The 1,153,433-nt window shown below is 36.7% G+C and overlaps 4 protein-coding genes and 1 non-coding gene across 17 annotated transcripts; 2 read left to right on the forward strand and 3 right to left on the reverse strand.

Moving 5' to 3' along the window:
* Positions 1-192,550: 192,550 nt before the first annotated feature.
* Positions 192,551-721,748, reverse strand: CAMKMT (calmodulin-lysine N-methyltransferase). 3 transcript variants are annotated; one of them, XM_007476878.3, is made up of 11 exons: positions 721,344-721,748; positions 700,434-700,606; positions 685,833-685,897; positions 265,476-265,536; positions 263,564-263,618; positions 262,449-262,512; positions 249,295-249,361; positions 227,551-227,625; positions 215,322-215,385; positions 200,808-200,939; positions 192,551-194,874 (listed from the first exon to the last, which is right to left on the reverse strand). In XM_007476878.3, the coding sequence occupies exons 1-11, from the start codon at positions 721,746-721,748 to the stop codon at positions 194,797-194,799; spliced, it is 1,239 nt and encodes a 412-aa protein (XP_007476940.1). In that variant the 3' UTR covers positions 192,551-194,796. The 3 variants fall into 3 exon arrangements, with proteins under 3 accessions (XP_007476940.1, XP_056678263.1, XP_056678306.1); XM_056822285.1 differs by lacking the exon at positions 200,808-200,939; XM_056822328.1 differs by lacking the exons at positions 192,551-194,874; positions 215,322-215,385 and having other exon boundaries at positions 200,814-200,939.
* Positions 721,749-721,919: 171 nt separating this feature from the next.
* PREPL (prolyl endopeptidase like) lies at positions 721,920-767,023 on the forward strand. Of its 5 annotated transcripts, none has more exons than XM_007476876.3 (15): positions 721,920-722,055; positions 725,084-725,637; positions 731,557-731,685; positions 733,158-733,224; positions 733,700-733,903; positions 742,520-742,643; positions 750,088-750,304; positions 751,420-751,605; positions 755,436-755,642; positions 757,691-757,866; positions 758,401-758,617; positions 760,783-760,932; positions 761,549-761,666; positions 765,881-765,963; positions 766,352-767,023. In XM_007476876.3, the coding sequence occupies exons 2-15, from the start codon at positions 725,425-725,427 to the stop codon at positions 766,415-766,417; spliced, it is 2,157 nt and encodes a 718-aa protein (XP_007476938.1). In that variant the 5' UTR covers positions 721,920-722,055; positions 725,084-725,424; the 3' UTR covers positions 766,418-767,023. The 5 variants fall into 5 exon arrangements, 4 of the variants coding, with proteins under 4 accessions (XP_007476938.1, XP_007476939.1, XP_001382187.3 ...); XM_007476877.3 differs by lacking the exon at positions 721,920-722,055 and adding an exon at positions 722,238-722,375; XM_001382150.5 differs by lacking the exon at positions 721,920-722,055 and adding an exon at positions 722,346-722,456.
* LOC130456635 (U6 spliceosomal RNA) lies at positions 732,106-732,216 on the forward strand. Its single transcript, XR_008915704.1, has one exon. It is a non-coding gene; the product is annotated as a U6 spliceosomal RNA (small nuclear RNA).
* A 645-nt stretch (positions 767,024-767,668) lies between the features above and the next one.
* On the reverse strand, positions 767,669-858,251 carry SLC3A1 (solute carrier family 3 member 1). The gene is made up of 11 exons (XM_001375658.4): positions 858,137-858,251; positions 800,088-800,541; positions 790,920-791,099; positions 790,636-790,790; positions 789,508-789,633; positions 777,509-777,628; positions 775,470-775,594; positions 774,117-774,315; positions 771,513-771,677; positions 770,117-770,230; positions 767,669-768,290 (listed from the first exon to the last, which is right to left on the reverse strand). The coding sequence occupies exons 2-11, from the start codon at positions 800,509-800,511 to the stop codon at positions 767,850-767,852; spliced, it is 2,049 nt and encodes a 682-aa protein (XP_001375695.1). The 5' UTR covers positions 800,512-800,541; positions 858,137-858,251; the 3' UTR covers positions 767,669-767,849.
* Positions 858,252-858,456: 205 nt separating this feature from the next.
* Positions 858,457-928,455, reverse strand: PPM1B (protein phosphatase, Mg2+/Mn2+ dependent 1B). Of its 7 annotated transcripts, none has more exons than XM_007476879.2 (7): positions 927,948-928,449; positions 907,657-907,744; positions 885,926-886,785; positions 873,696-873,813; positions 872,320-872,431; positions 871,524-871,581; positions 860,940-862,041 (listed from the first exon to the last, which is right to left on the reverse strand). In XM_007476879.2, the coding sequence occupies exons 3-7, from the start codon at positions 886,769-886,771 to the stop codon at positions 861,733-861,735; spliced, it is 1,443 nt and encodes a 480-aa protein (XP_007476941.1). In that variant the 5' UTR covers positions 886,772-886,785; positions 907,657-907,744; positions 927,948-928,449; the 3' UTR covers positions 860,940-861,732. The 7 variants fall into 7 exon arrangements, with proteins under 7 accessions (XP_016278879.2, XP_007476941.1, XP_056677998.1 ...); XM_056822020.1 differs by lacking the exon at positions 927,948-928,449 and adding an exon at positions 927,744-927,908; XM_016423393.2 differs by lacking the exons at positions 860,940-862,041; positions 907,657-907,744; positions 927,948-928,449 and adding exons at positions 858,457-860,215; positions 927,744-927,908.
* Positions 928,456-1,153,433: the final 224,978 nt, after the last annotated feature.

The following is a 1,153,433-nucleotide window of genomic DNA, read 5'->3' on the forward strand; positions in this document are numbered from 1 at the left end:
AGTGCATTCTGACCAAATGCAAATGTAAGCTGTTATTCTGCCAAGACATCTTCACTCAAATTGCTGTCTATATTTTGAAGCAACGATCCTCAATTTTCTTGGTCTTTATACTCCAAAATTAGAATCCCCACAGATATTTTGCTTACATGGGTGATATCTTTTAATATTTGTCATATTAGAAACTTTAAAAATCTCAGTTACACAGGTATATCTCAGAGAGAGTATAGGTTTCATTCCAGACCAGCACAATAAAGCAAATATTGCAATAAAGTGAGTCACATGAATTTTTTACTATTCCAGTACACATAAAAGTTATGTTTACACTATGCTGTAATCTATTAAGTATGCAATAGTATTGTCCAAAAATGTATATGTCTTAATTTTAAAATACTTTATTACAAAAAATACTAACCATTATCTGAGGTTCAATGAGTCATAATCTTTTCGCTGGTGGAGGGTCTTGCCTTGATGTCGATGGCTGCTGATTGACCAGGGTGGTAGTTGCTAAAGTTTGGGGTGGATGTGGCAATTTCTCAAAATGAAACAATAGAATTTGCCACATAGATTGAGCCTTCCTTTCACTTAAACACATAGAAGCCATTGTAGGGTTATTAACTGACCTAATTTCAACATTGTTGTTCCTCAGGGAATAGGGAGAGCTAGGGGAGGGGAGGAGATGGAGGGAGAGAGAGAGAGAGAGAGAGAGAGAGAGAGAGAGAGAGAGAGAGAGAGAGAGAGAGACAGAGAGAGACAGAGAGAGACAGAGACAGAGAGAGACAGAGACAGAGACAGAGACAGAGAGAGACAGAGAGAGACAGAGACAGAGAGACAGAGACAGAGAGACAGAGACAGAGACAGAGAGACAGAGAGAGAGACAGAGAGACAAAGAGACAGAGAGACAGAAACAGAGACAGAGAGACAGAGACAGAGAGAGACAGAGACAGAGACAGACAGAGACAAAGACAGACAGAGACAGAGACAGACAGAGAGACAGACAGAGACAGATAGAGAGACAGACAGAGACAGACAGAGACAGAGACAGAGAGGGACAGAGAGGGAGAGAGAGCCAGAGACACAGAGAGAGACAGAGACAGAGAGGGACAGAGAGGGAGAGAGAGTCAGAGACACACAGAGAGACAGAGACAGAGAGGGACAGAGAAGGAGAGAGAACACTACTGGTTGGTGGAGCAGTCAGGACAGAACATTGATCAATTTATTTTACCACTTTAGATGGGTGCATTTTGTGGTGCCCCCAAACAACTACAATAGTAATATCAAAGATCTGATTATGGTCTGATTATAGACCATGATAACAGATATAATAATCATAAAAAAGTTTGAAATATTTTGAGAATTACCAAAATGTGACAGAGAGACACAGCATGAGCACATTCCATTGGGAAAATGGTGTGGATAGACTTGTTCAACTCAGGATTGTCACCAATCTTTCATTTGTAAAAAAAAATGCAGTATCTTTGAAGTGCAATAAAAACAAGTTCTGCCTGTATTATGAAAATAGTTCTGGTCTCACAAACCTCTCTAAATGGTCTCAGGAATCCCCAAGGATCCCCAAACCATACTTTGAAAGACCACAGATCACAGGATTCCAGATTCTATGTATCTAACCTCTCCATTTTATAGATGAGGAAAGTGATCCCTCAGAGGAGAAATAACTCACGCAACATCACACAGGGAGGAAATGAAAGGGCCAGGATGCAAACCAAGGTTTTCTGACACTAAATCAAGTACTCTATCTACTGAATCATACTACCTCTCCAATATATTATCTGATATCTGTTAATTGGATCAGAAAGTATCTGAATGACACCATTAAGCCAGTTATGATCTCTCTGATTCAACTGTCCATCTCTGACTGGGGCACTGAAGGATGACTGGGAAGGTAAGAAGGAGCCATAATAGTTATTTTTCATGACAAGCACCTGTAAATAATGGCATGGATAGTTACCAATAACACTGATTAGAAATCCCAACTGTTCTGTGCCCTGTGTTAGGTATGTGCAAAGTCATAGAGGCTTCAAGCTGGAGGGAATCTTAGAGATCATCTAATCCAATTTTCATTTGGTAGATGAGAAAATAGACCTAGATTAAATGTAAAGCAATTTCTCTAAGTTTACACACTACAGAGGTGCCTAGATAGACATTGTTATTGTTCTTCAGTTGTTTCATTCATGTATGGGTCTTCCTGATCCCATTTGAAATGTCCTTGGCAAAAATACTGGTGTGGTTTGCCATTTCCTTCACCTACTCATTTTATAGATGAGGAAACTGAGGCAAACAGGGTTAATTGACTTGTCCAGGGTCACAAAGCTAATAAGGGTCTAAGGCTGGATTTGAATTCAGGTTTTCCTGATTCTAGGCCTGGAATTCTATCTACTACTCCACCTAGCTGCTCCTGATAGATATAATGATCTACTTTAAAATATCAGAGCAAATGTTACTTCTAGAGAGGACTATTACAGTATGTCTGCTAAGGAAGTGAGGCCCTACATGCTGCCTAAAAAGAAGAGCCTAGATTTTTTTCATATTTAATAACATTATATTTACTTTCCTGTCAAGAAATCCCTCTCTTTCACTTGTATGCATATCATAAGGAGTAAAGGAATTGTTCTCTTAAAGAGAGAAATAGGTCCAGAGAAGGGGTATAATTTGTTGGCTACAAAGTCACACAGCCAAGAAGAGATAGATCCAAGACTGAGTGTCTTCATGCTCAACCTACCCATAGGGCTCTGACCTCATGCTAATTATGTAAGTATTAATATTTGCTAGTAGATTCAATCTAATACAGACAAGTTTGAAAGACAGAGTGAGGTATGAGCTATTCCAAGTAGAGTAGTCCAAGCGCGAAAATGCAGAACATCTCCCATTTCCTTTTACAAATGGCCTCAGAATCATTAATAAGGTTTTGCCTTGGGAAACTAAATTGAGAAGGTCTTCACAGAATTTGAAGCTGATCAGTAACTAGAAATACTGAAGCTTAGCACACAGTGATTAAGAATATTTCCCTCAAATAGGAAGCTGATGGCATCCATAAGCAGAAGCTTCCCTATGCTAGGTGATGCCAACTTACACAGACTCATGTAGACAAGCACAAGCACAGACCAACTGTGTTACCCAGAAGGAGGAGAAGGGGAGAACTTTCCTCACACACCTAGCTCTCCCATACTACTCCCTTTGCCCTCCCTCCCCTCACTGTGGTCCTCCCACTAAGCCTTACAATGGTGTCCCAGAGTCTCTATCTTTTCTTCCCACCTCAAATGAAGGCATCTTTCATGCCATTAATCCCAGAGAGTTAAATATTGAGCTATAGCCCTGTTTTTGTTTTGTTTTTTGGCCTAGAAAGAGATCCAGTGTCTTTTTTTGTTATGTGAAAAAGTCTCATGGGACAGCTAGGTATCTCAGTGGATAGAGTGCCAGATCTGGAGTCAAAAAGACCTGGATTCAAATCTGACCTCAGAAACTTCCTAGCTCTGTGACTTAACCCTACTTGCTTAGTCTTTACTGCTCTTCTGCCTTGAAACCCTACGTAGGTATTAATTCTAAGACAGAAGATTAAGGTGTTAAAAAAAAAGGTCTCAGACTCTTAGTTTCCATTCTTTTGGGCTTCTTAGATAGGTGGTCCTATTTATAGGAGATTAGTCATTGTGCTTAGCCTCATGGCATTGAGATTTCAGTTACTCCCTTCTTCTTAGGGAAAAAAGGATAAATGGGACTGGATTTTCTCTTGGATACCTCCTTGTTAGGGGCGATTGAGACTCTCTACTTTCACAGTCCAATTGCCCTGCCTGCCTTATTGTGGTAATGGGCAACTTCTACCATTGGCTGAGACAGCTATGAGTACAATACCTATTATAGACTACGTCCCCATCAGCAGAGGAACAGCTGGCTTCAGAAAAACAATATAAGGAAGCTGGTAACCAGGTGATAAATTTTGTAGGTCATTGAAACTGATATACTAAGGTGTGGAGATAGTGTGGTCTTCATCAGGAGAGATAATACTCATATGATGAAATCATATTTCAAAGTAATAAGAAAGAATGAATGAATTGAAAACCCAAGTGGACATTTTAAAATATTTTTATCATTGCTAAAACAACTGTTTGGAGCTATTGGTGGTGTTTCATAGTGCCATGGAGCACTGGGCCACTGATGATGGCTTTACCGTGATATGGCTGCTGCAATGCTATAGCTTCTTGGAACCAGAGGTGCAAGTTGGATGAAAGATGAATGAGCAGCCCTGAAAAGGACTCACCAAGTCTTCATACCAGAGGTGCTATTTTTCCCTGAACATCCCATTGGCACATAGTAGGCATTTAATAAATTCTTATTCCCTTCCTCTTCTTATTTTTTCAACTTCTAAAACATTTCTGAGGCTATTCTATCAACAAATCTGTAGAATGAACCAAATCATCTCTCTTTACTTATAGAAATGTTCAGAGTCAGTAACTGGGTAGAATAAACTATGGATTTAGAATCAGGGAACTTGGCTGGCTCCAAATGCCTGCTCTGGAACTTACTTGGGAACATACTTAAATTGTATGATCTTGGGCAAGTCATTTTATTCCTATGGGACTCAATTTCTCTTCTTTAAAATCAAAGGGACCAGAGCTAATGAGTTCTAAGTTTTCTCTAGCTCCAAATCCATGAACTTTGTCATGCAGGAAAACTTTCCAGGTAAGTCAAGGAGAAATTTCTGCAACAATCACATATATTTCAATCTGAAATTGCAAGCAGGTTTTGACAAAGGGGGAAAAGGTTCAGAAAGAGGAAGTACAGGTTGGGGCAGAAAATAATAATTTTTTCCAAGGACATAGTGTATCAAATTCTATTGTATACAATGAAAAATAGCAGACTGAAAAATAGATTATTGGCTGCATGGTGGATAAGACTGAATATGGAGCAATCCCTTATTAGCATGGCCCAAAAGAATATAAGTGAGTCCCCTGTCCAATCCAAATCAGAAACTAAGGGCAGAGCTTCTGCAATAGTCCCTACCAAACATGGTCTTTATGCTTAACTGCTGTGACCTGAATTGCAGAAGGTCCTAAACGTACTTTGGTATTATGATTTTAAAGGGAAGGAAAATGCCTATTAAAGATGCTCATTCAATGTAGATAACCATTTCCAATGGGCTCTCCATGCCATGGCCATCAATCCTAGATCCAAAGACTTTACCCAAATCTCAATGGTCAGTAATTAAATTTCTGCCACTGCTTTGTTTTATCACCTCAGTTAGCTTGTTGACATAAAATAGGTGCTGCTGAATAGTACATTGAGTTAATGACTTTCTTTTACATATTGATATTAGTACCTGGAGTGGGAACATTGCTTTTTCTGAACATGATTACTATTTTGAAATCTTATGCACAGGGGGAAAAATTCTGTTTCTATAAATTGAACAAGAAGTTCTGAGAACTTATATCCCCAGTTCACATCCAGATACTAATGTATCTCATTTCCTTGGTTGTGATTCCCCTGAGTTATCTGTGTCATGCAGCCCAGTCTTGCATGTCATGTTAACTATCTATTGAAGAAAAAAAAAAGCTAGAAGTGTGCTTGTAACAGTGCCCTGAGCTAGGATACAAGGTAGGGAGCAGAACATGAAAAATTCATCACTGTTACATTTCAAGTTGCTTGGATATTTTAATTCCAATAGGAAAGAACCCATGTCAGCTAAAGATGGAGCTATAATTAAACTGATATGGCATTCACAATTGCCTCCAAACCCGCTCCAATTGTCATATGTTTCTTTTCCTCATCTTTAAACTATATGGAAATCAATTATCTCAGCAAACCAGCGGTAAGGATTGTATGCCAACCACTTACTCCTGAAGTGAATAAATTATTTGAAATTCATTATTGATGTGAACAACTCTCCAGATTGAAAGCCCCAGTTTATCCCCTGTGCATAGGTTCATGGGGGATGTGAACACGTCCAGCCCCAGCCTCCATCAGAGATGCAAAGGGAGCACTTGGAAGTAAAGGACCAGGATTCTGAGGGATAGGGAGAAGGAACACAGTCCCAATTAGACACTAACTACAGAGTGGTGGCCACCTCACTGGTTTTTACATTAAGTGACAAATGTGCTCCCGATGTACTCCAGAGTGACAGCCACAGGGTAAAAAGGGGACATCTCAGTCTAAGAATACCTCTTGTATGTCGAGGATGTTAGCAACCTGGAGTGGTGATAGGCACTGGTGTGTACAGGATCTGAAATTGAGTTGATGTGATGTCATTTTGGCTCGACTCTAACCTGGTTATCTCTTGCCAAGACTTCATGTCTGATTAGTCAGCTTGGAGGGGACAGCAGGCTTTATCAGCCTCACTCCTCGACATTCCCGTCAACTTCAGAAATGTGGTTAGGGAATTTAAGATGAGGTGTCACATCTTCATATCAAATCCCTTTGTGTACCACCTCTGAGTCTGGAGACTCCTTCGGGAAACATTAATGAAAGGGAAAATGAAGTTTCAGCTGACTCTGACCTGGCAGTGGGTTTCATAAGGACCATCTTCCTGAGTTAGTGTCTCTGAACAGGACAGCCTTCTCCAGAATTCTCCTGCAGCTACCAGGGTGAAGTTAGGTGAGAATTGCCATTTGAGGTTACATCAAATAACCATCCATCAATACAAAGAACTCAAGAACTCCACTCCAGCTGAGTGGGAGCTGTCTGATTGGAAGATTTCATATATCTATATATATCTATATATATCTATATATATATGTATGTATGTATGTATATGTATATATATATATGGAAATGTTTAAACAGACTTTGGACAAAGTAGACAACTTCTTTAACTAGTACAAGCCACACTAACTTTATCATGCTAACTCCTGTGTTAGGAAAACATACTCACAGAGCTTTCCAGGGCTGTGGATATGCTAGACTTACCTCAAATCTTCCTAGTGGTATATACAGTTGAAATAGTTACCTCTTTTGAACACCTGAGAAAATAATTCCATGCTAGAGAGAAGTATGACAGAAATGGTTGTCACTCAGCACTATCCTGGGTCCTTGTTTATCCATGGATGAGGCCTTTGTTCTGGTATTAACAATGCCTCTCTATAAGGTGGAGAAATATTCATTGCCTGCTGCTGATGAGGATTTTGTTCTGTCATTCATGACTTTAACTTAACAAGGAATGAAATTACCTTGGCAACGTTGAATTCCTTGCCTTAATAAAGTATGAGTTTTTCACCTTATCCTGGGTACTTTTTTCCCAGGGGTCCTTACCTTTGCATGTGTGTAGGTGTAGATGCGTGTGTGTGTGTGTGTGTGTGTGTGTGTGTGTGTGTGTGTGTGTGTGTGTGTGTATTATGGACCCCTTTGGCAGTAAGCTGAAGTCTATGGACCTCTTCTCACAAGAATAATCTATGTTGCCTACATTCACTGAATGTAGTGAACTGAAAGAAATGCTAAATTTCACTTTGAGGTTAGGAAAAATAAAAACACAATTTTCCCCCTTCAAGTTCAGGTACCACTGAAATCTATCCAGGAACCTCTTAGGAGTCAGTGAACCTCAGGATAAAACCCCCTGATTTAGCCCCATCGATACCACATCAATTGAGATCGATAAGTCATTGCCAATTCAGACATCTGAGCTATACTCTTAAAGTTATCCTTTAAAATGAGGCTACAAGAAGAAACAATTTGGAATAGTAGACAGTCAATGGGAATCAGATAAGATCTACATTCAAAATCTACTTCTGCCACATGGTATATGACTCTTCCTAAGTCATTGAGTCTCTTAGTGTTTTAGCCGACTCTCTAAAACTGTGAGTAGCAGAACAACTACCACTGTACACTGGTGAAAGCTCTATTTTTTCATCACCATTCCACTCCTCACTTGCAATCAAGCTTCTATCATCACTATGCAACTGAGACAATTCTCTCCCAATTCATTTATGACCTTTTTATTATAAAATCCAATGCCTTAATTTCTGTTCCTATCATTCTTGAACTATCTGTAGCATTTGCTATCACAGGCAGGCTCCTCTATCTAGATCTCTTCACTATGTTAGCTTATTTGACACTGTATGCTCTGGTTCTTCTAATCTCTGACCATTCCTTGGAAACTCTCATCCTCTTCCTATCACCTATGTGTGTGTTTGCATCCCCTAAGGCTATGTGCTGGGACCTCTTCACTCAAATTCTTTCCCTTATGGATTTTCATCAGCTTCTAAAGTTTTTTTGATGCTTTCAAAAATACATACTGTTACTTTCCAAAGACCCTGCCATGTGCCCCATGCTTGCCAATAGAACCTTACTTTGTAATTAAGCAACAAGATTAAGGGGGTAAATCAATAACATGTCATTCATATTCCTCATTATATATCCATAGGCCACCATATCTCTGATGAAAAGCAGTCCCCTGAATTCATAATTTCATCTACATCTATAGTTTTAATAGTAGCTATTTATGGTTCTCAACTCTATATATTTCCATACCAGAAATTCTCATTGATCCTGCTTCCAATTGTTTATTAGTTATCATCACATGAATACTTCAACTGATCTCATCTTGCCACCCAAAATCTGTTCCTTATCCTAACTTCTCCATTTCTTTAATGGTACCAACCATTTCCCCAGTTAGCTAAACTTATAACCTCAAAGCTGTCTTTAACTCTTTCTTCTCTCTTACTCCATTGCCCATTCAGTTGAAAATATCTCATCATTTTGCTTTCATATCTGTCCCTTTTCTTTCTATTCTTACTACTACTAATGGAGCGGAGGATCTAATTTTTTTTTAATTGCCCAGACTATACTAATGTCCTCCTGATCAAATTTTTCTGCCACTGGCTTATTTCTTCTCCAATCTATCTCTCACACTGCTTATTGTTCTAATTTCCTAATTCCCATATCACTCCTCTGCTTTATTCAAAACCATTATAAAATCACAAATTTAGAAAGGTCCTTAGAGGTCATACAGTGAAACCTTCATTCTACAGATGGCAAAATTGAGGTCAATGGAAGTGAAATACCTTACCTAAGATCAGATAGTTAGTGGAAGACTTAAGCTTTGAACCCAGATCTTCCAATCACAAATCCAACACTTTTCACTATACCATGCAGCTTCATATCTTTATTGGTTCCTGAGAGGCACAATATCTACTCAAAAGAATCTTGAACTTGGTATTAATGTGGCAAAAAGTTCTTTTATTTCACATTCCTGAGAATTGGTTCTCATAAGCCAGCAAGCAAGTACAAGGAATGGGAGCACACAAGCTCCTTTTTATCCTAGCCCCTAAAGTGAATCAGTCCCTCCCCTCACTCAACATTGACAGGTAACTAAACTTACAATCTAGTCATGTGAGCCATCTGATCAGAAGGTACAATTTATAATGCCTAATTACCTCAATCATGCACATGAGTTTTAACCAATCAAAATGAAAATAACTTCACCAGTTAGCCTTTTAAAGAACTAACCCTGTTATGGCAAATCTATGGCACACATGCCAAAAAGGGCATGTAGATCCCTCTCTGTGGACACATGAGCCATTGCCTGCTAGAATTCATGACTAGAAAGGCAAAAAGGTCTCAGGGAAGCTGCTCCCTTCCACCTCTCCACTTTGCTGGGGACAATTTTTTAGCTTCACCCACCCCTCTGCCCAGCAGTCCAATAGGAGTGCTTCCTCCCCTGTCTGGGGTAAAGCAGGGGGCAGGGCCATCATGGGACTAACCTATCACGTGTTCCTCATCATGTCTGGTTGATGTGAATTTGGGGAATGGGACTTAAACTGGGAACATGAAACAACTCAATTTTTATAAGAGGAGTCCATAGTCTTGTCAGGACCTGTTCCTCACAGCTCCCAAACTGTCTATAAGATAAAATATAAATTCCTGGTCCTGGCATTCTAAGCCCTCTACAGTTCCTCTTGAATTACCATTCCAAGTGTTGTGATTGTTCAGTCATTCAGTCATTTGTCCAACTCTTCATTACTCGATTTGGGGCTTTTTGGATAAAGATACTTGAGAATGATTTGCTATTTATTTTCTCAATCCATTTTACAGATGAGGAAACTGAGGCAAACAGGGTTAAGTGACTTGACCAGAGTTATATAGCTAGTAAGTGTCTGAAGCTGTATCTGAACTCAGGTCTTCCTAACTCCAAACCTAGAATTCTATTCATTGTACCTCCTACCTTTTAGCATCTATCCATTTTGCTGCCACCTGGTTCCAGCTGTATCTCTAATATGATGATGATGATGATGATGATGATGGAAGTACCCATATGCTTACATGTGTGTATATATATCAATGCCTACATGTATAAGCTCTAAAACCAGCAGGGAGTATATTTTGTAACATTTCCTTTTACACAGAGGAGTAGGGGGTGATTTGGAGAGGAGGGTTAGTCATTGTGTTTATGTTTCTTTATTTTCCATTATTTCTTTTGTGAATTCTGCCTGGTTTTCTTTGACCTATAAATAAAACTTTCCTTCTTTTGAATTTTTTGAACTATGTGCTTGCAAGAGAAGTTGATGCCAATATTTGGGAAGCAAGTTTCTCCAAAATTTTAGATTGGAGCTTCAAGACATAAAAGTGAGAAATTCCCCAAAGAGTGATTGAACCCTTGGGGTTGGTCAGAGGAGAGCCTCCAACAGAAGGGTTGTACTGTTTAATTACCCAAATACCTCAAATAAATATATGGTATCAACAGTAGGCATAATTCCTGCCCCCCAAAAGAGGACTATCCTCTCATAGCACCCCTTCCAATCAGTTGATTCATTTCTTCTTTATGCACTTCCTTTACCAAAGATATCTGTAAAGTCTGTGTCCAATGCAAAAGTGGGAAGTTTTTGTGTTACTTCTACTTTGACTACTCAGACCAGGCCTTGCTTCATAGTCTCTTGTTGATTCATGCCACAAAACAATACATCTATCACTGCTGGGGTCTCATCACCATACTGTCCTCCTAGGCTTCCTCTCTCCTTCCACCTCAACTTCAATTGGACCCAAGGTTTGACCAGCTCCACTCCTGATGTGATTGGACCTATAGTTGAAGTGTCCTTTGTTCACGGTCTTCACTGTTCCCCAATTTCCAGCATGGTTCCTACTTCCTTTTTTGTTCTTTTTTTAAAAATATATAATTTTCTTTTATATTTTTTCAGTTACATGTAGAAACAATTTTTACAATTGTTTTCTGACATTTTACAAGTTAGATTTTCTCCTCCTCCCGCCCTCTCCCTCTCCTTGAGGTGGTAAATGGTTTGTTATAGTTTATATAATAGTACTTTCATGCAAAACATGTTTCTATATTCCCCAGGCCATGAAAGAAGACCCATATCACATATTCAATTTTTTAAAACTCACGAAGGAAATAAAATGAAAGATGGCATGTTTTGGTCTGCAATCAGATTCCAACTGTTCCATCTTTGGCTTTGAATAGCAGTTTTTATCATGACTCCTTTGGGATTATCTGGGGTCTTGTTTTGCTAATAATAATTTAGTTCTTCATTGTTGATCATTGTAAAAAAAACTGTTACTGTATGTACTGTCCTCCTGTATACTTCCTCTTGCAAAGCCTTCTCCCTCTTCACAATCTCCCTCTCTAGATTATCTATTCTTCAGGTGACTATATGAAGATTCATTTCCTCAGGACTTTGCTCCTGACTAATTAAAAATATCTGATAAAGTGATCCCTACTAGCTCCCCAAAAGGCTTAACACCTTATTCCTCCCCAATCCAGTCTCCATGTACCCCATATAAACAAGGGCCTTCTAAAGACCAGTGGATCCTTGATACACAAAGGAATAAATTCTGAATAACAAAATTTGAGATAACATTGCACCTGTTTGAAGGAAGAATTTGGGAGCATGGAGCCTTCCCAGCATCCCCAGAATATAACATAGAGATGGTGACTACCTGCAAAGTCACTGCATTTTTTCATCTAGAATTTAATTCTTTGAATTGAAGAGGAAGTACATTTTAGTTATCAGAGGCATAAGCTACATGTTAAATACAGAGTGGTTTGCCATTTCTTATTTCTTTGGAGATTTAAAAAATTAAATAATTCAAAGTAATAAATGTCTATTTTTCCTCCCCATACTTACCACTGTGGAAAAGAAAAAGAACAAGGAAGCCCTTGTGTCAAATATGTAGTCAATCAAAATGAATTCCAACATTTCTGGTCATACACAACTAAAAAGTGAATGCCTCATTCAATAGCTTGAGTCCATCACCTCCCTGTCAGGAGATGGGTAGCATGCTTCATCACTGTTCATCTGGAGCCATGGCTGGTTGAAGGGTTTTATTTCATTAAACTACTTGACATCAGCCAAATTCCCTACACATACACCCAATTTTACAGGTAAAAAGGGTGAGGGTTCAAGAACGAAAGTGAACCAGAAACAGCTTGAAGCTAAGCTGAGATAGACTCTTGGATCTCAATGGATTTCCTTCTTGTTCTAGGGCCAGGTTCCTTCTTCCCCCATTCAGTGTGTCTCCACTCAATTCCTTATCTTTTTCTAAGTGAAGAAATGATCTTTCTAAACAGACACGTTAACAACATTTGACATTTATAATAAAACACATCATTCAAACACCTTTCCCCCCTTCATTAAAACATTATTCTGGGAACATCACTTTGCTATTATTAGCATCGATTTCTTTTTGAATCATTCCATGCACTTTACTTGTGATGCCTTCAAACAATACTTTTGGTCAGACTTTTCTGTAGACACCTACCAGTTTCTTCCTGCCAACTACTGAACAGAAATATGAGAAAGGGGATGAAAAACAGCTATTCTCCTTTTCCTATTTATCTCTTTTTTAATCTCAGAAATAATGATGATGCCTACTTCAGTACCTTATAGTTTTATGGTCTTTCATGTGATTTTAAGCTTATTCATGTAAGTTATCTCATTAGAGTTTTATTCCATCATAGAAGGCAGGCAGGGTGAGGATTCACAGAATCACAGACTCTTATGTTTGAAGGGATCTTAGAGGCCATGTAGTCTAAACTCTACCTGAACAAGAATCCCTTCTCAAATAAATGCAGCTATTGGATAGCCAGTCTCTAAAAAGAAGGAGCTCATTGCTTCTGAAGCAATGAAGACGACACAAACTGGCAAAAGATTTTTCCTTCTTGGATTATATTACTAGTGGTAGACTGTCCCAACTGGGAGATACCTAAGAGATTATCTAGCCCAACACACTTTTTAGCTTAGGAAATGAGCCAATTCTTGGGTATTATACTATGAGGGCAGCAAAGAGTGGTGGGAAGATATAAGTGAAGAGAGAAATTGTGACTACAAGTTAACACAGGTCAGGAGAGAACGTAGTGAGAAAGGATTCTGGATTCCTTATACCTGTGGATAGTCAGTTGGTCGATAAACATTTATTAAGTACCTCTTATGTGCCAGGCACAGTGCTAAATGCTTTCCAACTACTGACTTATCTGGCTTCCTTTAAGTCCCAACTGAAACTCCATCTTCTATGAGAAACCTTCCCTAATCTCTCTTAATTCCAATTTTAATTGTTAAAAAAAATTTTAATTGTTTCCTCTTTATCCTGTATAGAGCTTTCTTTGTATATATTTATTTGCATATAATCTCCTCCATTAGATTGAATCTCCAGCACTAGTAGAAGCACCTACTAAGTACTTAATAAATATTTCTTGATTGACTACCAGGATTAAGTGTCTTTCGTCCTACTTTTGAGTTTAGAGATACTTGCAGTGATATATGTTCTACAACCATCTCATCCTAGTAAAGGGGCATATGACTGGATATTATCTATTCTCTCCCTTTTTCCCCTTCATTATGTGTCAGTTCAGTTTCCCAAGGGTGTTCTTCTCCTAAGCCTGTATAGACATACTCCTACATTTGACTCTATGTCTGAAGACGGAGACTAAAGGAAGGTCTAATTTTCAATCTCTGTCTTTTTGAAATTTTGCCTAGGTGCTAAGTCTGTTACCCACTTTTCAGTTTCCATTTTGGATTTCTTGTTGTCTATAGAAGAGAACTAGGTGCTGTCATAATTTCCTTCTCCTAAATCTTCATTTTTGAGATTTGTGGTCAATTTTGATTAGTCGTGATCTGGTTTGGGGGATGGTCCTTTGACATATAGTATAGGCTTATATGGAGTTGGCAAAATTTCTTCTTTTATGGAGAATGGAACCCTTTCAGGAAATTTTAACTTCATTGGTACTAGAACTAGTGGTGTCCAAGTTTTCTCCACTGATGTTGATCAGCAACTTGTCTGCAAATTTGTAGTATTCCATCAGGGATGGAGAAAGGAGGTCCTAAATTCTGGTGTATAGGTCTTTGAATTTGGATTTTTAAAAATTACATTTTTACATATACTAACCTTTAATTGCCTTTATAATCTTATATATTTTGTTTTCATTTTAAAATTTTACTTTACATTTTATTTTCACTTAAAAACATTACTGTGAAAAGGGGTCCAGAGACTTCATCAGACTGCTAATAAAGTCCATCACACACACACACACACACACACACACACACACAAAAGATTCAGAACCTGTCTTTTAGAAAGTTTCCTATGGCAGAGAGAGGCCAAGGAACTTACCCTCGCTCATGAGACTGGTTTGCATAAAGTACAGTACTTGAACTTAGCTCTTCCTGACTGCAAGATAGATCCTCTATTCATTATGATATGATGCTCTGTTGCCTATCCCCTTCAATGCTAAAAGAGAAATAATTCTTCACATGAACTCATTACCATCTGCTTAGGTCAGAGAATCTTAGAAGCCTACCTAAGATCATGAAGAAAAGATTCTTTTTCCTAGTGAATTGTCCCCAAATCATCCATGAGACATTTATAATTCTATCCCACTTCCCCTTTCTTTCTCAACTAGGTGGCAAAGTATACAGAGTGAAGAACCTGGAGTTCTTCTCCAATTAATGTGAAAATAATTTCAAATTTGTTTTTTAAATTTTGAGAAAACTGAAATTTTAATTTAAAAAAATCCAATTTTTTAACATTTCAAATTTTAGTCCAAATTCTCTTCCTCTTAGCCTCTCTCCTTCCCTCCCCCATCTTCCTCCTTCCCTGAGATAAGCAATTTGATATAGATTTTGCAGCTTCAATGATGCAAAACATTTTTCCATATTAATCATTTTGAGGAAGAAGAAAAAGAAACAAAGAGAGAGGAAGGGAGGGAGGAAGAAAGGAGGAGGAAGAATGTTTTGTATATAGTATGTTTTGGTCTGCAATCAGACTCATTTCTGTTCATTCTCTGGAGACAGATAGCATTTTTTCATCATGAGCTTCTGGGGTTGTCTTGGATCTCTGTATTGCTAAGAATAACTAGGCCATTCACAGTTGTTCATCAAAATATAACACTGCTGATGTGTATGATATTCTGGTTCTACTCACTTCACTTTGCATCAATTCATATAAATCTTTCCAGGTTTTTCCAAAATCACTCTACTTGTCATTTTGTTATAGCATGAGTATTCTGTTACAATCATGTACCACAGCTTGTTCAGCCATTCCCCAATTGATGGACACCTCCACCCACTCAATTTCCAATTCTTTGCTACTGCAAAAAGAGCTGCAATTAATATTTTTGTACAAATATTTTGTACAAAATTTTCTTTTTTTAAAAATCTACCTAAAAGTGGTATTGCCAGATTAAAGGTAAGCACAATTTTAGAGCCCTTTGGGCATAGTTCCATAGTTCCAAGTTATTCTCCAGTATGGTTGGATCAGATCACACCACCTCCACTAACCATACATTAATGTATTGTTTTTTCCGCACCCCCTCCAACATTATCACTTTCCTTTTCTGTCATATTGGCCAATCTGATAAGTGTGAAATAGTACCTCAGTGTTGTCTTAATTTGCATTTCTATGTAGGTCATATGAAATCCTTGGAAGCCTATCTACCAAGACAAACCCAGGAACTATATAAACACATTTCCAAAATACTTTTCACACAAATAGAATCAGATCTAATCAAATGGAAAAATGTTAATTGCTCAATGGGTAGGCCAAGCCAATATAACAAAAATAACAATCCTAACTAAATTAATATATTTAGTCAGTGACATACAATCAAACTGCCCTAAAATTATTTTATAGAACTAGAAAAATAAAATAAAATTCATCTGAAAAAAAGGTCGAGAATATAAAGAAAAGCAATGAAAAAATGTGAACGTAGCCTAGCAGTTCCTTCTTCTTTCTTTTTTTTCTTCCTTCTTTCCTTGCTTCCTTCCTTTCTTCCTTCCTTCCTTGCTTCTTTCCTTCCTTCCTTGCTTCCTTCCTTCTTTCCTCCCTCCCTCCCTCCCTTCAACCATTCACAACGTCCAGTAATTCCAAAGTATCAACACAGGAGTATAAAGAACAGATGACATTTTATTTCCCCATCAATCAGCATCATTCCTGAAAAGTGAGGAAGCATTACTTGACTCCATTTTATAGAGGTTAGTCTGCACCATGGCTCATCTTATGAGTTTGTTACATCAGAAAGTTATTTCCATGCTTCTGAATGGGCCTGAGCTCTTCACCTAATTCTACATTTATTTATTTTATTATCATTATTTTCTTTTCCTCATCAAAGGATGTGGGGATAATATAAAGACTGAATTTGGTTCAGGGGATGCCTACAAGTCATCACTGGTAATATTTTGAAGCCCATTTACAACCATCATGCATCTTTCTATTGCTTTGGGAAAACCTGCAATTTTGATTTTTCTAAGATCATGGTGTTACATGATTTGCAGCCATATAGCATCAATACTTCAAATATCTGTCATTGGTATGAATACTCCATTGACACAAATGACAACCCCTCTACACCTTAGTAAATGGTCTTTAAGAGTTGCTATAGCTGAAAATTCACCACCTTACAGTCAACCTAGTGAGGAGTCTCTCTTTGAACCTAGCTGGGCTATTCCTAAGATAACAGACATGCAATCTGCCATCAAACCCATACAGAATCTTTTACTGCTAGGCAGGACGTGTCAGAGCTTATATTCTGCCAGAATAGCCTTTGAGAACCCAGAGGCATGTTCATGCCCTGATAAGGCACTGGCATAGGACTTTAGTGGACAGAAAGGAAGGACATTAACTTCATTTATTTTTTTAAACCCTTAGTTTTCATCTTAGAATCACTAATGTGTATTGGTTCCAAGGCAAAAGAGTGGTAAGGACTTGGCATTGGGGTTGAGTGACTTGCCCAGGGTCATACAGGTGGGAAGTGTCTGAGGTCATATTTGAAGCCAAGACCTCTCTAGGCCTGGTTCTCAATTCATTGAGCCACCTAGATGCCCCAAGAACATTAATTTTTAAAAAATAGACTTTGAGGCTTGGTGTCATGGTTACTTTTGACAGTTTCTCAAATATAATACAACCTGATCCCCTTCTAAAGCCTAGTAGGGAGATAATGTTGTAGAATGGGGACAACACTAGATATGGCACTTCTAAGACCTGTCTTTGAACCTGGCTTTTTAAAAAATTTACTAATTGTGTGATTATGGGCAAGTGATTTCACTTTTCAGGCTTCAGGTTTCTCACAAAAAATGAGGGGGGTGAGCTAAATTTCCTTTAGCTCTAAGTCTGTGATATTATCCTATAACTTACAGAGCCTTTGGCAGTTTTTTGAAAGAAAAGTCTTTGAAATGTTTTTGTAGTACAGGTTGACAGTTGGGAAGTTACAGAAGTCAAAAGAGACTTTCTAAGCTTAAGTCATATAAAAACTTGGGATAGAGACCTTTTCCTTGATGAACAGGAAGTAGAATTTCATAGAAAGATTAAATGTCTAAGAACTTCCCTTTGGTGTCTGGCAATTCTGTATTATAAAAGGATATGACTCCTAGAATTAAAGTTCTTAAGCCAAGAAAATCTACCTATAAATAAGACTCTGAGAAACTGATCATTCTCCCTGGTATTATAGAAAGGAAATAATAACATTTCTCAGGTCTGGGCCTAGGTGTATGAAGAGCCTATTTCCATCATTAAAAGAGTTGAAACTTAAGATTCTGAGATTGAAGAAAAATGGTAGAGTCCAGATTTCCTTCTATGGGGACATGGAAGCACCTCAGCTAAGGACTATAAGTAAAGTCAGAAGCTGATGCAGAAGGAAGTTCTACAACTACATAACTTATAGAGCAGGGCCAGCAAACAAGCAGCAAATCAGTAGAGTCCTACCTAGCATAGACTACACATTACATGAGAACAGCAATGTCATGATATCTTCAGAAATACAACAGGAGTTCAATAGTGTCAGAGGTATAATTGCCTTTGATGCATATGACTTGACCACAAGTACTTATGTACCCTTTCATGAATGTTCCTTTGGTATGGCAACTCATTCCAGTTGTGAAGATTGGATTTAGCTCTTCCCTGATTGTAACAATGAAGATACTTAGCCCTTCCTTTATTGTGAAGATTAAATTATAATCCCCTGATTGTAACAATGAAGATATTTAGCTCTTCCTTTATTGGGAAGATTGAATTGTAGTCTAGTATATTTTTATATTTTAATCCCCAAAAGGTGGTGAAGTAGATCTACCCATTTTAACTACAAAGAGGTGTTAACTAACTACAAAAGGTGTTAAGTAACCAAAAAAAAATCTAACCAAAGAAAGTGTGAACTAAAGAGTGGACAGTCCTGGTGCAGAGCATCTGCTGTGATTGGTAGACATGAAATTGAGGAGAGGTGACACAAGAGAAAAAGATCTTTAAAAAGAGAACCAGAGGCCAGAAGAATTTATTCAATTTGAGTTATATCAAAGAACTCTCACTCAGAGGAGAGACTGGAAGATGGACACTCATACTTGGCTGTGGAACTGGACCCCTGGGGGAGCTTGTGCAGGAGTCTTCAGACTGCTTTCCCTTTAGATGGTTACCATTGGTGAGTGAAAGGCTGACTTAGTGACCTTGCCTTTCTGGAGGTATAAACCTCTGAGAAAGGTCCATCATCTTGAGGCTTTTTTCCCTGATTACAGCTTTAGAATTTCTACCTGGCTCAGAGGAAGCCAGAGTTCTCTCTCTCTCTTTCTCATTCCTCAATATCCTTTCTTTCTATTATAAATAAACTACCATGAATTTTCATTCTACTTTAGTAATTGATATTGGGATTTAGAAATTAAATCCCTGGTGAACACCTATTAAAAATTCAGAGTCCAACCAATAAAAATTTAACAATTATTTGGCTGACTACATCAGTTGTGAGAAAATACTCTCAATCTTCTTAACTTTCCTAAACTTTTCCTTTACTGTGACTATCCCTAAGTCAGCTTTTAATAGCTTGTTTTGAGCAACTGTAGAGGTAAGTTCAAATTTGTTTTTTTTCCTCTCTCCTTAAATTAGATAAAACACGGCTGTTTTAATCTTAGCAACAGGGCCCTAAGGCCCTAGCTGGGGGAGCTGTTGCTAAATCTCTCTGGCCTTGGGGAACAAACAACCCAATTAACTGATCCTTACTGACAATACTAACTGATTGGAGTGTTAACTAGCTGTGAGAAGTAACCCTTCTAGAGAGAGTGATTGTATTAAAGTCTTAGCCTTGTCCTGCTCTGACCTTTCACCCAGAAGTTAATTGGATTAAAACTCTAAAAAGGACCACACCCAAACACCTAAAAATGTGGTTACAGCCAGCACACAACTTAATTAACAACTGACTTTTCAGTAAAATGACCAAAATTCGACAAACATTGTTCTTTGTCTATTTCATAATCCCAGAGAATGTATGGAAATGGCTAGACTCCACATTGCTCCTGGTTGAAATTTTAATTGTTGGAGCTGAAATTTTGTATCTATTTTTCTCTAAGAGAAAACTGGAAAATACCATACATAAGCTAGAGAATCAGATAGGAGAATTATGTCAGTCTCCCCTTGAAAAACCCAATTCCCAGTCAAACTGACCAATTGCTCTTTCTACTACTCAAGAAAATTCAGAACTAAATACTCGGATTGAATTTATAGAGGAAAGTTAAGAGGAGTTCATAGTTTTTATGAAAAGCATTAAAAGAGACTCAATAACATCCCAGAATAGCAGTGACTTATCTCTCCATACTTCCTAATTATCAGAATCTCTGTCCCATCCTGCTCTAGACAATATGGCTCCTAGTTCACAAACCATCCCCTCCCATACCCGACTTACTCCTTCCCCTACTACCCAACTCACTTCTCCCCCCACCCACACCCTCTACCCTAACCTCACACCCTTCCCATTCCTCCTGTTCCAACCCCTCTGCATCCTCCCCCCCCAGCTACTTCCCCTTCTTCCTTTGCCACTCCTTCCCACTCCACTCAATTCATTTCCCATACTGCTCCTACTTCTCATCCCTCTGGAACTATGGAACAAAACCCCCTCCCCCTCAGCTTGCCCACCCCTTCCCCTTCTATTACCTACCATTGAAAATGGAGCAAGAAGCCTAGAGACAAAAATAGGAGAAAATTCAGATAGAAGTTTATTCCCTTTAAAAGAAATGCCAACTTTCAATAAAAATGGGAACTTGGTAAGATAACATACACCTCTCAGTCCTGAGGATTTAAATAAATTCCTTAGGTCTTCCTTAGACCTTCCCTCATTTGAGGAAGAACCAATATTAATTATAAAACGATTGGAGAACATATTCAAAATTTTTGACCCCACTTGGATAGATGTCGAAAATTTATTAGAAAATTTTCTGACAAACAGAGAGAAAAATAAAGTCATCTCTTTGACTAATCAGAAGCGAGGTAGGGGAGCAAATTATTGGCCAACTGTAAATCCATATTGGAACTCCAATGTGGAACCAGATTATACAAAACTAAGCCAGGTACTAGAAACACAAGCAGTAGCAATTAGAGAAGAAAAAGAAATGGAAGGTATTAAAATTGTCAATGAAGAGACAAGGCTATCACTCCTTGCAGATGATATGATGGTCTACTTAAAGAATCCTAGAGAATCAACTAAAAAACTAGTAGAAATAATCAACAACTTTAGCAAAGTTGCAGGATACAAAATAAACCCACATAAGTCATCAGCATTTCTATATATCTCCAACACATCTCAGCAGCAGGAATTAGAAAGAGAAATTCCATTTAAAATCACCTTAGACAATGTAAAATACTTAGGAATATATTTGCTGAGACAAACACAGGAACTATATGAACACAACAACAAAACACATTCCACACAACTAAAACTAGATCTGAGCAATCTAGATCTGGAAAAACATTAACTGCTCATGGGTAGGATGAGCTAACATAATGAAAATGATCATCCTTCCCAAACTTATCTATTTAGTGCCATACAAATCGAACTTCCAAAAAACTTTTTTACTGAATTAGAAAAAAAAACCATAACAAAATTCATTTGGAAGTACAAAAGATAAAGGATATCCAGGGAAATAATGAAAAAAAAATACAAAGGAAGGTGGCCTTGCAGTACCAGATCTCAAACTATATTATAAAGCAGTGGTCATCAAAACAATTAGGTACTGGCTAAGAGACAGAAAGGAGGATCAGTGGAATAGACTTGGGGTAAGTAATCTCAGGAAGACAGTCTATGACAAGCCCAAAGATCCTAGCTTTTGGGACCCAAACCCACTATTTGATAAAAACTTCTGGGAAAATTGGAAGACAGTGTGGGAAAGATTAGACTTGGATCAACACCTCACACTCTACACCAAGATAAACTCAGAATGGGTGAATGACTTGAACCTAAAGAAGGAAACAGTAAGTAACTTATGTGAACACAGAATAGTATACATATCAGACCTTTGGTAAGGGAAAGATTTCAAAACCAAGAAAGACTTAGAAAGAGTCATAAAATGTAAAATAAATAATTTTGACTACATGAAATTAAAAAGTTTTTGTACAAACAAAACCAATGTAACCAAAATCAGAAGGGAAATAACAAATTGGGAAACAGTCTTCATAACAAAAACCTCTGACAAAAGTCTAATTACTCAAATTTACAAAGAGCTAAATCAATTGTACAAAAAATTAAGCCAATCCCCAATTGATAAAGGGGAAGGGACATGAATAGGCAATTTTCAGTTAAAGAAATCAAAACCATTAATAAGCATTTGAAAAAGTGTTCTAAATCCCTTATAATCAGAGAGATGTAAATCAGAACAACTCTGAGTTATCACCTCACACCAAGCAAATTGGCTAACATCACAGCAAAGGAAAGTAATGAATGCTGGAGGGGATGTAGCAAAATTGGGGCATTAATGCATTGCTGGTGGAGTTGTGAATTGATCCAATCATTCTGGAGGGCAATTTGGAACTATGCACAAAGGGCGCTAAAAGACTGTCTGTCTTTTGACCCAGCCATAGCACTGCTGGGCTTATACCCCAAAGAGATAATAAGGAAAAATACATGTACAGCAATATTCATTGCTGCACTCTTTGTGATGGCAAAAAAATGGAAAATGAGGGGATGCCCTTCAATTGGGTAATGGCTGGACAAATTGTGGTATATGTTGGTGATGTATTGTGTTCAAAGGAATAATAAAGTGGGGGAATTCCACGGGAACTGGAACAACCTCCAGGAAGTGATGCAGAGTGAAAGGAGGAGAAACAGGAGAACAATGTACACAGAGACTGATCCACTGTGGTACAATCGAATGTAATGGACATCTCCATTAGTGGCAATGCAGTTATCCTGAAAACCCGGAGGGATCTACAAGAAAGAACACTATCCACATTCAGAGGAAAAACTGTGGGAGTAAAAACACCAAAGAAAAACAATTGCCTGATTACATGGGTCAAGGGGGATATGAATGGGGATGCAGACTCTAAATGAACATCCTAGTGCAAATACCAACAATATGGAAGTGGGTTCTGATCAGTGGAATTGCACGTCGGCTATGGGAGGGGTTGGGGGAGGGGAGGGACAAATAGAAAATTATTTTTGTATCCAAGGAATAATGTTTGAAATTGACCAAATAAAAAAATAATGTTAAAAAAAAAACTAAACCAGGCCAGGGAAGCATTATTGACAACTATGAGAGCTTGCTCTGATAGACCAGATTCATGGTCTAAATTAGAAAGCACCAAACAAGAAATAGATGAGAGATGAGAGTTTATGGACAGACTTATTGATGTGGGGAACATATATATAGACTCTGATCTATCCAGAGAAAGAGACATTAGATAAATACATAGACAATTTGTTAAGAATTGTTGTTCAGTGGTAAAAGAATACTTTAAATCTAGGTGCCCAAACTGGGACTCTATGGACCTCAAGGAATTGAGGAGAGCAACAGTCTATGTTTATAAGGACTCTACAAAAAGACATGAGGAAAACAGTAAATCAGTGGAAGTCTTACAGAAAGAAATTGAAATATTGAAAAGAAAACTGAAAAATCAGGGAGAGAATATAACCCCTTTGCAGGAATCCACAGATAAATCAATAACATGCCTTTACTGTGGAAAAAGAGGCCATGTAATGATGGTCCGTAAGAACTGGCTACAGGAAAAAAGAAATAATAAGAACTTCAGAAACAATAACTATAGAAATGACTACAATAATGATCATAGAAATAATAATTTTAGGAGTGATAGAAATAACTATAATGACTATAGCAATCAAAGTTTTAGAAACAGAAATTGGGAAATTCACAATGCTCAAAGTGAGACAAAAGAACATACACAACAAAATACCAAATGATATATAAAAAAATGGAGCTCATCCACGTTATACCCAGGGTGAAAATACCCATCAGCATGGAGAATCCCAGAAAACTGCCCAAGTATCTTTCTGATGGTCTGATGGGGGGTGGGCGTGGGGGAATGACCTTTGAATCAAAGAATGAAACCTTTGATTTTCCAGACCCTGATATTTTAATGCCAATTATCCCTGTACATCCCCCCGCCCCATAGTAAGGAACCTTATGTCACCTTAAAGGTGGGGAATTCATACTATAATTGTCTCATGGAAACTGGAGCCTGTAGATCAGTCTTGGTAACCAAACCATTTGTAAAATGTGATTCTATTGGCTCTATAAATGCAGTAGGTGTATCAGGAACACCTCAAAAGGTCCCCAAACTTTCTCCTCATATGGTATGCGTGGGACCCTTAACCTTGAACACTCTTTTGTTTTAATGCCTGGATGCCCCACAAACTTGCTGGGGAGGGATTTACTTTGCAAACTACAGGTCACAAAATTTGTGCTCTGGATGGCTCTTTATTATTGGAAGTACCTGAGGAATCTTTACATTTACTCCCTCCACTTCTCTCAGAGAGCCAGGAGGTAAAAGAGCCTCTGAACTTTGCAATACCTGCAGATATACCAAAGTTTCTTTGGGCCACATCTACTTCTGATGTAGGCTTACTTAAATCAGCGATCCCTGTCCAAATTAAAACTAAATCTAGCCTACCTCCTTCCATTCCTCAGTACTCCCTCTCAAAAGAGGCAATTAAGGGTATTACCCAGTAATAAACTCATTAATTGATCAGGGAATCATAATTCCCTGTAAATCTAAATACAATACACCCATCCTGCCTGTTAAAAAAACAAAGTTGGGCCAAATGGCAAGCATCTCTATAGATTTGTACAATACCTGAGAGCAGTGAACAATCATGTTATAAAGAGATACTTTGTAGTTTCTAACATAAATACTATTGTTTCTTCCATTCCTAGCATAGCTACATACTTTACAGTAGTAGACTTGTGTTCTGCCTTCTTTTCCATACCTGTACATGAAAATTCCAGGTATATTTTTGCCTTCATATGGAAAAGCTCTTAGGGACATGGACTTATCTGCCTCAAGGTTACATGAAAAGTCCAGGACTTTTTGCACAAATTTTAAGTCAAAACACTGACAAAATAAAATTTAAAAACACCAAATTAATAAAATATGTAGATGATCTACTCTTGACTTAAAGAAATGCTGAAGCATGCCAAGAGGATAGTAAGTACTTCCTCCTAGAACTAAATAAAAGAGGACACAAGATTTTGAAGGAAAAGATTCAGTGGTGTCTCCCAAAGGTAGAATACTTGGGATTTATTCTAACTGCTGGTGCTCATGCAATTTCTCCTAAGCGCATGGAAAACATCCAAAAATTAAGTGCTCCTACCACCAAAAAGCAATCAAGGGTGATTCTTGGAGCAACAGGATTTTGTTGGCAGTGGATCCCTTTTCATAGGGAAATCACTAAGCTCCTTGTATCACTTAAAAAATCTTGGTCCCTGAACCACTCAAATTAGAAAAGGAACACCTAAAAGCTCTTTCAAATTTAAAATAGGCTATCCCATCTGCCCCTGCTCTAGGCATCCCAAATTATGATAAACTATTCACCCTTTATATACATGAACAAAAAGGGGTAGCTTCAGGTGTTCTAACAACTTTTGGAACCTGCTCAACACCCAGTAGCCTATTATTCAGCCAAGCTAGATCCAGTAGCATCCAGAGCACCACCATGCCTTAGAGGCTGCAGCTTTAATAGTAACTAAATCATCTGATCTTTTATTGGGATGCCCTCTGACCATAATGTGCCCACATGAGGTTGAGGCATTGTTATTAAGACATAAAACACAGGCGTTTACTGACCAAAGAATTACTAGGTATGAAATAACACTACTAAACAATGAACATATCACACTGAAAAGCTTTGGAATGCTTCATCCTGCAACCTTAATTCCCTATTTGCCAAATTCTGGATAACCTTTACACGATTGTACATCTTTAGTGTCCATTGTTGATAAACCTTGTAATGATTTACTGGATACCCCATTGGATAATTCAGATTTAGTATTATTTACAGATGGTTCTTCATTTATGAGAGATGGCGTGCGCTATACAGGAGCTGCAGTAGTTAATGAATTTGAACTTCTCTGCTCAGCTTCCTTACCCTCAAATGTAAGCGTACAAGGTGCAGAACTCACACCATTGAAACATGCCTATATTATTGCAAAGGATAAAAGAGTCACAATTTACACAGACTCCCGCTATACTTTTGATATATATCATGCTGTTTGCATGCTATGGCTCCAAAGAGTATTTTTAGCCTCAGCTGGAAAATCTATAGCTAATGCAGAAATTATTAATGAAGTTCTTTTTGCTCTCCAGCTCCCTGAAGCCATAGTTATAGTTCATTGCTCTGCACATACATGTGGCAATGACCCTGTCTCTAGGGGAAATGACCAGGCAGATTCTGCTGCAAAGCTAGTGGCCATAGAAGGGCCTGAATTAATTTTAACATTAACAACCACTGATGACTTAAATTTATCACTTTCCTATAATGAAAAGGTAGTGGAAAAATGGAAACAAAAATTTAAAGCAAAACAAATTAATGGAGTATGGGTGTCATCTGAAGGAAAACCCCTGCTCCATAGAAGTTTCTATAACCAAATTTGCCAATCTATTCATAAAAATGGTCATTTTGGCACCCAGGGCATCATGGATTCTGTTAAAAGAATATGGATAGCCCTGGTATAACTACTATAGCCTCTAAAGTATGTATAGCCTGCCCTACCTGCCAGGCTTTTAACATACCTTTTTGTAGAAAATTCATTGGTGGACATCCTCTTGCCTACATACCATTTGAACATTTACAAATTGATTTTATCTCTATGCCAAAAGCTGGACAGTATAAATTGTCTGGTCATAGTTAATCAGCTGTCCAGATGGACTGAAGCATTCCCTACTGCTCAGGCCACATCTGATTTTATTGCCAAAATCCTTTTAAAAGAAATTAGTTCCCACTTTGGCCTACCAGCACATATTGACTCGGATAGAGGAACTCATTTTACTGATTCAGTCTTATCACAAATTTATTCATGTTTGGAGATAACTCCTAAATTTCATACACCATGTCATCCCCAGAGCTCTGGTCAAGTTGAACAAATGAATAAATAACTTAAAACTATGATTGGAAAATTGTGCATGGAGACATTTGAAATGGCCTGAAATTTTAACTCTGGCCCTATTTAACACAATAATGGTGAGTGTGTTTATTGCAGAGTATGATCTAGAATTATTGGGGTGGGGGAAACTTTCTATTGTTACTGTCCTTACTATGATATTTCCTGAAATATCTTTGCTTTTAATTAATTGTATCCTTTGGCTGACTAATAAAAATTAACATCTTATAGTTTTTGTGTGGATGAAGTGGATAAGTACACATTAGAGTACTTTTGAAATGTAAATATTCTGGGAGCTCCATGGGCAAAAGAGAGATGTCCTGGATTCTCTAAGCTCAACTCTGACTCCAGTCCATTGGCTATTTTTGGTATGTCCATCATATATTGATGGAATAACAATAGCTAACATTTATATGGCACTTAAGTTTGCAAAGTACTCTATAAATATTTTATTTGAATCTTACAATCCTGGGAAGTAAGTGTTAACAACTTTGTTTATAATAATTTTTATTATTTTGTTTCTATGCATCTAGAAAGTGATACTGTAAATATTTTTTGGCAGATGGATCCTTTCTTCTATTTCTAACCTCTTTGGGGTACAAACCAAGCAGTGGGATCCCTGAGTCAAAAGGCCTGGATATTCAATTCATAATTCCAAAATGCTTTCTGGAACATTGACCAATCTCTTTCATATAACTATGGAATTCATTGAGGATGCTTTGTAGTGTTTTATTTTTTCTTTATTTTTGTAAATTTTACAAACATCAACATTTCCTTATTCAAAAAAGATATATGAAACTGTGAATCTCTATCACATTCAAACCCCTTTCCTAAAGGAAGCATAAAATTTATTATAGTAGTCATAACATTGTTCTCATTTTTCTTATTGCATTTCTGAACTTGAGTCAGCTAGATGACACAGTGAATAGAGCAAGACCCTTGGCAAGTCATTTAACCCTTATTTATCTCAGTTTTCTCATCTGTTAAATGTGTAAAATGAAAGGATCAAATGAAATAATTATAAAGTGCTTAGCACAGTACCTGACACATAGTATATGCTGTGAAGATTGGATTTAGCTATCCCTTGATTTGTAACAATGAAGATACTTAGTCTAACAAAATCAGGGCTATCTTAGAAACTTTGCATTATTCCATCCTACTTTTTCTAACAAAATTGGGAATATCTCTAACCATGCTTGAAGATTGAGTGTTTAGGAGGATGGCCTTTGATAAAGAAATTGACAAATCAGAAACAGCTGACAGACACCTGGACTGTCCCAAGTCAAGCTTAGGCTACAATTAGTGCAGAGGAGATGCAGGAAAGTGAGGTAGAATTGTCTAGGTTTTTTTTCGTGGGGCTTCCTGTCGGCAATCTCTTTCCCTGGAGATGTGGCTCTAGCTGGCAGTGTGCTAAGTGTTCTGACATCTTGGCATGGTGGTAGCTAATTGTATGCGTTTTGTCAGTGAGTTTGCCCTTGAGCTAATTCAGGTTCAGGAATCTTGGCTGAGCCCTCTTGGAGTTCAGGCTGATTCCTTCCTCCTTTACTCTCAAAAACCTTATCTTCCTAGAGCCTCTAATCTCCCCCACTCCCCCCGGCACAAGCCAGGCGGGAGAAATCCTACAACCTTTCCTTCTCCCTTCTTCTTAATTTCTTTTCACTATATTAATTAAATTGCCATAAATTTCCAGCTGTCTTGGGTATTTTATTTGGGATATCCCATGGTGACAATTAACTAATATAGTTTAGGTCACAACACTAAAATTATCCTTTACAATGCTATATAAATATTAGATATTGTTATTATTAATTATTCCATCTGTCCTTGTCTATATGCTTTTAAAATAATTTCCTTGGTATCATTTTTGGTATCATTGTCACCTTATATGTCTTACCCACCCCCTGAATAAATAAAATAAACCCTCCTTGTACCAAATAACTAACATCAATCTAAATGAGCCCATACATTGTCCATTTCAGGATCTATAAAATGGAAGTGAACATAGCACCTACCTCATGAGAGCCTTTAAAAACAAAATGAGATTACATATATATGAACATATAATATATGATGTTGTATATATGTATGTGTGGGGCTGCAAACATTAAAGTGCGATATGAAAATTAGCTATTATTTTTATTGTTGTTGATGTTCTTGTTACTCAAATACTCAAATTCAATCTGTGATCTTATAGCTATGAATATTTCTTCTGATAATGGAGATAACAATCCGACTGTGCTGACTCAACTATGCAACTAAATTCTACCTCCTCCCATAAGTTCACCACAGAGAATCCACCTGATCACCTGATGTATTAGGGTTCATTCTAAATTACTTGATAGATTGTGTGAAAATAGATAGCATTTGATATTTATCTTTCACTCTATGGATGATCAATGCATCTTTTTTTTTATCATATATTTCCTTGAACATCCAACCTATACCCAAAAAGTAAACTACTCTATAATATTCCCAAGTAAGTGAAGTGAGAATTTGCTTAAATAAAATAATCACATAAAAGAAAATAATTTTGAATGATTTGTGAACTCTGATCAATGTAATTAACTGGTTATGACTTCAGAAGACAAATAGCAAATAATGGAATACAAGTAAAGAATGTGATATATATTTTCAAAACATTCAAATAATGTATTGACTTATTTTATTTGTATGTATAGTTGTCCCTTACTATATCGCGATTCACTTATCACAGCTTCATTGCATCTTGGATTTAAAATATATATATAATTCTGTATGTATTTCACTACATTGTGGGATTTTGAGGATAAATACTGTACAGTACACAATGGAAATGCAATATGCCACTACCACTTGCCCAAGTTTGCCAAATGTGAGACAGTACACACACATAATAAAATACAGCCAACCATAGCTCTGTGTTCTGTATCCTGGGCACTGATTGATTCAGTAATTGGAGCATCAGTGTTTGCTCTCCCACACTGTGCCCATATGGTCAGCATTTCTCCTTGTCCACACCCCATTGATGTCTAATCACTGAGCATAGTGTTGCTCTGTGGTGTTGTGTTTTTGTGAAAGGTTGAATTTATTTCAAGCCCTATGCCACCCAAAATGTTCTGCATCTTCTGAGGCTTCTGGCAGTGAACCCAAGCACCAGGAGAAGATGCTTACCATCAAAGAATAATAAAATAAATATAATGTAGCTGATTTTCACCCATTGCAGGGGCCTCTGGAATGTAACTCCTGTGATAGGCAAGGGATCACTGTACTTATTTGTTACAATAGAGCACTTGTATTGTCAGAAAGAGTTGTGGGGAACGGTATTTGATGGGCAGTGACAATGATGCAAAAAAAAGAAGAAAAGAATGAGCTACAATTAAATATTAAAACATAAACAGAAGAGAGAGAAAAGGGAGAGTCAGAAGAGGACATCTATAAGCAGAATAGTTCTCTTATTGCCAAGGTAGAGCCAAACTAATGTTTTTTGAGTTCAAATCTGAACTCAGACACTTGTCACTTAACTCTGTTTGCCTCAATTTTCTCATCTGTTAAATGAACTGGAGAAGGAAATGGAGAACCACTCCAGTATCTCTGCCAAGAAAACTCAAATGGGGTCACAAAGAGTTGGCTGTGTCTGTAAATGATTGGGTGACAATAAAAAATCCAAAAAACATAAATGAGAGAGTATTTAGGAAAAGAAGCTGGTCAACAAATTACTCTTTCAGTCTAGGTATTTAATCTAGTCATTTAATAAATTTTGAATCCACCTTAACTATAGCATTACTTATAATTTTCCATATTATCCACAAAGTCATGAAAGACTATAAATATCTCATTTAAATCTAAGTAGACAACATCTACAACCTCATAATCCACCAGTTTAGTAGCTCTGTTAGAAAAGGAGAAAAAGTTAGTCTATCAAGACCTGTTTATGATGAAGTTTATGCTGACCTTTTGTTGTCACTGCTTCCTTTTCTAAATGTTCATTAACCTTCCCTTTAGTAAGATGTTCTAGAATTTTGCAAGGAGTCAACAGAAAAGCTAACTAGCTTTTATCTTCAGTCTAATAGCATTTTTCTCAATATCCTTTATACTTTGAAGATCAATGACAGTGGTCATCGCCAGGTTTTTCAGTGTACTGAACTCATCAAGGGTAGGTAAGTATTATCTTTCTATTTCCTCATTTTCCCTTGTATTTTAAGACCCTGTTAAACCATTTTAATTCATTGCTTTTCAGTACAAAGTTCCCCCCACCATTGGCAAAGTTATAAAATAAGGAATTGAATACTTATACATTCTACCCATCATCATCAGCTATCATCATATTATCAGTCCTATCCTTTCATGAATCTCTTCTTTTTGTCTTATATAGCTTTAAAACCCCTTTTATTTTATCCTTAGATTTCCTACCCACCCTATTTTCACCCATGTCTTCAAAAAGCTGTAGCATATACCATGGCCACACTCCAGTAAAAACCATCTAGGTAGCAGGACTAACCCAGGTTGAGAGGAACTGACAGACCTCATACTTGGTGAAATGGGCATATGAGGACACTTTGTTCCAATTGCCATAAAGGCAGCTGAAACAGGGTCTGTGGAGTGCTTAGAATTTGGTCAGGCATTAAAGACACCAAAGTCATCTACTGCCTCCTGGACCATTGTCAGTTGTTGTGACTTTTGTCTTGCGATGGAACTCTGGAAGAGAGAGAGGCTGATGACTGTGCAACTCTGCCTCACTTAAATCTAGTTCAAGAGTAAGTCATCACCCCATAGTGTCAGTGGTCTTCTTCAAAACAAAGGACAAACAGCAAGATGTCCTAACCAGCCTCATCTTATTCTAAGTTCTAGCACCATTCTTTCAGGACCATATCACACATCTGTATTAATTGTACATTACCTGCCCTTGTTTTTATCTCCTTTTAAAAATTCAAGTTCTTCCACAAATTACCTATTTATGTACATTGACCTCTTCATACTACTCCCTCTGATTTAGTGCCATTACCTGAAGCCTTCTTGGTAGTAGAGGAATACAGGCAGGGTCAAAGGTCTAAACTCAGGAATTCAAAGTCCCAGGCTTTGACTATAGTTGGAATCATCCTGCCCTCTTAACTCAAGGCTCTTAAAATAAAAGTCACCCTTTCAAAATTTTCAGGGCTTCCTTGTTTGGGCTTGAGGAAATTAGAAACATCATTTGTGTGGTATTTCAGGATCCCCATTTCCTGTCTTGTCTCCATAGGAGGAAGTTCAGAGAGGGCCAAAGGTTCAAAGCAGAATCTCACTGTTTACAAACTAACCTGCCACCCCCTACCATCCTACCTCACGCATAGCGTGTCTCTGAAGCTGACATGGTTAAGGCCCTGCCTTGACCCCAGGTCTTTTCTTATTGTTTTCCCAATAGGGAACCTTCCCTCTGTCCTAAAAAAAGCCCATCAAGGAAGATTTCACATCCTGATCTGAGATGTCATCATGTCTTGGAGTTGTTAAATAATAATATTTTGCTTTTACATAGCACCCAATGTTTTCCCAAATCCTCTCTCATTCATCACCTCATTATATTATAATGTAAGTGTTGGAAGAGACCTTGGATATCATATGTGTAGTCTAAACCCTTGGTTTTATTGATGAACAAATTGAGGCCCAGAGAAATTAAATGACTTTTTCTATGTAATATGGGTAGTAAATAGCAAAACCATCACATCCATTATCTCATTTGGTTCTCTTAACAATCTAGTGACACCATTAGGGTAAGTGTCATTATATAAAGAGAAATATATGCAGAGAAAGTAAATGATTTGCCCAGGGTTACATCATAGTGAGTTAGTAGTGGTTTAAATCTCCCACGTCAGGGACCTTGTTCAAAATTATGCTGTCACAATGTGTATGCTTCTGTGAGTCACAGTCAGCCCAAAGTTTCTGACATCCCACTGCCCCCTATTCTAACTACAGACTGTTTAGCAAGAGGGGTTTGTTCTGAAAAAAAAAATGGAGCCCAAAGCCATCTGAGAGGAGAGGTTTCAGATATTGAGGGGTCCATTTGTTTACTTGCATGCTAATGCTCAGCACTGTCTGTTTTCCCTGAGAGAACACCATAAACCTTGTTTGTAGAACTGATAAATCCCTAGGCTTGACAACATTTTTACTCCCTCCTAAGGCTCCACCTAATCAACCAATCAATGAGCATTTATCAAGGATATACAATGTGATAAATCTGTGCTTAGCTTGCAGAAATAAAAATGAAATAATTGTTGTTAAGATACATCTGACTCTTTGTCAACCCATCTAGGGAGTTTTCTTGGCAAAGATACTGGAGCAATTTGCCATTTCCTTCTCCAATTTATTTGACAGATGAAGAAACTGAGGTAAACAGGATTAAATGATTTGCCCAGTTGTACAGCTATGAAATATTTGATACTGGATTGATCTCAGATTTTCCAGACTCCAGGCCAGGTACCCCACCCACTGCACCCCCCTTAACTGCCCACAAGCTGCCTTTAATAAACATATTCTAACAGGGAAAATAACAAGTGCACATATAACTATATCTAAATTAAAGACAAGGAAATTAAAAAAAAAAAACCCTTACCTTCTCTCTTAGAATCAATTCTAAGAATAAAATAGGCTAAGCAATTGGAGTTAAGTGACTTGCCCTGGGTCACATAGCTAGGATGTGTCTGAGGCCCCATTTGAATCTAGGACCCCCTCTCTCTAGGACTGACTCTATCCACTACACTACATAGCTGCCACTACAAGGTAATTTTGTAGAGGCACTAGAAACGGGGGGGAATCTGGAAAGGATATGTGTGTGTGTGTGTGTGTGATTGTGAGATTGTGTATATATATACAGATAGATAGATAGGTAAGCACAGTATAGTATATGTAGTGTATATAATATATTATAAATATAACTATTTATGTCCCCTTAAATCTCTCTCATCTCTCTCTCTCAGCATCTCAGATCAGCTTGGAAAGGAACTACAGATTTTTGAGGAGCAGAAATAAAAAAGTAATGTATTCCAGGCCAGGAGGTGGAGGTTTACCTGTGCAAAGATATAGACATAGTTGACAGAAAGTCCAATGGGAAGAATAGCAAGAAGGTTGTTTTCACTCTTGACCAAGAGGAGAGTGGCATATAGTAAACTGGAAAGAGAATCTGGAGCAAGGATTTGAAAGGCTAAATGCTAACCAGAGCAGTTTGTATTTGATTCTACAGGGAGGATAGAGCCAACAATGGGCAAGCCTGTGCTTTAGGAATATCCCATTCCAGTCCCACCTTTGCCTCATTCTCTCCTCTATCATTTCCCACTTCTCTCCATCCTTCTCTCCCCCCCCCCAATCTCTAATATGTGCCTGAAAAAAGAAAAATGAACAGCTAGCAGAGCTTATAAGCTCTCAACAGTCATCAGTCCCTGCTTCCTGAACAAGCCAAATTTTTTCTTATTAAACAATTTAAAAACAATTATTCACTTCAAAACATCAACAAACATGAACATTTCAATTCAGAAAGAAAAACAAACAAAAAGGGTTTGTATAATAAATTGTGAACTTCTAATATACCCAGTTTTGGCTTTTTCCACTGTTCACCTTTTGTTTTTTTGTATCTTTCAGATTTAACATGGTAGTTCCAACACTGCTCTGCTATTCTGTGTTCCCTTCTGGACTCCTTCTATTCTGTTTGATTTCTTTTTAAATTTCTTTTAAGTTTTTTCTTTCTTTCTCTCTTCTCTCTCTCTCTCTCTCTCTCTCTTCTCTCTCTCTCTCTCTCTCTCTTCCCTTCCTTCCTTCCTTCCCTTCCTTCCTTCCTTCCTTCCTTCCTTCCTTCCTTCCTTCTTTCTTTCTTTCTTTCTTCTTTCTTTCTTCTTCTTTCTTTCTTTCTTTCTTTCTTTCTTTCTTTCTTTCTTTCTTTCTTCTTTCTTTTCTTTTTTCTTCTTCTTTCTTTCTTTCTTTCTTTCTTTCTTTCTTTCTTCTTTCTTTCTTTCTTTCTTCCTTCCTTTCTTTCTTTCTTTCTTTCTTCTTCCTTCCTTCCTTCCTTCCTTTCTTCCTTCTTCTTCCTTCCTTCCTTCCTTTCTTCTTCTTCTTTCTTTCTTTCTTTCTTTCTTTCTTTCTTTCTTCTTCTTTCTTTCTTTCTTTCTTTCTTTCTTTCTTTCTTTCTTTCTTTCTTTCTTTCTTTCTTTCTTTCTTTCTTTCTTTCTTTCTTTCTTTCTTTCCTTCTTTCTTTCTTTCTTTCTTCTTTCTTCCTTCCTTTCTTTCTTTCTTTCTTCCTTTCTTTCTTTCTTTCTTTCTTTCTTTCTTTCTTTCTTTCTTTCTTTCTTTCTTTCTTTCTTTCTTTCTTTCTTTCTTTCTTTCTTTCTTTCTTTCTTTCTTTCTTTCTTTCTTTCTTTCTTTCTTTCTTCCTTTCTTTCCTTCCTTCCTTCCTTCCTTCCTTCCTTCCTTCCTTCCTTCCTTCCTTCCTTCCTTCCTTCCTTCCTTCCTTCCTTCCTTCCTTCCTTCCTTCCTTCCTTTCTTTCTTTCTTTCTTTCTTTCTTTCTTTCTTTCTTTCTTTCTTTCTTTCTTTCTTTCTTTCTTTCTTCTTCCTTTCTTTCTTTCTTTCTTTCTTCTTTCTTTCTTTCTTTCTTTCTTTCTTTCTTTCTTCTTTCTTTCACTACTCACATGCCTCTCAGTTCCTCTTCCAAAGGAAAATAAAAGTCTTTCTTTGGAATAAAAGAGTAAAACAACTTTACACACTGTGTGTCTCATTCTGCACTTCTAGTCATTACCTCCCTGCCAAGAGATAGGAACCATATTTTATCATAATTCTTCTGTGATTGAAATTGGTTATTGGTCTGGTCTTAGTTCTAGTCTTTCTCAACTGTTTTTTCTTCACTATACTGTAGTAATTGTATAGGTTGATTTACTTACTTGTGCCCAAGGGCAAAGGTCCTAGAGCCCCTACTTTCTTTCTTCCAGGCTAGCTCATCTAGGCTCCCTGACCCCCATTCCTGGAGAGAAAAGCCAAACACTCTCTCACTTGTAGCATTTACCCACTCCACCCCCAACTCTGAGAAGAGAAAGCCCTGGACAGTGAAGTCTAGGGATTGCTGCTGATCTATGGCCAATAAAGCCCTCTTTGCTCATGGCTTAATGGAGATCCCATTGAGTGAAAGGAAACTAAATATTTACTTAGCCACCCAGCCAGCCCAGGGGAGAGGCTAGAGGATTAATTCTTGAAGAGACAGAGGGTGGGGAATGGGTGGGGGGGAAGGTTGTCATTGCCCAGGGAAAGATTAGGTCCTTATGTCAGCACCTGCTTTGCTTAGAAGAAACTTAGGAAATCAGAGCATTTTTCCCCCTCTTATAAATTCTCAAAAACAATTTAAGAAATTATATTCTAGAGGTCTTGAAAGTAGAAGGAAACTCCACTTTAACATTTAGGGCAAAGGGGCATTGTTAGAACACAAGGTTGAGCAATAACTTGGGAAAATCACAACCTCAATGGGACTTGGTTTCCTACATTGTAAATTGAGAAGGTTGGGCTACATGATTCCTTCCAGCTCTAAATTTTTTGGTCTTAAGAAAGATAAAACTTCTGCCCGAGGGGCTGAACTCTCTTTTAGTGCATCTTGAGGCTTCTTACCTGGGCTATGCTTATAGCATCATCTCCAGGAGATAAAGGAAACTCAAAAAAATCTGTCTATCAACTCAACTTAATGGGTGGCTGTCCTCTTCCTCTGTTAGACCGTTTGCAGGAAAGTAGGGTACAGTGTTTAGGGAGATTGTCCCATTTGACCTGGAGTTGTCAGATTTAGTTTGGGATTTGTTTCTTTAGTTTCTATTCAAACTTTGAGGTTCAGTTCAAATTTTTACCACCTCTGTGAAGGTTTCCTGGACCATCCTAGCCCATAGTAAACTCCTCTTCCTTTGAACTCACAACATAACATAACTCATAACCTGCCACCACATGTTTGGCCTATATCATATGCACTCTTTTAGTGTTAACTATTCATGTGAGTATTTTGTAGTCAGGCTTATCTTCTACTAGATTGTAAACTTACTTTGCTAGCTTGTCATTCATATCATGCAGCTTGGTAGTACAGTATGGATTGAGAGCCAGGCTAGAGTCAGGATTACCTGGGTTCAAATGCAAACTCAGGCACTTACTTAACTATGTGACCCTGAGTAAATTGCTTGACCCAGTTTGCTTTGGTTTCTTCATCTGTAAAATGAGAAGGAAATGAAAAATATTTCATTTTCCTTGCTGAGAAAACTCCAACTGGGATCATGAAGAATTGGACCTGACTGAGCAGCCCCAAAAAGCTTTGGGGATTCCCCAATGTTTTGTTCTAGGTTTTCTTCTCACTTTATACTCAAAAACTCTTTATAGATGACTCACAGATCTATATATACAGCTTCCATCACCTAATGGACATTTCATACTGGATTTCTGGAGACATTTTTAACATTTCTGGAGACAATTTTAACATGACTCAAAATAGAAATCATTATTTTTCTCCCCAAATTCTCCCTTCTTCTAGAATTCCCTATTTTTATCCAAAGCACCATCATCTTTCTAGTCTTTGCAGCTTATAATATTGGCATTATTCTAATCTTTTTACTCTTCCTCACCCCACATATCCAATTAGTTGCCAGTTCTTGTTTTTACCTCTCCAATGCTGATCACATTTAATTCTTTCCACTCACACAACTACCATCTTAGTAGGAACTCTTATCACCTCTTGCATAAAGCATTGCAACAACTTTCTAATTGGTCTCCTGCCTCAAATTTCACACCTCTCTAGTCCATCCAATCAAAATTCTTTTCTTAAAGCACAAATCTGCTCATGTTACTCTTCAATTCAGTCAACTGTAGTGGCTTCTAGAAGAAACACAAACTCTTCTGTTTAGCTATTAAAGTCTTAAATGAATTGATTCCAACTTACCTTTCCCACCTATTGGACATTATCCTCTTTCTTAGACATTATATAACTAAGCTGGTCTTCTCTCAATTCCTCACGAACAGCCCAGTTTCTGTCTCTGTACCTTTGCCCTTGAGTGTGTACCACAGGCTGGAATGCTTCCTTAGCTCCACTCAGAAGCTCTCTTTCTTTAAGACCCAGCTAAAGCACCATTTTGTACTTGAAGCCTTTCCTGAATCTTTCCATCTATTGGTGACTGCTCTCCCCAAATACTTTGATTTTGCCACTTTACATTTTTCACTTTATATTTTTCTCTCTATATTTAACTAACTTGTCTTCCCATTCGCATGTAAGCTCTTTGTAAGTAGGCACTTAAATCTTTCTACTTATAATTTCAATTTTTAGCACATTTTGAGTACTTAGTACATAATTGGTGTTTAATAAGTGGTTTATTGATTGATTGTATCTCAAACAATATTTAACATTATGTCCTTCATCAAGGGATACTGTGTCTTGGACTTCTCTCACTCATAGAACATTTCTTGGGTACCAACTACTTCCAAAGTCAGCTCAAGGGACCTTTGGCCCCAGGTCTTTTTCACTTTATAGTCTCTGCCATACTTTTCTGATCCTTAAATCCCCACTTGAGGACCTAAGCCTCCTGGACCTTTCTGACTTTGGAGCAGTCATGGCTGCATGAATTCAGAGATCTGCCACTTCTGACTCATTATTACCCATGCTGCTTCATAAACTACTCACTGCCTCCAGATGCCCTTTCCTTCCCTCTGAGAATTCCAGACCACAAAAACATTTTCTGAGGATTTATTTACAAAGAAATTGAAAAGACCATCTCATATCTTTTTCTTTTAATTTAGTAATGATTTTAATTTTTGCTTCCACTAATCAAGGGTACTAAGTTAATTCCCAAATGACTTCCACATCAATAAACAGTAGTTTCCTAGTCAGTCAAAATAACCATTAGGAAAAAAGTAATTTGTTGGAAAATACATTTAGACAAGCATCTCATACCCTATGTCACTATAAACTTCAAATGTATAAATGATCTAAATACCAAAAGTTATATCACATAAAATCAGATTAGAAAATATCTTCTAAATATTATGTTTATAAATAGAAAGATAAAATAGAAAGATAATATCCATATATCTAAATGGACAGAGGAAATCAGACTTGAGGGGAAAAGATGATAAAAGACAAAACAGACAATAACAAGCATATAAAATTTAAACAGTTATGAAAGTATCAAATAATAGAGTCAGCATTAAAAGATATGAATCAAGAAAAATATTTTTTGCTTCAAGAATCTGATAAAAGTCTGACATCCAAAAATCTACAGAAAATATATGCAAAATTTTGGAAACATTTGTAAAACTTAAAGTTCAACATAATTTTAGGTATTAAAATAAACACAAATCTATAAGAGCCATTCCTCAGTAGACACATAGGTTAAAGATATGAACAAATAATTTTCAAAGAGATGCAAACTATCTATGAATTTGTTTAAAATTACTAATAATTATAGAAATGCAAATCAAAACAACTCTGAGGTATTACTCACAGATCAAATTGGCAAATATGTGTGGAGGAGTCAATGTTGGAGAGAACTGTGGCACTAATTCACCACCTGTGGTGCTATGAATTGATCCAACAGTTCTGGGAAAAATTGGAATTATGCAAGGATGGGAATTAAATTGTTCAACTTTTGATCCAGTAATTGCACTGCTTGCTTGCTTTCTAACCTAAGAAGGGCAATGACAGAAAGAAAGGTTTCATGGACAAGCATATTTATGGAAGCACTATTTGTAATAGCAAAAAGCTGGAAATAAATTATATGCCCACTGATCATGGAATAGCTAAAATTTTTCGGCAAATGAATATAATGAAATATTGTTTGGTAAGTTGTGATGAATATGAATAATTCAAAAAACAAAGGAATATTCTTAAATTAACATCAGAAATAAAGAAATATATGCTCATCAATGAATTTGGTCCACATCATTGTGAATCTCCTGAACAAAGTCCAAACCAAAGAGGGACATTTTAAAATAAATGAGTTTCTAAAAATGTACTGTTTGCACATATTGGATTGATTCTATGAAGCCTTGTAGGCCCCCTCAACAAAATCAAGGACTATTCAATCTCTATAGGGAAAGCGAAATGATGAAGAATGCCTACTGTCAAGACTATGATATTTGTTTGGATAGGTGGTTCATTGAATTTGACATGTTGTAAGGAAAGTTTCTTTGGGGTATGAGTTGAACTAGTAGATTACTGAGTTCCCTTTACACTAAAACCTGAGAATTAGATCATCAGTGCTTCCATAATAGAAAGATGTTGCAAATCAAACAAGCATCCCTTCTATCATCTCCTTGACCAAAGGTTTATCTGGATCCCATTTGAAAATATGCTATAGCACATAGGACAGTGGACTTGGAATTAGGAAAGCCAAGGATTCAAATCCTGCCTACAACCTCTAACTTGACAAGTTATAATCTTCATATGCTCCAGCATCTCATCTGAAAAATATGAAGGTTGGACTTGATCATCTGTAGAGTCCTTTCCAGCTTTAAATTTAGGATGCTATGATCTCCTGTGAAAAAGAATCCATTAACTCCTACAAATGACCATTTTATTCTGGGTTAGTTCTAGGAAAGTTTCCTTTATATCAAGCTGAAGACTACCTTTCTCTAACTTTCAGCCATTACTATTAGTTTTGCCCTGCGAGGTCAAGATGAACAAGTTAAATCCCTCTCTCATATGGCAGCCCTTCAAATACTCAAAGAAATCTATCATGTCTTCTCTGGATCTTCTGAACTCCAAGCTAAATATCCCCAGTACTTAATATCACTATCAACAACAACAATGACAATATAATAATAATGTTAATAATAGTAGCAGCAGCTGTAGGAACCTGAGAAGCAAGGACAACAGTAATAGTAAATACATTTTTATAGCACTTTAAGGTCTCCAATTTTAGAGTTATTCCAGCTTTGAAGTCAGTCAGCAAACATTTATTAAGCATGTCAAGCACTAAAAGATAAAACTATGCCCAAAAGGAGATAGTTTAATGGAAAGGACCTAGAGGGATTGGAAATGAAAAAAAAAAACCCAACTAGGAACCTCCTAGGGCCAGTGAAGCACAACCCTTTATTGAGGGTAGGGAAATGATAAATCAGGTCCTAAATCTACACAACCCTAACTCCTTCCACCAATTTACACTTCCCCTCATGGGGGTTTGCTCTTCTGGTCTTCTCAAACCCTTCTTATTCACTCCCTGATCTTATCTAGACCCAAAAAGCTCTCTGACTACCTATAAACTACAGATTATCTTTAAAAGACTGAGGATGCAGGATTCACAGATGTACTAAATCCTTACCCAAAGCCTAGGGTTGGCTTCCTAGGTAAACTCAAAGTCCCAGATGACAAAACCTTTAGGTTTACCTTAACCAAGTTTGTTTCTAATAGGTTGATCTCTGACTGGTTGATCTCTGTACTTCAGGGAAAGGCAGGCCTCGTCTCCAACCCAGGAATTTCCTAATATTTCCTCAAGATTAGTCTTTTCCCCAGGAGATACGAAAGCAAAGATCCTCCTTACCAGCTCAGAGGAAAGCCAGATCAGAAGTGACTGTTAAACCCAGTAAACTCCCAAGATCCTCCTTTTCTTCCAGAATCTTCTCCCAGGATTTGTGTCTAAATTCTCCTCCTTTCCTCTTAAAGAAAATCCATGCATTTTTTTCTATCCCTTGTCACTTATCCTTACATTCTGCTCTTTGAGCATCTGATCAAATCTATAGATTTGTCATATGCTCATCACTATATAAATCCCCGCTTATTCTAAACCCATTCAATCTTATGTACCTAAAAATAAAACAAACAATTCTTACCTAAAACTTAACTATCTATTCCTATCTATCATCTACTTTACACTAAGGAATTAGGGAAAAAGGAAATTACAATAAGCAATTACATAAAGGAAAACAAATACAAAAGTTGCAATAATAATAGTAAAACTCAACATACAGAATGTGACAAAATATAACAAGAACATCAAAATTGCAATATGCAAAATGCAAATAGTTCCAAAAATAGTTACAAAACAACAACTTTTCACTATAACACTAATCTATCTAAAAATCTTATAGCAATCTGTCAAACATTGTACCTATCTTATCCTACCAAAATCCTATCTGTGGAACCTTTAACTATTCACACATTTTACAGATATGTAGAACATTTTCTGTACAAACTTACAAATATATACAGATAATAAAAATATAAATTTTGCACTCTTGAAACCATTCACACTCAAATATCCATATCCATAATATACAATATACAAAACTATACAAAATTTACACTATCTACATATTTTACACTTATTTACACACTTGCTCACTTTATGTTACACTATGCTACAGATACTATATACACAATATATTACAAATATATACAAAGCGTGTTACAGATATGTACTTTTGTGTAAGAAAATCTCTGCCCTATGATAATACTAAAAATCACAAAACAAAATCTACATTAATCCTTTAGGTGTCCTGATATTACCTGAGTGAAATGTCCCAAATACATTTCATACAGGTAAGACCTTATAATCTAATGTGAATATCTCTTGATTAATGTGTCCATACTCACTAAATCTTCAGATACTCCTCTTCTATTGTTGCCTGTTGTCTCCTCTTCTCTTCTTACTCTGTTTTATAATATGTACTGATGCAACTATCTATATGCCGTGCGCAACATGCTACAAAATCTTACAAACCAAATACATCTCAATCTATCATCCCTTTCTGTAGTAAATCCTTGAGTAAAAGTCTATCATTCTGTCAATGTCCAGTCTGCTGTACTTTCTCTGCGATTCTGCCATGATGTCTTCTTTCTTCAGTCCTCTCCCTCTGATCTATTGTCTTCTTCCTCCATTTTTCTGCCTGCAGACATGTTGCCTGATGATAATCTCTCTGCTATCTCTCCTTCATCTTCTTCTTCTTGATCTCTTTCTTCTTCTCCTTCTACTACTGTAGGAACCTTTTTTAACATGTGAGCAATGAAACCATGACTTTCTGCTAAGTTCCCTTCTTCCTGAGATATTTTCTTAATGCATGCAGTTATTTCTTTCTTTAATACTTTAATTATTTTTCCAATTACATGGAAAAACAATTGTTAGCCATTTTTTAAATTTAGAGTTCAAAATTCTCTCCTCTCCTCCTCTCTCCCCTTATTGAGAAGTCAAGCAATTTGATATAGGTTTTACATGTGCTGTCATGTAAAACGTTTCCATATTAGTCATGCTGTGAAAGAAAACAAAAAAAAAAGCTTTGAAAAATTAAGAAGAAAGCAAAAAAGTAGTATGCTTAAATCTGCATTTAAGCCCCATCAGTTCTTCCTCTGGAGGTGGATAGCAGTCCTTCAAAAAATCTTAGATCACTGTATTGCTGAGAATAGCTAATTCATTCACAGTTGATCATCATATAATACTGCTATTATTGTGTACAATATTCTCCTGTTTTGTTCTCACTTCAGTTTGTATCAGTAAGTCTTTACAGATTTTCCTATTCATTTTTATTAATATATTTCCCCCAATTACATGTAATAATTTTTAACATGTTTTCTAAAATTTTGAAATTGTAATGCTCTCCTTTCCTTCCTTCCTCCCCCTTCTCTGAGATGGTAAGCAATTTGATCTAGGTTATCCGTGTGTGATCACACAAAACATATTTCAGTTTTGGTCATATTGTAACACAGAAAACACACACACAAAAGTAAAAAATAGTATGTTTCCAGCTGCATTCAGGCCCCAGAAGTTATTTCTCTGGAGGTTTCATTGTAAGGCTTCAGAATTGTCTTGAATAATTGCATTGATAAGAATATCCAAGTCTTTCACAGTGATTCATCTTACAATATTGCTGTTATTTTATACAATGTTTTCCTGGTTCTGCTCACTTCAATATGCATCCCTTCATGTAAGTCTTTCTAGATTTTTCTGAAAGCATTCTGCTTATCATTTCTTACTGCACAAAAGTATTCCAATCACAATCATATGCCAATTTGTTCAACCATTCCTCAAGTTTTGAGCTTCCCTTAGTTTCCAATTCTTTGCCATCACAAAAAGAGCCACAATAAATATTTTTGTATATATCTATGCTTTTCCTTTTTTTGTTAATCTCTTTGGGATACAGACCTAATAGTGATATTGTTGTGTCAAAGGGTTTATGCTATTTTAGAAGTCTATTTAGGTATAGTTCCAAATTGCTCTCCAGAGTGGTTGATTCAGTTCATAACTTCACCAATACTATATTAGTGGCTCAGTTTTCCCACATCCCTCTCCAACATTTGTCATTTTCCTTTTCAGTAACATTAGACAGTTTGATAGGTGTGAGGTGGTACCTCGGAGTTGTTTTAATGTGCATTTTTCTAAGAGTGATTTGTAGCACTTTTTTCATATGACTATAGATAATTTTGATAACTTCATCTGAAAACTGCCTGTTCAAATCCTTTGACTATTTATCAATTGGGGATTGATGCTTATTTTTATAAATTTGACCCAGTTATCTATATATTTGAAAAATGAGACCTGTCAGAAAAAATTGCTGTAAATTTCTCCAAGTTTTTCGTTTTCTTTAAAATTTGGTTGCATTTGTTTTGTTTGTACAAAAATTTTTTATTTTAATATAATCAATATGATCTATTTTTCAGCCTGTAATACTCTAGTTTGTTGTTTGATCATAAATTCTTCCTTTTCTATAGATTTGACAGGTAAACTACTCCATGCTCCTCTAATTTGTTTATGGATACCATATGGATACTGCTTTATGTCTAAATCCTGTACCCATTTTGATCTAATCTTGGTAGTTGGTATGTGATGTTGGTATGTACCTAGTTTCTGCCAAACTGCTTTCTAGTTTTCCCAGCAGTTTTGCTCAAATAGTGAATTCTTGTCCCAAAAGTTGGAATCTTTACATTTATCAAATACTAGATTAATATGATCATTACCATTTGTATAGTTATTTCTTGACTGTGGGTATGCATAGGGGGAAGCAATGGCACATATGACACAAACAAGAAAATAATGTAAAACTATGAATGTCCCCTAGAATTCTGATATATGCCCTTTCTACTCTGCCCTTGTGGTCTTTCACATGGTGATTTACTAGTTCCCATTGTTTCAATGATCATCACCACCTATGCAGATGAATCTCAGATTTATTTATCCAATCCTAATCTTTCAACCTCCAGGCTTATATCTCCAATGAACTATGAGACATTTTGAACTAGACATCTTAGAGATATCTTAAACTCAACTCATCTAAAACTTATTATTTCTCACTCTTCCCCCATAAACTCTCTCCTTTTCTAATTTTCCTATTACTACCATCTTCCCAGTTCCCATGCTTATAATCTAGGTGTTGTTCTTGGTTCTTCATTTCTCTCACCTTCATAATGCAATCAGTTGTCAAGTCCTGTCATTTATAACTTCATAACTTCTCTTTGTAACATCTCCTTTTCTCCTCAGATATTGCTACCACCCTAGTGTAGCTCCTCATTTCCTTAACTCACTCCTTGACTATTGAAATAACCTGTTACTCCCTGCTTCAAGTCTCTCCTTATTGCAATTGATCAACTGTCAAATTAATCTTCCTTAAATGCAAATCTGACCATATCTCACACTTTAATGAACTTTAATCATTCCCCATTATCTCTAGAATCAGATATAAAATATTCTGTACCTTCTTAACCTGGTATAAAGCTATTTTTCCAGTCTTTTTACATTTTAGCCCCTCCCATATATTCTGAAATCTAGTGATCCAGCTTCCTGACTAACCTTGGACATGACATTGCATTTCTTTATAGCATTTTCCCTGACTCTTTCTGATGACTGGAATTTTTTCTAACCTCATCACTATCTCCTAGTATCTTTCAAGTCTCAGCTAAAGACTTACTTCTATAAGAAGACATTCCCAATCCTTTTTAAGATCTTATTGCCTTCTCTCTGAGACTTCTCCCAATTTATCCTATTGCTTGTATATAATTGCATGTTGTCTCCTCTATTAGACAATGAGCTCCTTGAAAGTAGAGGTTGGGCTTTTTTTTGGGGAGGGGGGCTTTCCTTAGATCCCAGAGCTTAGTACAGTATCTGGCACAAATTGATATTTAATAAATGCTAGCTGATGAATTGACTAAATAATTTTCTATGTGGCCTTGACATTCAATATTTTTATTTATTTAGTGGTCTATAAACATTTTTTTGAGCATTTCTTGTATGCAGTAGACTAGATTTACCAGTGATGTGATCAAAGCCCATAGAACTAAAACAGACCTTGGAGATCACCTAGTCCAGTCTCATTTTTATGTATGAAGAATTTGAGGCCCAGAGGCCTCTTGGGCTTATGCGTTCAAGTTCACACAGTAAATAAGTAGTAGAGATGGGATTTGAACCCATATCCTCTGATTCCAGATCTAATATCTTCTTTCCTCTACAACATATGTGTTTTGTTCATAAAATGAAATTAATCCATTGTATTAGTAGGGGACTTTGAAGGAGGAACCAAAGTTGCTATACACTAGCAGAGTGTCTGGCATATATAGTAAGTTCTATGGATAGAAGCTATTATTATTATTAATAGCTGACTCAAAGATAGGTATGGAGTGATAACCTCTGAGGTCCTTGGACAGTAGAGAGAAGCTAACTTGAGAAGGAAGATCTATTATATCATAATAATATTATACATTTGCATAAAATTTTATAGTTTACAAAGTACTTTACCATCAAATGACTCACTCCAAAGAGAAAGAATTATAGAAGAATTGTTACTTCTTAAATTCTCTCTGTAGGATTGAAAAACCAGTAGGATACTGGGTCACATTTTATTTTTTTCTCACAATAGCCCAGTGAGGTAAGCAGCGGTGTTAATATTATCTCTGTTTTACCAATGAATAAACTGAAGTCACAAAGGAGGAAATCCAAGGCTATATGATTAATAAATAGCAAAACAAGTATAAGAAATCAAATCATCTGACTCCTAACCCAGTACTATTTCCAATACATACTACCCTACCACAGACCATCTACAAAGTAGGAAATTAAAAGAATAATACAGTTTGAAAATAGACTTGAGAAATAACAACCAATTCACTGATCATTTGCCAGAAATGAAAACATAGGAAAGTTCATAATATATTACAGAGTTTGCCTCTCCCAGTTGATACACCTGTCCAACAGAAATAGTAGAAGGAAGTCTTTGGCAACAGAACGTACCCCGGTCACCCAGAATCTGGCTCTGGAGTCCTGGACTGAGGCTTTGCAGTTTGGAAATTCATAACATCTGTACGTGCACTGACTTCCATGCCCCAGCTGCCTCCTCATCCATGTATGCCTTTGCCAGCTGTTTGCCAGGAGAGCTCTACCTCCCATGAAAATCTAGAACAGAGAGCAATGTGATTATAATAGATGGGGGACCCAAGAATATCTATGTAGCCCCCTAGAATCATTTACACTTAAAATTAGTTCCCCCATTTTATTCAAATCCTACCGTTGTTTCAAGTACTCATATTATGTATTGTCTTTTTTATATTTAATGTGGTTACAGTTGTATGAATAGATCAGTATGATATAAGTGATATTTAGTAACCGATAATTACTACATGTTAGCCATCTGCTATTCCCGAGGGTTTCACCAAACCCTTTCATAAAAGCAAAATGATACTTTGCAGCCAAATTATATAACATTAACGGAATATTTTATATGCGAAATGCTGTATTTCTTTACTTTTCATTCAACTGAAAATGTACACAGTCAGTAACAAGCCATTTCAGCTGCATATTTATCCAAAACATTTCAGAGGCAAAAAATGTCAAGAGAGAAAAATAACAGTTCAGCCACATGAGGGCTAGAAATACATATTAGAAAAGGGGTCCTCATTACAATAATAAATGAGGGCCCAATTAAGCTTGCCACACACATGGTGGGTCCCCACCTGGCAGGGGAATTTAGGGGTTGGAATGTCTTGCCCTTCACTTCTGCACACCTGTACCACTTAAATTAACATCCCTGAACCATGAGTAACAACTGCCCAGAGCCAATATAGATCAAGTTATTTCCTAAGCTTGGCTTTTTGGAAAGGTTTTCATTATTCCAGCCTGCTCACTGAGTCCCCTTCGGGGATCAGCTTGTTGAACCTGGCCATTTCCCTTTGCTGTCCTCACAAACCTGGCACTCCTGCCAACAAAAGTAGAATGGATTTGGCAGACAATTAGAATCAGATTATCAAAGGTTCAGCATCCAACAGTATATGTGCCCTGAATCTAGATCTAGGGTGGGGGCAGCAAGGTGGTGCAATGGATAGAACATTGGGCCTTAAGTCAGGAAGATTCATCTTCCTCAGTTCTAATCTGGTCTCAGACATTTTATCTCTATGACCCTGGGCAAGTCACTTAACCTTGTTTGCCTCAGTTTCCTCCTCTGTCAAATGGGCTGGAGAAGGAAATGGCAAGCCACTCCAGTGTTTTTGCTAAGAAAACCCCAAATGAAGTCATAAAGTGTCAGATAAAACTGAAAACGAACAGTTCGACAACAATCCAAACAGTGGGGGGAAAGAAAGGAGCTTAGTAGTTACTTAATGGACATTTACCAAGTATTTACCACGTACACAATCTTTTGTGGGAAGAACCAAGTTTCTAACCTCAAAGAATTATTATTCTAAAATCATAGAAACTCAGATGAAAGGCAACTAGGCAATTGAATGGCTTGGAGTCCTAGACTTGGAATCAAGATGATCTGAGTTCAAATCCTTCCTTGAATATTTATTATCTATGTAACACTGGCAAATCACTTAATCACTCTCAACCTTGGTTTCCTCATTTGTAAAATGTGGATAATAAGACCACCTACTTCATGGGGCTCTTGTAAGGACCAGGTGTAATAACAACAGTAAGGGATTTTGAAACTTCAAAGTTCTATATAAATGATGCTATTATCACTATTCAATTATATGAGGCATTAATCCCTGATTCAACATCTCTGGAAAATAGTCATCTACCTTGAATTTGTCCAGTGATGGTGTCTTTCCATTTCCCAAGGCAACCCATTAGATTTAAAAATAATTCAACTTATATTAAAGTTCTTCCATATGTTACTTCAGTAGATCTGTGGTTTCATCAGCATGCATATTCATTTCATTGATGACATTAATGACCCTTTCATGCCATATCTTATTATTTGACTTTTCCATTTTCCATTAATCTTCCATTGAGGATCTATCCAATGGAATACATATTTTCCCCTTATTCTTTTCAAATCACAAAAATACCATGCATTTGGGCCAAGCATCTGCCATACTGCCTTGCCAATAAATTTCATCACTCAGGACATAAAGGAAAGGGACTTAATTATGACCAAAAAGGTGGTTGGTGAACTGGATATAATGGAAACATTGAGGGAAAGTGATTAAGTTCCCTTTGGGCTCATGGAATGGAATGGAAGAGTGAATGCCTTCAGATACCTATATATGCTCTATATTTTAAGGAAGCACATTTTTAAATTTCTGAAAAACACAGTTCTACTTTCTGAGACTCTATTAGTAATACTTAAGGTAACAATAGATATTTAATAATAGATAAGTAATATTAAAGATATTTAATTCTATTAAGATATTATGACATTAGTAGGATATTAATACTGAAGATAATAAAGAATAAGAATAAAAACACCTACCTCCCAAGTGTTGTTGTGAGGCTCAAATGAGATGACATTTGTAAAGTGCTTAGCAAAGTTCTTGCTACATAAAAGACTCTAAGTAAATGTTTATTCCTTTCTCTCCCCACTCCAAACAAAAGTGATTTGTAAAAGACTTCTAATTTTTCCTTTTCTGGTTTTCTATAATAAATAACTTATACTGTTCATTATGTTCTTGCTTCAAGAATTAATGTCAGATATTTATCTTATCTTTGATGCTAGAATGTCAGATCTTTCCATCTCCTTTTTCTTTTTCCTTCTCTTTCTATCTCTTTATGTTTCACTTGCTTTCCTATTTCTGCCACTGTATTTGGCTTGTATGACCCTCTCTATCTAAATCTCACCCATCCTTGAAAGCCCAGTTTGTCTTATCCTCTAGAAAGTTTTCCTCAACTACTTCATCCCACAATGATCTTTCTTTTCATTGGATTGTCATAGCACTAGTATAGTTTAACTGATGCTGATTATAGGAATACAGAGTTTTAGACGTAAAAGAGACCCTAGAAATGTGACAATGTACTCATTTCACAGGTGAAAAAATGGTGCCCAGAAAGGTGATGCGATTTGTGTAAAGCCATGTAGGAATTTAGTGGCAAAGCTAGGCCTGGAATGCATAGACTCCTAGCTCCCTCACTGAGCTCTTTCTACACCTTATAACTCAATGTTGTTTTGTATCATTCTTTGGTTTAGAGGATCATAGAATTTAGAAATGGTATCAACCCCAGGGACCATCCAATACAAGTCCCATATTTTATAGTTAAGGAACCTGAATCTCAAATGGGAGAAGATACTGACTTCTCAAGGTCCCATAACTAATGACTTGCAGAAAAAAGATTTCAACTCAAGCATTTTCACTGCAGATACAGTATATTTTTTTTCCACTACATTACACTGACTTGAATGTTTTATCTGAGTTGGCCTCCCGGAGTAGACTGTAAGTGACTTGAGGACAGGTACAAAGTTTTTCTCCTTGTTTCCCCCATAACACCCAGAAGACGACTAACCAGATGTGAACTCCTGGAGGGCAGGGGCTGTCTTTTGCCTCTTTTTGTATCCCCAGTTCTTGGCACAGGACCTGACACATAGTAGGTGCTTAAAAAATGTTTAGTGATTGACTTACTACCCTGTTCTTTGCTTGATACCTTATAATTTTTGCTTCAGGCAGGTCATGTAAGATAACACAGTCATCTGCTGGGGATACCGGGACTCTGAACACAAAAAAGAATTATTTATGTTTTTGGTATCAACAAATTTCTAAGCACTAATAGATAGTGATGTCTTATTCTGTACTAAATAGCTACTTGTTGGGGAAAAAAATTGGGAAGGCAATAGAAAGAAATCATTAGTCCCTGAGTTATAACTTGATTGGATTGACTGTGGCTTTGCCCAAAGGCAATGGAATTTAGAGAATATTAACATTACTTACAGACCCCCAGAAGCTTAGAAATAACTGAGGTTGGTATCCAGTTACCAAGAATAAATAATTAGGTTAAATAAGGAACTTCCAAATGATCTACTTCCTGCTTTCATTGGCTGTGCTCCAGGTGAACCCCACCTTCTTTCATCTTATCCTACCAGCCCTTCTTCCCTAAAGTTTGCTGACTCAAGAAGTCTACCCCTTCCGTCAACTTAATTTATCTTTTAAAAACTCATCTGAAGACATGTTTTGAATCTACTTACACAAGACACAATTGATAATTATTGCTCTATTGATCTTAAATCCTCTGTTGTTTTCTCAACCAAGATTGGTCTATGGGTGAAGATAGGGGTAAAAATCTGGGCTAGAGGCTGTCAGGATTAAGCTGAAGTTTTAATTTCCTCCTTGGTACTTCATGCTTTGGGTTCAGAGGTGGATGGGAACCAGGACACGAACAGTAATAAAGAAAAGCATATGAGTCTTGAATTAAGACAACCCCTCCACCCCTACTCAGCGACCAAGATGGCTTCAGGACCTTGTGGTAATAAACCTGGTGGCTGGCCACTTGGAAAGGATCCAAATTTTTCAGAAAAATTGAAGAAAAGAGCAAATTATTTCCATCCAAGCATAAAATGGCGCCAGAGTGAAGAAGCCTGGTATCTATTCAACGAGACAGCTGTAGGCAAAAGGATTTATTTATAATATTATTATTTGGTAGAAAGGAACTTACCATGGCTGAATGTAAAAAGTATTTTTTTTTTGATAAGTTAAAGAGATTAAGAAAAATCAGGCAGATTTTGACAGAGAATGGTGTGTAAACGAGAAGTGTTATCAGTGAGAATCTGGCAGCAGCTCCATTTTGTTATGGTGAAAAATATCAGTATTATTTACTAAGAAGATTAGGGTTGAATTGGAAGAGAGGCTGGTTGTTGTGTGCAGATTGAGATAAGATAAGGATTTTACCTTCTATATGCGAGCCAAATGCAATACACAGAGGGCTGTTATCTCCAGCACTGGCAAGCAGAGGGATATTAAGATGTACATTGTAATTACTAGTGGCAAGAGCAAATTTCATAGCGACTATTTTAAACCCTAATAAAATGCCGGCCTTTAATTATACAGCTTTGAAATATTTTTCTTAGTTAATTGCAACAGAGAAAATAAAATCAACCCTACATTTGAAACTGACTCTTGAAAGAGAGAAAGCATACCAGCCCAGTGAACCAGCTCGATTTTCCTGGAGCAGAGATACATTATTAGCCATTGCAGTCACTTCCTTCACACTTTCCTCGTTCTCTTCATTCACTGGGGAGAAAGAACAAGAGGGGCTAAGTCTTTCTGGAGAAAATGAGATCCCCAAGTACCCCACACACTCTTCTTTTAAAAGGGAAGGTTTGATTGGGGGTATACGGATGCTTTTTTTTTTTTTTTTAAGAGATGAGAGTAAAGTAGTGGAACAAGAAGTGCTGGAACAACCATAGGCATCCCCAGTATTGACAGAACCCCCCAGAATGAAGATCCTCCCATGCCCATGGCTCTCACCACTATGCCAGGAAACTGAGAGTATTCCACCTACCAGGAAAAGGAAGAAGGTAAGAAGTAGGTGATGCTAGAGATAGCATTCTCTTATTCTAGATCTGTGGAAATAGCTCCTCTGAAGTCATCTTCCTGCTCTCTAGTTCTAGCAATCACAGGAGCATAGATTTAGAGGCCTTAAAGGTTATCTAGTCCAACCCCTCCCCCCCTTTACAGATAAGGAAACTGAGGACTAGGGACATTAACATGCCTGAGGTCACATAGACTGTCAGCTTCAGAAACAGGATTTGAACCCAGGTCTTCTGACTCCAGGGCTGGTGCTACTTCAACTATATTATTTTGCCTCCCAATAAGCATTTCTCAAGCCCATCACTATATACAAGACTCTGTACTAAGCATTGCCCTTGCCCTCAAAAAAATTACAATCTAGCATGGGAAATAACATGTAAATGCATAAGTCTCCATAGAATACATTCATAAAATGAATATGAGGTGGTTTTGGAAGAGACAGGAACTAGGGTGGGGGCAAAAGGAAATGCTTTGTGGTAAAAGTGACATTTGAGTTGAGTTTTTGGAGGAAACCAAAGATTCCAAGGGAGTGGAAGTGAGGAGGGAGTGAATTCCAGGCTAAGTGGACAGATAGTACAAAGGAACAGGGATGTGTATAAGGAACAAGTTCTTCCTCATCTCTGCCTCTTGGCTTCCTTCAAGTGACAACTAAAATCCCACCTTCTACAGGAAATCTTTCTCAACCCCTCTTAATTCTAGTACCTTCCCTTTGTTTATTATTTCCTTTCTATCTTGGACATGAACTTTTTGTACAAAGTTTGTTGCTTGTTGTCTCCCCCATTAGACTGTGAACCTGTCCAGGGCAAGAACTGTCTTTTACCTCTTTGGACTTCCCAGTCATTAATAGAGCGTTTGGTACATTTGTGATTCAGTCGTTTTTCAGTCACATCAAACTCTTTGTGGGCTTCTTGGCCAAGATATCAGTGTTTCATCTTTTTCTTCACCAGTTTGACACATGGTAGGAGCTTAATAAATGTTTATTGATTGACTGCCTAGCAAGTAGTCCAGTATGACTGACTAAAAGTGTAGAGATTGGTAATATGTAAGAAGACTAGAAAAGAAGAAAAAAGGGATCAGATTGCAAAGGGTTCTAAATGCCAGAGCATCTATATTTTGATCCCCATTTTAGTTACAGGCATTAACATTCTCTTAATTGCCCAGTTTAGAAAATTTGGAAGTCATTTTGAATACTTCCAGAATAGTCTAACTTCCTTCTAATCTTCTGCTCTAATAACTCCTATATCCAGTTCTTTCCCTTTCTTAATCTGGGCCCTCACCTTTTGATATCTTGATATCTGATGTCTGAATCTCTTAGCTGACTACAGTGTTTCTCCTCCCATTTATCAAACATACCCCAGGCATATTACTCTTCCAAAATATGACTCAGAGGAAACCATGTCTTTGCTCAAAAACTTCCTTTGTCACACAATTTTAACACAAACTACCCCAAACTCTATTCTCCTACCAGTGCTTAGTACATAGTAAGAGCTCAAAAATGCTTCTTATCTTGACTACATCAACCCTCTTCACTTCAAACAGATTTCCCCATTTCTCTGAAATCAAAGCAGGTATTTCTGCTTCTCTGCCTAAGACATACAAGTTTACCTCAGGTAATTTCTCTCTTTTTTTCTCCTGGGCACATATTTTCCTCTAATACTCCCTTCCCTTGCTTTGCCTTTTCTAAATTCCCTCTCTACTCTCTCTTTATTGAAATAGGCTTCAGAAAGCCTTTTGGGGGCATTCTATTCCACAGCAACTTCTCTCTTGGGATTTCTATAACAAAGAAGTACAGTATTCGCCATTAACCCAGCACTTATCCCATATTATATTTTATTGTTCATTATCATTTTTGGTGTATGTTCTGCCTTCCCAACTAGATGGTGGACTCCTTAATGTTAGGGATCAAGGTTTTTTAATCCCAGTTTGTAAGGCAATGCTTGGCACATAGTAATAATGATTTTTGACCAATTGATGATACCTTTGGTCCCATTCATGACCAGCCTGGGGACCCTGGTATGGTTGATTGTTATTACTTCACATAGGATTCTAACCCTGGAAGCAGCATGGTATTGTGAAAAGATCACTGGAAAATCAATACATTTTAATCCTAGTTCTGGCTCTGCTACTAATCAGTCATCCATCTTGGGATAGTAACATAACCTTAGTCTCCTCATCTATGAAATGGAAATAATAGTATGTCTTACCTTCAAGACTCGTGCAAAACAATGGTTTTCAAATGCTTCATAAGGTATGATTAGCAATCTGTCTCAACAATGCAGTCTCTTCGTGAGGTCTACCTAGTTGATTTTCACCAATGAAAACCAATACCTCCTCTGAGGCTTTGGTCTTCATACCCTGAGAAAGAAAATAGGTCATGTATCTGGAAAGCATTTGCTCTTTTAACATTACCTTTCAGTACTCATCAGGATATGGTAGTGAGGAAGAAATTAATAATAGGCTGACCTACAACCACCTGTTATATGTTGAGGTCAATAGCCTTGCTCAGCTATCATTTATAATGAACATTTCTGGGATTAGCAGTGTTGTGTCTTTTAGTTTTCTAGCCTTGTGCCCAAGTGTATCCAATGACGATGGACTGTACTCTTTTCATCCTTCACATATTAGCTAGTGAAGAAGGATATGCTTAGTGATAATGTGTGGGTCACAGCTAAGGAGCCAACTTCCAGGGATGGCTCTCCAGTAATTACTGAGCTTGCTCATGCCTTGAGTTTAATCACCCAACGAAAGAGTATGAAACAGAAGTTTTTACATTTAATTGCATTTATAGAACTTCAGTCTCCTTAATCCCAGCTTACTTCTCTCTTACAAGGTTTGGTTGTCCAAGTACTGACTTTCCTGGATCCTGTTTGTACTCAAAATACTATCTCTGCAGTATTCTGACATACCTCAGGGGGTATACCCACAGAGCAGCGCTATGGGAAATTTGGCTAGTACTAGTGAACCTATCTCCTGGATTCTAGAACTCCATTTCTGTCTATATAGATAGACAGAAAAGCCCTGGGTCCTAGAAAATGAACTGATTTTTAAAAAATCTCTGCCTATTCCTGAGACACATATTCTGCTCCCTTTGCTGCCTGTGCCTTAAGACATTTGTTTTTCTTTTTCTTGCCTTCCATACTGGGTATTGGTTCTAATGCAGAAGAGTGGTAAGGGCTAGGCAATGGGGGTTAAATGACTTGCCCAGGGTGACACAGCTAGGAAGAGTCTGAGGTTAGATTTGAACCCAGGACCTCTCATCTCTAGGCCTGGCTCTCAATCCACTAAGCCACCTAGCTGCCCCCAACATATGCTTGTATGTTTCTCATAACTGGTGGATATCTTCATGAAGTCAGTAAAACCTAAACATTCCTCTGATGTTTCTCAAGTTTTGTCTTGAAAATTCATTTTCTAATATGCAGACCTTTATGATGAACAGTTTCTAATAAGTTGACTAAAATAAGGCTTCTAGAAGCAAGGTATTCCTGGAGATCAGTGTCAACAAGAGAAGTCAACAAATGAAGTTAAGACAACAATTTATCATGTACTTTTTATGTGTTAAACTGTGTGCTGTGTGTTAGTGATACAAAGAAAGATTTTTTTTAATGCAATATCTTCCCTTAAAGATCGTATTCATAGGGTCTTCCTATTTTTCTTCTATTTCCCTTTGTGGGCTAGGCAGCAAATCTGAAAGGACTGGGTATGGGAAGTTTTTTATCTCTAAAATTTTTTATTAGTAAAAGAAAGAGAACAGATCTAATTTGGGCATAAAACAAAAAAGTTGAAAACCAACAAATTAACATTCTACTTAAACACTAAAAAAGAAGAAAAAACCCAAGAGGCTGATCTTCTGAAACTCTGTTCCATGGTCTGACCCACTGTGGATGGGCCTTACTAACTTTATTCAGACATAATTCATTTTCTTTTTAATTTTCAAAACAAAGTTTTTATTTATGTATCTTGCTTTTTATATCACTGTACTTTCCCCTATATTCCTCCCCATCTCTCCCAGAGAGCTAGTCCATATAATAAGTATTTTAAAGACAAAAACAATAAAAAACAAAGAGAAAAAATCAATATAATTGGTGAATACATTGGAAAAATCTGAAAATATGTGAAATGTCCAACACTTGTGGTTATCTCACCTCTGCAAAGTAGATTAGAGTGTCTTCTCATATACCTTCTTTTTTTTAAAGTGTAGAAGAGTTTTAAGCTATATCAGTAGAATATCCATATTGATGAAGTCATAGATACTGAAAAGCATTAAATACTAGGACACTAGTGGGATTTTCTTTATTGAGAGGCAAGTTATATTATGGAAAATTAAGGGCACTTTATACACTCATTCAATAAATATTTATTATGCATCTATGTCTAAGGTACTGCACTAGCTTCTGAGGGGAAAACAAAGATAAATGAAACTTAGATCATGTCCTAAAGCTTATAGTAGTCTATAATAGCAGAAGGCTTAGGGAACTGAGCTCTGTTCTTTTAACCACTGTTATTTTTTTTAGTTACAATGTATTTTAATTTTTAAATATGTAACATCCTATGTGATTTGAAAAAAAATAAAAAAGCCAAAGTAAAAATAGATCTAGTCAAAAGAGCATAGGGAAAGTAATTACATCCTGATAAAAGGCAGTATAGACACTGAGGAAATATTAGTACTTAACATGTATGCACCAAATGGCATAGCATGCACATTTCTAAAGGAGAAACTAGTGGAGCTCAAGGATGAAATAGGTAGAAAAACTATACTAGTGGAAGACTGAACCTTCCTCTATCAAAACTAGATAAATCAAATCAAAAAATAAATAAGAAAGAGGTAATAGAAGTGAATAAAATTTAGAAAAATTAGAGTTAGTAGATATGGGGAGAAAAATAAATAGGGACAAAAAAGGAATACACCTTCTTTTCAGCAGCACATGGTACATTCACAGAGATTGACCATGTACTAGGGCATAAAAACATTGCAAACAATTGCAAAAGAGCAGAAATAATAAATGCAACCTTTTCAGCTCATAATGCAATGAAAATAATAATTGCTGGGTACATGGAGAGGCAAATAAAAAATAATTAGAAATTAAATAATATAATTCTCCAAAATCAGTTAAAGAACAAAACATAGAAATAATTAATAATTTCATTGAAGAAAATGACAATGATGAGACATCCTTTCAAAATCCATGGGATGCAGCCAAAGCAGTACTCAGGGGGAAACTTATATCCTTGAGTTCATATAGTAACAAATTAGGGAGGGCAGAGGTCAATGAATTGGGCATGCAAATTAAAAAACTAGAAAGTGAACAAATTAAAAATCCTTAGATGAAAACTAAATTAGAGATCTTAAAAATTAAAGGAGAAATTAATAAAATTGAAAGTCAAAGAACTATTGATTTAATAAATAAGACTAGAAGCTGATACTTTGAAAAAACAAATAAAATAGACAAAGTACTGGTCAATCTAATTTTAAAAAGGAAAAAAGAAAACCAAATTAATAGTATCAAAGATGAAAAGGAAGACCTCACCTCTAATGAAGAGGAAATTAAGGCAATCGTTAAAAGTTATCATGCCCAATTATATGGCAATTTAGATGATATGGATGAATATTTATAAAAATATAAATTGCTAAGATTAACAGAAGAAGAAATAGAATACCTCAATAATCCCATATCAGGAAAAGAAATTGAACAAGCCATAAAAATTTCCCTAAGAAAAAATCCCCAGGACCAGATGTATTCACAAATGAATTCTATCAAACATTCAAAGAACAGCTAATCCCAATACTATACAAACTATTTGACAGAATAAGTAAAGGAGTTCTACCAAATTCCTTTTATGACACAAATATAGTACTGATTCGAAAGCTAGGCAGGTCAATAACAGAGAAAGAAAACTGCAGACCAATCTCATTAATGAACATAGATGCAAAAATCTTAAATGGAATACTAGCAAAAAGACTCCAGCAAGTGAGTGATCACGAGTGTAATTCATTATGATCAGGTAGAATTTATACCAGGAATGCAAGGATGGTTTAATATTAGGAAAACCATCCACATAATTGACCATATTAACAAGCAAACCAACAAAAACCACATGATTATCTCAATAGATACAGAAAAAGTCTTTGACAAAATACAAAACCCATTCCTATTAAAAACACTACAAAGCACAGGAATAGAAGGGCCTTTCCTAAAATATATCTAAAACCATCAGCAAACATCATCTGCAATGGGGATAAATTAGAAGCCTTCCCAATAAGATCAGGAGTGAAACAAGGATGCCCATTATCACCTCTATTATTTAACATTGTACTAGAAACACTAGCAGTGGCAATTAAAGAAAAAGAAATTGAAGGCATTAAAATAGACAATGAGGAGACCAAGTTATCACTCTTTGCAGATGACATGATGGTCTACTTAAAGAATCCTAGAGAATCAACCAAAAAGCTAATTGAAATAATCAACAACTTTAGCAAAGTTGCAGGATACAATATAAACCCACATAAGTCATCAGCATTTCTATATATTTCCAACACATCTCAGCAGCAAGAATTAGAAAGAGAAATTCCTTTTAAAATCACCCTAGACAATATAAAATACTTAGGAATCTACCTGCCAAGACAAACACAGGAACTATATGAACACAACTATAAAACACTTTACACAATTAAAACCAAATCTAAACAATTGGAAAAACATTGATTGCTCATGGGTAAAATGAGCTAACATAATAAAAATGGCAATCCTACCCAAACTAATTTACTTATTTAGTGCCATTCCCATAAAACTACAAAAAAACTTTTTTACTGAATAAGAAAAAAAACATAACAAAGTTCATTTGGAAGAACAAAAGATCAAGGATATCCAGGGAAATGTTGAAAAAAAATGAAGGAAGGTGGCCTTCCAGTGCCAGATCTCAAACTATGGTATAAAGGATTGGTCATCAAAACAATATGGTACTGGCTAAGAGACAGAAAGAAGGATCGGTGGAATACACTTACAGTAAGTGTATTCAGCAAGTAAGTGTATTACAGCAAGACAGTCTATGATAAGCCCAAAGATCCCAGCTTTGGGAATACAAATCCACTATTTTATAAAAACTGCTGGGAAAATTGGAAGACAGAATGGAAGAGATTGGATTTGGATCGATATCTCACATCCTACACCAAGATAAACTCAGAATGGGTGAATGACTTAAATATAAAGAAGGAAACTATAAATAAATTAGGTCAACACAGAATAGTATATATGTCAGGTCTTTGGGAAAGTAAAGATTTTAAAGGCCAAGCAAGAGTTAGAAAAAATCACAAAATGTAAAATAAATAATTTTGATTACATTAAATTAAAAAGGCTTTGTACAAACAAAACCAATGCAACCAGAATTAGAAAGGAAGCAACAAATTGGGGGGAAATCTTCATAACAAAAACCTCTGAGAAAGGTCTAATTACTCAAATTTATAAAGAGCTAAATCAATTGTACTAAAAATCAAGCCTTTCCCCAATTGATAAATGGGCAAGGGACATGAATAGGCAATTTTCAGATAAAGAAATCAAAGCAATCAATAAGCACATGAAAAAGTGTTCTAAATCTCTTATAATTAGAGAAATGCAAATCAAAACAACTCTGAGGTACCACTTCACACCTACCAGATTAGCTAACATGGGGATGTGGCAAAATTGGGACATTAATGCATTGCTGGTGGAGTTGTGAACTGATCCAACCATTCTGGAGGGCAATTTGGAACTATGCCCAAAGGGTGCTAAAAGACTGCCTATCCTTTGATCCAGCTATAATACTGCTGGGTTTGTACCCCAAAGAAATAATAAGGAAAAAGACTTCTACAAGAACTTCATATCTGCACTCTTTGTGGTGGCAAAAAAATTGGAAAATGAGGGGATGCCCTCCAATTGGGGAATGGCTGAACAAATTGTGGTATCTGTTGGTAATGGAATACTATTGCGTTCAAAGGAATAATAAAGTGGAGGAATTCCATGTGAACTGGAACAACCTCCAGGATTTGATGCAGAGTGAGAGGAGCAGAACCAGAAGAACATTATACAAAGAGACTAATACACTGTGGTACAATCGAATGTCATGTACTTCCCCATTAGTGGCAATGCAATGATCCTGAACAACTCAGAGGTATTTATGAGAAAGAACACCATCAACATTCAGAGGAAGAACTGGGGGAGCAGAAACACAGAAGGAAAACAACTGCTTGATTACATGGGTTGAGGGGGATATGATGGAGGATATAGACTCCAAATGATTATCCTAGTGCAAACATCAACAACATGAAAACAGGCTTTGATCAAGGACAAATAAAACCCAGTAGAATTGCGCATTGGTTACAGGAAAGGGTGGGGGAGGGGAGGAAAAGAATATGATTCTTGTAACCAAGAAATAATGTTCTAAATTGACTAATTGAATAAAATTTTCCAAAAATAAAATAAAATAAAATTTTGTTCCAGTTTGTTGTTTCTCTTCTAATCTTGGTTACATTGGTTTCGTTTGTACAACCCTTTTTTTTTAATTTAATGTAGTCAAAATTATTAATTTCACATCTTGAAATGTTTTTCATCTCTTGTTTGGTCATAAATAAGTTCTTCCCTTCTCCATAGATCTGAAAGGCAAACTATTCTGTGTTTCCCCAGTTTATTTATGGCATCACCCTTTATGTCTAAATAATATGCCCATTTTGATCTTATCTTGGTATAAAATGTGAGATATTAATCTATACCTAATTTTTGCCATGCTGTTTTCCAGTTTCCCCAGCATTTTTTGTCACATAGTGAGTTTTTATCCCAAAAGCTGTGATCTTTGGATTTATCAAATACTAGATTGCTTAGGTTATTTACCTCAATCTATTCCATTGATCCACCCTTCTATTTCTTAGCCAGTATCAGATTATTTTGATAGTTAATGCTTTATAGCATAGTTTGAGATCTGGTACTGCTACGTCATCATCCTTCACAATTTTTTAATTAATTTCCTTGAAATTCTTGATCTTTTGTTCTACCAAATGGATTTTGTTATTATTTTTCTAATTCTATAAAAGTTTTTTAGTAGATTTATTGTTATGGCACTATGTAAGTAAATTCAGATAGAATTGTTATTTTTATTATATTAACTTGGCCTATCCATGAACAGCTAATGTTTTTCTAATTCTTTGCATCTAACTTTATGTAAAAAGTGTTTTATAATTGCTAAACAGCAAGGATCACTAGTAATTATTTTGACTACTCTCTTTTCTTTACTTTGATACTTCAATACTTCTTCAGTTGATTGATAATAGTATAGATTTGAGTACTTCCCTTCAGATCATAACCTTTCCATGCTTTCCTAGTCTAATATAATGCCTGTCTGTGTTTCTTCTTTGAAATAATTTTAATAGTTAATTGCAATGGAGAAAATAAAATCAAACCTACATTTGAAATGGACTCTTTTTTGTTTGTTTTTGTTTTTAAACATTATTTTATTTGGTCATTTTCATATGGACTCTTTTTTAAAACCCTTAAACCAAATCTTTGTATTGATTCCAAGGCAGAAGAGTGGAAAAGGCTAGGCAATGGGCATTAAATGACTTGCCCAGAGTAACACAGCTAAGAAGGGACTGAGAACAGAGTTGATTCCAGGACCTCCTGTCTCTAGGTCTGGCTCTATCCACTGAGCCACTTAGTTGTCCCTGGAAACTGACTCTTAAAAGAGGGAAAATGGATCATCCAGTCCAATGCACCAGCTCTGTTCTAAATTTTAGGCACTGTCTAACACTTTCCTCATTCTCTTCATTCATTGGAGAGAAACTACAAGAGAAACTAAATCTTTCTGGAGAAAATTACACCTCTAAATAAGCCCCAAACTCCTTCCTTCTATAAGTGAAGACTTGGTTAGGAGTATGAGAATCATGAAGAAAGAAGTTGAACAGGTAGAACTAAATATCCCCAGTTTAATTTCCTTAAGGTGCTCTAATTATATAACAGTGTCTAATTAACAGGGTCAGATTCCTGCTAATCACCCATCAATATAGCAGAAACTACCAACTACAAAGGAAATACAATATATGATTCCTGCCTTCAAAGAGCCTTTAGCCAATACATGAAGTAAAGCCAATGCAGATGAAACAATGAGAGTTCTAAATGACAGCATAGAATTTAGTGTACAATGACATGGTTCAAAGCATGTACTCTAGGAATTTGGCAAAAAGAGAGAACAAATCTTTATTTTTTGGAAGTTCTTTCAAGTCCCTCCTGATGCTGTTTAAGCTTGTGGTGGCTTGCTCCCAACCCTCTCAACAGTTGATCGGCCACAAAGAAGTTTACCATTCCAAGGTAAGTTGTAGCACAGCTGCATGTAGACTGATAGAGCTGAGGGTGGCTGAGCCAGGAAAGAAGGGAAGCCAAATAGGTAAGACCCACAAGGACCTTTTATTTGCAAAACCGCCATGAGAATTCTGAAGGTGAAAAAAAAAAAAGCTATCCAGCTCCAGAGAGAGAAGGATGGAGTCTAACTGTAGATTGAAGCACAATTTTTTCACTTTCTTTTTGCCACATGGTTAATATAGAAATGTTTTTTCATGATTTCACATACATAATTGGTATCAGATTGATTCTCTTCTCAATAGGCAATGGATGGTAGGAGGAAGGGAGAGAATTCAGAATTGATTTTTAAAAAAATGAATGTTAAAGATAAATAAATAATAAATTTATTTAAAAAATAAAACAAAATAAAAAGCCTCCATGGAGAGAATGTTTTCTCTGGCTTCCAGTCATGTCCTATATTGTCCCTACTTTTCTCCTTTTTCTTCTGCCCTCTCAATCCAATCCAACTTTTATTTTGTCTATTTATTTTGTCTTGAATGTTCAAGACATTACCAAGACGTTTACACAAAGAATACTAGTCATACTAGACTTTTCCATGAAACCATTGTTGCCACTCTGTCAGGCTGGTGATGGGAAGTTTAAAGATTCATTGCTAGAGGATCACCTCCTTTTCTCCTTCAGTCTTATGGCCCCAAGAAACAGATTTGGGATTTTAGTCTTATTGATATTTATATAGTTCTATACATTTATATTCTGTTCTGGTGTTCTGGTGTGATGAGATCAAAGATCTACTTAAGTATCCAGGTGATTGTGGAGAAGTTACTTTTACCTCACCTCTATTTTTTTAATGAATTTTTAAAAATGTAACATACTTTTCCTTTAAAATTTTAAGTATCAAATTCTCTCCCTCTCTTCCATTTCTCTCATCCCAACAATAAGGCAAGCAAATGTTATCAATTGTTCCTGAGAAAACACACAAAACATTTTCCCCAAAAGCAAAAAAAAAGTGGGAAATATTATACTTCAATTTACACTCAAAGTCCATTTGTTTTCTCTTTGGAGGTGGATAGCATCTTTTCATAATTGAGTCCTTTGAAATTGTCTCATATCATGGTATTGATCAGGGTAGTCAAGTCTTTCACAGTTGATCATAATTACAATTACTGTGCACAATGATCTATGATCTCCCAGTTCATCTCACTTCACTTTGCATCTATTCATAAAGGTTTTGCCATGTCTTTTCTGAAACAAATCCCCTCATCATCTCTATACTATCATTATAGAGCAATAGTACTCCATCAGAATCATATGCCACAATTTGTTCAACCATTCCCCAAATAAGAAGCATCCACTCAAATTCCAATTTTTTGCCACCACAAAAAGTGCTGCTATAAATATTTTGTAAATATAGGTCCTTTTCCTTTTTCTTAGATCTCCTTGGGATATTGCTCTAGTAGTAGTGTTGCTAATCAAAGGGCATGCACAGTTTATAGACCCTTAAACACAGTTCCAAATTGTTCTCCAGAATGGTTGGATCATTTCATAATTCCCACCAACAGTTCAATCGTTTGTCTATTTTTCTCTCATCCTCTCTAGCATTTGTCATTTCTGATAGGTATGAAGTGGTGCCTCAGAATTATTTTAATTTGCATTTCTCTAATCAATAGAAATTTAGTACATTTTTTTATATGACCATAGTTAACTTTGATTTCTTCTTCTGAAAAATACCTGTTCATATCTTTTGACTCTATCAATTGGAGAATGACTCATATGGTTCCCTATGTATTTGATAAATGAGGCTTTGATTTTCAGAGAAACTTGCTGTAAAAAAAGTTTAAATATTGCTTTATTATCTTTGTTGTTCAGTCATGTTGGACTCTTTATGATCCCATTTGAAGTATTCTTGGCAGAGATAGTTGAGTGATTTGCAATTTCTTTCTCCAATTCATTTTGTAATTGAGGAAACTGAGGCAAACAGGATTGAGTGAGTTATTCAGGGTCACATAACTAGTAAGTATTTGGTTCAGAGTTGAAGTTGGGTCTTCCTCACTCCAGACTCAGAGTTCAATTGACTACTTCCCTTTTAGCAAAATGTAGTTTCCCTCATTATCTTTTAGGTCTCTTTTTGTTTTATCTGAGATCTGATTGCTGTCCCTGTCTTTTAAGCATAATAGTTTTTGTTCCAACACTTTATTTTAATGTTGTTTGTGTGTTTTTATTTCAAGTGTGTCTCTAATAAATAACTGTTTTATTTTGGTTCTTTATTCATTTTGCTATCCCTTTCTGTCTCATGGTTGAGCTCATTTCATTTTCCTCGTCCTATTCTCTCTCTCTCTCTCTCTCTCTCTCTCTCTCTCTCTCTCTCTCTCTCTCTCTCTCTCTCTCTCTCTCTCTCTCTTTCTCTCTCTCTCTCTCTCTCTCTCTCTCTCTCTCTCTCTCTCTCTCTCTCTCTCTCTCTCTCTCTCTCTCTCTTTCTGTGTCTTTCTATACCCAACTGAGTGTTTATGTGTGTTCTTCCTTCTTGAACTAATTCCCATGAAAGTGAGGTCAAAGGGTTGCCCAAAAGGTTGCCCATTTCCCCCTCCATTATAAAAGTTCTTCCTTGAACATCTCTTTTTTTGTGAGACATTTCCCCCATTCTACCTCTCCCTTTTCCCTTCTCCCAGTGCATGTCTTTCTCACTTCCTTTTTTTAGATTATTTCAACATTATTGACTCATATTTATGCCCTCTATCTCCATAGAGTCCTTCTAACTTTCCTAATAAAGTTCTTAGGAGTAAAATATAACATATTCCCATAAAATAATATAAAGAGTTTAACTTTAATGAGTCCCTTATTTCTCTTTCACATTTACTTTTTTATGCTTCTCTTGAGTCTCGTGTTTTGTTGTCAGATTTTCTATTCAGCTCTGGCATTTTCATCAGAAATGCTTGAAAATGTTCTGTTTCATTAAATATTCATTTTCCCCCTGAAGGCTTATAATAAGTTTATTTTTTAATTTTTTTAATCAGTTTTGCTAGAGAGATTACTCTTGGTTGTAGTTCTAATTCCTTTTGCCTTCTGAAATATCATATTCCAAGTTCTCTGCTCCTTCAAAATGAAATTTTCTAAATCTTATGTGATCCTGACCATATGACACCAAGATACTTGTCTTTCTGGATGCTTAAAATATTTTCTCTTTGATATGGGAGCTCTGGGTTTTGGCTACAATAGTCCTAGAGTTGATTCCTTTCAGAAAGTTAGTAATGAGTTATTTCAATTTCTATTTTTCCCTCTTTATCTAAGATATCAGGGCATAATTTTTTGAAAAGATGTTATAATGTCTTGGCTCTTTTTTTAAAATCAGGAAGTTAAATAATCCCTAAATTATCTTTTCTTGATCTTTTTTTTCTAGGTCAGTTGTTTTCTGATAAGATATTTTACTTTTTTATTATTTCAACTCATTTTTATTGTTTTTTGATGTCTCATGGAGTCTTTAGCTTCCATTTGCCCAAATCTAATTTTTGAGAACTTATTTTTTTTATTGAGTCTTTTTTAAACCTCCTTTTCCATTTGGCTTATTTTGTTTTCTGAGGAGTTCTTTTCTTCAGCGAATTTTTGTATCTCTTTTACCATTGGATCAATTCTTTTTTTTTTTTAAGATGCTATTTTCTACAGCGTTTTTGTGCCTATTTTACCACTCTATTAATTCACTCTATAATTTTCTTGTACCACCTTCATCTCTTTTTCCAATTTTTTCTACTATTCCTTTCTCTCTGTTTAACATTTCCAGGAATTCTCTTTGGACTTGGGTCCAGTTAGTGTTTTTCTTGGAGTTGTTTGTAGCTGTTTTCACATTTTTATCTTCTTTTGAATTTATATATTAGTCTTCCCTACCACTGTCGTACTTTTTGCAGTCAAGTTCTTTTTTGTTGTTGTTTTCTCACTTTTCTAGCCTATTTCTTAACTTTGAATTTTATGTTAAAGTTGGACTCCACTCACTTAGGGTGAGAAGACACTGTCCCAAGTTTCAGGAATTTTTCATGCTGCTGTTTTCAGAGATAGTTCAAGGGATCTGCAAATTTTGAGTACTTTTAAGGTGGTATAATATGGGGAGAAGTATGGTAACTTCATTTCTTAGTCTATGCTCTGGTCTTTACCTAGGAATGGCCCTGATCCCCTGCAGCCACAAGTGCTAGCATTCCTCTTGACCCTAGAACTGTGACCAGATCTTCCCCTGTTCCCTTGTGGTCAATTAGAAGCATTTCTTTCTACCTTGGGAACTATCCTAGAATTACTTATAAGCAATAGAGTTGACCATCAGAGCCAGCTCTGTGCTAGCGAAGGTCCTCTGTAAACTTTTTCTGACCATCTGTCTGACACAACCCCCTCCCTCACCCTTATTGTCTCTGGGCTAAAAGCTCCTGAAGCCGCTGTTGCTGTTGCTGCTGCTGCTGCTTTAGCCATCTTCCAAGGCCCATCACTGATGTTGTGCAGCATGTGCTCTGAGCCAGAGCTCACCCTAGTGTCACAGACCCTTCCTGATGGCCTCCTAAGCTGTCTTAGGTTGAAAAAAAGTCTTATTTTGATCTCTTATTGGCTTTATCACTCCAAATTCTGATTTGAGAAGTTGTCTAAAGATGTATAGAAGGCAGTGTTGGAAGAATTCAGTTCTTGGCTCTATAGTCTCAATCCAATTTTTAAAATAGAGTTAATTATGTGTGTGCTACCTACTACATAGGGTCTGCTGGAAGGAAAGAGTTTAATAAACTTTAACTAGTTATAGAAATGCATTATAATTATTGAATATATGTATATGTATTTCCATTGAAACTGTAATTTTAACAGTGGAGGGGCTTTGAAGAATTTCCCCTACCACTACAGATCAGTGTCTTCTTATAAAACTGATACTCTTAGAGGGTTTTCTAGGGATATTGAACATTTAAATTGCTTTCCCAAGGTACGCAGTTAATATCTGTAAGAAACAACTTGAATCCAGGCCTTTCTGATTTCAAAGCCAACTCTGTCTAATAAGCTACACTGTTTCTATAATCATTTTTATTTGTGTTTATGTATTTGTTTGGGTGTTTGGACCACCTCACTCACATACATTTGCAACAAGTTCATCACTTCCATCATTCTTGTTCCTAGTCTTTCATGTGGTTGGTAATAGGAGAATCTTTGCAAACCATGTTTGGAGAAGACCACTCGGGCCCTATTCCTAATGCTCCTCTGTATGTAGGGATGCCCAGTCCAAATTCTAACTGTCACTTGCCGGAGCTTAGCCCTTTAGTTCATTAGCAGGAGTAGGAAGGAACGTGCTCCCAATCACAGAGCTCAGAGATTGAATCCTGTGTGCTTTTTCTCTCCTGTTGCCTGCAGTTGGCCCTGGAGTTTGAACCTTTGTGGGTGTTGGCTGGTGTTTGGGGGAGGGCAGGCAGGAAGAGTGCGGCTTCACTGTTCCAGACATGATTAACGCTCTGATACTATCTTGATGGCTTTAGGAGACACCCCTGCGTGGACCGGGATGCTACTGGTTGACATAAAATGATATATTTTTTCAATCTATTTCATGGTGGCAGTAATTCAGACAAGGAAATGTCTTTGCCTTCTACTGGAGCTTTCTGCCGTTAAGAAGGGGAAAAAAAATCACAGAATACTATGGGGAGAATTTTCTACAGAACTTAATATATTAGTAACTAGGAGCTCAGAAAATGAAACACTCTATAAATTTCTGATATTGAACATATGGCCTTTTCTCCCTCCAGAGCAGTAACGATTATCTCCCCTCCAGAAGCCACAGAGCCAATGTGTACTATGTTGAGGTAGAAAACAGCTGGATGAAACATTCTTAAAATGAATATTATTTTAAACGTTACACTGTTCTGATTTTTTCTCCAAAGAACAGACCTATTACTTGGTTGTCTTGATTTATTGTCCATTTTTCCAGCCTACCTGAATCTTCAGAAAGGATAGAATCAAGCCAAAGGTTCAGATAATACTCAGAGGTTGTACAGTACCTTCTTTACCCAGGCCTAATTGTTAGCTGTTCCCAAATTTCCTATGTAACGACCAGCACAATGTGGCTCAATATCTTCTGTTCTAATACCTGCCCTGCTTTTTTCCCTGCTAAAGCAAATACAAAAATGAAATTTTAATTTATCTGGTCATTTCAATCACCTAGTCAACAAGAATTTATAAAGTGCTGCTTACTATGTGTCAGGCACTGAGCAAATACAAAAAGTGAATTAGTCCCTACCCTCAAGAAGCTTACCTTCTCTCAACCACCAAATGCTGGGGGGTCGGTCTGTCCTGAGGTCTGATATGAATAAGTAGACTTGAGGAAAACTGGGATTTAAAAGAAACTGTCATCACATCTGACATTTGTGTCTTATATCTATTCTGGTTGATTGTCATATGCCTGATATAGTGGAACTCCAAATAGATATTGACCAACAATAACTAATCAATAAACATTTATAAAGCACCTACTATGTGCCAAACACTGTGCTAATTGCTGCCTCAAGGACCTTACAATATAATGGAGGAGTTTGCAATCTAATAAAGAGAAAAGTTCTGGAGATGAGAAAGTACTCTTCAAAAATTAGAGCAAACTCTTGGGGAAGTCAATTCAGACACTTAATACATGTACTTAGGCATGATCTCTGGCAATGCAACACATTTTAAACAGTTAGAGAACCATCAATTAAGTTATGACTCTGCTCTAACACCCGAATTTCTAAAACTGGGGACTTTCACAGCCCCTTAGATGTTACAAAGAAGTTGAAGGGAAAAGGATACTGGAGATACAGATCATTTAACAACTGTCTAATGATAGGGATTGAGAGATGGTTAGTACAATGGCATCCTTTTACTACTGTTATACTATGACTATCAAGTTAATGATTGCATTATATTTAATATATGATAGTCACTGTACTAAGTGCTAACTAAGGATGTTTAGAAACATCCATTGACTTCCCCTTGCCTAGAAGGTCAAATCTAAACCAAGTCTGTCATTCAAGGTCATCCATCAATGGCCAAACTCTACCTATCTAACCTTAAGTGTCATGCCTGTCCAAAATGAGCCTTTCACTACAACCAGGTTATTTTTTTTCATCATAACCAATGTATGCCATACTCATTCCAACCTTCATATATTGTCTCAAGTTGTCTCCCTAACTGAATTGCCACCCTTCCTAATTAGACACATCCTTCCCATTCTAAATGACCCAATTCAAAGATGACTTCTTCCATGAGACACTCTCCAAAATATTCCTAGGTACAATGATCTCCCTTATCCTAATCTTCTACCAGGTCTATTTTCCATACTACTTATTTTAACACACTCATATACTGACTTCCACCATTACACAAGTATTTAATGTATAACTTATTTGCCCAACCAAACTGTAAATCCTATGAAAGCAAGAACCATGACTTACAATCTAATGTATCCTTAGCCTCTAACTTAGGGCTGGGGACATAGTAAATACTATAATAATAATAATAATAATAGAAGATAGAATTTATGTAGTAGTTTAAGGTTTGCAAAGTACTTTACAAAAAGGATCTCATTTGATTCCCACAATAAACCTGGGAAGTAAGTGTTATTATTATCACCATTTAATAGTTGAAGAAACGGAGGCAAATATTTTACCAAGAATGAGACAGCTATTAAGTATATGAGGCCATATTTGAATTCAAGTATTCCTGACTCTAAGTTCAGTGCTCCATTTGGGTGTCAGTTAATGAGGATTTGCTGAACAGAACTGAATGACTTCAACAAATTTTTTATATTTATTGTATAGTTACCAAGTATAAGACAACATGCTAGGTACCATGGAGAATTCAGATATAAAATACTATCTTTGAACTCTGTGGATCATAAAAGGAGAAATGTGTTTTTCTTCACATATTGAAGGTAAGTAAAGTCTTCGATGGCATGGGTAAGCACCATGCATGAAACTATATCCAGAGTGGTCCTCAGTTTACTATTACAAGAAATCTTACAGCCTCCCTAAAGAAAAGCTCTAGAAGAAATAACCTGCCAAGGAGTCCAGGGTCCAAGCCCCCAATCTAAGTGGTTAAGAACCAAGGGCAACTTTAAGCTTATTGGCTTTGCATCCTCCACACAATTGGTTTATATTGTCCAGTTTCTACCCTCTATGGCCAGAGATTTTGCTCCAGAGAAATGGGGCCATTTGGATTTTCAGGGGGTAGGGAAATAATTGGCAGCACTAAGCCAATTCTTTTAGAAGTCATGTCTCAGCTCTAAGGTTTCCTTGCTCCATTGGGTCTCTGCTCATTCCCCATCCAACCACCCAAGTGTTCAAGGAGCATCACAGGGGAACAGAGCAATTTGTTGATCATTTCATTCTGACTGCAGTGAAGGCTCTGCATTGTTCTCCTGAGAGCTCATGCTTATCAGCTATTGTTTTGCTTCTGAAAAAGAAAAAGGCAAGGAAGACTGTGATGGGAGTGATTGACTGAGCCAGTACAGATTCTTTCCGAGCCAGGAAAGTTAATCTAACAGCTTATTCACAGGAGTTCTTCTGGATAATGAAGTAAACACACACTCCACCAAAGCTTCAGTATCTCATGGGAGAAGTGGGGAAGAGGAGAATAAAAGCCAACTGTGGTTGTTAATGCCCATGATTAGATTGCTGTGGGTTTGGCCAATCGGTTTTAGGTCCTAAGAAAAACCATGAGAAAACAAGAAGTGAGGAAGGAAAAAAGGGGTTGGGGGTCAAAACCAGGGGCATTAGAAAGTCTTTTTCTTTTTAAAAATTGTATTGATGTTGTTATTTTAATATCACAGTCACTTCCTAATGATTCCCTCACCACACCCCTACACACAATAGAATTCTTTATTATAATAAATAAGGAGAGTCAAGCAAAAAAAAAAAAAGCCTCAATCCTAATTCCTCAATTTCTGAATGGGTGAAAGGTATTCCTGCTTGGAGGAAGAGGGATGAACTTGATGGTCACCACAAGTAATGATCTCAAACATACAGATTTTGTAATGGAACTGGACAAAAAAGAGCTATGTATTTTATGAAGAGATTTTCCACTAGACAAGATTTCTATAGTTGTATTTCTACATACTTTTTAGCATTCCATGAAGATTTTATATACTCAGAAATACTTATCAAGCACTTTATATGTGCCTAGCCCAATGCTAGGCAAGGTGGGGAATACAAGAAAAGAAGACATAGTCCCTGGTCTCTTTGAGCTTATAATTTTATTTTATTTTTAAAACCCTTACCTTCCATCTTGGAGTCAATACTGTATATTGGCTCCAAGGCAGAAGAGTGGTAAGGGCTAGGCAATGGGGGTCAAGTGACTTGCCCAGGGTCACACAGATGGGAAGTGTCTGAGGCCAAATTTGAACCCAGGACCTCCCATCTCTATGCCTGGCTCTCCATTCACTGAGCTACCCAGCTGCCCCAGAGCTTATAATTTTATTGAGGAACAGACAGACTAGTACATATGAAATAGTTAGAGAACAAAACAAGGAAGTATATGATTAAGGCCAGAGCAAAATGTGCCATACAACAAAGACAATAGGGCTGTATAAACTGACTTGAAAATGATTTAATACTAAATTGGGCTTCTCTTGGGAAAAGACTGGAAACTTACAATATAGATAGAACTGAGATCATTTGACCTGGAGAACAGATAGCAAAGGAGGAGGGAAACTTCAGAAAAATTTTCTGCCATTTGTATGTATTTTATTCTTCACTGAAAATTAGAAAGAGAAAAGAGACTACAAACATTCCGGGAAAATTTACCTCTATTCCAGTCCGGATGATACCAAAGGTGAGGCTTTAGCCTTCATTAAGAAAAGACAGTATGAATAATGATAGACTCAACTGACTTGGATCAATAGTCCATAAACTACCTATTTGAAAGTCACTGATAATAGCAGGAGCCCCTTTCCCCACACCTTTCCTGAACTTCCCAAGAAACCCTGTGGCCTGCTATCAAATTGCAATTTCTCAAATGCTGCTATCCTCTAGGAAATGCATCTAAATTATAACCCTCGTGCCCCTTCCAGTCTTTAGATTCTATATTTAGAATACTCTGGTCTCCTGACATAGAATTATGTCAGAAGTCTGTTTCTGGTAAATTTCCTCAAATCTTTTAAAAATATATAGCTCCCCTTTGCAATTATTACCACAAAGGACTTCCCTCTTGGTGACTGACAGAATTTACAGATATTGATCTTCAATCCAAGCTGTTGTTAGAAACCTACTATGTGTGTGCCTATCCCTGAAATGGAGACTATAGGGGGGCAGAGGTTTGGGGTATCAGAGGACCTGGGTTTGAATATGAACTTCGCTACCTGGTACCTGTGTGACAAGGAACAAAACACTTCCTTTTTTTGGGTCTCAGATTCATTCCAGTTATAGTACACTAATAGGCAATCTTTATCCTCATGGAGATTTATAATCTAGTTTAAAAGGCAGAGTTTGAATGCATGAAGCCATTAGAAAGCAAAGTACAAAACAATTCAACTAAGGTCTAGATCCTGAGTCATAATCACATTCATTCCAAGAAGGGAACTGTCCAGCGTGGAGTGGAGTATTAGGGAAGATTTCCTGGAGGAGTTAGGACTTAAATTAGGATTTGTCGTGGCCTAACCAGGCCCTAGGGTATTTTCTCTATACTTTGATATGTGAGTTGAGATTTCAAAGTTTCTCTACTACTCTATGCGCAGCACTTCCTTCTCCCAGAAATCCTGGGACACCTGCTTATAATCATTTGTGTTTCTTTATAATATTGAGGTCAGAGGTATAGCTTCTTTGATAGATAATGGCAGTCAGTTAAGACTAGCAAAAAGCTATTTTGCTTGATGTATTAGCGCCCTATTTTAGAATAATCCTACTACCTTGATTCTTTAGTATTTACAATTTCTGTAAGTACCGATTACATTTTCCAAGTCAAAGTGGGGTAAAATTAGTGCATTGTATCCTGTTGTTGATGCTTTCTGAAAAACTCAGTCTTACATGTTTGAACAATGGCATCCACATGTAATTTTAAAAGGTAAGAGCTTGATTCTTTGAAAAACACTTAGACGGACAGAGTATTTTACATATATCTCACAAAGGGAAAATGTGTTACAAGGGTATTGGGGCTCATCCAATTGAGGAACAAAATCTACTGAATAGCAGATTATGGGTCTAATTCAGCTAGCCTGATGCTGTCAGAGAGAAGGAGGACAGTGTCCTTTGCTCTCGGGCAAGGTGGAAGTTGTTGGCAGAGAATGGAAAGGGAATGGGGAAGAGGTTCTGAGTGGACTTAGGGAAGTTCTTAAGTCAGTCCATAGCTGTAAAAACCCCACCTGTATCCAGTTTTCCCTTCTGTTGTTTTGTTGTTTAGTCATTTCAGTCATATCCAATATTATGTTAGTCATATCCATATTATGACTCCTTTGAGGTTTTCCTGGCAAAGATATTGGAGTGGTTTGCCATTTCCTTCTCTAGCTCATTTAACAGATGAGGCAACTGAGGCAAATAGGGTTAAGTGACTTGTTAGTCACTTAGCTAGTAAATGTCTGAGGCCAGATTTGAACTCAGGAAGATGAGTCTTCCTGACTCCAGGCCCAGCACTTTATCCATTGTACCATCTAGCTCCTCTGCCCTAGTTTTGTCTTCTAGTCACTGCCAGTTGAAGACTCTGATAATTTTTAGATAACATGGCTGTGGAGACTGTCTGTCTCCAGTCTCTCCACTCTCTGCATCATCCATCACACAACTGGCATAATAATCTTCCTAATGCACCTGTATGAACATATCACTCTCTTGTTAAAAAAAATATTGGTTGCTCTCAATTGCCTATAAAATATAAGCTACTTAGCCTAGAAATCAAGACTGGCCACAATCTGACTGTAACCTACCTCTCAAGCCTATTTCAATCAACTCTCCTTTAGGCAAGCAACAATTGAGCCAAAGCTGTTACCTAACTTTATCCTTCTTCCAAGTCCAGGACAAACTCACTTCCCTTCTCTTCCTATGGCTACCTTTAACTCCCAACTCAGGTGCTACCTTCTCTCCTTAGCCCTCCCTGATGCTTCTCCTTCCTCCCAGAGAGTGGAGGATTTGACCTAAATCTCTCTTTTACATTCACATTACATCACATTCTGTATTGTGTAATAGTTATTTGCAAACTATCAAATGGGAAACTTCTTGAAGGTTCAGTGTTTGTTTTTCCATTCTTACATCCCCAGAGATCCTGAGTGCTTGTTGAATTGAATTGGAATTGATTACTGCAATGAAATACGCACACACACATATAATGCAAAGAGCACATGACCCATTCATATATTACCTATGAATCTGTGGACATACATGTTGCAGCTAATGCAGTACAAGAGGTTAATATGTACAGTGACTAATATTGTAGGCATTTACCACATACTGAATGAATAAGAGCACAGATTTAGAGCTCTAAGTGATATTCGAGATGATCTACGGTCAATCCTTCACTTTAAAGATGAGGACACTAGTGGCCTTACTACGTAAGCAGCAGCACTAGGATTTAAACCCAGGTCTCATGAATCCAAACCAAGTGTTCTTTCCATTGTACCCCACTCTCTCCCTTCCTGTAATGTGAGAAATTTAAGTCTCTAAGGCAGACAATAAAGACAACTTCATGCAATCAGGTGTGTCTTCATCCTCCTCCAAAGGAGGTATTTCTTTTTTCAATGAACATTAGATAACCAAATAATCTGATAATGGACACAAAGGTTGTTATTGAACATTAGCTATAAGTATGTATATGTGTGTGTGTGTGTGTGTGTGTGTGTGTGTGTGTGTGTGTGTGTGAGAGAGAGAGAGAGAGAGAGAGAGAGAGAGAGAGAGAGAGAGAGAGCAGTTATATATCAGACTGGAAAATTCTAGATTATCTTATCTACTCGAAAGGAACTGGATTTTCATTCTCAGCATCATGTTGTAATCTTAGACTGATTTTTCCTATCTACAGAGTCAGCCTCCTCTCCTCTGCCAGCAGGCTGACGCCCCATCCTACTGAGAGAGAATCCTGCTGTTAGTGCCTGTAGAACTAATGCCACAGAGGCAAAAGCCATGGGTGCCAGGCTAGCTCAACAGTTTACAACTATTCTATTGATGACTGTGAAGGAAAGATCCAAAGAAGCTTTGTCTGTTAGAAAAAGAAGCAAGTAGAGTAAATTACAGGCGGGTCAGCACCACAAATCAGCAGAGTCTAGGGGAGCAGGTGCTTGCCCAATACCTTCTCAAGAGAAACACAAGAACCAGAAGACAATGAGACACACATTTTAGACTTGGCCAATACAGAAATTTGTTTTGCTTGACCATGTATGCTTATTACAAAGGTGAGAGAAAATAAAACACTTGGCAATGGAAAAAATTGGAATTAAAAAAAAAAAAGAACCAGCAGATAGTCTCTGACAACTATTTTCTTTTCAAATTGTCCATTACATATGAATCCATGGTGTAAAAAAATAAATATCAAAATTGCAATTCCTTAGGTCTCTCAAGAATTTAGGACCAGGAACTCCTAAAAATAAATACAATCACTTATTATGACAGCTGGATCTCTAAAGTTAGCACTGTAGGCTCACTTTCAAAAATACTGTAATATCAATGAAGTTCATTTTCAGCATCACCTTATGTCTAATTTCATCATTTAACCAAATTTGCTATCTCTGAAGTTACTAATGATTTCTTAATTGCTAAATTAAAGTATTTCTCTCAATCTTCATCCCTCTTGACTTCTCTGGAGCCTTTGACTCTGTTGGTTACCTTTTTTCCTTGCAACTAGGTTTTTGTGACACTACTCCTGGTTCTCTTCCTACCTATTAGACCATTCCTTCTCAGTCTCTTTTGGTGGATCTTTATTCAGGGTACACCCTCTTAATAGTGAATGTCTCACAAGATTCTATCCTGGGTCCTCTTCTTTTATACTTCTATATTATTTCATTGGATGTCCTCATCAACTCCCATTAATTCAATTATCATCTGTATGCTGATAATTCTTCAATCTATTTATCCAGCCTTAACCTCTGTCCTGATTCCACATCTCTAATTGCCTACTGGGCAACCCAAACTGAATATCCTGCAGACATCAAAGCCATTTAAAGTTATATGAAAAAATGCTCTAAATCAATACTGATTAGAAAAATGCAAATCGACTTCCGGTCAAGATGGCGGTGTAGAAGCAGTGAAAGTTCAGACCTCAGAAACCCTTCCTTACCGATCGCAAACAGAGTGCTCCTAGGCCACCGAAATTCAAGCTGAACAACAGGATAGACCTGGGGAAACCTCCTCCTGGACCTGGATCAAAAGGTACCACACCCCAAAAGCCAGAACCCTAGATCACTCGGATCTAAGGGGTAGACAGAAAGAAGGTCCCAGGACCCATCCCCCCCAACCCAGAGTGCTGAGCCCATGGCAGCAGCGGGAAACTCAGGGCTCTGAGGACTCACCTTGAAAGCAACCTGAGCCAGTCTCCGGGGCACCCAACACAGACGGCAGGGAAACATAGAGAGAAGGGGGAAGCCTGTAGCCCCCTGGCTGGGTCCTTCCATCTGAGTCTTAAGGGAGGTCCCAGCTTTAGGGCACCAGCTGAGCCCAATCCCATCAGGAACCCTCAGAGCTACTGAAAGGACAGAAAACTCAGGGCTGGCAAAGGGGTTGCTCCAAAGAGCTTACCTTGAAAGTAACCCGGGCCAGTTTCTGGGCATTCAACACAGACTGTGGAAGAGGAGGTTGCTGCTTTTTTTTTCTTCCTTTTTTTGGCTCCAGGATCATTCCGCCCACACCACCTGAACCCAATCCCATCAGGAGCCCTCAGAGTCCAGGCAAGCCACAACTCTTCCCCCCTTAGAGAGCTGGGTCTTCTGAAAAAACAGAAACCTAGAGGCAAAGTCAAGATGGCAGCCTAGAAGGAGCATAGACTTGGCAGCCTGGCCAGAGCTTTAGAGATCCTCCATATCTGCTCCAGCCGTCCAGGAAGTTTAAAACTCAGAGTAAACCCAGCCCAACTAAGCTGAACTCAATCCCATCAAAAGTCTCCAGAACACAGGGAAGCCCAGGCTCCCCATCCATCTTCATTGACTGCTGGACTTTAAGCCAATCAAAAGCCTCCAGAGGACAGGAAAGCTCAAACCCCCAACAACCCTCCCTCAGAGATTACACCAAGAGATCCTCTGTTAAAGCTCCAAGAGGGGAGACTGATAGAAGTCCCCAAAAAACAAAAAAATGAGAGGAGCAAGAGCACAGACAAATACGGGGAGGAAAGAAGGGGTGAATTTGAACAAACAACAGAAACAGAAGAAAGAAACTACAATAGACAGCTACTACTCACCAAATGGAACAGAGGGGGAGAGATCAGCAAACGATAAACCAGAAATCCCAGCGAATTGGATACAGGCTGTGGAAGAACTCAAAACACAACTAAGAGAGGCTGAAGACAATTGGGAAAAGAACTTAAAAATTAAGATAAGTCATCTGGAAACAGAGGCACTTGAACTAAAACAAGAAAATAGTGTCCTGAAAGCCAAAATCATCCAGGTGGAAAATGAGGCAAAGGAGATGAAAGACGAGATAAAGAGGATGAAAGATGATCTTCAAAGAAACTCAGACCAGAAGGGAAAAGACGACCAAAAAGCCAAAGATGAAATCCAATCTTTAAGAACCAGAGTAAAACAACTAGAATCAAGTGACCTCACAAGGCAGCAGGACACTATAAAACAAAACAAAAAGAATGAAAAAATTAAGGAAAATGTGAAGCATCTCATTCACAAAACAAACAATTTAGAAAATCGTTCAAGAAGAGACAATTTAAGAATAATTGGACTACCAGAAGACCACGACAAAAGAAAAAGCCTGGACATAATACTAGAGGAAATTATCCAGGAAAACTGTCCTGAAATCCTAGAACAAGAGGGGAAAGTGGAGATTGAAAGAATCCACAGATCACCCCCTGTATTTAATCCCCAACTGACAACACCAAGAAATGTTATAGCCAAATTCAAAAACAATCAGATGAAAGAACAGGTATTACAAGCTGCCAAGAAGAAACCATTCAGATACCATGGAAACATGGTGAGGATAACACAGGATCTGTCTGCATTCACACTGAAGGACCAAAAGGCATGGAATATGATATTCCAGAAAGCAAGGGAACTAGGCCTACAGCCAAGAATAAAATACCCATCAAAACTGACTATATTCTTACAGGGGAAAGTATGGTCATTTAACACAACAAAGAGTTCCAAGCATTCATAAATAAAAGACCAGACCTGAACAGAAAATTTGAAGTCCAACCACAGAACTCAAGAGAATCATCAAAAGGTAATTAAAAAAGAGGGGAAAAACAACAACAACAAAAAAGGTTTTTTTAAGAGACTCAATAAGTTAAAATGATATGTATCCCTATAAGAAAAGAGGTCATTGGCAACTCTTAAAAACTGTTGCTATCTCACCTAAGCAGCTAGAAGAACTACACTCAGAGGGAACAGTGACAAACTGTATAGGATGAAAGGACAAGACATAAATAGGTATATAGATATATGCATGCATAAATACACATACATGTGTATGTATATATAAAGAAGCTGGTACTTTGAAAAAACAAACAAAATAGACAAAGTACTGGTCAATCTAATTAAAAAAAGGAAGGAAGTAAAGCAAATTAACAGCATCAAAGATGAAAAGGGGGACATCACCTCTGATGAAGAGGAAATTAAGGCAATCATTAAAAATTACTTTGCCCAATTATATGGCAATAAATATACCAATTTAAGAGATATGGATGAATATATACAAAAATACAAACTGCCTAGACTAACAGAAGAAGAAATAGAATTCTTAAATAATCCCATATCAGAAAATGAAATCCAACAGGCCATCAAAGAACTCCCTAAGAAAAAATCCCCAGGGCCTGATAGATTCACAAGTGAATTCTATCAAACATTCAAAGAACAGCTAATCCCAATACTATACAAACTCTTTGACATAATAAGCAAAGAGGGAGTTCTACCAAATTCTTTTTATGACACAAACATGGTACTGATTCCAAAGCTAGGCCGGTCAAAAATGGAGAAAGAGAACTATAGACCAATCTCCCTAATGAATATAGATGCAAAAATCTTAAATAGGATACTAGCAAAAAGACTCCAGCAAGTGATCAGAAGGGTCATCCACCATGATCAAGTAGGATTTATACCTGGGATGCAGGGCTGGTTCAATATTAGGAAAACCATCCACATAATTGACCACATCAACAAGCAAACCAACAAGAACCACATGATTATCTCAATAGATGCAGAAAAAGCCTTTGATAAAATACAACACCCATTCCCATTAAAAACACTAGAAAGCATAGGAATAGAAGGGTCATTCCTAAAAATAATAAACAGTATATATCTAAAACCATCAGCTAATATCATTTGCAATGGAGATAAACTAGATGCATTCCCAATAAGATCAGGAGTGAAACAAGGATGCCCATTATCACCTCTACTATTTGACATTGTACTAGAAACACTAGCAGTAGTAATTAGAGAAGAAAAAGAAATTGAAGGCATCAAAATAGACAAGGAGGAAACCAAGTTATCACTCTTTGTAGATGACATGATGGTCTCCTTAAAGAATCCTAGAGATTCAACCAAAAAGCTAATTGAAATAATCAACAACTTTAGCAAAGTTGCAGGATACAAAATAAACCCACATAAGTCATCAGCTTTTCTATATATCTCCAACACAGCTCAGCAGCAAAAACTAGAAAGAGAAATCCCATTCAAAATCACCTTAGACAAAATAAAATACCTAGGAATCTACCTCCCGAGACAAACACAGGAACTATATGAACATAACTACAAAACACTCGCTACACAACTAAAACTAGATCTAAACAATTGGAATAACATTAACTGCTCATGGGTAGGACGAACCAATATAATAAAAATGACCATCCTACCCAAACTTATTTATCTATTTAGTGCCATACCCATGGAACTCCCAAAAAATTTCTTTACTGATTTGGAAAAAACCATAACAAAGTTCATTTGGAATAACAAAAGATCAAGGATATCCAGGGAAATAATAAAAAAAAAACACACATGAGGGGGGCCTTGCAGTCCCAGACCTCAAACTATATTACAAAGCAGCAGTCATCAAAACAATTTGGTACTGGCTAAGAGACAGAAAGGAGGATCAGTGGAATAGACTGGGGGCAAGTGACCTCAGCCAGACAGTATACGATAAACCCAAAGATCCCAGGTTTTGGGACAAAAATCCACTATTCGATAAAAACTGCTGGGAAAATTGGAAGACAGTGTGGGAGAGATTAGGAATTGATCAACACCTCACACCCTACACCAAGATAATTCAAAATGGGTAAAAGACTTAAACATAAAGAAGGAAACCATAAGTAAATTGGGTAAACACAGAATAGTATACATGTCAGACCTTTGGGAGGGGAAAGACTTTAAAACCTAGCAAGACATAGAAAGAATCACAAAATGTAAAATAAATAATTTTGACTATATCAAATTAAAAGGCTTTTGTACAAACAAAACCAATGTAACTAAAATCAGAAGGAAAACAACAAATTGGGAAAAAATCTTCATAAAAACCTCTGACAAAGGTTTAATTACTCAAATTTATAAAGAGCTAAATCAATTGTACAAAAAATCAAGCCATTCCCCAATTGATAAATGGGCAAGAGACATGGATAGGCAGTTTTCAGATAAAGAAATCAAAACTATTAATAAGCACATGAAGAAGTGTTCTAAATCTCTTATAATCAGAGAGATGCAAATCAAAACAACTCTGAGGTATCACCTCACACCTAGCAGATTGGCTAACATGACAGCTATGGAAAGTAATGAATGCTGGAGGGGATGTGGCAAAGTAGGGACATTAATTCATTGCTGGTGGAGTTGTGAATTGATCCAACCATCCTGGAGGGCAATTTGGAACTATGCCGAAAGGGCAATAAAAGAATGTCTACCCTTTGATCCAGCCATAGCACTGCTGGGTCTGTACCCCAAAGAGATAATGGACAAAAAGACTTGTACAAAAATATTCATAGCTGCACTCTATGTGGTGGCCAAAAATTGGAAAATGAGGGGATGCCCATCAATTGGGGAATGGCTGAACAAATTGTGGTATATGTTGGTGATGGAATATTATTGTGCAAAAAGGAATAATAAAGTGGAGAAATTCCATGGAGACTGGAACAACCTCCAGGAAGTGATGCAGAGCAAGAGGAGCAGAACCAGGAGAACATTGTACACAGAGACTAATACACTGTGGTATAATCGAACGTGATGGACTTCTCCATTAGTAGTGGTGTAATGTCCCTGAACAATCTGTAGGGATCTAGGAGAAAAAACACTATCCATAAGCAGAGGACAAACTGAGGGATTAGAAACACCGAGGAAAAGCAACTGCCTGACTACAGTGGCTGAGGGGACATGACAGAGGAGAGACTCTAAACGAACACTCTAATGCAAATATTAACAACATGGCAATAGGTTCAAATCAAGAACACATGTGATACCCAGTGGAATTACGCGTCGGCTATGGGGGGTGGGAGGGAGGAAAAGAAAATGATCTTTGTCTTTAATGAATAATGCATGGAAATGATCAAATAAAATACTATAAAATTAAAAAAATGCAAATCAAAATAATTCTGAGATATCATGTCACTCCTATTATATTGCTTAAAATGACAAAAGAGCAAAATGACAAATGTTGTAGGGATGTGGGGAAATGGGGACACTAATACTCTGTTAGTAGACCTATGAACTGATCTGGTCATTTTGGAAAGCAATTTTTAATTATGCCCAGAAAGTTGCAAAACTATGTATAGCAATATCACTGTTGGCTCTATTTCCTAAGGTGATCAGGGAAAAAGAAAAAGAACCCATATAGTCTAAAGTAGGTATAGCAACTCCCTTTCTGGTGGCAAATACTTGAAACTGAGGGTATGTCCATCAATTGAGGAATGGTTGAACAAATCATGGCATATGCTTGTAATGGATTACTACTTCACCATAAGAAATCATGAATAGACTAATTAAAAGATGAAAAGATCTACATGGAATTATGAAAAGCAAAATGAGTAGAACCAAGAGAACATTATATACAACTACAGAATCGATGTTTCAGGGATAACTTGTGAATGCCCAGCTACAGAGAAAGAAAGAATTGATAAACAAAAACACAAAAGATGTAGTTTATACATACTTTTTTGTCAGATGATACCTTCTTTAGTGCAGGGAGGGAGAGAGAGATCTAGGAGTTTTAATGTAGCTAACAAACAAATTAATTTAATGAAACTAATGAAAAAGAAGTCAGATGACAATGCATAATTGAAATGAATGGTAGAATTTCAAACAATGTGAAAGGCCAGAGGAGAATATTGGGGGGGGGGGACTGGAAGGATTTCATAATGCCTCTCAAATCACATCAAATAGATAATCTTTTATTCTACCTACACGTAACAATGACAAAGAATTATTATGTACTTATAATGTGTCTCTGTGCTGGATGAATAAGACCTGGTTTAAAGAACTACAACCTATGCTGTCTGGGCAGGTGCATATAATAGGAAAGTTTCTCACTCTATGAATAGATATATCTTCAAAGTAATTTTTCTACCTAGGACCAATGAAAACTGTGTTTAAATTAATTAACAGAGTAGATGTAGGGATAGCATCCAAATTCTAAAGCCCATAGAAAAATTGATCAGAAGAGGTTTCCTTACACTTCTTTTATAGCAAACAGGAAATTCCCCCTGAAAATCAGAGGTTACTTGGTAAGATTTGGGCCCATAGTTATACATTTTTTTCTCCCCATAAGTGCTATGAGTGTGGTCTTCTAAAATAGAAAAAGAATCTAAACGATCATTAAATTCCTTTCACCCCTGATCTATGAATACATTTTTGGCTCTTTAAGTGCCTCAAAATTCAATGGATTAGTACTTATCATTACAGATAAACTTCATTTCGTGCCATAAATGTGTTCATGAAAAATTGTATAAATAAAGTACTATTTTTTAAATGCACATGGGACTTTGTGGATAGTAGTATACTAGTAAATGTTAAATTGCAAACTCTCAAAAAATTATAGACATAACACACTTTTATTTTTTTAAGCACACTTTTAAATTTAATTCCCATTATTAACTTTTTCTTTATTACTTTAAGTCCAGATAATCATCAAAACAATAAAATCAAGCCCTGATTTGCAGTATTTGTCAATTTTTAAAGTCACACTTAAAATTTAACAATTGGCTCTTGGATGAACAACTGGTTCTAGCACATGCCTGATTGAGGGGATATCATCCACATTAATCATAACCTTAATTTTTCTTTCTCTCTCTCTGATGTGCCAATGGCAAAGGGGCTGGCTAATTACCCAGCTAACTTCCAAGCCAAACTGTATAGGCTAAGACCAAAGCTCAGTCAAGCTTGGCACAGATTGTAAAACTTGCCAGTAGCATGAAATCAGGCAGACAGAAATAAGGTAGAACCAATTTAAGATAGAAAAAATCTTGGGAACAAGAAAGCATTCTAGTTGATAAAGTAGAGGCCAAGAAGAGCTCAGGTCCAAGATACTCTGCATGGCCTGAACTCACTTGAGAAGTCATAAAAACGATTTAGTCCATTATTGTACCAATTAATAAATCAAGGTGACAGATTAACAATGCAAAAAGAGACATTTATATTTTTATATGAAGCTAGTAGAAGTTTGTTTTGCTTATCTATGCATATTTGTTACCAGAAATTTATTTGTCCTTTCTCTTTTTTCCACAATGGGATAAGAGGTGAGAGGGATAGAAAATGGGCATTTCTTCTTTTTTTTAAAAAAATCATTTTAAAATAGAGAGGTTGGGGATGCTACAGATGTGAAATGTTCCATGTGTTTTCAGATGAGGTCATGATTATAATATTTTGCAACAAGACCTATTTTGGAGTAGAAGTAATTTGTAAATATTTGCAATGTAAAAGCAAACATCAACAATTTGTTTGATTTTATTTTCCCTTAATTGCATATAAAATTTTTAAACATTTTTTTAAATTTTAAGTCCCAAATTTTCTCCCTCCCTCTTTGTCAGTGTCACTGAGATGGCAAGCAATCTGATAAAGATTTTACATGTGCAAGCATGTAAAACATTTTTCCACATTAGTCCCTTTGTGGAAGAAAACTCAAACTAAAAAATGAAGAAAGTAAAATACAGTATGCTTTGTTCTGGATTCAGATTTCATCAGTTCTTTTTTTGGAGGAAGTTAGCATTTTTGATAACAAATCCTTTGGGATTGTCTTGGTTCGTCAATAAAATTTGTTAAATTTCAATATAATTATACACATTTTACATTAATTGTAGTCACATGTCAGTATTTTATGCAATAATAATAGCTAATATATATATAATATATATATTATATATATATAGCACCTAAAGGTTTTCAAAGTAATTTATATAGATTATCTTGTTTGGTCCTTACTACAGTCTAGTGAGATGGGTTATTTTCTGCATTGTAAATGAGAAATTGAAGTTCAAATAAGTTGCTTTTAAAACTAGTAAGTATCAGAGTCAGAATTTGAATTCAAGTTCTCTTGCCTCCAAGCCCAACGCTATTTCCGCCACCCTATACTGTCTCTCTTCGAAATTTAGTTTCCTGCTTGTTAATAAAACTCGGGAATAAGAATATTTGGTTTGATGAGAGTCTGGGGCAGAAGGTAGGAGGCAAAGACAGGAGTATAAGTTTGAAATTATAAATCTTTTCTATTGACAGTAATCTGAACATTCAGGATTCTGAGATGTGAGTAACAGAATATTGAGCTTCAGTCTAGACAAAATCTGGAATCAAATACGAAGGCAGTCAAAGATATTAGCAAGAAGCCCAGTGCTTGGCAGGCTTCCCTTTGGTGAGGATCCAGAATTAAGCTATTTTCCTAGGAAATAGAAGGGTTGGGACTGGATAGGTTTCCCTGGCTTCATTAATTAAAGAGCCATTTGGGAGCAACCCTTTCTTTAATAGAAATAATCAATACCATTCCCCTGCCACCACACCGTTTCTCTAATTGATCTGTTTTGTGATTTTGGATTTTCTTTAAAAGCCTAGTACATGATAGGTGCCCAAAATAGTTTCTGAATTTAAATGAAATGAATTAATGCAGGAACCACCCATTTAAAAAAAGGTTCAATTGTTATCTTTATGCAAATGACTCCAAGATGTCTATATCAAGCCCTATTCTTTCCCCAATCCTGCATCACCAACTGCCCATTAGATATTTTGTTTCAGGGTCTTATTCCTGGACCTCATAATTCATCTCCTTCCTTCAAGTTTCTCTCCAAGCCAATCCATTCTTTACCAAGATGCCAAACTAACTTTCCTAAAGCATAGATCTGACCATTCTATCCTCTCCCCATCCCACCTCTTCATCCCTGCCAAACTTCAATGGTTCTCAATTATCTAAAAGAACACAAATAACCTCCGTTAGTACTTAAAACTGTTCCCAACCTGAACCCCTTTTCCCCTTTCCAGCCTCTGATATATCTTTCTCCACCATATATCCATTCTGTGGTCAGACCATCCTGCTATTATTCCTCTCAAGTAATTCTCCATCTTCCTTCTCTTTGCCCTTACTCTGATTGTTCCCTAAACCCTCCCTTTTCACATTTGCCTCTTAAAGTTGTTGGCTTCCTTCAAGTCTCAGCTCCTTGTTAAAATGCATTCTACATGAGGGCAAAGGATAATTTTTGCTTTTTCTTCATAACTCCACCTTTTGTCAAAGTGCCAGGCACAGAGTGAGTTCTCAACAAATTCTTATTGAGTGATTGGAGAATATGGATGATACATTTCATGAAAGACAAAAGCCATCCTCATTGTTCCTCATCCTCTAAGCCACATGTAGGGAGGGATTATACTTGGGGTATCAGTGCTTATAGCTATAGATGAGTGATATTTAATTCAAATATAAAAAGGGTCATTAATCCATGTTTAAGAATCCCTGTGAGCTGCGTATTGACTTAGTTTTAAAATATATTATCTATGTTTTTATTGCATTTTTATTTATTTTGTTAAATATCTCCCAATTACAGTTTAATTCCTCAGGAGTGTGGTTGACTTGCTTTGGCCCATGAGTCACATAGCTTGTGTCTCTTCTGTATACCATGAGGCCTTCTGCATTTACAAATTTTTCTCCAAATTATCATCCATTTCCCATATCAGTTATTCCCAGATTCCTTGACCAATTGCAGAGGCAACAAGAAGAGGCCCCTCCCTATTCCTTAAAATACCTCATCCACTTGCTTTATTGAGTCCTGAAATTCTTTTAGCAAGGGATAAAGTCCGTCATTCAACAATGAGAAGTCAAGCTTACAATACAAACAAGCCCCTGGGAGAGGGAACACAGTAGTTTACCTTTTAACCTAAGGTGTACCTGACTGACCTTTAAGCCTTTCCTTACATTAGGCTATGATTAGGAGAAGGCTAGAGACAAAAAGGGAGGAGAACCCTTTGGCTTATTTTCACTTTCCAAACCTGAAATACTAAGTAGTTTGAGGTTTGACCAAAACAAAATCTTATCATTCAGGCTGGGAAAATGGCAGAATTCTTTGTCTTGGTGGGTAAGAATACTGATTTTCAGAAGTGCATAGACTTCTAAGTCTTGATCAGTCCTAGCTATACGCACCCCCCAACAAACTCCAGTCCTCTTCTCAGAGATTCAGTCAAGACAGCTTACTAAATAGAATGAGACAATTTATTCTGGTCACACCTAATTGTTATATCAAAGGATAGAGTATTTATTAAATCTTTACTATGTCCCAGGCACTATACTAAATGGATACAAATACAGGAAAAGATGGTACTTATGCTCAAGGTGTTTACATTCTAATAGGGAAAGAGAAAATATAAAGGAAAATGGGAGGGAGAAGCAATAAGATTGCAGATGGAGAGGAGGAGGAGTCTAGAGAGTGAGCTGAGCTGGGAGTGAAGTGAGCATGATGAGTATATTTCATGAAATAGTGATCTCTGGCAAGGATTCACTAATGAGGATAGTGGGCTCCAGTGTGGAAGCATCGCATTGATTTGTGATGCCTTCAAAGTAATGCCAACTTTACTTACAATTATTTGAAGAGTATTATATTTAGGCAGAGAGTGTTTAGATAGTTTCTGATCATCACCAGAGAAGAAAGAAAAAAGTGGCTCTTTAAATACGACAGATTAATAAGAGGTAGGTATAAATACTCTGGTTACTCAAACAAAGTCATCTTTGAATGAGTCTTGAAATCTACAAGCTGATGTAACCCCTATCTCAAACTCCATTGGATTGGAATTCTCTCCTTAGTGGCAAAGGTGAATGCCCTGCACTGTATGAGAGGTAGGATAGAGTTGGTAAGAGATGAGAGCTTCAGTTCTCAGTCAGTCTAAGTACCCTCTTGGAAGACTCTTTAATTTAAAGTCTCCTTTATGGACTCTCCAAACAAGAGTCTTGTTCATGTAGCATTGATTTGACTTTCAGCTTCAAAAGAAATGATGGAAGAAAACAATTCCACTTCAGATTGCCAAAGGAAAAGATTCTGGGAAGATTTGAGAGGAGTGGTCAATCTCTGCCATATCTTTATTCTCAGCTTGATACTCTAGAGATTTAGGAAGTTTCACCTTTGATGAGATCCAGGACACTCTTTCTTGGCTGATCTGAGTTATGTCTGAGTTATCTATCTTGGTTGATCTGAGAAAACTTTTTCACTGTAGTATATATTTTCCTCTGTATACCTTCTCTGGTTTCTGTTTTGCTATGATTTATATAAATAGGCTTCTTTGTTGTTCTCTCTGTGTTCATTGATGGGAAATAGGTCAAGCCTTCAATATAGGACATATGGTACCCCTTCCTACCAGAAATGACAAAGCAATCAAAAGTTAGATGGAACCTAATTATTTCCCCCAACTTAACAACATTTAAAGGAAGCAGACAGATAAAATTCTAGCCCAGTATCCCATTCTCTCAAAAGGAATGTAGAGCTGTGGTCTCTACTCGAACCTTCTACTTCTCTCCCGGCAGGAATGAAAGTGTCCCTTGGAGAACAGTGCCCTTTGAGACATACATGTACTGGTCACAATACGATGAAGTGGGTCGACTCCATCACTTTCTCCTTAATAACAGATCTTGAGGTTGGAGTGTCATCTGAAATGACCGAAACCTCAATAATTCCCTCTACACTATTCTTGATAGTCATCTAGCCTTTGTTTCAAGACCACCAGAAAAGAGGAAACCATTGCCTTAAGGGATTCTATTCTATTTTGTGACAACTTTAATTATTAAGAAATATTTCATTATATTAACCCAAAATGTATTTCTGCAACTTTTCTGGTTCTAACCTCTGAATCCAAGTAGAAATCTAATCACTCTTCCACATAATAACCCTTCAAATACTTGAAGGCAGACATCATATGCTCCCTAAATCTTATCTTCTCCAGACTAGCTTTCATTCAGCTAATCATCATATGGTATGATAGTGAGGCCCTTCACTCTCCTGGTTGCTCCCTTACAGACAATCTCCAGTTATCAATGCCCTTGATAAAATATGGCACCCAGACTGAATGTAATACTCAATATATCGCTTTATGAGGACAGCATACAATGGGGCTATCATCTCCTTAGTCCTGGACATTATGCTTCTCCATGCAGCCTAAAATAGAATTGGGTTCTATCTTTTCTTTTTTATTAAATGGTGATTTTAAAAAATTGTTTCTGTTTTAATCCAACTTTATTTTTTCAATATTTTATTTTTTCCCAATTATATGTAAAAACAAATTTTAACATTTGTTTTAAAATTTTTTACTTCAAATTCTCTCCCTCCCTTCCCCCTCCCTGAGATGGAAAGCAATTTGATATAGGTTTTACATTTGCTATCATATAAAACATATTTTCATATTCACCATGTTATGGAAGAAGACACATTAAAAATCTACGAGGAAAATAAAATGAAGAATGGCCTGCTTTAATCTATATTCATACCTCATCAGTTCTTTCTCTAGAGGTAGATAGCATTTTTCATCACAAGCCCTTTAGGGTTGTCTTGGATCATTGTATTGCTAAGAGTAGCTAAGTACTTCACAGTTGTTCATCCATAGTACATTACTGCTTTTTCTGTGAATAATGTTTTCCTGATTCTGCTATGAAGCTGATATTTGAATCCCTATGTAAGACCCATGTTCTTCCCTATAATTTTGATTTTCCTAGAATCTGCACACGTTTTTTGCCTGCCATGATCTTTTTAATACTCTGCCTGTCATTGAATGTTAGCCATCCTTCCTAGCTTTGGAAGTTTGAGAAGCAAACATTATGCCTTTCATTGAATTTATCATAAAATTTTAAAGACTTCAAGGTTTTGAAGAGATTCTTAGGATACTCCATTTGAGATCTCCTTCCACATTGAGATCAGTCCAAATCCACAACTTGTAACACTGTCTAACTCATATTGGTCCACTTTGTCCATCAGTGACTCTGTCAAATATATGGTTAAAATCCACATAAACATGTCAGCAATATTCCCCTGACCTACGAGACCAGTACCCTTGTAGGAAAAGGAAATGAAGTTAGCTTAAAATATCCTGTTCAAAATGCAGCCATGCTGTTTCTTTGACCACTGCTTCCTTTTCTAAATGCTCACTGACCATCCCTTTAAATACCAAGCTTCACTCACTGACCTATAGTATGAAGACTCAATTCTCTTCCTTTTTAGGAAAGCAGCAATATTGACCTTCTGTGACCTTAAAAACACCTCTCTTGTTTTTAAAGATCAGTGACAGTGGCTCAGCAATTACAACTGCCAGTTCTTTTCAGAATCCTTGGATGTAATTCATCAGGTTTTGGCAAAGTGAATTTATCATGGGAAGATAGGTGCTCTTTTGTTATTTCTCTATTTATCTTGGGATTATCTCTATTAGACATTTTTGTTCTGTACTTTCCAGTCCAAAAATAATTTTCCATGGCAGAGAAAATAGAAAGTAAGGTAATCATTGAACACCTCATATTTGTCTTTATTGTTGGTCATCATTGTCATCCTTACCTTAAGTAGTAATTTAATTCCTTCTTTGATCCTCTTTTTTTCTACTAGATAGCTATACCCCATATCTTTTTTGTTGTTTTGACTTTCCTCACCAGTGTCAGTACATTCTGAGCTTTAACACTCTTCACACTATTATACAAGACCATTCCATGCTTTTATATTCATCTAAGTCCAAGTTGGCTGATTATTAGTATTACTATCTCTTTAGATAACTCCCTCTTTTCTTCTACCATGGAATTTTTCGGTTGTTCTCAAAATTTCATTCTTGAAAGCTTGTCTGCTATTGTAGAATTTTAATTCTTATCTATCCTTTCTCAGAGTCCTTTGAAATCCACTCTGTCAAAATCTAAAATGTGCATCAGATTCTGCCCAGTTTCCTTCTCTTTTACCACAAATTATAAGACAATGTGGTCATTTTTCACCCTTATCCCCCAAGACAGAAATCGGTTCCTCCTTGCCTGTTAGAATCAGATCTAAAATTAAGGTTCTTCTTACCTTTTGAAGGAAGAAATTATTAAGAAAGCTGAGAAGTGATTAGCTGCACTGGTTGAAGGAAAAAGACAGCATTCTACTAGATCTCTGGATAATTGAAGTATTCCATCATTATTTCCTTGGCATCTGTTTCCCAAATCATCATTTATTTCATTTCTATGCAGGTGGACAGTTGTATTTGCTAGTGGAATTATCAGCACATCCACTGTTGCCTGTTTTAATTTTTAACCAATTGCTCTCTACTGTGCTGCCTACTTCTCATTCCTGGACTTTCTCAAATAAATAAATTTTTTTTAAATGTATGGCTACTTTGCCAAATTTTTTAAAAGTCTATTTTTTGACATAATTTTTTTATTTGGTCAATTTCAAACATTATTCCTTGGTTACAAAAATCATTTTCTATTCCTCCCTCCCCTCCTCCCACCCCTCCCATAACCAATGTGCAATTCCATTGGATATTACATGTGTCCTTGATCAGAACCCATTTCCATGTTGTTGGTGTTTGCACTAGGATGTTCATTTAGAGTCTACATCCCCAATCTTATCCCCCTCAACCCATGTAATCAAGAAGTTGTTTTTCTTTGGTGTTTTTACTCCCACAGTTTTCCCTCTGAATTTGGATAGTGTTCTTTCTCATAGATTCCTCCAAGTTGTTCATGACCACTGTTTTATAGTATAGTTTGAGATCTAGTACTACAAAGCCACCTTCCTTTGTATTTTTTTTTTCATTATTTCCCTGCATATCCTTGATCCTTTGTTCTTCCAAATGAGCTTTGTTATGGTTTTTTCTAATTCAGTAAAAAAAAAATTTGGAAGTTCAATGGGTATAGCACAAAATAGATAAATAAGTTTGGTTAGGATGGTCATTTTTATTATATTGGCTAATCCTACCCATGAGCAGTTAATGTTTTTCCAATTGCTCAAGTCTAGTTTTAGTTGTGTAGAGAGAGTTTTGTAGTTGTGTTCATATAGTTCCTGTGTTTGTCTCAGCAGATAGATTCTTAAGTATTTTATTTTGTCTAAGGTGATTTTGAATGGGATTTCTCTTTCTAATTCTTGCTGCTGAGCTGTGTTGGAAATATATAGATATGCTGATGACTTATGCGGGTTTATTTTTAATCCTGCAACTTTGCTAAAGTTGTTGATCATTTTGACTAGCTTTTTAGTTGATTCTCTAGGATTCTTTAAGTAGATTTGATCATTTTGACTAACTTTTTAGTTGATTCTCTAGGATTCTTTAAGTTGACCATCATATCATCTGCAAAGAGTGATAGCTTGGTCTCTTCTTTGTCAGTTTAATACCTTTGATTTCTTTTTCTTCTCTAATTGTTACTGCTAGTGTTTCTAGTACAATGTTAAATAGTAGAGGTGATAATGGGCATCCTTGTTTCACCCCTGATCTTATTGGGAATGCATCTAGTTTATCCCCATTGCAGATTATGTTGGCTGATGGTTTTAGATAGATACTATTTATTATTTTTTAGGAAAGACCCTTCTATTCCTATACTTTCTAGTGTTTTTCAATAGGAATGGGTGTTATATTTTGTCAAAGGCTTTTTCTGCATCTATTGAAATAATCATGATTTTTGTTGGTTTGCTTGTTGATATTGAACCAGCCCTGCATTCCTGGTATAAATCCTACTTGATCATAGTGAATGACCCTTCTGATCACTTGCTGGAGTCTTTTTGCTAGTATCCTATTTAAGATTTTTGCTTCTATATTCATTAGGGAGATTGGTCTATAGTTCTCTTTCTCCATTTTTGACCTGCCTGGCTTTGGAATCAGTACCATGTTTGTGTCATAAAAAGAATTTGGTAGAACTCCTCTTTGCTTATTATGTCAAATAGTTTGTATAGTATTGGGATTAGCTATTCTTTGAATGTTTGATAGAATTCACTTGTGAATCTATCAGGCCCTGGGGATTTTTTCTTAGGGAGTTCTTTGATGGCCTGTTGGATTTCTTTTTGTGATATGGGATTATTTAAAAATTCTATTTCTTCTTCTGTTAGTCTAGGTAATTTATATTTTTGTAAATGTTCATCCATATCACCTAGATTGGTATATTTATTGCCATATAATTGGGCAAAAGTAGTTTTTAATGATTGCCTTTATTTCCTCTTCTTTGGAGGTGAGGTCCCCCTTTTCATCTTTGATGCTGTTAATTTGTTTATCTTATTTCCTTTTTTAATTAGATTGACCAGTACTTTGTCTATTTTGTTTGTTTTTTCAAAGTACCAGCTTCTAGTCTTAGTTATTACTTCAATAGTTCTATCACTTTCAGTTTTATTAATTTCTCCCTTAGTTTTTAGGATCTCTAGTTTGGTTTTCTTTTGGGGGTTTTTAATTTGTTCACTTTCGAGTTTTTTTATTTGCATTTCCAATTCATTGATCCCTGCCCTCCCTAATTTGTTAATATATGCACTCAGGGATATGAATTTTCCTCTGATTAATCTTTGGTTGCATCCAATAGGGTTTGAAAGGATGTCTCACCATTGTAATTTTCCTCAATGAAATTATTAATTGTTTCTATGATTTGTTCTCTAAATAACTGATTTTGGAGTATCATATTATTTCAGTTTCCAATTAATTTTTGATTTGGCTCTCCATGTACCCTTATTGATCATTATTTTTATTGCCTTATGATCTGAAAAGGTTGCATTTATTATTTCAGCTTTTCTGCATTTGTATGCCATGTTTCTGTGACCTAGTGTATGATCAGTCTTTGTGAATGTGCCATGTGGTGCTGAGAAGAAGGTGTATTCCTTTTTGTCCCAATTTATTTTTCTCCATATATCTATTAACTCTAATTTTTCTAAGATTTCATTCACACCTTTTACCTCTTTCTTATTTATTTTTTATTTGATTTATCTAAATTTGATAGTGGTTGGTTTAGGTCTCCCACTACTATTGTTTTACTGTCTATTTCCTCCTTCAATTCTCCTAGTTTCTTCATTAGAAATTTGGGTGCTATACCATTTGGTGCATACATGTTGATTAGTGATATTTCCTCATTATCTATACTTCCTTTTAATAGAACATATTTACCTTCCCTATCCCTTTTAACCAGGTCTATTTTTGCTTTGTCTTTGTCAAATATCATGTTTGCAACTCCTGCCTTCTTTCTATCAGTTGAGGCCCAAAAGGTCTTACTCCATCCTTTAATTCTGACCTTGTCAGTATCTATCCACCTCATGTGTGTTTCTTGAAGACAACATATGGTAGGGTTTTGGATTCTATTTCTTTCTGCTATTCATCTACATTTTATGGGTGAGTTCATCCCATTCACATTCAAAGTTATGATTGTCACTTGTGGATTCCCTGGCATTTTGATATCCTCCCTTAATTCTGACCTTTCTTCTTTAGCTATAACCTTTTAAACCAGTGATTTACTTTAGATAAGTACCCCTATTCCCCTCCCTTGATATACTTCCCTTTCTAGCCCCTCCCATTTTGTTCCCTTCCCCTCTCCCCTCCTTCTCTCCCTTTTTAATTTCCCTCTCCTCCTTAATTTCCCCTTCTCTCTTACCCTGTTGGATTAAAGATACCAATGGATCTAGATGTTCTTTCCTCTCAGATTTCACGGAGAGTAAGGTTTATGTAATACCAATTTGCACTCTCTTCCTCTCCTTCTTATAGAATTCTTCCCCTCCCCTTCCCCTGTGTATCTTTGTGTGACAAAAATTATTCTATTTAGTTTTTTTCTATTTTTTGAAGTATATCTTAGTACCATCACCAATACCCTCCTCGTTTCTCTCTTCCCCCCTTTCTCCATATTGTCTTGATGCCCCAATCTTTCCCTATGCATGATTCTTCTAACTATTCTAATGATGCATATAATTTTTGAGAGTTGCACATTACATTTTCCCCACATATTAATATATGTAATTTGATATAAATGTAGTCCTTAGAGAAGGGAGTTTGGATAAAAGAAAATGATAACATTTTTTTCTTTTTCCCTTTCCTTCATATTTAACTTTTTCATGTTTCTCTTTCTCTTTGTGTTTGGATGTCAAAATCCCCACAGAGCTCTGGCCTTTTCTTCATAAATACTTGGAAATCTTCTATTTTGTTGAATGCCCATACTTTTCCCTGGAAGTATATAGTCAGTCTTGATGGATAGCTGGTTCTTGGTTGAAGACCCAGGTCTCTTGCCTTTCTAAATATCATGTTCCAGGCCTTACGGTTGTTCAGTGTGGAAATAGCAAGGTCTTATGTGACCCTGATTGGCATTCCTTTATATCTAAATTGTCTTTTTCTGGCTTCTTGTAAGATTTTTTCTTTTGCTTGAAAGCTTTGGAATTTGGCTATTACATTCCTGGGAGTTGTCTTTTGGGGATTTAGTGTAGACGGTGTTCTGTGAACTCTTTAAATGCCTATATTGCCCCTTTGTTCTAGAACCTCTGGGCAGTTTTCTTGGATGATATCTTGTATTATGATATCAAGATTACTGTTTATTTCTGGCTTTTCTGATGGACCAGTGATTCTCAGATTGTCTCTCCTTCCTCTGTTTTCCAGGTCTGTCACCTTGTCATTGAGATATTTTATGTTTTCTTCTAATTCATTAATTTTTTGACTTTGCTTTATTGATTCTTGCTGTTTTGCAAGATCATTGGTTTCCAGTTGCTCAATTCTGGTCTATAAGACTCTGCTTTGATCTTTTGGCATTCAGCTGTAATTTCTTGGTTCTCTGAATTTGTTGGTTTTCTTTTTGAACCTTTTCCCACTTCTCTTTCCAGAGGGTTTCCATCTTTCTGATGATAAGCTCCATTTGAGACTCTTCCAGGGCTTGTGGACAATTTTCATTTTTTTTGGTTTTGCCTTTGTTTGATTTTCGTCCATTATTTCCTCTGTAGCTTGGGTTTTTCCTCCATGAAAAGTTTCAAGGGTGATAGTCTTCTTTTTTGATTTCTTGCTGGGATTTTGAGGCTCCTGTGCACAGTTAGCCATTTTTTTCTGGATGTTTTCAGTTCCCTCTAGTCAGAAATCAGAGTCTGATGAGCAGGGGGGTTTTTTGTGTGTGTATGGAGTTAATGAGCAGGCTCTCGGTTTTCCTCAGTCCTTTGTGGCTTTTCTCAGTGCCTTCCTCCAGGGGGCACTCAGTGTCTGCTCTCTCTTGCCCTCCCGGTTTTCCAGTTTAGTTACTTTTGGGTGGTAGGTCCCCAGCCGACCTGGTTAATTCCCAAGGACTGCGCCCCCCCCCCCCCCCCCAAATGCTCCCTGTTCATTCCAAAGGGACTGCTGTCTTACTCCCTGGCTCCAGCGGGCACTGGCTCTGGGCCAGTCTGATCTCTCTCACATCTTGAGTTTTTCTGCCTAGCTGCCTTCAGTGGGGGGGGGGGGAGTCCCCCTGCTGTTCTAGTCAACTCACAAGGGTGCAGAAGTTCCCTCTCCTTACTTCAGAGGCTCCCCTTGCTCGTTCGTCTCGGCATGCACTGGCCCCGGCTCTGGCCCTATAGGTGGGGGTGGGGCAGCCTGGATCTGCTCACATTTGCATTTGGGTGGAAGCCCTTTCCCCCTCTTATAGGCTGGTAAAGCCTTGATCCCACGCACCTTCACTGCTGGTCCCCGCTCTATAGCTCCTCCACTCCTCTGATATAGATTCTTAAGGTCTTTTGGGGTGATCCTTATTGGTGTATGTTGGTGTGTGTTGGGGAGAGTGAGTAAGCCACGTTTAGCTGGCCGCCATGCTTACCTGGAAGTCATTCACATTTTTACCTCTTTCTTATTTCTTTTTTTAATTGATTTATCTAAATTTGATAGTGGTTGGTTCAGGTCTCCCACTAGTATAGTTTTACTATCTATTTCCTCCTTCATTTGGTGCATACATGTGGATTAGTAATATTTCCTCATTGTCTATACTCCCTCTTATGGATGTATTTATCTTCCCTATCCCTTTTAATCAGGTCTATTTTTTACTTTGGCTTTGTCAGACATCATGATTGCAACTTCTGCCTTCTTTCTATCAGTTGAGGCCCAATAGGTCTTGTTCCAACCTTTAATTATGACCTTTTGAGTATCTTCCCACCTCAGGTGTGTTTCTTGTAGACAACATATGGTAGGATTTTAGATTCTAATCCATTCTCCTATTCGTCTATGTTTTATGGGTGAGTTTATCTCATTCACGTTCAAAGTTATGATTGTCACTTTTGAATTTCCTAGCATTTTGATATCCTCTCCTAGTTCTGTCCTTTCTTCTTTTGCTATATCCTTTTAAACCAGTGGTTTACTTTTAATCAATCCCCTTAATCCCCTCCCTTGATATGCTTCCCTTTCTAGTCCCTCCCTTTTTGTTCCCTTCTTGTATTATTTTTTATTTAGGGTCTGTTAAGTTTCCTCCCCCCTCTCCTTCCCTCCCTTTTAGCACTCCCCCCCTGCCCCCCTTAGTTTCCCCCTCTCACTTACCCTGTAGGATAAGATAGAATTCAATTTCCCAATGGATCTAGATGCTCTTCCCTCTCAGAATTGATTTCACTGAAAGGTTTAAGTATTACCTATTAGCACTCACTTCCTCTCCTTATAAGAGTATTCTTATCCTCCCCTTCCCATGTGTATCTTTGTGTGAAACAGATTATCCTATTTGTTTTATTTCTTCAAGTATCTCTCGGTACCCTCTTCCCCTCCACCACCACCCTTTTAATTTGTTTTTTGCACATCATCTTATAGCCCTTAATGCTCCAATCTTTTCCATTGAGTGATTCTTCTAATTACTATAATAATGAATACAATTTTTGAGAGTTACAAATAACATTTTCCCCATATATTAATATATAATTTGATCTAATTGTAGCCCTTAAGAGATTTTGAATAAAAAACATTTTCCCCTTTTCCCTCTCTATCTTATTTACTTTTTCATGTTTCTCTTGATCTTTGTGTTTGGATATCAAACTTTCCACTTAGTTCTGGTCTTTTCTTTACAAATACTTGGAAATCTTCTATTGTGCTGAATGCCCATACTTTCCCCCTGGAAGTATATAGTCAGTTTTGATGGATAGGTGATTCTTGGTTGAAGACCCCTTGCTCTTGCCTTTCTGAATATCATGCTCCAGGCCTTGTGGTCCTTTAGTGTGGAGGCTGCCAGGTCTTGTGTGATCCTGATTGGTGCTCCTTGGTATCTGAATTGTCTCTTTTTGGCTTCTTGTAGGATTTTCTCCTTAGCTTGAAAGCTCTGGAATTTGGCAATTACATTCCTGGGAGGTGTCTTTTGGGGGTTTAGTGTAGAGAGTGTTCTATGAACTCTTTCAATGTCTATTTTGCCCCCTTGTTCAAGGACATCAGGGCGGTTTTCTTGGATGATTTCTTATAGTATGATGTTAATATTTCTGTTTATTTCTGGCTTTTCAGTTGAACCAATGATCCTCAAATTGTCCCGTCATAACCTGTTTTCCTGATCTGTCACCTTGTCAGTGAGATAGTTTATATTTTCTGCTATTTTGTCAGTCTTTTGACTTTGCTTTATTAATTCTTGCTGTTTTGCAAGATCATTGGTTTTCAGTTGCTCAATTCTGGTCCTTAAGGTCTGGTTTTCTGTTATAATCTTTTGGTTTTTTGCTTTAATTTTTTTGTTTTCTGTTATAATTTTTTTTATTTTCTCCTTGAGCCATTTCCCACTTCTCTTGCCAGAAGGCTTCCATCTTTCTGATAAGATCCAATTTAAATTCTTCCAGAGCTTGTGGACAACTTCCATTTTGGGGGGAAGGTTTTGGGTTTATTTGAATTTCCTCCTGTATTTCCTCTGTAGCCTGGGTTTTTCCTCCATAAAAATTTTCAAGGGTCACTGCCTTTTTTGTGTGTTTCTTGGAGGATGTTTGGCCCTGGGCAGAATTTTCCATCACTGTGGGGGTTTTACCTTCCCTTTTTAGTTAGAAATCTGAGTGAGCTGGGCAGATTCTCTGTGTATGGAGTTAAGGAGCAAGGATTTTGCCTGAGACAAGCTCTCAAATCTCCGCAGCCTCTACTGTTGGGAGCGCCCACAGTCTGAGCTCCCCCACCTGCCAGTCTTTCAGGTGTAGCTGCTTTCAGGGGTATGTCTTTGGTGGTCTTAGTTAGCTCTCAAGGACCTAGAGGTGCCCTTCACTCACTTGCTGATTCTGGCTTGCTCTGAGAACCCAAGGTCTGCACTCCCCCATCCACTGGGGTTTTGGATGTAGCTGCTATCAGAGGTAGGTCTTTTTGGTCTTAGTTAGCTCCCAAGGTCCTAGAGGTGCCCCTTGCTCGCTCTAGAGGTTCCCTTCACTCACTCACTGATTCTGGTATGCTGGCTCTGACTCTGGCTCTGTAGGTGGGGTGGGGGAGGGTAGATCAGCTCATGTTTGGGTGGGAGCTTTTTCATACCCTTATAGTGTGGAAATGCCCAAATCCCACATACCTTCAATGCTACAACCTACTAAAGAGTCCCTCCATTCTTATGAGAATGTTTTTTCTTGGTCTTTTGAGGTAATCTACATTAGTGGGTGCTGGGGAGAGGAAGCATCCCATGTCTAGACTGCCCATGCTTACCCAGAAGTCCCAAAAGGTTATTTTGTTCCTTTTAAATATATATCCTTCCTTCCAGGACCATATTTCAGTCATAGGTAGTTTCTCATCAAATCCTGGTGATAGCCATGAAGTCAACTCTATCTCCTCACATTAGGAACTCTAATTAGGAACTCTAATTCTCTTTATTCATCACCCATACTTTGCACATTTGTGCATAGCTGTCTGAGATCCTAAATCTGAGATCCTAAATCCTTAATGCTAGCTTCTTTCTGAGATTTTATTCTCTTCTTATTTCTAAATAACTCAACTGGAACTTTCTACCTAACAAGTTTTAGTCAGCTCAAAAGCATTTAGAAAGGGCTTAAAAGGTGCCAGAGATGATGAACACAGTAATGAAAACAGTGCTTGCTTTTAATGAACTTATATCCTACGAAGAGAAAAATAGTATGTCCATAGCTATGTAAATATGAAACATGAAATATAAAGTACTCTTGAGAGTGTGAACAAATAGGGAGATGAAGGAAAACCTCTTTAAGAGGTACTTGGTATGGTACCAACCTGGTGGATATATTTAGTAGCTCGGTTTTTTCTTTTCCTCCCTCTTTTTCATATTACTGAGAAATGAGAAATCACATTGCCACTCCAAAAAAAAACTGGAAAGAGAATATCTAATGTGTAGAAAAACATTTTGTTTTTAAAAACTTTTATTTTGCTTTGGAATTGACACTAAGTATAGGTTCTAAGGCAAAAGAGTGGTAAGGGCTAGGCAACTGAGGTTATGTGACTTGCCCAGGGTCACACGGCTAGGAAGTATCTGAGGTCAAATTTGAACTTCGGTTTCCAGACCTGATATTCTATGCACTGAGTCACCAAACTGTCCCTTAGATAAATAAGTGTTGCATAGTGTTGCTTTGTATTTACTGATGCTGTTTTTTTTATATTCTTATCTTGGCATACATTGCTCCCTCCTCCTTGAGGACAAGGATTATTTCACTTCTAGCTTCTTTAATGACTAGTACATTGACTGGTTCATAGTAGGTATTTAATAAATACTTGTTGAATGGATGTTGAATGGGAGAAAACATCTGCTGCAATTAGTGTATAAAGTGTTGGACATAGAGTCAGGAAGACTTGTGTTCAAATCTTGTTTCAGATACATTTGTTCCAGTGTGACCTTGGGTCAGTTATTTCCTATCTTCTGGCCTCAGTTTCTGATCTATAAATTGGAGATAACAATAATACCTCCCTTGCAGGGTTGTAAGAATCAAATGAGATCAAATATGTAAAGTTTTGCAAACCTTAAAATGCTATATAAATGTCAAGTATTATTATTGTCAGTATCATCTTCTTCAGTATTGGTTTTTCCCACTTGGTTGCTTGTTTTGTCCAGTTTTCCAATGCAATTTGTTAGTGGTTAAGTCCCAGGCTCCACTTTCTTTGGATTTAGATATTCCCCCAAATACAAAGGTTACTGCTAACTTCTCCCTGACCTTTTTATCAGGTCCTAAAGGAACACCTTCCTTCTGCCCAACTTTATTTCTTTTTAAATCCATATCTTCCATCTTAGAATAAATACTATGTATTGGTTCCAAGGGAAAAGACTGGTAAAGGCTAAGCAATAGGGGTTAAGTGACCTTCCCAGAGTCACCTAGCTGGGAAGTGTCTGAGGTCAGATTTGAATCCAAGATCTCCTGTCTCTGGATCTGGCTCTCAATCCCCTGAGCCATCCAGCTGCTCCTCTGCCCAACTTTATACAGTCATTGAGTCAGATACTCAATCTCTAACATATCATCTTTCATTGCTGTCTCTATGAGAGGAAAGGAGACTATCAGCCTGTCAAGAACTAACATTCTCACTAACATTACATTTATAATTTTTTCACATGTTAATTCGATTTTTAATAATTGTTTTCTGACATTTTGTGAACCATGTTCTCTCCCTCCCTACTCCCCAAGGCAGCAGGCAGTATAATGTAGGTTGTACGTGTGTTGTCACACAACACATACTTCCATGTTTTTCATGTTCTGAACGAAGACACAGATTTAAAATTAATAACATGAGTCACTTCAAAGACTCTCACCCCCCAGGTTCAGGCTCCAACCAAGGGTAAGATTCTCCACAAACTCTGGACACAACCACAGTCTTAAATTTTCCAGGAGAATTTAAATTCCTTAAAGATGGGTAGTGTCTCCATTGTTTTGTTTTTGTATCCACATTATCTAGGAAAGGATCCTGCCCCTCAAGGGCACTTAACAATTATTTATTAGCTTCAGTAGCTTAGAATCCTTATAATTGTTGCGATATTTTAAAATGATGCAAACATTCTGTATCAAGGCTACCAGATGCAACAAATATATCAGCCTCAGAGAGTGGGAAGGGGTCTGGAAGATGGACTCTGGCATCTGCGTAGGTTGCATAGTGGGTAGAGTGTTGGATCTGGAGTCTGGAATACTGATTTCAAATTTAGTCCCAGACATTTACTAGTCATCTCTGTCACTTAAGCTCTGTTCGCCTCAGTTTACTCAAGTATAATAATGGAGGTTATAATAGTACCTACTTCCTGGGGTTGTTGTAAGGATTAAATGAGAGAATATTTATAAGACACTTAACACAATGCTTGGCATACAGTGAGTCCTATATAAATATTGCTGTTATTATCATTATTACTAGCAATTGCTATTATTACATTGTTGTTCTTTTGTCCTTTCCATTCAAATTTAAATTCAAGTGTCTATTACATATAAGATACTATATAAGCCACAGCATATGAGGATGAAGTAAGACAATATCAAGTCTAAAAGAGTTTATTGAGTCACACACACAGGTAAACATCCTACATGGCAGAAAGCAACAAGAACCAGAGAGGTCCAAAAAGAGGGCTAGGAAATGCCAAGCTAAACAACCTGTTGTAAAACCACCATCAATCCATCATGAGCATTGACCTATCAACAGGAAGACCTGAAATCTAGTTCCACTTCCACGATAGATTTGTGTGATCTTGGGGCCACGGAAAGTGATATACTGGATCCACAACTATAAAATGGGAATAATAATAGCATCTATTTCACAAAGCTGTTGTAAGAATCAAAAGGCATATTTGTAAAGCACTTAGCTAACCTTAATAGTTAACATTTATGTAGTGCTTACTATGTGTCAGGCACTGTGCTAAGCATTTTTTACAATTACCGTCTTATTTTATCCTCTCAACAATCCTGGGAGGTAGGTGTAATTATTATCTGAATTTTACAGATGGAGAAATGAGGCAAATTGAGATTTGTGATTTGCCCAGGGTCACACACCTAGTAAGTGTCTAAGGCTGGATTTGACCTCAGGTCCTCACACTTTATCCATTGTGACACCTAGCTTAGCAAAGTGTCTAGCACATAATGGGTGTCCTCTACATTTTCTCTTCCCTCCCTTCTTTCCCTTTCTGGAACTGCCATCTATCCAATGTTAGAACAGGAAGAAGAAAAATCCCTATTTTGCCTGTCTGCTTCCCAATTTTGATATTTAGGATCTAATGAGATAATGAATATGAAAGTTCTTTGAAAAATATCAGGGGATGTGCAATACAAAGGCATTATTATTATATTTGCAAAATCCAGAAGTGGGCTGTTGTATAGACAAAAGCTTTGATCAAATGAGGTAATTTATGGCTTTTGTTGTGGTGTAGACACAGCCCTAGAAGGGGCTTAGTTGTGAGTCAGTAGAAGCAATAGAGCATTTTCAGGCAGGTAGGTATCCGGTAGCTCATCTTTTTCTGTATACAAATGGTAGTGTCTGATGAATACGGCCCCATGCATTGGGGTGGACTCTAAACCACAGCAAATACAGAATGGAGAACACATTCTGATTTTATCTCAGGGGTGGGGGAGCAGCCTGTATAATTCCCATATAATTTGGGGGGAGGGGAGATAGCAGATTAAAAAATGTAATGGAAGATTTTGCTTACATTTCCTGGAATGATAATTAAATTTATTTATAGTTATGGTAAGTTTGGGGAAGGGAGAAAAAGCAATTTAAACCCAGAGTTTTCACAGAGCCACTGCAAATGGCTTGCTTTAGCTTTGCCTTGGAAGGTTAACAGAATGTCAGGGAGGTTGGACTGAAGTGCATATGATAAGTGACAAGTGTTAACATGGCAAATCATGTATTTAAAATTACTCCAGCTTTTATCAAATGTTTCTTCTTGAAAATAAACTATCCTGGAAGGAAAGGTTAACCAGCAAAACACCATTACACTATAGCTTCTGTGGTGGCTAAGGAAGGAGAATTTGTAATAAATAAAATTGATTATCATAATAATACCAATAATTATTATTACTAATGCTGCTTGCTACTGTTTTAATGGTGGGGAAGAAGAACATTCCAAACTTAAATTTCATCAGGAGGAAAACAACCCTGTCCCTCCTTCTCCCTGTGCTATCATTTCAGCTCAATGCTACCTCTCTGCCCAGTATTTATTAGAGAGATCCCACTCTCAGTCTCCCTGTGGCAAAAAGAGAAGCTTTGTATTAGTCATATCACAAAAAAAGTCTTAAGGGCTAATTAAAAAGCAGTAGAGCCCTAATTATTTATAAAGGATTATGTCAATTATTAGAAATTCATGAGATTCCTTAAACTCCCTTTCTATCATGTAGATTCATAGCCATAGGATATTAGAGCTTTAAAGGGCCTTTAGAGATTTTTCTAGTCCAATCAATTCATCCATTAACAATCATTTGTTAAGAACCTACTATGCCCCAGTGCTCTACTCTCTTCATTTTATATATGAGGAAATTTTCTTCCTGGAGATAAGGTAAGTACAACAGTTCTAGGGTTTCTCTATTTTGTCTCCATCTTTGCCAAGACCATATCATACCAAGGAAGTAACAGTACTGGATCAAAGGAAAATATGCTATAGATTAGCCACACTTTTTACCTTGAAAGGAGTTTTAAAAATTATCTAGTTCAACCAATCCACATTACAGATTATACACAATGAGGCTAAAAGGGAGGAAGTGACTTTCAAGCTGCCAGGGCTAGAACTTTTCTTTACTTGTGTTTGGATCCCTTCATATGCGTATTCACCAACCTGTGGTTCTATTCTCTTATCTCTATAAATATGCAGTGGAAGAGTTCTTTGCAGGTGGGTTATGGATTTTGTTACCTTCTCCCCTTGCTCTCATCTCCTACATGTTTGCTGGCAAGAGGTTCCTGAAGTAACTGACTAAAAGGTTCCACGTTGGGCACTAATTTCAGATCCCAAAATGGGACACCGATCTTCACTAGTCCAAGATATGGAACCCTTCTGAGAATAAAGCAGGGAAAGTTTAATGGAAAGACCATAGTTTGTATAGGAATTTGGATTCTACCTTTAATTTGCTATGGTGTTTAGTAAGTAATTTAATCATTTTGTTCCCTCCCTCCCTCCCTCATTCCTTTCTTCATTCCTTCCTTTTTTCCTTCCTTCCTTCCTTCCTTCCTTCCTTCCTTCCTTCCTTTTTTCCTTCCTTCCTTCCTTCCTTTTTCCCTCCTTCCTTTTTTCCTTCCTTCCTTCCTTCCTTCCTTTTTCCTTCCTTCCTTCCTTCCTTGCTTCCTTCCTTCCTTTCTTTTTTCCTTCCTTTTTCCTTCCTTCCTTCCTTCCTTCTTTTTTCCTTCCTTCCTTTGCTTCAACTACCCCATCTATTCAAAGGACTCTCAAATCTTATCTTTATACTGACCTCCAGATTCATATTTTTACAGCAATGGTCTCATGTCACCTCTAAGTCAGAATCTTTAAATCCCAGATCACTATCTTTCCTCCTTAGCTTGCTCCTTCTTCTATAGGCACTGTATAATTCAGTTTGGGGACAGCTTGGGGATCCTGGAGACAGTCCCCCATCCATACTCTCCTTCCTGAAGTCCAAGTCTCAAGGCTCCAGGGGCCTATAGAAAAAGCACAGGTCAATAGCAAGTATTATGTCAGTTAGAAAAGTGGTCGATGTTAGGGAAGGTAAGCAGCGATAATATGATCATTTCCATTCTACGGGTAAAAATTATATGTTACTTCCCCCACTCCCCTTCACTCTAATACTCAATCAGACTACTATGAAGCTCAAAATGACCTGAAAACATTGATAAATGCCAAGGATAACAAAAATGGAAATTTTCAAAGTCATACTGGGGAAAAGATCAATTAAAGGATAGAATTACTTCTCAGTTGAATAGAGTCATGATCATGGAGAAAGGACAAAAAAAAATAGAACTAAAAACTTTTAGTTTCTTCTTTTTTCTCTGCCATAAGGGATAATCCTTGGGGCTAAAAATGTAGAGCAAAAATGGCTGATGGGAATGGATACATAAAATAAATAAGAAGATATTAAGACTATGTACATACATGTCCTAGATTCATTTCAACCATCAAAGTCAAATAAACTTCATCTTAAGTTACTTGAAAGAACTAACAGAATATTGACTATAATAGTCAGTGATCTTTAAAAAATTGTGAATAACAGAAGAATATCACAGGGTAGAAAAGAGAATGTCCTCTAAAAACTATAAACTAGTGAGCTTCCCTCCTATTGTGGAACTAATTTAAAACACATTATTAAAGGAATAGTTAGCCAACCTCTAGAAAGGAAAACACTGACCACAAAGATTCATCAAGGAGAGGTCATAAGAGAGAGAGGTTCTTTTGTTGTGGTGGTGATGGTTGTTTATAGAAGAAATTTGGTTGCCATATGTGAAAAAGACTAGTTGAACATGGCTTAAACAATTCTAATTCTGGCAATATCCAAAGCATCATTGTTGGGTGGAAGTAAAAAATTAGCCTTCTATTCTTTCAGGTTTGATCAGTATGGTGACCCCAGACATACCTATGGGATAGATTCTTTGTAGCACACTTGACCTGATTCTTATTGACCTTGAAATCGATCATAAATATCCTCCTTTTTTAAACTCTCCTTCATAGTGTACTCAATGACCAAGAAAATGTTGACGACAGTGGAGGAATCATTTTTTTTTCCCCTGTGGGGGCACTTTCCCAAATGTTAACTAAGCCGTCTATGATGGCAAAATGCCTTTGGTTGCTGGAAAATGGAGGGCATTTGGTTTTTTGTTTTGTTTTGTTTTTTAGCTGTGGACACCCTTGGCTTTCATATCCTTTGATTTTTCTATTGGGGGGTGGGGTGGGGTGGACAACGTTCTTTTTCCTCATCTCAGTTTAGAGAAAAGGTCACATTTTCTTTTGTTGACAAAGTTATATTGAGAGATCATAGGGATGATATCAGCATATTTAGATTTTACAAAGCATTTTGTAAATATGGTTTGAAAATATCCCCTCTATTCCTAAGGGAAAGACAAAGAAATCTGGCCTAGAAAATAGTTGTTAAGTAGATTCAGAACTGTTCAAATGACTAGATCCAAAGAGTAGTCAGTTTATTAGTAGAGTGCATCAGGAGTCTGTTCTTGACTTTTGCGCTGCTTAGCAGTCTTGTCAATGATTTGGATAAAGGTATTTAAATGACATGATTATTAAATTGGTAGATGAAAGTGTCTACAAGAGATAGCTAATAAGTCAGTGGACAGAGTAAGGATCCAGGAAGATTTTGTCAGAATAGAGTGTTGGACCAAATTGCCCAAGATGATATTTGGTAAGGATAAATGTAAAACCTTGGACTTTAAAAAATCAAGTTCCCAAGAACAAAACTGGAGAGACGAGACAGCAGCTCATCTGAAAGAGATAAGGTGAGAGTTAGTGGTCTGCAAGCTATGAGTCAACAGTGTGCTATGGCAATCAAGAATTAAAAGAGACCTGGGGTCCAGAACTAGGCAGATATTAGTTATATTGTATTCTGTTCTGGTTAGACTACAACTAGAGTATAGTTTTGGGTTCTGCATAAAAAATTTTAGGAAAGATGCTGTCAAGCTTCTTCAAAAGATCTGAGTCCAACATAGGGACCAGTCTCAAAATCCTGGCATATGAGGATTATCAATTCAAACAATGTGGATGTTAAGCCTAGAAAAGAAAAGAGAAGGGGAATGGGAAGGGAATGATGGCTGACTTCAAGTATTTCCCTTTAGTGTCAAAGGGCTTCAAAAGTAGGGAGGGAGAGAAGCTAGGTAGTTCAATGGATTGAGAGCCAAGAGTAGAGATGGGAAGTCCCGGATTCAAATGTGGTCTTAGACATTTCCTAGATATGAGACCCTGGGCAAATCATTCAACCTCCATTGTTTAGCCCTTACCAAACTTCTGTCTTGGAACCAATACATAGTATTGATTCTAAGATGAAAGGTAAGAGTTTTTTGTTTGTTTGTTTTTTTAACTACAGAAGGGCCATTTCCTATAGTTGCTAACAGCAGAGGAGTATATTGGCCCTAGTCATAGCCTCATATCCTGGATCCTTCTTTTAGTTCACTCTGACTGAGCACAAGTACTACTGCCTGGCTATTTTCCTTTTCTCCCTCATTACCCTGACTCCTTCTACTTCTGTTCCCAAGGGATCCAGACACCAAGAATTCAGAGTTTATTCTCATCATGTCTTCCATTAATTCTTGCCATCTTGATGTCTCAGCACTCACCCCACCACACAATTAACCAATCAATAAGCACTTATTAAATATTTACTATTATTATTAAACACTTAATATTGTGGTTAAACACTGTTAATACAAAGAAAAACAAAACCTATCCCTGCCCCCAAGGAGTTTACACTCTAACTGGAGAAAATTAACCCTCATCCTTACATATATAATAGGTGCATACACCAATAGATGGAAGGTAATCCTAGAGGAGGAAGCACCAGGAGTTTGGAGAGGGAAGCATAAGTGAGAGGAAAAAGCTGAGAAAAGTCTCCCATAGGAGGTGTGGCATTTTAGCTGGTCTAAAAGGAAACCAAAGATTCCAAGAGAAAAAGGCAAGGAGAGAGAGCATTCCAGTACCTGGCTCATAGTAGATACTACATAAATTTTAGCTATTATTATCAGCACCATAATTTTTTCCACCTCTATAGGCTTCAATTTCCTTATAAAATACAGGGACCGAAACCAGGTGATCTTTAACGTTCCTTTCGGCTCTATATTTCTGTAAGCCTACCTATCTATTCTGGACTTTCACGTCTTCTGCCAGAAAGTGTCCATTGAAGGACCTAGGCATAGGTAGTCTGGAGAAGAGGAAACAAAGGAGCTGTCTTCCCTATTGGAAGGGTTGGCTTCAGGGAGGAGAGATTAGACTCATTTGGTTTGGCACTAAGGGCAGAAACTAGAGCATTGTGTTGAAGTCAAGAAGCAAATGTAGGCTTGATGTCAGGAAAAACTCCCTAACAATGATAATGGTATGAAAGTGGCATAGGCTCCTCCAGAGGTCGTGTTTTCCTCCTCCTTGTTGTTGTTTTGGTAGAACCCAGATGATCCCTTGTCTGGCATGTTATAACAAGGATTCCTTTTCCTTGTTGTGAGTTGGATGAGATGGACCCTGAGATCTCTTTCAACTCTCAAAATCGGTGACTTGTGTGATTTTGAGATACTGCCTTCATCTCTTTAGTCAGATGATACTGGGACTAGCCTCTTCTAGATAAAAAGAAGAAACATGCAGCATGCAGCATGCTATACTCAAGTACCTTTCTGGTATGTTTTTGAGAGAGTTAGCATAAAGAGCCCTTTCATTTTGTCCCACATTCTAACCCTGGGCCATGAGAACAGGACAAGGGCACAGGAAACCCTGGCTGTTGGGGAGCTGGATTCAAGACTTTTGTCTTATAATGAATGCCTGTTTTGTGGATTAAATTCCATACAATGTTAGGAAAATTGTCATGATGCCATTCGTGGATACAGGAGAACTAACAAAGAGAAGAGGAAAACGAAAAATTTGGTTTCGCTGTGTAAAAGTAAAACTAATTATAGTCATTTGGGAGAGCTGATTACCATTTATGGCTAATTACCATACAGTACAATAATGATTATGCATATCATTAATAAGTATTAGATTAATTTTGTTTTAAGTTGTATTTAATTACAACACAAAAACTCTCTACATTGAGTTTCAGTCTTCTATTGATCCTGCAGCTGTTCATGATTTTTAAAAACTGGATGACTGTTCAGAGAATTGTTGTTTTAAGTGTAGATAGATAGTTAAACTATGTTTTCTGTTTCAGATAGATTTGGAGGTGGAGGAAGGGAGAGGATTTCTGATAGTATAGTATTGAGAGAAACATTGTTTAGATTCCACCTACCCCCCCCACTTCCTATTCCTCCACAAAAACATATTAGCAGATCTTTGGGAGAAAGTCCCCCTTCCTTTCAAGCCATAGTTGTTCCCTCTCCCAAACCTGTATAGGTATAGGGTCCTTGGATAGGACCATAGAATTATAGGAGTTATTTGAATTCAAACCTCTGAGGAAATCCTCAATTTCTCCAGCTCTCAAGTTAAAACATTCAGAATCCTACAAGCTGACTGAGGGCTGCAGTACTAAGGACACAGCTATTCCCGGATTCAGAGCCATAACTAGGGTGAGACGCTGGCAATGGCTGCCCCAGAGCACCATCTTTTAGAAGACATAAAATAAACAAATGTAAACTAATGACTTCTAAAGATTGTGCAGATTTTAAAATTTGTTACATATACATTTTGCTTACACTTTACTTAAGCAACTTAAACACTATGTAGCCTAGTGTGTTAGTTGGCAAGAATGGTTAATGAAGCCATTGTATTATGAATATCCCTGCCCTTTCACAAGCTCCAAGGCTCACCAGGTAAGCTCCTTCCTTGTCTAGATCCTTCTTAATTGCCCCATGCAATCAGTTTGTAGTGGATCTGAAGCCTAGTTGCAGCCTCATAGTATCCTAGTCTCTTCCTCATTGGGGCTAATGTCTCAGAGTCTCTTTTGATCCACTGAATTTCTTATTCTTCTTCCATTATTTCCACAATGAATTACAAAGGATTTTTAAAAATGCTCTTTGTCCCAGGTGCCAAAATAAAAGTCATATCCCTGCTCCACTTGCTCACTCTTCTCTTGTTCCAGGAATCACAAGAGGAAAATCACAGGACTTTCCCACAGTGAAGACACAGAAATGCAGGTAGATCGTAGAGGACCTTGCTGACAAAAAACAGGCACCAAAGTTTTGAAATATGGGGAGATGTGAATCAATTCATGTAGCAAAAAGCTCTCATGCATGAGTTTGTTTCTCTCTTGGGTCTACAATGCTGCCCCCCCCCTTCATCTTCCAGTCCTGGACTTGTGATCATTTCATTTCACCTTCCCATCCAGATGATAGAGCTGAGCTGAGTGTTGTAACTATGATCATATTTTAGAGGTGTTCTAATCCATGGCACAGGATGGAAGTAGGGGTGGGCTCACTGGCTTAGCCTGACCTAAAATTTCCCCAGGTATCATAGGAGAAATGGAAAATTCAAGCTATTGCAATACACTAAATTTGATGGCTTAACTAGGAACATATTTATGAAAACTCTGCCCTTCTAGATTGCAGAAAACCAGCTGCCCAGTCAGAAAAGAATCTGGCATTCTGCAGGGGGCCATTTCTGGCAGAAAACTTGCCTTCAGCTACAGAGAGTTGTTTGCTTTTTTAAACAACAGCACCAGCAGCAATAACATAAAAAAATTTGCACAAATACAAAAGCCTTTAAAACATTACCTCCTAGAAAAAATATACACACACAGCTAGGGAGCCTATATGGTAAGTCAAATTCCTTTCAGGTACCTATTGTCTCTAGTACCTAAGTAAAGAAATTGTTCTTGGAAGAAAATCCTTTTTACCCAAATGAATTTTCATCATGACAAAGTGGAAACTGTGCTGGGGGAAATCAAAGAGTGATGGGCCTGGATTTAGTAGACTGGGGTTCTAACCCCACCTCATCTTTTTACTCACTGTGGGACCTCAGGCAAATACTTAACCTCTCTACCAGTCAATTCAATAAATATTTATTAAGCACTTAATGTTCCGGTTCCATACTAAGCACTGAAAATGAGAAGAAAAAAATATTTAAGCCAAAAGACATCCCTGCCCTCAAGAAGCTTCCTCCTGATGGAGGAAAACATTTTATTAAAAAAAAATGGCAGGGGTTTTCCAGGGTGAGAAGGCTTCTATTAAAGAAGGTGAGGAATAATAAAAAAGTTGGTAAAGGAGTGAATGAATGAGCTTGGTTACCTCTCCAAAATGGAAGTTCTGAGAAAAACCCACCATTGCGGAGTGGGGGGGGCGTGTTTCAGTTTTCTCAGCTGTAATATGGTGATAGTAAAATGGTGACAGTAACACCAATTTTTATATGCAATCTCATTATAAAGTATATATGTGAATTATTATTATTATTATTATAGTGGAAAGGACTTAGGACTTGGAATCAAGAGACCTGGGTTTGAATCCCTCCTCAAATACTCACTTGTTGTCAGGAACTGACACCTCCACAAGTCAATCTCTCCATGTCTCAGTTGCCTTATCCATAACATGGGGATAACAATATTTGTATCATCTTCTCATGGGGTTATTGTGAGAAATGCCTTATATGTATGTGAATTATTGTTAACGAACCGGTCTTTATTAAATAAATGTCTTTTATATAACGAACTAGTTCCTTTTTGGGAAAAACTTTGTAGTAGAAAGAGCCCTGGGCTTTGAATTAGGACCCTGGAGATCTTGTCTTAGTTTTCCCAATGACTGATTATGTGCCTTTAGGGAAATCACTTCACAAGTGTCAGTTTTCTCATTTGTAGAAATGAGGGAGGTAGAATAGATGATCTCTAAAGTTTGTCTCCAGCTCTAGGATTCCCAAATTTTCTCCAGCCCATTGGGCTCAAATGTTAAGATACAGAACAAGTCAGAGAGTGGGATAACCCACTTGGGCCACCAACTGTCACAGTTATTGTCACCTAGACAACCAGACCAGGTCCCCAGGCTCTGCTCCAGCTCTGGGCTCCATTGTGCTCCCTCACCATTAACACCTAAGACAGGAGGAGGACTTATTCAAACATACACACAAACACCCAAATTACTTTTCCTTTTCTCTTTTCTTTGACAAACAGAAAGTAGCATTCCAGGGCCATTGTGTTCTCGAGATATCTCCCAAGTCAATTTGTCAGTCTCATTTTCAGATGATGCAACTACTTATCTCACATGACTAGTCCTATAGAAAGGTCTCCAAAGAGGAGAGGCAGCAGTGCTGATGGTGGTGAGCAAAGGTCAGCCTGTTGGAAGACTTCCTGAAAAACAGTCTTCGTGTCTGGAACTTTTCAGAACGGGGTGGACAAGCCTCGCCTGAAAATGTCTGGTTTACCTAGAATGCCAGCTCCTCCTCCCTCAGACCCCCCTCCATTTTTATATTGCTCTGAGGTTAATAGCCATGTCGTGTGGGGTCATAGAAGACATCTGTGTCTCAGATAATATGCTTACGGTGATTACCACACATAATTGACTGACCTTCCCTCATTCTTTTCCTGCTGCAGGCCGGGGCTGATAGGGTGAGACTCTCTCCAAGAGTTTATTTTCCATCACACTCCATTGTGCTGCTGAGCAAATATTTTAGCAAGCTTTGAATGAATCACCTTTCAAGCTCTAGGTTTTCAGAGTTAAAATACGAAGCTGTGACCAGTCTAATAATATTAGATTTTAAATCAGCTTTGGGCAATCCTACTTACGGCTCATCTGTGGGGACCCAGGAAAAGCAGGGTTGGGGGTTAAACATTGCAGTATCTTTTTGCCCCCCAAGAACTCCCAAACTTTCCTCTTTTTGCTCTTCTCCTTCTTTACCTCCTTCTTGGAGCGTCTTTATTATGTCTCCCTGTAGCCTTTGCATGTCTAGAATAAGGGGAAAATGGACACCTGATTGCAAAAAAAAAAAAAAGACATAAAGGACTCCAGGGCTGTTGTCATTGGAAGGTGGGTCACATCCCATTGCTTTCACATATCCATACAGGACTGTGGTCCCCACTTCCAACTCCTAATCCCCATCCTGGGGCTTTTGACTCTCTGGATTTCTTATTATACTCATAGGCTCATTCGACCATTATGAGCTTGTCACTGCAAAGACAACTGAGTTCTTTCTCTTATGCTGCCTATGGGGTCCTGCACATAGTATGAGATTGGAAGATGGTTCATTTAGAGCTAGAAAAAGACCTCAGGGGTCATTCAATCCAATCCCTTATTTTACAGAAAAGATGTTCCCAGAGAAACTGTCTGACTTGCCCAAGGGCACACAGGTAGTAAGTCCAAGAGCTAGAATATGAACCTGAGACTCCTATCTCCAAACTCAGACCTCTTTTTGCATTATGCCATGCTGTCTTTCTATATATTCTATCAATGTTTGTTGAATGAATGCATGCATGAATGAATGCCTGGCCTCAGAGCGAAAGTGTAAAACTAGAAAAAAATTTTTTTAAGGAAATCCCTAAAGGAAAAATGTAACATTAAGATTTTTTAACTTTTTAATAATGTTTTACCCTAACTCCATTCAATCTATCTAGCAATTAATCTATCAATCTTCACATAATACACTCCCACAGGAAATTCGGCTACATTTCTCTGTGCTGGGTTCCGCTGTGAATTACTAACATGTTAATACCTGGAATTTCCATGCTCTTTGGATCATAGGTTTAGAGCAGCAAGGGACCCCAGAGGTCATTCTGATCTAACCCTTTCATTTTATAGGTGAGAAAACTGGGGCCTGATGAGATTAAGTGGCTTACCCAAGGGTTCAGATAGGAGGCATCAGTTTTCCCAGCTAGAGATACTCCTAGAGAAGTTTTTATGTTCTCTCTCAGGAAACTCTATGCGCTCTACTCTATGCTCCATGCAGGATTTTGGGATCAAGGACTACCTACAAATATCAAATTCTTATCCAGTTTCCCAGGTTCACCTTGCCCCACTCTGAGGTTTCCATCTGACTTGGACTTTCCTGATTTCAATGGCAGTCAGGGAAATCAACCAGCTCTCAGAATGGTATCACCAAGAAAGTTTTCAGGGATGGTTTATCCTATGAATGTGGCTTCAAAGACATGCATGACTTTAATTTGTGGAATAGCCTAATCTGCCCTCATCTGAATTCTAGCTGCCACTTAGAGAAATCCACCTGGAATTGTCACCATCATCAACATTGAACATAACTCATCTAGCAATGATGGGGGAGGGAAGGGAATACGGGGGCAATGTTGCAACTGCTTAACAGAAAAATTATACATATTCTAAACATATGGGTGATCTTTAGAAAATCTCAGCATCACTTCATAATTATATACTACAAGTTTTAATTAACTAAAGCTCTGAAAATCATAATGCCTTATTAAAATGCAATTAATCCTTTGATTAAAAAACAAAAAGCACAAGTATTTACAACAAAAACACAAGTAGAATAATTACAAATATCATGTACCCATTTCTTTTATTTGGGTGTCACTTATGATGTCGCCGGCTCCCTTCATTAATTCAAATACACACATTATCTCACATCCACAGCAGCTTGAGTGACAGTGGCCACCAAACACACAGCACTATATCCTATTGATTTCGGCAAATCCTGAACAATGCCATTTGCATGCTTGTTTCTGTAATAATAAAGATATGCCATTCAGAATTAAAGCCTGGCCAGACTAGTGGCAACTAATTGTGTTGTGTGTAATGAGTGCAATTTCAATTTGATATAACCCTCAGCTTTTCTTGCAGCACTCGCTAAGTACTTTCAAGTCTTTGTGGGGAAATAATTGATTTTTTTGTGCTGTGGGCACAAGAAAATTATTATGATCTTTTGAATAATGCCAAAGAAAAGACCATGAATGATTTAAATTGGTATATGAAGAAGGCTTCGCTGTGGATTGCAGTTTGACTGACATCCTACTAATGTAGTATCTAGATTAGCAGTTTTTAAGGAGGAAGCTAATATAAAACTGGTAAAAACAGACAACATTGCTACCAGGTGTTGTTGGGTTTTTTTTTTTTAATTTATTTGTTTTCCATTGAGGACCAACAATCTGGGGTCTAAGGCAGGTCAGACAAACACTACACCATTACATGATTGCCCCAGAGTCTTTTCTTTCACAGACCATATATTGGAGGGTATGCTGCAACTGATAAATTGCACATTTGAAATGGGCAGATACAAAAGTGCTGAGCTGAGGTTATCGGAGCTGCTACAATCCATTGGACAGACCTACCCCTGCCGGGGGCACATCCCAGAATCCATCTCCAAAAGGAAAAGCTAGCCCTGGCTTCTGATAGTCCACCCTAGGGAAATGAGCAAAAATGGCGAGCGAGAAAGGTGGGCAGGAGGGTGCTTTATCTAGAGGGATCTTAAATCACCTGCTAAGTGCTTGCCCATTCTTCTAGTCCGTCTAAAGGCTGCATTTCCCTATTATGTGTTCGGATACCACCAAGGCAGCTCTCCGCCTTTCCTCCTCATCCCTTGGCAAACACAACCTGTACCGTGATCCCCAGTGAAAGTCACCCCGACCCCTCGCAGGAGCTGCTTCTGGTCTCCTTCATGCTTTCGCTCCTGTGGCAGCGCCTGGGTCTTTAATGAAGGGAAATAAGCACCTTAGGAGGATGGATCACCAATTCAAAACACAATTCCACCTTAAAATGCATCCACCTTCCAAATCTCATTCTTCAGAGGAGGGAGTGTTGTTAATTTAGTTGGTCATAACTAAATAGTTTCTAATCTGGAGCAGGAGTCTGCCGAGAATATTGGACAGTTTAAAGGTTAATCACCATCGCCTGGTTACACAAGTGAGGCAGAACTAATTCCTCCAAAGGCAAATGGCTTGCAGTTTTATCAGCAGTGCAGATTAGAAGTGTTAATATACAGAACAGAATGGACGCTTAAGGGCCGGTTTTCCCTTATCGGCAAACTTTGCAACAGAACTCAGCTCCCGCACAACCTCTGCACTTCCTATAATAAGGCCCCTTATTTTGCCTCTCGAGCAGAACTATCAAACAATCCTGCCCAAACCACTGCCACCAAAATCAGGGTATTACAGACCACGGCTAATTGGAAGATCACTATAATGAAGTAAAAGATAAAATACTTTGGCTGTTGGCCTAAAATGTGGATCAACACAACATAGGAAGCTATCTTGCTATGTCACATTCTGAGAGATTTACATAAACAATAAACTCAATCCAACTGCCCCCAAAATGCGCCTTTGTTTACAGTAAATGCAACCTAAAGTCCTCCGGTGGAGATGGAGAGAGCCACTTTACATAGGCAATATGATTAGGCCAGCAGATTTTGCAGCCTTGAAGGAGAGCAGAGGCAACATTTATTCCACTCTCCCACCCGCCCTCCCACCCCTTGCAATCAGTCCTGAGAAAAATGGCTTTTAATGGTCTCCAGGCTTCCTATATCATAGATATTTAAATATTTGGTCCACTCAATATGCTAACATGCTTGCACCAGCCACACACAGCTCTAGTGACTTATGCACATCTGCTCAGGGTTGCAGGTGTTTTCCAAAGGAAAAAGAAATGGAGAGGGAAGAGAGAATTGGGGAGGGGGGAGCGCAGTGGCATAAGGAACCCAGAGATGGAGTGAGCTATTTCCCAAGGATTTAGACTGGCTGAGCATCTTTTTCTAAATGAAAGTAGGGGTGAGAGGCAGGGGGTGACAGAGGTAAGGGTAAGGAAGGAAAATCCTTTAAAGATCTAAAAACCAAAATTCTTGGGAAGGTCTGGTTGAACCAGGCTATATTCTAGAATGATTCCTTAGTGGGAATTTTCCTATATGATACAGGATGCCAAAGTACCCAGCCATACACATAAGAGAAACCAATGTCAGTTTTGTTTAGGAATGAGATTCTGGGGCCAAATTTCATAGGATTGTAGATCTAGAGCTTGTTGGGAACCTACAGATCATTAAGTCCAGCCTTTTTGTTTCATATGTGAGTTAACTGAGATTTGGAGAGATTAAATGACTTACCCAAGATGATACATGTCCTGAGGAGAGGAGCCAGGATTCAAATCCAAGTCCTCTGACTCAAAATCCAATGCTCTTTTCCCTATGTCATGCTTCTTCTTATCCTCTAGACACAGAGGGCAAAAGATAATGCTAATCTCTCTTTGTTAATCACACCTATGGATAATAGGAATTAAAGCTGGAAGGGGGCCTTAGGGATCATCTATTCCAACTCTCGCATTTTACACATCAGCTCTTTTTCAGACCTGCCAAAGCAGTCTGAAAGACCAAGCACTCAGCAGAATCTAGCTTCCATATTTGCTGCTTATTCTCCTTATCATTCTGTCCTTCTTTTCCCATGGAGTATAGAGAAGATGGTTTGGTTTTTTCCCCCAGAGACTCACCGAGGTCAGAGAGGAGGGTTATAACTTCCTTTGTCCTTCATTCACTCATTTATTCAGTTTCCTTGAGAATGTGAACTGAATCATTCACTTTTGGTGTATCCCTGTGCACAGACCCTGACATGGGGTTGGCACATGGAATCACATAATTTTAGCCTTCAAGGAAACCTCAATGACTACCTAATCTGTCACATGTCTGAATAAGAGTTTGTTTTTTTCTCCAAAACATCTCTGATAGGTGGCCATCCAGCATCTGCTGGTAAATTTCATGAAGGAGAACCCTCAGTGGAATAGAGGCTCCTTAAATATTTCCTGACTGATTTGGCACATTAACTTAATATTTATTGTATCTGTCATACTCAATCTTATGCTTGAAAAACACAAGCCATGTCTTCAGAGTGCTTACAGTCCATTTCAGAATCACAAAATTTATTAATAACCTAATAAAAAATCTTTCAATATCTCCAGTAAATAGTTACTCAGAAGACCTTTGAGGAGGAGGCACTTACCACCTCTTGGGACAGCCCAATACATTTTTGGGCAACTCTAATTTTAAAGAAGTTTGTTGTTGTTGTTGTTATTGTGGAGATCAAGCCTTTATTTCCCTCTTCATAATTTCCTCCCATTGCATTTGGTTCTGTCTTCTGGGGACAAACAGAACAAATCTAATTCCTCTGCAATCAATCAATATTAATTAATCACCTACTATGTACCAGACATTGTAAGACCTTCAGATACTTGAATACTGCTATCACATTCCCCTTCTCCCTGCTCTCTTCTCCTCTTAAATATTCACATGAACTCATGAGCATTCTCCGTCCTAACTGTCCTCCTCTAGACACTATCTAGCTTCTCAATGCCCTTTTAAAACTCTGGCACACAGAATGGAGTCCAAAATTCCATTTGAGATCTAGCAAAAGCAGATCGTGGAGGAATGATTCCATTTATACATTTGACAAATATGCCTTTTATTATTTCTTTTTGGCTGTCATATCAAACTCCTGACTTATAGTGAGTTTGTAGTATACTAAAACCCCAAAAACTTTTTCAGATGCTTAATAATATCTTTTCTATCTTATATTCATGAAGCTGATTTTTTAAAAATTCAAATGTAAGAATTTACATTTTCCCCAACTGAATTGCACTAGAATATAAACTTCTTGAAGGCAAGAATTATTTTAGTTCTGTCTTTGTGTTCTTTAGTCACAACCCCTGGTTAGTACTTAACAAATGCTTACTGAAAAAAGGAAAAGAACTATAAGCACCAAAATATTTGTAGCAGATCTTTTTGCGGTGACAAAAAATTGGAAAGTGAAGGGAAGCCATCAATTGGGGAATGGCAGAACAAATTGTGGTAAATGATTGTAATGGAATACTTTGTGCTATAAGAAATGATGAACAGGATGATTTGAGAAAACCTAGAAAGACTTACATGAATTTACATGAACTGATGCAAAGTGAAGTGAGCAGAACCAAGAGAATATTATAAACAATAACAGCAGTATTGTATGATGAAAAAGTGAAGGACTTAGTCATTCTCAGAAATGCAATGATCCCCAAGAAATTCCTAAAAGACTCATGATGAAAAATTCCATCTGCCTCTACAGAAATAACTTATGGCATCTGAATCCAAATCAAAGCATACCATGTTTCACTTTCTTTCTCCATTTCTTTGTTTTCTGTTTGTTCAAACCTTCTTCCACAAAACGACTAAGATGGAAAAATGTTTTATGTGATTGCACATATAAAATCTATATTATATTGTTTACCATCTCAGGGAAGGGGGAGAGAATGGAGGAATGGAGGTAGAGAATTCAGCACTCAAAATTTTAAAAAATAAATGTTAAAACTTGCTTTCATATGAAATCAGGGTGAAATAATAAAATAAAATATTATTAAAAACAATGCTTGTTAATTTAGTTTTTGAAATTCATCTTATTAGATCCAACTAAAATAGTCTAACCTATTAAGATCTCTGAGTCTTTCATCTGTCATCTATGTTAGCCATTCTTCCCAACTTGATATCATCTGCAAATTTGATAAGCATGCTTTCCATTTATCAAGACCAATGATAAAAATGTTAAACAGCACAAGGCCAAGTAAAGATCTTTGGAGATACTTCACTGGAGATCTGCTAAACTGACACAACCATTTACTCTTTGAATCCAAACATCTAATCAGTTTTAAGTCTATCCAATGATTTTTAACTTTTTGTCTTTCTCTCCCCATAAAAATGGCTTGAGATATTTTCTCAAATACTGTGCTGAACACTAAAAAATTATATTACAGCATTCTTCTGATTTAACAGCTTAGTATTTTTGTTAAAAAAGATAAAGTCAGTCTGACATTACAGGTTCTTAATAAAGCTTTGCAGATCTTTATAATCATGCTCCCTTTCCTATATGTTCAACAGCCATTTCTTTTAATGACATTCTAGAATTTTCTTTTTTTAAAAACCCCTACCTTCAGTCTTAGAATTCATACTTTTGTATTGGTTCTAAGGCAGAAGAACTGTAAGGGCTAGGCAATAGGGGTTAAGTGGCTCATCCAGGGCACACAGCTAGGATCTTAGTCTGAATTTGAACCCAGGACCTCCCATCTCTAGTCCTGGCTCTCAATTGATTCAACCACCTAGATGTCCCCAGATACTTCAGAATTTTCCTAGAAATCAAAGTCAAATTCCTTGGCTTATGGCTTATAGACTCTGCTTTCTTTTCTTTTTTGACAAAATTTGCCTCTCCCCAGTCTTTTGGTACCTCTCCATTTTTCAAGTCTTTTATTTACTGAGAGCAGCTGGAAAACCAGATATTCTCTTAGTTCTGAGGATTTAATTCATCTGATTCAGGTGACATCAAGGACAATTAGGGTTCTCTTACTATCTCCTTACTTAATCATCATGATCAACTTCCCATTAGGCTTTTTTTGTTCTGTTACTTCCAGTGCAAATGTCATTCTGTTTGGCAGAGAAAACAGAAGTAAAATAATAATTTAACAGCTCTGTCTTCTCTCTGTTGTCAGTTATCATCCCATCCACCACAAGCAAAGGTCCTATCCATTCTGTGATCCTTCTTTTTCTCCTAAGCAGTTAAAATAGTTCTTTTTTTTCCAAATGTATTAAAAAAAACTATATATAAGAAGTTATAGGAATACAAGAGATGAATGAGTGCCAAATGAGTGTGAAAGAGCTGAGATATCCTCTCGGGTTCCAGCAATCATGGAAGGCTATTGGGAGAGATTTAGTCAAGATGAAGCTTATCCAATAGCATTTGAATCGATAGAATGACAGAATAGGAGAATAGCATGAGCAGAGGAAACAACTAGGAAATATATGTGACATGCTCAAGATGCAGTGAATTAGCAATCTGGCTAGAGCAAAGAGAATACAGGGAATAGAGGACCCCCAAATATAAGGTTCCATTACTGTCAAATCTCCCAGCCACCCAGCCACTGTCATCCTCAGAGACTAGTCAGTGAGATGTTATTCACAGGATACTTGGAACTTCATAGAGTGTTAAATGAGTAGAATGTAAAATTGAGATTTGAACTCTGGACTTCAATCCCCACAAGCCCTTGCTCCACTTCCCCAAAATGCTTTGTAATCTCACGGAATTCTGAGGTGGGCAAGATCGAGAAGGTATTTAAGCTGATTGCAAAGGCTTTTGAGTCTCTTTTGGACTTCCGTTTTGGGGCAGACGTGGCTCTTTCCATAATGTAGGTGAGGTCTTGTCTAGGCCTCTGGTCTAGGCATGTGTTTTTTCTTACTTGTATATTCTTAAATTCTCAACCTTTAATAAACTTCATAAAATATAATATTCCTTGCAGAGAGAAACTAATTTCTACCTGCCTCAGTCTCTCCTAAATTTTAATCTTTACAGTTGGCAACCACTAGATTGGATGAGAACTTCTCAAATTTTTTAGCCTAGATAATGATTTTTTTAAAGCCACGTTTCTCCAAGATGCTTTTTAGAAAACCATCTTGATCAGTTCCTGCCTGCAGCCCTCTCCAGCTCCTGCTTCTGCTCCTGGCCTCTCACCTGGTGCCCGAGCTCCCGGCCCTGTTTGTCTGAGCTCGGTTCCCAGCCCTGCTCACATCGCGGTCTTTCTCTCGCTCACCTGACCCACCTGATTCAACCAAGATTGCAATCACCTGGTGACCTGCCTGCCCAACAAACCCAGTTCCTTGGAGCAGATCACTCAGGACTCATTTCGACCAGTTGGTAACAGTATTGGCCACGTGGGCGGAGGGGGAGAGAAGAGAGGGAAAGGAGAATGAGTAATTTTCCCTTAGGCTAAGCCTCCACATGGATGGGGGTATTGACCACGGGGGGTTCATAGCAGGGGAGAGAGAAGAAACAGACTTTTCAAGCAGGAACTTAAAAAGCAATGGGCTGTTTAAAAGGATACCTTTTGACTGTTCTGGTAATTTCATTGATTTCACCTGTGTGCCAGAAGAAAGATTCAGCCCAAAGATTCAACTTTAACTTTGGGGAGGCAAATGGGTGGCTCAGCAAACTGGGAGCCAGACCTAAAGACATGCCATCCTGGGTTAAAATCTGGCCTCAGATACTTCATGGCCATATGGCCCTGGATGAGTCCCTTCAACTCCATTGCCTAGCCCTTACCACTCTGCCTTCGGACAATAGACATTTAAATGGATAAACACACCTAAGGAACTTTAAAGACTAGAGGCTATATTCTAAGACATTTCTGACTCAAATGCTTTATAAAAACTCTGTATTTCTATTTTATTTTTTGTTATTGTTTAACTTTGTGATTCGATATTCTGTAATACTGTTCATTTTAATGCACTGAGTTAACTACTGTTAAATTCTGTTGTTTTTCCCCTACAACTGTGCTGAACAAATATTATTGAATAAGCCCATATATGAAAAAAAAAAACAAAACTGCTTTTTTCTATTTTTGCCTTTGTCACACAGAAGACAGATGGACTTCAGAACTGGTTACAATTGTATAAAACCTTTGGAAAATTTAATGTGCTAAATACCTCAAATGATTTTAAGGGTTTTTTAATATGATTTTTGGAAATTTTTTAAACAATCTCTGGTTATTTTTGCCTGCCCCTACCACGAGGTAAGGCCAATAGCAGCTGAAGTGAAATACATTTTATAACCCCCAACCTTCCCACATTTCTAAATATGTGAATGGAAGTTGGGCAGCTAATCTCAGGGCATTTGTATCCCTATAAGCCTCCAAAAAAGGAGCATCCCTTTATTTATACTCTTCAGCTCACTATTTTACTTCTACCAGAATGATATATAGATTTCTTGATTATGTTCTTAACCCAAGATGAGTTTTGCTTTGTTTAAAAATATGTTTAAATACCAAGATTGAAAGATTTGCTATGATTGTAAAAACTTGTAACAAATGTCCATCAATTCATAGGTTTTTTAAAAATGCCATACAGCAACTTATGTGAAATATGATAGTGTGATTGTTTGCTATTGTAATTAATTGGACTATTGAGAATTTTGGGGATTTTGATATCTACATATTTATACTACTGTATTTTTAAAAATGAAAAAAAATTGTTAACCGTGTTCAATTCATTTGCCTTCTACTCACAATGATCATGGCCAGATATTAAGAGGAAATGGATCTCATTTTTGGTGAGAAAGCCTTGTATTCTATATTTTCTTAGCTGACACAGAGTGTCAATGATTATAAGCTACATTTTTTAATTTTTAAAATACTTTTATTATATTTTTCTTGCATGTGCAATATATTATTTGTTTTTTTCTCTCCTTTTTATATTTGAAGCACATGTCACCAGCATTAAGATTTTCTTTAACCTTTTGATTTTTCAGTAAGATACATTTGCTAATGCATACCCCAAAAGCTAGAAGATTATAAAAGCGATGCCGCTAATTATTTAAAAAATTATGGAACTTTGTTTAATGATTCTGTCTGATTCCAGGACAAGATATGCATAACAGAGCCATTGCACAGAGCCAAAGAAAAGCCAATCCAGGATGGATTGATGCACTTCTAGGCCAATACAAAGATTTTGAACCTAGTGTGAGACTTGGGGTTGCGACACTTGACTTATGTTAAGATGTAGGCCTTCCTTGTGTCCACACTCACTCTGAAGATACTCACAGACGAATATCCCCAAACTTGGCTCCTACTTGGTTTATATAATCTGGTCCCTTTCTTTTCTGCCTCTCATAGTGTGGCAACTTTCTGTAGTCCTGGCTACTGACTGGGTAAATGCATCATTTCTTAGATCATTTTGATTGGGCCCTGATAGAAGGACCTGTTATAGATTTATTTTTCTTTTTACTTGGAATTTTACACATAAGACTTTGATAGTCTATATTTTCATCCAGAAATTTTTCTTTTCTTTTTGATTTTTCTGATATCTTTTTAATATCTCTTGCCAATTGATTCATATACCTCATACCTCAGCCACGCATCCATAAGTGATCCTTTTTTTTTTCTCAATCACCCTCTTAATGGGGGGGAATATAAAAATATCATTATTTAAATTGCAAAGTTTAAATTCCTTTTGGGAAGAATTTTAGGTAAAGAAGATGCTACCTCTCTGAATCCAGAACTGAACTGTTGGAGAAGATGCCATGAAGAAGCCTCCAGACCACAAGTGCACAAAAATGAACTTTGGGTGTGGTTGATTGAACATTTATTTGTATCTATACTTTCATGCCAAAGGGGACTGCCCCCTAACTGGCTTTTGTCAATGTGTTCAGCAATTATTGGTTTTGTTCTTTTTTTTCTTATCCTCAAATTATTGTAATCTTTAAATTGATTATGTTTTTATGATCCTTTGGGGAAGGACTTCTTCCCAGAGGATCAAATGGGGGGAATGTAAAATTGAGATTTGAACTCTGGACTTCAATCCCCACAAGCCCTTGCTCCACTTCCCCAAAATGCTTTGTAATCTCACGGAATTCTGAGGTGGGCAAGATTGAGAAGGTATTTAAGCTGATTGCAAAGGCTTTTGAGTCTCTTTTGGACTTCCATTTTGGGGCAGACGTGGCTCTTTCCATATTGTAGGTGAGGTCTTGTCTAGGCCTCTGGCCTAGGCACGTGTTTTTTCTTACTTGTATATTCTTAAATTCTCAACCTTTAATAAACCTCATAAAATATAATATTCCTTGCAGAGAGAAACTAATTTCTATCTGCCTCAGTCTCCCCTAAATTTTAATCTTTACAAGAGTAAAATTTAGTTCAGGGTCCATCTCTTTTCTTGAAGTCATTCTCACTTTCCCCTTAGTTGGTACTCTTTCTTTTAATTTATTTTGTATAAACTTATTTTTGTATATGTTTTTTCATTATCCCTACCCTCAATGGAATGTAACCTTATTGAAGGCAGGGGCTCTTTTGGGGGTTCTGTATTCCCACAACTTAGTAGAGTACTTTATACATTGTAGGTCATAATAAATGGTTATTGAATTGAACATACACTAGTATGAAACAGAGAAGAAACATTCCCTACACCATAAAGAACTTAAAATCAAATTTATAAATTGTGGATGCCAAGAACTAGAAGGGATCTTCCAGGTAATTAAGTTTAGCTCCTTCATTTTAATGATAAACCACATGACATCTCTGTAGTTCAGCTATATTGGGGTCACAGCCGAGACTAGACTCAGAGAGGAGGCATGATATAAGAGAAAAATCATTGTATTAGGAATAAGAGGACTTGAGTTTGAAACCTGTCTCTCACACACACTACCTGTCCATTTCTCTGGGTCTTTTTCCTTCTCTGAAATATTAAGGGATTGGAGTAGACAGCCCCTGAGTTCTCTTTTAGCTTTAAATGTATGATCCTATGGACCTGAAGCTCAATCTAGTAATATCCCATTGCTTTCTACCACTAACTCACCTGTAGCCTGTGACTTCAGTATGAGGAAGTCAGGGATTAGATCTCCTACCCTGGCAATGTTTTCATTTTCCAAAGAAAAATTCTTCTTTGTATGAGTCTACACTAGGGAAGGGTGGTCTCTCTCAGAGTTTGTTGGACAGCAGAGAGGAGGGAGGGTGTCAATGAGATAAAGGGCCGTAAGTACAGAAAAATCCATTTAGGGGATAATTGAGGGTTAGCCTGAGAGACTAGCCTAATAGGGCCAATATCCAAGACAGGGCTGCAGAGCAATAATATCTCAAGAACTTTTGCATGTTGATAAGAACAGAGGTCTGTCTGAGAATTAAATCTAGCATCACCCACAGAAGCATCTGAACATATAATTATGCAATTTCTTTCTTGTAACCCAGTGTGGTTAGGAAGAGATGTCAGCATGTTCTATCTCTGCTGTCCTCTGTCTCCTATGGATTCACTCAGAATTTTGCTATTGCTCACTTTAGATCCTTTTAATGTTTAAAGTTCAAGCCATACGATAGAAAAGGAAAAGAAAAATGTTGGAGGGGATGGGGAAAATTGGAACACTAATGCACTCTTGGTGGATTTCAGAACTGGTCCAACCATTCCAGATACAATTCAGAACCATAGTCAAATAGCTATAAAACTGCTTGCTCTTTGACACAGATATACCATTACTATGTCTACATCTCAAAAGATCAAAGAAAAGAGAAAAAGAACTATTTGTACAAAAATATTTATAGCAGTTCTTTTTGTGGTAGCAAAGAAATGAAAACTAAGGGGATGTCCATCAATTGGGGGATGGTTGAATAAGTTGTGGCATATGATGTTGATGGAATACCACTGTGCTATAAGAAGAGTTCTTTGAACACATGTAAAGTGAAGTGATAAGTATGAGGAAAATATTATACACAGTAACAACATTATTGTAAGGATAATCCCAGCTATTCTGATTAAGAAATGATCCACAACTACTCCAAAGGACTCATGATTAAAACTGCTACCCATCTCCAGAGAAATAAGTGATGAACTTTGAACGCTTATCAATACATACCTTGTTCTTATTTTTTGTTATACTTAGCTAATATTGAAATATGTTTTGCATAACTTCACATATATAATAGATGTCTAATTGTTTGCCTTCTCTGAAAGTGGGGAGATAATTGGGAACTTAAAAAAAATTAGTGATTGTTTTTTTTACATATAATAGGGAAGTCTTTAACAAAACAAATAAAATGCAGTTTTAAAAGATTGCAAAAAATAAATGCTAATTCCATGCAAAAAAAAATAAGTTCAAGTCCCAAGATTTCTTCTTCTATTTTGGAATGGTATGGGTAAAAAGAGGGGAGAATAAGATAGGAGACCCTGAGGGACACCATTGAGATGTTGGACATGAAATCACTGGTTACTATACTTTGAATGAATCTATAAATCTGCTAGGTGAGAAGAAAAAGGTCATTGTTTACTCCCATGTTACTCAGTAGGAAGAGGGCAAAAAAGGTAGATCATCACTGCTCCTGGAAGAGAAGAGAAAAGCATGTTTAAATAACCAATTGGATTGTGATTTCATCTATTCAAGAGATGTAGATTCTAATCTGTCCCTGACTGTCTAATGTGACTCTAATCTATGCTTTCCAAAAAATGTGCCATCCACCCAATGCATTAGAGGTCTTCCTCAATTTCTCCTGTCATGAGAAAACCATTAGAGAACTTGATCATACTATGTTGTTACAACATGACCAGCCTATGTTATTTTTTCATACATTTCCTTGATGACACCCTCTACTATTGCTCTTCAAAATTAATAACAATAAAAAGTTAATAATTTTAAAAGTTAGTATCAGTATAATTCTTTAAGGTTCAAGCAATGCTTTACCAATATTATCTCTTGATCTTCATAACAACCCCAGAGATAAGTTCTATTAATATTCCCATTTTATGGGTGAGGAAACCAAAACAGACTGAAGTTAGATGACTTGCCCAGGGTCACAAAGCTCTAAATGTCTCAGGGCACTTTGGAACTCAGGTCTTCCTGATTCTGGGTCCAGTGCTTTGTGCACTATAATGTCACCTAGCTGCCTCTAGTTCTTCATTGAATATGTGCTACAGCAGTTCACACCTACAATGTGCCTTTAAATAATCATCTGTGTGACATTCATTGTTAGTTCTTCAGAGGCAATGGGGTTCTAGGCATCACTGTCATACATCAATACCAGTAAAAAAAATTTATTGAAAATATAAGTCTTTCTATTATGGGAATATTGAGATTGCCAACATTTTTTGCAATTTCCCCAAGCCAAACAACACATTCTCTTTCTCATTTTCAATTATCAATCCAGTTTATTGTCCATCTATACTGTCTGTCCCAGTTATTTTGTAGTTGTTTTCTAATTGTGATTGACTTTTTGTGACAACATTTAGAATTTTCTAGGCAAAGATATAATTTCTTTCTCCATTTCATTTTACAGATGAGGAAACTGAGGTAGAGTGAAATGGCTTGCCCAGAGTCTCACAACTAGTATATGTGTTTTGGATATACATACTACCATTTAAGTTCCATTGGTCATCCATTCATATGAATGCTGAAATCTGAGTGGTTAACATTCTTCATAAAAGTTTTTATTTTTCCTGTATAGACAGATAGAATAAACTCCTCTTTATGATTGCAGATTTCTTCCATGAGGATTTCCAATGTCTTGGGGATTGATGCAATCAACATAAATCTCATCCCCAAATAGGAATATCTAGAAGATCTCACTACCCACAGGGAATCTGTCCTCGGCCTGGCATCTATTCTGATTCTTCTCTGTCTCACTGATAAATATTTCTAGTGAATGTGTAGCTCTCCATTTTATGTATTGTTCCTTCTTTAAGGTGAAAATGGTTTCTACTGGTTGTGAGATATATGATCAGAAAGATAGGCAATATTTCTGTATGCATACACACATTATTCTGGTTAATTCAAACACCTGTGTTTTGTTCTACAGGAAGTTAAATGGATGGTTTTGCTTTGTAATTGGTCATTGTACTGTCACGCTAATATATATCTATATGCACATACATACAAATATACATATACATATACATACACATACATCTCTATATATACATACACACATGAATAAGTATATGTATGTTGGGAATACAAATGTACAGAAGTTAAGGAAAAGCAGGAAGATGAGAAACAAAAAGTAATATTTTTTTAATTTTAATTTGATTTTTAAAAATATTTTTCCATGTTTCCATGATTCATTTTCTTTCCCTCCCCACTCCCAGAGTCAATAAGCAATTACACTGGGTTGTACAAATATTATCACTTGATACTTATTTCCACATTATTCATGTTCACCATAGAGTCTAAAACACAAATCATATATCCATATAAACAAGTGATGTCATAAGTTTTGGTTTTTTTTTCCATTTCTACTCCCATAGTTCTTTCTCTCAATGTGGATAGCATTCTTTCTCATAAGTCCTTCAAGAATGTCCTGGATTATTGTATTGCTACTAGTAGTAAAGTTCATTACATTGTTTCACAAAGTTCCACAATGTTCCACTTTCAGCGTACACTGTTCTCTTGGTTCTGCTCATTTCACTCTGCATCAGTTCTTGGAGGTCTTTTCAGTTCATATAGAAATCCTCCAGTTCATCACTCCTTATAGCACAATAGTATTCCATCACCATCAGATATCACAATTTGTTCAGCCATTCCCCAATTGAGGGACACATCCTCATTTTCCAACTTTCTACCATCACAAAGAGCATGGCTATGAATATTTTTGTACATTTTTCATTATCTCTTTGGGGTACAAACCCAGTAGTGGTATTGCTGGATCAAAGAGCATGCATTCTTTTAAAGCCCTTTATGCATAATCCAAAATTGCCTTCCAAAATGGTTAGAATTTACAACTCTACCAGCAAGGCATTAGTGTCCCAATTTTGCCACAATGCCTCTAATATTTATTATTTTCCTTTTCTGTCATATTGACCAGTTTGCTAGGTGTGAGGTGGAACCTCAGCATTGCTTTGATTTGCATTTTTCTTTTGAAATTAAGAGGGATTTAGAACATTTTTTCTTGTGCTTATTGATAGTCTTGATTTCTTTATCTGAAAACTGCCTATTCATGGCCCTTGAACATCTGTCAATTGGGGAATGGCCTAATTTTTTTTTTTTGTACAATTGACTTGGCTCTTTATAAATTTGAGAAATTGGACTTTTGTCAGAGGTTTTTGTTATAAAATATTTTCCCAATTTGTAAGCAAAAATTTTTTAAACACACAATCTCTAATAAGCAGCATATCGATCTTAAGAAAAGGTGCATAGAGACAATTTAAAGAATATATGTCTCACTGAGAAAAACAAGTCAAACAACTAGAATGGTTTTTGAGAACCCTTGCCATTCAGATTGTATGATTCATACTATGAGTCAAATGGAAGGGAAATTATGGGCTTAGCATTCTAGAAGTCAACAAATATTTCTAACAAAGTCCATAGAGTGTACATAACAATTTTCACATGGCCATTGAATTATCCATGATGAAACACAAAATGTGTACCTTCTAAACTCTGAGTTCAAGACTGAGCCAGGTCAAGATCAAATATAGAAGCAGAGAAAGGCAAATGAATGAAAAATTACTAGTTGGTGATATTTATGAATGTGCATAAGTATATTCACTCATATGTATGAATATGTATATGTATTTGTGTATATATGTATATATATACAAACTTATTTGTCTATGCTGGCATAGATATCTATATTAATATACACACATGTAGACATGCTGTCACATAAACATGCATGCATAGGAATATTTCAATTTATACATTCTGTGACACAGTTACATAGCTGTATGCAAATATAACACATATACACATATACTTCTGTGTGCCATTTCTATCTATCTATCTATCTATCTGTCCATCTATCCATCCATCTGTCTATCTATCTATCTATCTATCTATCTATCTATCTATCTATCTATCTATCTGTCTGTCTGTCTCTCTCTCTCTCTCAGTATGTGCCATGTCTTAACTACTGGCATGCTCTTGACACATGCAAAGTCCATGGGGAGAGTTAGCTGAAATTTAGAGACTGCGTGTGCCAAAAGATTAACTCACAACTCCTGTTACTAGAATTCTTTTTATTCCTTTGTGAAGTCCTCATGAAGTTTCCCAGAGGTTAAGGTGGGCACCCTTCAGCTCCAGAAACATTTTTCTTTGGTTGAGTTGACTTAGTTCATCCTTACCTCCTGTTGGAGATCTTGTTGTCATGTGGCTACTGTACCATGTGAACTGTTAGGGATGAGATTTGACTCGACTAGGGCAATCTCTTCATTGCTGGATTGACCACTGCTCCATTGACTGCTGTTAGAATGAGAAATTCTGAATTCATAGACCCAAAGGTGTGCCAAATGCTTTCAGCCAAGCACAAGATATTTCTTGTGTGGCTGCCATCTGCTTTTATCCAATGATACAAAGCCCTGATGATCTTTTCAAATTTTTAAAGGACTTAATTTACACAATTTGTTTTTGATTGATTGATATAAATAGATTTCCAGATTTTTATTATGATATTAAGTGGAGGTAGGGGTGGAGGAGAGGGTATAATTTTCTATTTTTATGTCTATAAAATGAAGGGTTTGCAACAGTTAATCTCTAAGGTTCTTTCTAGTTCTAAATCTTATATAAGTCTATGTTTTCCTCAAAGTCTATTTCCTAGGAGATTAGGTCATAGGCTAGAATGGCTAGGGAAGGGCTTTTTAACTGAGGGTCTTTCTTAAGGAGAGATTTCACAAGATCCATGAGCTTGGATGGGAAACAAAATTACATCTTTATTTTTACTAACATCTAACTGAAATTTAACATTTCCTTTTAATTATGAATCGAGACAACAACATTATTCTTAGAAGGAGTCCATAGGTTTAACCAGACTGCCATCAAAGGGGTCTATGACACAAAAAAGGTGAAGTGCCCACAGTCTAGGGGCTTAAGCCTCTGTTGCTCCCTTTGTGCAAAAGAAAAAAGCAAGTTCCCCATATCCATCCCCATTACTTCCCACCAGCTCCCTGACTGAGTGTCCCATTGCCCTCTGTAGGTGTCCAAATGAAAAGGGTTCTGAACTTCTAAAAGAAGGAACTCACACTTGGGATTCAAGGGTATTCTTGTGAACTGTCAAATGGGAGGCAAAGCTGGGCAGCTTCCCTGGAGGGACTGAGCCTAGGAAGACGTCTTCACAGCAACCTGCTCCATCCTCAGCTGGCTTCCAGTGAAAGGACTATTGGAAGTTTGGAGTTTCATTATCAGCAAGTTCAAAAAAAGGAAATATGTTAAATCACCCAGCAGGCCGCGGAGCTAATCACAGACCACAGGAGCTGCAAAAAAAAAAAAAGCACCGCGGCTCAGAAAAGCAAATGGCCCCCACTGTTCAGTTGATCTATTTTTCCCTTTATTCCCTGCTTGCTTATCTAGTTTCTCCAAAGACAGCGTCTCTCTCTGGCCTATGAATGGAATAGCTTCCCAGAATACTGTGTCCTGATGCATATGCAGCATATTGGTGAGAACTGTAGTCCTCAAGGCCCTTCACAGAAGAGGTAGAGATGATTTATGGGAGTATGGATTTCCAATCTAGCCTCCTCCCTGCTCTCTTTGACTCTCCATACATTCCTCTTCTGCATTTAATTCATTAATCTCTCCCCTTGCACTTGCCGATCTGATTACTTTTAGATATAATATGCTTTTTGCTCTTTTATGCACCACTGACTACCTATTTGATATTATGATACTCAGGTTACTTTTGCATTTGTAAGAAGAAATGTGAAGGAGACCATTCAGGAAGTCTGCATGAATCTTTTCCACCTGCCAGGTTTGTGTTTCTCTCTCTCTCTCTCTCCTCTCTCCTCTCTCTCTCTCTCTCTCTCTCTCTCTCTCTCTCTCTCTCTCTCTCTCTCTCTCTCTCTCTCTCTCTCTCTCTCCCTCTCTCTCTCTCTGTGCCCCTGTCTCTGTCTGTCTGTCTGTCTGTCTGTCTGTCTGTCTCCTCTCTCTCCCTGCTTATGTCTATTTCTTTGTCTCTCTCCTCATGTCCCTGTCTCTGCCTCTCTCGGTCTCTCTTTCTTCAGTCTCTCTCCTCTTTCTTCTTCTTCTTCTTCCTCCTCCTCCTCCTTCTTCCTTCTTCCTTCTCTCTCTCATTGTCTCTGTCTATCTTAGTCTTTCTCTCATACACAGAGTTATAGTAAGAAAAAGACAACTGACAAACATGAAAGTTTGACAACTTTATGCCTCCTGTTTGCTGATTATATACTCATAAGGCAGAACTTTACAATGAATAGCAAACCTGAGTTTAAGTCTTGTGTCTAGCACTTTACAGGATGTGTGACCATGAGCAAACAATTTAACCTCTTAACATGCTCTGGTCATTCTCTAAGACTATAAGTCACAGATCAGGTCCATCTTCATCAAAAGAAGTTTCCTCACTTGGAATTCCTTTGACAGATTAAATATTTCTTAACAGATGGGGAAGGAGGGGTAAAAATCTTTATTACAGAGAAATACAGAAAGAATATAAAGTATCTCAGGTCACCTCTTTTTTTAGTTGCCTCCCCATCCCCCAACTTTCTACCTTCAGTAACTGGGTTGCCTACTTTCATGTTTCCTCTACAACAATGTCATAAAGGAGAGAAGCAAAAGTGTTTTACAGGATCATTTTGATTAGGAGCTATAAAGCAAATGCTTGTCTTTCTATAGCAGTTTTATTGACAAAATGCTTTCCCACCTAGCATTTGTCCTCCTAATCTTCTGTGAGGTACAAAGGTACAGGCCTACTAACAACTTTATTTTTTTTATAGTGGGAAAACTGAGGCATTTGGTCTTATGGATGGTAAGTGTTGGCCAACTAACTGACTTTGAGTATTCACAGTTCATCACTACCCTCAGTTCCTCTAATTTGAGGAAGGAGTCATGAACTCCAAAACCTGGAGGCTCAAGACAGACTCCTCTCTTCTATTCCCACCTACTTGCACTACTTTAGGAATTCTCTACCTTCTCCATTATATTCCTGCACCATGTATTATTTTCCCCTATCCTATCCCATTTTCCAATCTTCTCTTCTGTGCTGAATTCCCCTATCATACTATAAGCTCCTTATAGGGCAGGGATGGTCTTTTTGCATTTGTATCCCCAGCACTTAGCACAGTGCTTTGGCACACAGAAGTCACTTAAAGAATGTTTATTGACTGAGGCTATGGGACGTCAGGCAATCACATCATATCTCTGGATCTCAGTAACTGCATCTCTAAAGATGCCTTCTTCTTCTTTCACTAAAGTAACATGAGAACCCAAGAAATATATATGTATATATATGTGGAATATATGCATAAATTACATATGAGAATATACTTAAGCTGTATGAGTGCTTGGAGATCTTCATTAGGAAGGTACATTATTCTTACATAGATGCCAACCTCTGAGCAAAGATTAGCTGTTTCCTGGCTTCCAACTTAAGAGTCACCCCCATGAACTGTATATACTTTGCCCTTTGAGAACTCCAAAAAAGAATTCTTTCCTTCTTCCCCATACAGAGTGCACACCTACCTATTCACACTTCCCCTTGAAGACCAGTTCTCTTACCTGCAGGCTTGCTAGGTTTTTCTTTCCTCCTTTCCTCATCTCCCCCTCACATCTTAAGCAGTCTCAATTGTTGGCTGTTCCAAGAACAGGATGACTGCAATGACCTGTTTTAGGGATTGGCCCCAGAATTGGGGTTCCAATAAACCCTGGCAATCTTTTCTGAACACTTTCTTCAGAAACACCTAAACCACATTAGACTGAGGAGAATGAAATATGTATGATGTACATCATCCACACTGTACAGTGGACAGTGCTGCTCAAGATATGGGAGTCAGCATACCCTATATCAATATAAGGTCAAAATGAGTATATGATTCAGATGTAAAGGGTAATTTTTTAAGTAAACTAGGGGAGCACAGAATAATTTACCTGTCAGATCTATGGAGAAGGGAAGAATTTATGACCAAACAAGAGGTGGAGAACATTACAAGATATAAAATGAATAATTTTTATCATATAAAAGGTAACAGATTTTATACAAACAAAACCAATAAAACCAAGATTAGAAGGGAAACAACAAACTGGGGAAAATTTTGTAATAAATTTCTCTGATAAAGGTCTCACTTCTCAAATATATAAAGAACAAAGTCAAATTTATAAGAATACAATTCATTCCCCAATTGACAAATGGGAAAAGGATATGAATAGGCAGTTTTCAGATGAAAAAAATAAAACCTATCAATAATCATATGAAAGAATGTTCTAAATCCCTTTTGATTAGAGAAATGCAAATTAAAACAACTCTGAGATATCCACCTCACACCTATCAGAATGGCCAAAGCGTCAATAAAGGAAAATAATAAATTTTGGAGGGAATGGGGCCAAATTGGGACATTAACGCATTGTTGGTGGAGTTGTGAACTGATCCAACCATTCTGGAGGGCAATTTGGAACTATGTCCAAGGGGCTATAAAACAATGCATATCCTTTGATCCAGTAATACCACTACTAGATCTTTATCTCAAAGAGATTTAAAAAAGGTGAAAGGACCTGCTTGTACAAAAATATTTATAGTTATTATTTTTGTGGTGGCAAAAAATTAGAAAAAAGGGAGTGTCCCTTGATTGGGGAATAGCTGAACAAACTGGTATATGATGGTGATGGAATACTATTTTACTGTAAAAAATGATGAACAGGATGATTTCACAAAGAACTGAGAAAACCTTCAAGGACTGATGGAGAGTAAAATAAGCAGAACCAGGAGAACACTGTACACAGTAACAACAATATTGTGGAATGATCAGCTGTGATAGACTTAGTAATTGGTAATACAAGGAGCCAGAACAATTCTGAGGGACTTATGACAAAGAATGCTGTCCACAGCCAGAGAAAGAACTGTTGGAGTCAGAATACAGATGAAAGCATATGATTTTTCAATTGTTTATATTTTGTGGGATTTGTTTTATAATATTAATCACTTACAAAAATGAAAAATATGGAAATATATTTTGCATAATAATACATGTATTGCCCAGATCAAATTGCTTGTCAGCAATAGGAAGGGAGGGAGAAAGGAAGATCAAGTCCAATCATAACTTGTATAGAAATTTGTTATTGTGTGTAAATTGGTTTTAAAAAATTAATTAATTAATTAGAATTTTAAAAAGACATGGGTGTCAGGAAGACTTAATTTGTATCTTTTATCTGATTTTAGCAATAGGACTATAGACAAGACACTTTATCTCTTGGTTTTAGGTTTTTCCTCTGTGAAACAGGGATAGCAATCTGTGCTTGGCCTAATGCTGTTTATCATGTTTATCAATGATTAGGATAAAGGCATAAGTAGCATACTTATCTAAGAAGATACTTTCCTGACATATACAATGAATAGGCTCCTGGGTAGCATAATTAATATGTATAATATATTAACATATAATAATATAGAAGTATAACATTATAGATATATTATACAATATAATAATCCTCAACCTGGATTCAGGAAGACTTAAGGTCAAATCTAGCCTTGCAAGTCACTTCTTTTTGCATCAGTTTCCCTCATCTATAAAATGAGAACAATAATAGCACCTACCTCCCAAGGTTGTTATGAAGACCAAATAAGATAACATTCATAAAATGCTTTGCAAACTATAAAATATTACATAAATTTGATGATGATAATGATGACAAGACTCAAATAGATCTTAATAGCTAGAACATCTGGTATAGTTTAAGAAAAAGAATTGTAATAGAGATAAATGTAAAGTCTCACAGTTGAGTTCAAAAAACCAATTGCACAAATACTAAAAGGGGGAGGCATGGACAGAAGTTGGCCTTAAGATATGAGGAAGTTTTAGGAGATTGAAATTTCAATATAAGTCAACAGTATATATGGCACCCAAGAAAGCCAATGTGATCTTGGGCCACATTAAGGAAGATATACTGTCTAAGACAAAGGGAAAACCTTTCTAGCCTCTTCCCTAGTCAAGCCATAGTCTGAAATGTTCAATTTTCATTTTCAATTCTGGGTGCCACAGTTTTGGAAGGACTTTGACAAAGCTGATGAGGATCCAGAGGAAGGCAATCAGACAGGAGAAAAACCTCGAATTAATTCCATATTAATTATCAAAGGAACTAGGGATGCTTAAAAGAAATGAAGAGGGAATATAATAATTGTCTTCAAATACCAGGACTGTCCCAGGGAAGAAGAAATTGACTTGTTCTCCTTGGCCTCAGAGGGTAGAACTAAGAGCAATGAGAGAAGATTACAAGAGGCAAATTTAGGATTGATATCAGGAAAACATTTCTGTCAGGCAGAGCCATGCCAAAGCAGAATGGGATACCTTAGGTCATAATAAAAAATTATTCCTTGCTATAAATTTTTTCATCCAAGATTGGGGGCTCACAAATCAGGTAGGTAGCAGGCAGAATTCTTCAGATACAGTGTATACTCCATCATCTCTGAAGTCCCTTCCAAATGTGTGATATTGTAAGTCTAGACTTTACAGGATTATTATTAGATTCAAATAAGTTAAAGCATCTAATGCAAGTATTAGATAAATATTGACTATTATAATTATTAACATTTCTGGGATTATAATATAAACCCAAGGGGAAGTAGGATCTGATATTTAAAAAATCAATTTACACAAAACATTGTAATCATTCATTCATCAAGAAAATTGAGTTTCAGAATGACCTGATCTAATGGCTACCTGACATTTTCTTCCCTACCACACAGGTAAATTACAGCAACTTAGGCTAGATGGAATCTTGTGGGTAATGCGAAATGTATAATTGAAAATCTTTTACCCTAAAAAAAGAACTACATTTCCTGGGACCCCACTGACTTCTGGTCATTACATACTTCCTGTAGACAGAGAATATAATGTGAGGATGGGGAGAGTCCCACCTCTCTCTTTGACATGATGAAGCAAGTATGATGGTAAACTAATCGTGGGGATTTTAAATGGGCTAATCAGTCATGGGCATATGACTTTTATTTCATATCCACTTTATTCCTTGATTTCTAATGATCTTTAATAAATCCCTTAAAATATAATATTTTTACTAATTGAAATTAATTTTAATTTTTACAGTAAGGTGGGATAGAGAAGGGACCACTGCTAAAGGGATGGACAGTTTTCTAGCCCACAAGAAGAGCAGTGAGACAATCTTAAACAGTAAATGATACAAAATCATCTCTAGATGAAACATGTGCTACTTTTCTTCAATCTCTTTCTTAGGAAAGACATCTTAAATTTGTGGCTAAATCTTTTCCTTTCTAGCATTACAACAGCTCTCATGTGTGAACTCATTTTTCCTCTCCTAGAGTCACCAATCCTAATTTCAAGTCCCTATTACCTGGACTACTGCAATAGTATTCTAATTGTTCTTCCTGCTCCAAGTATATCCTCTATCCTCCACTCCAATCCACCCTCTAGATGCCAAAGATGTTTTCCTAAAGCATAGGTCCGATCTCTCTCTCTCTCTCTCTCTCTCTCTCTCTCTCTCTCTCTCTCTCTCTCTCTCTCTCTCTCTCTCTCTGTCTCCCTCTCTTTCTCCCTCTTTCTTTCTCTCTCTTTCTCCCTCTCTCCCTCTCTCCCTCTTTCTTTCTCTCTCTTTCTCCCTCTCCCCCCCTCTCTCTCTCTTTCTCCCTCTTTCCCTCTCTCCCTCTTTCTCTCTCTCTTTCTCCCTCTCTCTCTCTTTCTCTCTCCCTCTCTCTCTCTCATTCTATCTGTCTCTGTCTATTTCTCTCTCTCTTTCTCCCTCTCTCCCTCTCTCTCTCCCTCTTTCTTTCTCTCTTTCTCCTCTCTCCCTCTCTCTCTTTCTCCCTCTCTCCCTCTTTCTTTCTCTCTCTTTCTCCCTCTCTCCCTCTCTCTCTCCCTTTCTCTTTCTCCCTCTCTCTCTCTCTTTCTCTCTCTCTCTCTCTTTCTCTCTCCCTCTCTCTCTTTCTCCCCCCCCTCTCTCATTCTATCTGTCTCTGTCTATTTCTCTGTCTCTCTCTCACACACACACATGCACATATCACTCAATAAACTCCAGTGGCTTCCCTTTACCTGATAGGTAAAAAAAAATTAAAAGCTCTTTTGCTGGTTACTTAGAGTTCTTCGTAGTCCAATTCCCTTTTACTTTTCCAGTCGTCTTATACATCATTTCCCTCAATGCACTCTGTGGTTGCCTGTTTCTATCTTCACCTTCCCCTAGGAAAGGGCCTTCTGAACAAGATCCCATTATTCCAGATTACTCTCCAGGCACATAATAGAGTATCCTCCAGGGACTCGGACCCTGGGAGACAGAATTCTGTCTCACAGAACATGTGAGGACAAGATTGCCCCTAATAGTCAGTGTTTAACCACAACTAAAACAGCTAAACAGCTAGAAAGAAAAATCCTAAAGGATATGGGGCTGTGTAACTTAGAAAGGAGAAACTAGGGAAGGAAATGAATAATAATAATACTTTTGTATAAGAAAGGTTACCATGAGGGGAATCTTGGCGAACTGTTTTCCATCTACGGAGGCTCCAAACAAGAGGAAACAAGTTTAAGTGACAAGAAAGACCAGAGTTCATTAGGAAGAACAGCTTGAGGCTGAGGACAGGATAATGGAACAGGCCTCTCATGGATTATTCTTTCTGCCCTAGAGCATTTAAGGATTAGGGCACTCCTTCCCACTAACCCCATCCTCCTCCCCCAATATGTGTATGTTGATATAGCAGATGCTTTGGGCAGAGTCACATCATGGAGGGGTTAATCAGTGAGAGGCAGCAGGTAGATAAGGTCAAGTGTTGGCCTTGGCAACAGGAAGACTTGGGTCCATACCCTCTTTCCGACCCTAGCTGAGCAATAATGGACCATAAGGTCAATGGAGATATTGAGATTGTTGGAAGACCCAAATGACGATGAAGATGAAGGATTTTGCAAACATTATATAAAATCCACTATTATTACTAGTCCTTTAAAGGTTTTCAATCAAGCACCAAATATTTGTTGAGCACCTACTACATCTGATATAATGCTAGCCTTGAAAAATGCCAAGAAATAGGTCTTCAATACTTGCTTTTGGGAACTTTAGAATTTAATTCTAGAAATCTGTAAAGTGAAATGAAAGCACAAGGCAGCAAGTAAGTGTCAAATAAGGGGCCTGGACCTTAAAAAATTAGGAATTCAGAGGTAGAAAAGATACTTACCTGTTAGTAAGGCCATATATGACAGGAAAGGATAAATATTAGGATAAATGTTTTATCAGAGAAGTAGAATTCGAAATGGTTTTTGAATCTCAGAATCTCAGGGCTAGAAAGGATGTCTGGAACCACCCAGCCCAAACCATATCCTCAGTAAGAACTTCCTCTACCACCTCAGATCCATACATCCAGCATCCCCTTCAATACCTCAAGAGACAGCGAACCCACTATGAAGATGTCCCATTTCATTTTGGGGCTTCTCTAAGTGAAATAAGGAAGAACTTCATAAGGATCATAAATCAGCCTCTGGGACATTCAAGGTTCTAAATCATGGTCTCTGGAGGTGACCAAAATGGGCTTGATTCCTCTGGACCACAACAATCTTAGACATATGACAATAATCATGTGTGTTCCAAGTCTCTTCTTTTCTAAAACCTGGACAGAGGAAAGGGAAAGTTCAGGCCCTGCTCAGGCCCAAAGAGAGAAAGGGCAGGTCCAAATACTTGACAATTCTTCCTCCTCCTGGCTTTTCAATTTCCTGCAGTTTCTTGACTTTAGCTTCATATCTCCACTTCTGAAACAATAAATAGGATTTAGATAGGAAGAGGAAATAAAAAAGACATTTGAGACAAGGAGAATAGCAGGAGCAAAGTGCCAAAAGTGGGAATGTGAGGGTGTATGGGGGGCAATGAGTAGTAGAACAATTTGGCTGGAGCAGAGTCCCTCTAGAGTCATAAAGAGATAGAAGGTTGAAGCCAAATTTGGAGAGCTTTGAATGCCAAGCTGAGGATTTTGGACTCCATTCTCTAGATAATAAATTTCAAAATCCATCTGAGCAGCTGCATTCAGTTCAAGTGTTCTGTGGCATCGACCTTCAGCATGAAAAATTGCCTTTTAGGAGAATACTGCAGAATAAATCTAGATGGCATTTCCATCTATAGGACACCCCTCCCTTTAGCTGACAAAAGGGAGGGATGCCCCAGCCCTCTTTAGTTTCCTGACCTAAGAAATGAATATGATTTTTTTTTCACTCCTAAGCAAACCAATGCCTCTGGGTAGTGGTGAGTTTGTTTGTTCTTTAGCCACTGAGTTTTATAATTTTGCAACCCACTGTGATTTCTGGCCTATTGATTAATGGGTCTCTCTCCACCCTGAGCAACCTTAATCTTTTCTTAATTGCTTTAATGGCTTGTACAGCTTCTCTTTTGTGCCTTCCCCCACAAAAGCTATTGCTGCAAAGCTTTTGTATCTTAACTCCATTCCAAACTGAAGACTCTGCAGCTGAGTGAAAAGGGAATTCTCTTTCTGTCTGTTCTTTGTTTTTCTTTTTATTTAGTTTCTTTTGCATCAACCAAGTGGGCACGCATTTATTAAGCACTAACAATGTTCCAGACACCGTGCTAACCTCTGGAGAGACCAAGAAAGACAAAAACAGTTACTGCCCTCAAAGAACTTATACTCTATTGATGGAGACAACATGTCATTAGCTATTCAAAATCTATGCAAAAATGGAAAATTGGCTGTATTGAAGAATGGGTAAATGGAAGAAACAAGTCTCATCAGATGGAAGATATTCTTAAAGGGGAAGGTTGTAGCAACTATGGAGACCAGAAAAGGCATGTGAGCTGTCTTGAAGAAAGGTAGGAATGCTAAGAGATGGTGTTGAGAAAGGAACCAATTCTAGGCATGGGAGATAGCTAGTATTTCTCAGGATGATGACTTCTGAGTCTAGGCTGAAAGCAGAATTTGCAGTCTTGGAGATGCTGCCATTCATGGTTCTTGGGTTTATCTTGCCACCACTGGAAGCTGATCAGCAGCTAGGGTTAGTGGTGGGGAGGAAGGTAGGCTCCTTCTCCCCAGTGGTTGTGTTCTTCAGTGATGGTCATGGAGCTCTGTTTGAAAGCAGGGCTGGTGGTCTAGGGAGCATTGTTCATCCCCAAACTCTTGGGTTCAGGGTCATGTCCTATATCTGCTGGATTCTGAGGGGAGGTAATTTCATTTGCCTGGTTTACAATACTTACTAATATGAGAGGCATCACTACAGTATAGTGATTAAAATTCTGGATCTGGAGTCTGAAAGCCTAGCTGCAAATTCTATCTCAGATATTTAATATCTCTGGCCATGAGAAAGCAGCTTAATGACTGAGCTGTCTTATCTGTAAAATGGGATATTCACATCCATTAAACATTGATGTCCCCCAAAGCTCTTCCCTGGGTCCCCTTATCTTTTTTCTCTAAACTTTCTCACTTGATAATCTCTTCAACTTCCATGGATTCACTATCAACACTATGATAATTGAGGCAGCGAGGTGATACAATGGATAGACTTCTGGGCTTGAAGTCAAGAAGACCTGAGTTCAAATTTGGCCTCGTGTATTTTCTAGCTGTGTAACCCTGAGCAAGTTGCTTAAATTTTGCCTGTCTCAGTTTCCTCATCTATGAATTTGGAAAAAGAATACCTTTTACCTCCCAGAGTTTTTGTGAGTATTATTATATTTATTACATTATTATAGCATACCGCTTCTGAGATAATATTTTCAAAGCACTTAACACAATGCCTGGCACATAGTAGGTGTTTAATAAATGTTTGTTTTCTTCTCTTCTTTCTATGCAAATAATTCTCAGGTCTTTATTTGTAGCCATATTCTTCCTTCCAGTCTCAAGTCTTGGTTGGCATTACCAGCTGCCATTTTGAATTAAATGTTACATAAGTATCTCAAACTCAACATGTCCCAAATAGAATTCTTATCTTTTCCTTCAACCCCTCCTCTCTTCCCAACTTCCATGTTACCATAAAGGGTACTATCATCTTCCCAATCATTCAGGTCCACAACCGTGGTATCTTCTTCTCTCAAATAGATAATATCTTCCCCAACCAACTCTTTTAGCTGATGCTTTCACCTTTTACTTTGAGAGAAAATGGAGGCCATTCATTATGAGCTCCCTCATCTCCTCTACTCTTCAAGAGAATTATATATTTTGTAGGCTGGATACCATAGTGAGAAATTATGTAACCATGAAAAGGAAGGGGCAGCTTGAGATGTAATCTAACTAAGTTCCCAGGAAAATAGTGAGGGTCGATGAGTTCTTTAATCTCCCCACAAGAATGGGACATATGACAAAATTAGAATAAGCAGGTGGGGAGAAAGGATTATAGAGAAGAATATAAGATAGGTGCCACTAAAGAACATTCCCAAGGAAGGAAGAGAAGAGAGAGTTTGAGCATTAAGAGACCATCTCTGAGAAAGGATTGAACTTGAAAGGACTTTATGCCATCTCTAGAGAAAGGATTATGACTCTCTAAGAGCAGTCAGGATGGCATGGTAGAGTAAGATGGCGCGTCTTACCCATTCTAGTGCATTCTCCACCCAGCTGTCAAATTGATCTTTCTTAAGCACAGGTCTGACCATAATACCCTTCAATAAACTCCAGTGGCTCCCTGTTATCTCTAGGATCAATATAACATCCTCCATTTGGTTTTAACAGCCTTTCATAAACTACTTCCTTCCTACCTTTCCAGGTTTCAACTGTAAAATGAAGACAATAATTTCATCTTATTTCATCATCCAATATTCCATCTTAGAGTAGTTATGACTATCAACTCAAATATTTGTTAAGGATTTAGTACAATGTCTGGCACAAAGTAGACAATAAGTGCAATTCCCTTCCTTTTTGTTCTTATACCTTATGCACTACCTCCTGGCCCTCAAGTATTCTGTGATCCAATGACACTGACCTCCTTGGTTCAACAATGGCTGAACAATTACCTACATGCATTGGGAGAAGGAACTCCTTCATCAGAGTTCCTTACACCAATGATGTCATTGGTCAGGACCAAAATGGAGAAAATAGTATTGTGATACATAAGGTGGTTGTAATTAAACACTTTGTAACCACAAAGTGCACTATAAACGTCACCCATGATTATTTTAAGGGAATGTTTGTATTTTTTGGTCTTTATTTGGAGATGAAGTAGAAGTTACATAGCTAGTTGGTAGGAATGTTTAAAAACATATCTTCTCCCCTTTTTTTCCTTAGTCCTCTCCATTCTATATAATCTTAATGCTTCCTAATCTTCTTTAAGTGAGCCCACTTTATAGGATGAGCACCTGAGCTTGTCTCCTGAATCCAAATGGTTGAATCACAAATTAACAATGGAAATAGGGTCAAGGTATAACTTGTTTTTCAGATAAGAAAAGTAAAGATCAGAATGGCCTCATAATTGGGCTCAAAGACCCACCCAACATCACATACAGGGAATAAATAAATCAGTCGAGTACCCAGGACATCTGATTTTTATCTAAAAATGGTGTTCTTCCCACTATACTATGAGAAGAACATTCAATTCTAGAAGCCAAGAAAGGCTACGTCCTTCAGGACTAGGGGAAAGCTAGACCTTGCATACTTTGGTTAAATTCAATCTGGGATTGGGTAGTTTTATTCCAGAGTAATTGCTTTACTCTGGTATATTATTTCTGAATTTGTATAGTCTATTTTTCTGGGCAGCTAGGTAGCACAGAGGATAGAATGCCAGACTTGGAGTCAGGAAGGCCTGAGTTCAAACCCAGACTCGGATAGTCACTAGCTGATGTGGAAAAGAGAGAAATTATAAGGCATGCAAAAGGACAGAAGCAATGGCTGAGTGGTAATCTGTCAATCAAATGAAGATTCTGATTTGGAATGTTACTGGGGAAGATAGTTTGGAGCCAAACCAACTTGTGACTGAATTCTGGGCTTGGCTGATGGTGTGGTTACCTTTGAATCAGGATCCTGACTGATTTCTGGTTGCCTTTGAATCAGGGAAGGAAGAAGCTGTGTTTATCTCTGGGACTTGGGATAATCAAGCTAGAGGTGGCTCCGTGACTTTGAAGGCAGAAGAAGAAGAAGGACAATAGTCCATATATCTCTCTGACTTGCTCTGTTGGTGATAGTGACTGAGATACTAAACCTATCAACCATTTCTCTCAATATCCTCCAATCTAAGGCTAATTATAGAATTAGGGAAAACCCCAACCCTCTGACCTCCATCCTCCATCTTTTCCTGTCTTCTACAAATAAACCCTTACTTAAATTAAAAGAAGATAGAAAGTATTTTCGTTTGAGAAAGCACAAAATCATCCTGAGTGATTTAGTAAGCAGCAGAAGAAGACAAAGGGGAGGGAAGTTGAACAGGCTGAAGAGGGATGCTGGGAGAGAGGGAGGAAATGAGGAAGGCAGGTATAGAGGGAGGAGGGGTAGACAAAAGAAACAAGATAACTACCTGATTGATTAGTTATCATTTGCCCATCAAATATACCCCCACAAGATGGGTGACCCTAGTCAAGTGACTTAATCTTGTTTTTCTCAGTTTCCTCACCTGTAAAATGAGCCAAAGAAGGAAGCTTATGAATAACTTTGCCAAGAAAATCCCAAATGGAGTCACAATGAATTGGACATAGCTGAAACTATTAAACAACAACAAAATATTCTTTTTTTCTATTATAAATAACCCTACTTGTGGTCTGTAATAAAAAGAAGAGAAAGGAGTAGATGATGCCAACTCAACCCTTGCTCTGGTGGCAGTGTGGAAAGGGAGGAAAAGTCATTAAGAACTAGTATAGACCACTGAAGTTAGCTGTGTGTCAAGGAGTTTGAGACTGGGAAAGTTAGACTTCATAAGCTGTGAGAATTTAAGAAAGCTGAAAACCTTGAGGGTCTAATTTCCTGTGGACCTATTCCAGGGAGATAGTACCTGCATGAAAAGCTAACCAACTCTATCAAGTCTGTTGACATCTTCTGTTCTGGGTAAATTCTGCATAAGGCTTGCTTTTGAGGGTATAGAGTATGGAAGGCTAGTTGGTCAATGCACAAGGCCCCAGTATTACACAAGAAGAAAGTACAAACACAAATGACCCCAGAAGTCAAAAGTCTGTGAGTCTTGTCTTGTTCTCTTGCTGTGCAAGACTGCTCGGTCTGTCTCTAAGATTTTAAAAGCAGATCTTCTCCCAGTAACTTCTCCAACCACATTTATTCTCTGCTTTTTCCTCCTATCCCAGCATTCAGAGAGATTTTCTCCCTCCTTCTTTTTGCAGAAAGCCCTGAGTGGCAGGGGGTTTTATAGAGGCCAGTTCAGTGGAGAGACATTTTGCACTTCCAATTGCTCCAAGCTAGATCAATATATCTTTCATATGCTCTTGGATCATGGTGAAAAACCATCATTCTCACTACCATCTCCCCTCTCCACCCCAAACCCTCCCACCTTCAAACATACTCCTTGTGTTGTTTCTATGGCAACAGAAGGCATTGCTATAATTTTACACCTAAAAAATTGCATACCACCCTAAGGAGCACAACACCTAGAATTTATAACAAATTTTGCCTCTGGCCATACAGAGAGTGTATATATGGCATGTGAGATGGACCTATTGCACTGACTTAGAGCTGAATTAGGTCTTTTACTCAAGGGACATCAATGTTGTTTAATACATAACACATTTGTCATTGTTCTTAGTGGCTTCATCTTTGATGTAGTCAGTTATGAAGTCATGAAGTCAGTTAGACCTGGGGTCAAGTTTTGCCTCTAATATTTCTAGCTTACTGACCAGTAAGTCACTTCACTCTCTGAATGGTAATTGTCCTTCGGACTTGAAGAGGACCAAAATAACATGACAATGTCAGGGTCAAAGTATAGTACGTCTTACTATGGTGAATCAGACCACTATGAGCTGGGAAGGCTGTATGGCAGGTCAGGTACAAATAGCCCATATAAATTCTCTGAATGCCTACTAAAGTATAAATAAGTTGTAATCTTTTATTTTAATTGGTGGAGGGAGTTCTGAAATTATAGATCCATAACATATTGCTGTAGTACTTTTCAGTAGATTAAATTATATGTGTATATATATATATATATGATCAATTAAAAATCTTTCAAAAATGGGTGTTTTTTTTAATACAGTGGCTTAACTTTGAGAATACCTTCAGATACCCACAAGTAGAACTCAAGCCCAAGGTCTGATCTTGGAGAAATGATCATTCCTTAAGTAGGGTTAGTGGGGAAGAAGGTCTTTAAATATTTCATACATGAATTATAACCAATTATCAGATTATACAAGGGAGCCAGCAGGAATGGTTCCCCTCTGGCCATCATCACTTGAGACAACAGGTAGAAAATAAGAATTGAGAAGAGAGGCCCAGGCAAAGGGGAGATTGGAAAAGGGAGCTCAAGCTAGAGAACTATACCTATATTCCACAACCAACTCTCACCCTGTCTTCCCATTTCACCCACAACAGGGTTCAATGGTTATCCTTTTTTTTTTTTACCACTGGGGATACTTGAAAAAGTATCTTTGTAGAAATTCTCCACATCATGGGCCTGTTAAACTGGACAGACCTCTCTCAATAATACCATCATCTCTTCCTGCACCTATTATCAGGCAAAGAATGGAACTAACATCCTCTATTAGAATCCCCAAAGATGCCCCTCTCTACCTTATTTTGGTGGATCCCTGAGCTTATCAGGGTGGGTATTCCACTCAAAATCTTTCACACTGTTTGACACTTGGTTATGTCTTCCTATGAGTCCTCCAAAAGAACCTACCAAATATACTAGAAGCCTTACTCTGGGTTTTCTAATGTTTGAAGGGTATCACTGAAGTATTTGGGGTACCCATCTTTTATTTCTCATGCTTTACATGAATGGTTCACCTCTTTTCCTGACCATACTTTTTGTTATCATAACATTTTCTTCATTTTATGAAAACAAGTCATCACTGGTAACGTCCTGCACTGTCTTTGGGTAAGTAGGAGAGGCAATGGAGGGTATCCTTTGGTAGCATGGTAGATCTCAATGGCAATTATAGCATTTGATTAGAATTTTGCTTTATCTTCATTTCAATTTTATTATCATTATTGTCATCATTATCTCTATTATTCTTTTGGCTCTTCTTTTTGCTTTTTGTATCACTTGTCAAAAGTTTTCCTATGTCTCTGAATTGTTTGTGTTTCTCATTCCTTGTAATGTAGCAATAGTCCATTACATTTTTTAAACCCCTACATTCTGTCTTATAATCAATACTGTATATTGGTTCCAAGGCAGAAGGGTGGCAAGAGTTAGACAATGGGAGTTAAGTGACTTACCCAGGATTACACAATTAGGAACCTGTGTCTGAGAAGAGATTTGATCCTAGGACCTCCAATCTCTAGACCAGCTCTCGATCCATTGAGGCTGTACCCTACCCCATGCCACTTATGTTTACATCCAAAAACCCATAAATCTTCCAGCTATTTCCCAAAATTTGATCACGCATTTTGTTTCCAGCTTTTTCCTTTCACAAATAATGTTCTGGACGGCTTAAGCTCCAATTAATTCTCCACTTCTTGGCTTTAAAAGGATGGGAGCACTTCTATGTAGACTTCTCTCTGCTTTGTCCCCCAGTACACTGGTTTGAGGCCAATAGGGTCCTTGCCTCTTGGCCCAACCCCCTATTCCCCATTCCCAACACCTTCTTGCTGTTCCCTGGATAGCTGGAGGGGAATTTGACATGTCAGTTTTTTTTATATAATCTGATAATTGATCATAACCTCAAGATGAAATATCCTGAGCTCCTCCTTTATTTATCTCCTGCTAGTGAGATGATTAGTTTTTTCAATCACAGACGAGGGCTTGAGAACAATTCCATTAGTGGGAAATCTAAGTCTGTGACTTGTCTATATCACAGAGACCAAAGTTTTCTGTAGTCTGTTTCACTCAAAGCCTTCGAGTTTTTAAAGTTACTAAACTTTGAAATAAAACCAAATGATTTCCTAAGACATTGTCCAAACAAATTGCCTCTAAGTCAGGTAAATGTATTATTCCTACTTTAGAATCTCCCTCAAGGGTGGATCATGCCTGGTAACAGGTATAAATTAGGATCTCCAAGACTTCTTTTTTTAATGTAAGTTTTTTCAGTTAACAAAAGTCCATTTTTTCTTCTCCTCTTCCCATCTATCCTACTGATAAAGGGGAAAAAACAACTAAGCAAAGCTCTTATTTAAAAAATATGCACAGTCAAGCAAAAGAAATTCCCTCATTGGTCACACTCCAAAAACACATCTCATTCTGTACCCCAAGTCCTAATAAAACATTTTTCTTTTTTCAGGCAGTAGATAGTAGGCTTAATCATCAGTGATCTCACAGAATTGTAAGGGAAATTCTATTTTATATTCCAGATGGGAGACAAAGCTTCCAAAAAGCAGCCCAAACTAGAGTGGTATAAACATAAATGCTGGTTCCCAAGCAAACATTTCCGAACGACCCACTTAGCCGTTAACTGCCAATTAAAATGAACAATTCTTTAATAGAGAAGGCCTCCCCTTCCCCCAACCTTTTCTTGGATGTGTACTTGAATTCACCTATTTTCCCAATAATCACAGAGATTTCCCCATCCTTGGTCTCATTCATTCTCTTGACAACCCCAGAAGGTAGGGGTTGGGTAAGATTATTCTCCCCATCTCCCAAAAAAGAAAATCAGATCCCATAAAAAGGCAAGGAGTTTGTTGGGACACCCATGCTGAGAAGTCTTTCTTGGTTTAAGATACCACCTTCAAAATTACACTTGAATTTTAAATGAATCAGAACCCTGAATCACGTGATATCCCTATTCCTCCTACCTCCCATGATTGTTTAAAGGGTCTCAAAAATGCCTTTGAGCTACTTTTTTTCTTCCCCTTAGACCATGTCTTCATTTACTTTTCTCAATGGTTCCAGTTCACAATTATTCTCTTCACACCACACTTGGAGAGCAGTCCCTGCCATCTTTTCCCTCAACTTGGTGGCTTTTCATCAGCACAGCTGCTTATAAGTCTGAAAAGCTAGTGTTTTAAAAATCCCAAAATCAGCAGACGCATAAGTAATTGCATCCTGGCAAGATTAAATTAGGTGAGTTAGAAAAACAGCAGGGGGTGTTATAATTCAGTACTTAGGAGGATAACCAAGTGAGTAAACATCAAACGGAAGAAAGATTCTCATTTCCTCTCTTGGCTCCTTTGGGCAAACCCAATTGGAGCCCCCAGCATTTGATAAGCACAGTAGAATATGTCTAAAATGAAAATGTTAATTTGGGGAGTAAGCATCTTTACAGCCAGGGGCATCTGGAAAGGAGTCATCTAGAAAGTGGTATTTGAGCTGAGTTTTAAAGGAAATCAGAGATTCCAAGAGGTAGAAGTTTAGGAGGAAGTACATTTTAGATGTGGAAGACATTTATTATAAAGATATATACTTGGGAGATGGAATATCATGTGTGATGAAAAGTCAATGGAACAGTATGGTTTTATCATAGAATGTGCATGGGGCAGAAAATGGAAGCATACTGGAAAAACAGGATGGGGCCAGGTTGTCAAAACTTTTAAATGACAGTTTATATTTGAGGCTAAAGCTAATAGGGAGTCATTATTGAGTGTGTGTGTGTGTGTGTGTGTGTGAGACAGTCATATTTGCATGTTAGGAAATCATTTTGGTAGCAATGTGAAGATTAAACTAGAGAAGGGAGACTGATGATGATGATGATGATGATGATGGTGATGATGATGATGGTGATGATGATGATGATGGTGATGGTGATGTTGGTGGTGGTAACTAACATTTACAGCGTGTTTTAAGGTTAGCAAGCAGGGCAGCTTGGTGGTGCAGTAGTTAGAAAGCTGGGCTGGGAGTCAAGAAGACCTAAATTCAAATCCAGCCTCAGATATTTACTAAGCTGAGTAACTCTGGGCAAGTCACTTAACCCTGGTTGCCTTCACCTGTCAAATGAGCTGGAGAAGGGAATGGTACACTACTCCAAACTCCAAAGTGAGTCACAAAGAGTCAGATATGACTAAAAAGATTGAAAAAAATTTTGCAAAAGGTTGGCAAAGAAATGTGACAGAAAAGGAGAATTATGTAGTTCAAGGAGAGGTGGGGAAATTGGAAAAGAACTAATACACTCTTGGTGGAGTTGTGGAACTGATCCAACCATTCTAGAGACTGATTTGGAATTATGCTCAAAGTGCTTTAAAACTGTCATACTTTTTGATCCAGTAATAACACTACCAGGTCTATATCCCAAAGAGGTTTTTCTTAAGGGAAAATAATCTATTTGTACAAAAATATCTATTGTAGCTCTTTTTGTGGTAGCAAAGAACTGAAAATTGAGGGGCTGTTCATCAATTGGGGAATGGTTGAGCAAGTTGTGGTATATGATTGTGATGGAATACTGTTTTGCTGCAAGAAATGATGAGCAGGATGATTTGGGGAAAATTTGGGAAGATTTATATTAACTGATACAAAGTGAAGTGAACAGAACCAGAAGAACATTATACACAGTGACAGCAAATTTTTTTTGATTAATCATTGTGAATGACCATTAGGTCATTCTCAGCACTGCAGTGATCCAAGACAATCCCAGAGTCTCATGATAAAACTGCCATCTGCCCTTCAAGAAAGAATTGATGGAGTCTGAATGGAAACTAAAACATACTATATTTCACTTTCTTTCTTCTTTTTTCATTTTAAATCCCTTCCACAAAATGATTAATATAGAAAAATATTTTATATGATAGTCTATATAAAATCTATACCAGATTGCTTGCTATCTCAGGGAGGAGAGTGATGACAGGAAGTGAGGGAGAGATACTGAAAAGGAGAGAGAGAGTTTAGAGCTCAAATTTTTATTTTTTTATTTTTGTGCAAAGCACAGTTCCATATTGGGCATTGTAAGAACACACTCATACATAATCAAAACCCCAAAATAAAACTGTAAATATACTGATGTGAAATATGACTCCAACAGTTCTTTCTCTGGAGGTGGATAGCATTCCTCATCATAAGTCTTTTAGGATTTTCTCAGATCATTGCATTGCTGGAACTCAAAATTTTTAAAAATTAATGTTAAAAATTGTTTTTACATGTAATTGGATAAAAAAGAAAATATTATTTCTAAAAGGTTGGCAAAGCATTTTCCATATAGTGTCACATTTGAGCTTCACAATAATCATTTGTGACCTGTATTCTTATTGTGCCCATTTCACAAGTAAGAAAACTGAACAAGACAGAGTTTAAGTGATGTTGAGGTCACACTTAGCTATGAAGTCCCTGAACCAGAATTCAAACTGAGGCCATTGGGACTCTAACACTAGTGCTTTATCTGCTATGTCACCTCTTTCTCATATTACTCGAGATTATTCTACTCTAATTAAGGATTTCAAATAATTCTAGTATTAATTTCTTCTTTTGGAAACTATCCATTTTGGGGGGTTATAAATCAATTGGGGAATGACTTTTGTTATCCATTTCACTCAGAGGCATTTACAATTTACTTATTTTTATTTCTAATTTGAATATTCTGTTCCAAATTTTCTCTTACCAACTTCTTTCTGAGTCATTGAGAAGGCAAGAAATATGATACCCATTTACATATGAAATCATGTAAAACATTTCTCTGTTAGCCATATTATAAAAAAAGAATCAAGGAAAATGAAGACAAGAAAAAAATTTGCTTCAATCTGCACTCAAGAGTTTATCAGTTAATTCTCTGGAAATGGATAGCATTTTTTATTATAAATCCACTAGAACTATTATAAATAATTGTTTTGATCAGAGGTTTTTTCACAGTTGATCAATGTTACAATATTATTGTTATTGTGTACAATGTTCTACTGATTATGCCCAATTAACTTTGCATCCGTTCATATAATTCTTCTCAGGTTTTTCTGAAAACATCCTGCTCATCATTTCTCACAGCATAATAATATTTCATCACAATCATACCCTAACCTGTTCAGCCATTCTCCAATTGAAGGGTATCCTTTTAGTTTTTAATTCTTTGTCACCACAAAAAGAGCTGCTATCAATATTTTTATACATGTGAGTCTTTTCCTTTGCTTTCTTTGAGGTTTAAACTTAATAGCAGTATTGCTAGGTCATAGGGAATGTACAGTTTTATAGTCCTTTAGTTCCAAATTGTTTCCTAGAATGGCTGGATTCATTCACAACTTCACCAATAGTGTAATTGTTTACCTTATTTTGCCATATCTTCTCCATAATTTGTTATTTTGCTTTTCTGTTATCTTAGTCAATCCAGTGGATATGAGATGATACCTCAGAGTTGTTTTAATTTGTATTTCTCTAACTATTAATGATTTAGAGCACTTTTTCATATGATTTGATAGCTTTGATAGATGTTTTTCTTCTAAAAATTGCTTGTTTGTGTCCTTTGACCATATATCAATTGGGGAAATTACTCTTACTTTTTTCTTTATAGTTTTGTCTCAGTTTCCTAAGTATTTGAGAAATGAGACCTTTATCAGAGAAACATGCTATAAAATCCCCCCCCCACTTCCTATTTTTCTTCTAATTTTGGCTGTATAGCTGTGTTTGAACAAATTCTTTTTAATTTCATGCAATAAAATTTTTCTATTTTATACCTCTATATCTTGTAATAATTCATAAGCCATGAATTATTACCTTATTCAGAGATCTAAGGTGCATTTCCCCCTAATCCCCCAATTTGCTTATGTCTAATGCTTATGACCCTTTATGTCTAAATCAGATGCCTATTTGGTGTTTATCTTGGTATATATACTGTGTGAAATGTTGGTCTGTGTCTATTTTCTGCCAGACTTCTTTCTGTTTGTTTCAACAATTTTTGCCAAATAGTGACTTTTTGCCCCTATAGATGGGATCTTTGGATTTATCAAACACTAACTTACCGTGGTCATTAACTTTTGTGTATTACCTAATCTATTACATTGATCAAACACTCTATTTCCTATCTAATACCAAATGGTTTTGATAATTACCACTTTGTAATATAGTTTGAATCTCATACTTGCTGGGCTGCCTTCTTTCATTAAAAAAAAATATTTCCTTGATATTCTTAACCGTTTGTTCTGCCTGATTAAATATGGCATTTTTCTCTAGTTCTATTAAATAATTCTTTGGTATCTTTTGCTGTCCACAGTTATTTAAATTGAAATTTCTCTTTATAACTCTTCCTTATTGGTTTTGTGGGTAATATGTAAAAGTACTAAATATTTATTTGGACTTATTTTATATCCTGCAATTTTGCTAAAATTAACTGCTTGATTAGTTTTTTAATTAATTCTCTAGGGTTCTTTAAGTATTTTGTTGTTGTTTAGACTCTCAGTCACATCTGACTCTTCATAATACCTTGTGCTATACTGTCCATGGGGTTTTTTCTTGGCAAAGATACTGGGAGTGATTCGCCATTTATTTCTCTAAGTAAACCATCATATTATCTGCAAAATATAATAACCTTATTACCTTTGCTTAATCTTTCCATGACTTTTTCCTTATTATTGCTATTGCTAGCATTTCTAATATCATATTTAACAATAATGATAGTAATAGACATACTTGCTTCACTTCTGATCTTATAAGAAAGTGTTCTAATTTATTCCCATTGCATAATGCTCTTGGTTTTAAATGGATGCCATCTATTATTTTAAGAAAAACTAAATTCATTCCTTTACTTTCTAATATTTTAATAGAAATGAATTATATTTTGTTAAAAACTTTTCCTTCATCTAGTGATACAATAATATGATTTTTGTTGTTTTATTATTGATATTGTCAATTATGCTTTAGTTTTCCTAATACTGAAAATGGCCCTTCACTCCTGATATCAATCCAACCTGGTCCTAAACCATGATCTTTGTGACATATTTTTGAAATATTCTTTATATTTTTATTTTAAAATCTTTGCATCAATAGTCATTAGAGAAATTAATCTATAGTTTTTTTTTTCACTCTGTTCTTGTTCTCCCCCATGGCATTTGCATTTTAAAAGTGGGTCCAATATCAGGTTAAATTTGCTGGGTGTAAAGAAACTACCAAAGAGGAGGGAAAGACATGATGTAGGTAATCATAAGTCAATTCTATCAAATATTTGAAGAGCAATTAGTACTTATGCAATTTACTATCAAAAACTGAGAAAATGCTTTATCAAATTCCTTTTAAAGGAAATAAAAGACAAATATCATCCTATAACTAAAGCACAGAAAGATAAATCAGAGAAGGTAAAGATCAGCATCACTAATGAATTTTAAATAAAAATATTAAGCAAAATCCTAGCTGAAAGACTATAGCAATATATTGAGATAATTATCCACTGTAATCAAGGTAGATTTATACCAGGGATGCAATGATGATTCAATATTAGGGAAACAATAGCATAATTAATCATATTAATAACAAATACTCCTCCTAAGCCACATGAAGATTAAGTCAATAATGACAGAAAAAAAAGCCTTTGACAAAACACATTTACTTATACTTAAAAAACTACAACATATAGACAAGAGTCCTTATTTAAAAGAACAAAAAATATTTCTCTAAAACCAGAACCTATACTTATTTACAAAAGGGAAACAAAAGAAACTTTCCCAATAAATATGAGTAAAGAAGGTATACCACCTTTCCCCACTATTATTTGACAACCTTCTAAAAATATTAGAGCAATAGACGGAGAGGGAAAAAATGAAAGGTATAAACACAGACAAAAAGGAAACAAAACTATTTCTGCTTGCTGATATTGTGATGATTAGAAAACTCCACAGAATTAGCAAATAAGCTAATTGAGATAATGAATAGTATAGCAAGATACCTCAAAAAAGCACACAAAAATCAATAGCATTCTTATATAACTAAATCAAGATGGAAAAATATAAAGAAATCCCATTCAAAATAATTATACAATGCAGAAAATACCTGTGAGTCAACCTATCAATGTACATCCAAGATTTATATAGTTACAAAACATTCTTAAAGAACACTTAAATAATAGGAAATATAGTCAATGCTTGTGGTTACTAGAATTAACAAATGATAGTATTACCTACATTAATGGACCTAGAATAGTATTAATATACTTCATAAAAATAGACCAGAGGCCTCATGATAATGTGGATGCATTTTTTTAGTGTTGATTGATACCTTTGACACTTAATGTGTGACCCAAGACAAGTTACTTAACATCTCTGGGATTCATTTTCTTTATCTGTAAAGTGAGAGTTGTACTTAACCTTTAACATTCTTTTTGTCTCGGGATATAATAAAATGATAATAATAAAATATGTTTTAGGAATAAAAATTCTAGAATGTCTAGGGTGGTAATGGAAAAGGAGAAATGAAGAAGGAATAGTAGTCCTAGGCTTTTAATTATATAATAGAATACCAATCATCAAAACTATTTGGGACTGGTTTAAAAATAGAAGAGTAGATTAGGGAAATATTAAATAAGGAAGAATCAGGGAAAATGGAATTCAATAATATTTTCTATGATAAATCAAAGTATATAAATTTCATAGGGAAGAATTCTTCACGTGATAAGAACTATTACTAAAACTGGAAAGCAATCTGGCAAAAATTAGTTTTAGACAAGTATTTCGCACCACATACCATGCCGAGCTCTCAAAAACCTTTTTATCACAAGTATACACAAGATATCCAGTGGTTAAATAGCCAAAGGAAATGAATGAACAGTTCTGAAAATAACTCCATATTATAACCATATGAAATATTATTTCAAATTACCCAGTCAAAATTCTTGTAGTTATCATCTACCTACCTCTAGGATACTCCTCTTCTTTGAGTTCAGTGCCTGGCTCATAGACTTTCTCCATTCCCCAATCTCTGCCTTCATATTAGGGCACTTCATCCTTCAAATGATCTAATTTCATATTCCTCATCTTAGTCTTTGACCTGACCTATTCCATTTTACTTCAGCTATAAAGATACTCCTTATTTTGCCATCACCTAAAAATGTCCTACTTCCATGTCTATAAACTCCAAAATTTCTTTATCTGATCACAATATGATATTATTCCACCTTTCCCTCTGCCTTGAAACATGAAACCCTACTCTTTGTCTATGCCGTGATCTCTAGTCCTTCAGCCTATGAGTTCTTTCCCAGGCCATCACCTATACATTAGTCAGTCTCCTTCCTCGCCCATTTTGACCTCTTGGTGAATCAGTTCATCTTGACACTGTACTCTCAGGTTGCTTTCCCCCTAATCTTCTGCTAAGCCTTAGCCATGGATTACTCCCATCATCCAATGATTGCCTCCTACTCATGCACTATTGAACAAAGCTGGAGAAAACCATGAAACTATGCTCACTGTATCCACTATACATTTATGTTACATCATTTCAAGTGGGCTTTCACTTTGGAAAGGTAATTCATTTATCCACTCCCCCAATTAGCTCACTGTCACACTTAACCACAGTGACACTTCTGAATCTTTTCATCTTTCTTCAGGTCATGAGCCATAGCTCCCCCACCTTTCATTCTCACATATTATGAGAATCTTGTCTCATTTTTCACTAAAAAAAGAAGCCATTTGCTGAGAAATCCCTCTTCTCTTATATATAACCCAGATACTTTCTGCCACTATCTCCTCTTCCACTTCTGTCTTATATGAACAGGAAGCCCTTATCCTTGACAAGGTTAACCCTTATACATGTACAAGTTTTAACATTCTGTCTTCTTCAACAGATTGTCTCCTCTGTCATCACTGCTCTCACTTATATTTCAGTCTCTCCCTGCCTGTCTACTGGTTGTTTCCCTCCTGTCTGCAAACATGTCCATGTCTCTCTCTCCCATCCTCAAAAAATCCTCACTCGATTCACCCATTCCTATTATCATTCCATTTCTCTCCTCCCATTCAGAGGCTAAATGACTTGAGTTATGATAGATGCCTCCATTACCTTTCTTCTAATTTTCTTATCTATCTATAATCTGGCTTCTGATGTTGCCTTTCACCTGCCCTCCCAAAGTCACCAATAAATGCACATCAAAACAACTTTGAGATTTTATTTCATGCCCTGAAAATTAAAAAAAAAGTATGACAAGAAATAGACATAGTCAGTATTGAACTAAGCACACGAATATATTCTTATCATGAATTGGTCTAACCATTCTAGAAGGGAAATTATAATTATACTTTTTTTAAAGTGACTGAATTGCCTATATCCTTTGACCCAGATCCCTCTGCTAAGCTTATCATCAAGGAGGTAAAACAAAAGAGTTCTCATGTCCACCAATATATTTGCAGTCACAAAGAATTGAAAACAAAGTAGATGCTCATTGACTGAGGAATGGCTAAATGAACTATTGTTCCTAAACATAATGAACAGTTATTGTGCTAAACAAAATAATGAATAAGAAGGATTAGAGAACCATGGGAACTCTTATATGAAGTGATGCAGAATGAACAAGCAGAACCTGGAAAACAATATAATGACAATAAATAGAAGGAAAGAAAAACAGAATAAAACTGAACATTATACAATTATTATATTGAAGCTTGGCCACAGAAAGGAGAAAATACCTGGAAGACTAGAGGAAAGTTAGGCATGGAAATAATCACACAATAAGACTTGGATGATATATGTTAATGAGTTTAAGTGAACTGTTTTTTCTCTCTTTTCTCTTTTATTCTTTGTTACAAGGGATGGTTTTCTGGGTAGGGGAGACAAGAGGGATGGATATATTCAGAAATGAAGGTGATATAAGAACAAAAGAGCTTTAGAAAATTTAGATAATTATTTTAAAAGGGTAATTAATTAAAATCCAAAGAAATGAATTAAACAAAATCTAGAAAACAGTTAAGATATCTACTACATGCATAGCACTGTGGGGAAGAGATACAAAAATAAATAACAAAAAGATGGTCCTTGCCCTTATGGAACTTGTGCTCTAATAAGAAAAGTCAACAAATATTTACTTAACATTTACTATATTCCAGGAACTATGTACTAGGAATATAAATATATGGAGAATTAAAAACAATTCTTTTCCTCAAGCTTATATTCTAATGGGCTCTAGAAGGGAAAGATACCATATAAAAGGAAGATGAAAAGGAGAAGGGAAGTGAAGGTATTAAGAGAGACAGGAATGAAGGTTAATGAAGAAATTAATGGTTGAGATTAATCCTTAAAATGAAGACTCTGGAAAGAATCAAACAATACAAGGACAAGACTACAGGAGGGATGGTACTTCAATATGTGAAGTCCAGGGGCAAAGAAAACTTCTACAGTGAAGAAATTTCTATGGTAGCATTGGTGAAGTATTGGCACACATGCCGAGCCAGTGGGGTGGGGTACACTCCATTCCCCCTCTTCCCAGCTCCAGAGGACATTTTTTTGCATGCCTTGTCCCTCTGTCCAGTCACCCAAGGCAAACACTTCCCCCTCTATTCTCTGGGGTAATGCAGGGGGCTCACAGGCAGTTTTAAGTTGCAGTTTGGGCAGACAAATTTGAAAACCTTTGACAAAGCTGTTCTATGGCATGGTAGAGACAGTCTAGAGAAGAAGAGAAGATCCAGGAGGGAAGCATAAAGAGAATTAGAAATTGGTATCTCTCTTTTTTTCCTATTTATGAAGCTGGATCTCTCTCTCCTCTCTCTCTTTCTCCATATATATACACACACATATATATACATAAACAAAATTTCACTCATTGAATATGGTTAATGAATATGTTATTAGACCTGTACTATTTTAAAAAGAAAACATGTTCAATATATATATATATGTATTATATGTACCACAACATTAACATATATTACATGTACTCATACATATATATATTATTGTATATAATAGTTATCATCCTATGTAATATGTATTAAATTATATATTTTATGAATATATTATATCCAACTGTGTATGTGTATACATATATACAGATATATTCATATATAAGTCATTGCTTCTATAAATATCATATATATGTATGTATACATATGTACATAGTATATTGTTTTGACCAGGTTTAATAATGTATAAACAAGTATCAGTTTAATAACTAGGGCTTAGAAGAAACCAAAATGAGTTAAGACTTTAATACTTTAGTGAATTATAATCTCATAGAGTAAAGGTTGAGTAATATAAGCAAGATTATAGCTAACCTGAGATGGTTTTCTACTTAATAACTATTTTAGACATTAAAGGCACATATAGTTTTCTAGAGCTCTGGTACTAATTCCTATCAAGAGGAGGAACAGGAATTGCAGGTGTACATGCCACATCTACACATCCCAAAGCCTATACTCAAAGTAATCCTTTTTACTAGGTAGAAGAAAGCTGGTAGAGCTTGCATTTCCTAACTTCATGTCTGCTGTGTTTATATGGCTGAGAGTTTTATAACCCTACTATCTACAAAGTCTTAAAAATGAAAAATGAAGCAATAGTCACCTGGTAGGGGTGAATAGGCTTTAACACATTAGAAAGAAATAATGAAAAATTGGAATAAAGGTCATTACCAAAGAAATATATGAGTGAAAAGTATGATGGACTGGTCATATGATGAGAGCAGGTTGCATCATAAGATCATTTATTTAGCTGGAACCTACCTTAGAGGACATCTAATTCAAACCTTCATTTTACAAATGAGAAATTAGAAGCCAAAGCCATTCAGTGACTTGCCAGAGTCACATCAGTAGTTAGAGGCAATGCTAAGATTGGAATTTAGGTCCTTCAACTTCAAATCCAGGGCTCTTTTCACTATACTATGCCTTCCCTCAACACTTAATATTTAGCTGATGTGCTCCACTGCAATACTCAGAATGTCAAGAGAAAATAAGGAATGTCCCTAATACTTTGGGGAACCTCCTCCATCCCTAATACAGCAAATTTATAGGAAGATGTGGATAGGAGTTGTCCAGAATAAGTGGGAATGGATAGAATGCAATCTGCATCATCAAAGGGAATATCCAAATGGATGAGCTGACAGAACTGTTTTATTATCTAAGTATGTCTACCATCATTCTAGCTAACATTCTCATTCTTCTAGCTCTCAGTCATCCTAGGATTCCTTCTAGAAGGGCAGAAATAATGAAAAGATACCAAGAAATAGGAGATTTTAGAGTTGCAAGGGACCTTAAAGATAATCTCTCTCCATTTTCTAAGTGAGGAACACTGGGACCCAGAGATGTTGACTAGCTGAAAAATCACATGAAGAAGAAGCAGTAGAGGCAGGTTCTGGACCCAAATTACCTGACTAGAACTTTCCATATATCTTTTCCAAGTAGAGGTTCAAAGTAGTTCAAGTGTACATGATCCTAAAAATATAGTTGGCAAAATTGTGCCTTTGGAAACTTTGTCTTACCTAGTCCTAGTACCTTACACTCTTTTCTTTACCCTTTACCCTCCCTCCATATCCATCTCTGGCTGTCATGTTGTTTCCATGCTTCTTCCCATCAAAGTATCATCTCCAAAATACCACTGAAATCAGTCATTTTTATTTTGATGATTTTTAACTCTTTCCCATTAATTACTCTGTCCCCTATCCCAAGGAAATTTATCTTATAAACTTTGGCTTTCCATGTGAAAGAGAAGACTTTGTTCCCTATTAAAGGAATATCAGGCAGGGAGGGCAACCTGGGAAGGCAAGGCAGAGAACCCTTGAGTGACTATCATCCACTGGCAATCTTTACCCTCTTTTCACCCTTCAATAAGTATCCCAAATAATGGACAGCTCTGGAAATCTTTTTGCATCTTTTTTCTTAATTTAACAGCAATGCAATGAAGGACTATATATAAGAATGGCTATTTAACATGAGAAAACAAAGTAACAACAGCAAAAACATAATTCTCAGCAACACCATCATGTACAATGAGAATGGCTAAAAATTTAATTAACTATGGAGTCCCCAATAATTTTTTTCATTTTAGAGACATCCAATACTGTGACATGTTTCATGTATTAACTGCTGGTTCTAGGCTGATGGCAAATTGCAATCATTTTCCCCCCAGACAATATCTGTGAGCCTGAAATGGCAGCAAAATACAATTTTCAAAACAGTCAAAGCTACAAATAGCCTTCATTGAGTTTCAGGCTATTCAGGGTCTGGGTACCTTCTTTAAGAAATGACTTCCCAACAAGTCACATACACAACAGTCACTTCCTCTGTTGTTACATGAATTGCAAACTTGAAACCAAATATTCCTTTTTCTAGATGAAGTTGTAGGATGAAACTCCCAGTCTTTAGCACAAACAAGTGATTGTTGCTGTCACCTACAAGGAGCCTAGCGTATATAACTGTTGAATATTTATATTTTTTCCTAATTATAGACAAATTTAGGTACCCTCTCAATCCCCCATACAAAGAAGTAAGCCTGCCGTAGCCTTTCATGGCCACCAAAATAAGAATTTATTTTGAGGGAGAATTGTCATTGAAAAACACATGAACATTTTAATGATTATGAATTGTAGGTCCTTATGCATTTGAATCTTTAAAAACTTTTGAAATGCATTTTGGTTGATCCTGGTTTCATAATCTTGCATCTAAACAGTATTAGAATTTACATTTCAATATCATAAAAGTCTACCAGTGAGTCCATTAGGTTATCATGACAGCATTTAAACAATCAAAGAACATGAAAAATTCCAAAGAAAATTCAACAAAGTCATTTGAATGCACTCATATGTGACCAGGTTCCATCAAAGCTGACTCAACTATGTGTGAAGGCAAGTTTTTAAAACTTTAAAACATAACTATGGGAATACAATAAAATCACTACACAAAAAGCAGGGGAAAACTATTCCCCAATATTTTTGTCCAAATACACTGAGTCAATGACATTACTGACAGAGATCCTCAGTAGCACCTGTTAATATTTTAGAAAGCTAAAATTATGTTGGTTGAAACCTGTATTTAATAAAATCCACAATTGTGTCCTAAAGTTTTTGATCAATTTAATATATTTCATGTATGTCTTATCTCTCTGATAGAGTGTCATAGGGTCCTTAAAATTAGGGGCTACATATTATATGGTTTTATATCACCTTCAGTTGCCACTATAGTGCTTTATGCATAATTGGTGCTCAGTAAATATTTATTGAATGAATATCATTGTTAAATAACTTACTCACAAAGACTTGACTTGGGAATTCCCAGCTGGGAGAGATTACAATTAAACAGCAGACTTCAGAGGCCAAGAAAGTAATCTAATGGGTTTTTTTTCCCCTAATGTTTACCATAATGTACTGTCACCTATTTTAAATGACTTAGTTGTAAAGTGAAAAATCATAAAAGATTCTTAAACTATTTCTTAAATGATAGCAGGAAATTCTGTTTTTTGTTTAAAAACAAGCCCAGCAGAATTTCCAGCAATATTTGTGCAGACAAGTGGAAATATTTATAACATAAAAGTGCCCTAGAGAGAAGATGTTTTCACCAAGAGTTACCCAGAATCCTATCTGGCAGATCTTGATTACCATCGTAAATAGTATCAAGGTAAATGACAGGGAAATGTCCTTAGAATGGTTTGGGCTCTGAAGTGAAATAAAGCCCCGACTGACACTTGGAATGTTTTCTCAGCAGATCAATGTTGTAGGAGAGAAGACAGACAGACAGATCTTGCACTGGATACCTTTCACCACTTTTACTCACTACCTTAAATTCAGTGTCATAATGCTGAGAAAATAAAACTTGAGAAAATTTTGCTAAAATGAGAAACTACTTCTTTTGTTAATGAAATGATGAAAGAGAGAAAGGAAGAAAGGAAGGAAGGAAGGGAAAAAGGAAGGGGAAAAGGAAGGTAGGAAGGAAGGAAGGAAGGAAGGAAGGAGGAAGGAAGGAAGGAAGGAAGGAAAAAGGAAGAAAAAGATTTAAAGGATTTTAAATTCAAATTCAATTGGGCTGAAACTATAAAGTATCTATGCTTTGGAAGTAAGTACCAAAAGTAATATTTTCTCTCCTGGTTATTAATATAAAAATATTTTCTACTAATATACTTTTTAATAATAGCTCTATGGAGAGATATTTATATACACATCACAGGAAGCATCAAGTTTTTTATAAATGTTTATTTAGTTAGCTGTATGACCTACAAGTGACCACAGATTTGTGAGCAAATGTTATCCAGTTTAATGTGGGATAAAAAGGAACATGAAATTCTTGTTGGTGTCTCATTGGCCTTTTGTGCTTCTTGAAGCATCACAATGTGACAGCTTAAGAAATTGTCTTTGGTCTGGATTGATTTCATTGTTCTTTAAAAGAAAATGTTAATGCTGATCTCCTCATTAGTCCACTTTTGCTGGACATTTTATTTAATAATTTGGGAGTTCCTCCTTTCTCATCTAACTTCTCAGACTCTTGTCTGGTTGCTTATGCAACTTTTGAAAAAAGCATTTTCACAGATCTCCTATATAGGAGTTCCTAAAACAAAGAATATCTTATTTTATGAATAAAAAAGAAATCCAGACAGTCACAAAAACCCGTTGAAAAGTCTGATAAGTGCCACTGGCTCACTTCAGAATCATTTTAAATGCAGCTAAAGTCCACAAGTGCATTTTAACAGAAAATATCACATAAGCTCTTTTACTGAATTCATCTGTTAAAATAAGTGAAGGATCGAGATAATTCCTTGATCATTTAGATTCATTTTGCCATTACATTGGAGTGGGAAGGAATGATCTGAGGCAAAGAGAGACCAAACGCCTTGTATAAATATTTCATTCTCAAAAAAAGAGGGGGAAAACGCTACACCATCATTATAGTATCTGAAGGAGAAACAAGTTTGCATTTACATTCTGAACATCTTCTTACCAAGTAACCAATTCTTTTACAATATAAAATTAAGGCTGTTTTTCACACACCAACACCAACTCTAAATTCCAAAGTGTCTTCTCAAAATGCCTCAAAGGGATCAGCTGTTTAAAAAATAATTCCATTTACCTAAATCATTACCAAGCTATTTATTTTTCTTGGACGGGTGGCTAGAGGGAGGGAAAGGTAAGGAGAGCAGGTGAATTTCTGCTCAACAAGGAATCCTATCATGCAAATTAGAGGGGGGAGGTGTTCTGATTCTCTGGCTATCTGCTGCCAAGCATATTTCTCACCTTTACTGCAGTCCTCAGCTAACCATCAGAAAGAGAAAAAAAAATAATAAGTGGAAGCAGCTGAGATGATGGATTATTGACTCCATCAAAAGTAAACACAAAAATCTTTCTTCAAAGCCTGCCCAGTGAGAACACGAGGGGTCTGTGAAGGGAATGGATGCTTTTTTTTTTTTTTTGCATACTGAACGAGTAGATGTCGGCATAACCATCTACACCCTAAATTCAGACACCACATCAGGGATGTATTTTCCAACACCACCATCACTACCACACACATCCCCAAGCCCTACTTTCCCTCCCCACTCCCTCAAAAAAAAAAAAAACAATAAAATGGACCAACCCACCAGGATGTAAAATTCTGGGAGACATGAGACTGTGCATCAAGTAAGCAAACACACCTGACCGCCTTGGAAAGTTCACTGGCACTTTTTGGCTCTTGGAGAGAGGCGGAAGTCTTCTTATCCACCACCTATGACAGATGGGAAGACATTTCAATTTACAAACATGTGCGCACACAAACCCGCACAGTCCAGAAGAGAGAGAAGCATGTGTGTGAGGGTGTGTGTGTTGGGGGGGGGCAGGAGACTTTATATTATTATGATCATTATTATTTGAAAGCATTCAAAGCTAGGCAGGCCGGATTTCCAAGGCGGTAGTGGCATTATTCTCTGGAGGAAGGGCAGGGTCACGAGGTACCACCTTGCCTCCGAAATTTCTCATCATCAGGTTATATTTCAAGCCAAGGGACACACTCTCTTTAGAAGGGGCAGCCAACCTGCCCCGGGGCCCCTGGTTGCTGGGCACTCATAGGTTCCCACAGAAGCACACACACACACACACGCACGTTCTTATTGTGGACAGGCCAATGGCACTGGCCAGTTTTCGTCCCGCAGCCCTCCCCAAACAGGAAGAGGTAATGGCTTTGGGGGCGTGGGGGGGGTGTTAAGCATGAAGCCCCTTCCCTCCCTCATTTTCTCTCTTCTTCCCTCCCCCAGGCCACTGAGGGGGAAGGGGGGGGGCGGTCCGTCTTCTCCCTATCTACTTGGGACTAGCCTTCATTCCCACCTGCTCCCCGGCGGGGAGCCCCGGCCCACCCTCGGGGTGGGGCGTCGGTGAGTAACGACGCAGGGAAATCGTCGGTCATCCTTCGAGCAAATAATAAACATCTTTGACTTGTGGTGCGTGTTAAGCTCATTTAATGGGGCGACCCCTCCATGTAAATAGGCTCGCGGGAGCCAGGCCTCCGAACTCCACCTGTATCAACAACAATGCCCCCACACACAATTCTCTTACCTTAATGAACTTAATCTCTAATTTCACAGCTTGGCCCTGGGCACTCAGCCTCCTAACAAAGGAGTCGGAGCCTGCTTGAGTCCCCCAACCCTCACCCCACCCCCCCTCCTCAACCCACCTTCCCCCAACAGCTGTGGAAACTTTAGCCATGACAAGGATTTTTGCCCCTTGTGGAACTGTCAAAAGCAATAAATATTTTTCTTTTTTTTCCATCATTAGCCCCTCCTAAGAATGCCTCCCTATTGTCCACTGTAATTCCCAGAGCTCTCTGGGCAGGGGCGCCATTGTGGAAAATGAATTCTGAAGTGTTAACAATCCCCCCCAAACGCCGAAGCAGCTCCCCTCTTCTTCTCCCGGGGCGGAACCGTCAGGAATGTGCCGGTCTGCCAAGGCCCGCTCGCTCGGCTAAAAGAGCACTTGTGTTTTTTAACACTGGTCTTTGAGAAGGATGCTCAAGTTAGAGCATTGTAGCCACTGTAAATAGATGCACTCACCAGAATAGAGCTTCTTCATTCCTAATTAGGGAAGTAACTCGAGAAAGACAGAATGTCACTTGCTAGGCTGGGCCCATTGTCGGGCCGGTCCCTGCCCCCACAATGTGAGGTAATTGGAGTTGTACCTTTTAGAAAGCTGCTAATTTCACATAGGAAGTGCTAACAAGACCTTTCTGGGCCATGTTTTCCTTCTTCCTTTTTAAGGAAGTTACAGACCTTCAGGAGTGGGAATAGCCGGGCCCTGGCCTAGAGGAGGAAACAGCAGTAATGAACCACTTCAGCTCTCCGTTAGCAAAAGAAGGCCTCATTTTGGAGGCCTGAGAATACTAGTAACAACAAAAGGTTCTGTTTAAGCTTGTTATCCAGGACATTCTTAGAGCCTACACAGCTTTCCTTGCAATGACCCTCTCCAGACAAGTGCATCAAGTTTGAGCAAATAGAAACACGCAACTTTCAAGGCTTGGAGTTAGAGTTTTCTTTACAAAGCAAGTTATATAATGTAAGCTGCAATTAGCATGGGACAGAATGAGGAGATTTGGGCAGGAAAGCTCTGCTAACAAAAGATAGAAATTAGTAGACTAAGTAACAGTTAAATATCGGCTTTAGATAACTAGTTGAAAAGACCTTTTAAGGCATATACCAATATGAAAATAAAATGCTTTTGCTTTAGACCTTATTCTAACTAAAGTGTGGCCTTTTAAATCACTGAACTGATTAATCTTACTAATTTTAAATTATCCAGAGAGAATGGATCAGAGGGGGAAAAACACACACACCCAAATGAAAGGCTCTAACGGCTTTTAAGCCTGACAATTTCATCAAAATGTCTGTAGGAATTACATAAAAAAATTCAAGCAATAATGAAAGAAATTGCTACTTATTGTATGAAAAGTCTGCAAAAGCTTTTTATAGACTTGAAATGCAGAAGTTATATAAACCGCACAGTGAAAAGAATTAGAAATTGACCTTTACAGATCAGGGGCTAAAATTAACAGTCTTTGAGGCACAAAAAAAAAAAATCCTGTTCACAATGGCTTTTAAAGTCATTTTTCTACATTCATTTATCTAATAACCATGCCAAGGTTAGGATAAACAATGAACAGTATGTTTTCACATTTTCCACCTTTTGTGTCCTCCGTATGAATTTCTAAAACACTTAAGAGAATAGATACATAAACCTGCGACCTTCAAATGAGCTTTTTGATACTCTCAACATTTTGAATAAAAAGGTCAGAAAATAGAACCACTTTTATGCAGTAATGAATTCCATTCTGTTGGGTAAACAAAGCTAAATTTTAAAACAGAGACCTGACATTTGTATAGCTCAAGAAGCTATTTGTTGGGGGCTGGGGGGGATGTCGGAGAGGGCTGGGGGGTTGGGGGAGAATGGCATGGAATGTCACTGCTTTACCCCAGTCTCAATAATGACCAGGTCTATAATTCACATAAGCAGAAGCCAAATACACTCAGTCTCATTCAAATGGAGAAAGCCATCATTTCTAAGACAAGGACGACAACAACACACACACACACAAAATGCCTAATTTTTATGACTTTTTTTTCCCCTATGAACAATTGATCTATCTCCTGGTAAAAAGGGGGCCAGTGCCTCCATTATGGAGCTAACTCTTATTGACAGGAGCTACAAGGGCCTCCAAAAGTTACTCCAATTTCCGCCGACCTTTTGTCTATCAGTTGTCCTCTCTGAAAGGCCCAGTTAGGTATTGTTGCAAAAAAAAGTCTTCATCCACATTTATTCCCCTCTAATTCATACTCGGCATTGTGAAGTTTTGCTATTCAGGGGCTGATTGGACAACAGCACTGACAATGGGCAAGTGATTAGTCTCTCAGCATGGGCTTGGATTGTGGGTATAAACCTAGGGATAGGGCTTGAATTCACTGGGGCATTCAGCTTCCTCCCAGTGCCTCTGGTTTCTGATATTTTATGCATCCTTTGCTACAGGTAATGCATTCCTTCATACCAGGAAACCGAATCCTTATAATTAGTCCGCACAGTAGTGTGCATGCTACCCACCCACCCACCCCCCTCCAGAAAGTTGGGTCTGCAGGGGCCCAGGAGCAATGGGCAAGCTTTTTTTTTTTTTAATTTTTAATTTTATTCATTTTAATTTTTTTTCCCCTAGTAACTCAGTTTGAGAAGGCTCAAGCACTAGGTCGCTTCACTCTTACAGGAGCCAGGGCAGAACAAGTTAGTTCCTCCCTCCTTCCTCTTCTCTAACAGAAAACTTTCCTGGACAGCTCTGTCAGCCTGTCTGAAAGTGGAAATGTGTATGCAGAGGTTATCCAGGCGAAGAAGGGGTGGGGAGTGAGGGTGGGGGGAAATGATGGCAGTTTGTTCCATTTAACCCTTGGTAAACCAATCAGCCATCTTCCAGAATGCAGGGGAAACATTTGCTCCCTCCTGGTGCCTTGTTTTCCCTCCCAGACAAATTTGTCATGCCGGAGAACCCCGTTTATTTCCACAACTAACGTTTGCTTGCCTTATGTTCTTCTAAACTATGGCAGCTGAGTTGGTTGTTAAGTGTACAGATGTCAGTCTGGTGTTTTACATGTCAGTAACTTGAATTAATTTACATTTATTTTCCTATTGTTTTATATCACTTTATGACAATGTGCTGCATAATATAATTTAAATCTTTAATGTACAACTAATTCTCTACCATTAATTTGTCAACATGATTACTGGATATGCCACCAGGAAAAGTAGGCTGGCTTGAAATATGTACCAGACATTCCTGTGTTTTTAAGGAGGTTTACACTCAAAATGACAAAAATGTACAGGTTTTTTCTTGGACTGTCTATAATTTTATGAAAACTACAATTTTAATGTGATTTCAGTTAAACTGAAGAATTCCAAATATCAGTTTGGAATAAAACACAACCCCTCTCCAACAATATTAGTCAGCACTGAATTAGAACTCTGGGGACTGGAAATTAGAAAATGGTAAGGACATTTCCGGAGAGGATTCTCTTCCAACAAGGCTCTGGTAGTTCATGGGGAAGTTCATACAGACGATCTAGGAGCCCGGGCAGGACTTAATAGCAGGGAACAGCTCCAAAGATGTGTTCTTTCCGGCAATGAGGGCAAATGTGGGAACTCCATGGAGCTCCGAGTTGCCCTGGCAGCGTTGCTGCTGCAATCTTGCAGAGAGAATTTCTGAGCGATGCAAGATGCACGGGCAGACGGAGGGACAACATCCGAACAGCTGGAACTAACCTATCCCTCCTAGCAACGTCCGGCCCGGGAGCCCTGGCCGACCCGCCCAAGCAGAGCATCTCGGGGGCTGCCCAGCTGCGGCCCTCAGCGCCCAATTTTCGCCTTCATCCTCCAGCCGCGGGGAGGACCCGTTCAGAGCAGCCCCTTCCGCCGCGACAAAAACTCGGGAGTTTGTTCCATTAAACAAGTCCCATGAACCTTATTAAAAATTAAGATATTCCGAGCAAAAGAAGTGTTTAGACAAAAGCTGTCTGCTTCCATTTCCCAGCTAAGCGAGCAGCCTGCCTGCTTTACAGAGTGACGCTAGATTCCATAAATTAACAGAAAATCCCTCTTCTCCAGAGCCCAAGTTATCTCTCTGTTGCCTGCAGCCCTGATTTAGAACGGGAAGCCCATTTGTTTACTGTTTTAATTAATGCTCCTTTTCAACAGGAGAGGAGGGGAAGGAAAATGGAGGGACTCCATGATAAACAGGTGTAGCCGAGATGCCATGGATTGGGGGATCAGCCGGAGCTCGCAGCAGCTCCATCAGGCTTGACTGGGCATGACCCTGCCAGCGAAAAAGGTAGATGGGCCCAGTTGGAAGCTCAGTAGGTGAGCATTATTTTAACTGCTAGCCTGTGATTGGAAAGGCTTAGAGGGACAATCAGCACTTCTGATTTTTTTTTTCCAGAATGCATTCTGATTCTCTTCCATTGCTGAACAGTTAAGAAGTAGACCTTGACGATATAGGTCACAGGCCTTTTTCTTCTTTTTCTACAACCCTCACAGCATAACGCAAAAGAAAGAAAAAACTCAGGACGGAAACCATCGAGGGGGACCGAGGTCCCACTCCCATCCAGGGCATCCTCCTTATTCATTTCGGCTGCCAATGCAAAGGGTGCAAAATCTGGGTTAGCGCAGTTACATGACCCAAGTGCATCTGAGACTTTTCAAAGCCAAAAAAATATTGGATGGAAGGCATATAAAATTCAAGAGGCGGTGAATTTTAAAAACATAACTAAAAACCCTTCTCAGAAGGAAAAAAAAAGGAAGATTTATACAACCATGAGCTAATAATATTTTGCTTTGTTTTTAAATTAAGAACCCAGGTTTTTGCTAAAAGATGACAATAAGGGGGGAATTTTAAAAGCCACAAATATTCTAGAGAAGACTATATATTTTATGCTTCAAAGTAATACATCAGCTTTGTTTGAAGCATTTCACATGAATTAGCATCCCTTTAAAAAGAACCCAAAGGAGAGCAATATCTATTATCAGTGTTTGCCTCTGGCAGGGAAGGGGAAAGACCTGAGAGATGAGAAGGGGGTCTCCAACTTTATGTGACCTTAGATCCTCACTGGCTGTGTGATGCAGGGCAAGTAACTCTGCTGCCTCAGTTTCTTCACCTGTAAAATGGGGATGATAGGGCAGCTAAGTAGCACATTAGAGAGTGGGGCCTGGAAGCAGGAAGACTCATCTTCTTGAATTCAAATATGGTCACACTTACTAGCTGTGTGACCCTTGGGCAAGTCATTTAGCTCTGTTTGCCTAAAAAAAATGGAGATGATAATAGCTTCTACCTGCCAGGGTTGTTTTAAGAATCAAAAGACATAATATTTGCAGAGAATTTAGCATAGTACTTGGCAGCAGTAGGTAATTAATAATGTCTGTTTCCTTCCTTTTGCGGGGTTCAGTTTCCTTATCTGTAAAATGGGGATAATACCTGTTTGTACCTACTTTACAGGGTTGTTGTATGTCTCAAAAGAGATAATGTATGTAAAATACTTTGTAAATGTCAGTTATTATGATTATTACTATCTGCAAAGACAGGTGTTCTTAGCTACCTAGAAAGACATGCTTTGAAAATGCTTATATAATAATGACTCTCAGTTGTAGTAAGGCATACAAAGCATTTTTTTAAAAAATCCTTTGAAATATGTAGTATTATTACACTTATTTTACAGATACTAAAATTGAGGCTTAGAAAGGTAAAGTGCTTTTCCACAAGGTCAAATAGCTAATAATTAAGTGTCAGAGCCCTGAATTAAACCTGGATGTCCTGACACCAAGCCCAGCACTCTTTCTGTCCCACCCTATTTTCTTGTATGAGTGAAGAGTACAGGGTGAAGTCTGGCCTGGATTGTGAAGCTGGAGACTTCTATTTGACTCCTTGCTTTGCTACAAATTTATTTCACTACATTCTTAGCTTCCTCTTCTGTCAAATGGGGATAATGAAGCCTATGTTAATTCCACAGAGGTGCAAAAATGATGGGGAAATGTTTTAAATCATTATTGAGTAAAGAAATGCAAATCAAACAACTTTGAGATACCATCTCATACCTATAAGATTGGCTAAAATGAAAAAAGGGCAAAATGATAAATATAAGAGGGAATGTGGAAAAATGGGGACACAAATACATTGTTGGTGGAACTGAGAACCAATCCAAACATTTTGGAGAACAATCTGGAGTTATGCCCAAAGAATTGTAAAACTTTATCTGCCCTTTGATTCAGTAATACCACTATTGGGTTTCTTTCCTAAGGTGATCAGAGAAAAGGGGAAAGAACCTATATGTTCCAAGTATTTATAGTAGTTCTCTTTGTGGTGTCAAAGAACTAGAAATTGAGACATCCCTTAATTTGGGAAAGTTTGAACAAATTGTGGCATATGGTTATGTTTGGGATACCACTGTGCCAGAAGAAATGATGAGAAAGTCAATTTTGTAAAAAAAAAAAAAAAAGGAAGAATCTACATGAAGTTATGGAAAGCAAAATAAGCAGAACCAAGAGAACATTATATGCAGCAACAGAAATATTGCTTGAAGAATAACTTGTGTATTCCACCAGAAACAAGCAAGACATGGTTCTATATATACATATATCTTTTTGTCAAATGATGCCTTCTCTAGGACAGGGAGTTATCTGGGAACTTTGACATAACAAACAAACAAATAAATATGTGGGTTTTTTTTAAATGATGGGGGGATGAGCTACCATATGGGAGAGTGCTTTGGATTAAGAGTGAACTAAGATTTAAGGGATTATTATTATCACTGAGGACAAGTGTTCATCATGTCCAATTCTTAACCTTGAAAATCCCATCTACTTTAGCAAAGTTCGGAGTGATGCTAATTCTTCTTGGTGGCCCATCTCCCATTCCACTCAGATCCAACCCAAAATGACATTTTTGGGATACTGAGAGATCTTCCACAGCTCTTGACTCTTGACTTGTAATCTTATAACTCTCCTTGGAGATTTGGCACTGACCCTATACAAACTTGTTCTCAGTAGGATGATGGCTTTGTCAAAGTTGTTTCCTTTTTGAAGGTCTCAATGTCCCTTTTCATGAAATGAAAGAGTTGAACTAAATGATTTCTAATTTCTAAATTGATTTCTTCCAGTCCTGACACCCATGGAATTCATGAGTTTAATTCACAATTAATGCCTTTTCCAAGACTGGCTCAAAGTTAAATTATGTTTCACTTTTAATTATAAAAATAATCAGCAGCATATAGATATAGTTTTAAAGTTTGCAAAGCACTTTACATATGTTAACTAATTTGATCCTCAAAACAACCCTCTGAGATACACAAAAACTCTGAGAGGTAGGTGCAATTCTTATCACTCTCATTTTACAATTTTACAGATGAGGAAACTGAGGTAGACTAATTAAGTGACTTGCCAAAGGTCATACAATTAGGAAGCAATGGACTAGATTTGGATTCCGGTCTTCTGGGCTAAAATTCCTGCCTCTTTGTATTAAATCCAAAGTACCTTCAACCTTTAGTTTGTTTTTATCCCTTTGCATTTGGGAGGCAGCTAGGTGGTCTAATGAATAGAGTGCCAGGTCTAAAGTCTGGAAGATTCTTCTTCCTAAGTTCAAATCTGGTCTCAGACACTTACTAGTTGTGTGCCCTTGGGTAAATCACTTAACCTCATTTACCTCAGTTTCCTCATCTGTAAAATGAGCTGGAAGAGGAAATGACAAACCACTCCAGTATCCTTGCCAAGATAATCCCAAATGGGTTCATGAAGAGTCAGAAATAACCAAAAAACAATTATCATTTACAAAACTTCTGTCCTTGTAGGTAGAGTTAGGATAAGAGATACAGAAACAATGTACTGATGAAATGTTAAAAGACCTGGAGCAGGGGGTTTTAATTTTTTTGCATTGTAATCCTTTTTGGCAGTTTGGTGAAACCTAAAAAGCTCTTCTCAATCAGTTTTTAACATCATTTAAGGAAAAGCTAAATTACAGTAAGAGGATAAGTGAAAATAAAGATGTAAAGATTTTTTTCACATCCTGGACTCTCTCACCCCAAAATCTATTCTGGATCCCTCAGGGATTTAGGGATGACAAGTTATAAATACTTAACCTAGTAGAAGGCCTCCAGTACATTGAGTAGATTTTTTGTTGTTTAGTCATTGTCATATCTTTGTGACCCCATTTGGGTTTGTTGTTTGTTTGTTTTTGTTTTTGTTTTTGGCAAAGGTACTGGAATGATTTGCCACTTCCCTTTCCAACTCATTTTACAGATAAGGAAACTGAGGTAAACAGGGCTAAGTGACTTGCCCAGGTCATATAAGTATTTGAATATGGATTTGAACTCAGATCTTCCTGGCTTCAGATCCAACACTCTATTTGGTCCCACTGTGGAAAATCTATGGAAACATCTGGACAAGGTCATACTAGAAGAGGAGATGAATTGGTATACCAGTGGCCATGTTCTGGGCCAAGCTTGTGTCAGGTTAGCCTGGTGTTTTGGGCTTAGGGTCAGAACAAAACAAGACGCTTATTTACCATTTATCAGATTTTTTGCCACCCCCAGAAATTAACTCAAGAATAGCATAAGAAGGATATTCAGGAAAAGATACATTATTAACTCATGTAGATGTAGCTCCCCATATCTCTGTAGACCAGATGATCTTGGCTTTTTTTTGGTGTAATGGATCTCTTTAGCTCACTGGTAAAGCCTATGGGACCCTTTCTCAGAACAGTTTTTAATTAATTGAAGGAAATGTTAACTTTCAGTTAGAAGCTAGTGAAAATAAAGATACAATTTTTTCCCATCCAAGTTCATAGACCCCTTGAAATCAATCCAGGGTTTCCTTGGGGAGGTTGGAGGTCATTGTTTGAATGCTTGCTCTAAGAGATCAATATCTAATTTGATGGTCTCTGTAAGAAGGGCTGTCCGGGTGTCTTCAGTGCCAGTTATGCCTCCTCCCCTGATGGTAGAGATGAACCAGAGCCTGTTGTCATAGGAATTTCATTCTTTGTAGCTGCATGGTCACTAAGGGACAAAATGGATCCCTATCAAGAAGATGACCACAAAAGAAATGCTGCTCCTTCAGTCTCTAATGAAGGCCATCCAACGCAATCCACAAATCCACAGTCCCTCTACAGAAGGGAATCCTAATTGTTTGTGTGTCATGGACTCCTTTAATAATTTGGTGAAGCCTTTAGGTCCCTACCCTGAATATTATTATAAAATAAAATACATGGACCCATAAAGGAAACCAATTCTATTGACCCCTGTCACAGAAAACTAGAGACAGACCTGCTCAGGTGTGTTTACTCCCATGGAAGCCAATCAAATCTGAGGAGTCCTGCATTGGGCTTTTTATGCCTCTGGCAACCAGGAAGCTACATCAATGATTTGCCCCTTAATCCCCTGGACTAATTAAGTCTCTTGGATGGTTTCATTGACTTTTTAGGGAAAAATTAGCCTTGCCTGCCTTAAGTCAATGTTTCCTCTACCACAGGAGGCAATACTCTTATTGATGAAATCCCAGATCCATTGAAGTTTTGAAGAAATATCTTTGAGCAATAGTCAGAGGTTGCATCTAAGCAGGCACCTAACAAGGTGTCCTTATCTGATTGCCATCTACTCTGTTCACTTAGTTCTACTCTATTAGACTACAAGACTCAGTGAACCTTGTACATGTTCCAGGACAATGGCATGATGGGAATGGTGTGAATGTGTTTGATGTCAATCAGTATCAGATAGAATCTTTACTAGATCAATGCTTAGCACAGTGTGTTTGTTGTACATAGTAAGTGCTTAATAAATGTTTTATTCATTATTGAGTCAAGTATTAATGAGGTCATTTATTATGTGATCTCAGCCTATTAATAATGAAAGGCAAGATGGATGACTTGAATGGCATATTTTTTTATTCAATTCAGTAAACATTTATTTATTACTAAGTATTGGAGATCAAAAAAAGATGAAAGACAGTCTCTGCCCTCAAGCAGCTTACACTTTAATACAATTTAATATCTTGGGTGGATTGAAGAATGAGAAGAGGGGTCCTAGTGCTTTTTTTATATCCTCTGTGGCAGATATACAGGAAGACAAGGACAAGAATGGTGTAGGATGAGAAGGAATGGGAATATCACCATCTGTATCCATAGAGGGCATGCCCATTAGAGATCCACCAAAAGACCAAGTTCCTGAGTCCTAACCTTGTTCAAAGCTTTGTGGGAGAGGTGAGGCATGGTTTCTTCCCTTGAGGATGTTATAGATTAATTGGGGAAACAACATATAACACCAATAGAAATTAGTTTGACAGAATGTAGAGGCCACATGATGTAGCTGCTGGACAACTGATCTTGGAATTAGGAAAATCTGGGTTCAAGACCTGCCTTTAACAAAGTGACTGTGTGTCTAAGTGGTTAATCTTTCAGGGCTAGAGGCAACTCTCTAAGATTAGCAGTTTCAAAGAAGGTGCCAACCTATATTGGTAGAGAAACTTCTTTTGGGAGTTTCTCATGTCACTGAAATTACAAATCTAGTTCCTGTCCTTAAAAAAAAAAAACAAAACAGAATATAATCAAGTCCCAAAATGTGTGGTATATATTCTAAGGAGTTCAGAGTAGGGCAAGATCAGTGTTGTCTACTCTGGTCAGAAAAGACTTCATGAAGAGGCTGGCTGAAATAAACCTTGAAGAAAGAACATGATCATGATGTGCAGATAGGAGATGGGCATGTATGATGAATACTGATGAAATAGGAATTTGAATTCCTAGAAACCAGTGACAAAGAGAAAAGGAGTGTTACAATAAGGAGAAAGTAGTCTTTGGCTGTCTTTATTTTTAGTAATCTTAAAGGATGATATAATATAAATTCTTCTTATTATTTTTATTTGGAGGTGAAACACGATGGCTCCAAGGAGCTGGGATGAATCCTGGGAAGTTGAATGAAACCATTTCACTTTTCAGGCTTTGATTGTCACTGAGAATCAGTCAGGCAAAGAGGATGGCCCATTGCATGGAGATCTTCCTTTCACAAGTAATAACCTGTCTTTTGATGGTACCTCCCACTTCCATCTCCTGCCCTATGAACTGGTAACATCATTACCAGTTCTCAAGGGAGTTCACGTAGCCTGGAATTCTGTGGGTTCATATGGAGGTACAAAGCCCCCAACATGAATGATGTTCCAATTATTTTCTGTGTCATAGTTTGCTCTTGCTTTTTTGTTTTTAAATTCATAGTGCTTCACAGGGCAACTCAACTATCATAGACATTTGCTAGATGTTTCTTGAATTTAATGGCACTTGTCCAATATATAAAATATAATAGCAGGGACCCACGTCATGACCTAAACGTCTGAGATTATTTGCAGGGCCCAGTGATAGAGATGTTCTTCTTATCTGCTTGGTAGAGGCAAGCAATTAAGAGGTGGAGAAAGACAGGGATTTAGGAAAGGGAGAAGATAGAAAGGAAATAAAGGGGATATGGCAATGAAAGTGATGGAGACCCATAAACAAGGTGACTCTTCTCTTGACAGCATGACCATGCATCCAAAGGCCACTACATGGGCTGAAGATGAAAGCATAAACTGGAACCCACCGTCACCTTGTCCTTGGAGTTTTGATAGTTGATTAGACAGATGATATGCCTTGATTCACAGCACTGAACAATTGGAGTTCAGGATGCTCATCCATATCCCATGACTTAAATGATAATGGAGGTAGGATGGCATGGGGATAAACATTTATATAGAGCCTACTATGTGCTGGGCACTGTGCTAAGACCTTTACAAATATTAACTCATTTAGAACATAAATGTTTCTGAAACTAAGGAAATAGTCCCTAAGGACTTTTTTTTTTTAAGTATGAATCGAGGTGGTATAGTACAGAAGTCCCCCTCCCCCCATTACCTCTATTTCAGTGTAATTCGTTTCCTTGATAAGGGTTATTCTGAGAAGGGGCTCCAAAGGCTTGTCCAAAAGAGTCCACCATACATACAAAGAAGGTTGGGAATCTCTGCTCTTGCGCCTAGAGAGACCTTTTACTCCTCTAGTCCCAGAACCTTTCTTTTTATGTCTTGAGGCCCCGGGCTCAACCCAAACAGGACGGGGAGGGTGGCAACCCTGCCCTGTGGCCTGGGTCTATAGTGAAATGCCTTAGTGGCATCTCTTTCTCTAGGGGAGCACGGTGGCCCAGAGGAAGGACTGCTCCCTCTTCCTGCCTGGGCAGGACTCACAGGAGAAACAGCCCCAGAGGTCTGTGCAAACCCACCCTCACCCCCAGCTCCTGCTCGCCCCATCCCCTCCCGGGACAAAAACAAAAAGAAGGACCACCTCAGGAATGCCCTTTGCTGACCGCGGTGTCACTGAACTGGGGTCCCGAAGGCCAGAGAGTAAATCAAACAAGGCTTGCTCAAGGGAGAAGGCAGGAATTTCTTTTAGCTGAGCTACCTGCTGACCCGTGACCGCGGGCCGGGCTCAGAAGAGAGATGCCCAGCGCCTTGGCACCTAGAATTCTGCCGGAGCTCACCAGCGGTAAATTTATTAAATTTTGGTCTACCGTTAAGCCTGATTTTTGTTTGCTTGCTCTCCTGGGTAACTTGCTTTTTTAAACACTTAGCTGCAGTTAATCTACTGACCAATGGCTTAACCTGCAGGTGGTCGGGAGGCCCCCACCAAATTCCTCCCAACCCTTTGTTACCTGTCCGCCCCAAGAGAGAGACTCCTTGTTTGGGAAATGTTTCTCCTCCCCCCAAACATCTCCTGCATTAAGAGTCTTTTGTGACCCTAAATCTGAAGAGGGAGATTATGATGGATAGGCTGGCACACAAATTGTTTCCTCTAAATGGATAATACAAGCCCCACTAAAAGTTTACATGCTTGCCTGATGAATCCTTTATTCAGAGGAACACCGCCATTTGCATGAAACTGAAGCTGGGAGCTGAGTAAAGCTTCAAAACAAACTCCATTTGAATATTCCATTTTGGCCAGAAAGAGCTGAATCGAACCACTTCTGCTTCCATCCAGCCTTTCAGAAGATCTCTGGCTGAAAGGCTGAAGGGAAGCCCAATTAGAGCATGTCAAGTCACCAGCTCTAGTTGTCTGTCCTCAGGTTGGGATATTTGGATGGCTGAGCCAAGTCTGGTGATGGGAAGTCCTGGGTTCAAATGTGACCTCAGACACTTCCTAACTGTGTGACTCTGGGCAAGTCAATGGATCATAAGTCCCTTCATTTTACAGATGATTTGGAGGGCTAGAGAATGTTGGGAACAGGTATATTTGCCATATATATGTATGTATATACATATATATATATAATATTATCTCCCATTTATATCTAAAATAATTTTATCATTTAAAAATTATTCCATCACTAACTAACCTTTACTTAGTATAGATTCTAAGACAGAAGGAAAAGGTTTTTTAAAAAATTGTTAGTCAATTGAGAGAAGATAGATACACACACACACACACACATATATAAAATGCATTTTGCAAATGTTAAAAAACTGTAATTGTAATCAATATCTATGTGGTATCATTTAAGCCCCACAACTATCCTGTGTTGTAGGTCTGATGGGTATTATTATCCACAATTTACATTTGAGAAAACCAAAATCCAGAAAAATTAAATATTTAGGTATAGCATAAAGAGCTCTGAACTATGGGTTGTGGGACTTGAAATCAAGTCTTAGCTCTGTCACTACTTACCTGTGGTCTTAGGCAAGTTACTTAATTTCTTTGGGCCTCAATTTTCTCATCTGTAAAATAGAGGCTTGGGTTTGAACCTTGCCTCCATCACTTACTAGCTTTGTGACTTTGGGTAAGTTGATGGATCCTAAGTCCCTTCATTTTACAGATGATTTGGAGGGCTGGGGAATGTTGGGAAAGGGTCTATTTGCCCTGATAATATTATCTCCAATTTATATATAAAATAATCTTATTATTTTAAAAAATTTTGAGTTTCAAATTCTCTCCCTCCCTTATTCCCACCCTCCCTGCCTTTTTCCTCCCTGAGATGGTAAGCAATCTGGTGTAGATTGTACATGTTTCCCCTATATTTTTAACAAGATTTATAATTAGCACAATGCACATAGTAAGTGCTTAATAAAAGTTTGTTGACTGATTGATTGATGGAGTAATAAAGACTTGGGTTTAAACCCTTCCTCCATCACTTACTAGCTTTGTGATCTCTGGCAAGTCGGTGGATCATGATTCCCTTCATTTTACAGATGATTTGGAGGACTAGGGAATGTTGGAAAAGGGTCTATTTGTCCTATATATGTCTATATAGGAATATTATTCCCCAATTATATGTAAAAATAATTTTATCATTTAAAAAATATTTGAGTTTCAAATTCTCTCCCTCCCTTATTCCCTGTCCCTTCTCTGAGATGGTGAGCAATCTGATGTAGATTTTACATGTTTTACCCTATATTTTTGACAAGATTTATAATTAGCATTTAGCGCAAGGCTCATAGTAAGTGTGTAATAAATGTTTATTGACTAATGGATTGATGAAGTAGTAAAGACTTGGGTTTAAACTCTTCCTCTATCATTTATTAGCTTTGTGGCCTTGGGAAAGTCAATGGATCATCAATCTCCTGATTCAAGTCTAAATGGGTCCTTTCTTAGCTTCCTTTTCCAATTCTCTAATTTTTTCCCCCTCTTTCAACAGAAGAAGATAACTATGTGCCTAATTCAAAAACTGCCCTTAGTTAGACTATCATTTGTTGAATGCTTTGCAAGGGAACAGAATTTTCTACGTATTTTCTCCTCTATATGGCAACCAGGCAGGCCACTGGAAGTCATCAGATGGATTTATGTGTGGGCTCCTTGGAGTTAAATTTCCAAGTACCCAAGACTACGAGTAATCACTTCCTTCCTTCTCCAAAAATAACCAGATAGTTACAGGTCATATAATTCCTTCCAACAAAATGCAACTGTAGATCATTCATAGTTCTCTGAGCTTTACAAAGTATTTTTATTAAATGTTTGTCAAGTTGAATTCCTTGTGGACTGCAGTTTTTTCTCTTGTTCTTTAACTAGACATTTGCTTCCTCAGAGTTTGTGTATTTGTGTGTGTGAGTGTGTGTGTGCGCATTGTCCCTCCTAAAGAGACTATTTGCTGCTGGTGTGTTTATGTTCTTGTTGTATTTCCCCATCTATTCTGTTTGCCTTAATTTCTGTAGTCTTTGCAAACAGTAGAAATTATCAGAAGCAGCCTAATTACACTGTATGGGAGTGAATCACATAGACACATTTGATTTTTCTGTCAAACACATCGTTTCAGCCTTGCTGAGCAGGAAGGGAGTAAAAAAATGTGGAATGGAGGCCTCCTTGAATTTCAGGCCTGGCTATATTTAGATGCCTGCTGTCCCCAAGTCTTTGGTACAGTCAACTAGATCATGGTTCCTGTTACATTAGGAGCAGGGTAGGCTACCCTTCTACTGTCAGAGGCAGTATGTAAGCACTAGACCAAATGGTGTCCAAGCATCTCTTCTAGGGGTTGGCCACTTCTGCCCTATCTTCCAAGGGGGACATGGGATATGACTGTTAGGGAGCCGCTGACCAGGGTAGCGTGTGGATGGAAGCCATTCATGCTACTGTTCCATTCCTTATGGCCATAAGCTCCAAAGAGAAAGTGTCTTCAGTGCCGAGGGCCTGAGGGGTGGGAATTTGTTTTTCTTAGGGTCCCCAGACTCTGGCTGTGCTAATGGGGGGAGCTGGGTTGCTAATGTCTCATTGCAGGCCAATGTGGGCATGAAAGAAAATATGGCATGATGCTTTCAGACAGGTTGCCAGTCTTTGATTGATTTTGTAAGTGTAACCCAGATAACCTGTTTGTTCATCTAGCAGATTCATGATTGTTTGTCCCATGGCTTCTGACCAGTTTTTAAGGATGCAGTTAGTCAACAAGCACTTCATTAAGAGATTACTATGTGTTAGTCATGGCATTGTTGCAAGAACGTAAGAATATGTTTCCATAAGTAATGATTTCAGCAGGTCATTTCTTTTAATTTTTCCTTTTTATGTTACTTACTTTTTAAAACCCTTACCATTTGTCCTATTATCAATTCTAAGTATTGGCTCCTAGGCAGAAGAATAGTAAATTTAGGTTAAGTGACTTGTCCAGTGTCATACAGCTAGGAAGTATCTGAGGTCAGATTTGAATTCAGTTCCTCCCATCTCTAGATATGGTTCTCAATTCACTGAGATACCTAGCTGTCTCATACTCACTTATTTTAAATTCAGCTTCATTTTGGTTCCATGAAGATCTTTATTCTTCACTTCTCACTTCAACTTCCTACCAGCATTGAGAAAGTTCCTGAAGTTGACCTATAAATCTTGCTAGGTTGGTTGGCCTCTTTCTTGTTTGAAAGGTTGATTTGAGGCAGCCAGGTGGTACAGTGGATAGAGCACCAGTCCTAGAGTTGGAAGGATCTGAGTTCAAATCTGACCTGATACTTCTGAGCTGTAGGACTTTGGACAAGTCACTTAACCAGAATTGCTTAGCCCAACCTTCCCTCAGAAAAGTTGTTACTAGGACAGAAAATAAGAGTTTAAAAAGAAAAGAAAAGAAAGACTGATTGGAAGAGAGAAAAGAACTCTTAAGGTTGGAAACAATAGACTTAGGTTTATATCTTATTACAGACACTTAGGTCTCTGTGATCACCCATTCACTAAACTCTCAGTACCAAGGTTTCCTCATCTGTAAAATGGGAGTGAAATTACAGATCACCTCATTCAAATAATTGCTATAAGGAAAGCATTTTCAAACCTGAAAGATACAAAATAAATGTGAGTTATTCTTTGATCCCAGGCATCATCATGACCTAATGAGTGCTGAGAGTTTTCAGTGGGTCAAAATTTTTCCAAGGAAACTTACACTATAGTTATTCTGGCCATATACTTTCCCCCAGAAGAATTGATTTAAGGGAAGAGATCAGTCTCTGGGCATTTTGAAATACTTGGTTTTCCTTTTGGAACTTTACTTCCTGGTTATTTGTTCTCAAATTGGGAATTTCCATCCCTCTGCACAAGTTAGAATCACTCTTCTTTATATTAGAAGATAAAGTTCCTTGATTTCTCTGATTTTAGAAGAAGCTGCCTTTGATTGGGTAAACTGCAGAAAAGTATATGTTTACTCCGAAAGAAAAAGACAGCATAAAACACCAACTCTGACATGCAGATCTGGAAAGAGGAAGAAGGGAAGATGATAAAAGGCAATATGAAGAAGTCCTGAGTTAGTATTCCTCACATCTTCTCCTCTTTCATTTGCTGGCACTGTCCTTAAAAGTGAGGGGAAAAGGGGCCAAGTTGGAAGACTTTGTAATTGTCCTTAATTTAGCAAGAACAGTTAGAAAGTCTTGGAACTCCTTTCTCACAGGATTACCTTTCAGAGAGATGGACCTGGTCAGCAGGTTAGTATTTCCATTTTTGACCCTTTATAAGTAACTGCTAAAATTCAAAAATGGCCCTATGTAGAATGATGGAGTTGGACAAAATTTTCTTCAATTTCTCTTCCACATCTTCTATTTCTATAAATTCTCTGTTTTCTCTTTTTACATCTTTGGTTTCTAACCCTAAGGAACATGGCAATCAATGACTTTGTATACTTTCCACCCTTTCCCACCCTCAGACCTATCAAGCTGGAGTCAAGGGGACCTGGGTTCAAATTTCATTTTGGCCATATACCAGCTGTTTGACTAGGGCAGCTCCTTCCCTACTTTGAACTTCCATTTCTTCCTCTGTAAAATGGGGATAATATGGTGAAATATGGATTTAAGGTATGCAGCTGACAAGGGGATTGTGATGAGAGTGCTTTGAAAATCTTAAACTATTATGTAAATATCAGTTATTACATTTAGAGGTATTTATCAACACCAAAGTCCACTAGTAGATGGAGAAAGGATTTATTTTTTTATTTGAATTAATTTATTTAGTCAATTTAGAACATTATTCCTTGGTTACAATAATCACATTATTTCCCTCTCTCCCCTCCCCCCCACTTCCTGCATCTGACATGCAATTCCACTGGGTATTACATGTGTCCTTGATCAGAACCTCTTTCCATGTTGTTGATGTTTGCACTAGGATGTTCATTTAGTGTCTACATCCCCAACCACATCCCTTCGATCTATGTATTAAAGCAGTTGTTTTTCTTCTGTGTTTCTACTCCCACAGTTGATAAAGGATTTATTAAATACTATGGGGCAGGACATTGTCTTATGCATCACAGATAAAAGTATATGCAAGCAGGACAAGACCCTGCCCTCAAGTCTACATTTGAATGACTGAAGACAATGCATAAAGGGGAGATGGAAAAACAGGGAGCACATACTATGGAAATGATTCAAAGTAAGGCAAAAGCATGGGTCTGTTTCAAATGACAGAGCCCAGGGTGATTCTAAGGCTGGAATCCAACACTGGGCATAGCCTCATCCAAGAGGTTACTTGTGGTTTTTATTTAACTCAATTTATCAGTGACACTGCACAGGGAACTTCTAGTAAGGAAACTCCCTCTACCAATGCATGTCAGCAACTGATTCCAAATTCATTTCTCATTTGTAGCCTCAGAGAGCTATTTGGGTAATCAAGTAGGTTAAATGGCCTTCCCAGGGTTGCACAGTGAGTAAAGTGTCAGAAGCAAAAACTTCACCCTGGGTCTTCATGAGGCGAGATGGAGATAGACCCTATTAATCTACTATAAGAAACCATAAAATTTATGTTTTAACACAAGCCAAAGACTCAAGCTGGAAAAGAAGAAGTTCTAATGGTTCCACCAGGGAAGGATCTTTTGAAGGTAAATAAGTATTTCTGGACTTGCAAACCCATATTGGTTAGGGGACTGTTTACTTTGCTTGTATCTAAGGCTGTGCAGAAGGTGCCAAGTGCTCTGATGCATCTTCTTAATATGGTTGTAATCTAGAGGAAATTGGTTTTTGGATTCTCTCTTATCGGCCAAAGGATTCCCATGGAGGATCTGTTTTCAAAGCATTATTATATCCTATGGAACAACATGATAAAAGGGTTAGGGTTAAATCCACCAATACATACCTCTTCTTTCAAGAACACTCCTGCAGGGCCACCAACTACTTTATATCAGAATATGAAAAAGTAGAATATAGCCTTTGATTAAAAAAAAAAAGCAGGATAATATTGCCCTCATGTATCTAGTGTTTTACAGTGTAAAAAGAAATTTCCAAATGTTCTCATTTGATTCACCCCTTATCCCTATGAAATACTGTTACCTCAGTTTTAAAGATAAGGAAACCCAGGTTCAGAGAGATGAGATAATTTCCCCAAGGTCACAGGTCTCCTGCTCAACTCTAGTGTCCTTTCCACCACATCCCATTTGATCTTATGTTCTTTCAATCGTTATTCATCCTGTCTAAATGGCGATTAAAAGGCGATAATCCCACATGCTACCTCACCAATCCTTTTCCTTCACATTCCAGATTGGTGCTCAGAGTAAATAAAGCCTTTGAAATGAAAAGGTATTACAGGCAAAGCCACATAGAGCCTTCCAGAGTCATGGCCAAATAGCCCAAACCAACCGGGATAGATAAGAAGAAAGGGAGGAGTTCAGGGGTAGAATAACAATAAGCCCATAGAGCTGGATTTGGAGTAAAAAGAGGCACTGGGTTCAAATCACAGCTCAACTAATACCTGGTTTCCTTGGCCAACTTCACTTCACTGGGCTTCAGTTTTCTCAACTGAAAAACGAATGAATGTAACAATATTAATTTAATGTCTTCCATGTGCTCACTATGAGAGGCAGCATGGGATAGTGGACAGAGACCTCATCTTGAAGCCAAGAAGACCTGAATTCAAGTCCTGTTTCTGATAAAGACAGGCTCCAGAAAACCAGGATTTCCATGCATCTTGCCACTTCCCACTGATTTTCATCCTCTTTCTCTTGTCTGGCTAGATATTCATGAGATATATAAGTTTCTACTTACCCAACAATCGAGACAGTTCAGAAGAATACCAAAGCTGAGTGTATTCTTTCACTCAGGCTTGGGGTAATTGTCTCTGAGGGTCTCACCAAGAGGGTGAAGGGAAGAGCAATGACAAGGAAGATGATGAGATGCCTGGGTAGCCCTGGTTACCTGGTAGATGACTGGAGTTGAGATCTGATGACCTTAAAGTTCCCTCCTAATGTCCCAAGCTATCATCTGATATTAATTTTAGATTCTTTGAAAGCAGAAATGAATGGAGAACTTGAAAACGATGAGGAAGTCAAGCCAAGCCAAACACAATGACTTCATTTTCTTCTCTCACAGAGTGATTTTTCCTTTGGATCTCATTCATACTTGATGAAGGTGAATAAGGAACAAGTATCACTGAGGGAGGGAAGGTCTCAGAAAGGTGAAGACTTTAAAGGATGCCTTATGCAGATTCTCTCTTCTCTTTCCTCTTTTCTGCCCCACCTCCTCTGGACCTCTGGGTACTCTCACAAAATTAATTTGGTAACTGTTGACCAAGAAGAAATAAGATGAGAGCCTTCCATTTAAATGTAAACAGATCAAGGCTGTGACCTCTGATTCTGAAAGTGAAGGCAGTGAAGAAAAAAAAAAGGAGAAGTATAATGTACTTGAAGGTGGGAAAGGAGGGTCATTTGATTAAAGCTTTTAAATGCAACCATCCTGAGTCAGAAGCAGCATGGTGACCTTCTTCCAAGTTCCAAGGAGATACTAGGACTGGCCTATTTGCAAAACAAGACTGGGATGGCATGAGCTCGCTCACTGACCTTGACGGAAGCATTCTGCAGAACTTTCACATTTCATTGACTGGCAAGTTCCACAGACTAAATAAATACAGTTTAAAAACTAAAGACCTCCTGGTACATAGAGTTGAATAGATTTCCGCCCAGCACAGGAATGCTCTCCAAATACCTAGCCAGTTGTTTGTCAGTCACAGAGCTAGGATAGTGAGATTTGTTTCAGCACCAGCTAGAGAGGCTGAGTCAGGCTGGGACTTCCTTAAATAAAAATAAGACATCATTAAAAGAAAGTAAGGGCCAAGGAGAAGCCAAGAAGAGTGGGAAGTCCTACTACAAGGCTGGATTCCTTGTTAGTATGGGACATATTAAAAACCTCCTTGCCTTTTATTCATTCCCCAGGATTTCCTTGCTGGGGTTGCTGTCTCACATTCTGGTAGGCTGGACCTCCTGAGTTATGCCAGGAGTGTGAGCTATGCAAGAATAGAAAGAGAGGAGATTTAATCCCACTGAGATCAGCAAAAAGTGAATAGAGGTAAAGCGTAATTTAAGAAATTAGAGAAAATACCAATTTAAAAAGGACTGGAAGAAAAATCCATTTTTGCCCCATTTTTGTCCGCTTTCCCTTTCCCCTTGAAAGGGGTCCGGGTAGAGAATGAGGTTGAAGAAAGAGTAAAGGAATTCTTGAATGATAATATCTGGTTTTGAGAATGGTCTGGGCAAAGACACCACCTTGTCAAAGATGACCCTGATAGCGAGTTATCTTTAGGAAGAAAGCCAGCGTTTTGGTTATAAGTATTTGATCTAGCAGTTGGTTTGGAAGGATGCAGCATTATCTCCATGAGTCCTTTTCCTTAATGTCACCAGTTTGAACCAAGGTAATGTGTGTATGAGATTCTTAGACATAACCTTTTGTTAGGAGAGGGGAAGATTCTTCAGACTGACCCTACCCACTGCACTTAGGTAACAATCCTGAAATATTGTTCACTCTTGCTTATTGGCTCAGATATTTGAAAGAAGTATATGTTTGTGGAAGAGAAAAGGCTTGGATCTTCCTTCTTGGATGTGTGCGTGTGGTTGTTGTTGTTTTAAATTCTGCTTAGAGCATTGAAAAATAGTTTCCAGCACCATAACATCACATTTTTAGGAAAAATACTTTCTCTGGGAAAACAGGTTTGTGATAGTGCCCAAAGCAGAAAGATGCTACTCATGGAGAGAGCCCCTGCCACTTGGAAATCCTCTCTCTACCCAAGAATTCCCAGGTGCTCCCTGCTGGGCACTAATCTAATCCCTTCTGAGGTTTGGTAATTTAATTGTGTAATGGTCCACACCTGAGACATTCACCCAGCTCTCTCCTAGGATATTACCTGGCTTAAAAGAAAGACTAATAAGAGTATTAAGGCAGGGCCTTAGACATTTAAAGCTTTTACCAAGGCCCAAACATCTGAGTCAACCCCAGAGAGTTCTGAGTAAAAAAAAAAAACAAACCAAACAACCACCACAAATCAACACCACCACACACCAAGTTTGAAAAAGTGACAAGAAGTAATTAAAGTCTTTTCTAAGTGGCTCTGAAAAATGTATTTTGTCCTTGTAAATTAAATACTCTAGTCTAAGTTGATAGTAGTGATTCCCCAAACATCTATTATTCACACCAGCAGGACAGATGGTAAGTCACTGGAAGATTTATAGAAACTAAAAGACTTCCCGTGTGAAAGGTTAATGAAAGTGTAATTTGAATCATGAAATCTTTATGTGTAGTGTTCAATTTACACGGAAGGCTCATTGTGGATGCATTCAGTTCTCCCGGTGTCTGCTGATGTCACTATTGGTTAGACATTGAAATGGGTGGAGCTAGTCCCTTTTTTTGCATGTATTTCTTTAAAATATAAACTCATTCTCTCTTTCTCTCTCCCTCTTTCTCTTTCCTCTCTCCTCTCCTCTCTTCTCCTCCTTTTCTCTCTCTTCTTCCTTTCTTCTCTTTTCTCTCTCTCCCTCCTTTTTTCTCCTTCTCCTTCCATCCCTTTCTCCCTCCCCCTCTTTTTTCCCTCTCCTCTCCCTTCTCTCTCTCTCTTCCTCCCCGTCCCCTCCCCCCCTTGTAACAACTTCAACAACTGTCTTGGTTCCACCCCGAGGATTTCACTGAGAACATGTTAGAGGGAATCAGAAGCAGAGAAAAGGTCACAAATAAGCACCTAGGAACAATGAAAGCTTTTCTCTATGCAGCACTGGGAGAGTTGCTAGAAAAAATGAAAAGGTATTAATCAGAAGTGGCTATAAATCCTCTGGAGTTTTGCTCTTATAAAACTCCTCAGAGAAAGTCTTGAAGGAAATGCAGGTCAAAGCCCAAAAAAAAAAGCTCTTGATCAGAGATTGCTGGAGGAAAATCTTCCCAGATGCCGTTTAATAGGCAGCAATCACCCCAGGAGTGGGAAAGCCAAGTACGCTTGAAACATGGTTGCAATTCCTAATAGGTCTTGTCACACTTAAGGCGCTGCAAGCTCCATCCAACGAACAGCTGAAGCTGGCTGGCGATTCATAAAGCCAACAGTTTAAAGTTTATTATGATGAAAGCACTTAATGACAGCCATCGCTAGGGGCCCATCATTTATAAAGCTCTGCTGAGTATTAGACATGTAGCATGACCACCAATTTTATGTCACAATTGCTACCATAAAATGACCTTTGGTGATTTTTGCTGCATGTGGTGGACGGCTCTTCCTTCACATTAGTGCTCGGTGGCTTTTCTTTGTAGACTATTATGCTGTCTAAACCTTATTGAGCCTCAACCCTTGTTATTACCCCGAAGGCCTGTCTACAAAAAAAAAAAAAAAAACTCATGCTCCTTTATGGCACGCCGATAATTTACAGTTCTTACCAGCCTTGGTTAGTGTAATATTTTAATGCAAATATTCTTTGCCATTGCATTTGATTTAAAAAAAAAAGTTCTCAGGCTTCTGGCTTGGGCAATATCCATTTGATGAGAGTTCACTGAAAATAGCCCCTTATTCTCTGGTCAGGTTCCAATGAATGGAACTGTTTTCACTGCCCTGTTAAAAACAGCCCCAGAAGAGGGGAAAAAGTGATTAATTAAACCTCCCTTGAGAAAAAGAGAGCGAGATCCTTTAAGATCTCCTGTGTGATAAACCCAGCCAGTACTCGAACAGCTATCTTTATTTTCCCTACATCTAGCGCCAGTACAAATTTACATGTGAGTTATATTATTTAATTAGGCTTCGATTTTCTAACCTGCTTTGTGTAGTTTAGAGTGTTTGAATACAAGGCCACTTTACTGCTCCGATGTAAACTGTAGCTGGGAAAGTGGTCTGTCCAAGCCACACCACCTTTAAATGTGTATATAATTTTATAAATGATATAAAATCTGCTTCTAGTCTCCGAAAAAAAAAAAAACCCACTAGCATGGCACACTGCAATTTTGGAAGGATTTAAAATATGTGATTTCTGCTGGTACCTACTGTATTGGGTTTTCTATAAAGCTTTTTTCAATAAGGTAAATTGTTACATGACAAACTCATCTTCCACCATTATCATCTGCTGTTTGTGTTTAACAACAGGAGATCCGCTCTAACAAAACTGTTGTAATGGCTGCACAAATTACTCAGCTGAAAGCCTTTCACCAAACAAAACAGTATTAATCAGCAGTTCTTATGAAGGTGCTAATTAAAAACAATTTTCTTCCTCAGTTTGCAATACTAAGCCATCTTCAGTTGCACAGTTTCCAATATACAGCTACTGTATATATGCTCATACTTCAGGGTCTCTATTAACTATTGAATCTCCCATTAGCCATTTTATTACATTTCTGTTTACTAGCTTGTTGACATTTAAAAAGTCACAGTATGATCTGTTTAATCTATTAAAAAGTGGATTAATTGAAAAGTCAGGAGGAGGAAAGGACAAAACCAAGCCATTCCAAATGCCCAGGCTTCCCAGGCAAAGACGGCACAGAGACAGAGTATAACCCACGCCAGACCACTTATCAAGGTGAAGAAAAATTTGTCAATCAATCCCAAGGGGCCATTTTGGATTTCAAAAATTTCCTTAACATTTTGAATGTCTAGTTTTATTTTTAAAAATCAATGGCTTGGAAAAAAGCCATTTGCCTGGGGTGGAAATCCATTCCTCGGAGCAGCTCTGGAATAGTTCTGGAGTCCAGATTCATCTTTGTGCCAAGGGGCTAGCTCAGTCCATACAATTCATAAGGCCAGGGCTCAGGAGAGCCCAACCTCTTGGGGCATCCAGGGTCTGCGGACTAGAGACTAATCTCAGTAGTGTCAACATTTCCCCACTACGGAGGGCCATCTTTACTCTTGGATTTCCTCCTGGTCCGTAACCTTTCAAGCCTTTAGTTCCAAAGCTCTTCCCAGGAAAATGGCCAAGATTGACTCAGTACTGTGCCCATAGGGTCGGCTCCCAGTCAAGTGCTGAGTAAGCACAAAGGCCTCCTAGGTGGAGGTGGGCAGTAGGTGGGATGGGGATGGCCAATTCCTTTAAAAAAAATCCAAACTGTTAGGGAAAGGTATGGCTCCATTCAGCTCCTCAGGGTGAGGTGGGGTGGGGGGAAGGAGGGAAACAAACCCTATTGCCTGTAGCAGGAAAACCAGGTTCTTCAACTGTCAAAAGCAGTTAACTAGTTTAGGACAGACACCTGGCTGTTGAAATAGGGCTCTGGAGGGCCACTAATCCTTCTATTCATTCAGTTAACTGCTGGATCCCCAAAATTGATTCAACAGGTATGTAGTGGCAAATTCGGCCCATACTGAAGCCAAAGGGAAAAACAGCAAGGGGTGGGCAGCTCTTCTCTGAAAACACCCGAGGAACCAGCCAGAAAAGCTTTTATGGCCCCGACAAGTTTTCTGCTGAATACCAAGCAACTAAATTACCCTTCCCTAATGGAAGTTACATTTTCATGCTCAGTCAAAAAGCCAACAAAATACACGATTTATACAAAATAGCATCAACCTCTTAGGTAGCCTTTTCTAGCACTTATATCCCAATTCACTTCATATGTCTTGTGCTAAAATAAAATATATTTTTCATAACCAACTCAAATGTGGCTTTTCAGAGCATCACATGACAATCCACCCTGGGTAGTATCAGAAAAATTTCTGCCTTGACAAAATTAACTTAGTCTTACGGAGGTCCCCCGGGGAATCTATGTTTTACCCTAAACATGGTACAGCTTTGTCAGAAGCTAGGAAAAATGTATAGTGGCATAACACCAGATCAGGCAGGAGCCTTCTTTTTGAAATAATCATTTGCATCGTTATCTATGCCATGAAATGGATCATCCACTTCAACAACAGTTAATTATGTAGAGATAATTTTTAATCATAAAGCTCAACAGCTATATCATGATGGGCAAGTCCGTTAAAATTTGATATAACTTCCTAAATTTTGATCACATTTTGAACACCACCATAGTATATGATGCCAGTGTCCTATAAACTTCCAAAGAATATAAGGACTAGGGCTATTTCCTGGTAAAGGTCTTTTGAAAAATAATAGTGAAGAAACCATTAATCTTTTATAGTTGATGATTTATATGTTTTTATTCACATATTAAACCTCACAATAAGCAGGTCCCTGTACTGTGTGTATTTGTAGGCAGGGCCATCATGGGTATCTCCCTGAAAGCTTTCCAGGCACCATCTTTTGCCAGGATCTGGAGACATTATACCTGATGCAGACATAAAAAAAATCAACTCCTAGCAGTTCATTAAAAAAAAAATACATTTTCTTTTCAGAGAAAGAAACACTGAAATTTCTCCACCCCAAATGCAGAAATGAAAATAAAATTCTTGTCGATTTGTATATTTTTACGAGATGATCTAATTATTCTGCTCTCTATGTGTCAATATAGGAGTATATTTGTATATATCAGACATCGATAAAAGAATGGGCAGTCTTGGGTATCAGTGCTGTGATGGGGTTTCTTTGTCTCAGATTTTGTAACTGTCTTGGTGGGGAAAATTCTGTGCTCTTCTTCCCCAGCCCTCAAGAAGAAAGTAGAAGACGGTTATCTTCACTGTTATTTAAAACATCCCAAACGCTTCTGATTTTTTAAACAAGAAAATATTCAGCCAGTATGCAACCCATACTATCCCCAAAGGAGAGCTACCACTAGCTGAACTACTCAGCTAAATGGCTGGTTTGCATTGCCCTGGTCTTTATCTAACACTGAGAATAGACTGCTGTTTTATCCAAAGAGGAATAAATTGCTGTTATTGTGATGTTAGCCCATCACTTGGCATTGCAATTCAAGTTTTTGTGAGAAAGAAATGTATGATCTAACTGCGACTTGACCTATGCCTTGAGAGATCCATCTAGGTGCTCTAATGGAGCAGAAAAAGTGGTGAATATAAGGACATGCAAACTGATGGTGGTGAAAAATTTGTTTGATGATAGATGTGAACAGAGGAAGACTTTTAGGAGGAGGTGTTTTTACGGTAGCCAAGTTTGTTTAACTTGCAAAAAGGTCCACACCAAATCTTTCCTTTCTTTTAATTTTCTAAAAAATGGCCCTTTTATTAAATATCCATTATTTTGCCTCTAGTATTGAATGAGGATGCAAAGATAACCTGCTAATGGCATTACAGCTAAGTGTGCACAGATGATCCTTTACAGATAAACATCTGGATTTCTACAAAAGCATTTAAACCATTTTGATGAAGCACCAGGAAAGAATATGCTCAGATTCCCTGCAGAAAAGTGATTCTCTGTTAATCCTGGGTAGCATTCATTTAATGTTTACTATACCCTGGAATCACTTCAAATAACAATATATGCTTGGTTTAAAGAAGATAATTGTAAGACTGAGTTTTGCTGGGTTTTTTTGTTTGTTTTTTTTTAAATCCCGTGCATGTGATCCAGTTGATCAGCCATTTGTTTAGAATTTTTCTGGGAAGGACCTGTTTTTAAAGAGGCCTGAAGAACAGCAGCAGTTAGATTTTAGACTCGATAAAGGCTCACTTTTCATTCATAGTCAGAGCCTAAATGTGCTCTTCTTGTACCTAAACAGATAATAAGCACTCAGCACACTCCCCCTTCTTGACACAACACACTGAGACTAATCACACATAATTGGAGAGGAGGAGCAGAGGGCTGGGCAAACTATTGTGTCCAAAGGACAAATGGTCAGTTTATGAGGCTTTGGTCTGATGTAGTTATTTCTTATACATCTATAGGGGAAAAAAGCAGTGTGTGTGTATGTGTGAGAGAGAGAGAGACAGAGAGACAGACAGAGGGAGAGACAGAGAGAAAGACAGGGGGGGTAAGAGAGAAAAAGGGGGGGGGAGAAACAGTTAATTTAGGAGAGGTTCAAAGGAAAAAAAATTTTTGGAAGAAGAATCTTGATGTATGTCTCATTTAGAATCCTCCCCTAGACAAGAAAACCTATATAAAACTCTAACTAGAAAAAATTTTGTTCCCATTTAATCAGAAATGCATCAGAGTTTACCACAAGTGTATGTGAGTTGTGACAGGCAAACAAAACAGTTTGGTTCAGGAAGAGCATGAAGTCGGCTGGGAGGACAAGGAAAGCTCAGCTCTGGAGAGCTTGGGAATCATTGCATCTGAAAAATGGTAAAATCCATAACTCAAAACTCTATAATATTCAGGAGGTGACACAAGGCAGAAGTTTTAGGACTTCCCAATATCAATGTGCCCATAAAACCATTCTCTGTTGTCTTATCAATAACACTTATTTTTGTGAAAAATATATATGTGATTATGCATATCGATGTTTGCCTTCTACCAGTTGTTTAGTCTTTTATCCATGTTTGCTTAGAACTAGTAGAAGTGGATAATGAAGATTTTCTTCATATGTATCCCATTCTTCATCTTTCAACTGAAAAATTAAAAAAAATTAAGGGAAGATCAGTTTTTCTCCAAAGATAATAACTGGCTTTGATCTCTTATCTAAATGTATCACTTGTGAAAATTATCTTCCCCCAAGTACCCACAAACCTGACATGCAACTTAAAAGCAAGTACAAATTTTAGATATGAATCACAGGTTATTTTTGTGAGCAGTACTTTTCAGAACACAAACCAAAAAGCATTTTTCAAAATAAATCTGAACAACAAATTACTGATGCAGAAAGTTAATGACATTACCCAAGGATTTCCCCAAAGTGTGAAGTTTTTCACCAGGAGGTTAACTTACCTTCCCTAGACCAAACTAGGTGTAATGATGCTTCGGCTCCATCCTCCTCCCCACCCTATTGTGTTGGAGATCCCCAGAAATTAGCAGATCCCTGTAATACCTCAACACAACAGGAAGGTTTGCCTGGTCTAAGATATCAAAAAGGCTCTGTAGCAGCAACTAAAGAGTTTGCTATTTTTTTAAATTAATGATGTGAAAATAAAAAATTTCTTTCTCAGAGGAAGGGAATATCTTGGAATAGAGTCCCAACTCTATAGTTCAAGCTCTAGAAGGCCCCTGATAATAAACTAAAATTTCAAAAAGAGATTCACAAATCCAGAATTAACATTCCCTTAATTAGCCAGAATGGCTTTGTCATTTAAAGACCTGGTAAAAGATATTTTGCTAATTATAAATACCAAACGGATTTTTTTTGTGTCCAAATCATGCTAAGATCTTTGAGGGGATTTCTTTTTTCTTTATTATTACTTGTTAAATATTTTATTTTTTAATGATTTGGAGATAAGGACATCCTGTATATTCTTTTCATTTAGAGTCTGAAGTATTTTAAGGATTGATATAAATCAGCCAACCATGACCCCCAATCTAAACAAACGAAGCAGCTCAGCTCTGCTTTTTTTCCCCTCCAGAATGGCCAGAAAAAAAAAAATGAGTTATCTAGGACAGGCCACTGGAAATTAAATGTACCTGGAACATAGACTTTCTCTAGAGTAGAGTCTCTAGCTTTGGGACCTTCATTAATAAACACACTTTCCTCTTTCCATAAGGGGAAAAAGCTGATTTAGTCTTTTCATTCAATCTGCTTTTATGGAGCTGTTAGTTGTATAATCACTGAGGTAACTACGATTTATTTCCCAAAAGACTGTTCATTTGGAAAGATCTTTACAGAGTCTTGTCACCCCAACACAGGGAAGTTTTTTGTTTTGTTTTGTTTTTTATCTTAGGCACAATTCACCATTCTTTTCATTTTTGGAAGAATACAGGATCAGCAACCTGAAAGAGTTCCTCTAGTCAAACCACCAGTCAGGACCCAGCAAGTGCAAACATCTCGGATCCTACTTGCCCCCCACTTAGGAGAGTGACAGAGGGAATTCTCCCCCAAATGCTTTACTCTGGGTGGAGAGGGGCAAAGGCAGCTGAATTCTTTCCTCAGGGAGTGGGGATAAAGGAAAGTTGATTACTCAGCTTGAATCAGCTGACCTACTCACTCACAATGTACTAATAGAGAGAGACTCAAATGAGCTCTTTATAAAGTCCCTGAGGTAATATGTGGGATAAATAATTCTTCTGTAAATATGGGCTAGAAATCACTTTTAACTCGGATTCTGTGCTGACCTCTGCAGGCCAAAACAGAGGCTTCATTCCTGGAAGGGGGTAGGTCCAGTTCAATGCCTTCTGTGAGCCCTTCCAGCAACAGAGGAGGAGGAGGAGGAGGAGGAGGAGGAGGAAACCCTCCAAGAAAATATTATAACCTGTCACCAGATCATGAAGGTATCGAGACTATAGCATCAGGGCACTTGAAACACACACAAAACAGTTAGAAAAATACCTGCTTCGGTGGGGAATGTTATGTGGCTTAAGAGTAATTCCATGTATCAAAGCTATATTTCTGTGCCCAATTAATAATTATAATTTTAAGAAATGAAAAGGCACCTTTTAAAAAAAATGAACAAAAAGCAAATTGTGAATAAAACAATTTTTCAATTTTGCAGGTTAAAGCAAGGTCTTTGAGGACTGAACTAAATTACATAGCTGCTATTAGTGGCATAATGCTTTACTTCATAATTGGATGTAACAGGCTCAGCCTTACCCTGTGAATAGCTGCCGCAGGAGTGGAGTTCATACTGTTTACCCTTTACAGTATCCACAATTATCAACAGCACACCACACAGATTCTGAGCACCAGCCACTTAGAATGTGGCATTTTGAATAGATAAGCAGAAATGCAATATGGCCGTTCTTTTGACACAATGTCCTGACTTTACCACGGAGCCAGACTATTTTCATTACCAAGTGCACACACACGCATGTGTGTGTGTGAGAGAGAGAGACAGAGCACATGCTACATACATACACACAGAAAAGAAATCAACACAGGTAGTGCTGAGACAGAACAAAATAATGCTTTGGAGGAAGTGACATTTCAGAGGCTATTTGCACGAAAGGGGGGATTTTTCTATCCAAATTCCCAGCTAATACTATTTCCTGCCATTTCCCCCAAGTCAGACAGATCTCTATGCTCCTCAACATTGGACCAATCTCACATCTGGCCACGCTGGAGCCACCCAGCTGGGCAGTGGCTGCCAGAGCGAGCAGAGGCTCGGAGAGGGAGGCTCGGGGAACTGGGTTTTGTTTTTCCTCCCAGCGCCTGGGACGAATGCAAAGGCAGGATTTTAAGAGCATCCAGCACCTTCTGCACATTGGCTCCCGAGCAAGGTGGCTGCAGAAGGTGGGTGCTGGATAACCGGAGCCCTGGCAGAAAGTATAGAATGGCACAGATTTGATTACAGGCTTGCTTTTTTAACGGAAATAAAATTTCACAGCTAACAATGAAAGGTGAAAAGTTTAAGAGGCAAAGCTGTTCCTCCTGATCACTGACTGTTAATCAGCTTCATGGGTGGCTGCCTAAATCTGTGGATTTTTTTTAACTTGCACTACTGCCAAGATTGTAACTAATTTTTTCCCCCTGTTGTAGGAGGAGGGGTGAAAAACTCTACATAGGAGGCAGCTGTGTATGAGTGACATGAGGCACTAATGCAGAGGGCAAAATTAAAATTCATGAATCTCTTCACAACCATTTGTGTAACAAGATTAAGACGGGACAGCGGCAAAGAGCTGTATTATCAGGCGTCTTACAGTTCTCCAGCTGGTTACGCTCTATTCCAAAACAGTGGGGCTAAGAGGATAACATGCAGCCTGAAGGAAAACTCCTCTTCTTCATTTGGGAGCAGGCTCATCCCAGGGAAGATGGAAGTTTGCATCGAGATGGAGGAGAAGACAATTGGTTTCCCCGGACGGAGAGGGAAACTTTTAAGGCTGGAGCTCACTAGTATAAGGCAAATAAAGGCTGACTCTCCCTACCCGGGGAGGCAAGTACTCCTGGGCTTGGGGCCCTCATCCAGCATCTTGAGACACTTCCCACTCTGTCCTGAGGAGGGATGGGATGGGAGCCGAAGAGAGCCAATGGAGCTCTCTGGGTGGCTTTGACATGGGATGAATTCTCAGGAAGGAACCCTCTGAAGCCAGAAGGATGCTGCATTCACTGCAGACCTGCTCACCAATACCTGCCTCACTCAGAGGGGATCCCTCATTTTGTAAATCACAATTACAAGGGTCTCCCTCATAGCTCTGCAGATAGTATCTGGCCTGAGTAATTAATCTAACGAGATCAGAAGCCCTCGAGCCTGGAGAACCTGATGCTTTATGGCTCAGCCCAGAGGTCAGGCTGGTCGACACCGTATCATAATTATGCAATCATAGGATTTTGAGCTGGAAGAGGACTTACAGATTATCTTCCAGTCTAACATATTCATTTAACAGATGAGGAAAACCGAGGGCTGGAGAGCCAAGATTCGAAAACATAACTCCTGATTCTAAAACTAGCACCTTCCCATTTGGGGCTAAACGCCACCAAAAACCTTTGGGCACATTGTTGCCATTCGTGCTCTACCAATTACCTACGGGTCTTCCTCCACATCTCCTCCTGGCAATATTGTATTACATTTCTGCTGCTTAAAAGATGACAAAAGAGATCCCTGAGGTACCACGTAAAATGAATGTAAGGGGGGGGGGAACTCATATACTTTGATTTTTAGACATTTATGCTGAGATAATGAATTAAGGCCCTCTGTCAATTCTACTTATTCAATAAATGCTACTTTTGTGAAACCAGTCAATCCGTCAATGATTATTTTTGAGGGTGCTTATTTATGGGCGTGCGCCATGCTGAGGGAGGCACCAGGCAGAGTTTAAAGAGAGAGTCACTGTTCACTGAGCACTCAGGCAGGTAAAGGGGGGTAGCCAAGGGCTCTACCATCGACTCGAGAAGAGTCAGCCCAGACGCCTGGATGGACATGTTCCACGGTACACAGCCCAGTAGAATAACCCAATAACTTGGGTTTTCCAAGCTGACAATGAGAAAATACATTTGATGTTCCAGGAGATGATAATGATAACGATAATAATGATCCACATTTATATAAGTGCATGGCAGCGTGTTAAAATTCATCATCGGGCGACCTCTGTACCTCTAATCTCTTCCCTAGCTACTATAGCTGGAGAGACCACTCTGGTAAGAGGGACGGAGAAAAAAAAGGGGGGGGGGGAAGAATAGGAGAGAACATTCCACCTACCTACCACATAATACCCTAAAAGCCATTCCTCCTATTCTGGAGGTGGGGTGAATGATGGAAAATAGGCTTCTAGGCAACAGGATGCAAGCTGAGTTACCTGCCATTTTCTTCCCCTCTTCCCCCCAACCCCCATAATAAATGGTGGACCAGATTCTGTTAGAAGGAATAAATTGCTAGTTATAGAAGTATTTAACTCTTTCGGTCCACAAAGTCTTATGTAGGAAACCTTCTAGGAACTAAAATGGAACCTTGGTGACCCCAGGAAGTCACTGCATTTCCAGGAAGTGCTTAGCTTCTTCATTCTCCTTTCAAAGATGAAACTCATTCTTCATCCCCTTTTCTAAAAACAAGACATTTCCTACCATACCAATGGGTAATAAAGAGTGTGAAGGAGACTATTAATATTTTCCCAGGAGGAAATCAAGGTCAGGCCTTACTTTTTGCAGCTACAACTTGCAAAATCATGACAAGCCAAAGGCTCTTGCTGAGGTCAGATTAGCTCGGCACAAGCGATTTCTTTGAGGCATGGAGCAATGCCCTAAAATCATCAGAGGTAATAAATGTGATACTGATAAGCCTGACATGTATTAACAAACGTGGGATTCCTAAAAAGTTTTCTGCAGAACACCTGCCTCTCAGTGTCCTAGATTACTCTTCCCCTATAAATAATAAAAAGGCTGATAACACTGCTTTATGTAAGCAAGCTTAGAAATCACTCTCAGATAAGTGCTTTTGACCTAAATCTTGTAGCTCCTCGATCTGACATATAACCTCGCAACTGTGAAATTCTGTATGAGATTTAGCGGTCTGAAACTGCCAACTGACCCAGCTATAAAGCCAGGGGAGATAAGGATTTACAGTACGATATGATACAATTAGACATTCACCTTCTATTTATTTTGGGACAGCAAAGCATTTAACCTACTTAAAGGCAGGAGGTTTTTAATTAAAATATAAATGCGTGTTTATTATTCATTTCTATGCCATCTCCCCTGCATTCCACAAATTAGTCTATTATGAATGAAAGATTAGTTTGTTACAGAAAAAAGAGTAAACAGGAGCTGTTTCTATAAAATCCTCCTAGACGTGCAAAGATAAAAGATGACTTTGACACACAAAAATAATCAGATACAAATAGCTGTTCAGAAGCAACATACCTAAGGAGTACTTTAATCAAATATTTAGGTTACCTGCCAAAAAGACCATGATCTCTTCAAAATGCAATGCGGATTAAAGTGTTATCTAACACAAGCAGAAAACTAACCTTGGAGTGGAAGTTTGAAATGTGTTCATCATAATTTTCATGTCTTTGGAGAGAGAAACCAGCTTTTTCAGCTAGATTGCAAAACTGGTTTAAAGTAGTCCCTCGGAGTGGGGCAAATACCATCGCTTTCCCCTAGAACATTAGAAAGGAAATTCACACATTTTCAAACTGGAAAATAACCAGACAGATGTTGGTGAAAGCATTAAGTGTTGCTTTTAGGCAGGGATATACAATTGTTTTTACTGAGGCTTCTACAGAAGAAATAATAAAACTGGCCATTCATAATAAACCTAGATTTTAGTGAAAGAAAAATTACAAAGTATTTTGACAAGTTTTTTTTTTTAACATCACAGACACACAAGCAATACATATAACAAATGGGGAATGCTGAAACTTCATGTTTTGTACACTACACACCATCCTTCTAAGGACTAACATAGACATCTTTTTTTTTTTTAATCCTTACCTTCTGTCTTAGAATCAATACCAAGAATCGGTTCCAAGGCAGAATAGCAGTAAAGACTGGGAAATGGGGGTTAAGTAACTTGTCCAGGATAACACAGCCAGGAAGTATCTGAGTCCACATTTGAACTCAAGACCTCCTATCTCCAAGTCTGGCTCTCCATCCAAAACTGAACCACCATCTCTATTTGCCCCTAACATAGAAACCTCTTGGTTATCATGAGTGCTGGAACTGTGGCATATACCCACTGTTACTGAATATCCAGGGCAGAACATCTCAATAGTATTTGTAGGCATAGGTGTACACAATATCCATTTATTATCCATTAAAATGCTTTTGTGAGGAGATCCTCCTGACTAAAAAGGCTACATAAAAATATCTAACTGCCAAATTTTTAGGAACATGTGGAATATTCAAATTTCTCTGCTACCATCAGCCTTTACCATTAACATGAGGTCAGGCAGACAGCTCCTGTTTCTTGGTTCCCAGCTTCACTGAGATTCATCATAATGGCCCTGATTCCAGCAAAGCAACTCATTCTAGAATTCCAATATTTGAGTTTCCATAAGGCTGATTTACTAGAGCAAATTGTAACATATACATAGGCTTCCCTCACGGCCATGTTGCCTTAAGAGATTGATGTTTCCTTCTTCGGAAAAGTATTTATTTCCTTGATTTCAGAGGGACCTTATATAAAGTCCCCCTGAAAGACAACCACTAGGGTTTCATACAGGCTTTTGGTTCTCCTTTTCAAATCTTCAGATGTCCAAACTGTCCAACTATCTTTGTCTTTCTAAAGACGTGTGTAAGCCCCTAATTATTTTTAAGGCTGTCAACCACTGGCTGCTGGCACCGTCCTACAGTGAAGTGTCACTTTGGGTGAATTTCGCAATCATGAAAACATACCATATTGCTCCTGAAGAACAGATTGTCATTTAGAGCGGGAGAAGAATATAGCCCAGAAGAGGGGAAACATCACGGAAATTAGAGCCATCAGACCCAGTTCTGATGGGAAGTCACTTAACCTCACTTTCTCAGTTTCTTCATCTGTCCAATGGTGTAACAATATCCTCAGTGAGGGGTTGTTTTGAGGATCAAATGAGATCGCATATATAAAGTATTTTGAAAATAAGGGAGGGGGGAGGAACACGATTGTAATATTGAATTTTATTTTTTATAGCATCCAATCTAAGGCAATCAAATATTATCTTTCATAAACATTTGCTGAATTAAATGCATACAGACTTACTTCCCCAGCTACCTGTATGAGGACACACTGTCACACACACACACACACACATACTATATTTTTATAATGTGTTTACATGTATATAAGCACACCAAGGCACATAATTATAGCAGCGCCATTCATGCCACTACACTTATGGGTCTGTCAGCTTTTCCATTATTAATTGCTATTTTCAGGAGGTTTTCAAACTTAGCCACAAAAATTCATTCTGATGTGAAACTGGATATAATACGTGGTCTCAGCAGGGGAGCGAAAGCCTCCATTAAAAAAGAAAAAAGAATAAAGAATACTAGTAGGTCACTTAGTCATTTCTGAAAGCTGGTGGCTTTTTAGATGTTGGAACAATGAAAACTGTTTCATTTAAAGCTGTCTACCAGAATTGTTTTATGGTCACAATGAGAGTCAAATTTTTAAAGCTATTATCTATGTTATACATTAAAATCACTGCCATGAGTTTCTTGGGTTAAGCTGATGTTCTGTTTCACAAAGCCAGTCCACATTTTGCTACTAACTTGCTAGGTGACCTTGGATAAGTCACTTGGCCTTAGGTCCCTTTTTTGTTCTGCAGTTCTGTGATTTTATGGAAACACAAATACTTTAACAATCTGTTACTGGCTGGAAGTGATCTTACCCATTGCTCATAACCCTTTTAACACTGCCTTTGAACTTGACTTGTATTCTGCTTATGTTGTAGTTGTTTGCATATAGGTCTTTCCTTCCTTAAGGGCCTTAGTCTTATGTCATTTTTTGTCTCTCTAAGGCCTAGGGGCTAGGGCCCTGCATGTCCATGGTAGGCACTTAATAAGCAATTATAAAATTTAGTTGAATAGCTCCTAAAATTTTGAAGACCAAATCCATATTCTGAATGATCTAAAAATGAAAGTCCTTGAGAGACTTGGAGGTCTATTTCTCTGCTTTAAAATATCCATATGTGAAGTAAAGTCAACTCCTATTTCTAATCAACTCTATTTTCAGCTTATTAAGAGAAATAATGGCAGAGAGTAATTATTTTAAACCATTATTTATTTACTTTTAAGTTCATCTTCCCTTGTCTCCTCTCCTTCCTTTCCCCCTCATTTTCTATTTATCCTTCCTTCCTTCCTTCCTTCCTTCCTTCCTTCCTTCCTTCCTTCCTTCCTTCCTTCCTTCCTTCCTTCCTACCTTCCTTCCTTCCTTCCTTCCTTCCTTCCTTCCTTCCTTCCTTCCTTCCTTCCTTCTTTCCTTCCTTCCTATTTAAGGCTGGAGACTTCTTTCTTCACCTCAATTAATTAAAGGCATTTTTTTTAAAGAATTAAAGAAGATTTTAAAGATTAAAGAAGGCAGCTCATTTGAATGAATCAGTGTATAAACTGGATGGAGGTATGTGTCATTAATCAATTTGAGAGAAATATAGTGTTTTAACCACTGGATAGACAGCTGCTACCATCCAGGAATAGTCTGTGATTGGCTCAAAGAATAGGACACACTGGTCTATGTATAAAACCAAGCAAACCAGGTCAGAATAGTAATATTCATTGTCAAACAAATATCCTGGTGGAAGATGGCAGGTCAAGGCTACAAGGGAGTCACTGGATGGTGAGGAGGAGTCTGTCCTTGACTTTCTCTGTCTTGGTGTCTCTCCCCATCCAGTTTAGGAGATTCTGATAATATAACAGAGGGGACTCTGGTGACCAGGATTGGTCTTAGAGTCTATCTTGCCACTATTAATGAACAGTACAAAGCTTTCATCCTGGGAAGCAACTCCTATGGAAATGCAGCCCAGTTTCTGCAAGTACTACAGGCATATTTATTGAAGACCCAGGGGTAAATTTTTTTTTCACCAGGGTCCCCGAACCTGGTTCAGTAAATGGTTCGGTGTGAGAAACTTATAAAATATTATGATATGACATTAAGGAAGAGGTTATTATCTACTTTGTCTTTGAGTCCTAAGGACCATAAGACCTTTCCATCTAGCTTACAGTAGAAACTTTCTATATGTGTTTCTCCCCAATTAGAATGTAAGCTCCTTGAAAGCAGGGACTGCCTTACTCTTCTGTTTGTATCTCCAGTGCTTACGTACTGTAATTTGCACATTGTAAATACTTTAAGATGCTTTATTCATTCATTTCATGATGAATTAAACACCTGGAAATGGTTGCAAAAAAATTCCCCTATGAATGGTGGCAGCTTCTGGAACTGTGACTTCTTGTGACAGTGAAATGCATCATCTAAGGGACTCTTCAAAGGCACCAACACTCAGAATCAGACAACTGGATTTAAGAGGAACCTCCTGAAGGCTCTACAAAGGAAGAAAAGGACTTCCAATAACCACAAGCTGTGAGATACTCTTGTCCCTTGTGTTACCCTAGAATTTATACTTGAAGTTTGAGCCCACTTTCCACAGGAAGTGTAGAGAGGAAGAATATGACTTCAGTTGAGGGATAGAGGGAATGTTTTGTCCTAACTATTCTCATTGTATCACCTTTGTAAATGACCTTTTCTAACAGTTAATTGAGGCTACTGTCTGATAATTAATAGGAAGCACACCAGTGTGGGCTCATAAGCAACAGCAGAAGCATATCTCTTTAGGATTATCTCTAAAACTCTGAAGGTAGTCATATGCTGCCTTGTGGGGACCTGGCCCACTGATGCTAATGGGAGTTGGGGAAGTAATCCCTGAATGGCATTATACTATGGACATTCATACCTTTGCAAGCACCAAGATAGATACTTTATAAATATAAGATAAGGAGTAACTTCTGGCAAGCTTTGTAAATTGTTTGTTGCATCTGCATAAGTATTTGTGTGGTGATTATAATTTCTGTCTATAGATTGTAACAGAATAATACATTGACTTTTCTGAAATTTTTTAGTAGAAGGCACTAGGTCAGATTTAAAAAGGACAATATTTGAACCTTCCAGGGACCCCAGAGAATTGTTCTGGTTTGAGGATATGAATAATGCACCTCAGTTGATTAGATGAGGATTGAACATTTTTAATGGGTGGAAGAATTAATAAAAGAACTGACCAGTGAGGGCCTACTTGCTGGAGTAGGTGCATAAGGTCCCTCCTGGTTTCAATCCAAGTCACCATGAGGAAACTTCAGAGCAAGTTTCTGGCCATGATGATTCAAAGACTGGTACTGTCTGTTGGACAGAAAGTCTTCCAATTGGCAACGGAGCTAAAGAACCAATGAAGCACAAAGTGCTAATATGGAACTGAGTGTATAAAAAAGGTGTGATCTGCTCAAATCTCATTCTCTTTCTTTTGATGGCTTTGAAAAATGAAGAGAGGTCACAGGTATCCATAAACACAAAGTACCTCTGATTTTTTTATCCTTTCCTAATCTTAGTTGTATGAGTACACTGAGATGGGACTGCCCAAGTAATTGCATAAGATCAGGAGATCCACAGAAGTACCATCAGAGGTCTCACCAGCAGCTGGAGTCAGTAGTAGTGGCTACCTGGGAAGTACAGGCTCATTAGCCTTTGTATAGATGACTTTATATATATATTACATATATATATATATATATATATACTTTGTCATTACAGTGGAAGCCCTTGCAGACAAATGTGAAAAGACGTAGGAATGAGGATGACTATAGTTTCAAAGAATATGGCACTTGAAAAGAGAAATGCCAGACTTCAGAAAGGCACTGACACTTGGTGCCTAGCAGAGAGACACCCAAGAATATCTAAAGAAAATTTCATGAAGATTCCACAAAGGGCAAAAAAAGGAGTTTCTGAGGCCATGAATTAGGAGACCCCCTTTGCCACATGTGTGACTCACTACCATTCTTCCAAGAGGGGGAGATGCATACCTGCTTTGGGAAGAATATTTTGTACCCACTGTTTATGCCATACCCTATTTAGTTGACTTCTTTTCTAAAAGTTAATGGGAATTTGACTGAATTTAATTATTAATCAGGAGTATATTGGTGAGGGCTCAAGAGTAATAGTGTTAGAAGTCACAATTCTCAGGGATACCACTAGAATCTAAATATTGTATTATCAGGGATATGGATAGGTAATTTGGAAAGGAGGTATGGAAAAAGCCTTAGAGCAGTGCTGGCTAACCTTTTGAGATCATGTGCCCAAATTGCAATTTCAAGCTGCCTGTGAGCCCCCCTGCATTACCCCAGATGAGTGGAAGGAGGAAGGGTTCACATTGGGCGGCTGGACAGAGGGATGGGGAATGTGAAAAATGTCCTCAGAGGAGGAATGGAGTAGCCCCCTCTGTGCTGTCAGGGCACACATGCCATGCCTTTGCCAACATAGTCCTACAGGGAATGTTACACTTTGTTATTTCATTATTTTTAAATACCTTGGAGGAAGGATGAGAATATTATAATTTTCATCATCATTTTAAAGATCTTCAATAACACCAGCAAAGTACAACTAATGATGACCTAGGAGGATCATGGCAGATAAAGTTTGCATTTAAAGAATTCTTTGGATTTCAAATTATTGTGACTTTAAACAGGTGACCCTCAATTCATCAGAGTTTAACTTCCTATACATTTATATTTGTTAAGTATATATTTTTTTAATTTAGAAAGATCTACTAGATCAAATGCAAACCTTTGGCTTACAACAAAAAATTTTGCTTTTTTTGCTCATTTATCCCTAGAGAGGGCAGATGTTCCACATTTTGGTCCTATATACATTTTGAGTGAATTTGTAAACATTTTGCTGTAGTCATATGTATTTGCTTTCTTTTTTTTGTTGTTGTTGTTGGTTTTTTTTTTTGGTCCCAACTTAGGATTTCACTGAAGTAAAGAAGTCCCTGAGAAAGAAATTCTCTTTACCAATGTATCTCAGCAACTATTCTACAACTTAAAAGTCTAAGAGTGTTTTGATCAGTATGTATCAAAGTTGAGACTTAATCATAAAATTCTAGGTTTAGAGCTAGAATGAGTCAGGAATCTAAGGCCCTGGAAAATTAAGTGACTTGCCCAATATCACACAGGCAGTGATGTCAGAGATGGGATTTGAACCAGGTCTCTCTGACTCCAAGGCCAGTGTCCTTTCCATTGTATTATACTGCCTCCAGATCCCCGGTTTTCCTGAGTCTTCAATCAGTTTTCTATCCACTATACCATGATGCTTTGTTCTATGTTTATTTAATTAGTGTAATTTAAACTTTCTTTGTTTTTTGTTTTTGATTTAGATGTTTTTAAAGGAGTATTTTAGGTTCATAAAATATTTTTCTCCCTTTTTATGACAAGTAGTTTAATAATTCCCTAAAAAAGGAGAGTTTACAATTAGCTATGAAAGGTAGGGGAGAAAGAAACAGATTTTTGGACATAGCTAATGTGAGGATTTGTTTGTCTTGGATAAGCATATTTATTATAACTTATTATATAGTCATAACAAATCATATATATTACATTATTGTTATGTTACATGTTAAATTGTTATATATTTTTAAAATATAAAAATAGCTACTCAAAAAGAAGAATAAAGGCTCAGTTCTCAAGGAATTTACTCTGTAGCTGGGAAGATAAGATTTACATGGATGAAAGCAGAGAATAATACAAAGCAATGTCTGATCAAGAGCTAAATTTCATGTTAAGTTATAAAAGAGGTAGGTCTTGAATTTTGCTTTCAAGGAAATTAGGTTTTGGACTGGGGAAGGGGAGAGGCATTCTAGGGAAGGAGAGACAGCATGAACAAAGGAATGGATGTAAAAGACACAGCAAAGGCACTAGCCTAATTGGAGTGGAGAGTCTGTGCTGGGCAGGAATCACAGCTGAGGTTGCTAAATGAGGTGAGGCAGTCTTTCGAGCCAGGGTAAAGGGTTTGGTCTTGGTCATATAGGCCAGACTCCTCATTTCACAAAGAAATAAGCACTCTTTCTCAGGTGTAAGGTCATAAAAACAACAACTAACATTTGTTTAGCAATTTTTATACTGTGCAATGTAATTCATAGAAACAATCTGTTGGGATATGGGTAATACAAGTATTATTTTCATATTTTTACAGAAGAGAGAAAGAGGATAAAGAAGTGGAACCCAGGAAGATTTGGGTTCAGGTCTTGTTTTTGACACCTACTGGCTGTGTAGCTCTGGGTAAGCCACTTAACCTGTCAAATATTCTAGGCAATTCTCTATAACTTTGAATTGCAGAGAAGGTTTGGGCCTGAATTGTTAGAGGGAGTTTCCTAACCCAGGAACTGCTTAGATTAAAGAATTTATAGATCCAATTCCTGAGCCTATTTTGCAGATGAAGAAATGGAAGCAAAGAGAAGTTGAAGGAGGGACAGCTAGGTGGCCTGGCAGACCTGGAGAAGGGAGATCCTGGGTTCAAATGTGGCATCATACTCTTTTTACTCGTGTGACCCTTGGGCAAGTCACTTAGCCCCCATTGCCTAGCCCTCATTGCTCTTCTTCCTTGGAACCAATACAGAGAAGATAAGGGTTAAAAAATTTTTTTTAAGTTAAGGGACTTGCTTGTAGTCATACAGCTAGAAGTGTTGGAGGTGGACTTTAACTCAGGCCTCCTGCCTCCACTTGGCCTAGTAAGTAGTAATAGGAATGGAGGAGAATGGAAGGCGAAAGCTGCATCAATTCAATTATTCTAAGATCTTTGCCTACCGTGTCTCCTGCTTGTTATCACTGTTACCAACAAACCTGTGCTATAGCCCATGAAGATTAATTCATCAGTTCATCAACTTTGGAAAGATTTTCCTCCTTCTACCTTCTCTTTGTAGCCTTTCCTGGTTTTCCTGGAACTCATTAATCAGTTTTGTCATTTGTAAAATGAGTAGCATGAAGATCCACCAACTCTTCCTTCTCCTCCGACTGCACAGCCTCCACCACCCAGTGAAGCACCCATTTATATGCTGTTTTGATTCCCCCACTGTTCCTTCATGTTTCTGTGTCTCAGCTCCCTGACTAAAGGGGAAGCCCCTTATGGGGAGGGCTTACAGCTTAGCTTTTTGTGTCTCTCAGGACTTTTCAGAGTGCTGAGTGCAGGTCCTGAAAAAAGGCCTAGACCGCAGTGACTAGCTCTGTAACAGAAAACATAATCAGGGAAACACATTGTAGCCCAGGGCACAATAATGGATTTGTAGAATTCCCCTTCCATCTTCACAACTATGGAATAGAAAGGCGCTAAGTGCACCACAAATGAAAACCATTTTAGAGCAACTTCTCCATTACTGAGGGGTTTGTGGGGGAGCCTAGGAGACAACTTGGGTATACAAGAGGAAGCCAAATCCAAAGGGTGTCTCCATCAGTAAAAGCAAATGGGATAATGTATATAAGGCATTCTGCTAGATAAATGTGATCTATTATTACCACTTGCAAAATCCACCAAGATAAGGGTAAATGTTGACCCTCAAGTGTGTGCCCAGCCCTGGAGAAAGACCTAAGCCTTCTTAATCTGGGATCCATGAACTTATTTTAAAAATATTTTTAATAACTACTTCGATATAACTAGTTTCTGATGTAATCAGGTTTTATATATTATATAACCTTTATGTAATTCTGAGAAGGGGATGTGGAGATGGGCATTGCCAAAGGATTCCATGACACACCTCTATTTTACAGATCACTGATGGTCTTTAATTTATAGCATTACTTAAAAAAGCCTCTTACTTTTCATCTTAGAATCAATTCTGTGTAGTGGTGCCAGAGCAGAAGAGTGGTAAGAGCTAGGCAATGGAAGTTAAGTGATTTACCCAGGGTCACATAGCTAAGAAGTGTCTGAGGCCACATTTGAACCCAGTATCTCCCATCTCTAAGCCTAACTGTCCAATGTGCCACCTAGCTGCCCCCAAATCTCTAGCATTATTATAGTATTTATAGTTCTTAATAAAGAAAGAATTTATACATATTGTTACTTTTTTTTTTACCTCTATAGCTCCTATTTCTAAGAGTGAGGCTTGATATTTTCTCTTGGACTCTTCGGATTATAAGAGAAACAATTTTTTTTTCTCAAAACAACCTTTTGCAGGTCCTCACCACTTCCTGGTAAGTTATCATTTTTGCCCAGGAAACAACAAAAAAAATTTGATACCGGACAAAGAAAAGTTGACAAGAACCTGGATTTCTTGGAGCTCCATCTTCTCACAGTACTCTACCCATACTCACAAACCAATTTCCATGAGACAAGCAAAAACAGTTTGTACTAAGTGTCAGTTAAATAAAGTAGATTACAGATGTTAGATTAAAAAAAAGAAGAAAAATCTGTCAGTAAAAAGAAATTGCTCTTTTAAAGAGGGAGCCCATCATTTACATTTACAGCATTTCTTAGATACAGTCAGGGCTCTTGGAATTTGGCAGTTAGGCTAAAACTAGTTTCTAGAGAAGGTTAAATGAATTCCACAGTGATATTTTTGAATTCTTGACAATTTAGTAACAGTGATAACGAGCAGAAGACTTGTCAATATTGCTGTCCCCCCCAAATCTCCTCCTGGTCCTAGGTAAACTATTTCCTAGCTTCCTTGAATACCCCAAAGCCATTTCTGAGGAGAATTAGTAGATACAGTTTTGGTCCACAGTTCAACTTGCAGTATGCTGCCTTATTTTAAATTACATTTGGGGCTTCTGATCTCAGACACTGGTATTACTAGGGACTTGCAGTAACATAGACTGCAGTGCGTCTCACCCTATCAATCATCAGTGACAAGAAGCCAGTCACCAAAAAAGGGAAGTGTTGCTGCTTTGAATACAATTTGCTGATTTCAACTTTTTTTTTTACTCTATCATTCACATTACTGTCTTCTTGCAGTTTTGCTGCAGAATCTTCTCATACACAGCATTGTTGAATGCTGGCAGGAGTGACATCCATTGTCTTTGTAGTTTCCCTGAATGAGGGAATTTGGGAAAGTTTTCATTTTTTAGCAGGTGACAAACATTTCCTGCCTAAACTCAAGTCTCTGCTGGTGAATCTTACTGCTCCTTGTCGGGAGGTTGTCTGTAATTGCCCACCCAGGAACAGGTGTCAGATTCACAGCAGGGTTGGGACACAACCCTGAGATTTCTCCATTGCTCCTGGACCAAACTGGAAACCTGCCTTGCTCATTAAGCTCTCTCCAGGGACCCTTCCTCCCCTTAGTCACATCCCTATTTATAATCTTCTGAAGAGCTGAGTAGCAGCCCTCCTCCTCCTCTTTCTCCTCCTCCTCCTCCTCCTCCCAACCCCCTCCACTTGCCATTCTTTGCCTCTGGATACATTGGGAACCAGCAGCTAGTCTTGCTTTAGCTAGAAATCTAGGGGTTGAAATTTCCCTAGGAGTCAAATCATTTTTTGCAGGGAATGCCTTTCACAAGTTATCAATCTCTGAGTGGAGAAAAATTTGCCCCAACGCTCCCCAAGCACAAATTTCAAAAAAGGCCCCATAGCCTTTGTTCACTGCAAAACAAATGGATCTCCAGGCATTCCCCGGGCCAAACATGGGGGCTACTTGGGTGGTATTTGTACTTAAGGAGAGAGATAAAGGAAGACTTCTGCACTTTCACCCTGCACACTAGAGTTCCAAGAGTAATTAGCCCTCACTAAGCTGATTCACAGATCTTCAGCAAGTGGGTTCTTCCCCACAAGTGGGGAGGGTTTAGCTGACACTGGTGTTGTATATAAATAACATGGCGATGGCTCTCCAGAGAGTCCTAAGAACTCTATAAATATCGTATGGTGAATTGTCAGAACCTTGAATTATTAGTGAGGGGCTATGGATGCTTCTGTTTCCAAATGAATGCAGACAATGGGGTAGGAAGGAAAGAGCAGGACCCTGGTGGTCAGAAGCCCTGCATCAGATTAGGTCCCTGATCCTTACTGTCATTTCCCCTCTGAGGATGAGGGACCTATGATCAGAGAACTTGCCCACCCATTTCACAGGGGTGGAGTAAGGAAAGTGCTTCATAAATATTAAAATGCTACAGAACCATATTTTTCTTCCTTTCTGATCTGTTAGAGTCCCCTACAGCATGAGTGCCTTTGAATCTTGGAGGGGCTGGTTAAATTATATATAGGGGAAAGGAAGGGAATAAGCATTTAAAAAGAAAAATCCATACCTTCCATCTTAGAATCAACCCCAAGTATCAGTTCCAAGGTAGAAAAGTGGTAAGAGCAAGGCAAAGGGAGTTAAGCATTTTGCCCAGGGTCACATAGTTAGGAAGTATCTGAGTTCATATTTGAATCCAGGGCCTCCTGTCTCTAGGCCTGGCTCTGTCTTCTCAGCCACCAACCTGCCCATGGGAATAAGCATTTCTAAGGTGTCAGGGTCAGTGGTAAGTACTTTTTACAAATATTATCTCATGTGACCTCACAATAATTTTGGGAGATAGGGGAGGATAACGAGGAAAATGGAGCTTATGTGACTTGCCCAGGTTCACACAGCTAGTAAGTGACCGAGGCTATATTTGAAATCAAGTCTTTCTGATTCATGGCCCAGTGCACTATCCACTATGCCACCAGTCACATCCATTAAGTAAGGCAAGTTTCCATAATTCTGTGTAACAAAGAAAACCTTTTTTTTTTTTAAAAAAAGAAGTGTTGGATTTTATATTATTCTTGGACTAAGGCATGTTCTCTGTCTGTCTGTCTGTCTGTCTGTCTGTCTGTCTGTCTCTCTCTCTCTCTCTCTCTCTCTCTCTCTCTCTCTCTCTCTCTCCTTCAATAATGCTAGAATCTCTAGCTATCAAAAAAGATACCTGAGGCCTGAGCCTTGGTCCCAGAGAATAAGACAACAATAATATCAACAACAATGCCTGAGATTTTAGTTAGTACATGAGTATTTGTAAAGCATCCTTTACACACTGTCTCATTTATGCTTCATCACAGCCCTGGAAGGTAGGGATTCTAGGTATTAATAACTTCAATTTACTCTTATTAGGGCTCAGAGAAGCTATGATGTGCCCATGGGCACACAGCTAGAAAGTGGGACTTAAAGTTAGGCCTTCCTGGCTTGGGGTCAACACTGTCCATTGTGCCATGCACCCACTAAGAGGGGCTATCTTCTCCTATAAAGAAGTCTTAACTCTGGTGTCATTGCATTTGATTTTAGTTCCTGATTCAGAGATTCAGCTCTTTCTAATATTGTGGATAAATATGAGCTACCATCTGGCATTTGCTGCATTCTCCCCATAGCTACATTTCCTTGGTCTTTTGGCTACCTTTCTTCAGAGACAGTTTGCTATATGGCCTAATGATTGCATTTTTAATGGAAGGGGAAGGAGAATTGCTAAAGACCCCAGTCTAATCTGCACTCTGACTCATTTGTTATCCAAGTATTCTTCTACTGTGATTCCAGGTAGATCAGGCAAATCCTCTACAAAGCAGAATTAGTTGTATTTGCTACAAATCTGCTTTGAAGGAATGTTGGTGATTAGGGAAGGACTGTCTGTACCATGCAAGATCCAGGGGAAATTGAAAGCGATGCATTGATCAATGACATTTTTATACAGACCTTCCCATTTCAGAATCTAAATGCCATTCTTTTTTTAAGATTACCCCATTTTAAATGTTTACCTCTGAGCTGTGGCTCCCAGCCCCCAGGACTAGCAGGGAGGACCAGGTTGCCAGACATTCCTTCCTCCACCCCCAAGTTAGAATGGTCAGTCAACCATGGAGGCAGCCTTCAAAAGCTTGGAGTATGGCCCTGCCTTACCTCAGGAGTATTCTACCTACCTCACAGTGGGAGCTACAAAGGCCAATTTAATTTAATTGATTAACACTTGCGAAGCTTTTGGAGTTCTTCAGAGGAAGCTATTTATACATTTGGGAGCTACCCAGAGATAACAAAATTAAAAAATAAAAAACCCAACAACAGTGTAAAGCAGAGGATGGTTATCAAAATGCATTAGAAGCTTCCAGCAAAAGAAAGATATAAAAGCAAGATTAAAAGGTATTATTAGTCTGGCTGAGGTTAGAGACCAAAGTGTAAATTATTTTCTTAAAGACTTTTAAGACAAAAATTTGGAAAGTCTTTTCTTCCCAGATAGTCTATCTCATTTCCTATGGAAATGTAAGTTTCTGCCTTATAGTGAGCAGGTCAGAACTAGGTTAACATCATTAACCTATTTTAAATTCTTAGGGCACAGCAAGTGTCTCACATACTTCTATAATTTTTTTACGCTTGAGCTTTAAACGTGTTTCCCTGCTTTAAATAGACGTTCATTCACTCTCCATCTCGGTTATAGGACCTCCTAGCTTAGCATAACAGCCCGACAAAATAAGGGTAGATATAAACTATGTAATTTACTCACAGGCATAAATGGATGTATAAATGTAAAAAATGTGTACAAAGCTTGATGCCATGCCTGGCTTCATTGTGACCTAATGTCTGTAATATGTAAATATGGGGCTTACTTTGGAAAGAAAAGAAGTTTTAATATACAGATTCATCGAAAGTTCTTTCTCTTTGACATAAACAGAAATGAAGAGAGGAAAAATAATGTTCTTTCACAATAAATAAGTACACAATGACAAAGGTTGCCATTGAAGGGATTAGGCATGACAAGGAGCCAACATGAAAACTTTCAGTCTTGTACTTTTACTTTAATATGAAGACATTGTTATCAAAAGCTCCTACTCCACAAATGCTTTGATAACAAATGATCTCACCCTATCTTTGAAGCGCTTTCATTTATTTTGCTACCCACTGTGTTCCTTATCAGAAGGCCAAGTGTAAGAAGTTTCCTAGTTTATGATTAGGAAAGAATCTGATAGATTAGAAGACTCAATTGAAGTTGGACATAATAAGTATTAAAGTATTACATGACATTAATCCTGCCATTCCATTACTCTCTCAATCATTGTGCACAGACTAATTATTCTGAAGCCAGTGTTCAGGAGAAAATAGAAACATACTTACACTGGGCTGGAGTAATCTCTTTATTGCATCAACAAGGCTAGCTCTGTACTGGTCCAGAAACAGGCTGACATTGAGAAGAGAACAGAATCCAGATTAAAATGGGTTTTCAATTCTAATGATACTAATGCAGATAAGCACAAGGCTAATTACTGGTGTTGACACAATGCGGAAAAAGGAGAAATCGAGGTCTGAATTTCCTTCTATTCATATGCCTTTATAGAAAAAGGAGAGGGAAAGGATACCATAGCCAATGTTAAACTAATCAGGTCAAAACATCACAGGGCAATCAGGCTGGATCCACACCTATCAGGACATGGCTTATTCATGTAGCAGATGGAGCAGGGAAAAGGTGGGCTAGTGGGGTTCTCGATACACTATTCAAGTCATGGAGAGTTTAAGTTCATCACAGCTTAGATTCTTGCAGACTCAGGTCTTCTAACCAAATACCATATCACCCAGTGCCCTAGGTCACCCTATCCTACTCATTCCTTCCCTGGTCATTTTTTTTTTCTGAAACAAAAACCAGGAACAGATAAGAAGTCCAAGATTTGGATATAATGGACTGAAGAGAATCTGCTGTGAACAAACTTTCATCATGGTCCTCTCCAGATTGGCTCAGAGTGTGTGTGTGTGTGTGTGTGTGTGTGTGTGTGTGTGTGTGTACTCCTGCATGTGGCTATGTACCAGCATTAGGTCTCATCCCTCTACCTATATATCACCTTGTGACCATGTCTACAATAGTCCATGGCTGCTCTTGGAGCCACACTCTTTCTTGAGTCCTTTTACTGTCACGCCATGTTCTAAAAACAGTGCTCCTGACCTCTGCACACATTCTCATTCTGTCTTTCTGATTCCAAGTGCTCAACCATTGCAACCACTCTCTCCTGACTCCCCTGAGCCCACTCCAATGTACAAAATCTTGGCCCACATCTCTGTTTCTAACTGCCCTTCCTTAATACTGTGTTTGTGTCACTCTCATCCCAATCTCCTAAATGGCCACCTCGAGGCGACTTCCCACCAGTCCTAAATATTCTCCTCAGAACTGCAGATACGTTACTTCCCTTAGAAGGGTATTCCCATAGAGTAGAAGGCAGGGAGAACAATCTTCCCTTTTCAGATCCACTGTCTCCCAAGCCTTCATGTCTCAGGAGCTTTCTGAGGCTGCCCACCAAAACAATGGGATCCTCCAGCAACCTATCTTATACAAATCAATGAATAGCACTGAAATGGTAATGAATTTCTATGACTATAAATGCCATTGAGGTTGGACTCAAACCAGCGACCTAGAAGTAAAAGGTTCCATAACAAAGGATCCAGTCTAGTCAGGCTGTGACAGAGGTCATAGAAACGCTTGATTTTTTGCCTTGACCTCCATGTTGATATCTAGTTCAATTTGATCTTTCGTTTTTCTCTTCTGACCTCTTAATAGCATCTGTTGTTGGTCTGTCACTCTCCAAATTGCTCCTGTCTGGCCTTGTCTTCATTAGGCTTTGCCTTGGAGACCTGGAGTATAGCATCTTTATCTGGAGTTAGAAAACTCTTCATGGATCCTCAGACTTGGGCCAATTGTAAGCAGATGGGATATTTGTAAGCTTCAGCTGCGACTGGAATTTTTTATCCTAGCAGGGGAAAGGTTTCCTGGCAAAGAAGTGAGGGCTTCCAGTGCCAAAGCTGTACTGTTGTATGGATGGACTACTTGCCAAGAACAATGTCTATGAAGTATCCTGAAGAATGATTCTCCATAGACTCTTCTATAGAAGTGAGTCAGTAAAATGAAGCTGTCAAAATAGGTCAACCACATTTCAAAGAGTATCTTCTGCTCCTATTTTTACTTTTTCAATAAAAGGTACTATGAAGAGTTAAATAGAATTGATTGAATGAAACCTATATCAAGCCCTTGGATACAATTCCAAGAAGTAAGAGTAGAAGAGTAAGACCCAGCCCTGCTCTCCCGGAGCTCACATTCTAATGGGGGAGATACCATATATTGAAGGTTTCAGCAGCAAGTCTGATGGAAAAGTCCCATGTCTTTAGGGTAAAGGGGCAAAGCAGGTGTTAATGCTTCTTTAATGTTATTTCCACTGACAACATCATATCATCTCTGATATCAAACATGCTGATGTGGACATTGGCTAGGAAGGCTTTGGTGGCAAGAAGGCTTGAGCAGCTGTGAGCAATTGCCAGGAGATGCATTTACTTGGGTTTGAACCCAGGTTTCTAGGTTCTAAGTCTAGAGCTCTTTCCAGTAAGTCATGCTGACTTGATAGACATAATAGACACATAGTGTGAGAACTTTGTTGAATGTATTTAGGTGTTCTGTGCATTTGCAGGGACTCACAGGAGAGGTTCTCCATTCAGGATTCTCTTTCTTGAATGTTTTAGTGTTGCAAGTGTTCGTTGGAGAAAAATTACTTTTTTTTGTTTGTTTAGTCTGAGACTACAATTGGACAATCAGCTTTTTGGTGTGTTTCCTTTACAGATGTCAGACTAGTTTCTCTAAAGTAACTTGAAATTTTAAAAAATCATTTTGAGCCTAACAATACCAAATACAATGAGTATTTCAACATAGAGTCAGAGTAGAAGAGAAGAAATATTGTGCATGAGACTGCTTATCTTTATACATAGCTTGTTTTTCCTTTTAAATTTATAATAAGTTTAAAATATGGATTTCAAAGCTTGCCTGCTTGTCTGTGTTTCCTTGTGGCCTTCTGTCTGTTCCCTTCTGTGCATTAAAAAAATGCTTCCATGATCCTTTTTTTACTTTTCTTTTTCTTTTTGGTAGCTTGATCACTAACACCTCTCCTTCTCCTTTTCCCCCATTTAAAAAAAAAAGAAAAACTAAATTCTTATAATAAATATACAAAGTCAAGCAAAATAGGTTCCCACACAGGCTTATTTAAAAATGTCTCAGGCTGCACTTTGAGTTCTTTACCTTTTGAGAAAACATATGCATTGTGTAATGCATATGTACTGATGTCCATCAAATTTGTGAGTCCATTACAAGTATGAAAGCCAATTTGATTATTTCAGATGTTACAGTCTTTGAATATTGGTGCCTAGTAATCCCCCTAGAGCACAATTCTGGAGCTTATTCATGTGAATTAAAAATTCACAGATTTTTTGCCTTATTGGCACATTAGGGTGGACAATTAATCTGAGATCTTTATGGACTATGAGTCCATAGGATAAGGTTTGTGTGATGCCTAAAAATCCCTTTTGGAGAGCTCCACCCACAGCTCTTGAGGACTTAACTGATTTTGATTTCTTTTCTTAACCTAGCCTATTTTAAGTCTGGATCTCCATTCAGATTGTTGTAGATGATGTAAGTGTTCACCATGGACATTTCTGGTACTCTTGTATTGCAGGGACCCATTAGAAATGTTTGTCCAGATCTTTAGTTGGAATGCCCTTGTGCTGTAAAGTGCCCTGGAGAAATTCAGGAAATTCTCTGTGTTTCAGGGATGCAACCTAAAAGGTGGTGAGGGGAGCTGATTTCCAGTCAATCCCAGGTCCCCTGCCCCTATTAGGAGTCCTGTTTGGACTAGCCTTTCTCTCTGCGGTGAGAAGTTTAATTATCTTTTTACTTTCTTAAAATTGTCTTTGGGTTGGAGCAAGCACAAGACAAGCAAACAGTAACCTAGTAGGATTTTGTAAAATGATGTGTATCTGTAGAATTGTATTAACATACATTTGTTGGAGTGAGTGTAATCTCCAGGTCCACTAACTATGGTGGGCTTGAACCCTTATGGAAGAATGTTAATTCCCTGTCTGTTAAAGAACTGTGCCTCATTGAGTTTCTTTAGCACATGGCACTGAGTAAGACTCTCCAAAGAATAATGCTTGAGCCTCCCCAAGTCACTAGAGAACTATTCAAAATTCAAAAGCACTCTGGCTGATTTGCTGAGGAAAACAAATGTTTAACTGGGGAGGAGATTCAAAAGTGGATGAGCAGGCTGGAATTTGGCTCCCCTCCTCCTCCCAGCTGTTTGATGTAATCACAGAAATTAAGGGGCAGAAAACAGAGACATTAACATGCTAACAAAGTAAAACAAAAACAAAACTCTAAGCCATGTCATGTCTTTACAAAGTTTGAAAAAGTTTTCTGATGGAATTGGAAGGAAATCTGGTCATTAGGCATGTTAGAATTGAAGCACTTTAGAGGAAGGGAGGAGCTTTGTGGAACATCACAATCCCTGTGCTTCTACCAAAGGGCATAAGGGAGAGGAAACTTTTTCCTCTTCAACCTTCAATATCAGCTATAGAATTTTATAACACAGCTATTTGCCCAGTAAGAGACAGGCAGAGATAGACACATAGAGATGGAGGCAGGAAGCAGCTCTAAGGAATGTAAATCTTTGGTTACAGGGAAAAGAACCTGCCATGGATTCAAGAGAGAACCTATCCTGGCAGACAACAATTGAGTTGTGTCAAGAAGACCCAAGGAGCCCCTAGGAATGACCTATCCAGCAGAGGAATTAACCACAGAGGCTGTTGTGAGGACAGCATAAGAAGAGGAAGGTCATCTGGGCCCTGAAATATTAGAGACATGAGTATTCTTGGCTCCATGTATTTCTTTCATTTGTGACTCACTACCAGCGCACTCTAAGTATGTGCCCACTCTCCCTACCATTGCTGTGTGTATTTGTGGTAAAGTGTGCCCTAGGTTTATTTTGGGGGGAATGCTTTGTGACTCCTGTTCTTATTATATCATCTTTATAAATATTTTGAGATGGTTTAGTATAATAGTTGACTATTAAAGGTACTTATTGGTGGGGGCTCATCATTTGTATTTTTAGGAATACACATTTACAGAATGTCTTTGAATCTTGTAATAAATGAAAGTAAAATTATTAAATGTAATATTAATTAAAATATTGTGGTTGTCATAAAATTAACTCTCAGGTCAAGGGTATGTTAGTAGCTCTTAACAATTAAGTTTTAAAAAAATTGGAGATAGAGAAAAAAAAGGGAAATGTAGGAAAGGGACAGAACATTTCTAAATACCTAAGCTGAATCAGGAAGCACCACACCTTTTTATTCCTGTCCCCCACCATCATGGAAAGTACGCACATAAAATGGGATGTGAGGTAGGACAAACTTAGGGAATAGTTTATATCTACACAATCTGGAGGTAGTAATGGCCTTCTTGGGGAGCTTAAGCTTCAAATGTGAAGAAGTTGGGGAGGAAGCTTTCAGAGGAGGTACTGTATACACAAATGTCAGCAAAAAAGATATATAAACTATTGCAATTAAATGATTTATAAACAAAGAATCAATGAAGGAGTAAGAATAGGAAATTGAGAAGTGGTGAGGATGAGGCTGACCAAATGACTGGAGCTAGATAGGGTCTCAACACATGAATCTACCTTTGTAGCTCCACACGAAGCTCTGCATGTAGAAGACCCTTGATAAATGCTTGTTGAATTTAACTGAATAAGGTGTTCAATAAAGATTTATTGATTGACAGATTGATTGATTCTTAGGGGAAGTGAGTACTAACTACAATGGGAAGGGGAAGGACAGTACCACAGTGGTTTTCTTTACAAAGTCAAGAAGATAATAGCATGGATTAATAAGCAGATGATAGAAAAGAGCTGAGAAATAACCTTGGCCCTATTTTCAGCTACATCCAATCCTTTGTTAAAAGATTGCATCATGCTGACTTTCTCCAAAGTGGGAAAAATGTGGAGAAATTGAGTATGGCTTCAGAGAACAACAAAAACGAGGAAGAGAAAATAGGTCCTATGGTGAAAGGAAAGGAAAGAAGGCTACAGACACCAATGTAGAACTTTTAAAACATGCAAAGTTATTTTTCAGATGGTAACCAGGTATTTTCCATTTTAACAGATGTCCCAAATTATGGGAATTATGGGAAATTATGGGAATTTTAATTTGGAGATAACTCAATAATTCAATTCTACAAACAATGATAAAACACTTACTATGTGAAAGACACTATGGCAGGCTTTTAACTTAATCTACCAGAGTGTTTAACTGGATTACCAAAAGAAGTTGTTGAGTCTCACTTCCTGCAATAACTTCAGAAACAGAATATATACCAAATAGTTGGTATTCTTCAAGACAGAGAGAAGAGAAAGGAGAAGGTGATTTTCTGGATTTCCTTCTATTTTTATGAGTCTATAGTTTGGGGAAGATGTGTGGGGAATACATTCCATGTGTGAAAGAACGATGCTTGTGATATGACCTGCTAGTGCCTAGGTTTACATAGCTAGAGAAGAGAAAAAGTAAATATGTTTCCTTTGCTAGAAGAATACTTATGTGCAATAGGACATCGGGGGAACAATAAATATAAACAATTAAAAATAAACCCAAGAATTATTCATCAGGGTATCCTGAAATTTACATCATGGGAAAATTTTAATCTCTGTAAAAGCTATATATTCTTTCTTATGTATGGGAATGTTTAACATGAAAATGATAAACTTATTTAATGTTTGGACTCAACGTACTTTATTACTTTATAATGTAGAAGATAATTAAGAGAAAAGTATAGGATCAGATGAAATACAATAGAAAACATTATTACTTTGTTAAGGTACATAATCATTTTGTAATGGGAAATTGACATATAATATATATGTATATATACACATTTGCTCACATCTAATATATGCCCTTTTGTGGTTTTGGACTAATGAGCTTTAGGATTTGTGTTTTCCTTTATGTATTTGGCTGGATAAAACCAGAATAAAAATGGAATAATTTCATACTGAACAGTGATTAATAGCAGGTAAGGGTTAATGGGAAAGAGAAGAAATTGTTCCTTAATATTTACTTCTTCAAAATTTTGATTTACCTCATGCTTTCATTTTTAAATTATTTTTTAAAAATCCTTACTTTCTACCTTAGAATTACTATTATGTATTGGTTCCAAGGCAGAAGAGTGGTAAGGACTAGGCAATGGGGGTTAAGTGACTTGCCCAAGGTTATATGGCTAGGCAATTTCTGAGGCCAGATTTTAACCTAGATCAGCCCCTCCCCCCCCCATCTCTAGGCCTGGCTCTCAGTCCACTGAGCTACCCAGCTGCCCCTAATTATTTTATTTTTTTTTAAAGTTTAATTTACAAAGAGAAAATATGATAATTTTCTGGTTAGTTAACCATGCCTACAAAAGGCTTCATTTAAAATGTGTCACATACAAAGGGTAGTTGACATGTATCTATAAAAAGAAGGCCAATTTTTTTTCAACTTTTGACCATTTGTCCTTTATATTTATCCCTTGAGAACTTGTTGGTCAAAATACCCAAGGAAACTTTTGTGGCTCTCTAGTAGTTCTGTGCTCTAACTAAGCCTGCCATCTTCCTCAGTCCTACACAAGTTCGACAGAACTTTGCAGAAAATGTCAGATGAATTTCAATGTCCAGGGCTAAAAATCACCTTTTTAATAAATCCTAAAGTGTTAGAAAAATAGCTGCTAAGCAGATCCATAAAAAACAAGCAAGCAAACAAAAACAAACAAAAATCAGAAGTCACTGTTGAGAGAGTTTCAAATTTATCTCCAGTTACTAAGTAAGATAAATTAATGGTTAATTATTTAACCACCAGATCAACACTTCCAAGCAATTTATCTATGGAGCTAACCCTATTCTTGATGCCTGAGTCAAAGAGGAAGACCCTATGCTGAAGAAAAAAATCAATACTCTGTATTGATTCCAAGGCAGAAGAGTGGTAAGGGCTAGGCAATGGGGGTTAAGTGGCTTGCCCAAAGTCACACAGCTGGGAAGAGTCTGAGGCCAGATTTGAACCCAGGACCTCCCATGTCTAGGCCTGGCTCTCAATCCACTGAGCTACTCAGCTGCCCCCTTAGTTAGACCCATTTTAAACAAACCTCAAGACCATGTTTTCTGGAACTACACTTTTCTCACCTGTCATAGGGGGACAATAATAACACTTGTCCTGCTGACCTCAAAGTGTTGTGAAGAGTAAATGTACAATGTTTTGTAATCAAGGTATATTGCTAAGTGAATATAATGTCATTATTATTGGCATTCTTGTTATTACTCTTATTACTAACACTCTGCATCTATTAAAAGGAAGGATGCTGGGTGGTCCATCTGCATTCTACTCATTAGAAGATAGTTCTACAGAGAAAATGAGTATATCCACTGCAATATTAGCCAAGAGGAAAATGAGTGGGCTCTTCAGACTGGAGAAATGTTTTTTGGATAATCTGGCAGAAATTAATATTTTCATCAGAATTAGCCCAGGTACTTTCACATTAATTAAACTTTCTTGAGACTCAATATTCAACTAAGACTGAAGAATTATTTTCATTATAAACTTCAAGGCAGAGTAAAGTTTTTGAATAAACTCTGGGTTTGAATACTGGTTACACCATTTGTTCCTCTTTATCTGTCAAATAAGGGGAGAGATTATTTATTATTTATCTATAAGGTCCCTTCTAGATCTAGATACTGTGATGCTGTGACCTAAATTGCTATTTGTAACATCCCATGGACTGTGGTAGATCATAGTTGAGTGAGGAGAGGTTGTAGAATCTATGCTATGTCTACTTTAGGGAAAAATATACCCTTAAAAAAAGCCCAATATTTCTTTAGTATCCAGGGGGGAAAGTAGGGGGAAAAACAAAGTGCAATCAGTATTAAGAAGGTTAGAAGTAAAAGAGGGGGGAAAAAAAAGAAAGTTGCAGTTAACAGCCACTGTTCTTCTTCCACGCTCCCAATTTTATCTTTAAAAGTCTCTGACTGCGAGTGAGTTTATACAGCAATTGTCCTGGCATACCTGGGCACAATAGGCCAGGTTATGGGTGGCATTTCAGACATGCTTTCCAGGCCTTTAGAGGATCCAAATGTACACAGTCATTTCTCTTTTGCAGAGTTCTAATAAACTAGAGAGCCGTCAACCACTGAATGAAAGCGTTCATTGGGTAAAAAACATCTTACTTCCAGACCCTTAGATTTCATTGTGATTGAACAGGAGTCTGGAAAGGCAGGCTTAAAATTAACAATCACTGGCTATTCTAAACTCAGCAAGGACGGGGTTGGCCTGCATTCCAGCAGAAAAGAATCCTTACATTATATTCAACCCGAAACAAGTCATCTGAGGAGCCATAATAAGCAGTGTTTCTGTTCCTGTGGTTAAACATTCCAGTATTTTGATGTTTGTCAACATCTTTTTTGCAGGTGTGGCCTCACCTAGATTTCTTTTTTCTTTCTGTTTATCTCAAAGTTAACACTTTCCAAATTATTTAGGAGCTATTGAACCATGAAACTATTTTTTATTGTCAAAAATGCTGAATGGGGAAATAATGACAAGCTTTCACAGTTTGCCTCTTTATTTTATAATCTAGTGGAGCTACTAAATTTAGTTGTGAACTAAGAGACTGTCTGTTCTGGGAAATAAGTTATTCCCACCACTGCACACGAGGTTTGTGAATGTTTGAATGTAAATATATGAATATATGAATGATTTGGGAACATAAACATATCACCGCTTGTTGTAATCATGTGCATTTTTACTTGAACCTCAATGTGGGTTTAGAATAGGTTTGTGAATAGAGCTTGTTTTCATGTAAATGGGATCAAGCAGTACCACTGGTTAGCTATTCAAGAAACCAGACAATACCACCCTTGCTGGAAAGGCTTCAACAAGAATTTAATCCATGGACCTAATATTTGAACTCAGATTCTTGCTTCATATTCTGGGCCTCTAATCCCAGATCTGATGGACTGACAATAACTAAAGGACCGTGTGAGACTAAACGTGATCTATTTATGTGCAACACCTGTTTTTGACACTGAGCACTTTAGGCTTCATCTTCATCTGAGGCAGTATCTGAAGAGAGCTTTGCCTTCCCTTCTTACTGTGTCACATTCTAAACATGTAATATGGCTTGCCTGCTCCCAGAAGCAACATCCATACAGTGACTCAGACGCTAAACAATGCAAAGAAGAAATAAAGTCCCAAGAATACAGTGTCCATCCTGGCCCCATGTGCAAGGTACAGGACATAAACATGGGCTGTTTAAGTTTTGAAGCGGCTTAATCATTTTCAGTCAATGATGGATAGACAAGATACTAATAATATTTATCTTTGGGGTGGAACAATCAGGACCCCAGTGAAAGCAACCTATATTTTCATGTTTACTAAAGAAAATGATGAGTATGTCTGGTTTTTTGGCACTTAGAACTTGGGGGTAGAAGAAAGGAAGGAGGACAGCCAATCAGGCTGCTAAAAAGAAAATTTTTAAACTAAACTTGGTTTGTTTATTGTCACCTAATGTACAATTGTCAACACACCTCCCCATCATTAGATGTATGATTGTATTAAAGGGTTTAAACTGAATATGCATTATGTATTTATTGGGTATGCACATCTGTGTTGTTTTGTAGTGAAAACGTAATTTTCAAAAACGTTAGACTATTTTTAAACTAACTGAGAACATTAATCAGAAAACAGCTTAAGTCTTGTTCTCTCTGCTAGTCTCTCCAATACAAATAGGATGACATGGTGTGAGTGTCCATAGTACAAGATATGACAAAGCCAGGTTGTTTTGATATTTGTGTGAAGAACAAATTTAACTGTAAATCTCTTGGCCAGACCTTGCCTCACCCACATAATCTGGAGAACATCCACATGCGACCCTTGTCTAAGCCCCCGAGAAGACTGCTGCCCTCCTGCTCTTGTCCACCAGCACTCTGATCTGACTTTCATACTTAATCTGATCTAATCCTGCCGGCATTAACTTCATCTGTGCAATGAAACCTGGAGAATCCATTCTCCTATTTGGTGAGGAAGGCATTTACAAAATTACTTGCTGAAATCATATGGCCATGTTTAGCTTCTTATTTTAATCATATGATGCATCTCTAAGACATTATCAGTGATTAGTCACAAACCTAGGTCTGTCCTTTTTGGGAACAAAGACATTTTCTGAAATGAAATGATAAGAGAATGAAGTGCTGTTGCCACACAGTGTAAGCAAAGGAGTGGGAAGAAGTAAAAGTCAGAAGCTTGAAAAACGTTTTTCATTTAGGTAGGTTTTCCTGAAAAGATAATTCAGTGGATTTAAATAGGAAAATGACCCGCTGAAAATGTTATGAAACTAAAAAGGATTTTTTACTTAAGAGAAATATATTTCCTTTCACTTTAAAAACACGATATTTTTTAGTGAGAGCCAGAAATACACCATTCGTTTAATGCCCTGTCTGTTCCAGTGTTCTGGACCTTCTGATTGTGCTCATCAAAATAATGGCTTGTCCATTACCTCTGAACTTGTATTTTAGAAATCACAAATGTCACCAGAAAGTCTAAGAGTCTGAAATTTAATGGAAAATATATAATAATCATCAAACTTTTCCATAAACTGAAGTATTTATTATTAAACTTATCTAAAGAAATTAGGCAAGAAATTAGGCAAAGATTAGTTGTAGACATTATTAAAGGGCTGATGGTTGTTTACCCTGTAACTCAGAAGCAGACTTTCATGAAGAAAGAAGTCTGACTAAATAAAAACAATAAGCAAAACACCCAATGTATATATTTTTTAAGTGGGTCTTTAAAAAATGCCCATATTTTAAGTGTTAACTTTCTGTTTGGTACTAGAATTTAATTTTGTAATTAGTTTTTGTTTTTAGCATAAATTAAAAATAATGTCTAACAGATAAAAACAGAAACTTCTGTATATCAAATACAAATACTGTAGAAATATTTTTCTCTAGAGTTGCTTTGAATATATACACTATATATAAATGTATACATTCAGGCACGATTGTGAATATATCAAGATTATATATATTCACATATATACACAATATAGATATGTTATATATGCATATATCCTCTTATATCAATAGTCAGATCTTTCCTAAGAAGTAAGCTAATTGAGCTGTTTGTGTTGATAAACTCCCTTTTCTCCAGACTATTCCTCACTGAGCCATAATTATTTGCAATTTGCCTAAGTCGTCCATTTACTGATACGTCAAGCATGAAACAGAGGCAATTCCAGAAAATGGAAATGCTTCTCAAAATCAATCTTTGGGAAATAATGTGGTAGAAGATACTGTGTGATAGAAGACTACCTTAGGACTGTCACATGGAGATGAATATTAATTTGTCGAGGTGAAGGTGGCTTTGTGCTTCATTTGTTGACTTTGCTTAGCCATCAGCAAATCGGCAGAACACAATTACTCCGGCAAAGCTTCTTTTTCCCCCCCTAACATGAGTTTTATGATTTTTATGTACTTACCAGTCAGCACACATAACAATGTCAAAATGTCCTTCCAGTTGAGAGACATCTGTCTCATTATCCCATCGTAAAACGCTAGAGGAAAAAAAAAGATTAAAAAAATTAGACTTAGATTTTTTTCATCTTTTTGATTCTAAGCTATTAACATTATTTTTCATGCCACTAAAATTATTTAAAAGGTATATACATATTACTTCAAGGAGTATATGACAAAAATCTCAGAACATGACTGTGTATTCTGTATTTTGTTCAGGCTGAACCTTGACGAGGAAGAGTTTCAGCTTTATTTAGACATAACAGTTAAGCTGCTGTCAGGCTTCTGTAGGTGAATCAGGGAGAAAGAGGGTATTTGTTACCACAGTCACTGGAATCTCTCTGGATGTTCTGGACCTTTGCACCTGGGTGCTGGAATTGAAGTATTGCCAGTCTGACCAGAATATAAAATCGCAAAAATAAAATGATGTGGGTTTGTAGCATGTTGATTGCATTTTTCATTGATGAAAAAGGTCCCCTTTTTCAAGGTCTAAGGGGAAAGGATAAAAAAAAATTCAACTTTTACTTGGCAGCTTGTGGCTTTAGGAAATTTTTAGAAGTCACTAATTCTGAACACCAAATTGGAAATGAGCGAGAAGGTTTTAAACTATAAATTAATCAGAATAATGAATAATGTGCACTGGAAAACTTGAGTATTCATGAAGTCACCTAGATTGCTGTGAAGAGACTCTTAGTAACTATGATCATCATTGCAATTTATTAAAATATTGCAAAGATACTCCCACCCCCGACCCCCGCCTACCTCCAAGGGAAGAGTGATTTGCAGAGAAACATCCTGTTCCCCATTTCAGTTTGATGGTAACTTAAAACAAACTGACAGCTTTTCTTTGATCTTGTACAGCTACACTTCCTTATCTTTTCTTTGTGTGAGGTTTCTAGTTTTCTAATCTACTTTGGAAGAAAAGAGACCTTTACCTCCAAAAGCTTAAATAGAGAATCAGTCATTTTCTAATAAACCCCCAAATTCCTTCAAAATTCAGTCAGGAAAATGAGAAACATGCAAATTTCCTAAGGTTTGGCAGATAAAAATGCAATCTTGAAAGTGCCTAGGAGAGATATTTAGCCCTCCTACCTAGAAGGCACATAAACAAGCCTTGTAGATAAAAGTTAAAATCCTTATACTCTTCTAAAGTCCTCTGGAGCTAATAGAAGTCTCAGATATCCAGAAAGCAGAGAAAACTAGAACTCTGGATCTCAATTGCTAATTCCAAGGACTCTCTAATCTAATAGAAAAAAATCATGTGAGCCTTTAAAGGTGGTGATTTTTTGGAAATGCACGGCTACTGACTAATTGATCTGAGGACTAGTAATGCTGCAAAGAGAGAACAAACTGATCATATTCAGTGTATGGGTCTCAGTTAAGTCTTAAGCAATTTAATTTAGCTTTCTAATAGTTTCTACTTGCATAAACAGACGTTGGAGTGGATGAGATTTTTTTTAAAGCAAAATAATATTTCTTTTTTTTCTTGAAGTGCTATGAAGAATGTTGTTGTATTAAGTATTTGATTTTCTGAAGACTTGGCCTCCTGGCTCATAAATGGTTATTTCCAGGGCCCTATGGATAAGATTCAGCTCACACTGCCTAATTATCTATGGCTGGGCTTAATACTGCATAGGCTCACTACCTTTCCAAAAGTGAAATTCAATGCTAAGTTGGGTCATTAGACCCACAATGCCTTGGTCATAATGAGTCATTGATGTCAACATTTATAAATGGCATTGTACAGAGTAATCCCACATGATCCCTAACCTAATCATATATAGTAACATACATAACCAAATCCTGCAAAAGGCAGATCATACTGCTGTATCTAGACACACGAAAGATCCCCAGACAATTAGAAACATACATAGCGGACTTTTGGAAAAAGACAAATGATGGTTTGACTTGTTATACATATTGATAAAGACAAATCCTGATGTGGTCAGTTGAAGAAATTCCTGGTGTGGGAAATCTCTACTCATGTAGCTCAGGCAGATTGCAATGGTCAGTCAGTCAAGAAGTATCTACTAAGAACTGCTTTGTGCTGGGCATTGTGATAAGATCAAGGAATACAAAAACAGACAAAGGACAGTTCCTGTCTTCAAGGTGCTCCCCATTTCATGAGAGAGACAAGCAAACAAAGGAGTACAAACAAGTTACATACAGGATACAAATACTTAAGAGAAAGAAGGCACTAGGATTAAGAGGAGTTGGGAAAACCATGTATAGCTAACAAGTGCCTGAGGTACATACAGGTTAGGTTACTTGCCTGGTGTTCACATATCAGAAGGAGAATTTGAATCTAGATTTTCTAGACTCCAAAGCTGAGCACTCTATCTGATACCCCACAACCGCCTCTATTTGATAATATGTATTAACTCTAATATAGACGCAAATAATGTGCATTAATGCTAATGTAAAAAATAGTGATGTCTCCATATATTTCCTGCAAAGGGTGCCCTGATGACCAACAGATATCAGATTCTGAGAGAGATTATTATCAATAAACAGATATTTTGTATTATTCTCTTCTGTGCCTTTCTTCCCCCTTCAAACTGTGTCTCCCTATCTCTCCCCAGCTGGATGTGCCACTCACCGACCCAAAACCACTATGGACTGGCATGGAACTTTTGACCTGCTTTGCTTCCTACCTTGACTGGTTCAACCCTCTTTAAGGGTTGGTGGCCCCTCCTACTCCTGGAGACAAACCACAGTCATGCTAGTGCAGATGCCCATTTAGCTTTAGCCCTACTGTAACTCGAAACTGCCAAACTCAGGTGATCCACCAGTTCCAGCTTCCCACTAGAACTTGGTGACTTCATTTCATCTATGTATGTATTTATTTAGTTATTCATTCATTCATTCATTTATTTATTTATTCATTTATTTATTCATCCATCCATTCATTTACTTATTTATTTACTTATTTATTTATTCATTCATTCATTCATTCATTTATTTATTTATATTGAAAACCTTACCTTCCATCTTGGAGTCAATAATGTGTATTGGCTCCAAGGCAGAAGAGTGGTAAGGGCTAGGCAATGGGGGTCAAGTGACTTGCCCAGGGTCACACAGATGGGAAGTGTCTGAGACCAGATTTGAACCTAGGAACCCCCATCTTTAGGCCTGGCTCTCAATCCACTGAGCCACCCAGCTGCCCCCTTGGTGACTTTAATAGGCTAGAATTCAACACCATGGGAACAGGAAGCTAATTATGTTATAACTCAAGACTTTTCATACTGCATTTGAGTTTTGGGCTTCAAGCTGAAAATGAAAGCCAAATGCATCTCCAAGTTATTTTCTACTTTGTGTCTTAAAAAAAAAAGAAAACACCACCAAAAAACCAGATGTATTAAAATGTGCCCAAGACAAAGGGCTGGGATTTCTAGTTTGTGATAAAAACTGAAACTAGACAGGTTCAACCTGGTTTAGATCTTAATTGTGTAGATCACAAACAACTCAGACTAAAGAGAGTTTCGAAGGATGTCTTTTCTAGTAGTCTCAGTGTTAAAGTCTCTCTCCATGTATTGTACTATTATAATTGTGGGGCTCTAGTTGTAGGGAAGATGAATCTATTTGGTAACTCTACTATATAAAAGGCATTGCTTTTTTATTGGTGAAATGAAAATCTTAACATAATTGCTGATCATATTTGCCAAATGCAAAAAAAAAAACAAACCCACAAACAAACCTTGGAACTATCAAAAAGACAAGTAATTCCATGACTAGCATAGATCATTGCTTTTCTTTCATATTTATAAAAAGCTTTTGTATTTCCAGAGCATTCCATCAGCTACTCCAGTTTTTTTTCATCGAATGCCTCAATGTCTATGTCTGCATTGAAAACAATTTCACAGTACACATTCACGTCATTTATTTCATTAACCAGATTTGGGGATTGCTTCTCTCATTCCTTTCATATCCTTCCTCAATATGTTGCTCTTTTACACTAGTTCATCCTCCAATATCTCTCAATTATCTGTGGGATTTGAAAAGTGCTGTGTTTTAAGGGGTCGCTGTGTGATATCTTGAACTTCTCAGAGAATTCTCCTGATTTAAATTCACAACTAAATTCATAGACTAAATAGTTGCATGGTTATTAGGAACTTCTGATCATTTATCTACTAATTTTTGGAACCTTGACTTAAAAGCATAATTGTAATTTAAAAGGTATATATTAGCCAACAAAGTATTTTATATGCCTATCATATGCTAGGTTTTAAAAGGGAACCATAAGATTTTCTGCCACCTCAAAGGACTTTTAATCTTGTCAAAAAGGTCAGACCTTCCTTTGAAAAAATCAGAGAAAACTATGATATGGCACATAATTATGTTCCTAAAGCAACTTAGGTCTGTGATCTAGGAGTTCAGAATGGGAGGGTCAATGTGGCCTGCATTAACTGGGATAGGGTTCCATGGCAAAGGAACCTGAATGACAGACAGGAATTCGACAGGTAGAATGGAGAATCTTTTGTTGGTGAAGGGAACAGCATGACGAAGGCTCTAGTGTCTGTGATGGAAACATTAAGAAGGTAGTCTGACCTGTGGTAGTAAGGCTTGGGCATGGGAGCAAGGTACAGATAGTCATAATCACATATGACTTAGTTGATAAATCCTAGGGAATTGATTGTGGCTGTGATCTGCCCATGGTCACCCAACTAGTAAGTGTCAGAGGCAGGACTGAACTCAGATTTTCCTTCCTCTAAGCATTTTATATACTACATTACAATACCTTTACTTTACTATACATAATAACACTGAAGAGAAAAAAAAGCCTTTTGTTACCACATATTTCTACCCAGGAACACATTGCTAACTTAGAGAAATTAGATTCGGAGAGACAGAAGTTATCATGACTGACACTTCCTGACCATCCCATGTATTTTACAAAATTTTTATCAATTACAACTGTAGCAAACTAAGGACAGGTAGGTGGTGCAGTGGATAGAGTACAGGGTTTGAAGTCAGGAAGACCTGAATTCAAATCCAAACTTGGATACTTATAAGTTGTGTGATCCTGGGCAACTTCTGTTTGACTCAGTTTCCTGATCTGTAAAATGAGTCGGAGAAAGAAATGGCATGATGCCACTCTAGTATCTTTGCCAAGAAAATTCCAAATGGAATCACAAAGAGTTAGACGTGACTGAACATGATGCAAAAGCAACAAACCAGGTGACTTTAGCAGATGAGAATTTAACGCTGTGAGAAAAGAATACTAATTCTGTTGCTCTAACTTACATAATAAACTTGATTTTATTGTACACTACATTTTAATTTACTCCCTTCTTCCCACATTATCATTGCCCCAACTTCACTTTTTTTTTTTAAAACCCATATCTTCTGGCTTAGAATCAATATTGTGTATTGGTTCCAAGGGAGAAGAGCACTCAGGGCTTGCCAATGGGAGGTAAGTGCCTTGTCCAGAGTCACATAGCTAGGATGTGTCTGCATTCAGATTTGAACCCAGGACCTCCCATATCCAAGTCTGTCACTCTATCCAGTGAGCAATACCAAACTTTTAAATTGAGACAATGGGAGAAAGAGAGTGAGCATGGGATTATATACTACAATTCAAGTCCAATGAACATAAGGCATTTTTTATCTATCTAAGGAAGAATACAAATATATTCTGTATCAGAGAAACAGAGCCAAAGGAAAAAATACCAAGATAAAGGAGGCAAATATGAATCCACATTTACAAATGGTGGCTGTAGGAATGACACAAAGAAATGGGTTAGAGTTGTGTTATTTGTGATATGCTGTACCACATCACTTGCATACCACCATACTAGCAATGATTCTATGGCTAGTCAGTCTGAGTAAGGCAGAAAGGCATTTCCCTAATAAGTAAATAATTTTCCTAGTCAAGTCGATGTGCATTTATTAAGCACTTAATACATGCTGGGTTAAGTTAAGTACATACAAAGTACATACATGTTAAGTACATACAAAGAAATGCAAAAACAATCCCTGAATTCAAGGAGCTCATATTCTAAAAAGGAAGACAACCACAAGCAACTATGTCCACACAAAATATGTTCAGAGTAAACTAGAGGTCATTTAGAGAGGAAATGTTAGAGGAATGTAAGATGGAAAAATGTAAGAGGAACAGGGAAAGGCTTCTTGCAGAAGGTAGTATTTTAGCTGAGACTTGAATGGAACCAAGAGGTAGAGATAAGGAAGGATACGACATGGGAAATAGAGAAAATGTCTGAACCTAAGAGATGGAGAGACTTATTCATGGAATAGATAGGAGGTCAGTATCACTGGATCAGAGTATATGGTGAGAAATCACATGTAAGAAGATTAGAAAGGTAGGATGGGGATAGGTTATGAAAGGCTTTGAATGTCAGACAGAAGTTTTGATTGATCCTCTAGCTGATAGAAAGCCACTGAAATTTATTGAGTAGGTGGTGGCATTGTTGGACCTGTGCTCTAGGGAAATCATTTTGGTGGCTGATTGTAGGATTGATTAGATGAATCAGAGACCTGTGGCAGGCAGACCCACCAGCAGGCATGAGGTGGTGAGGGCATGCACTAGAGTGGTGGCAGGGTCAGAGGAGAGAAGGGGCAGATATTGAGAGATATTGCAAAGGTGAAATCCACAGATGTTGGCAATAGCTTGGATATGGTATGGGGGAGTGAAGAGTTGAAGATGACACTTGAGTTGCAAGTCTGGGGTACTAAGAGGATGATGTTGCTCTCTTATAATAAATAACAGAGAAGGTAGGAGGGACAGAAAGTTTATGGGGAAAGGTAATAAGTTTAGTTTTGGAGTTGAAGATGCCTATTGGATAACAAGTTTGAGATGTCTGAAAGGCAACTGGAGATGCAAGACTTGAGGTCAGCAGATTGGTTAGGGCAGGATACGGAGATCTGAGATCATTAGTACAGAGATTATAATTAAATCCATAGGTGCTGATGAGATCTCCAAGTGAAATAGCATAGAGGAAGATGAGAAGACAGACCAGGACAGAGTCCTGTGGAACAACATGGTTATTGGATATGACCTGGATGAGGATGCAGAAAAGGAGTCTGAGGAATGGTCTGATAAGTAGGAAGAGAATCAGGAGAGAGAAAGTCGTATTCAGAAAACCTATGTGGGGTCAAGGATTATGAGAGTGTAGTAAAATGTGAAAGAAGACTGGAAAGGTGGGAAGGGATTAGGTTGTAAAAATTTTAAAGCCAAAGAGAGAACTTTATATTTATTCTTAGAAGCAATAGGTTGCCACCAGAGTTTATTGAGAGAAAGGTAGTGGGGTGATGTTATCAAAGTGAACTTTAGGGAGATCACTTTGGCAGTTGAATGGAGGATGGACTGGAGTGGAGACAGAATTGAAGCAGGTAGAACAAAGAGCAGGCCATTGTAATAGTGTAGTTGATAAGGGCCTGAACCAAGCCGGCGACAGTGTCAGAGAGAGAAGAGGGTATTTGTGGGAGTGCAAAGATCAAAGTGACAAGACTTGGAAAGAGATTGAATATGGGAAATGGGAGAGAACACCCTGGGTTAGGAATATGGTAGTGCCCTTAATATAATAGGGAAATTAGAAAGAGGGTTTGGAGGGAAACTATTTTGGACATGTTGAGTTAGATTTCTAAAAGACATGCAGTTAATTCAAATAAGTCCAGGAAAGAATTGGAGATTTGATCCTGAAGGTCAGAAGAAAGGATTAAGACTGAATAAATATATATATATATATATATATATATGATGAGTATCTACATAGAGATAATTGAATCCATGGGAGCAGAGAGATCACAGAGTGAAACTATATAAAAGGAAAAGAAAATCCAGTCTAAGTTTGAGTAATGGGGTAGAGGGGTTATCCATCTCTAACAGATATAACTTGGATGAAGATCTCACAAAGAATGAGAAGATAGCTGAATAAGTATAACTTGTAAAAGAGTTATCAAAACAACATAATATTAATATCATGTAAAACCTTGCAAAACCCAACCTTAAATTATTTCTACCATCTTCCTCCTCTATTTTTATGTGTTGTGTTGCTGAACAGGAGAGAGAAATCAAAATTCTAAACTGATGGAAACCATGATACATTTCTGCTATCAGGGGCAATTGGGTGGTTCAGTGGATTGAGAGCCAGGCCTAGAGATGGGAAGTCCTAGGTTCATATGTGGCCTCAGACCCTTCCTACCTGTGTGACCCTCGGCAAGTCACTTAACCCCCATTGCCTAGCCCTTACCATTCTTCTGCCTTGGAGCCAATACACAGTATTGACTCTAAGACGAAAGTAAGGGTTAAAAAAATTTCTGCTATCTAACCCCATCTGGATCTTCAATGAAGCAAGGCAATCCTTCCCTAATTGACTTTCTATCTCCCTATAGAGGCTATTCTAAACCTTCTCTTTTTCTCTCAAGCTTCTCATACCTTTCCCTTCCTCCCAAGTCCTTTCCTTATACTTTACTGTGAAAATAAAGGATATCTACAGTGAACTTCGTTTTCATCCATTCTCTTTAACTCAAAACCCACTCTCCTCTTTTAACTCCATTATCTGACAAAAGAAGTGGGCCTTCTTGCTATGGCCAAACCTTAAACATGTCCATGAGCCCATATACCTCTCTGTTTTCTAATAACTGCCCCTTAAGTCATCCCCTACTCTCTCTAATCTTCCAGCTCTCCATATCTATTATTTCTTTCCCTGATGTGTATAACCACAGCCAAGTCTTCCTCATTAAAAAAGTCTTCACTATACCCTCAAAATACAGTCCTTTATTTCTCCTCCTTTCCTTGAACACCTAGAAAAATCTGTCTACATTCATTACTTCTTCTGTCACTCATATTTCAGCCATTTGCAATCTGGATTATGAGCTCATCATTTAACTGGAACTTCTCTCTCCAAAGTTACCAATGCTTAATCAGTGCCATACCAATCAAAGAAGGAATTTTATTATAGGGGTAGAAAAATAATAAAATTCATCTGGAGGGAGAACAGATTAAGAGTCTAAAGAATTTTTTTTTAAGTGGAAGGGAGTCTACAGAAGCATACCTCAAACTAAACTACAAAGCAATAATCCTATACTACCCCCTCCAAAAAAACCCTATGTGGTACTCATTAAAAAACAGGTTGATTGGAAGAATACATTAGACACACAATACCTGGAAACAAAAAACCCTTAATAGTATAGTGTTCAATAATATCAAAGACCCCAGCTATTGGGGTAAGAACTCAATATTTGACAAACACTGTTGAGAAAACTGGAAAGCAATATGGCAAATATTAGATATAGACCAACTTCTCATACTATATAGCAAGAGAAGTAGTACTTGAGCTGCATCTTCAAGGAAGAGAATGACTCTGTGCGGCAGAGGAAAAAACACAGTGCATTCCATGCATGAAGTATAGCTATTTCAAAGGCACAGAGATGTTCTGTATATGCAGAACAAAGAAGTCAGTTTAGCCAGATCACAGCATGGAGAATGAGGAGCAATATACAATGAAGCTGTAAGAATCCTGCATAGGTGTCCTAATCTCTCTTCTCTTTTATTTTTATATTCTCACTTGGTGATATCACTAGCTATCATCTCTTCTATAGATGATTCCCACATTGGTTTATCTAGTTTTAGTCTCTCTCCTGAGATTGCTCTCATATCACCAGTAGACAGACTAAAACTAGACAACAGACATCTCAAATTCAACATGTCCAAAATGTAATTCATTATCTTTACTCCAAACTTTTTCCTCTTCCCAACCTTGCTATTTTTTTGTCTTTTTTAAAATAATATTTTATTTGATCATTTCCAAGCATTATTCATTAAAGACAAAGATCATTTTCTTTTCCTCCTCCCACCCCCCATAGCCAACGCGTGATTCCACTGGGTATCACATGTGTTCTTGATTTGAACCCATTGCCATGTTGTTAATATTTGCATTAGAATGTTCATTTAGAGTCTCTCCTCTGTCATGTCCCCTCAACTGCTGTAGTCAGGCAGTTGCTTTTCCTCGGTGTTTCTACTCCCACAGTTTGTCCTCTGCTTATAAATAGTGCCCAACCTTGCTATTATGATTGAAGATTCCACCATTCTTCTAGCTTCAACTGCTTACTTGCTCTTATCTCACAAATCCAATCCATTAACAAATCCTATCATTTAGACCATCACAAACTCTTTCATATACAGTACCTTTTCTTTATTCTCACAAATATTTCCCTTTTCAGGCTCTCACCATTATCTCTTGCCTGGACTCTTACCATAGCCTTCTAATTAGTCTCCTGTTTCACATGTCTTTTTACTACAAACTGTCCTTCAGTTAAATACCAAAGAGATTTTCCTGAAGCATTGCCAATTGATTAAAATACAGATCTGGAAATCATCAGTATTGAAATGATAATTAGCGGGGGAAGGCAATAATAAGCATTTATATAGAGCCTACTATGATTCTCACAATGACCCTATGAGATAGGTACTATTTTCTCCATTTTGCAGTTGAGGAAATTGAGGCAATCAAAAGCCAAATGACTTGTCTTGGGTCACAGAGCTGGTAACTGTCTGAGACCAAATCTGAATTCAGGTTCTTCCTGATTCCAAGTTTAGCACTCTGTCCACTGTGCCAGCAGTTGCCTCCAACTATCCACTGCTTCAGTAGCTACCATAATTAAACACATCAGAGTTAAGGAGGTCACTGAAAGAGTGCCTCTATACCTTTTCTCTCCAGAGAATAAGGCCTAAGAAAGAGCCTTAGGGTACACTCACAGTTAGAAGGCATCATATGGATGATGAATCAGTAAAGTAGACTGAGAAGAAACAGATAGACAGGTAGGAAGAAAACCAGTAGAGAGTAGTATCATGAAAGGCCAAAGAGAGTATCCAGGAGGAGAGGATGGTCAACAATATCAAATGTAGCAGAGAAATCAAGAAAGATGAGGACTGAAAAAAGAAAATAAGATTAGGCAATTCAGAGATCATTGATGGTCAAAAGATACAAACAGTTCTCAAAAGAATTGTAAACTATTAATAAACATATGAAAGAATTCAAATCATTAATAATATGAGAAACTCACATCAAAACAACTGAGATTTCATCTCACACCCAGCAAATTCTCAGAGATGACAAAATATGGAAATAGTTAAGGTAGGAGCTAGTGTGGGAAAATGCACCTCACTGCATTACTGATGGAACTATGAATTTGAACAGCCAGCCATTTTAGAATGTGATTTGGAATAATGCAAATGATAAGGATTAACTTTAAACCCCTCTATTTACCCATTTTATCATTATTTTCCTGCCTTTACTCTGTGTTCCAAACTATTAACAAACAATCTGACACTCCACTGTCCATCTCCATTTCTTGGCACAGTCCATTCCTCATCCCTAGAATGTATCCCCTTCTCATCTCTGCCTTGTGAATCCTTTATGTCCTTCAAAACTTAGGTCAAGTTCCAAGTTCTTAATGAAGTGTTTCCTCTCTCCCCAAACCCCCTTGTACTTATTCTGTATGTACTTTATTGATGCATGCTATCTCCCTGATAGAATATTAGTTCCTTGAGATCAGGGACTATTTGTGTTCTTTATATTTCATGAAACATTTCACACATAGTTGGTGCTAAAACTTTATTAGGATGTAATATTTGGGACTACAGGGGTGTGTCACTACTCCCAGAAGGGAAGTGTTTTGAGAATACAATTTTTGAGTTCCTTGAGTACATTTTGATAATGTACTTGTAGCCTGGGGTATTAGGAGATTAATAAAAGGTTAATAAAATATTAAGAATGTTCATTATTAAAGAAGTTTTAACATTCTAATATAACAAGAGATATTGATTTTAATTCACCCTTTAACTATAACTTCACTGGGTTATCATGAGAAAATCTCAACCTTTCCTAGAATATAATGTGATTTATCTGTAAAATGGGAACACAAATATAGAGTGGATCCCAAATTCTTATATTAGCAAAAGTCCACTTTTCAAGTCTTGATTATGTAGACAAATGGAAGGTAACATTGGCAGAGATTATCTAAGACCAGATAAGACAAACATGTATTTGATTTTCTTTGAACAGATTTACCTTTCTCATATTTATTTAAGTTGATATTTAAATACATTTGTAAACTGTAGGCTACCTGGGTGAGGAGGGGAGGATGAAGGAGGGCTAGGCCTGAAGGAAAATTCACTATAAATAATTGCAAATTAGATAAACTGCATACATACAATTAATTGACTGTGTATAATTTGCTTTCCTTTTCTGAAGGTTTATGATGCCTGTAAAATAAACAGAATAAGTAGGCAGAATTGGTTTTAATGGATAGAAGGCTGGGCCTTTTAAATCAATTAAGTGCTAGTGAGTTTAATGAAAAACTCCCAGAGAGTATTCTAGTTTATCAATTGTATGTTACTGGCTTGACCTTGAGACTAACTCTTAACCTTTGACCCTGTGTGACTTTGACAACTGTCATGAAACTGTAAAGAAAAAGTGATTCAGAGTTCAAAAGTGAGATTCAAATGTCACCTGACATTTGGCCCACCTTGTCTTAGTGACCTACATATTCTACCCTGGGTAAGGAGGATTGGTAAAGAATTTTGAGATCCTTGAATGAAAGGTACTAATTATTTTACTAATTATATTTTCCATCTCAGATTTCTCTGATTCTATGATCATGACAGCTGATTAACTTACATGGTACCAAAACAAAGTAATAACAAAAATCATAACTAATGGATTATAAATTACAGCCATGTATCCTTTGGGTCCTAAATCAGGAAATTAACAAACATTTTCATTCTTTACATTTAAGGTATGTTCATGTCCAATCTCTGGCGAACTGGCAATCTTTTATTTCCTACCAAGTCCGAAGCAGCTTTCCCAGATTAAGAAAAGAAAAGCTCTTCTGAGCTTTGGCAGGGATGGAATTTTACGGGGATCCCTCTCCAAGATAGTTTAGTTACATGATATGAATTTCAATTTTAGTTTTCAGTGGGCACATATTGAGAAACTTCTTTGGAAAGTAATTTGTCATCAGATTAAATATAGTTTCTTTATTGTTTAAAAGTCCAAATGTGGGATTTTCCTCCCAGTCAATGACAGTTGTTTGCTGACTTTACCAGGCTTGGGAGTTCTGGCAGTCGGACTGGCTGTCTGTGACTGCTTCTGCCCTATTCTGAGTAAGTGTGAGGCCTGCACCAAGAAGAACATATTAGAACTAAGAATGAGCATGCCAAAAGACTCACTATAACTGAGTTTTTGAGGAAAAGATCCTATTTATTCACTATAGGTAAAGGGAATTACAAAGGAGACAGTGCTCAGGACATGGAGTGAAATAAAATGAAGGCGTAGTATAGAAATAGATCATTCTGGGTGGTTGACATGGGTACTTAGAAGTGTTGATTATGAGCTGTAAGTGAGTGCATACAGACAGGATGTGAGGAATAGGAAGCCAGCCTTGAAGCCAAGGGAAAAAGTGAGTTCAAATGCCTCCTCTGCTGCATATTAGTGGTATGGTCTTGGGTAAATCTCCTAAACTCTAATTGCTCAGGTAACTCTCTAACACTTTAAGTTGAAGAGAGGATGCTGATTTGGGTTGATAAAGGGAGTTTCCTATATCAAGGAATACACAGTTCAGTCATCATCTATATCACTAAGGGATTTTAGAAGCTGTCGAACCCAATTCACAAGATAACAAAAATAATTATAATTTGTTTAATAGCTACTATGTGCCAAGCACTCTGCTAAGCACTTTATAATTCATAATTTTACAAATGTTTAATTTATAAAAATGAGATCATTATTATCTCATTTGAACCTCATGACAAACCTGTAAGGTTGGTGCCATTATCATCTTCTTTCTACAGTTGAGAAGACTGAAGCAAAAAGAGGTTAAGTAACTTACCCAGGGTCCCATAGCTAATATGTGTCTGAGCCTAGAGTTTAACTCAGGTCTACATGGCCCCAATGTGACATCAAGCTGCCCCTTTACAGACCAGGAACCCAAGGCCCACAGAGTTCCAGTGACTTGCCTTGGGACACACTAGAAACCAGCAGCAAAGCCTGAATCTGACCTCAGGTCTTCTGGCTTCAACTCCAGTGCTCTTCTCACTATGCCATATATTGCTTCTTTTAGGAGAAGGCAAGGAGAATAAATTGGTTTTCAATATCTATCAGAAGTTTGACCCTGGATAAGTAACCTCTCTAAGTCTCAGTTTCCTCATCTGTAAAATGGCAATAATAACACCTATTTCATAAGGTTATAATTAAAAGAACTTTGCAAACATTAACACACTATATAAAATAATTATTATCCAGAGTTTGAGATGTATTCAAAACAGATACCCCTCTTTTATAACAGAAAAAGAAAATGCAGACATTTAAAATATATTAAAAAAAACTGGTTAATGTCCTTTTGGGAACTTCTCCTGTAAGAAGACTGAAGAGCAGGCATGATTTCCTGCCCTTTTATCAATAAACTTGGCGATTTGATCATTATTATGTTAATGACAAAAGCACAGAATAATTTTGTATCTCATATCCAAGACAACCACTGAAGAAAGAATTGCTTCATCAAGAATTGCATCCTTGCAATTTGGCTATGATATAATTTCACATATGGATTTTAAAACTAGGAACTGAAATTGGTAAAATTAACATGGGTTCATTATAGTAAAAAAATAAAAAAGTCTCCAAAGAGAGTCCTCAGCTCCTTTATCTTCATTGGCTGCAACTCCTTTCCTCCTCCCAACTACCCAAAGGAAAGATTACTATTGAGTCTCATCACCAGCATGTCCATAGGTCACAGTGCATAAATTTGTGGTTGACGGGAAGCTCATCCTGAAAATAAGTCACTAATCTAATAAAATAAAATTGCTGTTTACCTCTTCAGAAAGCTTGATTTATCTCTTTGCTCTTAAAAAACTGTTTAGGCCCCATGAGATTTATTAGAATTGTGACTCCCAAATAAATACAGGTACAAATCTCTACAACTATAAGCCTTAGGAAAAAAATGTGTCCACTATGGAGGATATAAAGAAGACACAGACATCACCTTTGGCAATTCGTAATCTAGTTGAGAATACAACACAATTCAATAAATGTTTATTAAGTGCCTACAAGAGTAAGGTGCTGGGATTTAGGATACAAGGACAAAACAAAACAAAAGCTTCCTGGCTAGAAGGACCTTATGTTTTAATTTAAAATACATGCACAGATATAAATAATATTAACAGAAAAAGTAAATTTAAAACTTTTAATTTATAATTAAATATTGTGATACCTGTAATACAGGTCCCATATGTTATAGATTTCAGTGAAAGGAGAGAAAAGTGGGGGCTGTGGTAGTAACAGAAGGCTTCACTGGGGACGTAAGACCTGAGTTGTATCATAGAAGATGGATTTGGATAGGGATTGCCTTTTACCTTCCTTCATATCACTAGCACTTGGCAGAATACTTGACACATAGAAGATATTTAATAAATTCTTGTTGACTTGACCATTCTTCTTTGAAGTTCTATATTAATTATGTAATTACAACTTGCTCATACTCACTATTCATTTTCTTATTTCCCCTGGGTGATATTCATTTTCAATTCTTTGAGGGCTGTAGTGCTCCTCTCTTATAGATATACAAATGTTTAGAATGTTGGTGTTAAAATCATAGACTTTTGTTTCCATAGGAAGCTTGGTGTCAAAAGAAACTGCCATTTATTGAAGGCAAAAGATCTGTTCTGTTCCTCTTTAATCCTGAGCCCAACTCATTGTCCATTTTTACTGTTTGCCCAGACATCCATATTGATGGCCAAGCTCTGTAGATTGTTCTTTTGATTGTATGTCATAATTTGATAAAATGCATTCTTCTTCCACTTGGTCTTTCCTGGGTAGATGATCAGGGCAAATTATAAATTGTTATAGATCTCTTCCAAGAGGCTCTGCAATGTTTCTTGGCTTAATACAACCAGAACGATGCCATTAACAAATGAAAACTTTCTATCCCTTTTCAATTTGGATTCTATCATGAATCTCCTCCACCATGGGGATAAAAACCATTGGTGAACATGTTTTCCTATTTTATGTCTTGTCTGTTATTGGGGTTGCTCAACACAGATATTTCATTGTTATGTCTTTCAAAGAATCTTGAATGATTCTGAAATCTGGATGGGAGATACCTTGTTGGAAGCAAGGTTTAAAGTCTGTATTTTGCTCTATTGAACCAAATGCTTTCTAATCAACAAATGCGCACAATATGATCTTGTACTCTCTAGATTTCTGTCAGTTGTAAAATGGTTATAAGGTTCACTCCCAAATATTGTTTGCAAAGACTTTCTTGTACTTAACTAATATCTTCATTGAGAATGCTCTCAATTTACTTGTATATAGATTTTATACACATATTATTTAGATGGGAGAGTAGGTTTATAGGCAGATAGCTTCTGATGTTCTCTCAAGTTCCCTTTTTCAGTAATAATAAAGTTTGAGATTTTCTTCTCCATGACCTTTAGGATCTCCCCCTCTTTCAAACACTTTGGGAAACAATATCTCAATTTTCTTGCAAATGTGCTGCTCTTAGCATAGATCACCTCTGTATCATGATGTAGGGGTGTGGTGGAATCAACTCCAACAGGCTCACAAGAGTCTGCTATTAAATTTTCTACGTGAGCATTTACATTTCAAAATTTTCAAATGCTGCAAATCATACTTGATTAGTTTTATTGATTTTCTAGACTTAAGAAAGTAATGATAATGGGAAAATGTTAAGAATGCAGATTACTACTAATTAGAGAAATGCAAGTGAAAACAAGTCTGAGGTGCCACCTCACATCTATCAAATAGGTCAATATGACAGAAAAGGAAAATGACAAATATTAGAGGGGATGTAGAAAAATTGGAATACTAATACACTGCTGGTGGAGTTGTGAAAAGATCTAAACATTCTGGAGAGCAATTTGGAACTGTGCAGAAAGGACTATAAAATTGTGCATAAACTTTGACCTAGCAATACCACTCTAAGTCTGTATCCAAAAGATTTTTTTTTTTTAAAGAAAAAGGACCTATATGGACACAACTATTTATAGCAGCTCTTTTTGTGGTGGCAAAGAAGTGGAAACTGAGGAGATATCTATCAATTGGTGAATGGCTAAACAAATTGTGGTCTATGAGAGTTATGGAATACTTTTGTGCTATAAGAAACGAGGAGTAAGATTTATTTCAGAAAACTTAAGATTTAGATGAATTGATGCAAAGTAAAGTGAAGAGAACCAGAAGAATATTGTGCACAGTAATAGCAATGTTGTATAAGGATCTACTATGAATCACTTATTTACAGCAATATTAAAATTCAAGAAAATTCCAAAAGATTTATCTTTAAGATGTTACCTTCAGAGGGGAAAAAAACCTGATGAAATCTGAATGCAGATACTTTAAAAAACTTTCTTCATTTTTCTTGGGTTTCACTGTTTTCTTATGCTCATGACTAAAATGGAGATATGTTTTGCATGATGACACATTAATAATCTATATCAAATTGCTTGGTTTCTCAAGGAATGAGGAGATAAGGGAGGGAAAGAATTTGGAGCTCAAATATTTTAAAATGAATATTGAAACTTATTTTTACATGTAATTGGAAAAAATAAAAATTAAAAATTAACAAAAGCATACAGATTAAGCATTCAAGTTTGTTCTGTATATATATTTTTCCCCAGTGAGCTCATTATTAAACATTTACTAGAATACCTCTGGTAGGGAGACTCTTATCTGATGGTAAAGTTTGATTTAAAAAATTCTTGCATATCTTTTCTTTTTTTCTTCTTTTTGTTTTCCTTCATAATAATAAATTCTTGTTGCCTTCTTCCATTTCTCTCTTAAAGGCTCTTAGGTGATTTTAATTAGTTGGCTCTGGTATTTTGATCTATCGCAGTTAAATAATTTTTCATAATAAACAAAGACATGATATAATTATCTATATATCTCAGTCAAATGTATCTCTATGAAGATGTAGTATGTTATAGGAAATTGATTTATAGAATCTCTTAAGGTATTCTTAATATTAAGTTTCTTATAATGTAATTGGTTGTGCTCATTTTTTGACTATCATATCACACTCATGACTTATATTAAGCTTGCAGTCCACTTCATATCTCTAGATCTTTTCAGATGAAGTAGCCTATCTTATACAATTATACTGTTTTTTTAAAACCCAAGAACAAGACTTTGTTTCTTTTTGATTTAATGTTATTAGAGGTAGCCCATTGTTTTATCCAATTGAGATGTTTTTGGACTTTAACTGCCATCCAACCTGTCAGCTGATTTACCTTACTTGATAACCATACTACCCTTTATCTGAAAATGGGCAAACATTTAAAATAGCACAAGGCCAAAGACAGATTCATACAGAGCCTCATCTGAAAACTTCCAGTTTGACATGGAACCACTATTCTTTGGATCAGGCTATTCAACCAATTCACAATCTGCCCAAGTGGTCATCTCATCCGTAACAAATAAGAAAGAGGTTTCTTCAACTTCTCTAAAATCTAGGTAAACTATATAACAATAACACCCACGACTGTTCTCTAGACAATAAGGTTAAATCAATAGGCTAGAGTCTGAGGCTATTGGATCTTGAAAGCCTGCTATTGGGTCTTATAAGCTCTACTTTGTTTGACTACATATTTCCTGATTGTTTCTCAACATGTGTACTGAAACCCTACTGAAAACCAGCTCTTTCTCTATTCTCTAAAAGAGAATAACATAATCTAAACATCATGGCAATAGAGACCAAGGAGCAATCTCAAATTGCCTATTTGGATTTGAAGATTATATTCTGAAGAAGGCTAACAAGTTATAATGAACTTCATATTCATTTGTGAATTTTGAATGGTTTATCTCACCACTATCAATATGACATTTCTGACATTTCACATCTAAGTTTTATAGAAAGATCACCTCATTTCTTAAATAGCACATTAAAAAATTTAAATGGGCACTCATCTTCCTGAGCTCAAATCTAGTCTCACACACTTACTAGCTGCGAGTGACCCTGGGCACACCACTTTATCTTGTTTGCCTTAGTTTCCTCATCTGTTAAATGAGCTAGAGAAAGAAATGGCAAATCATTCCAGGATATTTGCCAAGAAAATCCCAAATGGGGTCATGCAGAGTCAGACATGACTGAAAAATGACTGAACAACAACAAAAATAGGCACTGGGTTAGACTGATTTCGTGAAAGGAGCAAAAGGTAGCAGATAACTAGGGCTAACTAGCAAAAGATATACTCAGAACTGGAAAGACTTGATGATATACAAATGCCAGAAACTTTGGGTTCCTTAAGAACATTCAGACTCTTCAGAGACATTTTAAGGCAGTTAAGCATTTGACTTTCTACTCTGTAAGTGGTTAACTGTCCCTGTATATGTCACTTCTTTTACTGGCTATCTTTAATAACTATCTTATATAGTTTCTTGTTTATCTTGTCCTATGGCAAAATGTTTTGTGCATAGTAGTCATGATATAAATACTGGCTGAATGAACAACAGCCTTCATGTTTAAGGGTGTAGATACATATCCAAAAGATAACATGGGGTTAGAACAGGGTAGGGATATCTAGACAGTTTTTGGTGAAGGGCAAGAAAGTTACTTTAGATAAAAATGGTTATTAGAGAAGGGTTCTGTTATGATATATGGAGGAAGAGTGGGAAATTGTGAGAGATGCTAACAGTTAAGGCAGAGATCCTTCTCTATTTAATGAGTATAATATGAACAAAAATATTCTCCACAGGCAGTTCATTCATTCTACTGTAGAAATAGTATTTCTTATATTTATGTTTCTGGTATCACAATTTTACTTTCCTCTTGTTCTTCTTCCCTATGGGTGGAGTTACAGGAGACATTTTGCCATCACAAACCTCCCATGTCAAGCTTTGAAGTATTTTTTTAATAGCAGAAATATATGGCTCACATATGGGCTTTGTAGCTATGGTAAATACCTCTTAGTTATTTGTAGCTGCTGTTATTTCCTACCTCCAATTTGGAGGAGGAATTCTACAGATGTGTTGAGGCACTAAAAAAGAACACTATACTATATCTTAGCTCTTTTGTAAAATGTTTCTTTTCATTCTTCTCTCATAGAACTAATGCTTTCATCTTATCATCCTGGATATGGGTGTGAAAGCAGTGGTTATGAGGGTAAGGCAGACATTACAGCAACAGTAGGCAGCTTCCTCTTAGCTTCTTGAAGGTTAAGTGGTCAAGTATCTTCTTAATATAAGATCAGGGCACTTGAGGGCCTGATTCATCCATCTATTTTCTGGGCAAGTACCTTAGGAGAGTCTGGACAAAATGCTTTCCGAGGTTAAGAGAGAAGAAACTGACCATGATTATTATGGGAGAAGAGAGTAAAGTCATCATCATGGAGGGCCCTAACTAGTACAATATATGTACATAGGTTTATGTCGCCTTCTATCTCAGAAGTGTGTCTTAGAAATGGAAAGCTAAAGACTAGAAAAGTTCATATTTTGAGCATTTTGGATGTGCTCTGGGCTGAGTCACCACATTTCATTTTGTATGTGATTTAATTATTTTATGCAGAAAATGCTCTTGCACTTACCAAGTTAAACACTTGACATTTTTATCCCTTAAAATGCAACATTTTAGAAGTCTAGATATGTTTATTAATTAGTGATTATTAACACCCAGTAAACAACATTATGCCTTGTAAAAACACAATCTTTCTTCACAGCATGGAGCTGAAATCTATTATTCACTGATTCCATATGCTGAAATTCACTCAAATGGTCACAAATGACCTTAAGCATTAGATAAATGTAAATGAGGACAATGTAGAAAATGTGCTTTTGATTGATAACTAAAAGACCAGGTTTGAAATCATGACAAAAGATGAAGTCCCATACAAAAGTGTATGGTAATCTCCATTCTGTAGTTAGCACTGTCTTATAAATGAAGGGAATATATAGCTAAGGGTTGACCTTCCCTCTTTTCTCTAGTCCATGCTTAAGGCTACAGGGATACATTATTGGTCTTTTTCAATTTTGTATAGAATAATGAGAAATATTGCACATTCCAGTCAACCTACTTAAGTATCATAATAAAGGAGACATTTTTAAAGCCACAGACTATATTTACCCACTTATGAGTAAGAGTCATTGCTACTTCCCATTAGTCTGATATTGTCAATCATTTCAGCTTTTAAGCACTATTAGCTTAAACCAACCCATTTTCTACAGGAGAAAGAAAAGCATTCTGGACATAGAGGAAACTCAAAATGTCAAATGTTGGAAGATTCATGTGTGGCTAAACAAACAAACAAACAAATACTGGAAATAATGCCTATGGTAAAAATGCATCAACAGGCGATTTATATTATACTAGTCTATTTTGGATTCCATAACTGATTGTTTCCATGATCTATTTTTTCTATGAAAAAAATGTGCAAAAATATCTCTCTCCAATATACATGTATACATGTATTTATATATGTGCTTTTTTATATGTATCAATGGACTCTTGCCAAGAATGAATATCTTTACTCATTCAGGTCAAAATTTGAAAGAATTCTATTTTGTCTTCTTAAACATCATCAAGAAGTTCATTCATAAAAACATTACCAATTAAGCTTCCTATCACTTAATTTAGTATAATCTCAGCCCACAGAGTTCCCAATACAGTTCTGTTCACTAATTCACCCACCCACAACACCAAAATGAGCAGAATACATTGGAATGTTTTCACAATTAAAAGTATCTTACCAGCTTGATACTGCTTGAGTCTTAAAAACACCTTCCTTCTGGTTTCTTGCGATGATATCATTCACATCTACGGGATACAGTTAAGAATAATATGTAGAGTAATGGTTACCTGTATTTTTATCTCTTTTTTACTTAAAAGGAGACGATTTCAACAGTGTGGGTCTTGTCTACACCAATATTGACTGCAACCTTGCCACACCTCCAATTAAAAATTTTTAATCGCTTGGCCAACTTCTAGTGTCTCCCTCCTTAGCTAGTCTAGTCTTAGAATGATATTACATCATTAAACCACTATTCAAAGTTTGTCTAAATTGATAGAAATTATCAGTTGTGAACTACTGGTAAAGTATTTTTGAATCTGAGGTTAGTTCCATGCGTGTCAGGAGGAGAATAAAATTCTTTTCACCCTTTAGCAGATTATCTTTATAAGTTTTTTGACTAAAAAATATTAGTTGCTGTATGGCCAAGCCTCTGGGCCATATATCCTTATACATATGCATAGAAAAATATATACACACATGTATGTATAATTGTAAATATAAAAATGTGCATTTTATGGCATCTTCTAAGGGGCAACATGAGATAGTAGAAAGAATAATGGAGTAGAAATCACAAGGCCTGAATTATATTTGACAGATATCTTCTTACTTCCACACAATTTTGGCCAAGTTGCTTCTTGTTTCTGGGCCTCAGCTTCATTGTCTGTAAAATGAGAGAATTATACCATTTGCTCTCTAAAGCCCTTTTTCTAATATTTTGTGATGACCTCATTTCTCTTAATTGACCTTTCTCATATTGTGTGCACAGAATACCAGGGGAGGGGGGCATAGCTTTCCTCCCACAAGTTTTTATTCCTTTGCCCCTTTTCATCTTCTAATCTGGGTTGAAAATTATTCTACTTCCCCCACAGCTCCCAGGGGCTTCCAGGGGATAAACCTGCAAATTTACCACAAGGGCTATAGTTTGGCAAAGGGACTTGGGTCACTGCTGGCATGGAAACATCTTTCCTCTGTTCTCATCCCAGCAGTCAATGCAATTCCTGCTCACTTACAGGGACAATGAACCCAAGTGGAGACTATAGTATAGTCAGGCCTCATATAGACACTAAACAGGCACTCTTACAGGAACTCCTGATGGAGCTGCTGCCTTTCTGAAGAAGTGGGGCGAGGGGACATAGACTTCTCCAAAGCTTGATTCTTGGTTTCCAAGGAGCAGGTCTAACTCCTTTAACTAGATACAAGAATTTCCTAGAGTTCAGTGCAGAATACTAGTTGCTGGAAGAAGTTAGAACTCTAGTGAAGGGTATCACAGGCCCAGTTTTACATAAATAAGAAAACTGAAGCAAACAAGGCCCAAGTGATATTCCCTGAAAGCCCAAAGCGGCAGAACCATGAAGAGAACTCAGATTATCTGAGCCGCTCTAAGTATAAGACTGCCACAATCGCCCAGCAAGAAGAGAGCCACGGGAATCTCAAACCCATGTCTCTGCTTGAACCACCACGCACACTTTCTTGTCTGAATGAATGAGCAGGTACTGTGATAGCTTTTCTCCTCAGGAGTAGGTAGAGAAAAGTAATTAGGTCTCCTAATGAAGGGCTTTGTTGAGGTTTACAAAAGTGCTATAATGCAGATTTTTTTCCAGGTGAACTTTCCTGTATGCAAATTAAATACCGTTAAATTACATTCATTAAAAAAAATAAAAGAGACTAATTTGACTACTTGTTTTGATTAACTGAAATGACACAATCGGCCTACAGTTCTGTCTATTTCAGGAACAAAGTATTTCAGGAAAATCTTCTAAATTAAATGTCTTGCAAAAAGGGACAGCTGACATCTTTATTTTTCAAAAAAGAAAATTACTAAAGAGTCAACTGATGACTGTTCCTGATCAACCTCCCCCACACTCTGACCACACCCTACTAAGTGTTTCCATGGAATTCAACAGCATGTTCCAATGTGCAGCATACACCTGTAGAGCCCTATGAGTGCGTGACTAATCTAGCAAGCAAAACATATTATTTTGTTAGGGAAGGTAATACTTCTTAGAAAATAGTCACAATGAAGTTAAATTATATAACTCAGAAACCTATTAATATTTTTTAGTAAACATCTTAACACTATATATTTTTATACAAAGTATAAATCCATCACTCCAGGAGTTTGAGGTTCAGCAAGTATATGAACGTATATCATAAAAGCAAATTCTTTTTTTTTAATAAAATTTTTCATAGCAATGTTTAGGCTGTGCTATTTTTAGAACTGGAGGGAATGTCTTTTGTGATTTAGGAGTATTTTATTTCAAGTGAATGCTAGTGAAAAATGGCACAACTGTTTTAAAACATTGCCTGAATGGATACATTCTTTTCCCTACTCCTGCCCTACTTAGGTAATTTAGCACAGATTTTGAGGTAGCTCATAGTAAGTCAATACCAACAATGGTTCTTATTCTCCTTACATTATAAAAGAAATGGACTTGGAGGGTCACAAAATCACAGAATCTCAGGGTCAGAAGGGACCACAGGGGCTATTTTGTCCAGTCCAATACATGCTTGAATAAAAACCTCCTTTGTAACAAATCCAGTATCTATAGCCATCCACCTTTTGCTGGAGGGAGTCCACTACCTTCTGCGGTCACACTCTTCAATAGGGGTAGTTGCTAGGAATCCTCCCCTGTCATTTAGACCACAATTGCCTCTGTAACTTGTATCCTTTGCTACTAGCTCTGTTCTCTGGGGCCAAGCCAAGCAAGTCTAATCTCTCTTCCACAGCCTGTAAGGTTTCTCTCTATTCCAAATGAAACTTCTCCAGTTTTTCATTTGATCCATATGATACAAACTTGGGGCCCTTTTACCCCTGTGCCTGTCCTTCTCTGGATATTCTTCAGCATTTCAGTGCAACTAATTATCCTTTCTATAATGCAGCATCCAGAATAGAACACAATATCAACAACGTGACTAATTTAGAATATAGTGAGATAGACTATCATCTTTTTTCCTCTGCTGTAGGACTCTATGCCTTTCATTAAACACACATGAATATTTCTATTTGTTGGGCCCTCCTTGATTTAATAAGATCACAGTTAATATAAAAACCCTAACATCATGCAGCTAATTTCTTTTTGTCTATCATTATAATAACTATTATTGGTATTTTATATTTGCAATAGCTATTTCAGCCTGTAATTACAATAACTTTGTTGGCCGCGATCTCATAGTTAATTCTGAGTAAAATAATAATAATAACAATAATAATAATATTGACAACAACCACCACCACAATGATAATAGCTAACATTTATATAGCATTTACTATATACCAGGAAATGCTGCGTGGCATTTTACAATTATCATGTCACTTGAGCTTTACAACAACCCTGGGAGCTATATGCTATAGTTATTCCCATTTTCCAGAGGAGAAAACTGAGCTGTTTCTCTAGTGATTTATAGTTTAGTTCTGCCGGCCCTGTCTTATGTTTATATGACACTATTTTGAATGCACGGGGAAGATTTCACATTTGTCCTTACTAAATTTCATTTTATTCAATTTGGGCCAACATCTTTCATGGTCAAGATATTTTTGGATCCTGAATCTGCTAAATGTAACAAGAATTTCTATTTATGTGGCATTTAAAGAAATGCAAAATAATATATGTGTGTACATATCTGCACATATATTTTCTCATTTATTGTATGATGTGTTATCACAACATTGCCTCATCTGCAAATTTGATATGCATATTTAATACATTGGGAAGAGTATATAATACCAGGGGCCAAATGTTGCCCTCTAAACTGGAACGTAGACTTTAGAAGGATTCATAGAACTATAAGATTTAGAGTTTTAAAAGACTTTTGAGATAATTTATTTCATTCATTTAATAGATAAGGAAACTAAAGCCCACAGAAATTAAATGACAAGAACACATACTATTAAGTGGCAGAATCGGAATTTGAATGCAAGTCCCCTTGACTCCAAATCCTTGATGCTTTCCACTCTACTGAGAGGTAGGCTAAGGGCTTATAGTGATTTTCAATTAACTAGATATAGTGCAATTATCTTTGATCCCCCTTGTCTAGGTAATATGGAATTCTCGGGTTATATAATATATGCTTAAGGCTAAAAGAAAACAGGCATTCTATCTCCAGACGCTCCTCTTAAAAAGAACACCTGATAGAGACAAGCTTACAATATAGGATTCCAATTTTAATTTTGCCTCTGGCGATTCTTCCTTCAAGCCACATTTTTTCCCAAATAATAATATGTAAACATAAATTTCTATAAGGTCATTTAAAATATCTATTAAAATTAAGTATAATTTAAGAAAGCATTTTAATGTTTGATACATTAATATATAGTATTATATAATTTAACATTCAGTAACTCTGACTCATTTAAAATGTTATTCCATTTTCCTTATTAATAATCACACTGCAATAATTTCACAATGCAACAATTTCTTGAGTTGTTATTTTTAAAAAAGGATAAAATTATATAACGATAAGACTATAACATGCCATTCATTTTGGTCTGAAGATTAAATGATTAGTCTGCTTTGGAACTACTTAATAATTTAACTCTGGGAGACATTTTTATGTGTGCTTATTATTGAATTGAAAAAAGAGAAGGGTCATTGATTCATCAATTTTGTATTCCTGCTTTTATAAAATGAAATAAATTTAACAAGTACATTTTTTCTTATATACTTTACAATTTCATAACCTCCTTGAGGACAGGGGCTGTGTTTTACTTCTTTTTGTATTCTCAATGCTTGCCAGAATATACATTATATACAATTACACCTAGAATGCACTTAATTGTGTTTTAAAAGTTGAATTTCCTAGTTTACTTTGAATAGATTTTTAAGTTTATGCCTAAGGACATTTCCTTCTTTTGGTTTAACATTATGTCTCACCACATTGCAGAGTTGTAGTCTAGTAAAATATGTTGTTGAGAATATTTTTGCTAAATGAAGTGTATCTCCTCATTGTATTTTTTTAGACAAAGTTTTTTCAATGAAATGTGTTGACCCTTTATTTAATTTAATAAAATCACAGTCAATGTGAAAAAATTAATGTGCATCTAAAGAAAGCAGATCACATTCTGATAAAATACAAATAATATTCAAAATATTAAGAAAATTCTTTTTTGTAATTAATAATCACACCATTTTGTCTAGACCTCCTATTTCCATATGTGATTCTCCCTTATTTCATATTGTGTGTGTGTGTGTGTGTGTGTGTGTGTGTGTATTTCCTTTTCAATAAATTAAAAGCTCTTCAATAGCAAGATCTCTGATGCCAAGAAAATCCCATTGGCCACAATAGATCTTTAATGAATGTTGGTGGAATGAACAAATTGTGATTATGCTGAACTGTTGTGCCCTGAACTTAACATTTCACTAATGTAACTAATAACTAGAAGTTAGGGATGTTTAGTACAGATATGAGAAGACTGGGGAGGGGTACCTGATAGTAATCTTCACATAATTGACTGTCTGAAGTAGATTTGTCTTATGAATTAGGGTCAGTTGGAAAGTTACAAGGATGCAGATTTTTTGGCTAATTTTTGGGAGAGTCTTTCTATTAGAAATATCCAACAATAAAATGTATTACTTCATAAAAAGATGAGGGTTTTTTTTTGTGCCCAGAAATGTTTACGCAGAGATAGAATGACCTGTAGTATTTTAGAAAGGACGCCAGTAAAGAGTAGAATGTTGGACTCCATGACTTCCAAGTTCATAAATCCAATATTCTATGATTCTAAAACAAGCTCATGGGGAAGAAATTGTTCAAAACGAGACTACACAATGTCAGAAACTCTGGCAGGACAATGACTGCTCCTCACACACTGTTCTTACCACAGAGATGACAACCTCTAATGCTTTGGCAGTTGTTCATCAACATCAATGCACCTACTCTTCCAAGTACTGTTTGCTATACCGATGAAATCTGCACACCTCTCCTGTTGTTTGGACTTCCTGGATTGTCTGTAGACATTCTTGTCTATTGCATTGCAACTGGCTAGTGTCAAACAATGAACACCTAAAGAATAGAATGTGCTATAAAACTGGTTGCCTAACTGACTCTTTAGGAGTTGCTAACTCTTTAAGGTGATGACCATAAGATTTGGAGTTAGAAGGGGTCCTAAATATCGTCTAGTCCAAAGCCTTATTATATAGATGAAGAAAGGGAGGCATAGAGAGGTTGGAACTTATTTAAGTTCATATTGATAGTAATTTTTTGAGTTGGGATTGAAATCTGAGTCCTCCAAGTCCAAACTCAGTGCTCTGCCTAGTATATCTTGTTACATTTTACTGAGCACTCATCGTTGTCTGATGTAATCTAATGTAATCTAAACATCTAATAATGTCTTACATTATTAGCCAGTAGCTAGAACAGTTCATTCAACTAAAATTTTTTGATTACATACTATGTATAAACAATACCAAGTTCATCAACAATATATTTAATGGGCTATGTTAGCTTGCAATAACATCATAGAAATGGGAATGAGCAGAAAATAATAATCCCAGGTTTAAGTTCTGGTGGGTACCAAGAATCTATAAAAATTCATTAATCTTTTAAATTAGGCTTTGTGTTAGGTTAAATAATGTTAGGTGAATGATACTAGAATTTAAATCTAGACACTATCTCCTAGTGGATGAAATATGCTGGTTGTTTTTTTTAATATTTATTTTTTTGCATTTAAATGCAATAACCATTTTTAACATATATTTTCCAAATTATAAGATCCAGGTTGTCTCCTTCCTTCCCTTTCACCTTTCCCTGAGATGGTTAGCAATTTGATTTGAGTTATTAAACATGCAAAATATGAAATATGCTTATTCTTACAGACTATAAGATTCATTACTTGGAAGTTTTATAAGTTAATAAATACTTGGATCAGAGTCATTCTAGAAGTGTAATGCCAAGGAATATGGTATTTGGATTTGGATAATACATTTGGCTCTGCCAATCCCAGGGTGATCCATGGCATGGGAGCCAGCATTCCAAAGCTGATGCTCAAAGCTGTGGAGGGCTCACTAATTCTAGGTACTGTTGTACTAGGTACTTCTATGTCATTCTTTCTCAGAAACCTTCAGTGGTCCCCCACCCTAATCACAAATGAAAAAAAAAATAGCTATAGTCTCTAATTCATGAAAGCCAGAACAGTAGAGGAATAACACCAGAAATTTCTCAGTCAATGCTTATCCTCTTTTTCTCATTTTATGTGCCACCAAGGATTCTATTCAACAAACATTTATTAGATTCTGACTGCATTCAAAAGAGTTCCTAGGTGCCAAGGATACAAAAAAATAAAAGTTCTTGTCCTCGAGGAGCTTATAAACTTCTGAGGAAAGGGGAAAAGAATAAACACGTATCTAGCACCTACTATGTGCCTGGCAGTGTGCTAAGCACTTAAGAAATATCATCTCATTTGATACTTTCAATAACCCTGTGAGGGGAGTGCTATTCCGATTCCTATTTTACAGTTTAGAAAATAAAGGCAAACAGAAGTGCCAGGGTCATGGAGCTAGCAAGTGTTGGAAGTTGGATTTGAACTCATTTTCCTGACTCCAAGCTCAATGTACTATTTACTGTGCCACCTAGTTGCCAAAACAGAATATACACAAGTTAATCAAGATATATACTTAGTATACACAAAATAATACAGAATAGAAAATAGGGGGGGGGAGAGAGAGAGAGAGACAGAGAGAGAGAAAGAGGCAGAGAGACAGAGAGACAGACACAGAGACAGAGACAGAAAACTAATGTCAAGGGTGGATGAAAGGAAGGTCTTTTTAGTATTTGAGGTACTACAAACATTCATAAGCTAGGAATGAGTACTTGATTTTTTCTTTGTTTTGAGATGCCAAGATTTCACTCATGTGGTTGTTCCTCTGATCCATTGAGATTTTAATCCCATCACGCCTTACTCAATAGCCTAAAAGGCTGCTGTGGCCAAAAAAAAATCATTACTGGTGATCCATCTCTTCTAAAACATTTGGTGGGGCTCATATATAAAAATTTAACTGCTTGACAAGAAGCTACCAGTGTTTTGTGTTCCACTAGCAGTGACTATGAGAATCAAGGAACACCTAAACAAAATATTGAAAGGGGTCTTTACCCATGGTAAGATTGCAAAAACAAAGGTGGGGGAGTGAGTGCTATAGTAGATAGAGAATTATATTGTAAACTGAGAAGATGATATAGATAATCATCATGATCATTGGTCAGAAAGACTAGTTTAAGTCCAGACTGGCTGTATGAAAGTCAACCTCTCAGTGTTCCAGGCAACTCTTGTTACCGAGGTGACAATTTACATGAAAGGAGAGTTTCCTTATACAGAAGTTCCATTTGCCAATGAAATTATAGGTTTGTTGCTGTCCCTAACCCAATCTTATCTGTGTAGATGTGATGTTCTCCCCCTCGGCCCCTTGGGTGTCATCATTGTTTTATTTTATCTTTGTATCCAGAGGACCAAGCACAGTGCCTTCTTCATGGTAGCAACAATAAATGTTTTGCTGAATTAACTGCTGAATTAAAATGAACTTCTAGACTCCAGAGACTTTGTATACAGTTCTAGGATTCTTTTTGGTATGGTTCATTTATTCTCTCTATTCAGATGGATCTCAGATCTATATAATTTAGTCTTAGCTCCAGGCCTACATTACCAACTGCCCATTAGATATTTTAAACTGGATGTCTCATGGGCATATAAAATAACATGTCTAAAACAGAATTCATCCCCAACCCCCATCAACATGGAATCTAGAATCCCAAACTTATAGCCTAGTAAGATCTGATGAACCCCACGTTTTAGGACTAGCTTATAAATGGGAGACCCCAAAAAGCTTGCCCTTGTTCCCGTGAGAAACCAACTTGAAAGGAATCTCAGGCTAGCAGTTTCAGAGGCTTCTCCCATGGTACCACAGTCTCCTTCGAGGATCAAACTCAGGACCTTCAGCTTATGAGACTGATACTCTTCCTATTGGGCTAAGAAGGCCCTCAGCTTTTGCTTAGCCCCACCTAACTGGGATTGTCATTTACCTTAGAGTCCATTATTCAGGCTGAAACTGCTAGCCTGAGATTCCCTTCAGGGTGGGTTCTCATGGGAATAGGGAACCACGACAAGCTTTGGAGTCTCCTACTTACAAGCTGATCCTAAAACTTGGGGTTCATTAGGTCTTACTAGGCTACAAGTTTGGGGTTTCTAGATTCCATGTTGACACCCTCAAAGTCTTCCTCTTTTAAATATCCCTATTACTGTTGAGGACACCAACATTCTTCCAGGCAACTAGATTTGCAACTTTGGTGTCATTCTAAATTCCTCATTTCACCCCACATATCCAATCTATTACTAAATTTTGTTCTTTCTACCTTCACAGTATCTCTCAAAAACATTCCTGGCTTTTAACTTACAGGCACCATTATGGTTCAGACCCTTATCACCTCATAGTCTTCTAATTGGTCTCTGTGCCTCAAATCTCTAGCAATTCCAATGTCATCCTCCACTCAGCCACCAAAGTGATCTTCCTAAATTGTAGATCTGACCATATCATTCCCCTACTCAGAAATCTCCAGGCTCCCTGCTACTGCTAAGATCAAATACAAAGTCCTTTAACTGGCACTTTCATTTCTTCCCAAACTGGTTCCCTCCCTACCTTCCTAGTTTTCTCAGACTACTCCTCTCCATACACTCTGCTATTCAACTACACTGTCCCATGTCTCAAAGGTCCATCACTCCTTTCAGTGCCTTTGAATTGGTTGTCCTCATGCCTTCTTCACCTCTTCCTCTTTACTTCCCCAGCTTTCTTCAAGACACTGCTCATATACCATCTTCTGCAGGAGACCATCTCTCCTGGTCACAGTTGCTAACGTCTTCCCTTTAAGGTTACCTTACTTATACTTTAGTGAATTATATACATATATATCTATTATATATATATATATATATATATATATATATATATATATATATATATATATATATATATACCTATTTAATTACATGTTTTCTCCCCATTAGAAATACAAGGTCCTTGAGAGTAGGAAATGCTTTTGCCTTTCTCTGTATTTCTAACACTTAGCACAGGGCCTGGCACATAATAAATATTTATTGACTGACTGATTCTGACCCAGCTATTTAGATTAAGGACTTGGGGGAAAGTGAGAAAAATTAATCTGCTCACTTTCAGAAAACATTTAGAATTTTAAGCACACCCTAAATCCCAAAGTAAATGCTCTGAGGTATGTATGACTACATATTAAAGAATCTTACAGTTTTGAATGAGAAAGGACATTTTTCCAGATAAATATTTTTAATTTGAGACTCAGTGTATTGATATTTGGAGGAAATCCTAGTAATGTTTTTATTCTGATAAAAAAGGGTCTTATAAACTCTGCAGTACAGAGATTCAAAACTAAATGACCACTCATCATCTTAAATGTAAAAGGCAGATATGAAAAGGAAAAAAGGGAAACAAATGTCATGAATGGTATTCCAAATAAAAATAAAACTTGGACCTCATCAGCTTAAGAGAGAGGGAAATCAGACCCAGTTGCACTCATTAAATAGAGATAACAACAACAACAAAAATAATTTTTATAATGATGATAATAATACACAGGCAGATACTCAGATGCAGTGTACTCTTGCCAGGTTGATTTTCAATTACATTTCACTGATGTATTCATTTGTTTCTTAATGTGCTCATCTTGCCCATTAAGAATAATTAGCAGCTTTGCTTAGAGATTTCCTGGCTCCTGGCAGTGTTTCCACATTTTTTTGTTGACATTCATTTTTACTTTTGTAGAAAGTAATTTTTGGATAGTATACTATAACTGGTACATGATTTAAGCTTTCCAAATTTTATGGGGAAAGTGTAAACAGTAATTTTAAGGAGAGTTTCAGCCACAGAACATGAATAATATGCATAATTCAAGGTATTACTGATTCCTACAAAAGGTGGGCAGAGAACTAGAAAACAGTATTTCATTCATATTAATTTCATTCATTAAAAGAGATTATTATAAATTCCAGCTAACCATAAACTCTGTTAGTAAACTAAAATTAGTATTAAAAGCTGGCAAGAAATCATCACCAGCTTTTATAGTTTTATATCTGCTTTTTTATATTTAAGAAAAAGAAAATTAGGTCTGGGTCTTACAGGAAAGGGTATGTTAATATGGAACAACCACAAGATAAAAATAAGCACATCAGGAGAGACTGGAAGACAGTAAAATAAAACACAATACCCATTTTGGCATATGTTCTTGAAAGGGCTCACTCTATCTACATTATAAAGTTTTTTTTTTTTTTTGCCTCCTGCCCTACGGCCCCCCGCTATATTAAACCCATTGTAAAACCCAGCACAATAAAGTGCTCTGAATGCTGAGCTTCTGAAGACCAAATGTTAAAAATCCATTTTCTTGGGAGGGGGCTGCACCAATCATTTCTTTGAAAGGCCAGCAGAGTGAATGCAGAATCTGAGATGTACTCTATGATTTCAAGACCTAGGATGGTAGCTTCAAAATGGAGCCTATAAAGCATAGGTGTATTAATTAAATGACATTAACATTTTTACCCTTTGGGGAAAGCTTTATGGTTTAGTTCAATGAGAGGGTATTTTCAATACATTTGGATTTATATTCTGTCTAAAGACATTTCCCCAGTTTGGTAAAAGTTCAAATTGGTCTGTGGGACTGTTAAAAGAGGTAGCTGTCACCTTGCAAATTACACTTGTTACTGAGGCTTGAAAGTTTTTGTGGCTAAAATACCTCTCTCTTCTTGACTAATTATACCTTCACCCCACCCCAATTTTCCTCAGCTCATCAAATTGGGCTAAATGAGAATACCTAGTTCCTTCCTGATCCCTGGTTTTCCAGTGACATGCTAAGGAATAAAACTATGTTACTGATATAAATTCAGTTAGATTATAACAGCATCAGCTTGTCCAAAAATCGTTTGGAAAAAATTTCAATTTGTCCCTTCAGATCATGATTTAAGTCCTCATTGTAAAGAAGGGAGACCAAGATTAGATTGGTCCTGTTTTCTTCCCTGCATTTTTTTTAAGTCTGGCAGACAATTAGCTGGGTGGGGCTCTTCCAAGTGTACAAGTGGAGCTGAACAATGTTAGCTGATGTTCTTGTGCCACCCTTCTTCTTTAGTGTGAGTAGCCTGAGAGGGCTGCTGCAAATTCCTTGGAAAGAGAAATAATAATTAGTAGCCAAGTTCCCAAAATGAAAATCCAAAGCACACATGAAGCCATTTCAAATACAATTCAAAAAATCCAAACCCTTCTGACATCTCCGTTGGCCTAAGAATCAAATAAACTGTCTGTCTTTATGGGATGCAAATCTTACACAAACTGAAAAATCCAAAGCAAACATATCTTCCACTTTTCCTCTCGATTTCTAATGGCCATTAACCTTCCCTGAGCAAACCAGCTCTATGGCTGCAGTGGCCACAAATTATGCTTGCTTTCTTAAAGTACAGTTCAATTTCTCCCAACTCTGTGTACATATTAGTAAAGTATAATCTAACATAATAGGGTATGCACTATAATAACCTATTAGAAAAAAGAGAGATAGGTTTTCATAATCCTAAATAAAAGGCAATAATGGAAAACTGATAGCCATTTTAAGTGGAGGATGTAGATAACTTCAAAGCAATTATAGTGCTAACACTATTATAGGAGAGTAACAATATTATAGCGTACACCTCCCATAATAATATAAAGATTAATACTTGAAAGAAAACTGGAAGTAAATTTTTTCCTAGTCTCACCCAGAGCAATAAATACTAAATGAATGAATAATTTCATATAATGGCAGATTTTCTCCAAAGAATTTCACTGAAAAAAATAGAAAGAGAATATCTGAAAAGTAACAACCTGATTTTATATATTCTTCTGCTGCCCATAAATATGCACCTCTTTGATAAGAAGTGATGTGTAGAATATTTCAAAAGGAAAACAATACACTTTTGTTCACTGAATTCCATATATTTCTACTTTTTTAATTACTTATGAGGGGAAACTCTTTTTTTAAAAACATATATACCCCATGCTGTCTTTCTTTCTATCAATTGTTCCTCAGCCAGGAAAAAGGAACGAGCACAACAAACCCCGTTTTCTATCTGAATAAGGATACTTTTGATGGCCTTTTCATTCCCATCAGTTAACAGAACTTCTTTGACATCTGCAGAAATAGCAACCTGAAAAAAAAAGAGGGGCATAGCAAACAATGAGCAAATATGCTTGTCTGTGTGGAAGTGAAGACAGGAGTGACAACCCTTCAGTATCATGCTTCCTCACCTATTTCTCTGTAACAATCTTCAATCTTTTTTCATTTTATGTCTGCATTATTTTAATCATTCAATCAAATCAGTCAATACTTTTATCATTCCATTTGCGGGAGCCTCTATCTTGCTATCATTCTGTTCAGTAATTGCATTGTGACAGCGGATGATGGTATTCTGAGAGGCTTTCATTTGCGGGCTTCTGTTTATCTAGTAGAGCCATCATACGAGGCTGTCACTCTGCCTTTCACTCGGCTTCTGTCTGACTGCCTCATGCCCTTCATATAACTTTGCATTGCAGGCAGATGGCTTTGTAAGGGTAATTTTTTTGTGAGCTTTGACATGCTCGCACATTGGGCTGTAACCTCGACACATTGTATGAGAGCGACAGGTTTGTCAAATGCCAATCAGTGTAACAATATGCTTTTATTTGTAGAGACATAAAAACTTGTCTAATGCACTGTGCTGCTACATAATATCTCCTGAATACATGACTCAGAACCCAGAGAATGGTGAACGACGTTCCTGAATGGCCAATCTAATTCAAAAGAATCTAATTACTGAGAGCTCTGGATCATGTTTGTTGGTGTAATAATGCAGGCAAAACATTAGCAGCTATATCATGGTGCTCCAACTGTGATTCGCCAGGCTATTCCTGTATCTTAGCAAATGGGACTATAATCTGAAAAAAAAAATGCTTTAGCTATGGCAATGAAAGACCGTGCGTGGCCTGGAATGTCACAACAAGAGATATTGACTACACGGAGGTAAAATGTTTCTGCTCATCGAGGCAACCATAAAATCAATATGACCCGAAAGCAAGTCAATCTAGAAGGTCTCTCAAGGCTCGGCAGCTTGACCGCAGCTGATGCTGTTGACGGTTCTCTGACCCAGCAGTTGGAGGCACTGGAACATTTTTTCTTTTGTTCCTCCCTCTGAATGGGATTGGAATTGAGAAAAGACCTACCATGAGCCCAGCCAAGCATGTCATGCCACCCCCTAGCTCACACACAGCAAGGTCCCTGAAAGAGAGAAAAGAAATGGTAGAACCCATACAAATTAGATGAAAATGGCCAGAGAGACATATATGTTACAAGAACAAATTGCCATCTGCAGTAAGAACGACACTACCAGGAAGTTGTAGAGACATGACTAGGCTACCTCATGTCGTTTTGCGTTTTAAAAATAATTATGAAATAGAAAAGTCACAAAGCAGGCAAATCAGTGGGGGTTCCCTCATTAGTGTTCACTGCAACATTACCACCGCTGAGCTGAAAAATCTGAGAAGGTTCCCTTTTTTCCCTTGTCAATGGCGCTGTCTTTTAGAACTAAACTGGCTAGAGTAGCGAAAGATAATTGTCAGGAAAGGATAACACTGTTAATCCACATTCATTCCTTCAAAAACAGTTAGACAAGTAAATGGCGAATATATGTGTGTATACCTATATCTAGCCGCATACACACACAACCCACACAAATAAATGCACTTCGGTATGTTTTTTTGTTGCTTTTTTTTTTTAAATTCTGAAGCAAACATAATCATTTTGGAAAGGCAAACAGCCCCACAAAGAACAATTATACAAAGAGCATTTAGTAAGTAACACTTACATCACAAGTGACCCCAACACAACACAGTGATTAAACAAGGAGGAGCATATTATGGCTAAACCATCCAACCCAAGTAAGTAAGGCTACAGCTTTGACTCAGCCTGACAAAAGTAAGGCAGTTTAGAGTTAAGACTGAAAATCTGGCGTGGCACTCTGCACTTACCTTCCTCTTTGTGCCTAAGTATCTCTCCAATACGGGTGACATTCTCACCCAGGATGGGATGCTCCCTGATTGGAGCGCCACAGAAAAGCTTAAGCTCAGGGAGATGAGCAAATACTAGACTTTCAGGGCAGATTTGCAGCCCCAATTCTCAACTGCCCTGCTTTTTCTTTGGTACACTGAAACCTTCAGAATCATTTCTTCTTCACAGTTTGGGGAATTTCTTGCCTTAGGGTGAAAAGAAAAAGCAGGACTAAAAAGAAAAAGGGAGAGGATAGAGGGAAAGGACTTTCATATTTTTTTAAATGGACTTAATCGCCATCTAGTTGTTCAAAGCAATTATGGACTGGTTGGTAAATATGGACCTGAGGAGTTTAAAAAAATGTATGTTATTGAATCAGTCTGATAAACACATATTTTGAAAAACACGCGCCATGATTCCTAATGGCTCTTTTGGAATCATAGTGGGCTACTGAGTAAGTGCATATTTGATGACTTTGAAAAAATGGGAATTAAAATGAAAAAATCTATATTCTCTAGCTCTACTAGGCATCTTTAGGAAGTCTGAAAGAAGCAGTTATTTTAAAAACCCCACCAACTGGTTCAAACTAATATACACAGTCATAGATGAAAATATTTCTGTAGTAGGAGTTGATAATCATCATTTACGCTTTACAAACACATATTGTTAATTATATAAAATACCTTTAAATCCTGTGGTGGGATGGCATTTTTAAATAAGAGTAGTGCAGTGTTATTTATAAAATATTCTTTAGTGATTTCCTCAGTTGAAGTTGAACAATGTCTATTTTTTCTGACCTTCACAATCAGAACTGATCGATCAGGGCTTCACTTTTGTTTTCCCCAAATCAAAGTGAAATAAAATGCCTTGAGTGGAAATCAAACATCTTTGACATGTAGCAAAAAGCTCACTGTGCAATATTAGTAGCCAAAGGCCGCCTAGATTTCTTTGTCAAGAGCTACATGTTTTCACCTTGAACTTTTTCTTACAATTTACTGAAGACTTTAATCATGGAAATCTTTATACCATGCATGCAGATACAATACACCTAATGGCCTGCAAAGTATCTTTTAAAGTGCAGCTTGGTACCTGAACATCTGATTGTGCTTGAGGCAGTAGTAGGCCAGAACCTCTTCAGAAGGCCAGATACCTATAAAACACAAAGACAGGCACATTTTGAATAGAAAAGTCCTCATTTTTAGACTTTGTCATTATTTTAAAAGCCATTTTTGACTTGAGCCAAACTTAACTGTCTATTTGAAACCACACAGTATGCACATTTTTTTGGGCTAAAAAATGGGAATATGGTTACCATTTCACCCCAGAAAAATAACAATATGTCCTAGGTAAGTTTTTACCCAGTTAATCTTCCAGAAGAGTTCTAAATGACAACAAAGAACTATTATAAAGAGCAATGATTAAATTCTATGTACAGCAGTATTTTGCAATATGGGAATGTTTTTCAGCTAATTATTAGTTTTTATTGATCATTTTCTATGTAGTAAGTTCTGCATAGAATTCAACAATCACAATAAAAAAGCATTTATTAATAAACCACAAATTGCAGTGGGCTACAATGGATATAACAGAAAAGCCAGTCCTTGTCCTCATAGAGGTGTGGGAATATAATATATGCATTAATAAGTAAATATGAAATAAATGCAAAATATTTTGAAATGAGAGATTGCTAAAAATTGTGGGAGGCCTTATGTAGAAGAGGGTGCCTGATGTGAGCTTTAAAGAAAGTTAGCTAAAGCTTCTACAGGGTAGAGGTGAGGAGGGAGGGCAAAAACAAATGAAAAACCGTGTATGGGGCAAATTAATTCATGAGGGTCTTCCATTTAAACTTCTTGTTCAATCCAATATCAAATCCTATAGCACTGACTTCTTTTAATCTCAATGACTATTTCTACTGATTAATTCAACTAAAAGATGTTTATTTTTCAAACTATGGATGTCGAGATCACTTATTTAGTCAGTCAGATAGTCAATGAACATTTAATGAGAATCTAAGTGTCAGATACCATGCAAAAGACACTCCCTGTCCTCAAAGGAGCTCACAATCTAATTGGGGGGAGGGGGGGATAAACAGAGAAATATGTACAAACAAGCTATAAAGGAGAAAAAATAAGAGATAGGGAAACCACTAGAATTAAGGGGATGGGAAAGGTTTCCTGTAGAAGATGGGCTTTTAGCTAGGCCTTGAGCACTTAGCCCTATGGCTGAATTGGATTAATTTGTGCTTAGACAATTAACTGTGTATATGAAAGATAAAGGGGCAATTAGGTGGTTTAGGAGATAGAGTGCTGGGCCTGGAATCAGGAATCAGGAAGATTAATCTTTCTGAGTTCAAATCTTGCCTGAGATATTTCCAAGCTGTTTGATCCTGGACAAGTCACAACCCTACTTGCCTCAGTTTCATGTCAAATGAACTGGAGAAGGAAATAGCAAACCACTCCCAGTAACTTTGCCAAAAAAAACCTCAAATGGTGTCACAAAGAGTCAGACCCAATTGAAATGACTAAATGCTAACATGAAAAATATAACATTCAAAAATTCAACAACATATATATATATATATTACTCTGCACAAGGCACTGTGCTAGGAGCCAGGATATCTGATAATAAATAAGGCCTAGGGCCTGTCTACAAGGAGCTTACAATTCAGGAAGAAGAAATAAAACAAGGAAGCAGCTATTAGGATTAGGATTAGTACTATAAAAGACCTGAAGAAAATTACTTCCATTGGGGTAGGCAAAAGCAGGAAAGGCTTTAATGGAGAAAGATGTCTCTGAGCTAATGCATTCCAAAACATTATAGAATTATTGAATCTTGAAGTTGGATAAGAACTCAAGAGATCTTCTAGCTCCAAATACATAGGATTACAAAGGAAACTAATTATATTGAAATAAAAGTATATATTTTCCTGTCTAAGTTCAGAGATCCCCTGAAATCAAGGAATCCATAAACCTCAAGTTAAAGCTCCAGTACTCCCAAAGGAGCCCCTTGCTACAAAATATGGGGCCATTTGAACTTTACTCGAAGGATTCTAGTGAGGACAAACTCCCACTACCCTCCCTAAGTAGCAACTCTAAATGTGCCTCTTTGTGCAACTTCTTCCCATTGTGCCTAATTCTTCCTTCTGGAAACAAGCAGAATAAATCTAACCATATAATCTATATATGTATATATATATTTACACATTTATTCAGAACAACTCTAACCTAAATATAAACACACAGTGTATATATATAAATATAAATAAATATATGTGTATGTATATATATATATATATATATATATAGAGAGAGAGAGAGAGAGAGAGAGAGAGAGAGACACCTTTAATTGCCCTGAAAGTAGCTATTATTTCTCCCCCCACAAATTTTTGTTCTTTCAACTAAAATCTTAGTCCCTTTAGCTAATACTTATATGGCATTACTTCAAGTTTTCTTAATATCCTGTTTACCCTCTTTTGGATGCTATACAACTTGGCAATGTCCTGCTTGAAATGTGGCACCTAGAATTCAACATAATACTTTAATTGTGGACCAATTCAAAGTAATCCATAAATGTTTATTGAGTGATTATTCTAGACTAGACTCTATGCTCCAACAAGAGCAGAGAACAGTGAGATCATTGCCTTCCTTTTTCCAGACACTATACTTCTTTTAATGTAGTCTAGAATAAAATCAGAAATTACATCTTCATGAGTCATCACACCAAAAGTCAAGGGCAGCCATCTTCAAAGACATGTTCTTCTCATGGCTTGAGTATAAGAATGTTATGCCATGGCAGAGATGAGAACACATGCTGACTTTCTCAAGCATTGAGGGCACACACAAGATTTCCCTTCTTTCTGGATACAATTCCAGCTATCAACTGTGAGAAAACAGGCTGCTTCAAAGAACAATATGACATCAGAATAAAATGAAAGGGGAGGGAGCAAAAGTCCAGGGGATTCAACTGACAAGTATTTTTTCTATGGAACAAATTATTCTTAAAGTAATTTAGATAAGAGGCCTTATGGGGGCCTTCAGAAGAACATGGAAGGCTTAGTAAGTGGTAGTCAGAATCATAGCACTTTAGAGCTGGAAGATATCTTAGATACCCTTTGATCTAACTTTCCTGTTTGATGCACCAATTGAAGGAATAACAATGAAGTAATTTACATGAACAACTAGTTAGCAGCAGAATTGGAACTAGAAACTTGTGCTCAGCCTCTGGTTGAGAGGGGGAGTAGTGGGGCCAATGACACCCAGGCAGCCTGTCAACTACAGTAAACGTTATAGAATTAGAAGAGAGACTATGTGATCTTACAAGAAAGATCTGGGAAGAAATGGGGCGGGGAGAATGACAGTTATGTAAGGGGAAGAGTATTTAGTTACATGAACAAATCATTGAGACTTCGAATCTTAGAATTAGAAGGTCCTCAAAGATCACTAGGTTTAACCCAACCCATATCTAAACAGGATATGCTCTTCAATATAACTGGCAGGAATATCTTCAGGGAAAAGGATTTAACTACCTCATGAGACCACCAATTTATGGAGACAGTTCCAATTGTCAGGAAATTTTTCTTCCTTTTGCATTTCCATAACTTCTAAACCCCACTGCCAATTAAGCCTTCTGGAGCAAGGACAAAATCCTCCCCTTCCAAATGATGGCTCTTCAAATACTTGAAAATAGGTGTTAAGCAATTTCTTTCCCATGCCCTCTTGACTATGCATCTCTAATTCCTATAAACAATCTTTGTATTACTGGGTTTCAAATTCTCTTCCCACCCTAGATATTTTTCTTACAGATATGCTAGCTCATCAGTGGACACAGTACTCTAAATGTGTTCTATCAGGTCAGTAAAACTGGGATATCTCTTCTGTCATACTGAAAATAATGTCTATATTGCTGTATTGCATTAGTTTTTCTAGGTTATGCTACTGTATTGTTGCCTTTCCTTCTCTCTCTTAATTCTAATGCCTTTCCTTTTGTTTCCTATTTATCCTGTATATAGTTTGTTTGTATGTAATTGTTTATACAATTTCTCCTCATAAGATTGTGAGCTCCTTGAAGACAGGGGCCATATTTTTCCTTTCTTTTGTATTTCTAGTGCATAGAGCAGTGCTTGACAAATAATAGGCACTTATTAGATGTTTATTGACTAACCGATTAATTCATATTGAGCTGGCTATTCACTAAAACCCTAGATCTTTTTTCACATAAACTTATCTAGCCATACTGTCCCATCTTGTATTCTGATGTTGATTTATTTTTTACCTAAGTATAGGACTTTGATTTATCACTATTAAATTACATCTTATTAGATTTGGGCAATCAATTTAGCCTTTATGGTATTCCTGTATCCTAACTTGATTGTTCAATAGCTATCTTTCCAAATTTCATTTCACCTGAAAATTTGATAAGCATGCCATCTATGCTTAGATAAAAATGTTGAACAACAGAGAGGCAAGAACAGATCTCTGGGTGCTTTGCTAGAGATCTTCTTCCAGGATGACATTGATCCATCAAGGACTATTTGGGGGTCCAGCCATTTAATCAATTCCAACTCTACCTAACTGTACTATCATTTAGCCTCCATTTATCCATCTGGTCCACTAAGATAACATGAGAGATTCTGTTAAATGCCTGCTGAAATCTAAGTATATAAAGTACCCAAAGAATATGTTCACATTATCAGATTCTAGGGAGAGTGTCAATGTATTTTACTTCCTCTTTTACTGCAAATGTGCATAGGATAGTATAATGCAATAGAGGGAGAAGGTATAATGATTATAGTATCACAGGATTATAGATTTAAAGATGGAAAGGATCTTAGAGGTCATCTAGTTCAACTACTTTATTTCACAGATGAGAAAAGAGATCCAAAGAAGTGAAATATTTGCCCAAGGTCACCTAGGTATCAAGTGCCAGAGTTAAAATCTGAATCTAGATTGTCTGATTCCACATCTAGTATTTTTTCCTGTACACAATTTGTTTATAGTAATGAAAAAAATTGGGGTAGAGGAAATGCTTGCAATTAATTATCCAAAATCCAAGGTTAAACTAATTGATCCAGTGTGACTTCTGAAATGCGGTCCTTAGCAAGGGTTTTAACATGGGATAATTCTAGAATCTGTGACATGACTTATCCATACATATCTACTATGTCACAGAGACCAAGTTATAAGGAGGTACCCCAGGCATTGGTAGACATATACAAGGAGTAAAGCAATCCCCTGGGGCAGGTCAGGGCAGAAGGAAATCAACACAGTTACTGGAACCACAGTAGGAAGGTAGATGTATTGCCCTTAACAAGGGTAGGCAGTAAGCTGCTGCAATTTTCATATCCCATCTGAAATGTAGTTGGGCCTCCACCAATCAATCAAAGCACTCCTGTTATGTTCTCACCACCAGCTAAAGAAAAGAATGGGAGTTGTGGGGAGGGAGTACATAAAGTGGCATTTAGAGTAGCTACATTATTGATCCAACAAAAGCATCACAGAACATTTTAATTAATGGTTTATTCTAGATAGAATTTATTCCTAAAAACACATGGAATGAATTAGGACACTTTAAAAAGTTGTTCTGGGATACATGTTTTCTCTTTCTTTGCTTCTCTCTGTAAACTAAATGAGTTTATTTGATGATGGAGAGAGAGAGAGAGAGAGAGAGAGAGAGAGAGAGAGAGACAGAGAGAGAGAGAGAGAGACAGAGAAAGAGAGAGAGAGACAGAGACAGAGACAGAGACAGAGAGACAGAGAGAGAGAGAGACAGAGAGAGAGAGAGAGATATGAGTGGAACGGAGCGGGGAAGAGAGGAGTGAGGGCTCTTCAACCCCTTGGGTCCCATAAAAGCATAAGTTAAATACAGATCCTATTTAGGAAAAGAACAGAGTATTCCACTAGTGTTTCCATAGACATTTGGTTTCATTTTCTATTTTCTTTCCAATAAAGTGCCAGGTTTGCTATGGATTCCATTGTTGTGGGACCAAATAAGCTTGCTGTACTTTTGATATGTAAAGACAAGTAAGTATAGCCCCCATTTAAGAGAAGGAAGGAAAGGAGGGAGAGTGGGTGGAAGAAAAGGAGGAAAGGAAGGAAGAAAGGAAACATTTATTAAGTGTTTACTATGCCATGGTCACTATATTAATTTGCTAAGGATAAAAATACAAACAAAAAGAAAGATCATTCTTGCCATCAAAGAACTTGTTCTAATGGGGAAGACAATACAGAAAAACTGAAAGCTGATTTTTAGTGGCACATTAATGGTCTGGGTACTGATGCAGAGGAGAAAAGTTGGTGATCTGGCCTGTTTACAGCAACATTGTTGATTGGTTGAAGTAGTTAACTTAAGTTATTTTAAATGTTGGGTTTTGGGGTCTACATGAAAATAATCATGGATATTACCATTTCTGATGCCAAGTAGATCCTAAAGTTAACTGATTTGGAGAGAAGGAATGGGGCAAGGAGGAGAATAAGGAGAGGAGCCTTAGGGAAGCACAGGGGCTTCTAATTTTCTTGTACTTCCCCCTTTCCCACAGCCCTTCATCAGAGAAGAGTCCTAAGCTATATCAGAACTTTCAACAGCCCTCACCTAGTAAAGAGCATTTTAATATACAGCAACATAAATATTAAACAAATTAAGTTATGTTTGTCTACTTCTGGAGAAAGAACTGATAAATAGAAATAAGCAAGACAGTTTTATTTCTATCAGTCCTTTCTCTCTCTCTAATGATCCATTCTCTAATGGGGGGAGGTGAGTGAGGGAGTATTTTAATGAAATACTAGTATTTTATTGTAACAAAAAATACATTTTATATCTATCCATCCATCCATCTGTCCATCTGTCTTTCCATCTATCTATCTATCTATCTATCTATCTATCTATCTATCTATCTATCTATCTATCTATCTATCTATCTATCTATCTCTGTCTGTCTGTCTGTCTACAGATTAGGAAGTTGGCAGCCTGTTCACTTGGCAGTGACACCACTTCTCCCTTAATCAGCTGCTCCTACAGCAGTCAATATCTTTCTCTCTTCTACTTTAGACTAAATGCTCCCCTCTCTAGGGATCACAGGTCACAGCAGCTCACGAGATGTCCAAAGGTCTCCTGAAACTTGCTGTTCAAGAGGGAAAGAATCTACACACTACCACCTAAGCCACCGAGTTGACAGCAGGCAAGGCTTTTATGAATTTAATGAAAGGAAAAGCATCTTTGGCTTGGACAGGTAGGTAAGCCTCTCAGGTTGTTTTTAGAAGGGGACAAGCTCAAGGATCCCTGAGCAATAACATGCACTCTGACTCATATTCCTGCAAGCTGACTGCATTTTGGCACGTCATTGACATAGCTGACCCAGACATTTGTGCTGTTTCCAGAAGGTGAGGGTCTCTCAAAAAATACAAAATGCTCCAAACCACATTACTGAACATTAACAGCGGCATTTCCATGGCAGTGAAAAGAAAATGCTTTTAAAAGCATTTAAAGGCTGACGGAATGAATGGAAGTTACTTGATAATAATGTCAGGAGGCCCTTAAAAAAGCCTGCAGCAGGACTTCTTGAAAAGTTTTCAGAAACATTCCCATGCTAACAGACACATCCAGGATCTTATTTCTATTCAAAATATACATATAAAAAAGCACTTTTGATGTGTTTCCAATGGAGGAAACTTTGCCAATGTTGGTACATTTTAATGATAACATCTGAGCTATTGATATTTCTATGTCTATCCTCACAAAACCCAACCAACTGAAAGGAAGAAACCATCCCATGACTAGAGACTATAAAAAAAAGACACCAGGAAAGAATAAATATCTAAGCAACACATGGTCCTGACAGAGTCATCAGCCTCCTGTGCCCCTTTTCATGCCATATTCTAAAAACCAGACTTGCTTTTAATGCTCTGGCTGCTAACCATCTTGCCTTTGGCATTTGTAGGCCCCAGATCACAGAGTGGAAAGCTCAGTTTGAAGGAAAGGAATCTTCCAAGGTAATTCAGTAAATGAAGTGGCAAGTATTTATTATACTTATTATGTGCCAGGTACTTGCACGAAGTCCTAGGATACAAGAAAGGCAAAAAAAATTCTTTCTCTCATGAATTCTAATGGAGGAAACAATAAATAACCAAAACATAACAAAATTGAGGACTACTTAGTGAAATATAGGAAGCTTCTCCAGTGATTGTCCAAGTACAATTCACCTCTCCTTATTCATAGTCATAATCTGTGTATATGTGTGTGATGGGTATATGGAAGGACTTAGAAGGAAGGATGGAGGAGAAGGAAAGGTAATTAACCATCCTGGGTTCATCCAAAACTTTTTCTAGAATTGCCAATAAATATAAACACATTAATCTACTTGAAGCTTGGTGCTCCTTTTTATTCTATAAATATTTCTGGAAGGTACCAGCTAAAAGAAAAATGGCCCAGTGGGAAGGAGAATGAAAAGTAAAAGGATTAGGTAATCCAGATATTAAATAATGAATTCCTGGATGACAGAAGCCTTGCAGTACAGGAAAAGAGTATCCTGGCATTACAGTCAGAGGCACTGGGTTCAAATACTACCCTCTTGTTTACTACTTATAGAACCTTCTGCAAGTCAAGTAATTTGCTTGGGGGTTGGGGGTGGAAACTTCCCTAGTTCTAGGTTTCCTCACTTGTAAAATGAAGGGATTTGGATTAGAGGGCCTCTGAGGTTCCTTCCAGTTCTAAAATGTAAAGATCTAAAAGTCTCTCTCTCATATCTATCTAATGCATTTATACTCATATAATTGAGTGGAATGGAATGTTGGTGACATTAAAATGATACATATGACAGACATAAAAACTCTGGAAAATATATTATGGAGCAATGCAAAATGAAGAAAGCAATAAACATACCAAGAAGAAAAACAAACCAAGACTTCATTAAATGCTCATTACATGCAGGACACTGGGTTAATTGCTGGTGATACAAAGAAAAAATAAAAAGTCTCTTCCCTCAAGAAACTTACATTCTATCAGAAGAGATTATAAACACATATAAATGTATATGCATAAAATCTATACAAATAGACTGAAGGTAATAAGGAGAGGGAGCAGTTAAGTGGTGTAGACTCATCTTCCTGAGTTCAGATCTGTCCTCAAACACTAGCTGTGTTGGGTGAGTCACTTAACCTTGATTGCCTCAATTTCCTCATCTGTCAAATGAGCTGGAGAAGGAAATGGCAAACCAGTCCAGGATCTTTGCCAAGAAAACTTTAAAATGGGGACCCAAAGAATTAGATACACTAAAAATGACTGAACAACAATGATACTAAGCCCTAGGGAGACTAAGGGACTTGCTCAAAGTCAACCAGGCAGGAAGCATCAGAAATTACCTAAGGTCACATTAGAGGCATTATTTGAATTTGTGTCTTGTTAAGAATAAATCTAGCACTCTATGCTAGCTCAATTCTCTTCACTTTATATCACTTTTTTCATTAATATTTTCCCATTATTATGAATATTTCCTATTCATCATTTCTTTACATGTTCCCTAATTTGTTCAGGTATTCCACAAATGATTGAGGGAGATGGTACAACACATCTAGGAAGCCCTGGATTCAGATTCTGCTTCTTGCCTTGTCTGGCTGGTGTAGCCTAGGCAAGTCAATTAACTTTTCAGTGATCTATGAATAGAAGTTGAAGAGAAGGTGGGGATCAATCAGGATGGAGTAAGTTCCCCTACCAGCGCCTTCCTAGTTTTGATGAAATCCCAGGTATGGTCCTCCTCCCTTTCTCATCTGGGGCTTCTCTTTTTGTCTTTGTTGACATCCTCAGGGTGTATCCCCAAAAGTGGGAATACTGAGCCAAAAGGTATGAAAAGTTTAGTGCCTTGAGCAATTCCAAATTATTTTCCAAAACAATGGCAAGCTTTTATTTCATTTTATTACAAGAAAGGCAATGAGGTATTATAAAAAGCATTTTAAACTTCATGTCAGCAGAGACCTAGGCTTGTATCTCACCTCTGACAAAGGCACCATTTGTGTGACCTTGGGCAAGTCAATTCATCTCTTAAGGCCTCAGGGTTGTTTTTTTTAATCCATCAGTATAAGATGAGCACAACAATACCTATGATATCATGTTTGAAGGACTTCTATATGCCAAGCACTTTTGTAAACCTTAAAAAAAAAGCACTTGGCATAGTGCCTGGCAAATATTCTTTGTAATGGATTCAGGCAACTAAATGGTGACATAGATGAGTGCCATACCTGGAGTCAGAAAAACTCATCTTCCTGAGTTTTATTCTGGCCTCTCACACTTTATAAGTTGTGTGACCCTGGGCAAGTCATTTAACACTGTTTGCTTCAGTTTCCTCCTCTATCAAATGTGAGGATGAAGGAAACAGCAAACTACTCCAGCATCTTTGCCAAGAAAATCTCAAATGGTATCCAAGAGTCAAACATGATTGAAAAATGACTGAAAAACAACAAATGTTTTATTCCCTTCACCCTTTATATAAATTCCAACTACTATTTTATTACTTAAATGAAATTTATCTGATCATGAAACCTCATAGATTCTATAAAAGAATTACTTCTAGAATATATTTTATTCATTATTGTCTCTTAATAAGTTAATTATTAATAATGTACGACCTCCTCACCATCACTCTTTCTCTCTCAAATATCTTATTTTTAAAAAAGAAAGTTTTAAAATAAACAATTCTGCAGCCTTGCTCCTCCCCTCTCCTCCCAAACAATTGGTCCCCAGTTTAATGAAAGTATTCTACTAAAATTTTTTTTCTTTCAATTCTTTAAGAATGTGGATAGATAAGAAAAAATAACTACCACTCACCTATGTGAGCCCAGGTTGAGAAAATCTTCCCAAACATTAGCCAATGGACCTATCAGGCTAGCAGTATGTTCCAGAAAATAGTAATATGTAAAAGCAAAATATAACCTGGATTTTCTCAGGACTAAAGTATATATACTCCAACACAATTAAGCTGGGGGGGAAATAGCTCTATATTGTCCATTTTAATCCTGCTCACACCCTTCCGGAACTCCTTATTTTGCTTGAACCATATTAGGGCTTGAGCAATCAGGCATCTTCTCTTTTTTTTTTTTTTTGAGGTTATCTTGTTTTAAAAGGACTTTTGAGCTCTGCCCTCAAAATCCTGCTGGAGCAGGAATATGCCTATCCCTTTTCCATTTTATAAATCTGTTTATCCTTATGACAACACTAAAGCCAGAAGTCTAATCAGAAGAGCAATGATATGGGAGAAAGAGGCAACTGCTAAAAATATTTTTCCAATTCTGAATAAAAATGCCAGGACAATCTAGAGATGCATGTGTTTCAAAAACAGCACATAAAAATACCACGAGATTACTCACCAGGCTACATTTGTTTATTTAGGATTTTTTTAAATAAAAGACTCTATACCTTAGAGAACAGGCTGATCTCTTGTTTCATAGGCAAAGATGGATGGGTTCATGGATGGCAATCTGTTCTGTTTGAAGGAGTACCCACATCAATGAGATTATAGATCCATTAAGAAAAACCAGCTCGATTCCAACCATTTGGAAGGATATAAGTTATATGTGGAGTGCATGCTCTGCACTTGAATGAATGCTTCCATGGAAAGAAGATGGCATAGGAGAGGGGAGTGTCACTGGTGTAAAACTATAGTCATTTCTTAACCCAGGTACTGTATAACATAATTAATTTGGCACTGACATTTAGAAGGTGTACTTCACACTTCAATGCTGCCTACATCCAGGGCTACTTCCTTTAAGACTTAGGGAGAAGAGTCACTGTTGCCCAAGGGAGGGAAGGAGAAAGTGTCTTATCCTCCTAGTAGGAATTACCATTAACAAGTTCCATAACATCAAATACCACTAAGGGAACACAGGCTATAAATAAGGCAACATCTTCCTGTATTCTTTCGTGCATGCTTTAAACAAACCTCCTGTTTGGCACTCCATCTAAAATGAAATTTCTGATATTTAGATCACTGAACAATATGTGTGGGAGCTAACTGAAAATCTTAGCTGTGCACAATGGACACAGCAGTGCAGTTCTCCCCATCCCCCCCTTATCATTATTCATGGATATGAAGGAAATCTGAAAGTCTGTACTCCTGAAATTTCTTCTGCTGGACAAACTTGGGCATCTCAGTGCCATGAAGATGGAAATGGAATGGCAGAAAAGTCAGAGCTGTAAACACAGAGGTCTGTTCTGCAAGTACCGTTCCCAAATGGCGCCAACCAACTTGTATGATTGTTTTTAACACTGCCTTTCAAGGGAATGAATTTGATTTCATTTTCCTCACCCAGTTTTCAAATAGTCATTAAAAATTAAACAACACCGGGAAAAGCCTTTTGTGATTATAACCTTCATTCTCCTGCAACAAACTGGATCTATAAATTTACGTACCATTGTAGATGGAAATTACAAAATTTTATATTCAACTATATTAAAACATCTATTCCAAAAATGATTACCAGTTGTGAAAAGCAGACAGGCTTATCACTTGCTGTCAGTTGTTCATGTCTAGTTAAGCAATAATGTGCTAAAAACTGCTCTTTTGTTTTGTGTAAGAATTTTGGCAATAGAAGAAATGAACACTCGGTTAATAAAAACTCGGGCTGCTTTTTGCTTTGATGGAGGAAGCAGCTGCCTGTTTTCATTTGCTGCAGAGCAGCAAAACCCATCAATATAATAAGCAGCTTAGATGCATCCATCCACAGCATCTGTAAGGATATAGGGCTATTCGCTCAAAACCAATCCCTGGTTTAATTTTAACAAAGATGTGTCTGACATATTTGAAAATGCATTATAATAGGTTTTGAAACACTAACAATCTCTCTTTCTTTTTTAAATACTTTTCACAGATTTGAAAAGTTAGCACACATAGCTGAAAGATAGAAATGATAAAACCAATACACGCAGTGGGACCATCCTCAAAATGTGAGGACAAACAAATATGAGGAAGTTGTCATTTTGATTCCCTTCAAAATGAGAAAAAGATGTGGTTACTGTTTGATCTTTAAGAAAAACTTACAGGGTTGTGAAATAACTAGAATCTGACATGAAAAATGAAATATCAAATATTATCACTTCTGTGACATAGGCCCACTTTATTAGATATATCCTTTTGTATGTATGTGTAAACACACAAACTACCCCTTTAAGAAAAGATTTTAGTCTAAAATTGAATTATATTTGAATGCATCAAGCTGTTTGATAGTACAGTATAGTGAAAATGATCTCATATTAGGGATAAACTTTTTGGAAAGTCAGCTTTAATTGGTCAATTTATAATTTCATAAGTCAATTAAATATATGTCCATATATCCCATTGAAATCCCAGCAGAAAATAGTTAACTTAAAAGTAACTTAACACTGTGTTTCTGCTCTTAGACATCCAAAGACATTATTATTATTTTAGTATTGGGTAGCATGCAAGGTTTTCCTAAGCTGAGCTTTTTAGATGATTTGCACATTAACTGAGAAGTCAGATAATTCTTAATCCTCCTCTTTTTCTGATCCAATAATGGATAAGGGAGCATCTTAGCATGATCAACTAGCAATCTGCCTAGCCAGTGTGGTAGTATACCTGAATTCAGGATTAGTCATTGGTTTTTCAGAATGTGAAATTTGAATGATTAGTAATTTGCAGAAATATTGAGAAAAATATCCCATATTAGCTCAACTGATAGCTTTTACAAAATCTTCCATGAGCTTGCCAGTATATATACATTCATTGTGGGTTTTTTCTCCCCTTAAAGTGAGGGCATTATTTAAAATGAGATTTGGTAAAGGCAGGAACATAAATTAAACAACTACCTACATAATGATACTTGAGTCTCTGATATTCTGCCCTCCTCTAGCATAATCTTAAATCACTCTAGGGGATATTACACAAAATGCACACATATATGTACACACACATGTACACACACATATCCTTTGTCCCCCCCCCCAAAGTCTCCCAATACTAAAATAAACTAACATATTCTCCAGAATGATGGAGATACACACAACTTTATGTAGTATTCAATTTCTCTGTTGAAATGGGCAGAATTTGCTTGTTATTACTTATCTAGAAATTACTATTTTCCTTGCTTGATATTTTAAAATAATAACATTTTGTTTCATGGACATGGATGGGGCACTCTTCACTGTTGGCAAAAATACTCTCATAAAAGATCCACTGAAGTATAAAACAACGGCATGAGTTGAGGACCAGTTAGGTGACCAGAAACTGTTCAGGTGTCTCCTTATATCTGTTTTTTTGCCCCCTATTCCTTTCTTCTGTCCAGTTCATTACAGTGTATTTTTTAATGAATTTTATAGACTTTCTTAGCACCTAGCCCAGGGAATTTAATATGCCAAAGCAGGAATTTAATAGATGTCGGTTGAATCAAAACTAAATTAATGAATATTTATTAATAATGCTAGTCTCTTCAAGGATATTTTGGCAAAGTTGTCATTTATGTGTTTTCACTATTGTGGCCCAAAAAGGATCCTCTTTTATAGCCTCCATTACTTTATTCTATTTTAGTAATCCTAAAACAGTGGGGACAATGTGGAAGTGAAAATGGTGGCCAAATCTTGTGGGCAAATCAATCTGCCTCTACTACTGAATGCCACTTTCTTTTTATTTTCCTCCAACAGAACTCAAATATCATAAGCTGATTGTCTTACACTGCCCAAAATGTATGTGTGCTCAAATAAGAACTGATAAGGTCAACCAGAATCAGAGAAATGGAAGTGATGGTTATACAAGGCTTGTTAAATTATGGGTTACACACACCTATTTTTTTCCTCTCATATATGCCTCATCTTCTTCCCTGTCCTTCTCCCATTTCTATTCCCATCTCCTCTTTTCGGCAATTTTTCATTTTGATCTTTCCTCATCTTATCTTGCTTTCTGATGGTAAGGTTCTCCATAAGCTCCTATTTATACAAGTGACACTAAATGAGTTTTGTAAAGCCTCAAAAACACTTACAGAGAATTCTAAATTAGATTTAAATATTTGGCCTAATAAGCCACACAGGAAAAAATAAGTAGATGATTTATTTTTGGCCAACTATGATTTATACTTAGATGAATATGTCATTGAGCTGGTACAATGGTATGGATGGGCACTGAGAATAGACAATGGGCTGGACTGAAAACTGAAAAGGAGGAAAACAATAAGATGGATTGGGGAATTATGCTCTACTTTTAATGATCCCAAGCTTCTCTCAGAAACAAAATTTGACTTTTTTTTAACATTATCCTTCCACTAAGGAACTGATTTGACTGCTGCCATCTTAGAATGTATACTTAATGCCAAGACACTTAGTCTTGAATAAATACGGAGCATTTTGCAGAATGTCTGTAAAGGCATGTATAAAATATGACTGATTCTTAAAGTCCTACAGATTGCCAATATGACTCATCTCCAAACACAATATATAATAAAGAATAATGAAAAGAATTGTAGTGAAGCTTATGAAAGTCAAGAAATGTTAACCTAAGAAGTAAACCAACTGGCAATAAAATCATGTGTGGATAAGTTTCTAATGATAGCCAATCCACAAATCAACCCACAGGCTTTCCTATCTATGTCTATAATCTGATGCTAGAAGTGACAATCAGGATCAGAAGAGAAGAGAAAGGAATCCTGGGAATGGGAATGCTCCAGTACCAAAAGGTCCATGGGCTGTAGGTTCACAGACAAGTAACAGAGCATTCTCATTTACTAGGGCTTTAGTCATATTCAAAAGGAAATCCATCCCCAAATCGATCTATTTGCCATGTTCATTTGGGCACCTGTCACAGATGCTGGCAACTATGGCTTATTTGTGAGTATCAAGCAAATAGGCAGATCATCCACTCATAGGAGCCTGGAATGAGTCCCAGAGTAGGCCCTTTGAATGAGTTAAGATAGAGAAAATGAGTCTTCTTGGGATTACTTCTATTTCCCCCCTAATTTTCTTTGATAAAATGTATAACCTTTACATAACTAAAAAATGTTTTCTCCCCAAAATCACAATTTCCTGAGAAGGGCCTGCAAAATACACTATTTAAATCAAATTCCCATTCCAAACGCAACACTATCATTATCTTTCTGTTGGGAAAAATACAAAAACTCTATAGAGTTGTTATATAGTTAGCAGTCCTTTCATACCAGGCCACACAAATATTCTTAAATCAGGATCAAAGTGCACCAATGATGACTTTCAGAATGGAGACATTACAATTTGGATGTATTTCTATAGTCAGAAAACATATCTCTGTTTTCACTCAGCATAATGAACCTCATCCTTTCTTCCTCTCTTGGTCCATCTCAACTAACGTGTGAAACAATGGCTATAAATCTAAAATGTTGAGTTTTTTCCTATATTATTCTGGGTGACACTATAGCACTGTAGCTGATCCAAAGCCATGGAAGATGGAAAGCACCCCGAAGGTACCATGAAATAAAGGTACAAACAAACCTGAGAAAGACGATGATATGCATATCATAGACTCTATCTTTTATGAAGAACTTATCATGGCTCCTTTCGGAGAGTGTTTCCTACAAAGGTTTTGATATCTGATCTGCTTACCTCATAGCACTTTTTATGAACTGTGAGATACAATGGAAACGTGTGCTACTATTCCTTTTTTTTTTTAAAGCAGATCTGGATTTCATAGGTGTGAGGCAGAGGTATCAAACACAAGGTATCAAGGCTAAACTCTAGAGTGGGGCCTGAATCAGATTAAAATATAAATAGGAAATGTTTAACATAATAAATAAAAATATCATTAACATCTATATTTGTTGTTGAGTCATTTCAGCTATATCTGACTCTTTGTGACCCCATTTGAGATTGGATTTTTTTTGGCAAGAATACTGGAATGATTTGTCATTTCCTTCTCCAGCTCATCTGACATATGAGGAAACTGAGGCAAACAGGGTAAGTGAGTTGCCCAGGGACACAAAGCCAATAATTATCTGAGGACAGATTTGAACTCAGGACGATGAGTCATCCTGTCTTCAGGCTCTGCACCTTATCCATCGAGCTACCTAGCTAAGCTGTCTTACAATACAACATAGATTAATGTTAATTTTTGGTTTTCTAAGGCAATATGTGGGCATGGGGATCCCTTTATATTTAAGTTTGACACTACTCATATAAGGAACTCCCAGTGAGGAAACTACCCCCCCCCAATGCAAATTAGCAATAGTTCTACAGACTTGTCTAGGGTCACAACATCATTTAAGGGCCATAGGTGGGCCTTTCTACCTTTCTAGGACTTCCCAACTCCCAGGGCTATTCTCTATCTATTATTCCATATTACCTCACAATATTATTAGTAAAAATAGTGCCAGGAAGGTCCTTGGAGCCAATATAGTTAATTTCTCATTTTTATAGAGAAGGACACTGAGGCTAGTAAGGTCAATAGGTTTGCGCAAAGGAATACTACTGGTACCAGGAGTTTGGAGACTACTCAGTTTTCCATTCATAGCAAAAACTATATCATCATTGCTCTCCCCCTCCTCCTTTTCCTTCTCCCTCTCTTCAGAGTCATTTAACTACCAGAGCACTCTCAGGTTTGTAAAGTCATCTCATTTGATCCTCTACACATAAGTAACAAAGGTCTGATCATGATATAAGTTTGCATTTTTATTTCTGCATTTAAATATTTGATATAGCACACCAAACAAGTTAATTCTTTGAAATTCTAACAATTAATCAAAAAGGTAATGGTCCTTCCCCCCCCTACATACCCCATACACATATCCCTCCCAGAATATTTTGTTCTGCATCTCTTTAGTGCATTTATCATGAGAAGACAGGATGGTGTAGTAGATAGAGCCTTGGGCCTGGAGTAAGAAAAAGGTCTGTTTGACCCTTGTCTTAGACACTAACTAGTTAATGTCAAATAGCTTTGATCTCTCAGGCTGTTTTCTTCATCTATAAAAGGGAAATTGTAGCACCTAACTTGTAGTTATATATATATATATGTAAATATATATATATACACACACACACATATATATAAAAACATTATATATATATAATGTTTTTCAAACTTTAAAGAAATAGAGACATGTCAGTTAGTATTATTATTGTTTGTAATTTTAATGACTTGTATTTATGTTCTAGCTTACTTCTGGGCAACAAGGTCCATGAAAGCAGAGATCTCTTCTCAACTGAAGCTGGGAGACCTTAAAGGGTCACAAACTAATAAAGTATCTGAGGCAAAATCCAAACTGAGGTCTTTTTCTTCCTTCAAGCCTATGGCCATATCTACATCACCCTGCCTTTTTCTATCAAGTGCATTAGAGAGAAGCAGAACGAAGTGCTCTGGGAAGGCTTTCTATGTATATTGAGGTGGGGAGGGATTATCTTTTTTAAATTATTAGTAGTCAGAATTTGAAAGAATTAATTTGTTTGATAGTAGAAACTATCCCCTCCTTCATCTAGCATATGATTCTGTATATAGTAGGCATTTAATAAGTGTTTGTTCAATTAAAAACTCAAGAAGTCTTTGATTTCCACTTCTCAATTACAGGTTTTGGGAAACAATGCACTGCAGTTGTGCCAAGCATATAAAAACTAGAAGATTGGTTTTGTAGTAGATGTGCTTGGTTTCTGGCTATCTAAGATTGTGCCTCTGAGAGGAAGCCAAGAAGCAGGTATACCATTGTTTGAGGGGAAAAAATAGTCCTTTTCCTCAGGATTAAATTTATTTTGCTTTTATGTTTAATGGAGTTGGGCTTTTGTTTGTTTTCAATAAAGAGGTACTTCAAAAGGTCATTATTTTGACACATCCACATATCTATACACAATTTTCATTGTAATTAGCAGTTTATAACAGATTCCAATACCTTATTTGGTTGCCAGAATTCCAATCATAATAAAATAGTCATTTTCCTTCACATTGTTGTGGCTGGAGGAAAAAAATCATATAATATATACAATTTTCACACACACCATGGTGTTGAAAAATGTAATTTTCTGTGTATTCTCTTCTGAGAATATTTTCAATGTTCCTGGATTGTCTTTGCACTCAGGAACAGGATTGAAATCTCCACTTTGGTATTTATCTGAGGCTGTGATAGCTCAGTTGTCTGCCTCCAAATGCCAAGATAGGGGGAATCTCATCATCCAGAGACCAGCTGCATGATGGGCAGTTAATAGATATATCAAACCTTAGGATATATGCTAAGCTGAGGAGATGATTGGTCGGTTGATATACTGATTGATTAGCATAGGGAGAATGGGTTTCTTCTTGACAACCTAAGATTATGCTTCAGCTAAGCTCAAATTGCTTACACCTCTTCTATTGGGTTTAAAATTACAGCCCTGTCATCTAAAATCTCTCTTCAATGAAATTTTTACCATATATAAAAATTAAAGGGAAAAAAGAAAGTAGGTGCAATGGATAAGAGTAAATGGAGTAGATATATTTCATACTACTGTTGTTGGTTCCACTAGAAAAAGTTGATATGTAAATCCCTTTGAAAAAAACGCTCTGCTTTCCAAAGCCCATTACTGATATTATGCAGTAATAGTTCAGCAATGCTGAAGTCAGTTTGCAGTACATATTTAAACACTCCAAGGCTGGCTACATCTATATTTTTTAAATTAACAGAAATTCTTTTAATAATAAAGTTTACATTCCAAGAAAATAGCACGATAGGATTTAGAGCTAGAAGAGAGCAAAGAGATGACCCAGGCCACTCATTTCACTGTAAAGATGAGGAAACAGACCTAGAAAGGCGATGCCCAGTGACTTGCCCAAGGTCACACCGGTAGTAAGTACAACCAAATCCAAAGAATTATTTTAGGGTTTGATTTCTTATTTCAGAAGTTACCAGAATGTATGTAAGAAGGCAAGGAGAAGAAAAAAATACATATAGCCACTGTGGTTTATTTTTGTAATCAGTGTAGCGTAAGAGAGGCCAAAACTTCTGAAATGAACAGGAATAATCCTGAAAACTGTAAGGTATACATTTTAAAATATCTTAATATTTTGTTACATTAACATAGTTTTATCCTTTATGTACTTGGAATCAGGTGTGCTCTTCGTGGCAGAAAACTCACTTTATGAATGAAATACAACCCTATGTTATCACTTCAAAAGATGCAAATTTTTAATAGAAATTGTCAGATTTTCTGCATGAAAAACCTTACATTTATATCCATATAAACATCAGATATTCGTGTTTCACAGTAAAGACATTCCCCATAAGCTTGGTTCATGATCTCTTCCTTAATGATTCTATCTGATTGTACTAAGAATTTTCACTGGAAATTGACTAAAGAACACATCAAAACCTCTATGCCTGTCCCCCCTCCCTCCAAGAATTGGTGAGCTTTAATTCAATACTTTGAAGAATAATGCGGGGACACCACCACCACTCCCCGCCCCCGCCTGAGCAAACAAGGATTTGGTTGCCGTATAACACTAGATAAGTGGTTCATTGAGAATGTTAAAATCTGCATTAATAAATAGGACTGGGCTTCTCAGATTTTTTCTTTTTCCTATCAGCTATGAGCGGTAGGGGATCAGCTGCAGCTAAAATCCCCAGCTGAACAACCCAAATACAACTCAGTGAGCAGACTTAAAACAAGGCCATTTATTGGTGCCTGTTATGCAAACAAAGCATCCAAGTCTTAGAAACAGATGTCAACTGAAGCATATGCTTACTGTAAACTGGAATTTGATTCTCTTTATAAAAACAGACGTAAATGGGCCTTCAGAAAGGAGGCTGCCTCTTGTTGTATACCACTGCCTAACTTGATTCAGCCTAAAGCTTTTAAAGAGATGAATAGACTGATATCTGAGGGCAAAAGAATAAAAGTTTAAAAAAAATTAAATTGGAAATAAATGATAACATGTTGGAGCAGTTCCCAGAAGCAATTTTACAGATTTTCTCTAAAAACACAAGACAGGAAGTTAAAAGCTTAGTGCAGGTCACCCATGGCATGTCAAGTTATCATTTTATACCACTTAGGGTGAAAAAGGGACTTTATGTTCAGGTGGCAACTTTCGCGTAGTGCTTACTTTTTTTTTTTATCATCCTCTCTCTTCTTCCTCTATCTTTTTTTTTTTACCTCTTCTCACATCTTGATGTCTTTTAAATGTCACTTATTTTACATGAGGCAGTTGGTGGAGACATGAGTCAACAGCAATCAGAACCATTATCCCCTGCAGCGAACCCTGGTCTTAATGCATTGTGACACCTTAGCTGGCCAGCCAACGATTTACCTTTCTACTTCTTAGGGAATTAAGTGGCATCATGTGAAAATGGTTGTGATATGAACAGCATGGGCATAACTGGTATTAAATTTACCTCTCAGCCTAAGTGAATTTTCCTCACATGTGACTAATCAAAATGAAAGCTTATGGACCCAGGCAGATCTGGCCAGCATTTCCCCACCCCTGGGACTAGGGCTATTTTGTTTTATCTTTTTGTACAAGCTGGCAGAAGTTTAAAGTGAAGGGGATAATCCAGTGCTGGTGTCTTTATGAAATAACATCCTTACATGAAGAGGCTTTTAACTGTCTGTCGCTGTCCTCTCAAAAAAAGAGTGTGACAATCTCATTTTGCTGAGCACCCTCCCATGAAAAGGGAAAATAAGAGCCATAACAGCTATGGCTAGTACTGACCTTACATGATCCATTATCCCCTAAACACTTTAAAAGTCAGTTTTACATACACTGGGGCGGGGGCGGGGGGGGGGGGGGAACGAGGGAGCTATCATGATCATTTTCACTTTAGCGAATTTGTCTTCTGTTTGAAGTCGGATACTTGATATCCTAATACATACCCAGTCGGTGTCACACCATAAAGCAAAAAGAAAAAAATCTGATTAAAAGATACCAAGTACAGACAAATGGGAACCCTGCTATTTAAGATGTTGACTAGCAACACCGACAGCTAGAAAATGGCTTTGCCTGAACTTTCCTTAAACTTAATAATAAGGAAAAGAACAATCAAAAACTGAGTCCTTCAAAATTTTAGAAGTACTTGACATTCGTACAAAAATGTGTTTTACTAACCACTTAGCAGAGATCAGGAGGTGCCAGAGGAAGTGCAGGCAGAGCAATTATCATCCTGCACAGTCAGCCTGATGCTTATTCACAGACAAGAGAGGCTTGCATTCTGCTATGAACCAACTGTGTATGATGCTGATAATAGAGCAGAGGTATTGCTAAATTCGTCCTGAAATAGCAAACCTCGTTTACTTCCAACAACTTATTTGTGGAAGGCAGTGACGGCGGGAATATTTCCTCTTAGAGCCAAGAAGCCGGAATCCATTGTTAACATTAAAATTAGTTTTCTGACGTGGTGCATGCTCTGCATTTACTTTTCCTTAAAAGTGGTCTTTTGGCGTCTTAACACTAACAGTATTTCTTTTCCCTGTTTGCTAATTCAATGCTTCATTAATAAATCATCTAATAGTCTGACCAAAATGTTCATCATCACATTCTTAGTCACTGTTCCTATTTTTGCACTTCATCTTGGGCAAAGTATTAAGTTTTATGGTTTAGTTCTGCTTACTTTTCCTCTCTGAAGCAATGTGAAGATATTAATAAGAGGAAAAATGAGCAAAGGCTATTTGCTTCCGAATATATACATTTTCTGATTCTGACACACATCTATGTATATATTCTGATTCTTTAGGGGAAATGGAAAATAAATATGGAAAATCACATAATATTCTTGTGGTACAACGGTTTAAAAATTTGGGGTAAGAGAGGGTTCTAAACTTTTCAAAAATATTTCTAAGTATTGAAATATTGAACTATAAGTAATTATCTTGAGCTACATGACTTCAGTCTTGGGTACAGCAGGGAACAGCATAAGTGTGAAAAGGTTGGAAAGGCCATTGAAAAAGGGCTTGGGAAAGATGTCATTTAGAGGGGCAGTTAGGTGGCACAGTTTTAGGGTCTACAGTAATGAAGATGAATTAAAATTTATCTTCAGACATTTATGAGCTGTGTGACCCTGGCCAAGTCATTTAATCCCTGTTTGCCTTGTTTCCTCACCTTGTAAAATAGGGATGATAATAGTACCTATCTCCCAGGTTTGTAGTGAGATTGAAATGAGATAAGAATTAAAAAGGACTTAACATAGTGTCTGGCACATTGTAAATGCTATACAAGTGTTAGCTATTATTATATTAATGTTCAACATAAGGCTTCAAAGGGGTCTCCCTTCACTCACCTCTATTTGTGTTGTGCTATTATATGCATGTGTCTGTATGTGTGAATAATGACCAGTAGTTTGCTTGGAGGTCTATATCACTGAATTGGATGGTAGGGATGCTTTCTATTTTATTATTATTTGTTATTTTATTTTTTTATTATATATGAATATATATTTAAAATTAATATATTAATATTACTTATTCTATTTAATTATATTTTCAATACATATGAAACAAAGTAGATTTTAGAAATACTCACTGATTCATTTTGCTGATGTCACTTTCCAAAACCCATCCCTATAGTAGTTTTCCATAAAAAGTTAAGCAACTAATGTGATTATTATATCTGATAAATCATATAATATTCCATGCTTACATTTTTCTATTTCTTAAGACAAAATAAGGACATGAATTTTACTATCAGCTTTCAGGGCCCACAATCGTTGTTTGTGAATATATTTTATTGATGCCTTTCTCTTCATTATCACAATTATTTCTGGAGAAAACTCCCACCTTTTCCAGTTTGAATGTACCTTTGTAATAAAGAAAAGCAATTAAATAAAAATTACTTATACAGTAACTGTATCTGGCCTATGGACAATAGCCAGTCCTTAGAATCCCCTGCCTCTCTTATATGTTGGAGGGGGAAGGTATCACCTGTTCTCCAGGATCATGACTGTTTTGTCATTTACTCAGCATAGCATCTTTTAAAGGATCTTTCCTTTTATGTCACTGGAGACTTCATTATTCTTTTGGTTCTGCTTGTTGCATTCCACATCAGTTCATATAAATCATTAGGTCATAGATCCAGAACTAAAAGGAACCTCAGAAGCCAACTAATCCAATACTTTCATTTTAAAGATGGGGCAACTGAGGACAAGGGAGACGAAGAGTCTCTCTCTTCTAGGTACTCTAACTCCAAAGCCAGTCTCTTTTAACTGTACCATTTTCCTCCTCATGTTTTCTGAAGTTTTCCCTGTGTTCTTCTGAATTCCTAATACTCATCATTTCTTACTGCACAATAATATCCTGTTATAGACATATACTATAATTTTAGTTTGTTTTTATTTCTTCCTAACACATAGAGTGCTACTATGAATATTTCAATACATATAGGATCTTTTTTGCTCTGTCCTTGACTTCCTGTAGGGATATATCAGATAACAAGATAGCTAGTTTATTTTTTATTTTTATTTTTAAATGCTTACCTTCTATTTTAGAATTAATATTATGTATTGGTTCCAAGGCAGAAGAATGGTAAAGGCTAGGCAATGGGGGTTAAGTGACTTGCCCAGGGTCACACAGCTAGGAAGTGTCTGAGGCCAGATTTGAATGTAGGACCTCCTATCTTTAGGCCTGGCTTTCAATCCACTGAGCCACCCAGCTGCCCCCAAGATTTCTAGTTTAAATAGTATGGGCAGTTTAATAATCTTTCTTACATAATTCCAAATTGACATTCAAAGCTTGACCAAAACACAGTTCCATCAACAGTGTTTGTGATAACTACCTTCCCAAAATTTCTTCAGCATCAATTGTTGTCATTTTAGGGGTCATTTTTGTCAATTTTGGGGTGAGGGGTAAAATAGTGTCATTTTAATTTCTTTCAAATTAGTGATTGGGAATATGCTTATAAATGGACATTCATTTTCTTGAATTTGCTTGCAATTCTCATGAAGACTTCATATTCTTTGACTACACCTACATCAGAGAACAACTCTTAATGTTGCCTTTTGTGTTGAATTCTTCTAGATCTTGGATACTGGACATTTAGTATTAAAATATTGATGCAAATATTTGTACCACTTGATAATTATTCTTATTCTATCATTGAACTGCCTTATAATGGTCTTTTGTATTTTTATTTATGTCTTATTTAGTTAAGAATTCTTTCCAATCAATCATTTAACAAATTACATATCAACTATATGCCAGACACGAAAGACACACAAAGTAAAACTTCCTGCCTCCAAAGTCTTGCAGTCTAACAGAGGAGACAACATGTACATATATAGGTAATATACAAAGCAGATAAGAGATAATCTCTTGTCTCTCTAGAGTGCTTCCATCTTAGAATCAAGAGCGATAAGGGCTGGGCAGCAAGGTTAGGTGGTTTGCCCAGTTAGTTTGCCTTACTTAGTGAGGAAATATCTGAAGCCATATTTGAACCCAGGACCTCCCATCTCTAGGGCTAGCATTGTGTCCACTAAGCCACTTAATTGCCCTTCACTAATTCCCTTTTGACATTTTGAGTTGGATGTCCCACAGGTATATCAAACTCAACATTTGAAAAAACTGACCTCATTATTATCTCTCCTCCCAAACCACTCTCTCTTCCCCATGTTCCTATTACTATCAGGCCTACCACTACCTTCTCAGTCACTCAGGTTTCCAACCTCAGCATCACCTTCAAGTCCTCCCTCTTACTCATTCTGCAATCCAAACCTTGTCATTTCTACCTTCACAACATTCCTTTTGTGTGCCTCCTGTTCTCTTCCCTCACACGGCCAACACCATGGTTCAGTCACTCATAATTTCTTACCTAGAAAATTATAACAGCCTTCTAATTGACTTCAAATGTCTTCCCATTCCAATCAATTTTCAATTAATTTTCCATTTAACTCTGAAGATAGGCTTTAAATTTTTAAATTTATTTTTAACATTCAATTAAAAATTTTTGAGTTCTAAATTCAGCTTCCCATTCTCTCCCCCCTCCACCCACTAAGAAGCCAAGCAACATGATACCCATTATAGGTGTGAAGCCATATCTATATTAGCTATGTTACAAAAAAATCAAGAAAAATAAAGTAAGTGAATAATATGCTTCATCTGCACTTAAGAGTTCATCGGGGGCAGCTGGATATCTCAGTAGATTGAGTGCCAGGCATAGAGATGAGAGGTCCTGGGTTCCAATGTGACCTCAGACACTTCCTAGCTATGTGACCCTGGGCAAGTTATTTAACCCCCCACTGCCTAGCCCTTACAGCTCTTCTGCCTTGGAACCAAAACATAGTATTGATTCTAAGATGGTAGGTAAGGGTTTTTTTAAAAAGAGTTCATCAATTCTCTCTAGAGTTGGATAGCATTTTTCATTGAAATTCCTTTAGAATTGTCCAAAGTTAGTTTCTTAAAATAAATATAGGTCTGGTGATGTCACTCTTCTCAGCATCAAATGTAAAATTGTCTTTTGCCTTTAAAGCACTTCACAACCTGGCTTCTTCCTACCTTTTTCCAGTCTTACATTTTACTTCCCTCTATACACTCTGATTCAGCCATATTGGTCCACTTGCTGTTTCCAACATATTATATGGCATCTCTTGATGCCACAGATTTGTGCTGTCTTCCCATCACACATAGAATGCTCTCTCTCCTCACCACTTTCACCTAACTTCCCTTTCTTCCTTCAAGACCCAGTTAAAATTCTACTTTCTACAAAAGGTGCTTTACTCACCTCCACCCCACTATTACTGGCATCTTTCCTCTGAAGGAGGCAAGCTACTGTTTTCAATTGCTTCTTGCTTACTGAGTCTATTCTATTAATTTAGTCTTCTATTTTTAAACTAGTACCAGATTTAAAAAATTTATTGGGAACTTGATGAATATCATTTTCCAGCACTGACATCTTGGGAATAAGTCTAATACCAGGATAACTAGGCCAAAGGATATTTGATTTTTTTTTATCCATATATAGCTCCAAATTATTTTTGAAGGGTTACACCAATTCATGGTGTTCTCCCCAACACAGTATATTAGTGTGTTTTCCCATAGTCCTTCTAAAACTGAGTGTATTTCCATATTTTACCATCTGTTCTAATGTGACAAGTGTGAGATGACACTTCAGAATTGTTTTAATTTGTTTTTTTCTTTATCATTATTGATTTGGAACATTATGTCATATTGTTTAACATTTATAGTTTATATTTCTTCTCAGAAAATTGTCGTTCAAGTCCTTTGATTGTTTATCTATTGAGGATATCTTACAGTGACAAGGTGGCATTTGTGACATTGAATTATGGGTGCATGAAAACAGCTCATAGGATCCAGGATTTCCACAAAATGCAACCACAGAAATCACAGTCACTATCATTTGATAGAATGATCTCAGAAAAAGAGAGCTGAGATGAAGGAACAGGTGAAGATATCATGAGAGGAAAACAAGTGTGGCATATGTAACATAAACATTCACATATGGTTGTACTGATGACAGACAAAATATAAGAAAACAGCTTGTAGTGACACTTTTAAGTGACCTATTGGGTAACACTGTCTGTTTAAGCTGGTTCAAACAAGCTGAGGGTGAGAAAAATGAGAAAATGCAAGCAGTTCTTGGAATTTGATTACAGTCTTTAGGAAGAAGACAAAGTAATGACCCCAACCATACTGTTTGGATATATGGAATACCCCAGAACTGCTTCCTTAGCTAGGAAACAGTGTATAGCATCAAAAGCAATCATGTTGTTTCTAGAAAGAGCAAACAGTCTCATGAGCAGGCAGATAATATATCATTTTCATAGACTATTCAGTAATGTTTACAGAATTAAAAAGATGGCTATATACTGAAGGCTTATACAAGACATAAACATAAATTTATTTGTTGGTACTGGTTAGTACACTATACCCCATTACAAGAAAATATTATTTCAAATCCAGCCTTAGACATTTAATAGGTGTGTTACTCTGGGAAAATAATTTAATTTTATTTTGCCTCAGTTTTCTTAGCTGTAAAGTAGAGATAATAATAGCAGAGACCTTCCATGTTGTTGTGTGGATAAAATCTATAAAAAGGATAACATTTTTAAAGTATTTTGAAAACTTTAAGATGCTATGTAAATATTTGCTATTATTTCTCCAAGTATTAAAAAGGAAAAAATAGTGTATTTAACTGAAGGCCTGAATCCATTCCCACAAGCAGTTAATGACTAAACAATTTAAAAAAAAAGTAATCTACTATGTTCAGGACACTAACAACTATACAGGGAATATTTTTTAGTTTGGGGTCCACAAAAGAGATTTTTATCTTTAAAGCAGAGGAACTTAAACTAGCTACCCTGGACAGCTCCCTGGTGTGCAGATCACTGATTGAAAAGTCAAGATTTAATTTGCTTGTATGCACTTACTCCGTGAACTAGAGATAATCTTCTACAGGGTGTCAGATCAGCTTAAAATTCAGAATTTCAGACATTTTTTCTTTCCAACTAGCACTCTGGGGGATGAGAGAGGGAGAATGTTCTATCCTTAGCCCACATATTATTCTTGACACAACACACAAAAGATAAAGTTAACATGAAGCTCACTCAAGCTTTTTCATTAATCCCTTAAACTATATTTGAGCAAGAAAATGAAATTTTGTTGACCTTATGTCTCTTCTTTCTTAAACTAGATTTAGGACAATGAAACCTGTATTTTATGAATATTTTCTCAAAGACGGTTTTTAGGAGTTACTTTTTGAAAAAGAACTTCAACAATTTAGGAGGAAACACAAATTTAAATTGAATAAAATCACCAAGAATAAAATAAGAGTAGAAATTAAAAAATCTACTTAGAAGGAAACAACAGCTGTCTTTAGACATTATAAACAGAATGAGAAAATTAAAAAATATTTTCAAAACCAGAGAACTAAAAGCAGTGCCAAAAGGAGACATAGAGGTCATCCTGGCTAATCCCTTCAATTTACAGATTGGTAAATGAGACCCAGAGGAGTAAAGTGACTGGCCCACATCCACACAGGCAGTAAGTAGTAAATCTTAGATTCAGACCCAGGTCCTATGAATGCAAATCTTGACCTTTTTCCATTTTGTCTCATTATTAATCATATCCTTTCTAAAAATAACTAAATCTTGGGGGGAAGGGAAATTTTCACGAACTGTCACCTATCTATTTTTTTATTATCCTATACTTATTCAGCTGGTTTCTTTAAAGGAAGAAATTTGTGTATATATGTATATATATATATATATATATGTCTCTATTAAACTTTATTTGTTCCATCATTCTATCCCACTGAGATCTTTTAAGATTTCATTTTTTAATCCAATTGTTAATTATATAGCTTGCTAATCTGAACCTGGTTAACATATCATCTAGGACAAATCATCAATCACTTTGAACCATTTTAGAGACCTCTTTTCAAGATTGACTTTAATCTTAAAACAAGTTCTAAAACTATTTATGTATACATCTCACTTGCATCTCTCCATTCTTTCCATTAGCTTATCAGAAACTTTGTTATATATCTTGCTGAAATCCAGTCTGGAATTTTTGAGAAAGAAAGGAAGAGAGAGAGGGAGAAAAGAAAGACATAGACTGACAGAGAAAGAGGGAGGGAGATAGAATGGAAGGGAGAGAGAGAAAAAGAAACAAAGTAGAAGGAAGAGAAAGAAAGAAAGAAAGAAAGAAAGAAAAAGACAGAGAGAAAGAAAGAAAGAAAGAAAGAAAGAAAGAAAGAAAGAAAGAAAGAAAGAAAGAAAGAAAGAAAGAAAGAAAGAAAGAAAGAGGGAGGGAGGGAAGGAAGGAAGAGAAGGAAGGAAGGAAGAAAGGAAGAGAAATAATTATGTTTAGCTTAGAGCCTATGCTGTTTGTAACATTCATAATTATACAGATTATAACAAGCATAAGAATTCCCTTGCATTTAAGGCCCTCTACAATGTGGCTCTAGGCTACCTTTCAGTCATATCTCACATTTTTCACCTAAAAATACCCTCTTTTCTAGTCAAGCTAGCCTATTTGTTGAACTTTGACATTTCATTGTTTCTTTCTTCCTTTTTGAAAAGACTGTCCCCTATTTCTAGAATGCTCTCCCTCTTCACCTCTGTTCTTTTAAAATCCCTTACTTTCCTTCAAAGCTCAACTGAGGAACCATCTCCAATACAAAGACTTTTCTCATCACTCCCTCTCCATGTTACTATTCTTTTCTGCCTCAACTGTCTTATATGTACTTGTTTATTCACATGCTATATTTTATAGAATATAAACAAGGTAAAAGACTCTCTTTTTTTGTCTTTGTATCTTCAATATCTAATAATAATAATTTGTTGAACTGAATTAAATATTTTAAAAAAGAAAACAAGAACATGCTCTTCCTTTTTAAATACAAATAATTCTAAGAAATCCCTTATATGTAAAGAGCCCAAAATACCACATTCTCCAAAGAATTGAGGTTTACAAATCAACCAGAAGGTAACAAATAGTAGCTGGTGGTCATAAATGAACTGTAACAAATTAACAACAAAAAACTGTGCATTAGTGGTGTGGAGGACAACAGCAGAAGGTTGTATGACTGGAAAAGGAAGTTGGCTAGCCATGTATCAAGGGCCAAGGAATATCCATTAGTATTTAGTGTCAAGAGAACCAGAGGGATATGGAAGAATTATGGAATGACAGAAAAGGGATGAATAAGACCAGAAGTATATGGGTTACAATGTGTACTGCTTATAGAAGTACCTATATTAATGAAATCACAGATTTATAAAAGCATTAAAAGATGTGTCCGGAAAAGTGCCAGAAATCATGGGGGTGGGGTAGGAAGAAAGAAGAGAAAAATATATAATAACTGACATTCAAAAACTTTCAACTTTGAAAGTGAAATACCACACACAATACTTCTAGAGAATTCTAAAAGCAATTATATGGAAAAGGCATTTATCATACATATGCCTAAATGTGGAAAAAAATTTTTTTGAGTTCAAAAGTTGTGGAAAACCTTTTTTTTTGTTAATTACAGTTTAAAATTTTTTCCATATTTTTTTTAATTTTTTCATGGTTACATGATTCATGTTCTCTCCCTTCCCTATTTTCTGCCCCTCCAGGAGCTGACAAGTAATTCCACTGGTTTATACAGGTGTTACTACTCAAAACCTATTTCCATATTATTCACATTTTTAATAGAGTAGTCTTTTAAAAACCACAACCTCAAATCATATACCCATATAATCAAGTGATGAATCATTATGATTTTCTTCTGTGTTTCTATTCCTAAAGTTCCTTCTCTAGATGTGGATAGCATTCTTTTTCATAAGTTCAACAGGATTGTCCATCATTACATTGCTATTAATAGAAAAGTTGATTATATTGAGATTGTCCCACAATGTTTACTGTATATAATGTTCTCCTGGTTTTGCTCATTTCACTCTGCATCAGTTCATGGAGTTCTTTCCAGTTCACATAAAAATCAAGTAGTTCATCATTCCTAATAGCACAAGAGTATTCCATAACCATCATAGAACACAATTTGTCCAGCCATTCCCCAATTGAGGGACACCCCCTCATTTTCCAATTTTTGCCACCACAAAAAGCTAGGTAACCTTTTTATAAAATACCCCACACTAAAGTTTGAACTGATCAAACCATTCTGGAGAGCAATTTGGAACCATGTCCAAAGGCCACAAAACCATTATATCCTTTGATCCAGCAATACTATTAACATGTCTGTATCCCAAAGAGATAAAAAAGGTGGGTAGGACAGGGCCTATTTGTACAAAATATTTATAACAGTTCTTTTTGTGGTGGTGAAAGAATTAGAAACTCAAAGATGTCTGTCAAGCGGGGATGTCTGTCAAGTGGGGAATTGGTTAAATAAGTTATGACATAGGATTATAATGTGCTTTGTGCTGTAAAAAAATGATAAACAGGACAATTTAAGAAAAAACCTGGTAAGACTTAGATGAACTGATACAAAGTAAAGTGAGCAGTGACCACCTGTATCTGCAGAACCAGGAGAACATTTTACATGGTAATGACAATGTTGTATAATGAACAACTGTGAATGACTTAGTTATTATCAGCAACACAGTGATCCAAGACAACTTCCAAAGAATTCGTGATGAAAAATTCTATTCACCTACATAGAAAGAACTGATAGAATCTGAAGGAAGATCAAATAACCCATTTTCACTTTACTTTCTTCATGATTTTTTTTTAGTGATGTGTCTTTTTCTACAACATGATGAATATGAAAATATGTATTGCATAATAGCACATGAAGAATCTATATCAAATTGATTACCATTTTAGGGACTCTGGTCCTCAAAATTCAAGAAAAAAACTGTTTTAAATTGCTTCTACATGTAATTTAGAAAAAATTAACTATTACTGAAAAAGGGCTGAAAAACAAACCATTTCTCTTGGTGAGGAGGCAATCTTTGAAAAGTAAATACAATAAAAAAAAGCTGAATTAGGAGGAATTTCCATTTTTATGGAAAATGCAATTTGATTATATTGCCAAAAAAAAGAAAAGAAAAGAAAAAAAGAAAATGCCCTAGCATGTAACCAGGATTTTCATTCAAAGGTGCCATTTTTGAAATTAGGAACATGTATGTTCTTGCTCTTGTTTCGCGGCCAGTCAATCATCCCTTCATATTGTATAATTCTTTGATAAAGCATTTTAATCTTGTTTGTTAGTGTTTCATATAAATTATATATTGTAGTCTGTGCACACCTACCATACATTTCTCCTTTGTCATCTGTGGGATATTAATTTTTAATTTTTCAGGGACAGTTGTATTATGCACCTTGTTTCTATGTCACATCACCAATAGAATGTTAATATTAAAAAGCTGAACCTTTGCTTTCATGGAAAGTTTGAGTCAATAAATATGTTTTGCAATTTCTTCAAAACAACCCATTTCACTCTTAACCTGTTTAATTCTAGGCCCATTTGAATTGTCTATCTCACATATGCATACTGATGGCCAAACTCTATGTTGTGTCCATTCAAATGTATGTTGAAATCTGAGAAATATATATATGTATATTCTTTTTCTTGTTTTTTCTTGTATAGATAGACAAATCTACCTTCTTTTGAATGATTACAGATCTTGTCCAAGAGGCTTTAATTCCTTGGGGACTGATACAATCAACAGAATGTAATTCTCTAACAAGAGTATCTCACAGACTTCACCATCCATAAAGAATTTTTCTTCAAACTTATCTCTATCTTGGATGTTCACCAACAAAATGATGAGCCCCTTTGGAAAGCATACATTCCGTTGACTTACTTCTGGCTTGATATATATTATGCTCACCAAACAAGGTTACTTCTGTTATTATATCTTCAAACAATCTTGAATGATGTTCATGTATGGATGGAAGACATCATCTTGTAAAGGGATAGTAAGGAGATGTTTTGTTTTATTGAACCAAATGTTTTTTTCAGAATCAGCAAACAATAACTTAAATGGCATCATATATTCTCTATAACTTTAAATTAATTATTAAATGGATAAAAATGTGGTCCATTAATGAATATCACAATTGAAAGTTGCTTTTTGTTTGCTCATTTGATTTGATCGATGTAGTGTTGATTCATAAAAATTTTGTATAGATGGGAGAATAGGCATATTGGTTGGTAGTAATTGCTCTTTTTCAGTCACTTTTTAAAGTATTAATTGTAGCACTGTAATTACATCAATAAAGTTTGAAAATTTTCCATGTCTTTAGTATTTTCCCCCTTTAATTAACTTGTATACCAATTTCCTTAATATCCTCACAACTAAGTTAAGAAACCTTGGTTGAAACGGGTTGCTTTTCTCCTCTCTGTTCCTTTAAGTGCCAATTCTACTTCTATATTGTGCTACTGGGACCAAGTGTGATGGTTGTATTGTGCTTGATGAAGAAAATAGTTTGTGATGTATTTTTGCAAATATTTTCCATTTTTCCTTAAGTTACATTACATTTCCTTAAGTACATAACTACTCCTTACATTTTTACCTTTGAATGCCCTGGGGATAACTTTGCTCAAAGTCATACTTTCTTTAAATTGGTTTTATCCTACACTAATTCTCTTTGCCTTATTAGATATAGTACTCAAAATCATCCATCATCCTTCATAACATTTTACAGATAAACATAAACATATAAGCATGTTGCTTTTGACAGCCATCTCTTTATTTGACAAAAATGTTGGGTGTTTGATGACTAAGTCATTTTCTGGACTCTTCTAGCTCTGGAAGAAGTTAATAGAGTTGATGGTGAGGTAATTTCTGTTGTCCTCTTAGCATTTTGATTACTTTCTTGAATAATTCAGAGTTCAATCATTTTATTTGCACTCCATGTCTTTTCTTTATTATTATAGCTAATTTGAGAAGTAGATTTAGCTTTTTCTAAGAAATATGTTCACTTGTTAGGCTCTCACAAATAACTTCATATCTTGTGCACTGATAATGAAATTGAAATGTATCAATGGTCTAAAAAAATATGTGCTTCTTAACATTATCCACTTCATTTTCCAGAACTCTGCCACATCACTGAAGGAGCTCAAGGTGGCTGAGGGATATTTTTTCTCCTTTGTTTTATGAGTTGCCATGACCAAAGAAAGAAAGCCATCACCAGATGGCCAGCCTATTCCTGATGTGCTGCTGTTCCATTGTTATTTATATTGTTTCTCAGTAAATAGACTTGAATGATCATCAAGACTAAACAGAAAACCTTTCTAGAATGGTAGAACCTGACTGAGGTTATATACTCCACCAGCTTAGCCTTTGAAAACCCAAGGTCATTTCCATGTCAAGAGATAATAAAGTAGGACTCTGTGGAGGATATTAAGTCAATAAAATTAATTAAATTGAATTGGTGGTAAACTTGCAAGTTGTCTCGATGCTTTCCCACTAAAATCTTGTTAATCGTTCATTTAACAAATATTGAGTGATTGTTATGTATAATTTCTCATATTGGGAGATAGAACTAAAAGGTGTGATCCTTGCCCTCAAACAGCTTGATGTCTAATGAGGGATATTCAGATATATACTCCAAGAACTATTAAATTATAATGATAAAAGATGACATTTTGTGTTGGAGCTTTATAGTTTAAAAAGTGATTGCTTCACAATGACCTATCGAAGAAAATTATGTGTTATTTTCCCTACTTCAAAATAAGGAAACTGAGGATCATAGAGGTAAATTGATTTTCTTAACCATCATAAAGTTAGTGTCAGATCTCTGACTGAAACCTAGATCTTCTTAGTTTCTACCATGCACTGGGAATCAGATCATTAGGAAAACCTCATCATCCCTTTGGCACTAACACCTCATCACTATCCTCTATCTAACTTATTGAAAGATGGAGCTATGGAATCCAAAGCCTCCATTTAAGGAGAAAATTCAATAGAAATATATTATTTCTTACCTAGCTGTACTACTTTGGTTACCTCTTCCCCAGCTTTTCAGCAATTTTCTTGAAGGCAGGGGATGTCTCTTTCCCCCTCCCCTTTTATTTGTATGACTTAGCACAGTGCTTAGAACATAGCATGTTAAGAAATGTTTACTGACTATTCTAAGTCCTGACTTCTTTCTAATATACTACAACAGAGAAAAATAAGTAAGTGCCATAACAACTAAAAGCAATGATGGTGTAACAATATATAATAGACTAAGAATCAGAAAATCTAGGTTGTGGCCCCAGATATGCTACTCTAGTCATATGATCTTTAATCACTCTTTGCCAGTTTTCACTCTAAAATAAAGTGGTTAGACAAGATGATATATAAGGTTCCTTCCAGCTCTAAAATTCTATGAGATATTTGCTAATGATTCTGAAAGTGATTTATGTCTGTGTTATAGAGAGAAGGGATCATTTTTACTTGGGGTAGAAGGAGGAAAGGATTGAAAAAGACTTTATGAAGTAGGTGGCATTCATGGATAAGTAAGATTTTGATAGGCAGAGATGAAGAGATACATGTGAGTAGTAGGAAGAATTCTAGGAAAAGGAAATGGTATGAATAAAGCTATGTTTAGGAAATCATAAACAGAGTTCAGCTTGACTGGAATGTGTGTGTGAATTTGATGAAGTATGATCAGAAAGGTAGGTTGGGAAGTCAGACTATGAATATTTAGAATATTAGACTAAGAGGTTTGGACACTGTTCTATAGATAATAGAAGTCAATAAAGGAGGTAAATGGGCAGAACATGATCAGAGTTGCATGTGCCTTAAGAAGTATAGTATTTATTGGATATGATATATAAGAATTTGATAAGCTATGGTGATAGTCCAAGAGAGGGGTAATGAGTGTTGAAGTGGTGGGTAGCAGTGGAAATGAGAAAAAGTGAATTATGTGTACTATTTCAGAGGTAGCAGAATCCACAAGACTTGGAAATTGATTAGACATGGAAAAGAGGAAAGAGCTAAAATTAAGTCCAAGATTTTTTATCACAAGTGACTGGAAGAATGAAGATACAGTTAACATAGCTACATAGGGAAATGTGAAAGTGTTGGTTTGGAGGAGAAGATGATAAATTTGCTTTGAGACATGTTGAGTTTGAAGTGCTAATGAGATTTACAGATGGAAATATCTAGAAAGCAGTTAGTAATATAGAACTGGGATTTGAAAGAATGGTCAAGTCTGGGGATATAGATTTGGGATTTATCTGCAATAGTTGAAGATAAAATTTAAAAAGGAAGGGAACTGAACTAAAGACTTAAAAATGTCTACATTTGTGGGATAGTGAGGAATCAAGAAGGGAGCTAGAGAAATATTGGTCATAGAGCAAGGACAGTATGGATAGTCCAATGTTACTGAGACCAATGGAAAAAAAAAGGCATAATAAAGTGGTGACATTTTTTTAAATGTCACATGCTAAAGTCAAGTCAAAGAGAATGGAAATAAAAAAAGATACAAATGGATTAGCGATCCAGAAGGTCATTTGTACCTTTGTAGAATATAATTTTAGTAGAGTAGCAGAAGTAAAAGCTAGATTGTGATTTGAGTATGTGGTTGAAAAAAGGAGAACCTGTGAATTAGCATAACTTTAGAGAAGTTTAGTAGTGGAAAATTAGAGAGGATAGTCATTTAAGCAAGTAGCAAGGTCAGAGGAAATTGTTTTCAGAATACTGCTTTCAGCAGAACTGAGTATATTTGTAGGTAAAGGAGAAGAAGCCAATGGCAAGTAAAAGACTGATGACACATGAGAAGGGCGTGATGTCTGAAGCAAGGTCCAAGGAGAAGCAGAAGGGTATTGCATTTTGTTCATAGGTGAAATATTTGGATTTTGAAAGAAGTAGGGAGAGAGAATCTTTCTTCCTTTGAGATCAAGAGAAAAGATGATAAAGATATAGAATTCTCACATAAGATGGCCTCAATTTTATTAGAAAAGGAGGAAGAAAGATGATCTGCTATAAGTGACCAACTAAATAAGGGGCAACTACATGCCTGGATGTCATCTGGATGTGCAGATCTTACTTCCTCACCTCAATTTAAGTATAAAGAAGCATTTCTAAAGATTCTTTATAAATATAATACCTTCCACACAATAGTACTATAGTGAAAAGAACACTGGATTTGACATCAGGAAATCTGAGTTGAGAACTCTGATCTGCTGCTTGCAATCTGTATAACCTTGATTAAACCCTTAACCACTAGGCTTTACTCTTTAGTGTCTCAGAAAATCACAGAATGTTAGGACTAGAAAAAATCCTGAGAATCATTTAGCCCAATTGAATAATTTTATAGTTAAGGAAATTAAGATAAAAAAAACTGATCAAGGCCATATTGTTAATTCAGAGAATCAGAGCTTAGTGACATGGTAAGGATAAGAATTAAGGTTGTATCTTTTTTGGCAGAAATGTGCTCTATCAAAATTAAAATATTGTCAATTAAACTTTATATATTTGAAATACTCATTTAATGTGGAATACTCATTCTTAGATGATAAAGAATAATTCAAGTTATATTTCAGCAGAGTTAAGTTTTGAAGATTGGTACAAATAGGGAGTAGGATTAAACATGAAAAACTACTATACCAACCTATCATCTGCTAATCAGAGAGTGGGGACTTCTTTCCTTCTAGCTAACTAAATAATCAAACAACCACAACATATCAGACATAATTTTGGGACTCTTCAGCTCTTCTTAGCTATTTTTAATTACTGCTCACTGTTCATGAGTAAAAGGTCTTTCTTTTTTGAGAAATTCTTTTTTTGTTTTCTTAAAAAAACATAAACTTCTGGGTTTTGTGTAAGATTTTTTGCAAGGCTGACCACCCTATTGTTGAGTTGTTTTTATGGTCTAACTAATTAAGAGACTTTTCATATGTGTCATATATGAATTATCAGTTTCAATATAAAACTATAATAAATGAAATAAAATTATATTTACACAAAAATTAAATAAAAATAATGTAATTGTGCTGGGATGATTCAGAAGATATCTCAGGATCTTGCTAAACCATGGGAATTTATTATAGATATAAATTCATAAAGGATCTATGACTTTGTCAGGGTGGGGAACTCTTGGTATGAGAACATGGTGCACTAATGCAGATTGCAAACCATCTGGGGTTCAACAGAGAAGTTCTTCAGAGACAACAAAAAGGAAAGTGTCTTTCCAGGTTCATCCAATTAGGTGAGAAGAAGAGAAAGGATCTGATTCTAGGTCATCCTAATTCCACATCCAGCATTCTATTCAGTATATCACTATTTACATTGTTATTGTGGTTCATTATTGGCATGGTTCATAGATATAAACTGGACAGCACCTCAGAGACCATATCATTCAATTCCCTTATTTCACAAATGAAGAAATTTGAGGCATAGGGAGATATAGAAATAATAAACACCAGAGCCAGGATTTGAGCACAAGTTTTTTGTGTACTCTTTTTACTATACCACACCATCTCCTCAACATTAATTATTGTTTTAAAAGAGCCCAGTATGTTGAAATAAGTACGGAGCCTAAGGTTTGAGTTTTAAACTACAATTTTTCTAGCCATACAAATATGGGTAACTCACTTAGTCTCTTCAACCTCAGTTTCTCCTATTTGTACAATGGGAAGGGAAAAACTGCAAAGGAAAAAATAACCTACTTTATACAGTTGTTTGAGGATCAAAGGAGATCATGTATACAAAGTGCTTGTAAACTTTTTCTACAGAGGTAATCCATCCTTAGAATAGATTGTCAAAACCAGTTAAAATAGAAAGTTGGGTTTAATATTTGTTAAACTGAATTGGTTATCCAGAGTTCCAGATAAGCCTCCTTAAAATTTTTCATTCTGTAATTTTGTCAATCCTGGCATATTGACATTCTCCCTCTTTTCCCTAGGCTGGGCTTTCCCATCATAGATATGATGCTACACTCAGATGAATAGGAGACCTGCTCATGTTGAAGGCTCTATGCGCTGGAGGAAGTCAGTTAAAAAGAAGTACTGGTCCCCATGGCACAAATGGTCATTTTGTTCTGCAGAAATGAATGTCAAGCTATGAATGGCTAAACCTTCCCTCCCCCAGCTCCCAAAATTATTTACTATTTTAAGCCAGAGACTAGGAAAGTGGCATTTCAAATAAAAATGGGGGAAAGCTCTGTCCACTTCACTTGTGAAGGCAGCATTCATTTTAGGCAGGTTGTTCTGAGAGTGGAATGCACTCTTTCCATGTAAGTATGTATTGCTGCCATTCACTGGACCTCCTCTGTAGCCTGTAAGCAGTTATCTCTCCATTATACATCCAAAGAGTAATCAGGGTGAAAAGGACAGTCAGTATAAGAGGAAATAATTGCAGCTTAAACTACTCTTACTCATTAAGAGCCAAGACTATTTGGAGAGTGTGGGGGGTGGGGTAGGTCAGGGAGAATGGTATGGAGTTTTCATCATCCTCTCAGGGCAGGTCAAGTCTTAGCTCTAGCAATTTTGGTGTGATTTTCCATAATCACATCATGGTTAAAAAATATATTAATGGAATCAACTGTCACCATCCTAGGGTGAGATTAATATGTCCAGGAGGGGCAGAAAAGGGATCTGAATTCTGCTCTGGGGGTTGTCTGTGTGTTTGGTTGGTAATCATTTTGTCCTAATGAAATATGCCTTAAGATAAGCAGAGGAACATTAGGAAAGAGCAATTTCCCCCTAACTTTAAGGTTTAAAAAAATGATGAGATAGACAGGATATTGGTAATGTCTTGGGAACTTTGTAGACAAAGTCTATTCATGAATGCAATATCCTTAACAAATAGGGGAAAGGTAATGCTTTTTTTTTTTTTTTTAAATTTTAATATTATTTTATTTGGTCGTTTTCATACATTATTCACTGGAAACAAAGATCGTTTTCTTTTCCTCCCCTCCCCCCCCCTCCCCCCCCCCCCCGCCTTTCCCTCTCCCATAGCCGACGCATGATTCCACTGGTTATCACATGTGTTCTTGACTCGAACCCATTTCCCTGTTGTTGGAGTTTGCATTATAGTGTTCATTTAGAGTCTCTCCTCAGTCTTATCTCCTCCAACCCTGTGGGCGAGCAGTTGCTTTTCAGCGGTGTTTTTACTCCCACAGTTTATCCTCTGCTTGTGGGTAGTATTTTTTTTTAGATCCCTGCAGATTGTTCAGGGAAATTGCATTGATACTTATGGAGAAGTCCATCACCTTCGATTGTACCACAATGTATCAGTCTCTGTGTATAATGTTTTCCTGGTTCTGCTCCTTTCGCTCTGCATCACTTCCTGGAGGTTGTTCCAGTTCACATGGAATTCCTCCACTTTATTATTCCTTTTAGCACAATAATATTCCATCACCAACATATACCACAATTTGTTTAGCCATTCCCCAATTGAGGGGCATCCCCTCATTTTCCAATTTTTGGCCACCACAAAGAGCGCAGCTATGAATATTTTTGTACAAGTCTTTTTGTCCATTATCTCTTTGGGGTACAAGCCCAGCAGTGCTATGGCTGGATCAAAGGGCAGACAGTCTTTTATCGCCCTTTGGGCATAGTTCCAAATTGCCCTCCAGAATGGTTGGATCAATTCACAACTCCACCAGCAATGAATTAATGTCCCCACTTTGCCACATCCCCTCCAGCATTCATTACTTTGCATAGCTGTCATGTTAGCCAATCTGCTAGGTGTGAGGTGATACCTCAGAGTTGTTTTGATTTGCATCTCTCTGATTATAAGAGATGTAGAGCACTTTTTCATGTGCTTATTAATAGTTTTGATTTCTTTGGCTGAGAATTGCCTGTTCATGTCCCTTGCCCATTTGTCAATTGGAGAATGGCTTGATTTTTTGTACAATTGATTTAGTTCTTTATAAATTTTAGTAATTAAACCCTTGTCAGAGGTTTTTATGAAGATTGTTTCCCAATTTGTTGCTACCCTTCTGATTTTGGTTACATTGGTTTTGTTTGTACAAAAACTTTTTAATTTGATGTAATCCAGATTATTTATTTTGCATTTTGTAATTCTTTCTAATTCTTGCTTGGTTTTGAAGTATTTCCCTTCCCAAAGGTCTGACATGTATACTATTCTGTGTTCGCCTAATTTTCTTATAGTTTCCTTCTTTATGTTCAAGTCATTCATCCATTTTGAATTTATCTTGGTGTAGGGTGTGAGGTGTTGATCTAAGCCTAATCTTTCCCACACTGTCCTCCAATTTTCCCAACAGTTTTTATGAAATAGTGGATTTTTGTCCCAAAAGCTGGGATCTTTGGGTTTGTCATATACTGTCTTGCTGAGGTTGCTTACCCCCAGTCTATTCCACTGATCCTCCTTTCTGTCTCTTAGCCAGTACCAAATTGTTTTGATGACCGCTGCTTTATAATATAGTCTGAGATCTGGGACTGCAAGACCCCCTTCCTTTGTATTTTTTTTCATTAATTCCCTGGGTATCCTTGATCTTTTGTTTTTCCAAATGAACTTTGTTATGTTTTTTTCTAAATCAGTAAAAAAAATTTTTGGGAGTTCCATGGGTATGGCACTAAATAGATAGATGAGTTTGGGTAGGATGGTCATTTTTATTATATTGGCTCGTCCTACCCATGAGCAGTTAATGTTCTTCCAATTGTTCAAGTCTAGTTTTAGTTGTGTGGAAAGTGTTTTGTAGTTGTGTTCATATAGATCCTGTGTTTGTCTCGGGAGATAGATTCCTAAGTATTTTATTTTGTCTTGGGTAATTTTGAATGGGATTTCTCTTTCTAGTTCTTGCTGCTGAGCTGTGTTGGAATTATATAGAAATGCTGATGACTTATGTGGGTTTATTTTGTATCCTGCAACTTTGCTAAAGTTGTTGATTATTTCAATTAGCTTTTTGGTTGAATCTCTAGGATTCTTTAAGTAGACCATCATGTCATCTGCAAAGAGTGATAATTTGGTCTCCTCCTTGCCTATTTTGATGCCTTCAATTTCTTTTTCTTCTCTAATTGCTACTGCTAGTGTTTCTAATACAATGTCAAATAATAGAGGTGATAATGGGCATCCTTGTTTCACTCCTGATCTTAATGGGATTGGATTTAGTTTATCCCCATTGCAGATGATATTGGCTGATGGTTTTAGATATATACTGTTTATTATTTTTAGGAATGACCCTTCTATTCCTATGCTTTCTAGTGTTTTTAGTAGGAATGGGTGTTGTATTTTATCAAAGGCTTTTTCTGCATCTATTGAGATAATCATGTGATTCTTGTTGGTTTGCTTGTTGATGTGGTCAATTATGTGGATAGTTTTCCTAATGTTGAACCAGCCCTGCATCCCTGGTATGAATCCTACTTGATCATGGTGGATGACCCTTCTAATCACTTGCTGGAGTCTTTTTGCTAGTATCCTATTTAAGATTTTTGCATCTATATTCATTAGGGAGATTGGCCTATAGTTTTCTTTCTCTGTTTTTGGCCTGCCTGGCTTTGGAATTAGTACCATGCTTGTGTCATAAAAGGAGTTTGGTAGGACTCCCTCTTTGCTTATTATGTCGAATAGTTTGTATAATATTGGGGTTAACTGTTCTCTGAATGTTTGATAGAATTCACTGGTGAATCCATCAGGCCCTGGGGATTTTTTCTTAGGCAGTTCTTTGATGGCTTGATGGATTTCAGTTTCTGATATGGGATTATTTAAGAAAACTATTTCTTCTTCTGTTAGTCTAGGCAGTTTATATTTTTGTAAATATTCATCCATATCACCTAGATTGGTAAATTTATTGCCATATAGTTGGGCAAAGTAGTTTTTAATGATTGCCTTAATTTCCTCTTCATTTGAGGTGAGATCCCCCTTTTCATCCTTGATGCTATTAATTTGCCTTTCTTCTTTCCTTTTTTTAATTAAATTAACCAGTACTTTGTCTATTTTGTCTGTTTTTTCAAAGTACCAGCTTCTAGTCTTGTTTATTAGCTCAATAGTTCTGTCACTTTCTATTTTATTAATTTCTCCCTTAATTTTTAGGATCTCTAGTATGGTTTTCTTCTGGGGGTTTTTAATTTGTTCATTCTCAAGTTTTTTGATTTGCATTTCCAATTCCTTGGTCTCTGTCCTCCCTAACTTGTTAATATATGCACTCAGGGATATGAATTTTCCTCTAAGTACTGCCTTGGCTGCATCCCATAAGGTTTGAAAGGATGTTTCACCGTTGTCATTTTCTTCAACGAAATTGTTAATTGTTTCTATGATTTCTTCTCTAACTATCCGATTTTGGAGTATCATGTTATTTAATTTCCAATTAATTTTTGATTTGGGTCTCCATGTACCCTTGCCGATCAATATTTTAATTGCCTTGTGATCTGAAAAGGCTGCAGTTAATATTTCTGCTTTTCTGCATTTAAGTGCCATGTTTCTATGACCTAGTGTATGATCTATTTTTGTGAATGTGCCATGTGGTGCTGAAAAGAAGGTGTATTCTTTTTTGTCCCTATTTATTTTTCTCCATATGTCTATTAATTCTAATTTTTCTAAGATTTCATTCACCTCTTTTACCTCTTTCTTATTTATTTTTTGATTTGATTTATCTAAATTTGATAGTGGTTGGTTCAAGTCTCCCACTAATATGGTTTTACTGTCTAATTCCTCCTTCAATTCTCCTAGTTTCTCTATTAAAAATTTGGATGCTATACCATTTGGTGCATACATGTTGATTAGTGATATTTCCTCATTGTCTATACTTCCTTTTAGCAGAATATATTTACCTTCCCTGTCCCTTTTGATCAGGTCTATTTGTACTTTGGCTTTGTCAGATATCATGATTGCAACTCCTGCCTTCTTTCTATCGGTTGAGGCCCAAAAGGTCTTACTCCAACCTTTAATTCTAACCTTGTGAGTGTCAACCCGTCTCATATGTGTTTCTTGAAGACAACATATGGTAGGGTTTTGTGTTCTAATCCAATCTGCTATTTGTCTGCGTTTTATGGGTGAGTTCATCCCATTCACGTTCAAAGTTATGATTGTTATTTGTGGATTCGCTGGCATTTTGATGTCTTCCCCTAGTTCTGACCTTTCTTCTTTAGCTTTCTCCTTTTGAACCAGTGATTTACTTTAGGTCAGTCCCCCTAGTCCCCTCCCTTGAGATGCTTCCCTTTCTAGCCCCTCCCTTTTTATGCTCCCTTCCCCTCCCCCCTCTCCTTCCCTCCCTTTTTGTGCTCCCTCCCCCCTCCCCCTCCTTAATTTTCCTTTCTTTCTTGCCCTAATGGATAAGATAGAATTCAGGATCCCACTGGATCTAGATGTTCTTCCCTCTCAGATTTGATTTCACTGAGAGTAAGGTTTAAGTACTTCCACTTCACGCTCTCTTCCTCTCCTTCTCATATGAGAGTTCTTCCCCTCCCCTTCCCATGTGTATCTTTATATGGGAAAGTTTATTCTATTGATTCCCCCCCTATTTCTTGAAGTTAATCTTAGTATTATCACGGTTCCCCCCTCCCTTTTCCTTTTTTTGCCCCAACTTTCCCCAAATCTTCTTGATTCCCCAATCTTTCCCTATGCATGTTTCTTCTAACTACTCTTATGATGATACAATTTATGAGAGTTACACAAAACATTTTCCCCACATATTAATATATATAATTAGATGTAAATGTAGTCCTTATAGAAGAGAGTTTGACTTAAAGAGAGAGATAAGATTTATCTCCTTTTCCCTTTCTTTCATATTTACCTTTTCATGTTTCTCTTGCTTTCTGTGCTTGGATATCGAACTTTCCACAGAGCTCTGGTCTTTTCTTAGCAAATGCTTGGAAATCTTCTATTTTGTTGAATGCCCATACTTTCCCCTGGAAGTATATAGTCAGTTTTGCTGGGTAGTTGATTCTTGGTTGGAGACCCAGCTCTCTTGCCTTTCTAAATATCGTGTTCCATGCTTTGCGGTCTCTTAGTGTGTTAGCCGCTAAGTCATGTGTGATCGAGAGGTAATGCTTTTTAAAAAACATTTAATTTATCTTATCCATTGAATTCCAACCATCTATCTGAGCTTCACTCCCAATAATGTGTTTCTGATTGCATTCACTTAAACTGTCCCCAGAAAACTAGCAGCAAAATTGGTGTTATCACTGGAGCCAACTAATTCCTAGAAAGAGAACCCTGGTTTCTTACTGCTGCACTATATGGATTATCTGACAAGAAAGGGATGGAGGTGAATAAAGAGAAAAAAAAAACTTGTAAAAAAGAAAATATTTTAAATCAGTTCTTGTTTAAGAATACTAGTAGAGTTATAAAGAAACAGGAATACTAATAAGCTACTGATAAAATAAAAAATTATTAGAATGTTTGTGAGGAATCTGGGGGCAGATAATAGTTTTAAAATACTCTTTAATGCAATACCATTATAAGGAATTTATATCATCTCTCTCTCTCTCTCTCTCTCTCTCTCTCTCTCTCTCTCTCTCTCTCTCTCTCATTTACTCTTTTTCTCCCTATATAACACAAATTTTAAATGCAAAGATTTTAAGTAAAAAGACATGGAGGTAACCTAAATGTCTAGCAGATGGTAAGACAACAAAGTATACTATATAAATATAATGGGATCTTATAATGCAATTAAAATGATAAATAAGATTAAGAAAAGTTTTTATTAATTACTTTATTTTTAATAGAATTTATACACAAATATCTCAGCCCCTCCCCATATCACTGAAGATATCATGCAGGAAGCAGACATGTTCATACAAATTGACCATTCCTCAATTGATGGGCATCCCCTCAGTTTCCAGTTCTTTGCCACCTCAAAGAGATTTCCTATAAATATTTTGGAATACATAGGCTCTTTTTCTTTTTTTGTTGATCAACTTGGGAAACAGACCCAGAAATACTTTGGTTTGTTTTAAGGGTACAGTTTTATAACTCTCTGGGAATAATTCCAAATTGCTTTCCAAAATGGTTGAATCAGTTCATAGCTCCACCCACAGTGGACACTAATAGTGTCCCTATTTTCTACATCCCCATAACATTTGCCACTTTGTTCTCTCATTTTTAGGCAATCTGATAGATGTGAGATATCTCAGAATTGTTTTGGTTTACATTTCTCTAATCAGTAATGATTTTAAAATTTTTTAATTTTTAATTTTTCAAATTTTTCATATAGCTTTGATTTCAACTGAAATTATCTATTTATATCTCTTGTCCATTTATGAGATGATGGGACAGAGTTCTCTTTATATTTTATATATGAGACCTCTATCTGAGAGGCTGCCTATACATTTCCCCCCTCAATTTTCTTCTTTCCTTTTAATCTTGGCAACATTTGTTTTATTTGTACAAATTTTTTTCAATTCAATATACTCAAAATTATCCATTTTATATTTCACAATGCTCTCTATCTCTTTTTGACTCATAAATTTTTCTCTTATCCATAAATCTGATAGGTAATATGTTTCTCTTCTAATTTATTTATGATATCTTCTATGATGTCTAGATCATGTATCCATTTTAATCTTGTCTTAGTGAATTGTGTAAAATATTGGTCTATAACTAGTTTCTGCCAAACTACTTTTCAGCTGGCCCAACAATTTACCAAATAGTAATCTCTTAGGTAAAAAACCTGGATCTATGCTTTTGTCAAATACAAGTATAATCTTTTACTGTTGTTTGTTGTATATCTGTTTTATTCCACTGATCTACCTTTCTATTTCGTAGCCAGTACAAGATGGTTTTGATAATTATTGCTTTATAATACAATTTAAAATCTGGCACTAAAAGACTACTTTTTAAAAAATTAATTCTTTAGATATTCTTGATCTTTTGTTCTTCTGAATGAGTGATGTCATTTTTCTAGCTGAATAAAATATATATTTTTTATAATTTGTGATGGCATTGAATAAGTAGATTCATTTAGGTAGGATTGCCATTTTATTGGTTCTGCCCATCCATGAACAATGAATATTTCTTCACTTATTTAGATCTGACTTTATTTGTGTAAAAAGTTTTATAATTATATTCATGTAGTTTTGGGGTTTGATTTGGCAGATATTTTCCCAGTTACTTTATTCTACCTGTGGTTATTTTAAATGGAGTCTATCTTTTTATCTTTTCTTATGGGGCTTTGTTAGTAATATACAAAAATGCTAATGATTTATGTGAGCTTATTCTATATCCTACTTCTTTGCTAAAATTATTGATAATCTCAACTAACTTTTTAGCTGAACCTCTAGAATTTTCCACAAAAACCATCATGTTGTCTGCAAACAGATATAGTCTTATTACCTCTTTGCCCATTTTGATTCTTTTGATTATTAAGAAGTTTGAAAGAGAAATTAATTTAAGGCAAAGAAAGTAGAACCAGGAAAAGGTGAAGAAAATATATACAGATAAATAATAATTGATTTTACACCTATAAGAGAGTTTAAATGCTAGCTGATCCAAAAAAGTTCACAGACTTCAAGCTAAAAGGGATAGCCTAGTCCAATTTCCTCATTTTAAAAATGAGAGAAGTCAGACCCATAGCAATGAATCAGAATCCCCCCCATAACATCCCCACTTTGACAACTGGTTATACAAAGAATGGAAGAGCCTGGGTCAGAATGTAAGTTATACTTGGTTCCTGCCCATTTAATGGGTGGTCAAGAATAGCATTTTGATTGGTTTCAAAGCCAGAACTGAGTATGCCTACAAAAGACACTGACCAACTAGTTTGATTTCACTCTTTCCTGGAGGTAATCAAAGAAAAGTTTACTGTAAGCCTCTATAAGGAAAGACAGAGATAGTATTAATGGCCAAAATCTCAACTAGAGCAAACACATAGCCTTTATAAACCCTGAACTTATTCTCTGATCCCATACGTCATCCTCAATATCCACCTCTCCGGCTTTTCAGTGTTGTTCCTAAAGTATAGCTCCAAGAATTTGACTCTGCTTAAAGTTCCTCATTTATAAAACGGGGGTAACAATTGTACATACCTTCCCAGTATTGTTGTGAGGATCAAATGAGATGATATTTGTAAAGTGCTTAGCATAGTGCCTGGCAGATAGTAGGTGCTATATGTTAGTTATTATTATGATTATTTTTACTACAATTATTAGATGTGGTATGATCAGGGCAGAATACAATGGAACTGTGACCTCCATGAACCTAGGCACTCTGCCAATTTGAATGCTACCTAAGATTCTATTAGCTTCCTTGGCTGCCATATAACATTGTTCAGTCATTAAAAGTCAGCCACAGAATTGCAAGAATTTTATTTTTCCCTCAAAAAAGTTGTATTGGCGCCTTTTATTTTGACATTATAGTCATGGATAGTGTGACTTACCCCCTAGACTTGAACTCTCCTTTATAACAAAGAAATATAGTCAATCAAATGCAATTGACTGTATCTGAAAACATATGTAATATTCTACCCCCAAAGTTCCTGTCTATCTACTAGAGAAGAGAGAGGCTTCATTATTCCCCTAGATACTTTCTCAGACAAAATGCTGTCTGGTCATATCTCAACACAAATTTAAGATTTTGTATTCATCTATATTAAATTTCATCTTATTATATTTCAGATCAAATATACTGCAACTCGCCTATCAAGACCTTTTGGAATGTCAACTTTATCAGCCAGTGGGTTATCCAACCCCCTCAGCTCTGCTTCATCTGTAGATTTGATAAAAATACCATCTATACCATTATACAAATCATGGATAAAAGTATTATAGAGCACAAGGCCAATGACAGATCCCTAGGAAACTCCACTGGAAATCTCCATCCAGGTTGACATTAAACCACTAATTACTACACCTTGGTCTGGCCATTCAACCAGTTCCAAATCCACCTAATTGTACTATCATCTGCTCTCCATCTTTTCCACAAGAATAGCATAAGAAGCTTTGTCAAATGCTAAAAGCTAGGTAAACTGTATCACACAGAATTTCTTGATCTATCCCAATCTAGTTATTCTAGCCAAGAAAAAAGGAAATTAGATTATTCTGGCATGATTTGCTAGGTTTAAAAACAAAAGCATTATTATTATTTTAAACCATAACATTTCCTATGTTTTTGACCACCCTCCAAAACCCCCACCCCACCCCAACCATAGAATTCTACTTTGTATCAGGGAGAAAGAATATCAGCAAAAGCAATCAGTGAAGTGACCAAATCCTATATACTCTGCCTGAATATCCCCAAAGCATCCATTTATTGAGGCACTTCTAAATCTGCCTCTTTCAAGTGGAGTTCAGAACATACTATATAGCCCTGGAAGATAGAATATAGCTATCTCTCCTTTTGGTCCTTATGGCCACGTTTCTGGTGGTCTCTCCATAAAGATCAAACAGAGTGGAGCATTTGGCAGGCACCAAGATGTGTCCAGCACATGGAATTAAATTCCTGCTATATGCCAGGCAGTGTACTAAGTGCTTTGCAAATATTCAATTTGATCTTCACAATAATACAGAAAGAAAAGTGGTGACTATGCTAGAGACTAAGATTTCTAGGCTAATTCCCCAATTGATAAATGGACAAGGGGCATAAATAGGCAATTTTCAGATAAGGAAATAAAAACTATCAATAAGCACAAGAAAAATTGTTCTAAATCTCTTGTAATTAGAGAAATGCAAATCAAAACAACTCTGAGATATCATCTCACACCTAGCAGATTGGCTAACATGACAGCAAAGGAAAGTAAATGTTGGAGGGCATGTGGCAAAATTGGGACATAAATGCATTGCTGGCGAAGTTGTGAATTGATCCAACCATTCTGGATGGCAGTTTGGAACTATGCGCAAAGGGCTTTAAAAGACTGCCTGCCCTTTGATCTAGCCATACCCCAAAGAGATCATAGGGAAAAAGACTTGAACAAGGATATTTATAGCTGAGCTCTTTGTGGTGGCAAAAAATTAGAAAATGAAGGGATACCCTTCAATGTGAACTGGAATGACCTCCAGGAATTGATGTAGAGTGAGAGGAGCAGAACCAGGAGAACATTGTACACAGAGACAGATACACTGTGGTACAATCAAATGTAATGGACTTCTCTACTAGCAGCAATTCAATGATCCAGGACAATTTTGAGGGACTTGTGAAAAAGAACGCTATCCACATTCAGAGGAAGAACTGTGGGAGGAGAAACACAGGAGGAAAACAACCGCTTGATCACATGGGTTGATGGGGACATGATTGGGGATGTAGACTCTAAACGATCACCCTAATGCAATTGTCAATAATATGGAAATGGGTCTTGATCAATGACACAAGTAAAACCCAGTGGAATTGAGCTTGGCTATGGGGGGGGGGGGCAGGGAGAGGAGGGAAAGAACATGAATCATGTAAACATAGGAAAATATTCTAAATTAATTAATTAAATAAAAAATTTCAATTAAAAAAAGACTTCCAGGCCAGATCCTGGGATTCTGCCTCTTCTTTAGGCACAGTAACCCCTCTGCCATAAGATCCAGCTCCTGAGGAACACGATTTACCAATTGCTCTATATGTTATGAGAAAGGCACATGCAACTGACCTTTAGCAGCCACTAATCCATTAATAGGACAGCCTAAGGGTCTTATCAGGTTCTTCTAAAGGATTGAACTCTAAGCTATATGGCTGGCATGTAAGAGATCCTTGAGGGATAGACTGAGATCTTTCCTTATCCTAGTTCCTCAGCAGTGGAATCTGGCCATATGGTCTAGGTCCTGGATAGCAAAGGACTAGATAATCAAAAGCTCTATCATTTGGGTTCAAGATCAATAGAGTAATTTTGATGATGCCTCCTACTACAAATAGTTGTTTGTGGGGAATGTTGGCATGCATGAAAAATACATGCTAAAGGGACAGGTAGGTGACTCAGTGGATAATGTACCAGGCTTGGAGACAGTAAGTAAGTCCTGGGTTCAATCTGGTCTCAGACATGTTCAGGATGTGTGATCCTGGACAAATCACTTAACCCCATTTGCCTAGCTCTTATAGCTCTTCTGCCATGGAAATGATACATAATTCAGATTCTAAGACAGAAAGTAAGGGTTAAAAAAAAAAGAAATATATGCCACACCACCAGGTTAAGAGTACCTGAGGTTGGTGAATGATGGTACTGCTTTTTTTGTATTTTGGGATGATGAGGGCATATTGTTCTGGGCCAAGTACTAAATGATCCCCCAACTAAGAGAAGCTAGTTATTTATGATCAGTTGGGCTCCTTGTGACAGTTACAGTACCCACTGAAACCAAGTGGTTCTCAAACTGTCTTCCCTTGGCAAAATGGTTCTCTACCGTCTCAAAGCAAGAAGTTTACCCCTGCTAACCAGCAGCTGCTGACTGCTGTTCAGTTGTTCAATTATGCCAGACTTTTTATGACCTGAAAGACCACAGATGCCAATGCCGTCCATGGGATTTTCTTGGCAAAGATTCTGGAGTGGTTTCCCATTTCACTCTCCAAAATGAAAACAACAAATTGTTTTTCATCTGCATAGGCTAAGTGTACAACCAATCAGAAGCCAAATTAATGCTGCTTTAGGAAGAGGAAGTGCTCCTCTGTCTAGTTGTTTCTGGAACCCATTATTTAGGAACACTTGCCTTATACAAATGGTCTGGTTTTGGACAAAGTTCTGGCTGATGCCCTTTGGCACTTTCCCACTCTAGCACAGAGTTCCCTTGGCCTCCAAATCTTTGCCTCATCCTGGAGGGCTTATGTATATTAGAGAAGTAGTGAAGGTATCCCCTCTAGGTTGGCAAACTTCCTTTTTTGGGGGGATATTTCAAGAAACTCCTCAGAAAAGGTTTGGGGGAACCAAGAAGTGATGTTGTTGGGAGACACCTTGCTTTTTAATAGCATAAAGGAGTAAAATGTGGCTATAAAACAGTGGTGGATATTCATTTTGAAGAAGGAGGATCCTTTAGTTAACTTGAGAGTAATTCTGAGTACCTGGATAGGTAAGAGGAAGGGCCCTTATTTGGCCTCTGTGGAAGAAAAGGACAGTCTTCCACAGAGACCTTTAAGAAGGCAGATATTTTATATCATTCCCCTGATGGGCTATCAGGAAAGGGCATACCGACTACGTGGCAGATTACTAGGAGAACCTTGTTATCATCGTAGAAACTGGCATGAGTTTCATGAAATTGTGACCGCTTAACCACTTTACTAGAAATGACCCTGATCTCTGATAAATTATTGCCTGTACCAGAAGGATTCATATTACAGCCCAGATGTTTTAGGAGCCACTCTTCTGCTAATAATTGGTACTTCCTGTCAAGAGAAGAAATCTGTGACTTTATATGCACTGTTATTATCTATGTTGTAGATCTAATGTTCCTGCTGCTGCTCTGCTTCCTCATCACTATCTTGCATTGAGAATTATAGTGAACTGCAAAGATTTGGCATCACCCACACATGGACCAGACTATTGACACTTGATTCTACCAAAGAGAGAAGGAAAAGCCTAGGATCATTGTCATCATTATTATCATCACCACCATCATCATCCTCTCACTGCCTCTTCTTCCTCATACCAACAGTCTTCTAGTATCATTGGCTATTACAAATGAGACATTATGGGGAAAAAATAAAGAATGAAGTGTCTCAAAGAAAACTATAAGCAAAAGAGACTATGGAGTGATCATATGATAGGATGAAAGGTAAGTAACAAACAGGCTGGGTACTCCATGTGCATCCTTGTGATGTCAAGTGAAAGTGAAGCATGCCCACATGATGTAAATCCCATAGGATGGAATCCTTTTGGAAAATTTATAGGAAGATCTGGGTGAAGGTAATATAGGACAGGAAGACACAGAAAGCTGTTATCTGCATCTTTGCAGATAACTATGCATATCAGTGAGATCACAATTCCAAATGAATATACAGTGATTAGTTAGTTTGGTATGTCTCAGAGGCTCTCCCATCCAACTTGGGTATGTGGCCTAGAAAGATAGAAAACTTCTTTTTTCCCTTACCTTTCATCTTAGAATCAATATTATTTTTGGTTCCTAGGCAGAAGAACAGAAAGGGCTGGGGAATGGAGGTTAAATGACTTACCCAGGGTCATATAACTAGGAAGTGTCTAAGGTCAAATTTGAACCCAGGCTTACCTGTCTCTAGTCCTGGCTCTCAATTCACTGAGCCACCTAGCTGCCCCCATAAACTTCTGTTGTTATCAGAATGAAAAACAGATACCACAGTACCCTCAGCAGGATGTCAACAACTACTCATCTTTTCTTTCTTTGATCATTCCTGAATGTTCCCTCCTTTGACAGTACTCATGGATATATATCATCTTTCTTTAGAGTACATGTAACTGCTTCTTTGGAAAACTCAGCTTCCTACTCTTTCAGGAGAAATTCATAACTATGTTTCAGGTGCTCAACTGCGTTTCTTCTGTTTCTTCTCTCCTCTTATTTTACTTTCCACCCTTCCAGCACAAGTTGTGACTCCATTGTGTCTCTCCAGGGCTTTTTTTCTTTTTCTGCTTTCCTTCCACTTCACTACCACTGAAGGACTGCTCCCACTTTAGAGGAGAATTTCATTGTACCTGGAGAGTTAAGAAGTATTCCTCAAGTCCTTCTATCTTTTTTACAAGGAGGGAGACAAACATATACTTTGAGCAATCACTTGACCATGGAAGAAAGATAAACAAGACACATTCTATAGAGTTTTCTTGATAACCTAACTGCTTTCCATATTTACTTGGAAGTAAGATTTTCAACCTTTGCTATTCTTATAAGAAAGTTCCTTGGAGAACTGTTAGTGTGTGTGTGTGTGTGTGTGTGTGTATGTGTATGTGTGTGTGTGTGTGTGTGTGTGTGTGTGTGTGTGTGTGTGTGATCTCTAATTCCAAAGTTATCATTCTTTCACACTTTGTTAGCACATTGTTAATCAAATCTGGAGATTTTATACACATCTAACATAAAACTTTTTTCTCCTTATAATTCTTATATGAGAGAATTCTCACTCCAGACTGTCTCTCTTACCTTTAAAAAAAATAATTAACTGTCTTTTCCTCCTTCCCTCCTTTGTCTTCTTTGGATCCTAAAATCTTTGAGCTCAAGGCCTGTATCTAATCAAGTCCTTTCCAATTTTTCTTCCCCATTTTCAATCCGTAAACCACTTCAGAGTTTCAAACTCTCAAAAGAGTTCCTTCTTCTGTAGCTTGAGTACTTCAGTTATAGTGGATAGCAAGTATAAGAGGAGTTAATATTGTGATTTGGCAAAAGCAGGAAAGATAATCTGGTCTTGGTTTATACCGAGATGCACAGGATTCAGACAGATAGGGAAAATTTCCTGCCCTGGTCAGACAATATTTGGAGCATTATATTTATTTCTGGGAATGACATTTTCAGTAGAGCACTGGTAAATAAGAGAGTATACAAAGGCTGGAAATGAAGAAGGTGAACAGTCTCAAGAGCATGCAAATGAGTATCAGTCAATAGAAAAAAGGATGGTTAGCTTAAAGGAGAGAAGATTTAGGAAGAATATGATGACTGTCCTCAAGGATTTGAAGGACTAGTACATGGAAGTGAGATTTGTTCTACTCTGTCTTGGAGAGAAGAACTAGGAGCAGTGGGTAAAATGTGTGGAAAAGGCAGATTTAAGCTTAATATAAGTAAAACTTTCCTAACAAATGGATCTATCTAAAAGTCAAATGGACTGCCTACCTTGGATGATAATGGCTTCCCTGCAGAGAAGTATCTTTGTGCAAATACAGGATGAACATGTGTCAGGTGTTTTTGTAGGATGCCTTTTTTTTTTTAGGTACAGTATTGACTAGATCACTCTGAGGTCTCTTCTAACTCTACAACTCTGATTCTACAGCTGTTGGAAAATGGGTTCACAAGGTGATTTCAAAGAATAAGGCAGATAAATGAAAGGATGAAGAAACACTTGCTATTTTCAAAGCACTGTGCCAAGACTTGGAGATACAAATGGAAAAGAGGAAGCAGTAGCTGCTTTCAAGGAGATAATGTTATAATGAGAGAGAAACACCTATACTGGCAAGTTAGAAGGAAAAGGTCTATGGCTTTTGATGTGCAACAGCAAAACAGATGGTGATATATTTTCTTTAATGACATCTTCACTAATAAAATTTATTATCATTAATAATAACTATTATTATTATTAATATTATTTTAAGATAACAGTGTCTTCCTCTCCCAACTTCACTGGGTTATTGTGAAAATCATGGAAACTAACAGTTTGGAAAATACTTTGAAAAGCAGAAATATGAAAGAGGATGATGTGTCACAAAAGCATTTCACAAATTTTGTCTGGGAGGTTCTGCTTATTCCTGTAAATACTTCTGAGTTTACCTATTTTATTTTTATATCCAGTTCTTTGATGGGTAAGATAAATGGAAAGAAACGAAATATTCATGGCCAGGATGCCCCAAAAAATGAATTCCATTTTTCAGGGCAAACTATACTCCAAGAAAGCATAAGAGGAACAGAATTAGGGTTCTAGATGTATAACTCAGTGAAAGGGAAGCAGAAAAAAATGTTTCTTGAATTACCAAAGAACGCTACATTAGTGGGAATTTGTAAGTGCTCCAGAGGAAGGCTGCTGTCCTCAGAATATCTTCATAGCAACATTGAGAATTCCAAGCTACTTAAACTATTATTGTCATTACCTAAATAGCAGTTCTTCTGTGTTAATGAAAAAGAAATCTTTGAAATCAAATATGTTGTTATACTGTACCGACTCATTCTGAACCCAGTGCTACTGTACAAATTAGCTGAGTCACCTACCTTTCATTAGAAGCCACCTCACGGCAGGAATGAGAGAAATCAATTTGCTTTACTCCAGTTATTGAATGCAATAAAGATGATATAACAAGCAACACATACAAATAAAAATAATGGTTTAATAGTAGTAGTTTTGCTATTATAGATCTGAGGGGTAAAAAAGCTGAAAGTCTTCAAATAACCCACAACTAAAAAGTGGCCTTAATTTTGGTAATCAATATTCTCTGTTCAACATACACACACATACGCACACAAAATCTATTGCCAAAATCATTGCATTGATTCCATACATCACCGGAAGCTTTCAAAACACACTATTGAAACATTAAAGGAAATATCTAAATCTTCCATTCAACAATCTTGATTTGCCCTTTATGTTTCTATAAACTATAGGGAAAAATAGAGGAAAATCAAAATGCCTTCCCTGAAATCATTTAGTAGCTTACTAAAGTCCATAAAAAAGTAAACACATATTTGCTGCAATTCCAATTTCTTGCATTGTGATATTTCCTTATAGTATGTTGCTAATATAATAAAATATATTTACTTGCCTTTTTAAAATGAAATCTTAAAATAAATACATATTTAATATGCAATTAACATTACAGACACACTTTTGTGAAAATATGATCTTTATACTTTGGGGATAACTCAAAAGAATGATCTAATCTGATCACTGAGTGTCAGAAGCTACTAACCATCAAGAAAATTGGATCTATAAGCACACTAAAAGTGTTTATGTGCATGAATGTGTATTTCTTGTGAAAGATCTATTGTTTGCTATTTGCCTGGCAAATTTGTTTCAACTTCTAAAAATACATGGTTCAAACTAAAGTGTTAAAAACTAAGTTTCATGTTAAGAATGAAATAGGAATAATAATGGGAATATGAATGACTTTCTAATATAACACAATGTTATTAAAGGTTTTATAACTTCCTAAACCATATTACTTAACACTTTCATTGCTTCTCCCACCCCTAAAACCTCAAATAGAATGTAACGCCCCTTAGGTTTGCCAGAAAGACATACTTGCTTATTAGAACAAAAATTTTCTTTTCTTTCACAAAATACTTTCTTCCTTGACTCTTCAGATAGTATGTCTCACCTTGGGAAGAGAGGAGGTGGGTAGTGGTTGTAGTGGGTGGGAGGGCAGATACAAGGGGTAAAAGTAATTATATGGTGTCTAGCATGCCTCAGGCATTGTGAGTGCTTTACAAATATCTCATTTGAACTTTACAACAACAATGTGAGCTAAGTGCTTCTATTATTCTCATTTTATAACCAAGGAAACTGAGCCCAACAGAGGTTATAGGACTTGCCCAGGGTCATACAGTTACTGTCTGAGGCCAAATTTGAACACAAGACTTTCTGTCCACAGGTTCAGCTCTATCCACTGTACTACCCAGCTGCCTAAAGTGGAAGTGGCACCAAGAGTGAGCTATGTTGTTCAGGAATAAGCAAAGACAAGCACAGAGGGGCTGACAAGATAAACTGAAATCTGAATCAGCGTAAATCAATAAGGAGCGAATGTTGGGACAAGAAGACAAAGTTTATAACAAGATCATGCAGAAGTTAGCAGGAGTCAACTCAGAGTAGCTGGAATCATTCATACTACTGAGAATAGCAAGGGTGATCTCTCTCTGCCCCCCCCTTTCTTCTCCTTTTCTCTTCTCTCTCTCTCCCTTTCATATTTGCTTTTCTCTCTCTAGTTTTCTCTCACATATCCTCCTTCTTCCTCTCTCTCTTTCTGTTTCTATCTCATTTCAAAAACTTCTGTCTTTAAAGTGAATTTGGCTTCTGTTTCACTGCTGTTTTTTTTAATATAAAATATGATTGACCATTAACATACGGATCTATGTATTTCATTATTTGAATTCAACCAGGGACTACAATAGGGGTGGGAACATTGCTCGCTTTCTGACTGCTTCCCCTTTAGTGGTTACTCTGAGGTCCAGATCATAAAGCTATCTCAGTCACTCCTTAAGCTGTGGAATTCGCTTTTCACCTTAGTCTTTGGCTCAAGTGGTTTCTGCTGGGTGACAGTTCCTTTTCCTTCAGGCTTAATGGAGTCCCTCCTTATTAACCCTTCTTAAGCCACACATATTGGTACCTGCCCCAGTTCCTTCTGTTCCTTAGTCCTCTTACTGCAGAGCAGCTCCTATGCTTTTGGTCAATGTAGAGTCCACTCTGCCTCTTTTCAGGTTATAGGGAGCAGAGGAGAAAGATGTGAATTACCCTGCTTACTTCCATAAAATGACAGAGTGAAAGCAGAGGCAGAGGAGTTCTCCTGACAGTGACTATAGCAGCAACAAGGGAATGACTGAGTGGAACCCATTGTACAGCCTAGCCAGAGTATGGAGGCTGATGTGTGTGAGGAATGGGGAATGAAGCTGTTAGTATATTAGGAATTAGCCTTTTCTGTTGTGAATTGCCTGAGTTGTTGCCTTATTTGAGTTTTGGTGTCTTAAGTCCATGGAAAGAGGTGCAATTGTTTCATCTCTTGTCCTTAATACTTACTTTCAGGGATTTGACAAGTCATAAGAATCTAAAAAAACATCTCATCCTCAGGATTGTTCTTCATCCTCTCTCAAACAATCTTGCTAAATTAAAGATCCAAGAAGACCTGGGTTCCACTTATGCTTCTGACACACAATGCCTATATAAACCTGGGCAAGTCATTTAACTTCTCAAAGCACTATGAACCCTAGGAAAAGAAGTAGCAGAAAAGGTTTAAATCTGGATGGGAAGACCAAGTTCCTCCTCAGTTGCTCACTATTCCAGTGAAATCATAGATGTAGTCTCCATCCCATATCTTTATATAATATGGCTGGCTAATTTTAAAAACATTTCTCTTATGGTGAATATATAAGTATGTATGCGTATAAGTGGAGTACAAGCTCCAGTTCTCATTCTCTAAAAAATTAACACTCATTGGGCTCATGAAGTATGACCCTGGGCAAGTCACTTGACTCCAGTTGCCAAGCCCTTACTGCTCTTCTGCCTTGGAACCAACATTTTAGTACTGATTCTAAGACAGAATGTAAGGATTTTAGAAAAAATAAAATAAAGAGAATTGGAGTTGGGTTCATGAAATTTTCTTAGTAGAGCAGTAAATCCTGGAATACAGTAGGATAGTAGGATAAATAAGTCAGAGTAGGAAGAAAATAATTGGTGCACAACCCAAATACAATCCCTTTTAACAATTCTCTAGCTTTCTTTAAAGCAAACTGAAACACTCCAAAAAAAGATAACACATTTCCTTATAGTCAAAATAAAGCAGAAAACTAATTTGAATTAGTTTTTATAATTGTGTGCTTTTCCTTGATGCTTCAAGAAGGAATTATTTCTTAAAGCATAATCTTGAGTTTTATCAAAGTACTCTTTTTTTTTAGTTCTTGTTTTCAGATTATTTTCTTCATAATATCATTCAAAGGAAGTCAATGTTATATGATGAAGGTGGGAGGAGAGATGAAGTTGCCCCCACCCTGAAATCAACAAAACTGGAATGCCAAACCTTTCTGACCTATTTTTAATTTCATGTCTCTTTTAGTTAGCACAATAAAATATTATCAAAAGAGACTGATGTTTGCCAGATGATAAATGAGGCCCTGCTGGCTTCTCTGGCTTCCAATGCCATTAAATTCAATATAAAATGATAAAGGTTACTGCTGACTTTATCATGAAAACCATAATGTCATCAAGTAGGACAAGCCCTGGAAGCTGAGTTTCACTGTTGCTTCCTCCCATGTCTTCCTTTCCCTATTAATAGGATAGTGAATGTCTGTCCATTGCTTTTCATGCAAACCCTGCCTATTTTCTTTTGCTTCCTACTCCACACTGTTTTCCCCCTGGCCTTGCATGATTACTTATACTACTTTTAAAAACAACTATATAGTATTCAAAATTCTTTTGAGAAGGGGAGGAGTTCAGATTTCTAAAATCATCTATGATAGTATTGCACTCACATCTAATTTTGAAAACTTCATCTTATTGATATACTGACTAATAGCCTACAAATGAATGAAAATGAGAACAGGGCAAATTTCAGGGACATTGTTGCCTCTAGCAAGAAGCTTCTTGATATCATCCAGTAAAAAAAAGCTTATAGACTCTGGAAATATGAAGAGAGAGACAAGTACCATTTCAGTTTAAATATATATGTATACATATATGTATATATGCATATATGTGTGTATATAACATATACATACTATATATTTTAAACAAATGGTAAATAATTTACCAAATGCAGTAGCTCTCATTTTATATTAAAAGAAATATACTTATCACTTCAAAAATAACAAAAATAAAATCAAAGTCCAGTCCCTGAAAACATCTTAATCATTAAAAAGTAAGAGTTCAAAGCCCAAATTAAGGCAACCTCCTTTCCTAAACTACAGTTTTAGATGACTCATTAAGAATTAAATTTCCATCCATACAGTTGAAACCAACCCAATTCAACAATTATTGCCACATGACTAACACAAAATATGAAATCTTACTTCCAGATATCCTATATGATATATTCAAATTATTTTTATTACAAGAAGATAATCAGAATTTTGACATTTATCTAAACAATTTACATTTACCACAAGTGAATGTACACAGAATGGCATAAAGAATGGGTCTTGATGCCCTGGAGACCTGAGGAAAGGAGGAAAATAAACATTTAATAGCACCCAATATTGCAAGGAACTGTGCTAAACATTTTATTTTATTATTTTTATTTATTAAATAAATGTATTAAAATATTATTTTATTTGATGTTCACAATTACCTTGAAAGGTGGGTAAGAATATTATCTTCATTTTATAATTATGGAAACTGAGGCAGAGGTTAAGTGATTTGTCCAGGACCACATATCTATTAATTGAGGCTGTATTTGAACTCAGATATTTTTGACTCTAGGAACAGGACTCTATACACCATGCTACCTCGCTGACTTATCTAACACAGATTAACTATGTGATTTAGAGATTGGGGGCCTTGCAGTCCCCATTTCTCAAACTGTGACTTTGTCAGCCAACAATGTAATCCTGTGAAAGTCATTTAACTGCCAATACTCTAGATACCTTTTTTAGATTATAATTTGCAGAGAAGATGCCAACTCTATCAATAAAGAGGAAGTTTCCTTATTTAGGAATTCTCTGAACCAATGAAATCAAAGGATTAGTTCCAATCCACAAAGTAAGCCATTGTTTACCATTGAAAGTTCTTGAGTGATGCTCTTTCCCATGTAAGTGGTGACTTAGAACATTTTTATAATGCATAGGTCAGACTATGTCATCTTCATCACAAACTCTTGTCATCTTCATCACAAACTCCAGTGGTTCTCTTTTACTCCTAGGTCCAAATATAAACCACTCTGACTTTTTATTGCCCTTTACATCCTGGCCCCTTCCTATATTTCCAGTTGTCTTCCATATCATTCCCCTCTACACCCTCTACAGATAGGTCTATTTACTATTTCTCACATATGACTATCTATGTTCTCTCTCCATGTCTTTTCACTAGCTGCCTCCCATACCTGAAAAAATTTCCCAGCATTATTTCCACGTTGCTGTCTTATTTCAAGACTTGGCTCAAACTTTACCTTCTGTAAGAGGGCTTTTCTAGGTCTCAGGCCCCTTTCTGCAAGAGGTCCTTCCAGGTTTCTTGCAACTTCCTCTCTAGTGTGAGATTTTATCTCTTTTTTATACCTATTTGTGTATATGTTGTCTCTCCATTAATATGTAAGCAATTGAGGGTAGAAATTGTTTTCCTTTTGTCTATCTCTATTGTTTACCTCAATACGTGGTAAGTAGTAGGTTCTTAATAAATGCTTGTTGATCAATTGATTTGGATAGACCTGTTATACTGATCTGGAAGAGAGTTTAGAAGCTTTTATTAATTTTGATATTTGCTGTTTCTTCCTTTAATTCTCTAAATGTGGATTATATAAAAGACTGACTGGTAATGTAGTGGATAGAGTGCAGATCCTGGAGTTAGGAAGACATCAGTTCAAATCTAGCCTCAGATATTTGTAAAGTGCTTAACAAAGCACCTAGAACATAGTAGCTGCTTAATAAATGATCCCTTTCTTCCTCTTTTCCTCTGCACTTCCTTCCTCCTTATCTCTTTCCTCCCTTTTCCTGTTCCCTTCCCTCCCTTCATCCTTTCCTCCTTTTCTTTCTCCTTTTTGTCTTTCTTTCCTTCCATCCAAAAAAACCCCAATAAAGTAAATAATAAGGGGAAAAAAGACTAGAATGGAAGCAAGAAAAATGAGTTTTGGTAACAACACAATCACTGACTGATCCAAGACAAAGTTATATAATATTTTTGGACCTCAGTTTCCTTCTGAGTTCCTTCCCCCATTATCTCATTTTCATTTGATGTTGCATTATTTTTTGCAACATTTCTGCTTATTGTTTGATATTGCCCATAGGAAGATCACCATATAGAGTATTACTGGACATCAGGAACAAGAAGAGGAGGTCAAAAAGGGCAGATATATTTCTTCCCTTTAAGGAAGCTGATAGTCTAAGTTAAAGAGACAAAAATGCATAAACTTATTTAAAGAAACTATAAAAGACAATAGACTATAAAAGGGACAATTCATTAATAGGTATGGGAAACTCTAAAAAATCATGAACAATGACTCAAACTCTAAATGTAAATGATATCAGTTAAGAAGAAAAAACAAAGGGGGCATTTAAAAAGACTAATGTAGCTACATAGGGAGTTCTCTGACCAATTAAAATTTTAAAAGGAAATGTACAAAAGATAGCTGTGGCACATATATAATCTAGGAATTCCACAAAGAAGTAGTAGAAGGACTTAAGGATTGTGAAGGTTCCCGAAAGAGCCTTTTTTGTCTTGTTTTGTTTTTGTTTTGTATGTTCTGAGCAAAGACAAAAAGAAAGGTATGGTCTCATTACTAAAGACAGATGCCACACTAATCAATTACAGAGAAAATGCAGAACTAATTAATGTTTATTTTTCTTGATTTCTCTAGGCGCTTTGCACATAGTAAGTGCTTAATAAGTGTAAATAATTCAAATTAATTGAATTTAATTATTAAGAAGAATGATCTTCAAACTGAAAAAGGTAGAACAAAAATGATTAAGCCAAATTCCGTGAATTTCACAGTCTCTTCTAACAAACCTTTTGAACAAGATGATAGTATAATTGGATTAAGTCATAACTACTTAGAAGAGGCAAGGAAGGAGAAATGGGGCTAACAGGGGAATTTTCTAATGGGAATATGGATATACAGGAAGTGAAACCACAGAAAGTTGGAGTCAAGAACTCAGACATGGAAGAATCAGCAAGATGCTGGAAAGGGGGGGGGGACGGGAGGGGGGGAGGGCGACTATTACAGCTAGAACACCAACTTTTTAAGCTAAGGATTTTGTGGCTTGCAGGTTATTTTTATGCTCTTCAACTTTTCATGCTTCTGCCCCAGTGAGCGTGTTGGGGCCTGGACAATCTTAACTAGCCTGTTACTGAGCCTGAGCTCTGTTTTTGGTCCTATGCCTGACAAATATCATATATTTGGTGGCAAAGTGGATAAAGTGCCAAGTCTGAAGTCAGGAAGATCCACTTCTCTGAGTTAAAATCCAGCCTCAGATAAAGCTGGATAATCCTAGGCAAGTCACTCAACCTTACAGGCCTCTGTTTCCTCTTTTGCCAAATGAGCTGGAAAAAGAAATGGCAAACCATACTAGTATCTTTGCTATGAAAACTCAATGGTCTCACAAAGAGTTAAACATGACTGAAACATCCAAGTGTAACAAGTATCTTCATTTATATTTATATCTATGTCCATATCTACCTATCTGTTTTTCTGTTCTTATGTTAGTTTCAACAAGTGAATTTATCAAATGGTTAAGAGCAATTAATTCCTAAACTACACAAATTAGTTTCAAAATTTAAGGAAAAAAGACTGCCAAATTCATTTCATTAGGAAAGTACAGTTTTAAAATCAAGCCAGTAAAGAATAAAACAAAGAAAACCATTGATCAATATTGCTAATAAATTGATATTAAATTTAAATAAAGTCCTTACAAAAAGAGACTATAATGATATAGTAAAAATAGGTGGTGTAGATGATATACATATATAAAATACTTTGAAAGCCTTAAAGTACTACACAAAGGCTAGCATTATTATTGTGGCTCAATATAAGGAGCAATCAACATAATTAACAATATTAAAAATAATATGCCTCAAAATTGCATACTTATATCAATAGTTGGGGAAAGGAGCTTTGAAAAAAACATTCATTTTGCTAAAAGTTCTACAAAATGAAAAAAAAGTTCTATAAAATAAAGGCATAGACAGTTCATTTTAATATTATAAATGTACAATTCTAAAATCATCCCAAAAAATAAAAAAGAGAAAAAGAAAATTCACCCAAACTAACCAGCACATCAGCCATTGTTAATATATGCAATGTTCCACATCCATAGTAATCCCCTTCTACCTCTAAATTTTCATCTGTTTCCATGACTAGGCTTGGTCATTTTAATTTTAAAGTGTTATTTCCCTTTTTTTTATTCTCTCTATTTTCCTAGTTAGAGTTCCTTTCCTGTTTTATTTATTTCACTCTGCATCAGCTGGTATATCAATCTTTACATGCTCCTCTGAATTCTTCATATTCCGTATTTATAAAAATACAAATTACTTAGATTAAAAAAAGAGGAAATAGAATACTTAAATAATCCCATTTTAGGAAAAGAAATTGAGCAAACCATCAATGAACTCTCTAAGAAAAAATCCCCAGGGACAGATGGATTCATAAGTGAATTCTATCAAACATTTAAAGAACAATTAATTCCCAATATAATGTAAACTATTTGGGAAAATAAGCAGAGAAGGTATTATAACAAATTCTTTTTTATGACACAAATATTTACTGTTACCTAACTAAGACAGAGAGAGCAAAAACAGAAAAAAAATTATGGGCCAATTTCCTTAATGAATATAGGTGCAAAATTTTTAAATAAGTTACTAGTAAGGAGACTGCAGCAATATATCAAAAGGATTATTCACTAAGACCAGGTAAGATTTATATCAGGAATGCAGGGCTGGTTTAATATTAGGAAAACTATCAGTACAATTGACGATATCAATAACCAAACTAACAGAAATCATTGATTATCTCAATATATGGAGAAAAAGTCTTCAATAAAATACAATACCCATTTCTATTAAAAACATTAGAAAGCATAGGAATAAATGGGTCATTCCTTAAAATGATTAGTAACTACCTAAAACCATCAGCAAGTATTATCTGCAATGGGCATAAGTTAGAAGTCTTCCATATAGGATCAAGAATGGTGCAAGGATGCCCATTATAACCACTATAATTTAATATTGTGTTAGAAATGTTAGCTTTAGCAATAAGAAAAGAAAAAGAAATTGAAGGAATTAAAGTAGACAATGAGGAAACTAACCCATTATGATATGATATGATATGATGGCATACTTGGAGAATCCTAGAGAATCAACTAAAAAACTAGTTGAAATAATTAATAACTTTAGTAAGTTGCAAGATACAAAATAAATCCACATAAACCATCGCATTTATTAATTTATTCAGTCTCATACCAATTTAACTACCAAACAATTATTTTATAGAATAGGAAAAATAATAACAAAATTCATCTGGAAGAACAAAAGGTTAAGAATATCAAGGGAACTAATGGAAAAAAAATGTGAAGGAAGGTTCTACTATAAAGCAGCAATCACCAAAACAGTCTTGTACTGGCTAAGAAATAGAATGGTAGATTAAATTAAATTAGATATACAACAGGCAGGGATAAATGATCTTAGCAATCTAGTGTTTGGTAAACCCCAATCTAGTGTTTGGTAAACCCAAAGACCCCAGATTTTGGAATAAGGACTCACTATTTAACAAAAAAATGATGAGAAAAATTGGAAAACAGTAAGGTATAAACTAGGCATAAACTAGTATCTCACTGTATACCAAGATAAGGTCAACATGAGTATATGATTTAGACATAAAGTGTGATACCATAACTAAATTAGTAGGACACAGAATAATTCACATGGTAGACCTTTGGAGAAAGTAAGAATTTATGACCAAACAAGGGATAGAGAGCATTAAGATATAAAAAGAATAATTTTGATTATATTAAATTCAAAAGCTTTCCTACAAACAAAACTAAGGTGACCAAGCTTAGAAAGGAAACAACAAACGGGGGGGGGGGGGGGGGGGAGGGAGGGAGAGAATTTTATAACAGCAATTTTCAGATGAAGAGGTCAAAACCATCAATAATCATATGAAAAAATTGTTCTAGATCACTCTTGATTAGAGAAATACAAATTAAAACAACTTTGAGGTACCACCTCATACCTATCAGATTAGCCAATAAGGCAGTAGTGGTAAATGTTGAAGGAGATGTAGCAAAATTGGGATGCTAATGCATTGTTGGTGGAGTTGTGAACTGATCCAACCATTCTGGAGGGCAATTCAAAACTATGGCCAAAGGACTATAAAACAATGCATATCTTTTGATATCATAATACCAATACTAGATCTGTATCTCAATGAGATAATAAAAAAGGGGAAAGAACTTACTTGTACAAAACTATTTATAGCAGCTCTTTTTGTAGTGACAAAGAACTAGAAATTGAGGGGATGTTCATCAACTGGGGAACAGCTGAACAAATTGTGGTACATTTTGGTGATGGAATACTATTGAGCTATAAAAAATGATGAACAGGAGGATTTCAGAAAGAACTGGAAAGACTTCCATGAACTGATTCAGAGTGAAATAAGCAGAACTGGAAGAATATTACACTCAGTAATAGCAATAATGCATTATGATCAACTGAAAAGTTGGCTACACTCAGCAATGGGACAATCCTGAAAGACTTATGACAGGAAATGTTATACATCTCTAGAGAAACAACTAATGGATTCAGATGGATGCAGGTCAAAGCATACAGTCTTTCATAACAGTGTATTTATTTTATTTTGGGATTTGGGTTGTATATGAGTGTGCTCTTACACAATGACGAATATGGAATTATATTTTGCATGATAATAAAAATAAAATTAAAATATCACTGTTGTGGAAAGGAAACAAGACTGACTGCTGGTGGGGGAAGGGGCAACTGGGAGTGGCACTTGGGTCTTGTGACTAGCACTTCCTTCCTGACAGGGATACTTTCTTCCTGGTGTTGGAGGTGGGAGAAGTGTTAGCTTCCCAGTCTGGATTAGAAGTGCCTCTACTCGGTTGAGCCTGAAGACACAGGCCCTAACAGCTCTGAAAGTTAGAACTGTTCTTGTTGGTTTCTGTCTACTGTTAAGATTCTGAAATTTACAAAACTAGCACTGATATAGCGTAGACTGGAGTGGGAGAAACCCTCCATCAGCCTGTGAGGCCTGGCCTCAGCTCTAAAGCTGAGAAAAACTACAACTTTATTTAGGGACCTTGCTCTTCCCTTTTCCCCTGATATCTCTCCAATCCAAACTGGTTAATAAAATTTCTCTTATTAGAATATTACAGTCAGGTAAGTGGACTGACTATCTTTTCTGGACATAGAGGGAGCTGAACATCAGCTCAGTCATCAATGACAAACAGTCCTTATCGGACCTCTGCTGCTGCCTCTTGGCAGGAAGCATCTCTCACCTTTGCCTCACCAGCAGCAATATTCCCTCTCTCCCTTAAACTCCTCCATTCCCTGCTACAAACCTTCCTTATCCCTTGTTTTTCAAATCCCCCCAGTCTTTCCCTATAAATATTACACTGGACAGGGGAAACATATGTATACACATATATGCCATTTGATCCTCATGACAACAGGGTGCTATTATTATCCCCATTTTACAGTTGAATAAACTTTGGCAAGCAGAAGTTAAGTGCCTTTGCAAATGTCATATAGCTACAAAATAAGGTTAGATTGGAACTCAAATCTTCTTGACTCTAGGCTCAGAGCTTTATTCACTGGGACACCTAGAGGTGTCACACTGCACGTCTAATAAACACTTTCTATAAATAATTAAAACTGTCAAAAAAATAGAATGAGTTCCCAATCAATTCTCTTATCATTAGGAAGTGTAAGCTAGATGACCATGTGTTCATGTAGGTTTTATGAATGTAGTGGCAGGTTAGACAAGATGACCTTGTAGGTATCTTCTATTTCTTAGATTCTATGACCTTAGGATTTAATGATACTTACAAATCAATAAGCCAAGAAGCACAATATCATAAGTAATCAGTGCTTGGATAGCCTAGAGACATAACAAGGTATGTATGTCTAAAATTGAACTCCTATTCTTCCTAAATCTGATTCTTCTCTAAACTTCTCTATTTTTGCTCAGAGCACCATCATTCTCTCCCTAATTTCATGCTCAAAGTCCTTCCTTTCCCTCACCTTCTGTTTTCAAGAAGTTGGCAAGATTTATTGTTTCTATCTCCATCAACATCTCTCACATTAGTTAGCTTCACTCCATTTATTATAGTTTATAAAGATCATAGATTTTGAGTTGGAAGAGAAATTTTTTAGTCTCTCTCCTTTTATACATGATGAAACTTGTGGCAGAATATTAATCATTCTAATTCAGATCCTACTCCATCCTAGTTCATGTTCACATTGCCTCTTGCCTTAAGTATTAAAACAGTCTCTTAAATGATTACCTGGATTCCAGGATCTTCCTTTCCAATATATTATTCCTACATGTGCAAAAATAATTTTCCTAAGGCACAAGTCTTATTATGCTATTCTCCTACTGAAAACAAAATAAAATAAAACCAACACCCCATTTAATCCCCATTGCCTTTATTAAAAAATCCAAACTCCTTAGCTTCTAAGACATTTCAAAGTCTAGCCTTCATATACTAGGCCTTTTCATGAAATGTAAATTTCATGTAATGAATGTAAATGTAAATTTAAACATTTTGGTCATACTGGACTGAAACTTATTCCCCAAGTTTGTCATTCCATCTCTCATCTCTATGAACTCTCACAAGACATTCATTATGCCTGGACTATACTCATTCCCTTCCATCTTTCAGAATTTTGTCTTCTTTAAGGCTCAGCACAGGTTTCCTCTTCTTTTCTGAAGTCTTCCCTGATAGCCCTATTTGTTGTCACTTTCTCTTTCCTCAACTTTTCCTCTTACATAAGGTAAATTCCTTGACGGTTGGGGTGGTTTCATTTTTATCTTTTATCTCCAGTACCTAACAGTAGGCATTTAATACACATAATGGGTTGAGAACTGGGGAGGACTAGCCATGAAGACTTACAGTTTGCACAATGTTTTCTGCCTGTTTATTAATACATGTGGAGGCTTGGTGAGATTGCTTCTAGAAATATTTTAAGGAAATGCACTTTTTCTTCCTATTTAAGAGCAGATGTAGGTATTCTCTCTTTTCTGTTAGTGATGTGAAGTCTTTTAACTGGTTCCAAAGCCAGACTTGAGTGCAAATACCAAAAATTTGAGTAGGTGATCTCTTGCTCATTTTAAAGGCAGCTTATGAGTGAGGAAGAAGAAATAAGGATAAGGAACCTCTTTAATTGCTAATTTCCAAAATTTAAAGGGTCCACTATATACTCAGAGGGCCACAACACTTTTTCTATTTATCTGAAAAAGTCAAAAGAGGTAGAGAGAAATTAAAAACTTTTTCCATTATACTTAATCATTGAGGAGAGGAAGGGAATCAGGAGTCAAAATCTACCAGTAATACTTAAATTTCATTTTACCCAAGTCTCAACCTTTTCCCCCCCCAAATTACTTCAAACATTACTTCTAAATCTATCACTCTAACTTAGACTTATCACCATAATTCCAAAAGCCTGTTGAGTATCTCCATGCTGTGGTCCTTTTTGTACCTTAAACTCTACATCTCCAAATTAGAACTCATGATTTCCCATCTAAATCTGTCTCTTCCCAACCTAGTTGGCAAATCTTGTCATTTCTACCTCCACAACATTTTCCTATTTGTCCCCTTTTCTCTATCAATCAACCCACCAATCAATATTTATTAAGGGCCTCCTATATTAAATAAGACAATATTTGTTTAAAAAGGGGGGGATGGGTCAAGGGGGATATGATTAGGGATGTAGACTCTGGGTGAACATCCTAGTGAAAACATCAACAACATGAAAATAGGTTCTGATCAAGGACACATTAATACCCAGTGAAATTGTGCATCGGCTACAGGAAAGGTGGGGGAGGGGAGAGAGGGAAAGAATATTATTCTTATAATGAAGGAATAATGATCTAAATTGACTAAATTTATAAAAAAGGAAAAATTCTTTCATACAAAGTTAATACTTCATTAAAATGTGAAAATTCACATGGTTAAAAAAGGGGAGGGGGAGGTCCAGTATCTTGCCTGACACACAGTAGGTGTTGTGTACAAAAACATACATTTGGAGTAAGGAATAATTGTTTCCCTTCTCCTTACCCAACTTAGTAGAAGCAATCACAAATGTTAAAATTTTAATATATGAACAGAATCTTAATACACATTAACCCATTTATGAAATGATAATACCTTTCTCTGAGGCAATCAAAGGGAACAACCTGTCAGACCAAGAGGAATAACCTTCCTCCCACACTCTATCCTATGTTCTTAAAAGACAGCCATTGCCCAGAAAGAGAGACCTCTTTCAGAATTCAATGTTTTCACAGTTTGAGATGCTGTTGATGGAGAAGGGGCACACACTACAGATTGAAATGGATAAAGACAGTCACTTGACACTAGAATTACTTCAAAGAATATGACCTCTGGCTGCAAAAAAAAAAAAAAGACTTTTTTATGGACTCGAGAACAAGTACTTGTAGCTATTTAGTTATGGAAAGGAAGAGGCCCTGGAAAACAGCTGAGCAACCCATCTATCAGAAATACTATACTCAGGAACACTTTATGATGAGTTCACTAGAGGAGAAACGCCATTTGGGCCCTGCAGTTTGCAAGAGTCATGAGTTGCCTTGGCTACATGGGGTCAAAACATAGGTGCCTTACTACCATTGTACTCCAAGATTGTTTCCACTCTGCCTGCAGACACTCTGATTATGGAAAAGTACATCCCAGTTCTATAGAAGGAGAGGAATATTTTCTAGCCTACTAAGTCATGGGCAGCTAGGTGGTACAGTGGATATGAGTGCCAACTCTGGAGTCAGGAAGATTCCTTTTCCTAAGTTCAAATCTGGCCTCAAATACTTACTAGCTATGTGATGCTGGGCAAATTATTTAACCCTGTTTGCCTAAATTTCCACATCTGTAACATGAACTGGAGAAGAAAATGGCAAACCACTCCAGTATCTTTGCCAAGAAAATTCCAAATGGAATCATGAAGAATTGGACATGACTTAAAATGCCTGAACAAGAATAAAAAGTCATTTTAGTATATGTCTTTGGTAGGAGTTAATTGTACTGTTCATGAAAAACACATGAATCGGGCCTCATAAGCTAAAATATTATGTGTGAGCAGCCATAATATGTTCAGGTAGGAGCAACCCTTCAGGGGTCAAACCCATGAGTGTGTCTCAATTTGGACAACAGCCAGACATGATGCTATATACAGATGAAATATAAGGAGAACAAATACAACAAATACTTTTTGAGTCAATCCCCTTGACAGAAGAGAGATACTCCCTAGACAAAATCTAGCCATTTATTTTGAGGAGGGAATATTTCACAGGCTGTGCTATGGAGTATTATTCATAGGCATTTAATCCTAAATTCAAGAATTTGGAAAGCTAGCCTTGTGTTAAGAAAAGAATAATTTTCTGAGCAAAACTCTCCCTGACAAGGAAAACAAATTGCACATGTAGTTCATTGTACTGGTAGGAGATACACTAAAGACTAAAGCAATGATACAAAGGAGCAAGGGAACTGGCCTTTATCCACTGCTATAAACATTTAAAGGTCTAATGGGAAGGAGAACTGTCTATCTGGCAGTCCTAATTATATTTCCCTCCTGGAAGATCTATTCCTTCAGAGGGTGGAAACAGAACTAACCAGAAGATAGAAGTTTGGTTCTCTAGTATACTTGAGTGTTTCCTTCATTCTGAGGAATCCAAGCCCTGAGAATGTCTCTGTGAGACGAAAGGATTCACTGAAATATCAGGAGTTTGCCTATCTAGCTACTCCAAATGATTTTCCCTTTCAGAAAATTCTACAAAACAGGGTGGCTCAATAATTCTAGAAGACTTTAGAATCATTTGAAGGGTAGAACCTGCTACAGAAGAAGGATTGTATCAGTTGTTTAAGGGCTATTAAGAGTCTTTTTTATCTTTGTTTTCAATTTTTCTAAGGGTTGGAATAAAGGCTACCTTATAACCAATATTATGCATTGTTACCTTGACTATTAGGACAGGACATGTAGGACCTTCTTTCCCTGAATTGTAAAGCCTTAGACAAGCTACATTCAGAGATTTTCCCAGAGTAAACTCTGTGTACAGGAATAATGGGCAAACAGTTGCTGATTTCTTGGGTATATTTCTCAAGAATGGAAGTAGTCCCCCATGAGTACTCACATATTAGGTTAGAGCTTGAAGTATGGGATCATAGGTTATATCTATTATAAAAAATAAATTTTTATTAAAGTAGTAGAATATTTCTTCCATTTTTTCTGGACTTATTCTGCCTATTTTATTTATAAGTGATAGGAAGGATTAAGAAAGTGATTCCACGTTTCTCAAAAATTTCACAGTATTTTGTCTATATAGCTCCTTTGCCTCTATCACATTCTATTTTGTATCATATTTATTCATGACAAATAATTCCTTTTACAACATCATTGCTTTTATAACATAAACTCAATGAGAGCAGACAGTATTTTTCATCTTTGCATCTTCAGAACTTTGCATTACCATACAAGTATATGCTTAATAAAAGTCTCTTAAGTAATAAAATTAATCAGCTGAAGTTTCAATCTTAACTAAAACATTTGTTCCTGCTATAGAATAGGGAAAACAAATTGTTGGTCAAAAAGTGAAAGAAAAGAAGCAGATGATTTGGATAGCAATGATTCTCCATCTCCTGTCTACTTCTTTGATGCATACTAAAAATGCTCACATCTATTTAAAAAACTTTCACTTGAACCTGACATTCCCTATAGCTTCTTATTATATATTTCCTGTCATTCACTGCTAAACTCCTAGAAAAAGAAGTCTACAGTTCAATGAACTGCCTCTACTTCCTCACCATCTGCTCATAAACCATAGATTTAAACTGGGAGGGACATCTGAAGTTATTTTAGTTGGCTCTACTAGTTTTAGCAATGAGAAAAAAGGAAGTCAAATACGGTAGTTATGTAATTTTTCCACAATCACAAAGAGAGTAAGTAGAAATTTGAACCTAGGTCAGCTGATTCCAAATCTAGTGTTCTTTCTACTCCTTAAGAATGTATTATTTAGCTTCTGACTACATCATTCTACTGAAATTGTTCTCTTAAAAGTAAACAATATTCTCTCTTTTAAAAAAAAAAAACCCTTATCTTACATTTTAGAATTAATACAGTGTATTGGTTTTAGGGCAGAAGAGTGATAAGGACTAGTCAATGGAGGTTAAATGAATTGCCCAAAATCACACAGCTGGGAAGTGTCTGAGGTCAAATTTGAACCCAGGACCTAACATTGTTCTCTTAATTTCTAAGTCCATTGGCATTTCTTCAGATCTCTTTTTTTTCTAGCTTACTAGGAAGCTATGTCTTAATTGCTAAATTCAATGAATTTTTACTTTCAATCATCCTGTACCTTTTTTGTCTCTTTCAACATTGATGACCACTTGGAAATGTTCTTCCTTAACTTTAAAATTATTACTTTATCTTGATTATTCTCTTAGTTACTTAACTTTTTCATTTCTTTCTTCTGTGCTGAATCACCATTTATCTCCTGCCCAATAATTATAGGCAAATTTTAGAACTCTCTGTCCTGAGTCCTCTTTTCCTTACACTTTTTTCTAGATGCTCTCAACTAGATTTATGAATAAAATCATCACCTCTATGTAGATGACTAAAGCTATGTATCAAATCTGAAGTAAAGGATTTTAACAGGATAAGCTGACAGCAACAGATCCTGCAAACCAACATTCCACACAAAACACTCAGGAGCTGGGGAACTGAACACACAGGCAGTTTCTGAGAGCAGTTGGTGCACCCCTCTGGAATAGAGAGAGTCTGATGCTATTTTCCTTAGCAGTCAGGAGAGCCAAGAGCATTTCTGTTTGGTATTTCTGGGGTGGACCCAGAAAGATAGTGATTCCCTCTTCTTTGGCTTTCTTGATATTCTGCCTGATCTTGCTGTTGCTGCCAGTGCTGCTCCTGCTGTCAAGTGGATTTTCAACAGAGCTGTTACTGGGACTACTGCCTGACTCAAAGAGGACTCCTGGTTGTTAGACTTTTGGCCCTTGTCCTTCTCCCTACAAAACTCCCTTAGCCTTAATTACTACTGTAAGAATTTAGTTGAGAATAATTATAGAAGGCATAAGGGTTTTAATCACTGTTTTGGGTTAGAAGTTAGGTATCCCCTAATTCCCTTTTCCCCCTTCTCCCTTTTGCTAAATAAACCTGTTTTAGATAGATAGATAGATAGGTAGATAGATAGATAGATATACACACATACATATATATATACATATATATATATATATATATATAGTTAGTTAGTTAGTTAGTTTTGAACCCTTCTTTTAACCCACCTATTACATTTGGTGAATCAGGAGGGCAAACCATTGACTTAGGCCAGAGTAAAACAGAGATTAGTAGGTTGGCAGTTGAACTACCTTGAAACATTCCATTGTCCTTTCCAGCACTTGGTTGCTCTCCAAGGTCCTGGGTCACAAAACTCTGAGTCTTGTTTGACTCAGAAGGGGCTTTAAATTTTAAATAGGCCAAAGGCCAATAGTACATGTGGTAGGAAGACATTTTTGTTGTTGTTGTTTTTTGGTTCTGTTCTTTGTTGTTTGTTATTATTAATCACAGTGGATAATAATAACCTGTATCCTGTGTTTTATAGCAACTTCCTATACACATTTAACATCATGTCACAAGACATGGCAAATGTTGTTTTGTATTTTTTATGGGATTGTTTCCTACATATCCCTTATGGGATTTTCACCTTGTTTCTCCATTGTTGTTATATTGTTTTAGGACATAAATGGATGTAACCAGTGATATCTTTGACTATCAGAACTGTGTTAGCTTATGTACCATTGATGTGCTTATTTTTACTTATCTTGTATAAATACAGAGTTTTGTTTTTTGCTGTTGGTTATAAAATAGGGCAATTGTGTTATGGATGACAAAAGATTCAGAAATGAAGCAGATGATTATGGCAATAAAAGATAAGATAGAAGCAATGAAACAATGTGTGAAGGAGAGAATGATTTTTAATAATGGTGTTTTTAATGATTTCAAGAATAATGCTACAGATAAGGAAAATAATGAAGGAAATATTAAGAAAATGTCTAGATTGGAAAGGGAAAATTCTGAATGTAATAAAACCCAAACATTGTTGTTTCCTCTAAGGGATATACCTGTGGTTACACAAGATGAAGTATATAAGGTTAAAACTCACAAATTGTTTACTCTTGAGGAATTAGAAATGATCAGATGTAGAACTCCATGCTTTTCCGATGAACCTAATAGAATGGTGAAGGAATTTCAGAGGGCTATACAGATCTTTGACACTGACTACACTGATTTTTACTTATTAATGAAGGAATTATTAACCAAGAGAGAAAGGAACCAATTCATAGAGGAAACTAGAAATAATCCTTCTTTGACCCCATGGCCAAAGGGTTTTGAAGGTGTGGATATGAATTCATCCCAATTATATACAGATGAAACAAGCTAGGGAGTCAATCACTGATGTAATGAAAAGACATACCAAATGCCCTAATACTTGGTCCAAATTTGAGAAAATTAAGCAGAAACAAAATGAGTCACCAACTAATTTTTAGAGAGAATAACAGATGCTACTGAAATAATTTTAGGCCTTGATGTGTTAGCCAACAACACAACTGCACACATCAAGAGACTATTTGTAAAAAATGCATGTCCTAAGAAAAAGTTATTTTTTAAAAATAATTGCCCAGGACTTCCGGTCAAGATGGTGGCTTAGAGAAAGCTAAAGTTCAGATCTCCGGAAACCCTTCCCTACTGAACTCAAACTATATGCTCCTAGGGCACTGAAATTCAAAACAATCAACAGCATAGACCCTGGGAATCCTCCTCCTGGACCTGGATCAAAAGGTACGCCCCCCCCAAAGTCTCACTCGGACCTAAGGGGTAGGCAGAAGGAAGGTCCCAGGACCCATCCCCTCCAACCCAGAGTACCGAGTCCAAGGCAGCAGAGGGAACCTCAGAGCCTCAGGGCCGGCTATTCTGAAGACCACTTCCTGAAAACAACCTGACTCAGACGAGGGGGCACCCAACACAGACAGCAGGGAAACAGAGAGAGATGGGGAGAGCTTGTAACCCCCTGGCTGGATCTCAGGGAAGGTCCCTGCCTCAGGGAATACTCAGTTCAACCCAGGGAAAGCTAATCCTATTAGGAGCCCTCAGAGCTCCAGGAAGCCGTGGCCCCTCCCCCCTCAGAGTGCTGGCTCATCTGGCCGGCTCAGGCACAGAAACAAACACCCCACGGAAAGGGCTGAGCCAGGCTCAGAGCCTGGAAGTAAGGCAATGGAGAAGCAGAGAAGCATCGGGAAGGAACTGAGGAGGGCAGTAACACGAAAACACCAGCAATTCCTGGCTTCCCCGGAAGACAGAACAATAACTGCATAGAACGGACAATCTGCCTGGGACTAAAACCTCTGAACACCAGACAGAGATAAGAAAAGCTAGTCCTCCCCACTCAGATAGAGATGGCAAACTCCACAGAAGCACAAAAGCTCCAAAATTCCAAGAAAAACAAGAAGAAGGGGGTGACTTTGGAAATATTTTATGGAGCAAAAAATATAAAATACAGAGGAGATAGAAGAGGAAACACAAGCAAATGCTCCGAAACCTTCCAAAGGAAATGGAAACTCTCCACAAACCGATGAAGAATTTGAATCGGAAAGGATCAAAAAGATGGAAGCCTTCTGGGAGGAAAAGTGGGAAATAATGCAAAAGAAATTCATGCATCTACAAAACCAGTTTGACCAAAGTGAAAAGGAAAACCAGGCTTAAAAGTCAGAATTAGGCAACTCAAAGACAACGAGCAACAACTAATAAAGCAAAGCCAAAAGACCAAGAAATTAGAAGAGAACATAAAATATCTCACTGACAAGGTGACAGACTTGGAAAATAGAGGGAGAAGAGACAATTTAAGAATAATTGGACTACCAGAAAAGCCAGAAATAAACGGCAAACTCGACATCGTAATACAAGATATAATCAAAGAAAATTGCCCAGAGATCCTAGAACAAGAGGGCAATACAGGCATTGAAAGAGTTCACAGAACACCCTCTACACTAAATCCCCAAAAGACAACTCCCAGGAATGTAATTGCCAAATTCCAAAGCTTTCAAGCAAAAGAAAATATCTTACAAGAAGTCAGAAAAAGACAATTTAGATATAAAGGAATGCCAATTAGGGTCACACAAGACCTTGCAAGTTCCACTCTGAATGACCATAAGTCATGGAACATGATTTTCAGAAATGCAAGAGAGCTGGGCCTTCAACCAAGAATCAGCTATCCAGCAAAACTGACTATATACTTCCAAGGGAAAGTATGGGCATTCAACAAAATAGAAGATTTCCAAGTTTTTGCAAAGAAAAGACCAGAGCTCTGTGGAAAGTTCGATACCAAAAAACAAAGAGCATGGAATACCTGAAAAGGTAAATATGAAGGAAAGGGAAAGGGAGAAAAATGTTATCTTTTTCTTTTACTCAAACTCTCTTTTTTAAGGACTACATTTATATCAATCTATGTATACTAACATGTGGGGGAAATGTAATGTGTAAATAGGGGGGAAAGAAAGACCAAATGGAATAATCTTTCTCACACAAAGATTCACATGGGAAGGGGAGGGGAAGAAAACTCCTATAAGAAGGAGAGGAGGAGAGTTTTAACTTAAACCTTACTCTCAGGGAAATCAACTCTGAGAGGGAAGAACATCCAGATCCATTGGGATCTTGAATTCTATCTTACCCAACAAGGGGAGGGAGAAGGGAAAAGCAAGGGGGTTAGGGGGTAGGGAACACAAAAAAGGGAGGGAAGAACTATGCCCAAAGGATGATAAAAGAATGTCTACCCTTTGATCCAGCCATAGCACTGCTGGGTCTGTACCCCAAAGAGATAATGGACAAAAAGACTTGTACAAAAATATTCATAGTTATGCTCTTTGTAGGGTGGCCAAAAATTGGAAAACGAGGGGATGCCCTTCAATTGGGGAATGGCTGAACAAATTGTGGTATATGTTGGTGATGGAATACTATTGTGCAAAAAGGAATAATAAAGTGGAGGAATTCCATGGAGACTGGAAAGACCTCCAGGAAGTGATGCAGAGAGAGAGGAGCAGAACCAGGAGAACATTGTACACAGAGACTAATACACTGTGGTATAATCGAACGTAATGGACTTCTCCATTAGTGGCGGTGTAATGTCCCTGAACAATCTGTAGGGATCTAGGAGAAAAAACACTATTCATAAGCAGAGGAGAAACTGTGGGAGTAGAAACACCAAGGAAAAGCAACTGCCTAACTACAGCAGTTGAGGGGACATGACAGAGAAGAGACTCTAAACGAACACTCTAATGCAAGTATTAACAACATGGCAATGGGTTCAAATCAAGAACACATGTGATACCCAGTGGAATCATGCGTCGGCTATGGGAGGTGGGGGGGAGGAAAAGAAAATGATCTTTGTCTTTAATGAATAATGCTTGTAAATGATCAAATAAAGTATTATAAAATTTAAAAAAATAATTGCCCAGATTGGGAGGAGATGGGTTTGGAAGAATTAAGGAGAAAAGCAACTTATTTATGCATGGATGATGATGATAGGCATGAAGACAGGAATACAGTAATTGAGGATTTGAAAAAGAAATTAAGGGATGCTGAAAATAAAGCAAGGGACAGTGAAATAAAGAAATAAAGGCAGTGTGCAACCAAACAACCAGTGCAAGGCAAGAGAAAGGAGGTCTGCACCTTCCAGATGTTTCTTATATAATCGTGTAGGACATTTTGTTAGGGAATGTAGATTCAGAGGCAATTTTCTAGGCAATTGAATCAGAATAACGGATATAACAGACAGTATAATAATAATTGGAATAACAATAATTATCAGAGAAAAAATACTAATAATTATCCTAATGCTTGCTGTCAGGGAGCTCAAGCACCTGATTTGAACACAATGCAAGAGTGGGTAAAATCAGGAGTGACACCCAAGTATAGCCAAGTAGTTAGTGCAAATAAAGGTGATCAGAACAAAGGGGGCATTTTCATCATGAAAGTGTATCCACAGTTCTCAAGTATTTGAAAAATAAAGGTAAAATGGATTGGAATTAAATGGAATTGAATGCAATGGAGATAAGATTAATGATTTTATAAATAATGTGATGGAAACAAAGGATAATGTAATTAGTGTTAATAATTGTGGGGAAAAAAGAAAATTTTAATGTAAAATTAGTGGAAAATTATAATGATTGTGTAATAATGGAAAATAGTGAAGAATATAGATTGGATGAAGAAAATATAATTGTAAATGAGAACAATGATACCAAGGTAGAGGTTATAAAGACCATGGTGTTAAAGATGTGAAATCTTGGGAATATCATGCAATTCAAGTAGATGTAAATTTGAATGGCCAGGAAATGACTGGGCTTTGTACTGATGTTATTCTGCTAGAACCAGTGTTGGAAACATTTCAACCACCAAATAGTACAGGTACAGAACCATATATGTCTCTAACTACTGAAGACAAGATTTTTGATCTTTTGGTTGATACTGGAACCAATAAATCAGTTTTGCAAAGCTTTCCTTAGAAGTGTAGAGCACAGAGAGTAGCAAAATTACAACCAAAAATGATTACTTTAGATCAATTATCTGTGGAGCATGCATTTCTTTATATGCCATACTGTTCCATGAATCTTTTAGGTAGAGATTTATTATGTAAACTTAGGGTAATGATCCAATGTACTGATACTGGTGATATTGTAAGAATTAAAATTAAATCTCGATAATGAAAATATCATATTTTAGGAGATTTATTAATGATCATTAGAAATCAAGGAATATAGAGAATACAAAAAAAAGACCACATGACCATGGCTGATTAGCCCATTTAAAATCTTTGTGCTTAGCTTACCACCCCCACCATGCTGGCTGCAAGCCCAAGAAAGAGAGCAAAGAGGACCACCCACTTGCTAATATCCTCTATCTACAGGAAGTACATAATGACAGGAAGTCAGTGGGCTCCTAGGAAATGTAGTTCTTTTTTAGGGTAACAAATTTTCAATTATACAATATCTCATTATATCTACCAGAAGAATCTCTGAAAGCTTTTCCATTGCTGTTCTTAGATTCAGTCAATGCAGAGGGTAACTTAGATTCAATCTATGCAGTACCTGAGGATATCCCTGAAGATCTTTGGTCAAAGTCTTCCACAGATGTAGGTCTACTGAAATCAGCTACTCTAGTAAAGGTGAGGACTAAGGAAGGACCAGTTCCTTGTGTACCTCAACATACCTTAACTAAAGAAGCAATTGAGAGTATCAGACCAATCATTAAATCCCTAATCCAACAAGGGATCTGTGAATGAGAAAGTTGGAGAAAACCCTGGAGGGTGGCAGATCTGATCGCTTAATCACCATGAACCTTAAATCAATTACCTAATACAGATCATAATACCTTGCTTCTCAGAATATAATACAAACAGCCAAAGTTAGATCAGAATGGCAAAATTGTATATCGTTTTATACAGGATTTAATAGCAGTCAATAATTATGTAATCAAGATTCATCCTATTATACCAAGTCCAGCTGTTATAATTTCTTCCATTCCAAGTCAGGCAAGATATTTCACCATGGTAGATTTATGCTCAGCTTTTTTCTCAATTCCAATTCATGAGAATTCTCAAAAGATCTTTGCTTTTTGCCTGGGGGAAAAAAATCAGTGAACCTGGACTCATTTGCCCTAAGGCAACCTATTCACCAAGCCAATGTACACAAATACTGAATAGAGATCTAAAAACTATAACATTCAAAGAAAGAAAATTGGTGCATTTTTTGGATGACATTTTCCTTGCATCCCCAAATGCTAAGGTGTATCTGAGAGATAGCAAGATTCTTTTTTATAATTATATAAGCATGGTCATGAATTTGCCAAGGCAAAATTATAATGGGTTTTGCCTCAAGGGCAATTTCTTGGTCTTGTGTTATCAGGGGGTTCAAAAAGTATCACACAGAAAAGAATAGCAGATATCCAGAAACTGAGTGCTCCTAAGACCAAAAAGCAACTCAGAGCTGTTCTTGGAACAACTGGATTCTGTAGACAATAGATACTTGGATATAGTTAACTAACAATATGTCTAACAGATTTAACCAGGAATATAGAACCAGAACCTATGAAACTAAAGCCTGAACATCTACAAGACTTAAGTGAGCTTAAAGAAGCCATTTTGTCTGCTCCAGCTTTGGGTATCCCAGACTATACACAACCATTCCAACTATTTGTCAATGAAACTAAAAGTATTGCTTCTGGGATATTGACACAGACTTTAGGATAAATTTACTGTCCAATTGGATATTATAGTTGTCAGTTTGATCCAATAGCTACAGGTATAGTTTCTTGTCTAATGGGTGTAGCAGCTGCAGCAGTGTTAGTCCCATAGTCCCAAAGATTTAGTTTTGAGATGTCCATTGGCTGTATATTGCTGATATCAAATAGAAGCAATAATGAGGAAATTTCATACTCAATCTTATTCAGATTAATGAATTTCTAAGTCTGAAATTATTCTCCTGGGTAGTGAGAACATCCAGTTGAGAAGGTATACTGTATTAAATCCAGCTACACGTATTCCTGATTTGCTAAAGAACGGTGAATCACTACATGAGTGTGTAGCAGTACCAGATCTAGTGGATATGTCTAGGATGGATTTGAAAGAACTCCTACTGAAAATACAGACTTGGTGTTATTCACAGATTGTTCTTCATATATGTGTGATAGAATTTGATGTAAAGGTGCTGCAATGGTCACAGAATTTGAGACACTATGGTATGGCTCATTTCCTAGTAACCTTAGTGCTCAAAGGGTAGAGCTGGTAGCATTGAAGCAAGCATGTCTTCTAGCTGATGTTAAAAGTGCTAATAATTTTATAGACTCTCGTTATGCATTTTTCAATATGACAAGCAACAGGGAACATCAGGAAACAATGAGGTTTTCTTACTGCATTAGAAAAACCAATTGCACATGGAGAAATAATAACTGAGTTGTTGGATGCTATCCAGAAACCTAAAAAGCTAGCAGTGATTCATTGTATAAGTCATACTTGTGGCAGAGATTCGCATTCTAAAGGAAATCATAGAGATAACTGCTAAGTTTGAAGCCAGGAATGATCCAGTGTGTTTAATGAATTTGTCAACTATTGAGTCTGATGATTTAAAAAGAGCTTATGTAGACTCAGAAATTCAGAAGTGGAAGGAGAAATTTGGAGCAAGGAAAGAATATGGAATATAGGTTGCAGACACTGGAAAACCACTCTTACCAAAAGATTTATATACCTTTTTGTGTAAAGCCATTTACACAAAAGGTCATTTTGGTACTCAAGCTGTAGGAGACTCTGCAAAAAGGCAATGGGTAGCACCAGGAATAAGTACTGTAGCAAATAAGCTCTGTACAAGTTACTCTGTTTGCCAAAAATTCAATCACGGTGTATTCAGAAAGAAAGGTTTGGGTGGTAGACCTTCGGCATATTGTCCATTAGAGAATTTGCAAATAGACTACATCAGCATGCCAAAAGTTGGAAGATACAAGTTTTGTCCTGTAATTGTTGATAGATTAACAAAATGGCCTGAAGCTTTCCCATCTAATACTAATACAGTTTGCCTTGTGGTGAAAGTGTTGCTTAAGGAAATTGTTCCTACGATTGGTGTACCAATGACCATAGATTCTGATAAAGGATCTCATTTCACACAAGATCTCCTGAAAAGAGTCTATAAGAATCTAGGAGTAACACCTAAATATCATGTTCCTTATCATCCAAAAAGTTCAGGTTAAGTGGAGAGTGTGAATAGGGAACTCAAGACTCAAGTATGGAAAATTTGTTCTGAAACTCATCTAAAATGGCCAGACATTCTTCCCATAGCTTTGTTTTACCTATGTATAAGACCAAGAACAAATTTACATATATCATTTTATGAAATGCTCTTTAGGGACATGCTTGATTGCAGGCAAAAACTTGTAAGACTATTTATATCTCTCTTAGGAGGAGATTATTAACTTGTTTCATATTAAAGAGCATTACAACAATAGCTTAGAGAACTGCGTGATATGGGAGTATTGATCCAATCTGGTCCATTGGATTATTCTCTTCATAATTTTCAACCATGTGATATGTTGTATGTGAAAAATTTTGCAAAAACATCAGTAAAACAAGAGAGCTGGGTACGTCCTTATACAATTTTGTTAGTTTCACCATCTTCAGTGAAAGTACCAGAAAGAGATTCATGGTATCATTTCTCACATATTAAATTAGCTCATGAATTGAAAATGAAAATGTACAAATTGTTGGAGAAGAAAATGAAGAAGAATTCATGGAAAACTGAGATTCGTCAGTCAAATACAGTCTGAAGTCAGAAATGAAGGAGAGGACCATTCCAGTGGAAGAGGACATTTGGATGGAAGAGGACAATGCAAATGAAGAGGAGGATTCAAAAAAATTAATGGACATTGTAAAAAATGACTGAAAGATTTATACATATTAAGCAGGTAAAGACTTTGAAGGGAATTTTCAATGAATAGGATCAAATTATTAATGGACTAGTGGTTTTAAGGAATTTGGCTAATGGTATATAACATAAGATAACATATATTCATAAGCATTCACCAATACATTTTACTACCATGGATTTTGGAGAGGAAGAATTCTTCAAACAAGATGAGAAGAAGAATCTGAAGTTGTGGTAAGTATATTGCATATAATACTAACATAATAGTAACACTGACATAAAACTAACAAAACCATGTCACATAGCATGAATAACAACATCACAAAAACATACACACAAATCATGAACATGGTTAGGTTACATTGATTCACTAGTTGAATAAGTGTAACAATGTATAGCTAGATATTAATAATGTTGTATTTAGAAAGAAGTTAGTTACTAACGAAAATATTTAACTACTTAGTTTAGAATGGTAATAGTATAGGTAGATAGGTTTAGTTTTAGGAGATTTAATTAAGACAGTGCTACAGATTGATTAGAGTTTAGGGTTGATAAGATAAGGTAAGATTCTGAATTACACTACAAAATACATTGCAACACACTAACAACGTACATTATATCACATAATAGATCACATATGCAAAATGTAAGTGCATATGTAAATATATGTAAATGGTGTATGTTATAGTTAGGATTGTAAAATTAATTGTATTATAGTGAATGTATGTAACATGTGTAAACATGATGTATATATATGTATATGTATAGCATACATGTATATATTGCATGTATGTATTACATTCATATATGCAAAAAGATCATATTAGTTAAATTCTTAATATAGAATATGGTTATGTTTAAGATTCACGTATTTTTAAATGTATTTTGCATGAGTAAGATTTATGGTTAGGTTTTTTTTTTAAACTTATGCAAAGTTGTATTTATTGTACTTTTCAAAATTATGTCTAAGTTTGCTGTTTATGCATTGCAAAAGTAGTAGAATTTTCTATATTATTTGATAAAAGTAGTATTGATTGATTTTATTGATTTTAATGTTTTGCAAGAATTTGTGTTTATATTCTAATTTTGATATTATTTGCATATTTTGCTTTTGCATATGTTTGATCTGTATTTTGAATTTTGTACTTGTTCATCGTATACTTTCCCTTTTTCCTTTCCTTGATTAAAATTCCTAGAATAGGATAGTATTAGATAGGATAAGATAGTTGAGTGTACGTTGTTTATTATTTTGGGCAGAAATTTTAATTTAAGAAAAATATAAGCATCTTAGTGAACAAATGCCAAAATACCATTTTCAACACGATTTTACCTTCGTGCAAAGGTGGGACTGTAGTCAGGGATTTTCTTTTATAACATTATTTTATTTGGTCATTTGTGAGCATTATTCATTGCAGACAAAGATCATTTTCTTCTCCCCCCCCCCCCCACCTATCCCACGGCCAACGCGCGATTCCACTGAGTATCACAAGTGTTCTTGATTTGAACCCATTCCTATGTTGTTGGTATCTGCATTAGAGTGTTCATTTAGAGTCTCTCCTCAGTCATATCCCCTCCACCCTGTAGTCAAGCAGTTGCTTTTCCTCGGTGTTTTTACTCACCCACTTACCCACAATTTGTCCTCTGCTTGTGGATAGTGTTTTTTCTCCTAGATCCCTGCAGATTGTTCAAGGACATTGCATTCTCCCTAATGGAGAAGTCCATTACGTTCGATTGTACCACAGTATGTCAGTCTCTGGGTACAATGTTTTCCTGGTTCTGCTTCTTGTCCTTCTCCCTACAAGACCCCCTTAGCCTTAATTACTACTGTAAGAATTTAGTTTAGAGGAGACTTCCAGGGAAACATGGCTGTAGTTTAGATGTAGGAATCTACCTCTCCTCAGCTCCTACTGATAAAGACTACTTCTAAAGGCCAAAAAAACGGAATTCATATGAATAAAGAGACTCTATATTAGGGTGCAGCATTGAAGGTACAAGGGATTTGAGAATTTCCACATAATAGGGGAGTGAAATAACTTCCAACAAAACAGAAGCTGATCTACCCTCCTCCATCCCACCTATGGAGCCAGTGCACTAGACTCAGAGCCAGGATGTGCTAGAATCAGTGAGCAAGTGAGGGGTACCTCTAGGTCCTTAGCAGCTAAATAAGAACACAAAAGACATATCCCTGAGAGCAGTTAGATTTGAGACCCCAACAGGCAGAAGATCTTAGACCTTGGATGAGAAAATAGGGCAGAGAAGGGATGCAAAATAGTAGAAGCTCCAGAGACTCAAGAGATGGCCTCAGGCAAAAACTTTGCTCTTTAGCTCCATACACAGAGAACCTGCCCTCCTCACTCAAATTTCTTACTAGAAAGGGAAGAAAAACCACCATAATAATAGCAAAAAATGCCCAGGAAAAACAACTTCCCCAAACCAAGAAAAACAAGAGGAAGGCATTGACCCTGGATAATTTTTGTAGAGGAAAAATCCAAACTACAGAGGAAATAGCAGAAGACGACACACAAAAAGTGCATCCAAACCTTCCAAAAAAGTTGAAAATTGGCCACAAGGTCTTAAAGAATTTTAGTTGGAACTCATCAAAAAGATGGAAGAATATTGGCAAGAAAAGTGGGAAATAGTTCAAAAAGAAAATAACAGTTTAAAAGACAGGAAGTCCCAATTGGAGAAAGAAGCCCAGAAATCAAGTGAAATGACAAATAAATTAGAGACCAAAATTAAACAGCTAGAAGCCATAAAAAGCAAGATAGGCCAAACCAAAAAGGGAAATCAAAAGATTTTAGGAGAAAATCAAAAGATTATAGTGGAAAACCAATCTTTAAAGGCCAGAAATGGGCAATTAGAAGCCAATGATCTCACAAAACAGCAAGAATTAATAAAGCAAAATCAAAAGATTAACAAAATAGAAGGAAACATGAAATATCGCACTGAGAAGATGACAGACCAAGAAAACAGGTCTAGAAGAGTCAATTTGAGAATCATTGGTCTACCTGAAAACACAGAAAGAAACAGAAACCTTGACATCATACTACAAGAAATTATCCAAGAAAACTGCCCTGATGTTCTTGAACAAGAGGGCAAAATAGACATTGAAAGAATTCATGGAACACCCTCTATACAAAATCCTCAAAAGACAACCTCCAGGAATGTAATTGCCAAATTTAAGAGCTTCCAAGCTATGGGAAAAAATTTACAAGAAGCCAAAAAGAGAGAATTCAGATATCAAGGAGCACCAATCAGGATCAGACAAGATCTGGCAGTTTCCACCCTACAGGACCACAAAGCTTGGAATATGATATTCATAAAGGCAAGAGAATTGGGTATTCAGCCAAGGATCATCTACTCATTAAAACTGAGTATATACCTCCAGCAGAAAGTATGGGCATTCAAAAACTGGAAAACGAGGGGATGCCCATCAATTGGGGAATGGCTGAGCAAATTGTGGTATATGTTGGTGATGGAATACTATTGTGCTAAAAGGAATAATAAAGTGGAGGAGTTCCATGGAGACTGGAACAACCTCCAGGAAGTGATGCAGAGCGAGAGGAGCAGAACCAGGAGAACATTGAACACAGAGACTAATACACTGTGGTATAATCTAATGTAATGGACTTCTCCATTAATGGCGGTGTAATGTCCCTGAACAATTTGCAGGGATCTAGGAGAAAAAAACACTATTCATAAGCAAAGGATAAACGATGGGAGTGGAAACACCGAGGAAAAGCAACTGCCTGAATACAGCGGTTGAGGGGACATGACAGAGGAGAGACTCTAAATGAACACTCTAATGCAAATATTATCAACAAAGCAATGGGTTCAAATCAAGAAAACATGTAATGCTCAGTGGATTTACGCGTTGGCTATGGGGGGTGGGGGGAGGAAAAGAAAATGATCTATGTCTTTAATGAATAATGCTTGGAAATGATCAAATAAAATATATTTTTAAAAAAAGAAAGTATGGGCATTGAACAAAATAGAAGATTTCCAAGTATTTCTAAAGAAAAAGACCAAAACTAAGTAGAAAGTTTGATATCTAAACACAAAGATCAAGAGAAACATGAAAACATAAATAAGAAAGAAGGAGGAAATGGAGAAGATGTTTTTTTAATTTAAATTTTCTTCTTTAACGGTTTTAATAAGATCAAATTGTTTATATATTAATATGGAAAATGTGATTTATAAGTCTCAAAAATTACATTCACTATTATAGTAATTAGAAGAATCATTCATAGGTAGAGATTGGGGTAATAAATGGTCTAAGATGATATCCAAAAAAAAAAAGAGAGAGAGAAAAATTGAGGGGGGTAATAGAAGATGGCACCAAGAGAAACTTGAAGGAATGAGATAAATAGGATAACTGATATCACACAAAGAGGCACATGGAAAGGAGAGGGATAGAATACTATTATAAGAAGGAGAGGAAGAGAGTGCTAATAGGAAATACTTCAAGTTTACTCTCAGTAAAATCAATTCTCAGAGGTAAGAGCATCTAGATCTATTGGGGTTTAGAATTTTAGCTTACCCTAGAGGGAAAGTGAGAAGGGAAAAGCTAAGACGGGGATTGGGCAGGGAGTACAAAAAAAGGAGGGAAAGAGGGGAGGAAAGAACTTAATAGACACTAAAAAAATAAGAAGAAGGGAACAAAAAGGGAGGGGGCAGAAAGGGAACTATAATAAGTGTGGGGATCAGGGGATTGACTAAAAGGAAACTACTGGTCTAAAAAGATATAGCAAAAGAATAAAGAGCAAGAACTAGGACAGGATATCAAAATGTTGGAGAATACAGAGGTGCTTATCATAACTCTGAATGTGAATGGAATGAACTCATCCATAAAACAAAAGTAAATAGAAGAGTGGATTAGAAACCAAAATCCTACCATATGTTGTTTACAAGAAACACACATGAGACAGATAGATACTCACAGAATAAGGATCAAAAGTTGGAGCTAGATCCATTGGACATCAAATGAGAAAAAGAAGGCAGGATTTGAAATCATGATATCTGACAAAGCCAAAGTAAAAAGTGCATCTGATCAAAAGAGATAGGGAAGATAAATACATCCTGATAAAAGGCAGTATGGACAATGAGGAAATATCAGTAATTAACATGTATGCATCAAATGGTATAGCATCCAAATTTATAAAGGAGAAACTAGTGGAATTGAAGAAGGAAATAGATAGTAAAACTATACTAGTGAGAGACCGGAACCTTCCTCTATCAGATATAGATAAATCAAACCAAAAAATAAATAAGAAAGAGGTAAGAGATATGAATGAAATCTTGGAAATATTAGAGTTATTAAATATATGGAGAAAAATAAATAGAGACAAAAAGGAATACACCTTCTTCTCAGCAGCACATGATACATTTACAAAGATTTACCCCATACTAGGGCATAAAAACATGGGAAACAAGTGCAAAAAAGCAAAAAATAATAAATGCAATCTTTTCAGATCATAATGCAATAAAATAATAATTAGTAAGGGTACATGGAGAGGCAAATAAAAAATTAATTGGAAATTAAATAATATGATTCTCCAAAATCAGTTAAAGAGCAAACCATAGAAACAATAATTTCATTGAAGAAAATGACAAAGATGAGACATCCTTTCAAAACCTATGTGATGCAGCCAATTCAATACTTAGAGGGAAATTTATATCCTTGAGTTCATATATTAACAAATTAAGGGGGGAAGAGGTCAAAGAATTGGGCATGCAAATCAGAAACTTGAAAGGAAACAAATTAAAAATCCCCAGATGAAAATTAAATTAGAGATCCTAAAAATTAAAAGAGAAATTAATAAAATCAAAAGTGAAAGAACTATTGAATTAATAAATAAAACTAGAAGTTGGCACGTTGAAAAAACAAATAAAATAGGACAAAGTACTGGTCAATCTAATAAAAAAGGAAAGAAGAAAACCAAATTAACAGTATCCTAGATAAAAAGGGAGACCTCACCTCTAATAAAGAGGAAATTAAGGCAATCATTAAAAACTATTTTCCCAATTATATGGTAATAAATATAGCAATCTAGGTGATATGGATGAATATTTACAAATAAAAAAATTGTCTAGATTAACAGTGGAAGAAATAAAATACTTAAATAACCCCATATCAGAAAAAAATTAAACAAGTCATCAAAGAACTTCCTAAGAAAAAATTCCCAGGGTCTCATGGATTCACAAGTGAATTCTATCACACATTCAAAGAACAACTAATCCCAATACTATACAAACTATTTGACATGATGAGCAAAGAAGGGGTTCTACCAAATTCCTTTTATGATACAAATATGGAACAGATTCCAAAGCCAGGCAGGTCAAAAATAGAGAAAGAAAACTATAGACCAATCTCCTTAATGAACATAGATGGAAAAAATTTTAAATAGAATAACAGCAAAAAGAATCCAGCAAGTGATCATGAGAGTCATTCATTATGATCATGTGGGATTTATACCAGGAATGTAAGGATTGTTTAATATTAGGAAAACCATCCACATAATTGGCCATATCAATAAGCAAATCAACAAAAATCACAGGATTATCTTAATAGATGCAGAAAAAGCCTTTGACAAAATACAACACTTATTCCTATTGAAAACAATAGATAGTTTAGGAATAGAAGGGCCTTCCCTAAGAATAATAAAAAGCACATATCCAAAACCATCAGCAAGTATCATCTGCAATGGGGACAAATTAGAAGCATTCCCAATAGGATCAGGAGTGAAAGAAGGGTACCCATTATCACCTCTATTATTTAACATTGTGCTAGAAACACTAGCAGTAGCAATTAGAGAAGAAAAAGAAATTTAAAGTATTAAAATAGGTAATGAAGAGACCCAGGCATCACTCTTTGCAGATGATATGATGGTCTACATAACAAATCCTAGAGAAGCCACCAAAAAGACAGTGGAAATAATCAACAACTTTAGCAAAGTTGCAGGTCACAAAATAAACCCACATAAATCATCAGCATTTCTATATACTTAAAACATATCTCAGTAGCGAGAGTTAGAAAGAGAAATTCCATTTAAAATCATCTTAGACAATATAAAACACTTGGGAATCTATCTGCAAAGACAAACACAGGAAGTATTGGAACACAACTACAAAACACTATCCACACAATTAAAACTAGATCTAAATAATTAGAAAAAACATTAATTTCTCATGGGTAGGATGTGCTAACATAATAAAAATGACAATTCTACCCAAACGAATTTACTTATTAAGTGCCATACCCATTAAACTACCAAGAAACTTTTTTACTGAATTAGAAAAAAATATAACAAAGTTAATTTAGAACAACAAAAATCAAGAATATCAAGGGAAATATAGAAAAAATGTGAAGGAAGGTGGCCTAGCAGTACCATACCTCAAATTATAGTATAAAGCAGTGGTCATCAAAACAGTATAGTACTAGCTAAGAGACAGACAGGAGTATCAGTGGAATAGACTTGGGGTAAGTGACATCAGCAAGATAGTCTATGATAAACCCAAAGATCCCAGCTTTTGGGACAAAAATGCACTGTTTGACAAAAACTGCTGGGAAAATTGGAAAACAGTATGGGAGAAATTAGATTTAGATCAACATCTAATACCCTATACCAAGATAAACTAAGAAGGGGTGAATTACTTACATATAGAGAAGGAAACTATAAGTAAATTAGGTGAACACAGAATAGTATACTTGTCAGATTTTTGGGAAAGGAAAGATTATAAAACCAAGCATGAGTTAGAAAAAATTACAAAATGTAAAATAAATAATTTTGATTACATTAAATTAAAAAGTTTGTGCACAAATAAAACCAATGCAATCAAAATTAGAAGGGAAGCAAAAATTGGGAAAAATATTCATAACAAAAACCTCTGACAAAGTTCTATTTATTCAAATTTATAAAGAGCTAAGTCAATTGCACAAAAAATCATGCCATTCCCCAACTGATAAATGGGCAAAGGACATGAATAGGCAATTTTCAGATAAAGAAATCAAGACTATCAATAAACATATGAATAAGTGTTCTAAATCACTTATAATCAGAGAAATGGAAATCAAAACAACTTTGAGGTACCACCTCACACCGAGCAGGTTGGGTAACAGGACAGCAAAGGAAAATAATGAATGTTGGAGGGGATGTGGCAAAGTTGGGACATTAATGCATTGCTGGTGGTGTTGTGAATTGATCCAACCATTCTAGAGGGTAATTTGGAACTATGCCCAAAGGGTGCTAAAAAGCTGATTACCCTATGATCCAGCTGGGTTTGTGCCCCAAAGAGATAATAAGGAAAAAGACTTATACAAGAATATTCATAACCTGGCTCTTTGTGATGGCAAAGAATTGGAAAAGGAGGTGATGCCCTCCAATTGGGGAATGGTTGAACAAATTGTGGTATCAGTTGGTGAGGGAATACTATTCTGTTCAAGGGAATAATGAACTGGAGGAATTCCATGGGAACTGGAATGACCACCAGGAATTGATGCAGAGTAAAAGGAGCAGAACCAGGAGAAGATTGTACACAGAGACTGATATACTGTGGTACAATCGATCATAATGGGCTTCTCTATGAGTAGCAATGCAATGATCCAGGACAATTCTGAAGGACTTATGAGAAAGAACACTATTCACATTCAGAGGAAGATATGAGGATGTAGAAACACAGAAGAAAAACATCTGCTTGATCACATGGATCAATGGGGATATGATTGGCTTTATAAACCCTAAATGATCACCCTAGTGCAAATATCAATAATATGGAAATAGGTCTTGACCAATGACACATATAAAACCCAGTGGAATTGTGCATCAGCTATTGGGGGGGAGGGTTAATGGGAGGGGAGAAAAAGAACATGATTTTTGTAATCCTGGAAAAGTACTCTAAATTAATCAATTAAATAAAATTAAAAAGAATTTAGTTTAGAATAATTATAAAAGGTATAAGGGTTTTAATCTCTGTTTTGAATTAGAAGTTAGGTATTCCCAATTCCCTTTCACCTCTCCTTCCTTTAGCTAAATAAACCTGTTATCTTATATATATATATATATATATATATATATGTATATGTATACATACATATATATATAGTTAGTTTTGAACTACCTATTTAACCTACCTATTATAAATTTAAATTGCCCTCCTGATTTTTAGTTTTGCACCTTTAACTGCATTCTAGACATGTCCATTTTTATGTCTCAGCAGCATCTCAAATCCAACATTCAAGTTCATTCTGTCTTTTCTCCCCCATACAACCATTCTCCTTCAAATTTCCTGGTTTCTGTTGATTACGCCACCATTCTCCCAGTCATTCACATTCAGAACTCCATAATCATCTAACTCATCCTTCATATCCCAATCAATTATTGATATCCTGTTGATTCAATCTTCCCAATATCTCTCACCTCCATTTCCTTCTATTCATATTGCCGTGAATCAAGTTTAGGCTGTCATTAATAGTCAAACTTAATGTCATCCTAATGGGTCATATTGCTTCTAATCTCTTCCCCTTTCCAAGCCATCCTACATACAAAATAATCTTCCTAAAATACATATCTGATGATGTCACTGCCCTGGTTAAAAAAAATTCAATTTTCCCTATTACATTTCAGATAAAATATAAACTTCTAAGCCTAGAATTTAAGGTTCTCTCCAATTGATCTTTAATCTATTTCATCTTACTTAGAGCCCTATTTTACATTACAATGATCCCTCAACTATTGTGGGAGTTATGTTCCAGAGAAACCCTGTGATAGGTGAAAGTCTTCAAAGTAGCAGGAGAGCAAACAGACTGATGCTATGGTCACTGAGCCAATCAGTGCCCAGGATACAGAACACAAAACTGTGGTTGATTGCCTTTGCACAAGTGGTAGTGGAGTACTGCTTTTCCATTGTGTACAGTATGGTACTTGTTCACAAAAATCCCAAGATATATCAAAAACTCCATGACACAGAATTATATATATATATATATATATTATATATAATATATATATTTAAAACCCACAATACAGTGAAGCCACAATAAATGAACTGTGATATAATAAGGGACAGCTGTATTCTCTTTTATATACTCGATGCCCTTAACAAATTAGACTATGATTAGTCACTTCTTGAACTCAGTATTTCATCTTTTGCCTCTGTGCATTCACATAAGCTATATTTCAAGCCTGGAATGGGCTTCATCTTCATTTCTACCTATTATAATTCTTAACCCTTTGTAGTTTTTCTCTGATCCATTGAGCTGAAAGTATTCTCTCCCTCCTCAATTTTTCCTAGAACATTGTCTTAATCTTTCTTTTGCTGTCATTATTCACTATTGTATTATACTTATTTAAAAACTGTAAACTCATCAAGGGCAGAGAATATTTCATTTTAGTTTGTCCATCAATGTCTAATAGAGGACCTTGCACATCAATATGTAATAAACGATTATTGAATGGAATTGAATATTTGCTATAGAATAATAAATTGTTGACTGTTTCTTTGGGGTGCCAATAAGTTTCTATTGTCTGTTATTGCTTACAGTAATCTTAAGTGTCTTTTCTTAGAAAAGGAATTGGGGGCAGCAAGGTGGCTCAGTGGATTGAGAGCCATTCTTAGAGATGTGAGGTTTAGGGTTCAAATGAAGCCTTAGGCTCTTCCTTGCTGTGTCACTCTGAACAACTTGCTTATTTTTGTCTTGGAACCAATAGACAGTATTGAGTCTAAGGATCAGGTAAGAGAAAGAAAGAAAGGAAAGAAAGGAAAGAAAGGAAAAAAAGAAAGAAAGAAAGAAAGAAAGAAAGAAAGAAAGAAAGAAAGAAAGAAAGAAAGAAAGAAAGAAAGAAAGAAAGAAAGAAAGAAAGAAAGAAAGAAAGAAAGAAAGAAAGAAAGAAAGAAAGAAAGAAAGAAAGAAAGAAAGAAAGAAAGAAAGAGAGAAAGAGTGAGAGAGAGAGAGAGGGAGAGAGGGAGAGAGGGAGAGAGGGAGAGAGGAAGAGAGGGAGAGAGGGAGAGGGAGAGAGGGAGGAGGGAGGGAGGGAGAGAGGGAGGGAGGGAGGGCGGAAGGAAGGAAGGAAGGAAGGAAGGAAGGAAGGAAGGAAGGAAGGAAGATATTAAAAAGGATAAACTCTTTCTACATTGCAAACTATCCTCTAGTCACCAATCCAAAACCATTTTGTCCTTTTAATTTTGTAGAGGATCATTTTATACAGTAACCATCTGAAGATGGGAGGACACTACTGGGAATTACCAATAGATATGTAGCTTCTACCTATTCAAGATACAGCCAGCCACTGAGTCATAGTTGAATCAAGCATTGGCATTGGAAAGTCCAGGGGGGTTGTCATCACGTGTCATTTTGTATAGGCATACAGAGAATCAACCTCTTATTTCCTCAAGAATGTCAAGCATCCCAGTTCAGTGTGAACAGTCTCAGCCCACAATGCAGGAAACAGGTTTTTTTTAGTAGTGAGTATAATAATTCAAATTCCAATTCTTCTCACAGCCCAAACCAAACCAAATATTTTTACCCTTTGAGATGTGAAGTGCAACCACGGTAAGAATTCCAACAAATTACACTGAAATTGGATCATCTTCATAGAGCACTAGGGATTAATTTCCAAACAGATGAAATAGTAAATGTCAAACAACTGTAGACTACCTGACACATGGAAAGTATGCTATGTTTATCTAGCCCAGGGCTAAACTATTTCTATGGAAATATGGCTTTAAAATCTCTAACACAAAACCAAGACAAAAGTTAACAATGAGCCTGGATTAAAATAATTACTTCACCAGTCAAAAATATCACCACTATTCATACAGTGTACATATAATACATTTAAGAGCTTAAAAATGTCACTTTTCCATATCACGATAATCCTACCACTTAGCACAAGACATACTTATGAAAGAAAAACATCTGGCATGAATTACAATATGACATGCACAATTTTTCTAGGAGACTCATTAAATTCTCTTCTTTTCTTCTAATGCTTTCATTAGTACACATACTGGATAGGAGGGTTTTAAATCAAATTATAAGTTGGATTTTAACATTTTAACTTACTGGAAATAGAATTGTAATTTGATAGAGACTAAATTTTAAATAACTCAGTTTAAAAAAAAGGTAATTCTTCCCTATGAGAACTAGATAAAATATTAGAATTGGAAGGTAGTGCAGTAAATACAGGAATAAATCCAGTCAAGAAGATCTTTGTTAAAAGCCTGATCCTGGATGAATCACTTAACCATTGTTTCCATAATTTTCCTTTTTGGTAAAATGAGGTAAATAATAGTACCTACCCCATCAGGGTTATTACTGAGAGGATCAAATGGCATAATATATGTAATGTGCTTTGCAAACTTAAAGTGCATTATTGTTACTTTATATTTAAGGAAACAAATCCCCAAATGCTAACCAGTCAGAAAGAGGGAAGTCCATTACTTACACACAAAGTTGTCAAAAACAAAACAAAACAAACACTACAGAAAACCCAAAACCAAAACAACGTGCCTAAACATTCTTGGAGAAGTAGCCAACTCTATCATCAAATCAATTAGTAGTTTAATGATAAGAAAGAGATTTCACAAAGATCTGGATAAACATCATAGTATTGCTTCTACTCAACAATCTGAAGATCAGAGAAAATTTCATAAGGTATTTCATTGTGGCTACTCTCTCTACCAGTATAGTTCACAAACTTGATATATGTTTTTTTTCTTATGCCATTCTTATCATGACTTTTCATGAGATTTCTAGAGATGGGTTATTCTGGGGAATGTCTAGAGGTCTTGTGGTGGGTATTTTAATGTTTTGTGAATACAAGTGCAAATTTCCCCAGGACCATACAATGAAGGCAGTGAGACTGAAAAGAGGTCTTCTGCTCTGTCCCAGCTCTTTGTCAGTTCTCTTAAAATACCAGAACACCCCATTTGATGCCATTTGGAGCAAGCTGCTGTATACTGAGACCTAAATACAGACTGAGACACTGAGGAAGTGGGGTAGCTTTCTTTAGATAGAACAACAGAGCAGGAGAAAGACTTGGTTTTTGAGTCTTTTGTTTGCCTTTCATTATCTGTGTGACCCAGGGCTTCTGCTTCTTTATAAAATGAAGAAGTTAGACTAGATGGCTAAGGTCCTTTAAGTTCTAAATCTATGATCGTATAAAATATTGACAAACTTTGGGAATGAGACCCCCTAAAGCACTCCATATGCAAAGAAGCACAATTTGCTGCATAGCCTCTCATAATCAGACGGATGATTACAGAATTACTATCTGATAAAAAACAAATGAGAAGAAAGGCTGTGATGATTCCATTGAATTAAAACTGACAAATGCCACTAATTTTCATAGTTCAAAAGCATAAAAAGGTAAACTTTTCAAGGTAGTGGGGGATAATAGATCATGAGAAATTATTTCAAAGTATCATATTCGAAATAAAAATATCCAGGAGTGATGTATTTCCTATCATGTTCTCTTCTTCTGACTCTCATCTCCCAGCTAGCAGTTAGAAGGTACTATTTGAGATCCATTAGCCCTCCCACAGAGAACAACTTCTTTTATGTAAAATATTAATTCTTCAACAAGAATTAGCTCTGCCAGCTAGGGACACCAAGTGTTCCTTATCCTTATTACAAACCATAATTCCATCTTCTATGAAAACCTTCTACATCCCCATACCATTCTTTACTTGTTTCCCCAAATGAAAAACTGGCATTTGACAATGATTTCACTCTTCTACAGTAGTTTACATGCATTCTCTCCAAATTATTCATGTTTCTAAACAGGCAGTGTGGCATAGTAGGAAACCTGGGCTTGGAATTAGTTAAGACAGGGCTTCAAGTTCTGCCTTTGACCCTTACTAGCTCTATCTGATAGCCTCCATGTGTTTCAAGCAGCTGCCTAGTCCTGGGATTTGTGATGCCTTGGTGAGGTGACTTCCTACACTGGGAGTTTACTTTGAAAAAATGGTAGATTCTTCCTATATTTACATAATTTATACCAAATTTGAGGAAATAATTATGTTACCAAAGAAGAAAAAGAAATCTGAACTGTAAAATTTTGTAAAAGGGGAAAAAAATATGTTTTTATCTGGAAGACAACCATGGTGATCTCTTCTTGAGATGGCAACCAGGGAATGGAAGTTTGGAATTTATTCACCATGTCCAAGAAAACTGAAATCACATTGGAGCAACTCATAGATATAGATGCATAATAATATTTTTCTAGGAGAATGGATGAAAGTTTGGAAAGAGTAACATTTCCTTCTAACTCAATAATCAATCACCTAGCATTCATTAGGTACTTACAAAGTGTTTGGCATGGTGTCAAGAACTGGGGACACACACAAAAAAATCTACCAGTTCCTGACTTCACCGTGACTTTTATAACCTTATAACTTTAATTTGTGTCGATTCTCTCACTCTGAACAAACACAAATACACACTATACACAAACATTCAATTCTCAGAATACAGTAACCTAAAGAGATACTTGAGAACAGCATAAAATACTCTTTGGAAAAACTCATCCTATAGTTAACTTTGTAACATAAAAGGCATGAAGAAAACCTGGCCAAGATGTAGGATGTTTTCCTTTTCTACTAAACATGACTGTGATACTGCCTTTGGTATATGCAATCTACATTCTCACATGAACTGGAAATGCTAAACTGTTAATAGCTTCCCCAGCATTTGCTTTTTTGCTCTGATGCCTCCAATGATTTCATCATAATTTAGACTGAGTACAATATCACAATTGATGTTCATCAGCATGAAACCCCTCTAACTGTTCTTCAATCAGTCTCTCACTCAGTCTGGTTTTGATGTTCTTTCATATGCAATGCGAAATATAGCCAGTAAATATAGTCATAAGCATTGCCATGAAGTTTAAAATGGTATAAAAATACCAGATCAGTACATTGAACAAAGATAGATTTTTTTAGTTCCTCAAAAGGACACTGTCCATTCCTCCTACTCGCTGTCCATCTCATTAACTGTCTGTGATACTGTTCAAGTCTACTCCAGTTCTCAAAAATTTCTGCTTTGGTTTCTAATAGATTTCTGTGTTGACTCTTTTCCCACTATGATTTACTGGTTTTGGTTTAAGATTTCCTCCTTCCTACAGAGCCATTCCCCAAATGCAATTTAACATATATTTAAACACTTATTGTGTGCAAAGCACTGTACAAATCCACCTAAGCCATCCAGAGACCATTATGTCCTCCCATTCCCATGCTCTGACACATTCCTTCTTCCTCTTACCTGGTTTTCTCACCCAGCCATATCCCCCTCACATTACCACCTTACTATGAACATGCTACATAGCATTATTAGGTGGAAGCTTTCACCAAGGGCATTGGCAAAGAGGGATCTTACTGGTATCTACTTATTATTCCTATCACTCTTGACTTTTCACATTCTACTCCTTAAAAAAATAAGCCTGATCTAAAAAGAAGACCTAAATTCCTACTAGGCCTCTGTAATTACAGGAACATACAATATAAAGAAATTGTCTGACCATTGTTCCATTAACATCCCCAGATGGGGATGGAAGGATCTCAGAAGAACAGAATAATTCTGTAACACTGAATATAAATTTGTTTAAGAGCACGACAGAACTCTGCCTCTACTACTCAAAGCTGAGCCAATAATTATATATTTCAGAACACCACAATTAAAAAAAATTCATAAAAATGCCAGCATAAAAAGGTGACATGACACGAAGCTCAACATAAAGTTGCTCAATGCACACACAGTAATTGCACCAATTACATTTAAGATATTTATTTGCTTACCAAAGAAAAATAAGATATAAAAGGCCGATTATCCAAAATGACGCCAGTGAACATGTCTACCCAAACTAACCAACAGAAGAAAAAAACAAAACAAAACAAAACAGAATAACAGTAACAATGCAAAGAAATGAAAAGAAACTTCAGTTTACATTTCCAATTAAAATGTCAACTAAATAAAACAGCCAATCTATAGGCCTAGCTATTCACATGCAGCTTTAGCATTTGAACAAAAACACACAAAAAAGGCTTTTCAGCTTTGATAATCACTTCTGACAATTTTGAGCTGATTGAGAAAGGAAACTGGATTGCAACTTCCATGTGTTCTGTTAGCTTAAATATTAACTAGGCAATTTTGAAGCATTTGACAATTTTAAAAAAGAAATATGGAAGCCTAGTTTGTAGTCACCACTTCATTAATGTGCCAGGGAGAAACCCACATGAAGGCCTGAGAGCCCTGGTCTTTTTTAGCTCAGAAAGACCTTTAAAGTGTGATGAGAGGGATAGCTCTTGATAGTACATTTTGCACAATGTTTCTTTCAGTTTTTAAGGCCTAAAATTAAAGTATTACACATCGTGACTCTAAGGGGGCGATTTGCAGGAAATGACTGACATGTTCTCAACTGACAGCGTAAGATTGGATTCAGATGCCTCTGCTTAGTACAATTTGATCTTCACGAACAATTAAATAATGGCGTACAAAGCACCATATTCATATTGGTTAAAAAAAAAATCTCTGGCTACATTTATGCTTTGAGTGAGTAAAGATGAAGCAACACAAAGGAGGAATCTTTAACCACAGAGAAAAATGTTCCAGCCTCCTAAAAATGGTTCAGCAGTCGTGCAGTGGGCAGGAATGATATTTCATCAATGCCACCATATGAACACTTTATCATCATTTACAGTAAGTTTATCTCATCATATTGTATTAATATATATCATATCTACACAATACAGAAATGTTAACCCATTACAGGTAAGATACGAGTATCTTATCATTTTAGGCTTATGTAGAAAAGGTTTTACTACAATGTCACTAAAATGTTTAAATGTACTAACATTTCTAAAATGTATCAGGCTAGTTAAAGGTTGACTTGAAACAGAGGAATAGCAAATCTTTTTTTTTTCCCCTTGAGAAAAACACTCAATATCCCTCCCCACCTCTAGCCTTTCTTTTAAAAGCTTTAAATGCTTTTGAGAATTATTTTGCCCCATCAAATGACAATATAGAAGTATCTATAAAACCAGTAGTTAATGCCTTCATTATAACTCTAACCTTATTTTAGAATTGTTCTCCAACCATACCCATGCTATTCCAGCTTTGTACTTTTATTCATGTTGTCTTCCCCTCACTTGGAGTGCCTTGGCTTCCTTCAAGGTCAAGCTCAAGTCTTATCTCCATGAAACCATGCCTTAGTATTAAGCCCCACCTCTACTACTTCAGCCTTCACTAGTTCCTCATCTTTCTAGCAGTATAGCATTTGTACTCTGAAACATACAATTTAACACTATATATCTTCTTTCTCATACTGTTCTTTAACCATTGTGCATTGGTTTGATTGCAAACCCCTTGAGGGCAGTGACAGCTTTTTTGTTTTTTTTGTTTTACCTTCACAGAGTCCAGAACAGTGCTAAGGAAACTGTGGTCAATCAGTAATTATTCATTAGTTGACATTGCTGACTTCCATTTTGGCTTTTTAGAAAGATATCAAAAGGGCTAAATTCCCAGAACTGTGAACCTTCATCATCATTTTATAAAATAACTTGAAAACCCTAACTAACTATTCCAAATAAATGAAAGGTACAATAATTCAGGACTATAATATGCTTTCAAGATCACATATTCCTGTGAATTGATCTGCCAATATGTCTCCTCTGCCCATTTACATTGTATAGTCCTTGAAAATACACCACTGTCTTCTCCCTTTATAATTTGGTGGATCTATAACAGTATCATCGACATAGCAGATAATTCATAAATGCCTTTTCTCCCCTTTAGGATAATGGTTAGCCATAAACAATAATCTATTTACTCAGGCAAAGAAAACTATTAATTAAGTGTATTAGATGAAGTCTATTATCTGATGATGCCCTGGTGCTTTGGAGATATCATTCCAGAATGAAAGTAATTGAGTCATAGGCCTAAAAAATTTTCCTTTCCAGTGTCATTCACTCCTTCACTTGTACATGGCTATAATTCTTATTAATAGAAATACTTGGTATTTGCAATGCACTGTGGTAGATGTTAAGGTAAAGACAAAGAAGAATAAAATATGATTCCTACCCTCAAAAAGAGTATGATCTAGTAGGAATAATTATATATATATATAGCCACAGATAAATATTAAAGAAACTTAGATGTGAACTGCCTAAATAATAGATAAATGGAAAGAATATTTTCTTGTGTGCATGTGTGGTACCTAAGATTTTGGGTTTTTTTAAGTTGATTTATTTTTTAACAGTCTTAAAATTTTTTTTAATTCCAAATTTTCTCACTAGTCCCTCCCCCACCAATTGAGAAAGCAAGCAATGTAATATCAATATATGTGGAACTATGCAGTATTTCTATATTAGCCATATTGCAAAAAATGCAAGAAAAATCAATTTAAAAAGTATACTTCAATTTGTACTCAGAGTTCATCAGTTCAACATTCTACCTGAAAGATGCAAAGAAGGCTTTATGGTAGTGGTGTTTCATTTGGGCCTTGAAGGACAAGTAGGATGTCACAGGTGGATAAGCAGATAAATGAAGCAAGGGAGACCATTTTAAGTATAAAGAACAAATAGTCTGGGCAGGAGAGTGCAGTATATTATTCATGGAGGCAGCAGTCTGGATTGGCTAGAAGGGAGAGAGAATAATGACAATAGAGATGGTGAAAGCTTACCTTTACAGTAATTTATATAGGGCAGTTCCACTTACCAACACCTGACACCCCAGTGATGGCAAACACTATTCCACAAACAATAACTTTATGAGGAAAGGTCAAAATGACTTTCACAAAGTCATGCACGTAATCACCGAAACAAAATGCAAGGAAGCAGAAGGAATGTTTCTTGACGACCAACTCTTTTTTCAAACACCTAGATCTCACAGTCCTTGGTATTCTAATGAATGCTTAGGAAAAGTCTGTCCACTTTTCAGCTGCAGGGAGAATGGAAGGTCAAGCGGATACACAACTTGGAACTGCCACCTGAGATCATTCAAATGGCACTTTGTTGCCCCCATCAAATGGGCCTATTTCCTCCTACTTGTTTCTTTATCTATTATTCTTGTCCTTTTTCCTTTCTAGCACACAACCTTGAAAAGAGGATCCTGAGAAATAATTTAGTACTGTCCCCTCATTTTTTACTATCCTTATTTGCCCTACTAGCCTATAAATATTCCAACCTGGACTCTGATGAAAACTCAAATGGAACATACCCAAACCTAAATATATTTCTCAGATTTTCTCCCAAAGTCTACTGCACCGTCTGGCTTCTCTATTTCTGCCTGTGGCAAGGGTTCTTAACCTTTTTTGTACCTTGGACCCTTTAGAATTCTAGTGAAAACTCTGAATTTCCCCAAATAATATTTTGAAATAAAAGACATAGGATTACAAAGGAAACCAATTATTTTGAAAACTATCAATGCATTAAAGAAAATTCACACACCCCAGTTTAAGCATCCTTGTATTCTATGCATCACACATTTACCCAGATTGGAAATCCTGGGAGTTATTTTTGACTCTTCCTTCACTTTTATACATCTAATCTATAGGCCATTCAACTATCACAATACCTCTCACACATGCCCCTTCCTTTCTATTACCATCACTGCTAACCTAGACCAGGTCCTCAGAAACTGTTTCCCTAAATTTACCTGTCATAAGTGAAATGACTTGCAACCACTCCTATAATAAAGGGGATTAAGGAGTTCTTCTTATAGGGGAAGGGGATAAGTGGTATGGGGTGACGGGAAGTAACATCTTCATCTGTTTTTCCTATTTAGGCCCTCAGTGTTACTGACAACTTCTGACAACTATAAAGGTAATGTGGCATCAAATGGTAGAGAGTCTTGAATGTCAGATTTAAAAATTTGTACTATGATATTCAATGCACAGTATGGAGCCATTGAAGAGGTTTTAGTAATATCAAATTTGCACATGAGAAAAATTCCTCAAGTAGTGATGTATAGGGTGCATTAGAGGGAGGGAAACTGGAAGCATGGGTTGGGCAACAATTGGATGAGAAGATACAGGCACTAAATGTGTTAAACTAGAACAAAAATCTAAAGAAAAATACACTATCAACTGTTAATACCAGGAAAAACTAAAACTATGATATGACAGAGAAATAATGGAGGTAAAGAGAGAATAGTATAATAGAGAAATAAGTATTATTTTAGTCTTGAATGCATTCTATATCCTCTCTCCAATAAGAAAAAAAAAGAGCTAAGAGCAAGGACATACCCTTGCTTTCAATATCACTGCTTGAAAACAAATGTTAAAAAAGCAAAATGGTCACAGGCTAGAAATAAATGAAGTTTATAAAGTCATGAAGAATATGCATACGGTCAAGATAGACCTGTTTATCTAATTTTAAAACACTAGAAATAGTAGATATCCCCTGAATCTTGGCAGATGTAGAGCTCAGAAAAGTACAAAACAATTTGCTCACTGAGACATGAATAAATAGATCTTGTAACTCTAAGCACTGGAGAACTTTGATCCTTCAGTGAACCTGTGATCTTATCACTGTGTATACTTCTTCCAACAGGGCATGCTGTGACAGGATTAAAATTCAACATAGTTACTAGGTCTGTATCCCAAAGAGATTTTTTTTTAAATGGGGAAGGACCTGTCTACAAAAATATTTATAGCTGAGCTTTTTATGGTGACAAAGAATTGGAAACTAAAGGAACATCCTTCAATTTCGGAATGGCTAAACAAATTGTGGCATATGATGGTGATGGAATACTATCAATGCTATAAGGAATGATGAACAGGATGATGTCAGAAAGAGTTGTAAAACCTATGTGAACTGATGCAGAGTGAAATAAGCAGAACCAGGAGAACATTATACACAGTAACTGCAATAATATGTAATGATCGAATGTGATAGATTTTGCTACTAACAGCAATACAATAATTCAGGACAATTTTGAGGGACTTATGAAAAAAAATACTATTCACCTCCAGAGAAAGAACTGTTGGAGTAGAAATGCAGATGAAAACATGTGATTTTCACTTGTTTTATTTGGGTATGTTATTTGAGATTTTGGTTTAATAAGATTATTCACTTACAAAAATGAATAATATGGAAATATGTTTTATTTGATAATACATGTATAACCCAGAAAAAAATAAATAAAAATTCAAATTTCATGGATGATAAACTGAGTTCCTAAAGGAAGCTAGGTAACATCTTTGAACTTTTCAGTCTGACATGATACACCAAGCTTGTCCACACAATATTTGCTGGGAAAAATACCGAGCTGAATGGACCCATTCTGTGGTCTTTCTGATGTACCTATTTCTTTGTACCCACGAGCTGAATAGGCAAAGGAATTCAGACGTTCAGGTACTCAAAATGGCACCTTTCAAAATAAGAATCAAATAAAAAGAAAAAAAAATCACAGGAGCTGTTTCTTTGTATTACGTTGTTACAAATGGTATTTTTACAATATTAAGAACCAGTTAAGTCTATTTAGGATGATTCTATTTAAAGCACTGTTTACATTCCATTTTACCAAAAGTCATATTATTGATAGTCATATTCCAGTTTGACGACACATCAATAGTAAAATGAGTTTTAAATTGTCTGTTTCTTAAAGTGCATGTTCAGAAACCAAGTATTATATTGTGGGATAGCATGTTACACAAGGAGAGCCTAATTTTTAAACATGAACGGAATGGGTACACATGTAGAATAAAATAATTATTAACGGCAGAGAAAGAAAATCATATTGGAAGCAATATTTGGTCACCTAGACTGTTTAGAGGGACCAGTAGAATGGTCTAAGTAATGTAAAACATTTGATAATGAAAAATTGAATGGAAATGTATTATATGATATTTTTTCCTGCGCATGATTGCCTTTAGTATATACTTTTCTTAAACAATTAATAAATTTTGGATTTCTTGCATTCCCACCATCTGATGGTGTACCAGGGAGCACATAGGTACACGGGGATAAATCAACCTGGCTTTGAGTTGTTACTATGGAGAATCTGCAAAGTGAATAATTCCCATGCAGATGATTGAGAGTTGACAAATGTGAGAGCTGTGTTTACATTTTTCTAACTGATCTGGCACATATACCAAACTAGATAAATACCTTTAAGGGGCCATTAGTGTCTAGCCCAAATAGACCTAATCTCAGTGATGAGAGCATTATGCTAATGAATTTTATGCCACAATCCAATGGAATAGCATCTTACTCAGGTGGGAAGCCTGAAAGACAGATGTGATTTACATGCAACAGGAAAATCATCCCATGGAACAAAGGATCAAATTTGTTTTCTCTCTTGATAACTGGCATCAATTCACAGGTCTGATATATCATATGGTGATTCATTAAATAACCAAAATTAATTCAATTCTCTCTTCTACAGTACAATCACCTCAGTCATTGGTCTATGTTAAAATTCCAAAACACTGGCTACAAAATATGTCCATTTCAGAAGAATTCCAAAATGTTTCCCAACTAAATACTAAAGAATATATCTTCCTGGGTTTTCTTTCATGTCATTTACTATATATCAAAAAGCCTTTAAAAATAAAGTTTGTGTACAATTCAAGGAAAAATATGTACCTATTGTTAAGTGAACCATAAAAGAACTAATTTATATGGTTCAACTTAATCTGGAGATGAGGCAATCTTCCATTTAAAAAGGCTTGGCTTTTGCCACTGGCTACAGATGCATCTCTTCTGCCTGCCTGCCAGGTATTGTAAGTCATTCCTAACCAAGAGGCACAATTGGCTGTTACAGGCTTCAGTTGCTGATCAGAAGTGCTAAATCAGGCAAAGGTCATCGAATGTCATGTGCAATTAATCAGATTTTTATCTTGGAGGGAGCAACGTGCCCACTACTGGTCTATGAGGACTGAACAATGTTCCTTTCAGAGAGGCCCTCTATTGTAAAAGAGCTAACTGTAAAGCGTTATAAGGATACTACAGAATTTCTTCCAAAAGAAAACCTAATAATAATCTTGAATTCTTGATCTGTAAGTCAGGGGCTCTTAACTTGGGGTCCATGGACCTCCATCATGTATGAAGGTATATTTCAAAGGGCTCACGAACTTAGAGGGGAGGAAAAACATTTTTGTTTTCAGTAATCTTTGTTTATTTTGTTATCCAATATAGCAGAGGCTGATAAGCTTTCACAGTCAACACATCTAAAAGTGAAATACCCCTGCTCTAAACTTTTATTTTGGAGGATTTCCTTTTTACTTAAGAGATACTGACTCTCAAAGGTCACTGAGAACATATGAGAAAGAGCATTCGGATTGAGTAAAAAGGAGGCTATTGACCTTTGAATTTTCCATTTTGTTATGTACTTAAAGAAGAATGTAAGGGGTTCAGGAGAGAATGGACAATTAAAAAATAAGGTCAGGAAACAATCATTCCTTCAAGAAATTTGACAAATTTCTGGGTAAACATGGGAGCAGTTTTCTCATTGTCTACCAATAAATACTACCTCAAACAGCCAAAAAAATCCAAATTTATATGTATGAAGAGACTCTACAGTGGGGCACAGCATTGAAGTTTCATGGGATTTGGGCATTTCCACTCTATATGAGGGTGACATAGCTTCCACCAAAGTGTGAGCTAATCAGCCCTCCCCCAACCCCCACACACAGTACCCTAGAGTCAGAGTGGGTGCACTGGAATTAGTAAGTGAGCAAGGGCACCTCTGAAGTGAGTAAGGGGCACCTCTAGGTCCTTGGCAGCTGACTGAGACCACCAAGGACCCACCCCCGAGGGCAGCTAGACTTGAGACGCCAACAGGCAGAAGAGCTCAGACGTTGGGTGAGGAAATGGGGCAGAGAAGGGATGCAAATAGTAGAAGCTCCAGAGACTCAAGAGGTGGCCTCAGGCAAAAACCTTGCTCTTTAGCTCCATACACAGAGAGCCTGCCCTCCTCACTCAGATTTCTTAGTAGAAAGGGAAGGAAAACCACTATAGTGATGGCAAAAAATGACCAGGAAAAACAACTTCCCCAAACCAAGAAAAATTAGAAGGCACTGACCCTGGATAATTTTATGGAGGAAAAATCCGGACTACAGAGGAAATAGCAGAAGAGGACATACAAATAAATGTATCCAAACCTTCCCAAAAATGAAAATTGGCCACAAGCTCTTGAAGAATTTTAGTTGGAACTCATCAAAAGATGAAAGACTATTGGCAAGAAAAGTGGGAAAGAGTTCAAAAAGAAAATAACGGTTTAAAAGACAGGAACTCCCAATTGGAGAAGGAAGCCCAGAAATCAAGTGAAATGACAAATAAATTAGAGACCAAAATTAAACAGCTAGAAGCCATAAAAAGCAGGATATGCCAAACAAAAAAAAAAAGGGAAATCAAAAGACTATAGCAGAAAATAAAAAAAAAATTATAGTGGAAAACCAATCTTTAAAAACCAGATTTGGGCAATTAGAAGCCAATGATCTCACAAAACAGCAAGAATTAATAAAGCAAAATCAAAAGATTAACAAAATAGAAGGAAACATGAAATATCGCACTGAGAAGATGACTGACCAAGAAAACAGGTCTAGAAGAGTCAATTTGAGAATCATTGGTTTACCTGAAAACACAAAAAGAAACAGAAACCTTGGCATCATACTACAAGAAATTATCCAAGAAAACTGCCCTGATGTTCCTGAACAAGAGAGCAAAATAGACATTGAAAGAATTCATGGGAAAAAAATGCTCAAAAAACAACCTCCAGGAATGTAATTGCCAAATTTAGGAGCTACCAAGCAAGGGAAAAAAGTTACAAGAAGCTAAAAAGAGAGAATTCAGATATCAAGGAGAACCAATCAGGATCAGACAAGATCTGGCAGCTTCCACTCCACAGGACCACAAGGCTTGGAATATGATATTCAGAAAGGTCTTCATTAAAACTGACTATTTACCTCCAGAAGAAAGAATGGGCATTCAACAGAATAGAAGATATTTCCAAGTATTTCTAAAGAAAAGACCAGAACTAAGCAGAAAGGTTGATATCCAAACACAAAGATCAAGAGAAACATGAAAAAGTAAATAAGAAAGAGAGAGGAAAGGAGGGGAAATGTTTTTTAATTTAAATTTTCTCCTTTAAAGGCTTAAAAAAGATCAAATAATATGATTCTCCTAAATCAGTTAAAGAACAAATCATAGAAACAATTTCATTGAAGAAAATTACAATGATGGAGACATCCTTTCAAAATCTATGGGACACAGCCAATGCAATACTTAGGGGGAAATTTATATCCTTGAGTTCATATATTGACAAACAGAGGAGGGCAGAGGTTAAAGAATTGGGCATGCAAATCAAAAACTTGAAAGGAAACAAATTAAATATCCCCAGATGAAAAATAAATGACATCCTAAAAATTAAAGGAGAAATTAATAAAAATCAAACGTGAAAGAATTATTGAATTAAAAATAAAACTACAAGTTGGTACTTTGAAAAAAGAAATAAAATAGACAAAGTACTGGCCAATCTAATAAAAAAGGAAAGAAGGAAATCAAATTAATAGTATCCAAGATGAAAAGGGAAACCTCACCTCTAATGAAGAGGGAATTAAGGCAATCATTAAAAACTATTTTGCCCAATTAAATGGCAATCTAGGTGATATGGATGAATATTTATTAAAACATAAATTGCCTAGATTGACAGAAGAGAAATGCAAGAAATTGAACAAGTCATCAAAGAACTGCCTAAAAGCAAATCCCCAGGGCCTCATGGATTCACAAGTGAATTTTATCAAACAATTCATTTGTTTGATATGATATGGTACAGATTCTAAACACAGGCAGGTCAAAAATAGAGAAAGAAAACTATAGATCAATCTGCTTAATGAACATAGATGCAAAAATTTTAAATACGATACTAGCAATAAGACTCCAGCAAGTGATCATGGGAGCCATTCATTATCACCATGTGGGATTTATACTATGAATTTCAAAACTACTCCACCCGATTCAGACCATTCTTTGGAAGATCTGATTTAACAAAAATCCATTATTTGATAAAAAATGCTGGGAAAATTGGAAGACAGTGTGGTAGAGATTAGGTTTGGATCAACACCTCACACTCTACAACAAGATAAATTCAGAATGGGTGAGTGAAACATAAAGAAGGAAACTATAAGTAAATTAGGTGAACACAGAATAGTATACATGTCAGACCTTTGGGAAGGGAAAGATTTTAAAACCAAGCAAGACTTAGAAAGAGTCACAAAATGTAAAATAAATTATTTTGACTACATCAAATTAAAAAGTTTTTGTACAAACAAAACCAATATAACTAAAATCAGAAGGGTAGCAACAAATTGAGAAACAATCTTCATAAAAACCTCTGACAAAGGTTTAATTACTCAAATTTACAAAGAACTAAATCAATTGTACAAAAAATCAAGCCATTCTCCAATTGATAAATGGGCAAGGGACATGAACAGGCAGTTCTCAGCCAAAGAAATCAAAACTATTAATAAGCACATGAAAAAGCGCTCTACATCTCTTATAATCAGAGAGATGCAAACCAAAACAACTCTGAGGTATCACCTCACACCTAGCAGATTGGCTAACATAATAGCTATGGAAAGTAATGAATGCTGGAGGGGATGTGGCAAAGTAGGGACACTAATTCATTGCTGGTTGAGTTGTGAATTAATCCAACCATTTTGGAGGGCAATTTGGAACTATGCCCAAAGGGCGATAAAAGACTGTCTGCCCTTTGATCCAGCCATAGCACTACTGGGCTTATACCCCAAAGAGATAATAAGGAAAAAGACTTGTACAAGAATATTCATAGCTGCACTCTTTGTGGTGGCCAAAAATTGGAAAATGAGCGGATGCCCTTCAATTGGGGAATGGCTGAACAAATTGTGGTATCTGTTGGTGATGGAATACTATTGTGTTCAAAGGAATAATGAACTGGAGGAATTCCATGTGAGCTGGAATGACCTTCAGGAACTGATACAGAGCAAAAGGAGCAGAACCAGGAAAACATTGTACACAGAGACTGATACATTGTGGTACAATCGAAGGTAATGGACTTATCCATTAGTGGCAATGCAGTGTCCCTGAACAATCTGCAGGGATCTAAAAAACACTATCCACAAGCAGAAGATAAACTGTGGGAGTAAAAACACCAATGAAAAGCAACTGCTTGACTACAGGGGTGGAGGGGATATGACTGAGGAGAGACTCTAAATGAACACTCTAATGCAAATACCAACAACATGGAAATGGGTTTGAATCAAGAATACATGTGATACCCAGTGGAATTGCGCGTGGGCTATGGGAGAGGTGGTGGAAGGGAGGGGAGGGAAGAAAAGAAAATGATCTTTGTTTCCAATGAATCATGTTTGGAAATGACCAAATAAAAATTAAAAATAAAATAAAATTTAATTTAATTTAATTTAATTCAATTTAAAAAAAAAGAAGATCGGATTTAGCTTTTTCCTGATCAATAACAATAGAGAGACTTGGAATAACAGAATCAGGTCTTGGAAACTACATTCTCCACTCTACTCAGTGTAAAAAGATTAGGAAGGGCTGCAGCAAACTCAACATTTAATTATTTGAGAATATGGCCTTCAACAGACATGTGCAAAAAAAAGGACAGACCTCTGGGCGGTACTAGGTCAGGCTTGAGTCACCATTGGCACATGTGAGATGCAGGAAGTGAGGTAGAGAACAGCCTCTGGAGTTCTTGGGACTTCCTGTGAGGAGGGCTAGAGTTCAGTTTGAGGCTGGAGCTTGAAGTTGGAGGAGCCCCTCAGACTGTTTTCCTTCAGATTGGTCACATGAGTGATAAGGACTGATCCCTTTCCCTGCCTTGGCTCTCCAAGGCCTTAATGCCCACTTTGGCTCAGCCTGAGCCAGAGTGGTTCTGAGTTAAACTTCTTTCCTTCTCTCCCTCTTTCATTCTCTCTCTCTCTCTCTCTCTCTCTCTCTCTCTCTCTCTCTCTCTCTCTCTCTCTCTCTCTCTCTCTCTCTCTCTCTCTCTCTCTCTCTCTCTCTCTCTCTCTCCCCCTCACTCTCCCTCTAATATTTTCTTCCTCCTGTTGTAATTAAAACATTATAAAAATTTGGCAGCTGACTTGGGTATTTTATTATTTGGGATTTCCCTTGGCAACCATTTAAATTTAGATTTTTTTTTCATTCTCAACCATAATATTCACCCTTTAAAATACCAGGAATGCAAGGATGGTTTAATATTAGGAAAACCATCCACATAATTGACCATATCAACAAGCAAATCAACAAAAATCACATGATTATCTCAATAGATACAGAAAAAGCCTTTGACAAAATATAACACTCATTCCCATTGAAAACACTAGACAGTATAAGAATAAAAGGGCCTTTCCTAAGAATAATAAAAAGCATATTTCTAAAATCATCAGCAAGTATCATCTGCAATGGGGACAAATTAGAAGCATTCCCAATAGGTTCAGGAAACAAGGGTGCCCATTATCACCTCTATAATGTAACATTGTGCTAGAAACACTAGCAGTAGCAATTAGAAAAGAAAAAGAAATTGAAAGTATTAAAATAGGTAATGAAGAGACCAAGCCATCACTCTTTGCAGATGATATGATGGTCTACTTAATGAATCCTAGAGAATAATCAACAACTTTAGCAAAGTTGCAGGTTACAAAATAAACCCACATAAATCATCAGCATTTCTATATATTTCCAATACATCTCAGCAGCGAGAGTTAGAAAGAGAAATTCCATTTAAAATCACCCTAGACAATATAAAATACTTACGAATCTATCTTCCACAACAAACACAGGAACTACTGGAACACAACTACAAAACACTGTCCACACAATTAAAACTAGATCTAAATAATTGGAAAAATATAAATTTCTCATGTGTAGGATGAGCTAACATAATAAGAATGACAATCCTAGCCAAACTAATTTACTTATTTAGTACTAACCCATTAAACTGCCAAGAAACATTTTTACTGAATTAGATAAAACTATAACAAAATTCATTTGGAAGAACTAAAATCAAGAATATCAAGGGAAATATTGAAAAAAAATGTGAAGGAAGGTGGCCTAGCAGTACCAGACCTCAAACTATAGTATAAAGCAGTGTTCATCAAAATAACATGGTACTGGCTAAGAGACAAAAGGGCAGATCAGTGGAATAGACTTGGGGTAAGTGACATCAACAAGATAGTCTACGATAAATCCAAAACCCAAGCTTTTGGGACAAAAATCCACTATTTGACAAAAACTGCTAGGAAAATTGGAAGGCAGTATGGAAGAGATTAGATTTAGATCAACATCTAATACCCTACACCAAGATAAATTCAGAATGGGTGAATGACTTAAATATAAAGAAGGAAACGATAAGTAAATTACGTGAACACAGAATAGTATTCATATCAGAGCTTTGAGAAAGGAAAGATTATAAAACCAAGCAAGAGCTAGAAGAAAATCACAAAATGTAAAATCAATAATTTTGATTGCATCAAATTAAAAAGGTCTTGTACAAACAAAACCAATGTAATCAAAATTAGAAGGGAAGTAACAAATTGGGGGGAAATCTTCATAACAAAAAACCTCTGACAATGGTCTATTTAATCAAATTTATAAATTAAAGCTAAATTAATAGTACAAAAAAATCAAGCCATTCCCCAACTGATAAATGGGCAAAGGACATGAATAGGCAATTTTCAGATAAAGAAATCAAGACTATCAATAAACATAGGAATAAATGTTCTAAATCTCTTATAATCAAAGAAATGGAAATCAAAACAACTCTGAGGTACCACCTCACACCTAGAAGACTGGGTAACAGGACAGCAAGGGAAAGTAATGAATGTTGGAGGAGATGTGGCAAAGTGGGGACATTAATGCATTGCTGGTGGAGTTGTGACTTGATCCAACAATTCTGGAGGGCAATTTGGAACTATGCCCAAACAGTGCTAAAAGACTGTCTACCCTTTGATCCAGCCATAGCACTGCTGGGTTTGTACCCCAAAGAGGTAATAAAGAAAAAGACCTGTACAAGAATATTCATACCTGCGTTCTTTGTGGTGGCAAAAAGATTGGAAATCAGGGGATTCCCTCCAATTGGGGAATGGCTGAACAAATTGTGGTATCTGTTGGTGACGGAATACTATTGTGTTCAAAGGAGAAATGAACTGGAGGAATTCCATGTGAGCTGGATGGAATGACCTTCAGGAACTGATGCAGAGTGAAAGGAGCAGAACCCAGGAGAACATTATAAACAGAAACTGATACACTGTGGTACAATCAAATGTAATGGACTTCTCTATTAGTAGCAATGCAGTGATCCAGAAAAATTCAGAGGGATTTATGAGAAAGAACATTGTCTACATTCAGAGGAACAACTGTGGGAGTAGAAGTAGAGAAGAAAAACAACTGCTTCACCACATGGGTCAATGAGGATATGATTGGGAATACAGACTCTGAATGATCACCGTAGTGCAAATGTCAATAATATGAAAATGGGTTCTGATCAAGGACACATGTAAAACCCAGTGGAATTGCATGCCAGTTATGGGAGGGGGTGGGAGGAGGGGAGGGAAAAAACATAATTCTTGTAATCATAGAAAAATATTCTAAATCGACTAATTAAATAAAAATTTCCAAAAAGCACACACACACACACACAAAAAAACATATTGACTCCCTCTGAAAGATATCACATAGTTTATGGGTAAAAAAATAGAACACAACACTAGGGACAGCAAGTCACCTTTCGCCTCATCTTTTCCTAGAGAGTTTTCAGATAAAATAGATAAGGAGCCTGTGAGATTGCTAAGTAATTCTACATGCTGCAATGAAATAACTTCAGTTTCTTTCATCATGCTTTTAAACTGCCATAATGACTACAATCGTAGCACAGATGGCCTTTTAGATTTCTTTGGGGGCAGAATACTGCCTATATTCTTGTAAAATCCTTGAAGAGACAGATACTCCAGCTCAGAGTCAGGTAATATTTCCCAAGTCTTTAAAATCCCATCCTGAATTCTAGAAAGAGGGGGAAGATGAAAATTTTAAATAAGTCTACAAAATACCTCATCTGGAAGCAGTTGAAAAAATCTAGTTGGAAATAGATACATACATGTATCAACTGATTAACTAGAGTATTTGTAAAGTGTATTGTATTTCCTAAAGCTCTTTCAAGATATGTTCTCTTATTTGATCTCTTTCCCAAACCTAATAAGGTTAGGCAGGCCAGGTATTTGCTGCTGTCGCTGTTTGTCATTTTAAAACAAGGAATATAGGGTTAAAAAAGGTTAGCTGGAGTACATAAAGGCACATTGCTAGGAAGTTACAGTCAGGACAAGAATATAAACCTCCTAATCCTAAAACACATGTTTTGTTTTTTTTTTTTTAAATTCAGTTTCTCTCATATCTGTCCCAAACTCCTTACTCACAAATAGTTTCTTAATTGGTGCCCTCCTCTCTCCAATTCATCCTACACCAATATTATATATGCTGCCAAAGTAATATTTCTAAAAGGCAGAATTGACCTCACCACTCCCTTACTCAACAAATTCCCATTGCTCCCAAATATGTCTTAGGTCAAATATAAAATTGTCTATTTGTCATTTTAAACCTTTTATAACCTGCTTCTAACCTACTTTTATATATGTATATATGTATATGTATATGCATCCTTTTCACACACCCTGAGTTAGCTGAATTGACCTTGTAGTTTCTCATATATGATACTCAATCTCTTATTTCTGTACATGCATGTAAATGTGTGCATATATGCATATAAAAGATATATATATAATACCTGCATACTTATATGTTTTCCCCTTAGAATATAAACATCTTATCGGAAGAAACTGAGATTTCTTTGTATACTCAGTGTCTAATACAGCTATTTTGCACATATTTCAACAAATATTTATTCAATTACTATGCTTTAATAATGCTTCTGCTTACCATGACAAATACCCCACTCCCCCAAGAAAGGCATCAAATAAGCATATGTGGTATTGTTTAGTCATTTTTCATCTTTCTGAACTCATGTAGGTTTTTTTTTCATGTAGATACTAGAGTGGTTTGCCATTTTATTCTGCTCACCTTGGCATTATTCTATATAATTACAATCAGCTGTAGATGTAGCATCAATAATGAATTGCTACCATTGAGAACAAATCACTATCAGAACTTGATCTCTTTATCAAGAAGGCTACTTAAAGAATGGGTTGCCTGGGAGGTGGCAAGTTCCTCCTCTGTGGATCTAAGTTACTTCATCTCTTAAAACAAGAGGGTTGGTTTGGTCCTCTAGCTTTAGAGGTCCAAAGTCCTCTAACTTTAAATCCAAGATTTTAAGATATTATGGACAAATTTAAATTTGGCCTCAGGCACTTCCTAGCTGTATGACCCAGGGAAAGTCACTTAATCCTGTTTACCTAGCCCTTGATTTACTGTCTGAGAGTTATTAGTAAGAAAGAAAGGTGTTTTTTTTTTAAGCTATTATGGGACTTGTTTCCTCACCTCCTTAGCAATTTCTCATTTCCTTAACACTTTGCCCGCATATCTAACTTCTCTTTCCTTCTCTTAATATATTCCTTTCTTCCTGAGCCCTTTCCTTTCTCTTTTGTCTTTTCCTTTTCCTTCCAAGTATATACTCCCAAAATACCCATCTCTGGTCTTCTTGATAATTTCCAAATCCTACAAATCTTCTCTTCTTTTAGCTTGATTCTTTCCTCTATCAGCTAGATTTGTGATGTGTGGGTTACAATCTCCAACCAAATGATCCAGGGCTAGAATGTGCCCTATAAAAACCTGGTATTTGAGTCACAAATAAGTATAAAGAAATTAGTGTAGTTAATCAAAACAAATCATAACATTTATTATGTCAGGAATGCATATTTCATCCAGCCTTTTTAGTCCACCACTTCTCTGCAAAGAAATGAGAGGTATGTTTCAGCAGTCTTTGGAAGGTCATGATTGATCACTACATCAATAAACTGATTGTTTTAAAGGGGTTTTTTTGCCTTTCCATGAGGGGCCCTGGTACAAACATAACCACAACACAAGCTTTAAATGCTTCCTAAGTGTACTGATGATAGCTTGGCTGGGTGTGCCAAGTCTGAAGGAAACCTTTCCAAAAGTCCACAATTGATCACCAACACCCTTTCAGCTCTACCTGCTGTGCTATAAGATAACTCTTCCTAGAATACTAGCAACTACTGTCCTTGGATTCTTTCTATATGTCCCAAGTATTCTTTGCTCCTGTTCCTTAATGTTCTATCTTTAAGATTTGAGGATTTTAGTCAGTAAACTGTTCTGTAGTATGGACCTATTGATTTGTGATTAACCTATCTATCTGATTCTTTTGTGGAACTCCCATTTAAACTAGAACAGAATTAAAGAAGAGACAAAAGGGACTTTAGCCAAAAATCTAACTAGTCTAATGGTGGGCTGAACTGAATAAGATAGAATTTAATAGGGAAAAATATAAAGTCTTAAACTGGTTCAAAATTAACTTCACATATATAAAATGAAAGATATATGGAGAGAGAGATTCATCTGAAAATACTGGGGTGGAGGGGTTGGTGGATTATGAATGAACTTGGTATTAGTCAACAGTATGACATGTAGACCACGAAAGCTACTGTGATTTGGGGGTACAGTTAGGGTGTAAAAGTATCTAAAAACAGGTAATTGTAGTCTTATTATATAATCCTTTAGCCAGACTAGAGTTGGAGTTCCATGTATTGTATTCAGTTCTTGGTGCTACATTTGAGAAAGAACCCTGGTGAATTGGACACCATTCAGTGGAGTCCCACCAAGATGGTAAACAGGTTTGAGATCATGGCTTGTAAAATTGTTTGAAGGTGGGAGGTACTTAGACTATGGAAGAGAAGATTTAGAGGAGGCTTATAGCTATATACATCTTTTAGAGGCTGTTATGTCAAAGAGGAGGCTGATGAAAGAGTAATGAATAAAAGTGGCAAAGTTGGCAAATTGAAGCTTAATGTAAAGAAACACTTGCAACATTTAACATTATACAAATATGGAACAGGTTGCTTCAGAGAGTAGGGAGTTCCTCCTGATTCAGGGGTCTTCAAAGAAATTATAGAAGACTTATTTGTCAGGTATATTGTAGACAGATTATTTTTCAAGTATCAGATGGACAAGATTGCCTTTCCAAGGTACTTTCCAATGGTAAAGTTCTATAAGTCCCATCATTATTCACACAGATTTAATAACTGAACTATGAAATTTGTCAGTTTTATTTTTTGATTCTCCTCCTAACCATTGTTACTGCTGTCATCTTACTTTATCCTTTTGTTATCCCTCAACTGAATTACCACAATAACCCCTTAATAGGCTTTCACACTACCAGCCTCTCTCCTCTTCACCTGATCTTATATGCCTGATTTTCTTCGACAAATTTTATTTTTAATATGAATTTAATGGATGTCAATACTCAGAATCACTCAAACATGTACAATAGAACAGGAAAGGTTTACATTTGAGAATATGAGTTCATATATAGTTTATTTTTAAGCATATATTAGATTTAACATTGTAGTAATAAAACTGCCCTTCTTGTTTCAATCAGCTTCAAAACTTCTTTTCCTGCATTCAAAAAGTTTCATTGATACTATTTTATTCTTTTTTATCTTTTTTATACCTTTATTACTATATACTAATTCCTCCCACTCTCATGGAAGCCTTCCTTAGAGACAAATAAATATATTCAATCAAAACAAATCATGATATTGGCCTAATCTTGCATTTCTATTCCATCACCTGTCTGCAAAGGAGGAGAGGAGTATACTTCATCAGACTTCTGAGGTCATGATTAGTCAACAATATTGATCCTCTCATCTGTTCTAAGTTGTTTTCCATTTCATTATTGTGATCATTCTATAAATGTTTTCTTAGTTCTGCTTGCTTCACTCTGTATCAGTTCATACATATCTTTCCAGATTTCTCTGATTCTTTCAAATTTATCATTTAGTAAAACACAATAACTTAGAAGTTAAATGATTTGTCCTGCATCATGATCTGAACATAGGCTGTTGTAACTCTAAAGCCAGTTCTTTAACATAGCATTAATATCTATTGAATGACAATACTGAATGAATACTGAATCAATATGATGAATGTATAACAAAATACTTTTTATTGAAGATTGTACAAAAGCTAAATGTCTACACTAAACAGCTTCACATGTGCCTCATGATCACTGCCCATCATGGTTTAAGAGAACTCCTACCAGCCTTTAAAGGGCAATCACAGTAGCAATGCATTACATGCTTTGTTAAGTCTATTTTCCTTTTACATTCCACAATGCCTCACAATTTGGAATGATTGCCCTATCTACTGCAAAGAAATCTGACAAGAGAGAATGCTCCTGGTTGTTACCAAAAAAAAAAAAAACCAACTGCATCACACAACAGATATTTAAGGTCTGTCAAGAAAAAAATTTTTTTTAAATCATGGAAAATGAAAGCCATATTACATTGAGAAAGATGAATGTAGTTCTCTCCAATTTGATTCAACAAATATTTAAATTTATAAGATGAGTGCCTACTACATGCAAGACACTATGCTAGGGGGAAAATCCCACAAAAAACAAAACTGTACCTGCCTTCAAGAAGCTTAAATGCTCCTTGAAGGTGAATACAACATGTACTGAAGTAGTTATAATACATGGTAAACTGAACATAAGGAGTACTAACAACTGAAGAGAAGAATAATAGAAGGTTTAAGAGGAGATGGCATCTGAGCTAATTCTCAAAGGAAGCCAAGACCAAGTAAAGATAAGGAGAACTGTATTTGAGGCACAGAACTTGAAGGAATATGAAGAGATGGAACATAGACTATCCCATTTAGGGAGAAGCTAATGATCCAGTTTGGGTGGAAAGTAGAGTACATGAAGGACAAGAGTAGGAAATAATGCTAGGAATGTAGAAACTATATTGTAAAGGTACTTAAATTCAAGGTTGAGAAATAAGTAGTTTAGCCTAAAAGTAATAGGTAACCACTTTCGGGTCAGAGAATAAAATGTCCAGACTCGTTTCTAAAGAAAATAATTTTGGCAATGACTTAGAGTATATATTGCAGAAGGGATGCTTGAAGAAGGACTAAATTAGAGGCAAGAAGTGGTAAGAATGTGATAGTGATGGTCATTCAAATGAATGAAAGGGACAGAGGTAAAAAATGACAATAATAAATGTTCCAAATCAATTCATCATCAGTATCATGAAGGAGGGACAATGGCTAAGTAAGATTATGTTAGGAAAGGTTATATACAAATGCATCTCTGTGTACCCAGAAATGACTGTTACCTGTGAAATCTTGGCAAGGACTTTGACATGTAGGCCAAAATAACCAATTGGATCAACACTCCAGTCAATGTGATATATGGCAAAAATAAATGCAAAAATAATAACCATAGCAGACCAAGCTGTCATGGTTCTGCCTTGCCTTATGCTTTATTATCGCTGCTGAATAGGACTAAATAGGACATTTTCAAGACAAAATGGGAGTTATAACACAACACTGTATTATCAATTAATGCACATGTATGTATTCTTTGAATGGATCCACTGAAAAGAACATTAAATAGCTACTTCATCTCATGGAAACTTTCTCTAATGACACCAAAATGCCATTTGTACCCACTGAGGGTAATATTTTTAATGTGTTATTGAAGAATAGAAAGTCTTGAAGTTGAGTTTAGAGGCCAAAGTGAACCAGAAGATGAAGACAATATATATAAACTCTTGGCTTCCTCCAGGCAAGACACATCAAGTATAAGTCTGTCAAGGATAAAGCCAATTCTGCATATTTTAAGAGACTGATTGGCAACCTAAAATCAACACTTAATGGGAAGAACACATTTAGAGAAATTAACACCTACACAACATATACTTTTGGCATGATAAATTGGATGGCAATGGATCTAGATGTCCAAACAAAAACCTGTAAAATGTTAACAAAACACAGATTATCATCTCAAGGCAAATATAGAAAGACTGACATTTCACCATCAAAAAGTGGGAAGAGGATAGATATCCTCAGAGCACACAATAAATTGGTTTAAAAATGTACACTAAAACTTTTGAAACAAACAGACCTCCCTTAGTAAAGGGTGAGAAGTTTTATATCACTAGTTTTCTTGAATGCAATCAGAATTGATTTAATTCCATACATAGCCTAAGAAATGGCCAAGATCCATATATGCACATGAACTGAACCAAGAATATGATGACAAAGAAGCATTAATAGATGTCATCATACTAATACTCCATCTCAAACAAATGGCTAAGTTGGGCAGATTTGTTTATAGAAATAGGAAGTTTATGATTGAAAATTAGGTTCCTGCCATTAGAAATAATAGATAGGTTACTCTTAAGGAATTCAGATTAATTGATTGCTGTAAATTGTGCAAGAAAGTAGTTGAAATTGCAAGTTGAAAAAAGTTAAAAATCTAACAGATACTATGAAAGACACATTCAGATAGCTAAAATTATGTTAAAAGTTTGTTTTCCTTTATAAACTAACAGATAACTGATCTCTATATCACATACATACACTCTGCCAAACAAAAATATCCTCAACCTTTCAGCAAATAAACTGTAATAGAAAGAGAAAATCATTACAATTAGAATTGTTGCTCTAAACCATTCAGACTTAACATTAATCCATAAAATTTAAGAACAATGTTTTTATTAGATGCCAACATACTAATACTCAATCTCCAAACTACATGGAATGAATGAATGAAAATCTTTCAAAACAGAGACTTAGAAGAATAAATTAAAACCATGTAAGAAGATGACAAGGAATATGTCATCTTCGTCATTCTGTCTGGCACTAGATTTGTCCCAAATGTGCTTTCAGTGAGTCTAAAGAATATGTGGTTATATCCCAACACTTTAATGATAAAAAGAGGCCATTTTACCTGATTTTACAATACATAAATAATAGAAAAAATCAACTCATCTTGAGGCCATCCCTTTGGGAATTTCATCAAAAAGATGAGAAGAATGAGATAATAGTGAGCATTATAATGGCAATTAACAATGACATGATATTTTAAAGTTTGTAAAACTCTTTACACATATTATCTTATCTAATCTTCATTTTTAAAAAAGCTGAGAGAAGTATTAGAGATACTGTCAGCTGCATTTTACAGATGATAAAGCTGCAGATACCAGTCTCAAAAGAGTCCAGTGGCTTTCTTTTGCCTTTAGGAATATATGTGTGTGTGTGTGTGTATACACGCACACACATACACACGCATACATACATACATACATACATACATACATACATACATACATACATACATATTTCTCTGCCTGGCTTTTAAAGCCCTTCACAACTTGATATGGATTTACTTTCCTGTAGCATATGCCTAGAATACCATTCCTTCTCACCTCTTCCTCAACAAATCCTTTACTTCTTTCAAGAGGAACTTAAAGAACATCTTCCATAGGAAGTCTTTCTTGATTCTTCCAACTCTTAGTAGCCTCCCCAATTATCTTATATTAATGATAACTTGTATATTTTGTATTTAATATGCATACATTTGTTTTACATATATGTATTATGATGAGGATATAATCCTCTCACCCTCAGTTGGTATAATCATGGGATTTAGTCAATGTAATAACAAGATATTCATTAACTTTAAATGGAGACCATACCTTTATGAGAATAAGTCACAGAGTTAGTCAGAAGGAAACAGTGACATTGATTGATTAAAAAAATTATACCTGCCAGAGAATATTTCTCTCTCTTCCCCAAGTCAGCCAAAATATCTGGAAGCTACTTGTCGAGAGGGAGTTATCCCATCCAGCAGGTTAAGAGAGGTAAGACTGAAGGAGCAGAGGATATACTGAAGACAATCATTTGAGGTAGGACACAGTTTCAAGGCATGAGACTAAAGGCAGCAGGGAAAAGATCTAACTATGGAAAGGAATAAACTCTAGGAATTAAGGTGAGAAAAGTACTAAGAATAAAAGCTGCAACCAAGGGGAGCTTCAGTAGAATCCATTAAAAAGATAAAAGATTTTCAGATCTTGCATTATAAGAAAATGTGGGTGCTTTTGCTACAAGTGTTATCATGTGCCCTACTACCACTGTCTTCTCTTGGATTCTTTGTATACTGGTGGCAGAGTGTGCACTTGATTGTGGGAGGAATGTTTTTTAGCTATTTTTCTTACAATACCACCATATTAAATGATTCATTAAGAGATAATTGTCCCTATTGATTGCTAATGAGAAACACACCGGTGAGGGCTTATAAGGAACAGAGCACCAGAGACTAATATGCTTATCCTACAAATCTAAAAGTAATAGCTGTCTTCTGTGGATCCAAACTGAAAATACTAGTGTGTAAGTTTGGGAAGTAACCAATTTGTTGTTGTTTTCAGTTATATATGACTCTTTGTGACCCCATTTGGGGTTTTCTTGGCAAAGATACTTAAATGTCTTTCTTTTCCCTTCTTCAGTTCATTTTACAGATAAGGAAACCAAGGCAAACAGGATTAAGTGACTTGCTCAGGGTCATTCAGCTAGAAAGTATCTGAGGCCAGATTTGAACTCAGGAAGATGAGCTTTCCTGACTCCAAGTCCAGTGCTTTATTTATTGTACCAGCTAGCTCTAGTCAGACTTGACTAAAACTATTGAACAAAAAAAGTATGATGCTAGCATAATTTTAATATTTGTTCAGAGACAGTCTAAGTATGTAATTTTTTAGCTACCTCAATGGTTATGTCCCCCCAATTCTTGCAGATCTTGTAGTTCCTAATGGCTGGTCTAGACTTTGGTTCTCTTGCCTCAAGTTTCTCCCTACTATAGTCTATCTTCCATATTGTGGCCAAATTCTCTTCAAGCACATATGCAATCAACTTCAGTGGCTCCCTCTTGCCTTTAGAAAGAAAAATACTACCTCACACTTTCTATTTTCAATAGACGTTACTCCTCATTGCACAATCTATGATCTAGTCAACCTGGCCTTGTCTCTGATCCTCAGACATGTCCCCTTTCCATGACCCTGCAGTGGCTATCCTACATGCCTGGAAAGAACTCATTCCTCACCTCTGCCTCACAGTCTCTCTCTTACTCTAAGAAATAGCCTAAATATCTCACTGTAAACAAAGCCTTTTTTAATCCTCTAACCTGCTAGGTCTATTCTTTCCAAATTACTTTGTATTCAACTACTCCTATTGATACTTTTTTTATATCTATTCATTATACCTATATATATATAAATAAGGATTATTTCATTTTTTTTTTGTTTTTGTATCCTCAGAGACTAAGAACTTGGCTCACAGTAGGCATTATAAAAATGTTTGTTGACTAAGAAACAAAATCTATTGTGGTAGTTTAAAAAGTTATTAGTATTAGTTAACAAAGTAACCTCTTATTGCCCATAAAAAATTAAATTCTCAGTCTTCACAAAGCTTAAGAGGTACAGACTGGATGAAGAAACTTAAGCCAGGCCTTACTATCAGATTTATTCAAGATTTCTCAGCAAATTGACAGTGAATTAAAAAAGAAGCCTCCAGGAATAATTCTAGCACACCCTATTCCCATGTGGTTGGTTCACGGCCAGACCAGGTTACAATAGAAATGAATTACATGTATCTCTTAGAAAACTTGATATGCTCTTGAGGAATCTGTTTACTTTAAATTACAGTGGGTACCTGGATGATTAAGGATTCAAGAACAATGTGCATACATAGAAAATGGTCTCAGGTGTCTAAATGCAACACTAAGTTTATACTCCTAAGATGCTACTCCCTATTTGTAAATCAGGTTCTTAAAGAAACTTAACTCTTGTCGACTTCTAGGGTTATACGTTGGGAAACATCAACTCCAATTTATTAAATAACATTCTATTGGCCTGAAAGGACTGATAAATTCTATCAAATGCTGAACTTACATGCCAGAAACTGCTTATTCATGCAGTAAGTTTTAGCATAATAGGTTACCTATGGCCTTTAGAAGAAGTCACCATATCTTCTTTATTTATTCAGGTAAAGGCTAAGGAACAACTGGGTTTGACACTTACTAGATACGTATTAGCTATGCAATAATGAGTACCTCATACAACTGCTATGGACTTCACTTTCTGCATCAGTAAAATGGAGAAAATGATACCTGCAGTTTTCTACCCATGGGCTGGTTGTAAGGCTAAAACAAGATAATTTTGCAAACCTTAAACAGATGATGTAAATAGCAGCTATTGTTGTTATTAATTATTATTTAGTCTTACTATAATATCATTTTAAGAAAACTTCTTAGCAAAACCATGCTATTCCATAAATACCCCTAACTAGCCATAGTTCATAGTACTGTTTTATCTCAAATATAGTAGTAGTAGTCTCTCGGTAACCGAGGCTGAAGATTGTCTTTGTGTGTTTTTGTGCACAAAGATATTTGTGTGTGAAGATTTAAGTGGAAAAGTCAATGCACAGAGACAGTCCCACTCTCTAGGCGTTGGAAGCCTGGGTCCATTGGCACGAAAGTCGTTACACCTGGAGACTTCTATCTCAAATATAAATACTAAATAATTGACATTTATTTTTCAACCATGGAAAAAAATACTCATTTTAGGACTGTAACTGAATGAGCTACCAAGTCCTAGTCCCAACAACATCATCTCCCAATCACCCTAAAAAACTAAAGTTTAAAATTTTTTTTTAATTGAAGAAAATTGCTGTTAAGTGGCTGGGGTATCCATTGATTTATGCATTTTTGAGTATGTGGGTAAAACTGTCAGGGCAAGAAAAAAATTATCTTTTTTTTCAGTAAAATATGGAAACAATTTCTGACAATTGTTTTCTGACATTTTAGGACACAGATTTTTTTCCTCTCTCCCTTTGTTGCCCTTCCCCGTGGCAGTAAACAGTCTTAATGGGTTTTACTAGTACAATACATATTTTGATATTGCTCATGCAGTAACAGAAATCACTCATCACACCTACAATAAGCAAGAACAAGTCAGAACCAGAAACAGATCCAATACCAAAACCAAATTCAAACCCCAAAACAAAAGGTTTTATTGAGTTTGACAGCAAGGACGATCTACACACATAAGCAGATTCCCTGAAGAACCAAAAGGACAAAGCTTGTATAGGTTTTAATTTAAGTGGGAGATGACCTGGGTATGGGGTACCTAAGGTTTGGACAAGGCCTGGTTCTGGGCTAGTAACAACAAAGGCTTTTCTTCAGGTTGGCTATCTATTTGAACCCACCCTAATAGATAAAATTGTCCTTCTGGTTGCAGGAATAAGGAGGATCAGGGACAGGGTGGAAGATACAATTCAAACAGGGTCAAGGGAAGAGAGAACTACAGACAAAATGGAGTTGCTTTAGCTTTCTCTGCTACTCACAAGTAGTAGGCAATAATCTTGTAAGAGCACCAGGCAACAAATAGGGAAAGTAAAGATACAAAAGTTTTAACATTTGTGTGTGTGTATATAAAATCAGAGCTTTAAAAAAATTATTGTAGAACATAGATATTCCATGGGGATCTATGTACTTAAATCACAAACTACTGCAAATTATATCTACATCCAGTGACATTACTAAACACCCATACTTAACTGCACTTTCATTTATATGCATATGTAAAATTTTTTACATCTGTATTTTCTATGGTTCATTTACTATGAAGACATCAAATTGAACATGAGTCTTTTTAATATCTTTGAATAGGTATTTGTGAAATTGAAAGAGATGCACAAGATTATCTAATCCTTATTTCACACTGAGAAAATTGGGACCAAGAAGTAAAGAACTCACTCATGGTCACATAGGTAGCCAGAAGCAAAGCCAGAATTAAAACCCAAGTCTTCTCTCAAATTCAATGTTCTTCCTACTGTTTCTTAACTTTTTTCAAAGTACAAAAAAATCTGAACAAAATGACTGCCCAAATGGAGGTCAGGACACCAAGCTCCCATATAATTCCCCAAGCAAAATTTTGAAATTTATGCTGGACAAATAATGATCAAGAAATCCGATGATGAAATACAATTAGTAATATCTTAGGCCTCAGAACTGTTCAAGGGCATAAAGAGGATCATTCAAGCAAAGTGAGGGCATCAAGACCAGATGACAATGTAAAGATGAAGCCTGCAAAGCTTCATCACTAAAGGAAAACAAGAACAGAGGGACTGCTATCAACTAGTCTAGTGCTACTATGCCACAGCACTCAGATCAGGACAACATAAGTACAAGCCCTTTGGGATCCACAAAATTCTGGTCTCAAATGCCCCTGAAGATTGAGTGCTCTAAATTTCAAAGTCTAGTAGGTCCTAACCTCAAGTGTTAGAGGTCAGTGCAAGAACCCAAAAAATGAGGTGAAATCAAACAAGGCTGGCTAGCCTACCCAAAAGAAAAAAGCCCTATTTCAGGAACTGACACTGGAGAGAAGTGAATCAAAGATAATCCTGACAAGTTATACTATATGTGTTATGTATAAAGTTATACTATAACAACAGTAATGAGAGACTAAAAGGGAAAAAATTTCTATAAGGACTTCATGACTATGTAGAAGAAAGGAAGCAAAAAATAAAAATGTAATAAAATCTCAAGAAAAAAATAACAGAATAAATAGTTTAGAAGGTAAAGTAGTAAATCTTATCGCCAAAATGGAAGCTTTAAAAACTAGACTAGACCAAACAAAAATTAAAGTCTCCAGAAGATAACAAGAAATAATAGAAAAACATCAAAAGTTGGAATAGAAGAAAATGTAAGATATTTGATGTTTTTAAAACTAACCTAGAAAAGAGTCAAGGAGAAAGAATTAAAAACTTTGAACTACTTAAAAAACAATTAAAAGAAAAAGTCTGAATTTTAAGAAGTGATTAATTTAAGCTATGCAGATTTATTAAGATCAGAGAATAAAGTAAAGACAGAAAGGTTCTACACCAAGCACTTCCTAAAAGGAACCTCAAAAGGAAAATCCAAAGAATAGTCTAGCCTAAATCCAGAGCTCCTATATTTTAAAAGATACTAAAAATATCCAGAAAGAAGGAGTTCTTTGATGGGACCACATTAAAGATAATACAAGATCTGGCAGCAACTACTTAAAATGAGAGAATATTTTGGAATACGATATTCTAAAAGACAAAAGATAAAGGCTTACCAAGTAGAACCTAATCTGAAAAGGTGAGTATAATAATAATATTTAAAAGACCTTTTGTAGGAGACTTTAAAGCAATTCTGATGAAAAGATCTGAACTGAGCAGGAACTCTGGAATATAAAATTGAATCCAGGGAAAATGAAATTATTTAAGCAATTAGAAGAAGCTATATAATGAGATAATGCTAATATTTTAATGTGCAGGAGGAAGGAATATATATACATATATAATTGTGCTATATATTATACATATAAATATAATAACATTTTCACAGTGTATCAATGTAATAGGAAAAAACTAGGGGGGAGACTGGTTCTCTTTTGTGAGTTTAAAGTGGGGAAAGAGGAGGACAGCTGGGTAGCTCAGTGGATTGAGAGCCAGGCCTAGAGACAGGGAGGTCCTAAGTTCAAATCTGGCTTCAGACACTCCCCAGCTATGTGACCCTGGGCAAGTCACTTCACCTCCATTGCCTAGCCCTTACCACTCTTCTGCCTTGGGACCAATATACAGTATTGATTCCAAGATGGAAGGTAAGGGTTTAAGAAAACTAAAAAAATAAAGTGGGGAAAGAGAGGAGATGTTAAAAGGAGGAATACACTAGTGTAGAAAGGAGGGAGAAAGATTGAATTTGTTATTTCTCAAAATACATTAGAAGACTATGTTAACATGGCAGAAGGGGTATAGGAAGTATCAGATGAATCTCACTCAGAACTAAAATATATTGGAATTATGCCCAAAGGGCTTTAAAAGACTGTATGCCCTTTGATCCAGCCATAGCACTGCTGGGTTTGAATCCCAAAGTGATAATAATGAAAAATGTTTGTACATAAATATTCATAGCTGCACTTTTTGTGGTGACAAAAAATTGGAAAACAAGGGGATGCCCTTCAATTGGGGAATGGCTGAACAAATTGTGGTATCTGATGGTGATGGAATACTATTGTGCTCAAAGGAATGATGAACTGGAGGAATTCCATGTGAATGGGAATGACCTCCATGAACTGAGGCAGAGTTAAATGAGCAGAACCAGGAGAACATTGTACACAGAGACTGATACATTCTGAAACAATCGAACGTAATGGACTTGGCTACTAGTGGAGATACAGTGACCCAGGACAATTTTGAGGGACTTATGAGAAAGAATGCTATCCACATCTACGGGGGGGGGGGGGGGGGGGAGGGAAGAAAAGAAAATGATCTTTGTTTCCAATGAATAATGTTTGGAAATGACCAAATAAAATAATGTTAAAAAAATAAATAAAATAAATTTAAAAAATGCTATCCACATCTAGATGAAAAGCTGTGGGAGTAGAAATGCAAAAGAAAAACATATGATTTATCACATTGTTCTAGGGGTATATGATTGGGGGTTTTGGTGTTAAAAGATTGCTCTATTACAAATATGAATAATATGGAAATAGGTTTTGAGCAATAATGTATAACCCAGTGGAATTGTTTGTCAGCTCTGAGAATGGGGAGGGAAAGAATGTGAATCATGTAACCATGGAAAAATATTCTAAATAAACAAATTAATTTAAACAAAAAACTGAAATTCACAAGAGTTGAACACACACACACACACACACACACACACACATACACCACAAAGTTTGGTATATACACCAAACTCAACAGGTTAACCAAGTAGGGATAATAAAGAGCATAAAGACAGAAGATGACAGTGGGGATGGAACAATCACAAGGAAAACAAAACTCCCTGATCCTGAAAGGGAATTTTTAAAAGGGAAGGAAAAGAAAAGTAAGCCCTACAATCTGAGGGAATGCTTTAGTTTGTTTCTTATGCAACTGGAGATAGGCTGAACAAATTGTGGAATGTGAACATAATGAAATATTATTTCATTTTTTTAAAAAGACAGATAATTTCTAACAATCCTGGGTAGATTGGACTGACTCAGCATAGCAAATGGAACCAGGGAACCAATTTATACAATGACAGCAACATTGTAAAGAAAAATATCTTTGAAATTGATGGTAAGAGAAATACATTTTTTGATACAACTCCTGTAAGGATTCATTTAATTTGACCATATTTATTGTAATAATTTCTCATGATTTATGGATGATAGGGAGACAAGAGATGAAGATCATTGTAACACTTTTAAAAATGTATAGAAGAGAATAAAAAAAAAGTTCAGAAATATACAAGGCAAAGGAAGACAATTATGAAAGTAGCACATAGAATTTATAATAAAAAATCAGACTATAAAATGGACATTCATGATTTTCTATAAACTCTTTTTATGTGTTCTATTGTGTGTATGGAAAGACTTTTTTTGGTTTTGAGTTCAGAATAAATAATAAAACATAACAAAGTTAAAAAAGGAAGCTCCTCAATGATGCTATGTCCTAGTCTCAAAAGACAATTTTCATTTCTTCTGGATTTTATCCATACTTCCATTACCTTGTTTATTTCTCTTTTCTTAATAGATAAAGAAACTTTTAGTTATTATGACTAATATGTGACAGGCACTATGCTAAATAAAGTAAAAAACACGGTGCATACTCTCAAGAAGCTTACATTCTAGTGAAGGAGACAGTATGCAAATAATATGTACATACAAGATACAAACAAGGAAAATTGAAAGCAAATTTAGAGGGAATGGTCTTGCTGATAATAAACTTAACATGTTTAGCTTTTAAAAGGAAAGGTCAAATTTATTCAATCAATCTATTACTTATTAAGCACCTGTCCATACTCAATGTACTGTATTGGGTGCTAAGAATACAGAAACAAAATTTAAAAAACAAAAAACAACTGAAATCTCTGAAAACCAGTGTCAAGGTATTTACATTTTAATTGGGAGGAGGAGACTTATTACACAACAAAATTCAGCAATTAAACTTGCCTAATGAAACATTAAATTTAACTCAATAAACATTTAAGCACCTATGTACCAAGCATAGTGCTAGATGTTAGGGCTTCAAAGATTTTTTTTACTAGTCCCTGGCCTCAGAGAACTTACATTTTACTTAGAGATGTGTGTGTGGGTGGGTGTGTTATAGGGGAGGGAGTGTTACACATATTTTATAAAAATACAAGGCGATTTGGGGAAACAAAGAATGTTACTGGTGGGTGGGTGGAAGGAGAAATCAAGCTTCCTAGAAGAGGTGGCCCCTGAATTGAGCCCTGAAGGAAGATAAGGATTCTGAAAGGAAGCAATAAAGAGGGAGTGCATTCCAGGTACAGGGAGAAATTGGTTCCAGAACAATTTAGAGAATTAGATTTGAATATAAGAACATGTGAAGGGAAAGCCCCATGCCAAACAGGCTCTTTAACTTCATCTTAAATGCATGGAGTTATCAATAACTACCAGAAACAATGTCATCAAATATAAATCAAATATAGCACAAGGTAGCTGCACAAAATAACTTAGAGAAGCAAAAACAAAAAACAAAAACAAAAACAAAAAAGGTAGAAGCACTGAGAATGAGCCTTACTGCTGAACTCTTCCAAAGGCGCCTTCAAATAAATATTTCAAACCTTCATATGAATATTTTAAGCATGACAACTACACATAAACACACAGCCAAAGTGCTCAAATCCACTCAAGAAAGACTATTAAGTCATCAACTTGCTCCTGACAGGATCCACTGAATATGGCAACAGTGAGAAGTCAGGAGACAGTTGGAATCATTTCAAGACTGCTAATTTAACTTGTCTTAAAACCAACCAATGCTCAATGTGTCATCATCAATGTCATCTCATCGCAGTCTGAAAAGCCTTCGACCTAAAGCAAAAAGGTCCCCAAGTGCCACCCTTCTTGTCTACTGGTTGAAAATCTAATTGGTTCTGCTGACAGGCTTGGGAATTGGTAGGAAGGCTGTTCAGTTAATCTCCAAGGGCCAGCAAAGAGCTCAGTATCCATCTCTGAGCTTTGCTCCCTGGCTGTCGTCAAATGACTCTGATGGTAGGGCAAGCTCTTATGCTTCAGCTGTCTTCTGACTTCTGTTAAGTCAAATTCAATAAAGTTTGTCACTCAATAATCTGAGAGCTACCCAACAAAACCTCTTTGATCAATAACAGCTTGCCTGCTTGCACTTGGGAAGGTGACCTATTAAAGATTAAAAACACACCTGCTGCTTAAAGCAAGAGAACATCTTTTTTAAAAATGCTTTTAAATAAAATTTTATCCTTTAAAGGCAATTTATTACAAATATGTATAAATACTGCATGCTAGAAACAAGAAACATGATTAAAGGGAACGGTTTGGATAAGATTCTTTGTGTTCAAATAAAGTTTCACCTTTCACATATACTCTTACACAAGTTAATTTTATCTCATTTTATATTTCTGCATCCCAAACTCTCTTATTTGTAGTCTGAACACAAAACAGTGGTATTGCATTATTAAATTCGATATTCAATAAAAAAATACGAAAAATATACAGTGGTCTAGGAAAGGCTAAAAAGTTAATTTAAAAAAATACATGTAGTCTTGTATTTAAGTGGTTTTTGCTACCCCCTTCCTATACTTAATGTGAGCTGGTGACCAAGTGGTACTCCAGAGACCTTAAATCTCAATTAAGCAAAGGAACAGAAAAATTCCTGGGCAGAGCTGAGAGGAAACCTATCTTTGTGTGAAACAAACACTTTAGTTTCCTGTTTTGGAAATGAAAGTCCTCAGAGTTAAAGGAATGTTCATTCAAGAGCAAAAATCTTCAATTCACTGAAAACATAGTTCAGTCAATATATTTTTAGGATGGGATGGGGCAGTAAATTTTTGGCCAAATGATTTGGACCTTCTAGAAAACAAGACAAAATTCTTTGGGGGGCTTCTCCCAAATGAGTACAGATTGAGGATGCTAATTTATTATAAATCTAATAATAATAGCTGAAATGTAGTATCTCATTAAGATGGGTGTTATATCAGTGGAGAAAGATATCAGCATCTAAAAAGCTACAATTACAGGTCAATATTAATGAAAGGTCCTACCAGGAAGTGGCATTAAGGCTCCTGACTGTGAACTGTTTTCCCCATGCAATAGATCGGTTTCACTGTAGAACTGAATGTATCTATCTGAGGATCTACATACTCCTGTCTGTTGTATGTAGCATTTTTCACAATGTTTTAATCATTTTTATTTCCTTAGGTATTAATTATCTTCCCAATTTCATACTATGGATGTTCACTGTACAATCACATAGGACATATGTGACAAGGAGATATGGATTACATCCTCAACAGTCCCTATTAATTTCATCATTGCTTTTTTGAACTGTGCAGTCTTTCCTGATCTGTGCTAATAGCTTCTCTACTTCATTGGCTATTATCTCTTTAGTTTTGAGCTCTTTGCTTTCCTTGTTCCTTTATAAAATGTCTTCATCAAAGCAATTTCACATATAAGTATGAATTCCTCATACCTTTCTTTTTAAGCCATTACAAATTTATTTTCCCCTAATTTAGGTGACATGTATAGTTTACGGTTAAAAGACTAATGTAAAGCGCAGAAATACCAACCTAAACTAATAAGGTTTCCTGAGTAAAAAAGAAAGGAGGAGGGGTATAGTTTTTTAGTTAGCAGAGTTTGGATTTCTGATGGGTATCTTAGTTTGCTTAATTGTATGGGCATAAACATCAAAGGAGAAATACAAATTTAAAAGGTTATGACAAATGCATCAACTTCTTTAGTGAACCAATAAAAATCTAATGAAGGTTTTTCTGAGAATATATATCATTCACTAGTTTGTGTACAAGCCTTTATAGTCCTTAAAGATGATTAAAAAAAAAAAAAGAAACTTGTCATTCCATTGTAATGCTTTGTTTAAAGTGTCAGTGGCATCAATAAACTTACAAAGTTTTCCATTTCTGCAGATAATTCTATCCAGCTAGACAAGACAGAAGCAAGTACAAGATGGTTAGAAAATTGTGTTAGATGCTAAATTATATATTCAACTAAATCAAGGAAGATCTTCATTAAATAAGTCAAGGAGGGCACTTTGAAAAAGTTAATAAAAATAGTTATTCAAACAGTTTGACCTTGAACACTCCAACTTTAGACCTCTAGTCATCTAAGATTCCTTAATATATCCCTCTCCCTTACCACCCAACCTTTAATATTCCTTCTGATTTAACCTACATAATTTCTCTCCCTTTATTCCTTAAATTTCTTTTCTCATTGTTAGCGAACAGTTTGGAATCTCATTGGGAATTGCTATCATTTGCCTAGAGACTACTGAAATGGTCTCTGGGTTTCCAGTCTTTCTCACTGAAAATCTATCTGATACCAGACTATAAGATTAATCTTCCTTAGACACATGTCACTCCCTTCATCCAGAATTTTCAAGGGTTCACCAACATTTAATAGGATAAAGTCCAAATTCCTCTGCCTCTCATTCAAGATTCTCCATAAGCTAGCTATAACCTAAATTTCTAAGATCATCTTCCATTATTTCCCACTAAAACATTTTTCTCCAGCTAAATTTACTTCTTTTTATGAGTGTGTGTGTGCACGTGTGCATACTGCTATTTTCTCTTCCTGGAAAATGCCTTCTTCATGAAAATTTCTATGTGCTTGCTCTCTCTGTCTCTGTCTGTGTCTCTCTCTCTTTCTGTCTGTCTGTCTCCCCTCTCTCTTTCCACCATCCCCCTATTTTAGTTTACTTAATGCCTGAGTTTGTTTGTTTTTTAAATATTTCTGCCTTGTATTATAGTCATTTGTTTTTTAAAACCCTTATCCTCAGATTTAGAATGGATACTGAGTATTGGTTCCAAGGCAGAAAAACAGTATGGACTAGGCAACTGGGAGATAATTGACTTGCCCAGGGACACACAGGTAAGAACTGTTGAAGGCAAGTGAGGTCCTTCCAACTCCAGACCTGACACTCTACACTGAGGCACCTAGTTGTCCCTTATACTCATTTCTTGTACTTGACATTTCACCTACTAGTCCTTAGGAATGCTCCCTGAGAGCAAGGACTATTTTTGTTGTTGTTCTTGTGCTTTTTTTGACTTCTCAGGAATGACATCATATAGCATTGTGTTTGTAGAGATCACTTAGTGAAACTTCAATAACTGTTGACTGACTGAATGAAGAGAAAAGCATGAGTTAGAATTTTATATGTGGGTAACACCAGCTACCAAGACTGTAAATATTGGGTTTCTGTTGCCAAACATTTCATCACCAAAGGGCTAGTCTTCTAGAGGAGAGGGTTGGTTTTTTTTTTTTGTATTTAGCTAGGGTGCTCCTCAGAGAGAAAACACAATCTGTCAATGAATCCATGCTCACAATCTTTTCAGCTTGGTAGAACCTGCCAGAGCTTGTAATAAATAACATTAGGTTAGCAGAACTCACAGTGACCTTCACACTATGAGTTATCAGAGAGTAGGATTTTATCCTCCAAATAAGTACAGACTTCCCCCTTTTCTATCCCCACAAAAAAAAGTCTAACTTTCTTTGGAATTTTTTATCAACATATAAAGAAAAGATGGACGTTTCTTAATATCCTATACCAACTTATCATCCATGCACAGTAAGATGCTAATATGTTAAAGTCAATTTGCAGAAAGCAACCTATTTACCAGTTGGTGGAAGAAGCAGAGAAGACTTAAAAGTCAAGGAAGCACTTTTTAAATAAAATAAAATACCTTGAGTTAAAAAGAAGGAATTCAAAAACAGCTTAAAAATAGTTTCTCTACTTTTGAACCCAATGGAAGACATTTCTAATTAATTTTGTTTCTAAACTCAGAGTCCAAGTCAGTAAAAGTATTTGTTATTTGGCTTCACTGAATTGGGGGGGGGGGGCTGTATTTAGTAGGCTCTATCATTTTTAATGAGGTTCTCAGTATCATGAAAGTGAGTATTTTGCTCTTTTGAAGCTGTGTGAGAATAAATGAAACCAAAATTTGTCTATAAGATTATGAATGTGTAGAACTCTAATAAGAAGAGACTGACTTGAAAAATCTTTCTGAAAATAGTAGTTACCTCTTCTCCAAAACTGAAATCTCTTTGCTTTTTTTTTTCCCCAAACTACTGCTACATTTAGTCAATAAATACATCATTCCTGACAACCAAAGCTATGGTGATGAATGTGATATTATCTATATTGACTGGCAGAAGGGGTATTAGAAATTTTTGGAAACTTTAAACTATTGATAAACATGTTGACAGTTACATTAGCTAAAAGTGGTGATATTTCCAAGTTATTCCATTTTCCGAATTATGTATACCAATGAAATAACTACTTTTTCTGTTATCAGCTTCCAATCATACTCAAGACAATAGCCTCATAAGAGCTTTCAATGCTGAAGATAGATAACATAAAAAAGATTTTAAAATATTTTCCACATTGTTCAGGGTATGTTATCTATTAACATTTCCTAAATGTAAAATATCACTTGAACTTGAGGTATGTTTTCTAAACTCTATTCCTAATCTTTTCTCTATTTCTCATCTTAACAGGTATATTTTTAAAAGCAGTTCTTGAAGAAATATTAAACAACTATGAAACTTCTTTCTCCTCTCTCTTACTATTAGTTTAAACTACCACAAATTTAAGGAATCACAAGATTTTACAGTGAGAAAGGGGGCCTTTGACATCATTTTACAGATAAGGAGACCCAGGGCCAGAGAAATAAAGACAAAATTTGCATAGTAGTAAGTAGTAGAACTAAGACAGATAGGTAGTGCCAGACCTAGAGTCAGGAAGACTGGAGTTCAAATCCAGCCTCAGATACTTACTAGCTTTGTGACCCTGGACTAGTCATTTAACCCTATTTGCCTCAGTTTTCTTATCTATAGAATGAGCTAGAGAAGAAAATATCAAATCACTCCAGCATTTCTTTCAAGAAAACCCCAAATAGAGTCACAAAGAGTCAGATATACGTAACTGAAAAACAACTGAACAAGTATTAAGGCTAGAATTCAAACCCATGGCCTTTGACTCCAAAGATTCTTTCCAATATACCAATTTCTCTATACAAAATTAGTGGGAATATTGGATTCAGTGTCAGAAAGTTTCTAGTCTTTGATGGTTTTATTTTATTTTTTTTTGTCTCCCACTTGAATGGCAGAATATAATTCCTATTCTTTTATGCTATTACAAGAGTTAGAGAGGTTACGGTAAAAGGAATTTTGGAAAATGGTCTTTGTCATCATCAGATCGTTTATAATATAATAGAACATATTTAGCCATCCTGGAAGCAACTGGTCTATATGTACTTCACTAGTTCTGCCAGTGGTACCATATTTCACTCTGTATCCCAAGTTTCAAGTTTGATAATACCTCTGACTCCTCTTCTTCCTTCATCTTATATCTAATCAATTACCGATTAGATTCTCAAATTCCAATTATCTGTAGATTCTACTTACACAACATGGGATAAGGTCACAGACTTAAAGTTGCAATATACCTTTAAGGCATCTAGATGGGTTTCCTCTTTATTTCTACAGCAGCCACTCTAGTATCAGCCCTCATTTTCAACCTCTAGAGCCAAGAAGATGGGTTCTTAATATGGAATTTATGAATTTGCTTTGTTTGAATTTTTAATATTTTGGAATAATTCCTTTTGTAAATATGTATTATTTACTAAACTAAAAAAATATTCTGAGAAGGGTTCTGTAGACTTCTACAGGCTGCAAAATGAATTCATGACCAAAAAAAAGGTTAAATGCCCCTGCCCTAGACTATTGTAATAATCTTCAAAAAGAGTCTTCTGTCTCCATCCTCTCCTCCCTATCTAGTATCCCAATTTATCCTTCATACCACTGCCAGCATAATCTTTCTTAGGAATCTGGTCACATCACTCCTGTGCTCAAAGGGAGTAGAGAAAGTCTCCCTATAAAATATGAGATTTTAGTTGGTACTTGAAGGAAGCGAGGAAAACCAGCAGGTTGTGATAAGGAAGGAGACCATTCCTGGCAAGGGGAACAGCCAGAGAAAACATACAGTGCTGAGAGAGACTGTCTTATTCATGAAATAACAAGAAGGTCAGTGTAATTGAAGAGTATGTGGAAAGGAAACTGTAAGAAGACTGGAAAGAAAGGAGAAGTTGGGAGTTTTGGTCATGAAGAACTTTGAACTCCCAACAGCAGATTTATATTTGGTCCTGGAGATGGTAAGGATGAACTGAAAATTATTGAGAACAGAAGTGACACTATAGGACCTGCATAATAGGAAAACCATTTTGGTGGACAAAAGGAAGATATACTGGAGTAAGGAGAGACTTGAGGGACGTAGATGCACCAACAGGCTATTGCATTAGTCCAATGTGAGGTAATAAGGGCCTGCCTCAGAGTAGTGGCTTTATCAGAGAAAAGAAGGGGGACATATTCAAGAAATCAATGCTAGGTGTGTCAAATGTGGATCTTTACCAGTTTAGGAAGATCTGTTCAAATACAAATTCCTGGCAGGCTGTGTTTGCCACCAGGATGAGGCTTATTTGCAGAAGTATGGAAAAAATGAAGGGTAAGATATTGAAGGGATGGATATTCTGATCTCTTGTGTCTAGTCAGTACAGCTGGATCAGCTCACTTGCTGTGCTAGTATTGATACCCATAGAGTGACCAGACCTCAGAGTAGTGATGATAGAGCCCTGGATGGTATGGGATAATTAAATGGCCCAGTTCCAAGCCCTTATCATTTTTCACAAAGAAAAAGTATGTTTGTCATTCAAAGTTGTATTAGAGCTACTATGAATGGGTCTCTAAATTATACCACACAAATAAAGATAATATGAAATGTTTATTTTGCTAAATAACCCTACATTTCACTCTGAGATCAATGGAGAAATCTTAACCTTTAAACAATCTTTTAGGTAGTATACTTACTCTCTAAGTCTGTGTTATTTCCCTATATGAAAAGAAATATATTCATATTAGATTTTGCCCAAGAAATGGAATATGAATCTTTTTAAGTTTATATAAGTTGAGGTTGTTACCTATTTTGATATATTTAGGTAGTTTTTAATTTGCTTCTGACTTATAGCCCTAGATATGACTTATATAAAGAAAAATATATCTTTGAAGGCATCATAAACTAAGACCTGTTAAAATGAAAATATATTATTTAAATAAAATGATGAAAACATTCCTTAGTAACTTTGTGGAAGGAAATGGAGATTAAGAAAACAAAGTATCTTGAAATCATATAGAATACTCCTCTGAGTTTGCTTCCTGAATATGCATTTGCACTGGCAGGTTGGGTCTCTAGACCCAAGATGTAGATTGCTACATCTGGTTGTATTGGTAATCCTCTGGATATCTATTCATAATACTGTATTTCATAAACCCATACTGGTGTGCTTCCCATTAACAATCAGTCACTAGACTCAATTAGCTCACAGAAAGGTAATTTGTGGAAGGTGGAGCCAAGACAATGGAATAGTAGGAAATAGAAAGCAGGAAGTAAGTAAAAAAGCAGAAACAGATCCAGCTCAGACTTTCCTTCTAGAAAAGTACAGAACCCAGTCTTAATATCAAAATCAAAGTCAGGAAGTCCATTAGATAGATGAGCAAACAAACAAAAAAGAATCCCACCACAAAAACTACTATGATGACAAAGATATTCAAGATATATACCTAAAAGAAAAGAATGACTAAAAAATATAACTTTAGCACAAACTCAACTGGAATTCCTAAAAGATGAAACAAGAGTTTTTATTGAGTTTAAAATATTTTTATAAATGAAATGAGAACACTGAAGGAAAAATGGAAAATAAGAGCTCTAGAAGAATTAGAAATTATCAGCATGAAATAAGAGGCACAAAACCTTTTCAAAGCTACATACCTGCTAAAAATTAGAATGGAATAAATATGAAACAAATAACTCCATGAAACAAGAAAAAAATTTTTTTTAATTTAAAAAATCAGAAAAGATAAGGTAAAAATAACTGACCTGGAAAACAGATTGAAGAGAAAATTTTAAAGAATCATTCAACTACTTGAAAGCAATAACAATAAAAGGCTTAGATACTATATTTTAAGAAATCTTAATACAAAACTGTCCAAATCTCTTAGAACTAGAGAGCAAAGTAAAAATATAAAGAATTCACTGGATGCTAACTGTTATAAAGAAAAGTTAAAGTTAAGGAGGAAAGTGTGTGTTTGCAGAGAGCAGAGGAATGGGACAGCAGCATAATTCTGGAATTCTGCAAGGAGAAGTTAAGCTGTTGCAAAAGAACAGTTGGGGCTGGGCCTGGCTCTATTCTTTCTAGTTTACCTAGAAAAGGGCTGCCTCCCTTTTCTGTCTGGTTTCTATCTGGGCTTCTCCATTTTATCTGCTTCCCTGCTGGCTGGATTGATATCTACAGAGCTTCCTGGTATGATCCTAAACTGTCTGGGCCATCTGTCCATGAGAATTTGTCTGGAATCCTTTTGGATCCAGGACTTTTTTCTGGGTCCTGTCCTGCCTAACTGCCAAACCTCTTACTCTGCTGTCCCATTCCTCTGCCCTCTGCAAACACACACTTTCCTCCTTAACTTTAACTTTTCCTCATTACATTGCTTAAAGAAATCTCAAGCGCAAACTCCCAGGATCATTACAGTCAAAATCTAGAGTTTCCAGGTCAAAGAAAAAATATTAAATAGCTAGTAAAAAAAAGAATTCAAGAACCAAGGATCTACAGTCTACATCACCCACAACCTAGTAGCTTCCACTATAAACTAGGCTATTCAAAATCCTAAAAAATTATTCTATTGAAGTGCTACACTCAACATGCCAACAAATTTGAAAACTTATCAGAGGGTCAAGAAACAACAGTAAGAACTGAACATGGTACAATGGTAGTGGTGTTCACATTCGGGGAGCATCATGTGGACAAAGCAACTTAAAACTCTGGAACTGTAGGACCTCAGTATTCTTTCTCTAGAAGCCTTTGTGAAGTTCATTGCAGGGCATGGTGGTATAGATGATGATAATGATGGACAGTTGCTCCACTGCTAGGTTGGAATGGCTTCCTTCAGAGAATATAGTCTTTGCTGGACTTGTTAAACTGACTTCTTACAGGGTATGGGGTTTGTGCTAGATGGGACAATATGATAAATCTTCTGGGCTTTCACTCTGAAAGGCAAGCTGGCATCTTAACCACCTCAAGCTGCAGAATCAGCTGTGTTACTGTGCTTTTTCAGTTGGGGTGCTATAGTTCTCTTTTTACCTGAAGGGTTATTATGTTCTTTCAGAAAGATTAGAAATTGTTAGCCTAAATTTTGCAAAAGTCTCTCCAGTTCTGCTTCCTCAGGGCTTTGGGTCTAGCAGGCAGTGGGAGAGGCACAACTTTTCTTATCTAATAATTCTTCCTAATTCAGAGCTTGATTCCCTCACCATGGGTCCAGGTTATAAGCTCCAATGACCTTCCAGTTACATTTCCCAGATTTCTTTTGGGTCTTACATAAAGTGAAAGATGCTGTGGCAGTCTGTGTCCTAGGGCAAGTGAATTGATTCTACTGAACTTACACAGAATCATATGCAATTGAGCTATTCAAAGTCAGAGATCCCCTACAAGGTCTAGAATGTTTCATTTACACCTAAATTGGCTTTACCCTTATATCTTACTATATCTACTTCTGTCCCTTCCAGTTTTCTGAACCCTAAAGGACTTTTTAAAAACCCTTAAAAATACTTAAATTTAAAAAAATACAGATTTAATTTAAGTTGCCAATTAATCTAATTCTACTGACTCTCCACATCAGAATTTAAGTGACCTTAGCCAACCATCACTTATTTCAGTGCTCATCAGGCCTTATAAAATAGAAGACTATATTAAAAACATATTACAATAATTCCTAATTCCCTTTTCCTTCAGGAAATTATGAATAGAAACTCTGCCATTTGGAATGACATCATTTTTCCAATGAAAAATTACTGGTTCTTTGATGTGTGTAAATACAACTTATTACCTGTAGCATATACAAATATAATTTGGTTCAGGCAATGAAGTACAGAGAGATACATAAATATCTCTCTCTGAAGGAAAAATATTCTTCAATATTCCAGTCTCAACTTCTCCCCAAATCTAAATTAGCTTCCAACCAGAAGACTAGAATTTTCCCACCATTTCCACTGTGAGTTAAGTTTCTCTTATTGGAGTATATAAATGAAGGAAATACCGTAACAGAATATTGACATCAGTATGACTTTCAGGGCATCCTAAATTACTCAAATGGGCAAAATTTTGAGGGGAAAAAATTTCTTTGACTGGAAAGCCTGTCATATCATGGGAGTTTACAGCATGTCGGAACAAGATGAATTTCCTATTGATGTAAAGTGTTCTTCTTCATAAAGAAATCACTACTAAACAATCATTTTCAGACACCACAAAACTATTAGAGCAACCCTAAGAGGTACTCACTGACAAATCATAATTTTGATTATTAGCTACTGACACTGACAAACAATTCAAGTCATATATTAGCAGTTTGAACTTCAATGAAACCTTCCTGACATTCCTAAAAACATGAAAGTGATCTTAGAAACTGTCACTTTAAAGTGTTTTAGATGAACTGGATCTTCACAATGCCTGGGGTGTTGGAAGAAAATGAAACTTGAAGTTTATTACCTGCTGACAAGTGTTGGCCAATATTTAGAGCCTTCTACACGTAGTTCAGCTTGTATGAAAATTACTCCGTGTATGTCTCATAACTACTAATTTGTACATTTGTGTATCTTAAAAGAAAGGAGGCTTCTTGCATATGAAAGGTGCTTAAGAAATATTTAGTGGACTGAAGACTGATTCAAAATTAAGAAAGCTTGTTCAGGGAATTATTCAAATATACCTCTGTTTTTAAGAGACAGTTCTTTCAACCAAGAGTAAGCAAGCTTATTTATTTTCAGGTTGATTATTTGATTTTATGAAGAAGTGGGGAATCTTGGAATGTAACAGACAGTGGGATAAATATTGCTTTTCTGTGGGACATTTATGAGAACAGAGGACTCAAAAATCACTAACAAGCCTATATGGTAGATTGGAAACAATTCTAGCAATTGGGGAAGGATTAAACAAACTATGGTCTATGAATGTAATGGAAGATTACTGTGGTGTGAAAAATAATAACTATGAAGAATACAAAGAAGCATGAAAAGACTTTTATGAAAGAAATCTTTTCTTTTTTCATCAAGGCAGAATAAGTAGAAGAGGGAGAGGGCCCAATATACACAGTAACTATAGCAATTTAAATGGCAAAATAAATAATTATAACAAATCAAAACCGAATACTACGAAATTATAATGATCAAGTTTGGCCTCAAAGAAAAAATATTAGAATGCACTTCTCTTCTTCCTTTCCTTGCAGAGATGGTGTGGTTCTGAATATGTAACACTGAACATAATGACTGACTTGGTTGATGTGTTAGTTTTGCTGATCTTTTTTCCCTCTTTTGAAATCTTAAGAGATTGTTCTCTGAAAAGGGGAAGGATAAAGAAAATGCTATAAAAGCACACTATAAAAAAGGAAGGGAAAGAAGAAAATGGATGTATATTTGTGAGATACAAAAATATAGGAACGAGATAGTTTGTTTTTTGAACAAAACATCATCACTTTATTCATTCTAATAAATGTTAGTCTTTAAAATAGTTACCTTGGGAGCCTATAGACCTGTTCTAAAGCTTCTGATATTACTTAAAACATACTGGGAAAGAATACCTTGCTTTAAAATGCATTCACAATCAGTTCATGAACCACACAATAATTTTTGTCTTTACTTTATAACATCATATATTATATTTAATATATATTTTAATATTTATATAAATATATCATTTTAATCTATTTCTATTTTATATTCTTACTTATATTTCAATTCATCAGACACTTAATAAGAGCCTATTATATTAGAAAGGACTATAACTAGTAGGAATTCGAAAATAAGAAAGACACAGTTCACGACCCCCAAGGGGCTTATGTTCCATAACATATGCACTGGGGGTGGGTTATGGGGGGGGGGGGTAATGGCAAAAGTATATAAAGGAAAAAGAAATACAAGAAACTTTGAGGAAGGAAAAAATATTAACAACTAGAGGATAATGAATATGTTGGAGTAGATAGCACCTGAACTAAGCCTTGATAATAAGAATTCAGAGAGGCAGAGTTGAAGAGAAAGTATGTTCTTTTATCTAACAGTAGCAATTGCTAACCTTTTTTCTTCAATAACTCAGGAATCAGAGGCAAAGGATAAGTCTACTCATGTTAATTGAGGGAGATTATAAGGGGACACACCGGGAAGGGTGTATGAATGTGTGTGTATATAGGAATGTTCAATGATTTATTCTGAATGTACAACTTGTTGCCACCAAACATGATATTAAGTATTTCATTAAAAATGGTATTACTCAGTTTAATCAGCTATCTTTCTGATCAAACTTTGCTCTGAATAAAATTTGGCTGTTTCTAAAAGTTCAATTTCTCAAAGAATAAAGTTTTGCTCCCACCCCCAAAATGTCACAAGTCCTAAAGGCAATTAAAATTAAGTTCTGAAGCTTTTTGAGAAATAGTACCATCACTGAAGTAATAACATATTATCCCTCAGTTGATTATATAGAATGTCCAGTGTGTTGTTTTTAGATCAGATTTATAGTTTTATAGCAATCTGTTTTTTTTATACACAAGACAATTAAAAAAAACCTTTCTGGCACTAAATCTAGTCAATCTCATCAATATGGGAAAAACTATATCATCACACCATACTTCCCCAGGTTATTTTTCACATTTTTGCTGAGAGATGTATGCCATAACAGACAATAGAATGGCAATGATGAGCAAAGGGATATAGTATTTCTAGCCATGAAATTTTTAACACAATAATTTTTAAGTGAACAATTTAATTATTTCTACCAGTCCCTTTCCTCTATCCCATACAAATCCTTGACATCTTTCAAGAGGCAATAACACAAGTTTTACCTCCCCCACCAGGCAATGTGTTATAGTAGATGGTCAGGAGTTCACAGACCTAGATTTGAATCCCAGCTCTTACACACAATATTTTGAAAAGTTACTTAACCTTGTAAAGATTAAAATTTAGGGGAGACTGAGGCAGGTAGAAATTAGTTTCTCTCTGCAAGGAGTATTATAAATTTTTAGAGGTTTATTGAAGATTAAGGATTAAAGAAAATACAGGATAAGAACACATGTCCAGGCCATAGAGTGGCCTAGACACAACCTCACCTACATTATGAAAAAAGCCAGACCTGCCCCAAAACGGAAATCCAAGAGTCAAGAGAGCTCCTCAAAAGCCTTTGAATCAGCTTAAATACCTTCTCGATCTCGGCCCAGGTGAGATTACAAGGCATTCTGGGGAAGTGGAGCAAAGTCTCATGGGGATTGTAGTCCTGTATTCGAGTCTATTTTTTACAACCTTATGGTCTTATTTTCCTTATCTTTAAAATGATGTAATTTTTGTACAGTTTACCTTACAGCGTCATTGTGACAATGAATTAAAACAATCTAAAAGGAATGCTTTGTTCCTAATATGCCATGTAAAGTTGAATTAGTGCCATTTTAATAATAAAAGACTTCCTCAATCATTATAGCTCATTTTGATTTTTAACTTTTTCTGAACTTTTGTGTTTCTCTGGGTTTAACCATATATTGCCTTCTATTGTTATTTAACATTTAAGATTAACTGCACATGAGTCTTGGTTCCCCACTGGATATGCTTATGGATATGTTTTGTGTGCTAGTGACAGTTTTTTGTCTCAATCTAGTAAGGTGGAGGTAATAATTTTTTTCTGACCCAAAATGTCACTGTAAGATTTTTTTCTAAACAGATTACATGATGGTTTAGTTATGATGCAACCTTAGATTTGACTCCAAGCTGATACTTTAAAAATCTGATTCGCTAATTAAATGACCTGAGAAGATGAAGATGATTTATAAAGGCATGGAAAATAAAATGACTACAGAAATAACAAAATTTTAGTTATCTTTTTAAAAGCATACTGTTAGCTATGTGTCAGGTAAGACACAATCTCCAAAACCTCAGTTATTTCAACTGAAAAATGGGATTGACAGTATTCACACCACCTACTTCAAAGGGTTGTTGTGAGTAAAGCACTATAAAAATTGCCTCTAGATTCACTATTAAAAGTCTTCCTTTATATCAAACCCTGGCAATATAATAATATTAATAATACCTATTATTATTTTTCATATACTAAAAATATAGAAAATAGACCAAAGTTCAGTAAGAGTGATAGACTATTTGCTGTCCATATGGAAAATTATTCTTTAAATATGCCACCAACCCAGTAATGTCAAAAAATTATATAAAACATGTAATTTTTCAGAGAAATAGTTTAAGGTCATTATAGTTCTGCTTAGCCTTAATTCTCTTAAAATAAAGATACCTCAATATAGTTTTCAAATAAAAGAGTGTGAAACCAAAATATCTTCTTAATTGAATGTTCATGAATGGCATCAAATTATATGGCTCCACCAAAAAAAAAAAACCATGTTAAATAACTCCTCCATCTGGTGAAAAAATTTTTCAATGATATATGAGAAGGTCAGAAAATATGAAAACATGCTGATATGAATTTTCATGTTTGTCAATACATATCAATATTTTGTCTAGCACTCCCCAGGCTAGGGGAAAATAGCTTTAGATATAAATTTTAACAGAACACAGATTATAAACCAGTTATAACCAGAAGCATAGATTCAAATATAAAACACTTAAAAAGCAATGTTTAATCAAAAACTCAGTCTCCTGAAGGCACTTTTATGAGAAAAGTTTTAAGTGTTAATTTTAATTTTTTTTTACTTTTTCCAGTGCTTCTGACTAATGTGAATTTGGGAATAAAGAAATCAGCATTTTAAAAGAAATCTCTCAACTAACATGGATTTTACAACATAATAGAGAGGTAAAAATTAGAACACTTGACACTTTCCATGATTCGTGAATCACAAACAGAGCATTTGGCAAGTATTAGCTAATCAAATTCCAGAAGAGTAGCAGATCAATCTGAAGTGAATTTCATAAATTACTTTTATCATAGTATATCTATTTTTTATGCTAGTTACTGAAAGATGATGCTGTTAAAGTGTCAGACCAAATTGCCAACATTCACCAGATTAAGGAGAAAGCAAAAGGGTTCCAGAAAATGCTTACTTCTACTTCATTGACTACCCTAAAGCCTCTGATTATGTGGATCACAACAAAATGCAGCACATTTTCAGAGATGGGACCAGATCATCTAACTTATCTCCTAAGGAGCTTATATTTGAGGCAAAATGCAACAATCAGAACTGAACATGGAAAAACTGAGTAGTTTAAGGTTAGAAAGAAGTATGACAAGGATGTATTTTGTCACTTTATTTATTTAACTTACATAAACAGTGCATCATGTGAAATGCCCACTGGGCTAGTCAAAAGCCAGAATTAAGATTGCTGGAAGAAATATCAACAATCTGAATATGCAGATGATACCACTCTGATGGCAGAATGTGAAAAATAATTAAGAAGCCATGGGATGAGGGTTAAAGAGGAGAATGTAAAAGTTGGCATAAAGCTCAACATCAAAAAAACTAAGATCTTGATATCTGGTTCTATAACTTCCTAGTAAATAGAGCAAGAAGAAATGAAGACAATGTCAGATTTTATAGTCTTGGGCTCAAAGATCTCTTTGCATTGTGATCACATTCATGAAATTAAAAGACTCTTGCTCCTTAGAAGGAACAGTCTGGCAAATCTGGGCAGCATACTAAAAAGCAGAAGACATCACTTTGCTGACAATGGTCCATATGGTAAAAATTATTATTTTTTCAGGAGCAATGTAGAACTGTGAGAGCTAGACAATAAAAGAAAGCTGAGTGCTGCAAAATACGTATTTTTGAGTTGGGGTGTTGGGGAAGACTTTCAAGAGTTTCTTGGACAGTAAGATCAAATCAGTCAATACTTAAAGAAATTAAGTCAGAATATTCACTGGAAGGTCAAATACTGAAGTTGAAGCTTAAATATTTTGGCCATGTAATGAGAAGACAGGACTCATTAGAAAAGACCCTAATGGTTGAGGAAAGATTGAAGGCAAAAGGAGAAGGGGATGGCAGAGGATGAGATGGATAGTGTAATAAAGGAGTTTTTCATGTGGGGAGAGATGCGAGGGACAGAATGGAGTCTTCCCTCCCTCAAGCCTAGAACAAAGGGAGGAGAAGTTGATGTTGGTTTTAGACCAAGGGGTAGAAATAGGGTGAGTCTGTTCTTTCTTGCTTTCTGTTCTCTTTAGTTATGGCCCCTCACTAACCCTGCCTGTTCTCCCCCCACTGCCAGGCTCTTTCTAAATAGCAAGCTTCTTCTTCTAGGGAAAGAGACCACTTTTCTCCCCCCTCAGTTATAACTGCCCTTTACTCAGTCTTGAGTCAGTTAGAGTTGGTAACAAGTTTATTCTTAACAACAGGGATGAAGGATAAGGTTGAAATGGCTGGTAGATTGGGGTCAGGAGGGAAGAGGGAAAAGGGGATCCCTAGATAGTTAAACTCTTCCCCCCCCAAAGTTAGTTAACCCAGGTTTGGTGGCTTGAGCCCCTGAGGGGTTGAGTGATGTACCCTGGAGTTTGGCACAGCACAGCAGGCGTTTCAAGTCATGGTGAATGGGAGATTGTGATAAGACTTCTTGTGGACTCCTTTTCTCTTCAATTCTCTGTCTACTGCTGGTTTGGGAGGACTGTGATCAGGTTCAGGGAAGGAAAGATTTCTTGGATCAGGATCCAGTCAGAGATTGACCCTCTCCTCCAGAAATCTCAAATCAAGAGAGAGCAGACCCACTGACTCCTTCTGGGTTATTCCCTTTCCCAAGGTTCTAAACGTTCTCAGCCCACCCACCACCCACCCCTGTTGATGGAATCTTTGCAGTCTCTCCAGGCTTTTCCATTTCAAAAGTCTCTGGATTTTTTCTCTCTCTCACATAGTGTCACATAAACATGAAAGTTATACTTGGAGAGACTACAGTAGATAGTGGAGTAAGAGAAGGGCTTGGAGAGCTATGATCCATGGGGGTCACAAATAGTTGGCCATGATGGAAGGACTGAACAACAACAAAGTTACTAAAAGTAAACCCATCAGAAAAAGAAGGCTATTTTATTGACTTTGTAGAAGATTTTATTCTATTCTGAATCTATAAATTGGCCATCAACAACCTATATCCTGAACATGTTTGGTCAGCTAATTAGAATGTTAAAAGAAATTTTCAAACCATTATGAGTAACTTCAAATCAGGTTGCAATCAAAGAATAAAGAACCTCCTTTCTGTGATCCCAAAATATATATTTGATCATACTTAGAGAAGGAAAAAATCCCTAGGATTTCCTTTATTTTAAAAAAATTACATAAATTGACAAAAAAATTTTAGAAATGATTGTAACAAATTACTTTCCATTTCTACAAAAGATAATGGGCCTATTAAACAAAATAATAATAGGGCAAGGATTAAATGGTCTCTAACAGAATATGAAATTGATGTATCTACATTTTCCAGCTTATTCATTCAAAGGACTCGCTGTAACTAATGGAATACCTATAAAATGTTGGGGTAGATTGCTTCCTAAGAATAGTCAAATGTTCAGAAGAAAATTCTTGTCTTGGGAACCCAAGGGGAGATACAATCTAGTTTTCACAGCTGAAGGGTGGTATGAAGTGTTAAGTTTCTATTAGTAGACTAACTTATTTCTAGGGTGACTGAGAAATGAAGGACAACCCCAATCACTGACCAACTGCCACTGACAAGCAAGCAAATCCAAGAGCCCTGTAAACCCCCCCATCCCCAACACACACTGATTCTGTTTCCATTTCAGCCTCCATCACCATCATCCCACTTACATGGGACTTGCAGTCAGAAGCATTTGGGCTTCAGACCCTCGCACTAGATGGGTGAACTTGGGCAAACTCTCTGAACCTTTTTTTCCTCATCTGTCAAAAAGGGCTAATAATATCTGAATATCTATCTCATAGGACAGTTGTGAAGAAAGTGCTTTGTAAACTCTAAAATTCTACATAAATGTGCAATTGTTGTCCCTGTTGTTACTAACATCATCATTATCATATCTTAAAAGAATTTGGAAATTACTTAGTTTTAGCCCTTTACAGATAAGGAAACTGAAACCCAGAAAGGTGAGGTGACTAAATTGCAGTCAGGAAGACCCAAGTTCATACCTAGTCTGAGATACTAGTGACCTTGGGCAAGTCACTCTTTTTGCTTCAGGTTCATATGTAAAATGGGGATAATAAAATCTACCTCCCAGGGTTGTTATTAGGATCAAAAGAGATTTGTAAAATGCTAGATTAATACTATCTAGTATTGGGAGCAATTATTAAGTGACTCTCCCAAAGTTACAGAAGTGACATAGTTGGGATGGAATTAAAACTAAGGTTCTCCACCACTGTATCTAGAACTCTTTTCACCATATCATGCTGTCATAAGTCACATTTTTAAAGGATATACACTAACTTGACACTGTAAAGGCAAAATGAAGATTTTTTCCCTTAGGATTATCTATATTTGCAATTACTAAATCTAACCATATAAAGTCAACTTAGAATCTAGAAATCTGGGATTTTGGTATATAAACAGAATACCTGTATCTGGAGTAATTCATCAGCTCCATGGTATATCTTTATAAAGACATATTTTAATTTCTTTCTTTAAAAAATTATTAATGACCAGAGGAGTCCCCTTCTAACAAGTTTCTAAAGCAAGACCGAAAGGATTTATAATTTTATAGGTCCTAAGCTTACTGCCAATTATGCACTTTTGAGCAGAGATTTCAGTTATGGTATATAATTCTCCCCTTATATCATTATACAGCTACTTTGCTACTATTCTAAAGAGGTTTCCTGGATTCAAAGTGCTTTATGATTAATTCTTGCTTGTCAGGGTGTTCATTAGTGGTTCATTGAGAAGGACAATGCTGATTCCAGCTGGAGTATTGGAATACAGAAGAATGCAAATCACAGTGGTGGATAAACCCTGAAGGCCAAGTCCACAAATAAACTTTACCTTCATTTCCCCAGCCTACAACCCCAAAATTCTACTTTTGCCTAATTTATTTTTTGGTGATTCTGTTGCTAAAAGATCATCAAGAACCACAGCAAGCATAATGTGCTTTTAAAGCAATTGAATATATAGCAACTGGAATATATTCCTATTTCCAAAAAAACATTCTTCTATATTACATGCTATTCGAATTTTAACCCCAACCTCTATCCCCAAAATACAATACAAATTACAATGAGAACCTAGCACACTGTCTAACCTTTTGTGGATGATAAATAGAGACTGGCTAATAATATAACTGATTTCAGATTTGTTACAAAAAATTATACGTACTGGATTGGTCAAAAGTAGACACAAATTCAGCCTTCCAAAATACATAAATTTCCATAATTATAGGCAAAGAATCCAAGATTTACAAATCACTACTTATTTGCATAGGTAAGTAATACAACTCTTTCCACTATGAAGATCTCACTGTATAAGCCTTCACAATTCATTTTCAAATGTGTTAGAGATTAATCAGTCAATTGACAAATGTATATGGAATATTTAATAATGGAATATAACTAAAAACCATTCTCAAGAAGAGTAAATCACCAATCGGAGAGTGGATTTCAGAAATATTGAAATAATTTTAGTTATAATAAGTTAAAGAACCTAGTATTAAATCAGGGGAAAAAAGACTTTTTATTTTCCTTATGAAGATATAACATTTTCTTCCCTAAAGCATTACTTTATGGTAGGCTTATTCAAGAGCCTAATATTTTAACTCTTTTCCTGTTCTAGGACTGTTTTATTTCATTGGTGTAGGGAGTTTTAGTGAAGACATTACATTTACTGATGCAGATAGGCAAGAAAGTGGCCAGAGAGCTAAAAGGTGACTTGTCCAGGGTTACATCATCAGTAAATGAGATCTGAGCTCAGGTCTTCTTGACTCCAAGGCTGGCCTTCTGTTCACTATATTATTGTTGCTGCATGTAAAAAACAAAATGGAATTTCTGAGTAATATTTGACTGATTATTGAATCTTGAACTTACAAGATTGTGCTATATCAGTCAATTACATTCTGACAATTCCAGTCTGTTTTTTTGGCAAAGGACATGTGGAGTGTGGACATGTGTGAGATAGGTGGCTTTCTATGTGAGGAAGTTCAGGGAAGGAACTCAGAAGTCATTTATCACTGCTTCCTCTCAAGAAATGTAGAGTATGCTAAATGTTATTAATTAATCTGATACCTATATTCAGTAGTTCAACTTTTTTTCTAATTTCCCAGTCTCATCAGACCCAGAGGATGAGTTGGAATATCCCTTGCTCCTTCCACCCACCAGCTTAGGAATATTCCTCTAGGAACAGCAGTGTTCCCCAGACCACCAGTACAGCTGCCATTCTAGGCCCTACTCCCATTATTTAAAGATACAATTTCTGGTGAGAAGGAGTCTACCTTTCTTGATACCACCAATGCCAATCATTTACCACCTATACTAACAAGCAAGCAAGTCCAAGATTTCTAAGGATAGCAGTGCCCCCCCCCCAGACCACTTGTTCTTTCAAGTTCAGCCTCCATAACCATCATCCCAAGAAACCTCTCATGTGAAGATGAGATTTGGCAACTGATTCTAGAATTCCTAGGTCCTCAGCAACCACAACTGACTGAAGCCCCAGAAAAGAAAGTTCTCACCATGAAACTGACATGATTTCATTAGTAGAATGATATTATTATTATTAATAGATGCATTTCTATAAGCATTTAAAGATTATGAAGTGTTTTATCTATGTTAATTCATTTGATCCTTAAAAAAAAATTCATTATAATCTGCTTTGTTGATGTACCTAAAGACTTTTCCATAGTTCTTTTCCATTTGATTTATAGTTGAAAATTCCTCTTTAACCTTAGTGTTCATCTTGTCCAGTCCCCTCATTTTATAGATGAGTAAGCTGAGACCCAGAGAGATGAAATGCCACTCCCTAAATCCTATAGGCTATAGGTTGTCCTGGTAGATTTTCTCCTCAGTCCTCAAGTCACCTCACTCTTTCCACCATAACCTACTGCTGTTATACACTTTCTACTAGATTAAAGTATTGTTTAATCATATCTTTTAGGTTTGCTAATGTAATTGGACTGAATTAATATTCTTCCTAAAATCCAGGAATATGACTTTAGTGTGAAAAGAGACGTCTAGACTTCTTTGGACAGGAAATGACTTCTTCAGTTTTGGGAACTATCATCGTGGACTTCCAAAGGACCTTTGGTCCAATGACACAGAAGAACAACTCATAAGCAGCTTATATTATTAAGGCATTTCCTGGGACACTGAAAGAGATTAGTGATTTGCCTGGAGGCCCTGAGAGATCAAGTGATTTGCCCAGGATCACTAATAAATAGTATGTATCTGAGGCAGTACTTGAAATAAGGCCTTTGTGACTCTAAGTCCATCCATCCATTATGGCATACTGCCTCCATATACATATTACTTATACTGCTTCCTAAATGTCTAGATCAACTGTCAATCTAAAGACCAATTAACTTGGTCTGGCATAATTTGCTCTTCACAAAGTCATGATGGTAATTATATTCAATGGTTTTATTGTTGCTAATTATTCAAAGATTTCATTTCACATGAAATCTTTAGAGGTCTCAAACTTAAGTTAGACAATTTAACTTTGTTAACTTCAGGAAATTAAAGTACTAAGGTTATCACATTGATTTTTTTTGAATGTCTGAGAGGATAACTTCATTAGTGATGGCTAACACGTTGGATAACAGACTTAGGATTTAAAAAGATATCAGTAAGCTAGAGCTCTGGGACAAATTTAGTAAATGAAATTTGTAAGTGCTTACAATTGAGTTCAAAATATCAATTTCAAGAGCACAACATGTTAGCAATGGTTCAACAACAATTTGTTTGCAAAAAGATCTAGCAGGTTTAATGGATTGCAATACAAGTTCAATGAGTCAAAAGTATCACAACCCCATCCCCAAATTGAATGCAAAATTAGTTTCCATTAGGAGGCAGAGTATTAGGAATAGGGAGGTAATAATAGTGCTGTATACTGGCCAGGGAAAATTGCACTTAGAGGTTTGTGCTCCATCCTGGGCTTATGGATCTCATCAGTTCTCATGGATACAAGTATCATCTCCATGTAAATGAATCTCAGATCTATTTGTCCAGTTCCAACCTCTCTCTTGACCTCTAGCCTAAAATCTCCCAGAGCCTACTGGATATCTAGAACTGGGTGTCTCCCAGACATCTAAAACCATCAAGTACAACATCCTTCTAGTCATCTGAGCTTGAAATCTAGGTGTTATTCTTGATTCTTGACTCTTGCCTCCCTATATCCAACCAGTTGCAAAATCCTATCATTTGACCCTTCAAAACACTTTGTATGTACACGTTCTCTCCTCTGGCACTGCTACCACCCTGGTGCAGGCCTCTATCACCCCATGCTTAAAACAATGCAACAGACTTTTATTTGGTCTCTCTGCCTCTGAAGTCTCCCCCCACTCCATTCTAACCTTCACAGTCATCAAATTGATTTTCCCAATGCAAGGGACTAACCTACACCACCCCTGTACAATAAATTCCAGTGGCCCCCTATTATTTTGAGTACTAAATAAAAAGACCTCTTTTGTTGTTAAATTTCTTTAATATCCAGGTTTTTCCTGCCTTTCCAAATGTCTTAACACATTTCTCTCTTCCATGTACTTTATGATCCAAGAACATTGGTCTCCTTGCAATTTCTCACAAAGATTCCATGTCCTGACTAAGAATTTTTGCTGGCTATCCCTAGTGCTTAGAACTCTGTCCCTTGCTCATCTCTGCTTTCTGGCTTCCTTCAAGTCTCAGCTGCAGTGCCACCTTTTGCAAGAAGCCCTTCCTGATCCTCCTTCATCTTTCTTCTGAGATTATCTCCAATTTATCCTGCATACAACGTGTGTTTATGTTTCCACCTTCCAAGTGATTGTTAGCACCTTCTGAATAGGCTGGTTTTTGTTTTTCTTTTCATCACTAATGCTCAGTTAGCACACTTAAATATCTGTTGACTTAACATTATAATTGTCTTTAAGCATTTGAAGGATTGTCATATAAAAAGGAAATCAGACTTGTTCAGCAGATTCAGAGGGCAAGAACCAAGAGCATGGGTGAACATTGCAAAGAGGTAAATTTGGGTTTGATGTAAGGAGAAACTTCCTAAGAATTAGAGCCATCCAAAAGTGGAATGGACTCTCTTCCATAGAAGTTTCTTTGCCATCATTGAAGGCTTTCAGGCAAAGTCTAAAAACCCACTGGTTGGGCTAATTTTAGAGGGAATGTGTGTTCATGTATGCGCTGGACAAGATTCACTTCAAAGTTCTCTTAGCCTTCTGAGATCTAATGATTATTTGCACTCTTCTGCTGTTTGGCTTTTTAGATGCAGATACCCTAAAAAGCTCCTGACCCAAGCATGGAGAAAAATCTTTCTTCTCTTAAGTCATTCAAAACATAGTTGGGGTTAGTTAGCTCTACTGGGGAAATAACAGAAAAATTAAAATAAAGCAAAGATAAATATACAGAAGCCCACCATGGTAATTTGTAAAGGCACAGAGATATTTTGGGGGGAGCTAGGTGACACAATGGATAGAGTCCTGGGCCTGGAGGCAGGAAGACTAATCATCTTGAGTTCAAATTCAGTCTCAGACATTTATTAACTATGTAACTCTAAACAAGTCACTTAACCCTGATTCCCTCAGTTTCTGCATCTGTAAAATGAACTGAAGGTGGAAATGGCAACCCATTCCAATATCTTTGCAAAGAAAATGCCAAATGGTGTCATAAAGGATTGACCAGGGCTGAAAATGACTCAACAACAAAGATGCTTTTTGGCTAACTCTGTCTGATATGTTCTTGGACACTATTTATGTTTTGCCCATCTTTATGTCCATTAGTAGCTTAGCTCATTGACCAGCCTTACATAGATAATATTGGGTTCTTCCCTTAGAAAAAATTCAACTTCATCACTCAGTCTGACATTTAACCCTAATCTAAGTTGTACCAATAAGGTTCTTAATGGCTGCCTCATTAAACCCCTTCACTTGGTTCTCTCTCTTTGTTTAGGACTACCTGACTTTCTTTTCCAGGCTCTTGCCATTTTTTACCTAGAAGTTTTGGTTTCTAGGCTCAAATTAGCTCTCAATACATTTAAAGGATAATAGCCAACACCCCCTGGGTCCAGTTAATGATCCTACCTTTGGCATTATATTGTATTGTATTGTACCTAAGCCCTGCCCCAAGAGGAGTGGCCCTCCTCCTGGGATCCCATCTTATAGTTTTACAGAATTCCAATACTTTAGTTTAGATATACATGAACAACTAGGTTTCCACCCATAACAAGAGGACTGTGTTATTGCAAGGCTGCCTAGATGATTTCCACAACTATGAAGGAAATGCTTCTTCCTAACATTCAGACCATGCACATACACAGACACTCCCCTGAATTTCAACTGTTCATTTTCCTTTATTAGGGAAATGCATCTCAGTCTTCCTCTTTATTAGAGATATTTGTTAATTTGTAAATATCTATAAATGGCTACATTTTCCCTTTGCAGCCACCTGGAATTTTCCATTTGTCAAGGTATAGATAATGAGTTCTTTTATTCTTTCTGTCCATCATGTTTCTTGGTGATATTCTTCTGGAAAAGTGGTAGGCCAAAATGCATCCTAAATATAGATTCATTCTTCATTTATATATATACATATATATGTATATAATGACACTTAGAACCACCTTAAAAATTAATCTGGATATACAGATGCAAGCACTGAAGGAATTAGGTTGTCCTATTTCTGATATCTTTATTAATATTATTAAATAATATATAAATATTATCTTAAATAATAATATAAAAGTATTAATATAGTTATTCATACATAGCTGGGGGTTAAAGAAATGGTGCATCTGATACCCCATCCACTGCCCAAACTGGAAAATCCACATAAAAATTTTTGGTCCTCTCTTTCTAACAAAGTAGAACTCTGAATATTTTCTTTTTCTTTTATTGTGTGTTTATAGTACCTTATTGCAAATTGTGGGCTAAGTATGCATGAATTTCTAAAGTTTTTCTGTGTCATCGACTGGTATTCGTGTGTAGTTTGTAGCTTCTGCAAACACTTCTCCCCCAAAAATTCACATTTAATTTTGCATACCCATCTATGACATACTGAAACTTCTGTTATGAATAACAATTAATCTTGGAGACTTTATACTAAATTTACAAGTACTTATTAATAATGAGAAAGAAAGATAGAAATGAGATTTCCAGTCTTTCTAACTTAAAGTAAGATTAGGTCCCAGATTCTAGCCCAGCACTGTCCCCACCAAGCCACCATTTGCCAGAGATGGCTACATAGATAAGCACTGCCAGGACAACTGGGAGAGGGCTTCTTACTCAAGCCCAAAGGAATGGCTGAGAGAGAGAGAGAACAAGTTTCATGGCTCTGATTTTTCAAGCTCAGTCTAAGTCCTTCTCCTGGATCCTTCAATTGGCCCATTGCCTCAGCCTCTACCCATCATATCTCCTGGCCTCCATGATTCTGCCGGTCAGGAACCTGGTCCACGATACTGGTAAACCCAGACACGTGACTCTGTAACTCCTATGGCTACTTATTATGGGGAGTTTTCCAGGATTGGATTGCATTGGAGGTCCCCCCAGAGATTTAACTCACATACTGCAATGGGGAAATTCACAATTTGGAAGGGATAACTACAATTTTGAAATGCATTCCTGGTACTCAAAGATGTATTATATAAAAAAAGTACTGCTAGGCTTCTGGAATTCTCAATAAAAATTACAGGAAGTACAAATGCTTCTAATTAGCAACTGTGAATGTAAATATTTTGTTTTCTGCATAATTGATAAAATGCAGCAGGGTTAGTTAGCCCCTCTCCCTCCTCCAGGTGTGTGTCACAAACAGCTGTTAAGTGACTTTTGCCTCTCTTCTACTAGTGTTTTTTTTTTTTTAGTTTTTAAAACATTATTTTATTTGGTCATTTTCATACATTATTCATTAGAAACAAAGATCATTTTCTTTCCCTCCCCGCCCCCCCCCCACCTTTCCCCTAGCCTATGTGCGATTCCACTAGGTATCACATGTGTCCTTGTTCCAAACCCATCTCCTTGTTGTTGGTATTTGAATTAGGGTGCTCATTTAGAATCTCTCCTCGATCATGTCCCCTCAACCTCTGTAGTCAAGCAGTTGCCTTTCCTCCGTGTATTTACACTCAGAGTTTGTCCTCTGCTTGAGGATAGTATATTTTCTCATAAATCCCTGCAGATTGTTCAGGGACATTGAATTGCCTTTAATGGAGAAGTCCATTACATCGATTGTACCACAGTGTATCAGTCTCTGTGTACAATGTTCTCCTGATTCTACTCCTCTCACTCTGCATCACTTCCTGGAGGTTGTTCCAGTCTCCATGGAATTCCTTCACTTTATTATTCCTTTTAGCACAATAGTATTCCATCACCAACTTATACCACAATTTGTTCAGCCATTCCCCAATTGAAGGGCATCCCCTCGTTTTCCAATTTTTGGCCACCACAAAGAGTGCAGTTATGAATATTTTTGTATAAGTCTTTTTGTCCATTATCTCTTTGGGGTACAAACCCAGCAGTGCTATGGCTGGATCAAAGGGTAGACATTCTGTTATCGTCCTTTGGGCATAGTTCCAAATTGCCCTCCAGAATGGTTGGATCAATTCACAATTCCACCAGCAATGAATTAATGTCCTGACTTTGCCACATTCCCTCCAACATTCATTACTTTCCTTTGCTGTCATGTTGGCCAATCTTCTAGGTGTGAGGTGATACCTCAGAGTTGTTTTGATTTGCATCTCTCTGATTATAAGAGATTTAGAACACTTTTTCATGTACTTATTAATAGTTTTGATTTCTTTAACTGAAAATTGCCTATTCATGTCCCTTGCCCATTTTTCAATTGGAGAATCGCTTGATTTTTTGGACAACTGGTTTAGCTCTTTATAAATTTGAGTAATTAGACCTTTGTCAGAGGTTTTTGTTATGAAGATTGTTTCCCAATTTGTTGCCTCCCTTCTAATTTTAGTTACATTGGTTTTGTTTGTACAAAAACTTTTTAATTTGATATAGTCAAAATAATTTATTGTACATTTTGTGACTCTTTCTAAGTCTTGCTTGGTTTTAAAATCTTTCCTTTCCCAAAGGTCAGACATGTATACTATTCTGTGTTCACCTAATTTACTTATAGTTTCCTTCTTTATATTCAAGTCATTCACCCATTCTGAGTTTATCTTGGTGTAGGGTGTGAGGTGTTGATCCAAACCTAATCTCTCCCACACTGTCTTCCAATTTTCACAGCAGTTTTTATCAAATAGTAGATTTTTGTCCCAAAAGCTGGGGTCTTTGGGTTTATAATAGACTGTCTTGATGAGGTCATTTAACCCAAGTCTATTCCACTGATCCTCCTTTCTGTCTCTTAGCCAGTACCAAATTGATTTGATGAGCACTGCTTTGTAATATAGTTTGAGATCAGGGACTGCAAGGCCACCTTCCTTTGTATTTTTTTTTCATTATTTTACCGGATATCCTTGATCCTTTGTTCTTCCAAATGAACTTTGTATTGGTTTTTTTCTAATTCAGTAAAGAAGTTTTTTGGTAGTTCAATGGGTATGGCACTAAATAGATAGATAAGTTTGGGTAGGATGGTAATTTTTATTATGTTAGCTCGTCCCACTCATGAGCAATCAATGTTTTTCCAATTGTTTAGATATAGTTTTAATTGTGTGGAGAGTGTTTTGTAGTTGTGTTCATATATTTCCTGTGTTTGTCTTGGCAGATAGATTCCTAAGTATTTTATATTGTCTCGGGTGACTTTAAATGGAATTTCTCTTTCTAATTCTTGCTGCTGAACTGGGTTGAAGTTATATAGAAATGCTGATGACTAATGTGGGTTTATTTTGTATCCTGCAACTTTGCTAAAGTTTTTGAGTATTTCAACTAGCTTTTTGGTTGATTCCCTAGGATACCTTAAGTAAAATCATCATATCATCCACAAAGAATGACAGCTTGGTCTCCTCATTGCCAATTTTAATACCTTCAATTTCTTTTTCTTCTCTAATTGCTACTGCTAGTGTTTCTAGTACAATATTAAATAATAAAGGTGATAATGGGCATCCTTGTTTGACTCCTGATCTTATTGGGAAGGCTTTGAGTTTATCCCCATTGCAGATGATGTTTGCTGATGGTTTTAGATATATACTGTTTGTTATTTTTAGGAAAGGCCCTTCTATTCCTATACTTTCTAGTGTTTTCAATACAAATGGCTGTTGTATTTTGTCAAAGGCTTTTTCTGCATCGATTGAGATAATCATGTGATTTTTGTTGGTTTGCTTGCTAATATGGTCAATTATGTGGATAGTTTTCCTAATATTGAACCATCCTTGCATTCCTGGTATGAATCCTACCTGATCATAGTGGATAACCTTTGTTATCCACTTGCTGCTTGTTATTAACTTGCTGGAGTCTTTTTGCTACTATCTTATTTAAGATTTTTGAATCTATATTCATTAGGGAGATTGGCCTATAGTTTTCTTTCTCTGTTTTTAACCTGCCTGGCTTTGGGATCAGTACCATTTTTGTGTCATAAAAAGAATTTGGTAGAACCCCTTCTTGGCTCATTATGCCAAATACTTTGTATAATATTGGGATTAGTTGTTCTTTGAATGTTTGATAGAATTCATTTGTGAATCCTTCTGGACCTGGGGATTTTTTCTTAGGGAGTTCTTTGATGGTTTCTTCAATTTCTTTTTCTGATACGGGGTTATTTAAGTAATTTATTTCTTCTTCTTTTAGTCTAGGCAATTTATATTTTTGTAAGTATTCATCCATATCATTTAGATTGCCATATTTGTTGCCATATAATTGGGCATAGTAGTTTTTAATGATTGCCTTGATTTCCTCTTCATTAGAGGTGAGGTCTCCCTTTTCATCTTGGATACTGTCAATTTGGTTTTTTTCTTTCCTTTTTTCAATTAGACTGACTAGTACTTTGTCTATTTTATTTGTTTTTTTCAAAGTACCAGCTTCTAGTCTTATTTATTAAATCAATAGTTCTTTGACTTTCAATTTTACTAATTTCTCCTTTGATTTTTAGGATCTCTAATTTAGTCCTCATCTGAGGATTTTTAATTTGTTCACTTTCTAGTTTTTTAATTTGTATGCTGAATTCATTGACCTCTGCCCTTCTTAATTTGTTTATATATGAATGCAAGGATATATAAATTTCCCCCAGAGGGCTGTTTTGGCTGCATCCCATAGGTTTTGAAAGGATGTCTCAGCATTGTCATTTTCTTCAATGAAGTTATTAATTGTTTCTACAATTTGTTCTTTAACTAGCCAGTTTTGGAGAATCATATTGTTTAATTTCCAATTAATTTTTGATTTATCTCTCCACATACCCCTACTAATTATTATTTTTATTGAACTGTGGTCTGAGAAGGTTGCATTTATTATTTCTGCCCTTTTGCACTTGTTTGCAATGATTTTGTGCCCTAATACATGGTCAGTTTTTGTGAATGTACCATGTGCTGCTGAAAAGAAGATGTATTCCTTTTTTACCCTATTTATTTTTCTCCATATGTCTACTAACTCTAGTTTTCCTAAGATTTCATTTGCTTCTATCACCTCTTTCTTATTTATTTTTTGGTTTGATTTATCTAGTTCGGATAGAGGAAGGTTCAGATATCCCACCACGGAGGCAGCAGCAGTAACCTCAGGGCAAGCAAAAGGGCCTCGGGAGCTGGATATTCTGAAGGCCACATCCTGAAAACAACCTGACCCAGTCACGGGGGCACCCAGACAGCAGGGAAACAGAGAGAGACAGGAGGAGCCTGTAGCCCCCTGACCAGATCCTTCCATCTGAGTCTCACCAAAGGTCCCTGCCTCAGGGCATACTCAGTCTGAGGTTAATCCTATCACCAGCCCTCAGAGCTCTGGGAAGCCACGGCCCCTCCCCCCTCAGAGAACAGGGTCATCTGAAACAACAGTAACCCTCAGGGCTGGCAAAAGGGCCTCAGGAGACAGCTATTCTGAAGGCCACATCCTGAAAACAACCTGACCCAGTCGAGGGGGCACTCAGATCTCCCACTAGTATAGTTTTTCTATCTATTTCATCCTTGAGCTCCTCTAGTTTATCCTTTAGAAATTTGGATGCTATGCCATTTGGTGCATAAATATTGAGTACAGATATTTCCTTGTCATCTATGTTGCCTTTTATTAGGATGTAATTACCATCCCTATCTCTTTTAACTAGATTTATTTTTACTTTGGCTTTGTCCGATATCATGATTGCTACTCCTGCCTTCTTTTTATCAGTTGATGCCCAATAGATTTGGTTCCATCCTCTTACTTTCACCCTATAAGTATCTACCTTCCTCATGTGTGTTTCTTGCAGGTAGGGTTTTGGATTCTAATCCACTCTGCTATTCACTTGCGTTTTATGGGTGAGTTCATTCCATTCACATTCAGAGTTATGATTACTAGCTGTGTATTTCCCAGCATTTTGATTTCTACTCCTGGTCCTGCCTTTTCTTCTTTCAATATTGCCTTCTACACCAATGTTTGTTAATAGTCAGTCTCCCTAGTTCCCCCCTTATTTTACTTCCCTTTATACCCCCCCTTCCTTCTTATTCCCTCCCTTATTTTCCCCTGTAGTCTTTTTGAAATTTCCCCCCCCACCCTCTCCCTCCCTTGTACTGCTTCCCTCCCCACCAGGCCGTTTTTTATCCTTTTACTCCCCTATAGGGTGCAAATCTATTCTCTTCCCCAATGGATTGGATTGTTCTTCCCTCTTTGGGTCAGTTTCAAAGCACGTAAGAGTTGAGTATTTCCTATCTCGAACCTTTTTACCCTTCCAGTGTATCAATGTTCTCCCCCCCTCCCACCATGAGCTTCTTTGTGACATATAAATTTACCCCCATTTGTTTCTTTTCCCATTTCTTTTAGTATTAACCTCTTTTTTTTTTAGGTCTGGTTGTATACACACACACATGTATATGTATTTATGCATGCATATATCTATGTACCTATTTATGTCTTGTCCTTTCATCCTATACAGTTTGTCACTGTACCCTCTAAGTGTAATTCTTCTAGCTGCCCAGGTGATAGCAACAGTTTTTAAGAGTTACCAATGACCTCTTTTCTTATAGGGATACATATCATTTTAACTTATTGAGTCTCTTAAAATTTTTTTGTTGTTGTTTTGTTTTGTTTTTCTTTTCCCCCTCTTTTTTAATTACCTTTTGATGATTCTCTTGAGTTCTGTGCTTGGACATCAAATTTTCTGTACAGGTCTGGTCTTTTCTTTACGAATGCTTGAAATTCTTCTATTGTGTTGAATGACCATACTTTCCCCTGTAACAACATAGTCAGTTTTGATGGGTATTTTATTCTTGGTTGTAGACCTAGTTCCCTTGCTTTCCAGAATATCATATTGCATGCCTTTTGGTCCTTCAGTGTGGATGCAGCCAGATCCTGTGTTATCCTCACTGTTTCCGTGGTATCTGAATGGCTTCTTCTTGGCAGCGTGTAATATCTTTTCTTTGGTCTGATAGTTTTTGAATTTGGCTATAACATTTCTGGGTGTTGTCAGTTGGGGATTAAATACAGGAAGTGATCTGTGGATTCTTTCAATCTCCACTTTCCCCTCTTGTTCTAGGATAACAGGACAGTTTACCTGAATAATTTCCTATAGTATTATGTCCAGGCTTTTTCTTTTGTCATGGTCTTCTGGTAGTCCAATGATTCTTAAATTGTCTCTTCTCGAATGATTGTCTAAATCGTCTGTTTTGTGAATGAGATGCTTCACATTTTCCTCAATTTTTTCATTCTTTTTCTTTTGTTTTATAATGTCCTGCTGCCTTGTGAGGTCACTTAATTCCAGTTGTTGTATTCTGGTTCTTAAAGATTGGAACTCATCTCTGGCTTTTTGGTCATTCTTTTCCTTCTGGTCTGATTTTCTTTGAAGATCATCTTTCATCCTCTTTACCTTGTCTTTCATCTTCTTTGCCTCATCTTTCATCTCCTTTGCCTCATTTTCCAGCTGGTTGATTTTGGCTTTCAAGACACTATTTTCTTGTTTTAGTTCAAGTGCCTCTGTTTCCAGATGACTTATCTTAATTTTTAAGTTCTTTTCCCAATTGTCTTCAGCCTCTCTTATTTGTGTTTTGAGTTCTTCCACAGCCTGTATCCAATTTGCCAGGTTTTCTGATTTATTGTTTGCTGATCTCTCCCCCTCTGTTCTATTTGCTGAGTAGAAGTTGTCTACTGTAGTTTCTTTCTTCTTTTTCTGTTGTTTGCTCAAATTCACCCCTTCTTTACTCCCCGTATTTGTCTGTACTCTTGCTCCTCTCATTTTTGGGGGGGGGGGCGGCTTCATCAGTCTCCCTCCTTGGAGCTTTAACAGAAGATCTCTTGGTGTAGTCTCTGGGGGAGGGTTATTGGGAGTTTGAGCTTCCCTGTCCTCTGGAGGCTTTTGATTGGCTTAAAGTCCAGCAGTCAATGAGGATGGGTATGGAGCCTGGGCTTCCCTGAGTTCAGGAGACTTTTGATGGGATTAAGTTCAGCTTAGTTGGGCTGGGTGTGCTCTGAGTCCTAAACTTCCTGGAAGGCTGGAGCAAATATGGAGGATCTCCAAAGCTCTGGCCAGGCTGCCAGGTCTATGCTCCCTCTCTAGCTCCTTCCCCACCTTCTGTGTTGGACGCTCTGAACTTGGCACAGCCTTGCTCTCAAGCTTTGCCCTTCAGACCAGCACCTTTGCCTGCCCAGAAGTTCCCACTGCTGCTGGAATCTCAGTGCTCTGGATGGGAGCGGGGAGCGGTCCTGGGACCTTCCTTCTGTCTTCCCCTTAAACCCGAGTGTTCTCAGATTCCGGCTTTTTGGGGGGCGTACCTTTTGAATGAAGTCCAGCAGGAGGGTTCCTTGGCTCTGTCTTGTTGTTAGGTTTGGTTTTCAGTCCGCTGGGAGCATTCAGTTTGTGATCGGTAAGGAAGGGTTTTCAGAGGTCTGAACTTCTACTCCTTCTAGGCTGCCATCTTGATTCCGCCTCCCTCTCCAATGCTTTTTTGAGGGTTCTGAAAGCCCTGAAGGAACTATCATGATTGGACTTCTGCTACTACAGAGGAAGACAGTATTCCACATCCCCAAAAAGACTCAATGGGAGGTGCTGAACTGGCAGCAATCACATTCCTGGGGTGTTTGAGAAGGGATACATAAGACCAAAGTGTTCTAACTTAGCCAAGAGTACAAAACAAGGTTTGTAGCTTGAGCAGGGTGATTAGAAGCTTTGTGTGAAAGACCAGGTCCTAGAATGGAGTAAAAGAATCTCTTATGTGACCTAGAAATATTCCATGCCCAAAGCTGTCCTAAAATATAAAAGTTTCAAATCATATAGTAGCATTTTGTTCATGTTTTCTATATGACAGCCCTTGAAATAGCTGAGCATAATGGTCTCATCCCCTGGGGAAGATGCTATCTTCTGTTATCCAGGCTAACCACGCCCAATTCCTTCAATGAAAACTCATATGATGGAGACTCAATGCCTTTCACTCTCTTGTTAGCCCCCTTTTGGACATTCTCCAGATTATCAATATCTTTCTTAAATGGTGGTGGCCATAATTGAATATAATACTCCAGATGCAATGTGACTAGGGTAGAATACAGAATGACTTTCCACCCTTATACCTGATAAATGTGCCCTTCTTAATGTGGTCCAATATCACACATAAGCTTTTCTGGCTACCATGCCACATTACCTCCTATGGAAACTGCTATAACACCCAGATCTTTTTGGAACTTCTGCCTCTTTCATCCTGCACTTATGAAGTTGATTTTCTGAATTCAAGTGAAAGACTTGACTTTTATTTCTACTGAACTTCACCTTATTAGGTTCATTCCAGTGTATTAGCCTGTCAAGGTATTTTTGGAACTTAAGTCTGTCATTCGTGGCATGTTAGCTATCCCTTCTAGCGTTGTAACATCCACAATGTGAGAATCATTCCATTTGCCTGTGTCCAAGTCACTGACAAAAATGTTAAACTGCAAATGGTCAAGCACAGATCGTAGAGCACTGTACTAGAGACCTCCTGCCAGGCTGACATTGAACCCTTAATGCCTCCCCTTTGAGGGTGACTACTCAACCAATTCTACATACCTTTATTCAATTATATCATGGGATTTTTAATATTCATATCCCTAATATATAGCACAATGATAGGCATTTAAATTATTAAGTAAAGCAATAGAGGTCAAAATCTTTGACTCTTAGTTGTTTTATGATTCAGTATTAATATTGGTGAGGGATTTGGCAATTTTGTTTTCTTCCCTATTATAGTCAATAAAAGATAAATTAAGCCATATTTTAAGCTATGTGAAATTTCATGTCTAAGGTTCACTCCCCAAACCTGAATCAGAAAATTCCAAACTCAACATAAGCCTATGTAATGGGTGTTTAAATTCAAGGATACATTCCTACTGAAATACATTATCTACTTGAGAAAAAAAAATGGTAATAATAATATTTCTATAGGGGGCTCCTTTCTCTTATTACTTCTGAGATCAAATATAAACTCTTCTGCTTGCCTTTTAAAGCCCTTTCCAACCTTGCCTCAACCTATTTTTCCAATTTCATTTTATATTATTTCTCTTTCATTATTTTGTAGCTTTGACAAATTGGCTTCCTCTGTGTTTCTCACACATGAAACCACATCTCATCTCCATGACTTTGTACGTGGCTATTCCACATAGCTGGAATGTATTCCCTCTTCACCTCTGCTACCAAAGTCTTCCTTTAAAATGAAGCTCAAGGGTCAATTCCTTTATGACATTTTTCCTGATCCCCATGCAACAACTGCTGATGTCCTTCCTAAGCTATCTTGCGTTTATTTTGTATGTACACATATGTTCACTGCCTCCATGAATGTAAGCTTCTTTAAAGCAAGGACTATTTTATTTATTCTTTGTATGTATGTTTCCAGCACCAACAGTGTTTGAAACATAGTAGGGTTTTACATGATGGCCTTCCATCTTAGAAGTGATACAAGTATTGGTTCTAAAGCAGAAAAGCAGTACAGTCTAGACAATAGGAATTAAATGACTTGCCTAGAGTCACACAGCTAGGAAGTACATATGACTAGATTTGAACCCAGGTCCAACAACTCTAGACCTGATACTCTATCTACCCAGCTACCTAGCTGTGACAACCCTCTCATGCTTAATGGATGTTTTGTTTTTTTTTTCCCTCCTAAGCCAACAACCTAGGTTAACCTTCATTAACATTAGGTAGAGAAGGGGATCCTCAGTGATGAAATGGTGTGAGCAATGGTGGAAAAAATTAGACTGCTCTGGTTGGAATAGAAGGTTCTTGTAGTGGCAGGATACAAAATAAACCCACACAAGTCATCAGCATTTCTATATATTTCCAACACATCTCAGCAGAAAGAATTAGAAAGAGAAATTCCATTTAAAGTCACCCTAAACAATATAAACTACTTAGGAATCTATCTGCCAAGACAAACACAAGAATTATTGGAACATGACTATAAAACACTCTTCACACAATTAAAACTAGATCTAAACAATTGGAAAAACAATGATTGCTCATTGGTAGGATGAGCTAACATAATAAAAATGACAATCCTACCCAAACTAATGTGCTTATTTAGTGCCACACCCATTGAACTACCAAAAAACTTTTTTTACTGAATTAGGAAAAAAATAACAAAGTTCATTTGGAAGAACCAAAGATCAAGGATATCCAGGGAAATAATGAAAAAAAAATGTTAAGGAAGGTGGCCTTGTAGTACCAGATCTCAAACTATACTAAAAGCCGTGGTCATCAAAAAAATATAGTACTGGCTATGAGACAGAAAGAAGGATCAGTGGAATAGACTTGAAGTAAGTGACCTCAGCAAGACAGTCTATGATAAGCCCAAAGATTCCAGCTTTGGGGGCCAAAACCCACTATTTGATAAAAAAAAATGCTGGGAAAATTGGAAGATAGTGCAGGAGAGATTGGGTTTGGATCAACATCTCACACCCTACACCAAGATAAACTCAGAATGGGTGAATGACTTGAATATAAAGAAGGAGACTATAAATAAATTAGGTGAACACAGAATAGTATACATGTCAGATCTTTGGGAAAGGAACAATTTTAAAACCAAGCAAGATTTAGAAAAAAAATCACAAAATGTAAAATAAATAATTTTGATTACATTAAATTAAAACATTTTTGTACAAACAAAACCAATGCAACCAAAATTAGAAGGGAAGCAACAAATTGGGAAACAATCTACATAACAAAAACCTCTGACAAAGGTCTTAATTACTCAAATTTATAAAGAGCTAAATCAATTGTACAAAAAAAAAATCAAGCCATTCCCCAATTGATAAATGAGCAAGGGACATGAAGATGTAATTTTCAGATCAAGAAATCAAAACTATAAGTACATGAAAAAAGTGTTCTAAATCTCTTATAATCAGAGAGATGCAAAAAACAACTCTGAGATACCACCTCACATCTAGCAGATTGGCTAACACGACAGCAAAGGAAAGTAATGAATGTTGGAGGGGATGTGGCAAAGTTGGGACACTAATTCATTGCTGGTGGAGTTGTGAATTAATCCAACCATTCTGAAGGGCAATTTGGAACTATGCCCAAAGGGCGATAAAAGACTGTCTGTCCTTTGATTCAGCCATAGCACTGCTGGGTTTGTACCCCAAAGAGATAATAAGGGAAAAGATTTGTATAAGAATATTCATAGCTAAAAAAAAAATAAAAAAAAAAGAATATTCATAGCTGTACTCTTTGTGGTGGCAAAAAATTAGAAAATGAGGGGATGCCCTCCAATTGGGGAATGGCTGAAGAAATTGTGGTATATGTTGGTGATGGAATATTATTGTGCTCAAAGGAATAATGAACTGGAGGAATTCCATGTGAACTGGAACGACCTCCAGAAAATGATGCAGAGTGAGAGGAGCAGAACCAGGAGAACAGAGACTGATACACTGTGGTACAATCAAATGTAATGGACTTCTCCATTAGTGGCAATGCAGTGATCCTGATCAACCTGGAGGGATCTATGAGAAAGAACACTATCCACATTCAAAGGAAAAACTGCAGGAGCAGAAACACTGAAGAAAAACAACTGTTTGATTACATGGGTTCAGGGGGATATGATTGGGGATGTATACTCTAAATGATCACCCTAATGCAAACATCAACAACATGAAAATAGGCTTTGATTAAGGACACATGTAAAACCTAGTGGAATTCCGTGTCGGCTATGGGAAGGGTTGAGGGGAGGGGAGGGAAAGAATATGATTCGTGTAACCAAGGAATACAGTTCTAAATTGACTAATTAAATAAAATTTTAAAAAACAAAGAAGGCTCTTGTAGGAGAATAGTGGGAGATAAGGAAAAAGTATTTTGGGCCAAACTAGAACATTGTAATATGAAGTTTGGACTTTATCCAGCAGGTAAAGGGACACTGGACATTTCTAAAAAGAAGGGTGACAATGAAAGAGACATTATTGAAAGTAATCTTTAGGTAAATTTTTTTTCAAAAAAAATTTCAAGAGGGAAAAAAAGAAAAAAACACTTTAGAGGCTTTAGGTATAAACTACTGAGTCAAGTCAGCAAGTCAACAAACATTTGTTAAGTACCTATTACATACTAAGCATTGTGCTAAGCACTGGGATATATGATGGCAGAAGAAGGAATAAAAAAAAGAGAAATTCAGGAGATTTTTTGAAGAAAATTGACAAAATTTGATAGCATGGATATATGGGTCAGGAATTTGGAAAAGTAAAATATGATTCTGTTTAAGGGTATAATCAATTAGAGGGTAGCATCTGAGGAACTTCAGATATATTCCTATATTATATCTGATATAAGAATAAATAACCATAGAGGGTTTTTTTTTTGTAAGAAGGGACATCATTTCTTTGTCTTTGACAGATGGGAAATCTTGGGTGGAGTGGTATTATGTGATTTGCCTAAGATCATATAAGTTAGTTTGCAGTATAACCAAAAACTTGTCTCTTGATTCCTAATATTTTTTTTCATTACATGGTATAAATTATTTTGTCAAACAGACATCATCATCACCATTACCATAATGCATATTTAAATCAACTTTTATGTTCTGGCTCTTGATGAAACTGGCATAATGGAATCCACAAATAGAAGCACACGGAGAATTTTACCATTTATAAGAAATTACTTTACAACGTGGTTTCTTTCCTGGATCATCTCCATGACTCCAAGACTACATTTAGAACAGGGCATAGGGGTGCCATGAAGAGCAAATATGAGAGCATAGGAAAAGTGCTTTGCTAACCTTAGAGCACTATTTAAATTCTATTCATCATTTTTATTATTGAGGCTATACTAGAGTCAAACATCTGGAGAATTGTATGTACTCATTTCTTAGCATTATATTGTAGGAAGGGCGAATATCTGTGGTGGTCATAGTCTCCTTGTTTTATGCCTCATCTGATAAAATTACTAAGTGATCAGTGAACAAGGATATGTTTGTTGTTATATCATTCTGAAATATCTTGCATAATTTTGACAAATGCATGAGATAACAGAAACTGGAGGTACCTTGAAGTTGTCTAATGTTTTCCTATAGCCAAACAATAAGTAAATGGCTACTAAAAAAAGAGCTTGATCTAACTATTCAGAGGAAAAACCAAATAGACAAAAATGATCATAACAGAGTTAATTGAACATACTACAGTTAATCTAGCACTATATCTTGTTGGGGGAGAGAGAGAGAGAGAGAGAGAGAGAGAGAGAGAGAGAGAGAGAGAGAGAGAGAGAGAGAGAGAGACATCTTGGAAAGACTAATGAACAATGTGTTAGACCCAGAATTAAAGAAGAAAAAAGCAGAACAGATAGATTGTTTGGGGGGAATTCCCAAATTCTTTCAATGATCTCAGTGTTTTCCTTGAAACAAAAACCCATTTTTGACTACCAATATTAATATTATATAGCTATGAGCTATTGAATCTATAGCATCTGAAGAATTAAAAATGAATATTATTCAAAGGGCAATAGAGAGTTGTATGGGGAGAAGGTTTATAATAGTTTTACAAAGAAGTATGAAGAAAGCAAGAATAAAAAAGTCATTCAAGAAAGGGCTGTAGTATGGTACAATAGAAAGAAAAATAGATATGTAGAGATAGAGGACATTGGTTCAAATCTTGATTGTCTTTTACCACCTGTATAACTGGGCAAATGACACTCTGGAACTCAGGCTCTTTATCTGAAGATGAAGTGGTTGGACTAGATGACCTTTGAGGTCCCCTTTCAATTCAATCTACGATCCTTTGATTCTCTGAATGTACAAAGAGACAGTGGACTAAGTTATGTGAAGATTGGGGGATGACCAGATGATCTACTGACATTCTTTTTATTTCAAAAGGATGTGAGGAAAGTTTTAAGCGTATTAGGTGGGCCATATTAAAATAATGTAGAAAGCAAAGTGCTGGATCAGATTGGCATACTTCAAAGGGAGGAATCCCTGTTTATTGTCTCTAATACCAGGACTGTGACCAAGGCTCTGCCCCTAACAGCACACTGGCTCCTCAGGCTTTCCCTCCTGACAACATAGGTGGCAAATGAGGGAAATTGCCACCATTTCTTGTACTGAGCCTGCAGTATTATGAGCCTCCACCAAGTCTATATTAAGACAACCTTCTATAACAAGCTTAATAGAAGGGTCTAGACAAGAGTCATGCAGGATGGAAAGACTTGAATAGGTTACAATCTCCATCACTAGAGGGGATATCCAAAAGGATGAGATCACAGATATATCTGAATATCATACATTATACTTTGTAAAGCACCTTCATATATTTTCTTATTTAATTTGTTACTTGGAACAGATACAATTTTCCGTGGTATCTAAAATGTACATTGGTATCAGGCTAAGTAATGGGGAGGGGGATTCAATCATCTGCTGGGACACTGCTTATACCATTATTCTAGCAGTGCACCAAAGTTTTACTCTTGGCCTAAAGAGTCTATTTTCCTCTTAGATTATAAGAAGAATCAGACTTTTTGCATTACTATTGTTTTATGCCAATATGACACTGAACAGAATATATGGGTGAGTCTATTCCTAAATGATTTATCATCCCCCGGGGAGGAAAAAAAGTTCAAAAAGAAGCTCAAAAGAATGCTGTGGCAAATGCTATTTTAGCTAATGAAAGTATGAATATCTGTGAGAGTTCTTTGACAGCCTAAGGTTGGGTTTAAAGGATGTATGACTTGGCAAAATTCATTTAAGTTTTGTTAAACACAAAAACAAAAGCCGAAAAGCAACCCTACTCCCCCCACCCCCACCCCCACCACATAAAAAGATGATAGGACATCACTCCTTTTATTACGTTCCATAGAAACTAACTTGGGTTTAGGAACAAACTAGGCTTTGTAAAGATTTTGCCCAGAAAATATGATAGTTATGAGGGATCCTAAAGATCAAATCCAGCATTCTTGAAAATGTGTTCCAAGGAGCCCTCGTGCTCAGGAGAACATAAAGAAGGGTTCCATGAGAACTTTAATGTTGATGCTAATTCTCTCATAAATATTAAATATGAAATGATATGCACATAATATTATTGTTTTATAAATTTTATTAGATTAAAAACAGGCTTGGATTCTTCCATTTTGTAAAAGTCCATTTGACTTTTTGGTATAAAACTTAAATATTTTAATTTTTTTCTAAAGCCTAGCTTTAAAGCTCCATATCAATATATATTTGCCTTTTAATATAGTTAACATTTCTGAAATGTCATTCACTGTTCAAGTCTTGCTAGTCTTTATTTGGCAATCATTTATTTTGCTCTTAAATTTTATGTTTATTGTCACTTATAGAACATCATAATTTGGAAGATACAGGATAAAAACCACCAATAGCAGGAAAATATATGTGGCCATATGAAAAACATTTTTCAATTTTTTTTTCAATTTTCAATTTTCAAATTTCAAATTTCAATTTAGGTGGCAGTCATTTTTCTAGCTATTTCCACAATGCAAGGAGATAACCTGGTAACAGGAACCTGTATCAAGTGGCATGTTTTTTCACTGGCTTAAGGTAATAAAATCTCCAAACTAAAAAGTTACCAACATGTTATCACCAATGCATAAACCATAATTCCCATTCACTTTCTTTCTCCATTCTTTCCCATAATTTAGGGGTGAAAGATTGGGCATTCAATATGTTTAGGATAAAACTATAAAGTATTGCCCAAGGTTGGGAAAAATCACTGTCAAATCATGACTCAACTTCTGCAAAATTTAAGGCCAAAGTGGAATATGATGCTGCTGGCCATCCAGATGGGACCACTTGCTGAGAGTGTGCTGTTAGAATACAATGGGCAGGTAATGGCTGACCTTTATAATACAAAGGACCCGTAGTTGGCAGAAAGAAAAGAGTTAGACTGCTTACAAGAACAATGGTGTGTATTCAGGAATGCAGAACAGTTCATAAGCTTCCCTTTCCCTGATTGGTTTCAAGGGCTATCAATTCCAATACAGTTAATATTTTTATGGCAAAGCACAGCTAGAGAATCAGTCAAATAGTTGAGCTAAATTAAAAATAATAGCACATTTTAAGAGATCGGCTGTATTCACTGAATAGGAAAGAATATCTCATTGTAAACACTTGACAACTTTTAACTTATTTCAAAATTTTAATGATTGCATTCATGAAGAGACTTTAAAAAGAAAACAAGTCATTTTTACTCTCCTTCAATGAAACTTTGCATATGTAAATTACAGTACCAATATCAGCATCTGTTGACATGATTTAGGTGAATTAAAATATCCTGATGTGTGAAAGAAGGCAACAGATCCAAATTGACAAAGGAATTAAGTTATAATGAGAATTTGCCTATAAAACTCAATCTTCTGATTAATTCTTCCTATAAATCCACCCAGCAACAGCACAGCATCTCTCATTTACAAACTTAGCTCTCATATTTGGATAATTTATTTTAAAGTTGTTTTCTCTTCACAAACTTCACAGACCTTGGACTCCTGAATTTTGTAAATATGAAGTAGCTTCTTTAACTCTCAAACTTATCCAATGCATAATGGGTTGTTGTTTCTTCAAAAGATGCTGACCATTCACAAAATAGTGCTGTATTAAGCCTGGCTTACGTTTTGCATAGTCATGCAACATATGTCTGCTTTTATCCCTCCCTCTGCCTACTATGGGAATGAATCCAGAAGGGAAAAAAAGAACGCTCATGTCAAATTTGCTTTTTGAACTCATTTTAAATAGACTCATTGGCATGCTATTTTCTGTCTCACTCTCCACCGACATTTGTGTGTTCAACCACAACCACAGTCAAGCAGGATGGCATTTATCTTTTATAATGATACAGAGCTCTCTGTCATAAAGCAGGGTCACTGAAATGAGTAATAATCCCACCAGAGTCTAAGGTACAACCAGCAGGGTCCAGGTCAACAGGCAAGCAGCCGATAATTTGCCCAACAACACTGAATTTCATCTGCCCACAGCCTCTATCTACTGATTATACAATCAATACACCTCAGATGAGAAGAGCTAACAACTGACCGGGGCAGATCAATGCTAGCAAATAAGCGCTTCATGACAAAAAGTTTGATAATTACCATTCTGAAGCCGTGTAAATGTTGTTTCTATTGTAACGACATTCATGATGATACTGCTATGATTGCACTGTTATTATAGGTTTAATGTTAGGCAATCAAGCTACAGTGGTCTAGATATCAACAAACAGCATCAAAAGAAAACATCAAATTGTCCCTATTCTTTTGACACTGTAGCCAAGACATTTTTCTATGTTAGTGGCCCTAAATGAACAATAATAAGTGACAATTTAGTGAAAAACACTATTTTCACATCTTACAAAAGTCACGCAATATGGATTGATACAAGTATGATTATTTCTAGGACCACTCGAACTGGGGGATTAAAATGAATTCAGCATTGTGACCAAGATTTTCCTTTTTTTCACATATATCACTTAAAGAGGATTTATGCAAATTCTCTCCATAGTCATAATTCTTCAAGCATTTGTGCAGCCATAAGTATATGGCCCCTCGGCTTGATTTAATTATTGCTGTTTCTCTTACAGCACACTTTAATTTTGGGAAGCCTGATTGCTAGTTCATTCTCAATCATTAACATTTAGAAGAACTAGTCATTACTGGTTTTCAATAGCTGCTTGGGCTCCAAGCACTCTCAGCCTTAGCACAGAAACGGAAAACAGACATTTCTTAAAGTAGAACAATTCCTGTCTCCTGGAGGAGAGGAACTAGAAGCCCTGAAACACACATGGGCCCCAGAGGGATCAAAACCAGGATTGGGGCAGGAGAGAGTCCATTCTTCATTTTGGAATTTGCTTTTGAAAACCAGCAAAGGAACTAATTACACCTGCCTCATTTCTAGAAGATGCTTGTTCAATGATCAAATGAGGTAATGTTTGTAAAAACCCCTAACACAGTATCAGGCATATAGTAGGAGCTTACTAAGTGCTTCTTCCTCTTTTCTTCCCCCCCCCCCCCTTCATTCCTTCAGCTGGTATGGAAAAGGTAAGAACCAAAACAAAATGAGCAATTGTTCAAAGGAATGACAGTCACTTTTAGCTGCTGTAATGGTATTGACAAAAGTATTTCTGACTTTGAACTTGTGCAAAATACACCTTTAACTATCAGGGCAGAGGAACTGAGATAGCTATAAAGTTCAAGGTCTAAAACTTTGCTCCTAGAGGAACCAAATCTATCATTGCTCCAGGGTAAATCGTCTATTTTCCATGGAGGAAGAGAGTTACCAAGGTGGGGAGATGGGGGGGCTGGGGGAGGGCGGGGCGGTCAGAGCTCTTCTATGGAGTTTGTCAATATCTGAGGAGAGAAAGCACCAGCCAAAGCCTTTGGTCTGCTGGGAGCAGTAGTGAAAGTGAGATTTTGGGACTAGAAAGCTCTGAGGAAGCTGCTTTTCTCCAGTGCTCTTTCCTCAGGGCTGCTTCTACCTTGCAATAGATTCAAAGAATGTGATGTATATTCAAATACTTTGCTTCTCAGATGGGGCTCATTTTTATTCAGGGACAATTTTGCTGACTGACAGGTAAGTGTTTGGTGCTGAAATTGGACCCGTACAAGAGCTTTGAATTTCATTTGCTCCATTACACCAGTGCATGAATTACTGGGCTTCCACTTGGGCATCTTTCCATTACTTTCAAATATCTGACATGAGCAAAATGACTCATCTGACATCTCATGTAACAAATTTGTTTCAAAAAGAATAGAACATTATTATATTATTTTCTACATGTGGGTACCACAACCTTCTACCTTAAACTGACCGGAAATTCTAAGTGTATAAATAGGAGCTAATATTTTTATCCACCACCCCCCAAAACATAGCAATGGCAGCCATAAAAATATCCTGGCAAGGAACTTGTCTAATTTTTCACAGTCCAGTCGCTCTGCCACTTTTTCTAATTCTAGAAACATCTGAGGGCTATTGGTCATAGCTGATAGCTTTTTATTAGGGTTTATTTCTGTTTAGTAAACTTGGCTTTACTGTATTGCTATACGTTTCATTGTGCTGCTGGGCCAATTGTAACCCGTATGATTAGCTGCTTTGACATCAGTATTCAAGGTTTTCTCACAGACACACCTCATAATGTATCCCAAACTGCTGGAGTCAAGGAGCTCACAGTTGTGCACTAAATAGGAATTACACTGTACTGGATTGGCTAAAAACTGTAGATATGTAACTGTTTATATTTTCTGTTTAAACCCCATTTCTTACCTTTTCCTTTTTTCCTTGAATCAATTTTTAAAGTTCATTAAAAAAAATCTCAAGACATTCATACCTGGTTCCTCACCCAATTTGCCAATTTCCCCTGGCATTCTATGAAAGTGTTTCTATCCTCCCTGCAAGTCAATGTCAACTCAGGGTCATTCCTCTGGCTAGAAGATCTAAGGACAGAAAGAATTCTTCAGCTTCATGATTCAATTCAGCAATTTGTCTCATCTTCTCACTTAAAAATATCACACAACCTGTCATCTAAAGGAGATCACATATTCTATGCAAAGTTTTTCTAAGTGACAGTATAGCATTTCAAAAAGTGACAGAAAAAAAGTGTGACAGTAAATTTTAAGAGTTCATATTTACTATTAATAGCATCAAATGAATAACAAAATATTCAACTCATTACTACTTAGCAATGTGGTTTTTATGTAGTCTTTTAAACAATTAATATGGTAATTACTTTAAACTTTGTTTGAACAACTATTCCTTAAATTCTAATCCACTTGAAGTAAATACATCTTAGTAGCAATAATGCACCCAAACACTGAGTTTATAAAGAGGGGTGACCACTTATAAAATAAGAGTAATTTTTGAGCCATGCATAAAAATCAGACTGTCCACAATCATACCTTTTATGTTAAAAAAAGACAAGAAGAAACAATATATCACCTCCCAATATGATCAACATAAAATCAACTTTCATTGCCTTGGGAAGTTACCTTGTTGTAAGCATTAAATACTATAAATAATGTAGTTTTGTGTCAAAAAGGTCCCTTGCTAAAATGTCACCATGAGAATGGGTTTTTTAAATGGCATATCCTAGATGCCCACTTTATGTCTTTAAAAAGTTCAAGAAATTGATAGCATTTTCTTTGGTAAATGGTGGCATTTGATAACTTTTTCTTTTTTTTTTAATAATTGCCTTTAAAAATAAACTGGAAAAGCAGCATTATCATTGGATAATACTAAGCAGTCAATAAACATTTATTAAGTGCCTGTTATATATCAGCCATTGTATTAAGCACCAAAACTAATGATCATAACTTTTTTTCTTTATTAGCTTCCCTTCCTCCCTTAGTACCACTCAAATGGTGCTCCCCAGAGTACATACAATCAAAACTGAAAGATAGTTGCAGTTACTTTTTTTCCAAAGAAAATAGGGCACCTTATTTTGTCAAATAAGTTAGGAAATTTGAGTTTGCAAGAAGGATTAAAAACAAAATTCGGTGATTTGAGAACTTTGAGTTCATTCATCTCTTGCTTGTTACTTATATACTTCATCTAACAACACATCAACTCCAAAACTTCTTAGTAGGTGATGACCCAGTATTTAGAGATAACTGTGTATGGTAAGATACAAAGTGGAGGAAGTAAAGAGGGAGAAGTAAATTTTAAAATATTTAAAATGTTTTAGGAATATACATATTTCAAAAAATGAAAATTATCCTTTTCCAAAATTCAAGTGGATCAAATGCCACTCCTTTGGACAGAAATACACCTTCATAAGCCACACAACAATGAACAATAAAATAGTTTTTGCTCAGATATTTTCCTTGCCTTTGCCTCTTCCTCCTCTAGATGATTTCAGAGGATCATATATTTAAAGATTTAAGGTACAGGTCACAGTTCTAGTCTCTTGCAGATAAATAAACTGAGGGCCAGTGTTAAATGCCTTGCCCAAAGTAATTTCTTTAGAAAAAGAAGTGCCCAATAGTATGTGTGGTTTAGGAATTGCTAAAAATACAGCTTCAATAAGGCTAAAAACTAAAGGTCACTGACAGCCGTGTATTACTTTTATTACATACCCATACTTAAAGAGAGTAAATTGGTTACAATCAAAGATTCTTTGGGATCCATTGAACCAGTAAAGAATACTTCCTTGGACAAGGAACATCCATTCTTATTTGAAGTAGTAGGAAGGACATGTGGAAGTTTTTCGTCACTCTTCCTGAATATGAACACTATCTTTGGCCTTTCTTTTTGTCTCTAGCACTTAATACAGTACTTGGGTCTTAATTAGTACCTAAAAAATATTTATTAAGTGACTGTTCATGCCCATAGATTAGTTTCATTGACAAAGTTCTAAGGAAAGAAGATTCTAGAATTGTGAACATTGCCAGAGAGAAAGGGGACCCTCTACAGGCTTACTTTGGTTAGGAACCAAGAGTGCCTAGAAAGGGCAGTGGGTCCTCTCATAGTTGAAAGTGGACACCAAGAAAGGAATGCATAGCTGGAGGCAGAAAATATAGCACAAAACAGAGGAATCTCTATCTGGAAAGGAGAGAACCATAGCTAAGATCTAAACTTTATACCAGGAGTTCTGAACCTCTGGTCTATGGACTTGCTTTTAAAAATATATGTCGATCACTTTATTTAGACACATTAGGTTTCTTCTTGTGTCAAATGGATCTATGCAGAAAAAAGAAAAACTCCTGCTGCACACTCTCTTACTAGCCTCATCAACTCTCTTGAGTTAACAATTTTCTTTGTACATATGACTTATACACATGCATGTGCACATAAATTTGAACATGTGAATGTGGTAGGTACATATGGCATTCAATGTAAATGTGTATATATGTATTCATATATAGATATATCTTCCTCCTTAACCTACACATTCAATCAGTTGCCAAGGCCTGTCATTTCTACATTTATACTAGCATTTATTTCTGATGTTTTCTCTTCATTCTTGCATTACCTTTTCTCATTTAAATTACTATAAAAACCTCCTAACTGGTCTTATAGTCTATCTCTCAGCTTTCTAATCCATCTTTCATTCTTCTTGACTTCTCCGAAGCCTTTGATGAAAATAGTTATTTTCTTCTTCTGGATACTCTTTTAAAATGTTGACAAGTTTTCTCTCTTGATTCCCTTCCTACCTCTAAGAATGCTCCTTTTTAGTCTCCTTTGCTGAAGCTTCATCTATGTCATGTCCACTAATTTCTCACAATTTCTTACAATGCTCAATTCTCTTCCCCCCTTTATAGTATCTCACTTGATGATCTCATCAGCACCCACAGATTTAATTATCATGTCCATGCAGATGATTCTTAGATCCATTTATCCTGCCCATGCCTCTCTTCTTACCTCATCTTGTATCAGCAATCACTTATTAGACATCTTGAACTGGATGCCTCATAGACATCTCAAACCAAACAGGTCCAAAACAGAACTCATTTCTACCACTACTCCCCACCCACCCCCAAATCTTCAACTATTCCAAACTTTAGTTGACTATTTCTAGTCCCCCAGGCTCACAACCGGCTTGTAATCCTTGATGTCACACTCACACTACATATCCAAGTATTTTCATTTCTGCCTTCACAACATCTCTTGTGTAGCTAACAGTGCTTTTTAACAGTCAAGATCCTTAAGGATCTCGAATGGCTAGATTAGGCTGATCTCATGAAATGATATTCAATAAAGAGGAATGTAAAATTTGGCTCAAACATATAAAAATTCAATTTCACAAATATAAGATAGAGGATACATGAATAGGCAGCAATTCTGCCCCAACTTCCTCTCCTTTCATTTTCTTATCAACCCATTCATCTGTTCCTATATATTCAATTATCTCTATGCAAATAACTTGAAAATATACATATCCAGGCCTTCTTTCCCATGGGTTTCAGTGCCATATCTTCAATTCAGGAGTGAATATAGATAGACAAACTGGATTACTCAACGACATCTCAAACTCAACATATTCCAAAGCAAAACCCATTATTTTTTCCTTAAAACTCAACCCTCTTCCACACTTCCCTATTTTTGCCCCAAACAAAACATGTGAAAGATGTTATGAGGGTTGAATTAAAAAGATTTGCCAACTTATTGCTTTTGTGGGATAAAAAAAAGTGAGGAGTCAAGGATAATGCCAAAGTTCCTAACCCAAGAAACTGGAAGAAAAGACCATATGGCAATCAACTAACAAAAGAGAGATCTCAATAAAACATAATTTCTTCTGCTCTGTTGAGACTAGTCACCTAAATCCTTGGTAACTTAAGAAGCTAAGGAAAATTGATAATACTCCTAAATAGATTCTAAATCAAGGCAATGAAAGTCTGCTAAAAAGTACTTTAGAATCTATATAGTCAGAAATACTTTTATTGGGGAAGATTTATTTAATATTTGAATAATATTTTGATATCACACTAATCTACTGATCGTTTCCTTAACACATTGCCCAAAAGTTTGGGAATTGGGATATAAAAAGAGTGATATCATAGTATCATGTAGATTATTTTCTTTTTTAAATAAAAAATCCTTATCTTCTGTCTTAGAACTAGGTATCAGTTCCAAGGCAAAAGAGCAATAAGTGCTGGGCAACTGAGATTAGGTGACTTGCCCAGCGTCACATAGCTAGGAAGTGTCTGAGGCCAGATTTGAACTTCCTGTCTCCAGAACTATCTTTCTACCCATTGAGCAACCTAGTTTGCTCCTACGTAGATTATTTTCAAAGCTACCTGGAGTCTATTTTTTTTTTTTGAAAATTTTAGTCAATTTAGAACATTATTCCTTGGTTACAAGAATTATATTCTTTCCTTCCCTCCCCTTTCCCATAACCAATGGGTAATTCCACTGGGTTTTACATGATCAGAACCTATTTCCATGCTGTTGATGTTTGCACTAGGATGTTCATTTATAGTCTACATCCCCAATCACATCCCTCTCGACCCATGTAATCAAGCAGTTGTTTTTCTTCGGTGATTCTGCTCCCACAGTTTTTCCTCTGAATGTGGATAGTGTTCTTTCCCGTAGATCCCTCTGAGTTGTTCAGAATCACTGCACTGCCACCAATGGAGAAGTCCACCACATTCGATTGTACCCCTGTGGTCTATTTTTTATCTCTTTAGTTATCATATTTCTGCTGGACACTTAAAAATGAAAATAACTTAGATCCAGACTAAAGAGTTAAGAGGAGCTAGGAAAAGAAAAGAGTGAGTAGTTTCTGTCAAAGGTCACCATTGTTATTTCCATCATCAATAAAAAACATTTATTTAATTCTGATAGCAAAAGGGGTACAGTCACCTTACTTCTTCTATGCACACTGACAGATATCTCCATTATGATGAGACACAGATAATAGCATTTTGTAAGTTTCACAAATGCAATTGTTTGAAAGATAAATTTATTCCTCTAACAGATTTAGTGTTGCCACAAGGATTTTATCATAGTTCAGTCATAAATTAATTGCACAGTACATTTATTCATCTATCATTCTTCCATAACAAGTCTGATCATGATTGCTATGTATTTCTCCATTTGGCACACTGGGATTTTATTCATTTAACAGTATTATTCATTAATCAGGCATTTATTGAACAGGGTTTAAAAGAACTCAATGAAACTGGTGCAGAGTGCATTAGATCTATCATCAGGATTATTTTTTCTATCAGATATTCATTTAAATGGATTGTATTCTGGGGAAAAGAATATTACTTATAAGATGGATATATTTTCCCTTAAATACATGCATGATGATTTTACTAAATATCTGACATGGGGGTAATCCATTTAAAAGAAAAAAAATTACCTTTGTAGAATCTCCATGAATTTGGCATTTATAGTAAAAATCCATCTAAATTAATATCTGATAAAAAGAATAATCCTAGTTAAGGAATAAAAGCCCTCTGTGCCAAATGGCAGCTTATAAAAAAATGGTAGCCAGCAAATGAAAAAAGAAATGAGTACAGATAAAACCTGGCAATTGTTTCCCTAAAGCAGTCACCAAATCCATATCATCAAATTTGTGTGAAGCAGTACTGAGCAATTAGGATACCAAAATTGTACCCAAGCACACTTATACAACATTCTTATGCCACCCTGCAAAAGACAGAAGGTATGGTTGTAACAAAAGGAGTTTTCTTTGGGTGCTGTAGAGGTTATTGATGAATTTGAAGATAACAAACTGAGGATGAACAAGAAAAATAAATCAAGATGGTGGGACCATAAACTTCTTCACATCTTTAACAACACTAATGAAGTAACCCCACCTTTACCTCTGGCATCATCACCAACAGGAAGAGATGAAAGAAATGACAGAAAAGGTTCAAGAGAAAATAGTGCATGAAAGAAATAAAAAGTTAAGAGAACAGGCAAGGAAGGTCACAGAATCATTAGAAAGTTATCCTGGAAACGGATCTTAAAAAGTTATCATTGATTTAAGAGAATATAGAGTAAGAAAAAGTAAAGTATTATCTTTGGATTCTTTCAGGTAGAGTAATATGTTATGATGCATTCATGGTCTCCCAGAGAGGCATGACATAATATCATCTGCAAACAGATCATCTGGAGGGCCTCATTATCTGTATATGCTCTACCATTTATCTGGACTTTCCCCACGTCAGTAGCAAACACCTTTGGCATATGGAGTTTTCCTGATTTTATGCCTCTTTTAATATTTGTTGGAATATGCATTTAATTAAATTGTCTATATTTATAAATATCAAGAAATTCTATAGGATTTTAGAATTTGCATAGGAGAAACCTTTTTGGAGCTATTAAGAGCTTCTGTTTTACTCTACTGAGTCAAGTGCCTTTTAAAAAATTATCAACAAACAATAAACACATCAGGAACTCACATTCTCTATTCCTCTCAGTCAATTGTGCCATTATAAATATACGATATGCTGTAAAGAATTGATTAAAATATGGTTAAAAGCTGCTTGTGCCCTTATTATGTTTTCAAAAATAACACAGGAGTACAGACCATTCTCACAAAGATTTAGAGCACAGATAATCTGGAGTATCTATTGTTATCTAAACAATAAGAAAATAATCAGAGGAAAGTCTCTAGCATGCCAAGGGCATTCTGTATGGAGACTGTATGGTATGGCACCAGTAAGGATAGATGAGAATAAGAATCTGTTAAATAGGTCAAAGGAGGAAGCACTCACATTAACAAAATCACATGCATTAGGTCTATAGTGAATAAAGGGATAGGATTGATTACATCTCATCCTCTACTCTCACATTAAACATTGATCATATAATCAACTGGGTCAACAACTTTAAAGTTAAGATTTTGATATAAGAAAAACAAGGGAAAGAATACTAAAATAAGTGAAAATAACTAAAAGTTATTATATTTTTATTCATTACCTATATCATTTGTTTAAATTACTTGTTAGTTACCACTTCTTCATGCCTCGGTTTTCTATTCTTTAAAATGAGGAAGTTATATTGTCTTCAAGGTACCTTCTAACTCTAAAATTTGTAGTCTTCTTTAAAAATGTTGCATATAGCCTATAATATTCACATTTTAATGGTATAATTTGACTGAGATTCTGCAGCACTCACTCTTTTTTACTCAGGCATGAGATTTGGATCTCACTCAGTCCTGGAGAGCCTCCAATGAGAAGGAGCAGGATTCCCTTTCTTTTTCTTCAGTTCATTAAACCCCTACCTAAGTGACCCAAGGATGATTTACATCTAGGATATGTATACCCATAAGAATGGAAGTAAAGAAAAGTATTCAGTGGAGCAGATAATATATTCCTCCACACATAAAAAATACTAAAAATAATAGACATAAATAGGAATTAATTGAACAGCATTTAATAAATACTATTACAAAACCTGAAAAAACTGATAATTAAACTCATCAGAATGTAAAGTAATTTGCAGGTCACTAATAAAGCATTTTACATTTTGCCTCATATCTGCACTGTACAAAAAATACGAGTCTACTGGTAAAACATGGGCACAGAACAATCCTTATGTCAACGTCTTTCTCTGATGAAGAAGCTTCCTCTGCCAGAAGATAGTTCCAACTCAATGTGACCCACATGACCCAATGTGACTCTATACTTTTTAAACTCTTAAGATTGCCTGCAAGCCTGGACACATTCTTCTCAGGATAACCATCTATGTAATATCAGGAAAGGACAAACACAAAAGAGGCAACCCAAAAACAGACTCAGGTTTGCCCAGACATGGCTTTTGATGCCATGTGCTCATGGCTACAGGGAGAGTGGGAAAAGAAGATAATGGCAAACTGCCCTTCCCTTCCCCTACTCAACTTGCAGTTGGAGAAAGAAAAATGGAGAGGCCAGTCACTCCACTTTGTACAATATATCTATTGAATTGTTAGCACTTCTGGTTCCATAGCTAAATGAGGGCTATTCATCATTGTGAAATACATGTCTTCTAATCCTGAATCACACATGGCAAGAGAGAACTCCCAAAGTTTTCATATAGTCACACTGAAAGTAAAGAAGGGAATTATGAGCATATTTTGCTATAATATCTGATGTGAAATATTTCAAGAAACTATACTAACAATTTTTTTAATTTAGAAAATTTTATTTAATTAATTTTGAATATTTTTCCATGTTTACAAGATCCATGTTCTTTCCTTCCCCTCCCCTCACCCCCTACTGTAGCTGACACACAATTCCACTGGGTTTTACATGTGTCATTGATCAAGACCTATTTCTATATTATTGATATTTGCACTAGGGTGATTGTTTAGAGTCTATATTCCCAGTCATATCTCCATCAATCCATGTGATCAAGCAAATGTTTTTCTTCTAGTTTCTACTTCCACAGTTCTTTCTCTGGGTGTGGATAGCATTCTTTCTCATAAGACCCTCAGAATTGTCCTGGATTATTGCATTGCTGCCAGTAGAGAAATCCATTACATTAGATTGTACCACAGTGTATCTGTCTCTGGTTCTGCTCCTTTCACTCTGCATCAATTCCTGGATACACTAACAACTTCTGAAAATCAAAACCATGTGATTTGAAATAGGTAAAATATCACAATTAAATAATTATCTTCATACTAAATTTTCTATAGATATATTTATTCCACAAACAAAAATAACATAAATGCATATTTTTATTCATAAGACAACGTCTACTAGAGCTAACATTTAATATGGGGCTCACCTATCATACATTAACCCATCAAGATGAGTATACTACCTACTCTAAGATGCAAAGATAAAACTTCTGAACATTGGGAATGGGATACTGACCCATACTTCAATCATCATTGCTTTATTTCCATAATTTCAAGGTTATCTAGATCCACAGGCAAGGGTAACCACTACACACCAAACTGTAATTGTTATTACTGCTGCTAGCATTTCTGAATTTTGACTCCAAACTCTAGTCTAGCACCCATACTTTTAATGCTATCAGAAGTCTAATATGTAAGCCTAATATAACAGATGCAGTTAATTTCAATGAGAAAAAACTTTAGAATTCCATGGGCAAACTAAGGACTGGATAATTCTCAGTGTCACCTACTTCTGATGTATCCTTCTCTAGGACATAGTATCTTCATCTATGAAATGACAAAATAGGGCTGGATGATCTTTAGAGTTGCTTTCCACGAAAATTGTGAGATTCTGTGGACTCAAGTGTGAACTAGCATTCCTCCAAGCATATTGAGGTCTCAAGGACTTGGTAATCTTTATGTAACTCTACCTTGCTTAACTGGCACTTCTCAAAAGCTTAGCCCTTGGGACACTGATTCTCCATGATACTTTCTTCCTTTTTCAGCCTGGCCACACAAGGGCATTTTCAACTCCTTTGCTTGCTGCTACACTCACATTTCTGACTCTGGCATGTTGCCTCCCCAAGAAAGATTAGAGTATCAGAACCAAATACTCAGACACACCTTCATTAATCCTGTTATTTTTCTTTAAAGCATGAAAGGTAGTGAACAATGGAGTTTTTTTAAATGTACTCTATTTCACTTGATCTTTTACTAAGACCCTCCTGTCATCCTGGGAATTCTTACATTATCTGCAAAGTAGAATAGACTCAGGAATAGTGAGCAGGGTTCTTATGCTTATAGTAGAAATCTGAAGCTTTGAGCCCATCCTTCCACAACTTCTGCACATGTTTTGCTATGACTACTATTTTTTTAAATGATGTTAACATCATGTTTTGCTGCTATGGTGAAGAGGGTTGCTTGATCCTTCCACCATCAACTAGGAGCCCCCACAGTGGCCTTGTAGTTCACAGGCCCTTAAGACTGCCCCAGTGAGAATCAAACAATAGCACAAGCAGGATCCAGCAGCCAGACTGAAAAGAAATTCCAAATTCTGCCCCAAAGGACTAATTGAACTTAGCAATTTGTTCTTTTTCATAAAAAAATACTTGTGGTACCTTTTTATAATGAACAATAAGCTACCGTGTGGATTACTGCAGAATTCTGGAATGAGGCCAGGGCAACAATAGCTCCTTTTCTTTAGGAATAAGACCCATATGTCAAAATTTATCTAGAAACTCAATTTGGCTTACTGCTTCATCATGCCAGGAGAATAACTACAAAATTATATTACTGTTCATTATGTCCGAGGGGATCCCAATTTATTATGTTTCATGCCCGTGTAGTACAGTAGCCTAGGCGATGGCTACCACTATATGGAGATGTGCCAGACTTGTAATGGTTATGAGTGGATCATTATACTATACTTGCTTTTTTGCAAATGTTTAATTGAAATGAAATCTTCTACAGCTGGTAGAGATAATTTGTGCCCATAAATCTCCTTTCAGACCCTTCTAATTTACTATAGGTCTGTGCACACATGCAGAAATCTTTTCACATGAAACAATTCTGCATGACAGGAGAAATAATTTTTTAAAAAACCATGCACACCTGTGTGAAGAAACTGAGACAATGTCAAAATAGCAACAGACTAAAGTCTTTTGGGCTTGTTACTTTTTCATATTTATTTAAAAAGTGTTAAATATCAGCACCTGTGGCAAGTCACTAATTCCAGTTAGTAAAGAGACAATAATGAAATCTCTTAGAATCTTCTTGATTCCAAATTTTCATAGAGTTGACAAAGTCTAAGTATTATCTTAGGCATCAATGAATGTGGTAATTACCTTTCTTAAAAGAAGATTCTTTGGGGATTTCTTTATCTTCTTTATTAATAAAAATATATTTGAAGAAAATCAGTCTGGTTAGCTTAAGCAATGTCATTCTTGTTGTACCATTTCTAAACTCATATTGATGAGACCTCCATTTTGAGTGGTGAGAATTGAGTTTTAAAAATAAAAAACTGTAAGCCACTGAAATAATTCCACTCTTTTAAAGTCAAATGTGTTCAACTTTCATCCCTAATTCACTGAGCAAAGCAATGGGCATCATAGCACAAGTTATCATAAGATAGAGGATGAAGCACAGATGGTTACAGGATCCTAAAAGATAACCCTAGCAACTTCCTCAGAAAATTATTGAGTTTGCACAAATATTCCCTCTTGCATATTGTGATCTTAGTTGCTAGGGCAGCATACAGAGATTTTTTGTATTGATGGACCTCCTAACAGAGAACATTAAAAAATATTTCACATAGGTCTGAATTGCTTATAGAAAATTGCAAAGCTTCCTTCCCAGAGCTCGTCTCCTATGAAAGCAAAGGCTCAGTTTTCCAATACTAACATTTTACTAGTATTACTGTAGCAAGAGATTTAGAACATCACTTCCTCTAAAGAATTAAGATTGGGGGCAGCTGGGTGGCTCAGTGGATTGAGAGTCAGGCCTAGAGACAGGAGGTCCTGGGTTCAAATCTGGCCTCAGACACTTCCCAGCTGTGTGACCCTGGGCAAGTCACTTGACCCCCATTACCTAGCCCTTATCACTCTTCTGCCTTGGAGCCAATACTGTGTAGGTAAGGGTTTAAAAAAAAAGAATTAAGATTAATATTACACAGACAAAAAAGAGAGATGAATAGTGTGAAGGTTATCAAGCTGTAGTACACCACTAAGGTGGAATTCCAAAGAATTGGTGTAAAAGACCAATGTCAATACTTCATCTATTTCAAGAGGTATTCTAGAATCAATTATTTAACAGATGATTTATGACTACTTTAAAAAAGTGATCACAAAGAATTCACCAGGAACAAGATATGAAAACCATATTTCCTCCTGGGTAGGATTATTAAATTGCTAGATGGGAGGAATTCCATAAACAAAACCTAGACTTTAGTAAGGTTTCTAACAAAATTTATCATGAAAGAAAATAGACAATATAGAACTATGTGAAAAAGATGAAGATAGGACAATTAGTTGGATTTATATTCATTAAGAATAATAATTAATAAGATCAATAACATTAATACAGCACAAAATCAAAGAAAACAAAATGGATACTGTTAATTAAGGTGGAATTTTTAAGTTGCAGAAACAAAATGAATATAGCTACAATTAGAAGAAAAGTAGGAAATTGAGGGGAAATTTTACAGTTTCTGTGATAAAGACTTCATTTCTTAAAAAGATACAGAATTGAATCAAATCACAAAAATAAGAGTAATTCCCCAAATAATAAATAAAGGATATGAATAGGCAGTTTTCAGAAGAGAAAATAAAAGTTCTCTCTCTATAGTCATATAAAATGCTTTAAATCACTATTAGTTGGAGAAATTAAAATCAAAACAATTCTGAGGTACACCTTCAGATTGGAGGGAAGAATACACACAAGCACAGACACAGACAGACACACATACACACACCAGTAGAGAAATACATTAACTCAACATAAGAATAAGTAGGGAAGGGAATGTTCAAATATTTATATCTCTTTTTGCAATGGCAAAGAATTGGAAACATGAGATATTCATCAATTAAGGACTAGATCAACCAGTTATGGTATATAAATGTGATAGAATGTTATTGCACCCTAGGAAATGATAAAAGAGGTGGTTTCAAAAAAAGATGTTTGAACTGATACAAAGTGAAGTGAGCACAATCAGAAGAATGATTTATACAATGCAACAACATTATAAAAACAACTATGAAACCTAGGAAATCTGATCAGTGTGGTAACCAACCAGAAGACTCATGATGAAGCAGATAGAGAGGCTTATGGAATCAGAGACCAATGAAGAAATTTATTTAACTTGACTATATGTGTTTGTAACAGATTTTGTTTTCCCTTTCTTTGTCAGCTGGGGGATGAAGTTAGGAGGGAAAGAAAGTAGTTTTACTTAAAGAGAAAAATAAAATTTAATTTTTAAAAAGACACTAAGTTCCCACTGAATAGAAATTTCCAAGCAGAAGTATTACAATGAACCATCTGTTACTGATATTAACGGACTTTTTCAAGTGGGAAGGGGTTAAATTTTGTGATCTCTATGGGTCCTTTTAGAATTCCAAATTCTATTTGTAGTGAGAATTAATTAGAATGATACCATCACTTCATTATATCATAAATCAAAGTTGTTTGGCTTTGGTGATTCTACATTTCTTAAGAAGCATCTGATGTAGATCTTGAATACTAATGAGGGGTCTCTCTGGACCTCATACCGGAGACTTCCCTTCTACCTTTAGGACATATCTTCTCAGAGTATTATAGGGAATAAAGGCCAACCCTCATCTCTATGTATATTAATTGGCCTAACCTAAGGATTAAACTTAGCATGCACAGGTTCTTCTGTGACAGTGTCAAAGAGCTCTTAAAGAAACTGACTGACAACACAACTACAGATGATCGCCCCAAGGGGAAATATACTACACAAGTTTCCCTTTAATGCCCATCAGGGCCCTGCTAACAGGAGTCTTAAGTAGATGTCTCAGGATGATTGACATGGCAGCGTGCAATCTAAATCAATATACAGGAAACAGCAATGGCTAATCTATTTTCAGAACTTGCAACCTTTGCCCATCTTCCAAAAAAGAAAGTAAAATTGAATGGAAATCTCTAGAAAACAATGTAAAGTGACTTTCTCTTATTCTCCCCAGATAAAGGGACACCCCACTGACAATGAGCAAATGGCCATTGGCTCAGAAATACACAAGGGAGAAAAATAAAAACAATCAATTCAATTCAATACAACAAACATTCTTTCCTTTTAACCGTTCAGAACCTTTTATCTAGATGCACTTCATAAGTATTTCCTGGAGAAAAGTGTTACTCTGCACACATAGAAACTAAGTCGGAACAAAATCAAATGACTTGTTCAAAGTGTGATATAGTATGTGAAAACTCAAAATAACATCAGACCACTCCTGGCCTTCTCTCTCTCTTCACCAGCCTTATACACCACAATTATAGTAAGCCCCATACTGTTTGACACTTAATTATATATTTCTTATGTTCCTTAATTATTTTGCACATGTGGGACATGTCTCCCAAGAAGGCTTCTAGATCTTCTAGCCCACCGCTCCTTTTACAATTCTTTGCACTCTTCGAAGGCCTTGTGGTGGACATGCTAATAGATAATTACAATCTCAGCATTTTAGAACATAAAGTGACCTTAGAGATTGTTGAGTCTAACTCTCATTTTACAGTTGAGGAAACCCTCTTACCCAGGGGAACCCATTTTATTTATGGTACAACCTGAAAGAAAACCCAAGTTTGGGGACTTCTCAATATAACACTCTTTATCCTCAGTCACCTGGATACTAGAGAGGCACTTGTACTGTCCTTAGTTCAATTCAACGCATGATGTTTGTGAACTCAGAATCTTGTACAGAGCATGTAAGATTTTAATAAATGCTTGTCGAATTGAATTGTTTCTGTTTCTGCTTTTGTAGATCTTGACCCAAATACTTCAGCCCCCACACTGGTCCTGCTATTAGTAGATAGTGTTGGTTTGTTTCTCATTCCCTTTCCCTGTCTTAGTTCTTGTCAATAAATTATATTTATTCAATTTTATTTCAGGACTGAGTCTTGCTTCTGTCTAGTCTCAATGATATATAATAGGTCATATTTGCTTCCTTACATGTCATCATACTTTTTGCTTTTATTTCTAATATCTGAAGATATGGTTTAATAATGATAATAATAGCTAGCATTTATGCAATAGTTTAAGATTTGCAAAACACTTTACACATGTTATTTCATTTGATACTCAAAACAACTCTGGGAGGTAGGTGCTCTTATTATGCCCATTTCAGATGAGGAAATTGAGGCTGAGAAAGGTTAAGTGACTTGGCCAAAGTTACATGGCTAAGTAACTGAGGCAGGATCTGAACTCAGATGTTCCTGACTCCAGGTAAAATAATCTTTCCACTCAGTCATTTAGCTCCCCAACTGTAGCTGGCCAGGACTTATGATGGCCAATCTAGTTCTTTAGATTTGAGATTAAAATGAAATGAGGTATCTATAGTTAATTTAACAATTTAAAAAAGAGAGGGGCAGCTGGTGGCTCAGTGGATTGAGAACCAGGTCTAGAGACGGGAGGTCCTGGGTTCAAATCTAGCCTCAGATACTTCCTAGCTGTGTGACCCTGGACAAGTCATTTAACCCTCATTGCCTAGCCCTTACCACTCTTCTACATTGTAACCAATACACATTATTGATTCTAAGATGGAAGGTAAGAGTTTGAAAAAAACAATTATAAAAAGGGATTTACTTAGCTAAAGCAGCTATATTCCATAGGCATACAATATTGATCAGTATTTTAATTTGAAAAATGGAAAAATACCATCTTACTTACAGGGTTGTTGTGAGGACAAAATGAATTAGCATATGAAAGTTCTTTGTTAATTTTTCTAAAAATATTCAGATATAGATAATATTTTCTCCTTTTGCAACTCACTTGGAGTCCTACAAGAAATTCTTACTTGAATGTAACATATTCATAATATAAGTAGTGAATAGGGCTGGATTTCCTAAATACATGTCTTCATTTTCTTCAGATTGCAAAACATGCTAAGTGCTACAATGACAGCATATCAGAATGTTGTCAGGGTGCCAAATTTGAGCATCTTTGTTTTGGTTTGGGTTAGAAAAACCTCAGAATTGCCAATGACTTTCATGTGGGGCTGTGAGTAGGCCTAAATATATGACAGAAGGAAGAACCAGTAACAGCTACTGTTGCCCAGTCATTGGACATTTCTAAGGTATGAGTCACTTCCCATATAATTATTATTTAGCCCTATATTTGTGAGATGAGCCAGAATAAAATGCTAAAAGAAAATATCTCTTTACTACCAAACTATCGGAAAATAATGGACATTTTAGAACATGCTGTCATCACAAAAGTTGTGAAAATATATCCCTTGCATTTTCTGACTTCTCAGTCAAACTTGTTTACTTATAACCACTATAGTTTTTAAGTTGGCCTTTCACTTTGTAATAGTGATACCACTATAATACACAATACTTAGCAAGCAAAAAGATGGCACAGGTTATCTGAGCTAACTTCCTAGAAAAATGATTTTAGTAAGAAAATGGCTTCCTATTACAAGTCATTCTTCACATGGCTGGCAAAGTAATCTTCCTAAAAGTATTTGATTGTTATTCCACTGCTCAAAAAACTTCAGTTACTCTATATTCCCTACTAAATGAAATCCAAATTTCTTAACTTTGTCAATAGAGGTCTTCCAAAACTGGCTCCAACCTATCTTTACAGACTAATATTATCTCCTTTCATATTCTAAGCTATAGCCAAACTAAAGAATTCAATATTTCATAAAAAGTCTGATGCATTGCCACCTCGTTACCTCGCATATACTAACACTAGAAATGTTCTCCCCTTCTCCACTGCTTCAGGCTGAAATCATAAAAACCCAGCTTATATGCTACTTCTTCCAAAGTACTTTCCTGCACCTCCCAAATTCTTTTTCCTGGGAATGCTTATTTTACTTTATTTACACCTCTCCTCATACCTAAAATGTTCCATAGTTATTTGTTTACATGCCTTATCTTTCCTATTGGATTATAAGGTCCATGATGCCAGAGATCACCTTTGATTTTCCTTTACATCTTTTCTAGCTCCTACTACTGTGCTCTTACCATACTAGCCACTTAAAAATGCTTGCTGAATAAATATAATTCCTAAAAATTTCTTTGGAATCTTTCTCCTAAAGATTAAAGCATGAGAGCTTCCTGTTCTTATGCTGTTTATTAAAAATCAGAACCCATCATAATGTCTACCAGCAATTCTAAAAGCAAAACAATCAGTGAACCTGTAACAAAAATCACTAATCTGCTTTAAAATGAAAAGCTTTCTTTGTATACTTGGTGTGATTTATATTTTAAAAGCTTTAAAAGGTTTTTACCTAAAATTATAATTTTGTTTGGTTGCAAAAATTACACTTAAGACACCCTATGAGAGCAGTGGGAGTAATAATAACATTTATGGCAATAGAAAAAGAAAGGATAAAACTGCTGAACATCTTGCTATCCATCTTTCTGTAGTGAGCCACAAAAGTGAAACATAATTCTCTGAATGCATTTCTAACTTTCTAAAAAAATAAAAATCTAATCATATAACAGTGTGAACAAAGGAAGCCATGCCCTGTTAATGGAGAAAACTGTATATATACAATGAAGAATTCTCTTGGGGTTAAAGCTCAACTTGTATTTTTTAAGGAATCAGTTATAGGTAGTTGGCCCCATGTCACAGCCATTCCTATTAGAGAAAAAGTATAAAATGGGGAGGCTGTGTGCTATCTATACATGGAAACTTCTGGGTCACCTAGTCAACAGAGTGTCAGAAGTATGGTATTGTACTGGTCAATTACAGGCACTTGAATAGTGTTTGCCATTTGCTGAAGATGCCACAGATTTCTTAACAAAAGATGACTTCAGCATGCCATACAAGTCTAAATAATAATAGATGACTAGAATTTTGTTTTTGGATATATTTGTTCCAACAAAAGATGAACTGCTAACAAACACTACTTTAAAAATAAACACTCCAAGCGAACAGCCTTATAAATATACACTACGTTTCACTAAATATACTTTTATTCAACTTGTATATTTCATAGGAAAAAATGACAAAATATGAAAAATTTAAGAAAAACAAGCTGAGTTAAAGTTATATTTTCATATTGATGGATTCATTTCATTCAACAAACATGAGGTCTTCAGATTTGGGCAGAGTAGATGAAATTTTCTATTTTAGATGGCAACCAGAGCATAGCAGGGATCACAGAGATGGTTTTGCATACTCTCAAAATGAATGTATATTTCTAAAAATGGAAGTAGGATTCTAGGAAGCACTTAACTTGTTCAAAGGAATAGTTACATATAGAAAGTAAATCTTGATTATGAATTTCCCAACTTCTCAACCTTCCTTAGTAAAAATTTCATCCTTTAAAAAGGAGATGAAATAACAGGAAGAATTCTATACTGTATCTTATTCTAATCAAAAGGAAGATCTGGTTGCTGAGGTGGAAATGATGGAAATCATTGGGGGAAGTAACTCTATCATAACAACTGTAATATATGAAGGTTGGGAATAGTATGAAATGTACCCTAAATCTTAAGAAAACAAATTTCAAAGGAACACTAGGTAGAATCCTGTGGACTGAAATTCTTTAGGCAAAATCATCTCAGAAAAGATGGATAGAACTTATAAATCCAATGAGAGAAAATATAAGTTGCTTGAAGGCACTAGTATAGATGCATAGAGATCCACCAACCATTTTGGAGATTTAAAAGAATGAATATAGAAGAAGGAAGCAAGGACAAATAATAGAACATGAATATAAATGCATGTCATAACCCTATAAGTCTACTTTAAGGAATACTACTGTTCAGAATGATCTGAGACTTGCAAGGAAAGCAAAAGACAAAAAGTAGGCCAAAGGGGTTCATCTACATTGAGGGATGGTGGGGAAAAGAACAAAAAAGGGATAGAACTGCTTCTCCAAATGGATGGAAAAATGATTTAATTAACAACAGAAAAAATACAAACCTTCTTTCATCTTGTTTTACTTCTCCCAAAGAGAAAGACTTTGGAATTGGAAAGAACAAGGAAAAAAATGGCCAACAGGAAATTGAAGACCAAGACAAATAAGGAGACAATAGGACACTGCTCTCCTTGATAAATTTAAGTCACTTGGCCTAGATCAATAACATCCTTAGGGACTGCAAGAACTGGTAAATAGGTTTTTACTGTTTTAAAGGTAATAGGGAAGAGGGAAGATACCACAGGAATACAGAAGGGCACATATTGTCCTTATGTTCAAAAATGGGAGAAAAAATGGAATGAGAAAAAACTACAGGTCAATGGCTTGACTTGAGTTCCTTGAAAAAAAATACCTTAATGGATTATTAAAGAGATGGTTGGTGAACATACAGAAGTAGTGATCACAAAAAAGCCAGCATGGTTCCATGAAGAACAAGATGTGCTAGATTAGCCTCACTCCATTTATTTACATGTCTCAATCTCATTTCAAACTCTACATGTATAAAAACTCATATTCTTTCCTACTGAACCTGTCATTCACTCTAACTCTGTGTTGGCAAACCTATGGCATGCATGCCAGAGGGGGCCACTCTCTTCCCCCTCTCCACTGTGCTTGAGGACATTTTTCACATCACCCATAACCTCTGCCCAGCAGCCCAATGGGAGTGCTTCCTCCCTCCCCTATCTGGGGTAAGAGGGAAGCTCACATGTTTGTGAGGGTCACAGTTTGGGCCCTCAGTCTCTAAAAGGTTCGCCATCACTGCCTAACTTCTCTCTTTTTATCAATGGTATCACTAATCCTTCAAGTGTCCCAGGGACATATTCTCAGAGCTACGTTTGACCCTTCTCTCATATCAATTAAATCATGAGTTCTGCTACTTCTACTGTGGCAATATCTCTAGTATTCAGTCCTTTCCCCCATTTCTATTGATATTACCTTGGCATGTTTTCCCAGGTAAACTATTATAATACCTTCCTAACTAGTCTTACTGAATCTAGTCTTTCCCTTGCTATAATCCATCCTGTTACACTGATAACTGGGTAATCCTCCTAACACAGGCTCCTAATTCTGGCTGTTCCCTGAATTTCTGTCTTAGCAGTCTTCTCCTTCTATATAGTCCCTGTGTAAATTAATCATATTACAGGCCTTTAATGATCACCTCTATGCAGAAAACTCACAGTTGTATATATATAGTCTCAGTCTCTCTCATTAGTTTCAGTATCCAAGTAATTGCTCATTGGGCATTTCAAACTGTAAAGATATATCTCAAATTCAGCATGTCTAAAACCAAACTTACTATCTGTCCACCCCAAATTTTCCAACCTTCCAAACTTCCCCCTTTCTGCTAACACCACCATTATGCTTCCAGTCTTTCAGATTCATAATCTCAGTATTATCCTACACTTCTCACTCTCAACCCACATATCCAATCAGTTCTTAAGCCTTGCCTTTTCAACCTTCATAGCATTTTTCACATCTCTTCCCTTTTTTTTTTCAAACTGCTGCCATCATAGATTAGGCCATCATTGCTTTTCACCTAAACTATTGAACCAACCTCCTAATTGACATCCTTCACTCATGCCTCTTCCTACTCCAGCCTATCTTACACACTGATACCAAAGTGATTTTCTTTAAGTGCAGATCTGACCATGTGACTCTCCTACTCAATCAACTCTAGTGGCTTCCTATTGCCTCTAGGATAAAATATAAACTCCTTCAGTTTAGTTTTAAAGTCCTACATGAAACCTTTCTCTCCAACCTGGCTAGATACTATTCCAACCAAAGAGGCCTACTTTTGTTCCTAACACACAAAACTATCTCTCATCCCTCTGTCTTCACACTAATCATCCCACATACCTGAATATACTTCCTCCTTCCCTCTACTTCATAAAGTCTCTCTCTTCTTTTAAGATTCAACTTAAGCTCTAGCTTTTGTATGAAGCCTTCCTCAAGCTCCACAACTTAGTGCCACTCTCTCAAATACTACATTGTATTTAGCTACATTGTATGTATTTATATTTATTCATATTTATCCATGTGTCTCTAATTAGAATGTGAGCCTTTTGTAAATGAAAACTTTCTTTCTTTACATTTATACCCCAAGCACCCAGCACCTGGTATGTAGTAGATATTTAATATATATATATATATATATATATATATATACTGATTGATTGCTTTATGATGATATCTTTTTAACTTGAAAAAAACTTTTCATGGCTTCCCCTTCCCATTTTGTGAATAAAATCTCAATCTATAATTCTTACATTCAAGATCTTTAGCATTTTGGCTCCAACTTGTTAGCCTTATCATATATTCTCCTTTATATAGTTTATATTCCAATCAATCTGGATTATTTTTATTCTGTCTTTTTCCATCTCCATTCCTTTGGTCAAGCTATCCCCTATACTTGAGAAAGATTCAATTATATTTCTCTAACTTTTAAAGTCTTTTCCTTCCTTCAAATTCACCCAGTTCATATTTAAAGATAACTTTGTCACTACCTTGTAAAATGTAATACCTAATTTTTAAAAAATGAACTATGCATAATGGAAGTCCAGGAGTTCATAAAGAATTTTCTTTTTGTGTTTCTTTGTATATTGAAATGGTTGTGTTTGTTGGTTCTCATTAAATTCATAATAAAACAGATGTTAAATTTTTATTTGTATTTACATATATAGATTCCACGAACAAGTAACTTCCCCTCTCATCTACAACTTAAAAAAGATTAGTCTGGGGAGCAGCTGGGTGGCTCAGTGGACTGAGAGCCAGGCCAAGAAACAGGAGGTCCTGTGTTCAAATATGGCCTCAGATACTTCCTAGGTATATGACCCTGGGCAAGTCATTTAACCCCTATTGTCTAGCTCTTATCACTCTTCTGCCTTGAAACCAATACAGAGTATTGATTCTAAGGTGCAAGTTAAAGGTTTAAAAAAAAAAAGATTAGGCCTGATGATTTTTAAGGTTCCTTTTCATTATCAATATTCTGTAAAATACTTAGTGATTTGTGACCAAATATAAGTACCTAGTATACTAACAGTACTAGTATTGTCACATATTAGACTCCTGGTAAATACTTATTAGTTAAAATTGATCAAGATTGGTTCATTATGTAAAAATATGTCTTTTTTGCTATTAGTTATGATAATGTGAAGATGTATCATTCTCTAATGTAATTAAGTTTTTTCTACAACCAATTAAGTTTTTTCTACAATCCATCAACCAAGTGTGAAGGTATTCTTTAATCATTCTGATAGAATCATAAAGTGTTAGTTAGTGGGGAAGATAATAGAGGGATCCATGGAAAATTTCTAATGATTAAAAGGTTAAAAAAACCACTATTGGCCTGTAGAAAATGGCAGTCATCTCTCAATCAAGCAATTGGTTCTGTGTAAAGAGTTTACCCTTTACTTTTTCCCTTGTGCCTCTTGGAAAGTACAGTAAGAGAAGGAGGTGATTTCTACTCACCTCCTTAACCCATTGATAATGACCTCTCATAACAAAACCATATGTCAACAATAATCAGGAACTAGACACAAAGTTGAGCCAATTGAGAAAGAGTTAGAATTTGGTGTTTGAAATCTGGTTTGGGATGGCATGCTGCAGAGCTAAACCATCTGCTGGTGTCAATGTATGGGTTTCTACTCTTTCTAAAAAACTCATATCAATAAGTAATCAGTAGAATAGAATGTCAGTTAAACCTTAATTAGTGGTATTCTAAGAGACAAACTAGGACCATTAAAAAGCCAGATTTGGAACAGAATAAAAGACAACACATAATAGATTTCCTGGAGTAATTCTCTAAGGTCCAATAAGATATACACCAAACAGGAGGATAATAATAAATTAAAAGGAAATTAAAAGTATATTGGCTGCTGAAGGTGTGACAGATGTCTTGACAGTGGGGGGAAAGGAAACATCTCTTTTGTTTCTACCTCTGGAGGCAACTGTAATCTCCCCTGAGGAGGAATTATATCTTTCACTCAATGTATATCTAAAGTATTTTGACTTCTGTAAAACCATAAAGACAGAATCCTAAAAATAATTCACTTGATGGTTCTAGGAAATCAAGGGGAGTCACCTGGTGATATATCATCAAAAAGCCCCTAATCAACTATTTACTTTGATCAGACATTGAGCTTATACTACATCAATCACTTCTGCTTTACAAATAAGTCAAGAACAATTTTTTCAGACAGGAAATTTGGTGAGTAGCAGATAAAAAAACCCCAAAACAACATAAATTTTGGAAAAAAGAAAAGATCTCAACTGATCTGAAAGCAGGTCAGTCAGTCCAAAAGCATTTATTAAGTGTGAATTATATGCCAGGAATTCTATTAAACCCTGAGGATACAAATACCTTTAATAACAATAATAAATTTTAAACCTCGCAGATCCAACACTCAAGGAATGTACAATCTAATAGAGAAGATCTGTGTATATCTAAGCATATGAATTGGGGTTATAGCTATGTGAGTGGAGAGAAAGAGAGATGTTATAACGATAGAAATTATACAATTTGGCAAAGCACAGGTGAGAAACAATAAGGTTGAAGACTTGGGTGACTAGGAACATGATGGTACCCTTTAAGGTGATAAGAGAAATTTTGAAGGTGGGCAAGCTTGTGAGGCTAAGATGAGTTCTGTTTTAGATATGTTTAATATGAGATTCCTGAGAAACATTCAGTTAAGCTATACAAAAAGCAATTGGTGATGCATGACTGTAGCTCAGGGGAGAGGCTGGGTCTGGATATACAGATACAGGAATCATCTGCATAGACATGACAAGGCATCTGGTGAGATCAACAAGTGAGAAAGCAGATTGAAAAGAGATTTTTTTGATTTCTTTCTAACTTCCTTTTGAATAAGTTTCCAGGTGTCAGCTTTAGCACCCAATGACAGTAATCACACCATTCGAGTGGTCATTCCTGTGCCCTAATACCATTACTATATCCAACTCATCTTGGTGTTGAAGAGCAACACGTGAAGCATGCTGCTTCTGCCCATTCATAACCATGTACCCTCTCCTTTCTACCTGAAAGTCTTGCCAAACTAAACAAGACTCCCCAAAACATGAACATCAATAATCTGCAAATATACCATGGAAAATCCTGAGCAACAGAGAGATAAAGTGAGATTCAAGAAGGCCCAGGCCTAATTTTGTTGTATGGTCAGCTTCCCAGTATGCATCGCACTATATCAGAGATCAGGGAAAATTAAGTGAGAAAAACATTACAACAGCCCAGGGACACTTCTTCCTAAATTTTGTGATTACATTTTAAGTGCTCTCTGTCACAGATATCATAAACTGATTAAATCATTTCATGCCTGACCCCTACTGACTATGCTAAGTGAAGAGAGAGGACTATTAATAACTACCCATTTCTGACAGCTGCCCGGGGGCAATGCAGCCTTTTGCAGCAATAAAATGACTCCCCAGCTCACTTACTGAATGCTGAATATTGATTCATATTATGAGTGTTGTCAAACACAGAGTGCAGTTCTGAAGATTCGTAGTGGCAGGTCATCAGGAATAGCATTAGCAAATGTCAGGTCAGGAATCAAAGGCCTGCTGGACTCTTTAGGGATGAGATTTATCGATTCCATAAAACGTGAAACAGATCAAGTACTTGTGATGATGAAAACAGTCATGGCAGAATGAGGCTGAGCCTACACCGATGTATACCTCATGAAAGAAATATCACACAAGTGGTGACCATGGGAAAAAAATGCTGCAAAGGTTGTAAAGTCTAGGATAAGGGCAACAGTAGCTTTGGGCTACTTTAGGGGTGAATGTCAATGTAAAACATACAGTTGGCCAAAGTCATAGACCTAAGAATTTTTGATTATACAACTAATCCCGAAAGAATTGGCTTGGACCATTTAGAAATATCATTCAATTTGACCATATGTCAATGAACCAGAATAGTCAAAGTTAATATTGTGTAGAATTGTCATCTCCAAATAAAATGACTTAAATTCAGTATATTTCTAAACTTTTTTTATCACTTGAAGTGTATTTATTTGCCAAATGCTTCCATGTTTTCCTTTCATTCACAGCTGACATGACCTATTATGTTAAGCCCTCCTCCATCTATTAGATCATTTCATACCAATATATAGTTGTCCAACTTTGAATGTGTTGGGATTTATGTTGTTAGAGGAAGTTTAGGAAGTTCTGCATTTTTTTACCCTCTTCTGAGAATAGGTTACAATGCTCTCTATTTTTTTTGTCCCACTCTGGGATGATGGTTTGAGCTATATAAAAGAAAAAGAAGGTAGCAGCTAAGGTGTAGTAAAATTTGTGTGTTTGAAATGATCAAAGGGAATTTATCTCCTATTTGAAGCTTCAAAAAGTTATTTATTACTCTATGGGAAATGTATTCAGTTGATAATTAAAATATGCGCCTTTTATCAACTACTATTTATAAAATATATTTCTGAAAAATAATGCTTAAAATTGTACCGCCTAGAAATAACTGCATTCAGATCATCATGTCAATTTAAAACATTTTTGGGAGATATTTGTATTTAGTTTCTTTAAATGGAAACTAAAGCTTAAAAATTGTTTCAAGATTGTCTAAAATTTTCCTTAAGAAAAAAAAAAAGGTATTGGAATCTTATACTGCATTCACCCAAGGATCACTGGAGAATGTATTAAATGAGTTGATGAGCGAAAATGAACAGGTGCTATAGGTTACTCAGCTGTTCTAAAATTAAAGATTGATATTTTTTCTCTTGTTCTATTAGCAGACCTTTAGTGACACGTTAGCACTGGATAATGGTTGCAGCAGTTTAAGCCTCATGCTGTGATTTTTAACAGAAAGCCTAGCTACAGGAACAAACAATGACATCCCCACATAGCCAGTAACCTAATAAGGAAGCAGTTGCAGCCTTAGGCAGTTTGACTAAGCAGCAAGAGGAATCTGACTTCCAATGTGCTTATTCCACTTTATAAACAATGGTCTGGATTAATTAACACTGCATTCATTTGTAACTCAATCAATTTAGCATTTTATCCTTAAAACACTGACTCCTCCAGCTTAAAAAAATTTTTTTTGGATCAAGCTGTTTGAAATCCCATTCATTTGTACAAACATGTATTTCCAGCCCAAGAAGATTAGAATACCTTTCTGACAACATAAAAGATGAGGATTTTTCTAAACGATCAGATTATAGGGAGAAGTTTTACTGGATATTTCAGGAATAAGCATGAAGTGAATTTAATTCAGCAAGCAAAGTTCAAATTTGGAAGTTGATTTGTTTTACTCCCTCTCTTAAACTGCTTTTCCAATACTGTACCATACAGCTAGGTAAACTTAGTCACTGAGAGGTAACTTTGTGTGAGGTCATTTTGCTCATCAAAAGCCTAAACCAGCATAGAATGCTCCCTGATTCTTAAGGTTTGATCACTATACTATGAATGCAGTAGAAAGAGATACCAATACTAACTCCAGCCAGACTATTTTTCTGGATTGATTTTCATTTTAAGACATGTCAGGCAAAAAAATTATAGGGAGTTAATATAGGAATTAATTACTATAGGAGTCTAGGGCCATGTTGGCAAAAAGGGGCATCTATGCCCTAGGGGCACTGGGGAAGCTTGCTTGTTCCCCCTCTCTACCACATTGAAGGACATTTTTGCATACCCCAGCCCTCTGTCCAGCAGACCAGTGCAAGCACTTCCTCCCTCCACCATCTGGGGTAAGGGGCAGGTGCTCAGAGGGGACTTGAGGTGCAGTTTGGGCACAACATCACTAAAAGGTTCACCAACACTGTTCTAGGATGTACTTAAAAAACAAACTAAACAACAACACTGACACTTCCCATAGGAAGGTAGAAATGTCTAGCAGAAAAAAAAAAGTTTCAGTTTTAAGAGAATTATATTTTGTGGGTAATAGAAAAATTGAGAAGCAGTTACAGTGCCAGACCTGGAGTCAGGAAAACTTACCTTCCTGAGTTTAAATCTAGCCACAGACACAAACTAGCTGAACAAGTCACTTAGCTCTTTTTGCCTCCATTTCCTCATCCATAAAATGAGCTGGAGAAAGAAATGGCAAACCACTCCATTGTCTATTTCTACTGACTAAGAAGACTATGGGCATCTAGGTGTTGCAGGAATCTTCCTGGCTCCAGGCTTGGTACAAAATCTAGCCTCAGACACTTAATAGCTGTGTTATCCTGGGCAAGTCACTTATCCCTGTTTGCCTCAGTTTTCTTCATCTGTAAAATGAGCTGGAAAAGGAAGTGGCAAGCCCCTCCAGTAATCTTTGCCAAAGAAACCTCAAATGAGGTCACAAAGAATTGGACACAACTTGAAACAAGTGAACAATAAAAAGGAGATGAGACAGGGCTTTAAAGAGAAATAGTGCTTCACTTCACAGAGGAGAAAACTGAAGCCCAAATAATTTCAGTCACACAGCTACTACATGTCTGAGCCAGGATTCGAATCCAGGTCCCCAACTTCAAATCCAGCACTCTTTCCACTCTGTTCTACTATTTAAATAGCCAACACTTGCAATAGTTAAAGGAATTGTAGAGGATTGAAAAGGTACAGGGGATAAGGAAGGTTTTGTAACCGGGAATGGAGGAATTGAAGGGACAGAGGGAATATGGCCACTGGTGAGGTAAAAGGAAAGAGATACCCCTTGCTGAGAGGCTGTTTTTGAAAAATAGGGTTCCTGAGAAATGGGCCAATTATGATGGCCTGAGGGGATATATTCTCTATTGAGATGCTGATGATACCCCAGGGCAGGTAAGCACAGACCCTCCTGAAGGATAAGACTCCCCCCTGACCAAGGTCACCTGGCAGGGGTCTGATAAGGACTTTTTATGTTTGAATAGCTTTCCTTAGGTTCTCCTCCCTCTCTGTCCCCCTGAATTGATAGTTCCCCCTATTATCTCAAGATGAATTTATTAACAAGTTTGGATCGGGATGTATCAGGGTAGAGGGAAGAGGGGTTTCCTATACTTTGCCTCAGATTGGGGTTGAGTCTCTCTCACCTTTTGAGTTGAGGCCAGGCCTCGCAGATAGGTGGAGAGTTTCTTTTATTCCTGTCTATGCTAACCGTTCAAGTCTTTAGCAGTAGACAGAAAGAAGAAGAAGAGGTTCTGATCTTCAGAGCTGGTTGAGCCTGTCTCTTCGGGTTAGTACCCCTAAAGGCCAGCCTTAAGTTCAAACCACTCCCCTTAAGTCCTTTTGTTCGATGACACGATCACAGGAATCCAGGTAGAGCACATAGTTGGAAAAAATCTAGGAATAGAGGTACTTCTATCCAAAGATAGGGAGAGAACGCTCTGTCAGGAAAGAGTGTGAACACTCAAGAGCAACTGTCACTCTCTAAGTTGCCCCTTCTCCCCACCAACTGTCATCTTTGTCAATATCTTCACCCCAACATTCCAACTGCTGTCTATTCCATTTGAGTGGCAGAAATCTAGAGTCTAATTCAGTTTTCCTTTCCACACACCTCAGCATGGTCTCTATAACCTGTCAAAATCTGGCTTCTCCTGGTGTCTCTAGCCTTGTTTCCTATATCCCATTACAACTTGAACAGTCTGATCAAACAGAACTTTCTTTAAGCATTCACATATCCATCTGCCATGACTGGAATGCACTTGTCTTTATTCTGCCTCTCAAAACACTTTGCTTCCTTCAAGGCTCAGCTCAGGTGCCACAACTTTTGCAATCATCTCACCCCATCTGTGGTTGCTACTTACTACCTCCTTAATTCACCTTGTATGAAACTTAATTGTGCATGCACTGTCACAAGTAGAATAAAAGATCCAAGATGGCACAGCATTTTTCATTTCTGTCTTTGTATCTCTAAGGTCTAGCACAGGACTTTGAACATTAAATGTGTGTGAATCCTGTCTTCTACTTTAAACCAAAATTATCATCATTTTCATTATTACTATTAATAGTAGCTGTGATGTATACAACACTTCAAGGTCTGCAAAATGATTTGTAAATATATCATTTTCTCCTTACAGCAATTCTGTGAAGTAAGTACTATTATTTCCCCCATTTTACAAATGAAGAAACTGAGGTGGGTAGAAGTTGGGCAACTTGGGCAACAAAGGTACTAAGTGTCTGAGACTGGATTTGAACTTAGATCTTTCTCAAACAAGGTTCAGCATTCTATCCTCTGTGTCACTATCTGCCTCTATATCAGCTTCTACTTTTGTCCTGAAATTTGTTAGTCTGGCAATCAGAGTTCTACCAACTGACCACAACTTGTTTCATGGGACAGGAAGAAGATCATAGACCATGAGAGTCAAAAGACATAGACTCAGTCTCAGATGCTAATTAAGAATGTACTGATAGGCAAGTGATTCAGGCAAGCTTGAATCCACAGGCTCATCATCTATAAAACCAGGGAAAGGAAATTTGTCCTCCCTACCTAGTACTTTGTAAACTAACATGACATAATATGTAAACAAGCGTAACATAAATATGAGTTATGGACATGTCCAAACTCAGCCCTTACTTTTCCCTTCATGTGAATCCTTTGTTCTATTTAGCTTTTGTTTCATTTACTACAGCAAGAGGGCACAGTGGATAGAGCACTGGGCCTGGTGTTAGGAAGACCAGAATTCAACTTCAGTCTCAGACACTCTGTAGTTGTGTGACCCTGAACAAGTCAGTTAACCTCTGACTGCTTCTGTAGTCCCCTAGTGGGGAGAAACAATATCCCCTACCTCTCAGAGTTGTGAAGACTAAATGAGATAGCACACAGCGCCTAGCACATAGTAAATTTAGGTGGCTTAGTAAATGTTTGTTTCCAACCTTCCTTCTCCCGAGGAAGTCATATACAATACTGACTCAATTACTTAGCTAATATTGTCCCCACCAATAGTAATGTACTTTGTTTCTGGAATTTTTTGCCCATCCTTCAAGTTTTTGCTTGTCATCTCCTCTATGAAGGCTTCCAGGCTACTCCACTCCATAATTCCTCCTCTGAATTCCCATAACATTGTCTGTTCTACCCATTTGGGATTTATTACTTAATGCTTTCCACACTTAAGTTACCTTTTACACTGTTTGTTATGTTTAAAATCTCCCCAACTAGACTTTAAGATTCTGGAGAAAAAGGATTATATCACAGTCCTGGTTTGAGCTGAAAGGGAGAGGAGACATTCAATCCAAATCTTTCACTTAATAGATGAGGTTATGGGAAGCCCCCTAGTTACAGAGCTAGATAGGGACAGGGCCAAGAGTAGAATTCACACTTCACTTTAGATTCAGTATTCTTTCTATTATACCACATCCTATTGTATTCCTCACAGTAGACACTTCCCACCACTAGGGGAAAAAAAGCTATATGAGAAGAAACATTTAAGTACCCAGGGTCTGTGAAGGCCCAAAATACATAATGACATTCCTACACTAAATTCCTTTCCATCAATTAATTTATAATAGTTTATGAGTTTCTTTAACAGATGATGCCTCATACCAACAGAGAGTGATTTGGGTACAATGTAGAATACAACTTAAACTGATTACATTTTCAGAAACATTAGTAGGTATATGATATGGCTACTAATTACTTTTAGCAAATGCTCTGCAAGAATGATAGTTCTTACTATGAATTGCCATCCAGAGGAGAGATGATTCTTTTTTTATAAGAAACAGTGCATATAATACTTTTCCTGGGGAGAACATCAACTATTGACACTGATCATTTCCCAACAAGAAGTTATAGGGTCAGCCAGAAGGCCAACTCTGAAAGACCAATCTACCTCCTGGGAAGGAGAGCCATAAAGAACTGAGTGCATGGACCAGTCAAGTACCAGAAAGAACGAGTCATAGTAACCTGAGTGAAAAAAAATGATGGTTGGCAAATAGAGGATCAATCACATCTGAGCTCCCCCTTTATAAAATAAACCTAGGTTTCAAGAAAGAAATGTTCTGAGGAAATTCTAAGAGGGAAGATTATGAACAATGGTTTTTCTTTGTTCTTGTATTCTTCTACTTTGGTTCTCTATAAAGGGATTATTTGAGGTTGCATGGCTGATGGCATTCTTGTTGTATTGTGTTTTTCTCATGCTCTATCTACATGTCTAGCTCAAGGCCCCTAAAGATTGGGAGTTATATGACTGGATGTAGTTATCTAGTCAAAGTCTTCCACAATTTGTCAGTTAACATTTTCCAAACACTCAGAGTAGAATATAGTATCATATGCTCTGAAAACCTATAGTAATAAACATATAGTAGGCACTTGTAAAATAAATTCTGAATTGAAATAGTATATCTAATCCCTATCTGCTAGGAGTTTATAACCTAGTGAGAGGCAGAGGGTAACACACCACACACAGAGGATAGAATTATACAAATAGATAAATATAACTGTAGTAGTCCCCAACTTGCTTACAAATAGGTTATTCTCCAAATTTTTGGCAAGTCAATTGTTTGAAAATTGAAACAATATCCAAGAAATTGTAGTTAATTCCCTGACTTGTACATAATAATTTCTTTAGCCCATAAAGTAGCAATATATATAATATGTGTAATTCTAAAATGAAAAATAGAAGAAAATAATATTTCAATGCTAGTAATCAACCAGTAGAACGAACACACACACACACACACACACACACAACTTGAATGAGAGAATGTAATAATATTTTAATAATATCTTTAATGCTGGTGTATAAAGAGGTACATTGATGAGAAGGAAAGAAGGAATTAATGTAGATTTCTGTGGAAATACTATGGAAATTTTAGATAATATTATTATTAGATATTTATAAAATTTGTAGATTTATTTCCACTTTAGAGATTTATTTATTTATAGGTTGTTTTATTTATATATATTTATAGATTATTACAATTAGATAGATTTATAAGAAAGACCATTGGACCAAGAGTCAATAGCTTTGAGTTCTAGTTGCTCCTGGACCAAAGATTTTGGGTAAGGGGTGATCTTGGTGAAATACTTTACCTCTTGGGAACTCTTCAATTTGGCTGTTTTGGAGTCTATGCTAAGAGAATATCCCCACCCTTTCTATTACACATCAGTGATGATTAATGTCATCTTTTTTCAAATCACAAATGGAATGAAGACAACCTCACGTTTTTGGGCTTCAGTGTCCTCTTTCAAATGAGGGGTTTAGAGGATAATATTTTTGTTCTAAAATTCCTTAATGTGGGCTCACAGAAGGAGATTGTTTCAGGGGGAAATGGGCTGTAAGTGCTGAATGAAAGAGGAAGAAAGCAAGGAGCTTGATCCACCTTAAGGGAAGTTGACTGAAATTCTGTTGGGGGAGATTGTTTCCTGCAGTGGTCACAAAGTGGCCCAAGGCACCATCCACCCAGGACGACTTGGTTATTATTTAATGATTAGAGGGTAGAAAAAAGAGAATTGACATATAAATATGCATACAACAAGCCCAGAGAGGACCTGTATAATTATTTTAGGTTATGTATATGGGGGATCCCTAAAGTCTTAGTGTAGTTTTAAGCAATTATAGCTGAGTGCATTAGCTATTAAAACTTAAAATGGAACTAAGACTTTTGGGATATGCTGTAAAATATTGAAGAAAAGGGATTACTACAACTGGATCGACCTAATCTGCAGAGTTTTCATAGAAGGAATGAATTTTGTTTAGAATTTTTAAGGAAAGAATGGATATGAAAAAGTTAGCAGGGGCAACCCAGATAAAGGGAATGATCTGGAGCTGGCAAAAAGAATTTCATAAAAGGCAGAGGAAAGGGGCTTACTGGATAGAGTTAGGCCTGTAGTTGAGAGGACCTGGGTTCAAACCTGGCCTTAGACATATCCTAGCTATGTGACCCTAGGCAAGTTACTTGGGCCCAGCTACCTAGCATTTATCACTCTTCTGCCTTGGAATTAATATTTGGTATTGCTTGTAAGACAAAGGGTAAGATTTTCCACCACCACCCCCAAAAAAAGCTAGAGAAAAGAGGAAGACATATTATTTAGGATCATAGATTTAAAGGTGGAAAGAACCTTTAAGGTCATCTAGTTCAACAAATTCATTTTACAGATAGAAAGCTAAGGTCCACAGAGGCTTTGACTTGAACAAGGTCCCAGTGGTAGTAAGCAGCAGAAGCCATATTCAAGCACAAATGCTATTGGCTTTAAAGGCAATGCTCTTACTATTATACCATGGCCAAGGGGAAAGCATACACAAAGATGAGAAAGCAAGTTTTATTAAGGACCCTGAAGCACATATTTAGAAGCTTGATTCTTAAATGGTCAGGAACTTTAAGAGCAGAGTAGTGAAGTGACCTTCCATTTACAACCTTACGACATCTATTCTTTTAGTATATTGGGTCTGGAACTACTCAATCTCTAAATTTCTATAAATTCAGTTGAATGGTACTACATGGACAACTGTTATATGCGAATCATGGTTACATTTTAGATCAATCATTCGTTTACTAAACTTTCAGTATAAAGTAAAAATTGGGTTCAGAGCAAAATTATAATTCCAATAGCCTAGGATGGGTTTTCAAAGAATCACAGGATTCTAGAGTTGGAAGGGACCCCAGAGGGCATCAGTACCAACTAGAATCTGAAAAATAATTGATTCACCTATTTTACATTCAGTAAGCATTTAATAAATACCTACAAATGCCCAAAACTGCCTTGGTGCTAGAGATAAAACAGAAAAGGCTAAAGAATCCTTGACTTCAAGGATCTTGCCTTCCATTGGGAGAAAAACAACAGAAAATTAAATATAAGATGTATGCAAAGTACATACAAAGTAAATGGAAAGGGAAGGGGAACAGCAACAAGGACAATTCAGGATACATTTGAAGAAAACTAAAGATTCTATAAAGCAGAGAATGAAGTACGTTGTAGGCATGTTGTAAAGGATGCATGTGATAAGGCCAATATGAAGGCATTGAAATTAGGCATAGAATCCTAGGTATAGAGAATACCAGGTAGACATGGAGAGCTGAAACAGATAGTATATGGAGAAGAAGAATGCATATGTGCCTGAAGAAGCAGGCTACAGCAAGCATGCTTAAGGCTTTAAAAGCTAAATGAAGAAGTTTGTGTTTTATCCTAAAAGCAAGGAGTAGTCCAACAAGCTTCTCATGCAAAGGAATGACCTGATCAGACCTGTATTTAAGGAACAGAATAGAGAGGGAAGAGGCTGAAGGCTATAACAATAGTTCAGATGAAAGATGATGAGGTCTTAAACCATAGTGGGTGGTTACAAAAGTATATGGCTATAAGTTATATTATGGAGGTAAACTGATAAGACTTGACAACTAGACACATAGTTACTTAGCCTTTACTTGAAGATCTCCAATGAGAGGGAACCTAACATCTGCAAAGGAAGTACATTCTGTTCTGGGATAACTCTAATTGTTAGGCAGTTGTTTTTCTTATATCAAGCCAAAGGTTTTACAAACAACTTAGATGATACAGCATATAAGGAGCTTCTAACATAAATTAAAACAATTACTGTTTGAGTTTCCTGAATATTTTTATTAGTAAAAATTGTTTGAAATACGATCCTGTGAAGTCCTTGGAATTTTAAATTCTAGAATATTTTTTAAAAAGTTCTAGCTATAATATAATATGCCCTCAAAGTTATTAAGGTGAGTCTTCTCTCTCTCTCTTCCTCTCTCTTTCTGTCTCTTGTCTGTCTGTCTGTCTGTCTGTCTCTCACACACACACACAAACACAAACTTCTTCCTAGCCAAGCCATCTTTAATACTCTCTTCCCAAATAATATTTCTATGTCCACTTCCACTGATTCTCAAATATTCTTTCTTATGTTTCACCTAAGGAGAATAAAATTTCGATGCATAATGCTTCTCCACCTCCCCTTTAATATGATTATTTTTAATAAGGTATATGTTTCCATTGCCATATTATAGGCAGGAATCTCATCCCACTATGTTTCAGTGATACATATGAGATATAATTCACTTCCCTGAATTAAAATCTCTATTCTTTATTTCTTCATACTCTGAAAAGTGTGTATAGACATTTCAAGATATACATTTTGTTACTATACTTCTTCTTGGATTTATTGATATCCATTAAAAGAACAATATAGATTTTTATTTGTATTTTAACATATTAAATTTTTTCTTTAATCTTTTCCTGGATATTCTTCAAACTACTCTGGCCTATTTGATGTTTCCCCATACAACATCTCATCCCTCAAATAACTTTAACTCCTGATTGCATGACTTTTAATTGGTTATGTCCCCCTGCCTGGAATGAACTCTTTCTTCACCCCTACCGGCTGAGTTCCTGGGCTTCTTTGGAACTCAGTTCAAATCTTATTTTGTAAGAGACCTTTCCTGTTCCAAAGATCACCACTCTCACCTCCCACTACAAGTACCTTCCCCATGAAGTTACCTATATATTGTATATTTCCTGTGTACAAGTTATTTGCATGTTGTCTCTCACACTAGAATGTGTGCTCCTAATAATGCAGTTATCATTTATAAAGCACTTTAATATTTCTAAATAAATCTATTCATTTTTTAAACCCTCACTTTTAATCTTAGAACCTATACTAAGTATGGGTTCCAAGGTAGAAAACTGGTAAGGTGTAGGTAATTGGGGTTAAGTGACTTGCCCAGGGTCACACCTGATTTGAACACATTACATCTCATCTCCAAGTCTGGTTCTGTATCCAATGAGTCACCAAGCTACCTGGACCATTCATTCTTTATATCTAGCCTGTTTCCTGACTGATTTCTCATTTTTAATCAGTACTGAACCAGTAAAAACTGAAACAAAGTGAAGTCTGTGTAATTATTTTAAGTAGCATAATTTCAAATATGGTACTTTCTAATATATGGTAAATATCCTTCTTACTTTTCCTCCCACTATTTGCCTTGAGGCTCTTAATCTTTTTTTTTCCCTTCCAGGTAAATTCCATTATATTTTTAAAATTATAACTTGTTGGTAGTCAGTTATAACAATGAATAAGTAAACGAATCTGGATAATATTGTCCTTTATATTATATTGCCAAAGCGTACTCACGATCAATTATAGCTATCTAGTTCTGTCTTTATTTTTGCAATGTGTGTGTGGAAGTTGTATTCATTCATGCATTTCTTTTATTTATCTCGTTAGACAGATTCCCAAGTATTTAATATACTTTGTCGCTATTCTGAATTCAACTTCCCTTTCTATCTCTTCTTACAACATTGTGTTGGTAGCATATAGAAATGTTAATGGCTTAAATTGATGTTTTATATTCTGCAACTTTGCTACTGATTAATTTTTTTTATTAATTCCAGTTGACTCTGGAGCTCTTTAGTTATATCATAATATCATTTGCAAAAAGTTGATAATTTTAACTTTTTCATGCTTGTTCTTTCATGGTGATGATTTGCACAGATTTATATTAGATTCTCTGGCTCTCTGGAAGTTATTAATTTTTAAAATTAATTTTTAGTTGTCTCTTGGGCTCTTTAGATATACACAAACCTTAAACTTATTAAGACATTGTAACTTAAAAAGCAAAGAACATGAAAGAGTAGATCCAAGCAACAGTGAATTGCAATATTTCTCAGCACAAGACAAAAGTAACTTAGCAGAAAGAAAAGAATATACTTTAGAAACAGAAAGTATAGAACAAATAACAAATATTCGAGGGTTCTAAAGATTCTAGACAAACTTACAAATTAATTAATTGAAGCATATAAGCAAACAACAGAATGGTCCTAGGGGGAAGAAAATGCAGTAACAGAGAACATTCAAAGTAGCAGACCTCCTGGACACAATGACACTGAAAGCAAGGATGATATTACAAAATAACATACTGATGGCATAATAGAAAAGTCAACCTTAAATCCTTATGTCAAAGAATTCCAACCAATAGCAACTGCACAAGGACACTATGGAACCCAAGCTGTGATTGATTCAGTAAGACAATTTTGGACTGCACCAGGAATATCCTCATATGCAATAAGAGTCTGTCAAAAATGTAAAATTTGTATGCAGTTAAATAAGGGTGTTTATAAGACCAAAGGGTTAGGAGGTCGTTCCTTAGCATATACTCTGTTTAAATGCATACAGATAGATTTTATCAATATGCTGACAGACAAAGGATTTAAGTATTGCCTTGTAATCAGAGACAGGCTGACTAGATGACCAGAAGTTTTTCCTGCCAAAAAGAACAACACAGCTTTGGTGGTCAAAATCCTATTAAAAGAAATCATACCTAGATTTGGGATTCTCACAAAATTGGACTAAGACTGTGGGAGTCACTTTGCTCAATCAATATTAAATGAAATTTATAAAAATCTAGGAATACAAGCAACATACCATACACTGTATCATTACAAATAGCAGATTGGATTAGAACCCAAAACCCTACCATATGTTGTCTTCAAGAAATACATACGAGGCGGTTTGATACTCACATGATTAGAATTAAAGGATAGAGTAAAACCTTCTGGGCCCCAACTGATAGAAAGAAGGCAGGAGTTGCAAACATGATATCTGACAAAGCCAAAGCAAAAAAAGACCTGATCAAAAGGGATAGGGAAGGTAAATATATTCTGTTAAAAGGGAGTATAGACAATGAGGAAATATCACTAATCAACATGTATGCACCAAACGGTATAGCACCCAAATTTCTAATGGAGAAACTAGGAGAATTGAAGGAGGAAATAGACAGTAAAACCATATTAGTGGGAGACTTGAACCAACCACTATCAAATTTAGATAAATCAAACCAAAAAATAAACAAGAAAAAGGTAAAAGAGGTGAATGAAATCTTAGAAAAATTAGAGTTAATAGACATATGGAGAAAAATAAATAGGGACAAAAAGGAATACACTTTCTTTTCAGCACCACATGGCACATTCATAAAAATAGATCATACAGTAGGTCACAGAAACATGGCACTCAAATGCAGAAAAGCAGAAATAATAAATGCAGCCTTTTCAGATCACAAGGCAATAAAAAATATTGATCAGTAAGAGTACATGGAGAGCCAAATCAAAAATTAATTGGAAATTAAATAATATGATACTCCAAAATCGGATAGTTAGAGAACAAATCATAGAAACAATTAATAATTTCGTTGAAGAAAATGACAACGGTGAGACATCCTTTCAAACCTTATGGGATGCAGCCAAGGCAGTACTTAGAGGAAAATTCATATCCCTGAGTGCATATATTAACAAATTCGGGAGGACAGAGATCAAGGAATTGGAAATGCAAATCAAAAAACTTGAGAAAGAACAAATTAAAACCCCCCAGAAGAAAACCAAACTAGAGATCCTAAAAATTAAGGGAGGAATTAATAAAATCAAAAGTGGCAGAACTATTGAGCTAATAAACAAGACTAGAAGCTGGTACTTTGAAAAAACAGACAAAATAGACAAAGTACTGGTCAATCTAATTTAAAAAAGGAAAGAAGAAAGGCAAATTAACAGCATCAAGGATGAAAAGGGGGATCTCACCTCCAATGAAGAGGAAATTAAGGCAATCATTAAAAACTACCTTGCCCAACTATATGGCAATAAATATACCAACCTAGGTGATATGGATGAATATTTACAAAAATATACAAAAATATAAATTGCCTAGACTAACAGAAGAAGAAATAGATTTCTTAAATAATCCCATATCAGAAAAAGAAATCCAACAGGCCATCAAAGAACTTCCTAAGAAAAAATCCCCAGGGCCTGACGGATTCACCAGTGAATTCTATCAAACATTCAAAGAACAGCTAACTCCAATACTATACAAACTATCTGACATAATAAGCAAAGAGGGAGTTCTACCAAACTCCTTTTAGGACACAAACATGGTACTAATTCCAAATCCAGGCAGGCCAAAAACAGAGAAAGAAAATTATAGACCAATCTCCCTAATGAATATAGATGCAAAAATCTTAAATGGGATACTAGCAAAAAGACTCCAGCAAGTGATCAGAAGGGTCATCCACCATGATCAAGTAGGATTTATACCAGGGATACAGGGCTGGTTCAATATTAGGAAAACTATCCACATAACTGACCACATCAACAAGCAAACCAACAAGAACCACATGATTATCTCAATAGATGCAGAAAAAGCCTTTGATAAAATACAACACCCATTCCTACTAAAAACACTAGAAAGCATAGGAATAGAAGGGTCGTTCATAAAAATAATAAACAGTATATATCTAAAACCATCCACTAATATCATCTGCAATGGGGACAAACTAAATCCATTCCCATTAAGATCAGGAGTGAAACAAGGATGCCCATTATCACCTCTACTATTTGACACTGTACTAGAAACACTAGCAGTAGCAATTAGAGAAGAAAAAGAAATTGAAGGCATCAAAATAGGCAAGGAGGAGACCAAGTTATCACTCTTTGCAGATGACATGATGGTCTACTTAAAGAATACTAGAGATTCAACCAAAAAGCTAATCGAAATAATCAACAACTTTAGCAAAGTTGCAGGATACAAAATAAACCCACATAAGTCATCAGCATTTCTATATAATTCCAACACAGCTCAGCAGCAATAACTAGAAAGAGAAATCCCATTCGAAATTACCTTAGACAAGATAAAATACTTAGGAATCTATCTCCCGAGACAAACACAGGAACTATATGAACACAAATACAAAACACTTTCTACATAACTAAAACTAGACTTGAACAATTGGAAGAACATTAACTGCTCATGGGTAGGAAGAGCCAATATAATAAAAATGACCATCCTACCCAAACTCAACTATCTATTTAGTGCCATACCCATGGAACTTACAAAATTTTTTTTTACTGATTTAGAAAAAACCATAACAAAGTTCATTTGGAAGAACAAAAGATCAAGGATATCCAGGGAAATAATGAAAAAAAAAAATACAAAGGAAGGGGGTCTTGCAGTCCCAGATCTCAGACTATATTATAAAGCAGCAGTCATCAAAACAATTTGGTACTGGCTAAGAGACAGAAAGGAGGATCAGTGGAATAGACTGTGGCCAACCAACCTCAGCAAGACAGTATATGACAAACCCAAAGATTCCAGCTTTGGGGACAAAAATCCACTATTTCATAAAAACTGCTGGGAAAATTGGAGGACAGTGTGGGAAAGATTAGGTTTAGATCAACACCTCACACCCTACACCAAGATAAATTCAAAATGGGTGAATGACTTGAACATAAAGAAGAAAACTATAAGAAAATTAGGTGAACACAGAATAGCATACATGTCAGACCTTTGGGAAGGGAAAGACCTTAAAATCTTTCCCTTCCCAAAGGTCTGACATGTATGCTAGTTCTTGACTCAAACTCATTTCCCTGTTGTTGGTATTTGCATTAGAGTGTTCATTTAGAGTCTCTCCTCAGTCATATCCCCTCAACCCCAGTAGTCAAGCAGTTGCTTTCCATTGATGTTTTTACACCCACAGTTTATCTTCTGCTTGTGGATAGTGTTTTTTTGATCCCTGCAGATTGTTCAGGGACATTGCATTGCCACTAATGGAGAAGTCCATCACCTTCAATTGTACCACAATGTATCAGTCTCTGTGTTTTCCTGGTTCTGCTCCTTTCGCTCTGCATCACTTCCTGGAGGTTGTTCCAGTCTCCATGGAATTCCTCCACTTAATTATTCCTTTTAGCACAATAGTATTCCATCACCAACATATACCACGATTTGTTCAGCCATTCCCCAATTGATGGGCATTCCCTCATTTTCCAATTTTTGGCCACCACAAAGAGTGCAGCTATGAATATTCTTGTACAAGTCTTTTTCCTTATTATCTCTTTGAGGTACAAGCCCAGCAGTGCTATGCCTGGACCAAAGGGCAAACAGTCTTTTATCGCCCTTTGGGCATAGTTCCAAATTGCCCTCCAGAATGGTTGGATCAATTCACAACTCCACCAGCAATGAATTAGTGTCCCTACTTTGCCACATCCCCTCCAGCATTCATTACTTTCCATAGCTGTTATGTTAGCCAATCTGCTAGGTGTGAAGTGATACCTCAGAGTTGTTTTGATTTGCATCTCTCTGATTATAAGAGATGTAGAACACTTTTTCATGTGCTTATTAATAGTTTTGATTTCTTTGGCTGAGAACTGCCTGTTCATGCCCCTTGCCCATTTATCAATTGGAGAATGGCTTGATTTTTTGTACAATTGATTTAGCTCTTTGTAAATTTGAGTAATTAAACCTTTGTCAGACGTTTTTATGAAGATTGTTTCCCAATTTGTTGCCTCCCTTCTGATTTTAGTTACATTGGTTTTGTTTGTACAAAAACTTTTTAATTGGATGTAATCAAAATAATTTATTTTACATTTTGTGACTCTTTCTAAGTCTTGCTTGGTTTTAAAATCTTTCCCTTCCCAAAGGTCTGACATGTTTTATGGGTGAGTTCATTCCATTCACATTCAGAGTTATTATTACTAGCTGTGTATTTCCCAGCATTTTGATTTCTGCTCCTTTTCCTGCCTTTTCTTCTTTCACTATTTCCTTCTACAACAATGTTTGCTTTTTAACAGTCCCCCTTGTTCCCACCCTTATTTTACTTCCCTTTTTACGCCCCTCTCTATTTATCCTCCCCCCTTATTTTCCCTGTAGTCTTTCTAAAGTTAACCCCCCCCCGCTCCCACCCTCTCTTGTACTGCTTCTCTCCCCACCAGACCATTTGTTACCCTTCTACTCCCCTAAAGGGTGCAAATCTATTCTCTGCCCCCAATGGATTGGATTGTTTTTCCCTCTTTGAGTCACTTTCAAAGCACATAAAAGTTGAGTATTTTCTGTCTCCGACCTCTTTACCCTTCCAGTATATTGATGTTCTCCCCCCTCCCACCATGAGGTTCTTTATCACATATAAATTTACCCACATTTGTTTCTTTTCCAATTTCTTTTAATATTAAACTATTTTAAGCTCTAGTTATATATATATATATATATATGCATACTCATGCGTATGAATTTTTGCATGCATATATCTATATACCTATTTATGTCTTGTCCTTTCATCCTATACAGTTTGTTGCTGTTCCCTCTAAGTATACTTCTTTTTGCTGCCCAGGTAATAACAACAGTTTTTAAGAGTTATCAATGACCTCTTTTCTTATAGGAATACATATCATTTTAACTTATTGAGTCTCTTAAAAATTTTTTTTTTGTTTTTCTTTTTTCCCCTCTTTTTTAATTACCTTTTGATGATTCTCTTGAGTTCTGTGCTTGGACATCAAATTTTCTGTTCAGGTCTGGTCTTTTCTTTACAAATGCTTGAAATTCTTCTATTGTGTTGAATGACCATACTTTCCCCTGTAACAACATTAGTCGGTTTTGATGGGTATTTTATTCTTGGTTGTAGACCTAGTTCCCTTGCTTTCTGGAATATCATATTCCATGCCTTTCTTTTTTTCAGTGTGGATGCAGCCAGATCTTGAGTTATCCTCACTGTGGTTCCTTGGTATCTGAATGACTTCTTCTTGGCAGCTTGTAATATCTTTTCTTTGGTCTGATAGTTCTTGAATTTGGCTATAACATTCCTGGGTGTTGTCAGTTGGGGGTTAAGTACAGGAGGTGATCTGTGGATTCTATCAATCTCCACTGTTCCCTCTTGTTCAAGGATTTCAGGGCAGTTTTCTTTAATAATTTCCTGTAATATAATGTCCTGGCTTTTTCTTTTGTCATGGTCTTCTGGTAGGCCAATAATTCTTAAATTGTCTCTCCTTGAACGATTTTCTAAATCCTCTGTTTTGTGAATGAGATGCTTCATATTTTCCTTAATTTTTTCATTCTTTTGGTTTTGTTTTATAGTGTCCTACTGCCTTGTGAGGTCACATGATTCTAGTTGTTGTATTCTGGTTCTTAAAGACTGGATTTCATCCTTAGTTTTTTGGTCGTCCTTGTCCTTTTGGTCAGATTTTCTTTGGAGGTCATCTTTCATCTTCTTCACCTCATCTTTCATCCATTTTGCCTCATCTTTCATCTCCTTTGCCTCATTTTCCAGCTGGTTGATTTTGGCTTGCTTTCAAAACCCTATTTTCTGTTTCCAGAGGACTTATCTTAGTTTTTAAGGTCTTTTCCCAATTGTCTTCAGCCTCTCTTAATTGTGTTTTGAATTGCATTTTGAGTTCTTCCAAAGCCTGTATCCAATTTGCTGGGATTTCTGATTTTTCCTTTGCTGATCCTTGGCCCACTGTTTCATTCGCTTTCTGTTCATTACCTGTGCAGAAGCTGTCTATTGTAATTTCTTTCTTCTTTTTCTGTTGTTTGCTCGAGTTTAACCCTTCTTTGCTCCCTGTATTTGGCTGTGCTCTTGCTCCTCTTATTTTGTTTTAGTTTTGGGGCTGTCAGTCTCCCCTCTTGGAGCTTTGTCAGATCTTTTGGTACAGTCTCTAGGGGAGGAATGTTAGCTTCCCTGTCCTCTGGGGGCTTTTGATTGGATTGAGTTCAACTGGGTCTGGCTATATGTGGTATGAAGCTCTGAGGCTCGGAAGACTCCTGGAAGGCTGGGCCTCCCAGGCTCTCTCCAATTCTCTCCAGCTGCTTCTCTGCTGTCCTCAAGTGCCTTTGCCCACCTCCCTAAACTCTGAGGAGTTCTGATGGAATTAGGTTCAACTGGATTGGTTTGGATGTGCCCCAAGGCAATGGTGAGACTGGAGCCCGATGGAAGGACCCAGCCACGGCCCCATCTCTCCCAGGCTTCCTCCCCACTGTCCAAGCTGGGTGCTCTGAGTCAGGCATCCCGCTGCTCCCAAGGTAGACCCTCCAAACCAGCACCTTTGCCCACTCAGAAGTTCCCACTGCTGCTGGGGGCTCAGCCCTCTGGGTTGTGGGGCAGGGGTCCTGGGACCTTCGCTCTGCTTTCCCCTTAGCCCTGAGTATTCTTGGATTCTGGCTTTTGGGGGGTATACCTTTTGATTTGAGTCCAGAAGGAGGGTTCCCTGCTTCTGTCCTGTTGTTCAACTTGAAGTTTGGTGCCTTAGGAGCATTCAGTCTGTATTGGTAAGGAAGGGTGAACTTTTGCTGCTTGCTAAGCCGCCATCTTGACTCTGCCACCCCAGTAGATGTTTTCTAAAAGACAGCCCATCTGAATTCCAGCTAAGTCGACTAATCCCCTCAGTAAGTCTAAACCAGAGAAAACACTGCTGTGTCGACTAATCCCCTCAGTAAGTCTGAACCAGAGAAAACACAGCTGTGTCGACTAATTCCATCAAGAGAAAACCTGCTCGACCTTTATAGGTACCTAGCATCCCATTGTATCAATTCTAAAAACAGGCATGGCTCAAAGAACTCCCTGCCTCATCATAAGCATGGGTCCATGTACTTTCATTGTTTAGCAAGGAGTTTTCTCCCCTAAAGCAGTCTTAAGTACAGGTGGAGTAGAGGTCCTCCTATTTCTGATCCTGGCGAGTTCTCACATCAAAATGGGGAATGTTTCTAGTAGGGAATTTGTTCCAATGGACGATTCCTCAATGTGGAAATTTTTTAACATTCACAAGTCTGGGAAATTTCAAGATTTACACCATAAATGGTCCTAATCAGACTCCTGCAAGGCAAACTTGGTCTGGGGGGAGGCTGGTCCCTCAGGGGGGGGTCCATCATTACCTGATCTGGGGTATCTTCAACATCAATCAATAGAGAAGATATCCCCTCAAAATATTATAGTTAGCCTATTTCTCGGGAACCCAATTTTTCAAAGATAGCCTCTCAGTAGGGGGTATCTCTCTCCTTTTACCTCACCAGAATCCATATCCCCTCTATCCCTTCAACTCCTCCTTTCCCTGTTACAAAACCTTCCTTATCCCCCGTACTTCTTCAATCCCTATAATCCCTTTAACTATTAGATCATCATGTTATCTGCAAAAAGTTTGATAATTTTATTTTCTTTTTTCCTATGTTTATGCCAATGGGTTTTTTTTCTTTTCATATTGCCTTTGGTATTTCTAGCACACAACAGTGGTGTTATCAAGTAATAGTCATGATAATTACCATCCTTACTTTACCATTTAACTTAATGGGAAAGCCTCTACCTTTCTCCATCATGTATAATATTGGCTCTTGCTTTTAGAGAGACTCTATCACATTAAGGAAAGATATTATACATTCTAGTGTTTTTAACAGAATTCCAACTGATTTTTGTCAAAAGTTTTCCAGCATATATTGAACTAATAATCACTTGGGTTTCGCTATTTTATTTATTAATATGATTTCCTATTAATATACTTTTCCCTATATTGAACCAACTCTGTATTCCTGGTAGAAATACAACCTAGTCATAATGTATCTTTTTACTATGTTGTGATCCTCTGTTAACATTTATTTAATATTTTTATGTCAATGTTGGTCTATATTTTTGTTTCTCTGCTTTATTTCTCCCTGGTTTAGGTATAAAAAACTATGTGTATATCATAAAACAATTCCTTCTTTCCCTATTTTTGTAAATAATTTCTATAGCAGCGGAGTCAATTATTCTATGAATGTCTAGTAGAATACACTTAAAGAATCATATGTTTCTGGGTATTTTCTTTTGGAGTTAGTTCATTGAGGGTTTGTTTCCTTTATCTGAGGTTGAATTTTAAAAATAACCTTGATTTTGCTCTGTTAACGTATTAATATTTTAAAAATATTTATACATTGAATCTAAGTTATTGGCATTTCTGTGCTTAAGTGGACAAAATAATTTTAATAATTTTCTTTATTTTTCAGTTGTTCTGAATGTTCTTTTTTCATTTTTAATACTGACAATTTGCTTTACTTATCTCCTTTTTAATCTGACTTGAGAATTTTTTCTTTTTATTATGGTTCCCATTCCCCTCCCAAAAAAACCCTACTTTTATTCATCAATTCAATTAATTCTTTATTTTAAATTCTGTCAGTATCTTCTTTGATTTTCAGAATTTCTACTTTCATTCTTAATTGGAGTATAAAATGTAATGTTCTAGGGTTGTTGTTTTTTTTTGCTTTTTAGCAGCATGACAATTTAATCTGTCATTTCTTTTCATAATGAAAATATTTAGGAATAAAATTTTTTCTTAAAGACTATTTAAATTGTATCCCATAGGTTTTTATGACAATACTAAAAATAATAACTATTATGTTATTTATACATGCTTTAAGTTTTACAAAGTGCTTCATAAATATTACTTAATTCAAGTCATAACTCAAGGAAGTAGGTGCTATTATCATATTCATTTTACTTTTGAGGAAGAGGAAGTTGAGGCAATTGGTGAGTTTTTTTAAGCTATTCAGCTAATAATAGCTAACATTTATATAGTACTTATGGCTTTTCCAAGGTCACACAGTTAGTAAGTGTCTGAGGTGGGATTGGAACTCAGGACTTCTAGACTCTGGGCCCATCATTCTATCTAGTATGCCACCTAGCTGCCAAGGTATTTAACATTATGTTTTCTCATTGTAACTTTCTTTAATGAAGTTCTGATTTTTTTTTCTTGGATTAACCAATTCTTTAAGAAAAAAGACTTTCCCAAAGTCATACAGCTAATAAAAAGCAGGGCCAGAATTTGTTATGTTCTCTGACTGCTAATTCTGTGCCTTTTTCTTTTCATAACATAAGTAGAAGAAATGCTATTATAATGCCCCAGAACAATTATAAAAACAATATATTTGTTAGTTACTGAAAAATGTAACTCTGAAAATGAGTGAACTTGTTTCCATAAATCATAAATGAAAATACAATCTCATCATTTCATTCCAACTCCAATATGGAGTTCTCTGGATAAGATAATAATCAAAATGGTGGCTAAAGTAATAATTACAAAAATCAAATAAAAACAAAAGAATCTCTGTCTTATTATAGTAAAGAGGTGATATGTATAGTAAAAAATGATACATAATATTGAAGATCCTATATTCTCCAAAGATTCATAACTACAAAAATTCAGAGGGGACTTTTTTAATAATCCCTGTTCTCTCATATCCATAAAAAAATGCTACACTAAAATGTATTGTCTTATTTTGGTCACACTAATATCTCCAAATGCTTCAGCATTTTTAAAACTTTTAAATTATCTCTGAGAAAGAAAAAGCTTGAGTGAATGTTGACTAAATATAGTAGTGTTAAAATCATTCACATCAAGTACATCAGCGATTCTCTAGATAAAATGTCTACAATTTAGTTAATCTTTTCAGTTAAACAATACTCTATAGAAGTCCTGTAAGAGCACAAATGAACATTTAGAAATTCTTTCAAAATACCAAAAGGCCATTAGTAAGACTAACGCATGTGTCAACATTTTAATTAACTATTTTAAGTCATCTCAAAGTCATATAGTGATAGTTTTTTGTGTTCATAGCATCACACTTGTTATTGATATGCTATATAACAGATAATACATTTTGAATTTTTCTTTGTTTATTAACAAGCCCTTGTAATTAACTTGCTTTTAAATCATAAGTATGATACTATTTTAATTTCCCTCACATTCTCTACCCTATCATTTGAAATCACATTAAGCTGACTCTGAGAAGGCCACCTGGTGTAATACTATGACATTGAAGTGAGCTGTTCTGGTATGCAGGAAACACTGACAGTCTTCACTGCTGAAATCCATTTCTCTAACTGATGACAGAACTGGGGGAAATTAATTTTTGCTATTCATAAATACCTGACAGGTTTAATGTAAATGTTTTGAAAAAGACCTCAGCATATGCTGCACATATATTATATATGCAGCAGTGAACTGGAATATTGTGTTTCAAACCCATTCAATTTCTAGATCACTACTGCTGAAACTGTTGAAATTTCTCAAATTACTCACAGATTGCAATTTTCTCCATATACATGTAAATAACAACAGAGGTCCCCATGAAACCTTTCAGTCACTGGAAAAATCAGCAATTTGACACTTAGGACAAATTTCTCAGATAGGAATACTATGAAAATGCAAACAAGCTTCACAAACCACTAAGGACTGCAACGCTCCCTTTCCATAGTCAGAATCTCAAAGCACTTACCAAAAGTAGAATGATATATATGACTCTATTGCTTTTTTTTAGCATGGTTGCTACTATTGAAATAATATTAACTCTTTTCATCTTTCATCTCTCAGTTCTACAAAGTCTGAGGACATTAGTGCTTCCTTTTCTGGGTATATTATATTCAAATCAGATTGAAGACATACATGTCATTTATGTGTGTATATATATATATATATATATATATATATAGAGAGAGAGAGAGAGAGAGAGATAATATAGAGAAAAGCATATTGAGCATGTATACACACATGCCCAGTTATTATAAATACACATGCTTTGCTTAATTACAATACTAAGAGTTCATATGACTCAATCTAGGACTACAACATGCTTTCTATATAATAAATTTGAATGGATTTTGTTCCTGAAAAAAGTTGGTATAGATTGTATTTTTTGGAAATAATGTATTCAATAATTTGATGGTAGATTATTTTGTGAAATAGGTGATTATCTCTAAAATAAGTGATTTTAAAACTTTAATCCTTATTTTCTGATTTATATTTTAACTAAGTTGTTAAGCTGGCTTTAACAGGTCATTTCCCAAAGTAAAATGTTTTGAAGGGAGCAATAATAATATTAACAATAAAGTAAAGGAATACGGTTGGTGTTTTTGAAAATCTGTATCCCACTGATTTTTTAAAATTTTTATTTATTTTTAAGTATTTTTCCAAGGTGACATGATTTATATTCTTTTCTTCCCCCTCTTCCCTTCCCCCTCCTGGGGATGACAAGCAATTCCACTGGATTATATTCAATACCTATTTCCATATTATTCATTTTTATAATAATCTTTTAAAACCAAAACCCCAAGTTCTATACCCATAAAAACAAGTGATAAATCATATGTTTTTCTTCTGTGTTTCTACTCCCACAGTTCTTTCTCATAAGTCCCTTGGGATTGTCCTGGATTATTGCATTGCTATTAGTAGCGAAGTCTATTACATTTGACTGTCCCATAATGTTCTGTTAATGTGTACAATGTTCTCCTGGTTCTGCTCATTTCACTCCATATCAGTTCATGGAGGTCTTCCCAGTTTTTATAGAAATCATGCACTTCATCACTCCTTATAGCACAATAGTATTTCATCACTATCATATACCACATTTTATTCAGCCATTTCCCCAATTAAGGAATACCCCTTCATTTTGCAATTTTTTGCCACCACAAAGAGAATGGCCATAAATATTTTTGTACAAACTTCTTTTTATCTCTTTGGTATCCCAGTGATTTTTGTGAAATGTAATGATAGAATCTTAATGGAACAAGTAGGATGAAGACGGTAGGAGTAGGGCTGTTTATAAGGGGGAAGATGCTTTAAAAGTACAAAGATATTGGCATCCCCACTAACTAGCTATATGACTATGGTCAGGACTTCAATTTGCTCAGTAGTAACCAGTTCTGACAATCTAAGATTCCATGATTTACTTTGGTAAATTTCTAAAGTATGTAAAATTAAATAGATCTTTTTTTCTAAATCTATTGGCTTAAATTCCCTAACAGAAAATATTCTAAGGACAGTGGATGGAGATTGAGAAGATATATAAATGTAGGTACATAAACATGCGTACTAACAAAAAAATAACAAACTTGTATATGATACATTTAAAAGACTGAGGACTGAGGCGTTAAGCTAATATTATGTTGGTTTAGCATGTAATTGGAAAATTTCTATCTTTTAGAACTGAAGAATCCTATTCATTGAATCTTTCCTAACTGGAGAGGACCATATTCCAAAGAATATGCTGTAATGAATAAAAGTATTGTTTCCTTCTCTAGTTTCTCTGATTTTAACCAAAGAAACCATAGAAAGATAATATTTTAAAAGGACAGAATTTTTAAAATGGAAAAAATCTTGAGATCCTCTTCAAATAGGTGAACTCAGCTAATTTTTACCAGAGGCAGAATCAGAATTCGAATATACCGATTCCCAGGCCAGTATTCTTCATATAATTCTAGTGTTCTCTGTCTTTTTCTCATGAAAGGGGAAACCTAAAAATATCTGAATGTGGAGGAGAAAATGACTTTTATATCTATTAATGAAATAAAATATGAGTTGATGAGAAAAAAATCATTATCATTTTCTAGAACTTAATTATTTAAAAAAATTTTTTTAAACCCTTACCTTCCATCTTGGAATCAGTACTGTGTATTGGTTCCAAAGCAGAAGTAGAACTTAATTATTAATTTAACTTTATATTAATATTCAACTTATTGGGATAAGACTTCATTCTGACCTTTGGGAGAGGTGGAGGATATTGCCTTTCTATGTTTAAAAAAAATTGAAAACATCATTTAAGGACTTATCTATATAACTTTATAATGGTTATATTGCTCTATTACTCATTAAAAGCATCAATAGGATTGCAGGAAAACATGTCTAGATGAATAATACTAGAGGAAACTCTATGGTACTGGCTAAGTAGAGCTTTGTACCCACGTTCTCACACTTCCATATTACATTTTTTTATTTTCCTAAATATATCTCACCATAGTAATTGTATTACTATTCCTATATTTTGACTAACTGAACTTCATTGCTTCTCATCTAAATGAGAAGTTTCTCATAACTAGTTAAAGAGGCTAATACAAAAAGGGTGTTTAATTAAATTATGTTGGTTATTTCATTATAATAAATGCACCTCACTAGAACCATTATTCTGAGAATCTTAAACTCCTTCAAAAGAAACAGAAAAGATCTCAGGAGGTAGCCTCCCTATTGTCTACATAGGCATCCTAAGGAAGGCATTTTAGTATACTAGAAAGAAAATAGGGATGAGGGTTAGGAGATCTGAGGTCTATCTAGGCTTAGATCCTCTACTGACTTTATATGTGACTTTGAAATCTTCACTTTTCTGCTTCATCTGAAAATAAAGAAACAACTAGGTGATTTCAAAAATTTCTTCCAATACAACTTCAATATTTCAAAAACCTTTTATTTCACATTGTTGTGCTTTCAGTTCAATATACATTTTTAAGGACTTTATATATGCAAGGAACCAACCATGCTAGATGATGGGTATACAAAGACAAAAATTAAAACTAGAACTTGTTCTCGAGTACTTGATAGTTTATTCTGTGATTCATCATGTACACAGATAAGTAAATACAAGATGACTTAAGGTGAAAGAGCAAAGATAACTGGGAGGAACAAGAAAAAGGAGAATGGAATGACAGAAAAGGGAAAGTTGAGTCTTGAAGAAATTTAGGGATTCTTAAAAGTGAAAGTGGAAAGTATTCTATAGGCATGAAAAGACAGCTAGTACAAAAACAGGGACAAATGCTGACTTTGGCTAGAATATAAGAGCAGGTAAATGGGAATCTAGAAAATTCAGTAAAAACAAAACTAGAATACTTTAAATGTCAACTTGAGCATTTTGTATTTTACTGGAAGACAATAAGGTATCCCTAGAGATGTCTGAGCATGAATTTATAAATGTGCCATTTGCAACTAAGAAATATGTCAAGTCTTTTCTGTTGCCATTCATTAACTTCCTGAAATCATCAGGTCTAATTTTTCTAAAGTTTTATTCTGGTCCTTAACTTCTTATATATATATATGTTATATATATATGTATATATGTATTTCTGTTACATTTGTTTAGACATGAAAGTGAACATTGAGTTCCCTGAACATTATATTTTGACTATTTCTTCTTCCCTGTAATTTGATTAATTTTTCTCCTAAGTATTTAGATATTATTCTTCCATGCATATTAAGTATTTATATTCATTTGTAATCTATGGTCATTTTAAGCTTTATGTAGTTGATCTGCTTTTTTATTGAGTCTATTTTTTTCACATTTTCATACTCTAGATGTTGCTCAGGGCCTTTATTTTAATTGTGTGAATATTTATATTTTAAATGTGTTCTTGTAAATAGGTTGTTGGAATCTTACTCTTGTTCAGTTCACATAAAAGTTAGATGCATGGGATGTCCATTCTTCCTACTCCTGAATTAATGTTTGTATATTCTTTATCTCATTCTCTACTATTTTGAGAGGTTAGTATGTCCTCTTCTTCCTCCAATCATCTCTAGTATCTTTTTTTCCTTCCCATCTACTTCTCCTATGAAATCAAGAATAAAAACATACTCATCCTCTCTACCTGTCTTATTTAAGTCCCTCTATGATACTTGAAGAAATTATGATTCTGAGAGGATACTAAAAACTTCTTCCTCTATTAGAATGCAAAGTATTCAGCATTCTAATTAATTAAATACATTTACTTTTGTATCTAGTTCTAAACTCTTATGTCTGTTTCTTACTCAGTTCTGCCCCGTTCATCAGGAATACTAGGAATTCCTTTATTTCATTAAAATTCTACTTTCCCTCTGTAGTATTATATACTCAGTTTTTCTGGATAAGTTTATTTGATTATAGGCCTTTATCTTTTTTCCTTTGAGAATATCATATTCCAAGTCCTCCACTCCTTTATAGTGGCACTTGGCGAGTCTTGTAGGATCTTCACCATGGCTCTTAGTACATGATAGCTTTCTTTGACAAACTTTTTATTTGACATGGAAGCTCTTAAGTATGTTGTTCCTAATAGTTTTCTTCTTAGGGTTTCTTTCAAAAATTAAACAATGAAGTCAAATTTTACTTTGCCCTCTGGTTCTAATAGACCTCAGTGATTTTCATTTGTGATTTCTGGAAATATAATATAGAAATAATTTGGTCCTCATTTTCAGATGTCCAATGATCCTTTGATGAGTTCTCTTTAACCTTTTTTTCTGTTACTGTTTTTAAAATATGTACATTTGTATGTGTATATGCATATGTTTTGACATATGTTTATGTTTATATATGTTTATGTATGTATACAGACATACCACATTTTCTTCTTTTTCTCAATTTTTTCATTTTGTTTAAATATTACTAACTGCCTCATGGAATAATTACTACTCACCTTGATTTTTAGGGAATCTAATTCTTAGTTTTTCAGTCTAATTTTTCTTAGTCTAATTCTTAGGTTTACCATATGTTTGTTTTTTTTTCCAGCTACATGTAGAAACCATTTTTGACAATTGTTTTCTGACATTTTAGGATTCAGATTTTCTCTCTCACTCTCTTCCCCACCTCCCTGAGGTAGCAAATAGTCTGATATAGATTATATCAGTGCTTTCATACCATATTTGTTCTAAGTAATTAAATCTCTGTGCCATTCTTTTCTTCCTACCTGTCATTTAATTTAATGTTATATTTTTATCATTTATTTTATTTCTCCCATAGACTCTCATAGTCCCTGTAGCTAATATATTCTTTTCTCTAGAGTTCTTTTTAGAAGTATTATAGTAACTTGCTTCTCAGTTTACCTGTTAGACTTTCCTCAATCTATCCTGTTGCTTTTTTGTGTTCAGAATTTTCTTCTCTTTACTTATGTATCCAGTCACTTTCTGTTTTTATGTTCAGGTCATAGCTTGCTTCCTTCTATGTTCTTGATTATTGTGGGCAGGTCTTGCTTCATCCTCGATACAGTGACTAAGATTATAATCTGAATTCTTCAGGAACTTCTGGGTTTAGGCTCAGACCATTAATGAAATTATTTAAATTTTAGGATTTTGATCTTGGTTTTTGCCTTGGCCCCAACTCCAACTCTTCTTTTCATAGCCCCAGACTCAGAATTGGTTCCATCTTCCCTCATGGTCTTGACAGGTCCAAATAGATATTGACTTGTTTTTATTCTTCAGAAATGTTTTATTTTTTTTTCAGTTAACATGTAAAAACAAATTTTGGCATTATTTAACATTTTGAGTTCTACATTCTCTTCCTTGTTCTTTTCTCTCCCTCTTCCCTGAGACAATTTGCTATTTGCTATACATTTGATATCATATGAAATATATTTCCATACTTGTCATCCAACCAGATATTGTTAATTATAATGGTAGCAAGGTTCCTGAAAGACCCTAGATGCTTTGTTTTTCAGGAATTGTTCCTGGTCCTCATCCTGGAGCCATCCTATAGCTCCTGCTATATGGCTCAGAAGTAAGCTGTCCCTTGGTGCTGGTCTGGTCCTATCTCCTGCTGTGGTTCAGGCATGGACTATCTAAACACTGATCTAGTATTCTGTTATGACTCAAGGTGTAAGATACCTAGACTCTATTGCCCACTGTGGCATTGGCAGGCCTACCTGAAGACTGAATTGGACCTCTCTCCTACTAAAGCTTGGGCAGAGATGAACTATATACTAGTCTACCTAGCTCTGTCTCCTACTGTGGCTTGTCTTTGGGCTAGCCAGGCCTTGCTTCTTAATGTGGGTTCACCTTTGAAATAACTATAATTAAAATACTAGGTAGAACATGTAATTATAACCAATTAACTATTTATTAGGCTAAGGGAAGGGAAGGGAGGGAATTGAAGAGATCTAAACTTAAACCCCCAAAAGTCAATATTCTAACCCACTAACAGATTTCTATATTAATCTAATTAATTCCTTAATAACTATTTAAGATTAAGGGAGGGGCTGGTAGGAGCAAGGACAAGGGCCAAAACAGTCTCACAAACTATAGTCCTCTTTGGGTTTGGCAGAAGTCCCAGTAAGAAGAGCAGCACTGCAGGAATCAGGAAAGGGGATAAATGGTTTCACTCATTCAGTCCACCTGAGTGGATTGCTAACCACTATCTCTACCACTGGATAGATTGAAAGAAGGTCTCAGTCCCCAAAGATCAACTCCACCAACTGTCTCTCCCCTCCAGAGAAGAAACTGTCTGTGAACTGTGTCTCAGCTTCTGAGTGGGGTTCTGGAATGTTGGCCTTGTTTTTGCCCTGCAGGATATCCTGCTTTGAGCAAAGAGCTAATCCTTACAACACCTTGTGTGAGCCTTGTTCATTGCTTATTCTGTCTTGCCTCTGTCTGAGACTTTTAAAGGATTCTAGCAGTCTTTTTATGTAGTTCTGGCCTAAATAGATGAAGTTATATCTTCTTCTGTTTGGATTTCTTTATCATTTTTCCTTTTGATGCATTTTTATCTTTATTTATAGTAGTATTTCAGTGAGGGTGGGAATATTAATTCCTCTAGATTCTACCACACCACCATCTTCCTATAATTCTCCTTGAAAAAATTTCTGTCAATTTCATTATCTGCCAATGCATGCAAAAGGCATTAACAAGAAATTAAAGAAGATAAGCTTTTCACAGGTAAAAAAATTTCAAATTATATCAAAGTTCCACTTAGTATCTAAAGTCTCACTTCAAGACTGACAGTTCACTTGAATCTGGCCTCAGATACTTTCTAGTTGTGTGACCTAGGCAAGTCACTTAACCCCAATTGCCTACCTTTTACTGCTCTTGTGCCTTAGAACTTATACTTAGTACCAAATCCAAGACAGGCGGTAAGAATTTTTTTAAAAAGATGAATAATTCACTATAAGTGGTAGGAAGAGGCCAATTCACATGTTATAAATGTCAGATTTAGGGACAAGGTAAAGTCTATATTCTGATAAATACAGTATGTCTAACAGAAAGTTGTTTTTTCTTTACAGGAGGTTCGTGGAATAGAATGAAAAAAATTTAAAATACTATAAAATAAAATAATCTCATCCTTTCTATTCCCATTACTACTAAGCTAGATTCAAGCACTCATCTCCTGGGGCTCAGATCATTGTAATAATACCCCAATTAGTCTTCTGACTCTAGGCTGATCCCACTCCAATCCATGCTTCACATATCTGCCAAATTAATTTGATGTACAACTCTGATCATATCTCTACCCTGCTTAAAAGCCTTCAGAGTCATAGCTGTCTGTTAACTAATAAATTATGAATATATATAAATATATTCCTAATCTATACACATACTATATATTCCTTAAACTGACATTCAAGGCTTGCCACAATCTGGCACCAACTTTATGTCACACTATTCATCTTCAGCCAACTTACCTTCCAACCAAACTAGATTTCTCTGAATTCCCCATTTTCAATCTCTCCTTTTTTGCTCCTAATGATCTCCCTACTTCCAAAGCCTCGAATTTATTCACCTAACCCCCATTCTGTCTAATGAAATTCTTTCATTCCTTCAAGGTCTAGCTCTAATTCTATCTCCTCAATGAGGTCTTTCCTAACCCTCCCAAATGGGAGTAGTCTCTTCCTTCTCAAATTCTGCATAACATTTTATGTGACTCTCTCATTTGCACTTATTTTGCAATCTGTACTATATTTATTCACATGCATGACTTATATGTCTTAGTAAATAGGAAATTCTTTGAGGACAGGGCTTATATTTAATTCATAGAATCATAGATTTATAATGAAATCCTTATAAGTCTTCTAGTACAACCCCTTCATTTTACAGACAAAGAAACCAAGACCTAGGCACTTAATTGACATGGTCAAGATCACACAAGGTAGTAAGCAGCAGAGCAAGAATTTAAACCAAGGTCCACTAACTCCAAATTCTCTATGGATTGCATTACATCCTTCATCTGAAGCATTTAACACAGCAACCTGCCTCTAGTAGATACTTAATGTCTATTCAACCAAATTTAATGTTAATTTTGATGATACTGTGATTAAAAATGTGAAAAAAAATTTTTTTTAAATGGAAACAATAATCATTTCACTTGCTTCAGTACTTTAAGAAATAGGAATTTCATCTGTTATTAACCCTTCCATTAACATTGTTGAAAATTTAGATGATTTTCAAGAATAATTGGAGCTAAGTAGTTTAAGCACATCATGGACAACTGGGTGATAAACCTCTAAACTTATTTTAACTAGTTCTTGGATGCACATAGTCTTTCCAGTTTAGGAGAACCTGCTCATAGATTATGCTTCACTAGCTTAGACTTCAAGAACTCAAAATCACTAGCACACAATAATGAAGTTTTAATAGGATGGGATTTTGGTGGAGGAAAAGTTCTGCAATCATAAATTCTTTATACACTTAATACTTTTCAAGGATTTTTATAACCATTATCTAATTTGATCAGTATACTTTTCTTGTGATGAAGGTAAAGTGGATGTCATTATCTCTATTTCAGAGGTGAAGAAACTGCCTCCTGGAGAGTTAAGCAAAACTAGAAAATGTTCATACTATCATCATAAACCATGTCTGAAGCAAGCAGCATGAAACAATCCCTGAGATACAGGAGGATTTCACTTGCATCAAATAGATTCCTATTTGCCTTAATTTTGTTTTTCTAACTAGGTATCAAGTTACATTGTTAGACACTACTAAAGGATTACAAGCATTGTCAGCACCATCAGCAAAGCTCTGGTCAACCTGTCCTAGTACAGCTCTACCCAAGATCACACAGTTAGTTAGTGACAATATCCAGACTAAAAAAGAAAATATCTGACCCCAATCCAGTTTTTTTTTTGTTTTTTGCTTTATTATAGTGATAGGTCAACTCATTCACCCTTGAAATCTTTCATATGGTATGTCTTGATATGCATCTCACTAAACTGTATTTCCCAATTACTTCAATGGAGATTGAAAACAGAAAAGTCTCAATAAATGTGAAAATTGAGTGCACTAATTGATATTGGCACCTATAAATATAGGAGAAAATCCATGATAAAAAAATCAATATAGACTTAAAATTAAGAATCAAGAATCATCTGTTATTTTTTTTTTAAAAAACTGAAGTGATACACAATACTCTTTGGAAAATACAACTTCCCATTTTAAAATACATTCCAAAGTTGGAGTGTTTATCCAATGTTATTTATAAAAGTATATATGGGGGGGGTTCAATTCCTATCAATAGAAGAAACCAATCTATTTCACCATAGGCTTGCAATAGTTTTAACAAATATGAGATATACTCTATAGCAGCAATTTCAACTCCTAGGACTCTTATCATGCTGAAGCATCTCAAGGTGCTTTGTGATAGCATTAAAAGTTAATCCATCCCATAGATTTAATAGTTAATAATCAATTTTATATCACCTACATCATATTTAGTGCCACATCAACACAGACCTGCTTCAGAAATGTTGTAGTACTTATTTATTTTTTGGAAATAAAATAAGAAAAAGAAAAAGAATTTTAAAATGTCAAAATGGAAGCTTTGTGCTGTATGGCTTTCCCCCCCATAACTTTGGCTCTCTTTTTTCGTTTCAGCATTCAATATACCACACTGTAAGGTTGTTTCTTCAACCATCATATGTTCTAAGACATTCTTCCCACTCATATTTGTCACTAGCATGCGCACACTCACTTGATACATTTCATCTGGGCACATCATACTTAGCTAAGCTCCATCAGAAATATACATTCTGATCAGACAGTGAAGGACATTTGTACTACAGAAATACACACATGCATACACATGCACACACACACACACACACACACACACACACACAAACACACACACACAGTTTTCCAAGTTAGCATATGGCATATAAATCTGTCTTCCCATATTTGGATTTTTAAAAGTTCTTTGTTATTTTTGAGTTTGGGGAGAATTGAAAGATTCTTTAAGGCAAAGAGGGTTAATTCAGAAAGTTCTGAGTTTTAATAAAAGCTTCCTTGGGGTTTTAGGAGGATAATTAGAATAAGTCTTTTAATTATATTGCCTAACTTTACAAAAATATATTTCTGTCTTCAAAAATACACATTGAAAGCATCTTTTCAATAGTCAGACTTGGTTATAACTCCTACATTCACAGCAGTTGTTTTAGAAATAACCTTTATATGAATTATACATTTTATTTTCAAAAATAGCACTATAGACATCTCTTTAACATACAATATTTCTTCAAAGTATGTAAAACTAATAAAAGTCAGAAACATGTAAAGAATAGTGCCAAGAGTTATGCCAGAGTACAAGGGTAGTCAATGCTTCTTGTGGTTTGAGCAATAGTTCTTGAATTCTTTATGCTCAGCAATGAATGTTTAAAATGGCAATGAAGAAGGGTTTCTAGGCAGTGGGGCTTCCAGACCTATTACTGGGATTTCTTCTCTTCCCACCCCTCACCCTCTTCTTTCTTTATTTCTCTAGAACTAGAAGTGGAGTGGGCAGCTTTGTGTTTTCCCAATAGAGCTGCTATTGTAATTTTCCAGGCAGACAGTCAGGAAGAGCAGGCAGCAAAGTATTAGGGTACAGGGAGGAATTTCCTGAAACACCTAGAAAACCTCAGGGTATATACCCTTTGAGAACCACTGGATTGGAAGAAACAATGACAGTAAGAATGGAAATAGGAGAGTTGAAAGGGGAACATGTGGAGAGATGGAAAAAAAAAAAAGTCCTTTTCCTTAATTTGTCTTTCTTCTCCTTTCCCAGGGTTCTTTATTATTTTTCTTTTAAATTCAATGATGAGAATAAACACTTCCTCCTCTACATCCTACAAATGCTATAAGGGACTCTTGACCATGAGGGTTAAACATTTTGTTAAGCAAAATGGAAAACTAAATGGATTCCCAAAATACAGAAGAATCCCACCATACCAGCACTGAAAGAATTCATTTTCAAAAAGAAATTAATCTGTTAAGTATCAAGTCAAAGCTTTTATTATTTATATCAGTGAAATATCAATACAGTAATAGGTGTGATGGAAATGTCACTTAATTGCTGATGATCTTTGCAGTTTATATGTTCTCACTAAGAAACATTGGGCCTTTTGAGATGAAATGTTTATGGCTGTTGAAAATCATTCTCTTAAGAGTTACCCATTTGGCCTGTACCTCAGGATACTGCCGTTTTTCACTTTGTTCCCCATTATACCTTTCAATACTTTTTGATTACCTGGAGATTGCAAAAATACTGGACAACTCTCATGATAGCCACCATGTTAAAATGAGGAGTAGGGCTCCCTGTGGTGTCAACGGTCATATGTATTATCTAGTTCTATACAAAGAAAAGAGGATCATCTTTTTTTCACAATGCTGCACCCCAAAAGTATACCACTAGGAAATTGCAATGCACTGTTTGACAATTCAACAGAAGAAAATGACTGATATTGCATCGCCCAAGTTTACATCTCTTTTTTAAAGATATTCAGGAATGATATAATTTCATAGAGTTTTTCTGCCATAGAGAAATGCAACATAATACAATGAAAGTAGTCCTTGAGTAATAGTCATCAGAGATGAATGAAGAAGATTTTCTATACAATTATTGTCTCTTTAGCAAATTTTTAAAAACTATTTCTTAGGAATTGGGGGTAGGTTATATTAAATATTGGCCTTACTTTATTTTCTTGTTTTAGTATTCTTTCTTCAGTTTTATAACAGATGGCAACTTTCTTCATACAAAAAAAAGGTTTTTTCTAGAAATCTCAGAAACTGGAATACCTTTAACTGCATGTTACTATTGAGCTGTTTCAGTCGTGTCTAACTCTTTATGACCCTAATTGGGGTTTTCTTCGCAAAGATACTGGTATGGTTTGCCACTTCCTTTTCCAGCTCATTTTACACATGAGGAATGAAATAATAACCAACATAGCTAATGTGAGGATTTGTTTGTCTTGGATAAACATATTTATTGTAATTTACTAAATATTTTATAACATCATATGTATTATGTTACATATTATCATATATGAAAAATAAAAAGAAATGGGGAAAAATAATAACTGAACCATAGGGGCTAATGAGATCAAGTGAAAAAGTGTAAAGAGAAAACAAAAGAGAACCTAAGACAAAGCTTTGGGAGATTTCAAAACTGGTGCACATGACATAGATGAAGAACCAGTAATAGAGACTGAGGAGTTGCTGTCCTTAGAAATCATAGGATAGTTAAAACTTAGTAGTAGATCAGAAGTAATAAATAGAAATTGAAACTATAAAACAAGCAAAAAAAGACTCAATATCCTAACACACACACTTCTTGGTCTGACACCAAAGCATTAACTTCATGAAGTATTTCTAAAGAATAATTCACAGTGGGAAAATACTTTGTCTTATTTACTTCATGACTAATCAAAAAAAAATTTAAGAACATCAATATGAATTTAACGCAGGAAGACTGAAATATTTGGTGTTCTATACTGTTTTTGTCACACTAATTTCCTGAAACACCTAGAAAACCTCAGAAAGTCAGAAAGTTTAATTTTGTTTTGAGAATGTATTTCTTACTAAAACCTTGGTAAATTAATGAAAGGTTCTCAGAGAAAGGAAAGAGACAGGAAGAAAACAAAAAAAGAATTTCACTATATATTGGTTCCTATCTTTCTAATGAGTAGAATCCACAAAAAGCTTTGAATTATTCTCTATAGTCAATACTGAATGAATCTTCCTCACTACATGACTACTCTAATGTCCTTACAACTCTTAGTAACAAGCACATGACCCCAAAGACAGCTTAATGATAAGAATAAGAACAGGAGCAGCTAGGTGGCTTAGTGGATTGAGAGCTTCTAATATAGCAACACTGGTCCACTAGCAATAGAGAGGGTTGGGATATTCACCCACTACTCCTTCTACTTAGGAGCACCTCTCTGCTCTGAGTTCAGTCAGGTACCAAGAGCTACAACAAATCGCCACAAGATTCAGGGGAAACTGGAACAGTTGTACTTGTCCTTTCCAACAAAGGGGGGAGGGGGGATTCCTTTACTATATATTCATATGACCATGCTGAATTTAATCCTGAACTCACTTACAGAAGAAAACAAAAATCAAGCTTCCCCTCAAGAGGGGAGATCTAGAGTTCCCAGACTATATGGAACTGTTACCACTGGGATTAGGAACCTAAAGTTTGCTGTAAAAAGTCCTCCATGATTCCATTTGGCAAAAGGACAATACAACGGAATACCTAACCTACCCTTCACTATGACAAGAAGGTAAATTTAAAAGGAAAACAAACTTAGGAAAAAACCCAAAGGGTCTTGGAAAACCTCAAAAAAGAATAAGGTACTTAAGGCCAATTATTTGGGTTTTTACACAAACAAGAAAAATTTATTTTATGAACCAGCAGCCCATAAATATCTGTGGAAGCTTACTAGATTCATGTCACAAATAAGGCTAGTAGCCTATAAAAGGCAAAAAAGAAAATAAAAAATAAAAAAGGAAGAAAATTATGAGTGACAAGTATGTGAAGTAATAGCACCAATATTTTAGATATACAAAATCCATGCTTATAATAAGTCTAATACTTGTGAAGGATTAATTATACAATTGATATTAATACTTAAGAATTCAAATGGTGAAGATTATCTCAAGAGGAGCCAAACTGACTTGTAAGAACACACATTGGAAAATTGACTACATTACAATTATAATCTAAAACAAGAAAGAAAAATTATAATTTTTCTCTACTGGATCTCAAAAATTACTGTTCAATAACAAGAGTCCAAGGTAGAAAATGTCTCCTCTAGATCTTCACAAAAGCAAAAGGACCAAGATTTATCCCACATGAAGTCCCCCTCATATGACACTGCTTCCTGTTCTACTTCCCCAATTCCTACTCAAATTGGCAGATCAGGATCCCAGAGAGTAGTTGACTACTTCTCCTTTCTGAGGTTTTAAGAGTAATTCTAAAAGGTTGTAGTTTTTAGAATTGCTGCTCATGAGCCTTCATCTGATATGCTCATCATCGACAATTAGTAAAGCAATTTTTAGCAAAGGGTATTTATTTACTAAGTTGGTACAGTAAGAGTTGGTACAAAAATAGCCTACTCCCCATGTATATAAACAATCTGGGGGAAAGCCCTAGGCCTAACCTTAGAAAGCTTATGTGGTATAAATCTGTATCAGATTGCTTTTATCTCAGGGAGGGGAAAAGGTGAGAGGGAATACTGAAGGGAATGTGTGAAGGAGGAAGAGAATTTGAAACTCAAAACTTTAAAAAATGAGTGTTAAGAGACAGCTAAGTGGCTCAGTGTCTGGCAAGCCATGCCTGGAGATTGGAGGTCCTGGGTTCAAATGTGACCTCAAACTCCTGACCCTGGCAAGTCACTTAACCCCAAATGCCTAGCCCTTACCACTCTTCTGCCTTATAACCAATCTTAGTATTGAGTCTTAGAAGGAAGGAAAAAAATGAATGATAAAAAATTGTTTTTATATGTAATTGAGGAAAAAATAAAATATAACCAAAAGGAAAAAAACATGTATGGCAAAGAGGTAGTTGAGAGCTCCTGGTTCCTAGGAATCTTCTCCTTTTCTGTAGACCTCATGAAATATCCATTAGGTTTCAACCTTTCCTGAGCTTTGGGAGCTGGTGCTTTTAGACAGGCCTACAGTTGACTTTCTTTTCTTTGCTCTGTCCAGTTTTTCCCTGGTGAATTTCTCAGGTCGTGATGCAGATCCTGTTCAGCTGCTCTTGAGACATTGCTACATATGCTGATGGAATTTCAAATCTTCTGACTGTTTGAAGTTCAAAAGATCATCTTCTGGTCAAGGAGTGGAGAAGAGAGATGACTCTCCTCCTCTATGAGTAGATCCTTGGGAATTACCTTGACCATCAATGGGCTATTTATGTACTACAAACAGATAGAGACACACACAGAGATTCAGAAGTATATTTGATATTCAGAGTTACAAGGTATTTTCTTTATAGGATCAACTGATAATCCAATTATCAGAGCACTGCATTCCTCCCAAAATGATTAAGAATTTGTTCCAACAAAGTTTAAGCCTTTGTGACCATTTCAAAACAGAAGCTGGTCATTTTTATTTATTTATTTTTTTTGCTTAACTGCAGTGTGGCAAACCCTCATATTACATAAGGAATCCTAATACAATAACCATAGTAAGGATCTCACATGGCAAGGAACTCTTCCTTCCTCATTGTTCTTATATATGGGCAGCAATGGCTGTCTGTGGCTCCATGATGGAAGAAGTCTACTCTTAAACCTTTTTTTTTTTAATAAATAGAAGCAGCTTTAAAGAATTTTATCATACATATTTCTCTCTTCTACAGTTTTAGTTCAAAAGAAGACCCTAGGTGCCCAGGCTAATATCTAGGTTGGTTTTAGATTTTTAAGTTTTATAATTTAAATAAAATCTGCTTTGAATTTTGGGTGTTTATTACCAAAGAGATGAGAATTACTTGTGGCAAAACATTAGAAGCTTTTAACAGCCTTGCAGAGGCAACTATAGATGAAATTTTGCCCTTGGATTCAACATAGTAATTAGTATTCAAATGACCCAGTGGTCTAATGGATGGGGATATTCTCTCCAACAATGTAGATCATATAAACAATCCATGAAAAAAAAAAAAACCAATCCATGAGATAAGTGCATGGCCTCCTCTAAGTTATCCCTAGAGGATCTGCTCAGTGTCCTTTTTAAAAAAGCAATTCAAGGGCAACAACGGAAAGCAAAGGTCATTCAAAAGTCCACCTCTCAGGGGGCAGCTGGGTAACTCAATGGATTGAGAGCCAGACCTAGAGATAGGAGGACCTGAGTTCAAATTTGGCCTCAGACACTTCCCAGCTGTGTGACCCTGGGCAAGTCACTTAACCCCTATTGCCTAACCCTTACCACACTTCTGTCTTAGAACCACTTGGTTCTAAGGCAGAAGGTATGGGTTAAAAAAAAAAAAGTTCACCTCTCAGTTTTACCACTTGGCCAGTTCCTTTTCCTTTTTAATCATATTTTTTTTCAATAATATCCTCTCTTCTGGATCTTCTTATATCATCCTTCACTTGTTATGGGTTATAGCTGGTTCACGCCCACCACATACCCTTCTACAGTTTTATGAGTGACACTCCACTTTCATTTTCTGGAAGCTACAGTAGTCTTGAATTAATTTTATTCTATTCTGAACTGCCTTCGGTTTTTTTAATTTCATTTTTCTATTGAGGAAGAACTCATTTCTACATGTTTTCTCTTTCATTTCTGGAGTATGGCTACAGAGAAGTGAAATGAGAAATGTAGCACACTTTTTGAAATATAAAAATGATATGATGACATATAAATGATATCAAGGATAATACTTTTTACATGAAAGTACTTTTTATTCAAATTTCATTTCTCATTTTTTTTTCAGTGCTTTCTCTTGTCTTCATTAAAACATTTTGGGACATGTTTGCTAATGTTATAATTATTTTATAAGCATTTTGAATTTAAAGGTTTTGTTAATCAGTATGAATTTGCAAGATAAAATGGCAGTGATAGAATCTTATATTTTCCTGTATTCTTTAAGGCAATTTTGCATAAAACATTTTAAAATATGACAAAATTATGAATAATTTGAAGGATTTGGGGGAGAAATAGCAACTCTGATCATATAGAAATCCAATTTGATTAAAGTGGATAAGTTTCTGTATCTATCTTTATACAAAGTCAAATATCTCATGTTCACTATTGATACAAAAGTGCTAGATTTGTAGGATATTATTAGCATAAATTCCTTACAGTGAGAGAAAGGACTTATTCTTGACATGATCATATCAAAGTTTCAACATTATTTTTACTCTAATAGTAGATATCTGAAGGATAAGTTAGAACTGCTATTGGCTCTCATGTTAACATATTCTAAAGTAGCTACTAAAACTAACTAGTATCCTCAACTGTCAAAAAGTAAGTTAACAATACTGTTAACAATAGATACAGCTTTAAACAACAAAAAAATCCTACTTTTACTCTGAATAACTTCCAGTATGCCACTCTATGGAAATACATATGGAAATACAATAAGCATATTTCAATGATAGCTTATATACAATTAAACCAGATGGTAGGTTTTTAGCTTGTTCTTGGTACTACATTTATTTATTAAGAGAAGAAGCACAGAGGAGAAATTTTTCCATTTTGTAATATATGTTCTATAGGAGATAGCACAAAATAATAGAATAAACTCAGGGAATCTGAAACCTGGAAGAAACCTTAAAGGTTATATAGCCCAACCTCTGTCATTTTACAGATAAGGAATATGAGCCCCAGAAGGAGAAAATGACAATGTAACTCAGAAACTTGAAAAGGACCTAGAACCCATATAGCCTGACTCTTAGGCCTGTGTTCTTTCCACATATGAAAAAAATGAAAGTATAAATAAAATGTTTTAAAATAATAGCTACCTTGGTTGAAGAAAACATCAAATCAAAAAGAAAACCAGTAGCATTTTGAGATAGAAATGATCTCAAAAGATCCCTTGGATCAGTCATTTCTTTCAGGCAAATAAAGTATTTTTATGTCTATTACTCAAATAGAATAAAAGATAGGTAGGTAAATATCAAGCCAGTGGAAGAATATGTAACCTCCTGAGATCGAATAGATTCTTTAGAAATAATAATATTTATTATTATTAAATATTTAAAATAAAAATGTTTATTATTATTATTAAAATAATAATTATGTATTTTGTGTATATATAGGAATATGCCAAGGAAGTCTAGGTAAGTATAAAGTGGTTCTGGGGGGAAAGCTAGAAAATTTTCAGGCTAGAAAATTCTAGAATTTGGGGGATTATTTTTGATGTTTAAGATGAAGGGATCATAGATTTAGAGTTAGAATGAACCGTATTTTATGGATGAGAAAACTACGGGCTAGAGATTAAGTGGCCTCCCCAAGGTCACATAGCAATTTCTGATATACTCCTGAGTTGGTTTGGGGAATACAACTCTGTCTAGGCCTTCCCATTGAGGCTCAGGAATATATTATGTGGAGCAATCTAGATATAAATAATTACATATTTATGGAATTGATTAAGGAAGGAATGATGCATGTTCCCATTCCCTTGAAAATGCAGCACTGAAGTCAATCTTGGTTTGGAAGAACAGGTGTACAATATCTTCTCAACATCTCTGTAGAGAGGTGGAGAACAATAGATTTTGACTACTATACATGCTTTCACACTTGGATGCTATGTAGACTACTTTTGCTTAACTGATTTTATTTACTACAAGTGAGGGTTCAATGTGGATTGAAGAGGGAAATATCAGGAAATAATAATGTTGTAGAACCAAAAGGAATCTAAAAATATAACCTTGATCCATGAGCCATCATTTTCTATCTAAATGGAAAAGTAACAATCCCACATAAGTCAGATTTTCTTTGCCTTTTTTCCCTCAATCTGTATTCATAATTTTTTTTTGACACAACAAGGAACATCACATGAATGATAGTTAGGGTGAGGGATTGGTTTACTAGAAAATCAGATTAAGAACACTTTTTAAGATTCCAATGATACAAAGGGCTTTAAATGAATGCCTGCCCTTTGATCCAATCATACCACTGCTGGGTTTGTACCCCAAAGAAATAATAAAGAAAAAGATTTGTACAAAAATATTCATAGTCACATTTTTTGTGGTAGCAAAAAATTGGAAAATGACAGGGTGTCCCACGATTGGGGAATGGCTAAACAAACTGTGGTATTTGTTGGTGATGGAATACTATTGTGCTCAAAGAAATAATAAACTGGAGGAATTCCATGTGAACTGGAACAACGTCCAGGAATTGATGCAGAATGAAAGGAGTAGAACCAGGAGAATGTTGTACACAGAGACTGATACACTGTGGTACAATCAACATAGTGAACTTTTCTACCAGGAGCAATGCAATGGCTCAGAAAAATATAGAGGAACTTATGAGAAAGAAGTTATCCACATCCAGAGAAAGAACTGTGGAACCAGAAATGCATTAGAGAAATATATGATCGACCACATAGTGCAATAGGTATGGGATTAGAGTTTTGATGTTAAAGAATCACTCTACTCCAAATATGAATAACATGGAAATAGGTTTTGAACAATGATACATGTATAACCCAGTAGAACTTGTTGTCGGCTTTGGGATAAGGGAGGAGAAAGCAGGGTGGGGGTGGAGGATCATGAATCATGTAATCAATGGAAAAATTTTCTAAATAAAAATTTAAAAAAGGACTCCAGTGATAAACTTCACAACCAAACTGGATGGAATATACTATGGGATAATGCTTCATCAGAAGTACAGCATTAGGAATATCACACTAGGCATGATATTCTCTCATCTGAAATACTCTTATCCTCTATTACAATGGGTTTTTTGGGGGGTTGAAATTCATTTAATGTACTTATAAACAAATCTGTTTATTTATATTTTTGCTTATATTATTCACAAAGTGCCTTTTCTTCTCTTATGAAGGAATTGATGAAGAGGGAGGAGAATATGAAAGGCTGTAAACCAATCCCAGATTCAAAAAATCAGAATGAACCAAAATAATTTAAATTAAAACATTCACTTTACTGAGCTATAATAAAAACTAAAATATTTTAATAGATTACTTAAGAAGATTTAAAAACATAATTTTAATAAATTATAAATAATTGTTACCTGATCAATACAACTACTGGTGAGCCTGGAAATAAGAGAATGAAGATTTGAGTTGACAGAAAAAGGAAAGTGTTACCTCTTTAAAAAGGATGGGAGCAGCTGGGTGGCTCAGTGGATTGAAAGCCAGAGTTATAGACAGGAAGTCCTGGGTTCAAATGTGGCCTCAGAAAATTCCTAGCTGTGTGACCCTGGGCAAGTCATTTAACCTCCATTGTCTAGCCCTTACCATTCTTCTGCCTAGGAACCAATATATAGTATTGATTCTAAGAAGGATGGTAAGGGTTTTAAGGAAATAAATTTAAATTAAATTAAAAGGAAATTTCTTTCAGGCATTCTCCTAGGCAAAGAGGAACACTGCCTATTCTTTTGTCTTGGAATAGTACATAAAAAAGCAATACAAGTATTTCAGTTCACCACTGCTATGAAATTTGCATGTCAATCAAAAAATATTTATTGACCAAATACTATCTGCCAAGTACTCTGAGGAATATAAAGTATAATATGTTCCCTATCCTTAAGAAGTCAGCTGATTGCATTAAATGATTAATTAACAAACCAGTATATCTGAAAGTAATTAGTAGTGCTGTATAATCAGTAAGGAAATTGGAAATAAGAAAAAGAGATTACTTAGGCTGGAGTTGTCAGTTGAGGCTACTGAGGAGATGGCAATTCCAAAAACTCAGGAGGGAAAAAGTAGTCAGGCCACAGTATAAATACTAGATGATCATGGGATTCAGACACCAAAAAAATCACTTTTAAAAGGATGGTTTTAGTGGAATGGTGGGGTTGAAAGCCAAGTTCCAAGAATGAGGAGGGCATATTGAAGATGACAATTATCAATGGCTTTTCTTAGGAATTTTCTGGAAAAAGGTGAGAGCTAGAGGGCAAAGATTGAGGGAATAAAAGGAAGAAATGATCTATGTGCATATTTTTAGGTAGCAGAGAAGTCCATAGCTAAAGAGAAAGGATATGTCATAAAATATAAATGAATATTTATTATTGGGGTTTATAAAATTTAAAGCAATGTAAAATTGGAGCATTTCTATTGCTTTTTTTTTCTAGGACTAGGTCATAGCAATGAAATATATGGCATTTTCCTCTGCTCAGGTAAATGCCTGAAAAAAAATAATTTTATTTTTATATAAAAAATAATAGTAAAGTATATATTTTTGGAATCATTCCCCAAAATGTCCCTTTTTCTCATATATAGCTTATTCTCTGCTTTTGTTATAGTTTTCTGATTTTATTTTTTTAAGATTGAACCAGAATTGAACAAAAACACAATTCATAATTCACATAGCAGAAAAATGATATTTCTCTTCCTAATGTATGCTAAACAATGCTGACAGAGAATTACAGAGAAAGACATATCATCATTCATCATCACAAAGGATCAAAGCAATTAAGTTATAAAAGAAAAGCTTTCTACTCTAAAAAAATCTTTATAATAATTGAGATATATGTTCAATTAATTGGCTATAATATGGAATTAAATAACATTTTATTAAAATTATTGTAGTTTTATATTCCCTTACATAAGTTAACTTCTAAGAGATATATGAAATGAAATACAGATTGTTAAATGTTACAAAATAATGAGTACTGATCTATCAATACCCTGTTTTATTTTTCCTTGAATAAATACCTAGTAAACTAGTTTGATTTGGTAATCAAATCCAAAACTGTCCACAAAAATGTGGTAATTTTTAAGGGATCCAAAGATCCTCAGAGGACAAAGATTTAAATTCTGACTGCTACTTAGTATCTGTATAACCTACAGAATGGGATTTAACCTGTCTAGAGTTTCAGTTGCTCTATGTATAAAATGAGGGGATTAAACTAGATGATCTCCACAATACCTTTCAAGTTCTAATAACATGACTGCATGATCTCTACCATGGATTTCATTTAGATTAAGGAATCTTCTTTAGAAAGTTCCTACTGAATTGAAAACATATTATCAGGGGAGTTTAATATTTCTTCATCCATTATTATAGCAACAGTCTCATTTATCAGATTAACACAGTATAAAGGAGGAAGTGAGATATAAGATTGATAAATTTGAGGGAGTAGTAAGAATAGGCCAAGAACATGAGATAAAAGTGGGCAGGCAGATCCAGAAGGTGTATAGAATCAGGGTTGCTAATAAGCCAAGAAAAATCATAAAAACAGTTGGAATCTGCCAAAGATGAGGAGTAGAAAGGAAGCATCAAAATAAAGAGAGAAATATATGGAAGAAGAGTTGAAGAAAATAAGAAATAACACTTATCTAACTGATAATCTCTTTCAAAATAGTTCTTGGAAGTGAAGCAATACTTAATCAGGGTCAAGTCATGGGTTCTTAGGACTTAAGTATCAATTGAAAAGAGAGATCATGAAGAATAGAATTGGAGTAAAAGGAAGTTAGCATTTTCAAAAGTATACTATACTGACTCATAGAGGAATAATCAGGAATCCACAAATTTTCTCATTCCTCTGCCTTATACTTTTTAGCCATAGATTCTGTCACTTCCATGCAAATATGGAGTGACATTGCTTTCTTGAAAAGAAAGATACAAAATAAATATCAAATATGCTATCTAGTATTATCATCAAAGATGAATTAAATACTGACTAAAGAACTAACTAGTCCTACTCTGAAAACTATTTTCTCCAGGGGAAAAAAAGAACATTACTCACCAAGATTATAATTTTATAGCTACAAATGTTAATATGAATAAGATATAGAATAAAATGCCATAATAAATAAAATACATCAGAGAAAACAACTAAGTAGGCAGCAACTTTACATACCAAAAAAATCCATTCATACAAGTCACTTTATTACTTATCTAATCTTTTCCAAATTGCTTAAAATTATGGAAACTACATGAAGAAACTGAGATTTCTAGGTGAAATCACTAAAAAACTGAAATGTTGTGAATCAAAGCAAACATAGACTGAGGTATATGGAATTTAGATGGATAAAATTTAGGAATAAATGGGATAATATGGGTCAAGTTTTTATAATTTACTAAGCAAAGAAAAGAATCTGCTTTTTCTAAATTCAGAAAAAGTGTATTTTTTTCTCTAACAATCCCAGAAAAGTCCACCATCAGACAATTATCTGAGAAACCGCTGGTGAAGCTAGAAAAAAATAATCAAACAAAAATTAGGAGTTTAAGAGGTCTCACTATACTAAATATTTTAATTATTAACTTTAGAATTGTAATGATAAAAATAACTGACATTTAACAGTGCAACATTTCAAAGTATTCTGAATGCATTATCTTATTTGATACTTATAAAGACTTCATGAGTTAGGTACTAACTCCTTCCAAAGAGAAAAACTGGCTCAGAGTTAAATGACTTATATGTAAATGGTACAATTAGTACACAAAAGAAAACCCAGTTCTTTCCAAACTTCAAGATGGGTGCCCTTTGTTCTTCAGCATTCTTCCTCTTTAACAGTATTCATTTGAAAATTCTTATGGATAACTTGTTGCCAAAATAGATCAAGGTATTTCAGAACATATATAAAAGCATTCCTATTAAAATTAGCTGATTCTTTCTCAAGTGGCTTACTGAAACATGACATCAACTCTAACTTATGATTCCTCAGCACCCCCTTCTCATACTCTGATAAGAGATCCTCTCCAGATCCTCTTCCATTTAAGGGAGTGTTCCCAGGACATTCACCTCATCATTCCCAGTCCTCCCCAGACTTCATGATCTTCAGAAACTCCTCATTCTGTGAAATAAAATCAACTTTAATTCAAACTTCTCAGATCATTTCCAATCCCAGCTACATGACTTCATCAGGTTCCCACTCATGTATGAATCTCTCCTTTCTTAAGCTTTTCAGTTTCTTTTTAACTGTTCCCCTCATCTATTAAATTCTGGGCTCATTGAAGGCAAGAACTTCCTTATACCTTTCTTTGGATCACTATCACTTAGCATATAAATTGCATAAAGTAGGCACCTAAGAAATATTTATTCTGACTCTGAATCTACTTAGAAATTATTTTATGATAAACCCACATAAACCATCAATATTTCTATTTACCACCAACAAAGCCCTAGAGCAAGAGATGGAAAAGGAAATTCCATTCAAAATAATTGTAGACAATAAAAAATAACTGAGGTCCTACTGTAATAGTTAGAATGGTTGGAGTAGTAAATTGTAGTGATTAAAATAGTGGAAGACTTAAATTGTAGTAGATATAAGAGTGGGTGAGTAAATTGTGACTGCAGAAAATATGTTTCACTACAGTGTCTTTGAAAATCAAATATATAAGGTGGTCTCCAGGGAAATCTTCCCAATTATGAATATACCCAAGTCAACTGGGTTTTATAGAGGATTTAATTAATAATACAATGAGGAATGAAAGAAAAGGATAGAAAGAGAGAAAAAAGGAAATAATGAGAAAAGGATAGGCCAGCCCAGGGTAGCCCTGACCAACCCAGGCCTAAGCCCTAAGAGAAAAGATCAGTCAGTCCTTAATCACTTACCACAAGATCTATCCAAGCAAGGATTTAGTGACACCAGGCCAGCTCCATCTCAGCTGACTTCACCAGCTCAATCCTCAATCTGAAATGTCCCCGAGAGAGTCTCAAGAGAGACCCTTCAAGGCAGCCTTTCCCAGCTGACTGTTTCAAGGGAGACCTGAGAGAGACAGAGTCTCCTCAGAGGGAGTTCCAGCCAGAGACTGTCCCAAGAGCCTGTTTCCAGAGCTCTCTCCCCATAGCCTCCTTAGAGACTGTTTTTTCAGAGCCTCCTCCTTAGAGCACTCTCCTTCTAACAGCCTCCTTAGAGACTGTTTTCAAGAGACTCTTTTCAACAGACTGTCCTTTTCCTATATAGGGGGTTTTCTCCTATGTCACCTCCCCTAAGTTCTTCCTTCTACCAAAATCACAGTAGATGTTTTCCAAAGGACAGCCCATTCTGAATTCACACCTGAGTAGATTAATCCTTTTAGTAATCCACACCTGAGTAGGCTAGAATCTCTGAGTAAGTTTCTCCTCTTTGCTCCTTGTAAGTTCACAAGTTGCATGACCTTTATAGGTACTTAGCATCCCTTTGTATTAATTCTAAAAATAGGCATGGCTTAAGTATGGGTTTAAGCATTTTTCATTGTTCAGCAAGGAGTTTTCTCCCCTAAAGCAGGCTTAAGTACGGGTGAAGTAGAGGTCTTCACATTTCTGATCTAAGTAGAGTTCTCACTGTCCAAATGGGGAATGGTCCCAATAGGATATTGTCCCAATGAAAAATTCCCCAAAGGGGAATTTTTTTAACATTCACAAGTCTGAGAAATTTTAAGGCTTACAATCCCCCCTGATGATCATTGGGAGACTAGTCTCCCCATTGATCATTTAACATAATCATTTTGTAGTTCTAAATGCACTTCTAACTATAGATATACAAAATATTCAAATTTCTAAGAGGAAAATAGAGTAGTGAGGGAGGAAATAGAAAAGAAAGAAAGCAAAACCAATGTTTTGCTGGGCGCATTGACAGAAAGCCAAATTAGGGGCAGTCCCTTTTGGCATAAATGTATACATACATTTATTTTTTTACATTACAATAAATGTTCAATCAAAGTTCAGTTCAATCAACCATATCCAAAGTTCATTCTTGATCTTCTTGATAAAGTGTAGGTTTTCTGGCATCTTTCTGCAACAGTTCATTCTCTGGATTTAGGGGTTATCAAGCTTCTTTCTTGAAGATCTTTTCTTGAACAAAATCAAAATATTGGATTTTTATGAAAATACAATCTCAAACAAAAAATCAAAAATCTTGGATTTTAAATTAAAATACACTACCTACCAAAATAAACCCAGAAACTATATGAGCACAATTACAAAATGCTTTTCACACAAATAAAATCATACCTAAACAACTGAAAAACATTAAATGCTCACTGAAAAGCTGAGACAATATAATAAAAATGATAATCCTATATAAATTAATTTAGCTATTCAATGCCATTCCAAACCAGCCAAAAATTGTTCCATAGAGACAGAAAAAATAATGTCAAAACTCACCAGGAAGAACAAAAGACCAAGAATATCAAGAAAATCAATTTTTTTAGTATATGAAGGAAGGAGACCTAACTATATCAGATCTCAAACCATATTATAAAATGGTAATCATCAAAACAATCTGATACTGGCTAAGAAATAAAGAAGTGGATCAATGTAATAGATTAAGTAAAAAACAGACTAGTTAATGACCATAATAACCTAGTGTTTGATAAACCCAAAGATGCAAGCTTTTGGGAGAAGAACACACTATTTTAGAAAAAATTGCTAGAAAAACTGGAAAACAATATGGCAGAAGTTAAAATAGATACTTGATCTAGGGGGATCACAAGAAAGTTTACCTGTTAGCCTAATGGAAAATGGAAGAATTTAAGATCAAACAAGACACAGAGACCATCACAAAAAATTAAATGGATAATTTTGATTACATTAAATTAAAAGGTTTCTGTATAAGCAAAACCAATGCAACCAAGATTAGAAAGGAAATAGCATCTTGTAGAAAAAGAAAAGCCTTCTCTCTCAAAGATATAGCAAATTTCAAATCTATAAAAATACAAAGCATTCCCCAGTTGATAAATACTCCAAGTATCTGAACAGGCAGTTCTCAGATGAAGAAATTAAAACTATCTTTGAGCTCCTTCTGCTTCTCTTGCTCCCCAGTTCAAGACTGTCTTCTAACATCAATACAACTAAATATACAAGTTCCTTCAACCAGTCCTCATAACAAATTCAAGGTCCTTCATCATCCTGGCTGAATTGTTCTTGACTCATAGTGCCAAAAATGTAACACAGTATTTGAGAGGAAGCCTGATGAAAATAGGACTATCACTTCCTTTTTTTCTGGAGGCTCTGGCCCTCAATGCAGACCTAAATCACATAAGCTTTTTTTGGCTGCCATATCACATTGCTGACTCACTCCCAGTCTATTGAAATTCCCAGATCTCTGTCAGAAGAACTGCTGTCTAACCAAGCCTCAAGTGCCAAATTGAACTGGTGGAATTGGCTTGGAGTCCTCCAGTGAAAAACTTACAATAATTAATTAAATCTCATCTTACTATATTGAGTCTAATGTTCCTGCCCATGAAGCTCCTTTTGGATTCTGTTATCCAGTGTATTATTAGCTAATGCTTTCAGTTTTGTCTTTGTGATTGAGCATGCCATCAAGAACTTGATCCATGTCACTATTAAACATACTAAAAAGCAACAAACAAGCAAGTAAATGCTTGCTGACTGACTGCCTTCCCAATAATTTCCACAAACATATAGCTGGATTCTTGGCAGAGTCAATAATTCCTATTTTATTGAAACGGCAATGAGAATCATTAGGACCAAAGTATTGTCTCTGAGTCAACATCAAGGGTTTATTAGGAGTGAATGAGAATGACATAGATGAATTTTTTCTTAGAGGTGGACTAATTTCTTGGGGTAGTCAAATGCCAAGGTGGATAGAATACCAGATCTGAAGTCAGTAAGACTTCTCTTTCTGAGTTTAAATCTTGCCACTAATACTTACTAGCTATATGATTCAGAGCAAGTCACTTAACCCTGTTTGCCTCAGTTTCAACATCTGTAAAATAAGCTAGAAGGAATGGCAAACCATTCCAATATATTTGCCAAGAAAACCCCAAATGGGGTCACAAAAAAATCAAACGTGACTGAAAGGACTGAACCACACAACTTCTAATTTCTTAGAACATCCTCTGAATATTACTCAGAGTAAGACTATTTTCAGAAATAAGGATTGTATGAGTAAACTGAAGCTTAAGAAGAGCTACACTGAAGCTTTAATCGATGTGAAATGATCTAACAACCTAGCTCCTCAGGGGCAAGAACTCATGGGGTCCTTCATGTCTTTTACAAGATCCTCCAGAGTAATACTGAAGTCAGTCACCAAGATAAGACAGTCTTTTTTTTCCATAACAGATAGCAAAATAGACCTTGACGAGTCACCAACAGTTAAGAAAAAAACCACTGTTCACATAACTACTAGACAGTAGGTACAGCTCACTTGCTACTCTGTCAATTATTAGCAATGTGATCACTTAAATATATAACATTCTCTTAAATGACTCTTCTCAAGAAACAACCTTATGTATAGCTGACTTTAAGTCTTAATGACTTCTGGCAATATAGCAATGCTTGCATGAATTATGCTGGAAGCCAATATTTTGATCAAATCATTGAAATACCTCATTTTGCCAAAACTATTTAGATGATTTTGTATTTGTATCCCCAGTGCCTAGCACAGTGCTTGGCACATAGGAAGCACTTAATGTTTTTTTATTGACTGACTTCTGAATTTATATTTGAGAGAGATTTCCCATCCCCCCAATTCAAGAACTGAAAGTGCTCAAGAGAATTTGGTTATTTCCAACAACACAAAAGAGACCAATCTCATATGGGAATATTGGCCAATAATTAAGGAGATATCAGTTGCCTTAGCAACAGATTCCTTCCCAAATAAGCACTGTTTTCATGACAGCAGCCTTTAGCCAAAAGGGGAATTAAATCACTGAAATCAACAATTCCTTTGTTTAGCAAACAGAACAGCTTTCCAGGTCTCAAGAAAACAGACCCCTCGCAGTTGGTTTAGCATTGCCCAAGCTAGCAGTTGTTTAGGTGAATAAGCCAACCTCTTGAATTATAGGATTTATCTTCAAATCCAGTACTAGCTGAATTATTAGCTTTTTTTTCTAGAGAAAAATAACAAAAGACAAAACGGACTATATATTAAGTATCTCACTATATGTTATATAATACAGCTTAGATATACCATTAATATGTTATTGAGATATATAGCAAATATCTGTATATGCATATCGATCAGATTGCAACTGAATGTGGTTCTGAATACCTAATTTTTAAATCCTAATATAACAACTAATGACTTAAAATGTAATATAATGGCTTAAAAGATGTAAGAGACAAGATTACAGGATTGTAAGATTTAGAGCTAAAAAAAAAAAAAAGACTTTAAAAGAACAGTTAGTCCAACCTCTTCGTTTACAGAGGAGGTAGCTGGGGTCTAAAGTATGAAATGCTTTAGTAATGCATATACAGATGCCTAATATCAAGTCAAGCAAAGTATATGTCTCCTAAGAGGAACTGAGGCAATTAATATTTCAAAATTAAGATACAATTAAGCCAGTTATATTAACTGAAATCATCATGTATAAGTATTGTCATGTACTAAAAAAGGGGGGGGGGCAGATCATCTATATTTTTAAAGAAAATTTTGTGTTTGAATGTAATGCCTAATATCATGAGATGCTCATGGACAAAGTTAATATTCCTTTGGTCTCTGAGTCCTGAAAATTTTAAGCTATTTTGAAGAAGTTATATCTCAAATTTCCTAGTTATATAATATGAACTTATAAAAGAAATCTGAGATTTGCTAGCACTAACATAATGTCTCTGAAGTAATTCCTTCATGGGGTCCAAGTATTGAAAGGTTGAGTTCCACTACTATTTCAATGAATATAATAAGCTCCCATTAATCCAGAATGGCTGAATAATAGTGTTGTGATTAACTGGGAGCTAGTCTACATATAAGATATGCTAGGTATCCAGTTATTGCAAATAATAAATCCTCTCCTCTAGTCACATGTAAGGAATAAAGGAATAAAGCATTTATATAAAGCCTACCATGTGCCAGAGGCTATGCACATGAGTCTATACAAACTTACCTAGGACATCATCATCTAAAAAATATGCAGACTTATACTCAAAATCTTTGTAGGTTGATGATCTATCTTTAAAAACCTAGGGTCATGATAAGGTAACAAAGAGACAAAATGTCAAAACAATGAATTGATGCTAAAAGTCTATGAATTTTCCCCAAAATATTCTAAAGGTGAATAAGCAATGCCAAGTAACAATGCCCATTAAAAATAATAACAGGAGGGGGCAGTTAAGTGGCTCAGAGGATGAAGAATCAGGTCCAGAGATGAGAGATTCTAGGTTCAAATCAGACTTCCCCAACTTCCTTGCTGTATGTCCCTGGGCAAGTCACTTAACCTCCATTGCCTAGCTCTTATAGCTCTTCTAACTTGAACCTAATACACAGCCAAAGGTAAGCCAAAAGGTAAGGGCTTTTAAAAAATAAAAATAATAGAATAACAAAACAAAGTACTTTGCATTTGTTCACAGCTCTTTGACAGCCTACAAATAAACATGCTTTTTTTGCACACTGATACTTTCTACCTTTAGGCTGAAGCAGACCTACATTTTCTAAAGCATGTAGCAGACCACAGCCTTACTTACTGCATCCAAAAACATCTGTGATCTCAAATAGAAAATAAATTTAGAATAATTATAATTAAATTCAAATTCAGTTGGAATGCTGAAAAATGGGAGCAGATTTGAATTTATGAAAATGTCAGTGGGAAAAAGTACCTGAAGAGGAAAACTAATAAGGAATATTCTTTTCCACTTCACTGATTCTTTTTATGATGGTTTGTTCTTTATGAATTGTTGTATCAAATTATATCCATTTCTTTTCTAGATTATAAAAAAATAATATAAAGCATTGACAATAAGACAAAGTTGTCTAGTTATGAATTCAAAAATTAAATTAGTAAACAAAAATTAAGTTACCAATAAACTAATATAACAAGAAGCTACAATAATTTAGATTTATATAATGATTAAATATGTATATCTCCACTCTTCTGGTTTATTTTAAAGTTAGATTTCACTTCAATCATATATATTTAATGTCATCTTTAATTTTTAAGTTTGACATACTCCTAACATTTCATTTGAGCCAATGAAAGTCCCTCTATAGATATAAATAATAGAAGCAGATATGTCATGGATTTTTCATCTATTTTATGATTTCATATTCTAAATCTGAAAATGGCTTATGATCTTATTCCAGTAAGGTTATTTTACCCAAAGCCTGACATAATTTAAAATTCACTATTGCACTAAATGATAAAATGATGCCAATAATACTGCCAGGAAGACAAACATTTCCTATGACAAGGTAACTAATATATGAGTCTCTAAATGCCCACTAGATTAGTTAGTAAGAAAGAAAGATGTATAATGTTGTATTCCAAGATCTTTTCCCTTAAACCAATTCCCTTTTATTAAGATACAAGCTAATTTTACACAAATGAGACCTCAATAAATAAATGAAAATGATTTATTAAATACTTACTTTGTACCATTTAGTTAGTTAGTACATAACAGTACCATGTACTGTTAAAAGATGTGAGTATCCAAACACAAAATAAAGCATACTCCTTCCTCAGAGATCTTACACTCTAGTGGGGGAAACAACACATAGTAAGGTACTGATGGCAAACCTTTTAGAGACTGAGTGCCCAAACTGCAGCCTCACACTGATTGTGAGCCACTCCCTTAACCCAGAAAGGGGAGGGAGGAAGACCTTCCATTGGGCTACTGAGCAGAGGGGCAGGTGAAGTGAAAAACGTCCTTGGGCACCGTGGAGAGGGGGAGGGAACAGCCCCCTTCCAATAAGCATGCCTTAGGTTTGCCAGCACAATACTATGGCATGATGGCCAGGGAAGAAAGTTTCTCAGTAAAGTCACAGGAATGGTTAATTGACCTATAGACCAGTTAACGTGGAATATAATATCAAAATAATTTAATCAAATTTGGGTCCTTAAAATAACATCAATGATTTTCTTGGATTACAGCTATAATGTAAATAAAATTTCTAATTTGTCTTATTTGCCCCTTCATCCTCTTACAAAGTATTGTTTATATAAGCTTCCTATGGGAAAACTCCCAGGAATTTATTGGCTTAGACAGATACCCAGACCTAAGTTCAGTCAATAAGGAGTAAAAAGTAGGACTGAGAAACATGAACCTTGATAATTCCTGACTTGACCATTCCAATGTTGTCCACCTACATGGCACCTTGGTCAGCAAAGGCATTAGAGTGTCCATCACTCAGGAGGTCACCGAAGTATTCATTAACAAATTCTAAGAGCCCAACAGTATTCCAGATGTGTTTTGACTGATTTGCTATGAAACAATGCTAATTCTCATTTCAGAAGTTCTGGATCTGGATCTGGATGTCATGGGGTTCATTCAGTTCCCCACAACTCTATGTTGAAACCTTCTACCATAACTGTCTTTTGAATTTCAAACCAAGAACCAGATTAAGGGATTGTGTGAGGTCACCACAAGGCTCTGTCATTGAAGAAGCATATTTCTCTGGTGGATTATAAGATGAAATTTCAAAGAATAAATAGAGGGAGCTCTATTCATAGAGATCTTTATGTACATTCATGCTACCACTCAAATGAATGCATCAAAAAAGAAATTATGGACATGATGACACTTATTGGAGAGACAAGCTCATTTCGGAATCCAAAAGATTCCCAGGAGTCTAATAATTTTGTTGTATACAACACAGTTTTGAGAACAAATCATAACTATTCCTTTTATACCTTCCATACATCAATTTCTAGCTTATAATACAGTATATAAATATTTAATAAGTATTTATTATATGCTAGGCACTGTCCTAAATGCTAGAGGTACAAAAAGAGCAAAAGACAGTACGTGCCTCAAAGATCTTTTCATCTAATGGGGAAGACAATATGCAAACTAATATATACAAAGCAAGCTATATACAGGAAAAATGAGATGTAATTAGGAGTTAGGGAAGGCTTCCTATAGAAGGTGGGGTTTTAGTTGGGGCTTAAAGGAAGCCAGGGAAGTCAGTAGTTGGAACAAAGGAGGGGAGGCTTTCCGATGGAGGCAGTCAGAGAAAATAGCCTAAGGTTCAGAGATAAAGTATCTTGTTCATGGAACACCAGAAGACCAGTGCCACTAGATTGAAGAGTACCTTAGGGAGTAAGGAGTAAAAGGCCTGGAAAGGTTATAAACAGCTTTGATAATCTATCATCCTGAAGACTCTAAACTCCTTTTCTATCTCATAAAAACCATGGAATAAAATCAAGTTGGATAGACTACAGGGGCAGAGGCTAGGTAGGGCCCAGGCTTCTGAATGAAAACAGTTTAACTGCAGCGCTGAACAAAATAAGGAATGGATACTATGGAGGGGAAGCCTGCCTAACTGTAATTTCCCAAGTCCAGTTGGTTTATCTAAAATTATCCAAATGTCATCTCCTAAGATTAGTATTCTCTTTTTTGAAACAATTATTCAAACTCATAGAGAAATCAAATTCAGGAGGTATGTGGTATGTCAGCGAGAGAAACAGACCTAGAGTGAAAAGATCCAAGTCTGAGTTTCTCCTTTGCTTCTTATTGTATGACTCTAGAAAAATCTCTTAACTTCTTTTTCCATAATCTATAGGTCCGACAAATTGGCCTTCATGATGTTTTCAACACATGAACTATATAATCTCCCATCCTCGGGGCTGACTGTCCACCATGCCTATAACACACAACCTCCTCTCCTTTTCTTCTCTGAATTCCTTGCTTCCTTCAAGATTCAGATCAAGCACTGTCTTCTATATGACTTTCCTATCCTCCCTGTGGATCCTAGTACCTACCCCTTCTCTCAAAAATACCTTGTATTCATTATGTATGTGTGTATATATACATATAAATCCTATGTATGCTTATTCATGCTTCCATCTCCTCCAATAGAATGTAAGCTTCTAGAGAACAAGCAACATTCTATTTTTGTCTCCGTATTCCCAGCTCTTAGAACAAAGTTGGCACTTTAAACAAGCTTCCTGATTAATTATGGAGAGTGTTGGACTAGATATTTGTGGCTCCAATATTTTAAAGGAATGTGGAAAACCACCAAATATTAATTAACTCTGCCTTGACTTTGGTTATCTCATACTTACAACTATAAAAAAATTATGTACATCTTTTATCACTACTTAATATTTATTGAGTGCCTGTAGGGTACATGGTAATCTACTAGATATCTATGTAGGTAGGATCTGAAACATGTATTACCCATAAGTGAAAAAGACTGTCTGGATATTAAATATACATGAAATTTGACTGCATTTTCTTCTCAGAACTAGTTCTTAAAGTTACATAATAGAGTAGACTGACTGTTTCTTTGATTCAGTAGGGAATGTTTACCTTTACCCTCACTCACTAGAGAGCAGCTGTTCTTCTCAAGTATTGACTACCCAGTGCAACACTGTCTGGAAAAACAACTGCTGGATACAATTTATTGTTATAGGATAGTAAGAGATCAATTCACTTAGAGGGCCCTGTTCTATTCAGGGAAAAAGAGAATAACAATACTGGTTAAATTAACAGACAAATGTCTTGATCAGTCATTAGAAAAGATGATGGAAAAGTACAGTGAAGTCTTTAAGACCTGGAAACACTGTAACATTTAAAACATTAATAAATTTGTCATGACTCAAGGGAATCCATGCCTCCCAAATGGAAAGGGAAAAAAATAATAGTTTTTTTTAAAAGTAACTATGAATTATTCTGTAGTTTGTAATATTATATAATAAATAACATAACGGGGAAAGATAATCTGCTAAAGACATATGAATATGGATGGAAGGAATCCAACCACTATGTAGATTAAATCTATATCTACCAAAGCTCTTCCCAATAGGACAAAATAAATGTCTGGTTAGGCTGTGATCACCATAGATCTTCCAGAAAAGCAGATGATATGTGAATAAATTCAGAATCATCCATGCAACTACTCAGAATGCATTGAAAAAACTGCTGAAGAATTCAAATGACGCAATAACACAGTCCAAATACATTTCATCCATAGTTCATGTAGATGTCACTAAAGATTATTAGTATACTGCAACTGTTTTCAACTGTAGCTCTTTACTACCAATGTTATTAACATTATACTCTATTCTTAAAGAATCTCAGAATCAATTTGCAAAAATCAAATGACAAGAACTAAAATCTCTTTAAAAATATAAATCATCAATTACAAAATTTTAACTTTCTAACAATATTATAATTATCAGGTATCTACTCCATTCTCATAAACAATACCTACTCTCCTTATATGAAGACACTGAGAGGTTTCTTTTCTTACTGAAAAGTAACAAGATTAATTCCAAAGCAAAAGAATGATCATTCTAATTTTTTATAACCCTAATATGGCCTAGTCTATTATCACTGAAGATTAAATCTCAGCATCTGGGATCTATCTAAACTTAAAGTGAGGGAGCTTCCAGGTAAACATGGTGGCAGTCTAGATGCAAGACTCGTCCTCTCCACAGCACCCACCAATATAGACTACCTCAAAAGACCAAAAAAAACAAATTCATGAGAATGAAGGGACTCTACAGTAGGGCACAGCATTGAAGGTATGTGTGATTTGGGCATATCCACACTATAAGAAGTTGAAAAAGCTCCCACCAAAACCTCGAGCTGATCTACCATCACCCACCACACCTATGAAGCCAGAGTCAGAGCCAGCTTGCACCAGAATCAGTGAGCGAAGTGCACCTCTAGAGTGAATAAGGGGCACCTCTAGGTCCTTGGGAGCTGACTAAGACCACCAAAAACCTACCTCTGAGAACAGTTACAACTGAAACCCCAGCAGGCTGAAGAGTGCAGACCATGGGTCTCCCAGGAAAATAGCACAGAGAAGGGCAGCAAACAGCAGAAGCTGCAGAGATCCGAGAGCATGCCTCAGGCAAAATCCTTGCTCCTTAACTCCACATAGAGACCCTGACAATAGCACTCAGATTTCTGGCTAAAAAGGGAAAGAAAAACCTCCAAAGTGATGGCAAATTGTGGCCAGGTGCAAGAACCTCCCTCTAAGAAAAACAGGAAGAAGGGATTGACCCTAGAAAATTTTTATGGAGGAAAAACTCAGGCTACAGAGGAATTACAGGAGAAAATTCAAATAAACACAAAAAGTTCCCCCCAAAATGGAAATTGTTCACAAACTCTTGAAGAATTAAAATTGGAGCTTATCAAAAAGATGGAAGCCTTCTGGCAAGAAAAGTGGGAAATAATTCAAAGAGAAAATAAATATTTTAAGGGAAAAAACTCCAAATTGGAGAAACAGCTGGAGGCATGAAAAGCAGGATAGACCAAACTGAAAAGGGAAATCAAAAGATTATAGCAGAAAATCAGGCCTTAAAGACCAGAATTTGGCAACTGGAAGACAATGATCTTGCAAAACAGCAAGAATTAATAAGGCAAAGGTAAAAGACTGACAAAATAGGGAAAAAAACCCATAACATATCTCATTGACAAGATGACAGATCAGGAAAACAGACCACGATGAGACAATTTGAGAATCATTAGTCTACCGGAAAAACCAGAAATAAACAGAAATCTTGACATCATACTACAAGAAATCATCCAAGAAAACTGCCCTGATGTTCTTGAAAAGGGGGGCAAAAATAGACATTAAAAGAGTTCATATAACACCCTCTACACTAAATCCTCAAAAGACAACTCCCAGGAATGTAATTGCCAAATTCAAGAGCTTTCAAGCTAAGGATAAAAATCTACAAGAAGCCAAAAAGAGACAACTGATATACCAAGGAGCACCAATCAGGATCACACAATACCTGGCAGCTTCCACACTAAAGGACCACAAGGCTTGGAACACGATATTCAGAAAGGCAAGAGAATTGGGGATTCAACCAAGGATCACCTGCCATTAAAACTGACTATATACTTCCAGGGGAAAGTATGGGCATTCAATACAATAGAAGATTTCCAAGTATTTGTAAAGAAAAGACCAGAACCAAGTAGAAAGTTTGATATCGAAACACAAAGGTCAAGAGAAACATGAAAAGGTAAATAAGAGAGGGAAAAGGGGGAAATTTTTTTTTATTCAAGCTTTCTTCTGTAAGGACTAGAATTAGATCAAATTATATATTAATATATGGGAAAATGTTATTTGTAACTCTCGAAAATTGTATTCACTATTATATTAATTAGAAGAATCATTCACAAGAAGATATTGGGGTAATAAGTGGTATAAGATGACATGCAATAAAAAAGAAAAAGGGAGGGGGGAATGAAAGACAGCACCAAGAGATACTTGAAATAAAATTAATAGGATAATCTTTATCACACAAAGATACACATGGGAAGGGGAGGGGAATAATGCTCTTATAAGAAGGAGATGAAGAGAGTGCTAATAGATAATACTTAAACCTTACTCTCAATGTAATCAATTCTGAGATGGAAGAGCATCTAGATCCACTGGGGTCTTGAATTCAATCTTATCCTACAGGGAAAGTGAGAAGGGAAAACTAAGGGGGGTAGGGAAGAAGGAATATAAAAAGAGAGGGAAAGAGGGGGGAACATAACATATTCTAAAAAAACAAGAAGAGAACAAAAAGGGAGCATCCAGAAAGGGAAGCATACCAAAGGAGGGGATTAGGGGGCTCGATTAGAAGTAAACCACTGGTTTAAAAGGATATAGCAAAAGAAGAAAAGACAGAACTAGGAGAGGATATCAAAATGCTGGGGAATACACAAGTGAAAATCATAACTTTGAATGTAAATGGGATGAACTCATCCATAAAACGTAGATGAATAGGAGAGTGGATTAGAATACAAAATCTTACCATATGTTGTCTACAAGAAACACATCTGAGGTGGGTTGAATCAACGTTAGAATCAAAGGTTGGAGCAAAACCTATTGAGCCTCAACTGACAGAAAGAAGACAGGAGTTGCAATCATGATATCTGACAAAGCCAAAGTAAAAATAGATATGATTAAAAAGGATAAGGAAGGTAGATACATCCTGATAAAAGGGAGTATAGACAATGAGGAAGTATCGGTAATCAACATGAATGCATCAAATGTTATAGCATGCAAATTTCTAAAGGAGAAACTAGTGGAATTGAAAGAGGAAATAGAGAGTAAAACTATACTAGTGGGAGACCTGAACTTACCACTAAAAAATTTAGATAAATCAAATCATAAAAGAAACAAGAAAAAGGTAAAGGATGTGAATTAAATCTTTAAAAAATTAGAGTTAATAGATACATGGAGAAAAATAAATAAGGACAAAAAGGAATACACCTTCTTTTCTGCAGCACATGGTACATTCACAAAGATTGACCATGTATTAGGTCATAAAAACATGGCAAACAAATACAGAAAAGCAGAAATAATTAATAAAACCTTTTTAGATCATAACACACACACAAAAAAGAATAATCAGTAAGGGTACACGGAGAGTCAAATAAAAAATTAATTGGAAATTAAATAATATGATTCTCCAAAACCAGTTAGTTAAAGAACAAATCATCGAAACAATTAATAATTTCATTGAAGAAAATGACAATGATGTTGACATCCTTTCAAAATCTATGTGATGCAGCCAAAGCAGTACTCAGGGGAAAATTGCTATCCTTGAGTTCATATATTAACAAATTAGTGAGGGCAGAGGTCAATGAATTAGACATGCAAATCAAAAAACTTGAAAGTGAACAAATTAAAAATCCCCAGAAGAAAACTAAATTAAAGATCCTAAAAATTAATGGAGAAATTAATAAAATCAAAAGTGAAAGAACTATTGAACTAATAAATAAGACTAGAAGCTGGTATTTTGAAAAAACAAACAAAATATACAAAGTACTGGTCAATCTAATTTAAAAAAGTTAAGAAGAAAACCAAATTAGCATTATCATACATGAAAAGGGAGGCCTCACCTCCAATGAAGAGGAAATTAAGGCAATCATTAAAAACTATTTTGCCCAATTATATGGCAATAAAAATGCTAATTGAGGTGATATGGATAAATATTTAAAAAACCAAGAAATAGAATTCTTAAATAATCCCATATCAGAAAAAGAAATTGAACAAGCCATCAAAGAACTCCCTAAGAAAAAATCCCCAGGGTCTAATGGATTCACAAGTGAATTCTATCCAACATTCAAAGAATAGCTAATCCCAACACTATACAAACTATTTGACATAATAAGCAAAGAGAGAGTTCTACCACATTCCTTTTATGACACAAATATGGTTCTGATTCCAAAGCCAGGCAAGTCAAAATTGGAGAAAGAAAACTATAGAACAATCTCCTTTTAATAAACATAGATGCAAAAATCTTAATTAGGATACTAGCAAAAAGACTCCAGCAAGTCATCACAAGGGCTATTCAATATGAACAGGAGGGATTTATACTAGGAATGGAAGGACGGTTAAATATTAGGAAAAGCACTCACATAATTGACTATATCAACAAGAAAAACAACAAAAATCACATGATTATCTCAATAGATGCAGAAAAACCTTTGACAAAAAACAACACTCATTCCTATTGAAAACACTAGAAAGTATAGGAATAGAAGGGTCTTTCTTAAAAAATAAGAAACAATATTTATCTAAAACCATCAGCACACATCATCTGCAATGGGGATAAACTAGATGCATTCCCAATAATACCAGGAGTGAAACAAGGATGCCCATTATCACCACTACTATTTAACATTGTACTAGAAACACTAGCAGTAGCAATTTTTAGAGAAGAAAAAGAAATTGAAGGTATTAAAATTGGCAATAAGGAGATCAAGATATCATTCTTTGAGGATGATATGATGGTCTACTTAAAGAGTCCTAGAGAATCAACTAAAAAGCTAGTGGAAATAATCAACAACTTTAGCAAAGTTGCAGGATACAAAATAAACCCACATAAGTCATCAGCATTACTGTATATCTCCAATACATCGCAGCAGCAAGACTTAGAAAGAGAAATTCCATTTAAAACCATCCTAGACAATATAAAATACTTGGAAATATATCTGCCAAGGCAAACACAGGAACTATATGAACACAACTACAAAACACTTTCCACACAATTAAAACTAGATCTAAACAATTGGAAAAACATTAATTGCTCATGGGTAGGTTGAGCTAACATAATAAAAATGACAATCCTACCCAAACAAATTTATTTATTTAGTGCCATACCCATTGAACTACCAAAAATCTTTTTTACTGAATTATAAAAAACCACAATAAAGTTCATTTGGAAGAACAAAAGATCAAGGATATACAGGGAAACAATGAAAAAAATGTGAAGTTAAGTGGCCTTGCAGTACCAGATCTCAAACTATACTATAAAGCAGTGGTCATCAAAACAATATGGTACTGCCTAAGAGACAGATAGGAGGATCAGTGGAATAGACTTGGAGTAAGTGACCTCAGCAAGACAGCCTATGACAAGCCCAAAGATACCAGTTTTGGGGACAAAAATCCACTATTTGATAAAAACTGCTGGGAAAATTGAAAGACTGTGGGAGAGATTAGGTTTGGATCAACACTTCACACTCTACACCAAGATAAATTCAGAAAGGGTGAATGACTTGAACATAAAGAAGGAAACTATATGTAAATTATGTGAGCACAGAATAGTATAGATGTCAGACCTTTGGTAAGGGAAAGATTTTAAAACCAAGCAAGAGCTAGAAAAAAAATCACAAAATGTAAAATCAATAATTTTTATTACATCCAATTAAAAAGTTTTTGTACAAGCAAAACCAATGTAATCAAAATTAAAAGGGAAGTAACAAATTGGGAAAAAATCTTCATAACAAAAACCTCTGACAAAGGTCTAATTACTCAAATTTACAAAGAGCTAAATCAATTGTACAAAAAAATCAAGCCATTCTCCGATTGATAAATGGGCAAGGGACGTGAATAGGCAATTTTCAGTGGAAGAAATCAAAATTATTAATAAGCACATGAAAAAGTATTCTAAATCTCGGATAATTAGAGAGATGCAAAACAAAACAATTCTGAGGTATCACCTCGCACATAGCAGATTGTCTAACATGACAGCAATGGAAAGTAATGAATGCTGGAGGGGATATGGCAAAGTTGGGACATTAATTCGTCACTAATGGAGTTGTGAATTGATCCAACCATTCTGGAGGGCAATTTGGAACTATGCCCAAAGGGTGCTAAAAGACTGTCTGCCCTTTGATCCAGCTTTAGCACTGCTTTGTTTGTGCCCCCAAAGAGATAATAAGGAAAAAGACTTGTACAAGAATATTCATAGTTGCGCTCTCTGTGGTGGCCAAAAATTGGAAAATGAGGGGATGCCCTTCAATTGGGTAATGGCTGAACAAATTGTGGTATCTGTTGGTGATGGAATACTATTGTGCTCAAAGGAATAATAAACTGGAGGAATTCCATGGAAACTGGAACAACCTCCAGAAAGTGATGCAGAGCGAAAGGAGCAGGACCAAGAGAACATTGTACACAGAGACTGATACACTGGGGTACAATCGAATGTAATGGATTCCTCCATTAGTGGCAATGCAGTGATCATGAACAACTTAAAGGGATCTATGAGAAAGACCGCTATCCACATTCAGAGGAAAAACTGTGGAAGTAAAAACACAGAAGAAAAACAACTGCTTGATTGCATGGGTCGAGGGGGATATTATTGGGAATATAGACCCTAAAGGAACATCCTAGTGCAAACATCAACAGCATGGAAATTGGTTCTGATCAATGACACATGTAATACCCAGCGGAATTGTGCATCAGCTACGGGAAGGGCGGGGGGAGGAGAGGGAGAAATAGAATATGATTTTTGTAACCAAGGAATAATGTTTGAAATTGGCCAAATAAAATCTTAAAAATAAATAAATAAATAAATTTAAGGTAAGAGATTCTCCTAAATTTTGAGGAAAGGATTAGATTAACGTTTATGGTAGATATAGCTTGAGATTACAGCCTATACTTATTGAATTGAAACTCAAAACATCATTATTTTAGCCAACTTTGATCTGTATCCCTCATAGAAAATTACATTTTGTTGTTAAATAGACATATATAAAATAAGTTTCATAAGAAAAGGGACTTTTACTCTGTATCTTTTGCATACAAAAAAACCTCTTTACTTTCCCTGTTTTCACACTGTTTTCAAACCTTCATAAAAGACTGCACTAGAGAAAATGGCTTTCTATGTTGTTCTTGGGTATCTTACTATGTGATCCTCTTTAATCATTTCAAGTATAGAAGAAAAGAGAGCCTGTGGAGATTGTGGCCAACTGGATATTCAGGTTACAAAACACCTTACACCCTTTTTCAGACAACCAGCAGCTAGCTGAATAATCATCTGAGAAAGGTGTGGTTCAGAATGCTGAAGGACATTACAGTTTTCAAGTTTCTTAAAAATAATCTCAAATTCTAGGAAGTAGTAAAAACATCATATAGAAATACACAAGATTCTAGTAGAATAACCTCTAGCAATTGTTGGAACCACATAACTTCAGCCAACTTCTGTTGATGTTCAATGAAGCAACATCAATTGCCAGTAGTTAGGAATGTGAGACAACCCTTTGGATCAAAAGTTGAAAGTGAAAGGGCCTTCAGAAGTCACTGAATCCAACACCCCTCCACATTTTGCAAATAGGGAAATAGGCACAGAGAAGTTAAGTGATTCATCCAAAGTCATATGGCTAGCTTATAAGGCAATATTTGAACCCAAGTCCTCCTGATTCTAGATCCAGTAACTGTCTATTATATCACACTGCCACATAATCAGCTGTCTTTACTCATGCAATTTTTAGTGTTTAATAAAATCACTTGCTAATTAGAGCAAGCAAAAGCAAAAATGTACCATTTTCGTTGAAATGCAGAGTATCAACATAATGATTTAGCCTGGGGCAGTTCTTATCACAGGCCTCTCTATCTTCTAAATTTCTGCAGCAATTACTGTGTACTTCACTCATTTGAAAATATAATCATTTACTTTCTCTCTAGCAATTTCATATATTCATGTGCTTGGATATAGACTTTCCCCTCATAGTATAACTTCCTTTAAAGCAGGAACAATAATTGATATTTCTTGCAGAATGTTCTCTAATACTGAGTAGACAACAATCATTCAATAAGTATAGGCTGTAATTTCCTGATTGTAACAATGAAGGTACTTGGCGCTTCCTTATAGTAGAGCTAGAATTGTAAGCTACAATCTATTTTTAGATTTTTAACTACAAAAAGGTGTTAAGTAACTACAAAAGGTGAATTAATCACAAAAAGGTGGTAAGTAACTAGAAAAGGTGAACTTAACAAAAGAGGTGTTAAGCTACCCAAAAAGATATAATCTAACCAGAGAAGGTGAGAACTAAAGAGTGGGCAGTCCTGGAGAAAATCTAACCAAAGAAGGTGAGAGCTAAAGAATGGGCAGTCCTAGAGAAAAGCATCTGCTGTGATTGATAGACATGAAAATTAGGGGAGGTGACACAAGAGAAAAAGATCTTTAAAAAGGGGACCAAAAGGCAGAAGGAGGGCATTCATGTGGGCACTGACTCAGAGGAGTGACTGGAAGACAGACTCCTGAGGAGCAATCGGAAGGCAGACACCTAGACTTCTTTTAGACTCACCATTGGTGAATAAAAAGCTGACTTAGTGACCCTGCCTTTCTGGAGGCATGAAGCCTCCAGGAAAAGACCATCATCTTGACTCTCTTCCCCTGGCTGGGACTTAGAAATTCTAATTGATATCAGAAGAAGCCAGAGTTTTTTTTCTCTCTCTCTCATTCCTTAATATCTTCCTTCTATTGTAAATATTGTAAATAAACTACCATAAATTCCATTTACTTTGGTAATTCATTTTGGGATTAAAAATTAAATCCCTGGTGACCACCTAATTAATATATTTCAGTCTCAACCACAAAAAAATTTAACAATATTCAGATAATGGATACCTCTGTAATCTCATGATTGTAAATATGTACATATCTTCTGATCTCCTCTACAATGGTTTAGATCTAATCACTAATTGATGATCTATTATAATAGCCTGATAGTTAGTCACCCTGACTCAAGTCTCTCCCATCCAAACCATCCTCCACAGAGCAGCTATGATAAAAGTCATATCTATTTTAGATAGATCACAATGGTCCTTTCAGAGGGCAGGGAAACCATATTGCCTTCTTGCTCCCAAAAAAGCAAGGCCCTGGTGTAGATGAATTGAAGTCAATAAGTTTCACTTCACCCCTTTTGCTAACCTCAGGTAAATATTTTTAAAGCCAGTTGATGTGTAGATTCTCCAGAAGGAGCTAAGTAATACTTTTTACCATGTAACCTTTTTTAAACTGAATCTTTTCATTCTCAATTAATAAATTGGGTTTTAGTTGTTTTTCCTGCTACCTGAATGCTTATTGTATTTTGAAGTTTGATTCTGTTTGATCCCTGGTCTACAGATAACTTTTGAAATGACATTCTTAAAGAATAAGTCTGATGGAGCAGCTAGGTGGCTCAGTGGATGGAGACCCAGGCCTGGAGATAGGAGGTTCTGGGTTCAAATGTGGTCTCATATATTTCCTAGCTGTGTGACCCTGGGCAAGTCACTTAACCCCAACTTCCTAGCCCTTACTTCCCTTCTGCCTTGGAACTATTATGATGGGATTCTAAGACAAAAGATATGGGTTATAATTATTTTTTAAAAGAACGTGTGTGAAGATATCACTCACCTCAGTAAACTACACTGGTTCCCTATTGTCCCTAAGAATAAAAACTCCTCTTGCACTGAAAGCCCTTCATAAACCTGGCCCTGATCTATCTTTCTGGGCTAACTGTACATTACTTCCTTTTAAATAGTTAATAACTAAGGAAAACTGTATTTTTTTAACTGGTCCTCATTCAACATTCTGACTCTAATCTCCATGCCTATACAATGGTTTTTTCCCATGCTGGAAGTGTACCACTGCATCTCAGAGTCCCTACCCAGGAATAACCTTGTGTTTAATTTGTATGTATTTCTCTATGTAAACATATTTCTCTATATAAACATATTGTCTGATAGAATGCAATATTCTTTTTTTTTAACCCTTACCTTCCATCTTGGAATCAATACTGTATATCTGTTCCAAGGCAGAAGAGTGGTATAGGCTAGGCAATGGGAGTTAAGTGACTTGCCCAGGGTCACACAGCTAGGATATGTCTGAGGCCAGATTTGAACCCAGGACCTCCCATCTCTAGGCCTGGCTCTCAATCCACTGTGCTATCTAGCTACACCCTAGAATGTAATATTCTTGAGGGCAGGAAGTAATTCATTTTATTCTTAGTATTTGAGGTGATTTTCACAATCCCTATAATTTAAATATATGTACATATAATAGGTGCTTCTATGAAATTATTAGTCCATCTTTTTGTAAATCATCTGCATCCTTATTCCCTCTCGGTCAGATTGGATCTACTCAAAGTATTGGAGGTCTTCTGCTTCTTTTTAATTTCTAAGAGGTCAAATGTAGCACTCCAACTACCTCTCATTCTTACTATGAGACCAGTCTCCTCTTTTTCTAATGGAATGAATCTTTTTATGATGCCTTTTATTCAACCTCTCAAGGATCTCAGAAGTAGTAATATGATGCCAGCTTGTTTGTATATACCATTTATCTTTTTGTTGTCCTTTGAGTTACTTGTAAATTTAATTATTAGGAAATAATGATATTCTGTGATTCGCACTCATGTTGCATTATCATCAGTATACTGATATTAAAGAAATGGTCTTATATGGCAAAACAAGCAAGTTGGGTTCATGGGAGAAATGTATCATTTCCTAAATTCAAGCCACCCTGATCTTTTTTTTTCCTATTTAATTCTGGGTCTAACTTATTATTCATCTGAAATATCTATTCAAAATAAATGAACTACTTAAATTAATGGTAAATAAAAGAAAATACTTGAGAGTCTATCTGCCAAGACAAAACCAAAAATTGTATGAACTTAATTACAAAACATTTTTCATATAAAGTCAGATCTAAACAATTGGAAAAATATTAATTGCTCTTGGGTAGGGAGAGAAAACATAATAAAAATGACAATTTTTCCTAATCTACTTATTCAGTGCTATAACAGTTAAATTTCTGAAAATTTATTTCATAGAACTAGAAAAAATAATAACAAATTTTATCCAAAAGAACAAAGGTCAAGAATATTAAGGGAATCAATGAAAAAACTATGAAGGAAGGAAACCTAGGAATACCAGATTTCAAACTATACTACAAAACAGTAATCATCAAAACAATCTGTTATGGGTTAAGAAATAGTGTCATGTTTCAGTGAAATAGATTAAGTACATAAAACATAGTAATAAATAACCATAGTAATTTAGTATTTGATAAAACAAAAGATCCAAGCATTTGAAAAAAGAATTCACTATTTGACAATAACTGTTGGGAAAATTGGAAAATGGTATGGCAGAAACAGGAATAGACCAAAATCTCATATACCATATACCAAGATGAAGTCAACATGGCTACATGATCTAAATATAAAAGGTGATAACATAAGCAAATTAGGGGAGCATGGAATAGTTTGTCACATCTATGGATAAGGGAAGAAATTAGGATCAAAAAAGATCAAAAAAGATGGAGAACATGATAAGATATAACATGGATAATTTTGATTATGTTAAATTTAAAATCTTTTGTACAAGTAAAACCAATGCAACCAAGATTAGAAAGAAAGCAGAAAACTGGGGGTGGGGAGAATGACTGTAAAGCAAGTATCTCTTATAAAGGTCCCCTTTCTCAAATATATAAAGAACTAAGTCAAATTCATAAAAATATAAAATATCCACTTGATAAACAGTCAAAGGATATGAGTAGGCAATTTTTAGACCAAGCTATCTACACTTAAATGGAGAAATGCTCTAAATCAATATTGAGTAGAGAAATACAATTATAACAACTCTGAGGAACCACATCACCCCTATCAGATTGGCCAATATGAGAGAAAAGGAAAATGACAAATGTTGGAGAGGATGTGGGATAACTGGGACACTTACACACTACTACTGGAGTTGTGATCTGATACAACTTTCTTTAGAGTAATCTAGAACTATACTCAATGAACACTAAAACTGTCCAAACGCTTTGATCTAGCAATACCATTTTGAAGTCTGTATCAAAAAGATTTTTTTTTATTTTTAAACATTATTTTCTTTGGTCGTTTTCATACATTATTCACTGGAAACAAAGATCATTTTCTTTTCCTCCCCTCCTCCCCCCCCACCTTTCCCTCTCCCATAGCCTACGCATGATTCCACTGGTTATCACATGTGTTCTTGACTCAAACCCATTTCCCTGTTGTTGGAATTTGCATTATAGTGTTCATTTAGAGTCTCTCCTCAGTCTTATCCCCTCCAACCCTGTAGTCAAGTAGTTAAAAAGATTTTTTAAAAAGGGAAAAGGATCTACCTTTACAAAAATATTTATTGCAGCTCTTTTTGTGGTGGCAAAGAATTGGAAATTTAAGGGGTGTCCATCAATTGAGGAATGGCTGAACAAGTATTGTGATGTAATACTTACTATTGTGCTATAGGAAATGACAATCAGGACTTCAGAAAAATCTGGAAAGGCTTACATGAACTGCTACAAACTGAAATAAGCAGAACAAGCAGAATATTGTACACTGTGATAGCAATATTTTTTTTATGAACTATGAGTAAGCTAGTTGTTCTCAGCAATGCAGTGATTAAAGACAATCCCTGAGACTAATGATGAAAAATGCCATCTACCCTCTGAGAGCGAACTAATGAGGATATGAATATAGACTGAAACAAACTGTATTTCTCTTCTTCCTCCTTCTTTTGATATCTCTTCCACAAAATGACTAATATGGGAAAATGATTGCACATGTAAAATATCAGATTGTTTACTCTCTCAGGGAGGGGCAAATACTGAGAGGGAAGGAGCAAGGATGGGACACTGGGAAAGAAGGAGAGAATATGGAACTCAAAATTTTAAAGAGATAAATGTTAAAAATTGTTTTGTATTTAAACAGGGAAAATAAAATATTATTTAAAATACATGGACTGACTCAATGGGCTAACCATCTAAGTGCATTTCACATTCTAAGCAAAATGAGTTTTTCCTTCACTTTTTCTAATGAGAATGATTAAGATAATCTCATTTAGGTAACTGTAGGTATAACTGAAGAGACTTTATAGATTCTTGAGATTAGGTGCAATTAATATAATATCATCACTAATAAGAGTATTTAAAGTACTTTCTAAATAATTGAGAATCCTTTTGTTTCAGAAAGGTATTATCTTTAACACTGATTTTAAAATTAAGTATTTCCTTGGCTATCAGTCATAGTTACCCATGTGTTCCCTATATAACTGAAAAGAAGGGAAGCATGGAAGAGATTATAAAGAGGGGTAGAGTTGAAGATAATAAGATTCTTGATAAAAGAATAGGAAACCCTCTTTAAACCCCAAAGAATATTCAGTTACCATGAACAGCACCACAAATAAAATAATAATAAATAGCATTTACATAGTGCTTCAAAGCTTGTAAAACACTTTCTATATTACCTCATTTAATATTTTATAGGTATTAGGGTCCATTGATATTAAATAACATGATAGATGAAGACAATTAAGAAGTTATATTGCATATTTAAAAAGACCAACAGAACTAGCTCTATCATGTGCTCCAGAATACCTTAATATTTAGCCATCAAACATTTTTGGAAGAACATTAGAAGTTATTCAATCCAATGCCCTCATTTTATAATTAAGAAAAAAGAGGCCCTAGATAAAATCACTTGTTTCATAACACATCTAATTAGTGAGAGTTGGGACTAGAATTTAGGTCTCCCAACTCCTACTATGGTGCTTTTTTAACTATGTGATTCTTAATAACAAAAAGGCCTCTTTCTCATTCTCATCAGGTGTTAACAGACATATGAACCAGCCTGTCTTACAATGGTATCCAGGTTTCATTTACAGCAGCTGAAATAAAACCAGATCCTCGAACCAGATCTAAGAAAACATTTCTGCTTGCTATTGTGGTCATGTTTATAATATTTCTCTAATCATTACCCTTTGGCATTTCTAACATTTAGACTCTCTGGAAGCCTCACTTCCCTTGGATTAGGTTGCACATGTTTTTGAGATTTGTATAAAAATGTAGGGAGTGGCATCAATATAGTTTCCAAAGAAAGACAAAGAGGTTAAGGGCAGAGGCATGTGTAAAACTTCTCTCTTGCCCATCTAACCTCAAAAAAGTACCTGAATACTAGTCAAGATTTCAAGGGAACAAAATTCAAGGGACAATAAACCACTCCTAAGGCCTAAGCTTGTTATATACGGTACCTCCTGCACATGACTGCTGACATCCATGAGTAAACCCTAAGGGAGTTGTTTTGAGTGAGGGTTTCTGTATGTCTCTTTGAATAGGAATACAAAGTGACAGAAAAATAACTCAAAATTGCTATAAAATGAATGGTATTTCCAAATGCACAAGCAAACAACATGCACTTTAATGTAACACATTTCTTCTTATTTGGCAGTAAGTTAAAACATATGTTTTTTGAAGTTTATATAAAATGGATAAAAAGGTGTTATTTGTGTTAAAAATGAAACCAAATAACTAAGTGGCTTAAAATCCATGGCTTTTATTACTCAAATGTAGCCAGTTAAAAGTAATGTCACATGAAGTGTAAAATAAATTAGGGTTAACAGTTACCGATTTACTTATTTCTTGATGGAAGAAATAAACAAGGTTAAAAACCTTTAAAATGCACTTAGTCATTACAATTTCACAATTTTCCTTAGCAGAACTCCAAAAAAACAAACTACAAAGAAATTTAGCATCATTTTAAGAATGCATATATTTTTGCTGAAGTCTTTTGTTATATGAATTATCATAGAGGCCACCAAAAACATAAGTCACACATCAGAAAGCAAAAGCCAGTTACAGCAGCTAAAATGATCAGATGACCAAAACCTTTCTAATATAATTTAAAGCAAAAAAAAAAAAGAATTATTATTTATAATTTCATACAAAATCATTCTAATTAACAGGATGGCTGAGAGGGCATTCTTATATCAATGAGCTCACAGAGTCATTGAAATATATTTCATTTCTAAAAACAATGTAAAATGTCATAATAAGTACATAATTTATTCTAAATATATGATATAGTTAAATTTTATAAAAATTATATTTTATAACCTTTGAAATAAATAAACATCAACATTTCAATATATTAAAAAAACACAAAAAATTACAGTATGTGATATTGTGGATTTCTGTGACATATAGTTGGATTTTAAATATATATTAAATTTAACAAAGTTGTAACAAAAAATAAAATAAAAACTAGGTAGAACATACTTTATAAAAGTGAGACCAGGAGGGGAAACCAAAGTCAAGCAAATAGTTTTGTGCTTTGTTTTTACAATTAATACAAAAATTTCACATCTCTGATATCTGGAAAGCACTCACTTCTGTTGCTTCAGGGAAAGACTCCTGGAACAGGGTAATAAAAAAAGCCAGAATTCACACTTAATATTCTAGATAAAAGTATTTTTCCATGTTTTATGCTTGAAGATAATATGTATACCTTAATAAAAGAAAGTACCTTTATACTAAAAGCTAAGACAAAAAAAAAAGTGTTGATTTCTAATAAATTCTTAAGTTCCCAATATAAAGGAAGCAACAATTAGACTTTTCTGAGCTGTCTCCAAAACTTCATAGACCATGGAGATTAGGTAAATATGGAATTTTTTTAAAGAAATAGTGGCATTAGTTATTGTGTATACTTAAACATAAGGTGTTAGTTATCCAGAAGACTTGAATATGGTTTTGAACACTGGATTAGTTCTACTAAATCAGAGCAAAGTTATTAAGGTGCAAGAATAGAGAGAGAACACACATTTGAATGATATGCTAAGAATTTACAAGCTCATCTAGCCAAGAAAGGATCATTATAAGCTGAATGAATAAAAGAATCATTAATGAATACATGAAAAGACATTAGTTAAGCACTTACTATGTGCCAGGCACTGTGCTAAATACTGCAGATATAAATACAAGAAGCTTTTAGAGGGAGTATGAGAGAATCCTAGGGAGCTAGGTGACAATGGATAGAGTACCCAGCCTCAAGTCAGAAAGATTCACCTTCCTGAGTTCAAACCTAGTCTCAGAAACTTATTTGCTGTGTGATGCTGAGGCAGGTCACTTAACCCTGTTGGCCTCAGTTCCTAAACTATAAAATAAGCTGGAGAAGGACATGACAAACCACCCCAAGATCTTTGCCAAGAAAACCTCAAATAGGGTCAGAAATAGTTGGACATCACTGAAATTACTGAATAATAAAAACTAGAGCATCTTATGTTTAAAAGAGTAAAAAAGAAATTACTGGGTTATATAGAACATCATTAGTAACTAAGGTACAGCTATCTCCCCCCCAGCAATTAAAATGGCACTCAATATTCCTTATAATTAACTATGATTACCTTTGTTCAAGTTTTCCTCTCATTAGTTATTATATAAACAAAAAAAAGTTTATTTTTATGAATAGATAATTAACATTTATATTTTCAGAACTGAAAAGGCCTCAAAATAAATAGAACTGAGTGATACAAATTTATGTAAGGGCTTTTTAAGTTCAAATATTGCCCAGACAGAATGTAATAGTAAGCATCTAATTATACAATCAATATTCAATCAGCATTTCTTAAGAGCCAACCATACAGACCAAAAGTCCTAAAAAAGGGTTAACAAAGTAAAGACAAAATGAAGAAAAAAATTAAACAGTGGCTGCCCTCAAAGAACTTGAATTTTCATGGGGGAGACAATATATATATAAAGCATATATAAAATATATACCCCAAAAAGATATTTCCAGAGGGATAATACTAGATACAAGTGGGAATCATAAAAGTTTTTATGTAGAAAATGGCACTCAAGCTAAATTTTTAAGGAAACCAGGGATTTATGGGGCAGGGAAACAGGGAATTCATTCCAGGAAGGAAAAACATCTTAGAAATTTTACTCATTGCCTGAGTATGTCAGATAGAGGAAACACTGCCAAAACAAATTGATTCAAAAAAGAATAATAGATTATAAAATATAATATAACAATAAAACCTAGAAATGGTCATAACAGAGGTCTTAATTTTAGAAAAAAGAGCATTACCTTCAAATGTTCTAATTCTATCAGTATAAAAAATGTCACACATAACCTCAAAGAAGCAATTAAAATGGTAATATTTTATGTCTATCATAGGATAGGCTAGGTGGCTCAGAGGATAAAGTGCCAGTGCCAGGTCTGGAGTCTGGAGGATTAGGTTCAAATCTGACTCAAACACTTCCTAGCTGTGTGAGCCAGGCCAAGTCACTTAACCCTAACTGACTGGCCCATACTGCTCTTCTGCCTTGGAAAGGATACTTATATGGATTCTAAAACAGAAGGTAAGGGTTGTAAACAAATAAACTGAATGTGTCCCTATTAAAATTTAATAAGGTCAACTTTATAGTAGTAAATAATATCAGATTCTAAATATGTACCTATGATTTCATGCAAAGACCAATCATTCAACAGACATTCACTGAATACCTAGTATGTGCAAGGAATTGCTGGAGGCCACAAAATTATAGAGCATATGGAGAAGGGAAATTATATTCTGTTTATACTTAACATATGTCCTTGGCCCTATTCTGCTTTCTGTTTGTATTAATATAAATAGTATGCTTCTCAAATTAACAAATGACACAAATAGGGAAAGGATAGCTTAGACGTTACATGACAGTCAGAACCCAAAATAAATCTAACAGACTAGAAGGCTGGGTCAAACTTAATAATATGAAATTACAAATAAAAAAGCATTTTTTTATGCTTACTATGAACCATGCAGGATGGTAAGTGCTGGGGAAACAAAGTATATTTTAATAAAGGCAACAACATGTAAATGACTAGATACATCGATAAAATATACAGAGAACATGGGAGATAATCTGCAAGGGGAAAGTGCCAGGAACTTGGGGACCAGAAGTATCCTACTATAGAAGGTAGGATGCAAGTTGAGTAATGAAGGAAACTAAGGATTGTAAGAGGTAGAACAAAAGGAGAAGGGTGTTCCAGCCATAGGAGATAGCATGTAGAAATACACAGAGGCCAGTGGAGCTAGAACAAGTCATTAAGCTAGAAGCAGGAAGCAGGAAGAGACAGAACTGGGCTGTAAAGTGGTGGAGAAAACAAGTAGAAGAACTGGAAAGGCAACAGGAAATCGTGTTAGACATAGCTTCGAATGCTCAAAAGTAGATTCTATATTGGATCTTGGAAGATCCAGTGAACTACTGGAGCTTGAATAGGTAAGTGACAAAATGTGGGTTTTTAAATTATTCATCAATAACTATATTTTATGAAGTTTTATTAATAATAACTAAAACAAAAGAACTGCTGGACTTCAGCCGGGTCACAGGTCCAAGAGAGGAAGAGGGAGGAGTTACAGCCACTTAAATATAATCACACAAAACGCGGGGACACAGGAAAAGTGAATTTTGGGAAATTCTAAGGGACTTCTGAGGGATGAAGTCCAAAGGCTCAAAATCTCCATTCATACATATCCCTCCCTATAATCCTATTGGGAAACCAGTTTCCCCAAAAGGATCATAGAAACATAATCAACTTATATTGCAATAATTTGTGGATAAAATAGAAGAATGGATTAGAATCCAAAACCCTACCATATGTTGTCTCCAAGAAACACACATGAGGCGAGTAGACACCCACAAGGTCAGAATTAAAGGATGGAGTAAGACCTTCTGGGCCTCAACTGACAGAAAGAAGGCAGGAGTGGCAATCATGACATCTGATAAAGCCAAAGCAAAAATAGACCTGATCAAAAGGGATAGGGAAGGTAATTATATTTTGTTAAAAGGGACTTTAGATAATGAGGAAATATCACTAATCAACATATATGCACCAAATAATATAGCACCCAAATTTCTAATGGAGAAACTAGGAGAAATGAAGGGAGAAATAGCCAGTAAAACCATAATAGTGGGAGACTTGAACCAACTATTATCAAATTTAGATAAATCAAATCAAAAAATAAATAAGAAAGAGGTAAAAGAAGTGAATGAAATCTTAGAAAAATTAGAATTAATAGACATATGGAGAAAAATAAATAGGGATAAAAAGGAATACACCTTCTTCTCAGCACCACATGGCACATTCACAAAGATTGACCATACATTAGGTCACAGAAACATGGCACACAAATGCAGAAAAGCAGAAATAATTAATGCAGCCTTTTCAGACCACAAGGCAATAAAAATAATGATCAGTAATGGTACATGGAAAACCAAATCAAAAACTAATTGGAAACAAAACAATATGATACTCCAAAATCGTTTAGTTAGAGAAGAAATCATAGAAACAATTAATAATTTCATCGAGGAAAATGACAATGGCGAGACATCCTTTCAAACCTTTTGGGATGCAGCCAAAGTGGTAATCAGAGGTAAATTCATATCCCTGAGTGCATATATTAACAAACTAGGGAGAGCAGAGATCAATCAATTGGAAATGCAAATAAAAAAACTCGAAAGTGATAGAACTATTGATTTAATAAATAAGACAAGAAGCTGGTACTTTGAAAAAACAAACAAAATAGACAAAGTACTGGTCAATCTAATTTAAAAAAGGAAGGAAGAAAAGCAAATTAACAGCATCAAAGATGAAAAAGGGGACATCACCTCTGATGAAGAGGAAATTAAGGCAATCATTAAAAATTACTTTGCCCAATTATATGGCAATAAATATACCAATTTAAGTGATATGGATGAATATATACAAAAATACAAACTGCCTAGATTAACAGAAGAAGAAATAGATTTCTTAAATAATCCCATATCAGAAAATGAAATCCAACAGGCCATCAAAGAACTTCCTAAGAAAAAATCCCCAGGCCTGATGGATTCACCAGTGAATTCTATCAAACATTCAGAAAACAGTTAATCCCAATACTATACAAACTATTTGACATAATAAGCAAAGAGGGAGTTCTATCAAACTCCTTTTATGACACAAACATGGTACTGATACCAAAACCAGGCAGGTCAAAAACAGAAAAAGAAAACTATAGACCAATCTCCCTAATGAATATAGATGCAAAAATCTTAAATAGGATACTAGCGAAAAGACTCCAGCAAGTGATCAGAAGGGTCATCCACCATGATCAAGTAGGATTTATACCAGGGATGCAGGGCTGGTTCAATATTAGGAAAACCATCCACATAATTGACCACATCAACAAGCAAACCAACAAGAACACATGATTATCTCAATAGATTCAGAAAAAGCCTTTGATAAAATACAACACCCATTCCTACTAAAAACACTAGAAAGCATAGGAATAGAAGGGTCATTCCTAAAAATAATAAACAGTATATATCTAAAACCATCAGCTAATATCATCTGCAATGGGGATAAACTAGATGCATTCCTAATAAGATCAGGAGTGAAACAAGGATGCCCATTATCACTTCTACTATTTGACATTGTACTAGAAACACTAGCAGTAGCAATTAGAGAAGAAAAAGAAATTGAAGGCATCAAAATAGGCAAGGAGGAGACCAAGTTATCACTCTTTGCAGATGACATGATGATCTACTTAAAGAATCCTAGAGATTCAACCAAAAAGCTAATCGAAATAATCAACAACTTTAGCAAAGTTGCAGGATACAAAATAAACCCACATAAGTCATCAGCTTTTCTATATATCTCCAACACAGCTCAGCAGCAAAAACTAGAAAGAGAAATCCCATTCAAAATTACCTTAGACAAAATAAAATACCTAGGAATCTATCTCCCAAGACAAACACAGGAACTATATGAACATAACTACAAAACACTCGCCACACAACTAAAACTAGACTTGAACAATTGGAAAAACATTAACTGCTCATGGGTAGGATGAGCCAATATAATAAAAATGACCATCCTACCCAAACTGATTTATCTATTTAGTGCCATACCCATGGAACTCCCAAAAAATTTTTTTACTGATTTAGAAAAAACCATAACAAAGTTCATTTGGAAGAACAAAAGATCAAGGATATCCAGAGAAATAATGAAAAAAAATACAAAGGAAGGGGGTCTTGCAGTCCCAGATCTCAGACTATATTATAAAGCAGCGGTCATCAAAACTATAAGAAAATTAGGCGAACACAGAATAGTATACATGTCAGACCTTTGGGAAGGGAAAGACTTCAAAACCAAGCAAGAATTAGAAAGAGTTACAAAATGCAAAATAAATAATCTGGATTACATCAAATTAAAAAGGTTTTGTACAAACAAAACCAATGTAACTAAAATCAGAAGGAAAACAACAAATTGGGAAACAATCTTCATAAAAACCTCTGACAAAGGTTTAATTACTCAAATTTATAAAGAACTAAATCAATTGTACAAAAAATCAAGCCATTCTCCAATTGACAAATGGGCAAGGGACATGAACAGGCAGTTTGCAGCCAAAGAAATCAAAACTATTAATAAGCACATGAAAAAGTGCTCTACATCTCAGAGAGATGCAAATCAAAACAACTCTGAGGTATCACCTCACACCTAGCAGATTGGCTAACATGACAGCTATGGAAAGTAATGAATGCTGGAGGGGATGTGGCAAAGAGGGGACATTAATTCATTGCTGGTGGAGTTGTGAATTGATCCAACCATTCTGGAGGGCAATTTGGAACTATGCCCAAAGGGTGATAAAAGACTGTCTGCCCTTTGATCCAGCTATAGCACTGCTGGGTTTGTACCCCAAAGAGATAATAAGGAAAAAGACTTGTACAAGAATATTCATAGCTGCACTCTTTGTGGTGGCCAAAAATTGGAAAACAAGGGGATGCCCATCAATTGGGAAATGGTTGAACAAATTGTGGTATATGTTGGTGATGGAATACTATTGTGCTAAAAGGAATAATAAAATAGAGGAATTCCATGGAGACTGGAATAACCTCTAGGAAGTGATGCAGTGTGAAAGGAGCAGAACCAAAAAAACATTGTACATAGAGACTGATACATTGTGGTACAATCGAAGGTGATGGACTTCTCCATTAGTATCAATGCAATGTCCCTGAACAATCTGCAGGGATCTAAAAAATACTACCCATAAGCAGAGGATAAACTGTGGGAGTAAAAACACCGATGAAAAGCAACTGCTTGACTACAGGGTTGGAGGGGATATGACTGAGGAGAGACTCTAAATGAACACTCTAATGCAAATTCCAACAACAGGGAAATGAGTTCAAGTCAAGAACACATGTGATAACCAGTGGAATCGTGCGTCGGCTATGGGAGAGGGAAAGGTGGGGGGAGGGGGGGAGGAAAAGAAAATGATCTTTGTTTCCAGTGAATAATGTATGGAAACGACCAAATAAACTAATGTTTAAAAATTAAAAAAAAAAAGAAAGAAAATGTCAAAAAAAACTGTGATGGAAGACAGAAGAGAAAATTGGCTGTCACTGCTATAAGCTACTCCCAAACTAATTCTATACAGCCTTCCAGATTGCCATTGTCATTGAACTTTTATCCTGTGCTTTAATCGGGTCAACCACATCTCCTGTCCCGTGGCTCCTGTTTGCCTAATCTCTGGGACCCAGCCATCTGCCCAGCTTTTTTTCCCACATTTTCATTTTCGGTCAGCTTGGCCTCATTCTTCCCCATTCCCCCTCTCCCTTTGTCCATTCCTCTAACTAGGCTCTCTGAAATGCCAGCTCACTGTTTCACAAAAGCCCCCTTCTTTCTAGATCCCTTGCTTTTTCTAACTTCTCTCATTCACAGGATTCTGGCTATCTGTGGAAGACAATTTACCCTTTGCTATCAAAGCTGACTACTTCTTATTTCATGCACCTAATACACAAGGTTAGGAAGAAGAATATTTATTATTACACATTGCTATTTCCAGACCCCCTCCTTAATCCACAATAATACTCAGGATCTCCTTTGTGGTTTTCTCTATCTATATCACATTGTCTTGATCACATAGCAGATTACTGAGGTTTTTATTTTTTATTTTAATTGGGGCAAAAAGTATTCTGTACAAATTTTTATTATATACAACATGGCAGTATACAAAAAGGAGAATTCAAAAATAAAACAAACACTAAAATTAGCTGCTTCTTGCTGTAACTATGTTCCCAGCACTTAGCACAATGACTAGCACAAAGGGCTCAATAAATATTTTTGACTTAACATTTTTGTATATAATTTGTTTGTTACATTAAAATTCCTATGTATCTCCTAACCTCCTTCCACTTCCCAAACAAGATAAAGCATCATTTAACAACAACAAAAAGTATATATAAAACTATGTCTGACTATGTTTCTACCACAATATTATGTACTTAAAGTACATAATATTGCTTTTTCCATAACTAATCACTTTTTTGTTCAAAGTCTTGCTATGTATCCAAAATCTACTTTTATTATGGGGTATTTCATTATTTACGTTAACGTGTCTTTGAACATTCCTGCTTCGGAGTTCATTAATTTCAACTCCAGTACCTCAGTTACTCATAGGATGGTCATACCTTAGACCTCGACATTATCTAGCATGCTCTACTATCCTAAATTCTGTCTCATCTCTGACTATTGTGAGATTTTAAATGATTGATGTCTTAAACTGTAGTGATTAAAATAGTGGAAGATATAAATTGTGATAGATATAAGAGAGGGTGAGTAAATTTGACCACAGAAAATATGTTTCACTACAGTATCTTGGTTTTTAAATCAAATATAAGGTGGTCGCCAGGGAAATATTCCCAATTATTCAAATACTCAAGTCAACTGGGTTTTATAGAGATTTTTAATTAATAATATAATGAGGAATTAGAGAAAGAGAGAAAGAGTAGGAAAGGAATAATTATGAAGGGCCTCAGGCCAATATGGCCTAGACCTGAGTCTTAAGAGAGAGAATCAGTCAGTCAGTCTTTTAATACTCACCACAAGGTCTGCCTAAACAAGGATTCTAGTGACACCAGGTGTCACTAGGCCAGCTCCATCTCAGCTGACTTCACCAGAGAGCCTTCCAGCCAGAGACTGTTCCAAAAGGCCTCTCTCCAGAGCCTCCAGAGGGACAGAGTCCCCTTAGAGGAGCTCCAGCGAGACCTCCTCAGAGATTGTCCTCCAAGAGCTTCCCTTCTCCAGAGCCTCTCTCAAGAGATTCTTCCCAAGCGATCCTCATCAGAGATCCTCCAAAAGGATTTCTCCAAAAGGATATCTCCTCAAGAGATTCTGCTTTTTCTTATATAGGGGTTTTTCTCCCATGTCACCTCCCCTAAGTCCCTACATCTACCAATTACTGTAGACGCTTTCCAAAGGACTGCCCATAAATTCCTGCTAAGTCGACCAATATCCTCAGTAAGTCTGAATCAGAAAAAATGCTGCTGTGTCGTACAATCTCCTCAGTAAGTCTGAAGGAGAGAAAACACAGCTGAGTCAACTAATTTCATCAAGAGAAAACTTGCCCGACCCTTTTAGGTACCTAGCATCCCATTGTATCAATTCTAAAAACAGGCCTGGCTCAAAGAACTCCTTGCTTTATTATAAGCATGGGTCCAAGTACTTTCTTTGTTTAGCAAGGAGTTTTTTGCCCTAAAGCAGTCTTAAGTACGGTTGGAGTAGAGGTCCTCCCATTTCTGATCCTGGTGAGTTCTCACATCAAAATGGGGAATGTTTCTCAGTAGGGAATTTGTTCCAATTAAGAATTCCCCAATGGGGAAATTTTTAATATTCACAAGTCTGAGAGATTTCAAGATTTACAATATAAACATAAGTGTTTCCATCCTTCCCTGTTTACTTTTCTATCAGCTTGGTTTGGGCCAAAATCCTCTCTTTACTTTCTAGAATCTATATTTAATATTTTCAACCAAGTACTGTTCTCTACCTTTGACTACTTCAGTCCTTATTCTTTATACCCTACCAGGCCTGAGCCCTGGGTCATCCTCACCATTTGACTTCTGCATACTATTCCCAAGATGGTAAAAAATGTTAATGAAAGCCACACAGCTGCAGTTAGGCCAATACAAATTCATGTTATTGAATCTTACCCAGAGCCTCACTCCTGCATGCCAGTCTTTTTTTTTCTTTTCTCATTGACTATTATACTGCTCACTTACAATTTTTTTCTCTTTCCTTTATGCCACCCCTCCTCCTATTTTCTCAGTAGATATTTGGGTTTCCTACTTGAGAAAATTGATGCCCTGGTTTATCTATTTAAATTAAATCCCATTGATTTAACTACCATCTTTATGCTAATGATTCTGAAAATCCACCTATCCTGCCCTGACCTCTCCACTGATCTTCAATCTCCAACTGCCTTTCAGACATCTCAAATTAAATATCCAGTAGACTTCTTAAACTCAACTTGCCTAAAATTGAGCTCATCTTCCCTTCTAAAATCTCTCATTTACTGTTTATATTTATAATATAATATAGTTTATATTTACAATACAATATAGTTTATATTTATAATATAATATAGTTTATATTATTGTCAAAAGGAACACTAACTTCCCATTTCCTCAGGCTCACAGCCCATGGGTATTCCTCAATTCCTCACTGTGTTTCACTTTCCCATAGTCAATCTGTTGCCAAGGCCTATGGATTTCATCTTTGTAACATCTCTCAAATAGGCCCTTTCTCTCCTCTGATATTGCTTTTACCCTGGTTCAAGCCCTCAGCAACTCATGCTTGGACTATTACAATAGCTGCTGGTAGGATTGCCAGTCTCAAGTCTCTCTGCATTTTAATCCATCCTCCTTTTGGCCACCAAAGTGATTTTCCCAAAGTGCATGTCTGACAATGTCTCCTTCACACTCAAAATATTCCAGTAGTTCCCTATTGCTCCCACATTGAAATGCAAAGTCCTTCATAAACTAGTCCCCCATCCCCACCTTTCCATTCTTACCCTTTACTCCTTGCCAAGTACTCTTCAATCCAATAACATTGACCTCTTTGCTGCTCCTCAAAGAAGACACTCCATCTCTCTCTGCTCAAAGCATTTTCTCTGGCTGTCCTCCAGGCCTAGAATGTTCTCCCTCCTAATTTCCACCCACTGGTTTCCCTGGCTTTCTTCAAGTCACAACTAAAATCCCATTTTCAACAAGAAACCTTTCCCAACAACCCTTCTTAATTCTAGTGCCTTCCCTGTTTTAATTATTTCCTTTTTCTGTTTATAGCTTGCTTGTCTCCTTCATTACATGCGAGTTCACAGGGACTGTCTCTTGCTTCTTTTTGTATTCCTTATGCTTAGCAATAGGTACTTAATAAATGTTTGATGGATAGACTATACCCTAAAATCTCTTTATTTTTTTCACATGTTCTCTCTCCTCCAAAGATATGGTAAATCTTCTTTTTTATAACCTACCATCTTATCTTCCTTCCATTTATTTCAGAAGTTAATTTAGCTTGCCCAGTTTTACCTGAGCTACACCTTAACTGTGTAGTCATATAAGTAATATGTAATCAAAGTTACTTACCTTCCCAGAGCTTCCTGTCCACGTCTATAAAATTAGAATGATGATGATGATGATTAAGATGAAGATGATGATGATAGCAGCATGATGTAGCACTTTAAGGTTTGCATTTACCTCTCCCTATCTTTTCCTACCTCTCCTTTACTCACTACCTTACAAACACATGGCAGTATAAATCCATCTTCTAAAAACCTTCACCTGATTGCCATCCACTCAATTCTTCATCCTATATCTTTCTTCCTTTTCACTATCAAAATTTTAGGAAAAAAACATCTATACTTACTGACACCACTTCCTTATCAGCCACTTATTCTTTAATCTCTTGAAATTCCCCCTCCTTCTCCATCTTCTACTGAAACAAAATACAAAGGTTATCTATGATCTAATTGCTCTTCTAATGGTTTGTTTCAATTCCCATCCTATTTGACTCATTTTCTATGAAGGTTTTGAAAATGTTAATTGACTCCCCTTTTCAGGATATTTTCTCCCTTCTTGGCTTCTGCAACATTGCTTTACCCTGAAATCTCTTACCTATTATAACTGTTCTTTTGTAAGCAAACAGTTGGTGTAGTGGATACTAACATTGTTTCAAGAGTACAAAACAATATAACACAGTACAACTAATACAACACTGTACAATACAACACATTAAAGTTTTATTAAGGTTCCATTATGTGCCAGGAACTATGCAGAAAACTGAGAATACAAATAAGAAAAGGGCAGTTTCTGTCCTCAAGGAACCTTCAATTTAATAGAGGAAGACCACCACAACAAAAGGAGTTGGTTGAAGGAAAAAGTGCAGGGACATGATGATGGAAGAAAGGAATTGAAAGAGTGTAATTGATGGGAAATGAAGAGTTTGTTAAGTTTGTGAGCCCCTTATATGTGAAGACTTGGGAAGGAGTAACTCAGTTTGAATCCCACCTCAGAGAGCAAGTCACTTGCCCTCTTTCAGCTTTAGTTTCCACATCTGTAAAATGGGGGAAATAATAGCATCCATGGGTTGGATTATCTTTATGTAGATAGACCGTATACCTATATAATCACATCTAATTTCTCTCCTACAGTCTAGTCCCACATCCCCCCAAAAGCTGACATCCCCAATAAAATGCTTCTCTTGGATCTCAAACTCAATAAGTAAAAAATTAAGCTAATTTTCCTTCTTAAACCTGCCTCCTCATAAGTTTTATTACCTCTTTTGAAGGGAAGTCACTTCCCCAATCATCCAGGAAGAAAAAATTCCAGAATCCCTCTCATTTCTTCTCTTTTACCCCAATATCTATGTAGGTGCTAAGTCCAATATTCTACTCTTCCCACCATACAAGAACACTACCTGAACCAAATTTCAAATTCTCTTTTAACTTTTTTAAAAGCACTTTCATTGGCATCCTTCAGCCTGGTATCTCCCCTCTCCAATTCATCCATTCTTCAAAAAGCTGTTAATAATATCCCTAAGGCATAGATCTTACTACATCTCTCTCAAAAATTTTCAATAGCTCTCTACTATTTTAGTATAAAATATAACTTCCTTAGCTTGGCATTTAATCCCCTCCACAATTTGGCTTTACCTACTTTCCTAGTCTTATTTCATACAATTCTTCTTCACACAGCCTAGATTCCACCCAAATTAGATTATCTGCTCTCCAGACCCAATATCAATTACCTGCATCCATGACATATTTGTATACAAGCTCCTACTAATAAAAATTTTTCCATATTTAATAATTGTGATATTCCCTTAAAGATCAGTTTGATCAATCAACAAGAATTTATTAAGCACCTATTATGTGCCTGACACTGTGTTAGGCAATGGGTACAACAACAAAAAAAGAATAAAAGTCAGCTTCAAGGAGCTTCTGTTCTAACATGAAGATGATATAAACAAGTATATTTAGAATATATACAACGATATATACAAACCCATTTGGGGAAGTAGAGTACTATGAGTAAGAGAGATCAGGTCTTCATGTAAAAAGGTAATACTTGAACTTAGTTTTGAAAGAAATAAGAAATTCTTAGAGGAAAAGGTGAGATGGGAGTGAATGGACAGAAATCAGTGCAAAAGCAAGGAGACAGAAAATATAATATCATGTATGAGAAATGGCAAAAAGACTACTTTGATTAGACCATCGAATACATGCAGAAGAGTATAGCATAATAAGTTTAAAAAGATATTTTGGAACCATGTTGAAAATCCAACAGAGTTTATTTTTATCTCAAGGTATTAGGAAACGACTGCAGTTTACTAAATAGGGAATGACATGGTCAGACCCTTATTTAGGAAAGTCATTTTGGCAGCTCTGGTGATAAAAAATGAGAGGGGAAACCAATTAGAAACTTACTGAAATGGTAGAAGAAAGATGCAATAAGCGGTAAAATAGGAAGCTAACTCAAGATATTAGTTCAAGTATGATCGCCACCATCAGGCTTTCTCTGATCTCCAACACCCTGCAGATCTATTACCCTGAGTGTTCTCTCCTTTCTCAAAATTTTCTAGCGTACTTTGATTTCTCCCTTTTCTATTCCACCCCCCCCAACCCAATGGTATAATAATCTGTATACTTGCTGTATGCATTCCTTGAAGAAAAGAAGTATTTCATATTTGTCTTTGTATGTCCAACGTAATGGTAGGTGTTTAAGAAATAGTATCTAAATTGAGTTTAACTAACTTAGCTCAGATTACAACTACAATTTCAAAATAATTTAAAACTTTACATACCAGGAAACAAATGGATTTTTAATTTCCAAAGATTAATCATAGCTGCTGAATACAAATAGTGAGAATTATCTTGGGATAAACAATATTGGAATAAATCTTCCATTTTTTTAAGTTAAATCCTAGAAGAATGACAAAGTTCCATCTAATGACCTAGGCTTAAACTTTGATTAAAACAACATCATAAGCAACTGAAGAACTTTTCAACCAAAGATATGAATTGCCAATGAGCCACTGAAACTTCAGCTAACAAAAACTAATTTTTAGTGTTAATGCCATTCTTGCACAAATATATGTCAGTAGAATAGATAAGTGTTCTCCCAGTTATATAAAAGTCTGATTTACCTACCTATTTTATTAATAATTAAAACACTAAAAAAAATGGTTTAAATTTCTGGCCTCAAAAGCTCTTTGTATCCACTCTAGGCCTTTTCTTGATTCTTGCTACCACTAAACACTTCTAGCCAGGTAGTCAATAAGATATCAATTGCTACTAATGCTTGCTGCTTTCCTTTGACTCCCCATAACCTCAGAGTCCTTGACAGTGCTCATTGCTCTATCTATTTTTCCTACACTTGTGTTTATCCATTGCCATCTTGTTTTCATGAGAAGAAGTTCCTGGCATGTGTCCTTCTACCAGAGCTTTTGGCTTTTCATAAAACAAGGCAAAAATTCATCATTTCAGAAAAATGAGAGAAGTATATTCTACTTTAAAGAAGAATTAATGATAACTATACATACCTAGAGGCAAGCAAAAAAAAATGTTGCAGAAAAAGCCTGTCAATAGACAGATTGTCTCTGTCAGTTAGCAATAAACATTTATTAAGTTCAAATTAAGTGTCAGGCTCTGTAGATGCACAAAGAAGCAAAAAATATCTCTGCCTTCAAGGGGCCCACAATCTAATAGATTGTGGAGTGTCTTAGACATTCTTTAAGATGTTCAAGATGATGGAAGGGATATATAACTGTGTTTAAAGTACATAATTCTAATTACTAAAGATTTGCTCTAATTGCTATTTAATAAGGTTTGAGAAGTTTTATATATGTTATCTCATTTGATCCAATAATAATAATAATAATAATAATATTTTACTACCCACTTTACTATTTGTGAGGGAAACACTTCATCCAATGTTAAAAGTTATGTCAATTGAGTTACTGTGACAAAAGGCAAGGGAGTTCATATTTTTTAAAGTTATGTTTATAGTCCTTGTTGTTTTATGACTATTTTTCACATGTAAGTTGGATTAAATGGCTATTGAGATAACTAGGTTATACCGGGAATAGAGCATTGAGTCAGGAGCCTGGGAGATCTGAATTCAAATCCAGTTTCAGATACTTACTGTGTGACCTTGGCCAAATCATTTAATCTCTGTCTGCCTTGATTTGATTTTCTCAGCTGTAAAATGGGGATAACAACAGTACTTACCTCAAAAAGTTGTTCTAAAAACAAAATGAGATAATATTTGTAAAAAGCACTTGCCCCAGCTCCTGGTATGTAGATGGTGCTCAGTAAATGCTGCCATCCTTCCAACTCTTAAATTTTGTGACTGATTGACTGATATGGGTAAAACCATAATATTTAGAACCATCCTTTCCAGTTATAGGAGGATGCTAAAGGTAGATCTTTCTGGCTGAGAGGGAAAATAAGATTGTTTACTATGCACAGTCAAGTCTAAAGAGGAAAAATATTAGTAATAGCAGCCTGCACTAAAGCTTCATACACAATAACTTGGCACAGAATAGATACTATGTGCCAATTTAATTTAAAGTATCTTTAGCCCTCCCAAATGCTTATCACAAGACTGTTCTGGCTACTTCAACACAGAGATCTACTAAAAGTAAGAAAGTTTCACTTGAAATTTGGAGAGATTTTTTAGATAATGGAATTTCATTGTACACAAATGTGTATCCAGCAAAAAATAACTCTGAATTAAAGTTATATTGATAGTTCTCATATTTAATGGCTATTTTCCAACTATAAGTTGGACTGAATGGCTATTGAGATAGCTTTTGTACCAGAGATAGAGCACTGGGTCAGGAGTCTGGAAGATCTGTGTTTCAATTCAGCCTCAGACACTTATTACCTGAGTGAATCAATATAAACATATATGTATGTATGTATATATATATATATATATAAATTAATATAAACATAAACAATATAAATAATTTGTTTAGCATGTGTGATGGGTACATTCACCCTTACCTTTCTAAGGAATCGTAAATGACATCCAAATTGCTCCTAAAGTATTTGGGGCCTATGAAAGGTAAAGGTTATGTGGAAAAACTAGGTGGTTCAGTGGATAGAGAAACAGACTTAGAGATGGGAGGTCCTGCATTCAAATTTGGCCTCAGACACTTCCTAGCATGTGACCCTGGGCAAGTCACTTAATTCCAATTGCTTAGCCCTTACTCCTCTTCAGTCTTAGAACTGATATTTAAGGAAAAGGTGTCTGTTTGTTTGTTTGTTTGATGTGAACTATAAGAGTATTTCTAGCATCCAAGATTGGAGAGTGACTCTTGAAAAAAAGATTGCTTAATTTCATTGATTTAAACTTAGTTATCAAAGGGAATTGGGGTATGGGGGAGAGAAAATAAGGAAAATCAGGCTGGGTTGTTAAATTACTATGAACCTCAAAGGGGAATTAGTGAATATTTCCAAATATTTAGAGGTCTAGGGTTACATAGAAACATCTGAGAAGCTATTACAAAACTCCCACTTATATAGTACCTAAACAACCAGGAAATTCAAATAAGTATTTTTTTTTGTTATAGAACTATAATAATTAATTCATAATAAGGATCCCAAGGAACTTTTTAAATCACCATAGCAAGATTATCCTATATTTTTTTAAATTCCACAATTTCACTATTGAATGTATTTGATGTATTCTATGTCACTGAATATCCATGTATATAGTAATTATCAGGTAGCTGGTACATTCAATGACTAGATCATCAGCCTGCCATTGAATCTCTCCCCCAATTACAGCAGGAATTCCTTGAGAACAGAGACTGTCTTGTTTTTATATTTGTACTCCCAAAAGTTGCCCCCACTGCTTTGTACATAGTGAACACTTAATAAGTACTTTTTCATTCATTTGTTCATCCATTCATGCATGCATTTGTTCTTGAATCATTTTGAAGAAATAATCAATTATGGTGTCTTCTTAAGGTGAGTATCAGAAACCACTGTGCTTTAACTCCCCTCTATTTACCCCCCCCCCCTTTTCTCCAAGCCCCAACACTCCTTGGAAGTTGTATTATTAGTTTGTCTTTTTTGCTACAAACACCTGTTAATAAAGCCTTCATGAAGAACACATTTTAAGCAAGGATTCAGGATATAAAATATCACACTTTGCAGGAAAAATATTGTATTGAAAGAATGGTAATTTTAAAATAGGATAGAAGGAATTTTTGCAATTAACTATGAGTAGTTACATAAAGGAAAGAAAAAAAATAGGTCTATGTGAGACAAAAGTTAAATATTTTAGTCCTGGCCAGAAATCACATTTCTTTTTTCCATTTTAATTAAAGCTAAAATTTTTTTCTTTGATCATAAAACTTATATGCATTTCAACTACTAAGAAACAACTCAAAACATATGTCCTTCTAGATAATATCATCATTATAATAAATTCTACATGACAACACAGCAAGGGGCCTTTTCTTTGCTTTTTCTGTTGACATTTGTTTTTTTAATAACTTTTCAAAATTAAAATTTAGTTGACCATTTTGAATACTATAGCTGATTATTATGAAAAATAATATCCATTCTCTAAGGTACCAGGTGTTATGCTATTAATAATTATGAATTACATGTAAATGATCGACTATATATATTATAATTTAGCTAAAATTAAGTATATATTTGTATGTGTTTTAACATAAGAAATGGAAAGAAAGAAATGAAAACCCCAAAGCCTTTTGCTTCCTGGCATCTTGGCATTCAGCTAATTGAAACATTTTTTAAAGAGAATATACAATGCTTCAGACCTCCTGATTCAAAAAGCCCTGCCTTAAATGACTAATTATTGCCTTTCAGCCATTCTGAATTTTCTAGGAAAAAATTGTGTGGATTTAAGAACATATAATTGACAAAGCCTATTTTTATTACACTATCAAAAGTTGATTTTCATCATTAAGGTACTAAAATTAAAATTGTTAAAATTGAATTTGCATTTTAGCTGCTACTTTGCTGCTTTAATAAGAGATTTGTTAAACAGCAGATAATATACAATATAGCTATGAATATGACAGAAATTATTTAGTATATGCCTTTTAACTTTCATCCCTTTTCATTCCTATTAGAAGGCTATGGCAGTATGAGTAACTTCTATCATCCCTTATAAATATGCTTTTAAAAAACATATAAGTGAATTAACAATTTTATAGTACTCATGTTAAAAAGATATCCATATGACATGCATTGTATACATACATAAATTGAATGATAAAAGAAAAGATGTCAAAAAATCCTATGTCTGTGTGCTACAAACACATTTTTATCACTGTAGAAGACAATAATGTACTTGTCTAAAAAACTAAAGTAAGAATACATTTTATTTATTCTTTTAATAATGCAATAGAATGCTCAGTTCACTTGATGCCGTTACTGCAAGTGATATGCTGGACAAAGGGATTTTACTGGGTATTTAAAATATGACTCGGTCTTCATATCAAGTTTGGATAAATCCTGGTTTTCGAGTGTTTGGGTTGATTAATTTCAACAGTAAGGTCAGGACCATCACATTTCCTGAAAAAAATTTTCTAAAGGTAAGCTAAAAACTATTAAAACTGAGACAATATAAAAGGCTGATTGAGAAGCTTTCAACTGGTTGAACTTTCCCACATTTATCAGTTAAAAAAAAAAAAGAATCCATGTTTAAAATAAGCATTTCCTCAACCCTAAATCCACTTATGCCATAAATGATTTATTTCAGAAGAATTTAACTTCCTCCCCCTTTTGGTTTGGAAAGGACAAGTGACCAGCAGCATTAACATTGACAACTGCTCTACTTTTCCCTGGAGACAAGAGGTGATTGAGTGAGTTGGAGAGGGCTTCCTCAGTTCTTACTCTACCAGCAGAAAACTGTAGCTTTATTCAAAATGTCTTTTTATTAGACAGGTACCGAATCGCTCTTTTATTATGTGCTACAATTTTGGTTCAAAGCTTCCTAGAAATTGAATGGCAATGTTCAAACCATTAACCACTCAGCCTCCTGAACAGGAAGAAAATTATGCTTGTATAGCAACCAGGATTTCCTTCCCAAGATTGCACCAGCAGTCAAAATTAACAGTGGATTAGTGTTGTAATTGGGAGAGGGGGGGGGAAAGTTTCAATCACGTCTTTCCTTCAGATTACCTAAAGATTTATACTTCATAATGTGACACCATAAAATTATGGCCCTTTTAATTCTTGTTTGGGGGACACGATTTAAAATATAAAATGGAACTTAAAAGAAAGATAAGCTACTTAAATCTTAAAAGGGAAACTAAAAACTAATGGTAATTTTCTCATGTATCACATTTCAAAGAAGAGCCCTTACTGTATAAAGATCCCATCAGTTCATGACAGCTTTATTCTCCTACCCACAAATCATGCCATTGTTATGCTCTGAAATTGCAGGAACTGCTGCCACCTAGAGGATCTCGGCAGCCATGGCTTACATTTTACTTGGCAGTGCCCACAATTGGGGACAGAGGCAGTGCTGAACATGTAAGCATTTTTCTTAACAGCAGGTGTCCTCACTTTGGCTTTAGATTTTACCTCAAAGACATTAGTTTAAAAGCTTTTTCATGTTTTGTAAAATAAACTCCAACTTCTTACTGAATCTAAAGCAGGTAGGTCATATGGGACAGGAGAACCCAACCCCTGAACTATGCTAATTCCGCTCAATAAATGCAATTTCATCTAAGAGTAAAGAGTCCCCAGGTACTAATTTAAAGTCATTTAGTGCTATGTTATAATAACAAGGCCACAGAATGAAAAAGATAGTCTATTCAGTATAAATTCAATGGGGGTGGGGAGATTAAGAAACCATTTAGGGGATAGAATTCATCACCCACATGGTTTGTAGCAATTTATTAGCAAGTAGCTATCTTTTCCCCTCAAGTCATTAATAAGTATGTCAGACAACATAAAAATAGATGGATAAGAGCTTTTAAAAATATTTGTTTCATTAACAACCTCTTTTGATGGTAACATAGGAATAGGATTTCTGAGTTCATGGATGCAGAGAACTCTATCCTGGCAGGTCAGCTTTTCTTTGCCACTTAAAATCTTGGAGAATTATCCAGAAGGGTATTGACAGATTATATAACTTGCCCAAGGCCACATAGTCAGGATGTTACAGAAAGAAGTCTCAGACTAAGGTCTAACTGGCTTTTTCCCTACATCAGTCCCTGGCACATAGTTGGCATTCAATAAATGTTTATTGACTGATTAACTGCCTCTCTGATGCTATCAGATAGTGAAAGAATGTGGCTACACTTTTCTTTGAAAAGTATAAATAAAAAGCAACTTTCATATCTACTTCTTGGTAACTGTAGATCATCAAAATCCTCTCCTTTTAGTTCTACCCATCCTTGCTCAGTAAAATATCTATTTTTATTAAGTTTTAAGACTTAGGATTATTTCAAATGTTAAGAATAACACATTCTAACTAAAAGCAGAAGTCAAGGATGCCAGTGTAGTCAGAAATCACAGGAGAATATGGCAAATAGAATCATGTCACTGAAAAGCATCCAGTAAGAGTCAAATAGCACTTTTACTATAAAAATAAATAAATATCATTATTAGTATGCTGAAATTACTATCAACTCAAATATCTGAAATATCCTGATTCAACAGCAGGCTATTTCAAATGCCACAACCTAAATTTCCAGCCACAAAGATGGCAGATAGTAAGTAGCCACAATGACAAACTAGGAAAGCCAAAAACAGAGGATAAAAACCTGCAAAGAGACCAGAAGTTGCAAGACATACAAAGAAACAATGAAGAATTCAGTCAAATATTTAGATGTTTACAAATATCCAAATGTTTGCTACTATATAACCAAAAAGTACAGATGGTTAGATTTTTTTTCCCTTTGCATCTCTATTTGTCAGGCAACCCCAAATTACCAAAAAAAATATTTAGTATGCAAGTATTTTAATTTTAATGTGTTATTTCCACTATATTTCAGTATAACCCCATGTCTGCTATATAAACTTTAAATTATTAATCTGACCTCTGTTGCGAATACTTTTAGGAACTTAGATATTAGGCTAAGCTATCTTTTCTTTGTGTAGAGTAGCTTTTAAATTCTGAGGAAGGTAAAATACATTTCTAAAGCACCTAGGATGTGCTAGGCTTTGCCTAAGCACTTTTTACTATTAGCTCATTTGACCATTTATCGCTATGACAGCAGTACTGCTCTCTAATTACTTACAAAGGTAATTGAAGTATTTGTATCTCAACTAATCTGAATGCTTGCAATCCTGAATGCAGACCTAAGTCTTTTTTATTTATAATATGGATTGCCAGGTTCTTTTCCAAATGGCTGTTCTATACTTGTGACAAAAGGTTTCATGGTGTTTCAATGCCTTGTTTATTTAGGGAAGGTTGATAAGAGTGGCAGTTATATGGCACAGGGGATAAAGCACCAGACCCAGAATCAGGAAGATTCATCTTTCTGAGTTCAAATCCTATCTCAGACACTTACTAGACAACAGCTCCTTGTGATCCCAGACAAGTCATTTAACCCTGGTTGCTTCAGTTTCCTTATCTGTAAACTGAGCTGGAGAAAGAAATAGCAAACAACTCTAGCATTTTTGCCAAGAAAATCCCAAATAGAACACAAGTGAAAAATGATTGAAGGGCAAAGCAGCAGGATACAATAATTTGACCATGATCAATCATAAATTTGCCAGATACCCCCTGGATCACTTAGGCTTCCAATTTATTTTTTTAATGTTTCACATAGTTTATTTGTAGTAATAATCCCCTTGCTTCCCACTCTCATTTAAAAACCATTAGTGAATTACCTTACAAGATCATGCTTTCAAACTTGAATCCCAGGAAAAAAATCAGTTTTGTTTTGTTTTTTAAATTAATGTTTGGGAATAATGACTTGAAGCAGGCATTGGGTATTTTGGAATCATTTACTAAATATCACCAATTAATGACAGAATCTTACTGGGAGTCCCTATCTCCCATCCCTACTGCCGTTACTTACAAGAAGAGAAGGAAAATATTCAATTTGAGGAATCAGTTATAGTTGATATTACTCCAGTGTTTCTGGGGCAACAGCAGACACTATATACATCCTGATTCTGTTGCCTGAGACTTTCTTCTTCTGTTGAATCAGAGAAGAGACAGAGAAAAAGATGTACCTGTCATTGGTCAGACTAAGCTGTCTATCAGCATCAGATCAACCAATCAATGACAGTCAAAACAATTAATATAAACCATTAGTTGGCCTAATATTCATCTCAATCAATCAATCTATACTGTTGTGTTATATAACTAGTGCTGCATGTTAACTTTTGTAAAAAGCCATTTAGGGAACTAACTTTAAGTGAGTTTACTTGATATGTATTTATACATACTAACACTTTCGTGCAGTAATTAAGAACATCAGCTAACATTGTACAAAAGGCAAACCAATACCACTGAAATTCTATCAGTTTTTAGAATTGTTCTTTCAGTCAGAACCTAAACTCTGTCTGTGTGTATATGAACACTTCCTTTTCTCTCAAAGGTAACCGAAAACTTGTGACAATTTTACAGCAGTCATAGGTGAATTTGCCAAATTTAAATTTTATATGGATTAAAGCAAATATTTTTTTCACTTAACTCCATTTTCCTCCATTTCCTCATCTATAAAATGAGAGGCAGAAGAAAATGGCTAAATTCTGCAGTATCTTTGCCAAGAAAACCTCAAATGGGATCATGAAGAATCTGACAAAACTAAAAACAACTGAACAACAACAATCTTTCTTCCCTATTACTCACAATTTTAAGAAAAAGTTCTTATTTACTTAATTTGAAATTATGATGAAACCTATCTATATAATCAACTTTGAAATAAGATCAACCCATAATGAGATTCTTTTGACTACGAATGGTAGCTAAGAAACAGTCATCTCATAATTAATTCCACTCTTTGGAGAGTAGTATTACAGTGAAGTTCTAGTGTTCTATGACTATAACATTTCTTACAAAATTAAGTTACCTGAAATACTTCAAAATACTTACAATATAACAAATCCTGAATATGTAAAGTACAAAAAAAGTCTTTCTAATTATATCCTTCATTAATAGTAATGCCCAAAATTCTATAAGTAAAATGAAAGGCAAGTATTTGACAGTCATTAAATAAGAGGACTAGAGTTAGAGTCATTGTCTATTCCTGTTTAAACCATGCTATAAATATGCAGACCTGTTAAAGGACCACATATTCATAATAATGGGAATCATTTGAACTTTCAAGATTCTTGACCTTTAAGGAATTAAGATTCTCCTACTTGAGTTTTTTCAACAACATACTTTTCCCATCTTTGTAGTGTCTTCATTTTGAAAGCCCTTGGTATAAACAGGCTAAAAACTATAATTTTCTTTGTAGGTACAGTTAAATTATAATATCAACTCAAGCACCAAGGAACTCTAGAACTACCCTGAGGGAAGAATGCATTCAAAATGTCTTAAATATATCATGAAGAAGCTAGTCTTTATATCATCAAGCATTGTGAGCTCAGTTTTTTATTAAATTATTTCAGCAATAACATTTAGGACATTCTCTTCCTCAGTAACTACATGAAATAAATTTAAATTAGCATATTAATAATATATTTAATTTAATAATATATTAATTTAATTTAATTGAAATATGCCTCATCATTAATGGTGGTATGGCAAGGCCAAGGAGAGCTGACATTGAAGACAGATAGACTTGGCTTCAGTTCCTGGCTTGAGTACATGCTAGTGACCACCAACTATTTGTTTTACCTTTAAGTGCACACAAGCAACTCTCTAGAACTGAGAGTTGCATAGCACCATAGCTTTAAAACTCAAAAGGGGCTGAGAAATTATCATTTCATAGATGAGAAAATTGAGACCCATTAAATGTGGACCCAAAAGTCACTTGGCTAGTAATTCTGTAAGGCAAGATTTGAACCACACCAGGAGTTCCCTACACTGATGAAGTCACAGGTCCAAATGAAAGGGCTAGTCAGAGAGTTTAAAAAAGAAAATAGAATTTTGTTTGAATGTGGCTGCTTGGGTGTAACCCAACTCTTAGGTAGGGAGAAACAAAAAATCTAAAAATATCATCTGACCAAATCATGATCAAGAAATCCAATTTTAGATGCTACCGTAAGTGACTTCATCTTCCTTAGAACTGTGCATAAGAAATCCAAAAGCTCACAAATAATGTCACCATTGGAAAAGTCAGTGCTACCATCAGCAAACAAGACTAAAGCCTCTCAGTATGATCAGAGAAACTTGAACAACAAGCAAGGATCCATAGGCCTGCAGATTTGGAGAGCTCCTAAGAGAAAGCTCCAAAGCAACTTGAAGTTCACAGAGTGAATCTTGAAAGTGGATGGTACCTCCAGGGCCAGGAACTCTGAGGTTCATAGTACTCTGTCCTGAGATAGAGAAGACCCTGAAGATCTAACCCTAAATGACAAAGACAATGAATTGCTTTTTTAGCATAGATATAACTGAGGATGTAGGTCAGACATTTAACAGGGACCCAGGTCACCAAGGATGAACATCAGGTAGGTCTGACTACTCTACACAACAAAGCTGAGGGTAAAACCCTGCCCTGGCACAAAACTTCAATTTAAAAACTAGAGTGTTAATATAAATAAGCACAAGGAGACACTGATCATCATAAAGAATTCTCTATCCAGAGGCCCCAAAATCCAAAACTTAGAAGAGAATAACTCCACAAAAACTGCAAACAAATATACAAAGGAAAAAATAATTTTCCACAAAACTTATGAAAATATGAAAGAAAATAAGCAAGAGATGTAAAATGAAATAAAAGGGCTAGAAAGAATTGGAAGTAAAACAAACAAAACAGAAAAGTGTTAAATTTTGCCCAAGAAATATACATAAAAAAGACTAAACAGGAATTAATAACTATAGGACACTAAGAAATATTAAAACAAAAATCAAAATATTGAAAAAATATAAAGTATTTGATATTCAAAACAAATGACCTGTAAAATAGATTAAGGAGATAGCTTAAGAATAGTCAAACTAACAGAAAGCTAGGTGGCTCTATATAGAGAGTCAGACCTAGAGAAACTTGATCCTAGATGCAAATCTCACCTCAGATATTTCCTACCTATTTGTCCCTAGGCAAATCATTCAACTACAATTTGCCTAGTCCTTACCCCATCTTCTGCCTTGAATATTCCAAGGCAGAAGGTAAGGGTTTAAAAAAGAATAGTCAGACTCCCTGAAAACCACTATAAGAAAAAAACCTATGCATTATATTTCAAGAAATTATAAATGAAAACTGTCCAAATCTATTAGAACCTGAGGGGAAAATGAAAAAAAAAAAGAAAGAAAGAATCCACAAATCACTTATTGAAAAAAACAAATACAAAACTTGGCAGCTACTACTATAAACAAACAAAGATTCTGGAATATTACAAAAAAGCAGAATAAATAGACTTATTAGCAAGAATAACTTCATCCTGCTTTGAAAGAGAACTCCAACTTTCTTTGTTCATTTTTAATGTAATCAATCAGCAACCTTTAATTTAATCAATCAAGAATTTGAAGTGCCCCTACTTAGCACTTGGTAAATCACTAGGCAAGAGAGTTCACAAGTAACTTACTAGAAAGGCTAAGATTGGGAGGCTATAATTGGTTCCCACAAAGTGGGAGAGAGACAGGAAGTGACATGGAAAAAGGTGAGACTGAGAAGACTGAGGGATATTCCTTCCTTGGTTCTTCAGCAAGGAGACCCTTTCTCTCAGTTGACTCTTCAGAGTGAGTTCTGGTGAGATTCTTGGCAGTCTTAGCCTCGGGTGTGTTGAAGATTCTAGGTGGACTTTTCAGCATCCGGATTCTAGCTTTCTAATTAGGACTTTGGATTCTGGTGAGATCTGCTTTCAGATACATATTTGTGGTCTAGGATGTAGGGCATTTGTAGCTAGGTGATTTCTTTTCTACCTCTTTCCTATATTTCATATCTCTACCCAGTTGTAGTAAATAAAAGCTACTTACAGTCATTTTGACTGGAGAAGTTAATTATTTTTATAAACAGCAACCACAATTCAATTATTTTAATTCATATATTTAGTCAAAGCAATTCTAAATCGTACACTACTAAATGAAATACAAATAGTCTAGTAAGGGAACTGGATATTTAATGTAATAGAGGACATTTAAACACTCCTGACAGGGTGCAGTTGGGTAGCTCAGTGGATTGAGAGGCAGACCTAGAGATGGGAAGTCGACTTCCAGTCAAGATGGCGGCTTAGAGAAAGCTAAAGTTCAGATCTCCCTTCCCTACCAAACTCAAACTATATGCTCCTAAGGCACCAAAACTGAAAACAAACAACAGCATAGACCCCGGGAATCCTCCTCCTGGACCTGGACCTAGATCAAAAGCTACGGCCCCCCCAAAAGCCAGAACACGAGATCACCCGGACCTAAGGGGTAGGCAGAAGGAAGGTCCCAGAACCCATCCCACCAACCCAGAGCTCTGAGTCCGAGGCAGAAGAGGGAACCTCAGAGCCTCAGGGCCATCTATCCTGAAGGCCGCTTCCTGAAAACAACCTGACCCAGTCAAAGGGGCACCCAGAGAGCAGGGAAACAGAGAGAGACGGGGGAGCCTGTAAGCCCTGAACAGATCCTTCCATCTGAGTCTCACCGAAGGTCCCTGCCTCAGGGCATACTCAGTCTGAGATTAATCCTATCACCAGCCCTCAGAGCTCCAGGAAGCCACAGCCACTCCCCCCTCAGAGAGCAGGGTCCACTGAAAAAACAGTAACCCTCAGGGCTGGCAAAAGGGCCTCGGGAGCCACCTACTCTGAAGGCCACATCCTGAAAACAACCTGACCCAGTCACAGGGGCACCCAGAAAGCAGGGAAACAGAAAGAGACAGGGGAGCCTGCAGCCCCCTGGCTGGATCCTTCCATCCCAGTTTCAAGGTCCCTGCCTCCAAGCATACTCAGTTCAACCCTGAGAAAGTTAATCTTATCAGGAGCCCTCGGACTCTTCTGGCCAGCTAAGGCACAGAAACAAAAACCCTGAGGAAAGGGCGGAGCCAGGCTCAGAACGTGGAAGTAAGGCAACAGAGAAGCATCGGGAGGGAACTGAGGAGGGCAGTAACACGGAAACACCAACAATTCCTGGCTTCCCCAGGAAGACAGAATAACAACTGCCTAGAACAGACAATCTGCCTAGGGCTAAAACCTCTGAACACCAGACAGAGATAAGAAAGGCTAGTCCTCCCCACTCAGATAGAGATGGCAAACTTCACAGAAGCACAAAAGCCCCAACATTCCAAGAAAAACAAGAAGGGGGAGACTTTGGACACATTTTATGGAGCAAAAATACAAAATACAGAGGAGATAGAAGAGGAAACACAAGCAAATGATCCGAAACCTTCCAAAGGAAATGGAACCTCTCCACAAACTCATGAAGAATTTGAATCGGAAAGAATCAAAAAGATGGAAGCCTTCTGGGAGGAAAAGTGGGAAATAATGCAAAAGGAATTCACGCATCTACAAAACCAGCTTGACCAAACTGAAAAGGAAAACCAGGCTTTAAAGGTCAGAATTAGGCAACTCGAAAACAATGAGCACGTAAAGGAACAAGAATTAATAAAGCAAACCCAAAAGACCAAGAAATTAGAAGAGAACATAAAATATCTCACTGACAAGGTGACAGACTTGGAAAATAGAGGAAGAAGAGATAATTTAAGAATAATTGGACTTTCAGAAAAACCAGAAATAAACAGCAAACTCAACATCGTAATACAAGATATAATCAAAGAAAATTGCCCAGAGATTCTAGAACAAGGGGGTAATACAGTCACTGACAGAGCTCACAGAACACCCTCTACACTAAATCTCCAAAAGACAACTCCCAGGAATGTAATTGCCAAATTACAAAGCTTTAAAACAAAAGAAAAAATCCTACAAGAAGCCAGAAAAAGACAATTTAGATATAAAGGAATGCCAATCAGGGTCACACAAGACCTCACAAGTTCCACTCTGAATGATCGTAAGGCATGGAACATGATTTTCAGAAAGGCAAGAGAGCTGGGTCTTCAACCAAGAATCAGCTATCCATCAAAACTGACTATATACTTCCAAGGGAAAGTATGGGCATTCAACAAAATAGAGGATTTCCAAGTTTTTGCAAAGAAAAGACCAGAGCTCTGTGGAAAGTTCGATATTGAAAAACAAAGAGCATGGAATACCTGAAAAGGTAAATATGAAAGAAAGGGAAAAGGAGAAAAATGTTATCTTTTTCTTTTACCCAAACTCTCTTCTATAAGGACTACATTTACATCAATCTATGCATACTAACGTGTGGGGAAGATGTAATGTGTAAACAGGGGGAAAAGAAAGACCAAATAGAATAATCTTTCTCACACAAAGATTCACACAAGAAGGGGAGGGGAAGAAAACTCCTATAAGAAGGAGAGGAAGAGAGTATTTACTTAAACCATACTCTCAGGGAAATCAACTCTGAGAGGGAAAAACATCCAGATCCATTGGGATCGTGAATTCTATCTTACCCAATAAGGGAAGGGAGAAGGGAAAACCAAGGGAGGAGAGGGGAGGGAACACAAAAAAGGGAAGGAAGAAGAGGGGGGAGGGGGAGGGAACAAAAAGGGAGGGACTAGAAAGGGAAACATATCAAGGGAGGGGACAAGGGGGACTGATTTAAAGTAAATCACTGGACTAAAAGGTAGAGCTGAAGAAGAAAGGTTAGAATTAGGGAAGGATATCAAAATGCCAGGGAGTCCACCAGTGACAGTCATAACGTTGAACGTAAATGGGATAAACTCACCCATAAAACTTAGATGAATAGTAGAATGGATTAGAATCCAAAACCCTACCATATGTTGTCTTCAAGAAACACACATGAGGTGGGTAGACACTCACAAGGTCAGAATTAAAGGATGGAGTAAGACTTTCTGGGTCTCAACTGACAGAAAGAAGGCAGGAGTGGCAATCATGATATCTGATAAAGCTAAAGCAAAAATAGAGTTGATCAAAAGGGATAGGGAAGGTAATTATATTTTGTTAAAAGGGACTTTAGATAATGAGAAAATATCACTAATCAGCATGTATGCACCAAATAATATAGCACCCAAATATTTAATGAAGAAACTAGAACAATTGAAGGAAGAAATAGACAGTAAAACCATATTAGTGGGAGACTTAAACCAACCATTATCAAATTTAGATAAATCAAATCAAAAAATAAATAAGAAAAAGGTAAAAGAAGTTAATGAAATCTTAGAAAAATTAGAATTAATAGACATATGGAGAAAAATAAATAGGGACAAAAAGGAATACACCTTCTTTTCAGCACCACATGGCACATTCACAAAGATTGACCATACATTAGGTCACAGAAACATGGCACACAAATGCAGAAAAGCAGAAATAATTAATGCAGCCTTTTCAAATCACAAGGCAGTAAAAATAATGATCAGTAATGGTACAAGGAAAACCAAATCAAAAACTAATTGGAAATTAAACAATATGATAGTCCAAAAGAGTTTAGTTAGAGAAGAAATCATAGAAACAATTAACAATTTCATCGAGGAAAATGACAATGGAGAGACATCCTTTCAAACCTTTTGGGATGCAGCCAAAGCGGTAATCAGAGGTAAATTCATATCCCTGAATGCATATATTAACAAACTAGGGAGAGCAGAGATCAATCAATTGGAAATGCAAATAAAAAAACTCGAAAGCAATCAAATTAAAACCCCCCAGCAGAAAATCAAACTAGAAATCCTAAAAATTAACGGAGAAATTAATAAAATCGAAAGTGATAGAACTATTGATTTAATAAATGAGACAAGAAGCTGATACTTTGAAAAAACAAACAAAATAGACAAAGTACTGGTCAATCTAATTTAAAAAAGAAAGGAAGAAAAGCATAATAACAGCATTAAAGATGAAAAGGGGGACAGCACTGTAATGGTGGAAATTTAGGGGACATGGGAGAGGTTTATAATATTGTAATGGTTAAGAATGTGGCTACAGGATTTATGTAATATTAAACAATGGCCGCCAAGGAATTTACTTATGAAATTCCTAAAAATGAAACACTCAAGTCAGAATGAAGTTTATGGAGGTTTAATCACACTGGGAGTAGGGAAAAGGATAGGGAGAGAAGGAGAGAAGAGAAAAAGGGAAAGGGGCTACTCAACCTCTGACCAAGGCAGAGGGAGTTTAGGCCCAAAGGCCCAGGTGGAAAGAGTCAGTCCTTAACTCACGTGACCAATCTGAAGGAAAGCTGTCTGCGGGCGTCCTCCCTCTCCAAGCTCCTAACACCAACCCTTCCTAACACCAACTGGCGTCTCCCTCTCCCCACAGGAAGTGCGCGAATTCCAGAGGCTGTTCCCTACCTCACTTCCTGTGTCTCACAAAATCCAATGGTTGGCTCTAGCTTGGCTTAGGACAGCCCAGGTGGGCAGTTAGTTATTTCTGATTTGTCATTGACTAGCACATGCCCGTGTAGTGTGGGTGTGCACAATTTTTGGGTGCTAGACCAAGATGGAGACTTTTAAAATTCACAGCACCTCCAATGAAGAGGAAATTAAGGCAATCATTAGAAATTACTTTGCCCAATTATATGGCAATAAATACACCAATTTAGGGGATATGGATGAATATATACAAAAATACAAACTGCCTAGACTAACAGAAGAGGAAATAGAATTCTTAAATAATCCCATATCAGAAAATGAAATCCAACAAGCCATCAAAGAACTTCCTAAGAAAAAATCCTGTGAAAAATAGACTCGAATACAGGACTACAATCCCCATGAGCCTTTGCTCCACTTCCCCAGAATGCCTTGTAATCTCACCTGGGCCGAGATCGAGAAGGGATTTAAGCTCATTCAAGGCTTTTGAGAGGGCGCTTGGCTTTTTTTTGGACTTCCGTTTTGGAGCAGACACGGCTCTTTCCATAATGTAGGTGAGGTCTAGGCCTCTGGCCTAGACACGTGTTTTTTCTTATCCTGTATTTTCTTTTAATCCTTAACTTTAATAAACCTCTAAAAAAATATAATACTCCTTGCAGAGAGAAACTAATTTCTACCTGCCTCAGTCTCCACATCTCCCCTAAATTTTAATCTTTACAATCCCCAGGGCCTGATGGATTCACCAGTGAATTCTATCAAACATTCAGAGAACAGTTAATCCCAATACTATACAAACTATTTGACATAATAAGCAAAGAGGGAGTTCTACCAAACTCCTTTTATGACACAAACATGGTACTGATTCCAAAACCAGGCAGGTCAAAGACAGAGAAAGAAAACTATAGACCAATCTCCCTAATGAATATAGATGCAAAAATCTTAAATAGGATACTAGCAAAAAGACTCCGCCAGCAAGTGATCAGAAGGGTCATCCACATGATCAAGTAGGATTTATACCAGGGATGCAGGGCTGGTTCAATATTAGGAAAACCATCCACATAATTGACCACATCAACAAGCAAGAATCACATGATTATTTCAATAGATGCAGAAAAAGCCTTTGATAAAATACAACACCCAAACCTATTAAAAACACTAGAAAGCATAGGAATAGAAGGGTCGTTCCTAAAAATAATAAACAGTATATATCTAAAACCATCAGCTAATATCATCTGCAATGGGGATAAACTAGATGCATTCCCAATAAGATCAGGAGTGAAACAAGGATGCCCATAATCACCTCTATTATTTGACATTGTACTAGAAACACTAGCAGTAGCAATTAGAGAAGAAAAAGGAATTGAAGGCATCAAAATAGGCAAGGAGGAGACCAAGTTATCACTCTTTGCAGATGACATGATGATCTACTTAAAGAATCCTAGAGATTCAACCAAAAAGCTAATTGAAATAATCAACAACTTTAGCAAAGTTGCAGGATACAAAATAAACCCACATAAGTCATCAGCTTTTCTATATATCTCCAACACAACTCAGCAGCAAAAACTAGAAAGAGAAATCCCATTCAAAATTACCTTGGATAAAATAAAATACCTAGGAATCTATCTCCCAAGACAAACACAGGAACTATATGAACACAACTACAAAACACTCTCCTTACAACTAAAACTAGACTTGAGCAATTGGAAAAACATTAACTGCTCATGGATAGGACGAGCCAATATAATAAAAATGACCATCCTACCCAAACTGATTTATCTATTTAGTGCCATACCCATGGAAACTCCCAAAATATTTCTTTACTGATTTAGAAAAAACCATAACAAAGTTCATTTGGAATAACAAAAGATCAAGGATATCCAGGGAAATAATGAAAAAAAATATAAAGGAAGGGGGTCTTGCAGACTATATTACAAAGCAGCAGTCATCAAAACAATTTGGTACTGGATAAGAGACAGAAAGGAGGATCAGTGCAATAGACTGGGGGCAAGAGACAGTATATGATAAACCCAAAGATCCCAGCTTTTGGGACAAAAATCCACTATTCGATAAAAACTGCTGGGAAAATTGGAAGACAGTGTGGGAGAGATTAGGAATTGATCAACACCTCACACCCTACACCAAGATAAATCCAAAATGGGTGAATGACTTAAACATAAAGAAGGAAACAATAAGTAAATTGGGTAAACAGAATAGTATACATGTCAGACCTTTGGGAGGGGAAAGACTTTAAAACCAAGCAAGACATAGAAAGAGTCACAAAATGTAAAATAAATAATTTTGACTACATCAAACTCAAAAGCTTTTGTACAAACAAAACCAATGTAACTAAAATCAGAAGGGAAACAACAAATTGGGAAAAAATCTTCATAAAAACCTCTGACAAAGGTTTAATTACTCAAATTTATAAAGAGCTAAATCTATTGTACAAAAATCCAGGCCATTCTCCAATTGATAAATGGGCAAGGGACATGGATAGGCAGTTTTCAGATAAAGAAATCAAAACTATTAATAAGCACATGAAAAAGTGTTCTAAATCTCTTATAATCAGAGAGATGCAAATCAAAACAACTCTGAGGTATCACCTCACACCTAGCAGATTGGCTAACATGATAGCAAAGGAAAGTAATGAATGCTGTAGGGGATGTGGCAAAATAGGGATATTAATTCATTGCTGGTGGAGTTGTGAACTGATCCAACCATTCTGGAGGGCAATTTGGAACTATGCCCAAAGGACGATAAAAGAATGTCTACCCTTTGATCCAGCCATAGCACTGCTGGGTCTGTACCCCAAAGAGATAATGGACAAAAAGACTTGTACAAAAATATTCATAGTTATGCTCTTTGTAGGGTGGCCAAAAATTGGAAAACGAAGGGATGCCCTTCAATTGGGGAATGGCTGAACAAATTGTGGTATATGTTGGTGATGGAATACTATTGTGCAAAAAGGAATAATAAAGTGGAGGAATTCCATGGAGACTGGAAAGACCTCCAGGAAGTGATGCAGAGAGAGAGGAGCAGAACCAGGAGAACATTGTACACAGAGACTAATACACTGTGGTATAATCGAACGTAATGGACTTCTCCATTAGTAGCGGTGTAATGTCCCTGAACAATCTGCAGGGATTTAGGAGAAAAAACACTATTCATAAGCAGAGGACAAACTGTGGGAGTAGAAACACAGAGGAAAAGAAACTGCCCGACTACAGCGGTTGAAGGGACATGACAGAGGAGAGACTCTAAACGAACACTCTAATGCAAATACTAACAACATGACAATGGGTTCGAATCAAGAACACATGTGATACCCAGTGGAATCACGCGTCAGCTATAGGGGTTGGGGGGGAAAAGAAAATGATCTTTGTCTTTAATGAATAATGCTTGGAAATGATCAAATAAAATATTATTTTTAAAAAAAGAAAATAAAAGAAATAGAGATGGGAGGTCCTAGGTTCATATCTGGCCTCAGACACTTCCTAGCTGTGTGACCCTGGGCAAGTCACTTAATCCCCATTGCCTAGCCCTTATGACCACTCTTCTGTCTTGGAACCAATATATATGGAAGGTAATGGTTTTTAAATGGAAGGTAAGGGTTTTTAAATAAATAAATAAATATTTCTGATAAAAAAAAAACAACAAAGGTACTTAGAAACTCTGAAATAAAAACATAAGAATAAAAACAAGCCTAGAAAGGTAAATCTGAATAATTAGAAGAAGCTTTATCATGATGAAATGTTAACATTCTAATACTGGAAAACAAAAGTGTCCATACAAGATCTCATGTCTTCAAAGGACATTGAGAAAGTTAAGTAAAAAGCTATAGTTTGTATATGTTTTTTATGTTCATGAGTCCTCTGATAGAATGTAAACTCCTTGAAGTACTCCTTTTCTTTGCTCCTCTTGTAGCTTTCATAGGACCTAGTAGACAGTAGACATTTGAATGAAATGATGAAGAATTTATTAAGTAATTACTATGTACAGAGCTTGTGCTAATGATTGGTGACGCAAACAGAAAAGTGAAACAGTTCTTGCTCTCACGGAGATCATATTTATAATATGAGTGAATATCTGTGGAAAGTTTTAAGATCTCATGGTCCTTAAGGCAAGAAGTAGTACCTCTTCTTTAGCATAATTTCCACTGACAAAATCACATTAAACCACTTCACAGTTTCAGTTTTTTGATAACCAGATTTCTTTTTAGGATCTTTAGGAGGTATGGTTACAGTAGTTACTAGGCTGCATCTCTACAGGACTGCCTTCCCAGGATGACAGATGAGGACATGAGTCTGGAAGCATTGTTGTTCCTAAGGTTCTTCAATCCAGTTATTAGTGATATGTAGGGTCTGAAGGGAGATTTTTCCCCTTAATAGAGACTGGACTGGAAGCAGGTCAGTCAGTCAGTATTATGTTTGTTGATTAATATAATGAACTCTAGTGATACTATTTACCCACTGATATTACATAACATCATACCTTGTCTGGGTTATAAATCCTGATAGGCCACTAATACCTGTGGGGATTGGAGAAAGATCATCAAAGGCATTAGAGAAAATCACACCTGATCTAAGCAATGAAGGAAGATGCTACAGAAACAAAACACATATGCAAATAATTAAGAACAAAATACTTGGAAGAGAGAGAAAGAATTAACAATTAGGGGAAGAGGCAGAATCGTATATCAGAAAGAAGACTGACACTATAGTCAAAGGTTAGTTCATGCCTCTGACACTATCTATATGATGTTGTTCAATCTATATGATGGATGTCCAAAAAGCATCTCAAATGGTGAAATATGTAAGTCTCCTCTAGGCCTGCTTCTAAGATAAAATAGGGCCAGAGGGAGAATTTCAGGCCATTTTAAATGGGTCTCAGTGCATAATTTGCCAATCATAGTCTTAAGTTCTTTATTCATTCTTTCCTACTATTTGGAGAGGAGAAAAAAACTGAAAAAGGTTAATTAACATCAACAAAATCAATACAATCTAAGAAGAATCATCTTTATTATGCTGGGAAGTTCCCTGGGCACCCTCCTGAAGGGCACCTCTCTGAGGGTCATTAGCACCTCGAGTAATTTTTGGACGAGAGCCATTTCTCATATATTGTTGTTGAGTATTATCATTTTCTTCATTTGGAGAATTGTCATTATTTACCCAATTCCTATTTCTATAATTCTGGTTTCTAAAGTTCCTTATTTCTATATTCATTATAGTTATTTCCATAGTTATTATTATAATTTCTAGAATTCTGGTTTCTATAACCATTATCATCATTTCTATAGTTATTATTTCTTTTTTTTTTAAACCCTTACCTTCCATCTTGGAGTCAATACTGTGTATTGGCTGCAAGGCAGAAGAGTGGTAAGGGCTAGGCAATGGGGGTCAAGTGACTTGCCCAGGGTCACACAACTGGGAAGTATCTGAGGCCAGATTTGAACCTAGGACCTCCCGTCTCTAGGCCTAGCTCTCAACACACTGAGCTACCCAGCTGCCCCCTATAGTTATTATTTCTAAAGCTATTATTAAACTGTGTATTCCTTCCAATCATCTTAAGAAAGGTTCTACATTCCATCATTTTGTGGCCCTTCGTCTCACAGAAGTGGCAAGTAATGGATTGATAATTGGATTTCTGGAGAGGGGCAATTGTCGTTGGTTCATTATCATGCCCACTTTCTAATTTAGTCATCCTATCTATTAAATATCTCATTTTTTTCTTCATTTCCTCCATGTCATCATTATTTTCTTCCTCCTTTTCCTTGTTTCCCTTTAAAACATATATAGCTCTTTTTTGCAATTCTTCAAGGTCCATATCTGACCATCTTGGGCATTGTGTTCTAAAATAATTCTTAATTGCTTTGCAAGAGTTATTTACAAAGATTCTTCTAACTTGTCTTAAACTACTCTCTTTAGTTAAGTCCCAATCTAAGTATCTGTCCCCAAACTTGATAATTCTATCCATAAATCTAGAAGGTGTTTCTTCTTCCTTTTGCTTAATTTTTTCCAGTTCCATCCACTTATCTATACTGTCTGCACATTCCTTCATTGCCGTGAGGATGGCCTCTCTACAACGGTATAGTTGTAGATAACCCTCAGGATTGTTATAGTCCCATTTGGGATCCTGAGATGGCCAATGTCTGCATTACTCCCCCGGGTTTTGTTGACATGAGCAATTATTTTATTTTTTTCACGTTCACTTAAAAAAGCCTACAGTAAGTTCTCAACGTCCTTGTAAGATGGATTATACTGAAAAAATATGTCTCCCATCTTTTTTGTTACTAGAAAAGGATCTTGTTCATATGTGGGGATATTTCGTGTAAATTCATTTATTTCTTGGGGAGTAAACGGTATCCTATGTCTTAAAGTCACCACATCCCCATTCCATCCTATTTCAGGTACTTCTCTTAGAGGAAACAGGCCCCTAAATCATGTACCTTAAAATAAACAAGTGGAAAATCATGTTTTTATCTGCATTTCTACTCCACCAGTTTTTTCTCCAGAAGCATTCTTTTTCATAAGTTCCTCAGAATTGTCCTGGATATATTGCAGTTGGTAGCAAAGTCTACTACATTTGACTGTTCCATAATATTTTACTTACTGTATATAATGTTTTCCTGATTCTGCTTATTTCACTCTGTTTCAGTTCACGTAGGTCTTTCAAGCTCTTTCTGAAATCATCCTGTTCATCATTCCTTATAACATAATAGTAATCCATTATCATCATATATCACAATTTGTTTAGCCATTCCCCAACTGAGGGACAAAACTTAGTTTCTAATTCTTTGACATCACAAAAAGAGCAGCGATAAATATTTTTGTACAAACAAGTCTTTTCCCATATTTTAAATATCTCTTTGGGGTAGACTTAGTAGTGGTATTACTGTACAAAATGGTATGCATTCTTTTATATCTCTTTGAGCATAATTCCAAATTGCCCTCCAGAATGGCTAGATCAATTCACAACTCTACCAACAATGCATTAGTGTCTCATTTTACCACATTTCCTCAAACATTTATCATTTTCCTTTACTGTCACATTAGTCAATCTGATAGGTCTGAAGTGGTACCTCTGAGTTGTTTTTATTTACATTTCACTAGTCAAAAGGGATTTAGAACATTTTTTCATATCAGTATTGATAGCTTTGATTTCTTCATCTTAAAACTGCCTGTTCATGTCCATTAATAATTTATCAAATGGGGAATGACTTGTATTCTTATAAATTTGAATTAGTTATTTATATATTTGAGAAATGAGGCATTTATCAGAGAAATTCATTATAAAAAATTTTTCCCAGTTTGTTGTTCCCCTTCGAATCTTGGTTGCATTGGTTTTGTTCATAAAAAAAAACTTTTCATTTTAACATAATTAAAATTATTCATTTTATATCTTGTAATGTTCTCTGTCTCTTGTTTGGCCATAAATTCTTCCCTTCACCATAGATCTGGCAAGTAAACTATTCTATGTTCCCTAATCTACCTATAACATCACTCTTGATGTTTAAATCACATATCCATTTTGACCTTATCTTGGTATAGGGTTTAAGATACTGATCTTAACCTAATTTTTGCCATACTGTTTTCCAATTTTCCCAACAATTTTTATCAAATAGTGAGTTCTTATCCTAAAACCTGGGATTTGGGGATATACCAAACACTAGATTCACTGTGGTCATTTAACCCTATTCTGTTCCACTGATCCTGCCTTCTATTTCTTAGCCAGTACCAATTGTTTTGATGATTACTGCTTTATAGTGCAGTTTAAGATCTGGTACCACTAGGCCACCATTCTTCACATTTTTTTCTCATTAGTTCCTGTGATGTTCTTGATCTTTTGTTCCTACAGATGAATTTTGTTATTATTTTTTTTCTAGTACTATAAAATAGTTTGGGGGAGTTTGATAGTGTGCAGGTGGAAAATTTGTCACACCTGAGCTACATTCCCAGAATCCTTTTAAATTACATCCTCATTTTATGTACGGATGCTTGGGAGATAAATTTGGCTAAGATGCACACTGCGGGGCTCTTTTTTTGGAGCTTGTGCTTTTGGTAAAGTGCTGCAAGTGTGAGTCTCTGTCTCTCTTTGCTCTGCTCACTTGAATGAAAGAACTTTTTTTTTCTTTCTCCTCTCTTTTATTTATTGTTAAAAATCCTACAAATTTTTGGAGAACACAAAGGGATTAAGAACTAGAGGAACTAGATTTTTTCCTGCCATGGTTTTCCCTCTCCCTCCTGAAAACCCTTCAAAGCCTTCTCAGGCTCATTGCCTATACCTGCCCACCAGGAGAGCTGGGCAACCAGGTCTCTCCCTCACAGAGGCTGTTCCTGCTAAATCCTTCTGCTGTCATTGCTGCTTGCTGTTCTGATACTGGTAAGCTTTAAATTTCCTGCCCCCAAAACCCAATCTAGCAGAGGGGTTCATTTACTCTTTTCATGGGGGGTACTGGTCCTCTCTCCTAACTAAATCCTGTACCAAAAAACACCCCACCCAACTTCCTAAACTCCTTCTTAAAAAAACAACTCTTCTCACTCCAGCTAAAAGGAGTCCTCACCCTTAAAACCAGCTCAGAATCCTTGATTTACACCTCCTCACCCCTGCCCCTAGAGGCTAATATTGAGCACTCAGTTTTAGTTTGGTTTTGTTTTTCCCCCTTTTCTGCTGACCTGTATATATAGATAACCATATACATATACATATACATATACATATACATATACATATAGCAACTTTAAAAAAAATCCAATACAGCCATGCTATATCATTGTAGAGAATAAAAACAGAACAATATGATCATTTCTCTAAAAGAAATCCTTTTGGCTTTTGTCAAACATATTTCCATATGAAATCTGTAGTATGGACACTGTAGTCCTTCTTTTCTCCCTTTTCACCTTCCAATTTCTAAGGCTTAGCACCATGCCTGGTGTGAACTTTAAAATTATTCCACCCTACTTAGACTTAATTTAGGGGAAGATAAAGTTGTAATCTCCTGATTGAACAATGAAGGTACTTAGTTCTCACCTTATAGTGAAGCTAGAACTTTAAGCTAAGTTTATTTTTAGGTCTTAATACAAAAAGATGTTAAGTAACTAAGAAGGTTAAATTAATCACAAAAAGGTCAAATAACTCACAAAAGGTGAATTTAACAAAGAAAAGTGTTAAGTAACTATAAAGATATAATCAAATCAAAGAAGATGAGAACTAAAATAAAAGTATGGGCAGTCCTGGAGAAAAACCTTTGATATGATTGGTAGACATGAAAATTTAGAGGAGGAGACACAAGGGTGAAAGGTCTATATATTGGTGATTTTTGCTCTCTCCAGCACCTTATTGGTGGTAGAGAGTTAGCTGAGAGCAGTATGCTAAGCCTTCTGGCATCTTAGCATGGCTACAAGCTATTTGTCCAGTTCAGTGGCTGAGTTTCTGGCTGAGTTTCCTCCTTTACTTTTTATTTTATTTTATTAGAGCCTTAGAAGGCTCTAATCTTCTTCAGAGACTTAGAGGCGGGAATTTTAAACTCCCCCTAGCATAGGCCAGGCAGGAAGAATCCTATATCCTCTTCCCTCCTTCTCTTTAAATTCCTTCCCTTTATATTAATTAAATTACCATAAATTTCCAGACTGACTTGGGTATTTTATTTGGGATTTTCCCCAGCAACCAATTAAATCTAGATTTTAAGTCACAACCCTAAAATTATCTTGACACTGGCACATAGAAAGTGATTACTGACTTACATGTTTTCTGATCAAATGCCTTACAACCTCCCTGGTATGCAGTTTCATCTGAATCTTTATTTCTTAAATTAAGAAGTTGGCTAAATTGCTTCTCAGGTCCCTTTCTGTTCTGGATTTGGGCAATAAGAATTCCAGGAAGGGGATAAGAAAAGCAAGCTCTAGGCACAGATGATGCTTTGTAAAGTAAAAGGAAATAAGGAAAGAAAATATCAGATCCAGAGAACAGCTAGTTGGCCAGTTTGGAATACAAAATGAGTAAAAGATAGTAATATGAAGGTAGGTTTGAGCCAGAACAAAGAGAGCATTAAATTCGGTAGAGGGATTTGTAGTTTATCCAAAAGTCAATGGGTAGATATGAATATATTTGAATGGACAGCGACAGGGACAGGATTTATAATATCCCTGGGATGGGAAACTTCCAGATGATGAAATTGTTTCTGTCAGTGCAGACTGGCACCTTCTCTACACCTTATCAATTAATGTGGCTGAGACCACTGAAAGGTAAAGGGACTGGTTCAGGGTCCCACAGCTGGGTTTTTCTGGACATTTCTAAAAGCCATTTCTCTATCCTTTGAAACATGCTTCTTCTCACTTCATTTCCTACCTTCTAAAACCTTTTGCTGTATTATTTTTCTACATGCATAAAATTGAAAACCCATTATAATTATTTCAGATATGTAAACTTTGAAATCATAACAGCTAATTGTTTTTAACCTCTGTTGGCTATTATTTATTATTGGTTGAGTGACAGCAGTGTGTCCATACAGAACATTTGTGAATGCATATAATTTCATGTTTGTCTTAGAACACTGATTAATTAATCCATAATCACAGTGATAGAAATCAGTTACAAGAAATTTTGCAAAAACATAAGAGCAAACAAAATGATAGAAAATCCTAAGGGTAAAATCACCCTCACACAGTACCCATTCAATTACATGACTATAATGAAAATATCTGTATTGACACACAAACAAAAAGAGACAGAGAAGGATAAAAGGAAAGGGAAATAAAATATATTTATGCTGTTAACATCTGAATGCTTTATACTGAACTTGTTATTTCAAAGAAAGTGCACATGCTCAAGATGTCACAATTATCATGTTCCTTTATATACAGGCCTATTTTCCAGTATAATATTTTTTACATATACACTTTTATAAATAAAGGCTTATTAGACCTTTGCAGAAGTAGATTCTTAGAAAATAACAGGGTTTAACAAGAGTATTATGCTTTTCTTTACTGAAAGTTTCTTTATAAGAGTTTAAACATTTAGAATATTATTTTTAATGAAAAAACTGGTAGATTAAAAATTAGGAACCTATTTATATGTTTTATGATACATCTAGTAGAAATGTAGTGAGGGGTGACTTTCAAATAGAGATCTTCCCCCACCCCAGTGAAAAAGGAGAAAAAGAAGGGTGAGAGGAGTGATATTATATGCAAAGTGTAAATGCACCAGCATTTGAAAGAAATGCTTTTGAAAAGTTTGAAAACTATTTCAATTATGTATTAAAAAAGATGAAAAATTAATAATCAGTTAAGTTCTCTATAATTTTAATAAAAGATAAAAACAAAGGAAGGTGAAAATATTAAATTATTATGACAAGGGGGAATTGCTTTATAGGTCTGCTTTTCTGTGCAATAAATAACTTACAAATATTTAATAATATTGAGGGGTATAAAATAAAGGCAAAAGGCTGCATGTGAATTTTAAATTTTACAACAAAATTTTAAGTTACTCATTTATTTTGAGAGAAAAAATAGAAAAATGATAAACCTTATCATTTGACTAAAAGTATGCATTTTCCTCTATTGAAATAATAACTGTACTAAAATGAGAAACTGAGTTTCCAACTTTAGGATTATAGTAATTCAGAGTTTCTGCCCAACTTGGTCATCAAAGCTCAAATCACTTCTATGACTCTTTTTTTTCTATTTTATTCTATTTTCTATCCCCAAGGCCCTCATTACCTAACCTTAGTAACTGTGCATAGTGCTTAATTCCAAAGAAATAACATACCAAATCTCTCAATTATGTTCTATTCTTTTGAAGGAAGTTATTTACATTTTTATGGAAATTATTTGCAGTGATTCAAGATTAGCAACATAATGGAAATATTCAACTACATTCAGAGTGTTTTATTTTTCTCTTATGTTATCTATATGTGAGGAAAATGAGAAGCATTTGATTATGCAAATTGAAGAATGATCTATTATCTTTTTCATGATCTACATTCTGCCCAGGGAAGTTTTTCAAGCAATACTAGCTTTGTACATAGCAGATGACTGGGCGCCCCTTAGCTGGAGTTGCTAGCTATTGGGCTCTGTTTGCCTTCCCATATCAGTTTGACCTAGCTTCTAGTGCTTAATGGTCCTCCAGGCTAAAAGAGAAAGCTGATCCATCAGGCTTACATTAGCATAGAATCACACTCAATGCTTATGGATGTGCATCCAGTGTAACTACCACCTCAGGCACCCAGCTCAGTCCATTATTTTCATTTTATCTCAAGTCATTTGTGTGGCTGTCTGCCCCAGTTAAAGCTATGGCAAGACTGGTACTTAAATGAATTTCTGAGAAAGGAGACAAATGCCCTCTGAACTTTTAGCACTTTGCTATCGAGGCTTGCTAACATAAAATATACTAGTACTCTTATGTCCACTTAGCGAGCAGATCAAGAATGGCCTTTAGCAGGAAAAAAACAAAATCACTCAGTACTCTATTAGCCAACAAGAAGTGGGATGATTAAGTGATTTTTAAAGCACCATTCAGATTTCTGCTGAAAGGTATTGATAAAAATAAATTTCATAACAGCTATGTCATTATTTAAATACTTTTCTCTTTAAAAACATGGGACACATAGTAAAATAAATGCTCCCAATAATAACATTTCAACACCTAGAGAAATTGTATATTTAACAATAAGAAGAAAAACAACAATCTCTAACATTTAATTCCATGTATTTTAATACATTTAATGTGCACAAAACCCCATAATGAGAAGGGATTGAATGTGTGCAGAAACCCTATAATAGGTTTGTATATAATCAGGCATTTGAAGTATACATAAAATTACTTTAATTGTAAATCTTCAACATAAAAATCAAGCATTCACCTCTTTTTTTGAATATAAATTCCAAAACCTATCTTCACTGTGCTTGTTGTTCAATACTTATTGCTGAAATTCTCCCAAGAAACTATCTAGGGCACCCTTCTCCAGACTCATTTTGCCAAGGACAAGAACCATGATGGGTTGGTCCATGGTAAACATAGCAAGGTAATGAAAATAAGGCTGAATATCTGAATTTCCAGGCATTAGAGGCCCACAGTCACTACTACAAAGCAAGGAGACCAGCCTATTTTACATGCTGAGTTTTGCCATATTTGGACTCATTTTTACCCACTGCTTGGACAGGTATTGGCTTTTTTCCACTTAAAGGAATAATTAGTGAATAGTTTTGGTTGTTTTTTTTTTAATCCTCATCTTCTGTCTTAGAATCAATATCAAGTATGGGTTCCAAGGCAGAAGAGTGGTAAGGGCTAGACAATGGGAATTAAATGACTTGAACAGGGTCACACTGCTAAAAAATATCTAAGGTCACATTTGGACCCAGAAACTCCCAACTTCAGGACTGATTCTTTATCCACTGAGGCAACTATTTGACCCTCATAGTTTATTTCTCAAAAATATTCTCAGTTCTTGTTATCCATAATTTGAATGATTGACTTGAATAATAGACTCAATCAACGAGAATCAACAAACATTTATTAAGCCCCTAACTTTTTCCAGGCAGTGTAGGGTAACGAATTTTATTTTATTTTTTATTTATTTTTTAAACCCTTACCTTTGGTCTCATTATTGATACTAAGTGTGGGTTACAAGACAGAAGAGCAGCAACAACTAGGCAATTAGGGTTAAGTGACTTCCCCAGGGTCACACAACTAGGGAATGAGGTCAAATCTGAAATTAAGTACATCCATCTTCAGGCCTGGTTTCTATCCACTTAACCACCTTGCTCTCCCAGGCAATGAATTTTAGAAGTGAAAAGAATCCAGCCCTCTCATTTTACAGATGATGAGATTGAAGCCTCGAGAAATAAAATGGCTTGGTCCTTCATTTCATAAGGAAAGGTACTTAACTATATTATTTTTAGTAGGTCTTGCTGAGGAAGCACTTAGCAGTTTTCTCTGCCTTCTTAACCCAAAGCTTCTTATCCTTACATCTACTGTGCACATACACAAGCTTGGGAAATTAAGATTTTGCTCATGCAGAACACTTCATCTGTATAGAAATTCCTTCCACTGATGTGGATCACTTACTCATCTGCAACTTAAGAGAGATGACTAGGACACTGGAGGTTAGGTTACAGGGTCATATAGCTAATAAAGGAGAAGGCAGAATCTAAGCCCTAGGGAAAGCTGGGGAAACCCTGGCTTGATTCCCAAGTATTTTTTAATTAATCAAATGAAGAATGATTTTGAATCCTGGGTCTTATCTCCAACACAACAAAATTCATCATTATAGTGATCCTTCACCTATCCCAAGAGTTACATTCCAGACCTCACCCCCCCACACCCAACCCAACCCACCCCTTGATAGGTCAAAATCCACAAAGTAGTGGGAGAGCAAATAGACTGGTGCTACAGACACTGAGTCAATCAGTGCCCAGGATACAGAACACAGCGCTGTGGTTGGTCGTCTTTCATCAGTCAATGCCGTGTACAATCTCGAATTGACAAACTTGCACAAGCAGCAGTGGTGTACTGAATTTCCATTGTGTATATACTATGGTATTCATCCACAAAATCCAATTATATAGCAAAAACTCTGCAATACAGAATTAGGTTGTTTTTAAACCTGTAATACAGTGAAGCTGCAATAAATGAACCGAAGGGACGACTATTTCCTGGCACTTACAAACACTCTCACACTCTCTTACTCTCTCTCTCTCTCTCTCTCTCTCTCTCTCTCTCTCTCTCTCTCTCTCTCTCTCTCTCTCTCTCTCTCTCTCTCCCCCCCCCCCTCTCTCTCTCTCACCTTGGCAACTGCAATATACTCTAATTTAGCTTCCCTACACTCCAATACATACATCAACATAGTAGCCAATTGATATTCCTAAAGTTCATGTCAAACAATGTCACCGCCCTACTCAATCAAACACTGTGGCTCCCTATTGATTCTAAAATCTAATATTATTTCATATTGATCTCATCCATTTTAGTGTCTACTTTAGGGTAACTTTTCAAATATATGTAATTATTAGTATAGTTATATATACATATATATGGAGACAGCTGGGTAATTAGGTGGTTAGAGTACTAGGCCTGAAGTCAGGAAGACCTGAATTCAAATCCAACCTCAAACACTTGCTAGCTGTGTGACCTTGGGCAAACCATTTAATTTTTGTTTGCCTCAATCCACTGGAGACAGAAATGGCAAACTATTCCAGTAACTTTGCCATGAAAATCCCATTGATAATATTTTTATTGACCATGGGGTCACAAAAAGTTGGACACAACTGGACAAGATATATAATCTGGAAATGAACCCTAGGCAAGGTCTAAAAATTGTCAAGACACCACACTCCTTCTCTATACTAATTTAAGGTCTTCCAAATGTTGAAGAGGCATACATGCAAAGGACAGAAAAGCTGAGGATGGATCATGTCAATCAAAAGGAACATTCCACTTGGAATGTTACCGGGAAAGACAGTTGGAGCTAAGCCATTTTGAGCTGGGCAGAGAGGCTTTTGAACTGGGCTGGGAGGCTTGGTGGACTAAGCTTTTAGCATTGTCTGGTGGCTGATGGTAGAGAACTAATTTGTATCTCTAATATTTATCTATTAACTTTATTATGTATTTAATTAAATAATTTATTATTTAATATTAATATCACTATTACAGTGCCCAAGGAGTCAAGCTCAAGGTTCTGCTCAGGGCCTTAGAATTAGCTAGAGAGAAAAGAGCTAATATTTTTCTAGACTCACACTATGCTTTCTCCACTGTACATTCATCATACATATGGAAAAACAGAGGGTATAAAACTTCAGCTGGGAAACCAATTGCATATGGCAACCTAATAGATCGTATTGTAAGTGCTGTAGACTTTCCTAAAGAGGTGATCATAATCCATTGTAGGACACATATTCATGGAAAGGACAGAATATCCCTAGGGAATGACAGAACAGACATAACATCAAAATACCCTGCAAGGTTCGGACCCCACTGTGTACTGAATTTCTCTCTGATTGAAAGGCATAATCTCACTGAAGCCTATGATGGGGAAGAAATACAGTCATGGAAAGGGCAGCTAGGCGCTAAGCTAATTAAAGGTGTCTGGATTGCTCAAGGGGGTAAACCTATTCTCCCTAAAAAGCTGTATCAACATCTATGCACCGTAATTCATGCAAAGGGACATTATGGAGTGCAAGGGATTCTGGATACCATAAAAGGTATTGGACAGCACCAGGAATAACAACAAATGCCATTAGAACTTGTCAGGCATGTGAAACATGCAGAAGGTATAAACAAGGACATTTTAAGAGCATAGCATTGGTAGGCAGACCACTCAGTTATATGCCTTTCCAGTGTATTCAAATTGATTATATCAACATGCCTAAAGACAAGGGATACAAATATGCATTGGTGATTGGGGATAGACTGACTAGATGGGTTGAAGCACGTCCATTCAAGAAAAATGACACTGCAATGGTAGTGAGATTTCTATTAAAGGAGATTATACATAGACATGGCATTCCCGATACCATAGATTCAGACAAGGGGTCCTACTTCACTTCCCAGATTCTACGAGAAATCTATAAGAATTTAGGGATTAAGTGCAACTACCATTCAGATTATTGGCCCCAAAATTCCGGTAAGGTCAAGCATATGAACAAAGAATTGAAGACACAGCTAGGTAAACTCTGTTTAAAAATATACTTAAAATGGACAGATGTTTTGCCTCTTGCTTTGTTCAACATAAGAACCAGGCCTAGGACTGACTTGCATATATCACCATTTGAAATGCTATATGGTCAGCCACTTTGGCATGGTAGGACAGTAAAGCCACCTTACTTGTCCATGTTAAAAGGGGAATGTGTTCTTCATGAATATTTAAAACAGATACAACGTAGAATAGAAGAACTAAGGAAACTGGTTTGCTTGTGCAAAGAATACCACTAGATTTTTCATTGCATAAGATAAAACCAGGTGATAAGTTATATGTAAAGAACTTTAATAAAGAATCTCCTACAGAACCAAGAAGGATCGAACCAACAACGGTCATAATGACAACCCCAACATCTATAAAGATTAATCAAAGAGATCCATGGTTCCATGCTTCATATGTAAAAATGCATCACACCCATACTGTTGAGTAGCCCTAGGAAAATAATCAACAATCAATAACAGTCCCTAATGAAAACAAAGGAAAACACATGAGTACATATCAATAGATAGTACAGACAAGAGAGCATTGCACATGTTGAAATGATAATATGAAAGCACCCCTGAAGCAAATAACACAGTTCCAGAAAGGAATATAGCCAGCAACACAGACAAAAGGAAAAACATGCATTTAAAAGAGTAGCAACCACAGGAAGATCTCCATATTCTATACAAAGTCTCTGCCAGCCATAGTAACAGAACAGAAAGAAACAATGTTATCTCAAATGAAGATATAACTCCATGACCAAAATGAAAATACATTAAATCCAAATTCTATCTCCAAGACATAAGAATACATACAATATACCTCCTTGTGGAAAAAGTCAAACTGCAAAAAGATTAGAAAAAACTTCAAATCATATACTTGACAAAATTCTAAGAACTTATGCACAATGCTATACTGCTTACAACCACACATGAAGATGTACACAAGTAAAGCTTACTTCCACTCATGAAGATAAACACATGTAATACTTTCTTCCACACATGAAGAATTACTGATAAATTCTGACAAGCATTCATGAAGAACTCAGCTTACTTCCATGCACATGAGAATTTCAATCTTATATACATGCACATGTAAAAACCTTGCATGCATGCATGTTCCAGATTGTTCCCGAGTTTATTTCTGAATTAAAGAACACAGGTCTACAATCAAGAGTGAAAGAAGCCAAGACTGGCATGCTGACCAGATGACAAGAGGTGAAGGACGAGATGATGAAGACAGAGTTTATACAAGCAACAAAAAAGGACATGGAAGGACTTAGAAAGTTTGGACTTTTGATCATGAGACTATGTAAAAATGCATCCTACATGTTAAAATCACATATATGCATACACATCCTACATAGAAAAGGAAGATATCTCATGGAATGGGTAAGTATACAACATACAGCATAGCTGTAACACACAAAGTCACACTGATATAAACTTCCTGTGGAAAATTCAAACATAAAGATATTTCTTATCTGCATGAGTTTGCATAGAAATAAAGAAAATTAATATGGATGTACATATGTAAATTTGTAATAAGTACAACTTATGTACACATGTAAATACTAATTTGCTAACAAGCTAACTATATTAGAATAATTTATTAATATTCTAATGACTAACATTAGTGACAATTTAGTGAATTTGTTCAAAGTCTTAAGGAAATAGAGATAGACATAGAACTACTCAAGTATATAAGTTAGATTGCATTATGATTTTAGGTTAGCAATTGTTAGTGACAGAAAATTTTACTTAGTTAAATTTATAGACATTAGGAGATAAGACAGTTGTATACTCAAAATACTATGGAAATTGTTGGAATGGTTTAAAATTGTTACATGATTTGTTATTATGCAAATACCACGATCATGTAAATCCCTATTACCTAAACCATTTTCCTACACCCAATCTTAGCATAACACTAGGTAGACAGAATAGCTAAGATAAGTTAGGATTTGTTATTTGGGGAGGGTAAAGGAATATGTAAGATAGTATAGGGTAAGAATAGTTAGTTAGAAATATATGTAAGGTAAGTATCATTAAAATTTGCGGTTGCAAATTTTGAAGACAAAAAGGGGAGGTATTGTCAAAGAGGCATGCATGCAAAGGACAGAAAAGCTGAGGATGGATCATCTGACAGTCAAAAGGAACATTCCATTTGGAATGTTACCAGGAAAGACAGTTGGAGCCAAGCCATTCTGAACTGAGCTGAGAAGCTTGGTGGACTAAGCTTTTGGCTTTGGCTGGTGTCTGATGGTGGAGAAGAACTAATTTGTATCTCTGATACTTACCTGGCTGATTGACAGAAGAAGAAAGAAGACAAACAGTTGTCCTTATCTCTTTGACTAACTCTGTGTTACAGTTATGACAGAACTGCCATTTCCCCAATATCCTCCTAACCCTCATCTTAGAGAATAGGGAAACCTATCCCTCTTACCTTATCCTCCATATTTTCTGGTCTTCCCCAATAAACCCTTACTTGAGTTAAAGAAAAGAGTATTTTTCCCTAAAGTATCATTGTTCACACAGTGAAACTGAAGAAAGAGGAGAGGGAGGAAACAGATGGAAGAGGGAGGAGAGTAGGCAAAACCTCGATCCATTAGTTATCCAGAATCAATCAATATACACCTTCTAGAATTACTATCTGTTACACAAAGAACTTTGAGCTTTCTCACATGCAGAATTTATCACAGAATCCATACCCACATGACATTTCTTCATCATGCCTACTCCCCTACATTTTACTAGACAACTGCCTATTCCAAGTTAAATTTTTTTACTAGACTATAAGCTCTATAAGGGCAGGAACAGTGGTCTCTTCCAAAGTACCTCACACAGTAGGCTAATCAATAGTTGCATTAATGTTTGTTGTCATACCCAGAATCCCAGGTTCCATGTTTTACTACTTAAGCAACCAAAGCAGTCACTGGATAGTAGAGTAAGAAACATATAAAATGTGAGCTTAGAAAACTAGAGTCCAAGTACAGATTCTGCCACTCATTAACTGTGTTAAATGAAAGGGTGAGAATTAGAAGATTATCACTAAAGTTTTCCAGACTGTATTTTGATCCTAGAACAAGTTTATGATTTTGGACCAATCACTTCATTTCTCAGTTTTTTCACAGTAAAATATAAGATAATATTATACTATCCACATCATCACAGGATTGTTATGAGGATCAAAAGAGATAAGGAACAGAAAGGACTTTATAAAACAGAAAACACTTAAGAAATATAAGCTATTATTTCCTCCTTCAGAGCAAGACTGCAATGTCATCTAAGAAAGAAAAACCAAACCACCAAAGACTGCAAAAGCTAACCTGCTACTCTTGCTCTCTGCTTAGGGTCAAAGCATACATGCCTTCTGAATATATTTGGGCATAACTTTAGAATTTAAAACCCAAAAATTGTAAAGGTTAAGCCAGAGGTAGAGGTCATCAACCTTTGGAGAGGGGGCATTTAAAAAAAGAATATTTTAGCTTGTAACTTTTTGAAGAACCTATATATATGTGTGTGTGTGTATATATATATATATATATATGTAATAAATTGATGTTAGAGATATGTTATCCCAACTTCATTCATCTGTATTAATTTATACTTTCTTATAATCCTATTTGACTTGTGAAAGGTAATACAATGAAAAAGATCAAACAATAATGACAGCATGTCTCCAGAAAATTCTTGTTAAAATGTACATGTGTGGCCTGACAACTAGACAGATGAGCCTGAGGCGCTTCCATATCCTTTTCCTATTAGCATATTAATCCCTAAAAGGGGATTCTTTGCAAGCTTTGGGATAGAAAGGAGTTGTAGGCCCACTAGCCTAGTCCATTAATTTGATTCATCAACAAAAGGTACAACAGACATTTGCTTATTTTGGATAAAAGGGTCATAGGTATGTACTTTAAAGCTGTAGGGTGACAATTCCTAAATTTAATCACCTCTCTTACTCTAAACTGCATCATAACTTAACTAGAACCAGGTGGTTAGTTATATATCTTTATCTTTAAAACAATCTGGAGGGAATAAGACAATAAGTACAATTCCAGATACTGTACAAAGTGCTTTTTACAAATGCTCTCATATAATACACAAAACAACCCTACAATGTAAGTGCACTTATTCCCCCATTTTATAGCTGTATTAAGTGAAGAAAACAAGTTAATTAACTTGTCCAGGATCACACAGATCAGTAAATATCTAAATCCCAATCTGAACTCAGATCTCCCTAACTCCAGGCCCAGTGCTCTATCTATTGCATAGGCAGCTTGCTTCAACTCTATTATCTAGATCATATTATCTCCTTTACAAAGGACCCTCAAGTGTCTTAAAACCCTAAAACAGTAAAATTCCTTCGTTACTTAATCTGAATACTTCCTGCTAGTTGTTGGTAGAAATATTAGGGAACAATATATCATCTACAAAAAGATTTCTTTACTCTGGTTACGTGTTTAATCAACCAGTATAATGAAAGGCACAGTGGCATTAGAGATAAAAATTTGACTTCAGGGTTGGAAATACTTGAGTTCAAATCTCACCACTGAAATAGACTAGCTGTGTGACTCTGTCCAAATTTCTTAACGTCTCTGGACTTCACTATTTCACCTATAAAATGAAAAAGTTTGACAAGCTGGCCTCTAAAGTTCCTTCCAACTCTAAACTGCTGATCCTATGACTTATCTCAGAGATAACGCACGGGCTATGATCCAAGGTACAGGAAAGAAATCTCATACCAGAGACTTTTGTATATTTGTACATTATGTAAATGTATATATATTTGGTTCATTCGATCAAGAAAAAATAATCAAGAAGTGACTGTGTGCAAGGTATCATGAGGCAGGCAAAAAACATACAAGATATAGTCCCTGGCCAGACATGAATGCATGTGCCTATAGTCCCTGCTACCAGGGAGGTTGAGCCTGGTGGATCTCTTGAGTATGGGGTTCCAAACTGCAGAAAAGTAGGCTGATACTCATACTAAGTGCAGCATTAATAGGCACCCACGGGAACAGGGGTTGCCTAAGGAGGAAACTGACCTAGTCCTGGAAATGGAGCACCAGGTTAAAGTTTCAATATCATTAGGAAGAATGGGTCCTTTAATAGTTCCTGAACTTTCAGCCCAGGCTAGAGAGGGAGTCTCAGTCTCAAAAAAATAAACAAACAAAAAAGGTCTCTGTCATGAAGATGCTTACTGAATTATACAAAGGTATAAGTGTTTTTAAAGTATGAGTTCCTTTAAAGCAGTGGTCAGGGCTTCTCTTTTGAAAATTTCATCTTGTAGTGCATAAAAATGTAAATATTCATTTAATATTAATTTTATTGAATAGAATTATATTTTTTCAATTATGGTTTATGACACATTAAGCTTTAAGTTGCAAGCCAGGACTTTAAAATTGGGTAGACAGAAAGGCATCATAGAAAAAGCACTGAGCTAACAGTTAAGAGACATGGCCTTATGTTCTAGTTCTGTTATACCTTCATTTTGTGACTTTGGGTAAATCATATAACCTCTTTGGACTTCAATTTCCTCATTTGTAAAAGTAAAGATAAAGAACTTTTTTGGTCTAGTAGTCTATGGATCTGTGAATACCCCCTTCTTCCAACTAACAAGTAAGAAATTATTTCACAAAATAGTTAAGAATAGGTACGAACAGGAAGAAGATGTCTTTGGTGGTTGTATACTATACTGTCCCTCGCTATATCGCTATTCATTTATCGTGGCTTCACTGCATTGCAGGTTTTTAAAATATCTATCTATCTATCTATCTATCTAATTCTGTATTGCAGAGTTTTTACTATATAGCAGGATTTTGCACATGAATACCATACTGTACACAATGGAAATGCAGGATACCACTACCACTTACACAAATTTGCCAAGTGAAATTGTATACTCACACTATTGGCTGATGGAATAAAAAGCAACCAACCACAGAGCTTTGTTCTATATCCTGGACACTGATTGGCTCAGCGATTGTAGCATCTGTTTGCTATCCTGCACTGTGCCCATACATTCAGCATCTCTCCTTGTCCTTTTCATATCAACTGCATGTAATGTTGCTCTGTGGTGTTATGCTTTTGTGAAGTTTTCGTAAAAGTCTGAATTTATTTCAAGTCCTATGCCACCCAAACGTTCTGCGCCTTCTAAGGCTTCTGGCAGTGAACCCAAGTGCCAAATTACATAGGTTTAAGAGTGTAGAAAGTGCTTAAGAGCATATGAAGTGTTTATAAGAGTGTGGGAAAAATTAATAAGAATGTAGAAAATGTTTATGGGAGAGTGGGAAGGGTTCATAAAGCCTTAAAATATATATAAATAAAAAAATAAATATAAGGCCACTACTTCACAGATTTTCACTTATCACAGGGTTTCTGGAACTTAACTACCACAAAGGTGAGGGATCAATGTATCTTGGAAACTAGAAATATTCTCCACATAGGAATGCTTAAAGTGGCCCTGAAAACTTCCTCCATGCCATGAAAACCACAATGCCAAAAGAAAATTCCCCACCCCCAATTTGCTGGTGGTGTAGATTCAGTTAACAAGCATTACTAAGTTATGCCTCTAAGTGCTCAGGATAAAAATACAAGCAAAAAAAAAGGGGGGAGAGAGAGAAAGCCTACCCTCAAGGAGCCTGTATTCTAATGGGGAAAGAAGGCTGAAAAAGATACGTGGCACAGAGTGGGGAAACTTGCTCTTGTACTCTCATAGGGGCATGCTGACTGCTCTGGACACCCCTTCAAAATGGAAGTTCCAATAAGAATCTACCAAAAGCAGAGAGTCAGCAGCATTGTGGGTAAAGGCGGTTTAAAGTATGAATGTGTCAGGCACACTGATAAGACTCTGGGGATATACAAAGAATTAAACACTTCTTACTTCCGATGAGCATTACAACAAACACATATAAAAGCATATGCAGCTTAAATTTAATGAGGAAGCTGTTACAATCATTTATACAAGGAATGATAAAGGCCTAAACTGAGGTAGTAGCTATGTGGGTGAAAAAAGAGTACAATAGAAGAGATGTTTTGGAGGGGCAGGGAGATGATTCTGTGGATAGAGAGCCAGGCGTGGAGTTGGGAGGACCTGGGTTCAAATTTGGCCTACTATCTTCCTGAATTCAAATCTGACCTTAGACACTTCCTAGCTGTGTGACCCTGGGGTAGTCACTTAACCTCATTTGCCTACCCCTTGCCTTTCTAAGAGTTGATATTTTGGAGAAAGAAATGGCAAGATTTAGCAATCAATGGGATAAGAAAAGGAGAACAGAAATAGCAGAGAAAGTCCCAGTAGAACAACCAGACCATTTATTTTCATCTCCAACTTGTCATACTGCCTACATGACTCTGGACCAGTCATTTCGCTTTTAATTTGTCATCTATTAAAATGAAGATGCGGGACTACTAGATGACCTTGAAGACTCTTCCAATCCTTACTGAAATTCTTCAATTGGGTTCTGACCTGAGCCCTCCCCTAGAATAAAAGCCTTTCTGGACAAAGTTGTGGCAGCCTGACCCTTTCAGAACACTTTATCTTCCATTTCCTCCCTCACAGATAAACTCTCACTCATGAGAACTAATTATCTAATTGTGACAATAGCCAAGTACCAGGAGCAGTGTTGACAGACTACTAAGAGCATGGACACATTTAAGATTCTTAAAATCCTTCTCAAACTAATGGAAAGTAGAAGCAATGGGTAAAAGGTGTAAAGAGGCAATATTTAGGCTTTTGTAATAAAAAACTTCCTGATAATTGCAGCCATTCAAAAATGAAATAGATTGTCTCAGAGAGTCACAGGATCCCATCACTGAAGGTCAAACAAAGGTTCTATGCCAACATATATTGTTTATATTGTAGAGGGAATTCTGGTGGGACTTGGATAGCTGCTAAAACCCCTTTCAACTCTTAAATTTCTAATTATAAGGCCAACAAATTCCCTTTTGAAATGGATGAGAGAACAAAAATGCCTAAGCATAGTGGTTAAGTTAGATACTGTGGAGTAGAGCAAAGTAGGTAGTTTGGCATAGAGCACTGCACCTGGTGTAAGAAAGACCTGGGTTCAAATCTAACATCAGATATTAGTTGCTAGCTGTGTTTTCCCTGGACAAGACACTTAACTCTCTATCTATCTCAGCTTACTCATCTGTAAAACGAGGATGAACTTAATAGTTCCTACCTTTCAGAGTTAGGAAGATAAAAAGGAGATAAGATTTATAAAATGCTTTACAAGCATTAAACTACTACACAAATGCAATTATGACAATTATTGTTAATTGCCACAATACAGGAAAAATAGCAATAGAGATGGCCAGAAATTCATTAAAAGGAAAATCCAAGATATGCGCCAGAAGCAAAACACAAAGCCTCAGCCTATTTTCAATAGACAAATACAAAGAACATGAGTTAAAACAAGAACAAACTACAAATAATAACACAAGAAGGTATGATATCAGTATCACTAAAACTTGGTGAGAAAGAACCTATTACTCAAATGTGTTTCAGGAAGCCCATACCTTATTCCCAAAGAACAAACAGCATACAAGTTGGGGAGGGGAGGTGGGGAGGGAGTTAACAGGATGTGAAAAATGAAACACTGTGCATTAGAAACTATATGTACTCATGAAAAATCCAGGAACTAAAGGGAAAAACTTTGGAATTATAAGGTACTCTAGAGACTAATATTACCAAATGCTACATTAGTATTGGAATAGTTTTAAATAAAAAGATATAGAAATACCTGTATTTGTCTATTACTTGTTTATGTCCCAATTTAGAGATATGAAAGCAAAAACAATGGCAATGTTATAATAATGTTATAAGCATATGTAACAGAGCATTTGGCAAGAGAGAGGATAAGGATCCCCAGCCTAGTATGAAAACAAGATGTGATCCTGAAATTTTCTCTTCTTTTTTTCTTTCTCCTCCTTTTCCCCACTTCCTTTTCCCTTCCCTCCTAAAAACACAGAAGTTAAAAGAATTATTTGGCTTCCAATAAAGATCAAAAGCAAAAAGAAAACCTCTTATTCTCAAGCTGATTTTTACAATTAAGGAACTGGATCCCCGGATAGAAAGGATGATGACCTTGAAAGTGACAATTATAGCTCAGAATTTTTGTTAATGTAGGAAAAGAAACTTAGCAAGGTATGACTTATGCCATGGATTTTAGGTGAGCAGAAATTTTAAAAGGAACAAAAAGGGGAAAGATAAGATCCCATGGAATAAAATTCTATAATGGAATTCAGCTGGGGGCGGAAGGGATAGGAAACTCTTCAAAATGGAATTCTGAAAACACAGAGAAATAATTCCCTGGAGAAGGAAAAGGGGAGCGGATGTTTTCTAAGGAGGCCAAGGAACAAGTGCACAAACAACTCACGAACCAAATTCTATTTTTGAAAGAAACGTATAGAAGATGGAAGTCAAAGAATGTAACTGGCATTGAATACAAACATGGTCCTGTCAGCATAGTGTTCATATTATGAAATCTCAGAAAGAACCAAGGCTGTTGAATGCAAAGGATGACAAGGTTTTTGTCCTTTATTAGAGGGGAAGAAGCTTTCAAAGAAAAGATGGGAGTACTGTTCAGGGGACATAAGACAATGATAGCAAACGACATTGCTTAAATATGATTAGGATGATTTCACATGTATAGTTGATATCATATTGCTTTCCTTCTCAGTGGGTGAAGATGGCATGGGAGGGAGGGAGAAAATTTAGAATTCTCCCCTCTTGGAGAGGTGGAAGACTTTAGAAAGGGAAAGGGTGAGAAGGAGGGAGAGAATACAGATTGCAAAATGTCAGAAAATTAGTATTAAAAATTGCATCAACATGTCTGGGAAAATGTTTAATGCTAAAAATTAATAAATCAAGTATAAGATAAATAGTAATAGTAATAAATTTATATAGTCATATTTTTAATGAACTGAGGGACAGTGAGGTGGCTCAGTGCACAGAGAGCCAGGCCTAGTGATAGTAGGTTTGTGGCTCAAATTTGGACTCAGATACTTCCCAGCTGTGTGACCCTGGACAAGGCACTTAACCCCCACTGCCTAATCCTTACCACTCTTCTGCCAATAAACTGTATTGAGGACAAGATGCAGGGTAAAGGTTTTTTTAAAAAATCAACTGAACAAGTATAAGCTTTCCACAACTAGAAGCTTTTTGTCTGAAAACTTAAGTTTTTAATTGTTGGCAAGCTCAATATGAGTCAATGGTGTGATACAGTAGCCAAACATTCTAATATAATTTTAGGATGCATTAAGAATCCACCTAGTTGGGTGATAATCTTACTATATACTCTGCCCTAGTCAGATCATATCTAGAGTATTATTTTCAGTTCTTGGTACCACATTTTAGTCAAGATAATAATAAATTGAAATACATGCAGAACACAGTGACCAGGATGATGAAAGGATTAAAGATCATGCAATTTGAGGATTGGCTAAAGGAGCCAGGGTGACTTAGAGGGGACATGATAGGTGTCTTCAGTTACTTGAAAGGCTTTCAAGCAAAAGAGGGATTAGTCTTGTTCTCCTTGGCCCGAGGGCAGAAATATGAGCAACAGGCTAAGAGGCATAACTTTCTGTATGGTTTTGTGCACAGAGAAAGGATCTAATGTCTGCTGAATTTCATCATCAATAAGCCATATTTGATGTCACCTTAACCAGCAACAATCTGTGACCTTCATAACAGACTCACTGTTTAAGGATATACCCAGTGTAAAACTACAAGGAGAATTAGACTGCTTCAATGGTTCACAATAGTCTCCCAGAAAGTAAATTCTATTTCAAAGCTGATGGGTTACTGAAATGCCTTCTCAATTGGGTCCTTGCTTCAGTGCAACTGTCACACAGCTGTGATCTGGTGTTCCTAAAACAGAGGCTGACCCACACACTCTGAGTCTTCTCAGACTTCAGGGATTCTCCGGGTAGGAACTTCTATAATAAAATAGCACTATATACAATTTGGCTCTGCCCACCTTTCTGGCTTAATTTCCTGATTCTCCCCTTCCTATCTTCTGCATTCCAGTCAAACTGTCTATGATATTTCATTAACCTTCCTTTGCACAGATGGTCCCCCAGGTCTAGAGCATGCTCCCTCCTCACCTCTGTTTTCTATTAGCCACAGTCCCATTCACAGCACAGCTTAGGTACTTTTCCAGTTATACTGACAGTATTTCCCCCACATAGCCCCCTCCATCCAGTTATAGCTTTCTTTCTTGAATTTGTTTTGTGTATACATTGTAGTCACTTATCTTTGCACCCCTCAGTAAGAATTTAAGTTTCTTGGAGCTGTTTCACTTTTGCCTTTGTACCCCAGCATTTAACAGCCTTACATACAGGAGCTTAATAAATGTTTGCTGGGTTGAAATTCTCAAACCATACCAGATAATAACTAATTTCTGAAAAGAAAAAGAAGTAATGCTGTGTTACAGAAATTTTTATTTTTAAACCCTTACCTTCTGTCTTGGAATCAATACTGTGCATTGGTTCCAAGGCAGAAGAGGGGTCAGGGCTAGGCAATGAGGGTTAAGTGACTTGCCCAGGGTCACACAGCTGGGAAGTATCTGAGGCCACATCTGAACCCAGGATCTCCCATCTCTAGGCCTGGCTCTCAATCCACTGAGTTACCCAGCTGTCCCCTATGCTACAGAAATTTAAAATGGCACAACTCCTGGAAACTGAAAAGGAAATAGTAACTACAAATAAATTAAACAAATCACTATCACAATATGACCAGTGCCTAGTACTGAACAGAAAGAGCTAAAGTGATGCACTGGCATTCCCAAGGAATCAATAAAGCAATGGAAGGATAAGCCTGAAACACCTTCTAGGGAGGAAGAAGCATGGCAAATGGGATCATGTGATCTCATCAAATCATTATAAAAATTTAAAAGGAACACTTTTAAGACAAAATCAGGAGTTGAATTCAGGAGAAATTTCAGATGGCAAAATAATATCCTTTATTCTACTACTGCCATTTTGATTAGCTGTGCAACAAGAAGTGGGGTCCATTCAAAAGGCACTGGTCATCCTGGCCTTCACTCTGGCTTTGACCAGGTGGGTCTTATTTGATAAGCTGGTGTTGAGGTGAGAGAAATGAATGTGAAATGAGATGTCTCACCCTTGTCCCTCTAATACAGGACTCTTCTTTATTTCTTTGCTTGTTCTTTCTGTTTTAGGTGAAAGGCATCAGAGGAGACCCTGGAAGCTCTAAAAGGATCTAAGGATGAGTGGTCAGTGAGTCCAGGACTAGAGTCCATGTCAAGATTTGCTGCTAGATAATAAGGAATGAAGTCTTGAGCCACATACCAGCAGCCATCCAGTAAAAGCAGAGAAGCAAATTCATCCACCTTCTGACAATGCCACATTTGGAAGTGAACTTTATAGGATGAATTCTATATGGAAACTGTCTTAAGTTTGAGCCCACTTTTCTCATGGACCAAGGCAATATAGGAGAGATTATGCTCCACTAGGTATGGGAGGAAGTGTTTGTATTTTTATTCTCATTATATCTTTACTGGAGGTATCCCTTTTTAAGAGCGAATTGGCTAAATGGAAATGGGATATTAATTATTAGTGAAGGATGGGGGGAGGGGGTACTCATAGGAATGGAGGCCCAAGGGATAGCACTAAAGAAAACATTATATTGTCCCCTCAGCAGGACCCCTAGACCTCTGAGCAGAAGATGTAACTGGCTTGCTCTGAAGAAGGTGAGATCAGAGTGTCACTGCACTTGATGCCCAGCCATTCATTCCCCAGCTGCCTTGCCACTATGACCAGAGCCTAAGACCTAGAAGGATTAACCCTTTCATCTGTGGAACTCACTCCTTAAAGCCCCCTGGTCATGACCGATTTTTGCTTTCAGGCCAAGCTAGCTCAAGCATGTCCTCATCAGCTACTTTGCCATTCCATATGCCCTCCACAATGCCCTTCCTCCTTCCTTTTCTGGCTCTGAAACAACAATTAAATCAATACTGCTAGTCCTTTCCACACCAAAACATGCCTCTTTGGTTTCTCAACTTCCCTTGATATGCTGTATCCTCCATTAGAGGGCAATGTTTTTTAAATCAGAGCCTGTCGTACTTCTCTATTTGTATCTTCAGGGCTTAGTGCACTGGCTTCTTTATTTTCTTTATTCATTTGATTATGATCTGAAACTGAAAACAATTATAAGTGTCTAAAAGGATAATTTCTTCTGACACATTATGTTCTCAACTTATAGAAAAATGGCTCAGGAGTAAGATTGTTCTGAGACCACTGAGAATAATCCTATCCCACCACAAATTAAGGCATAGATTTAAAAAAATAGATATCAACCAAGAAGATGCTCGGGGTCCCAAAAAGGGAAATAGAAGTAGATGAGAGCTGCCAAAACACAAAAGGAAATGTTTTTTGATTGTGGTAGAAGTGAAACAAATTTTGATACAAGGCCTAGGGAATAAACTTGCATTATTGATATAGATCTGTTATTCTATTTATCCTTACATTTAGTAAATATTTATTGATTACTTACTATGTCCTAGGTAATATGTTAAGAAAAGTGGATGGGGAGACCAGTATAAAAGAAAACAACTATCTCTTTCCAGATATAATTTACAATCCAGTTGAAAATATAAAATTAAGTTCCTTTCAACCTTTAGTACTACAAACTGTGAACATTACTATGTACAGTTTTTTTTTAATATACCTCAAAAGTGTTTATAATAATTAGATGAACCAGGGGAAAAAACAACTGGGAAACTAGGCTATTAAGCCAGTAAATTAATCTTTCAAATCCACAATGTCCTCACTTTCCTTATCTAAATGTAAATGCCTCTTGGATGAAAAATGTAAAATACTTTTATCTTTTTCAAGTATGATGGTCATAACCATCTCCTCTGTTTACAGAGCCTGGTGTAACTCTTTCATAAGAAATTCTGGGCTTTTTAAGGTATCAATCTATGAGATAATAGGATTTACCTCACACTTAACTAAAAAAAATAGTCACTCAATTTCTTAGATACTCTATTAAATATAAAATAAATTAAATGTTTTAGTTTACACTCTCTTTTTTTTGTTCTGGTAGAAATTTTTAAAAATCTGTTTTATTTAAGACTGCAGAACAGGTTTCTCTATTCCAATTTTCTCAGGAGCTGTCACAAACAAGATATTATTATTATCTCCTCATCCCAGATAAAAGAGTTTCCCCATTATATACAAGCATGTGGATATTTCCCCTCCTCCTTCTCCTCTGTTCTGTCTTATCCTTCACTTGCATTAAGGCAACTCTTCTTCAATCTTTATGTCTATTTCCAAAGGTTTTCTTATTCCTAAAGAGCTACTTTCTTTAAACTCCTGACTTATGAAGAGCATGGAAAAACATCTTGTATAGTTACTTCCTCTTCCCAAGACTGATTATTTAAACTATGGCACCCACAAAAAAGGAGGAGTGTGATTTAAAACCAAGTTTCTTGAGATAAGAAATTTGTTTTAGTAATTCATAAAAATATGCATCACTCTGAAATAAGGCACTGGTTCCATAGCTCTGACAATTCCCCCTCTTCAGAAAAAGGAGAAAAAAATGATCTTTTAAAAAATATTTTTGAACTACAAAGTGCATGATACAAATTTCTTTAAATCAAACTGAAATCTACTCTCTACACTAAAGATGACAAAAATTATCCCACTAGCTGAATTTCATTGCCAAGCTGTCAAGTTGAATTTCTTCTGTTTAAAAATAGCTGTTCATTACATTCAGTAATGGGCTGTCAAAGCAGTACAGCACTGAACCTATATCATACACAGAAGCAATTGGGCAATGTGCATTATTATGTTTAGATTACTAGCATTCTTTACAAGACCTCTGGGCTAATTTTAAATGAGATGGTTCACTTGAACTAAATCAAAAGCAATTTTATTTTACTTTAAATCTAGTACCTATTTCCATGTAAGTCTGACTAATCCAAGCTTTAGTGGAAGGTTAAGACAAAAGATTTGTTGAACACATATATGTTTATGGGTTTGTTTTTGGTTTTGTTCCTTCCAATCTTTTTAATAAGACTGAATTACCATACAGGACACACCAAATTAGATAATATTACCAATATGTGAGCAAGCATCACTGTTCCCATGAATACATGATAGGTTGTTAAGAGGAAACATCATGCCTGCAGCATATACATCCTCTGATATTTTAACATGGTGAATCAATTAGACATCTTTTTAACTAGCAAATGTACAATCTGTCTTAATAATTTACCATATAATTTAGTCTGGGATATTGTGAACAACTACAAAAAGGCACATAAAACCCACAGCTGAACCATTCTTACTCAGCATGATATCATAACCCCAAAGGCATGCCAGAATGGCTTAAGGATATCAAAGAGATAATAACTAAAATGATCACAGAAGACTTGTAAATAGACCTAATGAATGCAAGGGGCAGATTATTGACTTTGTTGTTTGCACTTATCTTATTTTCATTAATATACTGAGACCACTAATGGAGTCACAAAAGAAGACAGGATGTCATATTCATCTGACTAAAAATAAGCCAAGCTTTCATTCTAAAAAGCATATTGCATATATATACATATATATAGAGATGTTTGTTATGTATGTGGGGTGTGAATGTGTGTATGTACATGCTCCTACGCAGGGCTGATGACTGTTATAAGACCTTGATTGGCATTTAGTAATGAGTTTAAGATGCCAATTTTAGTTAAACTAGTGTATTTGGCAATAGCAAAAGACACTAAACCAGTTAGCCAAGGCATATTGAGGAAAATTAATCCAACAAAAATAAGTTAACCTTTAAATGTGGCTTCCACTTTATGTATCATTAAAATTAGTGAGGAAAGCAAATGGAGGGTGGGAGGGATATGGCAGTTTTTTTAATCTACTTAAATGGTTAAAAATAACTGCAGAATGTGACCTTCCAATTCTACCACTTCATTTTTAAGAAAACGCCCTAATTCCTGGGAATTAATACATTTCCTGCCTTCCCGAGTACTATACATAAATGACTAGTTAATAAATACTAGTAGGTAATGCTCTTTCAGTCTCTAAGGAATGCTTGAAACAATGGAACTGGAGATTATAACTCAGTTTAATGTGTTATAGAAAAGCCTCATAATATGTCTTCAAGTTCATCTACATCTTCAACTTTAGATTCTCCAAATGAGTCTTTTCCAATATTGCCCAAAGCAAAGGATAACAAACAGGGGAATGTGGGCTTTTAATTTTTTTACTTTTAAATTTTAATTTCCACAAACTGTTCCAACATACTATCAACTTTAAACTGGCAGCACATTGGTAGCAATGATGTAAAGGTTTTGCATCTGCAATTATGTATATCCAATGGTATATATATGGTCAATCCATATATTATTTTGTACTGGCATTTTTAAATTACATCAGTGATATTGTTAATTCCTAGTTTATTTTGTGCTCACTTTCTAAATAAATTACAAAAGTAGCAGCATAAAAAAATCCTTGTACCACTTTCACTGTTAAAATTAAGTATAGCATATTTGTCAGGAATAAATTCAATTCAGACAAAGCCAAAAAGGATTCGATTTTACTAAATAATCAAATAAAAAGAATAGATATTGCTTTTAGTTAGCATTATGATGGGTTTCCATGAAGGTTCATTTCCACTTTAAATTCAAATATAGTTTCTTTTTTGTAAACTGGAGATCTAAATTCTATATCTGATATTGGCTATTACATCTTAATCTGAAACAGGAGGCTGTCACACTAAAAGTAGTACATGGCTAGAAAATAAGCTACCACTTTGAAAGAATGTGGACCTTTAGAAAAGAACTTTTAAGTTTCTCTTTTTTTGAATTGCAAAACTAGAATTAGACGAATTAATGTTTTTCCTAGCTATCCATACAGCAGAAGGTAAGACCAGACCCCACTTTGCATTTACTATACCAGAGGAACATATGGGTTACTAAACTGCCCTACTTCAAATCTCTTCTTGAACAAAAGAATACCACCCATGTTACATAGTCCAGGAACTAAACATTTTCTTTACTAGATTACAATTTTCTTTTCACAAAGAAAGATAAGGCACCAATGTTAGAGATGTCACATCTTTTTTCATTTCATTTTTTCCCTTTTCATGGAAAATGTTCTTAAAATTGAATCCCAAACAAGATCTTCAACTAGCCTCTAATTTTCATTTTCTCTACTGAAAACAGGCAAGCAACATTCACAACTGCTTCCTACAACCCTTTGATTAGGCACTTCCTGCAAAATCTTAACAGGTCAGAGGCCACTGGTGGTTGAAAAACAATGAGCAAAACACATTTTTTAACACTTCAAGAATCTTTTTTAAATGAAAGATTTAAATAGGAAATAATCCCCAAATCTTTTAGTTCATGAAAGTACAATACATACTATCATCAGAAAATGCTACTATAACTATTACATTCTGTTTTACTGGAAACATATTCCCAACCCAGCAAAGTTGATGATTTTACAAAGAGTAGTGAAAGCCCTACAAAATCCACTTTTCAAGATAATAGGGAAGTTTATGCTAAAAGGTCTATTGTTAGCAATTCTACCATCAAATTAACTCTTGCATATGCTCCCTTTTCTTCTAATCACCCTGTCAACACCCAGGTAACTTTTGTATCATTTATTTTCCAAAATTAAAAATAACTGCAATATAGAGATAACATCTTGCCACAAAGTTTTGAGGATAAATATGAAAATGTGGGTCAGAAAGCACATATAAAAACCAAAATGGCATAAACAAGGCATTCTCAAACACCAAAACCAAGTTTAAGCAAGTTTGAGGTGGGTTCTTATTAGGGGGAGGGTTCTACCCCTTTTAACATTTCTGATTTGTTGATTAACCATTACTGTTTGGCATAATTAACACTAAGATCTTCAAAACGCAATGACTGAAAATAATTGCCTCTCTCTTTTCTTTCCTGAGTACTCTGAAGCCCAACCTAAAGATTTAGAGCTGACTGGACAAATATAAAGGATGTCAAAAACAGTGACCGCTGACATGCCATTCAAGGCACATGGAAGAGAGTTCAGGCTTGAATGCCTCTAAACCGCTCATTGGTAAGATCAGCTATCAGTGAGACACAGTGTAAGTCAGCGCTATTCACTGAGCCTGCTATGACCTTAAAATCATTGCTCCTGGGGCATGTTCATCCACCAATTAGTTTATATGCTCACTGGAAATCCATTGCTCACTAAATGCACTGGTCTCTCATTCCACAGTGTTGATGAAGTGTGTGTGATGGCTTTCTCTTCACAACTTGACCCCTGAAGCTGACCCATCTGGACCTGAAACATTCACAGCACTGGATCACCTTCTTAGTTATCACAAATTTGAATATTTCATTTAAAACTATCATAATATATCAACTCTTCTTTAACTTAACCCTTAAGAGGCCTAGAATAGAACATTGTTTTAGTTTACTTTGGTGGGTGGAGAGCAAAAGAATAGTTACAAAATATCAGCCTTTAACAGAAGGTAAAAAAGTAGATCGGTTTTGTGTTAAACAGAGAAAATAAGGAAGAACTAACTGCTGTCTTGAAGGCTGATATGCATCACATCTTGATTTAAGTAAGAGGTATTTAAGGAAGTATGATATAATCAACATTTTAAAAATATCTTTAACTGACACACTAAATAATTTTGTTTTTAAAAATTAAATTTTATTGTATTTTTATGAATATTTTCCTTCATTCTCTCTCCTACTTTGTCACTTCCCCATTTGAAAAAGCCGAAAAATAAATGTCCTGTTACAAATTTGCAGAGCAGTCGTATTAAACTCAAATAGAAACTGGGACCCCTAAAACTTATGTTAGGATCCCTGCTGGTTGTATATTAACCTGGAATACCATATATTAACATTATCTGTGTCCTATTATATTTTTATTTATTTTGTAAAGTATTTCCCAATTTTATTTTAATCTAATTCAGTCAGTGCTTAGGAGTATTTCTGGATATAATGTATCCCATGAATTATATTTGACGCTTCTATTGTATTGTCAAGCAAAACAAATTCCTACACTGGTCATGTACAAAAATAAAATAAAATCTCAGTCTATACCTGAGTCCATCACCTCTCTATAAGAAGGTGGGTAACAGGCTTACTCATGAGTCTCCTTGAATTGTGGTTGATCAGAGTTCCTAAATCTTTCAAAGCTTTTTGTCTTTACAATATTGTTTTTACTGGATAAATTATTCTTCTCACTGCATTCTGTATCAGTTTATACATCAGTTCCAGGCTTCTCTAAAACCATTCCATTTGTAATTTCTTAAAGCATAATAGTAGTCTATCACATTCTTATGCCATAATTTGTTCAGCCATCCTCCAACTGATGGGCATGTCTCATTTCCAGTATTATACTTTCACAAAAAGAGATGCTATAAAGATTTATCTACATGTGTTTTCATCTTAGATATCTAGAAATTATATCCCTGGATCAAAGGATAGGCAGAGTTGATAAGTTTTTTAGGCATGATTTCAAATTGCTTCCCAGAATGGCTGGACTAGTTCAGTTTCACCAACAGTGCATTAATGTACCTATTTTTTTCTCAGGCCTATAGCATTTTTCAACTTTCTCAATCTGATGAGTGCAAGATAGAATCTCAGAGTAGTTTTAATTTGTATTTCTCTATTTATGTTTGAACTTTTTATGTGGCTATTGATAACTTGTATTCTTCTGAAAACGTCCTAATCCATATCTTTTGACCATTTATCAGTTTGGGGAATGGCTCTTATTCTCTACATGCTATTTTTGTTTGTTAAATGTATTTATAAATAGTCATTCAATGGGAAAATTTTAGTGGCCCCTTCAAACAAGTTTTATACTTAACACAAAAATCTATATCTGTTCCCAAAATTTTACAAAGAGATGCCTTATTCTTTCTTATTTGGTACAATAAGGCATGAATCTCAGAATAGATCATGTGGGAGTGAGGGTATTTAGAATTCCTTCATTCAATGCAATCCCATACACCATATTAATCTCCAAAGTCACATATTTCAAAATAGAGAAGGCTCCAAGGTCAATATAAGTATTAAATGAAAGCAAATTCAACACTTAACTAAATGCTTAAAATGTATAAAAGTACTGTGCTGGTCTCAAGAATCATTAAGGGGGAAATAAAGACAATCTCTGCCCCTGTGATTATATTTTACTGAAAGAAAACAGCAAGTAACCCAATAAGTATATATGAAAACAACATAATTTGAATAGGGATGTAGTACTAACTACAGGAAAAATCTCCTGTAGGTACAATGATCTGTCTTTCTCAGAACTTCTACTACATTTAAAAGAAGAACTTTAGGCATTTGTTTTGTCTCCAAGTATAATGTTAAATAAACATAAGAGCAAAAATTCTAAATTCATTATTAATATTTTTATGAAAAAAGAATAAAGCTATATCATCTCAGACTGTTCTTGTCTCCCATTCCCCATATCCAAACCCTTATCACTTCTCCCTTATACAATTGCAATAACCCTACTGGTCTCTCTGCCTCTAATGTTTCCTCTTCAATTTGTACTCCATATAGTGCCAAAGCAGTATTTCTAAGGCAAAAGCTCTTTCTGACCACATCAACACCCTGCTCAAGACTCTTGAATGGCTCTCTCCTGCCTTTAGGATAAAACACAAACACCTGTGTTTGACATTTAAAATCTTTACAATTTTGGTTCAAACTATCTTTCCATACTGATCTGCACACTACTCCCTTTCCCACATTAAGTTCCATCCAAATCAACCTATTTATTTAACAATTGCCCATATACAACAGTCTATGTCCTATCTATATGCTTTTTACACAAGCTGACCTCATGCATGGAATGCTCTCACTCTCCCCACATCAATATCAATATGCTTTCTTCAAAGCATAGGTCAGTTGACACATTCTAAAAGAGGTCTTTCCTGGTCCCATAGGCTGTCATCAATCTTCCCTCTCCTGTACTCCCAAAGTTGTTCCCCTACCCCGAATAAAATATAAACTTCTTGAAGGCAAGGGTTATTTTTTATTGACTTTGAATCTCCAGTACCAGTGGTTGGCACTTAGGGGGTATACAATAAATGCTCATTGAATTAAATCTCTCCTTCTTCAGCTCCCCTAAGTCACTTTGTTTAAGCTCTTCTATGTACTTATCATATCCTAAAACTTATAATATACTTCTTTACCTCATTCTCCTGCCTCCTTTTAAATGTAGGCTATTTGAGCATAGGGATTATGCTATTTTTCATCTCTGTTTTCTCAATGAATTTTACACAGTTTAGATATAATAAATGTTTGTTAAATTATTGGTGAAAGTCCTCAGTGTCCAAGAATGTTAGCTAAATAAATCTTTAGTTTATAAAATATTATTATAACTAACATATGGTACTTACTACATATCAGGCACTATGCTAAGCACTTTACAATTATTATTTCATGTAATCCTGACAATAACCCCAAGAGGCAAGTGCTTTTATTAACTCCATTTTACAGATGAGGAAACTGAAGCAGAGCTTAATGACTTACTCAGGATCATACAGCTAGTAAGTAACTAAGGCTGGACTTGAATTCAGATCTACCTGACTCTAGGTTCAAAACTCTATGCATTGAACTATCTAGCTACCCATGAACATGATAACAACCCTCAAGGAGTTTATAATATTGCTAGGGAGACAAAATTAACATTACCTACAGGAAAAAAAAAACTAGACACAATTAAGGACAATAGAGTGCAGAACTGAATGCTGGTACAAGAGTTCAGGGACAGATATGGCAGTATAATTAGGAAAGGCTAATTGAAAACATGGAACTTGAATCTGCTCCTAAAAAAATGAGTAAAAGAATTTATCACTTATTTCTACCATAAAAAAAAGAAGGGAAAAAAGAAAGAGAAGCATGAAAGCATGGGTTCATTCAGATAAAGTAATGCCAAGCTAACCTCTTCTTCTTCAAATAAAAACATACATACATACATACACACACACACACACACACACACACACACACACACACACACACATATATATCAAACTGATAGAGGATATTATGAATACAATATAACTGAATTGTGGCAAGGCATTTGACAAAATCTCCCCCATTATCCAGGTGATAAGATGTAAAATAAGTTGTCATATAGATAATAGTACAATTAAGTGGATTGAACAAGTATACTCAGAAAGTATTAATAACAACATTAAGTTGAAAGTAGATTTCTGGTGATATACCACAGGGCTCAGTGCTTGGCTCCTTTGGTATAATATGTTCTAACTTGTTATCCTGCCATTTGTCTCTCCATTCCCTAATCTATCCTTCACATAAATAACATAATGATCTTCCAAATACAATGCTGTGATCACATCATTTCTGCAGAAAAATCTTAGTGGCTTCACACTGACTAATGAATAAAATGCAAATTTCTTGCTTTTCCTAATATTTAAGGACACTGCTGATATGATTCTATCCTGCTTTCCAGCATCACCTCATACTACTCTCCTTTACATTCTCTCCATTTGAATCAAAATAAACTATTTACAACTCCACATTTCCATCTTGATTTGGTGCATTAGCAATATGGAAAGAAACTTATGCAGGACTTGGATTCAAAGAACTTGGGTTAAAATTCTCATAAATTTAACTCATTTTGGCTTTTATTTCCTCACCTGTGAGATGCTGGGATTTGCCTTGTTAGCCTCTACGATCTCCTCCACCTCCAAATCCATGATCCTAAAGAACCATATCCACATTTCCTCACACCTTCTCTGTTGCCTGGAATAAAATCTATTTTTCTCCTTTGTACGCATGTAAGTTGAGTCAAGACTCAACTCAAATACCACTTGCTTCCTTGAACTCTTAGCTCATTCCTACTCCTAGGTTATATTTATATATTTGCAAACAAATATATATACATACATGTACATATATATGAGAGAGAACTGTAACAAGTTATAAAGTCAAGAAGATGAATCTGCTTTTCTGCAAATGTTCTTACTCAATTAAAAGAGCAAGGTATGGACTAACTCAACAGCAGTATGACTCCAAAGCCTGACTAAGGGAAATCCTCAGCAACTACAAGCCACCAAACACCTCTTTAAAGAGCTGAGTGGCCAATACATCTGGTAGACTCACCACAACTTTCTTCTAGGCAATTCTCTCCCCTGAAGAAATTACAGGTCAGTCCCTTATAGAAAAAGAGGGACAAAAATTAAATATACACATTCATATATTTGTGAGTATATACATTGTTTGTAATTGTTGTGGTGAAGGGATGAAAGAAGAATTGGGAGGAAGAATATCAAAGAACTGTATCATAGTGGGAAAGAGAGAAGGGGGCCCTAAACAGTCTTGTCAATCTTCTATTCAGGAAAAGAAATACCATCACATCAACAAAATTCACTTCTTTGTATTTTTCTAGACTGCTATGGGCAAAAAAGCTAATTGAAATGCACAATGAAAGGTCTCAATCTTTAGGCTTTCGTGTAGTCCTAGTCTGTACAGATAATTTCATATAAGGTGTTCCAAAAGTCTTGAAACTGCAAAAAGTCCCAAAGACTTTGGCAACATTGTATATATTAAACACTTTACAACCTTAAGGCACTTTAAATAATAACTTCTATTATCACATAGAGAAGTCATGCCTAGAAAATGGGTTCAAGAGCTAATCTTGCATATTATTTCATTTTCCTAATAGTGTCGTATATGCATATGGCTCTTAATAAATTATTATTATTGGGGGCAGCTGGGTAGCTCAGTGGATTGAGAGCCAGTCCTAGAGACGGGAGGTCCTGGGTTCAAATCTGACCTCAGACACTTCCCAGCTGTGTGACCCTGGGCAAGTCACTTGACCCCCATTGCCTAGCCCTTACCACTCTTCTGCCTTGGAGCCAATACACAGTATTGACTCCAAGACAGAAGGTAAGGGTTTTTTAAAAAAATAAATAAATAAATAAATGATTATTATTGGGGCCTAATAACAATGCTCTAGGAAAAAAATGTCTAACCCAACACTCATTAAATATTAATGTAAATCAAATATGATATGGTTGCTACAGATTCTAATCCACTGTAGATATCATATTTTGAGAGGAAGAGTGATAAAAAAAACATTGACAGGAAGACATTCAAGACAATGAAAGTTCTGGCAACCATAACTAAGGAAGAATCATTTAGTAATATGTACATGTGTAACTAGCTCTGTGTGTGTGTGTGTGTATGTGTGTGTAATATTTATTATCAAGGGCTATCAAGTGGAAAGCAAGTTTGTACTCTGATTTTTTTTAAATGCCCAACTAGAACCAATTGGTAGAAGTTATAAGGAGAATTTGATTCAAGGTAGGGTTTCTAATAATAATAAGAGAATTCCAACAATGGAACTGAATGATGACAGTCTAATTCCAAGTAGTGAAAGGATATTTAATAAAAGTTTGGATGATTCTCTCTTAGGAATACACTAGAAGGAATTTTCACTTTGTGTGGGAAGTTGAACTATAGTATCTACAAGGTCGCTTCCAATGGAACTGCTGCAAAAATATAATTCTTTTTTCCTTAAAAAGATTATGTATTTCTGGAGGGCCCATATTTCTCTAATAATTCATACAATGTCTTATATCAAGTACCCATATGCCTAGCAGGCACTGCCTACATAGTTATATTTCATTTCTTAGGCTTCAAAGTCCTCTTCAGTTTCTAATAGACCCTTTCTGGGAGGCCTTAGGCTTAAAACAAACAAACAAAAAACACTACAACAGCCAAGCTATTGCTTGCTACTTGGAGGCCTTTTTTGCTGGTTCATCATTTATCTTTGCTTTAGCGTTCTGTCCATCATTTATGATATCTTACCTGACTATGTAATTAGACTTCAAGCCCACTGGACAGTTTTAATATTGTTTCAAAGCTTTTGTAACACATATGAAGGAAGAACAGATACATACACCCCTTTCAGAGCAGCACAACATAACATTTTCTTGTTACAATTCAATATCATTGCAGCAAGATAAGCACACTCCATAGTCTAATTTAACAGACATGAAGAAGTCAAGCCCCATTGTTCAATGTCACAGCCAGCCAGCCCTGCATGATCAACCTTTATTCTTTTCTGGCTTCATTATGAGGATGATGCCTTTCAACTGTGGTGACTAAACCTGTTCAACTACAAAGCAAGAAATTTATAGAACCTTTATAAGGGTAATACTGAACAGCTTAAATGTAAAACCTACAATTAAATTCCAAAACCAAGCACTTCACCCCTAAGAAAATGCTAAACAGTTCTTCAGCAACATTCCTGATTTACATACCCCAAAGATGACAGCACTTATATACATACTTGCTGTTGCGATTTTAATAGTAATTTCTTCATGTATTCAATAGTCACTATAAGGCAGGGTTATATTAACCAATACATTACAAAAATATTAATAAATTCTGCCTTAGCACACTAGGGACAGGTATTATGTTTTCCTTTTCAGAGACTTTCCTTTTGTCTCCTGAATTGCCCTGAGGGTAAAATATTTCAGAACAGTTCAGGGGTAACAATGGATATACCATTAGATTGCTATCCAAGTGAGCAAGGTACCAAATTCTGATGGATGTTAAAGGATGGATGTTAAAGGTTATCCATAGACCTATATATAGCAATTACACCTTTTCTATAAAGAGTGTACATTTTTCTAGATAGGTTCTTCATATATGACATTTCTTATACCCTACAAATAACCATGTAAGGAAAAAAGAGTAGAAGGTAAAGGATGGGAATACTCAGATAATGGTCAAGGAAAGTATTTATGGACAAGGACAAATAAACATTTATGAACTATAAAAAATTTTAGAAGACAAATTACTAGAAAATATAAATTCCCTCTTGTATGAAAGGATATCTCCACATCCAAAGATCTACAGGAGCAACTTGAAAAATTTTATACAATGGTAGATGTTTCACCTATAAAATATGAGATGGGCTAGACACTTTCTTTTCTCTCTGAGCTACGAAAAGGCAACACTATAAATAACCTACCAAGGTATAAAAGTAAAATTAAGGAAACTGCACCCAATAAACACAAAGGGCAGAATATAACCTGATAAATAAGCCATAGAGAGAACTCCAGGTGGAATCAAATATGTTTTCAGACTTCCACAATGTAGGAATCAAACTATTGACTAGTATGATCTTGGTGCTGAAGAGTAAGAGAATCATTTGAAAATAAAGAGTAGATGGGATCAATAAATCAAGGAGAGGTCCAAGTTTGTTTTTTTCCATGAGGTCAGAGGAAATGCTACTAAGAATGAAACCAAAGTACAGTTATCCAGAATGAGATTAGGTAAGTAAATAAATGATATTCAGACCAGTTTTAGTAGTATATTATTTTCTATGGTTGGAATATTTTAGTGGAAAATGAATGTCTTTCAAGCCTAGGAATTTTTTACAAGTTAACAATTAATTCACCCTGTAGAGATTCACTCCACCAACTCTTACTTCTCAGATCGTCTATTCATCAACACAAAAAATATATATAGAAAGCTGATCACAAGCAATAATGGGTATAGGTGGATAACTCGGTGAAAAATCATATCACTACTGCAGAAATAACTCAAAGAACATGCCTTAAAATATAACTTTCTGGTTATATTTTCACATACAAAGAACAAGATATTCATCCACATTAGAATAGATTATCCTTCAATAAAGAAGAGCTGCCATTCCTCTGTTCTCATCTGAAGTACTCCCTGTATGGGCTAGATATGTGCTGATGCATATTAGGAGTTTCCATTAAAGAATGAATCTCATCTTTCATAATAGAATGGAGATGATCGATCTCCAGTAAAGGGCTAAGTCTTTGGTCTTACCAAACTAAAGGAAGTTTCAAGTGCTTCCTAGCATCAAACTCTGTTGGCTAACGTCTAAGGACTAATTTCTCTGACTGTGGATAACTCCATCACAAGGTGGGTTGTAGAAAGATTAGTTTTTTTAGTCATGCAGACTCTTATAGACCATCCATAGTCATGGAAATATGCCGTAGCCTGTATCTAGAGGAAGAAAGACCCAATCTGCTAATATCACAAGTCTTAGAAGTATGGAAGTAGATTAAAACCATAGAATAGATAGTATTGCAAAAGGGACCTGAAGATCATCCAGAGTTAAGAAAATTTTGATCCTTCAAGTCAGTGACTAGCCCACAGTCATACAAAAGTTAGTGCAGAGACTGATCTTAGCTTCTTGTGGATACTATCTTAGTATCTTGTGGACACTATCATATCCACTGACTGACCACTTGTCATTTTTAATTTCATCATATGGAAAATGACTTGATTGTACTAGAAGACTTCAAAGGTCCTTTCTAATTCTAAATATATAATACTGTGATCTTCATATGGTGAAAAAACTGGCCTGGGTAAAAGACAGGGAATGAGTGGAAGTTATACTAGAAAGAAACCATAAACTGAAGGAGACCATTCCTTGGTGGACCACTGTTTGGTGGTAGAACTTGGAACCCAGGAGTCCAAGGGAAAAAATGGAAGTTTCTTAGCCAAAAAGACTTCTCTTTCATCCTATTTCCTAAATGAGTTTTCTGGGAACCAATATAAAATTAAACACTGTTTAAAAGAGGTCTACTCTTTTGCTTTCCTCACATTAGGGTACATTACCACATATAAGCCCAAGTTGTGGTCCTTTGAACATCAATGCAACACAGGGTTTATTATTTGTTATTTATTATTTTATATTTATTATCATTAAGTGTCTTTGATACACACTGTGCTAGGCAATCAGGATAAAAATAACAAAACCTAGATCCCCTTTATTCAAAGACTACATTCCACTGTTGTTTTAGTCACACACACACACACACACACACACACACACACACACACACACACACACGCACGCACAGAATAACAGGTATATTCTAAAAATTCTTAAGATTTGGTTTAATAATGTTTTTTAAACCACATTCATTATTTATATAATAAATTATAATGTTTTGAACTCTACTAAACCTAACTTCACCCGTTGGCTGAAACTGTTCTTAAAAGTTACCAATAATCTTTTAATTGCAAAATCTGAGAACCTTTTTGCAGTCATCATCCTGCCTCATTTATCTATAATTTTTTATATTGTTGGTCACTGCCTCCTCCCTAGATACTCTCCATGGAGTTTTATGATTACTGATATCTCCTGATTATCTTTGGGCCTATTTGACCAGTCCTTCTCATCCTTCTTTGATGAATTATTATGAAACTTCTACACCTACACATGAGTGTCTCCAAGGCACAGTTGTTTCCTGAGTCTTGGGTTTCTGAGCACAGTTGTAATTAGGTATTCTTTAAAGTGGAAAAAAAAACTATGGGAGCAAGGAGACAGGATGATGGTGGCAGAGTCTGTTTAAAGAAGAATAATACTTGCATAGAAGGCAATGAAAAATAAGTAGTAGGACAAGAGGGTGATCATCATCAAAATAGTATGACCCTCCTCCCCTCCCCTATTTCATGGCTATTGGAGAAGGCTGGCTCTGAGAGAGGGCCACCAAGGTGATGAGACCCTGAAGGTGACAATCTAGAGATCAATGTGACATACTTTAGTGTAATCCAGTAAAGGATTGTTAAATGAGAAGCATAGGAAGACAATATGTCTCCCCAGATGTTGGCAACTGTGAAGGCACTGGAATTACATGAACATACCACCTTAAAGGCAAGTTCTGTAATCTTATGTTGCTATTTGTAAAGTTATGCCTTTGCAGCATTTCATATGCTGTTGGACTTCAGGTCCCCAACATAGCTTTGTGAGGGCTGTAACTGCTTCCAAGTACCTGTATATTGGAAGTCTGAACGTGTAAAAATATTTAATGTACTTCGAATTCCTCATGTTGCAGGCTTAAAAAATAAAACTGACCCCACTAAAAGTCATGTGACTTTTCTATACTGTTAAAAATTGTAATAAAATGAAAGAAAAAAGGTTACAATTATCATCTCTATTCAGATGATTTAATATATAGAATGTAGATTCTATATATACTCAAATATTCAAATGGATCAGTAATCTCATTGATTCAGGAGCTCTCTTCAGTGATAAAGATTACAATTTATACATACCTCCTCATCCTGTGCAACTTGTCTCTGCCTTCCTAAAAGTACATCACAAGAGGGTTTGCTCAACAAGCTAGAGGCCTTCCTTACTTTCTTCCAACATTGCAAGGTACTAGTACACACCTGTTACCTCTCACTTTTACCATATGATTGACCCACCTTCTTTTCCTGTCACTCAGCTCCTTGGTGATATGCTCTTTTTTTTCAAACTTTTTCATTGGTTATGTTATGCAGCCTGATTTTATCTCCTGTTAGCCTCTCCATTACTCTGCATCATACTCATCTTTAATTCTTCAGAGCTGTGATAGTCAACATCTTTCTGCCATAAAGTAACATTTATAAAATGTCATAACTGAAAATATTGGTCCTTGACTTCATGGGAAGTCTGGAGTTGGTCAATAAGCATTTATTAAGGCTTTACTATGTGTCAGGAACTAATCATACTAAAGTTACAAAAAAAAATAATCCCTGCAGTCAAGGAGCAATTTAATGGAGAAAACAACATACAAGCAACAGGATATATACGGGATAAAATAGAGCTAGTCTCAGGGAGAAGACACAAAGATTAACAAGGACTGGGAAAGGCTTCTTGGCTGAGGTGTGTCTTTTGCTAAAGGTTAGCAAGAGAGCATTACAATCTCATGAAAGCAATCCAATCCACTCTCCTCCTTTTTAACTACAGGACCATCCCAAGGTCCCTCTATATTCTAGACCTCATCATCCACAGGGAACCCCTCTTCAACCTGAACTCTGCACAAGATCTCTTCTATTACAATGGCAAATACCTTTGACAAATTCAAATTTCCCTGCTTTACTTGTTCAATCATGTCTGACTTTTCATGACACCATGTGAGTTTTCTTGACAAAGATTCTTGAGTGGTTTGCCATTTCCTTCTCTAGCTCATTTTACAAACTGAGGGAAATGAGGCAAAAAAAGGTTATGTGACTTGCCTAGGGTCATGCAGCTAGTAAGTGTTGGAGGCCAAATTTGAACTTAGGTCTTCCTGACTCCAGATCTGGTGCTCTATCCACTGCACTAGCAAATATCCACTATGCCAGATATTTCCTATTAGGGGACCCATGAAGAGGATTATTTTTGAAGTTACATCTTCTAAGGAATACTGAATGTTCTTGATATATAGATGAAAGACACCTTGCTGCAAAAGAGTTTATAAGGAGCATTTTGTTCTACCACATCAAATGCTTTTTTAATAATCAGCAAGCAATACACACAATAGGATCTCATCTATATATTTTAGTTAATTATGAGATGATAAAGATGTGGTCCACTTTTTAGTATTGTTTCTGAAAACCTTTTTGTTTCCTATTAATACATCTACTGAAGATGCCCTTGATTAATGAGCAAATGAATCAGTCTAATCAGGATTTTGTATAGATGAAAGAATAAGCATATGAGTCAGTAGTTCTCTCAGTGATTTCTTTTTTTGCATTAACAAAGCCCAAGATTTTCACCACACCTGTGGTATACCTTGAATATCAATCTCTCAATGCTCTCACCATTGTATTGCCTCCAGCATGAATCTCTTAATATACTTAGTGTAATGTGGCTATTTTTCACATTCCCTCTTTACCATTTCTACCTCCTCTAAAAGCACTTTGGAACTGTGATTTTAGAGTCCAAGTGTTCCACTCTGATTGTTTGAGAAAACAGTTTATGAAAATGGCCTTTGCAAATCTTTTCCATTTCTTTGGTTTGTAGTCTTCCCAACTTCATCTTTGAAGGCTATTGGTAGAATTGTGTTTAGTTGGATAGCTTCTCATGTTTCTGTTAATAATAACAATAATAATAATGCAGATTATTATTATAATCATAGTATTTATAGAGTATCTTGGGGTTTACAAAATACATACATTTTCTTATTTAATCATCACAACTCTGTGAAGTAGACATTACTATTAGCCCCATATTTAATAGGAGAAAACTGAAGCTGAGGGTAATTTGTCCAGAATCATCTATGTAGGTAAGTTTCTGAGGCAGGATTCAAACTCAGGTATTCCTAACACTTCAGAAAAACATTTCTTTAAAATGATTTTACTTATATTGCTTCTCTTTGCTATATGAGAACACAGTACCCTATCATCCTTCTTTAGAAGATTTAACAGATGAATTTTGTTTTAAGTCAGTGTTCCCATTGTTAGCCATTTAATCTTTGGAGGCTTACAAGTAAGTTAGATATTTGCTGATTGAGACATTTTCTGAACCCTTTTGGATTTCATGTGTAGCATTAACTTTACATTTACATTAGTTAAATTTCTGAATGATATTGATATTTCTATTCTCTATTTCTCATTTTTTATTTTCAATTACTCAGGGGTCAATCATTTTAATTGCAATCAATGTAATTTTCTCATTGTTATTCTTCTCTCTCTTTTTTTTTAATTCTGACCTTAGCTCCAATGAATCAAGACCTGTCTGTATGTAAGGGTGATTCAAGAATATTACCCATACTAGTTATGAATCTTTTCCTATCTCTTAAAATCTATTTCATTCTTAATTATGTTAATTGATGCTTGACCTGTCTAGCACTTAACAATTCTATAATCGTCTAGTCTTAATATCTCTTCTAATCTCCATTTTAGCATCACTAATTGCCCCCTTCACATTTCTATCCAGAATGACCCACTGGCACCTTAAATCCAACATGGCCAAAAGTGGCATTTTTCTCTTGTCCCCTAGATCGGCAACTCTTTCAAATTTCTCTATTTCATGTAGGACACTACTATGCTCCCATTCACCCAGGTATGCAACCTCAAAGATAACCCTGGGTCTCTCATCTCCCTCATTTCTGCCATTTTCCATCAGCTATATGTCTAGTCGGCTACTACAATATCTCTTATATCCAATTATATTCTCTTCACTCACAAAATTATCACCCCAGTGCAAGCCCTTAGCACCCCCTCCACTGGGCTACTACCAAAGCTTCCTAAATTATCTCTCTGTTTACTGTCTTTTTTCTCTCCAATTCACCTTTTACACAGCTGCCATCTCCTAGCTCTGGCTTTTTTAAAAAACCCTTAACCTTCTGTTTTGAAATCAATATTATCAATTCCAAGGCAGAAGAGTAAGAAAGCTTAGACAACTGGAGTTAAGTGACTTACCCAAGGTCACGCAACTAATAAGTGTCTGAGGTCAAATTTCAACCCAAGACCTCCCAGCTCTAAAGCCTGGCTGTCTTATCCACTGAATCATCTAACTGTCCCTATCTGTAGTCTTTCTTGACCACTCTCAGTTGCTAGCATACCTGCCAATATGACTTTGTATCTGCACTTAGAGGAATACATGCTGTTTTTCCTTGTTAAAACATGGGCCCCTAGAAGGGTAGGCACAGTTTCATTTCAGGCTTTGCATCTCTAGCACCTAGCACAGTGCCTGGAATAAAGTCTGCATTTTATAAATCTTGGTAAATAACTGATTTATTGATAATCTTTCTAAAGCAAAGGTTTGCCCATGTCCCTCTCCTACTCAAAAATCTGAAGTACTTTGTTTTGCATTTAAAACCCTTCCTAGTCTGACTCCAGTATACCTTCTGAGACTCATTCCATCCATACTCCCTTATCACACACTCTATGCCTGCTCACTGCTGGGAGAAGTCAGCATGCTATTTCTCACCAGCATGCTTCACTCCCCCTTTCCCCCCATTCCTGGAAGGAATTCTTTCTTTACCTTGCTATTTAGGATCTTCAGGGTCCTTCAAGGCTCATCTCACCTACTACTCTGGTAGGAAGCCTTTATCGATCACCCTACATATTTGTGCTCTATCCTTCCCTAATTATCTTGTACTTACTTATTGGTATAAATGTTGTATTCCCTCCAGAAAAAGGCAACTCCTTGAGGTCAAGCTTAATGTAGTGATTTGCACTTAGAAGGTACTTAACAATGCTTGATAAATGTATAAACTTCCCTTAAAATTGAAGACATACCCAAACATGGGCATATCTCAAAGACAACTTCTGAGTTCAAGAAAATACTAGTTAACATACTACTCTTAAGATAGAATCTATTTTTATTCACTGGCATCACTTCTAATCCATGATACACATCTACAGCATCAAAAGTCATATCTCAAATTCAGATCTATCATTAAACTGAATTACAATTCCAAATAAGATTGTTAAGTTTCAGATAATGCTTGCAATTACAACTAAGCAGTACCTTTCTGTTCTTCCAGAAAATGTCACTTTGAAGGTTTCAACAATTCTACCAAATCTAGACTGTAAATGCCATGCTTGAATTTTTTTTGGATGCATGCCCAACAACAAATGATCTACAATGATCTGAGGACAGCACTCTCATCCAAGAACTTAATCAGATTAATGATGTATTTGTTTTATAAAAATGAAGTACATTAAGCCTGAGAATACCTAATTTACATACCAAATGGTTGCTAGGGACCCAAAAAATACTACTGGTTTTATAAAACAGAAATTACAAAATTATCTATTGTCTTGGAAATCTCTTAATAAATAGGAACAAAATGCAAAATAATAAACAAATGTTCATTAGCTGTACTTATTTAGGTAAATTCATTAGATGATGTTTACTTATTGGAAAGAACTTAAAGATGCTCATATTCCAAAACCACATTTTGTATGGACAACACAAATTCTATTATATGAAGACAAAACTAAAAATATTTAAATTCTTATCTCCTAATTAAATTGATCTCAGATTATACAGTTGGCATTTTATTTGTTTTTCATTTTTAGATCAACTTAGAAATGCACAAGCACAATTACAACTTACATTGATACTGGCATACCCTAAATAATATTCCTCCAACTAACATCATTATAAGATCATTTCATTCAGCTGTTAAAATCACACTCCACCATTATGTCTTAAGTCCCTTCTGCCTCATCTCTTAATCTCTTCACTGAGGCTCTAGTTCCTGTTCCCTGTTGCACAACAAGATGGTTCAGGCTTCTATTCCCCAGCCAGGCAATTTTAATGTCCCATTTCTGCCACCAGGGAAGTAGCCTTTCCCATAACACTGTTTCATGGATCTCCCACTTTCCATCAGCAGGCCAGATCCACAAAGAATAATTTCTTTATCCCCCAGCATAATAAGGGGAACCCATAACACTTGGAGCTTCTAGTGCTCTTCCTCATAAGCCCCAATCCTGTGTGCTCTCACACCACTGATTATCAACCAGACTTAATTAGCATTTAGAAAAGCTGATTTACTGAGGTACTATAGTAAGAACAAAGGGATCAAAACATTTCCCCCAAAAAATCTGGGGTGAGCTCTCCCATTAAGCATTCATGTGAGAAAAGTAGGCTCAAACTTAAGAATACACTGATGGTGAGGCACACATGTAGAATGAATCATTAACAATGGAGTAATGCACAATTCCTGGTTACCTAAAGTTATTTTCTTCCTTGTGGAATCCTAGTGAAATTCCTCTTGGATATAGCTTTCTGCCTATGCTTAGTGTGTTACTTGTTTTAAATTACTGTCAGCTCCCAATTCACATTCAGCCAGAAAGACCCTGCTTTGAACTTGGGAAGTTCAAAACTTCTGACCTTCTGGTCAATAAAAGGGAGGAAGAAGAGAGAATTCAATCCTCTCTTACCAAGGGCAACTCCTTCAACCATCACTAGCTTGACTAGCTGCTAGAATCTCCTACTTGAATGCTCCATTCCTAATTGACTTGCTATGACACACAGGCCCGGGGTGTATCTGAGTCTTTCAACCAATGCCGATATATTTTCTGTGTGATGTCATCTGATTTCAACATGGAAAATGCCATGTTGACCTCAGGTCCTCAAACACCTGTGGTGAGAGCTCCATTGTACCTCTACTGAATTTTGAAAGCTCCATGTCGACCAAGTTTCTTTTCTAGATGGAAGTATTTTGCCTTTGCTCTTCCTTCTGATTATGAGTTGAGATTAATAAGGCTAAGCAAGCAAAGATATTTGGTAAACTTTGTAAAATGTTCCTTTTTGTTAGCTTATTTAGGGAACTTTGTGAACTGTCTAATGAATCTGCAAAACTCTGTACTGTTGTATATTTGTGATTTTCATCTATGTATGGGAGATTACATAAGATAACACTAGCTGTTTGGAAACTTTAATATATGGAACAGGAGAAAACATGTGAAGAACATTGCTTTTACCTCCTCAGAGACAATAGGGATTAAATCAGCTATGAGTTTATGCCACATTTATGAAGGAAATGAGGTGTAATTCCTTATCCCTACCTCAGCAGACTGGTTACATCGGCTCTCTTCCTATACCTAAGGGCAACAGACTTACCCTCTCTCAGTCTACCTATTAAGGACATGAGATAGCAGTGCCAGTTGAGTTTGCTACTGCTGTAATCCATATTTAGGCCATTATAAAACATATTTTTCTTTCTTTCTACTATCACCATTGTCCAGGGTACTTATATAACTACAAGGAAAGTTTGAGGCTGTGGTCTTTATTATATTTGCTGAATGTTCTACCTTCTATAACATCTCCAAGGATTCTGTGGAATAAAGTTTTTTAAAAAGTAGAATAATGGAATAGGCTTTTAAAACAGTAATTTCAGCATGCATGACCAAAGATCATGTTTAATACATAAGTGCTGTTCCCAGAAGGGGGAGGGTTCTACAGACTTGTAGTTTCTTAGAATCATCATGCAGGAGAATTTACTCCTCTGAAACAGAGTGATTTTGGTTATGGCACCAGTCAACTCTCTCTAACCATTCTATTCTCTCTGAGGGGTCTCCCAGGCATCAAGGTCTTTGCTGTCCTCAGAAAGTTCTATGCAACAAAAGGAAAAAGGTTGGGTTAATTTTCCTTTCTCCTAGGATCATTTGGAGAGCTCCTTTCCAGAATGGGGCATAGAGTACAAAATCGGTAGAATTATTCCAAAAGGCTTTGTTTTTTAATGAAATAGAGGAGGCAAAATTATCTTTTAATAATCATGATGGGGGGAGCTAAGTGGTTCAGTGGATTGAGAGTCAGGCAGAGATGGGAGGTCCTGGGTTCAAATCTGATCTCAGACACTTCCCAAGAGACTCTGTGTGTGTATGTGTGTGTATTTCCCCCACTTTCTCTCTGTCTCTGTCTCTCTGTCTCTCTGTCTGTCTCTTTCTCTCTCTCTCTCTTAAAAGAAGAAGAGTAAGTATAGCCCCATAGGTTTAACCCTAGATCTCAAAGAAGTATCCACTCTCTGGGGACCCAACCTGCCAACCAAACCTACAAGTACAAGTTGGGTAAGTATTCCAGAGGAGACATTACATATTTAACTTCAAGAGTTAACACCCTCAATCAACAATGGTACTCTGGGACCCCAAGAGATGGATCTTAAAGTGATGAATAAAAGTACTCCAGAGATGGATCCCCTTAAAGGATTTAAACACAAAGAATATAAAATCATGAATTCTTTTTATCCAGAGATACATAGTGGGAAAATATAAACCCAGAGAATTTGTGTCCCACACTCCTGTTGAAATTAAAAGCATATATTGAAAGAGGTAAGGAATAGCAATTAAGGACTGGCCAACTATGAAGGCATATATCTTGATGGGAGGCTGAATTAAATCAAACCAAGGTTATGTACGTGTGATGCCTTCTTTCATAGAAAAGGGAACACAACATTTAGAATTTCTTATGTCAAATGAGGTGAGAAAAGATTTCACACAACTCGCCCTGGAAAGGCTCAGCATAATACCTACCTGCTGCAAAGGAATAGCTTCTCCTACAAACTCAATATACCCTTTGAGAATAAGAGTAAATCTAGAGATGTTAGATGCCAGGGTTTAACTTTGATAGTTTGTGTTTAAAGATCTAGAGAATACTGGGATAGGGAATAATGGAAGAAGCAAAGATTTGTAGAGATTAGCATATAAATGAAATAGTTGTACAGGGGATGCATATATACATTTATATGGAAACAAGATTTGAAATTTATCTCACACACTATAAATAAGGGCATGATAAATCCCAAATCCTGGGTCACTATGACACTTAAAATTTTTATCAAACTATTTATTATTTTTGATGATCACTATTTGACAGGTTCATAGAATCATAGATTTGGGGGCTGGAAGGGACCTCAGAAGCCATCTAGCCCAACTAAGTAGAAACGAAGAAACCAAAGTCCAAGGAGGCTAAATGTCTGAATAAGCATTTGGGAGCTTTAATATTAAATCTCACATACTAAGATTCTTAATGGGAATTCCAAGCACCACACTGACTTCAAGTATTTCTACCACAGTAAAGGGCTATCAGTAAGTGACACTAGATGAGGCTTTCTGAGCTCTGACTTTACTATCTCTTCCTCCTCCTCCCTTGTAATTCTGGCTTAACTTTGCCAATCACTTAGAGCTTTCATAGCCATGAGGGTCACCAGGCCTGAGCAAAGGAAGGGTGAGCTGCCACATCAAAGCACTTTCTAAGTCTATCTATACTACTTTATTCTTTGCTCCACTTCCCTACCACCCTCTACACCCAATAACAAACAAAAGCTCAAAACAGTAGCTGTTACTTTTCCACTTCATTGTGACTACCCTCAATCTTCCTCAAGAAGGTTTAGAAAAAGACTAAATCATAACCACTAAAGAGACAATTCCCTCCTTATCAGGGAAGTTCAATTGAACGGCAGGTTGCAGGACTGAGGCTTTCAGCTCTTCAGCTCAAATTTTTTACTGTATTCTTAGAGGGAGAGAGGAAGGCACTTAACCAATTTTCAAACTTTTTAATGTAATTTAATTAATTCATCTGACTCCCAAGTTTTTCTCATCTTCATCATTTATCATAACAAAACAAACAGCTGAAATTCATTAACTAGACATTCTTCTCTGTGTAGACCTCTTTGAGAGTATTCTTCAAAGTGGTCATTTTTCTAGAAACATATACTTTCATATTTACTGAAGGTTTCCAGTAGTCTATCCAAGTAAATGATAACCTATACATCGATTTCTTGATCATCAATTGCTATATGTGTTCAAGGAATGAAACTATTCTCTGCACTGTCCTTTCCTTCTCTCCACCTGTGTTTAGGCCTAGGATTCTTAACCTTTTTGGTGAACTTGTATAGACTTTGATAATCTGGAGAAGCCTCCTCAGCATAATGTTTTTAAATTCATAAAATAAAAAAGATAGCATCACAAAAAAATCACTTAGGTTGAAATATATTTGTCAAAATATTTAAAGACAACATGTTCAAAAACCCTAAATTAAGATATTCTGGATTAGTCTCTAGACTAGGTAGATTTTTCAGAATCCAACCAGGAAGGTTATTTTCCCCCCATTTCTTCTTTTCTTTCTTTCCTCCTTCTCTCCCATGAATTCTTCTTTTCATTTTTTATCTGAAGCACCCATTTATACAGTAGAAATTCATGAATTCGTACTATATACCCATCACAAAGTTAAGAATCACATAAAAGAAATCTAGGTTTGCCTTTATAAAGCTAGCTAAATAGACAGGCAGAAAAGAAATATCATATCATTCTCTATAAATAATATCATCTTTCCCATATTAGTTTGAAAGCTCAATGAGGGTAAAGAACATGTCTCATTCACTTTCTTCAGTCAGTCAAGCTTTTATTAAATGGTTGTTACATGCCAGGAACTGCTAAGAAAGGAGGAAACAAAGTCAAAAAACATCCCCTGCCCTCAAAAGAATAAACTTTCCAAATGGGAAAGACAACATAGTAAGAAAGAAGGTTATGTTGTAGATACAGAGAAGATCATCTAAAACAAAGGAGGCATTTTATGTTTCTCACAGAATCTTCCACATTATAAGCATTCAATAAATATTTATTAAATAAAACCAGAAACAACTAGACAATAATTGAAGACAGGTCAAGCACTAAGAAATTCAGATGAAGAGGAAAAATCGATATAGGTTCAAGTTACCTAGGGTAGCACAGAGATGACCAGAGATCTTTTTGCCTTTTTACTTATGATTCTTATCAATATCTGCTGAGAATTGTAATTACAGAGGTAGGCTTTTAATATGACCTCACATAGTGCTATGCACAGAACCATAAGCCCATGGGAAACTACACATTTTCTGATGATACTAAGATTAGAAAGATACAAAGGATGGGCTGGCACAGACAGCAGAAGTTGAAGTGCAGAGCATCTGATCAAGGGTAAGAGAATACACAAGAGATCAATAATATAGATTATCAAAACTGATTTTCTAAGAGGGGCAATGCAATCAGTCTGGACTTCCTAAAATTTGTTAATACCCAAAGACAAAGATTCATTTAACATATCAGAAGCAAAAATTTCTACAGAGGGGTAAACCTATTTCTCAGCTGTTATTTGCCTAACATATCACTTCAACAGATTGGTGTACTTCACCCTCCCTCTTCTCATAAACAGATGGTTTCTTAAAGTCTAAAACATACCATCAATGGAGATTTCACTCAACACCAAAAACAAAAATACCATATACATCATATTATCTTTTGTTTCTTTTCCTTTTACATACACTTAATAAAGATGCTGCCACAAAATCTTGAGTGGCATTTTTGATTACCATGATAGCAACATCTTTTCTTCATTGAACACATGCAGACAAAAAAAGGAACCTATTCAAATGAGTTGGTTAAATTGGTTAAGTTGGTCAAATGAGTTTGGTCCTGGACTCTCTATTTGGCAGAGAAAAGCAATATGCCCACTAAATAGCTCATCGATTTCATTTGGAGATAAAAACCCACACACCACTAGACAAGTGTGTTCATTTTGTATATATAAATGAAAGGAAATAGCAATGAATGAAAATGAACTACTTTTAAGGAAAGAATGTTAGCATTTCATTATTGTTGAAAAAAACTTGGGTTCATGCTTTACCGTGACCAGGGAAAATAGTATTTCAGAATGAAATTATATCGCCTCCAAACTCAGTGAAATATTTTGTTGATAAGCCAATATGTTCAACCAGAAGGATTGATGTGCTTAACTTTTGGCTTTTTAGTAATTTAAGACATATAAAAATAGTAGTTTTTGGATTCTTCTGTTTTTCCTACTTATTTCTATCCTAAATTTATTGAATTTATTTGAGCACTACAATTCATTTTTGTGTAAATATTTTAATTTGTAAATTGATTTATGGTTTTATATGGAACAGAAGCAAAAGTAAGGCAAATTGAATTTCAACTCATTAAAATGCTATTTTCAACACAAGTTATCGACAATCCTTTATCCAAAGTCATAATTACTTTGGTAATCATTAAAAAGTATTGTCTAAAAAAATCGTTGGGCAGCTACATGGTACAGTGAATAGAGTACCATGCCAGAAAGTCAGGGAGACTCATCTTGATGAATTCAAATCTGGCCTCAGATACTTACTAGCTGTGTGTCCCTGGGCAAGTCAGTTAACCCTGTTTGCCTCAGGTTCCTCATCTATAAAATGAACTGGAAAAGGAAACGGCAAACTAGCCTAGTATCTTTGCCAGGAAAAACCCCAATTAGGGTCATGAAGAGTCAGACATGACTGACCAACAACTAGAAAAATCTAGATTATTTTGTAAATGTTGTAAATTCTCAGGACATTAGACTTACTTATATTCATAAAGTGTAAGAACAGAAATGCATTATAAAACTATGATTTTGGGAAAATCCATTTTATAAGGATATCCATTCTACAGTGGAAAGAGCACTAGGATTTGGAGTCAGAGAACCAAGTTCAAATCTTGCCTGTTATTTACCACTTAATACTGGGCAAAACAACCACTCTGAACCTCTGATTCCTCATCAGGAAAATAAGAGAATTGGACTGGATTGCCTCCTGTAGCTCCATATCTATGATCCTATTCCCCCTAGCAAACATTTTTTAGGAAACAAGCATATGGAAAATATAAGGGCACCAAATATTTCTGAAAACGTGCTCTAACTTACATTGGGAGAAAAAGTTTATCTTTAAGGATTTATAATGGGGCAGCTGGGTCACTAAGTAGATTGAGAGCCGGGCCTAGAGATGGGAGGTCCTGGCTTCAAATATAGCCTCAGATACTTCCTAGCTGTGTGAACCTGGGCAAGTCACTTAATCATCCCCAACACCCCCTCCCCCAAACCACCATTGCTCTTCTGTATTAGAACCAATAATTAGAACCAGTATTGATTCTATGAAAAAGGGTATGGCTTAAATATATATATATATATATATAAGCTCAGTAAAATGTTTAAATCTATAAAGGTACCACTATCACTGACATATTCTTAAATTATCTTTCCTTAGACTTTTTACCAACTAGTAATGAATTTTTAAATCAAGGTAAATCAATTTCATGGAATTAATACTACACGTGCATTTATTTACTAAGAATCTGATGGGAAATTACAAAGTTCCCTATGCTAATAAAAATTAATATGTATTAATTCAAGAGATGGTATTTAATTTGTTCTGTAATCAGTTATTTATATTACTTTACCTCAGAAGGAAAACTAGGCTAGCCTTAAAATGAATTGCAGAAGAAATAAATAAGTATAGAGATAGCTTCAAACACTCCAGGAATTGAGGCAGTATAATAAGAGAAATTAGCATTTACTGAAATTTAATTAAATTTAAAAAATAAAAAATATAAATTTAAACCATGCTATTTCTCCCAAATTTGATGAAAAGTTCTCACTAAAGGAGAAATGTACTTCTTTCAAAATATCATGTTATTATGATAGATTAGGAATAAAAAGGACTCCATATGGAAAAAAATACCCTAACCATACATTCCTTTAGCTTTCAGAAGACAAAAAAATAACCAACAGATCATCATCTTGGTCTGACATATACATATATGGGGGGGGGGGGGAACTCTTTTTTGAAATTTAAGACGGATAATCTGATTTAGGATTAGAACAGACCCAACTAAAAGAGTTGGTTCTACCCCAAAGCAGTAACCTCAACTTTTAGAATTAAATGAAGCTTCAAATTTGCATAAAATAATATACATCAATTAATCATCATCATCTGCTGAGGCAAACATTGGAAAATAACATCAAAAAGTTACCCTGCAATTACTTTGTGGCTCCTTGAAAACCCATTTGACATAATCACTGTCTGACAGCTGCAAGGAAGGACTATGTTCTGTTTCTCCTCCTACCAGTACCCTCTGGTGAGAGCCAGGGGCATCACTGCTCAACACTACCCAGTCTGCTGCCAAATGCCTTGGAGGTAAGTGTGTGGAGTGCCTCTGCAATCAGTGCTCCAGAGCCCAGGCAGGGCTTGAGAGTCTCCAATCAAATCTGTAGATTCAGAAGAGTCACAGTCAGGGAAAGAGCAATGGGCTGATTATTACCAGTGCAAACTGAAGAGAATTAGTCAAGTAGAAAAGAAAGAATCTAGCTACAGCCAAATGGCAACCATAGAATTTCTTTCCTTCCTATTACTTGCCTTTTTCTTTTGATATTACAAAGTCATGTATGCAGTGCCCCCATTTAACAAGATTTCATAAATAATGTCTTCTTTGCTTATAGAAAGGGTATTAATCTGGCCTTTGCCCCCTAAATAAAAACTGGGCAAGGAATGATAAACCCTCATGACACCAAGCCAATAATATAGAGAAATATCTGTCAACTATCTAGATGTTAGGAGACAGGACTACAGATACCTTATATACTACAACTGGTTTGTATTCAAAGAAACTCAAGGTGAAGCTTCATCTTTTAAGAACTCATTTCCAAGATGCGTAGATACGGAACCTGATTTCTTTCCTGAACAACTGAACTGCCATAATTACTCGAGTGATTTTCATTAAAGGAACCCACTAGAAGAAAGACCTGACCTTCTGATAGTATAATATGATAAGCCTAAAACTCCAATAATATCTGCAATAGAATGAGAGCAAAGTCTTATAAGAAAATACTGCAAAACAATCACATTGTGAAGGGCAAAAAGAATACCTGTGTCCTTATCATGGATTTTTCATTCTTTTCCATCATAAAAGATATGAGTAGTGCCTGTGACACAGCAAGGTCTTAGAAAGCCTGTTGCATTAATAAAAATGTCACTGATGCAGTGTCTTATACATCTACATAGAAAAGGGAGAAATAAAGACCAGGGAAAGATGAAAGCAAATAAAAGACCTAACCAGGCAACACCAGAATAAAATACCAGCTTCTGGCTGGTCATTCTCTCTAACTGAGGGGCAGAAAAAAGAAAAGACATTTATATAGAATAATATTCAAAGCTGAATTAGAAACCACTGATGGGATAGTTCCTAAACTTCTAAATTTCTTAGTTTTTTCCCAGACGTTGTCAAAATAGTAAGACATTTCCTCTCCACTCCATGTCCAGAAAGAAAACCTTAAAGAAAAGTATCATTCACCAAAAATTGCTACTTAAAATATGAGGCAGGGAAAAATGCAATTAAGTTTTAAAAAAAACTATCATCCAATTATAGAATCAGATATTTGTATAGACTTAATTCATATGCCAGTATTTCTTAACTCAATGATTTCTTAACAATGTCACTGGCATATGTGTTAAAAGATGTGGCTTCATTTTTTTAAATGATGAATTTCATAGCACTTTTTAAAGAGTAATCTTTTGATAACAATACAAGACTGGAACAATGATAGTCTTAATAATTGAAACATTATTTATTTCAAAGTGTCAAATGCACTTACAGTACTATTGCATACATTTATTTCTTTAATGTTACAACTTCATATCTTTTTCCAGTCTCATGTAATTTATCCTACTTACTTCTGTGCTTCTGGATATGCTACATTTGCCACCCAATGAGTTTATTTCACTGGTCATTTACTTTCAACACTAAAACCAAACTATTTGAGAGGAATAATCTCCTGGCAAAGCCAGCAATGGGGAAAAAGGCTCTTATTTATCCAGCATTTTCTGCCTTGAATTGAAGCATTATTGCAAAGAGTAAGCAATAAACAAAAACACCTCAGGGGCCTGGGAGGAGCAATGTAACCAATTACATTTAATTAAATCAAAGGATGGGAGCCCCAGGGCTGAATGAGCTGAAGAACAAATTTGCATTAACACCTAGCAGCCAAACAAGGAGCTCTTGGTTTAGTCTGGAAGTACAATTGTCGCCATCTATTCTCTGCACTGAAGGGGGGCCATTAGCTAAATTCTTAGGCATTGTTTGTCCACTGATGAGAGGCTGCCTTCTCAACATTTCACTTCATCACACATGAAAATTGCCTACGAAAATAAACAGCTTCCTCTGAAAGCTAAGAAACAAACATTATTACCTGACTCCCAGTTTGCAATTCGGTGAAAATTCTGAAGGGCTGGTATGGGGGCAAAGAAGATAAAAGGGTATAATTCCGGGATATAAATGCTACCTTGGATGGCAGTCATGGGTTTTAAAGATTATAATATGTTTTATAATATATTTTAAAGAAGTTCATAATGTTTTAAAACATCAACAACCATTTGATGAATCATAATTTGCACCTTCGGAAACTATATATGGTGGAGTGTTCCGTAGGCCGAAAGAAAACTGCACTAGACATTTTAGTGAGAAATGAACAGAGCAAAAACATCCATCAAGAGCTTCACCATCACTGGAGAAGTCACAATTTCCCACGCAATGCTTATTATGTATGTAAGCTGCGTCAGCAGCCTGGTCTCAACACACTGTATAATATTATAAACCCTACTGGCCAATGTATCCAAGGTCTGTTTAACCCAAGAAAAACTAAACCGTGTCATAGCTAATAGGGTATGATTTTTTTTTAATTGGAAAAAATCTTTTATAAGTTGCCTCTTCTCCCTTTGGTCTTCTTTAAATTACAAATTCCTTGCAGTAAAGCTACTAGATGTCTCTAATATCTCAGCATCTTGGAAACCAAGAAATTGGTTTTATTACTAATCTTGGAATCAAATGGTGGGGTTCAAATCTCATCAACCAAGACTAAGGATAAGACATTTAATTCCTTTGAACCTCAGTTTCATCATTATAAGAATAACAATGCTGTACCAAGAGCCTGGCCAATGTACTTGCTTTGGGGAAGAGGCTAGAGGGTCTGCTTCCAGGAGAGTCATGATCATAGAGATCTTTCAGCTATTTGATTCTGTTGAACTGTAGTCAGCTGGTTTGACTCTTGCTGACAGCATCTGGTGAGACAATGCTATGAGGGAGAAGCCTTGGAACTGGGTCTTGGGACTTGGGTTCTATATTTCTTCTTTTCCATACCAGGTTGGTAAAGCAAGTATTCGGGCCTTCCGGGTTCTCAGGTATCCTGGTATTCCAGTGTCCCAGTATCCCAATTTTACAGCCAGCACAGTGTCAAAGGCCAATGAGACACATTGGGAGTGACCCTCAGGATCCAACTCATTGGTAGCTAAGTCAAGGATGTATCCAGTAATACTGCCACATTTGGCTCCAATCCAAGCTATGTAAGTAAGTGTTGGTTTTAATGCTTTTCACTTTTTAGAATTCTAAAGAGGAAGTTATTATTGTTTCTCTGAATCTGTAAGGAGCAATCACTTCCAAAGAATAAGATTTAGACCTGGAAGTAACCTCAGAACTTATCTAGTCTAGACCCCTCATTCTACAACAGAAGAAACAGAACCCAGGGAAGAAAAATATTTTGCCTAAGGGCATATAAATTATGGTCTGCTAGGCCAAAATTAGAACCCAGCACTGCACAGAGAAGTTGACCTTCTCAAAACTGATTTCACTACACTACTCCATACCACCTGTCCTCATCTCTCACTCATAAAATGTAATGGAAGATCAAATGAAGAACAGTACAAGAAGTTTTGAGACTTTATTAACAAATATGGTTATGATTTATTCATCAATAACTTTATTGTAAAATGGTTTTCATTAGGGCAATGTTATTGAAGGAATGTCTATAACTTGCATAAATGAAGATTCCTGCAGACTTCTTTCTCATATCTATTAAGTCACAAACTGTCGCTTTTTTAATTAAATAGATGACTTGCTCTGATTATTGTTCTAATATTATGTCATTATCTCAACAGGTTTTAGAATTGATCTTCCTTCAAAAGGTCTGAGGTTTCTTATATTGTGTTAATCCATCTGTTCATTTACATTTGAGGGTTTGCTGTTATTATCTTCTTAGCAAATGCATTTAGGCCACTGTATCCAATAAGTATACTTTCAATTGCTTCTCTGCTTATAAAATATTATTTGCACCTACCATTAGCCAAATTATGTTTAATTATATATTTGTGATAACTTTTATTAGCAATCAGTCTCTCCTAAATTATAGCAACATACCCTTTGGCCTCATCAGAAAACATATCTTATAAATCACTGACAATCGCATTAAGATAACTTTTCAATATTTTTTTCCACGCAAAAGCCAAATATTTTCTCAGATCTTTTTCTTAATAGTTCTATAGTCATTTTTCCTTGAATGGTAGGAGACTTACAAATTTAAGCTTACATTAAATATTAAATTTTATTTTTATTAACTGTAAAATATCACAATGGACTACTCTTATTAAATACATTAATTTGAATTTATCTATACTCAATTCCATAATTCACATTAATATGAAAAGTTATTCATAATTTTCTACATTTCATGAAACTTCATTTGAGCTGGCATAGAAGTTCAAATTGTTCATGTCGAGGAAATTACTAAAGAAATCATTTGTTTTAATAGAATCAATCCCCAATAGGACAAGCAAGGATTAAAACAGCCGGTAAAGTGTTCCCCATTTAGTACCGATCAGCTTTGATTTAACAGCCTTTTACTCTTTGAAAACTGTAAAATAATATTTCATTTACTCATTGTATGCTGAAAAAAAAAATGAACAATTGAAAGGTCAATGTCATAAGCCTTTAAAATTTCCAGTAGATATAAATGTGGTATTGAGTCATAAGCTTTTTTTTTTTCATCAAAACAGTCATACTCAAATTTAATTATATTTTGATTGCACCATTAACTATCAAACAGTGTGTAATGATCTAAGCTTTGGAACCCTGTGATAATTTACAATCTCCTTTCAATTTTTTGGTCAAAATCTTCTCTCACAAGGTAACCAAATCTCCACCAAAATGAATAGTATAATAGTCATTGGTAAGTGGTTAGAAAGCATAATTTTGGTCAAACTAGATTTGAAATAATGTTGTCTTTTGGCTAAAGGAAGCTTTATCTAGTGAGGGAAGGGAAGAACTAGGCATTATATATGGCCAATGTAGCATAGTAATTAAATAGCTTTCAGTTGTTCTTTAATTTTTAACTCATTAATTTGGTGTTAATGCGCTAAAACAATATGAGATCTCTCATGAATACTGATTCAAAAATTTTAAATAAAGTCTTGGCCATAAACACAATATATGAAAAGCTTACTCACTGTGACAAAATCTGAATTGTACATGGAATACAAGGATAGTTTGATATTTGGAAAATAATATACCAATCATATTAAAAACAAAAGCAATTATGGTAATGGAATACTATTGTACTATAAGGAATGATGAACAGGATTATTTTGAAAAGAACTGATAAGATCTACATGAGCTAATGGAGAGTGAAATGAGCAGAACCAGGAGAACATTATACACAGTAAGTGAAATACTGTGGAATGATAAAATATGATAGACTTTGCAACTAACAGCAATACAATGATCCAGGACAGTTTTGAGGGACTTATGAAAAAGAATGCTATCCAACTCCAGAAAAAAGAACTGTTAGAATATAAATGCAGATTATAATTTCTGATTTATCACTTGACTATTTGGGCATATGACTTGGAGTTTAGGATATTAATTTACAAAAATGAGTAATATGGAAATGTGTTTTCCTTGATAATACATGTATAGCCCAGACTGAATTGCTTGTCAACTCTGGGAGTAGGGAAGAAAAAAGGAGGGAGATAACATGAATCATATAACTTTGGAAAACTTATGGGAAAATTTATTATTAAAAGAAAGAAAGAAAAACAAAAAGGAAAGCACCCCAGATCATATGATTTTAATAATAGATGTATTACAAACTTTTTAAGAAGCACATTTAAGATAAAAACCCTACAAAGCACATTCATCAATTAAAAATTTTCATTAAGATAAAAAAGTATCTCTCTAAAACTAACTAAAAGTTAGCATACTTTTTGCAGTGATAACACCAGAAGTGTTCTCAAAAAATACAAGAGTAAAACCAGGATGTACCCTTTTATTAGGATTAATTAAGCCATAGGGCTAATGAAGACCATTTGGGGTAATTGGGATTTTAGCAGCTAAGGTCAGGGTAAAGAATAGTGTTGATAAGGTTTCTTTAAGGCCAGACAGAATCTTGGGAAGTGAGAGAACAAGTAGGAGTTTCTGGAATAAGTTTGTGAGGGAAATCAACAGAAAAGAGAATGAGAAAGGTAGTTTTTCCTCTGTGTGGCAGCTGAGAGGGCCAAGCCATTTTGAGGCTTGCTTTAGGCCAAAAATCCTAGCAAGGCCAAAAATCCTAGCAAGGCCAGGAAGAGCTGGCAGTTGGCAGAGAGAGTGAATAACAGAAATGATTTAAAGCTGAAAGAGATCTAAAGAGACAGTAAACTTGCTTATATAAGAAAGGTAGAGGCAAATTTTTCCCTTCTGTGTGACTGCAGAAAGGGCAAGGCCTTTGAGGCCTACCAAAGGCCCAGAAGCTGAGAAAGTACTGGGAGTTGGAGGAGTGATCTGAAGGGATACAAGGAGGTAGTGAATAATAGGTATATGTATGTATATATATATACACATGCATCTATATGGATACAAGGAGGCAATGAATATATATATGGATAATTTTTAGAATAGATTATTTAGCATAGATTCTGGGGATTTAGTTCAGTGATAAGGAGTTGCAAATTAGGCTCAGGGAAGCCTGAGTAAGAAGCAAGTTCTTTCGAACTAGCCCCCTATTAGATTTAAGGATCCTAATCCTCAGCCTTTGTTGACTTTCCTTACATTTCCACAAACATTTTAAACCTTATTAAATAGAGGTTTCATTTTTACTTCAGTCTCCATAGATTGTAACTGTTGGCCATTTTTACTATGCCAAACCTGTTATCTAGGCTACAGCTCAACTGCAGCTGGCAGCAAACTGATTTAACAGCAACAAGAACCAAACCATAAAGAAGATACAGTATCTCTTGTTACCTATCAGCTTATTACCAAAACTTTCCCTAATTTTTATATAGTTCTATAAATGTTAGCAAAAGTAATAAAACAGAAGGAGATTAAACTCATAAACACTGGCAAAGGCAAAAAAATCCCTATTTGCTGATGATATGATGGCTTGTTTAGAAAATCTCATACAATATATAAAGAAATTTAAGTAATTAATAGCTTTACTAAAACACCAAGATATTAAATAAATCCACAAAAATCAAAAATATTTCTAAATAACAATAAAAAACCCAGGAGGAAATAAGAGAAAGAAAAATCTCATTCAAAATAACTACAAAATGCATGAAATACCTAGGAATCAATCTACCAAGACACATCTAAAAGAAAACTCTTTATAGGAGTAAAATAAATGTAAATAATCTGATACTTATGATTATGATAAAAATTATGATACTGCCTAAATTAAATTCTAAATGTGGTACTATCACAAATAACTCAAGGGATACCTTTTTGAGTCAAACAAAATAATAAAATTCATCTTGAAGAACACAAACTCTAGAGTTTCAAGAGATATAATGAAAAAAGTAAGAATGAAGGGATAATACTTCCAAAATCAGAAAGTCATCTGGTAGAAATTAAATTTAAACTGACATTTTTTATAAATTAACCAAAACTCAAAATAGACATGTGATCTGAATGAAAAGCCATACTCTTAAAAAATTAGAAGAAAATCAAATTAGTTATCTTTCATACTTGTACTTAGGAAGAGAATCCTTAACCAAATAGGAATTTGAAACAATCAAAAGAGATAAAATAGATAATTTCAAATAAATGAAATTGAAAAAAGTTTTTGTATTAACAAAACCAATGTAACTCGGAAAAGAAGGGTAGCAATCAATTAGGAAAAAGGTGCTTAGAATTAAATATCTCTAATAAAGATATGATATTTAGAATATATATTACATATTTACATTTATATATGTCTGTGTGTATGTATCTTTGTGCGTGTGTTGTAAAAGAAATGGCAACCTGTGTGGAAACTATTTCTGTTGGTATAACTGGATACTCTGTTGTGACTAGAGAGAGCTGTTGGTATGGGACACTTGAGGGCTGCTTAGTTACAATGGGGATTGATGTACTTTGAGAGACAGTGAGAGATGCTGCTGCAGGGGAATGCTCTGGGGTTTGCCTATTGATCCCTATTTGATGGCTAATGGATCGATTTATTTCCTACCCTCTTCCCTCCCTCACTCCCTCCCTTACCCACCCACTTCTTGAAGCCTTTTGACTTCCTCCCTCCCCTCCCCCCAGTGGACTATAAAATACTCTTGTTTTCTTTCTCAGGTAAGGAGTCTATTGGGAAACAAAGGATAGAGAACTGAAGTGAGAGGGATGAGGGTTTCCCTAATCTATAAGGAGAATTTGAGGGTTTGGGAAGTCAGTCCAGTCACAGCAGTGACTCTAAGACAGCCAGAGAGATGGAGGACAACTGTTTAAAATCTTCTTTTCTTCTTTCAGTTCACAAAACCACCAAGGTCTCTCAGCTTAAATCCAGAAGTCCCCCTCTAGGGTCCTTCAGCCTGGGACAGAAGCTAATAATATTAGTTCTCAGCTTCTTCCCCCTTCAGCCAGGCTTGCCTCCTTTGGTCAGAAAAACCCAGAGAGCCAAAGTCTCCTTTCTTGGTCAGTCACCCCCAGAGAGAAAGAGAATGAGTTCCTCTCCCCCTGGTCAGCTTCAACTGCCTCCTCCTGGGAACCTTCCGTTTGGAATCTTCACCTTGATTTTACAGATCAGGTCCTTCACCTTGGTCTGCATGTCTGGATTGTCCTACAAATCCTCTCTCTCTTCATTTCTCTTCCACAGTATGGAACTAACCCAAATATATAAGATCAAGAGCCATTCTCTAATTGGTAAGTGTTCAAAAGGTAAGAATGAATATTTTCAAAAGAAGAATTACAACTATTAACCCATATAAAAGATTTCTTTAAATCATTACTACTAAGAAAAATATAAATCAAAACAACTCTGATGATGCACCTTACATCCAGTAAAATGGCAAAGATGATTAAATATGGGAATGGTCAGTGTTGGATGGGCTGCAGAAAGACAAGTACATTGATGAACTGATATGGTATGAGTTAAACAGAACCAGAAAAACAATATATACAACTACAGTAATGTAAATGGAAAGATTAATAAAAATATTACTGTGAATTATACTGACCCAGGCAGTTCCCACGGAAATGTTGAGAAAATGTACTTCTTTCCCAAAAACAGAGAAAGAAAATTATAGAGCAATCTCCTTAATGAATATAGATGCAAAAATCTTAAATAAAATACTAGCAAAGAAACTACAAGCAATATAGCACAAGGATTATTCACTATGACAAGGTGGGATTTATATCAGGAATTCAAGGCTGGTTTAACATTAAGATCATTTAACATTAACATCATCCACATAATTGACCATATCAATAACCAAACTAATAGAAATCACATGATCATCTCAATAGATGCAGAAAAAGCCTTTGAAAAAATACAACATCCTTTCCTATTGAAAACACTAGAAAGCACAGGAAAAAAAGGGTCTTTCCTCAAAATAATTAGTATTTATTTAAAACCATACACAAGAATCATCTGCAATGAGGATAAGTTAGAAGCCTTCCCAATGACATCAGGAGTGAAGCAAGGATGTCCATTATCAACACTATAATTTCACATAATACTAGAAAGGCTAGCTGTAGCAATTAGAGAAGGAAAAGAAATAAGGAACTGAAGTAGGTAACGAGGAAATTAAAGTATCACTTTTGTGAATTTTATATTTCCTCCATTTTGCTTAGTCTTAGAATTCTAGCAACCAGGAATGTATACACCCCTACTTAAGGATTAAGGGTTGAGGAGGATGGCCTATGACCAACATGTGCTAGCAAGTAACAAATAAGAAACAACAGACAGACACCCCTGGGCTGTCCTAAGTCAAGCTTAAGCTACCATTGGTACATGTGAGATGCAGGAAGTGATGTAAAGAACTGTCTATATATTTCACATCACTTCTTCTCTTGCTCTCTCTCGCTTGGAGACAGGCTCACTGGCGACATTGGGCTCTGTTGGCAGGGTGGGGAGTGCTGGGTGGTGTTTTGGCATGCTTGAAGCTCTTGTCAGGTTTTGGCATTTGCAGCTTGCTGGTGAGGTGACTGGGAGAAGCTCTGTAAAGTGGATTAGGTGAGGCATCTTCCCTGAGTGACCTGAGTGAGTGGCTACTGAGTCCTCTTTTCCTTTACCTCCTAAAGCACTATCCTCCTAGGAGGCCCCTCATCTCCAAGGAGGCTTCATGGCTGGAAGCCAAGCTAGATTGAGAAGGCCCCTTGGCCTAGGCCTCTGAACTCCTATCTGGCTTGCCAGAGCAGTCCAATTCCCTTTTCTCTCTTTCTTTTTCTTAATTTCTTCCCTCTATTGTAATTAAACCACCATAAAAATCCCAGAGTGACTTGAGTATTTTATTGGGATTGAATTTTAATCCCTGGTGAACACTACTATAATATATTCAGTCAATAACCCTAATTTTACCCTTAACACTTTGCAGATGATATGACAGTACATGTAGAGAATCCTATAAAATCAACTAAAAATCTAGTGGAAATAATCAATAACATTAGCAAAGTTACAGGATACAAAATAAACCCACACAAATCATCAGCATTTCAATATATTTCCAAAAAATTCAACAAGAGTTAGAAAGAGAAATTCCATTTAAAATCATTCTAGACAATATAAAATATTTGAGAATCTATTTGCCAAGACAAACACAGAAACTAAATGAATACAATTGCAAAATACTTTTGACACAAATAAAACTAGATAAGATCTAAACATTTTGCAAAATATTAATTGTTCAGGGCTAGGCCAAGCTAATATAATAAAAATGATAATCCTACCTAAATTAATTTACTTATTCAGTCCCATACCTATCTGTAGCAGTCCACCCCTAGCTATGGGCAAGGGGAACAGTTGGTATGTACAGATTGCCTTAGAAGAGAGCATGCTCAAGCATGCTCAGTATTGCATATGGCTGGGAAAGCCTCTGACCCTTGACCCCAGCTTCCCCCAGGTTAGGCGGGAACACAGGTTTCTTTGTGCTCACCTGGTTAAGAGAAACCACACCTATACCTTGTCATTAACCAATGATGATCACCCCTGCGTACTGTGTATATTTGCATATCAAAGAGATTAAATAGGCCTCAGCCAGCTCCGCCTCACTCTCTTCTGCTCTTCCTCCTTTCCAGCTCACACTGATGCCTGTCCTCGCTATCATCTCTGACCTGTGTGGTATTGAATCTGGATCTCTGGACTGGTAAAAGCCTTCAGAAGGGTCCTTTGATCAGAGCTTGGCTGTGGCTCATTGATAATTAATAAAGACTCATTCCTGCCACCTCATATCTCTACTTCGACTCTGTCATCCCCCTCGTGGTATCTAAAACTTCTATCCTTTCTCTATCTTCCTACCTTAAAGCTTCTCTCTCCCCTCTGAGGAAGCTTTACTATCAAACTACCAAAAAACCTATAACAATAACAATAACAAAACAATAACAACAACAATAGAAAAAACAATAACAAAATTCATCTGGAAGAATAAAAGATCAAGAATATCAAGGAAACTAATGTAAAAAAAATGTGATGAATGGTGGCCTAGCAGATCTTAAACTGTACTATAAAGCAGTGATCATCAAAACAATCTAGAACTGGCTAAGAGATAGAAGAGTGGATCAATGGAATAGACTGGGGTAAATGACCTCCACAATCTAGTGTTTGATAAACCCAAAGATCCTAGTTTTGGTAATAAAAACTCATTATTTGACAAAAACTGCTGGGAAAATTGGAAAACAATATGGCAAAAATTAGGTTTAGATCAATATCACACACCCTATACCAAGATAAGTTCAAAATGGATATATGATTTAAACATAGTTATATTATAAGCAAATTAAGTGAACATAGAATAGTTTACTTATCAGATCTATGGAGAAGGAAAGAATTAATAATCAAATATAAAATGAATAATTTTAATTATATTAAATTTAAAAACTTTTGTACCAAAAAAAAAACAATGCAACCAACATTAGAAGGGAAGCAACAATCTGGGGAAAAATTTTTACTACAAATTTCTCTAATAAAGGTCTTGTTTCTTAAATATATAAAGAACTAAGACAAATTTATAAGAAAACAAGTCACTCCTCAACTGAAAAATGGTCAAGGGATATAAATGGGGAGTTATCAGATAAAGAAATTAAAGCTATTGATTGGAGAAATGCAAATCAAAACAACTCTGAGGTACCACCTTTATATCTAGCAGAATGACTAATATGACAGTAAAGGAAAATAATAAATGTTGTAGGGGATATGGTAAAATTGGGACATTAATGCATTGCTGGTGGAGTTGTGAATTGATCTAATCATTCTGGAAGGCAATTTAGAATTATGCCAAATGGCTGAATATAAAATGGAGATTTGAACCCCAGACTTCAATCCTCAGAAGTCTTTGGTACTTCCCAGAATTCCCTATAATCTCATCTGGGTCTCCACCTGTGCGAGATCACAATTTAGTATTTAATGGGCTCTCTGCCTCCGAAAAGTCTCTTCCTCAACTTGAAACATTTCAGCATGTAGTAATTAGGCTGTGAATGGGCTAATCAGCCCTAGGCACGTGGCTTATTAATTTGTATCCTTGATTTCTAATAATCTTTAATAAACCTCATAAAATATAATACGTTTATTACAAGAGACTAATTTAACTGTTACATTGAAAAGAATGTAGACCTTTAGATTCAGCAATACCACTTCTAGGTCCATATCCCAAAGAGATTTTAAAAAACAGGAATGGACCTATTTGTATGGAAATATTTATAGCTGCTCTTTTTGTTGTGGCAAAAAATTGGAAACTGAGGGGATGCCCCTCAATTAGGGAATGGCTAAACAAATTGTGGTATAGGGTGGTGATAGAATACTATTATGCTATAAAGAATGATGAACCAGATGATTTCTTTAAGAACAGGAAAGGCCTACATTAACTGACGCAGAGTGAAATAAGCAGAACCAGTGTAGGACAATCAAAGGCAATTGACTTTGCTACTAATAGCAATGCAATGATCCAGGACAATTATGAGGGACTTGCAAGAAAGAATGATATCTACATCTAGAGAAAGAACTGTGGGAGTAGAAATGCAGAAGAAAACATATGATTTATTACTTGTTTGCCTAGGTATATATATGATTTACGGTTTTGGTCTTATAAGATTATTCCCTTACAAAAATGAATAATATGGAAACAGGTTTTGAGTGATAATTCATATAGAAACCAATGGAATTGCTTGTCAACTCTGGAAGTGTGGAGGGAAAAGGGGAGGGAGACAACATGAATCATGTAACCTTTGAAAACTTATATGTAAATTTATTACTGGAATAAAATAAAGGAAAAATTTTAAAGGAGGCAGATAAATAGAATAGGAGAATTTAATTTGGAATCCAAGTCTCTGAGTTTGAATCTTAGCTTTACTTAACTAATCCTTTATCTCCCTGGGTTTCAATTTCTTTGCCTGAAAAATGAAGGGTTAGGTTAAGATGGTCTCTCCCGGATCTATTCTATGATCTTGAAATCTTAATGAATTAAAGTTATTCATATGTTTTATTTGAGGGGGGCAGGACATTCTAACCACCTTAATCAGAATCAGGTCTGAAACTGGAGTTATCTTGAATTCCTGTCTTGGTCTTCTTTTCTCTCACCTAGTCTATCTCCCAGCCTAATGTCCATGGCTTACTGATGCTTCTTTTTTAATGTCTCTCACATGTTACTTGCACTACAATCACCCCAGTCCAACTCCTGATAACCTGACAGCAAGACTACTGAGTTATCTAACTGGTTTCCTTTGCCTTCAGTCTATCCTCCCTCTAGTACATTTTATATATGACTGTCACAGTAATCCTAAGGCCCTGCTTCTATTGTGTCACTGCCATAATATTCAAAGTCCTTTAGTGACTAGCAACTGGGGGCTAAATCAAAGTGACCACAAAAACTCTCTATCCTAGACAGACTGGTCTCTTCCTCATGTGTGTGAATATAAGCTTACTCATTTCTGTATCTGCACTATTGCTCAGGCCTTTGCCTCCTTCCCAGAATATCATCTTGTTTCCTTTTATCTAAATCTTATCATCCTTCAATGTTTAACTCATCTTCCTTAATACTTTCATAAGCCTTCCCAGATTACCTTAGGTATTCTCTTTTCAAATTCCGCTGTTTTCTTTCCCTCTTCGAAAAGAGCCCCAATGGTTCACTGTAGGTAGCACTTGTTTGTTATTTATTATTTACCTCCTTTTTTGTTTGTTTTTTATAACATGTCCTTTCTGACTAAAACCTTACCAGAAGAAGATGATATTTCTTGCCGGAAGATGTTCAAACCACTCTTGAATCAACAGAATTTACAGCAGATTACTAAAGTGAAGTAAAGAAATTCAGACAGTAAAGTAAGAAATTATTTGGGAGAAAGAAGATTACTATTATTGGCAAGCTAGTCCTAGCAAGAAATTTGTCCCTGGGGATTGATGGGCTCTCCTAAAGTTGTTTCTGCTTTTCACAGTTTCTTCCTTTCCTTCAGAATCTTCTTAGATCCTTTACATTTTCAAGATCTTTTCCTTACAGTTCCCAAACCTATTAGAAAGAGGAAGAAGGAAAAAAGGGCTAAGAAGATTAGTGACTCTTTGTATGTATAAATTGTCTCTAAATTGGAAACAAAGAAGCATGGATTATAACATCCTGCTCCAAAGTATCAAGCTTGTAATACTGGATCAGAATTGAGGGAGTACAGGCTAGTGACTTAACTTCTTGGGGATTCAGTCTCCTCCTTTTCAAAATGGGGCTAAGAGTACTTATTGTGTCCATAGATAATTATCTGTAGGTCAATTCTTCTCAATCCTTCCTTTTAGTACTCTCTTCAGCACTGTTGATCACTGTCTCTGGCTTTTTCTTGACATTAATTTCTTAGTTCTTCCACTGATCAGTCTGACTACTCTTTCTCAGTCTCCTCTATCACTCATTTTAAAATTAAGATAATATTTGAAATATATAATCCATAGACAACTCAAACTCTACATGAACAAAACAGAACTATTTTTCTTTTTCCCACAACTCTTCAGAATTTCCCTATTTCTGTCAAGGGATGGGTCTTTCCAGTCACCCAGGTTCACAACCTCGGGTTGCCTTGGACATATCATGAGACATGCCATCATGTGTAGGATTTTTTCTACAGAGTTATGTGTTGGAAGTTCCAAGCAACCACTTTTACAATGACTTTTTTAGAATACAACTTCTTTGTAAATGGGAATCATCTTTTATAAGAAAACATGCGCAATGTACCACAATTCTAAGAATATAAGAGATGATAAGTAAATATTTTTGACTGATTAATTAAATTGATAAATGGTCTTGGTTTCAGTGCCTAGAATCCTTGTCTTCATATCTTGGACTCTTAACTGAAAAATGATACAGGTCTGAATGCAAGGAAATATCAATGATCTTTTTTATTACATTAGAAGCCATAGACATTACACAATAATGATAAGAATAAAGGAAAAGTTAAAAAGAATGGTTTGGGGAATAAGGCAGAGTGATTGAAGAGTTCTGAAATCTTAAAAAGGACCTCATACATTGTTGTTTTTTAAATGTAATAAGCCATTGTGCTTCAGGTTTCCCCTTTTGTGATTTTTTTTAAAAAACCAAAGAAAAGCCAAAAGAAAGCCAAAGAAAAAATTATTTCTAAGACAATTAGGAAGATACATATATCCAATGTGAATATTAATGAGCCTACTTTAATTATAAACACCAAAATGGTTTTTTATGTATCCTTAATGTTCTTGATCTGTTTTAATTGTCTTCCTTATTCTGTATTATGTTTCTGTCAATAACAATGTCATCTTTTAATTTCTCCAGTGACACATTTTACTGAGAAAATTTCCAGATATTTTATTTATTAAAATATCATTGCATTTACATATTTATGAAATGATATTCTTAACTGAGAGGGCATTAGGCAGTTTCTCATTCTTACAGCTTTTGTTGTTTTCTGTGAAAGAGCAATGTTGGTTACTGAACATACTAACACAATTTTTCCATATCACAAAAAAATCTTTAAAGTTTTTATGAGATGATAGACCATTTCCTGGAATCATCTTATGAAAAATGTTACGAACAGAGATTATTCTAGACCCTATAAAAAATCAAACTTCAGTTCTATGCTTTTAACTACTATCTCCCTGATTTAGGTAATTGCATTTTGTATGTGTTCATTTATTTGTGACATTTTTGTCATAACACAAAATCTTGTCATAATCACAAGTACAAAAAAATTGTGATTCAATTTTGATTTGATTCTAACAACTGTTTCCCTTTCTTAAATATACTAATTAAATATAATATTAGCTACAGACAACAGTTAATTGTCAACTTCCTCCATGAATAGTCACTACCTTTAAGTTCTTCTTGACTAAAGTTATGGTTAATAACTAAGAGTTTTAGAAATCATTAAGAAAGTATTAAGGATTTCAATGTATTATTTAGTTATACTGTTTTTTCTATTTTTTCTTTTTTTTAGCTTTAAAAAATATTTTTTCTTATATGGGCAGACTCTCTGAAAGGAGTTGCTGGGGGAGATCCTGGAGGAAGTATATGATGATGTACAAAAAGACAGAAATAAACTTTTTTTTTTTTTAAAGAAAATACACCTATCCAGAAACAGTAATCCTTTATTAATCTCCCTTAAAAATTAACTATTATACTATCCATAGCAGCTCTTCTAACCCTTTTTTGCATCTTCAAAGATCCCATGGTTCATCTTCTTATACCCTTTTAACTAAGAACCTTGACTCATATTTTGCAGGAAAAATTAAGACCATTAGTCATGAGTTCTCTTTTTGTCCTTCTCCTCATCTTTTATCACTTAGTTCTTCTGCCATCTGTTGTTGTTCGGTCATTCCAATTGTATTCAATTCTTTATGACCACATTTGGGGTTTTCTTGGCAAAGATACTGCAGTATTTTGCCAATTCCTTTTCTAGTTCATTTTTACAGGTGAGGAAACTAAGGCAAACAGAGTTAAGTGACTTGCCCAGGATCACATAGCTAGTGCCTGAGGCTGGATTTGAACTCAGGTCTTCCTGATTCTAGACCCTGCACTCTAACCACTGTTCCACCTAACTCCTCCTTTATCTACTCCTTTACTCTTGTCAACCTTACTCCTTACCAAGATGAGCCCCTCTATTTCCACAATCCCGTTCCATCCCACATCCTTGAACAGATTGACTCCTCTGTTATCCACACTATTTCACTCATTTTCAATCTCTCCTTGTCTATTGGCTCCTTCTAAACATATTCATGTTTCCCTTATCCTCAAAAAACAACAACAACAAAAAAAAAAAAACCTCCCTAGATCCTTCCATTCCCACTAACTATTATCTTGCATCTTTTCTGTCTTTTGTAGATAAACTCCTTAAGGTCATCTACAATAGGTAGCTCCACTTTCTCTCCTCTTCCTCACTTCTTAACCCTTTATAATCCAGTTTTTGGCTTTGTCATTCTATAGAAACTACTCTATCCAGAGTTAGGAATGATTTTATTTGCTAGATCCAATGGTCTTTTCTCAATCCTCATTCTCCTCAAACTTTGCAGTCTTTGACACTTTTAATCACCCATAATTCCTTGATACTCCATTATTTTGAAATTTTCAAGATACCACTTTGCTCTACCTATTAGACTCCTCCTCAGTCTCCTTTGCTGAATCCTCATCCAAATAATGTCCTCTAACTGTTCGTATCTCAGAAGAGCAAAGTCCTTCCTTTCCTCCTTTGGTGCTCACCTACCACCCAGTGCTCACCTGTGCCTCCAAGAAGCTGTCACATACACAGCAGCTATACCCCATAAAAGTATCTCAGCAGGCATGATAAACCAGGTGTAAGGGACAGACAAGAACAATTTGTTCCAACAGCCATAAAGGTGGCTGAAACAGGCACTATGGAGTGCTTAGAGCTTGGTCAGAGGACAAAGAAGCTGAGGTCATCCACTACATCCTGAACCATCACCAGCTGTCTTGACTTTTGTCTGGCCTCTATACTCTGATGACTCTAGAAGAGAGAGTGAGGCCAACAATTTTTAAATCCCATTTACCCTCGAGTCAAAAGATATCACCCTACAAATGTCATTTTTGTCCTCTTCAAGTACAAAGGACAACAAATACCAGATGTTCCATGGGGTTCTGTTGTGGTTCCTGTTCTCTTCTCCTCTGATACTATTTCCCTTGATGATTTCATCGGTTCCTATGGATTTAATTACCATATCTATAGTAATGACATTCAGATTTACCTATCCTGTCCCAACATCTCTGCTGACCTCCAATCTTGCATCTCCACCTGCTTTTCAGACATCTTAAACTGGATGTCCAATACATTTTAAAATCAATGTCTAAACTGGAATTCATTGTCTTTTCCCCTAAATCTTTCTTCCTCTCTACCTTCCCTATTACTGGAGGGCAACACCATCCTCCCAGATTCTCAGACTCACAATACAAGTCTCACCCTCTAGTCTTGACTATCTCTCACCCTCTATGTTTCTTATCTTGCCAAGGCCTGTTGATTTTACCTCTGCAACATCGCTCATATATACTTGTTGCCAAATGCAATCTGTTGCCAAAACTAGTTGATTTTTACCTTTGCAGCATCTCTCAAATATAGCTTCTCTTTTCCTCTAATACTGCCACCACTTTGATGCAGACCCTCATCACCTAAAGCCTGGACTATAATAATAAGCTACTGGTAGGTCTTTGTTACTCCCCACTCCAATCCATCCTTCATTGAGTTACCAAAATAATTTTCTTAAAGTGTAGGTCTGGCCTTGAAACCACCCAATTTAATAAACTCCAGTGGTTCTCCATCACCTCTAGGATCAAATATAAAATCTGTTTGACATTCAAAGCCTCTCGTAACCCAGCCCCCATTCTACATTTCTAGCCTTATTATACCTTACTCTCCACTACATACTTTCCAATCCATTACTGTGTCATCAACAAGACATTCTATCTGTCAGATCTGAGCATTTTCTCTAGCTGTTCCTCATACCTGGAATGCTTTATAATCCTCATCTCTACCTACTGGCTTCCTTGGCTTCCTTTGAATCCCAACTAAAATCCCATCCTCTACAGGAAAGCTTTCCCAATCTTTTTTTTTTATCTTTTTCTTCTCCAAGTATTGGTTCCAAGGCAGAAAAGTGTTAAGGGCTAGGCAATGGGGATTAAGTGACTTGCCTGGGATCACCCAGCTAGGAGTGCCTGAAATTTGAACCCAGGACTTCCTAACTGTAGATCTTGCTCTCAAACCTGAACCACCTGATTGCCCCCTCATAATCCCTTTTAATTCTAATAACTTTCCTCTGTTAATTATTTCCTATTTATTCTGTACTCTTGTGAAGGCTTAGCTTTGCAAAAAGCAAGAAGCAGAGATCCCACAGGGCAATGACAGGGCCAACATTCTAAGGCTCTCAGGAGGTGAGGAACAGAACACTGAGGAGTTGCTGGCAATTAGTGGACTCTGGAGGAGTTACTCTTCTAGTCTCCAAAAGCCTCTCCCAGTATATCACACCCTCCTTCGGAGGATCAAACTCAGGACCTTCAGGTTTCGAGACTGACATGCTTCCTACTGTGCCAAAGAGTCACTGGGCTTTGGCTTGGGCTTAGTCCCCATCTGAAGTGTACTGAAAGCCTGGGATTCCCTTCAGGGTGAATTCCCATGGGAATAGGGAACAAGTACAAACTTTGGGGTCTCCAACATACGAGCTAGTCCTGAAACCTGGGGTTCACTAGATCCCACTAGGCCACAAGTTTGGGGTTTCTAGATTCCATGTTGATACCTGTGTATATATATATGTGTGTGTGTGTGTGTGTGTGTCTCTGTGTGTGTGTGTGTGTGTGTGTTTTCTTCTTATCTCCTCCATCTGCTTCTGAGTCCTTGAGGAGAGGAAGTATCTTTTGCCTCTGTATCCCCAGAATATGGCACCATAGCTGGTATAAATGTTTATTGACTGATCGATCTAACTACCTACCTGCTATTGCCTCTCCTTCACAGTTACATTATATTTATTTTGTATACATTTTGTACATATTTTAGCTATATGCGCTGTACCCCCTGACAAAATGTTAAGTTCCTTGAGATCAAGGACTGTTTGTTTTGTCTTTATATTTTGAGTACCTAACATAACACTTGGGACATAATCAATACTTAATAAATACTGATTATTTAATGTAGATCATAGTTTATTACTTGCAATCTTATAAGATTGTCTGAAATAAAGAAGTTAAGTGAATTGCTAAGAAATCTTTCTGACTCTAAATCTACTAGCTGATATTCTCTGTTATCACCTCTCTATCAATATCATAATAGAATAGTGAATAATAGAAGAGAAATGTATGCTCTAAAGAGGTGTTTATGTCCACCATGAAAGATATCCTGCATAGAACCCAAATTAAAGGAGGATTTCTTATGAAGATGCCCTTCACATGCTGCTGTTTGCCATGAATATTGTACTGTTTGCATAGAATACTATAGGCAAAGCCAAGTAAGACTTCTGACAGCCATTGACTTAATATTCCACAAATTTCAAAAAATGGATAAAGAATGTTAATTTTCTAGATTATAAAATGCAGTTGGATTGAGCTATTGCGTTTGTATACATGTCTAGACCAAGTATTCTAGACAGATAAAAAGCTGGATCCGAAATTGAATAGGAATAAGAGAGGGGTTAGATTGCATTTAGGAAATCGTACAGTGCTTTCAAGGGTATCAAGCTGCTCCCTGACACAAAAACTCATCTTCTCTACACCAGTATTCTCCCCATGATGCTATATATATACCAATCAGAGAAAAACTACATTCTCTGAAGAATCAAAACTGTGGGTGACCCAAAGGGCAATGGAGGATGTAAGTAGGTGCCAACACATTACCTATGATTACTTGCACACAAGAAGTGACATAAAAGATATCATCTAAGAAATGAATGATCAAAAAAGGAGGCATGTGGATCATAGCATGAGAACAAGAGAAAACAGATGTTCTGCCCTGTTGGACCAGTACCCATGGAATGTTTGAAGAAAAAAAACCAACAACTAGTAGCACTTTTGGGTGGATCCTCAATGGAGAATTTATAGAACATTGAAAATAGTGGAATAAGATGATAAAGCATGGTTGTCATGAGAAGGCTGCCCCATTGGAATAAGATCATAAATTTAATGATGTATGAGTACTACAAATGAACAAATTCTTAAGTATTTTAAAAGTCATTTTCAAGCTTTATAAATCTTTACTAGTGGCAGCTATTATGGAAAGTTATTAAGTGTTTAATTTTCCAACAGAGAGTAAATGCCATTGGGGGAAAACCACCACAAATAGCACCTGGCTTCCATTCACAATTTACAGATCTAGGAGACATGAGTCTGAATAAAGGAACACTTGATCCAAGTCCATTTTTGAGGTGGATCACAGAGAAAGGTAACAGTAGAGCAGAAAGGTCACTAGGACGGATAGTCTGAGAACCTGGGTACAAAGCCCAGTTCTGACACTTGCTACCAGTTGTGATCTTGGCCAATTCATTTAACCTCTCTGGTTCTCAGTTTCCTCATTTGTATAATGAAGGGTTTGGGCAAACTGGTCTTTAAGTCTGTGAGCTCACCTCCATAAGTTCATTACTCTTTCATTGTTATTGGTGGTGAATCTGGAGTGATAAGAATCCATTTTTCCTTCTTGCTACTCAAAGCACACTCCTATTTTCTTCCTCTGCTATTATCTACTGACCTCCAGGTTACTTGCCCAATTTCTTCAATTGCTTAAATATCTGACTCACAGCATTTCTTTCTATTGTAGCTTCCTGCCATTATCCCCAAGGAATTTTCATATTTAATGACTTTTATAATAGTCTAATCTTTTGGTCAAACCTTAGACCTCATCATCATAGGATTTAAACCACTTTTAAAATGATAAATTCTGAAATTTTTATTGTGGACTACAGCCTCCTTTCCTTCCTTCTCCCCTTCTCCCTTTCAAAAACCAGTAGGCCTGGTTTTTGCCCTAACTGTGACCTCTAGTCATTCTACTCCAACCTATTCTCCCTGTCTATCTCTTGTACTTCCGCTTCAGTTGCCTCAGTCTCTAATTTTGACCTCGAGGTCAGCCATTTCAGGGATTTAGTAGCTACCATGCTTCAATCCATAGGCCCCATGACCTTTTGTCATTTCAGACCTACTAACCTTCAACCCATTATCCAATATCTCTGTTCCTGCTCCCAGGCTGTTGAGTTCTATTGAAGAAAAAAGTTGGACTGATTTTACTAACTAGAAATTTTATTATATAAACCTAGCTGAGCCTTCATGGTCCTCCTAATCAATCCTCATTGATTCCCATTTTCATTCCCTAGAGCAACAATTACAGAATTTTTTTTTCTTCTTGAGCCTTCAATTCCCCCTCACTTAGGCAGCTAAAGGTAGATAAAGCACAAAGTATCTAGCTAAAGCTAGATAAAGTACAGTATTAGATAAGAATGCTAGGCCTGGATTCAGGAAGGCATTGAGTTCAAAACCATCCATAGACATTTCCTAGTTATTTGACTCTGGGGAAGTCAATTAACTTCTGCCTCGGTTTCTACAACTGTAAAATGGAAATAATAATAGCATCTACCTTTCCCCACCAAGGTTATTGTGAGGATCAAATGAGATAAAATTTTTAAAGCATTTAGTACAGTACCTGGCATACAGTAGATGCTTAATAGATGATTATTCCCTTCTCCTTCCTGTGAAGATTAAAATTAAATCTCCCCTGATTATAACAATGAAAATACTTAATTCTCCCCTGATTATGAAGCTTAAATTGTAACCCCTGCTTATTTTTAGAACATGGTCCTTAAAGTGAAATATAGAGATCTGCCCATTTTAGATTTAATCACCAAAGGTGCAAACACCCCACTTACACTTGAGTGGGGGAGGTCTGTGACCCACATGTGCAATAGTGGGTGACCAATCAGAATCGACTGACTGCCTTCTGGGAAATCCTACAGCAGAGTCTCAACTGTGATTGGTAGATGTAGAATTAGGGGAAGGCACAGGAAGTGACACAAGAGAAAATGTCTTTAAAAGGAGCAATTACTTCATGTGAGAATTCAATTCTTCATGCTTTCGAGTTGAGGCTGATGAAGAGGAGCAGAATGATCTCCTGACTGAATCTGAGACCCTGTTTTCCTGATGAGGCTAATAAAGAATCTGCTGACTGGATTGACACATGGTGAGTGAAAGGCTGACTCTTAACTGCTGGTTTTTCTCTGAAGAGACCAGCCTCAAGAAAGACCTACTCTTGAGAGAGGCTTCCCCCAGGTCCTCCTCAGCTTTGCTTTGCCGAAGCCAGCTGAAACTAATTCTGCCTGCCCAGAGGGGCCAGGAGTAAATTACTTAGTGCTTAGGCTAGATATCTTACCTTATCCTCTCTCTGATTTCTTACTTCACTCTTTCAACATTTTGTAAATAAATTATAAATAAATCTCTTTGGAATTAATTAAATTCCTGGAAACCATACTCTTAAATATAAAGTCCAACCCTTTTAAAAAATTAGCCCCTTAATAATGTTTAAAAAATAAAATAAAAATAATAAAAATAATAAATAATAAAAATAAAAATTAGCCCCTATTTCCCCTTACATTCCCTCTTACACAGTGAACGATCTAAGCTTTTATTTGAAAATACTGAGGCCATTAGATATAGGATTCCTCAACTTGTTGCTGTACCTCAAAATATCTCAATCCATTTTCCTTACTCTCCTAAGAATAAATATCTCTACTACTAGCCAAGGCTAATTTGTCTGTTTGTGTTCTTGACCTCATACTTTTTTTACCTCCTATAGAATCTTGTTCTATCTGTTACTTTTTCCTCTTTCGTATATCTTTTGCCTATTTCTCTCTAGTGGATCTTTTCTCTCTGCCTATGAAACACCCTCAGTTTTCCCTGGTCTTAAAAAAGTCATTCTTTCACCATTTTATCCTAACCTGACCTTTGATTTCTAGTCTACTTCTCCTTATCCCAACCCAATCTATTATACCTTAGTGATCACAGACCATAAGACTGTAGACTTGAAAATAGAAGGGACCTGTCAGGTAATTGGATCCAAATCACATATTTTACAGTTAGAGGGCCAAGCTGACAGAGTAGTGTGCAAAGTCAAATAGCTAGTAAGGAGAAAAGCCACAATTACAGTCCACATCCTCCAACTTGCAAGCCAGTGCCCTTTCAGCTCTATGCCATACCTGCTCCCAAGTTCATTTGATTTTGTGGGAAAGATAAAGAAGACATCAGTGAAAGAAGTTCCTAATCAGTGAAATCATAGCTCATTGCTGTATGGATGGTTAGTGTTGTTGAGTAATTCTGTTATGTTCGACTCTTAGTGACCTCCTGAGTTTTCTTGGTAAAGGTACTGAAGTCATTTGACATTTTCTTCTCCAGTGGACTGAGGCAAACAGCAGTTAAGTGACTTACCTAGGGTCACACAGATAGTATCTGAATCCAGATCTGAACTCAGGTCTTCCTGACTCCAGGCCCAGCACTCTATCCTAGCTGACTTTTGTATAAATAAACAATGCTAATTCTGTGATTACCAAAGAATCCTGTATAACTTTAACATGTATGCTAATACGCTATTAGAAGAAAGACTTTAAGACTGCATTTTGTCTATAAAGTCAAATGCTTTTTTTAATGATTAAAAAAAAATAAAGTGAGTTCTTAACTCCCCTATCTTTCTGAGTCAGTTGTGAAGATATGGTATGCTATAGAAAACATTTTGCAAGTCTTACTATTCCTTCCTTACATCTTCCTAAACTGGGTCTGGACCTGAGAATTCACTAGTCTAAGGAACTCCTAAATGAGGAAATTTCCTCTATTGATGCAAGCTGACATAGTCTCTGAAATAAATAAATAAATGAAAGTTGCCTAAAGCAGAAGTCAAAATTCCTGGCAATAGAGTAGAAACCTCAAGTGCTCGTAAAGTGTAATTGGGTAATGTTTAACAAAATAAATAAAAACATAATATAGATAATATTAATTTGTGGTTTTCTAAGTCAAAATGGCACCTGCAGGGATCCATTTCTATATGATGGCCTAGAGTAATAAGAGATTAAGTGACTGGCCAAATTCTCACAGTTATATGTGAGAGGCAGGATTTGAACTCAGAATGTTCCAGCTCTCTGTCCACCCACCATGCTGCTCCCCAACTTCGGCGTATATATATATATATATATATATATATATATGTGTGTGTGTGTGTGTGTGTGTGTGTGTGTGTATATGCATGTATAGTATGTTTCTATAAACACTTCAAATAGTGGAGTTTCTTTGCTTCTAGCTGTGAAAGAGAATTTAAACTCTGTCTGTTTTAAGTAATTCAATCAAGAATCTGGAATCCCCTGCCTTTCACACTTAGTTAGTCATTAACACTTAGTAAGAACCTTTTACTAGAAAAGGAACTTCATACCCTAAAAAACGACAAGCACTGCACCCCCACCCCCCAGTGCTAGGCAAATTGAAAGGCTGTGATTGATTCCTGAGATGTGATAAGGAGAGCTAATGGGTGGAGAAAACCCTGCGCCTTCTTTTTTGCGGTCTTTTCCCTCATGGGAGTGACCTCTAGTGAGATTCTTTGCAGTCTTTTGGCACCTCAGTAGATCACGTTCTTGAACAGCTCAGTGTCTTTTGAGGCTTTGGATTTCAGCTTCCTGATTCAGACTTTGGATTCTGGTGAAGATTTGGTTTTCTGCATAGGAGACTTGGGCTGAAGAGGGACGCTTACTCAGGTGAGATTCTTGCCTCCTTGGCATGAGATACTGCCCTTTGCATCTCAGTCTCCTGGGCATCGATCTTTGGTTGTTGAAACACCTGGCTGAAGACACTCTCCTGGGCTGGTGAGATTCGCATTTGGATTTGCATTCGGATTCACATTCATGGTCTGGAGGTACTTGGACCCAGACTTAGGGTATTTTTAGATAGGCAATATTTTCTATCTTCTTCCTACATTTCCCTCTCTTACTATCACTATTTTTCTGTAAACAAACTACTAAAACTAACAGTCTCATGACTTAAGAGTTAATTTTTATAAACAGTGAGCACAATTTTTTTAATTCTTATATTTGTCAGACCCATTTTAATTGTTACATAGCAATACTGTGAGGTAGGAGATGAAAAGTTAATGAATTGTGGCTGTCCCCCAATACTCCCCTAGAGTATAGCTTTTTCATTAAACAATGTACTCTTAAGACTCAGGTCTAGGCCATGTTGGCTTAAGGCCCTTCATACTTATTCCTTTCTTTCTTTTTCTTTTTCTTTGATTCCTCATTGTATTATTAATTAAAAATCTCTATAAAACCCAGTTGACTTGGGTATATTCATAATTGGGAATATTTCCCTGGCGACAACCTTATATTTGATTTAAAACAAGACACTGTAGTGAAAACATTTCCTGCAGTCACAACTTACTCATCCACTCTTATAACTATCACAATTTATATCTTCCACTATTGTAATCACTACAATTTATATTTACTCACCCTTTTAACTGCCACAGTTTATGGCAGACAACTATTTTAATTCTTACAAAGGTAAAGTTACCAAAGACAAATTTCCCATATTTCACATCTCCACCAGGGTTATTAAGAAATTTGATTCTTTTTGTTTTTCTGAATATATAATATGTCTAAACTATGCTAAGTTTATTCCATATTACATCTGCAAATTGTATATAAAGCTAAAAATATCCATCTGCATGGTGATTCACTTTTTCCTATTCATCATGTGTCCATATGCTTTCGTGGATAACAATCAGGTGCTCATTACATAATTTCTCCATACTTCTCATTAAACTGTTAATTAGTTGAGATTGGCATTCCTGAATTCTCACAGTGCAACATTACATTACTTTATATTTATACACTTCTTTTTGTCAGTAATTCCCAGAGTGCTGTCCAAATACTAATTAGCCTCATAACACCCCTGCTGTGGAATTATTCTACTGTCAACAAGTAAGTATAGTGAGAGAGAGGCTGATTGAGCCAACTTTACTAAAAAAGTTAACAGACTACAAGCACCATAAACAAAATGGTATCCATTTAATGATGTTTGGAAAATAGTACTCATTGTGGTGCTCCTTTAAAAAAATTGCTGCTTATGGAAATATGATTCTAAAAACCAGTCTAATATGGGTTGATTACTACTTTTCAAGAAATGATAAGGTGAAATATCAGTTTGTTATGTTACTATTTATTAGGAATATTCAGAAACAACTTTATCAGAGTTGAGGAACTGAGACTGATAGTTCTAATACCAAGATATAGCCAGATGCTAAAACATTATTCTTAGTTGAATGACCCTTGATCTAAGGAACATTAGTTTAGTCCATGCAAATCCATAATCTGTAATAATTTTAAAGTAAATTTAAAGTAGATCATTTAGCATAAAATTTCCAAGTATTACAAAGATTCTTAGAAACCTTTTGACAAAGATGAAAGTTCTTCTCTCTACACACTTGCGGATTCAAATTATTACTTTTCAATGTAGTCTGCTGATCCTCAGATCAAATCTGCTTCATATATAGTCTCAAAGCCTTCCAACCTTTGCAGGAACTACTAGCACACAGAGGCTGCCAGCAGAGACTTTAAGAACTCACCTTTACCTTCATACCACCAGAGCTTCCATTGCTCAAGAACACTGTTAACAAATAGCAAATTATAAACTCATATTTTAAAAATTCCACTACCACACTTGGATTTATCAAGAGAAAGAGAATTTATAAGATTTGTTTTAGTTGTCCAGTGTGAACCTTAAAAATTCCCCATTGGGACCATTCCCCATTGGGACCATTCTCCATTTGGGCAGTGAAGGTACTTAGATCAGGAATGTGAGAACTCTACTTAGATCAGGAATGTGAGAACTCTACTTATATTAGGAATGTGAGACTTCTACTCCACCCCTACTTAAGCATGCCTTAGGGGAAGATAAAGTTGTAAACTCCTTGCTGAACAATGAAAGATACTTAAACCCATACTTATAGTAGGACAAAAGTTCTTAAGCTATGCCTATTTTGGGTTTATTGAATAATTGGGACAAAAGGGTGCTAAGTACCTATAAAGGTCAGACAACTTGTGAATTTACAAGGAACAAAGAGGTGGAAACTTACTCAGAGATTCTAGTCTACTCAGGTGTGAATTACTCAAAAAGATTAGTCTACTCAGGTGTGAACTAAGAATGGTCTGTCCTTTGAAAAACGTCTACTGTGATTGGTAGATATAAGGACTTAGGGGAGGTGACATAGGAGAAAATGCCCTTTAAATAGGAGCTCAGATCATTCAGAGGGGCATTCAGATTGAGGATTGAGATTTGAGATTCAGGCATTGAGCTGGTAGACTCAGCTAAGATGATGCTGGCCTGGTGTCACTAGAATCCTTGCTTGGACAGATCTTATGGTGAGTGATTAAGGACTGACTGATCTTTCTCTTAAGGGCTTAGGCCTGGGTTGGCCAGGGCTGGCCTGGGCTGGCCTATCCTTTTCTCATTATTCCCCTTTTTCTCTCTTTCTCTCCTTTTCTTTAATTTCTCATTTGTATTAATTAAAATCTCTATAAAACCCAGCTGACTTGGGTATATTTGAATAATTGGGAATATTTCCCTGGTGACCACCTTATATTTGATTTAAAAACAAAACACTGTAGTGAAAACATATTTCTTGCGGTCACAACTTACTCATCCACTCATATCTACTACAATTTAAATCTTCCACTATTTAATCACTACAGTTTATGGCCTCAACTATTTTAATTATTACACCAGACACTTCATACTCTAATTAGCCTACTTTTAATCAAAGAAGATGCTTTTTTCATAGAAGTCCCTCACATTTCAAATACATTTGTTCATATTTAAAGATACAGTGAAAGGGAAGAAATTCCATAATTATTAAAACTCATTTTTTCACAACCATCACTAACCTACAACTACACTATTTTCTTTCTATCTCAAAAATGACATTTCCTCTGCAGGCAAAGAAATATTAAAATCAAAATCTTTGTCATTAACTTTTTAATCATTACATAAAGGAAGCTACTTGGCTTATTGAAATGTATCCTTGCACTATTTTCTTCCTCTTCAATAATATATACACCAAAACTAAATTCTACTTCATAAATTATTATTATTTGGCATAATGATCAGCTAACTGAAGCAATTATTCAATGTCATTAAAGTATTCTAAATTTTTTACTTCCCATTTAGAATGACATGAAGAGAATCAAACCTACAACCATTGCTAAACTATTATATGCGGCTTAGCCAACATTAGTAGCAATTTCCTTTAAAAACAATATTTGAATTTTAAAACATAACAGAGTATTATGAATCACAGCATGATTCTGTGTGTAGGGGTTAGAAATGAAGTACTGAATATATGTATAAGGGGATGCAAAATACTTTGAAAAGGAATACTATGATTTCTAGCACACTTCCCACCAAGGGATTTAAATTTCTATTCTATGGCAGCCACTTGAAGAAATGTGGAATCATTGTTTTCATAAAATTGAAGACTTCAAACGTATAATTCCTTCTCTAAACTCAATGATTTCATTACAGATCTCACATATATGCATGTATATACACACATTTTTGTCACTATATGTTTACATTAGAAATACATACAAATAATGCAAAGTTACCAATTTAAATGCCAAAAAATAGAAATTCAAAGTTAGCAAATTCAACCATTGAGAGCTCTCTATTTGTTCCCCATGTTTGTAGCACTAAGGTTTTTAGGGTCTAATATTAGCTATTCAAAAGGATTGACAAGAATGATTTACAACTAACATCCTATGATATTAGAAAAAGTAATGAATTATCTTGTAAAACAGAGATTAACTGTATTGATCAGTGAAAAATAAATTTCACTGAAGTTCTTCTAAGATCTCTAGAGAATCATCTGGTAAAAAAAAAGCGTGAAAAAAGTGTGGCATTTGAGGTTCCTTTCATTTGTATATTTCTTTATTTTTTTAAACTGCTCTTCAAATTGGATTGTAGAAGTTGCTTTCTTTGCTGTGGTATAGAGAAAAAAGGTTTTCATATTAGAATCTATTGAATAAAATATCCTTACTCAAATTAAAAACCTGACAGGATTCTAAAGGAAAAAGAAATCCAAGATATTATGATATACCTCATTGTAGGCTTTAATTAAAGTCAGTCAACTAGAATTTTTATTAAGCAACTATTATGTGTGTATGTGTGTGTGTGTGTGTGTGTGTGTGTTGGGGGGGGGGGTAATAAAGTATTCATGGAAGACTAGTACCTCTTGTTTGAGAGCTTGCCAAGCATTTTTCAAGGCTATTTTCCTCCTTTGGCATCTACATGCCACCCAGCTCTTACCTGTGGCTCCAAAAATCTACACCCCAGGAAACCACCACACAGGTGGGCTAAACTAGGTTATAGGTAACCAACAGGCCTCAAACCCATCAGTAACTTAAGAGAGATATATAACCCAGGCATGTGAAGACTTCCCCAGGCAGAAGGAACAGATGAGAACAATTTGTCCCAATGTCATGAAGGCAGCTGAAGCAGGCACTGTAGAACACTTAGAGGTTGGTTAGATGTTGAAAAAGCCAAAGTTATCCACTGCATCTGAGTGGAGCCATCACCAATTGCCTTGACTTTTCTCTTGCCACTGAACTTTAATGACTCTGTAAGAGAGAGTGAAGCTGACAACTTTGTGCAAATCAGTCTCACGTAAATCCAATTTATGCTTCAACCAAAAGACATCACCAGTGATATCATTTTGGTCCTATAAAGGACAACAATCAACCATTATGCATTAAGTACTGTACTAAAGATCATCTTACTCTTTAAATTTGTAGAGATTGGAAAACTCAATCATATGCTATATTTTTCATATGATCTCTTGGAGCCAAAAGTTCAATAGCTTACCATTACATATATTAAATGTCAGGATTTGACCTAATATTTCTAGTCAAATTATATCTAAAGTAGTTTTTCTAGGACTACCTTAAGTAACCCATTTCCAATATTTCTAAATAATGAGGATAGAAAAGTTTGGGTTTCTATATGTTCCATACAGTCTAGACAAGTAAATTATACAAAAGTAGCAATTATTTCAGGGTCAGATATAAGCTATACCAATAGAAATTAAATCCTCTTATAAGAAGAGAATTTTTAAATGTATCCTGTTTTATAGCATCAGCAAAGAAATAAAGTATACATGAGTTTGGAAGTGCAACTGGGGTAGATTAAGACCTAAGCCTAGAGATGGGAGGTCCTAGTTCAAATCTGGCCTCAGACACTTCCAAGCTGTGTGACCCTGGACAAGTCATTTAATCCCCATTGCCTAGCCCTTACCATCCTTGTGCCTTGGAACCAATATATAATAATGAATCTAAGATGGAAGATAAAGGTTTAAAAAAAAGTGCAACTGATCATCTAAGCCTAATTATGCTTAAGAATGTTCAAGGATGCTTCTTCATACTTAGACTACAATAAGAAAAATGGAGATAGGATGGACTGAATAGAACAAAGGCCTGAATTAGTACATAACAGTTTCTTATGCAGAACCAATTAAAATATTATGAATGCTAAAAAAAAATGAGAAGGCACTGCTAAAGGATGAAAATTATTGTAAATGGAATAACATAACTTTGAAAAGGTTGCTTTGGCATAATTCTTTGGGAGACTAAACTTTGTTTGGCATGATCCTTTGGGCACATTTTGCATAAAGTCTAGTAGCTTCTGGATGCTTTTTATATTTGTAGTTCTTCAGCTTACTCTACCCTTCCACCAGAACAATCTAGATTCTTGGTGACATTTTAGACCCAAAAGATTTTCATCAGCAGTACAGAGGATTTTCTGGGCTCTCCTGCCAAATTTTGGAATGATGTCAATAATAGACTTTATTAGAAATATCTCAGCCACGGTTGAAAGATGTGTATCCATGAGCTTCAGTGGCTACAGAAACTCATGTGAATCCTAATGATAGTGGGTTTATTTGCTATTGTCATTAAATGTTCTCTTGTGATTTGGGGGATTTGGGTACTTCTTAAATGTTAATTAGCTACTATATTACTGTTTTTTATAAATCTGTTTTCTTAGTGAAAATTAATATATCCTGAGTTGATCCATGTGTTGGTAAACACCCTCCTCAGGGGGGATTGTATAATTCTTATAAAACCCAAGATTTAAAAATTTTTTGAGAAAACATTTCAGAAAAAGAAGCTCAGCTAACTCTTTGAATCAAGAAAATGAACTGTTTGGAGGTGTCATTAAGATGCCTGAAGAAATCTCCACTACATCAGAAGATCCAGAATGAACCTTGGAATATAATTGATTCAACTGAAGGGAGTTGAACAAATTTATTCTGAATGTAAACTCTTATGCCAAAGGGGACTGCCCCTTACTTGGCTTTCTGTCAGTGGGCCTAGAAAATGCTAATTTTTTATATTTCCCTCTCTAACTATTGTAGTTTCCTCTTAGAAACGTACAAAATTGTATGCACCTGTAGTTAGATCTTTGGAGGTACAAGACAGTTATGCTTAAATAATCCATTGGGGAGGCTAATCTCCCAAAGGATCACAGGGAAGATTTGTGAAAGGGAATTCTTTATTCTCTTTGTCTATTTTGAGTTAAAACTTGGTTAACACTAACTTGAGTAACCTTTCTTAGTACCCCACCAGACTATGAAGTGTGAATCAGACTTTCTTTTAGTACCCATACTTAGTACCTCACTAGACACTAAGTAAGAGCATTCACAAGTCATTTGCTAAAGTGGATAACAACTCAATCAGTCAGGAAATTGTGAATCCTTTTGATAAGAGTTTACACCTCCAAAGGATGAGAAGTGATTCTGCAAGACACTACCCCCTTGGGCAGTGCTAGACAATTTGAAAGCTGTGATTGGCCCCTGTGAAGAGGGGAAGGGGCAAGAAGTCACTATAAAAGCTCTGAATTTCTGGAGTTAGGGGTCAGCTTCAGGAGTCACCCTCCTCAGGTCATCATCTTCAGCTCAAACTGCCTGGAACTTGGGTGAGTAAATAACTGGCTTTCCTTTCCTGACTTTTGGAGAGAGGTTAATTCCAGTTGACGGTAACAAGTCATGCTGGGCTGAGTCAAGCACAGGAGCAATATTTAGTGTTATAGGCTAAATGTCTTCTCTACCCTCTTTTTGTATTTTTCACTCTCTCTACCTATTTTGTAAATAAAAACTATTGAAAATCATTTTGACTTGAGCAATAATATTTTAAATCGATAACCACCATATTACTTATAATTTTCATATATTTTAGTCAAAACCTTAATTTTAATTCCTTATAGGCATTTGATACGATTGTAGGAAAAGGCAGATATAATGGCCAGAAGGTTATGCATTTGGACAGTTTACATTTCAATTAAGAAACAAATTTAAGAAAAGTCAGCATTTGGTATTTAATCCAAAAATATTATCTTTTGGGTCAAATCAAAAAGTCAATACGGATATAGTCTAATATCATATATTATAATATCTATAATATTGTACAACATGATACATTTCTAATATATTGTATTATAAATCTATGGTATTTTGTGATACTAAAAGTCCCAGTTGTGACCCAAGACATTGTAAAATATTAATGTGCCTTACAAATCGTAAAGAAAAAAATTAAATTATGCTACATGTTTAGTATAATGTATATTTTATCATTATCTAATTCATTTAAAATTGTCTGGTTTTATATAACTATCAGTTAAGCAGGATATTAATCAGAACATCTCATTCTCTAACTGCTTTAAGTAGTTTGTTCTCTATAAATTGTCAACCTAAAAGCCTGTTTTGTCACAAACACAAAATTAAGTTAGTCAAAAATAACTTAGTATTTTATGTTTTTTAAGTTTTTTAAGTACTAAGAAATGAAAGAAAAAGTTTATGTCCAAAAATGAAATTTGATTCTTATATTTGGAATAAGATTGGTAAAGAGTTTAAAACTATATATTTTGCCAGGTTATTTTCTAACAGATTCACTAGCCAATAAAGAAAATGTATTGAAAAAAGAAAATTCCAATTTCATATTTATCTTATTTATAGTGGAAGCTACCAGAAATGGTGGGAAAGACTATTCTTAGGATCTCATTATTGAAGCAACTAATTCAAAAGATTATATTATTCTTGTTGAGATGTATTACCTACAGAAAGGCATTTTGTCAAGAAGTTCTGTAATCTTGAAATACTTTAGGACAATCAATTTCTTTTTTTTTAATAAAGATATGCATGATGATATATTTCATTAAAAAATAATTGCCTCATTTTTTAGGGTAAACTAAAATTCACTAATCCTTGAGTATAGCTCTTATTTTTAATCTTCCAAAACTCTTTTTAATGTCTAAGGATATTGCTATCTCATTAGAATCAGAAAATTACCCCCTACCTTTACAGTTCTCCATTCCAGGTAGTTATTTCTACAAATCACAGTACATACTAGTCATTTTGTATGTTTAAGATTAAGCTATTGTATCAGAGTTCTTTAATCATCCCAAACATCATTTACAATAAATTAGAATAATGTAGGTAAAATAGCAACCTTAAAGGCTTTCTCTAGATCTGAAACCTCTTCAGATTTTAAAAAAGTAATCACCTTTGAATGAAATGAAATGAAATGAAATGAAATGAAATGAAATGAAATGAAATGAAATGAAATGAAATGAAATGAAAACATCCTTTGTTCTTCTTGGGGAAATCTGGTTAAATGTATTTCATTTACTCTTCCTACTAATGACTGATGAATGTTTGATTAAGAAACTAGAAATATATGTTTGTATAATTAGATGGTGATCTAAAAAGTATTGACTTTGTATCAGGTAAATAAATATTGTTAACACAAATACAAGCAAAAAGACAGATAGTCCCTGCCTAAAGGGAACTAACATTCTGACTGGGGGAGGGAGAAGGAAACAACAGATAAAAGAACCTGAAAAGCCAGGGGAGAAGAGAGGAAACAGTGAGCATAACTGCCATAACTGCTTCCTCAAAAGGAAGTTGGGAAACAGAATTCACCAGACTACAGAAGTGATATATATCTCTGGCAGGAATCTGTGATCTCATCAGAATTAGGAACTCCCTCAACACTGAAGGTCACAAACTCTCTATTCTATCTCATCTTGAATAGTTCTTACTTGTGTATTGGCCCTGCTAAGATTCTTTCCCTATCTTAAGGAAGTTAATATAGTCCTCTGGTTGCCCATCTCCAATTCACCATATAACTGGCCCATGTTACTTTCAGGTGACATATGTCCTTGATGATGGTTCTATGCCACTCGTAGATTGCAAATCACTGCTGATATTTTATTGCAGTATTCTTATATACACTATGTAATCCATTGCTCTTTGAGTAGCCTGTAATTTATATTTGTACATCATAAGAAATACTAAAGACATAATCTGAGTTTGCTATGGTCTACATAGTTTCCCAGATTTTACTTTTTTGACCATTTGAAATATTATCATCATAACAATAATAGTTATCAAAGCTTACTAAGACAGTATTTTCACTTACCAACTACTTCACAGTTTCATTTAATCCATACAAAATATCTGTATAGTAGCCAATGAAAACTATCTATACAGATGAGAAATTAAATCCAACAAATTTGATTTTCTATAAAGGATCAAAGAGATGACAACCTATCACATGAGTGTCCTGAGCTGGTTCTTCCTGCTCCCAGGATACCTCTCTACTGCCTACTGAGGACAGAGATATTCCCTCTTGCTCCCTTCGTCTCCTGGTTTGGCCAGGTGACTTCAAGGACAGGAGAGAAATTTCATTCCCAAAACTCCCCACACTAGTCCTCTTCTCTGAATTTCCTAACACTGGAAAGGGATCTACCTTGAGGCCCAAATGAATAGTGATGCTAATGATATTAATAAATCACTCAAACTCATTCCTAAATGATTAACAAACTCATCTGGCCACACTCCAACTATCCTAATGATTCTGAACCCCTCTGTCATAATTCAAACCCACTCCCTTATTTCCATGCCTTTCAACCAAATCTCCTAACCTAATATACCATCTCTTCCAATTAGTTCCTACAAGAATCATTATCCTCTATGAACATATAGTCAGTATCATAAAATCTAGTATTTAATTTTGCCTCTCCACCAAGACGGTAGTTTATCATACTTGAGGACAAATATCTTAACTTAAAATTCTTTTGTATACCTCACTGCATTTACAGAGCCCTTAGCAAGCCTTTCATTGTTTTAGAAGATATTTAGGTACCACCTACTATGTATATAGCACTCTGGTGTTAAACATGAACTGGCTAAAAATGATGAGAAGTAGAAAGTACTTTTTTATTTCAGTTACTTCAAGAAGGCAATTTCTTTAATCACTAGAGGAAATTCCTTTTCTCTATCACTATCTTTTCAATTAATTCATTAATATATCAGATTCTTATCTATTCCTCTCATTTAGATACCTGATATGACCATCTTAGGAACCTTCTTCCCATAAAATAGCATTTGAATAAAACTTAAATAAACAGAAATGGAAACTGAGTTGAGTTTCTATGCTTTTAACTATTCCTTAATCCATTACCATTATTGATAACAATATGTAGTCTCATAAGGAAAGTTCTAAACAGATTTTCCTATGTCAGCAAAATATCTAGACGAGTCATTAAACTTTTTAAACTACATATTTGAAATTGTCAAGTTGTGGGAAGTTATTTCTTTGCTTTGAATTATACCAGATTCATTCAGTCTTTCTTTGTCTTTGATCTCATCTGAAAGGCTACAAAAGCAGTTTGCTTTTTATGAAATCATATGACAACAAATTTGCTATTATTTTGTCACATTTTTCCTTTTTAGTGAAAAACTACAGAGGAATCTCTACCTTGCCTCAGAAAGACTAATTTAATAAGATTAATTTCAATCACATATTATTTACAAGGAAGATTTATGCCCTATATTTCTTAGAAAAGTATAAAGCATTACAACCTATGATCAAAGCTAGAACCTATCTTTTCATGGTGAATCGAACAGCTAATGTGTGCTACTATATAAAACTTTAAGATTATTTACATTCTTACATATAAATAGAATAATTGGCATACAAAATAAATTGCAGCTATGCCCCAGAATAACCCCTCCTGTCTTAATTCAAGATTAAGCAAAAAATGCCCTGGAGATAATATTCAGTACAAATTATTAAGTTTATCTAACTCCCTTAAGCTATTTTAGGTTCTGTTATATAATCATCTCTCTCTCCATTCGTAGCTTCCTCAAACTAATAAAATTTGCTAACAGCAACATCATGTCAAGATTCATCCAATCTACTGGCCATGACCAAATTCTGATGATTCACACAGGAGTTAATGAGACCAAGAAAAGAAACCTTGATTACACATCTAGCAATTTTGAAATTCTTTTTCTTCCTTTTCTAAATTTTTTAAAATTAACAACCAGAGAAAATCAGCTGGATGGCTCAGTGGATTGAGAGCCAGGCCCAGAGACATGAGTTCCTAGGTTCAAATCTGGCCTCAGACACTTCCCAGCTATGTGACCCTAAACAAGTCATTTAACCCCCATTGCCTAGCCCTTAATGCTCTTCTGCCTTAGAACCAATATACAGTATTGATTCTAAGACAGAAGGTAAGGGTCTTAAAAAATTAATTCAGTCATTAACTATTAGAATTTAAAAAACAAAGCAAAAACAATCGCAGAAAGGGGAAAAAAACACCTTGAAGTTGTAATAGCAAAAAAGCCAAAACGGCTGCTAATGGTTTGTGTATGTATCTGAGATCCATATCCCTCCATTAGGGGACAAACCTCAGGAAGTCACCTGTCTGTATACATGTGGATATGTAAATGACTTGGAAGCACAGGTGTTAATTTTATTACATCTTCTAGTAACAGATTTTAGAAAGGAAAAGAGGATATTAAAAGCAAATAGAAAATTAACAAAGAGAGCTGGCATCAAGGCATAATAACAGATGACATTAATATTGCATTTCAAAATCTATAAGGTGTTGCATTTACAATATTTCATTTGAGTCTTACATCACCTAAAAAGGATGGCATTGCAGCTGTTGTTCCCATTTTATAGAAGAGGAAATGAAAGCTAGGAGAAATTAAATGATTTGCCCATGACCTTGCAGTGAGTACCATAGGTAGGATTTGAATCCAGGTCTTCCCAGCTCCAAATAAAGAACTCTATCAACCATACTACACTGAGTTTTGTTTTCTCAAACAATGTCTTAAGATGGTTCCTGACATGGGATAGAGTACATATCATAAGGACTGGAAAGAACATATTTGGTAGGCAGGAGATCTGATTAAGAAATTAAATTGAAAAAATGCATGAATAAAACTGTTCAGTCAGGTAAAAGAAAGTAAAATCAGCATAAAACAAATGACTAACAGTAAGTCTCCAGTTATACAGAGAATAAATAAGAGTCAAAAGTGCTTCATATGCTTTTAAATGTCCCTGTGTTGACACAGAGAGAAATGATCATTTTAAAAGTGAACCTGAAACTCAGTGTAAGAAAACAAATGATCTGTTTAAGAAAGACATGAAGAACTGGTCTCAGGACAAGAACATGGTAATGGTGGGGTTCAAAAAAAGATATAACAGAAAGGGCAAGAGCACAAGACTAGCTATCAAGAAGATACAGAAAAGCAGCTAGATAGTACAATGGATAGAGCACCTGACCTGAAGTTGAAGGACTGAGTTTACATCTGGCTTCAGATACTTCTTAGCTGACTGACCTTGATCAAGTCACTTAACCCCACTTGCCTAGCCCTTGCCCTTCTGCCTTAGAGATGTTACTAAGATGGAAGGTAAAGGTTTTTTAAAAAAAAGATAAAAAGATATCTTTCTGTGATAGTAAAAAACTTAAATTATATGCCCATCAAATGACAAATGGCCAAATAGTTTACAAAAATATAAATATTACTATGATCTAAAAAACAAAAAATAATAAATTCAGAGAAACATGAGAAGATTTACAGATTATGAAATGATGTGGAATGAATGAGGCAGAACCAGGAGAAAAATATGTAAAACCATGTAAACATTAAGTTAAAATGAACCTGAACACTGTGTAATCATAATGACCAAACTTGATCTTAAGGAAGAACAGAGAAAAGGTACTTTCCTCTCCTCTTTGCAGAGCTTATTAATTAACTGTGCATAATATTGTGATGTAAGAAGTGACTGATATGCTATTTGATTTTGCTGAATTTTTTTCTCATTCTTATTTAATCTTTGTTTTCAAGGGATAGCTTTCAGGGTATGGGATGGAGAGACATATAATAAGAGTGATTTAAAAACAAAATATCAATAAAAATAAGAGTTTTAAAATGAGTACAAAAAGATAAGTGCATGGAAGCTTACAGACAATAGTGGAACTATAATGGAAAGAGCCATTTAGATGAAAAGAGAGAAAAAAGCAAATTGTTGTGGGAATATACTATATAGGCAAACGATATGGGTAGGACAAGGACAAATTTAGTAGTAACTAAGGAATTCAACAATCTGGACAATTGTTAGAAGGTTCATTTTACTAAAGGTAGGCTCTCTTATAAATTCTCAGTTGCCTTACTGACAATTTCATCAGAGTATAGGGCAAATAATGAGAACTGTTACTCCAGACATAAGTCTTAGAATAAAAGCAATAACAGTCAAAATGGAAGAAATGGAAATCTTGAGAGAAACTGATCATACTATCTTAGAATAGTCAATATTAAAAATGCTAAGCATATTAAGACATTTACCTTAGTCTTCAAGGAAAATATATGTTTAAATATTCAAAGAAAACAGATATATGAGTACATTGCCAATCTAAAAGAAAGGATACTTGAGAGAGATGAGAGGGTGTCAAAAACAAAATTCTAATGAGACAATAAAAATGATCCCTAGGAGGAGAATATAGAGAGGCATCAGACTGGAAATTGATATGGTTGTTTAGGGAGTTCCTAAATAAGCTGACATTTTTAAAGTGCTTGGGGATAGAAGATATGAAAGATGGGCATATAACTAAGGATGGATATAAATGGATGAGAAAGACATGTAAGAAGGCATTAAAAAAGATAACACCCACAATGAGAAAAAGCTTGTGAAAAATGTCAAGGAAAATCTAAAGGATATTTAAGGTTTTAGACCTCTTCTATGTTACTGCAATTTGTAGAATTAAAACCACTGAGTGAAAGTTGGGAGGAGATACATTTCAGTGTTATATAAAGTGGAAATATATAATAATTAGAACTTTCTAATAATAGAAATAGTGCCACTTAAAAGTGACCACCTTAATATTGGAAAATTTCAAGCAGAGAATAGATGTTGTTAGAGAGAATTTCTGTGTGAACAGGTATTTGAATAAATAACTTTCCAATTTGAAGATTCTTTCCTGAATGACTAAGATGACAGAAAGAAGTTTCCATTTAAGATGGGAAGTTTTAATACAATATTATAAATCAAAGTAAAAAAGTATAATTCTAATATTAAAAGAAACAAAATAAGATTAAAGGATACATTTACCTCTTTTACTCATTCAAACAGAATTTTTTCAAAGTAAATAGATGGTTGGAGATGTCTTTCACCCAGGAAGACTACTGTGCCTAGCCTAACAATGAAATTCAAGAAAAACCAGGCAAGATGTATAAGATAACTTCAGGTATCATTTTTGTCTTTGAATTCAGAACCAATTTGGTGATGGTAAAACAAGTTTTGAAAGGATCTGTGATTTCCTTGAAAAAGGAAATGCAAAGATAAATGACGGAAACACAGATTAACAAGGTATAGTCAGTATGAGAAGAAAAAGACATCAAGAAAACAACAAAAGGAATACAAGATAGAATGAAGAAAGTCAGGGAATTATTCAGGCAATTGGTACTAACAATCCCTAGAAAAGTATTTTTTAAAAAGCACTGTGATCCTTTTTATCTGTGAAGGTAGTAGGAGAAATAAATTATGTAAAAACTCCTTTAATGCCCATTTGCAAATGGGCAGAAGAATACTGGCCAGATATGGGGAGCCATTTAGGATCACAAAGAACCAAACACTGGTCAAAATAAAAATGTCTATTTCTAGAGCACTTTAAGGTTAGTAAAATTCTTTGTTTTCTCATGTAAACCACCAATGACAATTGCAGTGTGGGATACAGAATAGAACCACTCTCCAAAGATACAGTTTTGAATCTTGCCTCCAGCATTAACCTGCTGTATGATCCTGAGTAAGGCATTTCCTATTAGAGAAAATAGATAATCATGGTCCCTACTACCCAGGATTGCTGTGATGGTCAAACAAAATAAAGGATATTTTCTTTATAAACTTCAAAAAACTTTTTTAAAAAATAAGGTGTAATTAGTTTTTAAAAGTCTATATTTTAGTATTTACTTATATTTATTCATTGAAAAGCAGCATGACAGTGGATAGAAGGCAACCTTCAGAGTCAGGAGACTAGGGAAGGCAAGAAGGAAGAAAAGCATTTATTAAGCTCTTACTATAGACTAGGCACTATGCTCGCTAAGTGTTGAGGATATTAACATGAGCAAAAATACAGTTCCTGTTCTCTAGGAGCTTACATTCAAATGGGAAACTAGTAACAAAAATAAAAACAAAACACAAAAAGGGAGCTGAAGTGTAAGGATATGGAATAAAGTTAGCCATGTATGGGCATGTTTGAAGGTCAGAAAGCCAGTAACAGGGCCAGGAGGGGACTAAAGCCAGGCCAACCTAAGTTCTTTTTTAACAAGTGAAGGCTTTGGAAGGAATTTGCCAATAGGAAAATTGGGACAAACCTTGTGGAGAGATACACCAATAAACAGGCCAAAAGGGTGACTGTTTCAAGGTAAAGAAGGACCTTGTTTCCTCGACAGACGCTCCCTACACTGATGTATCCTATCTGACAGGTTTACTAGATTTGGAGATCATTTACTAGATGTGGATATAGTTTACTTAGATGTTAGGAAGATATTTGACAATTCTCCCATGTTGTTCTTCTGGAAAAGTCAACCACAAAGAGCTCAGCACTCTATGCCCATTAGTTACTTTTTTGCAGAGCAGACCCCAACAGAGGGGAAGGTCAGTGACAGACCTTAGACAATACAAATCAAGAACAAACAGGGGCCCATCAATGCATAAAATAGTTCTCATTAAAAAAAAACAGCTTGATTGCTGGTAGAGTTGTGAATTGATGCAACCATTCTGGAGGGCAATTTGAAACTATGCCCAAAGGGTGCTAAAAGACCATCTGCCCTTTGATCCTGCCATAGCACTGCTGGGTTTGTACCCCAAAGAGATCATAAGGAAAAAGACTTGTACAAGAATATTCATAGCTGCGCTCTTTGTGATGGCAAAAAAAATTGGAAAATGAGGGGATGCCCTTCAATTGGGGAATGGCTGAACACATTGTGGTATATGTTGGTGATGGAATACTATTGTGCTCAAAGGAATAATAAAGTGGAGGAATTCCATGGAGACTGGAACAACCTCCAGGAAGTGATGCAGAGTTAAAGGAGCAGAACCAGGAAAACATTGTACACAGAAACTGATACACCGTGGTACAATCGAACGTAATGGACTTCTCCAGTAGTGGCAATGCAGTGATCCTGAACAACTTGGAGGGATCTATGAGAAAGTGCACTATCCACATTCAGAGAAAAAACTGTGGGAGTAGAAACACCGAAGAAAAAAAACTGTTTGATTACATGGGTTGAGGGGGATATGATTGGGGATGTAGACTCTAAATGATCATCCTAGTGCAAACATCAATAATATGGAAATAGGTTCTGATCAAGGACACAAGTAATATGCAGTGGAATTGCTCATCGGCTACAGGAAGGACAGAGGGAGGGGAGGGAGGAATAGAATATGATTTTTGTAACCAAGGAATAATGTTTGAAATTGACCAAATAAAAAAATTTTTTTAAAGAAATGCTTGAAATATGAATTTTTAAACAGACTAAAGAAAAATTTTTTTATCCAAAGATATCCAGGACACAAACCTAGAGAGGAGAGAAATTTCACAGTGATAATGAGAAGAGGCTCATCTAAAAGTATGGCTTACAGTAACATAAGATATATTAGAATTCCTATAAGTGGTGAAATGAAATGAAAATGGACATTATAAAGGTGAAACATAGGCTCTGGGATTACTATCCGAATTCTATTCATGATGGTAGGCTGAGTCCCCAGAAATTTACTATTTCTAACAACAGGTAGCCCTGGAGCTGCAGAGATTCTTCTCTAGTATTATTATTCTAGTACTAGGAAGATCCTTTCCATTGTGTTCTCCAATATTATTTAACCAATATAGATCCTCTATATCAATTATCTAATTAGCATTAGTTAGCTTTTACAAAGAAACATTTATTAAGAAAAAGTATAATAGTTGCCAAAGCAGAGGCACACTTTCTCCTCTAGACACCCATTCAGTACCCAAGTCGAAAGTGTACTCAAATTTGAATTGGCTGCTACAAAACTTTTGAAGGGACTATTTCTTGGCTGTTGGAGTCCATTTTGCCCTTTGAGAAGTCCCCACAAAGTTCACTTCTGGGTGTGGTACAGAGGATGGATGAGTTGCTAACTTCCTGGCTCAGCTTGGCTGACTCTTGGGCTGTGTCAAGCAGGTTACTCCTCAGATTGGCTCTTCATCACACCTGGCTGCTGTGGCTACCATCGAACTCTCCTACTAATTCAAGTTGCTGGGCCTTTGATGGCTTTCCCAACTGTTCAAAGATCACAAGGTCATACCCTCGTCTGTTCCACTTCCAGATATTCATTCACCTAAAATAAGGAAAGAACAAAGACAAGAGACCAAAGAAACAAAGGTGCCATGCATTCACAGACACACAGTAGCCAGGTATGGAGATAAAAAAGTTGTATCTACTATCATGCCCCCGGCATTTCCTGTTGTCCAGAACGAATGCCTACAATGTTTCTTCCTCTTCCTATGGGTCAGTAGCCAATTACAAAGCTTTTTATCTTCACTCAGTAAACTAAGAGGTTAAACAGGAAGAGAATACCTTTGCATGCCATGAGTATGGGAAAGGGTCCCTCCATTACATGCACAGAAAAGCAAACTCACCAAACCTCCAAATAGACTGGTGCCAGGCAGGGCACATTGGAAATAATGCAAGAACTGGCCCTCAATGGCCAGGCCCTATTATATATAAAATGAAATGAAATGAAATGAAATGAAATGAAATGAAATGAAATGAAATGAAATGAAATGAAATGAAATGAAATGTCTAAAGAATTAGGAGAACAAATAGTTTACAACAAGAGGTTTTACGTCTTACACAAGTAAGGAATTCTCTGAAAATTAGAATGGATCTTCATTGATAAGATAAAAATAACAATTTTAAGTTTAAAAATTAGAATGGATAAAACAATAATTTGTGAAACAATATGAAATATCAAAACAATCAAAAGGCTGGAAAAAATAGAAGAAAATGTAAGGATACTTCTATAACCAACAATTAGTGGGGAAAAAAAAACAGGTCAAAAAAGATCATCTAAGAGTCAGTGGACTATGTGAAAACCAAAACAAAAAAAGAAAAATAAAAAAATCTAAGACCACAGTTTCGAGAAGAAATCATAAATGAACATCAACAAGACCTATTAGAACCAGTGGGTGTAATGAAAATAGAAAGAATTCGCTGGTCACATTCCGAAAGAAATCCTAAAATGAAATGTCCCAGAAATGAGATAACTAAAACCCAGAGCTTTCACATCAAAGAAAAAATGCTGAGTAGCAAAAAAGAAAGAGTTCAAGTGCCAAGAAACTGGAATCAATATCACATAAAACTTAGAAGCTACAAGGGACAGAAGAAGCTGGAATATAAAATTCTAAGATGTAAAAGAAAAAGGTATATAACCAAGAATAACTTATCCAGAAAAACTAAGTATAATACTAAAAGTGGGTGTGTTTGGTGATTTTGAATGGACCTTTAATGAAACAGAGGAATTCCAAGCATTCTTGATGAAAATACAAGAGTTGAACAGAATCTCTAAAACACAAAAACAAATTCAAGAAAAGCCTGGAAAAAAAATTTAAATTGGAGAAATTAGAAGGGGCTATCTGATGAGAAAATTTTTATAGTTTAATAGGGATGAAATTCATAAGCAGCAAATATTTATCAGAGACATTAATGGGATAAACTCACTCATAAAGCAGAAAATATTAACAGAATAAATTAAAAAGAATTTCACAATATGTGATAGTCATATGAAAAATGTTCCAAATCACTAATAAAGAAATATCTCTTAGTCTCCCTCACACCTATCAGTTTGAAAAAGATGGCAAAAAATAGAAAATTATAATTGTTGGGAGTTATTAAAAGAAACTATTAATATACTTTTGGTGAAGTCATTCTGGAAAGCAATTTGGGATTATTTCCAAAAAGCCACTCAACTGCCTACTCTGAACCAATAATAATACTACTAGGCCTTAAGAGATCAATAAAAAGTTTCCATTCATACAAAATTACACATAGTAGCTCTTTTAGAATTGTTAAAAAACTGGAAATTTAGAGAAGCCTATCAATACAGAGTAGCTAAATCATTTTTGGTATATGAATATAACTGAATATTATTTCACCCCAGGAAAAGATAAAAAGTATAGTTTCAAAGAAACCTGGAAAGATTTATATGAACTGGTATAAAGTGAAATGAAGAGAACCCAAAGGACAATTTATACAATGGCATCATTGTCATGAAAAATAACTTTAAAAGACTTAAAAACATTTATCAGTGCACCAACCACCTAAAATTTCAGAAGACTAATGAAGAAACATTCTACCAACCTTCTGGCAGTATGGTAAGAAACTCAAGGTATACAATAAGACATAAAAATCTGGACACTACAATTGTGTGGATTAGTTTTTTGCTTGGTTATACCTATTAGTCATTATTTTCTCTTAAATGAGGAAAGGAAATGGAAAGAAGTGGATTAAAAATAAAGGTTAGAAAAGGAAAAAAGGGATGGAGGGCTTTTATAGCACAGAATACATTAGAATTATTGAAAATACTACATAATTTCCCAGCAGCAATCAAGATCTTTCTTTTTTTATTCAATTCTGGGGCTCAACTTATATTGTTAATATGAAGTAACTACCAAAGAGATATGTATTGATAGGTTAATTCAATGTCTTCTCCAGACTAAAACCCTTTCCAGAATTCTCTCTTTAGGAAAGCAGGTCCACAGAAGGGTTTTGTGTTATTTGGGGTTTTTTGGGGGGGTGGGAGGGGTTATAAGCCTAGTAACCAAAACTTGACACAATGCCTCTAAGGATGGGCTTTCTGATCCATCTAAGGACAATCTCCTTTCCTTTATCCCCTAAGGCAATTAGCCAACCCCCATCTGAGAGATGTTTTCTCTATGTTTTTTTTTTAAAGCATCCTCTTCTATTATTCAGAAGAGATCTATATTCTATTAAGAATTTCTAGATATTACTCTCTGGTTGGGGTTTCATTAATTCCTTGAGGGAAATGATCCAGGAAAGAACTGGATAATGACTTTTTCTCAATTATTTGGAATATTTACTCCCAAACTGCATTTCAACATATTTTATGATTTTTTCCTTGTGTGAGATTTGTATAAATGTTACCTAAAACTATCTTGGGATAAGAGGTCATGGAAGTACTCTGGCAGTTGTGACAAGGAAATTACTTTAAATAAAAATTTGATTTATCATAAATTTTTAAAAATTATTTCTGGCAGATTTGTGTTAAAAATAATATCATATATGATCTTTCTTTTCAAAATATTGCCCTCTTTGAATGACTGTGTCACCTCTGACTGGGATTTCTTCTGAACATTTTGTAGCCATGTCCAGTCATTTTCACCAACTTTCTTTTCTTAATTGCTATTTGCATTGTCTCCTATATAGGAACTTAAATGTTGATTCAGTTGTCTCCCTAATTAGTAGTATCTTGAGAGCAAGACCTGTTTTCATGAATCTGCCTTTCTTTCTATTCTTAGTGCCCATGCATTATCAGTAAGTAATAAATGCTTGCTATTGTTTTGTTAGCCCTTAATTATTTGCTACTGTCCACTGACCAATGAACCACTGGACAAAATTCATTTCTGTTTGCTAAGGTCATTTTCCATAACTACTTCAAGTTCTTTCTTCCACTTTTCATTCTTACTATGTAAAATTCATTATATTAACTTTAAATTCCATTTTCTCCCCATTTTAGATAAATAATCTTCAACTATTCAAAAGGTTGCTTAATACTAACACCAAGGAAGACATCTTGTGCTAAAATTGGGAGCATTTCAAATAGAAAAATTATATCATATATTTAAAGAAAAAGGAATTATCTGTATTAAAACAAAGATATGATCTACCTTTTACTAAGTGAAGGACTGACATTCAAATGAATATGTACTCATCAATGTGTGCTTTTCCATTAGCAACAGAGATTCATAATGTTCTCATACCTCTAAAACTCATGTCCATGTCCTCCCATGAGTTCACTAAAGGGAGATATGATCAACATGTTAGAGCTTTCCTTGCTCAATTTATACTCTGTGTTGAATTTCTTCCATGACTGGTGGTGCTGGACACCTCTGGCTAACATACCTTGATTTGCTCCCCTTTCATAACAATGATCAAGCAGACATCAAATAAAGTCATCTCTGTTGTTACATCTTTCAGAAAATTTTGTATAATTTTGGCATGCATGGTGACAATTTGTTGGAGGAGCACTTTTAAGCTAGCATTTTGCTCTACTGAACCAATTTTTAGTATACAAAAATTAATACAGTAGATCTTGTATTTTCTACATCTCTTAGCCAATGGTACCATGGTAAAGATGTGGAATATCACTTGAGAAATTGCCCTGCCTTCTCCCCACTAATATCTGTGAGGAGGGTTCGCCTCCACACTATGATGAGGCATAAGAGTAGAGCTTTAGTGGAGGTGGAAAAGATTACAGATTTTATATCAGTATTCTCTGGCACATGACTAATACTGTCAGCAACAGCAGCACTGTCAAATATCAAGAACAAGTGATGATATCTAACACCCACACCCACATAGTCAGCCCCCCCCCATAATGCCTTATTTCAAATAGAGCTTTATTTTTAAATGAATTATAGCTATCTTCTAAAAGTCATTGCTCCTTTCCCAGGAATAGTGTCACAGGTGAATAAGCACTGCTCCCATGATGAGATGTGACACTAATTCCTGATTTGGTGACTTAAGGTCTATCTTACCTGATATGGTACTAAAATGAAAGCCCCCCCCCAACCCACATAGATAAGAAGAAAGAAAACAGGGGTAAAATACATAAGAAAGCTGTATGTTGCAAACCAAATTCTCAGAAACCCTTTTGGAAACTGATATTAGAAATAAAGGCCACATGAAGAACGTGAGGTTCAGGAAAGGTTAGGAGCAAAGCTGCATGGCTCCATGCAGCCTTTAGGGTGGAAGACTTCTGTGGTAAAGGTACTTATTAACCTGAGGTCCACAGACTCCCAAGAAATCCATGGTTGTATTTCAGGAGATTGAGTTCAACTCCAGCTTCAGAAACCAGTTGTGTGACCCTAGCAAGGCATTTTAATCTCTGCCTCAATTTCCTCATCTGTAAAATGGGAGTAATAATAGCACCTACCTCCCAAAGTTCTTGTGAGGATCAAATGTAAAGTGCTTAGCACTATAGTCAGCACTAGAGAATTATCAGCTATTATTACTAGACATTATGTGTGTGTGTATATATATATATATATGTATTTACACTTTTTCTTGACAGTTGGATTTTAATATAATTGTTTTCTTTGTGATCCTATGATATATTTTCTGAATTTAAAAAATATTATTCTGAGGTGTCCATGAACTTTACCAGATTGCCAGAAAGGCTCATGACATACACAAAGGTTTTTTAAAAACCCTATCTTTGGTCTTGGGACTAGAGCTAATTAGAATTAAGCTTAGAAACTTTTTTTTTTACATGACAACCCTTATAAATCCTTTGGACTCAATATCGTGGCTTAGGTGCTCACTCATTTACTTGATACAGGACTAGAATTACTTCACCTAGAGATGTTGGGAGACTAAAGTGGTAATGTGTATAACATGTTGTGAACTCTTCAGAGAAAAGTGCCATGTGAAAACAAGGAGTTCTAAGATTTCTTGACTGTTAAAACATCTAGTTACTCTGTTTCACAGTGATATCTGAACAAATTTAAGAGGTTTTATAGATTTCAGTGTTAAGAAATCATATATTTGGCTCACAAAATTAATAAAGCATTTTTAAATTTTTAAAATTAAAAACCAAAAATATTTCCACAGATAATCTCATCTTGTGATTTCAAGGCTAAACACAAATATTATTATACTTGAGGTTGGTGGGGAAAGCCACCTTCTTCACTAATAATTCTCAGTTCAATTATATCACTAGTTGACTAAGTGTTCACATAAGAACACATTTATTTGGATTTCTCTTTCATTAGCCTTATCTTGATGGACATTAAAAATCCAAAGCTCAAGTTTCCAGAACTGCCCTAATTCGATATTATAAGCTTAGATAACACAAAAATACATTGAATAAAAAAAAATCAGAAATAGTTACTAGAAGATGCTATTTTTCATTTTCCAACATCAGATGATAAAACGTACATGATTTGTTTCTTAAGTAAAACTTCCTTATCCAGCCTGAAAAAGATAGAATGCTAGGAACAAAAAATAACTGTTAACTATTTCCTCCACACTCTTCCACCTTCACCTCATTCCTAAGCACTTTGAAAAAAAAAAATTCTAATGACCAGTTACTCCCACAAGCCACATAAAAAATAAACCATTGTTATCTATGATACAGATAAAAAGAGGGTGGCCTGCCAAGGTTAATGACAAGAACCAGAAAAAGAGTAGATTATTAACAAATCCACAAAATTTGAGTTGCAACATTAAGTCTGAATTCTAATTCACAGTTAGATTATTCCAAAATATCTCTGGAGACACTTTAAATTCTTTGTCACTGAGAAGCTCAGATACATTATACTGTAAATTTATGTCATCTTAAAATAACAGCAATATATTTCATTAAACAGAAATACAAGGAATGTTACCACAAAGATCATACTTACAAAAAAATATATATGAATAAATAATTTTCCCAAATGGTGATGAAATAGCTATCTAAATTGATAAATAGCATGTAATTACATTGAGCATGACAAAATCCAAATTCAGATCAGCTAAGCCCTAATGAGAATCATATTTCAAAGGGCATTCAGAATAAACAGAGAAAAGGTTATAAAAAGTAATTTGATGTTTTCTGGTGAAATATATACACAGTAGGTTCTTTGAGCAGAGGACATCAAGAATATATCCACCAAGAAAAGGAAGCCAATTAAGATCAGATGCAATATTTACACAATATAGAGATATCCCTCGCTACCCAAGTGTTTGAGTGATACATTACACAAACAGAGGGGTAGCAAGCACCTGCCTTACCAATAAAAGAGGTCATCCCATACTTTTCCCTAGGTAGCCTGATGGCATCTCCTTCCAAGCATGATGAATCAGTAGCAACCACAATCTCTCCATATAACAATTCAGATATCTCTGAGCTACCCACAGAGATTTACAAAGAAAGCAATGGATTCCCAAGCAATTTCTCTTGGCCCAAAGCCAAAGGATAAAATACTCATACCATTTCTACTAAGCTGAAGGATGAAAAGATGAAAAAAGAATGAAAGAATTTTCAGAATAAATTTTATTTTCTACAGTTGTTCATTTAAACACATATAGAGCCAGGTGCAAAAAGCAAAATAAGAAAAAATAAGAATGATTTTACATGAAATTTCTAAAATTGATTATACATTGAATAATCAATGTATTATATCTTAGAAAAATTAATGAATTTGAAAAATCCACTTTATATTTGCAATATTTTAATATATCAAAATCATGTATGTGAGAGGAAATATTTTATTTTTAAAAAAATATTGCTATTACTCTCCAATGACTCTTCCTTCTCCCCCCTGCCCTCTACTAGAACCTTCCAAGAGAAACCTCTCTTATAGCAAAGTGCAATTAAGAAAAACAAATGAACATATCAGCCACCTCATTGCACACCTGGGTAGTCTCCTCCCTTTCCGCTAAAAGGTACTAAGCACCTTCTCTAGAGTAATATTTAACCACTACACTGATCAACATTCTGATGTCTTTGATTTGATTCATTAAAAAAAAAAACAGGAAATGGGGAAATAGCAGGAAATTTCATTTATTTTCCAAAAATGAAACAAAAAATACACAGACATACATATGTACATATATTTGTAAACATAAATATATGGACAGGCTCAACAAAAGCTCACATTTAGAAATTTCTAGTTTCTTATTAAGTCAAAATGAAATATATTTAATCAGTCTCTATGAACCACTTTAATAGGTTTTGTTTCATCCCTAAGGAGAATGAAAGCTCCTTACTGTTCCATATGCACATAGCAGGCACGTAATAAAAGCTTACTTCAAACTGAAAATTTAGTATTAAATTGTACACTGAGCTTTGTAACACTAATGACTACATTTTTTCTTTCTATATCTTCATATCCATTTTTTCTAATATTTTTTCACATTTTTTAACTTACTAAGAATTAAGATCATATAACCATCAGATCATATCTCTGTAGTTGAAACAGCCTCAGAGGCCATCTAAAAATCCATTCTCTCTCATTTTACAGCTGAGGAAACTGAGGTACATACTAAAATAAAAACTAATTCCTAAAATAAAGGGATAATTTAAGATCTGATTTTTGTTGTTCTTTGAGCAGTGGCATAAATTATCTATCCTATCTGAATTACCATTTGGAAGCAGATAGTCTAATGCAGAACTTACACGCATTTTTGGGTTTTCTGAAACTAACAAAACCAAAAGGGTTTATATATTGGGATTGAACCAAGTAATTCACTGAATATAAGTACTTTATTGGGGTTGAATCAAGTAACTCACTAAGTAATACATGTTTTCCAGACAAGACATGAATATACATTTAACAACAAAAGGCTTTAAAAAAAACAATTAAAGGAGGCAGCTGGGGTGGATTGAGAGTTAGGCCTAGACACTTCCTAGCTGTGTGACCCTGGGCAAGTCACTTAACCCCCATTGCCTAGCCCTTACCACTCTTCAGCCTTGGAACCAATACATAGTATTGATTCTAAGATGGAAGGTAAGGGTTTAAAAAAAATCAAAGTCAAAACTAATCACACACACACCCCTCCAAAGAAGGAAAACAACCCCCTATGATATAGTAGAAAAAACACAGACCATGAAGTCAGGACATGCCAATCCAAACTCAGATACTTATGAATTATGTGACTTTGGTAAAGTCTATCTCTGGTCCTCAGTTTAAAAATGAGATAGCTGCTAGAAGGCCTCGGAGGTATCTTCTAGCTCTGGTTCTATGATCCTGTTGTTCTGCCACCTCCCTGCCCCCCCCAAAAAAACCACTAACAACTCTAGTAAGGATTAACAGGAGCTTCAGCTAACAGACATATATTTTACAAACATAATTAGCAGAAGTCTCCATGAAAGCACACATCACTATATGTTAAAATGGCACCAGTCACTTGAATTTGGTCACCTTTGGTCATGAACATTTTACAATGTGAAAGTTTAAGGCTTTTTAGTTAACACTTGGTCAGTGAAACAGAACTGAAACTGTATCGCCCTCTGCTGTTTATCTGAGATATTAAGCCGATAATTTCTCACTGACTGCCACAAAAATCTCGACATAAAAGGAAAAAAACAAAAAAAGCAAACTAATTTCCTCAAGCATGGCTAAACTGATAGAATGGCATAGATAACTTTAATTATGAATAAAGTTATTTGGGGAGATTTTAAAGCAATCATTATTATCAATATTGTTTCAATCCTATGTGCCAAATATCAAAGTAGATTTTCCTTAGTAAAGTGTTTTGTTAAAATTACTTTAAATGGTATGTTCTCAAACACCTCAGTGCTTAATCTTTTGTAGATAAGGACTGAGCATGGTAGGGTATAATCCCTTGGGTTTGGGAGAGCTGAGTAGCAGTAGGCTTAGCTAATCAGGTACCAGCACTAAGTCTGGCATCACTCTGGTGAGCTCCCAAGAGCAGAGGGGCAGTTAGAGTGTGGGGAGTAGGGGGAAGGGGGCAAGGCAGCCCGGCAGGCCAGGTCAGAAATAGAAGGGGTCAGGGTTCTAGTCTCAGCAAAGATCCCAGCCACCTTCATGCCTTCCCTCTTCTGCCCAGAGATTTTCATTTTTACATACAATCCTTTTTTTCTTGTTATATATTTGATGTTTGGTTAGGTTTAGAATTTGAAAAAAAAAATTCTCCTTATTTAAATTCAAACTGCTGTTGTTTCATCAGTATGGGGAATCCTGACCTTAAAATTTTCTGTCCTCTAAAAATGTTTTCTTCTTATATTTAAAATAATATTATGCTATAGTTGGCATATATAAAATCCAATTGTAATTCATTTGTGGCATATGAGGTTCTGTAAGTCTACCATTAAAATATATGACCTCCCTCTTGTTCTTATAAGGTAAAAAAAAAAACAAAACCCAGCTAGTCCCTAAGTTCTTAAGTTAGATTCTTTAACAAAATATTGCTTTAAAGGAAATTTTGAGAGTGAGGAGAGTAATGATTTAATTAGTCTTTTGATGGTAGTGATAAAATATTACAGGGTATCATATCTAAATCTAGGGACCTCCGAAGTCATCTAACTTAACTTGCTCAGTGTAACAATAAGGAAGAAGGCCTAGGGGGGTTAATTTGTGTAAGGTTCTAAAAGTAATAAACATTAGAGGTGAGATTTGAATCCATGTTCTCTGAGTCTGAGAGCAAGGGTTCTTCGCCTTTTTGTGTGTGTGTGTGTCATGGGCTCCCCCTTTGGCAACAGTTGGGTGAAGCATATTTTTAGAATCAAGTTTTTTTAATGAATAAAATAGAACTCATAGTGTTACAAAGGAAGTCAGTTATGTTAAAATATAATTTAACAAATCTTCAAATCCAAAGAAAGGCAAGATTAGTTCTTACACTATTCTTTCTACTCTATCACAATGACTTTATATACATAGATAAGAGCTGTTATAAATTTCTTAACTTTAAAAGCATTGTGAGGAAGGGGAGATATTAGAAAGTTATGATGCCATTATTCTTTTACTGTTAGTGGAAATTACATGTTACCATCACTGTATATAAAGTATTTGTGTGTGGAAAAATCATATTTCTAGTCTGAACACTTATTGGCTAATTTCAGAATATAGGAAAAGGAATGGAACTGACAAGCAATCATTAAAAATGTGATCATTTACTGCTACCCTGCCAAGGAACAGATAATCAGAAGCATCCTCAGGCCAGGGACCAAAACTGAAAACAGGTAAGGGCTTAAAAACTAAAAAAAGAAAGAAAGACCTAAAGCCCAGGAAGAAAAAAAAGGCGGGGGGGGGGGTACCATTAAGGAATATGAGGAGAAAGTGCAGTATAGTCCTCAGAGCTAATTAGAATAAGAGGAGAAGATTTAAGCTTTAAGTAAGGGATAAGCGGACTTAAGCAGCTTCCGGATAATAGTATCCTTAAGTTGGCACTTAAATACAAAAAAGAGTAAAGAAACCCCCAAAAAATAGAAGAAAGAAGATCTAAGCCAAGATGAAGAATGGAGACAAGTTTCCCCTTAGATGTGCCAGCAAACTTTTGCCAATATGATTGGTATCTTAAGAATTCTGCCCTCTGTGAATCTATTTTGACATGTCCTCACTCCTCCCAGACCAGACACACACACACCCTTTGCTATTAAGTAATTTAATAAAGTTCCTTTTTTGGAAAAAATCTTTCTGTTGGGTGAAATAAGGAAAGAAGACATTGGTCTATCTTAACTAGTCACAGAGAACTAAGGAAAGCACAATACCCTGTAGATGGTGCAGTCATAAGAAAGGCTCTAAGAGACCTTGAGCATAGCCTTGTAAAACACAAAGAAAAATCTTACCTCCTTTTGGACTAGGTAATTTCTTTACAGAAGTGTGTTCCAAGGAATGTTCCCTCTATAAAATTATCATTTTGTGGACACTGCCACAAATAATCCCCTAAAGTCCTTATTTATATTTTATATAATGCTGCCAGCTAGTGGTCCTACCTTATATTGAACTATTAGCAGAAGCATGTGATAGTTACTCTGACTGCTCCTCTATCTATTCTCTGCTGCATGGTCATCCCTAAAACACAGAAAGATGAGTTCACTTGATAAGTGAACAAAGAACAAAAGAAAACCTTACTGTTCCTGCCTTGACCCCAGAAGGGCAGATAAAGAACTGAAAACAACTGCAACACTACCAAAAAGCAAAATTGTGCTCTCAAGATTATATCCTAAGTTAAACAGCCTATATAATCTTACCATATAGTTTTCATTCATCTTGAGAAAAACAAAACATGTCAAGGTAAATATTTAGAATATTTTCAGAGAACTTGTAAGAGAAGTCACAAGTGCCTTTCTTCACAAGAACAACACTCCTTCATGAATTATGTCTAGTATCAAACATATATGTATTGTCCAAATATTATCTGAAGTAATGAGATGAGGTCTGTTGTTAAAATTTTTGAAAAAAATACAGATTATCATTGCTTTGTGTAAATTTATTATTTAATTATTTCTTAGCCTGCTGAGAGAAATCTCTCTCTCAAATTCTTCATAAGCAGTTATAGTGGGGTAGAGTCATAAGCCCTACTAGATTCATAGCCTGACTATTTCAGTTGCTAGTTTGCAATCTTGGTCAAATCCCTTTAAATTCCCTGTGACTCAGGTTCCTCATCTATAAAGAGAGTGATTCCTATACTATCTCACAGGGTTGTAAGTATAACAATCAATCAATAAACAAGCATTTACCAAAATACCTACCATGTGTCAGGCATTGTGCTGAAAAAGCACTTCATAAACCTTAAATTGACATTGAAATGCCATATTAAAGTAACTTAGTATGGCATATTGCCTTTGAACCTAGCACCTTTTGCCCCCAGTATGGTTACTTATGTATATGTCGTATTCCTCCTTCCCATGGCCATTCCTACTCTGTTAGATTTTAAACTACTCAAAGGACAGGGCTTTTTCTGTCCTCATCTTGAATGCCCAGGGACTAAAACAGTGCCTTGCACATGGTAGGGTTTTCATAAAGCATTTTTAAAATATTTGTTTGAAAGAAAATGGACTGAATTAAGTTTAGCCAATAACATATTTTACACTTTATACCTATCATTTTTCCACTAATACATGACTTCAAGTAGAGAAAATTCTACATGATTATACCTCTGCTAAAGAAAGATGCCTCTTAGTTAGATGGTCATATTAAATATTTACTTTTCAATACATCGGCTATTTATCAGAGACTCAGATGGAAAGCTAATACATTGGTAACCTCCCTAATAGATCCATTTCTTCACCTATAATTTTTTAATTTATGACAAGAAAAAGAGGAAGGAAGTAAAGAAGGGAAAATGGGTTGACTACTGATAAAAGCAGTTTCTCCTTTAATGAACTCTGCAGCTACATACAACTTTAATGTTAGTAAGAAAACGCATACTGCACATTCACTATTGTAAAAATCATAAAAAGTAGCTAAAGAGAGAACAAGCTTGCAACTTACAGATATTCCCTGTATTGTCAAAGCTGGTAAAAATATCTTCAACATTTAAAGGTCCTTGATTATGCCTGGAAAGTAATCAAAGATTTAATTTAATATTTGTGAAATATCAACATTCTTTCATCAAAAAATACTCAAATTATTACTGATAGATTTTTGGTTGGTTGGTTGGTTTTGTGTGGCATGATACTTCTTAGCAAAGTAAAAACAAAAAAAAACAAAAAAAACGCATCTTCATGAACAAAGATGTTAGTATGTCATATGGTTTGAGTTTTTCCTTCCAGTAATGAAGCTAGCTAGCTGGCCCTTAGTTAGCACAGAAAACTTTACCTGAACATCCATGAACATTTTTTTAACAATTTTATAATTGCATATAATTGGTTTCCATTGGAATACTGTGTGTTTTACTTCATGTATTTAAAAACTTTATTCTGAAAAGGAACCCACAGGTTTTGCCAGACTATAGAACTGCCAAGTGGTTCAGTGGATAGATTCTTTGGCTTGCAATCAGAAGACTAGTCTTTATGAGTTCAAATTGAAATTCAGACATTTACTAGCTATGTGACTCTGGGCAACTATTCAACCCTATTTGCCTTGATTCCTCATCTGTAAAAATAAGCTAAAGAAAGAAATGGCAAACCACAAGAAAACCCAAAAGGGTTTACAAAAATGAGAAATGACTGAATGTATTATTATTGGTCAGTCTTTATAGAGCTGCCTTATATCTGCAACTAAAAAAAATCTTCCACAAGATCTTAGATTTAGAACTTAAGAGTTAATCAAGTCCAATCACCTCATTTTACAGATGAAGAAACTGAGATTACTTGGAGGAAGGAGAGAACCTGACACCAAGAGTGAATATCTAGTCTTAAATGGCTAAAATAGTCAACAAAGCAGCATTCTTTGCAGACTTTATTGATACCAAAGACAAGACAATGCCTGAGTTGTTGCCCAGACCTAAGTGAACAGGCCAACAAGAGAATGAGCAGCACGTGTGTTCTCACTAAGCTTTACAGACAGCTAGCACCACTGTGGAGAAAGGTTTAGCAGAAGTTCCACACCTTGTAAAATCCTCAAGAACCAATCTCTCAATATGGTGGGCTGGGTAGGAACTTAGAAACATGACAGACAAAATCTGAATTTTGAGCTATTTAAGAAATAAAAATGGGGTAGGTTTGTTTGGTTTGATTTTGTAGGATATGCTATTTCTCATAGGAGTACAAAATGCATCTTCATGTACAAAGATATCAGTGTGTCATATGGTTTGAGTTTGTTCAAAACCTATTTCCATATTATTCATATTTGCAAGAAAGTAATCTTTTAAAGCCAATCATATACCCATCAAACCATATGATCAATCATATATTTTTATTCTGTGTGAAATAGTGATTCTTCATCTTTATTAGACATGTTACCCTGCCTTTTGTTGGTACATATCATTTTCAAGGCATAGATACAAAATACATGGTATATCAATAGAATATTGATAATAGAATAGATCAATAGAAAGTACAGTAAATGTGACCCTTTTGTAAAACTTTTAAGGTAAAATAATGACATTTTTAATATCTAAAATAATACTACAGCTAATTATTTGCCAAACTACTACCTGCCAAATCCTGTTTTTATAGGCACAAGTGTTATCTTCAGTACTATATAAGTGCATATACAAACGTATAGCAATTCCTTATAGTCCAGAACTCCTTATCAGTGGTTCATACATGTAAAGATCAGGAAAAAATAATATTTAACTTTATCTAAGACTAAATAAAATCAGAAAAATCTAATGAAGATAAATATAATTAAAAAAAAAAGAAACCAAGAGAAATATGTAAATATGAAAAACTAGCAGGTTTATAGTAGAGGCACCTGGTGTCCAGGGAGTAAAAGTAATGGGTTTTTGCAGGGTAGAAAATATAAATATATTCCTCAGCCTTCATAAAGGAGAAATTACCTAGCAGTAAAATGAAGATTCAAACATATAATATATGGAAAGAACAGATGTAAAAGCATTATGAAAATTCACAAATGGTATATTCAAGAGATCCTTTTTTAATTAACTAGCATAGGCAAAGAGTAGAGAGGGCACATGCAAGAGGTACCAGGTCAGGCTAGGTCAAAGGATATAAATAGTTTTCAAAGGAAGAAGTCAAAGCTATTAATAGTTGTATGGAAAAAATGCTCCAAAATCACTAATAATTGAAAAATGCAAATTAAACTCTCTGGTTCCAATCCATAACTAACTCACTGGCAAAGATGACAAAAAAAATATAATATCAAATGTTGGAGATGAGGGGAAACAGGCCTCCATTAAGGTATCTTTGGTGGAGCTGTGCATTGGTCCAGACTATTTTGGAAAATATTTTGGATTTATTTCCAAAACTTCATTAAACTGTGCATAACCTTTCACTCAGAGACACTACTACTAGACTATACCTCAAAGAGATTAAAGAAAGATGAAAAGGATCCATATATGCAAAGACATTTATAGTAGCTCTTTTTGTAGTTGCAAAAAAACTAGAAAGAAAGAGATTATCCATCTATTGGAGAAGAGCTAAACAAAAAAACTATGGTATATGAATAGAAAGGAGTATTAAGTACATTGTAAGAAATGACCAAGGAATGATTTCAAAGAAAACTAAGAATACTGTTATGAACTGATATAGAAATAAGTAGAATGAGGAAAAAACCTTATCCAATAAAATATTAATAAAAAAAATTTTTTTCAAGAGAACAGGAGAATGTTACCTACTTCCTGAGAAGGGAAAGTGATGGACTTAAGATGTAGAATAAGACATAACATTTTTTAACATAGCCAATGCAGGAATTTTGCTTTGCTTATTATTTTATTTTTATTATATATTTGATATGAGTTTTCTTTTTCTTTTGTTTGTGTTCAATTCTCATGGGGAAAGGGAGGAATTAAATGATTGATGATTTAAAAAAATAATTTAGCTTCTTTTCAAAAGCCCTCCTAGGGACTGGAGATTCAAGGTTGGCACCTGTGTACATTTTGTTTCAAGACCTGAAATAAGCCATTTACTTGATGTAATCAAACCATTGAAGTTAGAAGAATTGGGGGGCCGGGAAGAATATGTGTGTGTGTGCATGAAAATGAACTAGGATAGAGAGAAACTGGGCTTGTTATTTCACTGGTACAGGGAATTCCTCAAGTGAGGAAAGTACTTCTACCAATGCAGATTCTCTGCAATTGAAAGATTGTGACTTGCCCATTTCACCATTACTACATGTTAAAGGAAGAACTTGAACCCCAGGGATCCTTGCTTCAAGGCTGACTATGTATTCCTCCATGCTACCTCTCTTGTCAATTAATCGACTAACTGAATGCCTAAGAAGTCTATAATCAGTCAGTAATTAAGCACTTACTATGTGCCAGGAAGTGTTCTAAATATTGGAGACACAAAGAAAAACCATTCTATGCTCTCAAGGAACTCATATTTTAATGGGGAAAATATCTAAATGAGGAGGCCCATACAAGATGTAGGGAGTAGATGAATGCTACAGAAAATGAGATATGAGACGAATCATGAAGGAAGTCATGGAAACAAAGAAACAGAGGTGAAGAAGGAGAGCAGTCAAGGCACGGGAGAGAATCAGTGCAAAGGCACAGAGATGGGAGACAGAGACAGTATATTAACTTATTTTTAAAAATATGTATAATCAAAGAATGTTCTCACTGAAAAAGAACTTTTAAAGGTCATCTAATCAATGAGAAAACTGAGACAGAGAGGCTCATTGTACTATCACTTCATTTAAATATCTCCCTAACAAATAATTCCTTCCCTATTCCCTTCAAACATACCCGTCTCTTCCAACCTTAAAAAACCTTCACCAATCTCTGTCTCTCTAAGGTATCTTCCTATAGCCCTCCTCCTTTTCTTGATCCAGCTCCTTTAAAAAGCTGTCTACACCTGATACTTCAACTGCCTTTCCTTTTACACACTGCCAAATGGTTCTCTTTGCAATGTGGCTTTTAATTTCATCACTTAACTGAAACTTTCCTCTGCAAAACTACCAGTGCTCTCTTAATTACCAAATCTGATGCTCTTTTCCTCACCTTAATCTATCATCAGAAGCATATGACAGTATTAATCATTCTCTCCTCTTGAATTTCCTCTCCTCTCTGATGTCAGTGGTCTCTCCTGGTATGCCTCCCTTTGTGTTAGTTTTCTCAGTTTCCTTTATTGAATCATCATTTATCTAACTATGGGTTTTTCCCAAGTGTCTGCTCTGTATCCTCTTCTCACTCTACATTCTCACTTTGTAATCCCATCAACTGCTATGGTTTATCATCTGTAAGCAGATGACTCTAAACATCCAGCTTCAGTCGCTCCCTAAATGGTCATCCTCATGCGAATTGCCTATTAAATATTTATTTCAAAATGGATGTCTCTGAAACCTCTCAAACTAAACAACCCCAAAATTTAAGTCATTATCTTTCCTTTAAAACCCTCCTATCTTTCAAACTTTCCCATTTCTCTTAAAGGCAACACCATTCTGGACTCTTCACTCTCCATCACCTCACACATATATAAATAATTAGCAAATCCTGCTGTTTTTGCCTTCGTAACATCCTTGTATTAATGTACTTTATTTGTATTTATTGACCTTATATATTTTTTATTTTTCTCACAGGTAAAAAAAATTAATATTCATTCTTAAAAAAATTTGAGTTTCAAAATCTTTTTCCTTCTCACCCCTCCCCAACCATTGAGAAAACAAGAAAATTGATATCAATCATACATGTGAAGTCATGAAAAACATTTCCATATTAGACATGTTAGAAAAGAAGACACAGACTTTCCCCTCAAAAACAGAATTTTTTTTTAATTTTCTTAAATCTGCATTCAGAATCCCATCAGTTATTTCTCTGGTGGTAGATAAAAGACCTTCAGAATTGTCTTAGATTATTGTTTTGCTCAATATAGTAAGTCATTCACAATTGATCATCATTACAATATTGATGTTACTGTGTATAATGTTCTCTTGGATCTGCTCACTTCACTTTGCATCATTTCATATATCTTCCCAAGTTATTCTAAAATGATGCTGATGATCACTTCTTCTAGCACAATAGTATTCCATCATTATCATATACTTGTTCAGTCATTCCCCAATTGACGAGCATCCCCTGAATTTCCAATTCTTTGCTACCACAAAAAGAGCTGCTATAAATATTTTTGTAGATATAGATTCTTTTCCTTTTTCTTTGGTCTCTTTGGGACTTAGACCCAATAATTGCTGGGTCTAAGGGCATGCCCAGTTTTATAACCTTTGGGCACAGTTCCAAATTGCTTTCTAGAATGGTTGTAACAATTCACAATTCCACCAATAGTGCATTAGTGTTATTGAACTTATATTTATATTGCCTAACATTTTATATGTACATATCTCTCCCAACAGAATGCAAGCTCTTTAAAAGTTGAGACTGTCTCATCCTTTGTTTTCCCCCATGCCTAGCACAGTACTTTGCACATAAGAGAAGCTTAATAAATATTTGATGATTGCCCCTGAAAGTACACAGATATACCTATATGAATAGAGAGGTACATGGATGGATAGATAGATAGAAAGGAAGAATGAATAGAGGGAAGGAATACATGGATAGATGGATGGAGGGATAGATGAAAGGATAATATATTCTAGTATCATTCTCTTCAGTAAAATGCAGTGCAGCATACAGGACCAGTCTTATTCCTTAGTGATGAAGCTTCTTTCAGCTATACCATTAGTCATAAAGTCAAGGACTGTTCATTGTTCCCTGAGTTATCTTCTTCACTCAAGTGTCAATTTTATAAGCCCCTTTCTGCCTTCAAGCTTTCACCTGACTATGTCTTGCTTGATTTGTAAAGTTGAGATGCAATGAACATAAGGAAAAGTCTTTTTTTGACATTATCTTTCTGAGCTTTATTATTTCTGCATTTATAGTACTGGCATTTAATATCATATGGTGTTAAATTTCTACCAGCTATTCAAGAACTTCAAATCTTCAATTTTATCATAAATAAGATATTATCTGCAAAGCTCTTAGCACAGTGCTTGCATACAGTGCTATATAAATATTAGCTGTTATTATTATTATTGTATTAAAGTTTTTCCCCAGGGGACACAGTAGATAGAACACTGGACCTAGTTTCAAGAAGATCTTAGTTCAAATCCCCACCTAAGTACTTACTATCTGTGTGACCTTGGGCAAGTCATTTAGTCTCTTTCTAACTCATTTTCCTCAACAGTAAAATGGGAACAATAAGAATTCCTATATGCCATGGTTGCTGTAAAGACAAAATGATAGTTGTAAAGTGTTTTGCAAACCTTAAAAATTAAAATAAAAAATTAATGGTAACTATTAGCTCCAGATTAGTGTTTCAAAGGTCTTTAACTAATAACCTAATTACTTTCTCCTATATATTTTTCTTTGCAACCACAAAAAAAAAAATCTAAGGTTTTATACAATCCCTCCAAAATGGCCTAAAGTACAAGGGATAATGGCTAAACAGCAGGGACTGGAAATTATTTGAGGAAAATCTAAAGGTGACTTGAAAAAAGAAGAAAAAATCTTAGAGCCCCAATATTATGTGTTTTAAAAAAACAGGATTAAAAAGAAATGAGTAGGAGTAGCTAGATGGCACAGTGGATAAGAGTGCTAGATCTGGAGTTAAGAAGATCTGAGTTCAAATCCAACCTCAGATACTTACTATGTGACCCTCAGAGAGTCACTTGACCCTTTAAAAAATAAAAATAAAAATGAGTGAGATATGGCCCTGTAGCAGAAAATACCTAATTTCAAGACCCACAAATTGTGTGGCTTTGGGCAAGTCAATTAACTTCTCAAGTTCCCAAACAACTCTAGAAGAGTAAGGATGGAAAAACAGTGGCTGTGTTTCAATGATAAGGGACTTTCTTCAGCAATGAAGTCAAAGGAATAAACTAAGAAAAAGGAAAAAGGAAATGTATGCTACCTAAAGATATTGTGATTGTAAAACCAGGGATAAAAAACATAGGGTAAGAGAGATAATGTAAGACATGGAGAGTTATGATACTGGAGAAAAATATGAAAATCTCTATTCTAAAATTATATTCTAACATACCAAGATTGCTTTAGAGTTCTTCTAAATGTACTTTTAATGCTTTAAAGAGAGATTTTAATAGTCTTAGAATGAGATCTGTATCAAGTTCTTAAAGGAAGTACAAGATAGGATTAAGATGAGAATTAAATTTGGAATGTGAAGATCTAGGTTCAAATCCCAGTTCTGCTACATAACATCCCTGAGAGGTTAGGAAAATAATTTCATATCTCTGGGTATCAGTAAGCTGAAGGCTTTGGACTAAAGGGTTTCCAAGGCCACTTATACCTCCACATCCATGATCTCTTGGAATATTAAATGGCTATCTCATATGAGCATGTAAAAACAATACATTCCAAGGACTTATATCTAATATGGATGCTCCCTTCCTAACAGGGATTGCAATTCTTCTGCATCTTATCTTTCAATAGTTGCTATGGATTAAAAAATTCATTACCTTGCAATCAACTCAGTAATAATGCTTAATTTAGGTGGCCTGTTCTGAAGACATTAGTAGGACCATGCTCAGAACCTTTCCAGCTTGATAGACTCTACTAAAGCATCTAATAGCCTTCAAGAGCCCAGGATCACCTCTAGTCAACAATGAGGTTTCAGTGTGGCTAAAATGACACAAAAACTTTTAAAACAGCCACCACTAAAGTCTACGATTTTTAAGCAAAGTCAGCCAAACAGTTGCTTATCCAGATTTGTAAAGTATAATTTCATATGCACAAAACTACAAGGTCAGGAAAATCTATCTAGTCTTACAGAGAAGAAATAATAGGAAGAAAAAAAGTTTACTAATACTATTTCTTCTACTACTACTATTTCATGCCTTTAGGGACCAAATTCTCACTTTCTGATGTAAAAATTACACCTGTGATGTGTTACGTTATAAACTCTACGTGCTATCAAACTGACTTTATATGCAATTCCTCCCTATCACTAGCCTGTATTATCTGAGGATCCACATGGCATATGCCATGCTTTATGTGCACCCCACAGCTAAAGAATGTGGCCTTTGGGGTTGTATTTTTTCTCTAGAGAAGCTAGCTGTAATCTTGCTGCAGTGGGCTTTTTGTATTAGAAAGATGCACCATAGTCAAAGACAATGTCATTCTTGACTTCTTGCCCATTCTACACTCCCAGGACAAGCGGAAAGTCAAGAGTGCCAGCCTTCTAATTCAGCAGTCGCCATAGCAACAGAAGTCCTATACAAAGAATGGAGGACAGTTCAGGCCTCTCAGCTTTTTATGTACCTAAGACATGTATACATTTATGAATGAATAATACAAGCATTCCTACAGTACCCAATACAATAGAGGTACTTTAAAGCAGCCATAACATGCAAATTCCTACTACACTAAAATTAAATGTAGGTTTTAGGGAAAAAAAATAATCCTGGGACTTGGCTATAAGTAGCCTCGATATGAGATCAAGAAGTAATCTAGAGAGCAGAGAACAAATTACTCAAATTGTTTTTATATGTATACTGAAACATCTCCAATGATAGGTCACTTAAAGGCAGCTTTCTTTATATGTATCCTTTTGATGACAAGGGCTTCTTAGATAAAGATACTGGCAAAGTATCCAAGGGACAGTTAAGTTTTGCTAATAAAGAACTTTTGGGGTCACTCATAAATCAATCTGCTCAATTTAAAATTTTAATTCTTACTACACGCTTTGGGGCAGGTTTTATTATGTTCACATACATAGAAGAAATATGATATATACTGTGATACTTGCAAAACTAGTTTTTAAATTCCCAAAGTACACAAGAAGTCAAGAATGGCACTGTCTTTGACTACAGTGCATCCTCCTAATACAAAAAGTCCACAAGGGTTTAATATAAAAACCTTTGCAAATCTCCATCTTTCTTCTGTTTTGCTTCTCCCTTAAATATCTCATTGGATAACTTTTACTTAACTGGTTTCTCAAGCCTCAAAATCCTCCCTGTAACTCAGGGATCTAAAGGGCAGGGCACAAGTTCTGGCAGTGTATGTCATGTAAAACAGGCTTCTGAATATGGTAGAGTATGGTACATGTAACAGACTGTCTTTTTTTCTAGGACCTGACTAGCTAAGAACAGAAAAGCTATTACCAAAAAACTGAGTCAAAGCCATGGAAATTCAACAACAGAAAATACAAAATGGTCCTCGATCTCTGTGTCTATCTTCCATTTCTAAAGTGAAGATAACAATGTAGCAGAAAAGGGAACAAGAATTACACAATTTTTAGGTTGTCTATAAACAGCAACTTAAATAGTAGTAAGATAAATATAAGATCCTTACCAACCAATTAACATACCACTAGAAGAACTGAATCATATCAGTCTGGGCATTTTGATCAAAACCAAATGGGAAAATGAAGAATTTGCATAGCTTCTCCTTGGAGAGACAAATAAAGGAGCTGATAGTTGATTTAATTGTACATCCAACAGGAACAAAAAACATTACTTTGTGGGCTTTTTAATTATTTCGTATATTGCAGTGCTCATAATATGTATTTGTCAAAAAGACAATCATGAAAATATTTGCAGCTCATCTATCAATATCTGTTATAGGAAATTGTGTAAAGGGAACCCCTTCTTCCCAGGGTCATAAACTTTCTGCTCGTCTGAGCCAGACAATTAGCATAGTTGGAACACTCCAAACAGAGATCACAGGTTAAAATCCCTAGGATCGTGGTCCAGGTCAGAGAGACTTTGACTGATTCCTGAGATGTGATAGTCTAGCGCATTGGAAAGGAAGTGATGTGGAAAAAAAAGGACTATAAAAAATGAGACTATAGAGGAGATCAGGAACTTCTCTAGAGATCTTTGGCTGGGGGTCTTTCTGCAATTTGGCATTGGTGGATTGGGCAGAAAACACTCTCGTGAGCTGGTAAGATTAGAGTGGTAGGCTGGGAAATATTTTTCTTATTTCCTTCCCTCCTTATTTCTTTCTTAGACTATATTTATATTAAAATTTAAAATTTTTAAATAAACATTTATATTAAAATTACACTGTTAAAAGCTACTATCATCCTCATGATTTAAGGGTAAATTGTTTTATAAATGGTAACCACAATAATCTTTTTTTAATATTATATTTCCAAACTAATTTATAAATATCATATTTAGCATATTATATTTGGCATAATATTATTTTTGATATTAAAAAATGAAGAGGTAAAGAAATTATATCAATAAATGAATGAGTGAAAAAGCATTTCTTAAGCACTTACTATATACCAAGTAATATGCTAAGCACATCAAGACAAACTGAGAAACAAAATAGTCACTGCTCCCAAGAATTTATTCTAATAGGACATTTCAACTAAAAGTCAGATGAAAAGGATCAGTGGTCTTTAGAGTGTCACGGCAAAACAGATGACAATGTTTTTATTCTGATGAAATTATATCCATTTCTGCCACTGAACTATCTGTTTGTGCCAAGGACTTGGTGTTAAGAATTTTCTTTTCAGGATCATTAGATGATGCAGCTGCTAAGGAGTTTGGGGATATCAACCTCTGAAGATAAAGTGCCACATAAAGGCTGATCCAATGAATCAAGGGCCAGGATGGAAGTAAGGCTGCTGGTCTAAGGGACATTGCTACTATTCCTTGGGCTCTTAGGCAAAGTGGAGACAGTGATCCAGATGGTGGTACTAAAACCACCTGGCATGTACCACCCCTAGCCTTTCCTTCATGGCACCATGCTAAAGAACTTTGTTGAGGGAGAGGGGGAATCCAAGCCCATGATTTTGTTGGTTTAGGGAACTTCCTAGTGATCACATTCGCTTCAATCAATGAAAATCATCAACTCTTCTACAATGGAGATTAGACAGAAACACTAAGAGAATAACAAGTGACTTGCCTAGAATCATACACTAAGTATTATGAAGGCAGAACATGAACAAAGGTCATTCTGACTCTGAGGTCAGTTCCCTATCCACTAAGCTATGCAGCCTCTCAAGAATTCTGTAAGACTCTCTCAATTAAATCAACATATACCTTATCCTTAGTGACTCCAAAGCAAGGCAGATATAGGAAAGAATGGGGAGAAATGTAAGACAATTCGAATCAAGACTAAGGAAAGAGAAAAGCCAAAATTTGTGGGCCACCTAAAAATCTTCTGTTTCTACTGATTCTCAGTTTAGTTATCTGGAATCCCACAACAGACCAAAAAAAAAAAAAGAGGTTATCTTGGTAGAATTTTAAAGTCAAAACAAAATTTTATTCATTCAAAAAATATTGATTGTCTACTTTGGCACAGTACTAAAGACTACACAGTCCCCAGAAGTATTTTGTTGTAAGGCAAAGAAGAGGTTGTTTAACCTATCCCCCTGCTTCCTAGAATCATTTTACTTAAATTGTCTCAGTTTAGCAATGATATAGGGGTACAGGCTTCCCCTAGATACTCCAAAACCCCCAAAGTGTCCCAGGACAGAAAGTACATAAAGAATTCATTTTCCCTTTCATTCCTGTAGTGCAGAAGGAAGGTGACTTTGAGCTAAAAGGCACATTCCCTCTGGCCTCTCCCATCCCAGTTTGCTTCTAATAAGCATCTGTTTTATGTCTCAGATATTTGACCATTCCTTGAACTGGACAGATCGCCCCTTTTTGACATTGAAGCACAAGACATATAAATATGACCCATCTCAGGTCCCAGAGCCCAAAAAAATATCACTCCATCATCCCATTCCTAGTCATATAATCCCTGTTGTCAAGAGAGTATATTAATCCAAACCCCCATCTCCTCAAGAAGGCAGTATTCCACCTGCTCCTGCCTCCCAGCCACTCAACTCATTAAACTTAATGTCAGCTTGTATTAAACTTAATAAATTTTCTATTTTTAAGCTAATTACTAGAGCCTTGCCTGAAAAGGTATTCCTTTTGTAAAAAATATTATTATTTAAATTGTAAAGTTTAAATTCTTTTTGAGAAGAATTTTAGGTAAAGAAAGATGCTACCTCTCTGAATCCAGAAACTGAACTGTTGGAGAAGATACCATGAAGAAGCCTCCAGACCACAAGTGCACAAAAATGAACTTTGGGTGTGGTTGATTGAACATTTATTTGTATGTATACTTTCATGCCAAAGGGGACTGCCCCCTAACTGACTTTTTGTCAATGTGACCAGCAATTATTGGTTTTGTTATTTTTCCCTCTTATCCTCACATTATTGTAATCTTTAAGTTGATTATGTTTTCATGATCCTTTTGGGGAAAAAAATTAATTTTTTCCAAAAATGATCACACGGTGAAATGTAAAAAATAGACTCGAATCCAGGACTTCAATCCCCAGAATTCCTTGCTTTACTTCCCCAGAATGCTTTGTAATATCACTGAATTCTCACCTGGGCCAGGAGCGAGATGGGGTATTTAAACCTGGTTGTGAATAGGCTCGGCCGATTTTGGACATCCGTTTTGGAGCAGATGCGTCTCTTCCATGATGTGAGATTATCCTGTCTAGGCCTCTCTGGCCTAGGCATATGCCTTCTTATTCTGTATTTTCTTTAATCCTTAACCTTTAATAAACCTCATAAAAATATAATACTCCTTGCAGAGAGAAACTAATTTCTACCTGCCTCAGTCTCCCCTAAATTTTCATCTTTACACTTCCAGCTCTCCCATAAAAGCAACTCTTTTAAAAATATATCCTAGAAAGTCCATATCTGTTAGAGAGGCAGTATGGTTGAGTGAAAGGAGTGTTGTACTTGAAGACAGGAGAATTAAGTTCAAATCTTGGCTCCCAAAATCATTAACTGTATAATTATGACTAAGACTTTTAAGCCTTCTGAGTTTCAGTTTCTTCATCTATAAAATAAAGATAATAATACTTGTACCCCTTTATAAGGTTGTTATGAGAAAAGTACTCCATAACCTTTGAAACACTATATTAATGTCAGTTGTCATCATTATTATTGTCCTTTCTGAGTAGCCTTTTGGAGAGCTTAAAAGTCTTCTTGAGACAGTTTACATTCTTTTTTTCTCTCATTCTTTCCTCAATTGATATAGAAAATAACTGGTCAGCAACCTCTGTGTAATAATCTGTCTTATTCTTAAAAACCATTATTAAATTGCCCCTAATCCTTTCCTTTTTTCAATCTTTCCTCAGAGACACTATTTTCCAACACAGTCATTTTCTTTCCTGTTCTCAGGAGCTACTCCAAGTTGATCACATAAAGTTCTGATCAGTGCTAAGCATTATGGAAGGATTAAAAGTCTCTGAATTTTGATTTTCTATTTGGGGCCTTCAATAACACAAGGAAACCATAAAAATAGATCCCAAATATTTTTCTCTATTTGCCCATGCACTACCAAACCCTAAAATTGTATTTGGTGCTACAGCCTTATACAGCTTAGCTTTTTTCTTTTGAATTAAAACATATCACAAAACACATACTATGAATAGATATCCTTTGTGAAGCTGATTTTTTCTTCTTAAAAACTCATCATCACCTTATTTTATCCTCATTCAGTCATATTTTCCACATAAAACCTGATCTTTCCCCTTCACAAAGCTCCTGTAAAACTGTTCCTCCTTCCTTTTCAAAATGTATGCTCTTGTCAGAACACAAAATTAAACACCTCCAGCAGCATTATACAGTACAGCAGTGTCAGAAAAATCAACCAAGTAAAATAGACATCTTGTTACTGCAGTTAACTGTTCCCATCTCTGCTTTTATAATCATTTTTAAAGGCCCTACTGTCTCCACTGCTTCGTACAATATCAGTGTTTTCAGTTGAAATCTCTCTCTCTCTCTCTCTCTCTCTCTCTCTCTCTCTCTCTCTCTCTCTCTCTCTCTCTCTCTCTCTGCCTCTCTCTCTCTCTCTCTTTCTCTGTCCCTCCTTCCCTTGAGTCTGAAGATGAAGAAATGTCAGAGGGAAGGGGTGATTTTCCTGATACTGAAGTTACCTGATTTTCCGTTGAAATTTGGAAAAAACTTGTTTTCACTTTCATCCTTCTTTACATCAAGGAAAACTTCACTTTGCATCACAATCAAAAGCTAGAAGGAACAGATTAGCTGAACCTTTTGATTTACAACAACCCACTCAATCCTCAAATGTCCCAGAGCTATTTCAGATATTTTTTTTTCCTTTAGAACTAGCAACAAAAGCAAGACCCAAGGAACTCAGCAGGACTTTCTGAATATCATAACATCCTGCAAAACCTAAGCACTGATTCAGATTGCTTGTTAGCTCTAACTATGCATGGACATTACCAGAATGAATAATGAGTTTCTGATAAAGCTGTCCTTTTTTTTTTTTAAACCCTTACCTTCCATCCTGGAGTCAATACTGTGTATTGACTCCAAGGCCAAAGAGTGGTAAGGGCTAGGCAATGGGGGTCAAGTGACTTGCCCAGGGTCACACAGCTGGCAAGTGTCTGAGGCCAGATTTGAACCTAGGACCTCCTGTCTCTAGGCCAGGCTCTCAATCCCCTGAGCTACCCAGCTGTCCCCCTAAAGTTGTCCTTCTTGTGCACAAGATAAAAATGATTTATAAGATGAAATCTTAACTAGAATGATAATTACCTTAAAGAAATACTGTATTCAGGATAAAACACACTTGTATACTGAACCCAGGAACCAGCTTCATCATCTGTTTCCCCCTTTTTAATTTTTGTTACTGAAAACAGATTAAACGATTGGAATCTTCTTACAGATACTTGTCTTAGGTGATCATCCAAGTGTTTCTGCTTCAGAACCTTTGAGATAAAAACAAACAAGGTGTTAGAGTAAATAAACCCATCTGCTAGTCAAGTATTCAAAGACTACGTACAATAGAGATGAGAAACCTAAGTCAAGAATCAATCACAGTAGATAAGTGGTTGAGAGTATTCACAATCTCCACAGAATTCACTGCTAGAAAAAAATCTGAATAAAGCAACAATAAAAAAATTGCAATTTGGAATGAGATTTACAGTTTACAGTAAACACAGTATTCTTGACCTAGGATGATCAGCATCATCATTTTCATGAATCACTTTAGCATAAACAAACCCCAGAAGAAAGGACAGGCAGATTTGAGATCATTCCCTATCACACAGAAGAATGCCTAACCTCATCTCAGACCAAAATAAATAAACAAATTATTTAGGGATCTTATAGAGAAAAAGATTCTAGAATTTCTCTTTACAAACAGGCCACTCTTAAGTTTTGCTCTATAATCCTCATCTGAATTTATGATAATGAATGCTGCCTACTACCAGAGAAAGAACTATTGGAATCAGAATGAAGATCAGAGTATACAATTTTTCACTTCAGTTTATTTGTGTTTTTATTTTGGGGCTTTGGTTTTATATGAGTATTCTCTTGAAACAACACTCATCAGTGAAGTAGTTTTTGCATGATAATACATGCATAACCCCCCCCAAAAAAAATCTTCACCTGAGGAAAAACAATATTTTTAAACCATTTAAAAGCATTCATTCCAATGAGAGCCAGGCCTAGAGACGGGAGGCCCTAGGTTCAAATCTGGCCTCAGACACTTTCCAGTTGTGTGACCCTGGGCAAGTCACTTGACCCCATTGCCTAGCCCTTACCACTCTTCTGCCTTGGAACCAATACACAGTATTGGTTCCAAGACGGAAGGTAAGGGTTTTAAAAATTAAATAAAAGCATTCATTCCAAAGGAGAAATCAAGTAGACAGATCTCTCTCAGAAAACCAAACATGTTCATAGAAAAGAGCAACAAGGTAATAATTGTTTCATTCATTTTTCTCTTTGTATCTCCAGAGCCTAGGACAGGGTCCTGAACCCTGGCATTTAATAAATGTTTGTGGACTTCCGGGTAAACATGGCTGCAATCTAGGCGCGAATCTCTTCCTCTCCCCGGCACCAAACGAAATAGACTACCTCAATAGAGCATAAAAATCATCTTTGGAAGAACAGAGGGACTCTCCAGTACCCCACAAAAACAAAGGTATGTGGGGTTTGAACACAGCCACACTATAAGAAGGAGGAAAAGCTTGCACAAAAACGTGAACTGAGCCCCCCCCAAACTCCCCCATGGAACCAGAGTAGGGGATCAGAGCACTCACCGGGACAGCGAGTGAGTAAGGAACATCTCTGTCTGGGGGGGCACACCAGGGTTTTTGGGATCTAAAGACTGGTAGGGAATGACCTCTCAGGACTGTTTCATGGGAGAACCCTGCGCACTTCAGAGCGTGCAGACCGCAGGGTCCCTGCAAACTGTGAACAGTGTGGAGCCTTGAGAATCTGTAAAAACTGCCTAAGGCCAAAGTGTCACCCCTTGCTGTAGTGGGGAGAGGGGGGTACGCCAGGATCCCTGGAAACTGACAGGGAATACGAGAGATCCACCCCTCAGAGCAGTTTTACAGGAGATTCCTGCGCACCAGTAAGAAGAGACCACAGAGCACAGGGGCGGGTGCGCTGAGCACGGGGGGAGGCACACTAACAAAATGCAGAGGCTGGGAAGAACTAGTCTGAGGCAACATAAATCCACAGAAAACCTACCCATATCACCCAAACCTCAGACCAAAAAGGAAAGGGGGAAAAAACCACCAAAGGGATGGCTCACATGGCCCAAAATCAAACCTCCAAGAAGAAAGGGGAAAAAAGTAACTATTGAAAACTTTTATGGTGGGAATATCCAAGGAAAAGAAGAGAAAGAGGATGAAATACAAACAAAATCAAAACATGCCCCCCAAAATGGAAATTATCCACAAGCTCTGGAAGAACTCAAATTGGAGCTTATCCAAAAGATGGAAACCTTCTGGCAAGAAAAATGGGGAAAAACCCAGAAAGAGGTCAGCAGCCTGACAGACAAGACCTCACAATTGGAGAAAGAGCTGGAAGCATCTAACAAAAGGGCAGACCAAGTCGAAAAGCAAAACCAGTCCCTAAAGACCAGAATTAAGCAACTGGAAGACAGTGATCTTGCAAAAGAGCAAGAATTAATAAAGCAAAGCCAAGAAATTAATGAATTAGAAGAAAACATAAAATATCTCACTGACAAGGTTACAGACCAAGAAAACTAAGGAAGGAGAGACAACTTGAAAATCATTGGTCTGCCTGAAAAACCAGAGATAAACAAAAATCTAGATGCTATTACTACAGGAGATTATAGAAGAAAATTTACCACATGTTCTGGAGCAAGGGGGCAAAATAGAAGTAGAAAGGGTTCATAGAATACCCTCTATACTAAATCCCCAAAAGACAACCCCCAAGAATGTAATCACCAAATTCAAGAGCTTCCAAGCTAAGGAGAAAATCTTACAAGAAGCCAAGAAGAAGAGCTTCAGATATAGAGGGGCCCCCATAAGGATCACACATGACTTAGCAGCAAACACGATAAGAGACTGCAAAACATGGAACACGATATTTAGAAAGGCAAGAGATCTGAGTCTCCAACCAAGAATCAACCACCCATCAAAACTGACTATATACTTCCAGGGGAAAGTATGGGCATTTACCAAAATAGAAGATTTCCAAGTATTTGCTAAGAAAAGACCAGAACTTAGTGGAAAATTTGATATCCAATCGCAGAGAGCAAGAGAAACATGAAAAGGTAAATATGAAAGAAAGGGAAAAGGAGAAAAATCTTATCTTTTTCTTTAAGTCAAACTCTCTTCTATAAGGATTACATTTATATTAAATTATATATATTAATATGTGGGGAAAATGTAATGTGTAACTCTCAAAAATTGTATGCATCATAAGAGTAGTTAAAAGAATCACACATAGGGAAAGATTGGGACATCAAGACGATTTGGTGAAAGGGGGGGAAAGAAAGAAAAAGGGAGGGGGGAATCATTGAGGATACTAAGATTTACTTCAAGAAATAGAGCGGGGGGAAAAACTAAATAGAATAATCTTTTATACACAAAGATACACATGGGAAAGGGAGGAGAAGAATTCTCAAATGAGAAAGAGAGGAAGAGAGCGTGAAGGGTTATTACTTAAACCTTACTCTCAGTGAAAATCAACTCTGAGAGGGAAGAATATCTAGATCCATTGGGATCCTGAATTCTATCTTATCCAACAGGGAAAGAGAGAAGGGGAAATTAAGGAGGGGGGAAAGGAGTATAAAAAGGGAGGGAAGGAGAGGGGAGAGGGGAAGGGAACAAAAGGGGAGGGGCCAGAAAGGGAAGCATATCAAGGGAGGGGACTAGGGGGATTGATCTAAAGTAAATCACTGATTTAAAAGGTTATAGCTAAAAAAGAAAGGTCAGAATTAGGGGAGGATATCAAAATGCCAGGGAATCCACAAGTGACAATCATAACTTTGAACGTGAATGGGATGAACTCACCCATAAAACGTAGACAAATAGCAGATTGGATTAGAACCCAAAACCCTACCATATGTTGTCTTCAAGAAACAAATACGAGGCGGGTTGATACTCACATGATTAGAATTAAAGGATAGAGTAAAACCTTCTGGGCCCCAACTGATAGAAAGAAGGCAAGAGTTGCAATCATGATATCTGACAAAGCCAAAGCAAAAATAGACCTGATCAAAAGGGATAGGAAAGGTAAATATATTCTGTTAAAAGGGAGTATAGACAATGAAGAATTATTACTAATCAACATGTATGCCCCAAACAGTATAGCACCCAAATTTCTAATGGAGAAACTAGGAGAATTGAAGGAGGAAATAGACAGTAAAACCATATTAGTGAGAGATTTGAACCAACCACTATCAAATTTAGATAAATCAAACCAAAAAATAAATAAGAAAGAGGTAAAAGATATGAATCAAATCTTAGAAAAATTAGAATAGACATATGGAGAAAAATAAATAGGGACAAAAAGGAATACACCTTCTTCTCAGCACCACATGGCACATTCACAAAGATAGATCATACACTAGGTCACAGAAACATGGCATACAAATACAGAAAAGCAGAAATAATAAATGCAACCTTTTCATATCATAAGGCAATAAAAATAATGATTAGTAAGGGTAGATGGAGAACCAAATAAAAAATTAATTGGAAATTAAATAATATGTTACTCCAAAATCGGTTAGAGAAGAAATCATAGAAATAATTAATAATTTCATTGAGGAAAATGACAATGGTGAGACATCCTTTCAAACCTCATGGGATGCAGCCAAAGCAATACTCAGAGGAAAATTCATATCCTTGAGTGCATATATTAATAAATTAGGGAAGGCAGAGATCAATGAATTGGAAATACAAATAAAAAAACTTGAAAGCGAACAAATTAAAAACCCCCAGCAGAAAACCAAACTAGAGATCCTAAAAATTAAGGGAGATATTAATAAAATCAAAAGTGATAGAACTATTAAACTAATAGACAAGACTAGAAGCTGGTACTTTGAAAAAACAGACAAAATAGACAAAGTACTAGTCAATCTAACTAAAAAAAGGAAAGAAGAAAGGCAAATTAACAGCATCAAAGATGAAAAGGGGGACCTCACCTCAAATGAAGAGGAAATTAAGGCAATCATTAAAAACTACTTTGCCCAACTATATGGCAATAAATATACTAACCTAGGTGCTATGGATGAATATTTACAAAAATATAAATTGCCTAGACTAACAGAAGAAGAAATAGAATGCTTAAATAATCCCCTATCAGAAAAAGAAATCCAATAGGCCATCAAAGAACTCCCTAAAAAAAAAATCCTCAGGGCCTGATGGATTCACAAGTGAATTCTATCAAACATTCAAAGAACAGCTAGTCCCAATACTATACCAACTATTTGACATAATAAGCAAAGAGGGAGTTCTACCAAATTTCTTTTATGACACAAATATGGTACTTATTCCAAAGCCAGGCAGGCCAAAAACAGAGAAAGAAAAATTATAGACCAATCTCCCTAATGAATATAGATGCAAAAATCTTAAATAGGATACTAGCAAAAAGACTCCAGCAAGTGATCAGAAGAGTCATTCACCATGATCAAGTAGGATTTATACCTGGGATGCAGGACTGGTTCAATATTAGGAAAACCATCCACATAATTGACCATATCAACAAGCAAACCAACAAAAATCACATTATTAAATAGACTCAGAAAAAGCCTTTGATAAAATAGAAAGCATAGGAATAGAAGGGTCATTCCTAAAAATAATAAACAGTATATATCTAAAACCATCAGCTAATATCATCTGCAATGGGGATAAACTAGATGCATTCCCAATAAGATCAGGAGTGAAACAAGGATGCCCATTATCGCCTCTATTATTTGACAGTGTACTAGAAATACTAGCAGTAGCAATTAGAGAAGAAAAAGAAATTGAAGGCATTAAAATATTCAAGGAGGAGACCAAGTTATCACTCTTTGCAGATGACATGATGGTCTACTTAAAGAATCCTAGAGATTCAACCAAAAAGCTAATCGAAATAATCAACAACTTTAGCAAAGTTGCAGGATACAAAATAAACCCACATAAGTCATCAGCATTTCTATATATCTCCAACACAGATCAGCAGCAAGAACTAGAAAGAGAAATCTAATTCAAAATTACCTTAGACAAAATAAAATACTTGGGAATCTATCTCCTGAGACAAACACAGGAACTATATGAACACAACTACAAAACACTCTCCACACAACTAAAACTAGACTTGAGCAATTGGAAAAACATCAACTGCTCATGGGTAGGACATGCCAATATAATAAAAATGACCATCCTACCCAAATTTATTTATCTATTTAGTGCCATACCCATTGAACTTCCAAAAAAATTTTTTACTAATTTAGAAAAAAAAATAACAAAGTTCATTTGGAAGAACAAAGGATCAAGGATATCCAGGGAAATAATGGAAAAAAATACAAAGGAAGGGGGCCTTGCAGTCCCAGGTCTCAAACTATATTATAAAGCAGTGGTCATCAAAACAATTTGGTACTGGCTAAGAGACAGAAAGGAGGATCAGTGGAATAGACTTGGGGTAAGTGACCTCGCAAGACAGTCTATGATAAACCCAAAGATCCCAGCTTTGGGGACAAAAATCCACTATTTGATAAAAACTACTGGGAAAATTGGAAGACAGTGTGGGAGAGATTAGGTTTGGATCAACACCTCACACCAAGATAAATTCAAAACGGGTTAATGACTTAAACATAAAGAAGGAAACTATAAATAAATTAGGCAAACAAATAATAGTATACATGCCAGACCTTTGGGAAGGGAAAGATTTTAAAACCAAGCAAGACTTAGAAAGAGTCATAAAATGTAAAATAAATAATTTTGACTACATCAAATTAAAAAGGTTTTGTACAAACAAAACCAATGTAACCAAAATCAGAAGGGAAGCAACAAATTGGGAAACAATCTTCATAAAAACCTCTGACAAAGGTTTAATTACTCAAATTTACAAAGAGCTAAATCAATTGTACAAAAAAATCAAGCCATTCTCCAATTGGTAATAAATGGGCAAGGGACATGAATAGACAGTTTTCAGATAAAGAAATCAAAACTATTAATAGGCACATGAGAAAGTGTTCTAAATCTCTTATAATCAGAGAGATGCAAATCAAAACAACTCCAAGGTATCACCTCACACCTAGCAGATTGGCTAACATGACAGCAAAGGAAAGTAATGAATGCTAGAGGGGATGTGGCAAAGTAGGGACATTAATTCACTGCTGGTGGGGTTGTGAACTGATCCAACCATTCTGGAGGACAATTTGGAACTATGCCCAAAGGGCGACAAAAGAATGTCTATCCTTTGATCCAGCCATAGCACTGCTGGGTTTGTACCCCAAAGAGATAATAAGGAAAAAGACTTGCACAAGAATATTCATAGCTGCGCTCTTTGTGGTGGCCAAAAACTGGAAAATGAGGGGATGCCCTTCAATTGGAGAATGGCTGAACAAATTGTGGTATATGTTGGCGATGGAATACTATTGTGCTCAAAGGACTAATAAATTGGAGGAATTCCATGGAGACTGAAACAACCTCCAGGAAGTGATGCAGAGCGAAAGGAGCAGAACCAGGAAAACATTGTACACAGAGACTGATACACTGTGGTACAATCGAAGGTAATGGACTTCTCCATTAGGGTCAATGCAGTGTCCCTGAACAATCTGCAGGAATCTAGGAGAAAAAACACTATCCACAAGCAGAGGACAAGCTGTGGGAGTAAAAACACCAAAGAAAAGCAACTGCTTGACTACAGGAGTTGAGGGGACATGTCAGGAGAGACTCTAAATGAACACTCTAATGCAAATACCCACAACATGGAAATGGGTTCGAATCAAGAACACATGTGATACCCAGTGGAATCACGTGTCGGTTATGGGATGGGGGGGGGGGGGTGAAAAGAAAATGATCTTTGTCTCCAATGAATAATGTGAATAATGCTTGGAAATGACCAAATAAAATAATGTTTATAAATAAATAAATAAATAAATGTTTGTTTAATTGAACTTAAAAATATTTTCATGAATAAGACAATATGGTATATGTTAACCAAAGCAAATAAAATGGGTTTTTTCCCTGTACAAAATGACCTCTTAAAAATTTAGTTATTAACACCCAAATTAAAAGACATACATAAAGTCACATGCAAAATAAAAACAGAGACAAACTGGATTTCAAAGTGTTTATTTATAACATATTGAAATTAAGCTAATTAATTTCAGTAATTTAATTATCTTGAAGTGAGTCCAAAACAAATGTATCTTATAGCAAAATTCTTCTCTAGAAAAAATCATGTCATGGGGAGCTTCCAATATATAAAACATACAGAAACAAGGTGATACAGTAATAACATAAAACATAGTGTTACTTTAGGAAAGATAACATGAAAGTATGGGAGAAGCAACTATAAATTTTTTAAATATCTGGGACCATGTCACATTTCTTTCATATCTTTCCCTGATGGCTTTGAGTTTTCTGAGTGAAAAATTATGATCTCCAAACAAATTTGCTACACAGAGGCAAATTTTAAGTACTTAATTATGAAGTGCTGAGGGGAAATCCCTCCCTAATCCATTCCCAGCATATCTTGGTTCTCTTCTTTTCTGGCAAAAAGCAAAGAGTCCTTGACCCAGAAAACAAAAATTCTCATTCATTCCAAACATATATGGAAGTAGCTAAAAAAAGAGACACAATGGGGTCTGAAGGGATAAGAAAGGAGAACAGTTTTTTATGTGGAGGTGAAAAACATGCATCATCTTCTAAGAAATATGAAAAGGCCTCCCCATGTCAGTCAGTAATATTTATACAATGAAAAAAAGGGCCATGTTACACAGTTTACTGTATGGATTCAAGTCATGGAATCCTGTTGTCTTCAAAGAATTTAAGTTGCAAAAATAAAAGCAGTTCATGGTGGGTTGCAAGAGAGACTGAACAAAAAAGCAGATGTCATAGGAGATGTCATAGGAGAAATAGTCAGAAAAAGAGATGGCCCAGTCATACTGGGAGAATAAATGATAACTGATAGGCATTCCTATATATTCTAATAGCATCCACATTTAGAGGAAAGCATCCTGTACCTGGGTCAACCCCCTGAGGAGGATTTGTTGAAGGCCACAGACAAGAAGTGCAAGAGGATGAGAAGTCACTGATGGGTTATGAAGGGAATAGCCACATCAATAACATCCCAGACCCACTGAAGTATAAAAGCATAAATATGTAACAAACCTCTCTTACTTGTATTCTGAGCTTTCTAAGAGAAAAGGACAAGAGTTTTCAAGACATCTGCTTTCTGAAGGAAATATCTTTGACAAGTTACTATATTAATTCTACCTCTGCTTTACATATAATAGACATCTAAAAAAATCTTGGCTGAATTGAAATTTTCATATCTTTAAATGCAAGTTTTTCAAATTCATACAAGAGTTGCTTTTTTACATTTGTTCCTAAAAATCATCAACTATTGATTAAGCTACACTGATGAGCCATGTTGTTTTTATTTTTCAGCCTTATGAAAAAAATTTAACATATCTATCTAATGGCAATGAAGAGAAGATCTTGGAAAAGTTGTGAGATAGTGGTCTCTGTTTTTGGGATGTCCTGCAGCTAAATATTCCCATACACTGTGATTCGAAATGAATGAATTCTGGGGACCCTTGAAGATTGGAAGACTCAACAAAGCTAACAGGAAACTGTTACTAAGTAAACAACCACGGGCAGGGAATGAAAAAAACGAACAAACAATGATTGGAAGTCACTACCCAAACAACTTGAGGTGCACTAATAAGCACAGACATCTGTGGTCTTGAATGGTTTCCATAATATTACATAACATTATATGAACTACCATCCCAACTCCCATAAAGATATATTTTTTAATCCTGAACTTTTGTCTTAAAATTAATATTCAATATAAAAATCAAAAGAGCAGTAAGGGCTAGGTAATTGGACTAGGTGACTCACACAAGATCAAACAGCTAAGATGTATGTGAAGCCACATTTGAACCCAGGACCTCCCATCTCCAGGCCTGACTCTCTATCCACTGAGCCCCCTAGCTGGATGATATTGATTTATGTTTATTTTTTCAAGATTACTTCTTGACAGGATTCTAATATTCATTACCTGACATTTTGCTATCCATGTTTTTTAACTCTCTCCCACCATCCCAAGATAAACCTTTTTAATTCAGCTTAATGAAAACTACCTTCTTACATTATTTTTATTTGTTATTTTAGTTTTAATTAATAACAATTAAAAAGGCTTTATGAGGGTAGCTAGGTGACTCAATAGATTAAGAGCCAGGCTTCAAGACAGAGGTCCTGGGTTCAAATCTGACCTCAGACATTTCCTAGCTGTGTGATCCTGGGTAAATCACTTAATCCCAATTACCTAGACCATACCACTCTTCTGACCAGATCCTATGTCTAGTATTCTCTACTTTCCTGACCTGTGCTGGAGAAATGATTCATGATTTTTTTCTTACATTTCCTAGTCAAAATATAGTCTTGTAGGTTTTCTAAATAGAGGAGAGAGAGGCAGGGTGTAATGTTTGTCTGTCTGTCCATCCATCTGCCTATCTGTCTGTGTGTTGTGGTCTGAAGACCATTATGATTTTGACAACATCCACGGTTATATTCTTTCCTTGTCCATCCTTTTCCCTTTTAGGAAGCTGTCCTAGTTTACAAGTGGATGTTGTCTTCATAGCTTTCCATTTTGTCCCATCTTCTCCTCTATACTTCTACCTTAAGACACCTCAAGTCAAGTCACATAACTTCTCCTTTGTAAGTTAAATGTATCAGTAAAGGACTGTTGTTGCTTTTCATCTCTGGCCAATATGATCCTTCTCTGAATCTTCTTTTCAAGCTTTGGCCCACTGCAATGTATGTAACACCATCTTCTCACTGAAGTAAAATAATATCAAAATATATGTTGTGTTGGCTTCAAAGGTCCTGCCCAAATTTTTCATGCTTTCTGTACTTCTTCATGCTCTGCATCAAATGATATCATTGCAAATTCAGTTTTCATGATGATAGTCTTTGGGTTTATGCTCATTATGAGTACTACTGTAGCTTTGAGGGAGATAATGAAACCAAATCCACCAATTCCTTTGTTTGCCTTCCCAAAGACTTGTGAGTCAGACTTCTATTTTTAAGTGGTTGCAATTTCCATTTGTTTTCTGGTTTCATGTAGGATATAAATATTAAGCATATGCCACTTTCTCCTCCTTAACCCCCTTCTCACATGAAGAATGAGCCTCACCAAGGCTAATTCCTCTACTTTTTTAAGCAATTCCATTCTGCCCCTTTCTCTTCCAACAGATTTCTCCCTCTCTCTCACTTATTGCATCCCCACTCTTTCACTTATTTTCAACTTCTCCCTGGTCTTTTGATGCCTTTCCTACTGCTAATAAACATGCCCTGGGAAACTCTCACCTGATTGTTCATCTCTCCTATCTCCTTCTATCTATCCTTTGTAGATAAATTTCTGAAAAAGACCGTCTATAATGGATACCTCCACTTTACCTCCTTTCACTCTCTTCTTAACCCCTTATAGTCTGGCTTCCCCAAACTTAACATTCCACCAAATTGTTTTCAAAGTTATTAATGAGTTCTTCATTGCCAAATCCAATGGGATTTTCTTAATGTTCGTTCTCTTTGACCTATCTGCAGCATTTGACACTTTTGATCACTTTCTTATCCTTGAAGCCCTCTTCTTTCTAGGTTTTCAGGATATCATTCCCTCCCGATTTTCCTCCTATTTATATGATGGCTCTTTCTCTATCTCCTTTGCAAGCTCTTCTTCCAGATCACACCATCCAAACATAAAAAGCTTATGGGGAGAGAGATATGCAACACATAAACCAAGAAAAAGGAAAGATACCAAAGTATCTTCAAGCAAAGCCTCAAAGAAAAATACAGCTAAGCACAAATTCAAGCAATGGAAAATATGAAACAAGTGTTGTTGGGGGCTATTTTTTAACATGTAATAGAGGGGAAGAAATGGAGTCACTCACTATTTATTTAATTCAGGACTAGAGTGTAGTAGAGATGGAATGGAGCTAAAGGGTAGAGAGGGGGGATAGACTGTTTCTCCCCTTTTATTTCCTAGTAAAACCCATACTAGTTGATTTCAGAGCCACAAACTATTTCTTCAGAGACTGGGTTAAAGTAAATCCAGGACTGAACTGCTTCTCCCTCCCTGAGGAAAAAGTATAGTTTTCCTCCCCGAGTTTCAGGTCTCTCTTCTTAGATATTATAAAGCAGGCATTTGATCTGATAAAATGGCTATTTATTTTTTGAGGAACACATATAAGGTAGGGTAAGTAAGATTGTGGGACAAGGTAATGAGAAAGTGGGAGTAGGAAGTCCCTAATAATTAACAAATGAACTCATTCTTCCCAAATCCTGAAGTGTCAGGCTAACTGCCTGATGCCCCTTGGGTCATTTGTGAGAGCTGTCCTGACTTCTAACTGTCCTAGTTATGATATAAAGTTCAAGGACTGCTTTAGAGGGATAGAGAGGAAATCTTCCTGGAATGGATAGCTTTATAACAAAGTCCTATCCACTCCTGTTGTCTTCCCCTGGATTCAAGGGGTCTGGATTCACAAAAGGATGGTCAAGACTTTCTGAAGGGCTCCCCAAAGAGAAGTGAGTTAACTGCTTGGATTATCTCAGCTCTTTAGTTCCTTCCCTGGAATTCTCTATCCTTCTTGCCCTTCCCCAGCTTGATTTTGTTCTTCTGGCAGAGTGAGTCTGAGTTTCCTCTCTTGCAAACATTAAAATGATGTTGGAAATAAGAGAAAGAAATTTTACAATGGTCCCTTTTGAGGTTGCATCCTGAACTAAGTAGAATATAAAGTAGACCAAGCCCTTTATCACTCCATATATCAAAGCAAAGTGGAGAAGCTTAATAAGATTACTGTTTTATGGATAAAGAAGTGAGTCTCATCCAATTGGCTAAGAGGTTAGAACTTTATAGCATGGAAGTGTCAAGGCTTAGACTATTCCAGGAAAAGGAAAGGACTTCATGTCAACAGCTTGTTACAAAAAAAAAAAAAAATTAGGCCCAGAAAACCAGAACTGCTGGACTGAAACTAAAAACTTGGAGTAGAACAGATGAGCAAAAAAATACTTTGGAAAATAAGGCTCAGATCTGAGAAATAAAAGACATCAAAGACACCAAAGCCTCACATTTATAAAATAAAAATAAGGAAACGACCAGTTAATAAGTGCCTACTATGGGCTAAGTGCTATATGTTATCTCAGGTTTTCTTCAAAACAACCCTATGAGGTAGGTGCTTTTATCATCTTCATTTTATACTTCAGGAAACTAAGACAGGCAAAAGTTTAATGACTTGCTCAGTCACACAGATATTAAGTATCTAAGGCTAGATTTGGACTCAATTCTTTTATCCACTGTTCCACACAGCTGCCTAAAAATACTTTCTTCCAAAAAAGAGAAGGTATTATAGGAATATAGTTAGAGACAATCTGGTTTTCTAGGGTTAGTTGAAAGAAGGGGATTTTGAGATAAACCCTGGGAAAGGATTCTGGGTAACGAAGGAATTGTGGGAATCTAAAACTGAAAATAACTGAACTTTACTTCCTTCTTGGATTTCATCTGAATTGGAAGTGGGTTTTGTATCTCTGCCTACCTTTCCATCAAGCTGAAGGTGAGGTTTTGCTCTAAGAGATTCTCCCTGGATAGCCAGGATTTCGTGGAGAAATCTTTGACATCTAGGTAGAGGACTTATTTGGAGAAAACCAAATTTCCCTGAGTCTAAAGATCATCTGCCAGTGGTCCAGCTGCCAAAATTCCTCTTGGCTAAGGTAATCCATAGTTTTCCATCTATAACTTTAGGTTATTTACTACAGCAGCCAAACCCAGGGGTTTTCCCTTTCTTTATTAATTACTGGTGGGAAGATTAGGATAAATCAGATAGCTTGGGGAAAGGGTTTTAGGTAGGATAGGGAGCTGTACGCAGGGCCCAGAGAAGAAACAGAAGGCTCCCCTTGAGGGGACTTAGGAGCTGGGTGGAGGTAGTATGAAGAGTGTTAGAGCCATACCTACCAGTTTCCCTTATTCCTTTTATTAAAATAAACTTTGTTTCAATAATCCAAGGGTTTGGTGCTTAACTGGCCCTCAGGAGTTCCCAGGTGGGCTGAAACATCTAACATCCCTCTAGGACAGTTCCTCATTACAATATGAGCCCCTAATCACATCATAAAAAGAAAAAATGAAATTGACTGGATCTTAACAGTTTATTGGTATAGAAGTCAAATAATAAAAAATCATCTATTTGAAATCAAACTATCATTTGGTTAAAGTAAAAGCCAAAAATCAAAATTAAATTAGAAGAAAAGGATAAAGCTGAGAAGAAAACTGCCAACAATTACAACTTCAATCTGACTTGTTCTGATATTAATTTCAAAGAAAGGAAAATGAATGATATCACCCTTGCCTAAAAAGGTTTAAACAATGTATAAAAGTCACAGTCAGTAAACACTTAATCTATAATTTTCATCAGTGACAAGGAGAACAACATAGCTAGGTCCAAATATATTTAGGCCATAATTTTTAGGCCTATAGCTTCAGTAAGCCTAACTGACAAAAAAGATATGGTATTTAAATCGAAGTTAACCGAAGGCTAAATCTGCACCCCACAAAAAAATGCCCATTTGAGACAGGTAAATCTTAAAAACCAATCTTGAAAAATGCCAAAAGAATAGAAAAATATCACAGATGACATTATTACTCAAAAAAATTATCAGAGGGTATTTAAACCACCAACCCATATTGCCTACTTTATCAACTTTTATAAAATCTTCATTAGGATGATATACAAACACATACACACACACACACACACACATATATATATTTTTATATAAAGGATTCCTTAATGAAAATATGAGAAATCTTTCACAAAAGATCTTCTATAATAGATGACATTTTGACAGTCACACAATTGTCTGAAAGGTACAGCAAATACAAGATGTTTGTTGATGAAAAAAGGTATTTAACTTGTCAGAGAAAAATATAGCCTTCAAGGCTCTTCTCTACACAGAAATTATCATGATTCCTTGATAAATACACGCACAGAGATAACTCTATTAAACAACCCAATGATTAGTAACTTCCAGTAAAGCATATGTCAAGGGCACTTCAGCTATCCAAAAGTGTTTGCCATGGTCGTGGAAGATGCAACTGGAAAAAGAAAAGCAGAAGGACTCTCTTTAGATCATGTGATTGTGTTCATATTTCTGTCTGTAGAGGCCATCAATCTAACAGCAACAAGCCACAGCTACTTACAGGACCTCTACATTTAGATTACTCAAAATGGATAGTCCTAACAATCCATACACAAAAAGTTAAAAGGAAGAAAAATCCCTGCAGTCTAGACTACAGCATATGGAATCAGACATTCAACCCAGTGATCAAGTATATCTTTACATCTATGACAGATGCTTCTCAAGGACAATAGTTAGACGCAGAATTAACTAGATAGAGTGGATTGTCTATAATTCCCAAATGCATCCCTAAACAAAAGTTCCACTAATAAAGATGTCTTTATTTAAAAAGCATTTATATAGTTCTTTAAAGTTTGCAAAGCACTTTACAAATATCTCATTTGATCCTTACAACAACCTTGTTATTTTACTTTTTTTTCATTTTCATTTTACAAATGAGAAAATAGAGGCAGACAGACATGAAATGACTTGCCCACAGTCAGGTAGGTAATAAGTATCTGAGGCTATATCTGAATTCCAATCTTCCTGACTCTAAGTCCAACACTTTATCCACTGAACCACTGCGTTGCTCCTCAGAACAAGATAATCTCTGAAGATTCTGAGTTATAGGTGAGCTTATTATGGGGAACAGAGAAATGCATGGTAGAGGCAAGTTGACTGAAACATTTGCAATGATGACATACAAGAAATGACATGAGGAATATTTATTGGCCTTGGAATGGGCTGGTAATGTCAGAAAAAAAAAATCATTCAGCCTGAATACCCCACTAGAATCCACAAAAGTCTCTAGCAGATCCCCCTCAATGGGTGATCAATGGAAGAAGAAAGCCAAGAAGTACATGGCTTATCTGAATCAATGGAGGAAAGCCCTACAGTTGTGGCATTTCAAACTCTTTACAACCTCACTCCAATCTACTTCTATAACTTTATGACTCATTCCACTCCATACAATTGACAATGTGGCCATACTAGTGCACTTGCTATTCCTCACACTATGGCTGCATATTTCAGCCTCCATGTCTTTATACTAGATTCGCCCATGCCTGGAATATACCTCTTCCCATACTTGAAATGTACTCCTCTACTTCTACCTACTAGAATCCCTGATTTCTCTTAAGATTCAATTCAAGCATCGCCTTTTACATGAGATCTTTCCTAGATCTCAAAAATATTAGTGCCTTCCTCTAAAGATTAATTCTAGCTATCCTATACATATATATCCATATATCTATAAATACCATATATTTGTATATACCCATATAGAATGAGAGCTCCATGAGGGTAGGAACTATTTCATTTTTGTCTTTGTATTCCCAGTACCTGGTATAGAGTAGGTGATAAGCAAATATTCATTGGCTGATGAGATCCACCAATACACTGAGGTTCAGATTTCATTGTATCATCCCTATTTCTTTATACTAGAGAATGCTATAAGTCTGTAGTTTTTTAATGGGTTGATAATAGTCATGAAAAAAAGTTTTCCTCTAACTAAATAGGAATCCAGAATATTTAGGTATGTAGGAACTGTTATCTGACTACTGTATATGGTTCATTTTGTTCTCCAAAAATATCTATAAATAGGATATAATTTAAGAGAGAAGTTAAGTAAAAACAGCCATTGCACCTCCAGCTTCTTTGATGTTTTTCAAGTGTCTACCATAGTCAAGTATGTGAAGCAAGGTGATAGCAATAAAAAATAAAATGTTGTAGATGAAAGATGGTATGGAACTGTGAGATTAGAAGAAAGTTCAGGTAGTCAACAGAATGGCAGAAATCCAAGAAGAGCAAAGGACTAATAAATAGGTTTACAGACAATATAAGACAACTTGTACCTGAAAATAAACATGAAATCCTAAATGCAAATCTCTTAACAGTCATCCAGTCTCTGCTTAAAAAATTCCAGAGACAGAAAATAAATTGCCTTCTAAGCCAGTCCATTCCACTTCTAGCCAATACTAATTGTAAGGAAGCATTTCTTCCTGGTTGTTCAAGTGTGTCTAATTCTACAACACACCATGGACTTTGTCCATCAGCTTTTCTTGCCAGATATTAGAGTGGTTTGTCATTTCTTTCTCTAGCATGTCCCCATTTTACCGATGAGGAAATGAGGCAAATAGGAGTTAAATGATTTGCCCAGGGTCACAGAGCTTGTAAGTGTTTGAGGCCAGATTTGAGCTCAGATCTTCTTTACTCCAGGCCCAGTGTCTTACCCACTACACCACCTAGCTATCCCCTGAAGATAATTAGGACTCCCATAAATTTAATTTAAAGTAAACAGTCCCAATTCTTTTAACTGATCTTTCCACAGAGTAGTCTCTGCACCTTCTTCTTCCTGGTCATCCTGCTCTGGATGTGCTATAGTTTGTCAATAATTTTCCTCAATGTAGCCCATATTGTTGAGCATACTTCTGGTACACAGAAAGGTGCTCAATAGTTGTAAGCAATAGTTTCCAACATAATAGAAATGGGAGAGAAGATGGAGAGTGGGAGGAAGAGGGTGAGAGAGAAAAGAGGGGAAGACAGGGAGGAGGAATAAAAAAGGGAGGGAGGTGGAAATGAAGAGAAAGAATGAGGAGAAGGAAAGGAAAATAAGGGAGAGGGAAAGAAAAAGAAAGATAAAGGGGAAGAAAGAAAGTTAAGGAGAGAGAAGAGGAAAGAGAGGGGTAGGAAAAAGGGGAGAGAAAGGGAATAGTGAGAGAAGGGAGAGAAGACAGGGAGAAGAGGAGAGGAGGAAGAAAGAGACAGAGACAGAGATCTTTCCTATAGAGTTGGACTTCTTAACCTGCAGTCCATTGACTCCCAGAAGCTCTGTGGATAGATTTCAGGGATCAAAGAACTTGTATGTGAAAATAATATCTTTATTCTCTCTCTCATCTATCTATTTCCACTACTTAGCACCTCCTTCATTTATTTTAAAACCTTATTCTGAGAAGAGATCCGCAGGTTTCAGTAGACTGTCCAAGGAGCTACGGCCCAAAAAAGTGAATACTCTTAGCTACAGAGTAATACCAAATAAGCTTGTTTCCTTTTCTATATTTTCACCAAACCAATATTTGAAGTCAATGATCATGTCCCATCTTCTATGTGTTCTCTTTTCCAAGCTAAACATAATTAATTTCCTCTATCGATATTGTTTTCAAATCTCCAACCAACATGGTCATCCTCCTTTGGTCTTTTCCTAGTTTGTCAAGGCTTTTTTTATTTTTTTATACCTTTACCTTCTGCCTTGGACCAATACTGTGTATTGGTTCCAAGAGCAGTAAGACTTAGGCAATGGTGGTTCAATGACTTGCCCAGAGTCACACAGCTAGGAAGTATCTGAGGCCAGATTTGAACCTAGGACCTCCCATCTCTAGACCTGACTCTCAATACACTAAGCCACCCAGCTGCTCCCTAAGGTCTTTTTAAAATATGGCAATGAATACAATATTCCAAAAGTCCATCAGCCAAATACAGGGAGATCACTGGGACCCTTGGGAGATAACCTAGTGTTAGTTGGTGTGATAAGAGGAATGAGTTTTGAATTCCAATTCTAGAATATGTGAAGACAGTAAAATCACTTAACCTCTCTGAACTTTAGAGAATGCTAGTCCCCTCTCTCTGCCAAAAGTTGCACCACAGCACAAGATGGACACAAACAAAATACTCAAAATTATTTCCACCTCACCAGAAACTGAAAATAGAACATTTACTAGAACACAATCTGAATGACCTGAAAAATTATTAAGTGATATATTAAAAGAGTCATAAACCATATATTAAATCATATCTCCAATTTGTAAATGCTCAGTTATTTATACAGAGTTTTTCTATAATAAGGTATATCTATGGAATAATATAGCTAGAAGGATTAGAGGATTATATATATAGTTTTAAAGCTGGTAGGGACCTTGGAGTTTTACTTGGCAAAGATACTCGAGTTGTTTTCCATTTCCTCCTCCTGCTCATTTTACAGACCAGGAAACTGAGACAAAGTAACTTGCCCAGGGTCACACACTAAGTGTCTGATTTTAACACAGGTCATCCTGATTCCAAGCCTGGTGCTTTATCCACAGCACCACCTAGCTTCCCCTAATCTGTTAGTTTACAAATTCCTTAAGGACAGTGACTGTGTCATACATATTTATTCCCCTTGATGCCTAGCACAGTACTTGGCACACAGTGATGGACTAAATGTGTGATTTTATTGATATGGGGAATTCTTGGGTGAGGAATCTCCTTCTACCACTACTGGTTAGCATCCTCTCTGAAACTTAAGAGTCTTAGAGATTAATCTAGAGGCAGTAAATAAATTTAAGTACTTGACCAAAATTATAGTCAGAGGTAGACCTTGAAGTCAGTCCTTCCTATCCCAAAGAGCTATGTCACAAGTAGAGATGAGGTGGCTCTTGAACAAAGTTTGGGAATAACCAGAGGAGCAGATGGGCATAAGACCAAGATGTAAAACCTGAAGCATGCTTTATCATAAATAATCTCATTTACATAATCCAAAAGTACAGCTAGTGGTCAACTATTTACTCTTCAACTATATTTGCATACATAACTAACACTGTCAATCAACAAAAGCACCTTGACCATAAAGAAACCTCAGCAACTCCAAAGATTCAATTACATAGATGACTCCAAAAACTTTGGCCTTCATGTCTCTAAAATTCAACTCCTTTATCTCCAACTGACTGGTAGATATCTCCAACTGTCTGGTAGACTACCTGGATATCCTATAGGCATCCCACAATCACAAAACTCATTATCATTACTCAGTACTCACTCCTCCTTTTAACTTCTCTGTCTCCTTGAAGGGACTCCACTATTCTTTCATTCACCCAGGTGAGAAAAATCCAACTGTCATTCTTCACTCTGGTTTGTTTGTTGGTTTTTTTTTTAAACCCTAACCTTTCAGCTTAGTATCAATAATGTAATTTGGGGTTCCATGGCAGAAGAGCCCTAATGGCTGGGCAGCTGGGGTGAAGTGACGTTTCCTGGGTTACATGGCTAGGAAATGTCTAAAGTCAGGTTTTAACTCAGAACTGTCCAGTCTCCAGGTCTAGCTCTCTATCCGATAAGCCAACATCCTTCCCTCTTTATTCACTTCCCCCAAACATCCATCTATCCTAACCAAGTGCTGGGGAATAGAAAAAAAGGCAAAAGACTGTCCTTCCTCTCAAACAGGGGAATCAAACATCTATATACAAACAAGCTATAAATAAATGGGATCAATCAATAGGAAATAATCAACCAATAAATATGTACAGGTAAATTCAAGGTAATTTCGGAAGAAAGACACTACTGGGGAAAAGTTCGGCCCTCATCACAGTCCTGGAAGATGCTTTTACTATACCTATTTTACAAATGAGATACTGAGGCTGCTGGAGGTTAAGTCATTCACCCAGGATCATGCGCAGCTGAGAAGTGTCTGGGGCAGGACTCGACTGCACCATTCTAGTGGCCTCGTACCCTGTATCATTAATAATATTTTGGGAACAATATTAACAGGAAAAGTTACTCGTAGGGAAGTCATTAAGTGGGATAAAAGTTAAGGGAGGAAATGGAGAGTGGAGTGATTGGGGGAGACAGAGAGAAGACTATAGGAGAAGAGGAGCCGGGAGTCAAGAGAGACCCCAAGCCACAGAAAAGAGAGTGCCGAAGTCAACCAGATGTTAGAAGGGGACCAGGTTCCAGGATGGAGAGGGAGGGGCCGACTGCTCTCCGGAATCCCTTTTCATCGCCGTGTGTTTCCGGGGGGACTCACAGAAGTGACCGGCCAAGGCGGGCGCTTCGCAGAAAAGAAGGGAGGGGGCGAGCCTGGGTCGCGGGGTAAGGGGACCTAGGTGCCTACCTGCCGGAGCAGTTTCCACCTGGCAGCGCCCAAGGGTCCCCGAGACGTTGACCCTGGTTCCCCAACTCCGAGCTGCCCGGCAGCTCCAGGACTAGTTCCCGATGCTGGAGACTCCATCCCAAGCTGCCGCTGTGACTCCCCTGCCAGGACCTGCTTGCCTGCCTGCCTATCTCTCAGCTGACAGGACCTGCGGCGCCCGGACTCGCAGCCACTGGACCTCGTGGCCTCGGCAGCTGAAGCCGGCTTCGGCATGCGGCCCTTCCGGGTAAACGCGTCACCTCGGCAACCACGAGCGAGGAATGCGGCGATTGATTTGTCGCTCCGCGGTGACCATCTTGGATAAGGGCAGGTGGAAGCATGGCGAAAGACTTCTGGCAAGGAACTGGAAATATGGCCCCGCCCCATATGGTTTTTGTTTCTTGGCTACAGTAGTTCTGAATCAAAGGAGAATGGGCAAATGTTAATAAAGTTAAACTGGATTGCTAAAGAATACATTGTTTAAGAGAGCCCATGCTAAAAATGGCGAATGTGGCGTCGGAATCTCCCAAGAGAGTACTTCGGTCGAGGGAGCGCCACTCGGCGCTGGATTGAGCAGCCTACGTCGGGAAGGTTTGCCGGGGGGCGGCTTCTCTGAGCCGGCTCTTAGGAACCACTGAATTTCCCTGTGGGCTGTTAGAGGACCCCTCCGGAGCTGGGTCAGCCAAATCCGACAGTGAGTAGCCTTTTCTCCCAGGATTCTCAATTTTCTCTGGATTGATTTACCCCGGGACTCCCTTCCTGGTTCCATAGTAGGCTTGATTCCCAGCTTTTGACCTCCACGTGCAAGGAAAGACCCTGACCCGCGCGGCCTGAACTTGACCCCCTCCTTGCTTTGGCCTTGAATTCCCGCCTGCGCTGGCCCTTAGCCCTTCGCCGCAGCCGTCCTGATGGGGAGGCCGCCTTCCTACATCCAGACCCTCCAGAAGCCTTCCTGTTTGAAAAAAGGTCACTGAGGAAATTATTAAGCACCTATTTGGTGCCAGAGGCTTGAGAGTAAGTCAGATATCCCTCGCTAGCATTTATGTAGCGCTTTAAGGTTCGTAGAGCGTTTGGACTTCATATCAGCCTCGGGAGGTAGGTGCTGGTATTAATCCCATTTTATAGATGAGGAGGCTGAGTCCAGCAGAAGCTAAGGGGCTTGCCAGGGTTATGTCGGAGGTGGAATTTGAACTCAAGCCTTCCAAACTCCTGAAATAGAGAAATGCAAACTGATGAAACTGTTTCTTTTGCAATGACTGCTGTACTCTGACTGGCTGTGACTAGAGAGAGCTGCTAGAGGGGACCCTGAAACTGCTTGGTTGTAATAAAGGTAGGAATGAGAAATGCTGAGGGATGCTAGCACAGGGATGCTGCCACACAAGGGAACTGCTCTGAGGAATGCTCTGGGGTTTGCCTACTGATCCCTACTGATGGCTGATGGATCAGTATATCTTTCTAACCTCCTCCCCCCCTTCACCCCCTCCCTTCTCCAACCCTCTCCTTCCTGCCTCCCTCACTCCCAGTTCTTCTTGAAGCCTTTGGCTTCTTCCCTCCCCTCTTGAGTAAACTATATAGATACTCTTTTCTTTTCCTTTTTCAAGTCAAAGGGTTTATTGGGATAACAGGATAGGAAACTGAGGTAAGAGGGATGAGCATGTCCCTAATCTAAACTGAGAGAGAATTGAGGGTTTGAGAAAGTAGTCCAGTCACAACTGTGACTCTAAGACAGTTAGAAAGATGGAGGACAACAGCTGTTTAAAATCTTCTTTCTTCTTCACAAAGCCAGCAAGGTCTCTCAGCTTAACCCCAGAGAGAAACAAAGTTCAAAAATCTCTCCTTCAGCCTGGCTTTCCTCCAACTGTTGGTCAGTCAAATCTCAGAAAGAGCAGAGGTTTCTCCCTTGGTCAGAAAGCCCCAAAATCAAAAACTGTCCCACAAGGGTCCTCAGTCAGCCTTTCAACTACATAGAGAAAACAAAGTCCTAAGTTTCTCCCCTGGTTAGCTTCAACTGCCCAAAGCCAGAGAGACAGAGACAAAATCACAAGTTTCTCCCCCTGGCCAGCTCAACTGCCTCTCCTCCTGGGAACATTCCATTTGGAACCTTCTTCTTGATTGACATACAGATCCCCATCCTTGACTCTTGCATCTTGGCTTGTCCTGCAAAACCTCTCTCTCTTCATGTCTCTATCACACTCCAGATATAGCACTCTGCCTGCTGTACTGTCTAGTTGGCCAAGAAAGGCAAAACTAGCCCCTTCCCTCGAAGAGCTTACCTGCTGCTGATGCTATCTACCTCCAAAGATGAAGTGGGTACAGAATTAGTCAGTTGGGGGCCAAATAGAGAACTTCAGCTTTATGTGCCCCTCCATATTTTTAGAAGGACAGATTTTTGCCCCTAAGTCTGAATCATTACCCAGACTGTCTGCTGCGGAATAAATATTGGCATAGGTGCATCCTAGATGCCAGAGGTCATGCCTAGATGTCAGGTTGCCAGAGATTTATCAACATGTAGAGTTGATTGTCCCCTTGGTGATGAATACTTTTGATCTCAGAAACTTCTTCAGGTATAAAAAGGTTGTAGTCTGGGGTAGGAGAGTGAATGCCCTAAGTAAAACTCAAATTTTTTTTAGGTTGAGAAGCCATTTACTGTGAAGCTCCTGTACTTAAGATACTATGTCCAGTGTTTTATCTGATATTTTTCCTAAGGGATGTCTTGTGGAAGTGTGATATTTGCCTTTCATGGTGTCATCCTTAGAGATTAGAGATGAATTTAGATATCTCTAACCCATCATAGATTTTTTTTGTTTCTATGGCCTCTCAGACTTTTGGGATGGGGGAAAAAAGGAGAATGGAGAATAGTTTTGTATTCTAAATAAATTCCCCTCTTGCATTAAGGAGTATTATGTATTGTATCCTGAGCTTTAATGTCAGCATCTCTCTTAATTGTCACCTATTTCAATGCAACAAATGTTATTAAAACATTATAGGATCTAAACTTGAAAGGGAACTTAGTGATAACTATAACCCAATCTTATCATTTTAGAGATGAGGAAAAATGTTCAATGAACTTGTGACTTGTCCAAGTCACACAGATCACTAGCCAAACTCGGATTCAAACTGAAATCCTATTATTCCCAATTCTGAGCTCTGATTCACTAAAAGGCACTGTGGTAGATACTTGGAATATTTTTTCTATTTTATCCTTGTATTCATGGTGCCTTGCACATAACAGGTGCTTAATAAATATCTTCTCAGTGTGAACAACATGATCCTAAGACTGGTGTGACCGTGTTACTTCCTGGTCCAACAACCTTCAGTGACTCTGCATTATGTCCAGGATAAATACAAACTTCTCTGTTGGGCTTTTATGAGCTCTACATTCTGGCTTCAACCTATTTCACATAACAGTTTTTCCTTTGACATACTCTTCCTGATATCTCATCTCCTCTCCCTCCCCACCAACTTGGTTCTTAATGTCCTCAAATTACCTTTTATTTCTTTATCAGTGGATAAGTTGTAGTTTTCCCCCACTCCCTAAAATGTGAACATCTTGTAGGTAGGGTTATATTTTTTAAAACTTAATTTCTCATTGACTTGTTCTCTACTACACCAAATATATGTAAAATCATGTGAATTCAAAACTAGTTTATTTGGTGGGAGACCTAAACGTTATAAGGTTTTAGAGATATGATCATTTGTAACTTCTCAATTTTTTTTTGTAGGGCATAACTGTTCCAGTATAATTTCCACGAGATCTTAGCCTGAGAGAATTGACTTTGCAAAAAGAGACATATCCATCAAGAAAGAAGAGTATATCCTAAGAGAGTTGTTGACCTTCCAAAACTGACATATTTTTAGACCTCTGAACCTATTTACAAAAGCTGTTTAAAATACAGTATTTTATTCTTTACTTATAGGATTCTGGTACTTTAGGAAGTGAATTAAGAACTGCTGACCTTAAATGTTTTGCAAATTCACTAGAATTACACTGTAAGAACATTCATGTCTTGGAAATACTTGGAAATACTTGGAAAAGTCAGAACAAAAAAAGAACTTTGACACTATGCATCAGAAAGCCAAATTCTTCCTCCAAACTCTGAGGTTTGGTATTGCTCGCCATGGAAAATACACGCAACAGCAGCATGATCACCAACAGTTCATTGACTGTTGTCCTTGGATAAAAGTGAGAAAATATCACAACTTTAAGTGTTTGCAAAATAAATGCAAGAAATCTATATCAGCAAGAACCATCACAAGCCGGAGATTCTCCTATATGGTATGAACCGTTTATTTTCATCTGTCTGTTAGACAAATCCTAGTTAAGGGACTAAGAATTGATAGGCTTTCCAAATCCATCTCTAGCACTATCTCCCAATCATAGAATCTCAATGGTACTAGACCAAGAATCTTCAGTAGGTGATAATCCAGATATTGCCCCAAAATTTTGCTGGAAAAAAAAAAGTGAAGATTTATTGGAGAAGCTGTATTTTTCTTTACTTTTATTACTACTACTTTTACTATCTCTAGTTTTGTTCTTTACACACTATTTTATATAGGAGACATTGTTTATGTAGAAGATAGAAACTGGCTGTCACTTTTGTATTATTTTGGAGAGGCAGCAAGGTACAGTGGGAAGAGCCCTCATCTTGGAGGACTTAATGTAATGGAGTTAGTGACTTTTTGTACTACCTGACTTACAGAAGAGTTATGAGCAAAGAACTTTGTAAAACTTACATTTGAATTGATATTTTTATTACTTAGTAAATTTTAAGTATGAATCATTGTTGAGAAATATTTATTGAGTAGCATGCTATTTTATAGCACAGTACTAGGATGGAGAAATACCAAAAAATTAATTTCCAGGTAATTTAGTACATACAAAATAAAAGATTTAAAGACTAGAGACTACTGCCTACAGCTATGTTTTTATCTGGGGTTTATTTCTGTCGCCCTAATGTAGCAAGTTCTAGGGTCCCTGGCGTCTTTGATACTATCTTTGTAGAACTAATGCTTATAGGCACCACAACTTGTGGCCAAACATAAATGGGACAGAAAAAGAAAAAAGAGGAAAAGGTAAATTTGATGGAATTAAAAAAGAACAAGGGAGAAAAGAACAGGAAAAATGAAATAAACGGCAGTCTTAGTCTACTATTCTTCTCATAGACATGGGATTGCTTCATAGGCAATCGTCCCTTACTCTGAAGTCCCTTTACTAGATCTGCATATAAAACCTCAGACAGATGCAAGATTGCATTATACTAAATTCCAGTTTCTTCTCAAGCATTAAAAACACCTAGTATAAAACTTTGCATGTAATGGAAACTTAATGTTTATTAAATTGGATTGTTGATAATTGGAATGAAATTCCAAATGTGTGCTTTGATACATTTAAAAATTAGTCTGGGGGACAGCTGGGTAGCTCAGTGGATTGAGAACCAGGCCTAGAGATGGGAGGTCCTAGGTTCAAATGTGGCCTCAGACACTTCCCAGCATTGTGACCCTGGGCAAGTCACTTAACCCCCATTGCCTATCCCTTACCACTCTTCTGCCTTGGAGCCAATACACAGTATTGACTCCGTTATGGAAGGTAAGGGTTAAAAAAAAAAATTAGTCTGCACAGATTCAAGTTATACCACCCATCCATGCTTTTTTTAATATGAAAAAAGGCATACATATATGAATAATGAATTTCCTTATCTTCAGATCCATTACTTTAAAGTGATACTCTACTTACTGACCAATACAATTTACAGCCCTTCCAAACCTTAGTAAGTAGCATTCAGAAGTTGCCCTGGCTAAAAAAAAGAAATTTACATTATCCTACACCCAACATCAAATGAATGTGAACATTTCCGATTTATTGGGCTAGGCCATTTGGCAAAAAAGTCATATAGTACAGTCTGTCACTAGTCCCATCTTCAAAGCTTTTTCTTAACAAATTCATTAGGCTCGACAGTGAAACTATTGGCTCCCAAGCTTTCCTAATGTATTATCTCTTTTTAAAATGTCTTTCTGTTTGCCATGTTTTTCAGTCAAAAGAAAAAAAAAATCAATTGCTACTTGGGAACCGATCTAATAACGATTATACCTATGTCTCATAGGCATCATAATCTTTCATTTGGGTTTATTAGGAAAAAAATTTTAGAGGAATGTGAAGATGGAATATTAACTAAATATAATAATTTACATACATCATAGAAGTCGTTTAAGAATTCACTTGTTTTTAGGAGTTAAGGTTTAAATGCATTGACCCTTTGTAGGATTTATGGTCATGCCACACATTTAGCACTTATGTTTTGTTTTCTCTGGTTTTTAAGTTTTAACTCCCTAACTAAATTGTAAGTTTCTTAATCGTAGGGACTATTTGTTATGCATCTTTTGTATTCCCCCATAGCATAGGCATGGTCTTATATATAAGTACTCGATAAATACTTAATAATGTTGTAACCTTTTTTCAGACTTGAAAGGACCAAGAGATCAGCTAGTATAAAAAAGATGAAGAATATGAAGCTCAGGATCACATAGTTAAGGACTAGAAGCCAGGTATCAATGGACAAATAAATAGGAGCATGCAGGATATGTGCTGAACAGGTGGAAGGTAGGGAGTGATCTCAGAGGAGGGAGCCTCCTATAGAAACTTTGAATTGAGCTAAATCTTGAAGAAAGTCAGAAAAACCAAAATAGGTGAGAGAGAACATTCCAGATGTCGGAATAGGAATGGGGGAAAACATTACACATTACAAGGCATAGAAGGGGGTCTCAGAGTATAATACAAAGGGACAGCAAAGAGGCAAATTAAACTGGATTGTGAAAGCTATAAGAAAGGTGAGAAAAGTAGGAAAGGGCTAGCTTATGGAAAGTATTGAAGGCAAAGAAATTACTTTATATTTGTTCCTTAAGGTAACAGGGAATCACTAATATCTATTGAATGAAATCAGGAGAGGGTTGATATATGCAAACCTAGGATTGAGGGAAAATCACTTCAACTGAATGGAGGATGGATTGGAAGGGAGAGAGACACAGGGAGACTGATTAAAAAGTTCTTGCAGTTCGAGTAAGAAGGGTTGAGGGCCTGAACTATGTTGGTAACTGTGAGTGGAACACAGGGGAAACATAGCAGAGATGTTGTGAAAGTAGAAATGGCAAGATTTGGCTATGGATTCCATATGTGAAGTGAGAGTTGAAGGTTTATCACTGAGATCATGATCCTCCGTGATTGGGAAGGTAGTAGAGTCTAAGATGGCAACAGGGAAATTGAAGCAAGGGGAGAATTTGGAGGAAATGATAATGAGGTGTGTTTTTGGACAAATGGGAGTTTTAGGTATGTAAAGGATATCCAGTTCAAGATATCCAATGTGCAGTTGATTATATGGTACTGGAGTTCAGTAGAAATACTAAGAATGGCTATATATCTAGGAATCATCATTTAGTGATAATAGTTTAATTCTTAGGAGCTGTTGAGATCACCAGTTGAGGTAGTACAGAGTGAAAAGAGAAGAAAGCCCAAGAAAGTGTTGGGTCAGAGTGGGAAGAGAAGGGGGAAGGCATCACAGTTAGTGAGCATGACATGGATTAAAATCCAGCAAAGGAGTCTTTTAAAAAATGGTCATAAAAAATGATCAAAGGTATTCCAGGATATGTATGGGTAACTGAGAGGGCAATGGTGCCATCAACAATAATAGAGAAGTTAGGGGAAAGGATAGGTTTTGCAGAGAGGTTTATAAAAATTCAGATTTCAGCATGTTAAATTTGAGTTGTTAGTGGAATATCTAAATAAAAAAATCTAGCAGATAATACAAGGCTAGAACCCTGGAAAGAGGTTGAAAGGTAACTTTAAAGATGACGATTACAGTCATAGAAAAATATATGTGTATGGAAGGACATAAGTTTACGTATGAAAGAGAGTACCAGTGAAAAGGGAGAGAGGAATCAGTGGACCAGCATAGAATCTTGAGATATCTACCTTTAGGGAGCAAGAAAAGAATAAAGAGTGGTCAGAGATTGGAAGAGAAGCAAGACAATTGACATTATTTCCTAATATTCCCAGTAACTATGTGAGGTTATCTTTTAAAGAATGATTTACCTACTAGCTAAATGCAAAAATCATTAGGTTAATCTCAGCTTTGTTTATTTGGTTATATCTTGGGAAAAAAATAGATAGGCAAATATAAATTAAGTTATGTTGAAGACTCAAAACATTGATCCAGCTATACAACTACACAAGCTGGGTTCTAATGTAGATCAGATTTGGGTATGTAAGTAAAAAAAACCCAGTTCCATTAGGGGCCTTCCTTTTGTGACCTACTGGATCTTAATTTTCATCTTGAATCACTATCTAATTGTTACAATTGCAACATAAACTTAGAGTGAGCCTCTGGTCATTTTTTAATGTCTCATTTATTTACTTATATGGTTATTATTTAAGTAACCTAATGAATATAGATGGTTAAGTAGCTAGAAAGTAAACTGCCTCATATAGAAATTCAGATCATGGTTTCATTGATTAGAAAATAGCTTTGTACTGAGGTTTCCAGTATTTGGAGCATACCTTATAAGTAATTACATAATAAAAATGATTTTATTTTTGCTTATGTAGTTAAAACAAAGCTGCAATTTAAAATACTATAAAGATCCTTACATCTAGTTTGAATTTGGTTTGGAAATAATTTTGTCTCAGTTTCTTCTATTCATCATTTCTTTTAAGCCAGAATCAGACAGGTGTATATCCTGCCAAAGATTCAGACATTGGATCTAGCCCTATATTTTTCTACCTCAGCTTTGATCTAAATGTGAATAAGATTGAGTTAGACCCAAATCTGAAAAATCTCCCGAAAATGGAAAATAAAAAGTAAATCACGTAAAAGAGATATTGGGGACCCAGAGGCATTGAGTTTTGGTTTTTGTTTTTTTTCTGTTTGTGTCTTGTCATATTGCATCTTTATAGCTTTCAAAATGTGAACATTATGGGGAAAAACTGTATTTTAGCTTAAATTTTTGTAGTAGAATATCATGTGCACACCAGCCATGTAATGAAGATTTGTTGGTTGTTAAGTTAATTATTGAAGGATGAATGGATACTTTGGCAATTGTTATCTTTAGTAAACTGGTGGCTGGGAAGCTTGACTAGATTGGTTTCTTTCACTTAGGGACATTCATTCCTGGACAGGTCCAGCAAAATGTTAAACTGTCAGGCACATTATTCACAAGGCAGTTAAGATTCCCCCCTTCCCCCATCTAAGACCTTGATAACGCATATGTCCGTTTATGTGGCTCTAAAGGTCAAGATTTTTATTTATTAGTTATTCCTATCTCCTCAAAGCACATTCATGGGCAACTCCTTAGTAGGCAGTTATTAAGCTTTCATTGGTATCTGTGCTAATTTTCTTTAATTCTTCCATTATTTCATTGATTTTTCCTTACATATGGTGAATGCATTTTTTTCTAAAATGAAAATAAAGGGGATGCTCCATTTTGCAAGGCAGTAATTCACCTTTTAAACAGATAAACTGTTCTACCTTTGGCTGCTGCTTATCCCAACAAGGGAAGCAAATTATTGCTGATGAGGAGGTGGGGTAGGGAAGACATCTTATGTTATAACTGTTTTATTGTGAGTAAAATGATGGCGAGCTTTTATTAGTAAAGATAAAGTGTCCTCCTCTCCCTCCCTGCAGTGCTTCCCTTTTCATACTTCAGTATTTGTAAAAACTCAATAGATGTTTCTGCCTCTCATTCTCTCTACTATCCCACCCCTGACTGAGTGTTAAATATGTAAAATACATGGGATTTCTTTTTCTGCTTAATCTCCTGTAAACGTTGCCCATGGTGTTTCTGCACACTCTCTCAAGCGGAGGACGAGTCTTAGCTACACTTCGGAGCTCCTCATCCTTTGGAATTATTGATGTAAAAGGGCACAGCAGTATTCTAGTTGCAGAGTGTCCTGTGCATCCTTTTTTTGTTTGGATTTTAAAATGAGATTTCTGAATCAACATAGGACTGGAAGGAGGATTTTCTCGGGGAGGTGTATAAGGGAGAAGAGTTAGGAAAGCCCTTTCAAGAACTCTCAAACTACTTATTACTTCATTAGATGACATTGTAGAACTTGTGGGAAAAGGAAACAAAGGATTTTTATTTAGAAGGTTGACAAGTTTAACTAGTTTAAAATAATTTGACTACTCCAGTAAAATATTTATTACAGGACCTTCTGAATATGGAACAAGAGAACACAAAATCTCTTTTAATAAATTACTTGGACTCAATGGAAAAATTCAAGAAGAAAATAGAAGCATCTTATGACAAATACTCACTCATTATGGACAACTTAGAGGTCAGTAGGAAATAATTTATTTCCCTCCTTAAAAAATATTCTCTGGCACTGTAGACCAAGAAGCAAATATATGTTCAGCACTTAAAAATGCCTTGTACTAACTAGTAGGCAGCTACATTTGCAAGTCAATATTTTGTTGTTTTGAGCCAGAGGACATTTGTTAAAACATTTAAAATGAATATGATATGATTTTCTTAATGTAAAAGATTGTTAGAACAATGCACAAAAAAAGGTTTTGAGTGCAAAAATAGGCTGATTTTTAAAGTAGTGTTAGTAGCCATGTTATTTCATGGCAACAGTGCAATTAAAATGAAATTTATATTATTTAAAGTACTTCGTAGTGTTCCTGTCCCAAAAGCATCTTTGATCGCTTTATTTAAAAATATTGTACAAAAAGAAACACACTCAAAATACATTTTGGTACTTGCTTCAGAAGCACATATATTAAAATTGGAACAATACAGATATGATTTGTATGGTCCCTGTGTGAGGCTGACATGTAAGTAAATTCATGAAATATTTCATATTTTTAAAGAAAAAAACAGTACATAAAAGTAAAATACATTCTTGCTTTCTTGATTAAAACTAGATTACATTTTCTCTGTGGCAATTTTAAGAAAATGAAATACATAACAGCAATCACTTGTATGAAATACAGGTGCTCACCCTGACTATTTTTCAATAAGATAGTAACTCTATATCTTAAATAATCATGTTTTGTGCATATAGTACTTTACAATCTTAGTGACTGATAATAATCAATACTCCCTGACAGTCAGTGGTGAGAAGATGAAATGTTCCTTAGGAGACTCAAAGTAAATCATTATAAAATTTAAAGAACTGTAGCTCCCTGCTGGAATAACAGAACAGCCTGTTGGAATTTAGAGAATTAATTTCTGCTTTAATATAAATTCTTCATAATCGGAAGTTTTCTTTGGATTATACAATAATACAGTATTACTAGATTTGGGGTTTCATGTAAAATGAAATTTGAATTTAACTTAACTTTCTCCGTAATGTAGTAGAAGGAACCCTAAACTGGGAATCAGAAGGAGTTGCCTTGGTCTGAGCTCTGTGCTTTGCTATCCTACATCTTGTATAAATTTCTCCAAGTCTTAGTATCCTCCTCAGTATAAGAGGTGACAATAGTACTTGCCACAGAGGGTTGTTGTGAGGAAAGTCCTTTGTAAATATAAAATGTAAGCTAGTATATGAAGGTCACTGACTTTATAATTAAACAGAAGTAATATAAAAGGGAAGAAACAGATGGCATGCTATGTTTTCTTTTTTTAGTAGATGCTCATCTACTTCTTTGTTGGTGGCTCAATTTTTTTAATTTCTTTTTAAGTGTTCATAATATCATCCTATGTATTGAATGGTTCATTTTTATTAAAGGTCAATAAAGAGACATATTTACAAACTGAATCAGTTTTGCACTTTTTATAGCAACTCTTTTTTTCCCTACTTCTCAGATTCAATTTGGTGATTTTCTTTACTATGAAGAAAATGGTTGCATACAACGTTTAAAACTTGGAGATGGTAACTTCTATTTTTTTAAATGCTTTAATTTTTCAGGTCATTTTTTAGGAAATGTAAATGTGTTAATTTATGAAATGTATACAGTGGTAGAAATAGAGTAGATATATAAGCAAAATAAATTTGTTTTTAATGATTTAATTTTAAGTGTTGATTTTATAGTGTATTGTCTTATCTAAATTTTGTCTATAATCACATTAACAAAGATACACTCTAGCCAAAGCATAGGTGATAAACAGAACCTTTTCTTTAATTAGATCATTGTTTATAATTCTATAAATATAAGTTTATGGGCTTATCCCTAAATGGCTAATGCTATATATTCAATTCTGAGGAACAACAGAATTTATTTGTTTTAGAAGCAGATATTTTCCTTGTGATCCATAGCAGATATATGCTATGTTTATTTTATTTTAGTAAATTTCTCTTTGAAATTATTTAGTGTCTGGTCTGTTTTGTATTTTTCTTTATGTACTAGGTATTAACAGTTGTGAAGTTTTAGTCCGTTTGGAAGAGCTTTCATTATATAATGCCTTTGTTGAACGTATCAGGATTTCTCCAGGGGAGGAGTACATGGCAGCCAGCATAAAAACCTCATATTCTGAAGATTCTACGTGTGTAATTGTTAAGCTTGGCAAGTATCCAGAAGTAGAGGACTTCATTCCCAATGTGTTCAGTTTTGGTAAGCGCTAGCAGACGTATTCTCTCCTTAAAGGCAGCATCAAAAAGTGGAAGGGCAGAATTTATTCACTGAACAAATGTTTATTGCATGCCTGTCATATACAAGGCATTGTGGTAGATTCTATAGACAGAAAATATATAGTCTCTGCTGTCATCAAACTTATAGACTAATATGGGAAAATAAGACATATAAGCAAGATGGTTATATAAATAATTATAATGGAAAGTAGGATATAAAAGCATAATAAAAGAGGCACAAAGTTCAGAGAAGGGAAAGATTAATGTTGACTAGGGATAGATTTCCTAGGCCAGAGAGACTCAGAAGGCTTCATGGAAAAGGTGGTATTTGGGGTAGGCCTTAGAGGATCTACCACTTGACCTCAGCAAAGGCACAGAGATAGGAAAGCAAAGAGAATAGTGAATGAGAGATTGTGAGGAGTCTCTTTTAGCTGGAGCTTAGAATACATAAACTGGAGTATGAGGTATGAGGCTAAAAAGGTCGCTTGTGGGAAGAATCTTAATTTCCAGATTAAGGAGCTTTAACGGGGAACTCTTGAATGTTTTAAATCAAGATAATTACATAATCAGGCCTGTATTTTAGGAAGACTGATCAAAAAAACAGTGTGTAGGTGGGTTGAAATGAAGACAGAGTGGAAGACCAGAGGAAGAGAGACTTGCCCCCATCCAAAGAAAAGGAAATGAGAATCAGCAATAGATACTTTGATTCAGTATAGAAGTATTAAGTGTCCACTATGTGTAAAGCACTGTACTACACAATGTTAAAAGAGATAAGGGGGAGGGAGAAATGTGAAGTTCATGTGAAAAGATATCAATTAAAATTTTCAACCAGATTAACCAATGCTCTATTTTATTTGGGTTTTTTTTTTTAATAGAACCAACTCCTACTCTTATTTATGAGTTCAACAGTTCTTTTACTTTTAATTTTATTAATTTCTCCTTTGATTTTCAGGAATTCCAATTTAGTCATTAATTGAGAATTTTTAATTTGTCCTTTTTCTAGTTTTTTTTAATTGCAAGCCCAATTCATTGATCTGCTTTTTCTCTTTCAGGGATATAAATTTTCCCCTAAGTACCATTTTGACTGTATCCCATAAGTTTTGCTATGTTGTCTCCTCATTGTCATTCTCTTTAATGTTATCAATGATTGTTTCTGTAATTTGTTTTTTAACCTACCTGTTTTAAAGAACTGGTTTTCAAATAATTTTTAATTTGCCTTACCATGAACCCTTACTGATTATAATTTTATTGCATTATGACCTGAAAAAGTTGCATTGGTTGTTTCTGCTTTTCTGCATTTGATTGTGAAGTTTTTATGCCCTAGTACATGGACAATTTTTGCATATGTACCATGTTCTGCTTAAAAGAAGACATATTTCTTTTTATCCCTATTTTGTTTTCTCTAGATATCTCTAGATTTAGTAATCTGTCTTTTCTAAAATTTCATTTACTTCTTTTACTTTTTATTTTTTGGTTAGATTTATCTAGTTCTAAAGTGGGAGAAGGTTGAAGTCCCCCACTAATATAGTTTTACTATTTCCTCTTTAAGCTCCCTTTAGATTCACCTTTAAAAATCTTGATGCTATACTATTTGGTGCATATATGTTAAGTGCTAATATTATTTCATTGTCTAATACTACCATTTATCAAGATGTAATTATCTTCCTTATTTCTTTTAATCAGATCTATTTTTACTTTAACTTTGACTGAGATCATGATTGCTACTCTTGTTTTTTTTTTTATCTCAGTTGAAGCCCAAAAGATTCTGCTTCAACCCCTTACTTTTACCCTATGTGTGTCTACCTACCTCAGATATGGTTCTTATAAGCAACATAAGTTAGAATTTTAGTTTTTAATCTACTTCTATTTTATGGGTGAGATCATCCTATTCATTCACAATTATGATTACCATCTGTGTATTCCCCTCCATCTTCTTTTCCTCTTTTAATCCTGCCCTTTCTCTTTTCATTCTGTACCTCCACACCAGTATTCTCTTTTTAATCACTCCCCCATTCCCCTTCTCTTATATTACTCCCCTTCCTATCACCACCCTTGTTATTCCCCTCCAATTTTTCTATGGGTTCTTTTAATCACACCCCCAACTTCTCCCTCCCTTATATTACTTCCTCCCACCACTCTCTTTCTTATTCCCCTTCTGCTTCTCTATAGGGTAAGATCAGATTCTATATCCCAATGAATCTGGCTGTTCTTCTCTCTCTGCACCAATTCCAATGAGAGTAAGGCTTAATATTGTCACCACCTTTATCCTCCCCTCCACTATAATAGTTCCCCCCTCTCCAACCCTGCACCTCTTTATGTGATATAATTTACCCCATTTTACTTCTCTCTTCCCATTTCTCTTGGTGCAATTGTCTTTTTCACCCCCTTGATTTTTTTTTTGCATATCATCCTTAACAGTTTACTTCTATACCCTCTGACTATATATACTTCCAACTATTATGATAATGATAAAAAAATTTTAAGAGTTATAAATATCATCTTTCCAATTAGGAATATAAGCAATTCTACTTCATGAGGCCCTTAATTTTTTTTTCTTATTGACCTTTATATGCTTCTCTTGAATTTTGTATTTGCACATCAAATTTTCTATAAAATCTACTCTTTTCTTTAGGAATGCTTGGAAATTTCCTACTTTATTAAATGACCATACTTTTCCCTGAAAGAATATAGTCAGTTTTGATGAATAGTTGATTCTTGATTGTAGACCCAGTTTCCTTCTCTTTCAGAATATTCCAGGCCTTCTGATCCTTCAATGTGAAAGCTGTCAGGTCCTATGTAATCCTGACTGGGGCTCTATTACATTTGAATTGTTTCTTTCTTGCTGCTTACAATATTTTCACCTTGGCCTAGAAGCTCTTGAACTTGGCTATAACATTCCTGGGAGTTGTTACTTGGGGATTTATTGAAGGAGGTAATCTGTGGATTCCTTCAATTTCTATTTTACCCTCTTGTTAAAGAATATCAGGGCAGTTTTTGATAATTTCTTATAATGTGATATCTAGGCTTTTCTTTTTATTATGACGATTAGGTAATAAAGTAATTCTTTAAATTGTCTCTCCTAGATCTATTTTCTAGGTCAGTTGTTTTTTCAGTGAGTTGGTTAGTTTTTTTTCATTCTTTTGATTTTGTTTTGTTTCTTGACATCTCATGAAGTCATTGGCTTGTATTTGCCCAATTCTAATTTTTAAATAATTAATTTCTTCCATGGCCTTTTGATCCTCCTTTTCCATTTTTATAAGTGTATTTGTTTGTTTTCCAGATTATATGTCAGTAAAATTTTCAATAATCATTTTCTGACATTTTGTAATCTATGTTCTTTCCCTCCCTCTAATCCTTCCCCAACAAGGCAGGTAATATGTTATAGGTTACATGTGTTATATAATACATATTTCTATGTTCATCATATTGTGATAGAAGGCACATATGAAAGAAAAAACTCATGGAGATAAAATTAAAAGTGGTATGCTTCAATTATGCTTCAATCTGCATCCAAACTCTTATCAGTTACTTTTGTGGTACTGAATAACTTTATTCATCATGAGTCTCTTGGGGTTATCTTGGGTCCTTGCATTGCTAATAAGAGTTAAGTCATTCACAGTTGATCAAACTTTAATGCTGTTACTGTGTACAGTGTTCTCTGGTTCTGTTCATTTTATTTGTACCACTTCATATAAGTCTTTCCAGGTATTTTTAGTGATCATATTGTTTGTCATTTCTTATAGCAAATAATATTCCATTGAAATCATATACCACAAGTTGTTAAGCCGTTCCCCAAATGATGGACCTCCCTTTAGTTTTTAGTTCTTTGCTACCACAAAAAAATTTTGGAACAAGTAGGTCCTTTCCCCCTAACTTTGATCTCTTTGGAATATAGGTATAGTAGTGGTATTTCTGGGTCAAAGGATGTGCATAGTTTTATGGTCCTTTGGGCCTGGTTCCAAATTATTCTCTTGAATGATTATATCAGTTCAGAGTTCCATCAACAAAGTATCAGTGTCAAGCAATCTATAGTAGGACAGATTTGGAACTAGTTTGAGGGGCTTGATTACAGAGGAGTCTTTAATGATATGATCTCAACTTAGAAAGAGTCAGTGTGGTACATTGGGAAGAATGTTGCTATTTCTCAGTGTTTGAATTCCAAGAGTACTACATGTGTTACATTAAGTGAGTTACTTAAAGCTCTTGGGCGGCCTCAGTTTCTCATCTGCAAAAAGAGAAGGGGTTGGATTGGATGATTTCTAAGTTTCCTTCCAACTATAAATCTATAATCCTATGGATATCCCAGGAATCTGTACTGTTAGATTTAAAATAGTTTTGAGAGTTAAATTGTTGTAGATAAGAGAGTGGGAGCCATAAACTGTGATAATTAAAATGTTTGGGAGCAAGGGAAATATATATATCAATTATGACTGCTGAAATATGTTTTCTACTGTGTCTTAGGTTTATATAAATATAAGATGGTCACCAGGGAATATATTCCCAATTTATGAATATGCCCAAGCCAACTGGGTTTTATAGAGAAATTTAATTTATAATACACTGATTAATCAATAGAAAAAGAGAGAAAGTAAGAAAGGAATAAGAATGAAGGGCCTCAAGCCAATAAGGCCTAAACCTCAGTCCTAAGAGATAAATCAGTCAGTTGGTTTTATCACTCACCCAAGATCTCTCTAGGTAAGGCTTCTCATGCCAACCTCAGGCTCCACTTTCAAGAGAGCCTCCTTTTCAAGAAATGTTTTCAGAGAATTCTCCTCTTGACTCCTCCTGAGTTCTCCTTCCACAGCCTCCTTCAAGACCTCTCCAGCAGCTCTCTCTTCTCAGACCTCCTTCAGAACCTAAAAAACTCCTTCTCAGTCCTCAGACCCCGCTATCTTTAAGCAAACAATCTAAGTTCCCTCCCCTCAGTTCTCACATCTACCAATCACTGTCGATGTCTCCCCTGTGGCAATGGTGGCTCTAGCTTAACCCAGGACGCCCAGAGGTCTGTCCCCTTTGTACATGTCTGTTGAAGGTCATATTCTCAAATAATTAAATCTTGATCTTTGCTGCAGCCCTTCCCAAATCCTGTTATTCTGAGTAGGGTGGAGATTGTAGTTTCCAAGACCTGGTTCTGTCATTCCAAGTAACTCTATTGTATTAATTCTAAAATCAATAATGACTCAAAGAACTTCCTGTTCTATGCTTAAGCATAGGTCAAAGCCCTTTCCATTGTTTAGCAAAAGGTTTCTGTCCTAAAGTAGTCTTAAGTAGGGAGGAGAAGGATTCTCCCATGCCAAGGAATTTCACATTCCAATAGAGTTCTTACTATCAGTAGAAAATTTTTTCAAGTATTAAATTTCCCAATGGGGAAATTTCCAACATTCATAAGTCTAAGAAATTTTAAGGTTTACAGTACTTTGTACTATTACTATTTAATCTTTTTATCAAATGAATGAATGAAAAAGCAGTTATTAAGAGCATACTGAGTTTTAAGTGTCATAATAAGCATTAGGAATACAGATTGAAAGTTGAGCAAGTCCCTACTTTGAAGGAGCTCACATTGTAGTTGAGGGAGACATCAAAACAAAGTTAAGCTAAAGAGTAGATGTTAAAGCCCAGGGATACTTAGATTAAGTTATTAGATGTTAGACTTGGGCTCAAATAGAGGATAGGGAGGCATGGTTTGACACCAGTTCTCAGAAAAAATATCCAGGAGCTCCCTTTCCTAAAAGGAGGGAAAGGACATATCCATACAAAAATATTTATAGCAGCTCTTTTCATCAGTCAATTAATAAGCATTTATTAAATGCAAACTTTATGCCAGGCTTTGTACTCAATTCTAGCAAAGAATTTGAAATGAAGAGGGTATCCATTGAGGAATGGCTGAACAAATAGTGCTGTTTTAATATAATGGAATGTTCTTCTGCCTTAAGTAATAAAAAAATAGATAATTTTATAAAACTTAGGCAGACTTAAGTGAACTGATCCATAGGGAAGTGAATATAACCAGGAAAACAATTTATTCAGTTAACAACATCATGAAGAAAAATGACTTAAAATACTTAGGCAATCTTATTGTTGCTATAGCCAGTCATGATTCCAGAGGACTAATGAGGACTCATGCTACCTTCCTGAATAGAAGTTTAATGAATTCATGGTATAGAATTAGACATATATTTTTGTTCATAGCAGATTTGTAGGGGGCTTTTTGTTTGTTTGTTTGATCATGATATTTGTTATGAGGATAGTTTTTGTTTTTTCTTTTTTGGAGGAGGCAACCTGAATTTCAGGGGGAAAGTGAGTTACTAATACGATTGCCCCCAAAAGAGAAGATAATAAAAGATAGTCACTGGATTTTTTTTAAGCCCTTACATTCAGTCTCAGACTCAATACCAAGTATTAGTTCCAAGGCAGAGGAGCAGTAAGGGATAAGCAATTGGAGTTAAGTGATTTGCCCAGGGTCACACAGCCAGAAAGTATCAGTCCACATTTGAATCCAGGACCTCCTATCTCCAGGGCTGACTCTTTATCCACTGAGCCACCTGACTACCCTCATTGAATCATTTTTTAAAATAGGAATAGAAAGAATTTCAGGAGGAAACACAGCCAAGTAATATAACTTTGAAAATATTATGTCAAATTTATTAATGTACTTTTAAAAAAGCCAACTATTTATAATATTCATGTTTTTACAAATAATCCTATTTTTCTCTTCTACTTTGTATATAGAAATACTCTTATTATGGTTAAATTCAGAACATTAAAATTATTTTTAAAAATATACCTGGGACTTTATGTACTACCAAGGTCAATACAAGTTGAGTTTTATATGCAGTCAAAACAAGTCATCTTCCCATAATCTCAGATGACATTGAGAGATCTAGCATCCAAAAATCATGGGAAGATGTCTTTTTGCACTGTGGAGTACGTTCAGGTCTATGCACCATTTTTAAGAAGCTACAGTACAGTAACTAAGATAGTGAAGGGCTTTAAGTGCATGCCTTCTAAGAATAATTAAAGGAGTTGGGAATAAATAGGGGACAAAGATATGGTAAGATTCAAATATTACTTTTGAAAGCTAAGTGTAAAATTGAATAACTAGAAATAGGATGGTACCATTACAAAAAAGAAAAAGGTTTTAGAATATTGTGATTAATTTGGTTTTAAATTATTGAATTAGAACTACAGCAGGAGATCCAATCAGAAATAATCAAGAAATAGTTGGAAATATGCATATGCAGTCATCTAGGAAATAAGTCAGAACTAGAGATAAAGAGTTCAGAATAATCCATATGAAAATTATAATTAAAGTTGATAAAGGAACTCCCTACATTGTTGTAATTTCTACTTTGGGAGGTTTTATTTAGTTCTGTAATCTCTTAGGAAGGCCCTATACCTTTCTGTAGATAAATACCTGGATTTATCTGTCCTTACCCTTTAATTTCAAATGTTCTGTTATTTTAAATTGCCTCAGCATTTTAGATAGATAGATAGATAGATAGATAGATAGATAGATAGATAGATAGATAGATAGATAGATAGATAGATAGAGGCAGCTAGGTGGCTCAGTGAGAGCTTGGCATGGAGAAGGGAGATCTTAGGTTAAAATTTGACTTCACATACTTCCTAGTTTTGTGACATCCCCCTCCCACCACCACCCCTCCCCCCAGCAAGTCCCTTAACCTCAGTAACCTAGCCCTTGGACTCTCCTGCCTTGGAACTGATACTTAGTATCATTTCTAAGACAGAAGATAAAGAGTTTTTATACTTTTTTATTTTTATATATACACATACACACATAGAGTCAAAATATTAGATACTGTATATGATTATATGATTCAATAAGTGCTAACTTGGTTTATTCTAATGGGTAACTTTTCTGATAAGATGAAAATAATAAGATGCATCTGATAAGATTTAAAGGTTAAGCTTTTAAATTCAAAACTGTATTTGAAATAATGGTTATATAGACCATAGTCATTTTCAGGCATTGAAGAAAATATTAATCAAGCATTCATTAATAATACTGTAACATTATTAAGGATATAGCACACTTTTATTTTTATCATTTAATATTGAATTCTAAATATAGTCATAAATTATCTCCCATTTTTTTCTTCTACCATCATATGTATTTTAACCTATTGTGCTTTCTTTTAGATCTGATCAAAATTCTAAAACTTTAAATCTTTTATGATTTCTTGAAAAGTCCCTTATAGGAGACAATATAAATATTGATAAATACTTGAAAACTTATGCAGAAGCAACAGTAGTTCCTTCTAGACTCTCTGGGTTATTGACTTTGTGACCCTGCATGAGGCTCACGAATTCTCTCAGCCTTAGTTCCCTCATATGTAAAATGGGGATAAAATTACCTTAAAAGTTGTTTTGAGGATCAGATAAAAAAGCATATATGTAAAAGTGTTTTGCATTCAGTGTGCTATATGTGTCAGCTGCTATTGTTATCCTGATTCAGTGTAATTGATTTCACTTTAACTTTTAGTTTCCAAGGATAAACTTGCAAACAGAATCATAACTATTGTGCTTTTCAGTTACAATGTAGTAGTGTTTCATCACTTTTATTATTTTCCATTTTCAGAATGGGCTACAGATGGCATTTTATTCTACACTTGCCAGAAGAACCTTCGGTGTTGTAATGTATTTCGGACTAGCTTTGGAAATAAAAAACATACCGAATGCATCTACACAGAACAAGACCCAAGGTGCTAGAATAATGCAAACTGAAGATAAGTTCGTTTTCTCTCTCTGTCTCTCTTTCTCTGTCTGTCTGTCTATCTCTGTCTGTCTCTCTCTCTACCTCCCTCTTTACCTCTCTCCCTCCAAATGTGAATTGAATATCCATAAATTATTTTTTAAAATTAAGACATAGTAAAGTGAGTTTTTGTACGTACTCCAATTATTTATTTTATTTGAAGAGGTTTTTTTCTCTGACTTTAGTGAATTATTTTGGCCATTATATCTCATAAGACCAGCTGATTTCATTATTAGAGGAAGTCCTCACACTGAGGAAAAGGAAACCACACATCTTTTAAAAAGTACAATCTTCGTGGTATCTATTATACCATATATATACTTAATGCAAAGCTTTTGATCTGTGGAAAAAATATTTAATTGGAGACTTGATATTGTTATAGATTATCTAATTCACTTTTCTCCAATTTTACAGATGAGGAAACTGGCTGAAAGAGTTTAAGTGACTCACCCAAATTTATACAGCCAGATAGTGGCAGGACCAGTACTAGGACCCTGGTCTTTGGATTCCCAGCCTTGTATTCCTCTACACCAAACTTCTTGGGTTGTGTCTTTGCAGTTCTATTCGCCTAACAGTTTACCATCACAGTGTGATTTAGATGGCCAGAGAAAGGAAATACTTTAATCTCTCTCTCTCTCTCTCTCTCTCTCTCTTTTAATCTCTCTCTCTCTCTCTCTCTCTCTCTCTCTCTCTCTCTCTCTCTCTCTCTCTCTCTCTCTCTCTCTCTCTCTCTCTCTCTCTCTCTCTCTCTCTTCTCTCTCTCTCCCTCCCTCCCTCCTGCTGTGCTTGATTTGTAATCTCTCTCAGCTTTCTCTGTTACTTAGCTATTCTGTTAGATTTGCAAATGTCAAGGTCTTTCCCAGGGCAAAGTGCCCCTTAGAGAGAGAATGACAATTTTCATGCCATGCAGACAGATCGGTTTCTCTTTTTCTCCAGAAAACTCTTGTTGTACCTACTCATATTTTCTCTTTTATATTGGGGATAATCCCTGCTGTGGGTGGTGACCAAATACAACCATTATGTTGTTCCCAGTGATCAAACTCTAATCTGCTGAATACTCACTCAGTGTCCTTTTACAAAGTAATTGTTCAGGAAGAAAAGCTGGTTTTTTGCTAAATTGATTACAGAGCTAGTTTTATAACCATCTAACACATTATCTCCTCTTTGAAGGTCCCAACTTCATAAATTCTAAGAATATGTTTTGACTGAATTGGATTGTCAACAAGGAATACTGTTGATTTTAATAGAGACTTGACAATCAACTTGTGTTAAAATGAGTGAGAGACTGAGTTTCCAACTATATTTTATAGATTTAGATGTGTATAGAAAAAGAAAGCAAGTGAGTTAAAGAAAACAAATTTCCCTCACTAAACTAACTTGGACTGCTCTTCTGGATAAAAATGAAAAGTAAGGAATTCTTAACTATCTCTCTAACCTATCTAGACTGAAGTCCAGAACAATATATACCACTGTTGGTGGCATTATCTTCAAATAAAGATAACACCACCATCAATTTATTTTAAATGTTAAGTGTCTCTTTTCCCAACTTTACTGTTTTAGAATGTTGTTCTTGCACACAGCCAAAATTGGTGAAATGATAAATAGGAGCTGGTAATAACCTCCTCTTTCTTATCTATTCATGTATATAAAAATCATGTTATTCTTTTCATTCAGATTTCATAGTGGACATATTGTTAAACTGTAGATCCTGAGTTGCTAAATAATATTTATTCCCTTTGGGCTTGGTAGAGTTGTATATGCCAAAGAAATTCATAATGAAATATTTAACAATTTGGGAGCAATTCAGAATGTAACATAATATTCAGAAATCTTTTACCAGTTATAATAATTCAGAACATACTTTCAGATCATTTGGAAGATTTGTAATTATGATTTTAATTTTCCTTTTGTTTTGACTGACATTTTCCTAGGGAATTTACTTTCCCTGAGACTTCACCTAGTCTCTTTATAGTCAGTTCCTTGTAAATCTGTATAGTTGCTCAATCTTTGCCTACTTGTTTTCCATTATTTCCTTCCATTCAGGACCAACCTATGGCCACCTTATGAAGTTCTTGACCTTTTCACCAAGTACATTTTTCTTAATGTGCCAGGTGGACACCAAATATGGATGAGCAGCCCTGAAAAGGGTATGACAAGCCCTCACACCAGAGGCTCTAGTCCTCCTTGAATATCCATACACTCAACTTTACCCTGTGTCTCCAAAGAACTGTAGCATGACCAGCAGCCACAACTCTGCAGATGGACTAAGCCAGGTTGAGGGTAACCTATGGGCCACAAGCCCATTGCTGAATTAGGGAGTTTCTCCTCCAAGCCTGTGAAAACTCCCCCCCAATGGAATGAGAGGGAGTTTGTTCCAGTGGCCATTAAGGCAGCTGAAACAGGCACTGGAATACTTAGAACTTGGTCAGACATCAAAGATGCCATGGTCATCCACTTCATCCTGGGCCATCACCAATCATCCTGACTCTTATCTTGCCACTGGACTTTAGTGACTCTAGAAGGAAAGGTGAGGCTGATGACTTTGTGCAGCTCACTTAAATACAGTTCGTATAAAAGTCCAAGACATCACCCCATGTTGTCATTGGTCCTCTTCAAAAACAAAGGACGAACAACAAAAATAATTCTTAAAATTAGTTGAATGAAACCAGAAATGATTTCTGCTTGCTTGGTATATACTATTGCTCTTCCTACAGAAATAGAAATGTAGGTATTTCCATGGCTTTTTGAATGCATTATTGAGACATTCCTCTTTAATATTATTAAAAATAATTGGATTGGCAGAATGATTTCCATGCCCCATAAGAACCTAACCACAGTTAAATAGTCACAACACTTGTTTGATATTCAAAATAACATTTTATATGGGTTCTAAATATCTTTGGAGAAGGACCAGAAAAGAAATAACACTTGAAAAGACAACATAACCATAGAAAGCTAAATATAAGATTTACACAAAGTAATTCAGGGAGAGTACTAACAATAGAGCAATTATTAAAGTCTTCCCTTATGAGATGACATTTGAACTGAACATTGGAGGGGAAAAAATGGAGAATAGAATGCCATATACAAGAAACTGCTTTTAATCTACTTTAGCTGAATCCATAGAATATATAAAAGAGATTAATAATCAATAGTTTTTTTTTTAAGGGGAAGAACTCATATTGGAAAGATTTCAAAAAACAAAGGTGGTTTTTATTTTATTAAGGCAAGAGAGAGCCATGGTGATTCTTGAGCAGGAAAGTGACATAAGATTTATGTTTTAGGAATATAAATTTATTCCTATTGCTGAGGTTAGAGGCCAAAGGATCAATAGAGCTCAGGAGTTCTGAGCTATATATAATAGGAACCAAGCTGATGGGGTGTCAGCATTATGTCTGTCACCAATATGGTGAGACCCCTGGAGTGGGACACTACCAAGCTACTTAAGGAGAGGTGAATCAGCCCAAGTTGGAAACAAAGCAGGTCAAAACTTCCAAGGCAGTTAGCAGTGTTATTGGATCCAAATGGCCACTGTACTTTCCAACCTGGACAAGATCAGGAGATCCATTCTCCCCCAAAAAGGGGGAGGAGGCAGGACATCAATTAGAAATCAGAAGATATATTAGAAACAGGAAAGGGCTCAAGTTTGGGAGTCCAAATTGAAGGTTGTTGTCACAGGGCCTGGATTAGGTAACAGCTATGTGAACCAAGAAAAGGAGATCTATATCAGAGATGTTGTAGAGACAGCATTAATGACATCTGGCAAATGATTAAATGTGAGTGGCGAGGGCAAAGGGAGAGTTGAGGCTAACATATGTGGTAAACTAGAAAGATGATTGTGACCCTATTAGAAATAGGGGAAATGGGGAAGCCAGGAAGAAGGGAGGATTTGGGGGGAAACAATAATGAGCTCTATTTTGGACACATTGCATTTGAAATGCTCATGGTCCAATCATCAACATGCCTGGTAGACAATTGGTGATTTGGAAACTGGAGTTCAGGAAAGAGATTGGTACTATACATGTACATTTGGGAATCATCTGTTTTGAGACACTAATTAAATTAATCAACAAGAGATTATAGAGCAAAGAGAAGGCCCAGGACAGAACTCTGTATGACTGTGCCTGGATGGAACAAGGATCATGATCCTGCAGAAGAGGTTTAAGAAAAAACAACCAGACAGGTAGAAGGTGAACCATTAAAAAGTAGTGTCATGGAAATATAAGATGGAGAGGAGTTAAGGAAGGGAAAGGGCGGTTATAAATGTCAAATCAGACACTTGGTTCCTACATAGAGCAACTCATATCTTGATCTTGAAGAAGGAAGGAATTATTTTGGAAGATTGTATTGCCCTTTGTATGAGCTTCTAGTCCTGATTGTATCAGTGAGTCACTGTAATGAGTTTAATTTCCTTCTCTATAAAATATGTATGATAATATCTTCCCACAGCATTTTTTGTGCTTGGAGAAAAGACTTATGAGGTAACAAGTCATATATTTCTAGCTTTACTTCAATATAGGTTTATTCCAGATGTCCTCTGAAATTAATTTCTTGGTTCCAGGTTTCCCTACTGCTTTTCTTTTTAGTTAGTTTCTTGTCAAATCAATTTAACAGGTATTTATTAAGCATGGCTATATACCAGGCACTGGGCTCAGTGCTGGGCATACAAAGAAAAGCAAAAGAAAGTCCCCTGCTTTCAAGGAGCTTACATACTAATGGAGGAGACAACATATAAGCAACCATGTGTAAACAAGATATATTCAAGGTAAACTGGATTTAATTCCAGAGGGAAAGCTTTTTGGTAGAAGGTAGGACTTAAGCTGAGATGAAGGAAGCTAGAGAAGCAGTGAGGTAGAGATGAGAAGGGAGAGAATTCTAGGCGTGACAGACAGCCAATGAAAAACACCAAGTCTAGAGATGAAAGTGTCATGTGAGACCAAACCATACCAAAGAGACCAGTGTTACTGGATTGAAGATTTATTTGGAGGAGATTAAGGTATAAGAAGATTTTTTCAGGCAAGGGTGAGGCCAGATTTTAAAGGGTTTTAAAACCCAAATGGAGAAATTTATATTTTATCCTGGAGGCAATAGGGAATCACTGGAGTTAATTGTATAGAGAGGTAAACTGTTGAAATAGTCCAGGGATAAGGTAATGAGGGCCTACTTCATGGCAGTGGTAATGTTAGATCAAAAAAGGAGACATATGAGAGATTACAAAAGTAGAAATGACAAGATTTGGCAGCTGATTGGATGGGGAGAGGACAGCGAAGAAGTGAGAAGAGTCAAAAATTATACCTAGGCATCTAACTGCCAAGTTGTAATTGTAGTGAAAGACCACTGGGCTTAGAATAAAGAAAAGCCTTAGTTCGTGTTTCACCTCCAGCTTCTACTCCTAGCACATACCAAATGGCAGGTAACATGGGTAGTTAACTAGAGGAGGAGTGAGTGCCCTAAAAGACAATGGAGGTAGACTGAGGCAGCTTCCTTAGAGACTTTGTTGAGGAGCTCAAGGTGAAAGTTTTAAGGATGGATCTGTTTCTTAATGCATAAAATTTTGCTTATGCCAGATGTCATTTCTATTTTTTTTAAAAGCCAAATACAACCACCTCACTTTCTTCTAAAAGAATAATATGGATTAAATTGAGAAAGAGCTACATATATCTAATCATAAACACACCAATAATATATCTATGTGTATGTGATACAAATATATAGTTGATATAGATAACAAGTCAATTAGTAAATACTGATGCTGGCCTGGTTGTGGCATTAAATTCTGTATTTTTTCCATCTAGTTTGGTGTGCTTGTCTTCCCTCACTCATTCTCTTCCCTGCCTTCTTCTTATTATCCCTCTACCTGCTCTGTGTCAGTGTATGTATTCATATATATTAAAAAATATAAATACACATCTATATGAATATTATATCTACATAAATGTAATTTCCCTCCTCATCCTCCCCTTTTATCTCCTTCCCTTTTTCTCCCTACTTCTTTCCTTTTCCTCCTTTCTCTGTCCTTCCTCTCTCCCCCTTTCTCCCTTTCATTCTTTTTTATTCTTTGTCATTTTCCTCTCTTACATGTTTTTGCTTCATTTGCTAACATGGAGTATGTTTTTACTGAATTTCACCTCAGGCAAAGTGAGATCTCAAATTGTTTTATTAGTCAGCCATAGAAGATGCTAGCATGGTCACACTACAGAACTAGAGAATACTTTCAATAACTAGAGCTGATATGTTGGACTTTTCTGAGTACCTCTTGAAATTCTTATTTAAACTAAATAAAATTACACAAAAATCTGGGCTTAGAAACTAATGAAGTAAGTGTCTAGTTTTCTCATTGAAATTCATGCTTTTAGCTTTCAAGTATGTTTCCTCAGGGAATTAAAAAAGCTACGTTCCTTTTGTTTTTAAGGCAATTCATGTTTTTTTTTCCAATTCTTCTAGGATTGACTGATACTAATGAGAGACTGAATAAAAGTAACTCTTTTTTAATAATATCTGACTTCCTCTTCTTAGTGTAAGAGGCAGAATGTAAGGGGTAAAATTATGATTGGACTGCATTTATCAGAGTGTGGTCGCCATAGATTTAATTAATTCTAAATGAATTTTTTGGCAGTTTCTTTATAAAATAAAGAAAGAGTGAAAGTAAGAAAATCAAAGAGAGGATATCTAACCTAACATACTAAGTATTTTGCTCCGGCCCCTGGCTCAACCCAAGCAGGGTAATTAGTCCTCAGCCGAAGGGACCTCAGCCTTCAGTCATGAAGCCTCTCTCAAGAGGAGAGGCCTCTCCTGATGCTAGTCCCTTCAGAAAATCCAGGAAAGGAGTCAGCCACAGAATAGTTCTAAGGGAAAAGTCCAAGAGCAGTCCAAGGTCCCAAACTGGAGCTCCTTCAAGACCAAGTTCAAGGCGAAAGATCCTTCAAAGGAAGTTCTTGGCATTTTTAAAGACCACTTCTTTTCATCACTTCCTGTGACTTCCTTCCATTTTACACATACCAATTATAGCTAACGCTTTGCTTAGGTCTGTCCAGAGGGCAATCAGTCAGTTTCTGATTCGTCACTATTGCACACTTGGGTCACAGACCTCCCCCACTCAAGTGTAAATGGGGTATATATGCTTCTGGTGATTAAATTTTAAAATGTGCAGGGGAGAGTTAATCCCATCTTCACATTAGCAAGTAATCCTGTGATTTAGTAGTATGTAAAATGATAACAAGAAAAATAGTTATCACTGGCTAACTTTTGACTTCCAAGTATTCCTCAAATATTTTTATTTTTCATTTTCATTATAAATGACCATTTACTGTTGAATACTTGCTAAGTACACTCCATGAACCAGATATTCTATATCTGAAATTCTTTCATTTTCTTACTATATAATTCCTTTGTAGATTTTTTGTGGACCTTCATTGTACAAGCGACAAGTGCTTCCTCACCATAAATAGTAACAGCAAGACTACTTCTGAAGTATGGTTGGTGGATTGTCATCAGCCTTGGAATCTACCAGTCCTTGTCCAAAAGAGAAATTCTGGGATTATGTACCATATTGAGCATAGAAATAATGAGTTATATATTCTCACAAATTTTGGAGAACCTGCAGAATACAAGGTAACATTTCTCTCCCACGCACTGTACTAACCACATCTATAAAGTTGTGGTGGTTTTTTAACTCTTACCTTCCATCTTAAAATCAATTCTGTGTATCAATTCCAAGGCAGAAAAAGACTGGTAAGGGCTAGGCAGTGAGTAATAAGTGACTTGCTTAAGAAGTACTGACTGACTACTAATGTAAACATGACCTTAGATCTTTTGAGTCTTTCCCTCATCACATGCATAGACTGTGTCCTACCAAGCCTTAGGTCACTCCCACCATTCCCTACTTTACTCGTACATAGGCACTACTGAACAAAGGTAGAAGAAATCACACTACTGTTCTGATTAGGTCCACCTCAGATTTATGTTAAACAACCACAACTGAGCTATCCTTCCATTATCAACTCATTATCCAATTCTCCATGGCAGCTCTCCCAGACTTTTTCATCCTTCCTCTAACCTCACATTTCAGCCCTCTACACTGAAAATCTTGTTTCATATTTTGCAGCCATTCCCTGAGTTCCCTCTTCTCAAATATGTTCACCCCTGTCTCACATGAAGAGGTATTCTTACTCCTTACAAGCTAACCTGCCCATTCTTTCCTATCTCTTCCATCAGATTACCTCCTCTGTCACCCCTGTTCTTGGAGATGTCAGAGTGACATCCCTTACCTCTCCCTTAGGTCTATTGGCCCCTTCCCTACTGCCTGTGATCATGCCCCTTTCTTTCCCATTCTCAGGAAACTTACTTGATCCTTCCATGCTCCCTGCAAACTATCATACTTTATCTTTTCTGTCCTTGTGGCTTTGGAAAAGCTATTTACCATGGGTGCCTCCACTTTTTCTCTTGTATTCTCTTCTTAACCCCTTATAAGTTCATCATTCCCACAAAACTCCTCTCTCCAGAGTTACCAGTGAACCCTTCCAGCTCTAAATCCCAGATGAACTGGGGACACTAACTCCAGTAAATATCTAGTTCTTCCTTTCATATGAAGGTGAGGACCACTGCTTATGAAATAGGAAAATGTATTTATACCTTAACATAATGTATGCCCCCTTTACCTTGATACTTTGTTACTTAGATTTCTTGATATCTTGCTTAATCTCTTCTATCAATTTGCTTCCATATAGTTAATGAAGACTTCAATAAATTCCTGTAGTATGAAGAATTGGCAACTGATTTATACATTGAAGAGGAAAACCAAACTTATTGACTTGGTGATGTTCAAGGATCACTGTGTTATATTTCTAAAGTACTGCAATCAACTTTATCTCAATATAATTTCCTTAAATGATCATTCCATTCAGTCTCTTAAGGTATGTTTCATTTTTAATAGTCAGTCACTAATCCAAATGCACACAGCTTATCTGAGCAAAATATGAAATATAAAATATTTTTTAAATAAAATTACTATATTGGCTTTATTTTATAATTAAGATATATTGGAGCCATGTAATAATTTTTTCTCTTAAAAGAACTTGGTGCATTACTATACTGGACTCTATTTAAATGATGCTTATTCCTACAACTATCAAAGCCTTGCTATAACATAATGTTATTGTGAAGCTCCAGTATAGTTCTGTTTCTATTCTAGGTCAAATGATCTGGATCTTGCCAACTGGCAGCTCTGCAACTTGAGCAAGCCACTATCTGTGGGCATCAGTTTATCCATCTGTAAAATGGGAGTGGAGGTTGGATTAAATGATTTCCAAGTTACTTTCCACTTCTGTGACTACAAATCATATATATAATACAATGTGTATCTAGAAACTTAGCATGAAAAGGACAGCTCTAAAATGTCAACAGGAATCCTCAGCATGTTAATGGCAATTTCCACTAGCTATTTCTTTCTTGCTTTTCTTACTATGTCCAAAGTTTTTCTTTTCTTTCCACATAATAATTAACTGCCAGATTCAGGCATAAGTGGAGTTTGTGATATTTTAATGATATTTGACCTCTACTAATTTGTCCTTACACTTTTTTAATGATTTTTCTCCCCTGTTTATATGTAATATCTCTACAATCTTTGAACTCTTTGAAAGCAGGGAACATTCAATTTACTTTATATCTGTATCCCACAGTGCCTTTAGAGTACTCTGCATTATAAAGTATTTACAAATTTATTGAGTTATATATGGTTATAGAAAGAATATTTTTAAGTCCTTCTCCCTGTCCTCCAGGAGCTTACAAATACACTGTAACATCTACAAAAAGCAGCAGATCAGAACATGATGGGAGGCCTTTATATAAAACATAGCTTTCCTACTTAGTGAGGATTCAAACATTTATGGCTGGGGGGAAAGATTATCTTAAATTCAATCTCAGTGACAGAAATGCTATAATGGCACAAAATGCCATTTAGTAAAGTCCTATGATCCTCTTAATAAATTTCCCATCCTCTATCCTCATGCTTTCATATTTCCTGGAATTTTTCACAAGGAGGGTCGCCCCCCCCCCCCTTCCCACCTGTCAGCAGGGTCACCAGTCACTGCTCAACCTCTCTCTTTCTCTCCATGGCCCCCTTCAGGAAACAGTGGGCAGATGCCCCAGGAATGACCATAACAGGGGCCATCATCACAAAGACCCACATATAAGACTCATCTTGTGCTTCAGGGAATGAGGCTCCAATGGAATCATATCCCAAGCAGCCAGGCTCCCATTAAGCCCAGCCTCTAATAGGCCAGGTATTGTTATCTCAGTCTGTTATCATTTCCCCAGTCTAGGCAGGGCACTCATTGCCAAGGGCCTTTCAGGACTGGAAATAGAGTCTCATTTGCCATGAGGTCTCAGGGGGCTCAGAAGGAAGGGACAAAACTATACCAAGAAGTGTTGAGGATCCCCTTCAACTCCACCCCAAGTTGCACCCAGGTATTCCACCTCTGAACCTGTTTGGCAGCTATGGGAAGGCACTCTCCCTGACTGAAAGCTATGGTGCATCCCTTTAAAAAAATTAAAATTGAAAAAAAGAAAAAGAGGGAGCAAAGCAATATTTTCAATTTCTTTTTTGATCTATCTGTTAAAGGGAAAATATCAATAGAATTTAATTCTTTAATGATTATCTCCTGAATTTTTAACATTAAATGACATGTTGACATAATTTTATATTGGTACTCACATTCATTTTATTTGGAGGTTTTTGCAAAATTGAACAATTGTTTTAAAATTCAATAACAAGAATAAAGTCTGTGCTTAACACCGGAATATCACATCTTCAGAACAAACTTTAGTTAATCCATACTTGCTTCTTGGTTCAGAGCCATCACTATTAGAATTTTCCTGTCTGGGATGATACCTAAGGTATATTGAGTCATATTTTCATTAATGATAATAATTTGTGCCCATCTCTATACACTTCCTAGCTTCTTCCCTTACAACCAATAACTTGTATACCTGAAACAACTAATTGTGCTTAGAAAGTATAGTACCTGATCATAGAAGAATTTTATTTTCTTTCTCAGTTTTCCCAGTCTCTTATGGAAAAGAAACTTCCATACTTAGACTCACTCACATTACAGATTCCCACTAAAGGATTTTTCTTGTTGGGACCACTAGGTTACCAGGAAAAGCCAGAAAGGAGCTCCTTAGTGTGTTTTTTAATGTCTTGTCAGTGATGTGAAAGAGTTTGTCTTGTGAACAGAGGAGCCTGCATTTGGAACAATTTTGGAAGGTTCAATAGTAGTGCTTTTCCATCCCTCCTTCCCTCATAGGCAATCAAGTCTGTTTGCCCATTTGATTCTGGACTACAGAATTTTTCAGGTTGCATCTCTCCATTTCTCTTTTTGTTTTTGGCATAAAATGGAAAAAAATGACCCAAGATGATCACCAGTGTGAAGAAAATTAATTATCTAGCTATTTTTGGAGTAATATTTTCAACAAATGTCTTTATCAATTGGAATCTTCAGATTGCACTGAAAAAAAAAACTCAATGAACACAAGCTTTTGGGGAATGGTTCCTACACTTGACTAATGATGCACTCATCACACATATCTCCAGTTGTCCTCTATAAAGAGAGCCCACCATCAGGGATGGTGCTGAGCCAGACTGCTGATTTTCTAAGGAATTTGCAGTTTTCACAATTATACAGGAAAGGGAATGCAATTTTCTTTTAACACTTTGACTTTCAATGCCATTTCTGAAGCTTCTGTCAACCTGCTAACCAGAGCTCCTTAAAGGATGTAAAGGGAGTGCTAGTAGAAGGCTAGAAGCTGGACCCTGCTGCTCCCAGAGAATGAATCTTGATTCCTTTCACTTTTCATTGAGTTAAGAATCTTAAGCATAATAGCCATGAGTTTGAAAAAGGATGTGCCAGGAAAGTGTTTTGTTCTATACAATGGTTAGCCTGGGGGCCAAAGTTAGAAGCAGGGATTTTAAATGACAGCGCTGCTGAGCCAACACAGCCCTAGCCTAATAACTGCCATTGCTATGGCTTCAGAACAGGCTTGTTCAAGAAACAGGACACAAGCTTGTGAGTAGATCAAAAACACACAGCCAGTTTTCATGACATATAAGAAGAGTTCGGAAGAAATGGATGGGCCTCTAAGCCCATGAGCATTTTAACCATTTTTTGAAATTTCATAACCCTATTCATGTCCCAAAATAAGCATCCCAGTAAAAGAGATTGTATCTAGATTATTGTAAACTGTGGTGTTAAACTTACATGTTCACAGATATTTGAATGCCTTTTAGATATGATATTAAGGACCTTAGACATCATATGAACCAAACTACTCATTTTTCAAATAAGAAAACAAGTCCAAAGAGTTTAACTAACTTACCCAGTATCAGACAGGTATTGGTATTAAGGAGTGGAGCCAACGTTTGAGCTTAAATTCTTGGAACTTAATTCCATGCTCCTTCTATTACACAACTACTTTTTTCCTCTCCATGATATCTGAGAAACTCAAAGATCACTTTTCTTTCCCATTTTCCCTAGTCACTCAGCTATTTCATTTATTTCGTATCATCTAGTCATAGTCATTTCATTTATTTCAAATAGCTTTGCCACTTTAAAGTGCAAATTTTTAAAGAAATTTGGCAGAATCTGAATTGAATAAAACTTGATTTCATATCTGAAGCTAACTCCAGAAGTGGAGTTAATGCTGAAGAGCCTAAAGAAGGAATAAAATAAACATCTGATCTCTTCAGCTCCCTGTGTGGGCCTGTGCATGCCAGCTGGACACCCAGCCAGAAGACAGCAGTAGCAGTGCCTGCTCTTTTCAGCTCTCCTCTCCTGTGCATCCTCCAAGACAATTTATATATAATTTAGTAAATGGCAGTCTCTACAAGCAAGCTGAGCAAGAAGAACCCATCATAACAGATTGTCACATGGCACGTTTAGAAGCAAAAAGCAAGGTAAGTTTTTGTAACTTTTCTTTTAAAATAGTAACAGAAAAAGGAAAAAAAATAACTATAGGTGGACTTGGATTTAAGAAATGTTCAGGCTTGTAGTAATATCTTGAGTGCTGGCCCAGGTCTATTATATTCAATATCTTTGTCTACAGTGAAAAGAAGAAAAAAACAAAATTAAATACTGAAAACTATAGATGTTAGATCAAAAGATTTTCCTGTGCATTGAGGGAAGAAATAAGTCATCCATTTGTTGGACACTACTGTAATTCCTAGCACAAAGATTTCTGGTGTACCACAATGACCAGCCTGCCTAGGCTCCAAACCTTCTTCCTTCCTTGGCATAGGAATGCTTCTTTGAATAAATAGAAAAGGGGATAGGAAGAGGGAGCAACCAAATTGTTTTATTCATTTAACAGTTCATTTTTGCTAGAAGTTATCTGTTCTTTAAAGTGAAGGCAATATCTGTTAACTTTCAGGAAGAGCTGGAATGACCTGTGCAAAATATAAAATTATTATAATTTTAGAGATCTGTCTCTATAATACCCCTACTGGTGTCTTCATTGCTCTTTGATATTTTCCCTAGGTGAAAGCATCAGGGGAAAAAAATCATTTAAACTCATCCCCCTTACAATGAACTGTCCAGCTTTTTCTGCTTATTCTTTTTTCATACATTGGTAATAGTCTGTTATAAAAGATGAGAAACAATATCTGGCATTAGCAATATGAGTAAAAAATTGTCCTTGAAGTGTGAATTTTAAAACTATTCCACCTTAATCAGACCATTCTTTAGAAGATGTGATTTAACTATTTCCTGATCAGTAACAATGGAGATACTTAGAATAACAGAATCAGGTCTTGGAAACTACATTTCTCCTCCCTTCTTAGTTTAACAAGATTTGGAAGGTCTGCATCAAACTCAAGATTTAATTATCTAAGGAGATGGCCTTCAACAGACATGTGCAGAAAAAAGAACAGACCTCTGGGCTGTCCTAAGTCAAGCTAAATCATCATTGTACAGATGAGATGCAGGAAAGTGATGTAAAACTGTCTATATAAAGCATGTCACTTCCTCTTTCCTCCTCTTTCCCCGGAGAGGTGATTCTGGCTGAGAGTGTGCTAGGCATTTCGACATCTTGGAGTGTTAGGTGGGGAGTTTTGCCCTTGAGCTGATTCAGGTTCGGGCATCTTAACCGAGCCCCTTTGGAGGTCAGGCTGATTTTTCCCTCCTTCACACTCAAAAACCTTACTTTCTAGATCTCCTAATCTTCCCACCTGGTATTAGCCCCTTCCTTCTTCTTTCTTCTTAAATCTCCTCCACTATATCAATTAAATCACCATAAAATTTCCATCTGAGTTTGGGTGTTTCATTAGGATTTTATAAATAAAATCCTTGGCAACCAAATATAGTTATTAAATTCAGTCTCAACCATAATTTTAACCCTTACAGAAGTTTGTTAATTTATAATTCATATTGTCATATCCTAGGAAAGGAATTTAAAAGAAAAACTTATTGTAGTAATATTGAACAATAAAATAATTTATACCATTAAGTAATATTTCTGTTTCTCTTTTATACATATTGATAACACTACTAAAGAAAATTCCAGGGGTACTTAGGTGATTCAATGGATGGAGAGCCAGAGCTAGAGATGGAAGGTCCTGTGTTCCATTGTGGCCTCAGATACTTCTGTGTGACTGTGGGCAAGTCACTTAACCCTAATTGCTAACCTTTACCACTCTTCTTCGGCCTTGGAACAAACACTTAATATTGATTCTAAGACAGAAGGTTGGTTTGGTTTGGTTTGGTTTGGTTTTAAGGAAAGAAAAGAAAATCTCAGATAGGAGGAATTCTGACATATTTTTAGAAACCCATCTATCCTAATTGAAATCAGGAAACAGTGTGAGGCTCTCAAAGAAAATTACCCTCAAAAAAAGAAATATATCGAAGGAAGTCAAATTTGAAGCCAAAAAACATTTTTTAAAGCAAAACCATTATAGTTTTTGTTGTACAAAACTAGTTGCTTATGTTGAAAATATCCTATCATTTCCAGGATGGAACTTTAGTGCCAGTGACAATATTCTATAAAAAAAATTCTGAGAGCTTACAGAAAAGACCTCTTCTTATCCACGTATATGGGGCTTACGGGGTAGATCTAAACATGAATTTCAAAGCTGAAAATCAAGTGTTAATTGAAGATGGATGGATATTAGCATATTGCCATGTTAGGTAAGTCAACACATTTTATTTCATTTGAAGTGTAAATATAAAGCACAGAGCCAGAGTCCAAAGTCATATTTAAATTAATAACCAAAATTTAGATATCACTTTAGAGTTTTTATTTTTCCATTTGGATTGCTGGATTTATAAATTCTTTTCTTGTCACATGCTTTAAGAAATTTTTACTGTCAGTTGACGTGTTTCACTAACAGATAAATTGATCTGAACCACTCAAGTTTCCATATTTGATCATTTGCCAAGTGATTAATTCCATTCAAGCCCTTTCATGTTTCAGTATTTACAAAGTCCTTTCCATTTCTCAGAAGACCTGATTTTAGAAAGTGATCTGGCCTTTGGTTCATACTTTCTCAAACCTTTTCTACCTCCTACAGACAGCATGTATGAATGCAAAGATTTGTTATTCCCCATTTACATGTTAATTCCACTTTGATTTGACAAATATCCACAAGAATGCCTATTGTTAAGAGTAGTAGCCAATCTACAGCATATTCCTCATGCATTTTTTTTCCCCTTGTGTTTCAGAGGTGGAGGTGAATTAGGCCTTAGTTGGCATGCTGGCGGCTGTCTGAACAATAAGCTCAATGGCCTTGCTGACTTAGAGGCTTGTATAGAGTTCCTTCACAATCTTGGATTTTCTGAACCTGTGTTTACAGCCCTTACAGCTTATAGTGCAGGAGGTATACTAGCGGGAGCATTGTGTAATGCCAACCCCAGGCTCATCAGGGCTGTAGTTCTACAGGTGGGTCAATTCTGAGTCTTGAAATGCTCTAAGAAATAGAAATATTAGAGATTCAAAATAGTTGAAAATCTAACATGTCATCGAAATAAGATGCAATAGTTACTAAACTTTTTCCTTTTAAAAGGTTTGATTCTAAGAATTCACAATTAGAAAATAATCTACAAATAATCCTTTAGCCCAACCCTCTTCCTCCAGTTTAGGGGCCTCCAATGCTGAATGTGCATCACTATTTTTATTGAGTTTTTCCTGGGCAGAGGTACTACTGGAGAGCAAAAAGGCATTAAGGCAATAGACTCCACGATGGACCTACAGTTGGCTTTTCAGTTCCAGTTAGGCACTCTGCTCTCCTAAGCCCTGAACTCATCCCTTCTGTGCTTCAGTCGTTATAATGCCTATAGCTAAAGAGATTAGCATGTGCTTTTCACATCCTGAAGACATAGACAGGCCCCCTTTTCCTTCATGAAAAGAAAGGTAATATATGATGGCATTTGTAAAATCTAAACCAGATTACTTACCATCTCAGGAAAGGGGAGAGGTAAGAGGGAAAGGGAGAAAATTTGGAGCTCAAAAAAATTTTTTAATGTTAAAAAAAATTTTACATGTAATTGGGGAAAAATCAAGTATTATTTATAAAAAGAAAAGATAGATAATAGTTCCTCTTTTCTTCCATGAAAATATTCTGTCCTTGACAGGTTCTCTCTTACTCTTCTTAGGTTTTAAGTTCCCTCAGTTTAGGCATTCCTGTGGCTCTGTACCAATCAGAGAACCTTACATCAATATTTGAATTAAAGTATTCCTATTGTCTGTGCTTGCTGACAGAAATAACAGCTACTATCACCCCATTTGTTCTCTAGCCTTCTGAATGACTGCTTTTAGGGACATTGCAATGTTGAATACTGACTTTTGCATGAAAGAGTGTGAGATTTCTTTTCAGAATTAGCTTTGACTTTGGACATTTTATTTTATATCATGCTTTATAGCACAACATGAATAAATTCAAGTCATCTTCATTTTATTTTATAAGATTCTTGGTTTATTTACATCTTTAATTGTCTGTGCCTGAACTACTTTAGTTTTACCATTTATGTTTATAATATTCCCAAATTTTGCATTAATTCACTTTTTCTCATATTCAGCATAGCCTACAAATAGACTTAGTCAAAAATGTTGACCTCTCCACTGTATACTTACCTCCTACAGAACTAAATAAATTTTAATGGAGAGTTTTTAAAATAACTTAAAAGATCTGAACCATTTACTAATTGGTTTGTTTCAAAAACTTTATAACTTTCTTCTGTGAAATTTTATCCAAGTCTTTTGTTTTATCAAGCCCCCTTTAACTAAAAAAGGATCAAAATCAAATCAAACATTTAAAAGCCTAAGTATATGCTTTTTTCTGTTAAAGGAGGAGACTATACAGCAGATAAGCGTGCAGACTTTTATCTACAACATATAAGGGAATCGACATTACACTATACAAATGGAAGGATATAATCGTTCCATTGGCCCTGAAAATATATTAACTTTTTTCAAGTAAATTCATTTACTGCTAAATAAAACGAAAATGAATCTGTAAAAAGCCTCTCACCATAAGCTGGATCATTTCTCTTTATTTCCTCACTGTCATAGTTCTACTCCTATCTTGATCTCATCTTTGTCTGTGACTCCTTGCGCTGTATCAGGTTGTGCCAGAGTCACACCGTGGATGCCCGACCTGAGGGAAGAGCTGATACTGCTTCTGTGTCCCATCAGCACTGGCCTCAGCACTGCTGTCTGGGTTCATTATCTCAATATCCTTATCATTTAGAGCTTCTCTTTTCAATCATCCAGAAAATCTCTATAGGGAGGAGAAAAGCTTCCCAGTGTCTAGATTTCTCATAAATACGTGGGCATGTGAGACATGGCAGTGCATAGAGGTGCCCAACGATCAGAGGCAGCTTCCTCAGTACTTCATATATATTAGAAACCCCTCGAGGGTGGAACTGTCCTGCTCCTGCTGTCTCCAAATTTGTTGGTAGGAGCACTCACCACCTCGCTGTCCAGAGCACTTGGATTTCTGTGCCCTGCCCTTCCCACTCACAGTCGCGGCCGTAGCAGAGCCTAATTGTTCTGAGCTCGTCCTGCTACATCTTTAGTCAAACCCCTGATGCACTGTTTCTGTTTAGGCACCTTTTCTGGACATTCTCAATACCATGCTAGACCCACAGCTTCCTCTGACCATAGAAGAACTAGAAGAGTGGGGAGACCCTTCATCTGATAACAGATATATGGACTACATAAAAAGTTACTGCCCTTACCAGAACATCAGGCCACAGGTAATAAAAGCCCTTCTGTTACTCTGACTCACGTAAGCACTATAAAAGGATCATCAACAAGTGTGTCACATTTAATATAAGAAACTAGTTGGCAAGTATGTTCATGCACCTCTGTGGCAAGATAAACAGAGTACTGGCCCTGGAATCAAGAAACCCCAAATTCATATCTAGGCTCAAATCTCTGTGACCCTGGGCAAGTCACTTCACGTTTGTCTACCTCTTCAACTGTAAAGTAGGAATATTAATAGCACCTCCCTTGAAGGGTTATTGTACAGAGGACCAAATGAAGTAATATTTATAAAGCACTTGGCCCAATGCCTGACACACGAGTATGGAGATAAAGATAGCTAGATATGAATACATACTTCCCCCTTCCCCTTCTGGTCTTATATTTCTAATTGACTGTATTTAATATTTATAGACATTATGGCTTGATTAAGAAGAGGAGACTATTACATAAAATCTCATAAAGATCTTGAATGCATAATTAATGTGAAACACTTCTTCCTTACAAGAAAGGTGCTCAGTAATTATTTTTCATAATTGAATAACAATTTGTAAAAAGGCACAGCAAACCAAAAAAAACTAATTCATGTTCTTAAATATCTTTTTTTAGACTTATCCTTCAATTATAATCACAGCCTATGAAAATGATCAACGTATACCTGTAGAGGGAATATTAAAATATACTCAGAGACTCAGAAAAGTTATCACAGATCAAAGACACAGCAGAGGTAATGATACAAAAATGCCTGAAAACTTAATTTGTTAAGTATGCCTGTGATCCAACTCAAATCATAGGAATACTTTGAGTTATAAAATGATTTTAAAAATATTTTTATGCCTATGATTTAGGGAAATTTTATTTTTCTTCTATTAAGTATTCAGTTAAACTACACATGAGCACTTAAAACACAAACTGTGTGTTTGAAAAATCTTTTATCATCAACTCTAATGTCCACTGATTGACTAACTAGGAAGTCACATACATGTTAGGGCTACTAGATATTTCATCGGCGCTGTGGAATGGGAAGAAAGCTTTGTTTAGGGGCAAATGTTTTAGAATATGTAAACTGTATTACACAAAAATAATACTTCTAAGTAGTCTTAATTTTTCAATTTCTAATGTATTTTCGGCCTAATATCCCCAGAATAATGTCTTCATAATATCTGGACATTCTCAATACCATGACTGATAAAACAATGTAAATGGTTGACTTCAAGTTGAGGTCATTAAAAACATGTAAAATTTAGCTCCATTAAAAATAAAGCATTGTGAGAAATATGCACTGCCATTTTTCAGTGACATTCAGGAGACATTTTTCAGTGGAGTATGTCAAGATTGCATAGTGGGTAGGAAGGAAAGGAGAGGCTTGGGGAGAAACTTGAGGGAAAATGAGGTTTAGAACAAACCAGATTGAAGGGAGGGAAAGGGGAAAAGTATTAAGCACCTTCTATGGGCCAGGAGCTATGCTAAACACTTTATAAATACCAGCCTCCTAACAACCCTGGAAGGAAGGTACCATTATCCCCATTTTACATGTGAAGAAACTGAGGCAGACAGAGATAAAGTGATTTGCCCAGGATCACACAACTAGTAAGTATCTGTGGCCAGATTTCAGCTCAAGTCTTCTTGACTCCTGGTCCAGCATTCTGTCTCTCTGCCCACCCAGCCGTCCCTAAGTAATAGAGAAGAATGCACAGCCAGGTCAGAGGGCATAGCCTGTGAAACAACTTAGCAGGGATTGGGTAACAGCCACAGAGAATGCTGGGAGCAGAGTCATGAATGTCTTGAATGTGGAACAGCAAAGGATCAAAGTGCAAGGTGGGGAATAAGGTGTAAGAAGCCTGGAAAGATGGAAGGAAGTGATGGGAGTGGGGAGTCATGAAGGACTTTGAATGCTAAGAAGATGCTTTCTTGTTTGTTCCAGGAGGTGATAAGGAGCCACTGGAGTTTATTGAGTAGCGGAATAGCATGATTAGACCTGAGGTCTAGGAAACTAAGTCTGGTAGCTATGAATGGAAGGTAGATTAGAGTCGGGGCAAACAGGTTCTCCTCTTGACTCTTCAGACTTTGCCATGCCCAGGAAACCTCCTTCCCCTACCCATTTCTTTTCTTTTTTTATGTGTTATCTTCCTCCATTAGAATGTAAACTTCGTGAAAACAGGGACTGTTTTCATTTCTTTCCCCATATATCTGTATTCCCTTGCCCAGCATGGTGCCTAGCTCTTAATAAATGCTTCTTATTCTGTTCAGCTACAGGTAGCAGGTCAATAATGTGGAAAGTACACTGGATTTGGAGTCAAAGAACTTGGGTCTAAACCCTTGTTGTGATGTGTCTTAAATCACGTGACCACAAGCAAGTCACTTCATCTCTATAATGCCTCTTTCAAAAGCTCTTCTGTAAAATTCAGGGATTGTATTAGACAATAACCAAGGTCCTTTCTAGCAGGCTGTCTGTAATTTCACCCAGAAAGCCACATAAATGGAAGAACCAGGAGTCATTGGAGTATATTGATTCCAGATCCAGTGCACTTCCCACAAAATCATGCTGCCTCCTATAAAGAAATGGCATACTATCCACATTCAGTTCTGGAAGGATCAAGAGTACACTTTTAGGATTTACAAGACTTACCACTAATATCTACTTCATTTTAAACTTAAAGTCCTTTGCATTCAATTTTCAAGAATTCATGCAAGCACATGCAGCCCTTGTTAGGTGCTTTCCACCTCTGGCCACAAGGTAGTCATTGCTGTTTTTAAAGCCATAGTCCAGAAATCCAAATACCATATTCGGATACTAGCTTATTAACCAGCTGTTCACATCCCAATTCTGACTTTCTTTTCTAGGTCTCTTACTTTAGATAGTTAGCAATGATTAAATCATCACCCCTGTGCCCCTAAGTCTTCCATTTGTTGACTAAGACTTAATAATCTTTAGGAATGCTCTCTAGATTTCTTCTGACACTATCAGTTGGGCCCACTGGAATCAGCAGAAGCATAGAGTGCTCATCCAGTCTGACATCTTGAGTCATATTTTCATGTCTTGGATACATGCCCACTCCACAAAGAAAGCAGATCTCTTTGTTGTTAAAAGGTCAACAGGTGGCTAACATATATAGGGCAGGCAGTCGCCAGCCTCCACTACTCATCTTTTCTTCCTTTAGTCTTCTCTGATTGGCCTCTCAGTTAATACCATCTTTGAAAAAGCATCTTGCTTTGGAGAACAAGCAGTTTCTACCTCTTCAGATAGAGCCCTTTTACTTGTTACTTGCTCTAAATATTGAATGGTCCTAGCTTATCACCCCAAGATAGAGGTCAAGATTCCCTTCTGCTTCATTTTTTTTTAAATTTGTTTGTCTTTTAATGAACTAGCAACTAGGTGGCTCTGTCAGTTGAGAGCCAGGCCTAGAGATGGGAGGTCCTAAGTTCAAATTTGGCCTCAGACACTTCTGGCTATGTGACCCAGACAAGTCACTTAACCCCCATTGCCTAGCCCTTACCACTCTTCTGCCTTAGAACTAATACACAGTATTTATTCTAAGCTGGAAGGTAAGGATTTAAAATAATAATAATTATTATTATTATATGACTGTAGAGTAGAGAGACATTCCACCAACCCATTTACCTCCTTTTGTAGGAGACCAGCTCACACTTTGAACATGGAAAGATAGAATACAAATACTACTTATTCAGCATATGCAAAATTCTTCCTAACCTACATATTTATCAGAAGCAAGATACTCAATCCTTGACTTTCTTGATCTTGGCTTCCCTTGAAGCCCTGCTATTTGGGAAAAAGCTTATCAAATTCTTCTTCTCACCTCATTAACACTTGACAAGAACACAGACTTTCTGGCCTTCTTCCTTCTTCTACTTCTCAAGTTTCCTCCTATTTCCTTTCTCCAAATTCAGTTCTCTGGTCTCCTCCATAATTTCAAAGCCCTCTAAATCACCTTCTCAAGTAAGCAGTGGAAGTATTAGAACATAGTTCCCTAAGTGACATATTTGCTTAACCACAGTATTTTTTTTAATAACAGTAAAGAATGTCAAGGTCTATACTTTCATCGTTGTAGGAAATTCCTGTAATGGGAACTGCTTGTGCCAATGCAGATCTGTAACCTAAGTCATAAACCTGAGTAGATTAAGTCCTAGGGAGATACCTGAAGAATGCAGATGTTAAAAGATTGCTAAGTGGTAGGATTTGAAGTTAGGTCTTCCTGTGTCCAGGCCCAACCTTCTGTATGCCATGCAGTCTCAGTAGAGAATTCAGATTAAATACATGTATGAGTCTTCACCTTGGAAGGCATTTAAGGAAAAGTACTGCCTCTTGATAAAGAAATGGGCGACTACAGATGTGGAATGTGGCATACGTTGTTAGACATGGTTGCTGCACTGATCTTACCTGTTTTTCTTTTGTTATCAGAGAAGGTTCTATGAGAGAAAAGATAAAGGAAGTCATATATTGGGGAAAAAAAGATGTAACAAATAAAAGAAATCAAGTAAAACTTTTAGGGCCCAGAAGCAGGTAGGAGTTAGGATCAAGATTTCTGGATTCTGCTTCCTGCCCTTTCACTCAAGTAAAGGTTCCTCAGCAACTAGCTGGAATTCATGGACTCACAGTATCCCCTCTAACAGGAACTTTTGCTGAGTTCAGCATGGTCCTAGATCACTTTTCCAGAACTGTTTCTAATAGGACATGGGACATGGCCAGAAGTCAGAGAGCTTTAAAAGACAGGCTCTCCATCTTGGCTCACCAGCAAGACACAGTTTAGTATTGCACACCCACTTGCCTCACAGACAACCCAAATGCCCTTCTCTACCCTCTCAGAGGGTGAACCTGAATTCAAGACCTGAATGAGACATAGACTATCATTTTCCTACTAACAGTAAGCCCTGCTCTGTGTTTGATTTTTTTGTTGTTGTTAATCTTTAATCTACTTTCAGGAAGAAAGATGCCTAATATTATTTTAGATGTTCAGGCTGGAGGAAACCATGCTGCAGCTTCTTGGGAGGACTTAGTAACTGAGGTATGTCAAAAATTCTCCTTCAAATAAAATCACAGTTATTATCCCCACTAAATAAGAACCGTCTCCCATCCCTTAAATATAAATTGTTTCAGGTGGACTTCTCAGTTCCTTAGCCTGAGGGCTGCCAATAGCTACCAATAAGGCATAAGGAAGGGAAAAGGAGAAAAAGAAATAGAATAAGAAAATTAAAAGGGATGAGAAATAACATTAAGAAAGTGGGCTTTTAAGTACCTAGAGATGGAAGCCATTGATCAGAGAGAGGACTTCGTCTACGTCGGCCCATAACATAGGTTGCCTACCTTATTTCAGAAAGCAATAGAATAAGATAACCCCAAGTCTGGTGTGTCACTTTAGGACATCTCATTTGTTTAAACTTTGCTTCTTTTAGGTTGCCAAACATCTTGCTTTTCTGTACAAGGAGCTTGGACTTGGTGACACTGGTCCCCCCAACTAACAACCATTTGAAATGCTGAAATATGTCTCATGCAGCAGCATTGCGTGTTCCAGAAATGTAGGGATAAATTACAATCTCACACTATTTAGGGGTCAGCAGAGCTCAGTAAGTCAGTTTGTGGCATTCTTTGGAATTCTTTCAGCCATCAAAGCCTTGTCTCTGCCTAGACCAGTATTTCACACTCCCTGTCCACTGTTGTCCAGAAGCACCCATGCCCAGCTCTCTCTGTCTTCAGCTCTCGTCTCCTTTCTTAGAGGTGGTCTTATACTAGATCGGTGGTTCTCAACCTTTCTAATGCCGTGACCCCGCAATACAGTTCCTCATGTTGCGGTGACCCCAAACCAAACAATTATTTTGGTGGCTACTTCAGAATTGTAATTTTGCTACAGTTATGATTCGGAATGTAAATACCTGATATGCATTATGCGTTCTCATTGCTACAAAGTGAGAAGTTGAGAACCGCTGTTCTAGAGGAAGGTGGCAAAGGCAGGCTGAGAAAGAGGAAAGGTTGGGGGTTCATTGGTTGGTTGGTTGGTTTCTGTGCCTTTAGGCAATTGGAACAAAATAAAATTCTTCACGTTGAAATTAATAAAGTAATGAAAACAAGATACCTTGAACCTCTCTCATTGTTTTTTTAGGTACGTCCAGTTGGTGCAGTAGAAAGAGGATGGGGCTTGGAGTCATAAAGATAGGAGTTAGGATCTTGCCTCAGTCATTTAAGTCACTTTTTCTCTCAGCTACAGTTTCCTCATCTGTGAAATGGGGATGATAATAGCAGCCACCTCACAGGGTTTCTGGGAGGATCAAATGAGAGAACATATAGAAAGCTCTTGGCACACCTTAAAATGCTAAATTAATGTCAACTATTCACAAGCCCTTTCCTTTAATTGGCATGGGAACCCAGGATAAGAAACCCACTGCTAATGCAGACCTACAAATCATCATTGTTCTTATATTTACATGTATTATCTCATGATCCTCACAGCAACCCTGTAAGGTAAATGTTATTACTATAACCATCTTACAGATGAGAAAAAAAGCCAGGGGAAAACTACAGTCTTCAGAGGGGGTGACTTGCTCTTAGTCATCCAGTGACTATGAGGGAAAGCAGGAATTGAACCCAGGTCTTCTTGATTCTAAGACCAGCTCTAGCCAGTATGGCCAACTGTCTCTCTTCTCGATTAATTTTTTTTTTTTAACTTGAGTGAAGAGCATTGAATAGTATTCCAACAAATAACTTTTCAGGTATGGTTTTCTTTTAAATATTTATTGCATTTTTAGAGTATAGAACAACTTTTACTAAAACAGCTAAATTCAAGATGTAGAAATACTTAAGAATTATAACTGGTCAATGTTCATAATGTTTACATTCATCAGGCTGAAGGTAAAGCTACTGCCTGAGTTGGAGGCCAAGATGACCAGTGACAGCAGCTCAGCAGGAATTGTATAATATATCGAAGAAGCTGGAATAACAGGCTTTTCTTGAAACAAGACACCTGTCTTTGAGGGTTTCTTGATGATGCAGGAGTTTGGGCATTCGATGTTCCAGGATGAGGCCTTCCCCACTTGCCGTTTTCACTGCTGCCATGTCCACCGTCTTGCCTTGGTTAGTGAACGTGGTGCTGAGCTTTATGCTGGCTTTTTCTGGGAACCCTAAAGAAAGTTTCTGTAAATTCACCTCTGTTTCATTCCCAAAATTGAGCACCATGGTGAAGGCCCTGTCTAGGCCATCTAGCTCTCTCGTGTACACCACAAGGTCAGTGTCATGCCAAATGTGGCACAGCCAGCCCCAGCTAAGAAGCAGCTCACTGAGACGCAGGGAACTTAACTGTTGATACAGCTTCAGTGGGGAAGTGGCTTGAGTTGTCTGAACCTGTTTTTTAAAAAAATATAATCAGGCAAATGTGCAGTTCTAAAATTTTATAAATATTTTCTGCATCTAACATGACATACAAGGAGCTTATTTCCCAAATACACCCGTAGTTACACTTTGAAATACAGTATCATGGTTGTGACATGACAAGTAACTCTTTGGGGAATCAAAGTGTGGAATCACTTTGCCTTTCAGCTGCTCCTTAGCTCAGAGTTGCAAATTGCTCTAAGAGATTAACGGCTGACATTTAAAAGGAGCTTTCAGGTTTGCAAGCACTTTGTGTATGTTGTTTCATGTGACTGTCACAAGAGCCCTATGGAAAGTAAGAGGAAATACCCCTATTTTACAGATGCTGAAACTGAGGTAGAAATGGTTAAGATATTTTCCCTCTGTGAGGATTTCAACACTGTCCTGACTCTAGACCGGTCCTCCTTCCTCCACCCTTTGCTACCACTGAGTGATCTGTGAAGCGCGTTACTTCCTATCTCGCTTGATCCCCACCTGGGATCCATCCACTCTGGGCGCCACAGAAGCTTTAGAGAGGCTTGCTTGCGGTCAAACCCTAATATGTGTGGGAGGGCAGATTCCATCAGATCTTCCTGAGAGAGGTATGGGTCACATCTAGTTCATTTGTGTAGAGCCTGAGCTCTCCAAGCAAATGTCTTATTTGTTGCTGAAGTTTCCAGATCTTAGCTTCCCTGGGCCCAAAATAAACCTCAGAAAACCCTAAGAATATCCAAGCTAGGCACCGAAAGTGAGCCGTCAACTTCTCTCCAGAGAAACCTTGACACTGTGCCCTAAGGATTGGATAAAAGAGAACTCCTCCAGCTAACTATTGGACCTGCAGCCTCCCTGTAGACAGCTTCATCAACGGATAGCAAAAACCCTTGCTGAAGTAGGAACGTCCTGTCTGCCAAGAGTCAGCACGGCTCACTGCACAGGGCCGTAGATGTGGAGTCAAGATCTCAGCTCCATAGCCCTGAGCAAGCCCCTCAGCCTCTCTGTGCCTCGGGTGTGCTCTTTAGATCAGATGGCCTCGGCGGTTACTTCTTTCTCTAAATCACCTTTCTGCACCACCATTTACTCCTCTGTAAAATGGGGATGCTACTTCTACAACACGCTGCCCAGCACGGATGTGAGCAAAGTGCCGTATAAATGTCACTTGTTACCTACAACTTGGACGTTCTGGTTTAAGGAGTTTTAGATCTGTATAGATAAATTGGCCAAACTTTCTATCGTTCTGACAGTGGAAGAGATTAACGTCACTACTTTCAAAGCCTGGACTCTCAGGCTGAGTGGCATCCGTTGTTCTCACAGTGAGCCTTGTTGTCAGATTCACACAGAGTGAAGCTTCCTTTTCCTTGTGGCTTGGGATATGAACATCTAAACGAGCCCCCACCCTCCTCTGTCAGCTCAAAGGAATTCCCTGCAGATGGCGTTCTAGTGAGCGGTGAAGCCTTCTTGTGACTTCGATAAGGGGCCTCGGAATGTAAGCTCCTGGAGGCCAGGGCCTTTTTTCATGTTTGTCTTTGTATCCCCCTTGCTTAGCACCGGGTCTTGGCAAGGAGATGCAGATAGTAATCAGCACTTGTTGCATGTGAATTGATTAGGACAGAAGAAAGTTTACTGTGAAGTGTGACTTTAGAGCCTGTCATCCCATCCTGTTTTTCCATAGTGGTGGTGTGAGGAGGGAAGGTTGCCAACCCGTCAACAGAAAAGCCCAAGGGGACCAGGAGGGGGCAGGAGCAAGAAAGTTCTGTTCACAACAAAAGAAGCATTTCTGATGTTCAGAATGTATCTAATTCTTTTGTGGATTTAACACTTACATCAACATTCAGAGATTGGTAATCCTTATTGGTGGGTAGCCAGGTTTGGTTCCCCTCACTAAAACCAGCATTGGAGCTGTTGTCCCATTGCATTGGTGACTTGGAAAACAGAGTCTAGAAAACAAAATAAAAAAGTTGAACAATATGTAATCCGTTTTTTAAAATTCTCATAAACGTTTCTTAATTATAATTTACAGTGACTAGGACATACCAAGAGCTCAGTACTTGTTAGACTACTTAAGCCATTCCCCATTTCCTATGTAATAATTCAGAAATATTTAATTGCTAGTTGTTAATTAAGTTTACTTTCAAAAATTATAACTTTTATATAATAACATTTAAAGCCAGCCCTGGAGTAGGAAGGCTTGAGTTCAAACCCAGCCTTACAATCTAACTATGTAACCTTGAGCAAGTCACTCAGCCCTGTTTGTCTTATCTATAAAATGTAAATTTTGTAAATGTAAAGTCTGTACAATTTGGCTCTCATCTGTGAAATGAGCTGAAGAAGGAAACGGCAAATCACTCTGGTATCTTTGCCAAGAGAACCCGAACTGGGGTCATGAAAAGTGACGACAACTGAAAAATGTAACATTTCAGGATGTTAGTTGTAAACTACTGTCTAGCAGTGACATTAATGCAGCCAGTTTTTCACATAAAGTTCATTTCTAGGCCTTAACGAGTTTAGTTTTATAGGCCCTAGATAACAGAAAATCCACCTTCATGACATATTAGGAACTTGGTCTATAGGTGTATAATATATATGCTCTGTGAGTCTGTGTATGCCAAGCACTGGGGAAACAGGAAGCTGAAGTGGGGACCAATCTGGAATCATCTATTTCATCCACTCTCAGACTTGAAGATTCAGGCTCATTGTGTGTCCATCCATATACTGCAAGGAGATGTCCTCATTTTGTACCAAGGACCACATTTGGTCATGCAGAAGAATAAACAAATGATTTATACCATCTGTTCTGGAAATGAAATATGGCAGAAGAGAGATTGGAAAAACAAATGCTTTCAATTGGCTCCTTTTCAAAAAGAGAGAAGCAGCTCTTAAGGATCCTAAAGAGATCACGTTAAGATTACCCAGTACTTTGACACCCACCAAAGCCCCGGGATCAACACAGGGCAGAAATCGCACCAATCTGAGAGAAAAGGAAAAAAGATTCCTGAGAAGCCAAATGAGTTGGCCAAGTACACAAGACTGGCAGGGGGCAGGGCTGGGACTGGAAACCAACTAAGGCCGGAGTCCTATTCCTGCTTCTTTTCCAGTAGACTTCACTGACTCTCATAAAAATTTTGATATTAAGCTATATTCAATAAACTAATAACATGATGTTTCTCTTGTTTAATAAACACAGGCTTGCTGCTGAAATGTTTGTTGTATTATACTTACGGTATAGCTTTCATTTGCATTTGCTGCCGAAATAGTTTCCATTCCTATTTCTTCACCATAGTACGTTATAGGCGTCCCGGGAAGTGTTAAAATTAGCATATTCATGACATTGGCATATTCTTTTCCAAAACGAGAAGTTACCCGAACAATGTCAGGTCCTCCGATCTAAAAATTAAATATTCACAAAAATGTCATTTAAGGTATATTCTAGGATCCTGTCCCGATCCCTACACTAAATCAAACATAATAACAAAATTAGCTTTAAAAATTTTTTGTTGCATATATAATATATGTACATCTCTAGGTAATACTGGGCGGTGGCAGTGTAACTTCTATACTCTCAGTGAGAGATTGGGAGATAGAGAAAAGAAAAGCAGTCATTTCGGGTAATGAAGTTCCCTATTTCTGCTCTACTATTAACACTGAAGAGCAAGATGATTTACCTTTAATTACATTTTAATGAACTATTGTAACATTTATTTCCAAAACAGAATTTCTCTTCAGAAGATGACATAAGTTTCTTTTTTTGCCCCTTTCGTTATCTTGACTGTCCAGGCCTTCTAGAGAAATCTCTGCTTCTGAACTCAAAAGTTAAAAAATATTTCCAACTTTAGTCACCACAGTAACTGATAAGTGTTCCTGCCCATTATGGACTTCATTCACATAATAAATGTGCATCATTACAGCTCTGTTTTTGCCAATATTTGGTAGGCTAACCAGGCTATATGATAAAACAACTCATGATTCCATGTGGCAATTGTCATTAACGTGTGTTTAAAACTAACACAAGCACCAAGAGATCACTCCCCTGCTGGCCAAGGAGTAGTAAGTCATTAATTATCCCGTGACGAAAATAAGCAATGTGCCAATAGGCGAAGAGCCTGGGGAAAGATGAAGATTCCTGGAGCCAGACCCCGAAGGATTATTAAGATTTGGATGTTCCAACTTGCAGGGATCCAGGAGAAAAAAACACTATTCATAAGCAAAGGATAAACTATAGGAGTGGAAACACCGAGGAAAAGCAACTGCCTGAATACAGAGGTTGAGGGGACATGACAGAGGAGAGACTCTAAATGAACACTCTAATGCAAATACTATCAACAAAGCAATGGGTTCAAATCAAGAAAACATCTAATGCCCAGTGGACTTACGCGTCGGCTATGGGGGGTGGGGGGGAGGAAAAGAAAATGATCTGTGTCTTTAACGAATAATGCTTGGAAATGATCAAATAAAATATATTTAAAAAAAAAAAAGATTTGGATGTTCCCTTTCCAATGATGTAGCCGTGCTACAAACAGCTACTGCAAAACCCAGAAGAATCAAGATAAAAATAACATCACTTACAGAACAACGCACATCATCCCTAGAATGTTTCTTTATGTTATTTGTTGCTCCAACCAGCCTTCAAATGGCTCCCAGAAATCTGAGTTGCCCCCTTACTTTCTGGACTAAGAGTCAGCAAACCTGCCTTACAACAGTTCATCTCTATTATAGCCAACATTTTAAAAGTACATTAAGAAACTACAGGAAGCAGTCAAATAAAACTAAGGTACAGAAGCTTAAATCAGACTTCAGATAACCCTGTCCTTCAGATTACACCATAAATTAAAGCTGTCAAAGTAAGCAGTAAAATACTTTTTACTCTTACTAACTTCATAACAAGTCGACAACAAGTAAACATAAGGATAAAATTACACATCAAATCCTAGTGGAATCAAGCAAATTGATAACAAAAAATGTTTTGTGTCTCTTTCCAAAGGCAATCTGAGTTTTCATTCTTTGGGGCTAAACAAAACACCCAAAAGGTTAAGAGAACAAAATATGAATCGTCACCAAATGAGTTTAATAGAAATAACTGTCAAAGTCTAGAGAAAGGAGACATTGCTTTAGGCAAGGAAGACTTTTGCAGAAGTGGCATTTGTCCTTGGTCATTTTTGTTTTTAAGAGACTTAAGAATAGAGATGGGAAAAGCCTGCTCCGGTCAATGGAGCCTAGACCACTCTGCCTTCTCTAGTCTATAGTAGTCACAATCTATAATGGTTTTTTTCTAGGTGTATTTTCTTCTCACTGAGATCATAAACTCTGGGAGCAAATAAATGGAGAAGGGTTTTGGATTCTGTGTCTCATTATATGGATACATTTGTAGGAATATTTAAATATATTTAGATGTTTATATTATAATATTTAAATGTCTATTATTATTTTTAAAAATATTAATCCCTAAAATTCTATTTGCAAAAGAGAGTTCGCTGAGAGCATGGGTTATTTTTTTGCCTTTGTATCCCCAGGGCTTGCTCAACACTGTGTGGCACAGAGTAGGCTCTTAAATGCTTTACAGCAGGGGTCCCCAACCTTTTTACACAGAGGTCCAGCTCACTGTCCTTCAGACCACTGGAGGGCTGGATCATCGCTCAACACTGTCTGGCACACAGTAGGGTCTTAATAAATGCTTTACAGAATAAAACAACCCTTTTTTGGATCTCAAGAAAAATCTGAGGGTCTTATATGCAAATTCACACCTTGTTTTAGAAACAAATCTCTATAAGAGCCTCATTACAGAGCACAGAAATATGGATATTTCCTAGGATTGGTCTAAATACTTACCATCCAGTTGGGCCACTTTCCTTCTGGCATGTTCTTCATCCAGGATTTTATGGCATCAAATATCATAGTTCCAGAGATAGTGCTCATTTCTGTGAGGTAAAAATTGAAGGGAAAATCTGCTTCTTGGACAAAGGGCTTTCCATAGTACATCATGGTTTCTTCGATGCTTTCCTGATTGCTTGCTTCAGTTCCCATAAATCTGCCCCCCCAAAAAAAAAGTTTTTTAATTTTCCTCAAAATTGATACATTTGATAAAATACATTTTATTTGGTTATAAGGCCAGGAATGGACTCTAGCTATATTTATTCACCCTGTATAAATGGAGATTTTGAACCCTAGATTTCAATCCCCAGAAATCCTTGGTATTTCCCAGAATTCCCTATAATCTCTCTTGAGTCTCCACGTTGGCAAGATCACATTATTGGTATTTAACTGGCAGTAACCCTCCCACGCTCTCTTCCTTTGCAATGATGTAGCAAGTATAGTGGTAAATTAAGTGCAAGGATTTTAAATGGGCTATGGGCACATGGTTTTTATTTTGTATCCTCTTTATTACTTGATTTCTAATGATCCTTAATAAACCTCATAAAATATAATATTTCTATTATTAGAGATATAATTTAATTTTTACAACCCTACACAAGGTCATGTTATTTCATATAGAACATTAAGGATTAATTAATTAACCTTAAGTGATGGGATTGGCTAGAACCTTCATCAAGGACAACTACTCACACACATTGTCCAACAACTTAGAAACCATACTGAATGAACTTAAAAGACCAAACCCAAACGTTAGCCTAAACTGCTGAAAGTGGGGGAGGAAATGATTATTTAAGCTAGTCAATCCTTCTGTCCATTAAAATGTGCCTCAAAACTCATGACTCTCCAGTAGCTGCCTCACAAGATTGTCGTGAGGCTCCATTGAAAACTCTAAAGCCTTCACCACTTTCTTCTCTTGAAATTACTTCTTGGAATTGACTGACCCAGGTACTGGCTCACTCTATCTTCTGAGGCAAATATAAGTTCCTTGAGGGCATCCTGACCCACAGTAAGTACTTAGCAAATGTTTGCTTAATGGAATATAACTTTTGTTCTCAAATACAATGGGGGTAGCTCAGTGGATTGAGATCCAGGTGTAGAGATGGGAAGTCCTGGGTTCAAATGTGACCCCAGATCCTTCCTAGGGTGTGATCCTGGGCAAGTCACTCAACCCCCAATGCCTATCTCTTACTTCTGGTAGTCCTGACCGCTCTTCTGACTTGGAACCAAAACACAGTATTGATTCTAACATAGTAGGTAAGGGTTAAAAAAAAATACTATAGGATGTTAGGGACAAATGGCGCCTGTTACCTGTATCTGCCAGGCTCCCTGCTGTACTGGTCCATGGTCTGTCGAAAGCTGCGGAGCAGGTCGTGCATCCCCACTTGAGTGGTGGTGTAATCGTGGTACAGATCAGAATAGTTTCTAACCGTGTCCTTTGAAAACAGTGAGAAGAGATGATCATCTCCCATCCCACGTGCCCCACTTAGTGCCCAGGAGCAGACTGAGCTCTCTCATTCCTCACAGATGTCTAAAAAGGGTGGAAGGCTTCTAACTGCATCCCTATTAAGTTCATAATGTTCAATGGGCCAAGTCTTCCATCTTGTTTCTGGAAAACTTGTGTCAAGAAACAAGGGAAAGGTCTTTTCCATCCCTGCTGGTGCTTCTGTGAGGTTGTATGAAGACCTCAAACATCACACAGAAAAACTCAGCAATCCCCCTCCAGTGATGACCTGGCGCTGGAACAGGATGAGCCCAAACAACATCGCTCAGGGAGCAGCCAGTGCCAGGATGGCCTGACAAACATCTGAAATGATCCCAAAGAACCTTGGCAATGTTCTTCTGACCTGCAGGGTCTCTAGTGATAACTGTTAGAGGATGCTGGCAGGATCAAGGCTCTCCACCATCTTGAAGTGCTTTAGAAGAGGGGACAGCTAGGTAACTCAGGGGACAGAGAGTCAGGTCCAGAGACCACAGGTCTAGGGTTCAAATCTGCCCTCAGACACATCCTAGCTGTGTGGCCCTGGGCAAGTCACTTAACCCCCATTGCCTAGCCTTTCCCATTCTTCTGTCTCAGAACCAATACACTTTATTGATTCTAAGAGGAAAAGGGTTTATATATGTTACATATATATCATTTATGTTATATATAACAAATTATATAAATTATATAAAATTTATATTAATATATGTAAAATTTATATATAAAGCTTCATATACTTTATATTTATATTTATGTATAAATACATATAAATTTATATAATATATATTATATAAATTTTATAAGTTTATAAATTAATATTATAAATACAAAATTTATACATAATTTTTATATATGAATGGTTTAGAAGGCTAGAACTCTATAAGGGCATGACAACCATGTAGGGTTTCTAGGATACTACAAAGAATTAATAACCAATAAAAACATTGGGTGTAAAATCAGAGGTGCTAAATTTGAACTCGTCTCTTCCACTGACAATTACCTGTATGACCTCTCAAGACCTCAGTATCCTCATCCATAAGAAGAAGGTGGACTAGAAGGTCTTTTCCAACTCCTAACCCTGCCACCTCTCATTCTCTCATACGTAATCATTCATTGAGATAACCACCATTGTAGTGGGGCCACTTGGGAAGAAATAATAGGTCAGTGATTCTTCCACATTTGAAAAAGCTGCAATTTCACTGCCATGAATTTTTTTTCACCTTTGCAAATCACAACCCTTAAAAGATGGTTTTTGTGAGTTGTAACAAAAATAAAACTAAAAAGTCACAAAACAACTGGTAGCCCAACTTTCCATGATTACTTGTCTGAACTTGGGTTGTCCTTAGAATACAGACATAAATAAAAAACCTGTTGTTGGGCTTGACCCCAAAACCATTCCACCTTGAAAGGAACTGCCAGTGTTTGCCCTTTATAGACAGAGTATTTAAGAATTCAGGGCGACCGCCAAACAACAAGGCATCAAAGTATGACTTTACGAGAGGCAATTCCTAAAAATAACATTTCATGTTTCTATATATATAAGATCTATTAAGAGTTTTAGTTTCCTTAGTTCGGTTGAGCCTTATGGCCCCATAGACTGAGTCTTCTGAGGCTCAGAGAGAGAATTTGAATTGCCCAAGATCAAGCACTATTAATAATGAGCTGAGCATTCTTGATTACTCATGCTTCTGTCTTGCCTCCCAAGAACACTTGAATCTCTTGTATACTTTATTAAAGAGTCATAAAAAAGAACACGGTACAAGAAGGCAGAACTAGATGTGATGGATGCCCCCCAAACCAAAGAAAAATCAATTCAATGGCCAGCACATTTCCTAAAAGATAGAAGTTTGAAATGGAAGCAATTTACCTGTGGTTGTTTCTTATCTACTTGAGGTTCATCTCTCAGATGTGTTGCTTCCAGAAGAAATTTAACAGCATCAAAACTAAATCCATCAACACCCTTTCCGAGCCAAAACTGGATAATTTCCTAAACATGGAAAATAAAAAGGGGTGATGAACTGAGTTATCAGTTCTCAAAGAAAGTTAATTTGTGATAATGCTAATTTTATCAATTTATTACCCAGTTTTCAGTCAAGGTTGTATTGCCAGTTTGTCATAAAGTGACCCTCCCAAACCTCTTCTCCCTCTCCCTCTCCCACCCTCTCTCTCTCTCTCTCTCTCTCTCTCTCTCTCTCTCTCTCTCTCTCTCTCTCTCTCTCTCTCTCTCTCTCTGTCTCTCTCTCTCTCACACACACACACACACACACACACACACACACACATCCACCACACCAGAAATTCCTGCATACGTTTTTTAAAACAGGTGAATAACGGTAAATATAAAGAAATCTTTTCCCACTTTATTTTAAAAATCAGACTGGTCCATCTTACTTGTCTTATCATATCAAGTTAGTCAGAAACACATTTTATAGATTATATGATCAAAATGACTTTCAACTTCCATGATTTGAGCTGTAGATGAAATTCTCCAGTTATCTAGCCAAGACAAGAAGAGCAACAGCTGAAAGGCTGTCTATTAAGCATATCATTTTCTTAAAACTATGAATTTTTAAGAAACTCTGCATGGAGGTGAACAGAGAGGCGTCATTTACTATTTAAATTTGGAATGCTCTTTTTTTCTTTTTAATTTTTTTAAATTTTTTTAAGCCCTTACCTTATCAATATTGATTCCAAGGCAGAAGAGGGACAAAGGTTAGGCAATGGGGGTCAAGTGACTTGCCCAGGGTCACACAGTGGAATGTTCTTTTGTGCTTTGATACTTTATCACAGTGTGTGGGGCTCCATTTGCATATATGTATGAATGCAGATAGGTCTATGATCTTCAGATAATTCACTCCAAATCAAACCATGAAGTCCCACTGTGAAGATCTGACTCAGGAGAACCAAAAAAATTGTCTGCTTTACCCTGTCCAGACCCCCCAGGTCAGCTGATACTTTTAGTCTACACCAAACTAAAAATAAATATCTAGTTTCACAGTTGTTATCTTTTGAGCAAATCCCCAGAGTGTACGTGGATGTTACAATTTCAAGAGCTTTCCTGCTGAGATTAAATAATCAGCACCATTACTGAGATTTGTATGTTTTACAGTTTATAAACCCTCACACACATCATCTCGTGATATTCTCTAAACAGTCCTATTAGATAGCACAAGGATTGCAGAATGACAGAATATTTTAGTGTTAGAAAAACCTTAACAAGTAAGCCCAACATAACAGAAAAATAAAAACATAACACCCTGCTCTCTACATAGTCACCCAACCTGTTTTTTAAGATCTAAAATGAGAGGAAGCCATCGAGTTGGCTCAGAGGCAGCCAGGTGGCACAGCAGATGGAATGCTGAACCTGGAGTGAGGAAGACCTGAGTTCAAGTGTGATCTCTGACATTTACTAGCTGTGCCACACTGGGCAAGTCACTGGAAAAGGAAATGGCAAAACTATTCCAGAATCTTTGCCCAAAAAAACCCAAATGGGTTCATGAAGAGTCAGACACAAGCAAACAACAATGAGAGTAAACAACTACCAAAGCAACCCATTCCACCACTGGACCATTCTTCCTTGGCATCAACCTCAAATTTTCTTCATTGTAACTTCTACCCATTGTTCCTGGCTTTCTGTTGGATCAACCAGAGAGAAGCTAATCTCATTTCCATGTATTAACCTTTCAAGTACTTAATGGAAGCTATTGATGTGCCTCTTGAATCTTCTCTTCTCCAGACTAATTTTATCACCTGATTCCTATGGCCATGGACTTTTCACCATCAAATCAAGCCATTCAACCAATATATTTCCATGGCTTTGGAAATATCGTCATTTAGTCTTTATCTCTCCATCCTTTCTATGACAATGACAAGAAAAGAAAGAAAAGGAAGGAAGGAAGGAAGGAAGGAAGAAAGGAAGGAAGGAAGGAAGGAAGGAAGGAAAGAAGGAAGGAAGGAAGGAAGGAAGGAAGGAAGGAAGGAAGGAAGGAAGGAAGGAGGGAGGGAGGGAGGGAGGGAGGGAGGGAGGGAGGGAGGGAGGGAGGGAGGGAGGGAGGGAGGGAGGGAGGGAGGGAAGGAAGGAAGGAAGGAAGGAAGGAAGGAAGGAAGGAAGGAAGGAAGGAAGGAAGGAAGGAAGGAAGGAAGGAAGGAAGGAAGGAAGGAAGGAAGGAAGGAAGGAAGGAAGGAAGGAGTTCAGTCTGGCATGGCTTGTTTTTTTGAAACTATGCTGGCTCTTTAAACTCTTTAAATTCATCTCTTCCTCTTCTGGATGTACACTAACTATCGCTCTACCCATTCTAGCCGTTATTTCTCCCATTTTTTTTTAAGCTGAATAAGACAAAGGTAAAGAGCAAGAGCCAGCTATCAACCTAGCAAGTGATTTATTTAGCAGATGATTGTTGTTCAGTTGTGCCCAAGTCTTCCTGATCCCAATTAGGGTTTTCTTGGTAAAGATCCTGTAATGGGTTGCCATTTCTTTCTCCAGCTCACTTTACAGATAAGGAAACCAATGCAAACAGGATAAAGTGACTCCTCCAGGGTCACACAACTAGTAAGTGTCTAAGGCCAAAACTGAACTAAGGACAATGAGTCTTCCTGACTTCAGACCCATCACTCTATCCACTGAGCTTCCTAGCTGCTCCATAATACAATAGCTGCTGTAAATGATCTTGAAGATTTGGACAGATTTACCAAGTATAATGTAGCTATAGGTGGTATAAAGTTAACTATAGTTTCTTTTCTAAAAAGCTACTCTTTTAAGTTAGCTTGTTTGGATAAGTTTTGTGCCAAAGAAAAACAATTAAACCAGAAAGTTCCAGCTTTTCTTACATTTTATTTTTTCCACTGGGAATAACCATTTTTTAAATACAAACCCTTACCTTCTTATTAGAACCGATGCTAGTATTAATTTCAAGGCAGGAGAGGGGTAACGGCTAGGCAACTGAATTTTTAAAGGACTTGCCCAGAATCACACAAGTAGGATGTTTCTGAGGCCATATTTGAAGCCAAGACCTCCTGGCTCTCTATCCACTGACCCAACTAGCTGCCCCATGATAACCAGTTTTTCTGCAAATAGAATAAAAAAGATTTCGAAGCATGTTTTGCCTTCCTTTCCTTGAGATAGTTCTGTGGCACAGTAGATAGAGCTCTAGAAATGAAGTCAGGAAACTCCTGAGTTCAAATCTAGCCTCATAAGTAAAGCATCTCAAGTCCATCTTCTGAAAGTATTCAAAAGTCTGCTGTTCCATTATGAGCCCCAAGCAGGCAAAAGTTCACACATGTCATAGAATATTAGAGTCACAAGCAGCTTCTTCAGATCAGCTCCCAGAAAATGGAATGGATGAGTGTGAACAAAGACCTGCCCAACATTACATACTCAAAAAATTGTCTTGATGTTCCAAAGTCTAGGTTTCCCACAGAAGAAATGATAAGAAAAAGCAGAACACTTCACATGGACAGAGATTCAAAAAAAGTTCTTTTTTTCAACAAGAGAGCAAGCACCAAAGCCAGCGCTGGTTGCCCCTCTTGATTACAATTCATTTGTACCTTCCATAGTGCCTAGCACTGGGTGCTTTACAAAACAAAACAAACCACTGTTTGTACAGAGCAAGATTAAAACTTTACATACAAGCATTGGTCTGGAGCTTGGAGGCCATCTAGTCCCATCTTTTCCATTTATAGATAAAGAAAATGACATCCAGGGAAAGTAAATGAATTAGTTGTCCAAAGTCAAACAAGTAGTAGCATTTGAGGCAGGATTTGAATCCAGACCCTATGAATACAGTGCTAGTATTCTTTCCACTATACCATTATGCCTGCATCCTACTGAATGTACACTATTTGGGAGGGGAAAGCAACACTGCCTGGATTTCTACCCCCAAAATAGCAGCCTAGAGAGACTGATAGACTGGAGACTTGGATTTGTAAACACCAACGCTCCAGGATTAGCAAGAAACTATACTGGCTGGGTGACAAAAGACAGTCCTTTGTTCATCAGAAATATGAGTGTTTCATTAAAAATGTCTATCTGACATCATACAGGGAGCAGCATTTTTGAGGAGAGCAAAAGTAAGAAGCATGAGGCAGGATGCTAAAGAGGGAAAGATCAGGGAAGAGGGAGACGGCTGGGAAAATGGGCAAAGGAAGGAGAAGTCCTTCCCCCTCCTGTTCTAAGGAAATGCAAAGATGGGTTCAGAAGAGCCTGAGTTGTAAAAACCAGAAAAAAAGGAGGTGAGTTATTAGTGCCTGGATGTGGCAGAGGCTGAGGTTAAGCCAAGAGAAAGCTAGAGCAGGAATTTTGCACATCAGTTGGCCTAGATAAGAGTGATGGATAGAAGAGTAAGCAAGTTCTGAATTAAAATTCTGCCTCAGACAGTAGCTGCAGAACCTCAGTTTCCTCATATGCAAAATGGATTGGATTCTATGGGCTCTAAACCTGTGAAATGATCAAACAGGGGAGGCCACTCCATGTACAGTTCTGAGAACTAATGACTTTGGGGGGCAAGGGGTGTAAACCTTAAAATTCCTTAGACTTATAAATGTTGGAAATTTCACCATTGGGAAATTTCATACTTGGAAAATTTCTTACTGATAGTCTATTGGAATGTGAACCCCATTGGCATGGGAGGTTCCTCCTCCTCCCTTCTTAAGATTACTTTAGGACAGAAACCTTTTGCTGAACAATGGAAAGGACTTTGACCTATGCTTAAGCATAGAACAGGAATTTCTTTGAGTCATGATTGATTTTAGAATTGATACAATGGAGATACTTGGAATCAATCTCCACCCTACTCAGTCCTAACAGGATTGAGGAAGGGCTGCAGCATAGATCAAAATTTAATTATTCCAATCTCTACCCTACTCAAGTTAACAGGATTTAGGAAGGGCTGTAGCAAAGGATCAAAGATTTAATTATTTGAAAATATGACCTTCAAGCAGAGACCTCTGGGTGGTCCTGGGTTAAGCTAGAGCCTCCATTGGCACAGGGAAATTGATGGACAGTGATTGGTAGATGTGAGAACTGAGGGAGGAACTTGGATGGTTTCCTTAAAGATAGAGGGGTCTGAAGACTCAAGGTGGTGGTGAGGAGTTTGTCTGAGTGGTTGGAGTGTGCTCTGAGAAGCTTGCTCTGAAGGAAGCTGAAGGTGGGGGCCTCTGAGACTGTTTCTCCATTTTGGTCACGTGAGTAATAGGGACTGATCTCTTTTCTTTGCCTCAGCTATCTAATGGCTTGGGCCTTTTGGCCCAGCCTAAACAGAAGGGGTATTTAAGCCCTATTCCCTTCTCTCCCCTTTCTCTCTCCCTCTCTCTCTCTATCTCTAATTCCTTTCTTCCTCCTGTTTGTAATTAAACTCCATAAAGGTTGACTGCTGACTTGAGTTTTCATTTAGGAATTACATAGCTGAATCCTTGGCGACCTTAAATTAATATATATCAGTCTTTTAAAGTGATTTCCTTGTCACAGGGGGTGAGGAGGAGCTGCTGCTACAGGGAAGAAAGTTTGAGAAATGGGCTTTTTTTTTTACCTTTCCCTTCTGTCTTAGAATTAATGCTGTGTACTGGTTCCAAGCAGAAGAGCAGTAAGGGCTAGGCAATGGAGGTTAAGTGACTTGCTCAGGATCTAACAGCTGGGAAGTGTCTGAGGTCATATTTGAACCCAGGACCTCCCATCTGGCTCTCAAAAATGGGCTTATTGTTAAAATGATTTGGCCAGAAAGCTACTTAGTAACTTAGACTGAAATTAAGGGAGGAAATTAATATTACAACTTATAGATGCTCCATCTAGTAGTTTCATTCTTTGATAAAAATATATAAATGTGATAACAGAATAAATGTGACTTGGCTGTGGATGGAGGGACTGGAAAGCCATACTCAGCGATAGGGACTCAAAAGGTACCCGGAAGGCAGAGAAATGACTTCCCCCTGGTGGATACTTTGGGTGATAACAAAATAACCCAAGAACTAAACTACCAGGAAAGTTATAAGACCCAGACTAGTGATGGCCCAGTAGCCCAAACCTGGAGATGGGAGGTTCTGGATTCAAATTTGGCCTCAGACACTTCCTAGCTATGTGACCCTGGGCAAGTCACTTATCCCCCTTTGCTTAGCCTTTAATGCTCTTCTGCCTTGGAACCAATACACAGTCTTGATTCTAAGGCAGAAGGTAAGGGTTTGGGGGAAGAAAAATAAAAGACCCAGACCAAGGGAAGGGAGTCTGGAGTTTGTTGCTTCCAGCTCCTATCAGATGATTCGAGAAATGAGCATTTACACTTGGAAATCAGCAAAAGCTTCAAGTCAATGTTTGGGTTATTGTTTCTCCGATTGTCAGGGCTTAAGAGAGTGATGGAGAAAACGTGAATGATACAAACTACCTCACGAAGTATGTTGTGCAAACATTTTGTGAGAACCTGTTGTTGCACATTTACCAGATTTACCCTTCCCTCCCCTTATCTCGCCCCCCCTCCCCTTTCATCACATTCTCCATTAAAGATCACGTCTTTTCCCAGCGTCGGGTTTTCAAGGGGTTGCGCTGAAATCTCAAGGAAGAAAGACAAAAAAATAATCAGGGAGGAGGGACTTCCCCACTCCGGAGTGCTGGAGAGAAGTGCAGTCACCCTTGCAGACCGGAGATCTCGGAGCAGGGACGGGCTTCTGGCTTCTCTCACTTCAAGCTGTTATTTGCTTTATCACAGATCTGGCTTGGAAAGCAGGCAGATCTTAGTGACCACCAGAAAGGGGATGAGTTTTTTTGTTTTCTGTTTTTTTAAAGAGAGGAAGAGGAGGAGGGAGGGGAGTGAGAGAGAGAGAGACAGACAGACAGACAGACAGAGACAGTGAGACAGAGAGATAGACAGAGACAGAGAGACAGAGACAGAGAGACGCAGAGACAGAGAGACACAGAGACAGAGAAGAGAGAGAGAAAGAGAGAGAGAGAGGGAGGGAGGGAAGAAGGAAGATATGGAAGGCGGGAAGGAGGGAGGGGAGGGAGGATGGGAGGGAGGAGAAGAAGAGAAGGAAGGAGAGAGACAGAGAGAGAGAGACAGAGAGAGAGAGAGAGTCTTGTTTGTTGTCCCAGTCAGTGATGTCATGGACGTGGCTAACTCCTGATAGGAAAGCTCCCTTTACAAATGCAGCTCAGCAGTTTGTCTATAACTTTAATCTTAGGACATTTTCCTGGGTGCTGAGGAGCCAAGTCATTTGTTCATGGTCACACCCAAGTCTCTTGGGAAGAAGTGTCAGAGATAAGAAAACAGAGAGGCAGTTCTTACTTAGAACAGGTTTGAAATAGAATAAAAACTGACCCAAGCAGCAGAAGATTTAAGCTCAAATCCAAACTCTATCATTGACTCACTGTGTGACTTCTGAAAATCACTAGGGGCAGTGGAAAGAGAGCTAGGACTGGAGTCAAGAGAACCTGAATTAAAATCTGTCCTCAGACATTTCCTAGTTGTGTGACCCTAGGCAAATCATCACCCCTGTTGCCTAGCCTTTACCACTGAAATACTTAGTATAAATTCTTAGATAGAAGGTAAGGGTTGAGGAGAAGAAGAAAGAAAGAAAGAAAGAAAGAAAGAAAGAAAGAAAGCAAGAAAGAAAGAAAGAAAGAAAGAAAGAAAGAAAGAAAGAAAGAAAGAAGAAAGAAAGAAAGAAAGAAAGAAGAAAAGAAAGAAAGAAAGAAAGAAAGAAAGGAAGGAAGGAAGGAAGGAGGAAGGAAGGAAGGAAGGAAGGAAGGAAGGAAGGAAGGAAGGAAGGAAGGAAGGAAGGAAGGAAGGAAGGAAGGAAGGAAGGAAGGAAGGAAGGAAGGAAGGAAGGAAGGAAGGAGAGAAGAGAGAGAAAGAGGGAAGGAGGGAGGGAGGAAGGAAAGAAGGAAACGGAGGAAGGGAGGAAGGGAGGAAGGAAAGAAAGAAAATCATTCTACCATGCTAAACCTTCATTTCCTAATTTTCAAATTGAAGATAACTCCTTCTACCTCATAAAGTGGTGGTAAGGAATAAATGACAGGCTATATGAACCATCTGCAAAGCAAATTCTACCAAAAGGAGCTTGACCATAATCACAGCTAATAATTATTGGGTGACACTTGAACCCAGACCTTCCTTACTCTAAGACCTAGGCTCTATTAGAGGCAGAATAGAATGTGGACTTGAACTCAAGATCTAGGTTCGAATCCTACCTCAGACTCTTAATAGCTATTTCCTTTTCAAGTGACTTAACTTTGTTGTGACTCAGTTTCCTCATTTTTAAGACACTGAAATTTGCTGTGTGATCTGAATGAATCATATAACCCCAATTGCCTAGCTCCTGCTGCTCTTCTGTCTTAAAATTGACGTTAAAACAGAAGATAAGGCTAAAAAACAATTTTTTAAAAAGGAAAATCAAATTAATTTGGACTCAATGTTATCTATGGTCTCTTCCTGCCCTAAATCTAGGATCCTGTTCTCTGTCCATTCCCTAAGCTGCCTCTCTGTTTAACACTTAGGCTAGGGAGAGGAATTGGAAGGATGATGATTTTATGGACAACTTCTAGATGAGAAAACTCCCTCTACCGATGGAGATCACATCCTTCTTAACAATTTCCAGTTTTCAAGAACTTTCTAGAGCCTGAGAGTTTAAGTGACTTACACAGCTTACACAGCAGGGACTTAATAATAAATAAATAAATAACCTGCAAGCCAGGGTTTTTTGGCTTCAAGAGAAGTTCGAGGTGAACTCAGTGGTTTGCCACATTGTCCTTGTAAAACATTAGCCTTAAACCCTATTAAGCTGAAGCCCGTCTTTCCATTAACTGTTGGTAAAATATAAGCAGAGGGAAAATATGGGGACACAGAAGGGGATAAAGTGCTCCTTTCTGCCACATTGCTTATCACTGAATAATCATCATCAGGTGCAGAACAGGAAACTGAGTTTTGATGGGAAGGGAAAGGAACATGGAAGACTGAAATATCCATGTGACCAACCAAGTCACCTATGCATTAGGCACAATTTAAAATGACTCACAGGAATTCTAGTTGGCAAATGATTAATCTTTCTGTTTCTATTTCAAAGATAAGAGCATCATGGGGAGAGGAGGGGAGGGATTGACCTAGCTCACTAAACCTTTTGTGGACAAGGTCACTTGTCCGGAGCAGGTTCTTTATTTGCTTACTATTTGATCTGTCTAAGGTCACCTTGCAAACAATTTCCAGTCCTCTCATTCCAAGTGAAAAGTAAAAAGATTAGTGTTCATTCATTTTACTATCCTCGGGAATTCTGGAAGAATCTGGACTTGTTTACAAAAAAAAAAAGAAGAAGAAATCTGGGTTACATAGTGGCAAATATCGATCTAATTCATCTAAACTTCTCTAGTTCCTACTGTGTTGGAAACTGTTGATTTAGTAATCTAGAGAACTTTTTTTTTTTAATACAGGAAAACACAGCAGCTAAAGGGAAAATAAATGGTTGATTTCATAGCAGGTCAAAATGTGATAAGAACCAACTCTTGCTCAACTCTCCTGTCAAAGTATAAACTCCTGCCCTTTTATAAAGTGTCCTAAAAGTCTTAGTACTTAAAGGCTTAAAACTGCATTTTGGCAATCAGAGTCCTTCATAACCTCTCCCTCCCCACCCACCACCCACCTTCCTAGACTTCCTACCACCAGCTAAGTTTTAAGGGCAGCTAGATGCAGTGGCTCTGACAACTGGCCTAGAGTCTTTGTGGCTGGGGCTCAAATGTAGCCTCAGACACATACTAGTTGTGTGATCTCAAGCAAGGCATTTAACCTCTGTTTGCCTCAGTTTTCTTATCCATAAAATGGAGATAATAATAGCTCCTACCTTCCAGGGTTGTTGTGAGGATAAAATGAATATATAAATAAATAAATATTTAAATATAAATATAGAGAGAATAGAAAAATAAAAAATAATAATTATAAAGCACTTAGCAGTGTGCCTGGCACATAGTAGGTACCACATGAATGTTTATCTGTTCCTACCCTTTCTCTGTTGTTTGCTAGCCACCATATGAGGTGCTGGTGATATAAGTACAAAGAATGAAATGATACCTATCACAAGGAACTTAAATTCTAATGGAAGGATACAAGTACACATACATAAAAATATAGAGAGAAGAAATGCAAAATAATTTATTATAAGGTAGTTTAAGTGGAAAGGTAATAGTGTTGGGAGAGTCAGGAAAGACTTTATGTTGAATATAGAATATGAACTGCATCCTAAAGGAAGAAAGGAATTCTGCAAGATTGAGGAAAGGAGGGAGGGCTTCCTAGGAACAAGGAGGTGTCAGTGCAAAAGCAAGGAGACTGGAAATGGAGTTTCTTGTGTGAAGAACAGAGAGAAGACCAGTTGGGCTTGATCATAGAGTAAGGAATCCATGAAGGTTGGGGAAGGGATTTTGGGAAAGGCTTTAAAAGTTAAACAGATTTCTATTTGATCCTAGAAGCAGTGGAATTGAGGAATAACAAAGTACTAACAGCTAGAGGGATCTGAGAGGAATTCTAGGAGATGGTACCTGACTTGGCCTTTAAAGAAGCTATGGATTTGGAAGAATGGAGGAAGAAAGCCTGGGCAAAGGCACAGTGGCAAGAGATATGCTGAATTTAATGAACATAAGTAAGCTGGTTTGACTAAAAAGGAAATTTAAGAATGGGATTAATGTGAAAGAAATCGAGAAAGATAAGCTAGAGTCAGACAGTGCAAAACGTAAACTGCCAAGCTGAAGTGTTTCATTTTATTCTCAAGACAGCTAAAAGCCACTGAAGATACTTGAGTATAGGAATGACATGATCAGTCAAATCTGTGACTCAGGATTATTATTTTAGAAAAGGCTGGATACTAGGAGTACCAAAGGAGGTCATTATAAAAATCCAGATAGAGATGGGAAACAGAAAAGAAAAAACATCAAGAAAAATCTAGAGGGAGAACTGACATTCAATAGTCAATCATTAAGTCATATTTTAGGATCCCAACCAGCAACATATTGATTTAGTAAACCACATATTAATGTCACCTATGTTCTATTATATTTTCTTTTGTTTTGTTAAGTATTTCCCAATTATTTTTTCATCTGATTAAAAAAGAGATGGTGCCCTTTTCCTTCCCTCACCTAAGGCTACATATTTTTTTTACCTCTAGACCTCTGAACTAGAAGACCTCTAAGGTCCCTTCCTAAAGCTCGAAATCTCTAGTGTTATGATGGAATCATTCTATTATCCAAGTGGAGATACCCAGCAGGCAGTTCACCAGCTGAATTTATAATCTTCTTCCAAAACTCATACTTCTTTCAAACTTTCCCATTTCTATTGAGAGTATCTGCAAACCTGAGAATCATCTGTGACTCTTTACTATCCCTCATTCCCTCTATCCAATCAGGACCAACCCCAGGAAGGACATTGATAATATTAGTAATAGCAAGCTTTTATATATCACTTTGAGATTTGCAAAGCCCTTTCCATGTTGTTTCATTTAATCTTCACAATAACACTGTGAGGTGTGTGCTATTATTGTCCCCACTTTAGAGGGGGATGACATACCTGACGCTGAAGTTAAGTGACTTGCCCAGGATCACACCTCAGTGGCTATAGGGTAGACATGAGCTAGTCATGCCTTTCTAGCTAGACAACACTTAAATTTCTTACCTTGCTCCTCATAAAGCCATACCAGCAGCTCTGGGAAGGTGAGTAATTTTGGGGCAGGGGAGGAGCCACTAATGTCTTCACATTTCATGTTTTCTTTGTGCCAGGGAGGTAGGAAGAAGCCACAGGTATTTGCCTCAAACACGTTCTTCAAGTGATTTGATTTTATACAACTGGTTCAACAAAAGAAGTGCTTAAATGGGTGTGGGAAATCGAAGTTTATCTGGGTATAGCTACTCACCTTTATTTCCTCCTGGACAGCAGGATTATAGAAATTCAAGTCGGGTTGTCCTTTCATAAACTGGTGAAAATAACATTGTTTTCTCTGTTCATCATACTGCCAACTAGAGTTCCCATAGACACTCAACTATCAAATAAAGAAGAAACATTGGCTATTTGATTTAACTCAGATGACATCAGACCCAACAAAGAAAAAGGAAACTTTTCTCCAACCCCAATCTTTCACAAATTTCAAAGCATTTTTCCTTTTGTGGAGAGAACTTTGGGAAATGAACGCCACTAAAAATGTCCCCAGTTACCATGATGGTTGCACCAAGTAGGCTTTGGACCTAGGCGCTAAGGGAAATAGAACATATTTTTACAACATTTACCCACCATGATAGTCACCCCAAAATAGCCCAAAGTTTGGACAAAAAGGAGGATTTCCAAAAAAACAAACAAGAAATGGTTTCCTGAAACTTATTTTGTATCAGCTCCAAATCGTGGATAAAAACTGATCATGACAAGAGCAAGACAAATTCCCTAGAGATTGCCTTCCAAAATGATATCAATTAAAAGCAATAAGCCACTATGTGAATGATAAACAGCTCCCTTTTGACTCCTTTGGAGCCTCAGTTTGGAGGGATTGAGAAGAGATCCAGCCACTCTTGTACGACATTTCTGCCCTGGTTCTAGGCTAGGGCTAAGAATTCCACCCTAACTTTATGGTGACATTCAATCACATGTACCAGATTCTTGTTGGGTCTTCTGCTAAATGAGCGACTGGGTACAAAGGTACCGTGCCAGGCAAGTTTATTATTTCTGCTCACTTTCTCATAAACAAAGGGGAGTGGAATGCTTCATTTCCCTGGCAGACCTCACTCTTACCTTTATTGTCCGTATAATCTCCTCCATTTTTGCTAAAGTTTAAACAGTACACATTGGGACTTAAGAAACTAGGATGCTATATGGCATCATCTGGGTTTATGTCCTTTATCCCTGTTGTTTTGTGAAGGTTTTCTCCTGTTTTGAAAAATCTATTTGCTCAGAAAGGTGACAACTTATCAGGCTTGCAATAGCTTAATGACTTAAACATAAAGAAAGGTCTATTTGTTTCATTCACAGAAAGGGAGGAAAGCAAAACACTTACCCAGTTGTTGGGTGGTATGGTCATGTCATTTTCATGGGTACAGTTATGCCAAATATAATAATCTGTATATTTTCCTGTCCGATTCCGACTCAGTTGAAACCAAATATGTTGATCACTTGTATGATTTGGTATAAAATCCATTATTAGCTTTAAGCCTTATAAATAATGAGTGAAAATGTGTTGTTAAATGCACATTATGAAATTTAATACACACAATTCAAGAAAAGTATAGAATTAAAAGATTTAAAGCACTTAAAATGCTCTTTTTCTGCCTTTTCTGTTACCTTTATCGTGTATAGCTGCAATCAGATTCTCAAATTCTCTCATTGTTCCAAAAATGGGATCAATTTCTCGGAAGTCTTCAACACCATATCGGAAGTCTTTGATGGATGATTTATAAAAAGAAGTAATCCACACAGTTTTTATGTTTAAATTGATGATGTGGTCGAGTTTCTCTTGTATACCTAAATGGAAAGAAAAAAAAAGTCAAGGGCAGGAAACATCAGATGGATCTTTTTATTACTTTTACGGATTATACATCAGCCTTCAGGTTGAGGTAACACCAATAGCACGTGGCCTGAATAATTTATCCATCCCTATCTGCAAGCCCATATTATAGCTGGCCTTTCACATGACTTATACTACAGCAAAAAGATAGTCTGGCGAGGAGAAAGCTAGACTTGGTATAAACAACAACAAAAACGTTGAAATGACATGAGTGTGGTATTCATGGGAGTGTGGGCTTATGGGTGAAATGACAGGATTATTGAATTGGAAGGAGAAGGGAATTTCAGGCTATCTAGTCCAACCCCCTCATTTTAGAGATGAGGAAACCCAAAGAGCTCAGATACTATGCTTTTCACCCTTGGTTTGGTAGCCTAAATCTGGGTTCAGAGACTTAATTTTTTTATCTAAATTTTTTGTAACTTTCTGTGACCTGCTCCAAGCCACTTAGCCACTCTCTGTCCCAGTTTCTCATTCTGAAGATGATGGAATTACATGTGGTTGTAGAATGAATGAATGAATGAATGAATGAATGAAAAGACAATATAACCTGACAACATAAAGTAATTTTTAAAAAGTAAGAAAGCGAAAGAAAACATTAATAGGTGAGTATGATGACAAAATATGCTTGAAGAATACAAACATAATATTATAATAATATAATATTCATATAACAATAATATTCTAAAAATGAGAACAAAAATGTTGGCAAGCCAAGAAATAAGCAGGTCCTCCTAAACCAAAGCCCCAGGGAATAGAAGGGAATCAGTGAAAGGTTTAGTCTGCCTGTAAGCAAGGGAGCACGTTGCAAGTGCCTCCTTCTGATAAAACTAAGCTTCATTGCCCACCAAGGTCACACAGCCAGTTAATGATAAAACCAAGTCTAGAACAAAGGTGTCTGACTCATTCATTGCTTTTTCTTACTATAATGAGCTGCTATGAATAATACACGTGACCTTGCCATTTTTTCCTGGACTGAATATCAGCTATATTGTAAAGAATGTAGCTTCTTTGGTTTTAAAGATTTTTAGTTTGTTTATATTCTGAGTTTCTCACTTGTATTTGTCTATTTAATAATTCAACAAATATTTATGGGATGCCTTCTCTGGATGTACTAGGCTAGATACTATGGAGAATCCAAAGTTGTATAAAATATAGTCCCCACCTTCAAAATCCTACTTGAGGAAGAGATCTAAGTTATACAGAAGCAGTAACAGCACAAGTAGAGATAAGTGGTACACTGAGAAGAATGTTATATCTGGCTTCAGAAGACCTGGATTCAAATCCTATTTCGACCACTTAATCCTTACTTTCCTACTTGGAATGAAAGTTCAATAGAAAAAAGAGACACAGTCTTTGCTGTCGCTGAACTTTCATTCCAAGAGGGAGTCTCCCTTTTCTATTGTACCCAGAGCATTTTTTTAAACAAATAATCACCACTTAATAAGTACCTTATTAGTTCATTCATACTTGTAAGCAGTTGGGCAAGACACTTAACTTCTCTGAGGTGTTGGACCAGATGACCTGGGAGCTCTAGATCTATGATCCTGAGATATAAAATTCTGAAGGGGTATAAAGAGGAAATCGTGCCCACTTTAGGTAGCCTTGTAAGGCTTTATGTTTCCATAAATACATAAGCTTGGCCTTGAAGAATGGCTAATATTTCAACCGAGATATGAAGAGTAAAAAACCACAATGAGGAGGGAAGAACCCTGGAAAAATCTGAGGTTTTTGATTGGAGGAACCTTCTGTATGTGAAATGTCACACACACACACACACACACAAGAAATAGTCAGTTCCACTATAATCACACCTATGTATCCTTAGAAATTAAAACTGTGCAGTAAAATCCACAGAGCATATAAAAAAACAGGGTTAGAGGCACAATACTTAAATATGTTGTCAGTGACACATTCAAAAAGATAAGGACCTAATCAAACAGTAGGTTAAGAAATATACAAACATAAAGGGTAACAAAACAAATAAAATCCCAAACTAAGCACCAAATTGGAAATTCTTTGAATTAAAGATGAGATTAATAAAACTGAGTGTAAGAAAACCATTGAATTAATAAATAAAACCAGAAGTTGATTTCATGAAAAAATCAACAAAGCAGATAAATGATTGGCTAATGATTTAAAGAGACATGAAAACCAAATTATAAGCATTAAAAATGAAAAGACCAATGAATGTGAAATAAAACCAATAATAAATTTAACAACTTAAGTGAAATGGAAAAATGCCTACAAAAAATTAATTGCCTAAGCTATCAGAAGAAGAAATAGAATATCTAAATAAACCTATCTTAGAAAAAAGAAATTGAATAAGCCATAAATGAATTTCCTAAGGGAAAAAAAAAGTGTCAAGGCCAGATGGATTTACAAGTGAATTCCACAAACATTTAAAGATAATCTAATTCTAATATTAAGTAAATTATTTGGAAAAATAGATAAGAAAGAGAACAATTGAGCTTCCTTTATGAACCAAATATGGTGCTAATACCTAAACTAGAAAGAGCAAAATCAGAGAAAGAAAATAATAGTCCAACTTCATTAATCAATATAGCTGCAAAAATCACAAATAAAATACTAGCTAAGAGGGGACAGCTGGGTAGCTCAGTGGATTGAGAGCCAGGCCTAGAGACTGGAGGTCCTAGGTTCAAATCTGGCCTCAGGCACTTTCTGGCTGTGTGGCCTTGGGCAAGTCACTTGACCCCCATTGCCTTGCCCTTACCACTCTTCTGCCTGACTCCAAGACAGAAGGTAAGGGTTTTTAAAAAAAAATACTAGCTAAGAGTCTACAACAACATATCACAAAGATTATGCATTGTGACCAAACAGAATTTATACCAAGAATGAAGGGATGTTTCAATGAGGAAAATTATCAACACAATTGATTATATCAACAAAAAATAACAAAATTATAATGATTATATCAATAGATACAGAAAAATCTTTTAGCAAAATATAACACTCCTTGCTATAAATAATATTAGAAAGCATAGGTATAAGTGGATTTTTTCTTAAAATGATAAGAATCATCTACCTAAAATCATCAGAAGTATTATTTGCAACAGGAATAAATTGGAAGCTTTTTTGGTAAGATCAGGAGGGAAACAAAAGTGCCCATTATCACCAATATTATTCGATATTATATTAGAAATGCTAGCAATAGCAAGCAAGAGAAGAAAAAAGAAATTCAAGCAATCAGAATGAGTAGAGAGATGATAAAACTATCTACTTTTGCAGACATTATGATGGTATATGTGGAAAATCCTAGAGATACAACTAAAAAGTTAGTTGTAACTATCAATAATGTTAGCAAAGTTGCAAGATTAAAATAAATCCACATAAATCATGAACATTTCTACATATTGTTAACAAAGGCATGCAAAAAGAAATAGAAAGAGGGGGAAAGCTAGTTAGCTCAGTGGATAGGGAGCCAGACCTGGAGACATGAGGTCCTGGGTTCAAATTTGAATTCAGATTCTTCCTATCTGTGTGACCCTGGGCAAGTCACAATCCCCATTGTCAAGCCCTTACCACTACTCCACCTTGGAACCAATATAAAGTATTGTTTCTAAGACAGAAGGAAAGGTATTGAGAAAGAAAAAAAAAGAAAGAGAAAATCCACTTAAAATAACCATAAACATAAAATACCTGGGAATGTGCCTATCAAAACAAACCTTGGAAGCATATGAACATAATTATAAAAATACTTTTTTATATATGAATAAAATCAGATTTAAATTATTGGAGAAATCTTAATTGTTTGTGGTTGGGTAGAGCCAATACAATTAAAATTAAAATCTTACCTAAATTAATATACTTATTCAATGCTATCCCAATTAAATTGCCAAAAAAAAATTAATTGAGCTAGAAAAAAGTAATAACAAAATTCATTTGGAAGAACAAAAGATCAAAACTATAAAAGGAATTTATTTAAATATTGTAAAGGAGGGAGGTCTAGAAGTACCAGATTTTTACACTGTATTATAAAGCAGTAATTATCAAAACTTATCTAGTACCAGCTAAGAAATAGAAAGGTAGATCAGTGGAACAAATAGATATACAACAAACATCAGTAAAAATTTTAGCAATCTTATATTTGACAGAAACTAGGTCTAGACCAATATCTTATACCATTTACTAAGATAAGACCAAAATGGACCCATGACCTATACATAAAGGGAGATATCATAAGCAAATTAGAATTTATGGATAAGAGAGGAATTTATTCATAAACAAGAGATAGAGAGCATTGCAAGGCATAAAATGGATAATTTTGATCACATTAAATTGAAAAGGTTTTGTACAAATACAATTAATTTAGCCGAGGTTAGATGGAACGCAGAAAATTGGTGGGGGTGGGGGAGATTATAGACAGTTTCTTGGATATAGAAGTCTCACATAGAAAATATATAGAGAATATATAGAGAACTTTGTCAAATTTATGCAAATCCCCAATTGATAAAATGATCAAAAAATACAAACAGTTTGGAGATAAAGAAATCAAAGCCATATATAGGCATAAGAAAAGATGTTCTAAATCATAATTAGAAAAATAAAGTTGAAACAACTCTGAGATATCATTTCACACCTATCAGATGGGCTAAAATAATAAAAGGACAAAACAACAAATGTGGAAAGGGATGTGGAAAATTGGGGACACTAATATTCTGTTGCTGGAACTGTGAAATGATCCTTGTTAATGAAGAAAGTACTTTATGCAGGTCAAGATACTACAGAAATACAAGAGGTACCTAGCCATCTGTGCTTGCCAAGTTTTGTCAATTCGACCTCCACCTGTCTCCCCTTCTCTCTCCTCACACAGACACCAGCCCAGGGTCCAGCACTCGTGCGCTCTGGTCTGGATGATGAGGATAGGCTCCTACTTGAGTCCCTAACTTGTTCGAGTCTTTTTCTGTCCCAAGCATCTTCCACAGGGTCTGGCCATGTCACTGTCCTGCTGAAGAAGTTTCAGTGGCTGCTCGCTGCCTCAAGGAAAAAACAGAAACTCCTTTGTTTGTGGCTTTCATAATCTGGTTCTCCTCTGCCTTTGCAGAAATACTGCCCAAGACTCTCCTCCGCACATTCTACATCGTAGCCAAAATGACCTTCTTGCTCTTCCTCCTACAGGACCTTCCATCTCCCGTCTCTGGGTTTGTGTAGGCTGTCCCTCATGTCCAGAATCATCACCTTGGTCCCCTCGGTCCCCCGCTTCCTTCAGTGCTCAAGTTCTACCTCCTCCGGGAAGGCTCTCCTGATCTACCCAGCAGCAGACATCCCCATCCTGCCACTAAAGTCCCTACATTTACTTCACATATAACGAATATCTGATTGTAGGTCTACACGCTACCCTACAGAGCATAAGCTCCTCAAGGCCAGGCACTGGTTGGTTCATTTCTTGCCTCCATATCCCCAGTGCCTCGCATAACGTTGGCACTGAATAAATGCTTCTGTAATGAAAGTACTGCATGCTACCAGCCAACTGGCCCACTGGCATTCCATCCTTACTGTCCTGCCCCTTCCTCTTTGCACAGACTGTCTTCCACGACTGGAATGTCTTCTCCTCAGTCTCTCCAATGATCCCTCCTGATCCCTCTAGTCCTTGGTACTTTTTCCTTCCTGAAACTCATATGTATTCTTCCCTATTTTCATGTTGTCTTCCCTTTAGTAGAAATGTAATCTCCTTGAGGGGAAATTGGGTAGCCCACAATAGATAGAGCATTGGACTAAGCATCAGGAAAACCTGAGTTCAAGACCAGCCTTAGACATGTACTCGCTGCGTGACTTTGGACGAGTCACTCAAACCTCTGTCTGCCTCAGTTTCCTCATCTGTAAAATGGGGATCATAATAACACCTATCACCCAGGATTGTTGTGAGGATACCAGGAGATAATATTTGTGAAGCATTTTAGAACTCTTAAAGTGCTATATAAATGCCAGCTATTTGTCTTGAAGGAAGGGGAGTGAGGGAAAGGATTGTTTTCCTACAGAAATAGAATTTCATTATTGTATAGAACTCCAGGTGTGAAAATTCTTTCAGTGGATACAGATCTATATCCCCTCTGCAGTGTATATAATCTGAAGAAGCTGGTGGAGCAGTAGATAGAGCAATGGGCCTGGAGTCAGGAAATTCTGAGACTTGAAGGTCTTTAATTGGCACTAATGAGATTTCTTCTCACTTATGTGAACCAATGATATATATTATGTTTGGTCTTTTCGCTGGGCACACAGTAAGAACTTTATAAGTATTTATTAGTGTGAATTGTATTCTTTATTTCTTTAATATAAAATATAAATAATAATCTTTGAATCTTTCATATCTGCAGAAATGTCAAAATTAAGGGGCAAATGGATAGTCAACAAATTGTAATTAAAAAGCTGTTAATAAATCTGATATGTTGTTACCATTATTCATTGGGTATCAAGCTGGCCTCAAAGTAAATAAGATAGCCTCGGGCTGTGTGACCCTGGACAAGGGATCTAACTTCTCAGCACCCCAGACAACTCCCAAAGGGGAAGAAAAGGGAATGACCACATATTATCTTTAATTCTCACAACAACCCCATGACATAGATGCTATTATTATCCCTATTTTACAGTTGAGGAAACTGAGGCAAACAAGTGAAGTCACTTGTGAAAGGTAACAGAACTAGTAAGTATCTAACTTCAAATTTGAACTCAGGTCTTCCTGACTCCCCACTAATCATACTTCTGTTCTTAAGAGAACTTCTTAAGAAGTTCTTAAGAGAAGTCATAGAATATGCTTATTGGTTTATTCACTCTTCCCTTAACTAGAGAATCTTTCACATTAGCCTTTATTCTACCTATTGCTGCATCTGGAGCCATTCAATAAATTCCGTGGAAGGAGAAAGTTCATTCTCTTCTCTGATACTCTAATTCCAGAACATGTTCCTTTGGTGTACAACAGACACACATGAGAAGCTACCATGCACAGTTTCTCTCTGTGCTATGGGTGCCACAAAAATCAAAATAAAATTTATTTTAGAGGCTACCACTTGAAGAATCAACCTACTAATTCATTCCCTCTATAAAATTAATTGAGATGCTTGATATGTTGATGGTCAGAGATCTCCTCTTAATCTGTTGCATTGAGAGATCTTTCCTAAGAAGTCATGGCTCCTGTTGGCTCTTGGCTTTGGAGTGCTATAGTATAGCCAATGGACAACCCAACAAAAGACCGCGCATTCATTAAGCCCCAGCGTATGTAATTTTGTAAGAATAAAACAAAACAATTTGTTTTTAATATTTAAAATCAGTTTTACCAACCAGTTTTCTAGATGAAACTAGCGCTTTTATTTTTTCAACCTAACAAGAAAAATTCCTCCCTCCCCGTTTCCTTCTTGTTCCTTAGATGTAAGTTAAATCCTTGTTAATAATTGGGAATGAGGTGGCAGCTGGGTAGCTCAGTGGATTGAGAGCCAGGCCTAGAGATGGGAGGTCCTGGGTTCAAATCTGGCCTCAGACACTTCCCAGTTGTGTGACCCTGGGCAAGTTACTTGACCCCCATTGCCTAGCCCTTACCACTCTTCTGCCTTGGAGCCAATACACAGTATTGACTCCAAGACGGAAGGTAAGGGTTTAAAAAAAAAATAATAATTGGGAATGAATTCCTAAAGGTGTGGTTTAGAGAACAGTCTTCCCATAATGCCACCTGCAATAATTCCAGTAGCCTTTGGCCTAGGGTAGGACTTCAAGGAGGATGTAGGGTCATGAGAACTTCGGATATTAGAGATCTAAGGTTGTGAAGGTCCTTTCCTTATTGTGCATGTGTGGAAATTGAGGAAAACTTGACCAAGATCATAGATTGTAAGAGAGGAAGTCCTGAGTCCAAATTCAGGGCTCTACACCAGCCCAATGCTGCATTTATGCCCTTCTAAAAAACAATGATATCAAGGTCATAAACTAAACATTAACATTTAATAACTAACTTTCTGATTATATCATCCCACTTCAGATCATAAATGAGAAACTAGAAAGTTTCAGCTTACTTGTCCTGAGTAGTATTATAGTGAAAGAAGTCTGAGTTTGTGGTAGGGGGACTGAGAGAGAGATTTAGTAAGCTGGAGCAGCCACAAAGTATATTTCAGTAATCCTATAAAACATTATTGTATGGGGGGCAGCTAGGTGGGCAAAACGGATTGAACCACAAGTCTGATGACCTCAGATACTTCCTATATGAGTGACCCTGGGCAAGTCACTTAACCCCAAATACCTAGCTCTTACTACTCTTCTGCCTTAGAATAGATACTTAGTATGGATTCTAAGACAGAAGATAAAGTTGTTGTTTTTTTTAATGATAGTATGACATTTCGATATAAATTGCACAAATATAAATTTTAAAATGTAAATAAAATATAAGAAGTTATGACATGGCCAAATTAAACCAATCACCATAAACAGCAATATTTGTCATGACAGTTTTAATCCTTCTTTTACTTGCCTTTGACTAAAAGTCAAAATTGACTCCTTTTCAAGGAGCCTCCATCAAGTAATTTTTTCATTAATAAAATTAATCAAAATTTACTCAATAACTAATCATTAATAAAATATTCTTATACCATTAAAGACATTTAAAAAAAAAACCTTTACCTTCCGTCTTGGAGTCAATACTGTGTATTGGTTCCAAGGCAGAAGAGGTATGAGCTAGGTTAAGTGACTTGCCCAGGGTCACACAGCTGGGAAGTGTCTGAGGCCAGATTTGAACCTAGGACCTCCCGTCTCTAGGCCTGGCTCTCAATTCACTAAACCACCCAGCTGCCCCCTTATGACATTTTTTTCATAAATGAGGGGAAAGAATCTTGGCTACCCCAAGGCATTCAAGACATAATGAATTTTCAGAGAATTAGAAAGAACAAAAACCAGATCATACCTTTCCTTTCTCTATTAGCTCTATTGAATATTTATGGGCACTAACTGACCTTTCAGATCACCGTTGCCATCCCGGTTGCTGTCCTTAAAAGAACGTGGGTAGATCTGGTATATGGGACTGGCTTGCCACCAGTCGAGACACTTCGGAGACAGGACAATTATCGAGATGGTAGCACTTATGAGCACCAGCACAGATGCAACGATGAGCCAGAAGAGGATCTCTCGGGTGAGTCTGTACCGCGCTTGGCTTGAGTACAGAAGCAAGACTTCCTTGGGCATCCCTGCGTATGGCTTGATAATTGTAGGGTCAGGCTCTTGGGGATGCACGTCGATGGCATTTGTCTTCAGTGCATCTGTCTGATTGCCGGAGTCAGTTTCTCTCTCCATAACTGGCTCGTTTTGAACAAATCCATTGTTAGTGTGTCCCTTCAGACTCATTCTGATAGAATCTTTCTTGGTTTCGTCGTTGGCCATTTGGAGCTTCTTCTCCTTTCAGGAAGGGTTCTTGCAGTAAAGAGAGGTGAAAAAAGTCTCTTACTTACTGAAATGCTTAGAAGTATAATTAGCTTAGAATGGGTTATAAATAAACCTGGCTGGCCAAAGTTCAACCAGTGAAGATAGAGTAAAGGTAAAAAAAAAAGAGGGGGGGAGAGAGAAAGAGAGAGAGAGAGAGAGAGAGAGAGAGAGAGAGAGAGAGAGAGAGAGAGAGAGAGAGAGAGAGAGAGAGAGAGAGAGAGAGAGGGAGAGAGGGAGAGGGAGAAAGAGAGAGAGAGGGAGAGAGGGAGAACCAGGGAGAGGGAGAGAGACAGAGAGACAGACTTTTACTTTCTATAGAAGTCAAAGGGGAAAAAAACTGACGAATTATGCTGTTGAGGAAAAGGAGGGAGCTCAATGCACCAAATATGTGTTCTTTTGCTCAGTTTGTTATATACTTTCTATTTGTTATATGTATATGAATACACACATGTGTCTGCGTCAGGGAGTGCAAGTGTATATACAACCACTCTCTTCTGTGTGTATGTAATAGGGAATGCTACCTTCTTGCTGGGAAAAAAAAAAGCAGCATTTTGTAAAGAGCTTTGAATGTTTACATTAGAGTTATTTAATCATTAGTAAGCAGAGAATGGAATGCTGACATTTCTGACCTCATGCAAACAAAAAAGGTATGCTTTTCATATCTAAAAAGTCTATTTTCCCTGGAAACAATGATTTTCTGTATATGTCATTTATTAAAAGCACTCACAAAGACGAATTATTTACTCAAATAACAGTAAGCTGTTTTCTTTAAAAGAAAGGAGAACATCTGGAGTAGGAACAATGCAATAACCAATTAACCAATTTTTATCAAAGATAAAATCATTTTGAAATTGAGGATATTTCCTGAAATTAGTTATTTTTATCATATAATTATATGTATATGGTTATATAATTTATAATTATTATTCTGGGGTATTATGTGTACAAATTCCCCCCTTTTTTAAACCCTTACTTTCTGTCTTAGAATCAATACTAAGAAAAGCCAGGCCCAGAAACTGGAGGTCCTGGATTTAAATGTGGCATAAGACACTTCCTATTTCTGTGACCCTGGGCAAGTCACTTAACTCCCATTGCCCTGCCTTTATCACTCTTCTGCTTCTAAATTAATACATAGTATCAATTCTAAAATGGAAGGAAAGAGTTATTTAATTTTTTAAAAACAATCAATACTAAGTATTGGTTCCAAAGAAGAAGAGCAATAAGAGTTGGGCAATGGGGGTCAAGTGACTTGCCCAGAATCACATAGCTAGGAAGTGTCTGAGGCCACATTGAACCCAGGACCTCCCAGCTCCAGGCCTAGCTCTCTATCCACTGAGCCACCCCTATAAGTATAACTCTCCACCAACTATACTATTAGCTCTAGCTAAGATCCTACACTGATTGGACAACAGCGAGAGACTACCAATAGCACCAGGCCCACCAGAGGCTGGTCTGGCACTTTCTAGAGGAATTCTGGAGAACTGGTGGCTCTCTTTGCCTGGTCTTTTTGGGAGGAAGGAGAGGGAGGAGAGAAGATTGGAATCCCATTGGCATGGAGATCTCTGATCTCCTCATGCTTTTTAGAGGCATAAGTAAAGGGGAGACTTCTTAAGCTTTGGAGGAATATTGAGAGAAGTAGAAAAAGAGTTCTAGAGAGACCAGAGGAAAAGAGGTCAATGTCTCCCTGCAGTCATCAATGTGGAGGGAAGCCAGCCCCCAACAAGTCCCTTGATTTGTAGCTTGTACAAGCCTAGAGATTCTGAATGGACTTTCTGGGTGTGGTTGTTTCCTCCCTGGATGAGTTGAAATCTATCTTGATTACTCTGATATAGTCTTTTCCCCTAACCCAATACCTATAAATTCCCTAATTTCTGTTAATAATTTACTTTTATATGATAATACATGTATGTATAACCCAGTGGAATTGCTTGTCAGCTCTGGGAGTGGGGAGGGAAAAGGGGAGGGAGACAACTGGAATTGTGTAACCTTGTTATTGGAATAAAATAAAGATAAAATAAAAATATAATTTACTTTGATAAAAAGCTATTCCTATTGTTCTTTGTGAAGCCACCTGTGATATTCTGTGATAGTACAATAAAGGTTTCCATCTTCTTAAAAGGAAAGAATGTGCTTTTTATTCTAAACCCCTACAAGGGGAGAATGATATCCCTCGATATATGTGATGTGGGATAGATAAGTATAATGCTAGCCCAATACCCTCCTTGGAAACAGGAGGAGGAGATACAGATTGCCTAGCCACAGTGGTTTTATGTCCTTACCTGGTCTTACTCTTCTAGGATGCTTAGGGGCAAACATAAGCCCTCTTCCATTTCTCCACAAAGAGATATGGAATGGAACTTTCCAGATCCCTAATATGATATCTATCTATCCATACTGCACTCAAACCCCTGTCAACTAGAAAAAACACAGAACTATTAAATAGTCAAAAATCACTCTTTAATCAAGGGAAAAGGGGTTAGCGCTACTAATACGACAACAGAGCTGCTTTCCAAGACTGCACAGAGTCAAGACGCCCTGGTCACCAGCCCCTGGGAGTGCCACCTGACTCAGGATGGACTCCGAGGAACAAAAGAACTTGGGGAACCTATATTCCACTCTAGATGACCTGGGGGCTTTAGGATCAGAGGGACAGTTGATTGACTTTACAATGGTAAGAAAGGAAAATGAGGAGTTCCAGACAGGAATAATAGTGAGGGGCTGAGGCCCTACAATGGACACAAAAGGGAAAGACTCAGCCTAGGGCTGGGTCACCTTGGTCATGGACCTTAGCCTAGGGGGAAGAAACCATTGGGACAAAAGGGATGTTCAATATTGGATGGGATTAGCTGTTCCCACCCAAACTACCAGGAAGCTCACTGTCTGGTGAAGAGGGACCTTCCCTCAGGGGGAAACCTCTCCTGAGAGGAGGTCAAAACCTGGGGTTTCTATATTCAAACTAAATAAACTGGGGATCTCTAGATTTCCATGTTGATACCCCATATATATATATACTCAAATATATATATATACTCAACATTGCTGCCAATACAATAACACCCAGTGATTGTCCTTCCCACACAGGGTTGGAAGGACCAAGGGGTGCCATTGTTGGGAGCTGGTTTGTTTTCTGGCCACAAAGAGGTACTGAAAGTGTCTGGCCCCACCAAAGAAGGGGTCAGCCCCTAAGAGGCCTCTCATGGAGAAGATGCTCTATCCCCTTGCCTTATCATGGGGCATCATTGGGGAGGGGAAGGTTCTGACAAATAGTCCAGAGAACACTAAGTGAATGAAGGCTGATGAGGTTTTAGATGATTATAACTGACTTAAACACAGAATATTTCCATTTCATTGGTAACTTCATGATAAAAAGCATGTCCCATCCTCTTTCCAGGAATCCTTTGGATCATAGGATCCCAGAGAAAAGATAAAAGGAAAGGTCATCTAGTTCAACTCCCATTTTATGCTTAAGGAAACTCAGATCCATCCAGGGAATTTAAAGAATTTGCCCAAGGTGGTAGTAAGCCTTCAGGCTTCTGGTGGTGCTTTCTGTGATGCTTTTAGAGAAGGGCATTGCCTACCTTGAAGAATAAGTACCCCACCCCTGTGAGATTAGAGAGTAAACTGCATATAGACATTCATTAAGGAGAGATAGTCAATCAATCAATAAACATTTGTTTTGTTGTCATTTTTGTTTAGCCATTTTCAGTCATGTTCAACTCTTCCTGAGCCTATTTGGGATTTTGTAAGAGCAGCACACATTAAGGATGGCAAAAGGGTCACAAGGGCTTCAGTAGTGACACAATCAGAAACATTATGGTATGTATCTTTACCAAGCCACATTAGTGCTCAAGGCGCTGAATTAGTTGCCCTCACAAAGGCACTACAAATTGGAAAAGACAAAAGAAGCAATGTTCACACTGATTCAAAGTATGCTTTTACAATAATACATGCAACCGGTCAGATTTGGAAATATACAGGATTTGTGACATCAGTCAGGAAAGAGATAGTTTATGGCAATATAATCTTGCAACTTCTTGAGGCTGTACAACTACCCAAGGAAGTGTCAGTGATGTATTGCCAGTCACACATTCGGGAAGGATACAATATCCCTAGAGAACAATAGAGCCAATGTGACAGCCAAATAAAGTGCAAAGTATGGACCAGAACATGTTCTGAATTTCTCACTAGTTGAAGAGGACAATCTAACTGAAGCCTACAATGAACAGGAAATTCAGTCATGGAAGAAAAATCTTGGAGCAAAACAAATCAGAGGCATATGGTTCTCAGAGCTAGGAAAACCCATCTTACCTAGATCATTGTTCTACCATGTGTGTAATGCCATACATGCAAAGGGACATTGTGGCACCCAAGCTGTGATTAATTCTGTCCACTGTCTCTGGACAGCTCCCAGAATTTCCTCTTATGCCATAAAAGTGTGCCAAAAATGCAAAGGATGGAAGCAGTTCAACCAGGGAACAATCAGAAGCAAAGGAATGGGAGGTCATCCCTTGGCTTATATTCAGTTTGAATTCTTGCAAATAGGCTATCAGTATACCAAGAGATAAAGGGTTTAGATATGGCCTTGTCATAATAGACCATTTGACAAGATGGCCAAAAGTTTTCTCTGCCAAAAAGAAAAATGCTGCCTTTGTGGTAAAGACCTTATTAAAAGAAATCATTCCTAGATTTGGTATCCCCAATATGATTTACTCAGAGAGGGGGATTCACTTCACAAATCAAATCCTAAAAGAAGTATATAAAAATCTGGGGATAGAAGGGAATTATCATATTGTATATCACCCAGCAAGTGCAGGCCAAGTAGAATGGTTAAACAGAGAGTAAAAACACTAATAGGCAAACTCTGTACAGAAACTGATCTCAAATGGACAGAGGTCTTGCCATTAGTGTTGTTTCGTCTAAGAACCAAACCAAATGTAAGCCGGCATACATTTCCATGATGGGAGGGGAATACCAACTGCACAAATACATACAAGCACTACAAAAGAGATTAGAAGATTTGCATAAAATGGGACTGATTCAGCAAAGAGTTCCCTTGGATTATACATTACACAACATTGCACCAGGTGACACTGTCTACATAAAAAACTTTAACAGAAAGTTAGCAACAGACCAAAAATAGAATGAGTCAAATGAAGTTCTGGCCATTACTCTGCCATCAGTAAAAATTTTAGGGAAAGATCCTTGGTTTCACATTTCCAACAGAAAGCCATTACTAGTAGAGAACACCTAGAAGTAGAAAGCCAAGAAAGGGATGGAGCAGTGTAACAAGGGAATCACTTCCCTTTGTGGTCGCCACAATGTAACAAGGGAATCACTTTTAAAGACTGATATATATTAATTTAAGGTCGCCAAGGAATCAGCTATGTAATTCCTAAATGAAAAACTCAAGTCAGCCGTCAGCCTTTTTTGGAGTTTAATTACAATAGGAGTAAGAAAGGAATTAGAGATAGAGAGAGAGAAAAAGGGAGAGAAGGGAATAGGGCTTAAATACCCCTTCTGTTTAGGCTGGGCCAAAAGGCCCAAGCCCTTAGATAGCTGGGGCAAAGAAAAGAGATCAGTCCCTATTACTCACGTGTCCAAAATGGAGAAACAGTCTCAGGGGCCTCCACCTTCAGCTTCCTTCAGAGCAAGCTTCTCAGAGCACACTCCAACCACTCAGACAAACTCCTCAACCACCACCTTGAGTCTTCAGACCCCTCTATCTTTAAGGAAACCATCCAAGTTCCCTCCCCTCAGTTCTCACATCTACCAATCACTGTCCATCAATTTCCCTGTGCCAATGGAGGCTCTAGCTTAACCCAGGACCGCCCAGAGGTCTCTGGCTTTGCACATGTCTGTTGAAGGTCATATTTTCAAATAATTAAATCTTTGATCCTTTGCTACAGCCCTTCCTAAATCCTGTTAACTTGAGTAGGGTAGAGATTGGAATAATTAAATTTTGATCTAGGCTGCAGCCCTTCCTCAATCCTGTTAGGACTGAGTAGGGTGGAGATAGATTCCAAGTATCTCCATTGTATCAATTCTAAAATCAATCATGACTCAAAGAAATTCCTGTTCTATGCTTAAGCATAGGTCAAAGTCCTTTCCATTGTTCAGCAAAAGGTTTCTGTCCTAAAGTAATCTTAAGAAGGGAGGAGGAGGAACCTCCCATGCCAATGGGGTTCACATTCCAATAGACTATCAGTAAGAAATTTTCCAAGTATGAAATATCCCAATGGTGAAATTTCCAACATTTATAAGTCTAAGGAAATTTGAGGTTTACAGCAGAAAGTGATGAGGATTAAACTCATAACTTAAAATTAAAAACATACACAAAGACATACATTATGCAAACTAGATAAAAGAACACACACAAAGATTCCAGTGCAGAAGAGGAGCAGAGAGAAAGGAGAGATCCCAGCATCAAGATGTTAGACAACAGACAAAATGGTTGAGGACCACAGAGAAGAACAGAAGAGGAGAATCAAAAGAAGAATGAAGAAAGGAACTGAAATTCAAAAGAACTGTGCAAGCTGATATGGACAGCTAAAGTTTTATCTATGCACATAAAAGGATGAAGAGATAGGAAGAGAAAAGCAATACATAAGGTAGTGCAGTGAAAATACAAAATACAATTAACTTCACACTTTAGGGAAATGCATCCAACGCAGCACATAACTGTCAAGTCAAAAGCTGAAATGCAGACAAATGGACAAAACACAACTCTGGGTGAGTATATGTATCCATTACAACATAAAAAGAACACAAACACAACACAGATTGATCAATAAGGACCTCGTGTAGATAAACGTGTGTCCAAATTTGCAAAATGCAAATATTTTTGTACGTAAATATTGAATCCTATAAGGTCTTAGTCAAATAAAAAGATCAGTAGATTTTTCTATTTGACTAACGCCAAAGCAAGGGCTATGTATATAAATTGTGTGTGTATGTATATATATATACACACACATATATATATTGATGTTGTACAAATTATAAATACATTTACCACAGTTGAAAAGTAACTGTAGGGTTAGAGATAAGATATCATAAGGTTGTATATAATGTAAAATACATAGGATAGTCATAGAAACAGGGAAAGCATAGGACAGGGACTCAGGGAAGTTATATTAACAAGGTAGGTATCTTAGGGAAAGTATAAGTATAGATAGTTATATTTAAGTAAGGCAATAAACTGTCTAAGATAGATACATAATGACAGATTAGGGAAATAAGGACCTGGGAGAGGTTACTGATAAAATAAAATTTTGTTAGCAGAGAGGTAGTTAATAGTGTTTAAATAACCTAGGAATAAGAATATTGCTGCATTGGTTACATTAGACAACTAAACATTGTTGTAGCAACCATTGTATTGGAAACTTTATTTTAACTTTAAAAAATTGCATAACCCCAAAACTCTTCCCTTTCCAAAACATTCCTTACACCTTCCTTGGAATTAGTACCTTAGTTTAGAAATAGAGTAGAAGTGGAAAGTTAAAGATTTTATTATTTTAGGGGGTGGAAACATTAGTTAGAAATAGAATATAGTAATTTCCCATAAGTTTATTCCAATGTGACTTTTGTTAAGTCACACAAAATGAAAACCAGGAATTGTAAGAGCAGCATGGAAAGGAAAGGATGGAGCATTGAAAGAAGGCATGATTAACAGGCAAAGATGATTGGTAGCAGAGCATCATGGGAGAAGAATAAGGACCTGGGAGAGTTCCTGGAGGAAGTCAGGGCTTTTGAGATTGGATCTCTAGGTGAGAGGAAGTCTCTTATCTTGCTAGAGATCAGTCAAGAGCCAGCTGAAGGATATCCAAGTGAATTAGCCCTGGGACTTCTCAAGAAGAGTTTTATTACATCCTAACATCTCTAATAACATCTGCAGAGAAATCCAGGTCTCCACCCATGGAGCTGGGCACCCCTACCCCCTCCCACCCACCCACCCTGTCCTCCAGCCTAACAGCACCTGCCTTACTCTTCCTTAATACCTATATTTTAATTTAGCTTGTGAGATGGTTGGGAAATGAGAAGAATTTCTTTTTTTCTAATCAATTTATTTAGTCAATTTAGAAAATTATTCCTTGGTTACAAGAATCATATTCTTTCCCTCCCTTCCCTCCCCCCACCCTTCCCGTAGCTGAATCACAATTCCACTGGGTTTTACATATATCATTGATCAAGATGTATTTCCATATTATTGATATTTGCACTAGGATGTTCATCTAGGGTCTATATCCCCAATCATATCCCCATCGACCCATGTAATCAAGCAGTTGTTTTCTTCCAGTGTTTCTACTCCCACTGTTTTTCCTCTGAATCTTGATAGTGTTCTTTCTCCTAGATCCCTCCAAGTTGTTCAGGATCACTTCATTGCCACTAATGGAGAAGTCCATCGCATTCAGTTGTGCCACAGTGTATCAGTCTCTGTGTACAATATTCTCCTGGTTCTGCTCCTTTTGTTCTGCATCAGTTCCTGGAGGTCATTCCAGTTCCCATGGAATCCCTCCAGTTCATTATTCCTTTGGGCACAATAGTATTCCATCACCAACATATACCACAATTTCCTCAGCCATTCCCCAATTGAAGGGCATCCCCTCATTTTCCAATATTTTGCCATCAAAAAGAGCGCAGCTATGAATATTCTTGTACAAGTCTTTTTCCTTATGTGAGGAGAATTTCTGATTTGCTCTGAAGCTGTCAGAAAGATGGACCTTGTTGGTTACAGAGTTAGAGACACCACTTACCTCAAACTGACCCCCCCCCCACCATTACCAGTCATCCTGTATTTATTAAATCAATTGAACCACAGTCAGATTGTAAGGAAGAGATTTATTTAAGGAACTTTGAGAAAGCAGTTCTCTGAGGTTACTGATCAGCCATTGCTAAGTGTTGATCAAGACCTCTCTCCTGATGAGTCAGCAGATCATAGGGAGCCTTGTCTTCCTGGCCGATTCATACTCTGGTATTTTGGGGGTGCCCCCTCCATCATCCAATAGGGAAGACCTCCCTTCAAGTCCTCATCACCAACTTCCCACTGAGGATCCTCAATTTCTCGAGTTATCACAGCCCCTGGGAAGTGAGTGTGCTACTAGAGTCATTCCATCTTGACTCCTACCTTTCCTCACTCATCTGTCCACAAGTAGTAGCTTCCTCAAGATCAGTTATTACTCCATCAAACAAATAATCATTACAATTTAGTTGGCAAAGATACTGGAGTGTTTGCTATTTCCTCATCCAGCTCACTTTACAGATGAGGAAAATGAGGCAAACAGGGCTTGCCCAAGGGGAAAGAGCTTGTAAGTGTCTGAGTCCAGATTTGAATTGGGAAGATAAGTCTTAACTCCAGGACTGACGCTCTTTCTGCTGTGCCACCTAGCTGCCCCTAAACATTTGTTAATCGCCTACTATGTACTAAACATGTGCCACCTAGCTGCCCCTAAACATTTGTTAATCGCCTACTATGTACTAAACAGGGATGCAAAAAGATGCAAAAGACAACACTTTTGCCCAAAGAACTCACAATCTAATAGAGACAATAACATGTAAACAAATATAAACAAAGCAAGCTAACTATAAGATAAATAGGAAATAATTAACAGAGAGAAGGCACTAGAAAGAAGAGAGGATTGCAATAAAGGTTAGGATTTTAGCAGAGACTTGAAGAAAGCCAAGAAGTAGAGCTGAAGAGAGAGAACAGCTCAGGAATGAGTGAAAGCTAGGAAAAATGGCCAGAGTCAAGAAATGGAGTGTTTTTTCGTGAAACAGCCAGGGTCCCTGGATGGAAGAAAGCATAGCGGATGTGAAGATGCTCTAAGTCTTCTTTAAGAACTCTACCACCTTAAAGATAACTGCAGTAAACTATCTTTTAGACTCATCAGCTAAGCTGTCCCTAGGCTTTCCCACTCAGCCTCCTCCAAGGTCCGCTAGGGGATGTTTTGAATGTAAACTGAGTTCTGAGGAAAACCTCCCCCAAAATTGAATTTGATTAACTAAATGGAAGTGAGGGTGATTTTTCCCCTCTTAAAAAGGACAGATATTGAGTGTCCCAAAAGTTTTAGTGAAATTTGAAGCTAATCTAGGATTTGGGGGACATCTCTCTACAAAAGAAAGCACTCCCCTTGCTGGAACTGGATGCTTTTGAGTCACCACTGGTCATTGTCTCCCAATTTCCTCTTGGAGGTCTACTATAAAAAGGTCCTTTCCAGATGGAAAAATAAGGAAAGAGTTATTTTGTTTTAATGGACTTCTGCAAATGAGAACAAGCAGTTTTTAGATTTTAGAAAGACACTTGGGGTACCCCAACAATGACAAAATGCAAACCATCCCAGGCAGATTTTAGGATTGTCTAACAATGCACATAAGATACTATTAAGGTTTCTCACTTTGTCATTATTATTATTTTTAGTATTATTATAGAGGTCAACTAGAATTGTACCTCCTAGACTTTCTTGTGATCCTCTGATACAGGTCAATGGGGAGGGGGGGAGCTTGAAAGGACAATGCTTTACTCTTACAAGGAAACCAGATATTTCTGAAAATGGGGATGTGGAAAAATGGGCCATTTGTGAGTCTCAGCTAATCTGCTGAGGACAGGCAGGGCTGCTTCATCAGTTTGTTTGTTTTTTATATGCCCTTACCTTCTTTCTTAGAATCAGTATTTATTGATTCCTAGGCAGAAGAGGGGTAAGGGTTAGGCAATGGGGGTTAAGTGACTTGCCCAGGGTCACACAGCTAGGAAGTATCTGAAACCAGATTTGAATCCAGGTCCTCCTATCTCTAGATTCAGCTCTCAATCCACTGAGCCACCCAGCTGCTCCCTAGCTTTATCAGTTTTTAAAAGATTCCACTCTCACTCTTGAAGGGGACCAATATTTTTCTCTGGGGTGTCCAGTGAGGGACCTCTGCAAAGCTCAAGCGCCAGGTGCCTGGCCCCATTCTGGCAGAAACAGTTACTGCTTCTTCCACATGACAGAATGCATGTGGCAGCCTAGAGGAGTCTCTCCGGGTTTGTGGCTTTTTGTCTTGCTTTATGTCTTCTCCTGAGCATACACTGGTAATACTGAACTGGACATCCTTAGTTGTCAGGGCATTCTTGTGAGTCAGAGATGTCAAGAAAAGATGCCATGCAGTCCCTTAGTGAGAATCTGCTGGAAGTAGGAGAAATTTCCTCTGTCAGAAATGTATTAGAAATGATACTGGTGAGATATTTCTAGTTGTACTAACTGAGATACTCTGGCTTGACTAGAGAGATACTAGGGGAAACCGCAGGGTGCCTAGTCATAATGGAGATACTACTATCAAGTCTCTCTTCCTTCATGCCTCTTCCACAGAAAGCATGCCATTGAGGAAGGAGAACCTAAGTCCTGTTGTGATAGGTTGGAATCTTTTGGAGCTGCCCAATCCATTCCATATGGCAGCTGCCATTTTTATGGTCAACCAGCCAAGGAGAGTGGCTCTTGGTCTGCAGCACCCAGAGTAGTCTGGCTGAGTCCAAGCCTCCAGTGTTCCAGCCAACCCTGGAGGATAATGGAAGCACAAGCCTTCAGCAAGGCACTACACTTTGAGAAGTGGAGTGAAGTCTGCCATAAGGAAGTAGAGTCATGCCCAGCAAAGGCAGCAAAATAGGGCTCAACACTCTGCCTGAGCACAGGGCAACAGAGGTTGGGTCCTGGTGGCAGCAGCTGTTTTGATCCAGAACTGAGGGGAAGCTGACCTTGGCAGAATGGGATAGTGGGCAAAGATGGGCAGCCCAAGGACAATAGCCGAGAGGCAGCAGGCAAAGATGCTAATTGCAGGGGTGGTTGTCTGGGGTTGGGGTAGTGGGACAGCAAGCAGAAATGCAGGACAGCAGCATTCAGTTCAATACCTCATAGCAGCAGTGGCAGCCAAATGGCAAAAGAGTTGGCACAGGGCATGGACCAGAGCAAAGGCAAGTCCATATGGTGATCTAGAATGGACTGGCCCTTCCACCATGCGGCTAATACAATATCTAATGAGTATTGTAATGGTCATCCCCCTGTAGGACTTGGAGAATGAAGCAGTGGCATTCTTCGGAGGAGGCTTGCTTTTTGGCCATAAGGGAGTGGGGTGGTAAAAAGAGTCTAATCAACCCCTACAGAAGGAGAAAGTCCCTCAGGAGTCTCTTAAGTGGAAAATATTTTGAATCCTATCCCCAACCAGAGAGGTTCAGGGAGGAGGAAGGTTTGGATGGTGGGCCAGGGAACTCTAAGTAGATGGGTGGTACAGGGCAATTCTCTCTCCCAAGTGGAGGATTGGTGACTATGCAAGAAGCTGAATAATCTTTGCGGAAGCACTAATGTTTCCACTCTTGCTCATGGTCACTGTTCTACCATGAAAGAGCCAATGTGAATATAAAATGTTGGCATCATCCAAAATATGATCATTTAGGTCAAAACGAGGACTTGTTCTGCAGAGAACAAAACAAGAAATTTCTGGTCATTGTTCTCCCATGTTCAGTTATTCCTTGAGGGAGCTGTTACATTTTGGGGTTTTGGTTTTTGTTTCTTTGAGATTTTTTTATGTTTCTGTTTCAGCTTTTCTTTTCCATCCTTAGTGTTACCTATATCAAGCTTCATGAATACTGGAAGTCAAGTTGACAGTAACATCCCTAAAGTAATTTTAGGGGTAGAATGTCCTTGAGGAAACTTTAAGGACTTCATCTCCATGAAGACAGACTAAAGTGGCAGCAACATTCTAACCACTTCCCTCACACAGATTAGTCCAGTTATTCCTTAGAAGAAGAAAACGATTCTTTCATTCCTCTCTGGAGTCCACTTCTTCCTCTCTAAATGTGGTTTTCTACCATACACTGACCACCATTCCTCAGCAGCCTAGTCTCACGTCTCCAACTGCCTATTGGACATCTTTTATTGGATGGATATCTTAAACTCAATATAGTATGTCCCAAACTAACTCCCACCCCCCCAAACCCTCTTCTCTTCCTAATTTTCCTATTATTGATTATGTTTGAGAAGAGCATTTGGATTTCAGATTTATTATTTAGTCATTACCATTTTCTTTTACATGGTTATTTGTTCTTTGACCCACTCATTATTTAGGATTTCATTAAATCTCCATTTGGGTCTATATCATTTGTTTGTGGCCTAATTACTGTAGAGGTTCTAATCTCTAATGGAATTTATAGTCTAACAGGAGAATGGTAAAAAAAAAAAACCACATAAATAACTCTAATACATATTATGAGATGTGCATCTGAGATTGGCAAAACCAATGTTATAGAAGATCTGCAGAGGAAAATTGATACCAATCAGGGTGACTTCATGGAGGTGGCATTTGACTGGTACTTTATAATATGGATACTGGATAAACTAGTGAAGAGAAAGAATATATTCTAGGCATAGGAAACCATTTCAGCAAGGAAGTAGAACTTGGAGATTACAGGGTATGTATGAGAGACTTGTTCAAACAAATAGAAGCAAAATGTATCTGTAAATCACTTTTTATTTTATTGACCTTTTATTTTTATCTTACATTCATTTGCCAGTATTCCTCCCCAATCTCTGACTCAAAATATCATCCCCTATAACAAAGAAAAAGAAAGACCAAAGAAAACTGAATTCAATGACACTAAATTTTGATGAAGTCTAATGGAATATATAGCATTGCACATATTTTCCCCAAACTCTGCAAAGAAGGTAAGTCTACTTTCCTAGCTTTTACCCAGAGCCACGAAAAGATTACACAACTTTCAGGATTTTCGTTTACATTACATTGTGATATAGAATAGTTCCCAAGTTCTACTTCCTTTAGAATTTCTTATACCAATGTAATATCCCATTACATTCATTAACCACCATTTGTTTACTCATTACCCAACTGAGATATGTACTTGGGTTCTAGTCTTTTTGTTACCACATAAGGTGCTGGGATTTATATCTAGCTACATATGAAACTTTTCTTTCACTTCCTTGGGGGGATGTAGTTGGTAGCAGAATCTTGGATTAAAAAGGATAGAAATGTTAATGATTTTCTTTGAATAATTCTGAATTGCTTCACAGAAGTAGTTCCACCAAAAACATGTTAGTGTGTCTGTCTTTCAACAACACTACAAAATTGACCAGTCTCACTTTTTGTCCTTTCTAACCATTGATAGATATGATGTGACATCTGAGAGCCATTTTGGATACACACACACACACACACACACATACACACACACACACACACACACACACACACAGAGATAGAGAGAGACAGAGACAGAGACAGAGAGAGACAGAGAGAGAGAGAGAGAGAGAGAGAGAGAGAGAGAGAGAGACAGAGACAGAGATAGAGATAGAGACCGAGAGAGAGAGAGAGAGAAAGGATTGGTCTAGACCTAATTTGTCCTAAATTGCTTTCCAGTTTCCCCAGTCATTTGTGTCACATAATCCTTCCTTTGGTAACTGGGATCTTTGGATTTATTGAACCCCAGAAGGCTACTAGGATTATTTGTTTTTATATGATCAAATGAGAAAATATTTGTAAAATACTTAGCAAATACCTGTCACATAATAAACATTTATAAACGTTTATGCCTTCTCCCCTTCCCTGCATGTTATGATCCTACCTGACACTGATTGACCCCTGTTCTATTTAGATTGGTCTTTTATGCTCACTATTTTGTAGCATAGTTTAAAATCTGATACTGGTAGACATCCTTTCTTCCCACTTTAAAAAAACTGATTCTTTTGAGATTCTTGGCCTTTTTGTTCCTCCAGATAAATTTGGTTTTGATGGTTTTTTAGGTCTGTAAAGTCATCATATGTGTAGACTGATCAGTACAGCACTGAATACAGGAAGACAGTTAGGCAGTAATTGTCATTTTTATGGAGCTATCATTTTTATTATATTGGCATGACCCGGTCATTTACAATTGATATATTTCTAATGATTTATGTCTATCTTTACTTCTGTAAAATGAGTTTTGTTAGTTATATTAACATAGTTCCTGTATGTATCTTGGTAGATAAATTCCTAAATAGGATATATATTCTCTTGCTTGAAATGGAATTTCTCTTTCTATTTCTCTTGGGTTTTGTTGACAATATACAGAAATTCTGAGTACTTATTTGGATATATTTCCAACTCTGCAATTTTACTAAAATTTCCAATTTTTAGTTGATCTTTTGGGTTCTTTAAATAGACCATCATATTTTCTAAAACTTTCTTCTTCATCAGTGCTTATTCCCTTGAAATTTTTTCTTGTATTGCTATGACTAGCATTTCTAGAACTATATCAAATAATAATGATGATATGGATATCCTTACTTTATCTTTGATCTTATTTTAAAGGTCTGGCCTTTAAATACTTAAAAATTCTTGTTGACTGACTGGCTCTATTTATCCATTACATACATTGGCTCTTGAATTTAGACAGATATCACTTACCATATGAAGGAAAGGTCCATTTCTTCCTATGATTTATAGAGATGTTAAGAGAAACGGGTTTTTGATTTTGCTAAAAGTTTTTTATTATGATCTATTGTGTTGATAGATTTCTTTATGTTGAACTAATTGACTTCTTAGAATAAATCTAACTTGTTCATAGTGTATAAATCTTTTAAATATTTTGTTGCAGCCTCCTTGCTAATAATTTAATATTTTTAATATAATGTTCATTAAGGATATTGGTCTGTAATTTTCTTTCTCTGCTCTGTTTCTCCCTAGTGTAGGTATCAAAACCATATTTTTATTATAGAATGAATTTTCTACTTGATAGGAACTTTAAAAGGTTCTCCTTTTACTATTTTTGCAAAGAATTTATGTCATATTGTAATTGAATATTCTTTCAATGTTTAATAGCATTCACCTCTAAATCCATCACATTATGTTTTTTCTTTGGGAATGAATTATGGTTTGTTCAATTTCCTCCCCTAGATTGGAATACATGCATGTACACATATATATATGTATATAAACATACATATACATACTATACCTTTTTTCTTGTTGTTTCAATATATGTACGTTATAGTTTTGTAAATATATACCCATTAAACCCATTTCATATAGCTTTGTTAGCATATAATTTAGCTAAATATTTTCTAATGATTTCCTTTATCTCATCTTCAATTGTGACTGACTTTTTTCTTTTTAGTAAAAATAATTTTATTTTTAAAATTTCTCTTTTAACCAGACTAGGTATTTTATGTTTTTTAAAAAGCTCTTTATTATATTTGCCAATTCAATGATATCTCATTTTGAATTATGTTAATTCCTTCTTTGATTTTTCAGGAATTTTATTTTCATATTTGGTTGGGTGTCAGTTATTTGTTTTTCCCTCTAATTTTTAAAGTTGCATTCTTGATTTATTGAACTTTTTTCTTTAGATATATTTTTCCCCCTCAGAATGGCTTTAGCCATATCCCAAAAGTTTTGGTATGTTGCAACAATGTTATAATTTTCTTTGATGAAATTTTCTATTATTTTTTATTTTGTTCTTTGATCTACAAATTCTTTTGGATTATATTAGCATACAATGAATTTTTAATTTTTTTCCTCAGTGGTCCTTCATTGAATATAATTTTTACTTCCTTGAATTCAGTAAACATGCTTCATATTTGTGTATTTCTTTATGAAGTTTCTACCTAAAAACACGATCAATTTATATGAAAGTTCCATGTCCATTTATGAAAGATGAGCTGTGAAAGAAACTCCCTTCAGTTCCAATTTAGTAATCACCAGAAGTTTTATTCTTTCTAAAAGTTTTCTTCAGTCCCTTAACTTTGTCTTCCCTTTTTAAAAAACATTTGTCTAGGTCTGAAAAGAATCCTTTGAGGTTTGAATATAGTTTTACTCTCTATTTTTCTCTAACATTTGATTACCTTTTCTGTTAACTATGTAGATTCTATGCCATTTGGTACATATATATTTAGTATTGAATATTAGATTGTCATCTGTGGTTCCTTTAACTATAATGTAGTTTCTTTGTTAATATTTTTATACTATTTTTATTTCTACTGTCACATTGTCTAAAATAACAATTGGTAATCACTTCTGCTTTTTTTTGTTGTTGTTATGTTTCAGCATACTAAATTTTGCTTCATTGACTCTATATGAATCTTTAACTTTCTTTATTGGTGTGTTTAGTTGTGTCAATCATGTTCAAGTCTTCATGGTCCTGTGGCCCATATTGTGGTCCATGGGGTTTTCTTGGCAAAGATACTGGAGTGATTTGCTCTTTCCTTCTCCAGTGGATTAAGGCAAACAGAGGTTAATTGACTTTTTCAGGGTCACACAGCTAGTAAGACTCTGAGGTTGGATTTGAACTCAGGTCTTTCTGACTCTAGGACAAGAGCTCTATCTAGCAGCCTTCTGAATGGCCTTTTCTCCTCTTCTTTTTTTTTCCCCTTTCCCAGAGTTGATATATTTAATTTCTTTCCTTTTTATCTTCCCTTTATGACCATACTCTGAAGCTGAAGTTTGTTTTGTTATTGTTGTGGGTCAGAGTTGGCTAGTTTGGTCAGCTTCTGAATTAGTCTATGTAAATCAGTCTAATAATGAACAAAAGGAGATTTACTTAGCCTAATCAGAGGCAAGATAGTCAAAGAATGACAGCAAGGTTCACTGATTTAATTCAGTTGACTCAGGCTATCCAGAACTGCTGTTTATCACAGCTGTGGTCTTGGATCTAAAGCCTAATGGAAGTGCTCCAGTTTTTGATGTCCTCACTTTTTTATTTTCTAAATTCTGGTAATGAGGAAGCCATATTAATGGCCCAATGAACTAATTGTTCCTCATGGAAATTTTAATTCATTTAAGGAAAAAATCAGTCTAATTTGCTTGGGAAGGACCTAAAGATAGATTCCAACATGTCTTTTTCACTCCAACTTTTTCTTCCCCTTTAAGCTCTTATATTGCCTTTTCTCTCTCCACCTGGTTTACGGTTCAATTTAATGTATTATCAGATCAAATTCTCTATGTGGGATCCAGCCTCCTTTGTCTGACTCCTGTCACTGAGTTTCACTTTTCTGGTGTGTCTGTGCTCAAAATGCCAGAAAGTTTGCCCTTCAATGTCCTCAGGTAGGGTGTTGTGCTGGGATTTTACATTTGATCCTGGAGTTAATAGGGAGACACTGGAGCCCACTGACTCATGTTTAGATCATTTTGGGAGCAGAGTATAGGAAGTATTGGATACTGCAGAGAAAGTCAAGGTGGGAAGACCAACCAAGAGTCTCTTGCAATAGTCCAGACATCAGGGGATGAGAGCCTACACCACAGTGGTCAACACAAAAAGAAGTACAGGAAAGACAACATAAAAGTCGAAGTGACAAGACTTGGCAATTGACTGGATATGAGGGGTATAAAAGAGGAGCCATCAGAGTTGAGTACGTGGATGACTCGAGAGGATGCTTGATAGTAGATGGAAGCTAGAGTTCTATTTCAGTAAGGATGAGGATGTCTATGAACATCCAATCAGAGATGTTCAATGTTAATTAATGGGGCAAAAAGGAGGGTTAGAAGGGAGATCAGGGCCAAATAAATAGATTTGAGAATTATTTATATAGGGGTAATAATTGAATCCATAGGAGAGAATTACCAGGTAATATAGCATAGAGGTAGAAGAGAAAAGGGCCCAGGCCAAAGCTTTGGAAGACATCTATGGAGAGTGAGTATAATATGAAAAAATATCCAGCAAAGCACACCAAGAGTTGGGGGGGGGGGGGAGGCAGAGAGATAGAGACAGAGGGACAGAGAAAGACAGAGACAAACACAGAGAGACAGACAAGCAGACAGAAAAACAGAGAGAAAGGGAGGGGAGATAGAAAGAGAGGGAGAGGGAGGGGGGAGGGGGAGAGAGGGGGGAGGGGGAGAGAGAGAGAGAGAGAGAGAGAGAGAGAGAGAGAGAGAGAGAGAGAGAGAGAGAGAGAGAGAGATGGACACACACACACACAGAGACAGACAAGCAGACAGGCAAACAGAGAGGGACAGGAGACAGAAAGAGAGAGAGAGGGAGGGAGAGAGGGAGAAAGAGAGAGGGGGGAGGGAGATGCAGACAGACACATACAGACAGAGAGGTAGACAGACAGACAGAGACAGAGAGAGACAGACTCACAGAGAGGCAGACAGGAAGACAAAAAGAGAGGGAGGGAGGGGGGAGGGTGAGTCTAGGAAAGATTGTCAACAATGTCAAAAGAAAGATGAAGATTGAGCATTTGGTACTGAAAAGATCACTGGCAACTTTGGAGATCACAGTTTCATTTGAATGAAGAATTAAGAAACCAGATGCAGACAAAAGAGAGTAAGAAGAGAAGGAAATGGTCTGGCAGTTATAGATAGTCTTTTTAAGGAGTTTGATCACAAGTGGGAAGAGAGACATAATGATATCTTGTGGGGATAGATGGAGGGGTGCACAAGAATTGTCTTGCTGAGGGGAGGACATAGCTGAGATTATGAGACATACTTATGTAGTGTACCCAATTAATATTGTTTTGTGATTTTCTCCTGTTCTTAGCAGCAGCAGCAGATGAAGGGTGAAGGCAGTGGATTGTTGGAGTAATCCAATGTCAGGGTTTGGTTAAGTAAGATTGGACAAAACAAAGGGGACAGAGGACTGGAGTGTGGAAGACAGAAAAGAGTTAACAGATTCAACAATAGATTGAGAAAGAGAAAGGACAAGGTATCCAGGATAGCACAGAAGGTCATTTTATCTATTTATTTGGTATTGGTTATTGGTTCACAAGGCCAAAAACATCAAGTGACCAGTCTACTGGTGATCATTCTCCCTGTAATTAACTGGATTGAACCCAGGAAGAAGACAAGTCTGTTGCAAGGGCTATACAGTTTTTCCTGCATGGTAGAAAATGCCAGAGCTTGGATTCTGCTGGCACAGTCATGAAAATCCAGGGTTGCCTCCATCTCATGATGAAGAAAAGAAATTCTACGAAGAATTTTGCAAGATTGTACAAATTAAATCAATGTGTATGCTGATGCTTGTTGATTTTAATGCAAAAGTGTGAAAAGAAGATGGTATGAACTATATGAAAAAAACACAGTTCAGGATAAAGAGATTTGAGAAGCCAGTGACCTGTTGACTACACAGAATCTTCACTCCTTTATATTAAAAACTTTCTTTAGAAAAAGTATTGGCAGGTGCCAGACATGGTAAGAACCAAATAACCTGACCAAAAGCATTAAATACATTTTAACTTTCATGAAAAGACTTTGTAATATCATCTGCTATCTGTGAATGGTCAAGCCACCAACATTTTAGATCCAAGAATTTATAAAGCAAGAAGAGAAAATTAAATAAGGCTTTTAAGTGCTCACTATAAAAGGAAAAAAAAAAGATTCTGAAACATTTAAAGCAAATAGCGAGCAATAAAAAATAAACATCAGAAACAATGGTGTAATAAAAGTTTAAATACTACATAGCTATTGTCACAAGACTACAAGAACCCAGAAAGTGCCTTAGTCAGCATATATCTAATTGATTTGTCAAATAAAAAGAGATGACAAAGGCAATACGGTTTAGATCCCAAACACCAAACAATGCTGAATGATTAAGGGAAGTATTCTTTCATATGCTGCATGGAAAGCAGTTGAGAAAAAAAAAATTAGTTTAAAGAAATCTTAGCAGGAGACCCAATTAGGCATTTTAGGACAAATATGGAAGAATAACAGAAGAAGAAAAATGGAAGATATCTAATATACTATTTTCACCACCAAAAATAGTGGAACCACCACACTTGATCCTTAGCTTCACAGTCCGTGAGAGGATTCATGGGTAGGTAGAAATGTCACTAAAGAGAAGCAAGATACCAAAAAAAAAAGTCAAATTGGACCAAGTGTATTGAGATGATATCTGTTCTGGAAGAAACAAAATTGTGAGGGAGATGAGGGATTGGTCTGCAAGATACTATTAGAGGGGAAAAGACCAAAGGCATGTAAAAAAAATTCTAGACCTTTATTAATACTAAAAAAAAAGAGAAAACACTAGCTAACAATCTATATGCTGATTCCCTAATCTTTAAATATATATATAGAAACTGAGAGTGTGACATTATTAGTAAAAAATCAAACATACTAAATGATATAGTTGTCATATTTTCATGTTGGAAAGTCACTTCGTTTTCTACTAATTGCTAAGCATGAATATGCATTTCAATTTTTGCACATCATTTAGGGATAAATGTTTTACCGTAACACTGTCTGAGTAGCATGACACAAGATTACCCTACACACAGAAACATACAGTAACTAATTGAATGGTGCAATTAAGAGATGACTTAGAAAAATTATGACTTCCTTTAATTATCAATGTCCATAGATTCACCAGATGGACTGTCAAGAGGTCAATTGTGTTTATCGTGACTAAGAAAAAAACTAATTATTAAAGAAACTATGACGGTTCTCTTCTGACTTCACTAATGGGCTGTATAATTAAGGTTAATCAAAATAATTACAAAATGCTGGGTTTCTTTTCTTTCGAATTTTGCTTTTTTTTGCTATTGTATTTTTAGGGATTTGAGAGTTCTCTCATCAATATAGGTTTGATTGTCACCAATATACTGCTGTGACAACTGTTCACACACAAGACTGCCACCTGGTGGAAAACATAACCATTAAAATAATCTTCAGATAAAAAAACTCAGACCTTGAATGGAAGCATATTAATTAATGGGGGAAACATTAATGCAGGGAAATATGGTTTCTAGATCTAGTACACAAATTCAGGAGTCTATAAACAAACACTATAAAACAAAGGAAAAAGATGAACAGAAATTGACAGAGATCTCCATGGAAGGTGAGGGGAATATGGAATCACAACATGCTATTCCTGAGAAATTAGAATTATGAGAGCTTATTTCCTGGTCAGCAAGAATAATGGGCAGGATAGAAAAACTGGAATTTGGGATGGTAAGTCTTGCCAAAACAAACAAACAAACAAACAGAAATACAGATTTATAGAAATGCAGGGCAATCTATGGAGAGAGGAGAAAAAATTATAATATCAAAATAAAATATGCTCACTAAGCAAAACATAGTGATCTAAAATATAAGAGATGTAGAGAAAAACCTAAGGATCATAGATCTCCCAGAAGAGCACAACAGGACAGAAAAAAATATTAATGCCTTAACAAAGGAAATAAAAAGAACTTCACAGAATTTCTGCACATAGAAAATGAAATAACAATGGAAAGAATTCATAGATCACTTCCAGAGAAGGAAAAAAAGAAGTTGCAAAGTCCAAGACATGTAGTGCTTAAATTTTGCCATTCAACTGACTACAAATATTTATTCAAGAAATCATTCATTATGACCAGGTGGGATTTATGTCAGAGATACAAGGATCATTCCATATTAAAAACCAACCCACATGATCATGATAATAGAGAAAAGGCTTTGACAAAGTACAATACCTTTTAAGCTAAAAAACCTTTTTGAATAGGCAAAGAAGGACCTTTTAAAAAACATCATAAATATCACATATCTGAAACCAAAAGCAAATCACAAATGCAACTGAGATACACTAGAATCTTTCCCCATAAATATGGGAGAGAAGTAAGAATGCCCTCTCTCCCCACTATTATTTGATATATTTCTGGAAATGCTAGCAATAGCATTAAGACAAAAGAGAAACTAAAGGCATAAAGAAGGTAAAGAGGAGATAAAGCTTTTTTTTTTGCTGATGATATGATGGTACAGTTGGAAAATTCTAGAAAATCAACAAAGATACTAATTGGAGATAATAGCTTTAAAATTGAAGGCTATGAAATAAATCCACAAAAATCAATATCCTTTCTACATAATTATAAAATATTAAAAGCAATAATGTTAGTGGAAATCCTATACCAAATAACTACAAAATGCATAAAATATCTGGGGACCAACCTCAAAGCAGACAAAAGACTTGTATTGTTTCAATTATAAGGCAAATAAAGAACTTAAATGGATAGAAAGATATTTATTATTTATGGCAATGACTTAACAATATAATAAAAATAAGAATGCTACCAAAATTAATTTATACTTTTAATACAATAACAATCAAATTACAAAGGGGATACTTTGCAGAACCTGATAAAATAAAATTCATTTGGAAAATAAAAGATCTAGAATAAGAGGGGAGATTATGAAGAAAGACCAGACCTCAAATTATATTATAAAGTAATAGTCATCAAAACCATCTGGTACTGGTTTAAAAAAATAGAGAGAAAGATCAATGGACTAGACTAGACAAAGGAAAATCAGAATCAATAGAATTCAAGAATCCAGTATTTGATAACAGAGAAAACATAAATTACCTAAAGGAAAAAAACAACAACAACCTTTAATTGATAAAAATTGCTGGGAAAATTGGAAAGCACTATAGCAGAAATTTAGACTTAGCCCATCACCTTTCCCCACAATCCATAATATATTCCAAAGGAATGTGACCTTAATATTGAAGGTTTTAAATTTTTTTTAATTAAACATTTTTTAATTCAATAGAAAAAGGTCATATACCTCTCACATTTATGGGCAGGAGATGTATTTTTTTTTTCAGGAGATGTATTCTTAACTTATTAAGAGATCAATATAATTATAAAATAGATCACTTATATTTACATGAACCTTCAAAGCTTCTGCACAGACAAAATTATCGCTACTAGGACAAGAATAGAAGTGTTCAGTTGGGGAAAAAAATATCTTTGTATCAAATTTCTCCAAAAAGAGTTTGGTAACCAAGATACATAAACTATATGTAGGCATATATTTATACACACACACACACACACACACACACACACACATACACACACATATATAACTAATAAATAAAGGAACAAAGGATATGAACAATTCTCAAAAGGGTTGCAAAATAACCACAATCTCATGAAAGAATGTTCCAAATCACTAATAATAAGAGAAATGAAAATTAAAACCATGGCTAGGTTTCACTCCACTTACTGAAAATTTGCAAAAATGATTTTTAAAAAAAGGTGATAATCAATGCTAGAGGTCTTATGGAAGAAAAAGGCATGCCAAATACATTGGTTTGGGGGCTTATTAGTGGTTTTTAAACATTATATCTATGATTTATTGTAAGATATTATAATATATTTTCCTTCTATCATTATACTTATAAAGGTTTCCTCCAGGATTAATTATCTGTCATTTACTAAACTTTACTTTCCTGGAGAGGGGCTCCCATATTCACTATATTAATATTTCTCTCCACTATGAATTATTTGATGTTAAATAAGCGTGGTTATTGATAGGTTTTAGTAGGTTAATTAGTTTAATTGGGAGGGTTTACTCATAAGAAGCCAGTTCTGGTTGGAAAGAGGAAAAAATAACATGGTGCATCCTGTCACCAACCCCCAAACAGGTCAGATATTGTATAGAAACAGAAAAAAGAAGACAGTGCCAGGGATGGTGCAAGGACATGTGCCGGTTTCCCTATTGGATAGTTGAAGCTTCCCTTGCTGTTTATATTTACTCAAAATAGTTGATATTCTCTGTAGAGTCATAAATCACATTCTTGCTTTGGCTACCACCATATAAAAGTGATGAAGGACACTAGGCACTAGGCATGTTGGCAGTGTTGGGGAAGAAAAGTGACCACATACAAGAACTGTTGCACAGGTAGAATTGACAAGATTGGCAACAGATTTGATACGAAAGCTGAGAATTGTAAACCTTAAAATTTCTTAGACTTATAAATGTTGGAAATTTCACCATTGGGAAATTTCATACTTGAAAAATTTCCTATTGATAGTGGGTCTTGGCTATTGGAATGTGAACCCCTTTGGCATGGGAGGTTCCTCCTCCTCCCTTCTTAAGATTACTTTAGGACAGAAACCTTTTGCTGAACAATGGAAAGGACTTTGACCTATGCTTAAGCATAGAACAGGAATTTCTTTGAGTCATGATTGATTTTAGAATTGATACAATGGAGATACTTGGAATGACAGAACCAAGTCTTGGAAATTGCAATCTCCACCCTACTCAGTCCTAACAGGATTTAGGAAGGGCTGCAGCATAGATCAAAATTTAATTATTCCAATCTCTACCCTACTCAGGGTAACAGGATTTAGGAAGGGCTGTAGCAAAAGATCAAGATTTAATTATTTGAGAATATGACCTCCAACAGACATGTGCAAAGCCACAGACCTCTGGGTGGTCCTGGGTTAAGCTAGAGCCACCATTGGCACAGGGAAAATGATGGACAGTGATTGGTAGAGGTGAGAACTGAGGGGAGGGAACTTGGATGGTTTCCTTAAAGATAGAGGGGTCTGAGGACTGGAGGGGTGTTGGAGAGTTTTGGCTCTGAGTGGTTGGAGAGGTGCTCTGGGAAGCTTGCTCTGAAAGAAGCTGAAGGTGGGGGCTCTGAGACTGTTTCTCCATTTTGGTCACGTGTGTAATAGGGACTGATCTCTTTTCTTTGCCCCAGCTATCTAAGGGCTTGGGCCTTTTGGCCCAGCCTAAACAGAATGGGTATTTAAGCCCTATTCCCTTCTCTCCCCTTTCTCTCTCCCTCTCTCTCTCTCTCTCTAATTCCTTTCTTCCTCCTGTTTGTAATTAAACTCTATAAAAGGTTGACGGCTGACTTGAGTTTTCATTTAGGAATTACATAGCTGAATTCCTTGGCGACCTTAAATTAATATATATCAGTCTTTTAAAGTGATTTCCTTGTCACAGAATGAACAGTTAAAGATGGCCCAGCGTGACAAAGAAGATGGGAATGTTCTCACCAGCAAAAGGAAAGTGAGGAAGAAGGGAGAGTTTTTTGTTTATTTTATGGAAAGACAAAGAATATACTTTTAGACATCTTGATTTTAAAACTTCCAAGGGACATGCAGTTTGAGATGTCCAGTAGGCAGTTGGAAATTCAAGACTGGAAGTAAGGGAAAAAGTTAATGTTAGATAAAAAACTAAGAATCATTTCTTAAAGATGATAATTGAATCCATAGGAACTGATAAGATCACCAAGCAACAAACTATAGAAGAGAAAAAAGCTCAAGACAGAGCCTTAGGGAACACCCAGGGTTAGTGGATGCAGCCCAGTTCATGAACCAACAAAAGGGACTGAGGAATGAGCAAACAAGGATGACTAGGAAGAAGTAATGTCAAGAAAATCAAGAGAGAATCAAGGAGAAGAGGATGAAGTAGAGGTCAAGAAGGATGAAGACTGAGAAAAGGTCATGAGATCAGGCAGTTAAAAGATCATTGGTAACTCTGGAGAGAGGAGGAGAAGGAAGAGAAGGAGAAGGAGAAGGAGGAAGAGGAGGAGGAAGGGGAGGAAGAATAGGAGAAGGAGGAAGAGGAGGAGGTGGAGGAGGAGGAGGAGGAATGGAAGAGGCTAGATGGCCTCCATTCTCCTTAGGCTGTGGTGCTGGCAAGCTGGTCACTATTTTGGAAATTATGGACAAGACTAGATTTACATCACTCCTGAGGCAGTTTGAGAAGTGTAAGGGGAAGAAATATGGGTTTTTTCTTTAAATAAAAGGTTGGACTGGGTTATTTAAGAATAGAGTCAACAGGAATTTAATTAATTCCAAAGAGATTTATTTTAACAATTTATTTATAATATATAGAGTGAAGTAAGAAAAATCAGAGAGGATAGGGTAAGATATCTAGCCTACACACTAAGTATTTTGCTATGGCCCCTGGCTCAAACCAGGCAGCGTTAATTATTCCTTAGATGAAGAGATCTCGGCTTTTGAGCCAAGGACCTGGGGATACAGGGAGCCTTGGGATAGGTCTCTCCTGAGGCTGGTCTCTTCAGAAAATCCAGGAAAAGAGTCAGCTTTCACGCATCACATGTCAGTCCAAAGGGAAAGATTTAAGAACAGGCTCACCAAGTCCAAGGTTTCAGGACCAGTCAGCAGATTTTTCACCAGCCTCCAACTCTAAACTCCAAAGAATGAGAACTCCTCCTCACAGGAAATTTTCACTCCTTTTAAAGACGCTTCTTTGCATCACTTCCTGTACCTTCCTCTACTTTTTACATGGACAAATTATAGTCTATACTTTTGCTTAGAACTGCCCGGGGGGCAGTCAGTTTATTCTGATCACCCACTATTGCCTATGTGGGTCACAAACCTCCCCCACTCAATTGTGAGTGGGGTGTTTACACTTCTGGTGATTAAATCTAAAATTATGCAGATTAATTTAATCTTCACAATCAGGGGAGAGTTAATTTCATTTACAGATCAGGGGAGAGCTAATTTAATCTTCATAGAAATCAGGTTATGTCATTTAAATGTATGCATTAAAGTTCCCAGCAATCCTCATTGGATGTCCAGGATCCAAAGGAAAAGGAAAAGAAGAAAAAATGACAAGTTGCAACATGGCCCAAGAAGACAGAAACTGGAAAAAGAAAAGTCAAGATGACAGATTTTGACCATTAAAAAGAAGGCCAAGAGAAGGAGAAACAGAATCTTCAAACATAAAGTAAAGAAGTTCCTTTCAGAAGGCATCTGCCTAAAAAGGGAGCTGCCTAGAAGACAGCACCTGCCCCCAAAGTCTCTACCAAGAAGATTTGCTCTAGGAAGGCTAAAGGCCAGAAGGTAGCATTACGTCCAAAGGATCAGAAAGTGTAAGGTCAGAAGGCCCCAGCCATGAAGAGGACCTGCTCAGAAAACACCAGATCAGAAGTCTCCACCTCCGAAAGAAGCTGCCTCAAAGGCCAAAAAATGAGGTTGCCAGGACTCAAAGATTATCTTTGATACAAAAAAAAAGGAGATGAGTGAGACAGTAGGAATGATAGAAGGGGCATGCTGGAGAAGATGGGATACTCACAATAGCTAAGAACAATTTTTATAAAAAAGCATCTACGATATGCCTGGCACTGTTACATTCCAATAGGCAATCCCTGAAAGTTCTTTACAGTTTTTGGTGCTTTAGTGCATCTTTTAGTTCATAAAGCACTTGTAGTTCAATGACACAAGTTTGAGTTCAGGAATTTTCACTCTGTTCAAAGCATTCTGCTCTTTGGGAAGGTCAATTTTGGCAGTGATATGGAGGGGGGGATCGATTGGAGAAAATGGATGTACAGAAAAAGGATACTTGAATGAACTGGGAGTCACCAACTAAAAGCCTTCCAGTGAAGAGGAACTCTAGACTGAATTTCCTCTGGGAATTAGCCATGTGCTCTGTCACTATACCATTTAAACTCCTCAACACTGTCATTTCTGGTATACCCCATAAACTCCTGGGCATTGACATCCACCTAACTGCTCTACCCATAAGACTACTAGTCCCTTCCATCTACTCTGCTGCTGAATTATTTTGTCTCCTGCAATTAGAATATTAGCTCCTAAAGAGCTCCGCCTTCCCCCAATTTGTACTTCTAGCACTTAATACAATGCTTGGCAGTATTCAATAAATGTTTTTTTTTGTTCAATGCTTCGTTCATTCATGAAATTGGAAGTCAAGAGTCCCACTAGAAAGCCGTTGCAACGATCCAAGTGAGAGGTGAGAGGTGCTTTAACTAATGTGGTAACTATGGGTATGGAGGGAAAGGTATAGATGCAAAAACAGGACAGAATCGAGAATACTTGACCACTGAATGGCTATAAGGCTAAAGGAAGAGGATGGACTAGTAGGTATAAAATCTGGATGACTAAAAGATGGTGGGCCCTAAGGTTCCTAACAAATGTAACATTCTTTAATTCTCTGTGGCTACATTCTAATTGCCTAGAAATTGGAAAAGTACAAGAATTGTTCTCTACTAACAAAAGAAAAGGGAAGGCTTAAGCTCAAGCAAAAGAAGGGATCTTTGTGGATGGAAATGTTCTACAAACTCTTGTGTGGGTAAAAGGCACTGTACTCAATGCAATGTGCACTAAAGTACTAAAAATCCTCAGTGAAATCCAAAGCAATGTCAAATATTGTTTTAATTATTCATGTTGAGAAATTGAACTGGAAGAATAAAGCACACTATCCTTTAAATATGATATGAAACTGAACATATAGCAGACCCACTCTATTAATACATATATTTAGAAAAGACACTAGAGAAGGATAATGAGCTGGCACAGAATTTAACATGTAAAGACTGGGCTAGAAAGAAAATGATTTTGAAAAAATATTTTAAATATTGATTTTTTGACATTTTGAGTTCCAAATTTTCTCCCCCTTTCTGGCACTTCTCACTCATTGAGAAGGCAAGCAACATGATGCCCATTATACATGTGAAACCATGCAAAACATATTTCCATATTAGTCATGTTGCAAAAAGAAAGAAAAAAATTTAAATGTTTTTATCTGCTCTGGGAGTTCATCAGTTTTCTCTCTGGAGGTGAATAGTTTTTTATCATGAATCTTTTGGAAATGTCATGAGTCATTTTTTCTTCAGAGTAGCTAAGTCTTTCTTTAGTTGGTTAAGTTTATTGTTACTGTGTACAATTTTCCCCTAGTTCTGCTCACTTCATTTTGCATCAGGTCATATAAGTCTTCCTAAGTTTTTCCAAAACCATCTGACTCATCGTTTTTAATAGCACAATGGTATTTCATCACAAGCATATACGATGACTTGTTCAGCCATTCCCCAATTGATGAGCATTCCCTCAGTTTCTAATTCTTTGCCACCACAAAAAGTTGCTACAAATATTTTGTTATATATTGGTCCTTTTCCTTTTATCTCTTTGGAATAAAGATGTGGGTCAAAGAGTGAAGTTTTACTACCCTTTGGACTTACTTTCCAATTGTTCCCCAGAATGGTTGGACCTCTTCACAACTCCAAAAACAGAGCATCATTGTCCCTCCAGCATTTCTCATTTTCCTTTTCTATCATGTTAACCAATCTGATCAATTCTCTATTTTATTGATATAAGCATCTAGAGTTAAAATTTACTATAAGTATTGCTTTTGCTGTATCCCATAGCTTTTGATATGTCTCATTATCATTCTTTTTAATTAATTTTTTTTCTGCAACTTGTTCTTTAACACATTCATTCTTTAAGATCAAATTATTCAGTTTATAATTTTACTGTTTCCATGGTCCCTTATGAAATATGACTTTAATATGTAATGATATGAAAAGAATGCATACTTTTCTACTTTTCTGCATTTAACATAAAATTTTTGTGCCCTAGTATATTGTTTAAAGGTATCATGTGCCACTGAGAAGAAGGCATATTCTTTTCTGTACCTATTAAGTTCTCTCTAGATATTGTAATCGATAACATGGCAACACAAAAGAGTTCTGCAAGAAAAAGCAAGAGGCTTGGAATTTGGTGAAATGCCAATCAACCAAGATGGAGACAGAGTTCCAATAGAATCTTGAAGGGAGCAGTTAGGAAGCCCAGCTGCTTGAACTTCACCTCACTTCTCTTCTTTCTGATTGTTGGAAAAAGGTAGAAGCCAAACTCCCTCTCTTGGTCAATGATTATTTATATGACTGAGTACTGAAAGACTTTGGAGCTTAGCTCAGAAGAAACTCTGTCATCCTTTGCTATCAACATCTCCCCTTAGAGAAAAATAACTTTATTTCCTGAGTTGAACACATTGATCATTCTCCAATCAACAGGGAAATATAGGAAGATAGGGAAACTTATTTTCTTCTTTTCCCCTCCATTCTCCCTACTTCCTTTATCTTAAAGAATAAAACCTCTTAATTAAAAGATTTGAGGGTGAGGATTAATTATTAAAAGAAACCTTCAACCTTACCATTCTGAGAAGAGCATTCAAATCAGTTGAGAAGAGAACAGGAAGTGATTTGGGGGAAGGAGGGTAAGATCCACTCTTTCCTCTAGCTTGCTTCCTCGTGTCCCTGTCCTATTACCATAATTCTCTTAAGAGGGGTATCTATTACAATATGTGTGTGGATTTAATATAAATTGTACCTCTTTCATTAAAAAAAAAGATGGGTTTTGAAAACCCATTTTGATAGGTATCATTTGCAACCTTTGATTGGGCATTCTTGCATACTCCTGGCTCCCTGGAATCCTGGAAGAGGCTTGCCTCTTGTTTTCCATGGCTTCTGGCATTGGGAAAACTGCCCTTTGACCCAGACTAAGGTCAATTCTGTCCAATCAGAGAGGCCCAAAAGTGACATCACCAGGGGTTTTCAGTAAGAGGCTCAAGGAAGTAGAGGCTCTTTTGGTTGTAAGATTTGCCAGGTAGGGCAGCTTGTGCATGATCTTTGTGTCCTTTTGACTTTCCCTGATGTAGCTACTCTTGGCTAGTGAACAGAAACACCAAGAAGCAGCAAACGAAGATTAGCTAGGCATGGCCAGGTGATTATGTGACTCTCTCTACCTCCAATTCCAACTTTTACTACCTAATAATCATAACTTAATATACAGTCTCCAGAGAATTTTAATATTAACATCTAACATATCTAAGATTCTATTCATCTCCTTGATATCTTTCTTATTTTTTTAGATTTATCTATAAGGGAAGGTTGAAGTCCCCCACTATTATAGTTTTGCTATCTATTTCCACCTAAAACATATTTTGGTTTTCTTTTAAGAATATGAATTATTACATTTGGTGCTTATAGGCTTAGTATTGATAATACTATATGACAGTAAAAATCACAACTTACTTAAGGTCACATGGGTTAGAAATAGTAGACCTGGAATTTAAATACAAATTCTCAAGCTTCAAAATCGGTATCTGTGCATTGTCACATGCCCATTATCTTTGCATGAAGGCAAATTATATTCAGACTGGGGATGTTGGCAGTTCATGACCAGGAGAACTCAGTTAAAGAGTAGAATTGGAAATTGGCAACACTAACCAAACCAGTCTTAAGTACACTAGACTCAATAATAATACTTCGATAGGCCGGCTAAACCTTGTGAAGATAGCCATCGGGTCTTCGACACCTGGTGAACTAAGGTTTTGCTCACCCAGCATGTGAAGACTGCTTTGGCTGAACAGACAGAAGAAACCAATAAGAAGGTTCAACGGCTGATGACGACGCAGCAAAGCACTGTGGAGTGCTCAGGGCGTGTTGGAGCACAAAAGACAACACAGCCATCCAATGCAGCTGAGGAAGTCTCCAGGTGTAATGACTTTTCGTGCCACTGGACCCAGGCTTCCAATGCCGAGAGAGTGGGACTGTCTCTGGTGCATCAACTTTTCCACTTCAATCTCCTTCACGCACAAGTGTCTTTGTGCACACTCATCTACATCACAGATGAAAGCGCACAAAGACAATCGTCATCCTCGGTTACTGAGAGACTACTACTACTATTTATGATACTTTTAACATATCATTTCCCTGTTTATTTCTTTTAATTTATTTTAGCCTTAATTTTGTCCAAGATTATTTCTACCACCTGCCTTTTTTTTTTTGCACCAGCTGAAGCATAATATATTCTGCTCTAGCCCTTTATTTTCACTCCATGTGTGCCTCTCATTTTTAAATGTGTTTCTTGTAAAAAGCATATTTTTAGGTTTCGGTTTTTGATCCATTCTATCCAATTCTGTTTTATGAATTAATTTATCCTATTCACATTCAAAGTTATAATTACTAGTTGTGTATTTCCTTCTATTTTTCCTCACTTTTTGTCCTTTTCTCCCTTTCCTTTTGCCCTATCCCTCCTCAGAAGTCAAATTTATTCTGACTACTACCTCTTTAATCTATACTGCTTTTAAGAAACCTTACCTTATCCCCTTCCCTTTCCCTCCTAATTCTAAATCAACCACCATTCTAAGAGTCCCTTACTTATCTTATCCTTTCACTCTATTTTTCTGGAAGTTAAGAAAAGTGTTAGTTACCCTTCTTGATGTATAGTTGATTACCTCTTTGACCCAGATCTGATAAGAATAAGGGTCTAGCACCACTAGCCCTCCATACTCCTCTCCCCTTCACTGTTATAGTACTTCTATTCATGACTCTTTCATAGTAGATAATTGTTCAATTTTACCTATTTTTTTGACTCATTCCACTATATTCAACCTAAATCCAAACTATCAATGTATGCTCTTTCAAACTATCCAAGTAATGCTATCATTTTTAAGAATCTTAGAAAACAACCTCCCATATATAAAAAGTATAGTTTGACTTTACTAAATCCTTAATTTGTCTTTCATATTTACCTTGTTTCATCTGATTCTTATAGATCAAATTTTCTATCAAGTTCTGTCTTTTCCTCAAGAATACTTAAAAGTCAATTTAATCCATTAAATATCCATTCTTTGGAAACCCAACTGCTTTGCTTTTTGAAATATTATTGATTTCCATGTCTTCTATTCTTCTAATATAGAAGCTGCTAAACTTAAGTTATCCTGACTGTGGCTCCACAATATTTAAATTATTTCTTGCTAGTTGCTTATAGTACTTTCTCCTTAACCTGTTAGTTATGAAATTTAGCTGTACTGTTCCTGTGAGTTTTCACTTTGGTATCGTACATGTGGCAATATGTGAATTCTTTCAATTTCAATGTTACCCTCTAGTTCTAAAACTTTAGGATAATTTTTCTTAATTTATTGAAGCATGTTGCCTAGACTCTTCCAGGTAGTACCACAATTCTACTATTTCTCTTTGATCTATTTTCCACGTCATGTGTTTTTGTAATGAGATATTTCACATTCTATTTTTTTCAATCTTTTGATTTTGTTTTATTATTTCTTGTTGAATAAGAAGCCATTAGCTTCCCTTTGCCAAATTCTAATTTTTAGAGTTTTTTTCTTCAGTGAAGTTTTGGACCTCTTTTTCTTTTTTTTCTGTTTAATTTATATTTCATATTTATTTTCAATTAAAATTTTTTCCAGATTGCATGTTGATATAATTTTATTTTCTTAATTTAATTTTTTCTGCATGATTACATGATTATTATCTCCCCCTCCCAGAGTTGACAAACAATGTTACTGGGTTTTACAAAAATTATCACTCAAATTCTATTTCCATTTTATTCATTTTGGTAATAGAGTAATCTTTTAAAACCAAAACCTCAAATCATATACACATATAAACAAATGATAAATCATGTTTACTTCCATATTTCTACTCCCTCAGTTCTTTCTCTAGATATGAATAGCATTGTTTCTGAAAAGTCTCTCAGTTGTCCTGGTCATTGCATTGCTTTTAGTAACAAGAGTCAATTGCATTTGATGATCCCACAATGTTTCAGTTACTGTGTATAATGCTCTCCTGGTTCTTCTGCTTATTTCACTCCAAATCAGTTCATGTAGGTCTTTCCAGTTCTAATAAAAATCAAGCAGTTCACCATTCCTTATAGCCCAATAATATTCCATCACCATCATCTATCACAATTTATACAGCCATCCCCCAACTGAAGGACAACTCTCCTCATTTTCCAATATTTTGCCACCACAAAAGGTGCAACTACAGTTTTGTACAAACAGAACATTTCACATTTTAAAAAATTTCTTTGAGATACAAACCTTGTAGTGGTATTGCTGGATTAAAGGACATGTATTCTTTTAAAGCTGTTTGGGCATAATTCCAAATTGCCTTCCAGAATGGTTGGATCAATTGTCAATTCTACCAGCAATGAATTAGCTAGATCTCTTTTTCTAACTAATCTTTTGTTTGGAATTTTATTTTCCTGCAATATTTCCCCAACCACCATGTGCATATTCCCCCCCCCCCCCCCTTACCCTGTCCCATTCAGTTTTTAAAGTTCCTTTAAAGCTCTTCCAAGAACTTTTGGGACTGTGTCAATTTTACATTTTTTTTTTTTTGAAGTTTCAGAAGTAGGAATTTTTACTTCACTGTCTTCTGGATATGAATGCTGATTTTCTCTATCACCATAGTAGCTATCTATGTTTGAGTTCCTTTTTTTTTTCATATTCAGTTAAAAAAATTGTTTTTGAACAGTCTATTTCTTAATTGTTAATTTTATGCTAGGTTTCGGCTGTTCCCAGGAAGTTCACCTCTTACCACCACACCAAATTACTTGTGAATTGGTTATGTTTCTCTACAAATCTGAATAATTTTCTCTGGTTATTTGTGGAGGAATTTGGAGTTTTCTCCTGTCCTATCCCACTAACTTCCCAAAATCACTATCCCATCCACACTATTAAACTGAGACCCAGAACTATTCCTGTTCCATTAGTACTTCAATCCAGAACAGGATAATGAGTAATGGAGTTACCAAAATGGTGCCTGGTACTGTGACCAGTGCCTATACATGATCCCCTCTAATCTCTTTCTGACCAGGTGTCACTAAGACCCTTAATATTTCTGGGTGGTAAGAATTTCTGGTATTCCAACTGCTGCTTCTACAGCTGTTGCCATCACGACCTCCAAGACCCATAGCTAGAGTCTGCAGCCATACCGTGTGCCTAGCCAGACCCCCCTTCCCCTCCCTTCGGTATCACAGGGTCTTTTTATGATTTCCTAAGTTGATTGTCCTGGGCTGGAAAATTTTCTCACCCCAACTTCTTCTTGGTTATGTTGCTCCCAAATTCAATTTGATCCATTATTTTATACTTGTTTGGTGGAGAATGTTGGGAGAAGGTAGCCAGAATGCATACCCTGCTCTGCCATCTTGGCTCCACCTCTATATAGTGATTTCATTAATTTCAAACTATGTTGTGTTGGAAAAAGCCCCATCTCTTTATCATCAATATTCTTCTAGAGGTGCTGTATTGTGGTAAATCATGGAACCTAAAATTTCAGAATTAGAGTTATAAATAAACCAAAGGGAAATAGACATAGTTGTTAATTAGCAGGTTAATAATATGTTGCTATTCCTACTTCTAAAATTCAGGGGATGGATAAAATAAATTTGACAACCTTTTCAGCTTTTTCCTTTAAACTCTTCATTTCTAGAGGAATTCTAGTTGAGTTTTAGTTTGAGGCATTAGTGGCAGATTTTTTGAAGTCTATTTCTGCAATGGTGTCTTGAGTATTCCCATAAGGATAAGCTCATTATTGTGAGCTTCTTTTTCCATTCTTCCAGTCTACTTCCTAACTTCAAACTTGGGAGCAGGGCTGGACTCTACCATACTTCTAGAAGGAAATACTGGGCTGGTTTTGTTGCTGCTTGTATGAATGATTATTGTATTATTCCAAGATTTAAAGGACAGCCTGGGGACCTACAAGCATTTAATGCTCCTAAAATGGTCTGATTCAGGGCAAAGACTGATTGCTATCCCACTGATCTCAGTGCCACGTTTTTGACCTGGGTTTCAGTGAAAAAAACCAGAGAATGTTGCTGGCTTCCACTCCTATTAGCTAATTAAATATCCAGTGACAGAATTGCCAGGTTCCCTTTGGTCTGAGATTCATCAATGTGGTTATTCCTTTGCAGGAAGGGATAGATGCAGACAATGAGATTCCCCATAGCCCCTGGGGTCCAAGTCAAAGCAATGTTTGCTTCTGAACTTCTTAATCATAAAGTTCTTAGAATTTACATTCATCATCTCATTCATAAAGTTTATCAAGCTTAAGTTCCTCATGACTTCATTCTTCCAGCGTGCTCTAGATCCATAAATTAGAACTGGGTAGTGGCGGAAGCTGCCACTTGGAACTTTACATCACAGTGCCCTGTTAGAGGTCCCCCTGTATGGCCCTCGGACTTCCTTTTGTCTTGGTTCATAATCACTCCTCGAATATTGGATTGTTCCTCACAGCAATGCTGTGCCCAATATTAATAAATAAGTCTGCTTATGCTAACCTGAGCAAGACAAAGCACTCATTCTGACTTTTTTTCTGGATTTTCCCTTCAGAATTGGGTCTGGTGCATTTTCAAAGGCTATTTAAAGGAATTTTGTCACTCCACCATCTTGGCTCCATCTCTTCTAGACTTTGAAGAGCTATAAGTGCTAGGCAATGGGGGTTAAGTGACCTGTCAAAGATCACCCAGCTAGGAAGTGACTGAGACCAGATTTGAACCCAGGATCTCCTGTCTTCAGGCAGAATCATCAATACTTGATGTCAGTGTATAATTAGAATCTGCTTCTCAGGACTCTAAATCCCAGCATCCCACTTTGGAGGTAAAGTTTGTGTGACCCGGCCCCTCTCTTGCTCTCTCCCGCAAACACGGCTGGGAAAACTTTAAAGTGAGCCTTTGCCCAGGATCTGGGCCTGAGGACAGATGGTACAGGGATGGTGAGGGCAAAGTTGAGGGGAAAGAATTTTTTCCTTATTTAGTTTTAGACTCTCACCTTCCACCACAGAATCAATACTGCATGTTGGTTCCAAGGCAGAAGAGTGGTAAAGGGCTAGGCAATAGGAGTAAATGACTTGGCCACAATCACACAGCTAAATGTCTGAGGCCAGACTCCAGTCTCTAGGCTCCTGGCTCTCAACCGACTGAGCCATAAAACTGCCACAAATTTAAAAAAAAGAAATTTTAGAGCGTGATGGTCGGTCAGAGGTATAAAGATGGAAAAGTCACCCTGAATTTTTAAACTTTTAGTGTTGTATAAGAATTCAATCAAATATCTATTTATCATTTGGCAATAGAAGAGGCAAGAGGCTTGAGACTATCATATTCAATGACATGCCAAAGAAACTTCTGAAGGACAAGGAGTTCTGTTGATGCTTTGTGTTGCTAGACAGGTAGCTGAAAAGAGCACATATTGGAATGAAAAATTTTAGTAAAATCTGAAACAAAACCAATAACAAACATTAAAACCAGGATATTTGCCACAAGGCAAATAATGGAATATGGGTCACTGACTAGATTATTTATTTTAAAATAAATGCTTGATGTGACAAACGTGCATTTGGCACAAAAAACATGTTATTAGATTGTAAAAATAAGAGGCAAAATATGAAATGTTGATTTCACTGGCAAAGATCTGAATTTTGTTGTGTTAATGCTGCACACACAACCAAATGAAGGAAGACCAACAAGCTAGAGGCAGAAGACATCAAATACACAATAATTTTAAAGTAACATCAAATATTTTTAAATTAAATTTTATTTTTAAATAATGAGCAAAAACCTGCCTTTAATTTCTTCCCTTCCCTCCATGAAAGAAAAACAAAACCCTTTTTACAAACATGCATAGTCAAGTAAAACATATTTCCATACTGGCTATGTCTTTTTTTTTTTAATGTGTCATTTTGAACTCTTGGAGTCTTTCACCTTTCCATCAAAAGCTGAGTAGTACTTTTTAGCATAAGTCCTTTGTACCCATAGTTGGCCATGATGCTGATCAGAGTTCCTAAGTCTTTCAAAGTTGTTTTGACTTTACAATATTGTTGTCCAGGTTCTGCTCACTTCACTCTGCAACAGTTCATACAAATCTTCGTAGGGTTGTGAAACCATCCCTTAGGTTATTTCTTACAGTACAATAGTATCCCACCACATTCAATAAACTGCTTAGCTATTTCCCAGCTGATATGTACCCCCTCAGTTTTCCCTTTTTTGCCCTCAGCAAAAAGAGCTATGAAGATTTTTGTAGGTTAGTTTTTACTTGAGATTAATCTCGCCCATAATCGACCTTCTAGGTGGCTCAGCAGATAGACCCAACACCAAATATAGCCTCAGTCACTTCATAGCTATATTACCTTGAACGAGTCACTTAACCCCATTTGTCAGTTTCCTCATCTGTAAAATGAACTAGAGAAGGAAATGGCAACCCACTCTAGCATCTTTGCCAAGGAAACCCCCAACGGGGGGAGTTGTATACAACTGAACAATGAGAAACCCTCACTCACTCTACTTCCACCTCCCTCTTTCCCTTGGTGAGAAAATTGTATTTCTGTAGTTAAAGCTCCTGTGTGAATTCTTTGCACCATTTACTTCAGATAAGTGTGAGGTTCAAGTGTCTGCCTTCTCCTCTCATTCCTTCTTTCTCAACCACTCCCCTACCAATTGTCTTGTGCTTGTATGAACTTCTACTTGTTTCCCTTAATTAGATGCAACCATTTTCACTAATTCATCTCCCTTCCCACATTTAACGTATTCTCTCTCCAGTGAGCAAACAATGACTGGTGGGAGAAATCCAGATTGCTACCTGTTTTCACATAACCCGAATAGCTAAGAATGACTTTTTTTGTCTAAGCTTAAGTGAGCAGGATCCTGCTAAAGATCATTTAATCTTATTAGAAACCACCCCCAAGACGTTTTCCCTATCTTTGTTAGATTCCCTCTATGACCTCTAATGCTAACAACAATTCAGATGGGACACATGTATTATCTTCCCAAGTTAGAATGTGGTTTCTACTTGCTTACTCCCTTTTCAAGCTCACCTTTTAATGCTTCTAGGTTTGAACTTCAAAGTGTCAATGCTCCTCTTATTTTTTTCGTAGAAATGCTAGAAAAACCTCTACTTTATTCAAAGTTCTTATTTTCTCCTATAACATTACTCAGGTTTTTCTGGACACAGCATTTTTGGTTAAAAGCCTATTTTTTACCTTCTGAAATACTGTGTTTGAAACCCCTTGCTTCTTAAACTGTGTGATTCTGACTGTGCCTCCTTGGTACTTGATTTCTTTATTTTTGGCAGTGGGCAGCAGTCCCTCTACTCCACCCTCCCAACATAGGAGCTCTATATTTTGGCTTTGAGGTTCCAGGAATTTTCATTTGGGGGTTCAAGAGGAAGTGAATGGTGGATTCTATTTCTGCTTTGCCCTCTGATTCTAACAGATCTACTTAGTTTTATGATTTCTTGAAATCATGTCTAGGTCATTTTTTGGATCATGGCTTTTAATGATTCTCAAATGATCTCCTGTTTTCTTTTCCAGATCAAGTTTTATTTGAATGAGATATCATACTCTTCACTTTTTGAGCCTTTTGACTTAAGTTTTAATATTTCTTTTTATTTCCCAGTCAGTAGTTTCTATCTGGCCCATTCTGTTGCTTGGGCAAAGCTTTTACCAATTTAATTCCCTTTTCAATTCTATCTTCTATAACTCTCATTGTCCCCTCCAGTGCTCTTATCAAAATAAAAACAATTAGACTTGCTTTATCTCTTTTAGAAATTCTACTTGAATTTGTACCCATGTGTTGGGTTAAGGCTTTGCATAAACATAGAATCATTCTTTTTTCTGGGATTGACTCTTGAACATCCCTGGCCATTATAGTAGCTTTTTAGAGAAGAGATCAAAAGATCCCTCCATCTTGTTAGCTTATTCTTCCAGACTACAGACTTTGAATTACGATTAGGCTCTACACTTATGGAAGGAAATGTCTGGACTGGTCCCATGACTGCTTTCTTGGGATATTGAGGGTTGTGTTATTCTAGGATTTCTAATAGGTCAGGTTGGAGACTTGCAAGCCTTTAGTGCTTCCAAAGTGAACTGATAAAAGGTAAGCCTTATCTCTACTCCCTGGTCTGAGCTCTAAAAGTTCCCGTAATGAGTTTAGGTCTGAGCAACAGCTCTTTGGACTTGTCTCCTTTGAAGCTCTGGTAGTTTCTGCTACTATCAGTCAGATGGAAAGCTCTTTTGGTTCAATTAGAGAACAATAGGCTTCCCTTTTATGTGGAATTGCTGCCCTAATTATTTCTCTGCAGAAAGATCATGCTTTGCTCTTGGTGTCAAAATCCACATGGTGGCACCTCACTTCTGGACTTGCTTCTTGCTTAGTACAAAGCATAGGGCCTGCAACTGCTTTAAATCCTGGAATATTTACCCTATTCTCCTTTTTAATCTGCCCTGGCAATGTGATCTTAAACTGGGCGGTAAACAAGAATGACAGTTGGCACCTGGTCCTGCACCCTGAACAAGGTCTTTGTGCCTCAATAAGGGGCTCGCTGCACACCCTCAGTTCCTAAACACTGGAAACACTGTGTGGTCCTATCTTATCTTCTAGTTCCCACACAGACTTCTATGTCTTCCTAAGCCAACCAGAGCTGCACAAATGATTGTGACTTTTTATGGGCTTTCCTGTCTGGTCTGTTTTATCTACATCTGTCTGGAGCTGGGGTGGAGTTTGCTCTACTTCTCTCTTCTTGCTATTGTCACCTTGGCTCCATGCTCAAATGACTAACACTACACAAGATCTCATGACAAAACAGTAAAAATCCATGTGGTACAAAAGAATCGGGATATATTTTAACTCACTGCTTCTGGTCTTGATAACCATTGGGTTTAAGTATGTCTTTCCTTAGGGAACCAGTCCATGATGTACATGTAAAAACCTATTCTTTTCTATAGACCTTGAAAAAGATTCTACTCACTTCAGATCACCAAGTTATTAAAAAATAGCTGCAAGTAATGAAGACATAGAAATCCTTATGGAATCACTAAGGAGAATAAGACAGAATAAACAAACAGGAAGGGAAAAACAACAATAAAAAGACATTTCATTAGTATGTACTTACTTGAGTCAACAATACAGCAACAAATTATTTTAAAATATATTAATATGAATTATTTTTCCCTTTTAAAAGGATTTTTTATAAAGAAATGACTCCCAGGAAAAAATAAGGAGAGATAATAGAGAAAATGTAAGTGATGTTAATATAACATCATATAAGGTATCATTAAAAATAAAATTTAAAAATAAAAAGTCTACTGGAATGAATAGATAATGGAATCAAATCCTGCATGCAAATACTAAGAATATTGGTTAAAAGCAAGAAAAGATAGGTCATTTTGTGCAACCCTCTTCTACAGAAGCAAAAATTGAAGCCTGAAACTATTTTCCTTTTGAGCAAATATCAATAACCTGAATATTTCCCTCTATAAAGGAGGAAAAAAGGGCAGGATATTTATTTATATATTCATGTACCTTAAAACTCAGCCTGATAGTTCCAACACTGCCTGGCTCATCTCTGTCTGGATCTTTCACTCTCACCTCTCTCCAGGAGCTATCAGTGGTCAAGGTGTCAGATCAGAAGTCTTTCACACTTTTCTTTTAGCATAAATTATTCTCAGTTCATGCTGAATTTCATCTTAAGTCCTTCCAATTTCCCTGAATCTGTAAACTTTGTCATTTTATATAGTGCTATAATAGTCTATTCATACAGTTTACTTAGCTATTCCACAATTTGTAGGTACTCAGTTTCCAGTTCATAGTAAAGAAGGGTGCTATACATGTTTTTTGCATATCAGCCTTTTCCTTCTGTTTGATCTCCTTGTGGCATATAGGTCTTCTGCCTCTATTCTTTGATCTCTTTGGGATATACATATACCCAGTAGGAATATTGCTGGGTCAATAGGTTGCACACAGTTCAGTGACTTTGGGGGACAAAGTTCCAAAGCACTTTCTAGAACATCAGGACCAATTCATGACTACAATTATAGTACATTAGTGTTCTTGACCTCCTGTGGCCACTCGTAATTGCCTTTTCCACCAATCTAATACACGTGAAATAAAAGCCCAGAATTGTTTGAAGTTGCATTTCTCTTATTATTGCTGAATAGGAACATTTTCCAGATATTGACAATTTTGTTTTATTTCTTCCCTCCACTCCCTCCAAATACCTATCCATTTTCTTTGACTATTGTTTATTAGCTTTTGGCCCTTATTCTTCTATATTAGACTCAATTCCCTATCTGGAGAAATTTATCTAATTATCTGAAGTAATTTATCTAATGTAGAAAGCAGCAAAGTCAAAATTCAAACTGGTCTTTTGGCATCAAATTCAGAAGTTCTTTCCACGGTACCATACTACCTCTTTTATAAATTGTGTGATTGTGACAAGTCTTCTGATCTGTTAAGATATGAGGACAACTAGTTGGCTCAGTGAATTGAGAACCAGGTCTAAAGAGAGCTGGTCATGGGTATGAATGTGGCCTCGGACATTTCCTAGTTGTGTGACCTTGGGCAAATCAATTAACCTCCATTTCCAACACCTTACTGCTCTTCTTACTTGGAATCAATACACAATTTTGAATCTAAGATTGAAGGTAAGAGTTCAAAAATAAATAATACTTGTGCTAACATCTTATGCAAACACTATGCAGTTGCAAGGAAAGTACTCAATACATAAATTTTGAACACCACATAAATGTTACATAAAGGGAAAATTAAGTTGCTTTAATCTTTCCTTTATATACACCACAGATGAGATTTCACGATCTTTTTCTTATCCTTACAGAAAGCCTATGATATTTAATGACAAAGATTTAAATAAAATTTAATCTACAAATACCATCCCTTTTTAACTTTATATTTTAAAAATATATTTAAAAAATTAAAAATGTAAAAGAATGCCAAAAAAAAGATGAAATATCAGAAAACTTAAAGAAAGACTTATAATAGAAGTGTGACACATTCTGGTTTAAACAAGAGTTTAAATCTTGTCTAGGATGCTTTCCTTTCCTTTCCTTTCCTTTCTGCCTATAAATCCTGCTCATCCTTTCAGGACAAGCATAACTCCAGTTGCTTCTATGACTATGCCCTTCTCGATGTTTTAATTTCTGCTTTACTGACCCTGCTCTTTCCTAGATCTCTCCCTACCCATCAATACTGTCCAGTCTTCTTTAGTAAATTATCATCTTTGACACAGGTATTGTTGAGTGCCTCTAAAACCTGTTTCTTTTTTTTTTGCTATACCAACAGTGTTTGTCTTGGTGATCTCATTAGTTTCCATAGGTTACAATGTTTTCCTCTATGCTAATGTCTCCAATGCATGCAAGTCTATTTTTCTCCTGTGTTCAAGTCTCCTATCATCAATTGTCTTTATGTATCTCTAGTAATCCATTATGTCCAAAATGGAGCTTTTCAACATTCCTCTCAAAACAATCCTTCCTTCCAAACTTCCTTATTTCTGTTGAGGGAACCATCTGCCTTTCAGTGATTATTTTACAACTTGTGCATGATCAGTTTTAGTCACCTTCCATATCCAATCAGATGCCAAGTCCTGTGGATTCTAGGGAGACAACCAATATTCATTTCAAAACAACAAGTTTTTCCTTATCTCAAAATTTGTCTCTCTGCTGCAACTTTGATTCATTAATTACTTAGTTCTGCACTCTAGGGACAAAGCAATGCTTATTCTTTCTTCCTTATTAGTTTTCCAAGCAGTTGAAAACAGATATCATGTTCCCCACTGCAAGTGATAGGGAATTTATATATTTTATATGTTAAGGCAGATAGAATATACCAGATCTCTTCAGTTTCAGATGCAGTACTGACCACTGTCTGAACCTGGCTGAACTGGAGAAGTTGCCAGATACGTGTTATACTTATGCTCAAAGGGATTTGCTTTTCTTTGGAAAAAATTCCTTTTTCTAACCCTCACCATCTGTCTTAGAATCAATATTAGTTCCAAGGCAGATGAGTGGTAAGGGCTAGACAATGGAGATTAAATGACTTGCCCAGGGTCACACAAATAGGAAGTGTCTAAGGCCAGATTTGAACCTAGGACTTCTTTCTCTGGGCTTGGCTCTCAATCCACTGAGCCTCCTAACTGTCCTGGGATTTGTTTACAGCTGCTGCCTATGTGTCTCTTTCTCTTAGATAACCTCCAATGGCCTAAATAAAAGAAATTGTCTGATTGGTTTGATGAAGTATTCAACCAGAGAGAGCCTGAGATACCAGAAGTTTCCAAAAGCTGCCTTAGAGGGGTGGGCAGGGCTTATCCTGTGACTGAAAGCATGAACTTTCTCACCCACCACCTTTTAATTCTCACCCACCATTTAATCTTAATCCCATTTAATAAAAGTGGTTCTTTATTTGCCATATCAAGCTGTTGATCCACATTCAGCTCACAGTTTACTAAAAAACTTCATATCTTTTTTCAGATAAACTATTATAACTCCCATTCTTGTAAGATGATTAAAAAAAATCTCAAGTACATGACTTTACATTTTCTCATCTTTGGTCCAAAAGATTAGTACATCAATATTTTGAGGGAAATCCTACCATCCCAGCTTTTTGTCCTCTTCTAATATGATAAATAAGTCATCTGTATCTTTATTCAAGTTATTGATGGTTCAACAGCAAACAGCTAACTGGAGTCTCCAAGATGAGATCAAACCCTTAAAATCTACAGTCATTTAACCAGCTCCAAATCCATCTAAATTGTACTAGTTATTGTATAACCCACTTTTATCTTTGCCACAAAACTTTTTTGAAATACGTGGCTAGGCTCACCACAAACTATAATACCTCCTGATATACCACTTTACTAATTCTGCCCCCAAAAGCAGTAATGTTTAAAATGAGTAGTTCTTAATAAAACAGCTTTGTTTTTTTCTGGGTATTCAATAACCATCTTTGAAAGAGTAAGTTCTAAAATTCACTAGAAATTTATATCAAGCTTACTGGCCTTGGCTAAGCAAAACTCTGTTAACGGAATTACTTCTTTCTTCCCCTTTTAAAAGCTGGACACCCATTGTTTTTCAGTTCTGTAGTACCTCTTACAATCTCCACTCTTTCAAATAGTACCAGTGATAGTTCAATAAGCACAGACAATTCTTGCAGTACCTGAAGATGTAATTCAACAGCAACGGATGTTTTCTTATTACTTCTCAACTTAGGTATCAATATCTTATTTACAGTCCCTATTTCTGCTATTGATCCTTCCAATTGAGGGGGTCATTATTTTTGGGTAAAAAAGCAGGAGCAAAATGAAAACTATGGAGTTCAGCCATCTGTTGTCAAGTTTTAGCCTTCCAACCAGATTTGCCATTTTTCTCCCTTTTTCAACAGTTTAAACAGAACCCACTGTTGTGTTTAGCTCTTATTGCCAAACTAGGCTCACTTGGAGCTTTAGTTTTCAGTGATATTCTTAAAACATGCATTGCTCTTGTTCCTCTCTTCATTTTAGAATCGTCTTTAGTATAAAGCCTTTACTTTCCACCCCTAAAATAATTCACTGTCCTTCATGAAAAAATGGTCCCAAGTTTGGAATGTAAGGGAAAACAATCTTATCAACTATCCCATATTAACATTCACAGAATAGAAAGTACTTTTTGGCATTTAAATATCATACTTATCCAGGAGTAGCTGGAATATTATCAGCCGGCAGTAGACCTTATTGAAATGTTAAACCTATCCTACAGAAAGGACATTGGATTTGGAATCAGAGGATTTTGGTTTAAACCTCAGCTTGCTATATATCATATATCACACTCTGGGCAAATTATTTCAAGTGTCTCTGGGTCTTTTTATCTGCAAAATGATGGGGTTGTGAAAAGATTTGGGCTCTGAGGGTCCCCTCTAGCTCTAAATCCAATGGCAACTAGGAAATCCTTCTTAAAGGTAATTCTTAAAGGGAATAAAAATACATATAATTCACAGTCTTGGTTCTCAAAGGTCTTAGAACACAAAGCCTGGGAAAATAATACCTATGTATAAATACAAGATAGAATCTGATTTCCATATGAATCCTATATTAATACTACATAGAGCTTTTGGAGTTAAGAAGGTAAAAATATCATGGGCTATGCAGACCTGGGAAAGTTTTATGGAGAAAAATAAGGCAAGACTTAGTCAGGATATTGAGAATAAGGAGAAATTAGATTATTAAAGTAATAATGATCTAAATTAAGGGTAGGAAGTAATATATGATATTAATAAAGATAAATAATCGATATAGGCTTTGGCTAACAACTGTGTAGAAAGTAATCCAGAATTTGAAACCTGGGCGCCTAGAAGAATGGTGGTGCCAGATTCCTATCTGTCATATCCAATATGTTATTCAAAAGGGAAAGCTGGTTTTAGAAAAGAAACATTTTTTAGATATGTAAAATGTCCAGCAGTTACAGTCAGAGTTTAAAAGGGGACCAAACTGGAGGCAAAGGTCTGGAAGTCATCTGCAAAAAGAAATTGATTTGCTAAGAAAAAGTGAAAAATCAATAACTCAAATCTAAATCAAATATAATCAAATATAAAGCCACAAACTGTTGTAGGGAAATCTCAATGTGAAGCACATGAGGATCCATGGAACTGATAGGAAAAATTATTTTCATACGAATTATTTAAAATATCCCCAAATTTATTATCTTTAGCAATCAAACATAGAGATCAGTTTAGAAATTTCACCATAGTATCAAGTAATCAAGTCAAAAGTTGTTTTTTTCCAAATATCAACTTAAAACTGAAAAGTATTTTAGAGCTGTGAATTGATCCAAACATTCTTGAAAGCAAATTGGAATTATTCAGAATGATTAATGTCCATGTTTCATTGAAGATTTTTCACTTCTAGGTACTTATCTGAAGGAAGTCACTAACAAAAAGGCCCCCAAAATACACTATAAAAAATTATGGTAGGAAATAATTGGAAACAAAGTAGATGTCCACTGATTGGGGAAATTAAACATAATGTACCAAACAAATATGATAAAATATTATCAAGGCTTTTTTTTAAAATTTTAAAAATTACCTTCTAAATCATTTCTAAGATAGCATAGTCTAAGCAATCAGGGCTAAGTGACTTGCCCAGGGTCACACAAATAGAAAGTATCTGAGGCCAGATTTGAATCCATGTCCTTCCAATTTTTGACCTGGAACTCCATCCACTATGCTTCCTAGCTGCCCCTGAATATTACCATGCTTAACGAAATGATACAGAAAGGCATGGATGATTTAAATTTTCTTTAAAAAATTATTTACCTCTTTAATGTCTTCAAAATAGTTAAAAATTCTCTAAGAAAGTTATTCCCTAAATAGTTCTAGCGGGAAAAAAGACCAAAACAGTCTAAAGATAATTACCATACACTTATTTTATTAAATTATCATGCAAATTTGACATGGGTGTCAAATCATCTCCAGAATGTATAACAGATCCCAATTATGTTATTTCATTTATTTTCACAACAATTTGGTGAGTTTATTATTATTATCCCCATTTTAAAGATAAGGAAACTAAAGTGATCTGCCCAATATCACTCAACTGGTGGTATTTGCATTTTTCTAGGTCTAAATCTATGATCCAGGTCTCCACAGCACTATTCCATGACCAATACTGCATTTTATGCTATTTTTCAGACTATAAAGTTGCCAATTCATACATGCAGGCCAACTATGCCTCAAACTATCTTCTTACACTTATATTGCAGGTCTAGATATACAGCTTATGTATAAAAATACATAGCTACACATTATGCAGATCCATTCCCATAATGCTCCTTTGATGCCACATTGATTCTGGGTTCTCTAGGCTATGCCAGTGTGAATTTTAAAAGTCTCCATCTTGGTCTAGCACCCAAAAATTGTGCACACCCACCTACACGGGCATGCGCTAGTCAATGACTAATCAGAAATAACTAACTGCCCACCTGGGCTGTCCTCAGCCAAGCTAGAGCCAACCATTGGATTTGTGAGACACAGGAAGTGAGGTAGGGATCAGCCTCTGGAATTCGCTCACTTCCTGTGGAGAGGGCTAGAGGAGAGTGGGTGTTAGGAGCTTGGAGAGAGAGGACGCCCGCAGACAGCTTTCCTTCAGATCGGTCACGTGAGTTAAGGACTGATTCTTTCCACCTGGGCCTTTAGGCCTAAAGCTCCCTCTGCCTTGGTCAGAGGTTGAGTAGCCCCTTTTCCCTTTTCTCTTCTCTCCTTCTCTCCCTAACCTTTTCCCTACTCCCAGTGTGATTAAACCTCCATAAACTTCATTCTGACTTGAGTGTTCATTTTAGGAATTTCATTAGTAAATTCCTTGGCAGCCATTGTTCAATATTACAGAAATCTTGTAGCCACATTTTAGCCATTACAATATCATAACCCTCTCACAGAGGCCTAAATTTCCCCATTACACCAGTAAGATATAGTAAATTCTACCATACTGCAAAAGTCAAGTATTCTTGCTCTAAGGAGCAGCTTAGCTAAATACAGAGATTGATCCATCACCGGTAGTCTGGCCATTTGTAATAAATTCTTTTCTCATAGGAGCTTGTGGAGCAAAAGTACAAAAATGGCCCTGAATACTGCACTTGTGCACTGATGGCATTAAAAAAGGTAGAAAAGGAAACAGTATTGAGAGTTCCAGAATTTTTTTTAAACTCTATTAACACTGGCACTACTACTGGAAATCTATATGTGAGATCCTTGTACAAAGGATTATGAGAAGAATTGAGTCCTACTAACATTGACATTCTTACTTTCAATAAAACCAGAGGACAAAAAGAGTTGCAGGTAAAGTAAGTTAGCTCACAGGTTTTTCTTCCAGGAGAAGATAAAATTGGCTTTATCATGCAAACAAGGGAAATAAGAAACATCAGCTCACTAGAGACCTGCACACTTACTATTTATTAAGTAGTATAGTGAATAGAGTACTAAGCTTCCAGTCTGGGAAGACCCAAGTTCCAAAACTGGCCTCATACACATATTAGTTATCTGAGCTTGGGAAAATATGTAATCTCTCCAGGTTTCAGTTTCCTCAACTATAAGATGGGGATGATAATAGCACACACCTTACAAGACAATTTTGAGGATATACTGGGATAATATTTATAAAGGGTATAGAATAGTGCCTGGCATATGTCAGTCTCTTAATGTTTTTGAAAAGCAAAAAGGCCACCATGAAAATAACTGCAGCATATAAGGAAGCATTATATTGCACACACAACAGGAGAGAAAAAAAATTTAAAGAACTTACTAAAATCCTTCAAAGTAAATAAAAATGTACTTTATTAATCAGTATTTTCAACGTAAAGCAATGGAAAAGATAGCAACAAGTGTCCAAAAATATGGCTCAGGACTAGAGACCAGAGGGGTCAAAAAATTTATTAGACTATACAAAAGTCTCAGGTTTGTAAGGCATGTAGGGTTTGCTCCAAAAGGTAATCAGAAGGTGCCACACATGACAAATGCCAAACATGACATTATACTGATTATATTCTTGAAAAAAAAAAAAAAGAAACTACCAAAACTTAATATGAGTCATTTCTAAAACTAACTGCCTGTGGCCAGGGAACCTTCTTAAATCAAAGATCAATCTTTCTTTGCTACAGCATTTATTAGTCCCAGGCCAAGTTTCATTTTTTTGTCTCTGACAGGTGACACAGGGAAGTCAATTCCCTCCCTTGAGCCTGTCTTCTCCACCATATGGAAAAAGGGGTTTGACCTAAGCAACCTCTAGGTCTCTTTTATACACATGATTACGAACAATTAAAAAATAAGCATCTATGCCATTCATGAAGCAACTGGACTAAAGAAGTTATTAATGATGAAAACTGGAAAATGGATCAAAGAACAGACTAGTTAAGGGTGAAACTAAGAGAGACAACAAATGACTGCATAAGAGAAAAAAGCCCAGTCAAGAGTTTGATAATAGACTGCACAATGTGGTACATTAGGACTAGAAATGATCCTGAAGATGACAAAGACAGAGATGTCTACTGGACCAGATCAAACCCACATGCTTGATCAGATACAAATTTGAGGATGTCTTAAAGACTCATTCTCAAGATATCTGAAAGAAGGGAGGATACCAAATATTTAAAGGGGAAAAAAATCACAAAATCCATTAAACAAAAATGCACGACCATCTCTACATAGTATTTGTAAGAGCAGTTTATACATGAATTGAGTACATCTTTCAAGAGGATATGAAAGGGGGGCAGGTGGGTTTACACAAATAATACTTTTGTGGCATACCCCATCTATATAATCATGTTTTTCAAATGAAAAGTGCAGTAAACCCAAGAACCCTACCATGCTTGACAATTAAAGTGTTTAATTCAGCAAATCAAAAGGATGCCCCCAACAAGCTAACTATACTAAACTCTGTTTAGTAAACAAGTAAACTATACTAAACTCTGTTTGCTAAAAATATAACCAATTACTTAAAAATTTCTTTAAAGACCATCTAATTAAAAGTATTTAGACATAAGGTAAGGAAGTGGTATTAATTACCAATTAGTATTATGGTATTAAATGACGACATAGTAAATAGAAGGTAATGCAAAAAAGTAATAATATTTGCTACTCTCATGAATGATAACCAGTACAAAAACTAAATCAAAGAAGGATTTTCTATGGACGGTGAGGTCCTCCAAATGTTTCTTTGAAGATGATATTATCCTAACTAGTCCACACTTTAGAACATTACAGAGCCTCCTACATAAGATCAATAATAATAACTCCTAAGTTTAACCTAACAACACACACACACACACACACCACTGGAGGAAAAAAATTCCGTATTGTTTGGACCACAATAAGCAGTTGGGTGGATAGCCCACACATCTAACCCATCAATATATGCATCTTTGACGGGTATTGCAGATGCACAGTTAAGTGGATCCAGAGCTGGTTAAAAAAAAAATGGATTGAGGTATTTAAAGGAAATTTTGTAGTTTTTTTAGTAACCTCAAGGTTCACCTTTTTACTATCAATATTCCTCTGGTATAGATACAGGTAATGGAATAAACTGGCATTCTTGCTGGGCCTTTAAAAGTTTGTGAAAATGTTTAATATATACTATTTTATTTCATCTAAGCATCAACACAACATTCTCTGGGAAATATAACTGTGTGTAAATTACCTGGGACAAGAAATAATTTTATATATTTTTTTAATGTCAGCAATAGTTATGCAAGTGCTTCTAATGACACTGGGCTAATTCAGAAGGTATGAACATAAACAGATAAAACTGGATTGACATGTTCCCTCACCTTCAGTTATTGTTCTGCACCTGGTTACTAGATTTCTTGGCGTACAAAAGGGTTTAAGGACTGTCTTTTGTTGTGTTAACTTTTTTGTCTTACAGGTACATGCTAATGGCTGATGGAGATATTGTAGCAATTACTTGCCAAGTTACTGGCCTAGCTTTTATTTAGCACTTACTTTCAGTCAGCCACCATTTTACTGATTTGGTTTGGAGAGTCAAATGTATGTAGGATCATTAAAACTCACAACAAAATAAAGCCAGACAGAATGAAGTGCAAGATAAAGTGAAATCTAAAATGAAAAAAAAAAATGTGGACAACTCAAGAGAACTGGCTATTGCTACTTCCCCGTTTTTCAAGACTATTTAATCTCTCCCTTTCTGAAGTTCAATGGAAGTCCAGATACTATGGTTTTGTGTAGCTTCCAGATGATAAATCTTTCTGCCTCCATTAAAAATCTTCATTGTAAATAAAGAGAAAAAAAGAAAAATGTTAAAATCTAACAAATTCTTGCTACAAAGCAGCCCAACTAATCTTCAGAAAATGAGCAAGGATCTTCAGAAGGACCTGGCAGGTGAAGAGGCTGTTGTGACTCTTCTATAATGAAGCCAAGGCTTCTTGAAATTAAAATCTCTAACAAGTTGACCAGTAAGATAACAGCTGCTATTGACTTCCAAGAAGAAAAAATGCTTGTGGGAAAGACAATACAATTATCAATGTCTTGAAAATTATTATTTATACTAAATAAATTCACTTTTTTAAGACTACATGAAAACTGTTATCAGAAGTCCAGGAGAAACCATAAGATCTGAGCATCCTTATTAAACTATAAACTACCCTCCAAAAATATTTGGGACTTTTTTTTTTTTAATTTCTAGTGGTCTTGCCTCCATTGAGGCAATCAAGACTTGGAGAAATGGGCTATTCATTATAGCACATTTTATACACCATTTATATATAGTTTCACATTTCAAATGTCTCAAAATCTTGTGAATGTAAAGTCAAATTGTACAGAAGAAATTGTTATACTTAAACGAGATATAGGAAATATTTTTTAAAGATGCAAGATTAATAAGAATTGGTGTTTAAGTCAACAAATGTAATTATTTGAATTTTTCCTAGTTAATTTGCATACTAATATAAATAATACAGATAATACTGCCCCTTTGCTTCCAATGAAAAAAATTGAAGTAAGTTAAGTGACTCACTTAAAAATGTCAATAGGATATAAACTCAAGACTTTCTCATTCCATGTTCAACACTTTGGGAAATGTGCCCTTGATATGCCTTTCATATACCATCAACTCCAAAGAAGTAAAATGACAAATTATCCATGGTAGATGTGAGTAGTTTGCAATACTATATATAATACTGCACAAGAAAAGTACCACAATGAATACTGTCAAAAATATAACCAGAGGAGCAGGTGGGACAGGAAGTAATGGGAGTGTAGGATAATAGAATGAAAATCTCCCTCCTTCACTGATAGACACATAAGAGATCTAAAGAAAATCCTTTAGGTCGGCAGACCCTCTGGAAGATTGAGGGAGGATATGTACACAACACATTTCTTCCTCTTAGTTACTGATTATTTTACTGTATTTTTGTTATTTTATCTCAAGTTCCACAAACTGGAAATATTTATGATAGGAAGGAATACTTAAGGGAAACATGAAATGAACTGAAAAGTAATTTTTATTTGATAATCAGACAGAAAGAGTATATAACAAACTGATTGACAGTTCAGGTTCTTTTCTTCCTTCTGTATGTAACACAAACAGCACTCAGAATATATCTATTGTGAGATGTGTTACTACACAGACCAAAAAGGAATCAGAGCACTTGCTTCATTTTCTCAGAGAATTATAATTAAAGTACTGAAACTAGAGTACATTAGTACTAGTCCCCATGGTTTGTGGGAAACCAAACCTGTGATTTCATCAGTGTAGTTTTACAAAACGAATGCCTAGCCATGCAACACTGTTTCTTCTCTCCAATTCGTAGTCTTACAGTTACTTAAGGCACCGAAAGTCAAGTGATCATCAAGGTTCACACAGTCAATGTGTAAGAAACAGACCTTAAACTCTGGCTCTCTCTAATAAACCAGTGCCAAAATGTGGTGTGAAACTCAAATAGAAATGGGGGCCTCTAAAATTCAAACATAAAGATCCTTATAGTCCAAATATTAACTCAAGTTTTAAATTGTCAAATTATCTATGTTTTTTAATCAATTCTGTTAAATATGGTTTCCAATTGTTTTTGGTTGATTCATTTGCGAGAACAGCAGGCTGTATGTCTGACACCTCGGCACTATAACCATATGGCTTCTCTCTTAGGACACAAACATAGCTGCTCCTAAGTACAGCTATTCTATGTGATAGTATATTTGCTAGAGTATCTTATACCTATCTGTAACAATGAAGTTGCTTCTGAATCAGGATCAAAGATTTAGAATTAGGGGCTTTAGGTACTTCGACCTCCTCAACTTACAGAATGCAAAATGGAATCTTGAGAGGTTAAATGATTTTGCCTAACTTCACATTCTCTACCCTCAATTAGCAAAGGGAGGATGGGGTAGAAAAGAGGATTAAAACTTGTATCATCTTACTCTTCCTACTATCTATTCTGCTTTCCATGGGTATATCTATGTATCTTTTCTCTTTAAGCATCTCTCTGTTGTGAGTATGCCTATGTTCCCATGACCTTTGTTCATGAGTATATCTCTTGGGGGAAAATGGGGCCACTTGTGTTTCTGGTGCTATTTCTAAGTGTGTCTCTGTGAAATGGTGTCTGTATCTGAATATATTTGGGAGTATATCTATGGGTATATCTCTCTGGCAATATGTAGGGGTGTCTGTGATAATGCTGCCACTAGATGGCAGGATTAGCAAGAATGAACTTTGTCAATATTACCAAATTTCATTTAAGAAATATTAGCACGGTTGGGAAAGAATCAGAAAATATAACAAGTATAAGAAGCAGCCTGATAAAATAGAAAGCACCTGAACTCCAAACTCTGTATTTTCCTGTGTATTCATCTTTATTTGACTTTGGCTCTGCCATTACAGTATGTGTTTCCTGAGGACATGGACTACATTTGTGGCTGTCTTTGCATCTCCAATGCTTAGCATGTAGTAAGGTAGGTCACTACACCCTGTTAAATCTGTTTGCTTATCATTAAAATGAGGTGGGGCTAAGGTTGTTTTTAAGAGGTCCAGCACATAATATGATGCTGGTTTATATAGATTAGGGAACAAGTGTCCACAGTCAATACAATTTCAAGAAACAATACATCACAGCAAGCTAACTACTGAAGTGGGTGCCAGAAAGGTAGTAAGAAGAGAAACAGTACAGGCAAGTTAGAAAAAGGAACAGAGAATAGATTCATGAGGGAAAATAAGCTGGATAAGATAGCTAGAGAGAGGGGGGAATGGGGATGAAAAGCAGCTATGCCAAAAAAAGAGAACAATCTGATCAGGGGGTTGTATTTCAAATGACTTTGAGAAGATATTGGGGGGGTGGGAGGTAAATACAATGAATTTAAGCTAATTCACACAGTGTGTCCCAACCACCACTGAAAGCATTACATTGATTATTCATTCAACTGAACAAATACATTCAGTGTTTATATTTAAAGCATTGTGCTTTTTAATCCAGAATGCAAGTTACTTAAATTATAAGTAAAAGTACAAAAACATAGATTAGAAACTTATCTTAAAATTGCAAATAAATCTTGATTGAAAGAATGTGGCATATAATATCAAATAATTTTGAAAGCTATTAAAGTTATCTTAAGGTGAAACTGAAATGATTTAATGTTACTTCTCAAAACCCAAAAAAGCAAAATGTGAATGTTCCTTCTGCATTCAACTAACATTCCTTTTCAATAAACACCAGAGAGCTAATAAAATTATTTATTTCAATTTCCTTATATTGAAAGGTAACTTACTCTTTCAGTAATTCTGGAGATATCGATTTTAAATACATACCCAAGTTAACAACCTAAAGTGTCATCCTCAATCCCTCAACTCTCCAAATAACCAATCTGTAGCCAAGGTCTGATGATTTACCTTCTTAACATCTTTTCACTTACACCTCCTTCTTTTCTCTTCTGATCCTGCCACCACTCTCAGGCCTAGTCTCATCATCTTACACCAAACTACTGCAGTAGCTTTCTTTGGTTAACTGCCACAAGTCTCATCTCCCAATCATCTATCAAAATTATCTTCCTCAAGTGCAAATCTGAGACCTTATTCACCCACTTACACAAATAAACTAGACACTTCCTCATTGGCATCTCCTCACTGGGCATTTTCACTAACTTGTCTCCTGTAATTAGAATGCCCTTCCTCCTCATTAATTGCCTCAGCTAAAATCCTGTGTTCTACATGAAGTCTTGCTTCCTTTTAATTCCAGTGCTTCCTTTCTGTTGATTATGTTTGATTTACATACATGCAATTTTTTGGGTAGGTACTGAATGTTATCTCCCAAACTAGACTATGAGCTCATTGAGTATTGAGACTGTCTTTTGTCTCTCTTTACATTCCTTTTGCTTAGTACAAAGCAGGCACTTAATAAATTGTTACTGATGGACAAAAATCATCAATTACTTTTCTCTCATTTTAAGAGTTATATTAATTTTTCAGCACCTAAATGAAGGAAAATCAGGAGATCTCTACTTCAAATTTATACAACCAATAAAAAAACACAATATGTAAAACAAGAAACGGGCAATAGAACTCAGACTAGAAAAGATTAGAGGCATAAAATAAGATATGTGCTCTTTAATTAGATCAATGTATAAATTCTGTCTAACACCACTATTCTATAAGAGTTTCAATGATTTAGAGGTGGGAAGGTACATGGAGATGGAAAATGAAAAGAATAAATTCAATCTAATTTCTAGTTCAAGCTAAGATTAGGGTGCTTTTTTTTAAAGGATTAAGATTTATTTAGCCTGAGAGCAATTCATATTATTGACCAAAAAAAAAAATATCAAGGCACATGTTCTCTTTCTCTCTCACACACACACAGGGACAAAGCACCACCTTTTTAACATTAAGAAAAACAGTGTTGTGATGTTTATTGGCAGCATGGATCCTAAGGTGAAGAATTCTTCATAATAGCAATAAATTGAAATTATTATATACAATTATTTAAAAAGTTAACAAAGATTTTAGGTATTTGGAACTCCTGATTAAATAGTCTTTGCCATTACTTCAAAGGTAGATATAGAATCTGTTAAGCAGGACAAATCATAAATTTGACCTGAGGAAATGACTATTTTTGGTGAAGTCTATTATTGTTTCATTTCTGCAATAATAATATTTCTCCTGCTTAATTTAGGCTTTGCTACAGATTCTTAATTAAAAACCTCAAGAATCTAACATAGACCTAAGTCAGTATAAGGGCATTAAAACTTAGCTTATTATCAGGTAGGTAAAAAAGCAAGTAGAAATGTTTGGAAAGTAAAAGTAAAGACTATGAATAATTCTTAGCTGCATACATGTAGCAGCCACTTAAAGTTAACTGATAAAAAAAGCCTTTAATTTCAACTAAATTCTCTATTAAGACCGATAAATTTCCATTAATTCTGAATTTAAAAAAAAATCCTGAGTTTTTGCTAGAAATTCAAAATTAAAATACAACTTGTCACCCCTTTGCCCCAATTTTACTGATCAAGTGCTAGGATTCTACAAATACTTGAATTCAAGATATGCCACCAAAATGAGTAAAAGTTCAATTAGCAAGTAACAGTACAGAAAAAAAAAAAGGTCATGGTTCTACTCCTTCCCAGTTATATTTGATTTTGACAATTATTAAAATTATTTGGAATTTCAAAGAGGAAACTGATGAAATGCAGAATAAGACCATCAAAGAAATAATTCATACCTAGCCACAGAAATCACTTTACTGAATAGAATTTAACTTAAAGAAAGTGATTTGGATATAAAATTGTCAAGTTTTAAAATTTACTTTTAACTTATGAGATACTCTCATTTACATTCCAATTACTGAAAGTGATCTATGGAAAATTTTATAATAATTTGTAATAACAAATCTAATGATCTACCTTGTGCATTTTACTTAAAAAACTTCAAAAGCCCAATGGCCCAAGAGATATCAAATCTAAGTTAACATGAAGTTATTATCTTATAAGAATTTGAAATATGGGCAACAAATTAGAATAGCATTAAGGTGCTGAAAAGGAACTAAGTATTTCTGTTAATAACTTACTGTTGAATACGGAGACCTGTTCGGTTTCTTTTTTTTTTTAAACCTCTGAAGTTATTAGAATTGATTTCACTCTGACCATCCCCCTGAAAAGGTGGATAAAAATTAAAAGTTAGATATTTTGGTACAATTCTATTTTTACGAGTAATATGGACTTTAATTAGTATTACTCTATATGTTTTTTCCTTTTTTGAAACAATTCTTTAACTGTATGACTTTCTATTAAGTTTTATATTAAGTATATAGCAAGTTTTATAATTTAAAATACTCTAAATATATCAATTATAAAAATGCCTTATACAAAATAGCAACATATCACACTGTTTTTATCAATCCTTTATTGAAGATAACAAGTTGGTTATGTTCACTGCATTGTATGAAACATCACAATATCATATTGGGAGGTACTATCATCAGTACAGGGGTGGACCAGAGTGGACAGCCGGAACAATAAACCATTTTGCATTCTTCATTCCCTACCTTTTAACAACCCCCAAACCCGGTTAACAGTATTTAAAACACTTTAACTTACAAAGCTAAAATCTAATGAATAAATAAAATATATTGTGGCAATAATTGTCTATAGACAAAAAAAAAATTGGATGCACAATGAAATCAGATGATTAGAAAAGCTGGCCGTATGCATATGTGTCACTTTACAGACACAGCTTAGGGAAAAAGTTACAGAAAATACCATGAATTCCATTTCACACAAAACCAGTTGATGACTCATTAGCTTAAACTACACACAAGGGCAATAACATCCTCTCTGAAACACAGTTTAAACAAATACAAAAATGTTTACAAGGCATCCACATCGTGTAAATCATATACAGATGGATACATTCATTGCTTCCCCTACCCAATAGCATCTTTTAGATAAATACTCTTCCATGTTCAGCATTAATTGAGCTTAAAACATGCAAAACTCAAAAGAATTCAGAAAAATTAATGTTATTGCAAAAATAGAATTAAACTAAGAATCTTCAAGTACCTTACATGACAGCCACTCTGTACCATGCCCACTGTTTTATAAAATGAAAGGTCATGGAACCCATGAAAATATCTCTGTAATATTTTCTTAGATCTAAAATAGATAATTTTAACTGTATTTATAGTAATCTCAAAGTGATATTCTGAGTTCTGAAAATAATGCAAAATAAAAATACCAATTTTACATAAAACTTCTGTTTTTATCTTAAGCTGAAAAATCAAACTATAGAAAAACCACATTTAGAACAAAAAAAATCACAATTTACATTATAAAGGCAAATTTTCATAATAAAAAACTGAAGCAGTGAGATGTCAAAACAAATTGCATCTAATTATAAGTTAAATCAGTTTGGTTGAAGGAGACTTCTAGTTAGAAGTTAAGGATGTGTTGTGCACATGGATCAAATTCTGAAGGGATTTAGATGCCTAAAATCATCTTATTATTGCCAAATACACTTATCTTGAAGCAAGGCAACATCACAATTTGGACACTGTTGGAGAACCCAGTCTGGTATTACAGGTAAAACTGAAAAATAAAAAAATAAAATAAAAATAACAACACTAATAAATACACATCCTATAGCATATTGCCCAACTGAAATTCCAAGCCTTAGAGCCTTGAAAGCTTCCCAACTTGGTAAAGTGAAATAAGTAGTGTCTCAGACAATTACTTGTACTCTTACATGCTTATATGTTGTGAGTTTTGTTAAAATAAAAATCAGAATGTATCTTCAGAGTACAACTATAATCCCATGCACCTCAGGCACATTTATTGATTTATGGTAGAATCACTCCATTGGTTTCTAGTAATCAAGTTCAATACAGATGTAATCAGTATGCCTGAGGTTGGCAAAAATACTGTAGTATAGGCAATGCTAAGAGTGGCAATATCGGAAAACACAAAAATGAACATATGATGGAAAATTCTGATAATTTTCTGCTCATTTCACAAAAAGTTGGAAATCCACCAGAATTATTCCCTGGTATTGAAGAAAACTGTGATTAAAAGTTTTTCCCCCAAATTTTCAGAATCAAAAGCATTTTAGTAGATTTGTAAGGCTACCATGGGTCTTCTAGATCTCCAGCACCCTACGGGAAGAGAAAAGGAAGAATATTAATATTATTCACCTACACTACTGCCACATTGGACTGAATTTCAAAACTTTAAAAAACAAAAATCATACAAACAAAAGTACCTTCTATTTGAAAAGCTGTCATTTCCATTCCCACCATTTTAAGCCTTTTAAAAAATCCAAAATCATAAACTGTATTGTACTTCAAAAATTCATTTTGAAATGGCAGAAAGACTGATATACTGATCAGTATCATTGCCACTTCCATTCCATTTAAGATTTTTAAGACAGTTTATCCACAAATTACCTTCAGAAAAATAAAAGTTCTTCTTAGCTGAGTAAGAAAGTGGATTTCTACAGAATTTCACATTCATCAAAGGGAAAATGAAAATTGTTTCTGCTTAATGATCAATAGCTTTTTTTCTATTGGAAAAACAAGCAAATATGGCTTTTAAAAGTATCCCTAGCATAAGAAATAGAAAGCAATCATTTTATTATTCCTAAATAATGAATACTTGCCCCAAAATAGATCTAGTTTTAAAAATTATATGGGTGAATAAAATTTTATATTTTCATCCATGTACTTTTTTCTCCTTCCAGGAAATAACCAAAGCTTTGTATAAAAGATTTGCTTGCATATTAAGTAGAAATTTTTGGTTTGGATTAGGTTTCAAGTATTCAGTTGGACAAAATAACTGTAATCTTTAAAATCCATTTTAAAAAATTACAGCATGCATAAATTATTCCACATTTCATGCTTTATTGGGGGGAAGTCTTAATAAACACAAGCTTTTTTCCACACTAAACAGTTTCATATACATTTTGTCGTACAGATAACATCTATACAGAAACTACAAACCACAGTTTCAAGAATAGTACACTTTTTCTAAAACTATACTTGTTTTATAGAGAATACACAAAGTCAAAAGAAACATTTAATCTCTTGTAAGGTCTAAAAATAAAACTACAGTGCTTTAAAATAAATACAATTTCAAACAACATGTCAGAGAGCATTCCAAGAAAGAACTAAAGGCCATCATCAGCCTTTCTTTAATAACTAATACTAAACAAATGACAAAATTATGAAACTTTTGAGTTTACTCATATGTAAAACAATGTAAAGCAATAAAGTTAGATATTAACAAAGAACCTGTCCACAACAGAAATTAATCTCAGTTTAATGAACCAAGGAGAATTCATCTGGTATAGTCCAATTTTAAGAAAGAAACAGGGAAAAAAAAAACAAAAAACAAAAAACAAAAACTACTGACTTCAAATGGTGGCCTGATTTCAGGCCCACCTGATAAATGAAATAGGATATAAAATTTCATTAAATCTAAAGTACTATAGTAAAACTTTGAATTATCTGATAAAAAGTGTATGCAAAAAAGGCTTTTTAAAAAAATAAGACTGTACAAATAACACTAGTTTTCCAAGATTCACAAAACAGACTGATACACAAATGCATACATTATACTACCTAGGCAAAACCATCAAATCAAATACCATAAACATATTAACAAAAGAGAGAATTCATATGTTTGAATCGCTCATCTCTGTCCCTGAATCTTCATTAGAATTTTCTAATTCAGCAAGATCACTTTTTGTTTCAGTATTGGCTTCCACCATTTCCACTAGGTCTTCAGGATCATTGTTCGAAGAAGTAGCTGCAGCAGCTGATTCAGGAGGAGGGCTGTCTTCTCCCTGTATTTTAGCTATCCTGTAACTAGTCAGCATCTCTTCCAGAAGTTGTCGGTAGTTTCCCCTATGATTAATTCTCATTTGCCTGAGAGCTTCCACCAATTTTCCCTGTGATCCATTTTCCTCAGCATCATCGGAGGCCTTTTTTTAAGATTTAAGACCCCAGTGTCAGTAGACAAACTAGGATAATTTAACAAATAACATTACATACTATATAGCAAATATACTAATTTCTTTATCATGAGGTGTATAGTCTATGCATAAGACCATGTTATTAAGCAAGCAGAATCTAAGGAACCTGATCACAAACATGAAAAAATTCCATGCTTCATTATCCATTAAGCAGTATTCAAAATGCTACTTTTAGAGAAGATACCATCTTTATATTCTTTCATGCTATATTTTATCATAAATTATTTAAAATATATGAAATTTAAAGTATTCTTATAATTTAGCAGTAATTCAATGATCTCATTTAAGTAACTTAAGATATAATTTCTAGTATACCCTGTTGTATGCTCTAACAAATGATCTTAGAGTATTTAATAAATTATATCATTCCAAATCATCTAAAAAGTATTCCTAAGGATAATTTTTTAAAAATGACTTTTGTTTATAGGAGTGTAGCTAGTTCCCATCTAAAAAGTAACTATTTTTACAAAAGCAAAAAAATTAAGAGTTTAATATATAGTATAAAGCCTTGAAACTGGACATAAAAGTATTAGCTACTGACCAAATGAATCTAATTTTAAAAACAGGCAAATTAGGAGGTATATAAATTATAATCACTCAAAACTGTACTTGGTTTGGGTAATTTACAGTTTTAAAAGAGAAAAAAATTTACTTTGTTTTTTTTTTTTAAACTAAGCTCAGGATATTTATATGCCTAAATGATTTTTAAGTGCTATCTGGCCAAACATCTTCAATTTTAGATCCTGTTACTAAAAGTTAGCTATTGGTGTAGAGTCTTGAATTCCTTCCACTCAAAATCTACTTGAAGTTCTCCTCATTATTAAGGAGCTATACTCTACAGTAGTAGAGGGTATACCCAAATCAATGATACTTTGGATCTTTTAATTAATCAAAGTACCAAAGTATTATGCAATAAAATATTTGAGCTATTTTTTAATGGCAAAAATATGTACCATTTTTGGAGGATCAGACTCAATTACTGTAAAATGAAATATTTCAATATTAGGAAAATCTACAAATTTTATGTTTAAATACCTCTAATCTTTTAGAACAGCTCAAAGGTTTCTCAACCTTTTCTAAAGGTATGATTGATACAAAGCAAAGGCACGGCACTTGAAAACTCTGTATTTCCTCCTCCAAATATTTTCTCAGTGTAATAAAATTCTCACCTCTAATTCTATTGATTTGAGGTTTTGGATCTCATTTGAATTCAATATCATAAAGATTAGAAAACTAGAATAATCAGAGTATTCACATTTTTAAAGTTTCAAATGAGCTTCTTTTGTGCAAAACTACTTCCAAATATTGGTTAAGCTCATAATAACTTCAATTAGTATTGCTACTTGTATCTCTGACATTTCTTATAATCTTGAGGATTTCAAGCTCAGAAATGTATAGTATTAATAGTAATTTGCTAGGTGATCATCTTTAAAAGAAGTTAAAAGGAACAGAATTCTATTGACAGACTTATTGCTACTGAACCATATGACCTCAAGGTTTCCACATATCAAAGACATTAATAACTCAGTCCAAAAGTAGCTAGAGGACAAGTAAATAGCAGCTAAGAATGGGAAGGGAAAACAGTCCATTTATTCTCTTCTAAAAGCCAAATTTGCTGGAATAACCTCAAGATGGTATTTTGGGGAAAATTACTTTACCCTATATAGATCAACTGTCCATCACTGTTAACAAATTCACACATTTTTTCTTAAATGGGGTGTGTTTGTGTTAATGTTTACATTAAAAATATCATTTAAAACCTCTCATAAGGATCAATGGGTATATGTCCATGGGGCATGAGAATGCCATACTACCAAAAACAAAAACAAAAAAACCCATATACTTTTGTCCTAAAAAAAAGATCCTCTCCAATTCTAGAAGTTATTTAAAACATTCTGGACTTAATCTAAAACTATTTTTTAGATAAACTATTTTTTTAACTATGCTCTGAAGTTCTGTACCATTCTTTCAGAATTAACTGCCTATATCTACAGAATGTCCTGAGATGATTCTTTTCCCTAATTCTTTGATCTGTCTTTATTCTCCAACCAAACAACCCCCCACCCCCTTCAAATAGAGGGAGAGGATCATGAGCAGAGAGATATTAGAGAATGCTCTAAACCAGCTATTTAGCTCCCTTATTCCTCAAATCACTGGATCTGGTGTGTACAGCCTCTGGGTAGATTGTAAGTTTGTTGAAGTCTGAGATTATTTGGGGAGTTTATTTCCAAAACTTGTCACAGTTTCTTATTAAAAATAGAAATTTCATGATTGTTGATTTGAATCTGATGAAGTTCACCTCTTACCACCACACCAAATTACTTGTGAATTGGTTATGTTTCTCTACAAATCTGAATAATTTTCTCTGGTATTTGCTCACAAAAGTTTAGAATGAACCTATAACTTAGAAAAGTCTAATCATACCCAGCAGCCACAGAAGGGATGTTAAAATGATCTGAAGCAATTTCCTTATTTGGTTGATGAGGAAATGGAGTACCAAAAAGGGAAAAATCATTTACCCATGGTTATATTTAGAGTCAAAGGACCTAGGACTGTATCTTGGATCTGACTATCTGCATGACCTTAACTTTTTTAATCTATAAATGATATCACAGAACCAAATTAAAGGTGGAAAGGAACAGAGAAGTAATTTTAGATCAATCCTCTTATCTTACAGATAAGGAAATGTGTAGAGAACGCAAATCCATCACTCTTTTCTAGTATCTAGTGATAGACTGTTTTTCAAGTTTGCACTGCCAACTAATATATCATCTCAAATGGTCCTTCCTAAGAAAGAGTTCTGTAGTGACCTTGGAATCAGGAAGACAGATTCAAATTCCACCTCTGATATAGACTATGAGACATAATGCTAAGCTGTAGAACAGTTGTTTAATTGCACTGGTAGCAAAGGGGAGTTTCCTCACTGTGGCTTCCATAAATGAATGATATAGTTTTTTCCCTCAGATTCTATGACAATGAAATAATAAATCTAGGTCTTGAGTCACAGTCTAGAGTTTTCTTCACAATATTATATTCATTATCTGAGCCAAGGACAGAGGTTTTGTCAACTGAAATCAATAAATTTAATAGTGACTGGAATATTTTATTCCTGTCACCTATAATTACACTGCTAAAGAAAGAGTGTCTAGCTTCTCTTCTCTTCTAAAATGTGATACTTCATAGGCTTTAATATTTCTTAAATTTATTTAAAGTCTGTCTTAGAAATGAAATATCAATTGGAAAAGATAGCATGAAGAAACACAAGTTGAGATTCCGTGATTTTTAGAGGTCTTGCCTCCATGGATGGAAATTGAGCTGATGGAAATGTTAAAACAGTATATAATCAAATGTTCATGAGAGATGAGAGTAGTTAAAGAGTAAAAGAAGCCATGTGTAATAATACTAAGGTTCTTTTCAATAGTGATAGTGCAGTGAAAAAAAATCACTGAACCTAGAACGAGGAAAAATCTATTAGAATAACTTATTAATAAAGCAAGTGACTCTGAACAAGTCACTTACTATTTCCTAGACTATGAAATTAAAAAAAAAATCCTAACCATTAAACCCACAATTTAGTCAATAACCATTTATTAAGTGTTACTCTGTGCCAGAGTTGATTGTTAGGGATACAAAGAGAGCCAAAAGACAGTCCCTGCCCTAAAAGAAGCTCACAATCTAATCGAGAAGATAACAAGCAAATAAATATCTACAAACAAGCTTTGGGGGAAATCAGTAATAACTAAGAGAGGAAAGGTGCTAGTATTAAGAGAGGTAAGAAATGGCTTCCTGTAGAAGATGAAATTTTAAGTGAGACCTGAAGTAAGCCATTTCAGTATGAAGTGAAAAAGCATTTTCAATACTGTGTATTGGTTCCAAGGCAGAAGAGTGGTAAGGGCTAGCCAATGGGGGTCAAATGACTTGCCCAGGGTCATACAGCTGGGAAGTGTCTGAGACCAGATTTGAACCCAGGACCTCCCATTTCAAGGCCTGGCTCTCACTCCACTGAGCTACCCAGCTTTACCCTCAATGAGGGTTTTTTTGAGGATAGGAGGAAGACTGTAGGGAAGGAGTTCGAAAAAAGGGAGTGACTAAAGATGAGAGTAGGGGTTGATAGAAAGGGAAATCTGTTGAAGGGAAGTTGAAATTGGAGGCGTAGAGGAGGGGAACAGGGTAAAAAGTAAATACACCTCTTTCTGTGAGATGGGGATGAAGGAGATAGGATCAGAAGGCAACAGTGAGGGCCCAGTTGAGTATAACAAATAACACAGTGGACACAGAACTGTTGTATTATTTTCACTATCTTTGGAAGAAATTCAGCAGTACTTGTGTATAATTAACAGTAGTAAATAGTGCAAGTTATCTAAGACTGACTAGGAGCTACTGGCAACATAAAATGGCAATATAATACCAGGTACTTGTGAGGATGTCTCATCTTATGGAAGAGGAAGCTGAGACCAAAAGGGAATGACTTGACCAAAACCATACAGGTAAAAAAGCAGCAGAACCCATATTTGGGCCTAGACCCACCTTCTGACTCCAAATTCAGTACTCTCTTCACTACACCATCATCCATGAATGTATGGTGTTTTGTGATTTTTTAAAATAACATCTTAGCTGATGTAATACTACCATTAATATTAGTTATTAGGGGTCATTCATGTTTCAAGGATCTTTTATTTAGGGATAAGTAAAATGACAATAAGTCTACTGCATTTAAAAGCTTATTTTCTCATATTTCTGTGTAGTGGAAAAGATCCTGGACTTGTCTTGGGAGACTAGCTAAATAAAGTCCACATACTTCTACTTATTAGCTGTGATCACAGGCAAGGTACTTTACACCTTTGAGAGTTTTAGTCTCTCCAATTGTTAAGTGAAGGGACTAAACTAGAAAGAAGATCTAACATTCTGTGTTTCCATAAAAGATGTGAAATTTCCCCAAGGATACCTCACATTCTTATAAAATAACCTATTAAAGAGAATAGTAAAATAAAGCTTACAATTTAAACATAGTAAGATTTGAAAACTCTCCTTTAAGCCAAATTCTTGTTCTTTATACCATACGGAAATGCCAATTTAAGATTCAGTAATTATGTCTGCATTTCTAAATAATGGGGGAAAAAACTAAAGAGAAAAAAACAGGTGAATTTTAAAAGAATTGCCTTCTACATAATAAAATTGTTTTATCTTTAAAACAGAATAGTTTACTATCAGATGCAGAAATAAACCTAAAAGGTAATGTCAAAGATTAAAACATGTTGATTTCAAACTTTTTTCTACATACTATGACTGACTAAACACTGCTTCCCTACTACTTCTCCACACCAAATATCAAATCACTAAATAGATCTGCAATTTCTCTTACTTTTATATTTTCATTTCTACTTTCAGGTTCTGAATCACCACTGAACTATATTATTTTAGTAGGCACCTCCCCAATTATTTCTTTGGTGATTTCTTGGCCAATACTATTTTCCAAGATCTTGGTTATCAAAAAATAAATTTCTATGCCTTCACGACTACCATCAAGTTAAAGTAAAAATTTGCTTAGTCTTAACATTTAAAACTTCCTCACTGTCCATCCTAATTGGTCTTCTAAACATCAGAAAAATGTTTCAAAAGAGTTTCAGAATATACCTTAAGTTTACCTGCCTTAACTGCTTGCTCCACCACTTTGGGATTATTCCCTCTTCTCTTTTAAGACAGCAAAAAAACCCACCTTTTACCGTAACTAAATAGTTATCTATACCATGAAATAATCCCCACCACCACTTAAATTCCTATAGCAGTCACTATTCATACAAGTAATGATTAATCACATTCTGCCTTTGGACATTTCCTCTAGTGTACCAAACATGTAGTAACTTATCTAACTGTGGCAGCTAGGAGGCGCAGTAGAGTGCGGGGCCTGGATTCAAGAACTCATTCTTCCTGAGTTCTGGCCTCAGACCCTAGCTGTGGGACCCTAAGCAAGTCACTTAACTATGTTTACCTCAGTTTCCTCATCTGTAAAATGAGCTGTAGAAAGAAATGGCAAATGATTCTAGGATATTTGCCAAAGCCCCTAAATGGGGTCATGAAGAGTCAGACATGATTGAAAATCAATCAAACCTCATCTAACTAAAAGTGAAAGTTATCTATTACCTTACATAACAACTATCATTTACTTTTCATAAAAGTAGGCAACAATAAAATTTCATAGAAATATAAAGTTTCTACAATAAAGTAATTGCCATTGAGAAGCATTTTCTTAAAACTTGAGAAATGCTTTTAAATTATAAATTAACTAAATAAAGGAATGTATCTACTTAGAATGTATCTACTCATAATATCTGGAACAAGATTATATTCTTTGGTATACTAAAATACCAGTATACATTATAACTTAGTTTTATATATATAGTTATACCTATTGTTACAAAATAAGGCATGGAAATAGGGTTTAACATGAAACTGATACTTTGCTTAAGAAAACAAGATATAAAAAGGCTCCACATAACAGTTGGCTATCCTGAAATCCTTGAAAACCTTACAGATATTTTATCTCCCTCATATAAATTTAATGCATTTCCCTCTTTAAATGAAATGTTACTTTCTGAAGAGTATTAAATACTACTCGGCCTTCAGGGACCTAACTTTCTTGTCTTCATAATTTGTCAATCCTATGTAAAACTTATTCTTTTGAGAATAACTTGGAAATGATGCAAATCTGAATTAACCGAGTTTAAATTTTCACCTCTCCATTAGAAGATCTTATTAAAGTGGGAACTTGCCCGACATTTTTCTGCACTTCTTGTCTATGTCCATTTATAATTCCTATAAATGGGTTCATACTAGCCAACAGAGAAGGCTGCTCTATGATTTTCAACATTTCACTATCAGTACACTATCCAGATTATATAATAGATAACCCTCACTTTACTAAGTCAATTGATTCATTACATTATTTTCTTGACTTTTACATTTTACTTGATTTTCAAATGTTTAAAATATCTCTATTCCAGTTTAAAAAAAAAAAGGTTTTAATATACTATGCACTAGTTCTAAGGCAGAAGACTGGTAAGGCCTAGGCAATAAGGGTTAACTGGTTTGCCATGGATTAGGAAGTGGCTGAGGCTAGATTCAATTGAGGATCTCCTGGCTACAGACCTGGTTCTCTATCCACTGAGCTATCCTAGCTGACCCACCTCTCAAGTCCTATTTTAATACCTTATTATGGCATGGCTGTAACTGATGATTCCTGAAAGTGTAGCCTTTGGCAGGACCCATACCCAACTTGAGAGGCTTCCAGAAGATAATGACTTTCATCAGAAAGTTGGCTACTATGCCATTAATTGCGTTTCAATCATAGCTACAACATGGAAGTTCTCATAAAAGGCTCCATGGAGGGATTTTAGTCACACTAACTTAAAAAGGACAAATTTTGAACTTGTATTTGCTAAAATTATTTGTGCCTTGTATTTGTGGGGCACTTAATAAAAAGATGTTGAATTGATTATGTGTTCATTCAATATAGCTGGATCAAATTTTATTTTAAAGTTTGGAAGATTTAAACCATGAGGAAGAAATTAAGATATATGCTTTGAAGGCCTTATTTTTAAAGAGTTAAATCTTCAAGTGGATTTGCCAGGAAATATTCAATAATTTAATAAAAACATCCCACCTGCTTTTTTTTTCAGATTACACAAAGATTTGGAAGATATGTGTAGCTCAGTTTCTAAAAATATATTCAAAAACAGCATATAAAAAATGAAATTTTCATAGACATAAAAGTGATTTTTTTTATCCAACCCCTGCTTACCAAACCAACTAACTTTTATCTTCTCTAAGATGTCAGAATATCTAGCATAATGTTGGCTGATTAAAGTTAAACTATTTATTAAACTGTAAATGATTGCTGAGAAGCCTAAAAATCTCAGCTTTGCCACTTACTACCTCAGCAATTGTGTTCTAGTCACCTTTTCTCTTGGGGTCTTTAGTTTTCCTCATCAATAAAATGAACAGGTTAGACTACTTGATTTCTAACCTCTCAGCTTTATACCTATAGAGCCTAAGACGATATCACTTCTAAATTCTCTTCTGGCTTGAAAATACTGTGCTCAAACAAGAGCACAGAGTCTCGTACTATAAGAGTCTCGTACTATAGACTTAGCAGTTTTAATGTTCCAGTATATGTGGCTGGAGAAAAAAATATACATTCATGCATTCTCATTCTCTCTCTGTATGTGTCTTACTTAATTCCCTATTTTCATTTATTCAAAGATTTTTTGCATCATGAGTATTATTCAGGAACAAGTTCTTTACAATTTACTAAGTACTATATATGGTATTTATTATATATAAATTATGTACATATATTTATTTGTGGCATTTCCTATAAGTATTTTTTGGTGCTAAAAAGGAGAGGAAATCGTATAGTAAATCCTGTTCTGAAAATAACAATTTCTGGCAATACTGCCACCAAAACTCCTATGCCCTAATGAGAGTAAAAATATGAAAATAGTGGCAGAGCTATTTATTTCTAAATAGTCTTTCCACTAAGCTTTGTGAATCTCTTCCCATAGCTATCCAAGAAAAATTTTAAATCCAAGTTACTTGTTTTGAGAAATGAAGAGGCTTATACATGCTATAGAAAATAAACTGTCATTGGAGGAGAGGCTGCAAGACCTAACTTTAAACTTGAAAGCATTCAAAATTCTCTACAGTTGTTATAACTGTGTATATCTGGATGTCTAAAAAGTTTGCCAGAATTTCAAAAGAACATTAATAGGAGAATCTAGGGGAAAGGATATGATCTGCTCACCCCACAGTGTAATAATTCAATTCAGATTTACACATTGAGAAGAGCTTACTGAAGGATTTCTCTTAAAATGCTTTTATTTCTACAACAAAAGAAAAATCCAAATATTTCCAGTATTCACCTGGATGGGCATATGGGGAAATTAAGCTGAAACGAACTGGGTACTTATACAGTCTTAGAAAAACACAGACAATTCATAATTTTAATCTATTGCCTATTGCTACCAATGGCCTATTGACAGGGAACAAGGGTGGGACAGTATATTCCCTCTGTAAAATGAGAAAAGGGGTGGAAGTGGGGAAGGGAAATCAAAGAAACTGAAATATCTAAATAAGTTTAAAATAAACATAAAACATAAAAGCTACTTTAAAGATAGATAATATCAAACCCACACAAAGAACTACATTTTCATCTCTGGTGACATAAGCTTGAATCAATTCATAAAACATTCTTTTTAACTGACACAACTTACAAGAGTAAAATGTATTATAACTGAATTTTTCCAAGGGCAGGCAATATATATATATATGAATGAAATGAAAAATTTAGCATGGCTAAAGTCTACTAAGTATTCTAACTATATTGAGTTTATTGTTATAAAATTATTCTCAAAGTTTATAAAACAAAAACTTACCCCATCATTCTCTCTATGTGGATTTAGTCTATTATAAACAGCCTCAATAATATTGCGCCTAAAAATATAAAGAAATAGCTGTCAACTTTTTAAAAAATAGGTCAATTAATAATAACATGTTAATATTGTATTATATCCAAAATCAATTGCCAGCTTTAAAATTAAGGCTATCAAGACAGATTTTTTGATAAAAGAATTCCATTTCCTAGAATCTTTTGAATCTTGATTGGTCCTATACAAAATATTCTTTGCTATACTTTACTAAGGAAAAGGGTCAATATTCTGTTCCCTCTTAAAGTAGAAAGGTCCATTAGAAATAGTTAGAAAACTACTTAAGACAGTTATCAAGAGGTTTATAGCACAAGTCTTCTTCAAAGCTTTTCCTAATATTTTAAGGATAGTCATGAGCTTTTGTACAATGCTTTAAAGCATGCAAAGTTCTTTAAACCACCTCCCCAGGTTTGGAAAATCAATGTGTTACATTGATACATCAATCCAAGGGAAGGAGGGAGGAAAAGCTGGGCACAAAGATCCCTTCCCTTCTTAGCATTCACTCTCCAACCAGGACCAACTCATTTCATCTCATTGATGCTCAATTTGTCAAATGATAATATCTGTGGCACCTCAGAGTTGTTATGAAAATCAAATTAAATAAATGTAAAGTGCTTTGTAAACTTTGAAGCATTAGATGAATGACAGCTATCAGTATCATAATAGCATTTAACTTCTTTCATTTAAGGAAAGATTTAATTACTATTTGTAGCAAACTCAAAATAGCTATTTTTCTTCTACTTACTTGCCAGCAAGACCTCCCCCTGGAGGTAAATTAGGAATATTTTCTGCAGACAAGATACGCATGACATGGGCAAGATCAGGCATTCCTTCCTCACCAGACTTCTCCATAATTTCTACATGAAAATAAATAACACCTGAATTAAACCATATGCTAGTTCCTTGTTGTGTTGAGTAAAAAATAAAGCCCTGTTATGAATGTTTAACACATGTAAGTTTCATGACTGCTTGTATGTAATTTTTTTAAACACTGTAATGTTTCAAGCTAAAAACACAAATCACTAAAATTTTAAAAGACCAAAAGGTATTTATAAGATTACAAAACTAATTGGTATCCAGACTCCCCACAAACTATAAATTAGACAAAAGTATTCAAGTTGGATAAGCTATTTAGCTACTGCCTGTAACTTCTAGCAAAATATATGACGTCAGAAAACTAGATAGCTTAAGTTTAAACGCCAATGTTGATTCACTTTAGAATATTAGAAAATTCTGTTCTGGGAAAATTCCTAAAGAACATAACTACATGATATAACTATGAAAAACAAAATATATTAAAATAAAACTCTAAAAAAAAATTTTTAGTAACCAAATCTATAATATAAAAACTGTTTTTAATATAAAAACAATACAGAAACATGTCACAGAGGGAATAACAATTCAAGCAGAGAGACAGAAAGGTCAGAAGAGAAAGGCTTGAATGGGAGGCATACAATAAAAATATTAATGGCTTTTAGTGCAGAGAAAAACATGGATTTTGAGAAGTGCTAGTTAATAAAGATGAAAAAATATATAAAAACTTTAACTGTAAAAACCATCTGCTCTAATCTCCTGGTTCCTACAGTTAGTATCTATATGGTATTGTATTGGGGATTTCCAAAACCTTGTTACAAGCCTCTTAAAGGTATATGCTAGTATAAGGGCAGCATAAAAACTATATGAACATCAATATGAAGAGAAAATACTAAGCTAAATTTTCCACTATAGTCTATGTTATAGCCATCCAGAATAAAAATATAAGAAAAGAGTTTAAGCTAATAGAATTATAGTGACAAACATGAACTAGGTAATAGTTACTAACAAATTAGGGCAAGTTTTATTTTCATCATCTGGTATTACAAGGAAGAAAGACTGTGCATTGTCATTATTTTGCAATAATATACTTACCATTGTCCATTTAAAAATACTATAACCCTTTACTAACACCCTTTACTTCGGGATCCTGGCATACCTTAGACCAAATACCAAAAAAGTTTTTTTTTAATTTTCCACTTAGATAAATTTCATCCCAACCCCAATTACTTTATTTTAAAAGTAGAAGGAACCCCCTCCTGTTCCTCCCCGTCTTTCTTCTCAAATAAACCAGAGTAGCTTTCTTACCTTCAACCCGTGATTCCAAGTGCTTATCCAAATCTGAATCTTTTTTCACTGCCTCATCTGAGACCTTAGGAGCACTTGGAAAACAAACTAGCACAATACTCATGTTATCTCGACTTCCCTGTATATTAAAGAAGGGGAAAATTAGATAAAAAATGTATCAGTTTCTAATCATTTGCTTTAAAATATCATGAATGGAATTATACAAATACAATTATCTTAAGTATCCAGGAAGAAAATACAGCTATATACTGGCTTCATGATGGCTGAAGAATGACCCCAAAAGAGGTTTCTGGGTTTGATACATCCATCACCTAGAGAAGCTCTTCATTGGATTTCTATGCAATAGATAGGCTTAAGACCTAGGTGTCATCCTTAACTACTTACTCCTCCCAAGGTCTATGAATTTTACCTTCGATATCCTCTTCTTTCCTGATACTGCCACCAACATGATACAGGCCCTCATCACCTCACACCCATTCCAAATAGCCAGTTGCTACTCCATTTCATTTTCAAGTCATTTGCCAAAATAACATTCCTAAAACAAAGGTCTGCCCATATAAACGACCTCACCCCAATACTACTCCTTACTGTTTGCCAAACTCAATAAATTCCAATGCCTCTCTATCACCTCTAAGGTCAAAAGTAAAACCTATTTGGCATTCAAATCTCATCATAACCTGACAACTCCATAACTTTTCCTGTCTTCTACCCTACATCTCCATAAATACTCTTCAATCCAAAAATTAGCCCCCTTGCTATTCTTTGTACACCATCTCCTAATTCTGTGTATTTTTGTACCTCCCCATCTTTGCTTCCTGGTTTCCTTGGTTTTCTTCAAGTTCCAGCTCTTCATTAAGAAGCTCTTCATTCATTTTAATTCTAGTACCTACTTTCTATTATTTCCAATTCATCCTCTATACAGCATGTTTGTACATAGTTGTTTGTATCCCCAATTAGTCTATAAGCTTCTTAACTGTCTTTCTTTGTATTTCCAGGGCTCAGCTCAGTGCCTGGTATATAATAATGGCTTCACAAATTAATTTTTTTTGCTATCTTTCCTTTATCCCCTCTTCAAAATGGTAGTTGTTAATTACAATAAACTATCTATTCTATCAACCATAAGATTATGCTCCTTATTCTAAAAGGAAGGAGAGGTGGATAAAGTTTTTTTGCCTAAATTGATGAATAATGACCAAACAATGCTTATCACAATTAGGCTGTGTTGAGCTGAATATCTGAAGGAATAAATAAATATTAGGACAACCAAGAAAGTAAACTAAAATTGGGCTGCAAACAGGGCACAACAATTTGGTGAATCTTTATTCACCAAAGCACATTAAAAATAAAACTGTAGAGAACTAAAACTGCTGCCAAATGACTAGCAGTTAGGTTAGGTAAACAGAATTAAAAATTATTTTGAGGATAGGAGTTAGAATTGCTATTGTAGTATTTTCACAAATAGGGTTTTTTTTTTAAAAATATTAATTAACTAGTATTTAGTGTGGAAAGAACTGTCAGTCCTATATAAATTGTCATTATATATCATTCACTCACAAGACTGAAAGCAACGTGTTCATCACAACTTCCGTCTGTTACTACTAAGGGAAAATTAAGTAAATCTTTTTAAAATCTTGTTTTTCCAACTCTTAACTTCCGACATAGTTTGTACCTGAGAAGGTTACAGCTACCTCATGCATTGAATGCCAGATGGGGCAATCAAAAAGAAATAGAAAAGAGTCAAAAAGGACCACTGTCCCCTCACCCAAATCAGTACTTTATAGTCGAAACCCATTCTACCACAATAGCTCAAGTTGTGAAAGAGAACCTGTGAGCGGCATCTGCAACTTTCCCAAATCCATTTAAATCACTATGTCTTGAGAAGGGCACCTGCATTTTCCTCCATCTAACAAAGAATCAGAAATTACAAAGAGACCCTGATGTAATATAAATCACAAATCAAAGGGGCAGTAGCTTTGAAAACTGTGAAGCTGAAATAGGGATCCCTGGGCTATGGGAATTGTTGTTGTGCTATGGAGTGAGGTGTGAGAGGGAAGGTCCACTTCCCTAGTGGCTGAAACTGACCTATGTCTATTTCATTCCAACATGGAACCCAGATTTCTTGATCTTTTCTAATTACTTTATTTAAAAAATTAGCACTTCTACAAAACAAATAGTTTTTCAACTGTACCAGAGAATTTAATTATCTCTAGAGAACTGTTTTGAAGAGCATTCCATATAATAATTTTGGGCCCCTTCTGGAATTTCAACTAAAAGAATTTTATTCTTAGATCATTATTGTATAATTCATGTATCAAAAGAGTTACCCAAACTCTTTTAACTACTCAAGTTTTCATACTCAGAATTTTGCCACTTATTATTACAAGAATTACTAAAAATTTAAAATTAAAATCCTTAATATTATAAGAAGCTTGAACTTTTTGGTTAAACCTTGAGGAGCAATTAGCAATTAAGATGAACAAAATTATTTGCAGAACGAAAAATTATATATTCAGTCTGTTTACTTCAGGTATTCAAACGGTCAAATTTTAGAAGGTTATAATGTCTTTGCTTTTTTTGGGGGGGGGGGTTCTTGAATAATTCTGCGTTTTCTCTTACTACTTACTAGCAGTAGCATCCAAATTAGCGGTTTCAACCTTATACTTTATTTTTATCTCCTTATCAATTGTATTTAAGCTGGTTTTACTGTACTGATATACTGATATTGTAAGGATTTGTATTCCTTGACTGTGTAACACATATACAAAAGCTTCTATAAATAAAAAATAGAGCACTAACAAGGTGTGCAGAACAAAGTTGTTTCTCCTTTTAATATTCCAGACACTATAGTAGAGGTGCGGGAAAAAGGTTATAGTATTGTGGTGGGGGAAATCTTTGATTAAGGAAGAACAGTTGGGGGGGGGGGGGTAGCTAGCTATGTGACTTAGAGAATAGAGCGCCAGGCCTGAAAACAGGAAGAGTGGGAAACAAGTCTGGTCTCACAATTTCTATCTGTGTAACCCAGGGCATATCACTTAACTACCACTGCCTACTCTTATTGTTCTTCTGCCTCGGAACACATACTTAGTACTGGTTTGGTCAGAAACAATGTTTGGTGGTTTGTTTTTTGTTCATTTGGGGAGGGGGGCAGCAAATTGTAGGATTCTGTCAAACAAACCTAAGGCAATTTTAGCTCTAACCCACTCACAATTTCATGATTGGAAAATCAGATCAGATCTCTCAGCAAAACAAATTCAAGGGGGTGGGGGGGGGGTGGGGTGGAACATACCCTGTAGATGGGAGATTATATAAGAAATTCCCTGATCTCTGATGTTTTTTCAAGTATTTCCTTATGAAAAAAGCTGAATGATGTTTCCCAAATTTGGTTCCACTGGGACAGGCTTTTAGTCTGCCTGAAATTTCTTCAATCCCTTTTTCTTTTTAAAGTAGGTTTTAGGGGCAGCTAAGTAATAACACAGATGATAAAGCACCAGGCCTGGAGTCAGGAGGACCTGGGTTCAAATATAAACTTTTGACACTTCCTACTTGTGTGACCCTGGACAAGCCACTTAACCCTAATTGCCCAGCCCTTACTGATTTTCTACCTGAGGGTTTAAAAAAGAAAAAAACTGGTTTTAGAATCAGACCTAATGTTTCAGGGATGCCTCTTCAGTTAGTTCTTTAAGCCATAATCAAGTATCCACTGCTTTGCTACCTACTTTCTCATTTGTTTTTGACTATATCATTTTACTATTCATCCTCAAGAACACTAATGACTTCTTTATCAATACATTCAATGGCTATTTTTTTGTTCTTCATTAGATTAAGAGAGGATGAATAACTGTAAAGAGTACTAGCCCTGTGACTGTTTAATCCAGAGAAGATTTTAAGAAGCCATTTGTTGATACCGCTCTTGAATAATACAAAAGGCTATCTTATAGGAAAGAACTATATGTGCTAGGCCCCACATATAATAAGCAGAACTAGAAACATAAGGTCAAAAGTATAGAGGTGCATAAATTTCTGGGCAATGTCATAACTCTTCAAACCAATTTCTGAACTGAATTGAATTTCTATACAGAGTTGTCTGTAAATACAATGGGCTATCTTGACAGGTTCTCCCATCAACAGAGCTCAAGTCAAAATCCAACTGCTACATGTATGGGATGGGAGTAGAAGGGATTCTTGGAAGAGATGACATTATAGGGAGGAAGTCAAATACAGAGGGAAGACTTCTTAAAATTGGAAGAGCTAGTTTAAAATCCTGGTTAGGGCATTTGTAGTCATGTAGTCATGGGAAGTCACTTTTCAGCTCTCTAGCCCTAAGTGTTCTTATCTGTAAAATGACAGAATTTGATTATCTCTGAGGTCTCTCCAGCTCAAAATATAGATTTCTACCTAGAAAGGACATTAGAGGGCATTTTGTAAGTTAAGCTAAGGTCCAAAAAAGAAAAATAATTTGCCCAAGGTGATAAAGATAGTAAATGGCAAATCCAGGTCAACTGTGATTTTTAAAAATAATCAAGTACTGTGTTCTAGCTTTGATTATCAAATTCCTTCCTGTGATGAAGAATAACTAAAATCTAAAAGATTTTCAAATAAAACATTTCAAAGTAAAGTTTATAAAAGCATTCTCCAAATCCAGTCTGAGAACAAGAGAGGCAAGCTTTAGGGGCAACTAGTGATTATTTACCCCCCCCCAAATATGGTTGACTTAAATAGTCATGTCAGTTTATTCATTTACAAAAAAAAAAAAAAATTTTTTTAGTTAGACCACATAATTCAAAGAGGTGGGGCTGACTATAAAAAGGGTACAAATATCTATATGGAGCTAGAGCTCTAACTCCTGATTTATCATGTTGCATCGATCCATCCTAGATAGGCTGAACATAGAAGAGTCCAAAAGTTTTTGTTGTCGTTCAATTGATAAGTCATGTTAGACTCTTCATCCACATTTGGGGTTTTCTTGGCAGAGATATGCAGTGATTTCCCATTTCCTTCTCCAAATCATTCTGGAAAACGAGATAAACAGGGCAAGGTGATATGCCCAGGGTGTCAGAACTAGGAAGTATCTGAGGTCAAATTTGAACTCAGGCCCTCCTGACTTTAAAGCTGATGTTCTATACACTATACCACCTCTAAGTTACTATGTTGCCAAAAATCATACTCTTACAGCTTCTCTATTATTCTAAAGCCAAGGAGAAGATTTAAATAGAAGCTACAAGTGTTACATCTTGAGATAGGGCTAGACAATTGGGGGGTGGGTGGGGGGTAAGTGACTTGTCCAGGGTCACCACAACTAGTAAGTGTTCAAATCCAGATTTGAACCTAGGACCTCCCCTTGTCCCTAGGCCGGGCTCTCAATCCACTGAGCCACTCAGCTCCTCCCCTGCCCCTCCCCCCATAATAAATGCTTCTTAACTTGACTGCCTAATTGACCAGAATAACTTTAAAAACTTCTCTGCCTCACCATTAGCACTGCAACACAGTTTGGTCCTTACCTCTAGAAAAACCAATACAAGGAGGGAAAAAACTATGGAGGGCACTCCCACTTCTAATGTACAGCAAGTTTTCTAAAACGATCCAGGGATTGAACATTCTGTGTATCAATTATTGGTCTTGTTTCTAAGTCTTTGGCTGTCTGCTTTGGGGCAACTTCAATGTTCATTACTACCCACAACAGGTGACAGGAGGAAAAATTAATGAAACAAACCAGATTTATGAACTATTATAAATTTTGGTAAGATGTTAGGGAAGTAATATATTGAAACTGCTGAGTAAAAAGACTTCAGATATACCAATGAGCTGAGGAGCAGCTGGATGCCTCAGTAGAATGAGTCAGGCCTAGAGATGAAAGAAATAACAATGGGCTTCCAATTATCTCCAATCTTCAGTTATGAATAAACAAATGGTTGGTTCAATTAAGATATACTTCCATAAGGCAAAGATCTTAAAGTGTTAAAATCCAGGTTCTTCAAACAACATCCTATCTTTAGGAACATTATTTGGAAGACTCTCATTATTTGGAAGTACTAGCAATTTTAAACTGCATTTGGACCGTTATTTCACCCTTGTAGGAACTTAAAGGTTTACTCTCATTGATGCAAATGGTCTACACTTCTATAGTCAGAAGTGATTGGGGAATGTTAGTCCAAGGCAGCAGAGGCAGAATTTGAACATAAGTCTTCCTTGTTTTATTACTACTTCTACTTAGTCTCTTCTATGCAAAACATAAATTTTAAAACCCATCATGTTCAACTCCAAACAGTTTAAGCTAACATCAATCAAAAGCAAAACACAGATGTTCTAAAGTTCTTATTTCTTTAATTAAAAAAAAAAAATCCAAACTGTGCATGCAGCATGTGTGCACACACATTTAAGGAAGAAACAGTTTTATACATTGGGGGGGGGGAGGGGGGGCACGGCAGCTAGGTGGTCTAGTGAATAGAGAACTATTCCTCGAAACAGGAGGTCCCAGGTTCGAATATAGCAAATATAGCTTGAGACAGATGGGTAACTCTGGACAAGTCTCTTAATCTCCATTGCCTAACTTTTACTGCTTTTCTGCCTTGAAACTAATACACAGTATTGATTTTAAGACAGAAGATAAGAGTTAAAAAAAAGGAAAGAAAAAAAGTTCAATCTAGTGTTCTTCCTTATTTAGACAAAATTCTATCCCTCAACTCTGAGTCAATCATCTGGTCATAATCCTGAATATACTCTTTCCTCAGAGGTGTTTTCTTCACAATTCAACTCAAATATGCTGGTAATGGAATACTATTGTGCTAAAAGGAATAATAAAGTAGAGGAATTCCATGGAGACCGGAACAACCTCCAGGAAGTGATGCAGAGCAAAAGGAGCAGAACCAGGAAAACATTGTACACAGAGACTGACACACTCGAACGTAATGGACTTCTCCATTAGTGGCAATGCAATGTCCCTGAACAATCTGCAGGGATCTAAAAAACACTATCCACAAGCAGAGGATAAACTGTGGGAGTAAAAATGCCGATGAAAAGCAACTGCTTGACTACAGGGGTGGAGGGGATAAGACTGAGGAGAGACTCTAAATGAACACTCTAATGCAAATACCAACAACACGGAAATGGGTTTGAATCAAGAACACATGTGATAGATACCCAGTGGAATTGCACGTGGGCTATGGGAGAGGTGGTGGGAGGGAGGGGAGGGAAGAAAAGAAAATGATCTTTGTTTCCAATGAATAATGTTTGGAAATGACCAAATAAAAATTTTAAAGAAAATTACTAATAATAACATTAATAAATAGTAGCTTATACAGTTAAAAAAAATTCAATTCAAGTACCACATTCTACATGATCTCACTATCTGCTAGTATTTTTCCTCTCATTGCCTTGAATTCATTATTTGTTTAAATATACAGTTTCCTTTACAGTTCTTAAACTGGAGATTAGTCAATAAGTACATATTAAACCATACTGGAAGCAAAATGCCATCATGATAGCCCAGGCAAGAGTGATAAAGAGCCTGAATTAGCATCTAAGTATGTAGGAAAATAATGTGAAAATGTGGTCTTACCAAGCAGTTAATTTAGAAATGATAAACCATGGGACCCTGTTAAATGCCAGACATATACTGGTTAAGTGACCAAAGGCTAGTCATTTAAACCTCTCTATTCCCTAAGCAACTCCCAAGACTAGAAACTTCAGAGAAGGTGTCAGCCTGCATTAGTAAAAAAAGATCTCTCATACTGGCTTTTCCTGAATCAATGAAATCACAGATCTAGTCCCTAACCTATTTATTAAAGGTTTGCTAAATAAGTGTTTAACTTTACTTCTAGATTATTAGAATTATGAATTGTAATAAGGTGTATATTTTTCTCCATAATGTCAGAACTCTATATAAAGTAGTTAACCTTCATCCCAAAACCCAAATCTTTCTATAAGTCATGATCTCTACCAATACCTGTATAATCCAAGCTAAAAAGGACCAACTTACTTTTCAAAGTAATCCATCTACTGACTTTTCTGTTTCTAGGAGTGGAACACCTAAGTTGCCAATTCCATTTATTCTCAAGTCCCCAAGGGGGAGGGGAGGAGTAGGAGGAGAAATAGATTCCCAGAATATTTTCTTTTTCCCAGGGCAGGAGTAGGTAAATGAACTTACTCCCTAAATTATGTTTCATTATGTTTCAATCACCCAGACTCAAAATTTCATCTTTCCCTACTTGTCTCAGTAATTTCCCATATCTGACAATACTCTTTCTCTGGGTGGGTGGGGATAAGAATCACCTATACTCTTTCTACTTAAACTAACACCACTGAAGTTTAGTCCACAATTAATGACTCACTTCTCATAGAGGCAAATGCTATAGCCTCTAAACCTATTTCCTTGCCTCCTCTCTCTATCCTTCCAATTCATTTTGGAATCTTTTCAAAATATTACACTGATTATACCCCTAATCTTCTCAATGAATTCAATGGATACCAACTGCCTATATAAGAATTTCCCCCCTATAATCTAAGCCCTTATTATAGGCCTCAAGAAACTTTCATTTTGCTAACCAGTTGATTTGAACTATACACTCCTGGCTCCGTGCTTTTTCTCCTATTATTCATACGAACTCCCTAACTTCAAACTTTTCAAAAACTGAAATTTTAATCCAGTGATACCTCCCCAAACACTCCACTATAATATATTTCTTAGCAGACCCAAAGATATAGGAAAATATAACAACAAAGGCTAAATGAATGAAGACAACATTTGACAACCACAAAATTCAGGGCTAATACAATGTTGATACTAAACTTATTATAATACATAACTCCTCCCTTTCTTTAAGTGAGAAAAGGGTAAGGATCCATACACATTCAAACTCACATTCTTCTATTGTTTTGTTTAACTGCTTTCCCAAAACATATTTTGGGGTTTTTTTTTTGTGTGAGTTTGTTTGGGTTTACCTCCTATAACATTAAAATACTGAATATAGGGAATCACTGACTCATAAGTAGCTTTTACAATTAAATGTGTGCTAATGCCTGGCATATGGTATTTAATAAATGCCTCTTGACTTAAAAATAATTATCCGAGGCACTAATTCCCCATTTGACCCGTGGGTTCAGTACATACCTTATATTTCTTTTATCCATCCTCCCCCTTTACCTGATAGTGCTTAACTTTGGGATAAGTACTCAAACATGTCTTAATAGCTTAATTTAACTATAACCCTAAATTGCAAATAAGGGCATTTTAAAAACATTTTTTCCTCCAGTGTTCAATGCTGTGATGCCTCTCATATCCATCTGTTTTTAAGGAAAAATTCCCCCTTCCACAACCCATTACTATAAGTTCCCAAGAAAACATAAGAAATTAATAGAAGACACATACACTGAAATTTTCTTTGGCCACAATGTTTGATATCTCATATGTTGCAGGGGAGAGGGGGGTTATGTTATTAATAAATAGCCATATAATTTGTTTTTACTGTGATGTATAAAGATATAAATAAAAATTAATACAGGCTCCTAATACAAGCAGATACTATGAAAGGAATCTATTTCCAATGCAGGAATATTTTCCTTTAAGGAAAAGGAGTATGTTATTTCATTTTTTGGATATGGACTTATAAAGAATGTATAAAATTTCCCAGAAGGTCCTTCTTTAAAGGTAATTTATAACCCAATTCTGAAGCTTTACAACAGGGTATTACTGCACTTCAAGTTCTGTTTTTTCCTGGATCTTTTCTACAATCATTTCATTTTACAATAGATCTAAATTTTAACTCCTAACAACAATCAACACCTAAATCTACAGATGTCCTGCTCAGTATAGATCATGACAATACAAAAGAACTGAATAGACCCAAACAAGAGACCAAACCACCACAGAATAAATGGAAGAGTTACTAGGTATTTAGAGAATAGATAACAGCAGTTACTAAAAACAATTGCATTATGAAATGCAAAAATGTTATAGAGGTTGATAATAAAATAATTACAAGTACAACATGAAGAGATAAAGTCCAATTACAAATCAAGATTGAAATTTTTCAAAATATAGAACAATGAAAACAAGAAACTGGGTAGAGGTTTCGCCAGACCTTCAGGCCAAGAGCTCTGTAGAGGAACAAGGTCATGAGAAGTCAAAACATAAGTCAATTCTTGAGAAAGATAAAGCATAATTTTAACAAAATATCCAGGTAACAAAAAAACACAAGAGAGCTAATGAAAACTCTGACCAATTCAAAGATCCTATAACATTACCAACCACTGGCTATTCACTCAGAAGTTCTGGGCTCCAGATAAGTTACTTATAAGTATGTTCTGTTCTGTCACAAAAGTAACAGATTTACAAATTTGTGTTCTAAAGTTATGAAATTCCATTCTCATTTTTGTATGGATCTTTTACTCAAAAAGTTGCAGAGCTCCAAAACAAAAACCTTATATTGGGCAAAAAAATTGTTTCAACTATAAAATAAACCAAACTGGGTTTCTAAGATACAAAAATTTATAGAATATAAAAGAAAATGTCTTCTTCAAATAAGAAGTAGCATTTAGAAAAACGGCAAATTGAGAATTGAGAACCACATATAGCTGGATTAATCAAGAAGTCTAACCAAAAAGGAAAAAGGCCCAAGATTAAAATAATGAATCCACAATTATTAAGGAAGCAATACGAAAAGCTTGTTGTTATAACACTTTAAAGATCATAGTATTAGGACACTAAATAAAATATTGTAAATGAAAAATAAGTTCTTTAGAGTGTGACAGAAATAATGCAGCCTTCAATAAAGTCAGGTCATTCAAAAAGACTTGACTGGGTTGTGACTTATTAAGATCATTGATCTGCTAGGAGTGAAGAAGTTGACAAATGGCTAAATTTAAAAAATTAAAAGTCAACCCTTTTAGAATGAACAAGTCAAATAAAGAAAGTTAAGGGCACTGGCATCAAGTCAACATAAAGTAATTGGGAGGCAGCTAGCTGGCTCAGTGAATATACCTGGTGTTGGGAGGACCTGGGTTCAAATGTGACCTCAGATAATCTTCCTAGCTATATGACTCTGGGCAAGCTGCTTTATACCAATTGCCTAGGCCTTAACACTCTTCTGCCTTGGAACTAATCTTAGATAGATGGGAAGAGTTTTTAAAAAAAGATAAATTGGAAATGACCTAACATTACTTATTTGATAACTTAAGGTCTGGACCATATGAACGGTCCATTCTCCCCTTCTATGTACCACCCTCCAGTATCAAACATAAAATTCTTTATATGGTTTTTTCAGTCCTTCCCAATCTGGCCCCTTCATACCTTTCTAATCTTCTTACACCTTACTCCTCCTCCATATACTCTTAAGTTTCAAGAACGCCAGCTTCCTTTCTATTCCTTAGATAAGACACTCCCTCAATGCCAATGTTTCCACTGGCTTTGTTCTCCTTGGCTGAAAGTTTCCCTCTTCATCTCCCCTGGCTTCCTTTTCAAGCCTCTATTCAAGTCCCATCTTCTGCAAGATGTCTTTCCCAAGTCTATTTAATAAAAGTGCCACTCCTCTGGATTTTTCTTCAGTTATCTATGAAGTCATCTTGTATATATCCTGTTTGTATATATACTTTTTGCATACTGTCTCTCTCTTTTGACTATGTGCTCCTTAAGAACAAGTAATTTTTTTTTTGCCTCTTTATATCCTCAGAACATAGCACAGTGCCTACAAGGATTATCTACAATAAAGGTTTGGCTACACCATTACATCCTAAATACAACCCAATTTGTACAAACTTCAGATTATAAAGTTCAGATTATAAAGCCTCTTACTAACAATGGTATAAATTTAGGGAGCTTAGAGAACTAACTCCCTACCACCCACTGCCATGTATAGGTAGGGCAGGGAGGTAGCACAGTGTGCACATGTGTGCACCACATGTGGAATTTGGAAGACAGATTCAAATTTGGCCTCAGCTATTTCCTAGTTAGGTGACTCTGGACAAGTCAACTAATCTGAAATGCCTAGTTCTTGCCACTCTTCTGTCTTAGAACTGATACCAAGGCAAAAGGTAAGGGTTAAAGAAAAAATGTTACAGGAAAATAGTATAATACCAATTGGGGTTTAATAAAAGACTTTAGGACAAAAGTCTCTCTTAATGAAATCTTTAATCTCAGATCCTTACTCTAAATTTTATTGATCACACAACCCTAGTTGTTATTTTATATACCATTTCAAACCCAATGTCACAATTCATTAGTAGCAATATTTACATACCTTATGTAAACAAGTGTCCACAACCCAATTGCACACTTTTTCCAGGTCATCAGATACCTCAAGCCTAGATTTAACAAATTCACAGAGCTCCTCATTGCTCATAACATCCCAGATCCCATCACAAGCCAAGATGATAAATTCATCCTCTTCTGCTCTTAAAATTTCGTAAACCTCAGGTTCTGGAGAAACAAGTTGTTCCGTAGGACCCTTGCCATCAACACACTTGTAATCATAGTCCCCCAGAGCTCGAGAAACTGCTAATGAACCATTAACACGCTGTATCATTACACTGCCTCCTGCATTTTGGATTCGTTCCTTCTCTCTTGGATTGCAAGGTTTGTGATCCTGGGTTGAAAAGCAGACTTGTCCATTCCTACACAGGATGGCACGTGAATCTCCACAGTTTATAAAGTAGACATGTTCAGGTGAAATCATAACACCCACAGCAGTTGAGCCACTCCTGTCCATCCCATTTCTGAGATCTGAAAAGTTACGCATGTATTCATCAATTTTCAGGAAGCCAGTTCTGATTCCACTCTTAACGTTTTCCACTGAAGGTACAAGAGCAGACCCAGGTTTTTCTGCTGCCCTAAAATCTTCATTATTAGTTATATGTTCTAATAAGTGTGTTGAGCAATAATTTGCCACTCGAGATCCAGCATGACCATCATAAACAGCAAAAAACGACCAGTTTTCCAAGCCATGAGGAATACCTACAACCGCTGTGTGAGCATCTTCCATTTCCACTCTCCATCCTTGCATGCTGCTTAGGCCATAACGCAAACCATTCCCAGCACCATGAGCATTGTGTTTCTCAGTTTTGGGTTTGTCCAAAAATGCACCCATGTTTAGTACTGAATCTGGAAAAAAAAAATCAATTTTTAAAAATAAATGTGTATTGTATATATAATGATTCTACTTATTAAAAGCTTGACCATGACATTCTACCTCTTTTAAAGACACTGATACTATACAGGTTTATTATACAACAACAGATATGGTTAGAATTTTTTTTAAATTAAGCAAATACACATTTACAAAATTGTGCCTGCATGTCTATATATGGAAGAGATCCCTGAAATCTCAGCTTTTACAATAATCTTTGAAAATCATTAACATGGATTTGGGGAGAGAAAAGGTACCTAATGAAACTTTGGGTAAGGGGGACACCTTATACTAGATCACTAATATAATCAGCTTTTCAAAAGCAAAATCCTTCTCAGGGGGCAGCTGGGTAGCTCAGTGGATTGAGTCAGGCCTAGAGATGGGAGGTCCTAGGTTCAAATCTGGCCTCAGACACTTCCCAGCTGTGTGACCCTGGGCAAGTCACTGAACCCCCATTGCCTAGTCCTTAGTGCCCTTATGCCTTAGAGCCAATACACAGTACTGACTCCAAGAAAGAAGGTGTTTTTTTTAAAAGAACAAAAACAAAAAACCCCAAATCACTCTTATAAAATAATTTAAGATATATGCTTGCCTTCTACTGTAAACCAAAAGTTGGCATCAAGATTTTGTTTTTGACAGAGTAAATTTCAGAAATAAAGGCATATATAGAGAATCTGCAAAAAAGAATGATGCTATTAGAAGGTAAGGATATTTACAGTTTGTGCTGTTTTTTCTGTATCCTGCCTAATATATTAACTAGTATCCATTCAAAATCACAAAGCCAAAATCACTGAAACAAATCTTTAAAGGAGAAAAAAATTCAATCAAAACCCTAGTAAATAAATTAAAATATGTAAGTAAATTACAATATCCAAACACTGAACTTCATTCTAAACTATTAAATCAAAACCCTAGTAAATAACTTTTAATATGTAAATAAATTACTGAATCTAAATATTGAACTTTATCCCAAAAGTTTAAATTATCCCAAAATTTTCTCTTAAACATGGACACATGTTCCCAAGAACGGATATATACAGTAGGACCTCCTATTTGTGATTTCACTTTCTGTGGTTTCAGTTATCCATGGGTAAAGGAATTGATCCCAAAGGTGGTCTTCTTTTGTTTTCACTTAAAAGACAATTTATTTTTTTGAGAGGGAGGACCAGAGCATAGAGGCAAGGGGCAGGAATGGGGGGAGAAAGAATATGTATAATATGGAGTCAGCAGGTGTTTCCTTATATCTGCAGCATCAGTCATCCACGATAAGCTTTAAAGTGTATCTCCCTTAGATATGGTGTCCTACTGTATAAATTGCTCAGCCATTTTCAAATAGAACTTTGTCACATTTACCTAGCATTGGTTTAGTGGTTTAGCAATGGCTTCGAGCTATGGCTCTTTCATTGGTACAGCTTTCTGGAAAGAACATTTAGAAATGATAGAAGTTTTCAGAAGAAACCTTAAGAGTCACTACACTTTAAAAACACTAATTACCCTATATAATTATGGAAAGGCATTTAATTATCATTGGAAAAATGGTAGAGATCATTTAAAAATGGACACAAAAGTTTTAAGGATAGGGATGAAGTCTGAGACCTGTGATTTCCAAGATTAGAAAACTCTACCAAAACAAGTTGGTACCTTCTCCAAAATTTATAATCTTATAGTGTTGCCTAGAGCATTGAGAAGTATGGTAATTCACTCACAAAGAGGCAGCCATTATCAAAGGTGGAATCTGAATTGTTCTGGATGTGAAACATATGTATATATATATATACCATGCTGCCTCTCACTTACTTAAAGCAATCACTTTAAAAATATTAAAACTCACTTATAAGCAGAGAAATGAAAATTAGAACCATTAAGGTGCTGCTTCATAGTCCTCAAAACTGGCAAAAATAGGCAAAAGTGTTCATTTAATTTGATCAAGTTGCAGAAAAATAGGGTGAATAATTTCACTTTGGAATCTTTAGGAGGGAATCTTGCAATACTTTGCTCTAAAGTCATAAAAAGAACACAAAATATAGTCTAGCTCAATTGTTACTGGTGTAATGAACTCCTATTGAAGAAATACTCAATGCAGATAGGCAACCACTCTGAAACCTATAGTATTTAGCAACTTTTCCAGTGATGTAGTCAAGATCTACTTTTAAAAATTAAACTAATTAAAATTAAGTTTAAATTTAAACTGGTGAATTTAACTACATAAAATTTGATGGGATATCCAAAGGCCAAAATTGAAATTTTTATTTCACTGCAAATACAATAAGGACCAAGCACATGCAACATTAAGTGTGTGATGGAAATAATTAATCCTAATCATCTATAAATAAAGATTTCAAGGCAGAATACACAGGAAGAGTAAAAATTTCTACTTATTCTAATTTTCACTTCTATTGATTCATTTCTTTACAAATATAAAAACACTAGTCACAGTAAATCTTTGAGAACATGTTAACACCATAACAGAAAAATACTCAGAATTTATGTAATCAAATCAGCAAGGGTTCATAAAAATATATACCATATATGTCAGGAATACCATATATGTCAGGTATACCTAATTTCCTTTTTCAGGTGGGGCTATTAAACTGGTACAGAACAAACCAAATTAAAATGCAACTAAGACATATCTAACAAGTATAAAAAAATTGATAAAAATTAAATTTAAAGCTAAGTCAATGAGTGGCCCACAGGGACACTTATTTCTGATTAATGGTCCTGTAAACCTTAAAATTTCTTAGACTTATGAATGTTGGAAATATCACAGTCCCCATTTCCATTTCACCTTGACACCACTGACCTATATCAATAAGATCACAGATTCAGTGACACATTATAAAGTACTAGTAGATCAAAGGAATGTCTCATACATCATCACCATCATGATCATTATCATATGCTTGGATTTCATCAAATCATCCTCAAAAAAGTATATTTAATTGCTGTGGTCAAGATAGAGGTATTTAGCATAGATAATAACTTAGGCTTGAAATTGGTTAAAAAGACTCAGAATTGGCTAAATAATCAGTAATAAGAAGTAATGATTGATGAATTGATATCATTTTGAGGGGAGGTCACTAGTAAAGTAATAGTGATAATATGCCTATTAAATTTCATACAATGCTAGAAGAAATCGCTAATACCTTACATTACAGTATTAGGATCCAAAAAGACCTACAGATTGGCTGAATCTGAAAAGAACATCTCATTAGATTTTAAGTATTAGAGTTGAACTAGAAAAAAGTCAACTACAAAAGTATAGAAAGTAGTTAAGAGAACAGCTCACATAGAAAACCTCAGGATGTGGCAGTCAAAAAAGATAATGGGATCTTTAATAAAAGCAAAATGTGTACAATAAGACATGTTAATCTTTACTCCTCTTGCCTTTTTGTTTTATCACTACTAGAAAAGTATCAGTGTGTATTCCTTTTATTCTTCTCTGACTCCCTAGTTCACCTCCAGAAGCTATTAAAATCCTTCGCCCAACTTCATCAAGCTTTTTCATCATGGACATTTCAAATTCATTATGTCCAAACCTGAACTCAACATCTTTCCCCCACTAAACTCTCTCCTTCCAAATGTCAGCCTTCCACTGTCTTATGTTTGTCATTATATTTATTCTTATGTTTGCCATTATCCTCTATTCCTCTCTTTCCCTCATACCAAAAAGTCAAATTCAGTTGGTGTCCCCGTCTCAAATCTGTCACCACTACAATCCATTATACACATTAACAAAAGATTTGCCTTCAGTGTATATCTGACCATATCACTCCACTACTCAAGCAACTCCAGAAGTTTCCATTTGCTTTTAAAATCCTGACCCCAACATCTTGCCAGCTTTATTGAATAATATTTTTCCTCTGGATTCTGCAACCTAGACAAACTAGCCTCTCTTTTTCTCACAATATCTCCAATTCACATGACACTCTATCTCCTATCTCCATGTGTTTAGACTCACTGGCTGTCCCCCCATTCCTGAAATGTACTTCTCTTTACTTCTACCTCAGAACATTTCTTTTCCTTTAGGATGTGCCTCAGGCTTCATCTTTGGCAAGAAGCATTTCATTACCCATTCCTGACTACTGTTACTGCTCCTAAACTACCTTGTGTTTTATTATGTATGCAAATATTTATATTTATAAACTTTACATTTATGCCATGTAGATTTTATGTGTATTTGCCTCCTCCATCAGAACTTGAGCTTATGGAGTGAAGAATATGGTTTATTTTTAGTATTTATATTTCCTCACACCTTAGTATAGTACCTGGCACAGAGGAAATACTTAATACTTGTTAATTGATTGACACTGGTTTTTTGTTGGTTTGTTTAAAACCCTTAACTACCATCTTGGAACCAGTTTTGTATATTGGGTCCAAGGGAGAAAAGTGGCAAAGTGGGTTAAAGTGACTTACCCAGGGCCACATAGCTAGGCAGTATCTGAGGTCAAATTTGAACCTAGGACCTCCTGTCTCTAGGCCTGGCTCTCAATCCACTGAGCCACTCAGCTGTCCCCTTAAGAGTGTTTTAAAACAAAGTTGTGTGTTGAGGAAATTATTGAGGAAACTTTGATCACAAGGACAGAATCAAAACTCTGGTGCCACCTGTAGTTGGCAGGAAAAGCCAGCAATCAAGGTAGGGGTCAACAAGTCAGACCTGGGCAGCCCAGGCAAAGAAGAACAAGTGGCCCACAAGGCATGATGCGTGAGAGTCAGCGGGTGGCAGAAAGTCAGATAAATTGAGGCCCAACAGAGATAGATGAAATGCACTAGGTAGTTGTTGCAGCACTGAGGTTTAGGCCTTACCAAAAAAGAGGCATTAATCCTTCCTTTAAGAATGATCTATATCTCCTTTCTCTTCTCTCATCCTCTCCCCTCTGATTAATAAGGATTACAGATCTATGCCAGTCTCTCCATTTTTAATCTTAACATGTTGGTTGAGTTTTCCTTCCTATTGTCATAGTGTTCAATGAATCTTACATAATCTTGATGTATGAATGGGCAACACAAATGTCACCTTAAAGGTTGCATCTTCTTCTACTATATCAAAGGCTTTTTAATAATTAACAAGTATCGTAGGATTTCCACATCTTTCTATCAATTGTGTGATGGTATATATACACATATATAAGTATATATGTATTATAAAAAACCTACTATGGAATATAGCTTGCTTTCCTATTAATATCAAGGATCCCTTTGATGCATGTATATATTATATTCATAAATATTTTATACATATGGAAAGTACAAAGGCTAATAATAATGTTTGACATTTCCTTAATTGCCTTTTTTTTTTGCTATTTATACAGTTCAAGATTTTCTATTCTTTTGTTATCTTGGCCTCTCAGATAATCTGTCAATTGCTTAACACCTTCACAACTGGATGCCTTTAGCAGCATAGTTGAATCCAAATGATTTTCCCATCTTTTCTCTTTATGATCATCTCTACTTATCTGTAAGCATATCTAACTCTATAATGTTACCATTCAATTGTGTTATCTTGCTCAATGTTTTAAAGTTTATTGTAAGAAAATGTACAGATTTTTCCAATACTTTTCTAATTGTTGATTTGTTGGGTCTCTTACCAAAATTTCTTTAAATTTATCTTCACTGCTTTTCTGTCTTATGAAAAGATATTTATAATCTTGTAATCCTCATTCAAAATATTATACAAATGAATAATATTCTAAACTACTGATGTTTTAAAGGCTGCCATGCCTCTCTGCTTGCCAAGTAAGTCATGTGTTTTCCAAGGTGATTTTTAGGTTCAATTGGAGACATGTAGTTATAGCAATTAATTTACAATGGTTAGATTTCTATATGAAATCACTATAAATAGTATAGCTATCATTTCCTCTATCCATTAAAAAAAATTTTTTTAGCCAGATAGAAACTGTTTAATTGCATGGTATATCTTTTTCTTGTTTTTCTTTCCTTCAACTAGGTACTAATTTTTATCTTTCTTCTAACAAGTTGGAGGTCTAAATACACAAGGCAAGTGATTAATAACAAGTCACCTTTTGTGACATCAGTACACTTGCCACATCTAGCATCTACTCCCAATTCTTATTCATTCTGTAGTCTAAAAATTTGTCCTCATTCTTTATTACTAATCCATATTTTCCAACATTTTTACCACCTTAACTATTCCCACTTTATGCACAGAGGTCACAGCAGATCACAGGGAAGGGGAATAGACAACCTTTGAAGTTTAAGAGGCTATAGCCAAGTAAAAACAAACATGAGATACTGAGCTACCTATTTGTGGAAGTATTATAGCAGAGGCTTGACCAGCTATCAGAAATGTTATAAAAGGAATTCCTATATTAGATAGGAGATTGGACTAGATCATTAAAACTCTATTCTATGACAGAAATAAAAATTTCAAGTTTCCCTTAAATATATTGTTAGGAGAATGTAAAAGGATACATTATTTCATATCAAAATGGCAATTTCTTAGAAGTTTGAAAACAAAGCCAAAGAGCAAAAAACATTAAAAAGTTCTGTGGATGTGAACTGCAAAGACTTCCAGGATTTGATACAGAGCAAAAGGAGCAGAACCAGGAGAATATTGTACACAGAGCTTGATACACTGTGGCACAATCAAATGGAAATTTCCTCTTCTTTTGCGTTACATGACACTTTTCTCTTGGTTCTCCTAAATCTTCCTGGCCCACGCCTAAGTAAAAATGGCTTCTCTCAAGACTAAAATTCTCTTTTCTAAATCCTCTCTCTTGCTGGGTCTCATCACATTCCCAAGGCTCAATTATCATCTGCATGCCAAATCTTATTTTCAATTCTTAATCTCCCTCCTGGACTTTAGACCCAAATTAACAGCTTGATAGCTACATGTTTCTATCTGAATGTTCCATAAGCACATCAAACTCAATAGATTCAAAACACAATTCATGTCTTCGTCAAATACATTCCTTCTCCCAACTTCACTGTTTCTAATGACGGCACTATGAGGCACTTAAGAGTCCCTCAAGTTTACAACTTTGAAGACAAGTTCAACCCTATATACAAATCAGATGCCAAGTCTTTCTGTGGAGGTAAAACTGACTTTCCTTACATATACCCCCTTCTTTTCATTCATACAGTATCCACCTCTAATCTGGACTACTACAATTGACCTTCCTGCTTCCAATCTTCCTTCTCTCATCCATCCTTTAGAGTTCCTAAACTGATATTCTTAAACCATGGTTCTGAATATATCATCGCTCTGACATTAAAAAATTTTTAGGGGTTCCCTAGTGTCTTCAGGACAAATTATAAAATTCTCAATCTGTTATCTGATGGCTTCTATAATATGTTACCACTTAATTTTCCTATTTCATTTTACACCCCTTCAAACAATGTCCATTACAATTCATACTACTCTGCTAGTCTCCATACATGGTATTCCATTTCCCCAATGCCTTTGGACATCTTCTTAGAGTTATCCCCACATGTGAAAGGGTCCTTTCTCAATCCTATATCTTAAGACAACCAATCTTCTTTCAAACACAGCTCAGATGCCACCTCAGGCACAAGACACTTCTTGATTCCCTTCCCCATCCTTCACATTACTGCTCCCTCCCTCTTGAAACTACTTTATATATATTTACTTGGATTTATCTGTTTACTTGTTTTTTTTTCTACCAATCTTCCCCTTCACCCTGCCCTGCACTTCCCCCAAGTGAAAACTTTCGGGAAAATTGAAACTGTTTTCTCTTTGAATCCCCTGGGCCCTACAGCACATACTAGACATTTAATAAATGTTTCTTCAATTGAATTCAAAGAGAAAGAGTCTGGAGTATTTTGGCACCCTAATTCTAGCCATCATACTACTCTGGTGACTGGTAAAGAGATTCTTAGAATAGCTCCAATAGCTCTGCTACATACAACCTGAACCAATATCACAAAAGCATGTCATTCATTGATTACAAAGAATACTGACTGGAAATATACATGAAATATTAATCACAAGTATTAAAGAAAGATTAAAAGTCAGTTCCTGCCCTTGAGGAGTTCACAATCTAAAGAGAAAACATGCAAACAACTATGTACAAACAATATATACAGTCTTTTTAGAACACATTTGGCTCTATTTTGTGCTAACTTTGCAGTTATTATATAAATGAATATAAAGCAATGTCTCCTTCAGCAGCTCCATTCCCCCAATAACCATACTAAGGTTCTAAAAGAAAATCCATGGTCTTAGAATAGTTCAAGGAACTCACTCTCTTCTCTTTCTTCCATCTATCAAAACAAAGAGCAAGAGCTAAACAAAGGTTAATCAACTGAATGATAAAGATATAGCCCTCTTGGAGGTGGTATAAATGGGTCATGAAAAAAGCATACCTTTTCCTGTTTACCTGCCCCCACCTGATAAGAATGAAGGAGGGGGAGGAAGAGAGGAGGAAGGAAAGAAAGAAAGTGCTAGGGGGAGACAAAAAAAGTGTGTTTGTGCTATCTGTGGAATTGTTAGACACAAGTGCCTATCACCTACAAATGATATGCATTTTATTCTTGGGTGGATAAATAAATTATACTGTCCTTGTCTGTCTGAAACCTGCACTGGCATGCAAATGTCTAGTAAGAGTTCTGAAAATTCTTCTAGCAGGAAAAATTGGAAATAACTAGATTTGAAGGATGTCAATAAGGGCAAGAAATGGAGGTCAAGGGAGAGAATTCCAAGTATGGCAAGCAGGTGGTGAAAATGCCCAGTTGGAATATGGAGTTTCTTGTTCTAGAGGGAGCAAGGAGGGCCAGCATAACTGGAATGAAGAGGAAAGTATAAGAGAGAAAGTTATAGGAGCTTTGAATGACAAACAAGATACTTTATTTGATGCTAGAAGTGATAGGGAACCACAGAAGTTTGTCATGGTCAAGGTGGGTGTGGAGTTGGGGACCATGGGGATCAGCTTTAGGAAGATCTCAGAACTGAGAGGAGAATGAACTGAAGGGTATGGCAGGCAGTTAGACCAAAAAAGGGCCTAGACCCAGGTAGTGGTAGTGTGAGGAAAGAAAAGGGCATATATAGAGTGAAAAGTAAAATTAACAAGAATTGGCAAAAGGTTAGATTATAGGTGAGAAAGATTGAGCCATAAGCTATGAAGAAGAGTTTGAAGGGGGAAATTAATTCAGTCTGTGGTATGTTAAATTTAAGATGTCAACAGCACATCCTGTTTGACATGTCTAATAGGCATTAGAGATGGGTAGTTAATGGTAGACAGAGAAGTCAGAGCTGGAGATTTGAGAATCAAAAAGTTGATAATTAAATCCATGGAAGCTGAAGAAACAAAGTTCAATGATATAGAGGTAAAAAAGAAGACCCAAGATCCCTGTGGAACACCCATGCTGAGTCAGAACCTAGATGAATCCAGCAAAAAAAAATGAGGAGGCAAGAGAACCAGAAGAGAGTAGTAACAAAAAAAAAACTATAGGAAAGGTTATTAAGAAAAGGGCGACTGATGACTGTAAAGTTCAAGAAGACCTTTACAATCAAAAAGAATGAGGACTATAAAATTGCCAATTAAGATATCTTAATAACTTTGAAGAGAGCACATACGGTTGAATGAGGTCAGCAGCCAGGTGGCTGTTATTGTTGTTCAGCCTGGTAGACTCTTTGTGCCTCCATGGGCCATAGCACAACAGGCCCTTCTATCCTCCACCCTGTCTCTGGAAGTCTGTCCAAGTTCACAGTCATTATTTCTATGACCGTCTCAACCTCTGTTGTCCCCTTCTCCTTTTGTCTTCAATCTTACCCAATAGCAGGGTCTTTTCCACTGAATACTATCTTTGAATTATGATGCCGAAGTATTTAAGCTTTAGCTTCAGTATTTGACCTTCTACTAAATAATCTGAATTAATCTCCTTTAAGTATTGTCCAAGGGACTCTCAAAAGACTTCTCCAGCTCTACAATTTGAAAGCATAGATTCTGTAGCATACCCACCTTTCTTTATACAATTCTTGTAGCTATACATTGCAACTGGAAAAACTATAGCTTTAACTAAGTCAGATGGTAGAGACTTAAAAAGATAGGACATGAACTTAAAAGTATCAATTGTTTAGTCTTAAGGAAGTTTAGCCACAAAAAGCAAATGAGATGATTGCAGGGATGGGAAAAACAAGTATAAGTAGAAAGGAAGAGGTTGAAGGTAATAGAAAAGAGATGTTATGGGAGCAATCAGGCAAGAGGGAGGGAGGGAAATGACCTGTGCAAATAGAAGTTGTACCTTGGGCAAGAAAAGTGCTACCTAATTATGTAAGATAGGAGTGAAAGACCTAGCAGATTGCCTAACATGACAGCAATGGAAAGTAATGAAAGCTGGAGGGGATGTGGCAAAGTGGGGACATTAATTCATTGCTGGTGGAGTTGTGAATTGATCCAACCATTCTGAAGGGCAATTTGGAACTATGCCCAAAGGGCACTAAAAGACTGTCTGCCCTTTGATCCAGCCATAGCACTGCTGTGTTTGTACCCCAAAGAGATAATAAGGAAAACTACATGTACAAGAATATTCATAGCTGCGCTCTTTGTGGTGGCAAAAAATTGGAAAATGAGAGGATGCCCTTCAATTGGGGAATGGCTGAACAAATTGTGGTATCTGTTGGTGATGGAATACTATTGTGCTCAAAGGAATAATAAAGTGGAGGAATTTCATGGGAACTGAAACAACCTCCAGGAAGTGATGCAGAGTTAAAGGAGCAGAACCAGGAGAACATTGTAAACAGAGACCGATACACTGTGGTACAATTGAATGTAATGGACTTCTCCATTAGTGGCAATGCAGTGATCATGAATAACCCCGAGGGATCTATGAGAAAAAAAACACTATCCACATTCAGAGGAAAAACTGTGGGAGTAGAAACACAGAAGAAAAACAACTGCTTGATTACATGGGTCGAAGGGGATATAGACCCTCAATGAACATCCTAATGCAAACATCAACAGCATGGAAATAGGTTCTGATCAAGGACACATGTATTACCCAGTGGAGTTGGCTACAGGAAGGGTGGGGAGGAGGAGAGGGAGGAATAGAATATGATTTTTGTAACCAAGGAATAATGTTTGAAATTGACCAAATTTAAAAAAAGATAGGGGTGAAAGAGAAGACAGTAACAGAAGACATCTGAGTGATGTGAGAGAAGAAAAGAGAACTCACAGTGAAAGGCCTCAACTTTTTTTCAGTAAGATAAAAGGGTAGAGGGAAGTGTTATATGACAAATCTGTAGCAAACCCAAATAGCACAGTTTCAGGATTTTCTTCACCTTCATTCAGCAGCACATTCATAGGAGTGAAGACAGCAGATGGTTAGAGTAATCAAAGGCTTAGGCTTAGCAAGGATCAAGATCAATATAAGGAGATAAAGAACAAAAAAGAAGGGGATAGAGCTAAACTGCTTCGGACAGCAGGTCAAAATGAAGAGGAATGGAACTTGTGTCAGAGTGATAGCCTAGGAAAGAACTAAGAGGTTGAGGGTTTGAAGATCATAGTGTACACAAAGAACAAAGTTTGGATTATTTAACTTAGTGAGAGAGGTGGAAAGACAAGAGAGTGATAAGATAATTTCAGAGCTTGAATGTGGAAGTAGTACATTTAGGGATGTGATGACAAGATCAAGGGTATGACTATCTCCATCTGTAGTTGAGTTGGGAAAAGAGAAATAGATCGTGGGCAATGAGCAAGTTGATAAACTGAGAGGTGATGGTGCATGAAGGATTATTTCTACATTTAATTTTTCTAGTATGAGGGTAGGAGTTAAAAGAAAGATGAGGCAGGCACTAAACTTGAGAAAAGAAAGGGAGTATTCCGGAGATTATTAGACCCCATCCACCAAGATCATGATTGGGTAGCAGATATGGATTGAATGAACTTCAGAGGAGGAGAGGTTACTAAATGAAGGTGGTAAAGGGAGAACCTGGAAGTAGCAATAGGGAGCAAGGCGTATTCAACCTCTCCCCACCCCATCCCTTCAATGAATGAATGAAAAAATGAGTGAAAATGCAGCTAGTGCTGGAAAGGAAAATCAAAAAGACTTTTTCAGACATCAAGAGTAAGAGGTTTCAGTGATAGAAATTGGAAAAAGTGAAAAAGAAAAAGACTATAAATAAAGTCAGTTTGATGATGGATGGATCACACATTTCAGAAGACAAAGGGTAGGTAGTTCTAGAGTGGGGCATTGTTACAGGGCAGGAGGAGGATGAGAGAAAGGTTGGGTTGAGGGGAATGGGAATAAGGGGAGAGGTAGAGGGGAACAAGGGTATACAACCAGAGAAGACTTGAACCTAGTCTTTCTAAGTATGAGGTGAGCTTTCTATCAACTATACCATGCTACCTTACATAATAATAAAAGCAAAGGAAATAACAGATCTCAATCTGTCTCAGTTCCAAATCATAATTAAAATACAGTAATTTAAGAGTGTTACAAGTTTGGAGGATCAATCAATAGCAGCAACAACTACCAGTACTGGCATTATCCACACACATAAACTGTATTCTCATATTTGATTCTCACAATAATGTAGCAAAGATAAGTATTACTACCCTTTAACAAATGAGGAAACTGTCACAGGGAAATTGCTACTTCCCAAGAACAAAGAACTAATAACTGACAGAACAAGATAAAAGTTTTCTCCTAACTAATCATCTTCAGTTATGATTCCTAAAGTTAATCTTCACAAAATTAACTTATACATTTCAAGCTATATTTCTATTTTTAAAAATGTACATGACAACCAAGATAAATTCTGAATGGATGAATGATTTGAATATAAAGAAGGAAACTATAAGTAAATTAAGTGAAGATAATTCTATCTTCACCTAATATATCTGTCAGAACTTTGGGAAAGGAAAGATTTTAAGATCAAGCAAGAATTAGAAAAAAATTACAAAATGTAAAATAATCTTGACTACATTAAATTTAAAAGGTTTTATACAAACAAAACCAATGCAACTAAAATTAGAAGGGAAGCAACAAATTTGGAAAAAATCTTTATAAAAAAACTCTGATGAAGGTCTAATTACTCATATAAGGAGCTAATTCAATTGCACAAAAATCAAGCCATTCCCCAATTGATAAATGGGCAAGGGACATGAATAGGCATCTCAGATAAAGAAATCAAAATTATTAATAAGCACATGAAAGTGTTCTAAATCTTTCAGAGAAATGCAAATCAAAACAACTCTGAGGTATCACCTCACCCCTAGCAGATTATCTAATATGACAGCATAGGAAAGTAATAAATGTTGGAGGGATTTGACAAAATTGAGACAATTAATGCAGTGCTGGTGGAGCCATGAACTGATCTAACCATTCTGGAAGTCAATTTGTAACTATGCCCAAAGGGCTTTAAAAGACTGCCTGCCATTTGGTTCAGTCATACCACTGCTGGGTTTATACCCCAGAGATAAGACAAAAGACATGTATGAGAATATTCATAGCTGTGCTCTTTGTGGTGGCAAAAAATTGGAAATGAGAGGAGGCCCTTTGATTGATGAATGGCTGAACAAATTGTGGTACATGTTGGTGATGGAATACTATTGTGCTCAAAGGAATAATGAACTGGAGGAATTCCATGTGAACTGGAATGACCTCCAGGAATTGATGCAGAGTGAAAGGAGTAGAACCAAAAGAATATTGTACACAGAGACGGAAAAACTGTGGCACAATCAAATGTAATGGACTTCTCTACTAGCAGCAATGCAATGATCCAGGGCAATTCCGAGGGACTCATGAGAAATAACACTATTCACATTCTATTCACAAGAACTATTGACAAGAACTGTGGGAGTAGAAACACAGGAGAAAAAAACAATTGCTAGATCACATGGGTCGATGGGGATATGAATGGGGATGTAGACTCTAAACGTGGTACAATTGTCAATAATAGGGAAATAGGTCTTAAACAATGATACATGTAAAACCCAGTGGAATTGCGCATTGGCTACGGGGTGGGGGAAAAGGGAAGGAAACATGAATCATGTAACCATGGAAAAATATCCTAAATTAATTAAATAAAAATTTTCAATTAAAAAAATTTAGATGACATGAAATTCTTGGAATTAAACACTCAACCAACTAACTATAAAAGAAAAAGAAATTCAAGTATTCAGAACTAGGTGGTTTTTTTTGGGGGGGGGTTGTTTTTAAACTGCTCTGTAGTCACTGGTATAAAAGCCATTTATTATAGCTAGTTCTGAAATAATTCGCTAAATATAGAAGGGGGAAAAAAGATGATGGCATAATGTTAATGGCACATAGGCAAATGACACCACACAAGCAAGTTATTTATGGAAATTCAGTTTGTTAAAACTAAATGTGCACAATTATTTCAAACAATTTAAACTGTTAAAACTTCAAAAAACTCAACATTAAGCCTCAAGGAAAATTACATTTGGAAAAACAAGTATTCCCATATGAACTGCAAGCTTGGCCTGAACAGTATGAACACATCAACATGATGATTCTGTATTTTAAGTACATCTACCAATAAGAGTAATGTTTCTAGCATCAGAGAACCCATGTTCAAACACCACCTTGAGGCAAGTCTCTTCACTCTCTTGGTCTCGATTTCCTCATTTTTAAAATGAAGGAGTTGGAAGGCCTAAATTTTCACAAACACAGCCTAAATTCATTTCCAATTCCAAATCTAGGGGGAAGGAGCAATTTAAAGCAGGCACAAAGATACACCTTCCCTTAACATGTGTATATTCTATAATAATGGCCTTCATTTTAGTCTATCAATCAATAATCAACTATGTACCAGGCATTGTGGTAGGAACTGAGGATACAAGTATAATTAGAGACAGATAGACACATACATATGTATATATACAGAATATAAAAAAAGAATAAAATGAATTAAGCCCCTCACTATGTGGCAATCAATGCTAAACAAGAGATTCCAGTACAAATACAAAGCTAGATCTCAGGAAGTTCCCAGATGAGGAAACTTCCTCTACCAACTTAAATCTTAAGAGAGATGCTTTTAGGTACTAAAAGGTTAAGTGATGTTTTAGGGTCATATAGATAGTATATACCAGAGGTCATATTGAACAAGTTTTCCAGGTTCCAAAACTATGCCACCCTACAAATATATGCAAATTAGTTAGGGTGGGGAATGTATAAAAGACAAGTGGTTTTATGACAACAGGTTTTAAGTGGAAGGTGGCTCAACTGGGACCTCACTGTGGCCAAATCAGTTTATATCCTCTCTGCTATCCCACTTTGAACATAATTTTCCAAACCTTTTCATCCCTCTATAAATCTCCTATGGCTCTCCTTCTACCACCCACCCTCAGCTAAGAAACTTGCCTCAGACTTTTTTTAAATTACTTTTTTTTAATCTAACAAAAATCTACCTTTTCTCCTACAAAGGATAACGAAGAAAAATACAACCATTATGATGTTTAAGTATAGTCATGTAAAAAAAAAGCTCACATTAGTTACTGTATGTGTGCATGTATGTATAATTCTGTACTCTTTCACCTTTCTATCAGGAGGATTCATATAAATCTTCCAAGGTTTCTCCAAAATCATTGATCATTTCTTTTGGCACAATAGAAATTCATCACATTCATACACAATTTGTTCAGCATTTCCTAATGTCAGAACACTCTCAGATTTTGATTCTTTGTCATTCAAAGAGCTAAGAGCTATATTTTTGTATATCCTTAGAGTTATTTTGTTTAGGACTAATCCATCCCTTAATCTATTGTCTCTCAAATTTCCCTTTCTCCCTATTCCCTCTGATTTCTCTATTTGAGATGTTTTGTTTTGTTTTTTTTTTCCTTCTTCAGGACAATTCAAATGAGAGTGAGGTTCCAGTCTCAGCCTTTTCTTAACCCATTATCTTACCCCTTTTCTTTGTATAAATGTCTAGTGCATGTGAGATAATTTCCCTTCACTTCCCTTCCTTCTTTCTCTTCCCCATTAAGATGCCCTAGTATAAGTCTGGAGGACTAGTATAAGTCAGCAGTATGGCTTGGGGATCTCCTCTTGCCCTGGCACATGGCACTCCTAACCAGACTTCATCCCCTGAATGTCTGAAGGCTTGTCTGAGTCTTGTGCCAACCTGAGCTGGAAAAATTATTTACTGAGACTTTTTCTTGGCTTTTGCTATCAGGATTCAACCTGGTGTGTTTTCTAAATCTCTTTGGAGGTGTATAGGGATGAGAGGCTCTCTGTGCTGCTTTATCACCACCTCTTCTTGCTTCACATTTTGGTGAAATAATTGACTCTTCTCAAGAGCTCACTTCAAGCTTCATCATCTCAGGTAAGAATGTTGCCTCATATTTTACTTTAAAAATTTGAGGCCATCTGCAGAGTTCCCTCTTCTCTCCCCCTCCTCATCTCATCTCATTCAAATGCTTTCTAATACTAATTTCCTTACCCATATGAAGAGCTGACTCTCATGAACAAATGATCTCATTTCATTCCATCTTTTGGAGATTATCCTTTACCAGTGTGAGGAATAAAAAAGAATTAATGTGTTTCTCAGGGTGGACATCTTACCCTCACCCACCCATCAGGAATGACAGCCTGTTTAGGCTTGCAGAATAAGATCTTAAGGGCATCTTGTTATTGCCACAGGCCCAGTGAGGTGGGAAACCCCTTATCTCAAGCAGTCAGGGTGTCCTACCTCACTATCTTACCTTAAAAGCTTCAAGAAAGTCAGGATATGGTTACCTTACCCCTCCCAAGGGGGAGCTCATGATGAGTTCATATTATGTGTATTGCTGTTTTCTGATTGGGGCAGATGTTGCGCCTAGATTGTAAGTCCTAGACCCCCTAGACAACTGGAGTTGGATGGGGGAGGGGGGTCCCCATCAGGAACCCATATAATGGTCATATCTGTGCCCATGCATTGCATTTGCCACATTAGGGTAAGTGCCCTTTCTCATAAAGAATAATGGTTGCTTCTTCTACTCTCACTTTCTCACTCATAAGTAATCTCCAAACCCTCCCTTTCTAATGGCTGCTTCCCTACAACCCAAATCTCTCCCCACTAAAAAACAATAGCACCAACTTATATCTAATATCCTTCTTCCCTTTAGGGCTAAATTCCTTAAAAAAGCTTTTTAGAGTCAATGCCTAACCTTCCTTTCTTCTTATCTCCAAGTCTTAGCCCTAGTCATACAAATGAACTGCCTTTCTCAAAAGTTACTAATTAAAATAAAAAATCTTGACTTTTGTCTTGCCACTGAACTGGACTCTGGGAGAATGAGGCTAACAACTTAGTGTAGCTCTGCCTCACAAATTCCATTTATTTATGTATCTAAAGACATTACCAGTGATGTCATTCTGGTACTCTTCAAATATGAAGGACTGACCACCCAACCAATTAACCAAATCTAAAGGACCAGATTTCTCTTCAGCCTTCAACATTGTTATAGTCTCTTCAAGATACTCTCTTCACTTGAGGTTTTTATAATACTCACCCCCACCCCCCTACTTCTTAGTCTCCTTTAATAGATCTTTATCCAAATCATGCCCACCAACCAGGGTCTCCTCCAAGGCTTTGTCCAGAGGCCTTCATTACAGTTTCTGTTCCTAAGTCTGATAAAATGTGCGCCTAAAATATAGCACGGATAAAAAATGTTGATATATTTAAGACAAAAATCCCTCAAATAAATGCTTTAAAAATTCTGAAATTCCTCTTTAATGCTTTAAACTTTCTACTTTCAGTGATAAAGCCCAAATCCACTCTAAAATTTAAATGCTTAAGTGCCAATAAGTAGAAAATAAATTTAAATTTAATGTTCAGCTACCCAATATTAATCACCTCAAAGCATCTGTATTAGTTTTTCACTTCTTTAATCTGCGAACAGAAAAACATAGCATTTCTCAAAAGGAAAACTGAAAACTGTTAACCATATGAAAGAAGCCTAGAGACATGAAGTCTTGGCTTCAAAAATCACAAACAAGAGAATTGCAAAAAACAACTTAGATTTTACCTCACTCCCTAAAAATGAGCAAAGATGACAAAAAATAGGAATAATTCAGTATTGAAGGGGTTGCAGGAAGATAAACAAACTGTTACATTCTTGGTGGAGCAACTAAAACTGCTCTGGAAAACAATGTGGAATTATGCAAATTAAAGTGACTAAAATATTCATATCCTCTGAGATTTTTTTATTAAGCTTGTATCCCAAGAAGGCCAATGATACAAAGAAAATTTCCTATATACACACACCAAAATGTTTATGGGAACACTTTTTTGTGAGCAAAGAATTGGAAACAAAGTAGATGTCATCAATAGAGGAACAGCTAAAAAACTATGTTATGTAGATGTAATTTAATATTTCTGTATAATATGAAATTATTAATGTGAGGAATAGAGAAGCATGAAAAGATAAAAAGAAACTGATGAAAACTGAAGTATAACCCAAGAAAACAATACATATATGCAACAAGAAAGAACTCACACCCACACACAGTAGATGTTACAAACTTAAAAAGAATAAGCAGAGCTAAAAAAATAAAAAGGCAGATCTTGCCTGTCCCTTGGGAGTTCCATGAGTGTTCTACTTGCTGGTATTGCATGTATTTTTATACTCTTATTGATGAATTATGCTGATCTCCACCCTTCTCTCTCTCATAATCTTTAATTTCATTGTTTTTAAAAATTATGTTATATATGGGATGGATCTCTAGGAGAGGGAGGGATGCTGCAAAAATCAGTGATTTATTTTTTGAGGCAGCAATAAAAACAATATTAAAACCAGATAAACATTAAACAAATTGACTGGATATCATGGGGAAAGGATCCAAGTTAAAATGTCTGCTTTATACTATCTCTCTAGAAGTGTCACCTTACACTATAATTAAAAATTTTGTTTACCATAACTGAGGAAACAAATTTCAATACCATTTTGCTTAACAAATTTCAGGGGGGAAAATGTCTACCAAATCCATGAAATTTTGTGAAGGGCAAATTCTGGGTGCTTTTTTGCTTAATTCAATTCCTCCCGATTCCTGTTTTGCCATTTATTAACTTACCATTTGATTTTGATCCGTAAAAAGATTTAAAATGTGTTTTTAAGTTTACAAAATGTTTTAATAATAAAAGCAAACACCACTAGCAATAAATGACAACAATGAAAGAGGCTTACAGTTGGATATAATCACTGCAATAAAAAAAATTAATTCCTATTCTACCTATAAAATTAAAATGTTTAAGAATTTTATGAAGCTCCTATTAGCAAAGAATCAATTAAACCTATATTGTAGAAACAAAATAACTCTAACCTATTGCTATATCATCATACTAACAAACTAAATATAACTGGAATATCCTTCCCAGACTTATGTATATTTCTTATATAACATTCTAATTAAATCCCACACTGTAATATAGCACATCGTATTTAACTGTAATTTGTTATATAGCATTGTAACATGTATTTATAATTTTATTCTAATAATTAATTTTATCTAGTAGGTGGATATCCTAGTGGGATCTAGTCAAATTTGTAGTATGTAACCAATTCTGCTCAACTTATGGAGTGTGAAAATACTGTGTAAATACATATGCAGAGAAGAAACTGTTTTGCCAAAAACAATGTCACTTCTGTTTTAACAGACGCCAGGTCTAACACTTACACATAAATGACAGATCATTTCATTTAAACTCATAACGGCATAAAGAAAAACAAATTGAATTCCTGCAAAAATTATATGAAGATTTTAGATCAGAAATGAAACAATTTTAAAAAAATAAAAGTAGTAACGTTGGTTCCATAAAGGCTGGCTCAAGTATTTCCTTTTTATAAGAGGAAGAGGGGTTGGTTATTGGAAAATTCCTACAGTGTAAAAAAGCTTTTTTTCCTAATTAACATCAGAAGTACAATATGATGAGAAAACCAGAATTTATCTCCTATTTTAAAAATGAAAAGGGTTTTTTTTGGGTTGGGGGAGGAATTATCAGGTTTTATGAAATAAATATTCCCATAATAATTTAAATTTCATTCACCATTTTGCTACAAAGTCCTTATCATTATAATGAACTTTCAATTTCTCCTGTAATGGAGATGTTTGCCAAGTAATACCATACCCCCAGAAATGCCCTTTAGTCCAAATCACTTACTGATTCACATATCAATTCAATGAAAATTTCAACAAGCATTTAGATTAACAAGTAAAATCAAGGGGCTGGCAAAGATGGTCTCCAGAATTTTTTCCAGTTGAAAAGGCAATAATTTTATGAATTAATTCTTCAGGACTTTGACCAACTCACTTCATCTTTCTGGGCCTTCGTGTCTTGATATGCAAACTAAATCAGACAAGAACAGGCATTAATTGCCAGGAATTCTGGAAACCCAGGTGCAAAATAGCCAAAATAAAACAATCTACTGTGCTTTTTTTCTCTTCATTAGTGGATAAACAATGAACTTCCTAGCTTTAGAAACAGAAGACTTTGATATGTCAGTTGTGTGTGTGTGTGTGTGTGTGTGTGTGGCCTATAGTTTTTAGACTATTATTACATGGCTTTTTGTAACAAATTTATCTTCCTAATTATGTTTTAACTTATCTAATGTTAAAGTTACTTAATATTTTAACATCTCTTACACATATTAGTTTGTGGGTCATAGGGTAAGAGGGGAGAGGCAGAACCAGCTGAGAATGAATATTCCAGCTAGCAAGAGAATGTCAATTATACGGAATTAATAACACACAGAACAACTAACATATTATGTGGCTATATAATTGAGAATTTAATTATAGAAATTCTACTAAGGCAGAAAGGAGTTTAATATTCTATCTGGTATATGACAATAAGCCTTTCAAATTTGAGCAATATTTTTTCTTAATGGAATCTGTAACTTAAGGAATGTAGAAAGTCATAAATTTACCCAAAGCAAGTGATGATTAAAGATTTTTCAATCATAAATGATCACTCTGACTTTAAATTGTTCCTCTACTGCCCACATAGGTCTTCACCTAGGAAAGTAAAAAAGGTAGACACATACAAATCAGAGCTCACAGTACCTTTTTCGGAGCTTATGGCACCTTAGGTGTCAGAACACATAAAGTCAAATACAATGATGGGAATGGGAAAGTAACAGGGAGAGACTAGCTCCAACTCTATATAAGCAATCACAAGTGGCTTCTAACTTCTCTAACTTCTATCTTTTAAAAAAAATTTTTTTTAATCTATACCTTCTGCCTTGGAATCAATATTGATTCCAAGGCAGAAAAATGGAAGAGCTAGGCAATGACTGTTAAGTGGCTTGCCCAGGGTCAGCACAGCTAGGACATGTCTGAGGCCAGATTTGAACCTAGGACCTCTTGTCTCTAAATCCAGAGCCACCCAGTTGCCCCTGGCTTCTAACTTTTTATCAAAATTATTGCCAGTACAACCAATAGAATCAGAGGAAAGCAGAGAAATTAGGAAGGAAGAAAAAGGCTGGCAAGGGAAGAGGGGGGGAAAGACACTTTTCTAGTGTAAAAAGAAATAAAGGGGGAAAAAATTTAAGTTTATATAACCATATTCTGTTACCTATAACATGTCTGAAATGATTTTAATTTACCTATATTAAACATCTACAAGCTAACTTTTAAAGAATAAACACCACATGGTCACTGTATTAAAATGAAAAATATCCAGAAAACAAAACATAGCTGGCTTGCTAGACAAATTGAAAATTTGTAATTTAGAATAATAGATTACTTATAAAAGCAAGTAAAATGTTCCTCCTCACACTCTGAAAAAGGACAAGTAATTGACTGAATAATATGATTACGGTTCAAAAGATGGCATGTATCTATCTACTTGAATTAGCTATGTTGGTTTTTTAAAAAGGTCAAATCAGTAGTTATGTAGAATGAGAGCCAAAAACAAGAATCCCACAACCAGTACAAACTACCTTGGGAACTATTAAGAATAAATGTTTTAATTGATTTCATTTTAAATCAAAACAATTTTACCAGCAATTGAATTTTAAATATCAGAATTGGTTTCCTCATATATAATAGAATATATTATCTGAAAATCTTTTTAAATAGATGCAAGATTATCACTTTAAGGTACTGATTTTACAAAGTGCTTTATATAGCTCATTTAAGCCTCAAGACAGACCGACGAAGTATTATCCCTATTTTGTAGATATGATAACTGAGCTAAAGAGGTCAGGTGATTGGCCATGGACACATACCCAATAAATATCAGAAGCAGAACTTAAACCCAAGTCCAGCTTTCTATCCATTAAACACTGCTGTCCTTCTATATAAACATGACCTAAGAATTGACCAATAGCAATCCTTTGTGAAAATCTACAGTCTTGTCTGGTCTAGGTTATTCCTTATAATGAGACTATAGATAATATAAATAAAAGTTCCATTTTTATGGATGGAGAAACTTAAGTATGACTCCAAATCCAGTACTCTTTCTTCACCAAGCTGCCTCATGCTTCAAAAACATTAATATTAAAGTCATACATCCATTCAGAATTTATTGTGCAGCCAAAATGAGAAGGAAATGCAGGAACCTGGAAGAAAAAATTTACAGTAATTTTTTCTGATAAGGGTCTCATTTCTCAAATATATAGGAAACTAAGCCAATTTTATAAAATAAGAGTTATTCTTTAATTGATAAGACATATGAAATGAAAAGTGTAATGAACAGAAGCAGGATTGTTCATAATAGCAATATTTTAACAAATAATTATGAAAGACTTGAGCCACTCTGATCAACACAATAATCCATAACAATACCAAATAAGAAAAAGGTTATTCATCTCCAGAAATGGAACTGCTAAACTCAAGAATACAAACAGAAGCATCTTTTATTTCACTTTTTTGCTCCCCCTTCATCCCCTCCCCCTCAACAAGGCTAATGTAGAAATGTTTTACATTACTTCTGGTATCATACTCTTGGCCTTCCCAATGGGTGGGAGAAAGAGTTGGAGAGAGACTTCAAAACTGAAAATGAAACCTTGATTTATCAAGAACTCAACTAAGACAAAGGTTCAGTTCTTCTCTTATGCTCTTATTTTTAATTTAATAACCTTTCATTATGAACTAATCTATCAAACCCTAAATGAAAATGCCAGCTTTTGATAGACATCCTAGGATTAAATAAAATATTAAAATTTCTTTATCTTGGCAGCAAGGTAGCACAGTAGGCTGGGCAGAGACAAACGACCTGAGCTCAAATACAGCCTCAGACACTTACTGTGTGACTTTGGTCAAGTCACTTAGTCTGCCTAAGAATGAAACAAGGGTTCACAATAACACCTACCTCAAAGTTGCTGTGAGGATTAAATGAGAATAGTTGCCTGGCATATAGTAGGTACTTATTAAATGCTTGTTCACTTCTTCTACATCCAAATATATACAACTGATGACCTTAGGAATAACAATCTGAATTGGGGAGGGAGGGAGGGCCTTTAATGCTCAACATTATTACTTATTAAGGCTAGAAACAGTTCTACTCATTTCAGATTTTCAATAAAAATCGAAACAAAACACAAATCTTTACAGAACTAGAAAAAAATCAATTTAAAAATTACTTCATTAAATTAAAAATTCAGTTAACTACAATTTTTTGTACTTATGCTTATATCTATATACATTCAAAAACATATCCTAAACTATTCCACCATCACCTTTCACCTATCTTGTGCTCCAAACAACCTGAATATTCATTATCCCTCAGTCTCAAGTTGGCCTCTCCAGGTAGGAAGATGGGAATGGATAAGTTCCTCCAATATTAACTAGTTGAAGTGCCTTTCTATAAGATCTAATTCAAGTACAGTTAGTTCCTAGCAACCACATCAAAGAGCCACTTTCAGCCATCTATCAGGAAACCAAGGCCTATTCAGTATCTCTGCTATTCATCTCCATCTCCATTTCTCCCTCTAGGTCCAACCACTTGACAAAGCCCTCTGCCATGCTGAGGGAGTTTTTCTGGCATTTTTCCCTGGGACTAAGCAAAACCTAATTGACAGTAAAAATTCACTTACATCACTATAGCTAGTCAGCCCTAGACCATGTTTCACATCTCCTTTAAACAAACAACCCAAGAAATCAAGGCCTACAGAGTTCAGTAATCTTTGTTTAGTCAACTGAGTATCTGAAGATTTGAACTTGGGTCCCTCCAACTCCAGGCTGATACTCTTATCTACTGTGCCAAACTTTCCTATTGCTTTGCATATGTTTGTTTAAATAGTACATTCATTTTTTAAAATAATAAACTTTTTATTTTTTAAAGTGACATCAATAATTTTTAAAACATTTGTTCCCTAATATTTTGCAATCTATGTTTTCTCTCCCTCCCACATCTCCCCAAGAAGGCAGGTAATTTGATATAGATTGTACATATAATATTATGTAATACATTATTATATAATACATATATTTCCACATTTGTCATGTTGTAAAAGGTTCATTGCTTACAACTAGGGAAAAATTCATGGAGAAAATGTTTTCAATTTGAATATGGATTTCATCTGTTCCTTTTTTTTTTTAAACCCTTACCTTCCATCCTAGATTCAATACTGTGTATTGGTTCCAAGGCAGAAGAGTGGTATGGGCTAGGCAATGGAGGTTAAATGACTTGCCCAGGGTCACACAGCTGAAGTGTCTGAGGCCAAATTTGAACCAAGAACCTCCTCTCTCTAGGCCTGGCTCTCAATTCACTGACCTACCCAGCTGCCCCTCATCTGTTCCTTTGATGGCAAAGGAGCTGTCTCAGATTGTTGCCTCGTTGAGACAGTAAAATCATTCACAGTAGATACCACACATTACTGTTGTTAATGTATACAACATTCTCCTGGTTCAGCTCACTTCACTTTGTACTACTTCATATATTATATTCTTTTTCCCCCCCAATGTCCTGTCCTTATATTGGGGGGGGGGGGTTTAAGTCTACAGAATTTCTCATTCCAACTACTTAAACTCAATTCTACAGATCTTTTAAAATTCCATACCTACTCATCAGTTTACACACAAGGACAGTCACACTCTAAGTCTCACTACTTTGCCTAAGTATTCCACTTAACTTAGTTAGAAATTTATATTCCTCTATCTGACCATAACCTTTTTTCATTCCATCTCTCCTGAACACTCCAATCTAACTATAATCTTTCATTCTCTACTCCTCATCACATAAGCCTGTTCTTTCCTCTCCATCCATATCTTCCAATCTCTCTACCCCTCAGTTTTTCCTAGTCCATTATCTTGCTAGTACTTCACTCTCTTGGGGTGTATGGGGTGTTCAGAGAGGGGTAGTATCTCTGGTATGGAGGGCTTGTCGTGCCCTCCTAGGGCAGCTCTCCAGCCTCTGACCCCCACCTGACACCCAGCTCTCACTTGTGGCTCCTAGTAGCTGCTAGCATGCAGCAGCGGCCACTCCCCGGGCAACGGCTTTGACAGGCTGGCTAAACCTTGTGAGAGTAGCCATTGGATCGTTGTCGACCCCTGGTGAACCAGGGCTTTGTTCACCCAGCACTGCTTCAGCTGAACAGACAGAAGAAACTAATAAGAAGGTTCAAAGTTCAACAGCTGAGAGGGCGACGCAGCAAAGCACTGTGGAGTGCTTAGGGTGTGTTGGAGCACAAAAGACAACACGGCCATCCAATGCAGCTGAGGAAGTCTCCAGGTGTAACTTTTCGTGCCACTGGACCCAGGCTTCCAATGCCGAGAGAGGGGAACTGTCTCTGTGCATCGACTTTTCCACTTAAATCTCCTTCATGCACAAGTGTCTTTGTGCACACTCATCTATCATAGATGAAAACGCACAAAGACAATCGTCATCCTTGGTTACTGAGAGACTACTACTACTTCACTTTCTTACCACTCAACATCAACTCAATAGTTAGCATCCATTTAAACTCTATACTCTCCTGTGTTCTCCAATCCCTTTACACCTTATACTATCATTGCTCACTCAAACCCTTGATAATTCTCAACATCAGATTCCTCTGTTGGAGCTATGAAACACAGCTGGAAGAAGTTTCACAATTGTGCATGTTATAAATTAATACTATCCAACCTTGAGTGGGTCTACAAGCAAGGCAGCCCTTTTCCCCTTCCTGACTCCCTAATCTCACTCTCCATAGAAACTATTCCAAACCTTTTCTTCCATCTTCATGCTTCTCACACCTTCCTCTAATCCCTCTTTCAGTGGAGGACCTTGTTTCTTTAATTAGAACAAAGGGCCATTTGAACACTTCCATTTTTTTCATCTCAAACCCCCTTGATAAAATCCATTTTCTCAAAAATATTACATTACCTTCTATTCCTTTCTCCTTCCCTAGTCTCTGACAAAGTCAGCACCCTTCTTTCCCAATCAAGGCTAATCCTTGTTACTCTTCCCTCCAGCTGACTGCATTCTTGATCATCCTCCCTTTCTTGAATCTTCAATCTTCCTATCTGCTTTCAAAGGTGCCCCAAGTCTTTGGAGCCCCCATCACTGAAACTTCTCTTGGCCAAACTCCTAGAAATAATTAACCACTAGTCATGGTCTCCATTTCACCTCTCAATCACTCATCAACCCTATGCAAATGGTTTCTGAACTCAAATTCAAAAGAAATGTCTTACTCCAAAGTTACCAGATCTCTTCAGTCCTAATCTTTTTTGACCTATCTGCTGCATTTGACATTGCTGACCATTCCTTCTTAGAAACTATCCTGTCTGTCTTTCTTACTGCTCCTCTTCAGTCACCATTGCTATCTCAACATCCATATCATAATCCCTACCTTTGGATGTTCCCCAAGGTTTGGTCTTGTGCCCTATATACTCTGATGGTAATTTCATGAATTTAGCTATTATCTATATGTAAACTATTTCCAGATCCATATATCCTTCCAGTTTCTCCCACAAAGTTTCAGTCCTGAACTACCAACTTTATTAGACATTTCAGAGACATTTCAAACTCTACTTATCCAAAACCAAACTTTTTAAAAATAAATTTTATTGCAATATTCTGTTTTTAGATGGCCAAAATTTCTCCTTGTACTGATTTATATTGCTACCTAAATTCACCCCTTCCAAATCTTGAGAACTATTTCTGTCAAATATTCCTATATTCCAGGATTATAACCCTGGCATTATTCTTAAATCCTCACTATCCTTCACCCCACAGATCTAACCAATGATCAAATCTTGATGTTTCTACTTTCACATCTTTCTCATCCAATCCCTTCTTTCTCTATTTGGACAATTACCTTAGTTAAGGCCCTTTCCTCCTAACTGGTTTCCCTCCTTAGTCTTTTACTAGTCTAAATCATCCTATATACATATTGCTGACAAAGTAACTTTCTTTGAACATAGAGGTGAACATGTCACCCCCCTCTTGAATAAACTTTTGGTTTCCTACTTCCTCTAGGATCAAATACAAACTTTCAAAGGCCTACACAACTTGCCTCCAACCTCTTATCTGTTACATTAAAGTTCCCAAGTATTTCCCTTTCTCCCTCCAATTAGAGAGAGCACTAATTAACAAAAAAAATAAATAAAATTGTCTTGTTTGTTTCTATTTATCAGTTCCTTTTCTGGAGGTGGATATACACAAATCACTCTTCAAACAATATTTCTGTTGCTGTATATAATATTCTCTTAGTTCTACTCATTTAACTCTTCATAATTTCATTTTCATTTTTTAAAAATTAACCTACAATATTTGTCATTTTGCCCTTTTATCGTTTTAACCAATTTGACAGGTGTGAGACCAACCTATCTTTCAAGCTGAACTGTATTCCCCTTTTACTATTATTTTATTATTCCCCCTTTACACTTAGTGATCTGTTCAAAATGGCCTTCATCTGTTCCATACAAAAAACTCCCACCTCAATGCCTTTGCACCAGTTGCTCCACTGGACTAGAATGTACACACAGTCCCTAACTCTGCCTCAGTGTCCTTTCTCTTCCCTCATGCCCCATCCTCTGCATGATTCCCTTTAATTGCTAACACTATCCCTTTCCAAACTTCTTTGTATTTACTTTATATTTATATAGGTAGTTGTTCTCCCCCTTCCCTCCCCCACTGCAAATGGAGCTAGTTGTACTTTGTATTTTCAGATATTACATAGTGCCTAGCATAAAGCAAACATTTAATAAATGCTTGCAGACTAAAAGCTTGAAGCTAAAAACAAACAAAAAACATAGAAATTCTTCCCAAAACTAAAGGGGTCTTAATTCTTTGAAGGAAGCAAATGAAGATGATGATGTGGATCCACATTTTCTATGTGGAACCATAGAAAATGACATTTGAGAGAACATTTAATATGGCTGGTGGTGACTGGTGACTGTCTACTGAAGAAATGTTAAAATGATTAAATAGAAGCCCACCAGCTTCCATTGTATGAGTCCAAAACAATTCCTCCCAAGAGTGGTCAGGCCTGATGACCAGTCCACTCCACTTCTAATGAATTATATGAACACAAAAGCTAAAGACTATGAAGACTTGGAAAGAAACTCAAGTTTTTAGGGACACAAGTAAAGGATGGTATGTACAGCAATGCTCCCTTGTCAGAGGCAAGGGATTCAGGAAGGGCAAACTTGTAAAGAGTACAGCTGGTTAAAATGATGCCTGAAAAAAACATTGGATAATGGGATGACAGTTTAAAATATAAGAATGTCAGACTTCTGGCCAGAGAAGGGGTGTCTCTAGTAAGGGCTATAATGACATTATAATAATGACATTGTGTTCAGTCATGTCTAACACTTGAACCTATTTGAGGTTTTCTTGGCAAACACTAGAATCGTTTGCCATTTACTTCTTCCAGCTCATTTTACAAATGAGAACTAAGGCAAATAGGGTTAAGTAACTTGCCCATATCACTCAGCTGTCTGAGGTCTGATATGAACTCACAAAGATGAATTTGAACTCAGGAGAATGAGTCTTCCTGACTTCAGGCTGACACTCTATGCACTGTGCCATCTAGCTATCTTGTAAAAATGTACTATAATCTCTCCAATCTAAATTTTAAAAGAGTTTCAAGTGAAAAGGAAGATAGAGGGGGAAAAAACTATCAAGGTATTAGTCATTAAGTTAGGTACTATAGAGAGAGTACTATAGAGAGTACCAAAAAGAAAGAAGAGCAAGAGATGCACAGAAGACAAAAATCTAAGAGATGGGAATAAAATCCATAGGCCCAGAAGCCAATCAATAAATCAAGTACTTATCTGGATCTGGAAGGCAGTAACAAACACAGCCTATATAAAGGGATGGAATAGCTCTGTGTAATATGATAAACTCATGAGGAAATCCAGGAACATAAAGAAAGGAAGCATGGTCATTAATGATGAATTTACTAAAGGCTACCTAGGCAAACAGATTGTGTTCTGGAAACAGATTACAATCAAGCACATAAGCCTGATTATTAATGATGAGAGATTTCAATTATCCAGAAATCTATTGGATTTCTCTCAAACTAAAAGAGTAAAGTTAATTTTCTTGACTTGTCTTAATTTTCTCCTTCATTAGGTGTAGGAAATAAAAGCAAATTCTATTCTAGATCTGATTCCCACTTACAAGGAAAAGCTAGTTGCCAAAAGACAAATGATGGGAATTTCGAGGGTTGGTGGGGGTATGGAAAAGGGCTGCTAACTATTTCATCTTAGAATCTATGACTAAAGAGAAGAAAAATGGACATGGAAATAGTCTACCATACATTGTAGATTTTGGGGGGAAAAAAAGATTTCAAATGGTTCAGAGGAAGCCTGGGTAGGGTTCCATGGACAAATTCTACTGAGGAAGTCAGCCCAGGAGGGATGGGAAGCACTCAAAATGATATATCCTGTAAACACAAAGAGAAACAAGTCTAAAGATGAGACCAATTTGGGCATAGAGATAAGTCAGCAACCAACTTAGATTTTTAAAAAACAAACAAGATGGGAACAGGGGTAGGAAAGAATACAAAGTTTCTGTATTTCTGATCTCTAGGTCCAGAGGAACTATATTCTCAGTTTCAAAAAGAAATGACAGATATCATTGCTGAATTAAGTCAAAGACCTTTGAAAAATCATGGATAAATAATGGTGACAGAAACACCTGCAGGACTAGAAGAAAAAGTTAGTCTCATTTTCAAAAACTAATATCAAAATCTGGAAGCTATAGACCAGTGAGCTTGACTTAAAATTACTTTATGAAATAGTCATTTCTCCAAGGAAACATACTAGCCTCCTAGTGTAACACTCTCAATCCAAGATCTAATGAATGTGTTATATCACTGAAAATAAATATTGCAAAATTTGAAGATAGTCAAGAATGAGTAAGTCTCATTTCTATCACCTCAACCCTGGCATTTGTAGTACCTAACCAATTACACCTACTTATGGAACTTACAGAAGGCATTGGCAAACAAAATGAATTTATAGGCTCTACTTCCTGATATGCACTATGTATAAAGCTTTCTTCCATAGGTTCTCATTCTGATCACATAGTGCCTTGGTTCCTCTTCCCAGGGTCTCTTGGAACCAAACTAATACCAAAAAAAGTCCCCTGTGGGAATTCCTTGGAAAAGGAAGGTACAGGAATGGATGGGAGAAAAAAAGAACCATCCAAAGGAGAATGTCCTATGAAATAAAACTTTTCTGGTCTGCTTAAAAAAGAAAAACTTGCTCAAGTTATTTCTAACAGAATCAAGAAATGTTCTGAACAAGGCAATTACTTTCAGCAGTAGTATTTGCTTGTATATATAACTTCTGATATACACATAAAAAGAAAAACCATAAATGGATATAAATTATAACTAAAACAATTATTTTAAGTGGTTGATAAAAGCAAAAGATAGTGTGAGTGCTGGTGACAGTTGCAACATGTTCAACAAGGCAATATAGAAGACATGAGGATGAGATTGTAATAGCTAATTCTTTGAATCTGTCCAGCATTCAAAGGAGTTGTGGAGGGGTTTTTGCTTTGTTTGCTTTCTCAACCCACTGAAACAATTAATTAACTGGTGAGACAGCAGAAGATAGAAAATTCAGCAGAAGTAATCTGGTTCTTGCATCTTGTAAGCAGTTGTATTTTGTAAGCAGGTATTCCCATAGGAATTATTGCTCATGAGACAGCTCATGGAAGTAACTTTCAAAACCAACAATTGATTTCTTTGAGTTGCTACAAAAAAATTTAAAGGCATCATCATAGACATACCAAGACAAATTTCACAGTGTCATTAAGTCCCCCCCAAAGTCTCCTTAAAGTTTTCTATCAAAATCTACAGAAAAGTTTTTAATTCCAAGACTATGAGGAAGTTCATTTGTCCCTCACTTCATGTCAGAGTAAAATTAAAACAAAGAATTTTAATATTTTGCATGCGTTCACTAAAAATTTACTTATCTAATCTCAACTGGAACCTCACTAAAGCTCAGCAATCGTTTTGTTCTTTGCTGATTCTATCTCACTTTCCATAGTAGCATTTCTAAACCTTTGTCTTGTTGCTCAAACTTCACATGTAACTACCTCTTCCCTTTCTGCAAAGGGCTATATCTATTAGGAAAATAAATGCTTATGATAATAATTAGCTAGCACTTGTGTCATGTCTACAATGTGCCAAAATACTGTATGAAGCATGCTATATATGTCATCTAATTTGATCCTCACAATAATCCTGGAAGGCATTTTTATTTGGAAGGTAGTATTATCCCTATTTTACAAATGAGGACACTGGAACAAAGAGGGTAAATGATGTGCCCAAGGTCACAAAGCTAATAAGTGTCTGAGGCCTCCTGACTCCAGGTCCAGCATTCACTGTACCACATAGCTGTCTAGGATAGACTATCCTTTCTCTTCTCCCCCTGTCTATATCTCAAAATTCTTTGTCATTCCCCATTCAATCTCTTTGGGATACAGACCTAGTAGTGGTATTACTGGTTCGTATTCTTCCATAGCCCTTTAGGAATAATTCCAAATTGCCTTCCAGAATGGTTGGATCAATTTACAACTTCACCAGCAAAGCATTAGTGTCCCAATTCTGCCAATCCCTTCTAACATTACTTTCTTTTACTGTCACATTGGCCAGTCTGTTGGGTGTAAGGTGGTATCTGAGTTGTTTTGATTTTTCTCTAATCAATAGAACATTTTTTCAAATGATTGATAGCTTTGATCTCTTCCTCTGAAAACTGCCTATTCATATCCCTTGCCCAATTGTCAATGACTTGGTCACAACTTCTTAATCATCCTCAACTCTTCCCTCTTCCTCAGGTCTTAAATACAATCAGATACCAAGTTCTATTGTAGAGTCCCTCTCCATTCACACTGCTTCTAGCCCAATTCAGGCTTCTGCAATAGCATCCTCATTAGTCTTGCTGCCTCTAGACTCTCTAATCTATCTTCCATATACCTGCATAATTCATATTCTGAAAACATGCATTTGATCATCATCCCTTAAAAAAACCACTTCAAGGTTTACTATTGCCTCAGATAAAATTCAAAACCCACATACTGCTAAAGTCTTTCACAATCTATCTCCAATCTCTCCAGTCTTATTTAATATCCTTTACATTAATTATACTCCTTTCAAATTAGCCAGCTTGGTACAGAGCCTTCCATGTCAAGTCTGAAATAATGTCCCCATTAGCCTCCACTTTGTAGAACCCTAACTTTCTTCAAAGCACAGCTCAGGTGTCACATCCCACCAAGAGGCCCTTTTTGGTCCTCTCAGTTTCCAGCCTAAGCACAAAACACCAGGCAAGTGATTCTCTCATTTTTGTTCTGTGTTTATGCATATTGCATAAACACACATTGCACCCAGTAGGTGCTCAATAAACATTTACAGAACTGAATTACAAAACAAAGTTTTCTATAAGAACATAATAGGATGTGGGCAAGGACTATTGATATTCAATTCTGTTGGACAGTTGTTTTTCTCTGACAATTTTTATGTCAAAGAAAATTTCAAATGCTTGAGAATAAAATAAACTTCAAAATTTTACTGAATACATAATCTAAACAGGTTATATCTTCCTTGATAAATGCAACTGTTCAAGTGTATGCTTATTTTTGTTGTAAAGTTTAAATAAACAAAAAAATAACCTAATGAACACAGAGTGCAACAGGTACTAAATTAAATGTTTTCACCTACCTCCAAGATTTTATAACTGTTCTATAACACAACTAAAAGGCATATGTAACAATCAAGCAGGATTTCACTTCCTTGAAAGTGTTAATTCTCATGTCAGTCTAGAAATAATCTTCTCTCTTAAAATGTTATTACATTTCCCCCCTTTTGCATAACAGAAAATGTTCTGATGGGCTACCAAGTTGCGGTAAAACATTGAGCAGCATCTAAATTTTTTTTACACAAGACCTCCCCCATTCCTCCCATAGTCTCATTTACAAACATTTCACATTGTTTTATAATTTTTATATTCTTTTCCTTTCAAGTCTCCAAACTATTATCTCCACTCTTCTCCATTAGTAATTGCTGATCCCAATGTTTTTCATTCCTTCCACTTTCACTTAAGTCTTGAAAATAAAAGCAATAATCAAAAGAAAACAAAGTTGCCATGTCACATACACAGTTCTACTCAACTTAACTTAAAAATGGTTAAATAAATCTAAAGACAAAAATAAGGAAGTACAGCAGCAACAGACCAAAGATAGATACATAACTTCAATTGTCTCAGATAGGACTACTCTACCTGAGAAAAAGATTCAATTCATAGATTAAGGAAATAACATTGACCAAAATCAGCCTTATGACTACTTTAGTCATTCCACTTCTTTCTCAATTCTTTCCTTAAACCAACACCAATAACATTTTCAGGCCCACAGAAATCTGTATGAACCAAGTATTCCATTTGCAAAAACACTACATTTAGCCACATTAATATTTTAGACTAAAGCACAAAATATCACAAGGTAGCAAATATAAATCTTTTTTTTAAACCCTTACCTTCCATCTTAGAATCAATACTCTGTATTGATTCCAAGGCAGAAGAGTGGTAAAGGCTAATGGGAATTAAGTGATTTGCCCAGGGTCACACAGCTAGGAAGTATCTGAGGTCATATTTGAACCCAGGTCCCTTGCATCTCTGGGCCTGGCTCTCAATCTACTGAGTCCCCTAACTGTCTTCCACAAACAAAACTTATTAAACCATCCAAAACACCATAAAAGTATAACTCTATTATACTGTACATTTTAAAAGGCCTAAATCACTTAACCTCCATAGTTTTCGTTTTCATCGTTTTATAAAAACAAAAATCAAAACCCAAAAAGAATATAAAGTTTAACATTATAAGATTTTTAAAAATCAAGTTGAAATGGGGAAAGGCATCAAAAATTTACAATCTGAGACATGTAGATAAATGCTGGATAAATTATTAAATGTTCATTAAAATGAACAATGAAAGTGAAAATTAAGTTTAAGGTTTCTTCCCTTCCCATAAAGTACAAATAAAGCAATAAAATACTCAAGCTACTCATTTTTAAAGAACTAGGCCATTTCTCTCATTTCACTAATGTAGCTACTATATATTATTGTTCTAATAAAATTACCCTAATGGCCCAAGCTAGCCTGCCTTGATATGTAAGAAACAGGTCCTAAGCACTAATTTGATCAAGTTCACCATACAAATATATGACCCTCTTTTCTTCCAGACCTGTGATTCTGAAATGAAGTCAAAGTGGCCAATGGTTCCTAGTTATTCCTAGTAAAAAGTCATTTGGCACTAAAAAATATAGCATTAGCTAGCTGGAATTTAGATAACACTTTAAGGTGAACAAAATGCTTTTTAAAATATCTCATTTTATCCTCACAACAAACCCAGGAAATGGTCATTACTATTATCCTCATTTTACAGATGAGAAAACTAAGGAATACAAGTAGTTAAATGACTTACCTAGGGTTGCAGTAAATATCACAGGCCAAACTTAAATTCAAGTCTTACTATGCTACCCACTATACTACCTAATTGCCTGTAAAACCATAAAAACGGAATATCTCACCAACAATTTAACTATAATACTTCTGGCAAAACTCATCAAATGCTTTGCCGAATTGAAGTTTTGAAGAAGACAGGTAATAGAGAGCCAGACACCTAAGTAACTACTGTATAAAAATTTGGGATAACTTCAAGTAGAATTTTATAAGTCAAAAGGAGATAGTAAAAAAGAAACGTGACACAAAGTAACATCAATGTTGCAGAGCAGAGATAAGATGATTTTGTCAGACATTTTGAAAAATACAATAAAAGAATCTGATACAGTAAAAGAGTGGCAGCTATTACACCAGAAACCAAAAGATATTATATATATATATATATATATATATATATATATATATATATATACTACTTACATGATATTCTCAAACATACTCACATCAGAAAACACAAGGAATATTATCTTTCTACATGTTTCTACAGACATCCCCACCAAACCTGGGAAATTAAGTCACACATAAATCAACCAAACTATATGGACCAATTACTTCTTAAATACTTCTTACCCTCTCCCATTATCTTCCTCCACCTTCTAGGGATTTTATATCTGTACCTGCTCCCCCCTTTCCTTTTTCAATGCTTACGGCTTACTTAGCTAATTCCAATTTTGGCAATCTTTCTCTTCCTCTTTTTTTAGTCCTTAATGTCTAGTATTTTAATCAAATCAGCAACTAAGTCAAAAAGATTATCCATAATAAGGAAAAAGAATGAGGCTAGTTGCCAGAATACTTAATAGTTTGGACTTCCAAACACTTCTTTTATTTTTAAGCCCTTACCTTCCATCTTAGAATCAATACTGTTTATTGGTTCCAAGGCAGAAGAGCAGTCAGAGCTAGGCAATGGAGGTTAAGTGACTTACCCAGGGTCACCCAGCTAGGAATTGTCTGAGGTCACAGTTGAACCTAGGACCTCCTGACTCTAGACCTAGCTCTCAATCTACTGAGTCACCCAGGTGCCCCCATTCTCCCCCCCCCCAAACACTTCTTTTGCATTTAATTTCCTAACCCAGTCCAGGACCCTACAGGCTCCTAAACACCAAAGTATATGTAATCAATTTGGTATATATCTTAGTGCATACTGTTTTTTCAGGTATATGTTGAAGTAGATGGCCATTGAATTTCCTTCCAAACTATGAAAATCTGTAATTCTGTGAATAGAGGCTATTCTGAAATTAAATTGCATATACAAAGAGCCAATTTTATTTTTATTTTTTTAAACCCTTACCTTCCATCTTGGAGTCAATACTGTGTATTGGCTCCAAGGCAGAAGAGTGGTAAGGGCTAGGCAATGGGGGTCAAGTGACTTGCCCAGGGTCACACAGCTGGGAAGTGTCAGAGGCCAGATTTGAACCTAGGACCTCCCCTCTCTAGGCCTGGCTCTCAATCCACTGAGCTACCCAGCTGCGCCCCACCCCCCTACCCCCAGCCAATTTTAAAGCCTTTCAAAGAACACTAAATTTCCACTTCATAATCTTCACAAAAGTCACCTACCAATCATTTAAAAAGTGAAGTGAAGTGACTTGCCTAAGGTCACAAAGAGATATAAATGTCATAGGTAAATCTTGAAACCAAGTTCTCTGACTCTAGCTCTTCCCACTGCTCACATAGTTTTAGCTAGTCTACAGTCTATGAGCAAAGATAACTTATACACAAGGAAGCATAAAAGATATCAACAAGGTCAAATGTGAATAGAAAAGTAGCAGGGCCAATCATGAATTACACACAGCAAAAGAGAAGGATTATAAAATGTATAACCCAAATATTGCTCTGATGTCCATAGGAGTAGCTTTCATTGTGTATAGATTGTTCTGTGGAGGATTTATGGAAAAACACAATCAAGATGTAAACTAAAAGTTACACCTTCTATATTATCGATGGGAAAGTCCACAACTAAAGTACATATTTTAATGTTGATATATAAAAATCTTGAAAATAAAGTGCTGAAAATTAACAAATCACTGACCACTTTTTAAGAAGCCAAAAATTTCCCCAAAATGTATATTTATAAAACATTAACATTACTTAAGAAGTATATTACTTTTCAATATAATCTGAACACATTGAAATGCTAATCAGAATTACTGATTAGTTTTAGTGGTTGAGAAAAGTGCTTAACACTTATCAAAAAGTTTTTTTTTTATCATAGCATTGAGACAACTTACCAAATCAAATCAAAATAATTCTCAAGCACTTACCAAAAACTGTTCTGAAGGGAAAGGCAAATAATATGCTGAAATGTCTTTCCTACTCCACTGATACAGTAGTATTTAGTTTTAAATGAGGGTAGAAAACTTAGTAAATAAGCCTCAGATAATATTCAGATAACGTGGTAGTGTTCCTTTTAAAATAGTAATTAACCTTAACTAAAGGCTAAAAAAATTTTTTTAAGGAATATAATGATATAAGCATCATCTTGAAGAAAGATTAAGGAAACATTTATTATAAAGATGGGTAAATTATTATACCTTTCTCTTTTTCTAGCCATTCTTCCCCCCTAATCTTTTTTGGATTGGTTCAAGTTAAAAAATATTAGAATTGAAATGACCTTCAAGATTATCCAAACCAATCACAAGTTTCCAAGATGAAGAAAGTGAGGCACAAAGAAATGAAATCACTCTCCAGCAGGGACAGAGGCGGGGAAGCAGCTGACAGTGACAAGCATTGACTGGCATTTCAAAAACTTTTAGGAGGATCATATGAAAGCAAATACTAAATTTTGCTGCTAAAGGTCCCTAAATCCTACCCTGCCTTTACACTTTGAACCGGAGTGGTAATAATAGAATAACAGCTTCAGGACATATCCACCTAGCTATTAGGGACCTTTAACTCTATCTCTGAGTTGGCATGTTCAGTTTAATCAATATAGTCATTAATCTCTACATAAAACTTCAAAGCCACATTTGGTTATAAAATGGTAAATTGTGATCAGTGGTCAGTATGATTTCAGGCCCCAAAACAAATATCCAATGGAGAAAACATATTAAATGTGTAAATCAATTAAAAAATGTAACACTATCACATTCCCAGAAATCTTTACTATCAAGTTTGTGATTCTATTTTTAAATATGGAGAGGAAAAGGAACATGAGCTGTACAAAATTGCAATCAGCATCTGGAATTTCTTTTAACATTATTATGATACTAAAATTTGGGGTTCAACAAATCAAGTTGTGTGTGTGTATGTGTTTAATTTAATATTGTCAATTATTCAAGTTATTTTTAATGGGAAAAATACAAATCTTCAATTCTTTATTTCAGATTTTACCACCATAAATTAAACCAGTCTTATAACTTCATTCCTTGGTCCACATTTATTATGATAGGTGAGTATTAGCTTTTCTCATACATTTAACATTTTAAAAAGAACCATTGAGTAATAAGCATCACAAAGGATAATAAAACATAGTTTCTATCTTACCAACAAGCAAAATCGTTGTAGTCCCTTATCTGTAACTATGTAATAAGTACAGTAGGTATAGAGAAATTATTTTATGAAAAAAGACTTAAAAGTATCACCCACAAAAGTAAATCACCAAAGACATGTTTATGTTTAACAATGCCATTCAAAATGATGTTGCTAATGTAAACAAAACATTTTAGGGATGATAACTTTTTACATAAACTACACTCATCTAATTATCCTACCATATTCTAACTATATCACTAGCAGCATTGAGAAATATGGTAAATCTCAGGCTTCTAGGATTTGCGTTAAGAACCGTAGACTCCCATTTTCAAAAATGTTAAAGCAATCTTTAATCTTCCTTTATAATAAACATTAGAATTTTTCAACAAAAACTGTTGCCCATGAACTGGTCAAGTTACAAACCTGCTCTTTTTGGAAGGCTTGATCATCTCAAAGAGTTTACAGTACCATCCCTTTAAATCAATCTCAAGTAATTGGAAATTATGTTAATTACTGAGTGTACTTTATTCTACTACAACCTGAAATGGGATAACACTGTTATGAATACTGTAATTATCTAGGAAAAAAAAAACTGAATGACCTGCTGTTCATTTTAAAACTAAGGGTAAGTGAATTCACCACAAAAACAATCAAGAGAGCACACAAATTGAGGAAATCTTAACATTAAAAAAAATTTTTTAAATATTACACCATACTGATAATGCAATACTAATGACTATTGCAGAAATAGTGATAGAAAGATAGAGTAAAATAAACCCACACAATAAAAGAAAAAAAGACAACAGAAACATGGAGGGGAAGGAGACAGATGAATGGGTATGGAGTTACAGGACCTGGATTCAAATTTCCATCTATGTTATTATACCTACTAGAGGTGTGACCAAGTAAATCATTTAATATCTCCAGGCCTCAAGTTTCCTCATCTGTAAAATGAGAAGATCAGACTATATATGTCTGTAAGGTTCCTAGATCTATGATCAGCCACAGACAGCTAAAAATCCAGTGTTAATACACATGCATGCATGCATGCAAACACAAATGTTCATAGATAGGCAGCATGGAATAAAGACAAAAGGTCAACCTGTATCAAGAAGATCAGTGTTCAAATCTAGATTATGACAATGGCTGTGACCTTGAGCAAGTCACAACCTCTCAATGTCCCAGGCAACTCTCCAAGACTTCAGACTCCAGGCCAACCAAAATTGGTAGTTTTCTACTTCTAGCCAATAAAAAACACACATTTTTTAAAAAATGCCTAATTTTTATTCACTAGGTCAGTGAAATATGTCTTAAAAGAATTATATTTGAATACTTTACTGTCCTTGTTACACGGAAAAAGGAAGCCTGTACTAATGGAAGAGGCAAATATAAAAAACTAGAATAACTTGCCTCATTGTTTATTTAGAAATGTTCTATTTAAAAGTGGGCCAACTATAGAAACTTGGCTATTGCATAACAAAAAATAAATGAAACACCAATGCCTATTAGCATTTAGTTTTGGTGACAGTTCCTTATCCTCTAGGACATCTGAGGACTTAGTTGTCCATCCCTGTATAAATCTATACTCATGCCTAAGTAGCAAAATTCAAGAGTCTTATGTTAACCCATGTAAAAAACTTCATAGCAAAATTCAAGAGTCTTATGTTAAGCCACGTAAAACTTCATAGATGTTAATATTTTAACAACAAAATTCAAAGTAGAAACCTATCCCTAAGACTCAATTCCTATATAATACTTTTCATAAGATGGCCTGCCAAATTAACTTAGATATGTTAACCATGTGGTGTTTATTTTAAAGAGGTCTGTCTATAACTGCTCTAAGACAATTTCTAAATCGTCTTAGTATTATTTTTCTTTAAAAAAGTTTTCCTGAGGCTGTTGATTTGAGAGCATTAAGCTCCAAATCAATAAGAGATGTCATGGATGCTTCAAGAGTCGGTACTGACACACAAGAGCAAAGATCCAACTTCTTTTAAACTACAGTTTAAAAAGGAGTTGACTTCATGACTTAAGAATCAACAACCCTTCATTTACATAGCAAGTGTCCATAGCTTCTCCTTTAACTCTAGGCGGGCTACTGGAAGAATGAGAGTAATTAATAGGAAACACTACAAATAAGAGAGGTCAACCTACATTCAGTGGGCCTTTGACATAATTTGTGGAGCAATGCAGCCACAGCCACATTGGGTCCAAGAGACACAAGAATCCATTTAAAGCTTTGTTTTTTTTTTTCTTAAAGAATGGCGATATAAGAGACAGACACAGTTAGAACTAGACGATAAAACAGAATAAGAAAAGGATTGAGGAGAAAAAAAAACAGCCATTTAAAGAAAATAAAGGATATGACGAAAAGTAATGGTTAGGAGCAATGACAAGGGAAAGAAAGGTCTGCTGAGGAGTGAGAAGGAAATCAAGAATGGGAAGGGGTGAAAGGGTCGGGGGAGAGGTGACAGAAAAACAGGCACACGAGGAAGGGACGTTTAGGGCCTAAAATAGGGGCAGGAGTACGGTCCCCATTACACCCCCCCCCCCCGAGAAAGATAGAGAAAGTCTATTCCTGCCAAGAGAGCCAGAGAAGTAAGAAAAGGATTATTTAACATTTGTTGCTCCGCCGCTAGGAGCTGACCTCTGAAACGCATCCATCGCTTTCAACCCTCGGCCAAGGCCAAGGAAAGGGCCAGGGCAGAGGCCTACCCGGGAGTCGGGCCTGGCGTCCCGGGCTCCCGGAGGGTGGGGGAAGGGAAGGGTATAAAGCAGCCGGGAAGGAGCACCTCCACCGTCAGCCCCGGGGCCTTTTGCCCCCTCGCCCGAGGCAACGGGCGGCACTTACCTGGGGCGGGAGGACAGAGGTCCCTCGGGTCTCGCTCCGGCCCCGCGCTGAGTTCCCCCCCACCCCCGCCGCACTTAGCCCCGGGATCCCAACGGAGGCGCGGCTCCTTGCCGCCGCCGCTTCTTCGCCTGCCCCGGCCTCGGCCGCCGCTGCCTCAAGGGCTGTTTACACCGTCGGGCCCTTCACGCCGCCGCCGCCGCTGCCACCTTCCCTCCACCTCAGCGCCGTAGCTGCTACTGCTGCCGCTGCCGCCGCCGCCGCCGCCGCCTCCTCCGTCGCGGCCTCGTCTCTCTGGGGCATCTTCCAACCACCGACCCCTGGGAAACAGAGACTCCAGCCGCGCCGGCAGGAAACTCCCCCACAACTGCCAAGGGGGGACGAGACGGTCAAAACCCGGGCGGCTTCTCCGCCATTGAGCAGCAGCAGTAGCAGCAGCAACTCAGCTCCTTCTGCGATGGGCCCCCTCCTCCTCCCCTAGTCCGCGTTCCTCTCCGCCCCTTCGTGGGCTCCTCGCCTAACCCCCGCCCATTAAGGAGCCACGCGCCCAGTCACGGAAGCCCGTTCGCTAAGTGGCCTGTCGGTCATTTATCTCTCCGCCAGTTGGACTCCCTTTTGCAACTCCGCATTTCATCTTCCCCGCCTCCACGGCCTCGCCTCTGTTCCAAATCTCCCATTGGGCACCAACGGCCTCTCCCAATTGGACAATGTCCATGTCCATCAAGCACCGCCCACTAAGTAAGACCCAACCCCTTAAGGAGATTTGCTTCATGCTTAACCAGACTCAGCAATACCTTCCCTTCATTGGTGTCGGTGGCCTACTTGATCATAAGTCAAGATAGCTGTCAATCAAACACCGCCCATACGTTCAGCCAACTTGCCGAGCCTGACCCAAACTATTCCCTTTTTCTATTGGTCCAAATGGTGACTCGAACCTTCACGTCATTGGCTTTCTCTAGTTGTCCGTCATTGAGCCAATTTCCAAGTCCGTCACATCGGCTTTTTTTAAATGGGAAAGCAAAAGGCGGGGAGATCTCGGAAATGCGATTGGCAGGACTTCCCTATCAATCAAACACGGAGTCCCCATCAACCTCCATCGCGTCCCTAAGAAGAGCTTTTCCTGCTTTTACCAACCTCTAAACCCTGCGTACAAGCAAGTTCTAAGGAGCCAACAGGCCACCCAGATTTGGGTTTAGCGGCCCTAAACCGCCCCAGATTGCAAGCATTGAATTCTAATTGGTGGAGAAAGTCGTCCTCGTTCTTCATTGGAGGACAAATGCGCTTCTCTAGGGTGTAGGAGGCAAGTCGGGAGGCCGCGGACTGGACAGAGGAGAGATCAAGGGAGAGGCGGTTGTTTTGCTTAGTCCTACGGGGTGGGGCGGTCTCGGGACTGGTCGGAAGTGCGGAGGACAGGATAACGGGGGGGGAGGGGAAGAGAAGACCCGGATGTTCCTTGACAATGAAATCATCGCCGACCAATCAGAGCCACTGAGCGGAACCACCCGCTCGGAGGAGAGACCGGGAGAGGGAGGGAAATTAGGGAAGTGCTGGGAGTTTGCGTGAGCCCATGTGACCAACAGAAAGGGAGCCCTCTCCTCTGCAACTTATGGGTTGTTGTGGAGCTTTTGTGATTGTTTGCCAAAGCTAGCCCGTTATTCAGCTCCTGACTTTTCAATAATCAGTAAGCATTTGTTAAGCATCGACTGTGTGTGAAGCAGTATGCCAAGCTCTGGTAATACAAAGGAAAGAAAATGGGGGTACCTCGGTGGCCCAGTGGATTGAGAGCCAGGCCTAAAGATGGGAAGTCCTGGGTTCAAATTTGATCTCAGACACCTTATGAGTGACCCTGGATAAGTCACTTAATCTCCATTGGCTATCCCTTAATGCTCTTCTGCCTTGAAGCCAAAACATAGTAGTCTAAGATGGAAGATGTGTTTTTATTTAAAATAAAAAAGGGAGGAGGAGGGAAAGAAGGGTGCCTGCCCTCTAGGAGCTCAGTCTAAGGGTAGAGACCATGCGCAAACAACCAATAGTTGGGCAGTAAACATTTATTAAGTGCCTACTATGTGTGATGACTCTGTTTACAAACATGATATGTGCAGGATAAATGGGGGATAATCTGTAGAGAATGGGGGATTGGGAAAGGTCTCATGTAGAAGATAGATTTTGGCTGAGACTTAAAGGAAGCCAGTAGTTTGTTTTTATTGTATTTGCTCCTCACAAATAGAAGGCTTCCCGATTCCTGAAATGAAAACTTAAGATAATGAAAATAGGTAATATTCATATAGTACTTTAATGTTTCCAAAGGGTATTACTCATATCTTATTTTATCCCTATGACAATCCTGCGAGGTGGTTATTATTATCCCCCATTTTACAGATGAAGAAATTGAGGCAGAAAAACTGGGAGAACATTGTAGCCAGTAACAGCAAAATTGTACAATGATAAGCTGTAAAAACTTGGCTATTCTCAGCAATACAATGATCTAGAGACATTCTGAAGGACTTGTGATATAGGGCATGCTATCCATCTCCAGAGAAAGAACTGTTGGAGTCAGATGAATATGGATCAAGGAATAGTATCTTTCACATCAGTGTTTTTACTATTTTATTTTGGAGTTTTGGTTTTGGATAAGTATGCTCTTATAACAATGATCAATATAGGAATGTGTTTTGCATGAAAATAAAAATAAAATTAGTTTAAAAAAAGAAAAAAAGAAATTGAGGCAGACACATGAAGTTCAAGTGAATTGCCAAGAATCATCCAACTCCTCTAAGTGCAAGAGACTGGATTTGTCCTCAGGTCTTTGGGACTCAAGCTTTTTCAGGCTTTCCATGGCTCTATTTACCTATCTCCAAACATTTAAACCAGAAGGAAGAGAGGGAGAGGTTAAATGCTAGATGACACAGCTCTTTAGTTAATGACCAAGGCAAGGATCTGAACACCACTAACCACCACTACCACCTCCCATTCACCAGGTCTTCAGATTCCAAAGGATAGTGCTACCAGGCTCAAGACATTCATAACATGACTTGATCTTCAGATTCCAAACTGTGTAACAGTGCAGGTCAGGTCTAGATCTAATTCTGGGCCAGATTCTTCCCACTAATTTACTATGGGAGTTTGGGTAAATCACCACTATTCTAAGCTTCAGTTTCTTCAACTGTGAATTGAAGTGATCTAAGGACTGTCCCAGGATTAAATCCAATTATTCCTCTAAGAATTTGCAGAAGTTAGAGATACTAAACTTTACTTACATACTAGCCCTATCCCTCATGTTTAGAATTCACTCCCTCCTCATCTCCACCTCCTGTTTTCTTATCTTTCTTCAAGTCCCACCTAAAATCTTCTTCAAAAAGTGATTGACTCATGGGTTGATGGGGATATGACTAGGGATGTAGACTCTAAAGATCACCCTAGTGCAATGATCAATAATATGGAAATAGGTCTTGATCAATGACATAAGTAAAACCCAGTGGAATTGTACCTCAGCTAAGGGGTGGGGGGGGGGGAGGAGGGGAGGGAAAGAACATGAATCATGTAACCATGGAAAGATATTCTAAATTAATTAAATAAAGATTTTCAATTAAAAAAAAGTGATTGATCTCAGTACTAGTTAGTACCTTAACTTGAGGTTATCCTGTGTTTTTCTTGTTTGTATGTAGTTTTTTGCATGTTATCTTTCCATTTGACTTTGAGCTGTTTGAAAATAGCTTTTTCCTTAATTTGTCAGCCATTAATTAGCACAGTGCTCTACACGTGGTAAACACTTAATAAACAATTGTCAACCATAATAGAAAAGGAACATAAAGGTCCTGCTTATGTAGCCAGGAAGTGAATGGTTGTCCTACCAGCAATCTAATCATCTATGCCAAACAGAATAATATCCCTCTCCATATATCTTTTTTGTTATAAAAGGAATAGAGAGCTAGCAGTCACCATGGTTAACTTATTTCTCCTCCTCCCTCTTCACCTCCAGTAAGAGACCATCTCCATCGCCACTGAGATATATATATGTATATATATTTTAAACTGAGCCTTAGTGGATTCTACTTGAAAAAGCAAGAAAAAATTTGAGGTAGATGAAGACCTGGATACAAAATCTTCATACTGCAAAGTTCAATCCATATATTTTACTACCTAGAATACTAATAGGAAGGAGAGAAGCAAGAAGAAGGGTAAAGTCTATCAGAAGATTCAAAGGCCAAAAATTTGACTTACAATTGGAATAGACCAGTTTTATGCTTAGCATTCATCAGCCAGTGGAGCTAGGACTTTGCTTTCTTTGCTTTTATCATACCTGAAGATCTGTCCAAATAAAAGACATGGACCAAAAGCAGGGCCCCATAAGGGAGATCTTGGGGAATTGGCAGCAAGAAATGGACAGGAATCAACTCTAATATTAAATGTGACTCTATAATTTTCAGGCACTCTTGCTTGAAGCCAAGCAGGCTTGGCTACCTATGCCTGATTTTAAAGAATATATCCCCTTCATCTTTCACCATTTAGCTATACTGTGACCTAGAAACTATCCCCTAATGTAATCTCTACTAAAGGAATAGGGGTTTTGGTTGGTGAAGGGGTAGGATTGTAGGAAGGTGAAAGAGGTCATTTGGAAGCACGAGAAATAGGGATATGGTAGAATAATTTATCTCACAAAATACTACCTCCTTTTAAGATAGAGTCTAGAAGACCTAATTTCAAACTCCTTTTCAGGCATGAACTTACTTTGTGTTCCAAGGCCAGTTACTTAACCTTTCTTAGCTTGTTTCCTTATCTGTAAAATGGGGATAATCAGCTAGGTGGCAAAGGATAGAATGCTAGACCTGGAGTTAGGAAGACTGGAGTTTAAATCCAACCTCAGACACTTTAGTAGCTTTGTGACCCTGGGCAAGTCACTTGACCCTATTTGCCTCAATTTCCTCATCTGTAAAATGAACCAAAAAAGGAAATGGCAAACCATTCCAGAATCTTTGCCAAGAAAATCCCAAATGGCATTATGTTGGACACAACTGAAATGATTAAACAATAAAAACTTCTAGGACTGTTGTCAGAATCAAATGAGACATTTGTAAAGTCCTTTGCAAATCTTAAAGTGCCATATAAATGCTGGCTCTTATTATTAACTCTAACAGTGTCCCAAAGCCTACTTAGCTTTCAGTACTGCTATATGCTGAAAAAGATGAAATGTGACCTATTTTGTTGACTTTTGCCTTTGTAGATAATGTCCTCATTTGTTCAAAATTAAAATAGATTCATAATGGGTTCCCATTTGTGCAGTATTTTACAGTTTACAAAGTTCTTCTCTCTCAACAAAACCATGAGGTAGCAGTACAGTTATGTTTGCTTTAATACGAGGCTCAGAGAAGTAGCTCAACAGACCATTCCTCCCAGGAAACATCCCTGTAAAAACTTTCCCTGATACTCCTCAGGGAACAGCCTCTATGCCTCCCCCTCCCCCCCCCCCCCCATTGTACTACTACCCCTTATTAAAAAACAAAACAAAGAAAAACCATTTACCTTCTGCCTTAGAGTTAACACCAGGTGTTAGTTCCAAGGAAGAAAAGCTGTCTCTGAGGCATGAAACATGCCCTTGCTCTTCATCTCTGCCTCTTGGTTTCTCTGACTTTCTTCAAGTCCTAGCTAAAATTCTATCTTTTACAAGAAGGCCTCCTTTGCACTAGTGCCTTTCCTCTGAGTTTATCTACAATTCATCCTGTCTATATCTAGTTTGTGCATAGGGTCTTTTTGCATGTTGTCTGCTCCATGAGCTCCTTGAGAGTCTTTCTTTGTGTCTCCATCCCTAACACAATGCCTAGCACATAGGAGGTGATTAATAAGAGTTTGTTGATTGGACAGTCCATCAGAACTTATGAAGTACCCATTTCTTCCCTTCGAAGTAACTCTCCGCTCCTTTCAAGGAGTAGCTGCCTATAAAACTTCTCCCACTGAACATCCCGTACAGGATCTCCAGGGACCAGCTCTGAGCACCACCTCCCCGGTACAACACCCACTCTTTTCAGAAAACAACTCTGAATACACCTCTTTTGTCTAACACCCACTCCTCTCCAGACTAACACCCTGAACAAACACTCCAGGTGTTGACTCCAAGCTGCTCATCTCTTGGTGGTGAAAGCAAGCGAGAACCAGTCAGAAGCGACTTGCAAACCTGTCCCTACCCACCTCCCCAAACCAGCCTAATAATAGGTTCACATTTATAGAGTTCTTCAAGGTTTAGAAAGTACTTTACATACATGACCTCATTTGATCCTCACAGCAATCCTGTGGGGTGGGTGTCTTTCTCCATTTTACAAAGAAGGAAACTAAGGCTTAGAAAGGTTTGGCGACTTGCTTAGATTCACACAACTAGTATCTGTGGCAGGACTGGTCCCCAGGGCATCCTGATTCCAAGGCCAGCATTTTTGAACCCTGCTTAGAGCTGCTTCCCTCTAACTGTGCATTAACTCTGGGACCCTTATCGTGCCCTTTCTCTCAGTCTTTCTAAACGTACCTTAACTCCTAATTGTGCTCCAGCTTTGCCCTTCTAAACATGGGTTTTCTGAGGGTCTAAAGGAAGGAACACTAGATATGTAGTCAGAAGATGTTGGGTTCAATTGGAGCAGCTTGGAAGCTACAGAGTTAGCTTATAGCTCATTAATAATTAAAAAGCTTCCTAAAAGAGTTACCCAGAAATGGAATGGGCTTCCCTAGAGGTAGTGAGCTTTTTGTCACTAGTGATCTTCTAAAGGAAATCAGATTATCAGTTATCAAGATGTGAGGAAGAGTGGTCTGTATGACTTGTAAGGGCATTTCCAGATCTGAAATGTTATAATTCTACATCCTATTTCTCTTATTAGGTTGTGACCCTGGGTCTTCTCTATGGCTTCATCTGTAAAATGAAGGGGCTGGAGAGACATGGGAGTATATAAATATAAAATATTGCATCTGCTGTTGGACTCCAGCCCTGGGTCCAATTGGCTTTTAGTAATTTGTCTTTGTTATAGGGACAAGTTTATTGAGTGTGGTGAGGTGGCAATATCTGGAAATGGTTTTATAACTTTTTAAAGGGGCATTGTTAAAGCTAATTTTTTTATATGAAGGAATTAGACTGTCATAAGGGATCATAGATCTAAAGCTGGGAAAAAAAAAAAACCTTAGTGGTGATCCAGTCCAATTTCTTCATTTTACAAATGATGAAACTGAAGTACAAGGAGATTAAATAACTTGCCCAAGGTGATAGAGGTCATAAGTATCTGAGGCAAATCATCTCTATGGTCCCTTCCAGCTCTAATATCCTATCATTATCTAACATACTTTATTTCCCATAAAGCTTTCTATTAGAATTCAATTTGGATTAATCAACACATGGAGAGGATGAGAAGGTGATTATCAGCCATTCACACAGTTTGCTAGCTGTTACTAGAAAAAAAAAGTCTGATTAAACTAAAGGAATGGGAGTCTTGATTGAGCAGCAGAAGCTTTCCTTTAAATCATACTGCTTAGCCTATCTGACCTAGATGTAAACCAAGCCCTCAGATGAAGGAGGATTAATGAAAGTTTTGATCCCTAGCTTCCGGAACAGCCAACCTTGGAGTAACTCCTTAAAGTGGAAAGGACTGGGTCTTCTTGGGTTATTCATGCAGGGGTCCTCAAAGGGGTACCAGGGCATCTTCTTGGCCCAATCAGTGGCCTCCTTTCCTTTTCTTCACTTCAGAAATGCCCATTTGGCACTCCCTCATCCTTGATATCCAATCAATGACCAAATCTTAACTTCTACCTCTACAGCATTTCTTATGCCCAACCCCTTTTCTCTACCTACATGGTTACCAACTTAGTTCTGGCCTTCATCACCTCTCACTATATTATTACAGTGGCCTTCTAAGCCCCTTTCTGCCTAAAATCTCTCCCTACTTCAGTTCATCTTCCATGCTCTTGCCAAGATGATTTTCCTCACAATACTCTCCTACTCAACCAACTTCAGTAGGTTCTTGTTTCTTCTAGTATTAAATATAAACTCCTCTGATTTAGCTTTTAAAGCGCCTCTCAACCAATCTATCTTTCCAGTGTAATTGGGTATTTCTCTCAACTCTGCCCAACTGACCTTTTCTCTTATTTCTTTCACTCTATTTCCTGTCTTGGTGTCTTTGTACCTAATGGCCCCCATACTGGACAGTATCATTTCTGCCTATTAGAGTCTCTCTTTAAGTTTCAACTCATGTACCATTTTCTCCATGGAGCCTTTCCTTCTCTCCCTAACCACTAGTTGTCCTCCCTTTCAAACTACCTTATATTGAATACTTTGTATTTATTGGTATCATATGTTTATTTTGTATATGTATTTGTGGTAAGGGTATGCACAAAATCCCTGCTCCATCTAATCTCCCCAGGTCAGAATGTAATCTTCAAGTAGAAATTAATTCTTTTTGCATTTGTATCCTTTGTACCTAAGACAATGCCTGACATATAGTAGATTCTTGGTAAATGCTTGTTTGATTGTAAAGAGACTTTATTTTAGCTTTAGATGAGCTCACTATTTTGCCTAGTTATCATTCAACTGACAATGATTCTATCCTTAAATATGTTCTAACATTAGAGTTTTTGGAAGTTTTGTTTGATTACAACCCTTTAATTCCATTCATGTATATTTAGCAAGGCTTCCCACTAGCAATTTTAAGAAATTAGGGAGGACAGTGGTACAAAGTAGATTTTTTTATAGGGCCTTCTGTTATAGCAGAAGATCTTATATTCTCACAGTACTAGTCTCACTTTTACCACTGTCCTTATGATCAAGAATGGACCTGCTTGTCTAACTTTGATATTGGAATTTTGTTAGTATAAATATTCTGTCCACAGACCCAGGTGGATGACTGATTTTTCCCCCTTCCCTTCCCCCTTTCTTTTCTTCCTTGATCCCTTATATTCTGTTTTGGTTTCAGTTCTAAGATAAAATAGCAGTAATTAGTAAGCTTTGAGAGAGAACTGCTTTTGGCTGAAAAGGGACTTTAAAAGATGTAAAGAGTAAAGTGAAACCCTGTTCAGGTTAGGTTAGAGAAGAGACTATAGGAGATAAATGCTAATAGAAAAAATAAAAAGTATAATGTAGAAGTATGACAGTTGTTATGTTGAAAATTAATATATCTACCAGTTATTTTTCATAAGGTTTATTAATATTTTTCATAAGGATTATTAATAATCACTTGAGATAGAAAGGTAGATAAGCATAGATTTAAAGTCTTTTCCTTACTTTAAGTTCAGACCACATGTCACCTAACCTGCAAGAATCTCTCTCTCCCTCACCTCCTCCAGCCAAAGTTCTGTGCCAAAAAAAGATTCTGGTAGGCTCTTCATGTTCACAGATATTCACAGACTTTCACGGACCCCTCAACACACAGTTATAAAGTGCTATTAGGATGGAAGAATAAAGAATTATTCCAGATGAAAGGACACAGTATAAAGTAATGGAAAACAGTATTGTGTGTGATAAAATGTGTAAGATCAAAAGGTATTCCCCAATAGACAAGTGATCAAAGAATATGAAGAGGCAGTTTTCAAGAAATCTAATCCTTCAACAGCCATGTGAAAGATGTTTCAAATGAATAATAATAAGAGAAATACAAATGACAACTTTGAGGCTTCATCTCATGCATATGAGACTGGCAAAATAAAAATGGTAAATGTTGGAGAGTTGTTAGAAGATAGGCACACTAATGAACTGCTGATGGAGCAATGAATTGGACAAATCTTGTCAGTTCTTTCTTCACATCAATTCGCCTATGCATCATTTTCTCCATTGACACAATCACTCCCCAGGTTCAAGCCTTTTTCATTTCTCACCTGGACCATTGTAAAACTTTCTACTTGGTTTCTTTGCCTCAAGTCTCCATTGCCATCCACTCCAATCCATCTTCCATAATGACCGCAATAATATAAAATATATATTGAAAGACCTCAGTTCTTTGATCAATAACCAGTCTCGACTCCAGTCAATCAGTTCATCCATTGACAAGCATTAATTAAGTGCACACAACATGCCAAACATTGTGCAAGGTACTAGGATACAAAGATACATATGAATAAGTCCCTTTCAAGGAGTTTATATCCTATTGGAGTGAATAACATGTATATATATATATATATATATATATATATGTAACAATACTTACTGAAACTGGCAAAATGACAAAAGATGGGAACATACCAATGTTGAAAGAATTATGGAAAGGCAGGCATACTAGTACATTGTTGGTAAAGTTCTGAATTAGCATAATTCTGGAAAGCAATTTATAATTATGCAAATAAAGTGACTAAAGTGTATGTATCTTTTAACTCAGAGATTCTGTTAAATATATTTCCCAATTTTTTAAAGGCTCCATATGTAGCACAATATTTATAATAGCATTATTGTGGTAGCAAAGAACTGAAAGCAGTGTAGATGCCCACTCCTTGTCAGAGTTGGAAAGGTCTGTGGTGTTTAATCATATTGTTAGATTTTGGGAGAGGGGTTATTTGAATTAGTTTTACTGATTCTCTCCCCATCCTTTTTTTTTCCTGTCTTGAAACCTTATCTTCTGTCTTAATATCAGTTCTAAGACAGAATTGCAGCAAGAATAGGCAATTAGGGTTAAGTGACTTGCCTCTGGTCACACAGCTAGGCAGTATCTGAAGCTAGATTTAAACTTGTCTTCCTAACTCTAGGTCCCTACTCTATCCAGAGTACTACCTACCTACTCTCTTCCTCTTTCTTAAAAAAAAAAAAAAATTACTTTTATAAGGGATGCCTCTCTGTTATGGAGTAGGGGAGGGTCACAGGTAGAAATTTAAGAGTAAAAAACAAAAATACCACTAAAAATTCATTGTTTAAAAAACAGTGCTTGTTGGGCTGGTAGGCAGGCTAGCAGAGCTGTGAGTCACTTTACCACTCCCTTTCTCCCTGCTTTGTAAGGGTTGATCTACCCTAGGACTCACATAACTCCCTTGGGCAACACTTTCTCCTGGCCACCCCTTTTCCCATCTCCAATTTTGAACTGGTTTCCTTCCAAATCAGTCACAGCAAAGAAGCAGTAGCCACACCTGGTTCACTTAACTACTTCTAAAAAGCTGGTGAATGTATTCTCTGTGCTCCAGAAGATGTTAAAAAAAAAAAAGACTTCTTTCTGTCCTTTGATTACAAATCTCTATCCAGAGATCTTGCTCTGGCAGATGTAGTAGTTTTAAATCTCTCCTTTCTGAGTCTTTCCCAATCAGCCCCCTCAACACTTTATCCTAAGCACTAGTCCACAAAGCTTATAGTTAACCACAGTCTTTAATAACATAGAGATTAAGGCCAACTTTGGCTCTCTGTCTTCTCGTGAGTCAAAAAAAGAGGGGTGGGGTGGGGATGGAATGGGGGCAATTTGAGCTGTGGACTCCCCTCACATCTATCATTTCTGCTCCAGATCACTGACTACCTCTATGTCTTATCCCAATCCCATTCAACTGTGCTTCCAAAAACTTTTGTTCCCCATTGCCCACCACCACAAGCTACAAGGATATTGGGACATTGTCCATTCTCTAAGGCTTCCCTGCTGCCAGAGTCTCTTAAAACAACCTCTCCTCCTCCTGTGGTGTTCCTTCCTCCAAAAGGGGATCTTATCTACTTCCCCAAGGCCAGGCAACGTGAAAATGTCTGCAGAATCACTTCTTGCTTATGTCTGTCCAACAATGTACAACTTCTCCTATTCTCTGGGAAAGGGGGCTTATATAACCTTACACACAAATACAAGCTTATTCAGAGAGAGAGAAGAGACTAGCTGTTGAGAGGATTAGGAAAGGATTCTCAAAGAAGTTAGTGCATGAGCTGAGATGTCGGGAAGGAGCTCTGTCAGGCAGCTATGAAGAGGAAGAACATTCTAGACGTAGCAGTGACCAAAACAAAGGCCCAGAGACAGAAGACCAAAGGACAGCAAAAGGGCCAGTTGGGCTAGAATGCCAGAAGAGAGTAATTATGAGAATGAAAAGGTAGGTTGAGAAAAGCTTGTGAAACATTTTAAAAGCCAAATCGAGAAGTTTATATTTGATGCTGAAGACATTAGGAGTTACTGGAGTCTTTTGAATAAAGGAGTGACAGAGACTTTCCCATAACAAAAATTGCTGTCAGTTTTGAATCCATGAAACTTAATCTGAGACGTCAGAGATTACAGGTACAGAATAAGACTTCTATTGCCCCTAGGGCCATTGCCTTACTATATTTCTTAAAAGAGGGGGTTCCAGGGGATGGGAGTGGGGAAGGAGGAAAGATTAGGAAAATGATACCTTAAAAAAAAGCATCAATAGAATATTTTAAATGTAGCAGGGAATCTGCCAATGAGAGTCTCACCTCCCAGCAGTGTACTCTGATGCTACCAAACCATGTGAGGATGGTTGGTAAACCTACTTCTGGAAGTGTAGGATGAGTATTGGAGGGTCCTGAGCAGGTGTAGCCCTTTCAATCACCTTTTTTAAACCTTTACCTTCTGTTTTAGAATCGATACGAAGTATTGATTCCAAAGCAGAAGAGCAGTAAGGGCTAGGCAATTGGGGTTAAATGATTTGCCCAGGGTCACACAGCTGGGGAGTGTCTGAAGTCACATTTGAACCCAGGACCTCTGGACTCTAGGCCTGGCTCTCTATCCACTGAGCCACCCAACTGTCCCTCAGTGGATAGAAAGTCAGGCCTAGTTCAAATCTGACCTCAGACACTTCCTGAGTGTCTGAACATCGATTCTTAGAAGGTAAGGGTTAACAAAAAAAAAAAAGCTGGTATTAATTGGCTCAGTGAAACTAGGGCAGTAATCACTGGTGATGGATATTGGAGAGAATATATTGAAATAGGGGCTCAAGCTAATAGCATTAAAGAACATCCTCTCCCCCTCCCCCCTCAATCATTCCTAGAATTCTGCCAGGGAGCCCTTCTCTAAAGGACCCAACTCATCAGGGGCAGTGTGTGTTGTAATAAGGATCCCATAGTATATATGGACTATAGAAAAGAAAAAAAGAAAGGAAACAAAAGACCCATGAGCAGTCCAAGATATAACACTAACTTCCATTTGACTGCAAGCTTCTTGAGAGCAGAAACTGCTACAATTCTTAACACTTATCACAGTACTTGGAATATAGAAGGCACTTAATAAATAAAAATAAATGGACTTGCTGGTGTGATGATGAGCTGTGCAATGTTATCTCTTTCTGTAAAATGAGGTACTTAGTTAGACAAGATGATCTCCTAATACCCTTCCAGATCCAACATTCTGTGATTAAAGAAGGAAATGGCCATTAGATGACTCAAGGGATAGAGAACCAGCCATGGGTTCTAATCTGGCTTCTGACAATTCCTTGCTGTGTGACCCTGGGCAAATCACTTAACCCCAATTGCCTAGCCTTTGCCCTTCTGTCATAGATTTGTTACTGTCAGAAAATAAGGTGGTTTTTTTCTTTTTAAGCATAAAATGGACAGTAGAGACTTTAAGAATCAAGGCAAGAACAATGTTTTGGGGTAGCTGGGTGGCTTAATGGAGAGTCAGGCCCTGAAGTCCAGAGGGCCTGGATTCAAATCTAGTCCCAGATATTCCATAGCTGGGTGACCTTGGGTAAGTCACTTAACCCTAGTTATCTACCTCTTATCCTTCTTCTGCATTGGGACCAATACTTAGTATTAATTCTAAAACAGAAGGTAAAGATTTTAAAAATAGACAAGGAGCCCAGTTATGAGACTGGAATAAAAGACAGTCTCCCAGTAACAGAATTTCATATAATAACAAAAAAGCAGGAATGCCATTTTTGAGGGAAGAAGTGTGTGTGGGGGGGTTCTACCTGTTCCTGAAATCTTATAAAATTGGTCTAGAAGATAAAACCTACTTCTTTAGTCTTGGGCTGAGGGGAGGAGAGAAAGAAGGGGAAGAAGTGAGTCAGGAGATACAGTATGGTACCTAAACTGATCCCAAACCCCTCTGCTTTCTTCCAGTTTTCGTTACCTTAAAATTGTCCTTAGCCCCCAATACTTCAAGGTACAGAGCGTCTGGAGGAAATTCTATTACCTTGTAAAATTATACTTAATCTCCTCCTGCAGCATGGTAGTTATGATGTAACTCTTCTCACCATCCCCCTTTAACCCATAGCCTCAAAGTTGCTTTAAGACCTAAGAGCAGGACAGGATAGAGTGACTTGGGCAAGAAGCAGAAGGAGCCAGAGAAAAGAACTGGCAGGATGGGTGTGCACAGGTAAATTACAGGACCAGGCAGCGATTAGGGGGTGTTATGTAAAGCCTTTGTCTTTCAACAAATAAATGTTCATGTGATCATTGTAATGACGGTCACAGGATATCAGGAGAAATCAACTACCTTGATTTTGGCTAGAGATACTGCAACACTGACAGAATGGTAACAACTAAGGAGTTTGGTTTGACTGTATCCAATTAATTACAGTCATTTCTGTGGACTCAATTTCACAAAGATTGAACCTGCTGCCCAAACGGTGCTAAAAGGCCTTTGATCCAGCCATAGCACTGCTGGGTTTGTACCCCAGAGAGAAAATAAGGAAAAAGACTTGTACAAGAATATTCATAGCTGCGCTCTCTGTGGTGGCAAAAATTGGAAAATGAGGGGATGCCTTTCAAATGGGGAATGGCTGAACAAATTGTGGTATCTGTGGGTGATGGAATACTATTGTGCCCAAAGGAATTCCATGTGAACTGGAATGACATCCAGGAATTGATGCAGAGTGAGAGGAGCAGAACCAGGAGAACATTGTACACAGAGACTGATACACTGTGGCACAATCAAATGTAATGGACTTCTCTATTAGTGGCAATGCAGTGATCCTGAACAACCCAGAAGGATCTACAAGAAAGAACACTATCCACATTCAGAGGAAAAACTGTGGGTGTAGAAACACAGAAGAAAAACAACTGCTTAATTACATGGGTCGAGGGGGATATGATTGGGGATATAGACTCTAAATGATCATCCTAGTGCAAATATCAATAATATGGAAATGGGTTCTGATCAAGGACACATGTGATACCCAGTGGAATTGTGCATTGGCTATGGGAAGGGTGGGGGGAAGAGAGGGAGGGAAAGAATATGATTCTTGTAACCAAGGAATAATGTTCAAAATTTACTAAAAATAAATAAATATTAAATTAAATTAACAATAAAATAAATAATAAAAATGGATTAGACAGAAAGAAAGACAACCTGCTACAGCTGAGAGGGAAAGATACAGGTGTGTCCCATTATAGATTTTTCTCTCTGCCTCCCACCAAGCCTACATAAGCCCTTGGGAAATATTTAGGAGTAAAGCTAGGAAATTCTGTTCTGTTTATAGATCACAAGCTGTGTTTAGGGCAAATTGGCACCCATTGAGTCCCTGTGATGAAGCGATGGTCAAGGATGGTAGAGGGAAAATGTAGGGAGAAGAAATAACTCACTTGGTAGCATCTTACTTTAGTTACCTTTTTTTTTTTAAGCAAATGAAGTTTTAGAAATTGCTGTTTCTACTCTGATGATGAACCAGAAATGCAGTTCAACATACTTCTAAATTGAGTACCCTGGAGCAAAGCATTCATTTCCCCACCCTGGTTATAGAATAAGTGTCAGGAAGTAGCCTCAATATTGGGGAAAGTCATTGCGGTTGAAGAGTCCAGGTGTTAAGGGCCTCTCACACATAGTCACATACTTGTCAGACCATGCTTTGAGTCTTCCTGAGTACCACCCACCCTGGCATATGTCAGATGTAGACCAAAAAAAAAGAAAATCTGACCACGTTTCTCATCCCACCTCCCCAATACTGGGGCTGGAGAAGATAGCAGACAGCTCAACTCCCAACTACCAACAATCTCAACAAATCCTAGGGAAGGTGGGATTCTTCATTATGGTGGAGGGAGTGATAGAGGGTTATTTGACTCTCTAGTCACTTCTTATTTCTCTTTGTGGATGAAGTGACCATCTCTAGTAGTTCTACACATCTAGAGGACTAAACAGGTTCCTGAGAGGAAATGGAGCCATATGGGCTATAGAACAAATTCTTTGTATTTTTTTGTCAGGTTAAATAAAATACTGTATATTCAATAGTTTGTTGACTCTGAGGGTTTGCATGAAAGCTGCAAAGACATGAACCAAATTCTAATTTTCCCAGGGACATGAGCCAGAGATTCATAAAAGAAGCCCCCAGTAGTGAACTCAGTTGGTATGATATCAAAGCTGCTGTTGTGAGTCATGAGCTATGCTCACAAGGCATCTTTTTCTCTGCCTTCCCCCCTCCCCAACTTACCTTCTCAATTTATTCTCTCACATTCACTCCTTTCTCTCCATCCTCACCCACAAATGACCAGGAATCCTCAAATCCCAGTGTTCTCTCTCACACTTCTATCAATACCTCTATTCTCTTCTTCCCTCTCATTCCCACTTATGTTCCATTTGCCATCACAATCATCCTGACCACAAGACTTAGGGCTCGGTCCACAGCTCTTGCTGTGACCACATCCTGAGTGTAATTTTCCCCACCCCATCTTTCACAGCTACCTTGAAAGTATATCTCAGATCTTTCTTGTGAGCAGCTGTGAATCCCCCTAATTTCAGGTACCCAGTGGGTTCTCTTTTTGCCAGCATTCCTAGTCTATAACTATTGTGATGGTGGCAATAAGAAAGAAGAAGAAACAACTTTGGGGAGAGCATGTTCCTGGTGGATGATAGTCATGTGAGATTAGAGAGTGAGGGAGGCAGTGTTGTCAATGTGAGTGTTTTTGGGACTTGGCATTAAAGCTGAGGAAATGGTCTGAGAATGAGAGAGTGAGCAATTATGGGATTGGTCAGAAAGAGTCAATGGAGTAAGAATAGAGTCTGCAGAGGGATGGTTGTGGCCTGGCTGCTAGAGCCAGATTCCTTTTCCTTCATGCAGTATTTTGCCAGGATGGCATGAACAATGATGAAAATCTGTAATATTTTTCTGACCAATATAGTACATCTGATTTATAGGCATTTAACACCCCTCTTCCAGTTCCTTTTGAAGAAAGAGAGTGACCAGCAGCTCCCAGGGTAATTTCAGGCATTGAACACTGGGTATCACCAGTAACACTATGAAAAGGATTCTTCTCCCCCATCACTTTGGATGGGTTGGTGAAAATGGTTCAGAGATTTAGGAAACAATTTAACTAGCCTCTAGCACGCCTCCCTTATTTCTTATGCTTTTATTCTGTGGCAGGCACTGTACTAAATAGAACCAAAAACAAAAAACAGATGGGTTTTGTTCTGTGTCTCTTTCTAGTCTGTCTGAAGTTTTGTTACTGTTGGCTTTCTTTTCTTCTTTTTATAATAATTATAATCAGTGGACATATAGTTTGGGTTCTGCTGGCCTCACTTTGTATCACTGTAAAAATTTCCCAATATTTCCTTATGTGGTTTTTATAGGTCTTTGACAGTCTTTATCCCAACTTCTATTTTGCTCTTAGTCAGGTCCCAACAAAGTTGGCTAGCTATATTTCCTTGTCAGAGATCTAGGAAATATCCTTGAATATCCACTTGAGCCTTCATTCCTTTGTGTTCTCCCCAATATCAGTTGCCAGTCAAAGTCAGTATGTACTGTATTTTTCATAGCATAGACTGACCTGGTAAATAATGTCTCTATCAATTTGCTCTTACAAAGGGAAATTTACTGAAAAGACAGAGAAAGACCTAAAGTACAAAACATTCCCTCAAATTGGGATGCACATTCCTTTTATCAGTATGCATACTCGATTCTGACTCCAAAGCCAATGAAATGACTTTTTTTTTCACCACTTGATAATCAGAACGGGAACAGTCATAGAATAAATTCTGAATATTCTGAGTCACAGAGGAAGGCCTTTTCCTTACATGTCATCCAGCCATTCCAGAATGTGGCCCACCAAGTCTCTCCCACATTGGTTGGTAGCTGGCAGAGTTGAGAATGGGTATCCCATTGATTTTCATCTTTATCATCTTTGGCAAGATCATAGCATTATATTACTAATTTATCCAGTTTATTCTCTAATTATTTAACAAATAGATTGTTCCCAAATATTTGCTGTTACAAGATTTTTAAAAATACATTTTCATTAATTACATTTCACATTTAGTTCCTTCTTGTGAAGATTGGATTTGGCTATCTCCTGATTGTAACACTGAAGGTACTTAGCTCTTCCTTTATTGTGAAGATTGAATTGTAATCCCCTATTTTTAGATTTTAATCCCCAAAGTGTTAACTCAGTATTTAAAGTAGATCTACCCATTTTAACTACAAAAAGGTGCAAACTAAACACAAAAAGGTATGATCACCCATTTCATACATTGAGTGGGAGATCTATGACCCACCTGTGAAAGAATGGGCAATCCTGAAGAGGAGTGTCTGTTGTGATTGGTAGACATAAAAATTTTGGGGAGGTGACACAATAGAAAAAGGTCTTTAAATAGAGGAAACAGAGGCACACAAGGATCAATCGATAGATCATTCAGTCACTAGGAGTTGGCCTGGAAGACAGACACTCAGACGTAGAGTGAAAGCACTTGGCTGTGGAACTGGACCCCTGAAGGAGCTCTGGCAGGAGACCTCAGACTGCTTTCTTTTTAGATGGTCACCTTGATGAGTGAAAGGCTGACTTAGTTTCCTTGCCTTTTCTGGAGGTGTGAACCAGGAAAGGTCCATTGTCTTGAGACTCATTTCCCCTGGCTAGGGCTTAGAATTTCTACCTGGCTTAGAGGAAACTGGAGTTTCTCTCTCTCTCTCTCTCTCTCTCTCTCTCTCTCTCTCTCTCTCTCTCTCATTCCTTAATATCTTCCCTCTATTGTAAATAAACTACCATAAATTCCATTTACTTGAGTAATTCATTGTGGGATTTAGTAATTAAATCCCTGGCGACCACCAATTAAATATTTCAGTCCAACCATAATAAATTTTACATTCTCCACCATTTCAAGGACTTTGATTTAAATTCTTGCCTTTATAAGATCAACTCAAATAAGTGACACAATTGTTTTCTAAAACTAGTTATTTCCCAAAAGACAGTCCTTACCCATATAATCTAATCATTTTTTCCCCAGGGGACAGGGAAAGAGGCCTGAGAGTATTGTAGGGAAAGTGAAACATTGACAGCTGTTTGAGATACTCACCCATATAGTAGGGCAAGCATATCTGGATGATCTTATCACTGGGAAGTTGGATAGGGGTTTCCCTAGATGAAGGAAGGAAAATTGTCCAATCCTGGGGAACCACCAGATCTTTGAAGCTAAGCTCCTAAAGTCTAGGGAATCCTCAAAAGACATTGAAATTCAGTGCTCTATATAAGGCAGAATATAATATCCCTACTTTATTATGGGGGGGTCATTAATTAAAAGTTAAAGAGAGCTGGAAAAATTGGTTTTAATGGAAATCTTAAATAATGAATAAAGAACTCAAAAGATTTTCTCAAAATAATCAACATGAAAGTGCTGACAGCAGTGTTTATCCAGTTATGTGATCAATTGTGTCATAAGAAGGAGAAAGTATGAGTCCCAAAGGATGAGAGAAGAGCTGGGGAAGGTGGGGAGGAGTTGATAAATTGTCAGCAATGCCCTGACCAGGATGCTATGTGGCACAGGCTGGCTTCTTGAAGGTGGTAATGGAAGGCATACTCATGGTCTTTGCTTTTGGTGTGGATTGGAAGGCCATCTGGTCTCCAGATTGGAGATAGCTATGACCATGTCAGTTTTGAAGGATCAAGAGAATAGGACCAGGAGGTCCAAGAGCAGAGTCTGCTTTGGGTACTGCAGCCAGCCAGACCATTACTGGGGCCCAGCAAAACGGCATCTTTATCCCTAACCTAGCTAGAGCTAAGAAAGGGCTCTAGAAGTCGCTATGCATTCGTTTGGAAAAAGACCTGGTGGGGTGAATGTTATGTAGAAATTTAATTTAATTTAATTTAATTTAAACCAACTCTTCCTAGAGACCCAGGTAGTGTGGGGAAGAGTATGCCTCAGTTGTTAAGGAAAATGTTTGTACTTCTATTCTTGCTATGTCTTTGAAATAAACACCTTGGTAAAAGCAGATCTGTGTTATTTGGTTAACTGGAACTGGGGTGCTTAAATGACTGAAAATAAGCCTATGAGTAATATCCTAGAGTGGGAGCTTAAGCCATTACAAAAAGACACCCATACCTTTCCAGTCAGTCAATGCCAGGTACTATGCTAAGTGCTAGGGATACACATTTATAATAACAATAACTGGCATCAATATGGCGCCTGCTACATGCCAGGCATCATTAGTGCTCTACAAATTTTTCATTAGAGCCTCACGACAATCCTGAGAAGTAGATGCTATAATGATCCTTATTTTTATAGAAGAAGAAAAAGAAAGGCAAAAGCTAGTCCCTGCCCTCAAAGAGCTTGCAATCTAATGGAGGGAGATAATATGTGAATAACTCTCTTCAAACAAGCTATGCACATGATAAATAGGAAATAACCAAGAGAGGCAAGGCACTCAATTTAAGGGAGATTTAGAAAGGCTAATTGCAGGGTAGCCTAGATGCTTGAAGGAACAGATGATGGAGCTTGTCTCCTTCTGGAAGAGGGAGCCCAGAACTTGGCTGCGGGAATATACTTCCCCCTGTACTGGTGGTCTTCCCCTGTACACATAGGCTCCTGTGTGTATGCGATACACATCTGCACATACCCTCATACAAATACACATATTGTTTGTTTGAAGAGGCCCAATGACATCGCGGGGTTGTGTCTTGACGCGCTCCTGAATTGGACTTAAGGGAGGCAGAGTTACACAAAGTTATCGGCCTCTCTCCCTCTTCCAGGGCCATCAAAGGCCAGCAGGAAAACAAAAATCAGGACCACCAGCAGTGGCCCAAGATGCAGGGGAGAACCTTGGGGCCTTGAATGTCCCATCAAGGTCTTGGGCCCCACAGCATCTGGTTCTGCCCCCTTCGTGGCCATGGGAGCGCATCATTGTCCTCAGTCTCTTCTTGCTGGGGAGCCTTCCCCTGCTCGGGGTAGACATCTCCCTAATTCACCAAAGGGCTTCAGGCCCCTCCATCACCCTCAGCCTGGCTCAGCCCACCTGCCCAGACAGTTTACTAGCAGCCACTTCCCAGGCTATAGCTTTTTGGAGCCACAGCGGAGAGTTAGGTGAAAGATGGACAGCCAAGGTGGATGAGCAGCTCTGAAAAGAGCTCTGAAAAGCACCGCAGGCACTATATATACCCCAGCATGCACACACATATAAATATATATATACACATAAAATATACACAATGCACATGTACACATATAAACATAAATCTGAATATACTTAACTATATACACGCATAATACACACAGAATACATACATCCCCAGTGGCTTGGAAGGCGAATAGTTGTTCCTGAGTCTACGTCCTACTCTTCTTCACCCCATTTGGCATTTTCTTGCCAAAGAGACAGAAGTGGTTTGCCATTTTCTTTTCCAGCTCATGAAGAACCTGAGGCAAACAGGGTTAAGTGACTTGCCCAAGGTCACACAACTAGTAAGTGTCTGAGGTCAGATTTGAACTCTTTTCCTCCTGACTCCAGGCCCTGTGATCTATCCATTTTGCTACCTCGATATATAAATGCCAATCAATTAAAAAAAAACCCAAAACATCAGGCACGCCATAATTAGCCTTTTCCTGGGTAAAGCCACCTGGGAAGGGGGGTGCTAGATTGGCTCCCAAGCATGGGAAGTAGGAGAGGGCTGGCTTTAGAAAAGAGATGGGCAAGGACTTTGGTTGCCCCGGGGCTGAAAATGCTCTGCCGGTCCCTTGCTATGATGGGGATAGTTATAGGAGAAGCAAGTATTCCCAGGTCCTCAGGGGCGTTTAGGAGCAGAGCTAAAAGCCTCAGCTGGGCAGTTGTCTCAGGCCTAGGATCTGTCATCTTGGCAATGTGGAAGGATCGTGGTGATTACAGGGAGGGTGGGTTCTCGTGTATCCATTTGAGCCTAGTTAGAATCAACGCCAGCAAAGCGAGCGTGCATCTGAGGAACCTGGGCACGGCTCTCCGGACTTGGCCTGAGGAAGGAAGGAGTGGCCTGACCCTGAGTGTCAGTGTGACCAAGAGCTGGAGCAGCTGGGCCCCGAGGTCTGGTGGTTTTGTTGGGGGGTGGGGGGGATCCTTGTAAGAAGAAGAGTGGAATGAAAACAGAGACCATAAAAAATAAAGTGCTGATCCCCTCCCCCCCAAAAGAAAATAGAGTCCAAGTAGGGCAGGAGTAGGGCAGGGACCTGGTTACTATTCCTTCTCCAATCTACACCTCCCTCCTCCCCCCACAACCACCTTCTCCCTTAACCACCCACTCACACTCTGGCGTTTGCCAGTAAAGAATGAACTATGACGAAATCCTGTGAGCTCCACTCCTGGCTAGCAGGGTATATTTGAATCATGAGTATCTGAGATCCCTCCTGGTTTCTGTTTTGGAAGGAGTGTGCCCTGAGGGGGAATGAGTGAGCTGACATTTATTAAACACCTGTTACTCCCCGCAACATACAGCAGTTGCAGATATAAAGATGAAAAGAAGAAAATGGAAAAAAAAGCAAACCTAGTGTCCCTGCTCTTAAGGAAGTTACAGGCTGAAAGGGGAAGAGATAGATAATAGGTAGATGAAGAGGGAGATGGACAGATAGATGGATGGATGGATAGATGGACAGGGATGACAAAGAGAGAGGGAGAGAGACAGAGAGACAGATAGAGAGATAGAGAGATAGAGAGATAGATAGATGGGTAGATTGATAGGTAGGTAGATGACAGAATACATATATGGGATATCTATCTATCTATATATATATATACACATATATAGTGACAGATCTTCCCCTTTAGATGGTAAGTTTCTTGAAGGCACATATATGTAATCATACATATATATAAATATTATACATATATAGCCATATAATGCATCTATATCACCTCTCCCTTATATTGTAAATTCCTTAAGAGCACACACAGATGTAATACACATACAAAGTAATAATACATGCATAATATGTGTGTACATATAGATATATATGTACCGAAGTTTATTCTAAGCCCAGTGGATGGTCTGTACAAGGATAAGATGAGATATGAGAGAGAGAGGGAGAGAGAATGTTTTCTCCCCGATATATTCTAACTCCTTGAAGACACACAAGTAAATATGCACATGCATTTATCATATGTATTTCTATATAATACTTCTTCCCTTTAGACTGTAAACTCCTTGAGGGCAGACATACATATGTACATATACACTTACACACATACATGCATATCATACACACACCACCACCTAGAGACCATTTCCAAAGGATGCAGCTGCCTACATCCTGACCATCCTTGTCATCCTCCCACTGGAACTCAAACTCTTTCCCTGAGACCATCAGCTCTGATTGTTGTGTTCATTTGAGTCCATCTCTTCATCACCTTGTTTGGAGTTTACTTGGCAAAGATCTTGGAGTGGTTTGGCATTTCCTTTTCCAACTCATTTTATAGGTAAGGAAACTAAAGCAAACAAGTTGAAGTGACTTGCCTGGAATCACACAGCTAGTGTCTTAAGTCAGCTTTGAACTCACAAAGCTGTCTTCCTGAGCTGGCACTCTGTCAGCTATACAACCTTAGCTGTTGCTTCCCTGATACTAGAGCTTCTTCACTTTATCTTGCAAAGACCTGGGCCACCATCCATCTTTGGTCATTCCTTGCTCTTCGATTCTCTTTCTGTGTGGTATTCCTTCATTATAAATCTCTTCCTCGAGGTTAGGGATTGTCTTACCACTGATACCTTTTATTTGTATCCACGTTGTTTAGCTTGATGCTAAAGGATTTGAAAAAGTTTTTTCTTCATAAAAAATTGAATTCAGTGAGGGCAAAGGAAGAGATCCAGACAAAATATCCTTAAGAAAAAATCTGAAGGGTGAGAGATTACTTTCAGCTGGAAAAATTAGGGAACACTTCCAGAAAAGGTAGCACTCGAGCTCAGCCTTGAAGGGGGGAAAAAAAAACAGCTTAAGATTTGGAGGAAGTGTATTCTAAGGCCAGTGGACAGTCTGCACAAGAATAGAATGAGATGTAAGAACTGTCTAGTTCTTACTAGGAATGTAAAATACATGAAGGAGAACAGAAATAATTCCAGAAAAAAAAGCCAAACTATAGAAAGCCTTAAATGACAGGCTGTTTTGGATAGAGCATGAGGCTTAGAATCTGGAAGACCTGAATTCAAATCAGACCTAAGATAAGCTGTGTGGCCCTTAGCAAGTCACCTCACCCTTATTTTGTCTCAGTTCTCCAACTGCAAAATGGAGATACACTGGAGAAGGAAGTGGTGAACCTCTGCAGTATCTCTGCCAAGAAAACTCCATGGGTTCAGGAAGAGTCGGACATGGCTAAATAACCAAACAGCAACAAAGGTTGTCAGTATTTTATCTCACAGGTGTTCATTCTCCCATATGCAACAGAACAAAGAGGGGATGCAATAGGCATAGAAGGAGGCAAGAAAGAATACTTCAGGGGACCCCAGGGCAGGGATGGGGGTGCTAGAGCTACCTTTTGTGATCTGTTCACTCTGGGAGACTCTTTGTTGGCTTCACTGCCTTGGAAATGCTTGCTATAGAACTTCCTTCCCAACCTCTGCCTGGCTCTTTGGAGTTGATATGCTGGTAGATTCTGGCTTACTCCAACTCCTAGGTATTGCTACCCCAAATTTACTTTCTCTGAATATCAACAAGAATGTTCTTCTTTAGAGCTCTGGTGAGTACCTTTAGTCACTGACATGCCACCCTTTGCCCCATTGTCTCATAGGAACCAGGGATTCTGTTGTTGAGTCATTTCAGTCATATCTGACTCTTCAAGACCCCATTTGGGGTTTTCTTAGCAAAAATATTTGGAGTACTTTGTCATTTCCCTCTCTAGGTCACTTTTACAGATGAAGAAACTGAGGCAAACAGGGTTAAATAACTTGTCCAGGATCCCACACAGTTAATAAGCGTCTGAGGCCATATTTGAACTTAGGAAGAGGAGTCTTCCTCACTCCAGCTCCAGCATTCTATGCCTCTCTCAGTACCACCCCCTCAGGGTTTCAGACAGAAGGCAATAAAGAAGGTTTTGGAGCAGAAGCCATTTATGCCCAAGGCCATTTATGCCTAAGTACCATGCAATACCGTAATAATTATGCTTTGTCATCAGCTATGTTCATAGTTCATAGGACTGGGAACTGGGAAAGCTCTGTCAGATTAACTTTGTAATTTGATTTGTTTGAGGATAACAGCCACTTTAAACATATTTCCTTGGATATTATTATCATTTGTTGGTTCATTAAGCTCAACTTAATGCCAAGAGAGGAAACCTGACTTTTCTTCTTTCTCTCCCACCACTCCTTCCATGGATCTTTTTCTCTTCCCATTGTCAGAACTTGGGTTAGGGCTCCAATAGGACAGGATAACCTGGTAAAACAAAGGACCAAGAATCCAGATCTATCTAAATAATTTTGGCAAAGGTAGAAGGAACAAAGTCAAGGGCATTGGTTATTCCAGATATAGGCATCTGGCAACATGAGTCCCAAAGTACCAAAGCAGGAAAAAGACAGGAAGGTAGGATGCAGTGACCTGAGCAAAAATGTCCAAATTGACTGATATTCTTAAACCGTAGAGAGTCTGACCAAGTTGCTCACTCCTTAAGAAGCTTCATGCACTCCCTAATGCCTCTAGCATAAAAATACAAACTCCTTTGTTTAACATTTGGTTGTTCAATAGTGTGTGACTCTTCATGACCTCATTTGGGGTTTTCTTGGCAAAGCTACTGGAATGGTTTGCCATTTCCTTTTCAAGCTCATTTTACAGATGAGGAAACTAAGGCAAACCGAGTTAAGCAATTGGTCCAGGATCACAGCTCGAGTGTCTGAGGTTGGATTTGAGTCCTCCTGATTCCAGGTCCAGTGTTAGTGTTTACCATTTAAAGACTTTCAAATCTGGCTCTAACCTGTCTTTTGAGAGTATTTCAAATTGCTTCCATCACAGATGAGCTCCTTTCTGTTCCCTGTTAAGAACCTTCTCTTTTCCATTTCTATATCCCATCCCTGGACCTTACCTTGTTCCATGATATACCTGTATCCTTTAAAAGCTCAAGTGGCACCTGATAGAAGAGACCTTGGCTGACCATCCCATCCTCAGTCACTAGTGCTTTCCCCTCTTCCTTTGCTCCCTAAATTGCTTTGTCTCTTTTTTGTCTGTATTTTGCTTGTCTGTATCCATGTTGCATCCTTCCAGTCAACTGTACACTCCTTGAGAGCAGGACCGATACTGTTTTTTTCTCTTCTTTGTATGCCCAGACTCTAGCACAGTCACTGGCACATCTTGGTGCTTACTTTAACTGAATGGATTCCAAAATCTAGGGTGTCTATTCAGGCAAAAGCTAGGCAGAGATCCAGGCAGGTAGGCAAGCCAAGAAAGTCTATCAGGAAGTACCAGGTACCATTACCATGAAACATAGATGATCAGTACAAGAAATCTGATACCTGGGGGGAAATGGAATACCAGGCAAGTAACACAGCTACAAGGGAACTAAGCAGGTGCTCACTCACTGGGATGCCAGGTAGAAATCTAAGCCCTTCGCAAGCTGACACCCCTCTAGCTCTGCACTGATTGTGTGTGACTGCTCATATATCATCTAGCCAAGACTAGGTGATCTACTATTTCCCATACCTTGTCCTTTGATTTCCAACTTCTTTGAGGAAAGCTTGGTGTTCTTCTAGGCCAGGACTCTACTGTAAACCTGTTTCTTTTTTAAAATATTATTTTGATAATTATTCCACTGTGATTGTTTTCTTTTGTAATCCTATGCTTTTTCTTTTAGTTCTTTAAAACCATTCTGAAAAGGGGTACATGGGCTTCACAATATTTCTCTGCCCAAAAGGTAAAGAGTTCCTTCCTGGGGCAGTAACAAAGGGATTAGAAATGAAGGGAGCTGGCATTCCAGACAATTTCTGTTGAATTCCTACCCATTCTTTAAAACACAACTCAAATGCTACCTCTACCATGAAAGACTTGTCTGGTTCTCCCAATCAGTAATGGTCCCTTCCCTTCAACCTTACGTTAACATTTCTTTATACTTCTCTTATGCGCTTATGAATTTTTTTGTGTTGAAGTTATTTGTATAGGGCAGCTAGCTGGTCTAGTGGATAGAGTGCCAGCCCTGGAGTCAGGAAGACTCATCTTCCTGAGTTCAAATCCGGTCTCAGACACTTATTAGCTGTGTGATCCTGGGCGAATCATCTAACCTTAATGCCTTTAAAAAAAAATTAAGGCTTTTATAATCTGACATCCAATTTATGTTTCTAATCTTATTCCACATAAATCCCCTTCATGTAGTCTACAGTATAGTCAAACTGACCCTTCTCCCTCTCATACATGGTTCTCTTAATTCCTCATACTCTTTACAGATTGTGCCACATGCCTGGAATGCCCTCCTTCCTCACCTTTACCTCTGAGAATCCATAGAGTCCTTTACAATCTAGTTCATGAGCTGTTCTCCATCTGAATCATCTTCTCTAGATTTTGTGTGCACATAAATAAATACACATCGTCTCTGCTTATAGAATGGGAGCTTCTTGAAGGACTGTTTTGCTCTTGTCTTTGTATCTGCAGTGTAGCCTAGCACAGTGACCGGCATAAGATATACTCAAATATTTCTTTTTCTTGAGAAAAAAATCCAAGCCATCAGTAGTGATGTGAAAGAGTGATACAAATCACTAGTACTTAGAGATTGCAAATGAAAGCCAGTCTGAGGTTATACATCATATCCATCATATCGGCAATGTTGATTAAAAAAAAAAGGAAAATGAAAAATGTTGGAGAGGCTGTGAGAAAACAGACACATGCAGGACATGAGGTCATCTGGCAACTCCACTAGGGTGGAGGAGAGGTTAGTGACTGTTCCAGGACTTTTCCAATACTCTGCTAACATCTGTATTGTAATGGAGTTGTATTTTTGATAGAAACTAGTCAGGGTAAAAGATTTGTTAGCACCTTTCCCACCCTCCCATGGCAGTCCATGTGGATCTAAAGTGGCTTTTCTTTTCTTTTCTTTTCTTTTTTTTTAAACCCTTACCTTCCCTCTTAGAATCAATACTGTGTATTGGTTCCAAGGCAGAAGAATGGTAAGGGCTAGGCAATGGGGGTTAAGTGACTTGCCCAAGGTCACAGCTGGGAAGTGTCTGAGGCCAGATTTGAACCTAGGACCTCCCCTCTCTAGGTCTGGCATTCAATCCACTGAGCCACCCATCTGCCCCCTAATTGTCTGAATTTGGATTTGAACTCAGGTCTTGCTGACATCAGGCTCTGTGGTCTCTCCATTGGGCAACTTGGCCATCTATCATTTAATCCCGAGATTTCACTATGAATCAGTTGGGATATAATATCTAGGTGATCTTGAACAATTCACGTTTCTAGGCCTAAGTTTTCTTATTCTATAAAATGAAAGAGTTAGATCCGATGACTTAATCCAGTTCAATGAATTCTAGAGAATCCTGGGAAATTATGATAATCAAAAAGCTTTTATTCTACTCAGGCCCTTGTCCTTGACTTGGACAGCTCCACATGCAGCCACAAACCAAGCCAACCCAGCAGTCTTGGACCCCTTCCCTCCCTAACAAATACCAAAAAATACCAGGAAATATTGAGTGTCATTGAATTAGAGACCAGCCTCCTCACCCTATCCACGACTTCATGAAAACTGGTGGTCTAAGTGCCCCCTTCCCATCCTCATTGGCCCCATCTATTTCTTCTCAGAGCCAAAGCTATGGGAATTTGTGGGCGATGATGTAAAAACACGGATTTATCTGGTTCTCCATCTCTGTTTCTGGGATCCTCCAATCATTGGCTTAGAAAGAAGAGCAACAAAGTGCATCTGTGTTGTGTTATCAGGCTCTCCACACCGCTGTGATAAAGGACTCGAGTTCTCTTGCTGCCAGCCTCACATACCAGTTAGGGCAAGTTACCATTTTCACTCAATTTGGGCTTCTGTGGGAGGGTATCATGTAATATCTATCTGGTGAGGGATGAATGGAAGACTAGCTTCAGAACCAGTTTGGGCAGCTTAGACAGGGAGTCATAGTTTTTGCACTCTGTAATGCTCTTGCCATGTTCCAGTGCTTCATAAATGTTGTGTTCCAAGACTCGAGGATCATGGGAGTGTCGCATACATTAGAGATATCCCTGTCTGCTGATAGGACCGAGGACCACACTCCCCATGTGCTCTGAGCCCCCCTGTGTGAGGACCACTTAAATGGAAAACAGGGGACTGGCCTTCTCTCTGTACCTCCCAAAGGATGCACTCCATCTCCCACCCCTGCCTTTGCTCTAGCCATCCTCTCGTTGGGAGTTCGTGTCCTCCTCACTCTCTTCCTTCAGAAAGCAATTCACTTTCCACAGGAAGTCTTTCCTGATGGCCTCCGCAAGGAATGACTTTCCTCCGGAACCTTAATTGGCACTTTGATCTGCTCCTTTTCCAACCTGGTCCAGTTTTCCTCTTCTGAGGCATTCTAATGCCTTAGATATTCTCCTGAAGCCACCAGAAACTCATCTGATAGATATCAGACTTAGTGCAAATAGTCAGTTGTTTCTTGTACTCTGCCTCAGAATTCCTGAGCTTCTAGGATCCATCAGCCTCAGTCTCCCCAGCAAAAGGGATTCCATCCTTCTAACTCATCTCAAAGATATACTCAAGACTCCTCAAGATATCCTGTTGACCAGATAGAATGAGCCTTGAAGGAGCTAAAAAGAAAGTTACTCATTACTTCCTTTCCAGTATACATTTGTTTTAATTTTATTTATTTATTTGTTGGTGGAAACTCATGCATCAAGAGATAGCAATAGGGGCAGCTAGGTGGCTCAGTAGATTGAGAGACATGCCTAGAGATGGGAGGTCCTAGGTTCAAATCTGGCCTCAGACACTTCCTAGCTGTGTGACGCTGGGCAAGTCACTTAACTCCCATTGCCTAGCCCTTACCATTCTTCTGCCTTGGAACCAATACACAGTATTGATTCTAAGGTGGAAGGTAATAGGAAAGGAAAGGAAAGGAAAGTTAATGAAACATTAGCACAGGATAGGAGCATTACAGAGTACAAAAATCATAACATGCATTCAGAGGACACATTGGAGTACCCAAAACTCTGTAGTTAGCCATCTGATATTTTGGTGGTCCCAGATCATCAGAAGACAAAGAGATTAATTTCAGAAGAAGAGAATTAAAAGATTTCATAGATTTTTTAATAGGCCTTGACGAACACATCGGATTTCAACAAATAGAAATGTGGAATTGGAGGGGGAGGAGTATTTTAAGCAAAGAAAAACTATCATAAGGAAAGAAAGAGAAATAAGAAAGAAATGGCAAATAATTGGAGAAAAGTAAATGCTCTGATTTTGCTCTCACACGGGTACATGCTTCACCTCCAAGATTTTGAACTCCAGAATGAACTTCTCTAACCACAACCTCCTGTCCACCACCCTCTCACTACTGCCATACTCTTCCTGAACTATAATCTTTCCTCAACATGACCTTTAGCTCTTTACATCTTCATTTTCTTAGTCTTTCATCCCTGCTTTGGTTTAACTTTCATCCCTTTAGAATGCCTGTAATCAAGCATTTTCAGTGATGTCCTCTGCCCTTGCATCATGGATCCTTCTGTCTTTTAGCTGTTCCTATCCTACTAATCCCTAGTCTTGGGTCATCATACCATTTTTACTTCAAATTCTAACTCATTCAACCTTTGCTAGAAGAAGTCACACAATAATACTACCAAGCCCATTATAAATTCATGTTGCCAGCTGTGGATTGTTGTTGATTCTACCTTCTCAATGTCTCATACCTCCATCCTCTTCTCCTATCCCATAACTACAAGCCTAGCTTAGTCAGTCAAGAAGTATTTGTGAAATACCTGCATAATTCAGGCCTTCATCACCCCTCACCTGGTCTATGGAAATAGCCTCTTAATTGGCCTCCATACTTCTAGTCTCTCCTCCCTCTGATCCATCCTCCCCACAAATGATACTCTTAAAGCACAGATCTGACCCTATTACTTCCTTGCTTCTAAAACTTTTGGTGGCTCCCTAGTCCTACATACCCTTCTGTTTGCATTTATAGCCCTTCCCACTCTGGCTCCAGCCCATCTTTCTAGCATTATTATACATTTGTCCCTTTCATATCCTCTTTGTCCAACCAAACTAAATCTCCTGTTCCTCCCATCTGCTGTGTCTAAGCCTTTGCTATGGCTGTGGGTACTCCCCCTCCTCATCTCTGCCTCTTGGAATCTGGAGTTTCTTTTAAAGCTCTCTCAACTCAAGTGCCACTTTCTTCAAGTGGCTTCTTCTGGTTCTCCCCAGAGGCTGGTGTCTCCTCAACCCTTTCTTAGGCTGGGGCTGATTCGGGCTGGTCTAGTGTTTCAGACTAGGGATTAGAATGAAATGAGATGCTTGTAGACCGTCTTAGCAAAAGGAGCTAACATACCTGGAACGTTCTTGCCTGTACCTCTGCCTCAGAGTACTCCTTGCATCCCTTAAGATAAGCTTGAGCCCCCTTTCAGCATGAATCCCTTCCTATTTCTCCCAAATGTTAGTGCCTCCTTTTCTAGATGACTTTATAGTCAATTAATTTGGATGTATTTGAATTTATTAGCTTTCTATTTATGCTATATATGTTTATTGGTTTGCTCTATATTGGTTATTGGTTATGATATATATATATATATATATATATATATATATACACACACACACACATTCATTGGTTTTCTTCCCACTTAACAATAAGGTTCTTGAGAATAGAGATTATTTCATTCTTTCTACTTGTATCCCCAGAACCTAGCACTGTACATAGTGCACAGTAGGGGTTTAATAAATATTAGTGAATTGATTAATGTCTTCTTTGTAATCCTAATCTATTTTCTAATCTTGTGCTATTTTTATTTAGGCATTCATGGAGCTTATCTCTCAGGTTGATACCATCCTCCTTCCAACCACTTTAATTGCTTGTCAGTATCCTTTTCCTTTAAGGCACAACCTCTCTGTTGTCATCAACTCTTTGAAATCTAACCTGATAATCCCACCCAAAAGTGGAGTCATCTCTTAGTCAGTTCTTTTTAATGGACCTCTCAAGTCAAGCCAGTAAACATTTATGAAGCCCCTTCTATGTGCCAGGCTCTGTGCTAAGCAACAGAGACACAAAGCAAGACAAAAACAGTCCCTGCTCTCAAGGAACTCCCATTCAAATGGGGGAAATAACCTGCAGAAATAACTGTGTGCAAACAAGATATATACAGGATAAAAATTGTTGATAACCAACAGCGCAAGGCACTAAAATTGAGGGAGACCAGGAAGAGTTTCTTGCAGAAGATGGGATTTTAGTTGAGACTTGAAGGAAGCCAGGGAAACTAAGAGGTAGAGATGAGGAAAGAGAGTTCTAGGCATGAGACCCAGTTGGTAAAAATGGGAGATGTAGTGTGTTGTGCAAGAGAACAGCAAAAAGACCAGTGTTGCTCAATTGCAGAATACAGGTGTAAGGTATAAAAAACAAAAACAACAACAGCAACAAAAAACTGGAACATACGAGAGAGTTATGAAGAACTCTGAATGCCAAATAGAAGATGTTATATTTGATCCTGGAGGTGACAAGAGCCTCTGGAGTTTATTGAATTAGGGTAATTGTACTTTAGGAAGATCAGTTTTGCAGCTGAATATATGATAGACTGGAGAAGGGAGAGACTTGAGGTAGGAGACCAACCAGCAGGTTAATGCAGTAATCCAGACATGAGATGATGAAACATGTACCTTTATGTTCAACACATTTTACCTTCTGGGAAGCCAGGTGGCACAGTGGATAGAGTGCTGGGTCTGGATACAGGAAGATTTCTCTTCAGGAGTTCAAATCTGACCTTAACCAATATGACAATAAAGGAAAATAATAAATGTTGGAGGGGTTGTGGCAAAATCAGGACTAATGCATTGCTGGCAGAGTTGGAAATTAATCCAAATCTGGCCTTAAGGCACTCATTAGCTGTGTGATCTTGGGCAAGCCACTTAAACCTATTTGCCTCAGTTTTCTTATTTGTAAAATGAGCTGGGAAAAAAAAAAGGCAAACCACTCCAGTATCTTTGCCAAGAAAATTCCAAAAGGGGCCACAAAGAGTTGGGACATGACTCAAATGATTGGACAATTTTACCTTCTATCATACTTATATAGCAGTATCAGGATTGAAGTCTAGGACTTCTGGCTCCAATCTGGGACTCTTCCCTTTACATCACATTGCCAGCCTTTCTCAAATGAATTTAGCCACAGAACACTTTTAGGTAAGAGTGTCCTGGAGCCTGCTCAAAACAGCTGGGGAGAGCAGATTGTAATACCCATCTGCACATGTATACCTTGGGAATAGATAAACTAAAAATCAGACCTTGATTTATTGTTTTGTTGGTTGTTTAAACTTAAGAAAGTGTTAATGATACAAATCAAATTTTAAAGTGTGTCCTATGCACAATTTTTGTCCCAGAGAACCTGTTGTTGAACCTTTACTAGCACATCCCTACTTTTAGGCTTATAATATATTTTCAGAATCTATAAATATTCAAGGAAGAGGGTTGTTTTTTTTTTTTAAAGAAATTGTAAGGTTAGAATTTTGAATAAAAGGAAGTAGGAGACATTTTTTAGCAAAATAGAAAAAAGTATTTTATACTACTTAAATTATAACATTATAACTATTTTTGATAATGCAAGGCTATATTTAATGTCTAATTTATAAATATTCAAATTACATTTAACATTTTAAAGTCACTAGAATAAAAACATTCTCACAAAACGCCAATTTGACCTCATACAAAATGCCCTTATCATACGCTTATCATTGTATATTTTAAGCATGTATGTTGATTTCATATCTCCCTATTGACTATAACCTCTGTGAGGGCAAGGATGTATCTTATCAATAATTTGTATCTTTCAGAGATAGTTAGATGGTTCAGTGGTTTAAGATCCAGGTCTGGAGATGGGAGGACCTGGGTTCAAATATGACCTTAGACACTTCCTTACTGTTTAACTCTTGGCAAGTCACTTAAACCCCATTGTGTAGCCCATACTGCTCTTCTGCCTTGGAGCCAATACACGGTATTGATTCTAAGACAGAAGGTAAGAGTTAAAAACATCTAACATCTAACCCAGGTGTAACAGTTAAAATTTAGGGAAACTGAGGCAGGTAGCAATTAGTTTCTCTCTGCAAGGAGTATTACATTTTAGAGGTTTATTAAAGGTTGAGGATTAAAGAAATTACAGAAGAAGAAAACACGTGTCTAGGCCCACAGAGAAGCCTAGACACAACCTCACCTACATTATCAAAAGAGCCACATCTGCTTGCAAATGGAAACAGGAAAGAAAAAAAAGAGACACAAAAGCCTTTGCAATCAGGTTAAATACCCCATCTGTTCTTGGCCCAGGTGAGGTTTCAGTGAGATTACAAAGCATCCTGAGAAAGTGGAGCAAGGGCTTCTGGGGATTCAAGTCCTGGATTCAAGTCTATTTTTTACACAGGTAATTTTATTATGTATTGATACTATATAAAAGGATATTGTGCTATATCCATACCTAGCCTTTTTCCTGAAAGCCAGTTTCACATTTCCAATTGCCTAGTGAACATTTTGATCTTATGATCATTTCCAAGTCACGTGCTCCAAATAGAATTTCCCCCAAACCCTCCTCTCCTCCTATTTTTCTATTTCTTTTGAGGACACCATTATTCTTGTAGTCTCCTAGGTTCATTACCTCAGAGTCAGGTAATGACTCTTGTAAAGTCATTACCATAGTAAAGTCTCCTCCCTCAAACTTAAAACCATCCTAGTTTAGACCTTCATGGCATCTCACCTGGATCCATTGGAATAATCTCCGGATTAGTCTTCCATCCTTCAGAGTCCCCTTCTACATAATTGCCAAATTGATATTGCTAAAGTGCAGATCTAATTACATCACTCACTTGCTCAAGATGCTTCTCTGCCTCCCTGCTTGCCCCTAGGGTCAAATAGAAATGATTCTCTTTGGCACTTAAAAACCCTTTGCAATATGACTGTAGTCTACCTTTTTAGACTTGTTCTTATTCATCTCTTCCCTCCACATTCTGTGGTTCAGCCAAACTGGCCCTCTTGCTGTTCCTTGCACAAGATACTCCATCTCTTGACTCAGTACCTTTGCACAAGCTTTATCTTTACATCCTCTTATCACCTCAGCCTCCTAGAATCTTTGGCTTCCTTTCAAGTTCCGCACTGGTGCCATCTCCTGTATAAGATCTATCCTGATTCCCCTTTTTTTCTACAGTTACCTCCCTATTCCTTCTCCTGTTCCCCATTCCTTTGTTTTTACTTACTTGTGTATTTTGCTTCCTCCTCTAGTGCATTTCAGAGTCTGTTAGGGCAAGGACTATTTAATTTTTGTCTCTTCATTCCAAGCTCTTGGCACAGTGCCTAACATAAATTCTGAATAAATGCTTGTTGATTGAAGATGAGTGAATGTAAAGCTCATTTATTATGGTAAATAATCATTATTCTGGAAAGCACTTGTAAGCATGATTTACGGCAAAATTTAGTCATTATTTTAAATGACTGTGTAGAGAAAAATCAAGTATTTTATATGAAAGCAGTATATTGTTTTTGGATGTCTTGTGATTGGTATTTCTGGCTTCCAAATTTATGTGTAGAACAAGAGTAAATTTATAGTAGTAAAGCTACTTTCAAAATTTAAGGAGAGAGAGGACAGATGGTGAAACTTTGCATGCTGAATGTCAATAGGCATGTTCAATTCATTCACCTTAATTATGTTTTCTGTTACAAAAGAGTTTTATTGTGGGGGATATATTTATCAATCAGTAAATCAATCAGCAAGCATTTATTAAATAACTACTATGTGGCAAGAAAAATAAATGATCAATGTAAGAAAAAAAATGAAAGGGGACAGCTAGGTGACTCAGTGGACAGAGAACCCTGCCTGGGGCTGGGAGGTCTTGGGTTCAAGTGTGACCTCAGATATTTCTTAGCTATATGACTCTGGGCAAGTCATATAAACCCAACTACCATTCTTCTGCCTTGGAGCAAATACTTATCTCTTCTTCCCTTCCCTTCCCTTCCCCTCCCTTTCCTTCTTGTGATTTCACTGGGGTAAGAAACTCCTGGGGAGGAGCTATAAAGAACTTAGAGTTCTAAGAGGTGCCTGTGGCCCTCAGATGTTAAATTAGACTTACCAAGGATCACATATGTCAGAGCCAGGACTTCAACAGAGGCTTTCCTGACTCTGGGGCAGATTCCCTATCCTATGCCAAGCTGCCTCTCCTCTTTAATTTTTTAATCCTTTTTTGTGTCTTGGCCTTCTCCATAGACTATGAGCTCTATCAGTTCAATATGAACTTTTCCAATTTCCTGACTCCTTCCACAGTGACTTACCCAGTAATCTTACAATTAATACTGACATTAACACTTGTTGCCTGATTGACCATAATCTATGAGATGATGAGGAAGAACCAAACAGCAGCTGAAATCCATAAGTCAAAGGATAATTTCCACATTAATGCAGTGTAGAAAGTTTCGCTGCCATACACTGATGTTTTTAACCTTACCAAATGCATAGATAATTCCATCAAAGACAGCAAGACCTTTTAATACCAAAAAATGATAGTACAATTTGAAAAGGTAACTCAATGGAGCATGTTGAAACATGGAAATCAGGATTAAAATGAAATGGGAGAGGCTTGAATTTTTCACAATGGTTAAGACCTGGAGGCTACTTCTTTACCATCATTATTCATTTTGGATCCACATTAAGAAAAATACAAAAAGGAAAATTTTTATTAGCTTTTCTTAAGACCTCACAAATTTGAATGAACTTAGACCATTAAACTAATGAAATTTAAGGGTTTTATCCACTTGTAATCTAGTTGCATACTGATCTATCCCTCCTGCTAGAGGTACCTATTCCTGTTCAAGGAACTTCATAGGTCCTTCTAAAACTAGAGTTCATGTGCCCTAATAATGCATTTACTTTTAAGTCATTCAGTAATCTCTCAAAAAGACAATGATTCAGGTCAATCCTGAAAGACTTGTGACAAAGAATGTTACCCACCTCCAGAGAAAGAACTCTTGGAATCAGATGCAGATCAAAATATGCTATTTTTTTTTCACATTAGTTTATTTATGGTTTTATTTGGAGGTTTTGGTTTTAGGAGTCAATGATCAATATGGAAGTACATCTTGCATGATAATACATGTATAACCCAGATCTAGTTGCTTACTATCTCCAAGAAGGGGAAAAGAAAAGAGGGAGAAAAACAATTCCAAACTTATAATTTTGGAAAACATGTTGCAAATTGTTATTATATGTAATTGGGAAAATAAAATATCTTTGAACAAAAAAAAAAGTCACTCAGTAGACACAATTAGCTCAAAGCAAAAGTATAAGCAATAATATTTGCCACATAAATCTGGGGTACACTTATTCTCACACAACCAAAGACAGCATCAATGGGAAGAGAGAAGAAAAATATAGAGTATAGTAGTAAAGGGGCATCTAAGTAGTACCTTGGATAGAGCACTGAGCTTGGAATCAGGAAGACCTGCTTCAAATTGGGACCCAACTGCATTGTTGGTGGAATTGTGAACTGATCCAACCATTCTGGAGGGCAGTTTGAAACTATACCCAAAGTGCTACAAAACTGTGTGTACCTGTTGATCTGGAAAGGCCGCTACTGGGTCTAAATGCCAAAGAGATCATTAGAAAGGGGAAAGGACCTACTTGTACAAAAATATTAATAGCTGCTCTTTTTGGAGTGGCAAAGAATTAGAGATTGAGATGTTCATCAACTGGGGAACGGTTGGACAAATTGTGATACTTGTTGGTAATGGAATACGATTGTGCTATAAGATATGATAAGCAACATGATTTAAGAAAAAGCTGGAAAGATCTACAGGAGGAACTGATGCAAAGTGAAATGAGCAGAACTGGGAGAACACCGTACATAGTAATGGCAATATAGGACGATGATTATCAGTGAAAACTTGGCTATTCTCAGCAATGCCATGATCTAGCACAATCCAGAAAGACTTATGATGGGGAATTCTATCTACCTCTAGAGAAAGAACTGTGAGAGTTGTCTTTCCCATCAGTGTTTTATGGTTTTATTTGGGGGGTTTGGTTATGTAGGAATTTACTTTTATAACAATGACCAATATGGAAGTGTATTTTGCATGACAATAAAAATTTTAAAAAGACTTGCTTCATGAGTTCAAATCCAGTCTCAGACTATTCCTAGCTGTGTGACCCTGAGCAAGTCATGTAACCCTGTTTGCTTCAGTTTCCTCATCTATAAAATGAGTTGGAGAAGGAAATGGCAACTTTTCCACTAGATTTGCCATGAAAACCCCAAATGGGGTCATGAAAAGTTAGGCATGGATGAACAACAACAGTGCTAGCAAAGAAGCACATACTTAGCTAACTAGTAAATAACTAAAAACAATTTGAACTCAGTCCTTCCTTACTCTAAGACCAGCACTCTAACCACTACGTCTTCTAGCTGGACAGAATGGGCTTTAGAAGTTATTTAACTGAACCTCTTTACATCTTAAAAATTTGGAGGGGGCAGCTGGGTAGCTCAGTGGATTGAAAGCCAGGCCCAGGGACAGGAGTCTCAATATGAATCTTGGCTCAAGACATGCCTCTCCAGTCTCTAGATAATCAAGAATTATGTAATCCTTTTTAAAAAAAGGACTTCAGAGTGAAAACAAAGAAAAGAAGGCTGAAGAGACAGAGGGGAATTCCGACTTAAGAGTCTAGAGGGTAGAAGAATGTCATCTGAAAAGACTAATAAGCTTTATCTTTATTCTGAACTCAATAAACACCAAATAGAATGAGTACTTTTACGACACTATAGATCTGTATTAGATTGTTATCTCAGTCACTTTCAGTTATGTCTGACTCTTCATGACCCCATTTGGAATTTTCTTGGCAAAGATACTGGAATGGTTTGCCATTACTTCTCCAGCTCTTTTTACATATGGGGAAGCTATGGCAAACAGGGTTAAGTGACTTGCCTGTGGTCACACAGTAAGTGTCTGAGAGGACAAATTTGAATTTAGGAAGATGAGTCTTCCTGACTCCAGGTCAACCACTATACCACCTTGCTTTCTTTTAAAACCAATAATAACAACAAATACAAGAAATTCACATTGTAGCTTTTAAAGCTATCCTGTTTGTCTATACTCTTTTTTTTTTTGCCTTCCTTCTCTTTTCTCTATCTATAAAAAGGATACCTCAGTGATCAAGCTGTCTTTCTTTCCTTTAAACCCTTAAATCCTTGTAACAACGCTAAGACAGAAGGGCAAGGGTTAGGCAAATGAGGTTAAGTGACTTGCCCAGGGTCACACAGCTAGGAAGTATTTGAGGCCAGATCTGAACCTAGATCCTCCCTACTCCAGGTCTGGCATTCTATCCACAGTGCCCTGTACTGCCCCCCTAACCCTCCTTTTCTTTCTTTTGCTACCCTAATTCTGGCTTCATCCCTTCCCTTCTCACCACCCTTTCCCCGTTTGGGGGAGAAAAAAAAAACACATAGCCTTTCTAACAAATGTGTACTCAAGCAAAACAAATTTGAGGTGTAGAGATGTTACCCTGGGGTTTCTTTTGCAAGAATGCAAGACTCGGAACTTAACTTAAAAGTAAAGAGAGAATTCTCTCCTAGATGACAGCAAGAGTGGAGCAACCTGGGAAATTGCTCCCAGAATGCCTCAATTCTGGGGTTTTAATATTCTTTTATGTGACTCTGTGGCAAGGAGTTGGGGAGGAGTTTTCCCTGAAGGCATGGAGGTGGTTCTCATGATTTGGAAGACAGATGGATGAGGTGTATCTTTGTCCATCTCAAATCAATGGGACAATCAAAGGAGGATAATCTTCTCAGGGTCAGATGTTTTGGGTTGGGAATCGGAGGGGAAGGGAGCAAAGGAATTTCCCTGATAATAGTTTGCCTGAGTTTCTAGGGGTACAATGCCCATGCCAGATTATATCTAAAAATGTATGTCTTGTTCTGCATCTTGAGTCCATTACATCTGTCAAGGGTTGGGAAATAAGCTTCATCATTGGTCTTCTGGGTTTGTGGTCGGTCATTACACTGAGCAGAATTCTCAAGTCTTTAAATCTTTCTTTCCTATTAACAATTCTAAAGCAGAAGGGCAAGGGTTAGGCAAACTGGGTTAAATGATTTGCCCACAGTCACTGAGATAGGAAGTGTTGCAGGTCAGACTTTAACCCAAGTCCTCCCAACTCCAGGTCTGTTGCTCTATCCTCTGTGCCCTTTAGCTGCCTCTAGAGTTTTCCTTTATCATGTTGGCATAGGTCCCAGGGTGTTTCCCTCTAGTCACCCCAAACTCCAGAAGTGTTCCAGATAAAAAAAGGACCTAGGAAATCCTTTTCTAATACTAGAGACCCCTAGATCTTTAATTAACATAGATATGCACCTCCCAGTCCCACCCTGATGAGCATTGGGTGGTACCTAATCCAATCATCTCTTGAACTCCACAGATCAGCCCTTGGGACACAAACCATCACCAGACATCCCTTATGCCCTCCCAACCCAACAGGCTACCTCATTCCTGATTCCCCTCATTCCCCCCACCCTCTGGTCATGCAACCCCTGTTGTCAGGAAGGTATAAGTTGTCCAAACTCCATCTCATGGGGAGGCAGTATCCCACCTGCACACTGTCTTCCTCAGCCATTTGACTTATTAATTCAACTTACCTTCCATTTGATAAATCTCTTTCATTTATAAAGAAGCTATTGGAGTCTGGGTACCTGTCCAGATCCAGGGGTTTACTTCAGAGCTCTCCTACAACAATGTCATTATGACCAGTGAACTTTAGAACTAAGAAACAAATGTGCAGCCCTATCAGAAGGGGAGAGAGCTGGACCAACTGAAGAGGAAACAGCTCCCCATCTTCCAGGGGATGATTGATTATAGGAGTTTCTAAGTACTGTGAAGTGAGAGAAAAGGGTCAGAGGAAGAAGAGGTGCCTCGTAGAGATCTATTATGCTCTTCAGTGCTTTGCATATGTAATGATAATGGCAGAAAGATCACTGTCTTCCTGGGCCATGCATCCAGAATTTAAAGGGGATTTCTCTAGACTTCTCAGTCCAAATGACTACCACCCACTTCCATCATATGGTGTATATGAATGAGATCAGTGACAGTCACTGGTGGTCCAATTCCACTGAGTAGAGAAATTTAACTGCCAAAGAGTTAGCAAGCAGGTAGTAAATTGGGGGGTTGGGAGGGTATAGTATCATCTTATGGATCTATAGAGAGTAGGAGTTGGAGACAGAAGCATTGAGTCTGAATCCTGCCTTAGACATTTACTAGCTGTGTGATTATATGACAACCTCTCTCAGCCTCAGTCTCATCACCTGTGAAATGGGAATAAGAATAGCACCTCCCTCACAGGATTGCTGAGATGGTCAAATGTGTTAATATATGTAAAGCGCTTTCCAAATTTTAAAACACTATGTAAATGCTAATTGTTCCTATTATTATTGGTTAAGGAAATGCCCATACCAATAAAATCAGAAATCCTTGAAGTATTAATGCTAGCTAGCCAGTACTTTTTAGTGTGAACTAACTTTTCCATCACACTATGGTACTTTTAAAAAAAATTAAAACTCTTACCTTCTGTCTTGGAATCAATACTGTGTATTGGCTCCAAGGCAGAAGAGTGGTAAGGGCTAGGCAATGGGGGTCAAGTGACTTGCCCAGGGTCACACACTTGGGAAGTGTCTGAGGCCAGATTTGAACCCAGGACCTCTGGTCTCTAGGCCTGTTTCTCAATCCACTGAGCTACCCAGCTGCCCTTGTGGCACTTTTTAAAAAGAATATAAAGGTTATCAGAGTAAAAGGTCAATGAGATATGGAGAATCCATTTGAATATGAGCCTTTCCTATACCCAAGGAAAATCATTCTGATCACTAATACTGAACATGCAAAATGCATTAGGACATAAACCTTATGTTGCCATGAAGAGTTTCTAAATATATTTGATGGAGTCATAAATGTATAAAGCTGTGCATTTGTTGATGATTCATGGAGATTTGTACAGTGTAGTGATGGCTCAGTTACCTGACTTGAACCCATGTAAGTGTTATCTGATTTATAGAAATAGAACAACTAAGAAGAACTTAACTGAATTACTGAACTTAACATGAATTACAATATTTTGTTGTTTAAACTTTGATATGCTTTATTCATAAGCATGATATAATTTCCACTACCTGGGACAAATCACATTTAAGGATTTCATAAAGCACAAAGATTATTTTAATTTAAAATCAATTAAATTATAAAGTTACTTTGAAATTTCTGCATTTAAAAATGAGCTATGTTCTTCTGAGTTGTTGACTAAATGAATAAGTGAATGAAGTCAAGGGATAGAACGTATCTGATGCCTCTATCCTCACACCAAACCCAGGGCCCTGCACATAGCCAGCACTCAATAAATGTTTGTTGTTGTAATTGAGGAAGAGGATGATATACATGTATCTGCAATTATTCCTTGATGATGCTTAGAAAACCAAATGCTAATTGTGAAATCTCAAATCCTTTACTATTAAAATAATCAATGGATTCAATAAGTGCACCATGAGATCTTCCTTAGGCTATAATGTCTCTGTCACTCTCCTGGGTTTTATAAGAGGGAGTATTTTAAGAAGGAAAATGCTGATGTGTGTCCATTGTGAATTGGTGCATAATGCAAAGGCTTCTTTGTTCTAAAAAAAAAATACATATATATATATATATATATATATGTAGGCACTGATGAGTACCACTGAAGTGTGTCATCCAACTGCCACAAATTTCTTGTAATCCTGGGTTTGCTCAGCAGTAACCATTATTGAGGGATAGATATTCACTAAACCATATCACCTATGGAAAATGTTTCCATCATATTTTTCCTACAAAATTAATTTCTAGAATGTTAAGAAATAAAAATGTTCCCTGACTCAGTGATGTGGTTTTAGATTTCAGCTTCAGTTTTCACATTGATAGAGACCTGTGATCTATTATTTAGAGTGGTTGTGGACCTATGGAATACCTTGAACCTGGTGTAGCTATTCTGGGGACCCCACATGAGAGGAAAGTGCTACAAGTATTATAGCCACAAAGTACAAGTTAATTTCTGAGGGGAGGTGCCAGCCGCTGAGGACATCAGGAAAAAGCTCATATAGGAGTAATATTTAAGCTGAGTTTTGAAAGAAATTAGAAATTTTAAAATGTTAGAATTCTCTTTAAAAAATAGATAAGTTATTTAAAAACTAAAAGACTATGAAATATTAACGAGTTAGTTAATTTCCTTGACCTTTTGCTAAAATTCAGTCCTTTTCTGGTTAAGGAGAGGCAAAGAGAGAGGAAAGGGGCCTAAGCAAGGCAATAGCCAAACCTTTCCTTTCCCCAGTCCTTTATCCCTGCATGATTCCTTCTCAGTGAAAAATCATTCAAGAATATGTAACATAGTTTCTCAACGCTTTCAATTATTTTTATTTTAAAAACCTTTACCTTTTGTCTTAGAAACAATACCGTGTATTGGTTCCAAGGCAATAAGAAGTAGGCAATTGGGGTTAAGTGATTTGTTCAGGGTTACACACCTAGGAAGCTTCCCAGACCAGATCTGAACCCAAGACTGCCTATCTCCAAGCCTGGCTCTCTACTACTGATCCACCTAGCTTCCCCCAACTCCTCTAATTATTTGTAGATGATTTCTGGATCATGGCCAGGTTTCCTTGACTTGTCCGAATGGTTGGCCAATATCATTCCAGTTTAAGGCCTTTTTTAAAATAAAAAATTTTAAACCCTTACCTTCCATCTTAGAATCAATACTATATATATTGATTCCAAGGCAGAAGAGCAGTAAGGGCTAGGCAATGGGGGTTAAGTGACTTGCTCAGGTGAATGACTTGTTAGGAAGTGCCTGAGACCAAATTCAAACCCAAGACTTCATGTCTCCAGACCTCCTGGCTCTCTCTTTCCACTGAGCCACCTAGCTGCCCCACCCCCCATGCCCCACCCCCCACCCCACCCCGCCATTTTTTCAAGGCCATTTAAAATTGAGTCCAAAGCTCATTAATGATTAACATGTCTTCTCACCTAGTTAAGTTCTCAAGGCTAAAATGGGGGATGGATATTCCCATTACAACCCCACTTGAAATAGAATGTTAGCAAATGCAATGGTCTCAAACTGATTGAATTCCAGAGATAGGATACTTCCCAGGCTGACAGTTTCTTCTCCCTGTGATCTATAAGAGTGGGACTTTTTCTTTGCTTTCTTTCAGAATGCAGAAAAGTTTGGGATAGGGGGTGAGGGAGCTAGAGGTTTCTCTCTCCCCTACATATCCTCTCCACCCTCTACCCCTTTCCAGAACCAGTTAAAAGCTAGAACTTGTAAGAGATGCAAACTATGAGCTATATGTGCTTGCCTAGATGCTCTGAGGTTCCTGGAATTGACTGAGTTTCTTGCTGTTTATGTTGATTTCCTAAGAAAGGACATCCTCCCTACCCAGTCAAGTTTCGCCAGAAGCACACTTTATGATTACCTTCAGACTGAGAAGACATAACCTCAGAGTTGATGTTCCCTGTCTTGGAGGAAGAAAAAGACACAAGTGATAAGAGAGAGAGAGGGAGGGGGAGAGAGAGAGAGAGAGAGAGAGAGAGAGAGAGAGAGAGAGAGAGAGAGAGAGAGAGAGAGAGAGAGAAATAAAGAGAGAGAGGGGGGGAGGGAGAGAGAGAGAGGGAGGAGAGAGAGAGAGAGAGAGAGAGAGAGAGAGAGAGAGAGAGAGAGAGAGAGAGAGAAATAAAGAGAGAGAGGGGGGGGAGGGAGAGAGAGGGAGGGAGAGAGAGAGAGAGAGAGAGAGAGAGAGAGAGAGAGAGAGAGAGAGAGAGAGAGAGCAGCACTATGAGAAATTTAAGGAGGGAGAGATTTCAGTTCTTCAACTTACTTGTACTCATAAAGAACATGGTGGTGGTAAGAAAAGACCACATTCTTCCAGAATGTTGTGGGCCAAGAACTCAGTCAAAAGGCATTTAGTAAGTGCCTGGTCCAAAGGAAGAAAGCGCTAAATAAAGATGTTTGAAAAAGAAAAGAACCCTAAGGAAGGAATAAAAGGGAAAATAAGCTTCTAGAAAAACATGTAATAGTGGACTGTTGGAGAACCACCCCCATAACAAGTAATAGAATGATTAGTAATCTGTTGATCTCTAAAATAGCACCAAAGAACTGTCGAGGCCCTGCAAAAATGATGCTTTGAAGGGACAGCTAGGTGGCTCAGTGGAGAGAGAGCCAGACATGAATAGGGGAGGTCCTGGGTTTAAATATGACACCAACACTTCCTAGCTGTGTGACTGAGCAAATCACTTGATTTGCCTAGCCCTTACTGCTCTTCTGCCTTGGAACCAATACACAGTAATGATTCTAAGACAGAAGGTGAGGGTTTAAAAAAAAATGAAGCTTCACAACTACCTGTTGATGAAGGGTGGCTAGTCAGCTCACCAGAGAACAGGATGACAGAAGGGAAGGTGAATGAAAGTCAGCCACTTGGAAATTGACAATTCATGGTAGATGACGGCCCCAATGTGAAGGATCTGAATAAAAAGTCAGATGAAGGGAAAGCCAAAGTTTGGTAACTTCTTAGGCATTTGGGGAGGCATTTTAAGATTAGCCCAGCTTTAAGGAGACCTCAACCCAGATAGGATGGGAATAGAGAAGGTCTGAATTCAGAGGCCAAAGTAATAAAAGCCTTGTGAAGCCTTAAAACCTACAGGCATTAGTCAGTCAACAAAGATTTATGAAACATTATGTTACAGTAATTTTGCTACTGGTGATAAAAAGAGAAACGAATGTCAGCCTTCTTGAGAAATTTACCTAGGCAGGAAGAGACAATATCCATATATGTAGATGTTAAAACAGCATTGATCTTCCTTCCTACAGAACTATCGATATTATTGCCAGATTATTAAGAGGCAAGAGAATCTTGGGAAACTGATAGTTAACTTTGTTAGTAGAAGGTGTTTGGGGTGAGATATTATGAGAGAACTAAATTTAAACTACCATTTCTTCCCTTTTTATATTTAAACCCTTACTTTTTATCTTAGAATCAATACTAAGTATCAGTTCCAAGGCAGAAGAGCAGTAAGGGCTAGACAATTAGTGGGTTACATAGCTAGGAAGTGTCACATTTGAACCCAGGACTTCTGGTCTCCAGGCCTGTAAGCTATTTCTTGAGGAAAGAGTCAGAATATTAACTATAATCTTGAGAGAGACAGAAACAATATAGTCTTAAAAATTTTCATTCTTATGAAATATTGGGATTAAGGAAGTGAAATACTGTCTAAAAGAATTCTACAGGAGAACTAATAGCTGTCATCTTGTGTGAGAACCTAAAGAAATATTGTAAGAGAATTACATTTAGTTCTTGTTTTGTGAAGAACTATGGAGAAGAAAAATTTTAAGAGATTTGTCTTATCATCCTGAGAGAATTGTTTACATATCGGAAGAGTTAGTGGGAGGACTGGTGAGAATATTCTATTCTATATCATTTTCCTTTGTTTTTCTTTTTTGAGAATGAAGAAGTAACTCTGACTATGAACTTTTGTCATTTCCAATACATTGTAAATATGTTTCAGAATTAGAAAAAATTAGAATTGGAATTGAAAAAGAATTGTAAATACAAAAGAAGTATAAATAAAAATGTATATATCTGCATTATTTGTTACAATAATAAATTACGTGTGTAGTAACTGATGTTTAAGCTTATGAAATGGAGAGAGATAGAAAGGAGAAAGGGGCTGGGAGAGACAGAGGGTGAGAGAAGGAAAAGCTAATGGGAAAAGAGTTTTCTCTTCACTTCAAAAACTAGGGTGGCAGAGGAGAGCTAATTGATTAATTTATGAGAGTTCTACTAATTTGTGAGGACTATCAGAACACAGCCCACAAGCTCCTTAAAACAAAGTTAGAGAATTTATCAGAAAATGAACCAGAAGATCGAGAGGGATGAGTGTTTTCAAATAATATACTTATGGCTCACCTTACCACTAGGCTATATGTAAAGGTCTTGTCCCCAGATCCGTTACATAAGCATATTAAAAAAATATGCAAGCTAATTTGGAGGGGGGGGAGGGGGAAGTACTAGCACCTGGAAGGATGAGAAAGGCTTCATATTGAATTTGAACTGATTGTTGGAAACCAAGAATTCTAAGAACTGAAGGCAAGAAAGGAGTTTATTCTGGGAATGGGGGACGACCAGTATAAAGACACAAATAGGAGGTGAAGAATAGTTTTTTCATGAAGGAGAAAATCATATATAATAAGGTTGGCAAGGTAAGTTGGAACCAGCTTGTTTTAGGCTTTAAATGCCAAGCAAAAGAGTTTATATTTGATCTTAGAGACAATGAGAAAACCTCTGGAGTTTATTTAGTAGGTGAGTGATATGGTCAGTTCAGAACTATAGGAAAATCACTTTTAGCCACTGTATGGATCATGAATTGGAGTGGAAAGAGTCTTGAGGCAGAGAGCCCATTTAGAAGGTTATTTTAATAAACTAAATAAGAGAAGATGAGGACCTGAATGAAGGTGGTGAATACACGTGAAGATTAGGGAACATACACAAGGGATATCATGGAGGTAGAAACAACAAGATTTGGCAAATAATTGCATATTTGGGGGGAATGAGAGTGAAGAAAAGAGGATGACTTTTAGTTGCAGTCCAGGGAGCCTGGAAGATGGTACTGTTCTAGACATAAAAAGGGAACTTTAGAAGAGGAATCAGTTTTGGGGGGGGAGGATAGAGAGTCCTCTTTTGGATAAGTTGAATTCAAGATGCCTAGGTGATATCTAGATCAAAATGTCCAGTAAATGATTTATCATTAATGCCATTCAACCTGGATCATTTATAAATCTAGAAGTAGGACTATAAGTCAGTGAACCTTAGGATAACGGCTCATCCAGAGAGGGTACAAAAGTGACCATAGGTCATGTATTATTTCAGTCAGGATCCTGACACTTGATGCCCCTAGGGTGAGAGTCAATAATACCATTCATGTAACTGGGAGTTTAACCTGATTGATACAGAGCTATATGCTACTTTCTGGGCAGGATGGCATCCAGACAAGAAGGTGTAGCAGAAATAATAAGGTGTCAAGATTTCAAAATAGGTGTGAAGGAGTATATGCCTTTGTTTTGAGCTCGTTTTATCAACTGGCCTCCTGTTAAAGATAAAAGTAGCAATGGGGATATGTGAGCTCTAGTTTCACGAGTGCCTACACATGGAGAATATTGACCTTTGAGGGAATCAACTATCTGGGAGGCTCAAACTTGTGAATTTGAATATGGACATGGCTTCCAGAAGAAGGTAAGAGAATACATATACCTTGTGTCATTGAGATACAAATTGTGGATAACAAGTTCAGGAACTTGGTTTTCCATTCCAGCACTCTGTCATGCCTCTCAGACATACCAGGTCAAGAGGAAGAGTGAGTCTAGTTTTCGCTCCTCCCTGATATCTCTAGCCCCTTTTCTTTCTTCCATCACTCAGCAAACTCTTCATCTCCAGCATTTCAAATTTATAACTCTATCTAGACATTAATGGAAGTTATATACTAAGATTATTTTCCTTCCTTTCTCAGAATTCAGTATTCCTCTCTAGTCCAGCCCTCCCTGATATTAAGCATTTGTCCCTTGAATCACTCCACAAGGAAGAAGCCTATCTATACCCAGTATATACAGGACCACCTCTGGTCCTTGCAACCAACTAAATATAATAAATCAGAAAGGAAAGGCAACATGGATCATACACTCAAATTTCCGTGGAAATGGGGGACAGATAGAATAATTGAATATAGAGTGCTACCATTTATTTCGCAAATCACAGCCCTATTGCAAATCCTTTGGAATTTGACTCCACTTTGTCCTGTAATGTATCCATGACATTGCTGCAAATATCAGAGCTTTGTGGGAATTTATTATTAGAAATTCTTTTTAAGAAACTAAAGTTAATATTTTAAGAGTATATGCTTGGGCATATTTAACCTGAACTTGACCCACAATACACCCAGCACTGCTGTATCTTACTGTATGCCCTAGATGGACTATGATCTTATTTCTAATAGCTGAATAAGCTAATCCCTATAAAGCCACATGAATACTATACAGTGTTAGAGTACAAGGAGGAATTAGGATGTTCTCAGTAGGCAAGTGCAATAAGGTACCTGCTGAGTCACTGAGCTAATCTATTTTTAATCCAATGAGCAAAAGTTCTATTTGGTGTGACCTTATCTGAATGATATCAAGGCTGCTGTGATTGTAAAAACCGGTACTGCTTTGAAAAGAGAGGAAATGGGCATTTTACAGCACTCATTGACAAAAGAATCATCCCAAGATTTTCAGTTTGGCATTTATCTTATTTTTTAGCTAGGTTTCACACAGGTATTACATTAACAAAGGCAGGTAGCTAAGATGAAAGAGAAGAAGTAGCAGCTTGGTAAAACAAAAAAAAATTGTTTCTTTTGTCTAATATTTTTATAGTAATCATTTTGGAAGATAATTATATTAAATATTTTAGACATTGTATTTCCACCGTGATACATTTTCTTACCATTTCTACTGAATGTATTTTCACTACATGATGGTTGTAACAGCATTACCCTTTTCTAGAAATCTCTTGTGGCAAAAAGAACCCAGGTCATTTATAAAAGATACTTCTCTAGTTACTGACTTAACATCTCCACCCAGAATCATGGGAAATTTTCTCTACTGGACAGCCCAATTCTGTCCTTGCAAGCACACATCAGAAAAAAAACAAACAAACCACAAAATAATATAGAATGGAGAAAAATTAAAATGTATAAATAACTTACTCTAATCCCCCACATACACACAATCTTCAAATGCCTAGCTCTGAAAATCCCAATTTCAATAGCATTGATCTAGTTTCTGAGTTTCTGAGTCCAATGGGCTCACCAAGGATTCCTATGAGGTGCTCATATACAGAGTTTTATTCTCCATCTGTTTTCCTTAGCTCCCTCTCTGGGCATAGCTCAGCTAAAGCTCCTTCTCTGGATCCTGGGGAGCTCTCCTCTCTCTGTTCCCTTTTCCTCTGGACCTTCTTCTGCTGTTGCCTGCAGCTGCTGGCTTCCTGTTCTCATACTTCTGTTGTACAATTGTCTTTAGTCTGCAACGGTAACCTTGGACGAATTACTTCACCTTGTTTCCTCATTTGGAAAATGAGACTTGAACAAGATGATCTCTAGCCTCCTTTGAAGTTTAAAAATTCAGATCATAATCTGTATTTAGCTAGCTGCTACACTAAATAGAGTGCTGGGCCAACAGTTAGGAAGATTTCAGTTCAAATCCAGCCTCAAACACTAGCTGTGTGACCCTAAGTCATTTAATCTCCGCTTGGCTCAGTTTCCTCACCTATAAAATGGGAATAATAATAACATTGAACTCCTAGAGTTATTGAGAGGATAGAATAAGATAATATTTATACATTGTTTTGCAGTCTCTCTCTCTCTCTCTCTCTATATATATATGTGTACATATATATACATACATATACACACACATACATATATAGCCTATTATTTGGTTGTGCTGACTTAGAAAGCTCTTTAATCTCCAATGTGTTATATTTTTGTTTTTTAGGTTACAAGTAAAATTAGCAATGGATAATGAAAATTACTTTAAATGTTACTTAAAAAAATTATGCAGACCTAGAGATAGGAGGTCCTAGGTTCAAATCTGGCCTGAGACCCTTCCTAGGTGTGTGATCCTGGGCAAGTTATTTAACAGCCTTTGCCTAGTCCTTAACACTCTTTTGCCTTGGAACCAATACAAAGTATTTATTCCAAGATGGAAGTTAAGGGTTTAAAAAAATTATGTACATGAAGAATTCAGAGATGTATATAATAAGGGAATTTCTGAATTCTTAAACACGAAAGTGGAATTTTGGTGAGTGATGTCAAAATAAGAGTGTGACCATCTTTATGTGTGACCAAAGTGGGATGGAGGTATAATAGGTCATGGGAAGTGTGTAAATTGAGGAACTGAATGGTTACAGTGTTTGAGTGGTATTCAATATGTATGTTGAAGTCCTCTAATCTGAGGGCAGGAGATGATGAGAAAAAATTTATAAGCCATGTGTGAACTTGTTAAGGTAGAAAGGGGAATGATCTGAAGGGCTATAAACAAAAGGATTTATAGATTTATAGCTGATATGAATAGCAGGAACCTCAAGGGAGAAAAGGTTACTTAGTGATGAAGGTTGGGAAAGAACACAACTTTCTCACCTTATCCAGTGAGCAAAAGGGAATTATTTAAAGTTCACTTGGGGAGACTGCATCATCAGGAGGGAAACAGTCAGGTTTCAGTAATAGCTAAAAGATGAAAGGAGTGGTAAAGAAAAAGGTTTAGTATGCAGAGAAGTTTATTGCTTATGGCACAGGTACACCAAGGGCACAGTGGAAGAGGAAGGTGATGTTTAGGTAAGGTTGAGGGAGAAGGCTATAAGGAATTGGAGAGCAACAGGTGGAAAAATGGGATTTGGATTACTGGAGTTCAGAATCACTAGGATACAGTGTATTCCAGAGAATGACAATGTTTATCACTGAAGATACCATTCTTCATCCTAAGGGAGACTGGAGATCAGACTGGAGATCAGTCCCGTAGAAGATGAAAGGCATATAGACTGGTTAGATGGTTGGGTGGCCTGTTTCTCTACTCTTCTTCCATTTGAAGGCTGGAGATTAGACAGGAAATGGTGCAGTAAGAGAAAGAAGCCCCACTCCTCACCCATTTTTCTTTTCCTCTTCCCTTTAGGGATAGGCACAACAAAGAGATGGAAAAACTAAGGTCCAAGAGATGGTTCTCCACTTGGCAGGGAGGGAAATCAGGTAAGCAACAGGAAGTGGGAGTTACCTAGAGCACCAGGCATTTCTCAAAATTTTCTAATTATTGATAAATGGCTAGTCTGCATTGATGGAAGAAATGTCCATATTGAGAGCTATCTACACCAATGAAATCATGGACCAGACCAAAAAACCCCAAACCTACAATCCCCATCCCTATTCAAAGGCAGGAGAACCTAATCAATAATGCATGTAGGTTTGTATTCTTTCCTTGACACTGACACCAAAGAAAGCTTCTTGAGAGCCCATGGCTAGTTTATATAATGTCAATATATCAAAGACCCTCTGTTGTAGATCCTCCCCCATTACAGATTGCAATATTTTTTGTATCTTTAAAAAAAATCCTTACTTTCCATATTCGAATCAATATTGTGTATTTGTTCCAAGGCAGAAGAGTGGTAAGGGCTAGGCAATGGGGGTTAAGAGTCATAGTCTGAGCCCAAATTTGAACCTAGGATTTCCTATCTTTAGACCTGGCTCTCAATCCATTGAGACACCTAGTTCTCCCCAATCCTTTTGTAATTTAAAGTTTTAGAGGGAGATGATTTCAGAGCAAGATGATTTCAGACTGATGCAGAACAAAATGGGCAGAACTAGGAGAGCACTGTACACAGTAATAGCAATAAGTATAATGATTGATGGTGAATACTTGACTATTCTCAGCAATGAGTTATCTGGAACAATTCTGAAAGACTTATGATGGGGAATGCTATCCACCTCCAGAGAAAGAACTGTTGGAGTCAGATGGATGCAGATCAAGGCATACTATCTTTCATGTCAGTGCATTTATGGTTTTATTTGGGGGTATGTTTTTTGTATGAATGTACTCTCACAATAATGACCAATATGGAAGTGTGTTTTACATAATAATAAAATAAATAAAATATAAATTTTTAAAAATGATTTTTAACTATCATTTCTTTCTGTAGCATTAACATTAAAAGACTAAGGATAAGACCTAGTGTACACTGCCAACTCTGACTTAGAAATCAATTCACAGATTTATTGGACATAAATTAGGGAAATAAACCCATGTTGAATTTATTCTTATGGTTTGCCAATAATTCTCAAGGAAAGGACTTCCATAGGTTTACCACCTAAATCACTGAATATTCAAAAGTAACAGAAGAGATGGGACTCAGTCACTACTTGCTAGGTACAGTCAAAAATAAATCCCCAAATTCAACCAATAAGGATAAATCACCAAAGGTTTTGCTTACAATAGGCTATGGTAATAACTGGGATATTTCTATTTTTTCCCCTTTTTAAGTTTTTAAAATTTTTAATTTTCCCCCCAGGGTTATGTAATTCTTGTTGTCTCCTTCAGTATGTCAGTGGCTGCTTAATTTTAAAACAAGGCAGACAAAGAGCTGGAGTTTCTTCCAGATGCAATAATTGTAGGGTAAGAAGATCTCAAATATGTTTGTATCAAACATAAGAAGGTCAGATTAGGCTAAACAGAGATTGGAAGAGTCCTTTTTGGATCAGAGGCTGCAGTCATGGATATATTAGTCACTCTGGTCATTATATACATTCCTAACTGCATTGATATACCATTTACCACAACAAGTACTCCAACCTCCTTCTCCCTCTGCAAACCTCCAATGGCAGCATCCTTCTGTCCCACCCTCTCATCTAAGAACCTCCTACATACTTGAGGCCATTTACCAAAAGCTCTTTCTTCCCCTCTCCTTTTTTTTTACATCATTCAGACATTTCCCCCATTTCTCTTTTTTTACTCGTCTGATTAATAACAATAATAGCTAGCGCTTATATAGTGTTTTAAAGTTTGCAACCACTTTACAAAATATATTATCTCTTTTGATCATGACAATAACCCTAGAAGGTAGATAGTATTCTCAGCATTTTACAAATGAGGAAACTGAGGCAGAAAGAGGTCAAATGACTTGCACAGAAAGTTAGCTAGTAAAAGCCTGGATTTGAAATTAGGTCTTTTTGAATCTAGTTCCAGCACTTTACATACTGAGTAAACTAGTTGCCTCTAATAGGTGGCCATCCTCTGTAATCAGGTTAAACCTTTCTAAATTTACAACTGATCCCATCTCCTCTCTTCTCCAGCAAATTACTTCTATTCTTATCCCCACTCTCTCTCTAATCTTTAATCTCTTCCTATCCATTGGCTCCTTCCCTCTTGCCTATAAATATACCCATGTCACCCCATCCTTTAAAAAAAATCCTCATTAATCAAACTAATTCTACTAGTCCTGTATATCTTCTCTCCTTTTCAGCTAAACTTCTGAAGAAAGTTGCCTACAATAGGCACCTGCTCTTTTTATCCTTTAACTTTCTTATAAACTCTGCAATTTGGCTTCTGATCTAATCATTCAATTGAAACCACCACCTCCAAATTTACCATTGATTTCTCAATTGCTAAAGATAATGGCCTTTTATCAACAATCATACTATCCCTTCCTTTCTCCCACCCCCTCCCTCTCCTCCACCTTTACTCTTTTCCAATATCTTACTAATTTTGGCTGTTTCTCACATAAGACACTTTCCCTAACTCTCTGTATTTGCACTGGTTGTCCCCCACCCAGCTTTTTTTTTTTGGGGGGGGGGAGTTCCTACCTCTCCAACTCCTAGCTTTCTTGACTTCCTTCTAGTTGTTGTTCCATCATTATCCCATTAGGGGTTTTCTTGCCCAAGATACTGGAATGGTTTGCCATTTCCTTCTCCAGCTCGTTTTACAGATGAGAAACTGAAGCAATGGGCTGAAATGACTTGTTTAGGGTCACCCAGCTAGTAGATGTCTGAGGCTAGATTTGAACTTAGGAAGGTGAGTTAAAGCTTTAAAGGCTTTAGCCACTGCACCACTTTGCTGTTCAACTTCCTTTTAGATTCAGCTCAAATCCTATCCTATCAAAGACCTGAGGTCTTTCCCAGTCTTTCTTTTCTTGCTGAGATTACTCTCCTGCACCCCCATTTATATTCTCTGGGTTTGCGCACATATATGTGTGTGTGATTATTTTCATGTTGTTTCCCCCATTAAGCTGGGAGCTCTTTGAGAGAGGGGCCATGTTTTTCCTTTCTTTGAATCCCTAGAAAATGGTTCAAATGCCTAGGAATGAGAAAATGTTTACTACATACTTGTTTTCTGACAAATGGTCCCACTAGCCTTTGCCACAACCCTCCCAGCAAAAAACCCTATTCAAATAATTTTGAAGTTGGAAGGGGAGTTCAAGATGATATTATCTAATCTCTCATTTTACAGGGGAGGAAACAGGGCTGAGGAGGGAAGACCAGTCCAAAGTTAAGAAGTCCTTTCAGGAAAAGTCTTAACTGATTAACCCCATCACTGCTGTTGTGATCTTTCTCAGCAAGATATATCCCATCTGCACTGCTTTATTAGTTTTGTCTGCACTACACTGTCTATGTTAATACATTCATTCCTTTGTGATTGTTCTAAAGTTACTTCATTGGTTGATTCTAATTATAAGACTACTCCAGGGCAAGGAATCTTATAATTAGAAAGTGCCTTCTAATTCTTTCAGGATCCCTGAATAGCACCTAGTACAATGCCCTACATATAGCAGGCACTCAGGGAATGTTGATAAACTTATTCATGTTCTAGTTCCTTAGGAACAGTATCAAGCAGCAAACATGGAGGGGTTTTTTTGTCTCTCTGTCTCTCTCTCTTTGTCTCTTTCTCTGTCTTTTGCTTTATCTTTCTCTCTCTCTCTCTTTTCTCTCTCTGTCTTTCTCATCTGTTTGTTTCTTTCTCATCTGTCTTTCTCTGTCTCTCATCTATCTCTTTCTCTGTCTTTCATGTCTTTCTCTGTTTCTCATCTGTCTCATTCTCTGTTTCTTTCTCATCTATCTTTCTGTTTCTCATGTGTTTCTTTGTTTCTTTCTCATCTATCTCTCATCTGTCTCTCTGCCTCTGTTCTTTCTCAGCTGTCTCTTTCTTTCTCTCTGTCTTTTTCTCTGCCTCTTTCTCTCTCTCCTCTGTTTATCTGTCTCTTTCTGCTTCTTTCCCTGTCTGTCTGACCTTTTAAAATCCATTTTGTTGCCTCTGTACTTTTCATATTCTTCAGGACTTACTTAGACCCTACCCCCTTCCTACCTTTTTAGGCCTCTTTTACATTACTCCACTCCATCATACTATGATGATTCAGCTGCTTTGGCTTATTTTCTCTTCCTTACATAGAATACTCATCTCCCAACTCCATGCATGTGCATGGAGTCCCCTAGGCTTGAAACTCTTTCACTCCTCACCTCCAAATTCCTAGATTCCCTGTCTTCCTTCAAAAACATTAAAGGGCAACTAGGTGGCCCAGTGGAAAGAGAACCAAGTCTAAAGATGGGAGGTCCTGGGTTCAAGTTTGGCCTCAGACACTTCCTAGGCATGTGACCCTGGGCAAGTCACTTAACTCCAGTTGCCTAGCCCTTATCACTCTTCTGCCTTGGACCCAATACTTACTATTGATTATAAGACAGAAGTGTGTACTTAGAATCTGTTACCCTAAAAACTATGATCCCCAGCAAAACTGTAATTCCCAGCACCCTACTTACTTCCTGTCATTATGTGCTGACATAGACAGTATATAAATTCATTGAAGATCTGTGTCTTGCACTTTTTCCTTCCTGTTGCAGTTTTGGTAGAGCGGGGATTTTTGAGCAGGTAGAAAAACTTAGTCACGAGGTTCTTTTTTTGACATTTAATAAACTTTGTAGAAATAATACTTGAAGAATTGGACATTAATTTAACTCTCACAGAAGGAAAGGTTTTTAAAAATATAAACTTAGTTAAAATTCCATTTTATACAAGAGGCTTTTTCTGGTTCCCTGTTCCTCCCTCCACTTTCCCTTGGACTATACCTTCCAATGATATTGTAAATGTCCTGTATGTACATAGTTGTTTACGTACTGTCTCCCCATTAGGATATGAGCTCTTGGAGTTCAAGGACCACATTTCTTTGTCCCCTAGCACTTTGCCAGGGCCTGGCATATAGTAAGTGTTTACTTAGTAAATGCTTGTTGCCTGACAAATAAGACAGAGAAACTCTTCCATAAGAAACCTTGGAAAAGTACTGCACCTCCATTATCATCTCTGTGAAACATCATTGACTAATTGTAAAGATCAGGGGTGCCATAACATTGGCCTAGGAGTCAGGATACCTGGCTTTAATGCCTAATTTAACAACTACTAACCAGTCCACTGGTCTACAATATAGGAGGCAGCTGGATGACTCCATGGATTGAGAGTCAGGCCCAGAGATGGGAGGTCCTGGGTTCAAATGTGACCTCAGATACTTCCCAGTGTAAATCTTGAAATCTCTCAGACTTGTGAATGTTAAAAATTTCCCCATCAGGGAATTCTTAATTGGAACAAATTCCCTACTGAGAAACATTCCCCATTTTGATGTGAGAACTCACCAGGATCAGAAATGGGAGGACCTCTACTCCAACCGTATTTAAGACTGCTTTACGGGAAAGACACTCCTTGCTAAACAAAGAAAGTACTTGGATCCATGCTTATGGTGGGGCAAGGAGTTCTTTGAGCCAGGCCTGTTTTTAGAATTGATACAATGAGATGCTAGGTACCTAAAAGGGTCTGGCAAGTTTTGTCTTAATGAGATTAGTTGACTCAGCTGTGTTTTCACTGGTTCAGACTTACTGAGGTGATTTGTCGACTTAGCAGGAATTCAGATGGGCAGTCCTTTGGAAAGCGTCTACAGTGATTGGTAGATGTAGGGACTTAGGGGAAGTGACATGGGAGAAAAACCCCTATATAAGAAAAAGCAGAATCTCTTGAGGAGATATCCTTCTGGAGAAATCCTTTTGGAGGATCTCTGATGAGGACCGCTTGGGAAGAATCTCTTGAGAGAGGTTCTGGAGAAGGGAAACTCTTGGAGGACAATCTTTAAGTAGGTCTCCCTGGAGCTCCTCTAAGGGGACTCTGTCTCTCTGGAGGCTCTGGAGAGAGGCCCATTGGAACAGTCTCTGGCTGGAAGGCTCTCTGGTGAAGTCAGCTGAGATGGAGCTGGCCTGGTGTCACTAGAATCCTTGGTTAGACAGACCTTGTGGTGAGTGTTAAAAAACTGACTGATTTCTCTCTTAAGACTCAGGTCTAGGCCATATTGGCTTGAGGCCCTTCATACTTATTCCTTTCTTACTCTCTCTCTTTCTTTGATTACTCATTGTATTATTAATTAAAATATCTATAAAACCCAATTGACTTGGGTATTTGAATAATTGGGACTATTTCCCTGGTGACCACCTTATATTTGATTTTAAAAACCAAGACACTGTAGTGAAACATTTTCTGTAGTCAAATTTACTCACCCTCTCTTATATCTATCACAATTTATATCTTCCACTATTTTAATCACTACAGTTTAAGACCTCAACCATTTTAAATCTCACACCAGCTGTGTGACCCTGGGCAAGTCACTTAAATCCATTGCCTAGCCCTTATTGCTCTTCTGTCTTGGATCTAATAGACAGTATTGATTCTAAGATGGAAGGTAAGGGTTTAAAAAAATAAAACTGAAATATAGGCTGGGATATGTAAAGAAGTTTATGAGAGAAATACAAACCAACTGCTCAGGAATTCAGAGGTGATGGAGAGAAATAATATCCAATGATGGGGGATCAGGGGAGTATAAGGTACCTAAACTGAGGTTGAATGACAAGTAAGATTTCAAGACATAAACAGGGAAGTTGAGGGAAACACAGAGATGGAGGAAGAGAGGATTATATTCATGCTTTTAGAGATTCTTCCCAAGCGATCCTCATCAGAGATCCTCCAAAAGGATTTCTCCAAAAGGATATCTCTCTCAAGAGATTCTGCTTTTTCTTATATAGGGGTTTTTCTCCCATGTCACTTCCCTTAAGTCCCTACATCTACCAATCACTGTAGACGCTTGCCCCTTATTTCATAGAAGGGGAAACTTGAGTTCACAAAGTTAAAAGTAGCAGTCCTGAGAAATATACCTAGGTTCTATCTCTAGGACTCTAGGTCCAGAGAGCTCTTTCCATTAAACCACTTGACTAAACAGATACAGAGGAAAGGAAGAAAAGCCTCCCTTATCTCCCCCAGGAGAGAAATGAAGAGCCGTGAATTCTCCCACCTTGGTGCAAATCCTTACCAGAGCTTCTCAGCTTCCACCAGCTTGGAGAGTCTGTCTAAATGTGTGTACAATTTCCTGGGAGCCTTTCAAAATTAAATGGCTTAAATAACAACCCTTGGGAGAGAGAAATCTTTAAGGTCCAGAGCAAATAGGTCGCCCAATGGCGGGCCAGTCATATCTAAAGATATAATATTTTTCCTACAAGTAAAAGAGAGGATGAGGGGGTATAGTGAGTTAATAGGTAGGGATAGAGATTTTAAAAAGAAAAGGAAAGTAGTTTCAATAAAACATCAGAAAAACACAGAAGGGTGCTTTGAAAAGAATGATCAATTTGGAGTTAAAAGAACTGGTTTAAAATCCTGGCTGGGTTACTTACAAATCTCTCTGGACCTCAGTTCCTCACCTGTAAAATGAAGTGGTTTATACTTTCCACATATTAGGAAGACATTAACTCCCCCCACCCCCCATACACTTCATGATACTGCTACATCAGTTGACTTGCTGTTCTCACAAAGGATGTACCATTTCCTGGAACTCTCTCCCTCCTTACCTCAACTCTTGTTTTCCTCTCCTTCCTTCAAAACTCAGCTAAAATCTAGTCTTCTGCAGGAGGCCTTTCTTCATTTCTCATCCCTCCTGCCACCCAAACTATCTTCCATTTGTAGTGTAATAGATATGGTATGTACATAGTCATGTGCATGTTTATTTCCTTCATTAGAATATGAGCTCTTTGAGTAAGAGGTAAAATGAAGAACTCTAAGGTTCCATCTTATACTACATCTAAGATATCATCTTAAATGTTAAAAAATATTTGGAAGGGGCCAGTTTTTTACTACAAATTTGTAAAATTTAAAATTAATGTGCAATAATAAAAGCAACATATTTTAGAAGATTTATTAATGATCATTAGAAATCAAAGAATAAAGAGAATACAAAATAAAGACCATGTGCCCATGGCTGATCAGCCTGTTGAAAATCACCACCATTGAGCCAAGACGCAAAGGAGGGCGGGACCCTCCATGTCCCTAACTAATATCTCCTGTCTACAGGAAGTATGTAACAACAGGAAGTCAGTGGGCTCCCGGGAAATGTAGTTCTTTTTTAGGGTAACAGATTTCTCAATTATACAAATTTAATAATTTGAATATGACAGTAGAAATTCACATTTTCACAAATAATTATATTTGTTCCTGTTCACATACAAAAATGTGAGTGTTAGAAGGTGACTGTTAAATTAATAATACAAAGAAAAATTTTTTGAAAGTCAAAGATACTATATTATGCTTATGGGAAGAAGCAACTTGCAAAGGATTCCTAGCTCATTTTCCCTCAGGCTTGAATGCCCCACCATAGTCAGAGCTTGGGCAACAAACACTGAGCTAGTGTTTACCCTACTTATGAAGTCATCACCAGTTCTAGGGATAAATTAGAGCATGGCAACTGGCAAGCTCTTAGTCATACCTTTATGATTCAAGCCAGCCATTCTGGTTTGTCCATTATGCAGAGATAACAAGCTGCCCTTGCTATCATTTGCAAGAAGACATTCAGTTGTGATAGTTTATAATGGATTCTTATTGAAAAGGGAGAGGGGTGGAAACTATGGTTCTTTTATCTGGAGAATAGGAAATTCTTACATGCACACAAATACACATACATTATATATATATGTATATATACATATATATATATATGAATACATAGATAATAAAAAGGGTATTACATTTATGAGTGTATATATGTATATACAGTATAATACCATATATTTATTATCTAGGAATTCTTGTTATTTGATACTATCCCATAATATTACAGTATTCACTTTCTCATTTTATGTTATTTCATTAAAATATGAATTCATGGAAATTCAGGGCTGCATAGGACCTGAGGTTGTCTAGTTCAACCTCCTTGTTTTAGAAATGAGGAAACATACTACCAACTAAGAACTGATGGAATGAATTCCCTTTGCACCTCAGTCTCTCAGATTTTCTTGTTTCCTTCAAAACTCCTTTCAGGTACTACATATGAAACCTTTCTGATCCTAATAGTCATCAATGTCCTTCCTGCATGAAATTTGATCCCTTTCTTTCTTTGTCTCTGTCTCTCTGTCCCTCTCTCTTTATCTCTATCCCTCCTTATCTCTATTTCTTAGTCTCTATTCTTTTGTCTCTGGCTCTATCTCTGCCTCTCTTTTTCTCTCTGTCTGTCTCTGTCTCTGTGGTGTCTCCTCCAATAAGATGTGAGTGTAGGGGTGATTTCAGTGATGGCTTTCAATTACCAACAAGTAGCATGGTGCCTGAAATGGGGAAGAAGCTTAATCAAAGTTTGTTGAATGATAGATTTTTAAACATTTTATAAACATGAACTTCACTATTAGTAGGTACTTTAGGTGTGAGGTCCTTGTCAGATGACTAAGTGGATAAATTTTTAGCGGAACTAAATCATATTGATCTTAATATTCTCAACTAGAAACCAGAAAATAGAAGGAAGTTTTGGCTAAATGACTAACAGGTTTAGAGAGTTAATTAAAAGAATGAGTGAATTGTATTTTCTCCCATCTCCAAAGGCAACAAGAAATATTACATGAGATGTTTGGTCAGTACATATGGTCAATCTTCATGATGAGCATTTGCAAAAAAAATCATTAACATAATTATAATTTATATGCAAACATCTTGCACAGAATAATGCGGAAGAAAAATTCTATAAAGGCAGTAAGCCACTCTGAATTAAATCAAAATATGCTTTTTAATAGTTGGCGACTTTAGTGCAACTGGGGGCACTGGGTGGGATAGCAAAAAATATGTTGGAAAATACTGTTTAGAATTAAGAAATGAAAGAAGACTCATATCTACATATCAATTTTTTTTCTCAAGAAGAGATTTAAGAATTGCTGGACATAAGCTTTAACCAAAGAAATCGCACAAAAATAAAAGTAATTATATATTAATAGAAATTAAGTAACTAGTTATTTATGAGAATCATTCCAATTTTAGCTGTATTCTTTACTGTCAGACCATTAATTAAAGCAACGATCAAAGTCAGTATTACATTAAAAGGAAGGATTAAAACAAGCAGATATTATATGCAACTAAAATACCTCCTACTTAACATAAACTGTTGATGCTGGGAAAAAAAGAAATGGACAAAAGAAGAGCCATTGTTGCATACTATCACCATTTCTTTAAAAGGTTTTCTTAAATGGGAATCAATCACCACAGTGATGGAATCAAAAAAGCCTGGAAATCTCCTCAACCAGCAAATATATGGTATAATGGAAAGAGCACTGGATTTGTAGACAGAGAACAAGAGTTTGAATCCAGTCTTTACAACCTTGGGCATAATGCCCAGGTTGCCTGGACCTTAGTCCCCTCCTATAAAATGAGATTAGACTTAAAGACCTTTTAAGGCCCCTCCCAGCACTCAGTTCTATGATCCCATTATCTTTGTGAAATGGAGAGATTTGGCAATCAAAGATAAAACTAGTTAATGATATAAATTAATCTATAAATTTTTATTAAAGAAAATGGCGGAAGATTATGAGCAGTATAGACTTATAAAACAAAGTAAAGAAAACAAGAGCAAACATTTATTAAGCACCTATTATGTGCCAGGCACTGTATTAAGTATGTTTAAAACATTTCATTTGATCCTCACAACAGCTCTGGCAAGTATTATGAACCCCATTTTACAGTTGAGGAAAATGAGGCAAAGAGAGATTAAATGGCTTGTCCACAATCACACAGCTAGGAAATGTGAGTCTAGATTTGAACTCAGATCATCCTGACTGCTTACAACAACAAAATCCAGTAGAGGAAAAAACCAAGTTTACATAAAGCTAGCAAAAGATTCAGTTAATTCTTCTTATCTGAGAGAATTTTAAGGATGAAACTATATTGAGAACAACAAAAACAGAAAATCTATCAGGCATTCTGTAACAAACCATTTTACCCATGTATGACAGTAGAGCATGTAGATGCTAATTTACATATATGTAAATAGAACATGTAGATTCTAACTCAAAGACCCAAATGCACTATTTGAAGAAATCTTTACAATACTAAAGAAAACAAACACACACACACACACACACACACAAGGAGAAATAGCTGGACAATGTAGACACAAAGGAATTTGGAGTAGGAAATAATAAGTTTAGAAAGCATTAAGAGATAATTTCTCAAAATGTCTGAAAAAGAAGAGCATGCCAAAGTCTTACAAAAATCTTACCAAAAAAATTTTTTTTTACCAGGGAAAAAACAAAATTTAGATAATAGCTATCAGAGCAGGTAGGTGACTCAGTAGATAGAAAGCCAGACCTAGAGATGGGAGGTCCTGGGTTCAAATATGATTTCTGACAGTACCTAGCTCTGTGACCTTGGGCAAGTCACAACCCTCATTGCCTCTCCTTTACTGCTCTTCTGCCTTGGAACAGATACTTAGTATTGATTCTAAGACAGAAGGCAAAGGTTTATTTTTTTTCTTTAAGTAGTTATAATTGCTGCTACATAGTCCTACTTTCTCTGATCCATGAAATCCTTTTTTCAATTTAATTCCAATTCCACAAACATTTATTAAATTGACTCCTATGCACCAAAAAGTGAAGTACTATCAGGACAAAAACAAAGAATCCTAGTCCTCAAAGAGTTTACATTATATTAGGAAAACAGTTAAAATAAATTCAAAATATATACAAAGCCATTTGGGTAAATAAACCACAGGAGCATTGCGATAAGAACAGTTTTCAAAAGAATTGCAAAATCTTTACAACCATAGGAAAGAATGACTCAAATCTCTAATAGTAAGAGAAATGCAAATCAAAACAACCTGAAGTTTCACTACACACCCTGCAAATTGGTAAAAAAAAGACACCAATAAAAGGGTAACAATAGAAAGAAAGACATATAGATTATTGGTGGATCTGTGAAATGGTATAACCATTTTGGAAGGCAATTTGAGATTATGCAAAGAAAGTGACTAAAATGTCCATACCCCTTGAACCCAAGATTCCATTACTGAGTTTATACTTCAGGAAAGGGGGTGTATGGGGGTGCTCAGAGAGGGGTATTATCTCTGGTATGGAGGGCTTGTCGTGCCCTCCTTGGGCAGCTCTCCAGCCTCTGACCCCCACCTGACACCCAGCTCTCACTTGTGGCTCCCAGTAGCTGATAGCATGGGGAAGTGGCCACACCCCGGGCAACGGCTTCGACAGGCCGGCTAAAACTTGTGAGGGTAGCCATCCGGTCGCCCACCCCTGGTGAACCAGGGCTTTGCTCACCCAGCATGTGAAGACTGCTTCGGCTGAACAGACAGAAGAAAGCAACGCAGCAAAGCACTGTGGAGTGCTCAGGGCATGTTGGAGCACAAAGGACAACACGGCCGTCCAATGCAGCTGAGGAAGTCTCCAGACATAACAATTTTTCGTGCCACTGGACCCAGGCTTCCAACGCCGAGAGAGTGGGACTGTCTCTGTGCATCGACTTTTCCACTTAAATCTCTTTCACGCACAAGTATCTTTGTGCACACTCATCTATCCTAACCCTGTCCACCCTCTTCAAGACCTGTGGCGATGGGGGAGTGGTGACGCAACAGGTGGAGGTGACCACTGGCAGTTGTAGTCACGATCCTGCATATAGGCGGCCCATGGACCAGTGGTCGCTCGGCCCTGTGGGCAGCAGGGACGTTCGGCAGCATCCTGGGTGACTGAGCAGCCCTCTCTAGGACAGCACTGCTCACCCTAATCAAGGGAGGGGACTAGAAAAGGTGTCCCAAACATTACCTGCCCTACAAACACCCGGTCAGCACACTTTGGCTGGCGGGTCATCCCCTTTAAGCGGTCAAAATAAAAGAAACAAAATACAAAGAAACTCCTACTAGGAGCATGGAACATCAGAACATTACTTGATAGAGAGAATACCCCAAGACCTGAGAGAAGAACAGCTCTAATCGGTAAAGAACTGGCGCAATATAACATCAACATCACAGCCTTAAGTGAAACACGCTGACCAGAAGAGGGATCACTCAGCGAACCCACCACTGGATACACCTTCTTCTGGAAAGGTAGAGCCTCAAATGAAGACAAAATCCACCATGTTGGCCTGGCTATCAAGACCAGTTTGCTCAAACAGCTGCCAGATTTGCCTGTGGGCATCAGGGAGAGGCTCATGAAGATCCGTTTGCCTCTCAGCAAAGACCGGTATGCCACAATCATCAGCACATATGCCCCAACACTGACCAGCACAGAGGAGACCATTGAGCAGTTCTACTCTGACCTGAGTGCCGTCCTGCACTCAGTGCCCACAAATGACAAGCTGATACTACTGGGAGACTTCAAAGCCCGCGTTGGCCAGGACCATGAAAGATGGAAAGGAGTGCTCGGCAAACACGGCGTGGGCAAAATGAACAACAACGGCCTACTGCTACTCAGCAAATGCTCAGAGTTCGAACTCACCATCACGAACACTGTGTTCAGAATGGTGAATAAATATAAAACAAAGTGTATGCACCCACGATCAAAACAGTGGCATCTCATTGACTACATCATTGTACGCTGGTGAGACATCCAGGATGTAAAGATCACCAGAGCCATGAGAGGAGCTGAATGCCAGACAGACCACTGATTGGTTAGAGCGACTCTTCAAATGTGCATTACGCCTCGCCATCCAAAATGCGCCCAGCCAGGCGCGCATTTTACAACGTGAGTCGTCTTAGAGTTCCATCTTATTTGCAAACATTCCAGTCCTGTCTGGACAACAAGCTGTCTGCCAAGGGACCACTCACTGGAAGCTCAACTGAGAAATGGAACCAGTTCAGAGATGCAGTGAAGGAAACATCAAAGGCAGTCCTAGGCCCCAAACAACACAACCACTAGGACTGGTTCGAGAACAACACTGTATTTGAAGACCTATTGAGCAAAAAGAACAAAGCCTTTATGGAGTGGCAAAAAACCCAAACTCTGCTCCTAATAAGGACAGATTCAAGTCTCTCCAAGCTACAGAGCATCATGAGATCAGGAAGATGCAAGACTGATGGTGGGAAAAAAAGGTAGAAGAAATCCAGCGGTTTGCTGATAAGAAAAACTACAAACAATTTTTCAGTGCCCTCAAGACTGTCTATGGGTCATTAAAACCCACCACCACTCCCTTGCTATCCTCTGATGGTGACACTCTCATAAAAGATAAACAAGGCATCAGCAACAGGTAGAAAGAACACTTTAGTCAGCTTCTCAACCGACCCTCTTCAGTCAACCAAAGCGCCCTTGACCAGATCCCCCAAAACCACACCACTGAACAACTTGATGTCCCTCCTTCAATAGAGGAAGTCCAAAAAGCCATTAAACAAATGAGTGCAGGCAAGGCACCCTGTAAAGACGGGATCCCGAGGTGTACAAGGCCTTAAATGGAAAGGTGCTCCAGGCATTCCACATGGTGCTGACCAGCATATGGGAAGAGGAAGACATGCCCTAGGAACTCAGAGATGCCTCCATCATAGCCCTTTACAAGAACAAAGGCTCATGAGCAGCCTGTGATAACTACAGAGGCATCTCACTACTCTCCACTGCTGGAAAGATCCTCGCCCGTGTTATACCCAACCGACTCCTGTCATCTGTCTCAGAGCAGAACCTGCCTGAATCACAATGTGGCTTCCGACCAGATGGCAGCACCATCGACATGGTCTTCATGGTGAGGCAAATACAGGAAAAATGCCTTGAGCAGAACCTGAGTCTCTACATTGTCTTCATAGACCTGACAAAGGTGTTCGACACAGTGAACAGGGATGCATTGTGGGTGATCCTTAGCAAGCTCGGTTGCCCAGCAAAATTCGTCAAACTGATCCAGCTCTTTCATGTCGACATGACAGGGGATAGTCCTATCTGGTCGAGAGACTTCTGATCTCTTCAACATCTCCAATGGCATGAAACAAGGCTATGTCCTTGCTCTGGTACTATTCAACTTATTTTTCACCCAAGTATTACAACATGCTGTGATGGATCTAGACCTGGGCATCTATATCAAATACCGACTGGATGGCTCACTATTCGACCTTCGCCGCCTGACTGCAAAAACAAAGACAACAGAGAGACTCATCCTGGAAGCTCTCTTTGCAGATGACTGTGCTCTCATGGCCCACCAAGAAAATCATCTCCAAACCATTGTGGACAGGTTCTCTACAGCAACAAAACTGTTTGGCCTGACTATCAGCCAGGGAGGCCAACGAACCAGCCATGCATTACAATCAACGGCACACAGCTTTCTAACATCAACACTTTCAAGTACCTGGGCAGCACCATCACCAACGACGGGTCCCTAGATCATGAGATCAATGCCAGGATCCCAAAGGCCAGCCAGGCTCTCGGGCGGCTGTGCTGCAAAGTCCTCCAACACAGCGGTGTAAGCACTGCGACGAAGCTCAAAGTGTATAACGCAGTGTTCCTCAGCTCGCTCCTGTACGGTTGCGAGACATGGACACTGTACCGGAAGCACATGAAGCAGCTGGAGCAATTCCACCAACGCTCTCTCCGGTCAATCATGAGGATCCGATGGCAGGACCAAATCACTAACCAGGAAGTCCTCGACAGAGCCAACTCCACCAGCATCGAAGTCATGGTCCTCAAAACCCAACTATGATGGTCTGGACACATCATCCGCATGGACCCACAGTGAATACTGTGAACCTTAAAAATTCCCAGACCCTACTTCATAAGATTGGATTAAGACCATTCCCCATTTGGGCAGTGAACTCTACTTAGATCAGGAATGTGAGAACTCTACTTCACCTACTTAAGTCTGCCCTAGGGGAAGATAAAGTTGTAAACTCTTTTCTGAACAATGAAAAGTACTTAAACCCATACTTATAATAAGGCAAAAAGTTCTTAAGATAAGTACCTATAAAGGTCAAGCAACTTGTGAATTTACAAGGAACAAAGAGCTGAGAAACTTACTCAGAGCTTTCCTGGTGTGAATTACTCAAAAATTTACACCTTCTTAGGTGTGGACTAAGAATGGTCTGTCCTTTGAAAAATGTCTACTGTGATTGGTAGATGGAAGAACTTAGGGGAGGTGACATAGGAGAAAATTCCCTAGATAAGGAAAAGACAGTCTGTTGAAAAACAGTCTCTAAGGAGGCTGTTGGGAGAGAGCTCTGGAAACAGGCTCTTGGAACAGTCTCTGGCTGGAACTCCCTTTGAGAAGGACTCTGGCTGGAACTCCCTCTAAGGAGACTCTGTCTCTCCCAGGTCTCTTTTGGGACAGTCAGATGGGAAGTCTGAATTGCAGCTGGTGTCACTAGAATTCTTGCTTGGACAGATCTTGTGGTGAGTGATTAAGAACTGACTGATCTCTCTCTCTTAAGACTCAGGTCTAGGCCATGTTGGCTTAAGGTCCTTCATACTTATTCCTTTCTTATTCTCTCTCTCTTTCTTTAATTCCTCATTTGTATGAATTAAAATCTCTATAAACCCAGTTGACTTGGGTATATATTCATAATTGGGAATTTTTCCCTGGCGACCACCTTATATTTGACTTAAAAACAAAACACGGAAATGAAAACATATTTCCTGCGGTCACAACTTACTCATCCACTCTTATGCCTACTACAATTTAAGTCTTCCACTATTTTAATCACTACAGTTTATAACCTCAACCATTTTAACTATTACAATACCAAGACAGGTATTCTATGGTGAACTGTCAGCTGGACAGGAAACAAGGACGACCAAAGAAAAGATTCAAGGATCAGCTAACGTCCAACTTGAAGTGGGCTGGCATTACACCAAAGCAACGAGAACTCGCTGCCTCTGTCAGAAGCAGCTGGAGAGCCCACATTCACCAGGCCGCCACCACCTTTGAAGATGAGTGACGTTGATGTCTTGCCCGTCGCTATGCATGAACGCCAACACCAGGCCACAACCGCACTTCCCATAATAACTGGCGTCCCAGGCCCCATGTGCCACAGACTCTGCGCCTCAGCCTTTGGACTCCAAAGCCACATGAGGGTACATCAATAGATGATAATGCACAAAGACAATAGTCATTCTCAGTCACCGAGAGACTACTACTACTTCAGGGAAGCCATTGAGAAGGAAAAAAAAGGCCTTATACACTCAAAAATATTTATAGTAGCATTTTTTGTGATGATAAAGAATTAGAAATAAAGTAGATGCTCATTGATTGGAGAATGGTTAAATAAATTGGGGTGCATGAATGTCATGGAATATTAATTTGTTGTAAGAAATTATGTGTGTGATTGAATACAGAAATATCTATATAAACTGAGACAGAGAAGGAAAAGAGTATAACCAGAAACTACAAAAATGTACATTAAAAGAACACGGACACACTGAGGAATCAAAAATAAATGTAATGAAATTATAAAAATCAAGTGGGACTCAAATGAGCAGATTTGAGAAGACTCCCCCAACCTACCCCTTCATGCACACATTTTTGGATTGTTTCAATGTATGGACCATTTCTGCTGACTTTTTTTTTTCCTCTCTAAAAAATATTGTTTGTCATATAGGATAATTTTCTGTGAGGAGAAAGGGAGTGATATTTGAAATACTATAGTGATGTAAGAAACAGAAAATATCAATAAAATATTTATGTAAATATATATATATATAAAATAAAACTTTACCTTCTGTTTTAGAATTGATACTAAGTATTGCTTCCAAGGCAGAAAAGAGTAAGAGCTAGACAACTGGGATTAAGTGATTTGTCTGGGGTCACAGGATGAGGATGTTGCCTGAGGTCACATTTGAACCCAGGATTTCCCATCTCCAGGCCTGACATTCTATCCATTGAGCTACCTAGCTCTCTTTAAAAAATATATTGAGGGGAGGGGGCAACTGGGTACCTCAGTGGATAGAGTATAGAGCCAGACCTAGAGAAGGGAAATCCTAGGTTCAAATCTGGCCTCAGACACTTTCTAACTGTGTGATCTTGGGCAAGTCACTTAACCCCCATTGCCTAGCCCTTACCACTCTTCCGTCTTGGAACCAACACACACAGTACTGATTCTAAGGCAGAAGATGAGAGTTTTTAAATTAAAAAAAAAAATAAAGGTGTGAGAAGAATGGATAGGTTTTCAAAAATGATATTCTCCAGGAGACTATATCTTTATAATCACACTATTGACATAAACTGTAACAAGAAGGGGCTATGAGGTAGCACAGTGAATTCAAATTTGATTCAAATCTGGTCTCAGCCCCTTCCTAGCTGTGTGACTCTAGGCAAGTCACTTAATTTCCATTGCCTATCCTTGTCTTAAAGTTGTTATTAGGACAGAAGCTCAGGGTTTAAAAGAATGATATTCTCTGCTAAATTATATATTTACAATCACACAATTGACTCAAACTCTAACAAGAATCACATTCTTCCTCTGCTTGTTGTTTAACTATAAAAAGCATTTGACACCTTAAAGGTTCTCCTCTAACAAGGAGTTTTCCATAAATATATTAAATAATACAATAATCTTTGAAGGATGTAGCAGCAGAGGTCATTTTGTTCAGCCGCCCTTGGGTTATTAATATCAAATGAGGCTTGAAACAGGGAAGGCTATGCTTAGCAAAAGGTTTTGCCTTTGGTCGTGGAGGATATATAATACAAAATATAAATAACGGAGGGATTCCCTGTGGATTGGGAAGTCCTCCAGTTGCTCTTCTGAGCCGGTGACATTGTGATGATTGAATCAAGCCGTAGAATATTTGAGAGCTTATTAATAAGATCTATAATCACTCCAAAGAGTTTGACCTAGTTACCCATAGGAAAAGAATAAGTGGTCCAGACCATCTATTATCCAAACAATTCGATGTTGTTCAGTTGGATGGATAGCCCACAGAGCTGCTCCATCAATACCGCTATCTTGGGTAAGCACTGTGGACAGACAATGAACTGCTCCCAGAATGGAGTAGAAGAAAGAGAACGGGTTAGGATGTATTTGGGAAATTGTGCCTAAGCTACTTTCTGAATCGAAGGGCCATATTTTTTTAAAAGACCCATCTTTTTAAAATCAGTATTCTTCCAGAAAGGAAATGTGACAAAATAGATTAAGAAGAGTTCCCAGAATCAGGAAGATTTGGGTTAAAGTGCTAACTTTTCACACACATTGGCTTTTTGACCCTAAACAAGGCTCTTAACCTCTAATCATTCCAGGCAAATCTCTAAGAAAAAATTGTTGAACAGTTTATTCGTGTTAGTAGTTTCATGATTTGAAATTCTCTACACTAATGAAATAACTGGTCCAGACAATTTTTTTCCTTTCTATATTGCTATAGAGTAATAAACCGTGAGATACTACAGCCTCTTGAGAATAAAAGTTGACAGAACAGCTAGGTACCAGACAGAATAGAGCAGTAGGACTGGATTCAGGAAGATCTGGGTTCAAATCTAACTTTAGACACTTTCTAGCTGAGTAACCCTGAGCAAGTCAGTTAACCCCAATTGCCTAGCCCTTGCCACTCTTCTATCTTAGAATTAATACTAAGACAGGAGGTAAGGATTAAAAAAAAATGAAAGTTGAGGATCACTTTTTAGCATAGCCAACAAAAAATGCAATGGATTGCCTCTTGAAATAATAAGTTTCTTATCTTTAGAGTTCTTCTGATGGAGACTGACCACCTGTCATTAATAATTAATATTATTCTATCATATATAGTTATATTAATAACAAAGTATAAGTAATAAATATTAATAATAACAATAGCTAGCACTTATACAGCACTTTACGTGTCAGGCACTGTGCTAAGTTCTTAAGAAATATCTCATTTGACTTTCACAACACCTCTGAGAAGTAGTTACTATTAGATCCTCATTTTATAATTGAGGAAACTAAGGCAAATAGGGATTAAGTGACTTGTCCAAGCTAGTAAGATAACTGGGGCTGGATTTGATCCACTGTGTCACCTAGCTGACTGAGCTATATTAAGAAGGGAACTGATTCATTTGGCATATAGTGCTATATTTGTAAACCCTAATTGCATTGAATTAGGGCAATGATCTAGATTAAGAACAGTTAGGTGGCACAGTGGATAAAGTGCCAGGTCTAGCATCAAGAAGATTCATATTCCTGAGTTCAAATCTGGCCTCAGACATTTATTAGCTGACTAAGTCACTTAATCCCTTTTGCCTCTGTTTCCTTCTATAAAATGATCTGGAGAAGGAAGTGACAAACCACTTCAGTATCTTTTCCAAGAAAACCCCAAATGGGATCAAGAAGAGCCAGACACAACTAAAAGGACTGCATAACAAAAAATGACCTACATTAAACTACTTGCTAATAATCAATCCACAAATATCTGCTACATAACAATGGTGGTACCTAGTACCATCCCTATAGATTCAGAAGCAAAAGTCACTTTATTTCTGATTTAAAACACATTTGCTTATGCTAAACTCTTACCCCAGGAGAAAAATCAATGATGCATATACACATAAACATATACATATCTATCTTTAGACTAAAGTCCTTTTCTGATAGTTAATTACAGATACTGAAAAGGGAACAAAATTTTATAATGGGATTACCTTAACCATGCTTGAGGGAGGTATCTAAAAATGCCCAACATACTCCTCAGAAACAATTAAATTGAGATGCATTTGAAATAGACTGGACCTCCTTAATGACTGACAAATAAAACTGTATCAAAAGCTGTCATCATAAAGCATCCATATACTTTGTACTCCTAAGACCATAAGAACAGAAAGAACAAAAGCTAAGACTCTAAGACTGTTTTCTTATCAGCCCTTCCCTTGACTCTTTCAGAGATTCAGCAGACATATGGTATGGGGACCATAGTATAAGCTTCTTTAGAGATCAGCCTAAGGAGGAGAGCCCCAAGTGATGCATAAGCCCTAATGATTACTGAAGGAAAGCATTGTCTAGCTCTGGGACTGTGAAATGACAGTTTGTCTCACTTTGAGAAGAGGAAACCTTAAAAGGATCTTTGCAGTTATCAGTCAGCAATGAACTTTCTATGTAGCAGTGACATTGACACAGAGTTCAGTTTGGAAGCAATTCATGCTTTATAAAATTTCTTCTGGTGGGGCAGGGGGAGGTGCAGTTTCCATCCATTCACTGAAAGGAGAAATGAAATGCATTTTGCTCCTCATTAAGAACTTTGCAAGGTTATTGTCCTAACCCACATCTATGGCCTTTTCTTCTGATCTGGATTTTAAATGCACCGTGTTGTAGATGTTTTCAGATCCTTCCCCCAGGAGACAACATTATAATCTGATTGCTCTTATTGCTATGATTTCCCTACCCTTCAATTTAGCATGAAATTTTCTTCTCTTTGTTTTCACTTCCTTGCCTTATTATTTTCTGCTGATTAATTCTTGCACTGATAACTTTCAAGTTCTTGCTATACCTATTTTGCTGCCTTAAAATTTTTCTTTGAACAGTCCTTTCTCCTGTTTCTTTTTAGCTCTAGAATTATAGAACATTAGCATTGACAGACCATAGAGGCCGTCTAATCCAAATCCTTTATTTAGACATCTGCTCCTGTTCATATATCCTTTGCCTTACAAAATAGATGATTTCGGGGCAGCTAAGTGGTTCAGTGGATTGAGAGCCAGTTCTAGATGGGAGGTCCCGGGTTCAAATGTGACCTCAGATACTTCATAGCTGTGTGCCCCTGGACAAGTCACTTAACCCCATTGCCTAGCTCTTACTGCTCTTCTGCCTTAGAACCAATATACAATATTGATTCCAAGATAGAAGGTAGGGGTTTAAAAAAGATAGATGATTTGATTCATTAGCATCATGTTCCTAGGCTTGATTTTAGATAAGAGAGATAGAGACAGAGACAGATGGAGTTAGTGAGAAAGAGAGATAGAGACAGAGTTAGGGAGAGACAGAGACAGAGAAGAAAAAGAGGATAATCTATCCACTTCATTGACACACAGATAAATTTAAAAAGGCTTTGGAGATTAGAAAACATTAGGTATTGTTCTGGTTCTGCCACAATCTGTGTGACCTTAAACAAAACCTATTTAATATAATGGAGCCTCAGTTTCTTGTAAAAGAAAAAAATCTGTAAGATCAGAAGATTAGACTAGTTTAGCTCTGAGGTCTCCTTTCAGGTCCAAAATTCTGTGGATGTATGTATGGTATTTTTATTAGGCTTTTTTTCTGTATGAAGATGGTATATGTTAGGCCAATGACTTGAACCATGTTCTCTCCCAACCTCATTTTATTAAGTTTGATAATCAAATTATGCCTCCCCACTAACTTGTCTCTAGAATTTGCTAGGGAAAGAGACAGAAAGTCACAGAATATATAAGCTATTGTGGGAGGAAATTAAAAGGGCAGAGACTGAGTTGAAAGCCATAGTTGGAGGATGTGGGCAGAATAGGGGGAGGATGGGGACAGGTGGGGGAGGTCTTGGAAATATTCAGAAGTAATAGTGCTGAAAGTGGTTAAGTGCCTGCAAAAGAGGAAGTGGAAGTGGTAGTAGAAACCAGAGCAAAATAACACTTATAGTCTGGGTCTGGGCCCATTGGCCCCCACATACTCTACTATTTGTGCCATTTATTCATTTCTCCATTCATTCAATATACATTTATTCACCATCTTCTGTACATGAAGCATTGAACCAGACACAGGAAGAACGAGGGAGAAACAGAAGATTTAGCTCCTTATAATCTTCAGCCAGAAGAGAATTTGTTGAATGTCTCACCACCAACTGAGTAATGAGTCTTCTGTCTTTATCTGTGCTTGTGTCAAGAGAGAGTCTGTGCTGGTAAGGCACAGGGGTTGGGGAGAGGGTGGGGAAAGAGTATGGACAACCAGCATTCATCCTCCTTAATGCAGAAAAGAGAAAAATCTGGTTGGGTGAATTTTAGTTCATATAAAGCATTTGTTCCATTCTGATAACTGCTGCATGTATTGTCCTTTAAACAGAGGCTGATGCCTCCTTCTCCCTCCTCCTCTTTATCCCTGAGCTGAAGTCATGGTGCTTAATTTAGGCCATCCTCATAATTTCTATCCATAACAAACTGATACCATCACAAGCAAGCTCAGAGTAACTTCACTGGAACAGAGAAGCACAAACCCAGGAGAAGAAAAGAAAATAGGTCCATCGTAATTCCTCTCCCTCCCCCTCTTAACCCCCCTCCCCCTGCCCAGTGGCTCTTTGTCCTGGCCCAACTGTGGAAGCTTGTGTTTAATTTGTTTCAGAAGTGTCTCTCAGAGACATAGACTGCTGTTCCTTTCTTTCCCCCTGTTCATTTTTTCTAGTTCATTTTTTTCAAAAGTGGAAGCAGCAGTAAACACAGTTAACTCTTTTGGTATCACTGATGACCTGTTCATCAGGCTAGTGCTCTTTCCCAAAATGCACCCCTAACCATCAAAAAATAAATTACACACTCAAAGGGACAGAAGAGAGTTAAATAACTACAGAACTGGCTGTCCTCATTACGTCTGTGAATTACCCACTCTGCATTACAGGGACAGCATGTTAAATCAATAGAGATTTTAATAGTTAATTTCCAAAAATGAAGAGATGATTGAAGTAAAGTAGTCCATTACAATTCCTTGCACAGAGGGAAAGGAAGTCCCTTAAGCCCCTGGTCTTTTACAATTAGATTAGTTCCAGGAAGCTCATGCCCTACTTTACAGAATTTCCTACTTTCTTTCAGGGAAACCCAATAGCATCAACTCCTTTATATATAAATGACCTTCATTTCACTCTATTTTAATTTTTTTTAATTTAACTTTTTATTGATATTTGGTTTTACATCACTTTTATCTCCAAAGCTCTCCCTTTCTCTCCCCTGTTCAGCAAACTTACTTGTAACAAAGAAGAAAAAAAGTTCATCAAAACAACTGACATACTAAGTCTGACAGTATATCACAGCCACAGTCCCTCATTTCTAAAAAAACAGAGAGACGGAGAAAGAAAGACAGATAGACAGACAGACACAGACAGAGATCGAGAGAGTTATCTTTCATTTTTTCTCTGAGATAAAGCTTGACTATTACAACTAAATGCCATATAATTTCAGTTTTAGGGCCTTTCCATGGACATTGTTGGAGTCATTGTGTATACAAGTTTTTATAAATTTTTAAAATACTTTCCTGGTTCTGTTTATTTAGCTTTGTATTTGTTCACATAAGTTTTCCTCAGTGGTCATCATAAATATAATTTCTTACAGCATATCAATAATCTTGGCATTCATGTACCACAGTTTGTTTAGCTACTTCTCAATAAAAGGACACCAACTTTGATTCCAGTTCTTTGTTACTGCAAAAAGAGTTACTATTAATATTTGGTATATATGAGACTTTTCTTTATATCTCTAACCTTCTTCGGGACTATGCCCAGTAGTGCCATTTCTGGTTCAAATGATATGACCATTTAAATTACTTTTTATTTAGCATTATTCTAACATTACTTTTGAGAATGGTTGGAGCCATTCATAGCTCAACCAACAATGTATTAGCATGCCTCTTTTTCTGTACTCTTCCAGTAATGATTATTCCTGTCTTTTGAGATAGGCTTACTTGCTCTAATAAAGAATCTTTTGATGCACTTGAATCTTAGCAAAAAAATACATTGTGTAAAGTGGGATGAGATGTAATTATAGTACATAAATAAGTTGAGTACCCCTAAATTTTTGAGTCCTTATTAATTGCCTAAACTTTTTTTCAAGATCATGGCCCTACACTGGGAGAAGATTGGAAGATGTCATTCATTCTTCCTCCAAATTAATGATCCAGTTGAATTCTTATATTCCAAGCTTGGACCAAGATGAAGGCTATTTGTATCAAATATACTTATGATTTAATTCATTTCAATTCAATTCAATTCAAATCAACATTTATTAAATATTTACAATGAGCCAGGCATCTGTTCGATGTCAGAGATACAAAGACAGGAATGAAACAGTCTCCCACCCTCAAGGAGCTGACATTCTAAGGAGGGAAAAGATAGCACATACACAGAAAAGTAAATATAGTAAATACAAGATTGATACAAAGTAATGTTCAGAGGGAAGACCCTGACAAATGGGAGAATAGGGAGAGGTTTTCAATAGGAAGTGCTACTCAAGCAGAGCATTGAAGAAAGCTAGAGATACTTGAGTCAGATTGAAGTGGGCAGTGCTTTTCAGGGATGGGAGTCAAAATAAGCAAAGATTTGGAAATCGAAGATAGAATGTCAAATATGAGGAACAAGAAATAAGACTAAACAGTGGCTGGAACATTGAGTGAGAGAAGGAAAGAAATATTCAATAATGCTGAGGAGCTAGGCTGCAGCCAGAGTATTAAAAAGCTTTAAAAACTAAACAGGGAAGATGGATCCATGGATTGCTAGATGAAGGAGGACTCAGGGTGTTAGAAGTTGGGAGAACATTTTTGAGAGCTCACTTGACAATTCCTCCTCCTGGGAGTCCAATCTATTTTGACTGTGACAGGCTGTTGTAATTTCTAATTATTTTTTGCGGTAAGACCAGGTAAATTAGGGGAATCTGTAGAATGCTGAATAGGAGTGCTCCAAGAAAATATCAGCCAGTCACCAAAACAAAGAAATGAAAAAAAAAAACTCAAAACCTCTTCTAATTTCTCTCTTCCTTTTTCTTAGGCTAGCTTTGAGTCCTAATGGCATAGCAGTGAACCACTAGCAAGCTCAGTGACCTTTGACAAGGCAATTCACCTTGCTGGGTTTTAGTTTCCTCAACTGTAAAATGAGGAAGTTCGGCTAGATGCTCTCACAACATCTGATTCTCTGCAGTGAATTGCAGAACACCAGAGCTGGATGGAGTTCCATTTCTTATCTGATAAACTGTTCATGTTCTTAAAACAACCACAAGGTCCTGTCATTTCTACCTTCAGAATATCTCTCCTATATGTCCCTTTCTCTTCTCTGCCATTGACATCGCCCTAGCCCAGGTGCTTATCATTTCACACTTGGCCTCTTTCAAGACACTGCTCCTTGGTCTCCTTGCCTCAAGTTTCTCCCTAGTCCAGTTCATCCTCCACTGCTAGATCAGTGAAAGTCACCAAAAAACATCAGGAATGTCATAATTAGTTTGATCTACTTCCGGGCACTAGGAATAATTTCTCTATAATGTGGAAATGGAAAGGAAGGCTTGCTATTGCTCTTCAAGTAATACCCTGTCCTCTTTAGCCACTGAAGAAGGGGCAGAAGAACAGACTGGAGTAATTAATTAATCATTCAATCAGAAAGCATTTGTTTATGTGCCAGGCCCTTTGCTAAGCACTAGAGGTACAAGGACAACCTTTGGGGATTAGTCTAGAATTGAGGTAGTGGATAAAGCACCAGGCTGAGTTCAACTCTAGCCTCAGACACTCTAGCTGTGTGACCCTGAGCAAATCACTTTATCTGTCTGCCTTGGTTTCCTCATTGGTAAAATGGGGATAATAATAGCATCTACTTCCTAGGGTTGTTGTGAGGATCCAATGAAATCAGCGTAAAGCACTTAGAATAGTGCCTGGCATATAGTAAGCATTAAATAAATGTTAATTATTATTATTAGATGAGCAGAGCTATAACTAGGGTGGGATGACTGCAGCTTTGCCCTAGATCCCTGAATTTATAGGACATTGACAACATTTGTAGTCTTTGTGCTACTTAATTAATGAGAATAATTAGCTAAAATGGGAAGCTACCCGATGTTGGGCTGAGGTGAGCTCTTCCCCTACCTATCCCTATTTCCCCATCTTCCCAATCATGTGAATACTGACCTCCTTAGCATCATCTGGAGCCCCCAACAAACAGAGGGAGATTGCCCTGGCACAGTTGTACCAAAGTTACAAAAATTCCTGGTTGTGGCTATGGAGATAAATAAGAATGAATATCCCAAATGGAAGGGTGAAATTACAATCTGTTTTAATGGAATCTCCATTAAATCGCCCGTGGAATTTCCCTTGATAGTGGTTTCCTTCACTAGAAATCAATCAGGCAACTAACATTTATTAAGCATCACTATTTGCTAGACATTTTGATAACAAATTTATTGACAGACTTTTATAATATTCTGAGGCATGCTCTAAATTATAGGTCATATTAGTTATAAGGAGAAATTTAAAATGAATCAAAGTATAGAATTGAGAGCTTTTCCTTGTACAACTACATCAATGAAGAGATCATGTGCTGTAGACCTTCTTATGTCAACTATCCACACCAGAGAAGACCCCAAGTCCTGGGTATACACAACCATAATTGGACCATAAGAAGGCACTACCATTTACCAAGTGGTAGCTACCTGAAGCATGTTGACTAGGGAACATTAATCAGCTTCTACAAAGCTTGCTTTGCAACTGCAAGCCTAATTAGTGAGGAGAATTGTCACCAACGCAATCCATACAGTTGCTCTGTTGTTCCCTCTGGAAGTGGGAAGGGTAGCCAGACCTTCCCTGTACAGCAGATGGTGCCATTTAAAGGTGTAATCATCTCACTTGGGTTCCTACTATTGAGCAGGGAAGCTTACCCTTTGGTAAATTGTTTCTGCCAGGTTCTCTGAATGATGCCCCACAAGAATACACTCTCTCTCCTCCCATGAGAGAACCATTTTTCTCTCAGAAGGAGTTTACCCATTCTGGTTCATCATAGGTTCAATCTTAGTCTGTATTATTAACTCCAGAGCAAAGAACATCTAAACAGTCATTAAAATTTATTATACCACTCTGCATCTGATAACTCAGACACGTTAAGTGAGAAGGTTTTCCCTAAAGTATAATTAGGCTATGTAAATTACTTAAGTATTTTAAAATCTAGAATAAAATGAAAATGAGAAGAATTCCTTCATGGCTTTCTGACACCTGGGGTTGTATTTCCCCCTGGGGAGGGGAATTGTTCTCCTCCCATCTCCATCATCTCCACCTGACCTAGGATGCTGGCTCAAAAGAAGAACCCAGGACCAAACACCACAGGAGCTGAGTTTGCCCAGCTCTGAAAGGGACTCCAACCAGGATCTGGACTGGTGTGAGGAGGGCAGGATCTGGGACAGAAATAGCTAATTCATCATCAAAGCCTCCCGGCCAAGAGAAGGCTTTCATGAGAACTCAGTTCATTGTGTGAAAATTCAGATGACTGAACTATAATTAGCTCAGTTAGTCAACATTCTAATTCATAGGATTCTAGCTTTGATGTGCTCCTTTCTCATAGAATCAAAGCTAATGATTCTGTAATCGTAATTTCGAGCTGTTGCCAGCTTGAAACATGGGCTGCTCCCTCACCTCCTCTGCAAAATACGGTTCCAGGGCGTTCTCTTCCAGCCTGGGGGCTATTACCAACCTGGCCTAGATGTACCAACTTTGCTATTTGCCTGGCAATATGGGAAGACATTTCCTTTGCCCCAAAGGCAAGTGTCCTTCCAATGGCAAGCTTCTCATGTAGGAAATTTAGTCAGGTCTATAGGCTGCAGCCCCCGGAGCTATTTCCTAAGGCATTTAGGCACGCATTTCATTATTAATAATAATGATCATCATCATCATTATTGTTATTATTACAGAAAGGTTATTGTGGTGGAGACTGGACTTAAGGATCAATGTGGGTTATGTAAGGGAATAGTAGAAACTGTATTAACAATCACAGCAGTAACTACAGAACAACTAGCAAATGTTACTGGATAACTAGAATTATATATTGAAAGCTTGATGCAGTTCGTGTACTAACAGATAAAAAAACCAACATTATTTATTAATTGATTGGTAGGTGAAAAATCTCCGTACTACAAAAACAGACTTCAAAATGTCCTGAAGTATTCAAACCTAGCATTTTTAACCTTTTTTGGGTCATAGACCCCTTTGATGATCATCTGGTGAAGCCTCTAGAACAAATCCTCCTCCAAAAAAAATTGTTTTAGGGACAGCTAAGTGGCTCAGTGGATAGATAGCCAGGCCTGGAGATGGAAGGTCCTGGTTTCAAATGTGGCCTCAGACACTTCCTAGCTGTGTGACCCTGGAAAAATCACTTAACTCCCATTCCTAAGCCCTTATTGCTCTTCTGTTTCAGAAGCAATACTTATATCAATACTAAGACAGAAAGTAAGTATTTTTAGAAGTTGTTTTAAATACATAATTATATAACAAAACCAATTATAGTGAAATACAGTTATGAAATAAAAAAAAAAATCAGTTCACACTGGATTGACCTTCAGGAATTGATGCAGAGTGAAAGAAGTAGAACCAGGAGAACATTCTACAGGGAGACGAATACACTGTGGCACAATCAAATGTAATGGACTTCTCTACTAGCAACAATGCAATGATCTAGAACAGTTGGGAGGGATTTATGAGAAAAAACGCTGTCCACATAGAGAGAAAGAACTGTGGGAGCAGAAACACAGAAGAAAAACAACTCCTTGATCATATGGGTTGGTGGGGATGTGATTGGGGATATAGACTCTATAAACAATCACCCTATTGCAAATAATAATATGGAAATAGGTCTTGATCAATGACATGAGTGAAACCCAGTGGAACTGTGTATCAGCTTGGGGGGGCGGGGTTGTGGAGAGGGGAGAGAAAGAACATAAATCATGTAACCATGGAAAAATATTCTAAATTAATTAATTAAATAAAAAATGTCAATGAAAAAAATAAGTTCACAGCCTCATTTCCCACCTGCTCTTCCCCTTCAACTTCCAGTAAGAGCCCCAACAATAAACTATACTGGAACCTGGCCATTGTCATTGACTAAACTGCTATCCAGGATCACCCAGGTAATAACCCTGATCCAAACCAATTTATTTTTTATTTATTTTTCAAAACCTTTACCTTCTTTCTTGTAATCAATACTGTATATTGATTCCAAGGCAGAAGAGTGGTAAGGGTTAGGTAGTGGGGGTTAAGTGGCTTGTCCAGGGTCATACAGCTAGGAAGTGTAGACCTGGCTCTCAATCCACTGCCCCCAACATAAGAATTTAAGAACAATGTTTAATAGATGTTACCCTAACAAATATTCATGATTTCCAAGCCACATGAAATGAAAACCTTTCAAAATATGGAGACTTTGCAGAGGAGATGAAAATCATATAGAAACAAGATAGAGCATATATCTTTCCTGTTGTTCTTTCTGCTCCTGGATTTAAAACTCTAGAGAATGAGTTTATTTCCTAGTACTTTTATTGAACTACAGAAAATGGTTATTTTTGGCAACCTGTGCATTAGTCAATAGAAAATTAAATATAAAAGAATAATAGCAGAATAGCAACTTGTCATAGGATCATTTCTCTGTGAATTCTATAGGGATTAAAACATGAGAATGAGTAAATAATAATGATGATAACTCACATTTAAGTAGTGTTCCTAAAGCACTATGTAAATTGTAAATTTGTAAAATGTAAGATTGGTAAAACACTTTCCTCCAATACTATGTGGTAGGGGATGTAAGTATTACTTGTTCATTTTACAGATGAGAAAACTGAGGCTCAGGGGAGTCAGGTGTATTGTTCATGAAATTTAGCTAGTAAAAGCCTAAGGCAAGATCCTCAACTGATTGCACATCCAGCACTCTATTCACTATGCCATACTTTCTTACCCATTCAAAATTAATATATACATACTTTCTTCCCATTTATTGAAGGTGCCTTTGTTTCTCTCCTACTGCTCTGGTTAGTGGTGGGGATTAAGATCATAGGCACTTAAAAGGATGGAGGACATGTGATAAGCTTCCTAGAAACAAGAAACAAAAGTCTAGAGGTAAGAGCTTTGCCTACTGCTGGCAGACTTCTCCTTCCTAGGGTCTGCTAATGAATCTACTGTCCCTCCTCCAAGCTTGATAAGCCAGCCATAGCCGTAAGAGCCAACCAGGGCTTCCTGCCAATAACTAGACAGTAAAGGAAACAGCACTGATGCTTCCATGTGAAGAAGGAGCTGAGTCCCAGGTTTAGAAGTCTTGAATGACTGGTCCTACTGGATAGATGAGTTAGAAAACAGTAGCAAACTGTGTTATATATTCCTTTACCTGCTCATAGGAGGCCACCCATGGAGGCTAAGTAACCTGAACTGGGCATTTCCAAGAACTCGAGTTCAGAACAGCCAATGTACAGTATAAAAATTGTCTTGTTCTGTAAAAGTCTAAGAGTTCATAGCCATATGGCAGATGTTATTATGTTACATGATGCTTTATTGCCATTATTGATTCTATACTAGGGTAAAATATTTTACAGTAAAAAATAAAAAATAAATAAAATCTTGGTATGACTTTGAAGTCCAATGTATGGTTAGTTTTTTATTCAGTCAATTTTTTACTCTCTGGAAACCACACCATGTTCTGGAGAAGACCTAGGACAGGAAGGAAAAAGGGAAGGGAACCCTGCTATTTGGGGGGCTTTGAGTGGGAGGTTCCATCTTGAACCATGGACAGTTTTTCTGGGTTTACACAAAATACAATCTATGATATTTTCCATCTTCTCTTTTGCTGTTACTCTTTCTAATGTGTAGAGTACGAATTGATATTGTACAGATCATGGAAAAATTATATGATTTATTTTTCACATGCAGAATCTCACACAAATCTTGCTAACTTTTTATAAATATAACAACTGAAATATTAACAAAAACTGTTTTTTAAGAAAAACCCTTACCTGCTATCTTAGAATCTGTGTATTGGTTCTAAGGCAGACGAGCAGTAAGGATGAGGCTATAGGGGTTAAGTGACTTGCCCAGGGTCATATAATTAGAAAGTATCTGAGGCCAGATTTGAATCTGGGACTCTCATCTCAAAAACTGTTTTCATTATTCTGGCATAGACTATTTTTAAAAAATTGTGCTGTCTATTGATACTGTTTACCATATAAACATGATTTATCCTTTGTAACATTAAAAAATAAAACAACCCTCATATGCAAAGGTCAGGAGACTACTGTTATAAGATATAGCAATTTCAGGAAGAAGAAGGGGGTTCTGAGAGGATAAGACTGGGAGCTAATCCTTTTTTGGAAAACCTGTTCTAGCTACACCCCTTGGGTAGGTGGGTAGGTAGGTAGTTGTCTCAGCCACCCATAGAGAGGAGGAACTGGTAGAGATAAGATCATCCTGCTCTCCTCCTCAGCACTTCTCCCAAACAAGAGAGGGAGCACATGGGCTTGCCCACCTTCTAATCTTTCCTGTTAAGTAATGGAAGGGAGAACTGGATAATAGGGGTCTAATCCTTTTAGTGGGCACATGAAGAATTGGTGGACCTGGCTTCCCATATGAATCATGGAGGGCTCTGTACGCCAGTTCAGAGCATGTACTTATATTTTATTCCCGTTTCCTATTCACTTATTGGTAGTGACGAAAAATCTTTTCATTGACTGAGACAGAACTGAAAAGTCAAGAAACATACAAGAGCCTAGAAAAGGCTCCAATGGAGAAACTCACTCTTTGCCTCATCTTGGGGAAAGCGATACTTTTGTACTTTGATTCTTGCTATATCTGCTAAATAAATATGCCTTTGAGAAAGCTTATTAATGTTAATTGGTTATAAATGATAGAAGAGATAGAACTAGTCAATACAAAATTATATTGAGGCACTAATCACTGGTTAAATGACATTAAACAGATGGTGACTGGTTAAAGGATATTGGGGAAGTTGAGCTTGAGCCAATAGCATTGGAAGAACCCCACTAATGTGTTTGGGCAGCAGTTCTTAATTTTTTTGAGTCATAGACTCCTTTGGCAATCAGTTTGACCAAAGGTTTGGCAGCCTTTGAATTTCTTAGTTCAATGCAAAAAAAATTTTTTTTAAGGATTTAAAAAAAACCAATTATATTAAAAATACAGATTAAAAAAAAAAAGTTCACAAACTCTTGGTTAAAAACCCTTACTTTAAGGCTTATCACTAAAGTACTGAAGAGGAGGAGAAGCCAAATTTGGGGGATCCATCCCACCAGAGCTAGGCAGAGTTAGGCAAGGAAACTCAGTTTATATAACCTCAGGTGAGGGGCCAGTAGTGCCATCCAGAGGTTAGATTTATATGGTATTTTGCAAATGTCATCTTTGCAACTAGAATATAAGCTTCCTAAGGTGAGGAACTGTGCATTATTATCATTTATCAGCTTTCCACATGGCCAGGCCCTACCCTGAGACACAGAAAGGGATCCTGATAGAGGTTTACTGACTGACTAACTAAGGAGATATTGTGCTAGAAGAGTGTATTACTAGTATAAAAGTGACCTTGAGAATGAAACCAGGGACAGAGGCAGCTAGGTCACTCAGTGGATAGAGAGTCAAGACTGGAGAAAGGAGGTCCTGAGTTCAAATTTGACCTCAGACACTTTCTAGCTGTGTAACCCTTGGCAAGTCACTTAAAACCCTTTCCCCACTGCCTAGCCCTTATTACTCTTCTGCCTTAGAACCAATACACAGTATTCATTCCAAGATGGAAGGTAAAAGGTATTTTTTTTAATGACACAAACCAAAGATAGAGTAAATTACTAAAGATAAAATAGATAACTTTGATTACATGAAATTGAAAGGCTTCAGCACAAACAAAAATAATGTACCTAGGATAAGAAAGGAAGCATTCAAATGGAGGGGAGAGAACTTTGTATCAAATTTCTCTGTTAAGAGTTTTATATCTAAGAAATATAAACAATTAACAGATATATATTTGTATATCTATGTGAGAATACATGACCAAAAGCCATTCTCCGATCGATAAGTAATCAAAGGATCTGAATAACTAGTTGTCAAATGAAGAATTACAAACTATTTACAGCCATAGGAAAGAATAATCCAAATCACTAATAATAAAGAAGTGCAAATCAAAGCACATCCTGAGTTTTTACCTCATATCCTGAAAATTGACAAGCTGGCCAAAAAAAAAAAAAGAATAATCAGCATTGGAGGGGTTGAGGAAAGAGAGTCATATTAGTCATTTATTGGTGGACCTGTGAATCGGTATGATCATTTTGGAAAACAATATGAAATTAGGAAAATTAAATGATTAAAATGTCCATACTTTTTAACCCAGAGATTCTATAGCTAGACTTAAATCCCAAGGAGACCATTAATAAGAAGAAAGTCTGAATTTACACCAAAATATTTATAGCAGCATTTTCTACTACAGCAAAGAATTGGAAACAAAGTAGATGCACATTCACTGAGGAATAACTAAACAAATTGTGACACATGAATGAAACAGAATATTACTGTGATATAACAAATTATGAATCATGACTATAGAGAAGCAGAAAATTTATATGAGTTGAAAAGTGAAGAAAGCAAACAATACGCAAAATAACTATAACAATGTAAATGGGAAAAAAACATATAAACATACCAAGTAAATAGGAGGCTCAGTGGATAGCGAGCAAGGATTGGAGATGGAAGATCTTGAGTTCAAATTTGACCTCAGATACTCCTTAGTTATATGACCCTAGGCAAGTCATTTATCCCTCTATACTGGTCTTCTGCCTTGGAACCAACACTTAGTATCAATTTTAGAACAGAAAGTAAGGATTTAAAAAAAGAAGATCAAGCACGGCTCAAAAGAAGAGATATAAGAAGATACTTTTACCCCACCCCATTTCAGAAGTGGGATATCCATCAGTGTTGTATATAGCATGTATTTTCAGATGTCTTCAATATATTAACCAGTTAGTTATGCTGATTTTTTCCCATTTTTTTCTTCTTGAAAACACTATTTGTTACTGAGAGGAAAGAGAGAAATACTGGGGGGGGGGGGTTATGGTAAAATTGGGGGCAGCCTAGAGTTAGGACAACCTGGGTTCAAATCTGGCCTCAGCCACTTCTTAGCTACGTGACCCTGGGCAAGCTTCTTAACCCCAATTGCCTAGCCTTTGCCCTTCTGCCTTAGAGTTGTTACTAAGACAAAAAGAAAGGATTTTTAAAATTATGGTAAAGAAAATTTAAAAGACAATAATAATTTATTATAAAATACTTACATACACACAAGGCCTATACCATCAAAGGAACTTTTTAGGGCATAGTGGAAGCAATGGGGACAGGAGGCCAGTGGAAAGAAGGTTGGGTTCAAGAGTAGTAGTAAAAGGGTTGCTTGGTGTATTGAGAGCCAGGCCAAGAGACAGGAGGTCCTGGTTCAAATCTGGCCTCAGATACTTCCTAGCTGTGTGACCCTGGGTAAGTCAATCACTGCCCCCCTCTTGCCTAGCCCTTGAAACTAACACACAGTATTGATTTTAAGACATAAGGTAAAGGTTTAAAAAAATGTTTTTTTTCCTACAAAATGAATTTTATTATTTTTATACACAATAAAATGTTTTAGTAAGTTAATTGGAATTGAATTGAATAAGTAATTTAGTTTAGATAGAAATTCCATTTTAAATATATTGTCTCTACCCATCCATTAATAATTACTGTTTCTTCAGTTATTTAAACTTGATCTTTGTGTAAAAATATTTTTTTCTGATTCTTTTTTTTTTCACTTTAAACATTATTTTATTTGGTCATTTCAAAAAAAAAAGTTTTTTTTAAAGAGTGGTAAAGAAGAAAAGATAATGTTGAGAGGGGGAGGGAATCAAGACATCATCTTTTGCCTACATCTTGCCATTGCTAATGGTTCCAGCTGCTATTCTTCCCAAAGGAGTGAGAATGAAGAAAACTTTCAGACCCTTTGCACTAGAGCTGCCATCATTGTCTCCAAAGGTGGCTGTGGAGGCAAGGAATTGGAAAGACCAAGGCTCTTGCACTAATCTAATTCCAAGATGTATTCCAGGTAAAATTCATGACAAAACTATATTGTTCCAATGACTATAGATCAGACAAAGATCCTACCTTCCTGAAAATAATGTCTAGGCTGTCATTTGTGTGCTGCTTCTAGAGAGCAAAGAGTCATTTGCTTTTAGAAGAATGAAAGGGAAAGGGAGGAAAAGATCTTGAAGGAATAGAGAAGAAGGGGAGCTGGATGCTGGAGGTAGGGAAGGTTTGTTTAAAAGCTGCAGATATAGGAAGAGAATTTCCTATCTTGAGCCTGTCTTGCTTGGTCTGACTCTGCATATAGGCATGTAATGTCTTATCTGTTCCTCATTTTCTTCTTCTGTAAAATAAGTATAATAAGCTAGAGTTGCCTACAAAGATCCTGAGATGAATGGCATTCTGGGGGTTTTGAGCTCCTCTCCTGGTGGAATGAATCACACCTACAGATTTCTGAAGGCACCTAGAGCCCCGCCTAAGGTGGGATAACCAGAGTTTTGCCCTACAGTGCCAAATTTCCTTGGTGCTGACAGCTTTTACAATCCTGCAGCATAGAAACCGCAGATTTTTGCTTCCAGTTAGCAAGAATAATTAGCTAAAATAGGAAATCACCAGATGGTCAGCTGGGGTCAACTCCTTTCCTTCCCCACTAGTTTCCCTGACTACATGGCTCCCTCCTGCTGGGTCTCAATCTCTTGTTTTGTGCCACTTGCTCCAAATGCAAAACTTGCTAGTCATAGCCCTGGCTTCACCTTCCTCCCCGACTTTGTTGTACCATAGCTGGACTTTCCCCATTGCATTTTATGGCTCCCCAAAGACAAAGGTTTCTATGTGCTTCTTGATCCTAGCTACTGTGAATCACAGACATAGATCCAGTTCCTGCCTGTCATGAAGTATAGTGGCCCAGCTAGTTTATTAGAGGTGTGCCAGTGGGCATATAACATGTGAAACCCTTGGTAAACCTTACAGTACTATATAAGTACTAGTGGGTTTTCCTATTATTATTATCATAGCTTCTTTAGGCTTTTCATTCATTTTCTTATTTTTTTTTAACTTTTGCCTTCTATCTTTGAATTGATACTAGATATTGGTTCCAAGGCAGAAGAGCAATAAGGGCTACACAATTGGGGATAAATTACTTGCCCAGGGTCAAATAGCTAGGAAATGTTTGAGGCTACCACATTTGAACTCAGAACCTCTCATCTCTAAACCTGACTCTCCATCCATTGAGACACCCAGTTGCCTCATTAGAGTATTTTTTTTTAAAGACACAATCTTTGTCTTTAAAAATTACAATGTAGACCAGGAGATAAGACCTATACTCAACACTAAAAAGTAGAAATATCCCATTTTCTATCTTCTATCTTAAAATTGATACTAAATATTGGTTCCAAGGCAGAAGAGCAGCAAAGGTTGACAGTTGGGGAAAAAATGGCTTGCCCAGGATCATACAGCTCGAAGTGTGTGAAGTCATATTTGAACCCAAGACTTTCCATCTCCAAGTCTGACTATCTGCTGAGTCACCTACTGTCTCCAAGCCTGATTCTCTATCCACTAAGCCACCTTCCTACCTCTTCATCCATTTTCTTTTTGCATTGTATTCCCCCCTATTTAATTATTTCTTAGCCCTTGATATCACTGATTCAGGATAGGACTTGGCTATCCTATGGGACATGTGGACACTTGTCAGATGGGCAGCCTGTGGGATGTAGCAGGAAAGAAGGTAAAAGGACATGCAGAAGCAGCAGCCAGTTACTGAATTCCCCACCTCAGCCCTATCCTAACTCTGCTTCTTAATGACATCATGTAAGAAGATTCATGACTCCCATACTTGCCTCAGGAAGTCCGATTCCCTTAGAATAGCTGCCATAGAAACATCTGTCCATCCATCCACCATTGGGACAGTTTACTCAGCTTGTTGAAAGGTGGTTTCTCCATCCTAATTGGATGGCCTCAAATACTAAAGTTAATGAACCCACAAAGGCTAGTTTAGTGCATCACTGTTCCCTAGGTCCATGCTAATGTACATTTTTTTTTGCCTTTGAGAACTTATGCTCTTGCCCTTTCCCTCCCTGTTGGGCTCTTCTGGTCCTCTGACTTCCAAACCAATGGGAGGAACAATGCCCTTTTGTCCAAGAGTGACAGGCTTAGCCATTAGAGGTGCATTTACCCTGATATGTCTCCTGTCACATATCCCCTGGCATTTTCTCCACTCCCACACTCAGTGTAGGTATTGTTTTGACAGTTGCTGTAAGGTGTATATTGTACCCTGACAAATAGAGAGATCTAAATGAAAGTCTTCATCTCTTTCACTGAAGACATTTCTGAACGGATGTCATGATCTACATAAATATACCCTAGAACAAAGTCTTTCTCAAATTGCTCAGTATGGCTTGGAGATGACCTTAGATTCCTAAAGGCTATGTTGGTAGGGCACAAGCAAAAATGCTTTCAAGTATGAGCCATTCACCAATCTTTCAAGGACCAGCCTAGCCAAATGTGAAGTGGTTCAGTGACAAAAGGCCGATCCCTTTGGGATTCCTTTGTTTTTTGCCTCTGGTGACTAAGACAGAAGGATTATTATTGGGTCATCATTGGGTGTTAGGAATACCCACATGGATAAAAACAGATCTTTTGAAGAAATGAAATATAAACCTATGCTCATTCAACGCAGAATAATGTCTGAATACATTCAAATATTTTTTAACTCTTAAAGTTACCTTTAATTAGGTTTCTTTTTAAACTAAAAAATAAAAGTTTTATTCATGTTTTGGGGACTGCCATTTCCCAAGAAACCTCCCAAAACAGAACCCTTTTTTTTTTAAACCTTTACCTTCCATCTTAAAATCAATGATAAGTATCAGTTCCAAGGCAGAAAAGTTGTAAGGACAAGGCAATTGAGGTTAAATGACTTGCCTAGGGTCACACAGGTAAGAAGTGTCTGAAGTCAGATTGAAACCAAGGACCTCTGATCTCCAGGCCTGGCTCTCTATCCACTGAACCACCCAGCTGCTCCAAGAATTCTTCTTTGTAACAAAGTACACTCAAGTACATTGACTATGTCTGACCAAGAACCTCATTAATTTATTGACTTCGCTGTGTGTATGTTGACTCTCTATGTAGAATATAAGGTCTTTGAGAGCAGAGATTGTTTTCATTTTTGTCTCTATATCCCTAGCATCTAGCACAGTGCCTGGCATAGAGTAAATATTTAATAAGTATTTGTTTAATTGAATTGAAATGAATGGAATGAATTCTATGTATGTATGTAGTATACTATCTGTCTAATGAGAGGTATACTTTATTGTGAGTACTTTGGGTTAAAGATTGGTCATTGCTTTGGTTTGAGTTCTGATATTTTTTAGTGTCAGATTTGGATTATTTTTTAAGTGATTCTATAACCATTACATCCTGCTCAAGCTACTTTGGAAAGTCAACAGTAAGGTACCAAAGTGGAAAGAGAAGGGGATTTCTCCAAAGATCACATTAAAAAATGAAAGGGAACCAACAAATAAATCAAAACATATTTATTAGGCTAATTTAATCAGCATTGTTCAAGGTACCATGTGGGGTGTGTCCCTAGCTTCAAGAAACTCATAACCAAGAAATCTACCCCAAGCCATGATTGCATTGATGGTATTAATTATGGTGCATCCCTCCTCCAAAAAGCCTCCCTTGATCCCTCTATTTGGGGGGATCTTTTAAAAAGGGGGCAGCTAGATGGCTCAGTGGATTGAGAACCAAGCTAGAACTAGGATATCCTAAATTCAAACCTGGACTTAGATACTTTTTAACTGTGTGGCCCTAGACAAGTCATTTAACCCTCATTGCCTAGTCCCTACCAGTTTTCTACCTTGGAACCAATTGATTCTAAGATAAAAGGTAAGGGTTTGGGTTTTTTTTTTTTTTTTAAATTATGGTGCAATTGAGAGAAAGACCTATAGAAGTAGAAATGCAAAAGCAAAACATCACATCATTTATCACATGAATATATAGGCATGTGGTTTGGGGTTTAGGCTTTAAAAGATAGCTCTACAGCAAAAATGAATTATATGGAAATAGATGCCAAGTGATAACATTTGTACAGCCCAGTGGAATTGTCTGTTGGCTCGGGGAGGGGGGAAGGAAGAGGGGAGAGAAAGACAATAAATCATGGAAACATGGGAAAATATTTAAAAATTTAAAAAATTAATTTAAAAAAGTCATGGTGCAGTCACAGTTCTGATATTTTTTTTTTGTTGATAGAAAGCAAAGCTCTGACATCGATAAGAGAGAACATTAAGGCAGTACAGTGAAAAAAGTGCTGAGTCTGAAGTCAGAAAGACCTTGAGTTCACATTCAGCCTCAGAAATTTGCTAGTCATGAGATACTGAGCAAATCACTTAATTTCTGTTTGCCTCAGTTTCCTCATCCAGAAAATTAAAATCATAATAGCCCCTAACTTGCAGGGATGTTGTAAGAATCAAATGGGATAATAGTTGTAAAACACTTAGCACAGTGCTTGGTATGAGGTAGACTCTTAATAAACATTTTTCCCTTCTCTTCCTTTCCTTTGATTAAACTGAAGAATGTCAAAGAGGAGGCCAACCAGGAGGATAAAGTTCATCATCATCACCACTGGCATTTATATAGAACTTTTAAAGTTTGTAAAACACCACACATATGGGGATCATTGAAGTAAATGGGGATGTTTACCTTGCCAAGAAAAGATTTAGAAGGCATATGATAGCCCTCTTCTGTATTTGAAGGCTTGTCTTGTGGAAGAGGTATTGGATTTGTTCTGTTTGACCAAGGGGACAGACCTGGGAACAATGGACAAAAGTTCTAGAGAAGGGAAAAATGTAAGGAAGAACTTCCTAGAACTATCTAGAAATAGAATGGGAGGCTTCAGAAAGTAATAGGATTTCCCTTATTTCAGGTTTTGAAACAAAGACTCAGTGATGATTTGTTCAGTATGTAATGGAGGGTTGTTTGTTTGTTTTAAGGTATATGTCACTTTGGACTCTAGAGGAGAGGTTCTTAACCTAAAATCTCCAAGACTTATTTTTTAAACATTTTTATAATTCTATTTAAATAGAATTGATTTTCTTTGTTAGCCTTTGTATTTTATTTTATACATTTAAAGACATTATTTTGAGAAGGTATCCTATGGACTTCACCAGATTGTTGCCAAAGAGGTCTATGACCCCAAAAAAGATGAAGTGTCCCTGTTTTGGGGTTCAGTTCTGGAATCCAAGATGATTCTAGCTCTAGCTCCCAAAAAATCTATGAGTGCTTCTCAATCTCCTCCCACCCCCACCCCCCACCCCCAAGTAGAATATTCTTTGCCATAAGGAATTAGGGCATGCTGAAGGATTCCTGATCAGTCAGACCTCCAGACATGTTACCTAACTCTTGGGATTCCTTTGCCACTCCTTCCTTTCCCCTACCTTCTCATACTCTTTCTTGGCTCCCCCAGGACTTACAGTGAAGAAAAGACTTTTTACCTTGCTATTGTGACCTTCCTCAAACCAAGCTGGGATTGGCAGAGGGGTTGGAGCAGGGCTGGGCCATGTGGAAGCCTTGTGGCATGGTTTAGAGGGACTTAGAGGGTGAGAGGTGACACCTAAAAATAGACGAAAGTTGGCAACTTCTTGTCGTTGAGGACAGCATCTTGTTTTGTTTGGGCTCTGGTAGCTCATGATAATAAATGCGAGATCAAAAGGAGTAAATTTATGGTGAGGCCAAAGCAGGTAGTTTATAATTTATGAAGTTTTAAATGCACATATGAAGAGCACAATTTCTCAGCACACTAAGTGAAACCTGTGGCACGCCCTTTGCGGACTACTGCTCCAGAAGCATTCCTTAAAGCTTCTGCTAATGGGTCCCATGATTGCACCACACTCCAAAAGGTATGAATATGGAGCAGGGGCAGAGAAGGAGAGAAATGTCTGAATAGTCCCTGACCCAAGAAAAACAGAATCAACAACCAATCAATCATGAATCATGTAACCATAGGAAAATTTTCTAAATTAAAAAACAAAAAACCCCCAACCAATCAATAAATGTTTATTGAATGCCAGCTCTTTTTTAAACTGTAAGCTTCCAGGAGGAGACAATAATTTCCTGAAATACAGAGAAAGGTTATATCCTGCTTTGGGGTAGAACAATGCAGCCATTATTCCACAAGTCCGACCCGGAGAGGTCAATGAGTGTCATTTTTATTTTGCATACATTTTGTACTCAGATTTTCATATTATTTCCTTTGAGAGAATATAAGCTCCTTGAGGGCAGGAACTATATTATATATTATATTTTAAATAGAAAAGGTAGGAGGGGGCTAAGTTATGAAGGGCTTTGTACACAGTAGCACAGCCCGTGAAAGATGAAATGAACAAAGAAACAAAAGTTTGATATTCTGAGCATATTGATTTATTAAGCAATGAATGCCAGTTGTCAAACAAATCAGGACCAGGACCCTTCCTCAGCTTGGGACTGGATCCCATATGCAAAGGGAGACAGACTTTTGTACATTAAAAGCAGTTAATAAAGGCCAACTAATTAAAAGGAAACAATACATTAGGTAATCTGATTTCTAATTGGAGGAAAGATTAAAGATTCCATCCAAGATGGGAGAAGGAAAGTGAACAGGTACAATTCCTTGAATTCAGAAAAGGAGGTGTATCCCTACCCCATCCTCCTCTAGCCAAGTGTATGTAAACAATCAAAGGAACATGGAAACAACCGATTGATCAATATAGGGCCAGCTTTCAGATAAGACATATGAGAAAACTTTTTTCACCAATCTTAGCATCTTACTGTGCTTATTGTGGTCAACATAAGGTAGGTCCTTGGTTATTTAAACATCAAGTAGAAGTGGTCCATTTTCTCAGCCACATGGGGCTAGGTTCAAACGAAGCAGTAAGGTTTTTCTCCCAATTCCCACATTTGAATAAACTTTTCTCAAAAAACAAAATTTGGATTAGATCCATAATTGAATAGAAACTAAGCTAGCTCTAGAATTGAGGCACAAGATGGGGTCAGTGTAGTTCATTCAATTTCCACAATTAGATACTTGCTGTCCTAATCACCTCAATTCCCTTAGTAGGCAAATAAATAGAGAAGCAGGTAAAGGGATGGACTTGGAGTCAAGAAAAACCTGAGTTCAAATCTAGTCTCAAACATTTATTAGGTACATAATCCTAGCCAAATCACTTAATCAGTTTCCTCATCTGTAAAAATGGAGATAATAATAGCATCTCCCTTTCAGGATTATTGTGAAAATCGAGTGAGATAATATTTTTGAAGGGCCCTGAAAGCTAAAGCATTAGCTATTGTTATTATTAATGGTAACTATTGTTATTATTGTCGATTTTCCTGGGGTATTGAGGAAGAAAATGTGAGGTTATATGATATGAATGAGATATTCGTCAATCAAAAGAACTCTAGGAAAGTCAATTGTCAACCCAAAGCAATTAGATATTAGTATTAAATAAAATGGAATGACACTAACAACTAGGGGAAATTTCCTTATTCAAGAAAAAATGACTGGGAAAACTAAAATAATCTAGCAGAAATTAAATTTATACTAGCATCTTAGATCATTATAAAACAATAAGCTTCAAATGGATACATTATCATTATCCATTATCCATGGATGAAAGATCAAATCATAAAAAAGACAGAGAAAATGGAGAAGGTTCTTTATACAACTATGACTAGAATTCTTAACTAAACAAAGGATACAGATGATCAGAGAAGACAAAATTTTTTTTACAAAAGATTGAAAACTTTTGTAGAAAATAAACTCAGCGGGAATTAGAATAGAAGTAATTAAGTAGGGAAAATGTGTAGTAAAGATCTCTGTTAATGGTCTGATATCTAAGACATACAGGGAATGGATAGGAATACACAAAAACAAGAGTCATTTCCCAATAGACAAGTGATCAGTGGATAAGAATACATAGCTCTCAAAAAGAAATTAATGGGAGCTTTCTATAAGAAAGAATACACCAAATTCATTAATAACAAAAGCAATGTAATTAAAACAACTCTTAGTTTTCAGCTTAACCTCATTAGATTGACAAATATGAAAATTGCAAATGTTGAAGTTGCTGTGGGAAGACAGATGTATTAATGCAGTATTGTTGTTGTTTTTTTAATCCTTACTTTGAGTCTTAAAATCAATACTATGTTTTGGTTCCAAAGCAGAAGAGTGGTAAGGGCTAGTCAATGGGGTTTTAAATGACTTATCCAAGGTCACACAGCTAGGAAATGTCTGAGACCATATTTGAACCCAGAATCTCTCCTCTCTAGGACTGGCTTTCTATCCATTGATCCACTTAGCTCCCCCTGACTAATACACTGTTAATTATGATTTGGTCCAACCATTGTGGAAAACAATTTGGAATTATATCCCAAATGTCATTAAATTGCATGTACTTTTTTACTATAGAAGGAAAGATCCTATTTATATGTATGTGTGTATATATACATATACACAAAAATTTAAAAACTAATTTTCTAGTAGGGGAAACAAAGAAGATGCTCATCAGTTGGAGAATGACTGACCAAATTATAGCTTATGAATATAATAGAATATTGTTATATTTAAAGAAATAATAAATGTCAATTTCAGAGAATCTGGAAATCTTCTACAAACCAAATACAGAAAAAAATAAGCAGAACAAGGAGGAAAATATACATGATTACCACTGTGATGTAAAGGAAAATGACATGGAAAAACTCCAAACTCTAATCAATATAGTAGCCCATCTTGACATCAAAAGACTGATGGTGCAAATTTAATTAATTAGTGATTTTTTTAAAAAGACTGATAGTGAAGCATCCTACCTGCCAGCAGAGGAAAGAGATTAGAAATGAAGAATGAGGCATATATTTTCAGATATAACCAATGTGTTGATTTTTTTTTAATTAACTACATTTATTTGTTAAAAGAAAAGGCTTATTCTAGACTGGGGAGTAGTTGTTGGGAAATGACAATTATATAAAGAAAAATTAAAAAAGAGCATCAACAAAACATTTTTCTTAAACTGTTTACCATCTACCATTTTCCTAGATATGTGGTAAATGTCATAAGGGACAGTAAAGGAGACATATTCTTTGCTCTCAAGTTGAGAAAGCAACATAATACAATGGAAAAAGCACTTGGGTGGGGGGGAGGTTAAGATACCAGACCTTTCATCCCCTCTGTGCCATTAATTACTTTTTTGATTTGGGATAATTTTACATCTCAATTTCCTCATCTGTAAAATTAAAGGACAGATTATAGATTTGAAGAGCTAGGAGAGATCTGAGATGCCATTCAGAGCAACCCCATCATTTTACAGATGAGAAAACTGAGGCACAGGGAGATGAAGGGACTCACCCAAGGTGGCATCACTAAATGCTCTCTAAATTTTTTTCTAGCTCTGTGACTGGCCCTGTGGCTATTCAACAAAGAATGGAATTGAACCCAAATATTTGTGGTACAGATTATAATACATAATAAACTGCAGAGAAGGAAGTGATAGGTAGGGTGTTAAGAAAGTCAGTCAACTTGAAAAGGTGGTGTTTGGATTAAATCTTGAAGAATAAATTGAATTTGGATACATATAGGTGATGGCAAAAGGAATTCGAAGGTGGAGGAAGAGAAGTAGGGCTTCTAAATGAATATATGTCTCTTGGCTTTGAAGCAAGTAGAAGAGGACTCCCACAAACTCTCCCCCCAGCACTCCAGGCCCATGACATTGTCATGCCAGCCAGCCCTAAATCTGGCCAAATAGTGTCACTTGTGTGACCATAGGCAAGTCTTTTCCCTCTGAACTATTTCACTTGGTGATGACATCAGCTGTTATGGATTTAATTATCATTTCATGCTGTTTCTGAGTTCCACCTATCTTGCCCCATTCTCTCAGCCGACCTCCAATCTCCCATCTCCAGTTGCCTCCCAGACATATTGGACTGAATAGCCAATAGACATCTTAAAACCAGCATGTCCAAAACAGAACTCATTATTTTTCTCCCTAAACCTTCTCCCATCCTACCTTCGGTATTAATAGAGAAAACATCACAGTCCCTCAGGCTGGCAACCTTTGTGTCATCCTCAACTCTTCAATATCTCTCCAATCTGTCAACAGCACAGCCTGCCATTTTCACCTAGGTACCATTTCTCAAATATGGCCCCTTCTCTTCTCTGACATTGCCATCACGACAGGACAGACCTTCATCACCTCTCTCCTAGATTGTAGCCTGCTGGTGGGTTTGCCTGCCTCAAGTCTCTCCCTACTCCAATCCCTCCTCCATTCGGTCACTAAAATGGTTTTTCTAAAGCTCAGGTCCAATTATATCACAGCCACATCCCTATTCAATATACTCCAGTGACTTCCTATGATCTCTAGGATCAAATGCAAAATGTTCTGTTTGGCATTCAAAGCCCTTCATAACTTATCCCCCTCCTACCTTTTCTGTCTTCTTACACCTTATTCCCCGACATATACTCTTCAATCCAATGACACTGGGTTTCTTTGCTGTGCCAAGAAAAAGAAACACAATCTCTCTGCTCCAAGCATTTTCTCTGGCTAACCCCTATGTCTGAAACTCTCTGAACACTCTCTATCCTGTGCTCCACCTACTGACAGTCCTGTTTTCCTTTAAGAACTACTAAAATCCCAGCCACTACAGAAAGTCTTCCCCAATCCCTCTTAATCCTAGTGCCTCCTCCTCTCATTAATTATTGACTATTTATCCTATTTATAGATAGCTTATGCATTTTATTTAAGTGATAGACTTGGCTATTATCAGCAATACAATGATTCAGGACAGTTCTGAGGGACTTAGGTCTTTTATTTTTTTTAATAAATAGAAAAAATGTTTAATTAATTAATTTAGAAGACTTTTCCATGCTCACATGATTCATGTTCTTTCACTTCTCTCCTCGACCCCTCTGGCTGACTCACCATTCCACTGGGTTTTACATGTATCATTGATCAGGACCCATTTCCCTATTATTGGTAATTGCACCAGGGTGATTGTTTAGAGTCTACCTCCCCAATCATATCCCCATCAACCCATGTGATCAAGCAGTTGTTTTTCTTCTGTGTTTCCACTCCCACAGTTCTTCCTCTGAATGTAGATAGCATTCTTTGTCATAGAAATCTATGACAAAGAATGCTATCCACCTGCAGAGAAAGAACTGTTGGAGTCAGAATTATTTTATTCATCTATTATTATTATTATTTTGTATTATAAATTATATAGCATATAAATTTCATTATATTATAAATTTTATTTTTACTTTCTATCTTAGAATCAATATTGAATATAGGTTCCAGGGCAGAAAAGTGATGAGGACTAGAGTACTGACGTTAAGTGACTCAGCTAGGAAGTTTGAACCCAGGACCTCCTGTCTCTAGGCCTGGAGCTCTATCTACTAAGTCACCAACCTGGCCCATTGTTAGCTTTTTATATATCTGTTTGGATGTTGTCTCCCTCATTGGATTGTAAGTTTCTTGAAGGCAGGGATCCTCATTTGCTTCTTTTTGTATCCTCAGAGTTTAGCATAGTGCTTTGCATTTTGTTGCTAAGTTGTTTCCATTGTGTTTGACTGTATGACCCTATTTGTTTTTATTTTTGTTTTGTTTTGTTTTGTTTTTTCAAAAAATCCTGGAATGGCTTGCCATTTCCTTCTCCAATAAATTAGGTAAACAGTTGTCAAATGACTTGCTTGAGGTCACATAAGCTAGCGAGGGTCTGAGGTCAAATTTGAACTCAGGTCTTTCTGACCTGACCCAGCACTCCATATACTGCACCACCTAGCTGCTTTTACTTGACACACTAATAATAAGCAACTAACTGAATGTTTATTGGTTGAAGTTACTTGGTCTCTTTGGGCCTCACTTTCCTTATCTTTAAAATTAGAGGGTGGCCAGATGACCTCTCTAGTTCTAGATCTATAATCTTGCAACCTACCAATCTGCTAATTTTTTGAAGTTTTCTAGGCAAGCAGGAAGACTAGAAATGTTTATGCTCCCTATCTCTCTTCCTTGCCATCCCCACTCTTACTATCCTATGAGGAGGATATAATATCTGCACTAAAATGTGGAAGAAGGAAAGATGGGAAGAGTCTCTAAGAAAATGGGAGGAAAGAGAGAATACCTTCATTTAGATGTATCAAGAAAGGTTATACAAAGAGGGAAGGAAAGGGAAGATAGATGGGGGAAGGATTAAGTATTTTAAATAGTACCTACTATGTGCCAGGCAGTGTCCTAAGTGCTTTTTACAAGTATTATCTCATTTGATCCTTATGATGACCCTGTGAGGTAATATGCTATTACTTTCACCATTTATAATTGAGGAAACCGAGGCAAATAGAGGCTAAGAGAACTTGCCCAAGATCAAACAGAAAGTAAGTCTTTGAGACTGGATTTAAATTCATATCCTTCCCACTCAAGATCCAGCATTCTACCCACTTTGCCACCAGCTGCCTCTACAAAGAAATGATACTTCAGATGCAGAGTGAAATATGCAGAGCCAGGAAGATTTTATACACAGTGACAGCAATATTGTGGAATGACCAACTGTGACAGACTTAGTTATTACTGGCAATACAATGATCCAGGACAATTCTGAGGGGCTCATGAAAAAGGCTATCCACCTCCAGAAAAAGAACTGTTGGAGTCAGAATATGGATGAAAGTAGATAATTCTTTACTTGTTTATTTGGGTATATGTTTTGGGATTTTGGTTTTATAAGATTATTTACTTACAAAAATGAATAATATGGAAATATGTAATGCATGATAATACATGTATAACCCAGAAAGAAAAAATTTAAAAAGAAGTGATGCTTGAACTTAATAAGCCTTGAAGACAGAGGATTCTGAGTCAAAACTGAGAAGAGAGTGAATTATAGAAGTGAGGAATGGCTTGCCAGTACAAAACTATTATTGGAATAATTTATTTCAAGGTATACTATAGGAGAGATTCTAAATGCCCTAAAGGAAGGAAATACAAATGAGGTAAATTGGACCAAAGAACCCTGGAAAATGCCGGCTGGTTGAGTCCATGCTCTATGTGGGTAGCCTCTACTAACATTAAGTGAGATAAAGAAGGACCCTCAACCAATTCTTGATAAAATTATTTCTTGTCACCTGGACAGCTGCATCCCAAAGGGCATTACCAGCTAGAAGTCTCTTCTTTTATCAGATGCAATCCTTGCATCTGCATGCAAAACCCCTTCCTACCATGGAGCAAGGGAGATGACCAAGGAACTATTCAGGGTGCATCCCATAATTCAAAAGTATCAACAAATTCTTTCAGTGCTAAGTTACCATATGACCAAGATTAGGCAGGATATTTTCAACCCCCAAGACTCAAAGAACGAGTCACCTTGTCCTTGGAGTCTGAAGAAGTTTCCAGCAGAGTTCTGGGCACCTGCTCTCAAGGACCATCTGTATAGGCTTATTCAGCCTTAATACACTCATCTCTGAACATGTCATATTCTCTCAGTAAAGGAGATAAGGCAATTTTTACACTTATGTATTCCTACCCTATAGGAGAATATTTTGTACAAAATATTGTGAGCATTAAATTAAAATTAAAGTAGCACAAGTATGATCTTTCTAGAGATTCTAAATAGTCTGTAGCTGTTGGGACCTTGCTGCCCAGCCGACATGGATTTGAATCTCCAATATTTTCAGCAAACCAAAGAAAGTCTGATCTTATTATATTCTCTTATGATTCACTTGTTTCATGCATGCCTCACTCTTTGTGACCCCATTTAGGGTTTTCTCAGCAAAGATAATGGAATGATTTGCCATTTCCTTCTCCAGCTCATTTTACAGATGAGGAAACTGAAGCAAACAGGGGGAAGTGACTTGCCCAGGATCATATAGCCATTAAATGTCTGATGCCAGATTTGACTTCATGAAAATGAGTCTTTCTACGAGGGGATGCCCCTCAATTGGGGAATGGCTGAACAAACTGTGGTATATGTTGGTGATGGAATACTATTGTGCTAAAAGGAATAATAAAGTGGAGGAGTTCCATGGAGACTGGAACAACCTCCAGGAAGTGATGCAGAGCGAGAGGAGCAGAACCAGGAGAACATTGTACACAGAGACTAATACACTGTGGTATAATCGAACGGAATGGACTTCTCCATAAATGGTGGTGTAATGTCCCTGAACAATTTGCAGGGATCCAGGAGAAAAAAACACCATTCATAAGCAAAGGATAAACTATGGGAGTGGAAACACCGAGGAAAAGCAACTGCCTGAATACAGAGGTTGAGGGGACATGACAGAGGAGAGACTCTAAATGAACACTCTAATGCAAATACTATCAACAAAGCAATGGGTTCAAATCAAGAAAACATCTAATGCCCAGTGGACTTACGTGTCGGCTATGGGGGGTGGGGGGGAGGAAAAGAAAATGATTTATGTCTTTAACGAATAATGCTTGGAAATGATCAAATAAAATATATTAAAAAAAAAAAAAGAAAATGAGTCTTTCTGTTTTCCAGCCCAGTGTTCTATTCTATATATTCCATTCTAGACCACCTTGCTACATTATTGTACTCTCTAAAGATAACTGAAAATGTTGAATTAAATCAAATTTATTTTGACTTACAAATAATTGAAATGAAATGTTAGTGAAAGGGATATCTACACAGAGAGTTTACCATGCTGATGAAATCATAAATTGGGACCAAATGACTAGGTACTTTAAGTGCTGCATATTTTAATATTTCATCAAACTGACTCGTGGCTATATTGATGTTAATACTCTTTCTAATGTGTAGTTCACTACTTTACCACACCTTCCTATCTTGGGAAACTCTGTGCATACCCTCTTATAAGTCCTCCACAGGAGATCCATTTATGATGCTAGTAGCTTTCCTCTCTTTCCCTTGACATCACATGAGTATCCATGTAGTCTAGGTATTGTGTTTCTATTATCCCTTGCTCTTGTTACATTACTGACTTGCCTCCTTTTTCTAGTCCTAATCTTATCAATTATATTGTTGCACTGGTTTTTTCTACCTCTATTCTTCCCTGGGTAGCATAGATGTGGGTTTAGGACTGACTCACAACTGTCTTCGGGATCTCTTTCCCTGGATTGGAGCTGACTTGCTCAACCCATCTATAACCATGCTGGAAGGTTAGAGTGATTCTTCAGAGTGGGTGAGCAGGTGACGATGCCTCACTCTTAGAGCTGTAGTGGTAATCTTGGTAGGAGACAGACATATGTCTATTACTCACAATAGCTCTTAAGCCCCCACCAGTGTGATTCTCTTTTAAACAGATCAGCTAAGATGATAGGCATCATTAATTTCTAAGAAACAAGCAAAAGGGCAAAAGCTATAATAATAAAAAATAGTGCATCCATAGATATGAGTCACACTTTTCCAGAAATATACACAGTGTTTATGGGAAAGATTGTATATAAACTTGCAAAAATCTAGTAGGAAAACCTATATGTCCAGGATAATTCACAATTTTTGACTAAAGGTCTTGAGGCTCTTGATTTTTTTTTTTTGAAAAATTTTCCTCAATTACATGAAAAAACAATTTTTAACCTACATTTTTAAAAGTTTGAGCCAAATTCTCACCCTCTTTCCCTTCCCAACCCTATCCCTGAGACGGCAATAAATTTGACAGAGATTTTAAATGTGTAATAGTATAAAATGTCTTTCCATATTAATCCTTTTGTGAAAGAGAACTCAAACATAAGAAAAGTGAAGAAATAAAATGAATCAAACTCCCATCAGTTCTTACTCTGGAGGTGGATGGTATTTTCATCATGAGGATTTTCTTGGATCATTGTATGCTAGGAATAACTAAGTATTTTATAAATGTTTATCATATAATATTGCTATCACTGTGTACAATGTATTTTTGGTTCTTTTTGCTTCACTTTGCATCAGTTCATATGGGTCTTTCTAGGTTTTTCTTAAATCATCTTTCTCATCATTTTTTATAGCACAGTAGTATTCCATTACAAGCATGGCTCTTGATTTCTTTAAGATATAGTCTGCTTAAAATGCAGAAGAAAAACATATGCTCGATCACATTGTTGGATTGGGATATGATTAGGGTTTTGACATTAAAATATCACTCTATTGCAAATATGAAAAACATGGAAATAGATTTTGAGCAATGATACAGGTATAACCCAGTGGTATTGCTTGTGGAAGATAAGGATTTAAAAAGAAAGAAGTAGTTTGTACCACAAATCACTTGTTGGGAAGGACCACTCCTCTTCTGAGCCTTTCTATTCAGAATAAAGTTATTTCTGATATTCTTGTGGTGTTGAAACAGATCTGTTCCCTTGGCTCATATTGAGACAGTCTTACATGCTTTCAATGAAAAGTAGTTTCTTTAAGCTATTTAGATCTACTCTCTAGGGTTAGAGAGGTTCCCCTAACTGGAGCTACAGAGGGAGTAAAGAAAATGAAGGCAAACTTCTGAGGGATTTATTGTATCTCAAGCTATAGATGGCACAAAGGAGCAAGGCAGTCTTTCCCCTGGTCAATTCTTCAAATAACAGAGGATTCTGTTTCCACTCTGCTTTTCTTGACTTCTCAGCTCTAATGGCTTCTGGCTTCTCTTTGAATCTTCAATTGTTGGTTTTTAATGATGGCCTCTTAATTCCTAAGATTCTCTGTCTCTTTTAACTCAGATCATAGCTTCCTCATGTGCAGTGACCCATATCTATTATAGGTTGGTAAATTTAAAATCCAAATTTTGTCATGTATGACACAAATAGTTTTCAAAATTCAATTTCCCAATAGTTCCAAAACTTTTTTTAATTCAGAGTTCCTCAGCAATAAATTTCAAAGCCCTAAAAAGATGTACATTTTCAGGAATTCATACAACATTCACCTATATTATAATGAATAAATTCAGTTTGGCTTCTAAAGTTTAATCAATAAATTCAGTTTGGCTTCTGAAGTTTAATCCACTTGTCTTATCTCATTCTCTTCCTTTGCTTATTGCCTACTTTTCTGGCTCTCACTAATTCCACATTCCTCTAAAATGGAATAGGAAAAGTCAGCCCCTCTGAGTCTTTCAACTTTGATTCTTCTTCCAGAATGTTCTTTTTTGAAGTTGCCTTTGTGACATATATGGTATGTGTAAATTTGCAGTTGGAAAATAAAGCATAGTAGCCATCATTACCACCAATCAGTACTTTTGTCCCTGAGGAATTGTTTTCACTCAGATCCTCTCAAAACTGGCTTCATCTCTTCTTAAGCTTTTTTTTTTTTTAATTTTTAATTTTTTTTAAACCCTTACCTTCCGTCTTGGAGTCAATACTGTGTATTGGCTACAAGGCAGAAGAGTGGTAAGGGTAGGCAATGGGGGTCAAGTGACTTGCCCAGGGTCACACAGCTGGGAAGTGTCTGAGCTCAAGCTGTTTTTCTCTTGTTATACTCACACAAATGTCCACTTTTCTTCCCCTTTTAATAAACAAAATGAGCACATAAGAAAAGAATGGTACCTTATATTTGATCAAACACTATACTTATTTATACTTACTATGCATCTCTCCATTGCCTTTTGGATGACTCACCTTTTGATTCTTCAGAGATTGCAGTGTTCTATAATTCATAGATATATAACATCATCAGAAGAATAGTAGTGCTAAGAGGATGGGGTTTTGTTTCAGAGAGAAGCTTTGAGTCATTGGAAATGATGTGCAATTTCCCAAATGCACTTCTACCCACTCCCTTGCTCCTAATCAATTCCAGACCCAGATCATTATTGGTCCAAGATGCATCTACTGATGAAAAAGCTCTGAGCTTTTCATACATATATCTTCAGCTGAGCCATAGGTGTTCTTCAGCTTTTCCTATGTAGATAGGAAAGTTGAGCTCATTTGTGTGATGTATGGCTTTCATTGCATTGTTTCAGGACTAGATGTAATCAACACAATGTTGTCTACAAATGGGAACATCCAGAGGATCTTACCACTTCTGAGAGATCTCTCTTCTATTTGGACTCTGTGCTAAATATCCTTTGGCAAATATTTCTTGTGTGAATGTGTACCCCTGTTTTTGACTCCCTCCATATTTATAATGAAAAGATTGTAAATAGGGTGTGCCAACAACTGGCTCTCTGAAAAAATAATGTATGTATGGTGTAAAAGGGAATTCTTTGTTCTCTCTGAGTTTACACTTATGAAAGGGAATCCTTTATTTCCTTTGTCTATTTTGAGTTAATGCTTTGTTTAACAATAGCTTAAGTACCCCTACTAAGTACCTCACTAGATTGTGAAGACAGGATTAACAAAAGCTTGAATACCCTACTTAGCACTAGGTGGAGGAGCTCTCTACCCTTTCAACTCAATCAGCCAGGAAATGAGAATTCACACCTCAGTCAGCCAGGAATCTGTGAACCTTTTTGATGAGTATTCACCTCTCCAGAAGGTGAGAAGCGGTTTCCACAAACACTGCCCCCTGAGTGGTACTGGGCAATTTGGAAGCTGTGATTCACTCTTGTGAAAAGGGGAAGGGACAAGAAGCCACTATAAAAGGCCATGAATTTCTGGGGCTAAAATAGGTCAACTCCAAGAAGGAAGTCAGCTTGAAAAAGGACTTGGACTTCAAGAAGGAAGTCAGCTTCAAGAAGAAGGTCAATTCAAGGAAGAAAGTTGGCCTCAGGAGTCACCTTTAGCTTGAGTCATCATCTTGACCTGCCTCTTGGAGGGACCTTGGGTGAGTGGATAGCTGGCTTTCCCTTCCTGTCTTCTGGCTTACAATGGTACACTTTAAAAGTTTAATCTGAATTATTAACATTTTCTCCATCACTTTCTTACACCTAGACAATCAACAAAACAAAAAAAAATTAATTAATTACTTAAATAATAAATAAAAAAAATAAAATCAACAAACAATAAACTCATTGTGAATTTGTCTTCTTGTCACCTTTCAGTCAATTCTGTAACTAAAGATGTGGTCTACTGTAGATCATTGGAGAAACTTGTCCTTTCTTTCTCATATCTTCATTAAAGATGTACTCAAAAGGCTTTGTAGACTTTATAGAAATGAAAAAGTAAGAATATGGATTGGTGCTTATTAATATCTTCTAATGCACAACCGAAGAAACAATGAAAAATGTTTCTAGGGCATCAATCCAAATATTCTTTACTAAAAAATAGGGTCCATAGAAATCAGAAGAGTTGATGGCTTCTGAGCTGAGAGGCCCTTTTGAGAGGCTCCCTTTTAGCACATTTGCAAACCTTATCATCCTCAGCCTGCTCAGTGTACAGGTTTTTACTCTCCTTATTCCTTAAGGCATCAAACAATTATTTGTATTCCTCATTTGCTAGTTACCCCCACATTTGCCTGGTGCTAGGAATTAGTTACCTAATCATAGATTTGTAAAATTTTGAACCTGTAATGGAAATGATGGATCACCTAATTACATTTCATAGCATGTTAAGGCTATAGATTCAGGCATGGAAGTTAATACAGACACCATCAAATCCAAGTCTCTCCTATAAGCTAAGTGACTTACCGAGAGTAAGCTATGTGAGTCCTTGGTAAGTCACTTAACTTGTAAGTAGTGTCTAAGGAAAGACTTGAATTTAGATTTTTTTACCAAAAGTCCAGCCATCCATACTATCTACTAAACTGTCTAGCTACTTCATTTGACTTATAATCTGAATGTCAAGTAGTTCTCCTAAACCCCGGAACTCTTTGCAATTGAATCAGTTTTTATCTTAGGGAATTTCTTTTTAATGATCTGTTATGGTTCATGTTTATTCCTACCCAGAAGGTAATACTAGGAACATCTGACTTAGACTCAATTCTAGCTCTAGCTCTCTCCTAGAACACATCATTTCCAAAACAAGCAGAAAGCTCCTAAAATTTTTTTTAAATAAAATATATTTATTTTATAACATACAATGAACAGAGAGATGAGGCTTAAGACCAGTTAGCAAGAGAGTAGTTGCTGCTACTGCAGGTTACTTTTTTGTGGCCACAGCTCATATTTCCATTTGTACAAAAAGCAAATGGCCAGCTTCAGGTTCATTTAACTGGCGTAATAATGCATTTTTGATGTACGTAAAGAACTTCATTGAAATCAAGGAACTTTTTCTGCTAGCAACCCTGGCTTTATTGCTAGCCCATTTCTCTGGTATTTTAGGTGTAAGCTATAGGGAGGAGGATTGTGTATTTATGGGGGGTGGGGGGGAGGTAAATATTGGTGCTAGCTCAGCTCCCTCTTAATCCCTCATGAAGGTGAGGGGTAGAAGAGAGAAAAATGATAGTACATAGAGGTCAAATTCAAAGAAAGAAACCAATGAAAATCTTCTAAATGAAAGCAGCAGCTATAGGCACCAAAGGACAGACTGACTATGTGTCTCCTATAAGATATCCTGTCAACAATCAGTCATTATCAGGGCAGCTAAGTAGCACAGTAGTTAGAGCACCAAGCCTGGAGATGGGAGAGCCTGGGTTCAAATCCAGTCTTCAATATTTCCCAGCTATGTGACCTTGGACAAGTCCCTTCACCCCAGTTGCCTAGCCCTTTCTGTTTGTTCTTCTGCCTTAGAATTGATACTAACACAGAAGATAAGGGTTTTTTTTTTTTAATCGATATTTATTTTGTACCTACTAAGTGGCCAGAAATTTGTTAGATGTTTCATAGGAGGATGGGGCCTCAAAAAATATACGACATGATCGCTGCTTCCCCAACTTTTTCGGTCATTTTCCCATTGCTTGCCCTTACGACTTAACAGCTTCCCTAACATTTTCACTTCCACTTACTAGTCAGATCTTTTAAGACAGGACCAAAGGCTGGATTCCTTCCACAACTAATTTCTTGTATTTTCTTTCATGCATCCTTATCCATTCTCCATTATGTTGGCATGAAAACCATTCTTGTTAGTTTCACTGGTCTCTTGTGGTCATTCCTTTGGAGGGCAAGCTCCTATTGGGTTCACCTTTCTGGATTACTTGCGTGCAGCAATTTAGGTCCTAAGTTCATAAATAAAACCTAGAAAAGAATTTAGAAGTCATCTAGACCCATCCTTTCATTTTACAGATTAGGAGACAGAGGCTCAGGGTGATTTATCAACAGACATTTTATTATTTTTTTAGATTTTAATAATTTAAATTTAAAATATTTGTAAATTTAAATAATTTATTTTGTTATTTTTTTAGAGACAGCTAAGTAGGGAAAAGACCTCTAGGCTTAGAGTCCTGAGGACCTAGGTTCAAATCTGGTCTCAGCTAGCTGTATAATGTGGGGCAAGTCACTTAAACCCCAATTGCCTAACCCTTACTTCTCTTTTGCCTTGGAATCAATACTTACTATCAATTCTAATATATAAAGTAACATTTTTTTTAATTTTTTCTTTTAATAACACATTTACTAAGCACTTGCTAGGTGCTGGGTACTGTGCTAAGTGCTACAGATGCAAAGAAAGGCAAAAACATGGTCCCTCTCCTCAAGAAACATCTATTCTAATGGACTTACCCAAGGTCACTCAGATAGTAGCAAAACTACTATAGAATTTAAAAACAGGTCCCTTGATGTATGTTTGTGAGTGGGAAGGGGATTCCGAATAAACACTTAATGAGGACAATTATCATGATAACTTTTAATTTTATTCAGTTATTTGGAAACTCATTTTGACAAATAATGATAATAATTGATGTTTATATCGCCTGTAAAAATTTGCAAAGCCCTTTACCCTTGGGAAAGAGAACTGGCCCAGTACTGCTTTAATAATATTGGGTCAGAATAGCTTCATCCAGCTCTTTTCTACGCTTTGTAACCCTGGGTAACTAACTTTATTTCTTGGGGCCCCCATTCCCTTGTTTATAAAATGTCAGGGCAGGAGCTGACCTTTGAGGACTTTCAAGGCTCTCAAGGCTTAATCTCATGAATCTCTACTCTGCTCACTATGACTTCCTGCCTTACTTACTACCCTGATATATAGGTTTTATTTATGGTTCTCAGATTATGATGTTTTCTAGGATTTGAGTAGATCGGTTTTCTTTTTACTCTGGGGCATTCACTTACAGATCATCACTCCACTACCATTCATTCTCTAGCCCTTTCCCAGTCCACCAGAGGATGAAACCCCCATGATTTTATTGTGTTCACTTTTAGTAAGCCTGAGCAGCAGGGCACTGTGGTTAGTGCTACTCTTCATCATTTAATTTCTCTGTCTTAGCCTCCCTCATCTATAAAATGGACAAAATAACAGATATTTACAGTTACTCAGATGCCAGGCCAAAAATTCATAAGGCAAGGGAATAGCTAGGTGGCTCAGTGGATTGAGAGACAGACCTGGAGATGGAAGGTCGTGGGTTCAAATATGACTTTAGATACTTGCTAGTTGTGTGACCCTAGGCAAGTCACCAGACTCTTACTGTTGTGGGGGCCTTGAAGTGAACCCCTGGGGTTTGGGAAGGGAACCTTTTGCAAGGATGTAAGACTCTGAAACTTAGCTTAAAGGTAAAAAGAGAAAGTTATTAATTTAGAAGGTAGTGTTGAATCTGGCCAGGACAGCAAAGGCAGAAGACTGCCTCCTAGGTGGAATAGCATAGATGGAAAGCTGTTCCCACATGACATCAATTCTGAGGTCTTTATACTCTTTACAACAGTGAAGGCATGACTCTGTGACACAGTGAAGATATGACTCTAGAGTGGTATGCACTCTGGCATGGGCAGGCAGGAGGTTTGCCTGAAGACAAGGGGGTGCCCCTCCTAGTTTAGAGGACAGAAGGATGTCTGAGATACAACTTCATATCAAGGAGGTGTATTTCTATGTCCATCCCAGATCTAAAGGAGATCCAAGGAGAATAATTCTCTCAGGGTCTTATAGGAGTTATCAGATGTTTTGGATTAGCAGTCACAAGCTTAGAAGGGAACAAAAGAATTTCCCCGCTTATAGTTTGCCTGAAACACTTCTATAGTTTTGGGGCTACAATGCCCATGCCATCTCTACTTTTCTTCCTTGGGACCAACACTTAGTTTTGATTTTAAGACAAGGTAAGGGTTAAAAAAAACCTAACTCGACAATTCTGAGGGACTTATGAAAAAGAATGCTCTCTGCCTCTAGAGAAAGAACTATTGCATAGAAACACAAATGAAAGCATAGAATTTATCTCTTGTTTATTTGGGCATATGATGTGGGGCTTTGGTTTTATAAGATTATTCTCTTACAAAAATGAATAACATGGGGGGCAGCTGGGTAGCTCAGTGGATTGAGAGCCAAGCCTAGAGACAGGAGGTCCTAGGTTCAAATCTGACCTCAGACACTTTCGAGCTGTGTGACCCTGAGCAAGTCACTTAACCCTCATTGCCTAGCCCTTACCACTCTACTCCAAGACGGATTTAAAAAAAAAATGAATAACATGGAAATATATTTTGAGTGATAAAACATGTATAACCTAGTGGAATTGCTTGTCAACTTTGAAAGGGGGGAGGGAAGAGGGGAGGAAGATAACACGAATCATATAACTTTGAAAAAGTTAAGTGTAAATTTGTTATTGGAATAAAATAAAGATAAATTAAAATTTAAAAACACCTAACTTACCACATTTCTGCCTTGAAACCTATACACAAGTGTTGATTCCAAGACAGAAGGTAAAGGTTTTAAATAATAATAATAATAATTTATGATGCATAATTTTTGACTATGAAACTTTCAAGTTTTTAGTTTTAGATAGATGGGACCTCTTCCCCACAGAAGCAAAGGCTAAAGGCTTGAAGAATCTTCCCACAATGAATCAAAAGGGTAATTTGGCCAAATCCACTTGTTTCCTTTATCATTATAATTTAAAAATGCAAATGTGAAGTTTTGGTTTCAGCTTTCCCCACTGGGTAGTTATTTTAAAAGAAAAGCAAAAAGACTGAGTCACTCTAGGGGCTTTCTTCAAAACTTTTTGCCCATCCCTTCCAGCGACAGCCCCCGACTCTTCCCACAGACTTAGAACAGTGCGGAAGAGAGAAAACCTACAGCCGGCAGCTTCTCCTCTGCCCAAGTCAATGCCCTGATGAAATTCCAGTTGTTTTTCCAGTAAATAACCCCCCAACAGCAAAGCTTAAGTGGCAAGAAGGGCGCACACACACAGGCTTTCAATGCCTTTCTGGGCGCCCTCGAGGAGGGCATCTCACAGAAAGGAATGGGAAATCATTGGCCCAATTAGCATCTTGTGATGTTAGATCTAAAAATGACCCGGAGCCGGCCCGGTAAACAAGATTGCGTAAGCGATGCTGGGTTTGCAACAGCTCCGGAGCGCCATCTTGAGGACACCTTCGGGAATTGTTTGGGGGAGTTCCAAAGGGACTTACCTGTTCAGACTAGCCATTTTCTCGGAGGACTGCTAGCAAAGACGGCATTCAAAGGAGCTCTACCAGGAGGGAAAAGAGTGTGAAAATAAAGAATCATGACAGATAAACATGCATGTAGAGGGGAATTAAACAAATGTGGCATAGTTCTGCTGTGGTGGAAATTTTAAGCCAGGCAAAGAAAGGAGATCCGTAAAATTGTGTCCTGCCTAGCGCCAATGTTACTGATTAACAAACTGAGCTCAGGTACCTCCAAGAGATGGGGCTGATGACCTCTGCGTTCGGGCCATGACTTTGAACCCTGCTGCCACTCAGCCAAAGGTCTCCCTGTGGTTTATCACCCTCTTTGAGGGGTAAATCATTGGCAGGAATAATCCCAAACCAGTGAATACTCTGAGTGATTCTCTACATTTTGGGATGCCTCCGCCCTGGGGGATGGAATTACTTTTGTTTGAAGATAACGTGAAAATCAAGTGGCAAGGGGAGACGGCCTCTTAAAGACTTTCTAGGTAGCCGGAGAGGGACGGGAACTCATTATTATCACCTTTTCCTCCTGGGATAATAAGAATGAGATTATAAGTGTAGCCTTGACCTCACAATATGTTCGAGCTTGTACAATGGACAGTCCTCTAAATCCAGAATCCAGAACCAGTCATCATCTTTCACCCCAGAAGTATCATAATCAACAGAAGGGAGGGCAGGGGTTTGCTAACTGGGAGATGGACGTGTTTGGGGGAATTAATGACCTGGAAATCCTGCCAACAGGGACAAGGGGCAGAAAGGGGTTGTGCTCAGTGGCTTTTGGCCACTTCCACCTCCTTTTCTCTCTTCCCATCCCCCCTAGAAATGACTGCGGGCCACTAGGAGAGAAGCATGCCAGCAGCCTCCAGCTTGGTCCTGTTTTTAGTTCACCAGCTTCCCAGATGCCTGTGGGACACTGGGAGAAGGTTCTAGCCAGAAAATGGTCTGATATAGATCATATTTAGGTCCTCAATTAAGAAGACTTGAGTTCAATTTCTTTGAGTCCCTTATTCTGCTACTTGGCAGCATAATTATAGGATCATAGATTCAGAGATAAGAGACCTGAGAGATATATTAGCCCAACACCCTTATTTAGTTTTATTTTAAAATGTTTTATTTAGCCCTTTTTAGACATCAGTGTCAGTTCCCAATATGTCTCTCTGTAGAACTCTCTCATTAAAAAAAGATACATTTACAGTTAAGCAAAATGAACCAACATAGTAGCCATATATAGAGCATATGCCTCATTCTAAATCAATTGTTCATCATCTCCCTATTGAAAGGGTATAAGAATTGATCATTACATTTATGGATGTTTTTTTGTCTTTCTTTGTATCACCAGCCAGTGGCACACAATAATGCTTATTAGAGGGAGCTAGGTGGCTTATAGATAGGGAGCCAAACCTGAAGTTGGGAGGTCCTGGGTTCAAATATGACCTCAGACACTTCCTAACTGTGTGATTCTGGGCAAGTCACTTAACCTCAGGAGCATCTGGGTAGCTCAGTGGATAGAATCAGAACTGGAAAAAGAATGTCCTGAGTTCAAATCTGATTTCAGACACTTCCTAGGTATGTGAGTGACCCTGTGCAAATCACTTAAATCACAAATGCCTGGGAACCAATACTTAGTATCAACTCTAATATAGAATATAAGGGTTGAAAAAAAAGATAATTAAAAGACTTTATGTATCCCCCCACCCATAGTGCATTAGTGTACTCATTGCTCCTCCAACATGATTATTTCCAACATTTACCATCTTTGCTAATTTGCTGGAAATGATGTGAAACTTCAGATTTGTTTTAATAAACATTTCGATGGTATGGAAAATTTGTTCATAGAGTTAATGATTGCTGATTTTAAAACTGCATATCATTTTACCACTAATATAGTAGAGAATAGTTCTTTTTCTTATATGCTTGTATTCAGTTCTTTCTATATGCCTATATATGTCTACATATCTACATAGAGAATAAATACCAACATATAAGAAAAAGAGAATATGAAAACAAAAGTATATTAGACCTTTAGCTGTGATACTCAGTGCAAATATTTTCCCCAATCAACAGTTTCTCTTCTTGTTCTAGTTTTATTGATTTTGTTTATTCAAAAGCTTTTTAGTTTAGCTTGGCATAGTGGATAAAAGAATGGCCTTGGAGTCAGAGAGACCTAGACCTCCACTTACTTACACATAGCTTTTCCAGTGTTCCAGTTAACTCTCAGAGATACATTTAAAATAAGTTACTGAACAACTAAGTGAAAGGAGTTTCCACACCAGAAAGTTCCCCACATCAAAAAAATCATAGATTTCAACAAAATAATTTAAAATAGTTCATTTTGTCTTTTAGGACCTCTTCCTTGTTTCAACTCACTTTTTTTCTTACAGGTGAGGAACCAGAAAGGTTATGTAATTTGTTTAAATAATAATAATAATGGACAACACTGTGGCAAGGACTATGCTAAGCACTTTACAATGATTATTTTATTTGATCCTCATAATAACCCTTTGGGAAAGAGGTACTATTATTATTCCCATTTTACAGATAAGGAAACTGAGGTGAGCAGAGGTTAAATGACTTGCCCAGGGTTACACAACTTTTAAAAAATTAATTAATTATTTTTTAGAGTATTTTTCCATGATTACATGATTCATGTTCTCTTCTTTCCCCACTCCCAGAGCTAACAAGCAATTCCACTGGGTTTTACATGTGTCATTGATCAAGACCTATTTCCATATTATTCATATTTGTAATAGAGTGAGCATTAAAGCCAAAACCTCCAATCATATTCCCATATAATCAAGTGATAAATCATATGTTTTTCTTTTGCATTTCTAGTGTTCTTTCTCATAAGTCCCTCAGGATTGTCCTTGATCATTGCATTGCTATTAGTAGCAAAGTCTATTACATTGGATCACCAGGGTCACACAACAACAATTAAATATGAGAGGCAGAATTTGAATTCTTGTCTTTCAGATTCCATGCCAAGTATCCCATCTATTACACCACCCAGCTGCCCCCAAATAAATAGCAAATGGTAGGGGCAACTAGATAGTATAATATACTGATAGAGGACCCAATCTAGAAGTGGAAGGACCTCAGTTCAAATATGACCTCAGACACTTCCTAGTTTTGTGAGCCTGGGCAAGTCATTTAGCCCCAGCTACCAAGCCCTTGGTGCTCTTCTGTCTTAGAATTCATACTTAGACAGAAGGTAAGGGTTAAAAAAAATTAAATAACTAAATTGTGGTTTGAACTGGTTCTTGGGCTGTAACTCCAAGTGTGTCTTGCTGAGGTAACACAATTTCTTATAGTTTGTGGTTGTGTCAAAGAATCGGGAAGGGTGCCTATCTTGTGGGCTATATGAGGACATTCATTTCTGCCTCTTTGACTAGGAATCCAGTTTTCTTTCCCCTGGACTTTCAGCCACTCAGAGAGGAAGGATTTTCTCCCCTTCCCTCTCCCGACATTGACAATGATAACTACAAACATTTGTGCTTGCTTAGGCAATCCTGAATCCCTGGAATTCTTCTGTCTTTGTTTCTCACCCTGAGCACTGGCCAGCCATGGCAGTCCTAGCTTTGCTGGCTGGCTACCTTGTAGGGCCGAGATGATTCTTGTCACAACATGCTTCTTGGAGGAGAAACTGACCAACCATTGACTGGATTATCTGCAAACCTGAAGGACCAAGGAACCAAGTCACTGCCTGCTGGAAATCTGCCCATCGTGAGCTACTTGGACAGTGCACATCGGAGGCAGTACTAAATACCTGTTTAATGGACCCCTAAATGGGCTTTTATTTTCCAAGGAGACTATAATGAATGTGATGGGTTATTGTTCTCATTTATTTGGTGATGCACATTAAAAAAAAAAAAACTTTACCTTTTGTCTTAGAATTGATATTTTTGCCTTGATTGCAAGGCAAAGGAGCAGTAAAGACTAGGCAATTAGGGTTAAGTGACTTACTTGTCCAAGGTCATATGTCTAGGACATATCTAAGGCCAGATCTGAACCCAGGATCTCCTACCTCTAGGCCTGACGTTCAATCCACTGAGCTACCTAGCCACTCCTGTTAATGCACATTTTGAAATCTCTTGTGTCTTCAAAATTATTTTTTGTCAGAAGAAATAAAGTCATCTTTGACTTCATATGCATATGCATATTGTATATTGACTGCCTTTTCTAGAAGGGATTCTTTTATTCACATTTGGGGGAGACACTAGAAATGAAATATGCCTAAGTATAATTTTTAAAGTCTTTTTCTGGAGCTACTCTAGGATAGGGCTAATAAAAAAGAGAGAAAGAAAGAGAGAGAGAAGAGGAGAGAACAGAGAGAGGAGAGATAGAGGCAGAAATAGAGATAGAGAAAGAAAGGAGAAACATAATCTTCTTTGGGTCAGTACTGCCCTTAGAATAAAGTAATTTAACCATTTTCTTTATATACTAAAGGGACTGAACTAGATTTCCCCTAAGGTTCACTGTAAGGGTCTTTTCGTGTTGTTCATATTTGATTGATTAATGCTCCCATAGAATATTTTTTATCAACTGATGCAGAATTAAATAAGCAGATTGAGAAGAACCATCTATACAATTACTATAAAATATAAATGAAAAGAATACTAATAAGAATCTGAATCCTGAGGAATTAAAAAATCTGGAGAATAACCCAGAAAACAGAAAACCTTATGCCTTTCTTAGCAGAGAGGCAGATAACTACAAGAGCAGCATGTTCCATATGTGGTCAGACACGGTCACTGTATTAGTTATTTTTGCTTAAAACATTTTTATTTGTTACAAGGAAGGATTCAATTTCAAGGGAGTGGGCAGGGAGAGATTTCTAAAAATTACAATGATATAAAACCAAAAGGCATTCATTCATCAATGGAACTTAATTTATTTTTTAAAAAATATTTTATTTTCTTAATTACATGCAATCACAATTTTCCACATATGTTTTCTGAAATTCTCAGACCCTAATTGTCTCTCATCTTCTCTTTCCACTCCTCTCCCAGAGATGGTACACAATTTGACTTGGGTTATACATGTATTACCTTGCCTCATATAATAGAATTTTAAACAAGCACATCCCCATAGAATAGATAGTCCATACCTAAGTCAACTGTAATGTAAAATTATATTAAAATTTCCATTTAAGGGGGTAGCTGGGTAGTTCAGTGGATTGAGAGCCAGGCCTAGAGACGGGAGGTCCTAGGTTCAAATCTGGCCTCAGACACTTCCCAGCTGTGTGACCCTGGGCAAGTCACTTGACCCCCATTGCCTAGCCCTTACCGTTCTTCTGCCTTGGAGCCAATACACAGTATTGACTCCAAGATGGAAGATAAGGGTTTAAAAAAATTTTTTTTTTAATTTCCATTTATTTCCTGTGTGACCTCAGACAAGGCATGAGATCTACTGGGGCTATATTTTCTCCATCTATAATATTTAAGAGTGAACTAACTCACAGGATCATAGCTAAAAGTTAAAAAGGATAGTAAAAGTTACCTAGGACACTTTCTGGCTCTGTGACTCTAGACAAGTCTCTTAGCCAGAATTGCCTAGCCCTTACCATTCTTCTGTCTTAGAATTGGTTCTAAGACAGAAGATAAGTTGTTGTTGTTGTTCTTGTTGTTGTTTTTAGTTTCTTAGTCTGACCTGATCATTAAAACTCCTTTGGGCTCTAAAATTCTTGATTTTGTACTTTCATTTTTGTGTTTTGTTCAGCAAATATTTATTCAGCAATTATGATATGAGGTTTTTGGTGCTAGAGAAACAAAGATAACTAAAACATAGATCAATTTCCTTTTTTAAAAAATTACTTTTCTGTCTTGGAACCAATATACTGTATATTGGTTCCAAGATAGAAGAGAGGTAAGGGCCAGGCAATGAGGGTTAAGTGACTTGCCCAGGGTAACACATCTGGGAAGTGTCTGAGGCCAGATTTGAACCTAGGACCTCCAATCTCTAGGCCTGGCTCTCAATCCACTGAGCTACCTAGCTGCCCCATAGATCACCTTTCAAGATCCTTTTAACTAAATGATAGGGAAAATACATATATACAAATAGTTGTGATACAATGTAGAGTGTGAGGAGATTGAAGGCTATCTATCATTGAGAGTCATTGTTGGGCTCAGGGGGCTAGGTACAGCACCCACTCCATTTCTACCTATATCCAGATTGGCTTCAGTACTGGGAGAGTCCAACTTCTAATGAGAAGAGTTAGATTCTCTTTTCTCAAATTTTGTTACATTATAAAATTCTCGTTACATTTTCACCTGAATGGCCCAGAGATAAATTGCTTAAGGATTAGGGTTTGGTTCATGTCTAGAGTCATCTCAAAGAGGAGAAAAGAAATGTATTTAATGTAGAATATAAATCAGATATGGGACTGATATTTACTTCTGTTACTTGAAATTAAAAGAAAACACAAATCATAAATGCCTATTAATAAAAAGATGTGAAATAGAATTTAGTAACTCCACTTAAAATTGTTATTTTCCTCCCAGGAGACTGATACTTAAACTTCATTAGAGTGTAAATCTTTGGGACTCTAAATAGGTATTAGTACATTTTGCCTCAGCTCTGAGCTCTCCCTTCCCAGTACATGTTTCCTGGCTATTTTAGGCTCCTCCTCTTGTCCATGTTCATCTTCTTCCATGCAGAAGCTTCACCCAGTTGTCCCGGGACTTCTGAAACTTTAAAATTTGCAAGATTGGTTCTAAGCCAGGACATATACTTTTCAAAACTGGGGTGATAACTCCAGAGAAGCATGGAAGGCTTATTTGAACTGATACAGTGTGAAGGAAGTTGAAATGGGAAAAGACACAATGACAACAAGATAAATAAAAACCATGTAGTTATAAAAACAATTTTAACAAAATAATATTAATAAATCAGCATTATATGATAATTAAAAATAACAAACATTATATTCACATTAATAAAATAATAATAACAAGAGTTGAGAGATTGTCTTGGAACCAATACACATGACTGATAGTAAGACAGAAATTAAGGATTTAGGGACATTCATTCTCCATCCCTCACTGAATGTTCCCTTGTTCCAATCTCCCTCATTCCAAACACTCCATTGTTCCATTTCAGAACTACCTTTCCACTATGTTCTCAGGAAAGCCTGCTCTATAAGTAGCAAATTGACTTTTATCTTCAATCTTTTCCTTTCTTCTTATTTCTGTCTTCTTGAACTCACTGAGATCTGATTCTCTCTCTCTGAACAGCTTTCTTGGCTACTCTTCCGAGCTCTGGTTGCACGTTCCCCCAAACCCTCAGCTCATTGGTCTTGGTTTGTGTGTGTATGGGTAACTCCTCATTGCCATTTCTAATCTCTCCTTCTGCCTTCCAGTGATATCTTCTCCTTTGAGATTTCAGTCAATCCATATTTTTAACTCAATCAAGACTCTAGTGGCTGTTGTCTAGTAAGCTCCAGGACACTCTTTCCTTCCTTCTTAAGTGTGATGCCTGACTCACAGCCTTTCCTCTTCAACTCTTGCCCTCAGACTTAGGGACCTCAACATACATATTAATTTTCCCTCAAACATTAACTTCAATTTCTCAGATTATGCATTTCAGATGACCTACTCCTCTATCTCACCCAAACACGCACAAAGATAATCATACTCTTGATCTTATTAACCCACAATTATTCCCCATCCATGGTCATAAACTTTGAAATAACTTTATCAGATCATAATTCATTATCATTGCACCTCTCCTTCTTCCTTGCAACTAGTTCCAAATCCTGTCCAAAACAAATTCATTTTCTTTCCCCCAAAATTCTCTCTTCTTCCTTGCTTCTCTTTTAGGAAAGGGCACCACAATCCTTCCAAAGGTCATCTGAACTCCTTATTCTCTGCTCACTATCATATTCAATCAATTGTCAAGTCCTGCCACTTCTACCTTCCTAACTCTCAAATACACCCCCTTCCTCTGACACTGCCACTTCTCTGAGATAGAGATATTGCCTTTCACCTATCTAGATTGCTTTCATGCGATGATCTCAAATTTATATAGAAACAGGGGTCACTAGACTGTACCTAAGGGTCCCTGCCTTGTGTTGACTCAAAAATCACAGTATTTATGTTCTAAATCTGTTCTTACTTGCTTTGTTGAATATTTCCCAATTACATTTTTTTTAAACCCTTCCCTTCCTTCTTGGAGTCAATACTGTGTATTGGTTCCAAGGCAGAAGAGTGGTAAGGGCTAGGCAATAGGAGTCAAGTGACTTGCCCAGGGTCACACAGCTGGAAAGTATCTGAGGTCAGATTTGAACCTAGGACCTCCCATCTCTAAGCCTGACTCTCAATCCACTGAGCCCCTCAGCTGCCCCCTCCCAATTACATTTTAATATGGTTCAGGTTGCACTTAGGAGTGTTGCACACACAGGTAGACTACAAGTTTGATACCTCTGCTCTGATAGCCTGCTAGTTGGGTCTTCTTGATCCTCTAGTCTATCCTCCACACCTTGACCAAAGTGACCTTACTTAAGCACAGATACATAATCATGTCACTCCCCTGTTCAATAAACTTCCTTGGCTCCTGCCTTCCCCAACCTTGCTGCAACCTATGTTTTCAGTCTCAGTCGGCTATTTATCCCTCTAGGACTCTGTGATCCAGCCAAATTGGCCTTCTCTCTATTCTTCATGCCCAAAATTCCATCTCTCCTCTCTCTCTCTTTGTACTAGTTGTTCCCTATGCCTGGAATGTATTCGCTCCTTCCCGCTACCTCACAAATTCCTCCCTTCCTTCAAGACCCAGCTCAAGCACTGCCTTGCCTTCTTCATGAAGCCTTACCGGATTAATCCCTGCCACCTGCTAGCACCCTCCCTCCCATGCTACCTCATGCTAACAACGTCATATTTATTCTTTCTATTTTTGTCATATATACTTAAACATGTAGTTGTTTCTCCTAACACAATGTAAAGTCCCTGGACTAGGGATTATTTATTCATTGTATTTGCACCCCCCCCCCCAGTGGCTAGCACAGTGCCTGGGACATAGTAGGCACTTAATAAATACTCATTGAGTTTTTGATTGCAGGTTTCAAGGACTAATAATAACTGTTTGACTTCAGAAGAATTTATATTTTAATAGAATTAAAGTTATCTAAAGGGAACAAACTTAATTTTGACTTTAAGGGAGAGAGGAGAAAGACTTATTTCTCAAGAGTCCTTGAAATCATATCAAGGAAGTGTCCCCTACTCCAGCTAGGTATAGCCAACACTGCTGAGCTGGTTGGGTTCTCTGAGTTTTCTAAAGAGACTGATTATTCTGCAGGGCCTCAGGGACCCTTCCAGGCTTACACTGGCTGTCATTTCAGCTTCAGCTCTCTAAACCCAGATCCCTGGCGTCTTAGTCCTTTTAGCCCCTTTCAACATGTTTAAGGAGTAAAAATATGCAAAGCAGTGAAGATAGAAGCCTCAGGAACACTAGATAACAAAGCACTAATTGCCCCTAGAATGAACAGAGATGCAGCAGATAATTAATTCCAGGGAATGACTTCATGTCAGCTAAATATAGTAGAACAGTTGGTGCCTGGTGGCTTGTGTGCCATCAAGCACAGTCCAGGAGGGTTCATGATGTAATTATCCATTCCTCTGAGCTAGAACAGGAGAGCAAAGCAGAGGAGGCGGGGGAGATTGTTTCTGTGCCACCCAATAGTATAACAGCAGCACACACACACAACAAGGTGCAAGGCAAAAGTCCCCAGCCAATAGAATAATAAAATGAGCAATGTGATCATTCCATGTCTGCTTTAGAGAAAGAGCAATCACTTATTTTGCTTCAGGTTGGTTTTTTAAAACAAAATTAATAAAAGTGTACAACTGTATGATGACTTTTTCCTTAGTCTGAGTGTGTGTGTTTAAAGAATTATCAAAGTTTGGGAGGCAACTAATTGGTTCAATGAAGAGCCAGGACTGGAGACAGGAGGTCCTGGGTTCAAATATGACCTTGGAAACTTCCTAGCTGGGTGACCCTGGGCAAGTCACTTAACCCCCATTGCCTAGTCCTTACCACTCTTCTGCCTTTGGTTCTAAGACAGAAGGTAAGAATTTGAAGAAAAAATAATAATTATTAAAGTTTGAAAGTCAAGATAAGTAAGGAAGTTTTGGTGGCTGGTCAAGAATGGGTAGAGTCTAGAAATGTATATAGGTTGAGGGAAGGGCAGCTGGAATTTGAATTACTGGCTCTGGAGTCAAAGAAGATCAACCCAATTACTTACTTGCATGACACTCAGCAAATTATTTGAGAACTCTGGGTCTCAGTTTCTTCTGTAAAATGGGTAGACTTGACAATGACTTCTAAAGTCAGTTTCTGTTCTTAGTTCTGTGATCCCAGTGAGGAAGAAAGAGCAAATAAGGATCGGGTTTTATAGTCCTTACTTTGATAAGTAAGTTTAATAGGACTTTCTTAGTTCCTTCCAGCAACTAATCCCTTTGCCTCAGAGATTGCTTTCCATCTATCTATTCTATATATGCCAGAAGTTGTCTGGTTACTGATATGTTGCCTCTGATAGGAATATGCTGGAGCCAGTTCATACTGACTCCTGAGAGCTGGTTGTTAAAATTTCAGGGTGAGCTTTTATGGCCCAGAAAATAGCAAATTTTAAAGTCTAATTTTTAAAATTAGACTAGATATAAGAAGGTGATAGAGAAAATATTTATAACTGCAGAGTAAACTAAAAAGTGTATCATAGATGTGTTTCCATTCACCCACCAGCCTGTTATTAAATATTTGCCTATATTCTTCTTTGTATATTTTAGAATGTGAGGCTTTAGGGCAGCTAGGTGGCTTATTGGATAGAGAGCCTGGTCTAGAGATGGAAGGTCCTAGACTCAAATCTGGTCTCAGACACTTCCTAGCTGTCACTTAATCCCAAATTACTAATCCTTACTACCTTTCTGCCTTGGATTCTCAGGTAGAAAGTAAGGGTTAAAAAACACCACCAGAATGTGAGTTTCCTCGTGGGCAGGGACTGTGTTGGGTGTCATGAGTACTTAGCATAGTGCCCAGCCTATAGAAATCACTTAAATGCTTGTTGACTGCCAGAGAAGTGACTTTATAATTTTCAAGTGACAACAGATCTTTTCCCTGCTTCCCTCCTCATTTTCTCGGACTCTGTCTCCCTTTACCTGTCACAGACAGGTCATGGTGTGCTCGGCTCTCCTTGAGGATTAAACCCAGTCCAAGACGACTCCTTGATTTAGAAACCCCTTCTCTAAATGAAATGCCTGTCCTCCTCTCAGACCTTGCCTTTATCCTCCTGTATCTTCCTCCCACTCAGAGGAGGAATACTAATGAAGCCACCCAAGGAGAAGGATCCCAGCTGTGAATGGGAGACTAGTCGCCCGCGCGGATCAATTGGAAGGAAGCCTGCCTACGTGGCTCCTCCAACTCGACCAACGTTTCGAGAATCCCTGCTACGTCCAAGACTTCCCCTGGAAGGCTACCGTAATCATTTGGGGTTCTCAGCTGGGACACATCGACACTGCAAACAACCCTGAAAGCCAACAGACTCCCCAGAGGTTCTCACTTGCCCCAGTGAGATGATTCACTGTGGGAGGAGCTGTTGGTCTATATATAAACCCAAGTAGGCAAACTGCACCGGAATTCAGAATGAGGCCCCGGGGTGAGGTCATAGAGAAAGAGCAGCAAAGCACCCAGCTTCTAGAAAATAAAAAGACCTTAGTCTGGGACTGGGCTTTGGCACCAGTCACCATCGCCACTTCTTAGAATGTGCACAGCTGGGGAACTGCTAGACTCTGCCGTAAGACTGGTACACGGACAGAGCCTTAGAATTGTGGTCCCACAGCATTCTCCTCCTGCATCCTTGTTATTTCTAGGATATCCCGAGGGTATTCTCCGATGAACGCAGCGGTGGGTGGGAGATGTGCTTTATAGTTCATTCATTCTTTGGCATCCCGCCTCCTCCGCTTTTCTGTTACAGAAGTGGGGATGGCTCCATCTCCCAAGATCATGGGGTTGTTTCAGTCCCATCTGACTCTTTGTGTTCCAATTGGGGGATTTCTTAGCAAATACTTTTTGATCTCATTCTACAGATGAAAAACTGAGGCAAACGGGTTAAATGACTCACCCAGAGTCACATAGCAAGTAAACATTTGAGCCCAGATTTGAACTCATTAGAGAGAAAGATATAAAGACACACATGCATGCATATATATGTAGATATATATATATATATATATATATATATATATAATGTAAAGTGAGCTGAAGAAGGAAATAACAAATCACTCCTCTATCTTTGCCAAAAAGAAAGAAAGAAAGAAAGAAAGAAAGAAAGAAAGAAAGAAAGAAAGAAAGAAAGAAAGAAAGAAAGAAAGAAAGAAAGAAAGAAAGAAAGAAAGAAAGAAAGAAAGAAAGAAAGAAAGAAAGAAAGAAAGAAAGAAAGAAAGAAAGAAAGAAAGAAAAGAAAAAGCAATCCAGAGTCAAAAAGAGTCTGACACAAATGAACAATAAATTAGTCTCTGCCTCATGTCTCTCCCTATTCCATGACATCTATGCAATGACACCAAAATAATTTTCCTTAAGTGCAGATCTGACCATGGAACCCCCCATTCATTTCTAGTGACTTCCTGTTGCCTCTAGAATACAATATCAAGTCCTCTGTTTAGCTTTTAAAGCCCTTGCACGGTTGGCCCCAGCCCATATTTCTAGTCTCATTGATCATTCCCATATTTCTTTTCCAGACAAATTGGTCTTCTTGTCTCTCACACAGGACAGTCCATCTCTCATGTCCGAGCTTTTGTATTTGCTGTTCTCCCATACATGGAATGCACTCCTTCTTTACTTCTGCCTCACAAAGTTCTTCCCTCTACATAGAACTTAGGTACCATCTTGTCCACTACGAGCTTTTCCTAATGTTTGCAATTGCCAGGGAATTCCCTCCCAAACTACCTTGTATTTATGGTCTTTGTATATATTTATGTCTATTAATATTATGCTTCTGCTATACATGTTTTTATATAGACCAATATTTTGAATCAGTTCTAAAGAGGAAGGTAAAAGGGTTTTTGTTGTTGTTTTGTTTATTTATTTATTTAAACCCTCACCTTCCATCTTGGAATCAATACTGTGTATTGGCTCCAAGGCAGAAGAGTGGTAAGGGCTAGGCAATGGGGGTCAAGTGACTTGCCCAGGGTCACACAGCTAGGAAGTGTCTGAGGTCACATTTGAACCTAGGACCTCCCGTCTCTAGGTCTGGCTCTCAATCCACTGAGCTACCCAGCTGCTCCTGTTTTGTTTTTTAAAGCAGAGATGGACTAGAGAAAGATGAAAGAATCATTTCTCTTATCAGACCCTCTGCCCCCCACCAACCCCACAAAAAGTTCATTGTCTTGTGGTACCAGGGAAGAAGCTAGTTCTTTTCCTTTCAGGGCAGAAGCAAAGTCAAATTCAGTCAGGCACTTGCTAAAATTTCACCTAATAGCCCCAGGCTGATACATTTATTAAAGATTAATCCATATAGAAGCAGCCAGGTTGTATAGTGGATAGAGCACCAGGCCTGGAATGGAGGTCTTAGGTTCAAATTTGGCCTCAGACACTTCCTAGAGACCCTGGACTTAGTCCTATTTTCCTAGAGTTGTTACTAAGACAGAAAGTCAGAGTTTAAAAAAGAATTAATCCATGTAAATCAATAAACCTGAGCTAGCTGAGGTAGGCTTCCTAAGTAGCTTGGCCTCTCTGGACCTCCTTTCCTTCATTTACAAAGGAAAGAGCCAGATGTTCTCTATTCCCTTCAGCTCTAAAATTCTATGATTCAAAGTAACAGGAATGAGCAAGACTAACTGGTCTCTAAGGAATGTGCAATTGTAAAATTCTATTAAGTGTGGGGTAGCTGAAAGGGACTAGATTTCAGAGATCCTAGATTTGTCATTGGCTTTGTCATTGGCTGGCTGTGACTTCAAATCCAGCCTCTGATATTCACCACTAGCTCTGAGACCCTGGACAAGCCATGTAACCTCTGTTTACCTTAATCCATTGCAGAAGGAAATGCCACACCACTCCAGTATCTTTGGCAAGAAAACCCCACTCATAGCATGTAAATGCCATGGTCCTCAGGGTCACAAAGAGTCAGACATCACTGAACAATAACTGATTATTAACAAGCTATGTAACATTAGAGAAGTCACTTCTCTGTGCCTCAAATTCTCATAGAAAACATGAGGCTGAGCTAAATGTCTTAATAATTTTAAATTTATATAATTTTATATATAAATAATATAAATATATAATATTATAAATTTTATATAATTTTAAATTTCTAGTACTGGGTATTTTGATTGTAATATCCCTGCCCCAGGTAGTTTGTGGAGTTCCCAAGAAGAATAACTCTAAACCACAGAGAGATATATGACTCCCGACTGGCTGAGAAACTTCCGAGTCCATAGTGCTATAGCTGGAATGGCATACCTATAGAGAGATTTCCAAAGAAAGAGTCAGAGTGGCAGAATGTGAGAGAGATGGGGCAAGAGAAATCGCTTGAACTTTTGAATAGCTAATAGAGATCTCCATAATGTCCCATTATTTCCATTGCCTGAACCCCCAGAGACAACTAAGAATGGAATCTCTGGTGAAATCAATCTTTCTTTGGTTGAGCTAAGATTTGATCTTGCTCCCCATTGGAAGAGTCTGCTTACTCTTGTGTATTCTGTCTACTGCCCTAATCTGTATACTTTTGCTATTTCTATTTTACAGCTTGCTTGGATAAATATGTTTGACCCCTATTCATGATTTTCTTTTGTGTAAACAAGAGTGTGCTGGAAATCTGCTAAGCTGGCTGAGAGCAAGCTGTTTCCCTCCTGATCTACAGTGGGATTCCTTTTTGTTGGAGCAATCAGGGAAATTGACTTTTATTCTGAACCTTCAAAACAGTATTGTACCCCTAGACTGCAAATATATGATGTATAATGGATTGATATAATTCTAGTCCACTGTGCCTTCTGAATGAAGAGGAGGAATGTAGAAGAAGGAAGGAAAGAATGGGATGAAGAGAGGAATGAAGGCGTGATCTCCCAATCGTGGCTAACCCCCTATTCTCCACAAAGAAGGAAATTTTACTTTCCCTAGAAAATTGGGAATGAGACATTCCAGATTTTAAGTATCTAAATAACATTTTATATATATAATGATATTATATATAATGTAATACATATTATAATGTGATTGATAATATAATATTTATGCATGTATAATCACATACCTACATATATACATGAATATACATATGTATGTGAATATACATATAAATATGTATACATGAGTGTATAAAGTAGCACAATGGGTAGTAGGTTAGGGCTGAGTCTGGAATGAGGAAGACATCTTCCTGAGTTCAAATTGATCTCAGATGCTTACTAGATGGGTGACTCAGGGCAAGTCATTCCACTCTTGTATGCCTCAGTTTCCTTATCTATAAAATAAACTGGAGAAGGAAATGGCAAACCACTCCAATAACTTTGGCAAGAAAATTCCAAATGGAATTACAAAGAGTTAGACATTACTAAAATAACTGAACAATATCAACAACAAAATATCATATATCCCTGCAACACAGGATGCCCTGGATCCTGGGTTAAGCAATTATAGTCTGTATATGTTGGAGCCATTGTAGGATGTAAGTTTTTTGAGAGCAAGACCTATGCCTCTTTTGTCTTTCTATCCCTAGCATGTAGAACAGTGCTTTGTACATGAAAAACATTTAGTAAATGCTTATCAACTTGATTTTATCAAATATCTAGCCCTCTAAAGGATGCCATCTGGGGTTATAAGAAGAAAACAAGATTTCTTTCCTAAGTTGTTTATTCATTCAACATTCATTAAATTAACATTTATCAAGTGGCTATTAATGTGCCCTATATAGTGTGAGGAACTAGAAATAGGAGACAAAAATGAAATAGTTTCAGCCCTCTTGGAATTTATATTCTATTAGTAGGAGATATGGTTGCAAAAGCAAATACAAAATATATCCAGAATAAAAACAAGGGGGGTGGAGTCAAGATGGTGGTGTAGAGGCAGTGAAAGTTCAGACCTCTGAAAACCCTTTCTTACCAATTACAAACTAAATGCTCCCAGGGGACTGAAAATCAAACCTCACAACAAGACAGAGCCAAGGAACCCTCCTGCTGGACTCAATTTAAAAGGTATGCCCCCAAAAGCCAGACTTCAAGAACACTTGGGTTTAAGGGGAAGGGAGAAGAAAGGTCCCAGGACCCCTCCCCCTGCCCACCTAGAGCTCTGAGCCAAAACCTCTGGGCAGCCAAAGGTGATGGTCTCGAGGGGGTACCTTGTGGTCAGGGCTGTGCCAGACTCAGAGCATCAAACACAGGCGATGGGGAAGGAGCTGGAGAAGGAGCACAGAGTGGGCAGCCTGGTTGCAGCAGTGGAGACCCTCCAGATTGCTCCCTCCCTTCCAGGAGGTTTTGGCCTCAGGGCACATCCAGCCCAACCCAGCAGGACTTAATCCCATCAGCAGTCTTCAGAGGTCAGGGAAGCTCAAGCTCCAACACGCCTCCCTCATAGACTGCTGGACTTTAATCCAATCAAAGCCTCCAGAACACAGGGAAGCAAAAGCTCCAATACCCTGCCACCACAGACTGCACTGAGAGACTTGCTGACAAAACTCCAAGACAGAAGACTAACAGAAAAGCCCAAAACCACAGATCCAATACATAATGCAAGGAACAAGAGTGCAGGCAACTACAGGGGGAAAAGAAGGGGCAAATATGAGCAAACAACAGAAAAAGAAAAAATAAATTACAATCGACAGCTTCTATATAGGCAATGAACAAAGAGCAAATGGAACAGAGCAGGAGGAAACACCAAACAATAAAACAGAAATACCAGCGAATTGGACACAGGCTTTGGAAGAACTCAAAATACAATTCAAAATGCAATTAAGAGAGGCTGAAGACAATTGGGGAAAGAACTTAAAAACTAAGATGTCATCTGGAAACAGAGATACTTGAACTAAAACTAGAAAATAGTGTCCTGAAAGCCAAAATCAACCAGCTTGAAAATGAGGCAAAGGAGATGAGAGATGAGGCAAAGAAGATGAAAGATGAGGCAAAGGAGATGAAAGATGAGGTAGAGAGAATGAAAGATGATCTCCAAAGAAAATCAAACCAGAAAGGGAAAGATGACCAAAAAGCCAGGGATGAAATCTAGTCTTTAAGAACCAGAATACAACAATTAGAATCAAGTGACTTCACAAGGCAGCAGGACACTATAAAATAAAATTTATGAATGAAAAAATTGAGGAAAATATGAAGCACCTCATTCACAAAACAGAAGAAAACCATTAGAAAACTGTTCCAGGTGAGACAACTTAAGAATCCTTGGCCTACCAGAAGACCATGACAAAAGGAAAAGCCTGGACATCATGCTACAGAAAATTATGCAAGAAAACTGCCCTGATATTCTAGAACAAGAGGGAAAAGTGGAGATTGAAAGAATCCACAGATCACCTCCTGTACTTAATCCCCAACTGACAATACCCAGGAATGTCATAGCCAAATTCAAGAACTATTAGACCAAGGAAAAAATATTACAAGCTGCTAAGAAGAAGTCATTCAGATACCACAGAATCAGAGTGAGGATAACACAGGATCTGGCTGCATCTACACTGAAGGACCGAAAGGCATGGAATATGATATTCCAGAAATCAAGGGAACTAGGTCTACAACCAAGAATCAACTACCCAGCAAAACTGACTATATTCTTACAGGGGAAAGTATGGTCATTTAACAAAATAGAAGAATTCCAAGAATTAGTAAAGAAAAGACCAGACCTGAACAGAAAATTTGATGTCCAAGCACAGAATTCAAGAGAACCATCCAAAGGTAATTTAAAAAGAGGGAAAAAAGAAAAACAAAACAAAACAGAAAAAAAAACTTTTTTATAAGAGACCCAATAAGTTAAAATGGCCTGTATCCGTATAAGAAAAGAGGTCATTTGTAACTCTTAAAAATTGTTATTACCACCCAGGCAGCTAGAAGAAGTACACTTAGAGGGAACAGTGAGAAACTGTATAGGATGAAATGACAAGACATAAATATGTATATAGATATATGTATGCATAAATACATATATATGTGTGTATTTGTATGCATATGTACATATATATGTATATATACAACTAGAGCTAAAAAAAGATTAATACTAAAAGAAATGGGAAAAGAAATGGGTAAATTTATATGTCACAAAGAAGCACATGGTGGGAGGGGGAAGAACATCAATACACTAGAAGGATAAAGAGGTTGGAGATAGGAAATACTTAACTCTTACATGCATTGAAATTGACCCAAAGAGGGAAGAACAATCCAATCCATTAGGGCAGAGAATTGATTTGCGCTCTATAGGGAGGTAGAAGGGTAACAAACTGACTGGTGGGGAAGGAAGCAGTACAAGGGAGGGAGGGGGTAGGGAGGTAGTTTAAAAGAACCATAAAGAAAATAAGGGGGGAATAAGAAGGGAGGGGGGAAGAAAGGGAAGTAAAATAAGGGTGGGAATTAGGGGAACTGATTAAAAAACAAAACATTGGTATGGAAGGAAATAGTGAAAGAAGAAAAGGCAGGACTAGGAGTAGAAATCAAAATGCTGGAAAATATACAGCTGGTAATCATAACTCTCAATGTGAATGAAATGAACTCACCCATAAAACGCAAGTGAATAACAGAGTGGATTAGAATCCAAAACCTTACCATATGCTGTCTATCAGAAACAGACATGAGGAAGGTAGATACACATAGGGTCAAAGTAAGAGGATGGAGCCATATCTATTGGGCATCAGCTGATAAAAAGAAGGCAGGAGTCACAATCATGATATCTGACAAAGTCAAAGTAAAAATAGATCTGATTAAAAGGGATAGGAATGGTAATTACATCCTGATAAAAGGCAGTATAGACAGTGAGGAAATATCAGTACTCAACGTGTATGCACCAAATGGCATAGCAACCAAATTTCTAAAGGAGAAACTAGTGGAGCTCAAGGATGAAATAGATAGAAAACCTATATTAGTGGGAGATCTGAACCTTCCTCTATCTGAACTAGATAAATCAAACCAAAAAATAAATAAGAAAGAGGTAAGAGAAGCAAATGAAATCTTAGAAAAATTAGTTAGTAGATATGTGGAGAAAAATAAATAGGGACAAAAAGGAATACACTTTCTTTTCAGCAGAATAAAAATAAGGATTGAGTTTGTGACACTAGTAAATTGAGAATCAGTAAAGATCTTATATAGGGAAAGAATGATAATTATATATATATATATATGTACATATATATACATAAAGATATATAGCATATATATAACTTTATAAATTACAGAGCACTTTAAGTTTTGCTGTCACGAGGGAGACTATGAACTGGTTATGAAAGTTTAAAAAGATTGCCTTGCAACAAGGCAATGAGGGTCCAGTTAAGACCATGTGACATAAATTTAAAACACATCTAGTTACCATAATTTTGTGATTTTATCTATCTTTGTTCCGCAGCCTGTGTATAAGAGTTAAAATAGTGAATGGTAGTAATATCCTTCTCAATTTGCAGTTGGGAAAACTGAAGAAGTTGAGACCCAAGGCTTTAAAGCAGAAGTTTCCAACCTTTTTACACAGGGGGCCAGTTCACTGTCCCTAAAACCGTTGGAAGGCTGGACTAATAAAAACCTAACCCTAACCCCAACCTGGCAGCAGTATACACAGTGTGGAATCACTTCCCCAAGATCATTGCTCATCATGCTGATATCTTCCATTGTTCAGCCACATAATCCTTTGCTCCTCATTCTAAGGTGCCACTCAAAGGATTATATCACTGGAAGTAGTACCATACATGAGCAATGCCTCTCTTTGTGCTGGTGCCACATACAGTGCTCCTCTCACTGACCATCAATGAAAGAGGTGCCCTTCCAGAAGTGTGGTGGGGGCTGGATACATGGCCTCAGGGGGCCACATGTGGCTTCTGGGCCATAGTTTGGGGACCCCTGCTTTAGAGAGAAGCAAAATATGGGGAAGACTGAGACTTTCTGGAGGATGTCTTGGTTTTCCATTTTTCCATTCAGCCCTTGCTGGACCAAACCTCATTTCCAGATGTCTAAAACTGTGTTTCAAGAGAACACACTATATATTTCCCAGATTACTTTTTATTACTTAATCTTGATGGCATAAGTAGTTTATAGCTTACCTCATTCATTAATTATTTTGTGACAGAAAATATTTAACTGCAACTTTGCATTTTGGATTTTGACCTGCCTCAAAATTCTTCCATCTAAGTCATTTCTGACCCTGTTCCCATCTCTAAGGCAATTTACCTTGCAGCAAACAACCTTTGTATGGCTTTCCCTTTTCTCTACTCAATCCTTTCTCTCTTATGTCAGTTTTTTATGTTATTCTGACACAATTAGAACATTTTCTCCTTTCTTTTCCAAAAAAAGATCATAGCATTCTGATATCAAGTTGAGGATTGTAAAATTTAATCTCTAATAATGAAAATATTATATTTTATGGAGGTTTATTAGAAATCATTAGAAATCAAGGAATAAAGAGGATACAAAATAAAAACCACATGCCCTTGGCTGATTAGCCAGTTCAAACACCCACCTTACCACCACCAAGAGTGTGACCAGAAGTAAAGAGGTGGGACCTTCCAGGTCCCCACCTAATATCCCTTATCTATAGGAAGTGCATAATGACAGGAAATCAGTGGGCTCCTGCGAAATGTAGTTCCTTTTTAGGGTAACGGATTTTCAATTACTCAGAATGTTACTATACTCATAATCACATCTGGTTTTGCTAGACCCTACCAGGAATTGGCAGGAATACTAACTTGTTTCATTTGGAGTGATCATGACTTTGCTGATAGGAGCCTGGGTCCCCTGGGTGATAGGAGAGAAGATAAGATACCTTGCTTGGGTATGCTGCCCTGGGAAAGACATGCTGAAGAGCTCCCTTACCTTCAGGATTCTAATTTTTCAGGAAAATTACCAGGTTGTAGGATTTAGTTAGAAGAGGTCTTAAAGATCATTCAAACCATTCCTTTTACAGAAGAGAAAACTGAGACCTCAAGAGAAGTGACATAGAATCATACAGTGAGAGTTAGAAGGGATCATATTCATAAGTTCAACCCTCTCATTTTAGGAAACTGAGGTCCAGTGAAGTTAAGTACTGTCTCAAGTAGGCTTGAGATAAGATTGAAACAGAGGATTTTCTTACTTAAAGCCTCCATAGTCTATCTTGTGAATCTTGAAATTTCTCAGACTTGTGAATGTTAAAAGATTCTCAGACTCTACCATAGAACATTTGGTTAAGACCATTCCCCATTTTAAACAATGAAGCTACTTAGATCTAAAATGTGAGAACTCTACTTAGATCAGAAATGGGAAGACCTCTACTCCACCGACTGCTTTAGGGAAGAAAACTCCTTGCAGAACAATGAAAAGTACTTAAACCCATGCTTAAGCCATGCCTATTTTTAGAATTAATTACAAAGGGGTGCTAAATACCTATAAAGGTCAGGCAACTTGTGAACTTAAAAGGAGCAAAGAGGAAAAAACTTACACAGAGATTCTAACCTACTCAGGTGTGGATTACTAAAAGGATTAATCTACTCAGGTGTGAATTCAGAATGGGCTGTCCTTTGGAAAACGTCTACTGTGATTGGTAGATGGAAGAAGGAGAAAATCTTAGGAGAAAATCTGCTATATATAAGAAAAAGGACAGACTATTGAAAGAAAATCTCTTGAGATATATAGGCCCTTAAGAGACAATCTCTAAGGAGGTCTTTCAAGGGAGGCTGACTCTGGCTGGAGCTCCCTCTGGGGAGACTCTGTCCCCCTGAATCCTCACTTGAACAGATCTTATGGTGAGTGATTAGGACTGACTGACCTTTTTTTTTAGGGCTTAGGCCTGGGTTGATCAGGGCTGTCTGAGCCGGCCTATTCTTTTCTCATTTATTTCCTTTCTCTCTCTCTCTTTCTTTGATTCCTCATTGTATTATTAATTAAAAATCTCTATAAAACCCAGTTGACTTGGGTATATTCATAATTGGGAATATTTCCCTGGCGACCACCTTAAATATTTGATTTAAAACAAGACACTGTGGTGAAAACATATTTCCTGCGGTCACAATTTACTCACCCACTCTTATATCTATCACAATTTATATCTTCCACTATTTTAATCACTACAGTTTATGACCCTCAACCATTTTAACTCTTACAGTTTATGGCATCCACTATTTTAAACACCACAATCTACTGCTCCATCCAAATCAAACAGAGTTTTCTGGTTTTCTGAATTCATCATATTCCAGATACGAGGGATGGTCAACATTTGGATGGGCTTATATTCTACAAGCTATACCTTTGTTCAGACTGATCCTGCTGCCTAGAAATCCCCTTTAGGTTCCTCTGATCTGAATCTCTCTCATCCTTCAATGTCCAAGTTAAACAGTACCTCTCCAGGAATCTATCCTAGTAATCTTTGTGGGTTACTCCATGTGCTCCATTAATCCCCCTTGTGGCGTACTTTTGTGAGATGGCTGACTGGAATTGGCATTGCCATAGACATAATATCTGAGGCTGGGAATGGGCAAGTCCTGGATTAAATGATGCAGGATTCTCAGTTTGAGACCCTCCTTCCTTGCCTGTCAGTTTTCCCACTAGTCTTTGGCTCCTGCACTGAGGCTCCCCTCAGATGAAATATTTGTAAAGTGCTTAGTACAGTGCCTAAGCTAAGAAGGTACATAGTTGGTGCTTAATTCATGCTTTTTTTCCTTCCATCTTCTCCCTTACCTCCAGGGCTCTCAAGTCACCCTGCAGGTTACTTTCATACAAAATGTTAATGATATATGATTAATCACATGGTTCGATGGGAATATGATTGGGGTTTTGTCTTTAAAAGATCACTCTATTGCAAAAATGCCTTGAGCAGAACCTAAGTCTCTACATTGTCTTCATAGACCCGACAAAGGCATTTGACACAGCGAACAGGGACGCATTATGGGTGATCTTTAGCAAGCTCGGCTACCCAGTAAAATTCGTCAAACTGATCCAGCTCTTTCATGTCGACATGACAGGGGAAGTCCTATCTGGTGGAGAGACTTCCGATCACTTCAACATCTCCAATGGTGTTTCAGCAAGGCTGTGTTCTCGCTCCGGTACTATTCAACCTATTCTTCACCCAAGTATTACAACATGCTGTGATGGATCTAGACCTGGGCATCTACATCAAATACCGACTGGATGGCTCACTATTTGACTTTCACCACCTGACTCCAAAAACAAAGACAACAGAGAGACTCATCCTGGAAGCTCTCTTCGCAGATGACTGTGCTCTCATGGCGCACCAAGAAAATCATCTCCAAACCATTGTGGACAGGTTCTCCACCGCAACAAAACTGTTTGGCCTGACTATCAGCCTCAGCAAAACAGAGGTGCTGTTCCAACCTGCACCAGGGAGGCCAACTAACCAGCCATGCACTACAATCAATGGCACGCAGCTTTCTAACATCAACACTTTCAAGTATCTGGGCAGCACCATTGCCAACGACGGGTCCCTAGACCATGAGATTAATGCCAGGATCCAAAAGGCCAGCCAGGCACTCGGGCGGCTGCACTGCAAAGTCCTCCAACACAGCAGTGTAAGCACTGAGACGAAGCTCAAAGTGTATAATGCAGTGGTCCTCAGTTCGCTCCTGTACAGTTGCGAGACATGGACACTGTTCCAGAAGCACATGAAGCAGTTGGAGCAATTCCACCAATGCTCTCTCCGGTCAATCATGAGGATCTGATGGCAGGACCGAATCACCAACCAGGAAGTCCTCGACAGAGCCAACTCCACCAGCATCGAAGTCCTGGTCCTCAAAACCCAGCCACGATGGTCTGGACACGTCATCCGCATGGACCCACCGTGAATACCAAGACAGGTATTCTATGGTGAACTGTCAGCTGGACTCAGGAAACAAGGACGACCAAAGAAAAGATTCAAGGATCAGCTAAAATCCAACTTGAAGTGGGCTGGCATTACACCAAGGCAACTAGAACTCACTGCCTCTGACAGAAGCAGCTGGCGAACCCACATTCACCATGCCGTCACCACCTTTGAAGATGAGAGACGTCGACGTCTTGCCGCTGCGCGTGAACACCAACACCAGGCCACAACCGCACCTCCCGTAACAACTGGCGTCCCAGGCCCCATGTGCCACACACTCTGCGCCTCAGTCTTTGGACTGCAAATCCACATGAGGGTACACCGTAGATGAAAACGCACAAAGACAATAGTCATTCTCAGTCACCGAGAGACTACCACTATTGCAAATATGAATAACATGCAAATAGGTTTTGAACAATGATACACGTATACACCAGTGGAATTGCTTGTCAGCTCTGGGAGGGGGGAAGAAAGAGGGAAGAGAGAGAATATAAATCATGTAACCATGGAAAAATATTCTTAATTAATTAACTAATTAAAAAATATTAATGATAACTAAAATTTCTTATAGGCATTTGTTGAGTTCCAAATAACATGGCCAAACAAGTGCTGGAATGGAGTGATGACAATTCCTTAACACTAGGGGAGAGGGACATGATCACTTCCTCCCTGAGGGGACCACATTCTTCATTACCTTGCTCAGTTGTGTCCAGCTCTACATGATGCCATCAACTCAGTCCATGAGCTTTTCTTTGCAAAGATACTAGTGATTTGCCATTTCCTTCTTCGATGTGTCCCCATTTTACAGATGAGGAACTGAGGCAAATAGGGGTAAAATGACTTGCCCAGAGTCACACAATTAGTAAATGCCTGAGGCTGAATTTGAATTCAGATCTCCCTGATTCTAGGCACAGTGTTCTATCCACTGTACCACTTAGCTATCCCTAAACCTTCATAATTCATTTAAACAGGCATATCTACATCCAGAGGTCTAAATATACTCTTAGGTAAATGCACATATAAATGTGGACAAAAGAGGGCCAACAGAACATCTAACTCTGTTAAGATTAGAAATGGGGAGTCTACTCCTCATTTTTCATCTTAACAATCCCAAGCATTGACCTGGAGTCAATAATCCTCCCTCAGACATTTGACTCTACACAAATCGCTTAATCTCTCTGGACCTCAGTTTCTTCTTTAGTAAAATGATAGGATTGGATTCAATGGCCCCTAAGGTCAACTTTAAATTATTATTTTATTACCTGTCTGTCTTGTCACATTAGAGCTCCTTTGCTGGGTAGAAAGCTGCCCTTGATAAAGAGTCCAGACCTCCCTCTGCCTCCTGTCTCCTCTCCAGGGTACTCCGTTCCTTCCTGGTTTCCCAGCGCCATAGCTATGTCTGGCAAAAGGAGACTGCTAATAACGATGACAGTCACCATTTCCACCTGTTTACACTATGACTTGCCTCTTCTAAATGCCATTTTAAACTCTGTTGAACAGTGGAGGAAACATGCTGTGCAGGCTGTTGTGAGAGAAGAGAAAGGAATGAGCAAGAGGATAGTTGGAGTGTGAAAAGGGGCGCGTAGCTAAGTGACTTCCCATTCCAATAGCCACATACAAGAAGTACATAATTGCTTTTAGCACAGTGGGATGGATAGAGATACAAAAGGTCAAATCAGGAACTCATCCCATAATATCTTTGCTAAACAGCTGCTTCAGATGTGGCAAAAGCATATTCATGAATTGAGTAACTGGAATGTCACACTGGCTTTTCAGATGGAGGTTGTGTGTTCTCTATTTGATGTATGCCTGCAGTGGTGATTGGATTCATGGGGAGTGAGTGACTTCTCAATACTCAACAGACTTCGGACCATGAATTGGACCAAATAGAATACTTGGTGGGCAGCTGAGATAACCATGCTAAGTGAATTTCATATTCCTCCCGCCTTCCCTACTCACTCCTCCACACCTGATGTGAAGTACAGAATAATGTTCACTAGTCTGACATTCAAGGCTTTCCACAATCGATTCCCAAGTTACCTTTCTAGTCTTGTCTCTTGCCATTTTCTATAATGAATTTTTTGCTTCAACCAATTTGATCCACTCTGTATCCTCCGAACACACTGTGAAGATTTCCACATTTGTACCTTTGTTCACATGGTCCTCCCTACTCCTGATTCAATATGGTCTAATGAAGGGGAAATCCCCCCCACCAGATTTGAAGTTATAAGACTTGGGTCCAGATCCCAGCTCAGCTTCTTCCTATCTGTGTGACCTTATGCAAGTTATATTAATTCTCTGCGCTAGAATTTCTTAATCTGCAGTGTTTAGAGATTGGACTAGATCCATGGTGGCAAATCTATGGCACGTGTGCCAGAGGGGGCATTCAGAACCCTCTCTATGGGCATTGTGGAGAAGAGAGAAATTATAAGACAATGCATGCAAAGAACAGAAGCTGGAGATGGGTCAGCTATCAATCAAAGGAAAATTCCATTTGGAATATTACTAGGAAAAGCAGTTTTGAGTCAAGCCAACAGTGACTGTTTTGGGGGGCTTGGGGCTGATGTGGTGACCCTAAAGGAAGAAGCTGGGTTTATCTCTGGGTCTTGGGATAATCAAGATGGAGGTGGCTTGGCTGATTTGAAGGCAGAAGAAGAAGGACAATAGTCCTTATATCTCTCTCTGACTAGCTCTGTTTCAAGGTAGTGACTGAATTGCCATTTCTCTCAATATCCTCCAACCTAAGACTCACTGTAGATAATAGGGAAATCCCATCCCTCTTACCTTATCCTCTATCTTTCCTGTTTTCCCCAATAAACCCTTAATTGAGATAAAGAAGAGAAAAGAGTATTTCCTCTGAAACACCATAGCTCACCCTGAGTGACTTAGAAGGAGGCTAAAGAAGAAAGGAGAAGGGAAACTGAAGGGAAGAAGAGGGGAGGAAGGGAGATTGGAAGAGGGAGGAAGGGAAATATAAAAGGGAGGAGGGTAGGCAAAGGAAGATAACTACCTGATCTATTAGTTATCTATTATCCATCAAATATACCCTCCAATATCATCTATTACAGCATGCATGCCATCATCCCAGCATAGAATTCGCTAGAGTTTGTTACTAGAAAGCCAGAGGGATGTGGGGGCCAGGATGCATCCCTTCCCCTCTCCACAAGTGAGTTTTGGGTTACAGTTTGAGCACTCAGTATCTAAAAGGTTTGCTATCACTGGTCTAGATGGTCTCTGAAGTCTTTTCTAGTTTTCAATGATGTGCACATACTCAGTGCCTTCTCACATCTCTTCTGTCCATTGAAAGTCTCTCATTCTTTAAGACAAAGCTTAAATCCCACTTCTGACATGAAGCCTTCCCTGATGATTCCTAGCCCAAAGGAATCTCTTCCTATTCTAAACTCCTGTAGCACTTCCTGGCTGTAGAACTCATCTGTCCCTTAATTCCATGTTGTCTTATTTCAATATGTCTTTTTCTCTGTAACAAGAGGATAATAATATGAATTAACCTTTGTTATAGATTTATTGTGAAGTTGAGATGAAATAAAATATGTAACAATGCTATAAGTCATAATGGGTTGTACAAATATCTGTTGCTATTTAGTCACTTCAGTTGTGTACAACTCTTCATAAACACATTTGGAATTTTCTTGGCAAAAATATGTTGTTTGCCATTTCCTTCTCCAATTCATTTTATAGATGAAGAAACTGAGGCAAATGGGATTAAATGACTTGCCAGATCTAGTAAGTAACTGAGACCAGATTTGAACTCAGAGAGATGTACTAGCTTCAAGTCCACCACTCTATCCACCATGCTACCTAGGTATCCCTTATACAAATATTTTTGTTGTTGAATTGCTTCAGTAATGTTGGACTCTTAGTGACCTCACTTGGGGTTTTCTTGGCAAAGATACTGGAATAGTTTGCCTTTTCCTTCTCCAGCTAATTTTACAGATGAAAAAACTGAGGCAGATAGAGTTGATTTGCCCAGGGTCACACAGCTATAACTGTTGAACATTGTAAAAATGGTTATATATTACCTGATCAAGTCAATAAGCATTTCCAAAGTGCTCATTATATGCCAGATGCTAGGCTAAGTTCTAGGAATACAAAAAGAAAGACAGCCCCTGCCCTCAAGGCCCTTATATTCTAATGGGAGAAGACAATCTATAAAGGAAACTGCAAAGTGGAGAAGTAGATATGGGGAGGGAAGGAAAACGACATAGTGGAGGAGTCCAGAGATTCAGGAGCAGAATCTGAAGAGGAATAAAGGATGGAGCATAGGTGGCCTGGGAACTTCCTCAAAATGAATTTTCTGGGAAGAACTCATCAATCAGATGAGGGGCTGTAGAAGAAGACTGCTGGGAAATGGTGGAGGAGTCTAAAAAGTTGGGAGCATGTCTGGAAGAGTAATGAAGGAATGAACATGGCTAACCTAGGAATATCTTCAAAATAGAGGTGCTGGGAGAAACATGTCCATAAGAAGACTGGGGAGCAGAGATAGAGATGAGAAATCTGGTGAATGAGAAGTCCAGGGTTAGGAGCCAAGATGGGAAAGATTTTAATTCTCTATTAAAAGCCTACTCTGGTATGGAGGTGATTCTGACTACTTGGAGGCCATCGCCGAATGACAGATTGACCAAAATTAATGTATCCAAGTTCTTCCCCCAAAGGTTAGTGCTTCCTCTAACTGGCCCGGTGCCTAGTGCATTGCCATCTTTTAGTTTATCAATTTAGTTCATTGTCTCTTTTGAAGGCACAAAGATATGACTACTGTGAATAAGTGAGATAGGGATAGGAATTGGGTCTATCATTGCACCAATAAAGGGAACTCCAACCAATACAGATCTATGTCTTTTCTGCAACTAGTCAGCTTGGAGAATTGCCTGGAGCATGGAGAGGTTAAGGAACTTGTCCAGGGCAACATAGTCAATATATGTCACAAGCAAGATTTGGACTCAGGTCTTCTTGATACTAAGACTGGGTCTCTGTCCACTGCAACATGCTAATGATGTGATATATCACATAAAATGTGAATTTCTTGACTGTCTTAGAGCTAAGAGGAACTAATTTAGCTGGGAACTGAGACCTAGATTCTATTTCTCAATTATCTCTGATTTCCAGTAAGACCTGATTTCAGTTGTCTCTCTTCTTTGACTCAATTCTTTTCTTCATCTTCCAGAGTTCAAATCTGGTCTCAGACACTTAGTAGCTATGTATCCCTGGTCAAGTCATTTAACCCTGTTTGATTTAGTTCCCTCATCTGTAAAGTGAGCTATAGAAGAAAATGGCACTACAATTTCTCTACTAAAAAAACCCCAAATGGGGTCACAAAGAGTTGGACATTACTGAAAAACAACTGAACAACACCACTATGTACTAGTCATTATGATAATACCAGTATAACAGTGTAGCAGAAATAGTGTTGAATTTGGTAATTATAAATTGGAAATAAAGAGTCTATCTATTTCCTCCCAGTCTGATTTGGGTAAATTGCTTTACTTCTAGATCTCAGATTCTTCATGTGCAAAATAAAAGATTTAGACTAGGACCTCCAAGATTAAAAATCCTAGGAAATTGTATTGCATCGAATAACATTGCCAAGAAAAATCTCTTTAAAAAAGTGAGATTGTCCCAATTCCTCTCTCTCTCTCTCTCTCTCTCTCTCTCTCTCTCTCTCTCTCTCTCTCTCTCTCTCTCTCTCTCTCTCTCTGCATTTTAAAAAAATTTTATTTAATTGATTCATTAAGAAAATTTTCCATGGTTACATGATTCATGTTCTTTCCTTCCCTTCTTCCCAGCCCCATCTTATAGCCAATGAACAATTCCACTGGGTTTTACATGTGTCTGATCAAGACCCATTTCCATATTATTGATAATTGCACCAGGGTGATCGGTTAGAGTCTATATCCCCAATCATATCCCTATTGACCATGTGATCAAGCAGTTGTTTTTCTTCTGTGTTTCTACTCCCACAGTCCTTTCTCTTCAACTCCTCTCATTTTTAAGCTCAAGCTGATTAAATCTATTTTCAGAATACAGCTTGTTACTATATAGTAAGACTCATCATTGGGTACGGGTGGCCATTTGGTGAAGAATTCCCTGGCCATGGCACCCCATGAAGTAAAGAAAAATTCTATATAACCTTTGGCCCTCTGTGATCCTTTTTCCTACTTCTACAATGACAATATCAGAAAAGAGGGCATAGGGTGCTAAGAATCTTTCAGCTTTTAGATTATTCCATCTGTAAAGATTAAAATTTAGGGGAGACGGGGAGACTGAGGCAGGTAGAAATTAGTTTCTCTCTGCAAGGAGTATTATATTTTTTTGAGGTTTATTGAAGATTAAGGATTAAAGAAATACAGGATAAGAAACACGTGTCCAGGCCATAGAGTGGCCTAGACACAACCTCACCTACATTATGAAAAAACCAGGCCTGCCCCAAAACGGAAGTCCAAGAGAGCCTTTGAATCAGCTTAAATACCTTCTCCATCTCGGCCCAGGTGAGATAACAAGGCATTCTGGGGAAGTGGAGCAAAGGCTCATGGGGATTGTAGTCCTGTATTTGAGTCTATTTTTTACACATCTGATACACTCCATCTACCAATAATCAACAGGTAGATACCTTGCTGGAACAGCTGAATTTTGTCCATTTTAACATTCTTTCTATAAAAAAAAACTAAGGAAAAAAGAAAGAAATTTATTGATGCATAGAAGAATGGCTCAGAGATGTTCCTTAGAGAAAGAAATAAAGAAGTTATTGGAGTTTAGTTTTATTGTACTTCTGTAGGCAACAAGAAGCCCAGGGTCATCTGGCCATCTCAAGGATGACTGGACTCCTGATAGGTGTACATAAAACAATCACCATAAACATATTTGTATCTTTTGTACCAATGTCAATTACAGAGGATGAAAAGGGGGTTATAAAGAATGAAATCCTCCAAATTAAATGAACATGTACTTTGAAACTCAGTGATATCAATGTGAGGATAAAAAGACTGGAAGACTAAGAGGGATAAAAAAATTTTTCTTAAACCCTTATCTTCCATCTTAGAATCAATATCATATTTTGGTCTCAAGGAAAAAGAAGTACCAGGCTAGGTAATGGGAGTTAAATGACTTGCAAAGGGTTACCCAGCTGGAGTGTCTAAGTTCAAATTTGAACCCAGGACCTTCTGTCTCTGATCCTGGCTCTCAATCCACTGAATTGATCAATCCACTGAAATAGCTGCCCCCTATGAAAGACTTTGAAGGCCAAAAGACAGGGTTTTATATTTGTTCCTAGCGGTAAAGGGGAGACACTGAAATTTATTGAATGAGAGAGTAAATGATATGGTTGGGTTAGGAAGACTAATTTAACAGCTGAGTGGAGGATGGTCTTGTACTGATGAGATTACAACTCTTTTAAAGTACCAAAGTAATAGCAGCAATGCAATGATCCAAGACACTTCTGAGGGACTCATGAGAAAGAACACTATCCACATTCAGAGAAAGAACTGTGGGAGTAGAAACACAGAAGAAAAGCAATTGCTTGATCACATGGTTTGATGGGGATATGATTGGGGATGTAGACTCTAAAGGATCACCCTGGTGCAATTATCAATAAAAGGGAAATGGGTTTTGATCAATGACACATGTAAAACCCAGTGGAATTGCTCATTGACTATGGGAGGGAGATGGGAGGAGGAGAGGGAAAGAACATGATCCATGTAATCATGGAAAAATATTCTAAATTAACTATTTAAATAAAAAGTTTTAAAAAAGGCATGTCCCCAGAAGGGGTAAAAATAAATAAATGAAGTATATGTTGACATATGCTACAATCCAAAATAAATAAATAAAATAAAGTATGAAAGTAATATTACTTCAAAATTCAGTACTTCAAGAATGTGTAATTTTATCCATGTAGACACTCTTTTGACTTTTCTACCACTTAGCAGATAGTCAAGTGTTTCTGTGACTGAAAAATGTATCCCTGGAATCTCTAAGAAGGGTATTTCCACACATTTAACCCTTCAGAATCATTTATTCATTCAATTGATTGAGGGTCTTTTATGGTCAAAGCTCAAGATATTACAGAGGACATGTTTTGGAGCAAACTGATGCAGCACAGATACCAAAGATTTGAATTTTAGGAACCATTTCTTACCAGTAAACGGGGTGAGCCCAGAGGGGAGTCCCACCCAACAAAGGGTTGGTGCCAGTTTTTATAGCGAGACCAGAAAGTGCGCCGAGGGAGGAGATTGGTAGTTTTGAACAAAGCACACATATGTGTCCATATCAGGATGCTGCAGAGCAAGCAAACAATAAATCACAGAGGTAGAGTGTTTATACTTTTAGCAATTTCTCAGGATTCCAGTGCTTATCAATGGAGGCATATGTCCTGCCATAAATTTAACCCTAGGGAGGACCATGTCTGAGTCCCTGGGGAAGCTGTGGCTTTCAGAGGAGAGAAGCAGGCACTGCCCAGGGATATGGTTTTTGTCTCCTTCCCTGCAAGCTTTGTGGGGACTCCTGGGATTGTGAGGTTTTATCTAGTTCGTACACAAAAAAGAACCTGAATGCTCCCTGCCCTCAGAGAGCTTGTAGGATGCATAGTGATATAGGCAAGTGCATAAATAATGAAAATATAAGTGGAAGAGGAAGTTGACTGGGAGTGTATCCCATGGAGCTGGGCACTTGTGCTTTGGCACTATGCTCTGCCCTTGCTAAGCTCATATAAGACTTGAAGATGTAAAATAGATAACTTTGACTACATTAAATTAAAAGGGGTTTGCACAAACCAAAACAATGCAACCAAGATTAGATGATAAACAAAAAAACTGGGAAAAAAAATTTATAGCAAATATTTCTGACAAAGGCTTCATTTCTATCAGGGGAAGCAAAGGGGAATCCCTTCCCCCTCCTCTTCTAAACAGAGCCATATACTCTACTGTGTTAAACAAGATATTGTTAAATTGCAGAGTTTTTCTGAGCAAATTGAAGCCAAAAATAAAATAAGAAAAATAAAATAGTAAAATAAAACATTTTCTCTCTGCTGGAAAAAAAATCCAAATATCCTCCATATCACTTACAAGGGTTTTAAGTGCATTTTCAGGTTTCATAAAATATACCTGTGTCAGGTTCATAATTTTATTAGCCTATTGTGTGAAATGAGAGAGTTTATCAGCATCGCCATTATTTCCAACCTCCTTTGGGGATTTAATCACCTGGTCTATTTGTGACCCTGGTTTTCTATTTCAAATTACATTAGGCTAAAATGAGGCTCACAACTTACACTCTGGAAAATAGATAAATATGAAGCATGGCTCAGCAAAGTGGTATAGCTAGTTAAAAGTGGGGTGTCACTTCTGAGAGACTCCCCCCCTCCTCCCTCAACAAAACTCCAAGTTTTATAAAAGGATTCAGAACAACTGATTTCTTTAAGATTTTTTCTAGTTGTTTTTTTTTAAAGATTAAAAAAAAAACCCAATCACTTTCTAATTTCCCCAACCCTTAATAGAACCCTTCCTTGCAACAGAGAAATACAGTTAAACAAGATAAATGGAAAACCATGGCCATTTCAAAAAATGAATGCTTCATTCTACATGTGTAGTTCACAAAGAGGGAGGGAGGGAGGGAGGAAGGAGGAATGTTGGATCACCAGTTATCTGGAGTCAAGATTGGGCATTACATTGATCTGAATTCTAATGTCTTTTCATTTTTTTAATACTATTGTGATCACTGTTATTATTTTTCTCTTGACTTCGTTTACTTTGTTTAAGATATTTCTAATGGTTATACTCAGGTATAGGACATAATGAGAGGAACACTTGTTTTTTTCCCCATTCTCTCTCCTTGGAATGCCCATCTCCTACTTTCCATCTACTGAAATCCTACCTGTCTTTTGAGGCCCAGATCAGGGATCACATCCTCCATGAAGCCTTCCTTGGCCACCCCAGTTTATGGTCCTCTTCCCATTTCTTTAAATTACAGCAGATACTGGATATGCCTCTCACTTGACAATGAATTATATAGTCTTGTATTTGTGGAAATGGTAGTCTACCAAACAAATGAACTCTGTGGTATTCTAGTCCAATGTCATGAGCTTGGGACTTAAGAGGGTCTTTGAAGAAGACACAGATCAGCCAGCAAATTCAAAGCAACAGGCTTTTATTTTGTGAATTTTAGGGAAAGTTGTTCAATTTAATTGAGGATAGCCAAGACTTGAAGTATAAAAAGGAAGGCAGGAGCAAGGGAAGGATAATAGGGTGGGGTACCTACCTAGGATCTGGAGAATTAGTCAACATCTCCAAAACTGAATTAGGAAGGGAAGAGAGATTTCCAAAAAACTTCAGTGTGGCATCCCAGGGAGGGAGGTTACAACTAGAAAGGTGATATAGTAGATGTAAGTTTCCAGCATGAAAAACTTTAAGTATAGAAGTTTCCAGAAAAGAAGGGGGGCATGTCAGAGAAGACAGGAGTTAGTGGTGTCTAGAGCAATGACATCCAGAAAGGCTAGATCCCACAAATCTAGATAGTTTGGAGACTACGGCACATGACTATATTTATTTTTGTAAGGTGTGTGTGTGTGTAGAGCCATTGTAGGTTATGGATATATCCACATAGGTTTGTCAAAATGAAACTTTGCAGGAGATATAAATAAATGCTAAATAGAAATTCCTCTACCCTTCTCCAAGGGAGACCAGTTCTTACAAGGAATGAAGTAAGAGATTGGGGCCATGAGATTAGCCTAATCTGCTTTCTTCAGAAAGGGACATCAGAGTAGAGTTATGTCTACCCACCCCACTAAAAAATTGCAAATCTAGGAGAAATAAGTCTTTGTGTCAAGTCACTTTTCCGGGTTACTTAATAGGGAAGGAATGCTCCAAGCTTTATTGAAGCTCTTGACTCCTTTCCCACCAAATGTTAATTATACAAACCATCCATCACACATAGTGAAGAGTAAATAAATCCATTTTCCCAAAGTGATTGCAAATAGAAACCAGAAGAATTATGCAGATTAGAATAAACCAGATAACACAAAGAATAAATGATCTCATCCACTAAGAGCAAGATAATTTCATCTCAACCAAAAAAGTGTTCCCAATCTCACCCAAAGGAAAATTCTCCAAATGCTCTAATGCATCAACCTGGGAACAGGAACAGTTCTATATGTCAGTTTTTTCTTGGAATCTTTCTCTCCCTTCTGGGACCTCTCCCTGAAGAGAGCCTGGAGTCACATAGGTGTGTCCTCTCTAATCTTTCAAAAATAATTTCCAGAATTCATTTTTCAAGATTTTGAATTTTCTTCCTTCCTCTTTCCCTCTCCCCTTCCTGATTGACAAGCATTTTGAAATAGATTATAAATGTGTGATCATACAGAAGGTATTTCCTAATTGGTAATATTGTGGAAGAAGATATATAAAATACACACAAAAGAAAATAAAGTAAAAAATAGTATGCTTTGATCTACATTCAGACTTCATCAGTTCTTTCTCTGGAGATGGATAGTTTTTTTTTTTTATCATGTCTTTAGAATTGTCTTGGATCTTTGTATTGCTAAGAATTGCTAAATCTTTTGCAATTTGTTAATATGTACAAGGTTCTCCTGGTTCTGTTCATTTCACTTTGCATAAGTTTATGTAAGTCTTTCCAGGTTTTTCTGAAACCATCCTACTTGTCATTTCTTATAACACAATTATATTCTATCTCAATCATATAACACAGCTTATAAAGCCATTCCCCAGTTGACAGACCTCTCCTGACTTGCCAATTCTTTGCCACCACAAAAAGAACTGTTGTAAATATATTTATACAGATAAGTTCCTCTACCTTAAAAAAAATCTCTGGAATATAGACCTAGTAGGGGTATTGCTGAGTCCAAGGATATGCATAGTTTTATAGCCCTTTGGGCCTAGTTACAATTTGCTCTCTAGAATGGTTGGATCAGTTCATGACTCCACCAAGTGTATTAGTATCCCAATTTTTCCCACATCCATTTCAATATTTATCATTTTCCTTTTATGTCATATTAGTTAATCTGATAGGTGTGAAGTGGTACCTCAAGTTATTTTAATTTGCATTTCTCTAATCAATAGTGATTTAGAACATAGATAGTATTGATTTCTTTATCTGAAAATTGTCTGTTCATATCCTTTAACCATTTATCATTTGGAAAATGACTTATATTCTTATAAATTTGACTTAGTTATGAGACCTTTATCTGAGATGTTTGGTATAGAATTGTTTCCCAACTATCTGTTTTCCTTCTAATCTTGGTTGCATTGGTTTTGATTGTATAAGGCTTTTAAAATTTAATATAATCAAACTTATCCTTTCTGTCTCATAATGCTCTCTATCTCTTATTTGGTCATAAATTTCCCCTTATTCATAGATCTGACAGGTAAATTATTCCATACTCCCATAATTTGCTCATGATATTGCCTTTTCTGTCTAAATCATATGTCCATTTTGACCTTATCTTAGTATGTGGTATGAGATGTTGATCAATATCTAGTTTCTGCCATACTGTTTTCTAGTTTTTCCAGCATTATTTGTGAGTTCTTGTCCATTGTAAACCTTAAAATTTCTTAGACTTATAAATGTTGGAAATTTCACCATTGGGAAATTTCATACTTGAAAAATTTCCTATTGATAGTGGGAACTCTATTGGAATGTGAACCCCATTGGCATGGGAGGTTCCTCCTCCTCCCTTCTTAAGATTACTTTAGGACAGAACCCTTTTGCTGAACAATGGAAAGGGCTTTGACCTATGCTTAAGCATAGAACAGGAATTTCTTTGAGTCATGATTGATTTTAGAATTGATACAATAGAGATACTTGGAATGACAGAACCAGGTCTTGGAAAATACAATTTCCACCCCACTCAGTCCTAACAGGATTTAGGAAGGGCTACAGCAAAGGATCAAGATTTAATTATTTGAGAATATGACCTTCAACAGACATGTGCAAAGCCACAGACCTCTGGGCGGTCCTGGGTTAAGCTAGAGCCACCATTGGCACAGGGAAGACATGGACAGTGATTGGTAGATGTGAGAACTGAGGGGAGGGAACTTGGATGGTTTGCTTAAAGATAGAGGGGTCTGAGGACTGAGGGGTGGTTGGTTGGAGAGGTTTTTGCTCTGAGAGGTGGTGCTTTGAGAAGTTTGCTCTGAAGGAAGCTGGAGGTGGAGGCCCCTGAGACTGTTTCTCCATTTTGGTCACGTGAGTGATAGGGACTGATCTCTTTTCTTTGCCTCAGCTATCTAAGGGCTTGGGCCTTTTGGCCCAGCCTAAACAGAAGGGGTATTTAAGCCCTATTCCCTTCTCTCCCCTTTCTTTCTCTCTCTCTCTCCCTCTCTCTATCTCTAATATCTTTCTTCCTCCTGTTTGTAATTAAACTCCATAAAAGGTTGATTGCTGACTTGAGTTTTCATTTAGGAATTACATAGCTGAATTCCTTGGCGACCTTAAATTAATATATATCAGTCTTTTAAAGTGATTTCCTTGTCACACCATTTAGGTTTATCAAGCACTAAATTCTTATGGTCATTTATTACTGTGTATTATGTAACTCATTTATTCCTATGATCCACCATTCTTTTTCTTAGCCAGTACCAGATTGTATTGATGATTACACTTTATAGTACAGTTTGAGATCTGGTTCAACTAAATCACCACCTTTCTCATTTTTTTCATTAATTCCCTTCATATTCTTGACCTTTTTATTCTTCCAAATGAACTTTTTGTTATTATTTTTCTAGCTCTATAAAATAATTTTTGGGTAGTTTAATTGATATGACAAAAAATAAATAAATTTTGGTAGAATTCTCATTTTTGTTATATTGGCTTGGCCTATCCATGATCAATGAACATTTTTCTAATTACTTAGATCTGACTTTATTTGTATTAAAAAATTTTTTTGTAGTTATGATAATATAATTCCTGGTTTTATCTTGGCAGGTGGATTCCCAAGTATCTTATATTGTCTATTTTAGATGGAATTTCTATTTCTATCTCTTGCTGTTGGACCTTATTTGTAATATATAGAAGTGCTGATGACCTATACCAGTTTATTTTGTATTCTGCAACTTTACTAAAGTTAATTATTTCAACTAGTTTTTTAGTTGATTCTCTAAGTATACCATCATATCAACTGCAGAGTATTAGTTTAGTTTCTTCATTACCTAGTCTTATTTCTTTTCCTTCTCTTATTGCTATAGCTAGCAGTTTCTAGTACAAGATTGAATAATACATTTGTCTTCTCTTAAAAGATGGAAAGCCAGAAGCTAATTGAAATAATCAACAACTTTAGCAAAGTTGCAGGATATAAAACACGCATAACTCATCAGCATTTCTATATATCTCCAACACAGCTCAGCAGCAAAAACTAGAAAGGGAAATCCCATTCAAAATCACCTTAGACAAAATAAAATACCTAGGAATCTACCTCCCGAGACAAACACAGGAACTATATGAACACAACTACAAAACACTCTCCACACAACTAAAACTAGACTTGAGCAATTGGAAAAACATTAACTGCTCATGGATAGGACGAGCCAATATAATAAAAATGAACATCCTATCCAAACTTATTTATCTATTTAGTGCCATACCCATTGAACTCCCAAAAAATTTCTTTACTGATTTAGAAAAAAACATAACAAAGTTCATTTGGAATAACAAAGGATCAAGGCTATCCAGGGAAATAATGGAAAAAAAACACAAATGATGGGGGCCTTTCAGTCCCAGACTTCAAACTATATTACAAAGCAGCAGTCATCAAAACAATTTGGTATTGGCTAAGAGACAGAAAGGAAGATCAGTGGAATAGACTGGGGGAAAGCGACCTCAACAAGACAGTATACGATAAACCCAAAGATCCCAGCTTTTGGGACAAAAATCCACTATTCGATAAAAACTGCTGGGAAAATTGGAAGACAGTGTGGGAGAGATTAGGAATTGATCAACACCTCACACCCTATACCAAGATAAATTCAAAATAGGTGAATGACTTAAACATAAAGAAGGAAACCATAAGTAAATTGGGTAAACACAGAATAGTATACATGTCAGACCTTTGGGAGGGGAAAGACTTTAAAACCAAGCAAGACATAGAAAGAATCACAAAATGTAAAATAAATAATTTCGACTACATCAAATTAAAAAGCTTTTGTACAAACAAAACCAATGTAACTAAAATCAGAAGGGAAACAACAAATTGGGAAAAAATCTTCATAGAAACCTCTGACAAAGGTTTAATTACTCAAATTTATAAAGAGCTAAATCAATTGTACAAAAAATCAAGCCATTCTCCAATTGAGAAATGGGCAAGGGACATGGATAGGCAGTTCTCAGATAAAGAAATCAAAACTATTAATAAGCACATGAAGAAGTGTTCTAAATCTCTGATAATCAGAGAGATGCAAATCAAAACAACTCTGAGGTATCACCTCACACCTAGCATATTGGCTAACATGATAGCAAAGGAAAGTAATGAATGCTGGAGGGGATGTGGCAAAGTAGGGACATTAATTCATTGCTGGTGGAGTTGTGAACTGATCCAACCATTCTGGAGGGCAATTTGGAACTATGCCCAAAGGGCGACAAAAGAATGTCTTCCCTTTGATCCAGCCATAGCACTGCTGGGTCTGTACCCCAAAGAGATAATGGACAAAAAGACTTGTACAAGAATATTCATAGCTGCGCTCTTTGTGGTGGCCAAAAATTGGAAAACGAGGGGATGCCCATCAATTGGGGAATGGCTGAACAAATTGTGGTATATGTTGGTGATGGAATACTATTGTGCTAAAAGGAATAATAAAATGGAGGAATTCCATGGAGACTGGAACAACCTCCAGGAAGTAATGCAGAGCGAGAGGGGCAGAACCAGGAGAACATTGTACACAGAGACTGATACACTGTGGTATAATCGAACGTAATGGACTTCTCCATTAGTGGTGGTGTAATGTCCCTGAACAATCTGCAGGGATCCAGGAGAAAAACACTATCCATAAGCAGAGGACAAACTGTGGGAGTAGAAACACTGAGGAAAAGCAAATGCCTGACTACAGCGGTTGAGGAGACATGACAGAGGAGAGACTCTAAACGAACACTCTAATGCAAATACTAACAACATGGCAATGGGTTCGAATCAAGAACATATGTGATACCCAGTGGAATCACACGTCGGCTATTGGGGGGGGGAAGGAAAAGAAAATGATCTTTATCTCTAATGAATAATGCTTGGAAATGATCAAATAAAATATTATTTAAAAAAAAAGAAAGGTAAATCAGAAATGTCATACACATCTTCTTGTAGAGAAAAGGAGATGTAACTAAATGCTCCCTAAAGTTCCTCCCCATCTCCAAGATTCTATGAAACTCTAACTGTTGTTGGATCAATCAATCAATCAATAAACATTTATTTTTTCAATTAAAAAAAAGATGGAAAGCCAGGAAAAAAAAATACTCTCTTCTCTTAAATTTTCTCCATCTCTGTCCCTTGGTACTTGTGGAGTGTTGACCACTAGTGAGGGAAGCCTTATGCAAATGCATAGGCTTGAACCCTAAGTTAAATTTCATTGCTAAATTCAATGGTCTTTTGTCAATACTCAATTTTTTTGGCTTCTCTGTAGCATTTGATATTGGTGATTTTCTGGATCACTCTTCCCCTGGACTCTTCTGATATTGCTGTCTCTTGGTTCTTCTCCTTGTCTGGCTTCTCAGTCTCCTTTGCAAGATCTTCATACCTATTTTGTTGTTTTTGTATGGATATAACCTAGAGCTCTGTCCTAGGCCCTATTTTCTTCTTTCTATATGCTCTCTCTAGTGATTTCATCAGCACTCATGAGTTCAGCCATCATCTCTATGAAAATGATTCTCAAATCTACATATCCATCCATTATCTCTCCCCATTTCTAGTCCTACATATCCAACTGCCAGTTGAACTCCAATTGGATGACTCATAAACAATTTAAACTCAACATAACTGAAACAAAACTCTTTAACTTTCCTTCCTCTGCACAAATCCCTTTTCTAAACTTCTCTATTTCTGTTGAGGACACCCTCATCCTTCCAGTCATTTATTTCCATAAACTCAAAGTCATCCTTTATTCCTTTCTCCCCTTCTGCATAAATTCAGTTGCAAAATCTTAATCACATCCCCTTCTTTCCATTCATACAGCTACCACTCTAGATCATATTGTGAGAGGTGATGAGCCTTTGCCCAGACAATAGCCTTCCAATTGGTGCCCCTGCATCCAGTCTCTCTCCTTTTCTATTCATCATCTGCATCGCTGTCAAATTGATGTTCCTCAAGCACAGGGCTCAAGAATGCCATTCATTCAGATTTCTTCAATAACTCCCTGTTGCCTCTAAGAAAAAATACAAACTCCACTGTTTGGATTTTAAAATCCTTTCATAATCTGGTTCCAAGTTATCTTTTCAGATTGATTACATATTATTATTGTCCCTTACAACCTCTATTTTCCAGCCCAACTTGTTTGCTTGCTATTCCTTGGTCATGCCATTCCATCACCTCTTTCTAAACCATGACAAATGTTCCTGAAATGCTCTCTTGATTCATTGACCTGGGAACTTCTAAATCCCTTCAGGGCTCAGCTCAAGTGTTGCCTCCTTCAAGAGACTAATCCTGGCCTATCCTCACCCCATCTTGTTAAGGTGTTCCTCTGTTACCTAAATTGCTTTGGACTTATTTTGTTTATATTCTCTATTTTCTTCCTTCGTTATCTCTTTCATGATAAGTCAGTGTTCCCAAAGTCTTCAGGGCAGTTTTAAGCTATTAAAGTTTAAATAGTTTTGAATTATTAAAACTTAAAACTGCCCTAAGATTTTGGAGATGTCTTATATAAGTTCTTTAAGACAGGAACTGTCTCAAAAGTTTTTGAATCTTCAACATCTAGCTTAATGCCTAGCCCATAATATGTGCCTAATAACTGCTTATTGAATTGAATCTTATCTTTCTACATAGATTGTAAGTCCCTTGAAAATAAAAATTACATTTATAGAACCATATACTCCACCTCCATTTCCATAGTTGGTCAGTCAGCTAAACATTTATTTATTATTTTATAGCTTTTACCATCTCTCTTAATAACAATCCCAAGGCAGAAGAGTGGTAAGGGCTAAGCAATGGGGATTTAGTGACTTACCCAGGGCCACACAACTAGGAAGTATCTGTGGTCAAATTTGAACCTAGGACCTCCTGTCTCTGGGCCTGGCTCTCAATTCACTGAGCCACCCAGCTGTCCCAGACCCATTTTATTTTATTTTTATTTTTTCCTCCTTTTAAACATCAATTTATTTGGTCATTTTCATTCCAGACCCATTTTAAATAATGTTCTTTGCTTATAAAATGGATTCTTGACATTTTAAAAGCTTTCTTTTAAGTGATCATTTATGATTTGAAGTGGGCCTTCAATTCAAAGTGGGCCTCTCTGGGTCTTACTTTCCCAGTCTATAAAATGAGGCAATCCGATTAAAGGATCTACAAGGTCTCTTCCTACATTTGGGATTCTACAAATTATGCCTACTTAGCTATATATTAGTGCAAGTGTATGGATGTTTAAAGTAGACTAGCATTTCTGGTGTGAAGGCTTTCTGAACACTTTTTACGGCTGCTTATCCACCTGTGGTGCTTACCTGGCACTCAACTCTCACCTGTAGCTCCAAGAAGTTATCGCATATGAAGTGGCCACACTCTGGTAAATCATCTCAGCAAATGGGCCAAACCAGGGTAAAGGTAATTGACAGGCTTCCAACCCATTGATAATTTACAGGATATGAAGATGTCCTTCGGTAGAATGGGCTGATGAGAAAAATTTGTTCTGATGGCCATGAAGACAGCTGAAGCAGATACTATGGAGCTTTTAGAGCTTGATTGGGGACATTAAAGATGTCAAGGTCATCCACTGCATCCTGGACCATCACTAGTCATCTTGACTTTTGTCTTGCCACTAGATTTCAATGATTTTGGAAGAGAGAATGAGGGTGAGGACTTAGTACAACTGTGACTCACTTCAATCCGATATGCATGAAATTCAAGAGAGCATTCTATGATGTCATTGGTTATCATCTAAAATGAAGGACAATGGTGACAGCTCAGTGGATTGAGAGTTAAGCCCAGAGATGGGAGGTCCTAGGTTCAAATCTGGTCTACGTTCCTTCTTAGATGTGTGATCCTAGGCAAGTCACTAAATGCCTAGCCTTTACCTCTCTTCTGCCTTAGAACCAGTACACAGGAAGGAAGGAAGGAAGGAAGGAAGGAAGGAAGGAAGGAAGGAAGGAAGGAAGGAAGGAAGGAAGGAAGGAAGGAAGGAAGGAAGGAAGGAAGGAAGGAAGGAAGGAAGGAAGGAAGGACAAATAACATTGCAGCATGACTGTCCTTCTTTTCCCCTTTATCTCATTCTCCATTTCAACAACAACCTCATGACCAGATTTTGTAACATCTGAGGCTTCTTTTTTCTTCTATGAGTCAGGATAGAGGAGAGGGGATAGAAGGCAGTCCCGGGCAAAAGTTTTTCTAGGCAGATAAGTAGCATAATCAATAAAGAACAAGTCCTAGAGTTAGGAAAGCCTGAGTTCATATCTAGTCTCTGACAGTGCTATTACTATCACTATGAGCTTGAACAATTCTCTCTCTGTCTGTCTTAGTTTCCTCAACTGTAAAATGGAGATAATAGTGACACATAATTGGGTTATTGTAAAGAAAAAATGAAACATTTGTAAAGAGCTTTGCAAACCTTAAAGCACTATAGAAATTGTAGCTATTATAATTTCCTTTGTGCCCAAGACTAAGACCTTCCAAGAAGAAACTATGATCTATTTTGATTCCTCACAGGTAAATCTAGGGATGGGGGCAATCATGGGGGCAGATGAATCAATGAACATTTATTAAACCCTTTCCATAAGTCAATTATTGTTTTATTTTAATCACGTCCAATTCTTTATGACCCCATTTGTAGTTTTCTTGGCAAAGATACTGGAGCGTTTTGCCATTTCCTTCTCCAGTTCATGTGACAGATGACAGGGCAAATAGGGTTAAGTGACTTGCCCACGGTCATTCAGCTAGTGTCTGTGGATGAATTTGAACTCAGGTCCCAGGCCTGGTACTCTGTCTACTGAGCCAGCTAACTAGCCCTTCTATAAATGTGCTAAATAAAATCTTGGTCTCAAACAATTGATATTCTACTAGTCAGATATAATATGTTCCCAGAGAAGTACATAGATAACTACCCCCCAAAACACACACACACACACACACTGGAGAAACCAATGACTAGGATCAGTAAAGGCCTTTTAGACCTTGTGGAACTTGAGTTGAGCCTTGAAAGGTTCCAAGAAGCAGAAGTGAGGAGGGAGTACCTCCCGGGCATGGGAGCCAGCCTGTGAAAGCATAGGACAAATAGTAGTTCCATATTGTACTGTGGAAGAGGAGGGTACAGCTGTAAAAGGAACTGTGAAGGATAATGCTGGTTTGGATGCAGGGATGTACTGGAGCCACCTTGAATGTGCTTTGGAGAGTCAATTATTAAATTTTCATTTTGGATAATTTACATCTCAGAGACTGATAAATGCTAAAATCAGGGCTTGGTTTATTGTCTAGACTAAAGAAAGTGATGGAGAAAATGTTAATAGTGCAGATTAAACTTAAAAGTGTGTCATGTGTACATATTTTTTAGAGATAATTATTGAACTTTTGCCAATGCACCCTTCCACAGCTAGGTAAGGGAAGGCAGAGCTATGACTAGGGTTTAGTCTAGGCAGTCTATTATTTAGAATCACAGGAATTTCCGAATGGACACACAATACAGAGGATTGAAGAAATAGAATCTTAGATGGTAATTTCCTTATCTTTCCTTTTTGCAAGTTTGATCCAAAACAGTTATAAGGAATGTGCTGCAAACCCAAGTCCACAAGAGCTGTCTAATTTGACAACCTTGTTTTAAGAAACCCTGAGGCATCCCTGGATCACCCTAGATAGGATTAGTAAATTTGTCCTAGGTTGAACTGTAAACCTTCAAGTACCCATTGATCTCACCCTAGATAGGATTAGTAGATATAATCTAATCTTAAATACCCTTTTGTCTTAGAAGTTTTTTCCCATTATATCTAGGATTCTCCCAGGTAGTCCAGCCCCCAGCTGGAATCCTCCTTCCCTAGCCTCCATGTAAGCCAATCAGTTGTCTTTTCTTTCCTGTACTCTCTAAAGTATATTTAAGACCCCCCAAGTTCTTCAGCTAGATAGAAATTCCAATGATGGAGATTCCCATTCCTGCTACATTTCCTGGAGACATTGTTCCCAGAGTCCCAGAGCTTGGCTCTGTGTGGTGGCATAAGAGCATCGTCTTCCTTGTCCTGATTAAAGACTTGTTCTTTGTAATTCCTTTGGTGGTTCTGTGTTTTTCCAGCTTAAAATGGAGCTTATGGGAAAGTATGGACAGCTATCTCCAGAATGTGATCCATCTCTTTCTAAGAGACTTTGATACCTGTGTGGAGGGGAGCAAGAGACATGAGCTGGCTACTCTGTTCTTTTCTGAGAGAGAAGGGAAAGCAGGAAGCACTGATATTGTCATGGGCATTGTAACCCCAGAAACTCAGGCAAACTATTATAGGGAAATTCCTCTGCTCCCTTAGGTCCTCATGGCTCTCAACCCAAAGCACCTGACCTTGAATATTACCTTCCTTTGATTGCATTCATTCATTCTCCAAATCAGGAGAACCACCCCCATGCCTTCCGGCTAACCTCCCCTCAACCCCTTGCTCCAGAGTCATGTCCCCACTGCTGTAGAAGAATATAAAAAACCCAGAATGGAGGCATTCTGGGAGCAAACTCCCAGGTTGCTCCACTCACGCTGTCTTGCTTGCCAAAAATTAAACGTTACTAATAAATCTCTCTTTAGTTTTAAGTTAAGTTTCAGAGTCTTGCATTCTTGCAAAAGGTATCCTTCCCGAACCCCAGGGGTACACCTCTACACCCCACAACAATATGATTATAAAGTGCCTACTATATATCAGGTACTGTGCTAATTGCTGTACAAGTATTATCCTATCAGCCTTCACTGGTCTAGGGCCATGGAATTTTTTTTAGGTTTGAAAGTAACAAAACTGCTAGATATAATAACAATTAAAATTATTTTGAGAAACTGATTTTGGGTAAGCATATCAATTTATTAATTAGGCTGGATTATTACCAATAGATTGATAGGTCAGTGGCCCTCCAAATGATTAAAGACCTCAAATGCGGTTTAGGCAGATCTATAAATAGGATTTTAGGAGTTCATTCAGCCCCTCTCTTGAACATTCCAAGATATCTCTAATTGGTAAATAGCTACTTAGAAGGTGGCCCATCAAACTATCTAATCCTCTCCATGCCCATGTGATGGGAGTCTCATGGGGAGGAAAAAAATCTTTGTCTTAGAGCAGCTAGGTGGCTCAGTGGATTGAGAGCCAGGTCTCAATCCAGAGACAGGAACTTCTGGGTTCAAATCTGGTCTCAGATACTTCCTAGCTGTGTGGCCCTGGGCAAGTCACTTAACCCCCATTGCCCAGCCCTTATCACAATTCTTCCTTGGAACCAATACACAGTATTGATTCTAAGACAGAAGGTAAAAGTTTAAAAAAAAATCTTCCTCTTACTCTTTTATGAACAAAATTCTTTTAAAAGATAGACAGTTATTGGAATGCCTATGAACAAAGAAAATGCAAAAAGCGTTAGACTGTAAGGAATCTCTAACTCACAACCCTGACTCTGTGTGGGTTTGGGCGCTTGACTCTGTGTGGAGTCCTAAATATTGAACACTCTCCCTCTCCTGATTAAAGACTTGGTTTTTCTGACTATTTAATAGTTCTGTGTTTTTCCCCAAGTTAACACCTTCCATCTTGGAATCAACACTGTGTATTGGTTCCAAGGCAGAAGAGTGCTGATTGGCAACTTTTTTGAGCTTGGTGTGTCAAAAATGACCAGAAAACTGAGCATAACTCAGATGGTGTGTCACTTTGAGGAAAAAAAAGCATAATTTTGCTATATTTATAGTTTAAATAACAAAAATGTATAATTGTAATATATAACTGATTTAATAAACCAAAAACTAATTATTTAACTTACCTACTTAGTGACTTCTTTGTTCATCTGTCAGTCAGTTTCTTTTGTTGGTCTTGATATTATTTAACTTGTGTGGGGTGCCATGAACTAAAATAAGTGAGGGGGAGGGGAATTTTGTAACTAACCTGCCTATTAGTGACATTTTTGTTGCTGAATTTCATTGGCTAAATCTTCAATTGAAGGTTGGAGCTTTGTACACTTTAAGCCCAAGCAATCACTACTAACTTCATCTGTCAATCTGCTTTTTTTGTTGGTTTTGATATTTTTTAATGCTGAGAATAAGGTCTCACAAAAGTAGGTAGAGGGAAAAATTGTGAGTAAAGCCATTGCTATATTTTCCAGGGTGCTAAAAGTGTCTGGTAATGGGTTCCAGGCACTCCTCCATTGCATTTGGGTCAGAGCCCCACCCAATTTTCCACAGGCCCTGGTTTTGCCAGCCTGCCTTCTGCTCGCTCATGCTCCTCCTCCCTGCCCCTGTGGGAGCCCCACTTGACTGCCGCTCACCCTCCTCCCACCTTCCCACAAGGCCTAGGCATGACCTTGGCCACAGCTGAGGTCACATGGCAACCCAGGAGACCTCCAGGCATGAGGCTGTGTGTCATTGAAAATGGCTACATGTGTCAGTGCTGACACATGTGTCATAGCTATGCCATCACAGTACTAGGCAATAGGGGTTAAATGACTTGCCCAGGGTCACACAGCTAGGAAGTCTGAGGTCAGATTTGAACCTTGAACCTCCCATCTCTAGACCTGGCTTTCAATCCACTGAGCTACCCAGCTGCCCTGCTGGTGACAGAGCAGTGAAAATGGCAGGTTTCACACGATAAGAAATAGTTGTGTATCCTTATGTTGGATCGTGTTTGGTGACCGACATGTATGGCAGGTGACATACTCCTTGATATATCTTCTCAAGATGTTTTATATTTGTTTCTGTTGGAATCTTCCTTTGATTACAAGTTGGTTATTACCATCTATGGAACCACTTGTACCCAACTCAGCCAATAAAAATGCCCCCCTTAGAATCATTTCTAAAATAGAAGGGCAACGACTAAACAATTGGGTTTAAGTGACTTTCCCAGAGTCACACAGCTAGTCACAAATCTGAGACCAGATAGGAATCTACCTCCTCTTGACTCAAGACCTGGCACTCTATCCACGGAGCCACCTAGCTGCCCCTATTTTCTTATACTTTCGGTATATATAGTACTAAAGAGGAAAATCTATTTTAAACTGGGTACAATCTTATTATTAAAATGTTCTGGTGCCATATGGTACATCAGATGAGATAGGGGTCCCAGAAGACCTCCCTGACTTGTAGCTATGATCCTAAGAACTTAGTCAAAAGATTTGGATCTGGTTCCCTACCTTATTTACTAGGTAACGATAAGTGACCATAGGTAAGTCCCTTTATCTTGCTATGCCTCTGATTCCTCCTCTGTAAAATGAAGCTAATATTCACACACCCTGCAATAAGGAATTGTGAGGAAGTGTCTATAAGCCTTATATCAGTAAAAAATGTGTGTCATTAATCAGGAAAGGGGAGCAAATCTCAGTGATACAGTGGAAAGAACAAGTAAGATTGGAAGTAGACAGTCTGGGTCTGAATGCAAATTCTGATATTGACTGTCTTTGGAGCTAGACTTTTCCCTTCTGGATTTGCAAAGTTTCCTTTTCTGTAACATAAGAGGGTGGGATTAGATTGATCTGGAAGGTCTCTTCTGGTTCTAAATCCAATGATCCTATATTTGGCTCTGGGATTCTAGGAATATTAAAGGCTCCAGATGGGATGGATGGGGATAGGAGATGGCTTATGTAAGGCAGAAGAAAGGGAAACTAGGTTGCTCAGTGGGTAGAGAGCGTGCCAGGCCTGGAGTTGGGAGAACCGGAGTTCAAATTTGTCATCACACATTTCCCAGCAGTGTGACACTAAGCAAGTCACTCACTTAAGTTGTTACTAAGAGAAAAGAAGGGCTTAAAAAATAAGACAGAAGACAGAGAAATAAACATTCAAGATAGTGGCAATTAAGTGGGGCATGGAATTGAGAGCTAGACCTGGAGTTCTGAGTTCAAATCCTGACCTAGGCACTTACTACCTGTGGGACCCTGCACAAGTAACTTAACCTCTTTCAGCCCCAGACTACTTATATATAAAATGGGAATAATATTAGTATCTACTTTACTGAGTTCCTTAATCTATTTTAACCTCAGTTTCTTCATTTGTAAATGGGGATAATAATTGTGCAAGACTAGGATGTCAGAAAAACTTGAGTTCAAAAATGGCCTCAAACACTAATCCTGAGACCCTCAGCAAGTGACCCAAATATTATGTTCCTCAGTTTCCTCATTTGTAAAATGGGGATAATAATAGCAATTGCTAATTACTTCATAGAAAGGCTATAAAGATCAAGTGAGTTAACAAATGCAGGGGCAGTTGCATAGTTCAGTGGATTGAGAGTCAGGTCTAGAGACAGGAGGTCCTAGGTTCAAATCTGGCCTCAGACACTTCCCAGCTGTGTGACCCTGGGCAAGTCACTGAACCCCCATTGCCTAACCCTTACCACTCTTTCCAATGAATAATGTTTGTAAATAACCAAATAAAATAATGTTTAAAAAGTTAAAAAAAAAACAAATGCAAAGTACCTGGCAAACTTCAAATCACTATATAAATTGTAGCTATTTTTATTATTAATACCATCTATCTTCCAGGGTTGTTGTGAGGATAAAATGAAATAAAATTTGTAAAGCACTTTGCAAATTTTAAAGGACCATATAAATGCTACTGTCAAAATAGTTAGGAGAAGCAAAACTCATCCTTACTCCTCCAGTAATGGAGAGAGAGTGTTCCCATCTCTTGGATCTGCAGAGAATTTGAACAATTTCTTCCTTGCATTGACTGGTCTGAGAAAAGTCAGCATTGTATCTGTGGCACTGTGTGCAGTCCCCAACTCCAAGGCTCCATTACCTCCCTGCTCCAGGGAGGTTTTCAAGGATGCTTTTATGCTGATATAGCCTGAAGGCTTTAACCAGAAACTAGAACAGGAGCCTGACTCTAGAGATTCTGGAGCATTCTAGAGCCCTAGTCCAAAAGATGAGGTAGGCTGGGCAGGAAGTGAAATTTACACCTTGCAATTGATCAGGCCAAAACTGGCAGGATGGTTGACCCTTGCACCTACTACTTCTATTATCATGGGAGGAAAACTGTCTACCTGGAAACATTTCTGGAATTTTCACCATCCAGGCACTTAGTTCCACCCTCCTTGAGGGCTGTAAGCAAAATTCTTCCAAAGAAGTAACCCAGTATTAAAGGCAGATCAGGGGTTCCCTTCTGTCCCAGAATAGGAATCAGTCAGTACAACGGACAGAAGCTCCATCTCGAGGGTAAGCCTGCCATCTAGTGCTCTCCTTAGGGCTGTGCTGGTGGGAAAAGAATGCTTGTTTGGCATCCTGCACCCAGATTGGCTTAGAGTAACCACAGCAACTTTGGGTTTGGGGCAGTGGAATATTAAGGAAAAGAAGGCATGGTCCTTGCCTTCATGGACTTTATGAGAGGTGAAGAAACATGGTACTTACCCAAAGGTAATTCTTTTTCTGAAGGGGATTGGATAATTTTTCCTGGATGAAGTAAACATAAAATGAAGTGAACATAAAAAAGTAAAAACATTAAAAAAAGATGTAATTTTCAATTTTTAAGAGATAACTTCTTGCTGGAGATTATTTAGATATTAAAATAATAATAATAATAAATAACACTTATATAACGCTTTAAAGTTTGCAAAGTGCTTTTATGTATGCCATTTCAGTTGATTTCTTTCTTGACTACATTTATTATTCCCATTGTATGGATTAGGGAACTGAGGCTAAGAGAGCATAATGGCTTGCCCAAGGTCACATAGCTAGTAAGAATACTGGAAGATACATGGCCACCTAGCAGCCTAAAAGTAAATAAAGAAGCAAGTTGAAGTGAGATTATAGGGAAAGTTGATAAACTATATTTCCTCACTTCATTTGAGAGGTGTGGAAGTTGAAGGAAAGGAAATATGAAATGCAAAGGTTGTAAGACTCAGCTCTGTTATTTTGAATAATTTCCTGCTGTGGAGGAGTGGGATGAATATCAGGAAATTATTTGGGTAAAAAAACAAAACAAAACAAAAGTGGGGGGTCAGTTGGGTGAATGGAAAGCCAGGTCTAGAGACAGGAGATCCTAAATTCAAATTTGGCCTCAGACACTTCCCAGCTGTGTGACCCTGGGCAAGTCACTTAACCCCCATTGCCTAGCCCTTACCACTCTTCTGCTTTGGAACCAATACCCAGTATTAATTCTAAGATGGAAGGTAAGGATTTTTTAAAAGGCATCAATGAAACTGCTTTTTTAAAAAAGAGGGTTTAGATAAAATGGTTACTAAGTGGAAGTCTTTTGTGGAGCTATTGAGACAATCAATTACAATTGACAATCCTTAAGCAAATCAGCAGAAACCTTGATTGAGTATAGTAAATTCTGAGTTTTCTGGATTGATCTCTTGAAGATTCCTTTTGGCTTTGGGAGTCTAAAACTTGTAGATATTAGAATGCTGGGGGCAGGAACTGAAACTATATCAGAGAAAGGACTAGGGATGTTTACCCTAGGGAATAATCAGACTTAGGAGGGAACTGATAAGTCTTTAAATATTCAAAGGGTTGACTCATGGACAAGGCCTCTGGTGCTATAAATATTCCTATGGATTTAAAAAGTGCTTCCTTCCCCACTACCATCCAACTAATCCAAAATCCTTGGTTAAAATGACCTCTGATTCTCTTTGGAAGAGTGGGGAAACCTGAGTATGGGAGTTTAAAACTCAGTAGACTTCTCTAGCTCAACCAGATTTGATCCAGAGATTCAGGTCACTGTTAGTTCCATTTGTTAAGGTCAGGGATTTCACCCACCACCAAGGAAGACCCGTGGACAATGCAAACAGGCAGAGAAAGGCCATTTATTGAACTGATACGCGCATCAGTGGGAACCTCTGCCATCAGAGTTCCAAGTTGCTTCTGAGAGGCTGGGCCTTAAGTACTCTCCAGCATGTATGGCCCTCCCTTCCAGCCCCTTATCTGCTACATACGATTCTTGGAACGTTGCCAGCATGTTTGGCTCCCCTCAGCCTTTATCAGTTACATACTATTCTTGGGACCTTGACAATTTTATGTTATTGGGGTCTTCCTGGCCTTTATCTGGTACCTACTGCATCTGGGGTTTGGCATTTTTATTGGGGTCTTCCTAACTTCCAAGGCTAGCCAGCTTGTTAAGGCTTTCCTGTATTTTCAAGGCTGGTCATTTTGGCCTCCTTCACATTCTCCTCTAAAAGATGTAAAAGGGCAAGAATCCCAAGTGCATGCCATATACCCACTTTTATAGGGTCAAAGGATCACAGAATCAGACCTCAAAAAGATCTTAGAAATAATCTAATCCAGCCTTCTAACTTTATTAATGAAGAAATTAATTAGAGGCCCCGAGAAGCACAGTGATTTGTGGAAGTTCAAGTAAGTGATGGAACCAGAATTTGAACTCAGAATTACTGATTCCAAATCCAGTGCTCTTTATTGAACCATCCTGCCTTTCTTGCCTGGCAGAAATCCTCCTGCCCCTCACAGAAATAAAATAATATTTGCTGATTTCAACTGTAATGGCTGAATAGGTTCACATAGAGCTGAAAAATATGAGAAGGAAAGGAATAAGCATTTACATATTATATATGTACTATATAATATATGTACTTTGCTGTCATTTTTTAAGGGGCAGTAAAGAGAGGTATTAGAGGATTAATTTACCTTTTTTAGAATGAAATAGCAAAGCCAGAGAAAGGTGTACTACAAACTGAAAAAGTAAATGTATGTGTATAAAAATTGCAAATTATAGCAGGACTGACCCTAAAAGAAGAAACTCCACTCACCATTAAAATCCTTAGGCCTCACAATAAAAAAATTCAGTTCAACAAACATTTGTTAGGTACCTACCATAAATAGGTATCAAGCTAGACACAGAGGAAGGAAAGAGGAAGGAAAGAGGGAGGAAGGAAGGAAGGAAGGAAGGAAATTTCTTACCCTAAAGGAGGTTACATTTTGGGAGATGGGGGTAGAGGATGGGAGAAGTTGACATGTACATAAATAGGTAAATACAAAGTATATATATGTAGAAACAAAGTATTTTCCATTTATTGATAGTTCCCTCCCTTAGTCCTCATATCATATCACTTAGTCATCTTCTCCCATTAGTTCCTTCTTCACCCTATCTCACTTTAAGTGGTGACCCTTCTTACAAAGACAAATTCTTCTAAATGTACACACAAGTGAGAATATGGGTGGCTCAGTGTATTGAGAGTCAGGCCTAGAGATGAGAGGTCCTGGGTTCAAATCTGACCTCAGATACTTCCCAGCTGTGTGACCCTGGGCAAGTCACTTAACTCCCATTGCCTAGCCCTTACTGCACTTCTGCAGTAGACTCGAATCCAGGACTTCAATCCCCACAAGCCTTTGCTCCACTTCCCCAGAATGCTTTGTAATCTCATCTGGGCCGAGAGCGAGATGGGGTATTTAAACCTGGTTGTGAATAGGCTTGGTCTCTTTTTGGACTTCCTTTTTGGAGCAGACGCTCTTTCATGATGTGAGGTTATCTTGTCTAGGCCTCTGGCCTAGGCACGTGTTTTTCTTATCCTGTATTTTCTTTAATCCTTAATCTTTAACAAACCTCATAAAAATATAATACTCCTTGCAGAGAGAAACTAATTTCTACCTGCCTCAGTTTCCCTAAATTTTAATCTTTACAACAGAAGGTAAAGGTTTAAAAAAAAATAAATGTACACACAAGCCATCCCATTCCATTCTATCTTTTCCAGCAGATTGCCCCTCTATTGTCTGTACTCTCATATTCAATCTTTCCTTATTTCCTAACTGCTTCTCTGCTATCTACAAATATTTCCATGATTCCTCATGTTTTAAAAACCATTACTTAATCCATCCATCCCACTACTTAATGTTCTATGTCACTATTTGTGTGTATGTGTGACTAAACTCCTTGAGAAAGCTGTGTATAGTAAATGCCTCTACTTCCTTTCCTCTGGTTCTCTAATACAGGGGTTCTTGCCTGGTGTCCCCTACTGCCAATGCTTCTCTCCGAGATTACTCCTATTTATACTGTTTTCATCTTGTATGCCCAATACATAGTTGTTTGCAAGTTGCTGCCTCCATTTGAATGTGAGCTCTGGTTTGGGAGGGTGCCAGTGCCTAGCTTATATCAGCCCTTGTTATTGTCAATACTTCATTTTCAAAGAGGATCAATGACATCATGGGGTGATGTGTGGACTTGATCATGAATTGAATTTAAAGGAGGCAGGGTAGGACAAAGTCATCAGTGTCACGCTTTCTTCTGAAGTCATCAAAGTCCAGTGCGAAGGGACAGCTAGGTGGTTCAGGGGATGGAGGGCCAGGTTTAGACACAGAGGTCCTAGATTCTAGTTTGGGCTCAGATTAGAAAGTGGCAGATGTCAAATTTGAACCCAGGACTTCCCATCACTAGACTTAACTCCTTATCCATTGAGTCACCTACTTGTCCCATTGAGCCACCTAGCCCATACCTTCTGTCTTAGTATGAATTCTAAGACAGGAGAGTAGCAAGGACTAAGCAATCAAGGTTGAGTGACTTGCCCAGGGTCACATACCTAGGAAGTATGTATGACCATAGGCAAGTCACTTAACACCATTTGCCTATCCCTTATCATTCTTCTGCCTTCAAACAGATGGATGCTTGGTGTTGATTCTAAGATAGAAGGTAAGGGTTTAAATAAAAAATCCAGCAGCAAGAAAAAAGGCAGGACAACTGCTAATGGCCTGGGACAACCTTGGCTTCTTCCTTGTCTAATCAAGATCTAGGTGCAGCAGAGGGTTTGTTGTAATTTATTGCAATGGTGGCCAAGAAGGCAGCACTAATGCATGTTTGCTGACTGACTAATTTCAAGGAAGAGAAATCAGAAAAGGTTTCATGTATTTGAGGGGCACCAGAGCTGTGGTAGATAATAAGGAAGGTTTAAGAATTCTTTGAGAGAGAGCTTTCCAGGCATTAGTGCCCTGTAGGATGGGACATCTTATATAGATTGGGAAAAGACCTAGGCAGGAAAGAAAACTCCTAGACAAGTTATTTAAAATCTAGACTTGAATCTCTTAGGATCTCTGTATTCTCCAGGTTATTAAGATTGATTGGTCTTAGGGAAGGGGAATGGTCTGACAAAGCTTGGGTTGACTTTGTCATTACAACTTTCTGGACTCAACAAAGATAAATGATAAGACTTAAAATCTGTCTGAGGGGCAGCTAAGTAGCAGAATGGATAGAACCCTCAGGCCAGGACCTTGCTTCACATCTGGCCTCAGATCCTTCCTAGGTATGTGTCCCTGGGTAAGTTACTCAACCTTGATTGCTTAGTCCTTGCTGCTCTCTCTCCTGTCTTAGAATTCATACAAAGACAGAAGGTATGGGCTGGTGAGGTGGCTCAATGGGACAGGTTGGTGGCTCAAAGCTCTCTATAGAGGACTAGGCCTAGTGATGGGAGGTCCTGGGTATCAGGATATGACATCTGACACTTCCCAGTTGTGTGATCCTGGAAAAGTCACTTAACCCCCATTGCTTAGTCCTTGTCCTTCTGTCTTAAGAGTTGTCACTAAGACAGAAAGTAAGGATTTTAAGAGGAAAAAAAAAACCTGCTCCAAGATCTCCAAAATGAGCCAGTCAATTTCTGCTTGAGAAGAAAGATTCCAAATGGAGGTTTCTTGGCAAGGTTTTAGTGACAAGTGAAGTGGTGTCAGTAAATTTGGCTTAAAAGTTAGGACACAAAGTCACAATGTCTAACAACAGAGAGTGAGCAGAAACAGGCAAACACACATCAACACACACTTGGACCCTGAAATAAATTCATGAAAATAAGACAAATACACAGATATGCCCCCGGGGCAAACATTAAATCCCATTGACATATATATCCATGAATACACATGCAAGCACATTAGATTTAGACATTAATTGGACCCTGGATACTTTGCTATCCAGAACTGATTTATGCAGATGCCTGTGTATCCTACTTCTTAGAAAAATGTTTCCAAATATAAACAGATGAATGCATTTGCACTGGGTGTATGCTTTTGAATTTTGCTTTTCAAAAACTGAAGTTAACCAATAGCAAATAAAACAGTAGAACAAAGAGGATTGTTTGCGAAACTATGAATTTTCTATTATGTGCAGTTTGCTTTTCTTTTAAAATATATGATAAATTCAACACGTAATTTTCTAAATTGTCCTGTTTGCAATTCTTTCTGACTTTTTTCCTGTTATCTTCTGTGAATTTTAGTGAAGAAAGCAATATGAAATATAAATATAAAGTATACAATGGCAGAAGTATTTTCTATCTGTTGATAGAAGGAAAAAGTGTTTGATAAAGAAAAAAATATTACTTTCCTAGACAAGTCTTCGAATACCACTTTTGACTTATCAATGGATCTCAGAAGCCTTGAATGTCTCAATAAAAAAAGAGATGCTTAGAGACTTAGACCTTCAACTACTCTAGCTCTCTAGTAGACATATTCTAACTCTTTTCTGTTCCCTTTAACCAGTGTGTGGTCCACCTAAGGGGTGGTCCTTTAATGGAGCTTTTCAATCCAATTCCACCTAGGCTTGTGTCTTAACATGGTCTGACCTAGACACTATTTCATGACTTGTACTTCCAATGGATCTCTTGCAAGATCCTGGATGGTGAGTTGTGTTTCTTGCTTTTGGAAGCTCCCACTCCAATGAAAAGGCTTTGTGTCCACTCCATTACTCTCATGCTTAATGGATGCGGGAATGAATGGAATGACACCTTGCAGAAAGAGGGCTCCAGCCACTTTCCCTCCCAGGCTGGGTTTCAGATCATTATTTCTGCTGACATTATGCAGCTGTTGAATGAAGGTTTGGATCCCTCCCACCCGCCTTTCCTCTCACCCAACCTCCAGCTCCCCACAATCCCCCAGAAGCAACTTTTGTTTTTGTTTTTGTTTTGGGCCACAGAAGTGTTTAGCAAGAGCGGGTAGGCATGCCTTGTTTAAGCTGTGATCTAACACCAGCTGACAGGTAGGTTTCAGGGCTGTCTCTGGGGCTGTGGCCTGTTTAGTGGATTTACCACTCTAAACTCAATTACTGAGGACTTTCACGCTTGACAGAAGACTCCAGTCCCTTTTTGATAAAAACTCTGGCAAGTAAATAAGTCATAACGATGATAGGGCCTTGCCATTTAATATTCATTGAAGTACACATGTTTGGAAATTGGAAGCAGGGTTTAATCCATTTTCATATTTATATCAACATGAAGCTTTACAAAGGATATGTCCTTTTCTCTGGGAATCTCATCAATTTCTTGAGGCAAGATAAAAATGGGGGCAAGTTTTATTTTGAGAAACCAAGAAGACACATATGGAAGTGTGAGTTATAGGTCTGTTTGCTTTTAAGTTAGAGGCAATTCTTTGATTCCATTTATAATGGCCAGAAGTCTTTGCCAAGTAAAGGAGGAGCATCCTGTGGGTTCTGGGTAGAGAACATTTGTTCCCAGTTGAAGTTCTAACATTATCCTAAGAGCCCAGTGGGAAGTAAAGAGCAGGAGCAATGGCAGCACCAACCCTGAGGCACTACTAGTTTGAAGAGGCTTCCTAGTTACTCTAAGTCATGCCAAGCCATGGACTCCCCTGAGAAGGAATGTGAGACTGGCAAATAGAAACTTCTTGATTCAAGTCTGATAGTTGTCTATCTGTCCATTAAAGAGGCTATGAAAGAGTTAATAGAATATGGAGACTTTGGGAGTGTATGTTCTCTCTCTCTCTTTTTAATGTGACTGAATGTTTAAGTGTGGCAGTATGGCTGATGGCATCTCCTTTAATAATGTAGCACACGGCTTCCTGAGGGGACAGCGTTTGATTTGGAAAATGAATATGGTGCACTCTAAATTCTCCTCCCTGAGGAAGGCTGACTAACTGATAAGTGCCATGAGCTAGCGTGGGGACTCATTCTGTCAAATCAAGCTTGCTAGGAAGGCACCATGTGGAATCTTCTCAAGTCTCCTAGAGGTAATCCGAGCAGACACTTCTGACATTAGACAGTGCAGCCAGCCCCGCTTACACGAAGAGTTCACCATCACACTACAAGGTGGTCTTTAGATGACAAGGATAAAGAAATCAGCACAAATTTGTTAATGCAACAACTTGGAAAAGTATGTTAAAAAAAAGTTACTGTTACAAAAGACCATCAAATAGAGAGAGAAGTTGTATCTACTTAGCTGTTGTTGTTGGGTTGTTTGTTTGTTTTTGTTAAGTGTTTCTGGTACCCATTTTCCTACTGAGTTTTTTCTCATCTTTTCCACTCCCCCTCTCACCCTGATTCAGGTCATCTTGGTCTAGTTCCTTCTGTTAGATAAGTGGCTTTCAAATTTTGCCATTCCATAACTCCTATATTCTTTCCCCCATTTGGTATATTAATAAAAGCAAGAACTTTTCTCCATTTTCTTGGTGTCTGGACCATCGAAGTCAAACTCAAATAGAGGGACAGCTAGATGGTTGAGTGTATAGAGAGCCAGGCATGGGATGGAAGGACTTAGGTTCAAATCTGACCTGTAGTTGTATGATCCTGAACAAGTCACTTAACACCAATTGCCTAGCCCTTACCACTCTTCTGCCTTGGGACTGCTACTTAGTATTGATTCTTAGACGGAAGGTAAATCATACATAAAGATTCCTATAGGTCACATATTGACTTGGAAAACCATACATTGATATTATTTATGTTTTATTTGATTTGTATTTATTTTTTAAAATATCTCCCAGTTCCATTTTAGTCTGATTCTGACAGCACTGGGGAATGTTACATGCTGGCTGAGGGCTTGATATCTCTGGTCTAGCATGCCATCTTTCCTATTTCAGAATAAATGAGAACATGATTATTTCTAAGTGAGGTAACCAGAGTTAAGTGACTTACCCAGAGTCATGCAGCTAGTAAGTATTTGAAATCAAATTTGAACTCAGGTCTTTCTGACTCCAAGTCCAGTGCTCTATTCACTGACCCATCTAACTGCCTCTATCTTTTACTAAATAATAACTATCATTTATACCTATTTTAAAATATATGAATATGTATATGAATTCAGCCTTAACTTTTATAGATTATATAATGTAAACATACACTTTAAGGTTTGCAATGTGATTTATTTATCTCATTTGATCTTCAGCTAGGTGACTCAGTGGATAGAGAGTCAAGCCTGGAGATGGGTAGTTTGGTGTTAAAATCTGGTCTTGGACCCATACCTAACTGTATGATCCTGGGCAAGTCACTTAACCCCCATTGCCTAGCCCTTATCACTCTATTGCTTTGGAACCAATACATAATACTGATTCTAAGGTGCAAGGTAAGGGTTTTTATAAATAAACATAAATAGATTTCTTTAGTATAAAAGAGAATTCTACTAGAGGGAAATATCAGGAAGAAATGATAATGATTTTTAAAAATAAACATAAATAAAAATTTATAAAAAACAAAATAAAGAAATTATTTTTTTAAATCAGCAATTGGATGACAGTGGATAGAGAGTGCTGGACCTGGAGATGAGAAACCTTGAATTCACATCCTGCCTCTGATATTTACTAGCTATGTTACCCAAGGCAAGCCACTTTATCTAGATCAGTTTCCTTATCTATAAAATGGGATTAATAATAATGCCTATCTCTCTCTTTTTTTTTTAAACCCTTACCTTCCATCTTGGAGTCAATACTATGTATCAGTTCCAAGGCAGAAGAGTGGTAAGGGATAGGCAATGGGGGTTAAGTGACTTGCCCAGGGTCACACATAAAGCATATCTCTTAAGATTGTTTTAAAGATAAGATAGGATAAAATATATAAAGAGCTTTGCAAACCTTAAAAATAAACTATATAAATACTAGCTATTATTATTAATAAAATGAAATAATATTTACTTTGGGCAAAATTTATATGAATCAAATATTCTAAATAGGGAAAATTGCAGGGGTTATAAATTGATGATTTAACTTGAGATAAAGAACAGAAGAAGGATCACCAGCCTATCAGCTTTGAAGAGAAAAGGATTATTAGGTTAAACTCTGCCTCTCCCAGGACTCTGCTATTCATGGTAGCCAAACCACTAAGTCAATCATTTAGCCAACTGAAGCACATTCATTCTGCTTCAGAGCCCCTTATATATAATACAAAGTGACCCACTTAAAGCATCCATTCTTACAGATGCATTATGTTACTTGTAATTGGACCTTTAAACATTTGATGCACTAATCTGATAGAGATTGCAAAAACCCATCAACAAACAACAAATTAGCATAACATGATTACATTAACACTCTACTCAAACCCATAGCTTGTTTGGTTAACTCTGCTAATTAAGGAAGATTAACATTTTGGAGTGAAAAAGCACTGAATTAGATATTTAAAAAAAAAAACAACCCAAAACCTGAGTTTTGTCCTCAGATTGTTCCTTCTCCACTGTTTAACTTTATATGGGTATATCTATATAGAGACATATATCTATAGCTGTCAAATACATTTGGATTTACTATTATTGCTATTATTTACACTGCCTTTCACTGATCCTTAGTTTTCTTCATTTGTAAAAGAAGATAATTCCCTAGATCAGAATTATTATGAAAATCAAAAGAACATATGCACACATATATTTGTTTTCATGTATTTACACAGAAAAGCTGAGCCTTGAATTTTATAGATCATGTAATGTATATATAGGCATATAAATCATGCTTTGAAAAGCACAAAATGCTATATAAATAGACCTTAGTATTTTTTTTAAAAGAGTGATTAGGTTTAGGGGGAGGAGGTAAGCAATTTGAACGACAATTTATTCTTCTGCCAGGTTTAACAGGAACCCTTTTGATGTGCTAAAAAGTCCCTTAATTTGGACAGCAGCCATGAGTGAAATGTTCAGGGTATTAGGTTGGAAATCCAAATGTCAACACAGGGCACAGTCTACTAATTTGTTGGTGGTTGTTTAAGGTTAGTAACTGGTAGACGGACTTTACCTATGGGACATACATTTGCTTGTATTATTGCTATTATTATCCCGTGTTTGAGATCCCTGGTTAGGGAAAAAAAATAGTTGCTGGATTTAATCCATCACTATGTCTTCATGTTCCTACATGGCAATTGGCATGTAAAGCAAGCAGCGTATTGAATTGAAGTCAGGCAAGTCCTGTCAGATGGGGAGAATCCATATTAATGATATACTATAAAACACTTTTTGTTAGTTACATATATTCCTTTACTTTCATTTCACAAGAATAGCTCAGCTGTCAAAGCATTTCCAAGATTTCCATGGATTCAGCAAATACTGTGCGATCGAATTATTGCTCTGAGAAAAGCTACAATTAAAACACATTAATCATTGTAACAAAAGATCCTTATTGAAGCTGACAAAGATCCTGAAATCTGATGAATAATTAGCCTGGTTAATCTTTTTAAAAAAGAATTAAACTGCTAACAAGTTAAATCATTGTGATTTTCAAAATAAGCCTCCAAGGTAAGAAGGGACTGAAGATATTATTTTCATTATTTTTTAAGATGTGCCTTTTCTTCCTTCTGCTCCATCTCTGGGGCTGCTCTGGGGTCCATGCAGCTGAGACATTGGAGTCACTTAGGGCCAGCTGTGTCGGACAATGGTGATGGTGCTATGGTTCCCATTTTGCTTTTGTTCTTCAGAATGCTTTCTCCCTAGTGGCAGTGAGAGTTAGTCCCTATTTTGTAGTTCCCCTAAAACATAGGTCTAAGTGAAATACTGTTGCTAGGGCCAGGTATTTCCATAGCATCAAACATTATAAATGGAAAACCTACTTACAAAGTCAAAAATACAGATTTGAAATCTGACTAGAGGTTAGGGAATAGCAGGGAAGAGAAAAATTAGCCCCATTTCCCATCTATTTTCCAGAATATTGCTGGACTTTTTGCTTCTTATCCTTGAACCAGTGGTTCCTCTTCCCTTATATTATTATATTACATTATATATATATATATGTATATATATATGTATATATATATATATATATATATTATATTCCCACTTCAGTCTCCCTTCCTAGTATGCCATATTCCACTGCAAGAAGAAATGCATAGAGCACTTAAATCAGCTCTAGTACCAACAGGTGTCCCTGATGGTGGATCTTTTGCTGGTGGTCAGAACTGGCTTTCCACCATGTCAGTCACTCTCAGTGACCCTGCCTGCATCTGACATGTTATTATGACAAAGGCACTGGACTCCTTTTTCCTTTTGCACTGTAATATATAACATATATAATGAGGCTGCTCTTGCATAATTTCCCTGTACTCTTATACTTCTCTCCAGATGGATAGTTTAGCCTTGCTGACAGCAGCTTTCTTCTTTGCATTTTAATTACCATGCAAGGTTTGCTATCCTGGAAAAGACCCCAAGAAAGAGAAAGATAAATATACAATGATAAGTCATGGGAAATAAGCCAAAGGGAGTCACAGGAGTTTGGGCCAAACCTGAAGAAGATTCTTTGCAACCCCATTTACTTCATTTTACTTCATAATTTAAGAGACTGTCAATTAGTAATCCACCCCCAATCCCACCTCCCACTCTTGCCATGTGACCAGCCTACCTTTTTTTTTAACCATATATTTCTTTGAAGATATGCTTTACCCTTCTGCACAATTTCTCGTCTCCCATCTTGTGCCCCTCTGTGGTCCTTTAAGTGATCCTCAACTCCAAAGAATTATCCAGGGATTGTAGTATTCCTATCAGAAGAATGTTGGTAATAGCCATATAAAAATGTTCTAAATCACTAACAATTAGAGAAATGCACATTTAAAAACACTCTGAAGTACCATCTCATCCATCACAGTGGCAAAGTTGGCAAAAAAGGGAAAGGAGAAATGCTTAAGGGTGGAGGGAAAACAGGTGTGGGTATACTCTTGGAGCTCTGAACTGACCCAAACCATTCAGGAAAATGATCTGGAACTATGCCCATAAAGTCTTTTAACCCGGAGATACCAACTCCTGGATCTGTATCACAAAGAGATCATAGAAAAAGGGAAAGGATCCACATGCACACAAATATTTATAGCAACTCTTTGTGGTGGCAAAGAATTGGAAACTGAAGGAGGTACCTTTTAATTGGGTATAGTGTATGAATATAATAGAATGCTATTGTGTGATATGGAATTTTGAAGGGAATGGTTTTAGAAAAAACCTGGAAAGATTTTTAAGAACTGATGCAAAATGAAGTAAGCAGAAATAGAAGACATTATACAATCGACATACTATTTGTGCATGATCAGACCACCAACTTGTTACAGTAAAATTACTTCAAATTTAGAAGAAAGTATTTGGAACTGATAATAAAAATAAAATTATAAAAAAGAGCAGTATTCACCAATACAGTGATCTAAGACTATACCAATGGACTTATGATGAAAAATGTCATCCATTTCCAGAGAAACAATGGATGGTGTCTAAGTGCAGATCCAAATATGCTATTTTTTACTTTTTTGTTTTATCAAAAAATATGTCATATTTTTTAAAATAAGTGATTTAATACAGATGGCAATCATTCTTGAATAATAAGCTATTTGTGCATGATCAGATCATTAACTTGTTACACTAAAGATCGAAATTAGTTCAAATTTAGAAGAAAGAATAAAAATGAGAAAAAGCCATGATATTCAATGAAGAAAGGAATCTTGTAACCTTCATATTTCAATGTCCCTGATAATTAAAAAAGGAACATGAGCCCATTAAAGGGCAAATACTAATTATAATAATTCCATAAACTTAACCAACATAAATCAGTTGCCATAATAGGAGGAACCAAACAAGTTAAAATGTGTCTTAGGCAGCAAAAACCTAGCTTACTTAATAGGCAAAGAGATATGGTAGTCAAGGGCAATGACAATTTAGAATATAAACATATTTGTAAAATTTTACAGAGAATAGTAGATGATTATAAAGAGCAATGCTTCATAAAACAGAGAAGCAGCAGAAGTTAAATTCAGTTGAATAGAAGTTTGGCAAGACATTCAGTTAAGCTAAGACATGACTAGAAAGAAACTGGAAGAAAAGAGGACAACAAACAGAATGGAGATGGGAAAGATCTTGCAAAGGTTTTTATAGCAATCTCTTTTCATTATCAAAGAAAAGAGAACCACTAAACCTCAATTTTAACAACATAATCACACATGTGCTTTTAAAAAAGGTAGAAATGGAACTAAAGAGAATAAAATTGAGAAAAGCAGCTGGATTAGACCAGACGTACATAAAGGAGATATGTGCAGAAGGTGACATCATTGTGAGGGCTTTACAGATTGATTTGAAAGGAATGGAAAATATTATCAGCATGGGGGGGGATTATATATACCCAAAAGGGCAATGCAAAGGAACATTAACAATAACTAACCTGTGTAAAAATTAAATTTAGTTTCTAATAATAAAAGTATTATATTTTATGAGGTTTATTAAGGATTATTAGAATTAAGAATACAAAGTAGAAAATCACGTTCCCATGGCTGATTAGCCAATTCAGAATTCCCCCACTTAGCATACTCACTACATCTTGCAATCTCTGAGTACAGGAAGAGAGCTCTTGGGAGGCAGAGAGCCCATTAAATACTAATTGTGATCTCGCCCAGGTGGAGACTCAGGTGAGATTATAGGGAGTTCTGGGAAGTACCAAGGACTTCTGGGGATTGAAGCCTGGGGTTCAAATCTCCATTTTTACACCTATATGCCTACTTTCTTATCTATATAATTTTTTTTATGAGAACAAACTATGCATTCACCAAAGGATAGATGGGAACCTTTTGCAAATGATACTCCATAACAGGCCATATTTCACCAAAGATAACTCTGCTTATTACTTGTTGACTTGCTAGTACCTTCCCTCTGTAATACCTCCAATTTACCCTGAATATATCTTGTATAAACACAGTTATTTACATGTCAGCTCTCCAATTTGAATGTGAATTCACTGAGGGCAGGGACTGTTTTTGTCTTCCTTTGTAAGAAAGAAAGAGACAGAGAGAGAGAGAGAGAGAGAGAGAGAGAGAGAGAGAGAGAGAGAGAGAGAGAGAGAGAGAGAGAGAGAGGAGGAAGGAAGGAAGGAAGGAAGGAAGGAAGGAAGGAAGGAAAGAAGGAAGGAAGGAAGGAAGGAAGGAAGGAAGGAAGGAAGGAAGGAAGGAAGGAAGGAAGGAAGGAAGGAAGGAAGGAAGGAAGGAAGGAAGGAAGGAAGGAAGGAAGGAAGGAAGAAAGAAAGAGAGAGAGAGAGAGAGAGAGAGAGAAAGAAAGAAAGAAAGAAAGAGAGAGAGAAAGAAAGAAAGAAAGAAAGAAAGAAAGAAAGAAAGAAAGAAAGAAAGAAAGAAAGAAAGAAAGAAAGAAAGAAAGAAAGAAAGAAAGAAAGAAAGAAAGAAAGAAAGAAAGAAAGAAGGAAAGAAAGAAAGAAAGAAAGAAGGAAAGAAAGAAAGAAAGAAAGAAAGAAAGAAAGAAAGAAAGAAAGAAAGAAAGAAAGAAAGAAAGAAAGAAAGAAAAGCTTCCTTTAGTGATGAATTACAAATTGTCTATAATTTAGAAAACTGCTTAGAGGACTAAGTAAATTTACCCATGACCACAAAGAAACATAAAGTTCAAGATAGAACTTAACTTGGATTTTTCTGACTACAAAGATGGCCCTTTATTCACTATACCATGATAGTTTGCAAACATTTTACTTAAATATCTGAAGTAAGTGCAAAAGTATATCTCCTCTCTCTTTTGAAGAGCCCAAGTGATACAGTAGATAGAATGCTGGGTCTGGAACCAGGAAGACCTGAATTCAAATTTGACCTCAGATGCTTTCTAGCTATGTGACCCTAAACAAGTCCCTTAACCCTGCCTCAGTTTCTTCGCCTGCAAAATGAGCTGGAGAAGTAAATGACAAACCACTCCAGTATCTTTGCCAAGAAAAACCCCAACTGGGGTCATGAACATACAACTCAACAACAACAAAAATAGAGATGCATCCTTCTTATGATGAGGAAGTTCAAGTAAATACCTTCTTTATGTTTTCTTGTACATATTCTCACTATATCACCCACATACTCACCATGTAAACTTGTCTATATTGGAGAAGTTGGGGAATGGGGTTGTAATGCCATACAGGAGATCTCTATTTGGTTGGGTTTTTTCTCCCCAGTAATAAACTATTTTTAAATTATAAAAGTTTAACTATTTTGCTAATAAGCATTTTAATAGTTGTGTTAGAAATTTTTTAAAAAATATTTTGTACTTCAGACAACACATAAAATATTATGTTGATAAGTCAACCAATCAAATCAAAGCATTTATTAAACGCCTACTATTTGTCATGTTCTGTGAGAAATACTGGAAACATACAAAGAATAAAATAATCTCTAATCTCAAGGCATTAATATTCGATGACCTAAACTGCCACTTGATGGTAGTTATGAGTAACAAGAAGGAGGAACATATGAAGGGATAGAATTTATAGATGAAAATATCTGGCATCTTGACTCTCCATTTTTTTTAAATCCCTTAACTTCTATCTTAAAATCAATACTAAGTATTGGTTCCAAGGCAGAAGAATGGAAAGAGCTAGGCAATTGGAGTTAAGTGACTTGCCCATGGTCATATACCTAGGAAGTGAGGCCAGATTTAAACCCAGGACCTCCCATCTCTAGTCTTGACTCTCAATCCACTGAGCCATCTATATAACCAACTCTCCAATGTTGAGCAGAAGATTACATTTTAATGCCCTTAATTATTTGCAATCATTCTCCTGCATAAAAAGCTCCAATGAGCTATCCATCAAAGGTTTTTCCAGAATAATGATATTCATAGACTGTTTCTTCCATATGAATTCTCTGATGTTCCTAAGGGATGATGAGCTGATTCTGAACGCTTTTACACAGGCTTTCCAATCTGGTATAGTAGAAGGAAACTACACTTGTAGTCAGGAAGGTCTGGGTTTTAGTCCCACTTCAGATACTTTCAGCTTGCTTTTGTATGCTGTCGTCCTCCATTAGACTGTAAGCTTCTTGAAAGCAGGAATTGTCTTTCTTTTTCTTATGTATATCCAAAGCCAAAGTGCCTGGCATATAGTTGATGCTTAATAAATATTACCTGAAAAAAGATGTTCTCTCCCCCTCAGAGGTACCCCGAGACCCATAAAGGGAAGATGTAGCCTCCTAGCTTTGGAATAGTAAGCACAGAGAATCTTTTCTACAAAACGTAACAGAAGTTTTGAGGACTGGAAGGACCCTAGAAAAACAAGTCAAAGAGTAGTTAGGGCTTATTTAGCATTTCTAAGAGTGATAGTGTCTTCTCTGATTCTAAACAAGTCATACCACTTCCAAGACACAGTCTAATAATGAAAATTTCCCTCAAGAACATTCAACTTCCTTTTCTCTGATTTCATAGTCACTGAAACACTAATTTTGTAACTTTGTTTTTGGTGTACTAACTCATCAAGTGAAAAATAGATGATGGATACGAGTTACTGAGAAAGATGGAGTTGCCCATTTAAATACGGATTTTATCTTTAAAAATCAATCTTTTGTGAGTTTTTTATTTTTTTAAGTGTGGATTGGTTCCCCACAGAGACTAATGAATCCTGGTGAACTGATGAAACATTCAAACCTGCCAAGTTAAGAATTGTACACTAGACTGAAGCTGATCTCATGAAAGAGCAAATGTCTAATGAGGCCAATGGAGTCTAGTAGAAAGTAAGTTGAAATGGAATTAGGAGACCTGGGTTTTATTGCAGAACTGCAGAATCTCAGATGGGAATGGGATCCCAGAGGTCATGTAATACAATCTATACTTGAAAAAGAAGCCCCGCTACAGCATTCCTTACAAAAGGACATCCAGTCTCTTCTTGAAGTCTTCCCCTAGGAAGAACCTAAAAGAGAAGAGGAAAAGTATTTACCAAACACCTATTTTGTGCCAGGCTCTGTGCTAAATTCTTCACATACTTCACATAAACTCTTCACAATGATCTAGTGACACTGATCTTCTTGCTGTTCTCTTGAACAAGACACTCAATCTCCCAATTCTGGTTATTTCTCATACCTGGAATAATCTCTTCCCTTATCTCTGTGTCTTTGGCTTCCTTTAACTCCAGCTAAAATTCTAAGAAATTTCCTGATTCTCTTTAATTCTAGTTCCTTCCTTTTGTTGATTATTTCCTAATTATCCTGTATATAGGTCCTTGAGAATAAGAATTGTCTTTTATCTTTTTTTTGTACCCCTAGCACTTTCACAATGCCTGACACATAACAAGTAATGAATTAATGTTAATTAACTGTTTTATCTAGAAGCAATAGTGAGCCACTGAAGTTTTTTGAGCTGTGGAGTGACATGGATAGAACTATTAGCTTGATAGCCAAGAGCAGGATAGGTTTTTAAGGAAAGAGACTGGATGCAGGGAGGCTTGGAACATTAATGGAACCATGTAAAGAAATTCTTCAAGTAGTCTAGACAATTAACACTCCCTAGTTTGGAATCAAGGACCCAGTTTCTTCTGTTTTTCTTTTTTTCATATAAACTTTATTAGGAGGCTATGCCAAAAAGGGCAGCTGGGTAGCTCAGAGCCAGGCCTAGCGATAGGAGATCCTAGGTTCAAATCTGGCCTCAGACACTTCCTAGCTGGGTGACCCTAGACAAGTCGCTTAACCCCCTTTGTCTAGCCCTTACTACTCTTCTGCCTTGGAAATACAGCAGAAGGGAAGGGTTAAAAAAAAAAAAAACCCAAACCATATAGATCCCATTCCCTCCTACCTTCTCCTAAGATGTCTAAGGCAACAATCATCCCTTCGTGGTTGCCAAACTGTTACGGGTAAAATTTAGGGCTGAGACTGAATATATTTTTCATGGTTGCCAGGGATTTAAATTCTAAATCCCAATGAAATACTCAAGTCAGAATGGAATTTTATGGTGGTTTATTTATAATAGAAGGAAGAAATTCAGAATGAGGGAGAGAGAGGAAGGGGAAGTTCTGCTCCTACCTGGCCTGAGCCAGGGGGAATTCAGAGGCCTCAACCAAGGGGCCTTCCCAGAAGATTAACTCTAGCTTGGCTTCCAGCCAAGAGGCTTCCTCCAAGATGAGGAGCCTCCTTAGAGGTTGGTGCCTTCAGAAAGCCAGGGAAAGGGGATTCAGCCTTAACACTCATCATGTGGTCACCTAAGGGAAGCAGTCTGAGGTCCTGCGCTGGAGCTTCTCTAAGTCCAGTACCACCACCAAGGCCACAAAAGTCCCTCTCACAGGAAGTGATGCAAAATATAAAGGCAGTTCTTTACATCACTTCCTGTGTCTCACATGTACCAATGGTGGCTTAAACTTGGCTTAGGAAAACCCAGGGGGTCAGTCAGTTGTTTCTGATTTGTCACTTGCTAGCACACAAGGGTCATAGACCATCCTCCCCCCACAGTTAATCCTTAAGTGGGGGTGTATACATTCCTGGTTGCTAAAATTCTAAAGATTAAGCAGGGTGGAGTAAATCTAAAATTTACAATACCTTCCAACACTTCCAGGTCTTACTCACTGAGATGGGACCAAGAGGAGAAAATCAGTCTGGGCTTGAGAGTACCATGTCTGCCTCACCAAAACACTTAAACATAGAATTGCATCAAGGCAGGGATGAATCTACCAATGGATTGGCTTGCCTTCCACTATGGGAAAGTAGTGGCAAGACTTTCATTACCCCAAGTTCACAATGCTTTACTTTCTATTCTATCTGTTATGATCCTTACTTTAGAGTTGAGGAAATTAAGGCAGGCAGAGGTTAAGTTTCTTGTCTAGGGTCATACAGCTATAAGGTGTATGAGGCAAGATTTGAACTCAAGGGTCCCTAAGTCCAGGCCAAGTACTCTCTATCCACTGGGCTACCTTGATGCCCCTTAAAAATGAGTAAAGCCTAGATTCTGTCCCCAAGAAGATGAACCTCTTTACAAAGCACTTAGCATAATGCCTGACATATAATAGGTACTTTATAAATGATTATTCCCTTTCCTTTTTCCTCCCTAACATCAAAGAGGTAAACAGCAGAGCTGGCATCTGAACACCTGATCTTCGATTCCAAATTGAGTGCTTTTGCCACTGCAGGCAGTTGGTCGGTCAATCAAAATTCATTAAGCACCTAGTAAGTGCCAGACACTGAATTGGTCCATCTCCCAAACTAAACCCTTCATGCCACAAACTAAATGTCGGCCCTGAGTTAAATGCAAGTTTTCATGGCACAAAACATTGCCTACCCCCATCAGAACAGAGCTTAGAACATGCACATCAGTCTGAGTGAAGCCTGATGCAAATTAAACAACTAAGAAACAAACCCTTCCAAAGAGGTGCCTCAAATGGAAACACTGACGGGATATAATTATGATACAGTTTTTGATCACTCCATTCTATTGAAGACACCTCTGGTATACATCAGTTATGTAAAATACCTGTAACATTATTGTCAAGTGTTACAGAGGCACAAAGGATAAAGTTAATTTTTTCTTAAATTATTGCTAAGTTTATTGTATTGTGCAAACTGTTTACTAAGGGAGAAAAAACTTAAATTCTTGAAACTAAAACATATCTAGTTTACAAGTTCAAAATTCAATACAATAAAACACTGCTTCATAAAAAACATTAAATGGCTTCAAAAAGCAAATCCCCAACCCATACTCCTTGTCCTTTTGTAAAATTTAGGAAGACAAAGATAAAAATACATACATATAAATTATAGTACACATAAAACTAGTAATCCAGTCAGCCATCAAGACCAGAGAATTATTCACATTTTGCCATCTCTGGGTCAAGCTCAAAAATTTCAGAGATGGTCACTCCATAGAATATCTCTAGGTTTTTTCATAATCTTTTTATTTTATTTCTTCCTAAAGAATTTTTTTTTGTTCAAGTTAATTCATATTGGCCATTCTCATGCAGAATTTATAGAAAATTCCAAATTTTCAGTAGAATTAAAGTATCATGAAGAATTGTCAACAGTTTGTAACTTCTAGTGTTTGTTTTGTTTTTGGTGTAAAGTTAATTTTTAAAGAGCCTCAAAAACCTCTGTGATGATGACATCAAAAATGCCACTGGCTCTTTTCTTGCACCTATCAAATTGGAGAGAGACCAGGCCCACCCATCCCTGTTTTGGACTCAATTCTAGGGTGTTCTCAGTCCTCCTATCCCAGCTGTCTAAGGACTAATGGAGACTTTGTGTTGAAATAGTTTAAATGTATACAAATCTTTTTTGTTTTGTTTTGTTTTTCTAAAGAAGAAAGGGGTCATGGTCCTTTTTAGTTGGGCAGCACCCTTCTGGAGTTGAAGTGCTACAAACAGATGATGGGAAACTACCTGGAAACTAAGAAATTCACTATAAAATAACAAGTCAAGGGGCAAGGGCATACCAGCTTCCAAGAGCAGCTGCAGTGCCAGTACAGGCATCTGCATTCCCTGGGCAGTCAGCCAGTGGCATTGACTGTTGACTGACCCCATCACATATGTTCATGCGTCAGAGTCTGCTCTGTATATCAGTAATGTTATATTTATCCAGCACTTACAAAGCCCTTCAAAGAGCTACTCTACAGGGGAAGAGCCTATGTCTGATGTTATTTATTTGGCTCTCTTTGTCTTTCTAGGAAGAGTATCTACACTTGGAATCAATCCCATTTGTAGAGCCCTAAGGGACTTTAGGGATATTTTGATCCAATTATCACATTTTGCAGATAAGGAAACCATCCCAGTGACCACATTCTTTCCATTTCTACCCAGTAGACTTGAACTAATTCAACAATATAGGTATTGATCCCCTATTGGATGCAAGGCATTAAGAGTGAATCCAGAGTGAGATGGACAATATTGGTCCTTGTGAGGTTGGTTTGAAATTGAGGCATTTCAGAACGAAGGAATGCATGGGATTGCCTTCATCTGAAATGGAGCTGATTTGAAAGGCTAAGGAAGAAAAAAAGCTAAGTTTTTATTTTTACTCTAAAGAATAATTGCTCTCATCCCTTCACTCTCCCCTTCCTATCTCCCTCTTTCCCCTCTAGCAAAGGTTTGCTCCTTTGACTCTGGTTCCTGTACAGAAAAGCTGCTTACCCCAAGGCTCAGGTTGAACATGGTCATTAGGCTTGCAAATGAGGATTGAGAAATCAGACAAAAACCACAGAAATTGTCCCTACCAAGCCCCTGGGACATGTTCCTGTTTGCCAACTCATAGGGAAGCAAGCTGAGGGCCTTAGCCTAAGGAGAGCTGGCTAGCCCCCAAGATGTTCAACTGGAATTTTCAGCTGCTGAATAGAGATGACATTATTGGACTCATGCCAATGGGCCTTCCATAGACTGGGCTCCTGGGCCCTTTGGTAGCCTCATTCTACCTTTTTTCCTTGTCTAAAGATGCCTAAACTGAGAAGGGGAAGAGATGGAGTGGAGAATATATTATAATTTCCTATTGCCCACTAGAAGTGTTCCCAGTCTTTAGCTGGGATGTGGGTGTATCACAATAAAGAAATTCTTGAGTGCAGTAGGAAACGGTAAAGTTCCTTCCTCTTCAAGGAATTCCAGGGAACCAAGGAAATAAGGTTATCGATATTCAGTCAATCGGGAGACAGCTAGGTGGCTCAGTGATTAGAGAGCCAGGCCTGGAGATAGGAATTACTTCAGATACTTCCCAGCTGTGTGACCCTGGGCAAGTCACTTAACCCCCATTGCTTAGCAGGTACAGTTCTTCTGCCTTAGAACCAATACACAGTATTGATTCTAAGATGGAAGGTAAGAGTTTAAAAAAATAATCCGTGAATCTTTAGTAAGCACCTACTAATTGCCAAGTGTTATGCTAGGCTCTGAAAATACAAATATATGAGAGAGGGTAGGAAATAAAGGTGGGAGGAAGGAGAGGATTTGGAACTCAAACATTTTTAAATGAATGTTAATTGCTTTTTTCATATAATTGGGGAAAATTAAAATATTTTAAATCAATATTTAAAAAAAAAAGAAGTAGTCTAAGAATAAGTTTTTTTAAATGCATAACTAGTCTACATTAAAAATGTACAGCAGAAACATAACATTAATAAATACGGATGGATACAAAGCAGATAAATATAAGGTAGCTGACAGTTAAGAATGTTAGGAAAGGCTCATGATGGACAAGATGGTGCCTAAGCTGCATGTATGTATCGGGAGGGTCTTTGTGAGAGAGAAGTAAAGGAGGAGTGCATTCCAGGCATGGGAGAACAGCAGATACAGAAGCACAGAGATGAAAGATGGATTGTCCTGTGTGAGAGACAGAGAGGCCAGTTTGCCTGGGGAAAGAATGTGGGTTGTAAATGATCAATAAGTGTAGACATATGGATTAGGGTCAGCTTTGCAAGGGCTTTCAAAGCTAAATAGAGGACTTGACATTATATTCTATAGGCAACCAAAAATTCCTAGACTTGAATAGAGGCGTTTCATGGTCAGATCTGAACTTAAGGAAAATTACTTTAGTGTCAATGTATAGAACAGCACGAAATAGGTAGAGAGACCACTTTGCTATTGCTGTTGAGTCGTTTCTGACTCTTTGTGACCTCATTTAGGGTTTTCTCAGAAAAGATACTGTAGTGGTTTGCCATTTCCTTCTCCAGATCACTTTGCAATTGAGGAAACTGAGGCAAAAAGGATGAAGTAATTTGCCCAAAGTTATAGTTAGAGTAAATGTCTGAGGCCAGATTTGAACTTGAGAAGATGAGTCTTCCTGACTCCAGGTCAGAACTCATACACTGTGCCACTAGTTGCTCCTAGAGAGATCAGTTAGGTGGCTGTCAAAAATAATCTAAGAGGAAAGCTGGGTGTCTCAGTGGATTGAAAGCCAGGACTAATAATGGGAGGTCCTGAGTTAAAATTTGACCTCAGACATTTCCTAGCTGTGTGATGCTGGACAAGTCATAATCCCCATTGCCCAGCTCTTCCAGCTCTTACTGCTCTTCTGCCTTAGAACCAATACATAGTATTGCTTCCAAGACTGAAGGTAAGGATTTAAGAAATAATAATAATAACATAAAAATAATCTAAGGGTGAGATGATGAAGCCCTCAATTAGGTGATATCTGTGTGAAAGGAGAGAAGGGATAGGTAGTGAGAGATGTGTCAAGTAGAAATGGTAAGATTTGGCAACTGATTAGATATTTTGAGCAAGGGAGAGTGAAGATTCCAGGATTATATCAATAATACAATTCTGAAATTCTGGAAAGGTAATTGTACCTTCAACATAAATAGGTAAGTTTGGAAGAAAAGGTGGTTTGGGTGCAAAGATAATGAATTCAGTTTTAAGTGTCTTGAGTTTAAGATACTTCCAGTTTAAAATGTCCAGTTGGCAATTGATGATTCAGGTCTGGAGCTTGTAATGTAAGAAAGAGAGAAGCCAGGCTGAAGGTGAGATCAGCTGAAGAGCAGTGGAGGAGGGTCAGAGAGAGAGAAGTCTGGTAGTTCTAAACGGGGTAGAACTCTGAAGCCAACAGTCAATGGTCTTCCAGCCTGGGAGGTGAAGGAGGAAGGTGGTTTTCCTGGAAGCTGAGAAAGAGTCCATCTGTTTGGGATATGTTATTCCTTCTGGGACCCAAAAATACCTCCACTAAGACTCTTCAAGAACAGCTACTTGAATTCTCAAGGGGGTTTTGGATTTGGACTCTCGATGGCCAGAGTCATCCAGATCTTTCCCTGAGATTTCTCTCTCTCTCTGACTTGTTCCTGGACTCCTGAATTAAAAGCTAGTTAGCTGAGGAATAGGGATCAACCAGCAACTGGCCAGAAGAGGGTTCAAGGCATTCAGCCTTGAATCCCGAGAACTTGGGGGGGGGGAGTCTGCCAGAGGAGACAAGTGTTAGGGTTTCCTGCTTCCCCACTTTCCTTGCCTGATACCCCTACCTCTCCTTCCCTGCATGAACCCAAACAAATTGTTTACTACTTTAGAATTAGGTCTGACTGGTTTCTGATACTAGGAAAGGGGGCAGAAGATTTGGGGAGAATCACATCTCTCCCCAAAAAGGGAAGGTTAGCTCAGGATCCCTGTGATCTCAACTGCCTAACCCAAGGAATGACATCTCTCCTTGATAGGGAGCTTGACCCCAGGTTTCTGAAGGGAAGTGACAGTGGGTGTCCCTAAGGAGATCAGAGGCAGAAGAATCCATTCTGCCTCTCAACAATAACTGGGACCAAAGGGGAGGCAGTGGGTCGTCTTACCAAAGCTAATCTCTCCAGATCTTGTCTTCCATCTCCCAGAACTATCCTCTGAGGAGACATACTCCCTCTGTCAGGGAGATAAGACTTGGCTACCTCTCTCCCAGAAAAGAGGGGGGGGGGGAGAATCTCTTCACCCTCTCTCCCCATTTCCCTCTCTCTCCTTACATTCTCCCTGTTTCCCTCCCAAACCTTCTATTACAAACTTTAGGGAGATGATCTGAGAGTTAACTCTTTATGAATAACAGTTAATTTCTTATAGCTAATGAGGATATGAGGAGAAAGTGAATAGAGGGAGAACAGAATCTTGGGAAACTCCTCCCAGCTAAAAGTTATCATCTGTGCAGAGTGAAATGAGCAGAACCAAAAGAACATTGTACACAGAAACTGAAACATTGTGGAATGATCGAATGTAATGGACTTTGCTACTAGCAGCAATGCCATGATCCAGGACAATCCTGAATGACTTAAAAGAATGTTATCCACATCAAGAAAAAGAACTGTGGGAGTAGAAACACAGAAGAAAATCATATGATTTATCACTTGTTTATATGAGTATATGATTTGAGGTTTGGGTTTTAAAAGACTGCTCTATTACAAAAATGAATAATAGATATCAAGTGATAACATGTTAACAGGGGAGTTGCTTGGCAACTCTGGGAGGGGGAGGGAAGAGGGTAGGAAGAGTACATGAATCATGTAATCATGGCAAAATATTTTTAAATAAATAAATAAATTTAAAGTTTAAAAGATATATGAATGATAAAGCAGAAAAGGACACTAAGGAACAGTTAGAAGAGTTTAGTTTCATGAAAATCCTGAGAGGACATAGTTTCAGAAGAAGAGAATGATCAGCAATATCAAATGCAATGGATTAACCAAGAAGGATGAGTGAGAAAAGACCATCAGATTTGGCTATTAAGAGATCATTGTGTAAACTTTGAAAAGAAATTTCAATTAAGTGATAATGAGATTGGAAACCAGATTACAAAGGTAAGAGGAGAGGAAGGAGAAGCTGCAAGTGTAGACAACTTTTTCAATTGATTTGTCTGAAAAAAGGAGAGATATTGGACATGAGTTTGTAATGTACCCAATCAGCAAGGTTGTGGGTCTTGATGGTTAGAGTAATTCAGAACTGAGTTTAGCAATAGATGATAGGACAAGGACAAAGGGATTCATGAGCAGAGCACAGTATGGAGCTGAAATGGCTGACTCTTGGGTTGAGGATAAATAGGAAAGAGAATCCAGAATAGGAGTAATGACCTGAGAAAGAACCAAGAAGTAAAGGAAATGGAGGTCTCCATGAGGACAAAGAATGGGTATATGAGGGGATGAAACAGAAAGGTTTTATGGTAGATTATGGTCAGATAGGGGAGTGTTAGGGTTTTTCATTAGGGAAGTAGAGTAGTTGAAGGCAAGAAATCTAATGTATGAGCATGTTGCTGAGGTAGAACAGTGATGAGAATTAAAGAGATTGTAGAACTGAGATGATAGGGAATTTGAGGGAGCATCTACATAGATTTTTAAATCTTCTCTACTAACATAGAAAAAGAAGATGATGCTTTCCTAGAAATAAGTAGAATGGGGTTGGGGGCGAACAGTGTAAGTAGCTATAGCTACTATGATTTGGATTGGGTAGAACATTTAACTTAGCTCTGATGATCCAAGAAAATTCCAAAGGACTCAAGATGAAAAATATTATCCACCTCCAGAGAAAGAATTTGATGGAGTCTAAATACAGACCAAAGCATAACTTTTTTTACTTTTTTTTTTGCAATTGCTTCTTTTTTCTAACACAGAAATATGTGTTGCATGATTTCACATGTATAACTGATATCACAGTTCCTGCCTTCTCAATTGGTGGGAGAGGAAAGGGAAGGAAGGAGGGAATTCTGAACTCAAATATTTTTAATGAATATTTTAAAAAATATTTTTTAAAAGGAAAAAAATAATTTATCCTGTGGGGAAAAAAAAAGGTGAGCTTTAAATGTCACCTGTTCTCCCTTACCTCTACCCTAATTAGGGTAATTTCCATCATCCTTTCCTTCCCTTCCTTCTCATTCTCCACTTTATTTATCTTCCTTTCCATTTCCACTCTTCTATTAAGACCATCAAAATACAAGAATACCACTCTCTAAGGTCCAATGTCTCATTAAATTACTTCTATCGCCCTGATGGGGCAGCTAGATGGCTCAGTTGATAAGATCCCTGAGTCTTGTAATGGAAAAGACCTAAGCTCAAATACAGCCTCAGAAACTAGTTGTGTGACCTTGGACAAGTTATTAAACCTTTGTTTGCCTTAATCCACTGGAGAAGGAAATAACAAATCACTCCAATATCTTTGTTGAGAAATCCCCATGGACAATATCTGTGTGCTATGGTCCACAGGGTCACTTGGTGTCAGACATGACTGAAAGACTAAACAATGTGACTTCTACTGATAATAGGGTTCTCAGGAAATACATATATCATTTCATATATTAAAATATTTGTCCTTGTTTATTCCCATATGATTGCTTGCTCATATTTATGTTTTAATGTTTCTCTTGACTTCCCTTTGTAATAGTTAAAATTAAATCATGGGGCTGCTAGTAGCTTTAGTAGCTTCACATCAAAGTAGTGATAACCAAGAGAGGGAGAGGGAAATGTAGGAAAGAGGTAAAGAGTTTCTTAGCTTAATACCCTATTTGCTGTTTGATGGATTGGAGCTCACCATTGACAGGAGTTCCTTCAGGTTCCAAGCTCTAGCCAGAAGATCATGTGAGAGAGAGAGAGAGAGAGAAAGAGAGAGAGAGAGAGAGAAAGAGAGAGAGAGAGAGAGAGAGAGAGAGAGAGAGAGAGAGAGAGAGAGAGAGAGAGAGAGAGAGAGAGAGAGAGAGAGAGAGAGAGAGAATAATGCCTAGGTCTTGCCTTATAAGCAATTTTTTTTCCATCCACTAACTCTCCCATGTCACATCTCAGGAACCAATCATTGTTCCTTAATTTGCCTGGCACTGCCCACAGGGGCATTGCCTATAGGATCAGTTTCTTGTCTTATTGGCTTCAACTTCCTTTCTCTGAGGGTTTCTCTATACTTGCACATCTTAATGGTAAAGGATCTTCATGTCCCTGGTTGATGTCAAACAAAGTGACATAATGGGGAGGGGAATTCCCTTCCCACAATCCCCTCTATTATTCGATTGGCAGATGAGCATGTTGAAATTTCCCCAAAGCCTCACCTTTGTATTTTGAAATTTCTATGTAGGTCCCATTTCTTTCTTTTTTTAATCTAGTGTTATATGGTATTTTAAGGTTTGCAAAGTACTTTGTAAATATTATCTCATTTTATCCTTGTAACAACCCTCAGAGATAAATGCTATTATTGTTATTATTCCCATTTTACAAGTGAGGAAACTAAAGCAGATAGAGAAGTGACTTGCCCAGCATCACAGAAATAGTATCTGAGGTTGGATACCAGCACCTTATGCCCACTGTCCTCAACCCTGTCTGTCTGTCTCCCCATATTGACCTTGGCCAGAAAAATGGCTCACCATGATTTTTTTCCCTAGGACTTCTCTATCTAGTTCTTATATCTTTTTGGTGGAGGTATCAAGGAAAGTTTAGCCATTCTTCTGGCTATTCCAACATGTTGACTCTGTCCCTCTCTATATCTGCCAATTACTGCAGTGATCAGGAGAGACATAGGAAAAGCTATAGGTTGATATGGGGAGAGAAATAATAGGTGGTAGATGATAAGAAAAACTCAAAGTCTGCAAGGGGTGTTGCAAAGAGAAGTGGGCTAGGTAGGTATTTTCTTTTGCTTGAAAGGCTGATGAAGGAGTAGGGACTTGGTTGGAGAGTGATTGTAATCCTTTACCAAGCAAAAGGTTCAGATTTGCAAGACTGTCTCAGGTATCCCAACTTTTTCAGGGGTGTCTGTTAGAGGATAGGGGGATGTGGTCTCGTCTTAGGGGACTGGGATGGATGGTGATCTCTGTACTAGCAGAGGGCTCTAGTCAGCACCTAGGACTGGGTTTAGGTGCAGTCTGGAGCCTATAGGATTCAGAGGTCTCCTCTGGTCTAGCTGGAAAAGGTATAGTAGTCACAATTGGCTTGGAAATAGAGCTAACAGGTAATAGTCCAAGACTGATTGAAGAGCCCAGTGTACTATTTGAGGATCCCTGTCCTAGTGTATGCAAAGGTCCTCTGCTTGGCTTTCATGGTCCCCCACAATTTGGTTTCCATTCTTGTCCAACCCATGCCTTCTAATCTAAAAGGTCCAATTTCCTCACTATTCTCATATATGCCATGTTCATTCTCACCTCTGTGCCTCCAAATGTAATTTTTTTTCTACCTTCAGAATGTTGTTAAAAGATTACAGGTCAGGGGGTAGCTAGGTGCCTCAGTGGCTAGAGAGCCAGGACTAGAGCCTAGGTTCAAATCTGATCTCGAATACTTCCTACCAGTATACCCTGGACAAGTCATTTAATCCTCATTGCATACCCCTTACTGCTCTTCTGCCTTGGAAATGATATAGTATCAATTCTAAGAGGGAAAGTAAGGGTTAAAAAGAACAAAGATCACAAATCATGGAATCATTGAGATAGAAATGTTTCCCTTTCTGATATAGAAATGTTTCATCTTTCCTCCTTTCCCCTTCTCTTTCTTCCCTTAACCTCCCCTCATTTTCCTCTCATTCAAATATTATCTTTCCTTCTTGGCCCACCCTCTCCAGTTAGTCTGTCACTACTAAAAAAAAAGTGGCCATCTGACCCAAGTCATAAGGGCAATGGAGTATCTGTAAGCTTTTATAGGACTATGGCCATAGAGACTTAAGAACATGGGGCGAGACAAATCCATTGTGCTACAGAGACATAAGGACAAGCAGAACCGTGGGTCTGGACTCTGGAACTTTGTGTATGGCTCAGATTGTACCCAAAGATCTTTGAAATTCAATGTAAAGTGTTGGAGAAATTTTCCATTCTCTTTATAGCAGGTGAAAATTTGACATTTTTTCCACATTTATTTTATTTTTTCAGGAAGGGCAGAATTACTTTTAAAGAGGAGATGAAAAAGAAGATATACAAAATATCAGTTTTAAGTGTTATTTTTGTTCTTGAAAAGGCTTCTCATAGACTTAAAAAAGAGGGCTTTTTTCCTTTGGAGATTTATTTTGATAGAATTCTCTGAGCCTTGTCAGGGAGAGCAAAATTTTTGTAAGCCTCACATACCAGTAAAATGCCAAATTATATGCTGTAAGTTTTTTGTTTTATTATATCTGGGTCCAGTCAAAGAGAGAAAAGATTTTTGAATCTAGAACTATTAGTATTTCAAGACAAAAGAGAGCATTCATCATCACCCAGCCATTACCAAGGGGCTTGTCCCCCCCCCCCCCCAAAGCCCTGCAGGCTCCAGCTGGGAGGTGATCAAATCCAAGGAGCATTTCTTCTTTTCCAGGGATCCCAGATGAGTTTACATCATGATTCATTTGTTCAGCATTCTCACTGAGGCCTTCAGGTCAGCTCAAGAGGCCTAAGAGGAATCAGACTGAGTCTTAGAGAAATTGTTGAAGAAAAATGAAAACCAAATAGACCTCCCAGAGCACTGTTACTCTGCTATTCTAAACTAGGAGAACCTAACTTGGAGTCCATAGACACCCCCCAAAGGACTGTGGATAGATTTCCTGGGGGTCCATAAGCATGGATGGGGAAAAAATTATAGTTTTATTTTGATTTGTTTCCTTTCTAATCCTACATATTTTGTTTTATGCATTTAGAAATATTGTTCTAAAAAAAAAAGAAACTATTGTTCTTAGAAAGGGTTATTCCATAGGATTATTTGACTGCCCCAGGGGTACATGGCCCAAAAAAGGTTAAAGACCTCTTGTCTAGTGTGAATCTTGAAATTTCTCAGACTTGTGAATGTTAAAAATTTCCCCATTGGGGAATTCTCCATTGGAACAATTCCCTACTGGGAACATTCCCCATTTAAAATGTGAGAACTCTACTTGGATCAGAAATGGGAGGACCTCTACTCTACCCGTACTTAGACTGCTTTAGGGGAGAAAACTCCTTGCTGAACAATGGAAAGTACTAAAACCCATACTTAAGCCATGCCTATTTTTAGAAAGGGGTGCTAAGTACCTATAAAGGTCAGGCAACTTGTGAGCTTACAAGGAGCAAAGAGGTGAAAACTTACTCAGAGTTTTCCTGATGTGAATTACTCAGAAGTTTTAGTCTACCCAGAAAAGGTGAGAGCAAGATGTGAATTAAGAAGGAGATAACAAAATGTGAATTAAGAATGGCCAGTCCTTTGGAAAGCGTCTACTGTGATTGGTAGATGTAAGGACTTAAGGGAGGTGACATAGGAGAAATTGCCCTTTAAATAGGAGCTCACATAGGAGCTCAAAGGGCACAGTCTGAAACATTCAGATTGAGGATTGAGCTGGTGAAAGCAGCTGAGATGGAGCTGGCCTGGTGTCACTAGAATCCTTGCTTAGACAGATCTTGTGGTGAGTGATTAAGGACTGACTGATCTCTTTCTTAAGACTCAGGTCTAGGCCATGTTGGCTTAAGGCCCTTCGTGCTTATTCCTTTCTTATTCTGTCTCTCTCTCATTAATTCCTCATTGTATTATTAATTAAAATCTCTATAAACGCAGTTGACTTGGGTATATTAATAATTGGGAATATTTCCCTGGCGACCACCCTATATTTTGATTTAAAACAAACACTGTAGTGAAAACATATTTTCTGAGGTCACAATTTACTCATCCACTCTTATATCTATCACAATTTAGTTCTTCCACTATTTTAATTATTACAGTTTATAACCTCAACCATTTTAACTCTTTTTTTTTTTTATAACCCTTACCTTCTGTCTTGGAGCCAATACTATGTATTGGCTCCAAGGCAGAGGAGTGGTAAGGGTAAGCAATGGGGGTCAAGTGACTTGCCCAGGGTCACACAGCCAGGAAGTGTCTGAGGCCAGATTGGAACCTAGGACCTCCCATCTCTAGGCCTGACTCTCAATCCACTGAGCCACCCAGCTGCCCCAACCATTTTAACTCTTACAGTTTAAGGCATCCACTCTTTTAAATGCCACACTAGACAATTAGTAAGGCTGAAAAACAGGATTGGGGTGTCAAATAGAATTAATATTTAGTTTTGATTCTAAGATGGAAGATAAGGGTTAAAAAATGTTCTTTCTAGGACTTTTACCTTTCTTTTCTTCATACACATTATGATCCAGGAAAACTGGTCTCATTCCCCATCTTTATGCCATTGCACCGGCTATATCCCATGCCTAGAATACACTTGTTCCTCATCTCTAACTCCTAGGATTTTTGTCCTATTCAAGGTTCAGTTCAACTACCACCTTCTACATAAAAATTCTTCCTGATCCTTTTAGCTGTTAGTACCTTTCCTCCACATCACCTTGTATCTGTTTTTGTACAGACCTATATAGGCACTTATCATCTCCTCTAGATAGATTGTAAGCTCCTTGAAGGCAGTGCATAGAAGGCACATGATAAATGTTGATGAACTCTATCACCAGAATATTGGCCTTATTGATGTAGTCCAATGGAATAAAATTAATAGGAGGATGCCCCAACCCATGAAACCTGAGGTGATGACCCAGGGCCTCTGCCTCCTCCTCTGTGCTTATGGTTAACTCTTTTTTTTTTAAACCCTTACCTTCCATCTTGGAATCAACACTGTGTATTGGTTCCAAGGCAGAAGAGTGATAAGGGCTAGGCAATGGGGGTTAAATGACTTGCCCAGGGTCACACAGCTGGGAAGTGTCTGAGGCCAGATTTGGACCTCCAATCTCTAGGCCTGGCTCTCCATCCACTGAGCTACACAGCTGCACCCTTATGGTTAACTCTTGAAGCTATCAATAACATTTTTGAACCAGGCATTGATTGCTTTATATTGGTTTGATGGATGGGTCATGGTGGTTGTCTTTTCACTTGAAAGTCAAAAGTCACTATTAAAAATAGTTTCTTAGAGGGGCAGCTGGGTGGCTCAGTGGATTGAGAGTCAGGCCTAGAGACGGGAGGTCCTAGGTTCAAAACTGGCCTCAGACACTTCCCAGTTGTGTGACCCTGGGCAAGTCACTTGACCCCCATTGCCTAGCCCTTACCACTCTTCTGCCTTGGAGTCAATACATTGACTCCAAGATGGAAGGTAAGGGTTTAAAAAAAACAAAACAAAACAACAACAAAAATCGTTTCTTATACATAATATTCTTTACCAGGCGCTTGCTATTTTATTTCATTCAATCTTCACATCAACTATGTAAGGTAGATAGTAAAAATACCATCATCATCATTTTACTTATGGAGAAGTATCCAAGTCCATGGCCAATATGTCAACGCTTCCATTTAACTTGGCTTGTCCCTTCCTCCTGCCTTGCTGAGCTGATAAGTTATGGATTCCAAACTGACAAGCATATGGGTAAAGCCTTCAAAAAAACATTAGAAAGGGTGACTAGCACCTCTGGTGTGAGGGCTTGCCAAGCCCTTATCAAGGCTGCTGTCTACCTTTGGTATCCACCATTCACGCACGTCTCACCAGTGTCTCCAAGAAACATGCAGAGTGGCGACACTCCAACAAAACCAACTATATAGAACTGTTTAGATGGACTCAGCCAGGTTGAGGGTAACTGAAAGACCTCAAACACATCGGTGAATTAGAGAGATGTCTACCCTGAGCATGTGAAGACTTCATCTGGCCAAATGGGCAGAGGAGAGTAATTTGTTCCAATGGCCATGAAGGTGGCTGAAGCAGATGCTATGGAAAGTCTAGAGCCTAACCAAATGTCAAAGAAGCCAAGATCATCCCCTGCATACTAAGCCATTGTCAGTCAACCTGATTTTTCACATCACTGGATTTTAAGGCTAAAAACTTGGTGTAACTCTGCCTCAATTAAATCCAGTTCATGAACAAGTCAAGACATCACCCTGTAATGCCATTGATTCTCTTCAAACAAACAAGGAGGGGACAGCTATGTGGTTCTGTAGATGGAGAATCAAGCCTAGAGATGGGAGATCCTGGGTTCAAATCTAGATTCAGATATTTCCTACCTCTGTGACCCTAGGCAAGTAACTTAACCCCCATTGCCTAGTTCTTGTTGTTCTTTTGTGTTGGAACAATACACAATATTGATTCTAAGACAGAATGTAAAGTTTTTAAAATAAAATAACAACAGAAGGGGGGGGCAGATAATACATTTGTAGTCATATGGATCACATGCTGCTAGGGTTTTTATAGACCTTGAGATATTTCTTCTCCTCTTGATAAGGTTAGTCATTGAATACTGATGTAACTACTGTGAACTCCTTGAGAGCAAAGACTTTTTGGAATTTTTTGAGGGGAGAGGGATTTGCCTTTCCTTATTTTCAGTGCCTGGCACATAAGAGGTACTTACTAAAAGCTTGTTGACATCAGGAATTGTACAGTACCAGGTGGTTTCACTGATCTTGCTAAGCCTTGCTGAGTTTTTAGGACCCTAGGTACTGTGAACCTTAAAAAATTCTCAGACCCTACTTCATAAGATTTGGTTAAGACCATTCCCATTTTAAACAATGAAGGAACTTAGATCAGTAATGTGAGACCTCTACTCCACCCCTACTTTAGGGGAAGAAACTCCTTGCTGAACAATGAAAAATACTTAAACCCATACTTATAGTAAGGCAAAAGTTCTTAAGCCATGCCTATTTTTAGATCTAATACAAAAGGGTGCTAAGTACCTATAAAGGTCAGGCAACTTGTGAATTTACAAGGAGCAAAGAGGTGAGAACTTACTCAGAGGTTTTCTGGTGTGAACTTAATCAAAAGTTTAAGTCTACTAAGGTATGAATTAAGAATGGTCTGTCCTTTGGAAAACATCTACTGTGATTGGTAGATGTGAGAACTTAGGGGAGGTGACATAGGAGAAAATTCCCTTTAAAAGGAGATGAAAAGCTGAGAGCAAGGGGCTCTCTCTTGGGACTCTCTTGGAGGCTGTCTCAGATGATCTCTCTCTCTGAAGATGGGGCTGGCCAAAGCTGAACTGGTGTCTCTCTGAACACTAGAATCTTGCTCGGGACAAATCTTGTGGTGAGTGGATTGAAGACTGACTGATCTCTCTCTCTTAAGGCTGGCCTAAGCTGGCCTAGTCTTTTTTCTCAATATTCCCTTTTTTTTCTCTCTCCCTTTCTTTAATTCCTCATTTGTATTAATTAAAATCTCTATAAAACCCAGTTGACTTAGGTATATTTCATATTTGGGAATTTTTCCCTGGCAACCACGTTATATTTTGATTTAAAACAAGACACTGTCTTGAAACCACATTTCTGAGGTCACAATTTAAGCCAACCACTCTTTTATCTGTAACAGTTTATGAAACCAACTATTTTAACTCTCACAGTACACTACACCTTTGTGTGAGAGCAGAAATGAAGGGGATTGATGTAGATGGTTTCTAAGGACCCTTCCAGTTTTAGATCTAATTTAAAGAGGTCCAAAACTGAGTCAAGTTCTTGGTCAAGCAAGCTGAAGTCTTCTGTTTATGTTTATGGTCAGGAAGTTTTTTTTATTTAGTCATTTCAGTCATGTCTGACTCTTTGTGACCCCATTTTGGGTTTTTTTGGGCAAAGAACCATGAGAGTGGTTTGCCACTTCCTTCTTCAAGGTCATTTTACAGATAAGGAAACTAAGGCAAACAGAATTAAGTATCTTGCCCAAGGTCACAGAGCTAGTAAGTGTCTGAAGCCAGATTTGAACTTGGGAAGATGAATCTTCTTGATTCCAGGTCTGATACTCTAACCACTGCACAACCTAGCTGCCCATGGTCAAGATACCATTCCAAGTTACATTTCGAGGTTCTCTAGGTTGATTTTTAAAAAAACCTTTACTTTCCATCTTGGAATGAATACTATGTATGGTTCCCAAGGTAGAAAAGTGGTAAGGGCTAGGCAATGGGGATTAAGTGACTTTCCCAGAGATACAAGACCTCCAGTCTCTAGACCTAGATTTCAATCTGCTGAGTCACCTAACTGCCCCCTCTATATTGACCCTTAGAGAAGAGAATATAGTCAGTTTATAGGGGCTGAAAAATAAACTTTTTATCAGGGAAGAGGGTGGGATGGGAAAAGACCAGGTGAATTGTTTATGCCATGAGTGTTGGAAATATATACTGCTGGTAGTGTTGTATGGTTGTGCTTTTACTAATTAAATGTGTGCTTTCTTTACCTTAAGAAGTTGAATGGGTTTGTGAATAACTTAATAGATATTAATAGATAAGAAACTGATAGTATAATAGTGGTAATTGAAATCAGTCTATGGATAATTGAGGGATAAATGGGTTGTAAAGGAATAGAAGCCTCAGGTCTAGACTACTATTTATAGAAATCTGGCAGTAAAGAGAAGGAAATAGTATGGTAGGTGGAGGGCTGTCAGGGTAAGGGAAAGTGCTTCTTCCTCCCTAAGACAAAGAAAACATTAACATATTGATGTGGGCTAACAGTGGACAATAAGGGGGCAGTAATAAGAACAGAAGCCTTGTACTCTGAAATCTTGCATTTCCCACTAGTTAGCACTGGTTAAGCATTAACTTTCAGCATCAGTCAAGCACAAGTTGTAGATTGCTCAATTATCCACTCTGTGTATTAGATCTAACATTCTATAATAGGTATTAGCTTTGTATCTACTCTGTTTTATTAATTACTTATATTGTTCTTAAAAATAATTATCTATAGTGGTCCTCCCCTATGCCAGCTACTCCTCCCCTTGTACCTGCTCTAGAAGGGCAGCAAGACTTCTCCAGTATTGACAAATGATGACAAGATGGACAATGGAGGAACATGGAATCAGTGCACGGGGGACTCTGGCATTCCAGAAGAATCCCCTAATCTTGCATATGCTCCTTATGCCATGGATCTCCATCTGAATTTGGAAAGGGACATGCTAAGTTATCAGACGCCAATAAATATGCCAACCCTGATCCACAGGGTGTGGAAGCTGCCACTCTACAGCAGAGCTGCTACTATCAGCTCCAAAGTGCTACTCTCCTAGCCCCTGGGTTTGTCCATCAGCCCTAAGGCTACCTGATTAGCACCCCGAAGATTCCCATCAGACTATTATACCACCAAAACCTATTTCTACTTCAAATAAAATTCTTTTCTTGGTTCTGGATTGAATGTCTTGGATGTTTCTCCCACATCAATATTGGTAGGAACAAGTAAAGACAGAAAGATAGTAAAAGGAAATTATTATAAGAGTAAGGGAAAAACCAGACGAAATAATATCAAAGATACAGGTGGAGTAGAGAGTCTTGGTAAGAAGTGAAGAAAAAGGTATCTCCTCTGAGACTAGAGCAAAGGAGAAGCTGGGTGAGGACACTAAGATTATTGTGTTGGAGAAGGCAAACTAAAGTTCTTATCAGAATGCCACTTTTCAGTAAAGTGGGAGGATTCTCTGCACCCTCAAAGAGAAGAATAGTGAGTGGGAGACTTGAGAAGGGAAGAAATTTGCAGCTGCTACTCTGGAAAATATGAAAGTCTGAAGAGATAGACTAGACCTATGATTTCATTGTTGAAAAATTCTCTATCAAGGCTGGTAAAGCTTTCTTTGTAATTTATAGTCTTAGAAAACCCCCTAGAGTACTTAGAGGTTAAGTGACTTGCCCAGGGTCACAGAGTCAGGTGTGTATGAGAAATGAAACAATGGGAGAATCCATATAAGATAGAAAAAAGAATTACCACACAATCCAATTGTTAAGGAAACAACTTGGTGCAGTAAAAAGAGTATTGTGTTTGGAGTCAAATATTGGCTGTATCATCTACTACTTATGTGACACTAAGCAAGTCCTTCAATCCTCTTGACCTCAGATTCTTGCAAGATGAAGAGTTGGTAGATGTTCTTTATGGTTACTTCCAGCTTTAAATCTCAGATTCTATGAGAGTAGAAAATACAAATTTGTAATAGAGCCAGTCAGCATGATTTCTCATGGTTCTTTGTTGCTTATTCACTCCCTTCCTTCCCTACACATGTATACACAGTGCCTATCACTATCACTAAATATATAGTGGTTTTACCTATCTATAACCATGTGAAAGAATGCTCCAAAATCACTAATGATTAGAGAAATGCAAATTAAAACAACTCTGAAGTAGTACCTCACACCTATAAGACTTACTATATGACAAAAAGAGGGAAATGATAACTGTTGGTGGGGATGTTCCAAAACTGGGACACTAATGCACTGTTGATAGATCTATAAACTGATAACTACCATTCTGGAGAACAATTTCAAACCACATCCAAAGAGCTATAAAACTGTGCATCTCCTTTGACTCAGTAATACCATTAGGTCTGGATCCTGGAGATCAAAGAAAGGGGAAAAGGACCTATTTTATCTGTACAAAAATATTTATAGCAGCTCTCTTTATGATAGCAAAAAATTGGAAATTCAGGGGATGTCCATCAATTGGGGATTTGGGGAATGGCTGAACAAATTGTGGTATATGGTTATATTGGAATACCATTGTGCCATAAGAAATGATGAACTGGACAATTTCAGAAAAACCTGGAAAGACTTATATGAACTGATGAAAAATGAAGTAAGCAGAACAAGGAGAACACTATACACAGTAACAATCATATTGTAGGATGACCAACTGTGAATGATTTAACTATTATTAGTAATGCAAGGACCTAAGACAACTCCAAGTGACACATGATGAAAAATGCTATCCATGGCCATAGAAGGAATTGATGAAGTCTGAAGGCAGGTAGAAGAATACCATTTTTCATTTTATTTCCTTCGTGAGTTTTTTTTTCTTGTATGTTCAATTTGTGGTTTCTTTCACAACATGATGAATATGGAAATATGAATTGCATGATAGCATATGTATAACCTATATCAGATTGCTTGCCATATTAGGGAAGAGAGAAGGGAGAGAAAGAGAATTAGGATAAAAATTAGAAAACAAAAGTTAAAAATTGTCTCCATGTAATTGGGGGAAAAAACCATTAAATATAAGATCTTAAAAAATAAATATATAGTGATTTTTTAAATTAAAATTTATGGAACTAGTATATAAAAAGTAAAATATATTGTAGATATATCTTGATTTATGTAAGACTTAATGTCCAATACTTCAAGTATTATATTTTATAAAGTCTATTATCTAACAAAATAGAACCACATGACTAAGTTTTTCTACCTGCTCAAAAAGCCGAAACAGAAAGACAAGAGGGAGAGAGAGAGAGAGAAAGAGAGAAAAAGAGAGAGAGGGAGACTGACCTCCACCCAATTTATAGCCTGTCTACATTAGCACATAACCACAGGAAGTGAATGGGGTTCTGGGGATCATAGTTTTGCTGGGAATTGTAGTTTTGCTGGGGATCATAGTTTTTAGGGTAACAGATTCTAATTATATAACCCCCCTGAGATCCTTTGGAAGACTAGTCTCCCCAATGGATCTTGTAGACATAACCAACTTATAAATTACATTGGGGATAAAAGGGAAAGAGAACAAAACCAATGATTGCTAGGCACATTGACAAAAAGCCAATTAGAGAGCAGTCCCCTTTAGCATAAGAGTATACATACAAAATAAATGTGTTGTGGCACCCCCCCCCCCCATTCACTTTCACTACAACCCAAAGGTCATTCTGGATCTTTTGGTGCAGTGTGAGGTTTCTTCAGGCATCTCCACGGTGCCTTCTCTAAGCAGTTCACTTTCTGGATTCTGGGAGGTAGCAAGTTTCTTAACTTTTATAAAACTAGAATTTTCTGACAATTATAATATCACCCCTGAGGACGATGTTGACAAATATACAAATCAACTCAGGATACATTCATTTTTACTAAGAAAACAGCTTTATAAGAAAAAAAGTAGTATAGCAGCTAATTCAAGAAAACCTTTTGGGTCTAAAATGTCACCAAGAATCTAGATCATTCTGGTGGAGGTAGATTAAGCTGAAGAGTTAAAAATTATCTAGAAGCTACTTAGGCTTCATGGGAAATGCTCCCTCTTGGGAGCCATCTGGGGGAACCATGTCCCCTAGGAAAACCTTCCCAGCTCCTCTGGTATGAGACAGTAACAGCCATAAAAGGCATGTTCTTCATATGTCTTGTCCATTACATTTTTATAAATGTGGAGGTGAGCATTAGTGCTATAACACTTCATTTCAGCTATTAAATGGACCCTTACTTCTTGTTACAAACAACTCAAAGCTAATTTTATAATGGTATCTTCTCCAGTCCAGTCATATGGGGAGGTACAAATAAAGACAATGTAACAGCACATATAGCTAATTGTCAAAACATGGTAACTTAAAGTGACATAGTGTAACAGAACTTAACAAACAAAATAAAATCTTAAAACAAGCTATCAGCAAATACAATATATGTGACAGGACACAGGCACTGAATTCAAGAGTCCTTTTTTTCCAATTCAGATACAGAGACTTCCATCAACCAATGGAGTCTGAAAAGGCTTAAAAATACTTCTCCAGACTCTTTAAGGTTCCTTCCCTTCCCCAGGATCATTATCCATTTAGGTTCCTTTTGTCATCTCTGGGATCTCCCATAGTGAAGGAGAATTCCTCGATGAACATAGTGTGGAGGAATTCTATATTGGATATATTGTAGAGCCTGGGCAGGCCAGAATGGCAAAGGGGTGTAGGAAAATGAATCTCTCCTCACAATTGTAATGACCAATGCACCCAGGAACAGTAGGAAGAAAAGATATCCTAAAACTGGGAGCTATTTGAGATAGGTAATGTACTGCTCTTTCATAGAGTGAGTCATGCTTACAATTCTACTTTCTGTTTGGAAGAGTAACCTTCCTTCCCTTTCCCCCTGGGGTTAAAACACCAAGGAGCAGATTTCTTACCCTGTCACATGGACAGAGAGTTAAAAGGGTAAAAGCTCTCTTCAGGCAAAAGTTCTTTAGGAGGTGTGAAGATTAAATTTAACTCTCTCCTGATTGTAAAAATGAAATTAATTAACTCTTCCCTGATTTTGAAGATTAAATTGTAACCCCTGACCATTTTTAGATTTAATCACCAAAGGTGTAAACACTCTATTCACACTTGAGTGGAGGAGGTCTGTGACCCGTGTGTGCAATAGTGGGTGATGAATCAAAATTAAAATGCTGCCACTGGGCAGTCCTAAAGCAAATCTTCAACTGTGATTGGTAGATGTAAAATTAGGGGAAGGCATAGGAAGTGACACAAAAGAAAATGTCTTTAAAAAGGAGTTATGGACTTCTGGGTAAACATGGCAGCAATGTAGACATGAATTGCTTCCTCTTCCACGTACCAAACGAAACAGACTACCTCAAAAGAGCATAAAAATCATCTTTGGAAGATTGGAGGGACTCTCCAACAGCCCACAGCAACAAAGGTATGTGGGGTTTAAACATTCCCACACTATAAGAGGGAGAGAAAGCTCGCTGCCAAGCGTGAGCTGAGCTGAGCTACCTTCCCCCACCCCACCTAGGGAAATGGAGAAGGAACCAGCGCACTCACCAGAGACAGCAAATGAGTGAGGAACATCTCTGCAGTGAGTGGGGAGCACTCTAGGGTCCTTGGGATCTAATGAGGACTCCCAGGGAACTGAGGGATACCTCAGAGCAGTTTCACTGGAGAGTGCGCAGACCACAGGGGCTCCTGCAAACTGTGAATGCCGTGGAGGCTCTAGAAACGGCCTGAGGCAAAAATCTCTTCCCCTCCTCCCTGTGGGGGGGGGGCACTCCAGGGTCCTTGGGAACTGACAAGGAATACCAGGGAACCACTCCATGGAGCAGTTTTACAGGGGAAGCCTGAGCACACGCACAGGAGATAAAAGGCCACAGACCACGTGAGTGGGTGTGCTAACAAACTTCGGAGGCTGGGAAGAATCAGCCTAAAGCAAAAACATCAAAATCCGCCCACCTCACCCAGATTCCTGAATAAAAAGGAAAAGGAAAACCACAAAAGGGATGGATCAGAGTGCCCAAGATCAACCCTCTAAGAAGAAAGGGGAAAAATTGACTATTGAAAACTTTTAAGGAGGGAAAATGCAGGCTACAGACAAAAAAGAGGACAAAACGCAAACAAAATCAAAACACGCCCCAAACCATGGAAATTATCCACAAGCTCTGGAAGAACTAAAAATGGAGCTTATCCCAAATATGGAAACCTTCTGGCTAGAAAAATGGGAAAAATTTCAGAAAGAGGTCTTCAGCCTGACAGACAAAAACTCACAATTGGAGAAACAGCTGGAAGCCTCTAACAGAAGGGCAGACCAAACTGAAAAGCAAAACCAGTGCTTAAAGACCAGAATTAAGCAACTGGAAGACAGTGATCTTACAAAACAGCAAGAATTAATAAAGCAAAGTAAAAAAATTAATGAATTAGAAGAAAACATAAAATATCTCACTGACAAGGTGACAGGCCAGGAAAACAGAGGAAGGAGAGACAATTTGAGAATCATTGGTCTATCTGAAAAACCAGATATTAACAAAAACATAGATGCCATACTACAAGAAATCATCGAAGAGAATTGCCCTGATGTTCTCAAACAAGGGGGCAAAATAGAAATTGAGAGAGTTCATAGAACACCCTCTATACTAAATCCCCAAAAGACAACCCCCAGGAATGTAAATGCCAAATTCAAGAGCTTCCAAGCGAAGGAGAAAATATTACAAGAAACTAGGAAGAGAAGCTTCGGATAAAGAGGCGAGTCAATAAGGATCACACAAGACCTAGCAGTGAACACGCTAAGAGACCATAAAGCCTGGAACACAATATTCAGAAGGGCAAGAGAATAGGGTCTTCAACAAAGAATCAGTTACCCATCAAAACTAACTATATACTTCCAGGGGAAAGTATGGGCATTCAACAAAACAGAAGATTTCCAAATATTCATAAAGAAAAGACCAGAACTCAATGGAAAGTTTGACATCCAAACACAAAGAGTAAGAGAAACATGAAAAGATAAATATGAAAGAAAGGGAAAAGGAGAAAAGTGAATTTTTTCTTTTATTCAAACTCTATTCTATAAGGGCCCCAATTAGATCAAATTATATATACTAACATATGGGGGGAAATGTTATGTGCAACTTTCAAAAATTGTATGTATTAATAGGGTAATCAGAAGAATCACTCATAGGGAAAGATTGGGGCATTAACATGATTTGGAGGGGGGAGGAAAAAAAGAAAGAAAAAGTAAGGGGGGAATCAATGAAGGTACGAAGATAGACTTGAAGATATACAAATAAATTAAATAGAACAATCTTTGTCACACAAAGATACACACGGGAAAGGGGAGGGGAAGAATTCTCTTATAAGAAGGAGAGGAAAAGAGTGCTAATTGATATTACTTAAACCTTACTCTCAGTGAGACCAACTCTGAGAGGAAAGAGCATCTAGATCCATTGGGATCTTGAATTCTATCTTATCCAACAAGGTAAGGGAGAAGAGAAAAACCAAGGGAGGGAGGGAGGAGGGAACACAAAAAGGGAGGGAAGGAGAGGGGGGAGGGGAAGTGAAAAAAGGGAGGGGCTAGAAAGGGAAGCATAACAAGAGAGGGGCCTAGGGGGACTGATTTATAATAAACCACAGGTTTAAAAGGTAATAGCAAAAGAAGAAAGGTCAGAATTAGGGGAGGATATCAAAATGCTGGGGAATTCACGAATGAAATCATAAGATTGAACGTGAATGGGATGAACTCACCCATAAAACGTAGACAAATAGAAGAATGGATTAGAATCCAAAACCCTACCATATGTTGTCTTCAGGAAACACACATGAGGCAGGTAGAAACTCACAAGGTCAGAATTAAAGGTTGGAGTATGACCGATTGGGCCTCAACTGACAAAAAGAAGGCAGGAGTAACAATCATGATATCTGACAAAGCCAAAGTAAAAATAGACCTGATTAAAAGGGATAGAGAAGGTAAATACATCCTGATAAAAGGATAGACAATGAGGAAATATCACTAATCAACATGTATGCACCAAATGGTATAGCACCCAAATTTCTAATGCAGAAACTAGGAGAATTGAAGGAGGAAATAGATAATAAAACTATACTAGTGGCATATCTGGACCAACCATTATCAAATTTAGATAAATCAAATAAATAAGTGATTAAATAAATAAATAAATAAGAGGTAAAAGAGGTAAATGAAATCTTAGAAAAATTAGAGTTGATAGATATATGGAGAAAAATAAATAGGGACAAAAAGGAATACACCTTCTTTCCAGCAGCACATGGCACATTCACAAAGATTGACCATACACTAGGTCATAAAAACATGGTGTACAAATGTAAAAAAGCAGAAATAATAAATGCAAACTTTTCAGATCATAAGGCAATAAAAATAATGATGAGTAAGGGTACATGGAGAGCAAAATCAAAAATCAATTGGAAATTTTAAAATATGATGTTCCAAAATTGGTTAATTAGAGAACAAATCATAGAAACAATTAATAATTTCATTGAAGAAAATGACAATGGTGAGACATCCTTTCAAACTTTATGGGATGCAGCCAAAGCAGTACTCAGAGGAAAATTCATATACCTGAGTGCATATATTAACAAATTAGGGAGGGCAGAGATCAATGAATTGGACATGCAAATCAAAAAACTTGAAAGGGGACAAATTAAAAACCCCCAGAAGAAAACTAAATTAGAAATCTTAAAAATTAAGGGAGAAATTAATAAACTTGAAAGTGATAGAACTATTGAACTAATAAATGAGACAAGAATCTGGTACTTTGAAAAAACAAACAAAATAGACAAGGTATTGGTCAACCTAATTAAAAAAAGGAGAGAAGAAAAGCAAATTAACAGTATCATAGATGAAAAAGGGGACCTTACCTCCAATGAAGAGGAAATTAAGGCAATCATTAAAAATTTCTTTGCCCAATTATATGGCAATAAACATGTCAATCTAGGTGATATGGGTGAATATTTACAAAAATATAAATTGCCTCGACTAACAGAAAAAGAAATAGAATTCTTATATAATCCCATATCAGAAAAAGAAATCCAACAGGCCATCAAAGAACTCCCTAAGAAAAAATCCCCAGGGCCTAATGGATTCACTAGTGAATTCTATCAGACATTCAAGGAATAGTTAATCCCAATATTCTATAAACTATTTTACATAATAAGCAAAGAGTGAGTGCTACCAAACTCCTTTTATGACACAAATATGGTACTGATTCCAAAGCCAGGTAGATCAAAAACAGAGAAAGAAAACTACAGACCAATCTCCCTAATGAACATAGATTCAAAAATCTTAAACAGGATACTAGCAAAAAGACTCCAGCAAGTGATCAGAAGGGTCATTCACTATGATGAAGTAGGATTCATACCAGGAATTCAGGGCTGGTTCGATATTAGGAAAACTATCCACATAATTGACCATATCATCAAGCAAACCAACAAAAACCACATGATTATCTCAATAGACGCAGAAAAAACCTTTGATAAAAGGCAACACCCATTCCTATTAAAAACACTAGAAAGTATAGGAATAGAAGGGTCTTTCATAAAAATAATAAACAGTATATATCTAAAACCATCAGCTAACATCATCTACAATAGGGATGAACTAGATGCATTCCCAATAAGATCAGGAGTGCAACAAGGATGCCCATTATCACCTCTATTATTTAACATTGTACTAGAAACACTAGCAGTAGCAATTAGAGAAGAAAAAGAAATTGAAGGCATTAAAATAGGCAATGAGGAGATCAAGTTATCACTCTTTGCAGATGATATGATGGTTTACTTAAAGAATCCTAGAGAATCAACAAAAAAGCTAATTGAAATAATCAACAACTTTAGCAAAATTGCAGGATACAAAATAAACCCACATAAATCATCAGCATTTCTATATATTTCCAACACAGCTCAGCAGCAAGAATCAGAAAGAGAAATTCCATTCAAAATCACCTCAGACAAAATAAAATACTTGGGAATCTATCTGCCAAGACAAACACAGGAACTATATTAACACAACTACAAAACACTCTCCACACAACTAAAACTAGACTTGAGCAATTGGAAAAACATTAACTGCTCATGGGTAGGATGAGCCAATATAATAAAAATAACCATCCTACCCAAACTTATTTATCTATTTAGTGCTATACCCATTGAACTTCCAAAATTTTTTTTTACTGAATTAGAAAAAACCATAACAAAGTTCATTTGGAAGAACAAAGGATCGAGGATAGCCAAGGAAATAATGAAAAAAAAATTCAAAGGAAGGTGGCCTTGCAGTTCCAGATCTTGACCTCTATTAAAAAGCAGTGGTCATCAAAACAATTTGGTACTGGCTAAGAGACAGAAAGGAGGATCTGTGGAATAGACTTGGAGTAAGTGACCTCAGCAAGACAGTATACAATAAACCCAAAGACCCCAGATTCTGGGACAAAAACCTACTATTTGACAAAAACTGCTGGGAAAACTGGAAGACAGTATGGGAGAGATTAGGTTTGAATGAACACCTCACACCCTACACCAAGATACACTCAGAATGGGTGAATGACTTGAACATAAAGAAGGAAACTATAAATAAATTAGGTCAACACAGAATAGTATACATGTCAGACCTTTGGGAGGGGAAAGACTTTAAAACCAAGCAAGACATAGAAAGAGTCACAAAAAGTAAAATAAATAATTTTGACTACATCAAATTAAAAAGTTTTTGTACAAACAAAATCAATGTAACCAAAATTAGAAGGGAAGCAACAAATTGGGAAGCAATTTTCATAACAAAATCCTCTGACAAAGGTCTAATTACTCAAATTTATAAAGAGCTAAATCAATTGTACAAAAAATCAAGCCATTCTCCAATTGATAAATGGGCAAGGGACATGAGCAGGCAGTTTTCAGCCAAGGAAATCAAAACTATTAATAAGCACATGAAGAAGTGTTCTAAATCTCTGATAATCAGAGAGATGCAAATCAAAACAACTCTGAGGTATCACCTCACACCTAGCAGATTGGCTAACATGATAGCAAAGGAAAGTAATGAATGCTGGAAGGGATGTGGCAAAGTAGGGAAAATAATTCATTGCTGGTGGAGTTGTGAATTGATCCAACCACTATGGAGGGCAATTTGGAACTATGCCCAAAGGGAGATAAACTACTGTCTGCCCTTTGATCCAGCCATAGCACTGTTTGGATTACCCCAAAGAGATAATAAGGAAAAAGACTTGTACAAGAATATTCATAGCTGCGCTCTTTGTGGTGGCCAAAAACTGGAAAATGAGGGGATGCCCTTCAATTGGGGAATGGCTGAACAAATTGTGGTATATGTTGGTGATGGAATACTACTGTGCTAAAAGGAATAATAAAGTTCAGGAATTCCATGGAGACTGGAAAGACCTCCAGGAAGTGATGTAGAGCGAAAGAAGCAGAACCAGGAAAACATTGTACACAGAGACTGATACACTGTGGTACAATCGAAAGTAATGGACTTCTCCATTAGTCTCAATGCAATGTACCTGAAACACCTGCAGGGATCAAGGAGAAAAAAAAATACTACCCACAAGCAGAGGAAAAATTGTGGGAGTAAAAACACTGAGGAAGGACAACATCTTGACAAGGGTGGAGGGGATATGATCAAGGAGAGACTCTGAATGAACACGTACTAAGGAAACCAATAGCATGGATATGGGCTCGGGATGAGGATGCATGTCACACCCAGAGGAATCATGCATCGCCAATGTGAGGGGTTGGGGGAGGGGGGGAATGGAAAAAAAGGTGATCTTTGTTTCTAATGAATAATGTTTGAAAATGACCAAATAAAATAATGTTTTAAAATAAATAAATAAATAAGGCTTACTCTTAAAAAAATAAAATAAAATAAAAAGGAGTTACAACTTCTTGTGGAGAATCATCCAAGATCTTCAGCTGAAGAAGAATCTGCTGACTAAACCTGAGACCCTGTCCTGATGAGGCTGTTCTTAAATCTCTTTTTTGGGACTGACACATGTGAGTGAAAATTCTGACTCCTTTCCTGAATTTACTGAAGAAAAAAAAAAAACCTAGCCTCAGGAGAGAGTTATCTCTTAATAAAGACTTCAAACAGGTTCTCAGATTTGCCAAGGTCCTAAGGACAATTCTCCCTGCCTGGGTTGAGCAAGGGGCTGGGAGTAAGTTACTAAGTGCTTAGACTAGATATTTTACCTTATCTTCTCTCTGATTTCCTACTACATTCTTTCTATATTTTGTAAATAAATTGTAAATAAGTCTCTTTGTAATTAATACATATTCCTGGTAACCCTATTCTTAAATAATCCAGTCCAACCTTTTTAATAAATAATCTCTTTCCCCCTTACATTTTATTTGGCAACCATGAAGGGATGAAATATCCTCAATCTTTCTACTTTTCTTGACTTTTCCTTTACTTTTGTGACTATCCCTAAGTCCGCTTTAAATAGCTACACATAGCTGCTAAAGGTAAGCTCAATTTTTTTTTCTTTTTCCCCTTATAAATAAATATAGCATAGTAATTTTTAATTTTAGTGGCTGAACCCTAAGGCCTCACCCGGGGAAAACTATTCCCAAACCCACCCCTCTGACAAACAACCCAATTAGCTGATCCTAAGGTTTTCAACTGGGGAAAGATTCTATTTTTGCCTAACAGCAGCAAATAACCCCATCCAAAAAAAAAATTCTTTTAATTAAGTTGTGAGGGCAAAAAGCTGGGGAAAAGCTTTTACTCCCTCTTAAGAGAAGGAAATTAGTCCTCCTCCTGCCCCAACAGAAAAATCTAGATTCTTTTCTCCAAACCCCACCATCTCTAGAGTTGACTTAAAATAAGAAGTAAAACCTGTGGAAATCAATAAAGAAGAGTAGTGTTTAAGTAACAACAATAACAACAAAAAACTGTTCCTTTTCTTCCCTAAGAGGTTTTCACAGCCCAAAGAAGGTAAAAAATAAATTATAAAAACTTTTTTGACACATGACCAACTCAAGAAAGGAGCCTAGAAGCTACTTCCTGGAAATACATGGCAGAAACATGTGGTTCTGAGGTTTTCACCCTGAGGGAGAAGTCAGCTGCTTCCTGTTGCCCCTCCTATATTTAGCCTCCAAAAAAAGGTTTCCTCTCCCACCCTCCAACCAAGGAGTTAATCAAATAAAGGTGTGACATCCTTAAAGGGATCACATCCTTACCTTTAATTTTCACACCATGACTTTAACCCCTAGCCAGTAGTACCATCTACTGATTAAAAATAGAATTATAAGTAATTTAACAAAACAAAATATATACATACATACATACACACACACACACACACACACACACACACATATATATAAATAATAAAAATGGATGCTACTCTACTCGAAAGTTTTATGGCTTTTGCATAGGAACCTTAAAGGTTTCAAACTGCCTCCCATTCCTTATGTTCTTAAGAAAATTTATTTTTCTATCCATAAATATTATGACAATAAATGCTACCATACAAAAAATTAAAGCTGAAATGCAGGCAGACACACAATTGGACAATTTCAAATACTTCTTATATGGTCAAATGGCAAATACTGACCCCATCCAAAATAACTCTGATTTTTACAATCCTATTCCTGAACCACTAAGAGAGGAAAATCCTTCCCCCAATTTAGAGATGGAAGACCCCTCTCCTATATCTCAGCTGAAGAACTACCTCTCTCATGCTCTGCAACTCTTAGCTGATTTTACCTCCCCTGATCCTTCTCCTGATGACTCATCTTCTCCTGTTCCATATCCCACGCCACAACCAGTTCCAGCCCCGAGGAAATCTCATTCTTCTAGTAAAACTGTTCCTCCCCAAACTGACTCACCTTTACCCAATTCAAATACATTTCTTTTCCCCTTAAGGAAAGTGCCCAAAATAGGATACAATGGGGATGTAGTGACCCTAAGACACCATAAACCTTTTACTCCACAAGACATAAATGAATTAACATGCAATGTTCCCACTTATGAAGAAGATCCCTTTGTGGTAATGAAAAAAGATGGCTGATATTTTTTTCAGTATAATCTGTCTTACAAAAATGTTGAAAATCTACTCCAGGCTTTCCTAATGGAATATGAGAAAAATAAAATAATTTTTCATGTCAATAAAGTCCAGGTGCACAATGCAGCACAGAGGATCCTGAATGGGACTCTAACAACTCTGAAAATTATTTACAATTATATTGTTGTAGAGAGGCCATTATAGCTTCAATGAGATATTGCTCTGAAAACACAGATAAATGGACAGAATTTGAAAAACTTAAACAATCAGTTGATGAGACACCCTCCAGATTCATGGATATGCTCATTGAGTTTGGGGGCTGGTACCTAGATTTTGATATTTCTAAAAAAAAAATAAATAAGACAAATTAGAAGACACTTTGTCCGTAACTTTTGCAAAGTGATCAGGAATTATTTTAAGACTCATTGCCCAAGGTGGCTTCAGATAGATCTTGACAAATTGAGAAAAAACTGCTATATATGTTTTAAAAGGAGACAAAGAAAAAGAGGAAGAGACTGATGATTTCACAGAAACAAATAGGAAAGAATTGAAATATTTAAGAAATAGGATTCATAAACAGGAAAAAGGGCATGATACTCAACCAATGGCACTTGCTCCTCTCTGAGAATCTAACTATTGACCCACTGCCTGCCACTTCTGTGAGAAGAAGGGTCACAAAATGATGGACTGTAGAAATCTATTCAAGGCAATCAAAAATAATATGCAGATTAATAACAACTATAGAAATAATAATTATAGAAATAACTATAATAATGATTATAGGAATCACAATTTTAGGAATCATAATAATTCTAGGAATATAAATTGGGAAAATAACTCAAACCAACTAACTCCACGACAGTATAACTTAAGTGGAGCTCGTCCAAAAAATAGTCAGAGGGTTGGGAGTTTGAGGGGGTGGGAATTGGGGGAAGAAGTCCATGGCAGGAGAAACATGGTTTCTTTTCAAACTAATCTACTCAGAGAGAATTAAGGGTTATGAACTCCACTTCTGGTCACCATAAATGTAGGATTTAAAATTAATGGCCGATACTTCAATTATTATATTTTATAAAGATTATTATCTAACAACCTGGTCAAAAAGTCTGCTCCATCAATGCTGAGATAGAAGACAAGAGTGATTTATATTCTGTCTACATCAGCACATAATGACAGGAAATGAGTGGGGTTCTGGGAATCATTGTTTTGCTAGGGATTGTAGTTTTAGGGTAACAGATTCTAATTACACATTTAGATGGAAGGTGCCCTATTCCAGAAGATCAAAGGGGTTTTGCTAATCATCCCTTATTACATAGATTTAGAGCATAATTATAATTATGGCATTTATATGCCAGTAAAATGGGAAAATGGAGTCTCACTAGCAAGGACTGAATTGAACAATTAAGGAAACTCTGTTTCCTTTTTCTTTTGGGCTCCATTTCCAGATGTATCTCTTCTGATCTAGGCAGTTTTCTTACCTAACCTCCAGCAAGGGTCTTGAATGTTGATGAGATAGTGCTTAGTACAATCCCAAGCATTTTCTTTTGAATAATTAACCTGGAATACTAAGATCCTGTGTATAATGCACTGTGAACTTTAGATTACTCCACCCTACATAGTCTAACAAAATCAGGAATGTCTACACCCATACTTAAGGATTAAGTATCTAGGAGGATGGCCTTTGATAGACATGTGCTAGCAAATGACAAATCAGAAACAGCTGACAGATTCCTGGGCTGTCCTAAGCCAAGCTTAAGCTACCATTGGTACAGGTGAGATGCAGGAAAGTGATGTAAAACCGTCCATATATTTCACATCAATTTCTCTCTTGCATGGCGGAGAGGTGGCTGGTAGCAGCTTGCTGAGTGTGTCGGCATCTTGACATGGCTGCTACTATTGTCTGGGTTTAGTGGTGAGTTTTCCTTGATACCATACTGGAGGAAGCCTAGTAACCTAGTTCAGGTAAGGCTCTTCTTGAGCTCTCTCAGGGTTTAGGTTGATTTTCCTCCTTTACCTTCCAAACACTATCCTCTTAGAGAAAGCCTCTAATCTTCAAGGACCTTGTGGCAGAGAACTTTGAATGCCCCTGGCACAGGCCGGGCATGAGAAATCCTATTCCTTTCCCTCTCTCTTCTCCTTGATTTCTTCCCTATATGTCCATTAAACCACCATAGATTTCCAAACTGACTTGGATATTTTATTTGGGATATCCCCTGGCAACCAAAAATCAAACTTATATTAGGTAAAAACCCTAAATTATCCTTACAGCTGTAAAATTGAGATTTGAACTCTGGACTTCAATCCCCACAAGTCCTTGCTCCACTTCCCCAAAATGCTTTGTAATCTTACGGAATTCTGAGGTGGGCGATATCAAGAAGGTACTTAAGCTGATTGCAATGGCTTTTGAGCTCTCTTTTTGGACTTCCATTTTGGAGCAGATGTGGCTCTTTCCATAATGTAGGTGAGGTCTTGTCTAGGTCTCTGGCCTAGGCACGTTTTCCTTATCCTGTATTTTCTTTAATCCTTAATCCTTAATAAACCTCTAAAAAAATACAATACTCCTTGCAGAGAGAAACTAATTTCTACCTGCCTCAGTCTCCCCTAAATTTTAATCTTTACACAGCACCTTCATGGGAGAGGAGAGGGGAGAGTCCTGGTTTTTCTAATGACCAAACAAAAGATCTAACCTGATCAAGACCATCAAAACTGCTTGCTTTTTCACTTGTTTTGGGGTAATACTGACACAGGCAGGGTCCAGCCCCCACTCATGGCTTCAGAGATTCTTGGCAAGTGAAGAACCCTGCCAAGAACCATAGGTGAGAAAATGAAAAACAGAAGACAGCTATGAATATGTTTTAGCCAGGGGCAGGCTTGCTTGTATCTAATGCCTGCTTGGTGTTTATTCTTATACTTATTTTCTTGGCATACAGATACAATTTTCACCACACATGTTGGAGTAAAGATAATTGGAAAAGTGATACATTAACTTTTAATAAATCACTTGATTAACATTCTGAGATCATTCTATATTCTTGTATTGTGAGTATTTATTTTGACAGAATGAATTGAGGTTTTGCACATGATAAATGATTTCATCACATGATTTAATTTCTCATTAACTTGTTAGGAGCTTGAACTTACAAACAATTAATGACATTTACTTATTACTTTTAATAAAAAGAAATAATCAATCAGAAATTCTTAAAGTCAATTCAACAATTACAGTAGTGAGCTTGAGGGATCAGAGAAGTATAAAATTCAGATAAATTGTTAGGCAGATCATTTTTCAGGGTTAGTAGGGAGTTTCTATGAAGGGGAGTTTCTGGTTAGTGAATTCGAGTCACTGAGGCATATTGAAGCTTGGTGTGCCTGCACATTTTTTATGGGCCCTTGTGATTGATTTATGTACTGGCTCTGGGAGAATAAGTTTCTGTGAGTGGGGATATTCTGGGCTTGGCTTGTGGTTACAGCTTTGCTGGGAATTATGTACCTAAATAAAAGTTAACCTATGGTAGTCTTTTTGGGGTTGTATTTGATAGTCTGATGTTTTGGTGATATTTTGGGGAAATAGAGTGCAAGTATTTTGCTTTTATATTATTCCTTCTGAGGCTATGGAGGTGATAACAATCATGTAAATTCCATTAGTAAGGGATGTTAATGAGAGAAGTCCTGCAGAGGGGGCTGAATGGGCAATTCCATCCTAACAAAGAGCCACTTTTTGACCTCTTGGTTACCATGAGTGACTTTGTCAAGGCATTGTGGCTTGATGGCTCCCAGCAAAATACAACATGGGAAGGATTCTGTGTGGCATTTGGAGCTGGGGACAGTCAGGGAAAAGTCATAAAAATGGAGTAAGGTAGATGCTCAGGATACCCCTGAAGAAAACAGCATAGCTATTCTAGGATGAGAGAGAGACCCAGAAATCTTGTCCTCCTTCCATTGTTACTCTGAAACATTGCCATCTCACAAATCCATCCCTTCCAAGAATCATCTGGTTCATCTAGTTCTCTAAGACCATTTCCAACTGATAAAGAACTTTTTAAAAATTTGAGTTTGACTGCTCTTTTTTCTTTCTGTTTCCTTTCCTCTCCATTTTACTGAACATAACTCATACCACATAACTCAAAGTTTACCAGACTATTTGAATCAGCTCCTGAATTTCCAAATGGCAGGAAAATTCTATGAGCATGCCAAGACTTTCTAATACTTGACTATGGGTATTTTGTTGCTACATTTCAAATTATTTTACTGATTCCCTTTTTCTTTAAGATAGATTTTTTATATGTTTTTATAATACATAAACTTCCCCTGTATCTCTCTTTTTGCTCCCTCCCAGGAAGTCATTCCTTAAAACAAAGATTAAAATAGAAAAAGGAATGAAGGAAAATTTCAGAAAAACTGACTACCACCACAACAAAAAAATCTGACATTATATGCAATGTTCCATTGCAGTGCTATGGATTACTCCTATTCCTTTACCTCTACCACTCCCACATCTGCAAAGGAGTTCAGTAACTCATTTTATAGTTGAAACTTTCCCTTTAAAAAAAATCTCATTTCTCTCAGCTTGATTTCAGACATACTAACAGAAGCCCCACCTTTTAATCTGCTAGAAGGCTTCATTAGGGATGACTTTGAACTTCTACTACTCAGGAAGAACATCGGGTAGCAGCTGGTTTGTTTGAAGTCTATGGTTATTCCTGCTGGCACTGCAAAGCTTCCTGAATTCACATGGGACTTTAAAAGCATTGAAATGGCAGAGATTGTTGTGGCAGAAACAACTGGAAAGTGTCCTGAGATTGAAACTCAGACATATTAACGTAAGTCCGATGGACACTAATGACTCACACTTTAAAATGCCAGAGGCTCTGACTGCCAGCTAAAACAAAGAAAAAACACATTCTCCATCTCCAAAGACCTTGGATCTTTCCAAATTCCCTGGGCAAATTCAGCCATAATGTATTTCTGCAGTGATGCTGGGCAGCTCATTCATACCACTGGGGGAATCATTGCCTGGAGCTGCTGCAGGCAGTGGAATCAGTATAGCTAAATAAAACAGCAGCTGAAAACCTTTGAGAGGTTAAGCTCGTAATGATTCATCCAATAATGCAATGCAATCAAACCTAAACAGTTTCCAAGCAGGAGGTGAATCTTATGGGCCCTGGGTAATGGCACCATCATTTTTTTCTCTGAATATATGTAAGGGGACTAACAACTCAACCAATTGGTTTTCCAACAAATTTTGTAATTTTCCATAGACAATTAGAAATTATTTTCAATCTGGACAAGTAATATTGCCACAGCAGAGATATTTCCAGAAAATGAATGAAAGAAGGAAGAAGAGGGAAGCAATAGGGTATTGCCCACTTTCATAAAGGGAAATCTTAAAAAAGAAAAAAAAACTATTTTAAATTCCAGACATAGAATATTCTTAGTAAATGAGGAATGGGTTTTAAATCAGGCAGAACATCAATATGATTTTTAATTTCCCCTAAAAAAGGAAGTATCTTATTATATGTGAGATTTAAAATAGTGAAGCCCATAAACTGTAGTGAGTTAAAATGGTGGAAGATATAAATTGTGATAGATATAAGAGAGAGTGAGTAAATTTGACCGCAGAAAATATGTTTCACTACAGTGTCTGGGTTTTTAAATCAAATATAAGGTGGTCACCAGGGAAATATTCCCAATTATTCAAATACCCAAGTTAACTGGGTTTTATAGAGATTTTAATTAATATAAATGTGGAATTAAAGAAAAGAGAGAAAAAGGAAATAAGTATGAAGGGCCTTAAGCCAACATGGCCTAGACCTGAGTCTTAAGAGAGAGAGATCAGTCAGTCAGTCTTTTAACATTCACCACAAGGTCTGCCTAAGCAAGGATTCTAGTGACACCAGGCCAGCATCATCTCAGCTGATTTCACCAGCTCCCTCCTCCATCTGAATGTTTCAGAATCAGTCCTTCCTCTATCTGAATATTTCATAATGAGTCCTTCTCAATCTGAATGTTTCAGAATGACCTCCCTCAATCTGAATGTTTCAGAATGAGTCCTCCTCAATCTGAATGTTTCAGAATGACCTCCAGCTCTTCTCTGAGCTCTTATTTTTAAGGGAAAAATCTCCTATGTCACCTCCCCTAAGTTCTTCCATCTACCAATCACTGTAGATGTTTTCCAAAAGACAGCCCATTTTGAATTCACAGCTGAGTAGATTAATCTCTTTAGTAAGTCAGAAAAAAATGCTGCTGTGTCGACTAATTTCATTAAGAGAAAACCTCTGAGTAAGTTTTCACCTTTTAGGTCTAAGTAGTTTACAAGTTGCCCCACCTTTATAGGCACCTAGCATCCCATTGTATCAATTCCAAAAACAGGCATGGCTCAAAAGAACTCCTTTCCTTTATAAGTATGGTTTTCAAGTACTTTCATTGTTTAGCAAGGAGTTTTCTGCCCTAAAGCAGTCTTAAGAATGGGTAGAATTGAGGTCCTCCCATAGCAAGGAGTTTTCTCCCCTAAAGCAGTCTTAAGTAGGGGTGGAGTAGGGATATTCCCATAGCAAGGAGTTTTCACATTCAAGCAGAGTTCTCACTATCTGGTAGGGAATTATTTCAAGTAGGGAATTGGAGGTTTCCTTAATGTGGAGTAAAATTTTTAACATAAGTCTGTGAAATTTTAAGGTTTACATATATAATTGAAATATTTGTTACCCTAAAAAGGAACAACATTTCCCAGGAGCCCACAGACTTCCTGTCATTACATGCTTCCTATAGACAGGGGATATTAGGCAAGGATGTGAAAGGTCCCACCTCTTTACTTCTAGTACCAAGTTTGGTGGTGGTAAGGCAGGAGTTTGAACTGGCTGATCAGTCATGGGCACATGGTCTTTATTTTGTATCCTCTTTATTCCTTGATTTCTAATGATCATTTAGTAAACTTCCTAAACTATAATATTTTTATTATTAGAGATTAAATTTTATAGTTGGCGACCAAAAGGGATGAGAAACTCTCTCAATTTTTTTAAGATAGCCTAGATAATTTTTTTAAAGCCACATTTCTTCTGCCAAGGCTTTTTGTCCACCCCACCCACCCTCACAAACTCCAACTCTCTTTGGACCTACTGCATTTTCTTTTCTACCTTTTTCCCAGTTGCTTGCTCTCCCTATGGGCCGGGCTATTTTTAGCCAAGGGACTCTTGGTGAAGAATAGATAAACCATTTCTCTTGCCTAACTGCTTGAGTCCTTCATTCCTTGTTCCTCTCTGCTGACGCTGGCCTTCCTCCTGACCTCTCGACACAGATTGCTCCCCCAGCCCTGGGCCCCAGCCCTCCCCTTCAGAAATATTCCTCCTGATCTCTGGTTCTGCTCCTAAAGTCAAGAAGCTAGGAGTCCTTGGAGCCACTTCTCAGGGCAGATGGTAAAAAAACCCCAACCCCAGAGTGTCTTTTTCCTTAGGCAACAATTAGCCTCCTAACTCCCTCTGAGGAAACTAGCATTTTACCTCAGGGGGAAGAGGAGAAGGAAGAGACTTTTCCAAACAAGAAATTGATTATAAGCATGGCATATTCTATGAGAGAGCAGTGTATTGCCTATTTCAAACAGCTCCCAGCTTTTGGATGGTTTTTCATGAGTGCACTGATCTTTTTATTTATCTTACCTGAGATTCAGTGGAGAAATTCATCTCCCTGCAACACTTTGCCATTTGGGCCTGCCCAGTTTGAGATTCCATGTTCTCCCTTGGTATGGGAGATTCCACAGTACTGACAAAAATAAAAAATAAAAAAAAATAAACATTAAAGAGACTGGAGGTTATATTTTTAAGACTTTTCAGACTCCAATGTTTTATAAAAGCCTCTGTTTTTTGTGTGTGTTTTGCTGATTGTTTTGTTTAAGATTTAATTTTGTGGTTTTAAGTTCATATATTAATGTATTCAATATGATTCTGTTACACTGAATCATTTAAATGTACTGGGTTTTAACTATTGTTATATTCTGTTACCTTTCCCCTATAACTACTGAACAAATATTATTGAATAAGCCCATATAAAAAAGAGCTCTTTTTTTAAATTTTGATTTTAGAAATTGTTATGTAGAGGATGGATGGACTTCATCAAAACTGGTTACAATTGTATAACAACCTTTGGAAAATTTAACAAGCTAAATATCTCAAATTGATTTTAAGGGGTCTTTAGACATGATTTTTAGATTTTTTTTTCAACAACTCTGATCATTTGCCTGCCTCTAACAGGAGGTAAGGTCCATTTTAGTAGCTGAAGTAAAGTACAATTATAATCCCCACCTCCCTATGGGACATTACAGTCTCATTCCAAAGGAGCTGGGAAGTTGATCCCAGGGCATGGTACCACTGGATGGCTCCCAAAAGAGGGGCATCTCCCCTTTGTAACTCCTCAGCTCACTCTACCCTTTCACCAGAATGATCTTTAGATTCATGGTGACCTTTTTAGAACCAACATCAATAGTACAAAGGTTTGGTCTTTTCTAGACTCCTCTGCTGCATTTTTGTAATGATGACAGTAATAGAAATTAAAAAAAATATCTCATCCAAGGTTGAAACATTGCTACACCTGAAAAACTTGTGACAAGTATCCATTTTTTTAAATGTCATATAACAGATTCATGTAACATATATAATAGTGGGTTTGTTTACTATTTTCATTAAATGGGATATCATAACTTTGGGGATTTTTATACTTTTTGAATGTGCATTACATGCTATACTACTCTTCTTTATAAAAAACTGTTACTTTGTGAAAATCATTTGCTTGTACTCACAGTAGATCATGGCCAGATTTGAAGAGGAAATGGATCTCATTTTTTGGTGAGAAATTTTGTATTCTACATTTCCTTAGCTGACACAGTGTGTCAATGATTATAAGCTATAATTTTGATTTTAAAAACACCTTTATTATTGTTTTTGCTTGCACATGCAATATACTACTTCAGTTGTTATTTTTTTCTTTCCTTTTTGTATTTGAAGCACATATCACCAGTATTGAGAAGATTTTCTTTAACATTTTTGATTTTGCAGTAATATAAGTTTAAAATATATTTGCTATAATGTCAAAAAGCTTTAGACTATAAAAATGATGCCATTGATTATTTAAAAAATTATGGGACTTTGCTTAGTGATTCTGTCTGATTCCAGGACAAGAGAATACAAAAAGAGCACAGTGCCAAAGAAGCACAAAGCTAAAATGTATAGTGCCAATATAGCACAAGGTCAAAGAGACCAACCAATCCCAATGGGATTGATGAAAATTTCAAGCCAAGAGGATTTGAACTTGTTTGAGGTTCAAGTTTGTGGTTGTTTAACATATGTTAAAGGCAGGTCTTCCTTGCCTCACATTCTACCAAGTATCTCAAATTTGGTTCCTACATGGCTCCTATAATCTAGTCCCTTTTCTATCTTTCATGGTGTGGCAAACTTTCTATAGTCCTGGCTACCGACTGGGTAAATGCAATAATTGCTTAAATCACTTTAATTGGGCCCTGATTCAAGGACCTATTATAGATTTATTTTTCTTTTACTTAGAATTTTTACAGATAAGATTTTGATAGTCTATATTTCATCCAGAATTTATTTTTATTTGGATTTTTAAAATATTTTTTATTTCTCTTGTCAATTGATTCATATACCTCATAACTCAGCCATGCCTTCCTAAGTGATCCCTGTGTTTTTCAATCACCCTCTTCAGTGGGGGTATGTATAATTATTATTATTTTAAATTGCAAAGTTGAAATTCCTTTTGAGAGTAATTTTAGGTTAAGAAACATGATACCTCTCCAAATCCAGTGTGACTGCAAAAATGTGGTTTTCAAGACTTTGAATTTCCAAAACTGTAAAAATAATTTTAGTGTCTTGATTTTATATTAAAAAAAATAAGTGGTTGCCATGGGAAAAAATTCCCAAATATGAAATACCCAAGTCAGCTGGGTTTTATGGAGATTTTAATTAATATGAATGAAGGAATTAAGGGAAGGGAGAGAGACAGAGTACGAGGAAATAGTAGGAATAGGCTTTTCTCTTTTAGAGAGAAACTAAGTCAGTCTTTAATCACTCACCACAAGATTTTGTCCCAAGCAAAACTCCAATTCTTCACTGAAATCCTCAACCCCTGAACTGAGTCCAGAGAGCCAGCTCTGACTCCTGACCTCCAATTCAGCTTCCAAAGCTGAACTCCCTTTCAGAGGCCTCAAGCTCCTTCCTTTTAAAGAAAATTTTCTTTTCTTTTTTTTAAACATTATTTTATTTAGTCATTTTCATACATTATTCATTGGAAACAGAGATCATTTTCATTTCCTCCACCCCCCTCCTCCCACCACCCCTTTCCTAGCCAATGCACAATTCCACTGGGTATCACATGTGTCCTTGCTCCGAACCCATTTCCTTGTTGTTGGTATTTGCATTACGGTGCTCATTTAGCATCTCTCCTCAATTATATCCTCTCCACCCCTGTAGTCAAACAGTTGCTTTTCCTCAGTGTTTTTACTCCCACAATTTGTCCTCTACTTTAGGATAGTTTTTTTTTTTTCTCATAGATCCCTGCAGATTGTTCAGGGACATTGTATTGCCATTAATGGAGAAGTCCATTACCTTTTATTGAACCACACAGTGTATCAGTCTCTATGTACAATGTTCTCCTGGTTCTGCTCCTTTCACTCTGCATCACTTTTGTGCCCTAATACATGGTCAATTTTTGTGCATGTACCATGTGCTGCTGAAAAGAAGGTGTATTCCTTTTTTATTTTTTAAACCCTTACCTTCCGTCTTCGAGTCAATACTGTGTATTGGCTGCAAGGCAGAAGAGTGGTAAGGGCTAGGCAATGGGGGTTAAGTGACTTGCCCAAGGTCACACAGCTAGGAAGTGGCTGAGGCCAGATTTGAAAGGTGTATTCCTTTTTGTCCATATTTATTTTTCTCTACAAAGTGATATCTTCACCCCAGTACAAACTAGTTTTTATGGTGTATTTCATATGCTGCTTCCTTTGTAAGTTAACAATTAAACTGTGCACCTACTTCATGTCTAGCATTGAGTTAGGTGCTGGGGTAATGGTGGAGAAAAGAAGATAGGAAAGACAATGACTTGGTCCCTAACCTCTGATTATAGAAATTAGATAGAGATAACCTCTAACTTTATGATCCAGTTAAAGGGTGATACAAATATACATGAGATAATTAGAGGAAAAATTAAGTGCCAATTAGGTGTAGTCAGGGAAAATTTCATGGAGGGGAAATATGATCTGGATTTTGAAGGATGTGTAAACTTTCGGAGAGTTGAAGAGAAGCTATGGAATTCCAAGTGGGATAAATAAGCAAACAAAGAGAGATTTGAATCATCATGGAGACCCACTTCATCATATACTTAGGCTGTCCTTTCCCATCTGAGTTATATCTCTAATCTTTTTTCTCATTTTATAGGAAAATAGATGGTCAAGTGGGAATACTTCTTAATCATTGACTTAATTGTCTATATTCTTATTCACGTTAATCCATAAGATTTGGTCTTCCCCCTTTTCTTATCCCAGACTCTGGTTGAAATAATGATACTTTTCAGTACTGAATGAAATGAGAAGTGTGTAAATGCTAAACTTTTGAAAATATGGTATGGCTTTCAAAAAATTTTTAAGAAACATAAAGATAGATATTGGAAAGTGTTTGATATGCCAATAGTGTATTAAGCAAATGAATACATACAGATTGTAGGGACACTGGATTGGAAATTAGAAGCCAAAACCCTAGCAGGTAGGTGTGTTTATTATACCCATTTTACAGGTGAGGAAAATGAGGCAATTAGAGGCTAAATGACTTTGCTAGGGTCAAAACCTAGTATCAACTGGCATAGCTGATAAGGGTCTGAGACCACATTTGAACTCAGGCCTTTCAGACTCCAAGCCCCCTAATGCTCTATCCATCAACTGCCCCACCTAGCAGAGTTGAGTCAGTTCTATAAGGATAGCACCAAGTAGCTGCTCATAGTTTTATTAAACACCTTTAGGCACATTTGCTGACAATGAATAATGGGGGATTTAAGAAGGAGGAAGAGCAGACTTCTTCTCTTCCTCCCTCTTAAGAAGACAAGAGCAGACTGCTATTGATTACAAAATATGGGACAATTTTGTGGAGACTTATTGTATGCATTGACTTTCACAGACTAGTTCAGGTACAGTCAAGTGTTTTGTTGGTCAGTCATTTTTTCAATCCTTTTTGACTCTTGGTGTCTCCATTCAGAGTTATCTTGGCAAAGATACTGGAGTGGTTTGGCATCATTCCCTTCTCTGGCTCATTTTAAAAATAAGGAAACTGAGACAAACAAGCTTAAGTGACTTGCCCAGGTTCACACAGCTAGTAAGTTATCTGAGGCCAGATTTGACATCCACTAAGAGGAATAGGAGTCTTCTTGACTCCAAGCCTGTCACTCCTGTCTCTAGGTAAGTGTTAGGGACCTGAAATATAAAGTGATGCTATATATTACAATTCAGCAGTCAATGTGATTTCTTCAAGAAAGGGTCATACATACTAGAATTAACTTAATTACTTTTTTGACAGAGTAATTAGATTGGTAGATCAGAGTGTAAGGGGGAGATTTAAAGAGGTTTTTATAAAAGGTTGGACTGGATTATTTAAAAAGAGGATTGCCAGGAATTTAATTATTTCCAAAGATATTTATTTAACAATTTATTTACAAAATATGGAAAGAGTGAATTAAGAAGTCAGAGAGAGGATAGGGTAAGATATCTAGCCTATGCACTCACTAAGTATTTTGCTCCGGCCCCTGGCTCAACCTAGGCAGGAAGAGTTGTAGCCAAGAGCAGGGATCCTCTCTCAAGAGGATAGGTCTCTCCTGAGGCTAGTCCCTTAAGAAAATCCAGGAAAGATGAGTCAGCTCTTTCACTTACCACATGTCAGCCCAAAGGGGGAGATACAAGGATAGTCTCCCCAGGAAAGGTTTCAGGTCCAGTCAGCAGATTCTTCATCAGCCTCCAACTTGAACTCAGAACTCCAAAGAATGAGAGCAGTCAGAAGTCCCAAGCAAGAAGAACTTGAGAGTTCTCTAAGAAATCCCCAGAGGAAGTTGTAACTCCCTTTTAAAGACACTTCTTTTGCTTCACTTCCTGTGCCTTCCTCC

The sequence above is a fragment of the Monodelphis domestica genome, chromosome 1, assembly GCF_027887165.1.
Source record: "Monodelphis domestica isolate mMonDom1 chromosome 1, mMonDom1.pri, whole genome shotgun sequence".
Classification (NCBI taxonomy): domain Eukaryota; kingdom Metazoa; phylum Chordata; class Mammalia; order Didelphimorphia; family Didelphidae; genus Monodelphis; species Monodelphis domestica.

Excerpts from the sequence above, each read along its gene's own strand:
- PPM1B (XM_056821909.1), bottom strand. Across the intron at positions 873,814-885,925 it reads TGGACACTTGTTTACATAAG|GGAAGTCGAGATAACATGAG; the intron begins GTATGTAAATAT and ends TTTAATATACAG. Across the intron at positions 872,432-873,695 it reads CTTGGAATCACGGGTTGAAG|AAATTATGGAGAAGTCTGGT; the intron begins GTAAGAAAGCTA and ends ATTTTCATGTAG.
- SLC3A1 (XM_001375658.4), bottom strand. The coding sequence starts at position 800,511 with ATGGCCAACGACGAAACCAAGAAAGATTCTATCAGAATGAGTCTGAAG. Across the intron at positions 789,634-790,635 it reads CCATACCACCCAACAACTGG|TTGAGTGTCTATGGGAACTC; the intron begins GTAAGTGTTTTG and ends TTTATTTGATAG. Across the intron at positions 768,291-770,116 it reads ACCAATCTCTGAATGTTGAT|GTTCAGACAACTCAAGCCAC; the intron begins GTAAGTGTTAAA and ends TTTAAAAAACAG.
- CAMKMT (XM_007476878.3), bottom strand. The coding sequence starts at position 721,748 with ATGGGGCGGGGCCATATTTCCAGTTCCTTGCCAGAAGTCTTTCGCCAT. Across the intron at positions 215,386-227,550 it reads ATTGTTATGTGTGCTGACTG|CCTGTTTCTGGACCAGTACA; the intron begins GTAAGTACATAA and ends TCTCAATGTCAG. Across the intron at positions 200,940-215,321 it reads AGAGATTACTCCAGCCCAGT|GGGAAAGCGATGGTATTTGC; the intron begins GTAAGTATGTTT and ends CTAATGTTCTAG.
- PREPL (XM_007476876.3), top strand. The coding sequence starts at position 725,425 with ATGCATCAGAAAGCCAAATTCTTCCTCCAAACTCTGAGGTTTGGTATT. Across the intron at positions 733,904-742,519 it reads TCCCAATGTGTTCAGTTTTG|AATGGGCTACAGATGGCATT; the intron begins GTAAGCGCTAGC and ends TTCCATTTTCAG. Across the intron at positions 755,643-757,690 it reads GTTTAGAAGCAAAAAGCAAG|GATGGAACTTTAGTGCCAGT; the intron begins GTAAGTTTTTGT and ends TATCATTTCCAG.